Source organism: Eschrichtius robustus, chromosome 2 (genome assembly GCF_028021215.1).
Source record: "Eschrichtius robustus isolate mEscRob2 chromosome 2, mEscRob2.pri, whole genome shotgun sequence".
In the NCBI taxonomy this organism is placed as follows: domain Eukaryota; kingdom Metazoa; phylum Chordata; class Mammalia; order Artiodactyla; family Eschrichtiidae; genus Eschrichtius; species Eschrichtius robustus.
In genome coordinates this window covers 84278632-85432064 of record NC_090825.1, presented here as the reverse complement: position 1 = coordinate 85432064, position 1153433 = coordinate 84278632, and the positions used below count along the sequence as shown (strand labels likewise).

The following is a 1153433-nucleotide window of genomic DNA, read 5'->3' as shown; positions in this document are numbered from 1 at the left end:
ACTTTTTTGTAGATGGACTTATTTAGGTTGAGAAATTTTCCTTCTATTTCTAGTTTGCTGAGAGTTTTGTTTGTTCATTTCCTTAGATGTTCGATTTTGTCACTTGCTCTTTTTCTGTCTATTGAGATCATCATATGGTTTTTATTCTTTTGTGTGTTCTTATGATGGATTTAATTGATATTTTTCTAATGTTTAGCCCACCTTTATTCCTGGGATAAACTCCATATTTTATCTTTTAAATGTTTTGTTTCATATTTGTTTGGCTTAGTATGAGGCAGCTGATGGCTTTAAAGAATTGTTGGGGAGTAATATTTTCCTCCTCTTCAATTTCTGGATAAATTTTAGGATGCAATAGTCCTCCATATATGTTTGGTATAATTCACCAGTGTAGCAATATGGGCTTAAAGTTCTCTTTGCAGGAAAGTTTATAAAAAGCATTTTCCTTAATAAAAATCAACTCTTCAGTGTATCTGTTTCTTCATGAGCAATCTTTGGTAATTCATGTCTTTCAAGGAATTAGTCATTTCCTTATAAATCATCAAATTTAGTGGCAGAACACTGTTTTAATATTACCCTCTTAGTACTTTGATATCATCTTTTCTATTCATGTAATTGACAGTTTCTCTTATCTATTTATTCCTCATCAGTCTTGCTAGAAGTGTATCATTTTATTGATCTTCTTAAAGAACCTGATATTGACTTTACTTATTTTCTCTTTTCCATGTCTATTTTAATGACTTGTGCTATCATTTTTATTTCCTTCCACTTATTTTGGGCTTAATTTGCCCTTCCTTTTCTAGTTTCTAAGGTTGAAGCAAAGGTTGTTAATCTGAGATCTTTCTTCTTTACTAGAATGGATTTTTAACGTGATAAATATCCTCTTAAGTATTGCTTTAGTGGCATCCTGTAAATTTTGATGTGTTTTATTTTCATTCAGTTAAAAAACTTTGTAATATCCTTTATCTTTTTTGAGCCATGGTTTATTTTAAAGTGTGTTGTATAGTTTTTAGATGTTTGGTGATTTTTATATAGCTCTCTGTTATTGATTACTACTTGAATTACACTGAAGTTACAGAAAATCTTTGAGTATTTTGAATCATTTTGAAACTATTGAGTATTTTTATGCCTGTAGTATTTTCTACCTTGGAAAATGTTTTGTGTGCACTTAGAAAGAATGTCTTCTATAGTAGTTTAGTGGTGTATTCTAAGATGTCAATTATATCATTTTGCTTCGTAGTGTTTTTCAGCTCTTTTATCCTTGCTGATGTTCTATCTGTCCTACCAATTGTTGATAGAGGGGTATTGACATCAACAAAATTGTGTATTTATCTATTGTTCTTCGAGTTCTATCAGTTTTTGATTTTGAATCTGTTATGAGGTTCATGAGTTTTAGGGTTTATATATCCTCTTGAAGAATTGACCTTTTTTATCATTATAAAATAAACTTTTGTATCCCTGGAAATAATCTTTGCTCTGAAATCAACTTTACCTAATTTATAATATAACCACTCCAGCTTTCCAGCTTCCTTTGACTATTGTTAGCATCAAATATCTTTTCTCAACATTTTACTTTTAACCTATTTGTTTCTTTGTATTGAAGTATGTTTTTCATGAGAAACATATGATTAGGTCTTGTTTTTTAATCCAAACTGACAATATTTGACTCTTAATTGATATGTTTAGTCCATTTAAATTAATGTGATCATTGATATGGTCAGGTTTAGGTTTATCATCTTGCTCTTTTTGAAAACATATATCCCATCGGTTCTCTTTTATTCCTGCCATCTTTTGTGTTTTTATGATTAAGTTTTGGCTCCTTTGTTGACTTATTAGCTATAATTGTTTTGTTATGTTAGTGCTACTTTAGGATTTACGATATATATTTTTAACTATTTACAATTTGTTTTCAAGTCATATTATCCCGTTTCACCTTTAGTATAGGCATCTTACAGTATTATATTGATAATTCCATTTCTCTCTTCCAACCATTGTAATAATGTTTTCATGTATTTTACTTACTCATATGTTATAAACCCCACAGTAAATTATTACCTTTTTAAAGGAAGTTATTTTAAAAAGCTAATTACATAAAAATAAATCACTTATTTACTCACGTATTTACTATTTCTGGTACTCTTCATTCTTTTGAGTTGATCCATATTTCTATCTGCTGTCATTTTTCTTTCTGCCTGAAAGATTTTGTTCAACAATTCTTGAGGTGTGAGTTTGATGGTAATGAATTTTTCAGCTTTTGTATGTCTGAAAAAGGTTTTATTTTCGTCTTCATTTTTGGAAGATTTCATTGGGCATAGGGTTCATGATTGACATTGTTTTTCTTTTTTTCTGTTGTTTAATGATGTTGCACTGCAGTCTTCTGGCTTACATAGTTTCCAATGTAAGGATTCTGTGGCATCCTTACCTTTGGTTTTTTTGAATATACTATGCTTTTTTTCCTTGGATGCTCTTATAATGTTATGTTTGTCATGTTTTGGGTGATTTGGTTATAATGCACATTGGTGTAGTTTTCATCATGTTGCTTGCACTCTAAGTTTGCTGCATTTCTTTGATCTATAGGTTTATAGTTTCCATCAAAGTGGTAATAATTTTGGCCATTTTTTTTAAAATTATTTATTTATTTATTTATTTATTTATTTATTTATTTATGGCTGTGTTGGGTCTTCGTTTCTGTGCACTCTTCATCGCGGTGCGCGGGCCTCTCACTATCGCGGCCTGTCTTGTTGCGGAGCACAGGCTCCAGACGCGCAGGCTCAGTAGTTGTGGCTCACGGGCCTAGTTGCTCTGCGGCATGTGGGATCTTCCCAGACCAGGGCTCGAACCCATGTCCCCTGCATTGGCAGGCAGATTCTCAACCACTGCACCACCAGGGAAGCCCGGCCATATATTTTTTCAATTTTTTTTTTCTGTGATCCTCTTTCTCTCCTTTAGGTTCTCCAGTTACAAATATATTAGACCCCTAAGTCATTTAATGTTTTCCCATGGCCCACTAATGATTTTTAATTTTACTCCTTTTCTGTCTTCATTTGTAAAATTTGTAGTGCCCTATCTTTAAGTTCAATAAGTTTTTCTTCTAGAATGTCTAATCTACCGTTAATCTCATCTAGTATATTTTTCATGAAAGACATTATAATTTTAATCTTTGGATGTTTAACTTAGACTTTTTAAAACATTTTTCCATGTCTTTATACAAAGTTTTTGAATATATAGAATGAATTTCAATAACTATTTTAATGTCCTTGTCTGTTGAACATCTGGTTAAATTCTGGGTGAGTTTCACTTGGTTGATTTTCCTTCTCAGTAACGGTCAAATTTTTTTTTAATTCTTTGCTTCCCTGGCAATCTTTTATCAGATGTTGTACTTTGTGAATTTACCTTTTTCTTTCCTGGATTTTTTTTCTCTATAGATTTTCATGGGTTTTGTTCTGTTCTGAGGTGTAGTTAAATTTCCTGAAAACTTTTTAATGTTTTTGATTCTTGCTTTGGGAGACAGTACCAGAGTAGTGTTTAACCTAGCATTTTGGCACAAGATCCTTTTGTGTACTTCATTCACTGCGCCATGAATTATGAGGTTTTCTAGTCTTTCTAATGGGAACAGGCCATATTCTCAGTCCTGTTAAGCATTGGACACTCTTACCTTTAATACTCTCAAACAGTTAATTACCTGTCCTTGGGTACTTTTCTCTCATGTATTCAACAATCAGTACTCTGTCAAATAGTTGAGAGAAGTCCTTTATAGTTATCTAGATTTCTCTATCTGCACAGAACTTTATTCTCCTCTACTTTGTTCTGCAAACTCTTTGCTTTCACTAGAATCTCCACTCCATGTTTCATCTTAAGATTCTTCCCAGCTTCATATGAGTTTCCTGTTTCTATATCTGGAAATTTTCTCAGGGCAGTAGGTTGGAGAGATCATAGTACTCACCTCATTTCCTTTTCACCTCTCAATGATCATTCTCCTTTTTTGTCTTAAATTTTTGGCTGTTTCCAATAGGAGGGTGAATCCTGTACCACTTACTCCATTTTGGCTGGAAGCAAAACTACTCAGTGAGTTACTGAGAAACTGATTTGTTTATAAGAGCAATAATTATTAAAAATATTCCTCTTTGGTAAAACATACTGAAATAGCGACACAGTGATATTATTTTATAATGTTTCTAAAAGCCCCCAAAATATTGTGTTGTGGTCCTTAGTTTGGATTTAGTCACAATCCTTTTTATACAACATTGCTAACATTCTGATTTGCTTCTCACAACTTTGTACAGTATTTATGAGAGGTAAAATTTTGGCTCATAAACTTCAACTATTTGGAACTATTTTTCTATGAAACCCACTGTCATTCATATATCAGAAAAGAAACCCAGAACTCTGGCATGATAAAGACGTGTGAAAAGTTTTTATTTTTGGTCCTGACACTTTACAAATCATATGATTTCTCTGAGTTTGTATTCTCATATAAAAAATAAGTATAAGATCTAAAATACTATGACTACTAGAACAGACTCTTGTACAAAAGCACTGTTACAAAAACTTTATGAGTGAGATATACTGAGAAAGAGAGATAACTGGAATAGTACAATATTTAAGGATGAAGGATGATAGGACTCACATTAACACTGAGGGTTCACCTTGAAGCTCAGCTACTTTCAATACACAAAAATCATCTCAGTCTTGAAACACATAGAAATATTCAAAAAATGAGAACAACAATAAAAAGAAAATAAATCTTGAAAAAGTTACAGTTGTATATGTACAACTTTTGTTTTAAATTTAATCATTACCGTAAAGACTGAACGTATTATATAATAATACACTTAAAAATATTTTCATATGTTGTGGGTGTGTCAATATAAGTACAAGGTACTTGTGAACTACCTTAAGTTTCTACCTTAAGTACTATTTTTAATTTTGGTTTTTTGTTAAGTAAAGCAAAGAGGGAAGTACATATTTATTTTATTTAAATAAAATCAAGTTTATATAAGAGATATTTATTCCCTGATACTAAAAATTGATAGGAATTTATTTACATGAAAATATGTGTGTTTTATATATATATAATTTGAAATAATTGATGTGATATATATAATTCAAAACTTAATAGACAATAGAATTAACTTTGCAATCTCAACGAAAAGAATGGCTTTCATTCATCCTTTATTTTTTCTTTTAAAGTGCAATGTTCCTTGGTATCCTCTTTCATTTTTTTTTGACTTTCAAGTTACAGAAGAATTTTCTTTATCAAATTAATAAAAACTGTGACAGCTAATCACAGCTTCCATTGTTAGAGGGGTAGAAAAATTAAGTAAGGATAAATTGATAAAATATATTTCAAAGGACTCTCCATTTTGTTATCTTTTAATGAACTTAGTCATTTAAAATCCTTCCAGAATTCTAGATGTTCTTTCTGAAATATGGTAGGTACTGAAGAAATTTCAGCCTAATTTTGTTCCTTCACTCTGCTTTTTGAGCCTGGAGATCTAAACTTTCTAGAAAGGCATTTTTGGGCTTAGGCAGCTACAGTTGGGACAGCCAATTGGCAAAACTTTGATCTCAGTTGGAAGAATATGAGGGTCTTGGGGCCAAATTCTAATGATCTGTGTTCATGTTCCCTTTCCCTATGGTTAAAAAACTCAGAATTTTTTTAGTCTAAAATTTAATACATTTTGAGAAATATTTAATTTGCATTTATAGGACTTTTCCAAGTTAAGCTCAATATCAAAGTTCTTAGAGTGCATTTTGTTTTGAATTTAAGAGATACCCTTATTATGTAATCATAACATTTTTTAAATTTAATTTTATTTATTCTTTTATACAGCAGGTTCTTATTAGTCATCCATTTTATACAAATCAGTGTACACATGTCAACCCCAATTGCCCAATTCAACACACCACTATCCCCACCCCACCATGGTTTTCCCCCCTTGGTGTCCATACATTTGTTCTCTACATCTGTGTCTCAATTTCTGCCCTGCAAACCAGTTCATCTGTACCATTTTTCTAGGTTCCACACATATGCATTAGTATAAGATATTTGTTTTTCTCTTTCTGACTTACTTCACTCTGTATGACACTCTCTAGATCCATCCACGTCTCCACAAATGACCCAGTTTCATTCCTTTTTATGGCTGAGTAATATTCCATTGTATATATGTACCACATCTTCTTTATCCATTCATCTGTTTAGGTTGCTTCCTTGACCTGGCTATTGTAAATAGTGCTGCAATGAACATTCGGGCGCATGTGTCTTTTTGAATTATGGTTTTCTCTGGGTATATGTCCAGTAGTGGGATTGCTGGGTCGTATGGCAGTTCTATTTTTAGTTTTTTAAGGAACTTCCATACGGTTCTCCATAGTGGCTGTATCAATTTACATTCCCACCAACAGTGCAAGAGGGTTCCCTTTTCTCCACACCCTCTCCAGCATTTATTGTTTGTAGATTTTCTGATGATGCCCATTCTAACTGGTGTGAGGTGATACCTCATTGTAGTTTTGATTTGCATTTCGCTAGTAATTAGTGATGTTGAGCAGCTTTTCATGTACTTCTTGGCCATCTGTATGTCTTCTTTGGAGAAATGTCTATTTAAGTCTTCTGCCCATTTTTGGATTGGGTTGTTTGTTTTCTTAATATTGAGCTGCATGAGCTGTTTATATACTTTGGAGATTAATCCTTTGTCCATTGATTCATTTGCAAATATTTTCTCCCATTCTGAGGGCTGTCTTTTCGTCTTGTTTATGGTTTCCTTTGCTGTGCAAAAGCTTTGAAGTTTCATTAGGTCCCATTTGTTTAGTTTTGTTTTTATTTCCATTACTCTAGGGGGTGGATCAAAAAAGATCTTGCTGTGATTTATGTCAAAGAGTGTTCTTCCTATGTTTTCCTCTAAGAGTTTTATAGTGTCCGGTCTTACATTAAGGTCTCTAATCCATTTTGAGTTTATTTTTGTGTATGGTGTTAGGGAGTGTTCTAATTTCTTTCTTTTACATGTAGCTGTCCAGTTTTCCCAGCAACACTTATTGAAGAGACTGTCTTTTCTCCATTGTATATCCATGTCTCCTTAGTCATAGATTAGTTAACCATAGGTGCATGGTTTTATCTCTGGGCTTTCTATCTTGTTCCACTGATCTATATTTCTGTTTTTGTGCCAGTACCATATTGTCTTGATTACTGTAGCTTTATAGTATAGTCTGAAGTCAGGGAGTCTGATTCCTCCAGCTCTGCTTTTTCCCTCAAGGCTGCTTTGGTTATTTGGGGTCTTTTGTGTCTCCATACAAATTTTAAGATTTTTTGTTCTAGTTCCGTAAAAAATGCCATTGGTAATTTGATAGGGATTGCATTGAATCTGTAGATTGCTTTGGGTAGTATAGTCATTTTCACAATATTGATTCTTCCAATCCAAGAACATGGTATATCTCGCCATCTGTTGGTATCATCTTTAATTTCTTTCATCAGTGTCTTATTGTTTTCTGCATACAGGTCTTTTGTCTCCCTAGGTAGGTTTATTCCTAGGTATTTTATTCTTTTTGTTGCAGTGGTAAATGGGAGTGTTTCCTTAATTTCTCTTTTAGATTTTTCATCATTAGTATATAGGATGCAAAAGATTTCTGTGCATTAATTTTGTATCCTGCAACTTTACCAGATTCATTGATTAGCTCTAGTAGTTTTCTGGTGGCATGTTTAGGATTCTCTATGTATAGTATCATGTCATCTGCAAACAGTGACAGCTTTACTTCTTCTTTTCCAAATTGTATTCCTTTTATTTCTTTTTCTTCTCTGACTGCCGAGGCTAGGACTTCCAAAACTATGTTGAATAATAGTGGTGAGAGTGGGCATCCTTGTCTTGTTCCTGATCTTAGAGGAAATGCTTTCAGTTTTTCACCATTGAGAATGATGTTTGCCATGGGTTTGTCATATATGGCCTTTATTATGTTGAGGTAGGTTCCCTCTATGCCCACTTTCTGGAGAGTTTTTATCATAAATGGGTGTTGAATTTTGTCAAAAGCTTTTCCTGCATCTATTGGCATGATCATATGGTTTTTCTTCTTCAATTTGTTAATATGGTGTATCACATTGATTGATTTGCATATATTGAAGAATCCTTGCATCCCTGGGATAAATCCCACTTGATCGTGGTGTATGATCCTTTTAATGTGTTGTTGGATTCTGTTTGCTAGTATTTTGTTGAGGACTTTTGCATCTATATTCATCAGTGATATTGGTCTGTAATTTTCTTTTTTTGTAGTATCTTTGTCTGGTTTTGGTATCAGGGTGATGGTGGCCTTGTAGAATGAGTTTGGGAGTGTTCCTCACTCTGCTATATTTTGGAGGAGTATGAGAAGGATGGGTGTTATCTCTTCGCTAAATGTTTGATAGAATTCACCCGCAAAGCCATCTATCTGGTCCTGGGCTTTTGTTTGTTGGAAGAATTTTAATCACAGTTTCAATTTCATTATGTATGATTGGTCTGTTCATATTTTCTATTTCTTCCTGGTTCAGTCTTGGAAAGTTATACCTTTCTAAGAATTTGTCCATTTCTTCCAGGTCGTCCATTTTATTAACATAGTGTTGCTTGTAGTAGTCTCTTAGGATGCTTTGTATTTCTGCGGTGTCTGTTGTAACTTCTCCTTTTTTATTTCTAATTTTATTGATTTGAGTCTTCTCTCTCTTTTTCTTGATGAGTCTGGCTAATGATTTATCAATTTTTTTTATCTTCTCAGAGAACTAGCTTTTAGTTTTATTGATCTTTGCTATTGTTTTCTTTGTTTCTATTTCATTTATTTCTGCTCTGATCTTTATGATTTCTTTCCTTCTGCTAACTTTGGGTTTTGTTTGTTCTTCTTTCTCTAATTCCTTTAGGTGTAAGGTTAGACTGTTTATTTGGAATTTTTTTGTTTCTTGAGTAGACTTGTATTGCTATAAACTTCCCTCTTAGAACTGCTTTTGCTGCATCCCATAGGTTTTGGATTGTCGTGTTTTCATTGTCATTTGTCTCTAGGTATTTTTTGATTTCCTCTTTGATTTCTTCAGTGATCTGTTGGTTATTTAGTAACGTGTTGTTTACCCTCCATGTGTTTTTCTTTTTTACGTTTTTTCCCCTATAATTGATTTCTAATCTCATAGCGTTGTGGTCAGAAAAGATACTTGATATGATTTCAATTTTCTTAAATTTACTGAGGCTTGATTTGTGACCCAAAATGTGATCTATCCTGGAGAATGTTCTGTGCGCACTTGAGAAGAAAGTGTAATCTGCTGTTTTTGGATGGAATGTCCTATAAATATCAATTAAATCTATCTGGTCTATTGTGTCATTTAAAGCTTGTGTTTCCTTATTAATTTTCGGTATGAATGACCTGTCCATTGATGTAATTGAGGTGTTCAAGTCCCCCACTATTATTGTGTTACTGTCGATTTCCTCTTTTATAGCTCTTAGCAGTTGCGTTATGTATTGAGGTGCTCCTATGTTGGGTGCATGTATATTTATAATTGTTATATCTTTTTCTTGGATTGATCCCTTGATCATTATGTAGTGTCCTTCCTTGTCTCTTGTAACATTCTTTATTTTAAAGTCTATTTTATCTGATATGGGTATTGCTCCTCCAGCTTTCTTTTGATTTCCGTTTGCATAGAATATCTTTTTCCATCCCCTCACTTTCAACCTGTATGTGTCCCTAGGTCTGAAATGGGTTTCTTGTAGAGAGCATATATATGGGTCTTTTTTTTTTGTATCCATACAGCAAGCCTGTGTCTTTTGGTTGGTGCATTTAATCCATTCATGTTTATGGTAATTATTGATTTGTATGTTCCTATTACCATTTTCTTAATTGTTATGTGTTTGTTTTTGTAGGTCCTTTTCTTCTCTTGTGTCTCTCACTTAGAGAAGTTCCTTTAACATTTGTTGTAGAGCTGGTTTGGTGGTGCTGATTTCTCTTAGCTTTTGCTTCTCTGTAAAGCTTTTGATTTCTCCATCGAATCTGAATGAGATCCTTGCCAGGTAGAGTAATCTTGGTTGTAGGTTCTTCCCTTTCATCACTTTAAGTATATTATGCCACTCCCTTCTGGCTTGTAGAGTTTCTGCTGATAAAGCAGCTGTTAACCTTATGGGAGTTCCCTTGTATGTTATTTGTTGCTTTTCTCTTGTTGCTTTCAATAATTTGTCTTTAATTTTTGCCAATTTGATTACTATGTGTCTCGGTGTGTTTCTCCTTGGATTTATCCTGTATGGGACTCTCTGCATTTCCTGGGCTTTGGTGGCTATTTCCTTTCCCGTGTTAGGGAATTTTTTGACTATAATCTCTTCAAATATTTTCTCTGGTCCTTTCTCTCTCTCTTCTCCTTTTGGGACCCCTATAATGCGAATGTTGTTGTGTTTAATGTTGTCCCAGAGGTCTCTTAGGCTGTCTTCATTTCTTTTCATTCTTTTTTCTTTAGTCTGTTCCGCAGCAGTGAATTCCCCCATTCTGTCTTCCAGGTCACTTATCCTTTCTTCTGCCTCAGTTATTCTGCTATTGATTCCTTCTAGTGTATTTTTCATTTCAGTTATTGTATTGTTCATCTCTGTTTATTTGTTCTTTAATTCTTCTAGGTCTTTGTTAAACATTTCTTCCATCTTTTCAATCTTTGCCTCTATTCTTTCTCCAAAGTCCTGGATCATCTTCACTATCATTATTCTGAATTCTTTTTCTGGAAGGTTGCCTATCTCCACTTCATTTAGTTGTTTTTCTCGGGGTTTATCTTGTTCCTTCATCTGGTACAAAGCCCTCTGCCTTTTCATCTTGTCTATCTTTCTGTGAATGTGTTTTTTTTTCCCACAGGCTGCCAGATTGCAGTTTTTCTTCCTTCTGCTGTCTGTCCTCTCAACATTTGTCTTTATATTTTCCTATGGTACAGGTGAGTTTATATGAATATAAGATTGATTTAAGCTTTACTTGAAGTTCAAGTTTGAGTTTAATTTTAAATAAGGAATTGATAGCAGTGGCAGTGGTTTTAGTTTTTTTAAAACTAAAACTACATTTTCTAATTCTTTGACTTGGTCTTAATAGTGTGTTATGCAACTTACAACTGTGTCATTAAAGCTTTAAAACTTTGTCACTAAAATAAAACATCTTGTTAAAGTTTAGTTCATCCTGGAAAAAGTAAGGTTGGGGCCAAGCTTGCAAAAGACAGTGCACCAGAGTTGATAGAAAATTATTTTTCTCTGTTTTGTAATTGAAGAAAAATAGCCAATATGGCAAGTATTAGTTTGTATCCCTCTCTTAAGTTATTTCAGTATATGTCTTTTGGTTGGAAAATAGTCAACTTTTTGTTTTCTCTGAACATCTCTCTACCGGTTGATAAAACAAGCTATATGTGGAAAAGTTCCAACTACTCTAGACTACTCAAAACATCCATGTGTGACAGCACTGCATTTTGTAGCAGTGTGGTTTGTTTTGTACAAGGAATACTGACATTTTAAGTGAGGAAACATCAAGGAATGGGATGAGAAATACTAGAAACTCTTGAGGTTGGATCTCATCTACAGTTTCAAAACATCATTATTTCAGCCCTATCTATTTGCTCACATCTTTAAAATATACAAAACTACAGAGAGCAAAGGATAAAAGTTGTTAATTCGTGCAGACCCTGATTCTGGGATACTTAGTAAATAGCAATGCTGTAACAAAAAAATAAAATTTCAGTACCTTTTTCCCCAGGGTGCCTAGGGTCTCTGGAGAACGTGAAGGTCACCACTTAGCTGGCATCTGAATTTATTTTCTCCCTTCTATTCTTTAGCACAATTTACTAGTTGTACTTAAATCTAGCAGATTCTATTGTCCTTGAAAGATAAACAAATACTGTAATTTTTTTCACATGCATACAAAAAGGTATATGCAGTATTTATTGGTTAAATAAATATGTGGTATTTGAAATTCATATGGGGTCTTCTAATCTGAGGTTTGTTTAATAATTCAAAGGAAACCAGTGATAAAGAGAGCAATGCATTGGGTGAATTGCTTATTAATTTTGTTAATAGAATTTAGTGAAGGGATTCCATTGTATAATATATAACATGTTTTTTAATGAAAGTAGTTTTATCTGAGTAATTACAGTTTGAGTTATCTATCACAATATGATGGATTATTTATCTTCAGATTGTGTACCAAATTATAAATTCTGTTTCTATGCTCTGAACAGCTAAATTAGAAATATGGTATGGCTCTAGGGAAGTAAAAATTAGAAATTGGTGCAAATAGAGAATAATTGATACAGATCTCAGTCCTCAGTGACCCTGGTAGCTTCATTACCACCATACTGAAAGTGATGAGTCAGAAATGTGTCTATCCCTACCATTTCTATAGCCATTGGTTAACTTGGGATTTTTATGTTAGAAATATTATTTTACATATTTTGGCAGTTAGGTACAATTTTCCTCTTGAACAAGTTTCTTCAAATATTAAATAAGTTTTTCTGTTTTATGGGTAAAGAGAGCCTCTAAAATTTAACATCTAAAATTTTTCCTGCTGAAAATTTCAGTTCTTGAAGGTAATAGTATCTGCCTGCAGTTAGAACATATAGCCATCAATTGCACTGCTGATGATCAGTGTTGCTTATTTTCTTAATTAGTAAAGTAATGGATTCAGATATGTGATAGGTGATTTAGTTATGAAAATAATCAAGAAATGAAGTGGTTAATATGCATCATACATATATTGGAGATGAGTCAAATCTGTTCTGATAATTGTTCCACCCATTTTGCAATTACTTTGGTACTTGTTTTTCTAGATAAAAACTGTCCTAGTACTTTCATATGCAAAGGATCCCAGCTGACCCAAGGGAGCTTTTGCTGCCTTGATCCAGGTGGCCACAAGCTATGCTGTAGGTCAGAGCTTCTCAATATGTGTTGAATGACCAGTTCATGTTTTATATTTTTAATATCCAATTCATTGGGAACTGAAAAGAGATTTTTAGTGTAATTTAAGGAAACACAGAATATTCACTTCAGTTTTTGCTCAAAAATAACTTGGTGATATTACACGTTTCATGCCTATCTTCAATCTTTCAGCAGTCACTAAACTTTATAGTTAAATTCTCTTTCAATGAAATAATTTTGATATTGTATTATTTTTACCTTTTTTTTTTTTTTTACATATGGCAAACTTACCTTAAAGCATCAGTGTTGTAAAATGTTCCTAGCACATAATTTTCTCCACTTGTGACTTTGACAGCCCACTAACTGGACTATAACTTGTTCAATAAGACAAGCTCACTGATCCCATTTTAGGTCGTTGAATCAATATCAAATTGCTATAAAAGTTTCTAAATACTTACTTTCAATTTCTGTACTTAAGTCGTCATGGACCAAAAACAAACAATTCACGATCACTAGCAACAATCCTGAATGACACTTTGTATAGCATCATTCTAGGTAGCAACAGCTCGTAAAAGATTTGTATAAACTTCAGGGGAACCACAAGTTTTAAAGTAGTATCACTCTTCTGTGATCAATACAGATAGGTTCTTATGATCTTAGAATGCCTCAACAAAATTAATTGATGTATATCCCTTTTTATGTGGATATTTAAAATAATTAATTTGCTTGTTAATTTATCTAATCTAGGTTGAATTCACACCAGTGCTGCTCTCACAAGATGCTACTCTAAGTATGTCTGAGTTTAGTAACTCCATTTGCTAAGGTAAAAATAAATAATAATAGGGTTGTACTATTATTTGTCTCTCAGTCTTTATCATCCCTCTTCAGCAAGGAGGGAGGACAGGCATTAAGAAAGAAATCAATTAAAATTATTAAGTTTATATTAATTAATAATACATCAAAATAATGGGCATCAGAAGAACAAACTCTGACTTTACCATGTTTGAGTTCCTTTTTATATGAAGACAACAAGTAGGATAGTTGAGAAGATGAAATAAGGATTCATGGATGCTTGTTTTGTTAATGCTGGTTGCAAGAATCTCAGGAGGTTGACAGACATGTGAAGCACACGAGATACTGTCAGTTACGCAAGATAAGCACACATCTTTTACTTAAAATGCCCGTCCTAATGAAATCTTGTTCCTTAATCTCTAAAAAAAAAAATAAATCTTCACCCCAGAAGCTTTTCAAGGTGAAGTACTTTTTTGCCCCAGTTACTTCCCTGGATGTGGCTCTGTTCAATTACATCCCATTAGCGAGAGGTGGAGGCTGGTGATTTACTATGAGTTAGCCTCCAAAACTGCCCCTGCCACACTTTGTTTTCAGGTTGCAAATATGTAAAATATTTAAAATTCTTAATTATGTGTCTGAATGCACATTATCAAACTATTATATTTTATTTTCACTAAAAAAACACATATACTCATGATAGAAAGTGTAAGTATATATTATATATGTAAACACATATCTTTATATCTGTATATAGATATATATAGATATACACATGGACACAGTTGTAGATATAGATAAAAGTAAATATAGATGGATAGATAAAATACTGATAAATATGAATGTAGCTATTTAACCTGATAAATTTCTCCACCCTAGTAAAATAAACTATCATTTTGATTAATAATGTATATCACAACCAGTTGGGAAGTACGTCATGTATGATAAGTGAGAAGACACAAAGAATTAAATTTTGAAATCAGACTCACTCAAGTAAATGATTTTATCATGCATCAAGGATATAAGTAATTACAAATCATTAGTGAAGCAGGGAGAAAACAAGGACCACCAACCATAGCTCTGCATGTCCTTCTTAGCTACATCCAAATGTACTATGGCCAAAATTTGTGTGTTAGTTCTCTAACATATGAATCTACCTTACTTAAGATGAAAGAGCTATTTTGATCATGCAACATCTGTATTTTATAAGCATATAGTCACATAGCTTTTAGGACATTTTCCAGAGAACCATGCTCTATATATCTGCACATTCCAGGTTACCATAAGCACCAGGTTACCATAAGCACCAGGTTACCATAAGCATTAGTAGAGAATAATAGTGAAATTTACACATGGGTACTTAATTTGAAAGAAGTTTTAAAGTAAATTTTTATTAAAATATTTGTAATTTTAATGAGTATATACTACATAGAATATTGAGAAATATCAAAAGATTATGGCATTACATATATACTATTCTTTATACTTGATTTAAATTCTATAGAGAGCTGATGAACTAATATTTCTTAAAATCATTTCCTGTAAAACTATTTTCCTTATTATCTGATTAGAAATTCATCTGTTTCACAGTCACCTGGGGTCAAGTAATAGATGCATATATCTAAGTTCCAGATATATCAAATTAAATGTCTCTTGTTGGACTTAGAAAACCTGCATTTTAGCAAGCTTCAAATGTACTTTTATTTTTTGCAGTACAAAGCGTGAGCATCATAGACTCTAATAATGGGCATAATATCATGATATTATAAGCTAATAATAGTCCAGTCCTGAGAATTGAATGAGGTAATTCATGTAAGTTGCTTATCATAGCACCTGGCCATTAGACGGTACTCAAAAAAATATGTTCCTGTATAGTGTTCTTAAAAGTATTAAAATTATCCTGAAAAAATTTTAAGATAAAAATAAGCAATTTAACTGAAGAGTCAGGCGTAAAGAGTATGTTTTATCCAAGTAAAATTAATAGAATAATCATATAATTCTTTAATTGTGGAGATGGGCAAGCTTAAACTGCAAACCCATTTTTAAAAAATGCTTCAAAATGTAGAGCTGAAAGATTAAGCATAACAGAAGGCATTAGTAGGAAACATTTTTTTAAGTAAGAATAAATATAATCCTTGTTCAAGCATTTGATTAGCCTAAAACTTGTTACTAGAACATTTTAAGAACTAGGAAACAGAACTGGAAAAGGTACACAAAAGAAACAAAAATGATGAAGATAACGGTTTCAAATGACAAAAGTCTCACAAGATTAAGACCATACAGCCAGGAAAGATGAAAACTAAGTGAGCATATAGTTTAAGATGTACTGTTTAGGCAAAAGAGCCTCATTACCAAGAAATAACCAAAATAGTGAAAAAGAGCATTATTTGTTGAAGTGAAAACACAACTTTAGAACAAACAAAATAAGCCCAGCAGGGATAAATATATAAAATACATATTTTCTACATTAAAATGTCAAAATATAAAATCACTTGAATGGAATTTTGTTAAATTAGTGGATTGTAGAATGTGGGGAGGAATTTAAAGATATTTACTATATGTCTTAAATTCTGAATAGGTCGGTATAACATAGGATGAAGGGAGGGAGGGAGGGATGGATAGATGGATGGACGGATGAATAGATAAGTAAATAAAGTGACTTTAAATGGCACACTGTTACCCTAAAAGGGAAATATCAGTGAACTGGCAATAGCATAAACTTGAAACAATCTATATTGTCATGTTACCTTAAAAATATGTGTTTGAATCAAAACTCTAAGCCCTATTTTCTTTAACTTAATAAGCTATAGTTTTATAATCAAATAAGAATTTTCCAGTCAATTATTGATATTTTTCCATATGGTTAGTGACCAAGAGGGTCTGGTCTTAGCATTCCCTTCAACTGGTCTAAATGTTAGGCAGGTTTCTTCTTGACTCCAGGCCCCTGACCTTTCTTTTCTTTGAGCGTTTACTTTAGGGAATTTGCAATTGTAAATTCTTTCTCTGCCCTTTTGACATGTAAATCTCCAGTCTCTTGCCAGTTTTAAAACTCAAGAATGTCTTTCTCAAAGACCTGGGATCCAACTCTTTGAAATATAATCATCAGGAAAGATAGAGCCTCTCTTTCCTCGTCTCTGTGGGAGGGTAAGACCCTAATTCAGTAGAAGTCTATTAGAAAATACAGATCTCTTGATCACAGTGACAAACCTCCCCACAATGTCCTCTAGTCCTCTCCACTAAAGCACTTAAAAACTCTCCTATCTCTTATTTCACTGGAGTTGAGTTCAGTCTCTCTCTCCTATGGATTAGATAAATAAACTGACATTGGATATTAGCATAACAATTAGATATGTTATTATTTGATTGTTTGACATCAGGTAGACCAAGTACAAGTTAAACTATCTAGTTAATCCTAAAGTAATAAAAAAAGGTTCTCTAAAAAATAAAAAAAAGAAATATGGCCCGTGTCATTTATATATTGCCTATGTTTACAAGAGTTTGTATTAAACTGTGTAATGTTGTCAATGAGTGCAAAATTATCTTGTTTATTTTAAATGCTCACCACTTGAAACACATAGTTAAGAGTATGTTACCTTTATCTGTCAGTAGGAATAATCTAACATTCGGGCTCAATTACTATTTTTATCCTCCGACAGAAAGATATATAATCTTGAGTTCTGTGTAATTAGTATCAGAGGACCCCCAAATTATTTCAGGTGTAGGAAAGAAAAAAAATTGCAGCTTTGTACCTGATTTTTTTACTTTTGGAAAACTTTGAAATGTTCTAAAATCTGTAGTGTAGCACATATCATTCTCTGATACCTGGAGCTATTAGATAAAATGATTAAACTCCCATCAATCACTCCCTGTGGCAGCAATAACAATGTTAGTGGAACAGAGCGTTGTTACAAGATCAGTGCCTCCTGCTTTGAGAGTAAGCATCTCAGCTTTACCTCATTTATTTTTCATAACTTCCTTGCCTTTGACTCAGCACTTAGGAAGTAGTAGGAGACTGTTTTCTGACGATGTTCAATGTCATTTAAGTATTATATTTAGAGGTAATAAAAGTGCATAATAATTGAGAGTCATATTTAAGATGCTAAAGTACTAAAGTATGTAAAGAGCTTAACCAATTAGAAACAGTTTGGGACATTATGAAATGGATTTTGATTAATCACTGTTATTTATGCATTTGAAGATTACTCTTAAATCCATAGAAGGCCTCTTAATCATAAAATATGTCCAGATTTAGTTTACTTCCTGGTGTCAGCTCCTGGGGAATATCCAACAATCTCCATGTCATCTCATATTTTAACATAGAGCCATGGCACTCTGGGCAATATATAAGAAAGTAAAGACACAAAGATCATGTAAGACTTTTTAAAGGTGAATCTGCTGGCAAATATTATTGAATACTCTGTATTAGTCAGGACTACTCAGAAAACAAATTTCCCAAGTACATCTACCAGAAAACAATTGAACCCAGGGATCTGGATACTTATCTAATCTTTGGAAGGGATAGATAAGTACAAATTAGTACATTGCTATTAGGTCTTTGGATTTTAGACTTCGCCACTACCACTGCCAAAGAGCCGGAGAAGGTCAGGTTTGCACATGCCACACTCATGTAACTGGTGACCAGCAATAGATGCGCAGGCCAGTTCTGGCTATCACTCACTTCTCTCAGAGCATTTCTGTCTTCCTTTAGCATCTGAAAATGCTATCAGCCATCCCATTGTCTGATTTTCACACAAGTGCATCTAACTGGCAAATCTTAATTTACATGCAGTATCTTAGCTACAAATTAAGGTAGAATTTTTTTTTAAACCCTATTGTCTTTGAATAGAAGGAGAGTAGAATGAAGCTGGGGAAGGCAATCCAAGTACTTTGCACACAAACCTACTAAGGCATGCAGAAAGCTTTCCTGTCTGTTGTAAGAATGCAGAGGTGGAGAAAGTGAACATTTCATTCCAGTGTTTTCTTACCTCAGGACAACTTTTCACGATCCCAGCTTCCTGATTGGGATTGTTTGCTCTACTTCCATTAAAAGAAAATCTTCCACAGAATCAGAAGCTCTGAGAATTAGGGCAATAGTATCAAAACTAATAACCTCATGAAATATTGATGGAAAACACAGGATTCAAAATTAAAAGGCTTAGGTTTCATCTGGACTTTGCATTAACTTGTTGTTTGAGTTAGGCAGGTAACTCAGTCTCTTTAGACCAAAATTTCCCTTAATTGAACTCATATTACTGTCACCTACTAGGTTCTACTAAGACCTGGAAGAGTGTGGAGAGGTTAAAACCCTGTATGATTCTCCACTCTTAAAGACATTACTATCCAGGGGGCAACACAGAATATGTAATCAATGATTATATCAATGGAAATATAAGCTGGTAAGGGTGACAAATGCAGGCTGAGATTTTGGGAAGGCTTTAAAATGGGGGTTGCCTTTTGTAAATGGTCACAAAGACATTTGAGAGAGAACTCACTGTATAGGCAGGTAAGAAAGCCAGTAAAATACAACAGCATGAAAAGTTCCTTCTCTTTTTGAACAGTTTCCTCCTATGCCCTAAGCACCAAATATGGGAAAAATTTACTCATTATTTAATTCTCATGATAAGACTATTTCTACAATGAGGCTTTCCTTGATGTCCAAAACTAGTTTATATTTCCATGTTAAAAGTTTTGGAACATCGTGTTCTTCCTTTCCTTTTTTCAAACTCTCATATTTATGTATGTTTTAGTGTCTGATTTATTTATTAGATCTTAAGCTCTTTGAAGGCGTGGATGTGGTTTAATCTTCCTGGATCCCCAGCCCCCAAACAGCATGGCATGCTTCATACTCTGCACTTAAGAAATACTTAATTAAATATATGAAGAGGTAAATGAGTTTTTTCTGGATGGCAAGAGAATAGAGAACAGACCGGTAAGGTGGTAGCAGGAAATATAAAAAAAATTGGTGGATTGCAGAAATGTTATAAAGCATCTTGTGAAATTAGTTAAGGGTTTTAGACTTTATTTAATAGGCAAAGGAGGACTTGTAAGACTGTTAGGCAGTAGGAAGTGATTCTATATGATATATATTATAACTAGGTAGCTGGTGAGAAATATACTGATTTATTAACTTCTTTCTGTGTTCAAATTGCGGGAAATGACCTTTGTGGATTGTTGGCAGTTTCAGCATCTGGAGGAAGAGAATAAATTACTTCTGGAAGGGAATTCCTGGGTTTTGGGGAAAAAATTATCGTGGTGGGCCTTTTTTTTAGACTAATTTAAAGCAAGTGCCTGCCTATTATTCTTGGAGAAAACTGAGATGTCACTATAAATCTGAATTCAGAAGCTGAAGATTGAGAGATATGAATGTGCTTTGTTGAGAAACATATATTAAATTTGTCTCAAGCAGTCTGTGCCCTTGAAGAATTAGAGATGCATTTTTCATAACTATGCATTAGGTCAGATATTGCTTAAAATGTAACTGATGTAACTGAATCTATTTAAGATGTAAAAATCTAGACTTTGGGAATTGCACTGTTGATTACTCTGATTATTTTGTTCTGGTCTCTTGAAGTCAGCCACCTTTTGGGTGTGGGATATTTCCTCTGGAGAGCACAAGTGTCCTCACTTGAGGCCCTTCTGCTGTAGAATCTGAACACTTTATGTGAGAAAAAGAGGATGCTTTTGCTTTTGAGGTCTGAATAATTTGAAGCTTGGTCTCTGAAAGTAAAGATATAGACATTTTTGTTGGCTTCCTGTTATATAGTAATCTAACTCGATTTAGGAAGAAGCCCTGAGGTTCACTTATTAGGACTTGTTAACACAAGGGGTCCCTGAACACAGTGTTAGCTGCAGTTCATCATTGACTACAGTCTTGGTCTCTGCTGAGCCTTCGGGAAATTATGGAAGTGGCTTGGGTCCACACTTGGACTAGAAACAAGGTTCAGTGACTTGATGAGATGGGCTGAGGTTGTCAGAAGTAATAGTGATATAAGTTTGTGTCTGCAAATAATGGAAACATATCAGAGCAACTACCAGAAATTAATTATGAAAGGAGAGGAACCTCAAAGAACAAATGCATATTCTGCCAATAAAGGCACATAGGCACAGAACGTTTATGACTTCATCATGCTTATCTCTAACCACTTCTCACCTGTTGCTTTGTCTTTAATCCCTACTAATAAATGTGTATAGCCATGCATCTAATAATCCATCGGTATAGTTGTACTTTTATTTGAGATTCAGGAATGGTGGGTGTTTTTTTTTTTAATTTTTTTAAATTTATTTATTTATTTATGGCTGTGTTGGGTCTTCGTTTCTGTGCAAGGGCTTTCTCTAGTTGCAGCAAGCGGGGGCCACTCTTCATCGCGGTGGGCGGGCCCCTCATTATCGCGGCCTCTCTTGTTGTGGAGCACAGGCTCCAGACACGCAGGCTTAGTAGTTGTGGCTCATGGGCCCAGTTGCTCCGCGGCATGTGGGATCCTCCCAGACCAGGGCTCGAACCCGTGTCCCCTGCACTGGCAGGCAGACTCTCAACCACTGCGCCACCAGGGAAGCCCCAATGGTGGGTGTTCTAATCAAGCTACTTGGCAATGATGGAATTCAATCCCCCACTCGATACATAAACACTGGAGATAGAGACATGAACAGGGGGATAATTGTATAATCTTCAACAAGCCTTCTTTACAATGAAATGCAGAAAATAAAGAAGAAAACACAACATAACTTCAAGTGGTAGTAAAGTCTATGAAAGAGAATGAAACAGGATGAGGGCCATAAAATGGAGAGAGGTCTTCAATACAGAAAATTCAGGAACACACTTCTTCTTCTGAGGAGCCATAAGAAGAAGTTTGGGTTGTATTTTAAATGTGAAGGCAGTGTTTCAAATGGATTTGAAACAGGAGAATGAAGTAACATTTATCAAAAGTTCATTCAGGCTGTTGTGTGATAAATACATTGTAGAACCCAGGTGGAAATTCAGAGTCAGTTTGGACACTGCTGCAGTAGATTAGGTAAGAATTGTTGTTGACTCCTGCAGGATGTTAGCCATAATGGTAGTAAAGGATGGTAGAATTTGAGAATTATTTTGAAATTAGGATCTGTATTCACGCAAATATACATTCTGAGCCAAAGTGGTTGAATTCATATATTATTTACCTTTCCTTTTTAAACCACAAGCAATTGGATAGCAATCAATTAATTCATGCATCTTTATTAAACTCATATAATTCAGGAGGCATTCTTTTTAGCTTTTAATATTTTTTCCTCTTTATAACTTCTTTGCAAGCTATTCTTCTTTATTTATTAAATGCCTATGTTACTTATGGTTTTGTTTTCACCCCACATCCTCTTCTAACTGGAAGTAATCTTCTTGAAAAGCCTTATATAGATCAATAAATTCAATAACCACCAAGTGCCTAAAGCTTCTAAAATCTACGTGTTCTGCCCAGGTTTCTTTTCTGCATTCTGTATGCCTATATCCAAATACCTATTAGTATTTTGCATTTTGTGCTGGCAATTCTCTATTTGTCACTACAAATCCAGTCCCCATTCTTTTCCATCATATCTGTGACCTGGGAAGCTGTACTCTGTGGAGTACTGGGCTCCCTTGCCTCCTGACTTTCTGATGGATTTGGCCAATGAGAGGCATTGTGACAGATTGAAAAAGACAAGAGAGAGAGATCAGGGTATCATTTCTGCAAACTTGTCAGGGTATTTATTACTCCCTGCTGTGAAGAGGTTTGCCAGTAGCTGAATTCATTAATTTCATGGCTCTTGTGAGGCAGCGTCACTTCTGGGACTGTATCTCCAACTGAATACCAGTAAAGTCTTCTTTCCTTTGGCTTTTAGGTCCATGAGATGATAACAACTTCCTGTGCTTCCTAATCCCTGGGTGATTTACTTTCACTCCTAGTCCCATTAATCTTGCCCATTTCTTTCTTAAAGATCCCTTAATTAAATATTTTAATTACTCCTTAGAGAAAGTGTCAATAAACTTTCTTTAAAGGGTCAGATAGTAAATATTTCAGACTTTGCAAGCCAAGAGTCAAAATTGAGTATATTATATTTTTATATCAAAACTATACTGTATTTTTGACTGTTCAAAATATAATGATTGAATATATTTTTATAATAATTGTCTAGTAATGAGAAGAGTGGGATTAGTTTTTTGGGAGCCGGGGATAACATATTGCTTAATTGGATTTTATGGTGAGTGTTCCCTATCATCAAATTAAATAGAAATGTTCATCTATAAAAACTACTCTTAGCTCATGGTCTATAAAAAATAGGCAGCAGGCCTGATTTGGCATCTGGGCCATAGTTTGCTAACCCCTTCCTTAGAGTGTGCCATAGTTTACTGCTTGGGACCTGAATAATAAACATCAGCATGCCCGACAGATACCTCAAACCTGTACATCCTTTCATAGCCCTTCTCTTGATAACCAATAACAACATTTACATCATTCCAGTCAAAATGTTTTCTTCATATGTTCTCCTTTCTCCAGTATATTCTATCTAAAATACAAATTTGTGTCCTTACTCTATTCCTTTAATTTCCTCTCAGCTGCTCACAGTGTTCAGAAAGAAAAGCTTCTCCAGCTTATGCCTTCATTGCTCTTCAACATGCACCCTGTGCTCTAGTTACATGGATCATTTGCAATTCCTTGATGTGACCACCTTCCTTCTTTTACCAAACTCCTGAATCATCTGTTGGCCCTTTCATTCTTCCTTTCCTGGCTAATACTTCATGAAGTTTTTTGAAGTTACTTCTTCCATAGGCTGAATTTGATAACATCAAAAAAGGCTCTTTATACATGTGTATACCTCCATCATAGGATAATAGGACTGTATTGCAAATAGTGACCCATGTGTAATATCCTCCTGTTATAAGTTCCCCAACAACTAGGACAACTCCAGACACATAGTGGGGCCATAATACATGTTTATAGAATTAATAAGTGAATGAATAAAATCAATGATTTGTTAGGCTAGATCTCAACAATCCACAAAGGCAGTGCTGGAATTTTAAAAAAGTATAAAATGTTTGTACTCTATCTCAGAATTCAATCTACCATGTTAATATAGATTGACTGATTTCCTACAAACCCAGAAAAAATTACTGCACACACAAAGAAAAATGATGCAGTAAGGGTAAGAGACTACCTAAAAGATCATATTTTCAGCAGTTTAAAAGAGAAGAAGGGTCAGTCAGACATGTAAGTTTGGAATTATCCCTTCTGTGAAAGCTACTTTGATCCTAAATAACTTTTGCTGATCATTCAACATAACAGTGGTTCAGAGCCTATCCTTAGGAGTTAGAAGTGTCCTGGTCCCATCCCATCTGATCCTTATCTGCTCTGTGACCTTGAGCAAATTTCTCAGTGTTCCACTCTCCTCTCTTCTTTCAACTATGGAATGAGAATAAAAATAGATCTTGCTTAACAGGATAAGACCCTTAGCACTTTAACTGGTACAACTTAATCCCCAAATATATTCTTTTTAAATTATTGTATCAGTATTCCTGGCATTAATATCACCAAGCACCTACTGAATAAGAGGAACTAAGCTCTGGAAATATAGAAATAACACTCACTTCAGTGTGTTAGAAAAGAAATCTAAATAAATAAATAAGAGCAAATCAGGTTGAAAGCTATAAAATAAGCAGATAAAAGGGGGCACAACAAAAAAAAATGTCAATGTGAAATAGGATTTTGAAAAGGATCTTGAAAGAAGAATATGAGTTCAGATGGAAACAATATTTCAGGCAATAGCATGATATGTAAAAAGGCCATACATTTATAAAAGCCTGGTAAAGAAAAGTAAAAGTTAAGAAATAAAAAGTGGTCAAAGGTTAGAGTACAAAAGTAAAATTCTACTTGGACATCTAGTGGGGTTTACTTTATCTGGGTTGCCTCCTCTTAATGTGAGACTGGCTTAGGCCCCCAAGCACTACCTTATGTTTATCTTTACTGTCAAACATTTCATACCATATTGAAATTACCAATGAACTCAAGAACAGGAACTGGGTTCTTTTCAGTTCTGTATCCTCAAAACCCAGCACATAATAGGTGATCAATAAACACTTAAACTGGTGCCAGGCAACTCAAAAGGAGAGTTGCTGTAAAAGACCTAGTAAGAAATAACATTCAGGTAGGGAGAAAGGTCTTCATATGTAACCCTTTTTTTTTTTTTTTTTTTATAAGTCAATAGGGTTTTTTTGTTTTTGTTTTTTTAATTTTATTTTTTTCTTTATTTATTTATGACCGTGTTGGGTCTTCGTTTCTGTGCGAGGGCTTTCTCTAGTTGCGGCAAGTGGGGGCCACTCTTCATCATGGTGCGTGGTCCTCTCACTATCGCGGCCTCTCTTGTTGCCGAGCACAGGCTCCAGACGCGCAGGCTCAGCAACTGTGGCTCACGGACCTAGTCGCTCCGTGGCATGTGGGATCTTCCCAGACCAGGGCTCGAACCCGTGTCCCCTGCATTGACAGGCAGATTCTCAACTACTGCGCCACCAGGGAAGCCCTGTAATTCATTTTTGAAGCAGATTCCAACAGCATTATTATATTGTATGAGTTGGAATAAAAGGAAGAATTAATGATTACTTTAATGCAGGGGTTAAAATAAATGACTACAAGAGCCTTGGAGGTAATGTGCCTTAGAGTAAGATACTGAATTTTTTTGGTTTCTGTCAATCTGAAAATGACTATGGGTGAATATATGCCAAGTAGTTAGTCTGGAGGTGGGAAAGTGTTCAAATTTGGATGCTATTTACTTAATAGGATAAATCATATTAGAATTCATGATATTTCCCAGAAAGTGTATAATGAGAATTTAAAAAATGCTGGATCCTCTGAGAATACAGATATTTAAAGAATGGGTTGCAGAAGGAATGTGGGGAAAGGGCTAAAGTTGTTGAAAATCTTTTTTATTCCAGTGATACTGAAATAATTAAGCTATATCATCAGATAACAGTCTACATATTATTGTAAAGATGATGAAATTCAGAGTTAGAAAAGGTTAAATAACTTACCCCAAAGGGATGGCTCATCCCTGAGTCAAAAGATAGACTCTGTGAACCTGAAACTATGTTTTTCACTCTACCGTGCTGCCCATGGGTTTCTCCTGCTATAAAATGAAGAAGTTGTATCAGACACTTTCTAGGGGCACTACGTAACATTTTATAATTTCAGGTAAAGAACCTCTTATTTGTGTATTTATTACTGTGTCAAATAATGTTCTAAAAGGTTTGTATATATTAATCCTTATTTAATTCTCACAACAAGCCTATAAGATAATTGATACTGTAAGATAATTTTTTCCACTTAAATTCTGCCAGAACTGAGGCATGAAGATATTTGGTGACTTGACCAAGGCCACATAGGCAGGAGCAAGCAGTGCAGCTGTAGAGCCTGTGCTCTTAACTGATAAGCTTTATTGCTGCTCTGCTTTGGCAACCATTACTGCAGAATTGTTCAAATTCTTCATCTTACAAATTCATGAATACAGTAGGAGGTAAATCTTGGAAGAGAAAATTTCTAGGCCTTTGAAAAAATAGAAAGAAAATAAGAGCTGGAAAGTGTGAGATGTGACTTAAAAGCCCTATAGATGTCCCTAGACTTGTCGTCATCAAAAGGGAGGCTGTCAGTATACTGCCATGTTCTCAGATTATAGTTATTATATATATATTATATATATATATATATAATATATATATATAGGCAATTCAAAAGCTTTATTTTTTGGTATTTTGTGTGTTTATGTTCTTCACAAGTATTTTGAAATAGTTTAAATATTTCAATTGAATAATAATTCAGAAAAATTTTGTGTATGGAATCATTAAAGAAGTTCTGACTGTTCTTAGTAACAGGTACTTTAATGAAGCTAAAAGGGTAAATGAGCAAAGTGGCCTTGAAAGTTGATAACCATGTGTGCATTATATGAAGTACATTGTGTAATGGATAAAAAGATTTTTACTTTGAGCAATTACTATCAGTGTGAGAATTCTATATATGAGCAAATATTTCAATCAAATTTTTCATAACCATAATTATCTAAATACAGTTCTTCGTGACAAATATATAGTTTACCACATTTAGTAATTTATCACAGTGTAGCAAAATTTGAAGATTATTTACAGCTTTTACAAGTTAATTATGAAGTATTTGATATGTAAATTATAGAAACAATACAACAGGAAATGATGACTCTATCCTTTGAATCAAAAATACACAATATCAAAAAGGATCCTATAAATTTTTTCTACCTGAAATATAAATAACTTATACCTTCATCAGATTTCTGAGGAAGACTTGTATTTTTATATTGGAAAAAAATGAACTCTACCTCACTGAAACCTGAGTATATAGGCATATAAGTTGAGAATATCAAGTACTGTGAAGTAAGGTGCACATCTAGGAAACAGGTACTTATGAGTCACTTTTTCTGTTATCATGAGATTAGATGCATGAGATGGAAGAAGACTATCCAAACTGCCATTTGGAACTATGCTGACATATTTTTTCTTAGAAGCAACACCAAATATGGAAGAACAACATAAAGAACAGTATTTATAACATTTGTTAAAATATCTTCAATAGAATATCTACTTTTAGATAATGTCTTATATGTGGGATATAAATAAATATGGCAAAGGTATATCCCCTACGCTCTAAGATTTTCTTATAAGGGAGAGAGACTTGGAAGAGTAGAAGGATTTATGCATGAGTGAAAGGAATCTTTCCTACTGAAAGGAATGATTGAAAAGCTTAATTTGGGGGATGGGGGGAGCGTATTAGTTTTCGATTACTAAATAACAATTTACCGCAAATTTAGCAGCTTAAACAATACCCAATATCCATTTATTTATATCACAGTTCTGTAAGTCTAAAGTCTGGGTGGGGTTGGCTAGTTTCTTTGCTTAGGGTCTCTAAAGACCAGAGTCAATATGTTGGCCTAGATGGGTTCTTATTTGGAGCTCCTTGGGAGAAATTCTCTTCCAGACTTATCCATGTTGTTGGCAGAATTTTTCTTTGCAGTTGTAGGACTGAGAATTCTGTTTCCTTGCTGGCTGTTAGCCAGGGACCTCTCAGCAAATGGAGCCTGCCCACCTTCCTTAGCATGTGGCCCTTTCGTCTTTATGTCTAGAAACTGTGGCTGAGATGCTTCTCTTGCCTCAAATCCTTCTGATTTCCTCTTCTTTGTACTAACTGGAGAAAATTCAGTGCTTTGAAAGGGGCTTGTGTGATTAGATCAGTCTCACTTAGATAACATCCCTATGTTAAGGTCAACTACATTATAAAAACATGTTATTAAGGGAGTGATATCTCATTTATTCACATGTATCTGAGATTAGGGTGTGGAATCCTAAGAGAACCTTTTTTTTTCTAAAGAACTCTGCCAACCACAGGACCTGTTGGAAGAGTCCTCAAATGATGTAATGTATTAGCTGACCAAAGAAGGAAGACAGGCCTTCAAGAGATCATTGTATGGGAAAGTATTTTGGGTTAAGGAAAAAGCTCAGAAATGCCTAGATCTGAGAATGTACAAAGTGTATTTAGAAAATAAGTCTTGCAATGTGACATAGAACATACATATTGTAACAAGAAACAGGATTAAGGGATAAAAGGTTATAAGGGATCAGGTTTTTGAGTGCTTCTGTGAGCTTCCAAAACTTTGTTCACTATTTGGTATGAAATAAGATAAAATATGTCAATATTTGCAGATACTCATTTTTATCTGGAGTAATTGAATGAATGAATATTTTTCCTTCCATGAACTGCTTAGTATTTATCTTTTTTCTTGAATTAAACCCTAAGTTTAGATATTAGCACATGAGGGCAAAATGTCACGTACACCTATTAAAAAACAAGAAGCAAGAGTCTCTTAAATATTTTGCTTGGAACTTCTAGATTAACAGACTTAATGATAACATTAGCCCATACCATTCACTAATAGTGGAAAAAGATATGATACTTCAAAAATAATTTCCTTTATTTCAAATTCCTTTCCTACATCACAGATGTTGCCTTTTCTCAAAAGATATTTTAAACTGGACAATTCAATTTCTTCAGGGATTGATTTATAGAAAACTGATCTTTCTGCTTCTGCTCTATGAAACAAACTGAAAACAAAAAGAGAAATGAGGAGCTTTTTGATGAAAAAGTAATGAATATATAGTGCTACTATGATATATATGAAGATGTGCTACCAGAAGAGAGGGGAACACCTGACCAGGCTGAACCAAAAGTCCTGAAATAGGAATGGCAGGAAGAACAGGCGACAGGAGACACATGAAGAACGCACACAAAAACTTTGGTTAAAGAAGAGATGAAAGTTATCTTCAAAATTTTCCCCAAGAATTTAGAGGAATTGTTGGAAAAATCAGTAAAAAATTACAAAAAATATTATTAAATGAGCTATTGGTGGTGCTCAAAAAGAATGGGAAATGATAAAAACGAAAGCCATATGGAAATAACAGAAAAGAAAAAGACGCATCATAAAAAGGCCACCATAAACCCAGAGCAGACTTCAGAAAACCAGGCAAAATAAATTAAGCAAGAACAAAGAATTAAAATAACTGGAGAAAACAGAAGAAATGTTACAGGAGAGAAATAGTAGATATTTGCATAATTTGCATTTCCAAAAATAAAACAGTATTAAGAAACTAAAATATAATTCAAGAAAATTTATTGAAAGAAAATGAGTGATCCCATCTATTGAATCAGATATAATTCTAGAAATATGAATGCAATTAATCAAAGTGATGGCCTTGTGGATTTGCCTCATTTTAAAGGTAAAGAATATATTCTGCAATTAAGTAAAATACAAAATTAATAACAAAGGAAAAACAGACTAGTTATAAAACTTTTCCTCGTTGAGATATAAATATAAACATATGACTAATTTTCATTAGTAACTGGTAAAGTGAAGTGAGGAACTGTAGAGCAAGAGACAGAGAATATTACATGTATATGCTACAGTTAATTATTAACTAGTTAATCAAAACCAAACACAAATAAGAGACAACTATTGAAATGAAAGTTTAAGGCTTCAGGAGTGGTAGATGATAGATAGACAGAGAGAAAAATGTACATTATTAGAGTCAGTAAAAATTGTCGGCATTTATTGAATATTTAAATGTCATAGTCAATTTTCAGTGCTTACATGTGTGTGACTGTGTGTGTGTACATAATATCATTTAATTTTTACATCTCTCTTAAGAGGTAGTTATTATCACCTTTTGAATATGATGAGAATGAGACAAATATACTTAGGAAACCTACCCAATACTCCACAGCTTGTAAGTGGTGGCTCTAGAGATGAGGTACCAGGCAGCCAAGCTCCATGAACTGGTGCTCTGAACCATTGCAAACTGGTGGTCTTAACAAGTGTAAACTGGTTCTTAATGGGTGCAAACTTCATCTGAGGAAAGATAGTTAAAATTACAATTTTAACAGCTGTTTATTGGCCACAGTCAAATCTCTGAAACATAACAGATAGTCTTAAAAGAACTTTATACATGGGAATACCTTAATGTATGACAATCCAATAATAACTAAGGAATAAATGAATGATCTTCAACTTCTAACCACTGCCAAACCCACATTCACAAATCTCAGAGGCTCACAGATTAGATCATAACAACTTGTTAATATTTAAATAGTCTTATGACCAGAGAGAGTTTTCAAAGTATTCAAATGAAAAGGCAAACAATTTTACAAAGAAATGATCAAGAGAATAAATTCTTCAAAATTTAAAAACAGTTTTGCCAAACACCATAAAAAGATACAGTATCAATTTAAAAAAAGAAGTCTAAGTGAAAATTGAATATCCATAATCTGTGAAGAGCTTTTAAAATTAAAAAAAACAAGTTGCAATAATTGTAATTTTAGTGATTTTTCTTAGGAAATAATCAGAATTGAAGGCAGTTTTAAAAATATATGATTGTTTATTTTTGAAACTACACATTCACAAATATGGTCAAATAAATGATGACGTGTGTCAGTTGGCATATCTTGCTGTCCTAAAAACCATCATTCAAGTAATTTTCCATGAAAGTGTAAAATTCATTGTTTCCTGGTTAAAATGAAAAATGTATGATATATAACTGTATATATGAGTCCAGTCTTTAAAGTAATATTTATGTAGTCGATTCATGCCAGATATATGCACATATTTATATATTGCCTGCGGCTTCATGATTTTGCCACTTTGACAGTGAAGGATCTTAAATACTAGGGCCCAGAGACTTTGTAAGGGCCATTTCATTTTACACATGACTGGGCTCTTCCTGCTCTAATTCTGAGAAATATTGTTGAGGATTTTTCCTTCCAGAATATACTTGTTTTTGTTGTTATTTGATGCCTTACTGAACAACCAACAGGAGGTAACACTGAGTTTACTTCTTTTTGGGGGATCATAGCTGATTACATAATATGTGAGGCCCAGTACAAAATAAAAATGTGGGTTCCATTATTCAAAAATCAGGAAAGCTGTGTCAGTAAAGGTACTAATAAATACACAGAGAGAGAGAGAGTGTGTGCGTGTGTGTGTGTGTGTGTGTGTGTGTGTGTGTGAGAGAGAGTGAGTTCAGACACATAAGTTAAATGATGCTTTTTATATTTTATCTGTAATTTCTAGGTGTTTGTAGGAGGATATTTTCCCACAGAATACTTCCAACTACCATACTATTCTTGACAAAAAAAAACTCAGTCGATCTAAGAAAGATATGGAAAATTTTATTTGAGCCAAATTGAGGATTATAACCTGGGAACAGCTTCTCAGAAAGCTCTGAGAACTGTTCCGCCCATTAGAGGTCAAAGCACAGTTACCTAAGTCTTTGAGACAGAGGGTTGTACATTAAATGACATATCATTAACAGTTTACACAGTCCAGAGCTACATGTACAGAGTGAGTAGTGGGTCATGGGTCATGGTGGCCCCTTACAAGATTAAGAAGAAAGGTTGTCTCTTAAGGAGTTGTCTTGTCGAGGCTAGGAGAATGTTGCTCTTTATAGTTGAGCAGGAATTTCTGCCCATGGGGAGGTTTGGTCGATGCATAATACAGATACACAATGCACAGTAGAGGAGAGAGGGAAAAAATGTTAATGTTCAAATTTTCCTTGACTTGCCTTAGAATACAAATTTTTATTTCATCACTATTCTAATATTTTTTTAAAAGCTATTTGATTTTGTTGATCCTTTCTCCTACTTACTTTATGTTTACTTTATTTATGGCGTAGTTTCTTGAGTGGAATCCTTAGATCTTTTATCTTCAGGCATTTTATGTATTGTTTTAAAAAATGAATTCCTACCTTGTATGAGGAGACATGAGCCCTTTGTTTCCTATGGCCTGCATTGTCCTGTGACTGCCCTGAGTGTGTTAACTCAGCAGACTGAGCTGTTCAGGAGGAACCACCAGCTTTCTGATCTCCAGCAGAAACAGGTAGTAGTACACTACTTCTTCTACATACCCGACTTGATTGCCTGGTGTTCTTCTGGTTGTTAAAGTACCCTCCCACCCAGCCAGTTTCTGATGCAATCATTACAAGTTCTCACGGTTACATAGTAAGTTAGGCACAGTTGTCCACCTCCTAACTTCACTGAAATTATGTAAAATGTTACTTGGGTGGGTTCCCTCTCTTGAGCACTTATGTTTGCTTCTGAGTTTTGTCTCCACCATCTGGAATAATAGAGTAAAAACTTTGCTATAATTGTCACTTCAGTTTTATCCCTAAATTTTGATATGTGATACTTCTATTGTTTTGTCATCCCTATATTTCATCCCTATATTTCATAATGATTTTCTCTATAACACATTGTTTGTTTAGATTTATGTCTTCACTTGTAAATATCTAAAATATCTCCCTTTCTATTTTCATTTTTACTTTCTAATTTCATTTTATTTTGTTTAATCCATTCATATTTATTTTTATTTTTGTTATGTTTTGAAAAATTTCTAATATGTGTTTTCTGTGTATCATTTTTTAATCTTTGCTTCTCCCACTTTCTGCTTTCATGACTTCCTGATTTATTTGTATTTGTTCATTTGTGTATGTATTTTTATTGATTCTTTAATTGTGCTTTAGAGTTTTGACAGGCTTATGGTAGAATGAGAGTAATAATCGATCATTAAATCATACATCATTGAAAAGAATATGAAATAATTAGGCATATAATGGTTTTTACATACAGTAAATGTAGAATATGCAAAATATAACTAAATTTGGAAGAAAATATTCGACAGAACACTAAACTAATTAACATAAAAATTGGGTGAAAATGTCTTCTTTAGAGATAGATTCTAGTCCTTTGTGGTTTACTCTATTTTAACTTGTGGTCTTCTAGCTTCAACCATTTTTGATAAAAAAAATTACCATGGTAATTATTTGAAATAAGATCAAGTCATGTAATAAACATATTGTGAATTAAATAGAGGTTAATCAGTTGTAAACATTCATAGCACAATATATTGAAGGAGGAAAAAGAGCAGAATTATAATTAAATTTGAGTGAGACTGTTTCATTTTTATTTTAACAATCATTTCAGTTAGGTTCCCACTAAAGTGGTTGTTTTGATAATTCATTTTTAAAAATCTCATTTTAAATAATTTTTAAAATCTTATTTGACCATAAAGAAATTACCAGGGATGCATTTACTTTATTGCATTACTGCAGAGATTGCATTATTTGAGGGGCTTAACATAGCTTTTGAAAGAAAATATAAAAATTGACACTTCTCTAAATGTTCAGTTATAATGTTACAAATATAGTAGGGCTGAAATTTAATAATTTTTAAAGAAAATGATCACACCAAAACTTAACATGCAGGTACAAGTGACAATAAGGAAGAAAAATCCTATTTTTAAATCATATTAGACAGACAATACAGTCTGACATAATTTGCAGTTGAATAAAATTAATGTATTCACTAACCAGTTCTTAGCAGCAGCACATTAAATGTAGTATAAAGCATGTAAAATTTAGCAAATCCAAAAAGTAAATATTCTATAGAGCTTTCTTTGATAAAATGGAAATTCAATGAATATTTTATTATCTATTTTCTACAAAGCATATTTAGTACTTCTCTGTGGGAAATATAACAATGGATAAGGTATAATTTCTGTCCATCAGTAATTTAAAGTTAGATGTGGCAGAAAACTTAATTATAAAATATCACAATTTTAAATTAATATTATATATGTTACAGAGCATATGCTGTATAATATTTGTGTTATATGCTTTATATATATAATATATAATATTTGTTTTAAATTTGTGATAATTTTATAGTTAAGTTTTTCTGTCTCCGATTTTAAATTACTAGGGTTAGTGCCTGGAGGTGCATATGTGGGGAGCTTCAGATGTGGTGCTAATATTGTTTGGTTAATTTCTTGATCAGCTTAATGGGTAGATGGATGTATTCAGTTAGTAAAAATTCATTAAGCTGTGCATTCCTGATTTGTGCACTTTTATGAGTGTATATTTTATTTCAAAAATACTTTAAAAAATACATTTATATTACTGAAAGAGATTCAAAAGTTTGAATGTTCCACTAAAACTTGTTTGGAACAGTCCCAAATACCAGCTGGACAGGTAGAGGAAAAGCTTTATTTCTGTGGGTTTGTTGCCTAGTATAGCAATTTATGATATTCCTGGCCAAAGACTGGGGTCATCAGAGAAACTTGTATATTGTAGTCTATTAAGAGTAAAGTGAAACATTTAATTTTTCATCTTGAAACCAAAAGTTCTCACATAGTATTTTTGATTTTTAAGTGTTTAGATGGGTGACATAATTAAAAAGATGTATTGTTTCTTCATGGTTTTAATTGCATGCTCTTTAATTGTGTCCACATTATGTGCCCAACTTTACCCTCTTTTAAAATTATGTTGTGGACCATCCAGAAATAAAATTCAGACATAATCTAAACATAGACATTTTCTTCATTGGGTAGAGTGATTGTTTGCTACTAACATAAATCTAAGTGAGAAAAGCTTGACTCATCCATTATAAAGGAAAATCGCAGCGCAATATCTTTCATTATCTTTTTCCAGATCTTTCTCTTTACTTATATTTTGCTGTTTCTTAATCTATCCTTTGAGGTTAGAGGAATTCCAGTAATGACAGAAGTCAGTTCTCTTCTATCAGTGTTTTCTCTCAGGGTCTTTGAACCATGAAACACTCCCTTGTCACATGTGAATCAGCAAATATCAGATGAATTAAATGATAAATAGGTCATGTAGAAATTCTAAAAAGTGATGTGTTAGTATAAACTCATCCACCAGGGATGGAATTGGGCGTATTAGGGTGGTTAGGATTTTGGTAGACAGAGAAAAATAGAAGATGCTTTCAAGGGAGCTGTCAACTTTAGCAGAGGCTGAAAATTTCAAAAACGATATCACCAGTATTCCTAGTTTCACAAAATCTGGGGACCATTGTCATCATCTCCCATATCTGAGATTTTTGAACAACTACATTAATTTCCTCTTTTATAATTTTGAAACAGGCAGAGACAACATGGAAAGTGAGGCCCATAGGCTGTGGGAAACTACTTCAGCTACCTTTAATCGGGATTTAAGTTGGCTGTAAAATCACATTTTGAAATTAAAAAAAAAAAATTTGTTACCAGCGATGTAGAAATGCTGTGATTTGTCATGAACATTTGTCCAGTGCAATGAAGAGGCGTATTTTCAGGAAAGGCAGAGAATTCCAGTAGTTTCCATCAGAAATGGTGCAACTCTATCTACAAGTATTGGTTGGCCAAAAAGTTCATTCGGGTTTTTCCATTAAGATCTTAACGTTTTGGCCAACCCAATATTTATTATAGTGAAAAACTGTACATTTTAAAAGATGCATTATTTATGTTCATATACCCCACACTACCCACTTATACCACACATATTCATTAAATGAATAAACTGACTGAATCTTGTAATATCTTATAAATTCCCAGGTAATGTTAATAGTCCTTAACTCAGCATTTAGGATTTGGGGTTTTTTTCTGTTTTTGTTTTTTTTTTTCTTTTTTTAAAATTTTATTTATTTTTGGCTGCGTTGGGTCTTCGTTGCTGCCTCGGGCTTTCTCTAGTTGCAGAGAGCGGGGGCTACTTTTCGTTGTGGTGCGCGGGCTTCTCATTTCAGTGGCATCTCTTGTTGCGGAGCACGGGCTCTAGGCGTGCGGACTTCAGTAGTTGCCGCAGGCTCAGTAGTCATGGCGAATAGGCTTAGTTGCTCTGAGGCATGTGGGATCTTCCCGGACCAGGGCTCGAACCCATGTCCCCTGCATTGGCAGGCGGATTCTTCAACCACTGCACCACCAGGGAAGTCCGAGGATTTGTTTTAACTTGATGGTAATGGATGAATTGTAGTGCAAAAGCAAGAAATGTATCTTGAAATAGAGCAGACTTGGTTTCAAAGAGCTGCTAATAGCTATTTTTCTAATTTTTAGAGTAAAATTGTGTAGATATTTAGGTTAGAAGCTTTACATTTAACAACAAATGAGTTTGTTGCTTTGGCACTCACTGCATAAGCTATTGCATAAGGAATTTCATAAAGGGGGTGTCTTAATTATTAAAAAAAAAAAGTATGTATAAATATAATCGTAAGACTTTTTCCATTAGTTTGTTTGAAGAGCTAATCTGCCTGAAGAAGCAATTAAAATGCTTTCATTTTAAGTGTATATTAAATAAATCAAATATGTTGTAAACATTCATTATAGATTTATTTTGATATTTGTTCTGCATAAATTACAGATATATGCATAATTTTATCTTTAAACATCTAATAACATTTGATAATCAGGGCACACAACCATGCACTATAAGTGTTGATGTTTAGCTAATAAAATGACTGTTTCATTGCCTGATTTATAAATAAACCAAAGAGATCCATTAGCAAAGCTATTCTTTAACTTCTTTTGCCTGCAAATATCTTTTTTTAGCTTCATTACATTTACAATTTATATTACTGATTTGTTGATAATTCCCATCAGTATCACAATTTTTCCATCCATCAGTATGATCGTATTTTTATATATTTGGATTGCATGAGGGGCTAATTTATTTTACTTTTCTTAATTTTGGCCATCTTTATTCAAACCGCTAAAGAGATATTCTCTAGGTGTTCCAACTCAAAGCCAGGGGTTACTTGGGCACTCAGTCTTAGTATGTGATCTAATTTCAAAATGGAGGGTATGTGCAGTATATCTTATTGGCACTTTTCTGGCCAATAAGATAGGTAGGAAAGTCTGCTGAGGTGGTGCAGTGTAAAGATGATACCTCACACTGGGAAAGACTTTAAACCCTGCCTCTTCTCTATTACTACATGTGCTAGAATAAGGATGTGGTATTTGGACCCAAAGTGGCTATATTATAACCATCGGGGGGAAAAGGTGATAAAAAAATTGTAGATGTAATTGCAATGACATAATATTAATGAGTTATTAAAACAAACTGGAACTGCCTAACTCCAGCTTTTCTTATAGAAAATACATAATCATTTCATTGCTTAAGCCAGTGCTAGTGAGATGATTCTGTTATTTGCAGCTGGATGCATCCTAATTGCTGTATACTTTTTGGTAATCTATACATAACTACCCACATCAGTTTTTATTTTCTCCTTTAATAATTAACTTTTGGGAAGATTTTTATAAAATTTTACATAGATAAGAAGTTATTGTTTGACAGGAAAGCACCAATAAGTGTACCATTGAGTTTTCTGAATAGCTTGATAATTCTTTCTGCCCCCATTAAGCAGAAGAAATCCTGTTTTCCTCCTGATAACCAGGCTAAGTAACACTTAGCATAGTGACATAGTGAGCATAGTAACTCCTTTCTTTGACTCCTGGGCTACTGGTATGAGGAGCACAAGATGGGAGGTGACATTAGCTTTAAGTTTAGCGAAACCCCCTACCATGGCTTCTGATAGAAGCATTGTTCCTCTCTGGGAACTAGGAACTCTAGTGCATCAGAGATAAAAATTGTGGGGAAGGGAAGCTTACATTTCTCAGGTGAATCACAAGGGAGAATGATGAGCAGGGAATCTTCTCCATCCGCTCCTTTGTTGAAGACACAGCATTACACTCATCAGGGATATAACACCAATTCATTAGTTTAAAATATATACCATGTCTAGAAGGATAGCACTCCAATCCCACAGTGCTTCCAGTGGAACCATCCACAGGGTCATCCTCTCAAAGAACAAGCTGTTGTACTTTCCAACTCCTACCACCAAGAAAGAGGCACATGTCTTGGTAGGTCAGCTTGAGTTTTGGAGATGGTGTCCACCACAAAGGGAAATATTACTTCAGCTTATTCATTGGGTAATTTGGAAGGCTATCAGACTTGAGCAACATCCAGATCAAAAGATGGCATTAAAAACGTATATGCTCTGATGTAACGTAGCATGCTACTTAGGCCGTATGATTGAAACAACTGTGGTTTTAGAGGACTCAATGGTAGAAAATATTCTGTGTGGAGTTTCTGCCAAGTTCTTTACACTAATAATATTTACATTATCTCTGACAGTTAAGTGCAGTCAACAGGTCTCTGCTATTCCAGAACTCTGTCTTTGCCACTGACACCATCAAGTCAAGTTCCACCACAGATATCCCTATAATTAGCTCTGGCCTACAGAGGAACACCACTGTTGAGCTTCTTAGTGATATTAATGCTCCCTTCACTAGTGCATTTCTTCTTGTTTTGGTGAAACACACACAATGAGTTGGGTTTTCTAGTCTTACATAATAAATCTGTCCTAGTGTACCTGTATCTCAGAGTATGTTCCTCAATACTTTGTCAAGGCAGTGGCAGAATCTCCACTTTATTAACTATGGGCCATCATTGTACCCACATGTTCCTACCAGGATTTTAAATACTGAAGAAGGAGAAAGGCCTCCACTGTCACTAAATTCTTGCTTATCCAGCCTTATATTCCATCCCTGTGGTCCTCTACATTCAAAATCATTTTCCCATGAATGTTACTCTAGTACCTTCCAGTATTTATTAGTCGTTATTTCAGTTCCTTTCATGATTAAGCTCTTATTTCCTGTATCAGACACAATACTTCTCCAGTTATTCCATGTTGAAATTTGGCCCTAGTTATTTATCTAGAAACAATTAGGGGTAGTGATTTCAGACCTTGAATAGAGCGAGTATTACCTTGCAAGACATCATGTAAAGTCTTTGCATGGTCATAGTCAAGGGCAGGCCTCTTGACTTACATTGTAAGCTCAGAGGTTCCAGGGAAATCTGGTGGTTCAGAGTTCTCTAGTATTTCAGTGTAGGTATCCTTACCTCAGATCTCAGGGTATCCTTGTCCTTAATTTAGTCTCAGAGGCTTGCCAGTGCTTTATATTCAGCCTTATTTGTAGCATTTTTCTTCTTATAATCTGGGCTTAAGCATGAATTTGAGCACAGACTTGCCTTTTGATGCCAGAGATCAGGGTCCTTTTACAATGTGAAAGAGGCTCTTCTGTAACTTTTGCACCATGTTTGAGTTAGCAGCTGACTGACCTGAGCTTGTTTTCTTCCATCCTTGCTTCAGTGGTACTTAATAACAAATAACCAACTCCACATTCCTTATAATTACCGCTACCTCTGTATCTCTCCATTGTTAGAGATATTGCATAAGTCACAGATCTCCTTCCACGTCTGTTATATCCCAATTCATCACATGTGAGAGTTGCAGTAATTGTGATGATTCAGCTCACCAAGGGTTATCACCACCCACTTAGCACCAGCAATGTAATCCTTGTTGCCATTTGGACAACAAAAATTCAATTTCCAAATTATATCCTGAAAAACTGCCTCAAAAATTCATGGTTGTTAATACCTGTCTTAGTTTGGATTTTGCTAGAAGCAGACACTTGGACAAGTAGGATTTAATGAAAGCAATTTTAATGGGATATCATTCTAAAAAAGTGTTATGGGAAGGAGGAAGGAAAACAGGAAAGGAAAGGCAGGTGATAAAGTGTATCTTATTATCCAACTGTCATCATGGGCAACGTGAATTTAACCCAGTGAAGAACTCAGAGTTAGTAAAAAACATGAGCTTCAGGATAAACTCAGTGGAGGGGCAAGAAAGCTAGGATAAAATCCTATCAAGCATGGATCAAAGTCTGCTCTTCAGGGCTTATATTTTTATCGCACATCCAGTTTACCATGTGCACAGGCAGGGAGGTCTCCAGAAGCTGATAAAAAGCTTTCAGGAAAAGAGAGATGCTGGTAGTGAAAGTGTGGCTAATGCACTGAAATGGTAAGATACAACAGGAGTGGGGAGGGCACCATAAGTAACTGTTACAGTTATATCCTATCTGAATCTTTTCAGGTATTCCTCTATTTCTTTTTCATTTTATTTGTTTTCTCATTCTATACTCCATATTACCTCCTGAACTTTTATGGGGTCTATTCTCTCTCATGCTCTTAGAATTTAATTTTTATTTCTGAATAACTTTCCCTTCAATCTCTTTCCTAAAATAGTACAATTCATGTTTCACATCCTCTGTTTACTACACACCACTTCTTGTTGTTTGCCTGAGTTCCTGTATTTGCTTTGAGTTGTTTCATTGTAACTGTAATTTCTTCAATAATTTTTCAAATTCATGTCGGATTGTCGTGGCATAATATTCCTGTATTTCAGGATGAATTTTATCTGTTTTTGTTTATTCTATGGAGGAGTTGATGCTTGTTTTTTAATTCTTTTATATATGTATGCTGCAATTTCATTTTGGATTATTAATACTTGAAGAAGGTGTAATTTTGTACCATTTATTAGCAGAACCATCACATATTTCCTGCCACCTAGTTTCAATTAATATATAAGTTGTGTTTTTTCTGTTTGTTTTTGTTTTTTCTATTCAACTTGTTTTTCAATATGCCTTATAGGAATTGAAGTAGTTGGATCCAGATCCAGAACTTGTAATCAATCTAAAAAGCGTTTTAATGAATTTATTTTTCATTTTCATCATTTGTATTTAATGTTCTTAAACATTTTTTCAGACACTCTTTGTCTTGCCTCTTGGTCTAAACAATTTTTTTCCTGACATAATTGTAGATTCACACACAGTTGTAAGAAAAATATAGAGAAACTCCATGTACACTTTACCCAGTTCCCAGCTGTGGTAACATCTTCCATTGGTATTGTACAATATTATAATCCATATGTATCACAAAAGGACATTAATAAAATACATCAATCTTATTCAGACTTAATTAGCTTTACATACTCTGCATGTGTATTTAGTTCTATGCGATTTCATAACATGTAGATTTCTGTCACAACTGCCACAGTTAAGATATAGAACAGTTCAATCAATCAGTCCCCTTGTTCTAATAACTTTGCCATAACCACCTCCCTTCATCCCCCCTCCCTAACCCCTGGAACCAACTAATTTGTTCTCTATCTCTATAATTTGTCATTTCATGATTGTTATATGAATGGAATCATACAGCATTTAACCTTTAGAGTGACTTTTATCACTAAGCATAATTAAATTGAGATCCATCAAAACTGTAGTGGATATTGATAGCTGTTTCTTTTTATTGCTGAATGGCATTCCATGGTACTGATGGTTTAACACAATTTGTTAAACAATTGATTTCATCCTTTATGTTTTGAAATATCACAGCATATTTATTTTGGGTTAATTTCATACTACATTATTTTTAAGTATCAGAGTATAAATTCTACACTTCATTCCATCTTCTAAACTCTCTCTCAAAGGAGATTACCAACTCATGAAGTTTTTAAACTCTAGCCATGAGCTTTTTTTTTTAAGCTAAGAAAACAACCTTCATAGGTATGTGAGCATCTTATAACAACAAAATAATCCTAATTTCTCCTTCCCATACCTTGTATCATTGCTGTCATTTATTTCACTTTTATATAAGCATATAAGTGTGTATGTGTGTGTGTATATATATATGGTATACATAATTGAATACATTTTTGATATTATTATTTTGAACAAACTTATATATTAGAACAATTAAGAATAAAAAATAAAAGTTTTTATTTTACCTTCACTTATTCTTTCTTCAATACTCTTCACTTTTTATGTAGATCTGAGTTTCTAACCTATATTATTTGTCTTTTCTGTAATGAACTTCTTGTAACATTTCTTGCAAGGCAGGTGGCAACAAATTCCCTCTATTTTTATCTGAGAAAGTCTTTATTTCTCCTTCACTTTTGAGAGATAATTTTGCAGGGTAAAAAATTCTAGATTGGCTTTTTTTCTCTCTCTCCACTTTTAATATTTCACCCCACTCTCTCTGGCCTACACAGGTTTTGAGAAGTCAGATGTAATTCTTATCCTTGTTTTCTTTTTATAGGTAAGGTGTTGTTATTGTTGCTACAGTTGTTGTTTTTTCTCTGACTTCTTTCAGGATTTTTTAATCTTAGATTTTCTGTAGTTTGATAATGATATGCCAAGGGATAGATTTATCTTTAGCATTTATCCCAATCGGTGTTCTCTGAGATTCCTGGGTCTGTGGTTTGGTCTCTGACATTAATTTGGTTAAATCCTCATTCGTTGTTGTTTTAGATATTTCTTCTATTCCTTTCTCTCTTCTCCTTCTTTTATTACCATTAATGTGTATGTTATACCTTTTATAGTTGTCCCCCCATCCTTGCATACTCTGTTCTATTTTTGTTGTTGTTTTTCCAGTCTTGTTCTCTTTGCTTTTCAGTATTGGAGGCTTCTATTGATATATTCTAGCTCAGAGATTATTTATTCAGCCATGTCCAGTCTGCTAATAAGCTCATCAAAGGCATTTTTAAGTTATGTTACAGTGTTTTTGATCTCCAGCATTTCATTTTGGTTCTTTTTTATGATTTCCATTTCTCTACTTATACTGCCCATCTGTTTTTACATGCTGTCTACTTTATCCATTAGAGTGCTTAGCATATTGAGCATGGCTGTTTTAAATTCCCAGTCAGATAATTCCAACATTGTTGCCATGTCTGGTTCTTAAGCTTGTCCTGTCTCTTCAAATTGTGTTCGTTACCTTTTGCCTTATAATTTTTTCTTGATAGGTAGGTATGATGCAATAGGTAAAAGCATCTGTTGTAAATAGACCTTTAGTAATGTGGTGGTAAAGTGGTGGAGGGAAGGGAAGTGTTCTGTAGCCCTACAGTTGGGTCTTAGTCTTTGGTAGCCTATGCCCTTGGACTGTGAACTTCACAAGTACTTCTCAGTTTTCCCTCCTTCCCCTTTAATTGGACAAAATGACTGGAGTGGACTAGAATTGAGTATCTCCCTTTTCTCACATGGACGGCTAAGAGCTGGCTGGAGTTGGGTATTTCCCTTCTCCTATATCAGTTAGACGTTTCTAAAACCCCAGCAGGTTAGGCTCTGGTTAGATAGTTTTTCCTGAGTACAGGCCTTATTAAGAAGAAACAGAGCTCTGGAATATTTCGAAATGATTCCTTTTCCTCTCCCCCTGCTGGAAGCATAAAGAGATTTTTCTCCAATGTTTACTGTGAAAACCTAGTCCAGCTCCTGGAGGTAAAACTCACAAAAGTATGAAAAGTGTGGACACCACCACACACACCCCGCCCCCCCCACAATGACTGAATCCCAGTGGAGTTTTTAACTCTCTGACTTTTCACACTGAGCCTCCAGTAATTCACCAGTTACAGTTCAGGTTTTCCTTCCCTGGCACTGATTTCTGTTTATGAGTCTCTGTTCTGGTAAGTCCTGACTCCCTGTGTTCGCCTGTCTCTGCAGTCTTGGGGGCAGCAGTTTGCCCTGTGTCCTCCCCTCTCTTATGAATCCAAGAAAAGTTGTTGACTTTTTAGTTTGTTCAGTTGTTTACTTGTAGTTGGGATGGAGTGGTGACTTCCTAGCCCCTTACATGGGAACCAGACCCAGCTTGTTTTATTAAAGTGTTGGTTACTATGGCATATCCAAGTGCTTTGGGCTTTGGAGGCATACTTGCATGGTAATTTTCGTGTTTGTCATGCACAATCCTCTGGATATCAACTGTTTCATTTCTATTAGCTTCTTATTTTTAAGGTTTTTATACTACTTTAATAAGACAAATGTTTATTGAATGCATGTGTGTTGTGCAGTCTCAGGTTCAGAATTCATTTGGATTATTGTTTGATCATAGCTACACCTAAGCAGAGAGGAAACTCTTTTTCTTTTCTTAAGCCAGTGGGAAGATACTTTTCAGCCCAAAGTTTCATAGAAAGGGAAAATTCTTGTGTCCTCACATTGGTTAAACTAGGTAATGAATCTCCAACTCTCATCCGTGTACAGAGAAAGAAACCATGTTGAAGACTATGTTGAAACTATGTTGCACAAATCCAGAAAATCGACATGTTTTCCCTTAAACTCACTTTCTGTTAAAGAGACACATTTTGTTTGTAAATAGTCATTTTGTATGTATGTATGTATGTAAATATATACATTTTGTATATAAACAGCCATGTACACAGGTAAGCAGTTTGTGCTCTAAGTAAAATGTACAGAACTATACAAAGTTGGAGGTAGGGACATATGAAAAGAAAAACACTGTGTTAGCACTGAACAAATCAGGGTGAGAGATGTGGGTCAGTGCCACTGTGTCCTCTTTATTATTCCTAATATTCACCATTCCTCCCAAACTTACTCGCAGGTAGTGTGAAGTAATCACTAATTATCCTCAAAACATAGGTAGGAAAAAACTGTGCTTTACTAAGCTGAACAATTTATCATTTTCTATATGTGAACATTTTTCTATTTGATTATGCTGCTAGAGAGCACAGCACGAGCAAAAGAGAGACGGCGCATGGTTTTGGAAATTGAGTTTGAGACCAGATTATAAGGAGATCTGATCGTAAGGAGTAAGAGTTTAATTCGTTAGGCAATGGGGCATCATTGATTTTTTTTTTTTTTTTTCTGAACCAGGGATTAATGTGATCTAATTGTACTTCAGGAAGAAGGCTTAGGAAGAACTGTGGAATTGATTAGAGAAAAGTGACTGAAAGCTAAGTAGTTTTGTATATTCTTAAGTATAAAATGTACAGTTCTAATGATGAGAAGCAGTTAAATATAAAAGTAAAATAAAGTTAAATTTAGATTAAATATATTTCAACTAGATGATACATAAATATATATCCAATGACACATGAGCATTTGGTTTAATGCAGTTTTCTGTGATTAATCCTTCCCATCTTTCTTATGATGTCAGTCCACTGGCCTTCCTCTGATGTTTACATCTGTGAAAGATCTTGCAGTGATAATTATTTCATTGAAATATTTTTAATTTGAGGTATTTATAATAATCTGTTATGATAATTATTGTGCCCTTCGAGCATTTCTTTTAAAACTGAAATCCTATTTTCTTTAACTTATGAGAATGTTACAGTTTTGATTGAAAATATTTTCTCTTTTCATCTGAAATTCTCCACAATCATTTCTGAAAACAACCATATAATGGAATGTTTGCTAACTTGAATGAGTTTAGGAACAATTTTTGACTCAGTAAATAAAACATTTAAGTGATCGGAGTATTCATGGATATGAAAAATCTTTCTTCCCTTGTAAGATTTTGTGAACACTCACAAAATGATATGGAGAATCTATAGTTAGTTATCTCCACGTTAAGGAAAAAAATAATTTAGGCTTGATTGAATTCAGAAATTCAGTTACCAAGCAGTTAAATATAGGGACAAATTATTCGTACATAGAACTTGTAAGTCAAAATCAACAAACTCCTATTTTAATCAGAAATCTTTCCTTGGTAGTGTGCTTCTTTCGCCCTGTCAGAAAATATCCTCAGTCTTTCATGGTGTGGTATTTCTCTTATTTCTCTTTTCACACAACATTTGTGTTACCCTCCTGGTTGGATATGTTTTTACTGAAAGTAGGAAGAGCCTCAGTTTCATACTTCTACCAATTCTTTTGCTTAATATTGTATTTGATTATAGCTACTTTGGAGCTACTTCTCTTAGAATAGGAGGAGGTATTTGGATTGTCCCAGTAAGTGACAACAGTCAGATGTAATTTGTTTTCTGTCCTGGCTATCACAGCTCTCAATATTTCTGAATTTTCTTTTATCTGTTAAACAGTGTAGTCTTTTATCATGGATTCTCTGTCTTCAAAGATTGAAACATATTTGGTATTAGCATAAAATTTGGGGGGAAAGACTAACTTGAAATGCATATTGCCAAGAATGTTGGAGTAGAAAAGTTATTCAGTCAACATCTGAGAGTTCATAATGGGCATAAGAGGCTATGAAATCCTGAATAAGGACATAATGAGACCTCAGAAAAAAATAGCTGAATTGCGGGTACCATCATTCTTTCCTGACTTTCCAATGGGTAAATTTGCCAAATGCTTCAGACTGCATCAGATATACTATACTTGTTCATGGGGAAAGGGGGTAAATAAAATGAGTGGTTGGAAAAATGCATAACATGAATACATTTACAGGATAATTAATCAAAGAACACAGTCCATGGGTAAAAAATAGAGCGTGAAAGTTAGAGCACAGTATCAGAGAAGATAAATTACCAGGAAACAGTGAGTTTAGATAATTCATTTTCCACATTTGATTCTTAGGCCTAGGTAAGAATGGTATAGCTGCAAATGTATCTGTTGAGAAGGGGCGTTTGTCACATAAACATATAGTACATGTAGTATATTCTAATGATACAGTTCTATCTTGAAGCATTAAATATAGGCATATGTTCTTGCAGGGTAGGAAGTAGAAAGTGGAGGCAGAAGTTCATGTGGAAAATGTATCTCAACATTTCTTTTATGTGTATTTGAAACACTTTGTTTAGGTTCTGGTGTGTTGTAAGTGCTTACTAATTATTTGTCAATGCAATGGATGAAGGTCTAAGACCTACATTTCCTATTGTGCTCCCTAGTGGTAATTGCTTGAAAGCTGTATTCAGACTACATAAAATATAGTAGGACTAGGGAAATTTTATAATTCTTTCACAATTTAGCCTGGTTCATTGCTCAGCCTGGTTCATGGCCATTTTCTTAATGGTTATTGCAGCTCGAGCTTTACAATGGCCTTTATAGCCCCTATTAATAGCAATATTTTCCCTTATATATTTGTCAAGTATTAACTTCCTATCTGTAACTCTTATTATATTCATTCAGTGTATCTTTCTTTTTTGTAATACATGGTGTTCCCATATATCATGTTAGTTATTCAGTCAACATGATATTAAACATGAAATATATGTTAATAAACTATGATAAAAGTAGCATTGTCATTTTTCTGCAGAACTGATGGGCTAATTATTCAGAATATCACAATAACTTACCCTTATTTGTTCATGGAAATGGGTTACTTTCCAGGAATATTTGATGAAAATTTTCCATTCAGCATTGTCTTTTAATACATAGTAAAATCTCACTTATTTATCAGTTAAGTAGATTATGCACATTCAAGCCTATGTCGTCCATATTTAGGCATTATATTTTATTATATTTCTTAAATTTGATGCCAGAGCTTACTCATTTCTATCTCAAATGCTTTTTTGTCACAGGAACACCATTCACTAGCGTTATACTTTATAAACATCACAATTTGTAAGACACACACACACAGAGAATATATATGTGTGTGTGTATATATATATATATATATATATATATATGATTGCTTAATACATTCATGAAGCTTTGTAGCAGGTGAATAATTACTTACATAAACTGACCTTAGTGGCTACCATAAAACAGTCTAGTTATTGCATTCTTAAAGTGACTGTAATTAATGTAATCTCCAAAGCCGTAAAATATTATTTCAGGTTGCAGATTATCTGTAACATTTGTTGCACAAGATGGTAGTTTAATGTGCAGTCAGTGTTATAATTCACTGTTAATCTTTCAATACTGAACATTTAAAGTGCCAGTTCTTAATAAATTACTGCTGTAGTATCATAGGTTTGAACTCAACTTCAGGTAAAAACGAGCAGTTAAATGTGCAGCAAAACTGAAACATTAGGAAAAATGCTAACCTTAAAAATGAATGTTAATATCTGTAATATTTCATAAGCAAGAAATCTGAACACTGGATAAGAATTTAGAGTATTTGATAGCTTGGCTTTACTGCTTATTGCAAAAGCTTTGCCATCCTATGAAATAACAAAAAGCTATATATGAACTGGCAGAAAATAGTCAAAGAAAACATGATCTATGAAATGTATGTTAGAAAATTATTTATTTTAGAAATATTATTCTTATTCGACAGGTACAAAAATTGTCAATTTCAGTTGTATATATTGAATAGTTTGGGCCTTTAACCTAGTGGTGACAAAAATGTGCAGGTGTGGAGTGGGTCAATAACTAAATAAAAAATCTATATAGTGTTATTTTTGTATCAAAAGTTGTCTTAGCCACCAGTGCACCTTGTTCTTGAGACACTGCTAAGTATGCTTAAAGGATTTGAAACTCCAAAAACTTTTATTAAACTGTAGACTACAGTAAATGTGTTATTAAAAAGTAAAGAACAGGTTTCTTTCAATAAAACTGCCCTTGGAACTGAAAGACCCTTTAGAAACAAACTATAGTTGATCCTCTGAGACTATTTTCTTTTTATTACTTACTCTTAGTTTTTCCTTAGTTTCTTACACTATTTTAAACAGTATATTCTTAAAGTACTTAATTATGACATAAAAACTTTTGATCTTCCCTTAAATTTGGACCCTCTTTGATCAAATAAGCACAAAGATCATTCTGCTATTATGTATTCCTACTATTAAAATCTATAAATAAATTAGAATATTTATCAATAAAATATGTTTATAATATGTATAAAATTCCACTGAAGTATATAAGTAAAAACAGTTCTTGTAAAGGAAGATAAAGGAATGAAGTAGAAATACTAGTGTGTGGGCCTCTTCTAAACCCTTCCTTACCCTTCCAAGTTCTCTGTATTCATAAATCAGGGGTATTGACACCTGACTGAAGTGAGGAAGAATAAACATCGTGTTCAGAAGACAAGCTATAAGACAGCAATGAAATGATTTCTAGACTAAAAATGGAAATATTCTTTACATTCAAAAAAATTATCATTTTTCCAAACTATCAATTCTGTCAGGTTTTTAAAATAGATGTAGAAACAATAAGAGTTAAAATTTGGAGAGTTGTTGGTATAATTTAGACTTTGGAGGAAGAAAGAGGAGGATTTATAGTGAAGAAGGCATTTTCTTGACTTAAATTTACTGTGAATATAGTTTGACCACATTGACCGAAGTATATTTAATGGTATTTAACTCATTTAACTGGTAACGGTATGAAGCTTTCTAAATACAACACACATTTCTCTCTGAATAACGTAAGTTATATGTTAAATCAGACACTGTAAACTATTCCTGAGCAATAACTTAAAGAATTACAAATTATTTTCTAGGGATAGTCTGGGAATTGATACAAAAGCCTGAATTCTATACTCTCTCTCTCCCTCTCTCTCTCTCTCTCTCTCTCTCTCTCTCTCTCTCCCACACACACACACAGACACACACACACTAATATATTTCTTTATATACTACTGTATTTATATAATAGAAATGTCTGTAATTACCTTTACTGTAGATATATATGCCTTTATGTCTTATATATGCTGTCATGGATTAGATTATTTTATAATCTAATTTACTTATTCTGCTTCCAGAGTTTCTTATATTTTGAGGGTCATTTCATACAGAAATGTGTTTGCACCTTAAAATTTCCCTCTGTATTTATTTGGTTTTGATAGATTTCACTAAAAGGATGCCTATTATGACATTCTCGCATAATAACACTGATGAACCATGAAATATGAATGTAAAAACTATGAAGGTATAAAAGGTGCCTTTAATCTCAGATATTAGAATGAATAAAATTGTCTTGTAAAATTTTCATGAAGTCATATAGGATTAAGTATAAAATTTTAAAGCCTTCAGAAGGTAAGCTTGATGCTCTTTATATTCACAACCCTAAGTCAATTTTTTATGAATTAGATTTTTAAACTCAAGCATATTTAATTTTTACCTCTGAAAGATCTTAAAATAATCTATTCAGTTTTACCAGATCTCTAGATATACATAAATCAATTGAATAAAATATGTTTAATAGTTAAATAAAAGCTCTGCCACTTTATCTTAAAATGAAATTCTTGTCATAGATTAGGTGACCATAGGTGCATGGTGCTGGGAAAACTAGATAGCTACGTGTAAAAGAATGAAATTAGAACACTCCCTATCACCATGCACACAAATAAACTCAAAATGGATTAAAGACCTAAATGTAAGGCCAGACACTATAAAACTCTTAGAGGAAAACATAGGCAGAACACTCTTTGACATAAATTGCAGCAGTATCTTTTTTGATCTACCTCCTAGAGTAATGAAAATGAAAAAAAAAATAAACAAATGGGACCTAATTAAACTTAAAAGATTTTGCACAGCAAAAGAAACCATAAACAAGACAAAAAGACAACCCTCAGAATGGGAGACAATATTTGCAAATGAAGCAACTGACAAGGGATTAATCTCCAAAATATACAAACAGCTCACGCAGCTTAATATCAAAAAAACAAGCAACCTTATCAAAAATTGGGCAGAAGATCTAAATAGACATTTCTCCAAAGAAGACATACAGATGGCTAAAAAGCAAGTGAAAAGATGCTCAACATCACTAATTATCAGAGAAACGCAAATCAAAACTACAGTGAGGTATCACCTCACACCAGTCAGAATGGCCATCATCAAAAAAAATATATCTACAAACAATGCTGGAGAGGGTGTGGAAAAAAGGGAACCCTTCTACACTGTTGGTGGAAATGTAAACCGGTACAGCCACTGTGGAGAGAACAGTATGGAGATTCCTTAAAAAACTAAAAATAGAGCTACCTTATGATCCAGCAATCCCACTCCTGGGCATATACCCAGTGAAAACTGTAATTCAAAAAGACAAATGCACCCCAATGTTCATTGCAGCACTATTTATGATAGCCAGACATGGAAGCAACCTAAATGTCTACCAACAGAGGCATGGATAAAGAAGATGTGGTACATATATGCAATGGAATATTACTCAGCCATAAAAAAGAAAAAATTAATGCCATTTGCAGCAATGTGAATGGACATAGAGATTGTCATACTGAGTGAAGTAAGTCAGACAGAGAAAGACAAATATTATATGATATCGCTTACATATGGTATCTAAAAAAAAGGGTACAAATGAACCTATCTACAAAACAGAAATAGAGTTACAGATGTAAAAAACAAACTTATGGTTACCGGGGGTAAGGGGGGGAGGGATAAATTTGAAGAGTGGGATTGACATATACACACTACTATATATAAAATAGATAACAAATAAGGACCTACTGTATAGCACAGTGAACTCTACTCAATACTCTGTAATGGCCTATATGGGAAAAGAATCTAAAAGAGAGTGGATATATGTAGATGTATAACTGATTCACTTTGCTGTACACTGAAACTAACACAACATTGTAAATCAACTATACTCCAATAAAAATTAATAAAATAAAATAAAATTCTTATGTATTTCCAGGATACCATCAAAAGTGTTGCTCAGGAATTCTAAAGAGGCATTTGGGGGAAAAAAAAATGAAAACATTCAACTTGAGTCCATTTAATTAAGAGTTCATTTTCTTGACTTCCTACTCCTCTTACCAATATTACTTCAGATTTTCTGTCTATTGTAAGCAGATTACAAAGCATGAGGTAAAATAAAGAATATAAGGAGATCTTAAATCCTATTCCAGTTCTGCCACTGTTAGCTGTGAAATCTTACATATATCAGATAAGCTCTCTTGGATGCATTTTCCCCATCATTAAATGAAAGTGTTGGACTAGTTGAATACTGTATTTTATATATATCAGCTGTAGGGATGAATAAAATTTGAAAACCTGGAAGGCTCAGTGTGTTTCTGCACATAAATGCACATTTTTACATTTTGAATAATCATGTGTCTGAGTGGCACTCAACCAAATATTAATTTTCAACATTATTATATTAATTTATTTCTACTTCATGTATTATGTTAATATGTCAGGCTTTGTATTATATAAAAATATCAATATAATATAAAATAACATTATGCAGATAAAATTTCTGCTCTGTGTATGACATATATTTGCTAGTAAAGGATGAATGATTTAATACTTTATTGGAGTACAAGTATAAAATTAAAAAGGCATGAGGTTAGATATCCCCCTTTATCCTTAATAGGTGAATATTTCTGCTAAAGAATACTTTTTAGGAAATAAAACTTAGGTAAATTCCGTAAAAGCAAAGTTTGTGATTTCATTGTTATTTAAAATATCTGTGTAGAATATTTCTACCAAAAATTTTAAAAACGTATAAATTTGAAAAAATATTATCAGTGCACATAAACAGTACAGGTTAACGCCATTACCATATTAGTGCATTTTACTCATTCATGTGACTAATGATCTAAAACAGTAGGAAATTTAGGGAAGAATACAGAAGTCACAAAAAGAAATACAGATAAGCAATAAACGTGTAGAAATATCTTTATTTTCTTTAGATTAAAAAAACTTAAAGTTAGGGATATATTTTTGTCTTGCAAGCTTATAAACATTAAGAGACTGGTGACGACTACTGTTTGTGGGTATGTGAGGAAATAGACGCTAGAGGGAGATTTGTCCATGGTTGTCAAAAAGTCTTTAAGTGAATATCTTGGGATGTAGCAATTCCACTTTTAGGTTTTTCTCTTACAGAAAAACTACGTGAGTGAAAAATAATGAATCAAAAAGATTTCATAGCATCAGTGCAGCATTTTTTTCTCGAGCTGTCACAAGATCTTAACCACACCACTGGCATCCTTCATATTGTCCTACCTGCTGACCATCGTGGTTCCTAACAAAGTTTGACCAAAGGCTAGATATATCTCAATAGATCTTAAAATTATAATCAAATCTAATTACAAAGTTAATCTGACTAATATTTAATGATATGCATGGCTATTATGATGCTGTATAAGTAAAACTGGCCAAGTATTCATTTAAATCACTACAACTAGTATTATGCTTAGAAATTAAATCAAATCTCAGCTCAATTCAAGAAATATTAAGTTTATGCTGTATGAAAATAACTATTCTATGGTTACTATATCATGGGAAATGACTTTCATCTATTTTATGGGACTTGTTCTGTCCTTTACTGCACGCATATTTATGTTTATCTTAGCCATTCCAGGAAAACTACAATTTACTGCTGGCTAGGATTGTTTATGTGTGCCAAAATATAAATTTTTATGATATATTTTAAAATATACAGTTATGAATATGAATGTTATTGATAATATTAAAATTATTTTATTCTGACATCTCTCTTTCTCCCTCCCCCCCAATTCACTCAAATTGATTCCAGTATATAAGAGATATTATATTTCCTCACTGAATTAATATTAAAAATCTATGAAGTTGGTAATGCTTTTCTAAAAACTTCTGTCATATTCCTTCAAAATATTAATATTATAGAAATAATCTCACATGTATGTTCTCAGAATGACATATTTTAAAATATTTTATTTTATTGAAGTACAGTTGATTTACAATGCTGTGTTAATTTCTACTGTAGAGCAAAGTGATTCAGTTATACATATATATGCATTGTTATTCTTTTCCATTATGGTTTATCACAGGATATTGAATGTAGTTCTTTGTGCTATATAGTAGGACCTTGTTGTTTGTCTATTGTATATATATATATTTTACATATAAATATATATATATATTTTACATCTGCTGATCCCAAACTCGCAGTCCTTCCCTCCCCCCTTGGCAACCAAAAGTCTGATGTCTATGTCTGTGAGTCCGTTTCTATTTCATAGATAAGTTCATTTGTGTCATGCAGAATATGACATTTTTTGATATTTAATACTTCTGTTTCAAAAATAGATAAAATCAACTGAATAAATTTAATACATATTTAAATACTCTCTAAATAAAATAGATTTATAGAGACTTGTGTTTCATTCTGTATCAATGAGTTCAACCAAAGGAACAGGAGTTTTACCAACATTATATTTATATACATTTAAACACTAATAGATAAATATTGCTTTCTAAAACAACATATGTATTATCTTTCTTGTAACTCATTTCAAAGGTAAACATTTTGAAGAGCCTTAAACATAGACATAATGTTTACAGTATCACCATTAAAGGGAATTTGGCAAGATATTGTCAACAGAATAAATACTAATTAGTCAAAAATAAATTGAAAAGGATGAACAGTGAGGTATTTTTAAGGTTTTAATGTAAATGTTTAAATGTTGTTTTCCTTGTTTTTTTGCAAAACTGATTGCTAAGAGAAAGAATTGACTAATAAAAGCAATTTGAATCTATAAAATATGTAACTGATGTAAAAGTAAGTACTATTTTGGACTTATAACCTGGAAAACATGGGAAATATGGGTTAAGAGGATTTTCATATGGCAAATCATTAATAATGATAATATTTTATAATTTCAATAAGTAGAACTAAAATCTCATCAGTATAAAATAACATACATCATGTGCACTTATTTTAAATAAGGAGTTTTAAAACAAGCAAGTAAAAGTGGAAATTTGTGACTGCAGTTAATAAATACATGATATTTAAATTTTCTGGGATGTAAATGATTCAAGGAAAATTTCCTTTGGGTTTTCATTGAATGAGAATTCTTTATGTTATTACTGAGCAGCAACACAATTAGAGCATTTCTAAGACGTTCTTAAGATGATCTTGATAAATCTCTATATCTTAGGACTAAGGAATTTCATTGTGAATTGAAACAGAATCTGTGAATCTGGAGCAAAATATTAGGTAGGACAGTACAGAAGTGCTTCACACACATACTAACTATGCCCATCTTCTTATTGGCAGTTATCCTGCTGTTTCCAGGACTTTCCACTTATTACATAGAATCACCAAGAATTCTTAATTTTCATATGATTTTGCTCAAAAATAACTTATTCACCCCTAATTCCAGTATAGTTTAATTATAACTATAATTATCAATACTGGTCCGTGGTTTGAAGCATTATTGTAGGTTACATTTTGGAGGTGCTGGGGTTTATTTTAACATTAGAGTTTTGTCATTTCAATTCACTCTAATGGAGCTAAAAATGGAACACAGTTGCTACATATCATGGTTCTAACTTGACTGTGAATGACAATTTCAGTTTTTCACTGGATGGTGGGCATTAATCAATTACCATTATGACAAAATTTGTTGAGGGAATAAAAATATATGTTGTTTGGATATACAACAGTTGGAATATAACTATAATTATGTCTTAGGAATAATTTATTAACTGCTATCATACCAATAAAACTTAGAGTAACTCAATGACTTAATAAAAAATATGAGTGTTCATTACGTGTTTTTTTTCTTAAATAAAACATGATTCAACACCAAATGTCAAAACAGATTTGATTACAATCACACACGATTTTTATCTTACACTTGGAAAAGGAGATGCAATGTTGTTTCCCTCTGTTTCCATTTTGACAAATGCTATTGTTACAAAGAAAAAATATAAAAATTATCATAAGTTGCCAATGATTATTTTTGAAGTAAACTGTTTCTTTTTTCATTTTATTGAAGTATAGTTGATTTACAATATTAGTTTTGGGTGTACAACGTAGTGATTCAATATTTTTAGAGATTATACTCCATTTAAAGTTGTTACAAAATCAGGCCTATATTTCCCTAAGCTGTACAATATATCCTTGTTGCTTGCTTATTTTATACATAGCAGTTTGCTCTGTAAATCCTCTACCCCCTCCTACGCATCCCTCCTTCCTTCTCCCCATTTGAAGCCACTAGTTTCTTCTCTCTCTGAGTCTGTTTCTGTTTTTCTATATATATTCATTTTATTTGTTAGATTCCACATATAAGTGATAAGATGTAATATTTGTCTTTCTCTATCTTATTTCACTAAGCATAATACCCTCTAGGTCCATCCACATTGTTACAAATGGCAGAATTTCATCTTTTCTTTTTGCTTTCTCTTTCTTTTTTATTTTTTTAATTGAAGTATAGTTAACTTACACTATTGTGTTAGTTTCAGGTGTACAACAAAGTGATTCATTTATATATATGGAAATATATATTTCCATATTATTTTCCATTTTAGGTTATCACAAAATATTGAATATAGTTCCCTGTGCTATACAGTAAATCCTTGTTGCTTATCTATTTTATGTATAGTAGTTTGTATCTGTTAATTCCATACTTCTAATTTATCCCCCCCCTTTAGTAACCATAGGTTGTTTTCTATGTCTGTCAGTCTGTTTCTATGTTGTATATTGATTCATTTGTATTCTTTTTTACATTCCACATATAAGTGATATCATATAATGTTGGAGTTTGGCAATATTCTACAATTAGGAGTAAGCATCAGGGAACTTTGTGGGATCCGAATATGTTTTAAGTCTTTGCTTCACTTGTGATAAAATGAGGGTATACATGTGAAAAATAGTTGAGCTGTACACTTAAAATTTGTGCAGTTACTTCTCTATTCTATAATTCAGTAAATAAATTAAGCACCATATTATGCTACTACTTACCCTCAAGATGTTGAAAATTACTAAGACAAACTGTATCAAGTGTTGGTAAGAAACTGTAACTACCAGAACTCATAAACAGATTGAGTGCGAAATTAAGTACTACCACTTTGAAAAACTGAATATAAATATATCCTAGGACCCAAAAGTTCTTATCGTTTATAATCCTAAGAATAAATGTTCACAAAATGCATCTATAAACATGTTGTTGAAGTACTGCTTGTTAAAACCAAACACTGGGAGGGTAAAAGAAAGAAATGTCTATCAAGAGTAGGCGGGATAGTAAATCGTTATGTTAAAATAATAGAATACTGTACTGCAATAGATGTGTGAAACCTAAAACAATATGGTTGAGGGTCACAAAGATAAAGCTGAGTGACAGAAGTCTGACTTAGAAAAACATATACTGTGTGAATGCATTTATGTAAAGTAGAAAACGGGCAAAAGTTAATCTACTGTGTTAGAAGGCAGGAGAGTAAGTACCCTTGAGAAAGAGGGAAACGGGCATGACACTGATGGGGCATAAAGACTAGCAACATGCTGCTTCCTGAACTGATTGGAGGCTTGATCTTAGTAATTTATTTAATTTCATTTAATTGTACATTTAGGTTTTTATGTTCTCTGTATGTTGATTATAAAATCGAAATTTTTAAAAAGCAGCCAACTCTGGAATATCCCTGTTATATCTATAACATGACCACTACACAGAGATTAAAAAGGATTTTCGAGATTTGAAAACACACACACACAAACACACACACACACACACACCATACCTTTTTATTTTGGAGTGCTCTTAGATTTATAGAAAATTTGCCAAGATAGTAATGAGAGTCCCAGTTCCTCTAATCCAACTTCCTCTAATCTTAAAAAACCATGATGCACAAAAAAATCTACAAACAATAAATGCTCGAGAGGGTGTGGAGAAAAGGGAACCCTCTTGCACTGTTGGTGGGAATGTAAATTGTTACAGCCACTATGACGAACAGTATAGAGGTTCCTTAAAAAACTAAAAATAGAACTACCATACGACCCAGCAATCTCACTACTGGGCATATACCCTGAGAATACTATAATTCAAAAAGAGTCATGTACCACAGTGTTCACTGCAGGTCTATTTACAATAGCCAGGACATGGAAGCAACCTAAGTGTCCATCGACAGATGAATGGATAAAGAAGATGTGGCACGTATAGACAATGGAATATTACTCAGCCATAAAAAGAAACAAAATTGATTTATTTGTAGTGAGGTGGATGGAGGTAGAGACTCTCATACAAAGTAAAGTAAGTCAGAAAGAGAAAAACAAATACTGTATCCTAACACATATATATGGAATATAAAAAAGAAAATAAAATGGTTCTGAAGAACCTAGGGGCAGGACAGGAATGAAGACACAGATGTAGAGAATGGACTTGAGGACACGAGGAGGGGGAAGGGTAAGCTGGGACGAAGTGAGAGAGTACACTACCAAATGTAAAATAGATAGTGGGAAGCAGCTGCATTGCACAGGGAAATCAGCTCTGTGCTTTGTGACCACCTAGAGGGGTGGGATAGGGAGGGTGGGATACAAGAGGGAGGGGATATGAGGATATATGTATACATATAGCTGATTCACTTTGTTATACAGCAGAAACTAACACACCATTGTGAAGCAATTATACTCCAATAAAGATGTTAAAAAATACCCAACATGATGCATTTGTCAAAACTAATAAATTGTAAGGACACAACACTACTAAATAAACTAAACTACAAACTTTATTCAGATAACACCAGGTGCAGCTAAAGTCTTTTTCCTCATTGAGGAACCCAACAAGATACCATATCACATTCAGTTTTCAGGTCTCCTTAATGAGTCGCCTCTGATGTGGGACAGCATCTCAGTCTTTTTCTCAACCTTATTTAACAGTTTTGAAGAGTACTAATCAGGCATTTTGTCAGATGTCCCTCAATTTGAGTTATTCAGATGTTTGTTGATGATTAGACTGAGACTGTATTTTTTGAAGGGAAGAATATCATGAAGTGCCCTTTTTGTTACATGATATAAGGGAGGGTGCATGATATCATCATGATTTTTTTTGATAATGTTAAGCTTGATCAGTTGGTTAAAGTATTACATGCCTGGTTTCTCCACTACACTGTTACGATTTTTTTCTCTTTGCATTTTCTATACTTTGGTAATGAGTCAATGACTCTTGCCCACTCCCAAAGGGGTGCTGGGGAATGAAGCTATAGCTCCTGAAGTGAGGAGTATCTACATTTATTATTTGGAATTCTTCAGCAATGAGGACTTGTACTTTCTCCTCCATTTATTCAAGTATTTATATCAGTATAGAAAAATATATAGTTAATTTATTATTAGAATTATAATCTAATAAATTTATTATTTAAAAAATTTTCTAATTTTAGAACTTTAAATATTATTGTGGTTTGATTTGCATTTCCCTGATGATTGGGAGCATATTTTCATTTACTTGTTGGCCATTTGTCTTCTATGGAGAAATGTCTGGTCAGGTTTATTGCCTGCTTTTTAATGGATTATTTGTCTTTTTGTTGAGTTATATGGATTCTTTTTTATTTTGTGTATTTTAAAACCTTATCACAATTATTTTCTTAGTTTTTTTTCAGATCGTTCATTGCTACATGTATGTAAACACAACTGATTTTTATTTGGTAATGTTGAACCCTTCAACTTTGCTGAATTCATTACCTTTAGTATTTTTTTCTTGTGAATGCTTTGAAATTTTTGTTTTATATATAGAATCATGCCATATGGGAATAGAGATATTTTTACTTCATTTCCAGTGAGAATGATTTTCTCTTTTTTTTCTTGACTAATTGCCGTGTATAGAACTTCTGATACAATTTTGAATGGAAGTGGTGAAAGCAGAAAAAAAATTTAAAAGTGTAGTTTTCTTACAGAAAATTTGCAAGATAGTACACAGAATCTCCATATGCTATACACCCAGTTTCCTTTATTATTAATAACTTATACTTGCTTGGTATATTTGTTACTATTAAAGAATCAATGTTGATAAATTATTAATTAAACACATACTTTTTTCAGGTTTTCTTACCTTTTACATAATGTTATTTTTTCTGTTCCAGTATACCATGCAGTATACGTTGTTAAATTTTATAGTAATGTCTCTTTCGGCACTTGTTGGCTATGACGATTTTTCAGCCTTTCTTTGTTTTTGACGGACCTCAGTTTTAAGCAGTACTGGTCAAGTATTTTATAGACTACCCCTCAATTAGGATTTGTCTGATGTTTATCTTACAATTGGGCACAGATTATGATGGGTTTTTGGAGGAAGACCACAAAGAGAAAGTGTCATATCAAGAGTATCATCACAACTTATCAGTGTTGACGTTAACCTTGAGGTAGGGCTGAGGTAGGAATCCTAAGTTACTCTTTCTGTTCTCCTTTAATACTGTACTCTTTGGATGTACTCACACTAGAAAGAGTGATGAGCTATACTCCACCTGCTGGAGGAAAGAGCATCTAAGTAAATTATCTGGAACTTTTCCATATGAGCCATTTGTATATGTTCTCCTTTATTTATTCAGGCATTTATATATATATATATATCAGTATAGACTAATATTTATTATATATGCATATAAGTTTATGTATATATTGTGTATATATGTAACTATTGGGTTGGCCAAAATGTTCATTTGGATTTTTCTGTAAGATTTTATGGAAAAACCTGAATGAACTTTTTTTTTTTTTCTGAATGAACTTTTTGACCAACCCAATATATATGTAATAATACTTGATATATTTTTGCTCAAATTATTCTAGCTTTAACCATTGGAAGTGATTTCAATTGGCTCCTATGTTACTTTGGCACATCCCTATTATTAGGCATGTGCATGTGTGAGAGAGAAAGAGCACTTCCCTTCTGACCTGTAAGATGCTCTAGGTTCATCTTGTATATTGCCTGCCCTGGCACTAGAATCAGCCATTTATTCCAGGACCCCTGGTTTCTCTTATTACAAAATGGTATTAGAACTAAGATCAAGGTAATAAGTGTGCTTATAGCTACTGACATGTTGTTGCTTCTAGGCCCTCTCAGCTGACACAGCAAAGAAGTACATGTATGTATGTATACTAATCCGTGTAATATACATACATACTATATATATATACACATATATATATTCACTTGTTTATCTGTTAACTTCCCACTCCAACAGTGAGAAACCTGGCTACCACCATTTACTGCCCATTTATTTAATTGTATAATTCCAGTATACATACCTAGCACAATCAGAATTATTAACAGGTACCAGCATAAGAAAGAACTTTACTGAGTAGAGTGCAATCAATGTGTTCTGTGGGACTTATGTTTACAGTTGACCCTTGAACAACTTGGGGTTAGGGACCCTGATCCCACACACAGTGGGAAATCTGTGTATAATTTACAGTCAGCCCTCCATATGTGTGGTTCTGCATCCGTGGATCTTGTAGTACTGGACTACATGTTTATTGAAAAAAATCCCCACATAAGTGGACCTGCACAATCCAAACCCATGGTGTTCAAGGTCACTTGTAGTTTCTTTTGTCTCTAGCCTTTCATATTCCACTCATTTCCAAAGTTTCTTAGGTCAGCACCATTTTTCAGACCCCCTTCATTGATGTCGTTTCATACATTTATAATCTGTTTTATAACATCTTCATTTCATACCAGGATCCCCCAACCACCTAAATTATTTTTTTCTAATTTGTATACACTGTGGTTCACTCCTTGTGCAGTAAAGTTCTGTGAGTTTTTGCGAATGCATTGTCATGTATCTACCATTACAGTATCATAAAGAATTGTTTCATTGTTCTAATAGTCCCCCGTGCTTCACCCATTCAGCACTTTACCCTCCTCCATCCTTTTGGCTATCACTGATATCTTTACTACCTATCCATTTTTGTTTTTCCAAAATGTCATATAATTAGAATCATACAGTATGTAACCATTAAAATATATGTTTCTCTTACTTATCAATATGCATTTGTAATCTACCTATGTCTTTCCATGGCTTGAGAGAGGATTTCTTTTTATTGCTAAAAACTACTCCATTTTATGGATGTACTACAGTTTGTTTATCCTTTCACCTAATATTAAAGGACATTTTGATTGCTTCCAGTTTTTGTCAGTTATGAATAAAACTGGTATAAGCATTTATTGTGGGTTTTGGCATGGACCTCAGTTTTCAAACCAGGAATATGTGTGTTGTGTAAAAATCGAGAATATGATTGCTTAAATGTATGTTACAAAGTGGTTGTAATATTATGCATTCCCAACAGCAATGAATGGGGGTTCTTATTGCTCCACATCTTTGCCAGCAGTTGGTATTATCAGTATTTTGAATTAAACTATCCTAATAGGTGTGTAGTGTTATCTCTCTGTAGTTTAATTTGTAATTATCTCTTGGTGAACAATTTGAGCATCTTTTCATATGCTTATTTTCTATCTCTATATCTTCTTTGGTGAAATATCAGCTCAAATATCAGCTTCTATATTTTACCCATTTTTAATTGAGTTGCTTTCTTATTGCTGAGTTTAAAGAGTTTTTGTACATTTTGTAGAAAAATCCTTTATCACGTCACATCCGTGTCTTACAGATATTTTCTCCCAGTCTTGACTTGTCTTTTCATTTTCTTACTACTGACTTTTGAAGAACAGAACCTTTTAATTTTGATGAATCCAGTAAATCATTCTTTTCTTTCATGGATCATATTTTTGTTTCCTATCTAAACTCATCAAACCCAAGGTCACATAGATTTTCACCTGTGTTTTCTCCTAGAAGTTTTTATGGTCTGTAGTTTACATTTATAGATATGATCTGGTTTGAATCTGTTTTCATGAAAGGCATAAGACATGTATCTAAATTCATGGGTTGGTTTTTAAATTTAAAAAAAAAATTTTTTTTTTTCCAATCTGGACTTCCAGTTGTTCCAGCGAAATTTGTTGAATGTTCAGCTAGCCTTACATACCTGAAATAAATCCCATCTTGTCATGGTGTATTATTTTTATTATATATTGTTGGATTTGATTAACTACTGTTTAATAGGGGATTTTTTATATCTATGTTCATGAGAGATATTGTGTAGTTTTTCTGTTTTGTAATGTTTTTGTCTGATTTTGGTATTAGGAAAATTTTGGCCTTACAGCATGATTTAAGTGTTCCCTTTGCTTAAATTTCTGAGGAGAGATTGTGAAGATTTGTTAACATTTTTCTTTTAAATGTTTAGTAGAATTCACTGTTAAACCATCTGAGCCTACCTCTTTCTGTTTTGGAAGGTAGTTAATTATTTGTTCAATTGATTCAAGTAAATAGACAAAGGCCGATTCAAATTATCCATTCATCATTGTGTTGATTTTGGTTTTCTTCATCTTTAAGGAATTGGTCCATTTCATCTAAGTTATCAAATTTTGGAGCATGGAGTTGTTCATAGGTTTTCTTTATTACTCTTTTAATGTCTATGGGAACAGTAGTGATAATTTCATATCTAATATTGGTAATTTGTGTCATCTCATTTTTCTTAGCATGGTTAGAAATTATTAACTTCATTTTTCTTTTCAAACAATTATTTTTTGGTTTTGTTGATTTTTCTGTTATTTTCCTATTTTCAGTTTCACTGATTTCTGATCTAATTTTTAATTTGTTTTCTTCCACTTCCTTTAGTTTTATATTGCTCTTCTTTTTCTGCTTTCGTAAGATAGAGTTTTAAGTTATTGATGTAAGATATTTCTTTTTTTAATATATATATTTAGTGTTATAAATTTCCCTGAGCACTATATTAGCTGCACCCTACAAATTTTGATAAGTTATATTCTTATTTTCATTTAGTTTAAAATAATTTTACTTTACATTTGAGATTTCATCTTCAACCTACTGTTATTTAGGAGTATGTTATTTAATATTCAGATATTTGGGAATTTTCCAGCTATCTTTCTGTTACTGACTTCTAGTTTCCTTAATACATTTGGGCTGCTATAACAAAATACTAGAGTCTGGGTAGTTTATAAACAACAGAAATTTACTTCTCACAAATCTGGAAGATGGGAAGTCCAAGAGCATGGTACTAGCAGTTTTAGTGTGGTGGCTGGTGACGGCTTACTTCCTAGTTCATAGACGGTGCCTGCATGTTGTGTCTTTACATGGTGGAAGGGGCTAGGGATTGCTGTGGGATCTCTTTTATAAGAACACTAATCCCATTCTTGAAGACTCCACCCTCAATCACCTAAGGTCTTCCCAAAGGCCCCACCTCCTAATATTGTCACTTTGGACATTAAGATTTCAACATAAGTATTTTGGTGGAAAACAGACATTTAGACCATTGCACTAGTTTAATTCTCATGTCTGAGAACATTTTTTAAATGACTTAGTATTTTCAGAAACTTAAAAAAATATATTTTTTGGCCCAGAATGTGGTTCATGCTGGTGAATATTGAACGAGCCCTTGAGAAGAATATGTATTCACAGGTTGTTGTAGTATTGTATAAGTATCACTTACATTAAATTGATGGTTAATGCTATTTGGGTTAACAGTACCCTTTCAGATTTTCTGCCTGCTTTATCTAACAGTAATGGAGAGGTATTGAAGTCTCCTACAATAGTAGTGGATTTCTCTTTCTCCTTTCAGTTCTATCAGTTTTTGACTCTCATTATTTAATGCTCCCCTTTATTCCTGATAAGTTTCCTTGTTTTGTTGTCTTCTTTGTGTAAAATTCATATATAGCTATGCTAGCTTGCTTTTGATTAGAGTTAGCATAATATATATTTTATATTTCTTTTAGCTTTTTTGATTCTTTAATAGGGGTTTCTTGTAGACAGCATATAGTTGAGCCTAGTTAGCAAAACTTCGACAAAAAAGACTTCAGAACAAGGAAAATTATCAGGAATTAAAAGGAATATTACATAATAAGATTTAGAAGTGGATAGAACAGAAAAGAGAAATAGAGAAATCTATTATTATTGTTGGAGCCATGTAACCCCTCTTTCAGGCTTCCTTGTTTGTTTTTACTTTTGACATAAGTCTTCCTCCTGAAAGAGAGGCAGCATCTTACAGTTTAATTCAACTGTAATCCACTATTATCCTGAAACTCTTTTCATTTGTTTTTTAGTCATTAGGTAAAGGAAGTATTCTATAATCTTATGTTTAAACCCCAAGAGTTTTAGTGGGCCTCTGTCTGGCTGTGTCCACCACAAGTGCTATTTCAGTGGCAGAGCTATTTTTTCCTGTTAGATAAGGTAGGAAGCTAAGGCCTGCTGGTGTGGAAGGAATGTCCTTCTCCAGCTGGCGTAAGTTTCTAGTAAAGTCTTTTACCATGGAGAGTAGGACTTTGGTATGGAGAACATTCTAGGTATATTTCACAATGATTATTATTCCCTTACCTCTGCCAGAGTTGTGAGAGGATCTTTCTTGGAACTTCACCGTAGAACCTAGTTGGTTTCCTAGAGTTAAACCCATTAAAAATGTGGACCCTACTCCCCAGACTTTAACATCCATAGTTTATCACTCTTGACCTCATCCATAATTGGCCTCCAGCAGTTCATAAAAGTTACCATTCAAGTGTTACTACCAGTTCATGGCTCCTGTACCTTCTTGCTGTGTAAGCTGATCTCAGCTATGACTCTGTATTATGCTGTCTCTCTAGATTTGGGGGTGAGTGTTTGTCTTGCAACCTCAGTTCTCTGACAGTTACAAGAAAAATAATTTATTTTTGGTCTGTTCAGCTTTTTCTCCTTGCAAGTTGAGAATGACAGCTTCTAAGCTCTTTATATGTTGGTGCCAAAACCGGAAATTATGAATATCATTATTTATTTTGTTGATTAAAATGGTCTAATTTTGGACATTGAGAAATCTCTCAGAGCAACCTCCATTTTCTTTAGGTGTTGTTGTTGCTATTATTATTATTATTATTTAACATTTACTTTCTGGCAAGACAAGAGGCCCTAGTCTCATCTTGTTTTTTCCCTGCCCCTTCATAGAAACAGCCATTTCTCCAAGGAATCCTCTGTTTCCTTTTATAGGAGAATGACATTTAGAAACCAAAAATGGTCACTGGGTTTGCTTGTTTCTGTTGCAGTTCTAGAAATTTTCAACTATGCCTCCATGCAATTTTCACTACCCCAAATTTATTTTTCCTGCAAACATTATCTATGCTTTTTGAGTACAGGAAAAGTACAAAAAACAAGAACAAGGTACTTAAAATATATTCTCTTACTACCTGTGAAAACTTAAATCAGAGCATCTAGGCATATGACAAAGGAATATCTATTGTTCACATACTCTATAAGGTGTCCTAAGGCCTCTAAAGTTCAAAAAAAAAATTGTCCTAGAAAAAAAAATGATCTCCACACTAATTTAGAGAAGGAGGATATTATATATTTTAATTTTTATTACAGGAATGATATGTGTGAAGTAGAAATATAACCCCAGGAATATTAGGAAATCTAAGGAAATAATCACTGTTTTTAGCATAGCAATTTTAGGAGAGTAATAAAGTCAACAAACTTGAATTCATGTAGGAGATGCTGTACTGTACTTCTGTATATCATTGCAATCACCCTTTCAAGATGGAAGCACTTTTTTCCTACTTGCTATAGATGTTGGTGGCTGAGTCTGTGTGCCTCTCTGGTAATTGCCCTGGTTGAAAAGAGCTACCGATACCAAGGTTACCCTCACCTACTTTCAGGAGTAATCCATATCCAATGATTGGTCAGTATGGGGCTATGGAAAGCCACTGCCCTTGCCTCAGCTGGGACAACTTTAAGGAGCAATGCCAGCTCTAGAGCCACTTTTAGGATAGCCTCGCCTGCTGTTGAAAATGTTCTGTAGTTCAAAGTCTTCCTCTGCCCAGTCCTGCTTTTCTCACGCCTGACTAGTGGTACTTTTTAGAGTACGTCCCTATAAAGCTCCTGCACCCAAATCTCAGAACCTCAGAGTCTCTTTTCAAAGAACCCAACCTCTGACAAGGTTATGTCCTCATAATGCACTATGTGATGAAACAATGGAAGAATAATAAAATAGTTTAAAAGTTTTATTGTGCAATTAGGATTTGGCTGACATATATATTTACTTTTTGCATTTAGTACTTCCAATAACCCCTTGAAGCTAATTTTTGAAATAGACATCCATCCTAATTATGCCATCATTCAAATTGTATATATTTTGAACTTTGATTCTAGTCAGGCTGTTGATTAAAGTACTTTTAAATAAATAAATAAAAGATACTATCAATATTTAAAAGGTACTTGCAAATAATCAATGCATCTGAAATTAATTTTCCTGGCTTAAAAACAAAAACACTGAAGTTTACAAAAAGCCTACAAAAAGTCTTATGTCCTAGAGATTGCCATAAGTACTTTTATTCCATTTGCCATAGGTTAAAGGGGAAGATAATTCTTTTGTTAATTGGTTTTTCTTTTATATATTCTCATAATAGCAAATACAGATAATAAGGAAAGAGAGGAAGAAAGCTAAAATAGTTAAGTCACTGAAATATTACCACATTTAATGTTTTTGTATATCTCTTTTGTCTTTTGCTTTAGTTTTGATTGAGCTATGATTATATTACCTATATAAATTAACACACCTCTATACCTAATAATCCAGTACTTTTATATATCATCAACTTATCAAAAACATTGATTACAAAAGTAAAAATTATTCTGAAATATTTTAATGAATATATAATATTCTATTGAATATTCATAGTTTATTTCCCTAATGTTATTTTATGTTGTTTTGAATATTCCCTATTATGGAAGTAGTATAATATTTATTTATTGCATGATGCTTTCATAGTATTTAATAAAATTTTGGTATTGTGTCTCTGAAATAGAACTATAAGTGAAATGGTATACAGACATTTTTTCATCTTGAAATATATTACAAAAGTTTTATCAAATATATTTTAAATCATTTAAAGTGCTACCTAAAATAGAAGATACCTATTTTATCATGTCCTTGCCAGCATTATATATTCAATATAGTCTAATTTTAATAATGAAAATTGAAGTTGAGGGACAGTCCACTGAATTTAAATGTTAATCATTGTATAATCTGTATGTGTTCTGAAATAGTTACACAGCTTAAATTATACAAAATAAATTAGAGAGGGTGAAATAGGCAGCTTGAAAAATGTTAGGATGTAGGTTTGTCTAGGTAGTGGTAAAGAAAATGGAAATATATACAAAATTTTAGGTATATTTTTGAGAAGGAATTAACAATTTTATGTGAGAAAATTAGAGTGGAATCGTGAGGAAACTGTAGACTTCAAACTTACTTTTAGAAAATGAGCCAGAATCTGAAGGTACATTTTGAGCCTGTGTCCTCAAATTTCATTTTAGGCACATATGCACATACTCCAAGTCTGAAAGAAGTGTGAATGTGGTGTGAATGCTTGAAAGTACATGAGTGTCTATATGTGGGATTTGCATGTGTGTATATGTGACTGACTGTGTATGTGGGGTAGGTGCATATGTGCATCTCTGTGTGGGAGTATGTGTATGTATAAGAAGATGTTGACGGAGCTGGGGTGTACATTTATATGAATATGTGTGAGTGTGGGTGCGTGTATTATACATGCATGTGAGTATGTGTGCGTGAGGAATGCACATGTGTCAATTTGGGTGAGGGAATACAAGTGTATAAGTGAGTGCATGTGTGAGGGGGTGGTATGCATACATTTATATGAGTATCTTTTGGTAGTGTCTGTGAGTGTGTATTTACAGAGATATTCATATGCTTGTATGTGAGTGTACGTTTATGTGGGGAAGTGCGTGTGTGTATGGGAATGTGTATGTGAGATGTGCACATCTGTGTATGTAGGTGAATTCACATATCTGTTTGAGAGTGTGCTATGTGTGTCTTCTGAAGGAATATTTACTCCCATTTTGGGCATGTCAAGCACTGGAGACTGAGATGAGATAATCAAATATCAAGGGAAAAATTAGGATTTGGTACTATCACAGATGCAAAGAGAGGAAAATATTTAATGAAATAGAATCATCAGTAGAATCATCTGAGATACAGAACGAGGGGAAGTAAAAGAATAATTATTGGATTGAGCAATGTGGAATCATTGGTGACCTGAGCCAGATCAGTTTGAATCAGGGTATAACCCAGACTGGAAGATATCAAACAATAGTTAGGAATTCAAGAAGAGGCAATGGTATATACAGATTATTTTTTCAAGATGTGTGGTTATGAAGGGGAGCAGAGATACGAGGCTCTAGTTGGATGGTGTTATAGGCAAACAGGGGTTGGGGAGTTTTGTTTTGATTTTTGGTGTTATAGGCAAATAGGAGGGGTTGGGGGGGCTTGTTTTGATTTTAGGATATAAAATAGTACATGTTTTTATATTTATAGGAACAATCCATCAAAGATGGAGAAAGAAGGACATCCAAAGGATAAAATGAGGAGGATGGGATCCAGTGGACAATTAGAGATTTTGGCTTTGAGAGGAGTAGGGACATTTCTTCTTTTGAAATGGGAGGGATAAAAGGAAGATGTGCTTACTGAACAGGTAGATTTTAATAAGTAGTGAAGGGAAGGGAAGAGTCCTCCAGTCTGATGGTTTCTATTTTATCAATAAATTATCAATAATAGGTAATATTATAACTTGTGTGAGAATAGCTTTTGCCAAAATAATTATGAAATAAAAGACAAATATGATTGAGTTGCAGGGAAGTTTTGAGTGTCAGTTTGACCCTAATGGTCTTGAACATGTTTTGGACACTAATATGAATGTATGATTCTCAGAAGCAATGCTCACCCAGTCAGAGATGAGCATGGAAAATGTAATATATTGAGCTCATCATGATTTTGGATTTATTAGGTAATTACAACTGAAGGAAACAAAGACTAAGGTTTTGAGCCGGTTGCAAAGCTGATTTATAATAGTAATTCACTGAATATAAGATAGAAAATGAGAACATGATGAGAAAAAGATAGAAAAAATATTTTGAGGTCACTGGATTGAGTTGTATAACTGCATTTTATACATTTTACATTTCGTACCTCCTTCAGTGAAGCCTGTGGTGATTCAAAAACAAGTGGGAGAAAAGATAGGATGTTTCATTTGTTATTTGTTACCACAATGAATATCTTAATTCCTACTACTTGCCAATTATTATTCTAGGTACTAGAGAAACACAGTGTAAAAAAAAAGAATAAAGAAAATATCCTTCACCCCCTGGAACTTAAATCCTAGTGCCAGTGGCAGATAGTGAACAAACTCATGTATAATATGTTAGCGAGCAGTAAATGCTATAAATAAAATAAAACAAACAGCTAAAGATTGAAGTGTATATTCTTAAAATTGGTTTGTTTAGACCAAGCTTATCTGAAAAGGTGACATTTAAAAAGTGATTTGAGGGACTTCCCTGGTGGAGCAGTGTCAGGGGATATGGGTTCGAGCCCTGGTCCAGAAGATCCCACATGCGTACGTGTCGCGGAACAGTTAAGCCCGTGCGCCACAGCTACTTGAGCCCACGTGCCACAACTACTCAAGCCCGCGCACCTAGAGCCCATGCTCCGCAACAAGAGAAGCCACCACAGTGAGAAGCACGTGCACCACAACGAAGAGTAGCCCTTGCTCGCCACAACTAGAGAGAGCCCACGCACAGCAGCAAAGACCCAACGCAGCCAATAAATAAATAAATACATAAATTTATAAAAAAATTTAAAAAATAAAACATGTCTCTAAAAAAAAAAGTGATTCAAGGAAGTAAAAAACAATAAGCTGCAAGAATACTTGAGAAAGTATATTTAGGCAGAGGGAATAGCAAATTAAATGTCCTGAGTTTGTGGCACACTTGACAGGTTTGAAAAAGAGCAAGCAATTGTGGCTGGAGAATATGGCATCTAATTTTTAGAGATAACCAAGGAACTATGATGGAAACTTTAAATTTCATCATCAGAGTAGTGGAAACTTATTGAAGTGCCCTGAACAGAGGAATGGCATAATCTGATTGACATAATAAAACCACTACTGTGTTTTTGGTGGCCAATAGGAAGAGAAGGATGGAAGGCTATGGAAACATTCCAGTTGAGACATATGTGGAATAATGTTAGTGATGATGGAGAATGGTTGTAACCAGTTGATGTTCCTTATAAATGTAACCATACATTCACCATGTGACCCAGCCATTGCAATCCTAGGTATTTATTCAACAAAAGTGAAAACGTGCATTACCCTGAAAAGAAAAGCTGAAAGTATTGCTTGCTGCAGCAAGTAAGACCCATAATTGTCTGGTACAGGTTTACTGTGCAAAGCATAGATCTCTTCTAACATAAGGTTTTAAGAGCCTTTGAGTTTAGCAATTGATACACTTTCAATGCAGGAGTATTTCTGAAAGGGATTGGTTAAATCTTAAAGGTAGAAAGAAGTGCTTCCATTGTTGCAGAGCTGACAGTGGATTTTTTTTTTTTTTTTTTTTTTTGAGAGAGTGGGTACTTTTAATTCTCACTTAGGATTTTGTCATAAAAATTTTGATGCAGAGGTAATGGCTTAAGTTCTGTGATAGTCCTCCCAGGTGTGGTAACAACATGAGGAATTGGGAAGATAAGTATGGACTATCCCTTTGAGTTTATAATATGGGAAGAAACAAAAATTTAAAACAAGTGTGAAAAGGAGAGTGGGAAAAAAAGAGATAATGGAAAAAACTAATTCCTCTAAGAGCTGGGACAACATATCTTAGACAACAATAAGTATACATAAAGGAATACAACCTGGGAGAGAGTGTACACTTATTTTTTCCCTAAGGAAAAAAAAAATGGGTATGTGAAAAAAATAAGTATCGTTGAGAGGGAGGGAATGTGGTGCATTACACATTTTCTCAGCAAGTTAAATTTCTGAAACTGAAGAGTGTTGGGAGTTGTGTTGGGTTTTAATGTAGAGCTGTGAGAAAATTAAAGATGATAAGCCTAATTTAGAAACTTTAGGATTTGGAGGGCATCTGTCTGTAGCTGATCAAATTCTGTTTTAAAATATAATTTTTAAAATATAATATATGCTACTTTCTTCTAAATTATTATTTCATGGCCCTCTGGGGTATTTAACCTTGTAAATCTTATTCATTTTCAAAATTTGCCATTGAACTACTTCTCCTAAAGGCTCTATTTTAATGTATTTATGATCGTATTTATATTTTACATGTTGCTAATTGGTCTTGTATTACCTTGAGCAGGAACGTCATTTATCTTTGTTGCTGGACTTTAATGCAATCTTAGGTAGCCTGTAAAGACTCTGTGAAGACACTGCAGGGGAAAAAAAAAGAGATTTTAGGAAGGAACACATTAAACCTTTGTATCTCATTTCATTTCAAAAACAAAGTAAAAAATGGGTAGCAGTCCTAGGTGGGTGTCTAATTATTTTTGCTTCAAGAGTATGAACTGTTACAAGTACTTTTGTCTTTAAAATGAAAGAGAATATATAATAAAAGAGCTAGTGACTCAGTATCATCTTAGTGCTTTCAGATTTTCAAAAACTTATTTTAAAATAGTTAATAAATTGTCAATCACCCATTTTTTTCTGACAGGAAAGAAGAAATCATTCACTTGATTTCGTACTGACTCGATCATGGAAGATTAAGCTATCAGAGAAAGGGAAGGAAACAAGTTTAGGAAAAAGGAAGTAAAGATGTATATGCATACATTCTCTGGTGCTTATTTTTTTTTAAAAAAGTCCTGTGTGTGAAATATCAATATCCATAACATGGAAGATAATATCCATATGTAAAATATTACAGAAACTTTCTACATGGTTTAGAGACATACATGCTTTTGAATGATATTAATTTGCTATTCTTTAGTTGCTTCACTAAAAGTTATATGCATCCTAGATTCTTAAGAATAGACAATCATGACAGTTTGAAGCAAAAATCTAATCTAGAACATTTTTTTCTCTAACTCCCTTACATATGAAAAAATTATGGAGAATAATGGGGAATTAAAAAGTAAATATGGACTTTTGAGAAATATGTGATTTTGTAGTCACTTTTCTTCTTGAGTATCTCAGGTTATTGCTGAAGTTTAGGGCCACTGAAGCCTAGCTTAATCCAGATTTTATGAGGCACTAGAGTGCTCTAAATTCAGACAAATAAACCAAACAGCAAACATACATGCAGAAACAAGCAAAACAGTGTCAGCAGTATGAGCCTTCATTCATTTAATGGATGTTTATTGGACATCTATATGTCGAGCATTGGACTGTATCTAGATTTATATGACATGGTATGGTATTTTAAATGAGCAAATTTTCAAATTAATGAATGAACCAAATACTTTGTGTTAAATCTTACAATTTCATATAGACTATAAATTTTTAAAACTATAATAGAATATTGTTTATAAAATCCTTTCCAAAATATTATGTGAGAATACCTTTAAAAAGGAGAAAGGGAAGATCCTGACTTGGGAGTGAGAGTATTGCAAGGGGACCCTAGAGGAAAATGTTAAATCACAACTAGCTTTGCAGCCTTTACCCCTTAGGATTTTGATTGAAAGGCTTCATAAGTATCCTTCTTTGCCAAATAATAATAAAGGGTTATGGGTGAAAAAATTTCCAGCTTCACCTTTTTTTGAACCAGATAGGATTTTCATACATGGTTGTTTGTAATATGGAGTAGATTTGGGGGATGGCAAGATAAAGGAGAAACCTAATTTCCTTTTCCTTTATATAGTACATAGTACAGTATATTCTTGATACAGTATATTTTACATCATGATTATGTGAATTTTCTTATAAAAATTATTTTTAAAAGTTTGAAACATTCAGAATGTGAGTACAGGTATTTAATGATAAATGATAAAGTAATGCAAATATTTTGGAATTACTTCTATTTTATGAAAGGAAAACTAAGTTCTGAAAGATAAAACTAGCATATGAATTTACTAATTTTAAGAAAACCTACTAACAATGAGAAAGCTTAGGACAACTAAAACATATTCACATTTGGTCTTCTGTCTTCTGTTGTAAGAAATCCCACATGCTTTGTACTGTGTTATTAGGTTTCTGTAGTATCCAGAATTCAATTCCTGAATCTTGCTTGACTAAGCTTGCCACTATTCTTTATGAACCTGGCATCACTCTCGAGAAACACTGATGTTCCAGATTTCATTATTCTTTGAGATGGAAGAAAGACTTGTATTATTTGTAAATGGGCTTTCTCTCCTCATAGATAGATAGATAGATGTTATAGATATAGATATAATCTTTATAATACATATAGTCTTTACTTTAAATATATATTTCATATATATATGTATATAAAATCTTTGTCCAGCTTCCTGGTCTGTATATTTCTCTGATTACAAAATGTAAATATCTTTTTTTTTTTTTTTAAAGGGGTGTTAGTTTAGCTGCAGAGTTCGTTAGAAACTTAAGTTCTCATTTTTTTTTTTTTTTTAATAAATTTATTTATTTATTTTTGGCTGTGTTGGGTCTTCGTTTCTGTGCGAGGGCTTTCTCCAGTTGCGGCGAGCGGGGGCCACTCTTCATCGCGGTGCGCGGGCCTCTCACTGTCACGGCCTCTCCGGTTGCGGAGCACAGGCTCCAGACGCGCAGGCTCAGTAGTTGTGGCTCAGGGGCTTGGTTGCTCCGCGGCATGTGGGATCTTCCCAGACCAGGGCTCGAACCCATGTCCCCTGCATTGGCAGGCAGATTCTCAACCACTGCGCCACCAGGGAAGCCCCAAAATGTAAATATCTTTAATTTGACAAGTAGTGTATCTAATTGTTAAAAAAAAAACATTAGCAACTGGATCTCTTTGATTTATATATAAACTGAAAAAATGTAGAAAATTCCCCAGTTTTTGTCAGCAGTCTTTATTTTCTTTATATATCAAAAATGACCATATTTTGTCTCTATTGTTTTATAAGTCACATATTTATAAGTCCTTGGTATATTCATTTCATATCCCAAGATCTATTCTTTTATTGGTTTTCCACAGTTTATAGAATCTCATTTAAAAATTGTAGTTTATCTAGCTCTACCTTGTATTGTTAATTAAATTTAGATTCTGTGTGTTTTACTTCCATAACTCAATTTTAACTAATTGAAGTTTCTCATATTGAGTCTAAAATTAAAGTTAAAATGTCTAGAAGAATTGTCTCTGTGTAAGAGACAACTAATATTTTGAGAGATTAGATAAATGGAGAGAGTACTATACTTACCAATTAAAATATTTTGCCTCAAATTTTATTCTACCAAAAAAAAAAAAAAAAAAATCCTTAGCAGGCATAATAAGTACAACTTCTGTTTTTGATTAAAGAAATCTGGCTTTGAATCCTAGATCTATAAAACAATAATACCTCAACAAAGTGGTTTAAAAAATAAATACATATACATAGACAAATATTATACATCCAAGAAAAAATAATAAGACATCCTTTAATTTTAAAGTGATTTTCTGATTATTGATTGACTACTTGGAATATAAATTATGTTTAGAAGGGGCCTGAAAAGATAGTTGAGTTCCTAGATGTAATTATCCTTAAGATATTTTTATATTGTCATTATAAACCATTAGAATTATTTGTTTGATTAAATACTAAAAACTCTTCTCCCCAACTGCCTGGTCATTACATACCGCATCATTATAATAGAGAAGAGTAATACTGTAATACAGCATGTAACATGATTCTATGATGGCTTAAGAACACTTTTTTCCCCTGAATCTCTTGTCACATTTAATGGAGTATATGATAAAAGAAAGGTATAATCTAATCCCAAATTTCTGGGACAAAATTTTGGGTCTGATACTGTTTGGAAATCAGCTAAAATTGAATCTCTACTTGAATGTTTCTATTATGCATTTAGGACAGGAAAGGCAACTTACATATTTGGTTGGTATAGACTATTTCTTTTTTATCCGAGAGATTTGATTTGTTTAAAAGTGGAGATTTTCATCTGTAGATTACAGCAGAATATTCTTTTACCAATTAAACTTCTTTTCAGTTTTATAAGAGGTAGATTTTTGTTTTAGGAAATACATCATAGTTTCCAACTCTTGATAAGAAGATTTTTTTCATTGTTTCATTTATTAACCTACATGAGCATCTGTTTTAATGAAACGTATTTTTTTATTAAGTTGAATAAAATTTTGAAAAAATATGTAATGTGCGAATGGAAAAATTTATTTCAGGAGAATAGTCTGCTTAAAAATATTTTAATAGTTTCTGCCTCTTCTAAAACAATTTTATTTTAAAAAATATTTTCCTTTTGAAGTAACAATTTGTTTAAATATATTAAACTGATTGAATAATATTAACTATTTCTTGAAATTTTTCATGGGTATTCTATAATATTTTTTTTAAATGCTGAAGTTGTGGTTTTTTGAGAAGATATATTATTTTAATTCACTTGTTTAATCCTTTTTTGGGGGAGGGGAGAGGAGCAGGGAGGGTAGGCAGGTAGTATTTAACGAGCACATTTTACCAAAACTAAAGGTTAATGGCACAGAAGCTGATGTCCAAAGCACAGTTTACTTTCTCATTTTCACTCTGCTCTTGTGTGATTTAGAAAAAAGCGCTTGAGTTTCACAGGAGAAAAAGAGGTAGTTAATGAAGAAAGACAGGCTTCATTCTGTGAAATGAGCAAAGTTTGGTACTCTTTCTGCTTATTTCAGTTCCTAGCAAGTTACAAGAAGATAGCTACTCCTGTTTTTTGATGAGGAACTTCAGCTTCCCACCGTGACCCAAGTTGGAAAAATCTCTCTTTATATTACTCATTGAAAATTTTTGCATTTCTTTATGATGAAAATACTCAAGTTTTACTCTCTTAGCAGTTTTCATTTATGCAGTACAATATTATCAACTATAGTTTTACCAAACTCTCCCTATTTCCACCATCCCCCAGCCCCTGGCAACAACCATTCTACTCTCTGTTTCTATGGTTTCATTTTTTTTTTTAATTCCACGTAGAAGTGATTTCATGCAGTATTTATCATTCCTTGGCTGGCTTTCCTCACTTAGCATAATGCCCTCCAGTTTCATCCATGTTGTTGCAAAAGACAGGACTTTCTTCTTTTTTAAAACTGGTAATACTCCATAGTGTGTGTGTGTGTGTGTGTGTGTGTGTGTCTACGTATCACATTTTCATTATCCATTCATCTCTTGGCAGACACTTAGATGGTTTACATAACTTGGGTATTGTGAACAGTGCTGCAATGAATATGGGAGTAGTACAGATGTCTCTTAGGGATACTGTGTTCATTTCCTTTAGATATATACCCAGAATTAGGATTGCTGAATCGTATGGAAGTTCTGTTTTTTAATTTCTTGAGGAACTTCTATTACCGTTTTCCATCATGGCTGTACAAGTTTAGATTCCCACTAACAGTATACAAGGGTTCCTTTTACTTCACATCCTTACAAGCATTTGTTACCTCGTCTGTTTTATAATAGCCATCCGAGCAGATATGAGGTGATGCTTCACTGTGGCTTTGATTTGCATTTCCCTGATGATTAGTGATGTTGAGCACCTTTTCATGTACTTGTTGACCATTTGTATACCTTCTTTGGAAAAATGTCTATTTAGGTCCTATACCCATTTTCAATTGGGTTATTTATTTCTACTATATTGAATCATATACGTTCCTTCTACATTTGGGGTTTTCTGCTTCTAGTTTTATTGAGAATCTAATTGACAAACAGCACTGCATAAGTTTAAGGTGTACAGCATAATAATTTGACTTACATACACCATGACATGATAACCACCATAAGTTTAGTGAACATCCATCATCTAACATAGATTCAAAAGGAAAAAAAATTTTCATTGCAATGAGAATTCTTAGGATTTGCCTTCTTAACAACTTTCATGTATAACCTATAGCAGTGTAAATTATATTTCTTATGTTGTACATTATGTCCCTAGTGCTTATTCATCTTAAAATTGGAACTTTGTACATTTTGACTCCCTTCATCCAATTCCCCATTTCCTGTGGTAAGCAGAAATCTGATCTCTTTTTGTGATTTTGTTTGTTTTTGAAGTATAATGAACCTAAGGTACTATGTTGGTTCCTGGTGTACAACATAGTGATTTGATATTTCTATACATTACAAAATGATCACTACTACAAGTCTAGTTACCATCTGTCGCCAAAGATATTACGTTATTATTAACTATATTCTCCACACTGTGCATTTCATCCACCTAACTCATTTATTTTGTAACTCAAAGTTTGTACCTCTTAATCAACCTCACCTATTTCTGTCATCCCCCTTCCCACTTCCCCTCTGGCAAGCACCTCTTTGTTCTGTATATCTGTGACTCTGTTTCTGTTTTGTTATGTTTGTTCATTTCTTTTGTTTTTGATATTCCACATATAAGTAAAATCATATGATATTTATCTTTCTCTCTCTGGCTTATTTGACTTAGCATAATACCCCCTCTAGGTCCATCCTTCTCGCAAATGTCAAGATTTCATTCGTTTTATGGTTAAGTAATATTTCACCATATATGTGTGTGTGTGTGTGTCTGTGTATACACACACACACACACACACCCCCCACATCTTCTTTATTCTTTCGTCTATCTGTGGACATTTAAATTGCTTCCATTATCTTCACTATTGTAAATAATCTTGCAATTTACAAAGTTGCTGTTCTAGGTGCTGGGGCTGTACAGTGAAAAACACAGAATCTCAGAATGAATCTCCACAGAATGGAGCTTATTTTCTGGGAAGAGAGAGACAGCTGCACCTTCCAGGGACCAGTTTCTGTGCTCTGTACTACTACATTCTGATTCTCTTCTTCTGATAATATTGCCTGAAGTGTGGGAGGTCTTTGTGGAAATTCTGGATTAAATCCATAAGAAATTTACATGCTATCCCCACACTTACTCACTTGTAAACGGGCATATTAAGGTATATGTTTGTGTATGTGTATGTGCCACACACTCTTCTTAGCTAAGTAACCTGGTTCAAGTTACAACTCTGGGCCTCAATTTCTCATGTGAAAAATGGGGATTATCCTAGTACCAATCTTACCTTGTAGGGACTAAATGCATGTACATAATTTAGCATAGTGTCTGGCACAAACTAAGAGCTTAACAAATGATGGATAATATTTATTATTATTATTCTTACTAATATGTATATATTTATGCACATGTGCCTAATATTCCTCAATAGAATAAAATAAATAATTGTGGACCTCAAAAGTAAATAAATAAATAAAAGGGATGCATACATCTTTTCAAACTAGTGTTTTTGTTTTCTTCAGATATATATCCAGGATGGAATTGATGGATTGTACAGTAGTTTTATTTTTAATTTTCTAAGGAAATGCTATACTGTTCTTCATAGTGGCTGCACAAATTTATATTCCCACCAACAGTGTAAGAGGGTTCCCTTTTCCTCACATCTGTGCTAACACTTGTTATTTCTTATCTTTTTGATAATAGCCATTCTGACTGGTATGAGATAATACCTCATTTTGGTTTTGATTTGCATTTCCCTGATGATTAGTGATGTTGAGCATTTTTTCATGTGTCTGTTGGCCACCTGTATATCTTCTTTGGAAAAATGTCTGTTCAGATCCCCTGCCCATGTTTTAATCAGGTTGTTTGTTGTTTTTGATGTTGAGTTGTATGAGTTCATTGTATATTTTAGATATTAACCTTTTGCCAGGTATATCATTTGCAAATATCTTTCTAAGTAGGCAGCATTTTCATTTTGTTGATAGTTTCCTTCACTGTGTGAAAGTGTTTTAGTTTGATGTAATTTCATTCATTTATTTTTGAAGTTGTTTGTCTTGCCTGAGGAGACATATCCAGAAAAATATTTCTGAGATCAGTGTCAAAGAGCATAGTGCCTATGTTTTCTTCTAGGAGTCTTGTGGTTTCAGGTCTTTCATTTAAGTTTGTAATCCATTTTGAGTTTATTTTTATGTGTGGTTTGAGAAAGTAGTCCTATTTAATTATTTTGCATGTAGCTGTCCAGTTTCCCCAACACCATTTGTTGAAGATACTATAATTTCCCCATTGTATGTTGTGACCTCTTTGTCATCGATCAATTGACCATGTACATGTAGGTTCATTTCTGGGCTCTGTATTCTGTTCCATTGATCTGTGTGTTTGTTTTTGTGCCAGTACCATACTATTTTGGCTACTGTAGCTTTGTAGTATAGTTTGGAATGAGGGTGCATGAAAACTCCAGATTTGGTCTTTTTTCTCAAGTTTATTTTGGCAGTTTGGGGTCTTTTGTGTTTCCATACAAATTTTAGAATTATTTGTTCTAGTCCTGTGGAAAACGCCATTTGTATTTTAATGGGGATTGCATTGAATCTGTAGACTGTCTTGGATAGTATGGTCATTTTAACAGTATTGATTCTTCCAATCCATGAGCATGGTATAGCTTTTCATTTGTTTGTGTTGTCTTCAATTTCTTTCATCAGTGTCTTAAAGTTTTCTGAGTGAAGGTCTTTTACCTACTTACTTAGATTTATTCCTAGACATTTTATTCTTTTTGATGTGATTGTAAGTGGGATTGTTTTCTTAATTTCTCTTTTAAATAGTATGGTGCGAGTGTATAGAAATGTAACAGATTTCTGTATATTAATTTTGTATCCTGCAATTTTTCAAATTCATTGGTGAGTTCTAATAATATTTTGGTGGCCTCTTTAGGATTTTCTACATATGGTATAATGTCATATGCAAACAGTGGCAGTTTTACTTCTTTCTTTCCAATGTGGATTCCTTGTTTTTCTTATCTGACTTCTGTGGCTAGGACTCCTAGTACTATGTTAAATAAAAGTGGTGAAAGTGGGCATCTTTGTTTTGTTTTGATTTTAGAGGAAATGTTTTCAGCTTTTCACCCGTAAATGTGATGTTAGCTGTGGGCTTGTCATATATGGCCTTCATAATGTTGGTTATGTTCCCTTTGTATGCACTTTATGGAAAATTTTTATCATAAATTGTTCTTGAATTTTCTCAAAAGCTTTTTATGCAACTATTCAGAGTATCATGTGATTTTAATTTTTCAATTTGTTAATGTGGTTTGTCACATTGAGTGGTTTTTGGATACTGAAAAATACTTGAATCTTTGGGATAAATCCCATTTTATCATGGTGTATGATCCTTTCAATGTACTATTGGATTTGGTTTGCTAATATTTTGTTGAGGATAATTGTATCTCTGTTCATCAGTGATTTGTTCCATAATTTTCTTCTTTTGTGGTGACTTTTCCTGGTTTAGGATCTGGGTGATACTGGATTCATAGAATGAATTTGGAATTGTTGCTTTCTCTGCTGTTTTCTGGAATAACTTGAGAATGATGTGTTAACTCTTCTTTAAATATTTTGTAGAATTCATCTGTGAAGACAACTGGTCCTGGACTTTTGTTTGTTGGGAGTTTTTCTTAATTACTTATGTAATTTTACTACAGGTAATTGGTCTGTTCATATTTTCTATTTTTTCCTGATTCATTGTGGGAGACTGTACATTTCTAGGAATTTGTCCACTTCTTCTAAGTTGTTCATTTTATTGACATATGATTGATCATAATAGTCTCTTATGATCCTTTGTATTTCTGTGATATCACTTGTAAGTTCTTTTTCATTTCTGATTTTATTTATTTGGGCCCTCTCTCTTTTTCTTGATGAGTCTGGCTAAAGCTTTATCAGTTTTGCTGGTCTTTTTAAAGAGTCAGATCTTAGTTTCATTGATATTTTCTATTGTTTTCTTAGCCTTTATTTCAATTATTTCTGTTCTGATATTTATTTCTTTATTTCTACTAACTTTGGGTTCTTTTCGTTTTTCTTTCTCTCATTCTTTTAGGTATAGGTTTAGCTGTTTACTTGAGATTTTTCTTGTTTCCTGAAGTAGGCTTGTATTGCTATTAACTTCCCTCTAAGAACTGCATTTGCAGTGTCCCATAGATTTTGGATTGTTGTGTTATTATTATTTTTTATTTCCTTTTTGATTTCTTCAGGTAACCACTAGTTGTTTAGTATTGTAATGTTTAGACTTTACCTGTTTGTGTGTTTTGCTGTTTATTTCTTGTGGTCAATTTCTAATCTTAGAGTGTTATGGTCAGAAAAGATGCTTGGTATGACTTCAGTCTTCATAAAGTTTATTGAGACTTGTTTTGTGGCCTTACATATGATTTCCCCTGGAGAATGTTCAATGTGCACATGAAAAGAATGTGTTTGCTGCTTTGGAATGAAGTGTTATATATGTGTAAAAGTCCATCTTATCTAATATGTCATTTAAGGTCAGTGCTTCCTTATTGATTTTCTGTCTGGATGCTCTGTCCATTGACGTAAATGGGGTGTTAAAGCTTCCTATTACTGTCTTACTGTCAATTTTTCTCTTTATGTTTGTTAATATTTGTTTTATGTATTTAGGTACTCCTATGTTGGATGCACTTACAGTTATTAGATCTCCTTGTTAGATCAATCCCTTTATCATTATGTAATGACCTTTGGCTCTTGTTACATTCTTTGTTTTAAAGTTTATTTTTTCTGAAAAAAGTATTGCTACTCTGGCTTTAGTTTTATTTACATGGAATACCTTTTACCATCCCCTCACCTTCAGTCTATATGTGTCTTTAGACCTGAAGTGAGTGTCTTGTTGGCAGCATATGTATGGGTCTTGTGTTTTTGTTTTGTTTTAGCCATTCTATCTCTTGACTGGAGATTTTAGTCCATTTACATTTAACATTATTATTGATGGGTATGTACTTATTTCCATTTTGTAAATTGATTTCTGGTTGTTTTTGCTGATTTCTGTTTCTTTCTTCTTTAGTTCTCTTCCCTTGTGATTTGATGACAATTTTTAGGGTTATGCTTGGATATGCTTGGATTCCTTTTTTTTTTTTTGTATGTGTATCTGTTATAGATTTTTGGTTTGTGGTTAGCATGAGGTTTATATATAGTAAGCGTATATATGCAATTATTTTAAGTTGATGATTTCTTAAGTTGGAACACATTTAACAACCCTGCATTTTTAATTCCCCTGTTCCATGTTTAATGTTTTTGGCATCATATTTTATATATTTTTGTATTGTGTATCCCTTTACTACTTACTGTGTATATAGATGATTTTACTTCTTTTGTCTTTTAACCTTCCTACCAGCTTTATAATTGGTTGATCTACTACCTTTACTGTATATTTGCCTTTACCAATGATATTTTTCCTTTTGTAATGATCATATTTCTTTTTTTCTTCTTACACATATCCCTTTAACATTTATTATAAAGCCAGTTTAGGGGTGCTAAACTCTTAGTTTTGCTCGTATGTAAAACTCTTTATCTCTCTTTTAAATATGAATGATAGCCTTGCCAGGTTTGATTATTCTTGGCTGTAGTTTTTTCTTTTTTTTTTCATCATGTTAAATACATCATGACACTGCCTTCTGGTCTGCAGAGTTTCTGCTGAAAAGTCAGCTCATAGTCTTATAGGTATTCCCATGTATATGACTAGTTGCTTTTCCCTTGCTGGTTTTAATAGTCTCTCTTTATATTTAATTTTTGCCATTTTAATTACAGTGTGTCTTGGTGTGGACCTCTTTGGGTTGATCTTGTTTGGGACTCTGTTCTTCCTGATGTCTGTTTCCTTTCCCAGGTTAGGGACGTTTTCAGCATTTATGTTTTCAAATATGTTCTCTGCCCCCTTTCTCTCTCTTCTCCTTCTGGGACCCCTATAATGTGAATGTTAGTACTTGATGTTGTCCTAGAGTTCTCTTAAACTGTCCTCATTTTTGAGTTATTTTTCTTTTTTCTGTTTAGCTCAAATGATTTCCACAACTCTCTCTCCCAGTTTGCTGATTTGTTCCTCTGTGTCATCAAATATACTGCTGATTACTCGAGAATATTTTTTATTTCAGTTATTGTATTCTTCAGCTCTGTTTGTTCCTTCTTTATATTTTCTAACTCTTTGTTAAACTCTCACTGTATTCATCCATTCTTCTGAGTTCATTGAGCATCTTTTTGATCATTACCTTGAACTCTTTATTGGGTAAATTGCTTATCTCACTTCTCTTAGCTGTTCTTCTGGGGTTTTATCTTTTTTCTTCATTTCAAAAACATTCTTTGTTGCCTCATTTTTGCCCAATTCTATTGTTATTTCTGTGTATCATGTAGGTCAGTTAAATTTCTTGATCTTGGATAAGTGGTCTTATGTAGGAGATATCATGTGGGATCAGCAACACACTCCCTTCTGTTCACTAGAGCTAGATGCTCTAGAGGTGCCCTTTTTACAAGCTGTGTGAGCCCTTGTTGTGGTGAATACAACTACTGTAGAAGTGCTGGGAAGTGTGGCTGGTACCTGGCCCAGTTGATTGCTAGCTCCTGTCTCATGTAGAGGCTGCTAGCTGCAAGTGGGTGGGGCCATGTCCATGACTAATAATGTAGAAGGAGGACTCCAAAATGGTGCTTGACAGCACCAGTGTCCTCATAGTAGAATGAGCTCCCACAAACAGCTGCCACCAGCATCTATATCCCCAGAGTGATTCCACCTGCCTCCTGCCTCTCCAAGAGGCTCTCAAGATCAGCAAGTGTGTCTGACCCAGGCTCCTTTCAAATTATTGCTTCTGCCCTGGGTCTTAGAGTGTGTGAGATTTTGTGTGCACCTTTAAGAACAGAGCCTCCATCTCCTACAGCCCTATGGTTCTACTGAATGCAAGCACCACTGATTTTCAAAGCCAGACATTCTGAAGGCTTATCAGATATCTAATTTACAAATATGTTCCCTCATTCCATAAGTTGCCTTTTATGTTGTTAATGATTTTCTTCACTGTGTAGAAGCATTTTATTTTGATACAATCCCACTTGTTTATCTTCGCTGTGTTGACTTTTCTTTGGTGTGAAATACTAAAATCATTGCAAAGGAGAATGTCACAGAACTTACCCTCATGTTTTCTTTGAGGGGTTTTATTTATGGCTTCTTGTTTTACATTCAAACCTTTAATCCATGTTGAGTTGATTTTCATATGTGGGATAAGATAGGAGACTGGTTTCATTCTCTGCACGTGGTTATCTAGTTTTTCCAGCACCACTTAATAAAGAGACTATCATTTTCCTATTATATATTTTGGCTCCTTTATCTAAAATTAATTAAACATATTTGCATGGGTTTATTTCTGGGCTCTTTATTCGGTTCCATTGTTCTATATGTCTGTTTTTTGTCAATACCAAGCTCTTTTGATTACTATTGCTTTGTAATACAGTTTGAAATCAGGCAATGTGATGCCTCCAGCTTTGTTCTTCATTCTCAGGATTGCTTTTGGTATTCAGGGTTCTTTGTATTTCACATTAATTTTAAAATTAGTATTTTTTTTTCTGTGAAAAATGACTTTGGAATTTTGATAGACATTGTATTTAATCTGTAGGTCACTTTGGGTAGTATGGACTTCTTAACAATATTAATTCTTTCAATCCCTGAACACAAGACACCTTTCCATTTATATGTATCTTCTTCAATGTCTTTCATCAGTGTTTTGTAGTTTTCAATATATAGATCTTTAACCTCCTTGGTTAAATTTATTTCTAAGGATTTTATTTCTTGAAGCTATTAATGGGATTGTTTTCACAATTTCGTTTTTTGGATAGTTTATTTTTAGTGAATAGAAACACCTGATTTTTGTAAGTTGATTTTGTATCCTGCACCTTTACTGAATTCATTTATTAGTTCTAACAGGTTTTTGGTGGAATCTAGTTTTCTATGTAAAAGACCATGTCATATGCAAACAGAGAGTTTTGCTTTTTCCTTTCCAATTTGAGTGCCTTTTGTTTCTTTCTTACCTGTATGCTTGACTAAGACTTCCAGTACTATGTTGATTAAAAGTTGTAAGAGTGGGCATCCTTGTCTTGTTCCTGATTATTAAAAAAAAATAGCATTCATCTTTTCACTGTTGTGTATGATGTTAACTGTAGGATTATCATATATGTCCTTTATTATGTTGAGTTATATTCCCTCTGTACTCACTTTAAGAGTTTTTGTAATAAAAGCCTGTTGAAGTTTTGTCAAAAGTTTTTTTCTGCATTTAGTCAGGTGATATTATTTTCCTTCATTTTGTTAAAGTGTGTGTCACTAGTATTGATTTGTGGATGGTGAACCATCTTTACATCCCTGAAATAAACCCCACTTGATCATGGTGTATGATCCTTTTAATTTATTATTTGGTTTGCTAATATCTTGTTGTGGATTTTTACATCAATGTCCATCTGGAATATTGGCCTGTAATTTGTGTCTTGTATTATCCTCATCTGGTTTTGGTATCAGTTTAATGCTGGCCTCATAAAATGAGTTTGGAAGTGTTCCCACCTATTCTGTTTTTTTTTTTTTGAAGAGTGTGAGAAGGATTGGTATCAGTTCTTTAAATATTCAGTAACGCTCACTAGTGAGGCCATCTGGTCATGGACTTTTCTTTGTTGGGAGGTTTTTGATTACTGATTCAGTCTGTTTACTCATTATTGGTCTGTTCAAATTTTCTATTTCTTCATCATTCAGTCCCAATAGGTTGTACATTTCTAGGAATTACCCAGTTCTTCTAGGCTGTCCAATCTTGAGGCAAGTAATTGTTCATAGTGGTCTCTTAGGAACTTTTGTATTTCTGTGGTTATATTTATAAGTCTCCTCTCTGATTTACAGTTTTACTTACTTGAGTCTTCTCTATTTTTTCCTGGTAAATCTAGCTGAAGATTTGCCTTTTGTAATTACCTTAAAAAAAAAAAAAAACCCAACTCTCAGTTTTGTTAATCTTTTCTATTGATTTTCTTGTATCCGTTTCATTTCTTGTTTTGCTCTGATCTTTATTATTTCCTCCTTCTTACTTTGGGCTTAGAATGTTCTTCTCTTTCTAGTTCTTAAACAACAAGTTAGGTTGTTTATTTGAGATGTTTCTTTTTTTCTTTCCTCTTAGAACTACTTTTGCTACATCACATAATTTTTGGTATGTTGTGTTTCCATTTTCATTTGTCTAAAGATATTTTTAGATTTCTCCTCTTTTTTTTCTTCAGCCCATTAGTTGTTCAGGAACATGTTGTTTAATATCCACATTCTGTAAATGTTCTGGTTACCGTTTTGTATTTCATTTCTAGTTTCATACTATGAACATGTGGCCAGAAAAGATGCTTGATATGATTTCAATGTTCTTAAATTTGCTGACTTGTTTTGTGGCCTAACATATCATCCTGCTCCATATATGCTTAAGAAATTTTGTTTTCTGCTGCTATTGGATGGAATATTCTGTATATGTTTTTTAGATTTATTTGGTCCAAAGTATAGTGACAATTTAGACCAGTATAAACAATTAAGTCCAGTATTTCCTTATTGATTTTTTTGTCTGAGTGATCTATCCATTGTTGAAATTGTGGTATTGAAGTCCCCTACTATTACTATTTTGCTGTTTATTTCTTTCTTCAGAACTCTTAAAGATACTTTTATATATTTATGTGTCTGGATGTTGTGTGCAGAAGTATTTACAACTGTTATATCCTCTTCATGAATTTACCCCTTTATCATTAACTAATTACTTTCTCTGTCTCTTAATACACTCTTGGTTTTTTTTTTTTTTTTTTTTTTTCTGATATAAGTATAGCCTACCCATGATTTCTTTTAATTTCCACTTGCATGGAATATATTTTTCTATTCCTTCACTTTTTTTTTTTTTTTTTTTTGCAGAACACAACCTTTTTTATTGAAGTATAGTTGACTTACGATATTGTGTTGGTTTTAGGTGGACAACACAGTGATTCAGTGTTTTTGAAAGTTGTATTCCATTATAGGTTATTACAAGATAATGGGAACAATTCCCTGTGCTATATAGTAAATTCTTGCTGCTTATCTATTTTATATATAGAGTTTGTATCTGTTAATCCCATACTCCTAATTTGTCCTTCCCCTGTTCCTTCTCTCCTTTGGTAACCACAAGTGTGTTTTCTAGGTCTCTTAGTCTCTTTCTGTTTCATATATACATTCATTTGTATTATTTTTTAGATTCCACATGTAAGTAATATTATACAGTATTTGTCTTCCTCTGCCTGACTTATTTCACTAAGCGTAATATTCTCTAGGTCCATCCATGTTGCTGCAAATGGCAGTATTCCACTCTTCTCTGTGGCTGAGTAATATTCCATTGTATACATATACCTCATCTTGTTTTTTTCCAGATCAAATCCTCTTTATTATAATTATTATAATTTTTTCTTTCTCTATCATAATTCTTGATTACACTTACAACATTTTCATTGCTCGGCTCAGAAGGATCTGTGTGTTTTTCTTGTTTAACATCAGTAACTAAACAGCAAGACTTTGGACAAACATTTAAGACAAATTCCTGTCATAAAACCCAAGAAATATCAATCTCCCTTTTCAAATTTCAACTAAATATTATTCTGAAAGTGGTCCTACATAACACTGTTTTTTTTTAACTTATTATTTTATATTGAACTATAGTTGATAAACAATGTTGCATTAGTTTAGGGTGTACAGCCAAGTAATTCAGTTATACATGTATCTATTCTTTTCCAAATTCTTTCATCTAGATTGTTACATAATACTGAGCAGAGTTCCTTATGCTATACAGTAGATCCTTGTTTGGTTATCCATTTTAAATACAGCAGTGTGTACATGTGAATCCCAAACTCCCTAACTATCCCTCCCCCCAAACTTCCCCCTTGGTAGCCATAAATTAGTTCTCGAAGTGTGTAAGTCTGTTTTATAAATAAATTCATTTGTATTTTTTTTTAGAATCCGCATATAAGCAATATCATACAGTATTTCTCTTTCTCTGTCGGACTTACTTCACTCAGTATGACAATCTCTAGGTCCATCCATGTTGCTGCAAATGGCATTATTTTGTTCTTTTTTATGGCTAGTAGTCCATTGTATATATGTACCACATCTTCTTTATCCATTCTTCTGTCAGTGGACATTTAGGTTGCTTCCATGTCTTGGCTATTTTAAACAGCTCTGCAATGAACATTGGGGTGCAAGTATCCTTTCAAATCATGTTTTTCTTTGGGTATATGCCCAGGAGTGGGATTGCAGCATCATATGATAGCTCTCTTTTTAGTATCTAAAGGAATCTCCATACTGTTTTCCATAGTGGCTGCACCAACTTACATTCCCACCAACAGTGCAAGAGGGTTCCCCTTTCTCCACACCCTCTCCAGCATTTATTGTTTGTGGACAATTTGATGATAGCCATTCTGACTGGTGTGAGGTGATATCTCAGTGTAGTTTTGATTTGCATTTCTCTGATAATTAGCAATGTTGAACATCTTTTCATGAACTTCTTGGCCATCTGTATGTCTTCTTTGAAGAAATGTCTATTTAAGCCTTCTGCCCGTTTTTGTATTGGGTTGTTTGTTTTGATGATATTAAGCCACATGAGTTGTTTGTAAATTTTGGAGGCTAATCCCTTGTCAGCCAAATCATTTGCAAATATTTTGTCCTGTTCTGTTCATTGTCTTTTTGTTTTGTTTATGATTTCCTTTACTGTGCAAAAGCTTTTGAGTTTAATTAAGTCCCATTTGTTTATTTTTGTTTTTATTTCCATTATTCTGGGAGACGGATTGAAAAAGATATTGCTATGATTTATGTCCGAGTGTGTTCTGCCTATATTTTCCTCTAAGAGGTTTATAGTGTCTGGTCTCACCTTTAGGTCCTTAATCCATTTTGAGTTTATTTTTGTGTGTAGTGTTAAAGAACGTTCTAATTTCATTTTTTTACACGTAGCTGTCAAGTTTTCCCAGCACCGTTTATTGAAGATGCTGTCTTTTCTCCATTGTATAGTCTTGCCTTCTTTGCCATAGATTAGTTGATCATAGATGCATGGGTTTATTTCTGGTTTTTCTGCCCTGTTCCATTGATCTATATTTCTATTTTTGTGCCACTAGCATACTGTTTTGATGACTATAGCTTTGTAATATAGTCTGCAGACAGGGTGTCTGATCCTTCTAGCTCCGTTTTTCTTTCTGAAGATTGCTTTGGCTCTTCAGGGTCTCTTGTGTCTCCATACAAATTTTAAGATATTTTTTTCTAGTTCTGTGAGAAGTGCCATTGGTAATTTGATAGGGATTGTATTGAATCTGTAGATTGCCTCGGGTAGTATAGTCATTTTGACAATATTGATTCTTCCAATCCAAGAAGATGGTATATCTTTCCATCTGTTTGTGTCATCTTTGATTTCTTTCATCAGCATTTTATAGTTTTTGGAGTACAGTTCTTCTGTCTCCTAAGGTAGGTTATTCGTATATATTTTATTCTTTTTGATGTGATGGTAAATGGAATTGTTTCTTTAATTTCTCTTTCTGATCTTTTGTTGTTAGTGTATAGAAATGCAACAGATTTCTGTGTATTAATTTTGTAACCTACAATTTTACCAAATACATTGATGAGCTCTAGTAGTCTTCTGGTAGTGTCTTTAGGATTCTCTATGTATAGTATCATGTCATCTGCATACAGTGACAATTTTACTTCTTTTCCAATTTGGATTCCTTTTATTTCTTTTTCTTCTCTGATTGCCATGGTTAGGACTTCAACAACTATGTTGAATAAAAGTGGAGAGAGTGGACATCCTTGTCTTGTTCCTGATCTTAGAGGAAATGCTTTTAGTTTTCATCATTGAGTTTGATGTTAGCTGTAGGTTTGTCATATATGACCTTTATTATGTTGAGGTATGTTCCCTCTATGCCCACTTTCTGGAAAATTTTTGTCATAAATGGGTGTTGAATTTTGTCAAAAGCTTTTTTTTTCTTCTGTTGAGATGACCGTATGGTTTTTATTCTTCAATTTTTTGATGTGGTGTATCACACTGATTGACATGTGGATATTGAAAAATTCTTGCATCCCTGGGATAAATTCCACTCGATCATGGTGTATGATACTTTTAATGTATTGTTGGATTTGGATTGCTAGTATTTTGTGAAGATTTTTGAATGTATGTTCATCAGTGATATTGGCCTGTAATTTTCTTTTTTTGTGGTATCTTTGTCTGGTTTTGGTATCAGAGTGATGGTGGCCTCATAGAATGAGTTTGGGAGTTTTCCTTCCTCTGAAATTTATTGGAACAGTTTCAGAAGGATAGGTGTTAGCTCTTCTCTAAATGTTTGATAGAATTCGCCTGTGAAGCCATTTGGTCCTTACATTTGTTTGTTGGGAATTTTTAAATCACAGTTTCAATTGCATTACTTATGATTCATCTGTTCATATTTTCTATTTCTTCCAGGTTCAGTTGTGCGAAATTTTACATTTCTAAGAATTTGTCCATTTCTTCCAGGTTGTCCATTTTATTGGCTTACAGCTGCTTGTAGAAGTCTCTTATGATCCTTTGTATTTCCGTGGTGTCAGTTGTAACTTCTCCTTTTTCATTTCTAATTTTATTGATTTGAGTCCTCTCCCTTTTCTTCTTGATGAGTCTGGCTAAAGGTTTATCAATTTTGTTTATCTTGTCAAAGAACCAGCCTTTAGTTTCATTAATGTTTGCTATTGTTTTCTTCCTCTCTATTTCATTTATTTCTGCTGTGATCTTTATAAATTGTTTCCTTCTACTAACTTTGGGTTGTGTTTGTTTTTCTTTCTGTAGTTGCTTTAGGTGTAAGGTTAGGTTTTTTATTGGAGATTTTCTTGTCTCCTGAGGTAAGAATTTATTGCTATAAACTTCCCTCTTAGAATTGCTTTTGCTACATCCCATAGGTTTTTGGTCATTGTGCTTTTGTTTCCATTTGTCTCTAGGTGTTTTTTGATTTCCTCTTTGATTTCTCCCATGATCCATTGCTTGTTTAGTAGCATACCATATAGCCTCCATGTGTGTGTGTTTTTTGCCGTTTTTTTCTTGTAGTTCATTCTAATCTATGGTGTAGTGGTCGGAAAAGATGCTTGATATGATTTCAGTTTTCTCAAATTTACCGAGGCTTGCTTTGTGGCCCAGTATGTGGTCAATCCTGGAGAATATTCCATGTGCACGTGAGAAGAATGTGTATTCTGCTGCTTTTGGATGGAATGTTCTCTATGTATCAATTAAGTCCATCTGGTGTAATGTGTCATTTAAGGCCTGTATTTCCTTATTGATTTTCTGTCTGGATGATCTGTCCATTGATGAAAGTGGCGTGTTAAAGTTCCCCACTATTATTGTGTTATTGTTGATTTCTCCCTTTATGGCTGTTAGTATTTGCCTTATGTATTGAGGTGCTCCTATGTTGGGTGCATATATATTTACAATTGTTATATCTTCTTTTTGGATTGATCCCTTCATGATTATGTAGTGTCCTTCTTTGTCTCTTATAACAGTCTTTATTTTAAAGTCTATTTTGTCTGATATGTGTGTTGCTACTTTAGCTTTCTTTTTATTTCCATTTGCATGGAATACCTTCTTCCATACCCTCACTTTCAGTCTGTATGTGTCCCTAGGTCTGAAGTGGGTCTCTTGTAGACAGCATATATATGGGTCTTGTTTTTGTGTCTATTCAGCCAGTCTATGTCTTTTGGCTGGAGCATTTAATCACTTTACATTTAAGGTAATTATCAATATGTATGTTCTTATTGTCATTTTTTAATTGTTTTGGGTTTGTTTTTATAGGTCTTTTTTCTTCCCTTCCTCTCTTGTTCTCTTCTCTTGTGGTTTGATGACCATCTTTAGTGTTGTATTTGGTTTGCTTTTTCTTTTTGTGTGTGTGTATCTATTGTAGTTCTTCGGTTTGCTGTTCCCATGAGGTTTTGATATAGCAGTCTGTATATGTCCAGTGTTGTTTTAAGTTGCTGGTCTCTTTCCTGACTAGAGAAGTTCCTTTAGCATTTGTTGCAAAGCTGGTCTGGTGGTGCTGAATTGTCTTAGCTTTTGTTTGTTTGTGAAGCTTTTGATTTTTCTGTCAAAACTGAATGAAAGCCTTGCTGGGTTGAATATTCTTGGTTGTAGTTTCTTCCCTTTCATCACTTTAAATATATTGTGCCACTCCCTTCTGGCCTGAAGAGATTCAGCTGAGAAATCAGCTGATAACCTTTTAGGAGTTCCCTTCTATGTTGTCATTTTTCCCTTGTTGCTTTTAATTATTGTTGTGTTTAATTTTTTTCAGTTTGATTATTATGTGTCTCAGCATATTCCTCCTTGGGTTTATCCTGTATGGGACTTCTGTGCTTCCTAGATTTGGGTGACTGTTTCTTTCCCATGTTAGGGAAGTTTTCAACAATTATCTCTTCAAATATTTTCTCAGGTCCTTTCTCTCTCTCTTCTCCTTCTGAGACCCCTATAATGTGATTGTTGGTGCATTTAATGTTGTCCTGAGGTCTCTTAGACTGTCCTCATTTCTTTTCATTATTTTTTCTTTATTCTGTTCCATGGCAGTAATGTCCACCATTCTGTCTTCCAGGTCACTTATCTGTTCTTCTGCTTCAGTTATTCTACTATTGATTCCTTCTAGTGTATTTTTTCATTTCAGTTGTTGTATTGTTCATCTGTGTTTGTTTGTTCTTTAGTTCTTCTAAATCTTTCATAAACATTTCTTGCACCTTCACAATCCTTGCCTCCATTCTTTTTCCAAGATCCTGGATCATCTTTACTATCATTATTCTGAATTCTTTTTCTGGAAGGTTGCCTATCTCTACTTCACTTAGTTGTTTTTCTTGCATTTTATCTTGTTCCTTCATCTGGGATATATTCCTTTGCTGTTTCATTTTGTCTAACTTTCTGTGACTGTGGTTTCCATTCTGCAGGCTGCAGGATTGTAGTTCTTCTTGCTTCTGCTGTCTGCCCTCTGGTGGATGAAGCTATCTATGAGGCTTTTGCAAGCTTCTTGATAGGAGGGACTGGTGGTGGGTGGAGCTGGGTCTTGTCCATCTTGTGGGCAGGGCCTTGTTCAGTAAAACTTTAATCTGCTTGTCCATTGATGGGTGGGGTTGTGTTCCCACCCTGGTAGTAGTTTGACCTGAGGTGACCCAGCACAGGAGCCTACAGGCTGTTTGGTGGGGTTAATGATGGCCTCCAGGAGGGCTTATGCCAGTGAGTACTTCCCAGTACTGCTGCTACCAGTGTCTTTGTCCCCACAGTGAACCACAGCCAACCCCTGCCTCTGTAGGAGACCCTCCAGTAGTAGCAGGTAGGTCTGGCCCAGTCTCTTAGTGGGGTCACTGCATTTTTCCCCCGGGTCCTGGTGCACATGAGACTTTGTATGCACCCTCCAAGAGTAGAGTTTCTGTTTCCCCCTGTCCTGTGGAAATCCTGAGATCAAAGCCCTCTGGCCTTCAAGGACAGATTCTCTGGGACTCTTCCTCCCATTGCCAGACACCCAGGCTGGGAAGCCTGATGGGTGGGACTTAGAACTTTCACTCCTGTAGGATAACTTCTGTGGTATAATTTTTTCCCAGTTTGTGTGTCACCCACCTGGCTGGTATGGAATTTGATTTTGTTGTGATTGTGCCATCTTGTTGTGGCTTCTTCTTTGTATTTGGATGTAGGATATCTTTTTTTTGGTAGGTCTCAGCATTTTTTGGTCAATGGCTGTTCAGCAGATAGTTGTGATTTTGGTGTTTTCGTAGGAAGGGGGTGAGCTCATGTCCTTCTACTCCTCCATTCCTTCACTTTCAATTTCTGTGTCTTTAAGCTAAGGTGAATCTCTTATAGGCAGAATATAGTTGATAATCCATTCAGCCACTCTATGTCTTTTGAGTGGAGAATTTAGTTTATTTATATTTAAAGTAATTATTGATAGGTATAGATTTACTATTACCATTTGTTAATTTTTCCCTGGATGTTTTCTACTTCTATTCTTCCTCCCTTGCTCTATTCCTTTGTGATTTGACGATTTTTGAAGTGTTATGCTTTAATTCCTTTATTTTTATCTTCTAGTTATCTAATATAGATTTTTGCTTTGTGGTTACTATGAAACTTAAAATAGTCTATTTTAAGTTGATAACAGTTTAACTTTGAATACTACAAAAGTGCTACAGTTTTACACCTTCCTCCCATATTTTGTTTTTGTTATCACATTTACATCTTTTTATATTGTATAATCATTAACAAATTATTGAAGTTATAGTTATTTTTTATACTTTTGTCTTTAAACCTTTTACTAGAGTTATAAGTGATATAGCCACCATCAATGCAATTTTTGAATTTCTGAATCTAACTATATCTTTACCAGTGAGTTTTCTACTTTCATATATTTTCATGTTAAGAATTAGTGTCCTTTAATTTCTGCTTGAAGAACTCCCGTTAACATTACTTGCAAGGCTGGTCTATTGGTGATGAACTCTTTCAGCTTTTGTCTGTCTGGAAAACTCTTTATCTCTCCTTCAAGTCTTAAAGGTTACCTTTGTTGGGTAGAGTATTCTTGGTTGGTCACTTTTTGTTTCAACACTTTGGATTTATCATTCCACTCCCTTCTGTCCTGCCAAGTTTTTGCTGAAAAATCCTCCTTCCCTTGTATGTAACAAATTGTTTTTCTCTTGCTGCTTCTAAGATTCTGTGTCTTTAATTTTTTTAATTTATTTTTATTTATTTATTTTTTTTAACATCTTTATTGGAGTATAGTTGCTTTACAATGGTGTGTTAGTTTTTGCTTTATAACAAAGTGAATAGAGAGGTTGTGTCTTTAACTTTTGACAATTTTAATTATGTCTTCATGTGGGCCTTATTGGATTCATCTTAGGTGGGCCTTTATGTACTTCCTGTATTGGATGTCTGTTTTTTGTTTTTGTTTTTTTCTCCAGGTTAGGGAAGTTTTCAGCCATTAGTTCTTTGAATAATTTTCTGTCCCATTATCTCTCTCCTCCTCCTCCTAGGAACCCTATAGTGTGCATATTGGTCTTGTTTGTGGTATGCCATATGCCCTATATGCTGTCTTCACTCTTTTTCATTCTTTTTTCTTTCCCTCTTCTGACTGGATGACCTCTACTGCCCTGTTTGGAGTTAAATGATCTTTCCTTCCTCTTGATCTAGTCTGTTGTTGAATCCACTATTGGATTTTTCAGTTCAGTTATATTCTTCAGCTCTGTGATTTCTTTGGTTTCTTTTATATTTTCTATCTCTGTTGAAATTTTCACTTTGTTCATTCATTTTTTTGTCTGACCATGGTGAGCATCTTTATGACCATTAATTTGAACTCTCTTCATGTAAATCACTTAATCTCCAATTCATTAAGGTTAGTTCCTATAGATTTATTTTGTGCCTTATGTTCCCCAGTTCCTTCATTTTCCTTGACTCTCTGTGTTGGTTTCTGTGCATTAGATAAGGCAGCCACCATTCCCAGTCTTAACAGACTGGTATCTTATAGGATATGAAACTTGTTAGTTAACCCAGTTCAAACTCCTAGTTGTTTCTCAAACCTTTTTGATTTGCCAAGCCTCTGTCCTTCTTAGTGGCTCCCAGTAGTTGAAGTGTGCCAAGATCTGTCAGTATCCTAAAGGGGAGGGTTGCAATCAGCACCTAGATGCAGACTGATTAGAACTTGAATCATTAAGTTTGGAAACTGTATAATTAAGCCCTTTCTAAGGAGAAACTGGGATATGGGAGTTTTGCCTGCTACTTCCGTGCTAGTTCCTGGTGTATAGCTATGCGGGGTACTGCATACCTGTTAACAACTGCTTCTTTGTTTGATAATGCCCTGTGAGACTTGTGAATGTAAGCCTCATTGCCTTTCAGAGCTAGGTGATTTTGAATTTTGAGCTTTTATTGGCAACTGTAAAGGTTGGAGTGCTAGATGTGTAGACAAGCTTCTTCCAGGGAAACACTGGTAGCTTGGTTTTATTGTTCATGTGAGCCAGAGAGAGAAGGCAGAGGAAGTGCCCAACAGCTCTCTAGGACTCTAGGGAGAATTGCAGTCAGCCTGTGGAAGCCGGACTCTCAGGCAGCAACTTATAAAGCATGCAGTCAAACCCTTTCCAGGAAAAAATGGGGGATGGGCATTTTTGTCTTTTCCCTCTGACCTGAGCTCAAGTGAGAGAGCCATGGTGAGTACTCATGTATCCATTAAGAGCTGCTTCTGTGGGACTCGGGATATAAGCCCTGTTGACTTTTAGAGCCTGGTGTTTTGGGATCCCACTTCTCTGGTGGAAGTCTTAAAAGTTGGGGTACGTGATGTGTGGTCCAAGCCTTTCACTCCTCTGGGATAAACTGGGAGTTAGAGTGTCCCTCCTGATTTAATGGTAATGTGCCAGGGTTAGGGTTTATTGTAAGAGTGTGTCTCAGCCTTTCCCACCCATTTCAATGTGGATATTTTCTCATTTGCCCAGTGTGGGGGAGATACTCAGCTAGTTTCTGGGCTTTCTCTCAGAAGGAATTGCTCTGTTTATACTTGTGTATTTGGTGTGTCCATGGGAAGAGGGAAGGTCAGAAGCCTCCTTTGTATCCATCTGGTCCTTCCATTAGTATTCTTATTTGTTTATTACTTGACGTTGATTAGTTGTCGTGATGGAATGTTTGTAAATAAACCTACTTTCATATATTTAAGTGACTAGCAACTTATGGCACATAGTTTATACAGCCAACTGTGTGCTGGACATTGGAGATAGGGAAATATGAAACAAGGTCCTTGACCTCAAGTAATTATTGGGAGCTATATACATAGATTTGCAATACATTATAATTAATGTTACAGTAGAACAGTGCCTAAGAATGCACAAAGATGATGTTCCTAACTGTGACAAGGGGTAGGAGGCACCACAGAAATCTTTACGGAGAAAATAACATTTGACCTCACTTGGGAAATGCACTCGGTGAACTCTAAGGAATTGTAGACAACATAGTGAGTGCAAAGCATAGAACTGAAAAAAGGATGGAACACATAGAGAACAGAAATATGTCAAGACTCGAGCATTGCATGTGTATTGGAGAGTGATGGGGAATGGACAGAAAAGGTAAGAGTCCTATAATGATGTCTATGTTGTACTGAAGAGTTCCTACTTTAGCACATAGGCAATGTGGGATTATGAAAGTACTTTAACCTTGTGGCAATGCCACCCTTTTCTAGCCCCAGTTCAATAAAAGCAGTAGGCTTTCCTGATTGCCAGGTCAATTCTCAGATGCTGTCAAGAGAGCAAATTCACTTTTCTCCATGTATCCTCTTTTAAGAGTCAGTCCTTGTTGAAATAACAGGAAATAGAGGAGGCAAAGCAAGCTCTAATTGTCTCAATGATTTACACTGAACTAGGACAGGATGAGGGGCAGAAGCAAACCTATAGTGCTGCACACCTTCTCAAACATGCATGCTTCAATGTACATTTTTATAGGAAACCAAAAAATAATAATTGTCTCTTTTGACTCCACCCATGTTTCCTTATAATGCTTCCCACTCATAAAATAATCTTTAAAATCAATTTCAGGCATACTGGTATGTCAGTGAGAATAGTCATTTTAGGGAAGGCAATGTTATCCATGTAAAACAAATAAATAATACCAGTTGCTACTTGTGTTTATGATTTACACAGAAAGGGAAAGGATGAAGATAGGTAGAAGCAGGCATTAGCTTGGGAACAATATACAGAAGGGTCAAGAAAAAAAAATTGATGAAGGGACTTGTATGGAAGAGAAAGACACCAAATTTCTCAGACATAGGTAAAAACTAGATAAAGAATATTAATAAAATTTGGTGTTTAAATGTTAATATTTTCTGAATAAGTGGTAATTTATTTCTTATTTGGAAAATTTAGAAAGTATTTTATAGCATCATAAAAATCACTTATCTTACCATCTATAGAAAACCTTGTGAATACTTGATAAATTTCTCCTTAAATCTTTTTTCTAATTCCCTATTTTAAAACTTGTTTTCTATATTTGAGAAGATTTTTTTAAATTGTAAACCATGTACATTTATGAGAGCAGGTCTCTCTTTTTTTCAGTTCTTGCTTATCAATGGGAATGTCTAAAGCCATGGAAGTGACCTTGGCCAAACACTGAGAATGAAGCTTCTGGAATGTTCACATAGTCACTGATGAGGGTGTTTTTCTGTATATCTGAAGCAGTGAACCAGGATGTACAAGGCTCTCAGCATTGTTGAAAGTATACATAAAGATTCATAACAGGCAACTGGTGCCTGGTTTGGTGTCCACACATAGCCATGCGACCAGCTTTCTTTTAAAAACTCTGCACTCTAAGAACCAAGTGGGCTTCCCCAGTGGAATGATTTGCAACTGAAGGGAAAAGTGAATCCATGTAAACCATGCAAAGAAGAAGCTTGTGCCTAGCCTCTCAAACATTCACCTAATGTGTATATTTATTATGAACTGAATTGTGCATCCCCACAGTTCATATGTTGAAGTCCTAACCCTCAATACCCCAGAATGTGACTGTATTTGGAGACAGAGCCTTTAAAGATGTCATTAACATTAAATTAGGTTATAAGAATGGACCCTAATCCAATAAGACCAATGTAAGAACATAAGAAGTAGAATAGACACCAGGGATATGTGCACACAGAGAAAAAGCCACATGAAGACATCCAGAGAATACAGCCATTGGCAAGGCAAGGAGAGAGATTTCAGGAAAAACAAATTTTGCCTGCACTTTGATCTTGGACTTCCTACTTCCAGAACTGTGAGAAAATACATTTCTATTGTTTAAGTCACCTAGTCTATGATGTTTTGTTTTGGCAGCCATAGAAACATAATACAATATTATTCTTTTTTTTAATATTTATAATTTCTTTTTTTTTGTTTTTACAATATTATTCTTGCTATTGCTTCATTGTATCCTTTGTAATGAACTTTACATGACTATAACTTGTTGTTGAGCTGCCTGAGTCCTTAAAGTGAGTCACTTAAACTAGTGGGAGTGATGGGATCCTGAGTAGTATATTTTCCACTTTTTTTGTAATAAGCCTTTTGGTACATTATGTATATGTTTTCATTATATTAGAACATACGGCTGTGCCAAAATACATTTAACTCTTTTCCTGTTTGTGAAATTTAAATTTTTATCCAGTCTTTTACCATGGTAAATGACACTCTGAATAGATTTAGAAATGTCTTAATTCACATTTCTGATTATTTTCTTAAGGTACGGTTCTAGATTTTTATACTATGGATCAAAGAATACACATATATTAAGGATCTTGGAACACATAGAGTTTCTTGTCTATTGTTAATCAACAGGTGTATCAGTAATAAACGATCATGTTACCCTCTGTACATTGGCTACTAGCAAGGTTAGACCCTTATTTTTTTTTTTTAATTAATTTATTTATTTTTGGCTGTATTGGGTCTTTGTTTCTGTGTGAGGGCTTTCTCTAGTTGCGGCGAGCAGGGGCTACTCTTCATCGCGGTGCGCGGGCCTCTCACTGTCGTGGCCTCTCTTGTTGCGGAGCACAGGCTCCAGACGCGCAGGCTCAGTAGTTGTGGCTCACTGGCCTAGTTGCTCTGCGGCATGTGGGATCTTCCCAGACCAGGGCTCGAACCCGTGTCCCCTGCATTGGCAGGCAGACTCTCAACCACTGCGCCACCAGGGAAGCCCTAGACCCTTATTTTTGGAACAGTACCAGCAAGTATGTAGTAGTACCTTTTTTTTTTTTTTTTTTACTAACCAAATATCTGTTCTTTGATCCATCACATTTTTCTATCATTTTCCTTTTGTCTCATTTAAAAATATTTAAGTTTGCTGTATTGTAGACAACTTTTTATGCTAAAATGTATATTTTATTGAAAAACTATTTTGAATGCATAAATATATTACCGTTTTGCTAAATTCTGTTCCATAAATATTACATAAATTTGCATTGCCAGATGTTGCATTTACAAGGATTTTTTTCTCAATGCCTTTTCCCTAAACTCCTTCCTTATTTTTCATTGTGATTATTTGCCTCTTTGCTGTTCCTTGATTTTAAATTCCACTTGACATATCTGAAGTCTTTCAAAACTCCTCTGCATCCAAACATCACATGACATTGTAGGTGTACTCTTTTCTCCAATCTTTTACTTTCTAGGAACTTTCAATTTTATATTTCTCTATCTAGTCTCATTCTATTCTTCATAAATACTAATATCAATTTTACTCAGTAGGTAGGTAAGTAGATATACAGATAGATATTGAGACTTGGACAAAAGAAAGAAAGAGACTCAGTATAATATGTGATGGACATAGCCTTTAATTAAATATTTAACTCCCTTTTTAGATTCTGTGTTTACATAGGGAAACACCCCTTATATATCAAAAATATTCCTAATTTTTCACAGAAAGTGCACATGGAAAAGCATGTCACTTTTTAAAAATCAACATCCTTATATTATGATTAAAAGTCATTAAAGAGAAAAAAATTAGTGCAAACAAGGGAACATTTGTTATTTTAGTTGTCACAGTTTTATAACTAAACACATTAAACTGTTTCTTTCCCACTTTTAATTTATAATTGTTTATGAATATAGATTTAGTGAACATTTGTTCTATGTAAAAATGTACCATTCATTTTTCCTGTAACATTTTAAAATACAAACTCCCATCTTCAGTGTACTGTTAAGATCATTTGACCTGGATACTACAAACATCTAAATCAAAGCCTCAGTCTTTTTAGACACAATAATAAATATGATGAAATCAGAAAAGAAACATTGTAAAACAAAAGTTAAATTAATATTGTTAGGTCACAGAAATGTGTCTTCAAATCTTTTTGTGGGTATATGAAAGAAGGAAAGCCAAGTTTTTTTTAACAATTGCGTCAAAACAACCAAATTAAAAATGTCAGAAATGAATGCTTGGCTTCCATTAAATTAGTTCTCTTTTTTATCTATATAGCAAATAGAAAATAGAAACTTAGTTCTTATTAGATATTTAAACCATTAACATTTATGGCAAAATTTATAAAAAGTTATTTTAAAAATCTATTTCATTTTTAGGATTTAGTATTTATTTATAACTACTAATATTGAATTACTAAAGTGAAGCCAGTAATAAAAATCTACCTAAAATAAAAGAGAGGTATTGATTATTTCCAGAACTTAGAGGTTTGATATATTTGAGTCAACTTATTAAGTGTCATTATTTTTTTTTTTTTCATCCTTTCTGGCCATATATCAAACTGTGGTATTTTCTACATTTTGCCATGATATCTCTTTAACAGACTGGGGATAATTTAGGGGTATTGTAGAAGGATAATTGAAGACAGTATATTTTATTTTCTGTATATATGAAGAGCAAATGCTTTAGTAAATGGGCAGACTCTTATACTTTCAATTAAAACATACTTAGATTACTTAAATACTAAATAAAATAGATATAAAATAACTTCTAAATTTAAAGTAGGCTCTGGGTTGTAGTAGTAAAAGTTTACTTTTATTAATTATTCCCCCTATGAATTTATTCTACAACTATTTATTGTCCGTGATATTTGAGCAGTACTTTAGATCCTAAATATAAAAAGGTGAATTAAAGATACAGTCTTCAACTTAGAGAAATATCATTGCTGGTGAAAGTTGAATTGTTGCCTTCTTCATGTATAGTGTCTGTCAACTTCTACTCATGAGCCCTCTTTTTGTCTTTCTCTCTCATTTTTACCTGCACAAATATCCTGGTTGGCAAAATTTCATAAAAGAGCATGACACTAATTTTTAAAGAGAAATGTAGGCAATGTTTGCAATGAAAAGTATAATTAAATGACTTTGAAGCCATTTATATTGATTAAACTACACTGGTCCATTATTAATCAACTAGTTGCTGTTTATTGGAACATTAGATCTCCTAGGGATAAAAATCTCTGCAATATTACTGAGTTGAAATATAAAGAGTTGAAATTTTGGCATTTTGCCTACAATCTACAAACTATCAGTGGTTGTGACCATGATTATTTTCCACATTTAAGAAAAGTTAATGCAGAACAATTTTTTACATTTTTTCTCAGGGAAATATTTGGCAGCTGATGAGAAGAATGTATAAATGAGAAATCAGATATAAAGCTGAATGCTTCAGAAGATCAGGTCATTATAGACAAAATAAAATTAAAAGAAGAAAGATGTAGTTACTTCCTTTGAGAAAATAGTCACCTTCTGTTGTTATTGTGTTGCTGCTTCTAAACATGTATATTAATTACACCAACTCTTTGAGTGATATTCCCTAGTGATTATCTACTTTTCAACACTGGCAAAAATTGGTAATGTGTGTACACATATTATCTGTATACTCTTCATATGAAGGTATCAAAGATGTCTTGATATGTACTTGAACTCATTGTACTTATATGAGTTAGATTCTTTTCTACCATAAATTACAAATAGAGTCTTCCTAGTACCCAACGATTTTTTTCTGTTGGTTCTACCACCACATTTGTACAAAAATCTGTGTTACAGTTCTCCAGAGAAACAGAACTAATGAGTTTTGTGTATGTATGTATGTATGTATGCATGTGTGTGTGTGTGTGTGTGTGTGTGTGTGTGTGTATGTATATAGTGGGCTTATATATTTGTGGGGGTTGGCAAGTCTAAAAATTTCAGGGCCAACTAGAGCTCCAGGGGAGACTTGATGTTGTAGCTCAGCCCTAGAGGCAGAATTCCTTCTTTTTCAGAAGAGGTCAGCCTTTGTTCTATTAAAGTCATCAACTGATTGGATGAGGCCTACCCCCATTATAGAGGATAATCTGCTTTACTCAAAGTGCTTTGATTTAAATGTTAATCTCATCTAAAAAATATCTTCAGAGTGACATTTAGACTGGTTTTTGACCTAATATCAGGGTATGGTGGCCTGGTCAAGTTGACAAACACACTCACAGTGGCTGAGCAATCTGCTAACTTCTGGTTTTCAAATGCAAAGGGAGAAATGAAAACCATTTTGGTGAAGTAATTATATTCATTCAGTAAACTTTCTTTGTTAGGAGAGAGAATGAGTCATAGGTTTCTTTAGTTAGAATATTCATGGAGAAAATATTTGCAACAATGAAAGAAACACAAAAATACACAATTTATTTTTTCTTCATGGATTTATTACTAACAATTCAGCACTTATTCATAACCCAGAAAGATGTTAGCCAAAATTCACATTTTTAGAATGTACTTCCCAGGCTACAGTCTTAACTTACATGGTTTTGCTTATCTATTAACACTAAAATATCCATTGGGCCTAGAATGGTGTGACAAACAGTAAATACTTTTAATGTGTTTTAAGAACAAAAGTAGGAATTAATCAAAGTATAAGTAAATGAATGCAGCACTATTCAAGCCTACATTCTTGTTTTGAGTCCCCACAGTGTTATATAATTATGGAAATTAGGAATCTGCTGTCTATCACTTTCTCTCTTATATTTTCAAGTTTTATATTAATTGCTGTACCATTTCTGTATACTTAGAGTATATCTTATTTGATTAATTTTCTCCAAATTCTTGTTCCTTTTATTCCATTTTCCCAGATAAGAAAAATGAACTTTTCCTGATACTTTTCAAGTAAGACCTACTACCTCAATTGATTCTAAAATGCACTTTATATAAACGGAAACAAATGGAGTAGTTAAGCAAAAACATGGGCCCCTTCTTTAAGTATACGGTAGATATTTTAAGAGCTTTCAAATACTCAGTTACTGTGTTAACTGTGAATTGTGGCCAGAGAAAAAAGAAATGCGAACAAACATCTAGTCTGAGGAAAGCTATTTCTATTCATTAAGAAATCCTCTGAAATGTTTTTCCCTGAGACCAGGGTACTCCTGACAGTACGGCTAACAAATTGTATATTCCTTGCCATTTATTTTCATGAACTTAATTGACCATTTTAGGAAAGAAATGGCCCTTTATGATAACAACAAGATAAAAGCCGGTAATTGACTGAAATGCTTGAGTACAGCTAGCTAAAACCACTTTCAACTAATGGAGACCTGAATGAAAGGCCTGAAAGTTTCAGCCAATTGCAGAGAAGGTCACAAGATTTTTGAATCTTACAAAAAAAGTTTTGATGATGCATCAACTTGAAAAAGGTATGAAAGAAAAGAGAAAAGATCACATCGAAAATTCTTTTGTAGAGCAACTGATTATCATGCACCATGCATGATGTATTATGGAAAATTGATATTATTTTAAAAGCTTTTTTTCAGTATTATTATGCTGTCAGCACAAGGTTATTTCATGTAAATAAGACCAAGAGGATTTATTAATATTTTCAGAACATGGTAAAAAAAAAAAATTCCATTAAACACAGGATTGATAATCTAAATTAAACAATTATGGATTTTTTAAATAGTCTTATAAATTATTCAAGATTTTATATTTATTGGCCCAAAAGTAATAGATAATTCTAAATTTACCTTAAGTCATTTTATCTATATAAACTAATTTTAAAATACCCAAATTGCCGTGCATGTCATTACTTTACATGACTTAATTTACTTATATTAATATATTTATATCTAAACATATTATGGCTTATATAGTCTCTCACTAAGCATAATATATTTTTAATGGTTTATAGCTATTGATGGTTTTATTTTCTGTCTATTCATTTAACAAAGACCTTATCTTTCTACTGTTTTAATAAATTGAGAGAGTACCCAAGTCAGAGTCCTGCTAAAAATCACTCAAAGGTACACATTAATTCATACTTCTGCTAATTGTTTTCAATGGACACTCTTAATGCATCATAAGAAATTGTAATATTTGATTTGTTTTGCTCATCTTTGTTTCTTATTTTTAAAAAATTTTAAGTGAGGATATGTTGCTTTATTAACAACAAAAAAGGATTTTTAAAAATGTATATGATTGTGAAGAAAATTATAGAAAAATGTGTAGCAATAGAAAATAAAATTTTAAATGCCTGTTGATTTAATGCATCCTTAAAATTGTAGATAAAAAACCGTTTTTTGTAACTAATTGGATGTTCCTTCTCTAGACCCTGAGGATATAATTCATATACCAAAAAGGTAGAAAGCACTGAATACTTTATCATCATCTATGAACTTATTTTCCATTCTACTTTGGCAAATTAGACTAAAGAATCTACATCCAATAAAAACATATGCTCCCCTTTACTCTTTTTAAAAACAGATCACTACGAAGACACAGACTTCCTATTTTCTTGAAATTTGCCATTTTCCTGTTAATTGTAAAACCCAGTGGATTTTTTAACCCCACTTTAAGACAATTTTACAGCACTTTATACTACTGATCATACAACTTTTGTAGATTATCCTCTTTTGGCCGTTGGGAATAATCCTATTGTTACACAGTTTCAATGACCTTTTCTTTATTGTGTTTTCACAGTAGGTATAGACAGTGCTTTCACTTCTTCCTTGATAGTGATTAATGCATAAGTGCCCTTATGTCCAGATAATCTGTTTGGTTTTTGTTTTTTGTTTTTTGCTTTTTGTCTTTTCTATTGGAGAGCTTATTGACTCTGTGTTTCAACTATTACCTTAAAGTAAATGGTTCTCCTTTTATACCACAAGCCTCCCGAGTTCTATTTCAGTTGCCTACTAAAAAACCCCACAAATGCGTATTTTCATTTTCACAAGTAATCTACAAAAATAACCTCATATTTTCCCTTCCAAAACAACTCAGTGATTCTATTAATCATCCGTGAAATCTGATTTATCTTCAATTCTTGAGTCCCAATATTTTTTGGTCATTTAAAATAAATTTCATCAGTAGGATGCCACATCTCTCCTTTCAAGTATTAGTCTTTTTGACAAGTGTTAGTTCCACCTTACACCCTCTTCTCTTTCTCCCATGTTTTCTCCAGTGAGGAGACTGAGCTTGAGAAAGATAAAACTCATTTAAAATTACTGTATATGTAGTTTCTAATACATTATATACATTATCTATGATAAATGTGAAATTTGATAGGGCAAGTATTAAGATGTCTTAAATACATGGCTGTAAATATTATAAAGTTAATAAAGCCATGGAAATAGTAAGGTTATGAGATGATAAGAACATGAACTAGGTGGATAACAATACGAGGAAGAAGAAATGAATTTAAAGAACATTAAGAAGACTGAATTAGTAGAGTTATTTAACTGAGTTTAATCAAGTGCCTCAAAGGAAGTTGTTTCTGAAATTTTCTTATTTTAATTTTGACTAGAATGACCTGATCTTTTGAAACATTCAACTTTGTATTCTCATTTACACACTGCCAAAATAATGTTAAAGTTCGATGAGATATATAAAATCCCTGTGGCAAATTCCACAGGAAGTTAATTCTCATTGACTATTCACTAGAAGAATTATATAGAGAGCTTGTCCAATTATGTGACTCACAGGGTGAGGGAAGAGGAAAAGTTTTCCTCTAAAGAAAAACTTATACTAAGGAAACTTAGCAATCCTGTGCTTTGTAAATGAATGGTTAATGCATTCTTCTTTAACTCCTTTGTAAACTTCTCAAAGGAAGCTTTATTAGAGAGCATTGTTTTCCTCAGCAATACCTGTCTCACAGATATACCAATCCTTCTATAATGATCTGTTACACTCTTCCACAATGAATGCTACTACTCAAGGCTATGACTTTACTTACTTTTGCAGTTATTTGTGTAAATTGATACTTTCTTACATTACTTCAAGTTCCTAGATAGTATAGCTTATTTTAGTACTGTCTGATTTAAGTATATGCGCATGTTCACAGGTTTCAGCTGGAAGAATTTTAATACAATCATGTCCATAATTAATTTAAAATCTTTCTCATTGACTGTTTCCAGCAAGTGAATCCTAAAATCAAGAAATTTTTGAAAGTTACTAAGTTTATATTGACCATTCTGATAATCTTATGATGATTATATTAGTTTTCTAGGCTGCTATAACAAAATACCACAGACTGGGTAGCTTAAAAAACAGAAATGTATTTATTCACTGTTCTGGTGGCTAGAAGTCCAAGATCAAGGTGTTGGCAGATTTGGTTTCTTCTGAGGCCTCCCTCCTTGGCTTGCAGATGGCTGCCTCCTTGTAGAGTCCTCACATGGTCTTTTCTCTGTCCATTCATATCCCTGGTGTCTCTTTGTGTGTGTCAAAATTTCCTCTTAGAAGGACACCAGTCAGATTGAATTAGAGCCTATCTTAGTAGCCTTATTTATTAACTTGATCACTTCTTTAAAGGACCTTTCTCCAAAACAGTTACATTTTGAGGTACTGGGGGTTAGAGTTTCAACTGTGAATTTGGGGGGATGTATTTAGCCCATAGTACTCTGTAGTCTTGACACCAAAATTCATGTCCTCCTCACATGCAAGTTACATTTACCCCCATCCCCAAAACCCAGAAGTCTTAACCCATTCCAGTATCAGCTCTAAATCCTAAATCTCAACTAAATCAAAGTGTAGTTGAGATTTGAGGTATGATTCACTCTGAGGCAAAATTCCTCTGAATTGTGAACGGTGAAACCAGACAAGTTATCTGCTTCCAAAATAAGTGGTAGTGCAGGCTTAAAACAGACATCCCCTTTCCAAAAGGGATAAATTGGAAAGAAGAAAAGGGTCACAGGAACCAAACAAATCCAAAACCTAGTAGGTTGAGTTCCATACGATTTTAATGATGAAGAATCATCAGCCACCAGAATGGTGTCCGACTTCTAGGCCCAGCGGAGCAGCAGCCTGGCCCACTGAAACAAAGGAGCATGGCCCTGCCCCCTGGAACTCAGGAGGAGATAGCCTTGCCTTGGACCTGTGCCCTCTGGTCCGGTGGTGGCAGTGGCAGGCTTGAGGATATCAAATCACTTTCAGGGTCATTCTTCCATTTTCTTGAGTAGCTCTATAGTCCCATCCAGTAGAATCTCAAAAGCCCAACAGCCTTCCTTCATTTTGCCCTATCTTTGTCTCCTTTAGTCCAAGCTGGCAGTGTTTCTTCTGGTTCTGATAGAACCCCATCTTTATTCTTATTTCTGCTAAGATGGCTAATTAAACCCATAATCTCTTTATCAAATGATTGTGCAGACACACCCTCTGTATTCTCTCCAGCACACACTTTCTCATTTTTTACAATATGGATAGGCTGAGAATTTCTCATATCTTTCAGTTCTGGTTCCCTTTATCTTAACAGTTTCTTCTTTAATTTATAATTCTCCTCCTACATTTTACTATAAGCAGTAAGGAGAAACCAGGATGAACCTTCAACACATTCTAAATTCTTTTCATTGCTAAAATTTCACATTGCTAAATATCCAATTTCATCTCTTACAAATTCTACCTTCCACAAAACACTAGAATATGATTCAGTTCTTTGCCACTTTATAACAAGGCTCACCTTTCATCCAGTGTGAAATAACGTATTCCTCATTTCCGTCTGAGACCTCACCAGAAGCACCATTAATATCCCTATTTCTACTAACAATCTTTTCAAGACAATCTAGGCTTTTTCTAATATGCACCACAAAACTATTCCAGCCTCCTACCTATTACCCAGTTCCACATATTTTGGTATTTATTACAGCAGCACCCTGCTTCCTGATCTGTATTCGTACTGATCTGTCTAGATCTGTATCAGTCTAACCAAAATCTGTATCAGAGTTTTTCAGAGAAACAGAACCATCAAGAGTGTGTGTGTGTGTGTGTGTGTGTGTGTGTGTGTGTGTGGAGAGAGAGAGAGAGAGATTTATTTTAAGGAATTGGCTCATAAGATTGTGTAGATTTAAGAAATCCAAAATCTGTAGGGTAGACTGGCAAGTTGGAGACCCAAGGAAGATTTGCAGTTTGAGTCTACAGTCTGCTGACAGAATTCCTTCTTTCTCAGGGGAGGTCAGTCTTTGTTCTATTAAAGCCTTCAATTAATTGGATGAAGGCCACCTGCAACATGAACGGTACTCTGCTTTGCCAGTTTAAATGTTAATTTCATCCCCCAAAACACCCTTACAGAAACATCCATCTGTAATGATGTTGGACCAGATATTTGGGCACCATGACCCAGCCATGCTGACATGTAAAATTAACTACCCCAGTTATGCTGCTTTTTCGTTTGTAATACCCATTTGGTGATACCTAGAAGTTAATTGACATTTGGTTTCAGAAATGTATTGAATTAATGTCTTTGAACTTCCTTAATTATTACAAGCCTATACATAGAACTGTTTAGAATTGGCTTCCAATATATGTGCAGAGACATAGTTATAAACCATATATTGTGAAATCCAACTGAACTTGTCCCAACTTGATTAGTTAATAGTTTCTGCTATCATTTCATTTTTCTCCAGCTTATGCTATATCAAACCCTGCATGGAGAAATCATTAAGTACTTTTATCACTTGCTATTTTTATGATTAGTCTGGAATTTTACTTAACTAATTTGGCTGCAGTCCATCTAAATAATAAAATGAACTAGCTGCAACAGTTCTGACCAATTCTGAGTTCTTCTCTTTTTATTAAATATTACATTTATATATTTTGCATCTATAGACAGATCATCTATAGTTTTTTTTTTTTTTAATTTCATCAATTATCTACTACATTTAAGTACCTTAAAGCACATGCAAACAATAAGAGAGTTCTCATTTATATCCAGGTAATACTATGCACCATTTATTGATTAGTATACGAACAAGCAATTACAGTATTTTATTGTGTAAGACACCAATAAAAAGCTGATTCAAGTACAGTAGGCCTAATAAAGAGCTCTAAAACTATTTAAGGACTGTATAGATAATGCTATTTCACATAATTTAGATTCACATATAATTCTTGCTTACAAGAAAATAAGACAACAGAACAATATCTTGATGATCTGATTCCTAAAGTGTTATATCAACAAGATCTGAATATGTGTGTACTGCATATAAACAGCATGTCTGTACTTTATACTGTTTCATAATTTTATATGGTCAAGCGATGATGATGTACCTCTAGATAAAACCTGTCAGAATATGTGAGCATATGTAATCAAATCATTCTAGGTGAAAGTGATGCCAATCTCATCTAAACCTTTTCTTTGTTTTTCCCCCTTAAAAGACCTCGGTTTTGCTTGACTGAGGAAATCATATATAAATGGAGGACTATTTCAAGATTTCAGCTGTAATGTTTGCAAACAGACAGCAGTGTCTGACATGATGCAGAATTCTTCATGATGTACCCACATCTATGTAAAGTTCAACTAATCTGTTGAATTATCTTTTATTGTCTCTGGAACATACTGTCTTTTGTCGCCTGAGATCTTTCATGAACAGATACTAACAAAGTATCTCACGCTAAAAGCTTGAGAAATTATATTTGGCATATATTCTCTGATTTTCTGTATTGATAATAGCCTCACATTAGAGATAATGAACTTCAAAACATGCTATAGGTATTTCTATGTAAGTTTCAATAGAGGAGACACATCATTTATCTTCCTATTAGACAAACTAAATATTCCCGTAAAGTATTAGAGGAAACAAGTCCTTAGGGGAGAAGATTTGAAGTAAAATTTACACTCATTGAAAAAGCCCTTGTTTCAATTATTGTGGATTATTTTCAAGGCAGTATTGTGGGGGAATTGCTAACACAGAGTAAATTTAGTGGGTTTAAGAGGAAAAGGAAATAATGGAGGATCTAGAGACCAAAGATTCAAAGGGGAGGATTGCTGTAGTATGTTATTTTTGTTTTTGCAAAATGATACAGAAATGTATGGCCCTATCTATGCTTGACTTTTGTACTGTCTAGAGATAGAAATATTTTAGCCTCAAATTTTGGGTCATATAAGCATGGTAGACATTTTGACACGGGGAAAATTGAACCTGTTGTTATCTGTGAAAGTAATGCACAGTTATGATCTTCCTGAGATGCCTATTATGTAATAATCAGGAAATTTACCTTGTTGTAATGTAAGGAATCCAAAAGTGTCTTGAGGACAGGAATTTGCGTGTGTGTGTGTGTGTGTGTGTGTGTATGTTAATTGCTCACATTTATTATGCAGCTGACCATGTGCAAATTAATCACTATATATCTGCTTATGGATTAACATTTGAATGGATAATCCTAAATCAATGGAGTTTCTGTTTTAAATAGCAATACACAAAGGAAAATCACAAGTAATATAAAAAGAAATCCAAGGATGATATTTAACATTTGAAAGGATTTCACTAAATAGTGCATTCAATAGTATATTACTAAAGGAAATTAATTAGCGTATTTATTTAGGTATAGCTTTCTGTCCAATTTACAATAATTATATCATCATTCTAATGAGATGATGATTTTGAATTTTTTCTGCAAAAGTAGAAATCTATGCTTCATTCCTGAAGTAGTAAAACAAAATTCTAGTCAAAATGGTGCTGTCAGCACTGGTCTTAAATTCTGCTTTTACCTCAACACCATAGATAAAATATATGAGGTGCATATTTTATAATAATTAAAGGCATAGCCACAATGAAAAATAAAATAAATATATAATGAGCAGAAACACAGGGAGGCAATCTGGGACTGAAACAAAGGAACTTTTGGGTTCCAAGATGATATGTAGTCATGGGCCTCAGGGAGTTTGATTCCTGCCAGCTAATGGAGACTAAGTTGACATAGATGGTAGGTGATCATAGTATATATCAGTTGATAAATCTAGGAGCTAGAGGATACCTGGAGAAATATAAGGTGTACTAACAGAGGTGTACCCATTTATAAAGTTAAATACTCAAGGCGGTAGAAATCAACAGAGAAGCCTTGCAGTATGAGTAGCTGAGTTACCCGTAGGTATGTGACTGGATTTCTAACATACTAAATTTTATGTTAGAGTAGAAACTCCCATTAGCAAAAACAAAAACCAAAAAATGTTTTAAAATTAAAATAAATAAAAATAAAAAACAAAAGAAAAACTGATTTTGCACTTTTACTTTGGTCCCAGTAGTGTAACCATAGAAATTTGATGGAAAAGAGAGAAAAATAACAAAAACAACAATAATAAAACCTCCCACCACAGATGAGCATGCAATGGCACCGACTGCCCTTTGCTCCAGATAACTTTTTCTAGGATGTCTATAATTAATATCCTTGGAAGATATAAACAGTATGTCCTTCTGGAGCAGAGGGCAAGCATGCAAAGAGTCTGGTTCCCTAAGCTTATGGTTCCTTTTCTGCAGTGCTAATCACTGCAAATACAAGCATCCATCTGGGCCCATCCATACATTGCCCCTGTATTATCTGGTTGCAAGGAGAACTGATACAAACAGGCTGATGCCTATGAAGTTTGCTATGTCTTTGACTCAGGAGTCTTACGTATTTTATCAGTATCCATGAAATTGTGGCATGCTAATTTGTAAGATTACAAATATAGATCCAAAGAATAATACGGTGGTGAGTTCCCTGGCTTTTATTTTTTGCCTTATATATCTCACACAGGGGGCTAGAAAACCTGACAACCTGGAACTCTCAATGAGTATAGACAGAAAATTGCCTCAACAAAAATGTATTTTCTCTAATCAAAGACCAAGAAAGTGGTAGCCTATCAAGAAAAAATATTTAGACAATAACCCCTCTATTCCAGCCAAACACCACAGAAAACACTGTGCTCCCATTCCCACCCATGCTGAGTGGGAAGCCACAGACCTTCATGCAAGGTACAGTGAGACACCCTAACTTTCTGCCAGGGTGGTAGCCGAGAGCACTGGGGGCTTTGATATCTGCTGAGCAGTAACAGGATCCCCCTTCCCTTTACTGACTAGTATAGACCACATGAGGAACCCCAGACTCCCACCTAACCCAGAAATAATGAGGGACCCCATTCCTTCCACACTGGGGATGGTGTCAGAGGAGGTATAGTGGAGAGTAAAAACTTTTACTACCATCACCCATTGGTAACGAGTCCACAGCCCCATCTTCAATAGTGCCAGCGGAGGCCACCTGCAGAGCTGAAAGTCCCATCCTTGCCCAGCAGTAACAGGAGTCTCCACTCTATAGATTAATGGAGGCTGAGTGGAGACCTGGATTTCTACCCCCACTTGTCAGTGACAAGGCAGAGCACTCTACTTCCCATGCTAGAGCAGTGTCAGGAAAAGCCAACTAAAACAGAAGGCTTAAATAAGCTAGAGTATTATAACATAATACTCAAAATGTCAACCTTTCAGTTTAAAAAAATCTTTCACCAAACCAAGAACCAGGGGGATCTCAAATTGAATGTAAAAAAATACTAAACAGATGCCAACACTGAGGGGACAGAGATGTTAGAATTATCTGACAAATATTTGAAAGCAGTCATCATAAAAATATTTGAACAAGAAATTATAAACAAGCATTAAAAAATAAAAAGATAGCGATTCTGAGCAAAGAAATAAAAATGTCAGAAATAAAGAAATATAAGGAGAGCCAAATACACATTTTATAAAATAAAAATATGAAAACCAGAAAAAAATTATTGGGTGGTCTCAACAGCAGAATGAAGAGGACAGAGAAAAGAATCAGTGAACTTGAAAATGGAATAATGGAAATTACTCAACAGAACAACAGAGAGAAAATAGACAACAACAAAAACACAAGACATGTTTCTACAGGGATGTGTGGGAATATTAACAAAAGATTAACATTTGTGTCATTGGATAAGAAGAAAAAAAAAGACAGGACTGAAAAAACTACTCAAATAAGTAGTGGGTGAAAATTTACATTTGCAAAATATATAAACCTACAGATTCAAGAACGTGAGCAAATCCAATCAGGAAAACTGAAATAAGTACACATCAAGGCATATATCACCAACTTCTGAAAAAGAAAGAAAAAATTCTAGACAGTAGTGAGAGGGAAAAGGTATCTTAGCTACAGATAAAAATACAAATAATAGCAGATTTTTCATATGAAATCATGGAGGCCAGAGGAAGGATAATACCTTTTTTTAAGTGGTGAAAGAAAAGAAATGTCAACCTATATTCAGCAACAATGTCCTCAGGAATTAAGGAGAAATCAAGACATTCTCAGATGAAAGAAAACAGAGAATTTACTGCTGGCAGACCTGCTTTAAAGAACGGCCAAGGAGAGTTTATTAAACAGAAAGAAAATGGTAACAATGTAAACTTGGAACATCATGAAGGAAAAATTATGTAGTAAGCAAAAATATGGGTAAATACAATTGACTTTCTTTCTCCTCTTGATTCTTCTAAATTATATTTGACAGTTGAAGTAAAAATTATAAAACTGTCTGATGAGGTTCTCAATATACAGCAGAAATACTTGGGACAATTACAAGTTGTGGGGGATAAAATGGGGGTAAGGTTTGTACACTTCACTCACACTGGTAAAATGATAATACTAGTAGACTGTGATAAGTTATATATAATATAATACCTAGAGCAATGACTCTAAAAGCTACATAAACATACGCATTTTAAAAATCCCTATGGATAAATCAAAATAGAGTTTCAAAAAATTGTTTAACCCATAGGAAGGCAGGAAAAATAAAGAAATAAAATACAGAAAGAACAAACAGAAAATGAAAACCAGACTTAAGCTCAAATAGATCAATGTTACATTAAGTATAAATGGTCACAATACAACAATTAAAAGACAGATAATGGCAGAGGAGATCCCAAAAACATGTCTCAAAAATATGCTGTCCATAGGAAAATCACTTCAAGTATAATGATATAGATAGGATGAAAAAATATATCATGCAAATATTAAATCAATCAGAAGAGGCTCTATTCATATCAGGTGAGGTAGACTTCAGAACTAAGACTTAGGGACATTATATAATAAAAAATATTTAAAGAAGAATGATTCTAATTCTACATAATCTCTTCCAGAAAATTCAAGAGGGGGAAGAGGTTCATTTTTTTTTTTTTTTGTTAGTATTACTCTGTACCAAAACCAGACAAAAATAGAACAAAAAGAGAAAATCACAGATTTATCTCTCTTGAATATAGATAAATATCTCACATGCAAAGATCTTTAATGGGAAATAACAATTAATAATTATATATCATAATCGAGTAGAGTTTGTTTCAGTGATGCAAGTCTGGTTAAATATTCAAGAATCAGTTAATATAACCCACCATATTAACAGGATAAAGAAGCAAACTCATATGATCATATCAGCCGATGCAGTAAAAGCAATGCAGAAAAAACAAAATTTGCCACCCACACATGTAAAAACCTTCAGAAAAATAGGAAAGGGGGGAGGCATTCTCAATGTGATAAGTAGCAACTACAGAACACCTACAGTTAAACTTAAACTTAGTGATAAAAGACTGAATGCTTTCCCACTAAGGTCAGTCCTAAGACAAGGGTGGCTGCCATTATCACTCTTATTTAGTGTAGTGCATTAAGGCAAGAATCAGAAACAAAAGGCATGCAGATTGAAAAGAAATAAATAATACTGTCCTTATTTGCAGATGGTATATTTGTCTAAACAGAAAATCACACAGAATCTATAAAAACAAACTCCTATAATTAACAAGTGAATTCAGCAAAGTTATTGGTTTCAGGATAAACCTAGAACAATTAATTTCATTCAATATGCTACCAGTGAATATGTGGGCACTGAAATATCATGTATAATCCTAAAAAGTAAAATAACTAGATGTATAGCTATCAAAACTGGTACAGGACATGTATGCTGAAAACTACACATGATGACAAAAGAAATCAAAGTATATATAAATAAATGGAGAGATATATATACCATGCTCATAGATTAGAAAACTCAACATAGTAAAGATGTCAACTTACCCATTGTTATATATGTTTAACAGAATTCCTATAAATATTTCAGCAAGACATTTTGGAGCTATAGACAAAGTTATTCTAAAATTTGTATGAAACGTCAAAGAAACTAAAGTATTTAAATCAATTTTGAAAAAGAAGTATAAAGTTAGAGGAATCAATCTACCCAGTTTTAAAGGATTATTGTATAGCTAAAGTAATCAAAAATGTGTAGTATTGGTGGAGTTATAGAAACACAGATCAATAGTACAGAATAGAAAACCCAGAAATAGACACGCACCAATATTCCCAATTGATTTTTTTGACACAGGATAAAAGGCAATTTAATGGAGGAAATAGCCTTTTCAATAAATGTGGGAACAGTTGGACATCCATAGGCAAAAAAATGACCCTCAACCTGTCTCACACATTATAAAACACTTAAAATAGCCATGTACTTAAATGTTGCATAGTTTTACATTTTGAAAAAATTAACAAAACCTTGGGATCTAGGACCAGGCAAAGAATACTTAAAATTGACCACTAAAGCAAAATCCATAAAAGGAAAAATTGGACTTCATCGAAATTAAGAACTTTTATTCTGTTAAAGAACCTGATAAATGATTGAAAATTTTATCTACAGACTTGGAGAAACCATATGCAAACCACATATCCAACAAAGGACTAGATCTAGAATATGTAAAGAACTCTCAAACACAACATTTTTTTTTAAAAAAACATAGAAAATGGGCAAAAGACACGAATAAACATTTTATAGCAGGGGATTTACAGATGGCAAATAAGCACATGAAAGATTTTCAACATCCTTAGCCATTAGTGAATACAGATTAAAGCCACAGTAAGATACACACCTATCATAATAGCTAACTAAAAAGTAGTGATAACACCAAGTGCTGATGAAGGAACTGGATCACTCATACATGGGTGTTAAGGATGCAAAATGGTATAGCCAACTAGAAGTCAGTTTGGAGGTTTCTTAAAACACTAAATATGTTTAACTGCTATACAACCCAGAAATTGCACTCAGAGAATTGAAAAGATATGTTCACATAAGCATCTATACATGCAAGTTTATAGCTGCTTTATTCATAATAGTTAAAAACAGGAAATAATCCAGATATCTTTCAATTGATGAATAATCAAGTGACCTGTGGTACATCTATACAATGGAATATTACTCAGTAGTGGAAAGGAACAAACTGTTGAAATATGCAGTAAGCTGAGTACATTTTCAGAAAATTATACTGAATGAAATCCCAATAGTTTATATCCTGTATGATTCCATTTATATAACATTTTAAAAATGACAACATTGTGGAAATAGGGAGCAGATACGTGGTTGCCCAGGGTTAATGAAGCTTGGAACCTGGAATGAAGTATTTGTGATTGTAAAAATGCAACCTAATTGATCCTTGGCGTGATGGCAATCTTCTGTGTCTTCACTCTATCAAGATTCATATCCTGGTTATTATATTGTACTATAGTTTTGCAAGATGCTACCATTGGAGGAAAATGGGTAAATACACATATGATCTCTCTGTATTATTTCTTCCTTTTTTAAAATTTTAATTTTATTGGAGTGTAGTTGATTTCCAATGTTGTGTTCATTTCAGGTGTACAGCAAAGTGATTCGGTTATACATATACATATATTCATTCTTTTTTAGATTATTTTCTCATATAGGTTATCACAGAATATTGAGTAGAGTTCCCTGTGCTATACAGCATGTCCTTGTTGCTTATCTATCTTATATACAGTGGTGTGTGTATGTTCACCCCAAGCTCCTGATTTATCCCTGCCCCGACCACATTTCCCCTTCTGTAACCATAAGTTGGTTTTCAATATCTGTGAGTCCGTTACACTTTTGCAAGTAAGTTCATTTGTATTATTTTTTAAATTAGATTCCACATATGAGTGATATCATATGATATTTGTCTTTGTCTGACTTACTTCACTTAGTGTGATAATCTCTAGGTCCATCCATGTTGCTGCAAATGGCATTATCGCATTCTTTTTTATGGCTGAGTAATATTCCATTGTAGATATGTACCACATCTCTGTATTATTTCTTAAAATTACATGTGAATCTACAATTATCTCAAAATTAAAAAAAATAATTTTTAAAAACTAAATGAAATTTTGTTCAACTGAAGAAGTTTTGGGTGTCAGATTGATAATTCAAAGATTTCAGGATAATTTCATTGAATGATCACACCCTCTTAAATTTCACATTGAGCAGAATTATTATAACATTCGATTATTTATGAACGTTTATTATCTATGGAGCTGCCTCACAAGATTCTGGATTAGATTTAACCTACTAGGGAAAAATATACAATCATCTTTTGCATTGTACTATCTTTGCTTTACATGGGGAATTATGCAAAGACTTTTAATTATTGAGAAGGGTAATTAATTAACTTCAGGAAAAAAAAAATTGTTTCATGGCTGTTCATTGATTGTGGTACTGCTTTTAGTCACGCATGTAGGAAGGGGCATAATCATCAGCTTTATCCCTCATAACAAACATTTCAAACCAAAGTTTCAATATGTGATTTATAGTATGTTCCTGCAGTACTAGTGTCCCACCATGGTTAAAAAACATCTTTATGAAACTATTTCAACATACCTGACTTAATTTCAGCATTGAACAAAATTTTTGTCATTGTTTAGACTTCACTTAAGCTGTATTTGATTATTATAATATATAATTTGAAATATTGGAAATTCAACAAATTTAGTACTCAAACAACAATGTTCAAGTTTACCTTCCCAAGCACCAAAAAATAAAATGAGGAAAATAATACATTTCCTAATTATCTAACAAAGTGATTGTGAGAAATCAGTTGGAAAACAAGTGAGAGGACAATTTATAAAAGTATAACAAGCTAAAAAATAGCCTCTTTCCTATAATTCTTGTAAATATCAATTTGTTGCAATCTAAGTAGAGTACGAAATGTGATTCTTCCTCAGCTAAATGTAATGGTAACATTGTCCAGGCTTTTGTCAGGACTACTTTGCTTTCTTACTTTGTTTTGCTTCCCTCAGTAATCATCACACCTTAGGATTCAGGTGCCCACTATAAGGTGATGACCATTAAGCCTGTATCACTGCCTAAGACTTTTTCACTAATGTTTTGAAAATATACACAGTTTCCTGCATATATGTGCATTTGATAGACTCAGTCATCTCCAAAATTGTGCACTTATCTTTCTTTTTAAATTCTATTCCTTTTCTGGCTGTATATCTCATTTAATGACATCATCCACCACTTTGTTTAGCTAGATACTTGGGAATCATCTTTGAGTTTTCTCTCTTCCTTAATTCCTACAATCTATCAATAACTGTCACTAAATTCCATTAATCTCCCTTAAATATATTACCTTTAGCCATTGACTTTTCTCTGTCCCTGCCATTTTGGTTCAGATGCTCATTCTTTATCATCTGGACTCTTGTAATAGTCTGCTGCATTTCCTCTGTGAGCTCAATCACAAACCCCTACTTAAAATGCATAAAAAGTTCTACCCTGACCAAAGTTTAACGTTCAACATTAGAGAGAATGCAGGGTCCTTTCTAACCTTTATTACTCTATCCTCAACACAAGTTTTCATCTCAGTTGAATCAACACTTATTTTGTACTTCTGTGGTTTCAGAGTCACTTCTACAGTCGCTCTCTCTCACACCCATATCAGTGATAAGACTTCACTACCTTGTGCCCTTGATTAACTCTGTTTATCTTTCAGAATTCATCAGAAGCATTACTTCCTAAGGTATACCTTTCCTAATACTTCCACAATAAATTAGGTGTCTCCTTCTTTTATGCTCCATTCACATTCTCACTTATCACAAATACTTGCACACTATTTAAAATGCTCACTTGGTTGCCTCACACTTCAATCAGACTGTGGCAAGGATTGTGTTTTATTCACAACTTTATTTCAAATCCCTTGCAGATTGTTTGCCACAACTAGGAGTTCAATAATTGTTGAATGAATAAATGAATGAAGGCACAGATAAATTAATTTGATTGTAAAAATCCCTAAAGTGTCTGCTTATATAGCCTTCTTGATTTTGAAGCACATAAAAAGATATTTTGCAAATATCTGAACCAAAGCCCACTTCATACTTTTCTTTTTCTTAGCAAAAGGAGTTTAGTTCACAAAGTGTATATGTGAAATCAGTTTTGAGCAGTATCTCTTTCCAGTGAACAGTGCAGTATATCATGTGAAGGCATTTCCAATCATCTCGCTCTCCCCTTAACCCTCGCTGCCACCCTTAACCTGAGGAGCTATGAACTTAGAAAGTCTGGCTTTTTCTCCTTAAAGAGGATTGACGTGTAAGAATCAAATATTTTCTCAAGGTTGGCGGTGAACACTTTATTCATCAGGCAATTTAACAGATTCTTTTTTCAACTTACTTCCAAGTGCCTATCTGCAACAAATGTTCTTAGAAATGATGTTCAAAGTAAACTTCAATAGTTCACTTTTGATTCATTTTCAGTCCTCCTTCTAGGTAAGGATTTATTGACTTGGTGTGTTAGTTCCGGTGCTCTGCAATGCAGACCCCAAAATGGGATAGGGCAATATACATCTGTGAAGAATAAAGGGGCAGGGGATCAGGAGTAGCCAAAGAGAGCCCATTGACTGTAAGCAGGTCTGACACCTGTGAGAGAAGAGGGTAGGGAGAGGTGGATTACACAGGTGGAATCAGACTCCTGTGCAGCTCTATGAAAATTTCAACTAGTCTGATGGGAAGTCCTTAAGCCAAAGGTTCCTATTAGAGTACGAATATCCCCACCATGTACAGACATTGGCAAGTGGAAATACGGCCTCAGTGCAAACATGGTTGTGGACTCTCACAGGTGGCAGCTGAGGCTGTCAGTTGAATATGCTCTGTAGCAGGGTAACTGAGAACCCTATTTTCCTGGTGTCACACTTAGGTCTGAGCAGGGTATACAGAATTATGCCTTTATGGATAATTTTGACTATTATTATATTTTTTATCCTCCAGAAAAATAAAGCTACTTCTAATCTGAGATTTCTAATATGAGATTTAAGTCATATCGGGTTATCAAGCATAGTGTGGGAGAGCACCACACTTGGAAGAACAGAGCCAGCATTTTCCTGCAGGTTTCACTACCACTTTAAACAAAATATGATCTATAAGTATTTGTCTGAAATATCCCTGTGTATATTTTAGAGGATTTGGAATAATCTGTCATAATATCTCAAAAGTCATTTGCTCTTATATTATCATTTCATTTCTTCAATTAAAACAAAACTAATGGGGGCTTTCCTTCCCTGGTGGTGCAGTGGTTGAGAATCCGCCTGCCAATGCAGGGGACACGGGTTCGAGCCCTGGTCTGGGAAGATCCCACATGCCGCAGAGCAACTAGGCCCGTGAGCCACAACTACTGAGCCTGCGCGTCTGGAGCCTGTGCTCCGCAACAAAAGAGGCCACGATAGTGAGAGGTCCATGCACCGCGATGAAGAGTGGCCCCCGCTCGCCACAACTAGAGAAAGCCCTCGCACAGAAATGAAGACCCAACACAGCCAAAAATAAAAATTAATTAATTAATTAATTTTTTAAAAAACCCACAAAACTAACAATTGTTCATTTAAATGACCCCAAATCCCTAATTTATTAAGGTCTTTCAAAGATAATAGACCTTGTCAATATTTTGACATAACTAAATCCCATGAAATACTTATTATATGAATTAAAGTAATGTACACTGCTGGGAATCACTGTAGTAGTAAATAGAGCTTAGATTTTAGAGTCAGAATTGAATTGGACCCCTGGCGCTTCTTTTAAGTAATTGAATATCTCTGAATTTGTTTCATTGTCTATTAAACAGGAAAAAAATTAAGAGAAACTTTGTAAGGTTTTGAGGATCATCTGAGATAAATTTTGTAAAGAATTTATTGTAGTGTTGAGCATATAATAGGTACTGAAAAAAGTGTACGCTTGGGAGTCCAAGTATGGTCATCAGTCTTACTAAGGAAATTTATTAAGTTACAAGTTAATATTTGTAGAAGCTAATACATCTAAAAATAGTCACTATTTTAATTTAATAAGCATTTCTAATCTATTTTCTTAATTGCCTAATGGGGATATTAATAGTACATAATTTACAGATTGCTGTAAGGATTACATATGAAAGTGAATATCAACTGAATTACCCATGCATGTATGTATGTATCTACTAAATGCCTATCAAGTTTATAGTATGAAACAAGTATTCAAAAATATTAGCTATGGTCATCCTTATTGTTCTCATTTTAATAATTCTCATCTTTCTTTTCTGTCATCATCAAAAATTTCATCAAGTTCCATGAGGGACAACTTTGTATTTTGTAGCAAAACCTCTACGAGGTAGAAAAGGTTCATTAATATTTGTTTTATGGATGACACTGGCCCTGAGAAAAAATATAACTATTAGGAGTTATGAGGATGTGCAATCATTTAAAAAGGTGTATTAGGAAGTAAAACAGAAGGCAACTGCTTTCCAGTTCTTTTGATTTTTTCCCCTTTTCATTATGTGTTTTTTTTTTGATGTAGTGTTAGTTTCAGGTGTACAGCACAGTGATTCAGTTATACATACATACATATCTTCTTTTTCAGATTCTTTTCTCTTATAGGTTATCACAAACTATTGGGTATACTTCTCTTTGCTATACAACAGGTCCTTGTTGGTTATCTATTTTATATACAGTAGTGTGTAAATGTTAATCCCAACTTCCTAATTTATCATTCCACTCCCTTTCCCCTTTGGTAACAATGTTTGTTTTCTATGTCTGTGAGGCTCTTTCTGTTTTGTAAAAAAGTTCATTTGTATCTTTTTTTTTATATTTCACACATAAGTGATATCATATATTTGTGTTTCACTGTCTGACTTACTTCACTTACTATGATAATCTCTAGGTCCATCCATGTTGCTGCAAATGGCATTATTTCATTCCTTTTTATGGCTAAGTAATATTCCATTACACACACACACACACACACACACACACACACACACCCCACATCTTCTTTATCCATTCATCTGTCGTGGACATTTAGGTTGCTTCCATGTCTTGGCTACTGTAAATAGTGCTGCAATGAACATGGAGGTGCACATATTATTTTCTAATTATAGTTTTCTCTGGATATATGCCCAGGAGTGGAATTGCAGGATCATATGGTAACTCTATTTTTAGGTTTTTAAGGAACCTCCATACTGTTCCCCATAGTGGCAATACCAATTTACATTCCAACCAACAGTGTAGGAGGGTTCTTTTTTCTCCACACCCTCTCCAGCATTTATTATCTTTAGACTATTTTTTTTTTTTTTTTGTCTGTGCCGTGCAGCATATGGGGATCTTAGTTCCCTGACCAGGGATCGAATCTGTGCCCCCTGCAGTGGAAGTGCGGAGTCCTAACCACTGGACCGCCAGAGAAGTCCCTATCTGTAGACTTTTTGATGATGGCCATTCTGACTAGTGTGAGGTGATACCTCATTGTAGTTTTGATTTGCATTTCTCTAATAATTAGTGATATTGAGCATTTTTTCATGTGCCTGTTGGCAATCTGTATGTCTTCTTTGGAGAAATGTCTATTTAGATCTTCTGCCCATTTTTTGATTGGGTTGTTTGTTTGTTTGTTTGTTTGATATTGACCTGTATGAGCTGTTTATATATTTTGGAAACTAATCCCTTGCCGGTTGCATTGCTTGCAAATATTTTCCCCATTCTGTAGGTTGCCTTTTCGTTTTTTTTATGGTTTCCTTTCCTGTGCAAAAGCTTTTAAGTTTAATTTGGTCCCATTTGTTTATTTTTGGTTTTATTTCCATTTCTTTTTTTTTTAATTTAATTTTATTTATTTTTTTATACAGCAGGTTCTTATTAGTTATCCATTTTATACATATTAGTGTATATATGTCAATCCAGTTTCTTTGGAGGCAGATCCAAAAAGATATTGCTGTGACTTATGTCAGTGTTCTGCCTATGATTTACTCTAGGAGTTTTGTAGTATCCAGTCTTACATTTAGGTCTTTAATCCATTTTGAGTTTGTGTTTGTGTCTGGTGTTACAAAATGTTCTAATTTCATTCTTTTACATGTAGCTGACCAGTTTTCCCAGCACCACTTATTGAAGAGACTGTCTTTTCTCCAATGTATATTCTTGCCTCCATTGTCATAGATTAATTGACCATAGGTGTGTTGGTTTATTTCTGGGCTTTCTCTCCTGTTCCATCGATCTATGTCTGTTTTTTGTGCCAGTACAATACTGTTTTGATGACTGTAGCTTTGTAGTATAGTCTGAAGTCAGGGAGCCTGATTCCTCCAGCTCTGTTTTTCTTTCTCAAGATTGTTTGTCTATTCAGGGTCTTTTGTGTTTCCATACAAATTTGAAATTTTTTGTTGTAGTACTGTGAAAAATGCCATTGGTAGTTTGATAGGGATTACATTGAATCTGTAGATTGCCTTGGGTAGTATGGTCATTTTAACAATATTAATTCTTCCAATCCAAGAACATGGTATATCTTTCCATCTGTTTGTTTCATCTTCAATTTCTTTTATAAGTGTCAGAGTTTTCAGAGTACAGGTCTTTTGCCTTCTTAGGTAGGTTTATTCCTAGGTATTTTATTCTTTTTGATGTAATGGTAAATGGGATTGTTTCCTGAATTTCTCTTTCTGATCTTTTGTTGTCAGTGTATAGAAATGCAACACATTTCTGTGTATTAACTTGTATCCTGCAATGTTACTGAATTCACTGTTGAGCTCTAGTAGTTTTCTGATAGCATCTTTAGGATTTTCTATGTATAGTATCATGTCATCTGTAAATAGTGACAGTTTTACTTCTTTTCCAGTATGGATCCCTTTTCATTATGTGTAATGAAAAAGCTAATTAAAATAATATAACACAAGGTGAAAACAAAAAATACCAAATGGAATTTGAAGACAGACCTAAGTGAAGTCTTGATATGTTGCACTCATTGCTAGTTTAGTGTACTGTCAGTTTTTCTTTACTTCACAAGGAGTAATAGCATAAGAAAAAATGTATTCAATTTAAGCTGCATTGAGAGAATGAAGTAATGAATTATTAATTTGAGGTAGCTTGAGAGAAATTCAAGTATTTAAAGTAAAGAAGTTTAAATGAACAGAATGTAAAAACTCCTAATGTGCTTTATTTATTTTTTTAATTCATTCATTCATTCATTCATTTTTGGCTGTGTTTGGTCTTTGTTGCTGTGCGCAGGCTTTCTCTAGTTGTGGCGAGCGGGGGCTACTCTTTGATGCAGTGCATGGGCTTCTCATTGTGGTGGCTTCTCTTGTTGCGGAGCACAGGCTCTAGGCGCGCAGGCTCAGTAGTTGTGGCACACGGGCTTAGTTGCTCCGTGGCATGTGGGATCTTCCCAGACCAGGGATCGATCCCATGTCCCCTGCATTGGCAGGTGGATTCTTAACCATTGGGCCACCAGGGAAGTCCCCCCGAATGAGCTTTAAAAGGCACAGCCCCCTATGTACATTTGATATAATTACTGCTAATTTTAATATATTATAGAACTAGTTATCACTTGTAGTACTGTTCATAAGTAAGAGGGCATGTGACCTAAAGTTGTATTCAAATTTTCTCTTTCTTGACATCTTGATCTCTTATTTGTGATGGTAATAGTATGACAAGACAGAGGAAAATGTTCATGTCCTGGAATGCCCTGAGTAAAAACATTTCAGTGCAAAGGAAAAGTCCATAAAATCTACTGTACACATCACTTTTGTCTGTTGAAAGATATTTTGCTCTTATCTGATTGTAGTGAAAGAGAAACAACAAACAGGCAATTTTTTATGAGTTTAGGATTACGGAATTTAGTATAAGGGATGGGCATAGTGTGTGTGTGGATTCAACATTTTATTTGCTGTTATAATTTAAGTGAAACTATTTTCTCAAGATCAGTTGTTGTTAACAATGATACTTATGTCTTTTCATGTGATTGTAATAAACTAATCCAATTCTCCAAGCCAAGTACAATGGTCATTTAGCAGTGAATATGCAGTTTTATCTTATTTCATTGTAAAACCTATATAAATTGGTTTTGATACTGTACTCTTATGTTACTTTCAAGGACTTTGTTTCCTCTATTAAAGAAAGACTTGTGTTTTTCTGTTTCCAAGAAATAGACTACTAGAGTTCTCTGTTTTCTTTCTGCTTTCTCTCCTAGGTTGTGGATATAGGCATTGTTTTGCTTTGGTATCCATTGTTCCATCAGTTACACTGTTGATGTCCAGACTCATTGTCATTAAAACCCTTACAAGTAAATACATTTGATTTATATTAAATAAAGCTTGTACTCCCTTCTTACTACAAAGTTCATAATCAAAATTGTAAAATACTTTATTATAATATATATATATATATATACATAGTAAATTCTAATTCAATTTTCTGATAACTTATTGATAATATATTTAAACTACAGTGTAGTGTCATTGAGCAACTAGTTAAGATAAACATATAGAAGAAAAACTTTGCCCATTTCAAAATTCAACTTTACTACTCTCATCTAGATCTATTAACTCAGCTTGTGGAACTAAGGCCTGGTAGTGTGAGGTTTTTTCCTTTTTTTTTTAATTCAGCTTTTAAAAATGGAAGTATGGTTGATTTACAATATTATGTTAGTTTTAGGTGTACAACATGGTGATGCAGTATTTTTAGAGATTGTACCCCATTTAAAGTTATTACAAAACAATTGCTATATTTCCCTATGCTGTACAATATGTCCTTGTTGCTTATTTATTTTATACATAGTAGTTTGTATATCTTAATCTCCTACCCTTATCTCACCCCTTCCCACTTCCCTCTCCCCACTGGTAGCCACTAGTCCATTCTCTATATTGGCTAGTCTGTTACTGTTCAGTGATATACATTTGTGTGTTTTTTTTTTTTTTTTTAGATTCTACTTATAGGTGATAACATAGAGTACTTGTCTTTCTCTGTCAGACTTATTTCACTAAGCATAATGCTCTCTAGGTCCATCCAGTTATTGCAAATGGCAGAATTTCATTCTTTTTTTATGGCTGAGGAATATTCCATTGTATATATATTCCATATCTTTTTTGTCCATTAATCTGTTGATGAGCATTTAGATGGCTTCCCTATCTTAGCTATTATAAATAATGCTGCTGTGAACATTAGGGTATGCATATCTTCATATCTTTTAGAATTACTGTTTTTGCTTTCTTCCGCTATATAGCCAGAAGCCTAATTTCTGGATCATATGGTAGTTCTATTTTTTAGTTTTTTGAGGAACCTAATTTACAATCCCACCAACAGTGTACTAGTATTCCCTTTTTTCCACATCCTACACAATATTTGTTATTTATAGACTTTTTCATGATAATATTTTGAAAGGTATGAGGTGATATCTCATTGTGGTTTTGATTTGTATTTCTTTGATGATAAGGAATGTTGAGCATTTGTTCATGTGCCTGTTGGCCATCTGCATAACTACTTGTGAAAAATGACTATTCAGGTCTTCTGCCCATTTTTTTTATTGGGTCCTTTTTTGATATTGAATTGAATGAGCTGATTATACATTTTGGATATTAAGTCTTATCAGTCATATCTTTGCAAATATTTTCTCCCAGTCCGTAGGTCATTTTTGACTACATCCCATAGTCATTTTTGTTGATGGTTCCCTTTGCATGCAAAAGCTTTTAAGTTTAATTAAGCACCATTTGTTTATTTTTTGCTTTTATTTATTTTGCCTTAGGAGGCAGACTAAAACAATATTGCTACAATTTATGTCAAAGAGTGTCCTGCCTATGTTCACTTCTAGGAGCTTCATAGTTTCTGGTCTTACATTTAGGTTTTTAATCCATTTTGAATTTATTTTTCATATATTTGTGAGGAAATATTCTAATCTCATTCTTCTACATGGACCTGTCCAGTTTTCCAAGCACCACTTACCGAAGAGAATGTCTTTTCTCCATTGTATATTCTTGCCTCTTTTGTCATAGATTAATTCACCATAGTGTGTGGGTTTATTTCTGGGTTCTCTATTCTGTTGAATTTATCTGTATGTTTGTTTTGGTGCCAGTACCATGCTGTTTTGATTGCTGTAGCTTTGTATTATAGTCTTAAGTCAGGGAGCTTGATACCTCAAGCTTTGTTCTTTTTTCGCAAGATTGCCTTGACCATTAGGGGTCTTTTGTGGTTCTGTATAAATTTTAGGATTACTGGTTCTAATTCTGTGCAAAAAATGTCATGGGTATTATGATAAGGGTTACAGTGAATCTGTAGATCACTTTCGGTAGTATGGACATTTTGACAATATTAACTCTTCCAATCCCAGATCATGGGGTATTTTTCCATTTCTTTGTAATATTTTCAACTTCCTTCATCTGTGTTTTATAGTTTTCAGATTATACGTCTTTCACCTCCTTGGTTAAGTTTACTCCTTGGTATTTTATTTTTCTTGATGCGATTGTAAATGAGATGGTTTCCTTAATTTCTCTTACTGATAGTTCATTAATAATGTATAAAAAAGCAACAGATATCTGTACATTAAACTCATTAATTAAAATCTGCAACTTTACTGAATTCATTTATTAGTTCTAATAGTTCTGGAGACTGTAGGGTTTCTTACATATAGCATAATGTCATCTGCAAATAAGGACAATTTTACTTCTTCCCTTCCAATTTGAATGCCTTTTATTTCTTTTCCTTGTCTGATTGCTGTGGCTAGGTCTTCCAATACTATCTTAAATAGAAGTGGTGAGAGTGGGCATCCTTGTCTTGTTTCTGATTTTAGAGGAAAAGCCTCTCAGTTTATCACCATTGCATATAATATTAGCTGTGGATTTGTCACAAATGTTCATTATATTGAGATATGTTCCCTCTATACCCACTTTGATGAGAGTTTTTATCATGAATGGATGTTGAATTTTGTCAGATCCTTTTTCTGCATCTGTTGAGATGATCATGTGATTTTTGGTATCAGTCGTTATTTTTCATACTTCATTTTTATTTTTTATTTGGGTCCTCTCTCTTTTCTTCTTGATGAGCCTGGCTAAAGGTTTACTAATTTTGTTCATCTTTTCATAGAAGCAGCTTTTAGTTTCATTGATCTTTTCTGTTGTTTTTTTGTTTGTTTGTTTGTTTATTCGTTTGTTTTTTGGTCTGTGTATTATTTACTCTCTGATCTTTATTATTTCCTTTCTTCTGCTGACTTTGGGCTTTGTTTTTCTTTTTCTAATTCCTTTAGTTGAAAGGTTGGGTCATTTATTTGAGATTTTTGTTTCTTGAGGTATGCTTGTATCACATAAACTTCCCTCTTAGAACTGCTTTTTCTGCATCCCATAGATATTGGAAAGTTCGTATTTCCATTTTCATTTGTCTTGAGGTATTTTCTGACTTCCTCTTTGATTTCTTCATTGACCCAGTGATTTTTTAGTAGCATGTTTTTTAGTCTCCATGCATTTGTGCTTTTCCCATTTTTCTTCCCATAATAGATTTCTAGTTTCGTATCATTGTGGTCTGAAAAGTGTTTCACATAATTTCTATCTTCTTAAATTTGATGAGATTTGTTTTGTGACCTAGCATGTGATCTTTCCTGGAGAATGTGCTATGTGAACTTGAAAAGAATGTGCATTCTGTTGTTTTGTGATAGAATGTCCTGTAGATATCTATTAAGTCCAACAGGTGTGTTGTGTCATTTAAGACCACTGTTGCTTTATTGATTTTCTGTCTGTATGTTCTGTCCATTGATGTAAGTGGGGTGTTAAAGCTACCTACTATTATTGTACAGTTGTCAGTTTCTCCCTTTGTATCTGTTAGTATTTGCTTTATATATTTAGGTGGTCCTTTATTAGATGCATATATGTTAACAAGTTTAATATCCTCTTCTATACTGATCCCTTTATCACTATATAATTCCCTTCTTTGTCTTTTGTTATAGACTTTGTTTTACAGTCTGTATGTCTGATATGAGTTCTGCTACACCTGCCTTCTTGTTTCCATTTGCATGAAATATCTTTTTCCATCCCCTCACTTTCAGTCTGTGTGTGTCTTTAGCTTATAAGTGAGTCTCTTGTAGGCAGAATATTGAAGGGTCTTGTTTTCTTATGCAATCAGTCACCTATGTCTTTTGATTGAAACATTTGGTCTATCAACATTTAAAGTAATTATTGATAGGTTGTACAATTGCCATTTTATATCCTGTTTTCCAATTGGTTTTTTCTTTTAGTTCTTCCCTGTTCATTTTTTTTTTTTTTTTTTTTAGTTTCTTTCCTTGTACTTCGATAATTTTCTTTAGTGGTATACTTTTGTTTCTTTCTCTCTTGTATTTGTGTGTCTATTATAGGTTTTTGATTTGTGGTTACCATGGGGATCATATATTTTGACCTATAACTGTATCTATTTATTTTAAATAGGTTGTCCTTTAAGTTCAAACATGTTCTGAAATAACTACAGTTTTACTCCCTTCCCCCACACTTTCTGTTTTTGATGTCATATTTTACATCTTCATCTATATCCCTTTACTGATTATTATAGTTGTAATTGATTTTACAATTTTTTTTGTATTTAATCTTTATATTAGCTTATTTAAGTTGTTGATCTCCAGCCTTTACTACAGACTTGTCTTTAATAATGGGATTTTCTTCTTTTCTATGGATACTTAGTTCTTGTTATAGCCTTTTATTTTCTACTTCAAGAAGACTCTAACATTTTTTTAGATTCTGGTTAGTACTGATGAACTGTTTTAGTTTTTCCTTGTCTGAGAAGTTCTTTATCTCTCCTTTAATTCTAAATAATGATCTTGCTGGGTAGAATAACCTAGGTTGCAGGTTTTTCCCTTTCAGCACTTTAAATATATCATGCCACTCCCTTATGATCTGCCAAGTGTTTGTAAGAAAATCAGCTGATAGCCTTATGGGGGTTCCCTTTTATATGACTGTTTTTCTTTTCCTGCCTTTAGAATTCTCTCTTTAACTTTTGCCATTTTTGTTATGGTATGTCTTGATGTGGATCTGTTTGGCTCATCTTGTTTGGGGCCCTGAACTTGGATATCTGTTTCCTTCTTCAGGATTGAGAATTTTCCAGCTGTAATTTCATTAAATACATTTTTGACCCCTTCTCTCTCTCGTCTCCTTCTGGAACCGCTGCAATGCGAATATTGATACGTTTGATGTTGTACCAGACATCCTTTAAATTATTATCATTTTTTAAATTTGTTTTTCTTTTTGTTATTCTGATTGGGTGATTTGCATTATTCTATCTTCCAGATCATTTATGCATCCTTCTGTATTACCTGGTCCACTGTTCATTTCTTCTATTGTGTTTTATTTTATTTTTTTCAGTTATTGTATTCCTCAGTTCTGACTGGTCTTTTTCATATTTTCTAGTTTCTTATTAAATTTTTCACTGTGTTCCTCTATTCTTTCCCATAATTCAGTTAGCATTCTTACTAATAATGCTTTGAATTATTTATCTATGAAGTTACTTATTCCTATTTCACTATGTGTTTTTAAAGGGTTTTCTCTTGCTCTTCAATTGAGACAAATTCTTCTGTCTTCTCATTTTTGCTTATCTTTTTATATCTCTATGAAACTAGGTGAAACAGTTACCTGTGGCAGTCTTGAAGAGGCATCCTTATGTGGGAGTATTCCTATACAGTATCTGTGTGCCCAGTGGCTTTAGCGGGAGAGCTGGATTTGACATGAACACAAGACATGTCTTCCCTCAGTGTTTGCTGGCAGCTATCACCTTGGTAGGAGGTGGGGCTGGAGATGCAGGGGCTAGGTCGGGAGCCAGGTGTGAGGTGGGGCTTCACCTCTGCCCAATGGCCATCATCACCCTGTCAGGAGCAGTGTCAAGTCCCAAACTGCTGGAGCAGAAGCCTTGAGAGTCCAGTCTGAACTGACTCAGTTCTCTTTAAATGTGTGCTCTTCCTTATCCCAGTACCAGGACCCTCAGCCCCAGAGGGGAGCAGTGCTGGAGCAAGAGTGGGTGGTGTGGGTATTCACTGAGGGTCAGCACATAGGGTGTGGCAATCTGGCCACTGTCAGAGAGCCGGTCTGCTTCTGATATACTGTGCAATCACCAGTAATGTCTTCCCCTTCCAGAATCAAAATTATTTAAAATATTTGGTTTACTGCATTCTCATATTTTTGCATTTATTATTAAAACTATTAAATAGAGCCCAATTTGCATCAACTTGCTTCATATTTTTTTAAGGCTCCATGTTGCTTTTTTACAATTTTTGACTTTATCTTTAACAATAGAGATTATGGTGCTTTTGGCTTTATTCTGTCCAGTATCTGGAAGAGCACAGAGCTCTTTTTAATCATGTTAGTGCAATGTTTCTCAAATGACTGGCTCTTCCTTAAAAATCATATTTAGATATGAGACTTTTAAGCTTCAGTTGTTTTGAGAGTTGTCATATTTTCCTCTGATTATAACAGCAGTCAGATCCCATTTCCTTCTTTCTTCTATTAGGTGAACAGAAAAAAAATATATGTATATATATTTTGCCTAGTTCTGCACCTCTCCCTCCCACTGCTAGTTTCTTGCAAAAAAAAAATATTTATTTGGCACTTAATCTAGCCGAGCACTGCATTTGGCACTGGGGATGTATAGTTCAAAAAAGACACAATTGCCATATTTAAGGTGCTTTACCTAAGCAGAGAGAGGTTAAGATTGATATGCTCCTCTTATTACTTTAAGGGCTAGACATTTCTGTGAATATATCAGAAATGAATGTGTGAAAATTTATTTCCACTACCAGCTTCTTGCACAATTTCCCCACTTGTCTTATATTATAACTTCGCTTCCATCTAATCATAAACAAATTTCGAGAGAGGGAGATAAACTGTACTTTCTGTAAATTCTTCTAGCATCCTTGGATGAAATCTTTTGTGGATTAAATATTGCTTCATACTTTATGAATATTCAATTAAAATAGTTACTTTCAGTTTGACTATGGAAGAGCTTTGAATTCATTGGAATATGTGGGTTTGAAAAATGTGAGGGTTATTATTAGTGAAATTTTTACAAGGACATTCTTATTTAATTCCAGATTTTGAATTAAAAGCACTTTCAGAATCACCATTAAGAAAAGTTATGTTGCATTTATTGAGCATAGGTTGTTTTAGATATATCAGCTCATTTTTTCCCTACATCAACCATGGAGTGAGAAGACATTTTACTGTAAAGTGTTGCTTTTCCAAGTTTACTGTGCAGAGGAATCACCTGGGGATCTGTTTAAAATGCGGATTCTGGATCAATAGGGGTCTGAGGTCTAGACAGCTTTTCTGCATAGCTAACAGGCTTCCCAGTTATGCTGATTTTGTTTCTCCAGGGACCATACTTTGAAGAGCAAAGCTGTAAATAAACCCATTAAACACAGAGTCTGGAAATGTAAACTTTAGCCTCACCTCTCATTGTTCAGTTGATGACCTAAAGCAAATTACTTTACCTCTGGGCTAAGTCTTTTCATTAATAAAGAAAAGATATTTGAGTTTTATTATTTTTCATAATCAAGAAGCTACTGATCACTGAGGTAGAGATATTTCTCAAATTCACATGAGTAGTGACTACTCTTGTTTTCTGACTTTAGGTGTTCTAATGGCAAGTTGAAGCTTTCACTTTATCATACAAGCAACGGAACCTGAACCCATTTATATAGAGAATCATAGCTGAAAATAAGAGAAATCTTTCAGAGCTAGTTTACAAGATACGTTGAGAAATTTTAGTAAATTGGATGATTATTACTTTAATGGATTTTATATTTTTCATGCTATACCAATAGTTTTCTATTTTATTCATTTCCACTATTCATTACTTTTATACCATAGCCCTTTTTTTCTACTTTTAAACAACCCTTGACCAAGTGATAGCAGCACCTTTAAGCAAAGCTATTCTTCACAGCAGTCTTACATAAATGCCAGCTGTGATTTCATTTATACTGAATCACTGTAATTCCTGAAACAATTTATGAAGTCGTTTATGCAACCCTGATTTCAACTTATATTCTCATGAAATCAAGGTATGTGGAGACCATACTCATCTGTATTTTTCTATGGTTCATTTTTGTAACTAAGGTTTGGCTTGTAGATGTAAATTTATTGGCATGCCTTCATTGACTAGTAGAAGCATCCTTCTAAAGCAAGTGTGGAGAAAAATCTAAATATGCTTACATGCAGGTGTATTGTGTACCTCACTGGCAGTGTTGTAGTTACTGCCTCTTCCAGTCTACACGATAGTGTTTGGGCATGGATAAACAGGTGCACATGGGCATAGGACCAAGTCTACCCCCAAACACAAGTGACCAGTGTGTTTCTGCATATTTAGGCCAACTGGTAGTTTTTTATTGACTGCAGATGGTTACTGACTATGCAATAAAAAGCTTCCAGTTGACTGATTACATTCTTAAATAACCCTAAAGTTTCTTTTGCTCATGGCTGGGAGCTCCAATTGGTACTCAAATGTAAAAGGATAAATTTGAGCCCACATGAAGGCCTTACAACCCAGATGTGCCCTTGAAGCCAATAGAGATTTCAAGCCTCATTTACAGCCTCAGGCTCGTCTTGATATTTTAAGAACCCAAAGAAATGAGCCAGTTTCAACTCTACTCATCTTTCCCTGAGGTCTTCCCAGGTTTATAAATATGTGCTTCCTGGGGCCCAGCTGAAAGCACTGAAGGAGACCCAGAGTCAAAATATATATGTAAATTATTTCATGTTTGGAACATTTCTTATAATAGTCCTGGCTGCGAAGGTGCTTCAAAAAATGCAGCAAATGTGTTTTTAGGTGTCAACAATGTTTACTAAGCAAATGGATGTGGGGGGCCACACAGATATACACACATGCACACCTGCACACAAGTAATGTATGTTTTACCCTCCATTGTTCTATACTCATGATGAGAGTCCATATGAATAAATATAGAGTGAGGAAGAATGTGATTGGAACTATAAGAATGATATGGAAAAATGCTATTAAAAAATCTGAAAAAGAGTGGGCAATACTCTTCTTGCTGTGGGGATAGAGAGGGGAGTACAGGAAAAAGGTCCTGGCCTTTCCTCAGGTATAATTTTTGATAGCAAACTTGGAACACTGTGGAACAGGTTAGTAATGTAAAATGACCACTATATCTGGGAATACATGATTTGGTTTCCAGGTCAAATTTGCCAGTATATGATCAGATAAGATGTTGGCTGATTCATTCCCCTACCCACGTTGGGCAGCTATATCTTCATGTGTAAAATGAAGAGCTTGGATTTCATGATCTCTGAACTTCCTAGTATCCCCTAAAATTCTGTAACAATTTTAAAAGCACTTGAGAGGAATTGTAAGCATTGTTACTCCCCTTCTTCTCAAACCTCCACTTTCTGTGCACAATCCCTAGTTTACGTTTGTAGCATTTTATCATTAATTGACAGATACGTATTATTTATTTTATGTACTCCCCAGCCGCTAGAATGTAAGTTGCATAAGAACAGGACTTTGATTACTGTTACATCCTCAATGTCTGGCATGTAGTACACATTCAATAAATATTTCTTTAATGAATGATTGAATGAATCAGTAAACATCTTCCAATGCAATGATTTTTTTAAAAAATAAAATAAAATAATATATATGTAAAAGCTAACAGCCTCATTCTGTTTTATCCTGAAACACTTTTTCAAAAGTAAAAAACCTGTTATTATATATTGATAATTTGAATTGTATCTAGTTAAAAGGAATACATACTTTAGAGTCCAAAAAGTCAAATAATAATTCAGTGTGCAGCAGACAATACATATGGCCTTTTCAATGCTGCAACTCCTATCTTCTTGATATGTTGACAGAATGAGGTTGATAGGGAGCAAAATGATCATTCATATTAAAATAAGTCCGGGAATTCCCTGGTGGTCTAGTGGTTAGGATTTGGCACTTTCACTGACAGGGCCTGGGTTCAATCCCTGGCTGGGGAACTGAGATCCTGCAAGATGCATGGTGAGTCCAAAATAAAAAAATAAAATAAAATAAAATAATCCTTGTTTTCAAGTAACACGCTGGAGTAGATTTTTTTTTTTCTCAGCTTGCTAGAGATAGACTATATGGTTAAAGCAATAAATGTCTTTGTAATGATAAAATCATAATGTTATAAGATAAAATGTTTAGTAGTGGGATAGTGAAAAAAAGCCTAAAAGTGCTATAAAACATTAAACAATTTTTTAATTGAAGAAAAAAGTGTTGTAGTCTACTGATATTTTACAGAATGAATTCTAGATTAAGGAATAGTGGTCAGGAATGTTTAAAGACCTAGAAATATCAATACCTGTAAATGGATTAAGTGACAAAGAACATAAAAACAAAGATCTGATATCAAAAGAGTAATGTTAGAACATTAACTATAAAGTACTACATGTAAAATAATAAAGTACACTGAATATAAAGCAAGTTTTAAAATAGAAATTAAAATATACTCTCTGATAGGCTTTTAGAAATTATTATATTTTTATTTATATCTTCTAGAAAGAGTAAAAAAATAATATATCAAAAAACCTTTAAAAATTAATTTAAAACTTTTTAGCTAAAGTCCTTTTGACATATAAATTTTTTTCACCGAATTTGAATTAGTGTTTTATAGTGGGCTTAAGTTGTTATTACATGTATTGAGATTAGCTAATGAAATTAGCTAGTGAAATTCTTGACATCTTGCTTAATCAGATACTAATTAATATCATATGCTAAATTCCTAACCACAGCAAGCATATAAATATAATGACAGATATCATTGTCTTCAAAATACAGCTTTCTAAGATATAAAATCTTTCAGATAATATAATACATAACAAAAGGGGAAATTAAGACCCATTAGACATATGGTATGCCTGAGTCAGAACAGAATTATGTTAAATATCCAGAAGCAGAGCCATAAAAAGAAATACATTTGTTTAAAGAAAATCAATATCTTAGTGACTGATGGAATGTACAGGTAAACTTGATTTTCTAGCAGTTACTTCTAACAAAATATGGGACAGAATATGTAATATATGAAATCGTTTTAATTTACTTTCTGTCTAATACACCAATTATCATCATGTACCTTAGGCACTGAATTTCTAAATGTTCTATATATATACATATATTAATTGCATTTATGTTAACTCGGTGTGGCAGTTTCTAACATAGCCCCCTCTGCTCTCCACTTCCTGTTACTAACAGTCTTGGGGTGTGGGATTTCTGACTTGCTTCTAGCTAATACAATACTGCAAAGCTGATAGGATGTCACTCCATCATTACTTTACATAAGCAAGTCACCTTAGTGGGGAGACCCACATGGCAAGGAACTAAAGGCTGCCTCCAGCCAACAGCCAGCAAGGAACTAAAGCCCTCACTCTAACAGCCAATGAAGAATTGAATTCTGAAAACCACATAAACTTGGAAATAGATCCTCCCCTAGCTGTTAGCCCTGAATCCTTAGTTGCATTCTTGTCAGAGAGTCTGAAGCAGAAGACCCAGCTGAGCTGTGTCCGGACAGAAGCAGAACCACAGAAACTGTGAAATAACAAATATGTGTTGTCTTAAGCTGCTGAATTTGTGGTAATTTGTTATGCAGCATTAGAAAACTAACACATAGACTGTTAATGATGATTTACTTAAAATGAAGTATCAATGATGACTTTATTTCACAAATGTTAGAATAAGATAGCACTAGAAATGCTAAAGATTTCATAATATTGCTATTTTCTTTCATTTTACTTAATTTAGGTTTATTGACATATAACTTACATACAAAAAAATCTACCTTTTTTTAGATGTACAGATTGATGAGTTTTGACTAGTATGGACAGTTGAGTAACCACAAAATATTTGAGATAAAAATAAGTTGGGGATGATGGAAATATTTTATAATACCTGGCTATTTTCATTGTTAGTACAGTTCTTTATCCTAAGTGAAATCAGAACCTCTGCTTTATTTCTATCTCTGTATTCAATAATTAGGAAAATATATAAAAAACAAATAAGTAGTGCAATGTAGTAAAAATTTAGTTTAATAAGGGGCATTGTAAACTTTCCTAAATTTGACAAATTCACTTAAAATTAGCCTGAAGTCTTGGGTCTTTGGAGACAATACATTTCAAGATACCACCTAGAAAACAAAACACCACCCAAAGTAGGGCAGTGTTAAAAAGTGAAGTTGAACTAAAACCATTTATGTAGACAAGCTATATCCCTTCCCATAACCCACAGAAACACACACATAGACACAGACACAAAACTATGCACATTTCTATAAAATAATAAAGTTGATATTCATTTGTAGAATCTGTCATTAATACATGAGCCATAAAGACTCTTGCACTGAGGAGGCAAAATGCTTTTGCTATACTGAAACAGATGTATCTGCTGTGTAGTGATTAAAAAAAAAAAAAAAAAAAAGATTTGTTAGAAATCCGTTGTGATTACTATCTGGACTTCCTGAACACATTTGTTTGCTCCCTTACAAGGATATGTTTTGTTTGTTTTTTGTTGTTGTTTGAGTTTTTCCCTCCAGGTAAAAAAGAAATGCCAGATTATATATGTATTGGATGTATGAATTTTTCCCTTCAGATGTTTGAGCATGATTTTGTTGAATTATATCTGTAAGCAGAATTGTGGTTTTGTAATAAAGAATTTGCTGCTCCTAGGGCAAATTTGGGCTCTGAACTTTTATTATGCAATATTGGGGGATCTGTATAATAGTATACTTGGTCAGTCAAGCAAGTGTGTTTGTAAGTTCCATGACCAGTTACCAATATATGAAATTTAATGTGTCACTCTAATAAAAGAATTTACAATAAATTGAGAAAAGTATTTTTTAAAATAGGGGCAAATATTTGAATAATTATGGAGAGAACCAATATAGAAATGGCTCGTAACTATTATGCTATACAGTTGACTGAATTGAGCAAAAAGATGCAAAGGGATGCATCTTTTTGTTCAATTCAGTCAACTGCATTGCTCTCAAACTACAGGAATCTCATACTAAATGCAACTCAATCTTTTTTGCCTTGAAAGAACGTGAGCTTGAATTACCTGCTTTGTGATTGCATTCTATGATTTCTGAGAGTACAAGTGATGCCAAAATCACTGAGTAGACTTCTGTAAATTTCAACTTTATCAGAAGGAAGCAGAGTAGATTACACTGGAAAATATACAGAAGCAAGAATAAGGGAAGCGGTGGTATTGTAAAATTTAGAGAAGAATTTCATAGATATAGTGCTGTTTTGGCTTCAGTTTATTCTTGCAGTATGCATGTCATCAGCTTCTACAACTAGTTTATCTTAGGTATAGAAATCTGAAAGAATTATAAAGCATCCATTTATGTGAAAAACCTTAAAAAAAAAAAAAAAGCATGGCTCTTATCTACCCATCAATGTTTATTGAGCTTTATCATTGAAAATGAGGATGTACTTAGCATGTGTTGTCTGGGAAGTAGTGAATTAGAACAGAGAAAAATGACTATAAAATGACTATTTTACCATTGAAGTAAAATATTCTATTTCTTTTCTTTAAAATTTTTTTTCTTTCCTTTGAAGAAAGGGAATCATGACAGTGAACAAAAAAATTATCAATACTTTTTAAGCACATTAAAAAGCTGCTTAAAACAATTTGTAATAGCAAATGTTTTATAACCATAGTTTCCTTTTATTTTCCTGAATAAGAAACATCAACGGTAATAATAGTGATAGCTAAGTAATGACAAAAATAACTAACATTTATTGTCCTAGATGTTGTGTGAAGTAACTTTTAATCCTTATTAGGTGCATTTTTATTTCCATTTTGTGGATGAGGAATCTGAAGTACAGAGAGGTTATATAACTGGCCAATGATTCTACGGGCAGTAATCACAGTAATTGTGACCAGAGGGATTCAAGAGCAAGCAGACTAGCTCCAGAGCCAATACCCTTAATCTTGATAACATTTGAATGATTATACAAATAATTACTCCAAAATAACTCAACGGGGCTACTAGTTTATTTTACAAAGTATTTTTTATATAGAAAAACATACTGCCTAGTAAGCTTCTTACAACTTAGGCTTCAATCTTCATGAGTCAACTAAATTGATTAAAATGTCAGTGTTACACTTGATTAAATATCTACACTCCTCTAAATTTAACCTCTAACTTTATCAAAGAACATTCACATTTTCTTAATAAGGCATATCACTTTTTAATAATTGTTTCTATCTTGAGGCTATAAAATTATTATGGCTTTTATGGCTTTATTAAAACCTGTGATTAGGAAAGCCAAAGTATTTTGAAACATCCCATTTGTATTATTAGCAAAACTCACTAAAACATAAGATGGCATTTATGTCTGGTTAAACAAATTGACGATGAAACTATAGAATACTGACCAGTCCTCTTCTCGAGTCCTTACAATGCTGTGTTGAGGGTCTGAGTGCCAAAATGTTAAACCAGGCAACTGACAATTTAAAATTATATGCTGATTCCCTTTGTGAATATTTGCAGCTTCAACTGCCAATTTTAATTTACTCCACTGAGCAATTCTCCCATTAAAAACTCAATAATTGTTAGACCACTGCAATAAAACCTTCAAACATTTCGCCTCCAAACACAATATTTGTTTCAAATAAACTTTTGGTACAGAAGCCATATTAATTTATGTGCTATAAAATGTTAGGCAAGTAATTAGAATCCTTTTTTAACTCCCTGTGAACTTCCAATAGCATAAACAAAGAGGAAAAACAACAATTAATTAAACAGATGTAAGATGAGGCTGCTATATATTGAATTTATATAAAACATGCATATGTATGTATTTAATTTGCCAAAGAAAAGGCATTTTGTTGACCCAGACTTCATTAACTTGTGTGCGTACGTATGTAGACATGTATATATACATATATACTTTCATACACATACAAGTTTATGTAGTCTGGGTCAACAAAATGCCTTTTCTTTGGTAAATTTACCAAAATATAGGATATGACAAAAAATAACCAAAAGATGTATATTCTGGCTACAATAATACTGCCATGTCATGTAATTTTCATTTCCTTGCAAGAAGGTTACAGCAATGTATCACAGTCCAAAAAGAAAGAATAGTAACTCAGTCCATTTCCCTCACTCCCATTTTCAGCCAACTCTTTCGTGGAAAGAGGTGAATGTTCTTATATATAACTAGGATTCAACTTTTCTAATTTTTTTATTGGCTTTCCTGCAGGTTTTAGAATACATTCTTGGTGAATAAGATACTAACTTGTATATTTACAAGAGCAGTGTTAATTACATATTGAATTGAAACTTAGTGATACATGATTGAGATAAAAAAAAAAAAAAAAGTCATCTTCCTCTAGGCTTGTTTCAGTTTCCAAATCATGTCTTCCATCACTGGTTGATTTTTCAAATTTTCTAGTATACCAGTTTTTTTTAAATGTCCTCTATATTTCCATCTTTTTTCCTACAGGATTATATTGAATTACTTCTATTTGTTAGTTTTGTGCTTTTCTTTTTTTTTTTTTTTTTTTTTTTTTTCCATTTTTCTTTTTTATATCAGTGATGGAAATATTTGAAGAAAAATTTCTCTGAATCACCCTTTTGGTTTGAGTATATTAGAAAATGATTGAAAATATCAGTAACAAAGAAGTCAAATAACTTATACACTTAATAATTTTCCATTTAAGTGTATTGTTAGTCACTTCTGCAGGCTTTCCCATTGTCCCTTTCATTCTCCTTTGGGAATTTTCTTAACCCTGATTCTTTTTCCTATTGAGTGGGAGGAAAATCACAGACTATAGATTCACTACAAATAGAGATTTTTGATTTGAGAGTTTTCTTCCTTATACTCATGCATGGTGCTTTCCTTATATCCATAATAACACATTTGCCCAGTCTCAACCTGCCCACCATTTATTGTCTGTGATAATATTCTAAAAGGACCTTAAAAATTCTTTGAGATGATTTGAGAGTATTGGCTTATTATTATGAAGTTTTACATATCAACTTGAGTATTATATTATACTCTTCCCTCATCTTTGCTATCATTGGCAAATAGATCCTAGAGCTTTTCTCAAGTTTTCTGACCTATTCGATCAAAATTTATATTAATACTGCAATCACCTCCATAGGGCAGGAGTTCAGAACGTCAGGTATAAGCTCCTCTTTGTGATATACATTTTTACCATTTCCTAGTAATATTTGCTAAAGGAATTTTTTTTCTGCCTGTCATTAATTCAACTGCATCTACCACCATTAAAATCCTACCACCAAGGAATTCACATAAAAGGAAACTATTATGTATCAATATAGACAAGTTTCTTTTTCCTTGACAGATTAAGTGAGGCCTTCATGTGTGTGAAAAGAGTAAACACCATTTAATTAAATGAAGCAGTTATAAAGCATAGGGACATATGAAGTGAAGTGAAGGAAAATAAAAGTAATCTATTAATGTCTCCAAAACCAGTGGTGTAAGGTAAATTTTAGACTTGAAAATATTTGTATGCCTCATACATGTTATGCTGTGCTCCATGCATATTATTACACATGTGAATTATTTAAAAGATTTATAATGTATCTCATGAATTTTGCAGGCCAAATTTCAGTTAAATTCAATGTGATATCAGCAGAAATGATCAGCTATATGTAACAAATAATTTTTGAAGTCTGTGGAGAAGGCAAAATATATGAATACATATACAGAGAGAGATTTACATTTTTAATCAACTGAAATTAGAATAGTTCTAGTGCATACCTATACTTTTATTATTGTCTCCAAATTACTAAAGCACCAACTGATCTTGCTTTTTTGCTATTGACTTCATTTTTCATTACACATCAGCTGATGCTCTAGTCTGCCGTCAAATGGAACAGATTACTTCTGATACACAGATAAGGTATAGAGTGGTGCTTCAGCTTGAGATAATCCACAAACAAAACATCTGTCTTCTTTAACTGTTAGGCTCAACACTCCATAAATTAACTTACTTACAGTTCTACGGCAGCAGTCACTTCCTAAACGTAGTCTACAAACTCCTCCATATCTTCACAATCCTTCACAAACTCTGCATTTGTTCCCAACCAAAGCCAGCATAACCTTTTCAAAACAAAGATAATGTCCATCTCATGCTTCAGTACCTTCCAATTGTTCCTACGTAAGATTCATGATATCTGTCTGTCTTCTTTTTCTTTATTGATATTCCGGTTAGATCTTCTCACGTAAATGATTACTTCATCACCTAAAGATAAAGTCTGCCTTACTACACTTTAGTTGGTATCAACCTCGGTGAATTCAAAGCTCCATGTAGACAAATATAGCTATATCCTAGACAGTTGAGTTCTTTGATCTTCAGATTCTTCAGTTTCCAAGGCCTTATCTGAATATTAGCATCACTGACAACTGTTCTAGTCTGATATATTAAACTCGAACATCTTATTATCTAAGTAAAATATGCATGTAAGTCTCATTCTTTGTTTCCATTGTACCCTACTTACTAACCTCATTAAATGTCATTCATTTTTGAGGCCCTTAAATTTCTCCTAATATGTCAATCAACACCATGTTTAAAAAAAATAGTTTGTGACTGTTTATTAAGAGGCAAGTTCAAGTCACTTATATGTTGTTATTTCTGATATATTTGGACATTTTCTATGTCATTTTGTGTTTTCTTTGTATACCATTTTAGTTCTTTTTTTCCCCCCCCAATCTTGCTTTCCTGTGGATGCATCAGGTTTTCTTCATTATTCTTCTTTTTAAAAACACTGTATTTTGAATTTTATTTGTTCCTTATAAATTACTAACATGCATACTATGACAAATTGAAAGTTAATCAACACACTTATCTTCTGAACAATACAGGAACCATAAAATGATTTATCTGAGACCTTCTCATTTGGTGTTTAGTATTATTTTTTGTATAGTATGTTGTTTCTGACCTGACTAATTTTTAAATTCTCTGAAATTTTTCATCAAATGAGTAATATAGTAGCTAATATATTTACTAATTCCTTAATTTACCATTTATTTTCCTTGTATATGACTTCTTCCTTTTGTTTTCTGTGAAATTCATTATAGTATTTTTTTCTTTATGAAATTCTGAATGTAATCTAAAAGCTCTTTATGTTCTTCTTATTTTTGCATGATAATCTAGGGGGACATAGAAGTCTAGTGACAGCTCGATATTCCCTCAGCTATTTGAACTTGTTAATCACTTGTCTTCAGTCATCTATTCTTATTAATGAGAAGTATTGTCAGTCTAATGAGATAGTGAAGTGCTTTTGATTGTCTCTAAATTTAATGTTCTGCATTCTCTCTATGATGTATATAGGTAAGGATTAGATTTTTATAATGTTTGAAGATTGGCATACAGTCAGTGTATGGATTCAGTATTCTCTCTGAACCTAGAAAACACTCGATATTATCTTACAATATTGCTTACACTTCCTTTCCGCCCCCCCCCCCCGGATTTTCTCAGTATATCCTTAGCATTTTTAACATCTCTTCCGTATTTTCCACCTTTCAAGATTACTGTACTATATTGCATGGGTTATTACTGCAAATCTTTTATATAATTCTATATATTTTAAAAGCTATTTAAAAATTTAATTACCATATTTTTAATTTTAGAAGTTATACTGAGTTATTTTTCAAATATTTTTATACTATCTATGAATGAATAAATAGCGTTTATCATTCTATGCCTTTAAATGTTTTCGGTCATTTTTTATAGTACTTTTATAATCTCCTTTAGTTTCCTGTTATTTATTTTCTGGTACTGCTAAATCTCCTGTTTATAGCAATTGACTCTCCCTCATGGTAGTTTATTTCCTTATGAGGTGGCTTGTTAAAATTTTGACTCATCTTTGAGGAGCGGTACTTTTTGTACCCACCCCTGTAGAGAGTTCCGTATGACTTGGTTCTAAAAACATTTCCTTCAAAATCATTTTGCCACTCTGGCTTATATTATTCTAAGATAGCAACTGAATGTGGACGTGTTGCAGGTCATTATCTTATTTTGGTGTTGGTTTCTACTCCCAAGTTGCAATGCAATTCTAGATCTCACATCCATGTGTGACAGAGACTCTGATTTCCTATTTCTCATGACTAAGTCTCCTCCCATGACTTCAAGTGTGGATCAAATGGTCTCAGTTTTCTAGTCTTTGAGCAAAGCAGGCCTTGTTCTAGCTGCCTGCTTCTACAAAGCCTAATGCTATATCTTCTCTTCCAGGTAGCATTTAAAACCCTACTCTGCAGGTTTCTAATCATATCTCCATAGACCACAAAAGTTTAACACATACATATGATTCTGTTTTTTTGTTTCACTTGGTTTCCAGCATCAATGGTTTCTTTTACCTCTTTAAAATGTGATTTTATTTGTTTTTATGTTTTACGTCATGTTGACTGGTATTTTTCTTATACTAAAATTGGCTACTAGAAATTACAACTGGAAACAAATATGCAATCATTATTTTGTGTTATAAAAAAGGAATGAAGCAGTTATTTAGACTGGCATCTTTCCCGGAATGGATGTCTACTAATGCACTCTACTGACTGATCTATCCCAGGGGGCTTATTATTTGAACTTGGAAAAAAGAATATTGTTGAAAAAAAGAATTTAGATATGGGGATGCCACGGAACAGCCAGCATTACACTTGCTTAGGATGTTAAGGATAAAGGAAATGTCTGACGGGTCAAGTGGACCCTGTGAAGAGAGTCCATTTTGAAATCACTTAAGATTCACCACTTGGGAGGCTGGCTGCTGAGCAAAGATGCTGTGGTGTAGGTAGCTGTGGAACTGGAGAGACCACGCTGGATTACATTCCTTACCTTGGGAAATTGTGCAGAGGGTCCTTTCCCTGCAGGGTTCCCTCAAGTATTCACACATTTCATCCATTTGATAAACAACTTTCTGTTCCCTGTCTCACAGAGAACACACATACTCTGTCTTAAGCAAAGGAGAAACAGAAGCAAACAAAGGTCTACAATGGTGGATAAATACATAAGCATGAGGTACTTGCCTCTCAGATCTACTCCTCCTCCCCACATGAACTCGCCAGAGGAGTGGAAGCCAGAAAAAGAAAAGGAGGAGGGGGAAGTGGAAGAGTTGGAGGGGGAGAGGAAGAGTTGGAGGGGGAAGAGGAAGAGTTGGAGGGGGAGTCATTTCAGGAAAAGAATACAGTCTACATTTTCTCCCCTAGTCCCTCCTGCTAAAGTCTACCCAGTGCTGATGGGAGGGAGCAAAGCTAATATTAAGTGAACATGGAGTAGATTCTTTAATTTGACTAGGCTTTTACATACTTGAACATGAACACAACGTAATGGAAACTGTACAGAATGTAGTTAAGGGAAGGAAAAAGGAGATTCAAGGAAGCGTGATAGAAGGCAATGATTGGAGAAAAAATTAAAATCAATTCATTTTGATGAATTGTGCCATAAAGTAGTTACGTATTTTTTTTTTTTTTTTTTAAGAGAGTGAGGCTTGTCTTTGTCAGCTCAGCTCTCCTTATTGATGGCATGTCATTTATTTTATAAATGAAATCGTCTTCAGTGTGGTGAGAAAAGCATTTTGCAGATTTTTCTAGTCAAAATGTTGATTTATGTTAAGGATTACATTCTTGAAACTCATTGGAAGTTAAAAATACTGAACTTTTAAAGGAAAGCAAATGTATGATTAAGCATTTATTACCAGGAGTCAGTGAGTGTTCTTAAGCTATAAGAACTGCCCTCAGACACATGGGGTGCTCTGCCAGCTTGACCAGTAAGCTCACATTTTCACACTGAGATGGCTCCTCATCCACCCTATTCTTTTCTTCCAGTAGACCTTAGCATTGGGCCATTTGTCTTTCTAACTGCCTCATGCCAATGTTCTGCCTGATTTCTATCCACAAATCTCTATTTTTTTCTTTTCAGCTTTCTCCAGATACGAGCACATGAATTTATTTTTTTAAAAATGTTTATTGTGGAATGTAATAGTAGGACCTATGTAGAGAGACAGAAATTAACAAAAGTGACAATAAGAAAATTATAGACACTGCTAAACATATGAGAAATGTAGCTTATTAAAATGAAAATAATGTTGTATTAGATTAAGAACATGTGATTTGTATCCTCATTTCCTATTACTAATGTGCTGTGGAAGAACCTAAATTTAAATCTTAGCTCCATATTTTCTAGTTAGAAGTAGCATTAGACAAATCACCATACTTTTGAATCATACATTGATTTGTAGTGCAGAGTAAAATATATCCTTGTGTGGTGGGGGAGGGGAGGGAGAAGAGTGGGGAGGGATTAGGGAGGGGAGTATGCAGTGTGTATTTAGATATATAGGTAGGTATTTAGATGGTGCTTTTAGTGTAGGGCATGTGATAGGCAGATGTACAATAAAGGATAGTTTGTTTTCTACCAACACTTCTTGAGTGTCGACGCCTCCCTTTGAGTCAAGAAGCAAGAAATTCAGAAAAGCAACACAAAAAATAGGGCAGGTTTTTGGCAACAAGGTGAGCTCTTTTGGAGCCACATATCCTCTAGTAGACAAAATAAACAGGCAAGCAAGAAAACTAATTTTCTTGGAATAATAGGTTATGAAAATTTTCCCTCTTCATGGAAGAGATAGACCAGCACTGGAACTACAATCCCAAGTGATAAACATTCAAGCCAGATATGAAAATATGTTTTCTCAATATACTACTCTAGATTTTTCCATAATGGGACCAGAAGGATTATCACTTGTATATTAAAGGTCCTCATGATCTTTCTCAACACATTCAACCAATGTTTATTAAGTACTTACTGTGTACAATGATTTAAATTGTTCCTGAACTGTCTAGACATCATGTCCTGAGCATTCACTATTTACTATTGTATCTGTTTCTTCCCTTGAGTTTTTTTTTTTTTTTTTTTTAAATACGGGCTGGTTTTCTTTTTTATTTTTTTAACGTGATGATCCATTTATTTATTTATGGCTGTGTTGGGTCTTCGTTTCTGTGCGAGGGCTTTCTCCAGTTACAGCAAGTGGGGGCCACTCTTCATTGCGGTGCGCGGGCCTCTCACTATCGCGGCCTCTCTTGTTGCGGAGCACAAGCTCCAGACGCTCAGGCTCAGTAACTGCGGCTCACGGGCCTCGTTGCTCCGTGGCACGTGGGATCTTCCCAGACCAGGGCTCGAACCCGTGTCCCCTGCATCGGCAGGGAGACTCTCAACCACTGCGCCACCAGGGAAGCCCCCCTTGAGTATTTTTATCTGAATGTATTTTTCAACCTGATTTTACATGTCTTCCTTAGTTATATAACCTTGAGCTTTATCATCATAAGTCACGGCAGGGCCTCGTCTCAATAGTCACAATATTATCATGGGCTATAGATTTATTTATGCTGGATATGACAACTTCAAATGTCTCTGCTCAACCTCACTGATATTTTTCCTATTGCTTTTTTTAAGTTTCACAAATTGTTAACCTTCATGCACATTTTTTCTTACCAATTTGAATAACATGTATAAAATTTTTGCAGAGTAAAAATGACTAACTTGCAGGGTAGAATGGAGTCTAATCCAAAATCAAATTAAGCTTTTATAACCTCCTAACCAATAGTTCCTCCCTTTCTCCCAGATGCTATTTTGTCATCTGTTACTCGGTAGTTCTCACTGACCCAAGGAAGCTCTTCCAAGACTTTCACTTCAGATGAACTATTTAGCAAAAAGAGCCTGAAAATTTTTTTCACATGGAGAATTATTTCCTCACGATACTGAATCATTCGAGGGCAGAGACTCTCAAGGATAGACATGGATATTAAGGGAACAGATAGATAGATGATTTAAAGGATGACAGAATCTTCTAATCTGCATAGAAATTAACAAGGCCATGGTAACTAAGGAATATTTGCTTTTATCAAATACTGGAGGATTTAGATTACATACCTAGGACTTTGTACACCTAGATCACTTCCATTTTGATTATAGCACTCTACCCCCTAAATCATTCCAATTAATTCACACCCAGGGCCTGACATTTTCATCATCTATGGGTTTAGATCTTTAGAAAATTATTGTTGAAATGTAACCATGTTAATTAGGAGGGAATTTAAATTATTGATAATATCTTAGACACTAGCATATTATTAAGATTATTTAAATTACAGGTCAAACTGCAGTAATGTGTTCTTAAAATTGGAAATTAAAGTTTAAAAGTTGTGATATTGACACACACTGGTGAGATAAATAACTTGATTTGGGAAGGTATGGAAATGATGAGAATGGGATTTACCCAGGTTGTACTTTGGAATGGTACCTCATTGAGGGGCAAGTCCTATATTCCTGGAGGTGGAGGGGAGTAAGGGAAATGGTGTCGGGTCTTAAGGAGATGTGCCAAAACAAGGAAAGAGAGGCAGGAATCAAAAATTAATATAATTTAATTTATGTATTTTTTTCTAGGTCCTGTACCTGGTCCGGGCCTCTTTCTTTATTGTTACTATTTTAAACTAGCTCAGGATCCACTGGATTTGATCAGATCTTCTTCCTTTCTTGGTCTATCTTGTATTTACTCTTGTCTCCATTATCTGCGGTCATGAAGCTTAGAGCTTTGATTTCTGAAAGCTCTCCATGTCCCTTGGTCTCTCTTTGTCTCTACTTCCTCTTCTATGTCTCTGTCTCTCTGTCTTGTATCTCTCTCCCTGTATCTCTCTCTCTCTCTCTTTCTCCACACACACACACACACACACACGCACACGCACACAGAGTACAAAGTACAGGTGAATCTAATGCCGTAGGGTTACTAAGAATGGGCACTTTTGATATCTCAAGCCTGAAAAGAGTTAGGAGACAGCAATGGTTATTTGTGCCTAAAGAGAGGGAGCTGAGTCAGGACCGCCCTTTAGATAAAAGTGGACAGTTTGTAGTAACCTTTCACAGAAGTAGTCAAGGGAATGATTACTTGGATCTTACTTTCCTATCTAACTCTCATTTCCTGCCTGCGTTCCCCATTGACTAGTCCCCATCCCCCAGAAATGATAGAGCAACAGACCCCAGTGATATAGCTCATAGAGTCACAAAGCAGTTAGAGGATCTTAGAAGGAGATCTAGAGGAGCAAATGGAAGGTATTGGGTACAATGTAAATTTACTTGAATGAATGAGTATCGTCAGCAGCTTTTTCACAGTATTCAGACAATTTATTGACCACATTCAAAATAAAATTATGATAGGCTTACCTTTTATTATAATTATTCAGCATATTTGTTCATCATATTTGTTCACAAATATGCATTACTGGGCAAGAATATCCTGAGTATATATTCAGTGATAAACTGATAAACCTCACACGGTGGAGGAAAATAATACCACGCAAAAAAAATAGCCTTTTCATTGCTTCAAAGACACTTCTGGGAATTCTTCAGAAGAAATTATACAAAGTTATCTAGCTAATCCAAGAGATCAGATGATCAAAAGAGCAGAACACCTAAATTATCTCCTTGTTCAAACTATGTTAAATATTTTAATAGCATGTTAAATGAAAAAAAAAAATTAGAGAATGTGAAATAAATATTTAATTTTACACAAAAGATAACTTTATATCTTCATCCTTATTCTGTTTCCCATCAGGTGCTGCGCTCTAAGTAAATTAGCCATAAGTCAAAGATTAAAAGTAAAACAACCAAATAAACAACTTGATTTAAACTTCATTTTTTTTCTAGTATTATATGTGATAAGTTTCCAAGATTCATGTTCACTTAAAGTTTAGACTATATATTTCTCTAGTGTCAAGAGAAGCAAATTCATAGATTTTAATTATTATACTATGACTATGTAAGTTATTAACATTTGAAGATGAGTGAAAGTATACAATGCGAACACTATATACAATTTTTGAAACACTTCTTTCAACCTAAAATTATTCTAAAATAAAAAGCTAAAAATCAACAACTACCAGAACCAACTGCCTTAATACTGAATTACCTTTGTTTATATGTAAGTTAAAAGCACTATTTGCAAAAGTACAAATCTTCTGTCTAAAATACCTTCATTTTGGGAAAAAGTAAATAGAAAAGTAGCAGTTATAAATTCATTAAAAAAAAAGTCCTCTTGCAAGAGTATTTACTCTAAAAGCCTAGAAAAATGAGAACAAAAAAAAAAAAACTGAACTAACCACTTACAAATTTCAAAAATATTGCTGCATATTTGATATGAAGTTCTAGGGTTTAATTTTGCTAGTCTTTTGAAAAGAGAAATGTTCATGTCAGATTTTGAGATGGAATTTTTCTTGCATGAGATAAAACAATGGAATTATATTGAAAACCCTGTTTTAGGAAACAATTTTAATAATAACTGACCATGAAATATAATAAAGCAAAAACATCAATCTGGTTGTCCTTGACTTAAATGACTCCCATCAAAGAGTCATTTTTTTGACAGCAGAGTGAAAATATAAATTGTGTATTTATACCCACTATATTTTTTTAGAGTAAAAAATCCTTCATTTCATCCCTCTCCTTAACTCAGAACAATGAATCACTTAGAGAGTTATAGTGAAAAGAGCATGCTAATTCCAGTTCTTCTACTATTAACATTTTTAACCTGAAGCAGGTAGTTTAACAATTAAAAGACTGTGTCATTCTTTTAAAATTAAAGTAATAAGGTTAAAATTCATTATAGAATTATTGAGTAACTTAAAGGAAAAATATATGAAAGCTAGTTATAAAATAAAATATCAATACTAGTGTTAAAATTACTGCTTATACTTCTATAATGATTTGGAAGAATAACAGCAATAATATTTATGCCAACTAACATGATGCAGATGGAAAAACTTTATTGTTCCTTGAACTTGTGCCCTTCTGACAAGTTTCAGGATTAGCTTGGAGATGTGTAACCAATACATTTGTGAAATATTCACCTCAAAAGTCCAGGTAAAATTGACCTCAAAGTTTAGCTCCATGATCTGGCAAAGTCCAAAGCACTCTCCTCAGTATTTGCAAATTCCCAAGGGCATGTTTTCAAACTACTGTCTGCTCATGGTATCTGTGTTCTCACAGGCTAACTATCTTTTGCCTACATCCGCCTGGAAGCAAAATTTCCTTCTGCTGTTCTTTGGCATGCGACACACATACACACACTCCAATCACATCAAGTATTCTGATATAGAATAAAATGAATCTTTATAGATTACACTCATGATTCATACTGCACACAGCTGGTAACTTCCTCTCTTTTTCTACTCCCTCATATTCTTATTTTTGCCTAGATTCCTTTCTCTCAAGGGCCAACATATTTTTAGTTATGGTCAGACTCTTTGAAAACTCAGGGTTTTCATATTCAATATTACATATATATAAACATTTATATATATATATTACATTTATGTATAATAATTATATAAAGCAGTATATGTATATATACACACTTATGTATGCATATATATTTATGTATGCATACATATATACACACACACATGCAGTTTTTCTCCTTAGATGAATTATGGTTCCAGTGGTTGAGGTAAAATATCTTCTTGATATTATCATCCAAGTTTTGGTGGTGGGTTGGCCAACTGATGATTATTTAGCTCCATTGGAGAAGCCCAGATACCATCTTAAATTTAATTCAGGTATGAATTCTTTCAAAAGTACTTTATAAATTATCACTGGCTATAGTAGAATATCTTTTCTAATCTCATTTTGGGTATCAATTTTCTAAGTATCATAAAATGGTGAAGAGCTAGAAATATCAACAAAAAATTCTTTTTTATGAGTGGTGGAGGGTGATCTTTAGTTTTACTTGACTTTAAAATGCCATTGGGGCTTCTCTGGTGGCTCAGTGGTTGAGAATCTGCCTGCTAATGCAGGGGACATGGGTTCGAGCCCTGGTCGGGGAAGATCCCACATGCCGCGGAGCAACTAGGCCCATGAGCCACAACTACTGAGCCTGCGCGTCTGGAGCCTGTGCTCCGCAACAAGAGAGGCCGCGATAGTGAGAGGCCCGCGCACCGTGATGAAGAGTGGCCCCCGCTTGCCACAACTAGAGAAAGCCCTCGCACAGAAACGGAGACCCAACACAGCAAAAACATAAAAAATAAAATTAATTAATTAATTAAAATGAATAATAAAAAAATAAATAAATAAAATGCCATTTTTGTCATTCAAGTTTCAGATGTCTCCAACCCATTATAGTATTTTATATCCATATATTTTTGTCTGTGTGTTCAGCATTGTACCTTGTGGCTTTCAAGTCGAATTCAGTTAGGAAAGCAAAAGCCATGTAGGTATTCCAAAGAGGAAGCATTTTTTTAAATATCAAGAATAGAGTCTTCCTAAAGATGCCACCAGAAACCTACTAGAGCTAATCAATGAATTTGGTAAAGTTGCAGGATACAAAATTAATGCACAGAAATCTCTTGCATTCCTATACACTAATGATGAAAAATCTGAAAGAGAAATTAAGGAAACACTCCCATTTACCATCGAGACAAAAAAAAAAAAAAAATACCTAGGAATAAACCTACCTAGGGAGACAAAAGACCTGCATGCAGAAAACTATAAGACACTGATGAAAGAAATTAAAGATGATACCAACAGATGGAGAGATATACCATGTTCTTGGATTGGAAGAATCAATATTGTGAAAATGACTATACTACCCAAAGCAATCTACAGATTAAGTGCAATCCCTATCAAATTACCAATGGCATTTTTTACAGAACTAGAACAAAAAGTCTTAAAATTTGTATGGAGACACAAAAGACCCCGAATAGCCAAAGCAGTCTTGAGGGAAAAAAATGGAGTTGGAGGAATCAGACTCCCTGACTTCAGACTATACTATAAAGCTACAGTAATCAAGACAATATGGTACAGGCACAAAAACAGAAATATAGATCAATGGAACAAGATAGAAAGCCCAGAGATAAACCCACGCACTGATGGTCAACTAATCTATGACAAAGGAGGCAAGGATATACAATGGAGAAAAGACAGTCTCTTCAATAAGTGGTGCTGGGAAAACTGGACAGCTACATGTAAAAGAATGACATTAGAACACTCCTTAACACCATACACAAAAATAAACTCAAAATGGATTAGAGACCTTAATGTAAGACCAGACACTATAAAACTCTTAGAGGAAAACATAGGAAGAACACTCTTTGACATAAATCACAGCAAGATCTTTTTTGATCCACCTCCTAGAGTAATGGAAATAAAAACAAAACTAAACAAATGGGACCTAATGAAACTTAAAAGCTTTTGCACAGCAAAGGAAACCATAAACAAGACGAAAAGACAACTCTCAGAATGGGAGAAAATATTTGCAAATGAATCAACGGACAGAGGATTAATCTCCAAAATATATAAACAGCTCATTCAGCTCAATATCAAAGAAACAAACACCCCAATCCAAAAATGGGCAGAAGACCTAAATAGACATTTCTCCAAAGAAGACATACAGATGGCCGAGAAGCACATGAAAAGCTGCTCAACATCACTAATTATTAGAGAAATGCAAATCAAAACTACAGTGAGGAATCACCTCACACCAGTTAGAATGGGCATCATCAGAAAATCTACAAACAAATGCTGGAGAGGGTGTGGAGAAAAGGGAACCCTCTTGCACTGTTGGTGGGAATGTAAATTGATACAGCCACTATGGAGAACAGTATGGAGGTTCCTTAAAAAACTAAAAATAGAATTACCATATGATCCAGCAATCCCACTACTGGGCGTATACCCAGAGAAAACCATAATTCAAAAAGACACATGCACCCCAATGTTCATTGCAGCACTATTTACAGTAGCCAGGTCATGGAAGCAACCTAAATGCCCATCGACAGACGAATGGATAAAGAAGTTGTGGTATATATATACAATGGAATATTACTCAGCCATAAAAAGGAACGAAATTGGGTCATTTGTTGAGACATGGATGGATATAGAGACTGTCATACAGAGTGAAGTAAGTCAGAAAGAAAAACAAATATCGTATATTAACGCATATATGCAGAACCTAGAAAAATGGTACAGATGAACTGGTTTGCAGGGCAGAAATTGAGACACAGTTGTAGAGAACAAACGTATGGACACCAAGCAGGGAAAGCGGCAGAGGGGGTGGGGGTGGTGGTGTGATGAATTGGGCGATTGGGATTGACATGTATACACTGATGTGTATAAAATTGATGACTAATAAGAACCTGCTGTATAAAAAAAAAAAAAAAAAAGAATAGAGTCTTAAAACATATGGACATGGTTAGGAAAGTAAGTGTCAGGGAATCCACCGTTGAGTGTTCAAGAAATCAGGAAAGCAATATGTAGGTTCGTCAAGAAATTAAAAATAGAACTACCATATGATCCAACAATCTCACTTCTGGATATATATCCAAAAGAAACTAAACTATTATCTTGAAGAGATATCTTAACTCCCATATTCATTGCAGCATTATTCATAGTAGCCAAGTTATGGAATCTGTCTGTCAATGGATACACACACACACACACACACACACACACACACACACAATGGAATATAATTCTGCCTTGAAAAGGAAGGAAACCATGTTATTTACGATAACAAATGAAGCTGGAGGACATTGTGTTAGGTGGAATAAGTCAGACAGAATGACAAATACTGTATGGTATCATTTATATTTGGAATCTGAAAAAAAACCCGTCAAACTCATAGAAACAAAGTAGAATGGTGCTTGCCACAGAGTTGTGGGTGATGGAAAGAAGGAGAGGTTGGTAAAAGTGTTCAAGCAGCAGTTATAAGATGGGTAAGGTCTGAGGATCTAATGTATACCATTTGAGACTATGGTTGATAACACTGTATTGTATGACTGAAATTTGTTGCAAGAGAGTAGAACTTAAATGTCTCAACAAAAAGGAAAGAAGAACAAGTGAGGTGGTGAATGTTATTTAACTGGATGGGGAAAATCCTTTCACAATATATACATATATCAAATCATCACATAGAACACTTTAAATATATTACATTTTTTCAATTATACCTCAATAAAGCTGAATAAAAAAGAAATTTTGCAAAGTTAATAAGTGGTGGAGCTGGGTTTCAAACCTAGGTAGCCTGGATCCAGAATCTACACTTTAAACCACTAATCCTTACTGACAGAAACTGTTCTCTCAAATTACATCTTAATGGCTTTACAACTTATTATGCTTATAAAGTAAGGCCGTTAATTAAATTCCAGGCTGCCGCAGAAACATATAGCTTAGGGACATCCCTTCTTCTGTGGGTTCCAAACCAATGAAAGGATTGTTTGAGCTCCAACAGTTTGTAAGTATTGTGTCATGTGGAACTTATCTGAGTCAGCTCCCCAAATGCTTACATAAGCTGCTATAAGGGAGCAATTTAACAAACTTCATGAACACTGCAGAGACATTAAGCTCTTCTTGAGATTAAAAAAAATAGAATTCTTCAAATCCTTAATGACTACAAGGCATGTTTGACCCATGCTGACACAGGGTCCTCCCAAAAGTGATGTAAATATACCCTTTTCTTAATGCATGAATCTATTTAATATATATTTTGAACACTTAAAGCTACACAACACATATTAGACAAAAGCAATCAATATTTGAATCATCTAACAGATAAAGTGCAACAAAGGCAAAGGAGCCACACAGGTGTTTCAAGAAGAGAAAAACAGTAGGGAAGCTCACTGCACATTGAAACTAATGATATTTCAACAGCTGATTTTTAATTGTATATAATTCATTGATTGCTAGTTGGCATGGAGTTTCAAATGATCAGATTCTGGGGAAAATAATTATGTTATGAAAAGGTTTTGCTATTATAAACTAAATTTCATAATTGTGTTATTTTTTCTTGCCTCTGTTTTATTTTGGTAATGTTGCCAATTAACATAAGGAGTTATTTTCTTCTATTAGTAAAATCGATGCTTTGGTAGAGACATGCCAAATGTATATTTTAGAATGTTATAGCAGGTAGAGAAATAACCCTGTGATTCTTTGTTTCATTTTTTTTAATCTTTTATTATTATTCATACATTTGGCAAGTTTAAAGTACTGCCTTTTTATAGTTTCCCTTGTTTAAATTTCCAGTCATTAATGGAAATACTAAAACAAAATATGACGATTAAAAATAGTCCTTAAATAATTCCCGAGAGAGCTCCTAAGACTGACTTTATCTATTCCTTGCAGGCACAACCTTAACATGTCATAAGATGTGAACTCTATTTAGCTGACACTTTGGTGGTGTAAGTGTTTTTCACAAGTAATCAGCCCCTGAATAATCAAAGGTGTGTACCATCCATCAGCTTTAATGAAGCATTAAAATACTTTAATGGAACTTAGGGTAATTAGAAAGTCTCTTATGCAGTTCATCTACTGTCAAGAACATTTTCAGGATCTATAATAGTGGAGTGAGTTTTCCAACAAGGAATGGGCCCTTACTTTACTTCTGCAATCTCATTTGTAAAACTAGAATTGTTTTATGTGTTTCAAGGGGATGTTGGGTATAATTTATGATTAAACTTTTATAAAGTATTAACAGTTCCTTTGCTGAAATTATAAGTCTGTTCTCCTTAGGGACCGATCATAACAGAGAAAAGGAAAAATAATACAGTTTTTCAAAGATTCAAAATTATATTCGAAGGAATATAGTGACTCAGAGAAGATATTTTACCCTAGAGATTGATATTTATCTAATAATGCCCTAAAGACTATTGGGATAAGGTAAAATTTACTGTGAATTAACAGGTTATGTATAATAATTTAACAAAATTAAATTGTATAGTTGACATTCAACATTATTTTTGTAACTACATGAAAATCAACCACTTCTTCAACAATGAATATTAAGTCAGCTGAAAAGCAGGAGAATTATTACATGACTTATTGTTGATCCAGTTGTATTGACAGTATCTCAGCAATTGCTTTTCTACTGAATATCTAATATTTATTTCTCACTTATAGAACCTCTATTATATTTTGGGTGACAACATACGTACATAAAAAAACTAAATTTCCCAGCCTGGTTTGTCCCCAGTGAGATGATACAAGTTTGTGAAAATTATTCTGCTAGGACTATGCCCTTTTGCCCTTCTATCCTCTCCCATCTGAGGTTTGGAATTGGTAGTCTGGTAGTTAAGTTGAGTTGACCTCTGTGCTCCAAGATGGTGGAGCAGAGGGAGGGAAGGAGTCTAGGTCTCTGAATAAGCATGGAGCTTCTTACAAACCCAGGACTTCTCACCTCAAGTTATTTTATGTGAGAGAGAAATAAATATCTGTCTTGTTTAAGCAATTTTATAATTCTACTGAATACAAATTATGAAATAATATGACTTAAGAAAGTTAAATATGTGGTAAACAACAATTTTAACAAAGGAAAGACATAATATTTAAATGGTAAAATAAGTAAATTAATAATTTAAAATAATAATACATTTAAAAATAAAAATGACAAAATAACAAAAAATAACATAATCTTAAACGCAACATGACACACTGAAAAATAATTTAAGTGTGTGTTCTGGATAACAAAATCCTGGGTTTTAAACCCAGTTCCACCACTTATTAGCTGTTCAAACTTGGGCAGTTTATTTTACCCTGTACTTCAATTTCTTAACTTGTAAAATGAGGATAAACACTGCCAATTCAATTACATACATATAAAATCCTTAGAAAACCGTATGGTCCTTAGTAAGCATCCAATGATAAGTTTCATTTATAGAATGAAGTTAAATTGCAAAATTATGTTATATTTTTATTTTAATGTCTCATTTTAACTGAAAATTATTTTCTTAATCTTATTTGTTTCAGTATTTTATGTTGGGCTGTTGTAATTTTTTACATTGTTTTTATTCTTGGTTTAAAAATAGTAGCCAAGAAATGTCTTAAGATAGAAGTGTGTTCCAAAACAAAGAATAGATCATTTCTCTATTATAGTTGATCACTAATAATATTTTAAAATATTATCATTGAAAATATTAGTTTAAATCTTTTTTGGTCTTGTGCATTTGAATTCTTAGGTAGGCATACAGAGGTAGTGTATGACAGGGATTCTTAGGGAATGGTAGGAGAAGATCTGCACGAGCTTGTAAAGGAAACTCACCAAAGAATTTTGAGGAAGTAGGTGATAATTAAAGGTGAATGTGATCCATTTTAACATGTTGCAGTGAAAGTGGCAAGACCTACAGCAGTATGGGAATATACATTCTGGAGCACTTGCCTGTAGTTGTGGAGAATGGCACACTCAAGGGACATGTAAGCCATTAGAAATTTAAGTCTGGGATTCATTGTAGAAGACATTTGGGATTTAATGCCACTGGCATTGATGAAAGAGAATAGAAAAATGAAAGAGCTTTTAGTCTCCCTAGTGGAGCCCCAAGCCATTCGAAATATAATGATCAGTCTTATGGAATGCTGCCTAAAACAATCAATCATGTGAGAAAGTGTATATTATAAAGGAAGCTCAGAAAAGAGAAAAGTTTAAGAACAATGGAATGGCCACCTGGGCCAAACTGTCTCTCTCCTTCCTCCCTCCCTCTCTCCCCCTCCTCCACTCTTCCTCTCCCCAACCCCCCACCCCCTTCTCTGACGAAACTGGTAGGAGTGAAGGTTCCAGTGAATTTGGCAATGTGAGGTCTTTGTGACCTTGGCAAGAGCAATTTCATCAGAGTTTGAGAGGAAGCTAGGTAGATTGTTGGAGTGGTTTGAAGAGCAAATGGGAAGTGAAGTGTTGCATCCACAAAGTGCAGACAATACTTTTGAACAGCTTTGCTGTGGAGAGGGTGGCAGAGGACACTGGGCAACAATGCAGTGTAAACATATTAGGGGTAACAGAACATATCATTATGCTGATCTGAATGAAAGGAGAGAAAAGCTTCAATGAACAACAGAGGATAAGATAGATGAGGAATAGTGGAGTAATATACTTACTCATCCTGTACTTTGATGGGTAGAGAAAATAGTTTCTTTGTCTCTAACCTGATTTCTTAAGGTCCTGTTGTTCTGTGTAGCTGATGCACTAAGTTTTTCCAATTAAAATTGTTTTCCATTCTTTTTAGGTTTAAACAATGTCTTTTCAGTTTAACACTTCTGTCAGTTTCATAGTGAACTTTCTGTCAAAGTTGGTTAGGCTTATATATCACATTTTGTATTATTTTTTTTTTTTTTCCACTTAAGTGGTACCTGAATATGAGGAAGAGGAACAGGCTTACCGTGTTTTCAAGAAGAGGTGAGAGAGGGAACCAGGTTTCCCCATACCCATTTGCATTTTAGTTAACTCTGTTGCTGGTGTCCATTCAGACGTGACTGGTCTCATCACTAGACCAGTTGGCCTGAACAATTTATCTGGCCTCAGTGTCCCCGTCTGTGGCATTTGCTTTTTCCGATTAGCATGCATGTTCACCAGCAAGCTTGATATGCTGGTGTCCATTCACTGCAGCACACAGGATATTCATAGTATCCCGAATAAGACATCACATTGGGAGTCAAGAATACTGACTTAATCACCATCTTTCTACCTCTTTCCCACCACTGGTGCTTTCTTATTTCTTACGCATAACATGGGACATTAAGCCAAGCCTATATTTCAATTTCTCCTAAGCTCATATCTTTCTCAAGTTAAGTCCAAGAAAGAAAGCCATTAACCTAAAGTGCTCAATTTCTCCATTTATGTCCAAATATATCTAAAGTACTTTTCTCACCTATCAGTGTTAGGTCCTGTTATCAGACTTCCTAATTTCCTCTCTCTTACCTTTTTTCTTCTCAGTGTTTCAGGAATAGGAGGAACCATATTAAGGATTTTAGTATGCCTTATGTCATATATACCTGCCTTAAGTCTGTATGCCTCATGACCTAGATCATAGAAGGTTTCCTCGCTATTTCCACTCCAGGGACTAGAAGAGCTAAATATTTATTTCCTTAGCCACCCTGGCTGTTAGGAGTAAACATGTGACTGAACACTAACCAAAGGCCTGGATGTGGAAACCTGCTGGAGCCACTTACTTATAAAAGACAAAAGGGGTTGATGCTGTCACCTTCCTTCCCACAGCCTTTTTCATGCTTGGAATTTAGGAGGAAAAAAACCCAGTGATGACCATGGGGAAAAGAGAGTGAATCATGGATACATAAGTTCTACAAAATGTTTGAATCTATTTATGTGAAGAACCCAGGCCAACCCTTTCCTATCCACAAACTATTTAGTATCTGAGGGAAAAAAACCCTTCAAATTTGTACTATTTGGAGTATTTTCAGGCTTATACCCAAAAGCATTTCTGACTGATGTGCTCTGCTTTCTGTCTGTGTAAAATGCTCTTTCCTCCTTCTCTCGTGTCCTTAAGGTCCCTAGTTTAATATCCCTCCTCAGAGCAGAAGATATAAAGCAGGTCCCAAGATTATGCTTATTATAAAACCCTATATTTTATGATAAAGATTATTATAAATTTTTAGTCAAAATGTTATCTACCTAGGGCTATCCTATGTAAGAGAATTACTGTAACATAGATTTTCAATAACTGGAATATACCCTGAAATTTTGGAGACTTCAAAATGCAAATTTCTATCATTTAAAGACTTTTCTTTTTCAAAAAGAAAAAAAATTGTTTTGGATATTATTCTTTTGTTGTTATTGTCGTTGCTTCTCACCAGGTATTAGAAGTTATAGTAGTGGGCAAGGGGATGGTGACCAAAGCTGAGAAGGAACAGATACAGGTGCCAGAATGCTGGTTAGGCACATTTGGTGGCTCAGGGATGTGCTGCCCTTCATGAGACTTGCAGATCAAGAACAGAAAACTTGCTTCTCAGTAGCATTTCATAATAAAATATGCAGTGAATTTTGGTGATAATTCACACATAAATGCAAATGATGAATAGGTTAATGACTTAGATCTACTTTATTTGTGTACGAATTTTTTACTTAAGTAATTTTGTTTCATCCAAATAGTATTAAGATAGCCATTTTTGTCAACAAATATATCAACCTTAAAGCAATAGTTACCTACCATTGATAGCCATTCATCAAGTTGGATGTTTGGAAGAGTGATCCTGGCAGGCAATCTTCACTGTGATCTGTGACAGGGATGAGAGGATGGTGGGCTTAGGGACACTTTTAATCTTGGGTAATTTCATTCGATCTGTGTACTACATTGTCGTGTTCAGTGTCAATTATTTTTTTTCAGTGTCAATTTTAATGAGTGAATGTCTCTGTCTCTAGCATGCTCATACCACTTCATGAAGTGCTGCCAAACTGGCTACCTGGCTTTATCACAGTAACTCAGGGAGTTTTATAAACAATATATTTTTTTTACACTATTCCCAGATAGACTGACTCAACAGGTCTTCAGTGTGGTGATAGAATATATATGTGCTCTCTCTCTCCCCCTACTTCTCTTTCCTCTTCTCCCACCCTCCCAAGGATGAGAGTTCTGATTCTCAGCTCAGGTGATATATACATGGGACTCATTGTTCAGGAAATGCACCTCTCAGGTTACTCTGAAGTGCAACTGCAACATGAGGTGTCTGTAAGTAACTTATCTATGTTGCCTTTTAAAGACTATAGCCCAACTCTGACCCCCACATTAAATCAAAGCTATTCAATGTACAAGAAGGAGCTGCTCTCACTGACGACCACTTTTGAGGCTACAAGGTACTCAGCACTTTGAAGCTTGGGCTCTCTGATCCATAGGTATGCAATTTTTTTCCACCTATTATTTTTCAACCATGTTGCTCAGTTCTGGAAAGAAAGTAAAAGCAAGAAGAGAAATTCCCTAATTGTATTATGTTTGTATCTTGGGTTGATAGAAAGATTTGGGTTGTCAACAACCCAGAATTTTTGAGAAGGTGATAAATAAGCTGATCTCTGGAAAGTCATGTAACATAGTGGAAAAAGAGGGCATTTTTCCCCTGTTCTGGAGTATCCACTGCAGAGAAAGCAGTTCATAAAATCTTGCCTCTTTAAGGCCTCCTGGGTCACATTCTCTTATGATATTGGCTTCAAACCATGTTTTACTTTTGTAAGGTCCTTGTAAAGTGTGTGAGGCATTCTTTTACTTCATGACTGCCCACCCTCTACTGCTTTTCTACCTTAATCATATTGGAAATTCATTCTAGTGATTAGCTGCTTGTTTTTTGTTTTGTTTTGTTTATTTGACAAATAAATCATTACCACCCTTTACTTTGGTAACAAAGGGATGCTTTTCTCAGAGGAGAAACGATTACATGCAGTTTGCGTGAGATTGATCCCCCTCCACAAGCCAGGGATGTGGGAAGGAGACCTGGGCCCAGCTAAATAGAATACTCTAGATAATTGTTTCATCTAGGTGACTGGTTCAGTGTTGGGCCCATGATCCAACACATGTCCATCATGGCTTGCAATGAAAGTTTTGTTTCTCGAGTTCTAAGGACAGGCTGTTTCTAGCCAGTTCAAAGCTGGGGGTCTGGAGGCTGATAGAAGTATATTTCCTGCTACAGGGAATCTCACTGTCTAATCAACAAAGAGGAATCCCCTGGATTCCTAGTTACATGAGTTAATAATTCCCTTTTAAATGTTTACACAAGCTGCTTTGAAATGTTTCTATCATCTGCCAAAAAAGCAATCTTAACACACTCATTTTTTCAAAGCCAAATCACATAAAATGAACCAATTGACATTTTTTAAATAAATGCATGTATTTCCCATATTCAGAAGTTCATACACTATACCATTTGACATGTCCTGAATTTTATTATATAAAAATATTTTTTTCATTTTATTTCACATCCCACCTTTTCCCAATTTAATAAGGATATAGAGAAGAGAGTGCCAAAAATTAACGTCATAATCATACTGGTTTTGTGTAACAGTTTACCTAATGAGTAAGGCAAGTCTTAGCTTTTAACATTTGACTCAAAGTTTGTATAAATAAAATATGAATAATTTTCTATTAAAATTATGATTTGCATTTGTTTATATTTAAGCTTCTATGAAATGTCTCTCTATATTCCAAGAAAATATTCAGTTGTTTATTCTTATTTTGCCTGTTCACTGTGTACTCTATCATCTAAATAATTCGTTAAAATGTTGAATCAGGCTTTCGCAATACTTATTCATCTTTGTTTCTTGTCTCTAAGCTAGTTTCCTCTCTATGACAAGCCAGTAACCTTCCATTTTACAGTTCCTGTAAATTTTTTTGTACCTTTAGGTATGAAAACCTGTTCAAGGCATTTCAAAAGTTTAGAGAGATTGTATTCTCTATTTTCCTCATTATCCAAGAATATTTATCCTGCAAAGAACGCCAATAGATTTGTCAGGCACAATTTTCTCTTGACAGGAGCTGTGCTATTATTATTATCGTCTGAGGTATCTGAAATTCTTGCTAAGGTTTCTACAATTATTAATAGTTTTACCTCCCCTTCCCCCACCTTTTATTCCTCTGGAAAACATTCATATTTAACATAAAAGGAGCCGTCTTCCATTTTGAAGCTTGATTTTTGTTAGATGGTAGTATAATTAATACGAGGCACTCACACATTCTTTCTACTAACGTATTGGTTATCCCCTACGTATGGACTGAATGTTTGTACTCCCCCCTCACATTAATGTGTTGAAGCTCTACCCTGCCAGTGCAACTGTTTTAGAAGATAGGGCCTTCATGGAAGTAATTAAGGTTAAATGTAGTCATAAGGGTAGGACCCTAACCCCAGAGAATTAGTGTATTTATAAGAAGAATAGGAGAGACCAGAACCCAGCCACTCTGTGTGTGCACACACCGAGGAAAGGCCATGTGAGCACCAGTGAGAAGGCAGTGGTCTACTACAGAGTCCTCACCAGAAACCAACTATGCTGACAACCTAATCTTGGACTTTCAGACTCCAGGACCATGAGAGAGTAAGTTTCTGTTGTTTAAGTCATGCATTCTATGATATTTTGTTGTGGCAGCCTGAGCAGACTAAGATACCATATTTATGAAACAAACATAGCATTCAGGAGCGAGCAATGTCTTTTCCAGCTCTAGGGTTTATTCTGCAGACCACTTTTTCTAGTGAACTTTTTGTTGTTGTTTTTATTGTTGATGTTTTCTGGTGTATCTCATTTTTTTCTGTTCCTCTGATCTCATACATACTTACTCATTGGGGAAATAAAGCTAGAAATAGAGGTGAAAGTGTAGCATTTTTTTATAAAATAAAATTGTATCCTCAACCTTGTTAGAGTGTATGGTTAATTTTGATTGATTCAGGAAGTATTTATTGAGTATCTGTTAAGTGCTGGGATCCTGCCAAGCAACTTGGGATAAATAAGTGACTAAAACTAAGACTCTTATCATTGCCGAACTTTCATTTCAGTGGGAGTGGGAGTGTGTAACCACACAGGACACACGATAAAAAATATATGTGAAGCAAATCGTATTTCAGAGAGTGATATATGGTATGGGAAAAAAATGAGGACATAAAATCTTGGGTGCACATTGGCAGTATTATCAAGGAAAGAAGGTAATAGAAGTTGAGGTCAAAGAGATATTAGCGGCAAAGGCTTTACAAGGCAAGATTTCTTAACCGTGGCATGGAATAAAACACAGAGAGTGTTCATGAATTTTGATGGGAAACGTTTTTTTTTCAGTCTCACTGTGGTGGGCTGAAGAGGGGAATCCCCCAAGATATCCACATCCTAATCCTCATAACCTACGTGGATATATTATCTTACAACATAACAGGTACTTTGCAAATGTTATTAAGGATCTTGACATGGGGATTATCCTTAATTATCTGGTGAGCTCAATGTAATCACAGGGGTCTATATAAGAGGGAGCCAGAAGGATCAGAGTTAGAGAAAGAAAATTAAAGGACAGGAGCAGAAATAGGAGTGATATGCTCTGAAGATGAAGGAAGGGGCCACTAGCCAAGGAATGTAGGTGGTCTCTAGAAGCTGAAAAGGCAAGGAAACATTCTCCTCTAGGGCCTCCAGAAGAAGCAAAGCCCTGCCAACACCTTGATTTTAGCACAGTGAAAATGATTTCAGACTTCTCACTTCCAGAATTGTAAAATAATAAATGTGTGTTGTGTTAAGCTACTTAATTTGTGGTAATTTGTTAGAGCAACAATAGGAAACTACTATACATTTCTAACTGAAATGTATTATCTCTTAATATAGGAGTATTAATAGTACATGTGACTTTATCACAAAAATAAACTGCAGATATTTTTAGGTCATATTACAGTTCTTGAAAGTATCTAAAACTATTGTTTATGGCCATGATTGCTTCAAAACTCCAGTAGTTATCAGGTCCAGCACTAGGGCAAATCAGTGCTAAACCTTACGTAATACATTACTCAAAAAACATATGTATTACTGTACCATAAATTTCTTAACGTATTGAATATTTTGAGAGCAACACTTCCATATAGTTGAGTTCCTTTGGAAGCTTAAAATATTTTGCATTTGGAAACACTAATTTGAAGAAGGGTCCATAGGCTTAACCAGACTTCAGAAGGTACCCTTGGCACAAAAAGTTTACATACAATCCCTACTATAGGGCTTCATAGGCTACTGTAAAGACTTGGACTTTTACCTGGAGGGAAGGGGGACCTATGACAGAAGAGTAACATGGTTTCACATAACTTTTTAAAAGGATCACTTTGGCTACCATGTTGAGGAAGTACCACTGGAGGCAAGTATCTAGGCAAGAGATAATGGTGTTCAGACCAGTATGGTAATGGTGTAGGTGGTAAGGAAAGGTCAGATTCTGATTATATTTTGAAATTTGAGCCAATGGGATTTCCTGATGGCATGTATGTATAGTCAGCAAAAATAGATTTCTATATTGTTGTTGTCTGTGTGTATGTTTGTTTATCTGTTTGATGATTTTACTTATTTATTTTTTGGTGGTGATCCAGTAGAGATCCTCATGATGTAGGAAAGTGAGGAAAGAATTGCTAGAGGAAGTTCTTGAGTATATAATAGGGATGAGCTATGATATATAACAAGAAGACTGGTTTTCCATAGTAGCATGGATAATCCTCTCTATGTCTAGAAATTAAACTAGAGTAACTTATTTTGCAGCTCCAGTTCTCTAACTTCCAATTCTCAGTTTTTGAACTTCCAATTTTCCAAACGAATTTATAAACTTCCAAAGATACAAGGCAGAGATAAATGTATTACTCAGTAATAAGAGTAGAAAATAATGGAGACCAGGAAAGTCATGGAGAATGTTGTTATAAAAATATTTTTCAGTTGTGCAAATAAAAGCTCAAAATTCCTTTTTAATAAAAGCAAACAAACCCAGTTTCAGCACCTCGTTTATGCAAAACATTGTGCTATATGCTGCGAATAAGATGGGGTCTTTGCTTCCAAGAACCTGTATTAGTTGAGAGAAAATGATATATACTTGTGTGATATTAAATACTAATAAAACATCTGTAAAACCAGTGATAGAAGTAAATGAGGGATTGACATAAGAAAGGTTACGATAAATTTCAGTCATAAGTGCTGTAGGAGCTCTGAGGAACAAGTCACTTTATACAACAAAAATGAATAAATTGTTAGGTCTTCTGCTAATGTCTCCCAATCAAGATACTTAGAGAGAAAGGTGGAAAAAAGCCCTGCAGATAATCCCTGGACATATAAACTTATGAAGTTACTAAATACCTGTTTACACACACACACACACACACACACACACACGCACACAAAATTAGAAACTGTTTTCCTATGTGCCAATTGTCATTATATACAACATCATTAGTTACCAATATAGACATGAACTTCAGAAGGAGCCAATGAATTTTCTTCTTTTCTACAACACGTGAATGTGGCAGTTCTGACTTCCAAATTGTTGTAGTTGCTGCTCAGTTTTGGTCAATGTTATGTCACTTTTGATGTTAAAAAAAAGAATAGTGTTAGCATTTTAAAGATTTTTAACTTTGTGGATGACTATTTTACTATTATTGAAAAAAATTTACCCTGTATAAAAAAGATGCAAACTTGTATTAATTTTCTAAGGATGCTATAACAAATTGCCACAAACTTGATAGCTTAGAACGGCAGAAATTTATTTTCTGATATTTCTGGAGACCAGAAGTTCAAACTTAAGGTGTTGACATGGTCAGGGAGAATCTACTCCACAAGTCTCTCCTAGCTTCTGGTGACTGCTGGCAATTCTTAGCATTCCTTGGCTTGTAGTCACATAACTACACTTTCTGCTTCTGTCTTCATATCACCTCCCCTCCTCTGTGTGTACAAGAGTTCAAACTTTGCCACAGCCTTTCCAACAATTGTTGTCCCTTTTTTTTTTTTTTTAATAACACTCATCCTAACTGGCATGCGGTGGTATATGACTGTGGTCTTGATTTGCATTTCCCTGATGATTAGTGATGTTGATCATCTTTTCACATACCTGTTGGCCATTGTAGGTCTACTTTGAGAAACGTTTATTCAAGTCCTTAGCCCATTTTAAAATCAGGTTATCATTATTATTATCATTATTTTGCTATTGAGTTGTAGGAGTTCCTTATATATTTTGTAAATGACCCTCTTATCAAATATATGAGTTACAAATATTTTCTTCCATTCTGTAGATTACCTTTTCACTTTTTTCTTTGTTTCCTTTGCAGTGTAGAAGCTTTTTAGTTTTGTATAGCCCCACTTGTTTATTTTTGCTTTTGTTGCCTGTGCTTTGGGTTTAATATCTATGAAATCATTGCCAAGACTAAGGTCATGGAGTTTTCCCCTACTATTTTCTTCTAGGAGTTGTACAGTTTCAGGTTTTATGATCTATAAGTTTAAGCCTTATGGTGTTCAATACATTTGAGTTGATTTTTGTGTATGGTGAAAGATAAGGTTCCAATTTCATTCTTTTGCATGTGGATCTCCAAATTTCCCAGCACTATTTGTTAAAGATTCCATCCTTTCCCCATTGTGTATTCTTGGTACTTTATCCAAGATTAGTTGACCATATATGTGTGGATTTATTGTGTTCCATTGGTACATATAGCTAGTTTTATGCCAATACCATACTGTTTTAATTACTATAGCTTTGTAATGTATTTTATAATCAAGAAGTATGCACCTCAAGCTTAGTTCTTCTTTTTCAAGATACTTTTAGTTATTCAAGGTCTTTTCTGGTTCCATATGCATTTTAGAATTTTTTTTTTCTATTTCCATAAAAAATGCAGTTGGGATTTTGATAGAGATTACATTGAATCTGTAGACCAGTTTTGGGTAGTATGGACATTTTAACAATATTAAGTCTTCCAGCCAATGAACACAAAATATCTTTCCATTTGTTTATGTTTTCTTTAATGTTTTTCATCATTGTTTTATAGTTTTCAGTGTACAAGTCCTTCACTTCCTTAGTTTATTCCTAAGTATTTTATTCTTTTTGATACTATCATAAATGGGATTGTTGTTCCAATTTCCTTTTCAGACAGTTTGTTATTAGTACATATATTATTGTATTATTATACATATGTTTATATATTATATAGTATATATTATAAATAATAGTGTGTATATATATTATATATACTGAATATATATTATATACCATATATAATATATGGTACATACATATTATACCTACTGTATATATACACACATATATACAGTGTGTGTGTGTGTGTGTGTGTATATTAGTGTGTGTGTGTATTAGTCTAGCCCCCCAGAGACTAGTATATGCTGGGCCCCATTAGCTCTATGAGACAGGTGAAATAGAATCCAGTACCTCAGGTAGTACTCAGACAAATAGGAGCATTAGATGTGCAGTCCAACACCTTTTTTGTTCAGAGGGAAGCTGGGAGCTGAGGGTTTCCTCCCAATCATGTGGCACTGTGCCAGGGTGTGGATTTTGGTGAGCAAGTGTCTTCATTTTGCCTACTCTTTTCATTGTTGCTGGTTTCACATTCTCCTGGAGTATAGAAGCCTCTTGGTTAGTTTCTGCATATCTCGCAAAGGGAACTGATATGTGTGTTGCTTTTGAATTGGTGTGTCGGGGATGTTGGGGGGAGGGGAGAGTCCAGGGCTTCCTATTCCAGCATATTGGTAAAGTCATTCCTCTGCAGTTTTAAATAATATGGTCAGGGCAGATCCCACCAAGGTGACCTTTGAGTAAACACCTGAAAGAGGTATTCAAATATACAAATAAAATAGCATTCTGTTCAAAATATGATGTCAGGTATTACATATTAAATGTATGTGAGAAAACATGCGGTTTGCTCCCAAAACACCATTTTTATCTAAATTCAATTGTTATAAATATGTTAGTTTCCTACAATTGGTAAATACAGTTAGGGAATGTATATTTCAATGATATTATGATTTCATTTAAGTACAACAGCTATTTATTTGCTGTTCAGGCAATGATCACTTAATATATAGAACCATTCTTTAGACTGTACATGCCATGAGCTACTCAGGGATTTAAGTGCACTCTTGAAAACTGTAAACTGTGATTCAGTGAATGACTCTGGTGCCCAGCTAAAACCACTTTAATTTCAGTGATGGACTTTCTTGAACTTTCTTTCCCCAAGTACCTTTGCAAGAATGGAAAGGTTATAAAGTTAAAATCAGTCAGTGCTGGAATGGACTATTTAACTCTTCTATATTCCTTCAAATAATGTTTTTCAAACACCTGGGCAGCATTTCATGCTCAAAATCACAGTGATTCAATAAGGACAAAAGCAAATATTAATTCATTAAAAAAAAAAAAGAGATGTTGCATTTTAGATGTGATGCAAACATTGCCCAACACGTTTATTTTCTGTGTAGTATGGTTTGATTTCCATCAATATCTAAAAAACATTTTTATGTGGATCTTTTTTAGATAAAGATACAACAATTTCCTCTAAGGAGAGGGGAAGGAAATTAGAAAGTGAAAGCAGACAAAAAACCTTCAGTTACAGTGTTCTGCTCCATATAGAGAGCAATGTCTTTAATTACCAATCAGTGTTTTTGAATTAAATCTTATCAAGTGAAACTAAATCTAAACTACATCTCATCGGAAATTAGTACACGCTTAATGAGAAGTGCAATTTAATAATTACAATTTAACCAATCGTGGAAGTTAATTGCAAAAATGCTATCTAATTGAGATCCTAAGAACTTAAAATAGTATATAGTGTAATACTAAGGGTCTTATGTGCTGATACTCATGGTAAAATTTTTAATAGATTAGGTCCAATGGTGAGATGAAATGTAATAGTTGTATACAACCTTATATAATACTTGTATATAGTAGCCTTTTGCTGACCAAAAAAATCCATACATCTTTCCTTTTCTCTGTTTTTGTACATTAATTGTTAATCTTGTACATTACCAAGATTTGAATGGATTTTATTGAAATGTCATTAAGTTCTTAATGATATAGTGAAAAATTAGTTCCTTTGCAAGTTAACCTTCCATTAATCTGTTACTTGAGATACCATTCGTGTCATTTTATTGGCAAATAAACTTATCCCTGCTTCCAGAAGTGAAAATAGGTTCTACAGTACCTAACTAGAAAGAACATAAAAATCGAAATATATGTCGTATAAACTTTACCAAGTTGTTCAGCATCCAGCAGAATATCAGCTTAGAGCAATTACCCATTAAATACTTGCTGATCATTTGATTCTACATGTTCAGAGAGCCTCAGAGATATGGTAAAGAAATATAAACTACTGTATCTTGAACCAAATGAATGAAAGCTGATATATAATTCTCTGATACTGTTATGATTGCATCCTTCACAGTAGCTTTCCATGGTATTAAAATAATTATTCTATGCAGATATAGACATGAAATATAGATACCTAAATACTTGTATCACATTATTCTAGTGTTAAAACATTCAATTGTTGTAAGTATTTACAAAGTCAGGAAAAAGACAAATATAGATCTGACAAGTTTTAGTTTCTAGATCCTTGAGAATGCTACAGCTAGATTTCAAGAACTCAATTCTAATATCTCCCTCCTGCTTTCCCTTTGCTTTATTTTCTCCAATATGTCTTCAACTTAAAAAGCATAATGGTCCATGTCATATCTGAAGATATAAATAGTATCTAGAGGCAGGTATACCTTGCTAGGCATTTGAGAGCAAGAAAATACAGCATCTCTCCTTTTTTGGTGCTCAGAAACTTCATGACATAACGCATCACCTCGGTTATTTGGCAAGTCAGAAAACAAAGTACAATACAACATGGATACCAAAAGGTTATTATTTTAGCCATTTTAACTAGAACTATTTTAATATAAATGTTTCAACCATATTAAATTCACTGAATATAATTTAACTAAGATTTACTCACATGACTCAACATAGTCTCTGTGAACATTGGTTGTGTTTAACATGATGACATTCCTTAATTATGAAGACGTGCTTTTGTTTTGAAACATTCATTGTAAATTTCTGCTCCATAGTCCTGAAGCTTTCAAGGAAGCACTGTACAATGAACCTCTTAGGAAGTGCTGAAATAAACAGTGACTTTTAATCAAATTATCACAAAATCTGTATGCCACTGTTTTTACAGTGCCTGTCTGATTAGCTGGGATCTTGTTAAATGCTGTTAAATGATTCTGGTTTAGGAAATTTGAGCTATGGACTGGGATTCTCCATTTCAAACTTTTAGTTGATGTTACGCCACTGGTACAAGGACCACAATTTATGCAGCGAGATTTTACCAAAACAAGGTACACCCATTACAACGATTCAAACATGTGATCCTTGCAGAATTAGGTGTAATATTTCTACTACTGAAAAGAAAGGAGCCTTCCCATGGACTAAGCCTCAAATAAGGTAATAAAATTATCATTTGTTGTGAATATGATTCATTATTTCTGCTCCAAATAAAGTCATAAGAATAGGCTTCTACCCCTTTGAAGTGGCCTTCTGGTTGTGGCCTTCTGTCTGTCACAAGCTGTCACTCCTAAAATGAATGTTCTAGATCTGTTCAGGTTTTTCTACAAAATGATCTCACCAGCTATGGTCTCAATATAAGTACTACTTACAGGTTAGTTAATATAATTACCCTGAAAATACATAGGGAGTATAAAACACTTTGGCTCTTGGTGTTATAAACTTCTGCTTTGATTAATTGGGACCTGTACTCTCCCCTGATGTTAACAAGGTCCCCAAAAATACCTGTTCAATAAATACCCAGAATGTCATGTTCTGACATCCCCCCACTCGAAGCAGTATTTCTTTTTTACTGTCTCTTCTAATTTTTCAGCTGCCAAGTCTTACAACTGTCAATTTGCCTGCTTCTTACAAAATTACCCCCTTCTAATTTGTTGTTGTTGTTGTTGTGGCTTAAGAAACCAAATGAACAGTCTCATTAGAGTCATGTCTAAAATAAGAAAAAATAGACTGTGAATAAGGAGGAACTTTAGGGTGTTTTATGAATAATATGTAAGGGCTTTTAGTGATTTCATTTCCTACTTTCTAGTTCATGAGAGACTTTATTTCTTATCTCTGGGTTTTCGTCTAAATTCCAGATATTTAATGATAGATAAGTGATATCTAGAAAAATTGTCTTACTGGTTTTAAAGCAATAATAATTAGCATAACTTGGCAAGAAATCCAAGTTAATTAAAATAACAGAAGTGTATTTTATTCCTGGATCTAATGATTGATAGTTTAGAGAGGAAAGAAACCTCACAGTTTCCGTTCTTTACTCAGCATACCAACTTTTACAAGCAGTTCCATCTTACATTGTCGAAAAACTAAAAAAGAGTTTTAAAGTCTTCAGATAAAAAGCAGTTGGGGATTCCAGAGCTCATCTGTATTTTAATTTTTCTTTTGGATCAAATAGCCTTTCACTGAATTGTGGTTAGTCTATTCACAGAGAGCTGTATCTATAGTCATGTCAATATAAATGAAGCCAAAACATAATGAAAAATAAATTTCCATCAATTTGTTTTATTGTTTGGCTAAGATCCAAAAACCCTATTTCCATTGTTGTTACAGCATTCTTATTCCAGGCAAATTAAATCAACCTCATCTCATGTTCATGTTAACAATTCACCCGCAGTGTATAAATTCAAAGTGTAATTTGGCTCAATGCAAGGATAATGGTGTGCATATAATCTAAAAAAAAATATTCTTGTAGACTGAGGATGTGTGCACGCCTCTCCAGCACTAGCCAGATCTCTCCCCCTATAGCACTGATGAAAAGAACTCCCAGTGGCTTGGCAGACCCAGCACTTGTGGGAAAGATTTAAACAGTCTTGGCAGGCTGATCATCCAAGGCCTTAGCACACTTACCATAATCCAGATGTTACCACAGTTAATTCTGGGCTCTAAATGTCCTGACATTACTTGTTAAGTTTTTCCAATCTACTTAGCCCTTTGTTCTCTGTTTTTTTGTTTGTTTGTTTTACTGTTTTGATTCTTTCCTTCCTTTCTACCTGCCTGCTCTCCAGCTATGTCATATATTATGCAAGGCACTGGTGATATTGTGATATTTGTGCCTTTTACATGTCCTCAAAAAATACAAAATCTTAAAGCCAAGATCATTTGAGAAATACGATCAGAGATATATTACTAGACTCCTGTGTAGTTTTTCTCAGCATATTATATTTTTAAGATTCTATTGTCTTAAATTTTATTTTCATTAACCTTCCCTTCTCTCTCTCTCTCTCTCTCTCTCTCTCTCTCTCTCTCTCTCTGTGTCACTTGTGATGGGCTGCAACCCTATTTTGCCTTCCTTTCTTTATCATGCAGATTATAATACCACCTGTCTCATAGAGTTGTCATGAGGATTAAATGGGAAAAACATATAAGGTGCTTTGATCATCACCTGGCATGTAATAAGAGCTCAATACATTTAGCTAAATAATTATCATTACTAACATCATTATAATTAGCACACCTAAATTTTCTCTGCAATTAAAGAACATTGGCCATTAAAGGGAGCACACATGAGACATCACTGAGCCTGGTGTTATGCTTATAAGACACTGCATTAAATAAACACTAAGAGGTTTATTCCCCTTTTAACTCCCTTTTGAGTATTTGGATTATGTTGAGGAAATAGATAATTTGAGTCAAGTTGTCTTTGACATTCCTCTAACAGGAGCTAATCTTCCTTTTCTCCAAAGAAAGATCAAACAACAGAATGAGTCTTGCCTGTGCAAGACTATCCAGCTCTATTTTAATTACAATTTTATGATTACCTTCTATTAATAAAATGTAATACTGGCTTTCATTGATGGTAGAATATTATAGTTTCCATTTATGGTAGAATATTACAGGCATATATGTAATTCAAATGAGTTAATTAAACTATTAAGTAAATAAGATAACAAGACATTTGTGGATGTCTCAATAATTATAAGGACAGCACATGAGTAACTCAAGTTTGGGAAACACCAATATAGTCCAACATCTTTATTTTACACAGGGGAAATCTGAGTCCTTGAAAGCAGATGTGGCTTACCCAAGATTAGGATCCGGGCCTACTTACTTTAAAAACTTACTGATGTGCATCAATATCATACCAGGTTTTATTATAGAGAATAATGTTCCATGGGTTCTCATTTTAACCCTATTAGACAATTTAGATTTTTATAGAGCAGGAACTTTTATCATTATATAGGTCTCATGTGCCTACTTTCCAGAAAGGACCCAATAATATTTTACCTGATCTCAAAAGGAAGAAGAGAAAAATGGCTAACAAGATAAAAATTTTTAAAGAGATGAATTTAAGAATTCTGAAACCTAGATTACTTTTAACCTGAGGTATGATATAGAAATGTAATGTTCATTAACATACTGGACTATAAAACTGATTGTCACTGATGGAGCTATTATATTTGAAATTTGTTCTATGTAGCACATACAATATACTTCAAAATATTAAAGGAAAGGGGTTTTCTGGAAATTATTTAGAGAAATGGTATGTATCTCAAACTTCACTAGCTAAAATATCATGAATATATTATCAAAACTGAAACCTGAAATTTTTGCTCACATTAAAAAAAAATCAAATTCAATATTAAATTGCCTGCTAAATTATAGCCTAGAAGCTGAGGGTCAATCTGATAACTGATGATTTGGTGTTAAGAAGGCAAAGAATTTCTTTAGAAAGAAAGAACTAAATCTTCTCAACCTTAGTAATTTTGAAGCACAGTTTTACAACTGTTCAAAATAAAATTGAAGGAAAATAAGAAAGTGTTGAAAAACTGATTTTCTGAAATTGTGAATAAATTTTAAAATTCTCCACAATTTTTCAATATTAAGATAGAGGATTAATTAATCAGCATTGATGTAAGAATATCTGCATGTTGTGAAACTTTGAAATATGTCTGTGTGAGGGCCTCATGTATGAATTGGTTTATAATAATACCATTATTTCTTGACTGCTTACTTGGAAGTCACTGGGCTTAACTGTTTGAAGTATCTCATGTAATTATTGCAATATTGCAATTATTGCAGAATGAATATTGTAATACTCATAGTATTTCTCATACAGGAGAAAACCAAGGTATAGACTGGTTAAAACTTAATCAGAATTTGAACCCAGGTTTGACTCCAAAGCCATGAATCTCAACTGCACTCATTTTTTGCTGACTTACATTTATATTCATGCTTTACATCTTATCTTTATCCTAAAAATAAATTTCTTAAATCTTTTGGCTTTAACTCAAGACTAAAACCACTTTGACATGTTTTAAAATAATATTTTATTCCTTGTAATTGGAAAAGTAGCTGTAAAATGCATTTGTCCTTTTATGATTGATTATCTTAGATTTAAAGGTAGTTATTCATACTATGTTGCCTTTTTTTTCTTTTTCTTTTTTTTAATCCTTGACTTGTTAAAATGAGTTTCTATTTTAAGCAGTTTTAGGGAGGAGACAGTCCTGTGCTCAGCACATTCAGGGGAGAAAGATCAAGATGGTGGGAGGGTACTGAAGCAGCTTTTACACTGAATGGTTAGTGAAACTGAGTTTGTTTGCCTGGAATAAAACAAAAATGGGGAGATGATAAAAAAGCAAACGAGCATGACTACTGTCTTTAAAAACACTGCACTTCATAACACTCACAAAGAATCTTCATATAAATGAACTCAATCTTCAAAACAACTACAGGAGTTATAAAAGGATAGGTATTGTCATTCCAGTATTATAATTGAAGCAACTAAGGTCAAAAGAGTGCTGGTCCTTTCGCAATATGACACAATTAGCAAAGTGGCAAATTCTACATTTGAACTGAGATTTTCTGACTCCAGATTCTACACGTATGTGTGTGCCTCCGTGTGTGTGTGTGTGTGTGTGTTTATAATACCACAGATGCCCCTATTAAAAAATGTGGGATTGTGGGTAAAGAGGGTCTTTCTAATAATGATGACTGTTTCCTAAAGATAAAATGTATTTTCCCAGAAATAAAAGGTTTTTGTAATTCTAGTTGTTTAATTATAAGTTTGATAAGCCCTTGGAAGAGCTATCTTAAAAAAAGAATAAAATAACAAATGACTATAATACTAGGTAACTAGAACCTCCTGCTCAATTGTGGAATTCAATAATTGTATGAGATTTCATCATATTTCCTGTTTTTGATTATGAAATATTTAAAATATATGCAAAATGATAGAAAATAGTACAACAAATAACTACTTACCCAACAACCAAGTTGATAACTTACCATTTTATTCAGATCATTTTTTAAAATTAATTTATTTATTTTTGGCTACGTGGGTCTTCATTGCTGAGCGTGAGCCTTCTCTAGTTGCGGCGAGCGGGGGCTACTCTTCGTCGCGGTGCGGAGGCTTCTCATTGCGGTGACTTCTCTTGTTGCGGAGCATGGAGCTCTAGGCGTGCGGGCTTCAGTACTTGCGGCACGTGGGCTTGGTAGTTGTGGCGCACCGACTTAGTTGCTCCACGGCATGTGGGATCTTCCCGGACCAGGGCTCGAACCCGTGTCCCCTGCATTGGCAGGAAGATTCTTAACCACTGAGCCACCAGGGAAGCCCTACTCAGATCATTTTTAAAGAGATAAAGCGGTACAGATACTATTGAAGAGCCTCACTTAAAATTTCCCTTGATCCCATTCCCTTTCATCTCTCCTTCCCTCCCCAGAGCATTAGCATATTCTATGGATCCATTTCATTTCATATATATGTATATATGAATGTGCCTGTGTGTGTATATATATATATACACACATATGTATATATGTGTGTGTGTGTGTGTCTGTCTATATATATATATAGACAGACACACACACACACACACACACACAAACAAAATTATCAACATGGGTTGTCAAAAAACTGTGATGAGTCTGAAATATCACTCTACTTGCATGCTAACAAGTTAGCCTGCCACATTTCATGGATGCTAGTAGAAGATAAACCATCCTGGATCAAAGAAAAAGGACTTTATTATTTGAAGCAATAATAGTAGATAGAATAATAGCATTTTTATGCAGTGTTTTCCCAAATCCTGGTTCTCAAGTGTAATTGAGAGAAGGCCCCTGCACTTACAGGGGATACTATTACAGGAGAGGAAACTTGAGCTTAGAGATTCCAAAGATTCTATAATGGACAATATATATATAATGCACATGTCTGCCCTTTGTTCCAGAGTGAGACTTTGCCTATATCTCTGAAGGATGTTCCCTATAAAAGGAATCCTTGAAAAGACAGTCCAGTATAGTTTGGGATGATTTATATAACAGCATTGTTTTTGCTCTATTTTGTGTCATATTGTGCATGGGAAGAAAATATTTTAAGATCTGAGACATAGACTTGGCCATCACTTTTGAATTATCCTTTTCATGTAAGAAATTTTTAAATTCTATTTGATTCAAATTATTATATGTACCTTAGTTCCTGAATCTTGTAATGTCATATGCATACATAGGAGGTATATTTCTGCAAGAGTTCTTTAATGTTACAGCAAGTATAGTGACTTAAATATGTAGTAGTTAACTCTTTTGATAGGATTTTAAATTTGCTAAGAAACAGGATGGATTATTATCTCTAAAAGAAAGTGCTGTCATAACTCCAATAAACTGAAATTTTATTATTATACCATTCTCCTAAGTATATTCAAATAGTTATTTAGTATGCCGAAGAGTGCAATTATGATTACTCATTTTTATCCTAAATTGGCATTGGACTGTGCAATATGAGCCAAAAAGGAAAAAGAGAATATTTGTAAACAATATTTAAAGTGTTACTGAAGAAATGAAATAAATTGTGATATGCATATTTTCTTCCATATTGCTTGGGAAGTTTGTTCCCCTTAAGAGATTAATGGTTTTACAAATAAGAAAACACAATCGTTTTGGGAACTTAGCTTGATATAATCAAAGTTGGACAAGTGTCACACTTCCTTCTGGTCTGGGAATACCCAAGATGCTGAAATTGGAATTCCTGAACAAAACCACCTCTGGAGGAAGCCCCGTCTGTTCTTTTCATCTTATTTAGGAAAGTTAAGAAAAACAGCATCTTCCAGGAAGATAGTATTCAAGTATAACTCCAAACAGCCAGAAGAGAAATAACCAGACATCTGCATGTTACTAGATGATCAGAGAACATTCTCAGATAAACTCAAAATTTTATCTGACCTTAATTCAAGGAATTACTCAGAAAGAATATGTTCCTTCCTGTAAGGTTTTAATACTAATAAGAACACATTGTACAAATCCACACACACCATAAGGATTTCCTGTGGATATTTAAATTTTTCAGTAATATATACGGTTCAAGAAGGGTGTTTAGTAAAAGTAATTGGTCATAAAAATCATTAGAAAGTCTTCATCTATAGAATTAGTATTTTGGCTCTTTGAATATAGTAATGCACAATTATATTTGTTCAATTCAAGTTGTAATAATTGTTTAAAGTAATTAAATATCTGCTAGGAGTGGCATGGTCCTAAGCACCCTACTTGTGTTGTCTCCTTTGTTTTTATTAACAGTCTCATAAATATGTACACTACTTTGTCTTATTTACAAAAAATTTCAATTGTGGACACTTGTATCCATCTTCTCTAACATCTTCATCATCTAAGATATAATCGTGTTCTGCTTAGACTAGCTTATTAGGCTATTTTCTAGACCAAATGACATTCCTGGACTAATATTCTCAAATAAAATGTAAAGAAATGGACTAGGTTATTTCTAAGGTTCTTCCTTTTTTTAATTCTCTGCTGGGGAGGAACAATTTTTGAGCAGAAAGTAGAGCGGAAAAGCCAGGGGTTTGGCTCTGCCATTTATCTCTGTGATGTTGATCAAACTGCCTCTTGTCTCTCAGCCTCAGTGTCCTAATTTGCAAATAATGAATATGAATATTGTGGGGAAGGTTCAATGTGATTATGCATATACAGTATTTAGCCTACTTTCTGGCATGTGTAGTAAAGCCCAATAAATTGGTAGCTATTTTAATTAGTGTCATTATTAGATAATTGATAATTATATGTGAAACACAGTAGGCAGGGGCTAGGTTTGCCAGGATATTTGGACATAATTCTTTGGGAAATGTGCAGGTTTTAACAGATTTAAGAAAGGGAGTGACATGTTCACATTTGCATTTTACAAACATCACTGGGATAATATTAGGGAGGCCAAATGAAAAAGCTACATTGGAAATTTTTTCCCTCATTAACTCTTTTGAAAAGTATCCCAGATTCTATACTTTGGCTTATGTTGATCTCATCTTTGATTACAGATTGACCAGTTATAACCAATCATCATATCCCATCCTCCTGGACTGTATTACTTTATAAGTAGGCACATGGCCCAATTCAGAGCAGCCAAATAAAGGAAACTATATTCTGGGCCTTGTCCTATTTAATGTGTGTGTGTGTTTCTTTTTCTTACTGGAATGTACTGTAGAAGCTTATAGCTTCAGAAACTCCTGACAGCCATCTTGTGGCAAACAAAAAAAAAAGGAAAAAATAGTGCTAAGAATGGAATCAATACCACCCAAAATGATGAAGGCCTGGACCAATGCAGTAGCAGTAGATATGGCTTAATGTTTTGTCATAAAGATTAGAGAACACAGTGATATGGACTTAATGGTATTTGGTTCATTTGAAGAAGATGGTTTGAAAGGAAAGAGTAGATAACTATCCCTACTTTTCTAGCTTGCACAGCTATATGGATGACAGTAACATTTGCTGAGGTAGGGAATACTGAAGGAGCATTGGATAAGGAATAGTTAGATATAGGTAGGTAGGTAGGTAGATTCATTTTAGAATACTCTATCCATCAAGTTTCAATTCAGGAAATAGAAAACAAAAACAACTCCCAGTCACTCATATAAAAAGGAACTTAATTCAGAGTTAGATGCTTACCAAGTCATGGAAAGGGCTACAGATGCCTACAGTCAAGGTATATCATATTCGGTTGATTACAAGGCCATTATCCTGTAATAGATCTGTAGATCAGGAAGCTACAATCTCTACTTCCAATCTTCACATCCATGCACACTGTCACCATGTGCTAGTGGTATCCAGTGCTACAAACACTCACTTCTGTCTCACCTGGATTGCCAGAAAGTGTGGCAGAAGAAAGGTAGTCTTCATCTCATCTATATCTACCAAATATCAAATCAGGACCTCTCACTGGCAGAATCAAAATCAATTCTAGAAACTTATTTGCAAAAATTTTATAGTCTGTGTTATAGGCAGAAACATAGACTTAAGATAGATACTTATGTGCCAAGAGATCATCTCCAGTTAAAGCACTCATGGGTCTTTAGATACAAATGATTAGTAAACAACTAGATAAACAGGTCTGAAACCTGTGTATACAGGTCTCAGAATGCAAACAATTTGTAAGATGGATGAGAAGAGATGAACCATTGTTCTGAATTGTTAAAAACCTAACCAACCTCTTCATACTAAGGATTTTAGGCTAAATTTCAAAGAAAAATCCATCTCCCTGGATACAAAGCCATGTGTTTGCTTCCCACAAGGGGACTAAGTTGTCACGATGGGAGTTGGAAGTTTTAATCCAAGGTCCGTGTTGTGAGGTCCCATAGGGTCTTCAGACAGTCATCAAATTGTAACAGTCATGTCTGTGCATGCACATGTGCTTTTTCTTCTGGGGAGATAATAGCTTTAACCAGAATATTTAACACAGCAAAAGGTAAGAACCATTGTTTGGAATTTCTGCCAACCCAACACAAGAGATACCGCTAATAAACTAACCTCAGATTGGGCCGGAAGAGGGCTCTTCAAGTCACTGACTATAAATAGAAAGCTCACTCTATGCAGATCAACTGTAAAGCACACTTACTTTGTCCATGAGGAAAGCAACAGTGAGGTCAGAACTTTTGCCTTAACACAATTTCTCTCAACTGGAAATTGCATCAGCCTCACAAGATCGGATCTGAGAAGGGCCTCACACTAATGGAGCTTATTCTAGGAATCAAGAATGACAAGGGGGATATTATGAGTCATTGAAATCTTCAAGCCTTTATGCTACTTCCATAAAAGTTAATCCCGTTTGACTGTTTCTTAATTCAAATGCCAACTTTGTCAGTGAGAATAGAGTCTTGATTACCTCATGTTTCCCACCAAGCAATAGGAGTTTGAGACCCTCAGAAAGGTAACCTAACACTGAGTACTTGTGTTCTCTCTGGGCCAAGAGCTAGGAGTTAATATAGCACAACCTACCTGATAAAGTTTCTTTATCTTGGCATCAAAAATTGGGGATTAATTATGACTGTAACTATAATCAGTGTGTATATACTCACACCTAGGTCCATAAAAAATGAAAGAAAATGAACATTTTAGGGTCCAAAATATTTGGTAACAAAAATATACAGATTCCAAGATATGTAAAGCTGTATAAATATGGTGTGATTGAGTTTACTTTTTAAAACGAGTTGAATAAGACTGAGAAGGACAGAGAGAATGGAATGAGCTAAGGCAGAGAGGTGAGAAAGAGCTTGCAAAAAGAAAGAGACAAAGTTCAGTAAAAGGACACGGTTTATAGTTTACAATAATAATTATACCTTATTAGCAGGAATGCTTCCCAACAGAGACATGTGAAAACACATTTACTGTTCTTTATGAAGTCAGTTGCCCTGTCTCTTCTCCAAAATGCTATTGAGAAGCAGTCATCCTGAAATATAATTAATGTAAAATATGATATAGTGTGGGAAATTATGGCATGTTATAAAAGAATATTGAAATTTTAAAAAAGGAGAAGTAATGATAAATGCTAAAAGGTGATGAAGGTCACAAAATGGAGCACTCTGTGAAACATTTCTCCAGAATTAGAATAAGTGGAAAAACAAATGCACTGTCATGGTGTCTTTAATGCATGTTAGAGGGGAATACTTTTCATATTGATAAATACAAATCTTCCTCTTGTCCTGGTGAGCATGTAGAGAAGGGTGACTGAGAAAGCTACCATGCTTTCTTGCAATACATTGTAGGATCATTCAACTCTAATAACAGATTCACCAAGTGAAAAAAAAAAAAAGTTTTGATTTTTAAAGTGATTTTCAAGTTGCTTTTCCATCTGGGAAGATAATATGGCGAGCAACTAATATATGTATTCTGGCCTGCTTAACAATAATCTTTTTGTGTGAATCAATTAGTGTTCTGTCATAAATGAAATTACATGTATGCATGGGTTGCAAAACCCAGGTTTCCCAGAGTTTCATGAGCTCAGTAGAAGCTGATTATAAAAGGTGAGGGTCTTGCATACGTGGTAAACATATTAAGGTGCAGGAATTGTTTAATTTCATTGTATACACTAGAGTTACTAACTTACTATAAACACTTAATTTTCAAGAAAATGAATCTGTCTCATTGGGACTTTAATGAAATAAATATAATCTTTCCTTTTTTACTGTAAATAGCATAGATAAGACGATAACGCTTAAAATTAGTGGGAAAATGTTGTCGTATTTAAACAGTAAAGAAAAATAATCAGTCTCTGCAAAGTTACTGTATATTGATCTGCTTTAAATCACTCTTTATCTTAAATAGTGTAGTTTATATACTTCATCTAACAAAAATACAAACCTGATGTAAATATCTACAGGTTAATTGAACAATTGTAGAAATTCTTTAAGCTTGTTTGAATTTGAATTTGTCATGTGTGATGCATTATTTTTGCTTACTTTAAGGCACTGGGTATACTTGGCAGGAATCAGAATGACTGATGACTCACAGTATAAAGATTTTCCTAACACAGAGTGGTTGTACAGGAACACGACTGAGAAGTAAACAGTTGAGGTGGAAATAAGTAAGCCTTCAGCTGAAAATGTGCATTATGCAATACCAATTCCATGAGCTGACTATAAACAGACACCAATATCAGGTTTCTTGTGCTTTCTGGCTTAGGGTTCATTTTCTGCAAAGAAATGAAATTCATTCTGAATTGTCCCCTGAAATTAATCTTCTGCTATGTGTTAAATCATATGTATGAACTACGCACAGGAAGCTGATGCAATAGTTTGTACCTTGAAGTCAGAAAATTTACCAATGTGCATGCTTTTTATAGTCGGTTAAACAGAGAGCAAGCCTTTGGCTCCACATAAGATATACATTAATAGACTACCCTGAACATTATGCATTCTTTACCTCCCTTTTATTCTCTGTTCACAGTCATCATTTTATTCATCTAACTGTTCCCGTCCCCAATATTTGTGCTACAGGTTGGGTCTCCAGGAAAGCCATCTTCGCAATCATTTGTGTGGTGCTCTAATCCTCTTGTTTAGGGAGCTCACAAAACTGGATCAATAGTCCATTTCTTTCTGACATGGGCATACAGCCCTACTGCCACTTTGCTCTGTATGGGGGGAAATGCTATAAGTTGTTATCATTTTTCCTTTTCAAGGTAACAACTCCAAGTTTAGTAGAGATTCTTTGTATTTCTATTTTTATGGTCTTAGTTCTAGTTTTCTTTTGGGGCTCAGGAGTGTTGAGGAAAGTGACGCTGTAGTTGTCATCCTAGCTGCTGGTCTCGAGATTTATTTTACTTCAATTTCCACAGTGTACCGTCCTCCAGTTCCGATCCACATTCTGCACAGATTTTCACTCTGTCAGTGTCTCATCTCTCATCTTTCCATTAAATATATCTGTAACTCTCTCTACACTCCTGCTGTACATCCCTTGTCACTGCCTATGTGCAGGAGCAAATGAAATCAGTGTTTTATCACCAGAGGAGTTTGTTTGGGGTAAGGGTTTATGATCTGGAGAATCTACTAGAGAGGAATAATTTATTCTTCAAAATTTCCCCCTTCCCATTAAGAATAACTATTGGATAAATTCCTGATTTCACAAAGTTTTATTTCTATTTTTCATCAAAAGACTGTCAAATGGGAAGAATTACAATATTGTGAGACAGAAAGAGATATTGGCTTATAGATCATGTCAGATTAACATTCCTGGAGAGTAGCAGCTGAGTCTACTCACTACTTTTCATAGCCAAAGGTAGAAAAGATTTGTAACATCTTCTCCAGACACAGGCTAGATACAGGTCAAATGAAGATACCTCACTTTATTTTAGGAAAGAAGAGTATAGTAAACAGAAAATCAATAATTTTACATTTTAAAGCTCTAGTCAACAATGATCTATAATTTTTAAAGCAGTCATTATCTAAAAATAGCTTATTCCTTTCTAAAATGATTATGTGCTGCCCAAAATGGGTAGATTCTAAATGCTTTACATGTATTCATCTATGTAGCCGCTTTATAAGTATCGACAGGTAGGCTGATATTTGCTCGGCTTTCCTTACCTCACAAGGTGAGAGATCACAAATAAAACTTTAAGAAGTCACTAAACGATCTCTAGACCTACTGAAACATGACTACCAAACATGTGAAAAAGAAACAACCAAGTAGAAAACTCATAAACAATCTGTTTTACTTTTTTAAACTCCTTCATTCTTTAAATTCTCCCCAAGGCTGACCTACTGCTTTTACAAGCTCATGTGTTTTCTCTAGCTTCAAAGGTTAGCAAAGGCAGTGACAATGAAAAAAAATATGTATATGTTTCTATAGCATACTATATATATAGTATATATTTTTTATGTCATGTATTTAATTAACTATTTTAATTATATTCTCTTTGTTATAGACTATTCATCTCCACAATAACCAAACCTATGAAGTAGATATTATTATCCCCATTTCATAAATAAGGAAATTTAAGCTTATACCATTTAAAAATCTTGTGCAAAAACACCCTTTGAGTTAGGGGCCAGGTCAGAATTTCAATCCATGATTGCCTGACTCCAAAGCACTTATTCTTTTCATCATACAATCGTGTCTCTTATTCCACTTGGGAGGTTTCATTATTTGAGATCTGGTTAAGAGCATTTACTAATGGTTTACAAGGCATATTTGAAACATCAGAAAAAGTATAGTCTTATTTTAAAATAATGGTTATGTTTTACATTTTTAAAAGTAAGACATGAGGATTGTAGAATTTAAAAATAATAATAATAAAACCAACTAGGAGCACTTTACCTGGACTTGGTGATTGAGAACCAACACAGTGTATCTATTGCAGTTATTTCTTGATCACTTTTCACTGATTCTGCAGGATTTCTTCTTCAAATCCCATGTTCAAGTGAAATCTGCTATGCAGAGTCTGTGTCAAAATGTTGGTGGTTTAGCTGTTCACTCTACTGAATTGGGTCTGAATTATCTCCTACTCTCGTTGCCTGTCTCTCTGTGAGCAAGCAGCAAGATTATTCCCACAGAATAAAACTGGTTTGTAATTTTTATTTACCTGGAAATGATTTCTGAGAGGCCAGGAACTCTTGAGTGCACTGATCTCAGTACTCACCCTGCCTCTGATATCCAAACATATTAGATCCCTTACCATCCATTGCCTTCTGTCTCAGGTCTTCTTGCAATAGGGAGTTCGAATCTTTTGATTGCATATGGCATGAAAGATGCTGAGGTGGAGGTAAATTAAATAATATTGTGTAGTCAGAATTTTTTTCTCTTTGTGTATTTGGTCTCAAGTATGGGCAGATAGGAGACTGAGAAGTTTTTTAATACATTGTTAGGGTCCCTACTCTCTGATAACCTGTGTCAACATTTTTCCTATCTTCTTCCTGAATGGCTGTGTAGCTCTCAGTAAATGTTAGCTAACTGTTACACTAATGATACATGGTAATGTGAGATAATTTATCAGACTTAGCATAATCAGAAATAATTATTTGCAGAAGTTGACAAAGTACTGATATTGTGTTCATCATGTCTATGATTCCATCTTTCCTGATGGAAGATAAGAAAGCCTTAGAAGGCATAACTAACTTTTACCACAACTGGGAGAACTTCCAAGGTATTTCTTTATTTCTATACATCTTTTCTCAATATATTATTGCTCCTTCACCAAAAGGAAGAATCTATATTTTTAGTTAAATTTGTTTATATATAAAATGCGGTATCTACTGAGTTGCTAAATATTTAAATGTATCAATTATGTGCCTCAGGGCTTTTGTAAGGATTGTAATTTATAAATGTAATTAATAAAGAAGTTACTAAGACTCCACTGAATTTACAAAGCATACTATAGGGCATTTGTAAACCCATTTGGAGTAGAATATAAATAATTTAAACAGCTACACTTGTCAGAGTAAATGAGCAAAGTCTATTTGATGTAATGGTCTTGTTTACTCACTAATTTGACGGAGCTACTAGTTTCCCATAGATTTTCCATCAAGGAAAATGAAGGCATATCTATATATATTAGGCATATGTAAAACATATATTATAGGTTTTATTTACACCACGTAATGGAAGGATGTCTCAGTAAACTGCATCTCTTCTGCAGATAAGTCACATAGCATTGAGCTAATTCATGGTCAGGGGAGGTGGCAAGCAGGGGTTATTCCAGTTTGATAATATAGATTTTTTTCAGAGTCTAGTCTAAAGCATTATGTTTAATTTTTTCACCTAATTCATTTTTATCTTCTTTGAAATATTTATAACCCAAATTGTGAAAAAAAGTAAATTTGTTAAATCAATAAAATGATTACTTTTCTGCAAATAGTTACAAACTTAGCATATGGTAATCTGTTATCATCGTCTTTCAGGGTAAAATCTGATATTTCTGGGAAACATGATGGTAAAGCCTTCCTGTGCAGATTACCTCTAGGGTAAAAGCCTTTAATTGACTGCTAACTAGCTTACTAGGATGAGAATGCTAAGGTGCCTTCTTAACACTGCCCATTTTCTTACTCCCCATGTGTAGAAAAGCTGCTTTCAGTCTCACTAGAAAAGCAAGAAAAGAAATTATGGACTCATATGTTGTACAGCAGGGTGAACTGCATGTATTCAACTTCTTCCAGCCATAGAAAGGTTTCAAAGCTGCCTTCTCTTTCCAATCAGATATTTTGCTGCTTGACATCGCTGATTTTTACAACCCCCTCTAAATTACTTCATTTACTAAGGTAGGAGGATATAAAACACCTTGGAAATCTGCTTCCAATTTTCATCAGGTTGAGATTCCTTTATACATACACAGACACACTGGCACACACACACTGGTACACACTCAGGCAAGCATACTCATGATTTTAAAATATAGTCATGATTATTTAAATTGAAAAATCAATCAATAGAAAAACTAAAAAAAAAAATCTTCTGGGAGAAGAAGGAAGGGAGGAAAGAGAATTGCTATATATGTGTAACATCCTCAGCTTCACACAGGGGAAATTCATTTGACAGCCTCTGTAAGTTTATACCTTACAACAGTGTCTGGGGCACAATAAGTGCCACCAGGTGAAAACCAGGGAATACTAAAGAGTTATCTTTTGGTCTTGGATCTGAGGTTCACACTGAATAGGAATAGACTCTGCTTTCATCATCTCTGCAGTCTCTGTAATTTTCATTTTTGAATAATTTGCAAAATTTGGATCGAAGATTATTATATCCATATTAAAATATAATTATCAAGGAATATATTTATAAACACGTTGATAGATTATGTCACCCCATCTATTGATCCACAAATATGAGTAATTTTTATAAATAACCAAAGAAAATTTAAAATAATCATCTCAGATTTAGATGTAACTACACACAGGTGTATGTAATATTTCTGATGAATTTAATTATTATATTTATTGTTGCTCCATGATTTGAGTAAAATTTTTGGTTCTCTGGCTTAAATAAAAAGTAACACCAAGAAATAATCATGTTCTCTTGCTTTTGGTAATAATAGGCATTGGTGTGAGAATTTAAGATAATAAGCTAAATTATATGAAAGATATACATTATTGAAAGGAAACAAAGTGATATGAGGTTGAAGAACTGTTTCTATCCAACATTTTATATTATCTCAAAACTATATAATTTTTATATATGAGATTAATTTTATTTCAGAGTACACACTACAAATACTGGGTACCAATACCACATATAATTGAAAAGTACATGTCTTTGTGTCCATAAATTAAGGAATTATCAAACAGAAATTATCTATCGTTTAATGGCCTTAAATCATGTGTACGCCATCAAAAAATAATTGAAAATTTACACATTGTTTTATATTGCATAGACCAAAATTAAACCCTAATTGTATTACACAGTTTAATTTTGTAATGTTAATTTGAAAAGTTTTCTTTATGTTTAATTTTGTAAACAGATTTTTAAAAATTATTTGATGAGGGGGCACAATATGATTCTGTCTTACCTTCTCCTTTTAACTGTTCCTCTTTCACTTATTTCTTTTCCCTAATCCTTGTTCCTCTTTTTACAAGTTTCTCTTTCATTCCTAGAAGTGGAAAATAAAATATATATGCATACACATACATACACATATATACAAATATACATATATACATGTACATATACATATAGAGAGAAAGTTAATAGTGTTGTCATGCAAGTAAATAAAGGTTCAGGAATTAATTGAAAACATTTGATAACAGTATTAATCTTTTAATTCTAAAGAAACCTAATCTATGACACATGTACATAGAGTTATGCATATAAAAGTAGAAAATAAATTGTGGAAAAAAAAAAAAAAAAAGAAAATAAATTGTGATGTGGTAGAAATGGTCAGTGTATTTTTTTTTTTTTGGCAAGTCTTTTTCATATTCAAACTTGGATGAAACTAAATTAACCATGAAGATTGTTTGTTATATTTGCTAGTGGCAAATGGCACTGAGTAGCTCAGCAACATCAGAATTCTGACATATTCATCCATGAAATTTTTATAAACTAGGTTTTGATTAATATATATTTATATCTATGATTATAAATATAATATTAAATTAATCACTGCATCTGCCCCAAATTTTACTATATAGTAAAAATTACCCTAATGATATTAATTGAGGAAAATAAATATCAGAAAAAAAAAATCAAGGGAAAAGTTCCTTAACATTTACCATATATGTACATATATATGGGTATACATGTTTATATGTATATGTACAGGCATATGTGTATGAATATTAATTTTTCAACATAAAATAAAAAATTTAATACTATTGGTTTGGGTTCACCTGGTCCATGACTTGCCATTTTATGGAATACATGCAATCACAAAAACTCGCATGCAGAATTTAAAATATTTATTATGAGACCAGGCCTTTTTTATGTGAATGAATTATGAGAAATTATACATTAAGCTTAGAATGAATAGAACTATTAGAAAACTAATAAGGGTAGTTTAACTGAAATACTCTTTGTTCCTTATACATTTACCAATTGAAAATTATATATTTGGTTTAAAATTCATTTTCAATATATAAAGCTGTTTTAGATGATAATCTGAATGTATTTAGCTGCTTATTTGGAGAAGCCTAATAATTAAGTCATTAGGGTATTTAATGAATATTTTTTGTACTCCACCTTCAGAGATTGCCTTTCTGACCTTCTTATGTTTGAATAGGGCCATGTGACTAGTTCTGGACCAAGAGTTGTAGGTAATCGTTGTAAGTGTTACTCATAGGCCTACAGTTTAATTTGCCGGTGTAAGACACTCCAGAAGGCTCTATTTTTTCTCTGACATGATTATGGATAATATTTGAAATGTAAGCTGCCCCATCAGTTTGGTTTCCTGAACAAATATAGTTATCAGAGACTTCACCAATGACTCATGATGGACATATAGGCTGAGTAAGAAATAAATACTATCATTCTAAGGTAGTGAAATTTGGGGCTTGGTTACTGGTGCAGCATAATCTAGCCTATCCTGATTGAACCGCTTTATAAATTACTTTCTATTATAGATTTTGACAACATTGAGAATGAACATAGTGAGGCGAATGAGGCAGTGGATGGTATTATACTTAAAGAGGAAAAGTTGGATTTTAGAAAGATGATTAAACATAAAATTAGAAGAAAATTTCCTACATTTTTCCTCTCACATTATTGCACTTACTCTGGAGGACCTCCAGGTTTACTAAGAAATGCAACCGTGGCTTTCCTTTACAGGTCAGGTTTGGCAGTAGGAAAAGTGGTCATAGAGATGGGCTCATTAGTATCCACATGCATGATCTGATCCTGGAGTAATTGAGAGTCCAGCCAAAAGCCAGTAGGCTTCAATTTACCATAATGACCTGCAAAATTGAAGGGACAGCCAATGGGGCTTGATCTACAGGGACTTGTAAAGATGGTTAATAAACTATGATACCACTAGGGATAAGATACACAGGTAGCCAACAAGGGTGTCTATTAACATATATAGCTGGAAATTATAAGAGTGGAAAACCAGGAGATTGATGGCAATTACCATAATAAAAAGTCACAATTTCTTGCTCAGTTCCCAGATCCAAAGAGATAGCCATGTCCCAAAGAGGAAGGACTCTGTAATACTGTGGCAAGGGTCTACCGTAATAATTCACACAGTTGGGTTTTTGATGTTGTTGTTGTTTGTTTGTTTTTTAATGAACTTATGCCCATTTACTCAAGTGACTGAATATTGTAGAAGGAGAAGGGTGGATACTCAGACATTACAAGGACTATTGGCCCCAGGATCTGAGTTGACGTTAATCCCTGGAGATCCAAAGCAACATCTTGGTACCCCAGTTAGAGTGGCTTGCAAGGGTCAGGTGTTCAGTCAAGGCATCATATTCTACCTAAACTGAATATACTAACAATGGGTAATGAACAGTCAAAATAACAAATATATAGCTTTCCAAAACCTCCCCCCAGATGTACTGATCCTTATGTATTATACATCTTGGCTCCTAGCACCACTATTTGCCAGTTGCCCAAACCAGGACCTCTGAGTGTCATCCTTAACTCCCCACTAACTCTTACTCTCAATCAGTCATTCACATCTTTTGATTCTACTGGTTTTATGTGCCTTGAACTGATCAAACCTGTATCATTTCCTGTTCAGCCTCCTTCCAATCTCAGGTTTCCAAAATATATTCCAAAGACATGATGGATAAATTTATCTAAAATAAATTTAGACACCTCTCTTCCCTGCCAAAAATCTTTCAGTGGTTCCAATAGCACTTAGGACAAATTCCAAACTCCTTACTTTTGCATATAAGGACATTCATAGACTGGCCCCCACCTAACTTTCAAACTTCATCTCTCAACACCCTGACTCTCTCCTAAAAACTCCAGCTGCCATCTTTAAACCCATGCTCCCACCATGTTAAAATGCTTAAGTTTCTCATCTTCCTCTGGGAAGCTTTCCATAATCCTGACAGCTAGATTAACAGCAGTCATATGTACCCTCATATCATTCAAGGCTTATTCTATCTGAGCAGTCATTATGCTTAAACATTAGTATATTTATTTTTCTCTCCCATTAAACTATTTTATTTATCTAGTACCTAGTATTTTCCCAGATACACATATGTTAGATATCCCGCAGATGGTTTTTAAATGAAACAGTATTTCAAAACATTCTAAAATCCTTGAAAGAAAGACAAAGTTAACTTTCAGAGATTTATTACCTCACATTACTTCAAATGGAGGATATATCACATGCAAATAAATCAGGATTCGTAATTTAAGTGTAATTTAACTGTAAACATGGAATTAATAGAAATAATGATCTCATTTAAAGCAGTAAGTGATTTTTCTTCCATCTTTATTCCAGACTGTAGAAATAAATGTTTAAAACATAACATCTGAATGAAGTCAAGAGTGGTAGAGTCCTTGACCAAAAAAAAATGTACTGTTCGTATGTGTTTTATGTTGGGTTATCAGGCTTACACATAGTCTTCATGTTAAATATCAGCACTGTATTTTAGTTTGCATTATCTTTGCCAACCCATATAGAATCCACAACATTTGAGAACTGAGAGGGGCAACTCTGTCCCACAAAATGCTCGGCTATTTAATTAACATGAAACTGGTCATTCTAGACTCAGAACTATGCATCCAGTGAACACTCCTGTCTTAGACATTTAGGAAACCCCCCCCCCTGAGTATAATATCTTTATTCTCTCTCCTATGCACTTCATGTATACCAATTTTTTTTTTTTTGGCTGCATTAGGTCTTCGTTGCTGCACGCGGACTTTTCTTTAGTTGCATCGAGCGGGGGATACTCTTCATTGCGGTGCGCGGGCTTCTCATTGCGGTGGCTTCTCTTGTTGCGGAGCACGGGCTCTAGGCACGCGGGCTTCAGTAGTTGTGGCTCGTGGGCTCTAGAGCGCAGGCTCAGTAGTTGTGGCACACGGGCTTAGTTGCTCCAGGGCATGTGGTATCTTCCCCGACCAGGGCTCGAACCCCTGTCCCCTGCATTGGCAGGCGGATTCTTAACCACTGCGCCACCAGGGAAGCCCTCGTGTACCAAATTTTTTAACTCTCCTACCAAGGATATACACTTCCTCTGAGGATGCTGGGTTGTTCTTCGTGCAATTCCATCCAGTTTCACAGCTGGATGAGGCTACGTGGTGCGACATTCCAATTCATGAGTGTGGAGGAGGGAGGGGAGAAAGAGACCTTGGTGATTTTGGGGGGAAAAGAATCTTTTAAAAAAATTATATCTTTCTTCATGCCATTCCTCTTAGAATCTCTTCTAAGTGTTACTTTAAAGAATGGAATGTATGCTGGGTGGACAGCAAGTCATGTCCACCACACTTAGCAGGCATAACTAGAAATTAGGGAGTCAGAATTTGATACTATTTCATCTTTTTTACTCAGTAGCTGTGAGGTTTAATGTGAGTTACTTGGGTTTCTTAAGCTTCAGTTTCCTCATATGTAAAATTAGTATCAATATAATGCTACCTACGCCATCATTTTTTTAATTAGAAATATATATATTATAATCTATATAATGCACTTAATTTAGTGTCTGACACAGAGCAAAAGGCAAAGAATGTAACATCTGTTATGATTAATAAGCTTTCCTCTCTTCTAGACCCTGAAAAACTGGGCTCTAGCCAACAGTGTTTGTACTTCAGGACATCCCTCTACTAAACTACCTGCTAGCTGTCATCCATTTGTGGGTAACTTTGTAATAACAAAAGTCACAGTATGTTCTGGGTTCTGCCACTGCTATCTGTTGTAATCTAGGATACATCATTGGTGTCTGTGTTGCTAGTGCCATTGATGCTGCTCTTAAAAGAGAGATTTAGATAAATGTATTACTTGGTATCACACCTGGAGGATGATTCCCTCTTTAAATTGTGTCTGTGCTGGTGAGGGCAGGGAGTTAATTTGAATGTAGAATTGGACATAAGGACCAAAAAGAGTCTCAGAAAAATAAAATACTTGAAAAGTCATGGAGAAGAGACTTGGAACAAATATCTCCTTATGCAGAGGTATTATTTGCAACACATAGAAGGAATAGTTTTTAAAATGCATGATATCACTACGGGTGATATAACAAAGTGTACTGGAAATTGTTTAGTCAACTTGATCAGTATATGCAGCAAAAGTATCAGATTGAGAACCCAAAGTAATTTTACTCTAATTTTTTATTCCAAATAATATAATCAATTAGATCATATTAATCCTATATTTTCAGTGATCTACTTCATTTTCATTGTTTATACATGTAGTAACATTTAATACTTTTAGGTTATTTGGGAAGGAAATGGTAGAACCACTATGATTTCATTGTTTTCTCCACAAAATAATAAATCATTTTTTAATCTTTCTTTCCTAAATTGCCTGTTCAAATTTAGTTTATGCTGGGTTTGTGTAAAGAATGATTGTCCTAACCCTCGAGGGGCACAGGAAGCCTGGGAAGGACCTGGGTAGATGCCTGTCCAGATATTTCACTAAATTCTCCTGACACTTAAAGAGATCCAGGGCAATACTCTAAGGAGGAAAGAGTGTCCATTAGGGTTTGCCACTTGGTCACTCATTGGTCCTGCCTTAAGGTTTATTTTAGGACTGTTCCAGTTAGAGAGGAAAAGGAAGAGGAGAACACAGAACTGTAATACTGTTGTACTCTGAAATCCTTTAAAGTTCAGAAAGATGCCTTCTAAAGATTAATGGCATTTGCATTTGTCAGTGGTTAATTTGGAGAAACAGATCAAAGTTGGCTGCTGTTATTTCCAATATGACGTAAACCTTTACTAAAGCCCAAAAGGTTTGGGAAGAAGCATTAAGTGCACATCAATAACAAAACTCCTATTAGATGCTCATAGGACACCCAGAGTCTTATATGTAATGCAATTTTTTAGTTTTCCCATCCAGTCCATAAGAAAATCACCTTGGATATGTATCATTAATTTTTCTCTCTCTGAGATCTTTTAAGCTCTTGTGTTCTCCAGAAAACCCTCTGTCTTTTTCTACCCCTCCTTCTTCTCCCAGGGCCTAAAGTATAGACAACATCACATCTTTAAGTCTCTATGACTTGTTGGATGAGACTTGAGGAATTCAGAATCTTCAGATTAAAACATCTATAAGCAAATATTTGTATTTTAATATCAGTAAATTTTCAGAGCATAACTTTGATTAATTATTTTAACAGAATATCTGTCTCTTTACCTGTCTTATGAAAGAGGTCTTTTCAATATATAGTAAATGAACAGAAAGGACAAAAACAAAAAGGATGGCAGGAAAAAAATCTTGTATTGCCTACATATATATTCTCTTCTCTTTGTGACCCTCAAAGTTAATTATTTCTCCCTAAATGCATTTGCAAAACCAATTTATTTGAGAAACCATGATAAAAGACCTTACAAATGATATGTTCTGGTGAGTGACTCTAAACTTTCTACCCCTTACTCACAGTATTGATAATTTTGATGGATAAAAATGTTCTAGATAGAGGTCAAATTTAGGTGGCTCAAGCCTATAAAAAGAAGCCTAATTTCATTTTTGAGTAGATGAAATGGCCTGAGTGGCCTTAAAAGTCATTGCAGTTTTATATGAGGCTTGGCAATTTCCCAGTCCTCTGATAGGGACTCATGCATAGGCATAGAGTACAAAAGCCCCGTGCAGGTTGAGATGATCTCAGTATTTATGTTTTGGCACCAACAGTCCATGAAAAATAAATGACTTATCTTAGCAGGTCCTTCATATTTTTAAGAAGTCATTTCCCTTTAGCTCTATTTCAGGTTAAGAGCTATTCAGTTCTTTAGTGTACTTAGATGCTTACATTCAAGTTAATTTCTATATCATTAATTCACTATGTCTGCCTCTTTTGTTTTAAATTACTATATATGTGGATATAAATGTTTATTTCATTAGGAGGTTAAAAAAATTTTCCCTAGAAATTATTCTCTGAGTAGGGCCACTCATTTCCTCTTCTTGATTAGAGTTGGTTACACATGATAGCTTTTACAAAATTCTCAAGTCTATCACAAGTCTGGAGTTACCAAAACCAAATATTTTTCTTATTTTTTTTGCTTTTCTATTTTGATTTCATATAGTCAAATCCAAATTGTAAAGCTATGCCTGTCCACATGCACTGTCTATTCTGCTCTTCTTCTGTTGTTTTTCTTCCCCTCAGACACATTATACTTTTCAAACTAAATTGATTTCATTAACTTCCATCCTTCCACAAACATAAATTGCTACTCTCTCCCAAATCATACAGAGCCACATAAAACCTACAAATATGAGATAGTTGGTTGACTATTTTGAGGCTTTCCCAGTCATTCACACTACTGAAATATCCATTCAATCTGCAAATGATATTTAGTGAGGAACTACTAAAATTGAAATACTTCTAAGAATTTAGAGGAGCAAAAAGAAAACACACAGGTACACACACAAATATAAATGGCCATTTCATTCTCCTCAAGAAACTTGCAAATAAGTAGGATGGATAAGATAAACATAAGAGATATAAAGAATAATGTGTGCAGTTTGGGGGGGGTTTTGTTTTTTTAAGGGATCATAGAAAATCTACTAGAACCCTGCTGTACTCAGTGTTGTCTTCAAACCAAGAGTGTGGGTGTCCCTTGGTAACTGGTTAGAAATGAAGAATCTCAAGGTCTACCTCAAACCTAGTTAATCAATATTTGCATTTTAACAATATCCATGGTTAAACGCTATGCATATTAAGTTTAAGAAGCTCTGTGCTGGAGCTATCAGGTTCTAAGAGGAGATCAAAAGCTTATGCATGGAAATGAAAGTGTTGGAGCTGGATCTTAAACATAGCAATAAAGAGGGCAGGAGCATAATATCAAAGTCATGTCAGTTGTACAGAGAAAGGCACTGTCCAGTCTATAGCTTACTTGATTTGGATGGGTTATGCATAGGCCGTATGGAATGACACCAGAATGATAAGCTTGTCCTTAATATTTGATCAAGTCAGAAAATGACATATGACTGCAGAAAGCTGTGGGTAGTATTATTTCTTTTTCCCCCCAGGAAGTTGGATGCCAGAGAAGGAGTGATACTATCCCTAAATTTAGTAATGAGGTAGAGACTTAATAATTGGAAAGTCTGCAGTTATAAACAGAGACTGTCTTAGCCCATTCTGGCTATCACAAATACCATAGACTGGGTAGCTTATAAACAGCAGAAATTTACTTCCCACATTTCTGGAGGCTTGGAAGTCCAAGGTCAGGGCTCTGACATGGTCACGTTCTGGTGAGAGTCCTCTTCCTGGTTCATAGCCAGTGGCTTGTTGCTTTCTTCCACCATGTAAGGGACCACTGTGGGGTCTGTTTTATAAAAACACTGATCCCATTCATGAGGGCTCCACCCTCATGACCTAATCACCTCCTGAAGGTCTCACCTCCCAATACCATAATCTTAGGGGGATGACTTCAACATAATAATTTTGGGGAGACACAAATGTTCAGGCTGTAGCAGATACACTCAGAAATATTAGCCAGATCCATTCTCTACTTGTGATCCTATTAGTTCTTAGATTGGTAGGTGTGAAAATCGTGAATTTTATATTTGAGAAATGGTGGCCCCTGAGTTTCTTTTCATCTGCCATTAAGATATAAGAATTTTCTTCTTCCTCTGTAGTATTATATACTAAGAATCTGGATTTTTGTCAGAAGCTTTCTTTTTGGCTACTGTACCAGAGAAAATGGTGCTGTGGGAAATGAAAAGTCTTCAATTAATGTAAAAAAAGGATGTCTTAGCTACTAAACTGTGTGAGTTGATGGAGAGAGTTATGAGAATATGCTCATATCATTAATTTTATATAAAAATTTGGATTTCTAATAAGCCACACATATAATGCTTTCCATATTCATGTGCCAGTATAATCCTCATATATATATGCATATATATATTGAGTTGGCCAAAAAGTTCATTTGGGTTTTCCGTAAGATGTTATGGAAATACCTGAGTGAATTTTTTGGCCAACCCAATATATGTATATATATTTTAAAGGAACAAAGAAAAGACCAGTTTTTGAACTGAAAAGTTTTTATTTTCAAAGTTGAAAAAACTTTACATATATCTTCAACTAATAAGTACTGATCCAGGTCCTACCTGAGGAAAATGTTATGTCACTGATACAAAGCAGTCACCAAAAGACATGCACATTTCCTTTTTGGTTTTTTTGCACAAACTTTTTTTATTATATAAGTTTCAGATGTATGTATTGTTTAGTCTAACAATTAGTCTAACAATTTGGATAAATAATAATGAATATGTCACTGTGTCTAGCAAGATGTATTTTGCTCATCTGTTTGATCTGGATTTTGATCTAAATACACATCTAGGAGGGAAATTAACAATCATATTTCATGGATCAAGATCCTCCCTAAGAAACTATACAAAACAAGGATGCTACTAGAAAAGCTGCTATCTCCCTCACTCAATTCTAAATTCAATCCAAAACATTTGCTAAGCACATAAATGATCTGAGTATTGGTCTAAGTAATTAAGGTGTCAAAATTAATAATACAGTGGCTCAAGAAACTATGAAAGGAAACAAGTATATTCAATAATTATTATACAAATCTGGCTACTACAAATACTTTAACAGTGAAATTATGAGTTTACTTAGAGAAAACAGAAAATTCTTCACAGAGGTGCTATTTAATGAGTATTTTGAAGGTTTGGTAGGATATGAAAAGTCAGAAAAGTGTTGTTGAACCTAAGTTCATGGTGCCTGATGCACAGTGAGGCCAAACAAACCAAACGATGGCATTTGGAGCAGAGAAAGGTTTATTGAAAGGGCCAAGCAAAGAGAACAGGCAGCTCATGCTCAAAAGACCCAAACTCCCTGCTGGTTTTCAGGGAAGAGTTTTTAAAGGCAAAATTTGGGGTAAGGGTTGCAGGGTGTGTGACTTTCTTCTGATTGGTTGGTGGTGTGGTAAGAGAGCGGTATTTCAGGAATCTTGTGCAAGCCATCCTTCACCTGGGTGGGAACCTTAGTTCCTGTAGAAGAACTCAGATACATAGTTTGTATATCCTTTAAGGAGGACCTAAGACTCTGCTTTATTGCTGCACTCTTGTTTCTTGACTGCTTTTCTTTTGCTTCTGCACTCCCTCACTTCCCTAATTAGTAACTGTTTGCATCTGCCCTTTGGAACTCAGGAAAGGTCTAGGAGGCTGAAGCCTTTTTCCTACAATCTAGAAATAGGGCACATGGAAAGGCTTTTGTATCAAAGAGTACCCCACAGGTTTCAAAAGAGGGGAAAAGACTTTTCAATTCTGTTCAATAAGTTGACCATAGCCCAAGACCTATAAGCAGTCATGGCATATTCAGGAAATAGCAAAATTCTGATGCTGCTGATGAAAATGTTGTGTTAAGAGGAGTGTTGGGAAAAAGAAGGGGAGAAAAAAAGGTGCTGAAAATGGGTGAATGGGTTTAGGGAGTGTGACACTGTGATTTATAATAAGAAATATATATTTGGTCTTTGTCTCTGTACCTGACATAAAGCTCCTAAAAGCCTTGACATGTCCTAAGTGATAACAGCAATAAAGGTGAAAGGATAGTCCTTTTTTATTCATAACAAGATCCTTTCAACCACACCTGAGTTTATGTTAATGAAGTGACTTTGGAAAGCCCCAGGGATGGGAGCTTATTGCCAGGGGAAGTAACTGTGTAATTAGAGAGTTGGAATTTCCAGCCCTATCTCCTAATTCCAAGCGGGGAAGAGGGGCTAGAGGTTGAATAAATCACCAATGACAGTGATTTAATCAATCATGCTTATGTAATGAAGCCTCCATGAAAATCACTAACGAAAGGGGTTCAAAGAATTCCAGGTTGCTGAACACAGGGAAGTGCTGGGAGAGCGGCGTACCTGGAGAGAGTTTGGAAGCTCTGCACCCCTTGCCACATATTCTGCCTCATGCTTCTCTTCTATCTGGCTATTCCTGGGTTGTATCCTTTTTTAATAAACTGCTAATCTAGTAAGTAAACCATTTTCCTGAGTTCTGTGAGCTGCCCTAGGAAATTATTGAACCTAATGAGGGATTTGTAGAAACTTCTAATTTATAGCCAGTTAGTCAGAAGCACAGGTGACAACCCAGACTTGCAATTCATGTCTGAAGTGGGGAACAGTCTTAACTAACTCCAGCAGTTAGTGTCCGAATTGAGTTACATTATAGGACACCTAGTTGAGGTATTCCAAAAGTTGGAGAATTGCTTGGTGTGGAAAACCCCACCTATCTGGTTTTGTTACCCCAAAACTGGGTTCACCTCTTGGTGGGTGTCGAGCCAACAGACACAACCAAGCCACAGATCAGGAGAAGGAAGGATTTATTACTTGCAGCAAGTAAGGAGAACACCAGGACTCTCTCCCAAAGCAGTGTCTCCCCATCAACAAAATTGGGGAAGTTTTAAGCTAATGATAAATGCTTATTCATGAGGGGGCTTGAGCAGGGGAGAATTCAGCATAGAATCAGGGGTTGACAGAGTCCAAGCTTTGGTTGATTGAAGTCAGGAGGGTCAACATCATAATTCCATCCTCCACCTGGATGGGGGCCTTAGTTCCTGCAGAACTCAAAGACATATTATTATGTATATCCCTTGAGGAACCAGGACACTGCCTCAAGACTGCACTATTGTTTCCTGACTGCTCCTCCCTTGTTTCTGCATTCCCTCCCTTAAGATCAGTAATTACTGAGGCCTGTTCAAGGACAAACATTGTGGCCAAGCTTAGATCACAAAATGGCTTAGGCCAAAATGGCTTATTTTATGCCAAAAAAAAGAGAAGCCCAGTCTAGTTCTTTTCCTCTGGGGACCCCGTACTCTGCCTACAGTTTCAGAAGTAAAGTGTCAGAAGTATTGAGTGTGGTAGTTATAGGAAGCAGAGTAGGAAATACAGTTTTTCCTTTCAGGGAGAAAAGTCCTGCAAATAAGCAACTATGTCAAATGCTATTGTGATAGCTGAGACAAGATATCTTAAAGAACTACTTTATTTAAAGGGGTTCAGTAGAGAATGGAGAAGAGAAATAGAGACAGTGAGTTTAAACATTTTTTTTTCCCCAAAGAGTACAGCTGTAAAGGGAAAGAGGAAAACAGAGTGATAGTGTTACCCCAAAACTGGGGCTGCCTTTTGGTGAGTGTTGAGCCAAAAGACACTACCAAGCCAAAGATCAGGAGAAGGAAGGATTTATTACTTGCAGCAAGCAAGCAAGTGGATCATAATAGGAAGAACTGCTGGAAGTGGAAATTCTCTTAATTGCTTCAGTGTTCTCTCTGAATTAGAATAAAATAGTGTCAACTTATAATGAGGATGGGGAAGGAGATTGTAGCTTTTAGAGATGACCAGAAAATATGAAATCCTATTTCACAGAAAAGACAATGGACTAAGCATCAAAATCCTCTTTTGGTGATTAATTACTAATTTAAAATGAGACTAGTAACATGATTGTGCATTATTTTGGGGAAAAGTTTAGCTGACTGAAACAAGAATGGGGTAAGTCATTAGATATAACTAGGTTGTGTGGCAGAAACAAATAGTGCAAAAGGATAGAGAAGCAAGGGAGTGAAGAGTATATGCAGTAGAATGTTCAAAATGATTGACAACAGAAGAACGTTAGCTAAAAGGGAGTAAAGCTTCATGGGGAGGGGGATGAGAGGTGAATAAAAAGTGTTTGCATTACTGGATTTAAACTTCCATTGAATTAAAGATTTGCTGTCAGTGGAGTAATAGAGTGTGATTTGGGAAAGTTTTGATTTGATAATGGACTGACTGAGGTAGGATTGAGGGCAAGGTCTTTGGATGAAATTAGATCATGTGACAGAAAGGATATTGCAAGTATCATTTACATGGATATCAAGAATAATAACTGGAGTATTGGAGAGGGAGATCTCCTCTGTTGGAGAGGGAGATAGGGACTCAGGAAATAAAATATTCACGAAAGGAGGAGGAGAGATTGGGTGAGTTGTAGATGATTACAGGGGGTAGTCAGACAAAGTAGAATGCTTATGACTGAAATTGCAGCTAAAAAAAGACTACAAAGGAAATACTCACAGAAGAGTCTACAGATTAAGAAGGCTTCTGTTAGGAATCTTAAATTTAACCTAGCACAATGAAAGTTAAGGAAATGGAGAGCTGTGGCAGATAGGGTCAGAAGGAAGAGTATGTATAGGATCATATGAGGACTATAGTCCAGCAAGTAAAGTATGGCCTGTGATCCTGACTTGCTTGCGGTACAGGGCAAGGAAGAATGACAGAGTAAATCCTGAGGTCCCAAGGCTGCAGATGTTGAGGGATGGCACTGTTGGAGAAGTCTTGTTAAAATGGAGGATGAGTTCTGGAGCCCCCACCTAATATTGCAGATTGAAATTTAGATTCCAATAGAATTCCAATATTCTTACTTCTAAAATCAGTTCAAAAGAACACAGTGGTTTTAGAATCAAAAGCACTATTTTAAGTTTAAGAAAATATAGAAAAAATATCTCTACAACCTGCAAGTAGGCAAAGATTATTTAAACAGGCACAAATTATAAATGAAAAACTGAACACATGAGTCTACCTTACTCTTCAAAATTCAGTATTTTAGCAGGAAAAATGACAGTTTGCTGACTGGGAGAAGACATTTTCAATACTTATAACCAGTGAAGGTTTCACATCTATAGTATTTAAAGAATTCCTACAAACGTATAAGGAAATTATAAATGATCCTGTAGAAAACATAAAATAGGCAATATTATTAAGAAAGTATCTGAGAAAAAAAATGCTCAACCTCTTTGGAAAATAAAAATAAAACCACAAGGAATGAGAGACCATCTTACATCCCACATCCTCAGTTTGAGTAAATATATGTTTCACAAAACTAAATGTTGTGAAGATCTGAACCAAGCATAAATCTTATTATGGTAAAAATAAAACTGGTACAGTCACTTTCAAAATACACCTGCAATATCTAGTAAAGTTAAAAGTCCCAGTTCCCATGACTCTGAAATTCTAGTCTAGATATGTCATTTTGAGAAACTTTGACTTATCCACAGAAAGAGAAGTAGAGAATGCTCATGGCAGCATTGTTTATGAGAGCAAGAGTTCTTGGAATCCCTCCAAATTGGTTCACTTCCAGAGGGTCCTTGAATATCAGTATTCCAAAATCTCTTCTAAAAAAAGTTTGCTTATTTCTCCTGGTATAAAGAAGAAAAACACCTTTCTCAGTTTAATCTTAATCAGGCCATCCAACAATCTCAGCCTACTTTATCTGAAGCTACTCAATATGTCAACATTCACGTCCTCAACTGTTAATCCCACATCGATTCCAACCTCAAAGTCGCTCCCATTTCCCTGTGTTCCCTCTCCTTATCACATTGCTCCTCCAAACATGTTCCTGTCTCCTCCGTCACCATGTCCTAACCCTCTTTGTATTTACACACCCCTCCCCAAACCTGTTCTTATTTTTCCCACTCCTGAATTTCCTAAAATTACTTAAGACTTTGGTTTTGCTCCCCTAGTGTTCAGATTCAGGGGGAGGGAAGTTAAATGACTCAGTCACCTTCTCCTCTAGTTATGTTTAAGCCTTGGTCTGTATCTGACTTACATGCCCTGACCCACAAAAAACAACAACAATAAAAAAACAAACAAAAAAGGGAAGGATTTCCTATAAGATTGGGAGTTGAGACAACATCTTCATCAAAATGTTTCGTACAAATTCTAAAATACAAACCCATAGGACAATCATCTCCTGAATGGCACACAGTGAGACATATTTTATTTATGGCAAATGTGCCTATTAGTATCTGCCTGCTAACTGGATTGGATACTGTTATCTAGCTATTCTAATTATCCCTTATCAAATCTTTAACTAGACTATCTTCTTTTCTCACTTTACTGTATGAACTCTGATTTAAATTTTTCAGACACTAGGTGAAGCAAAAGGTCTGTAACAAGGTGTTACAGCTACAAGCTTAGGTGTAAAATTCTAGCACTAAAAGGAGTCCATGAACGTCCTTTCTCACAGGGTACCCAAAAAGACTTAGAACAAGAAGCTAAGAAATTTGAATAAAGCTAAAATGTTTGACTCTCATAGTAGATCATTTATGGGTAATCTTTGTGCCTGTTGCTGCTGACATATGGACCGCAAAGGAAGTTCACTGGAACTACTGCAATTTACATGCTCTGCTCTAGGAAATAACCAGGACTCTGGACTATTTTACCAAACCAACAAACATCATTACCAGAGAACTACAGGTACTCCAGTGAAGGGTCCTCTACAATCATATAACATTGGACATGATTCTGGTCTCCCAAGGATACACTTGTGCAGTGGTCACAGTGACTGCTGTGTATATGATCCCTGAAAACTCTGTTGTCTGTGCCACCACTGAAAATATGTAGACCATAAAACAGGAAATTTGTTGAAACAGAACTACTCTCCTCATTCTACTATCTAAGGACACTTTGAGTCCAGTGTTCTGAATCCCCTGAATTTATCTCCTTCAAACCTCCAATCTTGTTTTTACTCTCATAATCAGATTTTAACTCATTAATTTTCTTATGTATTCTTTTGTATGTGAGTGTGTGTGTTGCATGATGTGCTTTGACTGCCCCCCGCCCCCACCAGCTTTATTGAGGTAAAATTGGCAAAGAAAACTAAGATATTCAAAATGTACAATGTGATGGCCTGGCAACCACTTTTCTACCCTCTGTTTGTTTCTATGAATTTGACTTTTTTTTTTTTTAGATTCCACAAATAAGTGGTACCATGTGGTATTTGTCTTCTTCCATTTGACTTATTTCACTTTGCATAATGGCTTTCAAGTTCATTCTTTACCATGTTGTCACAAATAATAGGATTTACTTTTTTTTTTTTTTAAGGCTGAATAATGTTCCATACTGTGTGTGTGTGTGTGTGTGTGTGTGTGTGTGTGTGTGTGTGATGATTTTTTATCCTTCCATCTATTGACGGAAACCTGGATTGGTTCCATACTGTGGCTATTGTGAATAACGGGAGTACAGATATCTCTTCAAGATAATGATTTCATGTCTTTTGGTTATATACTTAGAAGTAGAATTGCTGGATCATCTTAGAGTTGAATTTTTAAGTTTTGAGGAACCACCATAGTATATTCCATAGTGCTACATTCCCACCAACAGTGTACAAATATTCCTTTTTCTCCATATTCTCACCAGCATTTGCTATCTCTTGTCATTTTGATAATAGACATCCTAACAGATGTGAGGTGATAGCTCACTGTGGTTTTGATTTGCATTTCCCTGATGATTAGTGATGTTGAATACCCTTTCAAGTACCAGTTTATCATTTGTATGTTTTCTTTGGAAAAAATGTCTATTTAGGTCTTTTGCTCATTTTTTTATTAGGGTTGTTTTTTTAGCTCTTGAGTTACATGAGTTCCTCAAATATTTTGGATATCATCCCATTGTCTAGTATGTGGTTTGCAAATATTATCTTTTATTCCATAGGGTACTTTTCCATTTTGTTGATGGTTTCTTTTACTCTGCAGGAGATTTTTAGTCTGAGGTAGTCCTCCTTGTTTATTTTTGCTTTTGTTGCCTTTGCTTTGGCAAAGGCAAAATATCATTGCCAAGACCAAAGTCAAGGAGATTACCTCCTGTTTTCTTCCAGGAATTTTATGGTTTCAGGTCTTATATTTAAGTCTAATACATTTCAAGTTAATTTTTGTGATTGGTTTAAGATAGTGGTCCAATTTCATGCATTTGCATATGGGTTTCCAGTTATTCCAGTACTATTTATTGAAGAGATTGCCAATTCCTCATTGCATATTCTTGGCTCCTTTGTTGAAATTAATTGACCATGTATGTGTGAGTTTATTTCTGGACTCTTTCTGTGAAAAATACCACTGGGATTTTGAAAGGGATTGCATTAAATTTGTAGATTGCTTTGGGTAATATAGACATTTTAACAATATTAATTCTTCCAGTAAATGAACATGGAATACCTTTCTATTTATTTGAGTCCTCCTCAGTTTCTTTCATTAATGATTCATAGTTTTCAGCATACAGATGTCTCACCTTCTTGGTTAAATTTACACCTAAGAACTTTATTCTTTTTGATATTATTGTAAATGGGTTTGTTTTCCTAATTTATAATTTATTTTTTGCATAGTTTGTTGTTAATGTATAAGAACCCCACTGATATTTTTTTTTAACATCTTTATTGAAGTATAATTGCTTTACAATGGTGTGTTAGTTTCTGCTTTATAACAAAGTGTATCAGTTATACATATACATATGTTCCCATATCTCTTCCCTCTTACATCTCCCTCCCTCCCACCCTCCCCATCCCACCCCTCTAGGTGGTCACAAAGCACCGAGCTGATCTCCCTGTGCTATGCCGTTGCTTCCCACTAGCTATCTATTTTACATTTGGTAGTGTATATATGTCTATGCCACTCTCTTACCCTGTGACATCCTACCCCTCCCCCTCCCCATATCCTCAAGTCCAGTCTCTAGTAGGTCTGTGTCTTTATTCCCGTCTTGCCACTAGGTTCTTCATGACCTTTATTTTCCCTTAGATTCCATATATATGTGTTAGCATACTGTATTTGTTTTTCTCTTTCTGACTTACTTCACTCTGTATGACAGACTCTAACTCCATCCACCTCACTACAAATACCTCCATTTCATTTCTTTTTATGGCTGAGTAATATTCCATTGTATATATGTGCCACATCTTCTTTATCCATTCATCCGATGATGGACACTTAGGTTGCTTCCATGTCCTGGCTATTGTAAATAGAGCTGCAATGAACATTTTGGTACAAGGCTCTTTTTGAATTATGGTTTTCCCAGGGTATATGCCCAGTAGTGGGATTGCTGGGTCGTATGGTAGTTCTATTTGTAGTTTTTTAAGGAATCTCCATACTGTTCTCCATAGTGGCTGTATCAGTGTACATTCCCACCAACAGTGCAAGAGGGTTCCCTTTTCTCCACACCCTCTCCAGCATTTATTGTTTCTAGATTTTTTGATGATGGCCATTCTGACCAGTGTGAGATGATATCTCATTGTAGTTTTGATTTGCATTTCTCTAATGATTAATGATGTTGAGCATTCTTTCATGTGTCTGTTGGCAAGCTGTATATCTTCTTTGGAGAAATGTCTATTTAGGTCTTCTGCCCATTTTTGGATTGGGTTGTTTGTTTTTTTGTTATTGAGCTGCATGAGCTGCTTGTAAATCTTGGAGATTAATCCTTTGTCAGTTGCTTCATTTGCAAATATTTTCTCCCATTCTGAGGGTTGTCTTTTGGTCTTGTTTATGGTTTCCTTTTCTGTGCAAAAGCTTTTAAGTGTCCTTAGGTCCCATTTGTTTATTTGTGTTTTTATTTCCATTTCTCTAGGAGCTGGGTCAAAAAGGATCTTGCTGTGATTTATGTCATAGAGTGTTCTGCCTATGTTTTCCTCTAAGAGTTTGATAGTGTCTGGCCTTACACTTAGGTCTTTAATCCATTTTGAGTTTATTTTTGTGTATGGTGTCAGGGAGTGTTCTAATTTCATACTTTTACATGTACCTGTCCAATTTTCCCAGTACCACTTATTGAAGAGGCTGTCTTTTCTCCACTGTATATGCTTGCCTCCTTTATCAAAGATAAGGTGACCATATGTGCGTGGGTTTATCTCTGGGCTTTCTACCCTGTTCCATTGATCTATATTTCTGTTTTTGTGCCAGTACCAAACTGGCTTGATTACTGAAGCTTTGTAATATAGTCTGAAGTCAGGGAGCCTGATTCCTCCAGCTCCATTTTTCGTTCTCAAGATTGCTTTGGCTATTTGGGGTCTTTTGTGTTTCCATACAAATTGTGAAATTTTTTTTCTAGTTCTGTGAAAAATGCCAGTGGTAGTTTGATAGGGATTGCCTTGAATCTGTAGATTGCTTTGGGTAGTAGAGTCATTTTCACAATGTTGATTCTTCCAATCCAAGAACATGGTATATCTCTCCATCTATTTGTATCATCTTTAATTTCTTTCATCAGTGTCTTATAATTTTCTGCATACAGGTCTTTTGTCTCCTTAGGTAGGTTTATTCCTAGATATTTTATTCTTTTTGTTGCAATGGTAAACGGGAGTGTTTTCTTAATTTCACTTTCAGATTTTTCGTCATTAGTGTATAGAAATGCAAGAGATTTCTGCGCATTAATTTTGTATCCTGCTACTTTAAAAAATTCATTGACTAGCTCTAGGAGTTTTCTGGTAGCATCTTTAGGATTCTTTATGTATAGTATCATGTCATCTGCAAACAGTGACAGCTTTACTTCTTCTTTTCCGATTTGGATTCCTTTTATTTCTTTTTCTTCTCTGATTGCTGTGGCTAACACTTCCAAAACTGTGTTGAATAATAGTGGTGAGAGTGGGCAACCTTGTCTTGTTCCTGATCTTAGTGGAAATGCTTTCAGTTTTTCACCATTGAGGACAATGTTGGCTGTGGGTTTGTCATATATGGCCTTTATTATGTTGAGGAAAGTTCCCTCTATGCCTACTTTCTGCAGGGCTTTGATCATAAATGGGTGTTGAATTTTGTCGAAAGCTTTCTCTGCATCTATTGAGATGATCATATGGTTTTTCTCCTTCAATTTGTTAGTATGGTGTATCACGTTGATTGATTTGCGTATATTGAAGAATCCTTGCATTCCTGGGATAAACCCCACTTGATCATGGTGTATGATCCTTTTAATGTGCTGTTGGATTCTGTTTGCTAGTATTTTGTTGAGGATTTTTGCATCTATGTTCATCAGTGATATTGGCCTGTAGTTTTCTTTCTTTGTGACATCTTTGTCTGGTTTTGGTATCAGGGTGATGGTGGCCTCATAGAATGAGTTGGGGAGTGTTCCTCCCTCTGCAATATTTTGGAAGAGTTTGAGAAGGATAGGTGTTAGCTCTTCTCTAAATGTTTGATAGAATTCACCTGTGAAGCCATCTGGTCCTGGGCTTTTGTTTGTTGGAAGATTTTTAATCACAGTTTCAATTTCAGTGCTTGTGATTGGTCTGTTCATATTTTCTATTTCTTCCTGGTTCAGTCTCGGCAGGTTGTGCATTTCTAAGAATCTGTCCATTTCTTCCAGGTTGTCCATTTTATTGGCATAGAGTTGCTTGTAGTAATCTCTCATGATCGTTTGTATTTCTGCAGTGTCAGTGGTTACTTCTCCTTTTTCATTTCTAATTCTATTGATTTGAGTCTTCTCCCTTTTTCTCTTGATGAGTCTGGCTAATGGTTTATCAATTTTGTTTATCTTCTCAAAGAACCAGCTTTTAGTTTTATTGATCTTCGCTATTGTCTCCTTCATTTCTTTTTCATTTATTTCTGATCTGATCTTTATGATTTCTTTCCTTCTGCTAGCTTTGGGGTTTTTTTGTTCTTCTTTCTCTAATTGCTTTAGGTGCAAGGTTAGGTTGTTTATTTGAGATGTTTCCTGTTTCTTGAGGTAGTCTTGTATTGCTATAAACTTCCTTCTTAGCACTGCTTTTGCTGCATCCCATAGGTTTTGGGTCGTCGTGTCTCCATTGTCATTTGTTTCTAGGTATTTTTTGATTTCCCCTTTGATTTCTTCAGTGATCACTTCGTTATTAAGTAGTGTATTGTGTAGCCTCCATGTGTTTGTATTTTTTACAGATCTTTTCCTGTAATTGATATCTAGTCTCATAGCGTTGTGGTCGGAAAAGATACTTGATACGATTTCAATTTTCTTAAATTTACCAAGGCTTGATTTGTGACCCAAGATATGATCTATCCTGGAGAATGTTCCATGAGCACTTGAGAAAAATGTGTATTCTGTTGTTTTTGGGTGGAATGTCCTATAAATATCAATTAAGTCCATCTTGTTTAATGTATCATTCAAAGCTTGTGTTTCCTTATTTATTTTCATTTTGGATGATCTGTCCATTGGTGAAAGTGGGGTGTTAAAGTCCCCTACTATGATTGTGTTGCTGTCGATTTCCCCTTTTATGGCTTAGTATTTGCCTTATGTATTGAGGTGCTCCTATGTTGGGTGCATAAATATTTACAGTTGTTATACCTTCCTCTTAGATCGATCCCTTGATCATTATGTAGTGTCCTTCTTTGTCTCTTGTAATAGTCTTTATTTTAAAGTCTATTTTGTCTGATATGAGAATTGCTACTCCAGCTTTCTTTTGATTTCCATTTGCCTGGAATATCTTTTTCCATCCCCTCACTTTCAGTCTGTATGTGTCTCTAGGTCTGAAGTGGGTCTCTTGTAGACAGCATATATATGGGTCTTGTTTTTGTATCCATGCAGCCAGTCTGTGTCTTTTGGTGGGAGCATGTAATCCATTTACATTTAAGGTAATTATCGATATGTATGTTCCTATTCCCATTTTCTTAAATGTTTTGGGTTTGTTATTGTAGGTGTTTTCCTTCTCTTGTGTTTCTTGCCTAGAGAAGTTCCTTTAGCATTTGTTGTAAAGCTGGTTTGGTGGTGCTGAACTCTCTCAGCTTTTGCTTGTCTGTAAAGATTTTAATTTCTCCATCGAATCTGAATGAGATCCTTGCTGGGTAGAGTAATCTTGGTTGTAGGTTTTTCTCCTTCATCACTTTAAGTATATCCTGCCACTCCCTTCTGGCTTGCAGAGTTTCTGCTGAAAGATCAGCTGTTAACCTTATGGGGATTCTTTTGTGTGTTATTTGTTGTTTTTCCCTTGCTGCTTTTAATATGTTTTCTTTATATTTAATTTTTGATAGTTCGATTAATATGTGTCTTGGCGTGTTTCTCCTTGGATTTATACTGTATGGGACTCTTTGTGCTTCCAGGACTTGATTAACTATTTCCTTTCCCATATTAGGGAAGTTTTCAACTATAATCTCTTCAAATATTTTCTCAGTCCCTTTCTTTTTCTCTTCTTCTTCTGGAACCCCTATAATTCGAATGTTGGTGTGTTTAATGTTGTCCCAGAGGTCTCTGAGACTGTCCTCAGTTCTTTTCATTCTTTTTTCTTTATCCTGCTCTGCAGTAGTTATTTCCACCATTTTATCTTCCAGGTCACTTATCCGTTCTTCTGCCTCAGTTATTCTGCTATTGATCCCATCTAGAGTATTTTTAATTTCATTTATTGTGTTTTTCATCATTGCTTGGTTCCTCTTTAGTTCTTCTACATCCTTGTTAAAAGTTTCTTGCATTTTGTCTATTCTATTTCCAAGATTTTGGATCATCCTTACTATCATTATTCTGAATTCTTTTTCAGGTAGACTACCTATTTCCTCTTCATTTGTTAGGTCTGGTGTGTTTTGACCCTGCTCCTTCATCTGCTGTGTGTTTTTCTGTCGTCTCATTTTGTTTATCTTACTGTGTTTGGGGTCTCCTTTTCACAGGCTGCAGGTTTGTAGTTCCCATTGTTTTTGGTATCTGTCCCCAGTGGTTAAGGTTGGTTCAGTGGGTTGTGTAGGCTTCCTGGTGGAGGGAACTAGTGCCTGAGTTATGGTGGATGAGGCTGGATCTTGTCTTTCTGGTGGGCACGTCCACGTCTGGTGGTGTATTTTGGGGTGTCTGTGGCCTTATTATGATTTTAGGCAGCTTCTCTGCTAATGGATGGGGCTGTGTTCCTTTCTTGCTAGTTGTTTGGCATAGGGTGTCCAGCACCGTAGCTTGTTGGTCGTTGAGTGAAGCTGGGTCTTGATGTTGAGATGGAGATCTCTGAGAGATTTTTGCCGTTTGGTATTACGTGGAGCTGGGAGGTCTCTTGTGGACCAGTGTCCTGAAGTTGGCTCTCCCACCTCAGAGGCACAGCCTGGATGCCTGGCTGGAGCACCAAGATCCTTTCATCCACATGGCTCAGAGTAAAAGCAAGAAAAAATAGAAAGAAAGAAAGAAAGAAAGAAAGAAAGAAAGAAAGAAAGAAAGAAAGAAAGAAAGAAAGAAAGAAAGAAAGAAAGAAAGAAAGAGGATAAAATAAAATGAAATAAAATAAAGCTATTATAAAGCAAAGCTATACAGACAAAATCTCACCCAGAAGCATACACATATACACTCACAAAAAAAAGGAAAAGGGGAAAAATTAATATATCCTGCTCCCAAAGTCCACCTCCTGAATTTGGGATGATTCGTTGTCTATTCAGGTATTCAACAGATGCAGGCACATCAAGTTGTTTGTGGAGTTTTAATCCGCTGCTTCTGAGGCTGCTGGGAGAGATTTCCCTTTCTCTTCTTTGTTCTCACAGCTCCCGGGTTTCAGCTTTGGATTTGGACCCGCCTCTGCATGTAGGTCGCCTGAGGGCGTCGGTTCCCCGCCCAGACAGAACGGGGTTAAAGGAGCAGCTGCTTCGAGGGCTCTGGCTCACTTGGGCGGGGGGGAAGGGAAGGATACGGATGCGGGGCGAGCCTGCGGTGGCAGAGGCCAGTGTGACGTTGCACCAGCCCAAGGCGCGCCATGTGTTCTCCTGGGGAAGTTGTCCCCGGATCATGGGAGCCTGGCCATGGCGGGCTGCACCGGTTCCCGGGAGGGGCGGTGTGGAGCGTGACCTGTGCTCGCACGCAGGCTTTTTGGTGGCGGCAGCAGCAGCCTTAGCATCTCATGGCCGTCTCTGTGGTCGCGCTGATAACCGCGGCTCGCGCGTGTCTCTGGAGCTCGTTTAGGCGGCGCTCTGAATCCCCTCTCCTTGCACACCAGGAAACAAAGAGGCAAGAAAAAGTCTCTTTCCTCTTCGGCAGCTGCAGACTTTTTCCCGGACTCCCTCCCGGCTAGCTGTGGTGCACTAACCCCTTCAGGCTGTGTTTATACATCCAACCCCAGTCCTCTCCCTTCGATCCGACCAAAGCCCGAGCCTCGGCTCCCAGCCCCCGCCCGCCCCGGCGGGTGAGCAGACAAGCCTCTCGGGCTGGTGAGTGCTGGTCGGCACCGATCCTCTGTGCGGGAATCTCTCTGCTTTGCCCTCCGCACCCCTGTTGCTGTGCACTCCTCCGTGGCTCCAAAGCTTCCCCACTCCGCCACCCGCAGTCTCCGCTCGCGAAGGGGCTTCCCAGTGTGTGGAAACCTTTCCTCCTTCACAGCTCCCTCCCACTGGTGCAGGTCCCATCCCTATTCTTTTGTCTCTGTTATTTCTTTTTTCTTTTGCCCTACCCAAGTACGTGGGGAGTTTCTTGCCTTTTGGGAGGTCTGACGTCTTCTGCCAGCGTTCAGTGGGTGTTCTGTAGGAGCAGTTCCACGTGTAGATGTATTTCTAATGTATCTGTGGGAAGGAAGGTGATCTCTGCGTCTTACTCTTCCGCCATCTTGCCCTATTCCCCCACTGATATTTTTATATTGATTTTATATACTGCAACGTTACTGAAATTGTTGATTAGTCCTAACAGTTTTTTGGTGGAGATGTAAGGGTTTTCTATATATAATAGTATGTTACCTGCAAACAGAGACAATTTATTCTTCCTTTCTGATTCAGTTACCTTTTATTTATTTTTCTTTCCTAATTGCTCTGGCTAGGAATTCCAGCACTATGTTGAATAAAAGTGATGAAGGTGGACATCCTTGTCTTGTTCCTGATCTTAGAGGAAAAGCTTTCAGCATTTCACCATTGACTGTGATGTTAGTTGTGGGTTTGTCACAGATGGTGTTTATTCTGTTGAGGTACATTCCCTCTATGCCCAGTTTGTGTAGAGTTCTTACCACAAAAGGTGTTGAATTTTGTGAAATGCTTACTCTGCAACAATTGAAATGACCATTAGTTTTTATTATTTATTTTCTTAATGTGGTCTGTCACATTTATAATGTGTGATGTTGAATCATAATGCATCCCAGAAATAAATCCTATTTGATCAAGGTGCATGATCCTTTAATGTACTGTTTAATTCAGTTCATTAATATTTTGTTGAGAATCTTTACATCTATATTTATTAGGGATATTAACCTGAAATTTTCTTTTCTTGTTGTGTCCTTATCTGGCTTTGGTATCAGGGTAATGCTGGCCTCATAAAATGAGTTTAGAAGTATTCTTCCCTCTTCTATTTTCTGGAAGGGTCTGAGAAGGATTGGTATTAATCTTCTTTAAATGTTTGGTAGAATTTACCAGTAAAACCCTCTAGTCCTGGACTTTTCTTTATTGGGAAGTTTTGATTACTGAATCAGTCTTCTTACCCGTAATTATTCTGTTCAGATTTTCTATTTCTTCATGAGTTAGACTTGGTGGGTTTTCTGTTTCTAGGAATTTATCCATTTCTTCTATGTTGTCCACTTCGTTGATGTATAAATTTTATAGTACTCTTTTACAATCCTTTGTATTTGTATGGTGTCAGTTGTAATGTTTCCTCTCTCATTTATGATTTTATCTATTTAAGTCTTCATTTCTTTTTTCTTAGTAAGTCTAGGTAACATTATGTCAATTTTGCTTATCTTTTCAAAAAAACAACTCTTAGTTTCATTGATCTGTTCTCTTTTTTTAAGTTTCTATTTCTGCACTAATCTTTCTTATTTACTTCCTTCTGCTAACCTTAGACTTAATTTGCTCTTCTTTTTCTAGTGTCTTGAGGAGTAGGATAGCTGGTAGGATAGCTTGTTCTAATTACTTCTTTGGTGCTTGCTTTGGCAGCACATATACTAAAAATTGGAATGATACAGAGAAGATCAGCATGGCCCCTGCACAAGGATGACACTCAAATTTGTGAAGCATTCCATATTTTTTACTTATACAGTGTTATATGTCAATTATATCTCAATAAAACTGGAATAAGAAAAAAAATAAGAAAAAGAATTGCTTCTTTGTTTGCTACAGTCCTATAGGATTGGGACTGACAAATGGAAGCCCCTTTGGCTATCAGAGCCAGACATTTGGAAACCTTTCCCTTGGCAGCAGCTGTAAAACCTGCAGTGCTGAGATGTTTGTAAAAGCTCCTTCCAGGAATTTTCTTGAGCATGTTGGAGGGAGAAGGCAGGAGTGGTCTCTATCAGCAGCCCTGGTCTCTGGGTAGACTCACAGTCAGCCCCTAGAGCCTGCCATTTTGATGTGGATATTTTCCTTTTTGTCAAATGTGTAGGAATCACTCAGCTATTTTCTGGATGTTTTTCAAAGAGAATTGCTCCATGTGTAGCTGTTCATTCAGTGTGTTCATGGCAGGAGGGGATCTCAGGAGCCTCCTATAGTGCCATCTTGCTTTGACTCTTCCTTTAGTACATTCTTAGGCATAGCTCTTGTCAAATCTCTTAGATGTTCCATGATTTCTTAGTCCTAAACCATGCTCAACAGATGATACAACTAGTCCTTCAAGGCCAGCAAGAAAGTGAAGACCAACCCATCCTTGGAAACTATAAACCTCAAAAATGACTCTTATTCCATCTCTAATAATATTTAAAGACAGACACCATCCATCTGAAATAACAAAGAGGCTGACCAGTTGTGCAAAATTGCCTGTTACTCACTCATGTGGCCCAGCCAAAATTTAATTAGGCTTTGACCCTTCCCACAATCCTATGAACTTTAAAGACTCCCATTTTCAAGGAATTACTAAGAGGCAGTACATACCCCCTTAAAAGCTCACTCTGATAATTAGCTGGCCACAGTAAGAAACAATGCCTGTTAAATCACCCCAGCCATGCTGTCTGCTCATCCCTACCTGCTTGAGTGATTTCCCCTCAAAGTTCTTGCTGACCTTGCTTACACCTTCCTATACAAGAAAAGCTTTTTTTTTTTCTGTTTGATTTTGAGATGCTTGCAGATCTCAAGGTCTAAGTGTTCTTCCTGTTACAATAGTCTTCTCAAATAGTTTTTCTTTAGCCAAGTTCAGATTTGATTTTATTTAACAATATATTTAAAATATTATACAAAATAAAACAAAAAATCTGTTATAATTATACCGTCTGTTTCATACCCACTGATTATAAATCCTGCATATATACATTTTTTTTTTAAGTTTTGGACCTTTATTTTTAAGGTTAAACTTTTTTTTTAACTTATTTATTTTATTTATTTATTTTTGGCTGTGTTGGGTCTTCATTGCTGCGTGCAGGCTTTCTCTAGTTGCGGTGAGCGGGGGCTACTCTTCATTGCAGTGCTGGGGCTTCTCATGTGGTGGCTTCTCTTGTTGTGGAGCATGGGCTCTAGGCACGCAGGCTCAGTAGTTGTGGCTCGCAGGCTCTAGAAAGCAGGCTTGGTAGTTGTGGCACATGGGCTTAGTTGCTCCAAGGCATGTGGGATCTTCCTGGACCAGGGCTTGAACCTGTGTGCCCTGCATTGGCAGGCGGATTCTTAACCACTGCACCACCAGGGAAGCCCTATACATTTTTATTTCATGTAAAATTCCACGGGAATGATAACCACCTTATTAAGTTAGTAGACTGTGTTCATAGGAACTATGTAGAGAGCCTCAGCAGTTTGGTAGCACTTCAGTTCTTAAGCTGGATTGGGGGTACATAAGTGTTAATTTAATATTCTTTATATTGTATTGTATCTAAAATTCTTCAATTTCTTTTTAAGACAGATCATAAAGAAGGGAACCATGTAACAATAATAGAAGTGATAACAAGAGAAGAAGCAGGGCTGATTTTGGCATTTAATAGTTTTACATATTTGTTTTATTAGCAAGAGTTAAAAATAAAATGAAAACTAAGATGGTGATTTTCAAACTATTTTCAATCAAAAGCTTGGATACTGAGTTATCTCTTGGCGGTGTTTACAAGTATAGGATTTGGAGTCAAATAGTCTAGGATTAAATTTGCTGTTGACATCTTCTATTTCTGTCACCTTCAGAAACTGATACAACCCTTTGAGCCTCTGATCCCTCATCTGTGAGATGTGACATAAGCACTACCTCTTTGGGCTATTATGTGGTAAAATAGAGATAACTAGGTGCTTAAAATGTTAAAGGTTATTCTCTAAATAAAAGATTATGACAAAAAATTCATAATAATCTGTCTTCCACATGATTTCTACAGCTGGACTCAGGACCACAACAGAGCCCGAGATTGCAGATTTGAAGAAATTCAGTCTCCTGAATTTGAGGGGAAAGCAGGATTTAAGAGATCTTCTTTGAAGGTAAGAGACTTACATTTTAGTTCCAGCCCTGACACTAATAAGGTATGTTACCTTGGCCTCTAAAAAACATATTGTTGAGCATATATTAGTAATATGCCACAGCAAAGTGATGAATGCTGAGGATAGGCTGTTATACGTGATAAATTTCTTCCCTTTTGGAGCTTACATTTCCTCATCTATAAAAGTTAAGAGTGGCTTAAGTTAAATAATATGTTTGTTTTATTAAAGCTCCAAAAATTTCTAAACAACAAGTGCCTTGCCAGAAGTGATCTTAGTTTTTTGGTTAACACTCAGCTACCATAAATGAAGAACAGTCAACTATATGCACCTAAGGCATAAATCTGCACCTGGACCTAAGGCAAGGATTTTTGATAATGTATCTTGATTATCTAAAAGGAGGAAAATAAACAACTGGGGCAAAAGTTGGGTTGGGGATATGGAGGAGACTGAAGAACACTATATATTAGCATCTCAATACTATCCACATTAACCCTAAAATATTTTTGAAATGGGTCTACTTCTTACCATTTTTGCTTCTGCAATCCTTGTCCCAACTTCTATTCTGTCTTGCCTGTACTACTATGAAGGCTTATTGATTTCATTGATTAACCTCTAAGCTACCATTTTGCCTTGTCAATGAAAAATTAATCACTCAATCTAAGAAATAAATGAAAGTTTTTATTCAAACCAATATAACCTTGGAAGAGCATCTCAGAAAGCTCCGAGAGCTGTTTCACCCATTAGAAGTCAAGGCACAGTTGTATAAGTTTTTTTGAGACAGGACTGTATATCAAGTGATATATTATTGATAGTTTACATAACCCAGATCTAAGCCATCATTGTAATGGGTCATGTGACCCCTTACAAGATCAAGAATGAATGGTATCTTTTAAGGAGTTGTTGATGCTAGGAGAATGTTGCTCTTTATGGTCCAGCAGGTAGGGAAGGTTTGGTCGATGCATAATGCAGATACACAATACAGTGTGGGGAGAGAGGAGGTCAAAGGTCATAGGAGAATTTTTATGTTGAAATTTTTCTTGTCTTGCCATAAAATATGAATTTTATTTCACAGCCTCAACCCCCTACAGTACATTTTATTTATTTATTTTTATTTTTTTATAAATTTATTTATTTTATTTTTGGCTGCATTGGGTCTTTGTTGCTGCCCGTGGGCTTTCTGTAGTTGCAGCAAGCGGGGGCTACTCTTCGTTGCAGTGTGCAAAGAACGGCCAGAATAGTATTTTTAAAATAATCATATCCTGTGGTTTCCTACTTAAAATCTGGAAATGGTTTGCCAGTGCAATTATAATAAGAAACAAACCCCCATTCTGGCCTGCTCAGACTTTTATGATGTGGCCTTGGCCTGTGCATCTCACTTCGGGACCCTTTCTCCCTTCCCTCGTTTCCCTGATACCTCACCAGCACAATGTTTCTCTTTCTATTCCTAGACGCCACGGATTTCATTTCTTTTTTTGGATCTAGGAACAGTGTAGTTTTAAAAAAATTTATTTTAAGCTCTTTTAGCGAATTATTAGTTGGTTGTCTCCTTTTAATGGCTTAGATAGCAGCTTAAACATTGCTCCCCTTATGCTGCAATGTAAAGTAGCTTCTTGGTCAAGAATTCAAAACCCTATAATAGTACACTTTAGGCAGATGTTTAGTCAGGTTCTCCAGAGAAACAGAACCAATAGGATAGATGTAGATGCAGATGTAAATGTAGAAATAGAGGTAGAGCTAGAGCTAGAGGTTAGAGATAGAGATAGAGATAGAGATTGTATTTATTACAGGAATTGGCTCAGACTGTTATGGAGGGCAAGAAGTCCCATGATCTGCCATGATCTCCAGTGCAAGCTGGAGAACCAGGAAAACCAGTGATGTAGGAAATTCAGTCTGTGTAGGAAGGCCTGAGAGCCAGGGGCCACTGGTATAAGTCCCAGAGTCCAAAGTTCAAAGAACCCGGAGCTCCAATGTTTGAGGGAAGGAGAAGATGGATGTCCAGGCTCAGGAAGAGAAAGATAATTTGCCCTTATTCCATTTTTTTGTTCTATTTGGGCCCTCAGTGATTGCATGGTGCCCACCCACATTGGTGAGTGCACATCTACTTTATTCATTCAACTAATTCAAATGTTAATCTCTTTCGAAAACACCAGCTATCTGGGCATTCCTTAGCCCAGTCAGGTTAACACATAAAACTAATCATCACTGTTTATTTTATTTATCTATCATTTGTTCCCACTACATACACATATAATACATAATGAAAATGTAAATTCTTTATTTTATTTTATTTTTATTTTATTGGAGTATAGTTGAATTACAATGTTGTGTTAGTTTCAGGTGTACAGCAAAGTGATTCAGTTATACATATGCATACATTCATTCTTTTCCAGATTCTTTTCTCATATTGGTTATTAAAAAATATTGGGTAGAGTTCCATATCCTATACAGTAGGTCCTTGTTGGTTACCTATCTTACATATATTTGTATGTGTATGTTCATCCCAAGCTCCTGATTTAAACCTCCCCCACCATGATTCCCCTTTGGTAAGCATAAGTTTGTTTTCAATATCTGTAAGTCTATTTCTGTTTTGTAAATAAGTTTATTTGTATCATTCTTTAAAAATTAGATTCCATGTATGAGTGATATCATATATTTGCCTTTCTCTGTCTGACTTACTTCACTTAGTATGATAATCTCCAAGTCCATCCATGTTGCTGCAAATGGCATTATTTCATTCTTTTTTTATGGCTGAGTAATATTCCATTGTGTATATGTACCACATCTTCTTTATCCATTCCTCAGTCAGTGGACATTTAAGTTGCTTCCATGCCTTGGCTATTGTAACTAGTGTTGTAATGAACATTGGGGTGCATGTGTCTTTTCAGATTATGTTCTTCTCTAGATATATGCCTAAGAGTGGGATTGCAGGATCATATGGTAGTTCTACTATTAGTTTCTTAAGGAACCTCCATGCTGTTCTCCATAGTGGTTGTACCAATTTATATTCCCACCAACAGTGTAGGAGAGTTCCCTTTTCTCCACACCCTCTCCAGCATTTATTGTTTGTAGACTTTTTGATGATGGCCATTCTGACCAGTGTGAAGTGATACCTCACTGTAGTTTTGATTTGCGTTTCTCTGATAATTAGTGATGTTGAGCATCTTTTCATGTGCTTTTTGGCCATCAGTATGTCTTCTTTGGAGAAATGTCTATTTAGACCTTCTGCCCATTGTTTGATTGGGTTGTTTGTTTTTTTGACATAGAGCTGCATGAGCTGTTTGTATATTTTGGAGATTAATCCCTTGTCAGTCACCTTGTTTGCAAATATTTTCTCCCATTCTGTGGATTGTCTTTTCATTTCATTTATGGTTTCCTCTGTTGTGCAGAAGCTTTTAAGTCTAATTAGGTCCCGTTTGTTTTTATTTTCATTACTGTAGGAGGTGGATCAAAAAAGGTATAGCTGTGATTTATGTCAGAGTGTTCTGCCTATGTTTTCCTCTCAGAGTTTTATAGTATCCAGTCTTACATTTAGGTCTTCGATTGGTTTTGAGTTTATTTTTGTGTATGGTGTTAGGGAATGTTCTAGTTTCATTCTTTTACATGTAGCTGTCAAGTTTTCCCAGCACCACTCATTGAAGAGACTGTCTTTTCTCCAATGTATATTCTTGCCTCCTTTGTCATAGATTAATTGACCATAGGTGTCTGGGTTTATTTCTGGTCTTTCTATCCTGATCCATTGATCTATATGTCTGTTTTTGTGCCAGTTCCATACTGTTTTGATGACTATAGTTTTGTAGTATAGTCTGAAGTCAGGGAGTCTGATTCCTCCAGCTCAATTTTTCTTTCTCAGAATTGCTTTGGCCATTTGGGGTCTTTGTGTTTCCATATAAACTTAAAAGTTTTTTGTTCTAGTTCTGTGAAAAATGCCATTGGTTATTTGATAGGGATTGCATCAGATCTGTAGATTGCCTTGGGTAGTATAGTCATTTTGACTACATTGATTCTTCTAATCCAAAACGTGGTATATTTTTCCATCTGTTTGTGTCATCTTCGATTTCTTTCATCAGTGTCTTACAGTTTTCAGAGTACAGGTCTTTTGTCTCCTTAGGTAGGTTTATTCCTATGTATTTTATTCTTTTTGATGTAGTGGTAAATGGAATTCTTTCATTAATTTCTCTTTCTGATCTTTCATTGTTAGCATATAGGAATGCAAGAGATTTCTGTGTATTAATTCGTATCCTGCAACTTTACCGAATTCATTGATGAGCCCTTTTGGCAGCATCCTTAGTATTTTCTATGTATAGTATCATGTCATCTGCAAACAGTACAGTTTTACTTCTTCTTTTCCAATTTGGATTCCTCTTATTTCTTCTTCTTCTCTGATTGCTGAAAATGTAAATTCTATGACATCAGTGTCTCGTTAGATTTATTTACTGATGTATCCCAAATGTTAGTACCACCTCTCATAAATAGCAAGTTCTCAATAAATATTTACAGTTAAAATGTATAGAAGGGTGAGTGAAGGTAAAGGGATGGAATGTAAAATCTCCATATTACATATATATCCACATTACATATATAGTGTCACATTTTCAGGAGACTGAAATATATGTATTTATATATAATACAATATTGTATAACCCAGTATCATTGGAATTGTATCCATTTTTTTTAACTTGAAATACACTTTTTAATGTCCTTGGGCAAAAATAAAGAGTCCATGCCTAAAATTAAGATGCTTTTAATCTGTAATATTAATAGATGAGCTCTAATACATATTAAAACCACAGATGATGTTATTCTTCACCAAATCACATACAGATTTTAAAGATCACTGTTAAAAAGTGATAAGGAAAACATCTAATTTGAATTTCTAAAAAGTTCAAATGAACTGCTCCAAAAATAATACAGGAGAGAGAATATTAGTTTAAAGGATTTCCCTCTTTTTAATTTAATACTGTTAATCAATTTTTAAAAATACATATTTTCAAAAATAATAAAAACATCTTTGTATAATTTTCCAGCATATTCAAGTGTCTATTTATGAATTCAGGACCCTAGGTGTGCATGAAATAATTTTTGACAAAATAGTTTTTTAAAAAAGAGAAAATCCTCAATCACCCATTATGCAAGTGAACTTTTACTATACGAAAAATGCATATACAAACACACATAAAGTGAATTTGTAAAATTTTATTTTTTATAATGTAAAATTTAATACATCCTTATTTATATGAAAACTTTTTTCTAGATTTTTTAGATATTTGAGTTAATTTATTATAAAATATTGTTTCCTCATGAATGAAAATTAGAAAAGACAATAAATATAAATAGTATCTCTCCACATTTATGCTTCTAAATCTTAAATATTTAACTATGTTTCACAATATTTGAGGAAAAAAATGAACTATAAAGCTGAAAATCAAATTGCAGTATAAATTAAGAAGTTTTTATAAAATAAAGCCATATTGTTATTGAAAAAGTTTACCTTCTTCCCAACCCAAAGCAAACTGAACTAAATTTAGCAGTATAATATGATGTTGTTTTTAGTTTACTTATGTTTTATGGTAAACATTTCCAATAAACCATATGGTTATACAATATTTGTTTCCTAGGCAGTGCCTATTGTGCAAAACTGGTTTATCCTTTTCATTGAATTTATTCATCATTCTAATCAAATAGTATATCAGTTCAATACACAGATAAATCAATCCAAAACTGCTTTAGAGAAGTATCAGGAAGGGAGTGAAGATCACTGTGTTGTACTTTGAGAACAGAATATGTCAAATACTTGTAGAAATGTGAATGGTAGATATCTGACTGAGTTAACTGATGATTTCAATGTAAATTAGTGAAGTACATGTTCATCAAAACTTAGTACTGAGCTTCTGTTTTGTATGGTCAAAATGGAAATTTTGAATTTAAAATGGTCAAAGAATTTTTACCTAAAAAAAAAAGATTTATTGTGTGTATAATATGTGGTCCATTTTATTCCAGGAGTTCTATTAAAGAAATAAACATGTTTTCATGATTTAGAGTGTAGAATTCTAGGACAAAAATAAAATGTATCTATTCTAACTACTATATTTTTTTCAAAACAATATGTGCCCAATATCTATCATAAAACGAATCTGTTTACAGTACATATTGGTTCTCTGGTATTTGGAATGTTAATAAAAATTTAAGGCAGAAATTTTCCCAAGGCAGAACCATGCTATTTGTTTCTAGAAAAAAAAAAAAAAAAAAAAGTCTTTTCTTTAGAGTTTTTATTTTATTTAGCTATATTATTTCCCTCATCTCTCCATTTTTTTTTTTCTTCTATAGTTTTTCTTAGAAACGGAAACAGCTGAATACAGACTCTAATAGTGTTTTCAGTACAATTAAAATTAAAACTACAGTGATCCGAGGAGTTTTACAGAGCAGGACCATAGATGTTTGGGAATTGGCTCATCATTCATTTCTTCTATTGGCCAGTTCCTCAGTGCTTTAAATTGACATCCTCCAGTGGTTCAGGGCCCCTGATACTGCACAGCACAGCACTGAATGAGCATAAATTGAAAACCTCACTCGACTTCACAGTTTAATAGATATAAAAGTATTATAATTGTAGCCACAGAGTTGGTTTATTACCTTGCTCAATTGTTTTGTCTACCAGAAGGCAACTGTTTTGATGAATGACAATGAGGCAGGTTATGGTACATAAAAATTAGGTATTCATGCTCACACTTAGGTTCATTGTTAAAGACCGAATAGCCAAGCGAACTATGAATGCATAGACTATAAGTTGGACAAGAAAATCAACTAATAAATGGAATAGATCAGGTGTTAGAGGAGTCATTTCAACTCTTTCCAGTCAATTCGCATGTCATTAATATTCTGTTATTTTCATGCACTACATGCCTATTATATCTTAGGAAGGATCTTACTTTTTCCAAATTCATGATATTATCAATACTTAAACTTGGAGATGAAAAATTGGGACAGATGGTCATTCAATCAGTATGCAAAATAAGAAAATTTCAATGTAATAACAGCAAGAGTACCTGCCAATAACTCATATTCTAGCTTTCCCTAAGTTGACTGGATACAAAGAATAATAAAATGTTAATTGCACTATAATACCAATTATACTAATTAAAACAAAATGGCAATATTAACAACAAATAACAAAAACAACAAGGAAATATACCCTGAATCTAATATTAAGCGTGCTGATAAATGTGATTTTCAAATGGTTGTAAAATGTGAAGGTATTTTGAGTGATGATGTGTGAAATGGAGGCTTGGAGGTGATGCTATCCTTATTCCCTTTTACAAACCTGAATGATTTCATATCTTCTGGGCTGAGCTAATGCCACAATTCAGGCCAAGTGAATTTCACGATTGCCAAGTCAGTAAACAGTGTTTCCAAGGGCAACATGTTGCTCCTTATATCCAAAGGGCATAAATATGGATTAACGTATGTCCCACCAAATAACATGAGATAGTCCTCTTGAGTAGAATGTTGAAAACATTTTCCAAATGTGTAAATTACTCTTTTCATGAATATTATTTTATAAATATTTATATATATTTTTTATTCCTCCTGAGGTAACACCAACATAAAAGCAGTATTAAGCACAGTAAAAGTGTAACGGGCCAAAAGAGTTAAAAATAACATTTAGCGATTTCTGTCAACAATAGATATCCAACTAATGAACAGGATTAGTTAAAGATAGGTACCTAGAAAATACCTCAAAACACGTTAATGATAACACATTATTATGAAGTTGGTGGGAAGTATATTTATGATTTCATCTCATTTTTAACTCTACCAAAGCATTAAGAACTTTAAAGTAGTATAGTTTATAAATGAATTAAATAAGAAAATATAAATTAAAGAGAAGGAGAAGTAAATTATCTGAATAGACTATAAGACTGACTTTGGTTTTATTCTCATGTTAGTAGGAAGAGATGAATATTTGCCAACTGGACAGTAAGTTAAGTGAATCCCCAGGCCATCTAAAGACCTTGTGAATTAAGAACCGTTGAAATGTCTATAGCAATGACCATAAAATAATAACATATTTACTGTTCTATCTCAATAAAATAGTATATGGTCTAATGTTTGTGGATAATCCTATATCTATTCTTTATAGTGTCTTGATTTGAGTGGATCTTCAAAAATATTTTTAAATAGTTATTAAAACAACATTGTTTTATCATAGACTCATTGCCTTACTTCAAAATTAATACAGGATGCTTTTGTTATTGCCCATTATCTTCACAAAGAAATACTGCAAGAGGCAAATATTTAAGTTTTAGATAAACAAATTATAGCATATGAAATAGACATTTATTCCCTTCTTTCCTCTTTTTAGTAGTATCTTAATTTTCATTCAGTTATCCAAACTTATTCTGAATGCTCTATGTGTTCAGTGTAAGCTGATTTCATCAAGGTATCAAGAATGGGCTGGATTTGTTTTTTAATTCTTTTAAACATCTTTATTGGAGTATAATTGCTTTACAATGGTGTGTTAGTTTCTGCTGTATAACATAAATGCTGGAGAGGGTGTGGAGAAAAGGGAACCCTCTTGCACTGTTGGAGGGAATATAAATTGATACAGCCACAATGGAGAACTGTATGGAGGTTCCTTAAAAAACTAAAAATGGATTTATTTTTAAAGTAATCATTCCACCTTATTACTTTACGCAGGAACACAAGCCAAGCCAGTGAATGCATGGTATACTTCTGGCCACAATTAGATATCAAAGACAGTGATAGCAATTATACATCACAATTAAACCTCATTTAAAAAGAAGTTTGGTGATTCTGGCAGGGAAAAAAAATGTTTCCTTGCTTTTCAAATAAAGCTACTTGAAAAGATAGCCTAAGGACTCCCCTAGTAGCCCAGTGGTTAAGACGTCGCCTTCCAGTGCAGGGGTGTCGATTCGATCCCTGGTCAGGGAGCTAAGATCCCACATGCCTCGTGGCCAAAAAAACACATCATAAAACAGATGCAATATTGTAACAAATTCAATAAAGACTTTAAAAATGATCCACATCCAAAAAAAAAAAGAAAGAAAGAAAGAAAAAGAAAAGATAGCCTAAGTTAGAAGCCCCCACCCCACTCCAGAAAATGAAGCATTAAAAATAATTGCAGAGGATAGGGAGAACCCACTTACTAAACATACCTGGAGCCAGCTCTTTTTCTAGAGTTTAAGTAATAGGAGCCTAAGGAAGTACTTGTTTCTTAAGTCATCTGGTGCTTGAAACCAATAGCATTCTAAGTGATTTTATGTGTTTATGAATTGATCATTTTTATACTTTTGATAAGTGATTAACAATGCTTAATCTACTTTCTTACAATTGTTCCCCACTCATAGTAGAGTTAATTTGTATAAAATAACCTGCTTATTGGTTAAAAGATTTGACAGAATGTTGTAGTTGGAACTCTTTGCTATAATGTTAGAAGTATATAGACATTAACTCTAACAGGGGTCACTTGATGTATATGTGGAAATAGGGCTACAAAAATAAATTTGTGGATTAAAAGTTAATTCCTGATTTGTTAAATGTTAAAACTTTAAGGAAAAGGTACTGACGGGGAAAGGGATATCACACCACATATATTTTTTTAGAACAGAAATCCACAAATTGCCATAAGACTAATCTTTGCCAACCTTCATATTCCCATCAGAACACTCTTCGGGAATATTGTAAGACCACCGAATCACTCAGGACAATTATACTACAATAACACAATTCCAAAACATCAGAGACTTACAACAACAAAATTTCATATTTTGCTAATGCTATGTGTCCATCATGGATGGCTGTGGCTCTGCTCAGTATCATCTTGATACTGACAACAGGCTGACTTATCAGCCTGTCACAAAAATTATAGTGTTTTAGCAGAAGTAAAAGAAATCTGGACAGGCAAGGGTGACACTTAAAATATTCTGTTAAGGAGTGGCAGTTCACTTTTGCCCACATTTCATTTCCCAAAGAAATTCATATGACCACTCCTGAGGTAAGCAGGATGGGAATATCAAATTCCATCAGTATCAAATCTTCCTGCAAGAAATGGCAGCGAGGAAGACATAAGTCACATGCCCAGGCCTAAAATCAGAGGACCACAGATGTGTGATCCTCCTACAAGAAGAATTGAATATATGTGTGTGTGTGTGTGTGTATATATATATATATATATATATATATATATATATATATATATATATATATAATTAATCACGCAGTCTACCACAACCACAGCCATCCTTTTTCTTATCCTGCTTGTAACCCTTAGCCTTGCCACTTCTATCAGCCTTAGGGATATTAGAATGAATCTCATTGCCCGTTTCCTCCATTTGAGCCACAATATGCAGTCTAGATACCCTCAGTCACCCACCATCCTGTGGACCCTGACTTCCACGTAGCTCTGTGAATTCGGTGTGTTCCCTTTTCTGACATGATTTATCAACTTGAGAAACCCTTCCTCTGATTCCTTTCGAACTCATATTCTTTCCAAACACATTTCCTTATATTTAGAAACAAGTCTCTAAATGTCTCTTTCTATTTCTTGTTCTACTTAGAACCTGGCTCTCTCTTGAGCACGCTGCTTCCTCTGCTGCCCTTCCAACTAGTTAATATTTTTTCTCCCATATCATCTTACCATTGGAGTTTCAGGTAGGGTACCTTTCCTCCTTGTTCTATATTTGTACATCCAGACCATTTTACTCACTTTGGTGTAAACACCTTCCTACCCCCAGTGTTGAAGTGTATAACACTGGCTACTATGTTTCAGTCATTTCCTACCCCCAGGTACTCTACCGATAGCTTGAAGATTTTAGTCCTTTCTGTACTGTCAGTGTCTCCAAAATTACTCCAGTTGTATTTTGTTTAATTTTTATATTCAGTGGCATATTTCCCATACTCTATTCTCTCAGTTACTCAAACACTAGTTTAGATGCTGTTGTGAAGGGATTTTGCAGATGTAATTAAGGTCTCAAATCAGTTGAAATTAGATGAAGTCATTATCCTAGGTGGACCTGACTTAATTAGGTGAGCCCTTAAAAGGGCCTGGGCTTTTCCTGATAAAAGAGATTTGAAATGTGAGAGGGATTTGATATGAGTGATATTCTCCATTGCTGGCTTTGAAGATGAAGGGAGTCACATGGAAGGGATGCAGTCAGCCTCTATGAGCTAAGAGCAGCCCCTAGATGACAGCAAAAATGAATATGGGGACCTCAGTCCTACAACCACACAGGAATAAATTTTGCCAACATCCTGCATGAGTTTGTACGTGGATTCTTGCCTGGAGCTTGGCCAGCACCTTGATACCTGTCCTGTGATACCCTGAGCAGAGAACCAAGTCATGCCGTATTTGAACTTCTGACCTACAGAATTGTGAACTAGTAAGTGGGTGTTGCATGCCACCAAGTTTGCCGTCATTTGTTATGTAACCGTGGTATACAAAAACAATAATAATTCAGTGCCTTCACATATCACTGAGTCAAACCCAGTCTTTCCTAAGAGCCTGCAATTTCCTCCATGACCTGTCCCCTCATTCCTAAAGGTCTCATACATAGAAGACTCACTACTTTCATCCCTTCTCACGTGCTCTCCAGCCCACACTGACTTCTTGCCACTCCTTGAAGTTCCATGAACATGCAAGTATGTTTCAAACCCAGACTTTTTCATTTGTCCTTCTCGCTTCCTAGAGTGTTCTTTATGAAGGAGCTGCGTGGTTTTCTCCTTCACAAGCAGTAGATCTTTTCTCAAATGTAACTTCTCAATGAGAACTTTACTACACTTTCGTGTGAAATTACAACTCCTTTCCCACCTGCAACACTCTGCATCTCACTTCACTGCCCTACTTTTTTTATATAATAGTTATAAACTACAGTTGACCCTTGAGCAACAGAGGTTTGAACTGTGCAGGTTCATTTATATGTGGGGTTTCTTTTCTTTTCCGTAAATACCTATTACAGCACTGCATGCTCTGAGTTTGGTTGAATCTATTGATAAGGAACTGAGGGTATGGAAGCCCGACTGCAAAGTTATACACGGATTTCTGACTGCCTGGAGGGCCGGCATCCCTAACTCCTATGTTGTTCAAGGGTCAACTGTATACTGTATTATGGTGAGAACTCGTTTACCTAGTTTATTTTTAATCTTTAGGCAGTATAAAAATACTTTCCTGCTTCATCAGTGAAGGGACTTTTTTTTCTATGTTAAGTGATGTGTCACTAATTCCTGTAAGAATATCTAGCGTATAGAAAGCATTCAATGCATATTTGCATTAAAAATGGAAAAAAATATATCTTACCTTTTTGTATTCTGAATCTTGGTAATCTTAGGGATAGTAGAAGGTTAAAGAGAGATTGTGGCTATGATAACTGGATTTGGAATCTACCTTTTAGAATTTCACTGCCAAATTTTAGACCCACTCAATGTTTGGGGTATAGTGAATCTTCAATAAGAAAGTTTATAAACAAGTTATCATAATTACTGCTAATAAATACCAGAATAAAGATGCACAAATAAGTTTCAGAATTATGTAGATAAATTCTCTTTCTATGAATACCATCATAGTTAGTTGTTCCATATCCTTAAAATATTTTAACTCTAATCAATGAGCAACATAGGTTGAACAATTCCAGAGCACTGACATTCAAATACAGTATGAAACTTGAAATTCATTACAACCAAAGTTGATCTGTGGCACAAATTCTATCTCTTTCGCATTTACTTTACTGCATAGCTACTTAGCTTTATGGTAGATTAAAAAAAAAAAAAAATCTAAGGAACCATTGCATGCATAGATCAGTTTTTCATCTGTTTCCCACTTCTGCCAACCTCATACACTCATATTTATATGTAGTTGTTTCGTATGTATATATATACACACACACACATACGTGTTTTCCTTAAACACACACACATACGTGTTTTCCTTAAAGATAATTTAAGACTTCTTCCTTTTTTAATAATATTTTTGAGCTAACCATATTTCCCCCTTACACGTAAACTGCCCTCTTGAATATGAACTATTGCATAATCCTGCTTGCGTCAGGCTTTCCTAAAACTTACCATTTTAACCAACCTTTAAGAAAGATGCCAACTCCTGAAATTATATATATATATATATATATATATATGTATATACAATATATATATATACAATTTAGACATGTAACAAGAATAAACAGGAACTTATTTACCTTCAATTCATGTAATAAATATGGAGTAATGTGATTTTATTACTATGATTATTGAAACACTATTCATAGCTATTCAAAATATCTTTAAAAATTACCTTTGCTTAATTTGTGTTTACGCTCACATGTTTGTCTGATACGTAAAACTGGCTAAATTGACATATATTGCTCTTTTCAATTGTCCATGCTTTTAAAATCTCCTTGGATATGGCAAATCAACGTTAATCTGTATCCGATTCTCTTTGTATATCTCTGATTCCTTTTTTTCATGCCCTATCTCAAAAGTGTTCTTCTTCAACTTGTAATACGTGCCATAGGAAAACACCTGGAATTGAAGATACGTATTCTGATCTTATATGTGGAGCAACCAAATTTCTGCTAGTCCCAACAATTTTCAACTTGCTGGCAGAATGAATAACTGATATTCACTTCGTCATGCCAGAAGGTGCCATACAAACCTGTTGTAGTTAGCTGCAAACACATACATAGAAGGCATGCTGAGACTCAGGTGGCTACAGTGTAATAGAGAAAAAAAAAGGAAGATTCATTCACACATAGCAAAACAATGACTTGAAAACTAAGATATCTCTGTTCTAGTTCTGGTTTTCCTTCATTCTCTCTATTAACTTTAGAACCATGCTTTAACGTCTCAATGAAATCAGGAGATTAGACTGTTGGAGGTTTTAAATTGGCAACTTATGTTTTTGTTTTGTTTAGTATAAAATTAAGTATTGTTTTTACAATAGTCTGGATTTATTGCTTTTTTTGAAAAACATCAGCAGGTGGTGACACATGACATATCCTGGCATGCATGACAACAGTGTTTGCTCTCAGAGGGCCACTCTCTCCAGTTGCCACCATTCTCGTTCTGAGTGAAGTACAGGGCCCACTTCACTCATTTTTGTTACTTGCTTGTCTCTGTTCATATTTGTGTTGGCAACACATAGACTAAATGATCTCTTTAGTCCCTTCCTGATGGGATAGTTATGATTTTTTGATGGCATTTTGTGTGTGTGTGTGTGATAATCATGCAGTGACCTCCCTCCTACATCAGCAGATCACAGCTGGTATATATCACTCCCCAGGCTGAAACTTCTGTAGTCACTACTCTGGGCACCCCCTTAAGCAGAAGGAAATGTGTTCAGAGGATTTGGATATTTTATTGGGACTAGGCAAAAGGTAGTTTGATTCTGGTAATGAATGTGTTCTGACATGAGGTCCTCAGTTAATGGATACAGGTGCCAGAGGGGCCAAAGGGTAAAGGGGAGCACAATATTCATCCCAAACAATATCTTAGTGTAGAAAATAAGATGAGGGAACATTCGAGCAAGCGCAGGAGGCATTCTACTGTGATGGAGGCTTCAGCTCTTCAGCTGAGTTCCTCAAGCCAGCCTAGCATCTGGCAGGAATGTTAAGTCATAGGGTTAAACTGTTATGTGTTGCTTGATTGAAAATTTAATGTAATGGTAGTTTTTAAAATGCTAATAAAAACTGTAATTTAGCCTCTGAGATTTATGCAAAATTACTGGCACTTTCCTTTTAGTTTGTGAAGAGGTAGGGGTTGAGGTTATCTAATTCAATATTTGATATGTGTTCAGGGTTATGTTGATGAGGAAATACCAAAGATGATAAAAAATAGGAAATAAAATAGTGCATCATCATTTTAAAATATTCTTTATCCCTTCAGTTAATGCACATATTCAAACTGAGAGTCAGAAAAGATGGTAGTCCCATTTCACAGGAAGAAACCATGGCATAAAGTGTTATTTTAGTTACAAATATAAACTTTTTTACAAATCCCTAAAGTGATATCACTAATGGCATCTACCATCATTTTCCATATAGCTATCAGACTATTTAAACACTTAATTCAGACTATATCACCTCCCTGAATAAAATCTTATTCTCAATGTGTTCAGAATAAAATCTGAAGCCCCTTATCATGAATTAAAATACCTTTTGGTATTTTTCAGTGGGGAAAGGTATAATGGTTTCTGTTGCCATTTTGAGTGGAAAGTTTCTACACTGTGAGGGGCATTCCCTTGCACTGAAGAATGGTTACCATCACAAGTCCCTGGGCATTAAATGCCAGCAGACCTCCACCCCCATACATTTCTAAATGTCACCAAAGTAGATGATACTGCACACCACTCATTATAAACTACTGAGAGGAGGGGGAGGACTAACCCCTGTCAATATCTCTGATTGCTTCTCTGCCTTGCTTTCTGACTTCAGCTTTTTTTTTTTTTTTTTTTTTTTCATTCCTTAAACACACCAAGTGTTTCATGGGATGAGAGTTTGCATTGCTTTTGACGTGGCCGGCTCATTTTCATCCTTCAGGTCTAAGCTAAAATTCCATTGTTTTCATAGTAGTCTTCACTGATCTTCTTTTCTAAGCTTACCCAACTCATCCTCGACCCTTACGGTAAAATCACTTTATTTTTTCCACTGTCTTTTACACAATCAAAAACACATGTCTATTTGTTTACATGCTCCCTGCATTAGTATGAAAGCTGCATGTGAGCAAGGACCTTTTTATTTCCATAACATATCACCTGGAATGCAGTAAGCTCTCTTTCTCTCCTCCTCCTTTTTTCTCTTTCTCTTTCTCTTTCTTTCCACACACACACACACACACACACACACACACAAATGCACACCTCTTTATTTTTAATTTTTTAAAATTTATATTTGAAACAAAAGCAATGTCATCAGTGCAGAAAAATTTCCTGAATACCCTACCCCCATTTTAAAGAAATGGTGTATATTTATAGTTTACTTTATAAAGAAACAGATGCTTAAAATTAAAATTCAGGTGAGATGAATAATATAATGTACTAGAGCAGTGACTCGGGTATTAGCTGTGAGGATACCTGGCTCCTTTTTGTGTAAATAAGATTCATTCAAGTTTCATAAGACTTGTGAGGCCATATTATTATATAAAATACAGTTGTCATGTGAGTTTTTGGAATAATAGTGACTACAAATACAGAGCCAGAGTCCAGTACAGTTACTTCAGTGCTAGGCCTCCACGTGACAGGAATACAAATTCTTTTATACCAACATGTCCAACTTGCTCCACTGTGGTGACTTTTCCTCCTACCATCCCATGGGAATTTAGAAATTTCCATAAGTAACTTCTCACCCATGTGACAGTTTTACGTATTAAGGATGAGCCATATGTCGGTGCTTTAAAAATATAACTATTTAGGTAATTGTGGGTTATTTCCTGGGGATCTTTTGAAGGTATATAAATTCGCTTAACCAATTCACAGTTTTCTCTAGTGCTGGCAGTTTATTTCCCTGCCCTCCTGATTCGCTTTGAGGTAGGTTGAAAATCCTTAAGATACTTAAGAGCTCTTGGTTCGTAAGTTATTTCTACTTTTCTAATAGAGCTTAGAGAATAGAAGAAAATAATTCCCCCAAAACTTTATAGCCACTAATATAAATTTTAGATTTTTTGTTTTTTGACTTAAACAACAAAGATTTATTTTCTCACAGTTCTGGAGGCTGGGAACGTCAAGGTGCTGGCAGATTCAGCATCTGGAGAGAGCTCATTTCCTGGTTCATAGACAGATGTGTTTTCTTGGTTAAACAACTAAGAGTGAGATTTCTGGGAATTTTAGAATTTTAACAGCAAAATTTAACTTAGTTATTAAGAATCATGTTCTTAAAATGGTTGTGTTTTCATGTAGTGGCACCAACCCACAATTCTCTATTTTAACACACGTTGCTCTTGGATAACATTTTTAAAAATTTTGATAGGGCTGTGCAGTTCATGAAACATTTCCAAATATATTGCCTCATTTAATTCTCACAACTCAAAGTACAGGTATTATTAAATGCATTTTCCCCATAGTTCTCATTAGGGCAGGATCAGAATCAGACCAGAAGCTACCTCTTTGACCTCAAGTTCCTCTTGCTTCAACTCACCAGAACTGATGATTCCTTAAATAAAATTACATCTAAATGTTTAATCCAAGGTTAATATTGTCAAAATCTTTTAGCTTTCCTAACAGATGAAATAAAAATGGGTAATAAGTAAGGGTGACCATTTGTCACATTTTGCCTGGGATGTTCCTGTTTATGCCTATCTGTCCTGTTGTCCCGAGACCTGATTGGTATATTATCTGCCCCACCCTCTTTCACTTGCAAATGTATTCTAGCTTGGACCATATACTCTATGACACCTACTATTATATAGTGAAATACCTGCTGAGAGAAAAAGAGGTCATTTATGAAAAGAAAATGATATAAGGTGGAATACAAGAAAGCCATAGAAGAAATGGAGACTATTTACAGATTCTACCTAAGAAAGTTCAAGTTAAACCATACTCGGAAAGCCTTAGTTTACACAACTGGTGTACATCTGGCAGATAATCCATTCAGGTAGTGATCAGAGCAGCACTGTAGGTCAGTGTTTACTCAAGGCTCTATTGCTTTCAAGCAATGTGTTAGAAAGCTTACTCCCTTCAACTCCTATCCTCTTCTCTCAGCCCTTTGTTCAAAACAAACCTGCTTGTCAGAAAATTGAAGTCAGAACCATCAGGGTCAGGCAAAGGGGATTTTGCCACTGCTCAGAACTTGAGTAAGAATTCCAAAGACTGGGCTGGACTCCAGAAATCTGTTGTGGGATGATCACAGAATGGGCTGTCAGATCATCTTTGTTCTCTGCTCCTAAAGCAGAATTGATGGCAGTGCTTTGCAGTTGCTTTTCAAGGATAAAAAGAAGATATGGGATAGGAAAAGAGGTAGAGACCATATGGAGATTTCCTTCCATTGTACAAGGAGCCTAGGGGTGCCCATTCTTTCTTCAGAGCATTCACACAGCTGGTAAGAGTTAAGTGACAGTTTTCCAACCATCATACCCGACCCCTACCTTGGTTCACTGAAGTGAACCAAAGGGGGCATATCCCACACTGGCATATTGTTCTTTGCCAGAAGATGTAAGTGAGCAAATTAAAATGGACAACTTTCAAAAACTTCAGAGGCTAAGGAAGTGATGTAAAATAGTCCACTGATATCGAAGACCTGAGGATGGCAAGAACCACGTTGTGGTTGAAAGAAACACTTATAAACCAATGTCACAGCAGCTCAAGGCTTAACAGCTTCTATCAAAATAGTCTGTGTATATAAAAGCAAAGCTCAGGGTAAATCCTAGATAACAATAGAATGCAGGTGAAATTGTCACTCCTTTTTACTGTGTTTTCTTTCCAGGATCTATTCTTTTCTTTTCTTACCCTTATATAGTCTGTTCCTTTTTCCTGGGATGAATTTAGAGCCCTTAACTCATATCTCCCTCTGTTTACACCACATCTAATCACCATCAGAACCATTTCCCAAATGCAGTACCCTCTGAAACAAATAAATTCATTAGCAATAAGATGGAACAATCAAGAAAAATGTGCACACTACATTCCTGATTGGGTGCTTTGTGTTTCATGCCAATTCTATTAGTTTTTCTCAAAACAATGTTTAAGTATCATTATTCCCAATTTATAGATGAACTACCCATTCTCAGAGAGGTTTAATAATTTACAAAGGTCATGTGAGAATTGACTTAGCACCACCATTTAAGTTTATCTTGCCCACTGTCTTCATCAAAATAACTTTTTCATATCTCTAGCCTTTTTAATTTAGATAACTGGTGAAAAACAAATCTAAAATTCTAATGTGTTTTAAATCAGGAGTATGTGTTTAACCTAATTTGTTCTATATATTGTAATAGTTAACTCTTAAAGAAAAAAATGACCTCAAGGAAAATAAAATTCAATAAAGTTCATTCATAATATCAAAATAATAGGAGACATTTTTGGGGTAGGAAGATTTGAGGTTTCTAAAACTTTCTCGATTTTTTAGTTTCCTTCTCTATCTAAACACATTATAGGTGAGTGAAGTGTTTGAGGTTTTTAAAAGATGTTGATACATCATGGAATTTATTGTCCAAAAAAATTAAAAGGGGGAAAGTTCAGCCTGATCTTGACTTTAAAGATTGAAAATATTCAAGTTAAATTCATGACTATAAAATAATAAACTCTCTCTAAAATAGACAAAAACTATTAATTCTTCACAAATAAACAAATGGGACCTAATGAAACTTAAAAGCTTTTGCACAGCAAAGGAAACCATAAACAAGACCAAAAGACAACCCTCAGAATGGGAGAAAATATTTGCAAATGAAGCAACTGACAAAGGATTAATCTCCAAGATTTACAAGCAGCTCATGCAGCTCAATAACAAAAAAACGAACAACCCAATCCAAAAATGGGCAGAAGACCTAAATAGACATTTCTCCAAAGAAGATATACAGATTGCCAACAGACACATGAAAGAATGCTCAACATCATTAATCATTAGAGAAATGCAAATCAAAACTACAATGAGATATCATCTCACACCAGTCAGAATGGCCATCATCAAAAAATCTAGAAACAATAAATGCTGGAGAGGGTGTGGAGGGAAGGGAACACTCTTGCACTGTTGATGGGAATGTAAATTGATACAGCCACTATGGAGAACAGTATGGAGGTTCCTTAAAAAACTACAAATAGAACTACCATACGACCCAGCAATCCCACTACTGGGCATATACCCTGAGAAAACCATAGTTCAAAAAGAGTCATGTACCAAAATGTTCATTGCAGCTCTATTTACAATAGCCAGGACATGGAAGCAACCTAAATGTCCATCGACAGATGAATGGATAAAGAAGATGTGGCACATATATACAATGGAATATTACTCAGCCATAAAAAGAAATGAAATGGAGGTATTTGTAATGAGGTGGATGGAGTTAGAGTCTGTCATACAGAGTGAAGTAAGTCAGAAAGAGAAAAACAAATACAGTATGCTAACACATACATACGGAATCTAAGGGGAAAAAAAGGCCATGAAGAACCTAGTGGCAAGACGGGAATAAAGACACAGACCTACTAGAGAATGGACTTGAGGATATGGGGAGGGGGTGGGGTGAGATGTGACAGGGTAAGAGAGTGTCATGGACATATATACACTACCAAATGTAAAATAGATAACTAGTGGGAAGCAGCCGCATAGCACAGGGAGATCAGCTCGGTGCTTTGTGACCACCTAGAGGGGTGGGATGGGGAGGGTGGGAGGGAGGGAGATGCAAGAGGGAAGAGAAATGGGAACATATTGTATATGTATAACTGATTCACTTTGTTATAAAGCAGAAGCTAACACACCATTGTAAGGCAATTATACTTCAATAAAGATGTTTAAAAAAAAAACAACAAAAACGATTAATTCTTTAGTGTGCAACAGTGAACTAGCATACCACAATGTAATTTTATTTTGCACCTATTATTTTAAAATGCAAAACTTCAAAGAGTCTTTACCATGAAATGCTTCACACCGTGTCTGAGCTCTGAGAAAAGACTACTCCCACTGGGGAAGACATTTTTGCTCTGCTTCTTTCTTTAATGCTGTCACGCATGATCAGAGATAATAAAAAAGTATTTACCACATTATATGCTCTCCATTATGGTAGAACTTTTCTATTTGAAAAGTATTGAGCACCTGTGACTTTAACCACAGTCCAGAAACTGTACTTTTCAAAACCATCTTTGTTACCTGGTTGGAAAGGGTATACTCCTTGTTGTCTGCTTTTTATGTAATACTTGCACACAGTCTTTGAATTTTACTTTGAGAATTGATTTTTTTTTTTATACCAAACCGTTTATATCTCTGAGATAACACTGAGAGAGGGAGAGGAAAAAAATATATATATATATATTTTTTTTACCAAAGCAAAGCTAATAAATGTGAAATCCTCTCTCCACACTCAAGATATCAAGGTAAGGAGGATACATTTGAAAAATTGCTCTAATACATCAGAAAATATAAAAATCAATAAGCTATAAAAGCTAAAAAGCTTCTTCAATTTTGTCCCTTATTGCTCAGTGTAGGTGGACAGGTCCTGGAGAACAATCCAAGGTTGCAAAAAAGCCATTATATATCTAGTTGTGTATTTCAGACAATATGTGAAGCTCTGCCAAGAAGGGACAAGTATGTATCTGCCAAAGAATAGGGAGGTCTGAATGGCCTCTAAGTTCCTGTTTGTTTGATTGAGAGCTAGAAAGTGTGCTTGAGGAATCAGGCAGTGGAAACTGTGTTTTTCTGTCACTTTTGTGTGAAAATAAAACAGGCCCAGAGAGCATTTCCCTCTTCCTTTTCTTCCTCTGTTATTTTTCAGGCGTAGGAGGGTGCTTAATGTCAGGGACATTACTATCAGACTGGGAAGGCAATGAAATGCAGCACCCCATGCTAAATAAAGCCTCAATCCTATAGGGCAAGAATAATCTTCTTGCCAGAAAAATTTTAAACTGTATAATACTTTTCCTAGAACATGTATAGGGCATGCACGTGTGACCAGCCCCAGTCAACGAGGAATATGGCTAAACAAAGTTGTTTTAGGCCGCTGGTCTCTAAATGTTTTTCATCATGCATCACTATTACAACAGTATTTCTGAATAAATGTCATCAACATCTATTTTTAAATAAATGCATAATATGTACTAATAAATGATGCATGTTGTACATCATATTTAACAAATGTAAATGTAAAGGATTAGATAAAACATGAATACACACAAAAGTTCTTCTGTCACCACAAATCATCTTGAATAAGGCCTTGGATGTTAGAAACACACCTCAGAGGTCGCCGTTCTAGTTTGCTATAAGGCTGCAGCCGTTTTACACTAATGTGCAGCAAAGTCCTTCTCCTCCTTGTCTTTATTTTTTCCTTAAATGGAACTTAAGTACAGTATATAATTACACTGTAAGATCCTTACATTCAAGAAGAATCATTCTACACTATTTTTACAAGATCTTAACAAAATCTTAAGTTTTTAAATATAATTCCAGCATTTTGGTAGAATATGGTCAACTAACTGTCAGCATCCATTCCCATCTCTGGTGTGCTTTCCTGTACTACTGGGGTTGGAAATCTATATTCCCTATAGTCCTTTTCAGCTAGGGTTCTGAATACAAATTAGGTTTCAACAATTAGATGTGCTCCACAAGAATCACAGCAAAGAGATAAGACAGATGCTATCTCACTGATGATTTGGGTTATCTCCTAGCAAGTATGACTGTGAACATGTGAGATTTTTTCTGCAACTGCCTTCTAGCATCCAGCCACAAGCTTCATGGGTGTCAAGAGACAGTGGCCATGGTTGTAGGGGTTACTTCCTAGAGAAGAGCTATAGTGGTATTTTCTTGAACTAAATTACTCTAGTGGTAGTTTCTTGCTTTCCTGTCTTTCTGACAGTGACAGAATCAGTAACTCTCCTAGTGGCTCAGTTCTGGGGCTTCTGAGAATCTTTGTCTCCTGGGGCCTAACATAAAGTTCACTCTTGTGGTCCTTCTAATGTGTCTGTATACTCTTAATTAACTCTATTAAATCACTTTCTGCTTAAAATGTTTGGTGTAATTTCAGTTTCTTGAACTCAAACCTGGAAAAAATAAGCATAAAATATGCACATGACACGTTGAGAAACACAAAGTAGCCCTGAGATGAGTTTTCTAGGTAGACCATCAGCTTCTTTGTCAACAAAAGCCTCAATTCAGGAGTGATTTAAATTAGTACTTTAGTACTAATTTTACCAATTAGTAAAATTACTGATTACTATTTGTCGTGTAACTTTAAGGTTGATTATGAATATTTGAAATTTGATGCTGAATGCCTAAATCCCAAGAGACTACTATAATTGTTTAGATTTAAATTTGAAATCTCTCACCATCTCAATAAAGGAAACACAATGTAATCATATAAGCACTAAGACAAACATACTCATATTAAATTTTAGTTGCTATTTTATCATGTTAAATTATATACCAAAACATAATAATATTTAATACTGGAAAAGTCACTTGGTCTGAAAAAATAGGAGAATGTCAGGTAAGGAAATGCTGTGCTAAGTTGATCTCTCACCAAGGTTTACTGATTTCCATTCATTTTCAATTTCTAGCCAAGTACTCTAATCTTCACTGTGAAAAATAATCATGTACATCTTTGTAGCCTAAATTCACAAGTATAGATTACAGAATCATATAGAATCAAATGTTAAGTATTTCTATACATCTGGATAACTCAATCTTTAAGGAATTTGTGTAAAATCTGTGATTTAAAAAGAAATGTAGAGTCCATTGAATGGTAGAAGTTGTACAGTTAAATTTATCTTTTGAATTTAGATAACTGAGCAGCCAAATGTATCTTTTCCTCTTTTTAGCATGAAAATAAAATGTTTCCATTTTTGTTAAATTTACATATGTGTGTTTATGCCACAGTTGAAGAAAGATGTTTAGTTAGATGCTTAAGTAAACAATAACTCTATAGTTACTTTATGTAACATATATAGTAAATAATGTTAGAGAAATCCGCTGAGTTCATAAAATATTTTGCACAGCAATGAGAGAATCAAATATTCATTTTGAAGTTATGTATGATATTTCTGCTGCCTCCAATTACTAGAAAGATAGAAAGGAGAAAAACATAAACCTGGAGGAAAATAAGTGTGCAGTAATCTCTCATGGTTAAAAAACTGAGATCAATTTATCATTACCAAACCAATAACATTAGCTTTGCTTAATGAACACAAAGGCTTAAAAGAACAAGGAGTGTAAACTTTTTCAATAAATGGAAGACTTAGAAGTACATTCATTATAGAATCTGATGTATTTATATGTATATGCATAATTATAAACATAAATACATGTGATTTCTCTTAGTTTTTATATGTACTAAAGTGTCTTCGTAGGTTGTTACCGTTGTTATAATTCAAATATTACATATTATCTGGGACTTGCCTAGCCATTCTTCTGCATTACTGTAGAGGCTAATATTAATATAATTATTAAAGACACAAAACACATTCATGGGCACACATACTCACACACAAAGTCCTATCATCAAAATACTTGAAAAGTTGGGCCAAGCTTCACTAAAGTCAGGATAGAGAGTACATCACACTGATCATAAGAAGACTTCATAAAAGAATCCTCTTTAGATATTTTACTCTTTTGTTAAAAGTTTCACACCTTTCAGAATCTCCTACATCTATTTTTTCTAACACCTTTTCTCCAACTCCTGATTTACTGCTGTTTTTGCTCACTTTTCTTAACTTTCCTTAGGCCTTGTTTAATCTATCCCCATGTGCACAGTTTAGCCTCTTGACTTCTCCAGTTCTTCTTCCACTACTTCCCTTAACACAGCCTCAAAAATCCAAGTCATCTCACTACTTAGAAGGCAAAAATAGAGAGGTGATTGTAAATACCAATGGCTTCCAATGTTTTCCTTGTCACACATAGTGGCTGCTCAATAATCTCATAGAATTAATTGGTTTTGTTAAAGACAATTCACGTAGATTAATGCTATTTAATTCATTGGAGAACAGACAAAATGAGCAGTTAAAGTGAGTATGTAATGTTTACAGCCATTTAATAGTTTCAATTTTGAAATAGGTATTTCCTCTAAGCATGAATTAGCATTATGTATGACCACTGTATGCATATCTGCTAACAGTGGGTCTGATATGGGACAATATAAGCTATGAGGAAAAACAGTCAAAAGCTTGGATAAGTACAGAATTAATCTTGTGTTATACTTTTAAATTCATCAAATGAAAAAAATAGTGGAAGAGGTGGTGCTAGTATGAATGAGTAAAGTTATTTTAAACAATTGATTAGGTACATGTAATCAGTAGCATAAAATGTAAACTTTGAGGTAAAATAGAGCAAAAATATTAATTAGGCATCATTTCGTTAAGGTTGCAGAATCTTGTTGTAACATCTATTTTCCTGTTCTTCCATCAAGGTTATCAATGATACCATTTACTACACTTTGCCTTTGTAAAAATGAATGAATGACAGAGAGATGGTGAAATCGACAGTAAAATTGTTTCCAGGACCAGAATCCTCAATACAATAGCCACCAGTGCACTAAATTTTTTTAATTAATTAATTAATTAATTAATTATTTTTGGGTGTTGGGTCCTCGTTGCTGTGCGAGGGCTTTCTCCAGTTTCGGTGAGCGGGGGCCACTCTTCATCGCAGTGCGCGGGCCTCTCACTGTCGCGGCCTCTCTTGTTGCGGAGCATAGGCTCTAGACGCGCAGGCTCAGTAGTTGTGGCTCACGGGCCTAGTTGCTCCGCGGCATGTGGGATCCTCCCAGACCAGGGCTCGAACCCGTGTCCCCTGCATTGGCAGGCAGATTCTCAACCACTGCGCCACCAGGGAAGCCCTGCACTAAATTTTAAGCTCAAAAATAAGTTCTTATGCCATAATAGAAATATTTAATTAAATATTAATTACCAAAATATGCTAACAAACTTTTAAAAAGACACTATTTTGACCAAGACTTAGAGAAGTTAAAATAGATGGGTAGTTCTAAAGACACCTGCACCCAGTTCTATATGTGCTTTTAAAGTTGAGGTTCTCCTTAAACTCCAACTAGCAACTCATCCTCCTTTTATTATTTTGAAGAAATTGATATTTAATGGCTTAGCATAAAACAATGATGAATACCTCTAAACTCTCACACTCAGTTTTCTGATCCTGCTTTTTATGCAGGCCCCTCAAGGAAGATGCTGGTTCTTTTCTTAGTCAGCACAGGATCATGGAAGAGGCAATGTGGTTTTAGATCCAGTTCTACAGTGTAATAAATGACTTTAAGTAAATTACTTCTCTGAACATAAATTTCCTTATTTAAAACATGATGATAATAATGTCTTTCTTAAAGAGACTTGGGGGGATTAAAAGAGATATATGAAAAATGTGCCCAAAATATCTAACATAGAATCGATGGGTCTATATTTAATATTCTCTTCCTCTTCCTTCCATAATAAAGACAATAAAATAAATTTTAAAAATAGCTACCAGTATACATTGCTAACATATATCTGCAATTTGTTCAAGTCATCCTTTTCCAATTAAGAGGAAGTTCCTATAAAATTCAGAGTTTCTATGCCCTGTGATTTTAACATAAAAAGTGGCTAGGGTAGGAGCCACCTACTTGTGCTACCACCTTTTATTGAACCCTGATAACCCATGTCCCTCTGCAAGATATCTACTGCATATTCTCTCATGGGCTAAGTTCTCCTCTTTCTTCAAAACTAGAGCCGAAAGAAGGTATTGTAGTGCTGTTTCTCCATAAAATACAACATAAAGACTTGACTGATTATAGTTGTTATTCAGACATGGTTATTTCTGGTGCTAGGCCTCAGCCTTATTTCAAACATTCATATTCAGTTTGTCAGGGTCTGTTATTGCTGCTTCCTCTGTCCATCTTTCAGATTTAATGCCTTATCTCCATTTCAGACTACCAGTTTAATTAACCTCACTTCTATTAACTATCTAATGATTTTATTCATTTATTCAACATATGTTTACTGAATAGTTGTGACATTCCAGAGACTGCATTGGGTTCCAGGGATTTAGGAATGAGTAAGAAAATAAGTCTAAAGGCTTAATGAACATCCCTGAAGGGACGATTGAGTCAGGAAACATAGGCCACCACTGTGTGAGGGAGGTCAAAGCCTGCATCAGTTCTGAGAGCAATGGTTTGGAAGTTTGGTAAAGAACCACAGAGATTTCCCAGATTGTTAGAAGAGCCTCTTAATGGAAAGGAGGCACAAATATATTTTTAAAAACAGATTGGCAGATACTGTAGATGGCTCAAATAGAACTGAAAACAATGATACTGGAGTTGTATCAGTCTACCATTCCAAGTATTTTTGCAGTTTTTCCAAAAGTCATTGCTTTCTTAGTGCAGGAAAATAGATAACAAATTGCAGTATCTAACCAATGCTGTGGGTTGGATGATAGATAGAGTGGAAGGATACAAGGACTGTAATTTTGAGACTATTAATCAGATAGTAGGCCAACTCATCATCAGTCTGAGTAGGAAATTAGACTAAAATGACCACGTTTTCTTGTAGAAAATTGTGGATAAAAGCAGAGCATATCTTGATGGATTATAAACTAAATAAAGGAATGATATTTGTTAACAATGAAGGTTTTGGTCACAAAGTGTGGTACTAGAGTTTAAATGTTAAAAGTAATAAATTACACCTAGGTGATAATAAAGTTTAGAATGTGGCTATGTGTTGGGATTCATGATTTGTGGTGGCACTTTCTGATCTTCTTCACTAATAACTGCATCATAACTTGATTACATCTCTACTTTTCCATGAACATTCCACTCCTAAATGTTAGATCCTGACCATATAAATATGATATTATTTTACATATGCTGATTTTACATATGCTGGCTCTTTCTGGTTAGTGTAATTACCTATGCCTTCCTCTTCAATTATGTATTTAATCAACCAACACTTAGTATCAGTGTGATAGTCACTGGCAGAAGAAAGATGAATACATAAAATCAACCTTCAATGAGTTCATGACCTAGTGTGGAATGGAATTAGTTACTAGGCTCTCTGAGTCTCAATTACCTTATTTGTAAAATCAACATTATAGGACTGTTGTAAGGAGCTGTATAAATGAGCTGTTGTAAATGAGCTGATCAATAAAAAGCACTTGGCATAATGCTTGGTATATTGTACACATGTAATAGTAGTTAAAGTTAACATTCCTGGCATGAGACTGGCAGGGGCCAATGTGCAGAAGCAGCTGAGTAGATGGTGTGTTCAGAGCACGGCAAAAAGCCTGATGTTGCTACAACATAAGACAAACTTATTATATAAACTCATTTTAATATCTGTGTAACAAAAGTTACTGGTAAAATAAATATGCTTTGATGAATTTTACTAAGCATTCCAAAGCTAAACCAAAATTAATTTCAGATTTTGAGTTCATTAGTCATGGTTCCTTTCCAATAATTTAGGTAAATAAGAGCTGATCATGTGTATACACCTGGGGTGTGTATATGTGTGTGTATGTGTGAAAAAAAGAGAAAAAAATTATAAAACAAATAAATCACAGGGAAGAAAGAATAGCTACTTGAAGATAATTTCTTTTCCTTTTTTGGTATACACATAAACTTATGTTGGAGAATCTGTCCACTTGCTGCTCTAGAAGTCAATTTCCCCAAACAAGGCCCCCTAATAGAGTCCATCACTGTCATCCCTCTGATCAGGATGATGAGGAATCCTTATTCCTTAGAGGAAAAGATCCAACTTTTGAAATGGACTTTTCAAACTCTTCTTAGTCTAGATGAAATTTACCTACCACCATGCCCCAACAAGACAGTCATTTCCTGTGAGACTCACATACCCTGTTAAATCCTGATTTTTAAGATTTACTTCTGTGCTGCACTTTCTGGAATGCTTGCCACTGTACTTTTTAATCCATCAAGTCCTTCTTTCTTTTTTCTTAATTTATTTTTTTAATTGAAGTATAGTTGATTTACAGTGTTGTGTTATTTTCAAGTGTACAGCAAATTGATTCAGTTATATATATATATGTGTGTATATATATATACATATATATATAATCTGAAAAAGAATATATATGTATAAAGTACATACACATTCTTTTTCAGATTCTTTCCCCCTTTCATTTTTTCTTAAAAATTCAATTTAACTCTTGAATTTTATATAAGCCCTTTCTTAAACACCCAAGGTGTCTATATTATCACTAAAAAAAAAAAAGATTATCCTTTCAATAATCATACTGTCCACAACACTCTACCATTTAATATTTTTGTAAACATCTTATATCCCCAGTCAAGACCATTAATTCCTCTAAGTCAAATATTCCATTTTATATAATTTACACTTTCAACACTTCTGGTATCTGCTAGATACTCAATAACTATTTAGTAAATTTAAAGGTCATTTTTAGGCAAAACTGTTATGAGTGTAAGTATAGAATTTTGTTTTATTTATGAGGAGCAAATAACTGAGAAACACAATCTTAACTCCGTCCTTTCTCTGAATCTTCAAACGGTTTATGCAGGATGTGGGAATACATCATGGCACAATTTACAAAAACAGATCACAGTTTACAGCTATGCAGAGCCTCATTCCTGTAACTGGCTCTTGGAGAATATGAACACTGTCAGTAAATGGCAAAGAAAACTAGATTAAAAGAGTTATATAATTTAAATGACTATGTTACATCCTGGCTATTATTTTTGAAAGGGTTAGGCCTTTCATTGAATATTACCATTGAACTTTGTATTGCTTTTCCTTATTTGTGGAAATGAGGTAAGTATAAAAGCAATATGTATATTTACTCTAAAATTGTCTCTTGACATGAGAACTCAATACTTCATGGCAATTCAAGCTATTAGTTCACCAGTACTAAAAGCCAAATTTCTTCTATTAATATATGTGATAGGTGCATAAAGCGTAATTCATTTGTTAGAAAGCTGAAGCAAATTTCATCCTTTCCTATTGGTATATTGCAAATACTACAAGCATAAAATCAGATAGCTTTTGTCTGACCTCAGATATTTTTCATGCCATATACCCAGAAATGTTAATTTTCAAAGAAGATTTGAAATTGTATTATTTGTTGTTACTTTATACCTCTATTTAAAAAATAATTTAATTGATTAAGTATAATTTGTAATGAGTTCTATACACACACATTCACAGTTCATTCTGAATTATCTGCATTAATGGAAAAGAGCCATATCTGAATATCTAAAAATAATTTCTATTTGGCTTCGGAATATGCTCTAAGTTTAACAGAGAAGATTTCTTTTACTAATTATGGTATACTAACACTAATATTAAAATAAGTTTATATTCCCTAGATGCACATTCACGGAACATATTGTATGTCAGAATACATGACTCACATTGTGAAAACAGAAATAAAATCAGTTTAGTGGCAATACAGATTTTTTTCCCTCACATTTAGATATACATGTCCGTAAAAAATAATGTATGCTAGGACATTTAACAAATGCACAAAACTTGATTTCTTGTCTAATTAAATAATAATGATAGTTAAATTTTTTTGTTGTTTTTAGAATTAACTATATATAAGTAACTTAAGCTTTTGTTGATAGACTACCTATTATAGTGAAACCAGAAAATAGAGACACTGATGTAAGTGACCAACTAATATTGGAAAAAATATTTTGAGATTCTAAGAAAAAATAAACATATGCTAATTTTATGGGTTTTATACATTTTTTTTCAGAGAGATTCAGATGTTTTTCCCTATTCTTTTTTTTTAAGATTTATTCATTATTTATTTTATTTTATTTTTGGCTGCGTTGGGTCTTAGTTTCAGCACACAGGACCTTTGTTGAGGCACGCAGGACCTTTCGTTGCAGCACGCGGGCTTCTCTCTAGTTGTGGCGTGTGGGTTTTCTCTTCTCTAGTTGTGGCACGCAGGCTCCAGGGTGCACGGGCTCTGTTGTTGTGGCACGCGGGCTCTAGTTGAGGAGCGTGAGCTCAGTAGTGTGGCACGTGGGCTTAGCTGCCCCGTGGCATGTGGGATCTTATTTCCCTGGCCAGGGATTGAACCCCCGTCCCCTGCATTGTAAGGTGTATTCTTTACCACTGGACCGCCAGGGAAGTCCCTCCTTATTCTTCATGTAAAGAAAGAGTGAAATTTCTTACTTTTTTTGAGGGCGAAAAATTTGGTATGATATGCTTCAGGTAAAGTTAGAAATTCTGCAAGATAGATTATTCTCTTAAAAAAATATGCTTTTCTTTTCCAGTATCTGTAGCTGAAAGCCCTAATCCAGTAGTGGTCCTGGCAAAAGTGCCTTATAATATTTATAATTATTTAATGAGGCAGGGGCAGAATACCTGGGTTTGCTGTAGTAATCCTTTTCTTTCTCAGATTGTTATTTGAGACAGCAATGATTTTTCTTAGTTGAGCAAAATCTATACATAAAATATTAATAGGATTGGCATTTTTTTCAATAGGCAATCATTTTTAAAGATGTTTCCACATATACTCTTTTTCCAATATCAAATATAACATCCATACACTGTTTCACATGTTTCTTTGAGACCATGTGGGGGTTAATAATATCCAAAGAAAACTACCGCCATGTGAAAGTGATTACATAGTTAATTCAGATATAAGCATTAATTAAACTTCTGTTTAAAAGATCATGCCTTCCTACAAATTAAATTTATAAGTTCAGTCAAATATTCAATTACCTTTTAAAATATGTCGCAGAATTAAGTAATGTAGCTGGATGTTTTCACTTCTTAAACAACTACGTTTATATCATGTAGCTATATCTCTGAGTTCTCGCTCAGAATGATGGAAACAAGCCAGACTTGAGTTGAATTGTTCTGATGTAAATGATGCTCAGGGTGACCTGAAGGTGCACTGTAGAGCTGAGCAGCCAAATGCCTACTCGTATCCAATTTTTCATATACCTGCTTGCAATTTCAGAGTCTCAATAGCATATTTAAAATAGAAATTTAGAACTGAAATGCCTTTCCAAAAAAAGAAACCTTGCCATTAGCAACTCTTTACAATCTTTCCTGTTTCTCATTTCCACGTGAAAATCTCATGAGTAAAATAGAGTAAACAATTTATTTCACTTATGTCTGTCATGAAAAGGAAGTGTAATATATGATGACAAAGCTCATAGTGTTATCTTCAACACAAAAGAAGTTACATTGATTAGAAAAGTTAATTATAGAGAGCCAAGATGCTAACAGCTAATTACTCATAAAGGGAAATTAAATCTAATTTTCTAACTGACAGATGCTATCTGGCAATACTTTTATTAAACAAAACAAATTCCAATTTACTATCGTGGGAACTCTAAAATTTTATGGGGCACAATCAGATGTATATAAATTAGGTTAAAATCCAGTAAGTACAGAGGGTTGCAGCAAGTGAGTACATTTTTTTCAGTGAATATTTTTTGTTGTTTTTATTATCACTGTTAACTATTAGTAGCTAAACTAAATCATAATTGCAGAAATCCTTGGGATCAGCTTCTCTTTGTTGCTTTGCCATTTGTTTGCCTAGATTATAATGTAGAACTAAAGTGAGAAACTTGCCTAAGAGATTGAAGCCTCATGCACAATTAAAGTTACTTCATAATGGTGATCATTATCTGTCTGGTATTTGATCTTAACTATTGACCCAGAACTCACTCATTCATCTCATAATGAAGCAAGGCCTAAAATTATACAGTTCTAATTAGGAAAATGTTACTGCAGTTCTGGTCAAGGATGGAACAAAGGAAGAACTAACAATAATAACAAAAGCATGAAGGAAAAAAATATTATTTTGAGTATTCCTCAACTGTTTTAAATACTTGGATATAAAGGTTTTGAATGAAATAGATCCACTCAGAGTACATCTCCATTGAAGGCATGACCTCCAGGCAAGAGACCTTATTAGTCAAGACGGCAGGAAGATTACATTGAGTCTAAAAGACATTCTTTGTAGTATATAAATACAGGCATATTAAAAAAAAAAAAGTTGTCCCATCACTGAAATATTGGTGTTAAACACGTTTTTTCTGAGGATAATTCCTTTTCCTTTTGTTTAGAGCAAGTATGTTCATTAACAGCTAAATGGGCCCAAAGACTAGTCTTTGTCTTGTTCCAATTATCCAGTTGTAAATGACCTTTTAAAAGTACCCAACTCATTTTTGTCATAAGGCGATGAACTACAGGTAGGAGTACCTGCCAACTTAGAAACATTTCACAGTGATCTTCATACGTAGCCAGGTGAACAAAACTAAAACTCTGCTTTTAAAATAAATCCTAAAGTTAGTCTTAAATTATTGCAATTTGCTCCAAAATTTTAGCAAACAAAACACACAGTGTATTCTTGTCTCTCACTTTACACAGACTCTGACACTTGAGTTCAACTGGCATTATGTATAATAAAAGTTTGGATGAGAACAAAACAAAGAAAAAAAAAAAAAGAAATGAAATTAAGAGATAAATTATTCCAGATTTGTAAGCATGAGTATTTATCAAACGAAAGTCACTGCATCCAAATAAGAACACACATCTGAGCTCCAGCACCATCACAGCATGTATGGAAGGTATTGGTTTTCTCTGGGAAATAAATTTTAAAATAACCATGAATTAACTTTAAATCTTCTAGTGAACAAACAAAGAAACTGTATATTAAACAGTGTGATGATCATGCATAATCTGGTTTGTAAGAAAATTCTGTGGAAATGTTTTAAGTGTTGTCATAATTTTGTAGCATCATTGGGAGATTTTGTTAAATCAATAATATTTTGGCTTTGCAACACATAGTAACAGTATTTTTTATCTAATTTCTCTCTTTTAACATCAATAATATAGTAGGAAAATATAAGAGAGTGCACATCAATTGGTAAAGAAAAAATCATGAAAATCAAAGATTTAGAGACAACTCTTAGATAACTTGTCAAATTTTATTTTATGTATTTATTATTATGCATACCATACTTTCCTATGCAAACAAAGCAAAGTTGAGGTACCATATGATTCAGCAATCCCACTCCTGGGCATATATCCAGAAAAGACAAAAACTCTAATTGGAAGAGATATATGCACCACAATGTTCATAGCAGCACTATCTACAATAGCCAAGAAATGGAAACAACCTAAATGTCCATTGACAGATGAATGGATAAAGAAGATGTGGTGTATATATATGTATGTGTGTATACATATACACACACACACACACACACACACACACACACACATACAATTTACAAAACAGAAATAGACCACAGACTTAGAAAACAAACTTATGGTTACCAAAGGGGAAAGTGAGGGGAGGGATAAATTAGGAATTTGAGATTAACAGATACATACTACTGTATATAAAATAGATAAACAACAGGGAGCTACTATATAGGTATAAAGCACAGGGAACTGTATTCAATATTTTGTAATATCCTATAATGGAAAAGAATCTGAAAAAGAGTGTATATATATATATATATATAAAACATAGAGTATATATATATATATATATATATATATATATATATATATATAAACATAAACAATTAATTTAAAAAAACAATTAATAACTGGGACCTCTGATACTTTCTCCAAAAGATTATCCAACAAAGCTTTCACCTCAGAGCATTGCTGTGAGATATCCATAACATATTGCCTTGCATAGAATCCATCAATAATATTTTTAAGTTAAATTTAACTCTAAGTTTATTTTATTATTAGTAGAAATACTTTAGTTTCCCAATTATTATTTTTGTTGATAATTTTATACAGGTGAATGTTTCTCTTACTAAATAAATAACCCTATCTCTCCCCAGATTCACTTTTCTGATTCTCTTGAACTTTACATAAACTATATAAAGGCAACAAATTATTTTTCAAAAAAGATGAAACTTCTTGCTCTATAGAAATCTATGGAACTCAAATTACTAGATGTAAACCTGGCTAAAATTTCACCAAGAGAATTGTTATTACAATTTACTAGAAGAAGGCAAATGGAAATGAGACGCAAAATCCAAGTATTTCACAGTACTTCCAGGACAATGACCTTGGATTTATACTTAACTCAAAGCCCAAATATCTAGTAAATGCTCTTCAGTACTGTTATCATGGGTTCAACAAATAGCAGTACCTCATTCTTTCTCATCTTCTATGATCTGAGCTCCTTCAAGCTCCCTCCCACTTCCTAATTTTCTAAAAGTAGAAAAGTCTTCACAATTCACTGCTTTTCTCCTCTACCATACACAGCTTTGAGAAGGTAATATTCATGTTTACATTTTTAGAACAGAGTCATTTTAGAGTGGAAGTATTTTTAAATCAGTTAAATACAAGTATTTTTAAACCAATTAGAAGAATAAGGAGAAGTAAATCTGTATTTCTAGTGTCTATTATAATTACGTAATTTCTTTTACTGGAGATCTTTGTTTTTTCTCGTGTATTTGAATTAATATCTGGTGTCACTTCCTTTATGCTTGAATAATTTGTTTAGTATTTCTTGTGAGGCAGGTTTCATGCCTGTAGAATATCTCAGTCTTGTTTATATAGGAATGTTTAGTTTGCTTGTTTGAAAGATAGCTTTGCTGAATATAGGATTCTTGGTAAATCATTTTATTTCTTTCAGCATTTTGACTATGTCATCCCACGGATTTCTGGCTTCCTTTGTTTCAGATAAAAAGTTATTTGTTAATTTTTTCAGGGTTCCCTTGTATGTGTTGAGTCATTTTTCTCTTGCTGCCTTCAAATTTTTCTCTTATCTTTGGCTTTCAACATTTTGAGTATGATGTATTTGTGTTTAGATCTCTTTGTGTTTATCCTTCTTGAGTTTTATTGAACTTCTCAGATGTGTAAATTAATGTTTTTCATCAAATTTGGGGCATTTTCAACCATATATCTTCAAGTATTTTTTTCCTACTCCTTTCTCTCCTCCCTCTTTCTGATATTTCCATTACATGCATGTTGATATGTTTAGTGGTATTTCACATTTCTCTGAAACTGTTCATTTTGACTTTTTCTTGCTTAGAATACACTATCTCTACTGATCTACTTTTAAATCAAATCTGTTCTGCAACTCAAATATACTGCTGAACTCCTTTAATGAACTTTTAATTTTGGTCATTGTAGTTTTCACCTCCTGAATTGCCTTAAAAAACAAAACAAGCGAAAAAAGGTCTGTCCCTTTATATGTAGTCCCTTTTTATGAGCCATTATTATTATACCTTCCTTTAATTTTTAAAAAATGGTTTATTTTAGTTCTTTGAAGTATTTTTCTGCCAGGTCCAACATCTGGGCAAAAACGAATACCTCAAAGATAGTTTCTATTGCCTTTAAAATTTTTCTTGTGTACAGGTCACCTTTTTTGGTTTAGTTGCATATCTCCTGTTTTTTTGTTGAAAATTTGACATTTTAGATAATCTATTGTAGCATTTTTGGATACTGAAACACCCCCCCCCCCCTTTTCTTGGGACTTGTCTTTGTTTTTGTTTACTGGTCTCTATTTAATGACTTGGTTAAACAAATTCTTTGCAGTCTTTTTCCCCCACATTATGCAACCTCTAATGGCCCTGCTCAGAATTTATTTCCTTATTTTTATCCTAACCTGGCTTCCCAGTGTCCATATTTCAACATCTGTGCCTAAGCCACCTTAGGCAGTTATGTGTTCACCCTTAACTGTTGGATGTATGTGTAGCTTGTAGAATGTTTCCACAGTTCATGGAGTTTACATTTTTTTCTCCCAGGTTTAGCCAGAGACAAGTAGCTCAGTGATTGTCTCTTCAGGCACTCCTACGAGTATGCCCAAGAAAGAGTAACTCTTAGGCATGTAAACAGTCTTTCAGACCACCAGTCATTAGTGTGATTTTATTTTTTAAGTCTGGATTCCTAGCATTTGTCCTGGGTCAGAGTAACTTAGTGTTCACATAGTATTTGGTGAGAGGCTAGTGAGTGCCTAAGCCCACTGAGCCCCTTGTGTTTTGTTGTTGGATCTGTGAGTGGCTTGGGGAAATACTTTCCTGTCTTCTTATTGTGGGAACTCTGATTGCTCCTGAAGGGGTGCAGTATAGATTATAAACACAATTTTCCAGACCCACCAGGGAATAGTATGATACCAGAAAGGCTCTTTTTGGCTGCCTGTTTTCCTGGCTCTCTCTAGCTAGTCTGCCGTTTTGCTTGTTTCTACATTAACAATAACACTACCAGTCCCTCTTAATTGCTCACCAATTTTTTTTTTTTTTTTAAACACCATTAGGCATGGACTTCTTTCAGGCTCTATTCCAAATAGTCAGTTTTCTCAGACAGAGTTATAGATCTTTCTATCCATTATGTCCTGCCTCTCCCCCTGAGCAGAACTTCTACTCTACTCCATTGAATCTGTTAGTAGGGTAGGGTAGCAGCCCACTTTTCCTTGAGTGACACCACTGCTCTAAGAATGGGCACTGAGGTGGTGGGCTCAGGGGAAGCAACATAGGATAGTCTCTGGTCTTCTTGGCTTGCCCCTCCTGGCATGGATCCTCCATTCTACCAGCAAGCTGTTTTGGGTGTGATCAGGGCCCCAGTGTTCTTGGATCCCTTATCCTAGGAATAGGAGCTAGGTGGGGGAAGAGGGCCCCAGTGTTTTCAGTTGTGCCTGCCCATAATAGCACTTCTACAACATAGGACTGGGGAAGACAAAAGACACTGGTGGCCTACCCCTCCTAGGATACAAGATGTAGCCCTAGACTAGGAGCTGGCAGGAGAGGGATTCCTGTCTTCATGGTCAGATCTGCTCGGAGAAGAGCACCAAGAATAGAATGTCTGTCATTTAGTTGGGGAGGGAATGTTGTGGGAGAAGGTCATGACTCAAATGATGTAGACTGTTGCCATTCTTAATGAAATTTAGTCAGTTTTCTTGAATAAATGTCCATTTGCTGTATGTCCTTAGGAAAATTTCCAGAGTTTTTTTTTTTTTAAATAATTTTCACCAGATAAATGATTGTTTTGCTGGAAAGAGTATGCATCAATTTCCTCACACCACTATTCTAGAATATTTACAACATCCATTTGAGGTCATACTGTTGTAATTCCAAGTTTCAGGTGAAAAACTTAGGCTTGGAGAGAATACATAATTTGCTCATTGTTGAATTTCCTTAACTTAGCACAATTCTCTGGCCTATAGTATTGGATTTAACACATACTTCAGAAAAAAGTGGATGAATGAAAAAATATATCTGAGCATTCTCCTGGCATTATAGAAGCTTTAAGTAATTAGAATCTAATATTCTTAAGTGTTTTATAGAAAAATTAGATCAAATACATGTAAATGTCATGAGTTGAGTCACACTACCATAATTATAAGCCTGAGATTAGTGAACAATTTGGGTCTTGTTGGTCCTATCTTTTAGAATACAGAGTCTTTCACTCAAGAAGTTGAAAGTGAATCATCATGAGGTTTATTGAAATTATTACTACAACGTCCTTGTAAGAACCCTTCTTTGTGTAACAAAACTAGGAGAGACACATATTGAGAGATAATTGCATTGACTGTTAAAACTTTATGTGATACACATCCTTCATGCATGAGTACATTGAGTGACCTGGGATTTAGGTGGAATTCAGTGCCTGGGGCAGATGTGCTTCTCAGAGCTGAGCACCTCTCTTGACTCTGAACTTTGCCAGATGACCTCTGCTTTGGGAATAAGGTAAAGTGCTGACAGGGGCTCTGTATGCAAAAAACCACTGCCATTGATCAATGATTGGGTGCTTTCTCCAAGATACATGTTATCAGTCATGTTGCTTCTATGGGATCATTCAGGAAGACATTCATGTTGTGGGGAAATCAAAATTGTATAGAAATTCAGTTACATTAACTTAAATGAGTTGTTATAGCAGGCCTCATGTACTTAAAATTTAAGAAGAATGACTTTATAATGTACTTAAAAGGAAAATTTCCTAGTGGAAATCCTAGGAGGTGGATTTTTTTTGGCTTTTAACAATTTGGACATGCAGACTTTCTGATTGAAATTTGCAATATATTTCCTCTCCTTCTTTCCTTTCCTTATGTAACTATAGCTTAAACAAGTTACAATGTTTTGAAGAACAAAAGTAATAAAATTGGAAATATTGAGTTGGTTCATTTGGACAATCTTAAAAAGCTATAAGCCAAAGTACTGTTTTGTTGTGGTTGTCAGTTTTAATTGATGCAGTGATTTAATCCCTCATCATGGGCTATGCTAGGAAGAGTATTGGACATCTGGGTTTGCTTTCTACCTCTGCCACTTATAAGATCTATGATGCTGAACACCTACTTTACAATCTCTGGTTAGCAGGTTTTTCATTAAAACTTCCTTAATAATGTCTACTCCATGAGATTTTTGTAAACATTGACTAAGATGACTATGTAAAAATATTCCTTTGTTCACAGTAGGGCTAAATGAATACAGCATACACACACATATACACATATACAAATATTTTCTGTCTTACTTTTCATGTAATGGAGTAGAGGTTTGATTAAGTGAACATACTAAGTTTGTTGATTCTTAAATGAAACTATATATAGCTGTAAATAAAACTATATAAAATATACAATTTACATATATAATTTATCAATATGTTTTATATATGTATGTGTGTAGATACATAAAATGTCATATATACAAGCATGTGTGTCAATTGTTCAAGAAAAAACATTAGAGGAAGGACTGTTCAGTGGTCTGGGGCCACTGAATATCCATATACAAAAAAAAAACCTCTTTGATCTATACTTCACATCATACACAAAAATAAACTCAAAATGATTTATAATACTAAAAGTAAAACCTTAACTGTAAAACTTCTAGAAGAAAACCTTTGTAATCTAGTAGTAGGCATCAATTTCTTACATATGACATCAGAAGCACAATCCATAAAAGAAGTTTACAAATTGGTTTTCATCTAAATAAAGTGTATATTGTCTCCCCACCCACACACACAAAAGCCAAAACAACAACAACAACAACAAAACACTAAGACAATGGAAAGACAAATAAAGACTGGGATAAAATATTTGCAAATTGTACATATGATAAGGAACTTGTATCAAGAATACATAAAGAACTCTCAAAAGTCTACTCAAAACTTAAGAAAACAAAAAACCCAATTAAAATTGGCCAAATATTTCAACACTTTAACAAAGAATATATATATATGGATGGAAAATATGCAGATGGAAAGATGCTACACATCCTTAGTCATTTGGAAAGTGTGAATTAAAATGCGATGAAATAGGGGCTTCCCTGGTGGTGTAGTGGTTAAGAATCCGCCTACCAATGCAGGGGACACGGGTTCGAGCCCTGGTCCGGGAAGATCCTACATGCCGTGGAGCAACTAAGTCCCTGTGCCACAACTACTGAGCCCGTGCTCTAGAGCCCGCGAGCCACAACTACTGAGCCCGTGTACCACAACTACTGAAGCCCGCGTGCCTGGAGCCTGTGCTTTGCAACAAGAGAAGTCACCACAGTGAGCAGCCCATGCACTGCAACGAAGAGTAGCCCCCGCTCGCCGCAACTAGAGAAAGCCTGTGTGCAGCAACAAAGACCCAGTGCAGCCAAAAGTAAATTACTTACTTAATTAATTAATTTTTTAAAATGCAATGAAATAATAATATACATCTACCAAGTATTGGAAAGGCTCTGAAGAAAAGTTTTTTACAGTAGTGGGAGGAACGCACAGTAGTAGACCACTTTGGACAAATGGCAATATCTTTAAAAAAAGTGAACTCTACACCTACTATGTGATTTAGTCACTCCTGTCCTAGCTAAATAGCTAAATACCCAAGAGAAATGAAAGCCCATAGAAATATTCGTATAAATACTTTTACACAAATGTTCATGAAGGTTTTAATTTGTTATAGCCCAAAATGGAAAGAAGCTAAATGTCCTCAACCTGTAAATAGACAAATAGTAGCAGATTCATACAATGCAGTACTGCTTATCAAGAAAAAACTAATGAATAATTTATACCTGTTATAACATGGAAGAAGATCAAAGTAACATTGAGCGAAAGAAGTAAGACAAAGAGTATATACTGTATGTTTCCATTTATATAGATTCTAGGTCATATAAACTAATGTATAATGACAGGAAGCAGATCAGTGGTTACCGGAGAATAGTCTGAGTGGGAGGAAATGATTACAAAGGAGCACAAAGAAACTTTAGATATGTTCATTATCTTGATAGTGTTGATGGTTTCACAAAGATTATATATAATCTGAAATTGTACACTTAAAATATGTGTAGTTCATTTATGTCAATTATACCTCAGTAAAGCTTTAAAAGGTTAATAATGTTGAATCTTACCCTGTGTATCTCTCTTATTGTTTCTCTATGATATAGTGGTTGAAAGTATAAGTTACAAAATCAGAATTTTGAAAGATGAAAAATCACATTGGTAGCTTCACAAGTTGAATATGAATCTCTAAAATACAAGTGAAAATCTAGTACATAACTATTAGACATTCAAGAATAAAACCTTGGTGTAGCCTATTAGTTATTCCCTAGCTGCTGGCTACATTGCAGTAGATAATATTTTGGCTTAACCAAATGTTGCTTCACTCAGAGGGGACTTCTACTCTACAAGCATTTGAATTATCTTGTTTCTTAAAAGCCTTTAAACCTCTCAAAACACATAAATTATGCAACCCTATGAGTGGTTATATTTAGGCAGCATTTCGGTTTTTTACATATATTGTATTCAGCAATGAAGAGTTCAAATATAGATTTAAATTAAATTGTAAATATTAGTTGGTTACATTTCATTGCTTGTGTTAACAATTTGGGGTTCATAATATTAATATAAATGTAATATAATATATAACAATACATTATAATCAATATATTATTATAATATAATACATTATAATCAATATACTATAATCAATATAATATATATATTTAAAAAACAAAAGTTCACATGTTTCATAATATCATTGCAGAATGCAATTATTTTCCCTTATCCAGTAACGTGTAATGTTATGTAATTTACCTTTATGATAAATATTGTGTTTTTAACCCCACCACAGAAAAGTAAATCTGTATGTGGCTTTTATGAGTTTCTTGGAATGTGTAGAAATGTATTTTTCTCCCCTCCTTTTTAGTACTTCCTTTACAAAGTGATATACTGATTTCATTGTGGGACTTGAAAGGTACCTCCACTACCCTCTCTCTAAGAAAATGATGAGTGATGGAATTAGAAGTTAATTGGAGAGGCTATGCAGAAATCAGAAAGTGGTCTTTGTATGTCTGAGATCTGGGTTGCATAGAGGTAGCTTAAATCTACAACTGAGAAAGTTAATGAGCTCAGCCATGGCAGGTCGTAAGTTTAGAAGTAACAGAGAAGTGTGTGGAGCTGGACTCATGATATAAGAAAAATCTGAAGCCAGAAGAATGCCAGTTGCACAGTCTGACAGTGACCCTGGAGGAGGCAAATCCAATGAATTGGAAAAAGGATGACTTTGAGGAGACTCCTCAAATGGAGCTTGCCAGAAAGGATCTATCTCAGTAGTGCATTTGACGAACAGCCAGCAAGTCAGGTGGATTATCAGTGCTCCTGTGTTAATCCTTCAGTTACTGTATGAAATAGTTCATCCGTATTTTTTAGAAGCTGCCTTCCAATTAAGATATGATTTAGAAAAACAATGCCCTGTATACTCTTAAGTCCAAATTACTCTGAGAAACCAATAGTAAAAAAAAAAAAAAAAAAAAAAAAAAGCAAGGAATACTGGCTACAACAAGTTACTTTCACCAGGAGAAAGAGCTTAAGTACCAACACTATGGGGATGGTCTAAAACAAATTAATGTAGCCTCAGCTGTAAAAAGAGCAGAGGAAGCCCTCTATTAAATATAAGTTAAATTCCAAGAATAATACATTTCACAAGAAAGAGAAAGCAATGAAAGCATCTCAAGCTAAAAAAGATCTTTTTGTTTGTTTGAAGAAAAAGTAAAACAAATCACATTCATTTATTTTAACAAGACACAAAGAATTATTAACCTTGGTATTTTGTTTTAGAGACTACTCTTATTGTAATGATAGACATTTAACAAGTAAACTTACCTGAGTTTGTGTTAGACTTTATGAATTCACAAAATAATAAGAGCTAACTGTTCTCAACAAACTTATCATAGAGGTTTGGAGGGGTGAAAGAAAGATCACTAGCAAATAAAATAAATAGCAATAGGTATCAAAGAGATACATGCATACTGTTATATCACTTTAATTTTTTAGAATGTTAATTTAAAAATCATAGAAATATGTGCTGCTTATGATGGATAATAGAAACTTTACAAATTTCAATTGTTTTACAAGCTTTCTATGTAATTTCCTTCTGATTCTCTGATCCTACCAACTATACTCATCAAAAGTCCTTATGTGAAACACTGGGACAGGTCTAATCACTAATCAAGGTCAGTGTAAGGAATACTAGGTACATAACTTTATGACAAACCTTAACATAAACATGATTTTTTTTAATTTATTAATTTCTCAAAACATTTACCTAGTGCCTACTGTGAGTTTAAGAACATTATTGGAAATAGAGATAAAACAGTGAAAAGATATAAATCTTTGCCATGGAAAGCTGTTACTTTAGTGAAGAAGACATAATAAACAAATTTATAAACAAGTAAACTTATACTATTATATGACACAGTAACAAATTAGGTGAAGCAAAGTTAAGCTTCTTATACTCAAAATTAAGAGTAAGAGGTAAAGATTGAGGGAGGAAGGGGTATTTTGGATAGGTGACCAAAGAAGACCTCTCCAAAGAGTCTTCATTAAACAGAGACCAGAAAGGATTGAAGGATTGAGGAGCATATTGGGTGGAAGCGTACCACTAATAATGCTCTCTAATTTGAGAGCATGCTTGAAACATTTGAAGAAAAAAAGGCCAGAAAAGCTAAAACAGTGAGAATAAAAGGAAACGAGTTTTCTAGGAAATCAAAAAATGTGGAGTTCTAGGCCATGGAAAAGACCCTGAGTGATATTTTAAAAGAAATTAGATAACTATTGTACACAGGTATGACATGATGTAATTCATTATTATTACTTCTTAAGTACTGTAGCTCTGGTGTAGAGACTACCATGCAGAGGCAGAAGCAAGAATGGAAGCAGAGAAAGCAGTTAGTAGGCAATTGCAGCAGTCCAGATGAAAGATGATTGAGGTAAAAGTAAAGAAACATGATTAGATCTGAAAGTAATCAATAGAATTTGTAAATGATGGAGATGTGGTATATGAAGGAAGGCGGGGGAGGGGGGGATTAAAAGATAATTCCAAGGTTCTTGACCAATAAAATAAAATAAATGTTGGAGATATTTACTAAGATGGAGACCAATAGGAACATGGGTTCTACGTGTTTGGTAATGTCTGAAACTCCTATATTGTATACAGGAAATAAGCAATTAAATCGGTATTAGATAATGTGAGCTAGGTTTCTCACAGTTGGGGTGGGAAGCTAATATAATCCATGTGTTAATGGATTACAGTTGGAGACATATTTATGTCTTAATACAGACATAAATGGTTATATAAAATATTTATAGATATTTAGCTTAATACAGACATAGATGTTTATGTAGAAATATTTATAGATAATGTGTATATACACTGGTTAGGATATGGCATGTATATTTTCTTGCTCTGGCAGCTGCTATAACAAAATAATAGACTGAGTAGATTATACACAGCAGATGTTTATTTCTCACAGTTCTGGAGGCTGGGAAGCCAGGACTGGGGAGCTTGTAGATTCAGTGTTTGGTTCGTGTCTGCTTCCTAGATGGCAGTCTTTTCGCTGTAACCTCACATGGTGGAAGGAAGGGACAAGGGAGTTTTGTCAAGCCACTTTTATAAGAACACTACTTCCATTCATGAGGGTTCCACTCTCATGTTCTAAGCACCTCTCAATGGCATCAAATCCCAGTACCATTACATTGGACATTAGGTTTCAACATATGAATTTTGGGGGGACACAGACATTCAGTCCATAGTAGGCAATAACAACTGAGTTGAGAGAACAAAACCAAGTTTGTTTTTGGACACTCCACATGCAGTGGTCACTCGGTATCTGTGGGGGATTTGTTCTAGGACCCCTGCAGATACCAAAATCTGAGGCTGCTCAAGTCCCTTATATAAAGTGACATAGTATTTATGTATAGCCTATTCAAATCCTCCCATATACTTTAAATCAACTTTAGATTACTTATAATACCTAATACAATGTAAATGCTATGTAAACATTTGTCAACATGCAGCAACTTCAAGTTTTGCTTTTTGGAACTTTCTGGGTATTTTTTTTTAATATTTTCAAATCTGCGGTTGGTTGAATCCTCAGATGCCAAACCTGGGAATACAGGGGGCATACAGTTCTGTGTGTGGGAATGGTTTCTATTCACCACTGTTTTTCAGAGCTTCCCCCAAGGGAGGCTATAATGTGCAAGAAGACAATTTGCAACTGTTGCGAATGTATTTCTCCAGTCCATTGTGAACAAGGACTAAGTTCTTTTCTCTCCTATGCGTTAGTTTTAAGGAATGGGACCCTTCTCCCCATAAACCCAAACATAAGATAAGGGGGAGGCACTGATGTAACTGACCTAAGTAACATGAAAATCTTAATCAACTTTTGATGTATTTTATTTTGCTTGAGTCCAGATATTAATACAGATGTATTACTTTCATATTATAGTTGATGAAATTATACTCACCTGATCTTATGCCTAACTATTTCCAATAACAACTACGTCATAATGGGAAATTCAAGTCACATAGTCACTTGGTGTTCCATAGTGAGGAGCTAACTCTCTACTAAAGCCCTAGGGCCAGTAGCATGCCAGGAGTACCACTCCCTCCTGCCCCAAGTGGAAAATGGTTTCCGCTACAAAGACATTACTGCTCCACAATAGTAAGGGCCTTGTCTGAATATTGCAACATCCTTATCAACCAGATAGAGCTCCAGCACCATTGATGTGCTGGGTTCAACAGGCCAAACAGTCAAGCAGAATGCTCTGTATCATGAACCTTTTAGAGCCTTTTCCAGCTCTGAGGTATGAGTTGTATGCCCAAGTGTTGTGCATACTACATATACCTCTTGCTTTGTGATGTGAGATGCAAGGCGGTATGAGATTTGCTTTGTGGTATGAGATTGGTCTTTACCTTAGAGAAGTTGTCCTTGGGGTTTATTTTTGACATATGTCCTCTGATAGACATGTGGCATTTTAAGGCAGTTAGAGTACTTGCCGCTTCGCTGCATTCACTTTATTCTCCCAGTTTGATGGTTGAAGCTCTTAGATATTCTTCAAACCCGTTTTTTGGTAATATACCATAAAGTATGATGTTAGCTGTAATTTTTTTGTTAATGATCTTTATCAAGAAAGGAAACTGTTCCCATTTTACTATCAGTTTTTATCCCAATGCTTGTTAGATTTTAACTAATGCATTTTTTTGGCATCTGTTTAAATAATCATGCTTTTATCCTGTGTTCTTTAAATATAGTAGGCTAGGATAGAATTTCTAATTTTTACCTACTCTTGATTCCTAAAATAAATCAAATTCAATCCTTGTTGATTATGCTAAACTTGATGTATTCAATTTGCTAAAAATTTTTTTTTAGTCTATGTTCATTAGAAAGATTGGCCGTATTATTTTTTTCTGAATATTATTCTGGCTTCATGAATTGAATGGGAAAGTCTTTTTTATACCATTGTAATTTATGAAGAAATATTAATAACATTGGTGATCTTTCTTCTTTAATGTTGAGAACAATGCACTAATGGAGCCAACTGAGACAGATTTCTTAATGAGAAATTTTAAAAATAATTATGCAAATTATTTCTTGATTAGATACATGATTAATCTGATTTTATTATCTATTATTTTGGATTTAATTTTGGTAAGTCTATTTTTCTAAGAATCCATCTATTTCACCTCAATTTTTAAATTATTGTCATAAAGTGATTCCGAGATCTTGAGTCTTTTTAATTTCTGAAAGATTTATAGTGGTGTCTTTTGTTTATAATTTCTAATGTTGTTGAGATTTACCTTCTGTCTCCCTATTTTGCATCATTCTTCTATTATGTAGTTGCTTTCTATTCTAATTTATATAATTTCTTTTGCTTTAAATTTTTTCCTTTTGCTCTTAATACACATTTTCTTTTCTGACTTGTCGAAAAGGATGCATAAATCATTGATTTGACCTTTTTTTAAATTTTTCCAATATGAACTGCAATTTTTATTTTATTTTCCAGATTTATTGATGTGTAACTGACAAATAGAAATTGTATATATTTAAAGTGTACAATCTGATGTTTTCATATATGTATACAGTGCAAGGATTACCACAATCAAGCTAATGAACATATCTATCACCTTACATAGTTACCATCTTGTGTGTGTGGTGAGAACACAATATTTATTCTCCTAGTATAAAAATATCACCTCAAAATGGATTAAAGACCTACATATAAGACCTGAAACTAAAATTCCTAGAATAAAACATAGGGATAAAGCTTTTTGACATTGGAATAAGCAATTACTTTTTGGGTATGACTTCAAAAGTAAAGGCACTAGAGAAAAAATAGACAAATGGTATATATCAGACTAAAAAGCTCCCACACAGCAAAGGAAACAAAGGAGACAATCAACAGTATGAAAGGTAACTTATAAAATAGGAGAAAATATTTGCAAATCATATATCACATAAGGGGTTAATATCCAAAATATATAAGGAATTCAAACAGCTCAACAACAAAAGAATAAATACTTGATTAAAAAATGGACAAAGAGATAGACATTTTTCCAGAGAAGACATGCAAATGGCCAGAGTCCATGAAAAGATGCTCAACATCACAAATTTCAAGGAAATGCAACTCAAAATCACAATGAGGTATCACCTCACATCTGTTAGAATGGCTACTATCAAAAAGACAGAAGATAGCAAGTGTTGGTGAGGATGTGGAGAAAAGGGAACCCCTGTACTTTATTGGTGGAAATGTCAACTTGTACACTCACTGTGGAAAACAGTATGGAGGTTCCTCAAAAAATTAAAAATAGAACTACCATATGATCCAGAAATTCCACTTCTGGGTATATATCCAAAGGAAGTGAAATTAGTATTTCTAAAGGAGATCTATGCTTCCATGTTCACAGCAGCATTATTCACAGTAGCCAAGATATAAAAACAACCCAAGTGTCTGTTGATAGATGAATGATAAAGTAAGTGTGATACATATTTTTAAGGCAATATTATTCAGCCCTAAAAAAGAAAGAGATCCTGTCATTTGTGACAACATGGATGAAACTGGAGGACACTATGCTAAGTGAAATAAGCCAGGCACAAAAAACAAATACTGCACCATCTCACTTATATGGGGAATCTGAAAAAGTCAAACTCATAAATGCAGACAGAAGACTGATGGATGCCAGAGCCTGAGAGGTGGGAAAAATGGGGGAGATATTGGTCAAAAGTTACAAAATTTCAGTTATGCAGGGACTAAGGTCTTCTTCTCTCCCACCATCCCCTTGCCTGAGCCTTTTCTTCGTGCTGATACTTTCTCTATTTAGAACAATTTCCTCCTTATTTTCTTATTACTGACTCTTCATATTATTGAGATCCCAGCATATATCACCTGAATGGCTTTCCCTATCATTTTTATTTAAAATATCTCTTTCCTCCACTTGCCAACCTGTCACTTTCATCCCTTTACCTGACTCTACATTATTTTCTTCATAGCTTATGCCACTATTGGAAAATTATTAAATGTATGTGTTTTGACTGTGTGTGTGGATATGTGTGTATGTGTCTATGTGTGGATATGTGTGTGTCTGTGTTTTAACTTCTTACTACGTTTCTCCCCTACTACAATGTAAGATGCATAATGGCAAGAATTTTGCCTGTCTTTTTTACTTCTTTATTGCCAGAGCCAAGAAAAGAGCCTGGACATATAAAGACAGTAAAAGCTGTGGCACTATATACAAATGAGATATACAGAGTTTAATTATTATCATTGAAATAGCTACGAGTCATATGCCACCAACAGGGATAATAATAAAGTAATTCAGAATCAATTAGTAGATAGATTCATTAAATCAAAGAAAGTGTTGAGTCAATTTGTCTAGGATGGGTTGAGTTTACAAACATGAATGAGATCTAACAATCAAGTAATAGTTAACTTTAATTTATGGATGTGGGTTAAGAGACCAAAACCTTTGTTACATAAAATCTCCATTTTGGTGACTATGAGGAGCCTCAAGCAATCTCTACCCAAATTCACCTTTCCATCCCAGATCTCTGGTTGATATGCAACTCAGCCGGGGGAAAGTATAACAACAATTTTGAGATGTTATCATCAAGTGTTGGGATTGTGTAATTATTTGCTAATGACTAAGGAAAGTTTAGAATTAAATAGAAAGATGAAATAAATGCATAAATCCTTGGCATTCATATTTAAATGTTATCATTACATTGTGTATATTTATTATTTTTGGACTCAATTGTTCAATTCGTCAGGGAAAATTTTTATTCCAATTTAAAATATGTAAATAAGTAATTGCCTTAGTCTTTAAGTTGTAAGTAAAAGATAATTTTACTTTAAATTCACAAAAACAATTACAGTTCACTATATTTCAGCTTGATTCACTGGAATCTATGAATTTGGGCATATACCAGAGAAACCCATAATTCAAAAAGACACATGCACCCCAGTGTTCATTGCAGCACTATTTACAATAGCCAGGTCATGGAAGCAACCTAAATGCCCATCCACAGACGAATGGATAAAGAAGATGTGGTACATATATACAATGGAATATTACTCAGCCATAAAAAGGAATGAAATTGGGTCGTTTGTAGAGACATGGATGGACCTAGAGACTGTCATACAGAGTGAAGTAAGTCAGAAAGAGAAAAATATCATATATTAATGCATATATGTGGAATCTAGAAAAATGGTACAGATGAATCTGTTTGCAAGGCAGAAATAGAGACACAGATGTAGAGAACAAATGTATGAACACCAAGGGGGGATAGTGGGGGGGGGGTGTTGGGATGAATTGGGAGATTGGGATTGACAAATATACATTAATAGGTATAAAATAGATAACTTATAAGAACCTGCTGTATAAAAATAAATTAATTAATTAAATTTATAAAAAGAATCTATGAATTACTTAAGTGCTTGAGAGAGTTCATTTGGTTATTCAGACAATTTAAGGACTTAAAAAGAATATACATTATTAAAACTATAAATGCTGATAGCATGTATATATGTAAGTCACAATAGTATAAAAGCCTTTTTAACAGTGATAAATTGTGCTAAATTGCTAGAGATATTAATAAGATTTGTTGATTGAATTTAAATGTTCAATCTGGTTTTCATATATTGAATCAACAACTTGAACATCAATTTTAAAAATTAGGTTGCTACAAATGAGTTTCTCTGTTTACGAAAACCATCATCAAAATACACCATAGAACTTACCTTGAAAGTGTATATTTATTTCTCAAGAAATATTTGTTGAATGAATTGAGAATGAATAGTTGGTGTTTTAGTTCTTTTAGGATAGTTCCTTTATTTAAGCTGCAGAATCATCCACGATATGTGTTAAATACAGATTTTTCAGAGGTTCCCTCATCTGGAGCTACTGATCTTGGTTGAGTCCAGAAATCTGTTTTCCACAATGCCTCTTTTGATTCTCACAGTAGGCAAATTTGTGATACACTGTCCTAAGGCATGCTCCTAATTTGCTTCCTAGACAGTTTAGGTCTAAAGTCTTTTGACTAATTCCCATGTCCTATGCCACCAAACTTCATGACACAAACCATTCCTCTGCATAGATATGTATAATGCTATTTGATACTCTGCCTTGCTAGCTGGGATTTTCTACATCTACAGAGGTGTGTCAGCTCTCTATGTTCCAAGTCACCCTAAGTTAAATTCACTCACATATTTGTCCTTATTTTCACTTGGTTTTTCATAAATTAAAAGCAGAATTCAGTCATTTTTACACTAAAAATAAGAATAACTTTTGTTATTCATGTCATCGCCTGCTTGAGGACAGAAAGATCAAGAAAGCAGTGTCTTGTAGGATCACTGTAGCTGCAAATTTGCAGCACCGTAATTGCCCAGCATGTGCTAACAAACTGTTCAGCTCATCCAGGCACACTCAGTCAGCAAGTAAGGAAGCAAAGAGGAGGAAGATAATCAATGGTAATCATTTCTGTATTTTTTTTCCCCTTCCCTTCAAATGCCATTGTCATCTCACTTATGGAAGAAAAACAAAAAGCAATTTAGAAAGTTATCAAAATGAAAAGGAGAAAAGTACTATTTAGAGACAAGAAATATTCATGTGAGTTGAAGGGAAGGTTTGCTTTCTTCAAAATTGAATGAGTACACTTTTGCAACAAGAAAGGATAACAGCATGTTGTTATAATGACAGTGGTCATTGCAACGGAAATCCAAAAGTATTGTACAATGAATTGAATTATGCTGTATGTATCAGCAGGAGATAAGCAGACAAATTGGATTAGAGATTATAATGATAGTCTGGTCCACAGTATTTTAGATTTTGAACATAACCAGTTAAAAATGAATACTCCAGTATTCTAAATATGTAATTAACTGGTAATAATTTCTATACTAATATGGCTGATCATAATACACATTAACTATCTAGTATACTTTTCTAGTGTACAGTTTTGTAGGTGTCATTGTTTATAGCAAGGCTAAAATGAACTCAAAGTCACTTCATTTCATATTCATTTGCATATATAGGTATATTTTCAGGCATGAGCTTAATTTGAATAAAAACATGTATTCAAAGTAATTTAAAATTGACATCCTAATCAAAATACCTCAAACATATATTCAAACTGCAAAATTTAATTTTGTAATATCCTTATGTCTCTTAGGAATAATAAGGTGAATTCAAATGGATGCCCTTAGATACTTGGATTTTTTGAAATTTTGGGGTTAAATAGAATTGTCTTAGTTAAAACATTTGAGAAAAAGGTGATGATTTTCTTCAGAGTTTTTTTTTTTTTTTCAGGTGTTTTTGCTCATAATTCATGGTGAACATCAGATCTTATAATATTTACATTTGGGGAGGTTATCAAATCTTAGTTTATGCATATTAACATTTACTTTATCATGATAAACTTAGAATCACTCTGCTGTCATCATATTTCTTGTTTCTAATTTCTACTTTAATGGCAGGAGTCATGGAGGTAGGCAGCAGTACAACCAAAGAAAATCTGACCCAACTTTCGGGCATAACCTTGGTGTTTAGCTCTCACTTGCTTTCGTTTATTTAGTTTACCAAGTTATTTGACTCCTCAGATAAGCATCATACTAAAGTCTATCGATCTGGATAATGTTCTGTATACAGTTTTCCAGATGCCCTGGTCATATATAGTTACCTCCGGGCCTAATGGGTAACTAGTTCTCTAAAGTGATAAGTACTTTTCAGCAAACATTTTCATGATTGATCACAACTCAGGACTGATCACAATTCAGCATGTTTACCTCTTAGATAATATGACCCACTAAGAGTCCTCAGCAAGTTATGAGCCAGTCAGACAGGAGTTTCTTTTACACTGTTAAAATGATCACATGTGGTCTCTTCTCTCTCCCTGTAGGCGAAACTCTGCAGATAAGAGTCTGCAATTTTCTTCCTTAAAGCTATAAGAGTGCCTATGTGTTGGACTTTTCTGTAATTTTGTCCAAAACACCTGTATCATTTCCTTATATGCCCCTGCTCCTATTGAAGTGTGCATACAAGTATTCCACCCTTATAATTATCTATTTCTGTCCCTAACATCTTGTACTTATGAGCCCTGGATTTCTTGGAGACATGAGTTTTATTTTTATTTTTAATAAAAGGTTTATTCTAGATTAGCTTTAGATTTAGATAAAAGTTGTTAAGGCAGTAACATAACGCTCCACATGCCCCATATGCCCCATACCCAGTTTCTCCTATTACTAACATTTTATGTTACTATGGTATATTTCTCACAATTAATAAACAAATATTGAAACATTATTAACAAAAGTTCATAATTTATCCAGATTTCTCTGCTTTTTATCTAATGTCCTTTTTCTGTTCCAGAATCCCATCCAGAGAACATTACATTTACTCCTCATGACTCATTAGGTTCCTCTTAATATAACAGTTTCTTAGACTTCCCTTGTTTTCAGTGACCTTGACAGTTTTGCAGCATACTCTTCAGTTAATTTGTAGAATGTCCTTTAACTGGGATTTGTCTAATATTCTCAAGATTAGACTCTGATTATGGGTTTTTTTAAAGGAAGAACACAATGGTAAAATGGCATTGTTACATCATGGCAAGGGTGCATAATAACAGCATGACTTACTGTTGTTGGTATTAACCTTGCTCATTTGGCTGAGGTAGTGTTTGTCAGGGTTCTCCACTGTAAGTTATTCTTGTTTTGCTTTTTTCCATACTGTGCTCTTTGGAGGGAAGTGACTATGTGCAGCTCACTTAAAGTGTGAGGACTTATGCTCCATCTTCTTGAAGGATATGTGGAAATTAAACAACACACTTGTAAATAACCCATAGGTCAAAAAAGAAATCTCGAGAAGTTAAGAAATATAGTACTTGAACTAAATAAAAATGAAAACACACCTTATATCAAAATTTGAGAGCTGCATCAAAAGCAGTATATAGCATTGAATATATTAAGAAAAGAGGAAAGATCTAAAATCAATAATCAAAGTTTCCACCACAGAGAACTAGAAAAAGAAGCAAACTAAATCCCAAGTAATCAGATGAAAATAAATAAAAAGGATTAGAACAGAAATGAATATAAATAAAAATAATTAGAAATGAAATTGAAATCAGGAACAAAATAGAGAAAATCCATGAAGCTAAAAGCTGTTTAAAAAAAAAAGAAAGATCAATAAAATTGATAAACTTAGCCAGCCTAACTAAGAAAAAGAAAGGTCACAAATTATTAATATAAGAAATGAAAGGGGTCCATCACTACAGATCCTATGGACATATAAAGGAATATTATGAACAACTCTGTGTCCACAAATTTAAGAACCTAGGTGAAATGGACCAATTCCTTGAAAGTCAAAAGCTCCCAAAACTCACATAAGAAGAAAGAGACAATCTGAATAGGCCTATGTCTATTAAAGAAACTGGATAACCTTGGGCATAGTGATGAATTTTTAGATACAACAACAAAGGCACAATCCATGAAAGAAACAGTTGATAAGCTGAACTTCATTAATATGAAAAACTTTTCCTCTGCAGAAGACTCTAACAAAAGAATGAGAAGATAAGCCACAGACTGGGAGAAAATATTTGCAAAAGACACATCTGATAAAGAACTTTTATGAAAATATGCAAAGAACTCTTAAAATTCAACAATAAGAAAATAAACAAAGTGATTACTAAATGGCCAAGAACCTGAAAAGACATTTCACCAAAGAAGATATACAGATGGCAAATAAACATATGAAAAGATGTTCAGCATCGTATGTCATCAGAGAAATGCAAATTAAAACAACAATAAGATGCAGCTATACACTTATCAGAATGGCCAAAATCCAGAACACTGACATCAAATTCTAGCAAGGGTGTGGCAAGGATATGGAGTAACAGGAACTCTCATTCATCGCTGGCGGGAATGAAGAAGGTACAGCCACTTTGGAAGGCAATTTGGCTGTTCTTAATCTTAAATCTAAACATACTCTTGTCATGTGATCCAGCAATCATGCTTCTTGGTATTTATCAAAAGAGTTGAAAACTTATGTCAACATAAAACCTGCACATGGATGTATAGAAGATTTATATATAATTGCCCAAACTTGGAAGCAATGAAGATATTCTTCAGTAGGTGAGTAGATAAATAAAGTGTAGTACTTCCAGACAATGGAATATTATTCAGTGCTAAAAATAAATGAACTATCAAGCCATGAAAAGACAGGGAGTTCCCTAAATGCATGTTGCTCAGTGAAAGAAACCAATCTGAAAAGACTACGTACTATGTGATTCCAACCATATGACATTCCAGAAAAGGCAAAATTATGGAGATAGTAAAATATCAATAGGGTGGGGATGAATAGGGTGTAGTGCAGAGGATTTTTCAGGCATTGAAAATACCATGTATGATACTGTAATGGTGGATTCATGTCATTATAGATTTGTCCAAACCCATAGAATGTACACCACCAAGAGTGAACCCTAATGTAAACTTTGGATGATTATGATGTATCAGTTAGGTTTATCAATTATAACAAATGTACCATTCTGGCAGGGGATGTTGATAATGAAAGAGGCTATCCATGGGTGTGGGCAGGGGTATGTGGGAAATTCAGGATCTTCCTCTCAATTTTGCTGTGAACCTGATAGTGCTTTAAAAAAACGTCTTAAAATATCTATTTGGTTCTTTTAAAGTCTTTGCTGAGACTTTTTATCTTCCAATTTGTTTCAAATGTCCTTGTAATTGCTTGTTGCAGCATTTTATGATGGTGATTTAAAATGCTCATCAGATAATTCTAATATCTGTAGCATTCAATGTTGGCATCTGTTGATTTTTTTTCTTTTTTTTTCATTCAACTTCAGATTTTCCTGATTTTTGCAGCAGGGGAAAGGAATAGACACCAATTATTTGCTACCAAGTAGAATTAAGTCCAGCTTTCCCATTCAGCCTCTGTTGACACCTAGTGGGGAAGATTCTCCTGGTTACTCAGGTGAAGGATGGGAATCAAGGCTACCCAATACGACCTCCATTTGTACTACATTGGCTGGGAGGGCAACTCCTTCTTGGCCTCCATGGTCATAGCCTCCATGGTCATATGGTAAGGCAGAGTACTGACTCCACCAGATCTCTTCTGAAACTTTTTCCACATAGAGGGGAAGGAAGCTATTTTACCTCCACGTAGAGGTAGAAATTCAGACTCCCTTTGAGGTCACTGACAGGGGCCAGTGGGTTATGGCTCAGTACTGCTGGGCAGTGATGAAAGCCCCTGTTCCACACTGTGCCTTGTTAGATACTACATCAGCAGCGGTCGGTGTGGGATCAGGTCTCCTCATTACAACCTTATGCCCTTGGAAGTCTGGGCAGCTGTCAATGGTGGAGGTCGGACAGCACTTTTTCTGTAGAGTAGAGTGGTCATTGTCTAAATGATTTCTATATTGCTAGCTGTCCCTTTTGGGGTTTGTTGGTTTGAGAGAGTAGTTTTTGAGTTCTTTGAGTTTTTAAGTGGTTCTATGATTATAAAGACTTTTCTTCACTTACCAGACTCTATTTCATATTTTAATATATAAAAAAAGAATCACAATCTAAAACATGGGACATTTTAAGGAGAAAATGTGCTTTAATCAACTGCAAGAAGGTGCATAGTAGACCAGAATAACATATTTATAGTAGCTACATTACTAGCTAAATTCGGGGTCACTTATGAATTACTGGAGAGTAAGGTGATATAATAAGAAAAATTGGAAATTTCATAACCCTATGTTTGAACTCTAGAAAACATGAGACAAAAAAATCAGATTCTAGTGATAATGATTCTCCAAATGAATGCTTAAATGGTAAAAATATTACTTTTCTCTTTTTGTTCAAAAGAAAAAGAAAAGAATCAGGTAAGACAAAGAGCTGAAATTTTGAAAGGAAATAGTTGAATAGTGACAAGTAAACACGTGAATTTTATATGTACATATATTGAGGATATATATAAATATATATGTATATACACACATATATACATACACACACATATACACATACACGCATGCACACACGAGATTTTAGAATCTCAGAACCTTGTATCTTATTGAAAATATGTTTGTAATGCTGTTTTTGATAAAAAACAATAGCAATGGTTTCGCCTCTGGAAAAAAATACCTTCTTTAGTAAACCTGAACTTAAAACAATTTCAATGAGTATGAAATCTCCATATATTTACAATTTGATGATATTGGGTATATTAACCAAAATCCAACTCCAGTGTTCAGCATTGAAACCACACACACAAGCACACATACACATGTACAGAATGTGTATACAACACTTTTTTTTGCTGCTTAAATACAAAAAGAAAAACACATTTGATTTGCACCCAGTCTATGGTATTCTATTATAGCAGCCTGAACATACTCAGACAGCTATGTATACTGGGGAAGCAAGAAACTTTAGTAATATTAATCATCACTGGAATAGTTCAAGAAGAAAGTTTGGTAATATTCATGTTCATTAAACCTGAATGTTGTGAGATATAACATGGATCTTGGTGTCCTGCAATGATGATTAGGATATACTTGTTAATCTATTAGTTACTAATATTCAGTAATTTTTATAAACAATCAAATACTTATGGATCACCTAGTGTGATCTTTTTTGATTTTCAACCCACTTTAGAGGACTTCAACTTTTGCATAAGGAGAAATTTGAGAGATTGGATATTTAAGACATGAGATTACTTCAGTTGGAAATGAGGAATATCAAATAACATATTATTAATCAAACATAACTACAGTGAATTCCCATATAGGAAATATTAATATCACCTTATAGCAATTATAGGAAAAGAGCTTAAGGAAATTGGAAAACTCCAGCTAAGAAGTAACTTGCAGTTTCTTAAAGACAGTTTTGTCAAAAAAGGTTGGAGTTTACTCTCCGCGTGTCAAGATGCTCCTTAGGTCAATATGCAGTGTCCTAAGATCCTCTCAGATGGTTTCAACCTGAATGGAAAGAAACACAATAATTACCTGCATTTAATGTAATATAATGAAGTGGAAACCTCAAGTCCTATACATGATGATGTTGCAGAAGGAGAACCTTAGGCACATCATGGTTTAGAAATTTGCTAGAGTTCATCTTAAGTTAAATATAAAAGTAAACCTCTAAGTTTCAAGGGTAAAGGATTGATTTGTTATAGTTGACATTAATTATGTGTCAAAACATCTTAAATTTTAGAATTTAAGAATGCTGCATTTTTATTAAATTTGAATGTAAAACAATTCCAATAATAAGAAATCTCAAAACTATGTATTCAATATTGCTGATGAAAATTCATAACCTGACTTTTATTATATATTCAGCACTTAAATTTTGACAAGTTCCTTCAGGTTCTAAATGGATTTATAAAGCTTTATGTCAAAATTTTAATTGTAAAATTCATATAAACCCAACTGATTGTTTAAAGATGCTTTCCTCTCATAAAATTTGTAATTTTGTCCTGATAAGAAAGGTGATAATCATGATGAGAAGGATGATAAAACGATACGGATTTTTTAAATTAAATTTTAATTTTCTATTAGAGTATAGTTGATTTACAATGTTGTGTTAGTTTCAGGGGTACAGCAAAGTGATTGTTATACATGTGCATATATCCCTTCTTTTTCAGATTCTTTTCCCATATAGGTTATTACAGGTTATTGAGTTCCCTGTGCTATACAATAGGTCCTTATTGATTATCTATTTTATATATAGTACTGTGTATATGTTAATCCCAAACTCCTAATTTATCCCTCCCCCCACCTTTCCCCTTTGGTAACCATAAGTTTTCAAAGTCTGTGAGTCTGTTTCTGCTTTGTAAATAACTTCATTTGTATCATTTTTTTAAGATTCTTCATATAAGCAGTGTCATATTATATTTGTCTTCTCTGTCTGACTTTACTTCACTTGGTATGGTAATCTCTCGGTCCATCCATGTTACTGCAAATGGCATTAATTCAATATTTTTTATGGTAATATTCCATTGTATATATGTACCACATCTTCTTTATCCATTCCTCTGTCGATGGACATTTTAGGTTATTTCCGTGTCTTGGCTATTGTAAATAGTGCTGCAATGAACATTGGGGTGCACGTATCTTTTCAAATTATGGTTTCATCCAGATATATGCCCAGGAGTGGGATTGCTGGATCATATGGTAGTTCTATAGTTCTATTTTTAGTCTTTTAAGAAACCTCCATACTGTTCTCCATAATAGGTATACCAATTTACATTCCCACCAATAGCACAGGAGGGTTCCCTTTTCTCCACACCCTCTCCGGTATTTATTGTTTGTAGACTTTTTGATGATGGCCATTCTGATTGGTGTGAGGTGATACCTCATTGTACTTTTAATTTGTATTTCTCTAATAGTTAGTGATGTTAAGAATCTTTTCATGTGCATTTTGGCCTTCTGTACTTCTTTGGAGAAATGTCTATTTAGATCTTCTGCTCAGTTTTGTTTGGGTTGTTTCCTTTTTCAATATTGGGTGGCATGAGCTGTTTGTATATTTTGGAGATTAATCCCTTGTCAGTTGCTTCGTTTGCAAATATTTTCTCCCATTCTGTGGGTTGTCTTTCGTTTTGTTTATGGTTTCCATTGCTGTGCAAAAGCGTTTAAGTTTAATTAGGTCCCACTTGTTTATTTTTGTTTTTTTCATTACTCTAAGAGGTGGATCCAAAAAAGATACTGCTGCGATTTTTGTCAGTGTGTTCTGCCTATGTTTTCCTCTCAGAGTTTTATAATATCTGGTCTTACATTTAGGACTTTAATCTATTTTTAGTTTATTTTTGTGTATGGCATTAGAGAATATTCTAGTTTCATTCTTTTACATGTAGCTGTCAAGTTTTCCCAGCACCACTTATTGAAGAGACTGTCTTTTCTCCATTGTATAGTCTTGCCTCCTTTGTCATAGATTAATTGACCATAGGTATGTTGGTTTATTTCTGGGCTTTCTCTCCTGTTCCATTGATCTATATGTCTGTTTTTGTGCCAGTATCATACTGTTTTGATGACTGTAGCTTTGTTCTATAGGCTGAAGTCAGGGAGCATGATTCCTCCAGCCTCATTTTTCTTTCTCAGGATTGCTTTGGCTATTCATAGTCTTTTGTTTCCATACATATTTTAAGATTTTTTGTTCTAGTTCTATGAAAAATGCCATTGGTAACTTGATAGGGATTGCATTGAATCTGTAGATTGCCTTGGGTAGTATAGTCATTTTGACAACGTCAATTCTTCCAATCCAAGAACATGGTATATTTTTCCATCTGTTTGTAACCTCTTCAATTTCTTTCATCAGTGTCTTATACTTTTCAGAGTACAGGTCCTTTGTCTCCTTAGGTAGGTTTATTCCTAGGTATTTTATTCTTTTTGATGTGATGATAAATAGAATTGTTTCCTTAATTTCTCTTTCTGATCTTTCATTGTTAGTGAATAGAAATGCAAGAGATTTCTATGTATTACTTTTGTATCCTGCAACCTTACTGAATTCATTGATGAGCTCTAGTAGTTTTCTGGTAGCATCTTTAGGATTTTCTATGTATAGTATCATGTCATCTGCAAAGAGTGACAGTTTTACTTCTTTTCAAATTTGGATTTCTATTATTTCTTTTTCTTCTCTGATTGCCATGCTTAGGACTTCCAAACTATGTTGGATAAAAGTGGCGAGAGTGGACATCCTTGTTTTGTTCCTGATCTTAGAGGAAATGCTTTCAGCTTTTCACCATTGAGTATGATGTTAGCTGTAGGTTTATCATATATGGCCTTTATTATGTTGACGTATGTTCCCTCTATGCCCAATTTCTGGAGAGTTTTTATCAAAATGATAATTTTTAATATTTAATGACAATGCTAAAACAGGCACTGTACTAAATGCTTTGTGGATAATCTCAATTACAGTTTACAGATTCATCTGGGTGGTTGCTCAGAATCACACCTAGTAATGGATAGGAGCAATACTCAAACTCTAGACTATCCCTGAAGTGGGTGTACTTAATCCCTATTACCCTATCTTGAATCAGAATCTGATTATTTTTTTAAATCATTGTGGTTATGGATAGAATAAACAAAATATGTTCCCCCAAATCATAGACTAATTGTACCATGTGATGTTTTTAACATCTAGAAGAGGTAAAATTACTATAAACATAAGAAAAGAATCATTTAGCTTACTGTTGAAAAAAATAATACTTTGGCTAATAATTTGACAAAAGTGGTTGGGGGAAATTTACAAATACCTTAACCATAATATATTTAATAAAATTAGTTAGGATCTCTATAGATTTTGCTATACCTGTGGAGAACGTCAATTACTATCTTATTTTTATCATCCCTTCAAGCCACTCACAGAAATTAGATTCTAAAAAATTGAAAGACTGTGCCTAATACTTACAACATGATCATTTTTATTCTTAAAACTAGTATTTAGCCCATAGTCGGTTTTTAATTCTTAATTTTTATCACTTGTGTAATAACGCTAGGGAATTATGCAGGCTTTACATCTTGCCATATACATTAATACTGTCAGGTTCAGCCTCCCCATTCATGCATATCACCTGCAGCTTTGCTCAGTTGACTTTCAACTGTGGCTCCAGGAACACATGTATAAGATTTATCTTAGATTGAGCATGTTTACTAATAGGAAGTGAAATGATGAAGCTTTCTCTACAAGGGAAAATAAAGCAAGTTGTATTTTTTTAGTTGTCCTCATATATAATCTCGAATCCTGTACCTGTAGCTGACTTCAAGATCAATTTAAATTCTAAATGTCAAAGGAAGAACAAAAAAGAGAATATATTTTATATTTTGAAAAATAAGTTCTGGAAAGGAACTTTGCATCAGCTTTCAAATTTTTATTTAAGAATTATTTGAGTAGCACTGTACCTAATCATTGCCAAGACACCATCATGGACAGAGTTGTCTGTAGACCATCAAGCTGGTGAGGGTTACCAGGTTCTGGGTAGGACAGGCTCTTGCAGGTACAGTGCACACACATGCACATGGAGTTCAGGTAGGTCACCAGCTGCTCCATCAACTACAACGTGAAAGGCCCTGTATGGAGGGCAATGTGATCATACTGTTGGAATCAGAGCAAGAGGCTCAGAGACTACGTTGATCCTGCAGAGCCCTGAATGTCTGGGTCAAGCACTTAGCCCATGTTTAGGATCTGTAACAGTTACAAAGTATCTAGAATTAATGTTAAAAGATAAAAATAAAAAACAAAGAAGTATTTGAATAAAATAAATACCTGCATTTTGAAATAAACCATTTCCCAGAATGGATAACATATTTTTAAGGATAATTTTATGTTCATTAACGTCCTAATGGGCAGTCAATAGATTGACAAAGAGAAAGATGCTAAATATAACTTATTCAACTAGTCCCAAAATGAAAAATAATATTGACAAATAATACTTATAACTGTATAAATTTTAGTTCTTTGCAAAGTCATTCACCTCACATAGAAAAATGCACACATGCATGTACACACACACACACACACACACACACACCCCTAGACTGCTATACTTGCAATAGTACCTGAACTAATGCTGAGAACAAATACTTTCTACATACTATGCTTTTGCTGATTCTGATAGCAGACAAGGAAAACAAACATTTCATCTAAAAATCCATCTGGCTCTAAGTCAGTAGTGTACCTTCCAGTTTCTCCCCTTACCTCTAATACCTTACCACATCCAAAGAGTGAAAGATGGGGGGTTATCAGTACTCTAACCTATTACTCTTAAGTGGGTAATGTCACACTCTTAAAATCAGAAAAATTGGACATTATAAATGTGGGCTTCCAGCTTCTTCTCTGAAGCTTTGTTTTATCCTGTATAGTTAACTCTATATGATATTGAACATAAAGTTAGCTGCTAAATTTACTGAATATGTAATGATATTAAATAGACATCACGGTCCAATTTCTATTCAGACTTCAGGATAAATTTAGCTTATTCCATCATAAAGGCGTCAAACGTCCATTTTCATAAATAGAATACATGGATGGCACCAATTAAAGCAAAATGATAATTAGAGTTAAAGAAATGGAAACTATAGTATCACAAAGAGTCACAGCCAATAACTGAGCATTTTAGATGGAATCAAAGTCAATACAAAAACGAATTGATCAAGTCTGCATAATTAAAGATTTTTCTTTGCACAAATGAATAAACAATGACTAAGCTTTAGAAATGATAGTCCTGAAGCAAGAAGCAGATATCTCTGCACAATTTCTCATTGTAGAGTATGGAATTCACTAAAAAGAGACTAAAAGAACCATGATTGTTCATGACTGTATTTAGATAGTTGGATTCAGTGAATTATTTTTAATCATTACCTAGGCATCTATATTTGGAGAAATCAAGATAATAGTCTTGATTAAGGATATATTTCTCAAATAGATTCTTTGGTAAGCAGAATTCTAGATGTTACCCAAGGTTCACACACACTGGGGTACATATCTTCTACAATCTCTCTCCTCGATTGTGGGAAGGGCCTTTGAATATGATGAGATAAATTCTAGTGATTATGTTATATGACAAAAAACTTTTTCAGATGTAATTAAAGCCACTAATCAGTTGTCTTTGACTTAACTAAATGGGAGATTACCCTGTGAGGGCTTGACCTAATCAAGTGCACTCTGTAAAAGAAAGACTGCGACCTACATGTAAGTCAGATATGTTCTCTGGCTGGCCTTGACAATATAAGCTGCCGAGTGACAGTGTTTATGCAGAGGCCAAAGGGCAAGGACCTGATGGGCACCTTTAGAGCTAAGAGTAGTCTCCAACTAGCAGCTAGTAAGAAAATGGCACCTCAGTCATACAGCCACAAGGAAATGAATTCTGCTAACAACCCCTTGGGTTTGGAAGAGGGCCCTGAGCATCAAAAAAGAATGCTGCATGACAACCACTTTCATTTTAATTTTTTGAGACCCTGAGCAAAGGACCCAATGAAGCTATGCCCAGATTCCTATCCCACAGAAACTGTGAGGCAATACATGTATATTGCCTTATACTGTTTAGTTTTGGGTAATTTTTGTAGTCATAAAGAACTAATACAGACTCTAACCCTAAGAGTAATCTCCAGCTCCTACCTATAGAAACAGCCTAAGCATTCCCTATTATTTTTATGAAAATAAGCAAATTTTTAGTTTTTTATAATAGTCATATTAATCAATTTCTTCTCTATTATTTTATGATAATGATATTTCTTAATCATGTCTCTTAACTTCTCATTTTTCAAAAATATACATTTTTTTTTCAAGAATATAATTCATCACAAATCCCCTACATATTCCTACCTGAGGGAAAAATATTCTCTATTCATTCAGACACAGGTATAATTTGAATAAATCCCTACTTTTTACTTTCAAACAGGCCCACTCTATTGATATTTCACTCATTAAGACATATCTAGTTGTGAAAACTTAACACCCAGAGTTGAAAAAGTAAATGTTTTATAGTGCATGTAGCAGCCAAATTTACAAAGTACATTAATGCAATACACAAAGAGTTGTAGAAACATGCAAGTCATGTACAAGCATAACTACTTGAGGAAGGAAATCATTGCTGAGATGAGTTTTAGTTTGCTGTGTTTGTAAATGAGACACAATAAAAGTAATATTTTTTAGGAAAAGCAAAACATATTGTTATCTCTGATATTCATCACATTTGCTTATAAAGGTTATTTGTCCAACATTTATGAATGTGCTAACCGGGGAGTTATTGATACTACTTGTAAAACACTCTTAAATATACTCTCAGGGATACCTAGATTTTTAACTCCTCACAAAGGGCTTAAGTCTCTTCGCTAGACTGTAGTTATTGTTTTCCCTTCTCAGAAATAATTAACTCTTGATTCAAAATGTTTATCCATAAGGATAGATAATTAGAATAAGTATATAACATTGATTTTATCTTTTTCTTTTTTTTACATTTTTCACATTGTGGGAAATCATAACACTTCAGACTAAATAATAATTCTTCATATGCTTGCACTCTGTATGACTAGAAAGTGGTTTGATTTCCTGCCCCTGACTCCCTGCTGATAAATCTTCCCAAACAACTTTTACAATTTATTAAGCTTCCACAATGGGTAAGCCCATTGTTCACATTTATCTTGTATTTCTTACAGTAACTCTAAAAGTTAGGTTTCAACCCCAAATCTAAAGGCTAAAGTTTAGCAACTTACCCTGAGGTCATAGCCATTGAAGCAGAGAAGAGATGCTAACCATCTATTTGACTCTGAAGCCGTTTTTCTTTCCCAATTCAATGCCACTCCATCTTGTCTATGTCTATTTTATCAGTAGCAGCTAAATAAATTGATTCCCCCTCTTTGATTTCCTCAGAGTTCATCCTAAGGCTCATGGCCCCTAATCACCCAATTCCAAAGCCCCAGTTAATGAGAAGAAAAAACAAGATGGAGAAAAATAAAGAACCGTGTTCTCCCTTTTATAGGCTTTCATTGTGAAGCTGGTAAAAAAGACTGACTAGGGAGGCATGCTTAGAGTTTTTATTCCTCTATGGGACTGGGCAATCTTATTTCTGAATCACTGAGACTAAAAGTGATTTGGGGACTGTTTATGATATATAATGTCAAGTAAAATTATGATCCTGTTAGAATTTTCATCTGGATCAGGGAAGTTTACACTCAATCAACAAAGCTTAAGAGGACAGTGGAAGATGATAAATTGGTCTTGCTCCAAACTAAAGTTTGAACATCTTCTTACCTATGTCTGTTTGCTTTCCATGCTGCTCTATAATCTTGCTCAAATAGATTTAGCCTCTATAATTAACTATTTTGGTGACAGAAAAATCAGTGCAAACTGGCTTAAGCAATCAGGGAATATATTGACTCAATAAGCACAAAGGAAAGTGATGGCATTGGTTCCTGGTTTATTTCTACCTTCTTCAGTGTGTTCACTTAATTCTGTGGCTGCGCATAACAGCAAGGTGTGTGTATACAACAGATATCCCCTTGTTAAAGTCCCGTGGAAGGAGATATTGTCTTGAGGTGGTTTGAAAAAGCCTTGAGAGTCACCTTTATCAGATTAGCTTAGCTTGTGTTCACCCCTAAATGCATTATGTGGCCAGGAAATCTTGTTCGGGGATGGACCTGGTTTACATATTCCGGGTTGCTAGAGGTAGAACCTCAGTTTCAGGCCACATAGACTGAGAATGGGGGAAGGATGGAAGACCAAATGAAAAGCAGGGGCCATCTCAGGAAGACAAAGGAATAGATGGTGGGAAAGCAAATAACTGTCCACTGAGAACAGTTTTTATGGAAGTTCTGTTCTAGCAGGATTTCTTTATTTCTGAACTTTCCAATAATTATACCAGATTTTAAGAACCAGATTCTTTCTGCTGTGTAACTCCAGTCTTCATACTTCTTTTCATATTAGCTTTTTACATCTTTCACTGTTATTTACCAACTGCAGGTGTTCAGCCCTGGGTTATAATAAGCCTTGTTCAGAGACTTTTCCAGAAGCTTGATGACAGTCTTTCTCCCTTGCCCCATTGTCAAAGGTGGATTCAAGCATTGCTTATAAATGTTTCAAGAAGTTAGATGAAATGTCTAAATCAGCCAAATGAACAGTTAAATATGATTTGCAGTCCGTGTAGATTTTGCTTGATGCTACGTTACTGAGATTTTCTCAGAAAGACTCCAGAACTACAATTTTTCTAGAATTTCTTTGTGAAAACACCGAGTTTAAAAAGCTGAACTGCAGTGATGAAGCCATATAATGACCTTCAATTCCATAGCCATTTGCTTCCACTTGTTCATTTAAATCTGTGGTAGAAATCTGTTTAGCTTAATTGCCCTGCTATGAAATACAGAGATTTATGAAAAGATGTTAACAGCCTGTCCCCATGCCATCATTGAAAAGGCTCACTGGGTATTCAATAATAGGAAAGAAAAAAAGCATAAGTATAAAGAGGCAAAAATTATTTAGATCAACATGGCAAAGGTTTCTAGGGTACAAAGGAAAATTAAATGAAACAGTGGGTTTCTTTTCAATTGAGTCCTTTAAGGAAACAGGCAAGATGTAATGTTCTTTATTTGTCAGACAAGTGACAAGGTTAATCAGTGCTAATTGCCCAAGATTGGCCTCTCAGTTACGTCAGTTAATTAAAGTACACTCTCATATATACTGACCGAACCCTTCTGTGTGGTGGGTAGGCAGAGAAAAGAAAGGCATATATAGTAAGACCCTCTTCTAGTTGGAAAAAGAAATCAATACTGATTTAGTTGTAGCAGAATTGAGCCATTTTGTCTGCAGTCTTTTTATCTGCAAGGCCCCCTGGCCAACAGTGTGGGAAAACATTCATGGAACGAATGCATTTAGCAAGAGTAATCATCATCATCGTGAAGTGCTTATCAGAAATGAAGACAAAATGCAATTAGGCTAGATTTACAGTTGGACCAATAATTACCACTCAGATGTTTCAGCTGAATGGAAAATACATGATTCCAAACCATGACATTTGTGTTCGATTGCTTTCTCCTCCTTTCTCTTGTGATCTCTAACCCTCCTCCATTTTCTTTTCTTTTTTTTTTTTTATTTATAAAATATGTCAGTCATGATGTAGCACAGCTGAATAATTGTCATAGAGTCAAATGCTTGCAGATGGTTAATGGAAACAGAAAATTAAATGAACAGCAGTAAAGAAACTCATACAAAATTAAAGAACTCTATTGCAAATTTAAAGGGTCATTTGGTTTCATCAAAAATCAAATAATATGAATATGTTATCCTCTGCATGTAAGAGACTATGTTAAATTGTTTTGAGAGCTGAAAACTGAGCAATCAATGGTGTGCTAATGAAATTTGTGAAAAAATCATGCACTATTGAAATATGCTGTAAATTGTCATTTATTCCCTACAGAAGAAGGTCTACTTTGGGGGATCAATTTTTTTGAGCTATTGTTTACTTAAATTATTGAACTGATGATGGGACTTGAAACAAGTTAAGACTGTTACTAGCAAGAAATGAGAGTAGGATTAAACTTAAGTAGACGTCTCTGAGTTGCAAGGAAAAAAAAAAAAAACAAAACCCACCAAACTAGTTGCTCTTTCAAAAGTGTCTTGTCTGAGATTTTTTCCTCATATGACAGAAACCCAACAATTCATAACAAACACATTCATGATATGTCCAAAGAACAGAATCAATGGCCTCATTGCCCTGCCAGGACTTAAAACGGTTTAGGCCAACTAAGCTGTCATCTGCCTGGCATTTTTCAAATATATAACTGATAAAACTTTTGTGAAAAGAAAAGCTGTCTTTCTGGTGAAGCATTAGATATAATGTTGTATGGTGTCGTTCAGAAGTGGATTTCAGTTACAGATTCTTTAAGAATAGATTTCAAGATTACAAAGCATTACATTCTTTATTCACTCCTTTTTATTTTTCATTATCCTCTCCATTCTCTGGAAAACCTAGACGTCAATATGAAATGTCTTTTGTCCATGATAGAAATGATTTTTGTGTTTGATGGTTGCTCATATCAAAGGGAAAGAAAAATAAAGACATATAATTGAGTCTTCATTGAAAATAACTCAGGCATTTGTGACATTGCCTTGAATGGCTATCTAATAGCTGAATATTTTTAATGACTAACAAAGTCTTAGAGGATGTTTGAAAGTGAGTCAGTTTTTCACACAAAAAAACAGGTCTTCAAAATAAATATTCCTAAAAGAACAGCTTTAAAAAGGTTAAAATAAAATATGTTAAAAAAAATAAATCCCTTTAAGATGCTTCATAGTCTTTTCAAATGCAAAACAAAATGTATCTTACCTTGCACTAATGAGAAAGAAATATTATAAATATATATATTTTTTCTTTTCAATTACACTTCATGCTTTAAACCATTAAAACTGTCTTTGATAGTTTTTTTTTCTGCTCTCACACTTCTGAGTTGTCAGTAGCTTGTATAAAATTGATTCTATCAATATAAAATTGATACATAGATGAAAATATTGATTCAACTTTTCATTTAAGTACAAAATACCTTACTTTAAATCATACCTGACAAAGGTAACATTTAATTGCTTCTTATTTCATGTTAAAGTAAGGTGAGAACAAAAATAGCTCAACAATTTGAATAGTTTATATGAATAAATTATAATGAAATGTCCAATTTTATTGAGTTGAAGCATTTTTCTGTACATTTTCAAATGTTACTCCAATTTAAAAGACTTTATGCCTTTTTTCTAACTAAAGCTCTTTAATACGCCTTTTTTACATAAGAGTGATATTGTTGTCATTTTAAATCCAGCCATCTAAATACCAAATGTAGAAGCATTATCTAGACAGTATACAACAACAGAACTCTTTGAAGATTCATCACTAAAAAATAATTATCTGTAGAAGAAATCTGTAGCAGGGACATTGCTATTAATCCCACTTAATATCATCACTCTTCAGTTTTTCTTAAAAATTTACCTTTTTTTCTTTTCAAATAAAATGTAAGAGATTTTCATGCCAGAAGAAAACTTTTTATTTTGTTGTATTAAATCGCAATTTCTACAAATATCCCAACTCTATTAAAGGCCTGTATTAAATACTTCTGTTCAGTACAAAGTACATTTCATACACATACAGTACAGTGCATGGGTGTGCCTGAAACATTATACATCTTGATAAATAACTTCCATTTTTGATAAATATATTCCCTTAAATTAATACATATCACAGCTGCAAACTTGAGGGGAAAATACAAAACATTTATACTACTATTTAGAGTGCTCTTCTGGGTTCAGGATGGCACTAGAAGTTAGGGAAGATGTTTTTCAACAGTTTGAGATTCCGTGGATGAGACAAGTCTAACAACCATGAAATAAGTACAAAAATAATTATAAGTGCATTGTAATTTTAAAGAGCTGTCAAGGTCAAAAAAAGTTGCAGAAAGACGACAGTGGGAGGCATGTTACACTGCTCAGGTCCACCTTCAGAATTAGGACACTCATTATCCCAGTTGGCGGGAGTGTTTTCCACTGACAGCTCACAGCTGAGTCCCTCCCTTAGAATTACCCTTCAGCACCTAAGGGAGCTGCCTCACAAACTTGTCTGCCTTCATCTCAGGCTGCATCTGGTGATTAATGTGGGTAAGAAGTGTCAGCACCCTTGTCTCACTTCCAGGCATTGTTCAAAGGCCACCACAGTTTCAGTGTTCCCCATGAGATCAGATAAAGCCATTGTTATTACTTCCTTAATTTGCCCAATACTACCATTCCTCATTTAGTCATTGTGGGTCACTTGAGAGTAAGCCTTAATAAACTTCTTGCACAGAGATCTTAGTCTCAGAGTCTTATAGCCAGTAACCCAATCTAAGTGTGAGACCTTAATTCGAACTTGAGTGATTGGCAGCATTTGGATGATAGAGAAATGAAGGGAAACCATCTTAGCCTGGTGTGGCAGGGAATACACAAACCAAGGTGAAAAAGTGGAAGTGGCTTGTTATGTTTGTAGGATGGTGAAGAGACTCTGGTCTGATCATCTGAGGGATTTTCAGGGAATTATTTGAAATGAGAATGTACAAGACAGATGGCAGTAGAATGTGACAAGTATTAAAAGACATGTAAAAGATTTGGATTTTATTGAGTAGATGTTTGCAAGTCAATCTAAGACTTGAATAAAAATGTAATGTTTAAGAAAGCTTGATATGACAAGGATATGCAGTGTGGAATAGAATCAGGAATAACACCACAAATTCATGTCTTAGAGAATGAAGGCCTGTGTAGGTGACAACAGAAAAGGATTTCTTCTCTCTCTTTCTCTTTCTGGTTTCTCTTTCTCTCTCTCTTTCTGCGTTGAGAAAAAAAGGGAAAAAAAACCTCACATATACATTTTTTTAAAGATTGTATTAAATCTTTGATCCAGGACATCATCACATCATCTCTTGCTGAGTTAGGTTATATCCACAAGTGTATTTTCGCAAAAAATACATCAGTCATCTTGGCATATTTTTTTAAAATTTATATACAATTTTTAAAGGTTACTTCCCACTTAAAATTATAACAAAATATTGGCTGTATTCCCTGTGTTGTACAATACACCCTTGAGCCTATCTTATACACAATACTTTGCATATTTACTCTTTGCATATTTAGAATGCCCTTCTGCTGACTTTTTTTTTTAAATTGAGGTATAGCTAAAGTACAATATTGTGTAAGTTCCAATTGTACAACATAGTGATTTTTAAAGGTTATTTTCCATTTATAGTTATTATAAAATATTGGCTATATTCTCTATGTTGTACTATATAACCTAGTAGCTTATTTATTTTATCCTTAGTAGTTTGTACCTCTTAATAACCTACCACTATCTTTCCCCCTTCACTCTCCCCACTGTTAACAACTAGTTTGTTCTCTATATCTTTGAGTATGTTTCTTTTTTGTTATATTCACTAGATTGTTTTATTTTTTTAGATTCCACATATAAGTGATATCATACAGTATTTGTCTTTCTCTGTCTGACTTATTTCACTTAGCATAATATGCTCCAAGTCCATCCATGTTGTTGTAAATGGCAAAATATCATTCTTTTTATGGCTAGGTAGTGTTCCATTGTACATATAAACCACATCTTCTTTATCCAATCATCTGTTGATGGACACTTAGGTTGCTTCCGTATCTTGGCAATTGTAAATAATGCTGCTAATAAAATTGAGGCTCACATATTTTTTCAAATTCGTGTTTTCTTTCTTTTTATTTTTTTGGATAAATACCCAGGAGTGGAATTGCTGGGTCACATGATAGTTCTATTTTTATTTTCTTGAGACACCTCCACTATTTTCCATAGTGGTGGCACCAGTTTACCTTCCCACTAACCGTGTACCGGGGTTCCATTTTCTCCATATCTTCACCTACTTTTGTTATTTCTGGACTGTTTGATGATAGCCATTCTGACAGGTATGAGGTGATACCTCATTATGGTTTTAACTTACAGTTCTCTGATGATTAACAATGTTGAGCATCTTGTCATGTGCCTGTTGGCCATCAGTATGTCTTCTTTGGAAAAATGTCTATTGACTTCTTCTGCCCATTTTTTTAATTGTGTTTTTTGGGGTTTTTTGATGTTGATTTGTATGAGCTGTTCGTATATTCTGGATATTAACCCTTTATTGGTCATATCATGAGCAAATATTTTCTCCCATTCAGTAGGTTTTCTTTTTTGTGGATGGTTTCCTTTGCTGTGCAAAGGCATTTAAATTTAATTAGGTCCCATTTGGTTTTTTTTGTTTGTTTTATTGTTTTTTTTTTTAATGATATTCTTGTCTGCTTACATTCTTTTTATGTATGTACGTATGGCTGTGTTGGGTCTTCGTTTCTGCGCGAGGGCTTTCTCCAGTTGTGGCAAGCGGGGGCCACTCTTCATCGTGGTGTGGGGGCCACTCTTCATCGCGGTGCATGGGCCTCTCACTATCGCGGCCTCTCGTTGCCGAGCACAGGCTCTAGACGTGCAGGCTCAGTAATTGTGGCTCACGGGCTGAGTTGCTCCACGGCACGTGGGATCTTCCCAGACCAGGGCTCGAACCCGTGTCCCCTGCATTGGCAGGCAGGTTCTCAGCCACTGCGCCACCAGGGAAGCCCCCATTTGTTTATTTTGCTTTGATTTCCTTTGCTTTAGGAGATAGCTCCAAAAAAAAATATTGCTACAATTGATGTCCAAGCATGTTCTCCCTATGATTTTTTCTAGGAGATTTAGGGTTTCCTGTCTTAAATTTAGGTTTTTAATTCATTTTGAGATTATTTTTGTATATGGTGTTAGAGAATGTTCTAATTTCATTCTTTTACATGTAGCTGTCCAGTTTTCCTAGCACCATTTATTGTTGAGACTGTCTTTTCTCCATTGTATATTCTTGGCCTCCTTTGTCATAAATTAATTGGCTGTAAGTGGGTGGGCTCTCTATTCTGTTCCACCGATCTATGTGTCTATTTTTGTGCCAGTACCATATTGTTTTGATTACTATAGCTTTGTACAGCCTGAAGTCAGGAAGCATGATTCCTCTAGTTTTCTTGCTTGATATTATTTCAATTTTCTTAAATTTACCAAGGCTTATTTTGTGGCCTAGCATGTGATATCTTGGAGAATGTTCCATGTGCACTTGAAAAGAATGTGAATTCTACTCCTTTGAATGAAATGTTTTATATATATATATATATATATATATATATATATATAGTCATTTGGTATAATGTGTCATTTAACGTTAGTGTTTTATTGATTTTCTGTCTGGATGATCTGTCCATTGATGTAGATGCGGTGTTAAACTCCCCTACTATTATTGTGTCACTGTCGTTTTCTCCCTTTATGTCTGTTAACATTTGCTTTACATATTTAGGTACTCCTATCTTGGGTGAATATATACTTACAATTGTTATATCTTCTTGGATTGATCCCTGGATCATTATGTAATGTCCTTCTTTCCTCTTGTAGCAGACTTTATTTTAAAGTCTATTTTGTCTGATATAAGTATTGATACCCTGGCTTTCTTTTCATTTTCATTTGCATGGAATACCTTTTTCCATTCTCTGACTTTCTGTCTGTGTGTGTATTTAGATCTGAAGTGAGTCTCTTATAAGTAGCATATATAAGGGTGTTCTTTTTGTATCCATTTAGCCACACTATGTCTTTTGATAGGAGCATTTAGACCATTTACATTTGAAGTAATTATTGCGATGTATGTTCCTGTTACTATTTTGTTAATTGTTTTGGGGCTGTTTTGCAGATCTTTTTTATGCCTTTCTACTTCTTTTGTTCTCTTCTCTTGTGATTTGACGATTATCTTTAATGTTATATTTAGATTCCTTTTTCTTTTGTGTGAGTGTATCTATTATAGATTTTTGGTTTGTGGCTACCTCTCTCTCTCTCTCTCTCTGTGTGTGTGTGTGTGTGTGTGTGTGTGTGTGTGTGTGTATATATATATATATATATATATATATAAATGTTTTATGTTGCTGATCTCTTAATTTCAAATGCATTTTAAAAACCCTGCATTTGTATTCTCCTCCCCTTATGATTACTGTTTTTGATATCATGTTTTATATCTAACTATTTTCTGTACCCCTTAACTGCTTATTGTGGATACAGATGATTTTATTACTTTTGTCTCTTAACATTCCCACTAGCTTTGTGCATAGATGATTTTCTACCTTTATACGTTTGCCTTTCGAGATTTTTTTCCTTTCATTATTTTCATGTTTCTCATTGTGTCCTTTTCATTTCTGTATTTCCTGGACTTGGATGACTGTTTTCTCTCCCAGGTTAGGGAAGATTGCAGCTATTATGCCTTCAGTTATATTCTCAGCCCCTTTCTCTCTATCTCTGCTCCTTTGGGATCCCTATAATGAAAAAATTAGTGTGGTTAATGTTGTTCCAGAGGCATCTTAAACTGTCCTCATCTCTTTTCAATATTTTTTCTTTTTTCTGCTCAACAACAGTGAACTCTGTTCCATTACTCTGTTCTAGTTCACTGATATGTTCCTCTGTGTTATTTAGTCTATTGATTCTTATAGTGCATTTGTTTTATTTCTGTTATTGTATTCTTCATCTCTGTTTGATTGTTCTTTATATTTTCTATCTCTTTGTTAAAAACTTCTAACTTCTCATTCTCTGCATCTTCTCCCAAGTTATTTAATATCTTTACAATCACTACCCTGAACTCTTTCAAAGTTAGATTACCTGTCTCTATTTCACTTAGTTCTTCTTCTTGGGTTTTATCTTGTCCCTTCCTCTGTCCTCACATTTTGTCTAACTTGCTGGGTTTATTTGTTTTTTTTGTGTGTGTTTTGCTTTTTGTTTTTTATTGAACTGTAGTTGATTTATAAGTTTGTTTTAATTTCTGCTGTACACCAAAGTGATTCAGTTATAAATCTGTCATCTATCTATCTCTCTATATCTATCTATCCTTTTTCAGATTATTTTCCACTACAGGTTATTACAAGATATTGAATATAGCTCCCTGTGCTATACAGTGGATCCTTGTTGTTTACCTATTTTATATATAGTACTCTGTATCTGTTAATGCCAAATTACAAATTTGTCCCCCCCACCCCACCTTTACACTCTGGTAATCATAAGTTATTCCTATGTCTGTGAGGCTATTTCTGTTTTATAAATAAGTTCATTTGTAACATTTTTTAAAGATTCCACAGATAAGTGATATCATATGATATTTCTTTGTCTGACTTGCTTCACATAGTATGATAATCTTTAGGTCCAGTCATGTTGCTGCAAATAGCAATATTTCATTCTTTTTTTATGGCTGAATAATATTCCAACATATATATCATGTCTTCTTTGTCCATTCATCTGTTGATGGACATTTAGGTTGTTTCCACGTCTTGGCTATTGTGAATAGTACTGCTATGAACATAGGGGCACATGTACTTTTTGAATTATAGTTTTGTCCAGATATATTCCCAGGAGTCAGTATACTGGAGCATATGTCAACTCTATTTTTTTTTAAGGAACCTCCACAATGTTTTCCATAGTGGCTGCACCAATTTACATTCTTACCAAAAGTGTAGGAGGGTTCCTTTTTCTTCACACCCTCTCCAGCATTTGTTATCTGTAGATTTTTAATTATGGCCATTCTGAGCAGTATAAGGTAATACCTCATGGTAGTTTTGGTTTGCATTTCTCTAATAATTAGGGATATTGAGCATCTTTCCTTGTGCCTCTTAGCCATCTGTATGTCTTCTTTGGAGAAATGTCTATTTAGGTCTTCTGCCCATTTTTTTATTGGGTTGTTTGTTTTTTGTTGTTGAGTTGTATGAGCTGTTTGTATATTTTGAAAATTAAGCCCTTGTTACATCATTTGCAAGTATTTTCTCCCAGTCTGTAGTTTATCTTTTTGTTTTGTTTATGGTTTCCTTTGCTATACTAAAGCTTGTAAGTTTGATTAGGTCCCATTTTTTAATTTTTTCTTTTATTTCTATTGCCTTGAGAGACTGACCTAGGAGAACATTGATACGATTTCTGTCAGAGAAGTTTTTGCCTATGTTTTCTTCTAGGCATCTTATGGTGTCTTGTCTTATATTTAAATCTTTATGCCATTTTTAGTTTATTTTTGTGTATGCTGTGAGAGTGTGTTCTAACTTTATGATTTACATGTGGCTGTCCAACATTCTCAACACCACTGCTGAAGAGATTATCTTTTTTCCATTGTATATTCTTGCCACCTTTGTCAAAGATTAATTGACCATAGTTGTGTGGATTTATTTCTGGGCTCTCTATTCTGTTCCATTGATTCATATGGGTTTGGTGTGTGTGTGCGCGCCAATACCACGCTTTTTTAATTACTGTAGCTTTGTAGTATTTTCTGAAGTCTGGAAGGGTTATGCCTCCTGTTTTGTTCTTTTTCCTTAAGATTGCTTTGGCAATTCTGGGTCTTTTATGGTTCCATATAAATTTTAGGATTATTTGTTCTAGTTCTGAGAAAAAAGGTCATGGGTAATTTGATAGGGATTGCATTACATCTGTACATTGCTTTGGGTAGTATGGCCATTTTAACAATATTAATTCTTCCAATCCAAGAGCCTGGGATATCTTTTCATTTCTTTGAATCATCTTTAATTTCCTTTATTAATATTTTATAGTTCTCAGCATATAAGTCTTTCACCTCCTGGTCAGGTTTATTTCTAAATATCTTTTTGGATGCATTTCTAACAGAGATTGTTTTTTACATTCCCTTTCTGATATTTCATTGTTAGTGTAAAAAAAATGCAACCAATTTCTGTATGTTAATCTTGTATCCTGCTACATTGCTAAATACATTTTCTATATATAGTATCATGTCATCTGCATTTAATAACAATTTTAGCTCCTCGTTCCAATTTGGATAACCCTTATTTCTTTTTATTGTCTGATTGCTGTGTCTAGGACTCCAGTACTATGTTGAAAAGAAGTGGTGAGATTGCGCATCCTTGTCTTATTCCAGATTTTAGTGGGAAGGCTTTCAGCTTTTCACTGTTGCGTATTATATTGGTTGTGGTTATGATCTATTTTATGTGTTGTTGGATTCGGTTTGCTAATATTTTGTTCAGAATTTTTGCATCTATATGCATCAAAGATATTGGCCTCTAATTTTCTTTTTTGGTAGTGTCTTTGTCTGGTTCTGGTATCAGGGTTATGGTGGCTTCATAGAATGTCTTTGGGAATATTCCCTCCTCTTCAATCTTTTAGAAGAGTTTGAGAAGGATCAGTGTTAGTTTTCTATTGTTTTTTAAAAATATCTTTTTCATTTATTTCCTCTCCATTCTTGATTATGTCCTTCCATCTGCTGACTTTAGGTTTTGTTTGTTCTTCTTTTTCTAAGTCTTTTAGGTGGTAGGTTAGGTTGTTTGAGATTTATCTCATTTTTAAGGAAGGCCTGTATCACTATGAACATCCCTATAAGAACTGCTTTTTTGTTTAGTCTCCGTGTAATCATATTTTTCTCATTTATTTTCCAGTGGTTGATTTCTAGTTTCATGATGTTATGGTCAGAGAAGATGCCTGAAATAATTTCTATACTCTAAAATTTGTTGAGGTTTGTTTTGTGCCTTAGTATGTGGTCAATCCTAGAGAATGTTCCATGTGCACTAAAAAGGAATGTTTATTCTGTTTTCTTTGGGTATAATGTCCTGAAAATATCAGTTAAGTCTAACTGTTCTACTGTATCATTTATGATCTATGTTGCCTTATTGATTTTCTGTCTAGAAGATCTACTCACTGATGTGAGTAGGGTGTTAAAGTCTCCTACTATTACTGTATTCCCATCAGTTTCTCCCTTTATGTCTGTTAGTATTTGTTTTATGTATTTGGGTGCTCTTATATTGGGTGCACATATGTTGAGGAGTGTAATATCCTCTTCTTGTATTGATCTTTTTATCATGATATAGTGTCCTTAATGATCTTTCTTTATGGCCTTTGTTTTAAAATCTATTTTGTTGGATACGAGTATTGCAATTCCTGCTTTCCTGTCATTTCCGTTTGCATGAAAAATCTTTTTCCATCCCCTCACTTTCAACCTGTGTGTCTTTTACCCTAATGTGGACCTCTTGTAGTCATCATGTTGTAGGCTCTTGTTTTTTTTTTTTTTTAATCCAGTCTGCCACTCTATGTCTTTTCATTGGAGCATTTAGTCCATTGACATTTAAGGTAATTATTGATAAATATGTATTTATTGCCATCTTAAACCTAGTTTTCCCATTGGTTTTGTATTTCTTCTTTGTTACTTTCTTTTTGTTTTTCCTTTTGTGGTTTGATGGTTTCCTTTTATATTATGCTTGTGTTCTCTTCTTTTTGGTTTTTGTGAATCTGTTGTATGTATTTGATTACTGGTTACCCTGTTTTTCAAGTATGTTAACCCCTTCCTGTATCTACTTGCTTTAGACAGATAGTCACAGAGGCTCCAACACATTCTTTAAAAAAATCTACATTTTCTTACTCTTCTCCCCCACATTTTATGATTTTGATGTCCTCTTTTACATCTTCATGTTCATCCTTTTTCTGTTCCTTGTGTTTATCATCACTTCCACAAAATTTTTTTTGATTTTTTAATCTGTATACTGACTTATTTAAATGATTTACTTTCCAATTGTGATTTTCTCTTTCCTATAGATTCTTGCTTCTTTTCTATTTAGAGAAGACCTTTCAATATTTATTTTAGGATAGGTTTAGAATTGCTGTTTTCTTTTAGTTTTTGCTTGTCTGAGAAATTCTTTATCTCTATATTCTAAATAATAATCTTATTGTGTAGAGTATCCTAGGTTGCAGCTTTTTTCTCTTTCAGGACTTTGAATATATCTTGTCACTCCCTTCTGGCCTGCAAAGTTTCTGCAGAGAAGTCATCTGATATCCTTATGGGATGTCCATTGTAATTAACTCTTTGTCTTGCTGCCTTTAGATTCTTCTTTTTATCTTTAACTTTTGCCATTTTAATTACAATATGTCTTGGTGTAGGTCTGTTTGGGTTCACCTTGTTTGGGACCCTCTGTGCTTCCTGTACTTAGATATCTGTTTCCTTCTTTAGGTTTCAGAAGGTTTCTGCCATAATTTCTTCAAATACATTTTCAATCCTCTTTTCTCTTTCTGTTGCTTCTGGAATCCCTGTTATACATAGATTGGCACACTTTATATTATCTCATAGGTCTCTTACATTGCTTTTTCATGTGTGTGGTTTTCTGTCTGGTGTTTTGATTGGGTGATTTCCATTATTATATCTTCCAGATCACTTATTCATTATTCTGCATTATTCAATCTGCTATTCATTGATTTTAGCTCAGCTTTTGTCTCAGCAAATGAGTTTCTGAACTTTTCTTGGCTCTTCTTTGTAATTTCTAGTTCCTTTTTACAGTAATCTGTATTTCTATTGATAGCCTTTCTTATTTCCTTCAGTATTTTCATTATCTCCTTTTTGCCCTCAGTATCTATTAGACTGTAGATTTCTGTTTCATTTTTTGTTCTTTCAGAGGAATTCTCTTGATCTTTTAATTGAGAGTGGTTCCTCGGCTTCTTCATTTTACTAATATTTCTCTCACTGTATGAGTTCAGGAGAAACAATTATCTACTGTGGTCTTGGAGGGCTATTTTTATGTGGGCACATCCCTATGTATCCAGTGTGGGTTTAATATTTTTGGTGTGAAGGCTGTTTTTTTTATGGATGCTTGCTGCCTCTTTCCTTAGTGTGTGCTGGCCATTGTCCCCTTAATAAGGGGTGTGACTGGTGTTGTGATGACCAGAGCCTGCACTTGATGGTTAGCAGGGCCTCCCCTTTGTTCTGTGGTTGTCACAGCTGCATGAGCTGTTTGTAAATTTTGCAGATTAATCCCTCATTGGTCACATCATTTGCAAATATTTTCTCCCATTCTGTGGGTTGTCTTTTAGTTTTGTTTATGGTTTCCTCTGCTGTGCAAAAGATTTTGAGTTTAATTAGGCTCCATTTGTTTATTTCTGTTTTTATTCCCATTAGGAGACAGATCAATAAAGATATTGCTGAGATTTATGTCAAAGAGTGTTCTGCCTATGATTTCCTCTAGGAGTTTTATAGTATCTTGTCTTACTTTTAGGTCCTTAATTCATTTTGACTTTACTTTTGTGTATGGTGTTAAAGAATGTTCTGATTTCACTTTTTTTACATATAGCTGACCAGTTTTCCCAGCACCATTTATTGAAGAGACTGTCTTCTCTCCATTGTATATTCTTGACTCCTTTCTCATAGATTAGGTGACCATAGGTTTATGGGTTTATTTCTGGGATTCCTACAGATTGCATTGAATCTGTAGATTGCCTTGTGTAGTATAGTCATTTTGACAACATTGATTCTTCCAGTCTAAGTACATGGTAAATCTTTCCATCTATTTGTGTCATCTTCAGTTTCTTTCATCATGTCTTATACTTTTCAGAGTACAGGTCTTTTGCTTCCTTAGGTAGGTTTATTCCTAGGTATTTAATTCTTTTTGCTGCAATAGTAAATGGAATCATTTTCTTAATTTCTCTTTCTGATCTTTTGTTAGTGTATAGAAATGCAACATATTTCTGTGTATTTATTTTGTATCCTGACACTTTACCTAATTCATTGATGAGCTCTAATAGTTTTCTGGTAGCATCTTTAGGATTTTCTATGTATAGTAACATGTCATCTGCAAAGAGTGATGCTTACTTCTTTTCCAATTTTGATTCCTTTTATTTCCTTTTCTTCTCTGACTGCTGTGGCTAGGACCTCCAAAACTATGTTGAATAAAATTGGTAGAGTGGACATCCTTGTTATGTTCCTGATCTTAGGGGAAATGCTTTCAGTTTTTCACCATTGAGAATGATGTTAGCTGTGTGTTTGTCATATATGGCCTTTATTATGTTGAGGTAGGTTCCCTCTCTACCCACTTTCTGCAGAGTTTTTTATCATAAGTGGGTGCTGAATGTTGTCAATAGCTTTTTCAGCAACTATTGAGATGATCATATGGTTTTTATTCTTCAGTTTGTTGATGTGGTGTATCACACTGATTGATTTGCAGATATTGAAGTATCCTTGCATCCCTGGGATAAATCCCACTTGATCATGGTGTATGATCCTTTTAATGTATTTTTGGATTCGGATTGCTAGTATTTTGTTGAGGATTTTTGCGTCTATGTTCATCAGTGATATTGGCCTGTAATTTTCTTTTTTTGTGGTATCTTTGTCTGGTTTTGGTATCATGGTAATGGTGGCCTCGTAGAATGAGCTTGGGAATGATCCTTCCTCTGCAAATTTTTGGAATGTTTTCCAAAGGATAGGTGTTAACTCTTCTCTAAATGTTTGATAGAATTCACCTGTGAAGCAAGCTGGTCATGAACTTTTCTTTTTTGGGAGTTTTTTAATCACAGTTTCCATTTCAGTACTTGTGATTGGTCGGTTGATATATTCTATTTCTTCAAGGTTCAGTCTTGGAAGTTTGTACCTTTCTAAGAATTTGTCCATTTCTTCTAGGTTGTCCATTTCATTGGCATATAGTTGCTTGTAGTAGTCTCTTATGATCCTTTGTATTTCTGTGATGTCAGTTGTAATTAATTTCTCCTTTTTCATTTCTAATTTTATTGATTTGAGTCCTTTCCTCCTTTTTCTTGATGAATGTGGCTAAAGTTTATAAATTTTGTTTGTCTTTTCAGAGAACCGGATTTTAGATTCATTGATCTTTTCTACTGTTTTCTTCATCTCTACTTCATTTATTTCTGCTCTGATCTTTATGATTTCTTTCCTTCTACTAACTTTGGGTTTTGTTTGTTCTTCTTTCTCTAGTTGCTTTAGGTGTGAGGTTAGGTTGTTTATTTGAGATTTTTCTTGTTTCCTGATGTAAGATTGATTGTATTGCTATAAATTTCCCTCTTAGAACTGCTTTTGCTGTGTCCCATAGGTTTTGGAGTGTCATGCTTTCATTTTCATTTGTCTCTAGGTATTTTTTGATTTCCTATTTGATTTCTTCAGTGATCCATTGTTTGTTCAGTAGAATACTGTTTAGCCTCCAAGTGCTTGTGTTTTTTACACTTTTTTCTTGTAGTTGATTTCTAATCTCATAGCATTGTGCTTGGAAAGGATGCTTGATATGATTTAAATTTTCTTAAATTTACTGAGGCTTGCTGTGTGATCAGTCTTGGGGAATGTTCCATGTGCACTTGAGAAGAATGTGTACTGCTGCTTTTGGATGGAATGCTCTGTAAATAACAATTAAGTCCATCTGCTGTAATGTGTCATTTAAGGCCTTTGGTTCCTTATTGATTTTCTGTCTGGATGGTCTATCCATTGATGAAAGTGGGGTGTTAAAGTCTCCCACTATTATTGTGTTAGTGTTGATTTCTCCTTTTATGGCTGTTAGCATTTGCCTTATGTATTGAGGTGCTCCTATATTGGGTGCATATATATTTACAATTGTTACATATTCTTCTTAGATTGATCCCTTGATCATTATGTAGTGTCCTTCTTTGTTTCTTTTAACAGTCTTTATTTTAAAGTCTATTTTACCTGATATCTGATATGAGTATTGCTACTCCAGCTTTCTTTTGATTTCCATTTGCATGGAATACCTTGTTCCATCCCCTTGCTTTCAGTCTGTATGTGTCATATGTGTCCTTAGATCTGAAGTGGGTTTCCTTTAGACAGCATATATATGGGTTTTGTTTTTGTATTGATTCAGCCAGTCTATGTCTTTTGTCTTCCTTTTTCTTTTTTGTGTGTGTATCTATTGTAGATTTTCGGTTACCATGAGATTTTGATATAGCAGTTCATATATAAACAAGATTGTTTTAAGTTGCTGGTCTTTTAACATTCAATATCCTGAATTTGTGCTCTCCTCTTCTCACAATTGCTGGTTTTGATATCATATTTGTGTGCAGATGATTTTCTACCTTTACTGTATGTTTGCCTTTACCAGTGAGCTTTTCTATTTGTAATTTTCTTGTTTCTAGTGTGGCCTTTTCTTTTCTGCCTAGAGAAGTTCCTTTTGCATTTGTTGCAATGCTGGTCTGGTGGTGCTGAATTCTCTTAGATTTTGCTTGTCTGTAAAGCTTTTGATTTCTCTGTCAAATCTGAATAAGAGCCTTACTCGTTAGAGTATTCTTGGTTGTAGTTTTTTCCTTTTCATCACTTTAAATATATCCTGCCACTTCCTTCTGGCCTGCAGAATTTCTGCTGAAAAATCATCTGATAACCTTATGGGAGTTCCCTTGTATGTTATTTGTTGCTTTTTCCTTGTTGCTTTTAATATTTTTTCTTTGTTTTTAATTTTTGTCAACTTGATTACTATGTCTGTCAGAGTGTTCCTCCTTGGGCTTACCCTGCCTGGGACTCTGTGAGCTTCCTGGACTTGGATGCCTGTTTCCTTTCCCATTTTAGGGAAGTTTTCAGCTATTATCTCTTCAAACATTTGCTCAGCCCCTTTCTCTTTCTCTTCTCCTTCTGGGACACCTATAATGTGAATGTTGGTGCATTTCATGTTGTCTCAGAGGACTCTTACACTGTCCTCATTTCTTTCCATTATTTTTTCTTTATTATTTTCTGCAGAGGTGATTTCCACCATTCTGTCTTCCAGGTCACTTACTTATGCGTTCCTCTGCCTCAGTTATTCTGCTATTGATTCCTTCCGGTGTGTTTTTCATTTCAATTATTTTTTATTTTTTTTAAATTTTTTTAAACATCTTTATTGAAGTATAATTGCCTTACAATGGAGTGTTAGCTTCTGCTTTATAACAAAGTGAATCAGTTATACATATACAATATGTTCCCATTTCTCTTCCCTCTTGCATCTCCCTCCCTCCCACCCTCCCCATCCCACCCCTCTAGGTGGTCACAAAGCACCAAGCTGATCTCCCTGTGCTATGCGGCTGCTTCCCACTAGCTATCTATTTTACATTTGGTAGTGTATATATGTCCATGACACTCTCTTACCCTGTCACATCTCACCCCACCCCCTCCCCATATCCTCAAGTCCATTCTCTCTGTGTCTTTATTCCCGTCTTGCCACTAGGTTCTTCATGGCCTTTTTTTTTTTTTTTTTTTTCCTTAGATTCCGTATATATGTGTTAGCATACTGTATTTGTTTTTCTCTTTCTGACTTACTTCACTCTGTATGACAGACTCTAACTCCATCCACCTCATTACAAATACCTCCATTTCATTTCTTTTTATGGCTGAGTAATATTCCATTGTATATATGTGCCACATCTTCTTTATCCATTCATCTGTCGATGGACATTTAGGTTGCTTCCATGTCCTGGCTATTGTAAATAGAGCTGCAATGAACATTTTGGTACATGACTCTTTTTGAACTATGGTTTTCTCAGGGTATATGCCCAGTAGTGGGATTGCTGGGTCGTATGGTAGTTCTATTTGTAGTTTTTTAAGGAACCTCCATACTGTTCTCCATAGTGGCTGTATCAATTTACATTCCCACCAACAGTGCAAGAGTGTTCCCTTTGCTCCACACCCTCTCCAGCATTTATTGTTTCTAGATTTTTTGATGATGGCCATTCTGACCGGTGTGAGATGATATCTCATTGTAGTTTTGATTTGCATTTCTCTAATGATTAATGATGTTGAGCATTCTTTCATGTGTCTGTAGGCCATCTGTATATCTTCTTTGGAGAAATGTCTATTTAGGTCTTCTGCCCATTTTTGGATTGGGTTGTTGGTTTTTTTGTTATTGAGCTGCATGAGCTGCTTGTAAATCTTGGAGATTAATCCTTTGTCAGTTGCTTCATTTGCAAATATTTTCTCCCATTCTGAGGGTTGTCTTTTGGTCTTGTTTATGGTTTCCTTTGCTGTGCAAAAGCTTTTAAGTTACATTAGGTCCCATTTGTTTATTTGTGTCCTTATTTCCATTTCTCTGGGCGCTGGGTCAAAAAGAATCTTGCTGTGATGTATGTCATAGAGTGTTCTGCCTATGTTTTCCTCTAAGAGTTTGATAGTGTCTGCGCTTACACTTAGGTCTTTAATCCATTTTGACTTTATTTTTGTGCATGGTGTCAGGGAGTGTTCTAATTTCATACTTTTACATGTACCTGTCCAATTTTCCCAGCACCACTTATTGAAGAGGCTGTCCTTTCTCCACTGTATATGCTTGCCTCCTTTATCAAAGATAAGGTGACCATATGTGTGTGGGTTTATCTCTGGGCTTTCTATCCTGTTCCATTGATCTATATTTCTGTTTTTGTGCCAGTACCAAACTGGCTTGATTACTGAAGCTTTGTAATATAGTCTGAAGTCAGGGAGCCTGATTCCCCCAGCTCCATTTTTCGTTCTCAAGATTGCTTTGGCTATTCGGGGTCTTTTGTGTTTCCATACAAATTGTGAAATTTTTTGTTCTAGTTCTGTGAAAAATGCCAGTGGTAGTTTGATAGGGATTGCATTGAATCTGTAGATTGCTTTGGGTAGTAGAGTCATTTTCACAATGTTGATTCTTCCAATCCAGGAACATGGTATATCTCTCCATCTATTTGTATCATCTTTAATTTCTTTCATCAGTGTCTTATAATTTTCTGCATACAGGTCTTTTGTCTCCTTAGGTAGGTTTATTCCTAGATATTTTATTCTTTTTGTTGCAATGGTAAACGGGAGTGTTTTCTTAATTTCACTTTCAGATTTTTCATCATTAGTGTATAGAAATGCAAGAGATTTCTGTGCATTAATTTTGTATCCTGCTACTTTACCAAATTCATTGATTAGCTCTAGGAGTTTTCTGGTAGCATCTTTAGGATTCTCTATGTATAGTATCATGTCATCTGCAAATAGTGACAGCTTTACTTCTTCTTTTCCGATTTGGATGCCTTTTATTTCTCTGTCTTCTCTGATTGCTGTGGCTAACACTTCCAAAACTGTGTTGAATAATAGTGGTGAGAGTGTCTTGTTCCTGATCTTAGTGGAAATGCTTTCAGTTTTTCACCATTGAGGACAATGTTGGCTGTGGGTTTGTCATATATGGCCTTTATTATGTTGAGGAAAGTTCCCTCTATGCCTACTTTCTGCAGGGCTTTGATCATAAATGGGTGTTGAATTTTGTCGAAAGCTTTCTCTGCATCTATTGAGATGATCATATGGTTTTTCTCCTTCAATTTGTTCATATGGTGTATCACATTGATTGATTTGTGTATGTTGAAGAATCCTTGCATTCCTGGGATAAACCCCACTTGATCATGGTGTATGATCCTTTTAATGTGCTGTTGGATTCTGTTTGCTAGTATTTTGTTGAGGATTTTTGCATCTATGTTCATCAGTGATATTGGCCTGTAGTTTTCTTTCTTTGTGACATCTTTGTCTGGTTTTGGTATCAGGGTGATGGTGGCCTCGTAGAATGAGTTTGGGAGTGTTCCTCCCTCTGCAATATTTTGGAAGAGTTTGAGAAGGATCGGTGTTAGCTCTTCTCTAAATGTTTGATAGAATTCGCCTGTGAAGCCATCTGGTCCTGGGCTTTTGTTTGTTGGAAGGTTTTTAATCACAGTTTCAATTTCAGTGCTTGTGATTGGTCTGTTCATATTTTCTATTTCTTCCTGGTTCAGTCTTGGCAGTTTGTGCATTTCTAAGAATCTGTCCATTTCTTCCAGGTTGTCCATTTTATTGGCATAGAGTTGCTTGTAGTAATCTCTCATGATCGTTTGTATTTCTGCAGTGTCAGTGGTTACTTCTCCTTTTTCATTTCTAATTCTATTGATCTGAGTCTTCTCCCTTTTTCTCTTGATGAGTCTGGCTAATGGATTATCAATTTTGTTTATCTTCTCAAAGAACCAGCTTTTAGTTTCATTGATTTTTGCTATTGTTTCCTTCATTTCTTTTTCATTTATTTCTGACCTAATCTTTATGATTTGTTTCCTTCTGCTAGCTTTGGGGGTTTTTTGTTCTTCTTCCTCTAATTGCTTTAGGTGCAAGGTTAGGTTGTTTATTCGAGATGTTTCCTGTTTCTTGAGGTAGGCTTGTATTGCTATAAACTTCCCTCTTAGCACTGCTTTTGCTGCGTCCCATAGGTTTTGGGTCGTCGTATCTCCATTGTCATTTGTTTCTAGGTATTTTTTGATTTCTTCAGTGATCACTTCGTTATTAAGTAGTGTATTGTGTAGCCTCCCTGTGTTTGTATTTTTTACAGATCTTTTCCTGTAATTGATATCTAGTCTCATAGCGTTGTGGTCGGAAAAGATACTTGATACGATTTCAATTTTCTTAAATTAACCAAGGCTTGATTTGTGACCCAAGATATGATCTATCCTGGAGAATGTTCCATGAGCACTTGAGAAAAATGTGTATTCTGTTGTTTTTGGGTGGAATGTCCTATAAATATCAATTAAGTCCATCTTGTTTAATATATCATTTAAAGCTTGTGTTTCCTTATTTATTTTCATTTTGGATGATCTGTCCATTGGTGAAAGTGGGGCGTTAAAGTCCCCTACTATGATTGTGTTGCTGTTGCTTTCCCCTTTTATGGCTGTTAGTATTTGCCTTATGTATTGAGGTGCTCCTATGTTGGGTGCATAAATATTTACAATTGTTATAGCTTCCTCTTGGATCGATCCCTTGATCATTATATAGTGTCCTTCTTTGTCTCTTGTAATAGTCTTTATTTTAAAGTCTATTTTGTCTGATATGAGAATTGCTACTCCAGCTTTCTTTTGATTTCCATTTGCATGGAATATCTTTTTCCATCCCCTCACTTTCAGTCTGTATGTGTCTCTAGGTCTGAAGTGGGTCTCTTGGAGACAGCATATATATGGGTCTTGTTTTTGTATCCATTCAGCCAGCCTGTGTCTTTTGGTGGGAGCATTTAATCCATTTACATTTAAGGTAATTATCGATATGTATGTTCCTATTCCCATTTTCTTAAATGTTTTGGGTTTGTTATTGTAGGTGTTTTCCTTCTCTTGTGTTTCTTGCCTAGAGAAGTTCCTTTAGCATTTGTTGTAAAGCTGGTTTGGTGGTGCTGAACTCTCTCAGCTTTTGCTTGTCTGTAAAGGTTTTAATTTCTCCATCAAATCTGAATGAGATCCTTGCTGGGTAGAGTAATCTTGGTTGTAGGTTTTTCTCCTTCATCAATTTAAGTATATTCTGACACTCCCTTCTGGCTTGCAGAGTTTCTGCTGAAAGATCAGCTGTTAACCTTATGGGGATTCCCTTGTGTGTTATTTGGTTTTTTTCCCTTGCTGCTTTTAATATATTTTCCTTATATTTAATTTTTGACAGTTTGATTAATATGTGTCTTGGCGTGTTTCTCCTTGGGTTTATCCTGTATGGGACTCTCTGTGCTTCCAGGACTTGGTTAACTATTTCCTTTCCCATATTAGGGAAGTTTTCAACTATAATCTCTACAAATATTTTCTCAGTCCCTTTCTTTTTCTCTTCTTCTTCTGGGACCCCTATAATTCGAATGTTGGTGCGTTTAATGTTGTCCCAGAGGTCTCTGAGACTGTCCTCAGTTCTTTTCATTCTTTTTTCTTTATTCTGCTCTGCAGTAGTTATTTCCACCATTTTATCTTCCAGGTCACTTATCCTTTCTTCTGCCTCAGTTATTCTGCTATTGATCCCATCTAGAGTATTTTTAATTTCATTAACTGTGTTTTTCATCGTTGCTTGGTTCCTCTTTAGTTCTTCTACGTCCTTGTTAAATGTTTCTTGCATTTTGTCTATTCTATTTCCCAGATTTTGGATCATCCTTACTATCATTATTCTGAATTCTTTTTCAGGTAGACTACCTATTTCCTCTTCATTTGTTAGGTCTGGTGTGTTTTGACCCTGCTCCTTCATCTGCTGTGTGTTTTTCTGTCGTCTCATTTTGCTTATCTTACTGTGTTTGGGGTCTCCTTTTCACAGGCTGCAGGTTCGTAGTTCCCGGTGTTTTTGGTATCTGTCCCCAGTGGCTAAGGTTGGTTCAGTGGGTTGTGTAGGCTTCCTGGTGGAGGGAACTAGTGCCTGTGTTCTGGTGGATGAGGCTGGATCTTGTCTTTCTGGTGGGCACGTCCACGTCTGGTGGTGTATTTTGGGGTGTCTGTGGCCTTATTATGATTTTAGGCAGCCTCTCTGCTAATGGACGGGGCTGTGTTCCTGTCCTGCTAGTTGTTTGGCGTAGGGTGTCCAGCACTGTACCTTGCTGTTCGTTGAGTGAAGCTGGGTCTTGATGTTGAGATGGAGATCTCTGAGAGATTTTTGCCGTTTGGTATTACGTGGAGCTGGGAGGTCTCTTGTGGACCAGTGTCCTGAAGTTGGCTCTCCCACCTCAGAGGTACGGCCCTGATGCCTGGCTGGAGCACCAAGAGCCTTTCGTCCACACGGCTCAGAGTAAAAGGGAGAAAAAATAGAAAGAAAGAAAGAAAGAGGCTATAATATAGTGAAGTAAAATAAAGCTATTATAAAGCAAAGCTATACAGACAAAATCTCACCCAGAAGCATACACATATACACTCACAAAAAAAAGGAAAAGGGGAAAAATTAATATATCCTGCTCCCAAAGTCCACCTCCTGAATTTGGGATGATTCGTTGTCTATTCAGGTATTCAACAGATGCAGGCACATCAAGTTGTTTGCGGAGTTTTAATCCGTTGCTTCTGATGCTACTGGGAGAGATTTCCCCTTCCCTTCTCTGTTCGCACAGCTCCCAGTATTCAGCTTTGGATTTGGACCCGCCTCTGCGTGTAGGTCACCTGAGGGCGTCTGTTCCCCGCCCAGACAGGACGGGGTTAAAGGAGCAGCTGCTTCGGGGGCTCTGGCTCACCCAGGCCGCGGGGAGAGAGGGGTACAGAGGAGCCGGGGCGAGCCTGCGGCGTCAGAGGCCGGCGTGATGCTGCAGCAGCCTGAGGCGTGCAGTGCGTTCTCCAGGGGAAGTTGTCCCTGGATCACGGGACCCTGGCAGTGGCGGGCTGCACAGGCTCCCGGGAGGGGCGGTGTGGAGAGTGACCTGTGCTCGCACACAGGATTTTTGGAGGTGGCAGCAGCAGCCCCAGCGTCTCACGCCCGTCTCTGGGGTCCGCGCTGATAGCCGCGGCTCGCGCCAGTCTCTGGAGTTCGTTTAGGTGGCGCTCTGAATCCCCTCTCCTTGCGCGCCGCGAAACAAAGAAGCAAGAAAAAGTCTCTTGCCTCTTCGGCAGCTGCAGACTTTTTCCCGGTCTCCCTCCCAGCCAGCTGTGGTGGTCTAACCCCTTCAGGCTGTGTTCACGCCGACAACCCCAGTCCTCTCCCTGCGATCTGACCGAAGCCCGAGCCTCAGTTCCCAGCCCCGCCCGCCCCGGCGGGTGAGCAGAGAAGCCTCTCCGGCTGGTGAGTGCTGCTCGGCGCCGAGCCTCCGTGCGGGAACCTCTCCGCTTAGCCCTCCGCACCCCTGTTGCTGCGCTCTCCTCCGTGGCTCCGAAGCTTCCCCCCTCTGCCACCCGCAGTCTCTGCCCACGAAGGGGCTTCCTAGTGTGTGGACACCTTTCCTCCTTCACGGCTCCCTCCCACTGGTGCAGGTCCCGTCCCTATTCTTTTGTCTCTGTTATTTCTTTTTTCTTTTGCCCTACCCAAGTACGGGGGGAGTTTCTTTCCTTTTGGGAGGTCTGACGTTTTCTGCCAGCGTTCAGTGGGTGTTCTGTAGGAGCAGTTCCACGTGTAGATGTATTTATTTCTACTGTATCTGTGGGAAGGAAGGTGATCTCCGCGTCTTACTCTTCCGCCATCTTCTCCCTAACCACCTCAATTATTGTGTTGTTCATATCTGTTTGTTTGTTCTTTAGTTCTTCTAGGTCTTAAACATGTCTTGTATCTTCTCTATCCGTGTCTCCATTCTCTACTTCACTTAGTTATTCTTCTGGGGTTTTATCTTGTTTCTTCATCAGGGACATATGCCATCTCAATTTGTATAATTTTCTGTGATTGTGGTTTCCGTTCTGCAGGTTGCAGGGTTGTAGTTCTTCTAGCTTCTGCTGTCTGCCCCCTGGTGGATGAGGCTGTCTAAGAGGCTTGTTCAGGCTTCCTGGTGGGAGGGACTAGAACCCACCACTGGTGGGTGGAGCTGGGTCTTGTCCCTCTGGTGGGCAGGGCTGTGTGTGTGGGGTGTGTTTATTATCAGGCAGCTGTTTCTATAGGAAGACTTTAAGCATCCTGTCTGCTGATTGGTGAGGCCCTGTTACCACCCTGTTGACACTTTGGCCTGAGGCTTCCCAGCCCTGGAGCCTACAGGCTACTGGGTGGAGCCAGGTTTTATTGAGAAAATGGCAGCCTCCCTCCAAGAGGGCCCATGCCAGTGTCCCTGTCCCCACAGCCGGTGTCATCCCCCACCTCCACAGGGGACCCTCCAGTACTAGCAGGTAAGTCCAGCCCAGTCTCTTAGGAGGTCACTGCTTTTCATCCCTGGGTCCTGGTGCGTGTGAGAACCTGTGTGCACCCTCCAAGAGTGAAGTTTCTGTCTCCCCCAGACCTGTGGAATTCCTGCAGTGAAACCTCACTGGCCTTCAAAGCCAGACTCTCTGTGGGCTTCTCCTCCAGTTGCCACACTCCCAGGCTAGGGAGCCGACATGAGGCTCAGAACTTCACTCTTGCAGGAGAACTTCTGTGGTATAATTATTTTACAGTTTGTGGATCATCCACCCAGCATGTATGGGATTTGATTTTATTGTGATTGCGCCCCTCCTACCATCTCATTGTAGCTTCTTTGTCTTTGGATGTAGGGTATCTTTTTTGGTAGGTTCTGGCATTTCTTTTATTGGTGACTGTTCAGCAGTTAGTTAGTTAGTTGTGATTTTGGTGTTTCTGTAAGAAGGAGTGAGCACATGTCCTTCTACACCACCATTTGTCCTCAGTCCCACTGTGCCATCTTGTACAGTCCCAGCCTCAAATATATTTATTTTCTAAGGAAGCACTGTGAAGATGTGAATAGGTCCTTTATGACTTTGCTGTTATGAATTGTATTGCTAGATCTGTCACCAAAGAGATAAATTGCTTGGTATATTTTTTCTTTGATTACATATTTTCTATTTCTCTGCTGTGGATATTGTAATGAATGAAAAAGAGAACAGACAAAGGAAGAAGGCCAGAGAAAGGGGGAGGAAAATCAGAAGACCTGGATAATGGTACATAAACTAAATTATTGGCTTCTGGCATAACTGAGAGTTAATTGTTTTTCTTTTATATCAACCTGAAATTTGTGTTCAAATCATCTCCCCAGGATCCAAGTTGAATGAAAAAATGCTCAACTGTAATAGTATCTTATTTGAGGTATGGTGAAGAAGAAGTAATTCAGTTACAGAAGATTCACTAAGTGCTCACCACAAATCATCTTGTCCCCCAGGAATACTTTCAATATTGCTCTTTCCCACTAAAAGCAGTTTGAGGGAATCCTTGAATATGACAAAAATCTTTCACCCGTCAGTGAGTTAGTTAGCAATTATATCAATATATTATCATTAATATCCAAATAAAAACCCTAGGAATAAATTCCTGACAGACAGTCTTATTACCCTCAAGTATTACTCTAGTATTTCTATTATTTATTTTAACTTCTTCAAAATTAGGAAGATGTCTAATTCAGACGACTAGAGCTATGGGCTCTAAATTTTTGTCTTCCTAAGAAAGGAATCCTTCACATTCATTGGTTTAAAGAGTTTGGTGTAATATCATTTGAATTTAAATGGTTCATCTTCATTTTTAGTTTACCTTCTTAAATAATCCAATATAGACCCAACACCTAAATTCCTCCAAGTTAAAAGGAGGGTGGAATAGAATACCTACTTTAAACTTCTACAAAATATTAAAGTTTCATCAACTTAACTTAGGAGACTCAGATTCACATTTAGACCTATACTATTTTTCAAAAATTCTGTCTTGCATGATTATGGAAAGCTTGAGTCCTGATGAAATCCCTTATAAAAAATTTTTAACAAACATGGCCTATTCAAAAAATTAAGAAGGACATGATTTTTTTCACAAGTCATTGATTCTTATGAGCATTATCAAAGAGCAGTGATGTTTCACCATATCTATCTAGCATAATATAGGCATTTAATAATGAACAATAATGTACTTTGTTGCTCTTTCTGCCTACTTTTCTAAGAGTGTTTTGACTTGATTTTGTGATACAGCAGAGGGAACTGGGTCTATAATTTTCTCCTCCATTTCTATTTTCTTGTTAGAATTGTACATATGGTTTTGAACAAAATGACAATAGGACGTCTTACATAATATGAAAATTATTCAGAGAATTCTCAAAGCCATGGTGACACTGGTGCTATAACTCTATTCTGGCAACTACATTGTTAGTAGAAATTCAAGTTTGATTACTGGAACTCAAGTTGAAGAGTCAGTGCTTGAAAATGCCTGGAATCCTCAAAAACCTCTTTTTATAATAGCCCCTCCCCTACTGTAACTGAGTAGAACCCTACGGGGCCTTCCTGGGACAGACACCCCTCCCCCTGCTGCACCCTCCATGTGCCTCTTACTTATTTTTAGAAAGACTGTAGTCTCTGAGACCTCCTCTGAGTCACAAAATGCTAACTCACTCAAGAGTTAATAATTTGAAGAGTATGAACATGTAGTAACAAAAAAATAGCAGTTGGGCTAGAAGAACTGGTAGCAATAACAGTAGGTCATCCACATAGCAGAATCTGAAGGATATAGGTAACAGTGTCTGACACACATTCCTGAGTTGTTTCAGATACGAAAGAAAGACCCCACCAGATAGAAGAAGCTAACTGCATGATGATCATGAAGATAGCTCCCAAAGCTCCAAAACCATCTGGAGCCTGAGGATTGATAATGTTTACCTCCATGACATCACTCTGTTACTGCACCATCAACAGGTCAGAGAATTGGGCAGGAGCTGATCAAATACCCAGCAACTCTCCCCCTTGCTTTGCCTTTAAAAACCCTTCCCTGAAATCAATCAGGGCGTTAGGGTCTTTTGAGCACTAGCCTCCCATACTCCTTGCTTGCCCTTACAATAAATGTTGTACTTTCCTTCCCCACAACCTGCTGACAGAAAATTGGCTTTACTGGGCACAGGCAAGCAGACCCAAGTTTGGTTTGGTTTGGTAACATGCTGACTGAGCCAAATAGCATTTTCTAAAAAGTTTCCCGAGCAGGTCTTTTTGTCCCAATCCCTCTGTTTTTATATGAAGTAAAAGCTATTCATTTTTACTGCAGTTATTGAGCCCCTGCTTTGTTCAAGGCTCATGGTAGGCCCCAGTAAGAATGACTGATTGATAGACATGGATTGAAAACCTTACTGATTTCAAATTTTAATGAGAAAGATGATATGTGCTGGTAGAGGAAAAATACAGGCTTTTTGTATGGGAAAATATAGTAAATTAAATTAATAGCAGACAATCTAGAGATAGTGTCTCTTAGGTGATGATAAAACAAATTAGTCCACATAAATTAATTCAATTACATCCATATTTGATACTCTTTACTTGAGCTGTCTTTATAACACATTTTATTGTGCTTTTAAAAGTTACAAACATTAAGCTAATCATGGAAAGGCTACCTAAGACACCTCTTCTGCCTATCTCAGATGCCAAATACAAAAAGATCCCTATTCTTAAGGCAAATTGGTAAAATGGGGCATTGATATCCACAGACTTCCATTCATTAATAATTAAATTATAAGGACAAGATTAAGCTAAATAATAATGGTGATATTAATAATGAAGTGTCAGTTATATCCTAAATGCACTCAGTAATAGTGCTGGTTGGGGGTCATTTCAGTATGGTGGAGTAGGAAGATGTGGAGCTCACCTTCCCCGACAAACACATCAAAAATACATCTACATGCGGAACAGTTCTCACAGACAACCCAGTGGAAACTGGCAGAAGAACTCACTCCTCTACAACAAAAACTGCAAGAAAGATTTCCATGTAATGAGGTAGGATGGCAAAAAGACATACAATTGAGACCTCCACCCAGGGAGGGATCTGAAAGGAAAAGAAGGTACACGCTAGCAGACCCTCTCCCTGGGCAGCAAGCAGGTCAAGCCACAGACTGGGCATCCCAGTCCTGGGGTCCTGTGTGGAGGACACAAGCCTCCTTGGCTGCTGGGAGAACCACTGGGACAGATAAGAGGGTGGAGGAGCCTAGACAGACACTCACTCCACTTGTAAAGAGTGCACGGGTGCTGGCTTGCCAACAAACATGGCAGAGAGAGTTCTGCCCTGGTGGCTGCCACCTTGCTATGCGCCCAATCCAAGTGAGGCAAGCACCCTGGCCCTTCCCATTCCACATCACAACTTGGTGCAGGATCTGGGCCAGCCATGTCCTGGGAAAAAAACTTCCCCTAGCTATGCAGAGACAGACAACCTAGGGGCCTGGGGTGTGATCCTGGTGGAGTAGCGGCAGCCATTGCCAGTGCTTTCTAAAGCTGTGCCTCAGAAACCAGCACAACCAGCAGGCCATGGCTGGTCCTGCTCTCAGCTCCACCTACCCCACACCACAGTCTGGCACTGGATCTGGGCGGCAGCCAGGTCCTGGCGGAAGAGTGGATCTAGGGACACAGAGAAGGCTCAGAGGCCTGGGGTGTGGGTGGGGTAGCAGCAGCCCAGATCTCTGAAGTCTGCACAGTTGCTTCAGTTCCCAGAGCCACAAGGGCCTGATCCCCAGCCTAGCAAATGTTCCAGCCTGACCACTCCATGACACAGCCTTGCACTAGATCTGGAATGAACACAACAGTGGAAGGGACATAACCTTGGGCTGTGCCTCAGTGGAGCTGTGGCTTCCTGCATAGGCAGCTCATCAGACCTCTGCGAGCACACAAGCCTCACTTACTTCAGTAGTAGTCCCGTTCTTTGGGGCAAAACACACACTCAAAGGGAAAAGAGACTGCTTGGGCCTGACCCTCTGGGTTATTCCTCCAGCAATTTGAAAGCAGACCTTACCCCTGACAGACAGGGCAGCACAGCTACAGAGCAGAAAAGGAGTCCTGCCTCACACCCTATGCAGGCTTTAGATCCTCCATCAACCACATTCCCTACCTAGGTGATAGTGGCCAGTACACATTGAGGAAAGCTGTGGCTGGTGTCCACATCAAAACCTGCCCTTGCACAAAGATATTGGACACATAGTGTGCATAGGAATACTTCCACCCAAAAATTCCTCTTCAAAACCACAATAGATAACTATTTCTCCTAAATTCATAAAGTTAAGTAAAATGAAAAAGCAGAGGAAGTACTCCAAATAAAAGGGCAAGAGAAATCCCTTGAAAGAACAAATAATGAATCAGAGATCATTAGTCTACCACACACAGAATTTTAAAAGGTGGTAGTAAAAAATGCTAACTGAATTAAGAAATATTATCAATATAAACACAGATCATTTTAACAAGGAACTAGAAAATAAATAAAACATGGCCCAAACAAAGAAAGATAATTGAATTTCTGACATAAAAAGCAATCTAGAAACAATTAATAGCTGACTAAATGACACAGAAGAATGAATGAGTGATCTGGAATATAGAATAATAGAAATAACCCAATCAGGGCAACAGACAGAAAAACAAATTTAAAAAAATGAAAGCAACATATGAGCTCTATGAGATAATATAAAATGCCAAGTTATGCATAATAGGGATTCCAGATGCAAAAGAGAGAAAAGGGGATGGAGAATGTATCTGAAGAAATTATGGCTAAAAACTTCCCAAACCCAAAGAAGGAAACAGATATCCAGGGCCAGGAAGCACAGAGGGTCCCCAACAGGATAAACCCAAATAGATCCACACCAAGTCATATTATAATAAAAATGGCAAAAAGTAAAGATAAAGAGAGAATTCTAAAGGCAGTAAGAAGGGAGGTAGAGAAGATGGCGGAAGAGTAAAGACGCGGAGATCACCCGCCTTCCCACAGATACATTAGAAATACATCTACACGTGGAACTGCTCCCACAGAACACCCACTGAACGCTGGCAGAAAATGTCAGACCTCCCAAAAGGCAAGAAACTCCCCACGTACTTGGGTAGGGCAAAAGAAAAAAGAAATAACAGAGACAAAAGAATAGGGACGGGACCTGCACCAGTGGGAGGGAGCCGTGAAGGAGGAAAGGTGTCCACACACTAGGAAGCCCCTTCGTGGGCGGAGACTGCGGGTGGCGGAGGGGGGAAGCTTCGGAGCCACGGAGGAGAGCGCAGCCACGGGGGGGCGGAGGGCAAAGCGGAGAGACTCCCGCACAGAGGATCGGCGCCGAGCAGCACTCACCAGCCCGAGAGGCTTGTCTGCTCACCCGCCGGGACGGGTGGGGCTGGGAGCTGAGGCTCAGGCTTCGGTGTCAGGGAGAGGACTGGGGCTGGCGGTGTGAACACAGCCTGAAAGGGTTAGCGCACCACAGCTGGCCGGGAGGGAGTCCGGGAAGTCTGCAGCTGCCGGAGAGGCAAGAGACTTTTTCTTGCCTCTTTGTTTCGTGGCGCGCAAGGAGAGGGGATTCAGAGCGCCGCCTAAACGAGCTCCAGAGAGAGGCACGAGCCGCGGCTATCAGCGCGGACCCCAGAGACGGGCATGAGACTCTAAAGCTGCTGCAGCTGCCACCAAAAAGCCTGTGTGCGAGCACAGGTCACTCTCCACACCGCCCCTCCCGGGAGCCTGTGCAGCCCGCCACCACCAGGGTCCCGTGATCCAGGGACAACTTCGCCGGGAGAACGCACGGCGTGCCTCAGGCTGCTGCAACGTCACGACGCCTCTGCCTTCCCAGACTCGCCCCGCCTCCTCCGTACCTCTCCCTCCCCTCCGGCCTGAGTGAGCCAGAGCCCCCGAAGCAGCTGCTCCTTTAACCCCGTCCTGTCTGGGTGGGGAACAGACGCCCGCAGGTGACCTACACACAGAGGCGGGTCCAAATCCAAAGCTGAACCCCTGGAGCTGTGCGAACAAAGAGAAAGGGAAATCTCTCCCAGCAGCCTCAGAAGCAGCGGATTAAAACTCCACAAACAACTTGATGTGCCTGCATCTGTTGAATAGCTGAATAGACAACGAATCATCCCAAATTCAGGACGTCGACTTTGGGAGCAGGATATATTAATTTTTCCCCTTTTCCTTTTTTTGTGAGTGTATATGTATATGCCTCTGGGTGAGATTTTGTCTGTATAGCTTTGCTTTATAATAGCTTTATTTTACTTCACTATATTATAGCCTCTTTCTTTCTTTCTTTCTATTTTTTCTCCCTTTTACTCTGAGCCGTGTGGACGAAAGGCTCTTGGTGCTCCAGCCAGGCATCAGGGCCGTACCTCTGAGGTGGGAGAGCCAACTTCAGGACACTGGTCCACAAGAGACCTCCCAGCTCCACGTAATACCAAACGGCAAAAATCTCTCAGAGATCTCCATCTCAACATCAAGACCCAGCTTCACTCAACGAACAGCAAGGTACAGTGCTGGACACCCTATGCCAAACAACTAGCAGGACAGGAACACAGCCCCGTCCATTAGCAGAGAGGCTGCCTAAAATCATAATAAGGCCACAGACACCCCAAAATACACCACCAGACGTGGACGTGCCCACCAGAAAGACAAGATCCAGCCTCATCCACCAGAACACAGGCACTAGTTCCCTCCACCAGGAAGCCTGCACAACCCACTGAACCAACCTTAGCCACTGGGGACAGATACCAAAAACACCGGGAACTACGAACCTGCAGCCTGTGAAAAGGAGACCCCAAACACAGTAAGATAAGCAAAATGAGACGACAGAAAAACACACAGCAGATGAAGGAGCAGGGTCAAAACACACCAGACCTAACAAATGAAGAGGAAATAGGTAGTCTACCTGAAAAAGAATTCAGAATAATGATAGTAAGGATGATCCAAAATCTGGGAAATAGAATAGACAAAATGCAAGAAACATTTAACAAGGACGTAGAAGAACTAAAGAGGAACCAAGCAACGATGAAAAACACAGTTAATGAAATTAAAAATACTCTAGATGGGATCAATAGCAGAATAACTGAGGCAGAAGAAAGGATAAGTGACCTGGAAGATAAAATGGTGGAAATAACTACTGCAGAGCAGAATAAAGAAAAAAGAATGAAAAGAACTGAGGACAGTCTCAGAGACCTCTGGGACAACATTAAACGCACCAACATTCGAATTATAGGGGTCCCAGAAGAAGAAGAGAAAAAGAAAGGGACTGAGAAAATATTTGTAGAGATTATAGTTGAAAACTTCCCTAATATGGGAAAGGAAATAGTTAACCAAGTCCTGGAAGCACAGAGAGTCCCATACAGGATAAACCCAAGGAGAAACACGCCAAGACACATATTAATCAAACTGTCAAAAATTAAATACAAAGAAAACATATTAAAAGCAGCAAGGGAAAAACAACAAATAACACACAAGGGAATCCCCATAAGGTTAACATCTGATCTTTCAGCAGAAACTCTGCAAGCCAGAAGGGAGTGGCAGGATATACTTAAAGTGATGAAGGAGAAAAACCTACAACCAACATTACTCTACCCAGCAAGGATCTCATTCAGATTTGATGGAGAAATTAAAACCTTTACAGACAAGCAAAAGCTGAGAGAGTTCAGCACCACCAAAGCAGCTTTACAACAAATGCTAAAGGAACTGCTATAGGCAAGAAACACAAGAGAAGGAAAGCACCTACAATAATAAACCCAAAATATTTAAGAAAATGGGAATAGGAACATACATTTCGATAATTACCTTAAATGTAAATGGATTATATGCTCCCACCAAAAGACACAGGCTGGCTGAATGGATACAAAAACAAGACCCATATATATGCTGTCTCCAAGAGACCCACTTCAGACCTAGAGACACATACAGACTGAAAGTGAGGGGATGGAAAAAGATATTCCAGGCAAATGGAAATCAAAAGGAAGCTGGAGTAGCAATTCTCATATCAGACAAAATAGACTTTAAAATAAAGACTATTACAAGAGACAAAGAAGGACACTATATAATGATCAAGGGATCGATCCAAGAGGAAGGTATAACAATTGTAAATATTTATGCACCCAACATAGGAGCACCTCAATACATAAGGCAAATACTAACAGCCATAAAAGGGGAAATCGACAGCAACACAATCAGAGTAGGGGACTTTAACACCCCACTTCACCAATGGACAGATCATCCAAAATGAAAATAAATAAGGAAACACAAGCTTTAAATGACACATTAAACAAGATGGACTTAATTGATATTTATAGGACATTCCACCCAAAAACAACAGAATACACATTTTTCTCAAGTGCTCATGGAACATTCTCCAGGATAGGTCATATCTTGGGTCACAAATCAAGCCTTGGTAAATTTAAGAAAATTGAAATCGTATCAAGTATCTTTTCTGACCGACCACAACGCTATGAGACTAGATATCAATTACAGGAAAAGATCTGTAAATAACACAAACACATGGAGGCTACACAATACACTACGTAATAACGAAGTGATCACTGAAGAAATCAAAGGGGAAATCAAAAAATACCTAGAAACAGATGACAATGGAGACACGACGACCCAAAACCTATGGGACGCAGCAAAGGCAGTGCTAAGAGGGAAGTTTACAGCAATACAAGCCTACCTCAAGAAACAGGAAACATCTCGAATAAACAACCTAACCTTGCACCTAAAGCAATTAGAGAAAGAAGAACAAAAAAACCCCAAAGCTAGCAGAAGGAAAGAAATCATAAAGATCAGGTCAGAAATAAATGAAAAAGAAATGAAGGAAACAATAGCAAAAATCAATGAAACTAAAAGCTGGTCCTTTGAGAAGATAAACAAAATTGATAAACCATTAGCCAGACTCATCAAGAAAAAGGGAGAAGACTCAAATCAATAGAATTAGAAATGAAAAAGGAGAAGTAACCACTGACACTGCAGAAATACAAAAGATCATGAGAGATTACTACAAGCAACTCTATGCCAATAAAATGGACAACCTGGAAGAAATGGACAGATTCTTAGAAATGCACAACCTGCCGAGACTGAACCAGGAAGAAATAGGAAATATGAACAGACCAATCACAAGCACTGAAATTGAAACTGTGATTAAAAACCTTCCAACAAACAAAAGCCCAGGACCAGACGGCTTCACAGGCGAATTCTATCAAACATTTAGAGAAGAGCTAACACCGATCCTTCTCAAACTCTTCCAAAATATTGCAGGGGGAGGAACACTCCCAAACTCATTCTACGAGGCCACCATCACCCTGATACCAAAACCAGACAAAGATGTCACAAAGAAAGAAAACTACAGGCCAGTATCACTGATGAACATAGATGCAAAAATCCTCAACAAAATACTAGCAAACAGAATCCAACAGCACATTAAAAGGATCATACACCGTGATCAAGTGGGGTTTATCCCAGGAATGCAAGGATTCTTCAATATACGCAAATCAATCAACGTGATACACCATATTAACAAATTGAAGGAGAAAAACCATATGATCATCTCAATAGATGCAGAGAAAGCTTTCGACAAAATTCAACACCCATTTATGATAAAAGCCCTGCAGAAAGTAGGCATACTTGGACAGATACATGTAAAAGCATGAAATTAGAACACTCCCTGACACCATACACAAAAATAAACTCAAAATGGATTAAAGACCTAAGTGTAAGGCCAGACACTATCAAACTCTTAGAGGAAAACATAGGCAGAACACTCTATGACATACATCACAGCAAGATTCTTTTTGACCCAGCTCCCAGAGAAATGGAAATAAGGACACAAATAAACAAATGGGACCTAATGAAACTTAAAAGCTTTTGCACAGCAAAGGAAACCATAAACAAGACCAAAAGACAACCCTCAGAATGGGAGAAAATATTTGCAAATGAAGCAACTGACAAAGGATTAATCCCTAAGATTTACAAGCAGCTCATGCAGCTCAATAACAAAAAAAACGAACAACCCAATCCAAAAATGGGCAGAAGACCTAAATAGACATTTCTCCAAAGAAGATATACAGATTGCCAACAGACACATGAAAGAATGCTCAACATCATTAATCAATCATTAGAGAAATGCAAATCAAAACTACAATGAGATATCATCTCACACTGGTCAGAATGGCCATCATCAAAAAATCTAGAAACAATAAATGCTGGAGAGGGTGTGGAGGAAAGGGAACACTCTTGCACTGTTGGTGGGAATGTAAATTGATACAGCCACTATGGAGAACAGTATGGAGGTTCCTTAAAAACCTACAAATAGAACTACCATACGACCCAGCAATCCCACTACTGGGCATATACCCTGAGAAAACCATAGTTCAAAAAGAGTCATGTACCAAAATGTTCATTGCAGCTCTATTTACAATAGCCAGGACATGGAAGCAACCTAAATGTCCATCGACAGATGAATGGATAAAGAAGATGTGGCACATATATACAATGGAATATTACTCAGCCATAAAAAGAAATGAAATGGAGGTATTTGTAATTAGGTGGATGGAGTTAGAGTCTGTCATACAGAGTGAAGTAAGTCAGAAAGAGAAAAACAAATACAGTATGCTAACACATATATATGGAATCTAAGGGGAAAAAAAAAAAAAAAAAAAAAGGCCATGAAGAACCTAGTGGCAAGATGGGAATAAAGACACAGACCTACTAGAGAATGGACTTGAGGATATGGGGAGGGGGTGGGGTGAGATGTGACAGGGTGAGAGAGTGTCATGGACATATACACTACCAAATGTAAAATAGATAGCTAGTGGGAAGCAGCCGCATAGCACAGGGAGATCAGCTCGGTGCTTTGTGACCACCTAGAGGGGTGGGATGGGGAGGGTGGGAGGGAGGGAGATGCAAGAGGGAAGAGATATGGGAACATATGTATATGTATAACTGACTCACTTTGTTATAAAGCAGAAACTGGCACACCATTGTAAGGCAATTATACTTCAATAAAGATGTTTAAAAAAAAATGAAAAAAATGAAAAAAATTTTAAAAAGGAAAACACACACAAAAAATAAATAAATAAATAAAATAAGATAAAGGCTGTAAGAGAAAAACAAAGAGTCATATACAAGGGAATCCTCATAAGACTATTAACTGATTTCTCTGCAGAAACTTTGCAGGCCAGATGGGAATGGCACAATATATTCAAGCCTGAAAGGGAAAAACCTGAGACCTCAGATACTCTACCCAGCAAGATTATCATATATAGTAGAAGAAGAGAGAAAGAATTTCTCCAACAAGCAAAAACTGAAAGTATTCAGCAATACTAAACCTACCCTAAAAGAAATTATGAAGGGTCTTCTCTAAGTGGAAAAAAAGCAAGAATCTACAGAAAAGGGAAAATCCCAGTAGGAAATGAGAATATATAGTAAGGATTGAAGATTGCTTAAATAAGCCGGTACATAGATTTTTAAAAAATTGTAATATCAACTATAACTGCAATAAACAGTAAAAGGATAAGCATGAAGATGTAAAATAGGACATAAAAAACACAAAATGTAGAGGAGGGGAGTAAAAATTATAGATCATTTAGAATGTGTTTGAACTTCAATGATTATCAATTTAAAGCAAGTAGATATAATTATGGGTCAAAATACATGAACCCCATGGTAACTAAAAATCAAAAAGCCACAAAAGATCCACAAAAATCAAAGGAAAGGAACTCAAGTATACTACAAAAGAAAATCATCAAACCATAAAAGAAAAAACAAAAAGAAGGGAAATGAACAAAGACCTACATAAACAACTGGAAAGCAGGGAATAAAATGACAATAAGTACATACCTATCAATGTCAATGGACTGAATGCTACAATCAAAAGACATAGGGTGGCTTACTGGATTAAAAAAATAAGACTCTTCAACATGCTGCCTACAAGAGACTCACTTCAGGGTGAAAGACACACACTGAAAGTGAGGGGATGGAAAAAGATATTTCATGCAAATAGAAACTATAAGAAAGTGGAGGTAGTACTACTCATATCAGACAAAATAGACTTTAAAACAAAGTCTGTAAAGAAAGGTAAAGAAGGGTGCTATATAATGATAATGATAAAATCAATACCAAAAGAGGATATTACAACTGCTAACATATATTCACCAATACAGAAGTACCTAAAAATATAAAGCAATACTAAGAAGCATAAAGGGAGAAACTGACAATAATCCAATAATAGTTAGTAGGAGATTTTAACACCCCACGTACATCAATGGACACATCATTCAGACAGAAAATCAACAAGCTGACAAAGGTCTTAAATAACACAATAGACCAGTTGGCCTTAATAGATATCTATAGGACACTACAACCAAAAATAGCAGAATATACATTTTTTTCAAGTGCACACGGAACATGCTGCAGGATAAACCAAATACCAGGTAAAAAAATAAGCCTCAATAAATTTAAGAGGATAGAAATTATATCAAGCATCTTCTCCAACCATATGATACAATATTAGAAATCAACTACAGAAAGAAAACCAGGAAAAGAACAAACACATGGTATCTCATAAGAAGATATTATGAAGTTATATGCCAACAAATTGGACAACCCGGAAGAAATAGACAAAATTCTAGAAACGTATAGCCTGCCAAGACTGAGTCAAGAAGAAAGAGACAATTTGAATAGACTGATCACTAGAAGTGAAATAGAACCTGTAATTAAAATAAAACTCTCTACAACTAAAAGTCCAGGACCGGAGGGCTTTACAGGGGAATTTGACCAATGATATAAAGAATAAGAGGACTTTAGATGCAAAAATTCTCAATAAAATATTAGCAAACTGAACCCAACAATATATAAAAAGTATCATACAACATGATTAAGTTGGACTCATTCCAGGGTGGCAAGGATAGTTTAGCATGTGCAAATCATCAATGTGACACACCACATTAACAAAAGAAAAGACAAAAACCACATGATCATCTTGATAGATGCAAGAAGAACATTTGACAAAATTCAACATCCTTTCGTGATAAAAACTCTCATCAAAGTGGGTATAGAGGAAACATATCTCACCATAATAAAGGCCATTTATGACAAACCCACAACAAACATAAGACTCAAATATGAGAAGCTGGAAGCCTTTCTGCTAAATTCAGGAAAAAGACAAGAATTCCCACTCTCTCTGCTTCTATTTAACATAGTATTGGAATTCCTAGCCACAGCAATCAGACAATAAAAAGAAATAAAAGTATCCAAATTGGAAGGGAAGAGGTAAAACTGTCATTATTGGCAGATGACGTGATACTCTATATAGAGTACCCTAAAGACTCCACCCAAAAACTATTAGAACTAATAAATGAATTCAGCAAAGTTCCAGGATACAAGGTTAATATACAGAAATCCATTGCATTTCTATACACTAATAATGGAATACCAGAAAGTAAAAAAAAAACAAAAACAAAAAAAAAACCCATTTAAAATCACATTAAAAAATACCTAGGAATAAACTTAACCAAGGAGGTGAAAGACCTATATGCTGAAAACTATAAAATATTGATAAAGGTAATTGAAGATGACTCAAAGAAATGGAAAGATATCCTGTGTTCTCCTAGAAGAGAACACAGGCAAAACATTCTGACATAAATTGTAGCAACATTTTCTCAGATCAGTCTCCCAGGGCGAAAGAAATAAAAGCAAAAATAAACAAATGAGACCTAATTAAACTTAAAAGCTTTTGCACATCAAAGGAAACCATCAGCAAAATGAAAAGAAAACCTAACAAATGGGAGAAAATATTTGCAAACAATGTGACAAGAAGTTACTATCCAAAACATACAAAGAGCTTATATAAATCAATATTTTATAAAAACAATCCAATCCAAAAAACGGGCAGAAGACATGAATAGATATTTTTCCAATAAATGCATACAGATGACTAACAGGCATATGAAAAGATGCTCCACGTCGTAAATCATTAGAGAAATGAAAATCAAAACCACATTGCAGTGGTTTCACCTCACACCTCTCAGAATGACTATCATCAAAATGTCTATAAATAGCAAATGTTGGAACAGATGTGGAGGAAAGGGAACACTCATACACTCTGGGTGGGAATGTAAATTGGTACATGGAAAACAGTATGGAGTTTCCTTAAAAAACTACAAAGAGAAGTACCATATGATCCAGCAATTCCACTCCTGGGTATACATCCAGCAAACAAAACACTAATTCACAAACACAAAACAAAAACACTAATTCGAAAAGATACTTGTATCCCAATGTTCATAGCAGCAATATTTACAATACTTAAGATATGGAAACAACCTAAGTGCCCATCAACAGATGACTGAATTAAGACAATGTGTATATTCTACAATTAAATATTATTCAGCTATAAAAAGATGAAGTATTGCCATTTGCAGCAATGTGGATGGACCTAGAGAATATTATGCTAAGTGAAATAAGTCAAAGACAAATACTATATATTGCTTATATGTGGAATCTAAAAAATAATACAAATGATTCTCTATACAAAATGGAAACAGACTCGTAGACATAGAAAACAAACTTATGGTTGCCAAAGGGGAAAGGGAGTGGGGGAGGGATAAATTAGGAGTATGGGATTAACAGATACAAACCACTATACATAAAATACATAAGCAACAAGGATTTACTGTACAACATAGGGAACTACATTCAATATCTTGTAATGACCTATAATTGAAAATAATGTGAAATATATATATATAAAACGGAATCACTTTGCTGTACACCTGAAACTATCACAATAATGTAAATCAACTGTACTTCAATAAAAAATAAAGTGCTAGTTATATCCTCAACTATTGAAAATGTACTGTGTATCAGATATGGCACTAAAAGCTGACTTACTCTCAGTCTTCGTAGTTTTAGTATTCTAGCGTAGCACAAAGCTATTGACAAATAATAGTTAATCTGGAAGTGAGAGCATCTCTGATGAAGAAGTAGCAGATACCTGAAGAAATACTGAGTCGAACTAAAAACATTTCTTGCAGAAGAAACAGTGTGCACAAAACTGTCTAGCTGGGAGGAAACAGGTGAGGCTGTATAATGGGGAAAATTGCTAGGAATGCCCTTATGTCCTAAAAACTGCAATTTGCCCAAAGTATCTTAGATCCAGCCTTTATTTATTTCTATTTGGCATGATTCCTTTATTTTTTTCTGATAATTTTTGTTAAGTTAGTAAGGATTCTCAAACGGCATTGCTCTGACTAACGGTTTCTCACAGATTACACTGAAATTTATTTGTAAAAAAATCTTTTGTATCTCAATTTTAAGGGATTTCTGGATCTTGAGATTCTGAGACTATAACTTATTCCAATGTTATTGTAATATGAAAGAAGGTACTGATAATCTTATAGATAATGAACTCTGACCTTCAAAATATATATTATGTCAATGTCCAATAAAAAGGCATAATTTCTTACAGTATTTCTATATTTATTTAAATAATGTATATCTTTTCAGAATGCTTTTCCACAAAATTAGTTTTTCTGTAGTTGTATGCTCAGATTTTATATTGCAAGAAACTTTATTAGACTATAAAACTTTCAACTAGAACAGCATTGAAAAAAATCTTAAAAGAATGCAAATGGAGAAAAACCATCTTTTGTGACAGCTAAAACATAGGTTTTTCACAAGAACACCTTTGTTATTGATTCTTGAAAGCAAAGATCATTTCCACAATGGGGAGATCCTATCAGCTATAGCACTTAACATCTTCCTTTTCTTCTCGTTGTCAGAGTCTATCAGAATAGTTTAATATGAGGAGCAAAGATCTCAAGGAGAAAAAAAATGAAAGAAAACTGAAATTGCTGGAACTAGTTAAACATGTTTTTTTTTTTTTTTAATGATGATGTTCAATACTGCTTCAAGCTTTTTTTTCTCATTTATTCTCAAATTACTACATAAGAATGCATTTGACATTTTCACACCATCCTTCCCTCAAAGATATATTTTAAGTTGTTAAAGAAAAAGGCAAGTGAATATGAGCATTCTAAGAACAGAGGCCTTTAAAAAAATCACTGACACTGTTATAAAACTGTAGTATAATATTGTGCAGAGGGAATCAGGAATCAAGCTGATTTGGAGGAAATATTTTTAGAGGAGGGAATGAGAACAAGATAGAAATGAAATATTGAGATGGAGGAGGGATAACTCTGGATAGAAAAAAATATTTTATAAAGGAGGTAAAGAAATGGTGATACCAAAGAAATAAAAATTTCTTCCTATATCAAAACTAGAGAATATACTGCATATTGTCTTTGGGTTGTAAGAACTGACTAAAGGTATTTGAAAGTTGACAGCTGTGGAGGGCTGTAGAACTCAGGAAGGCCAGGAGAAGAAGTGACGGTGCTGTGAGCATTGATAAGCTTTCCACTTGGTGAAAAAAATGGGGCCCCTATCTCTAGGTAACAAAAGATGGCAACAACAGGAGGTTGGGGACATTGCACCATGTTAAGAGGGAAAGTAGGATTACCTAGAATGTCATTATCAAATTCAAAGTAAACATATAATTGTGTTAACTGAATTATGACTATTTGTGATACACATATACGACAGATGGTAACTACCTGGGTTAGATTAGAAGTTTACAATTTATGAGAAACACTGGCATCCTCACAGTGTGAAAGTCTCATTTATGTTTTGTCCCTCCTGCCAGCTATAGAAAGAGTAACAGGAAATAGCACGATTCGCAGTAAAATAGAACAAGGTGAAAATCTTACTTCTACATCCTACCTGTGCAAATCATAAAACCTCTCAATTTCCTCATCTCTAATATGGAAACATGTATCCTCATACAAACTAGTTCATAGGTCAAGAATGGGAAAGAGCTAGGAAGAATATCACTCATATTAAATGTTAACTATATCTGTCCTTCCTTTTCTATTCCTTTCCATTTCCATGGCCTCATTTAGATTCTCATCTCTTCACCTTTAGATTACAGCAAGTTATATCCTCCATGCTTCCTGGTTATCTCTCTGAACAATTATGTATCTGTGTCCATCACTAGTATGTGTGAAATGAATCTCATTTTATTCTCAGCCCACTAAGCTATGACTTCCCCAATGAATTAAACTACTTGGTATAGCTAACGTGGCCTTCTTTAAACTTGTTTCCTACATTCCCACTCATTTTTATTTCCAATTGTTAACTCACATGAATCCTAGCCAGCTCTCTCTGTTATTCACATTATCTTTACCATCTCCCCTATAATTTCACACTTTCAAAAATTTTGAGGTTCAATTCAAGGTCTAGCTCTTCCTTGAAACTATATATTTGTGTATTTAGCCCAAAATTATTTCCTACAACTTTGATCTCTTATTACATTTATTCCCAGAACACCGTAAAACAAGTCTTTCCACATTTAAAAGACTTGGGGGAGTTTGTTCCCACAAATAGATGATAAGTTCCCAGAAGCATGGATGTTTTATACTATTTTTGTATCCATTGTAGAGACTAGCAGAATTCTGAGTGCATGATCATTAATTCAATAAATCCTTACAGATAGGTTATATCTGAAGGTTACAGGTAGCTTTCTAAATATTAAAACTGGACTGCCCTTGAAAGGCTGTTCAGTGGAAGGTACTGATTAAAATAGTCTGTTCATTTACAAGAGGAGGTTTCCAGCTGATAGATTTTATTGCCTGTTATTTAGACAATCCAAACACTGTAACAGGGAGTATCTTGTAAACAAAATTTGCCTTGACTATTGGCCATAACCAGGTTGAACTGCTACTTTCAATCTCCCCTAAAGGCTTAGAGGGAAATGAGATGTGAAGTGTTTAGCAGGGAGATGGACCAAAAATCAAGTTAGAGCGGAAAATAACTTGAGTAAAAAACAGAGAAACGCAGAAATCGTGCATGTTATAGGAATGATCTGCCCTACATTTCTTCACATTTTTCATTCATTCATGTTTTTGTACTGTACATATTACATCCTCACTCTTCCCATACTCACAAGTCTAACTTGCTGTAAATCTTGTCTTCAAAGAGGTTTATACATTTTAGTCTTCCATTGATTTATCTATTTCTAGCTCCTATCGTTTGGCTAACTGAAAGCTGCCCACCTCCTTCCTTTGTCCCACCATTCAATTTGATCATGACTTTTAATCATAATTTATGGGGTTGAGATTAAACCAAAAAATAAAAACCTCACGGATGGCAAGAGTGAAAAGGATTCACAAAGTAGAAACATTTCCAAAAGTGAGCCAGAGAGTCACTGGTGACCTAAAACCTAAGACATAAGCTATACTTTTTTTTTCTTTTCCAGGTTATAAGAAATAGCAACAAAAGATGGGCTGATGGAGGCATGACTGGACAGCTCGAAGATGTTACTCCGTAAATTGAAAAGAAAGGACTTTGCCATTTATGTCTTGTAGATCACCTAGAATTTTATAATAATAGAATTACAGAGTTAGAGTGAACTTTAGAAATAATCTTGTTGAAACTTTTGGATAATTATATTCGCTCCTTGATCTTTATGATGATTGAGATAAAAATATGAAAGTCACTTGGAATTACAAATATAAGAAGTTTTATACATGAATTCTTAAAAATGAAATACTCTGGCTCCTCAAAATGTTAAGCATAGAATTAACATAGCACCCGTCAATTCCAGTCCTAGGTATATAACCAAAAGAACTGAAAACAGGTATTCAAGTAAATATTTGTACACATATATTCATGGCCCAAAGGTGGAAACAACTTAAATGTCCATTAACAGATGAATGGATAAACAAAATGAGGTGTATACAATGGAATATTATTCAGTCATCAAAAAGGAACGAAGTACTGATTCAGGTAACAATGTGGATAAAGCTGAACCTTGACAATATTATGCTAAGTGAAAGAAGCCAGACATAAAGCTTACATATTCTGTGATTCCATTTATATGAAATATCCAGAGGAGGTAAATCCATAGAGGAGGAAAGCAGATTAGTAGTTGCAAGAGGTTGGTGGTTGAGAAACATGGTACCCTGCTTGCAGGGACTCCTCTGTGGATAATAAAGTGTTTTAGAACAGATAGATAGAGATGATGGAACAACATTGTGAATGTACTAAATGCCACAGAATTGCATACTTTAAAAGGGTAAACTTTATGTTATATGAATTTTATCTCAATTAAAAAGAAAAGAAAAAAATCCCAGAGGTTGAAATGTTTCTACATACAGCTCGTGTTGCAACTGACAGCATAATCCAGTTTAAATCCTCTAATTTTTGGTTGTACCCTCACCACTTTCTCTTCACGATCCATATTAATTTCACTAATATCATATTTAGCAATTCAGAGATCTATCCGACATAAATATCTGCTTTTGTTTTAAAGTATGTCCATGTTAATTGGTTGATTTTAAAAAAGAAACAGTGCACATGACTTTAAAATAAAGATTATAACTCTCCTGTGGTTTACATTTGAATGTCATTTATGTTGCATTTGCACAGCCTTTGTGCAAAAAGCTGCATGCTTCAGTTTGTATTCAGCAATATCCACCACTTCAAATTGTTGGCAGGGAGTAGCTATTTAGCATTAGTCATTTTGTACAGTTTATAATGTAATGATTATAATCCAACCCAAAGTACAGAATACTATATTGCCAAGAATGGGATTGGACTAACATTTCTCTTTAATGGATAAGTACATTCTATTTTAAAATCCAGGGAAAAAAATTTGTTTTAAGTAAGCAGCAGTCTGGACTTCCCTGGCAGTCCAGTGGTTAAGACTCCAAGCTTCCACTGCAGGGGACGCAGTTTCCACCCATGCCGGGGAACCAAGATCCCACACATGCTGCACGGCATGGCCAAAAAAAAAAAAAAAGGCAGCAGTCATGGAGGGTCAGAGTTGGCAAAATCTGTTATAGACGAGCTCAGGCATTACTTTTTGACTGTTCAAGCAACTAGTGAATCACCTATGACAAGTCTAATTAAAATAATCTCATCTCTGTAACTGGGATACTAAGCAGATGATGGTAGAAAAAAGATGTGCTGAACTAGCCATAAATAACTGAGATAGATAGGAGAATGTACAAGGGGAAGTGCAAGCTAGTCCCAGCAGTTCGTGTGAGCACGTATAGTCTCCCAGTATGGTGGCATATGCCTTTAGCATTGTACCTTTGCAAGCACACATTCTGAGATATATGACATTATCCTTGGAAGCTGAGACTTTTAGATGCTATAAAGATAATCCATAAAATGTAGCTAAGGTTTATGACATAATAATCTATTGAGGAATGACATAAAAATGAAAGCATATAAATAAAATAGACAATTGGAAGGCAACATAAGGGTTCATAGTCCCTACGAGCCGTGAATTGATAGTAGTAATTTGATTATATAATTTCTCATCATAAAGCCAATATTCATTTTCATTGTGAAATCTGTTTCTCTTCCTCTGCAGAGGCTTCCAACAGAATGGAATTTGACTGTGATGGGGTTTAAAATGTTAAAGGGGAAAATGAGCCTTTACAAGTCTGTCTAAACCATACAATAGTCAGGAAACTGCACAACACAAACACATGACGTTGTGTTCACAAAGCATACATTCCCAGAGCAGGTTCCTTGACCTACACTATTACCCATGACACTCAACCAAACAGCACTTCAAGGGCTCACTTAGGAGAAATGGGTGAAATAGACCTAGGAATTCTGGGGTGAAAATAAACAATGCAGGCAACCTAACTATTTTCTCTGTTCTATTTTCTCAACATGCATCACAAATAGTAGTGAAGTTTGAATATTAAACAAGAGATGTCATCTGCTCAAGAGTCTCCTGGCAGTCTGATCTAAATGTAGTGCTGGCTTTGGTGTAATATAAAATCAGCAATGAGAAGTCATCGAATATCAGAAGGATAATATTCAATGTTTTCCCTCCGCTTTAAAAATGCTTCCTGGATGAACACACAGTCTAGAAGGGGCAGCAGCAATCTAAAGTGAAGAGAGACCAAACTTTAAGTGAACTATAGGAAAGGGCACCACCTCTTCTACATGATGGTTACCAATACCATCACTGGGACCACCTCCGAGTTTTCTCACCTTCATTTCCCTTGAACGTTTATTATTATTTCCAGTATCACACTACATCAATGTTTGCATCCCATAATTAAAACAGCTTGAATCTATAAGAACTTGAGTTACCAAAGAAATGAAAAAGAAAATAAAATGCAACGATGAACAGTGGCATGAAATTAGCCCATAATCTGCTTGCCCCAAATGGCAATGTTCTAAAGTGATGTGAGGTTCTTTAACATCTGCAGATTTATGAATATACTTCTTTTTTAAAAAAATCATACAATATTTCTGTTCTTTTCTATTGTGATATTTACCTTCTCTGTTGACGCTAGACTTTTAAAAGTACTTCCTGTACTTGGGTTGTTACTATTTAAGAACTATCTGATAGTTGGCATACATGTTTATTTGATTACCCGCAAGCTCATTAGTGAGTACTTTTGGTTAAGGTAAGTTTGATTCCTGTTCTAATTAAAAATAAGTAGAGAACATCTGAGGTTTGATTTGGGGAACTGAGCTAATGCCTGGGTATAATGAGTGGAAGAATGGGATCTTACTAAAAATATTTAAGAATTACTGCAGCAGATTGGAAATAAAAGTTGCTTAAAAATTTGAAGTACCATTTGATACTTTATGAAAACACAGCCATTTAGGAAACAAATAATGACTCTAGAATAAAACAATGATTCCAGAATGATTATTAAAAAAACTGAATTCATTTCAAAATTATTTCTAAATAACTCTTAGATTTTCAACTAGAATTTTTTTTTGAGCTTTTTTTCTCTCTTGCTTTTTACAGTCCTCTTGGGTTTTGATGCTGCTTTTAGAGAAAATGTTCTTAATTTTAACTCAGCTGGGTATGCTCTCCCAATATATATTTCACAGACTGTGGAATTATTACCTTTCTTAAGACAATATAGTTTAAAGAAAGCTTTAAGTCCCTATTTTCCCTTCTAATAAATGCAGCTCTGTGAAAACTGGTTAATATAAAGAGATTCTTAAGTGGGGTGGACGGAGGAACAATGCAATTATTGGAAATGATAAGTTTCTAAAAGTGAAAATAGAAAATGGACCAACAATGAAATGTAATTTTGCTTTGTGAAGGCTTAAAGAATAATTGCCTTGGGGGCTTCCCTGGGGCTTCCCTGGTGGCGCAGTGGTTGAGAATCTGCCTGCCAATGCAGGGGACACGGGTTCGAGCCCTGGTCTGGGAAGATCCCACATGCCGCGGAGCAGCTGGGCCCGTGAGCCACAATTACTGCGCCTGCGCGTCTGGAGCCTGTGCTCCGCAACGAGAGGCCGCCATAGTGAGAGGCCCGCGCACCGCGATGAAGAGTGGCCCCCGCTCGCCACAACCAGAGAAAGCCCTCGCACAGAAACGAAGACCCAACACAGCCATAAATAAATAAATAAATAAATAAATAAAAATTAAAAAAAACAAACAAAAAAAACCCCTGCTTTCTGATGGCCCTACCATCCTGGAGCAGTGCTATTTATTAAAAAAAAAAAAAAAAAAAAGAATGATTGCCTTTATGAGGAATGATAAAATTAAATTTTAGAGGCAAGGAATGTAGATGTCTATAAAGGAAGACTTATCCTTTCTGTTAAGACTAAAAATGATAGTTATACTTAAATCTCTTTTGGCACTAGAAAAATCTTGTGAAATTGAGTTTCATATTCCATTGACATGTCAAGATATTTTATTCACCCGAGAAACAGTTTCCTCTAAAAATATGACTTGTTCTGCACCATCACAGGGCTTAATTTAAGCATAGCTCTTCTACTTTCAAGGAGCATCATGCTTGTAATCAGCTCCATCAGGGTTACAAGGCAAGTGGAGAATTGAGGCCATCAATTTTAAGGCCATAGAGTTGAAAAGTCTAGTTTTTAGAAACTGACTTAAAACATCTTGTATGGGTTATATTTATTGGCTTGGTGCCACAGCATAATGAAATCTATGAAAAAATTATTTTGTCTGAATTTATGATTAAATCAGTAAGCTTAACTTGTCATTCATTTACAGAAAGATATCATAAGAGAGTGCAGTATTAGAAAAGCAGAGGTCATTTAAAAATGCATCTAAAGGTCACTAGTTCGAAACCCTTTCTTTCACATAATAAGGGTGAGTACAGTCTGTTTTAAACAGTGATAGAGGAAAAATGAATATATAAATAAATATTAAAAAATACAGACAAGGAAAAAACAAGCCTCTAATGAAAGATAACATTTTGCTTTAAAAAAACTGAGCTAGTTTCTCTTTATGGAAATCTCACATGCAATTAAAGGAAATTAAAGATCCAAATCACCAATATTGAACCACAGCAACTTTCAAAAGGGGTAGCACAAATGCACTTCAGGAAATATTTTAATTAATAAGTGATTCACTTGGGTGACTTTGTCTCAAATACGTAGGTGGAAAATTAAGCTGATTATACTCTGACAATTATAGTAGCCAGGAAAATGTTACTGCATTCTTCAGTTTATGCTAATAAAGAATATCCAGAAGGTAATATGAATAATCAGCAAGATGGTAGTAAAGGAGAAACTGCTAATGGACTTTCTGTTGTAGGAAAAATTACACAGGGTTAATACCTTTTTAATTGAAATGTGAAGCCATCTATTTTCGGATCAGCAATCCCAATGATTGCCAGGTTGGTCTATAGATCTTTCTTACTTGGAGAAGTATCCTTCTCATCACTTACTAGCCCTGCATGCAGTGGAAAAGGATGTCCATCTTGAGAAAGAAGTAACATTCTTTCTTCAAAGATACTGATTTTCTTTATTCAAAACTATTTGTTAAGCATTTACTTTACCAACAAATGTTCTAGCCACTGGCAGCAAGCATGACTTGACACATTTCTCTCCCTATGGGGGAATGTTGCTTATGCAGTTTGTCCTCTGCTAGATGTATGAGTATTTTTATTTCTCTGCTAGAATTGTTGGAGTGAGCAACATGGGAAGACCACTCCAGCTCGTTTACACTCTGGACCTTGACTATTAATTTAGTCTTTCTGAACCTGCTTGCTTTCATGCTAGTATTTCTTCTCAAGACCAAAGGGATACTAATCAACAACGTTGAAACAAAAAAATCAAGACTCAATTAAAATTCTTTTACCCTTAACTCTGGTGAAGGTCATCCTGGCATTTCTTGAGACATCAACCCATTAATTAGTCAGTACAATCCACTCATGTTTTTAAATATGGGATAACATGTTTAGCAACAAGAAGCCTAAGAAGCTTGTTAGCAATCTTCTCCCCATCACCTTCAAGGTATCATTAGTAGATAGTACCATCCTTTCAAACCAGCCATTTGCCTAAAAGTGATAAGGTATAATTATGACAATTCTGATAGGGTTTGTGCTCTCAAATTCTTTAAACACTACTGGAGTAAATGTAAATCCTTTATCAAACCCAATACTTGTTAGCCACTCATGCGTTGCAAATACCTGCAAAAGAACTGTTCTTTTAGAGTCTGAAGTGTGAACTGGAGTTAAAAGCACTTCCCATTATTTTGAGGTGAAATCTATTGTAATCAAGATGTACTCTCCTTGGATTAGTCCAACTCTATCAGGATAGAATCTTGACCAAGATTTTTTGGTCACTTTTCATGGAAAACTAGGAGATTTTGGTGATTATACACATGCTAAAAAAATAGGTAATTTTATATAAAGAATTTGAGTATGAACTAAATCCTCTATTTCTTCCTCATGCTATATGCCAATTTAAAAACCTGTTTCACATCTTTACTCTGGGACTCAGTCTAATAAAACAGTTTCCATCCAGAATATTGCCAATCATTATGTCACAGGACAGAAATATTTCAAAGCAAGATCTGGCATTTAAAAATATTCTTCTTCAACCTTGCACACACCAAACCAAGTCTAATGGCCATGACCTGCTTCAGCAGGGTGGGGATATAGAATCGTCCCACAGACAGGAGTACCACAGAAAAGGCAACATGAATATTTAATGCACAACATTTACATTTATCTTGATGGTAAACCGTTGAAAATTAAATATCATCATGTCATGTGATATTTTATAGCCAGTCTTATATTGGGTTGGCCAAAAAGTTCGTTCAGGTTTTGCATGTTACAGAAAAACCTGAACGAACTTTTTGGCCAACCTCAATATTTTACCTTTCAGTGGTGAAAAGAGAAATTTATATTAATATTAAAGTGATAATGGACTAGAAGACAAAAAATATGCTTAGCGTCATGTATCATCTTGGCAAATCCCTGAATATTGCTAAAAAATACATTATGAAATACTGTAGTAATAGTTATGCTTGTAAAGGTGGGAAAAGAACTCTGTATAAATGTATTAGCAACAGGAAGCTTTGAAAATCTTGTTTTGACATTGAAAAAACTAAGTTATATATCACTGTGCCTTATCTTCAGTGAGGTAAATCCAGGAGCAATGATATGACATCTAAACTGGTGACACTGGATGATACTTTTCCACATTTTTTCTTTCCCCCAAAATCTCATATAGCCTGTGTGGATCTATCTAAAGCCATTTGATCATCTATTTATTACATGAACATGATTCTCTGTAGTTTGCATCATACTTGAAAGCCCTAGAATTCAGAAAAAAAAAAAAAATGAAGAAATAACAAGGAATTCTAAACTGAAGTATTTTCTATGGAAAGAACTTTAGTAAGTGATGGTAATGATCCATTACTAGCCTAATGTGCTTTCAGTGAGGAAAAAAAATCACATTCTCTGAGTAAGTACAGTGCTTTTGTGCACCTCTCCTTCCAGGTGGATATAGTCATGTGCCACGGCACAAGGCTTGGACACCACAGCGTGGACTAGATTTCAGTTTCCCTAACTCTCTTCGGCTAGACAACAATGAGCAATTCAAAAGCTATTCGAGTGTCGGTGGTTTGATGATTGAGCACCTATTGTAGTTTAGATAAAATAAGGTCTTGATGAATTTGGCAAGACCCAGTTGCACAAAGAGTTTGCTCCAGAACAAGTTTGGGGTATAGGTATTGCTCAAGTGCTTATTTCACATTTTATTTCCACTCTCTGTGATGATCTGGCCTCTAGCTAAGTCTCTGGCCTATTCTCCTCCACTGTTCACCCCCATCAAAAGTTACATTCCAATGATACTTGCTGTATTTGTACTTTCTGAGTCATAAATTTGCTTCAGATGTCCATGCCTTGCAAATATTGGCCCTTCACTTTAACAGTTTCCCATCCCACCTTTCCACCTGACATAGCTTCTAAAAACACAGCTTGCAATTTCATGTTTTCTATGGCAGCCAGTATAATTCACCATAGAGATGTCCTGCCATAGGAAGCATTGATGGGTGGCCCTGCTACTTCTACCAAAATATTTAATAAAAGGCCACACTTTTCATGGGCTGCTCCTGGCATGGATACAAAGGCAGATCCATTCCTGCAAAATACAAGACTCACCTGACAGATGACTTTGATTCATGGACTTTCCATTGGTGTGAACAAATCTTTCGTAGAACAGTCTGAGACTGTTCCTACCCAACACTATCTCCTTCTTACTCTCCTTCCCAGGAGTCAGATTGTGTCATGCTTCCTCTTACTCCCTCCCCTTTTTCTCTTATATGTATTTCCCCAATAAATGTCTTGCACAAATAAGCCCATTTTGGTATCTTTTCTCTAAGGATCTGAACTAACACAAATTTTACTGTAAGAGGTCAAAAAAATTAGGTGGCAAGATTAGGATTAGAGACAGGCTCAATCACTAACCCCACAGGTCTTCATCATCCTACATGATACATGAGGCATAGAGAGCATGTAGTACAATGGAGTAGGCTAATTGCTAATGATTTCACCACTTCTGACCTGGAAATACATTCCAGGGGAAGGAAATGCCTTTTTAAGTGCAATGATTCAGGCATTTGAAAAATATGAGGGTAGTGGGCAGCATCAAAAAAGACAGAGGGCTTCTATGTTATATTGGTGCTTTAGGAGCAGGTATATACAGTAACTGGGATGTACTACTGTGGTTGGATTTTGAGAGTACTTGATCAGAAGAATGAAATGCAAGACCAGAAAGGCAAGAATTCATTGACATGGAGAGCCCTAACCAAACTTGGGTTTAAAAGCTTGGCAAGGATCCCAGGCAATGGGCAAACTCTCTTCTAGGACTGCTCTTAGAAACCCAGAGAAAGGGATGGCTAATATTAAGTAGAATGGAAAGATCTGACTTTTCCTGGAAGAAAGTAAAGGAAGGCATAAAGAGGCTGAGGCAAGTAGGTATGTTGGAATGTATCTATTATGTGAGGTAAGAAGACCTACCACTTGGTTATGTTCCATAGGAGGGCCCAGAGATCACACTATTCATCAAGGCCATCAGCATGTGCTGATGATAGGTGCACAGGCTCACTAAGAGGTCTGGTGGTAGTTCTCCTCTGTAGGCAAGGACTGACAGTAGGAAGAGTTGTCTCAGAACTGGGCTTTATATATCTGTGAGATGATGGTGCCCTAAAATAGTAGAGGTACTTGAAAACCAGAAGCCATAGGGCAGAAATTACTGTACTGACTGGCAAGGTCAAATAGACCATGAAGGGAGCTTGAAAACCAGAAGCCATAGGGCAGAAATTACTGTACTGATTGGCAAGGTCAAATAGACCATGAAGGGAGCTTGACTCACAGAGAGTTGTGGAGACGATTAATAGAGCAACAAAACTCTAGGACAAAATAGATGGGTAGATGACATGGTTGCTAGTTGATATCTACAACCCTGTCCCCCAAAAAGCAAGAATGAAGACAGGGGTTTGGAGAGGTCACCTCAATAATCTCAGTTTTCAGACCTGTGCCAATTTTTAGTTTTGGAAGACACTGACTGAAAAAGTGGTTAGCTCCCTCAGGGGAGGTACCATGCAACGTGACAGAACATTATAGGTTGAAGAAAGGGAAATACCCACACATGTGAAGATAATTGGGCACCGAATCTGAGTGTGGGTTGACATTGATAACTGAAGACCCAACGTGTCATCATTGTCCCTGTTTGAAAGTGGAGGCTTAGGCATGGCAGAAAATAAAGGGAGTACTGACTAAAATCTAAGTCACAATGGGCCTACTCTGTCAACGTATTTACCCAATGGTTGTTTCCTCAGTCCCCAAACATAAATTTGGATTTTATTTGGGAATTAGAGTAATAGTCACATATGGTTCTTGGCCTGTGGTATAAGAGCCATGACAGTCGGGAAGGTCAAGTCTCGACTTCTTAAAATGCCATCCTCCCTCCAGGTAAGATAGTAAATAAAAAACAATATCACTTTTCAGTGGAGTGTTGGAGATTATTACTGCTACTAAAGATCTAAAGGTTACAGAGGTGGTCCTTATCACATCTCCATTTAATTCACTTGCCTGCCCCTACAGAAACCTAGATAGACTTGGAGACAGACTATAAAATCCTACAGACTTAACCAAGTAGCAGCTTGAGTTATGGCTGCCTTCCTGGGTGAAGGATCATTGCTAGAACAGTTTAACAAGGTCTCAGATACATGGTATTTAGTCACTGATTTGGAGAATGAGTACCTTTCCATTCAGATAATAAAATAAGAAACAGTTCACATTCTTATATGGAAGTAAAGAATATTCATTTGAAGTTTTGCTTTATGAACACTTTAATGCTTTCTCCCCTCTGTCATAACCTCTGTTATATGGTCTAAACTGAACTGCCTGGCAATCCCATGGATTATCACTCTGATTCATCACATCAGCAACATTATGCTGATTATACAGCATGAGCAAGAAGAGGATACTTCACTGGCAGCCTTGGTAAGATATGTGTTTCATATAATAAATGTTGGAGAGGGAGTAGAGAAAAGGGAACCCTACTACACTGTTAGTGGGTATGTAAATTGGTACAACCACTATGGAGAACAGTATGGAGGTTCATTAAAAAACTAAAAATAGAACTACCATATGATCCAGCAATCCCACTACTGTGCATATACCCTGAGAAAACCATAAGTCAAAAAGAGTCATGTACCACAATGTTCATTGCAGCACTATTTACAATAGCCAGGACAGGGAAGCAACCTAAGTGTCCATCGACAGATGAATGGATAAAGAAGATATGGCACATATATACAATGGAATATTACTCAGCCATAAAAAGAAACGGAATTGAGTTATTCGTAGTGAGGTGGATGGACCTAGAGTCTGTCATACAGAGTGAAGTCAGTCAGAAAGAGAAAAACAAATACAGTATGCTAACACATATATATGGAATCTTAAAAAAAAAGGTTCTGACAAACCTAGGGGCAGGCCAGGAATAAAGACACAGATGTAGAGAATGGACTTGAGGATATGGGGAGGGGGGAGGGTAAGCTGGGACGAAGTGAGAGAGTACACTACCAAATGTAAAATAGATAGCTAGTGGGAAGCAGCTGCATTGCACAGGGAGATCAGCTCAGTGCTTTGTGGCCACCTAGAGGGGTGGGATAGGGAGGGTGGGAGGGAGGTGCAAGAGGGAGGGTATATGGGGATATATGTATACATATAGCTGATTCACCTTCTTATACCGCAGAAATTAACACAATATTGTAAAGCAATTATACTCCAATAAAGATATTAAAAAATAAAACAAACCTAGGATTACCAAAGGGGAAACATGGTGGGGAGGGATAAATTAGGAGTTTGGGATTAACATATACACACTACTATATATAAAATATATAACCAACAAGGACCTACTGTATAGCACAGAGAACTCTACTCAATACTCTGTAATGGCCTATATGGGAAAAGAATCTGAAGAAGAATGGATACATGTATATGTACAACTGAATCATCTTGCTGTATACCTGAAACTAATACAACATTGTACATCAACTATACTCCAATATAAAATAAAAATTAAATTAAAAAAAAAAGACATGTTTCATGTGATGGGCAGGAAACTACAAAGATTCAGGAATAGGCAACTCAGTGACATTATCAGGGTCCAGTAAGAACCATCCCCAAAGTGAAAGGAAAATTGATGTATTTTGTATTTTTTACCACAAAGAAGGAAGCACAGTGCCTGTTAAGCATCTTTGGAATCTATGGAAATATATTCTATGCCTTGGAATGTTGCCATGGCTCATGTATCAGATGATATAGACAGCTAACCGCCAGCTTTTACAAAGGCCCAAAGGAGGGAAGGGACTCTATTGCTGCAGCTGATCTCAAGACCTCAAATCTCACCATTAACCACCACCTTGGGAGGGAGCTACAGTTCACTCCACTAACCTTCTATATTTCCCCCTCAGCAAGTGAGGCCCCTGAGAACCAAGGAGAATGTGCTCCCTAAAGCTGAATTCAGAAGTAGATATTTGTGGAACAAGTAGTAGACTATGGCAGACAAAAATATTCTCTTAAGATCTCTTGCTGCAGAGAACGTGATGGACAGCTAAAGCTGCTTTGCTCTGATTTCATCGCTACATATATGCTGTGTCCATGCTTTTCAATGGTTGCTCCCAGCCAACTACTGAACATAGGGAGGTATCAGGAAGACCAGTTTCTACAAAATGCAGGACTCCTCTGACAGGCTATGTTGGCTCAAGGACTCCACATCATCCTGGCCAAAACTTTCTTAAAGCTTTGCTACAATCTTACATCTTCCTTTGCATCCTTCCTTCCCTCTCTCTATCGCAGTGGTCATATTTTTGTCATGCTCTGACAGGTCATCCCGCCTGCTCCAGCTTCCTCCATTTTCCCCCTCATAAGCATTTTTTTCCAGTAAATCTCTTGCACTTCTATATCTGTTTTGTCATCTGCTTCTCTGAGGACCTGAACTAATATTTATTCCAATAGGCATGAAACTGAAATGTTATTCCAAAATCCATTCTCTAGGTAGTCATAGTCTTCCTGGACTAGTGATTTAATAAATACACTTTAAAATTATATCAAGTAAACTTTTTTCTTTAAGGCATTGACATGGTAAAAGTTGATGGATATTGTCCATTTCCTGAGAAGCCAGTTTCAAAGTTTCTCTCTGATGACAAGCCAGTTTTTTTCCATACTTACACACATGACCCAGATAGTGATTTTCTATCCTTCCATCTCATTATACATATACACATGTGCAATCCATAGTTTTGTATAAGCTTAAATATATCTTAATATTCCCAGATTAGGAGGAGGGAATGAGTTGAGAACAGAAATCTGAGTATGCTTGTATAATTCAAAGTTCCCTAGGATCTACCCACTTCTATGAAAAATGCCACTTTAATGGTGATATCTCTGATTTCAATGAGTTATTGATTTCAGAGTCCTTCTTTCCAGGAGTCACTGTTCTTCCAGCATTACAAATGTGTGCTATATTATGCATAATGCAAACACTGGGTAATAATTGGAGAAGGAGGGAGAATATTTTCTGTGGAAGTCGTTTTGTCTTTGTTATTGTTTGCTTCTCTTCATTAGTAGGCTATGAACAGAACCTGTGTATGAGGTCCCTCCACCAGGCTAAAGCTGGGTTAGGCTCAGACTAACATGATCTATGTGTATTAGTGCAACCGTCATGTCTTATCACATAATAAAGTATATAACATTTTTCCACCTGCCTGAACATAGTTCTTTTCCAGATTAGTTTCTAATATTACTATCATGGGTTGGTTTTTTCAGGTCTTTATATTAGTTTAGAGAGTTTACTCTCAAAGCAGATATCCTCATTTTCTGCTTCTAGATCTCACCTGAACTTTCATTCTAAAAAGGAAAAAAAAAAATAATTAAGTTCATGAACTGTGCTAGGTGGAATTGTCTCTCAAAAATGTCTATACTTTAATCCTTGAACCTCATGACTATGTTGGGTTACATTGCAAAGGAATTTGCAGATGCGAATTAAGGTAATGAATTTTAAAATAGAGAGATTATCCTGGATTATCTGGATGGGCCCATTCTAATCACATGAGCCTTTTAAGGCAGAAAATGTTCTGTACAAGGACCAGAGAGAGGCCTCTAGGAGAAACAGGGACCTACAACTTCAAAGAACTGGATTCTGCCAACAATTCAAGAGGCTCCTGCTGAGAGCCCAACCAGATATCATCTTGATTTTGGTCTTATTAAACCAGGAGGAGAGGAACCAACCAGGCCAACGAGACTATGACCTATAAATTTGTATTGTTTTAAACTACTCAGTTGTTTGTAATAATTTGTTATGGCAACAATAGAAAACTAATACATGAATGATCCATAATCACTTTTTTGCCCACCTCAGGAAAATTTAATCATCTGTTACTCCATGCAACCTGTGTATTGTCTTCACTTATTCTTTTATTAGACTTTATAAGTTTTTTAAAATGCCCATCTTTCTTCTTAACTAGTCTATGAGATCCTCAAGGGTCTCATTTATCTTTAAATTTCTGGTGCCTACTACAGTAGTTGAACTTTTGAAATAAATAAGGCGTACAATATTTAGTACTGGCACAGGTAGTACAATATTTCACCCATGTATAAGTGGTTTAAATACATCATAAGTGATCAAAGTGTAACTGACTTTCCTTATCTACGCATTGCAATATATTCTGCCTTAGCTTTAAGTGAGTTAGTGAAATATTTTTAATTCAAATAATGTTGTTTTTTCCATATAAACTCCAAAGTGCACAGAAAACCTTTAGTAGAAATCTACTTACATATTTCTTAGAAAAATACCTTAGATACTGATTCCTAAAAGGTTTTTATGCCTATTTCTCCTTGGAACGATGAAAAACTGTTTTTCTATAGAATATTCATATTTTATATTCAAACACAGCTTTCAACAATATCAGTTCTGTGGTTATTTAATTGTAAAGAACATTTCACAATGGCTTTCACAGCTGATACCGTGATTGTACTGTATAGAGTTGATATCATCATTAATCACTGCTGAAATCCCCAAACAAATCAGGACTTCCATCTTGCACTCTCAATACTCTTACAAATAACATATTTTCCATCAGCTTTCCTTCAACTTTCTGCATCTGATATGATGCCTGGATTTTGTTAATGTGTATAATATATATAACCTAAGTAATATGACTCCCACATCATTTATTTATATATAATGCATAGCTCCATGCTTGGCAAGATCAAATAATAAATGATAGTCAATATTGTGGTTTCTATAGTTTATTGTTAAGTAATAATGTTTTTAAATTTTCATGTGATTCTTTTATAGAGAATTTATGCTCTGGATATTTGACTCTGAGGAGAAAGCGTATGTAATTATCTGAAAACATGTTTGATATGTGTCTCCCTTATTTATTTTTATGTAAGAAATTACTTCAGAAGATGATGACTTAAAACAACAATCTTCCTAATATAGCTCCCTTATCTGTGGGACAGAGATTTTGGCAGTGCTTGGGTGAGCGATTCTTCGGTCCTGTGTGATGTACAGGAATCACTTGGTGGTATTTAGCTGACAGATAGGCTAGTCCAGTGGGTACAGGATGGCTTAACTCACATGTCCACTGCTTTGGCAGGGATCTGACTGGAATCTGACCTCAGCTAGTACTGTTGACCTGAGTGCCTATTGTAAATTTCTTCAGCATGGTGGTCATAAGTAATCAGATTTCTTAGATTGTGACTGATACCAAGGGCAAATATGTTAGCAAACAAAGGAGAAACTGCATGGCCTTTTGAAAACTAATATTGAAATTATCATGGTGTACTTCAATTGTAAACTATGGGTTGATTCAGTCACAAGCTCACTTTGATTCAAAATGAGGAGTTATTTATGGGAAGAGTATCAAAAAATTGTAATCATAGTTTAAAACTCACATAATTACAGTTTGGGGAACACTCTTCTATCTTGCAATTTACTGTTACTATTACTTATATTAATCTATTACTTAATTACTATTACTAATAAAAACAGTATTTCAAGTAAACCAGACACTGTGTAACATCTGTGGTATGTAGTAAAAAATAAAAACAAAGTGGAACTTTCTTCAATCATTTCAAATGCTTAAATTGCATCTGTCTAAAGGCATAATTGAATGATATCATCATGTATTCATATATGTCATCATATAAACTTTTACATTAAAATTTCTTTCAAAATAAACTACTGAAATATATAGAACAGTTTTGTTACTATAAATAATGTTCTTTTCCCATCTGGACTGAGAGTCAGTTGTATATTATATGAACTAATAACTGATATTACAGGTGAAAGGAAAATTTTTTATAACACTATAAGTCTATTTAGTCTTCATCTTAAGGGGAAAAGTAACAATTAATGCACATGCCACATGATTGGATCCCACAAAAGTAAGGCTCTCTACTTTTTGGAGAAAGATATGATTGACAATATTTTATCATCATATAAATTCCAAAATAGTAGAATGAACAGCATCAGTGATTTCTAAGGCAGTTATTTTATGTACAGTATATTTGGAAGTTCTGAGTGGGACCTCATATTCTATCATTTTCTAAACATTTTAGAATGAAATTGATCTCTGCTTTAGATTATTCAGATTTTAGATTATGTAGATTTTTCAGACAGTACCTATCCTTGTCGACAGAAAACAAATTGTGCTGGGTGGCAATGAAAAAAAGAGGGATGGAATTAACAGTCCTCCAAAAATATAGTCCTTTATTACTACAAAACTAATCCTGGTTAACTCCATTCTGAAACACAGCAGAAAACAACTAAACACACACACACACACAAAACACAGGAGGGTATTAATCCCTATAGCTGTAAAATGAACTAACATTTAATAATTTCAAGTCCACATTTTGAATAGTGTCAAGAAATATAAGCGTCAAGCTTATATTTTTGTTCTCTGAAATTTTCTCTGAGGTAGTAATTTTTCCTTGCTGCACACCACATAAACTAAATACAATATTTGTGGCATATAAGAGAAACAAGTAGCATGCACACACGTTGGCATGCATATCTGTACAAAGATTTTCTATATCTATCTCCAAGGTCTAGAATGAGTATATTCTGCTATGCCTTCTTTTAATCTCCCTATTTCTTCTCTAACAGCAATGCAAACTATTACTTTAAGATACCCTTTACAGCCTTTAATAACCTTTAATATCATATATATTCAATTGAATATCTATTTATGTAAGCAACAAGAATATGCTTTCACCTATTATAAAATAAAAATAATAATAATTATAGTATAATAATGCATCTGGGGCAGGGGTTAATACAGTAAAACTAGGAGGGGATCAAGATGGTGGGGGAGTAGGACATGGAGCCCAGCTTCTCCCACAAATACATCTGTATGTGGAACGATTCTCACAGAACATCTACTGAACACAGGCAGAAGACCTCAGATTTCCAAAAAGGCAAGAAAATCTCCACAAAACTGGGTAGGACAAAAGAAAAAAGAAAAGAAAAAAAAAAGAGAGAAAGAAATCAGGACAGAAACTGTGTCCCTGGGAGGAAGCTGCAAAAAAAGAAAGTTTTCTGCACCCTGGGAAGTCCCGACACTGGAGGGGAGATCAGCCAGGACAGAGGGGGAGCTTCAGGGCCTCAGAGGAGAGTGCAGCAACTGGTTTACAGAGGGCAAAGTAGAGAGAGACCTGTAGAGATGGTCAGTGCTGCTGCCCAACAACCTCTAACCTGAGACGCTTGTCCACTGGTTTGGGACGGGGCTGGGTAGTGAGGCTCTGGCTTCGGAAGTCAGACCGGGGAGAGGACTGGGATTGGCTGCATGGAGACAGCCTCAGGGGTCTGGGGTGTGGTGTGCCACAACTGAGGGTGTATGGGAAGAAGCCTGGGACTGTCAGAGAGGCAGGGCACCATTGCTGGGGGGGTGTGTGAAGAGAGGAGGGGGAGACGGCCATCAGAGCTTCTTGCTCCATGCACTCTCAGGCAGCAGGTCACTGCCTGCGTGAGCTCCAAGTGTGGGCACTAGTGGGCGCAAGCCGCTGCTGCCATCTTGGACTCCAGAGGTGGGTGTGGGCCACTGCCACAGCTGAGAGTCCCACAAGCAGGAGCCAATCACTGCCCCTCTCTTCCCAGCAGCGTGTGCAACCTACTGACGCCACCACCGCTGCTGAGAGTCCCAAGACCAGGTGCCAATTGCTATCCCCACCTCCCCAGGAACATGTGTGGGCCGTGCACCTGAACATCCCCTATCAAGGGGATAACAGTCAGCACATGCTGAGGAAGGAGACAGCAAACATCCAAACTAAAAGCAGCCCTCAGTCCAAAAATTATTAAACCCACACAAGCTACACAGGGACACTCCCACATATAAATAGCCCTCTAAGACTACAGTAGATAATTGATCTCCTAAACTCACAGAATAAGAGAAATATAAGTAAAATGAAGAAGCAGAGGAACCACTCCTGGTTAAAAGACCAAGAGAATTCCCCTGAAGAAACAAACAATGAAACAGACCTCTTCAGTCTAATAGACACTGAGTTCAAAAAGGAGGTCATGAAAATACTGAAGGAATTAAGAAAGGCTATTGACAGAAATGCAGATTACTGTGAAAAGGAACTAGAAACTATAAGGAGCCAAGAAACCTTAGAAAATTCATTTACTGAGACAAAAGCTGAGCTAAAGTCAATGAATAGCAGAATGAATAATGCAGAGGAAAGAATAAGTGATCTGGAAGATAGACTAATGGTAATTACCCAATCAGAACAGCAGACAGAAAGCCAAATGAAAAAAAAAAAAAAAAATGAAAGCAATGTAAGAGACCTATGGGATAATATAAAGCATGCCAATCTATGTATAATAGGGATTCCAGAGGAGAAGAAAGAGAAAAGAGGATTGAAAATGTATTTGAAGAAATTATGGCTGAAACCTTCCCAAACCTAAAGAAGGAAACAGATATTCAGGTACAGAAAGCACAAAGGGTTCCAAACAAGATGAGCCCCAAAAGGCCTACACCAAGACATATTATAATAAAAACGGCAAAATTTAAAGATAAAGAGAGGATTCTAAAGGCAGCAAGAGAAAAACAAAGAGGTGATTACAAGGGAATGCCCCCCCATAGGTCTATCAGCTGATTTCTCTACAGAAACGCTGCAGGCCAGAAGGGAGTGGCAAAATACATTCAAAGTCTTGAAAGGGAAACATCTGCAACGTAAACTACTCTATGCAGCAAGATTATAATTTAGAAAAGTAGGAGAGATAAAGAATTTCTCAGACAACTAAGAATACAGCAATACTAAACCTATCCTAAAAGAAGTATTGAAAGGTCTTCTCTAAATAGAAAAGAAGCAAGAGGATGTAGGAAAAGAGGAAATCACAATTGTAAAGTAAATAACTTAAATAAGTCAGTATACAGATCAAAAAGGAAAAAAAAACCTATTTGTGAAAGCGATGATAAACACAAGGAACAGCAAAAGGATAAACATGAAGATGTAAAAGAGGACATCAAAATCCTAAAATGTAAGGAAGGAGGGTAAGAAAATTTTACCAATAAATTCAAAAAAACAAAAAGAACACAAGCATAAAATAAAAGGGAATCATCAAAGCACAAAAAGAAAAACAAAAAGAAAAAGAAAGGAACAAAGAAGAAATATAGAATCAACTGGAAAACAAGGTTTAAAATGTCAACAAACACATATCTATCAATAATTACCTTAAATGGCAATGGATTAAATGCTACAATCAAAAAACATAGAGTGGCAGACTGGATAAAAAAAAAAAAGAAGAGCCTGCAATATGGTGACTACAAGAGGCCCACTTTAGAGTAAAAGACACACATAGATTGAAAGTGAGGGGATGGAAAAAGATATTTCATGCAAACGGAAATGACAAGAAAGTGGGAGTCACAATACTCATATCTGACAAAATAGACTTTAAAACAAAGGCCATAAGGAAAGATAAAGAAGGACACTATATAACGATAAAAGGATCAATACAAGAAGAGGATATTACACTCTTCAGCATATATACACCTTATATAGGAACACCCAAATATATGAAACAAATACTAACAGACATAAAGGGAGAAATTGATGGGAATACAATAATAGTAGGAGACTTTAACACCCCACTCACATCAATGGACAGATCTTCTAGACAGAAAATCAATAAGGTAACATAGATCTTAAATGATACAGTAGAACAGTTAGACTTAATTGATATTTTCAGGACATTACATCCAAAAAAAACAGAATTACACATTCTTTGCAAGTGCACATGGAACATTCCCTAGGACTGACCACATACTAGGGAACAAAACAAACCACAACAAATTTAAGAGTATAGAAATTATTTCAAGCATCTTCTCTGACCATAATGTCATGAAACTAGAAATCAACCACATGAAAAGAAATGAGAAAAAAACGATTGCATGGAGACTAAACAACATGCTACTAAAAAACCAATGGGTCAAAAAGGAAATTAAAAAATTTGAGACAAATGACAATAAAACCACAACCATACAAAATCCATGGGATGCAGCAAAAGCAGTTCCTACAGGGAAGTTCATAGCAACACAGGCCTTCCTCAAAAAACATGAAAAAAATCAAATAAACAACCTAACCTACCACTTATAAGACTTAGAAAAAGAAGAACAAAAAAAATCTAAAGTCAGCATATGGAAGGAAATAATCAAGAAGAGAGAGAAAATAAATAAAACAGACATTAAAAAAACAATAGAAGAAACAATAAAACCAAGTTTGACAAACCTCTGGCCAGGCTCACCAAGAAGAATCTTTGACAAAGGAGGCAAGAATATGCAATGGGAATAAGACAGTCTCTTCAGCAAGTGGTGCTGGGAAAGTTGGCCAGTTGCATGTAAATCAATGAAGTTAGAACACACCCTCACAACATACACAAAAATAAACTCGAAATGGCTTAAAGACTTAAACTAAGACAAGACACCATAAAACTCATAGAAGAGAACATAGTCAAAACATTCTCTGACATAGTAGTATCAATGTTTTCTTAGGTTAGTCTTTCAAGGCAATAGAAATAAAAACAAAAATAAACAAATGGGACCTAATCAAACTTACAAGCTTTTACACAGCAAAGGAAACCATAAACAAAATAAAAAGACAACCTACAGACTGGAAGAAAATATTTGCAAATGATGGGACCAACAAGGGCTTAATCTCCAAAACATACAAACAGCTTATAAAACTCAACAACAAAAAAAACAAACAAACCTAACCATAAATGGGCAGAAGATCTAAACAGACATTTCTCCAAAGAAGAAATACAGATGGCCAATAGGCACATGAAAAGAGGCTCAACATCGCTAATTATTAGAGAAATGCAAATCAAAACTACAATGAGGTACTACCTCACACCAGTCAGAATGGCCATCATTAAAAAGTCTACAAATAACAAATGCTGTAAAGGCTGTGGAGGAAAGGGAACCCTCCTATACTGTTTGTGGGAATGTAAGTTGGTACAGCCACTGTGGAAAACAGTATGTAGGTTCCTCAGAAAACTAAAAATAGAATTACTGTATGATCCAGCAAGCCCATTCCTGGGCATATATCCAAACAAAACTATAATTCAAAAAGATACATGTACTCCTATATTCATAGTAGTACCATTCACAATAGCCAAGACATGGAAACAACCTAAATGTCCATCAACAGATGAATGGATAAAGTTGTGGTACATATATACAATGGAATACTACTCAGCCATAAAAAAGAACGAAAATAATGTCATTTACAGCAACATGGATGGAGCTAGAGATTATCATACTAAGTGAATTAAGTCAGAAAGAGAAAGACAAGTACCATATGATATCACTTATATGATAAAATATGACACAAATGAACCTATCAATGAAAGAGAAACAGAAACTGGACATAGAGAACAGACTGGTGGTTGCCAAGGGAGAGGGGTTTGGGGGAGCAATGGAGTGGGAGGTTGGGATTAGCAGATGTAAGCTTTTATATACAGAATGGATAAAAAAACAAGGTCCTATTGTATAGCACAGTGAACTATATTAATATCCTATGATAAACCATACTGGAAAAGAATATTTAAAAAGTATGTGTGTATATACATATATAGACCTGGACCCCACAAACCTGTATTCTTTGCAAGCATGTAAGAGTGTTTATAGGATTATCGTATCATTAATGTTTATCATAAATTTGAAAGCAGTTCTCAGAATTGTAAAATGTAAATCAAAACCAAGTCAATCAAACCACCAAGAATGAAACATCTCTGTTGTAAAGAAATAGTTAACAAGCTTCCAATTAAATACTCAAAGATTTCCTTCTAGAAAGGAGAAGGATAAGGGAGTTAAATTTATCAAACTGAACTTATTTTTCTTGTGCATGATTTAGGGGTTTTAAAAATAAGACTTAAATATATGTAATGGTATGGTACAAAATGTTATCAAATTATTGATATATATGACAAATTAAAATTGGAAGTTACCTATCAGATAAAAAAGTAAAATCAGGTCATCTTGAATATATTTATACATTTATTGTATGGATTTTGTTTTTCTTTAGTTTTAAAATCGGCAGATATATTATCACCATATTTAACAGTTTAGGAAATAAAATTTGTAATTATGATTTTGTTCCTTTCAATGATCTCACTATGTTAAGCAGGAATTGTTACCTTGATTTATGTTCAAGTTATATTTTGAAATATTTAAAATCTTTTCAGATATAAGGTAATGGAATATTAACGGAAGACAAAGTTTTTCTATCCATCCTTTACAAACAAATCCAAATTTGAGTCTTAATTCTCCCATAAATAGTGACATTGGACAGTCTATTTAACTTCTTTGACTTTCAGTTTCCATCTCTTTCAAAAGAGGATAGTAATAGGAAACACCTTAAAAGGTTTTTACAAGGATTCAGTAAGTGCACATGATTGTTTATGAAAATACACTTATGCCATGTAATATGAGGCAAAATAACCCAGCTCTGAGAATCAGAAATGTCTGGACCATATCTCTGGAGGGTTCTATTGCAACAACTTACCTAACATTATATTAATCTATCAGAAATTATGAGTGCCCTTGAATTTCTAACACTTTTCTGTAGCTAATCAGAATCAGGAGGAAAACATGAAGCCTCATGGCTGTACTCAGAGAGTGACAAAAAATAACTGAGCTCAGGATAGATACCAGGCTATATGTGGGGAAAAAATGTGGGACAAGTATTCTTAAGCATCTCAAAGCAGGATTCCAGTGAGCAAGTTTCCAGTGAGAGCAGATTAGCAGGTTTCCCATCCCCAGTCATCGATCTCTTCTCCTCCATCATCACCCCCTCCCCTAAATACAACAAATTTAATATAACTAATTTCTCAAGTTGGAGTTTTGTGCCATAATTTGCTTTTAGTATGCCATGATTTCTCACAAATGAAATTGCTGTGATCAGCCAGATACATAGTACTTGTGTTTTTTATGTCCACATGGAGATCTACATGGAGAAAACGTCATCCTATAATAATTTCAGTTTATATAAACCAGAATGTCAATGTGTCAGTCTGAAAAAAAGCTAAGAAGTGCATTATTCTTCTCTGATTCCAATGGGCAGATGTCCTGGAATGGGAGGAAATTAAAATAATGCTGACACGCTCAGTCATCTTGACAATGTTCAATTCCTGCAGCTCTAGTTTTTAGGAGAAACTTTGATAGAAATAGCTAAGGTAACCATGACAGCACCTCCATGGTGCAGGGGAAACACCTAACTCAGTAGAAGCATAGGAAAAATAAGAAGGATTTGTGAATAGGAAGAACTGTGTTAGAACAATTGTCTGAAACTTTGAAATAGGCAGACGATATTACTGAGTATTCTTTCAGTGTGGTTCTGAGCTTGAATCTTTGATTTATTTTATATTGACTGGACTATTTTACAACTGTGTAGGAGCAGAGTTTAATACATAGATTTTTTTGTCCAGAAGAGATGCAACTAATTTCTTTGGGTGGAAAAGCTAACCCCAAGGGTAGGACATTAAGTAGTTTTGTATCTAACCCAACAATTATATACTAGCAGTCCTTTATTAAATTACCCATAAATATCCAGTTCCTCAAAGGTTCTTTGAATTTTTAAAAAATGTGTATCTTGCCAGTTCTCTTATTAAAAGTAATGCAGAGAATGAAACTTAGACCTGTTCATTTTATATTTGCATGAATAAGACCTTTCTGAAAATTCTACTTTAACGATGTCTCTCTTGGCAAAGGACCAAAAAGACCTAGTGGACAAATGTGAGATAACTTACATTATTCATCACATGAGTATTCAAGAAGAAAGAGTTCTTATTTGTTAATCAGCTCCTGGCCACTCCACTATTGTGGAGAGTCCAGGTTATTGTCAAACAAGAAAATTGGAAGAAGCAAGAGGGGCTAAATTAATGCACATTAAAAAAGAGCTGAGCCAGATAGCTGACAGGTGAAATGATGGAGAGCCTCATGAGCTGCATTCTGGTGGGAGAGTTTATATTTCTTTATTGGAATTGTTGAAGATGCTGTAGAGTAGTTGTGATGAGACAAAAATATAAAAATTGACGTTAAGAACCAAAAGAGACTGTTAGGGAATTGTGTTGTGCATAATGAAAATATATCTTTTAAATTTTTGTGAAAAACTAAACACATAAAGACATATCTTTTGCTTTCTATTGTTTCTTTGAATATGTTAAAGCAAGTTCTCAGACAGAATATTTGTGAGCATGTGTCCAAAGTTTTATTTTAAATTTACTGTTAGGGAAATATGCTTCTGAGAAAGCCATTTCAAATACTTATATTTAATAGAGCATTTTATAGGAAAAAAGTAACTAAATTGATAACATAGGTGCAGGAAGGAAAGAACTTGCTAAAGACTTAGGTTAGTGATTAGACTGGTTAAATTACCTTGCCACTTTAAATATTTGGTTTGAGGTTATTAGGCTGGGCACAAAGTGACAGCTGACCAGGTTATAATCTAACCTTTCAGAAATTTCTCTTCATTACATCTATCAATAAACTTGACCTCAAGTTATCTTCTGGAAAATAACTCAAATATATTTTTCTCAAAGATGATTGATAACATGATATTGGCCTTTTCTCAGGTTTGGAAAAAAAATATTTTAATGTGATTACTTGATGGGCTTTATATGTGTAAAATGTAGGTAAAGTGCTTAGTATACTTCCTGACAGTAAAGACTTAAAAAAGAAAAAAAAAAAACTTAGTTCTTCCCTAAGAACCAAACATGAGTACTAAGAATGACACAAAATGAATACAAACAACAAATTTTTGAAATTACATGAAAAAAAATTGCACACCATTGCACACATACACATGTATTGTACAATCTACACATTCATCATTAATTCTAAAGTGAAATGAACAGCTATTGAGTGAGAAATAATTCTTTTAATTCCTCTTTTACTCATTTCAAGGGCACCCTGGGCAGTAGGCAGTATTTATTTCTTGGAGCAATAGTTCGCCTGAGACTTTCCTAAACTGATTCCTTCCCTGTTCCATATGGAATGCCCTCCATTCCTTCTTCAGTTCACTGTTTCTCATTTCCCAAATTCTATACAGTTTTCAACACCGATTTCAAACGCTAGAGCCTCAGTTAAGGGCTCTCTGATCCTCCAGCCTGAAGCATTTCTCCCTCCTCTGATGTTCGTAGGTATGTTTTATATTTTTCTTAAGGCAAGTGTCACTTGCAACCATCTATTAAGTATATTTACATCTTTCTTCCCTATTGAACCTTAACCTTTTATACAGCCGCATTTCATCCTCTAAACAATTGCATTTTAATTTTGCTTGGTTGCCTGAATCAATACTTTACATCCACATGGTGTAATTAAGATTTTGCACAACATGAAAAGCAATCAGACTTCCACTGTGCACAGCTAAGGATGATGGGTGATGTTGGTCATCCGTCTCCACCACAAAAGTGGCAATCATAGCTATGTCTGTTCTTCTTTCTCAATTACAGGATACAGCCCCAGAAAGCTAAAGGTGACTGTAGAAGGATGGTAGCAGTTGGGTGTTACCTGCAGTCCTAAAAATTCTTGATAGGAATTCCTTTAACACAGGTCAAAGGACTGAAAGCTCATTCCCTTTTACAATCACATGCCCCTGAAGCAACTACAGCTTTTCAAGCAAGCACCTTTTTTTTTTCTTGCTGACAGATACCCTCTGCATAGAGTTTCAGACACTCAGGACAGAAGCACTATCTATGCCTCATTACCATTTAAATAGGCTGATCAATGAGAATTAGCATGTAATTTGAATTACAACACCCACCTCCTGCTTCTTAGAGCCTGGGTCCTCCAGCCTCTTTAAATAACTGCTACATTTTCCAGTGAGGATTCCTCCCTCTTTTCAAATCTGAAAACAGGTGTATGCCTGTTCTTTAGTGCAAGAACTTTAATGGAGCGATTGACCCCGGTTCTGCCTACTCTTCACCTGCATTCAGTAAAACCTGTTATCCTGTTAGAACACCAAATAGTAGCCACCTTAGCCAATTCATACAATGAATATTTTGATTCCATGTCACCCTTAGTTTTCAGTCTATAATTTCACACTAATTTAACCAGTAAACAATGTTATCAATATGGGTCAGTGGACACACTACGCTGAACATGGATTCAGGGACTAGGATGGCTACTCACTAGCTGTAAGAAACTTGTACAAAAATAAAGAAAAAATTAAAAAAGAACTGAAAGCCACTAATCCAAGTAAAGACCCTTCATTTGCCTGTCTTGCCTACGTCATAAGGCCTTATGGAAATTAATTATGTGATAGTATAAGTGAAAGAACTTTATACATATTACAATGCCATACAAATGTACAACTGTATTGCTATTCCTCCATTCACACAGATATATTGATATGACCTAATTAACTCTTGTGGCAGGATTATTTTACAAGTTGACACACTTAATCATCATTTATAGAGGCAACCACTTCATATTTTCCTGTTTATATAGTTAAGATAGTGAAGAAACACTTTCTGGGATCGAGTTGTGATTGCCAGTCACTGGTACGTACTCTGGAACTATAAGCAGTTTCCAGCTGAGAGCACACAGATTATTATTTAACGTTAAGGTGATATAAAATTCTCTCCTGTATACTTACCAGTAATTCTGTTAGACCTCAAGTTAGTTTCCAACTCTCGGGATTCGTAATTTTGATTTAACAGGTAAAAGAATGATAGTATTATGCAGTAGTACACAATTCTCTATGGTTTGGGGCTCAAAATATTTCTATATCAACATACCAATGCTGCATTTTGGGTTCCATCACACTATTTTCATTTAAAAGTGAAATTTATTGTTGAATTTTCTCTCTTCCCCAAATATTCCAAGTTTCCTTGATACTTTCTCATTTGTTACGGTATCTTCAGTACTATCCTAGTCCCTGGATCACAGCAGTAAGTATATATGTGTTGGATGAATGAACAATGGTTGACCCAACTGTTAACGTGAATAGGTTTTAATCCCCTGTTGAACTCCATCAGCTACCAAAGCTCCTTAAAATAAACACACTATAGACATAAAACTTGAGGTTGTTTTGAAAATATAGCCTCAGGGAAAGTTCTATAGCCTACTTTCCCATCCAGGTTACTATCTGTAGACACCTCTCATATAGAAACAAGTGAATAAATAAATAAATACATGAAAATAGCATGGCCAGGAGACAAACTACAGAGGATTCTAATGATGTCGCAAAATGGCATAATGCTCTTTAAAGCCGCTTTTAATGATGATGGGACCTTGGAATCCATAGATCTCTTATTTAGAAATGTGTGGGTCCTTAAGTATATATCTAGGGAATTTTTTTAAACTTTTATTTTTAAATAATTATAGAGTCATAGGAAGTATATATAAGGGTATTATATAAAGTCAGTTTTGCCATAAAATACTTTATTTTTATGTTTCTACTCTCATTAAGAAAACAGTGCACTATTCATCTTCTCTAGTAATCTTGTGTTTCCAAGGACTTGAGGTAATGATCTTATGTGATCATTCAAGGAGGTAAGAAAACAGCAAAAACAAAAATAAGAAGGAATTAGGAAAATCCCTCTATATTTTTCCACTAAGACTTGTTCTGTTTTGCTGATATACCCAGTATATTTAGCTAAGTAAGAGTATGAGCCACTTTTCTAACTTTATTATTTTCTATGTGCTCCAAATTGAATTGTTTAGTATTTCTTGTACATGCCCTGAGGTCTCTGCCATGGTTCCATGCTTAGGCTGAAATCACTGTCTAGAATTTTCTTGTTCTTCAGAATTTCCTGTAAATCCTATCTAACCGGTTAAAAGATAAACTGAGGCATGTTAAAAGTTCTGAGTTTATTTGAGCAAAATCAATTTGGAAGGGTACTCTGACAACAGGAGCTAGGGGAAAGACTTTTAAAGAGAAAAAAGTAAGGACATTTTTGATTGACTATAACTTAGAGCTTAGTTGGCTGTTTGTGATTGGCTGTCCTTAAGTTTTGATTTCAGAACCTTGAGGCATTTACAGACTTAGATTTTGGTTTGCTTACATAGGCCACCATAGCATTAGAACCACCTTAATCTAATGGCCTCCTTGTTTAATTAACTTAACAAATCTTAGAAAACAAATTTAAGCATCATAGGGTCATTGTGGCCTTCTCTAATCCCATCAGCTAGATGAACTTTCTTGTCTTCTGAATTCCCCCTTTTGTAAAATTATACTCTTCTTGGGGCTCAGGTCACTTTCTATCTCGTGTAAGACCTATTTATAAGTGTCATTATCTTCCCTTTTGGCCATCATCTCCCTGAGGGCAGGGTACATCACTTAGTCACCTTTATATTTCCCAGCTTCTAGTTGACAATTATTTTTGAAAGAATTAAGGAGAATTTAAATTTATGTCCCAAAATAGCTAACTTTATTTCCCAACCTTTATGCCAAACACTCAAAACTTGAGAGAGGGATAGAGACAAAGAAAGAGAGACTGAGAAGGAGAATCTTTTACTATGCCTTTGACTTTGCTCAATTTAAGTGTTTTATGTTGTGTTGTGCTAGAAATAAAGTTCATGCCAGTAGGTTCGATGTTCTAAATTCTCAGAAATAATTGTTATCCTAAGAAACTAACGTATATAAGGTCAGAATGGTAAAGTTATTCTTGTTAGAAATCACATTTAAATCAAAGTTGTTTATTATGAATGTAGCCTGTATTCTGGAAATGCTGAATATAGTACTTAGCTGGAGTTCTAACCCAATTTATTACTTTACCAGCACTCACTCTGGAAGTAGCGTAATATTTGGTCTGTCAGAACAAAAAATAAAATTTGTTTCTTTTTTTTTTAACACAATCCTAAACACAGTCACTATTTTCATAGTTTTTATTATCCCTATATATTTCTATAGAACACAGGAAATTTTACAGTAAATTATTAACTAATGATATCAAATAAGTTATTAATTAAAAAATTTGTGAAAAATTACTCCTAATGGTGAATGGAAGAAAATTCAGGGAGGACAAACTGATGTACCCAAAGTTTTGTTTTTTTGTCCTTTTGTCTTCTAATATGTAAACCATTTTCTTGCTATTTATAGCTAAAGTTTTTTAAAATAATAATTTTATAAACTATTAATATGATTCAAGCTCCTTATTTTTTTAGTAAAATACACTTTTTGTAATTTTGGGAGGGGGTTAATACCAATAAAGATCTGCTGTTCTACTGTGAGGGTATAATGTTGCATTTCCAAAATTATTCCATTGATTTATCAGTGAGAATTTATGTAAATTTATATGGACTATAGTATGTTTAAGAGAAAGTGCGATTTATTAATTTAAAGCTAATTTTGAATTAAATTTTAATTTTGAAATCACTGGAAGGCATAGGATAATATCAGGATGAGTTAAAAAACAAAGACAATTACATTAATAAAAATAATTCTCTTATCTACAAATTTCACCAAATCAGATGAAAATATGCCTCCACTAACCTATGGATTCTTTTTCTCTATCAGTATCTTGGAGTCTTTAACTATCACTGAGTCAGTGATTTAACAACACACCATACCATGATGTATTCAGCATTCCATGGTTGATAGTACAATGTCTTACCTTAGTTTTTTTAATCTATATTTTAAAAAAATTAACTGTGTTTTTCTCAAGTATTCAAATTCTCTTTTAAAATAAAAAATGCAGCTATTTCTAAATATAACATAGTAACTTAATAATAAATATGTTTCATCTTTATTTTTAATACAACACACAATAATGTTTTGCCATTGAATACCAACATTTCAGTTGAGGCTTCAGTCAAACAGTGTCCCTCAGATCAAAAGAAAGCAGCTCTAATATGTTTGATTCTGAAGAAAAGCCTTATATAATAATGAGTAAAGTGGTAATTTTTTTAAGGCTTTCTTTTTAGAGCAATTTAAGATTAACAGCAAAATTGAGGGGGGGTGGTACAGAGATTTCCTATATACCCCCTCCAACCACATGTGCATAGCCTACTACATTATCAACTTCCCCCACCAGAGTGGTACATTTGTTACAATTAACAAACCTACATTGACACATCATAATCACCCAAAGTCCATAGCTTACATTAAGGTTCACTCTTGGTGTTGCACATTCTATGGGTTTGGACAAATGTATAATGACATAAATTCATCATTATAGTTATCATCCAGAGTATTTTTACTGCACTAAAAATCCTTTGTGTTCCACGTATTAATCCCTTTCACCCCAGTTCTCGATGATCTTTTTATTGTCTCCATGGTTTTGCCTTAACCATGTCATATAGTTGGAATCATATAGTATGTAGACTTTTCAGATTGGCTTCTTTCACTTAGTAATATGCATTTAAGATTCCTTCATGTCTTTTCATGGCCTGATAGGTCACTTCTTCTTAGTGCTGAATGATATCCCATTGCCTAGATGTACCACGGTTTATTTATCCATTCACCTATCAAAGGTCATCTTGGTTGCTTCCAAAATTTGGCAATTATTTATAAAGCTGCTATAAACATCTGTGTTCAGGTTATGGTATAGACATGTTTTCAACTCTTTTGGGAGAATACCAAGGAGTATGGTAAGAGTATGCTCAGTTTTATAAAAAAAACCTCCAAACTTTCCTCCAAAATGGTGCACCATTTCACATTCCCACCAGCATTTGTTGACAGTATTCTGGATTTTGGCCATTCTAATAGTGCACAGTAGTGATATTGTTGTTTAAATCTGCATTTCCCTGTAGACCATCTTCTCATATTCTTATTTTCCATCTGTATATCTTCTTTAGGTGAGGCATCTATTAAGGCCTTTGGCCCATTTTTAATTGTATTGTTTGCTTTCTTATGGTTGAGTTTTAAGAGTTCTTTGTACATTTTGCATACCAGTTCTATATCATATGTATCTTTTGCAAATATCTTCTCCCAGTTTGTGGGTTATCTTGTCATTCTCTTGACAATATCTTTTACATAGCAAAGTTCAACTTAGTATATTTTAAGTTGAAGTTCAACTTAGTATATCTTTCATGGACTGTGCTTTTGGTGGTGTATCTGAAGAGTCATCATCAGACCCAAGGTTTTCTCTTATGTTATCCTCCAGGAGTTTTATAGTTTTGTGTTTTACTTGTATGTCTGTGATCCATTTTGAGTGAATTTTTGTGAAGGGTGTAAGATCTGTGTCTAGATCCTTTTCCTTCTTTTTGGTGGGGGGGAATGGATATGTTCCAACTCTACTTATTGAAAAGATCATCTTTTCTCTATTCGAAATGGAAATATTCAGCAAAGCAGTATCATGAAGAATAATTTCGCCACTCTAAAAATCCCCTGTGTTTTACCTATTCAATTGCCTACCCCTCCTCTTGATCCTTTGGCAACCACTGGTTGTTTTACCATCCTCTTAGTTTTGACTTTCCTAGAATGTCATATAAGTGGAATGATACAGTATGCAGCCTTTTCTGAGTCTTTCACTTAGTAATATGCATTTAAGTTTCCTCCATGTCTTTCATGGCTTAATTACTCATTTTCAAAAATTGCTGAATGATACTTCATTGCACTGATATATCACAGTTTGTCCATTTACCTATTGATGAATATCCTGGTTGCTTCCGGTTCTTAGTGATTATTTATAAAGTTGATATAAACACTTGATATAAACATTATTTATAAAGTTGAAATAAACAGGTTTTTTTCTGGATGTAATAGCCATACAACTTTTTGAAAACAGAATATGGGTGATTGAATTGTATTCCTAATTATTAAATGTGCTTTAGAGAGGGCATATAAATGTAATATTTAAAAATTGTGCTATTTTTTTACACAAATATATAATTCTATACTGCATCTTTCAAAATGATTATATTTATAGAAAATAATAAGAAATTTTATAGATGAGAAATTATTACTATTTCATAATCATTTCAATATAAATTTTACCAACTGTATTTGTTTTAGAAATTTTAAAAATGTCATTTTAATAATACCTGTTCTTTTAAAGATATCTCTTGGGAGTCAGAATTATATATGATTGAATTTATTATGATGGACTCAAGGAAAATGATTAGGTCAGGCTTGCCTTAGGGCTGCCAGCATCAAATACATGAAGTTATTATAAGCAAGGTCTACAAAAAGTCATAAAGTAGCAGACTTGAGAAAAATAAAGGAGCCTGTGAAAGATACTGTACTATTTGTTCACTGGGAAGAGGTTGGGGAATGATCACTGACCTCTAAGTAACAGAGAATGGAACTCATCTTTCACTTCTGAATGAGCTCCTTGCTGTAATTGATGGCATTTCCCGAAATGGCTGTGATCATTAGGGCTCCAGTGACTGAATTAAATGAAAATGAAGGATGCAGATGGCTGTACTAAAGCACGGAAAATGCATTTCTTCCTGGTGACAGGTACAACTGATCATTTTACAAGGAAGTACCTCACTGAAAGTGTTTCAGCTGTGTAATTCTCAGGGAAAATGAAGAGTAATGTAAAAATTGGACAAGATGAAACTAGCTGTTTCATTCCAGATATTGACTACACAAGTCACTTTCAATAAATCAGCTGCCTATTGTATATAAGACAGCAGTTTGTCAATATTATGAAGGTGCTACAAAATGTTCTCTTTGGTTAGGCAATCTTTGAGCATCAAATGATAAAGCAAGTTTTACATAAAATTTTTTTCTATTTGTTTTCCAGTTATCAATGCTTGAACTACTAGGCATGTTTATTTAGAAATAGGCTTGATGATCTGAAACAGTCAAGGGTCAGCAAACTTTTTCTGTAAAGGGCCAGATATTACATATTTTAGACCTTTCTGGCCCATATTGTCACTGTATAGCTACTTAACTCTACCATTGTCGGGGGAAGCATCCATAGACAACGGTAAAAGACTAGGTATAACTATGTTCCAATAAAACTTTATTTACAAAAAAAAAAAGCACAGCTGGATTTGGCCCTCAGGCTATAATTTATGGATCTCTAATCTAGGATATTGGATGATATTGTGAATAAGAACAATGAGGAAGCTTAATAGCTTGCTACAATAAGAGAAATGAAATGCTAAAGTTAAATACTTTAGTCTTCTTTGGGAAATGAGAGTATGAACATTTATCCCATTTAAATAAATACAGAATACTGTTTTAAAAGAAACACACATCAATGACATCCTGCATTTTTCAGCCATTAAGAGAAAAAAAAAATCACTTTATAATAACTATCATGCACATGGAGAGGCTTAGTGGACATTTTTACTGGATATTTTGAGTGCTGTTGCAATCTTTGGTTTTGACTTCTAGCCTTCTACATAATATTGTTAAAGCACTTAATTATTTATTTAAAATCATTTGCAAATATTCACAAATAATTTTTAAGTCTCAAGGGTTCTCCATAACATCAAGTAGGGGGTTTCCAAATCACTGTATCAAAGTGCTTTTAATAATAAATTGTTTGAAATATTTAAGAGATTTTGTAAAAAATTGAAATTACTAAGTCTCATGGAGTCATCACTTCAGTTTATATTTTAAGTGCTGTGGCTATGTTTCAAACTTCAAAGGAAAAAAGAACTCCTTAACTAAAGGGACTCAACAGGACAAGGGCTTTGGGAACATTTAAAATTTTCAGTATATAGAAACACTTGTTTTGTGTCAATTATTTCTAATTATTTCAAATACAACTAAACAGTTAATTGGTTTTGGCCAGAAAGTAAGTTTATTACCCTGTAGCCTAACATTTTATCCAGCATTCCTGGAGCCAATCAGGGCCTTGAAAGTCCATTCAGTCAAAATATTCCCAGTAATTAGTAATTACTTCACTGAAGACATCTATCTTAGACTTACGTTTTTGGAACTACAGAAATAAGGCACTGTATTACCATGATTTCCAATCCAATCTCTGTTCCATTCTTTTCTTCTATGACAAATCTATAAATCACAAGGTACTGCATAGGACCTTGAATCATTTTTTTTAACTTAGAAAAGATTTTATGTATTCATACCCTGAAGAGAAGATTTCTCAGAGTCAGAATTGATCATTTTATTCTTCCTAGATGCTGCTTGTCACTTCCACACTTTCCCCTTTCCCCTTTCAATGTGACTTAGAAGAGCTCCTCTGGATTTATCAAATTCAAGGATGCTCATGAACTGTCTCCTTAGAACTCAGCCTCTTGAAAGTTCTTCAATTCTTCCCCAAGGCTGAAGTGTTAACAGCTGACTTTTGCTTTGATTATATCTTTCCTTATCTTTTAGGAATCCCTTTGTTCCCATTCAGTTGAAATTCAAAAAAAAAAAAAAAAAAAAAAAAATGCTGAGTTCTCCCCTGGCAAGCGACAGAAGGACAGTATAGCACTTTCAAGCTAGAAAACTTTTCTTGGGCCAAAGGGTTAAAACATTTTCTCAAGAAGATTGCTGGGAATGTATTAAATGCTATTTAAAAGTATTTATGAAGTACTCACTTGTCAAAAAAGTAATCATAAATACTGATTTGGGAAACATAAAGAATAAAGGTCTGGTTTTAATCTGTTTTTAATATTAGAAGCTCCCAATAACCACTGGTGTTTACTTTCCAAGAAGGGTATTTAACTACTCATATGGGTTCAAAGTGAATAGATCATAATTTAATCTTTTGAAATCATTATTTAATTTTAACATAAAAATACCCTTTATGTAAATCAGGCAGGAATTTGTGAATGAATGAATCATCTTGTAAAATATTTTTAAGACCACAAAAATGATGTAAGTCTTATGGATTAGCTCAACTATGAAGGGCTTCTTTAGCATATATTCTCTCTACTAATCTCAAATGCACAATGCCCAGAGCCTAGCCATATACATTCTGTCTTTATAGACCACAGAACACTTCTATTAAAGGTCCAAGGACTAGTAGTAAAAAAATATGTGGACAAAACACAATTTTTCTCATTACAAAAACTTTATGTGTTAATTATAGAAAAGACACAAAGTACATCATAAATTTTAGATGCCATTATTGTTATACAGTATAACACATTAATTGTAAAAGATGATAGAACTAAGTCCTGTACGAATCAAAAAAATCATTTAGGGATGTATTTTATCTATACATCTATATCTAGATTAATGAAATTCTATGGGATCATGACTGGAAATAAGTAGGAGAGTTTATGAGTTCAAAGGGTGGTTAATAGAAGAAAATAAAATTCTTCTAAAAGTGTACATATATGTGTGTTTGTGTGAGTGTGTGTGTGTGTGTGTGTGTACAAACATACAGAGTCTTTAGGACAGTGAGAAAAAAAATAAGGGCTTAGAAAAAAATGGAACCAAGAGCGACTTCCATAAGAATTCTAGAAAAGCATTCAAGAAACTATCGTTCACAAGCTAAATTCAGCCTGATACGTGTTTTTGTATACCTAATGTGCTACAAATGGTTTCTACATTTTTAAATGGTCAAAAAAAAAGCAAAAAATATTTTGCAGCCCATGAAAATTATATGAAATTCAAATTTCTGTGTTCACAAATAAAATTTTGAATTTCATTAATAAAAACTATAAAAACTTGTCTTTTTTTTTTTAATATATAAGCCCCTACTTAATATCTTTGATTTTGCCTCTTGACTGTCCAAGCCTAAAATACTTACCATGTGCCCATTACAAAAAAGAGTTTACTCTCTCCTGATTTTGAGCACATCTGCTAGGATATTCTTTATAAGTTTGTTCTCTGACTTCATAGAAAATGGAAGCTATTTATTCTTTCACACCTGTATTGTCTAGGGAAACAATTATAATAAAAGTCAGATAAACTTTTCTTTCAAAATTCTGGGCTTTTAAAAGTATTAATACATAGAGAATATTTTCTTTGAGAGTAAATCTCAAGTTAGAGCTATTCAAAAATATGTTAAAAATAGAAACATAAGCCAAAAAATTTGATCCATTATGAAAATGTTGCAGTAGAAAAATAGGGTAAATTTCTTCACTTCTACATAACATTGTTCTCAGTACCTGGATAATCCCACATCTTGCAACTTCCTGGGAGTCATCTAGACATAAAATTGAAAGAAAAATGGAACTGCACACCTATGGCAGCAGAATTTTAAGATGTCCCCTAAATCCCCCTTCTCCATGTACATGCCCTGTATAATCCCATCTTCTTTAGTGTGGGACAGACCAGTAAATATAACAGGATTTCACACTAGTGAGTATGTTATGTTTGTAGCACAGTGGATTTTAAGAAAGGGAGATTATCTGGGTGACTTAACCACATGAGCATTTGAAATCTGGGTGTCAAGTCAGATGGAGAGGAAGTCAGAGATTCAAAGCAACAAAAGGTAGGCTATGGGAGTTGAGAATGGTCCCCAGTCAACAGCCAATAAGAAAAGCATCACATCAGTCCTATAACCTCAAGGAACTGAATTCTGCCAATAACCTGAATGAGCTACGAAGAGGACCCCAAGCCTTAAATGACAATGCAGCCCTGGCTAACACATTGATTTTAGCCTTGTGAGACCATAAGCAAAGCAACTGTGTTGTGACATACTGATGACACACAGAAACAGTGGAAGAATACATTTGTAAAAAAAATTTATGAACAGAAAGCTCAATTAAATGGAGCTGGGAAACCCAAAAGCCCCATGAAAGCAGGGTTCTCATGCCCTGGGAGGATAGCAGAGCCCTATAGGAAGAAGAAACACTCTTCTTTCCTGGCAGGACTGAGCCAATGAAAAACCATGATTCTTTGTTTATTTAGTTTATTCTTTGTAGCCCTCCAAACTTACATTTCCTCCCTATAAAAGGATTCTCCTTCACTTGCCATGAAGGGACTGGCACGTGGCTCACCATGGTTGCAGACCAAGAACTGCAATTCTCTACTAATCCTGAGTGAACCCACTTTTGCTAAAGAAATATCTGACAGTCTATTTGTTTCAGGTCAACAGGTTTGTATTGTTTCAAGCTGCTTAATTTGGTAAGGTGTTATACAGCAATAGAAAACTAACACACATTCATTTCAAAGGGAAATAGCATCCTTTGTCCTCTTTCTTGAGATTCTTAGGAAACTTAGGCTTTATCATCTCTGGCTCTGTTGTCCTCTTGAAACTGAATGTTAATTTCCCAGTATGTTTATTATCCTTTACTTCTGTTCCTTTCTTACTCTTAGTTAGTTACCGTAGCTATGACACTTTCATTTATGGAATCATTTGAAGTAATTGGAGGGGCAAGGGAAAGCAAGCATGTCACCAAATCAAGGTAAAATGAGTAGTAAATATTCCTCCAATAATTATCTTTTGATCCTACGATTATGAGGGAATTTGGCATGTTTTCTACTTGTATTCTGTTCTCTTATCACTAGACTCTCTCCTTGATTAATTTGCACCATATCCCCCAATTCCTGATCATATATTATGAAGAACAGTTAGTCTAATCTTTGTTCCTTCAAGTTTTTTCCAGAGGCCTCTTTTTCATAATCAAATATGCACTTATCTGTTTGTCTCAAAAGAAGAATGTTCTTCCTTAAAAGGAACCACTTTATTGACTGATATATTCACTATTTGGTAGTTGTGGGAGGAGTCACCATATTTTAAGATTGCAATATGTAAATGCAATATGAATGCAAGGTAGTTAAATGCACAATAGGTTTGTGGGAAAGTAGGATAGTAGGATAAATTAAGAATTACGTATGAGCTTTGCAAATAAACTTTAAAAATTACTATAATCTTCTCTAGTGGTCTTTTCACTATTAAAAGAAAAATATATTCAAAATTTAAACATGGAGTTGGCCTGATTTCCTACCAATTTGGTGTAAATTATCAAGTGGCCAGATATATATTATACCCCAAGAGATTTGTTGTATCAGTGAGTGATGTTCCAAATGTTGGCCTATAAAATTTTAGGGGATAACTTCAGAGAAGCTTATGATATTTTAATTTCACCTCAATTAGAGGCTGCCTTTCTGCATTTCACCTCTGTTTATTCATCTCTTTCTTCTTTTCTATACTTTGTATTCTCTATTTCAGCAAAAAATAGCATATTTCTTCTTCACTTTCTGGGAAATTCCATCCAACTCAACCAACTTACATTTTTTTCCAAGTAAGAAGGGCTTTATATTGCTCTTTATCAGTGCCAAACGATGCGGCTCCTCTTTTATATTTCTACAAAATTGTTTAAAAGATTACAACAAATGGGTATTTTCTTTAAATTTCTTCAGTGCTAGTCATTTCAATAATTTCAATAAATTATAAGCTGTTAGTATACAGATGAAACTAGTTTTGTGTGCAACAATTGGACAGCCATTGCCTTCTCTACTGCTTTTTTCTCTTTGAAGAACCATGTCTTCCAGGTCGAAATATGTTGCCTGTATGTCAAATTATTTAGAGTAAAAAAGATCTCAGAGATGACCTCATTCAATTTATTCACTAGGTAGATATAGACACTAAGGTTTTAACTGAGTTTAACTCACCTGCCAAATAATGTGTATTTTACATTTTCCTTCTGGTGCAAAGTAGCAGACTCAGAAAGAGCTTCAGTTCTAGGTTTTAATTTTTTTGTACTACTTTAACAATTTTTGTAAACATGTTTTTTTGTCCTGTCCTCTTCAGCTTGATAATTACTGCTAAATTCACTTTATAATATCACTCTGCATACCTTCCAGAGTGACAAGTATGTATCTTCATAGTAAAGGCTCAGTTGATCAACTGATCAATTGATAGACCTAAAATGATCTAATAAAAGGTACTTTATGTATCCTCTATTAGTAATAATATACTAAGGTAGATACCACTAACATTTCTGTAAAGCCTTTTTCATTCCCCTCAGACTCATTTAACTACTCTATTTTTTATATTTTTATTGTATCTTGCCTTGCTCTATTTTATATTTATCTTGAGTTGAAAATTATCATTTACTTAAATAAAATACTATATGATTCTAAGTCAATATCATTGCCTAGTATTACCACAACATGTGTGCTTAATTCAAGATATGCTATTTTTTTGAGTGGACAAATAAGAGGCATCTTCCTGAAAGATTGTGTGTACTTGGCAGAGCTCCTGTTTTCTAGTTATGTATGCTACCAGGGTTTATGCCCTCTCTTTCACATTACATAGAGAGCATACTCATATAAATTCCATAGAACTATAAAGCAGTCATTTTTATGACTACCATTAACACTATATTTTTTCTGTTAGTTCTCCATTCTAGTCATTTGATCAAATTAATGTTGAGTAGCTGATACGCAACTTACGAGTTTATAAACCTCCCTACACAGAGGTTTCACTACAGTAGACAAAGTAACATTTATGAAATCACCATGCACATGAATATACTCTTTCTAAAGATTTTGTATGCTTTATACCTAATAATCTATTAGTTTAAGAAGTTATATTTATACACATTTTTTTCTGTATAATTGTTCACTAAGGATATCCTCACAATAATTCCAAATTTTCTCTTTTATATATAATGCAGAATAATCCAAAGGGCTGAAATACTCAATTTAACATCATACTTTAATTACTTAGAAATGCAGCCTTAACTCTTGACAAATTTTCATGTGGACATTTAGATGGAACTCCATACTGTGGCTGAGCTAGCATCTTTTCTGGATGTTAAATTATACATTTTGCTTTGTGTCACCAAGTTGATGTAATAGCTGCACTTGAAAAACAAAGTAACTGGGCATAAAATAATGAAATTGTGTACCCTGAGATTTTTTTTTTCTTTTTTTTTTTTAATCAGTCATCAATTTTATACACATCAGTGTATACATGTCAATCCCAATCGCCCAATTCAGCACACCACCATCCCCACCCCACCACGGTTTTCCCCCCTTGGTGTCCATACGTTTTTGTTCTCTACATCCGTGTCTCAACTTCTGCCCTGCAAACCGGTTCATCTGTACCATTTTTCTAGGTTCCACATACATGTGTTAATGTACGATATTTGTTTTTCTCTTTCTGACTTACTTCACTCTGTATGACGGTCTCTATGTCCATCCACGTCTCAACAAATGACTCAATTTTGTTCCTTTTTATGGCTGAGTAATAGTCCATTGTATATATGTACCACATCTTCTTTATCCATTCGTCTGTCGATGGGCATTTAGGTTGCTTCCGTGACCTGGCTATTGTAAACAGTGCTGCAATGAACATTGGGGTGCATGTGTCTTTTTGAATTATGGTTTTCTCTGGGTATATGCCCAGTAGTGGGATTGGTGGATCACATGGTAATTCTATTTTCAGTTTTTTAAGGAACCTTCATATTGTTCTCCATAGTGGCTGTATCAATTTACATTCCCACCAACAGTGCAAGAGGGTTCCCTTTTCACCACACCCTCTCCAGCATTTGTTGTTTGTAGATTTTCTGATGATGCCCATTCTAACTGGTGTGAAGGGATACCTCATTGTAGTTTTGATTTGCATTTCTCTAATAATTAGTGATGGTGAGCATCTTTTCATGTGCTTCTTGGCCATCTGTATGTCTTCTTTGGAGAAATGTCTATTTCTTTCTAGGTCTTCTGCCCATTTTTGGATTGGGTTCTTTGTTTCTTTAATATTTAGCTGAATGAGCTGTTTATATATTTTGGAGATTAATCCTTTGTCCGTTGATTCGTTTGCAAATATTTTCTCCCATTCTGAGGGTTGTCTTTTCGTCTTGTTTATGGTTTCCTTTGCTGTGCAAAAGCTTTGGAGTTTCATTAGGTCCCATTTGTTTATTTTTGTTTTTATTTCCATTACTCTAGGAGATGGATCAAAAAAAGATCTTGCTGTGATTTATGTCAGAGAGTGTTCTTCCTATGTTTTCCTCTAAGAGTTTTATAGTGTCCGGTCTTACATTTAGGTCTCGAATCCATTTTGAGTTTATTTTTGTGTATGGTGTTAGGGAGAATTTTTAAAAGAAAATGTCCAAATTTTAAACTTGTGTTTTTTGGTAAACACAGTGCTTTTTTTTTTTTTTTTTTTTTACTTGGGTGGCAAATTTTTTTAATCCATTAAACTTTTATATAGACAATGTGATGCCTATCTCCCTAGGAAAAATGGATTAGCTAAATATTCTTTCTAAATGTTTTGTCAGTTCCCCAATGTGTCTAAAATTTCTATCATATGCCATTCAGAAAGATGTAGCAGCACTGACAGAGAGGATAAATGATACAAATAAGAGTGATGGAAATATCATTTTGAAATCTTCTACTCTTTATTCTGTTTGTACTTGAACATTTGTTAGATGTTAAGTATCATGCAGCTTCCACTCCAGTGGATGATTTCAAAACAATATTTCCTTTTCAATACAGAATTTCCTTATTTTCCCAAGTACGAAGTAAAAAGTTTGAACAGAGCTCTGAAAAGGGGAGTAAATGAGAAAAGTCTGCCAAAATGACAACCCGAAAGAGGGAGGAGAAACAAACTTTCAAGGAAGGAACAGATACTAAAGGAATAAAGATATTCTTTGGAGTTCCTCAGTATTTTATTAACAACAGCTGTAAGGATTTTCTCTTTTTGGCCTACATTTATTTTAAATGAGAAAAGAGGGGCAGCATTGTTTGTACATAAACTATTGATGAGGAATCATAAATTAGCATTAAACATATTGATTGTGAGAGTGCTTGTGGATTTTATTGAAGTGCCTCTGCAAATTACATTGAAAACCACTGTTTTCCTCATTACCTCAACTAGACATTTAAAGTGAAGGGGGGCCTCCAGGGACATTGAAAAACAACTATGAAACTATGAAAATTTGCATTTTGGCATGGTAATTATTTAACTGTACTCAAACAATGAAAGTATTTTAATCTTGTTAAGATGAACTGCTGTTTCCATACTATATATATTTTTTTAAATTCTTCTTTAAAAAGTTTATTTTAAAAAGTCAATATTCTAATATGCTACATGAAAGAAGAATCAATTATTGTACAATTCCTATCTCACTCTTCAGAAATTTTTGTTTTAAGTATTGTACCCTCTTTATTCTTTTTTTATTAATTTTTATTGGAGAATGGTTGCTTAAATTTGTAGTTACACTCACTTGCCATATTAGTCCAGAAAATAACAGTGATGACATTTTTAATGAGGTATGTGCAATTTGCATAAAGTGAAAGGCACATATGTTAAGTGTAAAGTTCCACGAGTATTCACAGTTTCATACACTGGAACAATATAACACAAACATCTGTCTAAGTATAAAACATTTTCTTCAGCAATATACCTTATGCCACTTCCCAGTCGATTTATACTCCTGTCCCCAGAGAACCATGGTTCTGGCTTCCTTTACCATTCAACAGCTTTGCTTGTTCTAGAACATCATAAACTGAATAATATACTATGTATTCTTTTCAGTCAGGCTTCTTTCAGTTAGCACTATGTTTTTTCAGATCCATTCATGTTGTGTGTATCAGTAGTTTATTCCTTTTTATTGGTGAGAATTATTCCATTGAATTTTTTACCCATTTTGGTATAGATAAGCATTTGACTTGTTCCCAGTTTTTAACTATTATGAATAAAGCTGCTATGAATCCTCATGTTCAAGTTTTATGTGTGTATATTTTCCGTTCTCTTCTTGCTCATCCCTTCCAATAGCGTGAGCATGGTCTGATAGATGCACTGAATCAATGTGCTGCCCTATGGTACGTCTAGATGGTCCAATCTTTTTGAACTATACTATAACAAAGGGTATGAGAATTAACATAGCTCTGGGCAAAACTACAAATGTACATATTTTGTGATTCCATTTGAATGTGTACTATTTTGATTTATTTTCTCATTGGCTTAGAAAATAATATATTCACCAGAGCAATGAATCTATACCTTGTACCTAAGTGGACATTAGTTTTCTCTAACCAAGATGCTAAATCAGGCACAGCAGCCTTAATTAGGTCTGCATTTTGGGTGAGTTTGAGGTTGTCTCTGGTCATCACTGACTTGTTCCAAATCTTGATAAGAAAGTTTTCAGTCTCCTACCATTCAGTAGTGTTTTATATAGCCCTTACCATATTGAGAAAGTTTTCTTTGATTCCAGCTAATGATTTTTTTTTAATCAATGCGTGCTGAATGCTGTATATCTTTATTTTCCCTGCATTGTTTAAGATATGATTCATGCTGCTTTATCTTATTAATATAGAGAATTAAATTGATAAGATTTGTATGTTAAACCAAACTTTCATTTTGGGGATAAATTCCTCTTAGACATGATTGTCTGTCCTTTTTCTATATTGTTGGATTTAATTTGCTCTTTTGTTGAGGAATATTATTTCTATGTTCTATTTTCTTTCTATTACAGTTATTAAACTTTGTGTCCCGTTTAATCTTTGTCTATCTGTGAATATTTTATCCTATGCTTTCTTCAAGAAATTTTACACTTTAACTTTTATAGTAGTATATATGATCCATTTCAGTTTTAAGTACAGTGTGCAGTCAGAGTAAAGTTCTTTTCCTTTTTTTAGTACAGGCATCCAGTTGTTACTGTATCATTTAAGACTAGCTAATACCCATGAATTATTTTGACATGCATGTTGAAAATCAATTTATTATGTGTGTTCGTGTGTGTTTTTTGACTATGTCTTCTATTTATCTATATTATATCACATTGTCATGATTTTATAACTTTATATTAAGCATTTGAAATCAGGTAATATAAGACTTCCAAATTTATCTCTTTCAAATTTGTTTAAGCTGTTACATGTTCTTTGACTTTTTCCATATAAATTTAAGCTACAGCATGTCAATCTCTCAAACATGCTTCCTAGAATTTTGATTTACTGAATTAACTCTATAGATAAGTTTCAGGAGAACTGATATCTCTATAATACAATTTGCAAAAACCGAATTTCTGGTGTGTATGTGTGTGTGTGTGTGTGTGTGTGTGTGTGTGTGTGTGTTTTGGTAGATTCATTAAATGTCCTATATATATGATCATGCTGTCTACAAATAAATATTTTACCATTCACTTTTCGTAGGGCTTATGTTTCTTGTATTATCATGTTGCAGTACAATATTGAATAGAAGTCTGAGAGCCCGTGAAAGAGACCTTAAGGTTACAAGAATATAGAGTGATGGACTACATCAGTTCCTCCACACTGTTCTGTTTCACTCACTATCTTATTGCAACCAAATGAGACAGAAATGTCCAGCTGAGGTCTTTCTGAATTTTTGATTCAGATAAATTGTAAAAGATAAAAAATGTTGTTTACAGCATTTGAGTTTTGAGATGATTTGTTACACACTAATAGTTAGAGTAGAACAAAAACATTATTCCTAGAAGTGGAATGCTGTCTTAACAAATATCTAAACTTTTTGGTATAGGTTCTGGAGTCAAGAAGCAGGCAAGACTAAGAATGATCTTGAGATACTCAAAATTAACTAATAAAGGGTCTCAAAGAGAGACTGCAAATGACCCTGAAGAAGATTGTCAGTGAGGGCTTAAAGGAACGCAAGGAAAATATTGAAGTTTGTAAACACTGTCAACTGCAATAAATGCAGAAATTTGAAAATGCAATGAAACTTGATGATTTGGCTGAGAATATTTCTAGGCAGGAAATCAAAGGTTCCAAGGTAGCCTCTTCTTACTCCACAGATAAAATTTGAGAGGAAAAAAATGAGCTAAAGAATAAACTTTTAAGTTAAAAAATTCATTATTTCCTGTATTTGAAAATAAAACTGTTTTCAATCTCTATATCTACATCTAGAAAAACAAACAAACAAGAACAACAACAACAAAAAACCCACAAAGCATTCTCACATTAATAAATGCTTTAGGGGAAATCTTTAAATCCAGTTTGTGCCTGTAAGTACTCATAGAGAATCAGTGTCTTATAAACCCTTTTCAAATCGACAAAAATTTTCTAAGCATCTAAGAAATGCCTTATAGACCCCATATGTTAAACAACAGGTACTTTTAAGAATCTAATTGTGGGTTGTCCTACAGCAGACTCTTAGAGAACCCAAAGTAGAGAGGAGCTTATCTGAAGATACTTGTTATGTGTGCCTTTTTAATAGAGTGGATTATATATCAACACTTAAGAAATCCACATAATTTTTAAAAGGATTATACCAACTTAGATTGAAAGTGATGAAGTGAAAAATGAAAAGAGGTCTTTGGATCCTCAAATTACTATAAGAAGGAAGGAAGTTGGGAAAACTACATGAGTGCAAACACTATATTTGTTATGCAGATGTAGATAATAAGTACTCTTAATCAGTTAAATTTTTAGTTCAAATATTTTGTTTTTATTTTTATAAGCATTAGTTGATCCTTTTTATAAAGTCCATTTCTCTAATCATTATGCTCATGTTTTTCTTTATATCCCTGAGTATGTTTATAACAGCTCTTTTAATGTCTTGTGTCCTAGTTCCATCATTTCTGTATCAGTTTCTATGGACTGATTTTTCTTCTGGTTATGAGTTACATTTTTATACCTCTTTGTATATTTAATAATTTTTATTGGGTATTGGACAAGGCAAGTTTTATTTTTGAGGGTTGCTTTTTGCCTTTCGAAGACTTGAAGTTTGTTTTGACCAGCAGTTAATTTATTTGTAGATTAATTTGTGAACCTTCAGAGGTCTCTCTTGAATAACCAGGTGTTTTGTAGCTTCTACGCACTCTGGAAAATCAGAATTTAAACACTTCTTACCCATACATGTAATAATATAGGAATTATTCAGTGCCACTCTTCCCACCCCAAAAGTGGTTTACTTCCCAGCCCCTAGTAGTTTCACTCTATCCAGCTCATGCATTATATTTAACAAAAGATTCAAAGGAAGCTTTAGGAATATTTATGGAACTTTTATGCCCAGCTATCTTCTATCTTGTACCTTGCCACTCAAATTCTAGTTCCCTTTATGTGTGTGAACATAAAAGGCTGCTATAGTCTATTTCTGTTATCCCTTCCTTCATCACAATTTGGAAGTTGCCTCCAGAAGAAAGGTGGACTTATTTTAGGACTCAGGTTATTTTTTTTTTCTCTTAGGAGTCACAGTCCTGTGATGCCTATTTTCCAATGTCTGAAAATATATGAAACATATATTTTGTACCATTTTCTCATTCTTTATTGCAGGAGGTCAAGTTACTCCATCATAGTTGGAAGTGACAGTCTAAAGTCTCTGTGATCCTAATTTTAAATGTATGTCTATAATATTCCTTTCTTTTTTTCCTCCATAACATGTTCTAATTTATTTTTTGTAAGATATTTTCCAATGTGGTAAATCAGTCTGGTCTTCCTTCTAGTCTATCTAGTGTTTTCTTTAAAGGCCACATTTTTCTAGTTTAGTGTTTCTATTTTATTCTTGGCTTTCCAAGAATTGTAAAGTCCCCTTGTTATTTTATAGATTCTATTTATTTTTCTTTATAAGTTTTAATCATAATGTTCTCATCATCTTCACATTTTCAGCTATTTTCTTATTGTTTGTTGTCTGCTATTAGTGGATTCTCATGTGTTTTGTAATTTTTGCCTACGGCTATCAAATCAGTAGTTTTCTTCCATGAAAATCTCAGTTATAACTGTGTCCTAGTTTAAGCAGTTGTCCTTATAGAAGATTTTGAGTTTGTTTTAGTCAGGGTCATGTGGACTGGTTAAAGACCAGTTTTATCTTAGTTTCTCAGTATGGGTTTAATTTTCTATATATTTAATTTGATTTTGGGCCCAATACTTCTATATGCATAATGCTTAGTTTTCTAACATCTTTCAAAGTTATTTTTTTTCAGTCAAGCCTTGAGACTGATAACTTGCTTTTGGCTGTGCCTATTCTGTGTCTATGCCAGTAGGGGCATAGTTTTTATTCCTTTATTTGATGTGACAGCTTTTACCAGGGTCTCTCTTTTGTTCAGGCTCTCAGATTTATGCAAATAAAGAGACAAGTCTGACTGCCTTTTCATTTTCAACATAGGTGCTTAAACACCAAATTGTATGTCCATGTCTAATATATTTAATGAAGTGTTTGTGTGTTAGAATCAAGAAGAAGGTCTTGTCATGTAAGTTTAATCTGACATCTTGAGTAAAAGATATGAATTTGATATCTCTACTCTTCTTTGTCAAATCAACTTACATTTGTGAACTCTGCTGGATAGTCAACCAAATATGACTTTCTTTGCTTATGTAGGTAATTTGATATTTTATATTAGTAATGTATTAAAATATACTCTTGTTTATGATTTTGGAATTGCTCTATTTAAAAACATTTCGATCTTTTATTGTATACTAGAAATTATCCTAGGTCTTGATATATATTAACTTATTTAAATGCCCTCTTATATTTCTGGAAAATTCTATGAATTCTGTTAAGATTTTCAAAAGGCTTAAAAGAGATGACACAAATTATATTATGGACTATAATATTTATGGATGATAGAATTTATGAGTTTTGTTTCAAAATAATATAGTAGAGGTTGGTGAAGTATAGATTTCAGAAGATTGCCATGAACTGGTCATTCTTGAGACTGGATAATGGCTACATAGGGGTTTATTTTACTATTTTCTGTACTTCTTTTTTTTTTTTTTTAAGGCATTGTTTACTTTGTTTATTTATTTATTTTTGGCTGTGTTGGGTCTTCGTTTCTCTGCGAGGGCTTTCTGTAGTTGCAGCAAGCGGGGGCCACTCTTCATCGCGGTGCGCGGGACTCTCACCATCGCGGCCCCTCCCGTTGTGGGGCACAGGCTCCAGACGCGCAGGCTCAGCAATTGTGGCTCACGGGCCCAGCTGCTCCGCAGCATGTGGGATCTTCCCAGACCAGGGCCCGAACCCGTGTCCCCTGCACTGGCAGGCAGACTCTCAACCGCTGCGCCACCAGGGAAGCCCCTATTTTCTGTACTTTTTAAAGGATAACAATTTTCCTTTAAAAGAATGTTTGAAAAATAAATATTATACACTATGATCAAGTGGGATTTATCCAAGGGATGCAAGGATGGTTCAATATCCACAAATCAATCAATGAGATACACCACATTAACCAATTGAAGAATAAAAGCTGTATGATCATCTCAATCAAAGCAGAAAAAGCTTTTGACAAAATTCAACATGCATTTATAATAAAAAATCTCCACAAAGTGGGGATAGAGGGAAATACCTCAACATAAAAGCATATATGAGAAGCTCACACTTAACATCATACTCAACTGTGAAAAGCTGAAAGCATTTCCTCTAAGATCAGGAGCAAGACAAGGATTCCCACTCTCACTATTTTAATTCAACATAGTATTGGGAACCCTAGCCACAGAAATCAGACAAGAAAAAGAAATAAAAGGAATCCAAATTGGAAAGAAGAAATAAAATTGCCTCTGTTTACAGATGACATGATACTATACATAGAAAATCCTAAAGATGCCACCAAAAAACTACCAGAGATCATCAACGAATTCAGCAAAGTTCCAGGATACAAAATTAATATATAGAAATCGTTTGCATTTGTATACACTAAAAACAGTCAGAAAGAGACATTAAGAAAACAATCCCATTTATAATCACATCAAGAAGAATAAAATATGTAGGAATACATCTAACTAAGTAGGTAAAAGACCTGTACTTGGAAAACTGATGAAAGAAATTGAAGACAACGCAAAGAGATGAAAAGATATACCATGTTTATGGATTGGAAGAATTAATATTGTTTTAAAATGACCACATTACCAAAGACAATCTATAGACTCAATGCAATCCCTATCAAAATAACAATGGAATTTTTCACAGAACTAGAACACATAATTTTCAAATTTGTGTGGAAACACAAAAGACCCCAAATAGCAAAAAAAAAAAAAAACCTGAGAAAGATGAACAAATCTGGATGTATCATACGCCCTGATTTTAAATATACTACAGAACTACAGTCATCAAAACAGTATGGTACTGACACAAAAACAGAACATAGATCAGTGGAACAGAACAGAAACCCCAGAAATGAACCCACACTTACATGCACAATTAATCTGTGACAAAGGAGGCAAGATTATTCAATGTGGAAAAGACAGCCTCTTCAATAAATGGTGTTGGGAAAACTGGAGAGCCACATGCAAAATAATCAAACTGGACTACTGTCTCACACCATGCACAAAATAAACTCAAAATTGATTAAAGACTTAAACCTAAGACCCAAAACCATAAAACTCTTAGAAGTAAACATAGGCAGTATGCTCTTTGACATCAGTCTTAGTAATAAATTTTTGGATATGTCTCCTTAGGCAACAGAAACAAAAGCAAGAATAAACAACTGGGACTACATCTAAAAATCTTTTGCACAGCAAAGGAAGCTAGAAACAAAATGAAAAGGTCACCTACTGAATGGGAGAACATATTTGTAAATGATATATCCAATAAGCGGTTAATATCCAAAATATACAAAGAACTCATACAACTCAACATAAAAAAAAAAAAAATTAAAAAATGGCAGAGGATCTGAATAGACATTTTTTCCAAAGAAGATATGCAGATGGCCAATAGGCACATGAAAAGATGCTAAACATCACTAATTATCAGGAAAATGCAAATCAAAACCAAAATGAAATATCATCTCACACCTGTCAGAATGGCTATTATCAAAAAGACAACATATAGCCAGTGTTGACGAGGATGTGAAGAAAAAGAAACTCTCATGCACTGTTGGTAGGAATGTAAATTGGTGCAGCCACTATGGAAAACAGTATGGAGATGCCTCAAAAAATTAAGAATAGAACTACCATATGATCCAGCAATTTCACTCCTGGGTATATACCTAAGAAAACAAAAACCCCAATTTGAAAAGATATATAAACTCCTGTGTTTATTGCAACATTATTTACAATAGCTAAGATACAAAAGCAACCCAAGTATCCATCAATAGATGAATTGATAAAGCTGTGTTATATATATACATACAATGGAATATTACTCAACCATAAAAAGAATGAAATCTTGAGATTAATGACAACATGGGTGGACCTAGAGGGTATTATGCTACGTGAAATAAGTGAGACAGAGAAAGGCAAATATTGTATGATTTCACTTATATGTGAAATCTAAGAAAGAAAACAAGTGAACAAACAAGAGTTACAGGTACAGAGAACAAACAGGTGGCTGCCAGAGGGGCAGCGGCTGGGGGAAAGAAAGAAATAGATGAAAGGGATTGAGAGGTACAAACTTCCAGTTTCAAAATAAATGAGTCACGGGTATGAAATGTACAGTGTGGAGGATACAGTCAACACATCTAATATCACATGTAATATCTTTGTATGGTGACACATAGTAACTAGGCTTTTAGTTGTGATCATTTTGAAATGCATAAAAAATACTAAACATATGTCGTATAACAGGAATTAGCATAGTGTTGTAAGTCAATTATGCTTCAAAGACAAACATATAAACAAACTCATAGAAAAAGAGATCAGATTTGTGGTTACCAGAGGCGTGTGGGTGAGGGGAGGGGAAATTGGGTAAAGGCAGTCAAAAGGTACAAAACTCCAGTTAAAACATAAGTAAGTGCTGGGGTGTAATATACAGCATGATAAATGTAATTAACACTGCTATATGCTATATATGAAAGTTGTCAAGAGAATAAATCCTACGAGTTCTTATCACAAGAAAAAAATTTTTTTCTGTTTTTAATTTTTGTATCTATATGAGATGATGGATGCTCATTAAACATAATGTGATAATCATTTCATGATGTATGTAAGTCAAATCATTATGCTGTGCACTTTAAACCTATACAGTGATATATGTCAATTATATCTCAACACCACTGGAAGAAAATACATAATAAATAAATATATCTTCAAATAATTTTTCAAGTATTTAAGGAATCATTAAATTATGGTATTCTAATAAATTCCTTTATGACAGGTAAAGATATGTACTTTGTATTTCAAAACATAAACTCACTTTTTATTGTTATATTTGTGCTACTTAAAGCAGAAACTTTCAAAATTGCATCTAAATACAAAGAAAACCTATTGAAAAGCTAATAAACCCTAAGAAGGAGCTGCATTAGCATTACACAATGGGGCCTTGTTATCAATTCCATTTATTGTTAAAAACACACTCACAAGTGGAGCAATGTTCTAATTGAAGCTTAATTTGAAGACAAAACAGCAAATTTCTAAGGCCTCTTTATTTTTTTTTTGTTTGCAGTTAGTTTCCCAATGTGAAATTTGAAAGAGTGCACAGAATATTTTATTGTTGGAAACTAATTTCCTTAGGAATATATCCTTTTTGAAAGAACAATCTAGGAAGATAATTGGGGCAAAGAAAAATGTGTGTGGGATACACGTGAACACTTTCTCAAATACTAACCTTCTATAACCTCATTTTGAACTAGGAAGAAAGCATATTTTATTCTTGTTCTCCTAAGATTCACTAACTTGACTTGAGAGTAAGCTAAACTAGAGTTGAAAGAATCCTGCCTTCTCTAAAGCAGGCTGTTGCACCCAGGGGAGTTTTTATGCCCCTTGTGGTTGAAGACACGTTTAATCCACTGTGGAACCAGCTTGAGTTATTGAAGATGACTGTGGACCTTAGCTACTGTTAAGGTCTGTTCAGGTCTGTTCCTCAAAATGTCTAGTGCAATCTAAAGAACATGAAGCCTGGCTTCTTTTCTTTGATAGAGTATATTTCTACTACATAAAATACATCTCTGTGTACTGAGAGGAGGAGTTCCCCTATATGTACGTCTCATTAGTCTCTATACTTTGTCCCCGAAAGTCTTTCTACATAGAAGAGGAGGAAGCAATTACCTTTCTTTTAATAATAACCTTTATCAATTTGCATTTTGGAAACTAATAAACAACAGTACACCTTTGGATATTAAAATACCTCTTATCTCTGACTGGAGATAAGATATGGCCTACTATATTCCTGGAGTGGAGCCACTTAGCCTGAAGGTAATACATACTATTCTTCATTTCTTTCTGATAAGAAGCAATCAATTCTCTTTGATTTATAGTTCTCATAAATAAGGTAATATATTTCATGATTAATTTTAGTTCTAAACCATTTGCATATTGAATAAGAGATTCAGAAATGACTCTGAGAAAATAACTATGTACCTTTATTTACATTTAATAATCAATATGATTTATGCATTCAACACATTTTTTATCATGGCTCTCATTTTAAATGAGTCTCATGAAATATATTGACCATTTTATGCTACCTTTTTATATTTTAAATTTAAAGGCAATATAGAGCTTTGTTTCTGCCTATCCCCTACTTCAAGACCCTTCTTCTTACTTCAGCCACTGTAGGTCAACCAGATGAACAAAGACTTTAATTTTGCTTAAATGCAACCTTTGCAATTCATGATGCCTATAGGAAATTACTGGGACTTATTCACAAACAACCCAAACTTCAGGACATTAATGCCCTTGGAACTATCCTTGGCCAACGAGGAGAGGGAGACAGTGAACAAGATGCTTCCCTCTTTGTCCCAGGGGATGGCAGATCTGAAGGTACTGCCATATCAATGCCAGCCGCCTATTCAGGCTGCTAACACAATAATGCATTATATTGGCTCTTCCTCCTTTCACAGTGCCCTTGTGCCCCAACCCCAAAACATTTCAAAATTTTGCTCCCTGAGATAACATTCCCAAATAAACCTTTGTCTCAGGCATGTGTCCTTTTGAGTCTTTTCCGAAGTTCACTTAGGATAGTGCTTTTGAAATTCATTTATGTCACTGTGTGAATTTTATGTTGAATGTTGTATAGACATACAGTGTTTATCATTAAGCAGTTGAAGGACATTTAGGTTGTTTTCAGGTTTTGGTGGATATAAATAAAATGACTATAAACATTTGTATGCAGGCATTTGTGTAAACATATGTCTTAGTTTCTTTTGCATCTAGTATACACTTTATTAGAATTCTAGCTGCTTTGCCTACTTGCCAGCACTTGTTATTGTCAGGTCTTTCTTCATTTGTTTCTTTTTTTGGCCATTTGATTAGATGTGTTGTAGTATTTCACTCTGGTTTTAAGTTTCGTTTGCCTAATGACTAATGATAGTGAGCATCTTTACATGTTCTTATTTTAAATCCATATCGCTTCTGTAGCAAATCATCTTTTCATTTACTTTACCCATATTTACTGGGTTATTTCTTTCCCATTTAGTAATTTTTTAGATTTCTTTGTATATTCTGCTTATTGGTACTTTATTAAATGTGTTCTGCAAATATGTTCTCTGAGACTATGGTCTGCCTTTTTTTTTTTTTAATGCTGTTGTGCAAAAAGCAGAAGGTTATATGTGCCCTATCTAAAAAATAATTGACTATCTCAATATCATACAGATTTTCTCCTATGCTTTCTTCTAGAAAGAAGTTTTAAATTTTACTTTTATATTTACATTATTATCCTTGCATGTGGATGTGTAATTGTTTCAACACCACTAAATCAATGAAGAAAATATTTCTTTACTGAATTACATTTCCAACTTTTTCAAAACAATTTGCTCATATTCATGTGGGTTTACTTCTGTCATTTTATTCTGTTCCATTATTATGTAACTATTATTTTACCAATACCCTACTATATGATTACTGTAGCTTTACATAAAATCTTGAAATCTGGAAATGTGAGTCCCCTAATTTTGTTTTCATTTTTCAAAATTGTTTTGGTAATTTTTTCATCATCTGCTTTGCCATATAAGTTTAGAATCAGCTTATAGGTTTCCTCAAAGATATAACCAGCTTACAGGATTTTCTTTGGGGTTGTGTTCAATCTATAGATCAATCTGAGAAGAACTTCCATGTTGACAATTTTGAGTCTTCCAATCAATGAATGTGATATATCTTTCCATTTACTTAGGTCTTCTTTGATACTTATCAACAATATAGTATATTTTTTATTATACAAATTGTTCCCATGTTCTTTTTTTAAAAAATATTTATCCCTATTTCATATTTTAGTGGTATGATAAATGGTATTCTTTTTTAAATTTCAACATCTATTGCTTATTGCTACTATAAGACAACTGATTTTAGTGTGCTGACTTTATTTTCTGTAACCAATTAAACTCACTTATTTTAATAGGTTCTTTGGGATTCTCTATGTAGACAATCATGGCCTCTATGAATAAAGTCTTTTCTTCCATTCCAATCTATATTCCTTGTATCTCTTTTCTTCTTCTTATTGCACTGGTATGTATATTATAGGATAGGAGTAGTATGAGTAGAAATTCTTGTTTTGAACCTAACCATACAGGGAAACCATTTAGTCCTTAACAACAAGGTATGATGTTATCTCTAGTTATTAATAGATACTCTTTATTCATGAGGTAAGGTTAGTCATAGTTTGTGAAGCAATTTTGTCATAAATTGATGTTGACTTTTGTAATGTTTTCCAGGTATTTATTGAGTGGATAATTTTTTCTCTTTTAAAATTTTGGTTTGAATGAGTTACTGTATCAGTCAAGGTTCTTCAGAGAGATAGAACCAGTAGAAGATGTAGATATAGATAGAGATACAGGTAAAGATACACATATAGATAGAGAGAAAGATTGATTTATAAATTTATTATTAAGAAATTGGTTCATTGACTCACATATATGGAGCTGAAAAAGTCCCACAGTCTTCTGTCTGCAAACTGGAGACCCAGGAAAGCCAGCCATGTAGTTCACTCTGAGTCTGAAAGCCTGAGGACCAGGGGAGCTAATGTTGCAATCCCCCGACACAAGGCAGAAGCAGACTGATATTCTAGCTCAGCAGTTCAAGTCAGAGAATACATTCTCCCTTCCTCTACCATTTTGTTCTATGCAGTCCCTCAATGGATTAGATGATGCCCAACCACAATGGGGAGGACAATCTGCTTTATTCAGCCTACTGATTCAAATGATAATCTCATCTGGAAACACTGTCATTCCCAGAATAAATCTCACTTGCTCATGATTTATTATCCTGCTTATACATTCTAAATTTGGTTTACTAACATTTCTAAGGATTGCTATACCCATGTTGATGAGGGATATTGATCTGTAATTTTCTTTTCTTATAATATCATCTGTTTTTGGTATCACTGTAATACTTGCCTAAGCACAAGAATTGGGAGGTACAGCCTCTTCCATTTTCTGGAAGTTTTTTTTCTTTTTTTTTAAGAATTGATATTTCTTCCACAATATTTTGTATAATTCATTAATAAAGACATATGAATCATGAGTTTTCCCTCTGGGAAAGTTTTAACTATGAATACAATTTCTTCGTAGACATAAGACTATTTGAGCTCTTCATTTCTTCTTGAGTAAGCTTTGGTCATTTGTGTCTATTAACATATTTTTCGGTCTGTCATCAAACTTATTGGCATAAGCCACTAAGTTTTAGGATGGTTTGTTACACAAGAACAGCTAATTGATACAGTCATTCATTTATTCATTAATTAATAAATGTATCTTTCAATATAGACTTAAAATGCCAATAATATTTTTTAGATTCAGTCACATACTTTGAATATGATGCTATAACTGAACTGTAGGGAATCAGAAGCTAGTATAGAAGAAAATTATGCTATAATATTTAGAGCTTAGTATGATAAGCATTATCTTATTCAGATTTATTAGGCATTTACTATGAAAGTAGAAAGAACTTTCTACTTTTATACTAAGTACTACTTACTATGTCGTGCTATGTAGCACTTCTTATATGCTACTATGTAAGTAAGTAGCACTCTTCAAATCATAAGACATATTTAAATTTTTTTATACTATAAATATATGAAATTCATCGACTTCATCAACAAATCTAATTACTTTCTCTGGTTTATTCAACTCTAGCTACACTAATCTCTTTACCAGTTATATTTCATGCCTTCCATATTCCCACCTTTGGAGTCTTTGTAACCACAGATTCCTCTACTTAAAAAATCTCATTTAGACTAATCCTTAAATGTTACCTCCACAGAAAGGCCTTCCTTAGCCACCTGTTAAAATTACAATTCTCTCTCCTGTTCTGTGCGCTTACCCTGTGTAATTTTCTCACAGCATTATATGACAATATGCCATATACAGTTGACCCTTGAACAATATGGGTTTGAACTACATGGGTCTACTTACATAAAGATTTTTTTAAAATAAATATGTACTATAGTACTACACAATCTGTGGCTGGTTGAATCCAGGGATGTTCAACCGCACATACTGAGGGCCAAACATAATGTTATACCCGATTTTCAACTCAGTGGGGGTTGGTGTCCCTAAAACCTGCATTGTTCAAGGGTCAATTCTATTTGTTTATTTTCTGTCTTGTAACCTCCTTTTAGCATAAAAGCTCAATGAAAGCAGGGACTTTATTTTATTCTCTGCTTTGTTTTGCTTACTGCTTTATCTACAGTGGCTAGATCAGAACTTAGCACATCATAGGCATGCAATAAATATTATGGAACAAAGAAATGAAGGAATGCCCATTGTTTTAGGAGCTATAATTTTTTATAACATGTAGAATACTCATTTATAGTTGAAAAATCTGGCTTTGATTCCGTGAACTCCTACTACTAAATTTGAGCACATTACATAATTTTTCTGTTTTTATTTTATTAACCTCTTAATTTAAATGTTCAACTCTGCCATCATGTACATTAATTTCTTTTGCCTGAAATGTTTAAGTGTTCCAGTCCTCACTAATCACTCTCTTTCATTACTAATAAAATTCTTGTTCATTATGCTACATACTTCTTTATTTACTATACTAAACAGTCATTTGAAATTTATTTAATTTTTTTTATATTTGTCTTTTCTCCAGAGTAGAGTGACCAAATTGAGGGGAATCAGCCCTATTTTTTAATTAGCTAGATTAAGTCAGTGGCTCAAATTCTTTATCCTCAGACCATCATTGATGAAGATATGTCAGACATCTTATTGGGATCTGAAATTTTGTGGTTGTGGATTGAAGGTTCTCCCTTTTATTTACTGGGTAAGAGCACATAGATGCTTGAAAAACTTTCAATTGGCTCTTTACCACAGTTCCATGTAATTTATCTAACATACAAAGGCAAAAAGTCAAGTATTCTGTCTGTAGTCTACCTAAAATTGCCACACTGACTAGATCTTCCAGGCATTCCCCTTGGATTTTCCTTCAACTGTCAAAATTTGACCGACCCAGACCAGCTATCTTCACATATAACCCATTCTTTACCACTTTCCAAGTGTCATGGTCCCTTACATCTCCTTGCGAACCATAAGATTTCCTCATCTTCCTCTTTTGTCTCAGAAATTTTCAAACCTCTAACACTAACAATTATGTTGCTTTCTTTTCTCTAGGGTATAGAGAGGGACAGGAGAACTTCAGGCCTCAAAGATGGATCAGGAAAGGAGATCCACCACAGTGATGTGGATGTAGGAACATCCTTGTCTTCTTTCTTGACACTGGGTAAAACAAACAAATAAAACTTAAAAACTAATATTTTTGTCATTAAGTTACAAATGTCAACATTCACAAAATATTTATAGTCTTATTTGGTGGAAAAGTATTATTTCCCTGTCCTTAAATTTCATTTAAAAGTCTTTTTATTTGCCCCTTTCCAATGTTGACAGGGAAAGTAGATGAAACTTGAAGACAAGAACTATATACTTTATTTGATAACTATAACTTTGTCAGATAATGTGTCCTATGTAGAATAAATTCTTGATATTGTTGAAGAAAATAATTAAAAGAATAAAGTTTATTTCTAAAGCTACCTATTTGTTTTTTATTTAGATAGCTTTAATATTATTCCTTTTTATAATTCTAGTTTCAGTTTTTTCCCCTATTTTATTCAAACTTCATAAAATCCATTCATAGCCTCCCTCCATCTTACTCCCATCTCCGCAGTGAAAAAATAGAACTTTTAAACTTTATATTTCAATATACATTTAGTCTTGTTTGACAGTGTCTTTTAAAAGGCTGTCATTTCTCTTATTTCTGATAGAATTTCTTGTGAATTCACCTGTGTAATGTGTCACACTTTAGAAACCACTTTACACATTCTAATTAGATCTAACACAGCAGCCTTGAGGAAGACAGAATAGTACTATCCTCCTCATCTTACCATTGCTGAATAAGGGAAGTTAAAAAAAAAAAGAAAAAATATATATATATCTTAGTTCACAGACTGGGGTGGGAAAGAGAAGGAAGATCTTCTGCCCTATTTTTCAGTGCTATCTCTGTTATATCAAGAAGCCACTCAGGAATAATACAGCAAGCTTTTCCAGTATTGCATGGTCAGCAATTATGTAAAAGAAGCCACTCACTTAAGACTACACACTCTAGGGTTTTGTATGAAATTTATATTAAATTCTAGAAAAGGCAAAACCATAGTTTGCTTTCTGGCAGATCAATGATTGTTTAGAAGCAAGGGTGGGGGCAGGGATTGACTGCTAAGGAACACAAGGGGGCTTTTGTGGTGATGGGAGTGTTCTAAACCTTGACTGTGGTGGTAGTTAAATGACCGTTGCCCCTGGTCTATCGATCTGCACACTGAAAATGAAGGACACTGTTACTTCTGTATTAGTAACATAAATATATAATTTGTTTTTTAAAATTTATTGCCCACCATGCTTAATCAATTGACGTCTTTTATGTTTTGCCTTTAAATGCCTTGGTAACTGGTTAAGGTTGAGCACGTTGTTAAAAGTGCAAAGTCATATGTTTTTCTCCCATCTGACCTGATACGCTAATCACTAGGGCACTGGTGTGTTATTTAGAACAAGGAATGAGGTCAAATTTCTCCCTGGTGAAGAATAAATAGCAAATGTACTTTAAAAAGTACTTGGCATTTAATGCCTAATCCTTAAGATTACTTAAAGTTAAAAAAAAAAATGGCCAAGACATGGTACTTTATTACAAAACAATTTGACCAACATTTTTTCGTTAACAATTTTTCTGTATAACGAGCCACATGCATTTTAAAATACAAAAGCATGAGCTCATTGGACAGTGGGTTGAAGCAATATAAGTAAAAAAGATTTTAAAAGAAGATAAATGAAGTATACATAAACTTAGGTTCTTTCTCATTGTTACTTCTCATAGTCTTATAAATAGCTTGAAACAATGATTTTTCCCTCACCCATTAATATTTTGTCTATGATACTAGTGCTGGTACTTCGTAAAAATATTATGTAAAAATATAAATATATAAAAGAAAAAAGTAACACAATGAAACTACATGGATCCAATATCCAGTATTAACACAATCAATTTTTCTCTAAGTCTATACCTGATCTCCATCCCACACACCACCCTAGATAGTTTTTCAGTCAAATCCTAGATATCACTTATTGCATCCATAGATCCTTTAGTATGTATGTATTTAAGATACTTTAAAACTCATTATTCCTATGTTTTTATTATTCCTAAGGTAATTAATTATAATTCTTTTAATGTTATAAAATACACAGTATTCACATTTCCTCCAATACCTTATAGTATTTTTAATTTACAATCACTTTGTTTGTATCAGGAAACAAAGTGCATACTGCATTTTATTGGTATAGTTTAAATTGCTTTTAATTTATAAGCTTCCCATCTTTTTTTCTTATAATTTATTCAATAAAGAAAGAAAGGGCATTGATTATATAACAATTTTGCACCTTCCAGATTTTGCTTATTGTATTTTTTGTATCACTTAAGATGGTCTGCGTACTACTTTATTTCCTGTAAAATAAACTTACATTTTAGAAAGCTGATCAAATTTTGTTCTATTTTTTGATAATATTACTTCATAGGAGGGGTTGTGAGCTTCCTACTGTTACACATCAAGAGGTACATTATGTCTAGTTTTCATTCTTATTGTTTTTATTAAGACTGATCTAACCAGCTAGATTTTCCTTTTTTCTTTACTATCAATATGAACTCAGAATGATACTAATACTAATATTTTTACTAAAATTAAAATTACTGAGAAAAATTTAAATGTCCTTGTCTTTTTATTCACCATATTATTTTAATTTTTTTCATTTCTATTTTCATGTCTATTTATTTATTTATTTCTATTGTGGTAGAATATACATAACATTTTAATAATTTTTAAGTGTATAGAAAAATATAGAATATTTCATTAATTTTTCCTATCATCCTTGCACAGGATCCAAGTTAACCTTCTCTATATCATTCCAATTTTAGTATGTGTGCTGCTGAAGTGACACTCTGTATTTCTTCTTATCTTTAGAGTAAAAGATATTAAGGATATATCTGAATATCTGGCTTGGTTTATATCACAAATATATTGCATCCTAAAATTCTATTAATGAATAGATCTGACGTCATTTAAACATTTTTCATTGAAAATAGGTTTCACTGTTTTGTCATTTGTCTATTTGTTGATCATAATGTTTATCAGTCATGTATATTTTTTGGACAAGTTACATAACTAATATTAATTTTATCCTTTATTGATTCTATTTCATTAGTCACATTTAGGACTTTTCCCTTCTTTCAAGTTTATAGGTGCATTCACACATATTTTTTTCTAATACTTGTAGTGTGAAGTTATCTTCTTGTCTTTTCTTCATATAGCTATGACATTATTCCAACACTACTAATTATACATAATATTTTTTGCTCACTGATTTCTGATGCTATGTTTATAATATACGAAGTTTTTCTTTGCAAATATATCTATTTTCAGATCTTCTATTCTGGTCTACTCATATTCCGATATCTTACTCTCTTAATTATAGAGGACTCAAATACATTTCATATGGGGTTGGGGGGTTAGAACACCCTTTTCATGGTTTACTGGTTTCTCTATTCTTTCTTGTCTGTCCTTTCACATAAATGTTATAATTAACTTTTGTAGCTCAAGAAAGTAAAAAGATGGTGTTTTTATTGCAATCATATTCACTTTATAAATCAAAGATTTTTACTGATATTCACATGCCCGATTGGTTTTGTAGGTTCCTTTAGAGCGTTTTTATCAGATTTTGCAATATTACACTCACCTTATAAGAAGAATTTGGAAGTTGTCTCCCCCTTTGTTTATGCTTTAAAATAGTCTAAGTAGTACTGGGATTATCTTTAAGTTGTTTAAAGCAATTCATTTGTGAAAGTATTTTGAGCTTAGGTCAATTTTGTCTTGATTTTGGCTGCTTGTGAAAACTTTCTCTGAGACACGATATTCCCTTTCAAAATGAAGATATAATTCTTAGCTTTTTTCAGAAAAGTTTTAGTAACTTACAGTTTTTAATATTTATTTTTTGTCCTTGCTTTTGTTTTCATATGTATATATGTATATACAGATAGATACATAGGTAGGTAGGTAGGTAGGTAGGTAGATAGATATACACATACATATGAACTACTTTCTCTACTTTTTCTATCACTTCCTTCCTCACCCAGAACTACTGGAGGTGAAAGGCCTAAAAATTATGACATTGTTGAAAAAAATTAAAGAAGACACAAAGAAATGAAAAGATAGTCTATGCTCATCAATTGGAAGAATTAACACTGTTAAAATGCCCATATTACTTAAAGCAATCTACAGATTCAATGCAATCCTTGTAAAAATCACAATGATATTTTTCACAGAAATAGAACAAAAAAAATTCTAAAATTTGCATGGAACCACAAAAGACCCCAAATACCCAAGGCAATTCTGATAAAAAAATAACAAAGCTGGAGGTATCACACTCCCTGATTCAAATTACACTACAAAGCTATAGTAATCAAAACAGCATGGCGTCAGAAGCAAAAGACTGACAGATCAATGGAACAGAGTTTAGAGCCCATAAGTAAACCCACACATATATAAACAACTAATTTAACACAGAGAAGCCAAGAACATACAATGGAGAAAGGAAAGTCTCTTCAATAAATGGTATTGGGAAAACTCAACAGCCACATGGGAAAGAATGAAACTAGACCACTATCTTACACCATACACAAAAATTAACTCAAAATGGATTAAAGACTTGAATGTAAGACATAAAACTTCTAGAAGAAAACATAAGCAGTACATTGTTTGGCATCAGTCTTAGCAATATCTTTTTGGTTCTGTTTCCTCAGGCAAGGGAAATAAAAGGAAAAATAAACAAACGGGACTACATCAAACTAAAAAGTTTCTGCACATCAAAGAAAATTATAAACAAATGAAAAGGCAGAACCAGGAGGGAAGGAGGGTGGTAGTGGGAGGAATAGGTAAAGGGGGTTAACTGTATATTGAGGGATAGAAACTAGATTTTTGGTGATGAGTATGCTGTAGAGTGTATATACAGAAGTTGAATTATAATGTTGTATATATGAACCTTATATAATGTTATAAACCAATGTACCTCAATAAAACAATTAATTAAAAAAATAAAGAAGCATCAAATGGATGTCATGAATGTGATTAAAAGCAGATCAAACATAGGATAGGCTATATATTGAATTCAGAAATACACCATTAGAAAAGATATGCAAATTAAAACAAAGAGATAACAAAGAAGACAAACACAGCAAAACAAAACAAAACATAAAGGATACATGGAAATTGGCCAAAAAAGAGTCCCAGAAGGAGAAGACAGAGAGTTAAGATAGAAACAAAACTTGAACAAATAATGGCTGATAATTTCCCATATTAGTTGAAAGATATTGCCAGCTAATTCAAGTGGGATAAATACAAGGAAAAACATACCTAGATGTAATATAATCAAATTGTTGAAAATCAAAGATGAAGTGATAATATTAAAAGCAGCTGGGAAAAAAGCTATCTGACATTTACTAGGAAAAATATATATAATTGGTAGTTAAGCTGTTAGTAGAAAATGGAAGTTAGGCAAAGATAGAAAGATATCTAAACTAAATCCAGTTAGTATGGGAGCCTGGCAAATATAGTTTGCTGGATAGCTTTCCTCTTGTCCTCTCCCCCATATGGAGTAACTCAAGGAAAGTTCAGGAACCACATGGGAGAACAAAAAGATAAATTATTTGTACTGTGGGAAATAAGAATATCGACAGGTGAAATAGTTGCCTTAGGGACATATCAATGTTAGATTTTGGTGATACATCTCAATGTTAGATTTTGGTGATACATCTCAGTGGAGATTTGAAGTAAGAAGGTGGATATGTGAGTTTAGATTACAGAGGAAATTCTTAGAATTCACACACAATATAATATCTTCTAAGAATAGGATGTAACAAAATATCTCAGATTGAGATAATTACAAGATTGAAATTAAGAATAGTTTTAAAACTTATAAAAATATTTTTTGTCTGATGTTCCTACACTAAATTTTATATTCTAATTTGTGATAGATATTCTAGAATCCAGGAACATGGAGTCCATGATTAAATTATAGCATCAAAAAACTGCATACACTGACACTGTCATATTTCCCAAGATTATTCCTATCCTGTCCATGATTAATTTTACTGAACTGTATAAATTTGAGAAAGCAAATCTAACCTAATTAAGTTGTTATAAAAAAAATCATGTAGATCATGTATAGTTTTATTGATAATATTATTTTCTAGATCACCCACTATTCTATTTCATCAGCCCTCTTAGGATAAATTTCTCTTGTGATCAATGTGCAAATTTCTGTGTTCTCCTTTAGCAATTTGTTGCCTTAAATTTTACAAACTCTGAATCAAGTGACAATGTTTTCTCATTACGTTTAGAAGTAAATATGTTGCCTATCTCTTGCAGGCAGACTGGACTTCTCAACAGGTATTCTGTGCATTAAATTCATACTCAATTTGCATTTCTCTTTTTGCTGCCTCTATTGGGTTGATTTGTGTCCCCCCAAAAGATATATTAAATTAGCCTTAAACTTCAGGACCTCAGAATGTGACCTTATTTGAAAATAGGGTCTTTGAAGATGTAATTAGTTAAGATAAAGTAGAGTGTGCCCTTAATCCAATACGATTGGTGTCCTTATAAAAAGAGGGAAAACATGGTGTAGACACAGACACGTAGGGAGTATGCCATTTATGGTAGAGGCAGAGATTAGAGTGATGCAGCCCCAAGCCGAGGAATGACAAGCATTGGCAGTCATCACCAGAAACTAGGAAGGGGCAAGGAAGGATTTTACTTCAAGGGAGCATGGGCCTGCTGACACCTTGATTTCAGACCTGGTCTCCAGAACTGTGAGATCATAGATTTCTGTTGTTTTAAGTCATCCAGCTTGTAGTACTTTTTATTGTAGCCCTAGGAAAAGAATACGCTGCCTTTATACTCAATTCCTTCACTTATTTTTATTTTGTGTTCATTCATTGTACAATATATATTTTAATCGAATTCCCCTTTTAATGAAATGAGGCACAACTCTTTTGTCTCTCCATTCACCATCCATCCTATACTACAAAAACGTAAGATGTGAGTCATACCTCCAAGTAGCTTCCTATCTTATGGATGTTTTAAGACTTAATGCCCATGAACGTTAATGAAAAACATAAAATAATAGAAACCTAAATTATAAATTACTTGGAGCAAACAACACCACTAAAAGAATTTAGAGCTAGGATTAATATGTGTAGGCCAAAGTAAACAATAAATATTAAAAGTGTCAATAAGTCAGGATTTAAGCTGAAGCTTAAGGAGTGGTTAGGAAGGATTTCAGCTGGTGAAGAAGAGAGGATGTTATTTCAGGAAGGAAGCAACTTGAGCAAGGTTAGGGTGATAGGCAAGTGCATGGTGTAAATAAATGATGATGCCGACTCTAGAGAAAGCTCCACAGTTGGGAGAATGGAAAACAATCTTGTCTAAGTGGGCGATAGAAAACTTGCAGGGACTATGAAGAAGGAAAAACACAAAGAGAGAAGTTTAAATCTATTTAGGAAGGCAACTGGGAGCTCTTGTAGATTTTTTGAACACTAGTAGAATAAAAGGACCTAAGGGATATTAATCCAGAGATAGTGTGCAAGATAAATTCGAGTCATGGAAAGAAAAAAGAGCCACGTAAGAGTCAAGAGAAAAGAGCCTGAGAGTTATTTTAGAAAACTGGTTAAAGAATACAGACCTCTGGTATTCAGTGCCTAAATAAATGCTACTGACTTGGGAAGATCAGTTAAATTTTCTGAGTTTTTCTTGAAATTCTAATTTCTCTATTACTACTTAATTTCTCTCTTTCATTGTGATTGGATTTGAGCCATTGGCATCTATTTCAGGGATCTTTTCATTGATAATAAAAGATGTTTGCCTAACCTTGGAAGACCTTGTATAAACTTTTATTTTTAAAAGCACTTAACATCCATGGTGTATATTTATAATGCTCACTACTAAGGCTCAGTTTTGAAAGAATGCCAAGTTTGAAAGTTTCAGCTCTGTTATCTTAATTTCCAAGCTGTGTTAATTTTGCTGACTGTAGAATATTCCTTTCCACCTCATTATTGTCTCTTTTCTTGAGACTACTCTAGCTAGCATGTGTGTCTGAGATAGGTGAACTTTACTTTCTTGATGCTTTTTCCTTTGCATTTTACCTTCCTCATCCAATCTTTCTCTTTTAGAAAATGTAGCCTCTTTTATACACAGATTTCAAGGGGACTTCTCATGGCATAATTGATTTTGAGGACTCTTTGGCCTGATAATTCTGTTTGGATTGAAATTTATGCAAGTAATTCGAGACATCACTCAAATTGCAATATCATCAGTATTATATGGCTTTTTTTTTTTTTTTTTTTTTTTTTGAGCAGCAACACTGAAAATCCATTAGGTTCATTTTAAGAAAAAAAATGGGTTTTTGTAGACATTTTCATTTTTTGAATATAAAACATTTCTTTTTCATAAAATATATGTTTCTAATGAACAGTCCTTTGGGCTATTTATGCAAGTTTAGTTCAGGGAAAAGAAGCAGGCAGAGTTGAAATTGAAAGACGCTGAATATCCTATGTTCATTTGAGGGTCACTCAAGTATGCAGAAGGAAAAAGACTGATCAGGATTGAGAAAAATGGGATGATTGAAGATTGAAAAAAACATATTCTACAACTAAAAACATTTCGGAGATGGTTTGTTTTAAGATATAAAGTTCTGATAAGTCTTTGAATCAGAGCCAACTGGGCATCTGTTCCTTTTGAAAATCTCCATTTGCTGCTGAAAAATCAGCCTAAATAGTTACATGACAATCTGTATTACATTTTGAAACTTAAATTCTTGGGTTAGTAATTTTGCACTAGGCACGTATTATCCTTGTTAGAAATAGTATAAATACTCTGATGGTACCATTTTTTTTAAAAAGTACATCCTGTAACTAACTTTTAGCTGTATCAGTTGCATAAATATGAACTGTAATTAATATAACAATATAAACAAATATAAATTGTGTATTTGTAAAATTATATATTTTTTACTTACCACCTCTAAGAAACAAAATTTATTTCATTCTCTAGCAGGAGTCTTGCTTTATTATTTTGTCATGAAAAGTGTATGTAAAAAACCCACTCATACGATAAATATCTATTGTTTTTATATTTGCTAACATCATCTATTTTACATTATAAATTGTATGATGTTATAATTTGAAAATATGGCTATTTCCTTTAGAGGATATAAACTCTTGAAGGCAGAAGTTATAAGACCTTTAATAGGCAGTAGGATCTAACACAATTTTACTTAGTGATCTGCACATGGTAAGCGCTTAAAACATTTATTGATAAGTGAATGCATGAATTATTAATGTTGCTTTTTTTATTCTTGTGTTTGTTTCAACAGAGGGACATTCATCTTTAGGTGTTTAATTTCAATGAGTATGTCTTTATCCCTGGACTTTAAAAAGTTAAACCCAATTTAAAATTCTTCTACATTAGAATAAATGGATTATTTCATATAAATATTCTTAAATACGTTTTCCTAGGTTTTCCATTCCAGAGTGCATTCCAAAATTCTTGTGAAGAGCTGTGATTGATTTATAATCACTTTACTCATTCAGTTTTTGATCAGCAGTTTTTGCATTTTTCTTTTAAAGAAAATAAACAATTTCAATAGGCTTGTGATTCCAAATCATTGTGAAAGAGATTTTTGAGGCCTGATATATTCTTATGATAACCTGATGGTATTTTTGTTTGTTTGTTTTTTTTGGGGGGGGGGGGTCATGCTGCGTGGCTTGTGGGATCTTAGTTCCCCAACCAGGGATTGAACCTGGACCCTTGGCAGTGAAAGCATGGACTCTTAGCCACTGGACTGCTAGGGTATTCCCACCTGATGGTATTTTGGATGACTCTATCTTGATTTACAACGTATGAACATTAAGGGCATGTATAAGGTGGAAAAGGACTTTCACTTGATATCTTGTCATAGTGATCACTGAGTACTATTTAGCAAATTCATATACCAGTATTCATGCAAAATACCAATTTAAAATAGTAGTTCTTAATGGGGGGTGGAGGGCACACATCACCATAGCCTGAGGGACTTTTTGAAAATATAATGAACTCCACTAGAAGACATTCTTAAAAAGACCAGGAATGGCACTCAACTTGTATGTAACTGGAAATTTTACCCACGGGATTACTATGCAAAGCCCTGTTATAACTACTGGATTGTAGGCATATGATGCTCATACTAGAAAGACAAATTTTTATTCCAGCTAAGTTGGACACTTACGTAGGTTCATATAATATCATTCCCTTGTCTGTGGTTTGATACTATAGAAGTCAGGCCAATAAGCTAAATAATCAATATATCTTGATGATGCTGATAGTATTATTTTTCCAGGCTGGGTGTGGTTTTATTAACGACAAGCAAGAAAAAGCCAAAATTCGTAAATATTAGGAAGATTTTATAAATATTCATATGTAAAAATATACATATGTATTTTATAAATATACATATGTATTTGTATATACATACAAATTCAGTCTACATATCTTTAAACTGAATTCTAGACAATTAACTAATACTCTGAAAGGCTGCCAAAGCTATAACCACTTCCAAGTAGGTAAGTCCTTACAAAAACAGTAATCATGCTTAGTCAAGACTGTACTAGGCTTTGCACAGCAAATTGCAACTAGCTTTGCACAGACCAACCACTAGGATTTTAGACTTGATTCCAAGGCTGCCATCCTTAGGCTAGACACACAAAATCCAGCATCCCATATAGGGGTTAATGTGAAGTCTCAACAGTAACATATACTACTAGACAGTGACTAGCCAATGTAGATGTCACCAATGACATCTCCCATTTTATAGCTCAAACCTGAGACAGACAGAACAGGGAAAGAGGCAGGAAGAATGGTACAGATATCAAGAGATATAAAAAAACAGGAACTAAAAATAATGAAGGGACAGATTCCAGTATTTGCAATTCCAGTGTGCAAAATGCACAAGCCACTCCTACATTGCTATATACTATCTCCTAATTTAGAACCTCTCTACCTTTTCCACCATGAGACTCCATGCATACACGCATATCACAGGGAAAAAGAAATATAATTCTTTGGCATGTGTTCGATTATAAAACATGATAGTACATAAAATAAGTTGTATGACTCCAGTTAGGAAAAATGATAATTTTTGCCCTGAACCAATGTAAGAATAAATCATCAAAAAACTAACACATATAGATAAATACCCATGAGAAAGATTATGCCTCCTGCTGGATAGGACCTTAATATTCCCCTCAGCTTCACTAAATTTTATACAGGTTTCTTCATGACTTCAGGCTCCTGACCCCCCTTTTCCTAGAATATTTACTTTAGAAATCTTGTAATTGTAAATTCTTTCTTTAACTCTTTGAGATGTAAATCTTTTGAAAGTCCCTTGCCAGGTTTACAACCCAGGAAAGTCTTTTTCAAGTATCAGGAAGTATCCTTTTGAAATGTAATCATCAAGGAAGATAGGGCCCCTGCTTCCAAGTTTCTGTGGGAGAGTAAAAGCCTAACCTTGGGTTGACCTTGTTGCAAGTTCTGAAACTACCTCCTGTCATGAAGATAGGAGGAAATTTACTTTTCCACTGAGTAAGACCAATTAGCAAACACAGGTGACCTATGATTCCTCCCATCCCAGCTCTTAAAAAGTCACCAGTCCTCTTGTTTTTTGTTTTGTTTTTTTTTCACCGAAGTTGAGTTCAGACTATGTTCTAGACTCTTTCCCTTATTGAAATAGTCTTGAATAAAGTCTTCATTGCCTGTTTAACTTTATCAGGTACAATTTTTGCTTTTTATAATGCTGTTTACAGTAGAAACCATAAAATGAAAGATGTCAAAACTATGCTAAAGTCATAGATTATTAGCAGAAAATAGGGAGAAGTAAGATGATATGACCAGGAAAGTTCAAATCATAAGGAAAGTTGATTGGGGAGGGAGAAAGTGGTCTTGAGGCAGGAGATAGATGCACCCCAGGAGGAACAGTTTCTCCCCTGTGGACAGAAACTCTATAATAGCAGGAACTCCATAAAAGCAGGATGATGGAGGAGGCTGGGCCCTGCCCAGACAAGAGATAAAAGACCACATATTCCTCATTCTCGAAGTCAAGGAGACCTCTCCAACTACACATGTGCAGAAAGGTTCCTTGGAGGTCAAAAAGGAAGGGGTCACCACCTCATAGTAAGTGATGTCACCTACCCATAGGCCTCTTCACTAGAATCCATCTTGGCTAAGAGATGCACAGGCACACAGGGGAGGACCCTGAGATATACCAAATACGGACTCAGAACCAGGCAAAGCAAGATGATTGGTCAAAGGAAACCCAGAAGAAATGTCCCATAAAAGTGATTCAAACTGCCATGAGGGCACGACTCTCTCTCTGAGCCCGCCTGTGTGTCTATCCACACATACTCTACCCTTTTTTTTTTTTTCTCCTAATAAACCTTTTACTTGTTTCACTACTTTCCGCCTTTGTGGGAATTCTTTTCTGCAAAGCTGAAGGGCCAGGGTCTTGTCACTGACTACTGCTCTCACTGCTGCTGCCCGACCTTAATCTCTGGCTAGAAACCGAACCCTGCTTCAAGCCGCTGCAGGCCGAGGCCACCAGAGATCAGTCTCTGCTTCTGAGGTGGCAAGTTATCATTTTTCTAGAGCTGCACTAAATAACAATCAAGTTATTCCTGAGCTCCTTAAGGCAATTTTCTATGATTTGTTGTGCTAGATTTCAAAGATTATTTACCTCTACTATCTTTATTCCTCCCTAAGAATGATTAGCATCAAGTCCCAGAATTCTCCTTCCACAATGTGAATGAAAGTTCTCAAGTTTAGGCAAACTGTTCAGCATTTTCAAGGGATGGAGATTATTTAAAAAGACAGTAATTGCCAGACACATAGACACTGTAATGAAATTTAGAGGCTACAGCCACAGCGGTCTCTCTCTCCCTCCTTCTCTCTTTCCCAATTTCTATTATTGGGCAAACACACTTTCTCAGACTTCCTGTTTATTTACCTTATCCTGTTTCCTCTGTGATGGGGAAGTCTTTTGTTCTTATAGTGTTTATAATTTCTGAGCTAGAATGAAAAGAAACTCCTTAGACCTCCTAGACTAGAAAGAAAAAGCATATCTTCATATTGTCCTGACCAAAGAGGACAAATGAAGTTTGGGGACATATTCCCATAAGATAATAATAATGAAGATTTTGATCACTTTTGACTTTCTAAAGCTTTTATTTCCTCACCAATACTAATTTTTCATATCTTCTTACCAAAAAGCAAATATCTCCAACCGCAAAACAAAACACATACACACACACCATGACAACAATTAATAAGTAAAATAAAAATTGTTTTGAGGCACAGATGCTGAAACATTCAATACTGAATGTAGTTACATTGAACCAGGAATCAAAAGAACTGGATGACTATCTTTAGTGTTATGCTTAAATTCTGTACCGGCCAATATCACTAATGAACACAGGTGCAAAAATCCTCAACAAACTATAAGCAAACCAAATTCAACAATACATTAGAGGATATATCCCATGATCAATTGGGACTTATCCCAGTGATGCAAAGATGGTTCAATATCCACAAATCAATCAATGTGGTGTACCACATTTATAAATTAAAGAATAAAAATCATACAATCATCTCAATAGATGCAGAAAAAGCTTTCGTCAAAATTCAACATCCATTTATAATAAAAACTCTCAACAAAGTAGGTACAGAAGGAACATACTTCAACATAATAAAGGCCATATATGATAAGCCCGTGGTTAACATCACACTTGATGGTGAAAAGCTGAAAGCATTTCCTTTAAAATCAGGAACAAGACAAGAATGCCCACTCACCACTTTTATTCAACATAGTATTGGAAGTCCTAGTGACAGCAATAAGAAATAAAAAGAATACAAATTGGAAAGGAAAAAAGTAAGACTGTCACTCTTTGCAGATGAAACAATACTATATATAGAAAATCCTAAAGATGTCAACAAAAAACTATTAGAACTCACCAATGAATTCATTAAAGTTAGAGGATAGAAAATCAATATACAGAAAATGAGTCACAGGTATGAAATACATAGTGTGGGGAATATAGTCAATAATTACGTAATATCTTTAGTGACATAGTAACTAGACATTGTGGTGATTATTATAAACTGTAAAGAAATACTGAATCACTCTGTTGTGTTACAGGAACTAACATAGTGTTATAGGTCAATTACACTTTAAAAACAAATAAACCAACAAACTCATTAAAAAAGAGATCTGTTTTGTGGTTACCAGAGACAGGAGGTAAGGAGGGGGGAATTGAATGAAGACAGTCAAAAGGTACAAATTTCCAGTTAAAATATAAATAAGTACTAGGGGTGTAATGTACAACTTGACACTGCTATATGTTATATATGAGTATATATATATATATGTTATATGCTATATGTTATATATGAAAGTTATTATGAGAGTATATCATGAGTTCTCATCACAAGGAAAAATATTTTTTTCTATTTCCTTTATTTCATACCTATATGAGATGATGGATGTTCACTAAAATTACTGTGATAATCATTTCATGATCTATGTAAGTCAAGTCATTATGCTGTACATCTTAAATTTATACCGTGCTGTATGTCAATTATATCTCAATAAAACTGGAAGAAAAAAATAAAAACATAAAAGAGAAAATAATGAAAAATATACCAAAAACAAGCAACTAAAAATGATCTAAAGACACTTTTATGTAGAATACTTAATAGGGCCTTATATTTCCATATCTCAGCTACGCAGTTAAATCTTAAAGCATCTCCTATCACCCTGTGATTTTAAGGCAAGATCAACAAAATAGAATGCAGAGACATGAGATAAATGAAATTCCAAAATGGATTTAGTAGTTAAATATCAAATCACTTCAAATTGGGGGGGAACCCACTTCAAGAGGGTTGTTTTAATACATGAGGTTCAGCCTTATGACTCATGATAGACATAGAAACAAAAAAGATAGATAGATGTCTACTTCACTCCTTACACAGTATGAAATGCTAGGTGGATAATAATTCAAAAATTAAAAAGGAAACCATAAAAGTACTAGAAGAAAATATTGGAGAATCTAATTTTATATATATTAGGAATAGGGAAACACTTTTTAAACAAGCCCAAACCTTGAAATGATAAAAGAAAAAATAATAAAGCAATTAAAAATATAATAAATGGGAATTTTCTAGATAGAAACAAATCTCATAAAAATATGCAAGAAAGTGACAAACTGGGAAAATATTTCAATCATCTATTTCAAATAAAGACATACTTTCTCAGAAATCAATAAATAAAATACCAAACTTTCAATGGTGAAATGGACAAGAACATGCAGTTCATAGAAAAGTAAAAGGTTATGCATTAAAAACATACAAACTCTTCAAACACAAACGTAATTAAAACAAAACACCACAAGATAGAGTTTCACCAATCAAGGCAACACTCATAAATTTAGTAATATGCAATGCCACTAATTTTATGGAGAAAAAGTCATTCAGAAAGTGTTGATAAAATAAGTATCCACATTTAAAATGCACATACTTTCTTGATTTATTCTACAGATACACTAATGTGTCAGTACAGAAATATAAGAATAGAGGTGATAATTACGGTACTTATAGCAAAAGAGGAAACCAAAAAATATCTATCAATAGGTACTACTTAAATAATCCATGATACCCTAATAGAACTAGGCAAAATATTAGATAGACACTTTGACTACTTTTGAAGAGTAAGGTGAAACAATATTAAGAATATGAATAGGGCTTCCCTGGTGGCGCAGTGGTTGAGAATCTGCCTGCCAACGCAGGGGACACAGGTTCGAGACCTGGTCTGGGAAGATCCCACATGCCGCGGAGCAACTAGGCCCGTGAGCCACAACTACTGAGCCTGCGCGTCTGGAGCCCGTGCTCCGCAACAAGAGAGGCCGCGACAGTGAGAGGCCCGCGCACCGCGATGAAGAGTGGCCCCTGCTTGCCGCAACTAGAGAAAGCCCTCGCACAGAAACGAAGACCCAACACAGCCAAAAATAAATAAATAAATTAATTAATTAAAAAAAATAAAAGAATATGAATAATCTGAAAGACGTGAATATTCAAAAAGAAACAGTGGAAGAGAGTACCTTTTACTTCTACATGTCCTCTTTGTGTAAAAAATATAAGTAAATGCATGCTAGTTTTCATATATAAAGAATATTTGTGAAAAAAAGGATATTTATGGAAGTATATTGAACTATTATCAGCATTTATTTTGGGGAAAATGTTATTAAGAATGTAAATGTTAGAGCTAGAATCCCCAAAACCCTTGCTTTTAATATTCATTTAACCTCTATTCTAGATCCAATTTTAATATTTTTTCTAATGAATTTTTATTTGTTTAATTTGTCTAGGAAACAGGACTACATTATTTATTTTGGGGTTAGTATATTATTATAATACAGTTTGAAATCTTGTATTATAGAAGTATTTTAAAGCAATTGAGTTTCTTGCAGAATTCATATTTTAATGTTTTTTTTTTTTCCTATTAACTGTTAGCAATAGGTGATTGCATACAGTAAAATTTATCACGGTGATTTTCTACATGGACTGGAAATACAACTTAATACAATCAAAAGAGTGTTGAAGAGATATAAATTACTGGGGATGAGGTGGGATCAGAGGATGAGAAGGTCCAGTTATAGACCTTCACCTATGCAAGGCCCTGCTCTAGTACTGAGTATGCAGTAAAGCCCAGATAGCTAAGGTCTTGGCCTTGACTCTAAAATCTAGAATGAGAGCGTAAATAAAGCAAAAAATATAATTTCATATTTTATAACAGTGCTTAGAAATAAGTTTGGGGAAGAGTTGTTTCAGATAGGATACAAAGAAAATAATTCTTTGAGGAGACGACATTTCAACAAAATCTTTAATAAAGTGCTAGTGAGCTAAACAAATTATGAGTAAACACATTCCAGATGGAATTTGAAATGGCATATTTAAGGTGCAGCCATAAAACCATGTGTCTCTTGGGGAGTGAGCTAAGTCAAGAGTTGAAAAAGGTTAAGCCAGAAAACCAAGCAGAGAGCAGATCTTATAAAGCCTTGCCAATCACTGGATGGTATTGAGAACAGGAAGGACAAAATATGGTTCATGTCTTGCAAAGATTACTTCACCTGCTCTACTGTATGGGTTTGTAGGGTGTTGGCAAGAGTGCGGGGGCATGGGAACCAGACTATTGCTGCAGTCTCAGCTAAAGAAGATGGTAGCTAGTTTGGGCTAAGGAAGTAGTAGTGGATTTATTGATAAGTTGTTTAGATTCTGATTTTGGAACTTAGGCCAAAAGGGATTGAAGGTGGATTAGATATGAAGTATAGGCAGAGAGAGGGATCCACCATGATACCCATGTTTTACTGCTGAAAACTGTGTAAGTTGTGGTATCCTTTATTAAGATGGAGAATTCTCTGTGAGAATTAGATTTTGCAAGACCGCTCACAAAATAAGATTCTGTTTTCAAACATATGAAATTTGACATACTTGCTAGTCAAGGTGTTAAAGAGTTAGTTCAATATGAGTTTGGAGCTCATGGGAAGCATAAGGCTGCGTATATGAATTTTGGAGTAATCAGTGTACAGTTACTATTTAAGGTCAGAGGATGAGCTCACCTGCAGAGTGACCATAGATGAAGAGGAAAAGAAGGCCGAGTTTTGATCCTGGAATGTATATTTTATAGAAACGATTGTAACTCTTTATCTTTTGCTGGGTAGTCGAATGAAGAATGTTGACAATGCACTGTATAGACAAGGAGAGTAGCAATGTTAAGTTCAGTGACTGTCTTTGGCATAACATGAGACAGGTATTGGCTAGGAAGAATCTAGGCAATAGAAAGGAATGGGTTTATTCATTTTCTGATTATGAGAAGCTATATACAGTTGGAATTCTAGAAATAAAAATAAAATTCTGGGAAAACAGGCACAACCCCCTAATTCATTCAGAGATTAAGATGACTTTCCCAAGTTGACTCCCGAGCTAAAACTTAAAATATGAAAAGGAGTCCTATTAGTACTAAACAAGGAAAAAATTCTAGGCCCAAGAAACCACATGAGTAAAGACACAGGTGAAGGCATCATTAAAAGTACAGGCACTTCAAGTAGTTTTCTATTTTTAAAAGATAAATGGGAAATTGGTCCAGTGTGAAGGAAGGCTGAAGTGTTAAGAAACTGGCAGTTTATGAGAGAAGTCTACTCAGAAGAGGTGGGAATATAAACGTGTTGTAGAAAAATTTTTGTCTTGTTCTGTTTTGCTTTAAAAAATAAGGTTTGTGATCTCACTGAGGCTTCTTTGTAAAAAGCAGATTTGAAAGGCTGCAATCTAAAGTTACAGAGAACAGTTCAAATTGTTGTAATAAGGCAAAAAATTATAATGGACACATGTAGTGGTTTGCATAGGTCTTAATTGGAGGATTCAGTGAGTCTTGCCCAATATATACAACCTACGTTAACTCAGATTCTAATCAAGTCGAAGATCATTTGTCACCCGGAGATGTATCTGGTAACTAATGCGAATTTAGCACTTTCCCTAACATCCTGATGTAACCTCGGTGCAATTTTTATCATAATGAATTCATTTGGTCTGTTCTTGAACTTCATATAAATGGAGTCAGTCTGTTCTCTTCTGGAACAGGCTTCTTTATTTAACATAATGTCTTTGCAATCCATCCATGTTGCATGTATCAGTTTGTTCCTTTCTATTGCTGAGTAGCAGTTTATATATTATATAATAATATGCTCTATATAATAATATAATGTATATATGTATAATCACAATTTGTTTATTCATTTCCCTGTTGATGGAAAGTGGGATGTTTCTAATTAGGGGCTATTAATATTTAAGATGCTGTGGATTTTCTTGCATAACAATTTTGTGCATTTTTTAATTTCTTTGGGTTAAATACCTAGGAATATAATTGCTATGTCAGAGGGTAAGTGTATAATTATAAGAAACAGCAAAACAAATTTACAAAATAGTGGTACAATTCCACATTCTCACAAGTAAACTATGAAAAATGTAATTGCTTTGTAACCTTGCAACAAGTTTGTTTTGTGAGTCTTCTTAATTTTAGCCATTCTATGAAGTCTGAAATGGTAGTGTGTTGTAATTTGCATTTCTTCCGTAACTAATGATGTGGAATGCATGTTATGTGCTTGTGACCATTCTAATGTCCAATTGTTTGACTGGTTGCTTAAGTCTTTTACCCGCCTTTAATTTGTTGCTGTTGGTGGTTTTTTAATTTGTTTTAGTTTTTGTTCCTTTAATTATTGAGTTATCATTCTTTATATATTCCCACATGTATATATTTCAAATATTTTCTCCTGTTTTATGTCTTTTGTATTCATTTTCTGAACTGGGTCTTCAGAAAATAATTTAATCTTAAATCTATTTTACTTTTCTTGTTCCGCTTTTATGGTTAGTGCTTTCTGGGTCCTATCTAAAAAATCTTTTCTTGGTAAAGGTCATGATGATATTCTCCTAAGTTTTCTTCAAGAAGACGTATAGTTTCTGTTTTTGCATTTATATCTAATCCATCCCAAATTAGTTTCTGTGTATAGTGTGAAGTAGGATTAAAAATATTTGTATATGTATATAGCCATTTTATATTTTCTTGACTAAACTAATAAAAATATATAGTCATCATGAATCTTATACATATGAAAGTATAGCTTTAAATTTTTTCAACATACAAAAAACTGTACATAATTAATACATACAAGTTGATGAGTTTAGAAATAATTATATACTGGCAAAACCATTACCAAAATCTACACCATAAACATATTCATCACCTCCCAAAGTTTCCTCCTGCCCTCTTATTTTTTAACATTACTATTATCATTATTATTATTTTGTGATAAGAACACTTAACATAAGAGCTGCCCTTTTAGCAAATTTTTAAGTATACAATATATTATTAAATGTAGGCACTATGCTGTACAGATCTCAAGGATTTATTCGTTTTGTATAACTGAATTTGTACTCTTCAGCCAATACCGCCCTGTTTTCCCCTCCCACAGTCACTGACAACCACTATTCCACACTCTGCTTCTATGAGTTTGACTATTTTAGTTTCCACATATCAGTGGTATTATGTAGTATTTGTCAATTTGTGTCTGGCTTATTTCACTTAGCCTAATGTCCTCCAGGTTCATCCAGGTTGCTGAAAAGTGTATTTTTCAATAAAGGATATCCTATTGCTGCAGAAACGTTTAATGAAAAATCTTTAGCTTTTCCATTGAAAAAACAAAAATCAATTGACTGCTTTCATGATCCATCCCTCCTCCAAAAAAAGAAAAAAATCAACTGTAAAATTGATTGACTGTAAAAAAAATCCTACTGTAATTCCAGTCTCTTTATTCGGCTCCATTCATATACAGGTGAGTCTTGTTATGTGTGGTAGTCAAGTCCTACAGTCACTGTGACCACTGAATTGGCGAAAACTGAACAATTACTCTTAGGGGAAGTAGGGGTTAGGTTCTTATAAGCCTCTGGTCACAACATTTCATCAATAGATCAATACCTAACTTTATTATACATGCGTTTCTGTTTAGAACACCTTATTTAATATATACTGTTGTTTCATTAACATTGAACCCACGGTCAATAGCACAATAACTCATAACTGAATGAAGCTTATCTAACACACTTATTTTTTTCATAAGGCATATGACAGCCTTCTTGGGGTTAGAAATCTAGACACTTACTTCAGCACTATGCTTAGGGATCATTATAAGCAGCAAAATCAACAACTAAAAGTAAAAAAATGTGAAAAGTGTGACATTAAATGGACTGCAAGGAGGATGCCTATTTACAGACTAAGTTTAAATGAGGCAGAGTGTCGTCTTACCGGATCTCAGCTGAGAAAGTCTACATCAGGTGACAAGTTTTTCACTGCTCTGTGCATGTCCGAGAACGTAAAGCAAGTATTGATTTGGGGGTTACAAATATATATTAGTGAGTGGTTGAATTCACAAACAGAGAATCCTCTCCTAAGCCCAGGGTCTTTCCCAGACCCACTCCTGCGGGAAGGAGAGGCAACGCCCAGCCCTGGACAAAGCCTTAGCACCCCAGCTGGACCAGGATGCTTCACAACCCAAATTACTCTGGGCAACAGTAATATGTTCAATAGAGCTGCAACCAACCAGAAACGGTACCTGCAGGCAACCCAGAGGCACCCCAGGCAGGCAAGCACTTGCCCTTTTCTTTGAATATAATGTATTAAATCACACGTTTATATAAATTAAATTTTAGTAGTAGGTATATTTAAAATTGGTGAACACAATTCCTGAAAATTAAGTAATCAGCTTTTAATTAAACACATTAATGTGTGATTCTTTATCTCTAATTTTTTTTCCAAATTCAATCTTGTAGGAATTAAGATCATGACCTCTTGCTTTTTTTTGCTTTTATCTACCTCATAAAACTTAGTCTATTATTTTATTTGTGTTTTTTCTAAGTGCTTATAAGTGTGACATGCACAAAGCGCAGAGTAGGATTCTGTATTATGAAAAATAATGTAGCTCATTAGGTAAGACATTGGACTCTGATTACAAATATACTATATCACTTTTTTAAAAAAACACGTTTTGTTGTAAAGATCAATCTTAAAATGAGATCAAATTCAATTTTATACTATTTTATTTCCATAATCTCTAAGATTAGAAGGTTATTTTGTTAAAAAGCTTTGTGTATCTAAAACATATTAGAAATCTTAAAATTCAGTATAATGTATTAAAATGGTATCAATTAGGTAGACCCAAAAAGTGATATATTAAGTTCATGTACGTACAAATACTCACGTTTAATGAAAAACAGTAAAACTGAACACTGACAAAAATTGAATTCATGCATTCCAGTATTAAAAATAAAAATAAAAGACTCTGGACTTTGTAGAAATAATGCTGGTTTATATGCTGCTTATTTGCTACCAGTTTGCCTCTTTTTTGCCACTCATTTGCTGTGTGACTTTGTGCAATTTGCTTAAGCTCACTGTGCCTCAGAGTCTTCAACTATAAAAGTAGGAATAAAATATCACGTCATAAAAGTTTTTTTCTTTGATTGCTAGTTTTTTGTTTGTTTACTTGTTTTCATTTTTTAAAATGAGGTTCAAATGAAGTAAAGCACTGAAAACAGTACGTGTCACATTTTTAGTACTATGGAAGTTTTAAGTTTTATTATCTAATATGAATTTTTTCTTTCAGTAGCTTTATAGTCTGTATTCATTATTGATAGGTCAGCTACCTGTGTTCTTTGTCCTATCATATTTTGTTGTGCTTTACATTTTCATGGCACCAAAAATTTTTTTTACTGGTGTGTTTTCCTATGAGTGCATGCATATATACATATTCTTTTGATAATCTGAATGTTCATATTTATTGCCTGTATTTATCTCTACAACCATAGCTTTGTACATCTGACTCCTATATTGCTTTTTCAGCATCTATTAAATCTTTTCTAATAGCAAAAATGAAAATTAACATCTCTCACCTTTTCTCTCCTTCTGCCCCGATGCTATTTAGATGATTATATTATTTTAAAACATATTTTTATTATCAAATATATTTAAAGCTCCATTATTTGATTATTTATCTTTAACACATTATTTATCTCTAAACTTCATCTGTATTAGGAAAGATAATCAGTATACTAATTCATAACTTCTCTTCCCCTGCCTCTTCCAATTTAGTTAAATATGCAAATTTTGCATTGCTATAAGAAATTATACTAACTACTCACATTTTTCAGCCTTAGTTTTTAGATAACATACAATCCATGTTTACCTCAAATTATTTAAAGGTTTTACACTTTTCATTATTTAAATTTTTTAAGAAGGTCTCATGGTAGCAGTTATTGTTGATTTCTAATAAGTTCAAAAATATTTTTTGGCATTACATTAGACCTAAAGATGGTTTGGGCATAAAATACTTGGAGGTATGCTTTCTCTTTTGAATATATTTAAGGAATTGCTCCACTATATTCAATCATTGAATGTAGGTATATAGTAATATAAGCCAGCCTGTTCTTTTCCCTTTTACATAACCTGGCTTTCCTGCTTGTTTAACCAAATATGCGACTTCTTTGAAATTAAGTAATTTTAGGGTGTGTATGCTAGTATTGACTATCTGAGCCAAATTTACTTCGGCCATAGTATGTCCTTTTAATCTGCAAATCCAAATCATCTTTTCTTTCTGAGAATATTTTCTTGAATTATATTTATTAACTTCTGCTTAATTATTTTAATTTCTTCTTCGGGAAAATCAACAATAAGCATCTTGGATCAATCAGTGTATTCAACAGCTGCCATCCTCTCTTTGATATTTTTGAACTCTTTATGCATTACCATTTAATTTTGCTCTCTTTCTTCATTTTTGTCACCTATCATCTAAATCCTTACTTCATTATCAGTAGTTTGATTTTTTTCTGGGTCTTTCAAATATACCTTTACATAATTCTAAAAAGAGTTTTGTTTTTTGCCTTTCCTTTTTTCCTAATCTTTCTGAGTCCTTATGTCTGTTTGATAGTCTTTTTTAAAAATTATATTGCTTCAAATTTTATTTTATATTCATATTAATGTGAGTGATGAGAATTCATCTTTCATGTATTTCTTTTCTGTTTCCTTTCCTGTATTTTTAGGAGATATCCTGTGCTGTTTCCCTTTTGGTTACTCATCTGAATAAGGTGCCCTTTCTCCAATGAGATCCATTTGTATCTGATACATAAAGGCAAGAACATACCTTTATGCCTAAGCAGCAAGTGTGTTTTTTGTTTGTTTGTTTTTGTGTTTAATACTTACCTCTCCCCATCAATAGATACAGGCAGATATAAAGCAGTATTGATCACATGTCTTACATCCTTACTCACACTACTCTTACAGCCACAAGGTTATTTTGATTAATGTATATGTGGCCTGAGTGATTTCCCCATTTAACTTCTCCATGCATATTTTTTCAATATTTTTCAAGTTCAAGTTCCAGGGAATATTGTCAATGTTACAAATCAATATTTTGGTTATCCCTCATCTTGGTGAAATTTTACTTTGTCAGTTTTTTCTGAGAACTGCAACCAAAAGGAAACTCCATTCTTTCCTACTGAAACTACCACTCTTGGGAAAGTTCCATCTATTTGGTTATTTGTTTACTTGTTATTTCTTTGAAAATGGAGGTAGTTTTTGGATCTTATTCTCTTTGTCGTTTTGGGTTGTCCCCAAGACAAACAGGAGAAAGTGCTAACTGTAAGCTTCCAAATTTATATCAGTTGTTAAGCTACTGTTTCTACACCCCCCCATTCATTCATTTACACTCTGTTTTGTGATGTTGTTGTGTTATTGCTGGAACTCTATGACCTAATTTTCTTTGCACTAGCTGACCTGCTAGTAGATTCTTCCAATAGGGACTTCTAGAGGTTGACTCAGAGTCAGAAGTGGAAAGAAGTGACTTACTTCTTACTGTTTCCTTGTATCCAATTGGCTTCACCCTCATCAATAGAACTTCATCCTCAGAAAAAGCAATTGGTTCTAATCTTCTGCTATCTGGGTCAGCTTAGTTGCACCCTCTCCCCAGAGGTCTAAGTCTCTAGGTTTTGTAGTTAGTATTCTTTTCTAAGTTCCAGGGGTGCTGGGAGCAACTGGTCACTGGCCTCCTCTTGGAGACCTGAGTAAGCTCCAATGTGCTCTTCCTCCATGTTTCTAAGCTCTGATAATTCCCACATGTTATTTTCCTAACCCCATGGGTTTTAGCTGCCTCCAGAATTTTCTATTGCTATGTTTCAACAATGTTCCTGTTTGCCTTTTCTGGTCTTATAGCCAATACTTCTTCAACTAATTCTCTAAATTATGTTCCCTGTTAAGATACCTCACATAGTTTGCTGAGAAGAATTTGATTGATACAATCTTTAAAACATGTCTCTCCTTGGTTTACAAAAATAGAATTGACAGTTATGTTTGCCATTAGCTGTCCATAATGGATAACCATGGAGGTAAATACAAAAAGTTCTTGCTTCTAGATTACTTAGAGGTCTTTATCGTCTTTACGGAACAGAGATCAAACTGGTTCTATAAAGGTTCCTATCCCTTGTACAGACTAAAAGACTCCATCTGAATTAAATAGTAGGCCACAAGAGTCTGCCCTGGGAGTGTCACCTATAGTGCTATCTCATGTATCACCCATGTGATACCTCTCTTTGGTCAACACTGGATTAAAAGGACGATACATCCAGTGAAGCTTTCCTTTACTACAATATCAGATCATTTCTTAAAAAAAGAACAGTTTTAACTTTGAATTTCTAAGACTAAAATGATGTTGTCTTCCCCATTTCCCACAATCTGAATTTTGCCAACACTATTTCCTTGTTCTCAGCTCCTTTCTTAGGCTTATACTTTGTTCTTGGACTATCTTCAATTCTACCTTAAAATTTCAGATGAGACTCACAATAACTTCTCACCATAATTAAAAAAAATCTTATTCTGCATTTTATAAGTTTCTATCAGCATGTATAAACAGATTATCAACCAGCATTTATCTAATAAGCCTTAACTTTAAAGACTTTGTTTACTGAGCACCTATGTACCAGGTGCTATTCCCTGTAGTAGAAATAAAACAGTGAACAAAACAAAATAAAATCCACAGTCTCATGAGTTACATAGCAGTAATGGAGTGAAGTGCTTCAAAATTAAGTCAACTACCATGCATGTGATGTTCCACTAAAGTTGAGAATCGCTGAGCTAACTAATCTGAGATTACTTAATTTTTGATGTCTTCATTCAGTGAAGTAGATTCACAATCTATCAGGATAGTTTAGTATGACATATGTCCAAAACTGAATTTATATTGACAAATCCTACTTTTATTGCCTCAAATATAAACTCTTAAAGTTGTTGATCAGTATACTTAATAAGACTAAAATATTTATACAAGTTTTTTTTTTTCAAAACTCAAAGTAAATTACACTGTGATTTCCACATAGGCAGAGCCACTTCTGATGGATCAATCCTGACATCAGATGTGACAAGAAGATACATGTTTAAAGTCTCACTGCAAAATCATGATTTTGGGGGGTAGTAAATAGAAAAAAAAGTTTCCTAACATCACAGAATGTTTTAAATAAACTGTTAAGGAATGGTAAAAAAACCAATAAATTTAGTAGAAAAAACCCTCTAAACCAGATTTTTTAAATCTCCATGGCAAAATGAAACTGAAATGATTTTTTTTAGAATTTTCAATAAGGTATTTTAAAATTATGGTTTTTATATAAGGTTGTTTATTTTAAAGCATCTGTAAATGTTATGGTTTCTAATTAATTAAGACTTTGAATAATATTTAGAGTATACCACCTTCTCATCTCAGCTGCTTGCCATGCATCCTGTCTGAACACACACTGACTTGACAGTTACACACTGACCGCAAGTTCAGATTTATGAGGAGGCAACAATCCAGTTCTGTTTGTTTGCCTTTGGTTCAGCAGTCTGTTCCCGTGGTGATTTCCACATGGCATACATGTAAGAAGGTCACAGTCATCTTGGTCCAGGGATTTGGCATCTAAATTACTTATTAGAAAAAACAAATCCATGGTCTTTAGAGGAATATGAGACATAGCATTGTTGGAAGGTGTTGTCCTAAAATAATCAAACTCTTACTCTGAGTCAAACAAAAGGCTTTAATCATTGTGGTGACTATATACAAAAACCAGAAGCTTGCCTTTAGGTGTCACTGATATGGGTATACATTAAAACTTAGCCGCTCAGAAAGACACTATACTTCAAAAAATATTTTAAAATATGTAAATGACTAAGATTACAGGCAAATGAAATTAATTACATGATTAGAAAAGAAAAAAGCATGTGTATTCGAATATATATATAAAAATCATGTATTTATTTTATACTAAAATGTGAACGTATTCAATATAAAGAACGGGGCAGTTATAGATGACTTGAGATGGGAAGCTCATCCACAGCATCTGAACCATCTGCCAGCCATTCAGTACCTCAGGCTGCCAGTCGTATTTGGGACTTGCCAAGGAGCCAGATGCTCTCATGGCTTTCCATTGTATAGTAATGGCTCTCCAAAGAACAAAATTAGTAAAAATGCAAGAATAATGTTATTTTTGCTATCTATGTATCTTAAATATTTTTGGTTTCTGTGGTTTTTTTATCCTGATATAAATGAAAAAATACTTGAATACAAAATACTTCGTAGAAATTAAACATGTGCATTCCAAAATTGAATCTGTTATACGTCCTTCAACCACTAGGAGTAAATGGGTGAAGGAAAATGACCTAGTATCCCAGTACATTTCGTGTGTCTACATTCTTGAAAGATTCTAAGGCTGGCTGAGAGGAGGCCAAATGTTATCAGAGGTGAAGGGTAACAGCACCATGTATTCAGTACCAATTTCATAAATATTTATTTTTGAATGAGTCAATAAATGGTATTAAGAGAGATGATATACACAATTAGGAGTTGAACTATTCTCTACCACAGAAAGGGACATCAGAATAGAAACTGGGCTCCTGATGTTTTCCAGGATATAAAGATGTTGAAGTTAGCTGTTGGTGTAGGAGCACATGTAAGGAGACGCTTAAGGCCAGGTAGAACATCCTGGCAGGACCTACGTGTTGTGTTAGAGAGGCATTTTATAACCACTGACCAGCCAACTAGTTCCATTTCCTGAAGCATTTCATACAAAATCTGGATGAATGCTATATATTTCGGTTCCTTACTAACTTTAATGTCTGCTTTCTACTATCCTCCAAGCCAGCTTAACCTAGGGAGGTGGAGACATCCCTTCTTTGTCCTACAAACAGTAGTCTCTCTCTGTCTTTGGCTTCGTCCCTGTCTTATACACACACATACACACCCCTCTGTTATCCTAGTCGACTTACTCTTACTTCAGTTTTAGCCCTGTATTAATCAGGTTTCGGGAAGAAGTTAGTGAGAATAGATTTACACATTTACAAAGAGTCACGTATTTTAAGAAGCATCATGAATTTGGGAATTCAACTGATAATACCCTTCAACCAAATCACCACCATCATTGTCATCACCAAGAACAACAACTCACATGAAAGTTTTGGTAAAAAATTAGTCGGACTTTTTAACTTAAAAGACTACAGAGATGTCCCTTATATTTGGGGAAATATAAGAATCATAAGTTTCAGCACAAGAGAAGAAAGGAGGAAGGTGTCCCCAAAGCATAATTTGAATTTCTTGTGAATGTGTCAGATGGGTGATCTGACTATAAGACCAGTATGTATGCATCTCTGTTAATAAATAATAGCCACTTTTCTTGCTTTTTACTAACACGTATATGCTTGTATTTTCATGTTGTTGCAGTCTTTTATTCAAATTGCAATTGAAGTACAAAGAAAAACATTGTTGCTTATATTTGAGCATTTCAGTCCTCTCTCCTACTTATTTATTACTGGACTTCATGCCACGGTATATTCTAAGAGTGATACACCAATACACAGGGAAAAAAGAGTTTTCACTGAACGCTATGAATACTCAGTGTGAAATGTCTGGATGTAGTAAGTGCCCATAAATATGAGAAGCTGTTACTGATTCGTATATAAACGAGAGTTATCATGGCACTTCAGAGGGCATATAATCAATCCATAGTCTAATAATTCTGGTTACCATTCTGGGCATGGAAGTTTCATTAAAAATCTCTGGGCCTCATTTTCTCCCATAAATAAAACAAAGATAACAATAACTCTTATATAAGATTAATCAAAGATTGAACTTTAAGAATATATTTTAAAATATTTTAGAAACAATATGCAGCTTATAAATACAACTTATAACTAAAAAAGACACAGCTTCTCCTTGACTCACTTTGCTTATCTGTAAAGCAGATTTGAAAAACCCCTAACTCTTTGACTTATATCTTATATTCTTTCAAGATAAAATGTTTTTCTTTTTCTCAATTATGAAAAAGTCATATAATTTTTGAAAAATATAAATAATATAGCAACACAAAATAAAAATTATGTTTATATCATCCAGGACTAAACACTGAACCATTCTTTTTTTTTTTTTTTTTTTTAACATCTTTATTGGAGTATAATTGCTTTAAAATGGTGTGTTAGTTTCTGCTTTAAAACAAAGTGAATCAACTATACATATACATATATCCACGTATCTCTTCCCTCTTGTGTCTCCCTCCCTCCCACCCTCCCTATCCCACCCCTCTAGGTGGTCACAAAGCACTGAGCTGATCTCCCTGTGCTATGCAGCTGCTTCCCACTAGCTGTCGATTTTACATTTGGTAGTGTATATATGTCCATGCCACGCTCTCACTTTGTCCCAGCTTACCCTTCCCCCTCCCCGTGTCCTCAAGTCCATTTTCTAGTAGGTCTGCAACTTTATTACCGTCCTGCCCCTAGGTTCTTCATGACCTTTTTTTTTTTCTTAGATTCCATATATATGTGTTAGCATATGGTATTTGTATTTCTCTTTCTGACTTACTTCACTCTGTATGACAGACTCTAGGTCCATCCACCTCATTAAAAATAACTCAATTTCATTTCCTTTATGGCTGAGTAATATTCCATTGTTTATATGTGCCACATCTTCTTTATCCATTCCTCTGGCGATGGACACTTAGGTTGCTTCCATGTCCTGGCTATTGTAAATAGAGCTGCAATGAACATTGTGGTACATGACTCTTTTTGAATTATGGTTTTCTCAGGGCATATGCCCAGTAGTGGGATTGCTGGCTCATATGGTAGTTCTATTTGTAGTTTTTTCAGGAACCTCCATACTGTTCTCCATAGTGGTTGTATCAATTTACATTCCCACCAACAGTGCAAGAGGGTTCCCTTTCCTCCACACCCTCTCCAGCATTTATTGTTTGTAGATTTTTTGATGATGGTCATTCTGACTGGTATGAGGTGATACCTCATTGTAGCCTTGACTTGCATTTCTCTAATGATTAATGTTTTTGAGCATGCTTTCATGTGTTTGTTGGCAATCTGTATATCTTCTTTGGAGAAATGTTTATTTAGGTCTTCTGTGTCCATTTTTGGATTGGGTTGTTTTTTTGATACTGAGCTGCATGAGCTGCTTGTAAATTTTGCAGATTAATCCTTTGTCAGTTGCTTCATTTGCAAATATTTTCTCCCATTCTGAGGGTTGTCTTTTCATTTTGTTTATGGTTTCCTTTGTTGTGCAATAGCTTTTAAGTTTCATTAGGTCCCATTTGTTCATTTTTGTTTTGATTTCAATTTCTCTAGGATATGGGTCAAAAAGGATCTTGCTGTGATTTATGTCATAAAGTGTTCTGCCTCTGTTTTCCTCTAAGAGTTTTATAGTGTCTGACCTTACATTTAGGTCTTTAATCCATTTTGAGTTTATTTTTGTGTATGGTGTTAGGGAGTGTTCTAATTTCATTCTTTTACATGTATCTGTCCAGTTTTCCCAGCACCACTTACTGAAGAGGTTGTCTTTTCTCCATTGTATATTCTAGCCTCCTTTATCAAAAATAAGGTGACCATAGGGGCATGGGTTTATCTCTGGGCTTTCTATCCTGTTCCATTGATCTACATTTCTGTTTTTGTGCCAGCACCATACTGTCTTGATTACTGTAGCTTTGTAGCAATAGTCTGAAGTCAGGGAGCCTGATTCCTCCAGCTCCGTTTTTCTTTCTCAAGTTTGCTTTGGCTATTCGGGGTCTTTTGTAAACACTGAACCATTCTAGTAAGCATATTGCTAGGTTTCTCTCCCTGTGCCTGGTAGATTGAATTACTGTTCCTGAATATTACCTATCTTCCTGCCTGTATAAGTCAAGTTGCCTTGCCATTTGTGCTCTTCCTGTGGGAAAGTATACATCCTTGCTTACTGACACTATGCTGGTCCATGGGACTTGCTTCGGTCCATGGCATGTGAAGGGACATCAAAGTCTCATATAGGGGCTGCTCTTTCAGCCTGGGTCCCTGAGTCCTGAACTAAGGAGAAAATGGAATGGAGCCTGTGAGCTGCAGAAATCTATGATGGCCCCCCAAGACCTCTATCCGCTGACGTTGCTCCCATGGTTGTGTTTTAGTACAAGGCAAAAGGGATTTTGAGGATGTAATTAAGATTTCTAATCAATTGACTTTAAGACAGGGAGGTTAGCCAGGTGGGTCTAACCTAATTACATGAGTGTTTAACAGCAGAGCCTTTTTTTTTTTTCTGACATAGTAAAAGAAGAAATCTGAGATACTGAAAACAAAAGAGAAATTCATTGCAAGGAAGATTGTCTATTGCTGAGATGAAGTAGGCCACAGAGCAAGGACCTGAGAGCAGCCTCTAGGAGGCGAATGGTCCCTGACATTTTGCAAGAAAATGGCTGAGAGCCTGCAAGAAAAAGGGGCTTCAATTCTCTGAGCATAAACAAAAAGTGAATATTAAGAAACCATTTAAATGTGAGGATTATTTTGTTACTTCCAAGCTCTAATTAATACACTATATCTTCAAACATACACATGCATATATTCACACACTGAGGGCTTTAGTGCCATTATATAAATGGCATCATATTAAAATCATTTCTTTGTAACTTAGTCATTTACTCAATAATTCAGTGTGGAGATTTTTCAAACCTATAAAAATGGATTCACGATACTACGTGTAATGGCTGTGTAGTTTTCCATTGTATGGATGCACAATATACAATTTCCTTTAAACAAGCACTGCAGGTTTAAACAAACCTGATTTAAGAAACTTTCAAGTTATACAAATGATTTTTTAAAAACCCTTCAACATCCTTTTGTATAGCTAATATTTTCACACTGTGCCCTCCAGAAGGATTTTACTAATTTATAGCCTTTATCATTTTATTTTAATAATTTATAATCTTTTAAATGTATAATTGCTACTATTTTCCCAATTTTACTACTGCTATATATGTACACACACACACACACACACACACACACATCCTCTCATACAGTTTTAAATGTTATGAATCCAAATGTTTCTTGGTATCTTTTATTTTTGTATTTTGACTCTAGTGTCCATTCTCTTAATTTATTAAGAAAAAATATAAATTTCAAGTTAGAAATGATGACATATAAGCAAACATTCTTTCCTGTACCTTCCACATTTTCTGTTGGTATTTCAAACAGCACTTGGAAAGTCCAAATTTTAAAGCCAGAGCAGCTGTTCAGCAAAATGTTCACACAAGACAGCAGGCTAGTATGCTCTCAATAGGTTTGTGTAACAAATAACTGCAAAGTTGTTTCTGCATAAATGAGAAGTTCATGGCCAACTACAAAGTTTACATGTGTAATTTAGGTCTAACACTGGAAAAGATAGCTTGGAATGTGCATACCTGGTGTATATAAAGAGAATGATGGAAGCAATGAAGAGTTAAGAACAGTTTTCATCTAGATAAGGTATTGGCTTGACTTCAGCATCATTAATTACCATTTTCCTCAGTAAATTCCTTACAATTCTTTTGAGGCAAATATCATCTTCCCTATTCAAATCTTCTGAGCCTGATTACAGTGAATATAACTGTCTTTCTCTTCTGTATAATGGGTGTCTGTGTATCATGATGTTGTTTGTATACCATGGAAATTTTTGAAGTACTTGGGGTCCTTTTCATAATGAAACACAGTGCCTAGCCTGAAGATAACAATGTTAAAGTGACAAAATGGTAAGATAAGTTATTTCTTTTCTATCTGACTGAAGACTTTTAATTTAATTGATAATTTACTCGTGGTAGTAACTATACTTCAAATGCTTTCATCTGAACAAAAGTTGCTTTTGAAAAAATCTAATCTTTAAAGCATTTAGGGCTTCCCTGGTGGCACAGTGGTTAAGAATCCGCCTGCCAATGCAGGGGACACGGGTTCGAGCCCTGGCCCGTGGAGATCCCACATGCCGTGGAGCAACTAAGCCCGTGCTCCACAACTAACTGAGCCTGCACTCTAGAGCCCGCGCGCCACAACTACTGAAGCCCGCGTGCCTAAAGCCCCTGCTCCGCAACAAGAGAAGCCACCACAATGAGAAGCCCGCGCACCGCAATGACGAGTAGCCCCCGCTCGCGGCAACTAGAGAAAGCCTGCGCACAGCAACAAAGACCCAACACAGCCAAAAATTAAATAAATAAATTTATGGGAAAATAAAACCATTTAACACACATGAAAAATTTGTATTCTTGGCCAACTAAGTAGCTTTAGTTTTATTTCCTGTTATACTGGAAGTAAAGTGCCTTTGCCAAGAAAGACTAATAATGTATATAACGCCAGCACTACCTGCGTTGTTTGCTTGACTGCTTTTAGCAGTAGGAGTTTGAAACCCAAAGGCAGTAAGTAAATGGAATAATAAACTTTGTACTTCATGGTATGAGGAAAAATAATTATATGTTAGGACCTAAATTTCAATGGCATATTTTATTTTTATTATTGTGGCTTTGAAAAAAATTCTTACAAGTATGAAAATTTATAGGACCTTCCTGTAGAACCTATTAAAATGTACTAGCTCATGGATATTTTCACTTTAAAACCAAATACACAGAGAACTGAACTTGTAGTGATTCACCCAAAAAGCACTCTAACTGCATCAAACATATTATTCTTTGTGACACAAAGGGAGCTAGAATATAACATATTACCCAACAAACTCTGAGAAAATAAAGGAGACATAATCTACAAGTGGATGATAATTTTATATTTTTTAAAAAAATCAAGGGCCCATCTCCACAAAGTTCTCCTCAAAGCTATGTGTTGAAGTTTCACCAAGAAGTCCTTTAGAATTCCATAACCTTCATGATAAATTACCTCATCTTCTGATTTGTTCTAGTTCGTAAAAGTAAGTATTTTAAAAAGATCTTTATGTGAAAAATTGGAGTCTATCATATTAAGTATTATTTATTTGAAAAATGATTGTTATTTTTCTCATGAGGAAAAGAGATTGAGATCTAACATGGTTAGTAACACCTAGCCTCTTGACTTTGTATTTTTGTCTAATCCCTGGCCTAGTAATTGCTGCTGGGTCCTTGAAGTTACTTTCTTCAAAGAAAATTGGTCCTCTAAATCTCTTCCCCTACCTTGGTGATACTAGATAGATATGACTGCTACTTAATTATATAAATAAGTAAATGATGAGTTCTGCTAATTTTTTTTAAAAGGTTGGGAATAAGGTACTTGTTATGAATACAGATTCAGCGATATCACTATGTTTAGGTCTTAATCTGTTTTGGACTTTGAATACTTTTTCTAGAGATGTAACTCCTAATGAAGAGCATCTGCTCTCCTTCCAAAGCACTGTAAAGATAAAACCATGAGCAACATTTACTTTTAAACAACAATCCCCATGCAAGTAGTATAGAAAAGACATATAGTTTATGCATGACTTTGGAAAAATATAATATTTTATAAATAAAATATAATTAATATTTAGTGAGTGTCTATTATGTATCATGTCACAAGAGAAAAAGTAATGGGCAAACTGTTCACTATTTTATGGAAGCTTACCGCATATTTGGGAAAACAGACTTTACAATGTAATTTCAAACTGCTTAATAAATGATGCCGTAAGTAGTGGTAAGTACAGAGTGATAGGGGAACCAAAAGAAAGAGCACTAAACCCATTATTAATTGTTGTTGGGGGCTGTGCCATTATGAATTGCTGATGGAGGTTGTGGGCAGTGAAATCATCACAGCTGAAGAGATACTTATTTGAATGATGAGCCTATTTTTAAAAAGTTACAGGAGCAGAGAAGGAGCGCAGGGGGCAGGTGGGGTGGGTGTTCGATAGAGAGAAGGGGAGCTCCAGGAAGTAGAAACAGTAAACAAAGGCTTAGAGCTCAAGTTCTAGAGAACATGGCAAACTGTGGAATTGAAAGTCTTCAAAGTGCCTTATTTTCTGTTATCACATCTTAAAACTAAGTTTCTATTATCTAATAACTTCCATTATACTTCATTATTTTATTTTTGTTTTGTCTTGCTTTTTAGTTTTGTATTCTTATATTCCCCATATCATCTGGCTATTCCCTAGCCTACTTCACAGCCAGAAAATGTAGGTATGATATAGGAAAGATAGGCATTATGCAACCATGAGCTCTAACACTTTGATCTTTTAAAATGAGAATAATCTACCAACATGTTAATTTTTTAATGAGAAAATATGCACTGAGTTTCATCCAAGAGACTACTAATCTTTTGGAATATATCCTTTCACAAGTAGCATTGAAAATTAAATCAATAAGAAATTTGCCATGATTTGAATCTTTCCTATAACTTATGGTCAGTTATTTTTGAATCTCTACTCAGAAAAACAAAAGAGGTAATTTGTGATAATTTCCTTTCTCTAATTAAAGGGCATACTCAAAGGCACACCAGAATGTTTTCGTATCTGTTATACATAGCATCTTGCCTATTGGCAACAAAAGAGATGTTCAATAAATGCTGATTGTGTGACTGAATATGGATCCTAGAAATAATTCAGGAGCCAAATATCTCTTTACAAACTCACCCAAGGTACAGATTATAAAATTTTGATTGAAATTGAAATTGTATTGAAAAGTGCTTTGTTTTTCCAGATTTCTTTATATGCACTTACTGTGCTACCACGACTGATACTTTGAGAAGCCACTTTTGTTCCTAAGGATAGAAGACCTTTATTTAATACAGGTGGAACAGTAATTATGATCAATGTAAATTTCCAAGCACAGATTGTGCAAGCTGCTGGTGCTGGCAGTGTACTTTGTGTGTATTGATATCCACATGCCAAATACTGCATCTATTAGCCCAGAGACAGCAGTGGGGTTGGACACAAGCTGAACATCGCATACTGAAAATAAACAGGAACTCAGTGTCTTAACTCAAGATGCAAAATCAGTATGAAAAATTAAATGAATGAGATTGAAAAAAAAAGACTGATAAAGTTTGCAGGAATTTAAATTTCTAAATTTAAACTTCTCTAGAAATTCAAAATCACTACCACTTCACTATATATTTTGCTTCAATTTTTGTTCTCACTTTCTGTAAATTTCACAGTATCTTTGGAGATACTAAATTTTGGAGTAATGTAAGAAAGGATTCCTGTGGGATAACTAAAACAATTAGTATGAAATATTTGATACATAAAACATATGAAAATGTGGGTAATATATATAAAATACACATATATGTTATGTTATAAAGCTTAATAATGAAATGAATGTTGGTAAACCTGTGCATCAACATGTGTGTCAATATTTCAAATACCATTAAAGCTGCCTCATGCTCCCCAGAACCCCACATATATTCTGCAGATTCTTCTGTTATATCTGTTGGAAACTAACTCTCAAAAATATGTGGCTTGGGCTTCCCTGGTGGCGCAGTGGTTGAGAATCTGCCTGCCAATGCAGGGGACACGGGTTCGAGCCCTGGTCTGGGAGGATCCCACATGCCGCGGAGCAACTGGGCCCATGAGCCACAACTACTAAGCCTGCGTGTCTGGAGCCTCTGCTCCGCAACAAGAGAGGCCGCGACAGTGAGAGGCCCATGCACCGCGATGAAGAGTGACCCCCGCTCACCGCAACTAGAGAAAGCCCTCGCACAGAAACGAAAACCCAACACAGCCAAAAATAAATAAATAAATTAATTAATTAATTTTAAAAAAAAATGTGGCTTGATTTCAACTTTCTTTATGGTGTCTACTGATGAATATGCATCTTAAATTTTGTTTATTTATAGTTCATATTTGTTTCATTTTTCAATAAAATAAACTATTTCCTAACATGAAGATTAAAAATATTCTCCTGTATTTCTAGAAAAGGTTAAATATTTCATTTTTTGCATTGAAATATTTAGTCCGTATTAAACTGATTTTTGTGGATGGTTGATGTATGGATTACATTTCAATTGTTTTGTTCCATTGGGCTATCCCATTGTCTCAACATCATTATCGTTAACTTCCTTAAAAAAAAACAGAAACAAAAACAAAAACAAAAAAAACCCTGTTTGGTTTAGCTGTAAATGTATTGATTCAATAGATTAATCTTTATGGTGTTGACTATACCTGTCTTTGAAAGGATCTATTGCTTCATTTATTTAGATCTTTTAATATCTTTCAGTATGTTTCACATTTTATCTTTGAAGTTCTTGCACATCTTTTGATTACTTTGATATCTTACAGTTTTGTTATTTTTGTTAAACATTGTTTTTAAAAGTTTTATAAATATTTAATTGATAAATAGAAGTACAGTTCATTGTTTATACCAATATCTGCAACTTCACTAACTTCTTACACAACTCTAATAATGATAATTTGTCTATAGATATATTTGGGAAGCCTTTATAGAAATATCCATATAATTCATGGATAATAAGAGTTTCTTTTTCCTCTCAAAGTTCTTTTTTCTTGCACCATCTAAGGCTTTTAGTACCTCTTGATATAGAACCTGTTATAATAATCTTCTTTGTCTTGCTGCTGATCTAAAAGAAATACTTTTAGCATTTTGCCAGAGGAAATTATATTTACTGAGTATTTTGATAGAGTTTAGGAAGTTAAGTTTCTTCCCATCTCCAATTTGCTAGGTGATTATATATCAATTAGTCATAAATTTTATCATGTGCTTTTTCTGATTCTATTGAGATGATAACATGGATTTTTCTTTTATAACCTGTTACTGAGATGGATTATATTTATGGATTTTATAATATGAAACCATTCTTTCATTCCTAGGATATATTCCTAATTTTTTTATATGTTGGTGCTAGTATTTTGTTTTAGATTTTTGAATATCTTCAAGGTCCTTGTTTGATTTTGATATAAAGGTTTGATTATGATAACAGGACTTATTAAATAAGTTGCCCCCTCACCCTTTATTCTATTCTGTTTAAGAACTTGCTGGAGGTTGCAATTATAAATTACTTAAACTTTTGCTTGAACTTACCAGTAAAACTATCTGGGCCTGGTGTCTTCTTCATAAGAAACTTTAAATCACAGATTCAATTTATATAGTGATTATAGATAATTTACATTTCCTTTTTATTCTTGATTAAGTTCTATTAAATTATCTATTTCAAGGTATTTGCCCATTTAATTCTAACATTTTATTCTTTATTGGCACTGAGGTTTTCATAATGGTCTCGTCAACTTTTTAACCCACGCTGTATCTTTAGTATGTCCTCTTTTCAATTTCCAATATTATTTTTGTGTGCTATTTCTCTCCCTCTTTTTGTCAGTCTCATCAGAAATGTTTTTCTTTTTTTATTAGTCTTTTCGCCAGATCCAATTTTCAGGCTTTGTTGAAACTCTGTATTGCATTTTTAAGGAGTTAAATTGTGGTGATATTCTCCTGAGGGAATCTGAGGTTTCTCTTCCAGAATCTAGAGAAAGCTACTAACCTGAACCTACTTTAACGCTGCTTAATGTTTATAGATTTGTGGGCAATTTCAGAGTCAGGCTTCTGTCTGTCTAGTGGAGAATATCAATATCAGGCTGAGTTTCTCCATTTCCAGTCTGACATTGCCATTTTTCATGAATGTAACCTTGTTTCTTTGTGCACTAGTTTTCAAGTGTCAGTTTTACCCCACTGGCTTATTTTTATTTTTATTTGTCCTTGGACATTTCTTTTGTTTACAACAGTGTTTTAAAAGTGTATTTGCTGTAAATTATCTAGGATCAAGTTGTATTGTAGTAAGAAATCCCTTCAGGGTATCTTCCTGTCATACTGCTGGAAATGGAATTCCCTTTTGAGATATTTTCAAAGGTTTAGGTATTTCAGATAACCTTTACTTAAATATTTGATCTTAGGGAATGTGTGTCATTTGAAGTCTGCTCTTCAAACCTTTAGGTAAATTAGGAAAGTAATTTAAGATTCAACAATTGAAGCCTTAGCTGTTATTCTTTGAAAATATGAAAATAAATTCCTCTATGCTATGAGAAATCTCTTTCCAATACTAATATCTTACCAACTGTTTCATATCATATTTTAGCTCTCTTGGTATTACTTAAAATGGAAGTGGAAAACGAACATTTATTGAGCCCATGCATTGTGCCAGACATTTTATTGGTTGTTTTTCATTTGCCAGCTCAATAAATCCTCAGACTAATTTTATGACTCAGTGTTATGGCCATTTTTATTTTCAAGAAAAAGAGAGACAAAGAAATTTTCACGGGCTAACAGTAGTTTAAGGATTCAAATTGAGGTCTGTTTGATCTAAAGTTATTCTACAATATAGTAGTACCACCTACCTCTATTTTATAGGTGTGGAAATTGAGGCTTACAAAGTCTAAGAAGAACTTACCCAAATAAAAGTGAAACATGGGTCTCTTTGATTTCAAAGTCCATGCATTTTACAACATTTTGTTCTGTAAATGCATCATTACCACACCATAAAATATAGGATGCCACTTCAAGTCTCACATATTCTTAAACCATCAGGAGTCTAAGAGCAGCATGTTTTTATCATCACCCTTTAAGTCATGTATTAGTACAGATGTCGATATAATGCTATATCTAATTTTATAATTAACATAAAATAAAACATCCATTTAAATTTTTCAATTTCATGAACTTTGACAGAAATAGACATCCATGAATTCACAGCCACAATGACAGTACTGAACATTACTATCACTCCCAAAAGGTTACTCTGGCCCAGTTGCAGTTCATCTCTCCATCTGCCCAAGATTCTGCCGCTACTGATATGTTCTTTGTTACTTTAGAGTAGTATCTATTTTCCAGATTTTTTATATAAATAGAATTGTACAGTATGTGCTCACTGTATCTGACTTCATTCGTCACAGTGATTTTGAGGTTCATTCATGTTGTGTATATCAGTATTTCATTCCTCTTAGATGGCTAGTATCCTGTTACACCGTATTTTGTTTCTCTATTTTCCTTTTGATGAACATTTGGGTTGCTTAGAACTTTGGGGTATTGCAATTAAAACTGCTATAGGGACTTCCCTGGTGGTCCAGTGGTAAAGAATCTGCCTTCCAATGCAGGGGACGCGGGTTCAATCCCTGGTCGGGGAACAAAGATCCCGCATGCTGCGGGGTAGCTAAGCCTGCACGCCACAACTTCTGAGCTCACGCGCCTCAGCTAGAGAGTCCAAACCCCCTGGAGGCTGCATGCCACAACTAGAGAAGAAAAAACCCGCATGCCACAGCTAGAGAGAAGCCCACGTACCGCAACAAAAGATCCTACATGCCGCAGCTAAGACCCGACGCAGCCAAAGAAAAAAAAAAAAACTGCTATAAATATTGATATATAAATATTTGGTGTCATATATACTTTTATTAACCTTGGAAAAATACTTGAGTTGATGGCTAGTCTATGTGGAAGGTATATATCTATCTATATTTATATAGATCTATCTATCTAAATATATATATAGCCCCATCTATCTATCTATCTATCTATCTATCTATCTATCTATCTACCTATCATCTAACTATATAAAGAAATTGCTGGCTTTCCAAAGTGGTAATTATATTTTACATTCTAACCAGTAATTTTTGAGGGTTCTTGTTATTCCAAGAGCTGTCCAATACTTAGCATCTTCATACTTTTAAAAAAATGTAGCCATTTTAGCTTGTGTGCATGTGTTTGCATGTGTGTGTGTGTGTATGTGCACATACATGCACCATCATAAAGAATTATCTCATGTGGTTCAAACTGGCAATTAGTTGATGACTAATGATGTGGAGCAACTATTTATGTGACCATTGGTCATTTATATACCTTCTTTTGGTAAGTGGCATTCAAGGGTTTTGTCCACTTTTCAAAATTGGCTTATTAGTCTTCCTATTGTGTTTTAAGAACCCATTGTATATTCCAGTTATGAGTCCTTTACCTAATATACGAATAGTGAGTTTTTTCTATCTGTAGTTTGACTTTTCATTTTCTTAATGGTGTCTTTTGTTGAGCAAAAGTTTTTCATTTTGATGAAGTCCAAATTATCAATTTTCTTCTTTTATTGTGCATTTACTGTGTGCTATGTAAAAATACATAGGTCAATCCAAAGGTCACACAGGTTGTCTCCTATGTTTTCTTCTGTAAGTTTAACAATTTTAGCCTTTATATTTAAGTCTATGATCCATTCTCTTTTCAGATAAGAGTAGACTGAAATTTTTCTATACAGATATCCAGTGCTTCTAATAAAATTTCATATAAAGACTTCCTTTTCATCAATGATCTTGACATCTCTAAAAAATCAAATATATATGTATTTACATATGTAGTTGTACTTCTGGACAGTCTATTATTTTCAAATGATTTATATGCCTAAGCTTCCACCAATCACATTGTCTTGATTAAGGCTCTTACTAGTACCTCATAAAATCAAGTATCCTGAGTCCCCAGATTTGTTCTTTTTTAAAATTTCTTTGGCTATTATTTGCGTGACTTTCCATACAAATTTTAGAATAGATTGCCAATTTGTTTTTTTAAATCTGGCATCATTTTGACAGTTGTTATATGCAAATCTACAAGTCAATTTAGGTACAGTTGATGTCTTACTGATATTCAATTTTCCAGGCCATGAATATATTTTTTTATTTATTTATATTTTCTTTAATAAGGTACAGCAATGCTTTTTGGTGTTCTATACAATACCATACACATCTTTAAAACATGTATATTTTTGACACTATTGTAAATAGAATTTTTAGAAATTTCATTTTTCAACTTTTGCTACTCTGGATTTTATAGATTAACCATATATTCAATGGCTTTCCTAATTCACTTATTCATGAGGTCGTTTTGTAGATTCCTTTGTATCTTCTACTTAAAATGTGATATATGTAATATTGTTATTTTTCTTTGGTTTATTTCAAAATTGATTTTCTCTTTATTTTTGTTTTTTCAGTACTTTAACTTTGATGTACCTAGGTGTGAATTTCTTTGTATTTATCCTGTTTGGCTTTGCAAAGTTTCTTGAATGTATAAAATACATCTTTCACCAAATTTTATTAGTATTTAGCCTTCATTTTGTCAAATATTTTTTCTACCACAATATTGATATCTATGTTAACATGTGTTAGACTTTTTGTTAATGTCTCACAAGTCCTTAAAGCTCTGCTTATTTTACCTAATCTTTTTTTTTCCCTGCTATTCCTCTGATTGGATAATTTTTATTGATCTGATTCAAATGTATGAATCTTCCATTATCTTCTTACACTCTTAGGTTCTTCCAGATAATTTTTATTTAGGATTTTGTGTTTCTCATTTCTAGAATTTCCATTTTAAAAAATACATTTCCTATATCTCTATCTTTACATTCATTACAAGTATATTTCTTCTTTACTTCATTCGATGTAGGTGTAAAAGCTATCTTAAAGTCCTTTTCTTATAATTACAGCATCTTGGTCTATTCAATTTTGGTCTCTGTTAATTGCATTTTAGCAAGCAATTAATTTAGTTTGATCCAAATTACCAACTTAGTCACAACTCCAGTGGGAATCATCTCAGATCTTAGTTCAGTTCCTTTGACTTAGCCACACTCTGTTTTGGTACACACAGGATTCATGGGTCAGAACAATTTGGGTAAAATTTATACAGAGAATTTGAGATTTCTCTTATCTGCCTCTCTCTTTTCAGTGATGCCCCCCAACGCCCTCATTTTATAGCTGCTATGGTTTGACTCAGTTCTTTTCCAGTATGTTTCTTCAGGCCAGAAAGATGGCATGTCTTCTATTGGAGTTTCAAACACTCTGCACTATGCTTCCATTGCCATCAAGCTAAAGCTGTAAAAATCTTACCCCATGCTATTCTCTTTAAAGTTTTAACTCTCCTCCAAAATTTACCTGCTTTTGTTCTTTCTCTAGAGCTCTTTCGGAGTGTTTGGGGATGGGGGTGGGGGTAACTGTTTGTTAGTTTCTTTAGTATTTTGTGCAATGTTTGTAGTTGCTATAAATATGATGGTAAGTTACTACTTTACCTCACCATACCTAATGCAGAACACCTCTCTTATACTTTTGTTTCTTAAAGCTGAACATATCTCTCACATTTTTCATTCTTTTCTCCTATCTTTCAGTACAGAAGAGGTTGTATTTTAATTCTGCTAATTCACATTTGCTTTCGGAGACATGAAGTACCCATTAAAATTTGTATTCTTTACAGTATAAAAGGATTGCTATGATCTTAATCAGGTAATAATGGCTCCTGTCTAAACATTTTGAAATAATTTGGAATTAGGCATTATTAAGGATAAAGTAAATTAGATCAAGCTTTCCAAATTATACTCCTTTTACATATATATATATATATATATATATATATGCACATAGAAGGTTATTAAATGAAACTTCTAATTGTATAAAAATTTGAGTTAAAGCTTAAAGGAGCTTAAACATGACAAATACACCAATTTGCAAAGAGAGTGATTAAATTCAACATTGCTAAGGTTGAAAAAGCAGCATATAATACCAGAGTTGTAAACCTCAGCCTATCAGCTAATTGCAAGTTATTTGGGAGAGAGAAATCTAAAGACTGCTTAAGTAGTGAATTTTTATTTAAAAATAATTTTCAGAGCACTCTGAGTTTTCTCTTACTTACTTGTAGGGGAGCATAGGAGTAGAGGTACTTCTCACTCAAAGCCAACTGTGGAAAGTATTAAGAAAACTGCTTTTAGGAAAAGTGTGTACTTTCAAGGAGAAGAAGGTATTATTATAACGGGATGCTTGCTGATGGGCAAAATCCATGGGCTTGCCGTTTACTGCTTCAGGGCCATGCATGGAGAGAGATCTCCTCAGTGAATTTGTGCTATCCCATAGAATTTAAAGGACCAAATCAATTTCTGACTCTGTAACCCCAATTTCCAAGAACTACCTAGGCAGAGTTCAAAAATACTATAAATGTATTTCCCAAATAAAATTCCTCTTCCACTTTTTATTCTTTTTTGAGAGGGTCTACTTTTCTATTGTTCCCTTTTGTTAATCATGTGAAATAAATATTCAACTTTCTTGCAATACTTTTGTTTGTTTTAAGTTACTAACAAAGGTATATTAGAATCTCCCACTATAGATTTTCCTTTTTCTCATATGTCATTTATAGAAATATATAGGTATTGATGCTATATTAGATATAAACACATTGAGATTTGTTATATTTTATAATAATACAATTATAAAATACATTTCCTCCATTTTACTCCCTTTTTGCACTCTGTGCTGTACTTGTTGTAAATTTATAAATTCCACAAGATTTTTACTTTATAAAGTCAACATTCATTAAGAATTAGTAACCCACCTACTCTTTCCTTCCTATATCTCCATGTTTTCATCTGAGACCATTTTTCTTCTGCCCATAGAAGTCATTTAGTGTGGATCTGTTGACAAGTATCCTCTTTTATCTTTACTTGTTTGTTCTAAACTCTGTTGTATTTTCATCTCTGAAGGAAATTTTCACTAGATAAAGAATTTTCAACTAGCAGCCATTTCTTTTATTCCATTACATTTCATTCCACTTTTCTCTAGTTTCTATTTAACTGTGTTGAATAGTCAGCTTAGCCTTCTTGTTTCCTGTTTGAAGTTATCATGTCTTTTAACTTTTTCTGGTTCTTTCAAAATTTTTTCGATTTTATTTTAAGAAACTTAACCATCAATGGTAATCATGTTTCTTTTGAATACATTCTGCTTGGAATTGTAGTGTTTCTTAAATCTGTTGTTTGAGTTATGTGCATCAGTTTTGTAAAATTATTCACCTCTATTTCTTGAAGTATCAATTCTGCTTCATTCTCTCCTTCTGGGATACTGATTGAAGAAAAGTTAGATATTTTCACTGAATCTTATGTTTATCTCTGGTAATTCTGAGTAATTTCCACCTTTTTTCTCTCCATGTATCAGTCTGAATATTTTATTCAGTTTTCCAGTTAACTGATCTTTTGTTATCTGTACATGTTTTGCTGTTAAGATGATACATTGATTACTTATACTCAGTTATTATAATTCTGTTTTAGGATTATTTTTATAGTTTTCTGTTGTTTGATAAAATTCTCCATATTATTCTTCAATTTTTTGAATCATTAATCACATCCACATCTAATAACTCCTCTGGATCTCCTGTGGGTCTATTTCTAATATCTCTGTTATCCATTCTGTGAGTCATTATTTTTCTTTTTGCATATTTGGTGGTTTATATTTGAGCTCCTACAGTTTATATGAAAACTTGAAGAGATGATTTTAGTATTATCTTCCTTTAGGAAGAATTTACTTTTGTTCTGGCCAAGCAGAGACAGTTTGCCTTCATGTGATCAGATGTTGAGCTGATTTGAAGCTGGACATCAGTCTTTGAGTAGAGCTGTCTAATTCAATTTCATCCTTACAGAGTACAGCACTTCAGGGATTACATGTGAAATCCTGGGCTTTGGACCAATGTTCCTCCTTCATGCAGGGCCATAAATTTGAAAATTTATATCCTGGCCTGTTAAGAATGTCAGAAACTCTGCTCTAATTAAAGTTCCTGAGCAGCCACTTTCTGCTTGGCTTTAGTCTTTCAACTGCTTCCTTGAACTTGGCAGATGCCAAGAAGTGTGACTTAAAAATGTTAACTCACCTTTCTTCCCTTTTCTTCCCTGTAGTACACTAGGCCCTCAAGTTCACGTTGTATTTTAGCTCCCTCATTTTTTCTGTTTGATTTTTTAAAAGTTTATTCAAATCTAACTTTTTTTGTTGATGGTCTGTGCTATAAACAAAAACAAAAAAAACAAAAAACAAAAAAACAAACAAAAAAATATTGGTCTAGAAATAGCCAGTCCTCCTTTGCTAGATGTGGAATTCCTGTTTTCCTTCTATGATGTTCAGTTCATATTAAACTATTCAAAACCAAAATTCAAATACATGTTAACCTATTTTAATGATATGTTTCTGAATTATTTTCATTAGCAAACCAATGTCATTTTGTGGTTATACATTGACTTATCATTGACTGGTTAATAAATTCTGGAATCAGGAAAAATCAAAGCTAGCTTAAATACTATGAGAATTAGAAATAGAATCTTTTCTCTTTTACCTACTTAATAGATATAATTTTAGTACATGCTCTGCCACTCAATGTGTGTTATTTTGCAAATTACTTTACCTCTCCAGGTCTCAGTATTCTGAGATAAAAGAAATGAGTTCAACCAAATGATCTTTAAAAGACCTTCCATATCTAAAATTCTGTGATTTAATAAGAACAAATTAAACTTGAATCTTTGACGATTAAAGTTTAATTTGAATCTTGAAATCCATGAGATTTTTGTAGTTTCTAAACTTACAAAAAAATAATATTCTTCCTAATCCCTAGTGCTACAATATGTCCCACATGAGCTGGACACGTTTTAATGCAATAATTACTTTTTGAATAATTAATTGCCAAGAAATGTTGAAGAGGACTAATAATATCAGGGGACACATTCTACCACATATAAATACGTATTATAAAGATTAATAATTATAATGGTAGGGTGTTAATATAAGAATATAGAAATTAATAAAACAGAATGGAGAACATACAGATTTATATAAATATGAAAGGCTTAATTAATAGAGTGAGATTTAGCATTGTATATCAGTGGGGGAACATGGGCTAGTCAAAAAATGGCGTTGAGACAGTTAATTATCTATATAGAAAAGGAAAACAATCCCCACTTCACAATGTACACAATTAAGATTGAGTAATGATCCATATGTAAAAAATCACATTTTTCATTACATCAGGGTTGCAAGATAATCTTAAACTTGAAATGAAAATTTCAAGCCATAAGTAAAATAATTTGTAATAAAGGGTGTGGGAGGTGGAGACATTTTCATGATTAAGATTTAAGACTCTAAGATTTAGAACTCTATCACACACATGTCTAATGTCAGAGACATGTCATCATGCCGCATTCTAGCTATATAAATTAGGAATGATTACTTAAAAGTTTAATCATCATCTTTCTCAAGTGTAAAAGTGAATAACAGGATCTATTTTTTGAGAAATACAGTGAGAATTAAATAGGATAATATCAAAATACTTAAGGTTTTGCCAGAAAAAAAGTAGTACATAATTACTGTTAGTAACTGTCCTTGAAAAATCTCACATTTTCTCTGTTGAGACTGACAGTACTTGGAGAAGAAATGAAAACTTGGAAAGACATATTAATTTTGGAAAATTTGTACATTCATATAGTATAGGCCAAGCACTCCTATATACTGAAGATACACAAGGGACAAGGCATGGCAATTGTCCTTCAGTTACTCCAGTCTAGTAATTTTTTTGAAGAACCAGAAAGGGATGACAAGCAGCTCTTGAAAGGATTGACAAGTGGGGTTGAAGGCTCACACTGCCTAGGTTGGAGACCATGAAATATAATGACAGCAATTGACTTGCTGGTTGATTTTATTTATTACAGCTTAGCATCACAAATATATGAACAGAGAGAGTAGAGTTTTTACTGTTCTAAACTTAAAGATCTATAGTATTAATGTAACAAAAGGACCACTTTTTTATAGTTCTTATTAGGTTAGCTAAGAGATCTTGATATCCAAGACCTATAGAAAGAAAACTAAAACCATTCAAGACAATGTAATAAGAAAAGGAAGGATAGAGGAACTAGATATTCAATGACTTATAATGACCTATAATTTGCAATAAGAAAGTAAGAGAGCGAAGAGAATATAAGGTTGAGGCACAAAATTATTTACTGGGGTATAAGGTTGTAGAATTAAGATACTTCCATGTACAGGCACATCTAAGAATTAACCATGGGAAGGATTTACCGAAGAAGAGTGGGCATGACAGTTGAGCAGAAGTTCCTGAAAATCTCTGTATCCCAGATAGCAAGAAAAATGCATTTATTAAACATGGGCATATGGAAATTGTTGATGTTGACTTAAATTTAGTTTCTTTTGTACCACCAATATATGGGAATGCTAGGCCTATATTGTAGACTTTAGTATTATTGCAAGCATATATCTACATGAACTTTCCTCTACAAGCTAGCTTGTTAACGTTCAAGGGATTCTAAACCTGTGAAGATTATCACATAGATAAGTCTAAAGAAACAAAAATAACCCTATGAGCTTCCTTGAACAAATCCCCACATGGAAGTTTCCATTTCCAAGCTAAAGATATCACTTAGAATTCAATTACTTTTATTCCAACTCAGACTGCAAAGCTACATTTCACTTTTTTAAAAGATTTTTAAAAATTTCATTTTGTTTATTTTTTATACAGCAGGTTCTTATTAGTTGTCTATTTTATACATATGTGTGTATACGTCAATCCCAACCTCCCAATTCATCCCACCACCATCACCCCCCACCGCCGTTTTCCCCCTTGGTGTCTATACGTTTGTTCTCTACATCTGTGTCTCTCGTTCTGCCTCGCAAACCAGTTCATCTGTACCATTTTTCTAGATTCCACATATATGCACTAATATACAATATTTGTTTTTCTCTTTCTGACATACTTCACTCTGTATGACACTCTCTAGGTCCATCCAGGTCTCTAGAAATAACCCAATTTCGTTCCTTTTTATGGCTGAGTAATATTCAGTTGTATATATGTACCACATCTTCTTTATCCATTCATTTGTCGATGGGCATTTAGGTTGCTTTCAATGACCTGGCTATTGTAATTAGTGCTGCAGTGAACATTGGGGTGCATGTGTCTTTTTGAATTATGGTTTTCTGTGGGTATATGCCCAGAAGTGGGATTGCTGGGTCATGTGGTAGTTCTATTTTTAGTTTTTTAAGGAACCTCCATACTGTTCTCCACAGTGGCTGTATCAATTTACATTCCCACCAACAGTGCAAGAGGGTTCCCTTTTTTCCACACCCTTTCTAGCATTTGTTGTCTGTAGATTTTCTGATGATGCCCATTCTAACCAGTGCAAGGTGATACCTCATTGTAGTTTTGATTTGCATTTCTCTAATAATTAGTTATGTTGAGTAGCTTTTCATGTGCCTCTTGGCCATCTGTATGTCTTCTTTGGAGAAATGTCTATGCAAGTCTTCTGCCCATTTATTGATTGGGTTGGTTTTTTTTAATATTGTGCTGCATGAGCTGTTTATGTATTTTGGAGATTAATCCTTGTCCGTTGATGCATTTGCAAATATTTTCTCCCATTCTGAGGGTTGTCATTTCATCTTGTTTATAGTTTCCTTTGCTGTGCAAAAGCTTTTAAGTTTCATTAGGTCCCTGTATATTTTTCTTTTCATTTCCATTATTCGAGGAGGTGGGTCAAAAAAGATCTTGCTGTGATTTATGTCAGAGACTCTTCTTCCTATGTTTTCCTCTAAGAGTTTTATAGTGTCCAGTCTTAGATTTAGGTCTTTAGTCCATTTTGAGTTTATTTTTGTGTATGGTGGTAGGGAGTGTTCTAATTTCATTCTTTTACACGTAGCTTTCCAGTTTTCCCAGCACCACTTATTGAAGAGACTGTCTTTTCTCCATTGTATATCCTTGCCTCCTTTGTCATACATTAGTTGACCATAGGTGCGTGGGCTTATCTCTGGGTTTTCTATCCTGTTCCATTGATCTATATTTCTGTTTTTGTGCCACTACCATATTGTCTTGATTACTGTAGCTTTGTAGTATACTCTGAAGTCAGGGAGTCTGATTCCTCCAGCTCTGTTTTCTTCCCTCAAGATTGCTTTGACTATTCAGGGTCTTTTGTGTCTCCATACAAATTTTAAGATTTTTTGTTCTAGCTCTGTAAAAAATGTCATTGGTAATTTGATAGGGATTGCATTGAATCTGTAGATAGCTTTGGGTAGTATCGTCATTTTCACAATACTGATTCTTCCAATCCAAGAACATGGTGTATCTCTCAATTTGTTTGTGTCACCTTTAATTTCTTTCATCAGTGTCTTATAGTTTTCTGCATACAGGTCTTTTGCCTCCTTAGGTAGGTTTATTCCTAGGTATTTCATTCTTTTTGTTGCAATGGTAAATGGGAGGGTTCCCTTAATTTCTCTTTCAGATTTTTCATCATTAGTGTATAGGAATGCAAGAGATTCCTGTGCATTAATTTTGTATCCTGCTACTTTCCCAAATTCATTGATTAGCTCTAGTAGTTTCCTGGTGGCATCTTTAGGATTATCTGTGTATAGTATGATGTCATCTGCAAATAGTGACAATTTTACATCTTCTTTTCCAATTTGTATTACTTTTTTTTTCTTTTTCTTCTCTGATTGCTGTGGCTAGGACTTCCAAAACTATATTGAATAATAGTGGTGAGAGTGGACATCCTTGTCTTGTTCCTGATCTTAGAGGAAATGCTTTCAGTTTTTCACCATTGAGAATGATGTTTGCTGTGGGTTTGTCATATATGGCCTTTATTATGTTGAGGTAGGTTCCCTCTATGTCCATTTTCCAGAGAGTTTTTATCATAAATGAGTGTTGATTTTTGTCAAACGCTTTTTCTGCATCTATTGAGATGATCATATGGTTTTTATTCTTCAATTGGTTAATATGGTGTATCACATTAATTGCTTTGTGTATATTGAAGAATCCTTGCATCCCTGGGATAAATCCCATTTGATCGTGGTGTATGATCCTTTTAATGTGTGGTTGGATTCTGTTTGCTAGAATTTTGTTAATGATTCTTGCATCTATATTCATCAGTGATATTGGTCTGTAATTTTCTCTTTTTTTGTAGTATCTTTGTCTGGTTTGGTATCAGGGTGATGGTGGCCTCATAGAATGAGTTTGGGAGTGTTCCTTCCTCTGCAATTTTTTGGAAGAGTTTAAGAAGGATGGGTGTTAGCTCTTCTCTAAATGTTTGATAGAATTCCCCTGTGAAGCCATCTGGTCCTGGACTTTTGTTTGTTGGAAGATTTTTAATCACAGTTTCAATTTCATTACTTGTGATTGGTCTGTTCATATTTTCCATTTCTTCCTAGTTCGGTCTTGGAAGGTTATACCTTTCTAAGAATTTGTCCATTTCTTCCAGGTTGTCCATTTTATTTGCATAGAGTCACTTGTAGTAGTCTCTTATGAGGCTTTGTATTTCTGCAGTGTCCATTGTAACTTCTCCTTCTTCATTTCTAATTTTATTGCTTTGAGTCCTCTCCCTTCTTTCCTTGATGAGTCTGGCTAAAGGTTTACCAATTTTGTTTATCTTATCAAAGAACAAGCTTTTAGTTTTATTGACCTTTGCTCTTCTTTTCTTTGTTTCTATTTCATTTATTTCTGCTCTGATGTTTATGATTTCTCTCCTTTTACTAACTTCGGGTTTTGTTTGTTCTTCATTCTCTAGTTCCTTTAGGTGTAAGGTTAGATTGGTTTTTTGAGATTTTTCTTGTTTCTTGAGGTAGGATTGTATTGCTATAAACTTCCCTCTTAGAACTCTTTTTGCTGCATCCCATAGGTTTTGGATCATTGTGCTTTCATTGTCATTTGTCTCTAGGTATTTTTTTTTTTCCCCTTTGATTTCTTCAGTGATTTCTTGTTTATTTATTAACATACTGTTTAGCCTCTATGTGTTTGTGTTTTTTACATTTTTTCCATGTAATGGATTTCTGATCTCATAGTGTTGTGGTTGGAGAAGATGCTTGATATGATTTCAATTTTCTTAAATTTACCAAGGCTTGGTTTGTGACCCAAGATGTGATCTATCCTGGAGAATGTTCCATGTGCACTTGAGAAGAAAGTGTAATCTGCTGTTTTCTGATGGAATGTCCTATAACTATCAATTAAATCTATCTAGTCTATTGTGTCATTTAAAGCTTTTGTTTCCATATTAATTTTCTCTCTGGATGATCTGTCTGTGGGTGTAAGTGAGGTGTTAAAGTCCCCCACTTTATTTATTTTATTATTGCATCCCTGAAGATTTCCTCTTTTATAGCTGTTAGCATTTGCCTTATGTATTGAAGTGCTCCTATGTTGGGTGCATATATATTTATAATTGTTATATCTTCTTCTTGGATTGATCCCTTGATCATTACATAGTTTACTTCCTTGTCTCTTGTAACATTCTTTATTTTAAAGTCTATTTTATCTGATATGAGTATTGCTACTCCAGCTTTCTTTTGATTTCCATTTGCATGGAATATCTTCTTCCATCCCCTCACTTTCAGTCTGTATGTGTCCCTAGATCTGAAGTGGGTCTCTTGCAGGTAGCATATATATGGGTCTTGGTTTTGTATCCATTCAGTGAGCCTGTGTCTTTTGGTTGGAGCATTTAATCCATTCACATTTAAGGTAATTATTGATATGTATGTTCCTATTACCATTTTCTTAACTGTTTTGGGTTTGTTTTTGTAAGTCCTTTCCTTCTCTTGTGTTTCCCACGTAGAGAAGTTCCTTTAGCATTTGTTGTAGAGCTGGTTTGGTGGTGCTGAATTCTCTTAGCTTTTGCTTGTCTGTAAAGCTTTTGACTTCTCCATCAAATCTGAGTGACATCTTTGCCGGGTAGAGTAATCTTAGTTGTAGGTTCTTCCTTTTCATGACTTTAAACATATCATGCCACTCCCTTCTGGCTTGGAGAATTTCTGCTGAGAAATCAGCTGTTAACCTTATGGGAGTTCCCTTGTATATTATTTGTCATTTTTCCCTTGTTGTTTTCAATAATTTTTCTTTGTCTTTAATTTTTGTCAGTTTGATAACTATGTATCTCAGCATGTTCCTCCTTGGATTTATTCTGCCTGGGGCTCTCTGTGCCTCCTGGATTTGGGTGGCTATTTCCTTTCCCATGTTAGGGAAGTTTTCGACTATAATCTCTTCAAATATTTTCTCATGTCCTTTCTCTCTCTCTTCTCCTTCTGGGACACCTATAATGCTAATGTTGGTGTGTTTAATGTTGTCCCAGTGGTCTCTCAGGCTGTCTTCATTTCTTTTCATTCTTTTTTCCCTATTCTGTTCCACAGCAGTGATTTCCACCATTCTGTCTTCCAGGTCACTTATCCATTCTTCTGCCTCAGTTATTTTGCTGCTGATTCCTTCTAGTGTATTTCTCATTTCATTTCTTGTATTGTTCAACTCTGTTTGTTTGTTCTTTAATTCTTCTAGGTCTTTGTTAAACATTTCTTGCATCTTCTCTATCTTTGCCTCCATTCTTTTTCCGAGGTCCTGGATCATCTTCACTATCATTATTCTGAATTCTTTTTCTGGAAGGTTGCCTATCTCCATTTCATTTAGTTGTTTTTCTGGGGTTTTACCTTGTTCCTTCATCTGCTACATAGTCCTCTGCCTTTTCATTTTGTCTATCTTTTAGTGAATGTGGTTTTCATTTCACAAGCTTCAGGACTGTAGTTCTTCTTGCTTCTTCTCTGTCTTTTTTTTTTTAATGAGAAACTGAAAATGTCAACTGATGACAGTCTGTATAGCAAAAGGATATAAGGTATAAGTGACTAAAATATTTATTAACCATGCCAAGTGCTTTAGCTTTACTATTTTTTTTAGTGGAGCTCTATTTTAGCCGTAAAAGGACAAAAATTTGAAAATATTTTTATTTTAATCACTTTTTTGTTAAAATTAAAATATGAAAAAGATAATTTGTTTCTGAACTCTGCCTTTGAAATTAAGAATGCTTTTCATGGAAGAATTGTTTTTGTTTCTTTTTACGTTTTCTTGAATCTCTTAAAGATGATTCCTAATGAATTGCCAGATGTATATTTGAGACTAAAATTTATAGACCAGTTATTCATTCCAGTCAAATGCCGTAGACAAGAACAGCAACAAATCAAAGTTAATTTGTAATTGAAACTATTACTAAAAGCAATTTAGTTTTAAAGAAACTTGGCATGTTCAAAAGAGGAATTATTTGGTGCAGCTTTGTTATTTAAAATTATTTTTAACCATTTAATAGAAGAGAAGTTTAAACTTAGGAAGACCAGCAAGGAGTGGGATCTATTTCATTTTATTTTTAAAACTCAGAAATAAAATATCTTTTGAAGATAAGTTAAAATATATTTCAGAGAATCATAACATGTTTAGGTAAAGTTTTAAGGATATTCTTATGTTACAAATGGTAATATAATGCAGTGCAAAACTTACAAATAAAATAAGTAAATTTATGTGGTTGCCATTACACTTTAACTTGCTCCCTCTAAATTACCTAGCATTTTGTCTTTTGCTTTATTTTCTGTGTTTCATGAGTTGGTTCCAAGATATATATGAATAAGAAAGTGAGTAAATTGAGCTCATAATTTTGCTAATAATTTTATGCCTTACATATACACAATCCCACCCATTACTGAATTCATATCCTTTGCAATACAAGAGTTGCATTTGATTCTATGTAATTTCAGTGCATGGTTGGGGAGAGAAAACTTTCTATACTAATGTTAGTCTGGGCAACAGTTTATTTCTGCTTTTTTAGAAATGTAAAATACAGTGGCCTAAGTTAATATCTCTAAAATAAGGGCTCATTTACATGGAACTTGCATATAACCAGTTTCTCCCTCAAGGGAGTCTCACTTTAGTACCTGGTTTTATACAGGCCTCCACTGCTTTTCTTGTATTGACACTCTGCTCTACTTGTCCTGCAGTAGAAGGAAGCAAAAGTAGCCAATATTAAAATTTCAAGTTAATAGTTGAAGATAGAGATATTTTGGAGCAAAAATGCATTGGTAAGAAGAAAAATATTCTTGATTACTGAAAAGCTTGATCATTTTGACTAACACTATCTATACATGTATTCAGTAGGTTCTAAGGGAATTTCTCAAGAGAAGTACGTATCTAACATGTATGAAAGTGTTTCTGTGTTTTCATATAGAACCATTAAGTTTGAGAATAACAGAAGAAATGAAGCTAAAAATTTTATCGAAAGCAATATTGCAGTTTTTATCTGTTAAGTCCTCAGATAGACTGAAGGCCACAATTTTAATGGAAATTTCATGAAGCAGAAAGTGAAAAAGAGTTGAGAAGTACAATGATGATAGATATAAAACAATGACAAGCAAATTGGTTGGTTAATTAAAGAATCTGTGTTTGTAGATAATATTTGGCATGTCAAAGTGAATGTCAGGATTAGAGATTAGAAATCTAAATATCCATCACCATAGGCTGAAATTATAGTCAAGATAAAAAAAGGAAGAAGAGAAAAGAAATGCAAGAGAAAGAGGCAAGAATATGTAAGACTGGATCTCTAAATATCAGATTTACTACACAAAGAGAAAGTAAGTCAGTGGACAAAATTCAAGTGCTGATATTTGTTCCAAAACATGGATTTTGAATATTTAACTAAATTGACAGATGGAACAGGATATAGAAGATTTACTTTTAATTATATAGTGCACTGGTTCTTGATCTTTGTTATATACTTTAATAACCTGGGTAGTTTTAAAAGTCCTGATGCCCAGGTTATATGCCACATCATTGAAATTATATGGTTTTAGGGTGGGAACTAAGCAACAATAATTCCAATTGGTAGTAAAGTTTGGAAAATGCCATATATTCATATTTATGTATGAGCCCGATTTATTTATAAAATAGTTACTAGAAATTTTCATTTATTTTTTCTGCATAGGGAAAACAGTCACAAATTTAATCAAGTTTTTTAAGTTTCTAAAAAAATATATGTTTCAACATGCAAAGGGCAATAATATTATGATTGCTTTCATTTTATGTGAATTTCATTCAGATTCTGTGTTCTAAGAAAATCTCAAGATTATGATTAATTGGTAATATACCATTATGAGGGGAAAATTGAATATAAATACTTCCTTCTTTGAAGATATTTACCTTGAGTACCTATTTGCTTTAAATTTCCTTGAAAGTAAAATGATTTTTTGACAAAACAATCTACATTTTTATTATATGGAATTTGCAATCATAACTGTGCAGAGAATTAGTGTGTTGCAATGATAATGTAAGGTCCTTATAGTATATTTTTCCAATAATACAACAAATGACTATATGCTTGGATCTAAACTCTAAGGTACTTTGGGAATACATTTCCACCCTAATTAAAATAAATAGCCTATAAGTGGTAAATTAGGATTCTGTAAGTTTTACATATACTATAAAAAATTTCTTAGAAAAAAATTGTATTTATCTTTATGGCAGGTACTTTATTTTTTCACTTTTTTTTTGTTTTTGCTTTGATAATAATAGGGTTAAGCCTATTTTAACTAAATAACACTTTTGGCACCTTCTTAGTTTACACTTAATGGATATTTTATGTTTAACAACTGATCCTCAGTATACATTTAGCTATGTTTTTTTTTCTTTCTTCAGATTGATATCAGTTGATATAAACTGATTTCAAATACACAAAAATGATATTGGCTATCTAAACAGGGTGACAACATGGCTGCAGTCCCACTGTCAGTGGTGTTCCTTTTTACTCTCAAAAGTGTCCCAGTTCAGATGATAAGTTGTACTGTCCTTCTGTATCTAAAAAGCTGCCACTTCTGATAAGATTCCTCTAAACATTTAAAGTTACAATGTGATTTTTTTCAACAACAACAACAAAAAAGCACCAGGACATTAATCATCATCTACCAGGATTGGGGAAGAACTCTTCACTTCATGGCTACCATGAGCAGAACCTTGGCTTTATGTTAAACATGACCATCCTAATTATTTCCTCTGTAATTTATAGAAGTTAACTGGCTTTCTTTTAGCCAACCCACCATCTTGTGTCTCTCTTGTAACTTAATCAATGTCTACCTTTCAGTAAAGTTGACTCCCTACGTTTATAATTTAGTTTCTATAAATCTATAAACTTTGAGAATAGCCATGATCTTACTCATCTTTGAGTTACTCTCTACCCCAGTCATGGTTCTTTCTTTCTTTTTTTTTTTCTTAATTTATTTATTTTTGGCTGTACTGGGTCTTTGTTGCTGTGCAGGGGCTTTCTCTAGTTGCGGCGAGAGGGAGCTACTCTTTGTTGTGGCACGCGGGCTTCTCACTGCAGTGGCTTCTCTTGTTGTGGAGCATGGGCGCTAGGTGTGCTGGCTTCAGTAGTTGTGGCACACGGGCTTCAGTAGTTGTGGCTCGGGGGCTCTAGAGCGCAGGCTCAGTAGTTGTGGCACATGGGCTTAGTTGCTCCACGGCATATGGGATCTTCCCATACCAGGGCTCGAACCCATGTTCCCTGCATTAGGGATTCTTAGGCAGATTCTTAACCACTGCACCACCAGAGAAGTCCCAGTACTTCTTTCTTTTAATTCTACCCTATTGGAAGAAAGTAACTTTTTCTTTCTTTTAAAGGAGAGAGGAAGAAAGGAGGGAAGAAAAAATAAAGGCTGCCTTACTACACCAAATTATTAATATGGAATTATAGTGGTAAATGCCTGAATACATAGATTAGGACCAGTGTATTGAGTGTACTGAAATATGGCAGAGGAGTAGTATAAGAAAAGTGTTGCTTTGGGAATAGCATTATGACAATAATAAAAAAGGGACATTAACACAACAAGGAGATTAATTTTTCCAGTTTTCTTCTTTAACACTGCCTCTTTCAACACTGATTCTACTTCTTTTCCTCCTCCTCTTTATCTTCCTTTCCCTCTTCTTCTTCCTTTTTTTTTTTCTGCCCTTCGTTATTCTTAGCCCTTAGTGATGTTGGAATCTTAGGGGCAAATCTAGTTTAGAAATAAATGGGAATCATTATTGCCAAGCAAGAATATATATTGTCCCTCTCTGCTCTAAACTGGAAACTAAAATAGCAGGGACTGGTAGAGATTACATATAATCACTTCCAGAAATAATGAAAGGAATAATTAAATAAAATGACTAGGAATTGGTGTCATGGGAGAAAATGCACACAAGGCCTTTAACATTCACAGTAAATTCAATTACATAGTAAAGCAAGTGACTTGTTAGAGGACTTCATTTTAAATATCTTCTCATATTGCTAAATGGTCATAGTATACCTTTTAAAGTACCTCAGCAAAGAAAAGTCCTGGATATTTGGAAAAAATGCTGAATTCACTAATGAATGGAAAGAATAGTCCTTGTTATGACATTTGTTCTTCTCCCTTAAAATATGTCTCAGAAAGTCTTGGTGGTAGTCAATTATCAATTATTTCCTTCAAGTATATAATACCAGCCACCTAAGGGTAATTTGTAGCCTATTTTGTAGCAAAGGTCTAATTTCTTGCTTCAGGGTGTCTCTGCCTTGATCTATGTATCATTTAATGCCTTCTGAACATCAGATTATTTTCAATAGTCTATACGAAGAGTAAGATAAACTGAAGACTTTTAAAGTTTAGTACTTACATTTGCATAGAACTTTATAACCTCAGAGTCTTAGCAACCAACCTCAGTTTCGGATGCTTTAGTCTCTCACAGATAGCCTTTTTAGAAAACAGTCTGGGAAGAATTACCACAGCAGAGAGTTATGCTCCAGTCTCTCATTTGCATGTTAATACCCAGAATACTCTTGAAGTTTATTCAGGCTGGCTGTTTTATAGCAGAAATGCCATCTGAGCTCTAAGAATAAACTAAAAAGACTCGGGGGGACCAATGAGCCCACTGAGTTCTTTTTTTATAAGTGTAAGCAATTATAAAAAGTTCACCCTTCTCTAAGGAAATACAAAAGAACAGGCCCTCTTTTAATATGCAAATACAAGAACCCAACATCAACACTGTGTTAACTCCTAATCTTTTTTTAAAAATCTTTAATTTTGTGATCCCATTTCTCTGCCAGACTGCATTAGATTCATTGTTCATAAATCAGCCCTGGATTTTCTGAGGCAGAAAGGCCAGGCAGGCAGCCTAATACTGCCTTATTCTCAGTCAGAGAGATCTGTAGACCGTTTCCAGAGGGAGAGAAAAAAATAACAAAATGGAAGAAAGCAAAATCTAATACATAGCTAATTATATGGGAATGATACAAAATTTGGGAAAGATTTGTTGTCTTATTTTCTTAGTTTGTTCAGGTGCCTTTGACATGAGAGGCTCAACTGTACAGCATGAACGATCTATTTTGAGAAAACAGACAAATGGAAAAGTGCATATTGTATTTGGTAAAACATTTGATGCCTTTAAAAGTTACAGCACCTTTCAGCTAACCATCATGTTTTCTATCTGATAATAACTTGTTCCAAGTTGAATCATCATGGTTGGCTGCACCCTATCATACCTTTGGATTAGGAAAGTGGAACTTAGAAGTTTGTGAAGTATTTCTTGATTATATACAAGTTAACTCCTGATTGAAATAGGCTGCAGCAAAACACTCAGTTTATCCCAACATACAGCAAAAGCACTGAACTGTGGTTCAACAAATTGACCTTCAGAGATTATTATGACCTTCAAATTGTCACTAACATCAGTGATGCTTTTTTCTTGTTTTATTTATTCAATGGAATTTGATGGTAAACCTCTGGGAAGCAGGGGAATTACATCAATTTCTTTGATAATCTTCTGTAGAGCATAGGAATAAGTGATATGTGTAGATAATTTAGTTAACTGAAAAAATGTAATATTTCAATTTCAGTGTTAATTCTTATTTGAAAGAATATATGGCTGCCTTCCTAGAATATTAAATTCTATTGAAAGGAACAAGGTCTGCTGCTGGGCATATATAAATATTTAGTCCTTTTTGTTTTATTTTGTTTTTAGTAAACATTCTATTGAATCTATTTGTGGAGCATTTTATAATAACTAAATATTGTAATACTTCAAGTTTTGGCATTTCATACTAAGGTCATGTTGACTTTAAACATGCTGAAATGATTTACAGTCCAAAGCAGGCAGCAGTTTTCTCAATGACACTGATACTAAACTCACATTCTTAAAATTTACAGCTTGAAGGTGAAATGTATCTACAAAGAATGGCAGTTCTGGCCATTATCTCTTGGTTTTTGTTCTAATCTGAGAAGTGAAAAAGACACTTTTGCCACTTCAAGTAGTTAGATATCACAAAGAGCATGTGTCTGAAGTGTTTGTTAGTGTGCATGTAGACGTCAAGGAATCCAGTTGTGGTCAGATAGAAAATACGTGGATATGAATGAGTGCTGCAAAGACCTAATTATGTGGTATTTTTAGAATGAGGTACTCAATTTTTGTGAATTTTTTATCAGTGCAATTTAAAATTTTGGAGGAGAAATTTACATATTGCTTAAAAAAGTGAAATCTTTTGAATATAGGATGAAAGTTTTGGAAAAGAGGTAAGATGACTTAAAGAGTTCACATTTCAAATAAAGAAGACATACAGATGACCAAGAGGCATATGAAAAGATGTCCAACATCACCAATTATTAAGACATACAAATCAAAACTACAATGAGATATCACCTCACACCAGTCAGAATGGCCACCATCAAAAAGTGTACAAACAATAAATGTAGGAGAGGGTGTGGAGAAAAGGAGTCCTCCTACACTGTTGGTGGGAATGTAAATTGGTACAGCCACTATGGAGAACAGTATGGAGGTTCCTTAAGAAATTAAAAATAAAGCTACCATATGATCCAGCAATCTCACTCATGGTCATGTATCTGTAGAAAAACATGGTTTGAGAGGATACGTGCACCCCAATGTTCATTGCAGCACTGTTTACAATAGGCAAGACATGGAAGCAACCTAAATATCCATCAACAGGTGAATGGATAAAGAAGATATGGCACCTGTATACAGTAGAATATTACTCAACCATTAAAAAGAATGAAATAATGCCATTTGCAGCAACATGGATGGACCTGGAGATTTTCATAGTAAGTGAAGTAAATCAGCCAGAGAAAGACAAATATCATATGGTATCACTTATATGGGGAATCTAAAAAAAAATGATACAAACGAGCTTATTTACAAAACAGAAACAGACTCACAGACTTAGAGAACGAACTTATGGTTACCAGGAGGGGAAGGGGGAAGGGGAGGGATACATCAGGAGAATGGGATTGACATGTACACACTGCTATATTTAAAATAGGTAACCAACAAGGACCTGCTGTATAGCACAGGGAACTCTGCTCAATACTCTGTAATAACCTAAATAGGAAAGAATTTGAAAAAGAATAGATACATGTATATGTATAACTGAGTCACTTTGTTATGTACACCTGAAACTAACACAACATTGTTAATCAACTAGACTCCAATCTAAAATATTTTTTTTTTTAAAAAGTATACAGCAGACACCTAAGGCTTCCTTAACTTGCTTCCAGCTGTAAGGGACACAGAAAGGCCAGGTCCTGTGGCTCCCCTACCCCTGCCCCTTCAATCAGCACCACCCTTATGTGTTTAATATATTTGAGGTCCCATGGTCATTTCCTAAGAAATGGTTACATGGTTAAAAAAAAATCCCTTCTAGGACTGTAAGTGAATTAGAGTTATCATTGGTCTCTCCCAATTGATAGAAATGTCTCCATAGCAGGCAGCTTTCATTCCATTATTAGGCAGTTCTAGATGATATAAATTTCATTCTAATACTGACCCCAAATTTTACCTTATTTAATTGCTATTTATTTATTCATGATTTTTCAATTTGTAACAATTCAGAAGAAATATAATCTCTGTTATGTTAGAAATCTTCAAACGTTTAAAAATATTTCAACATCACCAGCATTTGATCAATTTCAAATATTATGTCTTCTATTTCAAAATCATAAGAACCATAGAAAAATATCGTGGTTTTTTTGTTCATTTATGACCACAATTGTTGGCATATTATTTATATGTATTGTTATTGAATGTTTTGGAGACATTATCTAGCATGTGAAGATGTTTATTTTATCATTGACAAGACTCCACGCTGCTATGCTTTGTTGAATCCATCTATATCATCCTATATTCTGCTAACTTTTGCTTCAGGTATTGGTTATGCTTAAGACATCCCATTTACTTATAATCTTTATAATGTATAAGTTGGGTAAAATAAAGCCTTCCAGATGAAATTAAATAATCAGATTTCATTAAATTATAACAGTTTCATACTGAGTTCAGTGTCAATAAGCTATGGGATAAAGATTTTTTAAGCAGTTCTTAAAGAGTACTCTTAAACTATGTGATAGCTGTTTTTCTCTTAATTGAATAGTAAGTGGGGCTTAAAGTGTGCTCATAGGATGACTAGAGTATGTTGACTTAGTATCTTAAGGATTAGATAATAGTCTCCCTTTTTCCCTAATTATATAACTTATAATTCCATGATCTACATGGAACACCACTCATTTATTCAACATACAATACTGGAGAACCTGTATTTTTCAAATGTTAAACACTAGTAATACAAAAGAGTTAGGGATGTACTCGCTACTTTTAAGGAGATAATAGTCTAGTGGGAAGAGAACTAAAATAAATAATTAAAATTCAATGTTTCAAGACAATAGAAGAGGTATATCTAAAAATGAGCAAACTAATCTTTTTGGTGATATTCAGAAAAGCTAAAAAGGAAGTAATAGTTGAACCAACTATTGAAAACAGTAGGACTCAACCATATACTCTTTTTAAGAGGAGAACTTTAAATATATAATTAAAGGCAGTTTAAAAGTATAAGGATGGGAAAATAATGGTATATCATGCAAAAGCTAATCATAAGAAAACCAATGCTGGCTCCATTAAGATAAGACAGAATATTCTTCAAGATAAGAAGTATTGTCAGAGATGAAGAGGGCAGTTTTAATAGCAAAACAGTTAACTGTTTAAGAAGAAAGAATAATCCTATATGTCTATGCTCCAATAACAGAACTTCAAATTACATAAGGAAAATAAATAACTAGAGGGAGAAAGACAAACCCACATTATAGCTAGAGATTGTGACACTCCATTCTCAGTATTCAATAGAATGAATACTTTTCAACCAAAATTAACTTTTTCAACCAAATTAACTTGACATTTGTAGGTCACTACATCCAACAACTGCAGAACATACACTGTTTTCAAGTAGAAGTGAAACATTTTCCAAAATACACCCTTAAACAAGCCTGATAAATTTTCAAATAATTGAAATCATATGAAATATTTTCTTTGACAACAAATAGTTAAATTAAAAATCAATATCAAAAATAAACAGAATATTCATTCTTTAGAAGTGAATCAGCCCACTTCTACATAGCCCATGTATTAAAGTATGAATGGCAAGTAGTCAGAAAATATTTTGAAGTGAATAAAAATGAAAAAAGTAATTTTTTATGGAATGTAGCTAAAGCATTACTTAGAGGAAATTTTAAGCATTAAAATGTCTATATTAGAAAAGAAAAAAATTTAAATTAATGATTTAATCATTCACTTTGAGAGTCCCCAAATACAGACTAAATAAACCCAATGTGGATAGAAAGAATATAATAAATGTAAGAGCAGAAGCTAATAAAATAGATAATTCAAAAGCAATAGAAAAGTTTACTAAACTTAAATTAGTTGTTTGAAATTTTTATAAAATTAATGAAACCTTAGCAAGACCAACAGAAAAAAAAAGAGAAAATACAAACCATCAACATTAGTAAAGAAGATAGAACATCTTACAGATCCTAGGCGCATGAAAAGGACAGTAAGAGAATATTCCAAACAGCTTAATGCATAATACCAATAAATTTGAACACATAGATAAAATGGAAAAATTCCTTGAAAAATAGCTTACCAAAGTTGTTTCAAGAAGCAGATCTGAATAACTCTGTATCTGTAAAAGAAATTAGAGTTGTAATTTAAAGTCTTCCCCAAAATATAACTCTAGGCATATAATTTTACTTGTAGATTCTCTCAAGCATTAAGGATGGAAATACTGTCAGGCTTAAAGAAATATTTCCAGAAAATAAAGGAGTAATAAATACTTTTCAACTCATTTTAAGTGGCCAGAAGGGTACAAAGACCCCAGAAGGATAATTCAAGGTAAGAAAAATTAAAGACCAATACTCTCATAAACATAGGCTAAAAATTATTATGTAAAATTTGCAAGTAAAATACAGCGATATTCAAAGTTCATAATATATCCTGATCAAGTGTGTTTTATCCCAGGAATCTTTATTTAATCATTGAAGGAACATTAAGTGATTATTTACTAAATGCAGGAAAATCAGCTAGAAAAATCAATACACATTCATAAAGAAATTTCTCAGTGAGTAGGAATAGAACTTTCTCAATTTAAGAAAGGGCATCTATAAAAACAGACAAAACAAAAAATAAATAATGACTCACATCATTCTTCATGATGAATTATTGGAAGCATTTCCTTTAAGATCAAGAAATAGGGAAGGATGTCCTCTCTCACCACTTACACTCCATATACTGTTGAATTGCAAAGTTCCAGACAGTCTAAAAATACAAGTAAAAGTAATCAGAGGCACAAATGTTGAAAAAAAAGAAGTAACCTGTATTTATGTGCAGACAATATGAGTGTGTACATAGAAAATTCAAAAATATCTAACACACAAACATTAAAACTAATAGTTAAATTTAACAAGCCTGCAAAATACAAGTCCAATATAAAAAAATAAGTGCAGTTGACCCTTGAATGACATGGGTTTGAACTGAGGAGGTTCACTTACACGTTAATATTTTTAAATAAATATATTGAAAAATTTTTGGAGCTTGACAACAATTTGAAAAAAACTCATAGACAAACTACATCATCTACAAATATCCAAAAAATTAAGAAAAAGTTAGGTATGCCATGATTACATAAAATATATGTAGATACTAGTTTATCCTTATATAGGCATAAGGTGATAGTTAAAATTAATAATGTATAGTTTTCTTTCTGTTTTACAACTTTGCTTTCAAAGAATTACATTACCAAACAGTACCCTCTAGCTTCTCTCCCTCTCCCCACCTTCCCTCCTCACCTCCCTCCTCCCTCCTATCCTCCCTCTCTCTCTCTCTCTCTCTCTTAATTGAAGAAACTGTGTATCAGCCTATCATCACAGGTAAGTGTTTTTTTTTTTATACTGTAAACAATATTTCTAATACTCTATTATGAATATGACTGTAGTACTGTATGCCATAAAAATTTTATACTGATTCATTCATTAGTGTATAGGCTAGGCTACTGTAAAGCAATCACACTGCTGCTTCTTCATTATCAACGCATGAACTGTTATACCTGTAATTAAATATGAATTTCTGTTTCATATTATCTTTTCATTTTTGATATCAAGTGCTAGTAATACGTATAACATCTACAGTGTTTTGTATCATATAAGACAATATGGTTGTAGGCACCGACAAATGATTCACCTTGCAAACAGATGACATAAATTGATGGTATTGATAAATACAATTCAGTATTATAAATGGACTTTATCTTCCTTACAGTTTTCTACTGGCACTCTTTTTTCCTGTAGCAATAAAGTTAATTTAAAACTATTGTTATGACATGCAAAGGACCAAGAGTACCTAAAACTATCTTAGAAAAGAACAAGGTTAGAAGACTTATGTGACTTCCTTGCAAGGTTTTCTGTAAAACAATTAATATGGTTTGGATCAATGTAAGGATAAAAAAGTCAATTATTAGGACAGCAGAGAAAGATCAGAAATAATCATATGGCTGATTCTCTACAAACATGCTAAAACTATTCATTGGGAGTAATAGTCTTTTGAAGAAATGCTGCAAAAATATTTAAATAGCTGTGTGGAAAGAGAAATAAACCTCAACCTATATGTCATATCAAACATAAAAATTTATTCAAGTAGGATTCTAGACCTAAAAACAGGAGGTGATATATAAAGTTTCTAATGGGAATCATGTGAGAATATTTTCATGGTCTTGATACAGCCAACATTTTCTTATTCAAGATACACAAACAGAAAACCAGTAATCATATAAAATGAAAACTTCTGCTCATCAAAAGCAGCATTCAAAAACTGAACTCAGAACATGTAATACATATATCAGACAAACTGTATCTAGAATATATAATAAATTCCCATAACAGAATAATAATTATAATAATAGGGCAAATCTAAAAGATGGGCAAAAGACTCGTTCTGTTACATTACAAGAGAAGATATAGGACTGATTGATAAGATCATGAAAAAAGTACTCAATATTACGAGTGATCAGAAAAATGTAAATTAAAACCAAAATTCGGTACCATTTCACACTCACAAAAGGGCTAATATTATAAAACGTTCAATGTTGACAAAAAGACATATGTTGGCAAGGATGTGGAGCAACTGGAAACCTAATATATTGTAGGAGACAGTGTAAAATAGCAGAATCCCATTTTTAAAAAATCAGCATTTGCCAACTGACAAGTCCATTCCTAGCATTTTTATGAGAAAAATGAAAATTTATGTACACAAAAGGCCTCTACAGTATTTTGTATAACAACATTGTTCATAATAGTCACACAACTAAAAGCAACCCAAATGTCTACCAAGAGCAGAACGGATAAGCAAATTTTGGTATATTGATAGAATGCAATAATCATCAGCTAAAAGAACAGTCTACTTATCCTCTCAACATGAATAAATCTCAAAACATCATGTTGAGTAAAAGAAGCCAGACAACAAAAATATATATTTTATATGAATGAATTATTTGAGAGTCAAGATCAAACTAACTTTATCATGGTAGAAGTCCTGACAGTGGTTGAATTGGGGGTTGAAAAGAGGATTGATTGAAAATGTGAACAAAGGAATTATCTGAGATGATGGAAATGTTTTATATATTGATTAGACAGTGTGTTATAAAGAGGAATACATTTGTCAAAACCCATCAAACAGCATATTTGTTACCATTTAACTGTATTTAACATATTCTTCAATAAATTAGGCAGAAGATCTAAATAGACATTTCTCCAAAGAAAACATACAGATGGCCAAGAAGCACATGAAAAGATGTTCAACATTGCTAATTATTAAGAAATGCACATCAAAACTACAATGAGATATCACCTCACACCAGTCAGAATGGCCACCATCAAAAAGTCTACAAACAATACATGCTGGAGAGGGTGTGGAGAAAAAAGAACCCTCCTACACTGTTGGTGGGAATGTAAATTGGTACAGCCTCTATGGAGAATAGTATGGAGGCTCCTTAAGAAATTAAAAATAAAGTTACCATATGATTCAGCAATCTCACTCCTGGGCATATATCTGGAGAAAAACATGGTTTGAAAGGATACATATACCCCAATGTTCACTGCAGCACTATTTAAAATAGCCAAGACATGGAAGCACCCTAAATGTCCATTGACAGATGAATGGATAAAGATGTGGTACGTATATACAACAGAATATTACTCAGCCATTAAAATGAATGAAATAATGCCATTTACGGCAACATGGGTGGACCTGGAGATTATCATAGTAAGTGAAGTAAGTTAGACAGAGAAAGACAAATATCATATGATATCGCTTATATGGGGAATCTAAAAAAAATGATACAAATGAGCTTATTTACAAAACAGAAACAGACTCACAGACTTAGAGGAAGAACTTATGGTTACCAGGGCTGGGGGAAGGGGGAGGAGGGATATATCAGGAGAATGGTATTGACGTGTACACACTGCTGTATTTAAAACAGATAACCAACAAGGACCTGTATAGCACAGGGAACTCTGCTCAATACTCTGTAAAAACCTAAATGGGAAAGAATTTGAAAAAGAATACATACATGTATATGTATAACTGAGTCACTTTGTTATGTACACCTGAAACTAACACAACATTGTTAATCAACTAGACTCCAATATAAAATAAAAATTAAAAAAGGAATAAAGTAAAAATAAAGAAAAAAATAGTGAAATTACAATTGTAGCAATTCATATTTATACATGACAATATATTTAGATATTGCTATATATATTTATATAGCAATATATAGTAATAACATTGAGTATTAAAAGGAAATTTTTTTAATGTGTAGACTGCTACAACTTTTGTCTTTTTTCCTAAAAAATTGGACATAATGTGTAATTTTGAACATTGTTAAAATTAGAAGAAGAAAATATGTGGTAAAAACTTTAAGAATAATTACTGAGGTTTGAAGGAATTGATATTCTTTCTCACCTACTTCATAATTTGGACCCAATTAAATGATCAATGTATACATCCAGGAAACAAATAAAAACATCTCTTCTGTTACTTATGAAGCTAGATTTGAGAATGTAAATTAGGTTAATGACAACAGTGGACCCTGGAATACTTCACCCTAAATTAAATGACTATGTTTATCTAGTTACTGTCATGGCTAGTCAGCCACATGCCCTCATCCCAAGGGCAGGGCATTTCCCCCTAAAATGACTGAATAGTCAACAGAAGATGAGCATGCAGATGTCTTCAGGAAGGAAGTTTTTCAAAGGAGAGAAGATGGAAGGAAGGAAGTGAGGAGGTGGAGGGTGAGGGAGGAAAGGAAAGACGGAGGAAGAGAGGGAAAAGAAGGGAGGGCGAGAGGCTCAGTGTGGCTCAGCTTAACCAAAAGATTTACAAAAACTATCAAAACTTATAGCCAGTAGAAGTCAAATTAAATGTGCTTCTTTTGCCAGCAAATTGTTTCAAAATAAATTAAATATGAACGTCTATAGGTTGGCTCCACACACTCCGGTTTACCAGAAGCACCACAACTCCCTGTTTTCTGATTCTGGATTTAAATCATATATTTATTTTACCTGTCCAGCACCTATAGGCACTGAATGTGTTACCTTGAGATACTAGATAATTATTATTCAAACAAATAAGTCTGGACCTGTTGATAATAAATGAAACAAGACATATAAGAAATAAAAGAGATACTGATGAGATTCGGATTTAAAAGGTAAGATTTTGGAAGTTTTCTTTCTGTCTGCATAATTAAAATTATCCCTGTTTCACAGGCCCTATACATCTGCTGAACGTTCTTTTTGTCATTCATTTCTCTACACCTATTTTTATTGGCCACTAATAACAGAAAGCCTTTTCCATTCTAGAAGATGGCCTTGCCCCACATCTAAATAACAGGTGACAAGCAGCCAACTAAAACAGATTTTGACAGCTGTATTCTGGATTTTCCACACTGGTTTATAACGGCTAGTAAATGAGCATTGAAATCCATCTTAAAAAGACTATTGAAGGCGATACCTGTTATTCGAGGAAAGTTTCAGAATCTGAGTTATATCTAGAAATGATTCCTGAAAACAGTTATATTTATGTGGTCCTGGCACTTCAGTCCTCTGTAGTTTGTCTCTCTTACCCTATGTCGTGTTAGTGAGATAGACTCTTTTGATGCTTTGAAAGAGTGTCTGATTTATGAGTCTTTTCTCCCTTCAGGCGCCAGTATATTTTATTTAAACAGTGGGCCTGAGCATGGTGCTGATTCCTTTGTAAATTGGAGGAAAGCCTTTGGGTTAAAATAATCTAGTGAATCAGTCCCTATTCAAACTCTATTTTTATGCCCCACAACTTTAACATTAGCTTTGATCTCTATAACCATTTTATGTACTTCTTCACGTTATTTAACTTCCTTTTCATTTAATATGAAAAAGAATCTTCACAATTACTTACCATAGCAACCACTGTAGAAGTAGATTCAAATGCCAAGACTGGCACAGAGTTCACAGTTGATATAATCATGCCAAACAGTTTGCAACATGACCCCGTGTACTTATTTTAAGGCTTTTGTATCTTGATGAGAACAGCGAATGTACTAGGAGTAGGACTGGTTTTTAATCAGCACATACAAATATCACCGTCATCATAATCGACAGCAATAACAACAAAAACTTTCTTGAGTGCTTCTATATAGCCCCCAATGCTATACTTCATGGAATACCTGATTCCATATTAAATGTGGAATATTGATTGCATAATGATGAAAAATGTTACTGATGCATACATCACGCACACACATACACTCACAACTGGATGGTGTATGAAATACACAAAGGAGAAAAATATATATAGTGTACATATATACACAAGACTATTTTCAAAATTATAAACAGTTAGATCATTTTAGAAGGAACATGATTAAAATTTTTTATTACCTAAGCGAATAAGTGACAACATATATTATTCCTATACATATATGAACATGTGTTAATATACTTTACTTTTCAATTTTTTTCCTATTTGCTAGAATCCTTTACTTAATTTATATTGCTTTTGAAATCTTATATTTTTCCATAAAGACTTCATGTAGCTAATTAGAAAAAAGGTGATTATGTCTCCTGGTCCTAACTTGCCTCAAGATGCAACTAATTTTACTCCTTCCCTTTTCCTACCCTTCACTGAAACACACACACACGTATGATAACGTACGTATCTGATTTATCTCTATCTCTGCCTATATGTAGATCAGGTTTTGCCCTAGGCCCTGAAAAAGCAACAATTAGGAAGAGAAATATGGCCTCTATTCTCATGGAACTTGAAATATTTTAAGGGAGAGAAACCCTAGACAATTACATAATTAACAGATTTTTAAATTGTGATAGTTGCAGTTCTCACTATCACCCAACTGGATGTCTATTCATTTGCTCTGGGATAAATTAAACTATTTAATTAATTTGCTCTTACTCCAAAATTTACATTTTTTTCTACTAATATTGACATTTGATAAGTCGAAAAAGTAGTAGTACAATATCATTTGATAAAAGGCATGGGTGGAACTTTTCTATATACTTGTTTGATATCAAATAGTGATGTTAATGATAAATTTCAAAGAGAATGATACCAATGATAACTTTCATAGAAGTATTTCTGGTTTTAAAAGACTGTAGGAACGATGAGGTGTAAGTTTTGGAGTCTGGGTCATAAAGTTAATGGCGACAATTTGCTAAGGAGATTATTTTCTTAATCAAAAATGATACAAAGGAGCTGTTATGTTAAAAAAAAAAACTATATTGCATACACTTAAAAAATTAAGTTAATTAAGGACAAAAACCAATGAACTTGAAGCTCCTAATTTTCTGATAATTGGAAAATTATTATAATGATTTTTTAAATGCAAAAATCAAATGAATAAAAATACCTAAAAGGCAGGGAGAGAGATCAGGATGGTGGAGTAAGAAGATGTGGAACTCACCTCCCCCCATGAACATATCAAAAATACATCTATATGTGGCACATATATACAGTGGAATATTACTCAGCCATAAAAAGAAATGACATTGAGTTATTTGTAGTGAGGTGGATGGATTAAGAGTCTGTCATACAGAGTGAGGTAAGTCAGAAAGAGAAAAAAAAATACCGTATGCTAACACATATATATAGAATCTAAAAAAAAAAAAAAAAAGTTCTGAAGAACCTAGGGGCAGGACAGGAATAAAGACGCAGATGTAAGGAATGGACTTGAGGACACGAGGAGGGGGAAGGGTAAGCTGGGACGAAGTGAGAGAGCAGCATGGACATATATACACTACCAAATGTAAAATAGATAGCTAGTGGGAAGCAGCCGCATAGCACAGGGAGATCAGCTCGGTGCTTTGTGACCACCTAGAGGTGTGGGATGGGGAGGGTGGGAAGGAGACACAAGAGGGAAGAGATATGCGGATGTGTGTATATGTATAGCTGATTCACTTTGTTATAAAGCAGAGACTAACACACCATTGTAAAGCAATTATACTCCAATAAAGATGTTAAAAAAAATACACCTATATGTGGAACAATTCTCATGGAAAACTAATTGGAAACTGGTAGAAGTACTACTGTACAATCAAGGCTATCAGAAAGATACACATGTAATTGGGTAGAATGGGAAGAAAAGCTTTGGGTCAGGACATAGGCCCCTGGGAGGAAAGTCGAAGAAAAGGGAGATCACTCAGGTGGACACTGGCCCTGGGGAGTGAGTGGGTCAAACCATAGACTGGTCATCCTAGTCCTGGGGTCCTAGGCAGAGGAGACAAGCCCCCTTGGTTGCTTGGACAAACACTGGGACAGATAGTAAGGCTGGAGAAGGTTAGATTACACTCATGAGGAGTGTGCAGGTGCTGGCTTGCCCCCCAGGCAGGGTGTAGAGTGGTCTGCCTTAGCGGCTGCTACCTCCCAGAATGCCCCAGTCCGACCAGTCCGAGATGAGCAAACGCCCAGCCCTGCTCGCTCCACATCACAGCTTGGCACTGTAACCAGGGTGGCCAAGGCTTAGGAAAAGATTCCACCTAGGGATGCATAGGCAACATGGGGGCCTGAGGCATAGCCCAGATGGGGCAGGGGTGGCCAATGTGGGCAGTTACTCAAGCAGAGCCACAGAAGCAGTCCAGACTTCTGATGGCAGCAGGGCCACCAGAATTCCTACGACCACCCCACTGCATATCCCAGCCTAAGCCAACACTCCAACGCCACTCACTCCACACCACAGCCTATAACAAGGTCTAGGATGGTCACAACTGGGGAAAATACACGATCACGGGCTGTGTTTGAATGGAACTGCAGACACCTATGCTGCAGACCATTGGACCTCTGGAAGTACACAGGTCCCACTTGCTGCAGGACTCTCCTTCCTTTGGGGAAAAGTCCTGGTACGAGGAGAAGGAAAAACACAACCTTAAAGGGAACAAATCTAGCTCAAGCCCAACCCTCAGGGACTTCTGCTCTAGCAATTTGTGATCAGACCCTTCCCCTGACAGGGTGATGATTGGCACTGCACAGAGAGGAAGTCCTGCCTTACACCTTGCACAGGCTCTAGCTTCTCCATCACCAGCACCACCCCCTACCAAAGTAATAGTTGCCAGCACATTCTGAGGAAAGAAGTGACTGGCATCCACATCAAATCCAGCCCTCCACCAAAGGCACTGAGCATACAAAGTCTACATAGGGATGCTCCCACATAAGAACAACCTTCCAAGACCACAATAGGTAACTGTTTCACCTAAATTCATGAAGACAGAGAAAGTTAAGTAAAAGGAAAAGGAAAAGGAACTACACTCAACTGAAAGAGCAAGAGAAAACCCCTGAAAAAAATAAATAATGAAACAGAAATTTAAAATTCACCAGATAATGAATTCAAAACATTGGTAATAAAAATTCCCTAACTGAATTAAAGAAGAGAATTGATCCAAACACAGTTCATTTAAACAAGGAACTAGAAAATATAAAAAAGACCCAATCAAAAACAGTTAACTCAATATTTGGGATTAAAAAAACACTCTAGAAGCAATGAATAGTAGACTAAATGACACAGAAGAATGCATAAGTGACATCCTGTGCTCTTGGATTAGAAGAATTAATGTTGTTAAAATGTCCATACTACTCAAAGTAAGCTACAGATTTAATGCAATTCCTACCAAAATAACCATGACATTTTTCACAGAGCTAGAATAACTGTATAATTCATATAAAACCACAAAGGACAACAAATTGCCAAAGCAATCTTGAGGAAAAAAAGACAAAGCTGGAGGTATTACCCTCCCAGACTTCAGACTATTCTACAAAGCTACAGTAATCAAAATAGCATAGTGCTGGCACAGAAACTGACAAATAGATCAATGGAACAGAATAGAGAGCTCAGAAACAAATCTGTGCACCTATGGTGAATTAATCTATGACAAAGGAGCCAAGAATATACAGTGGAGAAAAGACAGTCTCTTTAACAAGTGGTGCTGGGAAAACTGGACAGCCACATGTAAAACAATGAGGTTAGAACATTCTGTCACAGCATATAAAAAAATAAACTCAAAGTGGTTTAAAGTCCTAAATGTAAGATGGAAACCTTAGGCTCCTATAAGAGAGCATAGGCAGAATACTCTTTGATGCAAAAAAATATTGTTATGATTTATGTCAGTCTCCTAAGCAAAAGAAATAAAAGTAAAAATAAACAAGCAGGACATAATTAAACTTAAAAGTTATGCACAGCAGAGGAAACCATCAACAAAATGAAAAGACAACCTATGGAATGGGAGAAAATTTTGCAAATGATGTGACCAACAAGGAGTTAATATCCAAAATATACAAACAGCTCATACAACTCAACATAAAAAAAAAAATCAAAAAATGGACAGAAGACCTGAATAGACATTTTTCCAAAGAAAATATACAGATGGCTAACAGGCTAATGAAAAGATGTTCAACATGGCTAATTATTAGAGAAATGAAAATCAAAACAATGAGATATCGCTTCACACGTCAGAATGGCTATCATCAAAATGTCTACAAATAACAAATATTGGAAAGGATGTGGATAAAAGGAAACCCTTGTACACTTTTGGTGGGAATGTAAATTGGTGCAGCCACGATGGAAAACTGTATGGAGTTTGCTTAAAAAACAAACAAAAAAAAACAAACATACGGTCCAGCCATTTTACTACTGGGTATGTATTTGTATATAATGAGAACACTAATTTGAAAAGATACATGCACCCCAATGTTCATAGCAGCACTGTTTACAATAGCCAAGTGCCCATCAACAGATGAATGAATAAAGAATATGTTGTATATATATACAATAGACTATTACTCAGCTGTAAAAACAGAATGACAATCTGCCATTCTCAGCAATGTGGATGGACCTAGAGAACGTTATGCTCAGTGTAATCAAGTCAGACAGAGGAAGACAAATACTGTATGAAATCACTTATATGTGGAATCTAAAAAAAAAAAATACAGATGAATGTATATGCGAAACAGAAACAGACTCACAGTAATAGAAAACAAACTTGTGGTTACCAAAGGGGAGAGGGAAGGAGGGCGGGACAAATTAGGGGTATGGGCTTAACAGATAGAAACTGCTATGTATAAAATAGACAAGCAACAAGCCTATATTGTATAGCACAGGTAATTATAGCCATTATCTTGTAGTAACCTATAATGGAGTATAATCTGCAAAAATACTGAATCACTATGCTGTACACCTGAAACTAATACAATATTGTAAATCAACTATCCTTCAATAAAAAATACATAAAAGGCAATAAATTGTTGAGTAAAAGCAACCATGCTTTTAAAATGTGATGTTAATGAAAGAGAAAAAAGATATATTTAAGTAAGTCCTTGAAAGCTTGATTAGAAGGAGGAAAACTGAAGGCATGGAAGTAATATGTGAAAGATGGACAGAGGCATAGTGTTTGTTCACTTTTTTAGCTTTCCATTTAAAAGTAAGAAGGTGATGATGCTATTTCTGAGAAAACATCCCTTTCCCTTAAAAAAAAAAAAAGTAATAGCTAGATACTGACATTAAAGGCATGTGTGTGGGTGTGTATGGAGAGGAGGTTTCCAACCATAAGGTTGTGGTGTGGTTGAATACCTGTTATTTCCCTTATGCTGATGAGAAAGTCTCTTAAAACAGATACAGTGTCTATTGAAATAATGAAATTATGTCTCACAATGTCCCTAAATATAGGGCAAGAGACTCACACAGCACATTTCCCCCTCATTCTACCAAATTCAAGTAGAGGCTTTGCCTATAGAATAAATAGAGGTGAAAAAATAAAGCATTTTTCCTCAAGTTTAAATGCACGTTTTAGTCAGTTTATATTCAAAGAAAATCTGTCTTTATTTATGCTAGGTTATTCATAGGTTTCTTTTAATGACCTAAACATTTGTGTAATACTAATTTCATGTAAGTCTGCTAAAAAGAATAACACAATACGACTTGTACACAGTACCCTTATTCAGAATATGATTAACTCCACTATGCAAGTTGACAAATTCCAAGAATCACAAGATCCAAGAAAGCATTTTGTGCATTTCCTTATATTGGAAACACACACACAGAGACGCAGATATCATTTATTACCATCTGTTCTTCTGGACCCCAATGCTCTATTGCTTTCTATTATATTCCAATTCTTAAATATGATATTTACATTTTAGGTCAGTCTATATAGACAATAAGAATCAAAGTGGAATTTGAACCTCACACACACACAAAAAAGTGGCTTTGTTTTACAAAATCTTTTGTTTTCATTTTATGACTTCATAAAATTATCTTGACTTATCAAAACAGAGTTGTCAGTCAACTTTGAAGAGGTCATTTAAATTAAAACGGTTCCTTAATTACTTGAAGTTCCTTAAATACTGGAAACACAGAAAAGAAAAGATAATTAGGGCTTACTTGAAGCTGAATGTCTTATTAAGTTCAATGGTACTTTTAGAAAGCATCCCTATAAGGAAGTTCCCCAAGATGCAGACCCTCAAGTTAAAGATCAGCATGGAGAAGTTTTATTAAGAAGTGTTTTTGAGATCACCCTCTGTGGAAGAAAAAGAAAAGAAACAGAATTGGCCAGAGGGAGAAGTAGGGCAGTTATGCAGTCTCAATGAAGGCCTCAGATGACATCAAAAGGAAATTCGACCTTAGTATGGACTACTGGAATTATTCCATGGCAGTCATTAGATGTGAGATAATCTGAGATGGGAATATCACTTTGGGAAAGGAAATTCTTTTCATCCAAGATAGTCGAAGAGAATTTTGACAGATAAGGGCTATTCCCAACTTCAATCCTGAAGATGGACCTGGGTGGCTCATCAGGGTTCAGTATAGTTCTCTCTTTGACCAGCTCACCAGCTCCTTCAGAATTCTAACTAAGCACACTTACAAGTGAAAGGTTAGCAGGAAAAAATATAACTACATTGTCACACAGCTGATCTTAGGGTCAAAAATCACACTATCATTCCCCTAACATCCATTTTATATTCTACTCACATTTTGTCAGTACCTCTGTTAGTTTAAGTGGCATGATCCAGACCCTTACCTCTAAGGGATCTGAGTTCCTGATCACCATGCTCTTCTTAGTCTGTAACTACTGCATGTGCCTATTTACCACCAATATCGAGCAAGGAAGTAGTACCGGGTGCCCACATAGATCATCTGTGTGTTTAACATATTACTTCCTTCCTCCGTGCGTAACAGCCGCCCTTACTGCCATCCCGTTTGATGTTAACAGTAAATTACCCAGTGTCGAGATGGCCAACCTCTTTCCTGCCAATTAATTCCATAACTATAAAAGCCTCAGCTACCCAGGTGGCAATCATAACTTATAGCTCAATGACATTTCCCTGACAGAAACATTCCCCGCTTTGAGAATCAAGATCTCTAATACCAAAGAGCTCAGAGCTACAGGGAAGCAAACATTCTTCCAATGGGTCATTGGAAGTTACATAAGCTGGGCCACCCCTGCTTCTACCACTTAGCTCCCAGTCCTATGTTTTCTTCCTGTTGGAGACAGAATACCACATAAAAGTTGTTGACTTAAAGTGTACACTGGAAGGTGATTTTTCACCTTCTCAGAATACTGTACCTGAGCTGTCGCCTCAGCTGTGCCTTCAACAGACTGTTCAATTGCTCTACATATGGAAGCTCTTGAATATTACAGTATTCGAAATAATTGAATACTGTAATTTTCCCACTCCCGTAACTCTTTTGTTATGAAGAAGGTCTATTGGTCTTATGCAATGCCGTATTTGTGGATCAAATATGCACCTTCAGACAGTTGGTGTTGGCGGATACCGCTTGCAAATTAAAGGCAAATCCATACCTGGAATGAGTACCTACTCCTGTCAAAATGAATCACTTCCCCTTCATGTGGAAGGTGTCCAATATAGTCAACTTGCCAGTAAATGGATAGTTGGTCTTCTTTTTGTACGGTACCATACTAGGAACTCAGCTTTTGTATCTCTTACTGGACAGTGGGACATTTGGCTGTAGCAGTAGCTACGTCTGCCCTGGCAAGTAGGAGCCCATGCTTTTGGACCTATGTATAGCCACTACTCTTGCCTCATAGCAACTGTGTTCATGCACCCAATGTGCCAATGCTGAGGTGGCCTACTGATACTGACTATTGGAACCATTTGTCTACTCCATTATTTAGTGTCTCTTCTGTGGCAGATATTCTCAGATGGGTGTTAACATGTAGTAAAAATATTTTCACTATAAGAACACCTTTTCGTATATCAACCTACATGTCTTTATCCCAGAGTTTATTTTCTCTGATCTTTTCTGTATTTCTCCTTCCAGTCACCTGACCAGGCAATCAAGCTATTTACTACTCATGAGTGTGTGTATACTTTAACTTCAGGTCACTCTCCCCTCCACATGGGTACAACACTGAAAGCTCTACTCAGTTTGAGAATTTCCCACAAACCACTAACTTTCGAGGCCACCTCTTGGTGGGGCTGTATTATGGCCACTGTCCTTTATTGGCTTCAACCTACTAAGCTAATCCATCTGTGAACCAAATTTAGGTGTTGCCTCCCTATCAGCTGGTCGTAAGGGACCAATCTCTTGTATTCATAGACATGGATTTAATAGGCAGGCACTGAGGCAACAGTAGACGATATGGGAGTCTGGGATATCTGTTCATGCAGCTTATTTTTGTCCTCTGGCTCTGCTCAAGCTGGATCCTTATGTAATTTCTAACTTACGGCTGCTTGCTGCTGAGCCTGTCCAACTTTATGACTATGAATATACAAGTCTGTTAGAAATAGGCTCAGAACAGCCAGTCCTGGCAGCACAGTTACTTGGTGTGACTGTGGTAACTAAGTCTATCTTTCAGGGCTTTGTAGCCTGCCAGAGGCTTTTTTTTTTTTTTTTTTTTCCAAATGTTTATAATCATTTACTAAAGATGACCTACTTTTATTTCAGAACTTTAAGGATATGTACTGTGATTCTCTCATTGGGGCTTGCCATAAATTACTCCTCATATATTTTTCCAATGTTGAAAAATTTGAAAGCATACGGTTTGCTGGATCACATGGCAAGCTGCTGAGCCACTTGCACTGTAGTTTGGACCTGTTACAGAGTAATTTCCTCTCTAAGTCTGAAACCTGGAAGTCTTTTGTGTCACCTGGTTTATGGGTTAGAACAGTATTCTCAGGTTGAATCCAAAGAGTTCTAACAGACATTGTACATATTCTTTGTGGAGGGAGGGTTGAAATAAAACAATATATCCTTTATTTTGGAAGGATAGTCAAGCATACCCAGACTCCTGGACCCTACCATAATCAAATGATGTAACAGATACTTAAAACGTCATAAGATTTACCTCTCACTTCCTGAAGTATATATGTTCTACCAAGTACTCAAAAGTATGAGTTACTTTTTGCTCATCCTGTGAAGTTTGTAGTTGTGAATATAATGGCTCAGTGTAACAGTCTGTAGGATACCAAGCTGACACAAGTCTCTTTGGAAGATGTATTTGTAAGGAATGTGAGAGCCCAGTTGCAAGACTGTAAATATATAATATGTTCCATTCCAACTGAATTTGAAATGTTTCTGATCATCCTTTCTGATAAAGATGGAAAACAATACATTTTCCAGATCAGTAGCTGAATATCACGTATCTGAGGTCATGTCAATTCTTTTCTAGCAAAAATACCAAAAGGGGAACAGCTGCAATTGCTGTTATGATTTTGTTGATTTTTCCATAATCCATTTCCATTCTCCAGATCCATTTGGTTTTTGAAAGGGACGGATAGAGGAATTAAATGACAGGATCACTATCCCAGCATCCTTTAGATTTTTAAGGGTAGCACTAATTTCTGTCTTTGCTCCCAGGATTTTATACTGCTTTTTATTTTCTATTTTGGCCCAGAGAGAATTTTCAGAGTTTTCCAACTGACTTTCCCTATAATGAAAGTTCTTAACCACAGCCCCTGAACCTCCCCCTTCAAATACATATAACTACCAAGTAGGTGCAATCCAATTATACATTTGGATAAATGTATAAATAATATATTTATACGTTTTAGGACTAGGAAAGTGCCTATGCTGTACGACCACAAATCTAATGTGAGCTGGACCTGAGCCACTACTCCATTTATTACCTTGCTCCCATATGAGTATTCTTTTTTTTTTTTTTTTTTTTTTGAGTATTCTTTATTAGGGAAACAATATGGTGCTTCAGATCCCCAGCTACCACTATCAACTAGGAACCCATATCAAACAGTCCTAAAAATTGCGGGTTCCTTTTTACCAAGCATACTGTTATCTGCATAAATAGTTACTATGTATACTTCTCATTGTATTTGAGGGTTCTTCAGTCAATTGTTTCCATGTTTGAAAACTGTATTACATTCAGAATCTCAACAAGGGATTATGATCATGTTCTTTTCTTTTTAAAAAATATTATAGGGCTTCCCTGGTGGCACAGTGGTTGAGAATCTGCCTGCCAATGAAGGGGACACGGGTTCGAGCCCTGGTCTGGGAAGATCCCACATGCCGCGGAGCAACTAGGCCCGTGAGCCACAACTACTGAGCCTGCGCGTCTGGAGCCTGTGCTCCGCAGCAAGAGAGGCCGCGACAGTGAGAGGCCCGCGCACCACGATGAAGAGTGGCCCCCGCTTGCCGCAACTAGAGAAAGCCCTCGCACAGAAATGAAGACCCAACACAGCCATAAATAAATAAATAAACAAATTAATTACTTAATTAAAAAAAAAATATTATAGATACACAGGAATCTGCAAAAGTAATACAGGGAGGTCCAATCTACATTTATCCTAGTTTTCTCCAGTGGTTACATCTTACATAAGTATAGTACAATATCAAACTGAGTAGTTTTTTTGGAACAATGTGTTTTCATAGTTCTATTCTTTTTGCCATATGTGTAGATTTGTGTAACTGCAACTACAATCAAGACATAGAATCATTCTATAACCAAAAGATCTCCTTCCTGCTACCCCTTTATAGTTATACCTCCCCTTTTTCTCAATATTCCAACCTTTGAAATCCACTAATCTGTTTTCTACTTTTGTAATTTTACCATTTAAAGAATATTATATAAATGGAATCATACAAAATGTGACCTTTTGAGATTGGCTTTTTTCACTTAGCATAATGTTCTTAAGTCATAGTTAAGTTATTGTGTATATCAATAGGTCACCGTTTTTATTATTGAATTGCATTCCATGGCATGGCCGTTACACGGTACAACACTTACTTACTGAGAGACATTTTGGTGTTTCCTGTTTTTGGTTATTACAAAGAAAGCTGTTATAAACAATTGTGTACAGGTGTTGTATGGACATAATTTTCATTTCTCTGGGATAAACACTAAGAGTAAAATGCAGGATGTTATGGCAAATGTATGATTCTTTGCTTATAAAACCACCAAGCTATTTTTCCCATGGTGGCTGTACCATTTTATATTCCCACCAACTATGTACAAGAGTTGTATAAGAGATCCAGTTTTCCACATCCTTATCAGTATTTAGTATTGTCACGTTTCACTCCCCCTCCCCCTTCTTTCTCTCTCTGCTATTCAATGAGTGTGTAGTGATTCCTCATTGTAATCTTAATTTGCAGCTCCCTAATAGCTAGTGATACTGAAAATCTTTTCATGTGCTTATATGCCATCTGTATGCTCTCTTTGGATTTTCTTTAACTGTTAAATTTTGAGATTTATATATTCTAGATACAAGTGTTTTGTCAGATATATGGTTTGCGAGTACTTTCTCTGGGTCTACAGCTTGTTTTGTCAGCCTCTTAACAGTCTTTTGCAGATCAAAAGTTTTTTATTTTGATGAAACCAAATGTATCATTTTTATTTTTATGGAGTATGTTTTGGTGTCTAGTTTAAGAACTCTCAAAGCTCTAGACCTGGAGATATAAAAGTTATAGTTTTACATTTTACTTTTAGTCAATAGTACATTTCAAGGTTGTTTTAAAGTGTGAAGTTTTGGTGCAGGGTTTTTTTTGTTTTTGTTTTTTATTTTTTGTTGTCCTACAAATACTCAATTATTGAAACAATAATTTTTGAAAAGATTATCTTTTCTCCACTGTATTGTTTGCACCTGTATCATAAATCAGTTGGCTATATTTCTGTGAGGATAATCTAAGTTCTCTTTTTTGTTCCATAGATCTAGATGTCTAGCCCTAGATAAACAGTTGTCAAATCGACTTTTTCAAAACTAAAACTAAAATATAACTAAAGGCTTACAATGACCCCCACTAATATATATTCAAGAAAAGCTACTAAACCTTTGCAAAAACAGTTTGTGGTATTTTGACTCACTATATCCCTGTTCCAACCCTCTCTAAGCTCATGGTAATTTTGAAAACCAGCACTATGCAACCAATTAAGGGGGTTGGAACTCTTCAAAAAGGCCTATCCCAGGACACTGACATTATTTAAACTCTCTCACATCTCCTTACAAAAGCCCCATTTGCAGAATACTGTTATTATTTTTAAAATTTTTATTGGAGTATAGTTGCTTTACAATGTTGTGTAGTTTCTGCTGTACAGCAAAGTGAATCAGTTATATGTATACATATATCCCCTCCTTTTTAGATTTCCTTCCCATTTAGGTCACCACAGAGCATTGAGTAGAGTTCCCTGTGCTACACAGTAGATTCTTGTTAGTTATCTACTTTATACATAGTAGTGTATATATGTCAATCCCAATCTCCCAATTCATCCCACCACCATTCCCCACCTTGGTATACATAAGTTTGTTCTCTACATCTGTGTCTCTATTTCTGCTTTGCAAATAGGTTCATCTGTACCATTTTTCTAGATTCCACATATAAGCGCTATTATATGATATTTGTTTTTCTCTTTCTGACTTACTTCACTCAGTATGACAGACTCTAGGTCCATCCACCTCACTACAAATAACTCAATTTCGTTTCTTTTTATGGCTGAGTAATAGTCCATTGTATATATGTGCCACATCTTCTTTTTTTTTTTTTTAATTAATTTATTTATTTATTTTTGGCTGTGTTGGGTCTTCATTTCTGTGCGAGGGCTTTCTCTAGCTGTGGCAAGCGGGGGCCACTCTTCATTGCGGTGCGCGGGCCTCTCACTATCGTGGCCTCTCTTGTTGCGGAGCACAGGCTCCAGACGCGCAGGCTCAGTAGTTGTGGCTCACAGGCCTAGTTGCTCCGCAGCATGTGGGATCTTCCCAGACCAGGGCTCGAACCCGTATCCCCTGCATTAGCAGGCAGATTCTCAACCACTGAGCCACCAGGGAAGCCCCGCCACATCTTCTTTATCCATTCCCCTGTCGATAGGCATTTAAGTTGCTTCCATGTCCTGGGTATTGTAAACAGTGCTGCAGTGAACATTGGGGTGCATGTATATTTTTGAATTATGGTTTTCTCCAGGTATATGCCCAGGAGTGGGATTGCTGGGTCATATGGTAGTTCTATTTTTAGTTTTTTAAAGAATCTCCATACTGTTCTCCATAGTGGCTGTATCAACTTACATTCCCACCAACAGTGTAGGAGGGTTCCCTTTTCTCCACACCCTCTCCAGCATTTATTGTTTGTGGATTTTTTGATGATGGCCATTCTGACCGGTGGGAGGTAATACCTCATCATAGTTTTGATTTGCATTTCTCTAATGATTAGTGATGTTGATCAACCTTTCATGTGCTTTTTGGCCATCTGTATGTCTTCTTTGGAGAAATATCTACTTAGGTCTTCTGCCCATTTTTTCATTGGGTTTTTTTTTGGTTTTTTTTTCAAACTGATAGAGTTTTTTCTGCAAGAAAAATCCCTATCTCTAGGGTATTTGTAACAAACATTTTGGGATAATTGTTTTTAACATTGCAGCTACCTGAAGCTGCATTACATTTGGGACATACAAGCGCCCTGAAGAAACTTAAAATTAATATCTGGGTAATGAGATGTACATAAGTGGCTTAGAATTGCAGTGGAACATTCAGGGAAATCTTGAAGACTGTGCACAAATACATGATTGTGCACAAGTCCAGGAAAGGCATGGTAGAGCATCATTCTCTCACCACTGACTGACCTTGAGGCAGAGTTGTAATATTCTTAAGCATTGAATGTATCCCCAATAAACATACAGAGCTCCTCAGCAAAGAATTGAAGGACTATCGGTTCAAATCATTTCAAGAAATCTCTGACTAATCAAAATCAATGGCCACATACTACAGTAAATCTACTTTATAGCATTAGTCCAGAACAATACTAAATAAGCAAATAGCTAGAACAAGAAAAACCAATAACAAGAACAACAACAAAATCTGGCCGAAGGGGGATGGAGCATCTGATTTCCAGAGTTGTCACATTATGTCATCAAAAATATCCAGTTTTCAACCAGACATTATAAAATACACAGAGAAAGAGTTAAGTGTGATGCATACACATAAAATCAAACTAGTCAGGGCTTCCCTAGTGGTGCAGTGGTTGAGAATCCGCCTGCCAATGCAGGGGACACGGGTTCGAGCCCTGGTCTGGGAAGATCCCACACGCCGCGGAGCAACTGGGCCCGTGAGCCACAATTACTGAGCCTGCGCGTCTGGAGCCTGTGCTCCGCGACAAGAGAGGCCGCGATAGTGAGAGGCCCGTGCACCGCGATGAAGAGTGGCCCCCGCTCACCGCAACTAGAGGAAGCCCTTGCACAGAAACGAAGACCCAACGCAGCCAAAAATAAATTAATTAATTAAAAAAAAAAAAGACATTAAAAAAAAAAATCAAACTAGTCAATAGAAACTGTCTCATAGGGGGCATAGAGACTTTAAAAAACCAATATAATTATGTTCAAGTAACTCAAGAATAACATACAAGGAACTAAAGTCTAAAAATAATATAAAAGAGAGTATGAATAAAAAGATATAAATTATATTAAAAACAAAATGTAAATTCTGGAGTTGAAAAATACAACAACAAAATGGAAAATTTACTAAAGAGCAAAACTAAACTTTAAGAAGAATCAACAAACTTGAATATAAATCCATTGAGATGACCCAGTTTGAGAATCAGAATAAAAATAAGGTGAAGAAAAAGTTATAGAACCTCAGAGACCTGTGGATACCATTAAATATGCTAAACTAAGTACAACCGTAGCCCCAGAAGGAGAGGAGAAAAACAGGGACTGGGAATATGTTTGAAGAGATAATCACTGAAATGTCCCAAATTTGATGAAATATTACTCTATACATCTAAATTACTCAACAAACTCCAAGCAGGATAAACTAAAAGAGATCCACAGTGACTTCTGGTTTCAGTTCCTCATGTAAGGAGCTTGGAAGTCACCATTCCATCCTAGTAACAAGTAAAAGCCGAACAGACTGAAAAGTCAACTCTTCTTGGATCTATAAGAGAGAAGGGGACACAGGGCAAACCACTGCCCCAAGACTGGAGAGAGGGACTGGAAAATACAGGGAGCCTTGGTTTATTGGAGCTGAGCCTTACCAGCAGAAACAAACATAGGAACCAGAGCCAGAGTCGGAAAATCTGAATTGTTATTGATAACTTGCTGGAGTATCAGTGTGCAGAAATCTGAGATTTAAAAAGTCCTCTGGGAGCCCACAATGTTGTGAGATTTATCTCCAGGAATTTGACTAAATTCCCATGGTAAATATTGAAGAAAACACTCTCCTGCTTCTGGCAGGGGGAGGGGAAACGGAACCATTTTGAAATATGCCAGAGTGCTCTGCTCTTAACAAGGCCTGCCCTCAGGGGAAATAGTTAATCAGAGTCTATCATGTCAGGGTATTATCAGAGCCAAAATGACCTGAGGAAGGGAAATACTTAACTCCAGCAACTCTAGCCAGCCTGTGCTACCTAAGAGGGGAGGAAAAAAGTGAGAAATACTTGAGAAGTTCATTTCAGAGGCATACGCTTATGAACTTTACATGTTCACAAGTCCAGAGGCATAGGCTCACTAAAAAACTGAGACCTAATCATAGGACTATAAGCATACTTCCACTCTCCTCACACCTCACTGCCATCAGTCTACATCAGTTCCTTTTACCCAGTACAGCTGTACCAGACAGAAAGTAATAAAGAGTTCCAAAGCATATCAAAAGCAAAAAAACCCCACATTTTGTGGAGACAGTGCAAGCATTGGAACCAGACACAGCAGTGATGTTGGAATTATCAGACAAGGAACTTAAAAACAGCTATGATGAATATGTTAAGTACTCTAAGAGATAAAACAGAGAACATGAAAGAAGAGATAGACAATGTAAGCAGAAAGATGGAAATCCAAAGAAAGAATCAGAAAGGAATGCTAGATATAAAATATCATAATAGAAATTAAGAATCTCTCTGATGGGCTTATAAGTAGACTGGACATGGCTGAGGAAAGAATTTCTGAGGTAGAAGATAGATCTATCAACAGAATCCTCAAAAACTGAGAAGAAAAAAGAAAAAGCCAGGGGAAAAAAGCAGAACAGAATATCCAAAGACTGTGTGGCAATTACAAAGGTTTAATAAGCAGGTAATGGGAAAACCAGAGGTGAAGAAAATGACAAAGGAACAGAAAAAATATTTGAAACAATAATGACTGAGGACTTTCCTCAAATTAATGTCAGACACAGTACGCTCAGAAATATCAAGAAGGGTAAATGCCAAAACACCTACACTGAGAGATGTCATGTTCAACAGACAGATGTCAAAAATTTTATTATTAAGTGAAAAATGCCAATCTAAAAGTCTACATACTGTGTGATACCAAATATCACATTCTGGAATAGGCAAAGCTATGGAGATAATAAATAGATCAGTGGTTTCCAGGGCTGGTGGTGGGGAGGGATAAACAGGCAAAGCAAAGAGAACTTTTAGGGCAGTGAAAATACCCTTTATGATATTATAATAATGGATATGTCATTAGACATTTGTTCAAACTTGTAGAATGTACAACATCAAGAGTGAACCCTAAGGTAAACTAAGGATTTTCGTGACTATGATATGTCAATATAGATTCATCTTTGGTTAAAAAAAAAAAAAAAAAAAAAAGAGGTACCATTCTGATGAGTGATGCTTATTATGGGGAAGGCTATATATTTGTGGGGGTGGGGGGTATTATGAAATCTCTGTACCTCCCTCTCAATTTTATTATAAACATAAAACTACTCTAAAAAACCCCAAGTCTTAAAAAAGAAAGAGAGGTCCACACTTAACATAAATACAGCATGGACAAACTGCCTAAAACCAATCAAAGAGAACATGTGGAGAACATTAAGAGAAAAATACTCATCACACACAAGGAATCATTAAAAATTAAAAACTCTTTTCTTCAGAAACCATGGAGACCTGAAGGCACAAACCATAATTAGAAGATTGGAACTTGGACTTCCACCCCCTGATTTCTAGGGAGTAGAAAGGGACTGGAGGTTGAACCAATCACCAATATCTGATGATTTAACCCATCGTGTTTATGTAACGAAGCTTCCATAAAAACCCAAAAGGACAGGGTTCAAAGAGCTTCTGGGTTGTGACCATGTGGAGAATTGGGGAGAGTGGCATACCCACCCTTTCCCTACTTTACTCTATGCATCTCTTCCATCTGGTTGTTCCTGAGTTACATCCTTTTATAATAAACCTGTAATCTAGTAAATAAAATGTTTCTCTGAGTTCTGTGAGCTGCTCTAGCAAATTAGTCAAACCCAAGGAGAGAACTGTGGAAACCTCCAATCTATAGTCAGTTGGTCTGAAGCACAGCTGATAACCTAGGCTTGCACTGGCATCTGAAGTGGGGAGGCCGGCAGTCTTGAAGGACTGAACCCTTAACTTGTAGAATCTGATGCTATCTCTTGCGCAGACAGTGTCTGAATTGAGTTGCTTGGTGGTATGGGAAATGCCCTCACCCCATCCCACTTTGAAATTGGTCCCAGAACATTGACTTGGGCTTAGAATCCTCTTAGAAATAACATCGAGCAGAAATTAATAAAACAGGGAATAATAAAGTAATAGAGAAAAACAACAAAAGCAAAAGTTGGTTCTTGGAAATAACTGACAAATTGACAAACCTTTAGCTACATTAACCAAGAAAAAAAAATAGAATACTCAAGTTACTTAAATCAGGAACACAGGGAAGATATTAGTTTCAAACTTTCATTAAAATAAAAGGATTATACATTGACAGTATGAACAATGAATTAGATAACTTTGATGAAATGAATAAATTTCTAGAAACATAACTGTAACTGACTTAAGAAGATATAGACAATCTGAATGTATCTATATCAAGTAGAGATTGAATTAGTAATTGAAAACCTCCCCACAAAGAAGAGTCCAGCCCCAAATAGCTTCACTGTTGAATTCCATTAAACATTTAAATAATAATCAATACCAATTTTCAAAAACTGTTCCCAAAAAACAGAAGATAAGGAAACACTTCTTAAATCATTCTATGAGGCAAGTATTACCCTGATACAAAAAACAAAGAAAGACACCACAAGAAAAGAAAACTACAGATCAATATCCCTCTGAAATATAGATGCAAAACACTTCAAAAATACTAGCAGATCAAGTCTAGCAACACATAGAAAATACACACCATGAGTAAAGGAAATTTATCACAGGCATGCAGGCTTTGTCCTACACCTGTAAATCAATCAGTATAATAGACCATATAAATGAGATAAAGGAGAAAAAAACCATGACTGCCTATAGATTTAGAAAAAGCATTCAGAGAATAACAACATCCATTCATGATAAAAAATAATCAACAAATGCGCAGTGTAAGGGAATGTACTCAAACTGAAAAATGTCTTCTGCTAAACATCACACTTAATTGGAAAGGTTTCAAAACTTTCTCTTTAAGATCCATAAGAAGATAAGGATATTCATTCTTGCCACTTCTCTTCAATATTACAGGAGGTTCTAGCCTGGGCAATTAAGCAAGAAAAAGAAATAGAAGGTATTCAGACTAGAAAGAAAGAAGTAAATTTATCCCTATTTGTAGATGGCATGATTTTGCATATGGAAATTCCTAAGACTCCACTGAAAACTCTTAGAACTTACACACAGATTCACCAAAGCTGCAAGATATGCAATCAATATTAAAAATTTAATTGAAATGCTACATACTATCAATGAAAAATCCAAAAATGAAATGAGAAAACAATCCTATTTACAACAGCATCAACAAAAATAAAATACTTAGGAAGAAATTAACAAAATATGTGCCAGACTTGTTCACTGGTAACTTTGTAACATTTTTGAAAGAAGTTTAAGAGGATCTAAGTAAATATAAAAATAGCCACCTCCATGAACCAGAAGACTTAAAATTGTTAGGCTGGTAATACTCCCCAAATTAATTTACAGATTCAATGCAATCCTTATCCAAAATTCCAGCTTCATGTTTGTGTTTTTGTTTGTTCTGTGGAAATTGACAAATTGATCCTAAATTTCATATTAAATGCCAGGGGCCAGAGTAGCTAAAATAATCCTGAAAACAAAGGACACATTTGGTAGACAAACAGTTTTTAATTTCAAAATTACTACAAAGATATAGTAATCAAGGCAAGGTGGTACTGGCATAAGTATAGGCATCTAGATAAATTACACAGAGTTGAGAGTCCCCAAAGAAACCCTCACATCTTTGGTCAGTTGATATCAACAATGGTTTCAAGACAATTTAATGAGGACATAATAGCTTCTCTAACAAATGGTGCTGGGACAACTGGATAGCCACATGAAAGAATAAATTAAATGGACTCTTTCCTTACACCATACACAAAAATTAACTCAAAATCGCTTATAGGTCCAAATGTAAGAGCTAAATGTCTAAAGTTTTTAGAAGAAAACATATGAGTAAATTTATGACTTTGCATTAGGCAATGGTTTCTTAAATATGATACCAAAAGCATAAAAGACAAAAAGAAAAAAATAGATAAATTGGACTTAATCAAAATTAAAATCTTTTGTGCTTCTAACTATACCATCAAGAAGGTGAAAGCCAGCCCATGGTATCAGAGAAAACATTTGCAAAATCTTATAGCTGATAAGGCACATATATACAAAATATACAGAAATACTTATAATTCAATAATAAAAAGATAAATATTCCTATGAAAAGTAGGTAACACATTTGAAAAGACTTTTATCCAAGGTAGATACAAATATGGCCAATAAGCACATGAAAAAAAATAAGATCAACATTAGGTAAATGCAAATCAAAACCATCAAATACCACTTCATACCCTCTAGAATGACTACAATAGAAAAGACAGACAGTAAAATATGTTAGAAATGGAGAACTTGGAACACTTTTACGTTAATGCTGACAATGTAAATTAGCGCTATGGAAAACAGTTTTGGTGGTTCCTCATAGAAGTACTACATGATCCAGAAACTCCACTCCTAGGTATACGCCCAAGAGAAATGAAAATAGGTATTCAAAAAAACTTGTACACAAGTGTTCAAAGCACCATTATTATTATTTTATTTAACATCTTTATTGGAGTATAATTGCTTTACAATGTTGCATTAGTTTCTGCTGTATAACAAAGTGAATCAGCTATATGTATACATATATCCCCATATCCCCTCCCTCTTGCATCTCCCTCCCACCCTCCCTATCCCGCCCCTCTAGGTGGCCACAAAGCACCAAGCTGATCTCCCTAGGCTATGCAGCTGCTTCCAATTAGCTATCTATTTCACATTTGGTAGTGTATATATGTCCATGCTACTCTCTCACTTTGTCCCAGTTTACCCTTCCCCCACCCCATGTCCTCAACTCCATTCTCTACATCTGCGTCTTTATTACTATCCTGCCCATAGGTCCCATATATAGATCTTCTTAGATTCCATGTACATGTGTTAGCATATGGTATTTGTTTTTCTCTTTCTGACTCACTTCACTCTTTATGACAGACTCTAGGTCCATCCACCTCACTACAAATAACTCAATTTCATTTCTTTTTATGGATGAGTAATATTCTATTGTATATATGTGTCACATCTTCTTTATCCATTCACCTGTTGATGGACACTTAGGTTGCTTCCATGTCCTGGCTATTGTAAATAGTGCTGCAATGAATATTGCGGTACATGTCTCTTTTTGAATTATGGTTTTCTCAGGGTATATGCACAGTAGTGGGATTGTGGGTCATATGGTAGTTCTATTTTTAGTTTTCTAAGAAACCTCCATACTGTTCTCCATAGTGGCTGTAACAATTTACATTCCCACCAACAGTGCAAGAGGGTTCCCTTTTCTCCACACCCTCTCCAGCATTTATTGTTTGTAGAGTTTTTGATGATGGCCATTCTGACTAGCATGAGGTGATACTTCATTGTGGCTTTGATTTGCATTTCTCTAATGATTAGCGATGTTGAGCATCCTTTAATGTGTTTGTTGGCAATCGGTATAACTTCTTTGGAGAAATGTCTATTTAGGTCTTCTGCTCATGTTTGGATTGGGCTGTTTGTTTTTTGATATTGAGCTGCATGAGCTGCTTGTATATTTTGGAGATTAATCCTTTGTCAATTGCTTCATTTGCAAATCGTTTCTCCCATTCTAAGGGTTGTCTTTTTGTCTTGTTTATGGTTTCCTTTACTGTGCCAAAGCTTTTCAGTTTCCTTAGGTCCCATTTGTTTATTTTTGGTTTTATTTCCATTACTCTAGGAGGTGGGTCAGAAAGGATCTTGCTGTGATTTATGTCAAAGAGTGTTCCTCCTATGTTTTCCTCTAAGAGTTTTATAGTGTCTGGCCTTACATTTAGGACCTTAATCCATTTTGAGTTTATTTTTGTGTATGGTGTTAGGAAGTGTTCTAATTTCATTCTTTTACATGTAGCTGTCCAGTTTTCCCAGCACCACTTACTGAAGAGGCTGTCTTTTCTCCATTGTATATTCTTGCCTCCTTCATCAAGGGTAAGGTGACCATATGTGCGTGGGTTTATCTCTGGGCTTTCTATCCTGTTCCATTGATCTATATTTCTGTTTTTGTGACAGTACCATACTGTCTTGATTACTTTATCTTTGTAGTATAGTTTGAAGTCAGGGAGCCTGATTCCTCCAGCTCTGTTTTTCTTTCTCAAGATTGCTTTGGCTATTCGGGGTCTTTTGTGTTTCCATACAGATTGTGAAATTTTTTGTTCTAGTTCTGTGAAAAATGCCAGTGGTAGCTTGATAGGGATTGCATTGAATCTGTAGATTGCTTTGGGTAGTATATTCATTTTCACAATGTTGATTCTTCCAATCCAAAAACATGGTATAGCTCTCCATCTGTTTGTACCATCTTTGATTTCTTTCATCAGTGTCTTGTAGTTTTCTGCATACAGGTCTTTTGTCTCCCTAGGCAGGTTTATTCCAAGGTACTTTATTCTTTTAGTTGCAGTGGTAAATGGGAGTGTTTCCTTAATTTCTCTTTCAGATTTTTCGTTGTTAGTGTATAGGAATGCAAGAGATTTCTGTGCATTAATTTGGTGTCCTGCTACTTTACCAAATTCATCAATTAGCTCTAGTAGTTTTCTTGTAGCTTCTTTAGCATTCTTTATGTAGAGTATCATGTCCTCTGCAAACAGTGACAGTTTTACTTCTTTTCCAATATCGTATTCCTTTTATTTCTTTTTCTTCTCTGACTGCTGTGGCTAAAACTTCTAAAACTATCTTGAGTAATAATGGTGAGCGTGGGCAACCTTGTCTTATTCCTGATCTTAGAGGAAATGGTTTCAGTTTTTCACCATTGAGAACGATGTGGGCTGTGGGTTTGTCACATATGGCCTTTATTATGTTGAGGTAAGTTCCCTCTATGCCTACTTTCTGGAGAGTTTTTATCTTAAATGGGTGTTGAATTTTGTCAAAAGCTTTTTCTGCATCTACTGATATTATCATGTGGTTTTTATCCTTCAGTTTGTTAATATGGTATATCACACTGACTGATTTGCGTATACTGAAGAATCCTTGCATTCCTAGGATAAATCCCACTTGATCATGGTTTATGATCCTTTTCATGTGCTGTTGGATTCTGTTTGCTAATAGTTTGTTGAGGATTTTTGCATCTATGTTCATCAGTGATATTGACCTGTAGTTTTTTTTGTGACATCTTTGTCTGGTTTTTGTATCAGGGTGATGGTGGCCTCGTAGAATGAGCTTGGGAGTGTTCTGCCCTCTGCTATATTTTGGAAGAGTTTGAGAACGATAGGTGTTAGCTCTTCTCTAAATGTTTGATAGAATTTGCCTGTGAAGTCATCTGGTCCTGGGCTTTTCTTTGTTGGAAGATTTTTAATCACAGTTTCCATTTCAGTGTTTGTGATTGGTCTGTTTATATTTTCCATTTCTTCCGGGTTCAGTCTCGGAAGGTTGTGCTTTTCTAAGAATTTGTCCATTTCTTCCAGATTGTCCATTTTATTGGCATACAGTTGCTTGTAGTAATCTCTCAGGATCCTTTGTATTTCTGCAGTATCAGTTGTTACTTCTTTTTCATTACTAATTCTGTTGAGTTGAGTCTTCTCCCTTTTTTTCTTGATGAGTCTGGCTAGTACTTTATCAATTTTGTTTATCTTCTCAAAGAATTACCTTTTAGTTTTATTGATCTTTGCTACTGTTTTCTCCATTTCTTTTTCATTTATTTCTGATCTGATCTTTATGAATTCTTTCTTTCTGCTAACTTTGGGGTTTTTTGTTTGTTTGTTTTTCTTCCTCTAATTGCTTTAGGTGTAAAGTTAGGTTGTTTATTTGAGATTTTTCTTGTTTCTTGAGGTAGGATTGTATTTCTAAAATCTTCCCTCTTAGAACTGCTTTTGCTGCATCCCATAGGTTTTGGGTTGTCATGTTTTCATTGTCATTTGTTTCTAGGTATTTTTTGATTTCCTCTTTGATTTCTTCAGTGATCTCTTCGTTATTTAGTAGTGTATTGTTTAGCCTCCATGTGTTTGTATTTTTTACAGTTTTTTTCCCCTGTAATTGATATCTAGTCTCATAGCGTTGTGGTCAGAAAAGATACTTGATACGATTTCAATTTTCTTAAATTTATCAAGGCTTGATTTGTGACCCAAGATATGATCTATCCTGGAGAATGTTCCATAAGCACTTGAGAAGAAAGTGTTTTCTGTTGTTTTTGCATGGAATATCCTGTAAATATCAATTAAGTCCATCTTGTTTAATGTGTCATTTAAAGCTTGTGTTTCCTTATTTATTTTCATCTTGGAATATCTGTCCATTGGTGAAAGTGGGGTGTTAAAGTCCCCTACTATGTTTGTGTTACTGTCAATTTCCCCTTTTATGGCTGGTAGCATTTGCCTTATGTATTGAGGTGCTCCTATGTTGGGTGCATAAATATTTACAGTTGTTATATCTTTTTCTTGGATTGATCTCTTGATCATTATGTAGTGTCCTTCTTTGTCTCTTGTAATAGTCTTTATTTTAAAGTCTATTTTGCCTGATATGAGAATGCAACTCCAGCTTTCTTTTGATTTCCATTTGCATGGAATATCTTTTTCCATCCCCTCACTTTTAGTCTGTATGTGTTCTTCAGTCTGAACTGGGTGTCTTGTAGACAGCATATATACAGGTCTTGTTTTTGTATCCATTCAGCCAGTCTACGTCTTTTGGTTGGAGCATTTAATCCATTTACATTTAAGGTAATTATCAATACATATGTTCCTATTACCATTTTCTTAATTGTTTTGAGTTTGTTTTTGTAGGTCTTTTCCTTGTCTTGTATTTCCTGCCTAGAGAAGTTCCTTTAGCATTTGTTGTAAAGCTGGTTTGGTGATGCTGAATTCTCTTAACTTTTGCTTGTCTGTAAAGGTTTTAATTTCTCTGTCGAATCTGAATGAGATCCTTGCTGGGTGGAGTAATCTTGGTTGTACGTTTTTCCCTTTCATCACTTTAAATATGTCCTGCCACTCCCTTCTGGCTTGCAGGGTTTCTGCTGAAAGATCAGCTGTTAACCTTATGGGGGTTCCCTTGTATGTTATTTGTTGCTTTTCCCTTGCTGCTTTTAATATTTTCTCTTTGTATTTAATTTCTGATAGTTTGATTAATATGTGTCTTGGCGTGTTTCTCCTTGGATTTATCCTGTATGGGACTCTCTGTGCTTCCTGGACTTGACTATTTCTTTTCCCATGTTAGGGAAGTTTTCAACTATAATCTCTTCAAATATTTTCTCAGACCCTTTTTCTCTTCTTCTTCTGGGACCCTTATAATTCGAATGTTGGTGCGATTAATGTTGTCCCAGTGGTCTCTGAGACTCTCCTCAATTCTTTTCATTCTTTTTTTCTTTATTCTGCTCTGTGGTAGTTATTTCCACTATTTTATCTTCCAGGTCACTTATCCACCCTTCTGCCTCAGTTATTCTGCTATTGATTCCTTCTAGAGAATTTTTAATTTCCTTTATTTTGTTGTTCATCATTGTTTGTTTGCTCTTTAGTTCTTCTAGATCCTTAGTAAACATTTCTTGTATTTTCTCCATTCTATTTCCAAGATTTTAGATCATCTTTACTATCATTCCTCTGAATTCTTTTTAGGTAGACTGCCTATTTCCTCTTCATTTGTTTGGTCTGGTGGGCTTTTACCTTGCTTCTTCATCTGCTGCGTATTTCTCTGTCTTCTCATTTTGCTTAACTTACAGTGTTTGGGGTCTCCTTTTCACAGGCTGCAGGTTCGTAGTTCCCATTGTTTTTGGTGTCTGCCCCCAGTGGGTAAGGTTGGTTTAGTGGTTTGTGTAGGTTTCCTGGTGGAGGGGACTGGTGCCTATGTTCTGGTGGGTGGGACTGGATCTTGTCTTTCTGGTGGCAGGGCCATATCTGGTGGTGTGTTTTGGGGTGTCTGTGAACTTAGTATGATTTTAGGCAGCCTCTCTGCTAATCAGTGGGGTTGTGTTCCTGTCTTGCTAGTTGTTTGGCATGGGACATCTAGCACCGGAGCTTGCTCGCCATTGTATGGAGCTGGGTCTTAGCGTTGAGACAGAGATCTCTGAGAGATCTCTTGCCAATTGATATTTCATGGGGCTGGGAGGTCTCCAGTGGACCAATGTCCTGAACTTGGCTCTCTCACCTCAGAGGCATAGGCCTGACACCCGGCCGGAGGACCAAGGCCCTGTCAGCCACATGGCTCAGAAGAAAAGGGAGAAAAAAATAAATTAAAAAATAAATTTAAAAAAATAAAATTATTAAAATAAAAAAATTTAAAAAATAATAATAATAAAAAAAATAGAAAAGAGCAACCAAAGCAATAAACAAATCCATCAATGATAACAATCACTAAAAACTATACTAACATAAACATAAAAATCAGAAACATGTCAGTTGCAGACAGCAAACCCCCAAGTCTAGAGTTGCTCCCAAAGTCTACTGCCTCAATTTTGGGATGATTCATTGCCTATTCAGGTATTCCGCAGATGCAGGGTACATCAAGTTGCTTGTGGGGATTCAATCCGTTGCTCCTGAGGCTGCACGGAGAAATTTCCCTTTCTCTTCTTTTTTCACAAAGCTCCTGGTGTTCAGCTTTGGTTCTGGCCCTACCTCTGCGTGTAGGTCACCCTCAGTCATCTGTTCCTCACCCAGACAGGAGGGGGTTAAAGCAGCAGTTGATTAGGGGGTTCTTGCTCACTCATGCCAGGGGTAGAGAGGGGTACGGTAGTTATAATTGGAATGCAGTGTGAGCCTGCAGTGGCAGAGGCCAGCGTGATGCTCCAACAGCCTGAGGTGCGCCGTATGTTCTCCCAGGGAAGTTGTCCCTGGATCACAGGGTCCTGGCAGTGGCAGGCTGCACAGGCGCCCGGGCCAGCAGCGTGTGGATAGTGACCTGTGCTTGCACACAGGATTCTTTGTGGCTGCAGCAGCAGCATTAGCATTTCATGCCCATCTCTGGGGTCTGAGCTGATAGCCATGGCTTGTGCCCATTTCTGAAGCTCATTTAGGCAGCGATCTGCCTTCTGTGGGCAGACAGGGAAGGAATGCCCTCTCCTCGTGCCCCCGAAACACTGGTCTCTTGCCTTTTAGGCAGGCCCAGACTTTTTCTCAGACTCCCTCCTGGCTAGCTGTGGCGCACTAGCCCTCTTCAGGCTGTGTTCATGCAGCCAACCCCAGTCCTCTCCCTGGGATCTGACCTCTGAGGCCCGAGCCTCAGCTCCCAGCCCCCACCTGCCCTGGCAGGTAAGCAGACAAGCCTCTCAGGCTGGTGAGTGCTGGTCGGCACCGATCCTCTGTGCAGGAATCTCTCTGCTTTGCCCTCTGCACCCCTGTTGCTGCACTCTCCTCCATAGCTCTGAAGCTTCCCCCCGCCCCCCAACACCCCCGTCTCTGCCAGTGAAGGGGCTTCCTGGTGTGTGGAAACTTTTCCTCCTTCACAGCTCCCTCCCAGAGGTGCAGGTCCCATCTCTATTCTTTTGTCTCTGTTTTTTCTTTTTTCTTTTTCCCTACCCAGGTACATGGGGAGTTTCTTGCCTTTTGGGAAGTCTGAGGTCTTCTGCCAGTGTTCAGTAAGTGTTCTGTAGGAGATGTTCCACATGTAGATGTATTTTTGACGTATTTGTGGGGAGGAAAGTGATCTCCACGTCTTACTCCTCTGCCATCTTGAAGGTCTTCCCAGCATTATTCTTAATAGTCCAACAGAGAAAACAACCCAAATCTCCATCAACCGATAAATAAATTAATAAAATGTGATATATTTATGCAATGTAATATTACTTGGCTATGAAAAGGGAAGCATTAATACATGGTACAACATGTATGAACCTCAAAAATGTTACAAATGAAAGAAACAATAACAAAAGACCACTTGTTCACATTTCCATTTATATGAAATGGCCAAAATAGGTGAATATATAGAGGCAGAAACTATATATGTGTTTTCTTAGGGTGAGGAGGTGGGGTGGGTGGAGAATGACTCCTAATGTGTATAGGATTTTAACATGGCATGATGAAAACTTTCTAAAATTGTATTCTGGTGATGATTTCATAACTCTGTGAACATAGGAAAAACTTTAAATGGATTAATTGTTAGCATGTTAACTATATCTCAATAAACTGTTCACATAAAAAACATAGTAAACCTACTTTTCTTTATGATGACATCCCTGAGTCACCAGAGTTAGCTGGCCTCTCTGTTGTTAGAGCATGTTGTCTATGTTGCTATTCTATCATTTTTTTATATTGAATCTAAATTATTTATTTATATAACTGTCTCCTTCTAAAACTGTAAGATTCCTGTAAGTCAGGGCTTTTCATGTGTTCTCTGTACTTTTATCTTAAGCACCAAACCTGGAACATAAAAGAATAAAGGACTAGCTTCTTCAATATTTCTTGAAAAGGTAATATTGTCCTTGCATTTTTCTCTATGAATTTCTATTCTTACATATTATCTGTAGGACAAAATTATTCGAAGGGCTTAAAGAGTCACATGATACTCATTATTCTAGAATATTGAATCCAATATGTGAATGTGTGTGTGTGTGAAATTGTCATTGCACATGTGGATTGTTTCCAGAAAGTTCCTACATGTAATTATTGAAATCTGAAAAAAAAGTTGAAGAAATGTAAAACTAGGCAGCTTAAGTGAGAAAATTGTACATTATATGATAGAAACATCAATTATATGGACCCAGGAGTGATTTTTATCTAATTTAATAGAAAAGTAATAATTAGGATAAAAGAGAACAGTATGCCATACATAGGTCTCCAATGAAAATTTAATTTCCTGTGGTGACTAGCACATCTCCCTAAGCATGAGCCTTTATGAGTCAAGTTTAAGAAATTTATATTTGTTTTCCAATATATGAATGGTATCATTAGAATAAAGTATAATTTTGAGTGGTTATTCTGCTTTCTATACAGAAGCGTCAATGACCTATAGTCTGTGTTGATATCAATGATCTTCCTGTTTCCTTTAAGTGTTAGAGAATCTCAGTATCTTTTCAGGGCCTGAAGAATCAATCTCCATTTTCTCTTTGCCTGTGATTTACAATGATTGTGTAATACAAAGCCATTTTTATGATTAGATAGTGACCTGAGGTTATATCATAGTGGAATAGATTCTATAGTTAAGCACTTCTTCCAAACGATCCAGAGATAGTTGTATTTCCATAAACAAATTAGTTTCCTCTTATCCTAATTTTTATTTTATCACCACAGAATGCTGGATGATAATATTATTTTGTTTCTAATGTATTAAATTCCCATTCTTTGGAAATTTCCTTAGTTTAATAATTTTGATCTTCATGTCTAAATATTTAAATAAATTTGCCTTTGTTCCCTAAACTGTTTCTCTTGTTTGTACCTGTTTCCTCATACAGTCATTCATTTTGCACCCAAGGTCAGAAAACTTGAACTCCATTTTCATTCTGACCTCTAGTCTCCCCTCCCAAGTACATTTCTATATCTACCCATCATTACCTCTGGAATATTGCCCAGAATTGTCCTATTTCCATCTTGTGTCTGTTCATTTTTTTTTCTACTAAGCACTTTTTTCCTCTGCTATTTCACTTCTCTAGTTTATGATCTTCCTAAATCCACTCCTCTATGTCAGAGACCATAGAGGAACAGGTATCTTTTTTATCATTTTATTTGAAGAAAGTAATTGTTAGCACTTTTATAAAGACACCATGAACAAAGAGTATATTTTGCTCAATAGATTTTGAAAATAAGATAAGAACTTTATTGTAAGAATAAAGAGGAATGAGAAGACATAGAATAAGGAAAACAAAGAAAGTAAGATGAAAAATACAATTTGGTGAGAACAGGATACTTAAATAACAGAAAAAAAAAAAAAAGAGGAATGCATAGCGTAGCATATGAGGGAACAAAGTAAATACATGAAAAGGCAGGGCAGACACTAAATAATTGTACAAGGGGTGGGAAAAAAAGTCCAAAAATCAATAAGAACAGGAAGTGAATAGACATGGGAAAGTTTGGAAAAGGAGATTCTGCTTTTAAAACACATAGTGAAGGCTTTGATTCTTCACTCTGTGAACTCATCAAGAGAATGCCCCTAAAGCCTTTGGGTATAAAATGCCTTTAGTAGATGGAGTGGAACCAAGCAGCTCGATGTCTGGAGAATGGGCTGCCTGCACTCTGTGCTTTGGCCCCCATAGCCACCACACAGCACACTATTCATAAGTGGCCCCAGTGTTCCCTGCCTCTGAGAAATTCAATGTCTAAGCTTTAGTTAAGAATGAAAAGCCATTATAAATTTTTGTCTCCATGCATATGGATAAGCTTTGGTAATAATGTGTGTCAAAAAAACACTACATAGTAGAACCTAATAGAAACTTTCACATGGTATTGTTTCCACCATGCATAATTCATAGGGACGAAATTAGAAGAAAGGAGGCAGACACTGACTTCCTTGAGTTTTTGTTTTAGATTTTTTTCTGACTTTTAATTGATTCATTTGGAGAAAAAAATGTTTCTCTTGTGCTTTACTGATACTGTTTTGCAGTGAGCTTTAAATGTCATCCAGGTTTTCTTTCTCAATCTAAAATCATATTTTATATGTTAATTTTACCCTTCATTGTTTGTTTTATGATTTGTTTTTAATCATCATCTTTTAGAAAATTTCATTCAGGATTCAAGAATCATTATCCTTCAGAGATTCTACAATATAATGAAGCATATTTGTAGCACAATATTTTTCTTAAATCCATGGATATTATCATCATATGTATTTTCAAAGTCTCCTGGAATGTCTTCGTGTAACTGAATTAAATATAGTTTAATTAAATTAAGTAAATTAAATTACTCATTACCAGTAATAACTTTAAGCTTTAGAAAGCATTTGAATTGGAAAAGAATTAGAATACCTGGCTTAACAGCTCTAGTGTAGTGTGAAGTTAATTTGCATTATACATATCTTACCTCTTTTCAATAAATGTGTAGATGGAAGACAGAGAAAGAAGAGACTCTGAAAACCACTCTTAAAATTTATTAATTATAAAAGGCATTTTCCATGGAGAGCAACTGATCTAAAACATTATTACTTATTGAGAAAAAAATATTCAATTCTATAATAACATTAAATAATGAATCATGAAATATCTAAAAACATTATTTTCTTAGAAATCATATACATTTCATTATAACCCAATATAAGCACTAGAACTATTGTTGCTAATCCTAATGAATTTATTCTGAGGGGTTTAATTTAGGTAATTTGTTAAAGGTGGGAAGGAATGAATGAAGGCAATAAAGCCAGAATTAAAATTATCGTCTGATCCATTTCACCTGATATTTTTGCTACTGTGAATTTCTAACACCAACATGATTTTTTATCTTGTTTTCTTGGCAAGTAAATATTTATTTATTTATTTATTTATTTATGGCAGGGCAAATAGACTCTACCAACAACTTCTTAAGAAATGTTACATTTTTTCTAGAATAAAGACATGCAAAAATATGTAAATGATTATCTTGACTTAATTGTATGAATGTAGGTAATGTAGTGTTAGATAATACAATCTTTTTTCTTACCTGATACTGGTAGCATACAAATTCTAAAGACTTAATATATGCTTATCTGTCCTAGTATGCTATCACTTTATCTTAATTGATCAGCTGGCCTAAAACATCCAGTAGATGATATCTATAAGCTGTGAAAGATGAAATATTTAAAAAGATAATGAACTAAAAATACTGCCCCCAGAAAGTCTAATAGACTTTATTTCAGAAAAATGAGGCATTTAAAAGTCTTTGATAGATGCTTGTACCATGGAGAGTACTCAAAAATGAGATTATAAAAAAAAGAGGCAAATTGAAACTTCTTAATAAAAAAAGAGGAAGAAACCAACACACGCACGTATGCGTGCGCACACATACACACACACACACACTGCAACCATAAAGGGACGTGGAAAGAAGGAGAGGGTGTAACAGCTTTTCATGAGAAATGTGTCACAAAATCAGAACATGTGGAAATACTTAATAGAGCCAGCTTTTTTCCCCATAAATTGAGAATCACTCAATAAAGTACTCAGAATTCCTTATTAAAGCACCACTTAGGGTTATTAAACCCATGCTTCTGGCATCAGTAAAGCATGGGAATGCAAAATTGAGAGAAATTCAGCTTTGATACATTATCTATATTGTTCCAAATACAATATGTGTAAGGAAGTAATCTTAATTTCAGCATACATATAAGAAAGTTTTGTATTTTCTAATACAGAGAGGAGAGGAGAAAAATGCAGCATCATTACCTGTTTAGCTCTTAAGGCCTTTAAGGGTCTTATTTTATTTACAATTCCATTCAATGTTGTGGATTAAATATCTATTCTAGAATTGTAGAAAAATCGTTTATATAAATGGTATTAAACGTTAGAAGAGATGCATTAAAATAATTTAATATTATACTACCTCAGCTAATTTAGCTATGTAAATATAATGCGTCTTCAAGTCATTTTATATATGCATAATTAGTCTTAAAACTATAAAGTGTTAATCAATTTTATTTTTAATAATGTTGCACACCATTTATTTTAATTCCATTGCCTTATATATTACCGAAGTAAAATCTCATTTTAATATGGCACGTGGAGCTACTAGAAATTATCCAGACATCTAAAGTTAAAACTACTCTTAAAGAATGAACCTAGCCTATATCAATATGTTAGCGATAAAGTCAGTAATCTGGCTAAAAAAAAAGGGGGGGGGACCATAAGTTCAGTCATTGAACAAATATTATTTAAACACCTACACTTTACTGGCACATTTCCCAGCGTATAACAGGAATGAACACCCAATATCAATTAAGGGAAACTGACTATACTCTTTAGGGTCTTTCGAGTCATAAAGATTCTGTTTGAATCATGATTTTAACTAAAAAAATCTGATGTCTTAGTATGTATATGAAAGTTATTATTTTACAAGATAGAACACATTATCAAAGTAAGAAGATTTGCACATGATTTATAAAAGTCTAGCATTCTAATCAGAAAAAATTGGTTGTGCGTCCATCACTGACCAGGGTAGAAAGTGACCCGACTTGTGAAAATAAGTCTCTAGGCTATATAGGAGATCTATCAGTATAAAGGAGATGGCTACAACCAATGTTCATGGCTTGATGGCATTAATCATAAAGATTGTACAACTTACCTCCAACCCTTGTTATGATTTTCTATTATGAAACAATATTCTGATTTTAATTTCATTTTCCATACAACTTTGGCTAGAGGGAGTGATTGTGAGCCTAAGTATCATGTTATATGACCTACTTTAATGCACTGGCATTCTGATTTTAATGTATTAGTTTCTGAGAGCTTGATTAATATAACTTTTCCCCCAAGTGATTAATCCACCATTACACAAATGTTGACAAATGAGATTTCTAAATCTACAACCAGACAGGCCCTGGTTTTTCAAGGCAATGCTATACTATAGGACTTTAGAAATGCCCAGTTTGATTCCAAACTCATTGTACAAAGTCTCTATGCACTGTAAAAAAATCCACTTTCACATTCACAATAACCAGAAAATAATTTAGAAGCACTAGAATATTAGACAATGTCTAGCTTATTCCTTTTTTTTTTTTATTGATAAAGTAGAGCCCCAAAGAAAAAACAACCTACATAGTGTGTCAGCAGAAAACAGACAAAAGAGGCGGGAATTTGCCTTCTGGCTTAGTCACACCTTCCAAATCTCACCTGAGTGCTTGTAACTGGCAGAACTTAATGCATATCTAAGACTCTAACTACACAAGATCCTGGGAAACATAGTCTATAGCTTTCAGACTCTGCAGAGGAGAAGTATGAGAGAAGAAAGGAAGAATGCAGTTTGAGTTATGCCATATGACACAGTAATTTTTGTTAATGTTCTAGAGAAATATTTTAATATTTTTTCCATGTAAGATGTGTGAGGATGTTTATTATGGAATTATTTGCAATAGCAGCAAGTTAGAACATAGATCTAAGTCCCATCAATAGAAGAAAAGGGAAGCGATATATGGTGGATACATAACATAGACGACTATGCAGTAGCAGGAAGCAACAAACTAGATACGCATACCTCAAGAAAGATAGACATAAAATATTGTTGAGATGAAGAAAGGACTACATGAGATACCTTCCAAAAACAGCACTTATAGAAATCCGAAAAACTATAAACAGTATGTATTTTATGATATGCATGATTTAATAAAATACTTGCATATATATTCAAGTGTATTTATCAAATATCAAATATATTAGTGTAGACACATATAGGAATGATGCTTATTAAAAATGTCAACCTGGAAACCATAGAGAGAAGGGGATTTTGGTACATATCGTTCCTATCTCCTCCTCTGTGACAGAGAAGAGATGTTACTTAAACCATGCAATCCAAAACAGTCCACCCTCTGCCAATTTAGCATCCATGCACACCCCCCCTTTTAATCATATCTAATCTTTTAAGAAAAGGCAGCACTATTCCTAATATGATTCAGCTATTCTTAGTAAAACAAAAGACCTACCTTCTTTTTCCCAAAATGCACCTTTATTGATCTCTGAGTTCTAAATCACAGTCCCTCTTCATATTTTAACATATACAGTTTACCCACTGTTACTTCAACTCGATATTAGGTAGGAGGGTAATAAGGAAGGGAAAAATCATTTGATTATTTACAAATATATACTTGCCAGGTAAGCAAGAAAATATTCATGGCTATTACAATACTAGACTCGGCAATATGTGATTGTGTTTAGGTTTATATTTTCCTCTTTTCACCATCCATCCCATGTTCTCATTGCTCTCAGCATCTGCGTTTATCATTATTATTTACCGAGAGGGGTACCCAGAAGGGTCTGAATCAATAGGTCCTGCCTCTATTGGGTCCCGAAATGTCTACACAAATATTATCCTACTTGTATGTGGACAGGACATTCTCTGGGGTGTCTTTTAGTATTGCACTTTCCTATCAAATTAAAATTAACATAAAACCACAGTCTAGCCATGCTATAACTGACCAAATTCTTTATAGGACTCTATTCTCCAAGTGGACTAGCTAGCTACTATCCCTTGGAAAATTCTGTCATATAAAAAGTTCAGCACCGATCCTTACTACTGGCAGTTTTTGTTCTTGTTGTTTACTTGTTAAACTCCCTAATAGTTGCAGCCAGGATATCCTTGGTGAGAATAAGAACGTACTGGTGTGATCACGTATAACATTAACCTTTGTTACAATGACAGCTTATTCATAAGCCAGTTATTCAAGAACTGGATGGTGGAGGAAGAAACTGACTGATATCCACAGAAGATGTTATTTTTGTCCATCTGATTATTAAAAACTTCCTTGGCAATGGATTTCTTCTGGTGAATGTTTACATGAGACATGGATGTAATTATACTCTATCTTTCAAGAGACCATGTGCATATTTTTAACCCAAATCTCCAACTTTTCAATTATTCTCCTTCAAGTCCCTGACCAATCAGCCAAACTACTATCAACTGCTCACAAATCAGCATAGATCCATATCTCTGAGCACTTATCCTCCAAGCAAAATGAATGACCAGATGCAATGCCTTAATTCCTTTTCCCTGGGAATACATTCCTTCCCTACTAAGAAGTTATACTTCTTCAGCCATCATCTCCTGAATGTTGCCAAAATACCATGTGGAATTATCTGAAAACTACTCCAAGTATTGTCTTTCCACTTATGTCTTTGTCCACTGGAGAAAGGTAATCGCCCACATGGCTATAGGTGGGGGATGGGGAAGAAGTGAGTGAGTGAAATTTGAGCCATATCTCATGCAAACTACTTGTGACTCTAGAATCTGTTCTAAAGTTATCTTAATTACTCTCACATGATATTTATATATGTTTTTGCATGCCCAACTTTATGATTTGCTGGGTCAGACAATGTGAAGAGCATCTTGGGATGCACAATACCATGATGTTTGTTGGTGAAGGATTCCAATTATCTTTTGGGACTGTTATCAAAAAGAAAAGAGTGAAGAGGGCATAAATTTTTCCAAAACTCTAAGAAAGTACATGTTAATTTTCATATTGGAGAATCTAGACGTCTCATACATCATCTCTATCAGTCATAAACATTTCTAGTACGACTGGATTTGCAAGACCACATGACCAAGTGACAGAGGATCGTTTGTGGCAGTGTAGACTTCCATTAATGCCATTTCTTTCTCCTATAAAGTTGCTCAGTAAATGAACTAGAGCACACACTCAAATGTGTGGTACAAGTTGCTTCCAGAATTCAAAACAACTAACCAAGTATCATTTCCCTTTTTTATTTTTAGAGGGTACAAGTTGCAACATATTTGTCTTTAATTGTCATGTAATCTCAACATGATGTGGACCACTAGACTGTTATAGATTTAGCTGAGGTGATAAGCCCTTAAACCTTGGGAGATTATATTGCCTACCCTCTGGCACACATAAATAGTAACAAGGTTTCTAAGGAATTTTATTTATCTTGCTCACCAAGTCCATTCAGCATGAGGTCATCAATACAGTGGATCAGAGTAAGACTGAGTAATGGAAAGGTAATCAATATCTGTAACAACTAGATCATGACAGATGTGGGGCAGTAACATAGCTCTGCTCTAAGATTAATGACAAAACACAAAAAAGACAGCATACTCAAGATTAATAGAAGAATACCAAGTACTATTAGAGGTATTAATTTGCCCCTGTAAAGAAACCACATCTGGAATACAGACGCAATTGGAAGAAGTTTCTGAAAACCTACTTTAATTCTTCAGGATATGTATTTCTTTTGCTCTGGCCAAACAGGTGTTTGACCGAGAATGTGGATGTAATATCTACCCTTGCATCTTTTAGGTCTTTGATTGTGACATTACTCTCTGCAGGTCTTCCAGGATGTGGTATTATTTTTGGTATACTGTTTTGGTAGGAAGAGGGAGTTCCAGGGACTTGAGCTTAGCGTTTTTCATCCCCATAGTCCACACTTCATTTATCATGGAACTAAGGTGGGAATTATGACAGTTGTAGAATTTATTTGCTCATATTGTGCATCTAAGAACTGGATAAAAACCACAGAGTAAGTTACATGACCTATCAGGCACACTATAAAATTGACCAAGACAAAATCTCAATTTGTTATATCACTACCAATAGCCCCTACTTCTACTGGTGGGCCAGAGCAGTGTTTCTGGTTCCAAGGAATTAATTTCGGTTCAGAGTCAGTGCCAAGAAATCCCTGAAAGGTTTTTGATTTTTCCTTTCCCCCAAAGAAATTCATCCTGGCAAATGGGTTCAGATTCCCTTGAGGAAGACTGGGAGTGTTACACTGTGTAACTGTGACACTATTTCAAGGTCACTGCTGAAGTGGTCCTTGTGCCTTTCATGGTAATCTGGGTTAGAACTGGCAAATGAAGTACAGGTCCATGACTGTCTCACTCCAGTGTCAAAGAGGCCATTACTAACTTCAAATCTAATCAGAATAGAAAGCCAATTATAGATTTTCATTTTTGAAGATTGTTTTCCCTTAAATAATTTCTGGTAGCTAGAGATGTATATCAGTCTGTGTTCATTTAAAAGATTTTCTATTAATTAGAAATGCCAAATATTTTAATACATGGGAAAAAGTATTTATTGTCATTGAAAAAGCTGGGGGAGTGAAGGTCAGAAAGGAATCTTAGCTTGTTAGTGAACATCTCAGTGCTAATAAGCTTTGACAAAAATAACAGTCTACAGCAGCAAAGCAGGTGATTCACAAGGGTTCAACCTGAAGAAGCAAGTATCTTGAGTCATCCCGTAAGTATGGCTGCCGCAACCTCTGGAAAATAATGGGTTTTTCTTGGAAGATTTTAAGCTCAAACCATAAAGGGAAGGAAGTTATGGGAAATGTGGCTCCCAACACTTCTGTAATTGAGAGAAGCCCTTAAAAGTTGGTAGTGATGATGCTGGGTTAGTAAGCAACAATTCAGTATAAATATAAAATATTGTCCAGAGGACTTTATAATCTGTTTGAATATATGGGATGATGATTTTCCATGTTTGGATATATTTGTTTTTTCTTAGAACTGATCACCTCATACAATTACCAATGGATTCTGAATTCCTCTAGAATATGCACTTTAAGAGAAGGACCTTTTGTTTTATTTATTGATTTACTTTATAACACAAGTGCCTATTATATAGTTCAGAGATAGATAGATAGATAGATAGATAGATAGATAGATAGATAGATAGAATCATATACATGAAATTATATCTATGTAAAATTCTGATAGTCTGAATATATTTCTTTATATGAAGTTTACATTTATCTTTGTAACACTCTATTCTTTCATTTCTAGATCTAAGCCTTGGCAACATACAAGGTAAGTCCAATCACTTTTCATGATGTCATCCTTTTAAATATTTAAAGACAATCTTCCTGGATCTAGTTCACTGCAGGCTAAATATCTCAGTTCCATGGAAACATATCTCACATGACATGATTCCAAATTACCATTCTAATGATTTTTCCTTTAAATAAGCCAAAGTTTGCCAATATCTCTCTTAAATTCTTATAAATCAGGGTGTCTAGAACTAAAGGGGTTAGTTCCAAATTGTTTCAAGAACTAAAAGGATTAGTTCCAAATTTTTTCAAGCAGAGTATTGTTATTATTCACTACATACATACATACACACACACACACACACACACACACATATGGGCAACCACTTCATACAGCTGTTTAGTACTGAACATACTGTCATGTAAAACCCACATGTGTTTCAGAAATGTTGTGCATAAGCCACACACACCTCTTTCTGTGGATTTGCTTTGACTTTAACATCTCAAATATATAAGAATTAATTAATCCCTATTAAAACATTTACTTCTAAAAATGTGGCAGTGAGTTTTAAGCTAAATTTTCTTCACAATCCATTGCAGCATTCAAATTTCCTTAGCCATCTAGGTTCTTGGTTGCAACAATGAGAGAAGTCAGTTATCAGCATTCATACCCATGGTAACAAATGAAACAATGGCTGACCCTATCTATTTTGAAGAATAATTGTGCACAATATGGTTCTCTCAACAGTAGAGGAAGCTCAGGGAAAATGAACTTAAAATTAACAGGAGAGCAAAGGAGCTTCAGAGCAAAGAAATTAGGCTTTATCAAATGAAGTTATGAAAAGAAAAAGATCTTGTATATGAAATTAAATTTTACAGAAGCTAGAACAAGCAATTATTTTGGCTAAAATAATAGGTTGGGACTGTGAAGCACTTTTTTTGGAGAATCTTGTGAAAAAATCCATAGTCTAAGCAAGACACAGTTTTATGATAAAATATCTACCTTATGTTACAACTATTTATAAATATTTATATACCTTTAAATGAAGTATGGGCAATGTTCTCTTTCAAACAAGATGTCTATTTTTCATTGTTTCAAAAGTTTTTTTTTTAAGCACACCTAAATGTAATTGTTATAATAAAAGTTTTCTTTTAGTCAACAGAAAGGCCAAACTTGAATTTCCATTGAGAATATTGCAATTGACAATGAAGTATTTGGTGAATACACTCATCACATGGCAATACTCAAATGTCTCATATATGGGTCTTTGCTGTACCATGAAGATAAACAGCCAAAAAAGTTATAAGAAAGAGAATGGCCTGAGTGTAAGGCTGGCTAAAAGAAATGTTCAAAGACTATAGGTTAGTGATTTATTGTTTTAATAGCACTTGATGATTTGTCAGACTCTTTTAAAGGGCACTTCTCTTCTTTCTTAGAATATGGCAGGTTGCAACCATAAAATTTCATGCTTCCAAAATGCACAGAATTCCCACTGATACCCTTGATCTAATGGAAGGTTTCCAGAGAAAGAGAGTTTTATATTCTATGGCCTATTTATACCCCAATGTCCATACCTCCACAGAATAACCTATTCATAATATCACTGTTAGTTTTTAGCTAAAATTCTCAAAGCTCATAGGATAACTGAGTTAAATAAGGCCTCCCTAGAAGCAGCAAATATGACGGCAATGACATTTTCAACCCGAGAGGTGAACCAGTTGTATTACAAATAGCATTCTCCTATAATTAACACTCTCATTACATGTTTTACTGCATATTTTTATACTGTATATTTCATAGAATATTTTTCAAATAAGTTATTATATTCCTTTCTATAAAGCACTATTATAAAGTTAAATCTCTATACTTAAATATTTTGGATGTATTGCCCTGTCTTGTTATTTTTGTTTTTCTCATTATGTCCCTAATGCAAGAGAAGTACAATAAATTTTTTAAAAACCTGTGTATCACTAAAAAAGTACTACTAAGGAAAAGTTGAATGATATATTGTAATTCTTTGTAATAATGTATTGTAATTGCAAATTTTATATCTACACATGTATAAACATAAATGAAAAAGATGATATACTACTGTATATCACATTCCATAATTATCTATTAAGATAAAATTAATACATTTTTGGTAAATTGGAAATGACTGTTGTAAAAACTGGTCCCAGGAAAGGAGAGACAAACAGACAAATACAGCGAACTATGGTTTACCTGAGGAGAGACTCAAAAGAGGAACCAGTGCCAGAGTAGAAAAACTTGAACTGTATTGGAAGAGTTGCTGGAGGTTAAGTGTGAACAATGCAGAAAGTTGAAAACTCCAGATGACACAGTCATAAGTGGGCCCCCACAATATTGTGAGATTTACCTCTAGGAGTTCAACCAGGTAGGTTCTCAAAGTAAATATTAGAGAAAAATCCCCTGAGGCTTTAAGCAAGAGGAGAGGAAAATGAACAATTCTGAAATACTCCAAAGCACTTTGTTCTTCTTAACAAGACCCACCCTCAGGGGAAACTGACTAACCAGACCTTAACCTGCTGGGGTAGTATCAGAGCCTAACAGCTGAAAGAAAGGAAATAACCAACTCCAGCTGGCTCTAGCTCTCCTCCTGGGAGAAGGAAAATACCTAACTGCAGCTCATTCTAGCCATCCTGTTCTGCCTAAGAGGGGAGAAAAAAAACTGAGAAACTCTCGTGAAGTTCACAAGTCCAGAGGCACAGACTCACTAAAAAACTTAGACCTAATTGTAGGACTATAGAACACTTCCCCTCTGCCCACACCTCACTTACCACATTATTAAGGCCTATTTACAGCAGTAACTTTTACCCAGTACATCATGTCTGGTATCAAGAAAAACTTACAAGGCATACCAAAAGACAAAAAGCACAATTTGAAGAAACAGAGCAAGCATCAGAAACAGATATGGCAGAGGTGTTAGAATTACCAGACTGGGAATTTAAAACAACTACAAAGAACATGCTAAGGGCTCTAATGGTTACGGTGGAGAGCATGCAAGAACAGAAGGGTAAGGTAAGCAGGGAAATGGAAATCCTAAGAAAGAACCAAAAAGAAAGGCTAGAGATCAAATTCACTGTAATAGAAATTAAGAATGACTTTAATACTCTTTTTAGTAGAATGGACATGGCAGAGGAAAGAATCTCTGAGCTAGAGAATATATTAATAGGATATCCCCAAACTAGAAGGCAAAGAAAATAAAGACTGAAAAAAACAGAACAGAATATCTAAGAACTATGGAATGAAAGATATAACATAACATGTAAAGAGAATACCAGAAGAAGAAGAAAAGAGAAATGGATAGAAGAAATTTTTGAAATAGAAATGGCTGAGAACTTCAGCAAATTAATGTCAGACACCAAACCACAAATACAGTAAGCTCAGAGAATGTCAAGAAGGATAAATGCCAAAACAACTACACCTAGAGAAATTATTTTCAAACCACAGAAAATCAAAGATAAAAAAAAAAAAATCCTGAAAAAAAGCCAGAGGAGAAAAACAGCTTACCAAAGAATAAAGATAAGAATCACATGAGACTTCTCAGAAACCATGTAAGCAAGAAGAGAGTGGAGTAAATATGAAGTGTTGAGGAAAAACAACAAAACACCAACCTAGAATTTTCTACCCTGCAAAATTTTGCTTCAAAAGTGAAGGAAAAATAAAGATATTCTCAGACAAACAAAAATTGAGGGACTCTGCTTCCCATAGACCTGCCTTGCAATAAATATTAAAAGAAGTTCTTTAGAGGGAAGGATATAATATAGGTCATAAACTCAGATCTACATAAAGAAAAGAAAAGATTTGAAAAAGAAAATAATGAAGGTAAAATGAATACTTTCATTTTTAACTATTTCAGGCAAAACCTGATAGAATTGCAAAGAGAAATAGATGAATCTGCTATCATTGTTAGAGACATCAGTATCCCTCTATCAGAAATGAGCAGATCCAGCAGGCAAAAAATCAGTAAGGACTTAGTTGAATTCGACACCATTAATCAACTGGATATAGTGAATACTTATAGACCATTTTATCCAAGAACAGCAGAATACACACTCTTCTCAAGCACACATGGAACGTTTGAAAAGACAGACCACATTCATGAAACATACTCTAACAAATTAAAAAGAATGGTAATACAATATCTGCTCTCAGAACACAATGGGATTAAATAGGAAATCAGTAACAGAAGGATAACTATAAAGTCCCAGAAAACATAGAGATTAAACCAAACACTTCTAAATAACACATGGATGGGTCAAAGTAGAAATCTCAAGAGAAATATAGAAATATTTTTTTTTAGCTCACAGTTGTTTTTTTTTAAATTGAAGTATAATTGCTTTACAGTGTTGTGTTAGTTTCTGCTGTACAACAAAGTGAATAAGCTATATGTATACCTATATCCCCTCCCTCTTGGACCTCCCTCTCATCTCCCCCCCATCCCACCCATCTAGGTCATCACAGAGCACAGAGCTGAGCTTCCTGTGCTATACAGCAGGTTCCCACTAGCTATCTATTTTAAACATGGTAGTGTATATATGTCAGTCCTAATCTCCCAATTCATCCCACCCTCCCCTTCCCCTCCTGTGTCCACAGGCCCATTCTCTAAGTCTGCGTCTTGAAACTAATACATAGAGGGAAATTATTGTATTGAATGTATATTAGAAAATAAAAAAGATCTAAAATCAATCATCTGAGTTTCCACCTTAGGAAACTAATAAAAGAAAATAACTTTTGTCTCTAAATAGATAAATGGAGCTTACTATAGGCATGAATTCCTAACCTTTTAAAGCTCAAAAAAGTGTTATAGATGTGGTATATGCAATGTATATGTTCATAGAGCATGCATGTGCATGTAAATATGTGCATATGTACAACTGATTATAAAATACATAACTGTAATATTTTGATATAATAAATTTCAACAGGCAAGGGTCAAATGATAGAAACAAATTTTAAAAGGTGTTAAATTTAAAAAACATATTTGTGCTCTTCCAAAATATAGCAGAGGGAGGAACACTCCCAAACTCATCCTATGAGGCCACCATCACTCTGATACCAAAACCAGACAAAGATGTCACAAAGAAAGAAAACTACAGGTCAATATCACTGATGAACATAGATGCAAAAATCCTCAACAAAATACTAGCAAACAGAATCCAACAGCACATGAAAAGGATCATAAACCATGATCAAGTGGGGTTTATCCCAGGAATGCAAGGATTCTTCAATATAGGCAAATCAATCAATGTGATACACCATACTAACAAATGGAAGGAGAAAAACCATATGATCATCTCAATAGATGCAGAGAAAGCTTTCGACAAAATTCAACACCCATTTATGATAAAAACCCTCCAGAAAGTAGGCATAGAGGGAACCTGCCTCAACATAATAAAGGCCATATATGAGAAACCCACAGCAAACATCATCCTCACTGGTGAAAAACTGAAACCATTTCCACTAAGATCAGGAACAAGACAAGGTTGCCCACTCTCACCACTATTATTCAACATAGTTTTGGAAGTGTTAGCCACAGCAATCAGAGAAGAAAAAGAAATAAAAGGAATCTAAATCAGAAAAGAAGAAGTAAAGCTGTCACTGTTTGCAGATGACATGATACTATACATAGAGAATCCTAAAGATACTATCAGAAAACAACTAGAGCTAATCAATGAATCTGGTAAAGTAGCAGGATACAAAATTAATGCACAGAAATCTCTTGCATTCCTATACACTAAAAACGAAAAATCTGAAAGAGAAATTAAGGAAACACTCCCATTTACCACTGCAACTAAAAGAATAAAGTACCTTGGAATAAACCTGCCTAGGGAGACAAAAGACCTGTATGCAGAAAACTACAGGACACTGATGAAAGAAATCAAAGATGATACAAACAGATGGAGAGCTATACCATGTTTTTGGATTGGAAGAATCAACATTGTGAAAATGACTATACTACCCAAAGCAATCTACAGATTCAATGCAATCCCTATCAAACTACCACGGGCATTTTTCACAGAACTAGAACAAAAAATTTCACAATTCGTATGGAAACACAAAAGACCCCAAATAGCCAAAGCAATCTTGAGAAAGAAAAACAGAGCTGGAGGAATCAGGCTCCCGGACTTCAGACTATGCTACAAAGCTACAGTAATCAAGACAGTATGGTACTGGCACAAAAACAGAAATACAGATCAATGGAACAGGATAGAAAGCCCAGAGATAAACCCACACACATATGGTCACCTTATCTTTGATAAAGGAGGCAAGAATATACAGTGGAGAAAAGACAGCCTCTTCAATAAGTAGTGCTGGGAAAACTGGACAGGTACATGTAAAAGAATGCAACTAGAACACTCCCTAACACCACACACAAAAATAAACTCAAAATGGATTAAAGACCTAAGTGTAAGGGCAGACACTATCAAACTCTTAGAGGAAAACATAGGCAGAACACTCTATGACATAAATCACAGCAAGATCCTTTTTGACCCACCTCCTGGAGAAATGGAAATACAAACAGAAATAAACAAATGGGACCTAATGAAACTTAAAGCTTTTGCACAGCAAAGGAAACCATAAACAAGATGAAAAGACAACCCTCAGAATGGGAGAAAATATTTGCAAATGAAGCAACTGACAAAGGATTAATCTCCAAAATTTACAAGCAGCTCATGCAGCTCAATATCAAAAAAAAACCCAATCCAAAAATGGGCAGAAGACCTAAACAGACATTTCTCCAATGAAGATATACAGATTGCCAACAAACACATGAAAGAATGCTCAACGTCATTAATCATTAGAGAAATGCAAATCAAAACTACAATGCGATATCATCTCACACCGGTCAGAATGGCCATCATCAAAAAATCTACAAACAATAAATGCTGGAGAGGATGTGGAGAAAAGGGAATCCTCTTGCACTGTTGGTGGGAATGTAAATTGATGCAGCCACTATGGAGAACAGTATGGAGGTTCCTGAAAAAACCTTAAAAAACTAAAAATAGAACTACCATACGACCCAGCAATCCCACTACTGGGCATATACTCTGAGAAAACCATAAGTAAAAAAGAGACATGTACCAAAATGTTCCTTGCAGCTCTATTTACAATAGCCAGGACATGGAAGCAACCTAAGTGTCCATCAACAGATGAATGGATAAAGAAGATGTGGCACATATATACAATGGAATATTACTCAGCCATAAAAAGAAACGAAATTGAGTTATTTGTAGTGAGGTGGATGGAGTTAGAATCTGTCATACAGAGTGAAGTAAGTCAGAAAGAGAAAAACAAATACCGTATACTAACACATATATACGGAATCTAAAAAAAAAAAAAAAAAAGTCACGAAGAACCTAGGGGCAAGAGGGGAATCAAGACACAGACCTACTAGAGAATGGAGTTGAGGATATGGGGAGGGGGAAGGGTAAGTTGGGATAAAGTGAGAGAGTGGCATGGACATATATACACTACCAAACGTAAAATAGCTAGCTAGTGGGAAGCAGCCGCATAGCACAGGGAGATCAGCTGGGTGCTTTGTGACCACCTAGAGGGGTGAGATAGGGAGGGTGGGAGGGAGGGAGACGCAAGAGGGAAGAAATATGGGGACATATGTATATGTATACCTGATTCACTTTGTTATAAAGCAGAAACTAACACACAATTGTAAAGCAATTATACTCCAATAAAGATGTTAAAAAATTTTTTTTTGTTAAAGACTGACGAACTAGTTGCATTCCACAACTAGTGGAATCAAGGTGAAACTGAAATAAACGTAAGAGAAAAGTAAAACTGAATTCCTGCCTTTGTTGAAAAACTTATGAAAATGCAAATTCATTTTTAAGATTAGAAATGTATATTCAAATCTATCTCTGGTATGTCTGTTTTAGTTCCGTTTTATTGTTTGTATTATTAATGCAGTTGAAATAAAATGAAAATTACTTGTTTTGGAAGAATACTAATTTTTAATTCAAAGTCTGCCAATACTTAATTACACTGATTAATGTATTTCTTTTTTTAGCTTAGATTAGTCTCATCTTTGCCATGATTTTTATCCAATTAAAGGAAGCATGTGATAAACTAATTTTTATCAGTAATTAATCTATAATGAGTCAACTAGGTTAGCTGTGCATAAGTTGTAGATAAGGTTTTAATTTATGCACTGCCTATCCTCTGCTGAGTATACACTATAAAACCATAGTTTACATGGGCAAGCACTATTCAGGATGTGTTTTTGATCATATGAGCATAAGTGTTAAAAATATGGAACCTATTTGCTGCTCATTAGAGGAGAGTTATGAGTCTTCTTTACTCCACAAATCAAAGGCAACATAAACCTGTCTTGAGTAGTTCTGCAACCTACTTTACAGTGTTTCTGACATTTACTTTGCTTATAAAACAGAATTTTTGGCTAAACTAATGCTTCACATTTACATAACCTGACTAATTGTATACCACGTGCACCTTATCCTTTCAAGGTTTTCCATATTTCTAAGAAAGTACAGACAGCTAAGAATAGCAATGGTAATCATCCTGTATTAATTTCTTACTGTACAATAGGCTTTATTTACTTGAAATATATGGAAATGCACTGAGGCTCAAGTATGTGAAATAGTAATTTACAAGATTACAAATGAAGTTTCCAAATGATTGTGAATGTATCCTGGGAAATATATTCTATTTAGCCAACATAATATTTGATAAAACAATAATTGTAAGCGTTTAAATTAGGATGTGAGTTTGTATCTTTAAAAAATTGTCAGATCTGCCAGGACTGGGTCCTCATTCTTGCAGAGGACTGCAGAAAGTCTACTTATTTAGATGTTCCCATACAATCTGTTTTCATCATTGTGCCAGCATCCTGGTCCTCACAGATGTTTGTAACTGTTAAACCAGGACAAGAATCTAGATTTCCTGAATACCATATCATCACTTTTGTTATCACAACATGCTGCCTCATGTTATGCAGCCTGGCCATGCTCTTTGGAAAGGTAACAGGAAGCCCACAAGATGAAGAATGCTCAGTCTCCAAAGGAGCTCATGTCATTCAATTACTATTAGAACTATTCCTCTTGTCCTTCCGCTTCTTCATATAGTCCTTCCTTTTTTTGTGCCCTAATAAGGTATTTATATATACTCTTTAACTTGCCATATAACAAATGTTTTTGCTAGTTTATATTGAAAGGTATTGAACATGGAGAATTACCAATTTGCCAGGTTATGTAAGGACCGGAAAGAAGACTCTAGGCTCTGCCTTCACTATTGACTCCAAGAACCATACACCAGAAATTGCTCTTAAGGGAGCTGCTCTATCTAATACAATTAGAAACTGAAGAATCAGGAATTTGGTGATCCAACTATTAGTTTCCAAACCACGTCACCCCTGCGATTCCTGGGGACCAGGAAACTACCTTCCAAACTGTTGAATCCAATTAACACACTACTTCAGCCACAATCCTTACCAGCAAAAAGAATATCCCATGCCATGAGAGAAATTACTAGCACAAGAACTGGCTAAAGAATAGGAATATTCCCCACATCAGAAATTCCCTCCAAATCTCCTGTTACGTGTTTGCTTAATGCGAAGCTGAGCCACAATCCAAATCCAAGCTGCAAAGAAATCTGGGGAATGTATTCTTTAGATTTCTGACGTCCAGCACGCAGTGAGTTTTTTTTTTTTTTTAACATCTTTAATGAAGTATAATTGCCTTACAATGGTGTGTTAGTTTCTGCTTTATAACAAAGTGAATCAGTTATACATATACAATATGTTCCCATTTCTCTTCCCTCTTGCATCTCCCTCCCTCCCACCCTCCCCATCCCACCCCTCTAGGTGGTCACAAAGCACCGAGCTGATCTCCCTGTGCTATGCGGCTGCTTCCCACTAGCTATCTATTTTACATTTGGTAGTGTATATATGTCCATGACACTCTCTTACCCTGTCACATCTCACCCCACCCCCTCCCCATATCCTCAAGTCCATTCTCTAGTAGGTCTGTGTCTTTATTCCCGTCTTGCCACTAGGTTCTTCATGGCCTTTTTTTTTTTTTTTTTCCCTTAGATTCCATATATATGTGTTAGCATACTGTATTTGTTTTTCTCTTTCTGACTTACTTCACTCTGTATGACAGACTCTAATTCCATCCACCTCATTACAAATACCTCCATTTCATTTCATTTTATGGCTGAGTAATATTCCATTGTATATATGTGCCACATCTTCTTTATCCATTCATCTGTCGATGGACTAAGTTGCTTCCATCTCCTGGCTATTGTAAATAGAGCTGCAATGAACATTTTGGTACATGACTCTTTTTGACCTATGGTTTTCTCAGGGTATATGCCCAGTAGTGGGATTGCTGGGTCGTATGGTAGTTCTATTTGTAGTTTTTTCAGGAACCTCCATACTGTTCTCCATAGTGGCTGTATCAATTTACATTCCCACCAACAGTGCAAGAGTGTTCCCTTTCCTCCACACCCTCTCCAGCATTTATTGTTTCTAGATTTTTTGATGATGGCCATTCTGACCGGTGTGAGATGATATCTCATTGTAGTTTTGATTTGCATTTCTCTAATGATTAATGATGTTGAGCATTCTTTCATGTGTCTGTAGGCCATCTGTATATCTTCTTTGGAGAAATGTCTATTTAGGTCTTCTGCCCATTTTTGGATTGGGTTGTTGGTTTTTTTGTTATTGAGCTGCATGAGCTGCTTGTAAATCTTGGAGATTAATCCTTTGTCAGTTGCTTCATTTGCAAATATTTTCTCCCATTCTGATGGTTGTCTTTTGGTCTTGTTTATGGTTTCCTTTGCTGTGCAAAAGCTTTTAAGTTTCATTAGGTCCCATTTGTTTATTTGTGTTCTTATTTCCATTTCTCTGGGAGCTGGGTCAAAAAGAATCTTGCTGTGATGTGTGTCATAGAGTGTTCTGCCTATGTTTTCCTCTAAGAGTTTGATAGTGTCTGCCCTTACACTTAGGTCTTTAATCCATTTTGAGTTTATTTTTGTGCATGGTGTCAGGGAGTGTTCTAATTTCATACTTTTACATGTACCTGTCCAATTTTCCCAGCACCACTTATTGAAGAGGCTGTCTTTTCTCCACTGTATATGCTTGCCTCCTTTATCAAAGATAAGGTGACCATATGTGTGTGGGTTTATCTCTGGGCTTTCTATCCTGTTCCATTGATCTATATTTCTGTTTTTGTGCCAGTACCAAACTGTCTTGATTACTGAAGGTTTGTAATATAGTCTGAAGTCAGGGAGCCTGATTCCCCCAGCTCCATTTTTCGTTCTCAAGATTGCTTTGGCTATTCGGGGTCTTTTGTGTCTCCATACAAATTGTGAAATTTTTTGTTCTAGTTCTGTGAAAAATGCCAGTGGTAGTTTGATAGGGATTGCATTGAATCTGTAGTTTGCTTTGGGTAGTAGAGTCATTTTCACAATGTTGATTCTTCCAATCCAGGAACATGGTATATCTCTCCATCTATTTGTATCATCTTTAATTTCTTTCATCAGTGTCTTATAATTTTCTGCATATAGGTCTTTTGTCTCCTTAGGCAGGTTTATTCCTAGATATTTTATTCTCTTTGTTGCAATGGTAAATGGGAGTGTTTTCTTAATTTCACTTTCAGATTTTTCGTCATTAGTGTATAGAAATGCAAGAGATTTCTGTGCATTTATTTTGTATCCTGCTACTTTACCAAATTCACTGATTAGCTCTAGGAGTTTTCTGGTAGCATCTTTAGGATTCTCTATGTATAGTATCATGTCATCACGCAGTGAGTTTTTACTACTTCAAGTTCCTTCCACTGCAGTGGCCTCTACGACAACTAGGAGCTTATTAGAAATGCAGAACCTCAAGTTCCACCCCAATACTATTGAGTCACAATCTGAACTTTAACAAGATTCCCATTAGATTCTTAAGCATATTGAGATTGAGAAAGAATGTAGTAAGTCATTCTACAAATGGTTTTGAAAGGATAGAGTGACTCAATCAGCCGTATCTACCACACATGCCTACAGACCACTGATGTCACATACATGAAAATTTTGCTGATTATTTTCTTAACACCTTAAGTTATTTCAAGATGATATTCTTTTATCTTTCTAATTATCAGTATCATTTTATGGGTCAGGACTCTATAAATTTCACACTACAGAAGCCCAATATAATAGGGCTCAAGCAAAAAGACACTAAGTGTGCAACCTAGCTGCAAACATAAAAAAACTGGCAAATGACATCATAAGAAACCAGTCCCTTTTTGTATCCTAGTTATACTTTCCTGTGTTTTGCTTTTATTCTCAGATAGTTTACTGGTAATTGATTGAATAGTTGCCAGAAGCTCCAGCTTGAAAATCCCAGGGGAGAAAGATTTCGCTTTCAGAAATTTAAAGTAAAACGTATAGGGCCAATGCTATTTGCATTTGGTGGACTGAATTTAAGTCACATGCCCATCTCTGAAACAATCTCAGAGGCCAGGAGGATGTAATATTCATGCCTGCTCATAGAGTGAGCAGCTAGTGCCAACCACATCTAAAGAGAATTGCTGATCAAGAGGAAAAGGTGGTTCTACAATGGGAAATCTTGGTGCTAGCATCAGAAAATAATTTGCTGAGCAGTTAAAAAAAAACCAATAATAATAATAAATGCCCACTACATTATTTCACAGTAATTAGTTATGACTATTTACTAGTTATTATGTTTTCTCTCCTTTTGACAAAAAAAAAAAATTCATAGATTTAGGTTGGACTATGTGTAGTTATCACTCTGGAGAATTTTGCATAGATGTAGATTCAGGCAGCAATGTGAGTTTTTTTAAAGTTTAGTTTTATATTTCTATATATGTGAGTTTCTTTTATTCCTTAAAAATGACACATGCATGAGCAATTTCAGGGAGTCAAATATTGACTTAACATGGCAAAATAAATCTTTTCAATGCAGTATTGCCCCTACTATGTCGGATAAGAATGTTGAACATATGTCTTTGTAATAAAATAATTCAAAACATTTTTGTACCCTTTGAATCTAAGTCAAAAATATACCAATTTTCACTTTCCCAAGGATTTAATTCAAGCTTAAAAGTTATTTTCTCCTCTGTATCAAATGCTGGTCAGTTCCTTACTTATGGGAAATCATGAAAAACATAAATTGAAGAAAGAATTGTAAATATTGACTCTAAGTCCATAAAAAAGTTCAACACTCCAGAAAATCATTTTTGTCCATATTAAAAAATATCCTCTATTGCATTATCTTCAGTATATAGCCCTTCTAAAGAAGTGTCAGACTATTCTTCAGTGGACTGAGTTCCTTAATGACAGAGTAAATATAGAATTTTCCTAGAATTTAGCCTGCAGTTATACAAGTATATTTATATCCTACTATATTCTGAGTAAACAACATTTAGGTACCCTTAAGGTATTTTCAAGGCTCATTTTGTAAACCTACTATAATACCACTGTGTAAAGAAATCTAAATCTGAAGCTTCAGTAGACTTGTTATTGAAAAACTAATTCACAGATATACCTACAACTTGTTAGCATGATTAAACAAATAAGACTAGTCAACAAAATGTCTAGAGAAGAACAGATGTGAACAATGTTTTGTACTGAACAGTCATTTCAAAAGCCAATTTCTATCTAAAGACATCGCCACAATTTGAGTTAGAGAAACCACCACACAGTGACTTGAGCCCTGACAATTTGAGAGCAGCATTTTTGTGAAGAAAATTTGACGATTCACAATAGTTTGCATCAGCCATAAAGGGATAGTTAAGGGTTTGCAATTCAATTAAATATATCCACAGGGGTGTATTTATGGACATTTCTCTCTCTCAGGAAATCAAGCTTGCTTTTGAGACTAGTGATCATTGTGCTTTGTCATTGATGTTTTAGATTTGTAAATCAAAACTTTGTAATATTTTGATGGCTGCTAATCATAGCTATAGCAGCTACCCTAAGATGGGGTTGCCCTAGAAACACTTTCTGTACCTGAACTTATACTTGAATTGAGATGGTGGAGGAGTAGACCTAGTGTTATTGCTTTGAGATGGCAGAAAGGTTACACTTAGCAACCAGGGGCTCCCTAGAGAAAGACAACTTGAAAGTCATGTCGTTCTATCTCTTAGGGCATGTGTGATATTAGGTGCCCACCATCCTGTCCTTACATGAAGTTGGCAGAAGTGACTAGACATTTTTCTCTGGTACTCTTTCCCACATAAATGTCCTTTGCTTACTCTTTCAAGCCAATGGGATGTGTTTTCTGACATTGAGACATCACTCTCCTCCTTCTATCTCTGCTACCTTCTGGAATCTTTTTCCCAAAGCGCAAAGAAACTCACCTAAGTTGAATTACATCTTCTCAGTGCTGTTATTAATGATTAGAGGCCATGTGTTCCCCAGTTTCAGAACACAAAGCTTCTAAACTGCAAGCTACCTTAATGCTAAACTTGCTTTCATTATCGAGATCTATAAATGTTCAACAATGTGCCAAAACTCCATCAGCTGTCAGCAGAATCATGAACAGCCAAAGATATGACTTTCTATTTCCCACACATATCAGGTACAGAATCTTTTCCATAAAGGCACAGGTAAAATTAATTCACAAATTTATGGAGTGTTTCCATATCTTTGTTGCATAATTCAAGGATTTGATTGTAAGAATGGAATTTCAGACAAGGCTAAAAAACAGCTCCAAGACCTGGAAGGCTATTTGGGATTATATGAAAAGAGGTAATAAGTTGATATAATGGAAAAATATACTTCACATTGTGTCTTAAACATAGCAAATACTCTATGAATGATAATTTCATCATATTATTATTTATACTCATTATTAAGTTGTCATACCTTAAAATTACTCCAAACAATGTTTGGACCTATATTTCATTATGTTTTGTATACATAGTAAATTACCAGTTAAAAATTAGCCTTTATGAGATTATCCACTTAAATTCCTGTAGTCTTGAAAATGTTAGTCACAAATAGTAGAACTAAGATAAAAATATTATTTTCAAAATTAAGCAGATGACACTTTGATTCGAATAATTTTTAAACCCCTGAAAAACACTGATTCTCAAAGTAAATTATCTACTGTAATTACCTAAGTAAGTAAATGGTTTGGGTCCCTACCCCTGCATTATATTATTAAATGTCCACAGTTCTACATAATTTTGTTCTATCATTTAATTACTTTTTGAGTATGTAAGTCCTTAATCATGTGAAACAAAACTACTTCTGGCAATTTTACTACTGTTTTCTCAATAAGCTCTCTGTGATGAGAGAAGGACATTCAGGAGCATAGTCAAAATGACCTAGATTAAGGAAAATCACTGTCACCTATTCCAACTGATAAAGGTCACCTCCTTTGATGCAGAGGCCAGATTCCAAGGAGAACCATTTTCCGTCACTCTGGTAGTAACTGACTTTAAAAAGGTCCTTAATTCCCCTCACCCTTCTTGCAATAACCCCTGAATTACAGCAGTAGTAGTGTTACTGAACCAGAACTAAATTTGGCCATGTGCAGAAAGCCAATCTGCTGACACAGGGTTGTGGTGAAATAAAGTGCAGCTTTTAATTTAAGGCCAAGCAAGGCATATGGGCAGCTAATGCTCAAAAGACCCAACCACCCCAGTGGATTTCAGTGAAGGGCTTTCAAAGGCAAGGTGAGAGAGAGTTGCAGGGTGCATGCTCAGCTTGTGAACAGTTCTCTGATTGGTTGATGGTGAGGTAACAGGATGATGTCATAAGGGTTAACATCATCAGTCCTCAGGCTCTAGCCAGTTTGAGGGCTATGTGCTCATGGTAATCATGCAGTTAGCTTCTTCTGTCTGGTGGGGGCTTTAGTATTTATAAAATAACTCAGGAATGTGTGTCAGACACTGTTATCTATGTCCTTCAGGGAAGAACTACTCTGTGACTCTTCTATAAGGCTGATTTATTGTTTAAATTGTTACTAGTTCTTCTGGCCCAATTGCTATTTTTTTTTGTTACTACATGTTTACATTCTTTCAATTATTGACTCTTGAGACATCCTTTTGTGACTCGGGGGAGGCCTGGGAGACTAAAGCTTTTCTACAAACAAAAGACAGGAGGAGAACATGGTGGCCTGCAAGAGGAGTGGCCACCAAGGATATATTGAAGGGATTATAGCATGGAAGAAATGGCAATAGGTTACTCTGAAACCTTAGCCAAAACTTGAAGGGGTTTGTGCCATAAGGGTCCAGGAGGCTCCTTAGCACAGGGCCTCAGTGTAGAGCAGATTATTCATTTCTTCTATCATCCAACAACTCTTTACTGACCATGCATCACTAGTCAGGTGTGGTTCTACTTGTGAGGATATAACTAATCATACTGCTGTTAAAAATATAGGTTGATCAAATGTTTAATGCACAAGCTGCTAAAATACTACAAATTAACAGTCATGAGCAGCCCACATGCCATCCAAAAACATACTGTATCAATACTGTTCTGGGTTGAATTGCTCATTTGGCCTGACCTGGTCTGTTCTTGTTGAAGGTGATTTGAAAGCTACACCTAGAGGGTCAGAGCTTTCCTCTGACTTAGCTCTCTATTCCCAGAGCCAAACTCAAATCTTGGCACACAAAAGGAGCTCAATAAATGTGACTTTTTGTTCATTCTAGTTGGGCTAGAATGAATTTTTCTAGCCCAACTAAGTTAACCAATTCTCTCTGTGATCTTGAAGAAATCATGTCGCTTCCTAGCCTTGGTTTCTCCATCTAACAGGTGGTTGTAGGTCTGTTTTGCAGTGGGTTTTTTTCTTTTTCTTTTCCTTTTTTGAAGAATAAATAAACTACGTAATGGAAATTAGTACAATTCCTGAAATACAGTAGGCACACAGAAAGAATCAACTATTATCTTTAGAAATAATTTTACAACTACTTTCAAAATTAGTAATAGTTCTTATATCAAAGGATGATTTTACAGATGAAATTAAATTATGAAATTGTTTTTAAACCCTAAACAATGATTGATTATTCTGAGGCAAGTTGAGTCATGAATCACTGTTTAAGAACCCTGGCTTTTAGGCATGTTGTTGGTACTCTAAAAGATTCCACTCAATTGAATTCTTCCCATGGAATCTAAAACATTACAGGTAAGGAGGCCTTTGAATGGGCTCAGTAATTCTGCCAGATGACTAAGGAACCATCTGGTGCCTGCCATCTATGATTGACATGGTAGCAAATACAATCCACCATCATGATGGCCTCAGAGTAGTTTCCAGTTGATATATATTGTCAATTTTAAGTTTTATGGTTAAAAAAATTAACCTCATTCTTTATCAATATGATTTTTCAATTGTAAGAAAAAAAAGAGGATGGGCCAGAGATAGAGTTAGCACCTTTAAAATTTGTAAAGAAAGAGAAATATATTGACTAAATATTATTTAGAAATACTCATAGACTCTTTATGTAAAATTTTGTCAGGATGGAGGGTAAGTCAATTATACAACTTAGTAAAATGTACAAAAATCATAGTAACTACATTTTATACACTACTTAATATATTCCAGGCACACTATAAATCATTTAAACTGTATTATATTGTTTGACCATTTAGACAACATTAGTTACCATATATTACTATCTATATTCTATAGATAAAAAAACAAGAACTTTAAAAATATTTAAATTAAAAATATTCCTCAAGATCAAATACATGGTTAGTAAATGGTAGATATGAAATTAAACAAAAAGGTATCAGTGATGTTCAAATCTCAGATCTTAACTATGACCCTACATCGGTTCAAAAGAATAAATATGCTTAAATATGTTATTAAAAAACTATAAGTAATCATTAATTTTTTTTTTTAAGAATCTGTTCATAAAAATCTTAAGATATGGTAACCTGTGAAATGGCTATATCACCAACATATACACCTTTTAATTTGTGAATTCATTGATTTGTCAGGTTTATCTTTTTTTCAATGTATTTCTGTCATTTATTGTCAAACTTTCTAACAAGATCAAACTCATGAAAACAACATGACAGTTCTGACAGCCATCTGTTTACTTCTCAGTTTGTTTCCTTGTTCTGATTCACTGGTCTGAAGAATTCTGGATTTAAGAAGCAGAGGGGGCAAATGTGAACAGCACACTAAACTCCCGATCTTATTAGAACTCTTTTCATTATACACTCTTAGTGGCATTTTCAGGACATAAATGAACTTATCCCAGAGTCACTGCCTTTTAAGGTTTACAGTGGGGGAGAGTGATTGTTACTGTATGTTGAGTACACCCAAGAGTAGATGAGCAATCAATGAGTTATCTTCAGTGCACAATATTATCTCATTCATTAGGTCAATGAAATAAAATAGTGAAAAACAAAAATAGCTGATGGAGAAGAGAGAGCAATGCAAATTATATAAAAAAAATTATGTACAAGTACCAAAATTAATAACTTTTATAAATTAGAAGTTTCTGAGAAGTAACTTCATCTTTTCTAACATCACTATTTCATATATTCCCAACAGAGTGATACATTTTGATTAAAAGGATAAAAATAATTGAATTTAATGTTAAATATTTTTCACTTAACTCTTAAGGGGAAAAATAACATCAATACTGACTGGTACCATGGAACCTTATATAAAGAACATTAGTGAGATGTCTAGGCATTAGAGCCCATCCACCATCACCTGCATTTTTTTTATAACTAAGTAGGGTCTATTTTGTGAAAGCTGATGCTTAGAAAGAGTAATGACTCAATTCTTTTTACCCTACTATATTTACAGAATTTAAAATTTTTCCAGGTTTAAGGTGGAAAATTTTTTAAGCAGAAAACTGAGGTTCTATGAGATAAGATGACTTGCTTAATTCATTGGGGCAATACATCTCCTTAAAATCAGGTTTTCTACTTCCTATATTAGCATTTCCCAAATGATGATCCATAAAAATGTATCATGCTAAGTGCTCTAAGAAGAAAGTGTTCTATGGAAATATAAATAAGGGCAAGTATTTCAATTCACAACTTGCATCTGAAATTACCAAACACTATATATATTTATTAACTATACAGATGAACTATTTTTAAGAGGTAAGATGTCCCAATAGTATAAATATCAAAATATGTAAAAACATAACAATAAAAATCTCCCTTATACTCTGAACTCCTCCATCTGTTCAGTTACTGACTTTCCTCTCCATGCTCAACCATAGGTGCTACTGTTGTTCGTTTCTTAGGTATTCTCCCAGAATGCCTATACATAAAGCAAATATGAATATTTTTATTATAACTCTTTTAGACAATTGGTGGCACACAATTCAGATGTTGTGCACTTTTCCTCTTGTCACTGAACAATATATCAATATATGATAGAATATTCCATAACAGTACACAGAAAGCTTGCTCATCCTTTTATACAGCTACGTTATATTCTCTATCATGGAAGTACTGGACGTTTGTGTTATTTCCAATCTGTTGTTAATACATACAATGGACCATAAATAACTTCGTATACTTCATCATTTGGTACATGTATGCGTACGTCTAAATTAAATGTCTAGAAATAGAATATCTGGGTTAAATGTTTACGCATTTGTGATTAGAGGTTGTCCTAAAAATGCGTGAGAGTATCTCTTTCTCCACAGTGTCTCCTAAATGGATACAATTTAGGATTTTCTAATCCTGTTATTTTTTTAAAAGGGAAATATATTTGAGCATTGTTTCAATACACTTTTCTCTTATTAGTTTTAACTTTAAGCAACTTGCCATATATTTAAGAATCATTTTTCTTTCTATTTCTGTGAACTTCCTAGTCAGAGGTTATACTTATTTTTCCATTGAGTTATTAATCATTTTGTTATAAATGTGTGGGAGCTCTTTACATATTCAAGAGAATATCATTTTGTATTTAGCAGAATTTGGAAATGCCTTTCCCAGTTTGTCACTGGGTTTTGAATTTAGTTACACATTTTTGTTATGCAAACTTTTTCAATGCAGTCGCACTTATCATTTTTTAATGGATATTGGATTTGGAAACATAATTAGAAAAGGAATCCTTATTAGATTAAACCCTTGATCCATTTGAAATTTGCCTTGGCCTATAATGTGATCCATATATTAACCTTAATTTTTTGTCCAGATGTCTATCCATTTGTAAGAGCACAATATAAGAAATAGTTCATCATTTCCTACTGATCTGAGATGCCATGTTAATTATGTGCTAAACTATCTTGTGTGATTGGGTTTATTCATGGTCTTTATTTTGTTTCTTTGGCCTCTCTGTAAGGTTATGAGACAGTACTACACTTATTTAATTACTAAAAATTCATATAAAACATTGATGAAAGAAACCAAGGAAGACACAAATAAATGGAAAGCTAACTCTGTGCTCATGGATTGGAAGAATTAACATTGTTAAAACGTCCATACCACCCAAAGTGATCCACAGATTAAATGCAATCCTTGTCAAAATTCCAATGCCATTTTTAACAAAAATAGAAAAGGCAGTCTTAAAATCCACACGGAACCACAAAAGATCCCAAATATTCAAACAAAGCTAGAGGCATCACCTGATTTCAAAATATACTACAAAGCTATAGCAATCAAAACAGCATGGTACTGGCATAAAAAGAGACACATAGACTAAAAGGAACAGAATAAAGAGACCAGAAATAAATATGGTCAATTGATCTTTGACAAAGAATACAAAATGGGGAGAGGACAGTGCCTTCAATAAATGGTAATGGGATAACTCATATCTATATGCAAAAGAAAGAAACCGGTCCTTTTCTCACACCCATGGAGATCCCTCAAAAAATTAAAAATAGAACTACCATATGACCCAGTAATCCTACTTCTGGGTATATATCCAAAAGAAGTGAAATCAGTGACTCAAAGAGGTATCAGCACTGCCATGTTCATAGCAGAATTATTCACAATAATCAAGATATGGAATTGACCTAGCTGTCTACTGACAAATGAATGGATAAAAAAAATATGGTATATACATGCAATGGAATATTATTTAGCCATAAAGAAGGAAATCCTGTCATTTGTGACCACATGGATGAACTTGGAGAACATTATGCCGAGTGAAACAAACCAGGCACAGAAAGTCACCTGCTGCATGATCTCACTTACATGTGAAATCTAAAAACCTCAAAACCATTGGAACAGAAATTGGAATGGTGGTTGCTAGGGGTTGGGGGCTAGAGGAAATGAAGAAATGTTGGCCAAAGGGCACAAGGTTTCAGATATTCAGGATGAATCAATTTTGAAGATCTAATGTACAGCATGGTAACTATAGTTAATAATACAACATTGGACACTGGAAAATTGCTTAGAAAGTAGATACTGTGTTCACACTACACACACACACACACACACACACACACAAACTATGTGAGATGATGGATGTATTAATTAGCTTGACTGTGGTAATCACTTTAGTGTACACATATATCAAAACATCAGGCTGTACACTGTAAATTCATACAAATTTTATTTGTCATTTATAGCTCAAGAAAACTGGAAAAAAGTAAAAAAGAAAAAAATTAATTACAATGTTTTATAACATGAAAGGGTGTGTATGTACACATTGTTTTCTTTTCTTTTTCAAAATTTTCCTAACTATTCTCTTTTGGCTGTTTTATCCTATAAATTTTAGAATTAGTTTGGTTAATAAAAAGAAATTTTAAAAATAGCCTGCTGGTATTTGGTATTTTCATTGGTACCACATTAAATTTATGAATAAACTTAAAAAATTATATTTCTTTTAATGTGTCCTATTAATAAATATGTTGTATCTTTCTTTTTGTTCAAGACTTCTTTTGTGCTGGCATTTATTGTTTAAAAGTTTGTTTCCTATAAGTCCTGCACATTTCACATTGTGCACATTCCAGAAATATCTATCATGCTGATATTTCAAACTGGATAATTTCTTCCAGTATAGTATACATGAAAATTGTTAATTTAAATATAGTGATTTTTGTACTTCAATGTCTTACAATATTCTTTTAAACTTGTATTCATTTTTTACTTAGTTATCTTGGGTTTTCCATGTATACAATTGTATCATCTACAAATGTACATAAATTTATTAACTAGTTAATTTTTTTCTTCTAAGTTTTGAAAAATTTTATTGACTAGTACCAAAATAAAATATTTAATAACAGCAATATGAGTGGACATTTGTCATTCATTTTTTCCATTAACAGAAGTGTCTCTAAATGTTTCCCCATCAAGCATCATGGTGGTTTTCAGGCTGAGACTGATATATTTTATAAAGTGAAAGAGTATCTATAGATTCAAGTTTTGTTTACTGTTTTTATCCAAAATGTTAAATTTTCAGTTCCTATACAGATGTAATTTTTCTTATAAATATTAATATTTTAAATTATATTAATATTGAAACATACTTGAATTCCTGGAAAAAATAATTTAATTGTTTATGAGGACTCTTTCTGATAAGCTGTCAGTTTCTCTATATTAACATTACATTAAGAATTTTCATATAACTAACTGTAAATAAAATGGCTACATCATTCGACTTTTTGGTACAATTATAGTGAGGATTTTCTATCAAGTTATACTCATTTGTACAGAATTTAGAAATATTTCTTTCCTGTAATAGTTTGTGTTTTGTGTAGGCTCTCAGTTGATACAATAATGCAATTTACTACAATATTACATCATTTTTGGTTTACTACAGATGTTTACTCTACCTTAATTGGCAATCAAAATGCTTGAGGTTTCCAATAAAACTTCTAATGAAGTTCAAATCTTTTTTGAAAGTATGAAATGTATTTTGAAAGTATGAAATGTATACATATGTGTGTATATATACATACACATACATAATGCCAGTGACAAGAATTTATTCTTCCATTAAATAAGATTACAGCACTCTAGAGAGAGGAGGAGACAAGATGGTGGAGTAGAAGGATGTGAGCTCACCAAACTCTTCTTATAGAAACACCAAAATTACAATTAACTGCTGAACAATAACTTACAAAATTTTGGAACCTACCAGAAAAGATACCCTACCTCCAAAGACAAAGAAAAAGCCACAATGAGATGGTAGAAGGGAGCAATCACGATAAAATCAAACCACATACACGCCAGGTGGGCAACCCACAAACTGGAAAACAATTATACTATAGAAGTTCTCCCATTGGAGTGAAAATTCTGAGCCCCATGTCAGGCTCCCCAGCCTGGGGGTCTGGCAATAGGAGGAGGAGCCGGCAGAGAATCTGGCTTTGAAGACCAGTGGGGTTTGACTGCAGGAGTTCCACAGGCCTGGGGAACATCAAAACTCCACTCTTGGAGGGTGCACACAGGGTCTCAAGCACACCAGGACCCAGGGAAAAAAGTGGTGACCTCATAAGAGACTGGGCCAGACTTACCTGCTAGTATTGGAGGGTCTCCTGTGGAGGCGGGGGGGGGGGGGGAGCTGTGGCTCACTGCAGGGACAAGGACACTGGCAGCAGCAGTTCTGGTGAGTACTCATTGGCATAAACCCTCTTGGAGACCACCATTTTCTCAACAAGACCTGGCCCCACTCAACAGCCTGTAGGCTCCATTTCCAGGACACTTCAGGCCAACCAACCAACAGGGCAGGGATACAGCCCCAGCCATCAGCAGACAGGCTGCTTAAAGTCTTCCTGAATAAACAGATGCCTGACAAACACACCCCCTGACATGGTCCTGACCAGCAGAGGGACAAGACCCAGCTCTACCTACCAGTGGGCACTACCAGTGCCTCCCACCAGGAAGCCTGCACTGGCCTCTTAGATAGTCTCATCCACAAGGGGGCAGACAGCAGAAGCAAGAACTACAACCCTGGAGCCTGCAGAATGTAAACCACAATCACAGAAAATCAGACAAAAGGAGACTGCAAAGGAGTATGTCCCAGATGAAGGAACAAGATAAATCCCCAGAAGAACAACTGAGTGAAGTGGAGACAGGCAATCTGCCTGAAAAAGAATTCAGAGTAATGATAGTAAAGATGATCCAAAATCTTGGAAAAAGAATGGAGGCACAGATCAAGAAGATACAAGAAGTGTTTAACAAAGACCTAGGAGAACTAAGGAGGAAACAGAGAGAAACAATACAATAACTGACATGAAAAATACACTAGAAGGAATCAATAGCAGAATAACTGAGGCAGAAGAATGGATAAATGAACTGGAAGACAGAATGGTGGACACCACTGCCATGGAACAGAATAAAGAAAAAAGAATGAAAAGAAATGAGGACAGTCTAAGAGACCTCTGGGACAACATTAAATGTACCAATATTCACATTGTAGGGGGTCCCAGAAGGAGAAGAGAGAGAGAAAGGATCCAAGAAAATATTTGAAGATATTATAGCTGAAAATATCCCTAATGTGGGAAAGGAAACAGTCACCCAAGTCCAGGAAGCACAGAGAGTTTCAGGCAGGATAAACCCAAGGAGGAACACGCTGAGACACACAGTAATCAAACTGACAAAAATTGAAGACAAAAAAAATATATTAAAAGCAACAAGGGAAAAGCAACAAATAACGTACAAGGGAACTCCCATAAGGTCATCAGCAGATTTTTCAGAAGATATTCTGCAGGCCAGAAGGGAATGACATGATACATTTAAAGTGATGAAAGAGAAGAATGTACAACCAAGAATACTCTACCCAGCAAGGCTCTCACTCAGATTTGACAAAGAAATCAAAAGCTTTACAGACAAGCAAAATCTAAGAGAATTCAGCACCACCAGACCAGCACTGCAACAAATGCAAAAGGAACTTCTCTAGGTGGAAAAGAAAAGGTCACAACTAGAAACAAGAAAATGATGAATTTCTTGGTAAAGACATAAAATAAGGTAGGAAATCATCTGCACACAAATATGATATCAAAACCAGCAATTATGAGAAGAGGAGAGCACAAATGGAGGATACTGGAAATTAAAAGACCAGCAACTTAAAACAATCTTGTTTACATATAAACCACTATATCAAAATCTCATGGTAACCACAAACCAAAAATCTACAAGAGGTGCACACACAAAAAAGAAATAGGAATCCAAACACAACACTCAAGTTAGTCATCAAACCACGTAAGAGAACAGAAGAGGAAGGGAAGAAAAAAATACCTACAAAAACAAATACAGAACACTTAACAAAATGGCAATAAGAATATACATATCGGTATTTACCTTAAACAAAAACAGATTAAATGCTCCAACCAAAAGACATAGCCTGGCTGAATCAATACAAAAACAAAACACATATATATGCTGTCTAAAAGACACCCACTTCAGATCTAAGGACACATACAGACTGAAAGTGAAGGGATGGAACAAGGTATTACATGCAAATGGAAATCAAAAGAAAGCTGGAGTAGCAATACTCATATTAGAAAAAATAGACTTTAAAATAAAGACTGTTACAAGAGACAAAGAAGGACACTACATAACGAACCAGGGATCGATCCAAGAAGAAGATATAACAATTCTAAATGTAAATGCACCCAACATAGGAGTGCCTCAATATATAAGGCAAATACTAACAGCCATAAAGGGAGAAATCAACAGTAACACAATAATAGTGAGGGATTTTAACACCCCACTTTCATCAACTGACGGATCATCCAGACAGAAAATCAGTAAGGAAACACAGGCCTTAAACGACACATTAGACCAAATGGCCTTAATTGATATTTATAGAGTATTCTATCCAAAAGCAGCACAATACACATTCTTCTCAAGTGCACATGGAACATTCCCCAGGATTGATCACATGCTGGGCTACAAAGCAAGCCCTGGTAAATTTAAGAAAATTGAAATCATATCAAGCATCTTTTCCTACCACAACACTTGGAGATTAGAAATCAACTACGAGAGAAAAACTGTAAAACACACAAACTCATGGAGGCTAAACAATATGTTACTAAACAACCAATGGATCACTGAAGAAATCAAAGAGGAAAACAAAAAATACCTAGAGACAAATGAAAACAAAAGCACGATGATCCAAAACCTATGGCAGGCAGCAAAAGCAGTTCTAAGAGGGAAGTTCATAACGATAAAGTCTTACCTCAGGAAACAAGAAAAATTTCAAATGAACAACCTAATCTTACGCCTAAACCAACTAGAGAAAGAAGAACAAACAAAACCCCAAGTTAGTAGAAGGAAAGAAATCATAAATATCAGTGCAGAAATAAATGAAATAGGGACAAAGAAAACAACAGAAAAAAAAATCAATGAAACTAAAAGCTGATTCTTTGAGAAGATAAACAAAAGATAAACCTTTAAGCCAGACTCATCAAGAAAAAGAGGGAGAGGGCTCAAATCAGTAAAATTAGAAATGAAAAAGGAGAAGTTACAACCAACACCACAAGAATACAAAGGATCATGAGAGACTACTACAAGCAACTATATGCCAATAAAATGGACAACCTAGAAGAAATGGAAAAATTCTTAGAAAAGTACAATCTCCCAAGACTTAACCAGGAAGAAATAGAAAATATCAACAGACCAGTCACAAGTACTGAAATTGAAACTGTGATTTAAAAACCCCCAACAAACAGAAGTCCAGGACCAAATGGCTTCACAGAAGAATTCTATCAAATATTTAGAGAAGAGCTAACACCTATCCTTCTCGAACTCTTCCAAAATATAGCAGGGGGAGGAACACTCCCAAACTCATTCTACGAGACCACCATCACCCTGATACCAAAACCAGACAAAGATGTGACAAAAAAAGAAAACTACAGGTCAATATCACTGATGAACATCGATGTAAAAATCCTCAACAATATACTAGCAAAAAGATTCCAACATTAAATGGATCATACACCATGATCAAGTGGGGTTCATCCCAGGGATGCAAGGATTCTTCAATATCCACAAATCAATCAGTATGATACACCACATTAACAAACTGAAGAATAAAAACCATATGATCATCTCAATAGATGCAGAAAAAGCTTATGACAAAATTCAACACCCATTTATGATAAAAACTCTCCAGAAAGTCGGCACAGAGTGAACATACCTCAACATAGTAAAGGCCATATATGACAAACCTACAGCTAACATCATAATCAATGGTGAAAAGCTGAAAGCATTTCCTCTAAGATCAGGAACAAGACAAGGATGTCCACTCTCACCACTTTTATTCAACATAGTGGTGAAGTCCTAGCCATGCAACCAGAGAAGAAAAAGAAATCAAATTGGAAAAAAAGAAGTAAAACTGTCACTGTTTGTAGATGACATGATACTATACATAGAAAATTCTGAAGTGCTACCAGAAAACTACTAGAGCTCATCAATGAATTTGGTAAAGTTGCAGGATGCAAAATAAATACACAGAAATCTGTTGCACTTCTATACACTAACAATGAAAGATTAGAAAGGGAAACTAAAGTAACAATCCCACTTATCATCACATCAAAAAGAATAATATACCTAGGAATAAACCTACCTAAGGAGGCAAAAGACCTGTACTCCAAAAACTCTAAGACACTGAAGAAAGAAACTGAAGATGACACAAAGAGATGGAAAAATATATCATACCATATTCTTGGATTGGAATAATAAATATTGTCAAAATGACTATACTACCCAAGGCAACCTACAGATTCAATACAATCCCTATCAAATTACCAATGGCATGTTTTCACAGAACCAGAACAAAAATATCTTAAAATTTGTATGGAGACACAAAAGACCCCAAATAGCCAAAACAATCTTGAGAAAGAAAAACAGAGCTGGAGGAATCAGGCTCCCTGATTCAGCCTATAGTACAAAGCTACGGTAATAAAAACAGTATGGTACTGGCACAAAAACAGAAATATAGATCAATGGAACAGGATAGAAAACCAGAGATAAACCCATGCACTTATTGTCAACTAATCTGTGACAAAGTGTCAAGAACATACAATGGAGAAAAAGTCTCTTCAACAAGTGGTGCTGGGAAAACTGGACAGCTACATGTAAAAAAATGAAATTAGAACACTCTCTAACACCATAAACACAAATAAACTCAAAATGCATTAAAGACCTAAATGTAAGACTGGATACTTATAGTTTTATAAACTGTTAGAGGAAAACATAGGCAGAACACTCTTTGACATGAATCACAGCAATATTTTTTGGGATCCACCTCCTAGAGTAATGGAAATAAAAACAAAAATAAACAAATGGGATCTAATTAAACTCAAAAGCTTTTTCACAGCAAAGAAAACCATAAACAAAACAAAAAGACAGCCCTCAGAATGGGAGACAATATTTGCAAATGATGCGACCAACAGTGATTAATATCTAAAATTTACAAACAACTCATGCAGCTCAATATCAAAAAAACAAAAAACCCAATCAAAACATGGGCAGAAGACCTAAATTGACATTTCTCCAAAGAAGACATACAGATGGCCAAGAGGCACATGAAAAGATGCTCAACATCACTAATTATCAGAGAAATGCAGATCAAAACTACAATGAGATATCACCCCACACCAGTCAGAATGCCATCATCAAAAAGTCTACAAACAATAAATGTTGAAGAGGGTGTGGAGAAAAGGAAACCCTCTACACTGTTGGTGGCAGTGTAAATTGGTACAGCCACTATGGAGAACAATATGGAGATTCCTTAAAAAACTAAAAATAGAATTACCATATGATCCAGCAACCCTACTCCTGGGCATATATCTGAAGAAAACCATGGTTCAAAAGGATACATGCACTACAATGTTCACTGAAGCACTGTTTACAGTAGCCAAGACATGGAAACAACTTAAATGTCTATCAACAGATGAATGGATAAGAAGATGTGGTACATATATACAATGGAGTATTATTCGGCCATTAAAAAAATGAAATAATGCCATTTGCAGCAACATGGTTGGACCTGGAGATTATCATACTAAGTGAAGTAAGTCAGACAGAGAAAGACAAATATCATATGATATTGTTTATATGTGGAACCTAAAAAAAAAAGGATACAAACAAACTTATTTACAAAACAGAAACAGACTCACAGACTTAGAGAACAAACTTAGGGTTACCGGGGATAAGGAGGGATAGATTGGGAGTTTGGGACTGACATGTACACACTGCTATATTTAAAATAGATAACCAACAAGGACCTACTGTATAGCACAGGGAACTCTGCTCAATACTCTGTAACAGCCTAAATGGGCAAAGAATTTGAAAGAGAACAGATACATGTCTATGTATAACTGAATCATTCTGCTGTACACCTGAAACTAACACAACTTTAGTAATTAACTATGCTCCAATATAAAATAAAAGTTAAAAAAATAATTACAGCACTCTGAATTATCTATTTAGGGCTGCAATGCCATCCAAGATTTATGCTACTTAGGGTTTTTTTTTCCTTACAAAAATAAGACTCTTATGAAAAGAAAAAAAAAGTTGCTCAAGGAAAAAAAAATGTAAAGCTCTTTAAAATAATTGCACTTCATTTACATTTGAAAATTTAGAAGGCAAATGTTATCCCTTTATACTGATAGATGCCACAGAATGTGCTAATCTATACAGGCTTCTCCTTATACAACATGCACACACACACACACACGTGTGTGTGTGTGTGTGTGTGTGTGTGTGTGTGAAACAAAGTTTTTCAAACAAACATAAACTCTTTGTTTTTATATATAACTTTTAAGTTTGCCTTTTGGGTTTTCAAGTTAGTCCTTCTATAAGCAATTGATTCTAATATTTCCTTCAACAGCAATCCCCAAATTGACCAAGTACCAGAAAATGCTATTGAACAGTGAGTTATTGACCTGGCAATAGATTGATTTCTTTGGGCATGGTGTGGTAAATACTAATTTGGGGACTACAAGTGATTTTTTTGTACTCTATACAGACAACTTCCTTTGATACAAGTCTTTATCAGAGGAGGAATGGGAGTAACTGTAGGCTACAAATGTGATGCATATAAATCAGAATATGCTTTGCTTATTTCTACACAAAAGCATGCTTTGGTAATGCGGAATAAAAACCTCTGTTCTGTGTTATTTTATGGAGCTGCTTCTGGCCATGCAAGTGTCCAAAAATGAGAAACACATCTAACCCACTATGTCTCTGGCAAGGAAAACAGAGATCACTGGAGTCAGGAGCAGGTCACTGAGAAGAAATCAATCCATTTTGGGGGGTGGGAGGGATGGGATAAATCTGCCGGTATGTCCATAATGTCCAGGCACTTATATTTTAGCAGGAAACTGATACCAATGAAAATACTATTGTTACAATGCCTGGCAAAATCCTACACTGAAACTTTTGTTGATGGGGGAGGGGAGTAGATGGAGCTCTTTCCTGACCTCTTCCATTTTTTTTAAAATCAGTAATTGTGTTGAATCCCAAAGGGGACAGATCAGGATAAATGGGATTATAGATGAACATTTTGAATATTTCAAAACAAGGAAGCAAGCAATACTCTCATACACGCTGACACAGTGTAACTGACTCTACATCTTTGTAAAGCACTGTCTACATTACCTATAACCATTTCATGGACATATTCTTTGACTCAGAAAATGTACTTATTAGAATATATACTGCAGATGCAATTACACATTCACGAAGAAGTAAGCTTAAGAACATTCGTTCCAGCATTTTTATAATAGCAAAAGATTAGAAAAGCCTAAATGTCATTTAGTAAACCTGAATAAGTTACGGTAATTCATAAAAGAGAATACTATCATGTGGCCATGGCACGGGTTGGGGGGGCCCGCGGGGGGCGGGAGAGACAGCTCTGTATGCACTGAATAGGACAAACTTGAAGATATTTCATTAAATTGAACTAAGGAGGAGAAAAGTGAATTTAATATAGCACCATTTGTGTAAAAACCACAAAATGTGACCGATATAAACATATTCGTATATAGGTATAGTATATTTCTTCAAGGAATCCGAAAGAACTTCTAGCAGTCCTCTGGTCAGAGTAACTGGTCAACTCACTAGCAAGAGAGGGAGAGACAGGAAGGAACTAGGTGAGTGGAACATTTAGAGGGAACTTCTAAGCATCAAGTCCTATTTGCCGGGTGAGAACTGAGATGTTGGTGCTCTGGGTAAATACCCAGAGAAGAGAACCTTTAGTCAGGCCTCTAGTTTTTGTTTACATTGGCCTTAATAGACATACATTTAGTCTGATTTCCTTCTCTTTTCAGCAGGATTATAAAGATCCCCTTAAAGTATATCTGCTCAACTATCTTTTATATTAAGAAGGAAAAGTTGTCCAATCAGTTTTTCTTCACCAGTGTTGCCTATGTTTACTGCAATCTTGCTGGGTGATTGTCTCAATATGACAGAATACACATCTGGTATCTGGTGTGATACTTATTCACTGACAGAAGTTGAGAAAAAAAGAGTTTTATGGTTTCTGCTGACACTGGACCCATCCTGAGGACTCAACATGACAATTAAAGTTCGTGTTCTCTGAAAACAAATACCATATATTAATGCATATATATGGAATCTAGAAAAATGGTACTGATGAACCTATTTGCAGGGCAGGAATAGAGACTCAGACGTACAGAACAGACTTGTGGACACAGGGGTGGGAAGGGGAGGGTAGGACGAATTGAGAGAGTAGCACTGACATATATACACCACCATGTGTAAAATAGATAGTGGGAAGCTACTGCAGAGCACAGGGAGAACAGCTCAGTGCTCTGTGATGACCTAGAGGGGTGAGATGGGGGGGGGGTTGGGAGGGAGGCTCAAGAGGGAGGGGATATATGTATACATGTAGCGGACTCACTTCGTTGTATGGCAGAAACTAACACAACATCATAAAGTAATTATACTCCGATTAAAAAACAAACAAACAAACTTAGTGTTCATTGGCTATTCATTTGTCTCCTCAAAATTGACCAGATTGATATTCAAAGAAAATAAGTTTCTCAAGGGTGATGTACATTAGGATTACTTTATGAATGCAATTATCTAACTTTATTGAATTTGTCACTAGACCCACCACTGGTTCCTTTGATAAGATCCAATACTGGAAAACCCCTCCTTTTCAAAAGCTGTTTCCCTGACACACAAAACTGATTGCACGACTGACCCAAACTCCAAAGTGGTATTTGCTTCAATTTCTAGGTGGATGGACAGTTTGAATACTCAGTATCTCTTTCATCAGCATTCCCTTCATTTTCCCCATAGATATAGCATGTGTTTTCATTAGCCAGTTTTTTGTTGATCTCCCACCCAGTTCTTTGATCTGAAACATCCACAGGCTTTTCAAAATCTAGGGAATGGCTAAATGCAGTGCACGCTGGATTGGATGGACTGAGCCTACCACCGGAACTCAGGGTGAGATGCTTTGATTTAGCATACATGTCCAGACCTACTTGTGTGGGTTGGTTGTGGTTCTAATGACAGCTCAGTTTTCAGAGACTTCACACTGTTATTTTGGTCTGCTTGGTTTATGTGGTACTGCTGGTGTTCCCACTGTCCCATGCTGGTGCTGCCTTAGGAAGGAGAAAGGGTTTCCCCAGTTCTGGCCATCTGATATATCTTGGTGGAGGATGGGAGTCTCTGGCCCACTAAGATGAAGAAAGTTGTCTGGCTGTATGCTTCTTGTGGTAGGATCATCTCTGTCACTTGGAGATGGAGAGTGGTCCCTGGACTATTTGTTGTGTTGTGATGTGATCTCCCTATGAGTACGCCGACCCCACCTTATCCCCTCCCCATCAGCTTCCCTGGTGTCTCTAGACAAGGTAAAGAAATCTCTGGACCGGCACCAGCACGGAAAGAGAGTCCGTATTGCTAGTGGAACTCCAGATCAATCTCCCGTGCTAGTTCTGCCAGGTCCAACCTGGTGTTTAAGGCATGGCTCCCATTCATACAGGAGAGGAAGGGGCCTACCTGGAATGCTTTCTGTTCCTAGTTTGAGTTTGGGAAACACGCAGTCTTGGTCACCTTTGTCTTTTAATAGGAGGATGTAAAATACCTTGGTGCTGTGTTCCTCTAACCCTGGGACCCCAAACCAGTTTGTTTTCTTCCTAACACCTTTTAGGATCTCCTTTTGTTGTCTCTCTCACTATTTCCAAGGGTTTTAGTTGCATTTAGCAGTGAAGACCAGGGGAGAAATGGGTCTCTGTCAAATTGTCCTACAATAGAGGTTTCAGTTTATGTTAAGCCCCACAGTAAGTTTTATAGTTTCTTCCTATAGATGTTCCTGAGATTCCTCCCCTGGAATATAATTGCATGGAGCACTAAAAATAAACTTCCAAAGATATTGGATATTATAGTATTATTGACATTGTCTATAAAAGACCATATTCTAGGAAAGTCTAGAAAATTCAAGGTTATAGCCTGGTGAAGGTAAACGGAGATAAATATGGAACAGCCTCTCTGATTACCATCAAGAGAACAGCTTGGGTTTCTTAACTCCCATAAGTTAAGATATACCTGTTTATCCTAAACCACTGAGTCAGTTTCCTGATAAGATGAAGAGTATTTGCCTGAATATTTATATCACTGTAGTAAAGCTGAGTATAACATATTTAAATTGTTAATCATACTCAGATGATCTTTTAACTCTTATATTTTAATCCTTAAGAATCATAATTTCTTAATATTTAACCCAAATCCTAATCCCTTAATGAAAAGGTAGCTTTCCCATGTAGACATTTCCTCTATCAAGTAGAAAAGTCAATAAATTAGGTAGCCAATTAACTACCAAAAGTGTTCATTTTATTATGAGCTCTACTCAGAGAGCTACATACTCAAAGGAAGTAAAAATAGGCAAAAGGTATGCTTTGTTTCAAAATGTTTATCTTAGAGGCAGCTAAAAATGTTGCACTATTTTGCAAATGAGTCAGGGTTTTTTTTCATAGTCAGCTTTTCATCCTGTCATTTCTACCTACTTCAAGTAGAAGGTGCTAGTATTGTCTTACATAACACACCAGAAAGTTTAAGATAAATGTGATAGAAAGATGCAGAGGAGGCTGACATAGTTTCCAAAAGAAGAAACTATAAAGAGACTGGCTTCCATGTGGAGTTACTGAAATAAAGATACTAGGTGTGATAATAAAAAAATATTGCAAACATGTCAAGAAAATTTTAGTAGTCTTTTCACACCTGAAACTAGATTATTATAAAATTGAATTTAGCAAACAAGAATATTTAAAAGAACTTAAAAGGTAACCCTGTAAAATGGTCTAAATCAAATTTTGAAAATTTCATCCAATCTCTTCATAATTAAATAACTCAATGCCTGCATATTCTATATTTATCTTTAAGTTCCCTATTTCTAGTCAGCTTTAACTTGGCATGTTCCATCATCATGGCTAGTTCAAAGGTTTAGCTCACAAGACCCCAGGAAAGAAGAAGTAAATTCATATTTAATGCTCATCTACTATGTATCAGAGATTGAACTCATTATTTTTCCTCCTCCTCCACTTCCTCCTCCGCCTTTATTATTATTATTCACACGTTACAGATGATAACAATGAATCTCAGAGAAGTTAAATCATTACCCATTGACTTCACAACTAAAAGTAGAGGATTTCTGATGAAAATTTAGTTTTGTCTATTTCAAGATCATGCTTTTTATTATTTTTTATAAAACCATAATACTTTCCATTATATTTGACTCCAAATCACATCATTAACTATTTTCTTGGTCCTCAAAAAAATTTTCTGGCCCTATCAACTGTTAAGTAATAATTAAGTATTTGGGGAATTTCCCTCTTTATAAGCAGTGTGTATTTGTGATAGAGTCTAAGATTAGTATATAGTTGTTTTCCATTTAGTTATTCATTTAACAAACATCTACTATATTCCTTCTAAATCACAGACATCATGTTGGGGGTATAATGGGAAATACATGTTAGTCCCGTCCCAACAGATTTCATTATGTAATATCAAAAATAAATTTATCAACAAATAATATTATCGAAGAAGAGTTCTAATTAAGAGGTAACAAATGTTACTTGAGCACCAAGAAAAAACAATTTTTTTTCTGTGTATGTATATGATATCATGGGGAAGGTAGCATTTGGGTTGAGCTTTGAAAGTTGAATATGCATAAAATATAGGAAAAGGGTGATCCCAGCAGATGAGGAACACAAGCAAAGACACCAAAAGTTAAATTACATGTTCCAGACATGGCAAGTGGAAGCATGAGGGAAAGTGAAAGAGGAGAGAGGGGGGAGATAAGTCATGGACTCAGTATAAAGGGCTTTGTGTGTCCAATAAATTATGGTGACTTTAGAGGAAAGTCTTTGAAGGATTTTAAGCAGAAGAATATTCATAATCATATGCATAGCTCCCTACGTTATACAGTGACTCACATCCTAGGTGTTATAATAATTGTAACATTACATTACAATGTTTTAATGTTACGATGAGTTAGCAAATGTTTTCCTTTACAAAATAAATTAGTGAGGTGTAAGGCTATCCCTTTAAATCCTTCTCACTCACTCATGCTCTCAGATATGCTTTCTTATGTACGAGAAAAGATTAGTGTTAACTAGGTGTTGCACATGATTAGCAGTGTATTTTATCAAATCAACATCTATTATTTGTGATCCAACGCAATGTGTCTCATACGTACACGACAAAAATATTATTGTGGGAAAAAGAAAAATATAAGGACTAGTCCAGTAGGATAGTGAAGATGTGAAACAGTAGGGCATGCCCTACCCTGTCTCCATTCTGGTTAAAAATAGAATCTGATATCACTTATATGTGAAATCTAAAAAAAAAGGTACAAATGAACTTATTTACAAAACAGAAATAGAGTTGCAGATGTAAAAAACAAACTTATGGCTACAGGGGGGAAAGGGCTGGGGGGAGGAATAAATTGGGAGACTGGAATGGACATATACACACTACTATATATAAAATGGATAACAATAAGTACCTATTGGGCTTCCTTGGTGACACAGTGGTTGAGAGTCCGCCTGCCAATGCAGGGGACACAGGTTCGAGCCCTGGTCCGGGAAGATCCCACATGCTACGGAGCAATGGAGCCCATGTGCCACAACTACTGAGCCTGCGCTCTGGAGCCCGCGGGCCACAACTACTGAAGCCCGCGCACGTAGAGCCAGAGCTCCGCAGCAAGAGAAGCCACCGCAATTAGAAGCCCGCACACAGCAGCAAAGACCCAATGCAGCCATAAATAAATAAATAAATAAACAAACAAACAAACAAACAAACAAACAAACGAACCTATTGTATAGCACAGGGAACTCTACTCAATATTCTGCAATGATGTATACGGGAAAAGAATCTGAAAAAGAGTGGATAGATGTATGTGTATAACTGATTCACTTTGCTGTACAGCAGAAACTAACACAACATTGTAAATCAACTGTACTCCAATAAAAAATTTTTAAAAATAGGTTCTTGGACCCATATCAGTCAACTAATGGTGTGAAAAGTGTCACTTGGATCTGTCTGAGATGATGTTAGACAAAATAAGTTCAAAATATTTTACTGAGCCCAGACAAAGTGGAACCCCTTATAAGCCCTCTCCCCAAAATCTACAACTATTTAAAACTACATTTTATATGACTGGAAGATCCTTTTTGTCTCTGAGCATGTATATAGCTGCTCTGTCTGTCATGGCCCTGTTTTACAGAATAAACCATGGTGTTACTTGAAGGGGCTATTTTCTTCTATTTTAAATCCATGTATATTTTACTACCATTTTTACAAGTAAATAACTAGTAATCAGCAGGTAAAACTTTGGAGATAAGCTGTAAGATCCATAGGATGCATTACAGAAATCAATTTTCTGATACAGTAAATAACTGGCTGTTTATGGCACATTGATCTCTGGAAAGTTTCTCAAGAAAAATGTGGAAGTTATTTACATTAGTGCTGACGCTGTGTAAATAAAGGCATTCATTCTGGAGCAATGAGGTGGCATAAATATTTAAAGGATAAGCTCTTTTTTACTTTGATAAATAGGACTGAATCATGGATGATTAGAGTTGAGTGGGGCCATGTTGATCACACGAGCAGTCTTTCAACTCATAGGAGTAAACATTGAGGTAGAAAGTATAATAAAATGGTTGGGAGCATGAACTCTGAACCCAGACTATCAGACTATTTTGATTTTATTCCAAACTGAATATCTGTACAGCAATGAGCAAGTGACTCAACATCAATTTCTTTTCTTTATAGTGGGGATCATTAATACAATTATTAAAGCAATTTTAGGGTTGCCAGATAAAATATAGGATACCAAATTACATTTGAATTCAGATAGACAATACTTTTTTTAGTATAAGTATGTCCCAAATATTGCATGAGACATACATATAATGAAAAAAATTTTTATCTAAAATTAAGGTTTAATTGGACATTCACTATTTTTATTTGCTATATCTGGCAACCTGTGATGATTTTGTGCATCAATGCCTACAAAGTCCTTATGGAAAAGTGTTAGGAATGCAACAATAGTGAATTTAATTAATGCTACATGTATTATTTTTCTAGTTTTCTATCTGTTAAGATGAGGAGTAGGTTATAGTCTAGATTCACTGCTTTCCACAAGGCCACACTGCTATTTTATTACCTCTTTTATCAATATCTTCTACCTACATTGAAATAGAGGATACATTTCCATACACACAGAACCTTTTCCTGACCAGTATTCTGTATGAGTCTAGAAAGAGTAGAGACATTTTCATGTCAAACAGACTTCAACAGAATAATTAGATAAAAGTGATCTACACCAACACACCCACAAAAATCGAAAGTGTTTCAAATCCTGGGAATGACTGTTGGTTTATGTGCTTTTAGAAGGTTATTGCCTGAGATTGTTCATGCCATAGTGATTACTCCCCATTAGTGTGAGTAAACAAAACATGATTACTTGAAATGTCCCCCAGCAGCAATTATATCCTATTCCCTCATTTTAGAGGATTATCCTCAATTACCAGTGCTTCAGTCCTTCCAGCATTATTGCATCTAGTAGATTAACTACACAGAACTAGTATTGTGGTATAATACTAGTACTTCCTGTTTGTCCCTAAAAGGGCAATTTAACAGGCAATCTGAGATAGAAAAAAAAAATGAATTGGGATAACATATCAAAATCCCTAGGACTGGAGATATAAGTATAGATTATTGGAATGAGAAAAATGTGAGTAGAGAGGATGGTAAAAGAGAAATTGTTGGGAGGAGTCGGGGGAGAGAGAGATGTGCGCTCTACTCTCCACGCCCCCTAGTCTCCCGATGGCCATGGGAAAATGGCCTTGTGCAAGTCTCAAGGAAGAAGACCTACGCTTGCCGGGGAAAACACTGCTCTTCTCAGTCTTATCATGGCATGAATTGAAGTTCTGGGAAACCTTGTGTCTGGGAAAGACATGGGATTCCTGGCTTATGTGTTAGTAACATGAACTCACTCACTCATGCTGCACATGTTGTTGGGGGTCAGGGAGAAGCTGTGGTGTTTTATTTCACCTGACTGTCTAAGGTACCCTGGGTGATTTGAATTAGGGAGCAAAGTGCTAACTTTCGTGCACTGGCTGGAATTTAGTAAGTGGTCCGTATATATTAGGTCCTTTTCCTTTTCCTTTAGTTTCCATTATGGAGAGGAAATACATGAAAAATACTGTCCTATTACATTAAATTTTTATAATATTCATCAAATATTCAAAAAACATGTATCATATTCTGACTATTGACTATGTTTTTGTAGATATTATTTCTCATCATTACCACAAAATCCTTCTAATAGATACCGTTTCTCTTATTTCCAAATGAGAAAATCAAGAATCAGCAATATAACTAACCCAGGCCAATATCGTCCACTAAAGAAATGGCAAAGTCAGATTCAAACTCAGGACTTCACTTCAAAGCCCATCCTTTTCCACTCTACAATCCACTACTATTCTTATTTTGGCTAAATGTTTTAAACTTTTAAAAATTGCCTTAAATTGATACGTGACTCGGAGAAAAGGAAGATTTCGATAATCTTATAAAAGGCAAAACCAATACATGTACACTGAGTTTTTTATTCCATAACTCATGGATTTTCAATTGCATGCACATCATACTTCCCATGATATTGGATGCCTTAATACCTGGGTTGGTCTCACAGAAAGCCAATGAAAAGACAAAGTAATGACTAAGTGGCCATAGCAATAATTGATTACATTGAATTAAAGCAACCAAGTTACATGTTAAATACGTAATACATATGTATCATGGATTTCATACTAACAGTCATACTGAGTCCTCATGTACTTCTAAATAAAATCTAGCTAACAATATATAAAATAGGAAGAAAAAAGCAAGTGTTTTTATTGGACTACCTATTTGACAAAGTCCTGGAATTTACATGTAAAAATTAATAGCAATTTTTTGCCCTTTTTACAGGTTTAACAATTTTTTAAAAAATCTTGTAATTTTGTTATAACACAAAATACGTGGATGTTTATTTTAGCAACATTGAAAATATGGTTAACTTAAATTCATCAACTTAAATTTTTGCATTAATCCTATCATTCATACAATGAATGTACAATTTTAATTAGAATTCAAAATACTGAAAAGGCAAAGTCATCAAATAAATCAAATAAATTTAAAGCATAGAACTATATGGGACTATTTCTGAAGAAACTACTCACATGCTCTGAGTTGAATAGTAATACCAAATGGCTAGTTTTACTGATCATTTCTTTTCTCTAAAACTATTTTATTGTCCTCAAATAATGGCATATGTATTATGGTGCAGGTACAGTCTTATCTCACTTAACTCTAAATTGCACAGAATACTGATAATGAAAGATTTGTTATAAGATAGGAGATACTAATGTGATTTGATTAATTTACTTGTCTGAGTGTCTCACATATAAGGAGGAAAAAGCTGACATAATATTTGTTGTTACTTTCATGATGGAAGTTGTTTTTAAAATTAAGACTTTGATTCACTGACTGATAAAGAAATGATCATATACTGGTCTTTGAAATGTTTTATTGTGTGAAACTTTCTGCAGATGCTAATTAAATGGTTAAGCATTGCAAGAGTGCTTGGGCAGTTCCCATTACACCAATACATCTAGTCCTACCAGCACTCACAGCTACCTTATTCCCTCAAATCTGAGAGTATGAAATCTGACTGTCTCTTCCTGGGGAAAGTGTTCCACTGAAAGATGCATCAGTGAAAAAGAAGGCACAACAATCTCCCAAGGGGGTTGTCTTTATTCCTTCAAAACTAGAAGAAGAGAATGCATGAAAGAAATGTTAACAAGCAAGACAAAGATGCTATAAATATAGTCACAAATCAATAATCCCTCACAACAAAAGGAATAAGCGTGGAACATCAAACACACACACACAGAGAATAAAACATTTCTATGAAAAGGTGAAGGACATACCAACCTTATTTTCATGAGATTTCTGTCCACTACACAGAATAAAGCGCATAGACCATTAGATGGCTGCTCCTGTCCAGTTGGGCTGGTGCACATGGTAGGAAAGTTTTCCATTAGGATTTTTCTACACTATTTGACATGTGCTTTCCTGAATCCCATTTCCCAGCAATATTAAGTACTTTTAATTTAATGTAGGGAACTGTAGGAAATGATTCAGGGGCTGGCACAGAATTATTTTGTCCTTCATTTCTTTGTTAGTATTATATTTGGCATACGTCAATGAGGCAAAAAATGCTAAGAGCCTATTTAGCTGTGAATAATTCCATTACTGAGGTATTGAAATTTTCTGACTCCTTTTCTTTCCTTTTCATCTTCTAAACTTTTGATATTTTTTGGAAAAAAAAGTCTTCAAGAATAAATTTACCTGAATAAGCTACAATCTGGGAACAACTTAACCTATAAAATAGTTTTTATGTACTTGGTGCCATCTTATTACTTCTTCCAAGAACTAAAAAATATTAATGCTGTTCCCTTCTATGTAACAATTCAATGATAAAATAACAGTGAATAAATATAAGGGAGAACACATATTTCTATTTTTATTAATACTTTTTAAAGTTTTATTCTGCTTTTAATTGTCAAACAAAACATGATAAGGTAGGAAGGTAAAATAACTTAAGAGGTTTGGGTACATTTATTTTGTGAACTCAGTTTGGCCTGATGGTGCCCTGACCTGTGAAGAAGGAATCCTATCATGGGAGCTCAAGCCCTGATTTAAACATACTTCCATGAGTCTAAGAAATTGTCAGAGATTAGTGGGCATCCATACTTCCTGTTATCACCAGCCTCCACTCACCTTCACCTCCATCAGTACTTAAGAGATCTCTTACCTTTACACTTTTCCTTTCTAGGGTAATTCTGTATCCTGCCACCAGAGAAATAGAAAAGAAGTAGGTGTCAACAGTGCTATTTTGACCGAGACAAGGAAGCACTGAATAGACTCCCTGGCTTTGTCCCTTGTCTCAGGTTGTGAATTTTTGGAAAGATGAATGGATATGACTTCTACTGAGTGCTCCTACATAAAGTTTTACAAATGCTTTTGCCTGTTTTGCCCTCCATACTTTTAATTCTAAAATTGTTGCTATTTTGTTTTGTTTTGTTTGTTCTTATTAGAGGTCACCTGTTATATTTAATGTTTTTCATTGTGTTCTGCACTAATTTCAAAACAGATGTGTTGGAAATTTCTAAGAGTATAAAGAAACTCTGAAAACATGCTGAACTAATAATAAAATATGAGCAAATGATAGTATTTTCCATATCAACAAACCCCTATATTCAGTTGCCACTTGTAGCTATTTGCTGTCCTATAACTTGCCCCAGTAAGCTAATGTCTGAGTTTCGTTTTTCTAGCAGTTGCATTTCAGCGGCAAGCAGCACATTTAGGACTCTGGACACTGATCAAGATTCAGAGATCTCAGGTTTGAAGCCTAATTTGTTCTACACTTAGAAAGATAACTTCAGGCTACAGATGTATCCATCAATAAGTGGGAAAGAAGGTGAAGATAACCACGTACATGTAAGTGCCATTTATGCTCAAGGTACTGTATATATTCTCCCTTCCTTCGCTCCCTCCCTTCTTCTCTCCTTCTTTCCTTCCTTTCCTTTCTTCCTTCCTTCTCTCCTTTTTTCTTTCTCTCTAGATATATGGATATAGATATAACATTAAAAACCCTGTGGAATATGCATTCTTGACCTGTTTTGTAAATTAGATTGTGAGCCACTAAAATCAAGGCCCATGCCCCAATTATTTACAATATGTAATATATATAGCCCAGTACTTAGTACACAGTAAGTGCTCAGTAACACTTGCTTATAAAACTAAAATAAAATATAATAAAGGAATGAATGAGAATTTATCCAAAGGTTATCAATTGACCTAGATTTTGATACTATTAACAACAACTCCTTTATCCTGACAGTCCTAGCCTTATTCAGACATTATTTTCATGTTGGGTCAATCTGGAATCAAGCTTTCATTATAATTTTCTTAATGTTAAAACTTTATAACCTACATGTACACAATTGTATCATATCAATTTGTCCATATCTACTGAAGGAAATAACATTTCAGTAAAGGTTAAGATATATTGAAATAACATTAATGACAAATCACTTCCATGGACTTCTGAATATACAGCTTCTACGAAAGCTAAGCATTCAGATTTCTGAATGACACTTTAGAAGAAGTAAACAAATTTCCTATAATACTGCAATCATGGAAGTACTATTTCTTCTTTTAGCTCCTCTACTTCTTAAATGTATGTATGTATGTATGTGTGTGTGTGTGTATGTGTATATATATATATATATATATATATATATATATATATATATATATATATATATGGTTTGTATTTTGAGAAATAATGTCTTAAAAATCTTTAAGTACCTTTTCAGAAGAATTTCATATAGTAATCATAGACTTAAGGTAATTGATCCTTTTAATTTATTACCTTAACAGAAGTCATCTATTCTGATTTGATTGTCACTTGTTTAGTTGGCTGAGTAAATAAATAATAAAACAAAACAAAGCAAAAACATAGGTTAAATTAGGAAAGTTTTTTTCTAATTATACAATAACTATACATTAAACTAGAAATATAAAAGCACATTTATTAACTATTTTTTAGTAAGGATATATGCATAGATGCTTACTAGAAATCACCTACTGGATGCCAGAATTCCATGCAAAATCGATATTGGTCAATATGTTTTTAGATAGAAGAGGGAGATTACTAACATATGTCAGTAAAGCATAGAGCAGAAAAGAGAGATTGCATTATATTAATGACTAAATACATTTTAACACTAGGAAATTTTGAATTTGTTACCATATAATTTCTGGCATAAAGTGTTTCAACATTAAAACTCTAAAATGCTGTGGCCAAGGAATATGCTTATTGGTACAACATATTAAGTAAGACGACAGCTATGATTTTTGCCTAATGGATGAACCATCTTTGGCTCATACTTCTTCTGAAACGTACTTCCCCCACAATTTCCCTCCTAATTACAGTAAGAGGGGAGTGAGGAGGAAGACAAAATAAAAGCTACCCAGTGCTACGTAACACCCAGAGACAGCACAATTCTGTAGCAGATATTGTGGACTATATTGGACACAGAGGATCTATATAACTTCTAGGAAATTAAAAAGTACAAACAATAGATTTTTTTTTGCTTTACTTGTGTGAAACTTTTACAACTGTGAACCTACTTCTCTGCAAAGCAGAAAGTCACCTCCAGATAAAACATTAGCAGGCCCAAAACAGCATGCAACACAGAAGATGTTAAGTTAAACCTATGCCAGGAGGAGGGAAATTTAGACAGAACAAAACAAAAACAATTTTCTTAAAGTAAAAACAGGTGGAACAATGGAAGGTTCACAGTGGAACCCCATTGGTCTATATTTGTAGTTTCTGATATAAATAAATATATATTATATAAAAATATATATACATATGTGTGTATATATTATATATATGTAAATATACACATATATAATGTGTATATATTTAAGTCTCCTGGCTTGTAAATTATATATAATTCTCATTGTTTTAAATGTGTTTGGTTATTTTCAATTAACCTACTTGTAGCTTTACAAGGCCTTAAGCTAGAGAAGCTCCTAGTGATCAAAAGTGAGGTTTTCAGTTCAGAACCCCAACATCCAGGTGGTGCCCAGAGGGACATTAAAGGTTGTGGGGAGGGACTGGGAAACAAGCATTCCACAAAGCTTATCAAAATATGGATGGGAAACACATGTTCTCCAACAACTTTTGCCTATTTTAAGATACCTCATATAAGTCAAGCTTTACCAATAAATAAACCTCACTTTCTTCATTATTTTTTTTTAAAGGAATTCCTTTATTTTTTTTATTTTTTTTATTTATTTATTTATTTATTTATTTATTTTTGGCTGTGTTGGGTTTTCGTTTCTGTGCAAGGCCCCTCTCCAGTTGTGGCAAGCGGGGGCCACTCCTCATCGCGGTGCGCGGGCCTCTCACCATCGGGGCCTCTCTTGTTGCGGAGCACAGGCTCCAGACGCGCAGGCTCAGTAGCTGTGGCTCACAGGCCCAGCTGCTCCGCGGCATGTGGGATCTTCCCAGACCTGGGCTCGAACCCATGTCCCCTGCATTGGCAGGCAGATTCTCAACCACTGCGCCACCAGGGAAGCCCTCTTCATTATTTTATTTTGACAAACAATGAGAGTCACCCTGCTGATATTAGGGTAGTTATGAAAAAACAACTTCACTTTCGCTCTTGTGACTATTCCACCAATCATAGAGGACTTCTCAAAACACAATTTTACTAATATAGTCCTAAAGACTTAACATTTTTCCTTTTTTAGAATATCTGGTTCCTTTTGTTTGTACCTTATTTATGAGATATATGTCCTATAATGAGATATATGTCCTAGCTTTTCTCCCAAAAGAAAACTGCATGTGTGTGTACAGTGAATTTTTTTATAATAATATTGTGAGTAGGTAATGTTTTCTAACTTGACCTATACCTTTAAATCTTTTATGGTGATTCTTATTTGAAATATTTCCCACAATAATGCTAAACATTAACATGGGCCACAATAATGCAGTTTTGTACAAAAAAACAGAAAGGTAAGTTTTAAAAAGTAGGAGGTGAATGACAAGTGTTTTCAATGGCTTCTGTAGGCCTGATCTACAAAGCTACACTGAATCGAAGCACAATAATATGCCAAAAGGAATTTAGTGGAGTCTTTACATTTGTATTGTGATCTATGAAATATCAATGTTTGTTCATTATCATATGCATGCCTATGACAAGCAAAACTGCCATTTTCAGGTCTCTAATGCTGGCGGAAATGAGCAGATACTCAAAAGGAAATGAAAATGAACAAATATATGGTTTGATCACAGATTCTTTAGTTAAGATTATCCATGTAATTTGTATTAATCATTTGAATTCAGTTTAGAAAGTCAATTTTTATTTTCTCTCCACTGACTTAGATGACCTTAATGTTCCCCTCAGCTTGACTAAATTTTATACTGGTTTCTTCTTCACTCTAGACCCCTGATCTCCCATTTCTTAGACTGTTTACCTTAGAAACACTGTAACTGTAGATTCTTTCCCTGCCCCCTTGAGATGCAAATCCTTTTAACAGTTCCTTGCCAGTATTCTTTGAGTAAGGCCAGTTAACCTTCTCCATCCCAGTTCTTGAAAATTCTCCAGCATTCCCCTCCATACCCCCCAGTGGAGTAGAGCTCAGACTAGTTCTAGCCTGTCTCCCCTCTTGCAATATTCTTGAATAAAATCTTCCTTGTCTGTTTAATTTTACCATCCAGGTCTATGTACTTTGTGTAATGATTCACATAAGTAACTGAAAATATGTGTTCTTATTTACCTGTTAAAGTTTCAGTAAGGTAGCCACCTCACTGTGCTTAGACCAAAGCAGACCTTCAGAAATTATTTGCTGGGAGAAAGATTAAATGCTTCTTGGCATGGCCAATTTTGTAACATGATAACCAAGGTGAATCATGTCAAATGAATTCCTCATGTGTGTTAAATTAATAGTAAAATTTAGGACCAGTTATTCATTGGCCTGGACTTAAGATTTTTAATAGAAGACTGAGTTTGCAATAATTTTGTTTATAATTTAATACAAATTGTAAAGTGTTTAATGAATCTGATTCCAGCACTAAATATTTTATACACTGAATTAAAAATAAAGTGTCTCAGTTCCTCCTTGTTCATTCTTATGATTTCCAGTTACTACAATTCTTATACTTTATTTGGTATAGTATTTGCTCTCATTCATGAACACTTAAGGACTCCCGCCCATTTCTCTTCATAAGCATAAAATGTGAAAACAAATCGTTAGACTACTCCATCCTGAGTAGGTTGAACACAAAGTACTTCTGTACATGCATCCAAAAGTCTTCCAGCTCAGAACAAAATGGTAGATCTGAGCAGCTGCTTTGTAAAAGCCTTCTACTTCAGTGGTCTCTTTGTATTCAACTCTTTACCAAAGAATAAATTCACTTAAAATAGTTCACAACAAATAGAATCAAGAGAAGGGTTTACCCTAGAAAGTCCAAAGCAAGACATGTGATTTCTTTTATTACTATGAAGCAAGACATCCATAATTCTCCTAAAAACAATTTTTGTAAATATGCCTATTTCCTCATGGTAGTACTGTTTTACTTGTATATTTATCTGATTGTAATTTAACTAATGTATATGTTCATGACTATCTCTGGCTCTGAACTTTCTCTGATTGGGCTGGAACAGAGTTTTACCTCATGTTGAGAAATAATTGGCAACAGAAATGAACTTGAACCAAAAATTTAAAAAAAAAAACACTTTTTACGTCAATATATGGTAAATGTTTTTTCATGAGAGATGAGAAGTCACTGAAACACTTTCACTTCCTTTTCTTTAGAGTAGGTGTTTTTGTGAGAATTTGTCATCATTTTTGTTTTAATTACACAGGAATTTTAACCTTTGTGTCTTTAAAATTTGAATGAATCTTCATTTATACTGACAGATACTAGTGTAGTGTGGACAAAATGCCCTTTCAGCCAAGGCATTATTCTCCTTTGAGAATTCTGTTGTTTAGGAAACACACTTTACTAGACACACTGCTTATACAAGGTACAATCTTACGTTCCTTCTGAAAAGCAGAGTTTGAGTAAGATTGGGAGGATGGGTATGCATAATATAGAAAAGTATTTCAAATCTCCAGGCAAAGATTATTACAATGTCAACTGATTTTGCCTCTCCTGACTGGGCTTCCACATGTGGGAAAGATGTCTGTGTGTAAGAAACCAGCTAAAAAGAAAAGTGACTAATAAGGAACATTTGTGGAAATCCAGGGCTGTTGATTCTAAAGCAATGGTGTACTATTATTTTTATCTGTTTTTTTCTTCCCGCCTCTTCAGTTAAAATTTTCTTCAATACCATACTCTGGTATTTAGGAAAATAAACAGGGAGTTCTGTTTACAGTTGGGCTGAGTTGTTTAGAGAGAGTGGTAACATGTTATCTGAGGCTTGTATAACTCAGAATTAAAGGTGCTAAGCTAGACCACGATAGATTTTGAACAGAAAGATACTCCCTGGGGATTTGCAGAACACATGGGGAAAGGACTGAACTTCCACTTTTCCTGCAAGGAGAGATGTTGGACACTAGTAAGTGGCTACTTAGTGGAGTGGCAGCCCTGACTGTAGCCAGAAAGAACATGAGAACATGGACAACTATAAAATTTAAAAATGGTGTGTTAGTGTGTAAACATTTTAATTGAAAGTGCTTCATTTCTGTCCTCACCTTATGTAAAGCAGGTAGTATCATAATCACCTGTTCATTAACCACAATTTACAAAAATTGAAGCACTAAGAGAGAAAAGTAGATAAGGGGGAAAAACCACAAAGAATATGGCTGGAATGGAGCCTATATGAAGGCCAATAACTCTAGGAGTCTAAAAAAATCAAAAGCTAAAAATTCCATCCCTGAAAGGAAGAAACATTCATCATATCTAGACACTGCTACTCACTTGTCCTAGCCCCAAGACTGTTCATTACAATTGACCTTAACTACTGTTCCTCATGAATTTAGATAGCTTTGCAGATCAGCCTGGTATGTTGAATTTCAATCACAAGATTTTTGCTAATCTTTTTGTTTGGATTTTGTTTGTTGGAAAGTCAACCACAACACGGGTGGCAGAGGCCCCAGAGAATATTGATCGGCATAAGGTCTTCCAGAGATTGCCATTTTGGCATCAAGACCTGGCACTACTCAACAGCCTACAGGCTCCAGTGCTGGAACACCTCAGGCAAAACAACCAGCAGGATAGGAACACAGACCTCCCCCCCATCAGCAGACAGGGTGCCTAAAGCCATACTGAGCTCACAGCCACCTATAAACACACCCCTTCACACCCTGCCCACCTGAGGGATAAGACCCAGCTCCACCCACCAGTGGGAAGACACCAGTCCCTCCCACCAGGAAGCCTCCACAAGCCACAAGACCAAACTCGCCCACCAGAGGGCAGACACCATAAGCAAGAGGAGCTATGATCCTCCAGCCAGCAGAAAGGAGTCCACAAACACAAATGGTTAGGCAAAATGAGATGGCAGAGAAATATGTTTCAGAGAAGGAACAAGATAAAAACCCATAAGAACAGCTAAACGAAGAGGAGATAGGTAACCTACCTGTAAAAGAATTTAGAGTAATGATAGTAAAGATGATCCAAGATCTTGGAAAAAGAATGGAGGCACAGACCAAGAGATACAAGAGATGTTTAACAAAGAGATAGAAGATTTAAAGCACAAACAGAGATGAATAATACAATAACTGGATTGAAAAATACACTAGAAGGAATCAGTAGCAGAATAACTGAGGCAGAAGAACAGAGAAGTGACCTGGAAAACTGAATGATGGAAATCACTACCACAGAAAACAACAAAGAGAAAAGAATGAAAAGAAATGAGCACAGTCTCAGAGACCTCTGAGATAACATTAAACACACCAACATTCACAATATAGGGGTCCCAGAAGGAGAAGAGAGAGAGAAAAGGCCCAAGAAAATATTTAAAGTGATTACAGCAGAAAATTCCCTAACATGAGAAAGGAAACACTCATTCAAGCCCAGGAAGTGCAGAGGCCCATACAACAAACCTAAAGTGGAACACGCCGAGACAAATATAAATCAAACTGACAAAAATTAAAAACAAAGAAAAAATATTAAAAGTAACAAGTAACATACAAGGGAAACTCCCATAAGGTTATCAGCTGATTTTTCAGAGGAAAGCCTGCAGGCAAAAAGGGAGTGGCATGATATATTTAATATATTAACCGCATTAACAATCTGAAGAATAAAAAACATATGATCACCTCAATAGATGCAGAAAAAGCTTTTGACAATATTCAACACCAATTTATGATAAAAGCTCTCCAGAAAGTGGAAATAGAGGGAACTTACCTCAACGTAATGAAGGCCACGTATGACAAATTCACAGCTAACATCATTCTCAACAGTGAAAAGCTGAAAGTTTTCCTTCTAAGATCATGAACAAGGCAAGGATATCCATTGTAACCACTTTTATTCAACATAGTTTTTGAAGTCCTAGCCATGCAACCAGACAAGAGAAAGAAATAAAAGTAATCCAAATTGGAAAAAAAAGAAGTAAAACTGTCACTGTTTGCAGATGACATGATACTATACATAGATAATCTGAAAGATGCCACGAGAAAACTACTAGAGCTCATCAGTGAATTTGGTAAAGCTGCAGGATACAAAATTAATACAGAGAAATCTCTTGCATTCCTATACACTAACAACAAAGATCAGAAAGAGAAATTAAGGGAACAGTCCCATTTACCATTGTATCAAAAAGAATAAATTACCTAGGAATAAACCTATCTAAGGAGGCAAAAGACCTCTACTCTGAAAACTCTAAGAAGCTGATGTAAGAAATAGGAGATGACACAAACAGATGGAATGATATACCATATTCTTGGATTGGAAGGATTAATATTGTCAAGATGATTATACTACCCAAGGCAATCTACAGATTCAATGCAATCCCTATCAAATTACCAAAGACATTTTTCACAGAACTAGAACAAAAAATTCTAAAATTCATACGGAAACACAAAAGAACCTGAATAGCCAAAGCAATCCTGAGAAAGAAAAACAGAGCTGGAGGAATCAGACTCCCTGAATTCAGCCTATAGTACAAAGCTACAGTAATCAAAACAGTATGGTACTGGTACAAAAACAGAAATATAGATCAATGGAACAGGATAGAAAGCTCAGAAATAAACTCACTCACATATGGTCAATTAATCTACGACAAAGAAGCAAGAATATACAATGGAGAAAAGTCTCTTCAATAAGCGGTGCTGAAAAAACTGGACAGCTACATGTAAAAGAATGAAATTAGAACACTCTCTAACACCATACACAAAAATAAACTCAAAATCGATGAAAGACCTAAATGTAAGACGGGATAGTATAAAACTCTGAGAGGAAAACATAGGCAGAACACTCTTTGACATGAATCGCAGCAATATTTTTTTTGATCCATCTCCTACAGTAATGAAAATAAAAACAAAAATAAACAAATGGGACTAATTAAATTTAAAGGTTTCTGCACAGCAAAGGAAACCATAAATAAAACAAAAAGACAACACACAAAATGGGAGAAAATATTTGCAAATGAAGCAACCAACAAGGGATTAATCTCCAAAATACACAAACAGCTCATGCAGCTCTATGTCAAAAAAAACACAACCCAATCAAACAATGGGCAGAAGATCTAAATAGACATTTCTAAAGAAGACATACAGGTGGCCACAAAGCATATGAAAAGATGCTCAACGTCACTAATTATCAGAGAAATGCAAATCAAAACTACAGTGAGGTATCACCTCACACCGGTCAGAATGGCCATCATCAAAAAGTCTACCAACAAGAAATACTGGAGAGGGTGTGGAGAAAAAGAAATCCTCCTGCACTGTTGGTGGGAATGTAAATTGGTACAACCACTATGGAGAATAGTATTGAGGTTCCTTAGAAAACTGAAAATAGAACTACCATATGATCCAGCAATCCCATTCCTGGACATATATCCGGAGAAGACCATAATCTAAAAGGATACATGCACCCCTATGTTCATTGCAGCACTATTTACAATAGCCAAGACATGGAAGCAACCTAAATGTCTGTCAACAGAGGAATGAATAAAGGAGATATGGAACATATATACAATGGAATATTAGCCATAAAAAAGCATGAAATAATGTCATTTGCAGCAACATGGATGGACCTAGAAATTATCATACGAAGTGAAGTAAGTCAGACAGAGAAAGACAAATATCACATGATATCACTGATATGTGGAATCTAATTTTTAAAAAAAGAAAACAAACAAATGAACTTATTTACAACAGAAACAGACATACAGATATTGAAAACAAACTTATGTTTACCAAAGGGGAAATGTGGGTGGGGGGAGGTAAATTAGAAGTTTGGGATGAACATATACACACTATTATATACAAGGTAGATAACCAACAGGGACCTACTATATAGCACAGGAACTCTACTCAATATTCTGTGATAACCTATATGAGAAAAGAATCTGAAAAAGAATGTTTATATGTACATATAAAACTGAATCACTTTGCTGTACACCTGAAACTAACACAGCATTGTAAATCAACTATACTCCAATAAATAAATAAACAGAGTATATCTTCAAAAAAAAAAAAAGTCAACCATAGATATGGAAAGTCCTTGAGAGCTCATCAGTACAACCCAGTACTCACTAATTAATCATTCAAAGTTGTTTTGCAGTTAGGCCTTAAGGCAAAGACAGGGAAGCACTCACTGAGTGAGTGCATAAAAATTCTGTCAATGCAAATAAAGATCCCTAAAAGTGTGCTGTGATTTGAACTTAAGTCTTAGATGATTTTTTTCTATTTTGATTATAGTAATGGTAGCAGAATGAAGGACAGCATATATTTAACTCCAGCATATTTATATTTTCATTAGCTCTCTTAATTGGTGTGATATTAATTATGTTATCAACATGAAGATTCAACATATTTTAATATTCCAGATTTAGAATTTTTTAACCAATACTGGTTTTTGCACTAGAAGAATACATATATATTTCATCTAACTTACCAAAACTTGATTCCATGTAAATACATGCTAGAAACACACCATTGCTCTCATGTATGTTGGAATACTGTCCTTTAACTTATCCTAGAAATCATTAAGTAGTCATTATTATACAAATATTTATAGTTACTATCAATAATTTTCTGCATATCCATGCCTCTGACATGCTTTAAATTGTTTTTTAATTTGGCTAAATGTGTTTCCTTTTATATTTTCCAGACTATTTATATACACAGCAAGTTTTAAATACAGGCACCCAACAAAAATATTGCTAAAAGAGGAAAGATAAACCAAGGAATAAGATATTCTTAAATTATTTGGACCCAGAATAATCAAAGGTCTTCTGTGATACTCTAGCCTACCTTTAAAAGATCTGCAGAAAAGAATTCATATCTTCAAAAGATAATCCATTCTAGTATTATAACCCCTCACTCTTGATTATCAACACAAGTAGAATTATTTTTTAAATGATTACTCTTTTATCCATGAAGCATCTCTTTATTTTTTCATTTGACAAATAATTAGTGAGCTTCTTCTATATGTCAGGTGTTATATCCCCAATGACTTTATATTTTAGTGGAAAATATAGAACAACAAAAAAATTAAATAAATAGGAATCTACATAAGATAAAAATAATTGAGTGATACCTGGAGGAAAGGGAAGTGTTAAATGGGTTCATTTGTTTTTCTTGCTTAGGTTGGGATGAGCTAGAAAGATAGAACTAATAGAACTTGGCACCCAATCAGATATTTTGGCAACATTTATCTCATCAACTGCTGCATAATTGAACAGAGTATAAATATGATAACAATTTTCATTATGTAATTCCTGATAGTGATGTCTCAGGGATCACATTCTCCCTCTGTCTCTTTGCACGTATCACTGCAAAATTATTAAGTGACTTAGGGCATTACCATATCACAATGTGATCCATATTATGGTGTCTTTTAAATTGACTTATTGTTAAGTTCAGCAATGGGAAATTTGAATCATCATGCTAGGAAATTCAGATGATTTGAAGACAGAGGTCTTGAATTGGAGTCTGTTATTTTCTTGTACACAATTTGGGACAATTCACTTCACCTCTTACATCTCTCCTTAAAATAGAGAATAGTACAAAATGTCTACTTTAATGACATGATTTATTTGAAAGCACTGTATAAAGTGTAAAGTGATGAAGATTTTATTATTATTACCAAATTTACATAATGACTATGTCTAGGGTACCCTTTCTTTTTTTTTTTTTTTTTTAAACATCTTTATTGAAGTATAATTGCCTTACAATGGTGTGTTAGCTTCTGCTTTATAACAAAGTGAATCAGTTATACATATACAATATGTTCCCAATTCTCTTCCCTCTTGCATCTCCCTCCCTCCCACCCTCCCCATCCCACCCCTCTAGGTGGTCACAAAGCACTGAGCTGATCTCCCTGTGCTATGCGGCTGCTTCCCACTAGTTATCTATTTTACATTTGGTAGTGTATATATGTCCATGACACTCTCTTACCCTGTCACATCTCACCCTTTCTTAACTCAGTATGAAAATAAATATTTTGGTATTATGTAAAATTTCATGGAGAAGCATATGAAGAGAATTTTAAGGAAGGAATCATGCTACAGAATGTGAAGACCTACACAGTTATAGCTTATTCATATTTTTTCTGGGATACTCTTTGGAATGCTTATAAAGGAGATAGAAGAAACTTTACTTCAAATATTTAAGAATGTTGGGAATGTATAAGTGGTGTATTAAAAATAAGATCCTGTATAAAGACTTTAAGATGAAAATGCTATTTTAAGTAATTTAAAATGTCAGGCCATGTAAAGAACAAGAATAGACTGAATATATTAGCATGTTAACACTTTTTGGAGTATGAAAAAAGTGTTTGAAATTTATTAATTGGTGGCACATATCTGAAAATACTGGAAGGACACATAGGCTAAAAGTGTTGATAATATTCAAGTTCAGTATAGTTTGCAACTCTTAAGATAGGTTGCATGTACATGGAAAGCAAGGAATGTCATAACTGAGATCAAAGTGAATTATGTTTATTCTAATTTAATTCTTGACACAGTGTTTGAATATAACAAACTGAGAACAAAAACTGGTATTTGCACAGTATTTTAACGGACAGTTGAATTAAAAGAAGTCATTACCTGCGTGGAAGTTTTGGCTGTAGTTCTTCCAAAAATTAGAAAATGTAAATTGTCTTGAAAGAACCTAGATTACTTTTTTTGTTTTAGACAAAATTGGGCACTTGTCCAGAAAAATAGTTGTTCATAGATACACAGATGTGAGCTTCACACTTTCATTCTTTAGCAACTAATGTTATAAAATAATTTAGGCTTGCTCAGCAGGGTTTATAACAGGATATTATCTCTGAGAGTTGGTGTCATCTTTCAAACAACCTAAAATTAGGTTGATATGGGTAGACCCACAGAGCTCAAGGAGAAGAGCTATGTGTATATATTGTTATCTGAGGGCAGATACGGAAAATCCCAAATGAGCCAGAAATAGGACTAGGGATAAAGTAAGTGGAGAATCCCTGACTACATAATATATTTGATAAAAACTCATGGGACAGACAATGAAAAAACTTTTTGTTTTAAGCCAGGAAACAAGGATCATTGCTTCGTATTGAGCATTGTAAAAATTATTAAACAGAAACCTCAATAAAAATAGAGACAGAGGCCAGAAGGAGGAGTTTTCATGTCCTACAATGTTAGCAGAGCCCAGCAAGAAGAAAAACTTCCTCTTCTTGCCTGGCAAGAGCTCAGCCAATGAGAGACTGGCACAACTCAGTCAGAAAAGTCACTACATTTTGAACTCTCAATTCCTCCAAGGAACTCTCTGTCTACTAGAACCCTCCTAACTTCCCTTTCCCCTCTATAAAGGAGTTTTCTCTATTTTTGCAAGAGACTTGCACATGGCTTGCCATGGGTGCAGACCCCGAATTACAATTCTATGCTGATCTCAAACAGACCCATTTTTGCTGGGGAAATAACCGACAGTTTATTTGTCTTAGGTCAACACCAAAAACTTGTATTGATACCCGTGTCTCCATACTTTGTGTGAAGTGACCCTGATCTCCCCAGTCACTACTGATTGGATCAGGAATTTGCAACTGACAAAAAGTCAGCCATTCAGATGCTGGATTCAGCACCTATGATAAATTTGAAGATTTACTAACTCCGAAGAGTTCATGAATAAAGGGGCATGGACTTTAATATAAGCCATAAAGAAGTTTGGCTTAGGGGCCTGGTGGTCTCTCTCAGTGATCTCATGATCTTGACCTCCACCAAAGACATGAAAGAAAAATAGCAAAGAAAATGAATGCTACCAAGCACCTAAGACTAAATGGGAAAATAAAGAAGTTTAACTTTTAACTTTAAAGCTTTGTGTAATGTTCCACAGTGTTTCCTTTAATATGATAATATCCCACAACATTACAGATCCAAATAGAAAATGAGGAGGTTTATAAAAAGAAAAGAAGAATAACAATTTAAGGTTGATTGTTCCCTATTTAAAAGAGATTCAAGAAAATCATCTTTAAATAAACATTTGACTATTTAACTGTGCATTTCTCTAATCCTTGTTTTGTCTGGAATAAAGCTTACAATTGATAAATCTCTAATTGTTAAATATATTGAGCAAAAATGGTTGGGAAAGTGTTTGGATAATTTGGATTCATTGTTCATTACAATTCTGTGTTTTGAACTAAAAAAAAAAAAATCTAAAATTGTCATATTTGCTTTGCTAACTACACTAGGGGTATTTATACATCATTTCTAAATAATAGTTTTTAAAAAAATCATTACTGAAAAAGAAAGATTACTTCAGTGCACCTTAGAATTCATCAATACATAGTCTCTGAAACCTTGTAGACAAAAATGCACACCAAATCACATCTTACTATCTGGTTTCCAAAGGACCTGAACAAATACAATATTTTGATTCTCCTAGTTTTTAACATTTTCAATCTTTGGAAGTATGTCTTTAAAAATATACTTCCCGGGCTTCCCTGGTTGCGCTGTGGTTAAGAATCCGACTTCCAATGCAGAAGACATGGATTCGAGCCCTGTTCTGGGAAGATCCCACATGCTGCGGAGCAACTAAACCTGTGCGCCACAACTTCTGAGCCTGCGCTCTAGAGCCCGCGAGCCACAACTACTGAAGCCCGTGCACCTAGAGCCCGTGCTCTGCAACAAGAGAAGCCACTGCAATGAGAAGCCCGCGCACCGCAGTGAAGAGTAGTCCCCGCTCACCGCAAGTAAAGAAAGCCCGCGCGCAGCAACAAAGACCCAAAGCAGACAAAAATAAATAAATAAAAATAAAGTTCCCTTTCAAAGAAAAAAATATATACTTCGCTTTCAAATCTACTGCCTGAAATATCCATCACACCCAGTGTCAGACTTTGTCTAAAATTCCCCGTTTACCTTTTGGAAATTTTCTATAATTTTAAATGTAAGACATTTACTCAAAGCCTATTATTTTAAAAATGATACACATATTCTAGGCAATTTATATAATTATAGACAAAAGATAAGTTCTATGTCAATGCTCATAATTGTTCACTTGGCCACTTCTTACTTTGAGATTCTGGCAGTCCCTAAGCTTATATAATAAACAACTATAGTTTTCATCAGTTCTGTGACCAACCAATGCTATAGGTCACCTCAGGTTCAATGTCTCTTCCCCCAATAGTACTGCCCCTTCCTGTTTACTGCTGGTACATACACATGCTTCTCAATCCAATTTCTTCTCCACACTTTCCTAAGATCTTCAGCTTGCCCATAGTGAGCTTTAATGCCATATTTATTTTGGTATCACCTACCATCTACCACTTTCTCACCTCTCACTCATGTAGTTCCTCTGTACCTGTAGATAAAACAGTAACTTATTTACTGACTATTTGATGTTTGGTTAGTTAATTTTAAGATAATATATCACATTATGCTTAAGGACATGAGCTTTATAATAAAAAATATCTGCATTCGGGATCTGTCTCTCACTTATTAGCTGTATGATATGGGGGAAAGTAAACCTGTTTCTTGTGTAAGCCTGTTCCTTCTGAAGTAAAAATGGGACTGAAGTATTAGATATTTCTTAAAATCATGAGGATTTAAGATGATACCTGTAAAGGATTTAATGTGTAAGTGGGACAAAATGAACTCTTATTTATACACAATTGTAGTACCCCTGTTCTGGTTATGCTAAATTATGGTTTACTTCCATGACTGCTAGTTTAATAATTTAATTACTGCTTCAGTCAGGGTATGCCAAATTATGCTGCAGTAATAAATAACTTCAAAAAGCTCAAGGGATTAAAAAACAAGATTTTTTTTATCGGACATGCTTATGTCCATTCCAGGCCAGCAGGGCTCTGCTCTGTGTCATCATGTTCTCATTTTGGGCCTATTACACAGTTGCCTAATACATAGTATCTAGAACATGCAGCTCACCACTACAGAAGGAAGAACAATATATGCTGTAAGTGCACTGGCACTTCAAACTTCCTGCTTAAAAATGGCATGTTTCACTCCTGGAGCAAAGCTCCATATCATTGGCTGGAGCAAGTCACAGAGCCACATGTAAAGGTAGGAGGGAAGTTCAAACCTACCCTTTACCTAGGAAGAGAGAGAAGAGGAAATAGTTCACAGATAGGGCTAATACCTACCACAGTTATTATGGTTCATTTCTCCCAATTACTATATTAAGAAAAAGTTTAAAAACTCATAATTTAAAAGGTATTAGTGGTCACAAGGAGCACTCTTTTCTCAGAAAGGGAAACTCTTTTACTAGCTTTACTTTGAAACAGTCCTGAAAGAAAAGCAGTCATGCTGCACAGTGAGATAGATATGATTCCCAGACCTTCCAGAAGACAGTAAGAAGGACTTGTTAAAGCTCACAGTTTGATTCAAGGATCTTCCTGGTTGTGGTTGTGTACCAGGGTCACCTGTGGAGTTGTGTTTTGTTTCATTTTGTCTTTAAGGTACACATATCTAGGCTTCACAGGATAACCAATGAAAAAATAATATCAAAATGGTTTATCTGGGTTAGCAAGGAGTAAAAGTACTGCCTTATTCTAAGGTAGGAATCAATTCAGTTTATTTGATTGTTAATTAATTTTTATGAGATTCTTGGACATAGGCAAATGAAACATATGAATGAAAAATATAGGAGATGGAATGATCCTAAAGTTACAAGTGCATCTCACACATGTGCACACACACACACACAAATATATGTGTATATACTCCTCACATGTATATAAAATATATATAAAATTAAAATCTAATATAAACATGTCTATACTCCTCTAGATATAACATAATTTATGTACACTAATTATAAAATTTGGAGAAGAAGATGTAGAAATGGGACTAAAATATTATGTATTTCTTAATCATCTTTTTCAAAAAAGGTACACATTTTTCTACATCAGCATTTTGGAGGCTTTTAGCACATACCAATTGAATATGTTTTCATGATTTATATATTTACATGATTTAGGATAAATCTTTCATGATCTAGGAAGGTCGTCCCAGCACTTATAATCTTATTCTGTGTGAACATAACAATATATTTTTTTAATCTTGGCTTTCAAGCATTGTTAGTTTCTTGTAAGACTCAGGGTGCCAGATTATCAGAATCAGGAATGATGAATAATCATCCTTACCAGATTTTTCAAAGACATATTCAGGTAGATGAAGATCGAATGAGTAATGGGCAAAAGAAAGTCTACATTTTGGTAGTAGTCAAAACAAGTAGTAGCCGAACTTGGGTCTTCCAAAACAAAATATTAGATAGGATTTATTGATTACATTGATAGTCAGAGACTGCTGTAAGAACTATGTGTTGTTCCAGTTGGGTAATTGTACAACACACCCAAGAGAAATAGTATATTCTTAAAACTATATGTAAAGTCCTAAGAAGCATACCTGAATCTATAAAGGTCAGATCTAATTATTATAAGTAGTACTAATATATAAACTGTATCAGGAGATTTTGGCTTGAAAATTGAACTATAAAAATAAGAGTGGCAGTACCATGCATTATAAACACACAGAATTAAAGACAATCTGAAACTTTATATGTATCATAATTCTATGTAATTCAAAATAATCATGATCCATAATTAAAAATAATCTTTCAAGATGTGATATTTTATAACGTTAACAAACAAACAAACTCAGTCACAGAGAAATTACCTAACTTTTATACAGTTTTCAGCTGGAAAGTGGCGAGGCCAGGATCTGATCCTAGGTTTGTCTGTCATCAAAGTTGCTTCCTCTTATGCTAACGCAACAAATACATGGAGGCACTAGCCCCATGCTACCTGTGCCCAGTAAATTATCACTTGCATGCCCAAAACATGGCACAGTGACTTGCTTATGGTAAGGTGAATGTTTATTGTGGTGATATATAAAAAGAAAGAGATAATGTCATTGCTTCCCACAACTTCACCCTACCCTCACAAAACTGCCAACTTCTACTCAGGGCAGAATTAACAATGCAGCCCAGTGATTCATTTCTGATAAAAATACTACACAGGTCTTTTTTAAAAACTATGTTCCATGAATACCTACATTCTTGGGCTACCTGGTTTACAGCAGAGAGCAAAACACAGGCAAGGGAAAATAAGTCAGTGACCCTCCAGACTCATTTCAAAAAGAAGACTTCTAATTTTGCCTCTCACATATTAGAGTTCCCTGTTAACTCTTTATTTTTTTTAAGACTATGGTAGGAAAAAGATGAAAAACTACTGAAATTATGTATTCTATCTTCATATAGTCCAATGGGATATATATTGTTATAATAATTTTATAGATTGTGCACTTGAGACTCAGAGAAATGAAATATTTTGCTCCAGATCACACAAATGGGCAGTGACAGAGCTAAGATTAAAAATCTGGCAAAAATCAGACTCCAGAGTCTGTGATCTTAAACATGGAACACTTAGACTATTATTACTTGGCATGATGTAAATACTCCATAAACATTTTATTGTTGTCTTGTTATTTCTCAGCTGTGCCACACAGAAGATGTTTTCTACTTCACTGAAGAGATGAAAGGTAAAAATGATTTCAATTAAAAATTTGTGAAGTGAATAACAGCCCAAGACAGGTCCATCTGCCCTTATTATTGCAAAATGGGGATGAAGAGAACAAGACAGATTCCTATCAAAATTTATGATCAAATAAATTTTGGTATTTAATAAAATGAACATATTCACTATGGAAAACTGGGAACAAAAATTAGAGTAAAAGTAGATATATTAATATTAGGATTTGATAAGTTAACAAAAAAAATCTCACATATATTTACAGCCAAATCATACCAAAATTTTAAGTAACAACTAATTTACATCTTGCAAAGTTCTTTGAGAAAATAAAAAAGGATCATGAGCTACTCAGCTCATTTTATGACATTACCGTACCTTAATCTCAAAATCGAATGAATTAGTCTATATAAGTTGCATTACACTTTGGTGTAAATTTTAAAAAGTCAGTGGTTTATACAACAAAGGTTTATGTCTTGATCATGCTTCATGTCCATTGAGGATTATCTGGAGATTCACTCACAACAACAGTATAAGACAAATGAAGTATCTAACCAATATTTAGAACAAGTGAAAATCATATTGACATAAGGAAACAGATTTATCTTAAAAATATAATGTACATGCAACAAGTAGGGTAATATCACAATAAGGATTATGTAAATTAACAACACATGCACAACAACAGCTATATCCATTATATAAAGGAACAATAAAATAAAAAGCCACATTAACACTTTTAGATTACCTGTGGTTGAGAGGGTAGTCAGAATAGGTAGAAAGAGTAATGAAAATATATTTCCACGCATGTAGTTATTTTGCAACTAGCCTTAGCCAAAAACAAATGAAAATGTTTCCATGTCAACCAATATTCATGTATTATTTCAATTCCTAAATTGTATTCCATTTTATTGAGATCAACAATATATACAGCAACACACAATTGATGTAAATGTATTTCCTTTTCTTTTTTTTAGAAGAAACAATGCTGCAACATATATTCTTTTAGCTACTTAGTTGCATACTTCTTGAATGTTGAATACCTCAGAAGGTAGCTTAATTGCTAAAGTAATACTAAAATGCAAAAAGATAAGCAATAAATTTTATTTATTGACTACAGGCTGAACATTCATTTGAGTCTGAATCCTTGAAATTGTTTTTGACTTTACTGGTCAGCTACGCCAATCCTGTCACAGTACTGGAAAAGGATGTACAATTCTTATCTCCCCATGAAGTGGTAAAGTCTTGAGAAATAAGGGAATATTTTGCCCAAGGGTGCAGGGGTAATTTTAGCATAAAGCTCCTATGTCAAATAGTTTACTCCTCTATCCCTTTACCTGTGATGAAACTACCCCTCTTTTAAACAGATCTGACTTTAGGTTAAACTTAAGTGACTATTGCCCCCCAATCTTATAAGGAAAGCTACCCTAAAACTATTATTTTATCACCAGATACTTCTAACTTTTTTATACTTACTCTTCTCCTTCTATTGTTTCATATTTCCTTATACAGCCTTCATTTTCACCTGTTGCTTGCCCCTACTCCCGCAAATTATCAAGTATTAAACACACAGTTTTGAAAAACCTAAATATTGAATTTTATCTTAATGTTTGCAAATTTCATTTTATTCTCTCTTTTTTTTAGAAGAAATTGGTTTAACAATTCCATTTACTTCTATGATGCAAATATGAGATTGTCTTATTTTGGAATACATCTGGTCAATTAGCTGCTATGATAACTAAGCCAACTTTATTTAATCTTGGATTTCTATGTAGATATATAATTGCTTGTCAGTGTCTTCAGTTGACTCTCAGAAACTATTTTTGAACTTGATATATTTGTTTTCAAGCCCCTAACCGGCTCTTCTCAAGATCTACTGTAATTGGCTATTATTGAGTCTCATTATAGCATACATGTTTCCCTTCAGTACCTAAGCTAATCCAAGTGTGGCCATGATTTGTTTGATTTTTTTTATTACTTACTTCTGTACATCTGCCTTATCTCTAAGGTTTATTTCTTTTATGTCCTCTATTAACCTAAAAGTAAAATGACTCTTTCTCCCACAAACACATATATAATGCATTGATTAGATAAACAAAATTTTAAAACAGCTTCTAGAAACATGATTGTTTTAAATCATGTGAAAATGTTTCTGTTTTTATTATATTTGAAAAACATTTAATTACTCATATTTATCGAATTTGTATTGATGGAATCCATTGGCATTTGGCAACACTGTTATTTGATAGAAGATAAATATATTTATATTTCTTTTTATATCCTCATCTGATTTCAAGTTCTTTCTTAGCTTTACGTTTCATTATCTTCCTAGTTTAAGAAATCCTTAACATCTAAGCTATGCAAAGAGTATCACTTCTACCACACACAAAAAATAGATCCCCAAAGCCTAACTTCTCTATAATACTTTTCTTATGCTTTGGATCCCAATTCCTTCTACCAATGGGACCTTATTCAATTATTTACACTGCATATTTAATCTCTCCTTCTATAGGAGCTCTAGCTTGGATTACTATTAACTTTTAAAGAACAACAACAACAAAAGTGAAACAAAGTGAAACTTTCCCTTGACCTTATTAACTACTTGGACTATTAATCTCTTTGTCTTTTCACCCCAAAGCTCAAAATAATAGCTGAAACTCAGAATCTTGTTTTCATCAAATCTTATTTCACTATAAAAATGTTAATAAGACTCCCCTTTGCAAGACTGCCAATTAGGAGTTAAACGACATTTTGTAACTTCTGGACTTCAAGAAAGACAGTGTTGTATCAACACGTGCTTAAAAGCATAGTTGCTGGAGCCAAACTTCCTGTATTTAAATCTCAGCTCTGCCATTTACTTGCCTCAGCGTCATTATTTGTAAAATAGAGAATACCATTTCGTAAGATTCTTGTGAGGGTTAAAGTGGATTAATATGTAAATAAAGCACTTAGAATAGGGCCTATAACATGCCTGAAAGTATGAAATCATTACCCATACTTATTTTTGAAAACTTCACTTTGGCATCTTCCTCTGTCTGGAAGAAAATTCTCTAGGTTGTTCACATACTTGGCTCCTTCTCATCTTCTAATCTCAGCTCTAATATCACATGATTAGTAAGACCTTCCCAAATCACTCCACATAAAGTATTCTTGCCCCACGCCAATCCATTCTCTATCACATTACACAGTTATAATATTTTATACTTTTATTTTCTCTATTGCTTATTTTTATTATTCATTTTCTATACATATTTGTCATTTATTTTATTGTTTAATGCCAGTCTTAATAGCAATAATCTCAAAAGAAATAGGATCCATGAAAGCAAAGACCATATTTGTCAGGATAATGACTCTATAGCACATAGTAAGTTTTCCAGAATATCTGTTGAACATATAAACAATCACCATCCTTATTATGTGAAATATCAGCTCTATTCAAATTGCTCCCAACTTCCAGAATGGCAGAGTGAGGGGCCCTAACTATTCTCCAGCAAAACTATACTGGTGAAAATTTCAAAAACAAAGGAATTACCATTAAAAGTATCTGGAAGTTACCCTGAGAGCATACAGAAAATGCTCTCAGGATAAAAAATACTGAAAGAAAAATACTAAATCTCTGTAAAACAATGGAGGTCTATGACACTTGAGCCTTGACCATCTCCCTCCCTTGCCCCACCTACCAGCACTCTATGTTAGAAGCTCTTCTCCAGACAGATGTGAACAAAACCTGAGGTTTCTTTCCTCTTAGGTCCTTGTCAAGGAATATCGTTATCTCATCAGGAAGTATAGGAGCCCAGCATTTGTCACATCACCACCCCTTCCAAGTCTTAAGTTGCAAAAGCTAAATTTTACTGGTCAGTATGGCTAAGAGGTCAGAGAGGCTCACTTCCTCCACCCAGCCCCCCACTCATAGGACAAAGAGCTAACCCCAGAAGCAACAGGCCAAATATAGTGGGTACCTGACTACCCTTTCCCCAGCTTGCTTAGGGCAGGGGTTGCACATCAGCAGTGCCAAGCTGAGACCCAGAGAATACCGTTCCCACCCGGCACCCTATCTGTAATAAGAATCTGATTGCCAACCTCTTATATAACTCTGGAGCACTAGCTTTGATATTTAACCAGGATGAGGTAGTCCAAAAATAGAGAGAGCTTTCCAGCTCTCCTGAAGGGAACTGACTATATTTAAAACAGAGTGAACTTTCCTTCAAGCCTAACGGTATGATTGAAAACAGGGGAGATTTTGATGTTAAGTAGTTAAGAGGAAGAGGCTGGTAGCTCATTGAGAAGAAGAAGCTAAACCATATGTCAGCCAGTTTACCAGAGTTCACGAAGGAAAAAAGAGTTTTAAAAGACCACTCCCGGGTTCAAAATAAATCTCAAAGACTGGTTTCATAAACTATTCCTGCAAAGAAACCTAAATTTAATTAGATTACACTGAGGGGTAATTTACTCCCCAGACTATTTTTGAAAACAATAGAGCAATCAGCCACAAATTAGTAGAGATTAAGCTTGGTGTGATACGAAACAAGGCAGACAGTTTAACAGAGAAATCTGCAAAAGAGGCAAAGAGATCCCCTGTTAAAACCACTGTCATTTTGGGGTGACTGTGTATAGACCTAAATCTGAGCCTCTTGTGAAACAACATCAGAGGCTTCATACTGCAGAGGAATAGACAAGACTAAAATAGTCTAGCCAGGACTCTAAAAAAATAAACAATTAAACAAGGATAAACAAATCCTAGAGGGGTAGGAGGGAATCAGTACCCAGAGCTATGACAATACATTACCTAAAAAGTCCTGTTTCACAAAAATTTATAACACATACAAAGAAATAGCAAAGTGTGACCCATATATAGGGAAAAATTGCCAGCAACAGAAACTGCCTGTGAGAGGGCCTAGATGTCAGATTTAACGAAGATTTCAAAGAAGCCATTAAAAAAGATGTGCAAAATAAAGAAATTGTGCATAAAGAAGTAAAGGTAGCTATGATAATGGTTCATCAAATAGAGAATACGAATAAAGAAAGAGAAAATAAAAAAATTAACCAAGTCAAAATTTTGGAACTGAAACGTTCAATGATTAAGATAAAAAAAATTTTTTTCCTAGGGAGGATCAACAGAAGATGTGAATAGTCAGAAGACAGAATCAGTAAAGGTGAAGGCAGAATAACAGAGTATGCAATTTGAAGAACAGCCAGCATAAGAATGAAGGAAATGAATATAGCCTCAGAAAAATGTGGGGCAACATTAAGCACAGGAACACATGCATAACCAGAGTACTGTGAGTGGAGAGCGAGAAGGTAGTATAAATCTGAAACAATTTCTCTCAAGTAAAAATATATATTGTAAGCCTAAGAGCAATCAATAATAAAGTAACTCAAAATATGTAGTGAAAAATCATTAAAGGGGTTAAAATTTTACTCTATAAAATATTCACTTATTAACAAAAACAAAATGGTGGAGAAAGAAACAAAAGAGGCATGAAACATAGAAAACAAAAGGTAAAATGGCAGAAGTAAATTCAACTGTATCAATAAAACATTAAATGGAATCAACAAAATTGATAAATCTTTAGCTGCACTGACAAAACCAAAGAGAGCAGAGATTCAAATTACTAAAATGAAGAATAAAAGAGGGGTATTTCTACTGACTTTACAGAAGTAAAAGGAGTTATAAGGGAATAATATAAATGAATGTAGACTAAAAAATTAGATAACTAAGAGGAAATATACAGACTCCTAGAGAGACACAAACTACTGAAATGGACTCAAGAAGAAATAGACAATCTGAATAGACTTTTGAGAAATGGAGAGACTGAATTTGTAATCAACAAATCCCACAAAGAAAAGCCCAAACCCAAATGGCTTCCCTGGTGTATTTTACCAAACATTTAAAAAGCAACTGACACCAAGTCTTTATAAACTCTTCCAAAAAAAAAAATAGAAGAGGAAAGAACAATTCCCATCTCATTTAGTGAGGCCAGTATTAAACTGATACCCAAACCAAAGACAAATACATAAAGAGAAAAGAAATTACAAAACATATCTATTATAAATACAGAACCAAAAATCCCCGATAAAATACTCGTAAACTAAATCCAGGACCAGAAGAAACCTGATAGAAGGTATATATTAAAACCTACAACTAACATCATACTTAATGATGAAAAATGAATGCATTCACACTAAAATCAGGAACAAGACAAAATATCTGTTCTCACTACTTCTACTCAATATCGTATTAGAGATTATGGCTTAGACAATTAGGTATAAAATGAATTAATATGTACCAGATTGGAAAAGAAGTAAAACTTTACCACATGATCTTGTGGATATAAAATCTTAAGGATTCCGCTAAATAACTAGTAGAACTAGTAAATGAGTTGAGCAAGATTGCATGACATGAGATCAATATACAAAAATCAATTGTTGGGCTTCCCTAGTGGTGCAGTGGTTGAGAATCCGCCTGCCAATGCAGGGGACACGGGTTTGAGCCCTGGTCTGGGAAGATCCCACATGCCACGGAGCAACTGGGCCCGTGAGCCACAATTACTGAGCATGCGCGTCTGGAGCCTGTGCTCCGCAACAGGAGAGGCCGCGATGGTGAGAGGCCCGCGCACCGCGATGAAGAGTGGCCCCCGCTTGCCGCAACTAGAGAAAGCCCTCGCACAGAAACGAAGACCCAACACAGCCAAAAATAAATAAATTAATTAATTAACTTTAAAAAAATCAATTGTTTCTCTAAACTTTCAATGAACAATCTGAAAATGAAATTAAGAAAACAGTTCCCTTTGTAATAGCATGAAAATAAAATACTTAATAATAAATTTAACAAAAGATGGGTAAAAATTATACTATGAAATCTACAAAGCATTTTGAAAGAAATTAAAGATGTAAACATATGGAAAGACATTCCATCTTCATGGACCAAAGACTTAATATTGTTAAGATGGCAATACTCCCAAATTGATCTTAAATTCAGCACAATCTCTATCAAAATCCCAGCTGATCTTTGCAAAAATTAACAAACTTACCCTTCAACACATATGGAAATTCAAGGGCACCAAAATATCAAACAGTCTTGAAAAAGACCAAAGCTGAAGGACTCAAAAGTCCCAATTTCAAGAATTACTACAAAGCTATGGTAATTATGTTAGGTACTGACATAAGAATAGACATAGACTAGATCAGTGGAATGTAAATAACCCTCACGTTTACTGTCAGTTCATTTTTTTTTATAAATTTATTTTATTTATTTTTGGCTGCGTTGGGTCTTCGTTGATGTGCGTGGGCTTTCTCTAGTTGCGGCGAGCGGAGGTTACCTTCATTGCAGTTCGTGGGCTTCTCATTGCAGTGGTTTCTCTTGTTGCAGAGCATGGGCTCTAGGTGCGCAGGCCTCAGTAGTTGTGGCTCATGGGCTCTAGAGAGCAGGCTCAGTAGTTGTGGCGCAGGGGCTTAGTTGCTCTGCGGCATGCGGGATCTTCCTAGACCAGGGCACAAACCCGTGTCCCCTGCATTGACAGGCAGATTCTTAACCACTGCACCACCAGGGAAGCCCTGTCAGTTCATTTTTGACAAGAATATCAAGATAATTGATGCTCCAACAAATGGTGCTAGGACACTGGATATTCATATATAAAATTTTACTCAAAATGATTCAAAGACCTAAATATGAGGCCTAATGATTCGAACTCCTATAAGAGTAAACTCTTCTGTGTAGATCTTCATGATTTTGGATTTGGCAAATGATTCTTAGATGTCACACCAAAAACACAAGCAAAAAAAAAGAAAAAAATGATAAATTACACTTCATCAAAATTCAAAACTTTTGTGCTTCAAAGGACCCTAACAAGAAAGAGAAAAGACAACCCATAGAATGGGAGAAAATATTCGTAAGTCATATGTTTGATAAGGTACTTGTATCTAGAATATATAAAGAATGCTTACAACTCAATAATAAAAAGACAACCCAATTTAAAATGGGCAAAGGATCTCAATAGACATTCCTTCAAAGTAGGTATAAAAAATGCCAATAAGGATATTTAAAATATGCAATATCATTAGGCATAAGGGAAACGGAAATTAAAATCACCATGAGATAGCACTTCAAATCCACTAGGATGGCTATAATTTAAAAGACAGATTATAACAGGATATGCATAAATTGGAATTCTCATACACTGTGGTAGAAATAAAAAATAATGCAGTCACTTTGGGGGGAAAAAGCCAGGTTTGGAAAAGCCTGGTAGTTCCTCCAAATGTTAAAACACAGAACTATCCTATGACCTAGGAATTCTACTGATAGGTATATATCCAAGAAAAATGAAAACATATCCACCCAAAACTTTTACACAAATGTTCATGGCAAATTATTCATGCTAGCCAAAAAAGCAGAAACAACTCAAATGTACATTGACTGATGAATGAAGTATTTGTGGTATATTCATGCAATGATACATTATTTAGGAATAAAAATTAATGAAGTAGTAATACATGCTATGACATGGATGAAAATATTCCATTATGTGAAACTGTCACTGGCAAAGACCATTAACAATTCCCAGGAAATGAAAACTTCAGACCAGAGCTCCTAGCGAGAAATGGCTGCACCAGCACTTCAGCTCGGAGGGCTGTGTGCGCGTGCACAAGCGTTGCACAAGCGCTGTGCAAGACACTGCGATTCAAGATGGCGGTGGCGGGCTGGGTGCAGATATGCTGCGCCTGGCACTGAGATCTGGCGCGTGGGGAGCAGCACAGCTGCACCAGACCCACTAGAACTCCGCCGCTTCTCTGCTGACAGGAACCCTATGAAGCAGCCCCACCCCCACCCCCACGACCTTTCTTCCTGGGAGAGCATGCGTTCTAGAGCGCAAGCTCGCACCTCTCTGTTCTTTGATCAAAGAATAAAACTTTCCTTTGCTTCTGAACCCAACTCGACCTGTCATGTTCTATTGGCTACAGTGACACTCGGCAGGAGGGCACTTGTTGGGGTCCGACTTGACAGGGTTGGTAACTAGATGTCCAGAACAGGCAAATCAATAATGGCAGTAAGTAGATCAGTGGGTACCTAGGAATGGGGTGTTGGGGGAACTGGGGAGCAACTGCTCATATGTGAGGCATTTCTTTTTAAGGTGGTAAGAATGTTCTAAAATTGTTTGTATTCATGGTTCCCAATTCTGCTAATATATTAAGAAATCACTGAATTGTACACTTTAAATCAGTGAATTGTATGTTATGTCAATTATATCTCAACATAGTTGTCATAAAAAAAAAGGCAGCATCTCTGTGCTTCTGAATCAAATAAGCCAGAGATGATTTTATAACATCCTGAAATAAGGGTAACTTGAGAAAAAAATAAAATTGCTTTAGTACCATGTCTAAAGCATCCTATTGATTGCCTTTATTTTTCTCCTCAGCTAAACTTCTTTTAAAAACACAGCTTTTGCTCCACTACGTCTTACCTTTCTAACTTGTCTTTCTTTTACTTCTATCATCAACCCAGGTTGCAAGTATCCACATCAACAGCAATGAATATAAAGCATTGTTTAATTTGTTAAGTACTTATAAAAATGTCTTCCCCTAGAAAATTACTAACAATTATTATTCATAGATGCAAAACAAATATCATAACTTCAGTATGATATAATATGGTATCTAATGAAAACACTTTATCAAATAAAAAGTGTCAGGGAGGCCTAGTCCAAGTCCTCTTTCAAACTAACTCTGTTACGTTGAGCAAGTTATTTCCCATCTCTTGCCATTTCATTTATCTATAAAAATGAAGCTGGACAACATCATTTCTAAGGTTCCCTTCCAGCTCTAACATTGTGTGTGTTTACAAGTTGTAATTCGTTTATAAATTGAATGCAAAGTATTACAATAAACTAACAGTAAAATAAATTGTGGCATATGATTGTATTTATTTTCAGAATGGTTAAACATTTGAACGTTTGGAATTTATTCTATTGATGTAATACAACTCTATTCATTTGCTGCTGAAACAACGTAAAAGATACAAATATACAAGGAATAGGTTAACTAATCACCTGGTGAGATATAATGGGTAGACATTGTAAATTCATTATATTTGCAAAGGCTTCACTTGCCAGGCTGTTAGTAAATATATGAACTATGATAAATCAGCCTAAGGGTAAGCCTTGATCTTGTCTACCATTGTAAATTGCTTATCAACAACTCACACTAATATAGTAATGTCAGTGAAAAATAAATCATAGTCTATGCATTAAATTTTGTTAAGAAACAAAATTAGATGCTTTCTAATGCTGACCTCATACTTGATTTTTAATGACAGACAAGATAAACTGAAGGAGTGTGTAATGAATGGATAAAAATATAATGACTTATGTGCTCATATTTCGGTTCTCAATTAGCTTTATCACTGGACATAAATCCACTCTAACCTCATAATTTCGGACTTCAAAAGTCACCTTTCATGAAATGAGAGTCAAATAAAAGCAAGTGAAAGGTAAGGAAACATACAAGGGATAGTAGGAGCTAGAAAAAATGGAGTAAGAGAAAAGGTAAAAAGTGAGTAGTATGACAAAAAAATGCTGGAGTATTTGTAGAAATGAAGTATGCGCACGTGTGTGTGTGTGTACCCATGTACATAAACATATATTTAATTTACACATTTATATTAAATTAGAATATGGTGGCATTATTAAGTGATTAAAGCAGTCTCTGGTAGGTTGCACAGAAGAGACTAAATTTCTAAAGTTCCTGGGGAAGTTTATTGTAAGATTCACATCCAGAGACAGAAAAGCAAGGGAAACTATCTGAGCACCCGTGCAGTCAGTGTGAATCCAGAGGTTCACAGAGTGGGATGTATTCACAGGCCCATGTATAACCAAAGGAATAGCTGAGAATTGTTTAGAATAAAACCTGAGCTTAAGTGATCCACCATCACTGTGGGCACCTGCTACTCACATTTCTCAAGAGAGATGGTGTGATTGCATCTACTTCCAAAAGAAACAATAACAATGATAACCAATAGTTTTATAGTGCTTATTGTAGTTTACTATATAACATGCACAGGTCTAAGAACTTTACATTAATGTGTTCATTTTAATCATATCACCAGCTGTATGAGGGTAGGTACTGTTGTTATTCTATCATACTGATGTAGAAACTGAGGCATGGACTGACTAAATAAATTGTCCAAGGTATAGACATATAGAGGGAGGCAGAATGTAAATTCAGACATATGGCTCCATAGTCTATGCCATCAACCCCCTGCCTCTTTATGCATCGTCTATATATGTAGTGTATTTATAACTTAACAAAGGTTGGCTATTATTATTTTAAAACTTGAAAAGGAGAAAAATTATGATAGCATTTACAGGTCTCAGCAAGTAGGTTCAAAAAGCTGGAGGGAGAATAGTACCTCACCTCCAGAAGTGGAAGGTAGATACTGGAGTAAGAGAGAACTAGTCTCAGGAATTTTTGTCAGCATCCCATAATGGTTGTAAGTCTCCAGAGACTAGTCAACACCCTGGAGAATGGAGAATGGCTGAGAAGTACACAGAAACGGACCTTCCTGTAAGCAGTCTAAGAAAGTCTCCAAGTCCCAAGTTTATCTACAAAGTAAAGCCAAGCTCCTAGATCCAAGGCGCCTAGTTGGACAAGGCTCTGAGAGGGGAGGGAGCTGAATTCGTAGTGCACTCAGACTCTCGTGCCGTCTAAACCAGATCAACTGCTGCAAGGACTAGTCCAATAACCTGTGCTCTGGAGCATCTGTTCAATATCTCAGCCTAAGGAGGCTTGGGAATAAATCGGGATATTTAGTAGAATACACCCTAACCAGAATTTTATTTATTTATTTACTATTTATTTGTTCATATGATGGGTTTTATCTATCCAACTACAGTATTTCTTTGTTGCAGTAGTTTCATTCTTTCAAAATGTCTTTATGGTATGTGACAGATTGTGTTTTCCACAGATGGTCACAGTGATATATCTCATGTCTTCTACAACATGACCTTGTCACCTTCTTTCCACCTCATAAAGAACTAGACACTATTACCCTACCCCTTGAGTCTGGGAAGGCCCTGCAACTGCTTTGATCAATAGGCTGTGCAAGTTTCTGCTTCCTACCTCTTGGAAGCTAGTTACCCTGTAAGACTTATGGCCTTCCTGAGAACCCCACATTGTGAGAAGACCATGGAAGATGGTATGGAGAGAGAGAAAGGGAGAGAGAATGAAAGAGAACAACAGGCCAGGAACTCAGGTGCCATATATACGTGTTGGGAAATAACGTTAGTATTTTCACAGTTCGGCTCAGTTAGGGTTTTATGAGTAAAGATTCCTGGGGGTTAGGGTGGGGAGGATAGCAAGCCTAAATTTAGAAAGAGACCTTCAGAGAGATTTAGAGATTTATCTTCCCAAGGTCATTTCTTTACACTGCAAATGGTAACGGACTTAGAGACCTTCTCCTCTCTCCAGAGAGAACTCTCTCTCAGTTTCTATCTCTGTCTCTGCAGAGGGGAGGAGGGGTAGCTGTGCCAGCTGTTTATATAAGCTCCAATAATTCATAATTTCAAGGTTCCTCTACTTTGGTACAATTCCTCTGTACACAGATTACATCTAACCTTCACTGCATTACCTGGTGGGGGTGGGATATGGTGAGCTAGTGCTAGGATCATTACGTGAGTAAATAATCAGTCTGTTCCCTGACCTGGAAACCTCATGTTGCCTTAAGGATCCATCAATAAATGGAGATATAAAAACCTCACAATGTAAAGTGATTTTGGCAGTGGATCCTCCAGCCCCATCTGCCCCGGCTCTACTACCTGGATCAGAGAAAAACTGCCCAGCTGAGTCCTTCCCCAATTTTTGACCTACAAAATCATGTACAAAATAAAAGACTGTAAATTTTAAACCACTAAATTTTGGGGTAGTGTTTACACAGGAATAAATAATTGAAAAACAGTGGATGGTTTGTCTAAACGTTATCTTTTTTGTATTGCCTTATTGTCAAAACATTCCTTTTTACCACTTCTTTTAAAATATTCCATATTTTTGTATACTAATGACCAGGTTTACATATAAGATTAATTTAGTATTGCAATAAACCGTTCCATTCCACCTCATCTATTTTAAATAAATACCTTTTTGTAAATAAATGTATGCACGTATGTATGTATTTATTTATGGCTGCATTGGGTCTTTGTTGCTGTGCTCGAACTTTCTCTAGTGGCGGCGAGCAGGGGCTACTCTTCGTTGCAGTGCGCGGGCTTCTCATTGCGGTGGCTTCTTGCTGCGGAGCACGGGCTCTAGGCACGCGGGCTTCAGTAGTTGTGGCATGCGGGCTTAGTAGTTGCGGCTCGCGGGCTCTAGAGCGCAGGCTCAGTAGTTGTGGTGCACGGGCTTAGTTGTTCCGTGGCATGTGGTATCTTCCTGGACCAGGGCTTGAACCTGTGTCCCCTGCACTGGCAGGCGGATTCTTAACCACTGTGCCATCAGGGAAGTCCCCTCCACTTCATCTATTTTATTTTCTGATTATATTCTAATTTTTCTTCCAACAGATATTTTTTGATATTTAAGTAAAGTCACCTTTCTCCTTCTCTTTACATTCCACATCTTCTTTTTATGTATGTATGCATGTGTGAATGTTTATACGTACGAATGTATGAAAGTATTTATTCATTTATTCACATGTTTATTTATGAGTACACTTGTTTATTTATTAATAGAGTAATACCTATATTTTGCCCTTCCCAAGTGAAAGTGATACAACTTGCAAAGAGATCACATGTAGCATTTTGACATATGTTTATGAGTTTAGGATGGGAACAAGGCCATCTTTGAGTAATGGAACTAGATGTATACATATTTACATAAAATATGACTAGACATATGAATCTACTAATAGAAAGCAGAAAATAATAGGAACAACATAAATTTCAGTGGCTATCCTTTCCACATATGGCACCTATATTTTCCTGGTTACCTGACCAATATTCCATTATTACAGTGCTATCCCACTAGAGAAATCAATTGCCTAAGTTTAAAATGAAAATGAAAAACTGTACGCCTCATCAGTGAATTTAGCAATGTTGGATCTTGTCTTATTATTTTTTAGGTGGGGGGGGGTGGGGGAAGGCGAGATGGGAGGGAAGGAAGGGGGGTGAGGAGGTCGGGGGGGGGGGTGGTGAGATGGTCCAGGTTGGGTTTATTAGCCTGTTCTCTAAGGGTAGCTCAAATTTCAAAAGGGGAATAAAGACGAGGGAGGAATTAGTTGAAGGAGTGGAGAGGAAGGCTAGCTTTGTTTAGGGAAAATCCCTCTTTATGGAAACAAGGAACAGAGAAGAGGTATTTCCTGTTAGTAAGACTAATTCTTCAAAATTCTCCCAAGTACCCTTTAAAGTTCTATGGCACTGGACACTAGCAAGAGATCAACCGCATCTGGGCATCAGTGAAGAAAGTCCTGTTTCCTTTTTCTGCAAGTTTGTTCATTTTGACCATCTGGGACCACGTTCCTTTCTGCCTGCAGCTTCACTGTACCTAAAATAGTTGCACAGTTTTCCACTTTCTAGAAGGAGCTGGGGCTTGGAGTGAGCAAGGATTTTGAAGCATGTGTAGGATTTAATTTTTTTTCTTTCTGATTTACTTGGGTGGGTTTTTGCCCAATTCACCATCTCAGCTGTTGTTTAAACCAAAGATATAACTAAGGGCAGTTTATGGATGTTTCTGTTTTCGGAACTTGTGACCCAGGTCCAGGGCTGAAATCATTAATCCTGTTCCAAATTTGGGTTGTACGGCTCTGGAAATATTTTACAATAATTTTTAAACACAAATATCACTTATCCACCTTGTTATGGAGAACAAATATTACAGATTTTTATCAGTGGGCATTGTTTCTAATTAACTTATCACCCCTGAATGGATCTTCTCTTGACACTGCTTGACTTGCCCCAGGGACTTTGAGGCGACCACATGAAAGTCATTTCAAAGTTTCTTCACCTAAAAACTAGTAGGTAGGTTGATGCAGAAATACATTTCTATCATTCATGAGTTTGCTTCCTGAGAATGGGTTGATAGAAAAATAGAATGAACAAGAGCTGTCAACAGAAGTAGACTTCTGAGAAAGTGATAGAAAAGAAATGAGGAGGGAAGGGTCAGGAAGGTCTGCTATTTCATACCTTCATATTTCATATTTCAGCTCGGAGCTGACCTTGGGAAAGATGCATTCTCAAAATAGACAATCCCCTTGACAATCCAACATTTTGCCTTAGTGAGTAAAAACAGTATAAATGTCTGATGATCACCCAGGATTTTGAGGGATAACTTTAAATAAACATATTTTGAATAAGAATGGTAAGAAATTTAAAATGGAAATAGTGTTATAATTTTAGAAAACCTGCTTTCAAATGTCCTTAACCTGGGATTCATGAACCCATGAGCTTCAGGTCATCCATTAATCTCCTGAAATTGTGTGTGAAATCATGTGATCTCTCTTTTTTTTTTTTGAGCATCTTTCATCAGATTCCCAAATAGCCTGAGTCAGAAGTGAAGACTCTCCACAGATTTCTTTAAAATAATTCAAAGTCAGTGAGCATAAACATGGTAAGCTTTGGGGAAGCTTTATAATGGACCATATCCCTTTTACCTCCATTTCCAAGTGCTGAAGATCAGAATCTTTAGATGCAACTCTAAAGCATCGACTTGCTTTAAAGTATTGATTACATAAACAGTTTTTGTACTAAAAGGACGAAATTAGAGTCATCAACCAACTCTAGTTGCTGTTGTCACCTTTGCTTCTCCTAGGAAAGTCAAGGCTATTGACGCATGATACACATTGCTGTACCATTGGAAACAGCCATAGGGAAAAGCCCTAATTCAGTGGGAAGGTCTCCCTGATTAAAGTGTCAATTTAAGATAGAGAGACATGATCTTAGAGAGTATTTACCTCCCTTCCTTGAGATAGGGACATGGCTATTGAATTTTGTTGACAAAATCTGCTGTGAGATAAGCGATTGTTAAAATACAAAATGAAAGGGGTTGCTGAAAATTTTTAAAGAAAAAAATTAGCTTAAAAACTATTTTCCACAAAGTATGAACACTGAACCCTGATTTCAATGATTGGACACACAAGTTTAATGTTCGGATGCTTTTTAAAAGGGCAAATTTATCCAGTAAAAATTAATGAATTATTCCCAGCAAAAGCTGAATAAAGTCCAATTTGAGTTACTGGTCTCTTCACAAAAATAAAAAATTAGTTTTTAATATATAACTACAAGCATGCTTTTGGCAAGTCAAATGGAGGATAACTATATTATGTGCTTGTATTAAATAGATAATACATTTTCAGTAAAGACACTGATCTCAGTAACAGCCCAGTATTAAGTATAGAGAATTACTTGTATATTTTAATAAGGCCATGTCGACAGGTTCAATATTTCTTGTCCAGGCTAAACAGTACAAATGTCACCTGGGCACAGAGAATTTTAGATGTTTATTACTTGATTAGAATAAACACATATTTTGCCTCATCTGTTCTTTTTTATTGTAATCAGAATTTTGCTTGCGGGAACATTTCATTTACCTCATTTTCTTTCATAACTTCAGAACAAAACCAAAGTTGTTTGCATGTAATGTTTTCTTGTAAAGTAATATTATTACTCCATCAGCACTCAGTGGGCAAACGTATTTTTCAACATTCCTCTTTTAATTAACTTGTCTTACAAACAAAGGCTACCAGATGAACACAATTTACCCACAGCATGCATTTTCAGCTAGGAGGCAGATAATTATTGCTCACTGCAGAAATAATGTTCTCCTACTTGCTCATGTAAAACAAACTTTAAATGTCATTTTACAGCGATAAAGATTACATAGCACAGGGCTGTCTTGAGGGAGGACAATTACCCAGAGGAACTTCTCATTAACCTGAAGGGCAGGGGTGAGAGATGATCACCAGCTCTGGCTAACACAAACCTACATTGCCCTACTCTACATGTAACGTCCTCATAACCACAAAAGTGGCAACAGTAAAGACTAAACAGTTATTGTGATACATTTCTATGTGGAATTAGACATTGTGGAAAGTGACTTGGTACCTGAAACCTTGCTCCTTCCATCTGCGGACCAGAGCATAGTGGCCTTACCTGGAATAAAGAGGCTCTGGAAGCAAATTGCTTCCGTTAATCAACTAGTGGCAGTTTGGCAACATTTAAATACATTGTTTCAATTAATCACAGCAATTGCAAAGTGATTCTTAAGCATTAACAGAAAATCGTGCTTTCAAACAGAGTGCCTCAAGTCTGGCAATTCTGCTCAGCTGTGCTATGGCATTTCGGGAAGTCTGCTAGAGCAAGAAGCACTAGAGAAAATCATGCTCACTCAGTTTTAACCTGTAAATTAATTTCCTAAAATGTGAAGTTTTTAAACCTCTTTTGTGAAGCCAGGTCATTAGTTTTCTTAATCTAATCATCTAGTCTTTCCCTAAAGTACAGAAGTTTACTTTTGTTTTCATGAAGTCCTACTCAGATAAGTTGTGCAAGGAAATATCCTGCTTCTTTAATTTCCATATACCATAAATTGTAAGACAGAGAGTAACTTTGGTAATAGTTTTTTGTTTTGTTTTTTGTTGTTTGTTTTTTTTGCAGAATCATGAAGTGAGAAAGAAATACAATCAAACTACACATCTGACCCTTGAACAACACCTGTTTGAACTGCAAAGGTCCACTCATAGGCAGATTCTTTTCAATAAATACATATATGTACTGTAAACATATTTTCTCTTCCTTATGATTTTGTTAACATCTTTACTGTAAGAATATAGTGTATAATACATATAACATACAGGGTATTTGTTAACTGTGTGCAATCAGCAAAGCTTCCTGTCAACAGTCGGTTATTAGTTAAGTTTTGAGGGAGTCAAAAGTTACACTAGAATTTTCAACTGCACAGGGATCAGTGCCCCTAACCCCTGTGTTGTTCAAGGGTGAACTGCATACACACTGATTACTGTTCTACTGAAAGTTTAGTACCAAACAATTGGTGCTTTATGGAAACTTGGGAGAGCCTGGACATTGCCTAGAAGCAGTCCAGTCAGAGGGAAAGTTCAAAAACATGCAAATGTTGCCAAACTATCTGTAAGAGTGTTACAGAGTGATATGAACAGGAGGCATGCAGCTCCTACTGGCCAATGTAAAGGCCTTGTAAAAGGATATAGGTTGGTCTAGTTAACTTACAATGGAAACAAAAAGTACTTTTGGTGCAATGAGAAACCTGGAAAAAGAAAATCATAAAATTGATTAGCATATCCTGGAGAAGGTTAATCTACCTGGCTGAAGAAAGGCAGAGAAAAAAGAAGAGAGATACTTTCTGGTTAATGTGAAATTGGCAGCCACCCTAGAAAGGAAATGAGAAAAAGACCTAAAATTGGCTTTGGGCCTTAGGATCTTTTGAATGGCAGTTCACTTATCAGGGTCAGAGTTTTTTCATTCTTCTGTTCGAAATAGTAACTAATAGGAAAAACATTTAAAAATGAGCTTGTAGAGAATATTCATTTGGTTGTATTCATAAGGGGAAAGGAAAACAGAAATATAGATCAATGGAATGGGATAGAAAGCCCAGAGATAAACCCATGCACCTATGGTCACCTAATCTATGACAAAGGAGGCAAGAATATACAGTGGAGAAAAGACAGCCTCTTCAATAAGTCGTGCTGGAAAACTGGACGGCTACACGTAAAAGAATGAAATTAGAACACTCCCTGACACCATACACAAAAATAAACTCAAAATGGATTAAAGACCTAAATGTAAGGCCAGACACTATAAAACTCTTAGAGGAAAACATAGGCAGAACACTCTTTGACATAAATCACAGCACCATCTTTTTTGACCCACCTCCTAGAGTAATGAAAATTAAAACAAAGATAAACAAATGGGACCTAATTAAACTTAAAAGCTTTTGCACAGCAAAGGAAACCATAAACAAGACCAAAAGACAACCCTCAGAATGGGAGGAAATATTTACAAATGAAGCAACTGACAAAGGATTAATCTCCAAAATATACAAGCAGCTCATGCAGCTCAATATCAAAAAACAAACAACCCAAGAAAAAAATGGGCGGAAGACCTAAATAGACATTTCTCCAAAGAAGCCAACAAGCACATGAAAAGATGACCAACATCACTAATTATTAGAGAATTGCAGATCAAAACTACAGTGAGGTATCACCTCATACCGGTCAGAATGGCCACCATCAAAAAATCTACAAACAATAAATGCTGGAGAGGGTGTGGAGAAAAGAGAACCCTCATACACTGTTGGTGGGAATGTAAATTGATACAGCCACTATGGAAAACAATACGGAGGTTCCTTAAAAAACTAAAAATAGAGCTACCATATGACCCAGCAATCCCACTACTGGGCTTATACTCTGAGAAAACCATAATTCAAAAAAAACACGTGCAACCTAATGTTCATTGCAGCACTATTTACAATAGCCAGGACATGGAAGCAACCTAAATGTCCATTGACAGAGGAATGGATAAAGAAGATGTGGTACATATATACAAAGGAATATACTCAGCCATAAAAAGGAACAAAATTGGGTCATTTGTAGAGATGTGGATGGACCTAGAGAGTGTCATACAGAGTGAAGTAAGTCAGAAAGAGAAAACCAAATATCATATAATAACGCATATATGTGGAATCTAGAAAAATGGTATAGATGACCTTATCTGCAAAGCAGAAATAGAGACACGGACGTAGAGAACAAATGTATGGATACCAAGGGGAAAGGGGTGGAGAGGGAGGAATTGGGAGACTGGGATTGACACATATACATTATTGATACTATGTATAAAATAGACAACTGATGGGAACATACTGTACAGCACAGGGAACCCTACCTAATGCACTGTGGTAACCTAAATGGGAGGGAAGTCCAAAAGGGAGGGGATATCTGTATGTGTATGGCTGATTCATTTTGTTGTGCAGTGGAGGCTGATACAACATTGTAAAGCAACCATACTCCAATAAAAATTAATTTAAAAAACTTTTTAAAAACATAAGGGAAAGGGTTCATTTGAGTAAAGAACACATTGATTATCCATAAAAACATTTTCAAACCATAAATACGTTGATAAACAATAGGACTCTGAGAGTGGCGAGATTTTATCCTAAAGGGTCCTGTGAGCAGAAAGGAATGAGGGCAGAAAGAAGTAAAAAGCTGAAGGGGCAGCTGTAGTTGTTTGCAGTTTCATCAATGGTTCCGGTTTCAGAATATTTTCAAGTATTAAAGGCATTACAAATATACGACCCACCCCCAACTTTTTAACAACAGATCATAAATTTTATAAGGTAGTAATTATGTCTATTTTTTAAGTATAAGACAGACTTTCTCTTTTTAGACTTAGAAAACTGACTTCTGGAGGATGAAGTACAAAAGTAAGAAGCATAGTCTTGAAATGAAGGCAGAGGGACTCCTGTACATAATAGAGGATTGACCCTGGAGCTACAGGTTGGCTTGAAGTTGAAACATAATATAATTTGAGCAGGTTCTTCCCCTGAGACTAAATTTGTTGTCCCAGGCTTCCCAGTGTGATGATGAGTTGATTTTTAAACTAGTTTGTGCTGGTAAGGGGAAAATAATTGACTAGCAGGAGAATCCATCTAGTTCTACTCACATGTATATGGGTTAACTAAGACTACCTATCAGTCTTGCCCCACATGATGAACCTGACTCTTGTTCATGAAAAATGGGGGCAATTCAAGTGAGGGAGACGCTGGCAAAGCAGATGATTTCGTGCTTTTCGGTCTGTGGCTGTGTGTGCATGAGCCCGGCCTCATCAATCACCACACGTGCTGCTCCGTCCTCACTGTCGGGAGGCCAGGGCTCTCAGAGCACCCTGGTATGCTCTGGCCCCTCCCAAGAGAAAGAAGGAGCACTTTACAAAGGCATTCTGGTCCCTTCCAAACATTTGAGTGGTTTCTAAATTCCACCCTAATTTAACTGTTATGGATAAAGAAATAATAATTCCTATTTTCTATAGGGTCATAAAATAAAGGTTTCTTTGGCACAGGACATTTGAAATAAGTCCTCTGAGTTTTTACGTAACTTTGAATAACGTGTGTAGCAAATTAAATGTTTGGTAAAAAGCTCCAATATGTTACTTTATTTTAATTTCTCATTGACCTGTTTCAGCCACCTTTGGAAATAATGTCCATGCAAGTAATTCAATATGAGGCTAAATTCTGTGGAAACATCTTATTTGAATTTGAAATAAGCAACATAGAACTTGATGGAAAAATAATTATAAAAATATTTTTATCTCTGTCTTCATGTCTTCATACATTACATATAAAATACCATTAGAGATTAAAAAATAAGGCATATAATTTGATGTGACACTAGAATGTATCCTGGAGTGAAGAAAATTAAATGTAATCCAAGTACATCTTTGAGTCAGTTTTGCTTAAACACATCTGCACATATCTAATGCAAATCTTTATGCCTCTTTTTTATTTAAACTTTCCAAGATATGTTTGTATGCTATAAGATGGGCTGAATACTTTCAATCTTAAAAGTTAAAATATATTGAAATAATTTCTCATTTAAATAAACTTTTTCTCACACCTAGGGAGGACAAAAAAGAAAATTATTTAACTAAACAGTGGATGACAGATATAAAACATGAAACATGACCAGATAACACCATCCCATGGTCCTCCCCTGTAGCTCACACTCAGGATTGTTTGGGAAACTGTGTGCTTCAGTTGTCTGATGATAAGCTCTGCTGTGTTTCTTAATTTAGGGGGAAAAAATGACTGAAAGCCAGCAAGGAAAGAGAGGCTTGTTTGCTTACTTGTTTGTTTTGTTTTCAGCAGTGCTTTCCCTCCCACCCCCACCCCAACAAAAAAAATCTCCTTAGTTAACAGAGCAATTTGAAAGAAACTGAGACACCAAAAATAAATTTCATTAATAGTACCTAATTAAGGTATCCCCATTATAAACAATGTTTTAGCTGATTATGCTAATAAAATGTATCATCTTGCTTCTTTACTTCCCTCTTTTCCTTCCTTTCTTCCTCCATGTCTTTCTTTCCTACTCCACCTCTTTCTATCTCGATCTCATCTTTCTTTTGTCTTTGTTTCCTGAAATAGTGCCAGCAGTTTTAAGAACAAATCTTAATCTACTGGCATAAAGTTAGCATACTCAAAAAGGACAGTAGCACAGTGTAAACTCAGGTTTAAATTAAATAGGAAAGCAGATTAGCTTGCCTATTAAGTAACAGTGGGAGGCAAGAAGAGATATTTTTTTTCTTTCATGCTCATTTAAAGACAATTTTCAAATTTCATGAGTATTGAGATATATAAGTTCATGGATCTGTCCAGTTCATTATTATGCTTTTACAGTCATTAGGAATCAATATTTTAAATATATATATTGTGATTTAAGTTAGTATTTTATTGTTTTTGAAACTTGGAACAATAACATAATAATAATAAAGAAAATATTAAGGAGTCATCAAACATGGTATATTGTGAACATTCTATTAATTAAAAGTACATATTACAGCATTAAGGTACAGATTGTCTTAATTCTGGCTACTATCACAAAATTACCACAAACTTGGTGGCTTGAACAACAAACATTTATTTCTCATAGTTCTGGAGGTTGGGAAGTCAAAGATGAGGGTCCCATGGCCTGATTCTGGAGACGATATTTTTACTGGTTTTTTCACGTGATGGAAAGAGAGAGATGTGTCTCATCCTCTTTTTCTAGTCGTAAATCCCACCATGAGGGCCCCACTTTGATGACCTAATCTAACACTAATTACCTCACAAAGACCCCACTTGCAAATACCATCACATTGGCAATTAGGGTTTCAGTGTGTGAATTTTAGGGGAATACAAATATTCAGTCCATACACAAATATTGACTACAAAGTTGTAGTGAATAATTATTGTTTTTCTTCTGTTGTACCCATTTCCCATTCTTCTAGCAACAGTCTCTGTTTTCTTTTGTGCATTCCTCCTTACCCAATCCAAGGCCATACATTCTAGGTGAGGTTTTCCCAGCAGCTACAGGGGTGGCCATATGATATAGACCCAGATCAGTCAACATATCCTGTATTCTTGGCCACAGCTCTAGAATCTGTGATGGGCATGTGCCTAATGGATGTGCAAGCACATATTCCTACTGGATTAGACCTGAGAAGAGGCAGGAGCCTCCATGTTACCATGATATGATACCTAAGAGTAGAGCCTGTTCAGAGAAAGTGAAAAACAGAGATGGAGAAAGCAATGGGGCCTGATGGTTTCACTCAGTCCCTGTCTTCTTGCCCAAAGCCAGCCAATTTATTAGATCATATAGCCACCTTTCCATTAATATTACCTAATTAATTCTCTTTTTTTAAAGCCATTTTGAATTTGATTTCCAGTAATTTGCAATTAACAGAATTCTAATTGGTAAATTTGGTTATTTACACAATCCAGATTATCAGCTTTGAGTTGACTCATTCTGCTTCACACCAGTCAAGGATAGTGAGATATTAAAAATAGCACTTTGGACTTTACAATGTTCTTTTCTTTGAAACATTGAAAAAAATTCTTTTGAGAATGGTTCATTGTCAATATTTCAGTACTGTGTTTAGTACTTTGATTTTTAAACTTGTAAGGAGTTCAGGGGGGAAATTGATCTCTAAGGCTTGAAAGAGAAAAATCTTTGAGTATTTGATATGTTTTTTTGCCTCTCGAGATGTGGTAACTAGCAACTATTGCTGGGCTTTTCCTCCTGTGAACCCTCTATATGAATGGACTTTCAGTGTATATGATGAACTACATAAGCTTTCCATAGGCAGGAATGAATTATACACTGTCCAATATTCTTTTATACAAAGCATTCCCTGGGCCTTTTAAAAATTATCAAAATGTTTTTCTTAGACATTCTTTCTCATCAAGGTCAACATAGGAAATTAAATTGTCAATTATATTTTTATTTATTCAAATATAGTGTCAAAATCAATGGATTTATTTCATTAATTTTACTAGTGTTTTTTAATTAAATTTAACTATATGGCTGATATATTTCACATTATCCAGACAAAGCCATAATTCCATTATTTGATTTTCTTCTTTGATTTTTGAAAATGTCAAAATCAAATCTCTGTTTGGACTTTCTGTTTTTATCTCTCCTTAAGAAAAAGTGAGCTAGAACTTACAATGAATTACAAATGAAATTCAAATGGAGGAACCTATAAATTATTTTTTTTTAAAGTCTCCACTCTACAACAATATTCTAGTTTAACTGGAATTTCTTTTACTATTTAATTGATAATTATAGAGCTGATTATCATGAATTGTAGAAATATATTGCTTTGCCTAGGTTTATTCAGCTGGCAAAGAAATTCATCTTTATCAATCCCTCTAAAAAACTTATTATTTAAGAACTTTAGGGACTTCACTGGTGACACAGTGGGTAAGAATCCGCCTGCCAATGCAGGGGACACGGGTTCAAGCCCTGGTCCGAAAAGATCCCACATGCCGTGGACCAACTAAGCCCGTGCGCCACAACTACTGAAGCCTGCGCGCCTAGAGCTCGTGCTCTGCAGCAAGAGAAGCCACCGCAAGGAGAAGCCTGCGCACCGCAACTAAGAGTAGCCCCCGTTCGCCGCAACTAGAGAAAGCCCATGAGCAGCAATGAAGACCCAACACAGCCAAAAATAAATTAATTAATTAATTTAGAAGAACTTAATCAACTAATCACTAGCCTTCAGAATCACCTCTTGTTTATACATTTAGCAAACTGTAGTTTCAGTAGATTTATTTTCATGGGCTTCTGATGCTTTTTGCTTCTTTTGTAAAGTCTGAAATAACTATTTGTCTTCCCCTGGAATTATTCTGCTTACCTAAAGCAGATTAAATTTAAATATTTTAAAATTTGTTTTCCATGTGGAGACATCTAAAATCGGCAAAAGGCAGATTTTTAAATGCACAATTAAAATACCAATTAATATAAGGTGGGTATTAAAAGATAAATGTGAAGATAACTAGGACATAGTTTCTTATATTCCCCAAATCATCAGTACCAGAGGACAGGTTTCACATCTGGTTTCTCATGGAGTGAGGGTGGGGTTTATAACCAGGTTGTCAGCTTCCTGACCCTGATATTTCAATCAGAGTTAGTTATTGGCCATTCTCTACTGGGCTTCTGCCTGAGATTTTGACTAAAGGGCTCTGTGGAGAAGTAAATAAATAGAGAGATAAAATAAAAGTTCTTAACTTATTCTGTTCGAGAACTAAGGCCAGCGTTCCTAATTCAAAAATAATGGATTCTAAGCCTTTCTGGTTTCTCCTCAGCTTGCAACACAAAGCTCCGCATATTATAGGTGTTTAATAAAGACCGATAAATCCTAAAGAAGATAACAAGACATAAAAACAGGATGTTTAACAGAAAAATCATGACCCCACAGCTCAAGAGTCAGCTCTTCTATCAAGCCTCTTCCTTCTCACCTCTATGAGAATTAGACAATGATTCTTTCTTTCTGCCCATCTTAACTTTGAAATACTTCTAGTAGATGTGTATGCTGCTATATTGCACACATTATAAGAGCTCTTTCTTCCCCCTCGACTGTAAACATTTGGAGGGCAGCAACAATCAGTATCTTACTGTCTTGCTATACCATGTACCTAGAGCAGGTGCTTTATAAATGTCAATGGAATAAATGGGCACATGTTACTACTCCATGTCCATTACATGGATGCATTTGTATACTCATGTCCCCTTGCCTGGAATACTCCCCTTTTATAATATTTCTCAGCCAGATAACCTTTCCTGTCCATCCTCCAGATCACAGCTCCAATGTCATTTCCTCAGTGAGAGACTGTTTCTGAAACCCTAGATCTCCCACACATTGTTCTCTTTTACGGTACTATTGCTTTATAGAACTATCACTATTTGTAAAAATATGTCTGTAAGTGGATTTACTTATTTTATGTCTTCTCTCTCATTTATAATGCAAACTCTGTACAGAGCTGGAATATGGGGTGTGTGCGTGTGTGTGTTTATGTGTGTGTGTGTACATTTCCAGGACCTAGCCTAGCATAGAACCCACAGTTGCTCTTAATATATATTTCATATAGGAATAAAATTAATAAAACAAGTGATCGAGAAAGGTAAATGTGGAACTTTTTGATATAAGACATTGTGCTTTAACAGCAACCCCTTCAGTACTCTTTACGAGGGAAAACCATTAAGTACCATTAAACTTATACTTTCCAATCCTGTGGACATTTCCTTAAAAGAGGGAAAGAAAAGCCTTTGTGCACATAGCTAATGCATCCTTTAGACCTTCTTAGAAATGAAAAATCAAGGTCAAAACCAGATGAGACTGTCTGCATGTATTATTAAAGACGGTGTTGAAGGCCTTTCATAACGTTTCTTTACAAGGAACCACCTGCTTTACTCAAGAATGACAATACAATTTAAATAATAAAAATGATGCCTATTCAGTTTACCTTTAGTTACTATGGAGCACAGTGGCTCAAAATCAATGATTTTTATTAAATTCTTCTGTGTTTCCTCTAAGACTGGGTTTGTAACAAAACCTAACATGTTGTAATCCAATTTGTCTCATTCTTGTTTTAGAGCTGTGGAAGGGTACGTCCATGTGGAGCAAACAGGCAAGGGAGGAAGTGTGTCCTGAGGGAGGGAGCCAAGAGCAAAGATCCAAAGGGTCAAAGAACTTTGGGAAAACAGGTAAAATGAAAATGCTAGGCACTTTAGAGATGGCAATTTTAGCAAAGACTAAAGACTATTTATGTTTGTTTGTTTTCCTTTTTCTCTTTAGTAATAGAATTTTCTTCTTTTTTTTTGCTGGGCTCACTAGAGCCTGGAACCAAAGGTTACATTTTCTAGCCTTCCTTGCAACTAGATATTTCTAGCCTTCCTTGCAACTAGTCATTTCTCTAAATTCTGGCCATGAATATCTAAGTGGGAAGGTGTGGGATTTCCTCTAGGAAGAAGGTGTAAAGGTTTCAGGTAGCAAGAGGCCTCTTTTGCCCAGTGTGTTTCATGCTTCTTCATGTCTGCAGACCAGCCCTGGACTGACTGCTTAACTTCTAGACCTCTAAACTTCTTTTATGGGAGAAATAAACTTCTATCTTATTTATGGAGCTAAACCTAAGACTAACCAATACAATGGTGAGAAAAAAAAAAAAAAAAATGGCGGGTCCCTAATGTAAATTTCTTAAGGTTTAGCAAAACTTGGACCCAGTAATTAGATAGAGTTAAAATCTATTGAGTAAAACTAGACATAAATACTCCACTAAGCACTCTTAAGAAATGAATCAGTCACTTGATCTTTTCCTCTATGAACTCAAAGTCTAACGCTCTGAGGAAAATATTTGATATTGATTTACTCTTTCATTCTCTGAAGGCACAGATATCTTTCCTTTTTCCCACCACCACTCAGATGCTCAGTTTAAACCACACTTCATGTCAGTGTTTGAGGAGTTATGATTGGATAAAGTTGATGTGAACTAAATCATTCTATCATATTTTTCCCTCAAAATTCCTAACACATTTAACTATATTAATTGGCTCAAGTCATAATATATAATCTATTTTATATTACTTTCATAAAGTGTCTTTTGAATTACAAACTACTTACAGAAAAGAACTGTATATCATTTGCTTTGAGGTTATCACATATTTGATTGTTTTTAGGTGTTTAAAATATTTTAAAAATGAATTATCAATAATAAAGGTTGTGTGATGCAGAAGAAATGATTTTTTTTTTAGTAATCAGAATATGTGCAGATAGGTCTCAACAATGTCTCTTATTTTGTTGTTTTTTTCATTATTTTGGACATATACCTTAACTTTGCGCTACGCGTTTTCTCATTTCTAGATGGGTTATAACATCCCCTGTAAACCCCAAGAGTTTCTTAGTAAAACAAATGAGAGAGCATGTAGAAAGTTCAGACTAGAGATCTAGAATCACATAGTCCTAAGTTTGTACCCTGACTCAGTCACTTAGTGCTACTGGTTGAATGATTTGGGAAATTAAGTATCTGAGCTTCAATTTCTTCTTCTATAAAATGGCAACAATAGCACATGGCTAATAGAGTTGTTGTGATGTCTCTTCCATCTCTTAGCTTAGCTTTCTTACCTCTCTGTGGACTCCATTTTCAACAGTCTTCTGCAATATAGCAGCAATGTCAAGCAAACGTGATAACAACTACACTACAGAAACTGTAATGATGACCACTACCACTCCAGACTGTCAGCTAACCTTTTAGGAAAAAGATAATTGCACTTTTCTGACTGTTTGAAGAAAATTCGATACCATAGATGTCATCAGGCTGGTTTAATTATGCATCTATCCCAGATCCCAACCCTCTTTTTAGGGGAGAGAGTGTTATGATTTGCTATGCAAGGTATAGAAATTGAGATATGATCGGCATCAACCCCAATCAAACAATGGGAACTAATATTGGGGCAACTCAATTTCCCAAAGGTATGTCAAGTTCTGACGGGCTGCAGGATAGAAAGTCTACTACAGTATTTACTATGAGTACTTCAAAAAATTCATCATTTATTTTCAAAGTTAAAGTTGCCAAAGTGAACTTATGTCCTTTATTGCCTTGCTTTAGCCTTTAACGTCTTTGAAATTTCTTTCCTGACAGACGTCAAGCAACTTTCCTCTTGACTGGTTTTCTACATGCCTTCTCTCTCATCTATCTAGTCCCCATTTTCTCCTTTCACTGTAAGTCCAAAGTGTCAAACATGTATTTAAACATATATATGAAAACATTTATTTTAAGTGCTTAATAATATGACCAGGATTCTGATTGTACTGTACCAGAAAATTCAGTCTAATATTAAGAGTTAATTTATCACATTGTTTAACAGCTAAATGCATATTTAATTTATGCTGGTTTGGCTACATTAAGATCATTACTGTAACTTTAGCTTTTTTAACAGTAGCTACTCATGAAAACGAAGACTACTAGATAATGCCTTCAAACCCTGTCTTTCATCTACTCTTCATTTTTCTAAGAACTACAACTCTTATCTCTTTCTCATTACTCAATTATAAGAATAACAAACTGTGTGATATGAAGGTGATTCAATGCCTATGAAAAAACATCTGCATTTTTTGAAAGAGCTTCAAGCTTACTTCTCTAAATGTGGTGTTTACATATCATCCCATTAAATGTTTAGATAATGGGCCCCTTTCTTTGTATTTTCAATTTCTAATTTTCTGGTCAAATAGATGATTTACTGGCTTCTCCCTACTTGATTTTATGAAGTATTCAACTCTGATAACCATCATTTTACTTCTTCCAGTGGTTTGTATAACATTAATTTCCTCAGTGCTTTTCTTACCTTTTCTTCTATGATATGCAAATGCTACCCTTTCACAAAAAAAGGATAGAAGCAAGTACTTCAATTCACACAATACATATTGTTTTATTAATACATATGTCTAACCAGAGGTCAATATTCCTTTCCTTAATCCCAAGATTATCTATTAACACACTCAGTAAACATTTGAGAGGAACAGGGGGCTGATATGAATTTCCGTATACACCAAGCACATACTGGGAGAAGTGATTACTAAATCAAGTCATACCCATTTTTACAAATAAGAGGTTTGTTCACATTCTATCCTGAGCAGAAATGGCCTTTGGGGAGTCTAGCTGTACTGGCAGCATTGGGCACTGCAACCGGAAAAATCAGAGTTTCTCCTATGCAGTGAGGAAAAAGATATCAAGCCTCCAATCTTGTCAAGTACATCATCATATGTTTGATTTGGGAGAGAATACATGAACACATATTTACAAAACTACTGTGAAGAGCTGAATAAAGTTAGTGCCAAAAAAATCAATATACATTAGGTCAAATAAGAAATGGGTCAAATATAAGTTGAATATACCAAGGAAGCCTCCGAGAATATATGGGATTGTGATTGAAATGTTGTTAAATGGGTAGAATTTTGAAAAATGGAACTGGGAAGGGGAGGTAAGTAATGGAAGTGAATGGAATGAAAAAAAGATTTACATAATTCTAGAAAACAATAACAGAGTTGATAAGAACACAGAAGGAGAATTCAGAAACTTAGAATTGTTTTCATCTCTTACCTCCATTACAATGACCAATGCTATATATTGTATTATTGTTCAAAATATTTTCTGTCCCTGCCTGGGTGTGACTTATACTTTCCAATCCTGTGGACATCATGCTTGACCATGTGACTTATGGTACAACTCCATCTTGTTGGGTTCAGAGTGGGTCATATGAATTCCTTTGGTCAATGACTTGGGAACATAAGTGAATGAATAACTTCCAAGTTAAAGCTTAAGAGCTAGTTTGTGTTTGCCATGTTTCTCTTATAACTCTTCTAAAAGACCAGCAGGATCTCAGATATAGGCTGCTTTGTCATCCAGATGACACAGAGCAGAGCTGTAGCTGACCAACAGTGGACATAAAATATGAAAATTAAGCTTTTGTGGTTGTAAGCTACAGATTTTGGGGAGTTGTATGCTAGTCTAAGCTGATTGTTAGAAATTTATCAAGGGATTCTTCAAGAAAGAAGTGGTTTGTGAGTGAGATCTTAAGTCATAGATAAGATTTCTACAAAAATAAATTATTAGATAATGTCAATAACATGAGAAAACAGAAATAGCAAAAGCATGCAATAATTTTTACAGTGTAAAAAGTAACAGAGTTTCATAAAAACTTAGATTTTTTTGTCTCAAAATTCTTAAATTATTTTCATCTATTTATGAATAATTTTTGAGCTAAAAAGTCCTATTTAAAACACAGTGATAAATACGAATAATATTCCTCCTATCCAAACTTTTGATAACCTTTCTTTACTAAAAAAGTAAAGAAACCATTCATTATCAATAATTATTCACAAGTTAATTGGTATAAAATTTGAGGTATATTATTCAAAGAGTTTGCAAGTGGCTTAGCCAAAGACCAGCCATACACTTGAGAGCAGCAAAGTTTTTAACCAGATGAATAGAACAGAAGATAATTATTTCAGAATGGTTGAGAAGGAAATTAGTCATGGTGTGAATCAGTAAAAAGGATTACTCCAAGTGTTAAAAGAAAATATTATCATGATCTCAGTACTGTGAAGCTTGTGGGTATTTCCAAAAAGTGTTTTATTTTCTTTTAATTATAAAAATAATACATTTCATGGTAAAAATTTAAAGAGGATAATAAGGTGTAGACTAAAAAGCAAAATTTCCCCCAAATGCACCATCCCTCTACCACTACACACACAAGCCTTTCACTGCCCACCCCCCACTCCCCAGTGTAAACACTGTTGTGCTCTGGTCTGGTCCTGAGTCAGGATGAGGCAGCCATAGGGAGAAATTAGCTTTGGAGGCAAAGCTGGCCTTCAGCCTTGAATATGGTAGTGTGACTGAGAGGAGCCCCAGAAATCAGGGTTATCTGGGACTGAGACCATGTTCCACATAAGTTCCTTTAAAAACTCAAGTTATCAAGCAGAGAGAGACATTTCTGAGTGGCTGTCAACATACTTTTTTTGATACAGGATTTAAGATAGAATATATCATGTGGATCCTTATATGAGATCATTAGGTAACAAAACTAAAAATGTTTTCAATTATAGTTTCACTAAACATTCATTAAAAGTAGTATATACACATTATATTATCCAGAAAAAATTCCATTTTCAAGAATAGAATTATCTAAGATTAAAGTCAGGATGGACAATAAACCAAAAGTATCAGGGAAAGTAATTGAAGGCTTAAATTTAAAATGTCTATGAAACCCTTCCTTCTGGAACTCCCCAACCAAAGGCAGCCTCTCTGTCTTGAATTTTGTGAGTGTTCTCCATACAGTTTTAACGATATTCATCATGTCTACACAAGATTCTGTATTCTCTAATAAAGTGTTAGCATTTGGATTTCAGATACCATGCCTCATTTGTGTCTTCCTCAGTATAATTAGCACTGAGTTTTACCCATAGAAAATGCTCAATTAATCAACGGACAAAGGATTAATCTCCAAAATATATAAACAGCTCATGCAGCTCAATATTAAAGAAACAAACAACCCAATCCAAAAATGGGCAGAAGACCTAAATAGACATTTCTCCAAAGAAGACATACAGATGGCCAAGAAGCACATGAAAAGCTGCTCAACATCACTAGTTATTAGAGAAATGCAAATCAAAACTACAATTCTACAGTTAGAATGGGCATCATCAGAAAATCTACAAACAACAAATGCTGGAGAGGGTGTGGAGAAAAGGGAACCCTCTTGCACTGTTGGTGGGAATGTAAATTGATACAGCCACTATGGAGAACAGTATGGAGGTTCCTTAAAAAACTAAAAATAGAATTACCATATGATCCAGAAATCCCACTACTGGGCATATACCCAGAGAAAACCATAATTCAAAAAGACACATGCACCCCAATGTTCATTGCAGCACTATTTACAATAGCCAGGTCACGGAAGCAACCTAAATGCCCATCGACAGACGAATGGATAAAGAAGATGTGGTACATATATACAATGGTATATTATTCAGCCATAAAAAGGAACGAAATTGAGTCATTTGTTGAGACGTGGATGGATCTAGAGACTGTCATACTTACAGAAGTAAGTCAGAAAGAGAAAAACAAATATCGTATATTAATGCATGTGTGTGGAACCTAGAAAAATAGTACAGATGAACCGATTTGCAGGGCAGAAGTTGAGACACAGATGTAGAGAACAAACATATGGACACCAAGGAGGGAAAACCACTGTGGGGTGGGGATGGTGGTGTGCTGAATTGGGTGATTGGGATTGACATGTATACACTGATGTGTATAAAATTGATGACTGATTAGAACCTGCAGTACAAAAAAACAAACAAACAAAAAAACAACTAATAGTAAACTTTCTTTGGGTTATTTGTATGGAAATATGTTAATATAAATGTTTCAGACATTACATGAAATTTCTAAAAATCTTATATGCTCTGATATGATGTTATAAGTCATAATTCTAGTTATTACTTTAAAATGTATCTCTCAGAAATAACTAAATTTCCTTGTCAATTGCATTATTATGAACTTTCATCAAATCTTTAACCGTGGTCATTTTTAAGTCTTTTGTCATTTACAGACAGTACTGGGTGTACTCTGATGCTTTTGCAAATATGTTCCTATAAAAGGGTTTCATCTTCAAGGAATTCACGGAAAAGACTGTGACAAGTACAGGTTTCTGGTAACTGACTATACTGCTGAACTGAATGAATAAGCATTTTCAGAACTCTAATGGAAAACTGATGAATTCATAAAAGTGCTAACAAAAGATCAAGATGGAAAAAAAAATTAATTACATGGGACTGAGTGAACTGATGAGGATGATTATAATTTTTGTGACTTTCTGTTTGAATAAAAAAAAAAAAAATCCCACAAGGACTCAGAGGCAAAAAATATACAAATTAATTTTCACTGCAAAGTAAAGGAGCTGTTACAGTGGAGGATTACTGGACTGAATGTCAATATTATGACATAGTATGAGTGTGTTTCGTGTTTGGTAATTGCAATCACTGTTGCTTTTGTTGTGGTCATCCATTTACAATGCTTGGTGTCAGTCTATTTATCTCTTGTAAAAATAAAATACAGTGTGTGTGTGTGTGTGTGTGTGTGTGGAAAAAAAAAAGAAAATGCTCAATTAATGTTTTTATTAATAAACATAGGTGCTACAACTAGAGAGATACATTTGATTCAAATTGAAAAAGCAATGAAAAGACCAGAAATATAAATGGGGTCGGGGCAGGATTTGAACGTATGAAGGATCAATGAAGACTCTGAATAGGAAAATAATACTATTGGCATTATTACAGGAGTATTTAAGAAAGGAGAAATACTGGAGAGAGAAACCATACGGCAGCTAGTACAATAATCTAGACTGGTGGCAGTGATGATGGAAAGGAAGAAAATGATATAGAAATTGAGAGAAAAGGCATATAGGACTATTGAGCCTATAAATCACAGGGATTGTTTTCTTCATACCAAGAGCTTAATACAGTTCTGGGACATAATAGTTTATGAATAAATATTTGCTAACTTAATGTACAGATGATGTAGTTGATGGAAAGCGTAGATAGGAAAAAATAGAAGTGTTATCAGGCTTCCTACCTGGTTACTTAGGAAATAACCCTCCATTAATAAAAATAAAGAAGTGAGAAAAATCAGTCTTAAAATAAGGGGTTAAAGAATCACAAGAATACCTGTGAGGTACCCTTGAAACAATCCATTGGCAATGGTTAACCTCAGGTGAAATGTGGGACCAGAGTTAAAGCACATATCGGAAGTATAGGTCTGGGACCTTACTCTCAAATCAGGATTCACAAACTACTTGTGTGATCAGGAGAAAGTCATTCAAATTCTCTGGACCTTACTTTCTTCTCCCATAAGGTGAAAGCATTATATTTAGAGGATTTATAAAAGTTCAACCCTACAAAGATAGTAACGAGAAGTGAGGCTTGGTAATTTTTAGGGATTAGTGGAAGGGCATAAACATTTCACTTGGATTATGGATTTTAGGTCATTATCACCTATTACCTTTGAAATACTGAGTGACTAACCCACAGAGAACCATTTTTCAATGGATTTAGTCTTTAGACCTTTAGAAGATTTAACAGAATAAGAGTAACCAGGGCTCTATACTAAGAGAGAAATCATTCTTTGAAGTGGTCCCAATGTTCCAGTATTTCAGGATTTGGTGGAAAGTCTACCAACTTAGAATTAATCATTCTAGATTGAAAAGTTGTAATAATTCTATTCTACTGTAAGACAGACAATTCTATTCTACTGTAAGATAGACAACAACTGACAATTTTTGATCATCTTCTCTAACTTTGCTTCATTTTCCAGGATGCCTTTTCTTAGCTGTGCAAATCTGGAATGCACCTGAATGCAAAATACACATTCTTTTAGGAGAAGTCTGTGTTGTCTAAATTTTCTCTAATACCTATCTGATGAGGCCAGTATTCACTGGACATTATCAACCATGAGGCCTGATTCTTTCCTGGCTTGTAACTGTTACTGTCATGGCATTAAGTCAGAAGAACAGTGTAGATTTTTGCTTGGCACTTTATTTTTGCATATATTAAATTTTATCTGCTATTTTCCTACTACTCAGTAATGTAAAAACTAAAAATCTGTAATTTCTTATACCAGTTTCCCCACCCCCCCAGGTGCTTTATTTTTTGTTTTTTACTATCTATAAAATATTACTGGCAGCTACAAACTTAATATCTCATCATCTACCATCAGATAAGCAATCAGAGGACCACAGTGTTTATTTTTAAAAGGTTTTTTCAAAACACTTATTATATACTATGTCATTAAACAATATAGTTGCATTCTATATACATACAGGGATGTATTAACTCCAGGAGGGAAAAAATACTTCCACTAAACCAGAGAACACAAGTTCAATATACCCAATAACAAGGCATAAATGAAAAGCAAAAATGGAATAAGCCATTTTCAGAATAGCTTAGCTTCATCTAACATCCTCTCAGAACAATTTCCTGAATACCTCTAATCCCATAAATATTCCGAATAAAGTAAAAGGATAAAATGTCTTCAAGACAAATGAAAGATATTAGACTCTAAGCCAAACTATTTTTTCAAGAAAACCTCTGGCAGCAGTTTTGAGTCAATTTGGTGACTTCCCAAGCATGAAAAATATGAAGGAGAGAGCCACATATTACGATGGCAGAAATACCACAATCATCTACACCAGCTTGTATGTGCCCTTTGTGCAATGTAACTTTGCAGCTCCTCTCATCAAGAGGTAGAGTCCACTTCTTCACTCCTAGAATCCAGACTGGCTTGTGGAATGTTTTGAACAACAAGAATGAAGCAGAAGTGATACTGATCTAGCTCTGAGCCAAGATTTCATCATGTTCTTTCTCTTGAAATCTGGATGAACTATCCTGTGAACAAGCCTGGACTTCCCTGTTGGATCAGGTACAAGCCATCCCAGCTGAGAACAACTTGAACAGCCAGCCCTCACCTGATCTGGCAGATAACTGCAGACACCTAGGGAAGCCCAATCACAGCCATAAAAATTGTTAAGCTGACCCTAGAGCAAACTGTCAACTTGCAGTACTGCGAGCTAAATATATGGTTATTGCTTTAGGCCATCAAAATTTGGGGTGGTTGTCACATAGTAGAAGTTAACTGATAGAGTCATAATGCGACTATCTGGAGTTACATTATAACCCCATTTCAACTTTCATAGAATCTGTCTAAACATGGGTAAAACTATTGTCCTTGAATAACAGCTATGTTGATAAATCCTAATTTTTAAAAAGTATAACAGAATTCAGAGCTTTCAATAATTTCTGAATTATTGAACTTGGATATTTTCTTAGGTAAAGTAATAAAAAACTTGTTAAAAGACCCCTATAATTGTCGGCTGTATAAACATTGTCTCTGCAGTAAAGTATTACATTCTCTCTTTTTCTTCTGGCTGTGGAGATAGTCACAGTTTGAAGCCATGTCAGTCAGCAGATTTCTTACCTTTCCCCTTTTACTTCTTTTCTCTGTGCAGTATATTTTGGAGAATTCATGAGTTGTTACATTGTTTCCCTAGTGTTTCAGTTTATAATCTTTATTTACATGAATCAGTTCTTAAGCAGATCCAAATCTTTTGCTGGAACACAGTTATTTCTGGAAAGATCATTACATTCAATTACTCTGCATTTATATATGACATTTGAAAGACCTGAGGATGACTTTTCAATAGACTTCCACGCAGCAGTTAAACACCATAATGTAGTAAATAGCATGGAATAGTCCAGGGGACAGAAAATAAGTCAAAATGTTTAAGTATCCCACATACTTCTCAGATTCTGATCCAGTTGGTCTGACTGGTCATTATCAGTTTGGTAAAACTTCCCAAACAACTCATTAAAATTTTAAAAGCTATCCAAATTATAAACTTCAAACAGCAGAATGAAAATGTCATTTATGCATAATTCAAAAGAACTTTGCGGAAAACAATCTTTGGATCTCACTTGCTCTCTAATCCACCTCTTGAATTTCGACATAAGAATGCAATGCCAATGCAATTCAAATCAATTCACTCATGGTTGATGTCAAAATTTCCTACAAAAGGATAGTATGGCAGAAACAAAACCCTGTGAATTTAACCAAGGGGAAAACTGTAAAAGGTGAGAATTGTTTTCTGTAAGCAATGTGCACAATTTTTACATTATCTGGTGGTTGCTGACATTATAGGTATAATCAAATTCTTACTAAACTTAAGAATTGTCTTAACGGGTTTAAAATAAATTATCTGTTCAAAACTGATGCTGTTCACTATTAAAATCTAGTATGATTTTTAAATTATAATTGACTTCTAAGATTAGTAAAAGTTTTGAGCTGTCATTGACCCCAAAATAACTGGAAAAAGAAAATCATCTTAGGTCAGCATTAATCTCTCGCTACTTCTCTCATTGATATATTGAGCATTAGTTGCTATACAAGTTCAAGCAACATTGATCACAGGATTGAGATGAATACTTTATTCATGTGTAGCCAATGTATTGTCACATAATAAACTTAACATAGGAATAAAATATATCCTTGTGATATCATCAAAATGACTTTTTGCTTGGCAAAACAGAGTTACCATTAAGACAGATTACGAATATAAACAAGGTGTAGTTGAATTCTTTGGAATTATGGACTATATTCCATATGAATCCAAAATGGATTTGTTATGATTAATGTTACCTCAACGAATACAAAATGAATGAATAATTACCCTCCACTTATTTTAAAGTATTACCTTCAGTATATAATTCACTTGAGTTACTTTCAATTCACAGCAATGTGAAGAGCTTAGTTTAAACAAAGGACAGGAAATTCAGAGTCAAAGCTGCAAGTATTTTGGAGTGTTGGTCTCATAGCACATATGGTAAAAACTATCTGTAGTATGAATTCACATATGGTAGGTCTTTGAATGGGTTTCATTTCCCCGAGGAAAGGGAGGTTTCCTGTGAGATAAAAGGAAGAAGCTCCTATATTATACTTATTTGAAAAATGGTTATGTGTGAAATTTAAATGCATAATGTGTACCATATACTTCTAAAGATTCTTGTTAACCAATGGCATGCAAGCATGAACAGAAGTTAACAATATTTTATAACCTCAGCTGTCAGTTCATCAAAATGTGCTGTAAAAAGCAGAAAAGTATGGATGACTCAGCATAGCCTGTCACCACCACGTGAAAAACAACCAGGACTCATAGAGAAAAGCAAGTACATGTTATTTAATTTTCATTATTTCAATGGACTTGGGATATTTTCTAGCCTACAAATTTATTGGGGGATACAAGCTTGTGAAGTTTTGAGGAAGACTCAAAAATATTGTTATAGTTTAGATATTTAATTATTTTAAAATATATATAATATTTAAAAATATATAATATCAAATGTTATGCATTACTTTCAGTATTTTCAGTTATTTTAATATTTATTATTTTGAGTTTACATATGAACATTTTGGAAAAATGTGTAAAGTTATAAAATATGGGCTTAGCACAATGTAATATATACACAAAATATTTTAGAAGAAAGATATTATGTTACTGGATAATAAACATAGTAATTTGTAAAAGACCATTATGCAATCAGAACAATATTTATATCTGTCAAAAACATTACTAGAGTTTGAGGAAATCTAGTTTAAATACCAATAAAGAAGTGAACCACAGATCAAAATATACAAATGTCAGGGAGTTAGTATAATTTTCCATGATACATCACAATCATACAATTAAATGGGAAAAAAAAACTGACTTTTGAGATAAGAAACATCAATTTATTAACTATTCATAATGTGTATCTAGCTCCGTAAATTAGCATAAGCTTAAAGACTTACCGGGGAAAAAAATGGACTAGGTCTAAAAGGAATTGAGCTCTAGGCAATTAAAAATGTTATTGACAATAAAACACAAAGTTCAGAACATGGGTAATTAATTTGTTAAGGTTATTAGTGATATTTCTAATTAGATACAACAAAATATTTGTCAAAGGCTATATATAAATTAAAAGACCAGTAAAATGTTGATGAATTTTATATTCTATTTTCAGGTTCAACCAAATTAGATAATAACAGAGAATTGGCAGTCTCTAAGTAACTACAGATTGTAGTTTGTGGTCACAAATATATTGTGAGAGTCTGAGAATTAATAAACTATTGTCAGTAAAATTAATTTGATGGCAAAATGAAATTCTCAGATAACACCTAATGAATCATTAAATCTTACATCTGAAAAGATCTTAGCTATAGTCTCAGCCCAATTTCTTCAATATGTAGATGCAGAGAGTGTGGCCCGGAGAAGCTGAGAAACATATTCAAAGCCATAAACTAGTATGTGGCAGAGCTGGATCCAGAGCTGTTTTCCGCTGTACCAAGAGTCATTTTCTATTAAACTTTACCATTATGTTACTTCAGTTTTCCCAATCACATGAATGGTGGGTAAATTAATCCCTTATATCATTCATTCAACAAACATTTACTGCCCAGTATATTCCAGACACTGTGCAAGGTATAAGATAGAATGATGAGCAAAACAAATACAGCAACTGCCCATGTGCACCTGCATTTTTTAATGAATGTTACTTCATCTTAATGCCCAGACTAGCTTACACTAGTCTGAAAGAAAAGAAAGAAAATAGATAGAGAAGAATTGACATACAAATAGGCTACCACATTACTCTAGGAATATGGGTGAGAGTAAGGATGTGTGTATGTGTCTGTGTGACTGTGAGCCTGTGTGTGTAAAGAGAAGGATAAGTCAACACTACTGAAGTTACCAGGTTCTTCTAGAAGGTAATGTATTGTGTATGATCACTATAACAAGGGCTCTTTGGCAGAGGTATATTCAGCTTAGGTTGGGTGCCAATCTTGGCTGTGTCATTGCCAAGTTCTGCCAGACACAGCATTCCTTGCTCTTAGGAACAAAACCTAGGCAAGATTTTAGTTTTCCCTTCAGAATCAACAAGTCCCCCAGTGCTATCCATGCAATGGACTACCTGACAAAATTCCCCATTTTTCTCATTTCCAACAAAACAAAACCAAAACAAAAAATAACCTCACTTTTTCAACAGAAAATACTAAAACAAAGGCTTCAGAAATCCATTAGAATAGAATATTTGCTTTAAAATGGTTTTTGTAAAAATTTGGGTTATTTGGTATAATTTCTGGTATTGTTTTTTGCTATTTATTTTGATGAAATAAAACAAATGTTCACTCTCCACTTGAGTTGGTATATATATTTCTGCAGAAAATATTTGTTATATTTTCCTTTGTACTAACTGTGACCCACTATAAGTATCTTTAGACCAAAAGGGAGTAAATTTGAGTTTTAATCCACTTTCTTGCGGTCAGAATAGTAAGGTGCATTACCTTACGGGTAACTATAAGTTCTTCCTTTCAGAATCAGTATTCCTTGCTATAGCCAAATTTGTTAGGAGATTGTTATCAATGGTTATAATGACCAAAATTAACTGACCAACTTTCCTGTGACAGGTTCACTTGGAAAGGGTAAGTGTTGAAAACTGAAAATAATTTGACCCAAACAAAATATTTTGTATGTGGTTAATGAAAACCAGCCTCATACGGTTTACACAATATAGTTATCACACAAGTCAAGAAATTATATCATATTTACACTTCGTAAAAAAATGAAAGAAAACATCCTTACTAGTTTACATTTTTACATTGCTTCTCATGCTGGAGACATTTATTTGAATGTGCTATCACGGAATGGCATAAATCCACTCAGTGCATTTATTTGACTGATTGCTCATCACACATTCAAATAAACATGTAAGACATGATCTCAGAATCAGATAAACACACTGCATTTATTTAGTGTCTTCACATTCATATTGGGTTGAACATTCAAATGTATTTAAATCAGTCTCAGAAGTGACTCACTGATGCATTGTTGAAAGGTGAACATGATGTTTGCTAATACTTGTCTGTTAGTCTTGCAACCTGCGAATTTACCCAAGGCTGTTATAAACGGAAAGGACCAAATCTACATTAGAAATATATTTGGGAAGAATGTGCCATAAGATATCTCAGTGGGACTATGTTTGAAATACGGTGTACTGTGGAGCAACAGATCAGTTATTTCCAAAGAACCTAAAATCAATTTTTCAAAAAAAAAAATCTCTCGGAGAATGCAAACTAAGTATTATAAGAGTCACGTCTTGTAAATGCACATACTTCCTCAAGACATACCTAACAAGCTTAGGTAACAGTATATTGATGCTCTCGCCGACCTCACTTAACTCATGAGCCTCCTGACTAAATGAACACCTCCCACAGCAACCCCCCGACACAGACAAAAAGAGTATGAATGAGTGAGCCACAAAATAAAACAACTAAAAGCAGAAGTGTCATGACAGGTTTGATTTGTTACCTTAGCTTTTAATATCTTTGGAAATTTTCAAACAGGTTTCAATAACCAGAGATAATTACGATAGATATTGAGTTGCATATAGATTTTGGATAATAAAAATTTTACTTGGTATCCTAATATATTGAGGAGGATATATATCTATATATATATATATAGATATATATATATATATATACACACACATACACACATATATACACACACATACATGTATATATATATGCTACATACTCTTATTCTAAATAATTTCTATTAAAATGCAATAATCAGGATTAACTTCCATTTTCTATGTAGATTTTTTCTTGACTCTAATTAATGTGGTTTGTGCATGGTAATTTTGTAAGGACTGTCCAATTGAAGGGTATGGCCAAATGGGTCTCTAAATGTCATAGCTTCCAGTGGGGAGTGCTCTGCCTTCTTAGAAGATGGTATCAAACCATAGTGCGACAAATGTAATTCTCACAACCTCTCCTCTTACTCCTCAGGGAAAGATAAACTTTTCCCTTTAGGTTCTACAGATGTCAAGCATCGGCATTTAACCACTTGAAGGATAAGGGAGGGATCTGAAATCCTATCCACTTGAAGGATAAGGGAAGGATCTGAAATTTCACTAGCCAAGGTTGGCAAGAAGCCCCATATGGATAAATTTTTTTCATGACACCATGTTCCTCTCCAAAGTTATACAAGTATATTAGGGATTTCAAGTGTTTCTTAGGCGATCACCCAGTTTTGTTCTTGGGAATTAATCTTCTGGTACTTTGGCTTTCTCTGAAGCATTCTCATGGCCCAGTCTCTGCTCAGGCTAGTAACTTTATGATAATGGATGACACCAGAGGAAGCTGTAACCCCTGTCCCCAGGTCAGGAACAGCAGATTCCTGCTTAGTTGGTTAGCTCATTGGTTGTTGGCACTCTTGTCCTCACACTCCAGCTGAGGAAACACTTTTTCCCAGTTCCCACTATTTGGATCATATATATCTAGTACCATTGGGGAAAAAAATAGTCCTCCTTCATCGAAGATGATAAACTGTAATCCCTCTCTATGAACGTGAACCAAAATAGCTGTTAACTTTCAACACGTTCTTTTTCCTCTGGGGCCTGTGGATCCTGGGGAGAAAAAATATGGCTGAGACTCCCTTTAAGTGGAGTTGCCAGATTTAGCAAATAATAATACACATGTCAAATAATTCAAATAATACACATTTGAATTTCAGATAAGCAAAGATTGATTTTTTAGTATAAGTATATCCCATGCAATATTTTGTAAATACTTTTACTAAAAAATGATTTGTTACTGATCTGAAATTCAAATTCAAATATAACTGGGTACTCTGTAGTTTATCTGGAAATTCTTCCCTCCGTGAAAAAGGAGAAGAAAATTACTTTTCTAATTACTTGTTGACAAGTCTGCAGGAGAGAGGGAACCCACGCGAGCAAGCACAATTAAGGTTTCAACTACTCATCTTGTCACAATGATGATGGCATCGATTGTGTAGTTTGTCTCACTTTCTTTAGTTTTGATGATTGCAAATACAATTTTACTCCAGGTTACCAATGTGCTAAGTAGAATATTTACTCCCAAGTTGATTATCTTCCTTAAATTCAAAATGGCAGCAAATGAAAATAACAAAGCACTGTGTATATCATTGTGGTGAAGTCAAACAAAAAAGAGCAAGTCATGAGCTTGGAGCATGTGGAAGACATTATAAGCCCCCTTAAAAGTATTTTCCTTTAGCCATGATCAAAATTAGTGGAGAAACTCAGGTTGTGATAATACCTGAGGAGAAGTCTTAAAAGAGTTTTGTTGACATAGTGGCATAAATACCTTGGTACTTCAAGATACCTCTCTATCTTTCACTCCTATTCAGCAATGATCCAGAAGAAACAGTCAAGAATATTTATATTACTGTAATTACAGTTGAATCATAAACACAGTACTAAGCTGATAAAGCAAGGTCTTACTTAAGTTAAATAGTTTTGTTATAAAATGCAGGCTTTCTCTGAATGATTACAGAGAAGAGTATAGCAGCTCTAGAAGATGTTTCACTTTTAATTGAAGTTTTAAAATTTAATCTCTCAGAAATATGGCCACTGATTGCAAATTCTAAGTAGGAAGCATATAATTTTCATTTGAGATACAGCGTATGTATCTTAAAGAAGAGAATCTTCACATTTATGGCACAAATGATCTCAATAGATTTCTGTTATTTAATCACTGTTATATTTGTGTGTTCATATTAGCCATAAAATTTTATGATTTCTAGGTTTCACTAACTTGGACAAACTGCTCAAAATAAAGGGTGGGTATTAAAATTCAGATTCAAGCATAGAAAGACCTTTATATTTTTACACAACATTATTTGCCCATGAATTGACATTGACAGCCCTTAAAGTATATATTTATCTTTTTTTGGAAACTCATACTTGTTTATCGTAGAGTTAATAGCATAGATAGTTGACATTCAGAGCAGGCACTGTCTGTTCTCTTTCCACCCAACATTTATTCCCAAACTCCTTCCTCTTTGCCAATGGATAGTTGCCAATGATAGAGGTTGTAAAGCTAATAACTAAATTTCTAAAACTCCCTTGCAGCTAGGGATAGGGCTGTGACATATCTGACAAAAGTAAATAGATACATTTACATGAACAACAGCAACAACAATAACAACGTGTGTGTGTGTGTGTGTGTGTGTGTGTGTGTGTATGCAAGTCAGCCAGGAGATTCTGAGAAATCTGACAGAAAGCAAGGGTATGCTGATGCTGCTTACCTCCCTTTTTTTGCTCTGAATGTGAATATCATTCCTGGAAATGCAAACTGGCGTCCGTTCACTGACCACGCGGAGGCACTGGATCTTTCTAAGCCACTGAGTCACGTTTTTGAGACCTGAGGGCAAAAGCATTCCTAGGTGATACATACATTATTTACTCATTTTCATATTTATAAAGTATGATAATATATAATCTGTACTATATATTTTACAGCATTCTTGATCTTACTCTTCTCAGGTTAACTACCGCTGAGATCGAAACTGATGGTATTATGGTTTTAGACTTATATGGTTTAGACTTATATTTAAGTCTTTAATCGATTTTGAGTTTATTTTTGTATATGGTGTGAGAAAGTACTCCTCGATGAAAACATAGGCAGTATGCTCTTTTTACATCCGTCTTAGAAATATTTTTTTGGATATGTCTCCTCAGGAAAGGGAAACAACAGCAAAAATAAACAAATGGGACTACATTGAACTAAAAAGCTTGTGCACAGCAAAGGAAACTATTGAAACAAAAAGCTGCCTACTGAATGGGAGAAGACATTTGCAAATGATATATCTGGTAAGGGGTTGATATCTAAAATACATAAAGAATGCATACAACTCAACATCGAAAAAACAATCCAATTAAAAATTGGGCAGAAGACCTGAACAGACATTTTTCCAAAGAAGATACACAGATGGCTAACAGACACATAAAAAGATGCTCAAGTCACTAATCATTAGGGACATGCAAACCAAAACCAGAATGAGATATCACCTCACACTTGTCAGAAGGACTACTATCAGAAAACCAACAAATAACAAGTGTTGACAAGGATGTAGAGAAAATGGAACCCTTGTGCACTGTTGGAGCAAATGAAAATTGGTGCAGCTACTATGGAAAACAGTACGGAGGTTACTCAAAAATTAAAAATAGAACTACTGTCCGATCCAGTAATGCCACTTCTGGGTATTTTTCCCAAGGGAAAAAGAATGCTAATTTGAAAAGATGGGAGGGGGTGGAGGGGGTGAGTGAAATAGGTGAGGGAGATTAAGAGGTACAGACTTCCACTTACAAAATAAATGAGTCACAGCGATGAAGTATATGTATAGTGTGGGGAATATAGTCAATAATAATGTAATATCTCTATATGGTGACAGAGGTGGTCAAAAGGTACAAACTTCCAGTTATAAGATAAATTAATACTGGGGATATAATATACAACATGATTAATACAATGAACACTGTTCTGTGTTGTATATGAAAGTTGTCAAGAGAGTAAATCCCAAGAGTTCTCATCACAAGGAAAAAATAATTTTTCTTTTTCTTTTATTTTGTATCTATATGAGATGATAGATGTTCACTCAATTTATTGTGGTAATCATTTCATGTGGTATATAAGTCATCTCATTATGCTGTACACCTTAAGCTTATAAAGTGCTCTATTATATTATATTGAGATTAATTATAGCTCAGTGAAACTGGAAGGAAAAAAACTGATGGTATTCCGATATATCAAACTACATTTTTTATCTTATACTCTTAATTGCATCTCATTTGTTCCTCAGTGCCCCTGAGACCAACAGTTTCCTCCACTTCCTCTCAGAAGTCCTACCCCTCATGCCTCACTTCCTACCTAGTCAGGCCCTTTCTCCTTTGCTTCCTTTTCTTCCTTCCTTTATGCAATCATAATTCCCCAGTTTTAAATTAATTATATAATCCGCCTTTCTTCATTTACAAGAAAAACTTTAAAACCACAAACTATGCATATTAAGTGTTGCATATATTTTAGTTTTTAATCTCTAAAATTTGATTAATTAATAGTTGCTCTGTAGTGGGAATACTGAGCCAGAGTCAAAACTGTAATATGTCTGTGTGCTGAGATTCTAATTGCTGAGGGCTGGGGGGAGCCAATACTGGAGGAATGTTGCCTGGACACTTGACAGCAGTGGCTGCTCCTGAACCTGGGACTCCTCATCCCAAGAAATCTGCACTTAAATTCTCAGACCACACACCTGAATGGGAAGAAACATTGTAAAGGATGTGGGATGGGCTCTGCAGGTGCACTGGGGAGCAAAAATCAGGTTGAAGTTTGATTACAGAAAAATACATATGGCTCATATTTCAAACACTTCTACTGAAATTCATGATTTTAGCTCATTCTCAGAACTGATGTTAGGTTTTTAGATAGAGGAGGCTCAAATCAAGCTGAACACGTCAGAGTTTTATGTGCAGAGAGAAGCAACAGAAGAGTAGAGCATGCCTATTTGTGGTGGACTGAAAACAACTATTCAGATGTTTTATTTCATGGTAACTCTTAAAAGAGGGTAGACTGAGCAGGGGGCATAAAACTGATGGATATGGGAGCAGGTAAGGATATGGAAGCACATGGAGGAATTTTGGGAGAGTCATGAGCAGCAGCTCTTTAGAGAGCGTCCCTGAGTCATTTCAAGTGTTGACTAAGTGTTATTAGTTTCAAACACGTAAAAAAAAAAAAAAAACCCTGGACAAGAGAAAAAGTGTCTGGAGTTTGGGATTCCAAAGACTATGGTACTAGTGGTAGAGCAATAGATGTCTTTCTGTAATTGTTACTATGATCCATCTACTGGGTCTGGGAAAGAGAAACGCAATATATCATATTTATTGTGCCTCAATAAACAAGGTAATCATTCTTTACACATTAATTCGTGCAATCCTTACAATAATCTTATGATACAGGAATTATCTTTATTCCCATTTTACTGATATGGAAACCAAAACTCAAAATGACTTAGAACTTCGACCTCGCACAGGCAAATTAGTTTTCTCTGTTTGTTACTCACATCTATCTGATATATCCAAGATTTCTATTAAATCAATTTCGGGAGCTTGGGTGATATGACTCACCCACATCTTTTTTCAGATTTTGTGCTTTGATTCTTCATTTTTTTCCTGCAATATACCTCCATATTATTGTCTGAGAAGCAGGCATAAAATGATATGTTACTTTTGTCTTTCATCTCAAAACAATATAAATTAATTATAACCATGAAATATCTAAGCAGCTGAAACATTCATTTCAGTCTGGCCATACTTATATATTCTTATTTGCTGCCATAACTGAGCTGTGGATATAAAAGAATGTTTTCTATAGAACCCAAATCTTTTAATGTGTTACTACTAAGTCCTTTAAAGTGTTTATCATTTCCTTCATTTTCACTCACATTTTTCTCTAACATGCTTTTTACAATCACTAAAACTGATCATCAAAATTTACTATTCAAACTTCAAATATCTTGCACATTCCTTTAGATTCCTTTTACCTTGCAGAAAAACAGACTACCACCTAGACCTGTCCAGAATATATAAAGTGAAAGGAAATGGAATGTAAGTACAGTTGTGTTAGTTACCAGGCAAAGCTGCTTATGCAATGGTATTTCAAAAATGAGAACCAAATTGTTCACAACTCAGTTTCCTTCAAATATAACTTTCTAAAAACCACAGGGTACTTTGATGTTAAAAGCTGTTTTTTTTGTTTCCAGCATAGGCATAAATAAATATAAGAATGATTAATGATACTTTTTTTAGTTATTATATGTGAAGATTCCAAAGCAAGGAAGCACTGAATTTCTGATAAGCACTGAATTACAATATCTCCTCTATTTTCTTTAACGTGGAAAACTGAATAAAAGTTACATATAATCCAAACATTCTAAACATTTGAACTAAAACTAAAGTAACATTGTTGTTTTAGATCAGTGTGTTTGAAGTGAAATGAATCTAGTTAATCATGTTTGGGCTGTTTTTCTATAACTACACATTTCTACCATTTTATCTTATATTTCTGCCTCTTCATCACCTCATTCCTACTTTGTATCAGAAATGACCAGAATAACTTCTCTGTGTGACCAGAGCCTAAATGATATTAGAGCAGATGTCTCATGTCAAGGAATATTTTCTTGTGTGTGTGTGTGTTCATTTTTATTTTATTCTTGCTGTATATTACAAGACTAAAAAAATGGGTCAAGGTAGATTTGGTCAAAGTGAAAATTAGTAATTAAAATATAAATTACCTATTTCTTGAACTGTCAAATCTAAATCTTTTAATGATGAGGATAAGATTGCTTTTTAAAAGGAAGCTGGACCCCAACATATAATGTAAAGTATCTAAGAAATGTAAATTTCTAAGAACTATGGAAAGAAACTAAAGAAAACTTCCTATCAATACTAACATTTACGAGTGGCCAGAAGGGTTTGGAGTTTATTGCAATTTGACACCATTTCATTTGTTTTCTTTTATTTTTATGCTAAGCAACTTTCATTAATTTTGAAGTTAACAAACTAAAGACAATGTTATAGGATCATGTACGTTCTGATAATTTTTTTTCCTACATTTGTGCCATAGAAAGATTTCTCCCTCTTACTGTCTCACCTAAGACGAAGACCTTTAATAAGCCTGTGCATTTACTGCAAACACACTTCTCACTACCTCATTTGTAATAGTTCAGAGATTTCAACACTGCTGAACACTCTGCTGCTTAAATTGGAGAGCTGAGCCACCTGGCTGAACGATAAATTGGGGGGGATTTTGGAATACATAATTTGGGATTTCCACGCCTCTGTAATTCACACACACACACACACACACACACACACACACACACACACACAACGATTCTTTAAAATCCTTGATGAAAAGCTGACTTTTAAAATTATCCAGGGAAAGGCTTCAGGCAGTAAAACTCAGATTCAGAAACTAAAGAGTGGATTCCATTTATAATATTTATGTATGCTAGAGTAAGGAGTTCTCTACAGTATTGTGAACACAATAGTTTAAAGTACATAAGGTTATCGAGCTTCCCTGGTGGCACAGTGGTTAAGAATCTGCCTGCCAATGCAGGGGATGTGGGCTCAAGCCCTGGCCCAGGAAGATCCCACATGTCACGGAGCAACTAAGCCCACGTGCCACAACTACTGAGGCTACGCTCTAGAGCCCGCGAGCCACAACTACTGAAGCCCACGCGCCTACAGCCCGTGCTCCACAACAAGAGAAGCCACCACAATGAGCAGCCCGCGCACGGCAACTAGAGAAAGTCTGCACACAGCAACGAAGACCCAACGCAGCCAAAAATAAATAAATAAAGTAAATAAAGTTACTAAAAAATAAATAAATAAAGTACATAAGGTTATTTATAAAATATCTTAAGGTAAGATCAAATGTAACTTGGCTTCTATAATGGCTCTGCTTAGCTTGTGGAAATAAATGTGTTCTGCTTTAATTTACAGGAATGTGCAATGCACATCTGCTTTTAATTTCAAGGATGTGTGGTGCATGTTCTGCCAGAGTACGAAACTGTCTTGAAAATATCTGTATAAATGAAATCGAGAACACAGCTTAGTAACTCTTAAAACACTCCAAATTGCATGATACCTTGACCTTAGCATCAGTAACTTCCATGGTGCTTTCTCTTTGTATGTATTGACTTACTTGATCCTCACACAACCCTATAAGGTAGCAACTCTTGCTATTATTTTACAGATGAGGAAACAGAGACCCTGAGAAGTTAAACTTACTCAAGCTCACAGAGCTAGTAAGCAGCACAGCTGGGATTTGAACCTCAGTAAATCTGGCTCTTAAGTCTTTCCTATTAACCACTAAGCCATAGCTCACATTAAAACCATGATTTCTAGCAATCGTGTCTTCTTCAAAAGATCCAGGGATAGATGTTTCTAGAACCTGCAGTATTCCCAACAATACTAATGAATGACCCTGAACTCAAGATGTGCCAACTTTGCGGTGTACAAATAATCAGGAAAGCTACTTTATCATGCCATTTCTCTTGAAGCTGTTTCTCAGAATTGTTTCTTGAAAGGATGAAATCATACTATTGCTACTATTATCAACAACACAATGGAAGCTTCCTGGAGAAAATGTTAGATTCTGCTGTAAGGGGGTGGTGTATAACTTTCTTAGGAAGGATATGATATGTTTGACGTAAGCAGTATTATTATTCCAATTCACAATATAAGAAAACTGAGATAAGTGGAGTAGGATATTTTGTCTAAGAGTCAGTGAAGGCCAGTATATAATGTTGAGATTTTCAACTAATAATCCTTGCCCTGGAAATTTAACAGAAGGTTTGATAGACCCAGAAAATTTATCATAATTTAATAAAACTCTAATAATAAGCTAAACATAGAATAACCTTTGGGAAATTTTCAGGAAGTGGCATACAGGCTCAATACATCAGATTTCTAAGAAGTTGGTAAGAACCAGGAAGTGAAACTTCCTTCTAACTTTGTTCTATCAGAGTTCCTAGTATTCAACCCCACAGATTGCAATGTGTGAGTCACCTGTCCTCAAAATAAGGCAAGGGGTTTAATTCTTTCTGCTCTACTGGATTCTACTACGTTTTTTTGAAAAAGCATTTGCTTAAATAAATTTAAGTCATGTTCAAAAATGGCAGTCTTCTGAGGTGCTGAGGATGAACTTCATAGTATGAAGTAGCTACTGATAGTGATTCCTCAAAATGGCTTGAGTGCTCCAAATTCCATCTCACAGCCATCTCTGGCCACCATAGTCCTTGCCAGTTATTTGTAGAATACAGATTGCCAGGTAGTATCATTTCTGATAGTGATTTTGCATTTACCTTAGTTGAATTTGAGAAATTTGTAGGTAGTAACCTTATCAAGGTTGCCATGAATACACGTGGTCACTCTCAAGCAAACTAAAAAAGAAATGGTGCAGAGTAATAAGTGTGCCCTAAAGCAGATTTTTATGAAAGACTGGCCAAAGAGCTTTGCCAGGATTCTCATGTGTCTTAAATTCTTGGAGTCAGTGCTGTGAAAACTACTAATGGATTGCTGTCTCAATATTTGCTCTAGTCATCTCCATTTGGGTTTTTAAGGATTCCTACAGGACAAATGAGAAAGCAGACTTCTCAGTGCAAAAGAAGTAAAGTGCCATTGCCACAGTAATTAGCCCTGCAGCAATCTTCCTAAAGTTACAGGACAGGAGTAGAATCAATAGAAGTGTATGCTAGCACTGGCAGCCACTATCTCCTCCTCCTCCTCTTCTTCTTCCCCCTTTGGCTTCTTCGTCTCGCTGTCGTCATCATCATCATCATTATTGTCTTTGTTTTATTATACCTCCTAAGGAAATGAGAACTAAACACAAAAGGAGCAATAATCTTCTCTGGTCCCTGTATCTGCTAAAGAGGAATCACTTGCTATTTCTCCACTCATTGGTGTAATACAAAGAGAACTCTGGAAACACATCTTTCCACACTTCTCCAAACAAGAGTCGGGGCCCTCAATAGCCTGCCAGTGGGTACACTCTTTACACAATGATGAAAGGGCTCAAACACTCTAACAGATACCAGCCTTCGTAAAGGAATGACTTTCATAGCATTTAGAAACCTTTACAGCAATTTGATATTTCTGTGACATCCAAGTACAGGAACATTTTTCTAGTAATTCATTTTTGTTATATCTTACAAGAGTATTGGTTTCTGAGATGAGGGGAAAAAAGCGTTCCTTCACTAGAGATGATTTGAGAAGCGTTGATCTAGAGCCTCAAAGCCAACTACTGACCTATAAGTTTGGGTCCTTCACAGCTACTAAGTCCAGCACATCCTGGGAGAGGGTGAGATACTCAGGAAGGGGGCTGCTTTTAATATTGTCTCAGTTGGCAGGGGAGACTCTTAGGTTAAAATTATTTATCTTGTTTAGCTTGTCTGGCTGTGTAGTTGTCATGGGAAAGTATGTTGCAGGACAGAATAAATTTTCTATCTGAAAGCAGATGTTTAAATTTTTTTAGCTTAGTATTATAATTTTAGGTGAACCAGCATAATGGGGGCAGGTAATAGATAAGAGGGGATGGGTAATATTATCATATAAAAGCAGAGGCAATGCATGTTTTGCAGTCAGTTCTTTAAAAGTTTCAACTGTTCTCAAATACTCTTACTAAAAACACTTCTTTCAGAATTGGTGAAGGGGTATTGCCAGAATATAGGCATTCTGATGTCAGACTTGCATAGCTTTCTGCTCAAAGCTTATTGCAAGATTTATGGAGAAAATGGGTATCGTACAATTACTAATTAACATGGCAGTGACTCTCAGAGAACAGAAATAAATGTTATTTCAAAGTTTAGTTTAGAAAGGAATTATCATAATATTCAATATTTGCCATTGGAACCATAATATATCATACAGCTTCAATTCGGTTTTAGTAGAATTCAGTGTAAATGAAGAAACAACAGCAACAATAACAAAAAATATATATATATGACGCTAACTACAGAATTTGACTTTTGACACATATTACAGTCAGTCTAAAAACAAGTGTTGTTATGTGAGCCAAAAACTGTTTCAATACTTTTTGTTCTTTTCTTTTTCCACGTTAAAGATAAATTTTTCTTAGAAGTCATTTTCCTAAAGAAAAGAATTAAAATCGATAGGTGTTTAATTTCTCACGGGAAATGCGTTTAAAACTACAGGGTCAGCTCAGAGGATTAGGCCAGTCAAATATAAAAGAATATAAACTCAAAAAATCAAAGTTAAAAAAGCCCTATCAATAGAATTGTTCATTAGGTTTCTGAGTCTAAATGAGGAAGTGGAACAGGATCCTTACAAGTGAGACGAGAAGTAAATTCTTAAAAGCAAAACTCCTATGCTTAAGAAAGAGTTGATTTTAAAGGAACACTCAGTTCTCTAATTCTTGACAAGTGTGGCTCATTTTCACTTGCTTTAGATGGATGCCTTATAGGTTACAAATGATTTTACTCCTCAGAGAATTTTCAAAATACATGTGGACCCCATTATACTATGATCCTCCTCCCCATTCCATTACAATAAAAGAAGAAAAAGAATAACTAAAACCTTAACAGAGATACACAGAAAGATATGATTAATTTTGAACTGTTTTTGTTAAAGCCTATCAAAACTAGCTGGTCAGCCTCAAAGGGCAGGTTCCATTGTTTGATGTTTTTTCCTCAGCAAGGCATCTTTGCACACATGCCATTAACATTCAAGGACAGACATATTAATAAGCAATCCTAAATCTCAATTTGCAAATCTCAGTCTGAGTTAGATTTCCAGAGGACACAGTACAATGTACAAGACCTGTTTACTGCTGGGTTACTGAATCTTTTGAAAGGAATATGAATCTATCTATGTATCTTGTATTTATCTATCTATATCTCCATATGCCCACAGATATTAATATGAATATCTGCATATATATAAAATCAATTTTCAAAGAAAATTTAAACATTCATATTGTTTGAATGTGAATCTAACTTAGAACATCATTATGATATTTTAAAAGCTCAGTTTGAAAATTATTCCAAATTAATAAGTAAATCGGATTTTCTGATCTTGCTTTGAACTTTATTTCCATTAAGTTTTACACCTTTATAATCTCTTCTTTTCAATTCTACTTGTTTTTCCAGGACTTTAGGAGCTTATTCCATCAAAATAAATAGCTTGCAGAATTGAATAAAACTGGATAAAAACTTGAGCCAGGGCAGAAGACACTACGGCACAGAAAGATGATTCAATGCAATTTTCATGGAGAGGAATAATTTACCACCTTTGAAAATTAGTTTGTGATGCATTACTTAAAATCTAATCTAAATAAAAATCTTAGCTTATTTTTAATAAAAGACTTTAAATCACTGTACGTATACAAATCCTCCTTAGTTCAAGGGCTTGGTGGCACACTCCTAAGAGCTTCCAGTTCTTTATGTGGTTGCACTTAAACTTCCTTTTGTCAAAGAGCCTGGTAGTACACACACTCCTTTGGTTATCCTTCAGGTCCACTTTAGAAGCAGCGGAAGGACACTACTGTTGAAGGGGAGTATTTAGTTGGAAAATGACAGTACTCTGTACGTTAAAAGCGGTTTGACATAGGCTATGTAGGAATAAATGTTAAGATCTTGCTTTCCAGCAATTCAGGAAAGGTCCAGAGCAGGGTGAAGGAGTAGACAAGTCACCGGAGAATCTAACTTCATGATGGGGTGGGGTGTGCTGGTGCTGGATTAGAGGGTTCGTAGACTAAGAGCAGAGTAGACACCAGTGAGGGAGAAGATAGAATTATTCAGGTTTAAATTCATAGCATAATTCATCCAGTAAATGCAAGAGAAATGGTTAAAAGTGAATATCTACAGTGTTGATAGTCCTTCAAGCTTTCTAAATTATTTAAACACTTGGGATCATTCTAGATGGAAAACAACTTTAAAGTTTTTGTCAAACCCTCTGTGATTTCTTTTAGCGTGTAGACAGAGTCAGTTTTCTATATGCTCATGTTAAAAATCTATCTTGTCTAAAATAGAAAAATTGAACGAGAGGGGTAAAAAGAAATCAGTCTGATCAATGCTGAACAAAATACAACAACAACAAAATTCCTATCAGATCATTTTTCTCTAAGAAAGGAGTTATTTATTTGCATTACCTTTTAAACTGGAATAGCCATCATGATTTTTGGCCAAATGTGTTGGGTTTTTTTTTTTTTTTTAATTCTCTTTTCACTGCTTGTCAAAAGTGGCTGTAATCTCATGCAGATGAGGTATTGATCTGTTGCTGATGTTCACTGAGCAGCCAAAGGGGAATCACATTACCAGCTACAAACTCCATCAATCATAGTCTCCTTAATAACCGCACTTAAACGATCTCTCTTGGCATTAACTTACATTGCATCCATGGCCAGCATCCAGGCTTCAAAAAGAAAAAAGGTTCATTTCGAAGGGTAGGTTTGAGGCCACTATAGATGATTTGAATAAAAGATCTCAGGCTTTGCTCAGGACAATAGGGCTTATTAAATTAATTAACTTAATTTAATCCAATTAATTTATATTAAGTCTATGGAAATAGAGCAAAAGATTCTTGTATTTGTTTATAAATACAGGACTATGTCCTTAACACACAAATTAAATACATGTAAGTGAAGTTTAGGAGTGTGCATGGGACATGAAGGCATGCATTTGGATTAAATTCTGTTTATTAAATGTATCTCCTTTTATCTCCCTTCCCCCCTCCCCCTACATGAATGTATTTGAGAAGTTACTACAAAGCAAAACAGAGGTGAAACAAAGGAGGCAGAAAAAGGTAAGGGAGAAATAAAGTAATAATAATTGCTAAAAACCTCTATCATTATTATGATGTGAGAACTAATGAACTGCTGTTTCAAGTCACATGCCTCTGTCACAGCATCAACTGAGGTGTTCTACTTTACTACCGGCAGCCACGCAGAACATGAAGTCAGATGGAGGCTGTATGGAAAGCATGAAAACGGGCACCTCCCTCTCACTACATGCTTTCTCTCTCTCATTGTCTAAAAATGCCACCAATTTGGAAGCAACCCAGGAGAAACAACTGTTCTTCCGGTCCCATCCCATCCATATACCCAACCTAGCTTTTTCACTGCATTTGTTTCCTCCCACAATACTTAAATTGGCTCAAGTCCCTATTCTAAAACTTCAGTGAGCATAACTTCTTTGGATAGATGATTAAAATACAGAGTCTTAGGATCCCCTCCACTCTGATCCAAGTACGTGTTAGTGAGGCAATGCCAAGGATGGAGCATTTGTAACAAGTTCCAGGAAGTGGGGATGGGGACCTTTAAAAACTTGTATGAGCAGCTTGGATCAGGAATGGGAAGACTGCATTTTAGATGTTGGTGTGGCTTGATTTACATTCAGAAGCTGTTAAATCTTCATTGCTTCAGCAGCAAGGAGGAAGAGGATGTTATTTGATTTTCTCCATGGAAAATCTTATGTGATAATAATTGCAACTCAGTAAAAGCAAAGACTAGAACCAATAAAAACTATAAATCAATTAATAAAATTGAACAAATTGCTACTGATTCCAAGGTAAACTATAACCCCTTTGTGTGTGTGTGTGTGTGTGTGTGTGTGTGTGTGTGTGGTGGTATATGTAAACATCTAGCCAAGTGAAATGATGAACAAAGCAGAATTTTGCTTATCAAACTACTCCTCTTCCAAAGCACACACAACAAAATATTTATATATTTTTAACAAGCACAACAGATAATCAAATATGAATTAAAACTGGGTGTCCCAAATTGTATTCCACAGAACGGTAATCCATGAAAAAACCCAATGATTAAAATTCCTGTGTTCAAACTAGTAGGAAATGTTGCATTCCATACCCCCATGCACATTGGTATATTGGAGATGAATATATATTTATATAATATAGACTTCCTAATCTTTTTTTAAGCCTATATTAAATATAACAAGAGAGTATTAATCTGGGAGAACAATTAAGACATGTTTTTCTAACTTATTCTGATGAGTCCTCATTTTGAAATTTTAGTTTTAAAATTGTTTCTTTAAAACCAGACACGTTTCTGTGTGACATTGAAAGTTACAAATTAATAGAGCATGTACTGATGAAATTACATAAATAGATGTATCATATATAAAATACCATATGAAAGAAAAAAGAATATTTCTAAGATTGTTATCACATTAATATACAAACAAAAAGCTAATATTAAGTGTTCAAATTATTACATAAACTAAACAATAAAGAAGGCTTAAGGAGATGTGTTCTCCCTCTTATATTTGCTGGCTACACAATTCATTATAGAAAATCAGAAGAGAAAAATATAGCAAGGCATTTATAAATATTAACCATATCTAGGCTCTTTATGCAACAATCTCATTATTGCTCTAATGTACTCTAGCATATTTGGTCACGCATATTCTTCATGTAGATGATAATGTGCAATTTAATGCACCTTCCTCCTACTCAGTTACACGTCTTTCCTTGTATGTGGTGCATATGTTTGCATACATGTGTGTGTACATGTGTGTTTGTGTGTGTTTACTCTCCTCCTATATCTAACAGTGAAAGGCAGCATCTTGTGTAAAATCCAAATCCGTGCAGATTGCATTCTACTTGCCAACACTGTTTCCCACATCAAAAACACCTCCTGCTTCTCTACTCTCTACTTGAATCCTACTAATCCTTCAAAGATGTTATCAATTCTATTCTATTCTGTGAAGATTTCCTCAAGGATTCTACATTGATGTGTGACCTCCATCCAATGTTGCTAGCCACATTAGTACTTGACTATATTGAAAGTGTTATATTTGTTTAAATGTGGACCTACAGTATGATTATTCATTTTTAAGACATAATATTAAATATTTTCCTTAATGTATTTAATATTTACTTTGTTTCATAAACTATATTTGCTATGTAGCCATCTTTCACCACTTATAATTCAGCACTATATATTGAAAGGATGCAAATGAAAGTGAAATATGTGGAGTGTAATAAACTCACAAATAGTTTATTTGGTATAGCCTGGTGTTCAAGAACATACATTCTGAAATCAGACTTTCAGATACCCAATCTACATTTTTGCAGCTGCATCTTCTCAGGCCAGTTATTTAACTTCTCTGTGCTTTAATTTTCTCATCTCAAAAACCAGATGTTAATTGTGTGGAGAAGAAGATATGAATTAATACAGGTAAAAACTTAAAAAAACAACTAGTATATATTATGGGCTTAATAAACGTTAGTTCTCGTTGCAAGTTAGATATCTGAGGAAATAGATTCTGTAGAAGTTGGGCGGTGATGCAGTTTCAACCATGGCCTCAACTAACTCCACAGGGGGCTCTGAAGCTGGGATGGCCTTCAGGGTTGTCCCGCATGGCAGCAAGAGGGCTGTGCCTCTATACTCCTGCATTGACTAGTTATTAGACACAGGGTGTCCTGGGAAAGGGTCATGACCTTAGATTAGGCCAGGATAAGGTGTTAAAGGCTGGTCATCCAACAGAATTCTCAGGAGCTGGATAAATAAGTCCTTCAGCCCTCAAGAGGAATCTGGTGGGGGGGTGAGGGGTGGAAGGTGCATCACAAGTGTTCACTTCACCGCCTGTTGTTATTGCCGTTGCTGTTTAAATAAAAATAAATCATGTTTTGACAAGTTTTCTAAGTGTAAATTCTATTAGAGGCAACTATGAACAGTAAGAACACAGTTTTCCTTCCCCATTTTTATACCCCTTCCATTTAGTACTGATTTGCCGTCTGTTCCTTGTACAAATGTTATGGGTGTATAAGAAATCAGAATATACTCTGAAGTATAGTTTGGGGTATAGTTTCAGCATATTTACTCAGCAGGGAGCTTTTGTTTTAGGTATCATTTAGAATCACTTTCTAATAATCATAAAAATTACAGTTTTAGGAACTATTTCTGAGAAATTTGTATTTTTTTCATATGAAAAGATGGCCATAACTTCTATGCGACCAAGGACTGTCACTTCAAACAAGGTGATTTTTTTGTAAAGTCCAGGTATATTCAGTAGGCTTAATAATAAAAATTTACTAATTAATTATAAGAATGGCATAATTGAAACTGCTCTATTTAAAAATACTATGCAATTATATAATTGTTTTACTTTTTAAAAATCTGAAACACCTTATAAAATATTTTAAAGGGTAGGTAACAAAAAGTTGCATCAAGCTTTTATTGGTTATATTCAATATCGTATGACATATCTCATAATACTTAGTATTCCAGTTGATAGGTGCTGTTCATATCAGGAATGTATATATATATATATATACACACACACACACACACACACTCACACACACAAGTTCTCTGTGATATTTAGAAATGCAAGTTTTCCTTGTTTTTGCTTTTTTAAATTATTTCTGATCCTAGTTGCTGCCTTAAACAATCTTATTCACACATACATATATACACATCTATAGAGACATGCATGCAAACATTTGCACACCAACCTAGGAAAAGAGAGTAGTTATTTAAATAAAAAAGGTAGAGTCAAAATTCACTTTAATTTTGTTCAATATTTCAAAATCTCTTCATAGTTACAATTAAGTAAATGAGTGGGTCAGGCTAGTTCTTTTCCTTTTGTATGTACAGACACAACTTTATATACATGACAAATGCAACTGAAGCCATTTTCTGAAAAATCTAGTTCCCTCCACCTCCCCCACAAAAGTAGTTAGGTTTAGATAATTGAGTGTCTCTCGTATAGAAATGTTGCCTTAAATGTTCTTAGAAAATGGTATTTAGAGAAACAAAGATCTTAGGAAAAAACCTCAGCTCTGTCACTCCTCAGCTGGTGACTTTAAGAAAGCTGTTTCTATTCAGGCATTTGTTTCTTCATCTGTAAAATAGGGACAACTTCCAGATTACCAATCTCACTATGTCTATAAGAGGTTGTATGATGTCTGTAAAAGATATGGCACGTTGTCTACTGTAGAAATTGTAAATGGCAAAGGATTGGTGGCTTCCATTTTGTGAATGTTGTTACAAAACTTAAGACTTTACCCCAAGGAGCTTTGTGTACTCCCTCTGTTAGAAATGACATTGACACTCAATTTTGTGTGTAACCATGTTTCATTCTTAGAATTAGTCCACAGGAACAGGGGATGGAAGGATAAAAGTTTTGCGTCATAGGAATCGGGCTCTTATTTTATGTTTCTCTTTCTCATTTAAATATTATACAGGGCTGAAATACTGAAGTGTAGCCAATAAAGTCCATTGGGTTATAAACACAAATGTATATAAGTATCTGATGCACAATCATAGGCATTATCATCAAATGTGTAATTATAAAAGTAAATTAAGACAAATCCATTGTCATATTTTGAAACAGATGAATGCCATGTAATTGTGTTGCTTAAATACAAGTGCACTTTGTGTAGGAAGAGCATTCTATAGAATAACAGACAATTTAATCCAGCTTTCTACCTAGGTGAACTCCGTGTTTCATCTCTCATGAAACCATCAAATCAAAAAACCTCTTATTCTATAAACTCAAAACCATTTTGAACTCTATAAGATTGAATAACCCGTTATGCTTTTCCCTTTTAATCTGCATACCTACACAGTAGTCCCCGTCTTATTCAATGCATTGAGTTGGTATAATGAAGTTGTCCAGTCATCATTATTTACATTTTATATTTCAAACATCTTCATGTCATGTAACAGAAGTAGTCACGTATTGTTTGAATTTACTTTCCCCCCTTTCTTTGCTGATGAACATTTTAAGTAACATGTTCTACACCCGTTGTGCAGCAGGAAGCTTAATAGAGATGCTGTTTCCATAACAACAAATAGGATTTGAGCAAAAACACAATGCTCAGTGGTTACTGTTCCTCGCAGCAGGTAAAAGCAGTTATTCAAAATTACAAGCAGCGTGACATTGAAAAAAATAAATTAAAGCAAGGGGCGCTAAGAGTTCTGTTCCATATTTAGGAAATGTTTAACTCATAAATGCTTGAGGGGGCAGCTGTAAGATCCCATTCTATGCAGCATTTCCCCTCATATCATGACCTAAAATGAAGAGTAAGTATGGACAATCATTTTTCAGATATGAAGAGTTTTGTGAGTCAAGGAGGCACCAGTAATGACAAGGTAGAATACTTTCTAAATAGGCTAACTGCCTATATTAGATAATTATTTATGTACAACTTCTAATTCTTATAGTTAGAAATATTTACCCTTTTCTAAAATTATCCTTTATTTAACTTTATTTTAATTTATTTAAAATAAAATATGTATCTATTAAACTGAAAATTTCCTGAAAATTTTCCAAGATGTTGTAGAAAAAGGTAAGAAACATAATCTGATCTGAAAGACTACAGTGTCTTCATAGGTTATTTTAAAAACTTTTCCCCTCCCCATGATTCCATATCTTGATTACTGTGGTTGTTCATTTTTTAAAATGCACACACTTTGGGTGTTTATAGATCCATTTTCCTAGATAGAAAAATAGAATCAGTCTTTTAAATTTAAAGGAGTATTAGAATAAAATAAAAATATAATTAAAATGTACAGAATAGTAAAAGTGATTAGAACAGATTTTTTTTCCTACAATATCAAATTCACAAAATGTGTGGGAAAATTCTATGTGTAGCAAATTAAAACATAATCTCATTAAGAAATATTTGTTTATCATTACTGAGAAGTGGGGATTCAGTCCTATGACTAATTTCAAGAAATCAAATTTATTGCTCCTCAATATGTGCATTTCCATTTACAGACATCTCTGATTGGCAGTTCTTTCTTACTCAGACAAAGTGGCTAATAAACGAAAATCTTCCTCCTTATATTATCTAATCACTAAAGATGGATCTTTTTAAGTCCATGCTTTGTCTCCTGTTCTGTTTAGTTATGGGAACTTAAGGTAGCAACTATCTATATGCCAATGGCTACATGTAATTTATGAAGTGATCCACACATTGTTCAATCCGATATCACCTCTTTCCTCATAATTTTTACAATATTATTTTTGAGCCTTGATAATGGAGCACAGTTTGAGTTATACTACACTTTGAAGGATGGTGTTTGCTCTCTCTCTTCTTTACTAAACTGATTCCTTTTAAAGTGTGAATTGGGATCTTCTCATTTTTCTATCCCTAGAGTACGCATCACACCTTGCTTATAGAAAGATTCAACAACTTAATAGCTTTGGATGCACTGAGTAGAAAATTATGAGGAGTAATGATCAGAAATCAAGGTGAACAGAGAATTGGTTCAGTTCTAATCCCACCACTGTGGTAGGCAGAATTCTAAGACGGTCCCTGTGATTTCTATCCCGTTATCCACACCTCTGTACAATCCCTTTTCTTTGAATGCAGACAGAATCTGTGACTTACTTCTAACCAACAGAATATGGCAAAGGTGAAGGGATTTTGCAGATGTAATTAAATTCTCTAATATGTTGACTTTGAGCTAATCAAAAGGGAGATTATCCTGGATCAGCCTAATCAGGTGAGTCCTTTAAAAAAGGATCCAGACCTTCTTTGAAGGGAGAGACTCAAAGCAGCAGAGATGTTTTCCTTCTAGCCTTAAAGAAGCAAATAGCTATGATGTGAACTACTTATGGAGAAAGTCACATAGGAGAGCACAATGGACAGCCTATAGGAGCTAAAGAGCCTCAGTCCTAGAGCCACAAGGAACTAAATTCTGCCCAAAACTATGCGAGTGCAAATGAGGGCTCCATACTTCTGAAAGGATGGTATCTTTATTGCAACCTTGGGAGACCCTGAGCAGAGAACCCAGCTAAACCCAAACCCAGACTCCTGAGCCAAACAGTGAGATAAAAAAGTGGGTGCTATTTTAACTGCTGAGTTTGTGATAAATTTGTTATGCAGCAAGAGAAAACTAATATAACCATCAAGGAAGCTCTGATTATGCTGTGGAGCTACCCTAGCTACACAGTCAGAATTCTATGCCATCAAGTAGATAGTGGCACATTAGCCTGGGTCCAGCATAGCTCCCTCTCTGATTCTGCTCTCGTGTATTTGGTAGTTGCAAAGGTACATGTTATAAAATTGGATTGAAATGATTAATAGCTGTAAAGCACTTAGAAAAAATAAGCTATTATAAAATTTAAGAAGGGGGCTGCATTTTCACATTACCATCAACCCCTACAATCCATTATGAACTACACTTTCAGTGAAAATAAATATATTCCTTTCTCCCCTCCCATTTTTCCACTTCCTATCATACATTTATCCAGAATGTATTTGTTAAATAGATGCAACATGTGTAAAAATGTACTGGGCTTGTGGGTAGTCAAAATGTGTTTAAATAAGAGTTAGGAAACTATACTTCTAGAGTATTTAATTTAATTAAATATCATACAATATTATAAGTGGGTGTAATTATTCAAAGAATGGCACCCAAACTGAAAATTACCCTGTAATCAAGAAGACCCAGACCAAATGAATCATCGTAACAGGTATGAAATCTAACACTTCATTCTAGTCAATTACATTTTAGGGGGGAAAATGAGAACTTAATTTCCATATCTCTAATCAGAAGGCAAGTTTTATGTAGCCTGTAGCTATGTGACCCTGAGAAATAATGCTATCAACAATAATTTTTGATAAGCTAGTGCTTTTGTAGCAATCAGCTTAGTGGAATTTGAAAATAGGTTTAAATGAAAGTTAAATAGAAATCAAAGGGAAAAATTCAGTCACTGTCCATTTGAATACAAAGTGCTAAAACCTGTTTGTTAAAGAATGTATTTGAAGAGTCTACTTTTACCCCTTTTTCAAATGTGGACAACGTTATTCACACCACTTTATTCATAGATGCGCTATTCACAGAATGTTGTGAGAAAGTTAGGGGCACATTGCCAACGCTCAAGTAAGTCTGTAGAATCAAAACAAAGATGGAAATTCTCAAATTTCCTTAGAAATTTCCATAGAGGCTAATCTGTGATAAAAATTTTGACTGATCAATTCTACCATTTACTCACTATGATGAGACACACATTTCTCAAAAGCAAGGAACAATGTGTTATCCAATTGGTATCATCACAGATAAATTTTCTGTGCCTTGTTTAAGAATCAAACTGCTGTATATTCAAGCAATGTAACAGTGTGCATACCCTTGAAAACAAGCTCAGTATGGAGGTTTCATAATTGCACCTGAGCAGATAATTAGGCAATTAGAGCTATTAAAAGTTGACAAAGCACCAAGCCTGGATGAATTATACCCCTGATTTCTAGGAGGAGAAGCAAGGGAAAATAAGAAGATCCCCAGGGAATCTGTTCGATAGCCCGGTGAGGAAAAGAGTTGAGCCCGGAGGGCAAAGATGGGAGTTTCCACTCCTCTACTCTCATCCTCAGGATTTAAGAAAGGATGAGGAGAGGATTGGCTGGAGATATGAAAATTTCACATCATTTGCACAGACTATATTGAACACATTAATAAAGTGAAATTAACTTCGCAAATATGTAATTGGATAAAAACATGAGATGAAAATAAAACAATAGGACTAATGATTTAATTTCTAAAAAGCAGCTGATGCCTTGGCTCACATCAGACATGCATCTGAAGCAAGCTAAGAAGCATAGCAAGGAAAACAGGTTATGAAGAAGATTTCGTTTTAAGTGTGTGGAAATAAAACAGATTAAATTGAATTTTGCAAGAGAATAATACAAACTAGGAAAGGTGCAAAACTAGTAGCCCTTGGCTCCCTGATCTACTTGTTAAATTCACAATGATTGTATATGACTTAAAATTATTGCAGTCTCCCAAATTGACAAATGTAATTGCTGAGACTGATGAAAGAGAATATTGGGATGCTGCTTTGGATTCTGTTGGAAAGTACTTAGGAGTTGACAGATGGTGCATACATTTGGAGGTTGAGAAGGGTAAGAAGGTAATGAGACTGGGGACCAAAGAACAATTACAGTCTTAAGCTTCAAATGCAGCATAATTGTGGCTGTAGAGTAGGCAAAACCATTGAGTTTAATGTATTCATAATGTCTGTCAGAAGTGTGAGAGACAAAACCTGGAGGTGTAGATAGAGTCTGAAAGCATAAGGCAAATGACTGCAGAACCTCTTCTTATTCAGTCACTAGACGGTTCAGGCAACAAATATTTATTGATGCAAAATGAATAAAAGTGTGTCATTGATGACTTTGTAGACATGACATTCACAAACAGTGCATATTGAACAAAAGGAAGTGGAAATCACTGACTATTGAACTCTATTTGAACATGATTACAGAAGATAATGAAATTGAAATAATTATACTAAAGGTTTGGGTGCTGGAATGAAGAATAAATTTAACCTGAATATAGATGGAAGAAGTCAATTCTGAAGGGCTGTAAAGGAGGTATAAATAAGATTTACTGATTAATTGATATTGAGGAAATATCAAAGGGTATGGTAATCTCTAAGAACAATATTTGGGGGCAATATTGACAGCGAGGACATTCTAAGTAGAGGAGGGTGACATAATCCGATTTTGATTCATTACATTTCATTTGTTGGTAAGTCATTTATGTGAAGAAAATCATTCATCTCCAAGCTCCTTGAAATGGAGAACACATCTAATCTTTGCATCACCACAAGTACTTATCCAAAGGCATGAGATACACCAGGTATTACAATTAAAAAAATACAATGAAACAAATTATACGGAAGAAATTTTTTACCTTAAGGGAAAATCTCCTTCAATTTTATTTTGCCAGAGCAAAACTACTCCAACAATTTAATAAACAGGCTTTTCCATTGCTTTTTCCTCTAGGATCATGTTTATATCCTTCTTTTTAATTTATCTTATTTAGTTACATCAAGTCACAATATTTCTGTATATTGACACATAAAAATTTTCACCTTATTTTTACTGACTGGTTTCTATTGATTTGAATGCATTTCTCTATTGCTGGATATTTAGTTTTATTTTTCTAATTTTGGCTGTAATAAACAGTAAGACAATAAACATGATGTATAATCTTACATAAACATCTTTTTTAAAGAATTTTTTTAAGATAAATTCTTAAAAATATCTCCCAACCTGTCACCCTTTTCTGACCTATATTATTTCTCAACCTAGCAGCCAGCCAGAGTAATCCCATAAAAAAGGCCAGATTGCATCCGTCCTCTGAACAAAACTCTCCACTCATTCTTCATTTCACCCAGAGTAAAAGCCAAAATATTTACAGTGACACAGAAGGTCCAGCATAATCTTGGGTGAAGCATACACCCTCCTCAGAATTGTTGCCTGGAACACTTTCCCCTGTGATATTTACATGATATACATCTTTATTTCTTTCATGTCTTTTCTCAGATGCCTGCTTATTTGAGAGGCCTTACCTGATCAGCAATATTCTCCTTACTCAGTTCTGTTTATTTTCATGCATTGCCTCCTAGGCATATTTTTATGATTTTTTTCTTGTCTGTCCTTCATAAGAATATGAGCTCTTCAAGGGCAGGAAATGTATCTGTTTTGTTTACTGTCATATCCCTGCACATGAAGCATAACCTAGCAGCACATGAATGAAAGAATGAACAAATGCAAGGAATATAAGTTGGCATCAGCTCATCAAGAATATTGGATATCTCGTTAAGAGTTTGTACAGATAGTTACCTGCACACATCGAAGAGGTTTAAAGGTTTAGATTTTTTTAATAGATAATAATATGTCCATTCACTTATTTATTAAACAAGTATTTACTGAGTGCCAATATGTGCTAGGCCATGTGTTTGGCACAAGACACACCAAACTAAGAAGCACTGGCCCAGTTCTTCCTGGGACTTGAAAACTTTCATTTTCATGAAGGAGAATTCAACTGTGGTTTCAGAAAGGTCACTGGTGGGGAGAGGATATCCTGGGGATTTGAAGGACTGGATGTGGGGCACCAGTGCAGAGCATTTTGTAATGGGAGTCTGGTTTAGGGCAACAGCAACAAGTAAAAAGGAAAAGAAGAATACGAAGAGCCTTTCTTCTACTTAACACCAGTTACTAACCAAAGGCACTTACTGTGAGTAAATGAGCTCATTATCTTGAACATGCCGTAGTGAAGAGTGTAGGGAAAAATACTGGCTCAGGCCCCTGACAGTTTAATTCAAGACTAGTTAGTAAAACTGTCAGGAGCTTGTAGGTTTCCTAAACTCTGGCTGGAAGTAGATTAAAACAACAGACTCATCCTCTACTGGGTTTGTGTGTCATCAACTAAGGAAAAGGGTGGGTCGCTTCTGAGCAGCTCTGGGCAGATGGTGGAGGTGAGGATGGCCACTGCCAGGATGACCTGCCTGATGCCTGTGTTGACCCAGTTGAGGAACAGGATAACCCAAGTTTGAATTATCCATCCCCAAAGTCAACCTCTCCGGCTTGGATGGATTTCTTAATCTCCCTGAACGCTGATGTTTCCGTAATACGTCCCTTACAGTCCCCACACACAGCCCTCTATATTCCCATTCTTCTGACTTTAAAAAAGTGAGATTCTTGCCTAAATATTCTTATTCTTTTGCCCACTCACTTATTCCTCCTCCTTATGGAGTACCTGAATGGGGGTTCAACTTCATTTCTGAATTACATGTGTTTAATACATAAGACAATATGTGGTAGAAGCAGTCACTCACTTCCCTCTCTCCACACTGGACACCTGTGATGCTTGTACCAGTGCTGGGTGTGTCTGTGCTAATATTCAAATTAATCCTCAGGTGAGCTGTTTTAAAGCCCAGACCTGGGGGGTAGGAAGAACTAGTAGAATAGTTGGTTCTAATACTAAATCTATTCCTCAGTATGAACTTTATCAGTAAAGGTGAGGTGAATTTAAAAAAATTATCTGCTTAATCCCTACTAACTCCTATGATTCACAAAGGGAAAAGAACTCATGACAAAAAAAATCAAGAACTTATTTGTTGATGGTTTCAAACTTTAAAACCAGCCATCCTAATAAACAGCATTCCCTAGTCCTCCTGAACTGAGGTAGGAGTCAGGTTGTAAAGACTGGCGTCTTAGGAAAGAGCATCTCTCATGTGCCTCATATATGCCTCTTATCCATACAAGCTCACATTCCTTCTATTGCCTCATAGACAGCTCCCTATTCTCCCTGTTTCACTCTTTAATACATCCTCTACGCAACATGGAGGCCAGTGTTTTAACCAAGACTGTGCTGGGGTAGGGATTAAGTGTCTATAAGAAGATAATGGCTGAGCTTGTAAGGAGGCCAATGAGTTCACCCAGGTTTTATAAATGTGTCTTTGGCCCAAATTATCAAAGTTCCAAGGGGAATAGAAATCTCAATGATACTGAAGTTGCATAATTGTTTTTGAGATGACTGACTGAGTAAAAGAGATGAGACTCCCCTTTTGGCCTCAGTGGGGAATACAAGAGAAGAAGGAAGGGAAAAATATTAATGGGGCACTCATCTATGTAAGGCATTATATTTAGCATTTTATATACTTTAGATAATGTTATCTACACTACATATACCATGGGATTTTATTCCATTAATTTACTTAATCCTTGACTCATTCCAAGTGAGATTTTGAACTGTCTTTTTTCTAATGTACTCTGTAAGACAGGAAAAAAAAAAAAATTAAGGTAAAAGTGAAAATAAAATAAATGATTTAAATAGAGTCATATTTTGGATAAGACTAGTGCTAAATAATGCATAAATAAGAATTCAGACTATTGTATAGTTGGGCTGGAAATCTGGCAATGAGCAGTTAAGCCAAACCAAAGTGTGGGCAAGTTTAGTTACATTACCTGGTTTCCATTAAAAGAGAAAAGTTAAAAAGAAACACCACAGCTTTTCCTGGCACTGAGAACAGAAAAAAATTTCCCCATGGATCCTATTAAGATGAGAAGGAATTTTTTCTTTATTCCCAGAATATAGTGAAAGAAACTGCAAGTCATATATTGTAATGAATTTCTGAAGGTAACAAAAGTTTGAATTAAGCTTTTATCCAACTTTGATCCTAAAAGATATAGTTTCTCACTCTGTCATGTATTTGGTCAAATGCAGAGATCAGGCAGGAAGTAACACGAAATAAGTAAGTGTACTTCACAACCAAGTGCACTCTTCAAGTTGTTGCCTCAACCAACAGCATCAATATATGGTTCCACACTGCCCACATTCCTGTTGAATACTAGTGCCATTCATCTAATATACCTTTAAAAATGTACATATGATCAGAATGACATGGTTGTAATATGGTTAAAGCATGTTCTCTTTTCTGTAATCATTAGTTTTGCGACTACTGAGACTGTTCACCAGGTTCGTTCCCCTAAACTGTGGTTCTCTTACAATTTAGTAAGCACCCCAGGGAAGGGAAGAAGAAAGAAGAGTATGATCTCACAGTAATAATACCCTACCTTTGCCTCCAGTTTTTTCTCTGACCGTAAAAATAAACTCAGTTCCAATTATTATTGCTTTGTAAAGGAGAAAGGTTCAGAAGAAGTGATGCACTATAAAAGAGTTCTATGCAGTCAAAATGAAATGGTGAACAAAATAGTGACAAGAAGATGAGAAAGTCCAATTGCTGCAGAAGAAGAAAACGCTTGACTTTCTGGATAGGCAGAATAGGAAACCCACAAATAAATTAAAAACCCTCACCTTTATAATGGTGAGAACTTTATCCTTTTATTAAACAAACATAAGCAGTGTATCTTACCTGCTTTCCCAGTAATGGTTCTGGTATTCTGATTTTCAGGGCTTTAAGTGTTAGGTAGTGGTTTTGTGATGTAAAATTACTGTATTTCCACTTTCTTTTGTTATCTGACACTGAATTATAAAATTTCTATTAATAATTATTAACTACGCGTTTAAAATATATCAAGAATAAGGGAGGAAATATCCATTTTCTTTATTTCCTTATGGTTTATAAAATGAGGTCTAGATGACCTTTATTTTTAGTAATACCAAATATAAATAATTCATGTTATCTACATTTTACCATGACGATTTATTTTTTTAATTTTCTTGGTATATAAGCATTACCCCAGAAGATAGTTTATGTGACCAGCAATTAATGCACAATACAACTGAAGTTTAAATGATCTTCAAAGAGTAATTGATGAACTTGCATCAAGCACTTCAAAAAATATTAAAAGCTTCACTTTTTTCTTCAGGTACTCTAAATAATTGCTAAATGGACATATTTAACGGTCTTGTCTATTCCTTAACATGTCTGTCATGTGCTCTGCATTGGCTGCCTCAGTTACTCACTCCTCAAGCCCACAGCAGCAGGGTTTCAGCCCTCAGCACTGTGGCACAACAGCTGTCTGCCAAGTCACACATCGTTTCTGAATCACTGATTCCAACAGTCTTATCCTCCTTGAATGTATTTATTCATAAATTTTTAAATACCAAATATTGCAATGTATTTAAAATATGCCAGGCACTCTGTAATGCCCCGACTCTCTTAGATCACATCCTGAGGTTCAGTAACTTTCTTGATGTCTTTACTGGCCTTTCCCAGGGTTAACTGTCATTCACTGAGACCAAATGTGTTCTTATCATGTATAGATCATAATATAATCCCCCAACAGTTTTTCTGCTGGATTTACATAATGTTTCAGGTAGGAGGAGTTTGGGGGCACTGTGCACTGGCTCATTTTATTGAAGCCAGCATAGACACTTGAGTGAAAATTTTTTCTAGAGCAGCACTGCCCAAAAGACCTTTCTGCAGTGATGTACATGTTCCATATCAGCTCTGTGCGAGAGGGTAGCCACTAGCTACATGTAGTCATTGAGCACTTGAAATGGAGCTAGTATTATTAAGGAACTGCATTTTTTTCTTATTTATCATGTTTCAGGAATTGCATTTTTAATTTAATTAATTCTAATGTAAATAGCCACATGTGGCTAGTGGTTACATTACTGAACAGTGCATTTGTAGAGCATGCCTTTCCTATATAATCTCTTCTGGACACATATTGAACTTTCACATCTTCAGCACAAAACATACAAAACAAACATTTCTCAATCTCCACCGTCATCTGTATAATCCCCACTTCCTCACCTCCCATTTACTTCTTTTTTTTTTTCTCTCTTTTTTTTTTAACATCTTTATTGGAGTATAATTGCTTTACAATGGTGTATCAGTTTCTGCTTTATAACAAAGTGAATCAGTTATACATATACATATGTCCCCATTTACTTCTTTGATCTGGCTTCTGCTCCTGCCAATTCACAGAAATCACGAGATATATTGCCAAATTCATGATATATGACTCTGGGCTATTTCTCTTACCTTCTTTAGCTTCTGAGTCACCCTCATCCTGGCTTTCCCTTACTTCTCTGACCCACTGATTCATTCCTTCATGAATAATGTCTTTACTATGAGTGTCTGTTATGTGCTAGGATTTTGGGTGATGAGAAAAAGGACACTATCCCGGTTCACATATAGCTTATAGTCTGTGTTGTTCATTTTAAAAATCAGTGATGTTCAAACTAATTGGACCACAATGCAGAAATTTGTTTTACTTTGTAACCAAGTATACATGTATTAGTGTAAATATATTTATAACGAAAGTTTCAGGAAGAAATCTTTACTCAAATTATATGCAAAGCATATTAATATTTTCTATACTATTTTTTAGTGCTGGTCGAGACCTATTCTGCTGATTTCATGGCAGGCTCAGTTTGAAAACCCCGCCCTAAATCCCAGCTCTCCCCAAACTCTGATGCTAGCCTTTGACGATCTCATGTAGAGCCAAGTACATGGTTCCAGCCCCTATTCACAAATACTGCTCCTTCCCTGGAATTCTGTCTCCACCCAGACTCCCCACAGATCACATTATGAGAATCAGCAGACTTTCAGAACAATGGCCTGTCTCAGGGTTGCCTCTTGCTCACTGGCTACAAATCTGATTTCATATCCTTTTTCCCAATCCTGCTCCTTCTCCTGTATTTACTTTATTGGTGAATGGTTCTACCATCTACGCACTTAACCTAAGGAGAAACCTAGAAGATATTCTAAGTGCATTCCCTCTCATCACTCTGCATCACGTCAAATATCTTGGAGAGATTCCTCCTCTCCTTTCATTGTCATTGCTGCAGCTTAGACCCTCCTCACCTCTATCATAGATAATGTACCTCAAGTTCTGTCCCTTGACAATGGAAATTTCTGTATCCATACTCTCCTATATGGTAGCCACTAACCATGTGTAGGAGCTCTTGAGAACTTGAAATGTGGCTAGTGCAACTGAGGAACTAAAAATTTAAGTTGAAATAGCCATATATGGCGAGTGACTAATGTACTGAACAGCACAGGTCTATATGATGTCCCCAACACAAGTATACCCCCTGTTAGTCTCTGGCACAACCAACCAACCAACCAACCCCTGAAAAACTTTTTACTCTAATTCTTTGCTGATAAATGCTACATTTGTGGCAAAAATGTAATTTTTTCAAGAATATTTAAGTTTTAAATATCTACAAAAATTGTCAGAAATCGAACAAGGTTTTAGGCATTTGTATATTGTCTGCAATATCCTTTTTAATATTAAACTGTGTTAAAATGTAAATGTCTTACTATATATTCTGATGTATTTGTATTCAAAATTAAGCAGATTTTGAAATTGATGATTTTGAAAATAACAGGAATATACGATTTAGTCAATTTTATTTCCTGCTTTATGTATATATACATTCAGAGGACTAAGTGATAACATTAAAGACAATTGTTTCTTTGTACTTGACTATTTTCCTTGACTATTTTCTACATTCTATTATTTTGTATACTCTATAATCAGGGAAAGGGTGTATGTATATTTCATACATATGTATTTCTCCATGTATCCATGATAAAGGTCTTGGAAGTTTGAAAATGCCCAGTAAACAGCAGCTACATCTCTGCCCAAGAGAAAAAGGCATTAAGAAATCAAAATATCACCTTTATTACTGATAAAGGTTAATTTAGAGCGCATGCCATAACCTGAGACCTAAATGAATCTGCTTAGATTCTATAGGAGCAACCCACAAAAGGAAAATTTTAGTCTGCCATGCAGACAAACCTACCAAATTCACTACTTCACAGCTGATAAGTCTGGAAAGGAAAAATAGACTAAATCTCCCAACTAATATCCCAGTCATGGAATGCAGACCAAAGGTTATTGCTCACAAGGTAACTCACTCCCTCTCCTTTGAGAGGACCAGGTTATTGGAAACGTTAGAAAAAAATCTCCATTATGTAACATGTGGATATATTCCCACCCTAACATACTCTAGCTTTTTCATCTATCTCATTGAGATTAACGATTAAGCCTATTTGCTCTCCAAATGCTACACGTTGTCTATTTGTGGCCAAATGCACACAATTCTAATTACGCTAATCTCGCAATTTTGCTAACCCAGCAGTTACCAACAACCCTGAACGACCACAGCCCCTGGCCTCCCCGAGGCAGCTGCCTCTAAACAGCATCGAATATCCACATCATGAGAGGGGAAGAGAAAAGGAGACTAATCCACACATGCCGTATGTCTCTTTTATGTTTAGCTATCAGATAATTGATTTCAACTCCATGGGAAAGCATAAAAGAAATCAGTCTGCCTGGAAATCTGAGGAATTATTTCCTTCAGCAATTTATAATACAGACTTATTTTTTAAATGAAATATTTTGCATGTATCAATCAACTAGAGCAGCGGTCCCCAACCTTTTTGGCACCAGGGACTGGTTTCGTGGAAGACAATTTTTCCACTGATGCGGGAGGGGCGGGATGCTTCGGGCGGTAACGTGAGCGATGGGAAGCGGCAGATGAAGCTTCGCTCGCTCGCTTGCCTGCCGCTCACCTCCTGCTGTGCGGCCCGGTTAGTAACAGGCTGCAGACCGGTACTGGTCCTGAGACCAGGGATTGGGGACCCCGGGACTAGAGAAAGAATGAGATAAAGCAGAAGAAACAATGAGAACTGAGCATCAGAAGACCTGGTTTGGTCTAGGTCCAGCACCAACATATTGGGCATTTTGTTAGTGATTTTGGCTCTCAGAGCCATAGTTTCTTCGCAAAACAAAAGGTTTGAATTTCAGAGAACTTCTGAGTACCTTTATAATCTTTGCAATACATCTATGCTTACATTCTCAAACATAGGATGAACTTCTCAGTAATAAGAATATTGCACAGCTCTTGCAACCTCAGCTACCAGAATTATTTCCTTTACACGTTAGAAACTCAACGTTTATTCTTTCTTCTTGATATTAAACAAGAATAAATTTGGCAAAATCTAAAGAAACAAAAATAACTAGGCAAACTCTCATCAACCCTTCATTTCTTGATTCTGTGATATGCTACTGAAAATAGAAGAGTGGTGTGATTTGCACATAGAAAGGGAAATAAGACATTCATCTGTCTCATCCTGGCTTTATCACATATTTGGCTTGACCTTTCATGACCTCTCTATGCACTTTTCTAATGATAGGAATGTGGACTGAAGTACACTTTGCCTAAATGAGTTTAATTTGCATTAAAAGAAAAAGATACGCAGCAACATCTTTCTTCTGAACAACTACAATAATCCGCTTACCGAAACCCTACTGCCAAATTGACATTCTTAATAATAGCAAATATTTATAATACTTAGTGCTTACCCCATCTCAGACATTGTTCCGAATTTTAAAAAATACGTTATCTCACCCTTCTTCTCAAAATGCTTTAGTAGCTTTCGATAACCTTAAGGTTTAGTCTGCCTTCATACTAAATATGAGTTATACATATGTATGTATAATAAGAAATAAGTTTGGATATAGATACATGACTCTATTCCACTTCCACATGGGTTACCCTTGCCCTCCTCCCCTTGCTTACCTGCAACCTCCCACTCCAACAGAGGGAAACGTGGCTCTCAGTACCTCCATCTATTTACTTAATTATACAATTATAATATTTCTAGGTGGTAGTTTCAGACTTTGTAGACAATATGCCTACAGGAAATAACTCTATCAACTACAGTCCAGTATTTATGTGCAGTTACTTTTACCTTTAGTCCTATAGAGTCCACTCATTTCCCAAGTTACTTAGGTTAGTGCCTTGTCCCCAGTGCCCTTTAATGAGGCTGTTTACTACCTTTAAAATACAGTTAGACTGGTCACATTCTGTCTTCTATGCTGGATCCTCTGACTTCCTACATGATTTATTTTTAATTTGCATACAATAATAGTCACTCTTTCTGTTGTAAAGAAAACAAATAGATTTGGACAAATTCAACATTACATTATCATACAGAGCAGTTTCATCAGCCTGTAAAATTCTGCACTTGACCTATACAACCCCCTACTCTGAATTCCTAGAAACCACTGATTCAGTTATCATCTTTATACCTCTGTCTTTTCTAGAATGTCATATAAATTACCTCACACAGTGAGACATTTTAGACTTTTTTTTTTAAACTAACCAATATACACTTAAGATTCATCAATGTATTTCCATGATTTAATAACTCATTTCTTGCTAATGCTGAATAGTATTCGGTGTTATGGTTGTGACAGAATTGTTTATCCGTTTACCTATTGAAGTACATCTTGGTTATTTCCAGTTTATGAAGATTATGAATAAAGGTGCTATAAACATCTGTGTGCAGGTTTATGTTTAGACATAAATTTTCAAATCAATACCTAGGAGTACGATTGTGGAATGAAATAGTTAAGGCTATGTTTAGTTTTGTAAGAAACTACCAAACTTCCTTCCAAAATGGCTGTTCCATTTTGTATTCTCATCAACAATAAATGAAAGTTCCTGTTGCTCTGCATCATCACGAAAAGTTAGTAACGTCAGCTTTATAGATTTAGTGAGGTTTTATCTTTTCGGGTAAGGTGTCAGTTCAGATCTTTTGCCCAGTTTTTAATTGTGTTATGTTCTTAGTTTAATAATTTTTTATACATATTGGATAAAAGTATTTTTTCAGATATGTTTTAAAGTATTTTTCTCCTAGTACATGGCTTGTCTTTTATACTCTTAGTAGTATCTTTTGTAGACCAGAACTTTTCAAATTTTAATAAAGTCTAGTTTATCAATTTTTTCTTTCATAAAAAGTTTTGCTTTTGATATTGTATCAAAAATTTATTACAAAATCCAAGGTCACATAGATTTTTCTCCTGTGTTTTCTTCAAAAGTTTTATAGTTTTCCATTTTCCATTTAAGTTTATGACCCATTTTAAGTTAATATTTTTGCATATGTCCATCCAGTTGTTCCAGCTCCATTTCTTGAAATGCTTTATAGATTATCTGCATACTACTGATTTCAAATTGAATTATGGCTAGTTTGTAAGTACAAATTATTTATTATTAAAATATAACTCAGGAAATATTGTAACTTGTTAAAAGGAAATTTGAGCTTCTATATATCTTGTAGGATTATGTCACAATTTAAAAATGTCCAAATATTCTCCCTCAAAAACAGGTGGCAATTACCTTTTCTACATAAATATGTTTCTTGTGTAATTCAAGGTATATTTGGTCATTTATTCTTCAATGTACATTATTGCACAGATTAATCTTAGCATCTAAGCCTTCATGAAGGCATTTAATCATTATACATTATCATTTATACCTTTATTACTGTAAAACTTTATCAGCATTCTTCATTCATCCAAATAATTTTCTTAAAATTATAACGCAAATCTCATTCCTGATCTTCATGAATCTATGCTCCCTGTCATTCCCAAATTAGCACTGAATTCCAGTAGTTGAGTAGAATTGTGATCAATTGAAGCCATTTATTTTTAATGTGCAATTAATTGTTTGTGGAGCTAATATTAATTGGACTCACTGGTTTCTCATTTAAAACAATTAAATCAGGGAAATAAAGCAGCTTGCAAATGACCACATTGAACTGCAGTGTAAAGAGCACTACCATTTCTTAATTGACTGAATATTAGTAAAATTACTTGAGAAAATAAAATTAGTTAAGCGGTCCCAGATGTTGTTCCTGGACACTCCTCTGGTTTTCATAGAATATCAAGATTTTAAAATATTTGAAAATAAGAAACAAATGAGAATAAGAAATGAAAACTTTTCATTCATGAGATCCTTAAGACATAATTGGGAGTGACTAGAATCAGTTTTAATACTTGATAGAGAGTGCCTGTGAATATTTATTTCCAGGATTTTATGAATATTTCTGATGCACCTTTTGGAGCACTCAAAGGTCAGAGTGTTGTTGAATAACACCCTCTTTGACCAAAGCCTCTAGTAAGAAATATCACATGGAAATGATTTCCTACAATTTACAAAGAGAAAAATACATCTTTCTTCACCAAAGAATAATATGGAGCTGAGTGAAAATTATGTTACTGGGTTGACTGATGAAAGTAAACATGTTAAGTCCTAAGGGAAGGTGATAGTGAGTTAAATCAATAAAGTACATAACCTTTCCTAAAAGCAAAATGAAATAAGTTTTTTGTTTGATTTTTATATAAGTATGAGCCACTTTCCATATACAGTGTTTAGCATTATCAATTTATAAATTTATATAAAATATATTCATGAGGCAATGTTGTTTTTCGCACAAAAAGTTTTCCCCATGATAGGATTAGAGACGCTAGTATACATTCATTAATTTGCTTTTTTCTAAAAATACGGACTGCCTTTTATTTGCCATGCTCTGTCCTCTGCCTTGAGTGTATAATAGTGGGCAAAATAAGCAAAAAATAGTATTTGCTTTTCCCTCCAGCTTTACTGAGGTATAACTGACATATAACATTGTATAAGCTTAAGGTATACAACATAATGGTTTGATTATGCATATACTATGAAATGATTACCACAATAAAGTTATTTAACACATCTACCACCTCACATCATTACAATTTTTTTGTGATGAGAACTTTTAAAATCTACTTTCTTAGCTACTTGCAAATATATAATACAGTATTGTTAACTTAGTATTTGCTTTTATGGTGCCCATAGTTTTGAGTAACAAATCTGGTGAGACAGAAAAAGAAGAAAACATTGGTCAGTTGTTGGGTAAGCACCTTCTCATTAATTGCAACTTTGTCTTAAAGAATTATCTTGAACACTCTGAAAACAGATTCACAAATACCACTATAGCTAGTCATTCAAATCTTAGTAAAGCTTATGAGAAAGGAATTTGCAGAAAATTGCTAGAGAAATATATGGATGGACAAGGCACATTATCAGGTGCTGAGCTTTCAGGGAAGGGAAGGTAGTTACAGAGTGAGGAGTGCTAAGGGGTAGATAACTCCCAGTATAATTCAATTATTCCTCAACTGTTTTGCTCAGAGATGTCCCTGCATATCTATGACATAAATATTCAAACCTAACTGTTTTTCATAACAAAATGATAACTGTGAATTGCATATTACATTTAACTATGGAAATAATAAGTTAATTTCCTTTTGCCTCTTACTGTTGGGAAAGATTTAATTTGGGTTATTAATTTAGTGAGGTATCCAAAAGTGCTGAGATATAAGTTCTTAAAATATTAATAACATAACTTTGACCATTTGACTTAGTTGAAGCTAAATGTCCCTGAGCCCTGATGGGGATTCTGGTTAGATTCTCATAGTGAATACTTAGAAAAGGCAGACAAAAAAGGAACAAATTGGAAGTCATAGGGAGGATTAGTAATACATGTGTGGGGAGGAGATCAGGGTTCAGAGGGGTTGAAATGGTGAGGGCAGAGGAAGTGTAGTGGTCCTAAGGAACATTTTCTACACTCTGGAGGATACAGAAACAGTATAGGTCACGGAAGGAAGGAAGTAGAGACCCTCATGGAATGCAAACTTCTTCTATAAAGTTGAGATGTGCTTGGAACAATTGTTCTTTTAACCGTGTGCCTGGCTGATAACAAAGTGAGACCATCAGTCTTTATACTTATGAGTGTGTGAAATTAAGAGCAGTGTGAAAGACAGGTGAGCAATATGAGGTTGCAATGCTGAGATATACTGAGCTTCAGGAAAGGGTTGTGTGGTCTTTTCCTGAGTAGACTCCTGTGTGGTTTCCACATCTCCCTATTGTAAAAGTTCAGTGAATGAACAATAAAACTCAATGAGCAGAGTATACAAGAAAAGGAAAAGTAGAATATATATTTAAGTTCTGGAAGATGCAAAGTAGATGACACCATGGACTTAGACTCACAAAATAACAGGATGTTCTAATATTCTCAATATTCACATAACTAATGGTAGAAATATGAGTGTCTGGAGTGACCTAACTTGGGGTACAGAGTAGGTTATAGGAAATCATTGGTTGTGCAACCAAGAATCCAGTCAGGTTTGAGACCTGGAGGTCCCCATCTCCCTGTGGTGTGTGTTTGTTCTTGATCTCTGATGAGCTGTGAGGACAGGACTTTAGGAGTTGCAGTTTCCGTGAGCCTGGGAGGTCCAGAGCTTGTTGTAACTATAGTGTTATGGAATTTGAGGTTCAAAACTGATCTTCAAATGACTTCCTACCCCTAGCTTCTACTCTGCTTCTCTCTCACTATAACACTGACATAAATAATACATGCCACACAATTTCAAATTGGGACAACCAAGCAAATTAGCATTTACTTCCACATACATAATGGGAAAAATACCTCTGGTGTTATCTATAGCAAATGAAAATGCTTTCATTCATTGCCTATATAGTGCCAACGCATGTAACTTAGACCAAGAATTTTTCCAATTTCATTTGGTCACTGACTTAGTTGATACTAAATTGGGAAGCCAAACAAACCACAAGATTGTCAACACAATACCATTTTGATGTACTGCTGGTCTGTAAGATGGATACTGATGCATCACATGTGTAAAGACTGCATTGGTCATGTTGAATGAGTTCTTAATTTTATTTTTCATTTCCCTTAAGGTAACTATTAATTATATTTATTTATTTCCACTAAAAATGGAATTACAACATTTTGAACTAGTAAAATTGTCTTGAATATCTGGACATATCTTTGAAAACTGCAAAATATTTTTACTTTTGTCATTCCTTTCAAATAATTCTCTATTATTATTATCATACTTTACTTTGGATGGCCCTGATTCTCTGAATAAAACCTCTGTGAAGCAAATGATTCAATTAGCCTTCTTAAATTATTATTTTTAGGTTTACTTTTAAAATAGTTGGACTACATTCTTTACCTAGTTATTGACTTATGAACTGATTTAATGTCTATGAGTGCCAAGCAAAATTTTGTTTTCAAGCTGAATATAACCAAAGTGCACACGTCTTTTGCGTTTTATGAAATTTGAACATTTTCCATTTTCCCTTTTAATTAAAATCTTATTTCACTTCTCTTATTTTCCCTATTTTTCTCTGAGTAGTTGAAACAAGTGTAAACCAGAAATTTCAAAAGAACAGGAACACTTGGCTGTATTTCTGGCTGATCAAGAAGCAGAAAATGCAGGAAATCTAACGAGAAAGCTTATTATTATGATTTGCACAGCTCAGCTTTTGCATAATCAAGCATGTCAATGCACTCACACATTTGCAAGTGTCGCCTAGCACCACACATCTGAATCTTTTTAATGCTTCTCCATTACCATTGCTTTTGCTGCCCCACTCAGGAAGCGGTCATCCATGACCCCAATTTTCAAAATGGGCCAGCTAAAAACAAAGACTGGATGTGTTTCCTAATCCTATCAAACCTTTTTTTTTTTTTTTTTTTAAGCAGAATGAAAACAGGTGGTGTTCTCAATTTTTAAAGGAGCCAAATTATGAACTGTAAGCTGAATATGGCTGTGATTATCCAGGTACAATTGCTCACATGAAAGTCGGTAGAACTGTAGAAGGAGCTATGCAATATTCAGGTGATCTTTGTTAGCAGCTGTGGTGCTTTTGATCTCTTAATATCATGCAGTACTTCAGTTGATGTTATAGGAACATATGTTGCTATTTGTCAATATAATAGTGCAATACATATGTATGAAGGTGGGTGTCATGCCAAGGAAACTGCATCTACATCCTCCCAAAAGAACTGATATGAGTAGTAAATACCCCTCACTCCCTTTCTCACCTTTCCCTCATCCCTACACTTAGGACTCACATTAAAACATAGTGAAATGGTGAGGCATCATAAGACTGTTCACTATCATAGTCTGGTGATACTTTAAAATTCTGGTCCAATAAATAAAAATAACTTTATGGCAATCCATTTTATAGCTATTTGTTATTATTATTATAGTTATTTTACTGTATTTGTGATTATTAAATGATTAGATATTGATTCTGAACAAGAGAGAGATGAATTTCAAAATCAGATTTTTCATGTTATTATGTATAACGGTGAAATAAAGTTTGAGCGTCAGTGATTAGTGTTTCCTAAAATACTTCATGAATAAGAAAGAAAACCATAGATGATGGTAAACTTCAGTGGATTTGTAGGTGATTGAAGAATCCCTTAAAAAGGTTGCTGTGTCATGGATTCCTGACAACCTGTAAAGGCTACAGGTGGTGAGGTGACATGGGAGCAGGGATCATAATTAATATTCAGAAGAGGACATTGAGGCCTTTTTCATCAAATGTATAGATGGCATAAAAGCCTTGAGAGCTAACCAGTATTTGAAACAACAAAGTCAGAATACAAAATGCTGTCAACAAAATGAGAAGATAACTAACATATAATGAGATGGAATTTTAAAACATTAAATGGAAAGGACTGTCCTCATTCTGAAAAAAAATATTTTGCAAAAATAACATAGCATGTGGAAGATGAGGCATAGCAAAAACATGTGCTAGGGATTTTAACTGGAGGAAAGATTAATATGAAACAACTGCAGGATAAATAAAAGCCCTCAGAACATTTTGAATACATCAACCTTGGAACAGACCTTCATGTGTTCCAAGAGAGACTTTAATGTGTCTTCCCACAAGCTTATACTACCAGGTCTAATTTTGAAATTGGATTAGTATATTAGAATTTTAAATCCTTTCAGTATCGTGATAGAAAAATCAAAGCTTGCTGACCGTCTACCTCTTAAGATATGATCAAGACCTGTGCTCAGTATCTTAGGTACGATCTACTCTAGGTAGATAAGAAAAATCATCTTATACATTCTGGACACTAAATTCATGCATACAATTATATTTAAATATTGATTTAGACTCAATTATGGGCCAGTAGCCATACAAAGCACAAATATTAGTTTCTTTCTGAAGGAAATATCTAAAAATATTAGGAACTCTATCTTCATAAATATATTTTTCACTGAATTATTTATTTTAGGAAAAGTAAAAATAATATTAGAGGACAAAAACTGAAGAATAGATAGGTAAATAATATTCTATATATATATATGGCAGGATACTGTCAAAGAATAATATTTCTAAGGACTTTATAATAACATGAATTTGCTCATGTCAACATGTTAGAAAACAGTAAATGAAGATATATATGTGAACACAGCCATGTGCAGGGTTATAAAAAAAAATCATACCAAAATGGATTAAAGTATATCTAAGTGAACACATTTAATACTAATTAGAAATATGTCTGTTGAAAAATATGGGCAAATCACATGAGAGAACAATTCACAATCATAGTAAGTTACCTGGTAAACAAAATGTAAAAATATCTTAACTTGTTCAAAGGAATCAAATAAACCTAACTGAAAACACTAATGCCATTTTATTTACCTTAATAAGTTAAAAAAAAAAGTATATAATAACATGATGAGATCAAAATTGCAACAACCAAGAAAAGATACGTATTCACAACTCTAACAATGTACTGTTAAAATATTTATCAAAAACTATAAATTCACATATTTTGACCCTATTCCTCCTAAATTTTAATCCTGACTATGAAAAGCTTTCTTATGCAAAAACACAAGCAGACTAGAAACTCTAACTGTGTAAATGATCTTTGAAATGTTACATGAAACTTCTGAGGGCAGTCAGTGCACCTAATAATAAAGGAATGCTTAATTATGGTTGTTCTCACAATGGAATATCATGCTGTTATAAAATAATTTATGAAGTTTGAAAAACAGCATATAGTATGATATACTGTCAAGTGAAAGTCAGGTTACAAATTGTAAACACATTAATATTTAAAGCTACATAAAATGTATAGGCATATGTAAAAAGATTAAAGGGAACTCTAAAACTGACAATAATTTTGTTAGCATGGTTGAAAGATGGGATGATTTCCGTGTTGAATTATATAAAAATGTATTTTAAAAATAAAATCATACTTAGAGCCAAGAAGAAAGTCTGGGACATATGTGTGTGAGATATATACATATATATACATACCTGACACTAAAGCAAATCATAGATGGCTTACTATAGAAATAAGTAAAGAGGAACTTCCCTGGAGGTCCAGTGGTTAAGACTCTGCCTTCCAATGCAGGGGGTTCAGGTTCAATCCCTGGTCGGGGAGCTAAGATCCCACATGCCTCAGGGCCAAAAAACCAAAACATAAAACAGAAGCAATAATATAACAAATTCAATAAAGACTTTAAAAAGGGTCCACATCAAAAAATCTTTAAAAAAAATAAAGTTGGGGAAATAAATGAAGAAGATTTTTGTAAAATATTGATATTTAAGGAATAGGCAAAAGATGAGGACTCACATTAACCTGATTAAAATGACAAAGCGGGCTGAAAAAGACTAAGTTGGCTGCATCTCCAACAAAGTGAAAAAGGTTTAGTTCTTCACGAGGGCTGGTGATGTACTTGCTAAGGTAGTTTCCTCTCCTACCTAATTATCCTTGAGTACAAACAACAAACCTTCACTACTATGAAGTAACCAGAGTATTCCACCTGCAGGAACCTGTACTAAACGATGTGCTTATTTGCAAGTTAGCAGTAGCAAACCTAAGTTAAAGCTGTCAGTTTGGGATTGGCTTAAAGGAGGCTGTGTCCAGGATAAAACTCTCTTTACAAAAGCTGTTTGCTCTGATCCCATCTCTAGAAACTGGCAAAGCTACTCCAGCAGGTGGGGAAAGAGGCTGGGTGACACAATATGACTGAAAGTAGTGAGCACTCCTACTCAACCCAGGCAAAAGCAGAGGTGGAGTGTCTCTCCTTCTCTTCCTGAGTCTGACTGTGTATGTCCACATGGTGGTCTCCTTGCTTCCCCCAAACACCCATCATCTTCTCCTCCAGGTAATGCTCTACTGCCAATCCCTATCCCTAATCCCAAGAATCTCACTTCTTAGCCAAAACTAACGAAATGACAAGGAAGCCTGGCTCCTCTTGTTGGCACAAGTCAGAGAGTATAGCAGAGGTGTGTAATTGAAGGCTGTAAATGGGGGATGCGTTTTTACTTGACCATTGACTCTAATACTGTGTTTTTCCAGAAAATCTCAAGTAAAGTACTTCACCATACTGGCCCAAATTCTAGGTCAAACATGGAGTCTTGAATGTTACTACAATGCCTATTCACTTATTCAATAATTTTTTACTGAACACCTAGAACCTGGCAGAGGAAAGATTGAGATGAATATGATTTCCTCAAGGTGTTTAACATTTAACAGATGAAATTTAAAAAGCATGTGAATAATGTGACTATACTTACAATATTTTGGTATGGGTTAATAATGTTACACATATAAAATTATACCACCAGTAAGATGGAATCTTAGCTATGAATGAGCAAGGGGTTACGGTAGACAGATGCCAGAGAATAAGGGAAGTGTCTTTAGTACAGAGTCTAGAAATACTGGCAGAAATTCCCCTGGAGAATTACTAAATCATTCCAGACAGAAGAAAAAGCATGGATGAAATAGAGACACATGAAAGGATCAACCATTTTAGAGAAAGTTCCAGTGCTTCCTTGTGACTAGAGAAAAGGGTATATGGCAAAGAGTGCTGGGAATGAAACCTTTAATAGAGCTAATAGGGAATCTGCTTTGGAGTAGATGTGGAATTAGAGTTTCTTGAGGCCATGAAAATAATCCAAGTGAAAGATGTTAAGATACAAAAAGGGGTGTGGGAATGAGAGGAGGATTGAATATAAAAGCTCATAGAATACGAGAGATATTTTAGAACTGGAATTCATAGAACTTTAAGGTGGGAGCTCCCTAAAGCAAAATTGTTCCTTTAGCTGAGATGGTTCAAGAATATCTTTCTTAAAATTTAGGCATCTAGCTGTAGCTAACATATTATTTTATGTTGGTTTCCCACAAACGCAGACCTTGTTATGAGTACAAGTAGTTTACTAGCCAGATCTCAAGAAGCACTAGTAGAGCAGGAATGTGAGACAAAGAAGGAAAAGAAGTCAATACAGGTGCATATGTAAACAGGTTACCACTGTGAGTTACTGAAGCTCAATCCCACTGGGAAATGTTTCCAGGTTATTCCGCCCAAAGTGTGATTCCCATTCATCAACTCCATCCATCACCTGGTTGTATATTACTCATGGGGGCATTAAATTGTTTGCACTCTGCCTTGACCCTTGCCCACAGACTGAGAATATTTTTATAGCCAAAGAATATGCCTCCAGACAGAGTCACAGGTGTTTGCAGTAAGAAGCTGTCAGAGCTGTGAGCGCCAAGGAGATTTGGGTGCGAACTCAAAGCATCTGCTAAACATATTAAAACACTATTTCTCAACTGAGAGAATTCTGCAGAATTCTGTAAGAATTTCTACAATAAATTTTAATGTTTAAAAATTTTTTTTTATTATCTACTTAAACATAGCTTCAGCATATTCTGAATCTGGCTAATACCTTTAAACTTTGCTTCCTGATAGTTTCAGTAACTAAGTGATAAATCATACAAAGAAGTATAAATTTTTAAAAAATAAATAAGAAAAAAGTCATGACATATTGTATGAATGGAGGTTTCAGAAAAATTTTAGTAGAGAAAAGTTGGAGATTTTATTCAGATGGCCCAAGCTAATAAACACATACTGTTATGTGTTGAATTGTGCCCAACACCCAACCAATTCATTTGTTGAGTTCTATCTCCCAGTACCTCAGAATCTGACCTTATTTGGAAATAGTCAATGAAGATGGAGTTAATTAAGATGAAGTCATTAGGATGGGTCCTAATTCAATATAACTAATATTTTTATAAAAAGGGGAAATTTGGACAAAGAGACACATGTACACTATGTGAAGATGAAGGCAGAGAGCTAAAACCCAAGGAATGGCAGAGATTGCCAGCAAACCAGCAGAAGATATTTCTTCTGGAGGTCTTCTGGAGGATGGAGGCACGAAACAGATTTTTTTTCAAAACTCTCAGAAGGAACGAACCCTATCAACACATTTATCTTGGACTCTGGCCTCCAGAACTATGAGGTAATAAATTTCTATTGTTTAAACCACCCAGTTTTTGACTGTTTTGGAGGCACTAGCAAAATAACACACATACCAAAGTAAAATAAAACCTGTGTCTGAGTAGGCAATAACAAATATCACGATCATAGTGAGACTAGAACACTCAATCATTGTTCATCCCATTAAGTTAATGTTAATTTTTATTTTTATTGGTTTTGTAGTTTTATTTATTATTTTTTATTTTTATTATTATGGTATATAACAGCTATAAGCATAAGGAATTTATGTTATAATTTCAATAAAGTTAACATTTTAATAAAAATAACTTGATAGTTACTACCTGAGAATATTTTTAATGGGTTCCATTAAAAAAAATCTTGAGAAATCCTGCTGTAAACTATTGGCATTTTTTTCTTATTAGTAAGGTATGACTGATGTGATGGTTAATTTTATGTGTCAACTTGACTGGACTAAGGGATATCCGGATAGCTGGTAAAACATTACTTCTGGGTGTGCCTGTGAGGATGTCTCCAGAAGAGATTAGTATTTTAATCAGTAGATTGAGTAAAGAAAATTGCCCTCACCAATGTGGGTAGGCATCATCCAATTCCTTGAGGGCCTAAATAGAATGAAAAGGTGAAGGAAGAATAAATTAGCTCTCCCTGAGCTGAGACACGACATCCACCTTCTCCTGCCCTAGGACATCAATGCTTCTGGTTATAGATGGGGACTTACACCATTGGCCCTTGATTCTCTTCCAGTTTCTCATCTTTACTTTTTTTTTGGGGGGGGGGGGTATCTTTTCTTTTTTTTTTTGGTCTCCAAAAACCTTTATCCATTAATATAAAAATACGTGGAACTTGTAAACTTTCAGGCTAACATCTTTCATTTTGGACATCTGAGATGAATTGAGATCACTATTCTAAGACCTAAGTTCCATGACAAGTCCAGCTTCACAAAAGTACCTATAATTTTATGTGTTAACTTGGCTGGGCCATAGTTTCCCAGATATTTGGTCAAACATTTATTCCTGATGTTTCTGTGAATGGTTTTTGGATGAGATTAACATTTAAATTGGTGGACTTTGAGTAAACCAGATTACTCTCCATAGTGTGTGTGTGTGTGGGAGTGTGGGGGATGGGAGGCTCATCCAATCATTTGAAGGCCCTTAATAAACAAAGACTGACCTACTTGGAAAAAGAAGAAATTCTGCCAGCAAATGGCCCTCAGACTTGAACTGCAAACTTGCTTTCTCCCTCCATCTCCAGACCTCCAACTACCTTGCAGATTTTGGACTTGCGAGGTTCCGTAATTACATGAGACAATTCTTTAAAATCAGTAAATCAATCTCTCTCTCTCCCTCCCACCGCCCCTGCTTCTATATATACATCCTATTGGTTCTGTTTCTCTGGAGAATCCTCACTATTTCTGAGGAAATACCTGTCCTTAAATAAATTACCTGGACTAGTATGGGTGCAAATGGTATCATTAGTCTACCTTGAGTCAGGTAGCCATCTTTGAGCCAATCAATGGTGGGAGAAGACTGGAATATGCAAAGTATGGCAAGTTCCTATATGAGCATTTGATCATACAGTTAGAGCAAGAAAGAAAAACATTATTTTACTGAAGAACAAAGTTTGGAGAGCTGTATGAAGAACATCTCACACATATAAATATGTTTGCTGAATCAGCCACCAAAAATAGCACAGTTTAAGATAAAAGACATGTAAAACTAAGGTCCGGGTGTGGTATTTTTTTTCAAATAAAAAATATAAAAGAGTTTAATTAATTCCATCTGGCAAAAAGTACCATGTGACTAAACTTAATTAAACCGGTGAATTTCAAAGTACACAACTGACTGGCCTCACACATCTGCTATTTTTCTAAAAATGACATTTGTAGAGTATCTTAAAAGTGCTTTGGACCTAATTTGTTTTCACTATTGAATTCAATCTATATTTTACATGTTATATTACAGATTACATAATATATTATGTAAAGTACACAATTCATCTGATTTCTTAATTAAACTGAATTTAATCTAAACAAAATATGTATGGAAATCTTAAAGTCAAATAAATATTGACACATGCTGAAGTATTTCATGCCATAACATTTTATGGCCACATAATTAAGATTTATAATGTGTAGTAAATATTTACAGCTTGAAAATAGAATCAAAAGAATGTCCAGATATGAGAGAGACTCATGTATTTCCCCCATGATTCCATTACAAGCACTTTGGCACAGATTTTAGTCACACAGTGGTTGGGTATATGAGTTTGTGGTCAATTCTGGACAAAGGATATATTAAATTGGAAGGCTGAGGACTGCTAATTTCTATTTTATAGTCTTTCTTAATAATAGCAATCAACAGGAGAGTGGAAGTCTTTCATTTCTGACTCTTTCAGGCAATAAGAGGCTCCCCCTTCTTTCATTCAGACCCTAATATAAGGTACTACTACTCTGACAGAAATTTACCAGTAGATCCATTTTATGAAGAATACAATAATTGTCCAGTAAGTGAATTCATGTCCATAGAGAATTGAGAGGGAGCTAGCTGGCCTTGAAAGCCAGACAACATACATCTGTTGCTAACTCTGCCACCCATTAATTGTCACTCAGGAAACATGTGAATTCTCTGGACATTATTTTCCTCAACTGGATATTGTGGGGAATAGAAGGAAGCCTCCATCCTTCAATTAAATGAAATAAATTTTGATTCTACTACACATAACTGTTTTAAGGAAAATATCAACAAATAGGGCAGTAGAACAAATACATTTTGATTCTACGACACGTAACTGTTTTAAGGAAAATATCAACAAATAGGGCAGTAGATGTGTCAGTTGTTCACAGAACAACCATTTTCACTTTTTCAAGCACATCTCATGTCTTTTTGCTCTGTCAACAAGACTTTCTTTGGGAACTGAAACTGAGTCTCAATACATCCATTTCAAAAATCTGCAGATACTTTGGAATTTCTGTGCATAATGAGATATTTTTCAGAAAAAAAAAGCTGTGTGTGTAATATCAAACTTGCAGATTGAATATTTTAATGTTATATTTTTGGTCACTGAATCAAAATCTTTCTCAACTGAATACTTAATCACTATAACATATCCCTGGAACTTATTTCAAATCTATGGCTTTAAGTTACTTTCAAAATAGCATGAGTATTTTTAAAACTAGCAGTGAATACTCCCCATTCCATAAAATGCAACCCTAAACTAACATTCAGGTTTGCACTGTGTTCTCATACTTCCTATTTTTCCATATCATTTGTCTTGTTTCCATTCTTTCTGATTTAGCATCCAGTTTACTTAACCAATTATTATCATTTCAGCTGCTGAGTGCTACAGGATATATTGCCTTAATATTGTTGTTGCATCCCAGCCGTTATTCCTGGTGCCTACAACAAACGATCCTTCAAGTAACACTGCAGAACAAGAGTAGTAGGTACAAATGCACTGCTTCCAGGAACATTCAGTCTCCATATTGATTGAGACCCCAGGGACATTGGATAATTGTTATGACAACAGAACATGAGTAGTTTCATTTGTTTGTTGGTTGATCTGTTTTAAATGTATATGTTCATTGGTTCTTTAATTCATTTGCCTTTATGTTATTGGCTTTTATTGTTTATTTTATTTTGTTGGGGAGTAATTATGAGGGGAGGCAGGTCTCATTTTTAACAAAATAATTTTTTAAGCAGCCATTGTGGAATGTAGGTACTCTCACAAAAATTATGTTTTTGCAAATTGTTTTATACAGGATCAAATGTTATTTTGCTGTTTTATAGACAACATTGCAATATAACTATCACATGCTTGCTTACGCCAACTCTGCTTGTTCTCTCTGATTTTTCTACTACTTTCTCCTTTTTTTAAAAAAAAAATTTCCTTTATCTGCCTGGCTACTCTTCTATTTTGTTGTTGTTATTGCTGTTACTTATTTGATTGGTTTGTTTTGTTTAGCTATCCGATTATTATTTGTCGATTAAATCATAATAGATACCACATTCAGAGCCTAGTAAGAATTCCTGTCTCAGACAATTTGGGATAATAGAGAAGGCTTCCATGAGACTCAGAATGCAGGAGAGAGCTTTTAAACATGCTTAGTTTTGAAAAAACAATAATATACGGTCAGGTATAGTGCATTTGGTATCCCGAAAACGTACAGTGAAATGCAGTTTGGGATATAAGAAATTTATTTTAATCAACATCTGTGGAAAAATAAGGTGGGATCAAAAGTAAGAAGAATAATTCAACTATGATATAGGTCCAACAAAACCTCACCCAAAACAATGGAAAGGTCTGAGAGGAATATTGCCTTTCAGAGTGTCCTGTATCTGGTTGAAATGCGCAGATATTTATACTCCACCTCACTCATCAACCAGATCCATACCACCCCAAGGAGAGCATAACCCTATACAAGGCAGCTCTCTGAAACTTAGGCCAACTCTGAGCTAGAGGCTTTCTTTTTCTTTTTCTTTTTTGGCCGTGCTGTGCGGCACGCAGTATCTTAGTTCCCCGACCAGGGATGATAGAACCTGTGCCCCCTGTGTTGGGAGCACAGTGTTAACCACTGGACCACCAGGAAAGTCCATCTAGAGGCTTTCTGATGACAGTACTCCCACAGATGGAAATAAATACTCCTTACACAGGGACCAGGGTGGAACCTCACTGTGTCCACAACATCAGAGAGGACTAATTTGGAATATCATAGACAGATGTTACCATGATATATATATTCTCTGGCTCAGACCCAGGATATTTTTCAAAGTTTCACGAAGGAGGAAGCTATGAAACAAAATGAACATTAACTTTGAGAACCTAGAATAAATTGTAATGTTTCCAAGGTCAGAATATCCCAGTAGACTCAAGTATTTCTAGAAAAAAAAAAACAACAACTGAACTTTCATTTTACTAGAAACAGCACATTAACAATAGTACATTAACTACCTTGGTAGGAAAAATACTTATCCATTCAATAAGAATTTACGCATGCATATTTTATTTTGGAGGTGATTCTGATGATGGAGGGGGTGGAAAAAGCACAGTAAGTTTCAATCGCAGATATAATTATTGAAATTTCAGAAGCTCTCACATAAAAGCTTATCTTTTATCCATATTAGGATGGAGGGTCATGCCAAGCTTTTTGAACTCATTTAGGAACCCACATTTGTTCTTCTGTATTTTTCAAGTCCACTACGTTAAGCCAATAGCTAGGGAAGGAAAGGATGGTAAGCAGGAAGTTTCTAAAGAACAGGTCTAATAAAAAGAAATGAAACAGAGTTATTTGTAGTGAGGTGGATGGACCTAGAGTCTGTCATACAGAGTGAAGTAAGTCAAAGAGAAAAACAAATACTGTATGCTAACACATATATATGGAATCTAAAAAAAAAGAAAAAATTGGTTTTGAAGAACCTAGGGGCAGGACAGGAATAAAGACGCAGACAAAGAGAATGGACTTGAGGACATGGGGAGGGGGAAGGGTAAGCTGGGACGAAGTGAGAGAGTGGCATGGACATATATACACTACCAAATGTAAAATAGATAGCTAGTGGGAAGCAGCCACATAGCACAGGGAGATCAGCTCGGTGCTTTGTGACCACCTAGAGGGGTGGGATAGGGAGGGTGGGAGGGAGATGAAAGAGGGAAGAAATATGGGGATATATGTACATGTATAGCTGATTCACTTTGTTATAAAGCAGAAACTAACACACCATTGTAAAGCATTATACTCCAATAAAGATGGGAAAGGAAAGAAAGGAAGGAAAGAAAGGAAGGAAGGAAGGAAGGAAGGAAGGATGGAAGGATGGAAGGAAGGAAGGAAGGAAGGAAGGAAGGAAGGAAGGAAGGAAGGAAGGGAGGGAGGGGGACCAGGTCTAGAAGCAGTGCTTATCATTTTACCCACATTCATGGACCATAACTCAGCCACAGATTACACTGAACTGCAATGGAGACTGTAAAATGAAGCGTGGCAGGGCTCCAAGAAAGATAGGACAAGTTGGACATTGGTGAACATTCATAACCTCTGCAGCAACTCCTGAGATGAGTGAGAACATAGGGAAGAACTAAAAAGAGAAATACTCTTGGTAAGGTAATTATACTGACTTAGAGTTCAAAGCAAGTAGAAGTGTGATTGTCAGTCATGCCACCTGAGAAAGTCTGTAGACAGAAGAACTACCAAATAAGAAAAATAGGTTGCCCTTTTGCTCTTTTAAGCAATTAGCCTAGGAATAAGTTGAAAGTTATATAAAAGAAAATCTCAACAATTCAACATTCAAAAGTTTTTTTCATTTGAAGTACATAATGTACAAAGATTTATTGTTAAGACCTTGGAATATTTCTGCTTTTGAGTTATAAACTTCTTGTACTTATAGACAATTAGTGTGTATATGATACAATCTGCCATGCAGCTTCAACAATTATTGAAGTGTAGGATGATGGATTACAATAATTAATTTATTTGAAGACAAAATGATTACTTCCAAAATATTGTTAAGTGTCAAGAAAAGTATTAAAATGTGTTGATAGGTTGTTGTAGTTCAGTGGCATTTATATTTCTAATGAGGTAAAGAGGAGGAGGAAGGAAAGCATCCAAATTACCTATACAATTTTAGTATGTAATCACTTGAGAAAATGTGAGCTTAAGATATAGCATTATGTTGTACACCTGAAACTAACATAATATTGTGTGTCAAATATACTTCAATTAAAAAAAGGAATATAACAGAGGAATAAAATGGCAGGTCTATAGAAACCAACCTCCCCAAATTACATGAAATATATGAAATGACCTCACAGCTATGAAAACTCTATGAAGAATCATACCATTAAAATTATTGAAAGGATGCTAAAACTGAAAGTATAGCTATGACTAAGAGAAAAAAAATCCCAGCGTATGGTTCTATGTGCTCCCACCATACACCCACTGCACAACAATGTTTTGTGGTGAACAGAGTCACACAAGGAAAAATATGCATGGAAAACACAGTAGATGCAAGTCAAAGGGACTGAGGAAAACATCAAGAAACATTAAATCTGTCATAAATCTGAAAATACAAATAAGTAACTGAACTGACAAGAGAATGGACTAAGAGAAGGAGTTTCAAATTAAGGATAATTTCATGGGCCAGACACCATATAAAGGTCCAGGCAGGATATTTAAAGGTACAGGTTTCGTTCAAATGGGCAAGCCTGATTTAAATGGACCCACTTCTAAAGACATAGCTTCTGATGGAGACAAAAGTCAAAAAAGAAGAAATAAGCACAATTTGGCAATTGGGTGGAAAAGAGGAAAAGAAAAAAAAGTAGAAATTTTAGAATCCTGAAAGACAAAAGAGAACTGCAAAAAATCATGGGACTCACAATTACTTTGTTACCAGCAAAATATAGAAACAAACAGCCTTGTTATATATCTGGACTTTGATAGAGTAGCAGAAAAGGATGCCATTAAACTAGAAATGTGGATAATACCCCAATTTCATAAACGTAAATAAAGTGGTCTATAGACCACTCTTGCAGTAAATCAGGAAACAAAATTTTACAAAAATCAACAGGGGAAAATTTCCCCCTGAAAAATAATAACAAAGCAGAAATAAACAGTAATTCTGTACTCTAAATAGAATTAAACATACTCAAACAAGCATTTGAGGATACGTAAAATCTTCCTTGAGTCATAATTTCAAAAACTATTAACAGTAATGTACAAGACAACTGGGAGAAATTAAAAGAGTTGATTGAACTTTGAAAAACAATGGAAGAAGACAAAAGCACTGCATAAGTAAAGGAAAAAATTATAAGGTGCTCAAGGAGGAATAGAGATGGATTAAAATTTACTAAGGATCTTTGAAGAAAGGCAAGAAAACAACAAAAAAAAATACATGGTATATAGAAAGAATAAACATGGCAAGAGTGAAGGCAGTGGAAATGGAAGACAGAAAAAGAAAGGAACAGTATTTGTATTATTAGTCTCTGAAGTAGAAAAAAATGGAAGAGAATATCCAAGAAAATATTCCAGAAATAGAAAAAATCCTGGATCTACACAATGAAAGAACTTACTGGATACCTGGGAAAATTAACCCAGAATGATCAATGACAAAATACATCTAAAAAAAAAAAAAAGATTTCAAAGATAAAAACTAAATCCTCAAGACCACCGCATGAAAAGTTCAAATGACTCACAAACTCAAAAACATTTCTCACGTTGACCTTTCAAAATCAATCTAAAAGTCAAGCAACAATCAATCATCACTTTAAAAAATTATAAAGAAAGAAAGTACAGAACATGGATTTTATGTCCAGCAAAGCTATCTTTCATGTATCAAGGCCATAGAGAGAAAAAACAAACAAACTTCTCAACATAGCTTAAGTTAAGAAATTTTGCACCCATCAGGTCTCCTTAAGGAATGTACTAAAGGATGAGCTTCATCCAACCAAATAATGACTAGGAAAACTACGGCAAATGGACATATGGTAAATGTCTCTCTAACCCTGGTGCAGAAAAAGGCTTTCTAAATTTGACTCAAAATCTAGAGGCAATAAAAGAATATAATGCTAAATTTGGTTACTTAAAAATATTATATGGCAAAACCCACCATAAACAAAATCAAAAGACAACTGTTAAGACCAGGAGAGGGCTTCCCCGGTGGCGCAGTGGTTGAGAATCCGCCTGCCAGTGCAGGGGATGCGGGTTCGATCCCTGGTCCGGGAAGATCCCACATGCCACGGAGCAGCTAGGCTCGTGTGCCACAACTACTGAGCCTGTGCTCTAGAGCCCGTGAGCCACAACTGCTGAGCCTGTGTGCCGCAACTACTGAAGCCCGTGCGCCTAGAGCCCATGCTCCACAATGAGAGAAGCCACTGCAATGAGCAGCCCACGCACTGCAACGAAGAGTAGCCCCCACTTGCCACAACTAGAGAGAAAGCCCATGTGCAGCAACGAAGACCCAACACAGCCAAGGATAAGTAAATAAATACATAAATAAATACATAAATAAAAATAAATTAATTTAAAAAAAAAAGACCAGGAGAAAACATTCACAACACATGACATCTATAAAAGAATTATACCCCTAGAATAAATATTTCTATTAAAAATTGAGAGGCCAAGTACCCAAAACCTAATGCAAAACATGAAAATGCATAAGCAGACAATTCAAAAATAAAAGATAAAAGTGGTCCTTAAATATATAATAAAATGTTTATACTCACTCATAATTAGAAATATGAAATTAAAACAATAACAAGATAGCACTTCTTACCTATCAGACTGGCAATATCTATATCTCTATATCTATCTATCTATCTACTATCTATCTATCTATCTGTCTGTCTTTCTATCTATCTATCTATCTATCTATCTATCTATCTATTTACCTGCTACCCACACATTTCAGTGGTAGTCTGTTGGGAAACAGGTACTCTCATACATTGCTGACAGTAATACAAATTACACTTCTATGCAGAGATACTTGATAATACTTAATAACACTGCTTATACGCACATACTTATTTTTATGCAATTACCAGTAGGAGACTATCCTGAAGATGCAGCTTCAGTTATTTGGAAATATATATTTATAAGGTTATTCAATACAGCATTGTTTGTAATTGTAAAATATTGTAAACAACCTAAGTATCCATATGTAAGAGAGTGGTTGAAAAAACTATGGTACAGCTGTACAATGGAGCACTATGCAGCTGGAAAAAAGAATTGAGGGTGATATCTACTAACCAACAGTGGAATGATTTCTAGAACATACTGTTAAGTAACAAACAAAAAGCCCATAAGAGTACCCATGTTATGTTACCCTTCAAATGAAGAAGATGGGATATAAGAACACACACATATGTGCTCACTGGTTACCTGCAGGGAACATGTGGCCAAGTAGTGGTAAGAAGGGAAAAATGGAAAAGAAGCAGCAGAAACGAAGAGGGAGTGACACTTCTCTGAGTATAACTATTTTATAACTCTGACTCTTAGAAACATAGTAATGTTTTACATATCTTTCACTCACCCCAAAATAAACAATTAAAGCCAAGCAGGATGTGCAAGAAAGCCAAAGTGGAATTCATACACTAACAAATGAACGGTTTTACATATAACAGCATAACTGCACTGAAGAAAACGTGAGGCAAACCCAAATTGTAGGAAATTCTACAAAACAGTAGATCAGTACTCTTCAAAGGTGTCAAGATTTTTAAAGACAGGAGAAGATTAAGGAAATATTACACATTGGAGGAATCCAAGGAGAAATAACAACTAAACGAAATGTGGATACCTGGATAGGATCCTGGAACAAACAAAGGACCTTGGACCTTAAGGTCCAAGGAGAAGTAACAACTAAATAAAATGTGGATACCTGGGTAGGATCCTGGAACAAACAAAGGACCTTAGGGGCGAAAACTGATGAAATGTGAACAAGGTCTGCAAGTACTAAACCAATGCTAATTTTCTAGTTTCAATAATTAAACTATGGTTATATAAAGGGTAATATTAGAGGAAATGAGGTGAAGGGTATACAGGAATCTTAGTACTATTTTTGCAACTTTTCTGTAAGTCTAAACTTAGTTTAAAATAAATTGCTAAAACAAAAAAAGGGATTGTGGAAATCAAATTTCATTTTCACAGCAATATAGTTAGAATAAAGCATAATTTGGAATGGCTCTAATTAAGTAGATTTGTCAAATTTATAAACAAATGTTTAGTAATTTTTATACCATAAAAAGGAGAGTATCATTAATAAAGGGCCAGGTGGACAGAGCTGGTAAATGATCAGTAATGCAAAAAGACCTCCTATTAATTGTTCAATTATTTGTGCCCCACCAAGTCAAAAAAGATAATAAAATAAAATTAAATGGATAGTATGATTCCTTTGAATAATTATCTACCATATATCTTGATACATGGCTTTCCAGTGATAAAATCTTTTTAATAACTGATATAATATTTGTTTAAAAATCAGTCCTGATTTACACAGTAGGAATGAAGTACAGAAATATAATCAGAGAAAGCTTTGAATGGTTTCATCATGTTTGTGAGTAACAAGAAAACATCTAAGAATTCTAATTTTAACAGTGTAAAGGCACAGGTTCAATCAAAATAAGATAACTTGATAAGGGAACTACGTTATGTAAATCATTTAAGTGTCCTAAACACAAGATTATTTTGACTCTTTTACTTCAAAAACTTCATTTTCCCTTTCTTGAACACAGATTCCCAGGAGTGTTTCAGTGTGAATTTAGGATTAGTTAAATTATTCAGTATTGCAGTAGACTGAATGTTTGTGTCCCCCCCCATATTTTATATTATGAAACCCTAATCCTAATATGATAGTATTTGGTCGTGGGGTCTTTTGGAGGTAATTAGGTCATGAGATGGAGCCCACATGAATGGGATCAGTGCCCCTATAGAGAGGCCAGAGAGCTAGCTAGCCTTCTTTCCTTCTCGTGAGGACACAGCAAGAAGACAGCCAAATGTAACCAAGGAAGCAGGCCTTACAATGAACCTCACCATGCTGGCACTCTGATCTCCACCCTACAGAATATGAGAAATAAGTGTTTATTATTTAAGCTATCCTGTTGATGGTAATTTTTTATAGCAGCCCAAACTGACTAAGACAAGTTTTTGTTTTATGTGGAGCATTTCAAAAAATGATATTTCTCCTTTCATGCACGCCTATAAGCTAATAATGAACTCTGGGTGTGTGTAGCAATAGAAAACAAGGCCACATGATACTAATTTAGAAGCATAATCATTAGAGTGAAAAGGGAGTTCTATACTCCATACATATTTATCTTGAGGATAAGACCAGGGTCAGAATTGTTAGAAGACACACTTACTTTACTAAAATACCTACATATATTACTTAGCCTCACCATATTAGCATTGATTCTAACTTGACAATTTTAGTCAGTCTGTGGTTTGATGATAATAGTACATTTCATCTGAGTGCTGCCTTTCATTTTGCTTTTATGGTTTGGAAGGCTCCACTTCCGAAAATCAAATCTCTCTCTCTGCGTGAAGTTTTCAATTATCCCGGCTGAAATATTCCCCCCAGATGTGTCAGTGAGGTGGCTGCTCCTCTTAGAGCCCTTTTCTTTATTCTATTGTATATACCATCTCCTTTTCTGCACCAAAAGCCTTTGCTTCTTCTTAACTTCCTTCAGCAAGTGCTCTTCACTCCTGCAAAGAGTGCTCTACAGAGTCAAAGGCAGAGGGAAAGGTTGCTGGGTACTCTAAGAACATCATTACCATCCCTCCCTCCTTTTAGAAACTGATATTATCTTGGGGAAAAAAAATCAAAGATGCAGATTTTACAGCATCCCATTCACACAACCTGAAACTTACACATGCAATCCAGCACTAGGCAATTAATATGTGATTTCCATTAGTATGTAAAAGACTAAGTTTTTATCAGTGATTTCACCATGTATTTTGGGTGCTTTATTTTTCTTATCCTTCAAGTCATCTGAGGTGAAATATGGAATAACTATTGAAATACTAAAATTTCAAACACTTATAATTAAAGGTAACGGGTTTCTATTGTTTTTTATAATGTCGGACCATAGATAATCCTGATGCATTTGCAAACCACATTTCTATGGAGTAAAAAGACTTAAAAATGCAGATAGGACCTTACATTTCCTTGGTGCAGTAAACCACCTGAAGATTTGTAGCAAGTCAGATTTAACTCTGATCCCCTAATTAGAATAAGATGTTAAATATCCAGTAGTTTAAATAGAACACTTCTGAAAGGCATCACTGTTGGTTGTAAAGATGACAGTCATTTGTCCTTCCACACAAAACTAAAGGTCAAATATAAGATAAAAAGAATTAAATAAAACAGACCAAAGGACCCATGAACTGAAATATATTTCCCTGAACTGAAATATATTTCCATGAACTGAAATACATTTACTGGATTAAGGATTGAGCTTCTTTGCTTTAAGTAATCTATTTCATATTTGTTAATCCTCCAGCTTAATTCTCAATAAGTAAATTTGTCGGGCAATTACATAAAGTTGGTTTAATTTTCTGCTTACCAAAAGAATTTATCATTATGCTTCTTCCACATCTAAATTTCTAGAACTAATTCTTTTCTCATCTTATTTCTTGATAACATATTAAAATGTTTTATTATTGCCTATAAATAACTATTTCCAAATATACAACAAATATATACCTCTATGGTTCTAAATGAAATAATAATTTATTTTCATTTTAATTTTATTTAGTTTGATAGACGAGAAAAATTTAAGAGTATAAAGGCTAACAATCAATATTTTTCATTTTTAAAAAGTAGTTCTGGAATTTAAAACTCAAAACATTCATTACTCTAATTTGAAACACTCAACTAGTCCTACCCTCAACATTTACTCTGCCCATAAGTCAGCATAATGACTTACAAGATTTCACATGAAGAATTTGTGTAAAATGGCACAGAGCTGACTATAGAGGTCTCCAGATTTCTTCTCTTTCCTTTGTTTCTCCTCTGCTCTTCCTGACATGTCATGATTGATGTGTTTTTTATTCTCATTTACAAAATGAAGGCTTTGCTTGGCTGGACAGGTATTTTTTTTCAGGTGATTGAATCAGAATTCATTTTTGATACAATCATTGTCCCTTAACACATAAAAATGTAAGCATTTTTGAGTATAAGAAATACATTGTTAAAGTTAATATATTTTGGTTGAAGCAAAACTCTAGTATTTCAAAAGCACTAAAGAGGAATACCATAAATTTCTATATATCTACTTTAGGGTCATTTTAGCAAATGTTTCTGTGAAATACAAATGCTTTGGTAATTCTTGATAATTGCTAGTTAGAAGCAAAGACTAAAATCAAAATTACACTTCTGCTTTTAAATAAAAGGAAAAAAACAGGTAATTTTCTTGACAAAATTTTCCAATAAATTGCTGCTAACTTAAAGGGAAGGGAGATGTTGTCATAATTCCTATTTAAGAAAAACTGATACTCTTTAAATTGATAGTAAATATAATATTAGGGAATAGAGAAAAGTAAAATGGAAAGTGCCTTGCCAAAAAGACTTTAAAAAGTTAGGATCCTGTGTTTCTAAAACCATTTCTACGACATTGTCCTAAAAAATAAACAAAACAGAAAACTTTAAAATGATCTGAGAATGCAACAGAAGGAATAAATCAAATAAAACTCAGTAGATGAATATAAAGGAATATTATTCAGACAATAAAATCATGTCTTGGAAAATTACCTAATAACGTAGAAAATACTGATAACATAAAGTAATATGAAAAAATTTGCCAGAAATATCTGTAGTATGATCTCAGTGATTTTAAAAGGAGTATGTGGAGAAAAATATTAACAATATACATCACAGAACATAATGTTAATATTTTTCTCTCATTCATAGAATCATGAGCAATTTTTAAAAATACTTTCTTATTTTTACTTACCTAACTTTTAAAATAATCTACTTTGGAGTGATATTATTTTGGAATCAGAAAAATATAAACAAGTAAAATTAAGTTATTACTTTGGAAATTTCTATATTCTCTACAGAAAACAGTTCCATGTATCAGTCACACAGGCCAGTAGAGGCAAAAGCACCTAGAGCTGGTTGTTGTTGTTGTTGTTATCATTTTACAAAACAAGTAAATATATTTATTTCAACTACATAACAAACAAATTTTAAAACAGACTCCTAATCTGGTCCTATATTTCGGACAGCTGCACAGTATAACCTGTGTCTTCGGAGTAGAAGAAAGGAAAAAAAGTGGTCTCTTACCTTTCTCTCACTTGAGCAATGGCTCTCACTGAGAAAAATTTAAGTCCTCATTTCTTTGCCACTAAAGTGAACATAACTTTTTCCTGAACCTAGTTTTTCTCCTCTTCCTCACACTCTCACAGTTTTCTGCAAGGAGGATTGTTTTATTGAAAGACATTTGGCCCAAGTTTCTGTATCTCTCTCTATTTGATCTGTATTTTTAAAGAATGGCTTACTTTTTATAAAATTAACACTTAACAAAGTGAAGACAACAGGGTTCTCCCTGTAACCTCCTTTCCAGACACAAAGCCGTATTGAACTCCACCATGAGAAGACCTGGGGATATATCCTGTGGTTTGGCACAGTGCATGACATATAACTAATATTCAATAAACAAGTTTTGAATGAAATAATATTTAAATAAATTTTTTGGACAAGCCACTACTTGGGGGTATGGTTTCCTGATTTATAAAATGAGAATGCTATGGTCTAAATGTTTGTGCCCCTCCCAATTCATATGCTGAAATCTTAACCTCCCAAAGGTAATGGTATTAATGAGTAGGGCCTTTGGGAGGTGATTAGGTCATGAGGGTGGAGCCCTCACGAATGGAATTAGTGTTCTTATAAAAGAAATTCCACAGCAGCCCGAATGGACTAAGAGAAAATAGGAGATCATTTTTAAGTGCCCTTTCCAATCCTAAAACTTCTATAATTCTAACAGGAGCATATGTTATAGTGCCCTGAAAACACTGTGGAACAAAACCAGAGAGAATAAATTTTTCTAATACAGTAAATTTATTTAAAAGTTTAAAATTTGCATGGGATCAATGCCAAATTATTTGTGATACATCAATAGTTTTATAAATAGAACGGTTGATAGCTTATGTATAGAAAACAAACCCCTTTTCTTGACAATAAATTGACTTTTTTAACTGCCAATATTCTGAGAGTTCATTCTGTGTGTTGGAAGGTAATTCTGCATAAGGTTTCTTTCATTTTTGAATATTGTGTGAAGAGATCAGCTTTCCAGTCATTTTATATCCCATTCTGCTGATAAGCAGAAGTGACTCTCAAAAGAATCCATGTGGGAGAATCTGACTTGGGAAGGTATGAAGAGAGTCTACAAAATCCCAGCTATAATCTAATGGAATGCTCTTTGTCATCATTAATAATTCAGTATAGTATATAGGAGAGAGTGGCCAAGATGGTGGAGTAGAAACCCTGAGCTCACTTCCTCTCACTAGCACAGCAAAATTGCAGCTATTTATAGGACAACCATCAATAACAAAAAGATCAGAACCTACCAGAAAAGATCTTCTACCACTAAAGACATAAAGAAGGAACCACAATGACACGGGTAGGAGGAGTGGATTTGTGATATAACCAACTTACCGTATCCCTAGTGGGCAACCCACAAACTGGAGAATAATTATATTGCAGAGGTTCTCCCACAAGAGCAAGTTTCAAGCCCATCAGGCTCCCCAGCCCTGCACTGGGAAGATGAACACCCAGAGAATTTGGTTTTGAAGGCCAGTGCGGCTTAATTTTAGGAGTCCCAAAGAACTGGGGGAAACAGAAACTTCACTCTTAAAGGGTGAACACAAAATCTCACATGCACCAGGACCTAGGGCCAGAGCAGTAATTTGATAGGAGCCTAGGCTAGACCTAGCTGCTCATCATGGAGTCTCCTGGAAAGGCAAGGGGTGGCTGTGGCTCACCCTGGGGACATAGACACTGGTGGAAGCCATTCTTGGGAGCTCCTTCTACCGGGCGTATGCTGGTGCTGGCAAGGCACCATTGTGGTATGCTCCCCCTAGCTCATTAGTGCCAAGACCCACCTGCACCCAAAAGCCTGCAGGAGCCAGTGCTGGGATGCCTCTGGCCAAGCAACTAACTGGGTGGGGATGTGTCATCAACAGGCTGCCCAAAGATTTCCTAAGCCCACAGCCGCTTCTAGACAGTCCACCCACCGAGGGGCAGACACTAGATGCATGAAAATCATAATTCAACAACCTGCAGAACCAGCCTGCCCAGAGCAGGCCAGACCCTAACCTATGACCAGCTGGGCCCCAGCCCTGACAACTAACATGCCAACAAAAGTTTCAGGACACCCCGGAACCAGTACCCAACTGTGTCAGGAACCAGCCCCCCCACGAGCAATCTAACACTAGTGCTGGGATCCCTGGGCCCTGCAGCCAGACTCCAGAACCTGGGTCTGTAAGCTAATAGGCTGGGATTAACCCCAGGACATGGCTTCACCTGCCAGTGGGTGGGCAATAACCCCAGAGTTTTCTAGACCTTGAATCTGCTCACCAGTGAGCCATCACTAGCCCCAGGGCCCCCTGGGGTTCTACAGTTAGCCATCTTGTGACCAAGCCCCCTTAACCAGCAGCCAGCAGCCTCTACAAAAGGCAGAACCTGGCAACCAACTGGACTAGGGGCCAATCAAGCCTATCAGACCACCCACATAGTCAGCCCACCACAAGGACCCGCATAGCACTCACAGCACATATAGGGGGTAATTCCTAGAGCATATGGCTTGTTGATGAGAAAGAAGTGGGCTGTTGATTTGCGTAGGATGTCTCCCACAGAAGACCACTTCTCCAAGTTGGGAAATGCAACTAACCTACCAGATACATAAAAATTCAAACAGCAACTTAGGCAAAATGAGGCAGCAGAGGAATAGGTTTCAGACAAAAGAATAAGATAAAACACCAGAAGAAGAACTAAGGGAAGTAGAGATAGGCAATCTACATGAGAAAGAGTTCATGGTAGTGATCCTAAAGATGATTAAATAATTTGGAAGAAAAATGGATGCACAGAGCAAGAAGTTAGACTTTTTTAACAAAGAGATAGAAAATAGAAAGAACAACCAAACAGAGATGAAGAATACAATAACAGAAATGAAAAATACACTGGGCGGAATCAACACTAGATTAAATGATACAGAGTAATGGATCATAGCCAGAAGACAGAGTAATGGAGATCACTGATGCTGAAAGAAAAAAGAAAAAAAAAAGAAAAGAAGCGAAGACAGTTTAAGGTCAATATGCTAATATTCACATTATAGGGGTCCCAGAAGGAGAGGAGAGAGAGAAAGAGACTGAGAATATATTTAGAGACATAAAAGCTGAAAATTTCCCTAAGCTGGGAAAGGAAACTGTCACCTAAATCCAGGAAGCACAGAAAGTCTCACACAGGATTAACCCAAAGGAGAACATACCAAGACATGTAATTAAGTGACAAAAGTTAAAGATAAAGAGAAAATATTAAAAGCAGCAAGGGAAAAGCAACAAATAACATACAAGGTAACTCACACAAGGCTAAAAGCTTATTTTTCAGCAGAAACTCTGCAGGACAGAAGGGAGTGGTATGATATATGTAAAGTGACAAAAGGGAAAAACCTACAAATAAGAATACTCTATCCAGCAAGGCTCTCATTCAAAATTGATGGAGAGATCAGAAGCTTTACAGACAATCAAAAGCTAAAAGAGTTTAGCACCACCAAACCAGCTTTACAACAAATGTTAAAGGAAATTCTCTAGGCAAAAGAGAAAAGGCCACAACTAGAAGCAAGAAAATTAAGGAATGAAAAAGATCACCAGTAAAGACAAACATATAGTAAAGGAAGGAAATCATCCAAACACAAAGCTAGTAGGGAGGTTAAAAGACAAAAGTAGTAAAGTCATCTGTATCCACAGTAAGCAGTTGAGAAATACACAAAACAATTAGACGTAAAATATGATACTCAAAACAGTAATAATGAGGGGAGGAAAGTACAAATGCAGGGTATTTGATATGCATTTGAAATTAAGAGATTAGCAACTTAAAACAATCACGTGTATATGTAGACTGCTATACAAAAAAACCTCTTGGTAACCGCAAATCAAAAGAGTATGAGATATACACATGAAAAATAAAAAGGAATCCAAACATAACACTAAAGAGTCATCAAATCACAAGAGAAGAGAACAAAAGAAGAAAGGGGGAAAGAAAGATCTACAAAGACAAATCCAAAACAATTAACAAAATGGCAATAAGAACATACATATCAATAATTATCTTAAATATAAACAGAATAAATGTTCCAACCAAAAGACACAGACTGCCTGAATGGATACAAAAATAAGACCCAAATATATGCTGCCTACAAGAGACTCACTTCAGATCTAGAGATGCATGCAGAATGAAAGTGAGGGGATGGAAAATGGTATTCCACACAAATGGAAATCAAAAGAAAGTCAGAGCAGCAATACTTATATCAGACAAAATAGACTTTAAAACAAAGACTATTATAAGAGACAAAGAAGGACACTACATAATGAAAATGGGATCAATCCAAGAAGAATATATAACAATTGTAAATATATATGCAGTCAACATAGAAGTATCTCAATATATAAGGCAAATATTAACAGACATAAAAGGAGAAATCAACAATAACACAATAATAGTAGGGGACTTACATCAGTGGATAGCTCATCCAGACAGAAAAGCAATAAGGAAACACAGGCCTTAAATAACACATTACGCCAAATGGACTTAATTAATACACATAGAGCATTCCATCAGAAAGGAGCAGGATATACATTCTTTTCAAGTGCACATGGAATATTCTCTAGGATAGATGACATGCTGGACCACAAAGCATGCTTAAGTAAATTTAAGAAAACTGAAATCATATCAAACATCTTTTCCACCACAACACTGTGAAGCTAGAAATCAACTATAAAAAAAAAATGCAAAATCACAAAAACACAGAAGCTAAACAATATACTACTAAACAACCAATGGATCACTGAATAAATCAAAGAGGAAATCAAAAAATACCTAGAGACAAATAAAAATGAAAACACAACAATCCAAAACTTATGTGATCAGGGGAGGAGGGGTAGGGAAAGGAAGGAATGGGAGTTTGGGATTAGCAGAGGCAAACTATTATATATAGGATGGATAAACAACAAGGTCCTACTGTATAGCACAGGGAACTATATTCAATATCCTGTGACAAAACATAATGGAAAAGTATATGAAAAAGAATATATTTATATGTATAACTGAGTCACTTTGCTGTACAGAAGAAATTAACACAACATTGTAAATCAACTATACTTCAATTAAAAATATTAAAATAAAACCTATGTGATGGAGGAATCATGCTCCCTAACTTCAGACTCTATTACAAAACTACAGTAATCAAAACAGTATGGTACTGGCACAAAAACAGACACATAGATCAATGGAACATGATAGACAGCACAGAAATAAACCCACACAGTTAGGGTCAATTAATCTGCAACAAAAAGGGCAAGAATACTCTAAAAACAGAGTTATTATAAGATGCAACAATCCCACTCCTGGGCATATATCCAGAGAAAACTCTAACTCAAAAATACATAAACCCAATGTTCATAGCAGCACTATTTACAATGGCCAAGACATGGAACCAACCTAAACGTCTACTGACAGATGAATGGATAAAGATGTGGTGTATATATATACAATGGAATGTTAGCCATAAAAAAGAATGAAAAGCCATTTGCAGCAACATGGATGGACTTAGAGCTTATCATACTAAGTGAAGTAAGTCAGACAGAAAAAGACAAATATCATATAATATCACTTATACGTGCAATCTAAAAAATGATACAAATGAACTTTTTTATAAAACAGAAATAGACTCACAGACAGAGACAACAAACTTATGATTACCAAAGGGGAAAGTGGGGGAAGTGACAAATTTGGAATTTGGAATTTGGGATTAACAGACACAGACTACTTTATATAAAATAGATAACTAATAAGGACCTACTGTATAGCATAGGGAACTATTGGGTGGGCCAAAAATTTCGTTCAGTTTTTTCTGTAAGATGGCTCTAGTAGCACTTAGTTGTCTTTAACTTCATTCGAAACAATTTTGTTAGATTGTATGTGACAGCTGTCATATCAGAGTGCATTTAAAAAAAGACTTATCAAAACTGGTGAATTTTTGTGTAGCCATTTTAATATTGAAGATGGAAGGAAAAAAAGCAACATTTTCAGCATATTATGCTTTTACCATTGAGTGTGGTGCTAGCTTTGGTAAAAATGCAACTGAAACACACAAAAAGGTTTGTGCAGTGTATGGAGAAAGGTGCTGTAACTGATCAAATGTGCCAAAAGTTTTTTGCAAAGTTTTGTGCTGGAGATTTCTCGCTGGACGATGCTCCACAGTCAGGTAGACCAGTTGAAGTTGATAGTGATAAAATTGAAACAATAACTGAGAACAATCAATGTTATACCACGCAGGAGATAGCCGACATACTCAAAATATCCAAATCAAGCGCTGAAAATCATTTGCACCAGCCTGGTTATGTTCATTGCTTTGATGTTTGGGGTCCTCATAATTTAAGCAAAAAAAAACCTTCTTAACCATATTTCTGCATGCGATTCTCTACTGACACATAATGAAAATGTTCTGGTTTTAAAACAAATTGTGACGGACAATGAAAAGTGGATACTGTACAACAATGTGGAATGGAAGAGATCATGGGGCAAGCGGAATGAACGACCACCAATCATACCAAAAGCCAGTCTTCACCCAAAGAAGGTGATGTTGTGTATATGGCGGGACTGGAAGGGAGTCCTCTATCATGAGCTCCTTCCAGAAAACCAAACGATTAATTCCAAAAAGTACTGCTCCCAATTAGACCAACTGAAAGCGGCACTCAACGAAAAGTGTCCAGAATTAGTCAACTGAAAATGCATAATCTTCCATCAGGATAATGCAAGACCACATATTTCTTTGATCACCAGGCAAAAACTGTTATAGCTTGGCTGGGAAGTTCTGATTCATCTGCCGAATTCACCAGACATTGCACCTTTGGATTTCCACTTAGTTTGGTCTTTACAAAATTCTCTTAATGAAAAAAAGTTCAATTCCCTGGAAGACTGTAAAAGGCACCTAGAACAGTTCTTTGCTCAGAAAGATAAAAAGTTTGGGGAAGACGGAATTATGAAGTTGTCTTAAAAATGGCAGAAGGTAGTGGAACAAAAGGGTAAATACGTTGTTCAATAAAGTTCTTGGTGAAAATGAAAAATGTGTCTTTTATTTTTATTTTAAAAACTGAAGGCACTTTTTGGGCCACCCAATATATTCAATATCTTATAATAACCTATAATGGAAAAGAATCTGAAAAAGAATATATATATATCACTTTGCTGTACACCTGAAACATTGTAAATCAATTATACTTCAATTAAAAAAAACCTATGGAAGGCAACAAAAACAGTTCTAAGAGGGAAGTTTATAGCAATCCAATCTTACCTCAGGAAACAAGAAAAATCTCAAAAAAACAACCTAACCTTACAACTAAAGCAACTAGAGAAAGAACAAAGAAACTGCAAAGTTAGTAGAAGAAAACATAAAGACCAGAGCAGAAATAAATAAAATAAAGACTAAAAAACAATAGAAAAGATCAATGAAACTAAAAGCTGGTTCTTTGAAAAGATAAACAAAATTGATAAACCTTTAGCCAGACTGATCAAGAAAAAATAAGGGAGAAGCCCCAATCAATGAAATCAGAAGTGAAAAAGGAGAAGTTACAACCGACACCACAGAAATACAAAGGATCATAAGAGACTACTATGAGCAACGAGTTACCAATAAAATGGACAGCCTAGAAGAAATGGATAAATTCTCAGAAAGGTACAATCTCCCAAGACTGAACTTGGAAGAAATAGAAAATATGAACATATCAATTACCAGTACTGAAACTGAATCAGTAATTTAAAAAATCCCAACAAACAAAAGTCCAGAACCAGACGGTTTCACAGGTGAATTCTACCAAACATTTAAAGGAGAGTTAACACCTTTGTTCTGAAACTATTCCAAAAATTTGTAGAGGAAAGAACACTTCCTAACTCATTCTATGAGGCCACCATCTCCCTGATACTCAAACCAGACAAAGATACCACAAAAAAAAAGAAAATTCCAGGCCAATATCACTAAGGAACATAGATACAAAAATCCTCAACAAAATACTAGCAAACCTATTCCAACAATACATTAAAAGGATCATACAACATGATCAAGTGGGATTTATCCCAGGTATGCAAGGACTTTTCAATATCCACAAACCAATCAATGTGATATAGCACATTAACAAATTGAAGAATAAAAACCATATGATTATCACAATAGATGCACAAAAAGCTTTTTGATAAAATTCAACATCTATTTATGATAAAAAAAAATCTCCAGAAAGTGGGCATAGAGGGAACATTCCTCAACATAATAAAGGCCATATATGACAAACCCAAAGCTAGCACCACACTCAATGGTAAACAGCTGAAAGCATTCCCTCTAAGATGAGGAAGACAAGGATGCCCACTCTTGCCACTTTTATTCAACATAGTTTTGGAAGTCCTAGCCACAGCGATTAGAGAAGTGAAAGAAATAAAAGGAATCCAAATGGAAAAACAAGTAAAACTGTCACTGTTTGCAGATGACATGATACTATACATAGAAAATCCTAAAGACACCACCAGAAAACTACTAGAACTCATCAATGAATTCAGTGAAGTTGCAGGATACAAAATTAATATACAGAAACCTGCTGAATTTCTATAAACCAGCAACAAATTATCAGAAAGAGAAATTAAGGAAACAATCCCATTTACCATTTCATCAGAAAGAATAAGATACCTAGGAATAAATCTACCTAAGGAAGCAAAAAACCTGTATTCCAAAAATGATAAGACACCAATGAATGAAATTGAAGATGATACAAACAGACGAAGAGATATACCATGTTCTTGGATTGGAAGAATCTATATTGTTAAAATGACCATACTACCCAAGGAAATCTACAGATTCAATGCAATCCCTATCAAAATACCAATGGCATTTTTCACAGAACTAGAACAAATAATTTTAAAATGTGTATGTAAGCACATAAAAGACCCTGAATAGCCAAAACAATCTTGAGAAAGAAGAACAGAGCTGAAGGAATCATGCTCCCTGACTTCAGACTATACTAGAAAGCTACCACCTCACCATGTCAGAATGGCTATCATCAAAAAGAACACAAATAACAAATGTTGGTGAGAATGTGGAGAAAAGGGAACCCTCTTACACTGTTGGTAGTCATGTAAACTGGTGCAGCCACTGTGGAGGTTTCTCAAAAAACTAAAAATAAAACTGTAATATGACTCAGTAATTCAACTCCTGGGTATATATCCAAAAAAAAAAAAAAACCCCACTAATTCAAAAAGATACATGCACTGCAATGTTCATAGCAGCATTATTTATAATTGCCATGGTATGGAAACAACCTAAGTGCCCATCAACAGGTGAAAGGATAAAGAAGATGTGGTATATACATGCAACGGAATACTACTCAGCCATAAAAATGAATGGCATTTTGATATTTACGACAACATGGATAGAATTGGAGCATATTATGCTAAGTGAAATAAGTCAAACAGAGAAAGACAAATACTGCGTGATAGCAAGTATATGTGGGATCTAAAAAATACAACAAACTAGTGAATATAACAAAAGAGAAACAGACTCTCAGATATATGGAACAAATTAGTGGTTACCAGTGGGAAGAGGGAAGGGTGGAGAGGCAATATAGGGGATTAAGAGGTACAAACTATTATGTATAAAAAAAAGCTACAAGGATATATTGTACAACACAGGGAATACAGCCAATATTTTACAATTACTGTAAACGGAGTACAATCTTTTAAACTTGTGAATCACTCTATTGTACACCTGTAAATTATATAATATTGTACATCAACTCTACTTCAATATTTTTCTTTAATTCCAGGGAAAAAAAGTCAGTACATAGATGTGAGATTTTATCTGAAGCTAATAACTGACTTTTCTGCTATTTCCTTTTCATCTATAACCCTTCTCTATTTGAACACATGAAACTTATGACAACCTTTGCTTTGTAGTAGGAATATTATAGAAGACAGAGAGCTACAAAGAGTCAATATTTGGCTTTGAATTTTGAAACTAATACTAGAAAAAAAAATGAGTTTGATAGAAGGAAAGGTAGAAATGTGTATACATTGTAAAAAGACACAGTGGACATCCCAGATAGTTTAAGGGATTCAAAAGCATAGAGAGATTGTGCCCCATTTCCCATATAAAGCCTAAATGATGAATTCAACCTTATAGGACCTTCTTGAGTCCAGTATAGAAATGGTTGATAAGCCTGACTTAGCATCCCAGAGATTTCACTCATTCTAACACGGTATTGAGAAAAGCTGAATGTCTTGAGGAGTAGAATGCCTTTGCCTTTCTCTGGACTACATTAAAAGTTGCAAAGTGCCTTACAGACAACCATATCAAGGTTTTCATAGCCATTAAGGAATACAGAAAGGGGCTCAGAAGTAGTAGACTTCTGAAGTAGACTTCAATATGCCCTGAAGTTAACAAGAAACCACATCAAATTTCCCTGAATAATTTGACAATGGAGGGGAACACTGAAGGACATACAACCCAGAGAGTGCTAGTTTTGATATATGATGACAATAACTATGTGTGCCCCCATAACCCAAATGTCATTATATCATTCCAAATGATCTTCAGCATATCTATCCAGAAATGCAGTTAGAATTGACTTAACTGAGATTTAATTTTGTCATGAAATATTGAAACCTCCAAAATAAATATTAGTTTATTTAGTGCAAAAGAAAAGATTCATGTGTCTTCTATACCTGAGATTGTAGCCTGAAATTTTTTACACATTGCATGTGTTTTAAAAGTATTTTTATATCTGTGGCAAAATCATAGCTAAATATAAAACCCATTATTTTAATATAATATTCCTTAGACACAAACTCATTTAACAATTACCTTCACTAAAAGTGTGTCTTTGAAATCAGTTTGCAGATACATCATGTTTTCCTTTTAATTACAGTGCAAGAAAACTGAATCATATTATAGTTACAGAGGGTAACATCCATTAACTCTAGTCCCTTATTAGTGATGAAGGTGGAAATGTTTCATATCAAAATCACCTGGGAAGATTTTAAAATGTCATCCATTCTGGTTGTCAGATAGCAAGTCTAGTGTGAAAAAGAACTCTACTCCTATTCCAACATACACATCAACTTGGGAACCAGTGCTCTTTTCTCCTGATAAAATACAGGAAGAGATATTAAATTGCAAGTCATCTCATATATTCTCAGAATAAGTAAGAAACAGATTATCAAGCATAAATTATCACCAGGATAGATACTATCTTTTGTACATAAGTTCCGAAAGCATCTCTCATCTCTTTCCTTCTAAAGAACTATCTTTGATCTTCCTTTCATCCTGATTTAGTTTATCTAAATATGTCTTAAGAAAGAATACGAGCACATGTTGTGCTTTATGAAGGACCTCCATCAGCTTACTGCAGAAAGTTACATTTTTAAATTTGCAATCATTCAAAAGCCCACAGCAAACATCTGTGTGTGTGTGTGTGTGTGTGTGATTTTCTTTAAAAAAATCAAACAACAACAACCAAAAAACCTGTCTTCAAGTTTCACAAAACATCATCTAACCTTAGCTTTTTCTATAAGGAAAAAGTCATTCATGAAGATTAGTCCTTTATTCTTAAAGGCTCTGATGGAGGGATTTATCGTTGCTTGGATACACATCAAATTTGTTCAACTGCATTCTTTGTTTGAACCAGCAAGAAGATGTTTGTGTGTTTGATTTTGTATTATTTTGTTGGGTTGCATTCTTGAGACTATGCCAATCCTTTATCATTTAATACAAAAATTACATATTTCATGTCCATATCAGTTATCAGCTTATATTGAATGAAAAGAGGGCATCTGCTAGAATTCATAAAAGAAGGATAATTTTGATTCTAATTAGATTGCTGTTTTTTCTGTTGTTCCACGGTCAGAATGGTGGAGGATAATTAATAAATCTTTGTTTCCTCGGAGGAATAAATATAAGACTCATTAACTGGAAATTGTCTTTTCTTGAATTAATCCAATATTTTACATCAATTTAAGATTGCTAGACTGCTCCAGTTATGAAATTTTCACACTTTAATTCATTATTATCTTTAAAGCATTCCTTTGTAAATTTTATTTCATGGGATTTTGAATGAAGGAAACTCAGGTAAATACGATAATGTGATCCTAGACTAAGTAGGTCTCACATAGGAAAGAATTGCCAGTGCAGAATTTAGTGAATATGTGACTCCTCACCAAAACATGCACATTGCCACTGACTGACTCATTAATTTCAGTTGCTAAGTCTGAAGGTCAAGTCTTCCAAAGTACTCCATATCACTGCCCCCATTTTATGCAATTATTATGCTTTGCACTTAGGGATTTGAGTTTGCTTAAAAATCCAGAAAATGAAAAAAATATAAAAATCAACTATAATCCAACTCTGAACAGCTCTTTCCCCAGTCATTGCTGTTTGACTCATCTAGGATGGAAAAGAATGGAGGAGGATAAAAGACTGTGAGAGAATGAAGTGAACAATGATGGCGAAGAATGATCAGAAACAGAAGAGTAAAACTTAATCTACCATAAATTTTAAGAGAGAAAATTACCTCCATATTTATTATTAAACATGTGTTTGTTGTCAATTAAAGAAACATACCCTAATATAAGTTTTGTGAGTTTTTATAGAAAATATGAGTGACAAGTACAAGGAAATAATAAAGAGGCTCATAAGAGACCCTCTTTCCTTTCCTGGAATGGCATTACATCTAATTTATGTGACCAACAGTCCCTAACTCATTGTCTTCCATCCCCCTACCTGCCCCTACCAGAGAATGGTAGAATGGACATTGTGGTAAATAGTCCTGCAGGGACCCTATTTCAGGAATTCCTATAGGCAAGTAAGTGGTAAATCAAAAGGCTTTCATGGGGGAAACAGTCAAGGAAAAGGCTTAGAGATGGAGCAAGAAGGGGATTAAGAAAGAAAGACTGTCTACGTCTGGGTTTACATATGTCAAGCCAGCTTCTTGGACTCATGGGTAAATAGAGTCAGTAAAATCTCTAATTAGCTCTAGCCCATTTTAGGTAGGCTTTTATCCTTGCTAACAAGTCTTTTCTAAAGGAAAGTGAAAACCATGGCCTTAGTCAAGTCAAATGTTTTTGGGCAGTTGATATGTTTGAGAAATATAGTTTTATGCCAAAATATTTTAAAATTGCACTAAGATTAAACAAGTTAGAACATGTAAAGTGCTTAGAATAGTGCCTGGCACAGAATAAACAGTCAATTAAGACTTGAGGTGATTGTACTACTATACACAAGTCCACTTGGAGTCACTCCTTTGCCTAAGGGAAAAAATGTCCAATGTATTATAATACAATACTTGCCAGTTATGATTAAAAGCAAGTTCATTTCCTCATACTGTCATCAATTGTGGTTTCCTTGTTCCCTTAAATCAATCTACATATAAGCTAAACTATTCAAGAAACTAGAATTTGGAGCAAAAGGACCACCTTAAAAATAAGTGAGATTTATTGTACATAATCTTATAGAAAGGTATATAAACTACTTTAAGATGATAGGCTGATGAATCACTTTAGTATCAATTGTCTTTATAATATGACTATGCTATTGTTTCTGAAGAGTACTGTTGAACTGGAAGTTCAGTGTGTGTGTGTGTGTGTGTGTGTGTGTTGATCTCTGGATTAACAGCAAACAAACCTCTGCAGTGGATATAGATATTTTATAATTACCTTATTAGTTAATGTGCAAAAAATGTGGAAAACATATCCCCCAAACTACAGATCAGTGAATTCCATGTTTTGCATCCCATGGTAGGATTTCAAACAGAAATGTTGAAAGAATTTTTAATGTATGTTCAGAAAAAATAATTAGCATATTGTTACCAAGAATAAAAATTAGCATGTAAATGTATTTGTATTTTTTTAATAGCCTGATACTTTAGGGCACTCTTTTAACTAATTTAACTAAAGTTCAGCAAAGCATTGAATATTTCATGTTATTGTTTTGTCAGGTATCACCTTAATATTTTTACTGGACTTTTTCAACAGACTTTAATCTAAATTTGTTACCTCCAGGGCTTTGCACATCATCTGGCTGACATATTAAACCTCTGTTAAAAATAAATAAAACAAAAATTTTATAAATCAATAATTAAATAAATCAAAAATTTAATAAATCATCAGTCATGATAATACCAATCTAGAAGCAATGAATAGCAGACTAAAGAATACAAGAGAATGAGTAAGTGATCTGGAAGACAGAATAATGAAAATCACCCAGTCAGAACAGTGGACAGAAAGACAAATGAAAAAAAGTGAAAGCAACATACAAGATCTATGGGATAATATAAAGCATGTCAATCTACATATAATAGTGGTTCCAGAAGGAGAAGAGAGAGAGAAGGGGGTTGAAAATATATTTCAAGAAATTATGGCTGAAAACTTCCCAGAGCTAAAGAAGGAAACAGATATCCAGATACAAGAAGCACAGAGGATCACAAACAATATGAGTCCAAACAGACCCACACCAAGACATATCATTATTAAAATGGCAAAAATTAAACATAAAGAGAGGACTCCAAAGGCAGCAAGAGAAAAATAAAACAGTCAGTTACACGGGAATCCACATAAGGTTATCAGCTGATTTCTCTGCAGAAAATTTACATACCATAAGGGAATGCCATGATATACTCAAAGTTCTGAAAGGGAAAAACTTGCAACATAAGATATTTTACCCAGCAAGATTATCACTTAGAACAGAAGAAGAGATAAAGAATTTCTCAAACAAAAACTGAAATAATACAGCAATATTAAACCTATCCTAAAAGAAATATTGAAATGTCTTCTCTAAATAGAAAGTAAGCAAGAACCTATAGGAAAAAGAAAATCACAATGGGAAATACAAATATACAAAAGGATGAAGATCACTTAAATAAGCCAGTATATAGACAAAAAAAAAAAAAAAATCAAAAATTTTTTGTAAAAGTGAATGTAACTACAATTAACAGCAAAAGGATAAACATGATGATGTAAAATAAGACATCAAAATCACAAAATGTGGGGGAGGGGACTATAGCGATGTAGACCTTTTTTAATGTGTTTGAACTTATATGACTATCAGTTTAAAGCAAGTAGATATAGTTATGAGTCAACAATCTTGATATCCAGAGTAACCACAAATCAAACACATAGACTTACAAAAACCCAAAAGAAAGGAAATCAAGTATAATACAAAAGAAAACCATCAAACCACAAAAGGAAAAACAAAAAGAAATGAACAAAGAAGAACTACAAAATCAACTGGAAAACAAGGTTTAAAATAGCAGCAAGTACATACTTACCAATAATTACTTTAAACGTCAATGGACTAAGTGCTCTGATCAAAAAACATAGACAGGTAGATTGGAGTTAAAAAAAAAAAAAAAAAGCAAACAAGAACATACAATATACTGCCTATAAGAGACCCACTTCAGGGCAAAAGACACACACAGACTGAAAGTGAGCAGATGGAAAAAGATATTTCATGCAAACGGAAACTACAAGAAAGCGGGGTTGTAATACTCATATCAGACAAAATAGACTTTAAAACAAAGGTCATAAAGAAAGACAAAGAAGGACATTACATATAATAAAGAAATCAATACAAGAAAGGATATTAAGCTCATTAACATATGAGCACCCAATATAGGAACACCTAAATATATAAAACAGATACTAACAGACATAAGGAGGAATATGACAGGAATACAATAATGGTAGGAGACTTTATCTAATGGACAGATCTTTCAGACAGAAAATCAATAGGCAACAGAGGTCATAAAGAACACAGGAGAGCAGTTGGACTTAATTGATATCTACAGGACATTATATCTGAAAACAAAAACAACAACACAGAATACACATTCTTCTCAAACACACAAGTAACATTCTCTAGGATAAACCACATACTAGGTCTCAAAAAACCTTCAACAAATTTAAGAGAATAGAAATTGTTTCAAGCATCTTTTCTGACCACAACAGTATGAAACTAGAAATCAACCAAGGGGGGAATAAACAGGAAAAGAATGAATACACAGAGACTAAACAACATGCCACTAAAAAACCAATGGGTCAGTACTGAAATCAAAGAACCAATCAGAAAATATCTCAAGACAAAAGACAGTAAAAACACAACTTAACAAAAAATCTATGGGCTGCAACAAGAGCATTTCTAAGAGGGAAGTTTATAGTGATATAGGCCTTCCTCAAGAAACAAAGAATATCTCACATAAACAACCTAATGTACCACCTAAAAGAATTAGAAAAAGAAGAAAAAACCAAAAGTCAGCAGAAGAAAGGAAATAATAAAGATCACAGGTGAAATAAATAAAATATTTAAAAAGCAATAGAAAAGATCAATAAAACTAAGAGATGTTTTTTTGAAAAGATAAACAAAATTGACAAACCTCTAGCCAGGCTCAACAAGAAGAAATGAGAGAGGCCACAAATAAACGAAATAAGAAGTACAAGATGAAAAATAACAATTGATACCACAAAAATACTAAAATTCATAAGAGAATACTATGAACAGTTATATGCCAACAAACTGGACAACCTAGAAGAAAGGGACAAGTTTCCAGAAACATGCAGCCTGCCAAAACTGAGTAAAGAAGAAACAGATAATTTGAACAGACCTATTTCTAGAAGTGAAATAGAATCTGTAATAAAACAAAACAAAACAAAAAAACTCCCTTCAAACAAAAGTTGAGGACTGGACAGGTTCACTGGGGAATTCTACCAAACATACAAAGAAGAAATTCTACCTATCCTTCCAAAACTATTCCAAAAAACTGAAGAGGAGGGAACACTCCCAAATTCATTCTATGAAGCCACCATCATCTTAATACCAAAACCTGACAAAGATACTATAAAAAAAGAAAATAACAGGCCAATACCTTTGATTAATATACATGCAAAAATCCTCAATAAAATATTAGCAAACCAAATCCAACAATACATAAAAAGGATCATACACCATGATCGAGTTGGATTAATTCCAGGGTCCCACGGATGGTTCAACGTATGCAAATCAATCTGTGTGATGCACCACATTAACAAAAGGAAAGACAGAAACCACACGATCATCTCAATATATGCAGAAAAAGCATTTGACAAAATTCAACATCCATTCATGATAAAAAAAAAACTCTCACCAAAGCTGGTATAGAGGGAACATACTTCAACATGATAAAGGCCATTTATGAGAAACCCAGAGACAACATAATACTCAGTGGTGCAAAGCTGAAAGCCTTCCAGCTAAATTCAGAAACAGGACAAAGATACCCACCTACACTAATTCCATTCAACATAGTATTGGAAGTCCTAGCCATAGCAATCAGACAAGGAAAAGAAATAAATGGTATTCAAATTGAAAGGGAAGAGGTAAAACTCTCACTATTTGCAGATGGCATGATATTCTATATAGAGAACCCTAAAGTCTCCACGCAAAAACTCTTAGAACTGATGAATGAATATAGCAAGGAAGCAGGATACAAGATTAATATCCAGAAATCTGTTGCATTTCTTTACACTAACAATGAAATATCAGAAAGAGAAATATTTAAAAAATCCCAATTAAAACTGAGTCAAAATGAATAAAATACCTAGGAATCAACCTAACCAAGGAAGTAAAAGACCTATACACTGAAAACTATGAAACACTGATGAAGGAAACTGAAGATGACTCAAAGAAATGGAAAGATACCCCATGCTCTTAGATTGGAAGAATTAATATTGTTAAAATGGTCATACTACCCAAAGCAATCTACAGATTTAATTAGATCCCTATTAAAATACCCATGACATTTTTCACAGAACTAGAATAAATAATCCCCAAGTTTATATGGAACCACAAAAGACCCAGAATTGCCAAAGAAAGGAAAAAGGAAAAAGAACAAAGCCGGAGGCATAACCCTTCCAGACTTAAAACTATACTATAAGGCTACAGTAATCAAAACAGCATGGTATTGGCACAAAAACAGACATATAGATTAATGGAACAGAATAGAGAGCCCAGAAATAAGCCCATACACCTACAGCCAATTAATCTATGACAAAGGAGGCCACAATAGACAAAGGAGAAAAGACAATCTCTTCAACAAGTGGTGTTGGGAAAGTTGGAGAGCTACATGTAAATCAATGAAATTAGAACAGTCCCTCACACTATACACAAAAATAAACTCAAAATGGTTTAAAGACCTAAATATAAGACAGGACACCATAAAACTCCTAGAAGAGAACATAGGCAAAACATTCTTTGAAATAAATCATAGCAATATTTCTTAGATCAGTTTCCCAAGGCAAAAAAAATAAAAGCAAAAATAAACAGATGTGACCTAATCAAACTTAAAAGCTTTTGCACAGCAAAGGAAACCATCAACAAAACAAAAAGAAAACCTATGAAACTCGAGAAAATATTTGCAAACAATGTGACCAACAAGGGGTTAATATCCAAAATATACAAATAGCTCATACGACTCAGTATCAAAAAAAAATAATCAACATATGGGCAGAGACCTAAATAGACATTTCTTCAAAGACCTACAGATGGCCAACAGAAACATGAAAAGATGCTCAATATCACTAATTATTAGAGAAATGCAAATAAAACTACAATGAGCTGTCACCTCATATAGGTCAGAATGGCTATCATCAAAAAGTCTACAAACAATAAATGCTGGAGAGAATGTGGAGAAAAAAGTATCCTCCTACACTGTTGTGGAATGTAAATTGTTGCAGCTGCTATGGAAAACCTTATGGAGGTTCCTTAGAAAACTAAAAACAGAACTACTATATGATCCATCAATCCCACTCCTGGGCATATATCCAGAAAAGTTGAAAACTGTAATTCAAAAAGATACTTGCATCCCAAGTTCATAGCAGCATTATTTACAATTGCCAAGGCATGGAAATAACCCAAGTACCCATCAATAGACGATTGGCTTAAGAAGACATGGTATATATACAAAATGGAATATAACTCAGCCATAAAAAGAATGAATATTGCCATTTTCAACAACATGAATGAACCTAGAGCATATCATACTAAGTGAAGTAAGTCAGAGAAAGATAATTACATGATATCTCTTATCTGTGGCCTCTAACAAAATAATACAAATGAAACTATACATAAAACCAAAGCAGACTCACAAAGAAAACAAACTTATGGTTACCAAAGGGGAAAGTGAAGGGGGGAGAGATAAATTAGGAGTATGGGATTAACAGATACAAACTACTATACACAAAATAGACAAGCAACAAGGAGTTACTATATAGCACAGGGAACTATATTCAATATTTTTTAATAACCTATAATGGAAAATAATCTGAAAAAATATATATATGGGTATGAGTAAATCACTTTGCTGTACACCTGAAACTAACACAAAATTGTAAATAAACTGTACTTCAATTATAAATAAATACTTATATCTAATCATTTCTAAATTTGTCATATCAAAACATTTAGTCAGATATTATATATGTGTGTGTGTGTGTATATATATATATATATATATATATATACACACAATACATTTATAAAATATAGGCAACATATTAAGAGTTAGCTTTTCTTAAATACATGTTAAATAATTCTTAATCTGGTGAGAAAGAACTCCACAAAAATTATCTGTGGATGAGAGGAAGCACAAACTTTATCACACTTCTTAAGTCTGTTCTAGGTTGAACATGCAAGCATACACATGTACATCTTATTTTATCAATGAACACTGTTAAAAGCCCATATATAAAACAAACTGAGCAAATCTGAGATAAAAAGATGCAATTACATAAAGTAAAAAATGTCTAGAATTTAGGAGCACTCACAAATATTACTGACTCCATGCTTGTAGGAGTACACTGTGAATGAGTAAAGTCAAGTACTATCAGACTAGCACACAGGAGTCATTAAACTATAACCATGTTAATCTAATTTTTCCCAAGATGTGCTAAACAATCACATCCTCAGGAACAGTGTATAGAGAAGAATGTAGGGTATTTTTTCTTTTTTTAAAATTCTAAATGAATGGTCTATAGTCTGTGCTCTACTCTCAGTAGCAGCAATAATGATGGTAACAGCAGGGTCCACTGATAATAATGTTTTGAAGATAGACCCCAAGGCGTTTCTACTTCAATATACATTCTTAGAAGAAGGATTTCTGAACCACCGGTCTAACAGAAGTGTGAATTCCTTGCATAGATATCTTGGTGAGGTAAAATTTAGCACTGAGCCTAGCACATAGCAGATATTCAATACATATTTTTTGCATGAACAAATGAAAAATAAATAAATGACAACTTTGTTATCTAGTTCAACAATTTTAATTTTACAGATGAGAGTGATGAAAAAAGGCTGTCATATATTCAAAATTACAAAGTTATTTAATAGCAGAACCAAACCTAAAATTCAATGTTTGGAGTTTTTCTACCAAATTGTGTTGTCTGAATAAATTCCACAAGAGTGAAATAGTGGTACAATGAAGGGGATATAGAGCAGAATTTGTAGCCAACAAGTCTGTGTGCATATTCTTTTCTCCTACTCACAAACTTTGGCAACTTGGGCAAGTTCATTAAATTCTCTATGCCTTCCTTAGTTTATTATGATAGTCAGTAACTTTTTAGTGTAGTTAGTGAGAATTAAATGAGTTAATACATGTGAAGAGTCTTACTAGAGTCCCTGGTGCCCAGTAAAGGGTCAATTAATATTATTATCGTAGGTAATCAAAACTATGCCTCTCTCAAGTCACATATGATATGCTGGGATGATCAATAATAAATGCTGTTATTTATTAACTTCTTTCTATGTACTAGGAATCCACAGATATCATTTATAATGTCACATGTCTGTGCAAGGCAGTTTTAATTAGAAGCAATATCAGGAGGCAGAATGTTGTAGTGGTGGAGAGTGAGGGATCTGGATTTACACTAAGTAGGTGAGAATTCTGCTCCACCAATTGCTAGCTCTGCAATTGGGCAGGTTTTATTTCATTTATTTTATTTAACAAACATTTACAAAGTCCTACTATGTACCAGGCACTTTTCTAAATACTCTGCAGTTACTGAGTCATTTAGTCTTTATAAAAGAGGAAGAGATTTTATTACACCCATTTTGCAGAGAAACAAACTGAGATATTAACAAAAAGCATCATGGTGTAGTGATTGAGTACATACCCTCCTGAGAGTGACTACTTGGGTATAAATCCTGCCTCCTCCACTTCCTAGTGATGTGACTCAGGTGATTTAAGATAGCTAACTCTGCAACAATTATCTTCTCTGTACAATATGATAATAATAGCACCTGCCTCAAAGAGTTGCTGTAATATTTAAATTGGATAACCTGCCAAGAAATTAGAACAATGCCTTGCCGTGCTCAAAATATGCTAAAGATTAACACTGTCAATGTTATCGTTGTTGTTAATATTACTACTACAGGTGGGAAACTCAAGGCTCTGAGAGAGTTAGTCACTAAACCAAAGTAAAGGGGACAAGTAAGGGAGCAAGCTGGAAATCAAGCTCAGTTTATCTATCCCCAGAGTCTGGGCTTTTCTGCTCTTAATTTGCTTCTTTACGGAGGACCTTTGGCCTGCCTCCTTGGATGACAAGCTCATAGCCAGTAGGCTGCATCTTGTTAGATATCATAGAAGTAGAGTGACTGCAGGAGTCTGAGAAGCAAAGTAGATGAGTTTCAAGTGTTGATCAGGGCTTTGCAACAGATATCTCCATTATGTAACTCCAGAGAAACAGACTCCTGTCACAAGCCCCAATCCAATGTTACCTGAGTCACATTTTTTGTATCCATGCCCAATTGGATTCCCATTTGCTGAACAATTCTATAACATGGATAATCAAGACAAAGTACTTAGAGTCATAAAGTGAGTAAAGTGACAGTTTTGGAAACAATACAGATATCCTTAGTCTCAGCCTAGCTGAGTTCCTATATGTCACGTTGTTTTATCACTATTTTAAAATCTATTCAAAATGTTCACACAGTTTTATGCTAATCACTTCCAGGTTCCATTTGCCCGTTTGCTTATTCCTTATTCTCCTGGGTTTTTTGTTTGTTTGTTTGTTTACAATGGCTTATGTCTTCAAGCTGACAAAAGATGATAGTGTGATACATTTTTTTCACTTGCACATAGCTAAATCTGTGACTTTTTTAAAATAAGACTTTCTGTAAACATCTTCTGTTCACAGAGAAATATCGTCCTTCTGGGAATTGTGGAAATAGAAAAACAAATAAGAAATGCACCAAACAGAATTAACCCTAATCGGATTCCTTTTCAAAGTTTCAGCAACTTCAGACTTGATTTCAAAAACTTCATACTTGATTTCAGAACAGAGTATTAATTATGTGATGAAGAGAGTAAAATTCAAGGTATCTCTTTAGAGAAGTTTCCCAAGGCCATCACTTTGTCAGCTGAATAAACTTCTAATGTCATCATCCAGGGAAATTATAGTTTCGGCACAAGAACTGTGCCCCCTGGAATCACAGTTATTAAGTCTGCCCTTCTCCTGTAGGACCTGCCCACTTCACCATGTCTTTCTCTCCAGCAATCATGCAATGTTATTAAACTACAAGTGAATCTCAAATTACAAATACAAATTATCCAGCTACAAGCATTTTCTCTCACAGTATTCACTTCAGGTTGGCACATATCCACACATAATGGAAAGAGTTTTGGAAGAAAATCAAAAGACCGTGGCTTAAGTCCCAGTGCTAGCACTTTCCAGTTTTGTGACCTTGGGCAAGTTATTTGGCCTCACTGGTTTATGGTTTCCACATTTTAAAAACAAGGGATGATAATTCCTATTATTGCTGGTGTGAGGATTAAATATATCTGTTTTTAAGCACTTTGGAAATGGTCTGTTTCCATACAAAAGGGGGATATAGTTTCAGCTGCTTTCCTTCCTCCTTTAGTTTCAAACGCTGTGAAAAGTACAGTTAAATTGTAGGATATATAGTGAATGAATACATTAAGGGATGATTTGCAGTGAGTTTTGTTGTTGTAATTAAACTACACATTTAATCATCAACTATCAGTACCTACTGTTTATTAGTATAATAACACTGGACGTGCAGAAGACAGGAGGTCCCAGAAATAAGTAAATTAACAATGCTATCTCAGTGCATTTACTATGTGCCATTGCAGAGGGATGCACAGGATTGTACACGATATGGCTTGAAACACTAAGTGATTTGGGATGAGAAAACAAGAAGAGAAGGGAGTGAGAAATGCTGGGACTGGCGAAGTAGGTCCAGGATTACTTTATAAAACTCTTTATTTTTTAATCAATTTTAAATGCTAACTTTTAGGATGCAAAAATAGTTGAAGCATCACTCTTATGTATTCTTCAATGATCATGATGCAGTTAGGAGAAACTTCAATATGTTTTATTTAATGCATCAGTCAAAAATCAGCAAGCTAGTGTGACATAAGCTAGTTTGTTGGAAAACATCTTTAACATACTGACATCTTCAAAATTTGGAATTCCTTGTTTGACATGGTGAACACCATTTTGGGTACATACACTGCTTTCTTATTCATCCAAACTAAAATAAATGTTTTATTGTTTTGCTGGCCTGATTAAAAATAGATTTATATATCCAACTTCTGGTAAAGCAGAGGCACTGATGCCGTCCCTATAACTACTTCTCGCCAACTCCAGGAAATCTGCAAGATCACATGTACATTTAATTTACACAAAATTTGCAAATGTTTTGTGTGTGTGGCACTTTATTTTTTTCTTTCTATTTTTTGATTAGTTTACCATGCAATCACTTGATACTATTTTACTATTTATTTTAATCACTATTTTTCATTGCTTCTACCTCACTTCTCCAAAACCATGAGGCTATTTCCATACACCACACAATCCCAAGTCTTCATCAATGAGCACCTCTACCCTCCATGTGACTGTTTCCAAAATTCCAGGTTCTAAGGCCAGTGATGGTTAAATCTCCCAGACTAGGCAGAATCAGGAGAGAACCCCCAAACTCTTTACTATGGCGCTTTGTATCTGAGGCACCTATGAATTGCAGGTTGGTTAGGTGAGATCCTTTTCACTCCATTTTGTCCCATGAAACCACATTTTCATATGACCTGAAATTCTGTTCTATCTGCAGGGTGACCTGAGTGTGCTAATTATGGATGTCATGTAGCCTAGGATCCTGTATTCCACCCTGAGGCCTGAACCAGGTCTGCAGCAAATTAGCATCTTTCAATTAGAACAATTCTGCACAGGTACATAGCTGCCCTGCTTGCACATGCCTGGAGAGATATGAACTCTCCTTTGTCTCATTTTTTACCTTGCTCTAGGGCAGAGGTCAGCAAACTTCTCCCGTACGTGACCAGATAGTAAATATTTTAGGTTTTGTAAGCCAATTGTCTCTGTCGTAAGTACTGAACTCTGTTGCTGTCACAGGAAAATCACACATGGACAATACTTAAATGAAAAGTTCAGCAACTTGTCCAAGACCTTATGAGTAGCAAGTGACTAAGACAGGTTTAGAACCTACGGCTAATATTAAATAATAGAATTGCTTCCAAAATTATTTCCCTCAACACGTATGCATTGAGGGCCTACCAGTGCTAAGAACTTTCTGGACACAGGTAAACCACATGAAAATGCTTACCCTCATACAGTATATGACTTAATAAGTTCAACTCCTTTATGTAGTTAAAGTAATATGCAGAAGCTTGTAATTAAGAGTCCTTTTTTGAACCTTCCTCCAAATCCTCATTGGCTGCCTCTTTCACCAACTTCCGTTTTAGGCCTATTCGTCACCTCCGCAACTCTCAATGTTATGTCTACACATCTCTTCTATACATATTAACTCTGATTGATCAGAATTAATACGTATGTGCCTCTCCTTTCTGAAGATGAAGATATTATTCCACTTTCCATTTCTTGTTTGCCTTTTGCCTTCTTCCACATTCCAAGGTTTTTTCAGTGAACTTTTCACAAAAGTAAAAATAAAATCTTGATGAGGTTTTCACATTTACATTTTCCTCTGTAATGGTAATTGCATATTCTGTGTTTTTAAATTAGCTGATTTTAAATGTTGAAAACTAAATAAACAAAATATATCATTTCAACTATGTAAGTATCGTTTGCTGCAGGCTCAGGTACTAGTCTATCATTTATTTTCTCTACAGGAGTAAAATAATATTGAAGAGGGTTCTCATTTCTATGTAGTGTGAGTTGTCATTTAACTTAAGTCTTTTAACTTAGCAGCCATATACGGCCTGTGGCATTGTAATGATCTTCTGAATATTCAACTTGAACAGTCTTAGTATTTAAATATAAAATGTTAACATTTATGCATATTGACAAAAGAAAAGAAGAAACATTTTTTAGTCTTTTTTAAGAAAGTCTTTGCTTACTGCCCTAGCAGTGATAAGGAGTGAGAAATAAAAGTACTATCTTGGGACATACAAAACCTCTTCTATTTTGAAACTACTATCTCTCATCCTTTGCACAATATGTTTTCTTTGTGTGAATAGATTAGGAATAAAAAAGAAAAACACCCAGCAATATCATTCACTTTTCTTTACAACTTAGAAATAGATTTTCATTTTCAAAAGCAAAGAATGTAACACAGTAATTATGGCATGGCTTAGTCCAACAAAATTCTATCATTATTTCAGTATGTTCTTTAATGAAAATTATAAAAATAAGGTCTATTTTCTAAATGATTGCTTATAGAAATGACCTTAACTGAGGTTTTTGGTTGTTTTGTTTGATATTGTTTTTGAGAAGTCTTTAATTCTTATTCTGTTAGGGAGAAGCCATATTCACTTTCACATTTGATGAAGAAGTGTACCTCTGAAGCCAGGGTGATTACCTTCCCAGCCTTTTCTGTCTTGTCTAGAATAACAGGGTAGCCTTCTATTTTAAAGAATAAATGACAGTTACACATTTCCATTTATTTGAAAACATCATATTTACTTCATGATTTTTAAAAATTGTTTTCTATATGAGAAATTACTGATAAACTGCTTTATGATATACCTACTGTATCTTCTTCAAGCATTATCTTGGTTGACATTTGAAATGGATCTATGAAAAAGAATTTTCTTAACAACATTAGTTATATACTTATACACTATTTCAATGAAAGATGTATTTTTAAAAATGAGCAAGAGTTCAATATCTAAATGCTATCTGATAATTTTTCTAGTTTACTTAAGATACATTGTTTTTCATATACATTTATATGTTGACTCATCAAATGATATTCTACAAAAATTAAGTTTCCAATATTTGGGGAAATGTTACTTTTACCTAAACATATTTTGATCACTAAAATGCTGCTTTCAATCATACTTTGTATCTAAAAATCATGATAATATAGTGAATTAACCACATTTAATCCACTGGTCTTTGAAGAAGTCTTTTTTTATATATTCACAAATATTATTACTATTATATTATCTTGAGACAATGGCAAAATGAGAAAATATTTTTTGAAAGGAGCTTGAAGATAAGTCAGTGCCAAAGAGATTTTTCAGAAACAGAACATGGCAGCCTTTTTCTTGGCTTTCTGTTTACCATTATTGGTAATCTCTAAGCCCAAAAAGAGGACACAGAGAATAAAGGAATGAAGAGAAGGACCCACTGCTGTATTTCTGTTCCTTGTCTAATATATTTCCTCAAAACAGTTCTGAGCTGGACCTGCTAAACATTTTGCTAACAGCCGTAAAAGGAATCATTATTTTAAGATGCCTGGTGCTGCATGATTAAAGGATTTTGTTGACTTTTTAGCACATCATGATCAGATTTCAATAGAAGGGGCATGTGCCTAGAAGATCTCACTGTAAAGTCTTGTAAAGAGGTAAATAATCTAGAGACATTTGCCTTTTTAAAATGCACTGCGAAACTAAGCCTCAGGAGACACATCAGATGCAATCAACAAAAGCAGCGAACTTTTCACTTATCTGTTTATATTGAAGCTGTGCGATTATTTAGCATCTTTTTAACAAAAACTTTCATGCATTGTTCCCCAAAGAAAGGTATTAAAATGCCAATACCTTAGTATGCACACATAATACTCCCCAGAAAATATTAAGAAAATCAATAAAGAAATCAATATCAGTCTGGAGTCTGCAAGAGTTGCAAAATACATTGATGGCTTCCCTTTTATGTGTTTTGAAAAACTGATTTCAATTGCTTGATTACTGATTCTTAGAATTTCAGTTAGAACTTTTTCTTTCTTCCTTCCTTCCTTCCTTCCTCCCTCCCTCTCTCTCTCTCTCTTTCTTTTTCTTTCTTTCTTAAGACTCAGCAGGGACATGATAGTGTGAATTAAAATCCAGACAGTGTTTTTCATAAAAATAAATCAGTGTTCTTTCTTAAGATAGAAAAAGAATATTTTCAATGCATTATTAGTAAGTAAAACATCAAAAGAGGAACACATCACAATGAAATGGTATAAGATTCTATATAGAATAAAACAAATGAAAATTAAATATTCACTAAGGCTCTCAGCATTTTCAGTAAAAAAAAAATTTAAATTTCTAGTCTCATTTGTAACACTTTTGTGCCAATCTATGAACTTTTGTAAATGCTTAATTTGGCAAGTCATAAACTTTCTTTTGTACCCATTTATGCTTCCTCTCATTGTTCCATTTCATGCTCTCCTTTACAACACTACTTATTGAAAGTTTTCCAGTTTCTCTCCTCCATTCTTTCTGAAACCCACTCCAATCAGCCTTTCTTCCCTACCATTCCACGAAACTGCTCTTGACAAGGTCCTTAACGACCTTAGTTTGCAATAACCAACGACAAATTTTTAGTCCTCATAACTTCTCAGCATTGTCATGTACCTGAGTTGGTCAATTTCTTCTCTGATAGACTTCTCTCATGTTTCCTTGTTTCCCATCATGCTCTTAACTGACCTGCCATCTTCATTACCCCCCTGTGTGTTATCAACACATCAGTAAAAGTGGTCCTTTTAAAACAGTTCATGTCGGATCATATGGTAGTTCTATTTTTAGTTTTTTAAGGACCCTCAATACTGTTCTCCATAGTGGCTGTACCAGTTCACATTCCCACCAACAGTGTAGGAGGGTTCACTTTTCTCCATGCCCTCTCCAGCATTTATTGTTTGTAGATTTTTTGATGATGGCCATTCTGACCGATGTAAAGTGATACCTCATTGTAGTTTTGATTTGCGTTTCTCTAATAATTAGTGATGTTGACCATCTTTTCATGTGTTTTTTAACCATCTGTATGTCTTCTTTGGAGAAATGTTTATTTAGATCTTCTGCCTGTTTTTTGATTGGGTTGTTTGTTTTTTTGGTATAGAGCTGCATGAGCTGTTTGTATATTTTGGAGATTAATGTCTTGTAGGTTGCTTCATTTGCAAATATTTTCTTGCATTCTGAGGGTTGTTTTTTCATTTTGTTTATGGTTTCCTTTGCTGTGCAAAAGCTTTTAAGTTTAATTAGGTCCCATTTGTTTATTTTTGTTTTTATTTTCATTACTCAGAGGAGGATCAAAAAAGATCTTGCTGTGATTTATGTCAGAGAGTGTTCTGCCTATGTTTTATATACACACTACTATATATAAAATAGATAACTAATAAGGACCTAATCTATAGCACAGGGAACTCTACTCTATACCCTGTAATGGCCTATATGGGAAAAGAACCTACAAAAGAGTGGATATATGTATATATATATAACTGATTCACTTTGCCGTATACCTGAAACTAACACAAAATTGTAAATCAACTATACCCTAAAAAAAATTTTAAAAAAAAACAGCTCATGTTACTTCTCTGCTCAAAAGCCCAGAGTAACTATGCATATCACTCAAAGAAAAAGCTACATCTTTCAACAACCTACAAGGCCTTTTATGATTTGTCTCCATTAACTATAAGACACCCCTATTTCTCTTTTACTTAGTTGACTACACCATCCTTTTTTTTTTCCTGTTTCTCAAAAACTCCCAAAATTTTCTCACCTTAAGTCCTTTGCTTCAGATTCTCCTTCTGTCTCTCCCTCAGATATCCTTTTTAGTCAACTCCTCCATCTCTTTCAAGTCTTTGCTTAAACTTCTCCTTTGCTAAGATATCTATGACAGCAATCCTTTTCATACTGGAACTGCCCACCTTCCTTCCCATTACTCACAGGAACTCCTAATTCCTTCAATCTCTCTCTCTCTTGTTTTTTTTTTTTTTTTTCTCATAGCACTTCCTAAAGTAGTATATAATTTACTTAGTTTTTATATTTTTTGTTGGTTTGCTTTCTTGTCTCTCTCCACTAAAATGTAAACTCCATAAAGAAAAGGAATATTTTCAGTTCTATTCACTGATAATATACATAATATAATATAAATCTGTCTCACTGGTAGCATTCAATAGATAACTGTTGAAGAAATAAGTAAATGAAGATTTAAGCGTGTACTTCTAAAATTTCAGGTTGGTTAAAAGAAAGAATAATAATAAAAGCAATAATAAGCTAAGGAAAACAATGTATTTTCCTTTCCCATTATTTTTTCTTTGCTCTCTTTTAGAGTTCATATAATATACACATATATCATATATCATCAGTTTCCTTAAACATAACCCTCACCAGGTTGTGAAATCCTTGAGGCCAAGTGCTATTCAGAGTCATCTTTATTACAATGCCTAACAGCACAATATCTGGTACACAATAAGAACTTAAAAATTAAGGACACCAAAAGCACGAGTCATAATACAAAATAAATTGGACTACATAAAAATTTAAAACTTTCATGCTGCATATCAAGAAAGTGAAAATATGACCCATAGAGTGGAAGAAAATATTTGCAAATTATATATCTGATAAGGGACTTGTATCTAGAATATATAAAGAATTCTTATAATTCAGTAGTATAAAGATAAATAACTCAATTAAAACATAGGCAAAGGATTTAAAAGGCCATTTCCTCCAAATATATGGGCAAACAGCCAATAAGCACATGAAAAGATGTTCAACACCACTGGCTATTAGGATGGTTATAATAAAACAGACAGGTAATAAAGTGTTAGTCTTATATGTGGAATCTAGAATATGACACAAATGAACTTATCTATGAAACAGACTCACAGAGCAGACTTGTGCTTGCCAAGGTGGGTGGGGGGTGTTGGGAGAGGGATAGATTGGGAGTTTGGGATTAGCAGATACAAACTGTTATATAGAGAATAGAGGAACAACAAGGTCCTACTCTATAGCATAGGGAACTATACTCAATATCCTGTGATAAACCATAACCAGAAAGAATATGAAAACGAATGTATATACTAGATGTATAACTGAATCACTTTGCTGTACAGAAGAAATTAACACAGCATTGTAAATCAACTATACTTGAATCAATTTAAAAAAATAAAAAATAAAAACTGTCAGTAAGGATGTGGAGAAACTGGAATGAGAAATGGTACAGTCACTTTGCAGTCCATCAATTTGACAGTCCCTCAAGATGTTAAACATAATTACCATATGACCTAGAAATTCCACTCTTACATATATACTTAATAAAATTGAAAACAGATGCCCACACAAAAACTGGTACACTGATGTTAACAGCAACATTATTCATAATGGTCAAAAAGTGAAAATTACCTGAGGATAAACAAATTATGGTATATTATTTGGCAACAAAAAGGAATAAAGTTCTGATACAGAGGACAACACGGATGAACCTTGAAAACATTAGGCTAAGTAAAAATAGCCAGCCCAAGAATATTATGTGTTATTTGATTCCATTTATATGACATACCCAGAATAAACGAATCCACAGAGAAAAAACGAATGTACGGGTAGGGAGTGGTTGGAACGGAGAATGACTGCTATTGGTTAGGGGGTTTCTTTTTGAGATGATAAAAACGTTCTAAAAAGATTTCACCAATGGTTGTACAACTCTTGTGAGTATACTAAAAACATTGAGTTGTATACTTTAAAAGGGTTAATTCTGTAGTTAATTAATCTAGATAAAAATATTAAAGATAAATATAAAAAAAATTAATGGATGGCAAGGTTATAACATAATCTTGCAAAGTCAACACAGTTTAAAGCAAAGCTAAAAGTTGACAAATTATTTGTAAATTTGGACAGGGTAGAGTCAACCTGTAGTCTTTGGACACTAATCTTAATATTTATATCCTTTTCCATATAGTATTGCTGTAGTTATTTCGGTAGGAGAGGGATGAATAAATGAAAAGTCTGTGTGATTTTCCTTATGTTTTTAGGTCATATGATTTCATCTGTTTAGCAATGCTTATTCTATTACCATAACAGATTTTGGACAGTTATTATAAATGTATATTTTGTTTATTCAGTTTGTGATTATCCATGCTGATGAAGGGGAACAAGGATAAGGGAGAGGCAGAATCATTCATGTTAGCCTTTACAGATGATGTACCTTCTATTCTAAGAATTTCCAGTACTATAAACAAGCTGTTAAAACTTCAGAAACCTTTCTGTTCATATTCTCCTGCCTGCCCTTTAGCTTAACGCACCCTCATCCACTATTTCCCATCTAGACAGAATTAAGGAGGAGGATTAACAAATATGAAATAGATTATTTAAAGTAAAGAAGCTCAATTTATAATCCAGAAAATTTATTTCAATTCATGACTCTTTTATCCACTTTATTTTATCTTTATCTTATCACTGGCCTTGGAAGAATAAATAATTAGACAGTTCCAGACCCAATACCAATGTCTCTCTGTCAAGAAGTTATCCAGGGACCACTGTGTAAACTAGACTGTTCAGCTTGTCAAAAGGAAAAAGAATTACTTTCAAAGTAGAGTCAATCCTCCTTTAGTTGAGACCAGAAATCCTAAAGTAAAGATAAAGAAAATGATGATTTCTTAATTACTTAGATTTAGCCAATAATAATATTTCTTTTTCCTTTCTTCAGTGGATAGATGCTCAGTTTATTCACTCCTGTACACCCTGTGGTGCTTCACAGTAATGTTAGAATCTGCCCTTTCTCTCACCCCAGTCCAAAACCCATCCTATATCCTCTCCAGACAAATCTCCCACCCTCACTCATCCTTTCTTTGAACTCCAGTGGAAGGCAAATGCTGCAGCCAGCAGCCTGCCTTCATGGAGAAAGGAGAAGTTTTGACTGACCCAGCAGTTCTTAAGGTAGACTGACAAATTCCATCCATGATTTCCACTTCAGGGTCCTCTCCCGCTCTCTTATCTGCCCCCTCCAAGCCTGAGTTTGATCCAGGGTTTTGTCAGGTACACTAGTTTCCATCTCTGCTGTACCTGTTTCCCTTGAGTTTTTTTTAATGAGTTTTCTCTACTTTAGTTTATTGATATCCCATCTACCTTGGGTTGATGAAATAAAAATTCATACTTTAAGGCAAGACAAGAAAAAATTTAAACATAACATTTTTCTCTGTCCATTTTGGCTTCCTCCCTCCCCTCTCGTGTGCATTGTGCATCTGCATTATGTGTTAACCAGACCTCCCCAATGGCAGAAATACATGTTCAATCATAAAGATCAAATTTTTATCTTCTTCAGGTGTCAGCTATGTAACTACTTAGAAGATAACATTCCTTTCTCAATCTTGTAAGGGGTTATGACGACCCACCACTCACATTGCACATGCAGACATCTTTGGTGAACTTTATGTACAGTGCCAATATATCATTTCCCTTAAAGATAGCCATTGGTGCACAACAGACTGGTCAGATGACCTGCTGAGATACTTGGCCACATCTAACAGAAGTTCTTAACTTAAATACTTATTTATGACCTTATTAATGTTATTAGCTATATTACTTGTATTCTGCCTACTTTACAAGATTCTTGTTTCTTGCATTACCAAATGTGTGACTGAGCCTCAGATAAAATTAATGATGATGAGGCAACCTGAAATGATTAATTAAATATATAGTTCTATAAGAACTATGACTGTAATAGTGTAACTCTAGATATGGGAAGAAGAAAAGAGTGAGCCATGTCCTGGACCATAACAGGCTAGTAAGACAAATGGTCCAGAGGCTTTTGGCTACTGTTGCTGGGGCCTGGTCCACGAATATCACATCGAGTGGCCTATCAATGAAATCCTCACCTGCCTTGAGGAGGAGCATTCCTAGTACTGTGGGACCAACTGGTCAAGAAATGTCTCCCAAACCTTGGTCGAACTTAACACCTAAAGAGAAGGGATTATAAAATAAAGAAAGTTGCCCACCATCCAATTTTACAAGGATCAAGTTATTAGCCAGTGTAGTCACTGACCTACAGTACCTACCTACAGGAATTCAGGGAGAAGGTCAGGATAGGGCACTTTGTGCTCTGGGAAAGTCAACAGAACTGGCCCTCATATAGTTTAAGATTTTGGGGAGATTTTGTGAACCCAGTTTCTTGCATCTTCCCATACTTATAAAAGCACTAAAATGATTAATGAAGATACCTGCTCCTCACAAATAGCAGTAAACTTCCGCCAAGATGAGTGCTTGATTGCATGTACCCTCTCACCAAAATCACATACACACTGGCCTCACCCTTTACCTCTTTGGAACAGTTCTCACAGTTCTCTGAGAGACTGTCTCTTGGGTTATAATCCTCAGGTTGACTCCAATAAAATTTTCCATTTCTTTTTTTTTATATGGAATATTGATTAATTTTTTCATTGACAGGGTCTTTTAGAAATCCATGAAAATATTCCTTTGTTTTACTGTTTTATCAGCCTTATGATGGCCTCCTTCTCCTCTCCTCATTTTTCTTCTCCTGTTCATTATAGTGGATTTTTACTGGTAAATGAGATTTTAAATTTTTATTTGTTTATTTATTTGTTTGTTTACTGAGCTAAAGGGCAAGGATGAGGGGAAAGCAAATAGCTGTGCTCTTTCCACCATTTTGAACTAGAATCCCTTGGGAATATTGTATGTATTCCTCTGATTTCATATATACTTCCTCAAAATTGATGCAAGTACCTAAGGAACTGCAAAAGAGAGATTTTGTGTCATTGCCATCTGCCGATTTTACTTTCTGCCCTATAGGATGGCTGTATTACATCCTATAGGCTTCCCCTCTCAACCTCTCTCTCCATTAAACCTGAGCACTTGGTTCTATCTCTGTGCTTTCTTGTGTGTTGCAGTGTTGAGAAGAGTAATTATCCTACTGCTTTATTTTTGCAGGTATGTAAGCCCCTGAATATGAACATCCTGAAAATAAATTTCTGTTAAGAACAATAATATAATCCAGGATAAATTTTATATAATATAATCCCCATTCCTGACTGGTGGCAAGAGTTCAGAGCTTTACTGTTTCACCACATCATGCTCAGTGTACTGTCTCAGTGTACTGTCTCAAATGTTGAGACCCTATTTTTTAAGTGCACACCATTTTTCATGTAAGCCATATATGCTGTATCCTGTTTTATTAGCAACCACCATTATTCTTCCTTAGGCCCTACTGTTTTCTTAACAAACAACACAACAAACAAATCTTTATATACAATAGTCAGTGAGACTTCCACACAGAATTTCAGACACTGGGACTGATTGTATGTCCATATGGTTTTCATTGACTCAAAAAGGATACTAGGATACTGTATTCATATTCTGTCCATTTTTTTCTCCTTTTCTGAATCTATGTGTCTGTATATGTTCACATATTAAAAAATAAGTAAAAAAGGAGTACAGTAGAACATTTCCCTCATATCCATGCAACAGACAATGATACATTTCCTCATCAATGGTCATATGTACACAATAAGAAAAAGGATAAAGGACAAATTCTCTCTTATCTCCTTCTTTTCTCCCTGTTTTCTGATTTCCTATCTAGTGGCTGGCTCTGTCAGTAATAAATAAACCAAACAAAATTGTGGAGGATTCATAATTATAAATGTTAAGTGAGCCGAGGTATGAGATATCAAAAAACTTAATCTATTTCATTCTTTTTTAACTCATAGGCTTGCATGCTTATTCTTGCAAAATATTATCTATGCTCACTTTGTCTGAACAAAAGCCTACAGGAAGGACCTCCCTGGTGGCACAGTGGTTAAGAATCTGCCTGCCGATGCAGGGGACACGGGTTTGAGCCCTGGTTCAGGAAGATCCAACATGCTGCAGAGCAACTAAGCCCGTGCGCCACAGCTACTGAGCCTGCACTCTAGAGCCCACGAGCCACAACTACTGAGCCCGTGTGCCAAAACTACTGATGCCCACACACTTAGAGCCTGTGCTCCACAACAAGAGAAGCCACTGCAATGAGAAGCCCACACACTGCAAGAAAAAGTAGCCCCTGCTCGCCGCAACTAGAGAAAGCTCGTGTGCAGCAACGAAGACCCAACATAGCCAAAAAATAATAAATAGATAAATAAGTAAATTTATATTTTAAAAAACTTTAAAAAAAAAGCCTATAGGAAGAGATGGAGGTGGTTAGTTTAAACAAGAAATGATTTTATTAATGCCCACAGGAATGGTGAAATAAACATAATAAAGTCTATGTGACCTCAAAAGTCTTCTACATAGTGAATGGAGGAGCAAGAGGTGATCATCAAAATATTTTATTTGCCATGCTTAAAAAAAGGATTTGGCAATTTACCAAATTTTTATATGACTAGAACCATTTGCATTATGAGAAGATACAGAAGAGTACATAGATTTTATGCTAGCTACTCTTCCTCTAAGCACCTGAAGGCATAAAGATTTTGTGTTATTTGTTATTCTATTTTAAAAAATGACATCTTTCTAGTTGAAGCTAACCAAGTTTTTATAAAAATGTTAGACAGTTATAGTGCACTGGAAGTGTGATCTTTTAAAATTATTATGCATGGTGAATTTCTTAGAGAATATTTAATTGAGAAACCATGCTCTTGAAAGCCAGAAAATAAAGTAAACTTGAATGACGGTATGAATTTTATTTTGAAACATTATCAGCTAAGTATCAGATAAGTACTGAATAAAATGATCAAGCATGAATTTTCCTAAATATCTGTGTTGCCTCTTCTTTATAAGTACACTATTTAAGCAAAATTGAAATTAAAATGCATTTGCTATTTATAAACATTTTTGTGTTATGTTATAACACACTCTGCTACAGCGTATAGGCGAAGAGAGCAAAAAAGTAAATACGAACATTATTAAATATTATCAGCACAATATTGGAAATGTGCTTTCATTGCTTTGATAATCTATAAACAAATTATAATTTTTAACAATAAATATTGTAAAGTATAAAATTTAAATGTTTTAAAATGTAAAGTATTGCTTCTGTCTTAGAAACAACATGATTGCACAGGAAAGACAATTCATTTTTTATTTTTATTTAATATATTTTTATTACAGAGCTAATATAATCTCATTGTAGGTGAGATATGCAATTCAGAAAAAAATATTACTACCTATTACCCAAATATCTATAGATATAATTTGGTAGATTATTACATTAGCATCCAATAATGTATCAGACCTCTTAGTATCTGTTTACTTACATGGGTTTGGCCCTGTGATTTGATTTGGCCCATAGGCATCAGCAAAAATGATAGAAGCTGAGGCTTGATAAGCACTTCTGAATCGGTGATGGTTTGCTTGAAACACTGCCACACTTGTGTACAAAACCTGGGCTATTCTTCAAAAGAGACCATGTGGAGGAGAACTAAGGTACCCTGACCTATAGCCCCAGCTAACCTCTGGTTATGTGGCTCTGGCCTTGGATCACTCAGCCCTAGGAGAGTGATTAGATGGCTGAACCTGTGCAAAGTGACCCCAGATTAAATCAGGAAATAAACTGTCCAATTGAGCTCAGCCCAGACTGTAGAACAGCAAGCAAATAAATGGTTGTTGTTCTAAGTATAAGTAGCTGAAACATAAATTAGAGTCTAAATCTCGGATGCAACCCTTCAAAAACATTAAACACAGGGCACTGAATCTGTGATGGGCATTGGGTGGAGGGTGGACATATTGTGAACAAACTGTTAGAGAAAGTTAAAAAGACAGTGAGAAAACTCACAATGGAGGCTAGAAGGATGATTAAGCAGTTTTTGTAGTGGTAAAGTAATAGGAGAACACGTAAAGAGTTGATTGGCATCATTTAGCTGCATAGGAGAAGAAAAATAGAGGTACATACAGGAAAAGAGAAAGAAAGGGGAAAACGTACTATTTAGTTTTCAAGTAGAATTTAGAGGAAATATAGAGCGTCTAAGAATTTTGGGGTCAAAACATAAAACTCATGGCCAACAGGCACATGAAAAGATGTTCCACATCACTAATCATCAGGGAAATGCAAATCAAAACCACAATGAGTTATCACCTCACACCTATCAGAATGGTTATCATCAAAAAGAACACAAATAACAAATGTTGGCGAGGGTGTGGAGAAAGGGAACCCTTGTACACTGTCGGTGAGAATGTAAATTGGGGCAGACACTGGAAAACAAGTTTCTCAAAAAACTAAAACTAGAACTATCATATGATCCAGCAATTCAACTCCTGGGTATATACCTGATAAAAACAAAAACACCAATTCAAAAAGATACATGCACCCCAATGTTCATAGCAGCATTATTTACAACTGCTGAGATAAGGAAGCAAACTATGTGTCCACCAACAGATTAATGTATAAAGAAGATGTGGTATACATATATATATATATAAACACACACACAATGGAATACTACTCAGCCAATGAAATTTTGCCATTTGTAACAACATGAAGGGCATTATGCTAAGTGAAATAAGTCAGACAGAGAAAGACAAATTCGACATGATATCACTTATATTTAGAATCTAAAAAATACAACAAACTAATGAATATGACAAAAAGATGCAGACTCACAGATATAGAGAACAAAATAGTGGTTACCTGTGGGGAGAGGGGCAACAGGGGGGAGGAAAATAAGAGATACAAACTATTAGGTATAAAATAAGCTATAAGGCTATATTGTACAACAAGGGGAATAAGCCAATATTTTATAATAACTATAAATGGAGTATAACCTTTAAGAACTATGAATCTGGCTTCCCTGGTGGCGCAGTGGTTAAGAATCCACCTGCCAATGCAGAGGACACGGGTTTGAGCCCTGGTCTGGGAAGATCCCATATGCTGCAGAGCAGCTAAGCCCATGTGCCACAACTACTGAGTCTGTGCCCTGGAGCCCATGAGCCACAACTACTGAAGCCTGTGTACCAAGAGCCCGTGCTCCACAACAAAAGAAGCCACTGCAAGGAGAAGCCTGCACAGCAAAAGGAAGAATAGACCCCACTCGCCACAACTAGAGAAAGCCCGCGCACAACAACCAAGACCCAACACAGCCAAAAATAAATTTAAAAAAAAAGTACTATGAATCACTATATTGTACACTGTAACTTATATAATATTGTACAGCAACTATACTTCACCAAAAAGAATTTAAAAATCTCATTCTCAAACCCATTCCATCTGACAAAAACAAAAGACTCTCAAAGAAATGACTTCACAGTATGGATCATTCAAGAACACTGCTGTAAGATGCTTTGTTAAAACCTTAGAAATTCAAAGTTAATGTCTGAATACAAGAGCTTTAAACAAGAAAAGAAAACAACTTCTAGGAATTCTGTAGATATTGTTCCACAGAGTCTAACATGCCCAAAGAGAATTATGGTTATGATTTTTGGAGCATGGAATAAGCCATGATTAGACTCATAAAAAACTAAGAATTTTTTAAGATAACTGTATGCTCTTGGACAAATGGATCGCAAACAAGTCAAAATGAAAAGAAGCTTCTAGACCTTCAACTTTTTATAGAAATTAGACTAAAAAATCTATCTGCTTAAATATACCCATTTCTTAAAGAAAAGGAAATACATCTCAGAGGGCAGAGCCAAGCACTGGGTATCTGTGCCCTTCTAAGATCCACTCCCATATTGATTCTGAGTTTGTTCATATGAGCTCAATTATAATTTATTAGGTATGCTCTTAATACAAGTCCAACCTACTAATATATGCCAGTCAACAATATAAAGTAGGTAATTTAGTTTTATGATCCTGTAATACCTGGCATTTTTATTTGCTCCCTTTTGAGCATACTGACACATAAATGAAAATGCAGCTGGTTTTGTATATATGCTTTTGTTCTGAGAAGCCCTAATGTACCCATTTGTTTTATTCTGTAATCCTCGTGGTTGTGAATCTTGGTCAGTTTTCAGTCATTTCCAAGCCTAGTTCTCCTATTTTGAACACATGATTACAAAACCCCAAGTCCTAAAATCTTGGCTGCCTTTCCCATATTCAATCTATGAATGCTCCCTTTTAATACAGCAATACTGTAGATAAATTTTCCAATGCAATTCCATAGATTTACCTTAGCTAGAGATGTTATGACCTTGGTTATTGCCCCCCAAAAGATATCAGATTACTACAAAAAATTATTTTATGATGTAGTATATGAAGGAGGTTTTGAGGCCAACAAGGTAGTTAAAAGTGAAATCGTGTGGGTTTATCACTTTGTGTGCTTTCAACATACTCTGCATCACACTTCCTGTTTATAAAATTGGTAATAATATTATTATTCACAGATTTTCTTGTAAGGTTAAATAATATAACACATGTAAAACTTGAAATATTTCACACACAGAGCACTACATATACGTTACCAGTATTATAAAGATTGGGTAGGATTTGAAGAGGCAGGCATTGAACGTTAATTCTAGGCAAGGGTAAGCACATAAAGCATAAAGGTGGGAAAGTCTACAGCATATGGAGAGACCAATTTGCATGAAGTAGAATTTATAGGATTAGTGATAATATTGCAAGCTAGATTAGAATTATTAATTTTATATGGGATTTGAAAGGTGCTGAATGTCAATTTAACAATCTGAACCTTCCTTTTCTAGAAAGTATCCTTTTAACTAGTCTAAAGATGTGAAGAATTTAGTCTAGGGAAGCCAGTACAAGGAACACAAGTTGTATCTTGTAATATGAAACGGACCACCAAGTAGAAGAGATTTGCTCTGTTTTGTTCAAGACAGCAAACCTAGAGCTACCAGTTTAGTTTACATGTGGGCATGTTTACCCTCAGAGTAATAAATTATTTAACGCAAATAGATGTCTGTCAGGAGAAAGGGCTGCTGCATATAATAATGAAATGTAGCTCACTGGAATTATAATGGCAAAGACTGGAAGACAAACCACAGATGCTACAGAAGGTATTAATATAGAAGAGGGATTAGGAATTTATGTGTGTACATGAGACCAGTTCATTTTTCAGGAAAGGAGAGTACATGATTTCATCACACTCTGAAAAGAATCCATCGCTCAGAAAAGTTAAGACCGTTAGAAATATAATATTGTACTTAGATGCCTCAATGTGATTTCTAAGGTCTCAATAGCTAGTAAGTGTTCACATAGAAACACCGAGATGTTGCAGCCTTGGCAAACAACTGATTTTGTCATGGCATAACTGATTTTCCTTAATTCCTCACTCCAGTGGTCTCTCTTTTTATTTTGATACCATTTGCTGTACTTACTCCAGCTACTTCTTATATTTTAATTCCCATCCTGGGCAATTGAGCTATCCTTTAACATTTTTATTTTGTGAGGTTTAGCATTTATCTCTTGACTTTTTAACTTCACAATGGCCTTTAGACTGGAAGGACCAAAAGTCTTTCTGAATCTTTCTCTCAACCCCCCACACCTGAACAGTTTTTTCTCCTAATCTTTTTAATGCTTTCAGTGACAGGTTTTACTTTGGTTGCCACTCTTTTGTGAAGGTTATTTTTTCAGGTTTAGCAATTGTTAAGTCATAAACCTTATCTGTAAGTCAAAGTCTGTTTTGGGGAAAAAAAAGAAGATTCTGAATCAAAGAAAGATTAAGGAAGTAAACTGTGACTCATTTGCAAGCTATCTTAACTTTGTAGGAAGGGACTTTTTTTATTTTGTTCAGTTAAAGGTATTAAAAAAAAAACCAACAAGCTATAAATCCAAATCACAGTGTAACACACTGAATCAGGCATATTCGTGTACCTGATGTACCCATGGCGGTACATTTCTCCAAAGGTACTGCATTAGGATTCTCCTAGGATGTTAGCGTGTCTATGATAATGTAGGTGACTCCTAAAATAATCAAGTTTCAGAGTCAATGGGTATGGCTTCATAATATATAATAAATGTGCAATCTTCTGTAACTCCTTTAGTGAACTGAAAGCATTCATATCCCCATGTCCTTATATTACTCTTGACCTTTAAAATTACCAATCCTTAGCTTATTCCTGTCAATTCAAGACAAGTAAGACACAAGCCTGTCTTCTATGAGTTGGAGTGACAAACACTTTATCAAGGTTTAATTATATTTTTTCTCTTTACAACAAGTGAGTCAATATCCCTTTCATAAAACAATGCTGAAATAATTCATCCATAGAGGCTCAAGGGGGGAAAGAAGTGGGTTACCTAAGCCATTCACTGACACTGTGGAATCAAAGAAAAATGGCTCAAAGATAGAGCTGAGAAGTTGATTTTACATGGAGTAGATAGTGTTTCATTTGCAACACAACATGTGATATAAAGATTCATGGCATTATGTTTTTATCTTGAAATACTGACACTGCTGGCAGCTCAACCCGCTATTCCATTAGAACATCTCTTAGGAATTCTGGAATTTATCTGTTGCCCACATAGAAACAGATAAAGCAAAGGAAAATATATTAAGGCTTATTTTTATCACAAAACAGGGCTGTACCTCCAGAATCAAAGCTTTTAAACCTCTATCATGAGCCTTCTGCAGGAAAGCTCATGTACAGTAGGAGCAAGGTGAGGGACAATGGCAAAGAAACGTATATAACAGTATCTTTTTTATGTTGACACCTACATTCTATTCGGTTTAATATTTCTCTTCAGAGTCACAGAACAGCAAAGAGTCTTACTTTGTCCCCCATTCTGAATCCATAGTTACAACAATGCTCTGCCTAAAAAGTGGTAACAATGTAGGGAGTGAAAATGCCTAAAGCTGAAGTCCCTGAGTTGCTTGGGGGAAGAGAGCCTAAGAGGGTATAAAAAGACAAAAATGCACCTTGAGAGGAGATTTATCCAACATGTGGAGTGAGGATTATATGTGACCAGTGGCATCTTGGGGAAGAGCCTCACTGAGATATTGTGAATAAAAAGAAAATTTATCTAATTAGCCACTAAGGTCTAAAGCAATACCGTCAAATAGAAATTTATGAGATGATAGAAATTTTCTATATTTGCACTATCCATAACAACAGCCACACCCAAGTGCAGCAACTGAGCACTTGAAATACGACTATTTGGACTAAGGAACTAAATTTCAAATTTTATTTAATTTTAATTAATTTAAATTTAAATAGTCCTATTTGGCTACTGTCTATATTATTGCACAGAATAGATCTAGAATATAGCTAGCCAAACATAGCTATAAAACCTTAGTGTGTGAAATGAAAGGGAGAATAGTTCTAGCAGTGAAGGTAATTTAAAGAGTTTGATGAACACACTTTCCACTGCATCTCTTTCCAAGTCATTTTTATTGAATATTTTGTGCCTTTAACCATCATCTGAAAGATTTGCATGTAGAGAGATGCTTTTTAACATTTATTTTAATGAAGTCATGATTGATAAAGGGAGATTGCTGATTAAACTGACCTGCTTTCTAAGATCTCCAAGTAATTACACCCCTCATCTCAATCCCATGGTAGTGGTCATAGAAAGGTTAGTGACTCTTATAGACCAGTGCCTGAACTATCAATGCTTTAAGTTGAACATTTTATTGATATGTCAAAACAGTACACTGAGCATGAAACAGAAAGAAAAATAATGCAAGAAGGCAAAAAAGACTGGGATTCCAATTCAAACTAGTGATATGAACTGAAGAGATGCAAATAGATACTATATTTCTTTCCACTGTTAAAATGCTGTGTTAAAATGTTAAACTGAAGAGATGCAAATAGATACTATATTTCTTTCCACTGTTAAAATGCTGTGGAATCCCAAAAGGGAAGATAACTTTATTAGTAAAAACAGTCAGATTTTAATAAGAACCATGTTTCTGGTTTCTATAACTTTTAGATGTGCCTGAGTATGACTATTTCAAAATTAAATATTTAAGTTCTTTCCTTACTTTCATTTTTTTCATTCCTTCCTCAACCCAAACCTGATATTTAACAGGTGTGCCATTTTTGTGCTAAGTTGAGAGTGACCTATGCCTACCAAAAAGGTTCTGCACCCTTGATTATGCAAAAGAGTGTGGTTTCCACTGGTTCGGTTAAAAAATATTCCATCTTAAGAAACAATAGGGAATGAAATGATAATATAAACCTGGATTTGTAAATACACTAAACTTCTTGAAAATAGTTATTTGTTAAGTGTTCTTCCATAGTTATTTGGGTAATATCAGAAAGTCTACATTTTAAAAAGTAAATAGGATGCAAACAAACTGAATGATCTAGATGAAATGGAAAATTCCTAGAAATATGCAACTTAGCATGGCTGAATCATGATGAAATAGATCATCTGAACAGATCAATGGCTAACAAGGAAGTTAATTTGATAATCAAAAACTCAACAAAGAAAAGCTCAGGGCTAAAATGCTTTACTGGTGAATTGTAACAAACATTTAAAGAGGCCAGTCCTCTTCAAGTTCTTCCCAAAAAAATTAATGAAGAGGGAACACTTTCAAATGCATTCTATGAGGCCAGTACAGCAAAGCCAGAAAAAGACACTACATGAAAACTACAAACCAATATCTCTTATAATTAATGATGTAAAAATCCTCAATAAAATGCTAGAAAACTAAATACAACAGCACATCAAATGGATTATACACACATGAGAAAGGAGGATTATTCCTGGAATGCAAGGATGGTTCAACATACACAAATCAATAAATGGGATATACCACATTAACATAATGAAGGATAAAAACCACATGATCATCTTAATAGACGCAAATAAACACATTTGACAAAATTCAACATCTATTCATGATAAAAACTTCCAACAAATTAGGAATAGAAGGAATGTACCTCAACATAATAAAGACCATATATGACAAACCCACAGCCAACATCATACTCAAAGGTGAAAAGTTGAAAGCTTTTCCTTTAAGATAAGGAAGAAGACAAGAATGCCCACTCTCACCACTTTTATTCAACATATTTTTGGAGGTCCTAGCCAGATCAATTAGGCAAGAAAAGGAAATGAAAGCTATCCAAATCAGAAAAGAGAAAGTTAAACTGTCTCTTTTTGTAGATGTCATAACCTTATATGTAGAAAACCCTAAACATTCCATAAAACATCACTAGAACTAATAAATGAATTTAGTAACTCGCAGGATATAAAATCAATATACAAAAATCACGTGTATTTCTATGCACTAACAGTGAATTATCTAACAAAGAAATTAAGAAAACAATACCATATACAATAGCATCAACAAAAATAAAATATTTAGAAATAAATTTAATGAAGGAGGTAAAAGATTTGTACACCAAAAACTGTTAGATATGATGAAAGAAACTGAAGAAGACACAAATACATGGAAAGATAGTCATGTTCATGGATTGGAAGAGTTAGTATTTTTAAAATGCCCATACTACCCAAAGCAATCTACAGATTGAATGTAACACTTATCAAATTCCAATGGTGTTTTCAACTAAATAGAAATATTGATTCTAAAATTTGTATGGAATCACAAAAGACCCAGAATAGCCAAAGCAAACTTGAGAAATAATAACAAAGCTGGAGTCATCACACTTCAATAGTTCAAACTATATTACAGAAAAACAGTAATCAAAATAGTATGGTACTGGCATAAAAACAGAAACATAGATCAATGGAACAGACCATACAGCCCAGAAGTAAAACCATGCATATATGGTCAATTAATCTTTTACAAGAACACCGACAACACACCAGGAAAAGGACAGTCTCTTTAATAAATGATGTTGCTGGGCACGATGGCGGAAGAGTAAGACGCGGAGATCACCTTCCTTCCCACAGATACAGTAGAAATACATCTACACGTGGAACTGCTCCTACAGAACACCCACTGAACGCTGGAGGAAGACATCAGACCTCCCAAAAAGCAAGAAAATCCCCACGTACTTGGGAGGGTAAAAGAAAAAAGAAATAACAGAGACAAAAGAATAGGGACGGGACCTGCACCAGTGGGAGGGAGCTGTGAAGGAGGAAAGGTTTCCACACACTAGGAAGCCCCTTCGCGGGCAGAGACTATGGGTGGCAGAGGGGGGAAGCTTCAGAGCCACGGAGGAGAGCGCAGCAGCAGGAGTGCGGAGGGCAAAGTGAAGAGATTCCCACACAGAGGATCGGTGCCAACCAGCACTCACCAGCCCGAGAGGCTTGTCTGCTGAGCCGCTGGGGGGGGCAGGGGCTGGGAGCTGAGGCTCGGGCTTCGGTGCTAGCTGGGAGGGAGTCTGGGAAAAACTCTGCAGCTGCCGAAGAGGCAAGAGACTTTTTCTTGCCTCTTTGTTTCGTGGCGCGCAAGGAGAGGGGATTCAGAGCGCCGCCTAAACGAGCTCCAGAGACGGGCGTGAGCCGCGGCTATCAGCGCGGACCCCAGAGACAGGCGCGAGCCGCGGTTATCAGCGCGGACCCCAGAGACGGGCAAGAGACGCTAAAGCTGCTGCTGTCACCACCAAGAAGCCTGTGTGGGAGCACAGGTCACTCTCCACACCGCCCCTCCCGGGAGCCCGTGCAGCCCACCACTGCCAGGCTCCCGTGATCTGGGGACAACTTCCCCGGGAGAACGCACGGCGCGCCTCAGGCTGCTGCAACGTCACGGCGGCCTCTGCCGCTGCAGGCTCGCCGCACATCCGTACCCCTCCCTCCCCCGGTCCTGAGTGAGCCAGAGCCCCCGAAGCAGCTGCTCCTTTAACCCCGTTCTGTCTGGGCAGGGAACAGAAGCCCTCAGGCGACCTACACGCAGAGGCGGGTCCAAATCCAAAGCTGAACCCCGGGAGCTGTACGAACAAAGAAGAGAAAGGGAAATCTCTCCCAGCAGCCTCAGAAGCAGCGGATTAAAACTCCACAAATAACTTGATGTACCTGCATCTGTTGAATACCTGAATAGACAACGAATCATCCCAAGTTCAGGAGGTGGACTTTGGGAGCAGGATATATTAATTTTTCCCCTTTTCCTTTTTTTGTGAGTGTATATGTGTATGCTTCTGGGTGAGATTTTGTCTGTATAGCTTTGCTTTCACCATTAGTCCTAGGGTTAGGTCCGTCCGTGTTTTTTGTTTTCTTTTTTTTACTTAAAAAATTTTTTTCCTCATAAATATTTTCTTAATAATTTTCCTTATTTTCTATTTTTAGAAATTAAAAAAATTTTTAATAAGTTTTTTCATATTTTTTATTTTAAAAAATTAAAATTTTTTTAATAAATTTTTTCTTATAAAAAATTAATAAATCTATTTTTAAAAATTTAAAAAAAATTTTTTCTTAATAAATTTTTTCTTGATAATTTTTTTCTTATTTTTTATTATAATAGCTTTATTTTATTTTATTTTATCCTCTTTCTTTCTTTCTTTCTTTCTTTCTATTTTTTTCTCCCTTTTATTCTGAGCCATGTGGATGAAAGGCTCTTGGTGCTCCAGCCAGGCATCAGGGCTGTGCCTCTGAGGTGGGAGAGCCAACTTCAGGACACTGGTCCACAAGAGACCTCCCAGCTCCACGTAATACCAAACGGCGAAAATCTCTCAGAAATCTCCATCTCAACATCAAGACCCAGCTTCACTAAACGACCAGCAAGCTACAGTGCTGGACACCCTATGCCAAACAAACAACTAGCAAGACAGGAACACAGCCCCATCCATTAGCAGAGAGGCTGCCTAAAATCATAATAAGGCCACAGACACCCCAAAACACACCACCAGACGTGGACGTGCCCACCAGAAAGACAAGATCCAACCTCATCCACCAGAACACAGGCACTAGTCCCCTCCACCAGGAAGCCTACACAACCCACTGAACCAACCTTAGCCACTGGGGACACATACCAAAAACAACGGGAACTACGAACTTGCAGCCTGTGAAAAGGAGACCCCAAACACAGTAAGATAAGCAAAATGAGACGACAGAAAACCACGCAGCAGGTGAAGGAGCAGGGTCAAAACACACCAGACCTAACAAATGAAGAGGAAATAGGCAGTCTACCTGAAAAAGAATTCAGCATAATGATAGTAAAGATGATCCAAAATCTTGGAAATAGACAAAATGCAAGAAACATTTAACAAGGACATAGAAGAAATAAAGAGGAACCAAGCAACGATGAAAAACACAATAAATGAAATTAAAAATACTCTAGACAGGATCAATAGCAGAATAACTGAGGCAGAAGAACGGATAAGTGACCTGGAAGATAAAATGGTGGAAATAACTACTGCAGAGCAGAATAAAGAAAAAAGAATGAAAAGAACTGAGGACAGTCTCAGAGACCACTGGGACAACATTAAACACACCAACATTCGAATTATAGGGGTCCCAGAAGAAGAGAAAAAGAGAGGGACTGAGAAAATATTTGAAGAGATTATAGTTGAAAACTTCCTTAATATGGGAAAGGAAATAGTTAATCAAGTCCTGGAAGCACAGAGAGTCCCATACAGGATAAACCCAAGGAGAAACATGCCAAGACACATATTAATCAAACTATCAAAAATTAAATATAAAGAAAACATATTAAAAGCAGCAAGGGAAAAACAACAAATAACACACAAGGGAATCCCCATAAGGTTAACAGCTGATCTTTCAGCAGAAACTCTGCAAGCCAGAAGGGAGTGGCAGGATATACTTAAATTGATGAAGGAGAAAAACCTACAACCAAGGTTACTCTACCCAGCAAGGATCTCATTCAGATTTGATGGAGAAATTAAAACCTTTACAGACAAGCAAAAGCTGAGAGAGTTCAGCACCACCAAACCAGCTTTACAACAAATGCTAAAGGAACTTCTCTAGGCAAGAAACACAAGAGAAGGAAAACACCTACAATAACAAACCCAAAACATATAAGAAAATGGGAATAGGAACATACATATCGATAATTACCTTGAATGTAAATGGATTAAATGCTCCCACCAAAAGACACAGGCTGGCTGAATGGATACAAAAACAAGACCCATATATATGCTGTCTACAAGAGACCCACTTCAGACCTAGAGACACATACAGACTGAAAGTGAGGGGATGGAAAAAGATATTCCATGCAAATGGAAATCAAAAGAAAGCTGGAGTAGCAATTCTCATATCAGACAAAATAGACTTTAAAATAAAGACTATTACAAGAGACAAAGAAGGACACTATATAATGATCAAGGGATCGATCCAAGAGGAAGCTATAACAATTGTAAATATTTATGCACCCAACATAGGAGCACCTCAATACATAAGGCAAATACTAACAGCCATAAAAGGGGAAATCGACAGCAACACAATCATAGTAGGGGACTTTAACACCCCACTTTCACCAATGGACAGATCATCCAAAATGAAAATAAATAAGGAAACACAAGCTTTAAATGATACATTAAACAAGATGGACTTAATTGATATTTATAGGACATTCCACCCAGAACAACAGAATACACATTTTTCTCAAGTGCTCATGGAACATTCTCCAGGATAGATCATATCTTGGGTCACAAATCAATTCTTGCTAAATTTAAGAAAATTGAAATCGTATCAAGTATCTTTTCCGACCACAACGCTATGAGACTAGATATCAATTACAGGAAAAGATCTGTAAAAAATACAAACACATGGAGGCTACACAATACACTACTTAATAACGAAGTGATCACTGAAGAAATCAAAGGGGAAATCAAAAAATACCTAGAAACAAATGACAATGGAGACATGACGACCCAAAACCTATGGGATGCAGCAAAAGCAGTGGTAAGAGGGAAGTTTATAGCAATACAAGCCTACATCAAAAAACAGGAAACATCTCGAATAAACAACCTAACCTTGCACCTAAAGCAATTAGAGAAAGAAGAACAAAAAAACCCCAAAGCCAGCAGAAGGAAAGAAATTATAAAGATCAGGTCAGAAATAAATGAAAAAGAAATGAAGGAAACAATAGCAAATATCAATGAAACTAAAAGCTGGTTCTTCGAGAAGATAAACAAAATTGATAAACCATTAGCTAGACTCATCAAGAGAAAAAGGGAGAAGACTCAGATCAATAGAATTAGAAATGAAAAAGGAGAAGTAACCACTGACACTGCAGAAATACAAAAGATCATGAGAGATTACTACAAGCAACTCTATGCCAATAAAATGGACAACCTGGAAGAAATGGACAGATTCTTAGAAATGCACAAACTGCCGAGACTGAACCAGGAAGAAATAGAAAATATGAACAGACCAATCACAAGCACTGAAATTGAAACTGTGATTAAAAACCTTCCAACAAACAAAAGCCCAGGACCAGACGGCTTCACAGGCGAATTCTATCAAACATTTAGGGAAGAGCTAACACCTATCCTTCCCAAACTCTTCCAAAATATTGCAGAGGGAGGAACACTCCCAAACTCATTCTACGAGGCCACCATCACCCTGATACCAAAACCAGACAAAGATGTCACAAAGAAAGAAAACTACAGGCCAATATCACTGATGAACATAGATGCAAAAATCCTCAACAAAATACTAGCAAACAGAATCCAACAGCACATTAAAAGGATTATACACCATGATCAAGTGGGGTTTATTCCAGGAATGCAAGGATTCTTCAATATATGCAAATCAATCAACGTGATTCATCATATTAACAAATTGAAGGAGAAAAACCACATGATCATCTCAATAGATGCAGAGAAAGCTTTCGACAAAATTCAACACCCATTTATGATCAAAGCCCTGCAGAAAGTAGGCATAGAGGGAACTTTCCTCAACATAATAAAGGCCATATATGACAAACCCACAGCCAACTTTGTCCTCAATGGTGAAAAACTGAAACCATTTCCACTAAGATCAGGATCAAGACAATGTTGCCCACTCTCACCACTATTATTCAACATAGTTTTGGAAGTGTTAGCCACAGCAATCAGAGAAGACAAAGAAATAAAAGGAATCCAAATCGGAAAAGAAGAAGTAAAGCTGTCACTGTTTGCAGATGACATGATACTATACATAGAGAATCCTAAAGATGCTACCGGAAAACTCCTAGAGCTAATCAATGAATTTGGTAAAGTAGCAGGATACAAAATTAATGCACAGAAATCTCTTGCATTCCTATACACTAATGATGAAAAATCTGAAAGTGAAATTAAGAAAACACACCCGTTTACCATTGCAACAAAAAGAATAAAATATCTAGGAATAAACCTACCTAAGGAGACAAAAGACCTGTATGCAGAAAATTATAGGACACTGATGAAAGAAATTAAAGATGATACAAACAGATGGAGAGATATACCATGTTCTTGGATTGGAAGAATCAACATTGTGAAAATGACACTACTACCCAAAGCAATCTACAGATTCAATGCAATCCCTATCAAACTACCACTGGCATTTTTCACAGAACTAGAACAAAAAATTTCACAATTTGTATGGAGATACAAAAGACCCCGAATAGCCAAAGCAATCTTGAGAACGAAAAATGGAGCTGGGGGAATCAGGCTCCCTGTCTTCAGACTATATTACAAAGCTACAGTAATCAAGACAGTTTGGTACTGGCACAAAAACAGAAATATAGATCAATGGAACAGGATAGAAAGCCCAGAGATAAACCCACACACCTATGGTCACCTTATCTTCGATAAAGGAGGCAAGCATATACAGTGGAGAAAAGACAGCCTCTTCAATAAGTGGTGCTAGGAAAATTGGACAGGTACATGTAAAAGTATGAAATTAGAACACTCCCTGACACCATACACAAAAATAAACTCAAAATGGATTAAAGACCTAAGTGTAAGGCCAGACACTATCAAACTCTTAGAGGAAAACATAGGCAGAACACTCTATGACATACATCACAGCAAGATCCTTTTTGACCCAGCCCCTAGAGAAATGGAAATAAGAACACAAATAAACAAATGGGACCTAATGAAACTTAAAAGCTTTTGCACAGCAAAGGAAACCATAAACAAGACCAAAAGACAACCATCAGAATGGGAGAAAATATTCGCAAATGAAGCAACTGACAAAGGATTAATCTCCAAGATTTACAAGCAGCTCATGCAGCTCAATAACAAAAAAACCAACAACCCAATCCAAAAATGGGCAGAAGACCTAAATAGACATTTCTCCAAAGAAGATATACAGATGGCCAACAGACACATGAAAGAATGCTCAACATCATTAATCATTAGAGAAATGCAAATCAAAACTACAATGAGGTATCATCTCACACCGGTCAGAATGGCCATCATCAAAAAATCTAGAAACAATAAATGCTGGAGAGGGTGTGGAGAAAAGGGAACCCTCTGGCACTGTTGGTGGGAATGTACACTGATACAGCCACTATGGAGAACAGTATGGAGGTTCCTTAAAAAACTACAAATAGAACTACCATACGACCCAGCAATCCCACTACTGGGCATATACCCTGAGAAAACCATAATTCAAAAAGAGTCATGTGCCACAGTGTTCCTTGCAGCTCTATTTACAATAGCCAGGACATGGAAGCAACCTAAGTGTCCATCATCGGATGAATGGATAAAGAAGATGTGGCACATATATACAATGGAATATTACTCAGCCATAAAAAGAAATGAAATGGAGGTATTTGTAATGAGGTGGATGGAGTTAGAGTCTGTCATACAGAGTGAAGTAAGTCAGAAAGAGAAAAACTAATACAGTATGCTAACACATATATATGGAATCTAAGAAAAAAAAAAAAAGTTCATGAAGAACCTAGTGGCAAGACGGGAATAAAGACACAGACCTACTAGAGAATGGACTTGAGGATATGGGGAGGGGGAGGGGTGAGATGTGACAAGGTGAGAGAGTGTCATGGACATATATACACTACCAAATGTAAAATAGATAGCTAGTGGGAAGCAGCCGCATAGCACAGGGAGATCAGCTCGGTGACCTAGAGGGGTGGGTTAGGGAGGGTGGGAGGGAGGGAGATGCAAGAGGGAAGAGATATGGGAACATATGTATATGTATAACTGATTCACTTTGTTATAAAGCAGAAACTAACACACCATTGTAAAGCAATTATACTTCAATAAAGATGTTTAAAAAAAAATGATGTTGCGAAAATGAGATATTCAAATGCAAAAGAATGAAATTGGACCCCTAACTTACAGTACTCAAAAAATTAACTTGAAATGGATTAAAGACTTAATGTAAAACCTAAAACCTTGAAGACAATAATCTATAAAACTATATTTAAAAAAAAATCTATAAAACTCCTAGAAAAAAACAGAGGAAAAAAATGCCTCGACATTTGTCTTGGCAATGATTTTTTGGGTACAACACCAAATCACAAGCAAAAACAAACAAGCAGAACTACATCAAACTAAAAACTTCTGTACAGCAAAAGAAACAATTAACAAAATGAAAAGGCAGCCTATAGAACTGGAGATAATATTTGCAAACCATATGCCTGATATGGGATTAATATCCAACATATATAAGGAACCCATACAACCCAGTAGCAAAAGAACAACTAACCCAATGAAAAGTTAGGCAAAGGTCCTAAATAGACATTTCTTCAATGAAGGCACACAAATGGGCAACACATATATGAAAAGGTATTCAACATCACTAATTATTAGGGAAATGCAAATGAATACCACAATGAGATGTTACCTCACACATGTTAGGACAGCTATTATCAAAAAGGTAAGAGATAATAAGTGTTGGCAAGAGTGTAGAGAAAAGGGAAAAGTGTACACTGTTGGTGGAAATATAAATTGGAACAGCCATTAAAGAAATGTAAATTGGCACAGCCATTAAGGAAAACAGTACAGAATTGCCTCAAAAAATTAAAAATTGAACTACCAGCTGATCCAGCAATTCCACTTCTGAGTACATATTCAAAAGAATTAAAATCACTATCTGAAAACAATATTTGTACTCCCATGTCCATTGCAACATTATACACATTTGCAAAGATATGGAAATAACCAAAGTATCCATATATGGATGAACGGTTAAAGAACATGTGTTAGACATCTAGATGTAGATCTAGATACCTACATATATAGGTATATATATCTATAGCTATAATTATATATATCTATATATCTATATGTGTGTATATATATGTAATATATTATTATTCAGCCTTTAAAAGGAAGAAGATTCTGCCATTTGGGACAACATGGATAAACTTGGAGGGAGTTATGCTAAATGAATTATACCAGACACAGAAAGACAAATACTATATGATCTCGCTTATATGGGAAATCTAAAAATGTCAAACTCATACAACCAGAGAGTAGAATGTTGGTTGCCAGGAGCTAGGGTGCTGGAGAAATAGAGAGATGTTGTTCAAAGTGAACAAAGTTTCAGTTATAAGATGAATATATTCTTGGGATCTAATGTACAGCATGGTGATTATAGTTAATAACACTATATTGTATACTCGCAATTTGCTATGAGTGTATACAGACCTTGTGTTCTCTGCAGCAAAAAAAAAAAAAAAAAAAAAGGAAAAAAGATAACCATGTGAAGTAATGGTTGTATTAATTAAATTGATTATGGTAAGGATTTCACAATGTAATTAAATCATCACATTTGTACATCGTTTAAAAAATTACATCTTATTACTTAAATATATACATATGCTTTTTAATTTGCCAATCTTACCTCAATAAAGCTGAAAAAAATTATAATAATGGTATATTTTATATGTGTTTTATTTTATCACAATAAACAAGCAAACAAAGAAAATGGAAGCAGTAATTCAGTCATGTCTATAGTATGTATCTTGATATATAATATGATGAAAATGGCACTTCACGTCTGTGATCTTCTTCCCTGAAACACAACCTCAGTATAATCATGATAAAATACCAGAAAAATCCCAACTGAGGGACATTCTATAAAATACCTAACCACCACTCCTCAAAATTCTCAAGATCATCAATGATACGAAAATATGAGAAATTATCACAGAGAAAAAGAGACTAAGGAGACATAAAGTTTTTAATATAATTTGGTACCCTAGATGGGATTTTCCAATAAAGAAAAAAAGGACAGTGGGTAAAAGCTAAGGAAATCTTAAGTATGAACTTCAATATTAATGTATTAATATTGGTTCATTAATTGTGACAAATATGCCATACCAATAATGTAAGATGTAAAAATAGAGAAAACTGGATATGGGGTGTATGGGAATTCTCAACACTGTATTTGCAACTTTTCTGTAAATCTGAACCTATTCTGAATTAAACTATTTATTTTTTCTAAAAAGTCTCAAACTGTATAATTTTAATATGTGCAATTTACTGTAAGTCATTTATACCATAATAAAGCTGATGAAAAAAGTATCCAAAAAAAGAAGTCAAAACAAACAACTGACTTAAATTAAAGAAAGTAGAAGGGAAGAAGCATTAAAAAATATATAAACACACATGAAAGAAATTGGACAGAAAGTTAAAATAGAATCAAAAAAACTAAATGCTGGTTATTTGAAAAGACTAATAAAGTAAACAGGCCTCAGGAATCACAGATGAAGGGGGAAATAAAGAAGGAACAAAGAAATATAAAATAGGGAAAATCTTTATGATAGTAGTTTGAAAGCTTAGACAAAATAGTAGTCTACAAAAACTATTGTTCATTTAAAAAAAGAATTGTAAGTATGAGAATACTCAACATTAAATATGTTGAATTAGTACTTAAAATCTGTCTACTGAATTATAAATTGGCTCAACCACTTTGGAAAATTATTTGGCAGATTCTATGATTCAGCAATTCCTCCCCTATATACACCCAACAGAAAAATATATGCACCCAGAAGGCATGTGCAAAATTATTTATAGAAACAGTATTTATATTAGAAAATGAAATAATCCATGTGTCTATCAACAGTAGAATAAATTGTGACATATTCATATAAAATATTCTTACTGAACTATGAAAATAAACTACTGTTAAACACAACAAGGATGAATATTACAAACCTAATGTCAAAAATATCAGATACTAAACAGTTAATTCCTATCAAGTTAAAAAAACAAAAAAAACCCAGCCACAACTAATCTATGTTGTTTTAGATCAGAACAGTGGCTATCCTTGAAGAACAGGGAATGTAAGATCTAAGAATGGGTTGCAAGGAAGTTCTACATACTGGTAGTGTTCTGTTTCTTTAGTGGTGACAAGTTGGATTTGTTTACTTGGTGAAAATTCAAGCAACCATATAGTACTTGTCGAAGTATCTGAGTACATACTCAAGAAACCTGGCATTCCAGTCTTTCAAATGAGGGAAGATTTCCCAGCCTTGATACCAAATCCATGCAATGACATCATAAAGGACATTTACTGGCCAGTATCGTTTTGCACATAAAAAAATTAGTAAATAAACCAGCAATATGAATTTATATATACAATATATATGTAATACATAATGTATTTAATATTTATATAAATAACATATTATATGAATATGTCATGTATATATATTTTAAAGATAGTGCTTAACTCAGCAGGGGAGGGGGAGAGAGAAAATGCATTTGAAAGTGAGTTAACAAATGGTTTTGTTTACTACGATGTGTGGCAGACATGCTAAAAATAGCATTTTAGACAATATCAAAGATAGGGACTTGATGAAATGAAAACTATCTAAAGATATTAACCAGAATACAACACAGAGCAGGGACAAGATTAAAAATAAAGAACTCAGGAGACATGGAGGATAAAATGAGAAGGTCTAATATTCATCTTTCCAAAGATAATATACAGAATAAGAGAGATGCATTATTTAAAGAATCTATTTGCATAATGTGTTTCACAGCAATCTCTTGTGAGTTAGTTTAGCTCAATAACAAAACTGGTTTTCTACATCTTTACAACTGAAGGGAAGATCCAGGGATACATTGATCCAATGGTTGGGCTAATGTTGAGAGACAAGCCGTGCCTGTGGGACCTGAGACACCCTGAGGTGACACCAATGCCTCCATACATCTTCAGACTAAAGCAATCATGTTGTTTTTATGTGCACTTGGGAAGAATATGCTGGGAAATCATGCAAATATTTGAATAAGATGAAGGAAGCTAATACTACTATAATAGATTTTTTTAATTAAATAAACCATTTTTACCAGATAGCTTATATGGTCCTTATAAATGCTCTCATCTTAGATAATAATGGTATGTTAATAAGTAAAATATTAATATATATTGTTAAGCAGCGTGTCTAGTATTTCTATTTCTAATTTAATTTGTTCTAACAGTTTCTTTAAAGTATATTAAGAAAATTTACTTTAGTGCTTAATTCACATTTTTCCTCATACTGAACTTGACACTTTCAGAGCAAGAAAGAAACAACATTCTACGTGGGATCAAATTTTATGGTATATTTAACCAGAGAAAACAAAATAAATTTTGTTAGATTCCAAAAGTTATAGTACATAAAACAAAGTATATTTTTGTTTTGTTCTGTAAAGCTATTACCTACATTAGGATAGGAAAAAAAATCTAATGGAATTGCAGTAGGATGAAGAAAATTAGTAAAAGGGCTTTTAGTTGTCAAGTGTTAGAACTGAAGTTACAGTACTGATTTAATGAACTAGGAATTGTCTTAACCAATTGGAAAGAGTGAAACCAACCTCATACAAAGTAAAATTAGTCCCACCTGAGAATCTTCAGTGTTTCAGTTAAGAAGAGAAGCAGAAATAGATGCACACCGTTATTCTCAGGGAGAAGACACACACACACACACACACACAAATAAAAAATTATCCCTATTTGATGCTTAACAACCAGTGACCTGTAATAACATCAAATACACACTACTACTCTGTCATTCATTGAAGTCATCAACAGCAGGCTCTTTAGTTAGTCCAAAATATTATCTTGTTTCTTGGATCAAAGCCTTTCAAAAACTATGCTCCCTGATCATGGAATTTATTTGTAATTCTATCCATGGTACATTTTTTGGAAATTCAGAAAACTATGTTTTTGTATATATATTATATTTGTTAAACACACATCTATATGTGTGTGTATGTGTGTGTATGTGTGTGGCGGGGGAGAAAGGGAGGATACTACCAATGTAGAAGACTTAAGTGATTTACAGCTAAAAAGCACATATTAGAAATACATCATATTATTTGTTAATTTCACATTTTACTTTGTCAACGGTAACATCCACTGGTAGAAACAAGACAAATTGAAAATGAGCATTTTCAATTATTTTGAGTCTTGTTTTCTCTCAGAATTTAATAAGTTTTCAAGAGCAAACTATGTACACTATCACACTTTTTTTTTTCTTGTTGAGTTCTCATTTTTGATTGCCCAAAGGTGAGACAAAGGAAGAACTGCACTTCAGTTGAAAACACAGATACCAGAAAAAAGCATACATTTCCTTCTTAAGAGTCCTTATTCTCTTAGTTCTTAGGAATGCTTTCATTTATTTTGAGCTTTTCAAGCCCAATAACCTTTTGATTTCATTAAATATCATGCTGATTTCCATTTTAGATGAATGAATTTGAAATTACTAACTTGTCAGAATAAGCTGGCAGGGTAAACAACTTCGGTTACATATATTTAAACTGCTTTTTAATTAAAGCAACATAATTGTGATACTCATTAGAAAGTGAAGTGAAACAACAAAACCTTGAGCTTTCTCAATTAAGCTAAAAGCTTAATAGGGATTTGTTATTAAATGTTCTTCATATTTTGACATTTCAGGTAAATACACACATATACTTAATTACATAAATTATTTTTTATTCATTCAGCAAAAACAACAAATAAATAAACAAGAAAAAAATCTCAGAAACTAACAAGTTCTATGAAGAAAAATGAAAGAAGTGTAACATAGAGGGAAGTGGGATTACCTTTCAGATTGGGTAGTAGGAGAAGGTCTCTCTGAGGAACTGACAATGAGCCAAAACTCTGTGGAGTGAGGTGTAAGTCATGTGGATTTCTGGAGGAAGAACATTATAGTAGAGAGAATAGAATGTACAAAGCTCTGACACCAGGGAGCTCACAGTATGTTTGAGGGTAAGACTGGAAGTCAGGGTACCTGATGCACACTAAAAAAAAGGTGAAGATTGTAATAAAAATGTTCAGAGAGGTAGTCAGGGATTAGGTTTAGTTGGATTTTATAGACACTAGTAAAGAATTTAGATTCTATTTTAAGTGTGATGACAAGTGCTGGATAAATCCTAGAGTATGATTTCAGACAGGTTTGGAGAAAACCAAGTCCAGTTCCTCAGAGTGGTTAAGGAAAGATAGACTAAGCTGTTAGATGAAAAGTCTGAAGATCAGAAATGACCATGTCATTTATACCTAAAGATTATATACTGTCCTCTAGCAAATACATTTCTATTTCTAAGAATGAAGTGATAACTCTGGCCCAGGTGAATGAATAGAGATAAGTATCCTAAAAGATTACATGCTGGGCTGCTCCAGCTTCACGTAGCTATAAGCCTTATTGAAGACTGTTAAACATCAAGGAGGTGTGTTATGACTCTAAGTCATTCACTGACATTTTAAATTTCAACTTGGCAGATTTCTATGACCTTAAAGCTTACGGTCAGATCTCTTGTACTATGATTCTCATCTTTCTACTGTGACTCCTGACTCTGCTGACTTCTCCGTGAATCATTTAGATATACAAATCTTGTTTAATTTGGCTAAATTATGTCTGTGTCTGATCTAGTCATCAACATGTACTATTCACACCTGTTGATACAGTCAACCAGCAAAAAGCCATTGGAGGATATTAAGCTGGAAAGAAACATGATCTGACTCATGTTTTAAAAGACTATACAATAAATATAATGAAAGAGTAAGAATAGAAGCATAGACATAAGTATAGGCTTTATTGCAAAATAAAGGCAAGACATAATGGAGCCTGGATAAAAGTGACAATGGAGGGAGTGTGGATGAATAGTCATCAGATTCATGACATCTTCTGAAGGCAGAATCAAAGTATTTTCTAATGATAAATATGGAGTATGCGTATAATACAGAGGTAAAAGATAACTCTAAGGTTTCTGGCTTGAACAACTGGATGAATGATTATAATATTTAATGAAATGTGTTACACCATAGGAGGCATGGGTTTAGGTAATCAAAAGTTTAATTTTGGGTATTTTATGTTTGAGGTTCCTAGTAAGATCTATGTAGAAATACCAATAAGTCAGTTGGATATGAAAGTCTTTATTTCAGGGGAAAAGCTGAAACTGTAATCACAAATTTGTGTGTCATCATTTTATATATGGTAATTAAATCATGTGATATAGTTGTGACAATAGAAGGATAAAAGATTCTTCGACAGGGCTTCCCTGGTGGCGCAGTGGTTGAGAATCTGCCTGCTAATTCAGGGGACATGGGTTCGAGCCCTGGTCTGGGAGGATCCCACATGCCACAGAGCAACTAGGCCCGTGAGCCACAACTACTGAGCCTGCGCATCTGGAGCCTGTGCTTTGCAACAAGAGAGGCCGCGATAGTGAAAGGCCCGCGCATCGCGATGAAGAGTGGCCCCCGCTTGCCACAACTAGAGAAAGCCCTCGCACAGAAACGAAGACCCAACACAGCCAAAAATAAATAAATAAATAAATAAGAACCACTATGTCCATCAAAAAAAAAAAAAAAAAATCTTCAACAGAAAGTTGGGGTAGTCCCCAACTTTTAGAGATGGGAAAAGAATTATCCAGTAAAAATAACTGAGAAAGAATGGCCAGTGAGGTAGAAAAACACATACACACAAATGTGAGTCACAGTAGCTGAGTGAACAAAGTGTTTCAAGAGAGAGTGATTATATGCTTCTGCAGACTCAGAACGTCAGACAAGATAAAACAGAGATAAGATAGTGAAAATTTGCCACTGAATACCTCAAGGTGGAGGTCAGTGGTGGCACTGACAAGAGTAGTTTTAATAGAGTCAAATTGGGCAGTCTTCAAGAGAGTAAGGCTATGGATAAAATCAGTCCAATGTATTCCATTTTTTTGGTAACCTGAAACCAAATGCAATTCTGAGTACTGCTGAAAGCAATCAGTTGGGGTGGAAGATGTGAAGAGTTGTTAGCAAAGAGAAAAGACACGGAAAATACACTGTAGGGAAATGTACTATGTGTCTTTGAGGACTCAAGCTTTTGTGGTCATATTCAGAGTGAGATCAGTCAGATTAGCTTGTGTGTTAGCAACTTCAAACGTAAGGAGATCAACAGTGAATTACTGGCTTCAGTGGGTAGAGGTCATGGTAGAAACAAATAATTTGGAGAGTTGGAGTTTTTGAAGAGTTCATATTTTAATATGAAAATATGAGCAAGACACAGGGATGGTTTTATTTAAGATTTTGGACGTGGTCCAGACATTGGTAATGATAATGTTTAGAAAGAATGATGATGGAAATGGGTGATTGAGGTGAAGTGTAGGACAAAATTATTGGAGGTGAGCAAAGTACAAAACTAAAATTATAATGTGTTGCATAGGTTGTCTATATAGGTATTGATGGACAACATTAAGAATAATAATATAATATAATATAATAATATAAGTACTGGTGGAAAAAAGGTAATAAGCAAGTTGATAAAACATCAATGATATTTTTCGTAGGTGTTTACAACCATTAGGAAAAACATTCATATATCCCCCCTGATACATTTGTTATTCATTTGCTTGTTTGATATGAGGAGGGGTGAAAATCTATCCTAACTCCAGGACCACTGCTGCTTGGTGTGTGAGTGAAAGACGACTTGAGAGTCCTAGTGTGGAAGCAGTATACTTAGTTAGCAGTATACTAACTTATCAGTTAGAATGAGAAGTGGAAGAAACATTGAGACGCAAGGAGGATATAGGGAATTTTCTTTGTTCAGTGGTTACTGAAAGAGTTTAAATTGTGAGAGAATGAATCATTTCAGTGGATGTACAGAGCCCTGTGTCTTCAAGAATTTAGATGATTAAGGAAGAAGTAAGTGTCTTGAACTGTACAGAGAGTATTAGGATTAGTTTTTATGGTTTCTTTCTGGGATGTGATAATCAGCTCTAGCTATGGTCTTCTATGGAGTGATATTTCAGAAAGTTTGTGGTTCTGGAGCAAGAAGGTTGGCGATCAGAAGAAGTGGTGGTTTCACCATACACATGGTGGATTCTCAGACTCCCCCACCTTCAATCATGATGTGAGTAACGTTAAAGTTGGGGGGAGGTAGTTCCATCAGGAGCATGGGTACTCTGTGGGACCCTTGTAACCCCAAACTGAACTCTACCTCCCAGCAAAATGCCTCTCCTCATATTTTGCTAGTCATCATTTTCCTCCATTTTTTAAGGGAAAAAGAAAAAGCTTTGCCTCATACTGTAAGGTAGAATTATGATAAGGGGAGGATGAGTCAGCTTTTTGGTGAATTGCCTAAAAAAAAATGATTGTATTTGTTTTCCCCCGTGAAAGGAAGAATACAATGGGAAGGAGAACACAATGTCCTAGAAGCCAATATTGAAGTGGTAAAAAAATGATAAATATTAATAAGAATTTTAGTAGAATGAAATTTCAAAATGCTAGTTGGATCTAATAACAATAAAAAAAATATTTATACTATTTCTTTAAGATTTCAGAGAATGATAATCCTGTGTAATACTCCGTGAAAAATCGTTTCTATGGCCAATTCACTTTGGAATACCTTACCTAATATATACATATCTTGGATTCAGACAGTTTAAGTTATTGTAGTAATAGTATCTGAGAATTCTTGTTGTAAAGAAACTCATCTGCCTTTGTTTAACCAAGAGCTTCCCAATGTAGTTGATCCGTAAAACTGTGTTTCTGTGTGTGCCTGTGTGTAAATACTTATTGAAATTCTGCAGAAGTATATTGTCCCACCAGATATTATCTCCTATTTACCTAGGAGGCTGTCGTTTCTTTACCTAAAGCCAAAATTCAAACATATGTTAGGTGTTGCACTTAGTTTTTGACCCACCCAGGCACAATGTCTGTGCATAGAGCTTTTCAACTAAAACATTTGTGAAGTCAACTAAGAACAGTGAAGTTCAAAATGTAAGTTCAGTTAAACCTGAATTTTCCATTTTAGAGGACACTGCTAATTGACTTCTGACAATTTAAATATCTGACTATATTATGGAATATAGTATATAAATACCCGTGTGAACATAATACTTTCAAAACAAAGAGCATTAACATTATTTTTGACCTGAAGATAAATGCATAATGCCTCTTGATAATATGTGTCGAATCATGTGTTATTCTGGTTTCCAAACTTCCAGTTTTTTAAATGCAAGATTATTGATATCATCAGCATATATTTTGCTGTCTTCTCTATCCTTGGGCATTGAGAAATAAAGTCACTGGTTTTTGAATGGTCTAATAATCACAACACATATCTATTAATGTAGATAAATAGTTTTTACTTTGCTTTTGAAAATTGCTTTTCTTTTGAGACCAAAATAAGATCTCAAATAAAGCAAAAGCAAGACAGTTTTATACACCAGTGATATCCATCACTTGGGAATGCAAATCCCTTTGCACTTCCTTCACACAAAAATAATTAGATTTTTTTTTAGATCATCCATTGGAAAATTCTCATAATGATATCCTCCATTCAGGGATGGAAATGATAGGATGATATCCACTTATTATAATAATGACTTTCAACAAGATAACATTCACAAAACTTAATGGCGCCAGCAAACATTAAATGTATAATTTTAGCAAGCAACTATATGGCATGAGAAGAACAAGTATATACAAATTACCCAATATAACTATTCCATGTACAATGCAGTAGACAAAGCAAGGATTAGGCCTTCACTAACTATAAAATATGCACAATAGCACAATATAGTGAAATCAAATAAAATGATTAAAAAATTACAATGATAAGTTTTATAATTGTGTAGACATTTCAAGTGGCCTATTATGGAGAGAGATATGTACACATACACAAACAATACACATACTTTTTACTACTAAATCTTTAAGTAAATGACAAAAATTATTATTTTATAAGGCTTTAAAATGGGTGTGGTGTATCTTTCATGGTTAGTACACTCATATTCAATTAGATGGCCTTTGACTTTAACATATTATAAATTTATGAAGCTTAAATGATTATTTCAATTTGTCACTTTTTAAAATGTAAGTGAACCTCCATTCTCTATACCTGGTTACTCAGGGGAAACATAACTTGCATCAAACTTAAGCTAAATGTATAATTACCAACTAGAATTGAGCATTTAGTAATGTTTCAAATCTTTTCATATTTACTATTTTGTGATAGCCTTCAAGTTAAATAACGATAAGAGCAAAACTGCACCACATTTTATACAATAAAATCCATCAGCCATGGTCCTACTCACTATGCAATCCAAGTGTATCTCACTACATGAACTATTCATAGTTTTGGCATCATGTTATCTATCAATTTGAAATAGGTTAAAGATGAGAAAATAGAGATATTCTGTGCTCCGACTTCTACTTAGTTTTGGTATTTCTTGAGGACATGCTTGTTGAGAGCTAAATTTATATTGCAATCAATAACTTTCATGTCCTTTTATCCTTTCTCCATATCATTCAAAAGTTTATATTCAGTATTAAACAAAACACAGTAAAAATATTAGTCTGAATTAATGTTGGAAAATATGTTATCTAAAAAATTTGATGTTAAGTTCACTTTGACAACTTTCAAAACAGGAAATATGAGTTTTTACTGAGAAAACAACAGAAAATATTGCTGTTTCTAATCTGGCATGAGTCAAAATACAGCATTCCTGATCTGATATGAAGAGCTGTAAAATAGAAGTACCATTGCTTGCTAATAATATCTATTATACATTAATATATAAAATATATTTGCAAAAGCATGCATTATAAAATTGATCAATATTCCCAGCTATCTATATTAATATCCATATACAATATAAAATAGAATTTGATACAGTTTAGGCCCTTTTCTCCTAAACTGTTTGTCCAAATACTCCACTAGTCTGAAGTGAAGATATGTATTTTTTAAAGTGTTAAGTCTTCTTACAACGTAATAATATCAATTTTTACTCACATTACAATTTTTCCCTCAGGTACTCAAAATCCACAAATCCTACTGTGTTGTCAACACCTGGAGGGAGGAGAGAATGTTGTCTGGACACAAACTCTATGGTAAAGATTTATGTCTAAAAATACAAAGAGACGTACTGATACAAAATACCCAGGTTTGCTGATAAAGCTCTGCTCCCTGCCATTACTCTTCAATGGTGTAATTGATTTGAGGAACTTGATTATCGCCTCCAGTGCTGAGTAAATAATGATCAAGCACAGCTGCTTTTATTTTCTTGACTTAAAGTCAAATGATCACCTGTTTCAGTTAAAAGCGCTCATCCCAGTACCCTCTACTCCTTCCTATGAAGTATCCCAGTTTAGTCATTTTTAAACACATTTCAAGTGTTTTAAAAGTCGTAATCATTAAGATTTATTTGAAAAGTACTTAAGAATACTATCCCAGTGGCATTTTCATCTTTTAACCATTTCTCAGACCATGGTAATTTAGCAAATAAATGCAAAATCACATGCCAGAATTGACTTTAAGGAGCCATAGGTTTCATCTGCTCATTCCACATTGAACTACTTCAAACAGACAGGTCACTTAACAATTAGTTTAACAATAAATGGGGGTCACAATAGGGAACAAATACAAAAATTAGTTACATAAGGAAAAGGAATAAAAATCACAATTTCTGAGCAAAATAGGGCATTATCAAAGGGCTCAAAGTTTCATCATCAAAACACAGTGACAGTTTTATATTTCAGGTTCAAGTGTGACATACAATTTATATTTCCTTTCCAGATATTTAAAGTAAGAACATTCAGTTCCAGCTACAGGGTTTGAAAAGAAGTCTGCATATTTACACTTTAATGTTTATGAGTCAATAAAAATGAAAGCGGTTTTCATCAATATTACTTTTACTTTATTTGGTTGAATTACTTCAACGGCATGTTACAATTTTACGACTCAAGTGACTGCGAGAGAAAAAATTTGATGCAGACTGTGGCACATTAACCTTCTCTCATTTTCAAGTGCAACTTAGCTTTTGTACAAAATATTCTGCCTGTTTTATTTTGCTTTTGTTTTTGCATTTTTATAAAAAGAAAACATGAATATATTTTAGAAGGAAGATTGTATCTAACGGTACAAAAATTTCCATGTGTGTTCATTTTAGTTGAAATGTATGCTCAATTAATTTATATGGCCATAGTAGAGGACTGCATATTCTGATTAATTTAGTTCTCCATTTTTAAAAGATTGAGATTGAATAGAATGTCTTTTCCTTTGTGTGTCCTGAATTTGTTCTACCTCCCTACAATAGAAGAATCTCATTTTGTCCTTTATTTCAACCTAGAGGGTAGTAAGTCATTCTCTTAGGTGTAATAACCAAGGCACTAACTGTGATTCAGTTAGCAAGATGGTAAAAATGATAGCAATATCCCAGAGTCTTTTTCCCTAGAGACTCTCAAAGACACTACCAGTACTTGTTCTCCCACATTATAAGTTTCATGAACTGTACCTGAAGGTTTAAATGTAGCCCTAAGTTGAAAAGATTTTTTTTTAAATGGCACCATGTTATTATAGCATACATTTATTTCCTACGTGCCTTTGGAGTTGTCTCTGCTTATGACAACAAAAAGTTTTTACAACTGTCAGCAAGTGCCAGCACAACTGAGAAAGTTGTGCAAGTGCGAATGTCTTGTATTTCATGTATCAACAATATTATTACCCATATTCCTTTGCTGTGGATAGTTATGGAGTAAATACATATTTAGTGGAGTCAAATGGTACCTGGAAAAATCATCAGGGGCATGAAAGGAGGAAGAGAACTGAATGCTGTCAGGCTGTTTTATTTTATAAGAGAAACCTAGCATGTCATTTTTGCTCAAAGTAATATGTCTCTTTAGTGTCTAAAAGGTTTTTGGATTCTTTTTGACTGGATATATTTGTGTACCAGGCAACAGTGAACAGCATTTCTTTAAGATTTCCCTTCTCATTCATTTCCTCCATGGGATGAGGTGAAGGGTCACAACAATAATTGAAAGAAGAAAGTAAGAGTTTTTGAAACGGCTCATCTTTAATTAAAAATCATTTTTAGAATGATTGAATGAATATATGATAAAAGATGAATAGTAAAGCAGAGGTTAGGACAAGGTATTAGGAGTGTGTAACACATTTCTCATACCAGAAAACTTTTCTGACTTTGGAAATAATGATCAAAGATATGTTTGGGGGTATTAAAGTTGCAAGGGGAGCATATCAAATTGAACTGTAATTAGATCATTTTCATTATTAATCTATTTTGACTGTCATTAGAGACTTTTTAAAAATTAGGACAGCAGTGGAAGCATTTTTAAATAATAGTTCTCCTTTAACGAAGTAGTGAACTGAATACCAACACGTAATTTCATATACCATGATTACATGTGTGGACGCTAGGAATTAAGAGAATGAATAATGAGAACTAGTGAAACCTTATTCTCTCCGAGATAGTCCTGAACATCACAGCCTAAATATCTGATTCTTATTAAGCAAGGAAAACCGTGTGTGTCCATTGTTGACAAGGTCAGTACCTCTGTTTTCAATAGTAATGGAATTGCGGTGCAAGACAGCATTCTATATGACTACCCAGCTCTCCTTCACAGGACGGGGAGCACAATGATGGATTCATCAATGTTTTTATTACTTCAGATCATCTCAGATATTCATGAGCAATTTTCCCCCCCATGAACTTTATCCTCCATCATGTTCACAAAATGCCATGTCAAGCTTTTTCAACAAATTGACTCTAAAATCTTTTCTAGATTTTTAGCACAAATAAGAGATGTATATATAATAAAGGCAGTAAATTTAAATATATATTTTTTTCAAAAAACCTGTGTTGATATACAATAAGAAAAATATTGTAGTAAATTATCATACTGTAAAAGTTTTCCTTGTCACAAATTCTTAATTTTAAGCTACAATGATTGTTATTATTATGGAGCATGAGATATGCAAAACATAAACTGTTACTCAGAAGTCCTCTGTGGTGCAATTCAGTCACAGGTTACACACAGAAGAAACTACTGTCTGAGGATGTCAGGTAACTTCCCAATGTCACATTACAACTTCAAAACTTGTTGATTATACTGATCAAAGTATTACCATAGAAATTGCAGTCTTGGATCAAGAGAGGAAACCTATGAAATTAAAGATATAGGAAAGGTAGAGTACATTGTTCCAAGTTATGTTTTCTGAAAAAATAGTCCCAAATAAATAGCACAGTTTTCTCAGGACTGTAGAAAACTGATTGAGGTCTATGGTTTGGGGCTGCTAACTGACAGCATGCCTGTAGGCACAAACTTGCTTTCATCTGCCTTGACTAACCATATTTATGCTTATATTTAAACAGGAATTTTAACCCAACTGATACTAACAGCTCCAAATGAGTAATTATGAACTACAGTTGAAGTCCTCCTTAGTTCTCAGGTGATTGGCCTTGAATACTAGAAGTACTTGAGCCCTTTGTACCCATCAGTCTGTTATTACTCGAATCACCTTTTTCACAGGACTAAAGCCCATATGTAATCTTTAATAAGTATTCACTGATTATAACCTATGGAGCATTCATGTATAAAGCACTTTACCAGACATTTTTTAAAAGGGTTGCTGAATTTATGTATAACTTCACACATTCCCATTTGTAAGAGACTGTCCTTAGGGATTTCATTCTGCGAAGATTAGACAGCAAAACTCCTAACTAAATAACCTCTTGTTTTGTGAGTTAAAAAAAAAAATGAAATTCAGCCTCACAGGTGACTCAGGTAGCCATTGGTTTTGATTATTCAAATTCAAGTACTAAATAGTTATTTTCTAAAAATTAGTAGGCCTGTTTTAAAAATGCTTTATAACATGTTAATATCCTAGCAATGGTCAGAATCTTTCTTTTTTCCCCCTTAGTGTACTTCAAAAAACATTTTTTTTAACATCTTTATTGGAGTATAATTGCTTTATAATGGTGTGTTAGTTTCTGCTGTATAACAAAGTGAATCAGCTATGCATATACATATATCCCCATATCCCCTCCCTCTTGCGTCTTTCCCCCAGTCTTTCCAAGACATTTTAGCATAATTTAATTTAACTTAAATTAAAAGGTTGCATACATATTTTAAACCTCATAAAAAAGATTTTGGTGGGGACTGACCATATAGTGATTAAATTATTTGAAAACTCAACATTTTGTTCTCCAATTATGCACTATAGGCTGTAGATAGGAAAGTAGGCTGAAGCCTGGTAGATGGAGCTTGGCTCTTCTGCTCTTTCTTTCAAGAGAAGAGTTCTGCCAATAATTGTTTAATATAGTGAGTTTACATTAAAATTTCACCTAGATGAACATTTGTGCCACTAAAATTCTTTCAGAAAATCTTGTTTTAAAACATGAATCTGTACATATATATTCAATAGTTTCTTTTAATTCTGAATAATTTGGAAAAATATTTTATGTTCACAATTTGTAGATGGAAGTGACTAGTTTTAACACGGTTATTTTAATGGATAATATACAAAAAAAGGCATGACAGTCACAATGGACAATTTTTTTCTAATGTAATCTTATTGTTAAATTGTTTTATTTACTCCTACTTGGTTAGACCATTGTCAGATGTCTCTTTATAAATTTACTGTATAACAAATATTTTCTAAAAAGGTGCCATATGGAAGACAGGCAGCTAAACACTGTAAAATACCTTAAGTATTTCATATATCTTACCTCGATGAAACTTGCAGTTTTATGTGATCACAGCTATATTCATGTAAATACAAATAATAATACAACGGTATATTACACAAGAATCAAATGAGAGGTATAGGGACCGTGTGTTCTATGTGTAGATATCTGCATCACACCTTGTTAAAGATGCAGATGTCCAAACCCATTCTAGACCTATTGAAACAGTAATTTTCAGTATCTAGTGCAAAATGAAAACACGAGTGCCCTTGTTTAAAAAGAAGGGAAAAAGTGCCATTAAATAGAAAAATATAAAGCCTTTTTCTTTGTGCTGTAGACCTTCTCTCTCACCTTGTCATGATGTTTGTTGTTTGCTATTTAATGTTGTTTTAAGTAAATAAAAATTAAAAATTTAAATTATTAGCATGAATTTTATGTTCATTTTTATACTGTATAATGCCAGTTTAAAATGCATTTCATGTGTATATGGAATTACTAAACTTACATAATTCATTATTTTAGTGAATATAGTACACATTTACATATTTCATTCTTACTAGAAAAATTAAACACTCCACAAAAACTAACTTAGTTGTTATTTCATTTCCTGATAAGCACACATTCTCCCAGCACTTTCTACCTTAGGCTTAGTTATGAGTAAGAAAGGACTTGAAAGGAAATAAACTATGGGTTGTCCTATCTTTCCTTTTCCTCCCATGTCATCATTTTCAGCCTAAGTGGCTGGACATACAGGGAAGTAACAAAGGTAGAAAAGATATGATGGGGTTTCTTGATTGTTCATGTTTCTTAGACTTCCACTGCCTTCTTTATGTTCAAAGCAAGTTCTGATATGAAGGAAATTTGAACAAACCCCTCCCAGGGTTCCCTGTTCCTCTGTTTATTTGTAGATGTAACATGTCAACCTTGTATTCACTTTGAGTCTGGCTGAACTCCCAAGCATCATGGAACCACCAGAATTCTGTGTCATGGAGCAAGAAGTAGATTCACCTTAATGGAAAACGTTTAAACCAAGACTAAATCAATGTTCCTTCCATCTTCATTTGGAAGAAGTTTGGACTGGATATCTCTAAAGGCCTTTGCATCCCTTTCAACATATTTAGGAAAATACTTTATTGGCCAGTCTTCCTCTTTGGTTCTCTGCATCTTTTCTATTCTATCTCAAAATATAAAGAAGATTCTTATCCTTTCCTCTTCTCTGGAATAGATATGTTTGTGTCATATCACCGAAAGTAAAGCACATTATTCCTTTACTTCTGGTCTCTCTTTAGTTGAAATGTGTTAGTACTCCAGTAGGAAGAATTTATTAAGTTACTTTTACAAGAGTAACATAGAAGTCCTCATAAAAGTATAATTTACCAAAAGGCATTACTTATATGACTCATGCTGAGTCATTTAGCATTCAAGTTATTCTATACCTTAAAGAACTATGTAATTAAAGATCTTGATTTATTTTTTCTCTCAGTAGTCCTCAGGGTGATTTTTCAGTCTAAACATATTTAAAAAAATAAATTGCTTATAAATCCAATTGTGGTAGATATTCTCCATTGAGAGTCCATAGTCACTATTCCTACAGTGATCTACCAAGACGGTACTTTATTTTCACCAAAGACTTGGATAAAAACCACTACCATTTTTTGCTTGACATGAAAACTAGATTGGTAATATCACATGTTTAGGAAAAAAAAACAATTTTGACATATTTAAATTTCCTGTAATTTAAGCCTCTGTGTAGTGAGTTCTTAATGTTAAAACCTGTTATCTCCTCAACTCAGTTATCATATCAGAAGATTCCCTAGGAACTGAGCAAGGTGTGATAAGATAGGATGGTATTAAGGAAACAAGGGAAAAGGTATCACTAATACAAGTGCCATGTGGAGTCCCCTTGTTGTAGACAGAGATACTACTTTCTTGTCCATTTCTGTACCTTTATCCACACCACAGACAAATAACCTACTCACCACAGGCTTCAATTTCCTAACTCTATAAAGTAAAGGGGTTGGACTATTTGACCTTTAAGGTGCCCTTTAGCCCTAAAATCTTACAGTTCTGTAGCTTTCAATTGATGGACTATACAGAGAGAGGAATACTTTAGGAATAAGCCTCACAGCCTACAGGCCAATGATGACACAGAATGCTCATGTTTTTAAGGAGGTGATAGAAGGTATTTGATCCCAATGGTTTGGAGTCCCCCGACTGTGATAAAGGAGAAGAGCTGAGAAGCCTTACAACATTAGTGTTCTTTGTCTCTTTGTGGATGACCCTTTCACATTAATATCAACATCAGAAACTCTGAATTCAAGAAAAGAAAGGGAGAGTCACACATTCTTTCAGTAACGCTTTGTCAGCGACCATTTGAGATCCATAGGAAGCCAAATCAGACATCACTTAAAATAGTTTTTGGGTCAAGATTACAAAAAAAGGGAAGACAGGAAAGAACAGTGGAATCAGCAGGAGTGTGTCCCCTAAAGTCCCTTAAACTAAGTTGGAACACAACCCAGAGCAAGTTAGTTAGAGCACTTCTCAGTGGGATTTTACCCACAGAAAGGCATTAACCACAAATTGTCCTCTGAAAGTATTTCCCCTCGACACCAAAAATCACTGGGAAAAAGGATATTATTTGTTAAGGAAACTTTCAATAAAGCATGCATGCCAAATCTTACTGTTTACAAAATTCATAGTCAGTCCTGAAAATAGGCATCTTAAATTGTGGAATATGAGGGTGACCTTGTCTTTCAGTCTCAGGTCAAGATCATATATATGGGAATTGTAAAGCTACTATATAACTGTTGACTATTATTTGCAGGTTTCAACAATGTGTAGAAGGAAAAAAATGAAGTAATAATAAACAGTATTTTTCTGTTCCCAGTTAGGGATCCCTATTTTCTAGTTTTACATAGAGTTAATTTTTAGAGTCACAAAGTGACTGTGGCTATCAAAAACAAACTACAGAGCTATTTACATGCAGAGAGCATTTCAGTTCACACAATGAAGAGAAAAATGAAATTTCAGCACAACATAAGTCTTTGACACATCTCCAGTAACTATTCAAGTATAATTCACACATTCAGTAGACCACAATATTTACTATTTTCCTTCAGAGGTTTTCTTATTCACTTTCCTTCTGTCCATTTCAAATATTTAGGCTGTTTATTTTCAAAATGTCTATCCAAACTAAGAGACATACTATGAAAACAAAATAAGGTATGTCCAATATTTTCTCTACAATTTAACATTTTTAAGATTTAATTACTCCAAAAGCTAGTATAAAGTCCTATCATTTAAGGAATATTAAAATAAATATCAACTGATAAAACTGACATATTGCTATTTCCTATAGTTTTCCTGTGCAAATTATAACACAGAACTTGGGAAACAAAAAAGAATATGAAAATTTGATTCATTTTACTTTACTGTTTCAATTGTATGTTTTTAATCGAATACCTGTAAAATATAAGTTTATACTGTAGGACTTTGAACCAGGAGTTGAATTAATTTCTCCTGCTGCTAAATTTTATATAGAATTGGAAAGCTACTTGCAGTCTCAAACTATAAATAAGATTTGATTATTTAGCAAGACTTTACAATGTATTAAAAATTATCAAAAGAAGAAAAAAGAACATTATATGCCTAACTTTAACCAATATTAGTTTGGATGAATTTTATTGTAGTTTTCTTTCATTGAACATATCATAAAAATAAAGATCACTGAATGTTTGTTTGTCGTACTTCAAAAGCCATAAGAGATAGCTTCTAAATTTAATGTATCACAGAATAATGTTACCCAAGTGACTGACCATGCAAGCAGTATATTTTCAAGCTGACAGTTTTATATGGCTAGAATCTATACTTATTTTTTTACTTTCTCACATGCAAAAACTCATTCTAAATTCAGTGCTTTGATCTATCTTATCACCCTCCCAGAGTTTAGTTCAGTATAAATCCCCTCTGATGTCACTTAGTCATTGTTTTCTGTTTATCTTACTAGTATATAGCCTCTATTTTACTGGTTGACTTTCTTTTGGTTTTATTAGATCTCATCGTTTTCAAAATAATTTGCTTGTAAATAATATATTCACTAATATAAATTATCTTATCATAGTGGCTTTTATTCAACTTACATATGATTATTTTTTATAGTTCCATGACATAAATACACCTTAAACAGAGGCAAGTGTATTTCAGAAATGGAAGAAACTTGTGGTATTAATATAGTGATTCAAATGCATAGGTATGTGTTGATTCATTTGTTTGAGTGTGATAGACATCTTGTGGACTATGTTCAAACAATTGCAAACAAGCATGTTAAAATTGGTAAGAGACATAAAATTAATTAAAAATGTCCTCAGTGTAAATAATGTCTAAACAATTCATGTTAAAAAAGGGTAAGTTAACAGACAGAATTTGAAAACTTAGTTGGCGTAATTTTAGTACCCCAATCTGGAGTATATTATCTAGACACAGTGGGAAAAAAACCACAACTGTAGTCTATTTAGCTAACATTTTTTGAACAAACACTGTAATCAAGCCAAATGTTCATTATACTTTTATGTATACAACAGCCTTGATATTTTTATCAATAAAGTGCCTTCTGAGCAATTTTTTAGCTCACTGCATACATTTTGGTATGTTGTGTTTTTATTTCAATTAATTTCAAATTATAAATATGAACAAAAAGCCTCCCAAAATATGAAACAGAAGCTAATAATTGAAGGGAGAAATGGAAAATTGAACAATTATTGTTAGAGAGTTAAGCATGCCTACTTTCAATGATGGAAAGAAAAAATAGAAGATCAGCAAAGAAACAGAAGACTTGAAAACACTATAAATCAACTAGAAATAAGAAATATGTATAGAAGATGTGGTATATATATACAATGGAATATTATTTGGTCATAAAAAGAATGAAATAATGTCATTTGAAGCAACATGCATGAACCTAGAGATTATCATACTAAGTGCAGTAAGCCAGACAGAAAAGGACAAATATATTATATCACTTATATGTGGAATCTAAAAAAAAAAAAGATACAAATGAACTTATATACAAAACAGAAATAGACCCACAGACATAGAAAACAAACTTATGGTTACCAACGGGGAGAGGTGGAAGGGATAAATTAGGAGTTTGGGATTAACATATATACACTACTATATATAAAATAGATAACCAACAAGGACCTACCATATAGCACTGGGAACTATACTCAATATTTTGTAATAACCTACAAAGGAAAAGAATCTGAAAAAAGAAGATATATATGTATATATAACTAAATCACTTTGCTGTACACCTGAAGCTTACACAACATTGTAAATCTATACGTCAATAAAAATAAAATAAAATAAAAAGAAATATGTATAGAACACTTCACCCAACAGCAGCAGAATACACTTTCTTCTCAGGTACACATAGAACTTTCTACAGAAAAGACCATATGCTAGGCCATAAAACAAGCTTCAATAAATTTAAAAAATTGAAATCATACAAAATATGTCTCCAAATGCAATGTAATTAAATTATAATTCAATAGCAGAAAGAAATTTAGGACATTTATAAATAGACAGAAATTAACCAACACAAACTCCTAAATAATTAATAAATGAATGAAAAAATTACATGGGAAATTAGAAAATACTTGGAAGTTAATTAGAGAGAATTTGGAGATAAATGAAAATAAAAGCAATAATATCAAAACATACTCAATTCAACTAAAGAAACTAGACCTTAAGAAATTAGAAATAGAAGAGAAAACTAAAAGCAAAGGAAGGCAGTAATACAGAGCAGTGAAAATAAATGAAATAGAAAATAAAATACAATAAAGAATATCAATGAAACAAAAAAATGGTGCACTGAAAAATGTCAACAAAATTAACAAACCCTTAACTAGACTGATCATGAAAAAAAGAAAGAAGACTCACATTGCTAAAATCATGAAAGGAACAGGGGGAATTACTACAGAACTTACAGGGGGAAAAAAGATGACAAGAAAATTTTAGCTAACAAAATAAATAAACTAAATAAATTTCTAAAAAAGCAAAAATCTACCAAAACTGACTCTAAAGGAAGTACAATATCTGAATGGACCATAACAAGTAAAAAGTTTGGGTTAGTAATAAATAACTCTCCCAAAAGAAAAGCTCAGATCTACATGGCATCACTGGTGAATCATACTAAACCTTTAAAGAAGAATAAATACCAATTCTTCACAAAATCTTCAAAAAATATTGAAGAGGAAGGAACACTTTCCAACTCATTCTATGAAGTCAAAACTGATACCAAAAGTAGGCTAAGACAAGAAAACTGCAAGATGTACAAGAAAAGAAAACTATAAATGTACAAGAAAACTATAAATCAATATGCTCTGCAAATACAGATGCAAAAATCCTCAACAAAACACTAGCAAATCAATTCTAGCAACATGTAAATAGGATTATACAGCATGACCAAGTGGGATTTATCTGAAAAATGAAAGGTTGGTTAAATGTAAGAAAATCAATCAATGTAACAGACCATATTAATAGAATAAAGGATTAGAAACCCCATGATCACCTCCATTGGTGCAGAAAAAGCATTTGGCAAAATCCAACATTCTTTCAATATAAAAACACCCAAACAAGAAATAGAAGGGAACTTCTACAACCCAATTCAGGGTATCTATAAAAAAAAAAATCTCACAGTTATTAAAATAATATAGTTCCATTGAAACTGAAGACTTTCCTTCTAAAATCTGAAAGAAGACAAGAATGTCCACGCTCACCACTTCTACACAATACTTCTACACACTTTTAGCCAGGGCAATTTGTCAAGGAAAAGGAATAAAAGTCATCAAAAATGGAAAGTAAGATGTGAAATCATCACTATTTACAGAGGACATGATCTTATATATAGAAAATGCTAAGAACTTCACTAAAAATATTGAATAATCAAGTTCATGTAAGTTGCAGGATATAGAATCAAAATTTAAAACTCAATTGCATTTCTACACAGTAACGAAAAGTACAAAAATGAGATTGAGGAAACAATCCCATTTCCAATAGCATTAATAAGAAACTTAACAAAAGAAATGCAAAATTTGTGCACTGATTAGTACAAAATACTGTTGAGACAAATAAAGATCTAACCAAATGGAAAAGCATCCCTTGTTCATGGATAGGAAGGCTCAATATTGTTAAAATGGCACTACTCCCCCAAATGATCTACAGATTCAACACAATTTCTGTAAATATGCCCACTGCCTTTTTTTGCAGAAAATGTCAAATTGATTTTAAAGTTCATATGCAAATACAAGAGACACATAATAGTTAACACACTCCTGAAAAAGAAGAACAAAGTTAAAGAACTATAGTAATTTAGACTGTGGTACTAGTATGAGGACAGACATAGATCGATGGAATAGAATTCAGCATCCAGAAATAAATTCATACATTTATGACCAATTGATTTTCAAGACGGGTGCCAAATTGATTCAATTGGGGAAGAATTGTCTTTTCAATGAATGGTGCTGTGATAGCTGGATATCCACAGGAAAAAAAAAAAAAATAAGAAGCTGGATCCCTGCCTCAGACCATGCATAAAAATTAACTCAAAATGTATCATAGACCTAAATGTAGGAGCTAAAACTCTAAAACTTTTAAGAAGTAAACATATGAGTAAATCATGGTGACCTTGGCTTAGGAAATATTTTCTTAGATATGACACCCAAATCACAAAAAACAAAGGAAAATAGATAAATTGGACTAAATTCAAGTTTAAAACATTTGTACTCAAAACAAGAAAGTTAAAAGATAACCTACAGAATGCTAGTATTTCAAATCATACATTTGAAAGGATCTGTCTTCAGAATATATAAACACTTACAACCCCAAAGTAAAGACAACTAACTGAATTAATGACTGGCAAAGAAGCTGAATAGATAAATTTCTCCAGAAGATGGCCAATAAAGCACAAGAAAAGATGTTCAAGATCATTAGTCATTAGGGAAGCGTAAATCAAAACCACAATGAGATACCAGTTCAATTCTAGAAGGATGGTTATCATCAAAAAAGACAGAAAATAACAAGAAGATATAGAGAAATTACAATCCTCATTCACTGCAGGTAGAATGTAAAATGGTGAAGCCATTCTGGAAAACAGTTTTTGGCAGTGCCTCAAAATGTTAAGCATAGAGTTACTGTGTAACCCAGCAATTTCACTCCTAGGTATAGCCAACAGAAATGAAAGTATATGTCCATATATAAACTCGTACATGAGTGATCAAAGCAGCATTATTCATAATAGCCAAAGAGTAGAAACAATTCAGATGTCATCAGCTGTTGAATGGGATAAAACAAATGTGATATATTCATGCAACAGAATATTATCCAGCAAAAAAGAAGAATGAAGTACTCACAAAATCTTAAAATATGGGTGAAGGTTGACAACATTATATTAGGTTTAAGAATCCACTCACAAAGACAATAAAATGTATGATATTTCTGTGAATCATGCAGAATAAGAAAACTTATAGCAATAGCAAAAAGATTAGTGGTTGCCTAGACTTTGTTGTGGGGTGGTGGAGAGCAATGGGGAGTGACTGCTAATGTGTGCCAGAATTATTCTGAGGGTGATGAAAATGTTCGATAATTATAGTAACTGTTGCACAACTCCGTAAATATTCTGAAAACCACTGAATTATACACTTTAAATGTGTGAATTTTAATGTGTAAAATTACATCTCAATGAAAGTGTTAAAATATATAAATAAAACCACATTTTAGTATAATTTATTAGTAAATTGTTTAATATCAATCATTCTAGTATAAAATTATGTACTAGTTGATTAAAGATGGCTTAATTGTAATTAATATACAAAATAAATATTGCAGAAATATTGTAGGTTTTGGACACCAATCTAATTGTCTAGGAGTGTCATCTTAATCTAGTTTCTGGAAAAGGTTGTTTTTTATTTGTTTGATACCAGGCTTCCACAAATTCCCTGAACAATAATGAGCACATTATATCCTATTTCAAATACCTTACAGAAGGCCTTCCATTTACTTTTACTCACTGATAGCAACCTCCTCAATCCTCCTCCAAAAATAAGATTTCATATTTTAAAGTAAGCTAAAAATTTAAGATTACAAACACAGTTTATCTCACTTCCACTGTATTTTTAACAATGTGAATACCATATACTTCTACAAGCAACAGGGGCTCAAAAACATCATGATGTGGACCACAAACCTCTAGAACATATCATGTGGCTATTTCTTTTATTAATATCTTTTGACAGGGAAACTGCCTGTCTTCTCAGTTGTTTAAATTATAGAGGCAGGTACTGTTCTAACTCTTTAAAGATTATCTTTACCTACTTTCTTTTTCTTCAATGCTTTGCTTTCATCGTCTTTTTTCACAAAACTTTAAAGTTTCTGCTGACTCCTCTGCCACTCAGATAGTGTTCATTTTGGGACTTTAATACCCCTTGCTCCATCTAAAAATCTTTCACTCTCTTCTACCTTTTCTAGGATTTATGGTCTTAGAGTTATAATTTCAAATCTACAGAGCAGGTAAATGTTGATTTTGAGATAGATATGTATATATATATATATATATTTTTTTTTTTTTTTTTTTTTTAAGTTCAGCAAGCTTTGCCTATTACCAAATCTTCTTTCTTTTTAGAAAGTATAACCAGGAACAGGCATCACATAACTAAAGCTGAAAACTCCTGGGCACCATGTGATATATAATTCTTAAAGATGACCACCATTCTTGTATGCCATTCCTGTGTGACATCTGCATAGATCTTGTCTATTTCCTCCTTCACATTCTGGGTTGGCCTTGGATTTTATCTTTATCTATAGAATGTAGTAAAACCAACATTGAATTAGTTTCATGCCTTGCCCTAAAAAGGCCTGGCAGCTTCACTTTTCAATTTCTTGGAGCCCTAAGGTACCATGTAAAAAGTTCTGGCTACTCTGGTATAGAAACCAAGCAGATAAAAAGAGTTGCCTGGACAGCCCATAGCTTTTCCAGGCATAGCCACTGAGGCACATTTCCTGTGACCTTAGGCATATTGGGTATTTCAGCTCAAATCAAACTCCCAGACAAATGCACTTCATGAGTGACCTCAGCCAATCATGTGGAACAAAAATGATCTTTGCCCAAATTTCAGAATTACAGGCTAATAAATGGTTGTTATTCTTCCACTAAGTTTTGGGGTGATTTGTATAATAGCAGCAGATAAGTAAAACAAGCATAAAAAAGAACCCACAAAAGAACAAAATGAGGAAGAATGTTTACCATGGGAAAGAGCCATCATAATTAAAATTTTACGAACTTAAGAGAAGAACCTTCACATTGAACTGTCTTAAAAGATTACATGCATATGAAAAGATATTCTTTAGAAAATCACTGAAGCTGAACTGTAATGGACAAATGATATGTTGATGCTTTCCTCTAAAAGTTTGACTCATTATAGTAAATATAAAAAATAAAAGTTAGGAAAACCAGTATCGATACGGTGGGTATTATTTATTGATAATAATATGTTACAATGACCTTTTTTAATCTAACAAGAATAACAATGAGAAATTTTTAGGTTTTACATTTGATGACTGCTAGGAGGTACAGGAATGATAGATGAGGCAAGTGAGAACCTCTCCTTTATTATCTTCCTAGAAATGACAAGATGATAGCATTAGATTCTTTTTACCACCAGGCACTTTTCTTCATCATCATAATTTTCAACAACAAAAACTAACAATTTTGATGGCAGTGTTAGTTATCTGTTGTTAATAATTGTTCCAATACTTAGTGCATAAATCAACAAACATTTCTTATTTTACAGTTTCTGTAGGTCACGAATCTCAGCATGGCTCAGCTGGGTGCCTCTGCTTCAAGGTCTCTTGTAAATCTGTGGTCAAGTTATTATTAGCCAGGGCCGGTTCTCATATGAGGGTTCAACGGGGGGAAGATATGCTCCCAAACTCATTCACGTAGTTGTTGGCAGGATTCAATCCCTGTGGGCTGTTGGATTGAGGGCCTCAACTTGTGGCTGTTTTTTGTGCTCTTTGCAGGTCAGCTCACCTTCTTTCAGAGCTAGTGAGTAAGAGTGCAAGACTGGACATACCAAATGGAGGCCACAGTCTCCTTGTAACCTAACTTAGGCAGTAACATTCCATCATGTTTGCCATTTCAATCTGTTAGAAGAAAGTCAATAATCCTAGACCCCACTCAAGGGGAGAAAATTATAAAAGAGCATAAATACCAGGAGGTGATAACCATTAAGTCCAGACTTGTGGTTGCCTAACACAATGGTTCTCAAAAAATGAATGATGTCTCCTAATCACATATCACCAAATTGCACGAAATGTTTAGTTCAATTCAGAAGACAAGTCACTGCATAAAATTTAATTTATATTTTAATAAGAATAGAAAAAAAATAAGAACAAGAGAAGTGTTGGAGGACAGTAGTAAAGAATCAAAACCACTATGTGAAGTGCACAGATAAACAATTCAGGATGAACAGCCAAGCAAGGCATGGCAATATTGCTAAACTTCGTATATGTCACAGAGTAGGCAAAAGGTAATATCCACATGGGTAGAGTAAATTTAGTAGTGTAAAAAGAAGAAATGGGGCTCAACAGTTGGAAACTACCTCTTAGGTACAAGATAGGCAGTTAGGTTACATGCTAAGAATCTTCATGGGTTATGGGGATGCAAAGTAGGAACCCAACCACAGGAATAGCAGTAAGACCGAACAGATGCTGATATTGTTATTTGGCTGATTAGCTATAACCCAAAGCTCATTTCATTTCTACATATATAAAACCAGGGTTGTCTGGGCTGGAACTGATTCACTAGGGTTTTTAACACCAATGTCAGTTCCAAATTAGAAGGATAGAGAAAAACCACTGAGGTTGTTCTTAAAATACTTGGTAGGCTCACTCTCCCAGCTCAATTTAGTTCCCACAGTACTATTGTTAGTGCTCGGACAGGGGACAGGTTCATATCAGATTTAGAACAATTACATTGGACATGTGTGAAAAGCACAAGAGATTTTCTGTCCTATGCACATCTGAATTACAGGGAAAGCTGCTTAAAATCACAGCGAGTCTATTTGCACATTGCTATCCAGTTGTCAGATGGCATCTCACTTTATAAATGTAAAAATCATAGCAGATTTTATTTTCATCAGGATGTTAGACTTACTTACTGAAATACAGCACATCAGCAAGCATCTCTGAATTTTCATTATCATATTTGTACAGTACAGGGCTCAAATGTATGTAGCATGGGAGAGGAATCAGCAGACTTTCCATCTGAGGAAAGTCTCCAAAAGTGACACCTTTTAAACAAAAATTTCTAAAGTGTAATATTTGACATGAGTACTTAGCTAAGGGACAGATGAAAAATATTTTCAAGAAAGCAGTGTGAACCATCAGGAAAGCAGAAAATATAATCAAAACGTATTTTTTAAGAGCTTTCTCTCTTACCAACTGACTGCCTAGGCTCTATTTACCACCCTACTTCCATTTTGCTTTTGCCCCACATCTGCACGCATTGATGTTAGAGCATTGTCTCTGGTCAACCAACTGTTAAGGGTATATCCCCAGAATCCATGAAATTTATAGTCTAGTTAAGAATATAACCATTTGGACAGATATAGTCATTAGAGAGTATAAAATATTCACATGGTTGATCAATGATATGAGAGAGGTATAAATTACTCTGTGAGTGCTAATGAAGGAGATATTAATTCTGAATAATAGGACAGAGGAAGAATATATAGAGAGGACAACACTTGAATTGGACTTGGGAAAATTAATAGAGTTTTTTCTAAGCAGACTTATTGTGGGGGGCGGGTTTTAGTCAGTGAGAGTAATTTGAGAAAAGATACAGAGTTGGGAAGTGCAGGACCTGTAATGATCAGTCTGATACAACTAGAATAAAGGTTTAGGTGCATATGGGGAAGGATGGAGATATTTGAAGATAAGCCTAGAAAAACAGACTGGGTAGGTTATGGAGGACCTGGACTGCCATGTTAAGAAATGATAGGAAATAGGATGCCAGTGAAGATATTTTACTTAAGTATTAATATGTCTGGAGCTGTGCTTTAGAAATAATACATAGAAACTCTATGCAGCGTACATACATAGCAACACTATTCAGTATTTAGGTGGTCTGCAGAAATGCTGCAATGTATTCATGTATGCCTCTCTTCATAAAATTACATGTAAATATGGCTACAATATTAAGATTACATGTTTATTTCATGAGTGTTATACACACACATACATATTTCTTACATTTAGAGATGAGAATAAAATTTTCGTCAAAATTATTTTTAATTTTACCATAATATAACGTACCACTTTATACTGTATTTCTGTTCAAAAGTGAGCATTTCAATTTTGTTTCATTCTCATACATAAGGGAACTTAAACCAACCTCAGCCATATTAGAACCATTCTCATGACCCATGGCCATTCTCAGACATATTCTCAACCATTACTGGTTTAGAAATGGGCATTGGCCAAAAGTCATTAGAAATGGCTAGCTGTTTAGTGGTGTGTGGGAAACAGGGTGATGGCCACAGTCCAATTCCTACTTAACAGGTGTTTACCTCATAAAAACCACCATCATAATCAGTACTTATTGGCACCCTTATCACCTGTGTGAAGAGAGAAGCCAAGATTTGATTGCTTTCCCTTCTCTGTTTGTCAGGACTGTGTGGGAAGCTTCCCTTCAACCTTTCATAATGGCTCTATGTTTTCCTTCCAACAATAATAATTTCTAAAATGAATTTAGTGTCTAAGAAGCCATCTCTAGGGACAGTCATTGACTTCTTAAACAGATAGTAAATTCATTTAGAAAATAATATCGTTGGAAGGAAAACCTGAAGCCATTATAAAAGGTTGTTTATAATGAGAACATTTCAAGAGGTACCATTTCAAATCAGCAGTTTAAAGACAGACATATGTTCCCACCACAGAGACCTGTCCTACTGCTTGAACACCAGAAGAAAATTCATTACTTAACATCATTAAAGGATCATACTCAAACTTAATCATGATTTACAGGGTGAAATCCACAGCTTTACTCAGTGTTGCTTGATTATGATATTGGATGCTGCTCAATGGAAGGAGAATTTGTTTTTCCATGCTTGCTAACATGTCATCTTCCATATTTTATGCGTTAAGCATGGAATCTAATTACAGAGAAATAAGAAATATTCAAATCAATTCATTTGCTGCAGAATTATTTTAAACCTTCACTGATTGGATACATGAATGTCAAAATTCATCTTTTGCACAAAGTTATATTTATAGATAAAAATATTTTATGAACATTCTATTGTGTAGTATTTATACTTGATTTCTCTTACTTTGAAAAAATGTTTACTGTGGTGATGACAGGAAACAATTAGCTCTGTTTAAATGACTTAGTGTGACGTTTCAATAGCAGTTGTTTTAGAGTATCTTTTGAGGAGTGAAGGGGCAATGGACTTGAACGCATTCCAGTCATTACTATATTACATTTTTATTGGCCTTTCCATTTATAAGACAGAAAGAGCAAAATTACCAAAGAATGCATTCAAAATGCATTTATATTTATTTTTATTTATTACATAGAAAATAAAGATCAAAGAAAAAATCACAAACATCTATGTTTACAAAGGGTCTTATTTCAGATAGAAAGATAATAAAAAAAGAAAAAAACATGAGAACTTCCAGGATAAAATTGAAACTATAAATCATTCATATTTTCCACAATAACCTCTTAATTTATACAACTAACCTTTGCTTTTTGAAAATTTTCAAAAAAGGAGATATTTAAAATATTCGATGAAACAAAGAAAAGGTAAAACATTTTGAATGTGAAATGTAAAATGTATACATGCTTATTGATTGAATTTTTTTAAGTACAGAAACACATAAGTCTTTCCATAGCCCTTTCATTCATTTACACTGTTTTGTATTCTCTCTTCATCCCTGCCTACAAACATAATTTTTAAGGAAGTGAGACTGAGCATTTCCACACAAATTATGTAAAAATAGAAACTAAAATAAAGCTTCTATATATTGGATTACAATTCTGACATTATTGCTGTTCCATAAGGAGAAAATAACACACATTTATATAATTTGGGAAATAAGAAACTTCAAAAATACCTCATTTGCAAGTGAGAAAAATTATCCAAGATTATAAAACTACCTAAAAAGAAGAGTCAAATGAATATCGACGTTTACAGTCTCCATTGCATATTAAAAGTGAAGGCCTTTCACGTGATATTATTAGAGTATGCTCTTCTTTTGAATATGATGATAACCCCAATTAAGAAATTCTTCCTCAGATTTTCAACTGCTCCTTTAGTCTGTGACTGTTATTTTTCCACCCTTTCTAAAGAACAAGATATCAATTATCTAAATCACAGGCAACTTATCTGGAAGTTTAGATATGTAGGAAAGATTGAATTGTTTCAAGAATATGCTCTAATTTTGATGTACATTTTTTTAAAATCTTCTATTTAAACCTTTCTTAAGCAAACTATAACTTACCTAAGGACCCTAGGACTAGGCCATGACCTACCTATCTTTGAGAAAACCTTACATTGAGCATCAGTTCTGACTTTTAGTAGAAACCCAATAAATTTATATTAATATTTTTTATTGAATTGAAGAAATAAAAAGATACAGAAATTCTTCCAAAAGCTATAGGTTGTACTCCACAGGGAAGCAGACAAACATATCTCACTTGACTTTAAAATTATTCCTAGGAGCAAGAATAGAAGCCCATTTATCAATTTTACTCTAAGCTGAAGATGCTAGTTAAAAAAAACTTTTCTTAGCTCTAAAAATTAAGAGAATGAAACTTTCACATAAATTCATATTTTGTGATTGGTACAGACTATCTTTTGATTTATGGTTTTCCTTATCTTTTTTTTTAAAGAGGGGATCCACTGGAAATGTTATTTCTGTCTAATTTTTAACAATTTAGGAAGCATATTCTGAAGACTTAGTAAGTTCCTACACTTAATAGCTAATGCCCAAAATACTTAATAAGATGATATCTTTATCTGATTGTCACAATACCAAATACAGTTCAGTGTAACACTAAAAAATGACAGTCCTTGACTTCATGTGCCAAAAAATATCACTTCAGCTTAAAAAAAAAGCCCTTTGATATGAGTATTGACAGGCGAAGGTTCACAATGCACAAAGAGACCAAGTGAAAACCTGTAATTAGTAGAAATTACAAATCTGAAGTATTACGTTAATACCACAAAGATAGTAAGGCCACAGATAAAAAAGAAATCTTCATTTTGTGATTCAGAGTATTTATTCTCTTTACACTCTTTTAATTTTGCACAATTACCATCCACCTTTTCATCTGAATGCCATTTTATGCATTGCTGATCTCTGAAACTTTTCAAAAGTGGAAAATATTTCAAGGCAGTTTAAAGGCAGCTCACTAAGGTGGTATGTTATGAAATACTTCAATTTCACTTATTCAGCTTTGTTTCACTCTCCACCCAAGCACACCTCAAACGCTGCACTATTCATTGCTGTCACTACAGTATATCCTATGACTCCTCAAACATTATCACCACCTGTCAAACCTGGCATGAAATAGCTTGCAAGGTTTTTATGTTGATTTTAAGGAATTAGCAGCATCAAGCATGTTATTTATTCTGGGTTTATCTTCAGTGATATACGCTGTTACCAGCAGCACTGGATTGCATCCTGAATAATCTTTTCAGGATTGGCTGCTGAAGTATTATATCTTCGTCCGGATTAAGGTTGTCTATATTCTGCACCAAAATTTACTTTTTAGAAAGACTTCATGCTGCTAAGTTCAGTCAATAAGAAATTTAGCTTCTCACAATTAAAATTTACAAGGCCATCTCCCCAAGGTAATGTAGAATATTTAGCCTCTTAGTACTTTATACATTTATTTACAAAGTTAAGCTCTCATCCCTATCCTGCTTCCAATAAAAAAAATATATATATATATATAGATTTGTTATAGGTTTGCTTTCATTGCTAATGGGGAGACAACTATGCAGGTATATAAGACAGAGTAGAATTCTGCAAAATAATTTTTGGCAGTGTATATTTGACAGACACAGTTTCAAAATCTTGAATATCAAAAAGTGAGATAAATTTCTGGAGTGAGGGCTGGAATAATACAACTGGAAGAGTGAAGACAGAGCAAAGCAGACATCTGGGAAGCCAGGGAACTTCTGAGTTAATGATGGTCCCTCCCACAGGCTCTGCTCATCATTTTTGTTCCCGGGGAGTCCACTGCTTTTTTCTCCAGACAGCACTGACTCCTCCTCCCAGCACGGGACCACACACTGGGCAAGGGCAGCTATAGTTAGACCATTCATGGATCTAGCGACAGATCTAGGTCTCATTGTTCTTACAGGTAGAATTAGGAGTTGGGATTAGATAAATTATTCATATACATTTTTGGTCAAATTTCCCTTTCAGAATCAGAGGAAAGATTTGGAAACTCCGCAAAAGAAAAAAAAAAGAGGGACTTCCCTGGTGGCACAGTGGTTAAGAATCCGCCTGCCAATGCAGGGGACACGGGTTCAAGCCCTGGTCTGGGAAGATCCCACATGCTGCAGAGCAGCTAAGCCCATGCTCCACAACTACTAAGCCCACGTGCCACAACTACTGAAGCCCACACGCCTAGAGCCCGTGCTCCGCAACAAAGAGAAGCCACCGCAATGAGAGGCCCATGCACCTCAACGAAGAGTAGCCCCCGCTCACTGCAACTAGAGAAAGTCTGCGCACTGCAACAAAGACCCAACGCAGCCAAAAATAAATAAATTTATTAAGAAAAAGAAGAAAAGAAAAAACAGCACACGAACACAGCATTTTAGAGGTTTAAGCCTATCTATAGGATTAAGAATTAATTCTATTAAAGAATCCAGAGAATAGAATAGTTTTAAAATATTATACATGATTTCATAATATACATGAGTAGTGGGCTTTAGAATATCATTAATAATTTCTTTGGGATTTTTCTATAATCACAAACTATCTGCACTGAACATGCATTTAATAGTGCTGCCTCAGAAGCCGGACCACCTATGCAGTGTTAAAATAATTAAATGAGGATCGCATGAGACTGAGATGGCTCTAATGCCTTGGTAGTCTATGTAAGCAAACCACAACTTAAGCCTGATGTACTGGAATCCAAGAAAATGAAACTAAAGAACAACCAATCACAAACAGCCAACTAGATTTTCCCAAATAAGGCAACCACTTAAGGTATAGCTTGTTAAATAACTTCCTTGCTTTGCTTCCATATCTTCTCTGTACAACCCCTCCCCTAGCTCCTGTTGGTGGAGCGCTCCTAATCACTTTTGTTTTGGTGCTGCCTGATTCAAATCGATGTTTGCTCAAATAAACTTGAAAATGTTAATAGGCCTGGGTTTATTTTTTTAACAGTAGCATTCTTTATTCAACCACAAACTTCATGTGTAACATTAGGAAAATTACTTACCTTTTCTTCATTTTCCTCACTGGTAAGTCAGGGGATGACAGCATTTATATTTACCTCATATGGTCATTGTGGGTATTAAATTAGTGGTGTGTGTGAGTTTATATTTGAGTGTAACCTGGGCCTGGAATTTATATACATCATGCTTAGAACAGAACCTGGAACATAAGTGTCCAACTTATCTTAGATGCTGTCTGTGTAATTTTAAAAATCTCTATAAAGATGCATAAAAATAAACAAATTGTAACTTTTATTATTTCATTTAGATGATTTTTTTTTCTTTCTAGAATTTCAGGAGCCATATTAACCATATTATCTCAATTTGCAATGCAACATTCTATGCATTATCTGTACTCATGTTTATGGTTTCTAAATTAATGCAAAAAGAAAGGAAGAATATTTTTATATCTTCATAGGAAAAGAGTGAGTAGCTGCTTCCTGACCAAAAAAAAGAAAAGAAAAAAACCCACTGGGAATAATATAATCAATAATGGTAAATGTCTATGTAGTAACTTCATTTGCACTTAGCATCCTTCACTGTATAATGTGTCCTGGGATCATATTCCTCTTCCCCCCACCCATCTCTTTTCAATAATGTACATCAGGCTTCCCTTCTCATGGGGCTGGCATAAAATTACTTACATTTATATCTATATTCATTGGCTCTTTTCTAAAAAGACTTTTCTTGCTGAGCTACTTTGTCCCTATTTTTAAAGTATGTTTCAAAATAAGCATTTCTAAACTGAATATGCAAAATTAATATCAACAGACTTCTGAAGTATGTCTTCCTCTACCTATACTTTTTAGGGCTGCAAATCAGATATTTTAGATAAGATTTGGTTCAAAACTGTTCTACCAGATTCAATTTACCTTTTAACCTGAAATCCTTCAATACTGCCCTTTCCTTTCCTCATTCCTCCACTGGAGAGTGTGACAGATAACAATGCCATTTCTGTTAAACAAGAGAACATGTACACCCAACACCACTTTCCACCCCCACTCTAACACTTACAATGAAGCTAAGGAAAATATACACATAGTGGGAAAGGGAAAGCCACGTAAATTTTCTGCTTAGTGAAACAAACCCCCCCTTTTTTTTCACAGTACTTTCTTGCTTGTACTATATTCTTCCTTTCCAAAAACAGCTGTTACGTGCACTATGCACTTCACCCCTTTCCTATGACCAAGTATTTTTCAAGTCCTATAATTTTGCCTTCATTTTTTCATCCAAATATGAACATTCCCCTTCCCCTGAAATGCACACAGACACTCTATTTTAGGTGCCGTGGCATGTCAATAGCATCAATCACCATTCGCACCATCGATCATGCAGCTATGAAGCAGTTGGATGACATCTGCCATAACACCCCCTGTTCAAAGATAATGCACTTGAATTCTGATGCAGAAGAATATTGGTCTGCAGACTTGTAATCAATCACAGCATCTTTTCAAGCATGATATCTCAGAGATGTAACAGAGTTAATCACACATTCTTAGAGTATGTTTGGAAATGAATATAAGAGAGTTCCATGCTGTTGATTAATATTGAATAATTAAAATATAATTCATAATTCTCCCAACAGCCAATGCCATATAAGTTATTCCAAACAATATATTGCTCTTTCAGCTTTAGCCCATTTCTCCATAATTATCAGTATTCTAAGGTTTTTAAATTATTATTAAATTTTAGCAAGATTTGTGACATTCTGAAATGCAAAGCATAAAGACAAAGTAATCTCATATTTAGTATTCCTGACTCTAGTACCATTCAATGTATGCAGATTTTATACAGCAATATATTCCTTGCATTGTTGATGTTGGACTCTGGTATACAGAAAAATCAAAATATATCATAGCAAAATTTGAATAAAATATAAAGAAAATTTTGTGAATGGAAACAATTAAAATAAATGAACAGTAAAATATATTTGATAGGATTGTTTAACTTGGTCTCATTTGAGACTAAGTCATTACATCCTAACCTGAAGCCCTTTAAAACCCTTGCTAATTTTTTCATCTTTTAAAATTTCATCATTATAGCATTTGGTAAATGCATTACTGATACTAAAATGTATTTAATACTAAAGATGCTTGCTGCAAGGCTAGGAACAAGTAGAAAAATACCATTTGGGTTCCTGAAAAACCTCGAAGTTTTGAGGGAAGAGGCATTGTTTCTGGGGATAGAACTCTCTCACTTACTTCCCCGATAGCAGAGAAAGCAGAGCCAGGTTTTGCCCCAAGGGAATGTTTCATTACCTCACACTTCTCAGAGGAAAGAGTAGAAAACAGAGAGGCTTGGAAGGAAGAAGAGGGTTAAGTGTTTAGTTGCCAGGAGAGGCAGACCTCCCCTGTCTGGGGTTAGAAGTTTCTAGAGCAGAGTGTGGGGTAAAGGTACAGAGGTAAAACTGGCTAATATTTTTAATGCTTTGAATGTATATATCCATGATATATTATGTGGTTTGTAGGCTACCAACTTGTAACCTCAGTTCAAATCCATAAGAGTTTCCTCAGTCTGAAAAATATGCCCTTTCTACTTTGGTATTTGGGTTTAATTTCATGGATTGAGAAATATTTACTGAATAATGGCTAAACGATTAGCATTAACTTCATATGCTCCATAATTGCCTATCTCCATTCCTTTTCTATTTTTTCCTTCCCTTACAAATCTCCCTATTTCAAGTAATATCCACCTAATAACCTTCTTAAATTGTCCTGATCTTTCAAGGCCTTTTTAAAATGTTACCAGCTCCATGAAGTCTTTCCTGATTTCCTATGAAAAGGAAATCAGGAAAGACTTTTTTTTTCCTTTCTGTGCTCCCATCTTTTTTATTATTTACTTTTCAAACTCTGCCTTTATTTATGATATTCTGCCCCTTTATACCATTCTGTTATTATACGCTCCAAAAAGTAATTTTTAAATTGGACCTACTGCTTGGATAAGATTAAAAAATCTTCCCTAATAAAGTATTTTTGTAGTTTGTGAGGTTGTAATGAGGAATGCATGCAACATACATAGCTTTGAATCCTTCTGTTCCAAATACATGTGTCAATTCTACCTTCAGCATAATACCTTCTGCTTTAATCTTATCTAATCAGAAAATGAAGTGGTCCAATTAATCAAAGATTCTGTGTTTTTTATATATATGATAAATAAAAATACCTGTATGTTTATACTCATGTATGTAAATATACCCATATACACATGTACTCACCAACTTATATGGTCTGATCATTAAATAATCAAATGCATAAAATACACTTATTCATGCTATACTCACTAATTATTCAAAGGAATTTCAGGAACATTTTTCATATGTACTATATATTGTACAAAGTGGTTAACATACTCTAGAACTGACGCCCATTGGTTTGTCTTGCCCAAATGTAGGTCAGACTCATTCTCAAATTCACCCTTTTTCCATCACAGGATGCATCTGTAACTATTTATGACTAAGGACCTCGAGCAACTGACAAGGTCCAGCCACTTATATCGTGATAGTATCTTCTCATCAAAGTGGGAAAATAAAGGCAAAGAATTTTTTGCTTCCTAGTGGGATGTATCAATTTGGAACATATAAAATCCATCTGGCTGGATCAAACTTACAGGATTTAGCACGTAACAAACTGCCCTAAAGACCAGGGAGGATTGTGCTGAAAATCAGCTTGAACCCTGTACCCGTACGAAGCAGAGCACTTATCACATTATATTGCAAATAGTGCTCTATATGTTTATACCTTGCTCTGTATCTTGAGCTGTACTTGAATATTATTCATTTCTGGGCCCCTAGCACCAAGCTCAAATATACTGCTCTCATAGATACTCACTACTGAATGAATTCATAGATGAATTAACGTCTGAATCAATGCAGGGACAGTTTGATGGTCAGCAAAATTTTCCTTCTTGACTCTGTCCTAACAAAACTGAAGTGTTGTAAATTCTGCTCATTTTACAATTAAAAGAAAATAGGCAAACAATATGCATTCTGAAATTTCCACTGGGAAATTTAATCAGGAACATATTAAGATACTGATTTATTTTTATTCATTCAAACTACAAGCATTGATGCTGTGCCTTTCATGTGCCAGGCACAGTATTAAGTCCAAGCGACACTGCAAGGTATAAATCAGAAAGACATAAATATTTAGAGTGGTAGTTCTCAACTGGGAACTTTTTGGCCCCCAGGGGACATTTGAAATGTCTGGAGACATTTTCTGATGTAACTGGGGTAGCGTGCTATTGGACAGAGGCCAGGGGTGCTGCTAAACATCTTACAATACGCAGGGAAGGCCCTCAAAACAAGGAACTATTCCAGGATTAAATAACAGAATGTATACCTTTCATGTCTTGAGGTATTTCTATCATTTACTTTATTGACCTTGATCTTTCTAGGATGAAAAGTAGTTTGTGGTTTCTGTTGTGTTTCATATCCTCAAACGTCAGTGCCTTCCATTAAACTTTGTCAGCTTTTTTGCTCTGAGCCATCCTATCGTTTCAGGAACTTGGTTTATTTATGCTTTCTTCTCTATCCTTTACTTTCGAAATCAATTTTTGGAAAAACAATATAAGTCTCATATCACAGTGTTCATTTAAGATAATAATACACTAATTAATCAATATATCAATTAGCTATAACCGTAGGATAAATGTGTCTAATTTCTTGTGTTTAAGGTACCAATGCACCTGTTGGTATGATTTATCTGGATGCACTGATAAGGAAGAAGAATGACTTTTGAACACTGAAATCACACCACACAGTAGTCTTCCTTGGTATAAACGTACCAAGATAATCCTCTCTGCTTCCAGTTCAGGAGATGACTATTATGTGTCTCCTTTCAGAGAGGTAGTTCCAACTTAAACGGATACACTTAAAGAGAAGCAATCTATTTTTTTAATGTGTTAATAGAAATGTAGGTTATTCCTCTTTGCTCTAGAACTTTCCTTACGCATTTTGATCTCCCACATTGCCTTTCATCCAACTACACACACACACTTAACTTTGGGAAGAGTTTCTTGATCTTCTCTTATGGACAGGTGAAGACCTTTAAGAAGCCGTTTATCCCCTGCCCTTCATTCGGAGAAATGTAATCTAGCTTTGAACAATCTTGAGTAGTATGCATCCCATTACTGTGTAAAATTACATTTTATTATAAACCTGAGTATTTTCATATGTATTTATGATATATTTACTTTCTTTAACCCAAACGTTTTCTTTAAGTAGTATTTTAAATAAATCTTTCCCATTTGCCAGCTGAAGTCATTGTTATTTTGTTTTTAAGTATCTATGACTCTTTAAGAAAGGCTTCCCTTTTCTGTATAAGATTTATTTTTACACTTGATAATAGGATTTTTATTTTTTCAGCCTGTATAACTAGGTGTCATCAGTAATATAAGAAAACCTTTATTTTCCTTTATCCAATTCCTTACTTTAGAATTTACTACTAAATAATTTTACTTTTTTGAAAGTAATTTTTTAAAAAATAAGTTTTAAAATAAACTTTAAAAAAAGCTCTCAGATTAAACTGATTCACTAATAACCCATCTTTTTCTAACCCTCTAATTTCAATTTTTTCTTTCCTTTCTTTCATCCTCCTTTCCCTCTCCTTCCTACGCTTCGTTTCTTGCTTTCTCCAAGTGCTTACTAATGTACGTTATGTGCACAGAGACATATATGTACTTTAGTTTCCCACTGCTGCTATAACAAATTAACACAAACTTAATGACTTAAAACAACACATATTAAATATTCTGCAGTTCTGGAGTTCAGAAGTCCTAATGACAAGTTATTATAGGCAGAGCTGCATTTCTTCTGGAGTCTCTAAGGGAGACATTCCCTTGCATTTTCCTGCTTCCAGAGTCCACCTGCATCTATCTTTGGCTCATGGCTTCTTCCATCTTCAAAGCCAACAAGGTAGCATCTTTAAATCAATCTCTCTCTTGCTCTCTCTCTCACCACCCTTGTCACTTCTACCTGTCTGACTCTATTTTCTTATTTTTCCTCTTATTTGGACCCTTGTGACTACTGTACATTGGATCCAACTGTATAATCCAGGCTAATATTTTCCTCTCAAAATCCTTAATGTAATCCCATCTGTAAAGTCTTTTTTTGCCATGAGGTTAATTAGTCACAGATTCTGGGCACACATCTTTGGGGAACCATAATTCTGTCTACCACAACACACATTTTATAACTCTTTAAAATATAAAAGTTATAGCAAAATTTTGAAAGTCCTAATTATATTTGCAAACATATATGTATATACATACATTGATTCACAAATATTTTATATATATAATATATAAATAAATAACACAGGTTATATATGGTACAATAAGATGACTGATGTACTTATTCTTATGTTTAATACATTTTAAAGCTTTTATTCAAAAATTGTACTTTAGCAAATGAAAAGACGCTCAACATCACTAATTATTAGAGAAATGCAAATCAAAACTACAATGAGGTATCACCTCACACCGGTCAGAATGGCCTTCATCAAAAAGTCTACAAACAATAAATGTTGGAGAGGGTGTGGAGAAAAGGGAACCCTACTAGACTGTTGGTGGGAATGTAAATTGGTACAGCCACTATCGAGAACAGTATGGAGGTTCCTTAGAAAACTAAAAACAGAACTACCATATGATCCAGCAATCCTACTCCTGGGCATATATCTAGAGAAATCCATAATTTGAAAAGATACATGCACCCCAATGTTCACTGCAGCACTATTTACAATAGCCAAGACATGGAAGTAACCTAGATGTCCATCGACAGAGGAATGAATAAAGAAGATGTGATACATATATACAATGGATTATTATTCAGCCATAAAAAAGAATGAAATCATGTCATTTGCAGTAACATGGATGGACCTAGAGATTATCATTCTAAATGAAGTTAGTCTGACAGAGAAAGACAAATATCATATGATACCCCTTATATGTGGAATCTAAAAAAAAAGGATACAAATGACCTTATTTACAAAACAGAAACAGACTCACAGACTTGGAAAAAAAAAAAAACTTATGGTTACCAAAGTGGAAAGATGGGGGGGAGGAATAAATAAGGAGTTTGAGATTAAAAAATACACACTACCATATATAAAATAGATAATCAACAAGGACCTACTGTATAGCACAAGGAACTCTATGCAATATTCTGTAATAACCTATATGGGAAAAGAATCTGAAAAAGGATGGATATATGTATATGTATAGATGAATCACTGTGCTGTGCACCTGAAACTATATTACATGACATTGTAAATCAACTATAATATAAAATAAATTTTTAAAAACTTTTACTTTCAAGTTTCCTTGAAAGCTCATATATTTCCATATATTTTCTGATATCACAAATGTCTTTTTTTTTGTTTTTGCATCCAACCATTTATGTTCTCATACACTATTCTTAATAAAGATAGTGTTTAATAATGCTTTTTGGCTAACGGTTTGGTGATTCAAATTACCTTTTAACAAATTTATTGATATATAAGTAATGTGGTACAGAAGTCTTATTACTACAGCCAAGAAAAATTACATTAATCATTTCACCTATTTATATCAGGCCTATTACTCTAATCTGGCAGATTAAGTTTATGTCAGAACGAAAGCTTTCAATCCGAAAACCTAACAATTTAAACAGCCATGGCAAGGTTTTCTTAAGTGAATGTGGCTGTAGTTAACAGACCAACATTTGTCATGACAATTTATGATCACACACCTAATTCAATTTGCTTTAAACCACTTAACACTGTGTAGTGAAAAGAACACTGGTCTAGAATCAGATTGATATTGGCTTAAACTCTGGCTTGGTTGCCCAGTAGACTATGACTGTTGGCTCATCCCTTCAGTTCTCTGAGTTTTGGTGCCTTCATCTGAAAGAGGAAAATAATAATATGTATCCCTATAATCCTTACAACAGTGGCTGCCTGATGCAAAGGGATTCTAAGTAAATGACAGCAGGTTTTCTCACAATCATCTTTAATAGAATAAAGAAAAGAACAAATCATGGAACAAGTCATTAAGTCATGAGTATAATCAAAGGGAAAATGAAAATAAAAAATCAAGAAATGCTTTACTACGTATGAAAGAAAGTCTTAGCTGAGCAGTCAGATTAGGTACTAGGTAAATTTCTAATAATATACAAGTCTGTCTCTATAGAGACATCAGGTTCAGTTTTTAAATGTACTTAACACTTTGCTTGCCCTATATCAATCCACTTTGGCATTAATTTTTAAAAAATTCAATATTTAGGTTTTAATCTTATGGTTTTTCTCCCCCTTATTTTATCATATCACTTGCTCAGGCTATTCTGATTCTTTTCTTCTTTTTCTAAACATTTTTTTTCATAGTCTTTTTTATGATGTTATGCACTGGATCAGTCAAACAAGATCATTTCAATTTTAATTCCAACATTCAAAACTTGGTGCCCATTTGACCTTTGTTATATATGTATATAAATATATATATATATAAAACACGTTATATAAAACAATACAAATATTATGCATATATGTAAAGTTAACATAAAGTTAAATATATACATAAATTAAAGCATTATGTATTTATTTATAAAATTAACATATAGGGGACTTCCCCAGTGGCGCAGCGGTTAAGAATCCACCTGCCAATGCAGGAAACATGGGTTCGATCCGTGGTCCGGGAAGATCCCACATGCCGCAGAGCAACTAAGCCTGTGCGCCACAGCTACCAAGCCTGCTCTCTAGAGCCTGTGAGCGAGCCACAACTACTGAGCCCACGTGCTGCAACTACTGAAGCCCCTATGCCTAGAGCCCGTGCTCTGCAACAAGAGAAGCCACCACAATGAGAAGCCCGCGCAACGCAACAAAGAGTAGCCCCTGCTCGCCGCAACTAGAGAAAGCCCGTGTGCAGTAACGAAGACCCAACGCAGCCAAAAAAATTAAAATAAAATAAAAAACATATAAAATTGACACAAACATATATACATAAACAGGCACATATCTATAATGCTATTGAAATAATGACTGCTATTAAAATATCTTCCCATATCCTTGCTATCTGCCTTCTTATCTAACTTATCTATTTAATCTAATCTAATCTATTTTTCAAACTGTCAAGATAGTGATCTTTCTAACAAGGCATATTTGATTGTTTCTCTTGGGTTCTAAAATTTCAAATGGAAGTCCATTATGTCTAGGATGATATGATAGGGTGGCTCCTTGGCAGGGCCTACAAGGATCTTTATAATTTGGCCCTCCTGACCTCTCCAGATTAACCCCTGGGCATCATTACTAGTGTCATCACTCAAATCCTGAATGTTTTTTGGTGTTTTTCCCCTCACAGTCGCTTGGCCGATTTCTCTCTCTATTTGGTTGACCTTCTATATTGAATATGCCCTCTAACCACCTGGCATAATTTCCATATATCTATAATTTTATTTCACAATTCTATTCTTCTGGAAAGCTTTTCTTAATTCATTTAATCAGCATTCATCACTTTCCCTTTGTGCCAGCAGGTTTTAATATCTTCTTCTGTAGTACTTTTGGAGTATTTTTTGGGAATGTGCATATACTGATTTAGCCCCATGCAGACTTTACAGTGCTACAGCCTATATGTACCTCTAGTATAGTGCTCCTGAATTGAAAGGTATACAGGAAAGTTTAGTCAATAAGTAAACAGACAAATGAATGAAGTTGGTGCATTGGCTTATACTTTAAAATTCAATGTTTATAACCATCTATAATAATTACACTAATGGTACATAAATACATGCTTATTTTAAACAATGAAACAATATAGAACTACACACAGTGCAAGGTTATGAACTCTCAGCATTTCTCCCTACTGAATTGCCTTCCCTAGAGACACTGATATATAAATAAGTATATAAACCTGCATATTTAGGTTTAGATTTTAATAGGTATATAAATCAAATTATACTCTAGAATATTTGTGTATATTGCTCTTTTAGCTTAATACTATAACTCAATGCTCTCCTTGTGCCATTACAAAGCATTACAAAGCATTCTCATTCTTTTTATCCAGAACACAATGTCCCATATTAGGTAATTAATTTAATTTATTAAGCCATCCTCCATTAATAAACACTTAGATCATTTCTATCTTTTACTACAACAAATAATGTTACCATGAATATCCTTATACATACACACACACACACGTACAAAATTGTGCCCATGTAAAAACATAAACAGAGCTTAGCTTGCTTCAACTATAATTCTTGCACTTAAGTGTATGCACTTTAAATTGGATACATGCTGCCACATGGTTCTCCAAAATTTTCAACAGTAAATATTTGTTACAGTTAAAGAAGTTAAGAAAATTTTAATTAAAAAAGCTCAGATTCAATCAAATTCTCCCTTATTATTTATTTTTCCCCAGAAAATTGGCAAAGGAATTTCATAATTGTATTCCAAGAGGTAAAGTAGCATTTTCCATCTCCCAAATACAGGCAAACCTCATTTTATAGCACTTCGCAGATATCAAGTTTTATTTTAATTGAAAGTTTGTGGCAGCCCTACATTGAGCAAGTCTATTGGCACACTTTTTCTGACAGCATTTGCTCACTTCGTGTCTCTGTGTTATATTTTGGTAATCTTCACAATATTTCAGACTTTTTCATCATTATTATATTTGTTATGATGATCTGTGATCAGTGAACTTCAATGTGACTATTGTAATTGTTTTGGGCATTATGAACAGCAGCCATAGAAGACAGAAACTTAATAAATGTGTGTGTTCTGATTGCTTCGCCCACTGGCCGTTCCCCGTCTCTCCCTCTCCTCAGCCTCCTTATTCCTTGAGACACAACAATATTTAAATTAGGTCAATTAATAACCCTACAATAGCTTCTAAAGGAAGAGCCTCAAGTCTCTAAATCAAAATCTAGAAATGATTAAGCTTAGTAAGGAAGATATGTCAAAAGCCTAGAAAGGCAGAAAGCTAAACCTCTTGTGTCAAGTTGTGAATGCAGAGGAAAAGTTCTTGAAAGAAATGAAAAGTGCTACTCCAGTGAACACATGAATACTAAGAAAGTGAAACAGCCCTATTGCTGATATGGAGAAGTTTTAGTGGTCTGGATAGATCAATCTGGCCACAACACTCCTTTAAGCCAAAGCCTAATCCAGAGTAAGGTCCTAACTCTCTGCAATTCTATGAAGGCTGAGAGAGGTGAGGAAGATGCAGAAGAAAAGTCTGAAGCTAGCAGAGGGTTGGTTCATGAGGTTTAAGGAAAGAAGCCGTCTCCATAACATCAAAGTGCAAGGTGAAGCAGCAAGTGCTGATGTAGAAGTTGCAACAAGTTATCCAGAAGATCTAGCTGAGATAATGAATAAAGGTTGCTACATTAAACAACAGATTTTCAGTGTACAAAAAATAGCCTTCTGTTGGAGGAAGCTACCGTCTAGGACTTTCACAGCTAGGGAAGAGAAGTCAATGCTTGGCTTCAAAGCTTCAAAGGACAGGCTGACTTTCTTGTCAGGGGCAAATGCTCCTGGTGACAAAATTGAATCCAATGCTCATTTACCATTCCAAAAATCCTGGGACCCTTAAGAATTATGCTAAATCTACTCTGCCTGTGCTCTATAAATGGAACAGCCAAGTCTGGATGAGAGCATGTTTATTTACAATATGGTTTACTAAATATTTTAAGCCCAATGTTGATACTTACTTCTCAGAAAAAAGATTCCTTTCAAAATATTACTGCTCATTGACAATGTACCTGGCCCCCCAAGAGCACTGATGGATATGTACAGTGAGATTCATGTTGTGTTCATGTCTGCTAACACTACATCCATTTTGCAGCCCATGGATCAAAGAGTAATTTCAACTTTCAAGTCTTATTCTTTAAGAGATGCATTTCATAAGACCATAGCTGCCATAGATAGTTATTCTGCTAATAGATCTGGGAAAAGTCAACAGAAAACCTTCTAGAAAGTGTTCACCATTCTAGATGCCATTAAGAACATTTATGACTCATGGGATGAGGTCAAAATATCAAAATTAACAGGAGTTTGGAAGAAGTTGATTACAACCCTCATGGAAGATTTTGAGGCATTCAAGACTTCAGTGGAGGAAGTCACTGCAGATGTGGTGGAAATAGCAAGAGAACTAGAATTAGAAGTGGAGCCTGAAGATGTGACTAAATTGCTGCAATCTCACGATAAAACTAGAATGGATGAGAAGTTGCTTCTGATGGATGAGCCAAGAAAGTGGTTCCTTGAGATGGACATGCTGTGAAGATTGTTGAAATAACAAAGGATTGGAATATTACATAAACTTAGTTGATAAAGCAGTGGCAGGGTTTGAGAGGATTGACTCCAATTTTGAAAGAAATTCTACCGTGCATAAAATGCTATCAAACAGCATTACATGCTACAAATTTTTCCTGAAAGGAAGAGTCAATCAATGCAACAAACTTCACTGTCGTCTTATTTTAGGAAACTGCCACAGCCACTCCCACCTTCAGCAACCACCACCCTCATCAGTCAGCAGCCAGCAACATCGAGGCAACACCTTACACCAGCAAAAATGATTACAACTTGTTGAAGGCTCAGATAATGGTTAACATTTTTTAACAATAAAGCATATTTTTAATTAAGGTATTCAGGTTTTTTTTTAGACATAATGCTATTGCACACTTAATAGGCTACAGTAAATGGACTTCCCTGATGGTCCAGTGATTAAGAATCTGCCTTCCAATGCAGGGAACATGGGTTTGATCCCTGGTCAGGGAACTAAGATCCCACATGCCACGGGGCAACTAAGCCCGCACACCATAACTACTGAGCCCGCGCGCCTCAACTGGAGAGAAGCCCGCGTGCCACAATGAAAGATCCTGCATGCTGCAACAAAGATCCCACAACTAAGACCTGACACAGCCAAAAATAAAATTAATTAATTAATTAAATTTAAAAATAGGCTACAGTATAGTGTAAACGTAACTTTTATAGGCACTGGGGAACCAAAATATTCATGTGATTCGATTTGTTGCAATACTCGCTTTAATTTGGTGGTCTGGAACCAAACCCATAATATCTTTGAGGTATGTTTATAAACTAAGTCTGCATAGTTTAACACCAAAATCATCATAGCTTAAATTGTCACGGACTGGTGGCATATTAACGACTGAAAGTTAAAATATATTCATATTTACTGGAGGCGGCTACTGAATGTACTTATAGTATAAAATCAGGTGTTTGAATTTAAAAATATTTTAAACTCGTAGCTTTCTGAAAAAGTTAGACTGAATAATTAACCATTATGCAAAATTGGAGAATGAATGGGTTTGGGGCATCACTATGTATTAAGGTGTTAAATGTTGGAGCACAGAAAATTGTAAATTTGAGGTAATCTTTCATATTCAATAAATATGCTTAATGAATTCATTTTGAGCAGTATAGAAAGAATCATCCGAGTCAAGTAAAACATGCTAGCATTTACGATCAGAGTTAACACAAGTGTCTTATTTTTGAACATTATGTATCAATTTTAAGAAATCTAAATATATTAGGTGGTTTTTTCCAAAGTTTAGGCAATATTAATACATTATACAACTGACAAGAAATGGCTCACTTTGTGTTTGGTCTTAAAAACTAAATCTAATTGGCTTTAAATTAAATTAGTCAAATCCACTGTTTATTTGGCTTAGAAAAACAATTCCACTGAAAAACAGTTGATTGACATTTAAGAGTTATATCTTTAGTTATAATATTCAATTATATAATTGGTGGTCAGGAAACAAACTAATGTGTGCTAATATGAAACATTATTTCTAACCTTGTTTAAATATAAAATTTATATTCATCTGGCAAGAATGTTATTATGCAAAATATCAATAAAATAAGCATACTGGAAATAGACTGAAAATTCACATTCAAATTCAAGGTTCTCATTGTTCTGATTTATTTAGATAATAACCAACCAGCTGCCTAAGTATTGTATGGAGGATGTGTGTTAATAGTGGCATACGTGGGAGATATCTAATTTTAACCTTTGCTGCAACATACTGCATTTGACATTTTAAGAAATATAAAAATTCTTATATTGCAGAAGCAATCTCATTGGTGGTGAACTGCCAGTTCTTTTTCTCTTTTTTTTCTGGCAACCATGAGACCCAGATGCTAAGCACTGGAAGATGTTTCTTCCAATAGCAGCATCTGGTGTGCTGGCAGACTCCATAAGCAATTTTGTTTTACAGCTTTAAAGCAGCTTCTGGGTCTATTACATGGTTAATCTGATGGGCTGTCTGGGCTGCCTTGTCCTCCTGGATGCCATATGCCAAAAGCTAAAGATGCAGTGAACTATCTGCCCATTAGGGCTCCTATAAAGAGCACACCTGAAAAAAACTAGCTGCAAAGAGAGTGCTCTACTTCTGTTTAGCCATTACAGTACCAGTGATGAGTGACCTGGCTAAAATAGTGCTAAAAACTCTCCAAAAATGTTCAATGCCCTCTGAGCACCAGAGAAGACTAGAAAACTGTAAATAATAAAATATGCAGGAAATCAATGTATCATTTGATAATGACATAAGTATTTGCAATTTTCTCCCATGCAAGAGAAGGAACATATAACAAAATGTAGAATTGTGAGAGCAAGAGACACAAATTTGATTGCTGTTATTCTGTGGCAATTAACTCATGAGAGGGTGAATATCCTGAGTGTTAGGGATTGTGTCTAACTCACTTTTATATTTTCAGGGCCTACCAGAGTATTTGAACATGGCAGAAATGGAGTAGGTTATTTCAAGTAAATAAAAGCAGATAACAAGATAATATTATTGCAATTGTGCAATAAATTGTATAATCTTTAAATTCTTTGCATCATTAATTTCTTATCCTTTAGATATTACATTTTATATAGCTTTTTCAGGGAATCCTTTCCTTACTACCCAGAGACTAGACTGAACCACCCTTCTGTATACCCCAATATCTGCTAATGCATGTCATTATATCATATAACACCATTTACATTTATGTACTTGTGTGATCATAGTAAATTGCATCCCAGTCTTTTAATTGAAAACATAGGTTAATTTTGCTTTAATTTAAAACATGTCAATATACACTAGTCTTAATTTTTTCATGAGGGCTGAGGCATATTCTTTAATTGTAGAAGAGTTCAAGGTCTGCAGACTAAAACATATCAATTGATAAATAAACAATGCAAATGATAAGAGAAGAGGAAGTGCGGAACTTTAGTTCATCAAGTAAATGAGTTAAGTGATGTTAACTAAAGAGTTTCTGCTTTACTCCACTAGCTCTCATTCTTGGAATTGCTCCTTCTTTTTCTGGTATCATCTCTCTGGCCCACTCTTCTGTCTCTCTCTTCTACTTTTAAGAGCTCATGTGATTAGACTGGGCCCTCCCAGATAATCCAGGATAAGTTTCCTGTTTTATTAGTTAACTGATCAGCAATCTTAATTCCATCTATAAACTTCCATTTTCCTTGTAAAAAAAAAACCTATTCATAGGTATTGGGATTAGGACATGGACCTCTTCTGTCTCGGACACTGCCCAGTCACCAGAATTTAAGGGTGCAGATGGAATATACTCTTGATAAAGTTTCCCAGTTGAGCTCCAATAGTGATATATGGAAACAAGAGAAGGTTCACTGATTTATATCACATTAATGCTGATACTTTAGAAATGCTTTAGTCATGCACCCTCACTTTATATAAGGGGAAATCAAATCCTTAAGACCTAAATCACAAAACCAAAACTATCTCCTGAAAGAATTAGGGATAATAACTAGTTTTCCAACTCTTATTTTAGTGTTCTTTTTACTAAATCATCCTCCTTAATCATCTTCTGGCTCAGGCCAAAAATACACAGTAGTCTATCTCACAGGTTATATGATTCTTAATGATTCATAAAAATAAAAACAAGATTATGATAAAAATATAAAATTCTTACAAAAATTAAAATAAAATTTAATGGGTGAAGGCTATAGTTTCATTCAAATAAAACAAAAGCACATAAAAATGTACTATACCAGCCATGTCATTAGAGCTTTGTTCAGGTATAGCCAGGAGAAAACACTTGGAAGTTGACAAATTAGTTTTAGGGAAACTCACTGCTCCAGGCTTCATGCTTTAACCTTGTGTTTAGGGAGAATAATTCCCCCCCCCCTCCACCGGCTCCCACCAAATAAATTCATGGTAACCTGCTCTTGCATGTCTTTATACTAGCAGACCACACAATAAAACAAAAAAAGAATTGTGTTGAACTAGTCAAGTAAGTAGAGATATGGTTTGTCAACCCAGAAAATTTAATAACTAAAAATCTTAATGAAAATATATATATTTAAATGTGAAGCATTTGATTGTTGTATTCCTTTCTCTACACCATAAATATTCACTGAATAAATGACCCAAAGTGATTCTATCGTTAATTTGGCTAAGTATATTTGGCTCCAATGTCACTCCAGATCCTGTTTGTCATTCTGGAATTCCAGCTGTGCTAGAACTGCTTGAAATCATAAAAAAGAACTTCCCTGTAAAATTTTTTTTCTTTTCCTATTCAACAACCAATGCCCTGAAAAGCACTAGGTACTGACATTGCTACTGTCATCCAGCTTCTCTATCCACTGGCATTTCCTAGCCTGGCCACTGGAAGCCAAATTGAATATGCTCTTGTTCTCTGAGGCCTTTGTTTTCATATTTCTTCATTTAGGAAAATGCTGTTTAATATTTGAATACTTTTATATTAGAAGGGATACTTTAAAGGAGAGAGAAAATGATTTTGAGTAAACTATCTCTCTCCAATTATAAATTTGAAAATCTTCATTTAGGAATTTTACATTAAACAAAGCATACTTTGAGCAAGCAATATTTTTCTAGCTTTACTGAAGTACATTTGACAAATAGAAATTACATAGTGTTAAGGTGTACAACATGATGTTTTGATATACATATACACTGTAAAATTATTAACACAATCAAGCTAAGTAACATATCCATTATCTCACCAAGTTATTTTTGTGTGTGAGTATGCTGAGAACACTTGAGATCTACTCTCTTAGAAAATTTTAATTATTAATATTAAATATTGTCAACATTCTGTACATTAGGTCTCCAGAGCTTATTCATCTTTTAACTGAAAGTTTGTTTCCTTTTACCATATTCTCCCCATTTCCCCATCCCCTAGCCACTAGTAAATAACATTTCCTTCTGTAAATGAGTTCAACTTTTTTAGACTCCATGTATGTGCGATTATGCAGTATTTGTCTTCCTGTGTCTGGCTTATTTCACTTAGCATAGTGTCCTCCAAGTTTATCCATGTTGTCACAAATGGCAGGATTTCTTTCTTTTTTAAGGCTGAATGATATTCCATTGTGTGTATGTGTGCATAGCATTTTCTTTATTCATTCATCGTCTACAGACCCTTAGGTTATGTCCATATCTTTGCTACTATGAATAATGCTGCAGTGAACATTGGAATGCAGATATCTCTTAGATATACTGATTTTATTTTCTTTGGCCATATATCCAGAAGTGAATTACAGCATCTTATGGTGGTTCTATTTTTTAACGTTTCGAGGGAGCTCCATACTGATTTCCATTGACTGTATCAATTTACATTTCTACCAACAATGGATAAGAGTACCCTTTTATTTACATTCTCACTAACACTTGTTATCTTTTGAGTTTTTATTAATAGCCATCCTAATAGGTGTGAGGTGATATCTCATTGTGGTTCTGATTTGCTTTTCCCTCATGATTAGTGATGTTGAACATTTTTTCATACACCTGTTAGCCATTTGTATGTCTTCTTTAGAGAAATGTCTATTCAGGTCCCTTGCCTACTTTTTAATTGCTTTATTGGTTTTGTTTTTTGTTTTGTTTTGCTATTGAGTTACATGATTTCCTTATATTTTGGATATTAACCTCTTATCAGATATATGGTTTGCAAATGTCTTCTGCCGTTCTGTACTTTGTCTTTTCACGCTGCTGATTGTTTCTTTTACTGTTAGTTTGATGTAGTTCCACTTATTTGTTTTTGCTTTTGTTGCCTTTGCTATATGGTGTCAAATCCAAAATATCACTGTCAAAACCAATGTCAAGGAACTTTTTCCCTGTTTTCCTCTAGGAGTTTTATGCTTTCAGGTCTTATATTTGTCTTTAATCTAACTTGATTGAGTTGTGTGTATGGTCTAAGATAAGGGTTCAATTTTATTTTTTTGTATGTGAATATCCAGTTTTACCAATACCATTTATTGAAGAGACTATTTTTTTCCTATTGTATGTTCTAGGTACTTTTGTGGAAGATTAGTTGACTGTATATGCATCGATTTATTTCTGGGCTCGCTATTCTGTTCCATTGGTTTGAGTAAGCAATATTTAAAAACTAGAGACTGCCTACAGCCAAACAGGAAATATGAAATTTGACAATTTATTGTGTTCTTAAGAAAATAGTAAGTACTGTTAAAGAGATGAAAATTTATTTTGCCTTACCCTATCTCCTAAATTTCCTTCACTGCAACAGTATTTCCATATTTTGTTAGAATCAGAGCCAAATTTTAGATAGCTACAGATGAAGTGGAAGTAAAAAAAAAGTCCCTAAAATTCCAGTATTTATCAAAATTTGGTTTACTCAGGAAGCCTTACTCTTAAGGTAAAAATCAAACAAACACGAAACAGAAAACAAGCAGTACAACCATCTTATTCCTCTCTTTTATATTAAAAGATATGCTATTGTACTAGAATATATACAAAAACCTATGGAGAATTCACCTTTGTTTCCTTAATTAAACGCCAATGGCCGCTCTTAGGCAGTTCAAGAGCAACTTTAAGAAAAGTTGTCACAGAAGTTTCCATTTTAAATTTTTGGAGTTTTAAAATATGAGAATATTCTTTGAAGCCAATTTTTATGGGAAATTACTAAAATACATAGAAAAAGCACGACTTTGTGGATCATGGGTAGAGTTCACAGTCTTGTATTACAACCCTCACGCTGTGCTTTGCCTATGACTAGTAGCTCAAAGGCATCATTTTGAGTGGAATCATATTGTTTAGGAGTAGTAACTCATGCTGCTCTGCTACAAAGCAATCAGTAACACAGAGATCAATGGGACGGGACAGAAGAAAAAGGAAAGAGGCAGTTGAAATGATATTATTTCTGATATTAAAGATATTAAGAGGGAAGATATTGAAAGTAGGCTGGATAGAAATTATACAGACTTTTATAAAATATTTTTAAGTATATACTCATGGCTTAATAACTTTAAAGTAAAATATATATTTTCAAAGCATATATATGGATAGGTAGAGTGAAGCATATAACATGCTTATAAGATATATAAATAAAACCTTAATCTAAATGAAATTAGCTAATATTGATAAACTGACCCTGCAAAGCTAAGCTATAAAACTCCCAAAGACGGTTCTACCATTTTCTTAAAATTTTTCCTCAATAAAATTAAATGTAATCCATATGTCTAGGCTTATTTTATGTTTATATCATGAAGACAGCAGTTGATGAAGTAACTGTATTACTTGACACTTCTCAGGGCTTTTAATGTCTTTAATATAAACCTGAGAAATAATGTCAGGAAACTGCATCTTGATGAAGATAAACAATATACAATTTCCAGAGATTAAGAATTTGCTTAAAATTAAGTAGTTTTTATTAAAGAAGCTCTGTTCACAAAGTTTGAAGAACAGTGTCAAATAGAGTATAAGTGAAGACAAGTCTAGAGAGCAAGAGAGACAATTTCTTTTTTTTTTTTTTTTAATACATCCGTATTGGAGTATAATTGCTTCACAGTGCTGTGTTAGTTTCTGCTGTACAACAAAGTGAATCAGCCATATGCATACATATATTCCCATATCCTCTCCCTCTTGAAGCTCCCTCCCACCCTCCCTATCCCACCCCCCCATCCCACCCCTCTAGGTCGTCGCAAAGCACCGAGCTGATCTCCCCGTGCTATGCTGCTGCTTCCCACTAGCTATTTATTTTACATTTGGCTGTGTATATATATCGATGCTTCTCTCACTTCCCCTAAGCTTTCCCCTCCCCCACAGTGTCCTCAAGTCCATTCTCTATGCCTACGTCTTTATTCCTGCCCTGCCACTAGGTTCATCAGTACCATTTTTTTTTAGATTCCATATATATGCTTTAGCATACAGCATTTGTTTTTCTCTTTCTGACTTACTTCACTCTGTATAACAGACTCTAGGTCCATCCACCTTACTACAAATAGCTCAGTTTCATTTCTTTCCATGCCTGAGTAATATTCCACTGTATATATGCGCCACATCTTCTTTATCCATTCATCTGTTGATGGACATTTAGGTTGCTTCCATGTCCTGGCTATGGTAAATAGAGCTGCAATGAACATTGTGGTACAGGTCTCTTTTTGAATTATGGTTTTCTCTGGGTATATGCCCAGTAGTGGGATTGCTGGGTCATATGGTAGTTCTATTTTTAGTTTTTTAAGGAACCTCCATACTGTTCTCCATAGTGGCTGTATCCATTTATATTCCCACCAACAGTGCAGAAGGGTTCCCTTTTCACCACACCCTCTCCAGCATTTATTGTTTTAGATTTTTTTGATAATGGCCATTCTGACAAGTGTGAGGTGATACCTCATTGTAGTTTTGATTTGCATTTCTCTAATAATTAGTGATGTTGGGCATCTTTTCATGTGCCTCTTGGCCATCTGTACGTCTTCTTTGGTGAAATGTCTATTTACGTCTTCCACCCATTTTTTAATTGGGTTGTCTGTTTTTTTGATATTGAGCTCCATGAGCTGTTTGTATATTTTGGAGATTAATCCTTTGTCCATTGTTTCATTTGCAAATATTTTCTCCCATTCTGAGCGTTGTCTTTTCATCTTGTTTATGGTTTCCTTTGCTGTGCAAAAGCTTTGAAGTTCCATTAGGTTCCATTTGCTTATTTTTGTTTTTATTTTCATTACTCTAGGAGGTGGGTCAAAAAAGATCTTAGTGTGGGGGCTTCCCTGGTGGCGCAGTGGTTGGGAGTCTGCCTGCTAGTGCAGGGGACACGGGTTCGAGCCCTGGTCTGGAAGGATCCCACATGCCGCGGAGCGACTGAGCCCGTGAGCCACAACTACTGAGCTTGCGCGTCTGGAGCCTGTGCCCCGCAGCGGGAGGGGCCACGATAGTGAGAGGCCCGCGCACCGTGATGAAGAGTGGCCCCCACTTGCCACAACTAGAGAAAGCCCTAGCACAGAAACGAAGACCCAACATAGCAATCAATCAATCAATCAATTAATCAATAAAATAAATCTTTAAAAAAAAAAAAATACCATTCTTTGGAGTCAGAATTTCTACATCATTTAAAAAAAAAAAAAAGATCTTAGTGTGGTTTATGTCAAAGGGTGTTTTTTCTATATTTTCCTCTAAGAGTCTTATAGTGTCCGGTCTTACATTTAGGTCTTTAATCCATTTGGAGTTTATTTTTGTGTATGGTGTTAGGGAGTGTTCTAATTTCATTCTTTTATGTGTAGCTGTCCAGTTTTCCCAGCACCACTTATTGAAGAGGCTGTCTTTTCTCCATTGTATGCCCAGAGATAAACCCACACACATATAGTCACCTAATTTACGACAAAGAGAGCCAATTTCAAATCCTGAGTTGACTTTGTGTAAGTTCTTTAACAACGCACTGTGACATATTTTCTTCTTTGTAAAAATAAGAATGTATAGCTAAGCTATCCTAAATTACTTCCTGTTGTAATATTTTCTGTATCTAGCACCCACTTATTAACATCCTTAATGTGAGTTTCATGTACATTAATTCCGCATTGAAAATTAACTTCCAATTCACATTTTATCAGCATGGATGAACATATAGACAAGGGCAATGTTGACCATGAAGATTCAATAGACCAAAGGAGCAAACTCGTCTATATACAGTTTTACCAAATCATGTACTTCATTATTATATTTACATTGAGGCATGCTTCATCAGGCAGCCTTTCCTAATATAAAATCACTTTTTAAAATTTAATTTTTACTTTATGTTGGAATATAGTTGATTTACAATGTTGTGTTAATTTCAGATGTACAGCAAAGTGATTCATACAAATGAATTTATTTACAAAACAGAAACAGACTCACAGAAAAAAAACGTATGGTTACCAAAGGGGAAAAGTGGGGGGAGGGATAAATTAGGAGTTTGAGATTAACATATACACACTACTATATATAAAATAGATAATCAACAAACACCTACTGTAGAGCACAGAGAACTCTACTCAGTATTCTGTAATAACCTATATGGGAAACGAATCTGAAAAAGAATGGCTATATGTATATGTATAACTAAAATCACTTAAAAAAATTACTAAACAATGTAAAATATTGTAATGTTTTATTTGTTTGTTTGTCTTGATAGTTTTGAGGCCCTGGCTAGAATCTGGCCAGTTCCCTTTCTTGAATAGTTAAATGTACACCCAACCTTTTATCTGACTGTCATACTCTCATGCACAAGCCCTACTCACCTTAGGGCCAGGTGAACTAGGTCCAGACCACTAGGGTCAGCCCCTTTGTTCCAGTGACCAAGAGAAATTATTAAAATCAGCCAATCCACAGGGATCCTGGGAAACCTATCTAACTCCATTCCCCTTTGCCATACATAAGCTGCCTCCTACAGCTCCAGCTTGCTCTTACCCTGTCCCAGTGCAACCGCCATGTGGCCTTGCCTGGCAGTGTTCTCTCATTGGGAACTATAAGAGTTTTGCCTTTTATCCATATGATTTATTCATTGTGTTGTGTACTGCCATCAAAAGAATCTTTAAATCTTATAAAACAACGGACGCTGTGAGCAGAGTGGCATGACCATGACCACTGACTCTTAGATAGCTTCATGGGGGACTGCTCTTGCCTTACTAATTGATTCCAAACCACCACATGAACAGCTTGAGATAGAACTCCAGCAAGTTTAGCTAAAGCCTTGTTGCTTGCTGCCATGTCTGTTGGTGGTTGCCACACCTCTCCTATAAAAATTTCTTGGGCATGGGAATATTCAAAATGAATATGTACAGTTGTCCCTTGGTATCTGGAACAGATTGGTCCCAGGACCTCTCTCCAATACCAAAATCTGAGAATGCTCAAGTCCCTTATATAAAATGGCTTAGTACTTTCACATAACCTAAGCACATCTTCTGGTATACTTTAAATCATCTCTAGATTACTTATAATACCTAATACGGTGTAAATGCTATGTAAATAGTTGTGGACACACAATAAATTCAAGTTTTGCTTTTGGAACTTTCTGGATTTTTCTTTTTTCCAACGTGGGGTTGGTTGAATCTGTGGATTAGGAACCCTTGGATAGCGAGGGACACCTGCAGTTAGTCAGCTAAACTTCCTGGGCTAGAAACTAGCCCAGCTGAAGGCCACCTTAGGGCAATAGAAGTGATAGGCCACTTACATCACACATTTTTAGGTTGGGCATTCAGGTGTGTTTCAGGTCACAGCCTGTGTTTGGCAGAGGCCTATTCTTGGGGCCCACAACTTCTTCAGTGTTGGTGTTTCTTTATAATTATTGGGAGGCAGAACTCTGGTTTGTCTGTGTGTTATAGATTGGAGGAGAGTGTTGGGTGGGCTACCCAGCAGTAGAGAAATGGCCTGATCTCCGTGTCACTGCTGCTCAGGTGGGGGTAGTGGACTACCTGTCTTCTTTGCTGCTGCACACATTGCTATTATCATCAGTAAACTTCACATGCCCCAATCCTCAAGGGTATGGTGGGTTGCACCCTTGGAGGCCCGGAGCCCAATGCTTAATCAAAATGGACGCTCTGAGGCAAGGGAAGAATATCTTATTCCTGCACCCTGCCCTACCCCAAGAACATCTGCTGAAATTATCCACTTGCTTAAATAATGTAAGCTTCTAGCCAGTGTGCTTGGGCCTTAGAAAGTGCAACTGTTTATCAACATGCAAAGGGACTGATACTTGGGACAAGAGGGCTAACTAAAGAGGTTGCTTTAGCCTCGGGGAGCTGGACAGGGAAGCCTCGGAAGGAGAGACAGCTGTCTACAAGGCAGGCCACCATGACCCTACCCCTGCTTCCCCTTTTCTGTAACCCCTAAAAGGGCCATACTCTGAGTTACCAGAGACAGAAACCAAAAACCCTAGCTTCAGGTGGTTAGAAGCTCAAAAGAAAAACCAGAAGGAATGGAAAGAAAAAAAACCCAAATACCCTGTCCAGGGATGGGACATTCAAAAATAAACAAAAAAATCTCTCTCAATATCTCTGTGTGTGTGTGTAGATATATGTATATACACACACACATACACAATACATACAATGTCCATAATTTGACTCAATTGAAAATTCAAAATTTATCAAAGAATTTACATAACAAGATAAAAAGCATAGAAGGGCACTGGTTGGCTTTTGTGTCTCTACAACATAGGTTCTAAACTTTAACATCTGGCAAAATGCATGAACTGACAAAACCTTTATGTACTGAATCAATACTAGGGCTCAAATTATTTCTGGGGATCCCACTAATATTAAAATGGTACCATTTATAACCTTAGGAAAATAACTATGTATAAAATAGCATAAAAATAGGTATGTCTTACTTTAATTGTAGCCTTCCTTAAATTTCCCAGTCATAGTACCAATTGCCCTGAAATATCTCATAGTGACCTTATACCAGTGGCCTCCCAGTTCTCAGGACCCTTAGTCAGCCTCAGACTGGGATTTACACCATTGCCTCTCCTGGTTTTCAGGCCTTCAGACTGGGACTGAATTATACCACAAGCTTTGCTGGTTTTCCAGCTTGCGCATGGCATACTATGGGACTTGTCAGCCTCCATAATCAGGTGAGCCAAGTTTCCATAATAAATCTCCTCTTCTATATCCATATATATTCTGTTGGTCTGTTTCTCTGAAAAAAGCCAATAGAGTAAACATAGACATTTTAACACAATAAGTAATAAAATTAAATTAAATCTTTGGCACTTACAAGTTGGCTTACTAAGACTCCCCACAGATCTCCAGTTGAAATAGCCAACGTAAGTAAAAACAGGTTCTTCAAGGATTAAAATATGTTATATAAGACCTAATTGATAAAGGGCTGATTATGTCCTCTGCATTCTCATTTGACAGCCCAATTTTGCCTGTTCTTAAACCTAGAAAGAATAAATGGCACTTCATGGTGATTCCTGCAATCTCAGTAATGTGGTCCCCTTCATTAAGGCTCTACTGAACACTCATGTTATGTTCTAACCCCTAGTACCTCAGAATTTGACTGTATTTGAAGACAGGTTTTTTTTTTTTAAATTTGGCCAAATTTTTATATTTCTGTATTTTTTTAATTGAAGTATAGTTGATTTACAATGTTGTCTTAGTTTTAGGTGTATAGCAAAGTGATTCAGTTATACATACATATATAACTTTTTTTTTTAGATTCTTTTCCCTTATAGTTTATTGCAAAATATTGAGTATAGTTCCCTGTGTTATACAGTAGGTCCTGTTGGTTATCTATTTTACATATAGTAGTGTGTACATGTTAATCCCAAACTCCTAATTTATTCCTCCCCCACCTTTCCCCTTTGGTAACCAAAAGTTTGTTTTCTATGTCTGTGGATCTATTTCTGTTTTGTCTGTAAGTTCATTTGTATCATTTGTTTTTAGACTCCACATGTAAACGATATCATATGATACTTGTCTTTGTCTGGCTTACTTCACTTAGTATGATAATCTCTAGGTCCATCCATGTTACTGCAAATGGCATTATTTCATTCTTTTTTTATGGCTGAGTAATAATCCATTGTATAAATATACCACATCTTCTTTATCCATTCATCTGTCAATGGACATTTAGGTTGCTTCCATGTCTTTGCTATTGTAAATAATGCTGCAATGAACACTGGGGTGCATGTATCTTTTGGAATTATGGTTTTCTCTGGATATATGCTCAGGAGTGGGATTGCAGGATCATATGATAGCTCTATTTTTAGTTTTTTAAGGAACCTCCATACTGTTCTCCGTAGTGGTTGTATCAATTTACATTCCCACCAACAGTGCAAGAGGGTTCCCTTTTCTCCACACCCTCCCCAGTATTTATTGTTTGTAGATTTTTTGATGATGGCCATTCAGACCAGTGTGAGGTGATACCTCATTATAGTTTTGATTTGCATTTCTCTAATAATTAGCGATGTTGAGCATCTTTTCATGTGCCTCTTGGCCATCTGCATGCCTTCTTTGGAGTAATGTCTATTTAGATCTTTTGCCCATTTTTTTTGACTGGGTTGTTTGTTTTTTTGATATTGAGCTGTATGAACTGTTTGTATATTTTGGAGATTAATTCCCTGTAGCTTGCATCGTTTGCAAATATTTTCTCATATTCTGTAGGTTGTCGTTTTGTTTATGATTTACTTTGCTGGGCAAAAGCTTTTAAGTTTAATTAGGTGCCATTTATTTATTTTTGTTTTTATTTCCACTTATCCAGGAGACAGATCCAAAACCGTCACTGTTTGCAAATGACATGATACCATACACGGAAAGTCCTAAAGACCTCTCCGGAAAACTACTACAGCTCATCAGTGAAGTTGCAGAATACAAAATTAATACACAGAAAGCTGTTGCATTTCTATACATTAACAACAAATGATCAGAAAGAGAAATTAAGGAAATAATCCCATTTACCATCGCACCAAAAATAATAAAATACCTAGGAATAAACCTACCTGAGGAGGCAAAAGACCTGTAAAAGCAGTGTGGTACTAACAAAAACAGAAATGTAGATCAATGGAACAGGATAGAAAGCCCAGAAATAAACCCATGCACCTATGATCAATTAATCTACGACAAAGGAGGCAAGAATATACAATGGAGAAAAGTCAGTCTCTTCAATAAGTGGTGCTGGGAAAACTGCACAGCTACATGTAAAAGAATGAAATTAGAACATTCTCTAACACCACACACAAAAATAAACTCAAAATGGATTAAAGACCTAAATGTAACACCAGATACTATAAAACTCCCAGAGGAAAACATAGGCAGAACACACTTTGACATAAATGACAGCAATATCTTTTTGGGAGATAGGATTTTTAAGAGGTAAAATGAGGTCATATTAGGTGGGCCCTAATTAGGTGGGCCCTAATTCAATATGACTGGTATCCTTATAAGAAGAGGAGATTAGGATACAAACATGTACAAAGGAAAGACCATGCGAAGACAGAGAAAGAAAACATCTACAAGTCAAGGAGAAAGGTCTCAGAATGAAAACCAGCCTTGCCAATACCTTGATCTTGGACTTCCAACCTCCAGAACTGTGAGAAAATAAATTGTTATTGTTTAAGACACCCAGTCTGTGGTACTTTGTTATGGCAGCCCTGGCAGACTAATACAACCCAATATTATTTAAATTACTAACTCTACCCAATCGCAACCAGTAAATATTTTGCTATTATAAATTTCGCTAATATGCTCTACTCAATGCCTATTTCAACGTCTTCTCGGTCACAGTTTGCCTTCACCAGCAAAGGGACAGAATACACCTTTACTGTGCTACCCATGGAGGACCTCTGCAGCCTTGCCATGGCACACTATCTTTACAGACAAGATCTTAACTGTATCAATGTTTCTCCAGGAACCTTGATACCATTACATTGGTAACACCTTTCTCCAAGGGATTACACTGAACACACTTACTAAGGATATTATCAGTCTAACATTTTTTAGTCCTTTTGGAGGCAACATATTCCTTATTTACAAATTCTACTTAATCTCAAGCATACTGCTTCTTACAAATCTGCCCACTTAAATGGAGATCCTTCCAACCAAAGGTTGTAAAATCTGTCCAAATTAAAATCAGTGGGCATTCCTGTTAGTGCCCTCAGAGACTCCATTGTAGAGCCTTTGGTAACCTCCCTGTAGACCTCCTAGAATCTCTGGACCACATGTGATGGCATAAACTGTCCATGGGCTTCTGATGTAAAAAAGTGTGCCCTTTTCACCTCTGTAATATTTATTTGTATATAATAAGAGTGAAAAGAAAATTTCTGGCTACATACTTGGTCTCTCCTGGAAAGGAAAACTCTCATAGACCCTGAGCCTGTGACTCTCCTCCCCTAGTTGTGCATCATGCCTTGGGTCATGAAAGCAACACCTCGCAAGCTCGGCTCTAAGCTATTGTGACCTTATTGATATAGGATGGAGTAAAACCTGGGCCCTCTGACATATTCCACATGAAGAAGGGGGTGTGTTCCCCTGTTCTCAGTCCCTTGCCAGATGCCATGATACTGTTGGAGGTTACCCCTCCCCAGAACGCCTTGACTTCCTAGGGAAGTCCCTTGGATTAACTGAGTGAATAACAATGGGAGTTCATAGTATGGAAGTTCTGGCTTCCAGCCCTACGGGATGGGGGCAAAAAATCCATAAAGATATGGGGAGATACTATTAAAGAGCCTCATATATAATGAGTATTTATATACCTAGGGTATATTTGGGAAAGTTTTGTTAAAGTTGGTATGAGTCAGCCAAGGATTTTGAATTAAGAATAATTAAGCCCTGGAGCAACATAGAGATCCATTTAGGGGTCCATTTGTTATTTATTTTTTTTTTTTTTTGTAACTTACATAATTAGAGTTAACCATAGATTGTCCCACGAGCCAGACACCTGCCCTTCTGTCAACAGTTTAACTAAGCTACTCCATGGTGTTGCTGCCTTAGCAGGCATTTTGTTTGGCCATGCAGCCCACAGTGACTTTAAATCGACACTAGCTTCTCGTGAAGCACATACCGTAGATAGTAACCTGCAGATTCACAAACAAATGTAAGTTCCTGATATGACTTTCCCAACAGCCCTTATGATCACAGTCTCCCCTGGCTCCGGGTGCTTTCACCTTAGCACCCCTTAGATAAAACCCTGTGTTGCTTATCAATCCCTGATTTTTTATTTGAATTGACCAATCAGTCTTTAGCCCGGGGACCCCAGAGCACTCCACACACAGACCTTAATAAAGGCATGTGCCCCAGGGATTACCCCTCTCTGTCTGCACTCTGCTTTGATATCCCCATGTGACCCCTTAAGGCACGCAGAGTACTTCCTCCAGGAACTGTGAGTGATAAACTTCTATATTTCAACTCCTCTTGTGATCTGTTGTTAAACCACAGCTCACCATCCTACAACCTGTGCTCTACTTAATATATGTTAATTTGAAAAATTCATAACACCATCTAATACGGGATTCATTTAAGACTAAACTTCCAGTGCCCCAAAACAATCTTCCTCAATATTCAGATTTTAGGGAGTGGATGATTATCCAGGCTCTCCCTCCGATCCTTTCCGGAAAATTAAAATTAATGCTCCCAGGCCATTCCCACAGATAATGCAGACGACCAAGAAGGGACATGAAAAACAAAAACAAAAATAAAACAAACCAAAAAGCCCAACACCACTTAGTAAATGAAAATAAAATTTAGAGATAATAATGGAATTAATATCATACCCCATAATGATAAAACCAGACAACAACCCCTCCGTGGTAATAATACATGCTAGAGAAAAATCAACATCAGGCAACAAATGCCTGTCAAGTGCAAATGCACACCATTCTGTTGACTTTTGGTTCTGTTATTATTGGTCTGAGTACTTTCATTGACGTGTGATCCAGAGGCCCAAGGCCTCCAAATAAGCCACTGTTTCAACCATACACAGTAAATGCAGAGGCTCCCACGTCATTGAGCTTGGCTGATTCAACACTTCCCTGGCTTGACTGTCAGCAATCACACCAACAACTGAGACAAGGGCCTACAGTCACTGGCTCAATTAGAGGGCATGCCTACAGGTTAATGCTAAAGCTTCAACTCCAGCCACTGACATTTTAATTGGTGAACAATCTGAAACTCAATTAACGCATTTGCCCCAACCCAAGATGTCACTGCTAGAGATGATTTCTGCACCAGAGACAGCTTTACCCTGACACAGACCACAGTCCCAGCGATGTCTACAGGTTGCCTTTCCTAAGGCACTGACAAGCTGGATTTGACACAATTTTTGCTTCTCTTCCTTCAATATTACGGATTTTATTACATCTCATGAGCTTGATGTTTATCTTATGAGCTCCTTATCAAGGATCCCTTGATCCTCCTATGTTCCTTGCTCTCTGCCAAAATGTTAAGCTTTACACTGCCACACCTGAAAAGAAATCTGATAGAGGTTAGTACTATCTGTGCCATTCTAAATATTAATGTAGATTATTGCTTTCTCCAGGAGGCACTTGCCTCATGTTGGTCCACTCCTTGACACCCTGGGAAGAGAATTCCCACTCTCCAGCACCTTCTTTTGCTCCCTCCATCCAGTCTTCCAGGATGACCCTACCCTGTGACTCTGGTCATGCCCACCACAACTACCCCTTCCTCCAGGTTACAGACAAATACCACTTTCCCTCACTGAACTATCAGCTCAGACCCTCCAACAGCATGACTACTGAACTTGCCACCTTGACCCAAGGAATGCACAAATATATTATTATAATGAAAAATGTAACTCATACTTTTAATACACTCTGCAACTCCACTAAAGACCCTGAAATTCCAGATCCATTTTCTTGGCTAAGGTTATATAATCGAAAACTTTGTCACCAGCCAGACTATAAGGAATTCTTACACTTCAACTTGTTTTCCTCCATTTTATTCTCACAATAAAATGTTTTCTGTACGACACAGGGAATGTGGCCAATATTCTATAATAACTACAAATGGAGTGAAACCTTTAAAAATTGTGAATCATTATATTGTACACCTGTAATTTATATAAGAGTTTCAATTAAAAAAAGTGTTTTCTATTCTGTTTAGGGCAACTTATGCGATACGTTGCATAAGTGTGTGTGTGTGTGTGTGTGTGTGTGTGTGTGAGACTTGCAGGATCTCAGTTCCCCAACCAGGGACTGAACCCGGGCCACAGCAGTGAAACCACCGAATCCTAACTACTACACCACCAGGGAACTCCCATACGATACCCTTTAAAAGTCTCTTCTACTATGTGGGCCACTCAAATACCCCAAATAAGCTCAAAACTAATGTCAAGACATCAAGAGGTCAATTGTAATACAGGTTTTGTTTTTATGTTATTGTTTTCCAATGCTCTCTTGGCCCAGTTTTGAGGCCCTAGTTTCAGGCTGGTCAGTTCCCCTTATTGAGCAGCTGATTAAGCCTACATCCCAATACTTCCTTTATCTGGCTTTCATACTCCAGGGTGACCACGCACTAGCCCTCACTGCCCGGAGTGAAGTAGCAGACAACTAGGGACAGTCCCCATGCCCAGAGCCTGAGAAATTATTCAAGTTAGCCATTCCACAGGGAGCTACAAAAACTAGCAAATCCTAGCCCCTGGTTGTACATAAGCTGCCCCCAATAGCTCCAGCTTGTTGTTAAACTGTCCCAGAGTGCAACCCACTGTGCGGCCTTGCCTGGCAGTTTTCTCTAAGTTTGGATCTGTAAGAACAATGAGTTCTGTCTTTCATCTATATCAGTGTCATTGTGTTGTGTCCTGCCATCAGGAGAGTCTTTTTTCTCTTATAAAATATGTATGCAACGGACATCCCTGGCAAGAGACCATATATGGAATTAAGTAAGGTTAATATATTCAGGAAACTTACCAAAAGGAAAAATTGCCTATTGTCTAGGTGAAACCAACTGTGCTCTGTTTTAGAGAATTCTAAATAGAAGATATGCTCAAGATCTCTCACCCCAGGCATGGTCTCTTTTTCTACAAACTAAGATGTCTTGAATTTAAGCTTTATATTTGATTTTCAAACAGTGCACACCACCCTTCCAATCTTTCACCCAAAGGCTCTTTCTGATGTAACTGTCTCCAACGAGGAGCTGTGGTAAATTTTGACTCCTGAGTATCTACGACGAGTTGAAGATATTTGTAAAAATTACATGGAAAATGATAAAGTATAAAGGTAATGGTTTGATTTTTATACTTCAAAATTATGCTGGTGGTCTCTTTGGTAATGTAATAATGACAACAGTTTAGAAACGGAACAGAAAATATAGGTGATATGTATAATACATACTATTAACTAGGGTTTTTAAAATTCTTAATTAAAAAATACATTTTGAGAAAGTGATTACAGCTTGACATATAAATATATTGCATATATTCCTTAATTAGCAGCATAATATTAGGCACATCAAGTAACATATCTAAGTTCTAGCATACTTAAATAGAGAGAATTATATTAACTACTTCATGGGTTGTAAGTATTAAATGAATAATGTAAGTGTAAAGCATTTAGTGGAGTTCATAGCAGGTAGTATGGACTTAATAAATTATACATATTTGTAGTAATATTAATAGTTTCATTATTAACTGATATTAAGCGATATCTAGGCACAAACCATTTTTTAAAATAAAATAAAAACAACCTCAGCTGAAATGGGTGCTTGATGAATCTTCAGTGACCAAAATGATATACTTGATAAATATGGACAAAATATGAACCAGAAGGGTTAGGTAAGTCATCCCTCTCACCTCCTCCAAAAGCTGGGAACCTATTTCAAATTACAGCAAAGTTTTTAGAGCCCTAAAATGTGCTCCATGTTGTTAAAAGAATTCCAAACAGCCCAAGCAACAAATAAATCTGTCAAAAATAATCCCTGTGCCCTTGAGGAGTCCCCAAATACTCAGACATGTTCAAGCCATCTCATCTAATATAGTCAGTATTTTAAGTTTACTTAACCTCAAACCCAGCTGTCCCTTTGCTTTGGGTAGAAAATTTTATTTCTGTTTTCAGGCACTTTTCAAGTTTTTATGCTATTCGAAGGACACATTGCCATTGGATTTAACTGAATAATTTTAATTTCCCTTCACATTTTAGCAATTTGTTCCATTTTTTAAACTGTATTTCTAAACCACACGTTTCCTTGTATTTTTATATTATTCACATAGGCTATAATCATTAGGAAATGATTATTTTTGCTATGTATCAAAATCAGACCATCTGAGCAAATGTATTCACAGAAATTGAAGTCCTGCAGAAGCAGTTATTAATATTCCATGAATAAATGCATTCATGAGAAAATTATTTGAAGGCATAGTTCTTAAAAATAGACAAACTGATGCTTATTCATTTTAGTTTCTATGAAGAATTATTCTAATATATACTAGAATAAATGATCTATATAAAAGTGCTAGAATAATATCTACCCAATCATGTAGAGTTGTTTTCTCTGTCAAATCAATAGGCTTTCAAAGCCAATATGTTAGAATATCAAATAAAAGATAATTCTCATATACACTCTCACCTAGTCCCAATTTCAACATATCTTTGTTAAGATAGATATTAGGAGAATTTTAAAGAATATCCATTTTCTAGTATGTAACTGTAATGCAAGATAGAAGAAAACAGAGTACAAATCCTTAAAGCACCCAACAAGCAATCAATTAATATACAATTTTTAAAGTACAAAATTTATTATACAATTTATAATAAGTAACCCTGCTAAATTACCATTTATATCTAAGTTCACTTTTAAAATTGGGTATCAGAATTTAAAATATTGCTACTTTTTACTTTATCTTTCATTCAAGTAAGTGTATGTCAACTTTCTTAATTTTAATGTTCATGATTTTAACTCTACTTGAGGCAAATTATGTTTTCATAAACTTCTTTAATGTGCATGTTATCTTACTAAATCTCATGATTACATATTGTATTAGTCAGGGTTCTTCAGAGAAACAGAACCAAGAGGATGTGTATATACACAGAAAGAGATTTATTTTAAGGAGTTGGCTCATGAGATCATGGTAGCTTGGTGAGTTCAAAATCTGTTGGGGAGGGTGGCAGACTAGAGACTCAGGAAAAAATTTCAGTTTGAGTCCAAAGGCAGCCTGCTGGTGAAGCAGGAAGAGGCAATGTTGCAGATGAAGTACAAGGGCAGTTTGCTGGAAAATTCCCTCTTGCTTGGGAGAGATCAGCCTTTTGTTCTACTCAGACCTTATTCTACTTGGACCTTGGATTGGATGAGGTCCACTCACATTATGGAGGGCAAAAAGTCCACTAATTGAAATGTAAATCTCACCCAAAAACACCCTCACAGAAATATCCAGAATAATGTTTCACTAAATATCTGGTCTCTCATAGATACAGAGAACAAACTGGTGGCCACCAAAGAAGAGGTGGGGTGGGGAAAGGGGGGGGGGGCAGTTGGACGAAATAGGTGAGGGGATTAAGAGATACAAACTTCTAGTTACAAAATAAATAAGTCACGGGGATGTAATGTACAGCATAGGAAATATAGTCAGTAATATTGCAAAAACTTTGTATGGTGACACATAGTTATTAGACTTATCATGTTGATCAATTAATGATGTACATAAATGCTGAATCACTATATTGTATACCTAAAGCTAATACAATATTGTATGTCAACGATACTTCAAAAGAAATAAAATAAATACCTGGTCTTCATGGCATAGCTAATTTGACATAAGAAGACCAACCATCACACAGTTCTACTTTCTTTATGGCAAATATTAATATAATCACTAAATAGAATGCCTAGAAGTAAATACTTGATGTGTTTAGATTTGATATTACACTAAGGTTAACTATAGTTGATTATTGTTGATGTATTGATACTGATGATGCCAGTAATGAAGCATCTTTCACCTCATATTCTATAGATAAAAATGTCTTGACGGAAACTTTCTCTCATTTTATAGACTACATCTAAAATATCACAATAAAACTATTATCGTTATTGAGTCATTTTTACTTCCATTAGAAGGGGGTGGCTAAGACTCCCACCATATTACAGAATATAGAAGAAACTGTTTTCTCGTTGCCTTACAATTCTCTAAAACAGCATAATCCAGCTGAAACCAGAATCTGTGTTGCTCGTTTCATAGCAGGACTGAAAAGAACTGAAATTGAACGTGATGAAATGTGAGGTAATCCTCCCTAAAATGGCATCCCTCAAGCTGTGCAACTTTAAACAATATCAGTATCTCATTTCTATTTTTTTCAGGCTTAATAACTTGAAATACTTTTTTCTTCCACCATTCTTTCACATTGCATAACATTTTGAACTTGTCATTTATGACATGGGTCATTTTCCTTTCTCATTTTCATGTTAAAATGGTCTAAGCTTTCATTCTTTCATTCTTGGATTTTTTTTTTTTTCATTCTTCTCACGAGGCTTTCTATATTTATTTTCTGTCTACTTTATTCCATCGGCATTTCCTGGATTATAATGAGAAATAACATTTCTCACCCTTGATTTTTCTGGACATTTAAAGTTTTATCAAACTTGAATCATCCAGAACACTAGTCTAAGATAAACCTTCAGAAAACAAGTTTCATATGTGTATTTGAAAACATCATGGTGCATATCTTTCTCATAGAATCACAATTAACAGCAGCAGCATCAAATTCTTAGAAATCATCCATTTATACAACAACAAAGCACTTAGTATCTACTATGTGTAGGCTTTGCTCTGGGCATATATATACAGCAGCAAACAAAAGAGGAATAAAATCCATACTTCCCTTGAGTATATATGCCACATACTAAATGCTATAATAGAAAGTAAAGCAGAGAAAATAAGGCAATGCTATTTTTCATGGTTTTTATTAATTTAGTTATCACCTACACAAAGTACATAGATCTTATATGTGTAGCTCAATTAATTTTTGTTTAATATATAACTATATGAGCACCCAGATCGAGACATAAGGGGTGATATTTTAGATTGAGTATCAAGAAAGTTCTCATTGATGAGGTGATATTTGAACAGAAAGATGAAGCAAGTAAAGGAGCCAGCATGTACCTCTCAGAAGAAATAATTACGCTTTTTGATCTGGTGCTTCCAATGGTTTGAGTATGCAATCTCCTACCTGTGGAACTGGTAACATCCTGAAGAAATGTTCTACGTAAGACACAGAGAGGTATGTAGGTGAAATGTATTTAAATTCCCTTTCTTATGCCACAACACTGTATCTTCAAGTCTCTCAGAAATGATATCTCCTTACCCAACAATAGTTCTCCATTCCAGACAAGGCATATGAGAATTAGTCCTCATATTTATTTCCACTACATTTGTTTTCTCGGTGTACAGAATTCTCCTCATGAAAAGTTCCTATTCCTGGTCTACTTCAAAACTCCCTCAACATTCTAGAAGTTAACTATACTTTTCTCAGATCATTCCTTTACCTTTACCATTTATAGTTATTTTGTATTTGACCCCGGACTCTAAAGTAATCTACACACAATTTATCTATGTATGTTTAATCTCATTTTCATAAGTATATGTTTCCATTTGTTTCTTAAAGTTTCTATATCTGCAATGAGATTTCCCATCTGATCATTCACTGTCTACTTTTCCTTATTTCCTTAAGCATATTTATAACAGTTATTTTAAAGTCCTTGTCTGTTTATCCTAACTTCTAGGTAATCTCAGGATTAGTTTTTATTGATTATCTTCTCCCTTATCTAAGGGTAATATTTTTCTATTTTTTTCACATATCAAGTAGATTTTGATTGCATACTAGACATTGTCAATGATATAGAGACTTTAGCTTCTGTTCCCTCTCTCTAAAAAGTGTTGACTTTTGCTCTGGCAAGCATTTAAATCACATAGATTTTCTTTATCCTGTTAGTCTTGATATAACTTTTTTCTAGGAAGAGTATGCTACAGTTTTTACTTAGTTCTACAATATGGCCTTAAGAGCATGTTTTTTTGTTTTTTTAAGATGTGACCTCCACTAAATGCACCATTGTTCAGAAGGTCTCTCAATTCCCGGTGGGCTAAAACTCTAATGTCTTCCGGCAGTTTTATACTTTAGGAATCTTGATTATCCCAGCAGTAGCTATTGTCTTCTCAACCTTGCACAGTCTCACCCTGTGAATCTACATCCCAGAATTCAATATAGGACTCAAGGCTGAGCCCTTCGCAAATTTCTACCTAACCTAACTCCAGATTCCAGCTCATGAATTCCAGCTGTTTTGTATCCCAGAAATCCTCTATTCTTACTATCTTCAGAGAAACTATCACATTCTCTGAGGCTTCACCTTCCTCTGCCAGAGTCAGGAAAGTGCCCCCAGGCACAAACCCAGATGAACTTTGGGCTCATCTCACATATTTCCCTTCCATAGAGGATTAAAGTCCTACGTTGCCTTTTGTGCAATGCTTAAAAGGAGTTGCCACAAATATTTTGCCTACTTATACAGTATTTTGTTACATTTTAGAAGGTCATATCTAGTACCAGTTACTCTATTGTGCCAGAGTGAACTGTCACACTGTTTTCAACTTTTAAAAATTTTTCTCTAATTAAATATCTTACCTACTCCTCACAAAAACTTTCAAAGCTGTTAAGGCAGGTCTCCTTCCCTATTCTTTTTTTTTTTTGCCTGCGTTGGGTTTTTTATTGCCGTGTGTGGGCTTTTCTCTAATTGCAGTGAGCGGGGGCCACTCTTCCTCGCGGTGCACGGGCTTCTCGTTGCGGGGTCTTCTCTTGTTGTGGAGCACGGGCTCTAAGCATGCGGGCTTCAGTAGCTGTGGCACGCGGGCTCAGTACTTGTGGTTCACAGGCTCTAGAGTGCAGACTCAGTAGTTGTGACGCACTGGCTTATTTGCTCCACAGCATGTGGGATCTTCCTGGACCAGGGCTCGAACCCGTGTCCCCTGCATTGGCAGGTGGATTCCAACCACTGCACCACCAGGGAAGTCCTCCTTCCCTAGTCTATCTCCATTTTTCAGATTAAAATATAGAGAGGTTATTGAAGGCTTTTTGTTACAATAGTAAAATATTCTTAAAATTCTTAAAATTTCTTAAAGTTCTCAGATTAGAATCCATGACTTATCATATATTCCTTTGCTATGTCTATTACACTGTTGTGCTTTCTGAATATGCAACACTGTCTTATCTACAAATTCTAATGGTTCCAAATTACATCAAAAATTATTTTAAATAATTGCTTAAGTTTTTACTACTTTTTATCTCTTTTCTGATTTTTCAGAAAATGAAAGCTTCCTTAAGATATCAATTTGTTTAAGACGTGAGATTTCATTTGTTTGAGCTTTCCATTTCTATGTCTCTGACAGAAAAAAAATGGGCTATACAAGTAGATACCCCTATCTCTTTTTATGCAATTCTTTCGGAGAAATAAAAAATTAAAAGCAAAGAAACACTTTTATCATAGAGTTACTATAAAAGTATCATGAAATCATCAAAGACTGTAACCTTTCATAATGTTTATATATGGAACAGTACCGTAACCATGTCTTTTGCTTATTTTTAATTATTTAGTAAGTCACTTTCTGTCCTCAGTCTCTTCACGAATCAGCCCTACTTTCATTTGATCCTGCTAGGTCTTAGAAACTTAGATAGTTATATATTTTTTTAATTTACTAATATAACAGCAATGCCTCCAGTCAAAATTTTCCCCCCACCTTTGCATACTAAGAGGAACTGTTAAATTCCATCACAAGAAAATAAAAAAATGTGTCCTTGGTAAAAATACACTCAATTCAAATGGTCTGCAAATTGGATCCCAAAAAACTGTAGGGGGTAATTGCAATTTCACTACAAGTAAACAAATTCTTGTCTCACACCCTAGTTTCCAGGGATTTACTGTCAGTAGGTTTCACAGCACTGAGCTAGAAATACATAATGAAAGGGAGGAAATAAAGAACTATTTAACTTATACTGTTAAAGAAATAGAACCATATTTTTCTGCACCACTGCTATTTCTCAGCAGGTTACATATGTACAGGCTGATATACATTCCAGATCCCACAGGCTATTGAAACTTAAAGACCTCGGTGTCCTTGGCCTGCTTATGACTTACAAGAGACATAAATATGGTTTGGGGATTAGGCACAGAGGCATTGCACGTTGCAAAATTTTAAATTGTCAATTAAAAGGCATCACTGAATCCTGAGTAGAACTGCCAAGGGCATGTTTGTCTGAAAAAGGATGGATTAACACAGACAGTCCCCACTGATATTTAAGATACATATCTGTGATTCAGGACACTTGAGGATCTGTAGCTAAACAATGCGATCACATTTCAAGTGCTGGAAGCAATTTTTGACTTAGTAAACTGAAAAACCCTCAATCGAACAAGGAAAAACTCTCAAGATATACTTAACTTTGTAAACTATTTGTCAGTAGCTTTTGCATTCACTATACATACATGTGATATTAAGCAGACACAAAGATACAGGTCTCTTGGATATGGCTGTATTGAATATAAAAATTAAAGACTGACTGCCATTTCTGTACTAGGAAGCTTTTGTTGTTTGGCGAAGATAGTTTATTTGCTTTTATGAGAATAGAGATTAATAAACAGAAAAGTATAAACACTTGAGCTGACAAAAATTTTAGAGTTTTATGTTTCTACTTACTATCCATACTAATTGTGCTTTCTTTCACAGAGGTAAAATAAATACAAAACATAACAACAAAACCTCATGGAAATAATAATTCCATGAGCCCTTTAAAAATATTACAAGTTTCCCTTTTTTTAGGAATTTTTTATAACATTCTTTCCATGAGTTGAAAGAACTTGAGAATATTTAAACAATCTTCCTCAGATTTTCACTTTTATTTGTATAATTCAGTGATATCACAATGGCATATATACATACATATATACACACACATACACAAATGCACACATATCACAATGTGATGAGTTAGTTGTTCTCTACAATGAGAAGTATACTAGCATATGATTTATAACTGTTTTCAAGAAAATTATGAAAATGAAATATTTAATGGAAAATGGCATCATTATTTCTAAAGGATTTGTACATAAATCATGTAAAGAATTTAAATTTCTTTATATTCAGAATCTGTTACATTTATGACATTCTAGGAAATAGAAGTTTTTAGGAGAAACTTTACAGGCTAGACATTTCTAGAAAATTAGGCTTAGCCAACTTAATTGATTGTTATTGATTGCAAAACAAATATGATCTTTCAGGATGGCGAAATAAATCTAAAAAACTCATTGAAAGAAGAAAATGGGAATGAGCCATTTTTGATAGAATATTATTAGACTGCATCATTTGTTGCCACCACTGAAACATACATATCCTGGTTTTCACACACTTGTGTAAACCCTTCTCCTCGATTTTGGACTGGTCCTGTGATATGCTTTTACCAACAGTACACAGCAACATAGACACTCTTACAGCTCCAGACCTAAAACTTAAGATACCCTAGCAGTTTCTGCTTTTAAAGTCTTCAAAGGCAGCTACTGTAAGAAGTTCAATTACCCTGAGACCTCCATGTTGTGAGGGAGCCCAAGCAGCTACACAGATGTGCACTAATGAAGGAGAACTGAAGCCCTTTGCTGTCAACACCAACTAAGCCCTCAGCCAGTAACAGGGATCAACAATCAGCCATGAGAATGAGTACATTTTAGACCTTACAATCATGCCAGAGCACCAGCCGAATGAGGGAATAAAGCAGTAGAACTGACTAGTCAACCCAAAGAATTGTCATCAATAATATACTATCATTTTAAGCCCCCAAATTTTGGGTTGAGATAACTTTAACAACTGTCATAGAGGATAAATGCTGCTATGATCACCATATTAGTTAAGATTCTGCTTCAGTTCATTTTAGTTGAACCATTTAAGGTACCACACACAGAGAAACTTTATTTTAATGGCATCTCTACTATTGACAACTGCTGAAATATCAGGGCAAAATGGAGCCTGAGTAGATAACTAGAAACACTCAAAAGGCTATTGAGCCTACCAAACCTGTTTTGATGCCTCAAGCTTTACAAGAGCCAGATAAACCAGGGCCACCTGAGAGAAATAATAGTGGTCCGGGTTCAGCTAACAAAATATTTTGAGGCTTAACATATAAAGGAAAAATATATATACAGTAAAATTTAATTTTAGTGACAGTTGAAATAGTAAACTCAATTTTCTGTCCTCCTCTAAACACTCAAAAATTATTTCGTTATAGAATCCTGTTAGATATTTTCATCATAAAAACGTTTTCTAAGGAGGAATACAAAACCTTGGCTTTAAATATATAATTGTAGTTTTTTATATAATTGGTATTTTTAAGTTCAAAACAGTCATTTCATTCATCCCCTAGCCATACACCCAGATCCTTAGTGCCTTGTGTTTATATAATTCCAATAGCTTCCTACCTACCCTTCTTCCCATTATCACTCATTTTTGCATCTGCTACTAAATGAGACTTCAAGCAGATAATACCCTATCTTGTCATTTTCTTTGCTCAAAGACCTATAACTGCACCAACTTTACCACACATTAAAATCTAAAATCCTCTATAAATGGTTATATATGTTCTTGTGTAATATATGTAATACATTTATGCATGTCTTATAACGTGTGTAATATATGTTTTACAACATATGTTATATATGTTTATTAATCTTTACATGTATATTACATATATGTTTATATATATAGATATATGTCTTTCTTCTAATAAGTCTTTTTATTCCAGGATACCGGGGCTTCTCCCTGTTCTCTGAATATATGTGACTTTTTTCCTTTGATTACTTCTTACTTATTACCTGAAACATTCATCACCAAGGTATCTATTGCTAACTATCAAAAATTTTGTGATGCACAGTGGTCTTCAATTTTCTTTTACTCATGGATCATTTAAAAAATGATGAAAATCAATGCAATCCTAGCACATTTAAAGTGATATTTTAAAAAGTAATCCTCAGCTTAAGTACATGAAAATGGTATAATTTCCAGCATGCTGTAGATATTGCTATTATCAAATAAAATGGTTATGTAAGACTTTAAAGTATATTCACTGTAATCTAAATGCCTAGTGATTTTAAATCTACCCTCACGCTTTAAAAAATATCTTTCTCCTAAATAATTAGAATTTTACATATTTTCATTCTTTGCCTATGAATTCATATTTCTGTCCCACTTGCCCCATAAAATAGTTTTTCCTAATATCATATAACACATATTTTTGACTTGAAAGTTTTTTATTAATGACTGTATTATAATTCTTTGAAACAAAAACATGCATACAAATTGAAGTTTCAAGTTTCCTGAGACCAGGAAGGAAATCTTTTTGAAGATTATTATATAGCTATTATAATTTTATAACTGATGAAAAATAAAAATATATCATACATTTTGAAAAGTTCGTTAAAAAATAAAGCACGAGATTTTAATTTTGCCATGCTGCAGTAACTTGTAGAAGACTTGTCCTCTTTTTTGTCATCACAAAAAAAGAAAATAGATAAATAGACACAGTTTTTAAAAAAACATTGGACATTGGTTATACAGGATTGTGATGCCCAAGAGAAGGGAAACAAAGGAGATTTTTCTTATAACTTTTTTAATGTTAAAAAGCCATTTATATGATGTCTGTAAAAATGGATTTTAAGATAAAAAATGGAAACTTTATATTTAAAAAATGGGAAAAAAATTTGTTCATACTCTTATCATGAGAGATTCAAATTGACCATATTAATATCAAAGTAGAGGTTGAGGAATAGTATCAAGATAGAGAGAGCTTAATTAATAATAAAAGGATTAATTTATCAAAAATATATAAAAATATTAAATGAATATACACTGAATAGTAGAACTTCAAAATGTATGAAGAAAAAATTGAGAGAACTGAGAGACAAATCCACAATTACTGTTGGACAACTCAAAACCTCTCATCAGGAGAACATGTTGACCAATAATCTGTAAGCATACAGAAGACCTAAAGAACAAGAACTACAATTCGATCTACTTGACATCTGAAGACCAACACATTCAACCACAGCAGAATCACATTCTATTCAACAGCATAAGCAACATTTACCAAAGTATACTACATGGCTGGGTCAGATAACACATTTTAAAAATTTGAAATAATAGAACATGTTCCCTTATCAAAATGAATACAAATTAGAAATCAGAAACAAAAACATATCTGGATGATCCACAAATATTTGGAAATTCACCAACATTCTTTAGAATAATAATAATATAAATTTAACTGAGGAAAATTATAAAAGATATTAGAAAACATTTTGCATGAAATAAAAATGAAGTCACAAGATATCATTTTCATGTGATACAGCTAAAATAGTACTTAGAGGATTCTTTACAGCTTTAAATGTCTATGTTTGAAAAGAAGAAAGGTCTAAAATCAGTGACCTAAGCTTTCATCATGAGACTCTAGAATAAGATGATCAAATGAAATCCAAAGTAAGTAGAAATGAGGAAGTAATAAAGCCAAGAGCATAAATCAACCAAATGGAAAGAGCAATAAAGAAAAAAATAAAACTAAAGACTAATTCATAGAAAAAGGAACAATATTTCTAATATTCTACTTGACTGATAAAAACAAAAATAAAAAGGGCATTGTCAAAAATTTAAGAGAAGTAATCACCCCAAATCCTTCAGATATTATAGTGTAAAAAGACTGTATTGTGAACAACTCGGTGATAATAATTTCAACTACTTATATGAAAAGAACAAATTTCTTAGAATACAATTTGTCAAAATTTTCACAAGAAGAAACAGAAAAGCTGAATTGCCTTACATGTCTTAAAAAAATTTAGCCTGCAGTTTAGAATATTCCTGCAAAGGACACTCTGTGTCCAAATAGCTTTTCCACTGAAGTCTATCAACATGAAAGTGGAAATAATGCCAAGTCTATATAAAACCTCCCAAAAACTAGAGTAGAACTACTTTCCAACTCATTTTTATGAGGCCAGCATTAACTTGATCCCCAAACTAGACATAGACATTACAAGAAAAGGTAGTTACAGGTCAATAACTCTCAAGAATATAGATGCAAAAATCCTTAAATATTAGCAAATCTAGTCCTACAATATATAAAAAAGATAAAACATCCTGATTATGCCATATGATTATTTCAGAAAAATATTTCACTAAATTTAACATCCTACTTTGATAAATTCCAAAATTAACAAACTAGCAAGGAAAGGATATACAAATTTCATTGGTCTATCTGCAATAAGCAGGTGAGATATGCTTACCTAGAAAATCAGTTTACTAAGATTTTATTTACTATAGCTAAAGTACAAACATTAGTTTCAAAATTAACTTTATCCTTTTGGTAAATCCCAAATCAAACTTATCTTGGGCCTTTAATATATTATTTATGAATTATACAATATGAATCATTAATAATTATGCTTTTAAATATTACAAAGTATGAATCATTCCTGATTATACTGCAACCATTTGTGGAAAACAACAGTAAATATTGTAACCAAATAAATTATGAACATATATATTTTTAAAACCAAAAGAGAAAATTAGCTTCTTATGATATATTACAAAATATCACAGATAAAAATCTTATATGGGGATATATGTATATGTATAGCTGATTCACTTTGTTATACAGCAGAAACTAACACACCATTATAAAGCAATTATACTCCAATAAAGATGTTAAAAAAAAAATCTTAATGTCTCAGATTTAAAATAAATGTCAGCAATATCAATAAAGTGCCAGGGTAGCACAACATCTCTCTCTAACAGTTGCTCAAGTATTTATTGAATGAGTATTTCCAGTAGAATATGAGCCCCTTGAAGACAAGGATCGTGTCTTTTAGATTTTTTAATCTTTAGCACGGTAACAACATTGTACAGAACTATTTAAAAACTACATCTTAAACTAAAACTACAAAACCCCAATTGCACTTGTTTGCTTCTGGTTTGGTTTCGTTTCGTTTCATTTTATGTTTTTGATATTTCAAATGGAAAATACATTTCATATCAGAAACCTCTCTTAATTTGTCTATTGCTTAATAGACTGTGACTTTTGACTGGCATATCTTTTATTCCTGGAATTTACTTCTATCCAATAGGCACCTGAGCTCTAATACTGATTGAGTAAAATGTTACCTTTCATTCCAATGGATCCCTGAAAAAGCCACTTTGATATTATCATTATTTGTAAACTACAGAGCAACAACTTAAATGTCCATGAAGTTGTACAACAGATGAAATACAACAACAAAAAAAAAAGGGCCCTAGGGAATTTGTAGTCAAGTACCTCTGACATCTCTAGTATTAAACAAAACAAAAGCATGACTTGCCTAGTCTCTTTGATGTTTACTATGAGATGTAATTAATGTTTTCATTCAAATGCTTTTCACATGATTTAGCACAGCCTGATGCACGATTTTAAATCCATCCATACATGACACAATTATTGTAACCTGATTTGCCCAATCCAAGTCAAAATATAACTGTAGCGACACTTAGAGTACGTTTCCTTGTTCCTGAGACATTAGTTTCTCCACTTCCCACATTACTGATTTGATTATAAGCAGGGAGGGAATTTTATATTGTGTAGATAGTTGAAATTTAGACACTGAGAGAAAAATAAGTCTGCAAGGAAGGAACTGAGAGACATGGAATATCTTAGATAGGTTTTGAAAGATAAACTCTACCCTTCATTTCCACCTTTTTTATTCTTTCCTACCCAGGAAACAAAATCCTCCATGCGGCCTGCTTGTGAAATTGAGCCATGCATCATGATGCACTATTCTAGCCAGGCCAGTCATTGCCCAGGCACCAGAGACCAGATTCCCACTGCACTTTCAAACTGCATGTCAAATAAAGAATCGCCCTATCAGGACTCCATCCTGGCTTACCCAAACTGACAAAAATTTTCTAAATTATACTGTTCCAGGGCACCTGCATTGACAGGAGGCAGTCAAGCCTGACAGCCCTTTCTCTCTTGTCTGTTATCTTGAAATCAACTGCACAGCCTGATGCACAGAATAATGGCTGTGGACTATTCTGCAGGACTTGGCCCATCTGGTCACTAAGGAAGACAGCACTGCCGGCTTCCTATCGATCTGGGAGGAACATGTTGCTACACAGAGGTGACCTCCATCTCTCCACTTGGCTCTGCTCTTGAGGAAATCAGTTTCACAAGTGTGCTCATTCAGAAATAAAAACAACTTTGCACGAAGGCATATCCATCTTTGTCTTTAATTAAGAGCTCTGGCCTCTTTGAGATTAAATAGTGAAGTGTAAGCAAAGGAAACGGCATGAATCCTCTGCATCAGGCGCCATATTTTGTGTAAGTCCCTTAGTTAAAGTCTTGAAAGAAACCAGACATTTCAGTAGAGGGAAAAATTAATTTGGCTATTTTATGAAACCCCATATATTTCATCTTTGAAGAATATTCTTATATTACTGATATATTTTTATTAGAAAAGCTGACTAATGTTCCTACAAAGATTAGTTTTCCTCAAGTTGGCTCTCTAAGGTAAATGATCGATTTATACTTGATTGTTTGAAGTTGATTACACAGCCTACCTATTTTACATTTTAAAAGAATTGCAATACTGGTGAATTATAATAAATGGACCCTGAATGTATGAAGACTGCAAAGTGTTCCTGGCTCCTTCATTGGAAAGAAAGACGAAAGCAAGAAGAAAGGAAGACTGATTTATATACTTAAGTTAGTGAAATTTTTGGATGATAATATTTCCATGGTTTTATTTTTATAGTTTGTTTTCTGTTTGTTTTCGTATTTGTAAAAACAATTAGCTGACTTTTATGAGTTTCTTCATTATTCCACTCTGTAAGTTGCCATACAGCACTAAACATATAGGATTTCAAATTCTGCTCGTTGGGATCTCCTGCCCTACTCTAGTCCTCCTCCAGCATATTCACCCAGCTGCCCAAAGTGATCTTCAAAGCACATAAATCAGATTATGCCCCATTCCTTCGCAGAAGCTTCCAGTGCTTCCCATGTCACTCAGAATAATAACCAAACTCTCCCCCTCAACACGGTCTATGCAATTTGTCCTTGCCTGTCTCTCTGAGCTTGTCATCCAATAGTCTCTACTGCTGTTCACCCCACTCTAAAGGAGTACTCGTCTTGCTACAAGCCTGCATTTTTCATCTAACTGTGAAGTTATGTGTTAAAATTCTCTTGGCCACAGATACCTGTTAAAGTACTCAACCTAATCTCATAGATTACAAACCCCATGAGGTGAAGAATTTTCTCTGTCTTGTTTACCACTGTATTTCTAGTGCCTAATAAGCTATATGTTCAATTAATGTGATACTAATCATTTATTTATCTCACAAAAGCTCTATGAGAACCAGGTCTAAAAGCAACTAAAAGTGTTTTGTTCATCACCCTATTCACACTACCCTGGGTATTTCTTGAATATTAAGGCCACAAACATTTGTTGCATAAATTGACCTAAGAAAATAAACCTATTAAATAAGTGCATTGGGAAACTGGGGTAGAATTCAGGATTGTCACAAAAGTTCTGATAATATGGTCACTTTACTTCAGAGACAAATTAGAATATTATTAATACATTTACGGAGCTTAGAGGCATTGTTATTTGATAAAACAATGTAATTTAGAGCACAAGGTTTTAAACTACTTAAGTCATGGCTCAAGTTGTGGCTCTGCTACGTATATCAATTTGTGACCTTGGGCACATTAATTGATTCATTGACTTCCTCTTCCACAAATGGTGATGAGGACTACCTCTTAATAGGTTAAAGTGGCAACACTGGTAAAGCTCTTGTCAGAATGCTAGATATTGTGAGGAGTAAAATAATCATTATACATCATCAGCTTAAGTAGTATATGATATACTTTTAAGTCTGAATGACTGTAGTTGTATGCTTCAGTGATTTAGAAGTGCTTTTAAAGCCTTGCTTGCCCCATCTATTTGCGGCTACAGAACATAGTATCTTCTTCTAAGTAGGGTAGAATACTGAAAAGATGGACCACAGTGAGCAGTGGAAGTAAATTCCTGGTATGCTTACCGCTTACTGGGATTCTTATTCCATCCTGCTCAATGGGATTCTTATTATACACTAGACAGTGCATTAAAACAAGAAAAATCAAAATCCCTCTTTCATATAGAAGTAGTAGTTATTCTTTTTCTGCCTGGCATGAACTTCAGAATGAAGCCCCAAAGTAATAGCTTTAATTAGCTTAAATCAATTTGATAAACTTAAGAAATTGGCCTAGTGTGTGAGGCTAATTCACTTTTGACCCAGAAATTTAATGAGCAGAACTCTTGGCTATAAGGTCAACAGAACACAAGAAACATAGGTTTCAGAAGACTTGCAGGTAGGTTTGATATTACAAAACACACTCAGGCTATCTGTAGAAGCACTTCTACTGGCTGATTCAGAGACCAAATCACACACACAAAAAGTCTACTTTGACAAAGTAAACTATTTAGTTTATCAGGATTAATATACAAATTATCAAATTAGTTTATATCACTTAGATTCAGGTATTTTTTTTCCACATCAGAATGAAAAGCAGATGTTTCATATTCAAATGGCCCAATGCAAGACACTTCAAAATATGGCATCATTTAAAATCATAAATGATTGGGAATGCAAGTGGAAGATCAACCATCACTGTTATTTATGAATTAGAAATAACAAAAGATCTTTGCTATTGGAGACTACAGAATTTCTGAGAGCTTACCTACCAAGAGATTTTTTAAACATTATCATTATGATTACATATGTAAGTAAATTACATATGTCCAGAATTCATTATTTGTTCGTTCGTTTTATCTAATCTCCTCTTCATTCTGGGAAATGGCCCCTCTTCACCAGTGGTTAACAAAGGAATGGCTATTTTATATACTTTGACTCTGCTCCACTTGTCGCAGACAATTGGTTCAGGAATCAGTGGCTGACCTAAGCTGAAGTAAAAGCACCTTCAGGGAATTTTGAAACAAAGTCAGGAACAGAATTAGATATTCCAGGGAACAAACTGGAAACTCATAAAGCCCCAGCATCGTCAGTAGTCATGTTTGGTGCAATACGGACTGGAAAGCCGGAGAAGAAAACATGAAGGATATACACAAGGGGAGACAGAGACAAGAGACAGAGAGTCTGGATGGCTTGGGAATGTCTATTCCCACTCACTAAGAACGTTCTTAGTTCCCACTAAGAACGTTCTTAGTTCTTTTAAACCATCCTGATTTTTAACATTTCCATTGTTCCTTAAACTATGTTAAGTTGGGAGTGGCAGATACTGCTAGTTAACCCCCATTAGCTATTCTTTCTGCCTTTCTCCGTAGTAGAACAGGTATACAGAACTGTCACGAGACAAAAGTATAAATTTCCCAGGTTTCCTTGAAGCTGGATGTGACCATATCATTCCTTCTTCCTGCCTTTTGCTGGATATAATGTGGACATAATGGGTGGTCACCCTGTGGACACACAAGGTGAAAGTCATGAATTGAACTTGATGGTGTAACACATTAAAAGAGGCTTGTTCTCTGATATATCTGGAGCTACTACACCAACTCTGGACCGCTTATGTTTCTATGAAAGATAAATAACTTCTTTCTTCTTAGGCAATTGTTATTTTGCATTTTCCCTATCTCACAATCTTAATCCTAATCAATAGTACGTTGGTTTTCTACCACTTGGAAACAAAAGAGTTGTAACTAATATATCACCTTACTCACTTATAATCACAAATGCTTTTGGTTTCCACTTGTCATATAAATAGATATGATAAAAATGACTAATATTTTTGCCATCTGTTAGTTAATATTTGCCATTTTACTTAAGCCAAAGTTCATTACCTCATTCCAAATTGACCCATCCTAAAACTGATTGTTTTTGACAGTAGTGATGCATTTTGGTCTGTCAGCTATAAACTGAATTTGGATGCATTGAATGGAGAGTCTTTATTCTCTGCACAGTGTTTCTTACTAATATCAATTGAAGCTTCCCATGTTAACACTGGAAACTTGTATCTCAGTATAATGGGAGATAATCCTTGAAAAATTCTTTCACATGATATGAAATGACTCTGTTTTAGCACAAGATTTGCACATCAAATGACAAGTTAAAATAAGAAGTAGAAGATATTATATTTATCTAAGAAAGTATAATGGAAACAATCATTTTGTTTCCCTTTTCCTTTATATCATTTTCACTTTATATGTTCAAATTACTTAAATAACATTTTCTTTAAGAAGAAAACATTTGCTAGAGGCCTATGCGCTAAGTCTAATTTACTATCAGTGTGTCACTTTAATATCTAATTAGGTATGTGTTGTTGTTATTCCCTCAAAATTGATTTGTACCATCTTCTCTGTCTATATAATCATATAGTTGTAAGAAGCTTTTTACACCTTTTCCCAAGAATGAATACTCTAGTCAATCAGAACACTTTCATAAATCAGGAACTTGCAGACAAAAGGTTGTGTTGTTTGTCCAAGACAATACTGATTGGGAATTTTTGTTTCCCTGGAATTGCTATTAGAGCATTCAGGTAAAAGAAAACCAGTACATTCTAAAAAAAGCCACCTTTAACTGGGGGCATATATTCTCACTCAATCCTTACTAAGAGGCAGAAGAACTGGCCCTGTCACAACCTCCTCCTGCTCAAAACTGTTGACTAAAATACTGAAATCAGAGGATGAAGAGAAGGAAGAGAAGAGAAGAGGTCTTCTCCAGCCTTCTGGTAAGTACAATATTTTTTATGAATGAAAATTCCTTTCCTTGTAAATAAGAAAAGTAGAAGGGTGATTTACTGTACTGGAAGCCAAATGAGGAGAGCTGTATGAGAATCATTCCCAGACATTAAATGTTGCCTTAAATAGATATTTGTTCTGCCTTTGGGTCTAGCTGGAGTGGATATTGGTTGTAAAGGGGGGAAAATCCAGAAAAAAACTGAAGAGAGATCACAGAGCATGAGAGAGTGAGAGAAAAGCTCTTAAACTGACATACTTCACCATTTCGTATGAAAAAGATGCTTGAGTTTTCCATTGGTTAACTGGGCACCTCAGAGAATACGTATTGACCACTTCATTGGCATCCTTCCTGAGATGCTGCCTACCAGAAAATGGGAATTTATAAAAAGCAAGATGCTAAAAAGCATACTGTTGGTAGACTTTGGTAAGTAGTGGAACGTGTTTAGAAAGCCAGATCTTCCAAATCAGTGAACTGTATAAGGAGGAGGCTGAGCAAGTTACTCCAAAGAACTTACTCATTCACCCGATGAGAGAGCCAGAACAGAGGGGACTTATGTATGGTGTGGTAGCTGATTTCAAAGATGTGCCTCCTCATCATGCCTTCAGCCTAAATGAAACATTTCTCCTGTTTCTCATGCCCTGTGTAGTTCCTTGCCTCACTCAATCTGGGTGACTCCTCAGCAACCAATAGAATATAGCAGAAGTAACACTGAAAAACTTATAAGTCCTCCTTTGGTTTCTTAGAATTGCTTTTGGGATGTCAAACCCCATATAAGAAGATTAACTATCACAGGTCGGCCATGCTATAAAAAAGACTAAGCTAGACGCACTGGAGAGAACACACAGCAAGACAGAGATTACTTGCCACAGTTGTTCAAGTCATCTCAGTGGAGGCGAGAGACAAATAAATAAAGAAGCCACCTTGAATTTTTGACCCCCTGTAGATGCTACATGGAGAAGAAACAAGATACTCAGCAAAGACCAGAGCCAAGATTCCAGATATGTGGCACTAATTGAATCAGTCATCTGACTGATTTCCAGTCATTTGAGCCATTCTAGTTTAGGCCAGGATACCATAGATTAGATATGAGCCGTCTAGTGTTTTCTACTCAAATTCCTAGTTAAAAGAGCTGTAAGCAAAATAAAATCATTGTTTTAAGATATTAAATTTGAGTTGGGTTTTATTTTTTTTGTATTTTTTTGTTTTGTTTTTTGTATTCACTAGTATATAATGGACAAGATAGTGATAGTTTATGAAAGATAAGATAATGAACAGAGATGGCCCACAGCTATACTGGTTATTATTCTTTTCTTTTACCTTTAAACCCTCAAATACTCATCATTCTGTCTTATTACAAATAGTTTATATTACTTTATTTGCTATTGTGAAATGAAATTCAACTTAACTGCAAAAAGCATGTTTAGAATATTCAATATTTGACATGAAAGAACTTTATTTAGACCTTGAAAATGGGTAGTAAATAATGTTTATATGTTGCCACTACAGTTGCTAGATTTTAAAAACCACTTTACAGGTCATAGTTTGTTTTGTGAATATTATCAACAAAATTTCAAGGCACACTGTTGTTTATACCTAAAATGTATCACTAATAATAATGAATAAATGTTAAACAAAGGTGAAATTACTAACTCAGTACTAATATATCAAGATATACAATTATACGTTGACGAGGAAAAATACACAAAATCAATAATTTATCAATGATATAAATAATATTTTTCTAACATTTAAATTTCCCATTCTATAATATCTTTCTAAATTATTAGGATTTTTATTCACTTTCTTATAAAATTTTTCAGTGTTATTTTGTGTACTACTGATATGTATTTGTAGTGGTATTAGCCTCAATCAATAGTTATGCAGGAAAAACTTTTATTGTATTTCATGCATCTCTCTGACAACTACCAGTGGTACCCTACAGTCACTGTGATAGCTGATTAAAAGTGCTCATACATTTCTATCGATATAATGCTTACTAGAAGGTGTCGGCTGCCCTTTGAGAATTGCTGAGCTATAGCTTATATGGGGAGGGGTATGTGAATCCCAGAGGCAGACTCTATGCACTGAACCACATAAATCTTTTCTTATCAAGACTCTGCAACGGCAAAAAGAGGGAAGAGTAGATACGGCACTACCGTGCAGGTACATAGGTGAGGGAGGAGATGAGATTTAAATCAACTTTGAGTTTAGCATTTTAAATCATACTATTATAACCGAACATGTAAACATATGAAGTCTTTTAAAAATGAAGATTCCACAAAGCACAATTAAAAGCAATGACTGGAAAAATTGTGTGTGTGTGTGTGTGTGTGTGTGTGTAATTCATCACTATATTGAAACTGCTCAAAATTGGTTACATATGTATAAGCTTAATTATTAAAATAATGGTTTGGTGAAAGATTACATGGGAATAGCACTAGATTTATTAGAGTCATTTTATGCTCTTTATCTTGCCTTACAAGAAAGAAACTTTTGTATTTTAATCATTTGCAGAGAAGATGACTACATTTATTGATTATATCAGGAGCTATAGGTACTTTACCTACATTATCTTGCAGCAACTTCAAAGAACTCCATCAAGCAGTCTTTATTATCCCCACACTGTAGGTTGAAAAACTGAGACCCAGAGAGCACTGGTAACATGCTCAAGATGACATAACTAATAAATAACTGATTAAGTCTGGCATTCAAATTATTGTCTATTTGTCTAAAATGTCTGTCAAGTTGCTTCCCATGTTCAGTTCCAAAATTTGAAGATATTCTGGTGGCTCTGAGAGAAGTTACCTACATGACTAAAGAAGACATGACATGTATAGCTGATTCACTTTGTTATACAGCAGAAACTAACACACCATTGTAAAGCAATTATACTCCAATAAAGATGTTAAAAAAATTAAATTAAAAAAAAAAGAAGACATGACAAATTGTTTCCTTTCCTGGTACTCTTCCAATATCTAATTTCAAAAATATAAAGAATACTTCCTGAAATTTTGGTTTGAGGAACAAAGTTTAAATTTATTCCACTGAGAAATACTGACATCCCGTGTTAAGGCATCCTATTGAAACAAAAGCACTTTACATGGAAGTAGTTTTGTTATTAAGAAAAAAGTTAACGAATAGGATAGAGGCAACCATGTTTCCATCAATGTGAAGTGATAATTCAGACACCATATTAATTCACTTTAATTGCCCCACCTGCTCCATACTAAATGGATTCGGAGAAGACTGTACTCTTACCTGAGGTGAAGGAAACAGAGAAAGGCAGATGCCATTTTTACATGCAAAAAGGATTATACAGCATAAATTATTTAATCAGTTTATATATATAATTAAGTGAGAAGTTGTGGCCATGGATATAAAGAGTAAAATGAGACTTGACTTTAATACTTAATATGTTATTAGACGGCTTTCCATTGAAATAGAAGCATTTCCCTAAAGAACTGACCAATAGTTTTAAATGGAACTCTGTAAGGAACTTGCATATGAAGAATAACATTACATGAAGAATAAACATAAAATAATTATCTTCTTGAATAGTAACAATGTTTTCTCATTGGTATTAATGAAGTATTTACAGTAGGAAGAAGAAATCCCTACTACAATACTCAAATATTGTTTTAATTTCAGTTTTCCTACATTAAGAGCAATATTTCTCTAATCTTTTCATGCTACATTTTCAAAAATTTCCCCCTAGCTAGGAACAGTAGACTACACATTTCAGATTAAAGTTTTGAGGATTTAAAGATTAACAGGTATTGAATAACTATAAATATTGACTATTCAAATAATTATCATTTCAAAATTAAGTGGTGACAGTCAGCACACAGCATAGTGAAGAGCAAGGTGTCACAAGAACAATATTTCCAAATAAGCATCCTTCAAGGATTTGATTCATCCATTCCTCCCTTTTTCTACCTCATGATTTTTTTCTTTCCATTCTGTCCCTCATTTACTTTACTGCAACCCCTCTGTCTCCCTTATTGCTAACCTTAGAATTAAGGCATATTTTGAGGTTGGAAACATTATCAATTTAAGTTTAATCATCACTGTTTGTTTTATACTCTATAAGTATAGGAGTGTTTCAGATTTAAAGTGATATTGTTTGATAAACCCTAATGATGGTTTCTTGATGATCATTTGGTAACAGAAAAGTCCTCCCCATATTTATTTAGATTCTTCAAATACTGGAAAAATATAAAACTACACATAAAATGAGACAAAGAAAACAGAACACTTGGAAGTGTAGAACTCACAAGGGAAGAGCTCTGTTGGAACAATTAGTAAACAATCCAATTAAAAATTGGTTCAAGGACCTTAGCAGACACCTCAACAAAGAAGACATACCGATGGCAAATAAGCATATGAAAAGATGTTACACGTCATATGTCATAAGAGAAATGCAAATTAAAACAACGTTGAGATACTCCTACACACCTATTAGAATGGTGATAACTCCAGAACACAGACAAGACCAAATGCTGGCGAGAATGTGGAGCAACAAGAAATCTCATTCATTGCTGGTGGAAATGCAAAACATACAACTACACTGGAGAACAGTTTGGTGGTTTCTTACAAAACTAAACATATTTTTACTATATGATCCAGCAATTGTTCCTCTTGGTATTTACCCAAAGTAGTTGAAAACTTATGGCTACATAAAAACCTGTACACATGTGTCTGTAGTATTAATAGGTTTATTCATAATTGCCAAAACTTGGGGGTAACCAGGATGTACTTCAGTAGGTGAATGGATAAACTGGGGGTCCATCCAAACAATGGAATATTATTCAGTGCTAAAAAGAAATGAGCTGTCAAACCATGAAATGACATGGAGGGAGCTTAAATGCATATTACTAAATAGAAGAAGCCAATCTGAAAAGGCTACATACTGTATGAATCCCACTATACGGCATTCTAGAAAAGCAAAACTACGGAGAGAGTCAAAAGATTAGTGGCTACCAGGGTTTGGGGGAGTAAGGAAAAATATGTGGAGGACAGAGGATTTTCAGAGGGGTGAAAATATGCTTTATGATACCATAATGATGGATACACATCTATTCATTTGTCCAAACCCATAGATTCTGCAACACCAAGTGTGAATCTTAATGTAAACTACGGATTTTGGATGATTATGATGTGTGTAGGGTCATCAATTGTAGCAAAAAGACTACTCTGGGGGGGGGGATGTTGATAATGGGAGAGGCTATGCATATGGGGGTTTACAGAGTATATGGGAAATATTTGTACCTTACTCTTAATTTTGCTGTGAACTTAAAACTTCTCTAAAAACTGAAGTCTTAATTTAAGAAAAGTGTAAACATGTGGAAAATATAAAAGAACACTTGTAAAAATATTAAGAAGAAGAAAGGGGAGGCAGAGAAGGCGGAGATAAGGAAGAGTAGGAGAAGAAGAGGGGGAAGAGTAAGATAGGGGAAGAGGATAAGAGGAGAAGGAGGAGAAAAAGACTAATAAAATGTATAGCTTCAAAGCTAATAGAAGAAAAAAATATATAGTGCAATAAAAAGAAGGAAAGGACAAAGTAAAATGAACAAAGGAATGTTGAGGAAAAAAAGGCAAATAATGCATTTAGTTTATCTAAAAGAAACAAAATTTAAATCCTCCCAAATATAAAGACTAAAGATTGATTTAACCAAACACTGATATACCTCTTATCTGCAGGATACCGAATTCAGCATTGTACCTTCTCCTTTTGCTTGCCTGTAACCTCCAACTACAAGAGGAAAGCACTGCCTCCAACCATCTGCTGTCCATTTACCTAATTACTGAAATCCAATTAAATGCATTTTGGCATCAGAATTGATGCCTACAAGTTTGTCACTCTCAGGCTGTCCTCATTAAGCCTCCAGCAAGTCATCTAAGTTACCGTTTAAGTGTTCCTACCAGTTTACAGCTCATCCAGCTTCTGCTCCAGATAAGCATATCTTAGATCCAACTGTCTGGATTTACTTCTCCCTCTAGAATTCAGGGTGGTAGTTTGACTAGACTTCAATACTCTGATTAAAAATCACTAACTTTCACTTTGTCCAGCCTTTCTTGTTTTAAGGATAGCAGTGATCTCCTCTATTGGAGCTGAAACAGGAAGTCCATTAACTTCTTTTTTTATTGATGAATTAGCTTAGGGTTCCATCATAAAACTTAAATATTTTTCCAATATAAAATTTAAAAAAATTTTTTTGTAAATCAGGTAGATATTTATATGTCCAAGTGTGCTTAAAAAAACACACACACACACACAAACACGAAAGTTACATTGTTTTGGGGATTTAAAAATCATTTTATTTTTTCTTTCCCTTTCCAATTTGAAAAACTTCAAAGAGATTTTGGGAGTTAAGATGCAGATAGATTTTCTCTCTGTCTCTCCCCTCTATCCTCCTCTTTTTCCTACTATAAGATGCCTCTTGAGGCTCATAAAATAATTCATTGTGGCTCTCCTAATCACTCTCTCTTCTCTTCCCTTATGTATTAATGTATTTTTCTACAACTTATAATTGTTTCTTTCTAATTTTTAGTTTAGAGTTCTGCCAGAAATCTATGGGCATTCTTAGACCCGCTGTTGTCATTAAGAAGGGAAATGTTTTGAGTTCTGAGGTATAACTTCAATTTGGGAAATGTTGGGTGAATTACAGGAAAACACAAAACAATAGCAAAAGAAGCTACTGTAGTAAATCCTAAAACACCTAATGTTAGATAGAACTGGGTGAAAACTTAGAGATAGTCCAATCCTCTAGGCTTAAATATGAGCCTAGGAAGAAAAAATGACTCACTGTTCCCATCATTATATTAAAAATACCTTCTTGATTTATTACTTAATATTCATTCGTTTCCTGTGAATTTGCATCTATCTCAAAAATGTTTTTCAGTGAGAAACAATAGGTTTTCTGCATCTAGAATAAAAAACATATAATACCTAACAGCTTTAAAAGTATTCTGCTTACAGGATAGTTTGAAAGAATCTGGTCAGTGTGTTTGCTTGCTTTTGTAGTTCTGCCTGCTGAAATTTAAATATGAAATTGCTGTCAAATAAGATAAGCTAGATTGTAAGTGTAAAATACATGTGAGCTATTTTGTTGTTGTTCTCACTTCAATATTTGTTTCCTTTGCATTTTTTTTTCCTGGGGAAAAAAAAAGAAACTGGTAAAAGCATATGTGTTGGATGTACTTTAACTGAAGTAATGAGACATGTAGGAAGTTTAATAATCAAACATAATTAATGTAACAAAACCTTCTGTTTTTATTTAATGATTTTAAATGGGTATGTTATACCTAAACTGAAATTAAATTACATTTTGATCATTCCATTGTTTATGGTTAGATCAAATCATGACAATTCTGGTTTTTTTATTCCACCTATTCAAGGCAAAAAAAACCATTGTGGGTCTACTTGAATAAGTGAAAATATTTACATATTCTTGTTTCCTTTTTTCCTCTGTTATTCCAGCTAGAGAAGATCATCCACTTAAGAATTGCAATGCATTTATGTATATGATTATACACGTGTTCTCTTGTCCATTAGATTGTATGCAACAATGACAGAACCTCCCTTTATCCTTGTCTCTTGTTTTTTGTTTTTTTTTTTAAGATTTGTTTGATGTGGACCACTTTTAAAGTCTTTACTGAATTTGTTATCATACTGCTTCTGTTTTATGCTTTGGTTTTTTGGCCACGAGGCATGTGGGATATCAGCTCCCTGACCAGGGATCGAACCCACACCCTCTGCATGGAAAGGTGAAGTCTTAATCACTGGACCACTAGGGAAGTCCCTATCCTTTTCTCATGTAAACATGTTCAGAAACCACAAAAATAGAATAATGATAAACACATAAATTACTCAAATGACAACATTGGATGGGTGACTTTTGAGAGAATTGGCAAAATTTCAGAAATTTTTTTTTTTTTCATGAAAGGACAGGGTCTGTGTCTTACTCATCTGTCTTTCATAGAGCCTAGCACAGTGCCATTGAAAACAGGTGTCAAGAAATAATTTCAGAGCACACGGACAAGTGAAGAAACTGAACTGTCCTTCAAACTCAAACTAGATAAAAATGGGCTCATTACGGGCAGAAGACCTAAATAGACATTTCTCCAAAGAAGACATACAGATGGCCAAGAGGCCCATGAAAAGATGCTCAACATCACTAATTATTAGAGAAACGCAAGTCAAAACCACTATGAGGTATCACCTCACACTGGTTAGAATGGCCATTATCAAAATATCTAGAAACAATAAATGCTGGAGAGGGTGTGGAGAAAAGGGGACCTTCTTGCACTGTTGGTGGGAATGTAAATTGATACAACCACCACAGAGAACAGTATGGAGGTTCCTTAAAAACTAAACATAGAATTACCATATGACCCAGCAATCCCACTATTGGGCATATACCCAGAGAAAACCATAATTCAAAAAGACACATGTACGACAATGTTCATTGCAGTACTATTTACAATAGCTAGGTCATGGAAGTAACCTAAATGCCCATCGACAGAAAAATGGATAAGGAAGTTGTGGTACATATATACAATGGAATATTACTCAGTCAGGAAAAGGAACGAAATTGGGTCATTTGTAGAGACGTGGATGGACCTAGAGACTGTCATACAGAGTGAAGTAAGTCATAAAGAGAAAAACAAATATTGTATATTAACACACATATGTGGAATCTAGAAAAATGGTACAGATGAACCAGTTTGCAAGGCAGAAATAGAGACACAGATGTAGAGAACAAACATATGGATGCCAAGTGGGGAAAAGGGGGGGTGGGATCAATTGGGAGATTGGGATTGACATATATACACTAATACGTATAAAATAGATAACTAATGAGAACCTGCCGTATAGCACAGGGAACTCCACTTCACTGTACAGTAGAAACTAACACAACATTGTAAAACAACTATATCCCAATTTAAAAAAAAATGGGCTCATTACTAGCCATTCCCTATGTATTTTCTACTTCTATATTAGTAAATGTTATAAAAATTAGAAGCAACATGGGAAAAGTCAATTATTTCTATCATTTGCTTTTTATTTTCTTCCTGGGAAATTTCAGCAATTAGTATAACATCCAAGAAACAAGTTCACACCTTTGTTAAAAAAAAAAAAAAAAGGATTTGATTACTTAATGATCTTCATGTTTCTTTCCAGCTTTAAAAGTTTATGATTCTTAATTTCAGTGATTACCCATACTGTATGTATTCTTGTCCATGTGTGACTGTATTCTAGTCACCTGATTAAAAAATACTTTATGAAATTAACAATTTTACTTAACAAAATAGGGAAAGGTTAAAGAAATGTAGTCTACTTTTTTACCCTTGAAAAACAAATCAAAGCAGTGAAATAAATGCTTTAAAGAAAAAAAGGGGTATTGCATTTAAATAGCTGTCACAATTTAGGACTTAGAGGTACAAGTGCCACGTGAAGTGGAAATTTGTAAATTGTGGAAATAACTGTGTGTCTCTTGCCATAGGTTTTTTTGAAAAGATTATAAAAAAAAATGTTCCACTATCATGACCTTTCATTACTAAGATCTGGTTGTACTTCCTCTTTAGTCTCAGTGAATGCGACATAAATCACTCTCCTTGGCATTTTGCGTGGTCTGCCATGCAGGCAGCCAACTTTTACAGATGCCCTTCCTGGCTTCAAAAAGCAGAAGCCCGCAGGTAGCAGAAAATGCCAGGTTTTTCTCACGCCTGAGAAGGTTCTGTTTGCCTGTGAGCTGTGATAAATGCCACTGTGCCGAGTCAGCCTGGTGGACAGTTTAACTCCATGACCTTCTGCAGGTAGACAGCCTCCCCCGTAGATTGTCTTTGACACAACCTTTAACATAGAATGTCAACACCAGTCTAGCAAGTGGGATCTGTATTCCTTTTGCTGTGAAACAACGGCTTCTCAGTGCGGAGCTTGGGTGCCTCACATTCTCCAAGATTATTCCCTATACTTTATTCTTTTTTTGTGAGTCATATATGCATAAAAACTTCATCGATGAGTTTTCACTGGGTTGACTTTATTCTGTCACTTTGCATTTCAAGTGCGTCAAGGCCTAGGGCCCAGTTTCTAGAATCAGTTTATGAAAAAAGATAACCAAGTGTTGTCATTGTATTTCCTATCTTCATAGACAATGGAACAGCTCCTGATCCCATTACTATGACTGTTATTCAGTTAGAATAACTTAATCCTACCTATCCCACTCAACTGACATGTGGGAGCAGAGAAGAGAAGTCACCCTGTGGGGAAGTTGATGGGTAAAAGCTAGCCTCTGTAACTAAGAATTTATCTTAGTTTTCCCCTATGAAACAAAACTATCTATTTTTAAAGCACTTTTTTTCTTTTTATTTATTTTGCCTGGCTTTTTGCACTCTGAAATGTTTTGGAACAACATTTTTTTTCTCTTAAAATCAAAGGAGGTTCTATTCATTTCAGAAAGTTTCAGTATGCAAGGTATCAAATTACAAAACATTAATCCCTTTTTATTACTGACTTATATAAGATTGTGAATTTATATATTAAACTCTAATCTGAAAAAGTAAAGTATGTATTTTAGGATGACCACACAAGAAGCCAATACCAAACCACGTGTGCCATATTTTCTTATCTCACTTTCTGCCTTTCTTGCCTTTTAGTTACTATATCCCCAGTCCTCTTTACTATCATCTACAAAACATGCTATTGTCTGTACAACTGGCTCTCTCTTCTATGCTGTTTGGCAGGGGTTGGCAAACTACACTGTGCAGTCCAAATTCAACATGCCACTAATTTTAGTAAAGAAAGTGTTATTGGAATAGAGCCAGGTCCATTCATTTACACATTATCTGATTGCTTTAAATCTACAGATTCTTTTCATCTGTTGAGTAAATGCAACAGACAGTATGACCCACAAAGCCTAAAAATATTTACTGTCCGGTCCTTCCCAGAAAAAGTTTACCTGTCTCTGATAAAAGGTTCTGCTGTCGATCACAAAGTAGCTGGATGTCCTTGGTGAGCTATCTAGTCTTTCTTGCCCTTTAAGAAATGAGAAGGTTGAACTAGCCAGCTACTCCAAGGTGATGGGATTCATTCAAGTTTGCACAATCGGCAAGTCTTATAGTCCAGACTAAATCCAGTTCTCTTGCTTTGTACTTCTGGGTTCTCTCCAGCATACCATGCACTTATTTATATGTTACAATCTGCCTTGTATATTTCATTTAATTAGTTTAATTTAACTCATAGTTATTATCTAGATATTTAAGATGTTTGGGAGAAAGATAGTTAATCTGTATCATGAAGGCTAAATAAGAACTAAATAAGAAATGAGAATGAGAAGAAAACGAACACGAGCAAAGGCTTTCACCAGAAATAACATTTGCAGTGCCTTAGGTTTTAGGATGTCCCACTATTTTAGGAAACATTAAGAAAGAAAAAATACTGTAATTCAATTGTTATATGCCCTTATTATAAAATGTATGCTGATTTCAGAATCTGAAAAAAGTACATATGGAAAAAAAAACACTATTAATGAAATATAACATATGGTACATTCGGAGAAAGCCAATGTGGATACAGAATAAGGACTAAAAGGATCCTTAATATGGGAAGAGATAAGGAGGAGCTCACTCTTTGTAAAATTTGCAGAAGTTTAGGTGATTACAACAGAGGGAACTATAAGAATATAAACAAAAGAATTGTCTTTTGGTAAGAAGACATATTCTTTCTCTATTCTAACAGGAGTGTTGGAAGAGATAATAAGTTTATATGTTGGTATGGGTTGAGGGTCAGAGCATGGAGTGAAAAGAAATTGCTGCCTTATAGTGCCTGTTTTCTCTGATGTATGGTATAATAATATAATGAAAAATTTGAGAAAAGTGGAGATTTAGAATCCTTGTGGCACAGACTAGGGGATCAAAATGACTAAGACATTTTATTAGGATATCTGAAGTATTAGAGCGCCTAGGTAAATTTGGTAATCTGGGAATCTCTTAGTCTAGATCTGCTGTGTTGAGTAGATGGTACATACAAAATGTAACATAACTGCAAATATAAGTAGTCTCAATGATTCTTATGACTAAGGAAGTTAAATGTGACACTTTCTATTGTCTTAAGTGCAGGGGAATAATCTATTACCAAGCAGTCCCAAATTCTAGAGAAAACAATGAAGACCTTGGAAAAAGTGATAAAACTTTTATCTCGGTAGCATGAGTCCACCCAGCACCACTAAAAATACCCAAATGAACTTAATAAAATGAAAGAAAGAAGAAAGGAAGGAAAGGAAAGGAAAAGGAAGGGAAGGAAAGGGAAGGGAAGGGAAGGAAAAGGAAGGGAAGGGAAGGGTATGGAAGGGAAGGGAAGGGTATGGAAGGGAAGGGAAGGGTATGGAAGGGAAGGGAAGGGTATGGAAGGGAAGGGAAGGGTATGGAAGGGAAGGGAAGGGTATGGAAGGGAAGGGTATGGAAGGGAAGGGAAGGGTATGGAAGGGAAGGGTATGGAAGGGAAGGGAAGGGTATGGAAGGGAAGGGAAGGAAGGAAAAAAGGGAAAGCAAGAGAGAAAGAAAGAAAAAAAGAAGATAATGGACTACTCTAAGTAATGAGATCAGAGTCTTGTACACCTCCCTCAGGGAGGAGAGGAAAGGAGAGTCATCGTCTCTTCTTAAACTCAGTCAAGCTGCTTCAAGTTAGCTTTTGGAAGCTTCCCAGGTACTTTGTGCTTATGGTAAACCAGCTCTCTGGAAAATAAATAAATAAATAGGCCCTGATTTGCAGTGTTTGATAATATCAGTGATATAAATACATTCACCATAAATAATTTCAGGAGACCAACAATTTAACAATGGGCTCACAAAATTCCTAAATATATAACAACTTGCTCTAGATGCAGTATGAGCTAATTCCAGCATACTGCTGCATGTGTCCAAAGTAGTTTGAAAAATAAGGGATGACAGTGCCTGGTGGTTTGTATAATACATGAGAATGACTGAGGAAAACCCTAGGAGTTACCTGAGATATCATCCAGAGAGCCTAGAAGATCACACCAAAAGAAATAGCTCAGGTTGCATCCAACTGAGTCCAACTATTTACTAAACATATTTACTAAAGCAAGAGTTACATTTATTTTATATAATCAGATCAAATCTGCCATTCACTTGACCCAACACAATCGCCAGAAAATTAAATCTCAGTCATTGTCATACTTCTCCCCTTCATGTTGGTTGTACTACATAAGAAAGGGTGTAACTAGGGTGGTTTCTGAGATAAGTTGAACAAAGAACAAGAACTGAGACCATCACAAAAGGGATTTGAGTTCTGGATAACAGAAGTGTATTATTTCCTAGAGTTCACATACATCTGGGGCACTGCACAAACCTATCATTTTCTACACTGTTTTTGTTCATGAAACCACAATAGTTCACCATTACTGCCTAGTGGCATCATTGAATAAAATATACCCTGGAGCATAAGGTGGAGAAGGCAGCTTTTATGACTTGATATCATTTATTGGCACTGAAGCTTGCTGATTCTGTTGCCGTATTTGCACTTTCTTGCCCCTAGAGAGCCATTAGGATTAGGATGGGTGAAAAGATTATTCTGGCATATTTGATCTTCACTATTTCTCTTGATTTTTATCCTATTATCAGTGCTGTTATCTAAGGACAGATTTCTTCATTTTTCAGAGAAACAGTAGAAATGAAACCAATAATGGGATTTCTTTTAAGATACTACTTTAAAGATAATTCAATTAAGACATTAATATCACTATGTCTTAGAAGTCGAGAGCCTAGGGTTTGGGGCATTTGGGGTGTCTACCTTGGTTCAGAATAAGCCTTTGAGTTGATATCCTTATTTATTTGGCAAGTCTCTGTATTCTTCAAAATAATAAATTAAACCCAAATGAACTACTCAGTTTCTTCTATGAAATTTGGAATTGCAAGACCATTGGTTAATTTTTCAGTGTTACTACATCTATAATACATGAAATGAGAAGTGGCTGCCCAACTTCTGTGCATCCATGTGGGATGAGTAGTAGAGAAACTTAATCAAATAAGAAAAAAAAAAACCTTATGAAATCTAATAGGAAGAAAAAGGAGAGGAGATTGGTTCAAGGTGGTGGAGTAGAAGGACATGCACTCACTCCCTCTTGTGAGAGCACTGGAATCACAACTAACTGCTGAACAATCATCGACAGGAAGACACTGGAACTCACCAAAAAAGACACCCCACATCCAAAGACAAAGGAGAAGCTGCAATGAGACAGTAGGAGGGGCGCAATCACAATAAAATCAAATGCCATAACCGTTGGGTGGGTGACTCACAAACTGGAGAACAATTATACAACAGAAGTCCACCCACTGGAGTGAAGGTTCTGAGCCCCACATCAGGCTTCCCAACGTGGGGGTCCGAAAACAGAAGGAGGAACTCCTAGAGAATCAGAATTTGAAGGCTAGTGGAATTTGACTGCAGGACTTTGACAGGACTGGGGGAAACAGAGACTCCACTCTTGGAGGGCACACATAAAGCAGTGTGCTCATCAGGACCCAGGGGGAAGGAGCAGTGACCACATAGAAGACTGAACCAGACCTACCTACCAATGCTGGAGGGTCTCCTGCAGAGGCGGGAGGTGGCTGTGACTCACTGCGGGGACAAGGACACTGGGAGCAGAAGTTCTGGGAAGTACTCCTTGGCATGAACCGCCCCCCACCCCCCAGAGTATGCCATTAGCCCCACTGAAGAGCCGCTAGGCTCCAGCCCTGGGTCACCTCAGGTCAAACAACTAACAGGGAGGGAACTCAGCCCCACCCATCAGCAGATAAGTGGATTAAAGTTTTACTGAGCTCTGCCCACCCGAGCAACACCCAGCTCTACCCACCACCAGTCCCTCCCATCAGGAAGCTTGCATAAGCCTCTTAGATACCCTCATCCACCAGAGGGAAGACAGCAGAAGCAAGAAGAACTACAATCCTGCAGCCTGTGGAATGAAAACCACATTCACAGAAAGACAGACAAAATGAAAAGGCAGAGGACTATGTACCAGATGAAGGAACAAGATAAAACCCCAGAAAAACAATTAAATGAAGTGGAGATAGGCAACCTTCCAGAAAAAGAATTCAGAATTATGATAGTGAAGATGATCCAGGACCTCGGAAAAAGAATGGAGGCAAAGACCAAGAAGATGCAAGACATGTTTAACAAAGACCTAGAAGAATTGAAGAAGAAACACCTAGAAGAATTAAAGAACAAACAGAGATGAACAATAAAATAACTGAAATGAAAAATACACTAGAAGGAATCAAGAGCAGAACAACTGAGTGAGAGGAACAGATAAGTGACCTGGAAGACAGAATGGTGGAATTCACTGCTGTGGAACAGAATAAAGAAAAAAGAATGAAAAGAAATGAAAACAGCCTAAGAGACCTCTGGGACAACATTAAACACACCAACATTTGCATTATAGGGGTCCCAGAAGGAGAAGAGGAGAAAAAGGACCCAAGAAAATATGTGAAGAGATTATAGTGGAAAACTTCCCTAACGTGGGAAAGGAAATAGCCACCCAAGTCCAGGAAGTGCAGAGAGTCCCAGGTAGGATAAACCCAAGGAGAAACACGCCAAGATACATAGTAATCAAACTGACAAAAATTAAAGACAAAGAAAAATTATGAAAAGCAACAAGGGAAAAACAACAAATAACATACAAGGAAATTCCCATAAGGTTAACAGCTGATTTCTCAGCAGAAACTCTACAAGCCAGAAAGGAGGGGCATGATATATCTACAGTGATGAACGGGAAGAACCTACAACCAAGACTACCGTACCCGGCAAGGATCTCATTCAGATTCGATGGAGAAATCAAAAGCCTTACAAACAAGCAAAAGCTAAGAGAATTCAGCACCACCAAATCAGGTCTACAACAAATCCTAAAGGAACTTCTCTAAGTGGAAACAAAAGAGAAGAAAAGGACCTACAAAAACAAACCGAAAACAATTAAGAAAATGGTAATAGGAACAATACATATCAATAATTACCTTAAATGTGAACGGATTAAATGTGGACGGATTAAATGCTCCAACCAAAAGACACAGGCTCAATGAATGGAAACAAAAACAAGACCCATATATATGCTGTCTACAAGAGACCCACTTCAGACCTAGGGACACACTCAGACTGAAAGTGAGGGGATGGAAAAAGATATTCCATGCAAATGGAAATCAAAAGAAAGCTGCAGTAGCAATACTCATATCAGATAAAATAGACTTTAAAATAAAGAATGTTACAAGAGACAAGGAAGGACACTACATAATGATCAGGGGATCAATCCAAGAAGAAGATATAACAATTATAAATATATATGCACCCAACATAGGAGCACCTCAATACATAAGACAACTGTTAACAGCTATAAAAGAGAAAATCGACAGTAACACAATAATAGTGGGGGACTTTAACACCTCACTTACACCAATGGACAGATCATCCAGACAGAAAATTAATAAGGGAACAAAAGCTTTAAATGACACAATAGACCAGATACATTCAATTGATACTTATAGGACATTCCATCCGAAAACAGCAGATTACACTCTTCTCAAGTGCACACGGAACATTCTCCAGGATAGATTACATCTTGTGCAACAAACCAAGTCTTGGTAAATTTAAGAAAACTGAAATCATTTCAAGCATCTTTTCTGACCACAATGCTATGAGATTAGAAATCAGTTACAGGGGAAAAAAACGTAAAAAACAAAAACGCATAGAAGCTAAACAATACATTGCTAAATAACCAAGAAATCACTGAAGAAGTCAAAGAGGAAATCAAAAAATACCTAGAGACAAAATGACAACGAAAACACGATGATCCATCACCTATGGGATGCAGCAAAAGCAGTTCTAAGAGGGAATTTTATAGCAATACAATACAAGAAACAAGAAAAATCTCAAATAAACAACCTAACCTTACACCTAAAGGAACTAGAGAAAGAAGAACAAACAAAACCCAAAGTTAGTAGAAGGAAAGAAATCATAAAGATCAGAGCAGAAATAAATGAAATAGAAACAAAGAAAACAATAGCAAAGATCAGTAAAACTAAAAGCCGTTTCTTTGAGACGATAAACAAAATTGATAAACATTTAGCCAGACTCATCAAGAAAAAGAGGGAGAGGACTCAATAAAATTACAAATGGAAAAGGAGAAGTTACAGTGGAAAGGGCAGAAATACAAAGCATCATAAGAGACTACCACAAGCAACTCTATGCCAATAAAATGGACAACCTGCAAGAAATGGACAAATTCTTAGAAAGGTATAACCTTCCAAGACTGAACCAGGAAGAAATTTAGAAAATATGAACAGACCAATCACAGCAATAAAATTGAAACTGTGATTAAAAATCTTCTAACAAACAAAAGTCCAGGACCAGATGGCTTCACAGGGGAATTCTATCAAACATTGAGAGAAGAGCTAACACCCATCCTTCTCAAACTCTTCCAAAAAACTGCAGAGGAAGGAACACTCCCAAACTAATGCTACAAGGCCACCATCACCCTGATACCAAAACCAGACAAAGTTACTACAAAAAAAAAGAAAATTACAGACAATATCACTGATAAATATAGATGCAAAAATCCTCAACACAATACTAGCAACCAGAATCCAACAACACATTAAGAGGATCATACACCATGATCAAGTGGGATTTATCCCAGGGATGCAAGGATTCTTCAATATATGCAAATCAATCAATGTGATACACCATATTAACAAACTGAAGAATAAAAACCATATGATCATCTCAATAGATGCAGAAAAAGCTTTTGACAAAATTCAACACCCATTTCTGATAAAAAAAACTCTCCAGAAAGTGAGCATAGAGAGAACCTACCTCAATATAATAAAGTCCATATATGACAAACCCACAGCAAACATCATTCTCAATCGTGAAAAACTGAAAGCATTTCCTCTAAGAATAGGAACAAGACAAGGATGTCCACTCTCACCACTATTATTCAACATAGTTTGGGAAGTCTTAGCCACGGCAATCAGACAAGAAAAAGAAATACAAGGAACACAAATTGGAAAAGAAGAATTTAAACTGTCACTGTTTGCAGATGACGTGATACTATACATAGAGAATCCTAAAGATGCCACCAGAAAACGGCTAGAGCCAATCAATGAATCTGGTAAAGTTGCAGGATACAAAATTAATGCACAGAAATTTCTTGCATTCCTATACACTAACAACGAAAGATCAGAAAGAGAAATTAAGGAAACAATCCCATTCACCATTGCAACAAAAAGAATAAAATACCTAGGAATAAACTTACCTGAGGTAAAAGACCTGTACTCAGAAAACTATACGACACTGATGAAAGAAATCAAAGATGACACCAACAGATGGCGAGATACACCATGTTCTTGTATTGGAAGAATCAATATTGTGAAAATGACTGTACTACCCAAAGCAATCTACAGATTCAATGCAATCCCTATCAAATTACCAATGGCATTTTTTATAGAACTAGAACAAAAAATCTTAAAATTTGTATGGAGACACAAAAGACCCCGAATAGCCAAAGCAATCTTGAGGGAAAAAAAAACGGAGCTGGAGGAATCAGACTCCCTGACTTCAGACTATACTACAAAGTTGCAGTAATCAAGACAATATGGTACTGGCACAAAAACAGAAATATAGATCAATGGAACAGGATAGAAAGCCCAGAGATAAACCCATGCACCTATGGTCAACTAATCTATGACAAAGGAGGCAAGGATATACAATGGAGAAAAGACAGTCTCTTCAATAAGTGGGGCTGAGAAAACTAGACAGCAACAGGTAAAAGAATGAAATTAGAACACTCCCTAATACCATACACAAAAATAAACTCAAAATGGATTAAAGACCTAAATGTAAGACCAGACACTATAAAAATCTTAGAGGAAAACATAGGAAGAAGACTCTTTGACATAAATCACAGCAAGATCTTTTTTGACCCACCTCTTAGAGTAATGGAAATAAAAACAAAAATAAACAACTGGGACCTCATGAAACTTAAAAGTTTTGCACAGCAAAGGAAACTATCAACAAGGCAAAAAGACAACCCTCGGAATGGGAGAAAATATTTGCAAACGAATCAACGGACAAAGGATTAATCTCCAAGATATATAAACAGCACATGCAGCTCAATATTAAAAAAACAAACAACCCAATCCAAAAATGGGCAGAAGACCTAAATAGACATTTGTCCAAAGAAGACATACAGATGGCCAAGAGGCACATGAAAAGCTGCTCAACATCACTAATTATTAGAGAAATGCAAATCAAAACAACAATGAGGTATCACCTCACACTGGTTAGAATGGGAATCATCAGAAAATCTACAAACAAATGCTGAAGAGCGTGTGGAGAAAAGGGAACCCTCTTGCACTGTTGGTGGGAATGTAAATTGATACAGCCACTATGGAGAACAGTATGGAGGTTCCTTAAAAAACTAAAAATAGAGTTACTATATGACCCAACAATCCCACTACTGGGCATATACCCAGAGAAAACCATAATTCAAAAAGACACATGCACCCCAATGTTCATTGCAGCACTACGTACAATAGCTAGGTCATGCAAGCAACCTAAATGCCCATCGACACACAAATGGATAAAGAAGTTGTGGTACGTATATACAATGGAATATTACTCAGCCATAAAAAGGAATGAAATTGGGTCATTTGTAGAGATGTGGATAGACCTAGAGACTGTCATACAGAGTGAAGTAAGTCAGAAAGAGAAAAACAAATATCGTATATTAACACATATATGTGGAATCTAGAAAAATGGTACAGACGAACCGGTTTGCAAGGCAGAAATAGAGAGACAGATGTAGAGAACAAATGTATGGACACCAAGGGGGGAAAGTGGGGGAGGGGGTGGTGGGATGATTTGGGAGATTGGGATTGACATGTATACACTAATATGTATAAAACAGATAAGTAATAAGAACCTGTATAACATAAATAAATGCTGTATAACATAAATAAATAAATAAAATTCAAAAAAAAAAGGAAAACGGAGAAAGTATGGAGATATAATATTTCAGGTTCTCATTCTCTGTGAAGCTACCTCTCAATTCTGTACTTAGATTTTGACAAATAACTCTTGAGCCATATATAAGTGTGATATCTAATTAAAAGGACATATACCTGAACTATTTTGTACATAATATTCTAAAGCCTCACCACTTTATGATAAAGAGGCAAAATTCCTACACGAATATGGAAACATTCCAGGCCTACCTTAAATCAATATTTATTTCATAATTCATGAACCTGTTTGATTCATTACTTAAATTTCAAAGATATGAACCCAATGCATATTCAGAAATGGTCATAAGGACCGCTCTTACCTAATAAATTATTACTATTTACATTAGAATTATAAAAATAATTATTATAATAATTAAGAGTATAGACATAACTCTACCAGCATGGTGCCCTGAACTTAATGCAATTCTCAGTTAAGTTTTGAGTAATATGGAATATGTAACGTTTAACAAATTTTCCAATATATTGCAATGGATTGGTCCTAAACTCCTTTTCTTGTTTAAGTGTAAACCCAAGGGAACTCTTTCAAGAAAGCATCAGTGGAGAAATGCAACTCTGGATTAAAAAAATGAATTTTACGAAATTTAAGAGTCAGAGGAGGAAAGAGGTCACCTTATTTGGAAAGCAAAGGAGGTAAAATTATTGCCTTCCATGAAACTTTCTTCTCTCCCATTTATAAGAAGCTATGACTCTGAGGGCCAAGTACAGTCGGAGTGGACGTATGGAAAAAGAAACTTGATGGGTAGTCTAGTCTGTATTGAAGTTTAGATCTTACACTACAGTGGCAAAATGAATTTTTCAAAGAATGCATACGAGGATTTTAGAGCAGAAGACTTAACCAGCGTTCTTTCAGCAAACATTTATGGAGGTCATATTCTAGAGTGGGTAGGTAAAAAATGTTAAAAATGATTAATGACATGAATAAATAGAAAATGGCAAGTTGTTTTTTTGGTTTTTCTTAGGGGAGATGGGACTAGGACTGGATTATAGACAACTGTTAGGAAGTATCCTCTCATATGGCGATTTCAAGCTAAGACATAAAGGAGGTGAAAGACTCTCACGTAGAAAGCCAAGAGTTGAATGATAATGAATTAGACAGGGGAGTGAATTGTAAGGGAGAACAGAAAAAGTACATTTAGAATGGAGCTGCTATAATCAATGATTTGGCGGGGGCATAAAACATCTTTGAGAGACTTCAGATGACCACAACTTGGCCCAGCTTTATTTCAGCTACATGCCAATTGCCTCAAAACAAATTTTGGTAGATATATCATAGACTTCTGCACACCTGCTATTATTATCCATAATCACCTGTCTTTTACCTGTTTTGATTTTTTATTTGCTTGTTTGTTGAAGTATAGGGTTTTATACTTATCTCAATTAAACTTCATCTTGAGGGATGAAAAGCATGTAACTTCAGCTGATCAAACTCCTTTGACTCTGGTCCCATCATACAAATTATCAACTAAAATTCTTATTTTTCATATCCTGTGCAAATTCAATAACATGAACTCCATCTTTTTTCTCCCTAAAAAAGTTAATGCAATTTTGAATAGATGAAATTATATACATAGCCAGAAGATATGTTTCCCTCAAAACTCACTTTCAGAGTGAAATGAAACTAATTATCAGATCACTAGTAAACTACTTCAAATTGTTATGAATGTCATTCAACTCACTTTCCCATGTTAATCACAAGAGGATTATGGAAGACTTTTCCAAATGAGTTATTGAGTTCTAAATATGTTTTTGATGAGGAAATCCTGAAAAAAACTATTTGTATTGAATCTATGATGGCTCCCACTGCACAGTTATTCTTTTTCTTTTAAATCTTCCAAAAATAATATATGTCCAAATACTTTCTAGCACTGGGGCCAAGGGAATGGCCTGTATTTTAATAAATCAGTAGTGAATCAGCTTTTTCCTCCCCTGAATTTATCTTCCTCATTTTGCCAAGACTTAGTAAATTTGACTGGGTGATTTATCAGCCTCCTCTATAAGACTGTGCCATAAAAACAAGATGGCATTTACTTAGTATTTATTTGAAGCAGTTAAAAGCTAACTTAAAAACCAGCTTACTTGACTTAGGCATCATTTCCATATTGACTTACTAGTTTTGCCATTTTAGTCTGAAAATCACCTTGAAAGAAAATAGAAGGAAATATAAAATGGATATGACTAAAAAGTAAAAGGTTTAAATTAACAAATATAGAGTAGATCATTATTGATATGAAAGTATAAACTAAGGTCATACAAAATTTCAAAATTATTCTAAAAGGACTGCCTATACTTTATACTATACTATTCTGTACCATACAATAACGCACTGTGGGAACCGAAGTGAGAGAGATGTACTACGTTATGAATAACGGTACGTCTCAGTGCAAGAAGAAATACCTAAGAAAATGTCTGAGAAGAGAGATTCCCTATCTTGCTGGCAAAACAGAATTTACAAAGTTATTATTTTCTTTACATTCTGCAGGATAACAATTATTTAAATGTTAACTTGTATATATTATGTGCTGAGAAAGACTTTATGATTGATATCTAGATATCTAAGATATCTATGATTATTAATGAAGAACAATTCCGCATTAATAACATTCTGGTTAATGATCTCTTATAGAATTCATGATTTCATGCATCTAAAAAAATTCCTTTAAAAGTAAAATTTGTATTTTGAATGTTCTTCAACTGAGCACAAGCATTTTAAAATATCCACCTTAATGTTGGAAAATCACTTGTATATAAAATAAAACTTGTGTTTTCCCCAGAGCTGTCGTTGCTCTGGGCGTCTCGCATAATTGCCATCCTCTTTCTAACCATGCATCCCTGCACTTTCAGTTCAACAGATAACACAGGTTGGTGGAAAAAGTAGAGTGGTGATGAAAAAACTAGACCCTGTAGTGCTACTTGAAACTCCACAGCCATGTGAAGATCAAAGTTCCAAACTGTCTTAGCCTATCTTTGATCTTTAAATAGGCACACTTAGGTTGTGTCCTCATGGGGCTAGAGGATTGACTGCTCTGACTAAATTAGTGATGTTTTGCACCAATTTTTTGTTTTCACTTAGCTGAGTCCCCACCGGACAGACAAGGTTGGCTAAAATCACTTTTTATTTTTTAATGCTCTGATAGACATTGCCAGAAAACATCAAAGTTTCACATTTTGCAACAGTTTTTTAAAAATTGCTTTTGTCGTCACTTTTTCTTAAGGCAGATTTTATTTACAATTATTGTAAACCATCCATCCCAATAAACCAACTTTTTATTTAACTGATGATTTTTACTTCCCTTAATAAAAGAAAATAAATATAACTCCTTTGGAAAATTTCACTTTGTGATAAATAAACATTAAATATTTTTTTAAAAGATTTCTGCTTATCAAAATACTTTTAGGTTTAGACTTTTGCAGGTAAATGAAAAGGGAAACATTAGCCAAGTTACTTTTTCCAAAAAGTTCTTGAATGGAAACATTGCTAGCTTCCTTCTCATCCCATCATAAAAAAGATCAAAGGATTTTTGGAGCTAAGAATAATGCAACTCACATTTAAGATAACTACTGGTCAGAAGTAGCTTGAAATCCATCTCTACAGTCTGGAAAATGCTCTATTGTGCATGTACCCAAGGACAGTGATCTGCTTTCATCATACTGGCAGAAAATCACAGTGAAGAGATTAAAGTATGACTATTAAAAATATAGTTCTGCTTTTAACAGCATATTTTATATTTTTTTATATAGCCATTTACAAATATATAAGCTTTGAGTAAGGTGGTAATATAATTCTCAAAGGAGATAAACACATAAACTCCCATCATTTACAAAGTCCCTTATATCCATCACTAACTTCATATTCCTTCCCTAAAGAGAATTTAATCATTCATCTGACGTCACTTAAAACCTAAACTTATCATATTAAACATCTACTGTATATAATTTAGAAATTACTGATACAAAAAAAGAATAAAACTCTCCCATAAAGTCCTAACTTTACCATCCAGAGATGAATAACATTAACACTATAGTATAGTTTTTGAGAGATCTCTCTCAGCATTTATACATGTAATGTATATTTTTTAAAGAATATTATTGTTTTTAACTTATAATTTTTAAGTAAAATATACCATGAATGAGGTTCCATGTCATCAGATATTATTTTACAATTTTAATTGCAGGATTTTAATGTACTGTGTAAAGCAGCTTTAACTAACCATTTAACTTTGTTTAAACTTTTGAATACAACTTATTGTCTTTGAAATAAATCTACAAGAAGATGCTATAGAAAAATGATAAGTGAAGAATTTATATTTTAATAAATACTGTTGTTTCTAACTTTTTCATAAACATGGTGGTTGATTTAACAAATATTAAAAAAGATCCAATCTTACAAGCACTTAGGAAATTTACTTTTCATTATAAATATATAATCCTCTTTTGATACAATGTGGTAAAGAGCTTAGAGATATAAAACAAGTTTTGTAAATGGAAAACGCATGGTTACTTCAAAAACTACGGAAGAAAAGGGAATAAATTCAGCCTGGTTTTATTTACTGCATCATAGGAACTGAATCTGATATCCTCCCTAAAGTATATATATATGCTTTAAATAGCTTTTCTTGATTATAACACCATCTGATATCCTGAGAAACTCAAACTCTTCCATTCAGTTATTACTCCTTTCATCCAAGAATCTCAGAGTTCAATGAAAGCACTCTCTTGCTTTTTCCCATGGCTTCCCCTAGTCCTTCCGTGCAGGTTAGGATAACTGTCAGCAATTATGACATCATTGACACTTTCTCCAGTTTTAGAAGTCATAGGCTCACCTGGTTTACCTCTTCTGGTTATTCCTGCATTGTCTTCTTCAGCAGTTCATTTTGAATTTAACTGCATGGGCAGACTCTGATTCACTTATCTCTTTATTGTTTCTTTCTCCCTCTCTGTCTCCCTGTTTCTTTTTCTATCTGTTTCTGTCTCTCTTTGTTCTGTCCATTTCTCTCTTCTCTGTTTTATTTGGATCACAGGGGAAAATATCTTCTTTAGTGTTTCTGCCCATCTGTCTTTAAGTTCAACTTATTTTAGACCCATGTAACACTCAAACTAGATGTCCTTTTCAAAACTCAACATCACTTGTTATTTCTAAGTCCACACTTCTTTATTGCGTTTTTATAGAAACACAAAATAGAAACAATGCCTTTATCAAGTTTCCTTTTTTTATAATGAATTTTACTACTTACATTATAACTGTTGCTATAAACTCTAGAGTATAGTGAATGCTTTACATATTCTTAGATTTAATTTGGCCTGCATGTGTGTGACTTTGCTCCTAATTTCAAATGGCTGGAATTCAGAGATTAAATCTCTTTTTTAACTTTTTGCATACAGAAACTAAAGGACAGATAAAAATTACGTTTTAAAAAACAGTAAAATTTTTGTTTCCCTGTCACTGTTATTTCACCCTTCATAACTACAATTATGTAAACTGACCATTAATTTCACCATGATTCTGAATTCTTGCAATATAAGTAATTCTCATAGGAAAACATATTATCATCTAGTTAGGCAAATATCAAATAATATTTTATGTTTTCCACAACAGTGGAAACAAAGGGCTATAGGTTTTTCAATGGCTATCTTTTGATCATATCTCCTCGTTCCTTCCAGGGACCACCAGAGGCTTCTGCAAGGGCATGTAGCCAGGGAGGCTCTCTATCTGTGGGTTAGATATAAGCTAAGATCACTGCAAGATGTACATAGAAAAGCTGAGGCAGATTTGCAAGATAGAGAGGGGAGTCTTCTTCTCCTGGATCATGTCAGATCCAGGCCTTGGCTATTTGATCATAGTGCAACTTACCTGGATCATTCATCGTATAATACAGAGGCTGCTGGAGGGGTCTGGAATGTGGGCTCTGGAGCCAAACTGGGCTGGAAGGACTTACTGATCCCCAGCGGCTTCACAAACTTGTCCACATCATTGCATCTCTCTGTGCTTTAGTTTCCGTTCTGCTTCGCAGAATGGGAATAATAATAGTACTCATGGGCTTCCCTGGTGGCACAGTGGTTGAGAATCTGCCTGCCAATGCAGGGGACACGGGTTCGAGCCCTGGTCTGGGAAGATCCCACATGCCGCGGAGCAACTAGGCCCGTGAGCCACAACTACTGAGCCTGCGCGTCTGGAGCCTGTGCTCCGCAACAGGAGAGGCCGCGATAGTGAGAGGCCCGCGCACCGCGATGAAGAGTGGCCCCCACTTGCCACAACTAGAGAAAGCCCTCGCACAGAAACGAAGACCCAACACAGCCATAAATAAATAAATAAATAAATAAATAAATAAATAAATAAATAAATAAATAAATAAATAAATAAATAAATAAATAAATAAATAAAAGATTTAGCAACAAGGCCTCCTCATTTAAAAAAAAAAAAATAATAGTACTCATTTCTTAAAATTGCTCTAAGATGTAAAACAGTAAATCTGTGAAATATGACCACCAAAAAAAAGTACTCAGTGAATGTCAGTATTATTTGCCAATTCCAAGCAGACAACGTTTCTCTTAGGCATCTGAGTATGTAAACACCAAATACTAGAGTAGAGTGGAGTACCAGAGTGGATTTTTACTCACTTCCTTGCCTTAGCTGCCTCTTTAGTGATCTAAATGTCACCATTTTGCTTTATTTTGTTTTTCAATTGTAAAATTGAAACTCTGTCAAACTTTTATAAGACTAAATAATAGTATTGTTCAACGGTATTTTGCTAACTGCTCACCTTGCTCAATTTGAATCTGTGTTTCCAAATGTCAGTAAATCTTAGGCCTTTTTTCCCCAGTAAGTCCTATTTTACTGTCAATATGGTTATACATGGCAATATGAATTGAATTTTTTATCTTTTCTTGTTATAGTAAGACCTGTATTTAGAGTTATGGTTACCATTTCTCACTGTATATCAGAATCACCTGAAGAGATTATAAAAATATCTCTGCCCTGACCCATTCCCAGAGCAATTAAATCAGAATCTATAGGGGTAGAGTCTGGAAATTGTTATTTGTTTTTATCTCCACAGTTAATCCAAATGTGCTGCCAGAGTTGAGAAGTGCTGATGAAGGGACAATTGAAAAGACTGCTTTTCCTTCCAAGGGGTAATCAAAAAACTTCAGCAACTGTTAATTATGCAAAAGCTTTTGGGTTTACCAAGGTAGGACTTCGGGATACTGAGGACTCAGAACAGTCTGGATGACTTTAAAACAAATCAATCCAAAAGGAAAACTCTTTATTCTCCAGTTATTAGGAATTTTAAAGGTCAATACAATGCTATATGTTTGCTTCACCAGTATGACAACTAAAGCAGAAAGAATAAGACAGTCTTTCAGTGCAATACAACAGCTTCCGGGTTATTCCTCTTTCATGTTTTGCACTGCATCTGGAGCATATATGTTGCAATTGCATTGTGATCGGTGTATGCCTGGTGTACAACTGCACATCGCAAATAATGGAAAAAGGACAAATTGACTTTATAGATAACATAATTACCTACTTTAGGATCAATTAAAGCAGTAAAGATGTTAAATTTACCTGATGCTCCCATTAATTTGGTACATGGTCCCAAACAACTAAATGCCACTGTACAAAAAGATTCAATTTACCATATGTTGCAATTCTAAGGTAATTGCCATTGATCACTAAGTCACATTCTCTTTGTTGGATGATTAACAAGTGAAGTAACACTCTATTATTATCCATTTGCCACCAGTTATGTACAGTATAAGGTGAGAGGCAATGTTGATATATTGCTGAATAAAAACATCTAAGAAACTATTTACTCTGTTAATTGTAACTGCAAAGTGCACTTTAAAATTGATCCATTTATCTATTAATTTGTTTTCTTTGCCAAGAATTCTTTATTCCTATTGTTCCTATTTCTTTAACTTAATAGAAAATAGAATGATATTTCTTCACATTTTAAGAATCCGTTCTCAGGACAGGTTTAAAAGATATCGGACATCTCAGACAAAAATATTTCATGTCACAGCAATAACAGAATGAGACAACTCATCTCCAACTAAATGGTCCTCTACTCTATCAAATATACAGAGACTGCTAATATGCAGCTAAGCCAATTTAATGGACCTGCTGTAATATTTGAAAGATATGATTTCCTCCAGCCCCCATGTATCTATAAAGCAGTTAGTCTAGGGTCAGTTAGTACATTTTACAAAGCTTAAAACTAAAACTCAGGAAGTGCTAATACTGTATGTACCTTCGCCAGAAGACCTTCCTGCCAGGTTGCTGCCATCTGTATGAAGCCGGTTAAGAAGACTATCCATCATTTCTAGCTGAAGAAAGGGTAAATTGCAACAGCCTGGGCACGTGATCAGTGACACATTTTGAGCGAGTTCACTCTCTATGTGCTCAATTGAGAATTCTGCAGTTTTCTGTTATTAGAGGTGAATGAGTCCAAAGAGGACTGCATCAGTCCAGCTGGCTTCACTGAATCACCCTGTGAAAGTAACATCAGCTAGAAAAAAGAACCCCTGACTTAACCTCTGTTCTGTAGCATTAAAAAGAGTCAGAGTTGGATTCTAAAAAGTAAAGAAGGAAAGAAATCTAGGAGACTATTCAGCTAGTATCTAACAGGATGGTGTCACTGAATCCCAGAGTTTGTACCTGCATTTACCAGCACTGAAACTCAGTTTAATCATTTCACCCAAGGATGATTCAATGTCTCAACTCCTTCATTACATGTGAACCCTTAGTTTCAAAATCCTGCACTGTGATAATTCTAGTCTAGGCACCCATAATCTTTGACCTAAATTACTGCAATACTTTTTATCACTGCAACAAGTTCCCCTTGTTCCATGTTCTCCTTTCCACCTATTTTATACCCCATATTATCAGATTCAGAAATCTGAATTTCAAACCCACTCACACCATTTGACTGGTTAAAGATTTATGGCCACCAATTTGCCTTTAGTTAAAATCCAAAGGTATTATTAAGGTTTACAGGGCCCTCGTGTCCAGCTTCTCTTACCCCCTCCCTACTTACCCTGTTTGATCTAGAGATACAAATGTTTTCCTCTTCTCCATTCATACCATGTCCTCCTTCTGTGGTCCCTCGCGCGTGTTCCCCTTTCCTTGTCCTGCTCTCTTTCATATCTGTAATCCCTACTCATCATTATCATCTTCTCAACTGGGAATATATTGAGCTGGTAAGCTACTGTCTCATGATTAATGTGGTTCTCCTTCTCCTTCTGTGCAGTGCTCCATGTGATCCCTGTTGCAAGGTACATTCCCACTCTGATGAAATGCTATGTCCGCATATTTATCTTTATCAATAATTATAAGCTCCTAGAGGATTGTGTTTCTCAGTAGCATATCCCCATGACCCACAACAGCATATAAGTACATAGTAGGTGTTCAACAGATGTTTGTTGAAAACACAAAAGTATGAATGAGCAACATGTATTTGATAAGTCAAAATGTATCAATGGCTCTTAAGTTCTTTTTTTTTTTTTTAATTAATACTATTTTATGAAACTAAAGCTCAAGTTTTGTTCTTTAAAGCATCTGTATATATTCTCAGGCCAGATATTTCTGTAACCAACAAAATGTCTTTGTTCTAATGAACTGTTCAATATAAAATACATTTTACCAAAAGAAGCATCATATTGCATATATTCTGCATTTTAACCTAACATATACTAATTTTTATTTTGAGCTATCGTAGAAAAACAACATAATTAACGGGTATGTAATATACTAACATAGATATTCCAAACATAATTTTACTTTTTGTCTGTTATTAAAAATTTAGGTCATTTATAATTTTGAACTATTTAACATACTGTCTGGATATTTATTTCTTGCTTTATTAAGCAATAATTTTAAGATAATCTAAGCTTTTCTAGAAGATGACATCACCTTTAACTTCAATTACTGTGCAAGATTGTGAAACACATATTATGATTTTAGTCAACAATTGTTTAGCTTTCTAAAATTATTCTTATACTTTTTGGCCAGGAATTTGCTCAAGTCTCTACTGTGATTTTTTTTATAGTTTCTTTGATTCCACACATAGTACATATCATAGCACTTCACATTTCCCTGTATGCCTGCCTACAATTTTTAATTCATTATTTCTAATTCACTGAAAGTTTAGAATCCAGATCACTAGGCTTGTTAGAACTACATAGAAACATAAATGTATTATCTGATTGAAGTACTGGTATGATCCTTAAGCTTTTACTCAATACTTTGTAAATATAGATACAGATACACCCCTACATGTATATTATACAAATACACATTCTCAGGGGCATTTGCATCACTTTTATACATTTCTAAGCATTGCATTTGAGTTAATTAGAAAGGTTTACAATCGCCATTTAAATGTGCATTTATTATAACGCATGTTTAGCGCTATAGGCTACTATAAATAGCTACCCAATAATTTCAAGAGGACTGAATAATTTCCCAGTGGTAAAGTCCTTGTTTTTGAAGTGGTATGGATTACTTCATGATTACTGTTGTCTAGTCCTCAAAACACATTTGAGATTACTTTGAGTATATTCTGAAAGTTATTCAAAAATCAAATTGTGTTAGATCAACTGAGTGGTATTTAAGTCATTTATAAAATCAACATGTCAGTATAGAACCCTATAGTTCTTAGGAAATCAGGTATGAAATTTGGATCTTATTTTTAACATCTTACATCCCTGGGCTTTAGTAATGACTAAAGAAAGAAACCACAGATGAGTTATGCTTGTGAAAACATTCTTAGGTAGTCACAGTTCCAATAGCAACAATCATCTTATACCTGTCCAGCTAAACTGCTGAGACACATAGCAAATACTTCAATGAATGGGTAAATTGGGCACCTTTAATCAATGTCCCCCAAAAGGTGCCATACATCTTACTAAAACACTGGACTTTGTGGACTTTGTTTTCATAAAGATCTGAAATGAGAAACATCACCACATTGTCCTTAACTTCTATTGTCACAAAAATGTTTGCATTTAATTTTGGTCTAGGACACAGCAGATGAATGTTATACTATCAGATGCTTTGTGTGCCTTTGCTGCCCCCTTAAGACAAATAAACATAAATAAAAACCTAGTTAGAACGTAACATTTCCTGAATTAGTTCCTTCAGAAATTTGTTCTTATAGCCCTTAAGTGGACACACACACACGCACACACACACACACATACACACAAACACACACCCTACACAGAACTACCGGAATGGAGAAATTGATTGGTTAAAGATTATTAGATAATCAAACCAACGTTCTGTTTGATTCTTCTCCCTAATCAATGAAAATATTAATTTTGTTTAATGGTCTGAGAAAACCATGCACATTTTAAGTTTTATAATGTCTGAGATTGAGCACCTATGTTTGTCGGTACATTTTCATGATTTTTCTTGAAGTAGGTCATTGAGGAAAACAGCACTTTTCATTTTTTATGCCTTATTTATAAAATTGAACTAGAAACTTTAATTTTTAAGGCTTAGCCGTCTAAATAAAAATACATGGCTCATAGGTGGTTTTATAAGTATTATATGAGGAAAAGAAACATCATATTTAGAATGATGTATGAAGTAATAAATGCTAAGTTAAAAAATACAATAATGTAAACCGCTTATAAATTTTGAAAGGGGACAGATTATAATGTGATATTTGCTATTAGCTTTATTTCTAAGACAACAGACATTAGAATAATTCTGGATACAATTTATCCTTTAAACTAGGTTTTATCTGTAGAATGCATTAATTTTTAATGAGAGCAATATTTTAGTTTTATTGAAAAGAAATCAACAAATTTTAATCAATAAATAAACACTGAGCAAAGCATTATAGTCAAGACTGAGTTACTGTAATGCATCCTTGCCTTTATCAGAAACACGAAGCAATTTTGAAGAAAGGCAATCTGTAAGTACTAGTAAGAGATACTGAAATTTTCCGAACTCTGCGATATATTATTATTATGCTGGTAAAAACCAGAAACCACATTAGTCTCATCTTTTCCTTCAATTTTAAGATTTTAACCCATTGATCTAAGTGGGAGTATTCAATGACCACCAATATTCCTTTTTTAAAAACTTTTCTGGTTGACGTGTATAGATTAAACATTAATAAAACTGAGAAGTACTTGTTAGAAACCTATATTATGTTATGTTGAGGACTAAATAAGATGTTTTATAAATGTATGCTTTATTTTTTATTGCAACTGCAAGATATAAGCATAAAGGCTATTGCAACTTAAGTCTGACAAAACATCTGTCATTTCTGTTCTGTTATCTAAATAATTCTATCACAAATAAATACCCAGGATTCACATTTATTACTGAAGCAGAAATGCCTTTAAAATAATTTCTTTATTATCCCACTGAAAACAAATATAGTGACTTATAAGAAAGGTATGTACGTGTGTGTGTGTGTGTGTGTGTGTGTGTGTGTGCGCGTCTTGAGGAGTTAATATACTGAGCAGGGCTGGAAAAAAGTAGTGTGGAAGTCCTCAGAGTGGAACATGTCATCCTGAAGGAAGAGCATTTCATTCATCAGAGGGATTGGAAGTGAAAGGTGCTAGGAGGCCAGAACAAGCCTGATTCATATTGATGATAGGGGTTGATGGTAGAAGTAAAACCAAAGTGAATTACATTTGTCCTAAGTTTTCTGACTTTCAGGTTCAGTCCCTGTGGTGAAACCACTACCTCCTTACTCCTGCCATTGCCTCTCTCTTGTCATGTGCAGAAGATTAAAACCGCTGTCAGAGCTGGGCATGTCCAATAACCACAGGCAGGCTTTGACTGCCAGCAAAAAGCTCTATCAATTCCCCTTTGCATCTGCATCAACTACCATAGAGCAATCAGATGTATCAGCAAGAAGCCTAGCCTCACTGTGAATAGACTGACCAGCTCAAGCAGGATGATTCCTAGAATGCCTTGCAAGGGTAGGATGTTCAGGGCAGCCAGGAGGCTTTCCAGTTCTGCTCCTAAGCTGATATTCCTCAAAATGATCTGTTAGTTCCTTCAGTGGATATTTTTGCCTTCTACAAACAAAACTCATATGATTTAATTGTCAAATCAATGTGTTACCAAGTAAAAATTTAATATTTTTGACCTACAATTATTCTTACGACTATTAAAATGTTTATTAACGTTTATTGTGGAATGTAAAGAGCACGTAACAGTATTTTCTCATTTATCATTATACCAGTCGTATATACCGTAAAAGCAAGTTATTATCATTGCTCTAATATTACGAAGAAGAAATAGCACATAAGCTTCTTATAATGGCAATGTAAAATACATTGTAAAAGTCTGAACTGACATCCTCCAGGGTACAAACTGCCTCCCTTGGCCTTGAGCATGGTATTGGTCTGATTAAGATGTTATATTGTGGTAACAAATGACCCTAAAAATTGTAGTGGAATTTAATAATACATAATTTTGTTTTCTCCCTCATATTATGTATTTATCATTGGTCAGCTGCATGTTTTTCACTCTGGGACCAAGAGCTTTAGAATAATCTTATCTACATCATTGTCAAACAAAAATGATGGAAGGAATTGATGACTCTTAGATACCCTGTTGAGAAGTGGCAAGTATCCCTTCCATTCAAATTGCACTGGCCTAAGCAAGTCACATGTACAAAACTGATGTCACTGGAGTGGCCAAGCATTATCCTCCCAGGGTAGAGCACTATAAGCTACATGGTCACATAGCCAGACTTGACATCAGCAGGGTGGGAAAATTAAATTCTTTCACAGGAAGAACAAATATTTGAGGAGAATAATACCATCTTCCAAAATCATGAAGATAGCTGGGAAGTAAATCCTGATTCGTACACATCAGGATAACATCCTAGATGTGAAGATAGGCTCAGATTTGGACAGAATCTGGGCAAGAGAACTCTAAGTTCATGTCACAACTGAAAGCTTACCATAGAAATGTTTGACCTAGAGAGTAAGTTGAATTTGGGTGGCCCTTATGTATCTAGGGAGCAGGCTTGATATGGCAAGTTTTGGAATCCCTCTGTTTTATGTATATATATGACTTGTACCCAAAGCCTACTTTTTCCTTTGTTGTCTTTAATGCAGTCCTTCAGAAGTTTCAGGTTATCTCCTATTAAACAAAGCAGTTTTGGGGTACTACTTGGGACAGATGGTTAAAGGGTGAGTTGTGGGTCCCAGGTAGTGTACTTGTTAATGGCAGAGAAAACAAACGAAAAGACCTCAAGGGAAGATAAAATTCATAGTGACAGAGGTAATGCCACTTGTTCTTGCTACTTTATCTGTAGAAATACTCCTCAAGTGTTAAACATCTGAAAATGTAGGTTTTATTTTGTTAGTAGAGGCAGCATGCCTTTGTGTACCCTTAGGGATTAAAATTGACCCTATAAGCATGGGGAGATATGACATAATTTTAGTCCAAGCATATTATGAGATACTTGTGGTTTTAGAATTATGTTTATACATTTAATAAAAATGCATTTATATATTGGCTTTACAATCATTATTAGAAATGATAGGATTCTCATAGCATCTTAACATCTCCTTTCTTTGTGTGTAAAACAATGACTGACAAGCCACAGGATAGTATAATTTAACTGACCCAAGTTAAAACAAATTCAAATAGAAAAGCCCATTTTTTTTAATCTCACCTTTTTTCCAATTAGAAGTAAACTCAGGTTTCCATTACCTCCAGACTCAAGGTTTCTAGAAAATCTGACAATCATTTTTATCAGGGCCAAATATTCTCAAGGGTTAAGGGCTCAGAGAGCTCCCTCTGCACAGTTCTGTTCCACTCTCAGTATCTTTCAGGTTTTAATCCTCTTTTGATACAGTAGATGAACAGAATGGAGCTCGTGAAAATGAAACCTGGGAAGGTCTGCATATAACTGACACTGAGGAGTATAACTGAGCTTAGGTTTTCACACTGTTCTAATTATATGTATTCAGTGTGCTTGCTGCTTGGAAAACTTGGAACTCTGAATCGAGGCTATTTTGCCAGGAAGATGGATACTTCTCAGACATACATGTCATGATAAACAACTGTGTATTAGGTATTTGGAAGGACAACTATGTGACCTTTAAAACAAATATAGATATTTTATATAGTATGCATTGATCAAATTAGACTTTTAATGACAGAATATGCAAATTTTGTCAAATACAATCAATAGCACTTCATAGCACTGAACAATAAGAATGTTAAAACGTTAATTTCATGTTTGTACTTTAACTTTTCTGCTCATCTGAATGTGAGCTTGTGATTTTATTAAGAAATAAATGTCAAGAAATGACAAAAGTGTTACGATTTAAAATTTCATACTGATTTTGGGGTCAGTGTTTCTTAGCATAAAATGCTAATCAGTATTTCACAGGAAAATATTATTGTTAAATTCATTTAGGAAAAATGTGTTAAATGAATATTTTTAAAGTACATCTCAGAGCCTTTAATTTATTAATGCACATTATACTTTCCAAAATGAAGATATTCTATGCAGTGTTTCCCAAATTCCTCAAACCTTTTCCTCCAAAGATCTTTTTCCACAGAACAATCTTTGGTAGACACTATTCTCAGAAAATATTGTGGCAACACACATTTCACATCTGCACCAAGGGGTGGCCCTCCAAAGCCAAGCCTGGCTGCAGCTCAGAGATTGGAATGATGGAGAGTCTTGAAAAACCCTCTGCCCAGAGGAGCCTTGGAGTGTTGGATTGTTTTAAGAATATCGAGAAGGTTTGGACTTCAACCAGAAAGGGATGAATTGGATATTAGACTCTATTCTGAGATAAAGAACGTAGTTTCAAACTCTGTCTTCCTAACCAGCCTGCTCACTTCTCTAGAAGCAGATTTGAGCCTTCAGATCCAACCTAAAATTGGCCTAGCTCTTCGGTGCTTCAGGATGGAAATGACCTGGTAATAGTGTCAATGGACAGCCATCTCTCTCTTCCTTATATTTCTGCTGTACCCACCTGAGGTCTACTCTACTTAGACATTGGGACATATCACATGTAAACTTGTATTAGAAGTATTTCACTGCAATTAAAAGGGCATGTTCTCTAAGTTTACAGTCTTAGAATCTTAGTTCCATCACTTAACAGCTGGTGGTAGATAAATTAATCTCTCTAACCTCAGTTTTCTCATCTGTGAAATATATAGGGTGATTTCCAATAGAAAAGATGAGCTAGACAAAAAAATAATAATAATAACCACAACAGTCCTTTTATAAATCTAGGTTAAAGAACATCTGTAGATATAATGATACAGGCTTCAACACTTAGAAATAATAGGATAGAATAAAGAAAGGTCCTTTCATAAATTTGGCTAAGCAAAGACGTGTATTATTTAGGTGTTAAAAAGGGCAAGATATATTTTAGCAAAATAAAACCCTACTTGATCTGGCTTAAGCCAAAAAAAAAAAACCTTATGGCTAATTAATATCAACTATAACTCACTGATAATTTTGGCTTCAAGTCTGGCTTGATTTAGGTCTCAATTTGCCCATGTCCATCTCTCAGCTCTGCTTTGTCTATTCAGGCAGCATTCTGTGCTTTGTGGGGCTTACCCCAATCGTATCTTACTTCATCTATCCTTAGCTTCAGGTTCTCATACTTGCAACATTAATACAGCAGAAAAATAAATTTTTCTAGGATATATTCCACCCATGTTCTAGGATTCACTCTTTGTTAATGGACCAAATGAGTTCACACTCTTATCATGAAAGAATTACTGACTGCTTTAAGCCTGGGTCTCATGGTCAGTGAGAACTGTATTTAAATTCCTATACAGAGAGAGACAGGAAACCCATGCCCTCTAAAGAGAAGGAAGAATGTAGGTAAGACAGTGAAAACAATTGCTTCATTCTGTTCTGCCTCATGTCACACTTGCTTGCGGTAATATCTAGAAAGAGGATGAAAACAGTTGACCGATAGCCTATGGCTACTATAGATTTTCCCAACTACTTAATTTTTTGCAAAGATATGGATAATTCAAATAGTGCAGTTTGTCCTCAGAACACTCAATTCTTATTTTTGGCATGATTAGATATTTTCCTATATCACTTTCGTTCTGCTTAAAATTTTAATTACCTTGCAGTTCTAAACTCAACTAGCGGTGAGGAGGAAGCACAGAATTATGTGGTATCAAGTAAACTGTATCTTAGTATAGAATTGTTATATAAATATCTCAAATTAATAATTAATATTAATCTTTCAATGGTATGTGGATGACAACTCTAGAGAGCTGAACATGTAGTGATGTTAAGTTTTGTTTTACTATTTCTAATAAATGTGAAACAGAGACAGATAGAAAAAATTAGAAATTCAAGAGATGCTGCACATCTGCATATATATGTGTGTGTGTGTGCGTATTAGTCTGACCAAGGCAACACAGATAAAAGCTATTAGTGTGTAACAATTGTGTGAGAAAAAGTTCTAATATAATAATTTTTATGAGTTATAAATGTTTTTGTTGCTGTTATTAATATTTTGTATACATAAATATCTGATATATATTTAAAATTATAGGATATTTAAATTAAATATCCTATGCTTGTGTGTATTAAAATTTTAAATAAATTGCAGAAAATGTTTGGTCAGAGACATTCCTAACACAGGAATCCAAGAAAATATAAAACAAATGGAATGAATAAAGTTTCCTCATTCATTCATTCATGTGTTCACTCAAAGATTACTGAGCACCCTCTATACCAGCACTGAACATATACAAGAAATTCATCAAGAATGAGACATACGTGGTGCCAACCTTGAAATTTATTTCCTAGTGGGCTGTTACTTTTTGATGAGCACCTGCTGTATGCTAACCATTATGCTAAACCCTGAGACACAGTGGGTACTTTGAAACAATTGACAATAAACAGACAATATTTTTTAGTGTGAATAAATGACAAGAAAAATGTTTGTGTAGGGTCCTTTGGGAAGTAGTAAGAGAAGGACTTGAAGACTGGAATGATGAAATCATTTCCTGACAAAACTGAGTCATAAAAAATGGAAACCCTCGTACGCTGTTGGTAGGAATGTAAATTGGTGCAACCACTGTGGAAAACACTATGGAGGTTTCTCGAAAAACTAAAAATAGAACCACCATATGACCCAGAAATTCCACTCCCAAGTATATATCCAAAAACGGAAACACTAAATTGAAAAGATACATGCACCCCAATGTTCATAGCAGCACTATTTACAATTGCCAAGATATGGAAGCAACCTAAGTATCCATCAACAGATGAATGAATAAAGAAGATGTGGTGTATGTATATGTGTATGTATGTGTATGTATGTCTCTCTCTCTCTCTCTCTCTCTCTCTCTCTCTCTATATATATATATATCCATCCAATGGAATACTATTCAGCCATAAGAAAGAATGAAATTTTGCCATTTGCAACAACATGGATGGATGGACCTGGAGGGTATTACGCTAAGTGAAATAAGTCATACTGAGAAAGACAAATACTGTAAGATATCACTTACATGTGGAATCTAAAAAAATATAACAAACTAGTGAATATAACAAAAAAGAAGCAGACTCACAGATATAGAGAACAAACTAGTGGTTACCAGTGGGCAGAGGGAAGCAGGGAGAGTAAATATAAGAGTAGGAGATTAAGAGGTACAAACTATTGTACCTCTATTACAATCTACAAAATAAGCTACAAGGATATATTGTACAACATGGGAATATAGCCAATATTTTATAACTATAAATGGAGTATAACCTTTAAAAATTTTGAATCACTATATCATATACCTGTAACTTACAATAATATTGTACATCACCTATACTTCAATTAAAAAAAAAAAGAATGAATACAAATTCTCTAGGATAAGAGAAAGGATAAATTGTTCAATGTACTAGGAGTAACACCAAGGAGAAGGAGCCAAATATTAACTCACATTATTAGGCAATCTTCAAATGTTTAATACAAGTGAGTCATGAAATGCATAGAAAAGCATTGAGAGAGGCATAACTGACTCATGTAAGCAGGAATCAACCATGAAAATCCTCCCAGCCACTCAAAGGGTTTTATTTTGAAGCTAAAGTAAGCCATTAAGATTTTTAAACTGAATAGCATCTATATATGTGAAAGACCATGGTGACAATGGCATAGGGATTGAATTAAAAGTGAGAGAGTAAAAAGAGAGATATGGTTATTTATTAGAAAGGTAATCAGTTATTCAAGTGCTACATAATTGGAGCAGGAGCTAAGCCAGTAACTTGGGAATGGAAAGAAAAGGGAAAAAAATCAAGAAATATTCATAAATGAGAGTTGAATTGTAGGTGCTGGGAAATAGGGAATGATTGTTCCTAGTTTTATAATATGACAGAGATAATTTCACCCCCTTGTACGGCAGTTGAAGAGCAAAAAAGTGTCTTGCACAAAGGAGCTAGGCAGGAACTTAGAGAATATGCATTACTTACAAAAGAGAACAAGGTTTACTAGTGACCAATTAGACTTGAAAGTTTTTCTGCTTCTGATTTAATATTATTTTGTTAAAAGTATTCATGGCATATTTTTTACTTTTTAAGCGTGATGATCAAAGGAATGACTTTGATAAGTTAAATTCCACAAAATAGTATGAAACAATTTAATACATTTAATCAAATCTAAGTGACCTTGTCCAAGGTGTCTTTCCTTTCATTGATCTATTTAATTTTTAGTTCTTTGCCTTGAAGTCATGTTTCAGATGTGCACACAGGTAGTTTGCTTTTTCCTCTGTAGCAATGACAACATTAGAACATGAAAGGAGACATTAGACATGAAAGAAGACAGGTAATAGTTTAAAGCCAATTTTATTTTCAAGTCCCCATTTGGTAGTCATTCTCCCTGACTGTTCCTGAATCACAGGAAAATGCCCAGGTATGAGAGACAGCACTGAAAAATCAAGTGAGGAAGGATGAGGATGTGCTAAGTAGCTTACGGAATGCATCCACACTCAGATCTACAGTCAGGGCCATATTAGCAAAATACGAGCTAAGCCTGGTCAGAAGTAAGCACAACAAACTTTCAATTTTTTATTTGCAAGACAAATCATTCTATTTTAGCTTGTTTAAATATGTAGGTTCTCTTTCATGACATTCAGGAAAGATTATAAATTCAATACTGAGTCTGGAAAAAAAGTTACTGGAACAGGAAGCACTGAAGTACAACTTTACTATGCTTATTATTCCATTGACTGTTGGATGAGTGCTTCTATTTCAAAATCAAAGAACTTGAATAGACATCGGAGGAGCACCTGGTTAGTTGGCTAGTTAGGTAGTTGCTGCAGAGTAAGTTTCCATTCGTAGTTCAATCAAAGGAGCAAGCATAAAAATTTAGGGTGTGGGGTGCCATAGCCATCTTGGCCATAACAACACATTTATTCAGAGGGTTGTGTTAGAAGGAAGGGAGCTGAAGGAAAGCATATGAGATAAAAATCAAACTTATATTAGTAGTTGATTATTGGCAATATCTCTTGTTTGTACTGAGGATGTTCACAGCAGACATGCGTGATTTGATCAGCTACCATGGCACTTTGTCAGGTGGTAGAAATTTGATTAAACTGAAGAATTCTGGTAGTGGTCCAAAAGACTTAGGAAGCGATGTTAAATGTTACCTTTGTTCAAAGAACATATAATATTCACATGTCCTATTTATTTTTTGGTTTTTAAGATAGTAAATTCTATAATGACTAATGAGGATTTCCTGTTTCTTCTATTCATGAAACTATGCAAATTATTTACCCCATACTTGAAGTAGAAAGTTCAATATGATTACATCAGTATGAATTCTAGATAATATTAATTTTCAGCTGTGAATATGGTTAGACTACCTACAGCTTCACATCCGGAAAATGCTGCCTCTTGTCTTCTGTAATTAATCTGCTCCATAAGTAGGTGCTCTCAAAGTTCATGATATCAGGATGCTTTCTCAGATTTTATTACCACTTTTAATAGTCTTAGAAGAAAGGTGTTCAATATTTTTATGTTTAACTCAATAAATAGTTAGTTGGTAAATAAGGCTGCATTTCCAGGCAAACAGAATTTGTAATATTTGACATCCAATACAACTTAAATTTAATTACACAGGACCTTGAATCAAGCTGGGTTTGCAGATTGCCCTATTTTATTGTAATAAATACAAGGACCCATTTTTTTTAATTCCAGAAAACTTTTCACGCTATTGGCACTCTGTGTTACAAAGTTTTACTATTTCAAATTTAACTTCAATCAGACCAATAAAATGATGGCAAGACACTTGGAAATATTTTTAATGGCAAAATAATAAATGCTTTTAAATAAAATATATTTGGACAAAACAAGATAATCGTTCACACTTTGGACAATCTTACCTCAGAGTCAGGCTTTCTATAAAATGTGGCTGTTTATAGATAAAATGAAACAAGAAATCAGTCTCTTTGTTTAAAATGCTTAATGATACTACCACGTTTACCATTTAAAGTTATTTATTAAAAGATATCAACTGTTCATTTTCCAGCCAGTAAACTGTAGTATTTCCGTGATTGTAGCTGTTTTGCCTTTTGAAACATTTCTGATTATCCGCACACCCGAACACATAGATACACCAAGAATAATTAGTTAATCAAGAAAAAAAGGGACTTCCCTGGTGGCGCACTGGTTAAGAATCCGGGAAGATCCCACATGCCGCGGAGCAACTAAGCCCGTGCGCCACAACTACTGAGCCCATGCGCCACAACTACTGAAGCCCACGCGCCTAGAGCTCATGCTCCGCAACAAGAGAAGCCACCGCAATGAGAAGCCCATGCACTGCAACAAAGAGTAGCCCCCGCTCGCCGCAACTAGAGAAAGCCCGCGCACAGCAACGAAGACCCAACACAGCCAAAATAAAATAAATAAATAAATAAATTTATTTTTAAAAAAAAAGAAAAAAATGTTCTGAGTAAATAATAGATAATTCCCTTAAGTTTTTTATTCACTATTTCTTCAATCTTTTTATTACCTTAGACAGGTTCCCCTGTTTTGTTTGTTTTAAGGCTCACTGATTTATTATTCCCATCTGAATTAAGATAATTGATATTGATCTCTATGCCTTGTAGATTATCATTGTCTAGGGAGGAAGTTATTCTAAGGGTGGTATATCTGGAATAAATAGCATTCTTGGCAGAAAAAAAAATCAATATCTAAACCTGAGGAAGAAGGTTTTGACTTGTTATTCTTAAAATGGTTAAACTGGGGAGAGCATAAATGGTGTAGTTACGAACCTTGACTAAAGACCTGAAGGTACTCTGGACATGAGAGACACTGGAAAGAGAAAAAATACGTAAGTAAAGAAAAAGTACTTATTCCAGCAGGTAAGTACTTGACATGGAAAAGAGCTAATCTGAAGTGGCCAGAGACTGAGTAGATATTCAGAATCATTTTTAATGAACAAAGTGGCAAAAGGATTTTACACTTTAGGGATATCAATGAGAAAACTTTTTTCAAAATTTATTGCACATCTCTTTGCTTCAAAATATGCCTTTTTTTTTTTTCTTCAGAAAATAATTATTTCTAGATCTTGAATAAAGAATCTGTTCTTCATGGTTTTTTCTCCCTCCACATATAATGATGAAAATGTTCACTCTTAAAAACAAAACATAGTCAAAAAGTAAGTAATACTTCTACCTTTATATTTGGACACAGAAAATAAATAGATACATAAATAAACAAATAAAAGGGTTAGTTATGCAATGCTAGGATATGCCTCCTAACTCTCTGTGAATATAAATATCACGTCATAACCCACAGTAATTGCTGCCAAGATATCATAGAAAACCTACAATTCAGATAATTACAACATTTTGCTATGCAAGGGGTTTTAAAAATGTGCCTCTCAGACTCTCTAAATCGCATCCAGGAGTGTTTCTTACCACTTATGTGTGACACATGTCTGGTGCACTTTGGCAGCTTCCACTGTATTCCAGAAATCTTATGCATTTGAGAAATTATACAAGAAGCTAACTTAGAAAGTCACTGCATTTAGATTAAGAAGAGGTGATAGATTTCACCCAAACCCACACCCACATTTTACAGAACGGGTCATTTAGGCATGGAAGATGTTCTAGGTCAAACAGTGTTACAAAAATGCCAGGAGTGACATTTTAATATTAATAATTAAATTATAACATAGATATATCAGAGAAATATTATCATAATTTTTTTGGTTTTTCTTGTCCTGGCTTTATAGCAAAACAAGAAAAAAATGAAATGATATCGTTGTTTATGTACACATTAAAACCACTGAAATATACACTGACCTAAGAAATTCTGTAGAAAGACTAACATGAGGATCACATGATTTACATTAAAGCTATAGGTTATTGAAAAAAGGAAATAGGAAATCCCAAACTAGTAATAAGAATATCAGGCTTCCTATTATAATACACTATCCCAACAAATCAAACTATATTTTTACTATAAACTACCTTGACTTCCATAAATAAATTCAGTATTTTTCCCAAACATTTTATATACATAGTAATTTTAATATTCTGGATACCATTTTTATTTCTATTATAGCATAATCTCAAAATGATAAAACTTTAAATTGTCACTGTATTTAATAAGTTCACAATTTTAACTAAAATTTTTATTTTGAGCTAATTGCAAATTCACATGAAGTTGTAAACAACTAATAAAGAGGGATACTATGTATCCTTTACCCAGTTCCAATAATGGCAGCGTCTTACAAACTACAGTACATTCTCAGAGCTGGGACTTTTACATTACAGTCAAGACACAGAAATTCCATCACCACCAAGATTTTTTTCTATTGTCCTTTTACTGCCATCCCCACCTCACTCCTCTCTACCGTGTCTCTAATCCCTGGCATCACTAACCTGTTCTTCATTTCCATAATTTTTAAAGTCAGTTTTAACAAAAGGCACAAGGATAAAAATATTTGAAAGAAAAACTAAGCTTCTAAAGTAGCAAATAGTACTTTACATCATTGTTCTCTCAGTATATGGAATCCATATTCTCCTAAACTTTATCTTTAAGTCAGTTTTTAGACTATCTATCAGTATAGATTTATCAATTGATATTCCTTATTTAATAAAACTTCCTTGGGTCTTCCCTGGTGGCACAGTGGTTAAGAATCTGCCTGCCAATGCAGGGGATACGGGTTTGAGCCCTGATCCGGGAAGATCCCACGTGCCGCGGAGCAACTAAGCCCGTGCGCCGCATCTACTGAGCCTGCGCTCTAGAGGCCGCGTGCCACAACTACTGAAGCCCGTGCACCTAGAGCCCGTGCTCTGCAACAAGAGAAGCCACTGCAGTGAGAAGTCCTCGCACCGCAACAAAAGAGTAGCCCCTGCTCGCTGCAACTAGAGAAAGCCAGCGCGCAGCAACAAAGACCCAACGCAGCCAAAAATAATAAATAAAATAAATTTATAGAAAAAGAAAAAAAATTCTATATTGTTTATTTTTTTGGTAAAATTTTAAGAATTTAAGGGAAATATATGAAGTACAAAAGCAATAAATTGGAATTTAGGAACTGGATCATGTGATGTCTCAGTGATATGTCCCTAGAGAAATAAATTATGTTTGGGGCCTACGTTTTTCCATTTAAAAAATTTCAGAGGTTGCAGTGGTCCTTAAACCTCACAAAATACATGATTCTATTTATACTAAAATAATTTTTGGAGAAAGTACTTGAACCTTTTCCTCCACAAAGGCAGCTTTCCCTTTTTTAATATAAAGCAGCAGAGCCACAAAGTATGGCAAAAAATAAATATTAAATGTGGTTTAAATGCAGCAGATTTTGTTCATGCCCACTAGTCACCACCACTGGAATTCAAACATTAGGGTCACAGCCCACATATGATTAATTTTCTTATGCAGGGTTTCTTCGTTTTAATGCCACGGATGGTAAATTTCAGAGCTTAAATATTATGATATGTATTACTCATATTTGTGTCTTGGTATACCTCCTTTCCTGCCCCCCCCCCACTCCTGCAAATATGGATTAATATCTGGGCCTAAGGGGAGAAAGAGGGCTGTGAGCAGAAATATAAAGGAGCTATTCCACTAAAAATTATGTAAGACATTCATTTATTCATTCAAAAATTGTGCCTAATACATACCATGTACTTTTCTACATGCTGGAAATATAGCACTGAAAATAAAGAAAAATTCCTTCCCTCTTGGAGCTAACATTCATAATATCATAAAAAGCAGCCATATTTTGGTAGCCATGTGAGGGAAGAGCAACACTAAGGAAGAAAAGACAAGACTTTTTTTCAACTCTATAGGGACACAAAATGACTTCAATATTTTGGTAGACACAACCAAGCACAAGTCCATTGCTATTGTTGTTGGACACAGTGATTTGTTGCAAATTTTATTACTCTCAGTGAAAATATAGACAATGTCAGGCAATTGTTCTTCATGAGCTTAGCAATAAGCTAACAGAAGAGGTGCCTAACAAAGAGAATTTTAACCACAGGGCATAGCTGAAGTGACTCAGTGCTTCATGAACCCAGCAGTGTCCATTAATCAGAGTGATCAACTATGAGGATAAAGTAGAATTTTTACAAAGTTGGACACTACCAGGTAACTGATGCATCTTGGAAATACACGTAAAAGATTGTTTAGGAGCTTCCCAAACTACCCTGAAGTCATTTTGGTATTGCCAACACTACTGGTAACCACAGCACATCATCTTGGGTCACATCTGACTTTAGCTAAAGCTGCCGTGAATAAATTCTGTGATTGTAGACACCCTTCCCACTCTCAGCTTTCTGCCTTTGGGCCATGGAATTCCTGAAAGCTTGTCCAGCCCGTCCCTAGAAATTTGAAAGTGTTAACACTCCCAATGTACTCTCTAATCGATGAAGGATGTAAGTCAGTGGATAAATGCTCCAGCCTCTCAGCTTTCAGAGGAACCATCCTGAAGTGGTTATTCTACATGGCTCTTGAGAAGTTCCTCATCATAATAGATTCCTAGTTGCTCAGAGGGGTAATCAATCAATAATGTATCCTATTTCCTATTTCTTCCTTGTTCCCTATCTAGTCCTCTTTGTTCCTTCATGTCAACTTTCTGAGATTACCTTGTAATAAATGTTATTGGCTCTGGGCAACCTAAATGAGGGTTAGAATTCCTCATTAGGGGTAAAGAAAGAGTCAATAATATACTAGGCTGCACGTATATGTATGCCCTGGGTCCATCAATGTTCTAGCTTCAAACTGTAACAGATTAGGAATCCAAATAAATGGTAAAGCAGTACTTCTGCTCTTATCCACTTTGACTGAAGAAAAGAGATGTAAATTATGGGTAAATAAGCAATTATAAAGCAAGGCTGGTTATAACATACAGTTAATGAGCTCATGCATAACATTTCTCTGTAAGGTAGTTATCTGATATTAACTGTTCTCTTGATCATGAGATCATATGCTTAACTAACAAAGGTAGCAAATATTGCCTGAATTTGGAACCGATGGTAAATCATTTGGAATTCATTGAGCACATTTTTATTATGCATAGCCTATGTACTAAGAACTAGGAGGAAATAAAAAGTAACATAATTCCTATATTTCACACAGAAGAGATACAAGTTCTATATGTGAAAATATCAATACGACAAGTCAGCAGTAATATATCACATAAAGGTTATATATAACTAGACACTTGGAAGTCAAAAATGGGAAAGTTTAGTTCTAACGTTCAAAGAAGGTATGATGAAGAAGGAATTATTTGTTATGGATATTTGTTGTTGGAGAGAATACTGATATGCAAAATTGCTGCAGGCATGGGAAGTGGTATGAATAAAAGTGCCAAGTTATAACAAATCCTCAGGAACTGGTGACTCAATAAGATTAACTGGAATAATGTAGTTGTTTGGAAATGATTAGAAAAGTGGTTTGGGGAGATACTGTGGAATCCTAAAAAAGTATGGATGCTGCATTACTTTAATCCAAAAGCAATGCAAAACCATTAAATAGATTTTGATTAGATTAATTTATCCTTAGATTTTATCGCCACATAGCTATCCCTAGTATCAAAAGGAAGAATGGTTTGAGATTGGAGGGAACTTTTAGTTATGGGAATTACTGGAGAAACAGTACTAGACATAAGCAGGAAATAATGAAAACCTAGCCTTGGACTGAAAATTAAACATAAAGAGTAGAATTGCTATGTGAGTATAGGAAAATAGATCCATCGTGGAGCCCTGGCAATCTTGCCCATTTCCACATAAGCCAGACATAGGCAAGGCTTAACTACATGCTGATCCAAGTCTTGATATTATGTTCCATGATCATCCTTGGAACATGGTGGGAGCAATGTATAAGTCACCTCCCCATCTTGCAGAGGCTCTCTATCTCATGCAAGGTTGCCCCAAGGATATTTCCCTTTGACTTCCCTTCCCTTTCTGTCCCATCCCTCTTTTGGGTATAAAACTGCTTGAATATATTCTAAAGGTGAGTACTCAATGATAAAAATGACCCATTGCTCATGTCATTTGTCATCTGGTCCAACTTGTTCGGTATCATTCTGTGGCACTAGGGATACAGGGAGCTGAAGCCATGCTTGTCTTGCTTTTCTGTATATGTAATAAACCGTTTAATTCCATTTTTAAAAAAAGGTAGTAAGAGGAGAAAGTCATTTGCAAAGAAATATAAAGTTAATACTTTAAAAGGGAGAATGGAGAAAGTTGATGATGAAAATGACTCAAGATTGAGAACTGTCAAACTCGAGAGTACTGTACAATTTTTGGAGTTATTTGAATGGAATGCAAGAATATCTACTCATGTCTCCCACTTGGAAAATGGAAGTGAACATTCTGTAGTGTATAGAGGTCTAAAAGACTGGTTACTTGGGGAGCGGAATCAAATTACTAAAGATTATCTTGAAGATCAAGAAAATGTAATCAGAGTGACAAAGAGGAAGACTTGGAAATAAGGAAAGTTGAGTATGAAAACTCCAAGATGAGAAAAACTAAATGATGAGCTCCAAGACCATATTGAATATTTTGTTATCATTTTATCCCTCTGCACGTTACAAAGTAGATGATCAATATATAATTGAGACATCATGTGTCACAGATTCTAAGATTCTTTTTTAAAGTATGCACATTCAAATACTTTCCTAATCTTTGTTTACATTTTGTCACCCTATTTCCTCTCTAACACACACAAACAAAACTGTTGCCTTTTTTGTTATAATAAGTTTTGTGTATTTTGATAGATCCATTAAAAACTCAGTATGGAATAAAAATTGTATATAATATTAGCATCTTGAAGTTTTACTCTATTAAAATAAATGTACTTAACAGCAGTTATATGTAATGACTACTATAGGCAGAGACTATTTGTGATCTTTATTTTTCATAATTAGTAATATTTTTAATGAGGCTTAGGGAAAACTTTAAACCTATTATTTCAACATTCGTAGATATTGTATGTTTGTGAGCACTGTCAAGCATGTGCTGAGCAATACTCATTCTTACTACTGTTAGCAAGGGAACATAAACTCTTCAATAAGTAAAGTTACTTTTAGGACTCATTCTTGTTGGTAATTAAAAATCAATGAGTTTCATAACAAATGTTGGCAAGGATGTGGAAAAAGGGAACCCTCATACACTGTTGGTGGGAATGTATTGGTGTATTGGTGCAACCACTGTGGAAAACAGTATGGAGGCATCTCAAAAGGCTAAAAATAGAACTACCATATGATCCTGCAGTCCCACTCCTGGGTATGAAAAAAAAAAAAAAACCCCGAAAACACCAATTCGAAAAGATACGTGGCACCCTAATGTTCATAGCAACATTATTTACAATAGTCAAGATATGGAAGCAACCTAAGTGTCCATCAACAGATGAATGGATAAAGAAGATGTGGCATATTTATATAATGGAATATTACTCAGCCATAAAAAATGAATGAAATAATGCCATTTGTAGAAACATAGATGGATCTAGAGATTATCATACTAAGTGAAGTAAGCCAAAGAGAGAAACACAAATATCACTTGATATTGCTTATATATGAAATCTAAAAAAAAATGATACAAATGAACTTATATACAAAAGAGAAATAGACCCACACACATAGAAAACAAACTTATGGTTACCAAAGGCGAAAGTGGGAGGGAGAGATAAATTAGGAATTTGGAATTAACATATACACACTACTATATATAAAATAGATAACCAACAAGAACCTACTGTATAGCACAGGGAACTATACTCAATATTTTGTAATAACCTATAAAGGAAAATAATCTGGAAAAAATAGGTATATATGTTTAACTGAATCACTTTCCTGTACACCTAGAACTAATACAACACTGTAAATCAACTATACTTCCAATACAAATAAATAAATAAACAAATAAATGGGGAAAAAAAACACAGACTCACAGATACAGAGAACAAACTAGTGGTTACCAGTTGGGAAAGGGAAGGGAGGGGGAAGGCAAGATAGGGGTATGGGATTAAGAAGTACAAACTATTGTAATGTATAAAATAAATAAGCTACAAGGATCTATTGTACAACACAGGGAATATAGCCAACATTTTATAATAACTATAAATGGAGCATAACCTTTAACAACTGTGAATCACTGTGTTGTACACCTGAGACTTATATAATATTGTACATCAACTATACCTCAATAGAAAATTAATGTTTCAGATTTTTATTTTTACTAAAATATCTGATACATGTTCATTATTACCTTTAACTTCTAAACATATTACCATGTGTCTAGGCAGTTGACGCCTTTCCAAAGAAGCTTTACATTTAAGTGCTAAAGTGAAAGCGAAGAAGTCACTAACAAAGCCTGCAATGTGACAAAGCACTCTGGTGTAAGAGATGACTTCTAGGAAAAAAGCCATTCATTCTTTCAGTAAGGCAAAATCTGAAAGTCAGTTTTTCTCACTTGACAGTAGATCAGTATAATCAAAATAAAGTCCTCTTTGGAGGGCTGTGAACATAATAGAAAAGAAAGTCATATATTTACCATGCTGTAATAGAATATTTTATAATAACACTAATTTTGAAGCATTGCCAAGGCTTTTGTAAGAAGTAATGGAAATGCCGTATTAGTATGAATGAGAAACGATGACTGTCTCCAGTAATAAAATGAATGATAGCATTCTTTATTACCATTGCCAGAAAATTTATACTGACAAGTATACCCATGTAATTCATGGCATGACATCGAACACTGTATTGTCTTGTCAAATAAGGCAGCATTTTAATTTAAGATAAATTGTACTTTACATGTATGGTAAAGTACAGACTTCATAGATCATTGATCAAAGTTCTAATCATTAAGATTGATTTTTTTAAAGTTAAAAATGAGTTTTCAAATACTCTGATTATGAAAAAGAAAGTTTTAACTGTAGCCATGTTTTAAAATTATAATCTGGAGAATTTTAAAAGTGAGATTCTTTATGGAAAGAGATTTCTTTCAAAAGAGGTTAGTTTCTAAAGATTAAGGATGCCTCATGCTTTGCTTAGTTTATGGGAGAAAATAATTTTGACATGCTCCACTTAACAAGAATTGTATATGAAAATTATGGTGTTCATGGAGATATTTTAATCACTTTTTTTGGCCTGAATCATGTAATGGATGCTATTAATAGAAGTAATCTATTCAATGGTCTTGCTCTGATTCAATAGGTTTGAATCAGCAAAATGTGAATTAAAATAATAATTGTATGCTGATATAGACTGACTTTCATGTCTTTTTTCTATAAGAACACTGCAATGAGATTTTCCATGATAAACAATATCTTACAACAAGCTACATCTACTTTGAAATAAGTTTCATTTCAATTTTAAAATATATATTGGGTAATAGGTAGTAATCAGGAACAAAAATAGCTTAAAGCTCTAAAAAATCAACTTGAGAATTGTACTAATATCAATAAATTAATAAAAGGGAAAACTCTGATAACAATTTACCTGTTAAGCTACTCAGTTCTTACATTAAAAGATAAAAGCAATAGTTTATTTTTAAATTAAAGCTCTTATTTGACTTTTATAACTTATGTGCACATTTTGATGTCAAAATTTAATGAAAGACAAATATATATTTCTCAAGATACCAAATCATGAGTTCATGAATTGAAAGACTCAGTATTGTTAGGATGTCAAGTCTTGATCTATTGATTCAATTTAATCCCAAAGTCTCATTAAGCTATTTTGTAGCTATGACAAATTAATTTTAAAGTTTAGATGGAAAGGCAAAATACCTAGCACAGCCAACACAATACTGAAAAAGAAGAAAAAATTGGAGTTCTTGATTTGATTTCAAGTGTAACTATAAAGGTACAGTAATCAAGATGGTGTGGTATGTCTAAAGAATAGACACACAGATCAATGGAGCATAATCAAAAGCCCAGAAAAAGATCCACACAAATGTAGTCAACTGATTTTCAACAAAGGTGCAAAGGAGAAATGATAATCTTTACAAGAAGTGGTGGGGGAACAATTGCACATCGACATGCAAAAAAAAAAGAAAGAAAGAAAAAAAAGACCATGGAGATCCTACATCTCTCATAAAAATTAAATCAAAACAGATTATAGACTTGTATGTAAAATGCAAAACAAAAACTTCTAGAACAAAACAAGAGAAAGTCTACATGACCTTGGGTTTGATGATTAGTTTTAGATATAACACCAAAGCACGATCCATGGCAAAAATTATTGACAACTTGGACCTCATTAATTTCATTTTTATACTTTTACTTTGGATATTTATTCAAATATTATCTGTTTTCAATAGGCATAATATAAATTTTACACAGTATGTGTTCTACATTTCCACTAATAGTATATATTTTTCTATATAATTATGTAGTATTTATGGGCTTGAGACTGTTTTAGAAAAGTGTTTACACAATTTAATTACTTTTAAATGAAAATGTAGAAAAATATTTAACAACTGCTAGACCAAAATATGATTAATATGCTATATGTAAATAAATATGACTCAGGAGAACTGTAATCATAAAATTGTGATAATTTTGACATTACTTTCACTAGAAAATTTATAATATATCCTACTCTAGTATACATGATTAGTTCAAAATTAATGACTGCAACTCTCTTGTTACATATGTTATCAAATAATGATTAGAAGTACACTTTTGTAAGACTAAGATGATTGGAAAATGTTTCCTTAGAGAACTAAGGTAACTGTGAAATCACAGATGTAAATACAGAAGTGGTGTTAGATAATATTTTGTGCTACTCAAGGGTTATATCCCAAGAAAAAAATGATGAGACTCTAAACATCTGTTGGATTTTAGGAATGATTCCAAACGTGTCTCGAGTGAGACACTCATGTTGAGATCTAGAGGCAGTGTTACATCATTGTAAAGAGCATGGGTTGATCATAATACTCGGGGTCAAATCCAAGTCTTGCCATGTGCTAGTTGGGTGACATTTTTTCTGTGCCTCAGTTTCCTCATCTTCAAAATAGGAGCTATTTATAGTACCTTTTTCAGTAGGATGTTTTGGACTATAAAAACAGAATGTGTGTTGTGTAGACAATAAATATTAACTACTATAACAATATTATCATCAGTAATATATTTATATGTAATATATAATATACACCCAAAGTGCAAATACCTAAATGTGAACTTAAAATAGCCAAAATTTATTAATTTATGGTCCTCTAAAAATAAAGAGCAGCTCATTTCACACACATACACATCATTAAAAAGCTAAATATCCTCAATATGATGTGATTCCAAATAAAATAGCACTATCCATTGCAATTTAATACTTATTACTATTGATAAAGCTATATACATAAATTGGCAGATAACAGGAAGGAAGCATTCGCCAGAAGATAATTCAATTTTCTAAGATTCTTATGTTAAATTAGTATATTAGAATCTTGGTGACACACACCTATATTATCTACCACTGAAGAAAATATTTTAAACACTTTAAAAAAATATATGCATATCCTAAACTGTGGTCTTCCTGACTTAAAAAAATGTTTTATTAAGACTTCATATTTTTAGGGCAGTTTAAGAGTTTAAGATTCACAGCAAAACTGAAAGGTAGGTATAGAGGTTTTCCATAGATTCCCTCTCCTCACATGCATAGCATCCCCCATTATCAGCATCCCCCACCAGAGGGTACATCTGTTACAACTGATGAACCTACATTGACACATGGTAATCACTCAGTGTTCATAGTTTATGGTTCATTCTTGGTTTTATACATTCTCTGAGTTTGGACAAATGTATAATGACATGTATCCATTATTATGGTATCATAGAGAGTATTTTCACAGCCTTAAATTCCTCTGTACTATGCCTATTTATCTTCTTTGCCCCTGTACAATCTCTGGCAACCCCAGATTTTTTTTTTTTTACTGTCTCTACGGTTTGCCTTTTCCAGAATGTCACATAGTCAGAATCACACTGTATGTAGCCTTTTCAGATTAGTTTCTTTCACTTAGTAATATACATTTAAGGTTCCTCCATGTCTTTTCATGGCTTGACAGCTTATTTCTTTTTAGTGCTTAATATATTCCATGGTCTAGATATACCACAGTCTATCTATTCACATATTGAAGTATATTTTGGTGGCTTCCAGGATTTCATAATTATGAATAAAGCTACTATAAAACATCCACGTGCAAATTTTTGTGTGGACATAGGTTTTAAACTCCCTTAGGTAAATATAAAGGAGAGTGATTGTTGGATTGTATGGAAGAGTACCCTTAGTTTTGTAAGAAACAACAAAACTCTTCCAAAGTGGCTGTACCAGTTTACATTCCCAGTACCAATGGATGAGAGTTTCTGTTGTTCCACATCAAAACCAGTGTTGGGTGTTCTCAGTGCTCTGGATTTGGTGATTCTAATTGTTGTGCAGTGGTATTTCATTGTTGTTCTAATGTGTATTTTCCTGGTGAATATGGTGTGAAGCATCTTTTCATTTGTTTATTTGCCATCTCTGTATCTTTTTTGGTGAGAGTTCTCTCTTAGTCTGCTCAGGCTGCTACTGGAAAAACACTATAGACTGGGTTACATAAACAACAAACATTTATTTTGTACAATTCTGGAGACTGGAAAGCCTAAGAAAAGGTTCTGGACAATCTGGTGTCTGGTGAGGGCCCATGTGCTGGTTCATAGACAGCTGTCTTCTTACTGTGTCCTCACATGGTAGAATGTGGGAGGGAGCTCTCTGGGGACTCATTGACAAGGGCACTAATTCCATTCATAAGGGTTCCACCCTCACAGCCTAATCACCTTCCAAAAGCCTCACCTTCTAATACCACCACATTGGGGGTTAGGTTTCAACATATGAATTTGGGGAGGACACAAACATTCAGTCTATAGTAGTGGCTGTTAAAGTCTTAGACCCATTTTTAATTATGTTGTTTTCTCATTATTGAGCTTTAAGAGTTCTTTGTATATTTTGGATAACAGACCTTTATCAGATAAGTGTTTTGCAAATATTTCTCCCAGTCTGTGGCTTGTCTTTTCATTCTAATGACATTTTCTTTTTCAGAGAAGTTTTTAAAACCTTATATGCCTTTGGTATTTTTTCTAAAAAATTATCACCATATCCAAGGTCATCTAGGTTTTCTCCTATGTTATCCTATAGGAGTTTTTATAGTTTTGTGTTTTCCATTTAGATCTCTGATCCATTCTGAGTTAATTTTTGGGTAGGGTGTAAAGTCTGTGTCTAGATTCATTCTTTTTCTTGCATGTGGATATTCAGTTGTTCCAGCATCATTTGTTGAAGAGACTATCTTTGCTCCACTGCATTGCTTTTACTTCTTTGCCAAAGATCAGTTGACTATATTTATGTGGGTCTAATTCTGGGCTCTCTACTCTGTTCCACTGATCTATTTGCCTACTCTTTCACCAATACCACACTGTCCTAATTACTGTAGCTTTATAGTGTCTAAAACCTGTATAGTAACAGTCTTTCAACTTTGTTCTACTTCAATATTGTGTTGGTTATTCTTGGTCTTTTGCCCACCAATAATTTTAATTGTATCAGTCATAAAAATATTTCCAGACAGAATATGCAATTATATCACTGCAATCATTTTTACATTCTATTATACAAAAAAAATTAATGATACCCAGTTTCAATGGACATGAACTGCACAGTTACATATTTTCTCTCTTTTCCTCTGACTCTCACTCTAGTTCTCACACTCGTGCTTACTCTCTTTCCCTCTCAATCAATTAGGCAGGCCCAAACTGATTTATTAAAACAGGTCAAATGAGGAAGAACATTTTTGGGGGGACCCTTAAATTTAATACCTAACACTTAATGCAACACTAACAGAAATGGTGAAACAAATATGTTTCTCTACAGAGAAAGACTAGCTTTCTAGGTGTGTGTGTGCTCAGATATATACACAGACACAGTTTGAAAGAAAGATAACTCTATACTTTCCTGATCTCAGTCCAATGATTGTGTTATGATATTGAAAAAGTGAAAAAAGGAGATACAGTGGTATCCTAGAGTCTGCTCTCTCTCATGCTCTTTCTCTTTAAAATAGAAAGTAAATTTTCTTCTTTGTCAGAATGCTTACCAGAGTGTGCCTTTATTTAATAACTAAAGATATTAAATGTTATTAAATATTATATATTTATGAATGATGAGACAAAATCACTAGGTAGTCAGATAATCAAATTTTGATAGTGGTGCATCCCACCTTTACATGACCACCATGTTTTCAGAAATGTAACAGTTCTACAAAGTAAAGTCTGCATTTTAAAACACATAAGCCCCATAACAACAAACTGGTTGGAAACATTTAATTATGTAGCTTTTGTTAGATGCTGTGCTCCTTTACACTATGCCAAAGCTGATACGTATACCAAATAACAAATAAATCACATGGCTTAAGCTGCACTTGAGATTTATATTTTGAATAAGGCTACTCACACTGACACATATTTAGATTGGTTAGAGAAAATCTGAAAATTTGACTTGACAAACAGCTATTGTCCCAAGAGATGTGAAGATTAACCCATGCTGCTCATAGTACAGTTATGCACCAGATGCCATAACATTTTCCAAGGCAGAAGAAAACTTCCCCAAATAATATACAGCTACATATATAAAGAGGATAATTGATTAAGAGGGACTTATAGCCCTTCAAATAGTGTGGGGATATTAATTATTCAGGAAAATGTAACCAGATAAATTAAGAAGGAATTAAAGACACATTGTAATGTGTCTTTAATGAGCAACATTTTCCTGCCATAAAATATGGGACCGGTTCCAATAATTGACTAAAATCTCCTTCTGGTAACTAAAATTTCCAGGTATATTTTGACCTACTGTTTAAAGGAGGTAGGGAGGGGAAAAGAAATAATTGTTTGGTTTTTTTTTTCCATAACAGGGAAACATTAAATAATTTATTGAAAGGAAAAATGCAATATCAGGAACTGTATGCCATTATAATTTTATTTTAACTGAATCTATATAGAGTGAAATAGAGAAAGTTCTATAAATTTAAAACCATAGTAATAGTTCCCCAATAGCAAGTGCAGGCATTAAAAATAATTTCTCAGTTAGTTAACCTTAGTTTAAAGTACAACTGCAATGGAAATTCTTCTAATCTATATTGTTAATTTAATTTACAGTCCCACTTTGTATTTGGATGGCCAGTTGTGTTAGAAATAAGATTATTTGCTGTGAAATTTGACTCAGAAGTTACTTTTAAAACCAGTGTTTTAAAATATTATCATGAAAGATTTAAAAACTAATTTAAACAAATTAAAATGTCCTTGCAACTGTTATTACCGTCTCTCAGAGGCCTAATGTGTTCTCCCTTTCCTGTATCTGCTCTCCAGTCTTAGCTTTAAGGAGTATTCTTCAAAGTAACTCAAGCTGATGAGAGCTTCTGCTTTAGAATCTCACACAGAGTGTTTTCTGTGTGTGTGTTTGCTGTTAGTAATTGATGGGTCTAAGATTCTAGATAGGCAACATGCAATGAGATAGTCATTATCTCAATCTCCTAAATGATTAAGAAGAGCATGCCCCATAGGGCATCTGGCCCCTGGAAACTAAGCATAATAATGCACATGAAAATTGCTTACCTAGTAGTCTCAGAGAGGATTGTGAATGTTAATATGGTAATAGCCTTAAGAAGTAGATTATCGTTATGACTTTGTTAGAGATACGGCTAAAGCCTCACACATTGACCAAATTTTTAGGGTTACAAAGCAAAATAGGAATTGGAAAGTGATACTTTGTTTTGCTTGTATTAATGATAGAGTAAAAATTAAATCTGCCTCTGTCATGGCTTTGAATTTTTTATTTTGATGGTGGTGAAATCACAATGCCATAAAGGGTTGCTTACAATATGTTGACCTCTCTAAGACTGTCATAACACTGCAAATAATGAAAGGGGATAAAGTGGGTGTAGTAGAGAAAAAAAAGGGAAACTAATGAGACACTACTGAATATTAGGTCCTGCACCAACACCGTGGAGAGAGCAAGGATTCTAAGCCAGGTGTATTATACTAAAACTACACACTCTACCCCACACTCTCTGTGTGTGAAGATAAGGGATTTGTGTAAAACACTTCCTCATTTTTGAGCTGAGGGAAAGAAGACTTAAAGAGAAATTATCGCAGAAAAGGCTAACATATTAGTAAAAAGTCTAAATGTAAACTGCAGTTTACTTAGAATGAAAGATAATATATTGAGCTTACTTGAAATTATGAATCCTTAATTATGTAAAAGGGAATGTAAATGGTAAGGGTCAAGCGGCAGATTGCCTCACATCATTTTACCAACAGAGGAAAGAAGCAAAATTTTTACTCAGATATGCAAGAGAAATGAAATATATAAGAATAATTCTGATAGAAACATTAATATAACTGAGGCAGAGATGGGATAATAGCATTTTAGGATATATTAACTATCATTTTTTATATTTAATATTATCATACTGAAATAGCATCCATAGAATATCTCTTTATCAACCAATTCTTAGATTTTCCTTTACTACTATTTAAGTTAAACATGGCCTTGTAAAACTGATAGCTTATTTATAAACTAAATATACTCTATTATCGTTTGATATGCTTTCAGAAAATCCATTTTGCCTGAATTGACAAATCCTATACACTGTCCTAACCTAAAGGTCAGATATTAAAGAGTGTTGTTAAGGATATTTAGCACTTAGTTACGTTTTTCTTCTTGACATATCCTGAAAATTTATTGATAAATATCATTGGAAATGGAAGAGTGCTGGATAAAAAATTATTTTTAATAGTGTTTGTCAAAAAATTATTATATATTTTTCTATTTAAACTCTCCACAGAAATTTTCTTTCCTAAATATGAAGGGTAACTTGTACCTTAATATTAAGCTAGATTTGTTTTGGAAAATATATGGTTGGCAGGATTACAGAAGTGAAGTAAACTGTGTTGATAAAAATTTTGACCTAGTTTCACATTTGGGTTATTCCACTTATCATAAGCATAGAAAATTATACAAAAAAAATCTTTGCTACATAAGAATGTTGACAAGTCTCCAAATAACCACTATTTCATCAAATAATTTCAGCATGTAAGTCACTACTGTATATAATCCAGAAAACCTGTGAGCTCCCCTCTAAAATAAGGTTTTCACGAATATGAGATTTCCTAAGGGCACCTGAAAAAATCTGGTGTGGTCCATGGATAACCCAAAATTATCAAGGCAAGTTAAGCCTGAACTTGCATGGGGAAGCTTTTCCTGTGATAACACCAAAGTGTGGATCACAGAAAAGAGATTAATAAACTAAAGCCATGAAAATTATGTTATCACTTTTCATGCTCTGCAAAAAAAAGTACTGAGAGACACATAAATAAGGAAGTCATATTTTGCACACAGTAACTGTATTCATAATCCTGTCCTCACCCATCCCACCCCACAATTCATGAAAACTCAATGGAGTGCAATTCTAGATATGTAGTAGACAAGATTGAATAAATGATTAAAACTGCCATGATAGACCGGATAATTCCCTCCTGGGGGGGGGGAAATGGGAAAACATTTCCATCGGTGGAATAAATACAGAGATGAACTCCTTAAAGAACTAAAATTTTTACATTTGTTTTAAACTCATATATAACTATAAACATTTAGCATGTCTGAATAGCACCTGATTTAACTACTTTTGTTGCTGAGAAGTAATTCATTTTTTTCTTACCTCCAAGAAAATTTTATATTCCATAATATACGTTTTTCACCTGTAAAATTTCATTTCAAAAATAACTTGATGAATAAGAAACAAGGAAAAAATAACGATTTTTAAATGAAAGTGTTAGGTTCATTTTCTTCCAAATTTGAGGCATGACACTAATCCACTTGCTTGTCGTCAATTTGGAATATAAATAAACTTTTGTCCTCTCTCTTGTGAAAGTCTGTCATAGTAATTCAGATGCCATGCAAAAACACTTTAACCCTTTTATCACACAATGATGGTCTTCAATGTACCGTTGTTATAAACATTTATCTCCTGAAATAAATTTTTGCTATCTGGAATAAATGATTTGGTGCTGGGAGGGGTGAAGACTGTTCGAATAAAAACAAAAGTAATCATGAACTATTGATGGCAACCATAATTTAATAAGATCTTAAAGCACAGATCTTAAATCAAAAAGTGTCTCTTTTTGATTATTATAATAACCAGGATTATATTTATGGACTTTTTTGCTTTACAAACAGCTCTCAATGATATACTTATCTTCTTTCTGCTTATAGTTCAGTAGCATTATTCCCACACTCCAATGAAAAAGTCCAACAAACAGTGAAAAGCAAGGAGCTTTAAACCTATTACAATGCTGAAGACAAAGCACTGGCTGGAACAGTATATATTTGGACAGTCATAACTATGATATTAAAGGAGACAGGCCATGCCTGACCTGCTGTTGATATAACCATAGACTGGCAACACATTCCTCAAGAGCTGCACAACCTTCCATCATTCAAGATTCGTGGAGAACAGATGTTTTCCATCAGAGTGATGGTATTTTTACACTGCTTTCATTAAACTGTCATTTCTTAAACTGCTTCAATTTCAGGTCCCTTTTATCGCTTTGTTAGTTTTAATGCATCTCTCTGTACCTTGCATGACAGGCAGGTAGCCCTGACTTTAATTGTGGGTATACGTGCCAAAGATTAGGCCTTACCCACTCACAGTAGCCCTCTCTGGAATTGTACTTAATTGCGAAGTGAAAGCAATATTGGAACAAGCAGCAGCAGAAAGATCGCTAGTTATTCATGGCGTGGAGACTGAGAAGTATTATGCATGTATTAAAATGCTTTGAAGTGAAACATTTATGCAACTCACTTTGAAAGAATCAATAACTCTGATATACTAGTGCAGTTGAAAATATTGTTCATCTAACACAAAATGGATGTAAGACAAAAATAAAATGGATGTTCAAAACCCAACAGCTATCTGACAAACTCAGAAAACGCCCTCAGTACAGCTGAACTAAATGATCCTTTCTAAACGTTCCTCCTTGATGCAAAAGGTTCAAGGTGTAAATTGAATATCATTTTTATACCAGATAGCAATATTTACTTGAATTTCTTCATCTAGATAGTTCTTATTTTATTTATTTTTGTTTTCATGACTTGCGAGGTACAACCATCAGGACCTTAGATCAAAGATAAGCTTAAAAGGGGGAATTTAGTCCTGAACTACAATTATTGGAAAATGGAGGCTGTCACCCATTATGTACAAGAGCCAACCTGTAACACATCAGCTCATCCTAATTTTGTGCTGATTCTCCTCCACACCCTTCTGAGAAAATATTAGGAATAAAAATTTTGAGAAGGCTGTTTTAGAATAAAGTGAAAAATCCCCTGAATTTGTGATCTGGATGTACATATTTTAGAGAATCACAAAAGATCAAAATTAAGAGAAGACAGTGTTTAAAGTTCTGCACTTAGAATTCCTGAAATTAATATAAAGGTAATAAATTACACTCCTGATCACTGTGAAGAGTCATTATCCAGGAATTTTTTCTGCTGACGCTCCACTTTTCCTTGCAAATCACACTTTTGGGTTATTATCACAATAATGAGTGTAGTTGTTAATGTGGTCTCTAATCTTTCAGTAATAAATTTGTATTCCATTAAAAAGAACAGACAGTAAATTAGAGCTCAGTTGGATATTATCACAATATGAATCAGGCTCTTTGATGGAAATTCACTTCTAGCTTATGTTTTGGTTGCGTTGACTGTTTGTTTCTGAAGGCAAACAAAATTTCGTTATGCTTGCGTATTTGCTAAGTAGGCACTAAATAATCAAGAAATTATCTCTATGAAAAAAGAAGATGCATTGCCCTCCATACATACTAATGTACATCTCATAATATGAAATTTAATTAGCCAAACTCAATAATTCACAGAGCTGGTAAAAGAATGATAATGGACAATCACAGCCTAAGTACAGGGACACGACATACAGACATATTTCATTAATGGAATTAATTTAGAATTGTAATTAAATAGATTACTTACTAGCCCACACTATAATTTCATTAATCTAATGATAATGCTTCATCACAGAGCATCTATGAAAGAACTCTCCCAATTGTGGCATACATTGTACAGTTTCACACATTTAAAATAGATCAACAAGTTTAAAAAAATTGACCCTTGTTTTAAGTAGGCTCAGGAAGTTTTTATGCAAGACAATTAATACATCTAGAATATATAGTTTCACACAAAGATAATTATTAAAATTGCTCAAAATTTTATAAAACTATTCTACCAGTAAGTATATGAAGATTTTAAAAATTATTATCCTGTGTACTCTAAACTTAAAACCAATTTATGTGTGTGCATTTGAACACATATAAGACTAGAAAAGCTGATTTCTGATTTCTATATTTGCTTCATTCATTAACAGACATTTACTGAGTGCCTCTTGTGTGTCGAGTCTCACACTAGATTTAATAAAGGGGACTTAATTAGTAATTAGAAGACAGATATAATGCCTGTCCTTATAGATTTTACTATTTAGGATTCTGTAGAAATTTGTGAAGATCACCAAGATTATGTGAAATTTTATGATCATGTAATTATTTTATTTTTCCCTTATATTTAACTTTTTTGCATTTTCACTCATAATTTTATTTTAAATTTTTTATTTTATGCAATTTGCATGTATACTTTATGCTCTGGTAGAGAAATTATACCATCATTTGTGTTATAAATGAACCTACTTAAACAGAATATTGTACCTGTTTAGTATCAAAAAATTTATGCAAAAACTGAGTCATTTTGATACAACATAGATTTAAAGTGTAAGTATATATTCTATGTAATATTTTCTAGTTACAAATTAATTTAATTTGGTATTGGTCATTAAGATATAAGGGCCATTTTCTTCAGACATTATTATTTAGAAGTTTTATATTTGATTTAAATAGAGAAGTGTTATATTTTACATGTAAATAGGATTACATGTATTATCCAGGATTAAATGTATTATCCATTAATAATGTAATTAAATGTAATATCCATAAAAAACTAATAACAGAAAATTTCATTTTTCCTTATTTACTTTTACTATTTAGGGATATCATAACTGACTTTTCAAATCAAAATTTAAAAATGCATAAGGATAATATAAAGAAAAAGAATGGGGACTAAAGTGTCCAACGATTAGTTAATTCTCACCCAGGTGTTCTTTTATTTTCATATCCTTTTTTTTGGACAACTATCCACAATTTCACTTTTAAAGCTGTAATATATAGCCTTAGATAAATGAAAGGCTTTCATCACTGAGTTCCCTTCTACTTCAAGTGAATTATAAGAGAGTATTTTTCTTGAACAGATTATAAGAAATAAATTGATGGATAAATGCTGACTTCCTTCACATCAAAAATACACATGTGCTAATATTTTACCTTTATTATGCAATCTATTTAATATTTTGATATTGAGTTTTGTAAGTTGTATATAAGTAATTTATCAAAGTGAAGTTTAATCCCATTTTTTCAGTTATAACAACACAGAAACTAAACATTAATTTAAATAATTTTCTTAAAAAACTGTCACTGAATGGTTTACTTTAATTTACCTAATCTTCAACTGTCATATACTGTGTATCTGGCATGATGTAGAATTTTTACTTATGTAAAAAAATTTTTGTTAAACTATTTACAAAATGGAACGTAATCATTCTTTCACTTTATACACACAAAACATGTTCTCATCTATTAATTATATTTAACCATACATTTACACCAGTGACATATAAATACAGATTTTAATGTAGATAAAAAAGTAAATCACACATATCTCATAACTTCAAATCTCTTGAAATTATTGTTAGGAAATATAAAAGAATTTCCATCATTTTTTTCACTAAAAATTAAGTATAGGAGAAGAAACATCTCAAGGCTATCTCCAATAATTTTATTCGAAGAGAGAATGTGACCCTTTTAAAAATATAAGACAAGTAGGCTATGTTAAAATTTACTTTCTGTACAGCAGAAAAATTTCTGCTGTACAGCAAAGTGATTCAGCTACATATATATAGAAAAATATATATATATATTCTTTTTTATATTCTTTTCCATTATGGTTTATCACAGGATATTGAATATAGTTCCCTGTGCTATACAATAGGACCTTGTTTATCCATTCTATATACACTAAATCCAAACTCCCAATACATCCCTCCCCACCTCCCTCCCCCAACTCCCTCCCCCTTGGCAACCACATGTCTATTCTCTATGGATAAGGACCCAATTTTTTTTTTTTTTTAACTTTTTTTTTTGGCTGCACCCCGGGGCATGTGGAATCTTAGTTCCCCAATCAGGGATCGAACCCGTGCCCCCTGCAGTGGGCGCACGGAGTCTTAACCACTGGACCCTAGGGAAGTCCCAAGGACCCAATTCTTAAGTGCTAAACTCTGCTCCAACCTGAAGAGCAAGTCGGAGAGGGTTGCTGCCGAGGATGGAATGGGGTGGGAAGGATGCTGTAACTCACAAGCCTTGTGCATGTAACTACCTGCCTGTTTAGATCACGTGCACAGATACTTTAAGAGCAGCACTGTCTAAAAGAAATATAAAGCAAGCCACAGAGGTAATTTTAAAATTTCTAGAAGCTGCATTTAATAAAAAGGTAAACAGAAATAGGTGAAATTAATTTTAATAATGCATCTTATTTAACCCAATAAATCCATCATATTATCAATAAAAATAAATAAAATAAAATGCACCTGGCATATTTTAGGCTTTCAATAAATGTTAGACCTCTTAAATTATTTGATAAAGTTCATCAGTATGACATTGGCATATGAATTCAGCAGATATCATATAAAAAGTAAGACTTTAACAGAGAACTTCCGTAGGCTACAAGTCTTTGTCTCTGTACATCATCTATTTTTGAATTTGTTTGAACAAATACAGCAAACTGAAGAGGACATAATAACAAATATCCATAAATCGAGAATTACCAAACATTGACATTTTGTGATCTGCCCTCATGTTTCCTAAATAAAATAATTACAATTTTAAAAATAACTTTATTCTACTTCCTAGACCTTCCCTCCTTCTTTTCTGAGACATCTACATCATAATTTTGTATTTATAATTCAATATATGGTTTCACATATTCACTACATATATAAGCATCAGATAATGTATAGCATTGCTTTGCCCGTTTTGTTTTACATAAATGCTACTTAATTGTCCATATTTTTCTGTTCATTTATTTTACTGTTGCACAGTAATCATTTTGATAGAAGCTAATATTTACTGAACATTTCCAGGTTTCCTAGTAATCTAGGTGTCAATCACTGTGTTAAATATTTCATATACATTAATTCATTGTACTCTCACAACAACCCTGTAGTGGAGGCTTTGTTTTTATATTATATTTTATAACTCATTTTATATTAAATATTGTATACATTATTTTATAATACTGTTACTTTACAAATGATCTAAAAGGAACACAGAGAAGTCAAGTAACTTGCACAATGCTGCGTAGATAGTACATGGTAGAACTGGCGTTTGAACTCAGGATGTCTGGATCCAGAGTCCACATATTAACCACGCTCCCCTGTGCTCAAAATCAAAGAATAGACCATATGTTTGTATATATTTTCCTATTGATGGACGAATCAGCTATTCCATTTTTTTACCCTTGCAAACAATGTTGCAATAAATGTCCTTGAATATGCCTCCTGGTTTCTATAAAAGAGATTTTTCAGGGCAGAAACTCAGGCGGTTTATTGGGAAGTCTCAGGGTACACCTGTATCCAACAGTAACCCGTCTTGTACTTGCCTTTCTAGATCCACATATGGGGCATTAAGACCAAAAAGCTATAATTGACAATATTTCCTTCTAGTTAAAGACCTCTGGTTTTTGGGTTTTGCTTGATGTGTCTGGTATTCTTTGCTCATCTTGTGTTAATGCATACTTCTACCACAGCAGAAAATCTGTGCCTATTTAAGAGACTTCTAATATCCTAATAAGGAATTGCTAGATAAAATACAGGGTGTTCAGTTAAATTAGAATTTCCGGTAAGCAATAAATATTTACTATATTGCATGGGATATACTGTACTTTATTTTTCATCTGAAATTCAAATTTAACTCAGTGCCCTTATTTTTATTTGCTAAATTTGGCAACCCTACAAATAAGCCACCCACTCACTAGATAGCTAATTAACAAAAGAACCACCCCTACTTAGTGGTAGGCACACTGAGGGGATGTCATTGATCCAGCACCACCTAATCTAGCTCCACAATAAATGGGACCACAGTCTGTCTTTCAGAAATCATTATGTTTTATTCAAGTGGAAGCAGACAGAAGATGTATATATTTTACCCAACTTTTTCTTATAAAAAGATTTATCAGAAACCTTCCCACAGTTGTTGTGCATTAAGTGCTGCAGTGCCTCCCTCAACTCAGAATACCTGCCTCATTTTTTTCTTGTCTAGTGACACATTAAAGTACATTTTTACATCATATTCCTGAGAATATAACTAGAAGGATCATTACCATATGCCAACCTTGTCTCTTCTGCCTCTTCAACCCCATGCCCACATTCACTTCCTCTCTGTTCTATGCTGTAAAAATGCACTCTGGCAGTATAAAAGTGGGTAGCAGAACACAAAGGGTGATGTCAGTAAGCTAAACTGACATTACATTAAATAATGAGGAATTTGTAAGTGGGAGAACCCTATGTGATTCACCCAACACCTCATTTTATAATAAAAAAAAAAAAGAAGAGGAATTTAATTCAAATTGAATCATCCTCCCTAGAAAATGAGACTCTCTGAATAAGCAGGAACAAAGGACAGCCAGTGGGTCTTAGGTATTGCAGCTGCCAAAGATGAAATTTCTGCTCCAGGGCATATTCATTTCACTAGTTAAGTGCTACTTGAACTAATAGCAATTTCTTAGGTGAAAAGAATTTTGATCCTTTTCTTATTTTTCCATTATGGAGCTTTGGCATTTCATCAATTGGCATATCCTACCACATTGTGCTGAAATGTTTCGAGGGTTTTGCTGAGAATATGGAGGGATGCTTTTGTCTATAAAATACACCATCAGTTCAGACTGGGGTTTTTTTTCCGAAAGAAGTAAAGTTGATTACTTGGCATCAGTCCTTCATCACAGATACTACTGACGAAAAAAGGAGTGTGAAAAGAACCAAAGGACATGAAGCCCGTGGGGAAATAACGAAGTATAAGTGCTGCAGAGAGCAGCCAGAAATGGAATAATATTTCTTCTGTGAGGACCTCAGTAATAACAACCCATGAGTGATGAGACTTACTGCAAATAGCAAGAGTGCTGTGGGAGAAGAATAAGAAAAACCTACACTGTGAAAGATACCGTTTCACATGCCGATCTCCTTCCCTTTCTTCACAGATCACTTGAGTTCTCTTTTTCATTACTCCACTTTCCAAACAACAGTAAGTATACACAGAGGGCCAAATGTGTGCCAAGGACTAAAAAGTACAGCTATGAAAAAGACATAATGTCTGATCTTAGAAAGATCCAAATTTGATACAAAAATAAATGATAAGCAACTACAAAGCAAATATAGAAAAACCAATATTGTTGATATGTGGGGGATCCACAAAAAAAGGAGGAAGTAATTGTAACCTTGGAGTTGACTAGGGAAAGACTCACATAGAAAGGGACATTTATGTAGGTTGTAATATAGGAGTAGGGTTTTGTCAGGCTAGAAGTGGGGGAAGGAGGTTTCAACTAAATGGGTCAGCCAAAGCAATAAATAACAAATAATCTGATTGTTGAAAGAATTTGCTGTTTGTAATGCTGAAACTGGAAAAATATGCTGTGGCAAGATTCTGTGTAGCCTTATAGACCTTTTAGAGGAGTATGGATGTTATACGAATATTGGGAATAGAAAGCAAATGAGGGTACATAAAAAGGAATGCAAGTGTGTATTTTTAGTGGCATTATGAAGAACGGGTAAGAGGGAAAAGAAAAGTTAGAGGTAGTTATATCAATTAAGAAATTACTATAATTAGCCAGGTGAAAGACATGATGAAAATTCAAATAAGACAGTGACAACATAGAAAATGGAAGGTAGACTCAACTTGGGAAGTAGAACTGATGGATTTGGTGACAGCTTGGGTGAGACAGGCGATGGAGACTAAGATTTTGCCCTTGTATGAATGAGTATATTCTGATTCCTTTAAAAGAGATTCTGGCAGATGGGGGAGCAGATGAATGTTAACTTTTGAATCTAGAAGTGAAGCTTCCAGAATTACATCTATTCTTTATTCAATACATGTTTACCACAAAGTTAGATCCATATCCTTCATAGAAAGAGGAAAATGAGCTAGAAGTCAATTAATTGGACATATCATAGATATTTTTCTTAAAGTGTTCATAAGTTTAAGTCTAGATAGCCTGAAAATGTTTGAATAGTTTCAGGTCTCATAGTTACTAGACCTATGTAGCTAATTGACAGACTTTAGTGCACTAGCTTATTAGTTCGGAATATAACTCAAAAGAGTGGAACATTTAGGGCACAGAATGGATTCTGTCCTTGAATGACCTGTTAAAGTTTACAAATGACTGAGAACAACATATGCTTATAAAATTTCAAGTCAGTTTCAATTAACCAATTGTTAAGGAAATATGAATTTCATTATGCAAAAAAGAAACCCTAATTCATTTGAATACTTATCCATGCAATTTTATATTCAAATGAGAGTAATAATAATTGAGACTTTGAAATTTGTAATATAAAAAGTGCTTTTACAAACATTATTTATTTTAAAATTATTTAATCTCACATGAACCTGGCAGTACTCTTGTATAATCTCTGTTTTGTAGATAAAGAAATTGAAAATTAAAAATGTTACAGTCTCAGAAGGATGATGGTTTTATCAAAAGTCATACCGCTTTCAGTAATGCACTTAAGACACACCAAATTTTCCTACTCCAATCCATTAAATAAGTCTGTAATAGCAGCCAAAGACAATTCAGAACAACAAATATTTGCTGAATTCCCACGTTGGTTCTTGCCCTTAAAAAAGGGAATCTGATAAGATTTTATAAAAATAATAAGACTATGGAAGACATTCCCAGCAGAAAGAAATAGAATAAAAGAAATAATGATCCTGAAAAGGGAACAGGAAATATGGTTTGGATTTATGATGTACACTTCTATTAATGAGAGACTCTAAATATAGTCTGTGGTCATACTACAGAAAAAAATTTAATATCAGGTTAAGGTGTGACTAAATTAATAAAAGGGGCCAGAGTTCTGTTTTTTGTTAATGTTTATGAAGATAAATACCATTTTCAAACAAAATCTTATATGGAACCCTATAAAATATATTAAATTAGAGACACCTCAGTGGAAGCTGGAATGTGACTACATTAAAATAGATTTTTTATGCTACAAAAATCCCTACAAAGTACAAATGTTCTATTAAAGTAAGAATATAAAGAATATAAAATATTTGCAGCAAATATTTGTAGCAAATAGAGCTACTTATTTAAAATATAAACATATGAAATTATAAAAGAAAAATAGCAACTACCAAAAACATAAATGAATAAAAGCACACAATAGGAAGTTTTACACAAAACATACATTCATGAAAAAACACTCAACATAATTAATGAGATCAAATTAGAACCATATTAGAATAAAGTCTGCCCTATCAGATTAACAACTACTAAAGTTATAATGCACAATAAGGACATGAAGAAATAAGCATTGGCATACACCCCAGGTGAGAAAGTAAGTCTCTGGCTTCACAGGGTACTGGGCAATTAATTTAAAAGGCATCTGGCCTTCGACCTAGTCATTTTTCATTAAATGTTTATCACCATATATACTTTTACTCATGCAAAGATACATGTACAAGTTTAATCATTATATCATTGTTTACTATTGTAAAATCCTGGAAACAGCATACCAGGAATCATTTTTGTTTAATTATGTACCACAAAACCATGAAATGCAAGGCTGTCTTTAGAAAACTAAACTTACAAGTGCTTTGTTTTGGAAAATTCTCATTGACATATATAACTGAAAACAGAAAAAAGTAACCATTGTGTATCATATTCTCATATTTGTGTACTTATAATTGTATAAAAAGTATAAAAAGCTGCTTATTGCAATTGTATTTTTATAATTAGCCATCAGAACACATTGAGTTTTTATCAACTTTATTATGTTGTAAAGAAATAATAACTAGTTTTAAATAAGTAAAAGCAGAGTGAATAAGGACTAAAGAATATCAGCTGTTCTAAATTAAGAAAAAAAACACCAATTGAAATGCAGGTGAACCTACTTTAGAGCAAAAGCAAAGAGAATGTAGATCTTTACCCAGGCCTCATGATACAGATCAGAATCTAAAGATTTCCTCTACTACAAGTTTCCAGAGCTGGAGGAAAGAGGGGTGGAGAGGAGGGAGGCAGTGCAAAGGAGACAAGCAAGAACCACAAGAAGAAAGTTGAGAGTTTTTTGGTTTCGTTGTTTTGTTTTTCGGTCCCACACAGTGTTATTCTAAGAAGTCGCTGAACACGGAAAAAGGCCAGGATTGGCTTATAGGATAGTTCATCATTGTGAATAAATACATAGATTTTAGCATTGGGCCCTTGAAGTCTTCCCAGAAGGTAGAACTGAAATAGTTTCTTTGCCTGTAAATTGATACACATTGTGAAGTACCCTTCAGCCTGCCTAGAATGTTTATTAAGAATTCCGTGTCTTCCAACAATAATTTCCATTCACCAAGGACTTACTAATAACATCATACTTCAGTGAATACCTGTGGCCTCAGGCTGTCTATGTTGGAAAGAAGCTATGAAATTCTTCCTCTCCCTTTAAAATGTTATTGGCCACAAGAAAGCCAGCCAAGAAATTCATTCATTCATTCATTCATTCATTCATAGTCTCTCTCTCTCCCTCCTCACACCGTCCCCCATCTCCCAGTCAGGTTCTTTTTCTGAAGTAGGGGATCCCTATTACCTGCTCCCTGCTGCTGTCCCCGGCTGGTTACACCGGACTCAGTTCCACCCTTGATAGGAGTCATAAAACAATTCTGCGAATCAGGAAACTAATTCAGTTCCCCAGATCTTTTTCTGTTCTGAAGGCCAAGTGGTAAAATGCAAAGAAACAGCAAGGCTTCCTCTTGGTATAGTAAAGGTAAGAAGACCTACTCTTTGTTGCACATACCCACTCATATAAATCAATTGCTGTATGTGAAATCACTTTATAAATATTAAAGCATTGCCAATGTAATGTGGAATTATTTGGTTCAATAATAATAAGATAGGCTGCAATGCACTGAGTGAGCACAGCCTTGTCCTTAGCTTAGCTCTTTACAAACTTTTGCACTATTCTGCCCACATCAGGCCTTGGCTTTATTCCCCCATATATATGACTTTTGTCTTTAACTTTTCCAAACTTCCATCTTTTCTCCAGAAAATGCAATCTGCTCAGAGCAGCTAACTTGGGGAGATTTACGATTAACAAGGGGTGGTTAGCAAGCATCACCAATAGTAGCTGAACTCTCTTGTTTAAGGGCTAATCATTCACATTTATTTTTACAGTTTCTTTACAGTAGATTTGGTGATCTAAAATCTTGCAATGGCTTTATGTTAAGTAAAAATGGTGTTTCTGACAAGTAGTTTCCATTGACATTCTTGTAAGTCAAGGGAGAGGGAAATGTAGATATCTGACTTCAAATATTTGAAGAACCTCAATCTACTACATGTTCCAGAAAGCAGGAGTAGGGTTAATGAGTGAGACCAGCTCATTATACAGGTGCTGAGAATATCAGATAATGGTTTTCATTTAATTGTCAATTTCACCCATTCTGATGTGTTCAAAATTGATTAACACTATCAAAACTTAACCAACACTTGAAATTTCTTGCACAGGTAACATCAAGGCAATTGAATTCCATTTTTTTTTAAGAACAAAAGGATAAATACAAAAACTCCCACTTTTTATAGCACCATAGGGACTTAAGCAAAACAATTTTAAGATTTAATTTCATGAAGCTGTGCTGAAGAGTTCCCATGGATTACTAGCTGAACTAATTCCCAGCATGAGATTGCCAAGCCTGGGGAACTATCAAAGATCCCCAGCTCAAAAAAGGAAGCACATTTATTTTTTAAGACAGGAGGTTTGTCTTACGGATGGTTTTACTCCACATTGTGCTTATTTTGGAACCAGACATGTCAATTTTCATAAAATATTCAAGGAAAATATCATATGAATCCAACTGATTTTGATAAGTCGACACTCCATCTATTACCATGAAAAAAGAAGGATAAATTAGAAAAAAGAAAAAGAAATATAAAGTTCAGCTAGAAAAAGAGAAGTCCCCCCAGATGTCAAAAAAGAAATGAGAAAGCAAAATCAGAGCGCTCAGGTGAAGCTGACTTTTGGGGCCAGTAAAATCTTTGATTGAAAATTGGCATTAAAGTTTGAGTTGAATGCCTATCAGAGAACAAAAATTACGTTTTAGATCTGCATATGTTATGTACAAGCCTTCTTCGTAAAGCCCTTAACACTGAAAAGTTTCCTATCTTATGGAAAATCCAGAGACACAACATTAAAGATTAGTCTCTTTGAACATTTTAGTGGAAAAAAGAGCACTCACAGCAGTGAAAAATTTCAACCTTGTGTTCAGTGTGAGGGTATGGTCCACATTCACTCTATCTGCGTGGTCCACATTTACTCTATCTGCATGGTCCACATTCACTCTAGCTGCGTGGTCCACATTTACTCTACCTGCATGGTCCACATTTACTCTAGCTGCGTGGTCCACATTTACTCTATCTGCATGGTCCACATTTACTCTATCTGCATGGTCCAGGAACTGAACTGTGAGGTGCTAAATTCATATTAAAATGACTCAGTACCATTAACACAGGAAATTGATTGAAAAAGGATACAAACGAAAACCTAGTCAGTAAAAATAAGTTTTCTAAGATTCTTTTCTTTTCTCATAAAGCATCAAGCCCTAGAGCCATGGCCCAAGTATGTGTCCCCAAGTATTTGTACTTAATCCATCTCAAAGTTTCTTGTCTTTGGAAAGGGCTTAAAATCTCCCAGAATTTAAAATAAATAAATTTTAAAGTCTCTTATAGCCTACCTCTTTATTTGTAACTGTCTTCAGGGTACAAATAAGAGAACGCACTCTGAGTACAATTAAGTACAAAGGAAGTAATATTTTGTAAGTATATAAGAAATCTTCATGAAACTGAAGGGCAGAAATATTACTGTCCCTTAGAAAAGAATATATCTATTAATTTAGGTCTACAAGAAATTCAAGAATTACCCTCTTTGTCCATCCGGCTACTTCTCTGTATCTCTGCTCTATTTACCTTTGATTCTGTATACATTTTTTTCCCCTCAAACCAGTTCACATCATAGAAAACCTAGCTATGACAGAGTTTACCAAATTTTATATTACTTCTATCCAAAAAACAAGGCTGGGAGAGTCTAGGTTCTTGGCTATACCGCCCATAACTCACTACAGTCCATAACTCATGCTGATTAAAAGTAAAACTGTGGATAAGATACAAAACTACAAACCAAAATTACTGATAAGGACTCTGAAAAGTAAATAAGACCTGTGGAGGAAAATTAAACGCTGGAGGAGTGAAGCACAGGGGGGCAGAAATTCCTATTTTATTTTATTTTATTTTTATTTTATTTTTTTCCTTCCTGTGGCTTTGCCCTGAGTGGAGTCCTAGTCACGGACTATCGTGAAAAAAGAAGCTAAGGCAGATGAAACATTGATAGAAACCCCATCTGTCTGGACACAGGGGTGATGGGGGCCCTGTGGGCTGTAGAACATACACAGTCACAGAGGGGACTTAACCCAGAAAATCATTCCCCTAATTCTGCACATGAACCTTCAGGCCTTAACCACACATGCCCAGGAAAGACCAAAAACAAGGTAGCAAAAGCTGTGCTCTGAATCCTTGTCTGAACCGCTCCCACAAACCTCAGACTAACACCTGACATATGCATGAGAAAGACTCATACAAATATAGTAAAGACCTAGAGAATGAAACTAAGATGTGAACCAATGCCTACAGAAGATGAGCTACAACTTAGCTTAACGTTGCTGACTGGTTTCAGTTTAAATTCCTGCTCCAAATCAAAGCGCCTAGAGATCCAGAGTAATCAGACTCCTTTTTAAATAATCCATTCACAGTCCCACACTCCTAACTTCTCCTCAGTTCACACCTCCAGCACCTCCTCCCTCAACCTCACAGTCACTTTAAAGCCTTGCTGCATAAATCACAGAGAAAACAGAGAAAACCAGAAGAGAAATCCCACAAGCTTCCAGAACGGAATTGCTTCCATACCTTATTTGTGTCACACGCAAAGCTCATTAACAATTCCCAGGAAATAAAAATAGAATCTGGGTAATAAAATGAAGTCTAACCTTTTTTCTTTTCCTCCGTGCTTGATCTGGTTACACTTGCTCATAGGACGCCACGCGCAGAGGCTTCTCACCCGTGACTTCTGACCACAGCTCCTGGTGCAAAATGGCTGCGCGGAAGCCTCAGCTCCGAGGGGCGGGGCCGCGTGCAGAGGTGCTGCACCTGGGGCTTCAATCTCAGGAGGTGAGCTGAGCAGCTGCGCCAAGATCTCCACCCCTTCCCCGCCCTGCAGACAAGAACCCCATAGAGCAGCCCCACCTGCAGCCTTTCTGGGAGAGCACGTGCTCTAGAGCCTGAGCAGTGCCTCCCTGTCCTTTGATCAAAGAATAAATCTTTCCTTTGCTTCTGTTGGCTCTAAGGACACCAGCAGAAGGACCCTTACTGTGGACAGACTCAGGAGGGCCAGTAACACTTGCATCTAAGGCCATATACTTTCCCCTTCCCCCTGTTACCAGGAATAAACTGTCTGTTCTTCTAAGTAAAGCCATTCCCTCCCTCTGGGCACTAGGCCCCATCCTTCTCAGGAAAATAATCTAGCAATTCTCTCCTCTTGATTCTTTTATCGCACACTTTTTTCCTCTCTCTGTTGGTTCTTTTCCACCCGCATACAACTAAACTTCCATTGCTTCCATCTTAAATAAACCCTTTCTGAACATTACTTTTCTCTTATTTCATTGCCTGTTTTCTATTCTTCCATTTAAAACTAAACTCTTTTTAAAAAGTTTATTAAATCCGCTGTCTAAAATTCTCCCATTCTTTCTGGAAGCTACTTCAATCAGACTTTCTATACCATACCTTATTCACACTGTGGAAACTGTTCTTACCAAGGTCACTGCACATTTTCACATTGGTAATCAAATGGTAAATTATAGCCACTATATGAAGCATTTGACAGAGTTGAACATGTTCTCTTCCTCAAAGCATTTTCTTCATTTGGCATCCAGCATAAAAACACTTATCTGGTTTACTTCTACATTACTAGATACTTATCAATCTCCCTTTTAGATTCTTCTAAGGTTCTCCTCAACTTCTGTCCTGGGATCTCTTCTTTTGTGTGTCTACTCCATTGGTGACCTTATCCAGTCTCATGAATGCAATTTCATTTGAGTACATGCTGAGGACTCCCAAATTTATTATTTCAATCTAAATCTTTCCCTGAATCTTCTCCTTGAATTCATCTCCCTAGTTAGGATATAGAGTTGAATGTCTATTAAGCATCTCAAACTTAAAAAGTCCAAACTGAACTCATGGTCTTCCTCTAAGAAGACATATCTCCATGGTTGTCCTTATCTCCCTAAACTGTCAATCCATTGTTCTAAATATACAGGAGGAAGACCTTGGAGTCTTCCCTGACTTCTCTCTTTCTCTCAAACCCAATATCCAATCTGCTGGCAAAAATTATTTTTTCTACCTCCCTAATAGTGAATCTGCTATCTTCTTTCTACCTCCACAAGTACCAAGTTGGCTCATGTCACTTACATCTCTTATTTCGATAACTTTCTATTTTTTCTCCTGCTCATGCACTTAGATTTTTCATACTAATCTCAAAAAAGCTACCGAAATTAGCCTGGTACAACATAAGTTGGATCATAATACTTCTCTGATCAGGAAACTTTAATGACTTTCTATCTCACTCATGTTAAAAGCCGAAGTCCCCCTGATGGTCCACAAAGCTATGTAAGATTTTTGACCTTACCTCCTTCTGTTCTGCTCCTTTCTGCTTACTCACAATCATGTTGACTTCCTTGATTTTTCTAATATGTGCTAGGCATATTTCTACCTCATGGACTCACCAACTTACACATGACCCACACCCTCTGTGCATTCTTTTCTCTCCACGGTAGAATGTAAGCTTCATAAGGGAAAGGAATTTTGTTTGCTTCATTAACTGTTGTAATCTAGTATTTGGCATATTGCCTGTTTCATAGTTAGCACTAAATAAGTAAATAGCTGAATAGGTGAGTCAACTCTTTCTCTGGTGATTTAATCAGCTATGATTATAGGGATGCATTGCAGTGTATTCAGAAGAGCACTGAACCCAGAATCAACCGACTTCAGTCCATTTGTACTCTCAATTTAAGTTACTTATTCTTTCTTAGCCTCAATGTTCTCCTGTGCACAATGTTTTTTAGTTTGTTTGGTTTTGGTCTGTGAGTGTGTGTGTGTGTGTGTGTGTGTGTGTGCACGTGCAACAATTAATAAAAAATTTATAAAACATCATAAATGTATAAAGTATTATGCACAAGTAAGCTTATCAGTATTTCATCCTGGTACTATGATTCCTGATTGACATTAAACATAAAAATAAGATAATATTGCCATCATTACCTTATATCTAAAAGTCTACCTAAAAGATGTGCTAGATCAATTATTCCATCTACTAAAATATGGGAATTGAGTCTCACAATTATTAAAAAGCAACCCCAATATCACAGAGTACTACTGGAGTGCTTAAAGTACTATTTATCAAATGTTATCCTTGGACAACTTGGATCAGATTTCCATTATTATAATGTATGCTCCTGAGCCCCACTCTAGACTGGTATTTGGAATCTCTGAGATTGAAGACAAAGGACACAGACTTTTGAACAAAAACCTTATGTCACTCATATATAGTCATGTTTAAGGACAACTGGATTACAGAAAAACAAAACAAAAGCAACACTTTAATAGCAGTATGCCAGCACTTAGGGATGCCAATAATATTGAAAGTGTTTGCACATTAGGGAAGTTAGGTATTATATTTTACTTATAAATATTAAGTTTCATATGAAGCCTGGAGCAATAACTGTCTTTCTTTGGTCAGCCTGCTCCCAAAAAAGGTAAGTTTACCTGACTTGGAGTTCCACTTTTTAAAATCTATATACTTCTAATTAGTATTCTGTTCATAAACCAGCGCTCAGGGAATTTAATCAGTCACCAAAATTTATAAATTGAGATGAGACATCTCTATTACACTATTTTAGTGATTCTTACTAGACTTCGTATTATTTCCAGGCACTGCAAAATGGCTTAAAATAATGTAAATATTTCTTGCAGGAGGACTTTGAGGACTAGGCATGAGATATGGTAATTTCCCTTTTTAATAATGTTTACAATTACTCTTTGCAAAAATACACAATTTTAGAATAAGCATTATTATATTATGTGTACTTCCCTCTTGGAAATCAAGTCAAATGTAAAATCTTATTAAATAATGTCCCTGAAGTTCAGGCATAGAAAAGGAAAAATAACAGTTTTTAAGACTGTGTTATGTAATTACCAATAAGTGAATAAACCAGAAGACAATTCTCTCATGTCTAAAAGCAATAGCTGCAGTGTTGGCTTACTAACTTAAACATAAGTTTAGAAAACTGTTCCATGGAGCTGTAAAATTGTGAATTGGAATAGAACGTTTTGTGTTTATTTGATCTCTTACTGGCATACTTTCTATTAAGTATTTAGTTTTCAAGTTCCAATTTCCATGGCTTGTATGCCTCTCAGAGATTCTGAAGGCTCTAACTTAAGGTTCATGAGACTCAGAGATTTCAGGCCTAGATCTCCATAGAATTTTCACAGTAGACACTCAATTATTTTGTATTAACAATTAAAAACATACAAATAAATGAAAGTACACCTCCATGTCAGATGAACAGGTACTGTACAATAGGATCTTTGTACATCAGAAATGACACAAATAGTCTCTAATGTTGATTCTTGTATATTGGTAGATTAACCTACTGTGTAGCAATATTGCAAAATACAGGAGCTGAACAGAATGTTTGATTTTATTCTATCATCTATTCTAAAATTCACAGTTGATGTATTCATACTTACGGTATGTTTGAATCATAATTATTTAAATCTAAAAAAAAAGGCCACCTAAAACAACAAATCAATGAAGAAGTGGATTACTCTAATACAGTGTGAAGAAGGGATTATGATGCGTCACATGATTCTGAAGTATTTTGCTCACAAGAGAACATGCAGGTACAGAGCCAGCGAAAAACATTTGGCAGAACTTCTTGTAATTCCCACGGGAGAATTAAAGTTTAAACTGTTAGGACAAAGTCTGACTCTGTGAGGAGAAAACTGAACCTATTGCAGGTTGACAGGGAATGAAGCATCTGAACCAACAGATATCTTCAGGAGATTGTGATCTTGATCCTGGGTAAAAGGGCTAATCCTGCCCTTTCCACATGAATGAAGAAGAAAATCCTTTCACCAACACAACTCGCAGCTCCAGTCATGATCTAAAAGCTGGTATCAGGCTCATTCCCTCAATATAAAGCAACTTAAAAAAAAAACTACTATTTTTAAAACTGACTAAATATATAAAGGAACTCTTGGTAGACGTTGAGAAACAACCAATTTAGGGCCACAATCTATGAGAGAAGATAAACTTAGAAGTGTGGCCAACATTTCCAAAGCTTATTAGTCGATAGCAGCAGAACTGGAGATGATTCATATATTGGATGTATCAGGCAAAGATTTCTAAATATTGTGGTTAATACATTAAATAAAATGTAATAAAATATGGACAAAATGGATGGAAAGAGAAATAATTTCAAAATATATTTGGAATCAATAAAAATAAGAATCTAAGTTACATTCTATAAATGCAACATACAATACCTAAAGACTTGATGGATGTGTTCAACAGAAGCCTGTAACCAACAGAAGATAGGAGTAGTGATTTAAAAAAGAGATCAGTAGAAAATATCCAAACTGAAGCTTATAGAAAAAAATGGAAAAAGAGAAAGAACAGAAGATACATGTGAAGCAGCTCAAAATATTTGAAATATATGTAATATATATAAAATAATACAAGAAGGGACAAGAGGAGAATATTAAAAAAGTAATATTGATGAAAAAGGACTAAAAATTTTCTAAATCTGTTGAAAGATACAAAACCATAGGTTCAAGCAGTTCAGTGAACGTGAAGCTGGATAACTACAAAAAAATCAAGGATAAGTGCACTATAGTAAAATTGCTAAACACAAATTCAGATAGAAAATATGTAAAAACAGTTGAAGGAATAAAAAGAGAAATTACTTTAAAAAATACCATTGAAGCCGGCTTTTCATCAGAAACTATAGAAGGCAGAATACAACAGAATTACAGGTTTAAGGTGTTGAAAGATATAAATGTCAATAAAATATTATTCAAAAACAAAGGCAAAATAGAGTTTTTATAAATAAAGAAAAAGAAAAGCTGAAATAATTTGTCTCCAGCAGATCTGAGCTACGAGAAATACAGTAGTTATTTATGCTGAAGGTAAAGCATCCAGATGAAACCATAAAACCGCAAGAAAGACCAAAAATTTTCAAAATGATAAATACAATGAATATTTTAAAATTTTTATTGAAGTACAGTTGATGTACAATGTTGTGTTTAATTTCTGCTCTACAGCAAAGTGACTCAGTTATACATATATATATTTTTCATATTCTTTCCCGTTATGGTTTATCACAGGATATGAATATAGTTCCCTGTGCTGTACAATATGACCGTGTTGTTTTTCCATCATATATATACTAGCTTGCATCTGCTAATCCCAAACTCCCAATCCTTCCCTCCCCCACTCCTACTCCCCTTGGTCAACCACAAGTCTTTTCTCGATATTTGTGAGTCTGTTTTTGTTTTGTAGATACGTTAATTTGTGTCGTATTTTAGATTCCACATATGTGATATCATATGGTATTTGTCTTTCGCTTTCTGAGTTACTTTGCTTAGTGTGATCATCTCTAGGTCCATCCATGTTGCTGCAAATGGCATTATTTCATCCTTCTTAATGGCTGAGTAATAGTCCATTGTATACATATGCCGCATCTTCTTTATCCATTCATCTGTCCATGGACATTTAGGTTTTTCCATGTCTTGGCTATTGTAAATAGTGCTGCTATGAACATAGGGGTGCATGTATCTTTTAGAATTATAGTTTTGTCTGGGTATATGTCCAGGAGTAAGATTGCTGGTTCATATGGCAACTCTATTTTTAGTTTTTTGAGGAACCTCCATACTGTTTTCCATAGTGGATGCACCAATTTACAATCCCACCAGCAGTGTAAGAGGGTTCCCTTTTCTCCACACCCTCTCCAGCATTTACTCGTAGACTTTTTAAGGATGGCCATTCTGACTGGTGTGAGGTGGTTCCTCATTGTTGTTCTGATTTGCATTCCTCTAATAATTAGAGATGATGAGCATCTTTTCATAAGCCTCTTGCCCATCTGTATGTCTTCTTTGGAGAAATGTCTATTTAGGTTTCTACCCATTTTTCAATTGGATTGTTTGTTTTTTTGTTATTGAAGATAAATACAATGAATATTGACATTAAAATAATGATAAGAATTTACTGTAAAATTTATAGCATATATAAAAGTAAAACATAAGATAACAATAGAACAAATGACACATGAAGGGTAAATCTATCTGTGGCATCATTTAGAAAGTGGCTCATGCATTGGTTTAATGCAGTTTTAATAAATGAAAAAATGATTATAATCTCTAGAGTAACAATTAATAAAACAATAAAAGTAGGTACAACCAAAAGCTAAAAGTTAATAAAATATTGATTTAAAATTTGATTAAATAAAAGAAAAAAAAAGGATTGACATATTCAGATTGTATAAATTTTATTATATATGTAATATTATATGATGTATAATTATAATATGTATTATATATTGATATGTAATACTATATATATTATATAATCCAACACACACACACACACACACACACCACTCTAAAGGAGGGCACAATTTACTTGAAAGCAAATGGATGAAAAAATATTTACCACGTGTACACTGTGGAAACAAAGGTAGCTGTTGCAAATATCAATATCAGATAAAATAATCCTTAAGGCCAGAAGTTCATGGGATATAAAGAAAATATTTATTTCATAGTGATAAATGGCTTAATTCAACATGAAGACATAAAAATACAATTTTGATGTGCACCAGGACATACAGTTTCAAAACACATAAAGAAAACAGGATTTAGAGAGAAAGAAATCAATAATCCTGACTGTAGATTTTAACAAACACGTTATCTCTCAGTACCAGAGATGATGCGAATAAAAATTATCCGTAAAAAAGATTTGAACAATATAATTCACTAACTTACTCTGATAGACCCTTATAAAACATTTCACCTACATTTGTAGAAGAAAACTTTCTTTTGAAGTACATATAGAACATATACCAAAGTAGATCTTAATTTGAGCCACAAAGAAACTATCAGCAGTTAAAAAAAAAAAATTGTATAATGAAGAACCCACTAGTAGAATAACTACTGTATCTTTCAGCAGGTGTTTGGAAACTAAGGAAACTACTTTTAAGGAACCAAAACAAGAAAGCAATAGATTTTATTAAGAAATACTTTGAGCTAAAAGATAATGAAAATTCAACATATCAAAAATTGTGTAATGTACCTAGAGCAGTGTTCATATGGACTTTTATAGCTTTAAAAGCATGTATTATAAAAGAAGAATGTTTAAAAATAAATTATCTAACCTTCCAACTCAAGCAGTTAGCAAAAGAACAGAAAATTAAAGCTAAAGTATAAAAGAGGAAAGAATAATTTTTAAAAATGAGGAAATATCAAAGAACAAAAATAGACATATAATAGACAAAATCAGTAGAGCCAAATGGTGGATCTTTGAAAAGAATAATAAAATATCGATAAACACCTAACAGAAGAGATCAAGAATATATGCGAATATACAAATTAGCAGCACCAAGAATGAAAATAGGGACACCACAATATTTATTGTAAATACCAAAAATATAATAACAGGCTATTATATACACCATTTTACCAATAACTTAGAATTTTTAATGAAACAGACAAATTTCTTACAAATTCAATTTACCAATACTGATACAAAATGAATATAAAATCTGAATAATCCTACATCTGTAAGTGAAATTTAACTCATATAAAATCCGTGTTAAAAAAAGAAAAGCACTGGGTCAGATGGCTCCACTTGATTCATTCTTTGAACTATTTAAGGAAGAAATAATATCAAATATTCCCCCCAATCTTCCATAGATTAGAAAACCAAGCAACACTTTCTAACTCATTCTATGTAACCAGCATAAGGCTGATACTAAAACCAAACAAGGAAAATACATAAAAAAGAGATGTCTAGCAAAGCCCCTAGCTTCTCCAGTCACCTGCTATTCCAGCTTTACTCACCATCTGACTGCAATTTCAAGGGAGACCTGTAGCCAGGCTAGGCTGCTAGTGCATTCCCAAATTCCTGACCCACAGATACTGTGAGAAATAATAAAATGACTGTTGTTGCTTTAAGCCCTTAAGTTTTGGAGTCAATTTTTAGCTTCAATTTTCTAGTCAATTTTCCAGTAACAATAACTAGAATAGTAGTCCATTTAAAAAAACTCAAAGAAATTTTCCATGTATTTTTATCATATTCAAGCCTTATTTTTGTCTGTAGGACATACTAAATGAAAAAAATCAAGAAAAATAGATATAATATAAATCCATATGTATGCAGGTGTGTGTACATGAGTGAAAACTTTCAATGAAATCTCAAACAATAATTTTGACTCTATATGTGCATACATTGAGGTTGGGCTGCACCCCGCAGGCCTGCACTTGCCCAGCTTCAAGGCTGAAGATAGAGCCCAGAGTAGCAACAGAGCCATCAATGGTTTAATGAATGCAGGAGCTTACACGTTTGAAGCCAGGTCCTGGAGCGACACCCCACCGTGTGCAGCAGAAGGCAGTCAGGACATGGTGGCAGCCTTTGCTCCTGGGGGGAATGGGAGATTACCAGTTATAGGGGAATTGAAGTCAGGTGGGCTCATTAGCTACCAGGGAAACCAGCGGAGGGGTATGCCCTTCACAGCCGGACCCTTTCATAAGAACAATCACTCGCTGGGCCTGAGGCAAATATGTAGGAAGGTCAGTCAGGTGAGTAGTGTGTAGGTGAAGCAGGCACTGGTCCGGCAGGGGATGCACAGAGAGCAAGAGAACGGCCATCTTGAGTGGCCTGACCATACAACTGTTTAATTTAAAAATTTAAATATATTATTTGCATAATTTTAAATAAACTTATTTTTAATAAGAAAATATGTTGGTGCAAACTACAACATGAAGGTTAAATAGGAACATCTATAGCAATAGAGAAGGCTTTACAAGGAAAAGCCAAAATAATATTTCCATCTTAAAGATATGTTTTCTTGATTGATGGGAATAAAATAACGAATGAGATATTTTACAGTTAAACATTATAATTTTTCCTGCTTATAATCAGTATAAATTAACTAGTTCACATTAGGCAATCACAAATAAATTTTTTTCTCTAATTCTTTCATTGATTCTCAGTTCATAAGGACATGAGTTAAACATTAAAATGTAAGTCTATTAGTGAAGCTCTATTTTCTTTAGAAATGATCAACAATCTTCAAACTGAAGAAATATTAAAGTATCAGTAGAAGATAAAAATACAGTATACAGTGGATTTTGAAGTGCATACCCCAAGATCCTTTTCCATGAATATTAAATGTAATAAATTATGTAATTATCAGTTTCACATTTAATACATTAATATCAAAGTGCTTTAGCATTGTTTTAATAACATTTACACTTTATGAATATTCTTAAAACACACTTTATAATGTTTCAATAAAATGTCTCTGTTCAGAAACAAAACAGAGGGATACTGCCTCCACACGGTGACCAAATTCTGGATATAGTCTTCCTCGCCGCTTCTCGCTTTCCTGTAAGGATACAGCAGAGTGGCAGCTTTGGGGTAAGAAGGACTTCTGAGGAAATGAAGAGGTAATCCAACAACGGTTCCTCTGCTATAGAATGTCAATTTTGGGAGGAAAAGGACCTGAACAATCAGAAGGAAACAGTAATAAAGATAACACTGAAAATATGCAGCTTTGGAAACCTTTCAGATATGCATCAAAAATAAACGAGATCAGCTGAATAAACTGCCAACGTTAGTCATGATTTGATATCCTCCTCTTTGTACAGTTCCCAAACTGTACAAATCAAGATAGAAAACAACAAACTGCACTTCAAGTAATTCATGCCCACCTAAATATTTTAATTATTTTATGTCTAACGTGGAATGTCTAAGCCCCCCCCCACACACAACAGATCATAGATTTACACTTTCTAGGCACAAGTTGTCACAAACTTAAACTCACTGCTTTCCCCTCTCCTTCATTCTATTTCATTGGTGGAGCTGACTCTGAAATAGACTGGACCTTCACTGTACCTGGAAGAGAGAGAAAATTATTTACCGACTGAGGAGAAGTCATCATTAAATGGAAAAAAAATTCCTTTTATTATCCCAAAGGTATTTATATTTAAAAGCAAATAAATGAGCAGATTGTATTATTGTTTGCATATTTCCCTTCTATGAACTACATGTTTTATTAATAAATATTTTATTAATTTGTCAATTAATAGACTTTAAACAAAGTTCTAGAAAAAGATTCTGTCATAATGTTCAACACAGTTCTAAAAAGAAAAGTTTTATTGACAATTAGTGGAAATATATTTTAAAATGTTAATCAGTCCAATTACCTTAAATTACCAAAATCAATTTCTATTCTACTAATAAGAAAAAAAGGAGACAAAGAAAACAGAAGCACTTTTTTACACCTTTGGCTTTATAATAGAACCTGAAAACATCTGGAAACTGAAATAAAGCTGATCCCTCTTGATTTTTTTTTAAAGTGTGACTCACCTCCACCCTACCGAGACTTTTCCCTCCCTAACTCCAGTTTTAGTGCTCATGCTTATTTTCTTCTCTCTTATAAGGCATTATCCGAAGTGTCAGAGCTATTAGGACTCAGGACTAGTTTTCAAGACAGGCTTTGCTTTTAAGAAACAGCTGTCAGAAGTGACAGGGTATAATTGTTAAAATGTCTCAAATAAGGCCTAAATAAATGCGTACATATAAAGCAGTATTTTTCTACTATGTCTAAACAAAGCACTTTCTCTCCACTCACGATGCTGGACTCAGTGTGTCACCTGTCTCATTCTTATTAAAATGAAGTAAAGTGCAATGCTGCACATCATCAGTGAAATCCTGGGGAAATTACCTATACTACTTAAGACACAGCAGAATTACTTTATGATTTTAGTATTGCTAAAGAAATACACAGTGATCATTTTACCAGCTGAACATATTGAGTTTTATCTGGGGTAGCGTACAACTATATCTTGTCAATGAGTTTTTATTCATTTTCAGCATTTAGTTCTCGGTTAGGGATTTAATATATAAATAATAAAGTTTATATATCCCAGTTTGAAAACTCTCAGAGGAGTGTAAAACTTAAATATAATTTGAGAAAAGTGGTTGATAAACAGAAAAATTTAGGAACTCCATGGGAACTTCTGCCATTACTGTCAAGTAACCTTGATAGGCACAATGGTGTGGAAAACATAAAGAAATGCCAAAATAACATAAGAATGAGAAAACAGTTTTTTGTCTTAGAGCCCTAGCCTTAGCAGACTAGGTCCCTGAGAAACATCCCTGTTATTCATGCAAACAATTACAGACAGGGAATCATCACCAAAAAGTTAAATATTTAATAAGTTAAGAAATAAGGCAGATGGACAAACCTACCCATAGTTCTAGACTAGAGAAAGAGACTCTTTCTCAGGGGACACAGCTACCACAGTAGAGAGTTAACACCCATGGTTTCCAAGGAGTGTCTAGAGCTGGAGGCAATGCCCCCTTCCATTTGCAATGATGTGAGGGGACGTACCCACCGAGCAGGATCTTCTTGGGGTGGAGCAATGGTTCCTTACATACAGGAAGAAACATATGTAGAAGAAACTGGAGCAACTTCAAGGGTAAGAGGTCCTTGAGAAATTGGATGGAAAGTTCTCACTACCATCTAGTTAACAACCTCATCTTTACCTCGAATCATATCTACACTCGAAGACTGACGAAGTTTGGAGGGATATTCCTTACTAAGGAAACACAGCTACATTACAAGACTAAGTGTCTTTATTTTAAGAAAACTTCTGTCCACTAACTGAATACTGAATACTATTTTATTTTTCCTTTGAATATTACCTTTTCTCCATTCTTCTCATGTACAACTTAATAATTATGCTATAACAAAAATCTTCCATTTTGCCTATTTCAGAAATGGCAATTTTTGTTTCCTAATAAGAGGTATAGACATTCGGTTCTTCTATCAATAAATTCAGATAAAAAGACTTTGGAGTACCTTATCAGTAAAATTAGGAGGAGCTTGCCTTGAAAAATGACCACATTTTGATAATGGCACATATCACACTAATTATAGGAGCATACTTTTTAAAGCTGCCCCATGGTGTACTATTCAGTAAAACTGATTTTTAAGATAACTTACACTCATTTATATTTTTTGGAAAACTTGTATTTCCACGCAGAATAGTGCATTAAATTGGAACATACCTATAGCTAAGTATATAAAAGGTGGGAACAATGGGAAAAGTACAGAGAAGAGGCTCCTCTTTCTGGGAACATATGTTGGTGCTTTTGCCCCCTGCACCTTCCTACAATATTCCACCTACCATATGAATCTGTGCTTATGATGTTTGTTCTTTAAACGCTTTCTATGAACAGCTCTTCCTTTTCGTCTTTCATGATAGGACCTTTTACAACCTTTCCAGGAACAGCTAAATAAATGAAAAGTTTTTCATTTCTTCTTTGGTCTACAAAAATAGCTTTTGTTGATGATGAAAAGTGCAACCTCCCAAATTTCTCATTTTTCCATGAAGCAAAGGTTTACTTTCTGAAGGTTTCACAAGTGCTATGAATCACTATATTTATCTTCCCTCTGGATGTAGAAAAATGGGTGGCAATTTAAGCCCAGGCCTGGCATGTTTCTCAAAATATGGAGCAATGACCATGTCCAGATTTACTTATTTTGACCAAGACTTTAATGATATTTTTATCAAAAAAAGCACTCTTAATTGTAGTTACAGCTACATATTCTTGTCAAAAGACACAGAAGATAGAGCTTAACAAGTCATTCAAATCTAGTCTCCAGATATGAAAAACCTAATAGCTACAACTAAAAATGAGTCTATTTTTAAACATGCTAACTGTACCTCCAATGTATTGAAATGCTATCTTTTATGTTTAAGACAGTTGATGTTCAATACTGTATTCTCAACTAGTGATATAATTATATGTAACAGTGAGGTTTTTCAAATAGATATTTCCTTTTAAAGGTTCAGGAAAATACCACAAAATAGATTTGTGTCCCAATAATTTATCGCAATCTCACTGACATACAATTTTCTGAAAGGTCTTCAGAGATATGAGCCTTAAAGAGGGAAAACAACAATATAAATGTGGCTTTTCATTTTGATATCATAAAAATAAAACTTTTACAAGTATTTAATATTACTGTCATTTATTATTAGCTCCTAGTATATATCTTTAAAATGACGGGCTGTTGTTTAAGCTATTGAAATTGTCGCTTGTTTGTAATAAGCCCTGTACTCACGGGAAAAAGTTTATAGTTGTTATAAAGTATGCATAAATTCATAAATCCATTTATAATGGCTGTTTTATCACAAGTGCTAAACAAGTATTTTAAAAGCCCATTCTATGCACAAATATGTGTGCCTTCATAAGCATAATTAGCACATGAATTCACTACATTGTTTATACTTCAGTTATTAAGGCAAATAAAAAGCTGTTCATGTTCTGCTTGAATAGATTTGCAGCTCTATGCAAGTACTGTCTGACCTTAGTTTCCTTTTAGGAACTGAGAATATTTAAAACTAAAACATTTTGAAAGGCAATTATAAATTCAATTCATTAAGTGACTAAAGTGAAGAAATTATACATTAGGTAAATTATTTAAAAAGTTACTGTAAACCAAAAACCTGGATATTAGACCTCTTATGTTTGCTAGTGGAAATGAGTCACAATAAGGTAAACTGTAGTTTACACACAGACAAATACATGGGTCAGTTGTATATACAAATGTGTTAAGATTCGTAATCACACAACTGTTGCTCTATATCAGGCTAAATATACCATGCTATTCATTTTTTTAAAAAATATTTTAAAATTCAAGTTACTGGATCACAAATAGGTTATTCATGAATTCATGAATTCAATAACAAGTTCCACTTTCTTTAGCATTCTACTTACTAAAACAGTTTTGCCCTCAAGGGTCTACTTAAAGAGTGAACATCCATATTTGTTTTAATTCACCATCTTAGCAAAGGTGTCAGGCTTTAGTATTTTAAGGCACATTAAAGTAGTTACTGATTTTAATATGATATCCCAATGGGATCAGGCATTATAATATCAGGCTTTCAGGCCTTTGTCGAACACACACACACACACACACACACACACACAACACAAATTAATTTTGCATGATTTTCAGTTCTAGTTAGAGCCTTTGTCCTGAGGGCTTGTTAATCTTGTATCCCATTTCTGCCCTGTTACAATTTAAAGATTGTCACGAGAAGGATAAATTTCATGCCATTTTCTGTTCTCATTACAATCTTCAGATTGTTATGAGAATGGATTAATTTTGCTCAATTTTCTGCCCTCGTTACAGACTGTTATGAGAATGGATTAATTTTATGACATTTTCTTCTTTCATTATAATCTTTGTTATGGGAATGAGAATATGTAATGAGAATGAGAGCATATCAAGCATTAAAAGGTCTGTGAGGGCTCATGACAAAGATTGTAACAAGAAGAGAAAACGGCACCCAATCCATTCTTGTGACAATTTTAAGATTGCCAAGTGAACCCAGAGTGACACTGCATTTATCCACTCTGAAGACAAAGATTGTTGAGAAAATGGGAATGAGAGCAAAATTAATCAGATCTCCTGACAATCTTGAGATTGTACTTAAGCTCACAGTATTTTTTTCTGTTATACAGTTCTTACATGAAAACATGTGCAGTGCCATTAAATGTTATTTATTGGAAAATGTCATTTTCATATTTTATTTTTTCTATCTCTTCCTTTTGTCTTTTACTTTCAATTTCTTTCTCTCTCCTTTCTCATTCTCTCTCCTCTTTCTTCTTTTCCTTCTTCCCTCCCTCCTTCCTCTCTTTTTTAAAATCTTCAATGGATACCAAGTCCTGTATTTTTAAAATATTATTAAATTTAAATGGAAATGAGTATCTTCTAAAATGTCAATAAAAAGAAAACAATACCCATATAAACCCACAATAAAATCAGAGGCAGGATCTCCATCAGCCACTGTTTCTGAAATTTCAAATTATTTATTTGAATCAATCGTCTCCACATACCCAGAAAGAAATATTAACTTTGCTTTTGTAGAAGTTACCAGTCAACACAATGAAATCATTCTAGGTCTGCAGATGCATACTATTTAACAGTTTTATTTATTAATAAATACTTCACAGCTTTCTAATATGCTTCTCCTAAACTTGCTGGAAGTATAGCTATTGCTGTATATGAATAACATCAATGTTCCCATTTCATGAGGGATAATCCAGTAGTTTGAATGCACCTTTGTTTCCTCTTCATTCTATTAGAAAGCCACCAGTTAAATCTTCCTTTTTAAAAATGTGTTTACAGAATATCCTTATTTGAAAATACCTGCTATTTGAAAAAAACTGCCAATATCTTGAGTATGTAGATGTATATATGTGTATACAAACACATTTAAGTATGTATAAATGTATATATATTGAGCATGTATATATGTATTGGGTATGTATGTATATGTGTATGTGTATATATGTTTATATAAACACATATGTGTTTGTGTGTTTGTGTGTGTGTATGTGCTGTTGTAACATCTTTTTCAATATTGTATATCAGATAAATGACACGCTGGAAAAAAATTAGTTTGGTATAATCAAATCACTGCCACAGTGATGCCTGTAGTATTATTGAATATTAATAATGGATAAAATAGTCAAGAATATCACATAATTCACTTTGTCACTATTCCAGGATTGTATACTTAATTTTATATATGCATTTTATGTCCTGACTTTTCTATTAAAACCAGGAGGTAAAGTTCTTACAGAATCCTGAGATCATCAATCCTGAGATCATTAAGCTATGTCTCTTATTGCAAACCACTCTGCATTGTTATATATCACAAACATCACTGGAAACTAATGCATACTGAGTGGCTGAAAAAATAAATGTTTAGCATTGATCAAACTTTGATATCATACTCATGAAAGCTTCCTGACCACATGCTAAAATGCCTTCTCTATGTGTTTTTGATAAATGAGTCTCATTTTCTGTATCAGTGCAACATTAATGATGTCCATTATCGAATCACTTCATCCTAATTCTTTTATTTTATTTTCCCTCAGGACACAAAATCCTTAGCCCCTTTCTTCTCTAGCTAGGACTTTCACTGTTTACAAATTTTATGCTTATTTATGTTTGTGTGCATGTGTAACATGGTTGTGAGCAGTGTCCTCTAGAATATTGAGCAGAGACCAGACTCGTGGGGTGATGACAATTGGGAGGGGCTGGGGACGGAGAGCCATTAGCACAAGGCCAACCTGGCTCAAAAGAACCATGAGGAAGGTCAACAGGAGATGGAGGACAAAAGCGCTGTGAAAAAGGCAGCCAAGGGCCCCTTACTGAACTGTAGGTGTGGCCGCTTCCCCCGCCCCCTCCCCCCGCCCCCTGCCCCGCGGAGAGCGGACCCCGCGGATGTATTTTCCGTACAAACCACGTGAACTCGGCCAGCCGACTACGCACATCTAAATATATACAATTAGAGACACAATAAATACTATTTCCCAACCCCCACCCCCGAAAAAAAAGAAAAATATGTCTCCCATCTTTCTGGTTTGAAATTCCCTCCTTAAATCAAAAAATACCTTGTTGACATTAGGTCGCATTTTAGCAGATGTTTCCAGATAACATTCCACTGATTGGCTCTGGTTTTTGCCTCTTCTACATAAACCCCGCTTTTATCTCCTAAATCTGATTTGTAACCAACCAACAAAAAATCAAACATTCTCATCTTCTTTTACTCTTAACATCTGCTCCCTGAAAACCAGCTGTGGCTGCAAAGGATTTGATTTCTGTGATAGAGAACACAGAGGAAACCCTCCGCCCTCCGACAGCGTAGTCGTCCTGACCAGGTGATTCAGATTTAAACAGAGCAATACCAATGCATTTAAAGAGTCTGAGGAATGTTTTTAAAAAGCTCAAATTTCTTGCAGTGGCATCACTGAAACCAGTTAATCATAGAGGTGGTTTGAGGTGAAGTAGTAGTAGCACCTGATGAGTAGGAGAGGTCATGGTAAGTGTGCTGCGAAAGAAGGGTGTACCTGTACCAGCTCCCTTCAAATAATGGTCCTGACACACTAGTTTAACCTCTTTATTTGACTCAGTTTCTTGACCTAAATCATCTGCTGCTACAAAGATTAGGGACCCAGCCTAAAAAGGTCTCAGAGACCCTTGTAAATGCATCCATTCCATTGTTGCTAGAATGATCTATTTAAAAGGCAAAGTTTGACTATATCTTATTGCTGCGTACTGGCCACCTTTCATCCAGAAAACAATGTCAGAACCTCTTAAAAAGGACATTCAAGGCCCTAAGTGACTAGCCTTGTGTATCTCTCCATCTCTCATTCTTTGCATTCTCTGTCTCATGCTTTCAGTTACAGCCTCCGCACTGTGCCATTTCTCACCTCTGTGCATTTGATCATGCTAATAGCCTGTCTTGAACATACTTCCAAGTCAGTGTCCCTGATCCATACACAATCCCTCATCCTCTGTGACATAGCTTGTCATTATTACTTGTCTAGGAAGGGCTAGGGGCCCGGGTCAATTTGGGTGTCCTTCCTTGACGTTGCCACAATATCTAATGAAGCTCTCCATTGCTGTGTGTGTGCATCATTCTTCTTTACCCCAACCCCAACTCTTTATTTCTAACTTCTCTTAATTTAGTTTGTAATCTAAGCACCCAGCATATTGCTGACTCATAGTAGGCACCCAAGAAAACATTTATGAATGAGTGAATAAGGATTACTTCCTACAGTGAAGTGATATTTATAGATATTCTTATAAATTATACTTGAACAGCTAGCCTAGCAGTCACTAATATTTACTGTCCTCCTGTTATGTACCATTGGTTCAATAAAGTGATTCACATGCATTTTCTAATTATATCCTCACAACAACCCTGTGAGTTAAGTATTATTATAATCCCAAAGTGCATCAAAGTAATTGAGGATTAACAAGTTTATGTATATTTCCTAAAATCATAAAACTTGAAGGTGAAGCCAGCTGCTGAAGCCATATCTGTGTGGATCAAGAATACACAAGCTTGATCATTGTATTATCCTTATTTTTAAAGCACATTATCCTTTTTGTTTTTTGAAAGGCAGTTTTCATGTAAGGAAGAATATATATTTCGATGTAATATAAATATTTTCGGAGGGGCTTACTATAAACTTGTACTTTAACATTTTTTTATTATGGAAATAATCAAAAAAGTAGCTTTAAATTTTTGGAGTTTCTGTTTCCAAAATAATGTTGAAATAATATTGAGACACACATCAAGATAATTTGGCAGCTAAAGTAAAAAATAATTTTGAGGGTCTTTTAGGGGAAAGCTGGGGGATTTTAACTAGTACAGATTAGTTACCTTTACTTATACAATTGGTCAGATATTCACTTGGTTCCACAATTCACATTATATGCATATTCATTGTGTATGATTGCCAATTAAATTTCAATAAGTGATGACTAATTTGCAGAGGCACCCTGTATTAGGGGACAATTTTGTATGAATAAAAATATCACGCATTCAGTATTACAGGTGGACTCATTTAACTTCCTTTTCAGATGTGCAAGGCCATTGAGGAGTATCTTAACAGAATTTAGGAGGTTGGTAATTGTGGGAGAGAGAAATCTGCTCCGAAATGGTGGCTGGAGAAGATCTTTGCCAGTTAACTACAAACTTGCTGAGTTTTTAGTCTCATTTGGAGACTACCTAACATCAAAGATGTTTTCCTTTGTTTATAAAAATCAGTTGACTTAAATGAAGTGCTTAGAATTTCTTTGACATGCCTTGAACTATTGATAATAACACACAGGCACACACATACACAGAAAACACATTCTGTTTTGGTGAGGGGTGGCAGGCAGGCATAGTAATAACTACAAAAAAAGCATCTCAACAAGACCCTGGAAAAAAAAGATAAAACTTATTCTGTTTTCTCTTGGTCTGATGTCAGATGTAAAATGAATAGGTCTGTTCTGAGGGCAGAATGAGAAGAAAAAGATCAACGTGACCTCTGGGAAATAAAGGTTATTTGACATTTTTGGGATTATCTGCTAAAGGCATTGACCACGTATTAGAGTAAAGGCTTGACAGGCAGGGTTAGACTTCATTTTCCCTGAAGTTAAATATAAAGCCAGAAGCTAAGCTCACACTTCCCTCAGCTAGAGCAGTTGCTGAAATCAGTAGGCTTGATCGATGATGCATTTTCAAAATCAAAACAAGCATCAGTGTCTCCAATCTAATCACATCTCTAAAGCTGCTGCTTCCTGTGGGAATTTAATTGCTGCGACATTAGACTCCAGACAACAGGCACTTCTCAAGGCTACCCATCAGGGCAGGGACAAAAATCGGTAGGACAGTGTCAAAGCTGTTAGATACAAAACCTGTTAAAGACCCCATGTGTGTAATTTTCCTCCCTCACTTTCAGCAGTAAAACTTAATGGATCCTCTATAACAAGTTTTAAAATGCTCCAGTATTGTACTAACCATGAAAAAGATAAAAAATATTTTTGTCTTGTAAAAACTCAGCCTTATTTTTTCCATGCTCTAAAATGTATTCTGATACACAAATATTATGGCTTTCTGGTTTTTATGGTGATTTGTTTTTAATTATCATTTCTATAGGAAGACCTGGAAAGTGAGGTTAACGTTTTTAATTAAACTTTTCATGATTCGGTATTTCTGCATATTAACCAAAGAGAACAATAAGAAAGAAATTTTCATAAACAACCTCCCACCCCCACAAAACCAGCTGATTTCAGATCTCATGTTCATAAATACCTTTAATACACAACATTCTCTTTTCCACAATTCTCTCAAAGACCCTTCTGCTAAGGGAATCACTTTTTTCCTGTCATCACAGGAGCTAGAAGCCATGTGTTACCTTCTGAGTTATCCTCTTTACACTACCCTCATAGAGAAAATCAACAACAACAACAACAAAAAAACCCCAGGAAAACTAAGGCAAATTTAATGGTAAAAGCAAAGTAAACTTTGAATCTTTAAAATAGTAAAATGAAAGATCCATAGTGAAATGTAATGTGCAAGAGTCTCATGAGGTATAAAGTAATTATATGGGTTCTCGGTATTTCTTGATATTGTGCAAAGTACTTTACTGTACGTGGCAAAGCTAGAAACAGGATTTGTTGCTTTTCTTCCCTATTGGGATAGAAGTCAATAGATTTTACTAATAAACTATCATGGAAACCAGTTGCAGCTTTCACCTCTATCTAAACTGCCCCTCTATAATAAGACTCATATTCTAAACAAGCATATTGTTATATTTAAAGTTTAATAACAGGATAGATCTGTTCATTTATGATTGATATAGTAACACTGTCATGTATTCATGAAGTACTTTGTGTTTTAAAGATTTTTCATATGTATTATCTTATTTGACAGTTCCCCAAATTTGTAAGGTATTGTAATCTCCAGTTTATTGATAAGGAAATAAAGGTAAATGATTTGTTAAAAATCCCTCAGCTAGCAAATGAGGATCTGGAGCTTAAAATCAGCATAGCATTTGCAAGTCCAATACTTTTTCTACCATACACAGTACTTAATTTTTCAACATTTACTTCTGAGTACTTGCTGACCTTTTGTCACCCATTGTCTCAATTATCTATTGTTGCATAATAAACCATCCTGAAACTTGGAGAATTAAAGAAACAACCATCATTAATTATCTCTCATGAATCTGTGGGTGGACAAAGCTGCTCTTTTTATTTAATGTGGTGTCATCTGGGGCACAGTAATGGCTGACATTTCCAAAATGGTCTCATTTACAAGACTGTCAATCTAGACTCACTGCTGGAGGGGAGATCAGCTGAGGCTGTTGGCCTGAGTCCTTTGTTCTCCTCCAAGTGGGCCTCCTAATATGGCTTCTTTGGTATCCTCACACATGGTGACTAGGTCTAAGAAAGAGCGTTCCAAGCAGTGAAGACAGAAGTTACGGATCTATTAAAGCCCAGCTTCAGAAGTTACAGATACTTGTGCTGTGTTCCATTGGTTAAAACTTCACAGGGATGGCTAGGGTCACCAACCATCTCTCCTTGCCTGGGGCCAAGGTGTTTCCTGGAATGCAGGACTTTCACTGCCAAAACCAGAGCATTCCTGGGCCAATCTGGAAGGAAGGTCAACCTAACAGCCCAAATTCAAGGTTGGGGAAAATAAGTTACACCTTCAATAGGGAAAAAAAAAGGTCACATCATAAAAAAGCAGAGATAGTGAATACTGTTGCCTTTGGAAATACAATATTTGAAAATACAATCTACTATAATCATTGAGCTTTGGGGGAATTTCATTCCTATTAGTTACAATTAGGTTAGTAAATAAATCCATAAACCTCATCAGACTGAATTATATATTTATTGCTTTGTTGTATAAATAGCTTTAAATTTAGAGGTTTGCCAGTGAGGGTATATGGTCTCACTCCTTACAAACTTCTGCCAAAAAAACTATAAGCCCCAGAGGGACTTAAGCCCTATTATTGATGGTTAATACAGTTCAATGACTATTAGAGTTATATAGGCTTTGTGGATTAGAGTAAGAATCTAACCTACCTCTATAACCTTTGCTTTTGTCTTTGTATAAATTTATTCTAAATTTTCAAGCACCGGAGTAACTTCTCTTAACACATGTTGCTTTTTATTGGAAAACAACCATAAAAATATAACCTAGTTGTTTAGGAATGATCAAAGAGCTTAATACAGGAGTGCTTTCAGCTTAAATCTTTCTATGACAATATTGTCTTATAGAACTTTCTAGAGTGATGGAAATGTTCTATAGTATAGCCTCTAGCCAAATGTGGCTACTGAGCACTTGGAATTTGGCTAGTGTGACTGAGGAACTGAATTTTTAATTGCATCTAATTTTAATTAACTTAAATTTAAAAAGCCAGATGTTGTTAGGGGTTACCATATTGGGTTGTGCAGTCCTGACATCATGATTCTCTTTAGTCGAAAGTAAAAGAAGAAAATGGCACATACATAATATTGTTAAATTATGTGTCAGGGTGATCTAAAGCTTGAAGACAAATTTTTTTGGACATGATAGGGTAAAGTCAGTGCTTGGACTACTAACTCAACATTTTCTTTTTGACTAGGACGACGAGGAGTGTTTTGAGGACAGGTGAACATATATCTCTCTCTATATATACCTATATATACGCATATGTATATATATATTTCAAAATGGAAAAAAATAGATTGCCTCTTCACTAAGTTTATCTGTAAGTATCATGTATTGGCCTCTCCCTGACTTCTTCATTCTTTTTGGTCTATGCTGTATAAAATTTTGAAGGCTCATGTGGTAAACTGAAACTGATAATAAGGAATAATTTAGCATAGCAAACTTAGATCCCCATGGACACTGCCAGAAAAAATCATTCCCTACTTCCCCCAATAAACTGTGCATTTGTACAATTCTTTCTGTTTGACAGTGCTAAGCATGTTTTTATTCCATATCTCCTTCAGTTCAAAATCTTCACTCTCACAGTAACTAAATTCTTGGAATTGATTTCTCAACAAAATAGTCAATTATCTCCTAGCAAAACAGGTATTTATATTCCTGAACTTTTTGTTTATTTTGAGGAAAATTAAGTACATTTCTACATAATATTCAACCACCAGAAGTGGCTGAATATAAACATTTATCTTACAACTTTCATCTTTTTAAAGGAGATAGAAATCATTTATCTCAGCAAGGGATTTCTCTTGGAGAACAGTGAACAGATTTAGATGAAAATGGTGTCTATTCAAACCGATCCTACCTATTGCCAAAAGCAAGATTGGCTAGAAGGTGAAATAGCTCCCATTTAATTTTATCATAGAATAGGTATTTTTGGTTTCCTAATATATCAATGATAGTTTTAAAATTTCTGGACCACAAAATACCTTTGCCAGTATATTTTTTTGAACAGATAATATGCTGAATTTTTTAATTGTCTAAATAAAAATAAGCCTATGGTTGATCAAACCTAGAAAGCCCTATAATTTTTTTTTTCTTTTCAGCCCCAGATTTAAGAGAAAATACACATATGTGCTCTCAAACTCTTTGGCCTAAATGTCAAATGAGTCCAAGGAGAGATGCTTGATAACTGTCATTTCTCACCTACTTTAATTTTTGAACAGTGTTAGCCCAATATGTTGATGAGTTCACTTCTCAACTTTGCTGTTTAGAAAGTAAAGATAAGCAAGGCTTATTTTGCACCCTGGTTACTTCCAAGAAATTAAGTTATATGCACCAGTACAGTTCTCTGTAGGTGCTTACACAGGATCATACATTTACTCTTATTAAAAAATAAATAAATAAATAAACTCACACAGTAACCTAGAGTAACAGCAATTCTTCCTCCAAATCATTGGTTCAAATACTCCTATATGCTATTTTTGACTCAGGAGGACATTTAATTCATTTCTCCACTTCCTCCTGCCTTCACTTCCTTGGCTCTCTTGTTTAGATTCCATGATCCATCTCTTCAAGCACTATTATACGAACAGCCTAAATTCCCCAGCCTCTTGGACAGCAAAATCCTCAGAAATGACTTCTCAATTAAAACAATTACTTCCCTACAAATCAGATATTCAAATCCCTAGATAAATGCTACCCTTCACATCTTGCAGATATATGTTATCATTTTAAGAAGGAAACTGATATCCCCATAGTACCCCTTATTTCTATTTGTCAACTGGACACCTTTACATGGATTTCACATAGGTATCTCAGATTCTTCAGATTCTTCACGTGTAAGCTTATTTCTCCCTAAATCACCACTTTTATCATAATTCTCTAAGCACCTAGGAATTCTCTTTGATGCCACCATCTCCCACATTCATCACATCTAATCAATAACTAACATCTATCATGTCTCCAATCTAACTAGCTCATAAATATACCTACATTTCTCAAAAACACCTGCTATCTTATTAGTCTGAAGTACCATTTGATCTCAGCTAGATGACCTTTACAGTGTTTTACATCTCTTCCACCAGATTTGGCCTCTCCAAGCTGTCCTCCACTGAGCAGGCAAAGTGATTTTTCTGAAATGCAAATTGATGATGTAATTACATGAATCTTTTGTTTAGATCATTTCAACCTGTTCTAATCATCTTCACCTAGTAATGGTGAACATTTTTCCTCTATAATCTCTCACATTCAATCCTTCATATTTTCTGTTCTCTCTGTAACCTTGCACCAAAAACACTGCCAAACCTCTTTGTCTGCCAAACTCTTTCATTCATCCATCATTTATTCCGTAAGTTTTTTTGACTTCCTACTATATGTCAGGTATGTAGTATACTGGGTGCCAAGACATATTAAGTGAACAAAATAAACATCATCTACTAAATCATAATGGTCATATTCTACTGTATTTTAGGTCTCAGCTGAAAACCTCAAATGTCCTGTAGACTAGGTGAGTTACAGCTATGTTTTCTGATAACACTGTATACTTTTTGCCATCATAATACTTATTACCCTTTATGTGTATAGTTAACTTATTCCATGCCTTTCTTAAGAATTAGAAACCAACTCTGTGAGGGCAGAAACCAGAGCTGTATTGTTTATGACTATATACATGGCATCTGGCACAATTTTCTAGCTTATAGACAGCATGAGGAAATATTTTTTTTAAATAATGAAATGAAAAGACATATGGATGAAGTTGAATAATGCCAAGATACATCTACAAGTGATCTGTTCATAACATTGCACCTGTCATTACTAACAGCCCTAGAAACACTGAAAATACATTAGAAAAACTTTGTCAAAAATAGAAGAACTTAATGGATGGACCTAGAGATTATCATACTAAGTGACATAAGTCAGACAGAGAAAGACAAATATCATATGATATCGCTTATATGTGGAATCTTAAAAAATGATACAAATGAACTTATTTACAAAACAAAAACAGAATCACAGATGTAGAAAACAAACTTATGGTTACCAGGGAGGAAAGAGGGGTGAGGGATAAACTGGGAGATTGGGATTGACATATACACACTACTATATATAAAATAGATAACTAATAAGGACCTACTGTGTAGCATAGGGAACTCTACTCAATAGTCTGTAATGACCTATATGGGAAAAGAATCTAAGAAAGAGTGGATATATGTATAACTGATTCACTTGCTGTACAGCAGAAACCAATACAACATTGTAAATCAACCATACTCCAATAAAAATTAAAAAGAAAAACAGAACTTAATAAAATCTAAAGGAATTTGTGTGTATGTGTGTGTGTAATTGCTTAAAACCAGATTGACAACTTAAAAAACAAGCTTAGATGTTTCACATATTCACAGGATATAAAAATAGTATCTAGGATTTAAAAATAAGTCATTCATATATTTAAATACTGTGAAAATGGACAGAACAATTAAACAATTAATAGAAAAAAAATTACATTTTGGAGCTGAAATACTATGCAAATATAAGATGTTCATGTTTTGGTAAACGCAATTTTCACGGCTAAAATGGCACTAGAACATAGACTTGGTTGAGAGGAAAGAAAAACTGTGTCCTAGAAAACCATTCAAAGAGGTTCTATATATATGTATCTTTCATTTTAAGTAAATTTACATTTTCACACCATGTGTCTCTGATTTTGCTCCATTATGGGAATGAAGTATGAGACTAGACTTACTAGAGTTAGCTTTTTACCATATACTCCCAATAATTTAGATCATACATTCTGGAAATATTTCCAAGGGAGAGACCTGGTGACGCATTCTCTCTTACATCCACCCAGAAACTCACTTAAATCTGAGAGACTATGCTCTTATAGAACAAAGTGGAAAAGCACTTTAGGGAAACAGAGTGGAAAGAAAGAACATAGGAATCCATTCCTGGATAATGATAGAGCATCAAGGCATAGTGCCATTTTTACTGTACTGTACGTAGTGTTATGAGAAAGCATAAAGGTAATTCACCTTAGTCTATAGGTCACGTGAGTCTTTAGGTCTCATGTTAAGCTGAGACCTAAAATATGCTGGAGTATAACCACTATGATTTAATGCATAATATGTATTATTCAATTTAAAACTCAATTATCCAATTTAAAGATTGGTAAAAATAAGTTCAGTATATATTTTTTGATTTAGGGAAATAACATATTATTTTTGCTCTTAAGAAAGTTCTTTTCCTACTCAATATAATTTTACACTGTAAAAGTGATTCTCATATAATCTTATTATTATATTTTTAAAATTTTCCCACTGTCTAGTCACTATGTAGGAGTAATTTAGGGATAGTATTTTGTTGAGGTATTTAGAGTATCATTAATTTCCTAACATGTTACACTATATTACTATATATTCAGTTTCCTCAGCTTGGTATCAGGGGATAACACTTGCCATAGGAAAATAAAAGTTACTATAAAAAGAACAATAGAAATTTGACCAATGAATTTGCTTTTCAAAATGTCTCGATGGATTGAACTCAAGCCTCTCTATAGGGCAATTTATCCCAGAACTAATATTTTAGTTGATTATAAAAATGAAGTTGGTTGGCCAGGTCTTTGAAAGTGTGCTTTAACTTAAACATATTAAACTAGATTGATCTTTTCAACAATTTCTTGAAAGCTTTTAAAACATAAAAATCTTATCATTTAGGTCCTTACCTGTGCTGTTTTTAGAATTCTTGATTATGAATACAGTTCAAACATGGAAATATTGTTATTCATAATAGCTCAATTCACAGATTTAAGGTAAATAAAAATGAAGCAGAGAAATTGTGGATCTATTATGTGAGATGCTAGATCAAATAGACCTTTACAACCCTGAAGACAACTTGTATTGATTGTTTATATCCCTTTTTTCCCCAATCACCTGTGACTATTAATGCAAGGTATATCAAGAACTGCTTTCCTTTCCTACTGATAAAATTTTTATATTGCAGATAAGGAATGCTTCAAGTTACCAAATTCCTATGAAAAGTTTCTTTGTCCAGAAACTATGTTTACAAGCTTTATCATGCTTCTATTAGAGAACAGAGATGCCTGGTCATCAGTGTCCCAAAGGAGGTAGCAAAATAGCAATTAGTGGCCACTATTAACACTAACTCCAATGGTATAAGGATGTTCAGACTGTCTATCCCCATGGGCCCATCATTTCCACCCTAAGTGAAGTAATAAAGGAATTCAGAACAACTCCCCCCATTGGAAGTCTCTATGTTACTCATTTGTCCTAGCAATCCAAGATAAACCAAATATTTGGTAACTACTCATACATTATTCATACATCAGTATTTCCTTAGCACTTACCTTGTACTCTTACTATTTAAGGGACTAAAGATACACCAGTGAATGGAATAGACAAAATTGCCTGCTTTTAAGAGTTTTGAGTAGATCATGGGGACTCTATGGGCCATTATAAGGATTTTGACACTTAATCTGAGAAAAAATGTGAGGCACTATAAGGTCTTGAACAAAAAGGCATGATCTAACATGTTACAGTTCATGGTCTGGATTCCGTGTGGATATTAAACAGTGGAGGAAAAAATGAGAACAGGGAGACTAGTTAAGAGGATATTTTAACAATCCCAGTGAGAGGGAAATAGGAAAATTAGCAGTAAGGAATAATAATCGTATGGGGTATATCTTGAAGACATAGCCAACAGGATTTTCTAAAAGACTACATGAAAGGTGTGTGGAGGGAAAGAGGGAGGGAGGGAGAGAGAAAGAGACAGAGAGAGACAGAGAGAGAGAGGTGATGAAAAGTAGTATGGGTAATATTTAAATGTGGCAGAGCATAGAAATAGAGAGAAAATGAAGGGACAGTCAAAATCCTCTGACTAGTCTTTCTCGGGACTTTAAAATTTTGACTTCATTTTGTTTATGAAACTCAAAGCAAGTCCTAGAGCAGAAACAAGGTTGACTCCACATTTGCTCAGTTTTAAAATAAATCATATCCATAATCACCACAGAGAACATGTTTAAATACTGAAAGAGAACTACAAGCAGCTTTTAGACAGAGTAGTCTGCTGGCAGCAAAATGAAAATGATTGGGTATTTGATGACTAAGGGAGCTCTTTTGTGTTCTGGCTACCAAATTCTGATGTGGGGTGGTGGGGAGGTTTCCCTGTGCCAACAATCAATTCTCAGGACACCAACTGGGTGTCCTAGAGTTTAGCTCAATTCTAACACTATCTACTCAGAAATAGCATCAGATTCCACAAGTTAAGGTTCATTCCTACTATACTGCCCCCACCTCCCATTTCAGACACCAGTCTCAAGCCCAGGTTGTCACCTGGGCTTTTGACTGACTGGCTATAGATTGGAGGTTCCCATGACACCCTCCTTGGGTTCAATTAATTTGTTACAGCAGCTCACAGAACTCAGAAAAACATTTTACTTACTAGATCATCAGTTTATTATAAAAAGATATAGAAGACATGCATCTCAGAAATTCCAAGAAAATTATTCTGACACTGCATTTATGTGGCATGTATACTGAATAATGTTTCCCTACTTGTGTTTAAGTATATCAGTCTCTCCATTTCCAGAATCATAAGAATGCACTATGTTACTTTTTGAAATATAGCTTAGCCCTAAAAATCTATCATTATTTCAGTGTATAATTACCCAATTAATAGTCAGTCTGGTCATTTTAACCATATTTTTAAATAAAATCTGGTTACTACTGTAAAATTGTTTACATTGATGGCTCTCATCATTTAAGTAACTCAAAGTACTTGATACAAGAAGCCAATAAAATCCAAGTATCTTAGCTATGTAGCCTCTAAATAACTTGAGCTAAAATTTGGTTGACTCTGGAGAATGGTGGAACTGAGAGAGGGTTTAGGGAAAGTTTATAATCCTACTTCGTCATGTAATAGATAAGAAAATCAAATCCAAAAGTGGTTTTGGCATGGACCTACGGACACTGAATAGTTAATAAAATCACAATTACTTGAACTCAGATATCTTTCCGTTATGCACTCACTGCTTACTTGGAACAACATTTATAAATGTATATGACTGTCTAACAGAAAAGAAACGTATTACCCTGCACAGTTCCTGAAGATACTATGGAAAATACATGCAGGAGGACCTAGAAAACCATTTCTACTTTTCAGTTTCTCTATTTCTCCCCTCATGCCTCTCACAAACCTCTCATATACCTCTCCTTCCCCCAAGAAATGAAGGTCCTGCTCTGTATCCCTCTTGAATGTGAACAAAGAAAATATTAGTTAGAGTTAATATAATCTCTCTCTTTTGATACTCTGATTTCCTCATTCCTAATCGCTAGGGAGGTACTGTACTAAATACCAATTTGAATTTGAAGTTCTTTTCCTAGCAACTGAGCTTTGATTATGGAGGGACATGTTACCATTACTTCAATTCAATCTTTCCTCCGTTTCAGGTTGATGATAGTAACAGGAAAATCAGACCCTCAAACACACTATGATTAAAGAAGTCCTAATCCCTTTTCAAGTCTGACCACTTGAAAGAAATATTAATGTGACAGATATAAGGCACAATACATTGGCTAATAATCAAACTGCTGATGTGCCAGGCCTATGAGAAATGAATAAATGAATTAAGAACTATGCCAGAACAGACAAGTCATAAATGTCTGGGGTGAAAGATCCATAGCACAAGCCTATATTCTTTTGAGTGCTGATAGCCACAGGCTCCTAGCTAGTGATACAAAGGCAGAGAGAAGTGGAAGAACACTCCCCATTCCATTAAGTCAGAGTGTGTGATATGCAGTCACTTCTTGGGGTTCCCTCCACTGACATCTCACCTACATGAATGGGTGGCCTTATTCTTTTTCATATTATGGCTATTTAGCACCCACCAAGAACCCAGGTATTACTTAGCAAAACGATTTTTACTATCAAGGGAAATCAGAATCTTTTTACTGGTTACACCCCATTGATACCATTTTATAGGGTACTTTCTGGTCTTAAGATTCAATTTACTTCGTATGCAGAGAAATGGTTAGTTGGATTAAAAGAAAAATATGACTGTTATGCAAAACCTACATCATACAGAACCTTGGATAATATGTGACATCAAATAGACTTGAATACAGTGGCTAATAATTCTGTATGCCTGTCATTAGGTCTGTAGCTTAATACTAAAAATAAATATGAAATCTTGTAAAAACAATCCTTTCTTTTTTGGCTCTTGGGTTTAGGAGAAGGGTTTGAATAATTAGTTTTGAAGTTGCATTGGAAGAGCAAACAAAGCCATTTATCCAATATTCAAAAAGTTTCCAGTTTTTGATTTGTTCTAATCATTTTTAAATGACTTTAGAGAATACACCATTATACACAGCAAAATATTTTCTGTAACTCTGAAATATGGTCAAATAATTATTCACATGTATTAGTGTCACTACAAAGCAAATCTAATTATTTTGACCTCTTGGTCATGTGATTGAGTTAAAGAGTTAATAGCTCCATTAGTTAGCTATTTCTGCAATAATGTTGTTTAATAAACAACCCTAAACCTTCAGTGGCTTTATGACAGCAGACGGTTTCTATCCTTGCTCTTGTTTTGTCTGAGGTGCCTCAGCTTCAAGGTACAGATTGGGTTCAGGTCTTCTCTGCATGTCTCTCATTCTGAGACCAGTGACTATCTCTCAAGGTAGGTAGCAGAAGCATAACAGGGGTGGTCAAAACCATAAGCTCTTAAGGAAGGAGCGACTAAAATTTCCTGGATAGTAAAAAATATTTCACAAAAGAATAGTACTGATAATATTTAATCTGAATCTTAAAGAATAAATATAATAATATTCCAGAAAGAGAGAAAAAGTATATTAAAAACTTTGAGTATCCGAACTCTCTCATATTATTTCGATAGTTTTTCCTTGATTTTTCAAATAGACATCCAGTTGAAACTTTGAATCATTCATTAATGTATTAATTTAATCAAGAATGATTTATTGACAATTAATTATGTGCCAGGCAGTGTGCTAATGATATGAATTAAATGGAGAAAAATAAATAGACATGGTCCTTTATTACAGACTAGTGAGGGAGATAATCAAATAATCACATCAAGGAATATCCAATTACAGACTCAGATAAGGGTTCTGAAGGAAATTATCACAGCTCTATGAAAGCATGCAATGGAGAGTTTGGTGTAGTCTGGGGGCAGCAGGCACAACTTCCCCAAGGGAGTGATACTTCAGGCAAGAATATGAGAGTTAACTGGAGAAAAGGGAGAGTTTAAAGCTGATACAAAATGTGTGCAAAATGTGAGAAATGATTGGAAATGGCACAAGGGAGTAAAGAAAAAGGGGGTTTCTGTTTTATGGTATTTTATATGTTTTTTCCAGGTTTTTTCCCTTTCTTCTCAGTGGTATGCACATGGTCTCTCAAATGAATTGGTCAACACAAGATGAAGAGTTTAGATAAATTATATTCTGAAAAAAGCATGTATTGCCTTTATTTTATAGTTTTCATTAACAACTAATTCTGGAGGATAGCAGAATATAGACTCCTGATTTGTTTAGGGTCTTGAAACATGCAAATATTTAAATTTGTGTTTCTCCTTCTCTATAAGCATCATGATGTGCATGCAAATAATATCTGCAAAGGGGAACATTTATTCTTTTGAGCAAACAGGTGACAGCACTTTTATTTTTTTGTTTCCTGTGCATGATGTTCTTTATTATGTTTCATTTACATGTAATTTAATAAATAATAAAGATATAGTCCTAGTCTCCTTAATAAACCTAGACCCAGAATTCTAGAATATAGGAAGTCTTATAACCCTAGATCCTTTCTGCTCTAATGAGTCCTGAGAGTTAGAATTAAAATTGCAAAGCCACCAGAAAAGCAGGATGGCACAGTGGCTTTGATATCAGAAAAACATGAATTAGAATTCCTGCTCTCCTACCTACTATCCTTGAGCTGAGTAAATGTCTTAACTTGTCTGTGTCAATTTCACAACTTTTAAATTGAGTATTGTATTGCCCTGCATAGGAAGTTATTGCAAAGAACACAAACTCTAATGTGTAGAGCATTTAACACAGTGTCTGACATTCAATACATGTTCAATAACAGTGGCTAATATTACAGAAATAATAAAACAGAAATTCAGGTGTGCTGTAGTGTGGAATAGTTAATCCTCAACCTTAACCCTGAGTACTTTGATTTCTCTAGGGATCTGCTGGGTATTGATGACCCACACATTAGATAAAGTTTATGTGATGGTACAAAGATATTTCAAACACAAATATTCTTACAGATTTTCCTAAGCTATTTCTGCAGTCATGGCTTAACAGCAACTGCTTGATTCTGGCAACTACAATTGTCAGCCTGGTAACTGAGGTCCTTGCCTACAGCCTTGTGGGAGTCTTCTGGCCCTCTGGCACTCCACAGTGCTTGCCTAGGCAGGAAAATACTCTTGCCAGTGGAATCCTGGGCTTTCTGTCATGGCAGATGCTCAACTACTACTCCAACAGAGGCCAAGGCTGTGGCTCCCAAAGCACCATAAACTGGGAGAGTCCTTTGCCAAGAACCCCAGTGTCTAGCAAGGGACATCTTTAAAGGGCTATGTGCTGAAGCCTGGCAGGCAGCCAATCCAAAAGGTTTTTGATACCAGATTGTTTTATTATTCCAGAATTAAAGAAGTATCCACATACTCACAGTTTGAAAATCATTTTATCAGTCATGTTCCTTTTCAAAATATACTTTGTCACATGGGTTTAATGATACAAACATCTGAGGCCTAAATATAGTTTGGTTTTTATAAAGGGAGAAAAAGAAAAGAAAAAAAACACTAACCTAGTTCTAAATTCAGCCTTCTTTGAGAAAGAAAGAAGACTAAGAATACAGGCAAACTATAATTCCTATCTACAGAAATAGCAGAGAAATACTGACACATTATTGTAGACTGAATCAGGGTTATATACCAGATATTTGGCTTCATGTTTCTTTTAAAATTGCATTCCTGTCCATTCTTATTAAGTTTGGATTGCTCCCAAGAGTTCCTTTGTGGCTAATTTAACACCTGTGAAGTCATGGTGATATTAAGTATAAATTCATTGTCTACTGCAGGGATAATTTTATTTTACTCCAAAGTTATTGCAATAATTAGTGAAATTTCATAAAAGTTCATATTGGTTTAAATCACATTATTCATTTTTTCCATCAATTAATTAGAGAATAATTTTATGACTTAAAAAAAAGTCTTTGATTTCAAATATTAAAAAGCTAGGTTGGAAACAGAACTGTTCAACCACATAAAAAGCACCTAAAATAATGTCTTGAAAACAATGAGGTCATATTAAAACATTGTGTGAAGTCAAGTTAAAACCTAATGCCTTCTGCCAGTCTTCCTTTTTTACCTTTCAGTTCCTTTTAGCTTATCAAATGTATATTGTGAAATATTGTTGGGATGGGTATTGCAAAAATTAGTCTATTAGTTGGATCAACCTATCAGGACACATGACTAAGTGGCAATATGTTGAATTATATAAACTAGATTTTTTTTTCTTGTAGGTTATTTTACATATGTAATATTTTGGACTCAGAGTAGAAATCAGCAAGATAGAACCTGGTTATAGCGTAAAAGAGTAAAATAAAGTTGGGAAAAGCTAAATGCAATAGCTGTTGAAAATGCAAGTTATTCTAGTTTATGGAATTTTAAGCACATTCAAAGGTTTTAAAAATATGCTCTTATTAGAAGCAAACTAGAGTTAGTAACACATCTCTAATGCATATTTAATATGTTGAAGTCTTTAACTGGGAGTAATATTCATATAAATTAGAAATTGTAGTTTAAAATTAAAATATGTCAAGCATTAATCATTGTGCACTATCACATAAGCATTTTTTTTTAAACATCTTTATTGAAGTATAATTGCCTTACAATGGTGTGTTAGCTTCTGCTTTATAACAAAGTGAATCAGTTATACATATACAATATGTTCCCATTTCTCTTCCCTCTTGCATCTCCCTCCCTCCCACCCTCCCCATCCCACCCCTCTAGGTGGTCACAAAGCACCGAGCTATGCGGCTGCTTCCCACTAGTTATCTATTTTACATTTGGTAGTGTATATATGTCCATGACACTCTCTTACCCTGTCACATCTCACCCCACCCCCTCCCCATATCCTCAAGTCCATTCTCTAGTAGGTCTGTGTCTTTATTCCCGTCTTGCCACTAGGTTCTTCATGGCCTTTTTTTTTTTTTTTTCCTTAGATTCCGTATATATGTGTTAGCATACTGTATTTGTTTTTCTCTTTCTGACTTACTTCACTCTGTATGACAGACTCTAACTCCATCCACCTCATTACAAATACCTCCATTTCATTTCTTTTTATGGCTGAGTAATATTCCATTGTATATATGTGCCACATCTTCTTTATCCATTCATCTGTCGATGGACATTTAGGTTGCTTCCATGTCCTGGCTATTGTAAATAGAGCTGCAATGAACATTTTGGTACATGACTCTTTTTGACCTATGGTTTTCTCAGGGTATATGCCCAGTAGTGGGATTGCTGGGTCGTATGGTAGTTCTATTTGTAGTTTTTTCAGGAACCTCCATACTGTTCTCCATAGTGGCTGTATCAATTTACATTCCCACCAACAGTGCAAGAGTGTTCCCTTTCCTCCACACCCTCTCCAGCATTTATTGTTTCTAGATTTTTTGATGATGGCCATTCTGACCGGTGTGAGATGATATCTCATTGTAGTTTTGATTTGCATTTCTCTAATGATTAATGATGTTGAGCATTCTTTCATGTGTCTGTAGGCCATCTGTATATCTTCTTTGGAGAAATGTCTATTTAGGTCTTCTGCCCATTTTTGGATTGGGTTGTTGGTTTTTTTGTTATTGAGCTGCATGAGCTGCTTGTAAATCTTGGAGATTAATCCTTTGTCAGTTGCTTCATTTGCAAATATTTTCTCCCATTCTGATGGTTGTCTTTCGGTCATGTTTATGGTTTCCTTTGCTGTGCAAAAGCTTTAAAGTTTCATTAGGTCCCATTTGTTTATTTGTGTTCTTATTTCCATTTCTCTGGGAGCTGGGTCAAAGAGAATCTTGCTGTGAGGTATGTCATAGAGTGTTCTGCCTATGTTTTCCTCTAAGAGTTAGATAGTGTCTGCCCTTACACTTAGGTCTTTAATCCATTTTGAGTTTATTTTTGTGCATGGTGTCAGGGAGTGTTCTAATTTCATACTTTTACATGTACCTGTCCAATTTTCCCAGCACCACTTATGGAAGAGGCTGTCTTTTCTCCACTGTATATTCTTGCCTCCTTTATCAAAGATAAGGTGACCATATGTGTGTGGGTTTATCTCTGGGCTTTCTATCCTGTTCCATTGATCTATATTTCTGTTTTTGTGCCAGTACCAAACTGTCTTGATTACTGAAGCTTTGTAATATAGTCTGAAGTCAGGGAGCCTGATTCCCCCAGCTCCATTTTTCGTTCTCAAGATTGCTTTGGCTATTCGGGGTCTTTTGTGTTTCCATACAAATTGTGAAATTTTTTGTTCTAGTTCTGTGAAAAATGCCAGTGGTAGTTTGATAGGGCTTGCATTGAATCTGTAGATTGCTTTGGGTAGTAGAGTCATTTTCACAATGTTGATTCTTCCAATCCAGGAACATGGTATATCTCTCCATCTATTTGTATCATCTTTAATTTCTTTCATCAGTGTCTTATAATTTTCTGCATACAGGTCTTTTGTCTCCTTAGGTAGGTTTATTCCTAGATATTTTATTCTTTTTGTTGCAATGGTAAATGGGAGTGTTTTCTTAATTTCACTTTCAGATTTTTCGTCATTAGTGTATAGAAATGCAAGAGATTTCTGTGCATTAATTTTGTATCCTGCTACTTTACCAAATTCATTGATTAGCTCTAGGAGTTTTCTGGTAGCATCTTTAGGATTCTCTATGTATAGTATCATGTCATCTGCAAATAGTGACAGGTTTACTTCTTCTTTTCCGATTTGGATTCCTTTTATTTCTTTGTCTTCTCTGATTGCTGTGGCTAACACTTCCAAAACTAGGTTGAATAATAGTGGTGAGAGTGGGCAACCTTGTCTTGTTCCTGATCTTAGTGGAAATGGTTTCAGTTTTTCACCATTGAGGACAATGTTGGCTGTGGGTTTGTCATATATGGCCTTTATTATGTTGAGGAAAGTTCCCTCTATGCCTACTTTCTGCAGGGCTTTGATCATAAATGGGTGTTGAATTTTGTCGAAAGCTTTCTCTGCATCTATTGAGATGATCATATGGTTTTTCTCCTTCCATTTGTTAATATGGTGTATCACATTGATTGATTTGCGTATATTGAAGAATCCTTGCATTCCTGGGATAAACCCCACTTGATCATGGTGTATGATCCTTTTAATGTGCTGTTGGATTCTGTTTGCTAGTATTTTGTTGAGGATTTTTGCATCTATGTTCATCAGTGATATTGGCCTGTAGTTTTCTTTCTTTGTGACATCTTTGTCTGGTTTTGGTATCAGGGTGATGGTGGCCTCGTAGAATGAGTTTGGGAGTGTTCCTCCCTCTGCAATATTTTGGAAGAGTTTGAGAAGGATAGGTGTTAGCTCGTCTCTAAATGTTTGATAGAATTCACCTGTGAAGCCATCTGGTCCTGGGCTTTTGTTTGTTGGAAGGTTTTTAATCACAGTTTCAATTTCAGTGCTTGTGATTGGTCTGTTCATATTTTCTATTTCTTCCTGGTTCAGTCTCGGCAGGTTGTGCATTTCTAAGAATCTGTCCATTTCTTCCAGGTTGTCCATTTTATTGGCATAGAGTTGCTTGTAGTAATCTCTCATGATCTTTTGTATTTCTGCAGTGTCAGTGGTTACTTCTCCTTTTTCATTTCTAATTCTATTGATCTGAGTCTTCTCCCTTTTTCTCTTGATGAGTCTGGCTAATGGTTTATCAATTTTGTTTATCTTCTCAAAGAACCAGCTTTTAGTTTCATTGATTTTTGCTATTGTTTCCTTCATTTCTTTTTCATTTATTTCTGACCTGACCTTTATAATTTCTTTCCTTCTGCTGGCTTTGGGGTTTTTTTGTTCTTCTTTCTCTAATTGCTTCAGGTGCAAGGTTAGGTTGTTTATTCGAGATGTTTCCTGTTTCTTGAGGTAGGCTTGTATTGCTATAAACTTCCCTCTTAGCACTGCTTTTGCTGCATCCCATAGGTTTTGGGTCGTCGTATCTCCATTGTCATTTGTTTCTAGGTATTTTTTGATTTCCCCTTTGATTTCTTCAGTAATCACTTCGTTATTAAGTAGTGTATTGTGTAGCCTCCATGTGTTTGTATTTTTTACAGATCTTTTCCTGTAATTGATATCTAGTCTCATAGCGTTGTGGTCGGAAAAGATACTTGATACGATTTCAATTTTCTTAAATTTACCAAGGCCTGATTTGTGACCCAAGATATGATCTATCCTGGAGAATGTTCCATGAGCACTTGAGAAAAATGTGTATTCTGTTGTTTTTGGGTGGAATGTCCTATAAATATCAATTAAGTCCATCTTGTTTAATGTATCATTTAAAGCTTGTGTTTCCTTATTTATTTTCATTTTGGATGATCTGTCCATTGGTGAAAGTGGGGTGTTAAAGTCCCCTACTATGATTGTGTTGCTGTCGATTTCCCCTTTTATGGCTGTTAGTATTTGCCTTATGTATTGAGGTGCTCCTATGTTGGGTGCATAAATATTTACAATTGTTATAGCTTCCTCTTGGATTGATCCCTTGATCATTATATAGTGTCCTTCTTTGTCTCTTGTAATAGTCTTTATTTTAAAGTCTATTTTGTCTGATATGAGAATTGCTACTCCAGCTTTCTTTTGATTTCCATTTGCATGGAATATCTTTTTCCATCCCCTCACTTGCAGTCTGTATGTGTCTCTAGGTCTGAAGTGGGTCTCTTGTAGACAGCATATATATGGGTCTTGTTTTTGTAACCATTCAGCCAGCCTGTGTCTTTTGGTGGGAGCATTTAATCCATTTACATTCAAGGTAATTATCGATATGTATGTTCCTATTCCCATTTTCTTAAATGTTTTGGGTTTGTTATTGTAGGTGTTTTCCTTCTCTTGTGTTTCTTGCCTAGAGAAGTTCCTTTAGCATTTGTTGTAAAGCTGGTTTGGTGGTGCTGAACTCTCTCAGCTTTTGCTTGTCTGTAAAGGTTTTAATTTCTCCATCGAATCTGAATGAGATCCTTGCTGGGTAGAGTAATCTTGGTTGTAGGTTTTTCTCCTTCATCACTTTAAGTATAACCTGCCACTCCCTTCTGGCTTGCAGAGTTTCTGCTGAAAGATCAGATGTTAACCTTATGGGGATTCCCTTGTGTGTTATTTGTTTTTTTTCCCTTGCTGCCTTTAATATGTTTTCCTTATATTTAATTTTTGACAGTTTGATTAATATGTGTCTTGGCGTGTTTCTCCTTGGGTTTATCCTGTATGGGACTCTCTGTGCTTCCAGGACTTGATTAACTATTTCCTTTCCCATATTAGGGAAGTTTTCAACTATAATCTCTTCAAATATTTTCTCAGTCCCTTTCTTTTTCTCTTCTTCTTCTGGGACCCCTATAATTCGAATGTTGGTGCGTTTAATGTTGTCCCAGAGGTCTCTGAGACTGTCCTCAGTTCTTTTCATTCTTTTTTCTTTATCCTGCTCTGTAGTAGTTATTTCCACCATTTTATCTTCCAGGTCACTTATCCTTTCTTCTGCCTCAGTTATTCTGCTATTGATCCCATCTAGAGTATTTTTAATTTCATTTATTGTGTTTTTCTTCATTGCTTTGTTCCTCTTTAGTTCTTCTACGTCCTTGTTAAATGTTTCTTGCATTTTGTCTATTCTATTTCCAAGATTTTGGATCATCCTTACTATCATTATTCTGAATTCTTTTTCAGGTAGACTACCTATTTCCTCTTCATTTGTTAAGTCTGGTGTGTTTTGACCCTGCTCCTTCATCTGCTGTGTGTTTTTCTGTCATCTCATTTTGCTTATCTTACTGTGTTTGGGGTCTCCTTTTCACAGGCTGCAGGTTTGTAGTTCCCGTTGTTTTTGGTATCTGTCCCCAGTGGCTAAGGTTGGTTCAGTGGGTTGTGTAGGTTTCCTGGTGGAGGGATCTAGTGCCTGAGCTCTGGTGGATGAGGCTGGATCTTGTCTTTCTGGTGGGCACGTCCACGTCTGGTGGTGTATTTTGGGGTGTCTGTGGCCTTATTATGATTTTAGGCAGCCTCTCTGCTAATGGATGGGGCTGTGTTCCTGTCTTGCTAGTTGTTTGGCATAGGGTGTCCAGCACTGTAGCTTGCTGGTTGTTGAATGAAGCTGGGTCTTGATGTTGAGATGGAGATCTCTGAGAGATTTTTGCCGTTTGGTATTCCGTGGAGCTGGGAGGTCTCTTGTGGACCAGTGTCCTGAAGTTGGCTCTCCCACCTCAGAGGCACGGCCCTGATGCCTGGCTGGAGCACCAAGAGCCTTTCGTCCACACGGATTTTCGAGGGGAGTGGTTCGGTATGGCCCGGTCGCGGAGCTCCCTGCAGTCGGCCACATCAGACTCAGAGCAGAGCTTACACTTCCGGACATAAGCATTTTTTTTGTAAATTAAGCACACATTTCTCTATGCATCTGGAATTCAAGTAGTATTATATTCTATCAAAGTTTACTTTTAAGAAAAATAAATGAAATCAAATGAATGCTATTTACTATTAATATTTCTTTTGTGCCCACTATGTATGTCAGGCCAAATATAAGTATCATCTAAACTGAAATTATTAGATTATAACAAGAATCTCAAACTCAAATACCTACAAGGACTACAGAGCTAATATAAATGAAGGAAGGAGGACTGACATTAAAAAAAAAAAAATAGGGACTGGTAAGAAGTTGTGAGAGTATGTGTTCATCTGAAAGCATCCAACCTTACAAAAAAAATTATAAACACTGTGTGAGTTAAGACCAACATACTTTGAGGCCGACTTTGGTTAAATAGATAGGAAAGAGCTTCTTTTTAGCATTCAAGAAGGTAAATAATACAGTCATTATTCTTCATTAAGAAAGTAAATACAGTAATTCATGAAAAAGCATTTGTAAGATATGCAGCCAAACTTAGAAATAAAGCAGGGCAAATAGATTCAATCATTCTATGTATTTATTCAAAATACCTTTGAGTTATTTCTGTGGGCTAGACATGGAACAGAAAAGACGGATTTGGTCCTTAACATTTGAAAGGTAATAGTTAATTGACATGGATGCAAAAGCGTGCATGGTATCCTTAAGTAAGGAAATAGTTCCAAATGATTCTCTGCCATTTCCGGGAGGTGGATCCATGGATCTACCATATCCACCAATGATTTCACCTGGGAGGTACCTCAGGCAAGCTTTGGAAATTTGTTAGGGTATTTAGTTATTGCAATGGAAGGATGCTTCTGGTACTTAGTGTATAGAGGCCAGGGAAAGTAAATATTCTTTAATTACACACACTGGAGAATTTTCCACCACAAAATACCGGTGGTGTCCTGTTTGAGAATCACTGTTCCAGGCCTTGTTATCCCTAATAGGAGTACCATATCCAAAATCTTTATTATAATTCTCCCACTTCTAGCCCTCAGCTTCCTCTTTTTTAGATCATTTTAGTGCCCCTATTATATCAAATCTTTGACCACGTCAGTATCTGATGACACCATAATTTTTTCTTTGTCCAGTAAAATGTTCTCATTTCCTCCTTATCTTGATTAATTTTCCTTTCAATGCTTCCTTTACATATACACTTCACTCTCTTACACCTCTCTTCCTCAGTTGCACTCTGCTAGCAAAGACAATTCTGGTTTAACCAGATTTTTCTCTGACTCCCTGCCTACACCATATAGGAGAACATGCAAATACAATGATTATTTTCACTTTATTTTATCCTTCCCAATCTCAAATTGGTCCTCAGCACTAGCTGGCAATACTAGTAGAGTTCCCCTGGAAATGTTGCATCTAACCAAAATATTTTTTAAATGTCTTTTCTTCTGTCATTAAGCTTTCAGTACCCCCTATATACTTGCTCCTCTCAAATGGTAACTTTATTTCCTAATTATCTTAGAAAATAAGGTGATTGAAAGATATCTACCTTATTTTCCTACCAATAAGTGTACATCTACATTCCCCCTTATGTTGAATTTTTCTCTGGTTAAAATTGACCAACAGTCCCCTTTCTTTCCAAGTCGAAACTCTAACTTGTATTCCAGATCTCACTCCAATTAGTCTGTGAACAGAAGATTTTTTTTTCTGCTAAAGTTTACCCTTTTCTAACTACTGACAATATTCTTACTCCAATGGATCATTCCTATTAACATATACACATAATACAAGTGCTGTCCCCAGTTGCTACCTCACTTCTCTGTAGCCCTTTACAGCTAAAGCAATATTAATATGTATTACCTTCTCACTCAGTCTCTTCTCTCTTGAACACATTCCAATTAGGTATTTTTCCTCAGGACTCATAAAACCACTCTGCAAGGTCACCAATATTCAATTTGCCAAGTCCAATGATTCCTGGTCCTTGTTTTAAATTTTCAGCAACTTGTCATATTTTATTTCCCTCCTTCTTTTTTTTATTTTTAAATTTTATTTCCCTCCTTCTTAAAACATGTCTCTTATTTGTCTTTCAGCATACCATGATCTCTTGGCTTTTCTCATATTTTAAATATTTGAGTGACCCAGGACTTAGTGTTTGGTCCTCCTCTCTTGTTTGTCCAAAAACTCTGCCTCGTTAATTTTATGCAGTCCCTTTGCTTTAAATAGTATCTATATGCTGATGACTCTTAAATTAATAACTTCAGATCAGAATTCTCCTCTGAGTTCCAGACACATATATTCAATTTCCTACTCAAGGTCTCCTCTCCTATGACAGTTAGGTATCTCAAACTTAATGTCAAATAACTTGCAATCCCTACTTCAACCCCATCTCCCAAACTTGTTCCTCTTTAACTCTACTCATTTCAATTAATAATCTTACCATTTACTCAATTGCTAGATCCCAAACCCAGGAATTAGCCTGGAGTTCTCTTTTATGTCCATCTTCAATTCATCAGAGAGCTTGGCAACTCTCCTTTAACTTTCACCTCTTCTGTCCTTCATTTAGATCATTTTAAGTATCTCACATACAAATTACTGAAATCTTTGCTCAGAAGTCATCATTTAAAATTTCCATTCATTGTTCTCCCTATCTAATATATTCCCTGCTAGAAGTACTCTCCATTTGAATTGTCTTCTAATATTTAACACTATTTGAAATTATCTTGGTCTTTTTTTTTTTTATTTACTTGTTTATCTTCACCTCCTCTAGCTTAAAGTTCCATGAAAAAAATAGGAAAGGTCTTATCTTCCGTGTCAATGATATATACCAAGTGTCAATAACAGCACCAGCAATAAATGAGTAAAGACCTGTAAACTATCATAATGGATTGGTTTGTAAAATGACTGTTACATGAATCAGAGATCTTAGCTATTATCACACTTTATGAATACTTTCAAGGACATAAGCTATCAAGAGACTCAGTCAAGCAGAGGCCTGGAATATTGATGGTGGCTCCCCAAATTCTCCATCCTTGCATGGAACATGCACTTTCTGGCCCAGTGTAGACAAGGTCACTAAATGAGTTACATAGGTTATTAACCCACATCATGGGGAGAGGTTAGTTTATGAAAAAGCTTCATTTTATACTCGAGCTTATATGACCTTTTCCAGGGAGCATGAGTCCTAAAACCATGGATTCTGAGTGTTTTAATAACTATAAGCAATGTTTAAACAAGGACATCTTTAAGAACATTTCATGGATAAAAACCCTTCTCTTTATAAATATTATTTGACTATTTACCTGGAGGTCCAGTAATCATGCTGACAAGAAGATTAGATTGGGTGGTCTGCCTTCTTTACTTTCCAGTGGCACTGTACCCCAGGGAAGTGTATCACAATCCAGCTGCTTTAACTTCCTCCTGAGAATGCATGGCTAGTTCACAGGGAATGAAGATTTAATTAGAGGGTCAAGAGAGGTAAATACCAGATCATGAAGGGCATTGTATAGCAGGCTAAGGAGCTTAACTTTATCCACTAAAAGGTTTTGAATACATAGATGATTTAATCAGATTAGGATTTTTTAGAAAGATCACTCTTAGAGCCTCGCTGTCTGTTTTTTAGCCTTTGATCTCATCCCTCTGTGTAATGTTACCAAGGTCTCCAGGGCATGTTCAATGGAACTGGGGTCTAAGGGCATTCTGGTCTCAATCCTAATCTCAGGGGAAAGATCATAGAGTAAAATGCTGTAAATTTGGTGTAGGTACTCTATCACATTCACAAAATTTTCTTTTACTTCTAGGTTTCTAGGAGCTTTGTTTTATCATAAATGAGTACTGAATATTATGAAATGAATTTTCTGTATCTTAAAAGATCACATGATTTTTCACCTTAATTTTGTAAATGTGAAGAATTAATTTTTCAAATGGTAAATTAATATTGTGTTTCAGTATTACATCCAACTTCATTTGAGGCACTTTCCTTTTTCTATTTGTTGAATTCAAATGGCTATTATTTTCCAAGACTTTTTTGCATTTGTTTCTTGAAAGAGATCAGCCTGTTAGGTTCTTTCTTATATACTATTTTCAAGATTTAGGATTAAGGTTATGATGGCCTTATAAAATTAATTATTAAATGCTTCCTCTTTTTTTTTTCTAAATTAACATTACTCCTTCATTATATGTGAATCCACTGAAAAAGATGTAGGGATTTAGGCTTACATGCTGGGAAAACTCCACTGAAAAGCTCATCTTTATTTATGTGAATGTTTTCTATTATGTATTCCAAAGCTTTAATAAGTATACGACTATATAAATTTCCTATTCCTGCTTTTGTCTGTTTTGGGAAGTTGTGTCTAAGAGTTTTCTATTTCATCCAAATGTTAGTTGTTATAAATTTTTTCATAATACCTGTTTTTCTTTTTGATATCTGTGAGCTCTGTACTGATATCCCCTTTGTCATTCTTAGAATTTATCAGTTTTATTAATTTTTTTTAAAAAACAGCTTTAGGCATTATAGATTTTCTACATTGTGCATTTGTTTTCTGTTTCATTCACTTTTACACTTATTTTTAATGCTTCCTTCTATTTTGGAGAAAGGTGGTTTATTATCTTTTTAAAAACTTATTAAGAAATAAACTTAGTCCACTGATTTTCAGCATTTGTTTCCAATAAATCCACTTAACAATGTAAATTTTTTTTGAAGTACGGTGTGAGTTCATTTTACTAATTTTGATGTGTTATAATATGTGAATACTAGGTTAAATATATATGTACATATATATTATTCATATTATTGTACACATTTAGTTCTCATAATTTCTACATTGACTCAGGTTATTTGTAAGTGTACTATTTAATGTCTAAATATCTGTGAATTTTCTACATATCTAGACTTTCTTATGTCTCAGTATTCAATGGTTTTTTAATTTTATTATAAGTAGCATACTGTTTTTTAGAGGGCTAACATATTTGTCTTTTTATTGGCATATTTAGTGCAATTATGTTTGTTCTAGTTACTGATTTTACTGCTATCAGTTTACTATTTGCTTTTTGTTTACCCTAGCTGTTCTGTGTTCTGTTTTCTTCTATCTTGGCTTCATTGAGGTTTTTAAAAAATCTTTTTCATCTATTAGGTTTTAGTTATACACAGTTTATTATTCTTTCAGTGGTTAGCAAAGAGATTAAAAACTACATTCTTGATATATTAACATCTTTTCTAAATTAGAACTTTTACCATTTCTAAAACATTGCAAAAACCTTAGACCTTTTTACACCTATTTACCAGTTGTCTTTTTGCAGGAAATAAATGGACTTGATTGTACATATATTTAAATTTCAAAAGATGTTATTACTACTCTTTCATTCTGCAAATATTTTTATTTAATTAATCTTCCTATTTGCCCTTTGCAAGGCTGTTTATTTCATTCTGCATTTTTGTGCTTCTTTCTAGGAATATCTTCCTTCTTCTTGCAGTGTATTCGTCTGCATCTCTTTTAGTACTAGCTGGTTGTGACAAACTCCCTCAGGTTTTGTTCATCAGAAAATGTTTCTCCTTTACCTCAATTCTGAAAGAATTTTCCACTCAACACAGAATTCTATGCTAGTGGTTATCTTCTTTTAGAACTCTGAACTATATCCCACTTCCTTCTACTTTTACTTTGTGGAAAAGTCATCTAGTCATCTTTTTTTTTTCTGTTGCATCTTTAAAGTTAATCTGTGGTTTTTTTCCTTTGGCTGCTTTTATGATTTCCTCTTTACCTTCAGTTTTCAGCCACTTCATTACGATGTACGTAGTTTTTTTTTTTTTTCCTCCCTTCTTTTTTTTTACATTTACCAAGAGTGTTGCACATGTAGGTTGCATGTATGTGTGTGTGTACTTTTGTCCATGCATTCTACATCCTTCCTGTTCTTTTCTCTAGTTTCTTTTTTTCCACCTTGCCCCAGTCTGGATAAGTTTTACTGACATATGTTCCAGTCACTAATCATATCTTTTCGTCTTTCTCTTCTGTTGTAAAACCCATGTATTACTCACTAAATTTCAGGATTTTCCCAGTTCTCCTGTAAAATATTTCATATTGTCATATATGTTCTTGAATATTTTCAACACATTTATTTCAATGCCGTTATTGTATAATGTGTATCTGTGTATTTCCTATGGATCTGTTTCAAATTTTTATTCTACCCTTTTGTTTTTTCAGTCATGTCTTTCTATCTCCTAATGTGTCTGATAATTTTGTTTAAATGTTGGACATTGTGTGTAAAATATTATAGAGGCTCTGGATTATGATACCCTCTTCCAGAAAAGAATTGATCTTATACTGTAAGGAAGTTAGAAGGCAGACCCTGTGATCAATATTATCCAGTTTCTTGCCTAGTGTCAAGCTTTACCAACACTTTCAAGGATACAGGCAATCAAGACGCTCAGTGAAACAGAGGTCTGGGATATTGAGGGTAACTCCCCAGACGTTTTATCCCTGCATCGGCACACACTCTCTATTTAAATCAAATTTTTAAAAATTATTGTCCTTTTTCAGAAAGGCTTCTTTTGACCTCTCAGACCTGGAAAAGGTCTTTTCATGAAAAACATAATTTTTATCACAGCACTTACTACAATTCTAATGTAATAAATATTTTTACAGCCATTTGTCTCTTCTGCCAGACCCCAAGCTTCTTTATGGCATGCAGGATTCATTCTTTCTTTAAAGGAGAATTCTACATCTTCAATTAACTTTATATGTAAAACCCATTTGTAAGTAAGATATTCAACTACATTAGCATTTAGAATATAGATATTCAACTACTGGTCTGGATGTCAGCACCAATTAAGACTTTTCCCTGGACTGGAAATTACTTTGAAGAGAGAGAGGATGGACAGACATTGGCAGTAAAAATGCTCCTGAATAGAAATTTCTCTAGTGAGCAGAAGGCCAAGGATATAAAAGAGAGTATTTAAATGCATGTTGTCTTCACAAAGCTGAAATGTGGGCAGACAGCTTATTGCTGTTTTAATGGCACCTTGCAGAGATGAAATTAACATTTGATTTACACGAGTGTCCTTGGGCAGAGGCAATTGTGACTACTCATATCCACTGATAGGAGCTGAATTAGTTTTAACCTCTCAAAGAAATAATCTAGAATTCATGATGAAAAGCTAAATGAAGATGTCCACTTAATACACAGTGGTACTTCAAGCAGTAAGAAAGAGATAGAAGCATAATAGTATTTTATACCTATTAAATAGCTGTCCTTTAAGGAGTCAAATGAGTTTATAACATTTTCAAAAGTGATAAACTAGTTACAGAACGTGACTTTATTATTCTGAAAGTAATCTATGACTTAGGAATCATGAGACTGTAAGTTAGAAAACTCAAGGGCTGGAAACTCATATGCCTTCAGGGGTCACCAGGTTCTAAATATGAAGCAGTCAATATGACATTTTAGAAAGGGATAAGGACTGTGATTAATTGGAGAGTAAAAATCTTGCATAAAGGAAATCAAATTCATTGTTTTAAATTATTCTGCTGGTCAAATAAGATATGTATATAGATCCAACTGACCCATAGGCTACTCGTTTTACTTTACGTATCAATCATGCAGTCTTTAGACAGGCAGGTGATTTGCCCAAGGTCACACAACAGATTACTAGCAGACTTGAGAATTGTTCTTATTCTAATGATATTATTAAGTTATTGAATATCCTTAGTCAAAATGGTTATAAATTTCTATACTGCATGATCTTATTAAGACCTACTAATATAGAAATTATTATCCTCTGTGTTTATAAATAGAAACATTGATGCTCTAAAATTAAGTGAATTAACTGGAATATCCCAGGATAGAGAATAATATATTTAATTAATTAAGCACCAAGTTCCATGTGGATTATGTCATCAATAGTGAAAAAACTCTCTGACAGAAAGCCAGAGTGGGTTGAATAGTGTTCCTTCAAAACTTATGTCCATTCAGAACCTAAGAATGTGATCTTATTTGGAAATAAGATCATTGCAAAAGTAGTCAGTTAAGATGAAGTCATATTGGATTACAGCAGTCCCTAAATCCAAGGACTAGTGTTCCTCTAAGAAGAGGACTGACACGTGGAGACACAAAGAGAGGAAGGCCATGTGACAATGAAGGCAGAGGTTGGAGTGATACAAGCCAACAAACGTCAAGGACTGTCAGTAACCACCAGAAGCTAGGAGAGCATCATGGAACAGATTTTTACTCAGAGCTTCCAGAAGGCACCAACCCTGATGACATATTCATTTCAGACTTATGGTCTCCAGGACCATGATAGAAAAATTTCTGTTGTTCTAAACCACCAGTTTGTGGTACTTTTTGTTATGGTAGTCCAGAGAAACTAATACACTGTAGAGAGAAACATGCTTTATTTTACTAATAGAAATACTGGATAGAAAACGTTATAGCAATCCCCTTACCCAATTCAGGAATCTCAGGAATACATATCAGAATGTAAAAGCAATATGGATCCAAAGACCACTAATTTACTTTTTCACCATATTAATTTTTTTCTCTATGTTAAAAGGGATATGTTTTACATTGATTTCAAACCATATACATTAGTTTTAAGTTCGAATACTATTTTGGGAGGAATACTGTTTACTAAAATAAAAAAAAAATTTATTTTAAACATCTTAAAAATTCTCACAACCTACAATCATGGTCTCGCTCCACTAGTGTGCAAGCATTGAAAGGTACCAAAAGCAGAACTACATTTTCCTACATTTTCAAACCCTCAGGAGTTGATCTAGTAGAATAAAAGTCTTAACGTGAATGACAGCTAATACAGTCTCCATCAAGTCAAATAACAGGACCTTTGATTTTTGAAACTCAGGAATCCAAGTTCTGGATGAGCTGGCATTCTTCCTATGTGCATTTCACCTGAAAATGGTAATGTCTGCATGTAAGAACCTAAGTGATTCAGGAAAGGACAACATGTATTTAAAAATATGTGTAAAAACATTTTCAGTGAAAGAGAAAAGGAAAATAGCTAAACTCATACGGTGGTGATTGTATATTGAAATTGAATATAAGAAGGGAGGCTTGATGAATGATCTTATTAATTCTTTCAATTAAAAGGGGAAATACAGGAGGAGAGAAGATGGCGGAAGAGTAAGACGCGGAGATCACCTTCCTTCCCACAGATACAGTAGAAATACATCTACACGTGGAACTGCTCCTACAGAACACCCACTGAACGCTGGCAGAAAACGTCCGACCTCCAAAAAGGCAAGAAACTCCCCCCGTACTTGGGTAGGGCAAAAGAGAAAAAAGAAATAACAGAGACAAAAGAATAGGGACGGCACCTGCACCAGTGGGAGGGAGCTGTGAAGGAGGAAAGATTTCCACGCACTAGGAAGCCCCTTCGCGGGCAGAGACTGCGGGTGGCAGAGGGGGGTAGCTTCGGAGCCACGGAGGAGAGCGCAGCCACAGGGGTGCGGAGGGCAAAGCAGAGAGGCTCCCGCACGGAGGAGCGGTGCCGACCAGCACTCACCAGCCCGAGAGGCTTGTCTGCTCCCCCGCCGGGGCGGGCGAGGGCTGGGAGCTGAGGCTCGGGCTTCGGTCGGATCGCAGGGAGAGGACTGGGATTGGCGGCGTGAACACAGCCTGAAGGGGTTAGCGCACCACAGCTGGCCGGGAGGGAGACCGGGAAAAGGTCTGCAGCTGCCGAAGAGGCAAGAGACTTTTTCTTGCCTCTTTGTTTCGCTGCGCGCAAGGAGAGGGGATTCAGAGCACCGCCTAAACGAACTCCAGAGAAGGGCACGAGCCGCGGCTATCAGCGCAGACCCCACAGCAACAGGGGCGCAGAGGGAAAAACGGAGAGACTCCCGCACAGAGGCTCGGCGCCGAGCAGCGCTCACCAGCCCGAGAGGCTTGTCTGCTCACCCGCCGGGGCGGGCGAGGGCTGGGAGCTGAGGCTCGGGCTTCGGTCGGATCGCAGGGAGAGGACTGGGGCTGGCGGCGTGAACACAGCCTGAAGGGGTTAGCGCACCACAGCTGGCTGGGAGGGAGACCGGGAAAAGGTCTGCAGCTGCCGAAGAGGCAAGAGGCTTTTTCTTGCCTCTTTGTTTCGCTGCGCGCAAGGAGAGGGGATTCAGAGTGCCGCCTAAACGAACTCCAGAGAAAGGCGCGAGCCGCGGCGATCAGCGTGGACCCCAGAGACGGGCGTGAGACGCTGGGGCTGCTGCTGCCGCCTCCAAAAAGCCTGTGTGTGAGCACAGGTCACTCTCCACACCGCCCCTCCCGGTAGCCGGTGCAGCCCGCCACTTCCAGGGTCCTGTGATCCAGAAACAACTTACCCGGGAGAACGCACTGCGCGCCTCAGGCTGGTGCAACGTCACGCCGGCCTCTGCTGCCGCAGGCTCGCCCCGCCTCCTCCGTACCCCTCCCTCCCCGCGGCCTGAGTGAGCCAGCGCCCCCGAAGCAGCTGCTCCTTTAACCCCGTTCTGTCTGGGCGGGGAATAGACGCCCTCAGGTGACCTACACGCAGAGGCGGGTCCAAATCCAAAGCTGAACCCCAGGAGCTGTGTGAACAGGGAAGAGAATGGGAAATCTCTCCCAGCAGCCTCAGAAGTAGCGGATTAAAACTCCACAAACAACTTGATGTGCCTGCATCTGTTGAATACCTGAATAGACAACGAATCATCCCAAATTCAGGAGGTGGACTTTGGGAGCAGGATATATTAATTTTTCCCCTGTTCCTTTTTTTTTGTGAGTGTATATATATATGCTTCTGGGTGAGATTTTGTCTGTATAGCTTTGCTTTACAATAGCTTTATTTTGCTTCACTATATTATAGCCTCTTTCTTCCTTTCTTTCTTTCTTTCTTTCTTTCTTTCTTTCTTTCTTTCTTTCTTTCTTTCTTTCTTTCTTTCTTTCTTTCTTTCTTTCTTTCTTTCTATTTTTTCTCCCTTTTACTCTGAGCCGTGTGGACGAAAGGCTCTTGGTGCTCCAGCCAGGCATCAGGGCCGTGCCTCTGAGGTGGGAGAGCCAACTTCAGGACACTGGTCCACAAGAGACCTCCCAGCTCCACGTAATACCAAACGGTAAAAATCTCTCAGAGATCTCCATCTCAACATCAAGACCCAGCATCACTCAATGACCAGCAAGCTACAGTGCTGAACACCCTATGCCAAACAACTAGCAAGACAGGAACACAGCCCCATCCATTAGCACAGAGGCTGCCTAAAATCATAATAAGGCCACAGACACCCCAAAATACACCACCAGACGTGGATGTGCCCACCAGAAAGACAAGATCCAGCCTCATCCACCAGAGCTCAGGCACTAGTTCCCTACACCAGGAAGCCTACACAACCCACTGAACCAACCTTAGCCACTGGGGACAGATACCAAAAACAACGGGAACTACAAACCTGCAGTCTGTGAAAAGGAGACCCCAAACACAGTAAGATAAGCAAAATGAGACGACAGAAAAACACACAGCAGATGAAGGAGCAGGGTCAAAGCACACCAGACTTAACAAATGAAGAGGAAATAGGTAGTCTACCTGAAAAAGAATTCAGAATAATGATAGTAAGGATGATCCAAAATCTTGGAAATAGAATAGACAAAATGCAAGAAACATTTAACAAGGACGTAGAAGAACTAAAGAGGAACCAAGCAATGACGAAAAACACAATAAATGAAATTAAAAATACTCTAGATGGGATCAATAGCAGAATAACTGAGGCAGAAGAAAGGATAAGTGACCTGGAAGATAAAATGGTGGAAATAACTACTACAGAGCAGGATAAAGAAAAAAGAATGAAAAGAACTGAGGACAGTCTCAGAGACCTCTGGGACAACATTAAACGCACCAACATTCGAATTATAGGGGTCCCAGAAGAAGAAGAGAAAAAGAAAGGGACTGAGAAAATATTTGAAGAGATTATAGTTGAAAACTTCCCTAATATGGGAAAGGAAATAGTTAATCAAGTCCTGGAAGCACAGAGAGTCCCATACAGGATAAACCCAAGGAGAAACACGCCAAGACACATATTAATCAAACTGTCAAAAATTAAATATAAGGAAAACATATTAAAGGCAGCAAGGGAAAAAAAACAAATAACACACAAGGGAATCCCCATAAGGTTAACATCTGATCTTTCAGCAGAAACTCTACAAGCCAGAAGGGAGTGGCAGGATATACTTAAAGTGATGAAGGAGAAAAACCTACAACCAAGATTACTCTACCCAGCAAGGATCTCATTCAGATTCGATGGAGAAATTAAAACCTTTACAGACAAGCAAAAGCTGAGAGAGTTCAGCACCACCAAACCAGCTTTACAACAAATGCTAAAGGAACTTCTCTAGGCAAGAAACACAAGAGAAGGAAAACACCTACAATAACAAACCCAAAACATTTAAGAAAATGGGAATAGGAACATACATATCGATAATTACCTTGAATGTAAATGGATTAAATGTTCCCACCAAAAGACACAGGCTGGCTGAATGGTTACAAAAACAAGACCCATATATATGCTGTCTACAAGAGACCCACTTCAGACCTAGAGACACATACAGACTGCAAGTGAGGGGATGGAAAAAGATATTCCATGCAAATGGAAATCAAAAGAAAGCTGGAGTAGCAATTCTCATATCAGACAAAATAGACTTTAAAATAAAGACTATTACAAGAGACAAAGAAGGACACTATATAATGATCAAGGGATCGATCCAAGAGGAAGCTATAACAATTGTAAATATTTATGCACCCAACATAGGAGCACCTCAATACATAAGGCAAATACTAACAGCCATAAAAGGGGAAATCGACAGCAACACAATCATAGTAGGGGACTTTAACACCCCACTTTCACCAATGGACAGATCATCCAAAATGAAAATAAATAAGGAAACACAAGCTTTAAATGATACATTAAACAAGATGGACTTAATTGATATTTATAGGACATTCCACCCAAAAACAACAGAATACACATTTTTCTCAAGTGCTCATGGAACATTCTCCAGGATAGATCATATCTTGGGTCATAAATCAAGCCTTGGTTAATTTAAGAAAATTGAAATCGTATCAAGTATCTTTTCCGACCACAACGCTATGAGACTAGATATCAATTACAGGAAAAGATCTGTAAAAAATACAAACACATGGAGGCTACACAATACACTACTTAATAACGAAGTGACTACTGAAGAAATCAAAGGGGAAATCAAAAAATACCTAGAAACAAATGACAATGGAGACATGACGACCCAAAACCTATGGGATGCAGCAAAAGCAGTGCTAAGAGGGAAGTTTATAGCAATACAAGCCTACCTCAAGAAACAGGAAACATCTCGAATAAACAACCTAACCTTGCACCTGAAGCAATTAGAGAAAGAAGAACAAAAAAACCCCAAAGCCAGCAGAAGGAAAGAAATTATAAAGGTCAGGTCAGAAATAAATGAAAAAGAAATGAAGGAAACAATAGCAAAAATCAATGAAACTAAAAGCTGGTTCTTTGAGAAGATAAACAAAATTGATAAACCATTAGCCAGACTCATCAAGAGAAAAAGGGAGAAGACTCAGATCAATAGAATTAGAAATGAAAAAGGAGAAGTAACCACTGACACTGCAGAAATACAAAAGATCATGAGAGATTACTACAAGCAACTCTATGCCAATAAAATGGACAACCTGGAAGAAATGGACAGATTCTTAGAAATGCACAACCTGCGGAGACTGAACCAGGAAGAAATAGAAAATATGAACAGACCAATCACAAGCACTGAAATTGAAACTGTGATTAAAAACCTTCCAACAAACAAAAGCCCAGGACCAGATGGCTTCACAGGTGAATTCTATCAAACATTTAGAGACGAGCTAACACCTATCCTTCTCAAACTCTTCCAAAATATTGCAGAGGGAGGAACACTCCCAAACTCATTCTACAAGGCCACCATCACCCTGATACCAAAACCAGACAAAGATGTCACAAAGAAAGAAAACTACAGGCCAATATCACTGATGAACATAGATGCAAAAATCCTCAACAAAATACTAGCAAACAGAATCCAACAGCACATTAAAAGGATCATACACCATGAGCAAGTGGGGTTTATCCCAGGAATGCAAGGATTCTTCAATATACGCAAATCAATCAATGTGATACACCATATTAACAAATGGAAGGAGAAAAACCATATGATCATCTCAATAGATGCAGAGAAAGCTTTCGACAAAATTCAACACCCATTTATGATCAAAGCCCTGCAGAAAGTAGGCATAGAGGGAACTTTCCTCAACATAATAAAGGCCATATATGACAAACCCACAGCCAACATTGTCCTCAATGGTGAAAAACTGAAACCATTTCCACTAAGATCAGGAACAAGACAAGGTTGCCCACTCTCACCACTATTATTCAACCTAGTTTTGGAAGTGTTAGCCACAGCAATCAGAGAAGACAAAGAAATAAAAGGAATCCAAATCGGAAAAGAAGAAGTAAACCTGTCAGTATTTGCAGATGACATGATACTATACATAGAGAATCCTAAAGATGCTACCAGAAAACTCCTAGAGCTAATCAATGAATTTGGTAAAGTAGCAGGATACAAAATTAATGCACAGAAATCTCTTGCATTTCTATACACTAATGACGAAAAATCTGAAAGTGAAATTAAGAAAACACTCCCATTTACCATTGCAACAAAAAGAATAAAATATCTAGGAATAAACCTACCTAAGGAGACAAAAGACCTGTATGCAGAAAATTATAAGACACTGATGAAAGAAATTAAAGATGATACAAATAGATGGAGAGATATACCATGTTCCTGGATTGGAAGAATCAACATTGTGAAAATGACTCTACTACCCAAAGCAATCTACAGATTCAATGCAAGCCCTATCAAACTACCACTGGCATTTTTCACAGAACTAGAACAAAAAATTTCACAATTTGTATGGAAACACAAAAGACCCCGAATAGCCAAAGCAATCTTGAGAACGAAAAATGGAGCTGGGGGAATCAGGCTCCCTGACTTCAGACTATATTACAAAGCTTCAGTAATCAAGACAGTTTGGTACTGGCACAAAAACAGAAATATAGATCAATGGAACAGGATAGAAAGCCCAGAGATAAACCCACACACATATGGTCACCTTATCTTTGATAAAGGAGGCAAGAATATACAGTGGAGAAAAGACAGCCTCTTCCATAAGTGGTGCTGGGAAAATTGGACAGGTACATGTAAAAGTATGAAATTAGAACACTCCCTGACACCATGCACAAAAATAAACTCAAAATGGATTAAAGACCTAAGTGTAAGGGCAGACACTATCTAACTCTTAGAGGAAAACATAGGCAGAACACTCTATGACATACCTCACAGCAAGATTCTCTTTGACCCAGCTCCCAGAGAAATGGAAATAAGAACACAAATAAACAAATGGGACCTAATGAAACTTAAAAGCTTTTGCACAGCAAAGGAAACCATAAACATGACCAAAAGACAACCATCAGAATGGGAGAAAATATTTGCAAATGAAGCAACTGACAAAGGATTAATCTCCAAGATTTACAAGCAGCTCATGCAGCTCAATAACAAAAAACCAACAACCCAATCCAAAAATGGGCAGAAGACCTAAACAGACATTTCTCCAAAGAAGATATACAGATGGCCTACAGACACATGAAAGAATGCTCAACATCATTAATCATTAGAGAAATGCAAATCAAAACTACAATGAGATATCATCTCACACCGGTCAGAATGGCCATCATCAAAATATCTAGAAACAATAAATGCTGGAGAGGGTGTGGAGGAAAGGGAACACTCTTGCACTGTTGGTGGGAATGTAAATTGATACAGCCACTATGGAGAACAGTATGGAGGTTCCTGAAAAAACTACAAATAGAACTACCATACGACCCAGCAATCCCACTACTGGGCATATACCCTGAGAAAACCATAGGTCAAAAAGAGTCATGTACCAAAATGTTCATTGCAGCTCTATTTACAATAGCCAGGACATGGAAGCAACCTAAATGTCCATCGACAGATGAATGGATAAAGAAGATGTGGCACATATATACAATGGAATATTACTCAGCCATAAAAAGAAATGAAATGGAGGTATTTGTAATGAGGTGGATGGAGTTAGAGTCTGTCATACAGAGTGAAGTAAGTCAGAAAGAGAAAAACGAATACAGTATGCTAACACATATATACAGAATCTAAGGAAAAAAAAAAAAAAAGGCCATGAAGAACCTAGTGGCAAGACGGGAATAAAGACACAGACCTACTAGAGAATGGACTTGAGGATATGGGGAGGGGGTGGGGTGAGATGTGACAGGGTAAGAGAGTGTCATGGACATATATACACTACCAAATGTAAAATAGATAACTAGTGGGAAGCAGCCGCATAGCACAGGGAGATCAGCTCGGTGCTTTGTGACCACCTAGAGGGGTGGGATGGGGAGGGTGGGAGGGAGGGAGATGCAAGAGGGAAGAGAAATGGGAACATATTGTATATGTATAACTGATTCACTTTGTTATAAAGCAGAAGCTAACACACCATTGTAAGGCAATTATACTTCAATAAAGATGTTTAAAAAAAAAAAAAAAGGGGAAATACTACCATTCAATATGTGATTATAACAATCTTAAAAGATATAAAGTAAATATTAAATTATTAATTATAGTTAGTAGACAAATAGGCCCATTAGGTTTTTAAATCTACAAACAACTATATAGTATTATTGGCAAAACCCACAAATATAGAAAGTATTTTGATTACCACCTATCCTATGAAATCATGCTCACTCATTTATTAATCTTCAGCCTACATATATATTTTTAAAATAAGTTATTTGATTAAAAATAATCTGAATTTGAAAAATTCAGTTCAGTAATGTGGAATTCCTATTTTAGATGCAGATTATCTAGTTTTATGATAAATTTGGATTATAATTTCAGGAATTTCTTGAGAGTGGGCCAGATTTTATATATAAAATAATTGTTATTATTATTAATACCCCAAATATTGAAAGGCTCCACCCCAGGGACAGATTCAAAACACGATTTGTAACTCGCTTAGAACTATAAAGATTATTCATAAGATCCAACTTAATCCACAATGCAGACAAAATACAGAACACATAATGGTATTAAAACTACTATAATACCACTTCCTTGGGAAAAAATCACCGTATGTTTTTAGTTGACAAACTTGTCCCTTGCCCAAAACATTGGGCCATGGTAGGTATTGTCCCTGGAAGACTTCCTTTCCCATTCTCACCTGTGTTAAAGTATCCTCAAGTCTCCTGCTGTGGTCAGGTCTGAGAAAAACTAGAATTAACGGCAGCTATCAGAGTGGGGAATTTGGGGATTTGCTTAGTAATAATTATTATTATAATGATAATAATAACAATGACCTTTATTAAACAGATAACTCCCCACACAGATTCTTTTTCAGTAAGTTATAATCTAATATTATCAAAGTATTAACCATCAGGGACATTTATATTTTAGCTTTGGCCTAACGCTAGTACTTTCTATAAGATAAATTTTAATTTTTACATCGTGCATCATTACTAGGTGACACTTGAATAAACATGTTGGTTTGTCTACTTTCAGACATGTCCAGTAATCCATGTACAAGTTCCCTAAATAAGCATGTGTCCTATGGCTTTACCCAGAGTTTCAACTGGATGCAAAAGTTCAGTTAGTTGACTGGTGGAAATATTGAATACAACAGTCGATCTTAGCTGAGAGGACTATTTCAGAAAAAAAAAATAAGGTGAATGACTAGTTTGTACATTAAAAAAAAAAACACAAATAATCATAAAGGACACCAGCCAAGTCTTGGAGCTTGTAAAATGTGATATTCCAGAAAAAGAATACAGTGGTCCCCCCTTATCTGTGGTTTCACTTTTCACAGTTTCAGTTACCTGAGGTCACTTGGAGTCTAAAAATATTAAAACGAATATTCTAGAAATAAACAATTCATCCGTTTTAAATTAGGTGCCTTAGTAGTGTGATGAAATCAAGATCCTTCCTGCCCCAGATCCCCAGCCATCAACACTGTCTGCTCCTGACATCCAACCATCGACACTGTCCTGGCCCCATGATCCAGGATCACCGGAAGCAGGTGATGCTGTACATCTTGTTAGTACAATCTGCATTTATTTAATTTCACTATTTTAAATTTGAGATTGCCAGGTTTTAAAAAGTGCAACCCACTTCTCTTCTTTGGTCATCTATCACCCTGAACAAACTGCTGTTATGTCAGCTATCTCTCTTCTCTAAATATCTTTTTCAGCCATCTTCCTCCACAGGCATCTAATACATGACTGTGGAATCAAGTCATCATAGCAGAATAAAAGGAAAGGAAGACAAACAAAAAATGTTAGTGAAATCTCTAGTGGGACAATTATTATAGCGGTCATGGGAGAGAGCTGTGACATCAGATGGTCTCAACTGAAACCTGGGTAAACTAATAATTAACTGTGAATATAAGCAACTTTATTATCTAAGATCATTTCCTCCTTCTTTAAGCAGAAAGAATAATACTATCTATGTAGAGATTCATTTGAGAAACAATCAAATGATCCACATAAAGTACTTAGAACTATTCCTACTATATATTGCTAGTTACTATAATACTTGGTGAATAATTTTATAGAAGAGGAGAGTAAAAGGTGATTTCAGTATTTCAAGTCTTAGTGCCATTAACACAGATATGGAAGTGTAAGAAGATAAGTTTAGTTTTTTATGTTCTTAGTGTATGTTAACAGGAGCATGTGAGTAGAATCTCTTGAGATACAACTGGGAATTGAAAAAGCTTAGTTGCAAACACAGAAAATCAGAGCTTAGCTTAGCTGAAAATACAGTAAAATATTAAATACTTGAGGATGGAAGAATGAGCACTATACTAGAAATGAGACAATTGCTCTGGCTGTGTTGGTCACTTTTCATTCTTGAACCACAATTTATTTTCAACTAAAAAATAAAATTTATAGACTGTACAATATCTGAGATCTATCCAAGCTTTAAAATTCTATGGCAATGTAGATCTCTATGGCCACGTATGAACAATATTCTATGTTTTGTAGGAATCTTTAAGCTTTTTAACTCAGAGAATTATTTTACTTGGGCTAATGGCATAAATTAGCTTTAATATAATAATAGCATAGGTGTGGTTCACTGCAATTATATCTATGAAATTACTGCTTGGGGGATCAAATATTCAAAAAATTAACCTCTTTGCCAAGAGGGTTATAGAATTCAGCTCAAATTGTTATTGTTGAACCAAAGTCTATAGAGGCATCATCAAAATTAACTTAAAGACAAGAAAAAAGATGGTTGGAACAAGGTTTGAGAAATAAATTACACTTGAATTTTAGTATTTTAAATGGAGAATTATTGATATATTATATTTTGGAAAATACTTCACTCACATTACTTTACCTTTAATGGGTCCAGAGCCTTATAAGAATGTAGCTGCTTTCAAAGAAACTACTAAGGCAAAGAAACTAACCCAAATTTCACATAATTAAAAGACAAATTTGTGTCTCATCTCACTATGAAGGGGAAAATTTTTTCATATAACTTTTTCTAATTAAAAAGAAAATTATATTACTGATAGTTATGAAAGCTCAAAAATAGAAATGGGGAACAAATCACTTGAGTCTATGACAGTATTTAATACGCTATAATAATAACAATTAGATAATTCAAACAGAATGCAGATTTAAAGACATTTCATTTGATTTTTGATTTTTAAATTCATTTTGTCATTGATTCTCAAAATGATTATTAATTCATTTTAATATCAGAGTTCACATACTTTGTGTAATATTTATACTAAGGTTTGGTACAGAGGTAGAGAATCATTTAAAATAAGTACAAATACTTATAAAATTAAACAATCTGTAGATAATGTTCTCAAATCATTTTAAGCAGATGGTCAGGAATAAGTTTTATTGCATCCTGGTATTGTTACATAGTTGTATAAGGCCTCACATTATTATACATTCATTCACTGACATTTTTGTGAATATAATTTAAAACTCCAGCAAGCAAATTTATATCTAAAGTATAAGCCAGAGTGTACAAAAGGCCAATAGATTTCTAAATGTATTACTGAAAGCCTTTCCTATGTGATTAGGATTATATGATTTACCAAATTGTCTAATTTTTTAATGGTTCTATGCTTTTTTTTTTTTTTTGGCTTGTTTTTGTTTTTCTAGTGCACTGCAAGTACAACTGTTAGGAATAAGGAGTCACAGCATCATTGTCACACACACACACACACACACACACACACACAAAGGTCAAAAACTCTTCCTTTCCATTTATAATACAAAGAATGGTTTTTATTGCTGCCAGTTTAAACCTACCTTTCATATGTTCTTAAACAAAAACAAATTGATAAACACACCAAAAAAGTCAGAGCATAATTTTCCAAAAGAAACAATTCTAATGAAAAAAAAAGGTACTAACACTCTCAAATTTACATACATATACCCTTGTTTTAATATAACATTAATATATTTACTCATTCAATTCATTCTATGAATATTTACTGAGTGCTCAGGCACTGTGCTTGGCATTGGGAATATGCGATGTTGAATTACAGATGAAACCTGTCTTGTGTAAGGTAAGACAGACAAATGAATTAGAGATTATTGACCATTGTGATAAATAATATGATAAAATCAGGCAAACAATTAATTCAAGGAAGGCTTTTAGGAGAATAGCTTTAAATTCCCATAACTTATTTTGCATTTTCAATTTGGTTTAAACATTTTTACTATTTACTATTTAAGGTCATATATAAAAGCTATAAAACTCATTCATTTTTCTTATTGCAATTTCTTTCTCTTTTTTTGAGGAAACTACTCTCAGGGAAATCTTTAAAAGACTGTCATTGGAATACATTCAACATTGCTAAGTCCCCTCATGCTCATGCTGCTATAATTGTCATGCATCTGTAGGCCACCTAGTTCATCTCAGGAAAGTCACAAAAATGTTTTTAATAATAACTTGATCCCTTATCTGAGGATTATAAAGAAAGAGTTGTAGAAGCTATGAAATGTACACAGAAAAATACAAGAATAGCCACATGTACATCAATTATTTGATCTTATCCATTGTCATTCTGGATAGTCAGTGATGTGACAATGTGACCTCAAAAGCTTATTTCATATTCTTACTGAGGCAGAGTAGTAGGCTTGTTTTGTTTTGTTTTTTGCTTTCTATGACAAATGTATTTATTTTATAGTTTTTTTTTAAAAGGTAAAGAAGATGAATTATGTATGGCCTTAATGCTCATTTAACACATTGTCTAAAAAAAAAGGCTGGCTCTTTTTATTACATCAGATAAGAGTATGTCCCCATTATACTTAACTGTACTGATTTAGAATTTATAGTACTTTAGGTAGAATCTGAATTGTAGTTTTGCCCTTTCAGAACTCTTGAAGAAGTAGTAGGCTTGTATTATTTTAGTACATATTAAACAGTTATTTTAAGCACAAAATATATTTTGATTTTTTTTGCTTTCAAAAATTCAGTCAACATAAATTAAGAACTTTGAAATGAAGTCGACTTTATCAAATAATTTCATAATAACTGATATGAGGTAACATGTCCATTTAGAAGTCCTGGCAGAAAGCCTTTACTAACAAAACTTTGCTAATATAGTGATTGAACCATGTGATAGTACTGTTTTTGTAGGCTCAAGATAGTCAAAAATACTAGCTTTTTGCCTAATATATTGGCAAAACTATCTATTATTTGTACTGGATGCTAAAAAACATATATGTGTTTACTGTGTATTACTGTAATAAGGACATATGCTGTTTCGATCTTCCGGTATATTCTTTATGTAATTTAAAAGACTTTAATATGTGAATGTACTATTGACATCTTAAAAAATAACAAGGGATTAAATGTTTGGAGTCGGTGGTCTTTGTTTTGCTTATTAACAGTAACTCCTGCATGTTTATTCATAGGCTATGAAATGTATAAAATCATATATCTCTGGACCAAAAAGTGATCTACCAAAAATTATTTTGACTGTATTGTGAATTACCACAACGCAGCTAAACAGCTATTGCCAACAGTTCAAAGACCTCAAAATCTAAGATTAACCACTTAACTGGTCACTAATCTCCAATAGCAAGGACAGCATTTCACATTTTATGTAAGAAAACTTATTTAGAGGTCAGACTACTGAGTACCTCAGGAGCCTGCAGCTGTGCAAAATTTGTATATTCTTTTCAAAAGGACAACCCTCATGCTAACTGCTAACCTGGAGCAATTGCACCTGATGCACAGGTACTATCCATTCCCCTGGCTAAAGGAAAGAGCACATTATTTCTGTTAATAGTGGTGACTTACAGACCTGTTAACGACACAAAAGAAGAAGGTTATTTAGAGGAGTGGAAGCTACATCAAACGATTCTGCATTCTGGGAAAGAAAGCATTCATAAACCCTTAAGTAATGTTTAGGAGAATCACTAGGGGGAATCATAACAAAGTTACTGAGGAGCAGATCCCAGGTCTAAGGACAAATGCTTTAGTAGCATCCCCTTTGTATAACAAATATACAGTAGCTTGATGGGTGCTCCTCGCCATTGCACATGCATCTGCCATCAAACTACAATGAAACGTACTTGTTCTTCAGACACATGTCAGACTGTGACTGCTTGATGGTATCCAATTTTGATGAAACGAAGAAATAGCATTTACATCGGACACCTCATGTATTATTGTACATTCACTCCTTTATACCAGTCTTCAACACAGGAGATACACCCAAGATGGGATAGGTAGAAAATATTAGAATTTCTACTTTTTCCTATCTGTTTATATTTCTGTGCATGATTTATGATGTAAAAGTAATTAGCAGAGTTATGCATGCATAAAAATTTCTCAAGTTTAACATACTTAAAATTGAGATGAGGGCTCAACTCTAGGTATCACATTCTTACCAAAAGAGCTTGAAATCATCTGCTGTAGTACTCTAAAATCTAACCATGGTTTAAACTAGGTAGTTGGGTACTTGATATCTGCCCATCACATTATTCTGTTAATGGAGTTTGCTTTTGGATAGTATCATTTACTGTTATGAAGGAAACTATATATAAGCATAGCATCCCACTTCCTAGTGTGCTAATTTTGTCTCAATTTTGTTTCAGAGTTTACCCTCCCATGATAGATGGGGAATTGGTAGGGCTGTCCTTCAAGTTTTCTTGCCCTCTCCTGGCTAAAGAGCGAGCATATGACCAGTGTTAACCAGAGTCTCTCTCCCTTGTGACTGTAAATCTTGAACAGAAAAATAACAAACCCCAAAGAGAGCTGCAGCTGATCCATCCAGATAGCAACCTGTTGAAGAGCTTACCCAGTAGTTATTTTCTTCAATGGATTTGCTCTATACACATGATAAACTCATTTTATCAATATCTGATAATAAAATATTTCTATCTGACATAAGACAGAAAATCAGAACTTAAATGGATGCCAATAATTGAGAAATATGTATCACTTCTTTCCACTTGGGCTAGGAGGGTGGTTATTTCTCTAAATGAGAAAAGTGTTGAATTTTCTCAGAGGATGAAAATTTCTCAGAAGTACAGAAATCCATATATTCACCCCATCACTTCTTTGTCAACTGATTAAGAAGACAAATAAAATAATCAATGGGAGTAGGTACAGGGCTCTTTCAAATGACATAAGTATGTATCATTATTTGGTTAGTAACAAAACAAGCTGATGTTTATCACATTATTGCTACTTGCCAAACACAAGTTGAAGTTTTATATGTGTATTAATTCAATTGCTTCTTGTAATAAGCCTGCAAATTAGTTATAATAATATCCTTATTTATCACATAATAAAACTGAGGCAACTAGTTATGATACAGTATTTATAAAATGTCATACAGCTCGGAGAATAGTAGAGCGTCTATATAAACCTAGACACTGTATATCCAGGATCTGTCCTCTTTTTCCTTCACATTGTCTCTCATGTACTATTGAAAGTTAAACCTTTTGGACTTTGCTTATTGGTACAAACAATTCCACTAACTTTGGGTGTGATTTCCTTGTTCTTCATCCATCCCTTTCCGGCAACACATCTCAAGCAAAGCAAGATTTACATATGTGTAAGAAAGGACTAATTCAGTAAGCCTGGGTTGTCCAAAACCTGTTCAAAAGGAAGGTTTGGCCCTTGCCCTGCTCCTGGGAGATAACCTTTAGAGCTTGGAATGTCCTATGTAATAACAGTGTCTTTGTTTATCTGAGGCCTTGGGCCATGCCAGGATATTCTATACTAACAATGTGATTTATCATGGGAGCCATGGGCTACAAGATATCAATTTGAAGTCTGGCGGGGCTGGGAATTAACTAAAGTCAGCCAGGTGGGTGGTCAGTTGTGTCTACTGAACAATGCCCAGTAAAGAACTTGGACACCAAGGTTTTCAGCTGACAGGCTGACAGTATTGGCTTCCCTTGTTGCCAATGCTTTAGGCATGTTGTCACACACTGTTACTGAAGGATTAAGTGCTGACCGCAAAACTCCACACAAAGATGGTGACAGGAAGCCTCACCTTTTCTCTCCTGGACTCTGCCCAATGTGCCTTTCACCTTTGCTGATCTCAATCTGACCCCTGTGCTGAAATAAACCATATCCATGAGTTTAATGGCTTTTCTGAATTTGGTGAGTCCTTCTCCTAAATCACTGAAACTGAAGGTGGTCTTGGGGACTGCCTAATACGACATGACATATTTTTTTTGTTTTTAAAAATGACATTCAAAGATGGAAAGAAAAACAAGTACTTTTAAAGGGGATTACGAGGTACCGATAAAAACTTAAAAATGTAGAATTCTCTGAATCCTCTAGATGAGTAAATTAAACCTTGTTTAAGATAATATTTATCTTTCTTATTCTGGTAGTATAAACTAGACAGTCATGTTGTTCTTTTGGCTGAAAAATGTAGAAAAAAACTGGAAAAAAAGCACGATGAAAACAAAAATCACCCATAATACAGCAAGCACGGAAAAGCACTATTTAAATATGGTATGTGTGCTCCTTTCTTCACCTCTCACTTTATGTACTTTATTTTAGTCTTTAATTAGTACTCATTTTCCACTGGGGATGTCACCTATTCTATCTGGTCATGTGTAATAAAGGAATGTCAAAGAATGTTAGGAGAGGTGCGGTGATGTGTTCTAGGGTGGAGAACCCCAAGGAGACAAAAAAAAATCACTGTTGCTCTTTTTCTCCTGGGACAACTCCACCAGGCAAACACACCAGAGTTTCAAGGTCTTTAAATATTCAAAAAATAGCTCCATTGGAGAAGGCAGCCTGTCGAGGTTGTAATCTACCAACCTTAAGGTTTGGGAGGGGCTGAGATGAAGGAGAGACTGCCCAGGGCAGTAGGTCAGTCAGTTAGGTTTTACTGCAGCAGGTGCCTACCTTGTGCTAATGACCTTGTGAGAAGCAGGTGATCATTATCATCAGGAAAAATCAGACCTTAAAATCACTCCTGCAATCAGATGCTCTGGCCAAACTCCATCTCAGGCTTCAGACACTGTCCCCTTCTGGACACACACACATGCACACACACACGCATACACGAACACACCAGTTCAAGGCAACATTCCGATTTGCAGAGGTTTCTCACAGATTGGTTTGGTTTGGTTTAGTATTTCAAATCAGTGTGTTCTATTTCTATATTTTCTCTAACGATGATTATGAGGAAGGTAGTCAGGATTTAAAACTAACATCGGTTCTCAACATTCTCAGAAACCAGAAATAATATATAATTTGTAAACATTTTAATGTACATATATATTTATGACTAGAACTGTGATAATTTTAGACTTTGCTTTTCCTCCAATTAACAATATGTGAGGGCTTCCCTGGTGGCGCAGTGGTTGAGAATCTGCCTGCTAATGCAGGGGACACGGGTTTGAGCCCTGGTCTGGGAAGATCCCACATGCCGCGGAGCAGCTGGGCCCGTGAGCCACAAATACTGAGCCTGCGCGTCTGGAGCCTGTGCTCCGCAACAAGAGAGGCCACGATAGTGAGAGGCCCGCGCACCGCGATGAAGAGTGGCCCCCACTTGCCGCAACTAGAGAAAGCCCTAGCACAGAAACGAAGACCCAACATAGCAATCAATCAATCAATCAATCAATTAAAAAATCTTTAAAAAAAACTGCATATAAGAATTAAAAAAAGAAAAAAATAATTAAAAAAGAAAAACCAATATGTGAAAATTTCTCTATATCTTTAAATATTCTTTTTTGTTTACTCATTGAAAACAATGTTTATTTATTTATTTTTGTTATCAATTAATTTTTCTCCATCTAGTTTTATTGAGATATAATTGACATACAAAGTTTAAGGTACACAGCATAATTATTTCACTTACGTACATCATGGAGTTATTGCCAAAGTAAGTTTAGTGAACATCCCATCATCTAAAGTAAAAAAAAAAAAAAAAAAAAAAAAAGACGAAAAAATGTTTCCTTGTAATGAGAACTCTTAGGATTTACTGTCGTAACACCTTTCATATATAACATACAACAGTGTTAATTATATTACTGGTGTTGTATATTACATCCCTAGTACTTACTTATATTTAAAAAAAATTTTTTTTAACTTTTATACAGCAGGTTCTTATTAGTCATCAATTTTATGCACATCAGTGTATACATGTATATGTCAATCCCACTTGCCCAATTCATCAAACCACCACTCCCACCCCCCCGCCGCTTTCCCCGCTTGGTGTCCATATGTTTGTTCTCTACATCTGTGTCTCAATTTCTGCCCTGCAAACCAGTTCATCTGTACCATTTTTCTAGGTTCCACATATATGCGTTAATATACGATATTTGTTTTTCTCTTTCTGACTTACTTCATTCTGTATGACAGTCTCTAGATCCATCCACGTCTCAACAAATGACCCAATTTCGTTCCTTTTTATGGCTGAGTAATATTCCATTGTATATATGTACCACATCTTCTTCATCCATTCTTCTGTCAATGGGCATTTAGGTTGCTTCCATGACCTGGCTATTGTAAATAGTGCTGCAGTGAACATTGGGGTGCATGTGTCTTTTTGAATTATGCTTTTCTCTGGGTATATGCCCAGTAGTGGGATTGCTGGATCATATGGTAAATCTATTTTTAGTTTTTTAAGGAACCTCCATACTGTTCTCCATAGTGGCTGTATCAATTTACATTCCCACCAACAGTGCAAGAGGGTTCCCTTTTCTCCGCACCCTCTCCAGCATTTGTTGTTTGTAGATTTTCTGATGATGCCCATTCTAACTGGTGTGAGGTGATACCTCACTGTAGTTTTGATTTGCATTTCTCTAATAATTAGTGATGTTGAGCAGCTTTTCATGTGCTTCTTGGCCATCTGTATGTCTTCTTTGGAGAAATGTCTATTTAGGTCTTCTGCCCATTTTTGGATTGGGGTGTTTGTTTCTTTAATATTGAGCTGCATGAGCTGTTTATATATTTTGGAGATTAATCCTTTGTCCGTTGATTCGTTTGCAAATATTTTCTCCCATTCTGAGGGTTGTCTTTTTGTCTTATTTATGGTTTCCTTTGCTGTGCCAAAGCTTTGAAGTTTCATTAGGTCCCATTTGTTTATTTTTCTTTTTATTTCCATTACTCTAGGAGGAGGATCAAAAAAGATCTTGCTGTGATTTATGTCAAAGAGTGTTCTTCCTATGTTTTCCTCTAAGAGTTTTATAGTGTCCGGTCTTACATTTAAGTCTCTAGTCCATTTTGAGTTTATTTTTGTGTTTGGTGTTAGGGAGTGTTCTAATTTCATTCTTTTACATGTAGCTGTCCAGTTTTCCCAGCACCACTTATTGAGGAGACTGTCTTTTCTCCATTGTATATCCTTGCCTCCTTTGTCATAGATTAGTTGACGATAGGTGTGTGGGTCTATCTCTGGGCTTTCTAACTTGTTCCATTGATCTATGTTTCTGTTTTTCTGCCAGAACCACATTGTCTTGATTACTGTAGCTTTATAGTACAGTCTGAAGTCAGGGAGTCTGATTCCTCCAGCTCCGTTTTTTTCCCTCAAGACTGCTTTGGATATTCGGGGTCTTTTGTGTCTCCATACACATTTTAAGATTTTTTGTTCTAGTTCCGTAAAAAATGCCATTGGTAATTTGATAGGGATTGCATTGAATCTGTAGATTGCTTTGGGTAGTATAGTCATTTTCACGATATTGATTCTTCCAATCCAAGAACATGGTATATCTCTCCATCTGTTGGTATCATCTTTAATTTCTTTCATCAGTGTCTTACAGTTTTATGCATACAGGTCTTTTGTCTCCCTAGGTAAGTTTATTCCTAAGTATTTTATTCTTTTTGTCTCAATGGTAAATGGGAGTGTTTCCTTAATTTCTCTTTCAGATTTTTCATCATGAGTGTATAGGAATGCAAGAGATTTCTGTGCATTAATTTTGTATCCTGCAACTTGACCAAATTCATTGATTAGCTCTAGTAGTTTTCTGGTGGCATCTTTAGGATTCTCTATGTATAGTATCATGTCATCTGCAAACAGTGACGGTTTTACTTTTTCTTTTCTGGTTTGGATTCCTTTTTCTTCTCTGATTGCTGTGGCTAGGACTTCCAAAACTATGCTGAATAATAGTGGTGAGAGTGGACATCGTTGTCTTGTTCCTGAACTTAGAGGAAATGCTTTCAGTTTTTCACCGTTGAGAATGATGTTTGCTGTGGGTTTGTTGTATATGGCCTTTATTATGTTGAGGTAGGTTCCTTCTATGCCCACTTTCTGGAGAGTTTTTATCATAAATGGGTGTTGATTTTTGTCAAAAGCTTTTTCTGCACCTACTGAGATGATCATATGGTTTTTATTCTTCAATTTGTTAATATGGTGTATCACATTGATTGATTTGCATATACTGAAGAATCCTTGCATCCCAGAGATAAATCCCACTTGGTCATGATGTATGATCCTTTTACCGTGTTGTTGGATTCTGTTTGCTAGTATTTTGTTGAGGATTTTTGCATGTATATTCAGCAGTGATATTGGTCTGTAATTTTCTTTTTTTTTTAGTATCTTTGTCTGGTTTTGGTATCAGGGTAATGGTGGCCTCATAGAATGAGTTTGGGAGTGTTCCTTCCTCTGCAAGTTTTTGGAAGAGTTTGAGAAGGATGGGTGTTAGCACTTCTCTCAATGTTTGATAGAATTCCCCTGTGAAGCCATCTGGTCCTGGACTTTTGTTTCTTGGAAGATGTTTAATCACAGTTTCAGTTTCATTGCTTGTGATTGGTCTGTTCATATTTTCTATTTCTTCCTGGTTCAGTCTTGGAAGGTTATACCTTTCTAAGAATTTGTCCATTTCTTCCAGGTTGTCCATTTTATTGGCATAGAGCTGCTTGTAGAAGTCTCTTAGGATGCTTTGTATTTCTGTGGTGTCTGTTGTAACTTCTCCTATTTCATTTCTAATTTTATTGATTTGAGTCCTCTCCCTCTTTTCCTTGATGAGTCTGGTTAGTGGTTTATCAATTTTGTTTATCTTCTCAAAGAACCAGCTTTTAGTTTTATTGATCTTTGCTATTGTTTTCTTTGTTTCTATTTCATTTATTTCTGCTCTGATCGTTATGATTTCTTTCCTTCTGCTAACTTTGGGTTTTGTCTGTTCTTCTTTCTCTAGTTCCTTTAGGTGTAAGGTTAGACTGTTTATTTGAGATTTTTCTTGTTTCTTGAGGTAGGCTTGTATAGCTATAAACTTCCCTCTTAGAGCTGCTTTTGCTGCATCCCATAGGTTTTGGATCATCGTGTTTTCATTGTCATTTGTCTCTAGGTAATTTTGATTTCCTCTTTGATTTCTTCAGTGATATCTTGGTTATTTAGTAACGTATTGTTTAGCCTCCATGTGTTTGTGTTTTTCACGTTTTTTTCCCTGTAATTCATTTCTAATCTCATAGCGTTGTGGTCAGAAAAGATGCTTGATATGATTTCAATTTTCTTAAATTTACTGAGGCTTGATTTGTGACCCAAGATGTGATCCATGCACACTTAAAAAGAAAGTGTAATCTGCTGTTTTTGGATGGAATGTCCTATAAATATCAATTAAATCTATCTGGTCTATTGTGTCATTTAAAGCCTCTGTTTCCTTATTAATTTTCGTTTTGGATTATCTGTCCATTGGTGTAAGTGAGGTGTTAACGTCCCCCACTATTACTGTGTTACTGTCGATTTCCTCTTTTATAGATGTTAGCAGTTGCCTTATGTATTGAGGTGCTCCTTTGTTGGGTGCATATATATTTATAATTGTTATATCTTCTTCTTGGATTGATCCCCTGATCATTATGTAGTGTCCTTCCTTGTCTCTTGTAACATTCTTTATTTTAAAGTCTATTTTATCTGATATGAGTATTGGTACTCCAGCTTTCTTTTGATTTCCATTTGCATGGAATATCTTTTTCCATCCCCTCAGTTTCAGTCTGAATGTGTCCCTAGGTCTGAAGTGGGTCTCTTGCAGGTAGCATATATATGGGTCTTGTTTTTGTATCCATTCAGCAAGCCTGTGTCTTTTGGTTGGAGCATTTAATCCATTTTCTTTTAGGGTAATTATCGATATGTGTGTTCCTATTGCCATTTTCTTAATTGTTTTGGGTTTGTTTTTGTAGGTCCTTTTCTTCTCTGTGTTTCCCACTTAGAGAAGTTCCTTTAGCATTTGTTGTAGAGTTGGCTTGGTGGTGCTGAATTCTCTTAGCTTTTGCTTGTCTGTAAAGCTTTTGATTTCTCCATAGAATATGAATGAGATCCTTGCTGGTTAGGGTAATCTTGGTTGTAGGTTCTTCCCTTTTATCACTTTAAGTATATCATGCCACTCTCTTCTGGCTTGTAGAGTTTCTGCTGAGAAATCAGCTGTTAACCTTATGGGAGTTCCCTTGTAGGTTATTTGTCATTTTTCCCTTGCTGCTTTTAATAATTTATCTTAGTGTTTAACTTTTGCCAATTTGATTACTATGTGTCTCGGCATGTTTCTCCTTGGGTTTATCCTGTATGGGACTCTCCACGCTTCCTGGACTTGGGTGGCTATTTCCTTTCCCATGTTAGGGAAGTTTTAGACTATAATCTCCTCAAATATTTTCTCTGGTCCTTTCTCTCTCTCTTCTCCTTCTGGGACCCTTATAAAGCGAATGTTGTTGCGTTAAATGTTTTCCCCGAGGTCTCTTAGGCTGTCTTCAGTTGTCTCCATTCTTTTTTCTTTATTCCGTTCCACAGCAGTGAATTGCACCATTCTGTCTTCCAGGTCACTTATCCATTCTTCTGCCTCAGTTATTCTGCTATTGATTCCTTCTAGTGTAGTTTTCATTTCAGTTATTGTATTGTTCATCTCTGTTTGTTTGTTCTTTAATTCCTCTAGGTCTTTGTTAAACACTTCTTGCATCTTCTCGATCTACGCCTCCATTCTTTTTCCGAGGTCCTGGATCATCTTCACTATCATTATTCTGAATTCTTTTTCTGGAAGGTTGCCTATCTCCACTTCATTTAGTTGTTTTTCTGGGGTTTTATCTTGTTCCTTCATCTGGTACATAGCCCTCTGCCTTTTCAGCTTGTCTATCTTTCTGTGAATGGGGTTTTTGTTCCACAGGCTGCAGGATTGTAGTTCTTCTTGCTTCTGCTGTCTGCCCTCTGGTGGATCAGGCTATCTAAGAGGCTTATGTAAGTTTCCTGATGGGAGGGACTGGTGGTGGGTAGAGCTGACTGTTGCTCTGGTGGGCGGAGCTCAGTAAAACTTTAATCCGCTTGACTACTAATGGGTGGGGCTGGGTTCCCTCCCTGTTGGTTGTTTGGCCTGAGGCAACCCAACACTGGAGCCTACCTGGGCTCTTTGGTGGGGCTAATGGCGGAGTCTGGGAGGGCTCACGCCAAGGAGTACCTCCCAGAACTTCTGCTGCCAGTGTCCTTGTCCCCACGGTGAGCCACAGCTATTCCCCGCCTCTGCAGGAGACCCTCCAACACTAGCAGGTAGGTCTGGTTCAGTCTCCCCTGGGGTCACTGCTCCTTCCCCTGGGTCCCGATGTGCACACTACTTTGTGTGTGCCCTCCAAGAGTGGAGTCTCTGTTTCCCTCAGTCCTGTTGAAGTCCTGCAATCAAATCCCGCTAGCCTTCAAAGTCTGATTATCTAGGAATTCCTCCTCCCGTTGCCGGAGCCCCAGGTTGGGAAGCCTGACGTGGCGCTGAGAATCCTCACTCCAGCGGGTGGACTTCTGCGGTATAAGTGTTCTCCAGTCTGTGAGTCACCCAACCAGCAGTTATGGGGTTTGATTTTACTGTTATTGCACCCCTCCTACCGTCTCATTGTAGCTTCTCCTTTGTCTTTGGATGTGGGGTATCTTTCTTGGTGAGATCCAGTGTCTTCCTGTCGATGATTGTCCAGCAGCTAGTTGTGCTTCTGGTGTTCTTGCAAGAGGGAGTGAGAGCACATCCTTCTACTCTGCCATCTTGGTTCCAATCCCCTCTTTAAATATTCTTAATCAAAAATTTCTCATTGACTCCACAGTACTATATGGTATGACTAGGATGAACAATTCCCTGTTTTTGGACATTTTTATATTCCCTCTTTTTAATAGTTACAAAAATGCTCCAATGAGCATTTTTATAATTAAGTATTGATGACATTGTTTGCTTAAATATTTGGAGTAAATTCCTATAATTAGAATTATGATTCAGTGAATATGAATAGTTTGTTCTTTCGTCAAATACTTTAAGAAATTCTTAGTAGCTTCAAAATAGCACATTCCACATGTGATTTAACTTCTATAAAAAACACTTTCAGAATAGCATTTTACAAAATCCTTTTGAGTGCATTCATATAACCTAATATAAACAAACTTACACTTAGTAAATTTCTAGAAGTTACATGGTATAAAACCATTTTAAGGTATTTGATATATTTTTTCTACTTACCCACCAGAGATGTTGAATTTGCAATCTCACCAACAAAAATTCAATTCATTCTTAAAGTCTAATTGACATAACTCAGAGAATTTACACACTGAAGTTGATTATGATAATAATAATACTTAGTGTGTATTGAGCACTTACTTTTTGATGTCCTGTCACGTTTGATCCCCACAACAATCCTAAGAGGTAAGTGCTGTATGATTCCCATTTTAGAGATAAGAAAACTGGTTTAGGGGTATTATTTAAGTCTCTCAAATTCCTAGAGCTAGAAAGTGGAATAAATATAATACGATTGCATTTTGACTTTCAGTTTCTTCTGGAGCCTTCTGAACCACTAACAAGACAATATGAGCATATTTAACAACCTAACATTAACATTGTAGAAAAATAACTTCAAGTCTAAAATTATCTTTGAAATTGTGTGTGTGTGTGTATACATCAAATCTTCCTTGGAATTCATTAAACTAATAAGAAAAGGAGATAAAATCTATTTTAGAGGTAATATTTATATAGGAAGTTACTACAAATAAATAAGATTATAATATAATTACAAAATATACCTTCCTATCCAAAAATAAATATAGATTTGATATTTTTTATAACTCCTAATACTATGTGTCTTAGCCTAGCAATTTTTATTAGTCCTGTATTTTAAAAAATTTACACCTTTCATATTTCCCATTTCATTTTTTACAAGAACCTATGTTTTGATGTTAATGTAATGTATTTTCTATCATAAATTATTTTTGTCTTTTGATTGATAAAAGCAGGCTGAGAAATAAAGCAAGGAGACCAAAGGTAAAGTGCTTTCATGTGAAGTATTGCTAGTGGGTTCTAGCATGATGAAGTATATTTATACACAGATATATGCCATTACAAAAACTACAATAAAAAATTGCCCAAAATATCAGATAATAACATTTATTTTATTCTTGTAATGTCACACCATCTTCCTGCTAATACAGAAGAATCTATATATACTTTCTTGAAGTAATATACTTTGAGTTTTACTATGGAAAGAATGGAAAACTAGACAACTAATTCTAGGCTTATTTCTGCTACTTATTACCTGTGTCATACGAGGCAAACAAATTAGCCTCTTTGGTCCTTGTTCCCCCGTACATAAAGCAAAGTGATGGTTACATTACATTATCTAATTCTACATGATCTTTCTAGGTTCAAAATATTATGAATATATTACTCAGCTAGTGATTTGTTTCTTTTAATTTTCACTTGATTTTTCTCACTGAGAGTCATGACAAGCTGTGACAAGCATTAGCCACTTTCACTATAATTTAAACACAAGAATGTGGGGGAATTAACAACCTTTGGAGTTTATGGACTGGAAACCATTACAGAGAATGTTTTGAATCCTCTGCAACCTGCAATTTTACTCAATAGTATATGTCTTCATTGTATCACCTCTTTGTGCCTCCCCAAATGAGCTAATTTAAGACATATTTAAAGATTTAAGCATAATTACCACAGGTTAAAAGGTGGAAGAGAGGTCATATTTTTGTTTTGGAATGTAATCATATAAATATCTATTTTAGAAAATTAGTTTTAGAGGTTACCCAGCATTATAATCCTATTCATCCTGAATATATTAAAATAATCTCTTAGTACATATATACACTACCAAATGTAAAATAGATAGCTAGTGGGAAGCAGCCGCATAGCACAGGGAGATCAGCTCAGTGCTTTGTGACCACCTGGAGGGGTGGGACAGGGTAGGTGGGAGGGAGATGCAAGAGGGAGGAGATATGGGGGTATATGTATATGTATAGCTGATTCACTTTGTTATAAAGCAGAAACTAGCACACCATTGTAAAGCAATTATACTCCAATAAAGATGTTTAAAAAAAAAAAAGTAGATCCCCCCCCAAAAAATAAAAATAATAATAATAATCTTTCTCTTAGTGCCCCTCCATGTTTTGATTTTAGGCCAGATTTTTTTTATTATGATGATAGCTATTTATTAAATGCATATATGAACCAGCCACTGGCCTAAATTCTCTCCATGAAATATTTCATTGCTTTTGTATCAACCCTAAGAGGCATACAATTTTTTCATTCCTATTTCACAGAAAAGATAGCAGAGATTTAGAGATTAGAAAGTCAAAACGACTTGCCCGAAGTCACAAAACTAGTAAAGCATAGGTATCCAAACCCAAGTTAATTGGATCTAAAGCCCATGCTCTGAAACACTACATTTTATTTCTTTTTTAAAGAAGAAAAGAAAACAGGTACCTTAAGAGGCAAAAGCTGACTAATCAGTCTTCTCCAGCTTTTAATCCATGCCATGGTGTCTAGATTCACAGTCATGACCCCCTTAGAAAATAAAAAATCATGTTAAGAACAAAGCAATACTAAGGGTGAGATTTTTCTGAACATAAGCATTAGACTTGAATTACATTCAAGTTATCCTAAATGAAATTCCTGGCAAATGTGTCAGAATTGGGATTCACTGTAACTTCAGAAATGTAATAAAGTATATATAACTATTTACATAATACTTTAATGTTTCATCAGCAAAACTTATGAACATTCACATTAAGTGTGATAAACAAAGATTCTAAATAGCTTGTGTCGGTTCAGGTCTGGATTTATAATAAAGTAAATTATGAAAGAGCTTTCTTTTAGAGGTCTATGCAATTTAAAATTATGGATAAGAAATCATGAACCTATACTTATTTTCTTTCTTTAAATTAAAAAAAAAAAACAAGCAATATGATCTTGAATTACTAACACTTATTCTATTTTCATTTAATTCTTTATTTAGTTTTACTTTATTTTGTATGCAGCAACATGTAGGCTCTCCTCTTGACTACATTCCATGTAAGGAGAAAAAAGAGAAGTAAAAGTCAAAAATTTCACTGAAAAAATTATACCAATAAATGTCTTACTTTATATAATTTGGGGTTTGTCTAAAAATTCTGACCTTATATTATTCTGAGTCTAAGTTGTGTCAATCCTTCCACTAATTTAGAGATTCTTCCCTTATTATGGATTCCCAAAGGCCTTATGCTAATTTAAATTCAGGATTTGTATTTTCTTATAAAGCCTCCTAAAAAAAACCAAAAATGTCTTAAGAAAAGGAAGTATGTTCATTCTTTTATCATGAAAGTCGCCTAAGAATTTTGGGTATTTTGGGATCCCAGTGCAAAATAACTTATCAGGAATTTAAAAGTCTTTAACCTTATGATTGCTTCAGATAATACTAAACTATATATGCAATCACCTTTGTTTTGATGAACTACTTTACAATGTTAGCCAAAAAATCAATTTTTTAAACTTATATTGCTCCATTAGTTTGAGTAGCTTAGAATAACTAAAAAGTGAAATCAAATTTGAAGATGTACATTGTCTTCTCCTGAAATTACCTGAATTGTATCTTATTTCTTTGAACTGTGGCCAGAGAATCAGATCATTTTTTTTTAATTCCTTTCTAAATATGAACAAAAATTTGAAATTAAATTTTGCCATAAAATCATGGGCTACCACTCATTTACTTGTAGGAAAAAGTTAAGGACATATTGCTTAGCTGAAATAAGGGGGGTTTTATGAAAATCCCCAAGTTTCTGGTTAATCATCAAACTCTCCCAACATAAATCATATCCACATGCTGACAAATAATACAAAGACAAATTCTGCTCCAAGAAGGGAACAGAACAAGAGAAAGAGGAAATATACCATTTCAGTGAGCTAAACCACATAATGTTGGTATTTTATGTCAATGGATCATGCCAGCTCCTTATTATGACATGTCATACCTCAACATTACAAGATGGAAGGAGAGAATAATAGTAGCAAAGCCATATCATGCCATTTTGAGCTATTGAATAGTTTAGGATCTCATTTTTGACATCTTATAGCTAAAGACATATCTTTACTCCCCCTCTCCCAAATTTCATTTATTTCAACAGGTTTGTAATCCAAAATAGCCACTAAAATCTCAAAAAGGCACTGACATTTCTAAAAGCATCAAAGCCTCAAGGTGAAACCTAAGAAATCATTTTCTTTAATATACAAGTTAGGTAATTAAACTAGTCTTGTTTAAGACTGGCAAAGGGGTAAAAAATACCTGTCAAAGATCCAACTATTTTATGGAACTAAAAGACATCATATATTGAAGAGATGCCCCATAAATATACTTAAGGTATCTAAGTGCTACCCATAATATACGAAATATTTAAATATGCAAATAAGAAAAAATTACTTAAGTGCATAAAAACAGGTTTTGTGGGTTGTTTATTTGAAAAAGACTCTATGGAAATAGTAACAGCCACCTTAAATATTTACCACAGACAAAAGAAACAACTGTGGTTTCTCTAAAGAATAAATCTGTATTCCGCAAGGATCTGTTTAAGTATTTTTAAATGGCTTACTGTCAGAGCTCAGTTTAACTAATACGAAAGATATATTTATATATCACCTAAATGTCTTTTAAAAACCTGCAGGATGGTTTTCATAATTGGCATGAAATTTCTTGTAAATAAGAAAGCAATGGTATGAAAATTACAGAAAGAGTCATCAAGTTACATGATCATAAATAATGCTGTTTCACTTAAGAAATAAGCTTCCCATAGCATTGATCCTATCTCAGCACAAATAACTCATCACAAAATGCTACACACTTGCCAGGCCTGTTTTCATAGCCTTTGGAAATAGAGTGCTTAATAACTAGACTCATTAATGCTAGTGGTAAATCAGTGAGATTAAATATTTCTATAAATCATTTCATTAATAAAACAGAGGGCCCATTAAAAAACTACTGAACTGTTAAGATGCAATATTTCAGAATCAGCATTTTATAAACATTTCAATTTGCATAGGCTGACAACATGCACAAAAGGTACAGCAAGCTAATGCCACCAGATAGAAAAGTGTGCACTAGCCAAGTAACTCATGAAGAATGGAATTTTCTTTAGAATATTGTAATGTAGAACAGCAACGTATATAAATATAATGGATAAGTGATCACTTAAAATATAATGAATTAAAGATATATATACACATAAAAATCTATCTATCTATCTATCTAAATGTATTCTGTATTCTGTCTCATGTAGCTTCCAATAACCCTCTGAAGGATGGTATGCTATGATATTCACTAGCGCACTCTATCATTTTACTATTAGCCTTAGATGGATCATGAACAATATGAATGATATTTGAACAGTTGAACAGTTGAGACTAAAGGAGTGAATACTTAAACACAAAAAGAATAATGATAGCTTATGATAGCCCTCAGTAAGAATGTTCAACATATAAAAGAGCTGAAAAATGAGAACAGAGACTATGAATTTCAAATAGTGCCACAAAGGCACAACGCGGGAATGACCACAGACTAAATGGTACATAAAAGTAGAAAGTGTTTAGGTTTTCTAATACATGAAAACCTTACTTTTTATTTAGCTTTATTTCCTTTTAAACTGACAGCCAAATTATACACACACACACACACACACACACACACACACTCACACACATATATTTACATCTATATATCTATATCTATATACATGTATTTTTTAAGCCTCCAACTGCACATTATGGTGAACAGGGGAAACTACTCAGTTGTAAGAGTTAATTTTACCCTCAAGCCACAATCTCTGCTTCAGTCCAGAATGCTTCTAATTTGCCAGGAAGTGCATATTAGCTTAGGAGAGGTGGGGAGTCAAAGTGTAAGAAAAACAGCAGAACTCCTGGCAAAGGATTGAGGCAAAAAGGAGCCCAGGATTCAGAGAAGCTGGGTAAATATCTAAATTCAAATCCCTTGTTTACCATAATGTTTTCTGTGTTGGGGAAACAAGTCCATGCAGCTTAGGTTCTGTGTATCAAAGAGAGGAATTCAGGTGACTTTCTGCCAGACTAGTTTGTACTAGCATTTGAGGACTGAGCTTTTTGAAGCTTTCTCATTAGAAAGTGTATGGTGAGCCATATGTTAACCAATGCAGCACCGGTTTGAATTAGATAAAGCAAAACTGAGAAGTAAAAAAAAAAATATTTCAAAACAGTCTTTTTAACAATATATATCTCAGATTAAAGACTGCAACAAATCCTTTGACTCTATTCCTACAAAGTGATAGGGGTCTATTTTTCCTCCTCCCCTTAAATCTGTGCTGGATTCAGACTACTTTGACCAATGAAATGTGGCAGAAGGGGCATAATGCCATATCCTGTTTTATTGACCAATGAAATGTGGCAGAAGGGACATAATGCCATATCCTGTTTTAGGAATTCAAAGGTATTGGCAGATTTCACCTTGGTATCTGGGGGCCTTGAGCCACACTCTAAGAAATACAAATATCCTGAAATCTCAGGCCTTGTTTGATAAGCCTAAACTATAGGAGGAGCCTTACAGGATAATTTATCTTGTAGAAAATGAGAGAAAAAAACAAAGACCATGGGGAAGCCATACTTGCAAGTTGATTCCCTAGGACCAGACACCCCAACTGACGTACAACCATCAGAGATTAAGCACCCAGCTAAATCCTTCCCAAGTTTCTGACCCATAAAGTCCTTAGCAAAATGAAATAGTTGTTTTAATTCATGTGGTTTCAGGGTAGTTTGTTACATGGCAATAGACAGCTAAAATATGATGTTATCATGAGAATTCTCAGATTTCCAAAATCGGAACTTACAGAGAAAACTAATGTGTCAAAGTGTTTTCTTTTCCTCCTGACTGATGTATTCTTTTGTTGTTTTTAGGAAAAATCACTATTTGTAGCAAGGCATCCAAAGTCATCCAAATACTTTGGCTTCCAATAAATAAACCATGCAATATTGACATTTATGCTAGTAAAATATTTCTGGGTGATGAATTTTACCAGCTAGGAAAATAACTTTGTATATACCTGCTCAGCCTTTAAAAAAAATAAGCCTAAAAATTTTTTGTCTGTATCTCAGGAAAGACTTTTAATAAAATATAGTTCTTCTTTAGCTCAGTTTTTTCTCAATCTTTTACAATGAATCACATTTTTTAATGGAATGGGCTATGTTTAATTGTAACACATATTTTCTGAAGGATTATGTTATATTTCAATATAAGTATGTGTTTCTTTAAGGATGTTGTGAGCACAGTTTCATTAATTTGGAATATTTGTGCTCAATGAAATATTTATTTCAAAGGATTGCCCAATGATTAATTCTCAGTTTCCCACCACACTGACTAATTGTGCATATACTGTATTTATAAATGGATTTAAACATTAGGGGAAAGAAATAAACTGTGGAATAGATCAAGAAGTGTTTTTGTGTTAAGGATTTGCTATCTGAAAATATTCTAGAGCTTTTTCAATTATTGAATGAAAAGAAGATAAAATGTTTTAGTTGGGTAGGGGGACATTTGTAACATAGTTAAGTAAAATTCAGATGCCAGACGCCATAGGAAGATAAAATCTGTACATTTAATCTTATTTTCAAATCTGCCTACCTAAATTAATCCATTCGATAACCACTACTGAGGTTTGCCTAAAGTGCTGCAGCATTTTTTCAACTATTCTTCATTATTCAGGTTTAATTTTATAAGTTTATGATATATACAGTCGTAAAGATAACTAGTAAACATTATTTAAATATTTAATGCAAAAATATGGGTGAACAAAGCTACATTTTTATCAAAATTTAATAATCTGGATTATTTCATTAAAAAGTAAACATACTGATCAATGTAAAGGTGTCATTATTTTAATTATATTTTGTTGGTTAAGATACAAAGTTTTGAGGCCAAGCTTCCTGGGTTCAAAGACTAATTCCACTGCTTCTTAGCTATAAGATTTTGAGGAAGTTACTTTCCTCAAGTGTGCAATAATTTTAATATTACTTCTTCATAGAGTTACTGTGGGGATTAAACAAGTACTTTCAAAGCACTTAAAACAGTTCCTGGAAAATAATAAGACTTCTGTAAATATTACATCATCATCATCTTCATCATTACTATTATGATTATGTAAATTATAGCCAGGGTCACCCTTACCCATGGGCAGAGTTGCCACTTGTCTCAGAAGCCTACTTGAAGTAGTCCCACAAACTCCTCTGTCTTAATTTACATTCTTGCCTGAAATTCCTTCAGTAATAGCAATAACAAGATTTTTGAAGGTATATTTTCTGATATCTCAGAATTTTAGCTATAGCCCCCAAAGCTGAAAACAACAGGTTCCAATTATATCCTCACAGTTAAAAGATGAAGGGAAGAAAAACATTGCTGCAGGGTTTGGCAAGAGGTGATTCAGCTCACTGTAATGACATCAACAGACCCACCCTATGGTCTGTATCAGCAGATACTTGGAAAACATGAAAAAATGTTAGGACATTCATAGACAGTGAGTTCTGACTGAGGGTTCTCCCTTCCTCCTTTTGAGATCTATGGAAAATACTGACCTGATGGGAAGAAGCATCTACAGGGGGTAGAGTTAAGCACATCATGGGGGAAAAACTTGAGGGAAGGGGAAATCCATGGGAAGCACTTGTAGAAGTTGGGCCTACCTGGTAGGAAAGGAGGCTGGCATCATTGATCTTGTTTTATAGTTAAACTTTGCTGTTATAACCCGTGTTCGTATCTGAGCAGGTGCAAGTGAATAAAAGAAAAGTAAACGAGTTTTTAGACTGAAAGAACAATCTGTAGTGGGACAGCCTGTCCTCTCCTTTGGCTCAGCAAGGCTGTCTGATTTCCTGTGGGCCTAGTGGATACTGTAGATCAGCGGTTCCCAACCTTTTCAGCACCAGGGACTGGTTTCATGGAAGACAAGTTTTCGATGGACTGGGTGGGGGGAGATGGTTTCGGGATGATTCAAGCACATTACATTTATTGTGCACTTTATTTCTATTATTATTACATTGTAATATATAATGAAATAATTATACAACTCAATATAATGCAGAATCAGTGGGAGCCCTGAGCTTGTTTTCCTGCAACTAGATGGTCCCGTCTGGGGGTGATGGGGGACAGTGACACCCGAGGTGTGTTGCTTATGTCCAGTCTACTCCGTAACCTTGTTTTGGTTGCTGTCACTGCAGAAAACCCTGCTTCACAAAGATAGGATGCTGGAAATGGAAGCAGGCTTTTCAGTGCTTTTGTGGCAATCTCAGGATATTCCACCTTGACTTTAATCCAGAACGTATGGAGATTTGAAGTTGTCTCAAACATACTTTTAAGGCCACCGTCATTTGTGATCTCAAGCAGTTGATCCTCTTCTAGCACGGACAAAGTCAATTCACCTGGCTTATTCACAAATGGGTCACGGATCCATTCCTTCTCAGTTCAGGGGTCTTTTGTGGTTGGGAAGTGATGCTCAAATTCTTTTGAAAGCTGAGACAGGTGATCATGCCCCAGCTAGGAGAAAGAAGGCCCTGGCTCAGTCTCTTTCAAAATCTCTGCTACTGTTTGAAACATGTCAAAAGTCCCAATGTTCACTCGTCACCCCCATAATTCCAGTTTGGCTTTGAATGCAGCCACTTTATCTGCCGACTTGAACACAGTTGTCATTCTCCCCTGAAGTGACAGATTGAGTTCATTGAGCAGGTTGAATATGTCACACAAGTAAGCAAGTTTTGTGACCCATTCTGTGTCACTGAAATGTGCTGCCAGTGGTGACTGTTTTTCTAAAAGAGATCTCTGGAGCAGCTCTCGTAACTCAAAAACTCTGGCCAGTGATCTACCTTTAGAAAGCCATCTCACTTCTGGGTGTAAGAGAAGACGTGTGTGCTCTGCGTCCATCTCCTCACAGAACTGCATAAGCAGACGTGAATTAAGGGCATGTACTTTAATGTGGTTGACAATTTTAATCACATCCTGCAAAACGTTGTTAAGTTCAGGTGACATTTTTCGGCTAGCCAGCATTTCTCTATGGATGACACTGTGTAGACTCACATTCAGGAACGACCTCTTTGACCTGAGTAGTGAAACCAGAAAGCCGTCCAGTCATGGCAGCCGCTCCGTCTGCACACATACCAACACAAAATGACCAATTCTGTTTTCCTGATTTGTAATCATTCAACGACTTGAATAGTTCTGCAGCTGTGGTGTTGGTTGGCAACAAAAGTGCACATAACATATCCCCATGCACATCCTCCTGAAAAATATATCGCACAAAAACAAGCATTGTTGCCTTGTCAACATCCGTGGACTCGTCAACCTGGATTGTGTACCACAGTGACTCATTAATCCTCTCAAACAATTGTGCCTCAATATCCTCTGCTATTTCATCGATTCGTCTAGTTAGGGCGCTAGCTGAAAGAGGAACATGTGCCACCTTTTGAACTGTAGCCTCTCCTAAAAGTTCACGACAAATGTCCTTAGCCGCAGACAGGATCAACTCTTCATCAACAGTAAAGGGCTTCCTAGCTTTAGCAATGCGGTTAGCCACTAAGCATGATGCTCTCAGTGCAGACACATTTGATGAAGTTGTGTCCTTCAATAATTGCTTCTGTTCTTCATCTTTACATTTTTTTCCTTTAAAAAACTCCAAAGGCTTGTCTTTTAATGAGGGTGCTTGGTCTTCATGTGGCGAAGCAGTTTTAAAGGTTTCATGGCTTTGTTGGATAGTTGGTCGCCACATATTATGCAAAGCGGGCTTGGAGAATGTGAATCACCTGTTGCAATGAACCCGTAATTTAAGTAGGACTCTTGGTATTTTCTTCTAAATGCAGCTTTCTGTTTGTTGGCAGTCTTAGAGTCTTCTGCTGTCTCATCATTGGGTCTTTCCCCCTTTTCAAAGAAGCTCTCCACCGATGTTTGTTTTTTACTCATTTTGGCTACAGTTAGCTTGTGGGCTTGCCAAAACTGTGACTGAGACAAGTGCACAGTGCAGGAAAGCGTTGCAGATGGAAGTGGTAAATAAAATAATGGGCAGGCCACACATGGACTAAAATAGCCGGATGCAGCTGTATAACTGAAGTACATCAACTCACTTGCCACTATAAAGCCTGCCACCAGATGCAGCTTAATTGTCACTTGCCACTCACTGATAGGGTTTTGATATGAGTCTGCAAGCAATTGATTTATTATGCTCTCTGTGCAGTCAAACCTCTCTGCTAATGATAATCTGTATCTGCAGCCACTCCCCAGCGCTAGCATCACCACCTCAGCTCCACCTCAGATCATCAGGCATTAGATTCTCCTAAGGAGCATGCAACCTAGATCCCTCACATGCACAGTTCACAGTAAGGTTTGCGCTCATATCAGAATCTAATGCCGCTGCTGATCTGACAGGAGGCGGAGCTCAGGCGGTAATGCGAGCGATGGGGAGCGGCTGTAAATACAGATGAAGCTTTGCTCACTCTCCCGCTGCTCACCTCCTGCAGCGTGGCCCGGTACTGGTCCGGTGGCCCAGGGGTTGGGGACCCCTGCTGTAGATGACCACTAAGGATGGCTTGCCAGTAGCCTGACAACATGGCTACTGAGCTGGCAAGAAGACCCCAGGTGAAGAGGATTTGGGACACCAGCAGAATATGACTGAAGACTTCTAAACTACTCAAAAGTGTGGCACACAATAAAGGTTACTTTTGGATGTCTGAAACTCAAGAAATTTCCTTGATGGAGGGCACAGAAGCAATTAAATAAGGGGTTCATGTTTATTATTTTCTCCTCTATTAAGTTCAGACTGTGAAATAGTTAAACTTTACTTTTTATAAATTGACTGTATATGAAGCACTTTTACAAAGAGTCTCAGAAAATCCTCCAAACAATCTAGAGAATTTATACTCTAATTTGCAGAACAAAAAGGAGGGGCTCTATATTTCTTTGAGTAATGAAGGTAATCTAATGTTACAAATGCATCTTTTCTTTAAGCCACGTTCAGTCACTGATACTTACTAGTTTAGCTAATAGTGTAGGCCATGAGGGACTCAGACTTAAGTCAAATAAGTATTGACAAGAACTGCAAAATTGTCACAGGTACAGAGAACCGTTTCCTGAAGGATGTGAAACCAAGAGAAAAAAGAAGAGCAATGGTCTCCTGAAACATTTATGTAAAGGTGCACTAAATAAGCATGTGATTGTGCAACAAAGATAAAATTAATTTTCCTCCATTTTAATTTGCCTGGTCCCAGGGTAGTCCTTACCTGTTCCAATACATGAGATACCTTATTTTTCAATCTCAACTGTCCCACTGCTAAAATTAAGGATGCTAAAAATAATAGCAGTAATTAATGGAGAATTCAAGGAATCATCTATGTCACAAGTAGACCTCTGGTCCACAGTTCTTATTTAACAGTGTAGGAGTGACTGAATAGTGCTATTTTACTATAATTACAAAAAAATACATGATAAAGAAATTACATGGTATTCTTTGAGTTCTCTTGGAAAGATGGGCAACTAAATACTCCAAGTTTTTAGTTGTTATTTGAGCAACATAAACTAGCTTTGTAACATAATCTAATATTTTGATTCTGTCTACTATCCTTTTGCATATTAATTTTTAAAGGAAAAAAATAGAATGTTACAAATGTAGCAGGGAAAAATGCAACATCAAATAGCAAACTGACATTAGAATTGATTACTATTTGCTACAAAAGGCCAATCTAAAGCAGAAAAAAAATCACAAAAAAACAAAATACTTTTCTTTATCCTATGTTACATCACGTATCATTTATGGGAGAAAGCAATAAAAGAGAAAATTGCCATAAGATATAGTAAAAATTCTTAAGGATTAGAGAAGGACTAGTGGGAAGGCTTTCAAATTCAGGATCTAGAAAAAGTTAAGTAGCAAAACTAATATAAAATCTAGTTGGTGAAATCATAGGGGTGGGACTTGCCAATATGGAGGCAAAAAATTATTCCTTTGAATTTAAATGTATAAATTCATGTGAACAGATGAAAGCAAGTATTTTCCAGTAAGGCTGCTTTCTCAGGGGAATTATATAAAAGGAAGGTTTGGGCTTCTGGCATCCAAATGACAAATGAAATTGAGAAGATGGCAGTTTCAACTTATAAAATATGTCATTAAACATTCAATATAAAACCATCAAAATGCGTGATGTTATTTAAGAGGAAGAGACTAGTCAATTGCAAGTGAGTGCTGCTATCTCATTCCAAATGCCACATCAGCTGCCACCTGGCTTTCATTCCTTCCCAGATCTGGGTAGTTGTGTATGATACAGTTTTTATCTGCAGATCCAGATCTGCTGACCCACATTTTCTATTCTATCCTTGGGCTCACTGTCTTCAGCCTTCCTTTCTAGTGATTCAATATCCATTAAAATTATCTTTCCAATGCCAACAATATATACCTGCCAACACAGAGAATGCAGGTGAACAACTCTGAATGGTTAAATATTCATTAACTGAAATGTTCAGGAAATGGGGTACCATGATTTGTTGAATGGCATTGTTAGAATGCTATGGAAAATACTTAAATAGTACTTATCATGTATCAGACATAACTGCAAGGGCTTTACTTTTATTAACTCATTCGATCCTACCAACTACCCTATGAGTTGAGGACAATTATCTATCTCTTGCAGATGAAGAAACTAAGACACAGAGAGGTTAATGACCTATCCAAGGTCATATCAGGTAGAAGGAAGAGGCAGGATGTAAACACAGGCAATCTGGTTGCAGAGGTTGGGCTCCCAAATACACAAATTCCACTGCCTCTCAGTATCACTAAACATCTTTCTCAAGTATTTGTTTATTTACTGCTATAGTGAGTCAATGGACTGTTTAATTCTATTTAGCTACCTTGATAATCATGTAGTATTTTGGGATCATTATGCTGACAATGAATTCTCATTATATAATTCAATAAATGCTGGGAAGAAAATATAGGATATCGAGCACACACTTATTCATGTTTGCAGTAAACTTTCAGTTACGTCATATAGGATGATAGGACACAAAATAATAAAAACGTAGTCACTGCCCCCAAAATACATATTTTGTGAAGACAGACATGTAAATATATCACTACAATATTGTGATACAAATGCTGATAGAGGATAAACAAAATATGAGCGAACCAAGAATAAAGCAGTGAAATATTAGGGGAATGATGAGGCAAGGTTCCACAGAAAAGGCACATTTGAGCTGACTATAAAATGCTGAATATCTTCAAAAGTTGGCAGAACATACAGGATAATTTAAAATGAAATCCCCATAAGTTAATCAATCAACAGATATCTGTTAAGAGTCTGCTATGGCAAAGATGGCAAAGGATACCAATAAAGAACATAAGTACACTGAAAAGATAGTTTCTTATATTACAAATCATATTGCTTATTCAAGAAAAAATTCTGAAAAGCTAAGTAATACTGTAGGTGTTACACTTGTATCTTTTTCTCCTAAAATGTTGACGGTAATTAAACAAATATATATTAAATAACTACTACGACAGCAAAGCATTACCGGTAAATTGTAGATGAAGGAGACATAAAGCCTGCTCCATAAGTGCTCACAACCTCATGAAGACAGTGGGTACATACACAACTGTGGTAAAAGGCAGACTCTAATAAGTCCCTTAACAGAGCTTTGGCAAGGCACTGTGTGAGATTAGGTAAGGAAGAAATTAACTCTAAATGGAGTTAACGCCATGTGGTTAATTAGGGTAAGATAATTCTAGGCAGAGGGCATAATAATAGCTAAGATTTATCAAGTGTTCACATTCTAAGACCTTATTTAATATCCTTAACAATGTTATAATGTCAGTAGTACTAAAGTCTCTATTTTACTGATGAGGAAACTACAACAAAGAGAGGTTTCAGTAACCGACCCAAACTCCACAGGGCATAGGGGAACACAGAAGTTTCCCTACACTGCCTCACTCCTAACTGCTGGCTTTACTACCTCACTAGTGCAATGAAAACAAGATAAGAAAATGCAGAACTTGTATTCAGCAGGAACAAAATGACTAGACTGTATTTGGTATTAATGATCAGAAAAGAAATCTATAATAGAGTACATTATTATAGTACATTAATAAGCAATGGGTACATAAAATACATTTCCTCAGAAAGTTTGTTACTGTATAATAATGTGGGTCTGTGAACTATTCATTATGTTGGTAGAAACAAAGTATGCCAAATCAGAGCATTCTACAGCATTTGGGAAGATATTGGGAGGTACGTGCATAATGAAGAGGAAGAAGCTGTTGACAGTTGTTATTCTTTTTTTTTTTTTTTTTGAGAGAATTTGCCCTATCCAAATTTTTATTCCTATGATCAGAAGAATGAGGTGAGCTAAGATCTCAGTTGGAATTCAATAGCCTCATCTTCATGTTAATAAGAACTATATGGAAATGAAGTAACTACTAATTAGGAGTAAACTAGAGCTATATTCATTTCAGGTAACTCTACCTGAGTAGGAATTCTCAAGTAGAATTCCTGAAGGATTTAAGTGCAGGACATCAATAAAATCACGTGAGGAATGATTACATAGTGAATAAAAGGATGAACAGATACCGAACTCTGAGACATCTCAGGTAGTGCAAATATGTTTCAGTTCCTGAAGATATGTGAAAAGAATTTCATAAACCACTCTTTGTTATCTGCTCTACCAGGCAACATGGAAAGAAATCTTAAGAAAGAAGTTAAATTTTTATGAATGTTCGGATTACAGAAAGATTGGCAATTTGCTGCCTTCCTATTTGGCCTGATCTTTCATGCCCTCCAGGAAAACTGTCTCCACCTAAAGGAGTTAAGATATATAGACATGGAGGAATCACCTTCTGAGGCAGTGCCAGGTCAGTTAACATCACTGTGCAAACTGTCAAGAGAACATAGTAGAGGCAGTGTAGTGTGGAAAAGTTGTTTCTCACCCCAATACTGATTATCCCTTTCATTTACGATCATCGACTTTTAGCTTGATCCATGTACACTTGGAAAGAGGACTAAATTTCTAAGTTTCCTATCAGTTAGGCATGTTCTTATGTCTGAGACCTAGCTAAAGGAACAGAAGTATAAATGTCCTGTGACAGCATGTTCTCTTTTCTTCTTCTTTCCTCCTTCCCCCATATTCTACTTAGAATATAGATACCAACACTTGAGCTTCATTTTGGATTATGAGAATGAAGGCCACACTTTAGGGATGGCAAAGCACAGAGCTGGGAAGAGCTCAGGTCCCTAAGGACTTTATGCAGCAAAGCTGCTATACATCACCTGATTACTTGCCTCGAGAACTATACATGAAAGATAAATAAAATTTAATCTTCTTTCAGTCACTGTTATTTTGTGCCTCTTTTTCTTAAATAAAACCTAGCCCTAACTGATACAGTTTGTATATTATGGAAATGTTGGAAAAGTTAATCACTGCCATGTCAGAAAGAGTTTTGATTGTTAAACTTTATTTTCATATTTATGTCCTGGTGAATCATTATTACAAAAACAACCAATGAATGTTTTAGGGTTAATGGTGAGGATCAAGTAGCCAGCTAAGAGGTTATTATAATAGACCAGTGATAATATAATACGCATTTAAACTATGGAAATTAGATATAAAGAATGTTATTCTAAAAATCTCTCTACTCCATATCCACCCCTCTTGAGTCTTGATTTCAGTTTATTTACTTCAATAAATTATTTTCTTAGTCTAAATATCTAAAAATATTTTCTTAAAAGTAACATCCATTTTCTTTTTTGAAGCAGTAGAATTTTCTCCAGATTTCTCTCAGACTTTGACCCTCATCCTTTTTTATCCCCTAAATAACCCTAACTTGCCCAGGATGCTGGACTGAAGAAGAATGGCAAAGACAGCTGTGTATTCGTGTACAGAATTAGTAAATCTTGGGCAAGCTTAACGGCTTAATGTTCTATTTAAAATTCAAGGTTGGTTTGTGTAAGAATAGTTCACAAAGTATAAACAACTAGGGGTTGTTTTTTATTACAACAACATGTTCCAATAGAATTGTACTATTGTTAGTTTATGTTATTTTGAGACCTTGTAACAGATACCATTATTTAAGAAATACTTTTCCCTAATTTTTTTCTTTAAGTAAAATTGCGCTATAACAGGAACATTATATTGATTATATTATATTATATTGATTATATTATATTATATTATATATTGATTATATTGATTTCCTAAATAGTTATTAACACATTGTAGATTTTTTTTAAAATTTAGGGGACTATATAAAATATATTCTAAAAATTTTAAGTGGAAAGAAAACTGTTTTCCAGCTCATAAAGCACACATATTCTGTGATATCATATGTTTTAACGAAATGATTTTTTAAATATATTGGAATATTTAATGTTTTATACAATTCTGTGAAAAGGCACATTATTCTTTTTTTATTGGAGTATAGTTATGTACAATATTATATAAGTTACAGGTGACAATATAGTGATTCACAGTTCTTAAAGGTTATACTCCATTTATAGTTATTATAAAATATTGGCTATATTCCTGGGTTGTACAATAAATCCTTGTAGCTTATTTTATACATAATAGTTTGTACCTCTTAATCCCTTACCCTTATATTGCCCCTCCCCCTTCCCTCTCCCCACTGGTAACCACTAGTTTGTTCTCTGTATCTGTGAGTCTGTTTCTTTTTTGTGATATTCACAAGTTTATTGTATTTTTTAGATTCCACATATAAGTGACATCATACAGAATTTGTCTTTCTCTGTCTGACTTATTTCACTTAGCGTAATACCCTCTAAGTCCATCTGTGTTGTTGCAAATGGCAAAATTTTCACTCTTTTTTATGGCTGAGTAGTATTCCATTGTGTATATATACCACATCCTCTTAATCCAATCATCTGTTGATGGGCACTTAGGTTGTTTCCATATCTTAAGTATTGTAAACAATGCCACTGTGAACATTGGGATGCATGTATCTTTTCAAATTAGTGTTTTTGTTTTTTCCGGATATACATTCAGGAGTGAAACTGCTGGGTCGTATGGCAGCTCTATTTTTAGTTTTTTGATTTTTATACTAAAACTGTTTCTTCATAGTTTTAGATGAGGAAATATCTGTCTTACACACCAAACTTAGTATTTAAATAAGGTACTTATTTGTTTTTTCAGCAAATGCTTACTATGTGCAAGGCCCTGTATTAAGAATCATAAAAAAGGATTACTAAGATGTTTCTCCTTCTTTCTAAGGTTTCATAATGTAGAAAGAGATAGATCACATAATGGAAGTAGGCATACTGTGCTGTGTCAAGTCTTAAGAAGGAAGAGAGAGGGATTCTAGGAAAAATTCATAGTTGTTTGCTGGTACCTGAAGCAGAAGTTGTTTTGATAGCAGGAATAGAAAATGAGGCTCAGCATGGCAAGAGTTTTGGCCCAGAGTTTTGAATTGAAAAAGAAAGAAAGAAAACTCGCTGCAGTGTGGAGAATGAACTGAGAGGGGAAGAGCTGAAAAGCAAAGGGTAGAGGCTATTCCAACTATCCATGTGAAAAATTATCATCTCCTGAACAAGGGCAGTAGAAGAGTCTGTACTGAGGATGAGACAGATAGGAAAGAAATGAAGAAGGTGAAATCAAAAGAACTTAAGCTCAGCTGAATGAATACATTGTACACATCAGGAATTGGAGAAGTAAAAAATATTATCAAGATTTCTACCTGTGATAAAAGAATAGATGTCATATCATTAATGAAAATGTAAGGAAAGGAAGCAATTTTGAAGATTAGATGGAGGACGGAAATTAAATGAGACTTTTTTTGGACATGTTGAGTTTGAGGTAGATACAAAACATCCACATGGACCTATCTGGCAGGCTGGTGGATATACATGGAAGTAAAACTGGAGGAAAAAAAATGTCTGTCCTGGGAATATACACATTATGATAGCCTAAAGATACTATGTTTCTCCTTCCTAGCTTTTCATAAACCCAAGCTCACTAGATTTCATTCTATAGCTTTATCTTCTCAGTTACATAAGTTTTTATTCCATGATCTACTTTCTTTAAATATTGATATGACTTAATATTCTATCCTAAGCTGGACTGGTTCTCTTACCCACATACTTTCTCTTCAAAAACTGAACTGCATTTATCGTTTTAAAATTATTATCATAGAGATAACATCAGGTTGAACTTGCCAATATTTACTATTTTTGACCTACAAAAATGGCAAATACATATAGTTGATTCTAGTAATACATATTATAGTATTAAGCCAATTGTAAAATACATAAATTAGGCACTAGAATTATTCATATCCCACTGATTCAAGACTTCAATATTAAATGTATGGTGATATATTTCAGGCTTTTGTCGATTAATACACACACTGACAAAAGTAGGATTATACTATACATACTATAGGAACTTGCTTCTCTTACCTAATATATTGTAGTCCTCTTCTCTTATTTATCCTTACCTTTTAATTTTTGCAAATAACTCCAGTATTTTCTTCCTTCATTATTATAAAAATTTATCAATGAAAGTTATTTTTTACATTTATATTTCATGCATTTGTCCAATTATTTCTCAGCATAAATTCCATTCTATTAATGAACGTTAGGCAAAGCTATCTGCCTTCAGAGTTTCAACATGCTGAAAACTTGCAGATAGGTACATCTATTCTAGGTATACCTAACACATGAACTATGCTCTAAATACTCCTTTATTTTTTTTTTTTTTTTACTTTTTTTTTACTTGGTGTCTCAAAGTTTCTTCAGTATAAGGTGTCCTAAACAGAACTCTCTTTCCTTCCTTACCCGTCTTTTTCCTTCTCAATTTTGTTGAACACCATCCTCTTTCCAAAACAATTTCTAAACAAAAAACAACCAAAAAGAAAAAAGAAAAAAAACACCTAGGAATCATCCTAGAATACTCTTTTTCCTTTAGCCACCCCATCTCCAAATCGTGCCTTTCTTTACCAGTTTCCGTATATAATATATCCTTTGGATTTTCATTAAATGATGCTCCTTATCTACAACCCTGCTGTCTTATAAGTCACTGATCAGATCCTTCCTGCTTTCTCACTCCCTCCACAGACCTATCTTTCTCAATGCTGTCAAAGTGATTTTTGTATACTTAAAACATTTATTGACACCTCATTTGCTATAGGATAAAACCCAACTCTTTCAAATTCTATGTAAGGTCTTACATTCCCTTCCTGGATCCTGCTTATCTTTCCATCCCATTTCTTGCATCATTACTCTTTCCTCTTTACTCTGGCTTATTAGACTATTAGACTTTCCCAAATGCTGGCATTTATTCTCTGTTCAATTTCATTGGAATCCCCATCTCTTCCTGGCCACCTGGCTAACACATGTAATTGCCCCTCAATAATCAGCATAATTTAAAAAAAAAAATCTATGTATCCTAATGAGCTTATTTACAAAAAAGAAACAGACTAACAGACTTAGAGAACTAACTTATGGTTACTGGGGGGAAGGGATAGTTAGGGAGTTTGGGATTGACATGTACACAGTGCTATATTTAAAATGGATAGCCAACAAGGACCTACTGTATAGCACAGGGAACTCTGCTCAATATTACCTAACAACCTAAATGGGAAAAGAATTTGAAAAAGAATAGATACACATATAACAATCACTTTGCTGTACACCTGAAACTCAACACTGTTAATGAACAATATAAAATAAAAAGTTTAAAAAAAACCTAATTATCCTATCCTTTACCTTCCTGGTAGAATTACTTCCCTCTTAGTGCCCAGCAACCCCCATACACTATTTTATATCAAACAGCTATCATGAATATTTAATTGCCTTTACATGTATATACTTAATTTTTCCACTTCTCTAGGATATGGAAGGAACTACATCTAAATTATATCAATATTCCTAACACCTAACTAAGTGTAGGTTCTGAATGAATCTTGGATGAATGAATGGATGGATGGATGAAAAGATGGGTGGAGGAAGAAAAAATAATTCATGAGAAGTTACCTGAGGATGTAATGCAAGTGAAAAATCTATATTTAAGGGTTTGTAGGCAAAAAAGGAAGAGAATTAATTAAGAGGCTTTGTCAGAATAAAAGAAAAAAAGCACACAAGGGTGGTATATCACAGACAAAGGAAGGAGAAATTTTTCAAAGAGAAAATGGTCAGCAATTTAGATTGCTGTACAGAGGCCAACTAGGATGACAAAAAAAGACAGATTTTTTTTAAATGGTCACTAGAGACTAACGTAGTGAATTAGACATTTGTAGTGTATGTATTTCTATTATGAGTCTTAATGAATATTTTAGTCAATTGGTAAGATTAAAAGACTGTCATAGACATTGTCTCATTTGAGGGAAAAAGGTAATGAAATATTTTATTTTATAAATTTATTTTATTTTTATTTATTTCTATTTATTTTTGGCTGCAGCGGGTCTTTGCTGCTGCACACGGACTTTCTCTAGTTGCAGCGAGCGGGGTCTACTCTTTGTCGTAGTGCGCAGGCTTCTCATTGAGGTGGCTTCTCTTGTTGCAGAGCACAGGTTCTAGGCGTGCGGGCTTCAGTAGTCGTGGCACACAGGCTCAGTAGTTGTGGCTCGCAGGCTCTAGAGTGCAGGCTCAGTAGTTGTGGCGCACGGGCCTTGCTGCTCCACGGCATGTGGGATCTTCCCGGACCAGGGCTCGAACCTGTGTCCCCTGCACTAGCAGGCGGATTCTTAACTACTGTGCCACGAGGGAAGCCCGGTAACAAAATACTGATCAATATGTAAATATTTTGTAATTGTTGCTTTAAATATATGTCCACAACATTTTTAGTGTCTATTCTTTAGAAGTAAGGCAATTATTTAATTTCAATAATAGAGAATTCTTCTAAATCACAGTATGTATTCTTCTGTATAAAAATAAAATTTTGGCTTTGGAAATTACTGCATTCTTAGGTATAGTAATTTAGTATTTTAAGAAATGTAGTATTTTAAGAATATATATGATATAGATAGATGTAGATATTTACCTATCCACTGGTCAATTTATCTACCTTTATATTCTGTACCCACTCAATCCTCTATTATTTTATCTACCTGTACTTTGAAAAATATTATCATTTTGTCCACATAATTACACTGCTTTTTCAGTCTTCTGGGGGATTCCCCTAAACCTCAGCACTGTGCATTATTAAATATTCTACTGATTCTCAATACCATTCAATTGAGTATGTGCTCTAGGCAAATTTGGCCTTTATATAACAGAAATTCAGGTAGACATTAATTCTCTGTTGATTCCCAACCCTATGCCAGAAAAGATTACATTATTATACAATAACATATTTAAATGATTTAATGTGAAAGTTTTTCAATTTATTTAAGTATTTTGCTAAGTAGTTTAAAACTAAATTGAAGACATTATATTATTAATGAAATTCTTCTTCAGATAATTTAAAATATATATTATATATAATATATACATATATTTATATATAACCTATATAAATATATATATATATAAAATTTTGAGCACTAAGTGAAAATTCATAGGACACCATCTTCCATAATACTTTACAGAAAATTATCTGAAAAAGCCAGTACATTATGTACTTCAGAGACTGACTTAGACATTTAAAAATTCATGTTTTGCATTTTATTTTATAACTTGTGTGTGTGTGTGCTAAATATGAAATTAGTATCCACACTTTGCACTGGAAAGACTGATTGACAAAGGTCACAAGTATTTTTTTTCCTCTTAGCTCACTGATTTTCAAATATTTAAACTTTCACACTGAACAATTTAAGCACAATAAAATATATCTCCTTTCCTTAAGCAATTTTAGTCATCAACAGAGAGCACTAAAAAAGACATCAAAAGAGAAATCAACACAATTTTTTTCATTATTTTCCTTTTTTGGCTTTTCTGGCAATAGGTAAAACTTTTCACATTGAAATTCCTTAACAGCTTCAAATTGGTGATCACGGTCATGCTGAGGGGATAAAGTAATTTCTTCTACACTACTCTCATTTCTGTTTACCCCTTGACTTAGACATCATTGTCATTCTGATTACAGCATCTCAGAAAATTTACCTTTGCTGCTTCTTAGTTCCCATTTTCCCCCCCTCTCTCATTCATGACATGAATCAATACTGGAAAAAAATGTAAGACTAGTGGTAAGAAAAGGACTGATGTAGGGAGGGAATAAGATCACATTCTCATATATTTTTGCCACCTCCTGGATGTGTGACCTGAGATGTGTGTATATATATATATACATATATATACACATATATACACACATATATATATATATGTGTGTATATATGTGTATATATATATATATATGTGTATATATATGTATATATATGTATATACAGACATACACACACACACACACATATTCACAAACGTACATCTCTTGAGCTTCAGCATCCAGATCTAAAAATTTAGATGTGGGCTTTCCTGGTGGCTTGCGAGTCCGCCTGCCAGTGCAGGGGACACGGGTTCGAGCCCTGGTCGGGGGCGATCCCGCATGCTGCGGAGCAGCTGGGCGGGTGTGCCACGGCTGCTGGGCCTGCGCTCTGGAGCCCGCAAGCCGGGGCCCGGGCGCCTGGGGCCCGTCCTCCAAGGCGGGAGGGGCCGCTGCGGTGAGGGGCCTGTAGCGCCGCGGCGGGGAGTGGCCACAGCTCGCAGCGGCTGGAAGGACCCCGCGCGCAGCGGCGAGGACCCAACGCAGGCAAAAATAAAATAAATAATAAAATAAATTAAAAGAAAGATCTGATTCAGATAAACCTTTAAAAAAAAAATTTAGATGTAAAGCACCTAGCCATGATAGATAGCCAATAAAAGTTCCCTAAATAACTTTTAAAAATTCAATTTATAGTACTTCTTTAATAGGATTTCCAATAATTACAGACTCTTGTTTTTAGATACCAGGCTCAATAATCCTGACGTGGAAACCTTGCTTAAATGTATGAATAATATTTAAACTTTCAAAACTACAATGAAAATAAGTTATCAGGAACCACTTTATTTTTTATTCTCTCAACATCAAACATCCTTACTTATTTCTGCTACCATATTTTGATTTAAAAAAAAGAATGTTGCAAAAATGCAAAGCTCAAAAAAATTCTATTTGTTTACAAATTACTTTGTAAACAAGTTATGTCAATCAAATCGAAAACACTGCTGCGATTTCTTAGATCTCTTGGAAACCATGATTGACTCAGGTCCAAAGGCTTGAGAGGCCACTCGTTTGTAGGGGGATGGCTTTTAGGGTTACTGCCTACATTTCTGTAGCATTTTACTACAGCTTAAAGATCTGGTGGGGTACTTTTCTTTTGATTTTAAATATTTCCAAGAGAGCGCTACTTGATGATTGTAGGTATCTTGGTGAAAAGGAAGGAATCGAAGAAAAGGAGAACAGAGGAAGGAAAGAAGAAAGAAAATTAATTTCCATCGTGTCCCTATTTTACATCTGGTAATAACTATGAGGCAAGTAACCTTTGTCTGTATAGGTAAGATTAAAGCTCCTAAAATCTCAAAATGGCAGTCTGCTATCCCATCAAAATTCACATGGCAGGAGACCAGGAACAATCAGATTTCAAACCTGGGTGATTATGAACTAGGTCTTTTAAGTAAAATAAAGAACAAACTCTTTCTTGTAGGACACTGCAGCTATTTCTACGATAAACTTTAAAACCTGCAATCCCTCCATTTTACCATACCGTATAACCCTCTCACTGACCCTGATTTCTAATCTACAAAAGACAGCAATGACTAAAATCAGCACAGAACAACAGCATTAAAGTTTTAAAACTTTTTTCTTACGTGCACGGATCACCACCTCCACTTTGTCCCAGTGTCTCTATTCTCACTTTTACCCTAATGATTTAAAATGAAAAAGGCCAAGTCCTCACCTTCAGCTTTTTGAGCCGTATGCTAAGAAACACAAGGTTTCCACAAGATTTATTCTTGTGTGAAAATTTTCATTATGTTGTTCTATGGAGGAAATAAGCCTATTAGTTTCTCAAAAAGAAGGTAAGTCATCTCCATTATAATAAAAGCTGCTGCAGCTTTTATTAATTTCTTTTGTAAATATTACCTATTATGATAGTTTATGGGCATGTGGCATCACCTTACCCAATCACACTGCAACAGAGAGAATTCAGGAGTCCTTCAAATACTCTTGTCCTTTTGCTTTGTTATATGGAGAATAAATCTTTATAAACAATAGTTCTTCACAGCAGCTGAGTGAAGAACATCCTCTGCCCACTGTACTCTGGGGAAAGAACAGAAACTTTCTATTGAACCTAATTAAACTATGCACTAATACGCTACTGACATTCAGGAAGGGGCTATATATATACAGCTCCTTTAATTTGTTTGATTTTTTTCATTTCATTATATAAATAGTTTGGGGAAAATTGTTTTATAAATAGCTATTTAAAACTTGTGTGGCAATTTTTTTAGCTTTTAGTTTCTACACATCAGGCTAATTTACAAACCTTAGGAATAAAACTATGCCATAGTTATTTGGTTTTTATTCCCATAATCCTATCTACTAGGAAAAGTAAGCTATTATTCTAGTATTTTTCTCAGTACTTAGATGTCCAGTAGCACTCTGACAAAAGAGGTAAAATAAAAACAAATAGGAACCAGTACTGAGAAGGGGTATATGTTCCCAAGAGTAACATAAGATACCTGTGGGTATGAACATTTTTATTTATGCGGAAAATATTCTTAATGAAACTCATGGACAGAGATATAGAAACAATTTAAAACTGGATTAAAAATGTATTACATTAAATATGACATTTGTCCTATATTTTTGTTTACCATACATAAAATAAATTATAATAAAGTATACAAAGAATACTTGCAGAGTTATGAAAGATATAAAGGTCATAAAATCACTAGTAAACTAATAAAACCATTAATATGCTGATACAGCTCCTTCTATTATTTATTTCAATACCCATATGTTTGTTAACAATGTTGAAAAATTGAGCTTATGTTACGTGTATTAATTATCCCAAATTGTCTTTGAAATTATCCCAAATTATCCTTCAAAAATCACCATTTTAATAACTGCGTAAGAGCCTGTCACATAGATGTGTCATAATTATTTACCCATTCTATTTCTTTCTGGCCATGTATGTTTCACAACTTTCATAATTATAACTCACATAACTAGAAACATATATTTAGGTAAATCTCTGCCTGTGTTTCTCCCTGGTTCAGTTACAGAGTGCTATTTGTGTTTTCACTGTAGAAATTAATAAATTGTTCCTGAGATTTACAAGATTATGAGGTATTATTTCTAGTTTTCAGTGGCACTGAAAATCTCTCTTACATAATTTCATGAATATTTCAATAGGAACATGAGGGAGTACAAATTAGGGGCAGCTAGCCAAGACCTCCACTGGAAATCAGTCTTTGTAATATCAAACAACCTGTACTTACTGACTTTGTTGTGGTACAATATCATCTTTTTCTTGGAGCATAGGCCACAAATTCCTACACAGAGAAAGACATTCTTACATATGACTTCCAAAACACTCTCCTGCAGTTTCTAACAGTTGGCAGTCTTTTGATTACAGTAACTTTGACAAATGTGACACTGACAATATTAATGCATTAATATCATTCATATCAATCACATCTAGCTTGAAGGGTCATTTTCAAAGTTAATCGCTTAAGGCAAAGTCACCAACTATTAATGCTCCTAAACAGTATTAATGCTCCTAAACATTCAGAAAATTGTGGACTTATGCTACATTTAATCATATTTCAAGTTGTTTTGGAAAATATTTAATATGACTGTTCCAAAATACTTCCCAAATGAATATTTTCATATGTACTTTATTACTATTAATTATACATATTCCAATTCTGAATGTTAATTTGATTCTTTTAAAAAATGTATTATTACTATGTCCAAATTTCCAAAAATCACCCTCTTTATATGTAATGTACTACAATTTCTGAATAATTATAAATTTTCAAATAGTAAGTAACTGGTAATTTAAACAATTTGATGTAACATATAACCTTGTAGTGCAATGAAAAGCAGTTATATGAAAGATGCATTTTAAAAGAAGAATACAAGGCACCAAAATAAAGTATTCTGTAGACACCATCTATCATTGCAACTTGCATTCTGTGGAATTAAACTAGTTTTAAGTGTTATTGATGGGATTTTATAAACCAGTTTTTACTAAAACTTTTGCATAAGAATTTAAAAGTTAGAAATGCGAATGACGGTTTAAAAAGGAAAGCATGAAAATGTGGAAACCAAATTAAATCTACTTAGAAAAATGTTGAAATCCAAGTAATTTGGATCCCCAAAATAACCAGTGGTTCATATCCTGTTCCAAATGAGAAGTCCTCCTGTCAGCCAATTGCTGCTGTAACATTCAGTGAGCTCAGGGTCAGACCAGCTCTGTGTATTTTTGCCGCAACTTAAACAGGTTTAGCTTTCAAGCATAGATTGAGAGAAAAATTATATGGGGAAAAAACATATGAACAACTGCAAAGCATTACAACTCTTGTTTTATAGCATAATGGTAAAAACTGCCTGGGGTGAAATCCTGCACTGCTACTTACTCACTCTGGGGTCTTGTGAAAATTACTTAAAACCTCTGGGCCTCAGGTTTTTCATATGTAAAATGGCAATAACAATAATCATTCAGGATTGTTAAGATAATTAAATGGCATAATATACAGGAAGTAAATAGAAGAATTGGTGGCAGAGAGTGAGTGCTGTATCAGTGTTGCATATGATTATTATCACGTGGGTGGCTTTCCATTATGCTCCATCTACAATCTACTGCCATGTACCAATTATACCCAACAAGACAGGAGAAGAAATATGCATACCTGAAGATTATATTATTTATAACAATAATACAATCGATATCAATGGGAGATAAAACAGTTGTGAAAAACTCAAGAGGTTACCTAGCATGGAGGAGAAATTTACCATTTTTTATTCATAATCTCTATTTTACTCCTGATTTACTCCTCTTGTCACTCAATCTTTTGCACCAAGTTCTAGCCAGATAATTGCACATGGTGCTGCTTTCATAAATGTATATGCCGAGGTGCTCTGTTTTTATTTACTAATTACTTTGGTTTTCATTTGCTCTTTTTCTAGTTTCTTAAGGTGGAGGTTTACATTACTGTTTGGGGACCTTCCTTCTCTTCTTATAAAAGCATTTAATAATACTACAAATTTTACTCTCTGCAGTGCTTTGGCTGCCTTCCACAAATTTTGAAATGATTTCTTTTTTTATTCAGTTCAAAATATTTTTTAAAATTTCTTGAGACTTTTTATTAGACCCATGGGATATTTGCAATTATGTTGTTTAATATCCCAATACTTAGGGATTTTCTAAATATAATTCTGTCACTGGTTTCTAGTTTAATTCTGTTGTAATCTGGGAGCATAATTTGAATGATTTCTATTCCTTGAGGTTTGTTTTGTGGCCTGGAAAATATATATATATATATATATATATATCTTTATGTGTATTTTAAAATACCATGTATTTATTGTTCTTGAATAGAGTGTTCTATAAACATCAGTTTGGCTTACTTGGTAGATAACGTTGGCCAATTCTTCTAGGACATTATTGATCTACTGTCTAATTTCTGAGAAAGCAGTATTCAAGTCTCCAACTATCACTTTAGTTTCTTCATTTTTCCTTTCAATTCCATCACATTTTTCTTCATGTATTTTGAAGCTCTGCTGTTAGGACTGGTGTGTCTTCTTGGTAAACTGACCCCTTTTTATCTTCGTGAAATGATCCTTTCTATTACTATATTATATTCTGAAATCTAGCTTGTCTGATATTAATATAGACACTCTAACTATGAATTTTGTAGTTGATCCAGATTCTCATTGTTAATTTTGGAGCATTATATCATTGTGAACTTCTGTTACATCCTATGTGGAAACAGAACCTTTGACACTGTTTTTATTGAAGCAAAGATCTGAAATTCCATTTTCTGGAGAATCCTCCCAGATTTGGACAATTATTTGTCTGTAAAGCTTAGTTTCTTTTGATGCTGTGAAGAGTTATCTTTTGTCCTGTATGTCCACAGGTCTTTTAGTGGATAATGAGGATATGACTTAGGAGCTAGTCCATTTCACACCAGAAGCCTGACAACTAGCTTTAAACTCAATCTCATTAGGACCTGATTTTGATGACATAGCTTCATTTCATGAAGCGTATTGCCATTTTACATAGGGAATAAATGTGAGTCACAAAAAACTGAACATATTAGAGTGACCTTTCACTCTCAGTTGCACATGAGTACAGCCTTAAAAAAATAAAGGTGTCTGGCTTTAGATGCTTATAAATAAAATCATTTAAGAGTCTAATTAAGTCGCAGTATAGCATAAATGAAAGAGCATAGAATAGGAAATGAGAAGACTTATATTTGAGACCTGCTTTCACAACTTACTGATAACCTCAGGGAAGACATTTAGTAGCAAAAAGCCTCAGTTTCTTAGCAATAAAAATGGATACAATAAGACTACCTGACCTAACTACTATGAGACTTATTATGAGGCACAAATCAAATATCTAGAGTGAGAACATTATCAAGTGTTACACAATTATTTGCTTTTATTATTAAGGTGACTTAGTTTTAGATTCTTTGACAAATGCTGTAAAGTATCAATTTCATCCAGTTAGGCACTAGAGTTTTGAAATTGCAATCACATATTGAGGTCCATAATAATATCTTAGTTTTAGTAATGAGAAGTGTTGGCAACCTCTATTTCTGAACGCATGAATTTAGAAACACATTACTTTTTTTTTTTCCTTATGGAGATTGTACCAAGATCTAGTGTTGATAGAGATTTTCCCAATATCTTCATTTTAATATTTTGTAATCCCCTTGTCTCCCTTAGGATGTTATAATTTGACATTGATGAGTAGTACTAAGATCATGAAGTAGCATGGTTAGTTTTCTGGCAGCTTCATGCTGTCAGTGCCATCAGTTAATCTCTTTTCTCACATGTCAGCTTAACACTGCACAGTCATTTGAAAGCTCTATGTAAGAGTCTCCAACCTTCTTTTCTTGTTATAAGGAAGTTCCCTGAGTTTTTTTGTCATTATACATTCTTTAATCTGTTTGAAAGTAACATGACCCGCTGCATGGTTTCCCCTTTATTAATGCAAATGTTCCAGACAGTATCCTTTAACGTCTAGAATTAAACATTTTCTGTCAATTTCAGAAGATGGAGCTCTGTTCAAAAAATGAGAATGCTACAACAATCCTCACTTTAATTGCTGCATCATAATCTCCAGACCTGAAAAGCCCTGGAGACCCTGATACATAAAATGCCTTTCAGCTATGCAGGGGTGGAATTCATTACAAGTGTGTTTTAAGTTGGGAATATATCTTGAACTCACTGAAAAAATATCAATGCCCTTGGGGTACTTGATAACTTGAACTATTATTTAAAGTGTAACAGTGGTGATACACTAAGAGAGAGCAAAAAAGTAAGAAAAAATGTAATTATAACTATGAGGACACACATACATGAACACAGCCCTCTAGAGAAATAAGTATTATTATCAGATATTCTTGCAAAGAGCAGGGAAAAAAATGAAATTTCTCTGGAAGACAAAAATCATTATCAGTAAAATAACACTACTTTAACATGGTTGATTAATTGTAAGGATAAAAGTGAAATTTCTACCTAGTATAGTATTAGTAGTCCACTTCATTATACACTTACATTTTAAATAATTTTTAATAGGAAAATATAAATGCTGTCTCATGATATAATCTTGTAAGTGAAATTCCTTTATATATTGAACCTTAAGAAATTTTTACATAAAAATGTAACCTTTGTTTTGAGGTCTCTATGCATTATATTCATAGCTAAATCAACGGCAAATGAATATCCTGCATCAATCAACAGATTACAGAATAAAGTTCACACATTTCAACAATAACAATAGCACAGCAAGTGGTATGGTTTTCTCATTCCATTGAACCATGTGGAAAATAATTTCTGAGGCCAATGCACAGGCAGTCTTAGATTAGTGGATTTTTTTTTTTCTCTCTCTCTCTTTTTTTTCCCCTTAGTCACATGTTAAATACTTGTCTTCTAAATTAACTGCATGGGTCAGGATTAAAGAAAGAAGAGGGCGCACAATCCAGGTCAGTGAGTATATTAATTGGCCTCTGTGCATTTTTTTTTTTTGATGACTTAATTTAAAACCATTTTCGCTGAGAAATCTTTTGAAAGGGAACATGTGATTTTCAAAGAAAAGTTGTGGGACAAACTGATCAAAGTGCCCATCAGCTGGAATAACATTTAAATGTGGGTGACCTGAAAATCCTCATAATGGAGCTTAATCACATAAAACAGAAAAACAAAATCAACAGCAAGCACGAACATGGTGAGATAGCCCTACGCTGCCAATCAAGCAAACAGGGTTTTAATGGTTCAGAGAAAAGACACCAATCAGCGTGCTGATGTGATATCCAACTTGGTACTAGTGTTGACCTCCTTATCTCCTCCATAGAAGAGGTCTGAGAACAAAGTATGACCACTAAAATAACAGTACATACAGTAACACCAAGATTTCCTTAATGCTTACATTTATGTTGACATACAGGGGCACAAAAAATAAAAATATAACATCGAGTATGATTCATAAGTAGAAAGTCGCATAAGTACACATCACCATTTGAAATGCACAAAAATGGTTATCACATTCATTCATTTTTACATTATAGTATTTCTAAGAGTTATTATATAGTATTCACAATTGCAAGATCTTATTCCAGGTGTTCTGCCTTTTGCTTTGTGTTTCTATACAGGAAGTTTAAAATTAAAGTTATTCTTTATAGAAAATTATTTTGTTTTCTTCTAAATAATGCACCCAAGTGGAAATTCCTATCACAATCATGAAAAAAAAAAAAAATCCATCCACAAAGAGAAGCCCCTAAACTAAGCAAGAGAAGGGATATCCTAGTGTGCTCTCCTTGGTATGTCGCACACATACTTGGAAGGCATTAAATGGCTTCTTTGAGAAAAGTCTATTGGTATTTCTGTGTCTCAATTGCAGAATATTGATGGAAAAAACATAGACACAATACATCTTCCTGACTCAATATACTCTACATAATGGATTATGCAGAAATTGCATGGATGCTGTCCTTACTTCTTTGCGCAATCAGAACATCTCAAGTTTTTTCATAAACCAAATATATATATGATTATACTATTTGATTTTTATATAAACAGTATTACATGGGCAAGTTGGTTTCTGTCTAAAAGTTGGATTTTTTTTTTTTTTAATAAAGAGTATTTTAACATTTTCCATAGACTTGGATCCATAGGAATCAAGTGACTTGCTCAGTCTCCTGAGCAGTTGCAGATGTCCTGCCAGGTCATTGCTATGTTTTAATCAGAAGGACATGTTACCACCCTGACCCACTTGACATAGTCTAGCAGAGAATCAATTCCATCACAGATATGGAGATTCGGTGGGTATAGATTCTGATTAAATTACTGTATAACAGAACCACAACACAGTAAAGTTAGAAAAGAGAAATACTCTTTTTAATAGTGCCATGGTGATTGAGATTTTCAAATTAAATTAGATTTAGGATAACTGAGTTGTTCATATAGGCAAAATAATCCTCTCAGTATTTATTAATAAATCTTAAATCAAAGAAATATTGTAGGGTAGGACTTGTCTTAATAAAGTTGAAGTAACAATTTGGGATCTCCATACATTTGCAAAATGGATTTGGTTTTGAATATAACCCAAGAAAATATGATCAATAGAAGTAATGTTTAAATGCCCACTCATCACAAGGAAATTTTACTCCTATTCTTTAAGGTAAAAAGAATAAAATCAAAGAAAAACGTATTGATTTGAGGCATCCTCTGGGGAAAAAAAGTGGCCTTCTTGTATGTGGTTGAGGGATAGAAAGGTGAAGTTACTAAGCCATGGTGACTTTTTTTAAAGCTGATTTCCTCCTTTATGAAAGAGCCTGTTTCACATTTTATGCTCACAGACTAGAGAAAGCATGCTTGTGGTAAAGCCATAGCAATGTGAAGTAGTTTATGTTCTGTGCTTATGTGGGAATAACAAATCAAAACCAGACATATGTTTGGTTTCAAAAGTACAGTTTTGTTATAAAAGATTTACTTAACATTTGAAATATTGAAGTGCTATTAGCCTGGGGTTTGGATAGTAATAGAGAAAAGTTAACAGGTTATATTTTGCCAAAGTATTGATTTACATTCTGCTGAAAGCCTCTTGCTTGTTTTATATTTTTTCTATATTCATAGAAACAGAAATCTGTGCTCAGTATAAATATCAAGTTATAGTACAAATGATTAATATAGGGTATTGAAAGTCTGAATTTCTAAGAAAAGTTGAATTTACTTCAGTTCTGAGACTAAGATACTTCCAAAATATGTCATACAGGTTCATTCTAGGCATAATTAAAATTAGCAACATCTAGCTTAAAAGTTCACCCATAACCTTTAGACTAAAATCAAAATGGTTTGGATCCACAGAGTTTCAGAACCGATGTCATTAGTGGCAAAGTAAAGCTAAACTCCAGAATAACATTAATTGCTTTAGTTTAAAAATAGCAAGTAAGGCACAATCCATAGAAAGCTTTCTATTATTTCCTCATGATGTTAATACCTGCATTATACATTAGAATTAGTAAACTGCCTCTCTCTTTTGCTTGATATTTTACCTTTGTAAAAAATGATTTCCTAAACAAGTTAAGAATAGCAACATTTTTAAAATTGGTAAGACAAATCTACTACTTCTTTTCTTTTTGGTGTAAATCCTTCATTATATCCCCCATTTTTCATGTATGATAAACATGTAAGAATCACTTCTCCCTATATCAGTCACTGGATTGTGTAAGGTGAAATGTGTTGAATATAATATTTGTTTTATCTTGATTCAGTGAGAAATACCATAATCATGTTTTTCCCCTGTGTGAACAACTTCCTGATGTGCACCAGCTTGGTTTCATATTGTTGAATTGAAAAATCTAATTTGGAAATGGTTCTTGTCGATCTCCCATTTACTGTGTTTTTTTCCAATACACTCATCCATCAGTGCTGACTCCTTGTGGTATAACTATTTCCCTTTATATGGATTTTTACAGGGAAGTCACCAGATCTGTTCTTTAAATGTTTCATCATCTGACTTTGAATACTGATGTGACTCCAAGTCATCTAATTTGCAATGCATCTCTTACTGTCATCAGGCAATACTAATAAATTTAACCTAAAGATAATTGAAACATACTGAATTTTCATTCAACAAATCTTTAAAAGAGCAAGTTATTCTAATAATTTACTGAGAAAGGAAAAATCAATTAGATATGAAAATTTTGTGGGAATCAAAACCATTAAGAATGATTAAAATACTTGAAAATATAAGTTTTTCTTAAAAAAAATAAATAAAGTCTTTCTTGTATATACAGGTATAGTATAGTACAAAGACAATTCTTACAGGCTTTTCTCATGTAAAAACCATACAGACTAAGTTACATTAAATGAGAGAAAAAATATGCTGGGTTTGTTGTGTCAATTCAAAAGAATGCTGCTATTCTGAATACTTTTAAGGAAACCATTGGCTAGCAAAATGGATTGACAGTTTATCGATTCTGAATTGGCTAATCTTAATTCAAATATTTCATCAGAATAAATGCTTTTCACTAATAGAGATTTAAACCTTATCTACTAATTTATATCCTAAAATGTCCTAAAATGATCTATTGTTGGAATATAAAGTAAAGAATCTTTTATAATATTTTAGCATTTTTCATCCTTTACATTTTCTTACCTCTTTATGGCAGGTTTTATAATCTGGGTGAACCACTACTGAACTGAAAAAATAAAACTATTTCTCGTTGATCTAAAGTTTCAACAAAAATTTGAAAATAGTGATATAAGTTAGAGTTTCAAATATTATTTATAAAAATTTTGATATGAAGCTTGATACAGCTGTTGCTCTTAACTTTCTTAAGAATTTCCTGTGAAACTTCATATAAAACATGATTTGTCTGGGTACAGTGTTGTCTTTGAATGCATACTTATAATTTTTAAAAAATAGATGCTATGGCCTGAATGTTTGCATTCATCCCAAAATTCATAGGTTGAAAACCTAATGCCCAAGGTGATAGTGTTAGGAGGTGGGGCCTATGGAAGGTGATTAGGTCTGAGGGTGTGACCCTCATAACTGAGATAAATGCTTTTATAAAAGAGGCACAAGAAAGTCCCTTGCCCCTTCTGCAATGTCAGCACGTATCAGCAGTCTGCAACCTAAAGAGTGCCTTCACCAAAACCCGATTACACTGGAATCTGGATCTTGAATTCCAGCCTCCAGAACAATGAAAAATAAATTTCTATTGTTTATAAGCTACCCAGTCTGTGTTTTTTGTTGTTGTTGTTACAGTAGCCAAAATGTACTAAGAGTATGAACTAGACATACACCATTTCAAAAGGTAAAAATGTAGTTTCACGTAACTGAAGATTAACAAGTTGACATGCAAAATGGATTTTATTTTAACTTCATAAAATATTTAGATATTTTATATTATGCACATCTCAGATGGTTACATAGTTTTTCGAATGGTTTAAACCCAGAATGTATGTCTCAAATTATTTTACTACTTCTCAAATATTTAATAATATATGTGATTTTGAAATTCTTACATTTGTAGAGTGGATCTAATCTAAACTTTTACTTAAAGGTCACCTGTTTGTTGAATATTCTGGTTTTCTGGAGATCAATGGTAGTCCTTTAAGACGGTTAGTTTATGTCAGTCAGATCATCTAGGTTTCTGTGAAAGCATGAATTTACAGTATTCTTTTTCAGATTTCATAGGAGATTGCACATATGGTTGGAAAAGTGGAGCTATTATCCTAAAAATATTACCTTTAGTTAATTTTTCATAGGATACTTTTTATTATCATGAATACTTGAAAAAACCTTGCTGCTTTTTACATATCTACATAGTACTATATTTCTTCGTATCTTTAAATGAGTAAAGTGCCTGTTTGGGGTTTTGTTTGTTAGTTTTACAATAAATATTAGAAAGGCAAAAGTAGCGGTAGCTTATTTTTTAATACAAAATTAATAAGTACACTTGGATATAAGTGCTCAGGATAGTTTATATATTACAGTGATTGATATTGTACATATAATCAAGTTGACCTCTGGCTATAGGGGAAACATCATTCGGATTTTAATACTTATACTTGTTTTTTCTAAGCCATGAATATTAAGCAGTGCCAAGAAATATAAAATACAAAATAGATTATACACCTTATTATTATTTTAATATATTTTAAGAAAAAAAGACAAGGGTAAAAATGCTTGAGAAATTAACAGCAGAGGAGAAAGTTTACACAGCTATAACCCAAGTTTTAATTAAAACCATGATTGATGGCAAATGCCATCTTGCAGTGTGACCTCTAGAAAGATCTACAGTTGTTGAATCAATTGAGAAGATGGTCTCCACTCTTTTCAAAGTAAAACACAAAGTAGATAAATCATATTTAGAATTATCAATCACATGAACATTATATTAATGATTTGGAAATCTGAAGACAGGCAAAAAAGTAGTCCTAAAAAATGAAGTAAAGGAGCTTTGGGGATGCCTTATTCGGGAAGCCATAATTTCCAGATTATTAACCTAATCATTTAAAAAGAACTTTTCACTGCATTAATCCCATTTAAATTTAAGATGGAAACACCGAATAGAGATGAAGCTCTATTAGTTGCACAATGTGAATCAAATGGGACTACAGACAGGACTGGAGAGAAAAAACATGACTGTAAGCAGACTTTCAAAAGACATCATCATCCAATAAATATTTAGCTAGGAGGGTATCTGAATTGGAGAACTTCCTTACCCACCAAGAGTGGTTTTATGCATACTCACATTTGATTAAATCTTTAAAAGAAAGCAAGTGATCAAATGAGACTCACGAAAAGGAAAAAAAAAAGAGAAGATATTCATAATGTTTTGACATTGTTGATGAAGACCACAGGGCAGCTATGGAATTTTTTTTAAAGGGATTTAAACAAAGGACTAGAAAAGCCAGCAAAACCAAGGTCAAACACCCTCTAGAACTCTCTGATCTGAGCCCATTAATACAAAAAAGGAAAAGAACTCTAACGCCAAGAAGAAAAATAAAAGACAACTAATGTTGTTGAAAAATGTGTTTTTAATAAAAGTTAAAAGCACATGAAATTATATAGTTTGAAGAAGAGACATTTTCAGTGTCCATCTTTAAGTAAAGGAAATTCTGTTATTTAGACATCACTATGTGTTCTCAAGAAGCAGAGCAAAAAGCAGCAAGCTTAAATAGCACTGAGTGGGATTTATGCTATAAAAAAGGATGAGATTTCCTGCCCTAGGAGTTGTTAAATCCAGGAATAAGAGACGGAAGGAAGCTGTACTTTCTTTTGAAGGGGTAGAGAATTAAGGTAGCTCCCCATCTGTCAGGGAAGTTTAAGGCAGGGTGAATGGATTAGGTGACCTTTCAAAATTACTTCCATCCCAGGATTTATGATGTCAATATAAACCAGCAGCCCCAGATGGAAACCTGGGCAGGAACCGCTGACTCCTGCACTTGTTTGTGCTTCTCCTTGAACACAGGCATAGTCAGGTAACTTGACAGAGGAACTTACAGTCAACAGTGAAAGCGTGGAGCCAGAGAGCTTGGATTCTAAGACTGTGAGTTTCAGCTTCTTCAGCCACAAAAGGTGGGTAACTATTTTCCTTATTTCACTGGATTTTTAAGAAGATTAACAGAGATGATGTACATAAAGCAGACAGTATGAAGTAGGAACACAATAAAAATCAGTGTTCTCATTAAACTCTATTCTGCCACTACATCAACCATTGTGGTACAAAACGGTACTACTCCAGTGACAGCTCTACCTTTCTTTCTTGTCTATTTCCCCTCACATCTTCTGTTCCTCCCCACTTCTACTCTCAATAGAAAAGCCCTGTGTCTATCCAGAAAAATTTTAACTACTAAATTTCATCAGGCAACAGAGACTGCTGATATATGAAAGGGAGATGAAGTGAACAGCTGTACAAACATTGCAATATTCGAAAATATGCCAAATATCAGTAAACTATGGTTTCCCTTGAATGAAACTTTACCCATCTATTACAATACTGTGTAAAAATTACTTAATGACAGGAGAAACTGCTGTAATGTAAGCAGATGAAATAGAATAAGATATAAAAGTAATATGAGACACATAAATCCACATAATAGACTTTGGAAGATAAAGTACTCCAAAATATCACAGCATATATCTTATATACCTCTTTTTTATGCCAGTGATTTGAGTTTTCTCCTATAGTTTATTTTTCCTAGATTGCAGGTTATATTATTAGAAAAAAAGTAAAATTTTTGGTTTGTTTTGTTTTATAAAACATGGCTTTTATGCTTCCTCTTGTTTTTATAGTTTTTTCAAAAAGTTATCAGCTATTAGTTCTGATTGTTCTTTTAGGAAGGAACTGGCCCTTACATTTTATTTTTGACATGTAATGAGACTTGACTTGCAGTATACATATTTAATAATTTTTAAATGTTTACAAATGTATCTATTTATACATATGCAAGTATCATTTGCAGATGCTACGACAAGATGCTAGTGGTGAAATAACCATAAATCTGACCTTGATCCTCTTTTACCAGGCTTTTACTACAGCTCAGTATGAAAAATAAATCTTCATTTTCTTCTTCATTTTTCTTTTGGATAAAATCTTAGAATTCATTCAGAATTTTGCAAATCAGTGATATTTTATTAAACTAATCAATAAAATACATGAATATAGATATAAAATCATATATGAATATTCTACAAATAATGTTTTTAAAGTGTGTATATATATGTATGTATGTATTTGGCAATTATCCTGAATAAACTCATTCAACTCGTATTTACATGTACATTGCTCCCAAAGAGTCAACATTTATTTATTTATTGCTCAGTATATAATCTCATTAAGAATACTTTCTTCTCTGTGTCCACTGTTTTTTTTTGTTCGTTTGTTTGTTTTTTTAGAGTATGACCCTTCTACCCGTCTTGTTGTTGTTCCTTCTTTATGTCTTTTGATGTAGAATCCTGGTAGGTTTCACCCTTTTTTTTTTTTTTTTTAAACTTTGGTTTTATTTTATTTATTTATTTATTTAGTTATGGCTGTGTTGGGTCTTCGTTTCTGTGCGAGGGTTTTCTCTAGTTGTGGCAAGCGGGGGCCACTCTTCATCGCGGTGCGCAGGCCTCTCACTATCGCGACCTCTCTTGTTGCGGAGCACAGGCTCCAGACGCGCAGGCTCAGCAGTTGTGGCTCACGGGCCTAGTTGCTCCGCGGCATGTGGGATCTTCCCAGACCAGGGCTCGAACCCGTGTCCCCTGCATTGGCAGGCAGATTCTCAACCACTGCACCACCAGGGAAGCCCTGTGTCCACTGTTTTAAAAGTGAGTCACAGAAGTTTCTCTGCTCATTTTCCAATGATATCCAGATACCTCAGAAAAATATTGTAATAATCATATTGATAAAATATGAGCTATGATAAGAAAAAGAAAGCAGCAAGCAATATCAAGGGCCTCTCTTTTTTTTTTTCCACCTTGAATACAATACTACTAAATTTATTCACTGCTTCCTTCGTTCCAGGCACCATGTTGAGGACACAAAGCTAAATATGATATCTGTATTTCCACAGCACGTTGTACTTTTTTTCACCTTATATTATAGATAATTATATTTCTTCCCCAAAACTGTAAGCTACTGGATGGCAAATGCTAAAAGCACATGAATGACTTTTATCATTTATGACTTTTTATCTTTGTATTTCTAGTGCTTGACAATCATTCAGCTTTTCGAGTTACTGAGTCAATGGATGGGCATTGAACTAAAGGAGTTTATCTACAAGAGAACTGTTCTCTATTTTCATAATAGACGTCAAAAGCCTTGGATAAAAAATATTAAATTTCTTATTACGTATAGCAGTATCAGATGTCATTTTCTTTTAGTCACTGGTTCTAACCTTAAAAATTAAGGTAAACATAAATGAGAGGAGCACAGTTACCACTTGCTTAATTTTCATTTACAAGTTAAGTGTATCTTTTTGGTATTAAGCAACTTTGGAACAATCATCACATCATTTAAGTTGTCCCTAAATTACTTTGTCCTTTTTGGGTTTTTGTTTGTTTCTTTGTTTGTAGTAAATAAACTCCAAGGAAATACTATTCAACCATGTACCCACATCTCTATTGGTTGTTAATTTGAAAAACCATGTTCTTTAAGAGAGACAGAGACAATTCATCAAGTAAATCTTATAATGTCTGTCTTCTTGTTAATAAGTCCCCCAGTTAACCATATAATTATTGCTGTTTTCACAAGGAGACCTAGCATAGTGGAGGAAAGAAGACACACGAATACAACTAACTGATAACAGAAGAATTGATGGGGAAAAAAAACCATTGTCAGTCACCTTAAGAAATGTCACCCCCAGGAAAATAAAATTGAGCATGTAGCACGAACTGCATATATCTGCTTACATCCCTTGGGCCAAAAAAAAGTCTTATTTATGTCTCTCACAGCTCTGGCTTACTGATATTGTCTGGACCTCCTGACTGTCAATATTTTCGTTTGGGGGGAATATTTTTTCTCTTTCCAAGCTGAAAGAAAAATATGAGCTTGTTTTCTCCTTCCCTCCAGGATATAAAAGAAGAACAACAGCAGTTAAAAAGACACTCTTTTAAAAAGCAACTGCCATAAAAATAGGAAGCAGACACATGGCATGGGAAGAATTCAAATGTTTGCTTATTTCATGAAAAAGTGAACGCCTCAAAAAGTTGACTGCCTTCACCAAACTACTCTTGTTATATTTATCACAAAAATGAATCCTCTCCAATTAAAAAGGTAAGGGAAACCCCAAGATCTTAATAGATTGTATTAAATAGAACCACCTCATGTATATGTAAGGAACTGAGTCTGATCTTCAGAAAGAGATGGTAGTAATTTTGATGAGGGCTGCCCTAAGGACACCTGTTGACTGGCTAGGTATTATCTCTCTTCTCTCCTCTCCAATCCAAACTAATTAAGGCTGTGGAATCACCAGTATGACATCTTCAGCAACTGTAAATGCATCACCATATTACAGATTCAGATTCCACATACCAATTCACTTCTAGTTCACAAAAAAATGTTATTTTAAAATCTCTATCCATTCTAGATTAACATCTTTTTTGCCTATTGATTGCATCTTTTAACGTTTTGAGATCCTACATAATCAAAGGAATTGAGCCTGTTTACTCTGCTGCCTAAAATCCAACCAACCAACTCATGAAAATATCATTTCTGATCATGTTTTTACTTGATTCCAAATGTCAGAAAGTTGGAAAAAATTCCAAATAAATACATATGAATCTGCTGTGCAAAATAACAGGTGCATCCATGCATTTACTGTTTGAAACTGGCATGCTCTGCTAATCAACCAGAATTCCCTGTGTTACATACTCATATACATATACTTAGACACCACCGGATTCAAAATGTGTTTCTTTCTACTAGTCTCAAAATGTCACAAAGATAGAGAAAAGCTCTGTGATTTGAAACAGAAAAGCTTTTTGAGTGTGCCTCTTCCCTTCATCCACTGTATCATATGGAAGTTTACACATTTCTTACAAGTACCTAAAATGTACAGGTAAAGCCAGTGTGTTTGAGCACAATTCCATCTTATGCACGTGTGTACTACTCTGAATTAAAAACAAATCACATACTTTAAATTTGAAAACGTGCTATACTAGGAAAAATTTTTTTTTAATTCTATGGGTTTTTTTAAATCTCACAGTGTACTGGCTAACAAAAGTTAGCATCTAAATTCTCATGATAGAGAACATGTATGAAGAAGAAAACAAAGAAGGTACAGTGGCATTTTGTTGAATACTTTGGTTTTAATGAAGCAAACACAAATACCCTACATTTAGCTCTCCACATCTATTCAAATATTGATTTAGAAATTTTATGAAAAAGTTCAAATCACAGAGGAACAATTATAACTGAATAAAGTGGGCAAAAGCTGGAGCCCTGTACCTGTCGAAATTATTGTTAGGGTTTAATGGACTGGCAAGATTCATGGTAAAAAACAAACATTTTGGTCAGGAGTTTAATGAGCTCAATGAGATTCTTACTTGCCCAAAAATGCACATAGAACATCTGGCACTGGCAGTTACAATGATAATTCAAGGGTTGTTCTGAATATTATGTAAAAAAGCCAGCAACCTAGTAACATCTACTTAAAAGGATAATTCTAGGAGATATTAGAGGTGTGAAGTGAATATTGTCCCCAATTTAGAGTCCAGATAATATTCATGCTTTCATTTTCTGAAAAAACATATTTCCCCTAAATTCTCCAGTTCAGATGCTCTATTACACACATACACACACACACACACACACACACACACACACGGTAGACAAAGCAATCTGACATTTCTTAGCCTCTGGTAGCTTACATTTAAATAGAATAGTCATTGAAATAATCATTTATTTAAAAAATGCCTTTAAGCATGAAATTATAAAGCAAGAAAATAATGGGGAAAACAGACACCATGAACAAAATTAGTAACTATTTACTGGAAACTAGAAAACTCATTTTTAGCACAACTGTAAAATAAACTTGGAGAAGTATTCTATATTTCCAACTACTTAGTTGGAAAATTGAATAAGATAAGGAAAAGTAATGTTTCCTCTTGTCATCAGCCCTATCATTTTTGCTTCTCTGAATTGGCTGCTGGGTTTTCATCTCATGAACCTACCCACACAGAATCACTAGGATTGGAGGGTTAATAGATGCTTCTCTGTTTCACAAGACCTATTAGAGCAGTCAACACATCTTTAATGTGCTGTAACTTTCAATTAATTTTTTAAAGTCAGCCTTTTCCCATTGTAGTCAGCAGGGTTACTGTGTATCAGCTTGTGAGTATATGCCCAGAAGACCTGTGTTCTCAAGTTTGGGAGTGGGCTATAGAGGCCGTGACTATACTTTCCCTTGTTTTTCAACTTGTATTCCCTTGTATTGTACTTTACAATAATAATATATCATATACAGCACTATTATAAATATGTATCAATATAATGTATTTTTCTATCCAGTGCCTCCATTTTTATAGCTTTAAAGATTTAATAGCAACTCAGTAATACTGATTTTGTATAGTAAATTATTTCTTTAATTTTTAGAAAAAAGTAGAGGAAAAATTACTACTGTATTAGACAACTTTCTTAATAGAATATTTGGTGTATTTTAGTTAATAAGGTTTATTGATGAGCCTTTCTATAAAAGTATGTAATTATAAGAGGCAAAATAATGATGCTGATATCTCATATGTACATGTTTGACTATTCAAGTTGAATAACTTAAAAGACACCTCTTTTAACTGCCAATCTTTGCAAATACAGTGTCAAAATAGTTCCTTCTTGAAAAATAATTATTACAAAAGTATATTTAGAAATCAATCACAATGAATGCATGACACAAAAATATAAAACAATAAACAATATTTACATAATAAAATGTTTTCAAAAAGTTTGTGGTTGTGATCACCTATACAAAAAGTAATATCAAAAGCCAAAATGTGTAATGAGATTCTGAAATACAGCTGATGATTTTATGGTGAACAGTTATTTACCTTATTTACCTGCAAAATAACTAAAATCTTCTCATTAAAACATGTCTTGTGCTAAATGAAAACATGTTTGTGATAAGCCACAGCCAAGGCATTACCTTATGTATATTTATCTATCTATTTTTCCTGTAGCAACACTCAAATTGATTAACAAAATTGGTTTTATACATGTGTGCTCATCACGTATACACTGCATATTTCCAGCAAAAGTTGGGATACTCCTTGTGGAAGTCTTATTATTTTTTGCGGGGATGGGGGTTTCTCATAGCGTTGTTTTTAAAATCTCAGCTAATGTTGTATTTAGTATATAATGTTAAAAATAAAATGATCAAAATTTTATACAAAACTTGGAAGGTTTTATTTTTGTCCTAAATGTGCAAAATGTGAAAGTGGTACATTGTAATGTCAATAATTCTATGTTCTTTGATAGTAAGCATTTGTAAATCCAAGGATTGCACCATTGTTATTTAAACAGATTATTATAACTAATCCCTAAAGCATTTATCAAACCTTACATCTAAATAATATTTATGTGGAAAGAGCAATACTGTCTGCATAGCTTGAATGAATAGGAAAATCGAGGTGTGTTACTACGATAAATGGGAAACTAAATATTCCAGATGGACATATGTACACAACATAAACAAATTCACTTTGTATTTCACAAGTACAGACTAAGCAATTCTTTTACTCAATGCGTGAAAATAATTCTATGTTTAAAAGGAGCCCCCTCTTTGGTCAAAATTACATTTTACATGCAAAGTAGTGATTAAAATAGTTTGAAAGTTCCAGGTTTTCTAGGCTTTGAAGAAATGATGACTAAAGCAAAACAAAACAAAACCTGCTTTAACTTAAACACTGGCTCTGATTCATGATGATCTTATGTTAATACCACCCCTCACATTCAGAAAATAAAACAAAACAATATTTATAACAATTCCATGGATTGTATGTAATTCCATGGTATCCTCAGTAAACCAGAAATCACGAAGAACCCCTGAAAGATCAAGAGTAGATAGAAGTGGATTACAGAAGGAAGGCTCAGTTCCAACATAAGCAAGGGACCATTTCTGAAATATGGCAGAGAATGCAAAGGGGCTCTCTTTTATGTTGATCCAAGGAGCCAAAACCCACCATGTTTAGATCAATCTACAAAAGTATTTTAATATGTATCACTAAAAAAAATCTTGTTCAAATATCCTTGATAGATAGTAGCAAGAGAAAAGGGAGGAGGAAATGGAAGTGAAATTATGCTTTATTAGGGAGGCTCAATACCTTAATTGACACTAGTCATTGACTGAAAAAGTAAATATTGAAAAATAAAATATTGAATATGCGTTAAAATATAATGATGAGATTCAACTTTCTGCAAAGTTGGAGCAGTGGATTAGTAGTTTAGAATAACCATTCCTTAAACACAAATAGAATAACTTTATATCATATATATATCTAAGTGTGTGTGTATACACATACACACATATGTAATGTATATATGTGTGTGTATATATACATATACATATATATACATATATATATATATATATATATATATATATATATATATATGAAGGCAATAGACATAATCAAGGCAGTAAGAATTTGTGAGGCAAAGATCTATGAGAGTAAGGATGCATGCATGTGTACCCAGGGTTTGGTACTCCTTTTCCCCAACAGATATTTGGCTACTCATAGCAGGTAGCTGGCAGGTTAATAAGCTGAAAAAAAATTGTGAACAGAACACACAACATTAAGTAGAGGGGAGAACTGAACAAAGCCTTATTCATTCCATAGGTTTTGGCTGGGAAGCTGAAGTGCTAAATCCTAGGAGTAAAGTTAAACAAGAAATAAACCATTCTTCCCAAAAATAAAACTCCAGCTTCAATTTGCCTCAGTTTTTTATTGGACTAGCATGATCTGAGATTTCAGGTGGCCAATCTCAGCCATGTTCAGAGGAGGATAATTGAGAATCTCAAATAACCTTTAAAATTTCAACTTAAAATTCCAACACACAAGGAAACTAAACTGTGACTGTAAATCATAAAACAAATCAGAACATATAAAGAAACTAAATGGGTATAGATAATGGAGGATTCAGCCTCAAACTTTAAAATAACTATACTACAGGGACTTCCCTGGTGGTCTAGTGGTTAAAACTCTGCGCTTCCATTGTAGGGAGCATGGGTTCAATCCCTGGTCAGGGAACTCAGATCCCAAATGCAGTGAGGCGCGGCCAAAGAACTTAAAAATAAATAAATAAATAAATAAATAAAATAACTACACTACATATATTTAAGAAATTGAAGAATTATATTAAGAATTTCATCAGAGTACTATAAAAATAAAAAACAACAAATGAAAAATGATATACTGTGAACATATTAACAAAAGAAAATTTGGTGCCACTACATAAATATTAGGAAAAGTAAACATTATAGCCAAATGCATTATTAGAGAAAAAAAAGGACAAATTATTGAGAAATACTAAATTAAAAGAAGCATAATTCAAAGGAGAAGAGACAAATACATAACAATGTGGGAGATGTTAGCACGTTATTTTTAGTAATAAGACAACCAGACCAAAAAGATGCATATTCAAGTATGCACAAAATTACCACAATTACCCACATTGTGAGACAAAAAAGATATCTCTCCAAATTCCAAAGGCTTGAATCATAAAATAGCACAGAATAGTTAAGCTATAAATCAGTAGAAAAAACATTACTAGTAAACCATTTCATGCTTGGAAATCAGGAAACCACTGCTTAATTATTCATGGCTCAAAGTATAAATCAAATGAAAATAGAAAATAATTAACCAAATACTAATTGTAATATGATATATCAAAACTTATAAGATGCAGAAACTAATGTATTAAGACAGAAATTGATCCTAAATGTCTTTAATTACACAAAAAGTTTCCATTAAATTATATAATCATCTACCTTTATGAGATAGAAAAATCAGAGGAAATGTAACTCACAGAAATTAGAAGGAAGACCTAATAAATAAATAGAAGCAAAAATTAATAAAACATATTTTTAAAAACTTTTAAAAGAGAGGGTCAACAAAATTTTTTTTTCTTTTTGCTTTTGTGTCTTTGTAAAGATCAGTCAAATTGCTAAAACTTTGGTGTGGCTAATTTATTAAGAAAAGAATTTGCAATACCAACTTCAAAAGGAAAAAGTAGAAGGAAACATCATTACAAAATGTATGGCTACTAAAAAGAATCTAAGATGATATTATTAAATATTTTAAACCAATCCATTTGAAACTATTAGATGAAATTTTTTAAAACAGCAGAAAAGTTCAATTTCCAAATTACACAGGAACGAATAGAAAATATAAATAATGTTTTAAAGAACTATAATTTGTAATTAAAATCTTTCCTACAAAGAAACATCTAGTCCAGATAGGTCCAGTAGTAGACTCCACCAGATGTTAAAGGAAAAGATAAGACAGCTCTGACACAAACTCTTCCAGAGAAAGGAATACATGGAGATACATCTTTGATGGTCTCACAGAATCTCCCCCAATGAGAAATGAATATATATAAATAGATCTACACTGTCCAATAAAGTAGTGTGTAGCTGCAAGTTTAAATTTAAATGAAATTAAAACAACAATTTTTCAGTCACACTAGCCATGTTTCAAATGCTCAATAGCCACATGGAGCTATCAGGTACCATACTGGACATAAAGAATATAGAAATTTCCATCATCACAAAATGTTCTACTGGATAAGGTTGAATTAGAAAAATGAAGTTTTAAATATTTTTCCTATACTTATTATGATCATTCTAGACAAGCAGTCTATTTTTCTCATTTAAAAAAACTAACAAAATTTATAAGCATAACAATTTATAGGAAGAATTTAACTCATACCTTCCTCAGAGAATGCTTTGAGGTAGGAATTATCACTGTTATTACTACTACTATTACTATTATCATAAAAATAAAGATATTGAGGATAAATCCACAGAACCAGTGAAAATTTTGGCTGCCCTAGACAGTAAGCTGCATATTGCCATTCTACTTTGCAGACTTTCATACAGTAAAGCAAAGAGATTCATCTACCAAAATTTGATCGTTTCTTTCCAAAATAAACTTCAACAACTTTGTTCTAATTCTGTTGTTCATCAAGCAATACTCTGATGTGTCCTTTGGGAAAGGACTATTCTGTGGAGATATTCACTGGCCTTAGTCAGGCTGAATACTGCTTTCATCTGCCTTCATTATCCCTCCCCTTACTACAAGCTTAAAATATATAACTTAGTTTGCTAATACAAATTTCTCTACAGCAAGGAATTCCTGTAGAGTCTGATAGTCTTCGGTAAATGGAAAAAAGGAGTTTAGATCATCAGGACAGAAAATCATCGAGGAAACACAGGCCTTAAATGACGCATTAGAACAGGTGAACTAAACCGATATTTATAGAACATTCCATCCAATAGCATGAGTACACATTCTTCCCAGGTGCACATGAACGTTCTCCAGGATTGATCACATGCTGGGCTAAAAAGTGAGCCTAAATTTGAGAAAATTGAAATCATATCAAGCATCTTTTCCAAACACAACGATATGAGATTAGAAATCAAATAAAAGAAAAAAAGCTGTAAAAAACACAAACATGTGGAGGCTAAATAATATGTTACTAAACAACCAATGGATCACTGAAGAAATCAAAGAGGAAATAAAAAAATACTTAGAGAAAAATGACAATGAAAACATGACAATCCAAAACATATGGGACACAGCAAAAGCAGTTTTAAGAGGGAAGTTTATAGCAATACAATCTTACCTCAGGAAACAAGAAAAATCCCAATAAATAACCTAACCTTACATCTAAAGCAACTAGAGAATGAAGAACAAACAAAACCCAAAGTTACTAGAAGGAAAGAAATCATAAAGCTCAGAGCAGAAAAAAATTAAACTGAGACAAAGAAAATGATACAAAAAAATCAATGAAACTCAAAGCTGGTTATTTGAAAAGATAAACAAAATTGATAAAACTCAAGCCAGACTCATCAAGAAAAAAAGGGAGAGGGTTGAAATGAATAAAATTAGAAATGAAAACAGAGAAGTTTTCATTCTAGAACCATCCAAGACTGAACCTGGAAGAAATAGAATACATGAACAGTCCAATCACAAGTAATGAAATTGAAACTGTGATTAAAAAACTTACAACAAACAAAAGTCCAGGTGAATTCTATCAAACATTTAGAGAAGAGTTAATACCTAACCTTTTAAAACTCTTCCAAACAACTGCAGAGGAAGGAACACTCCCACACACATTTTATGAGGCCAGCATCACTCTGATAGCAAAACCAGAAAAAGATATATATATATATATATAAAAAAAGAATATTACAGGCCAGTATCACATACATTTTTGCATCATGATGAACATAGATGCAAAAATCCTCAACAAAATACTAGCAAAACAAATCCAACAGCACATTAAAAGGATCATACACCATGATCAAGTGGAATTTATCCCAGGGATGCAAGGATTCTTCAATATCTACAAATCAATCAATGTGATACACCACATTAACAAATTGAAGAATAAAACCATATGATCACCTCAGTAGATGCATAAAAAGCTTTTGACAAAATTCAACACCTACTTATGATAAAAACTCTCAAGAAAGTGGGCATAGAGGGAACCTACCTTCACATAATAAAGGCCATATAGGACAAACCTACAGCTAACATCATGCTCAGTGGTGAAAAGCTGAAAGCATTTCATCTAAGATCAGGACCAAGACAAGGATGTCCACCCTCACCAATTTTTTTCAACATAGTTTTGGAAGTCCTAGCCATGGCAATCAGAGAAGAAAAAGAAATAAAAGGAATCCAAATTGGAAAAGAAGTTGTTAAACTGCTACTGTTCGCAGATGACATGATACTACATGTAGAAAATCCTAAAGATGCTACCAGAAAACTACTAAAGATCATCAATGAATTTGGTAAAGTTGCAGGATATAAAATGGATACACAGAAATCTCTGGCATCCCTATACACTAACAATGAAAGATCAGAAAAAGAAATTAAGGAAACAACCCCATTTACCATCTCATCCAGAAGCATAAAATGCCTAGAAATAAACCTACCTAAAGAGGTAAAAGATCTGTACTCCAAAAATGGTAAGACACTGATGAAAGAAATAAAAGATGAGACAAAAAGAGGGAATGACATACCATGTTCCTGAATTGGAAGAATCAATATTGTCAAAATGACTATACTAACCAAGGCAATCTACAAATTCAATGCAATCCATATCAAATTACCAATTGCATTTTTCACAGAACTAGAACAAAAAATATTAAAATTTGTATGGAAACACAAAAGAGCCCGAATAGCCAAAGCAATTCTGAGAAAAAAAAAAAAAAAAAGAAATGGAGCTGGAAGAATCAGGCGCCCTGACTTCAGACTACACTACAAAGCTACAGTAATCAAGACAGCATGGTACTGGCACAAAAACAGAAATATAGATCAACGGAACAGGATAGAAATAAACCAACACACCTATGGTCAATTCATCTATGACAAAGGAGACAAGACTATACAACAGAGAAAAGACAGCCTCTAAAATAAATGGTGCTGGGAAAACTGGAGAACTACATGTAAAAAAACATGAAATTAGAACATTCTCAAACACCATACACAAAAATAAACTCAAAATGAATTAAAGACCTAAATATAAGGATGGACATTTAAAAACTCGTAGATGCAAACATGGGCAAAACACTCTTTGACATAAATCGCAGCAATATCTTTTTGGATCCACCTCCTACAGTAATGCAAATAAAAACAAATGGGAGCTAATTAAACTCAAAAGCTTTTGCACAGCAAAGGAAACCATAAACAAAACGAAAAGACAAGCCTCAGAATGGGAGAAAATATTTGCAAACTATGCAACCGACAAGGGATTAATCTCCAAAATTTACAAAGAGCACATGCAGCTCTATACCAAAAATAAAAAAAAAAAAAAAACCAACCAAAAAATGGGCAGAAGATCTAAAGAGACATTTCTCCAAAGAAGACATACAAATGTCCAAAAAAGCACATGAAAAGATGCTCAACATCTCTAATTATAAGAGAAATGCAAATCAAAACTATGAGGTATCACCTCACACCAGTCAGAATGGCCATCATCAAAAAATCTATGAACAGTAAATTCTGGAGAGAGTGTGTTGGAGGGAATATAAATTGGTACAACCACTATGGAGAACAGTTTAGAGGTCCCTTAAAAAACTAAAAATAGAACTAACACATGATTCAGCAATCCCACTCCTGGGCATATACCCAGAGAAAACTGTAAATGGAAAAGATACATATACTCCAATGTTCATTGCAGCACTATTAACAATAGCCAAGATGTGGAAGCAACCTAAATGTCCAGTGACAGAGGAATGGATAAAGAAGATGTGGTACATATATACAATGGAATATTACTCAGCCATAAAAAAAGAATGAAATAATTTCATTTGCAGCAACATGGATGGACCCAGAAATAATCATACTAAGTGAACTAAGTCAGAGAGAGAAAGACAAATATCATACGATATCACTTATATGTGGAATCTAACAAAAATGATACAAATGAACTTGTTTTACAAGACAGAAACAGACTCACAGAACTTTGAAAACAAACTTACGGTTACCAAAGGGGAAAGGTTGGGAGGAGGGATAAATTAGGAGGTTGGGATTAACATATACTCACCACTATATATAAAATAATCAACAAGGCCTACTGTATGGCACTGGGAACTCTACTCAATATTCTGTAATAATCTATATGGGAAAAGAATCTGAAAAAGAATGGATATACGTATAACTGAATCACTTTGCTGTACAGCAGAAACTAATGTAACACTGTAAATCAACTATTCTCTAATAAAATTTTTACAGAATTTAAAACAAGGAAATGATATGCTATTAAAAAAAAAACAAAAAAACATGCAAATCCAAGGACTTCATCATGGATGTTGGCAACTCACTTAAAATGGATTAAGTCCCTAAGGCTATTGTGGAAAGAACTGATGATGTGTTCAAAGTCAGTGTGAACAATTCTGAAGTCAAATATTCATAAGGCATCCAATTAAATATGCCAAGGTATTTTTTTTTTTTAACATCTTTATTGGAGTATAATTGCTTTACAATGTTGTGTTAGTTTCTGCCGCATAACAAAGTGAATCAGCTATATGTATGCATATATCTGGATAACCCCTCCCTTTTGCCTCTCCCTCCCACCCTCCCTATCCCACCCATCTAGGTGGTCACAAAGCACTGAGCTGATCTCCCTGTGCTATGCTGCTGCTTCCCAATAGCTATCTAATTTACATTTGGTAGTGTATATATGTCAATGCTACTCTCTCACTTCATCCCAGCTTACCCTTCCCCCTCCCCATGTCAAGTCCATTCTCTACGTCTGCGTCTTCATTCCTGTCCTGCCCCTAGGTTCATCAGAACCTTTTCTTTTTTTTTTTTAAGATTCCATATATGTTTGTTAGCATATGGTATTTGTTTTTCACTTTCTGACTTACTTCACTCTGTATGACAGACTCTAGGTTAATCCACCTCACTACAAATAACTCAATTTCGTTTCTTTTTATGGCTGAGTAATACTCCATTGTATATATGTGCCACATCTTCTTTATCCATTCATCTGTCAATGGACACTTAGGTTGCTTCCATGTCCTGGCTACTGTAAATAGTGCTGCAATTAACATTGTGGTAAATGTCACTTTTTGAATTATGGCTTTCTCACGGTATAGGGTATATGCCCAGTAGTGGGATTGCTGGGTCATATGATAGTTCTATTTTTATTTTTTTAAGGATCTCCATACTGTTCTCCATAGTGGCTGTATCAATTCACATTCCACCAACAGTGCAAGAGGGTCCCCTTTTCTCCACACCCTCTCCAGCATTTACTGTTTGTAAATTTTTTAATGATGGCCATTCTGACCAGTGTGAGGTGGTACCTCATTGTAGTTTTGATTTGCATTTCTCTAATGATTAGTGATGTTGAGCATCCTTTCATGTGTTTGTTGGCAATCTGTGTATCTTCTTTGGAGAAATGTCTGTTTAGGTCTTCTGCCCATTTTTGGATTGTGTTGTTTGTTTTTTTGATATTGAGCTGCATGAGTTGTTTGTATATTTTAGAGATTAATCCTTTTTCAGTTGCTTCGTTTGCAAATATTTTCTCCCATTCTGAGGGGTGTCTTTTCGTCTTGTTTATGGTTTCCTTTGGTGCATAAAAGCTTTTAAGTTTCATTAGGTCCCACCTGTTTATTTTTGTTTTTATTTCCATTTCTCTAGGAAGTGGGTCAAAAAAGATCGTGCTGTGATTTATGTCATAGAGTGTTCTGCCTATGTTTTCCCCTAAGAGTTTTACAGTGTCTGGCCTTACATTTAGGTCTTTAATCCATTTGAGTTTATTTTTGTGTATGGTGTTAGGGAGTGTTCTAATTTCATTCTTTTACATGTAGCTGCCCAGGTTTCCCAGCACCACTTATTGAAGAGGCTGTCTTTTCTCCACTGTATATTCTTGCCTCCTTTATCAAAGATAAGGTGACCATATGTGCGTGGGTTTATCTCTGGGCTTTCTATCCTGTTCAATTGATATATATTTCTGTTTTTCTGCCAGTACCATACTGTCTTGATTACTGTAGCTTTGTAGTATAGTCTGACGTCAGGGAGTCTGATTCCTCCAGCTCCGTTTTTCTTTCTCAAGATTGCTTTGGCTATTTGGGGTCTTTTGTGTTTCCATACAAATTGTGAAATTTTTGTTCTAGTTCAGTGAAAAATGCCATTGGTAGCTTGATAGGGATTGCATTGAATCTGTAGATTGCTTTGGATAGTATAGTCATTTTCACAATGTTGATTCTTCAAATCCAAGAACATGGTATATCTCTCTATCTGATTGTATGGTCTTTAATTTTTTCATCAGTGTCATCATTTTCTGCATACAGGTCTTTTGTCTCCTTAGGTAGATTTATTCCTGGGTATTTTATTCTTTTTGTTGCAATGGTAAATGGGTGGGTTTCCTTAATTTCTCTTTCAGATTTTTCATCATTAGTGTATAGGAATGCAAGAGATTTCTGTGAATTAATTTTGTATCCTGCTACTTTACCAAATTCATTGCTTAGCTCTACTAGTTTTCTGGTAGCATCTTTAGGATTCTCTATGTATAGTATCATGTCATCTGCAAACAGTGACAGGTTTACTTTTTCTTTTCTGATTTGGATTCCTTTTATTTCTTTTTCTTCTCTGACTTCAGTGGCTAAAACTTCCAAAACTATGTTGAATAAAAGTGGTGAGAGTGGGTAACCTTGTATTGTTCCTGATCTTAGAGAAAATGGTTTCAGTTTTCACCACTAAGAATGATGTTGGCTGTGGGTCTCTCATATATGGCCTTTATTATGTTGAGGTAGATTCCCTCTATGACTACTTTCTGGAGAGTTTTTATCATACGTGTGCGTTGAATTTTGTCAAAAGCTTTTTCTGCATCTATTGAGATGATCATATGGCTTTTATCCTTCAATTTGTTAATATGGTGTATCACATCGATCTATATATATTGAACAATCCTTGCATTGCTGGGATAAACCCCATTTGATCATGGTGTATGATCCTTTTAATGTGCTATTGAATTCTGTTTGCTAGTATTTTCTTGAGGATTTTGCATCTATGTTCATCAGTGATACTGGGCTGTAGTTTTCTTTTATGGGGACTTCTTTGTCTGGTTTTGGTATGTGGGTGATGGTGGACTCATAGAATGCGTTTCGGAGTGTTCCTTCCTCTGCTATATTTTGGAAGAGTTTGAGAAGGATAGGTGTTAGCTCTTCTCTAAATGTTTGATAGAATGCACCTGTGAAGCCATCTGGTCCTGGGCTTTTGTTTGCTGGAAGATTTTTAGTCGCAGTCTCAATTTCAATGCTTGTGACTGGTCTGTTCATATTTTCTATTTCTTCCTGGTTCAGTCTCGGAAGGTATGCTTTTCTAAGAATTTGTCCATTTCTTTCAGGTTGTCCATTTTATTTGTATATAGCTGCTTGTAGTAATCTCATTAACCTTTGTATTTCTGCAGTGTCAGTTGTTACTTTTCTTTTTTCATTTCTAATTCTATTGATTTGAGTTTTCTCCCTTTTTTTCTTGATGAATCTAATGGTTTATCAATTTTGTTTATCTTCTCAAAGAACCAGCTTTTAGTTTTATTGATCTTTGCTATCCTTTCCTTCATTTCTTTTCATTTATTTCTGATCTGATCTTTATGATTTCTTTCCATCTGCTAACTTTGGGTTTTTTTGGTCTTCTTTCTCTAATTGCTTTAGGTGTAAGGTTAGGTTGTTTATTTGAGACTTTTCTTGCTTCTTGAGGTAGGACTGTATTGCTATAAACTTCCCTCTTAGAACTGCTCTGCTGCATGCCATAGGTTTTGGGTCATTTTGTTTTTCATTGTCATTTGTTTCTAGGTATTTTTTTATTTCCTCTTTGATTTATTCAGTGATCTCTTGGTTATTTAGTAGTGTATTGTTTCGCCTCCATGTGTTTGTATTTTTTTACAGGTTTTTCCTGCAGTTGATATCTAGTCTCATAGCGTTGTTGTCAGAAAAGATACTTGATACGATTTCAATTTTCTTAAATTTACCAAGGCTTGATTTTTGACACAAGATATGATCTATCCTGGAGAATGTTCCATGAGCACTTGAGAAGAAAGTGTATTTTGCTGTTTTTGGATGGAATGCTCTATAAATATCAATTAAGTCCATCTTTTTAAATGTGTCATTTAAAGCTTGTGTTTCCTTATTTATTTTCATTTTAGATGATCTGTCCATTGGTGAAAGTGGGGTGTTAAAGTCCCTACTATTATTGTGTTACTGTCGATTTCCTCTTTTATGGTTGTTAGCATTTGCCTTATGTATTGAGGTGCTCCTATGTTGGTTGCATAATTATTTACAATTTTTATATTTTCTACTTGGATTGATCCCTTGATCATTATGTAGTGTCCTTCTTTGTCTCTTGAAATAGTCTTTATTTTAAAGTCTATTTTGTCTGAATTGAGAATTGCTACTCCAGCTTTTTGATTTCCATTTGCATGGAATATCTTTTTCCATCCCCTCACTTTCAGTCTCTATGTGTCCCTAGGTCTGAAGTGGGTCTCTTGTAGACAGCATATACACGGGGCTTGTTTTTGTACCCATTCAGCCAGTCTATGTCTTTTGATTGGAGCATTTAATCCATTTACATTTAAGGTAATTATCGATATGTATGTTCCTATTCCCATTTTCTTAATTGTTTTGGGTTTGTTATTGTAGGTGTTTTCTTTCTCTTCTGTTTCCTGTCCAGAGAAGTTCCTTTAGCATTTGTTGGAAAGCTGGTTTGGTGGTGCTGAATTCTCTTAACTTTTGCTTGTCTGTAAAGGTTTTAATTTTTCTGTCTAATCTGAATGAGATCCTTGCTGGGTAGAGTCACCTTGATTGTAGGTTTTTCCCTTTAACATCACTTTAAATATGTCCTGTCACTCCCTTCTGGCTTGCAGAGTTTCCACTGAAGGATCAGGATCAGCTGTTAACCTTAGGGGGATTCCCTTGTATGTTATTTGTTGCTTTTCCCTTGCAGCTTTTAATATTTTTTCTTTGTATTTAATTTTTGGAAGTTTAATTAATATGTGTCTTGGCATGTTTCTTCTTGGATATATCCTCTATGGGACTCTCTGCACTTCCTGGACTTGACTATTTCCTTTCCCATGTTAGTGAAGTTTTCAACTATAATCTCTTCAAATATTTTCTCAGACCCTTTTTCTTTTCTTCTTCTGGGACCGCTATAATTCGAATGTTGGTGCATATAATGTTGTCCCAGAGGTCTCTGAGACTGTCCTCAATTCTTTTCATTCTTTTTTCTTTATTCTGCTCTGCGGTAGTTACTTCCACTACTTTATCTTCCAGGTCACTTATCTGTTCTGCCTCAGTTATTCTGCTATTGATTCCTTCTCGAGAATTTTTAATTTCATTTATTGTGTTGTTCATCATTGTTTGTTTGCTCTTTAGTTCTTCTAGGTCCTTGTTAAACGTTTCTTGTATTTTCTCAATTCTATTTCCAAGATTTTGGACCAACTTTACTATCATTACTCTGAATTCTTTTTCAGGTAGACTGCCTATTTCCTCTTCATTTGTTTGGTCTGGTGGGTTTTTACTTTACTCCTTCATGTGCTGTGTATTTCTCTTTTTTCTCATTTTGCTTAACTTACTGCATTTGGGGTCTCCTTTTCACTGGCTGCAGGTTCGTAGTTCCCATTGTTTTTGGTGTCTGCCCCCAGTGGGTGAGCTTGGTTCAGTGGCTTCTGTAGGTTTCCTGGTGGAGAGGACTGGTGCCTGTGTTCTGGTGGATGGGGCTGGATCTTGTCTTTCTGGTAGGCAGGGCTGTGTCTGGTGATGCGTTTTGGAGTGTCTGTGAACTTAGTATGATTTTAGGCAGTCTCTCTGCTAATGGGTGGGGCTGTGTTCCTGTCTTAATAGTTGATTGGCATGGGGCATCCAGCACTGGAGCTTGCTGGCTGTTGGGTCGAGCTGGGTCTTAGCTTTGAGATGGAGATTTCTGGGAGAGCTCTCGCTGACTGATATTTCATGGGGCCGGGAGGTCTCTGGTGGTCCAATGTCGCTGAACTCAGCTCTCCCACCTCAGAGGCTGAGGCCTGACACCAGGCCAGAGCACCAAGACCCTGTCAGCCACATGGCTCAGAAGAAAAGGGAGAAAAAAAGAAAGAAAAAATAATAAAAAATAACAAAAAAATTATTAAAATAAAAAAATAATAACAATAGTAAAAAAAGTGAGCAACCAAACCAATAAACAAATCCACCATTGATAACAAGTACTAAAAACTATACTAAGATAAACATAAAAATCAGAAACAAATCAGTCACACACAGCAAACCCCAAGTCTACAGTTGCTCCCAAAGTCATCTGCCTCAATTTTGGGTGATTCGTCGTCTATTCATGTATTCCACAGATGCAGGGTACATCAAGTTGATTGTGGAGATTTAATCCGTTGCTCCTGAGGCTGCTGGGAGAAATTTCCCTTTCTCTTCTTTGTTTGCACAGCTCCTGGGGTTCAGATTTGGTTGGCCCCACCTCTGCGTGTAGGCCGCCCTCAGGCATCTGTTTCCGCCCAGACAGGATGGGGTTAAAGCAGCGGTTGATTACGGGTCTCTGGCTGACTCATGCCGGGGGAGAGAAGGGTACCGTAGTTATAATTGGAATGCGGGGCAAGCCTGCAGAGGCAGAGGCTGGCATCATGTTGCGACAGCCTGAGGTGCACCGTGTGTTCTCCCAGATAACTTGTCCCTGGATCATGGGACCCTGGAAGTGGTGGGCTGCACAGGCTCCCAGGGGGTGTGGATAGTGACCTGTGCTTGCACACAGGATTCTTGGTGGCTGCAGCAGCAGCGTTAGCATTTCATGCCCGTCTCTGGGGTCCAAGCTGATAGCTGTGGCTCACACCTGTCTCTGGAGCTCATTTAGGCAGTGCTCTGAATCCCCTCTCCTCACGCACCCAGAAACAATGGTCTCTTGCCTCTTAGGTAGTTCCAGAATTTTTCCTGGACTCCCTCCCGGCTAGCTGTGGTGTACTAGCCCCCTTCAGGCTGTGTTCACGCAGCCAACCCCAGTCCTCTCCCTGGGATCTGACCTCCTAAGCCCGAGCCTCACCTCCCAGTCCCCACCTGTCCCAGCAATGAGCAGACAAGCCTCACAGGCTAGTGCGTGCTGGTCGGTACTGATCCTCTGTGCAGGAATCTCTCCGCTTTGCCCTCTGCACCCCTGTTGCTGTGCTCTCCTCCGTGGCTCTGAAACTTCCCCCCACCCCCTCACCTCCCCGTCTCCACCAGTGAAGTGGCTCCCTAGTGTGTGGAAACTTTTCCTCCTTCACAGTTCCCTCTCAGAGGTGCAGGTCCCATCCCTATTCTTTTGCCTCTGTTTTTTCTTTTTTCTCTTGCCCTACCCAGGTATGTGGGGAGTTTCTTGCCTTTTGGGAAGTCTGAGTTCTTCTGTCAGCATTCAGTAGGTTTTCTGTAGGAGTTGTTCCACATGTAGATGTATTTTTGATGTATTTGTGGGGAGGAAGGTGATCTCCACGTCTTACTCCTCCGCCATCTTGAAGATCCTCCACCCAAGGTGTTCTTTTTAATGTTTATTTGAGAGGGTTTTTTTTAATGTTCAAATATTAGAAGTACTTTCATTTTCTCCAACTTAGGAGTTCAAACAAACATCTTTGTTATTTTTATTTTTATATTTGTTTATATGAAGCCTATAAATTCATTTTGAATATTCACCTGGAATATATGTATGCACAGAGTGCGCAATATGGTTTCTGTATGTATTCCCTAGCTAGCCCTATGAATACGGTGGTAAAAACTTGTAGCTTCATAGACGCAATGTATGTACATTAACGTGTTAGAAAGAAAATAATCTGTGGGAACTTAGTAAGATACCTCATTCTAGGGAAAAAGTATTGCTTTCAAAAATATTCTTAATCTACCAGAATATTAATATTTAAGATAATGTTTATCATGAAAAAGCAAAATTTGACTAGGATCTTCAGAAAGATAAAAGCTAACTAATCTGTATTTTCCTTCCTTTCAAAGTATTTTAGAAGATTAAACCATTTTAAATATAAGAATATTTTTCGAACAATTTGTTTTTGAATATTTTTCCAGACATTGCTATAGGGAAAAATATCTAATTGCTTTGGACACTTGCTATGAAAATCTCAGCTTAAATATACTAAGAACCAAAATAATTTTAAATTATAATTGGTCATTACAGATGATACATTTTCACTGAATGAGTATGACAAATAGAAATATAAGAATTGGAATAATATGTTTTGATTGCAACTTACACTAAGGAAAGTCTAATAAAGCGTGATCATTTCTGAAAAAAGAATTAATAATGTTTACACATTAACTACTAGGACCAGGATGCTGTTTTCAGATATTAATTTGTCAGTCACAAGAGGAATATTCATGTAATGTCATGAAATGAACAAGAATTCTTTCATATTTATCCCTTGGATCTTTTCCTTTTGAAAGCTAAAATAGTAAAATGCAAAAATTGTTTCAAAATAAGAGAGTACTCAATAACTCTCAGCTACTCAAAGTGTATAAATGTGCGTTGAAAATATTTTCTCTCTTTTCCTTCTTCATGTATTATTTTATTTAACGGGGGATTCACTATCTTAAAAAAAAACTTCTTAAATGGATAAAATATAAACGGTGAACTGCAAATACACAAAATGATTATTAGATGTTAAGACTGTGTGATCTTTCTATCATAGAAAACTCTTTTAAATAGAGATTTAAGTCATCTACAAAATATCAAACAAAAAAATCGAAAGACTTCTTACTGAGGTTAGCATAAAGGCATTTTAGGTATCTAGGGATAGCAGGTTCAAAGAATAGAAGGTATTACTCTTCCACTTCCCTATCAAAACTGTTCTCCACCTCCGAGGGGAAGCAGGTCCATAAGCACTCTGCAGCTACCCTGAGTTAGTCCACGGTGCTTTTGGTTTTTCATTTTTTTCCAACCTAACGGAATTGATGTTTACTTACAAACTGTTTTTTTTTTCCTCCCCTAATATATCTGACTTTCGACTGACAGCAAGTTTATTCAGTATCTGAACTTGAATGGCACTGAACGCTTCAGATATTCTTTTCTCTTGCCAAGTCTCTTCTCGGAAGAAGACAAGACTCTCTGTTGATTCTGAGGGAAGTGCTTTCTATGCACATGTGATTTTTACTCATTGAAATGCATGACAAATGCTGAATAAATAATATCTACAGATACAATGTGTGCATTTGTTCAATGTATACAACACTCAAACTTCTAACATCGTTATGGTTCTTCAGCATGTTTGTGTCCAAATGAAGCATTCTCAGTCAATCTCGGAAAACTGTTTATTTAACCTCAAAAGCTTGACTGCAGCCAATAAAAGCAAGATAATTCACAATAAATAGCGAATCTCCGTTCTGACACTTCTATTCATTCTATGGTATTAAACTTTCCTTTTTCATTTTACTTTTCAAAGTAGAGTTATAGAAAGGTTTGCACATTTAAAATTCCCCATAGACAATAGCTTTAAAATAGTCACAATACAATAAACAGCCAGGAAGTTTAAGCATACTTCCCTAAGTGCAGGTAAGTCAGCAAGTAGAAGATTAACATTTAATGTGACAGATCCATATCCGTTTACTGTGCTTTGGAGCAAAGTTACTTTAAGTTAGGGTTTATTTTTTTCAGCGCAGTTCATGAAGAATATCTCTGAAATTCACATTTTAACAAGAAGTGAAAACAGTAACCTAGGTTAATATGAAACTTTCTGCCAATTTTGTGCATTTCTTAGAGCACACAGCATTGTGAATATTCACAAAGAGCATTTTGTATGCAGCATTCACCAAACTCATGCGAATAAGGAATACCGTTTTAAAGGAGAATCAGTGGAGACTATTATTCATCTGAACATACTTTGGGAAACAGCGGACTAAGAAATGGTGTAAAAGGATTTCACGTTACTTGTTATATTCTTTGCATGCCTCACTTCTGGATTTTACTGCTACTTCTCTAAGTTTCAACTACTTGACTAGCATCATGGGGATGTATGGGGTAAAAATGTTTCTGATATGCCATGTTTATATTCTTATTTTGTGACTTTTAAGTAGCCTCTCATATTTCTGAACGGATGATTACAAAGTATAGTGTGTAAACACTAGTGTTATGGACGGAATTGTTTCCCCCAGATTCCATATGTTGAAACCTTTACCCCCAATGTACCTGTACTTGGAGACAGGGCCATTAAGGAGGTAATTAAGGTTAAATGAGGTCATAAAGGGGGGATCTAATCCAATAGGTCCTTGTACAAAAAGGAAGTTATACCAGAAGTGCACTCTCACAGAGAAAAGGCCATGTGAGGACAAAGCAAGAAGGTGACTGACTGTCTGAAAGCCAAGAAAAGAGGTCTCAAGAGAAACCAACTCTGCCAGCACCTGGATCTTAGAACCTCCAGTATCCAGACTGTGAGAAAATAAATTTCAGTTGTTTAAGCCAAGAAGTCTGTGGTACTTTGTTACGGCAGCCGTAGCTGAGGAATACAACTCCCAAACTGCAGGTAAAGTATATATAAACACTTCCGTTTCTCTGAAGCTGTTTTTAACATTTTCCTATAATTGCTCAATTTCATTTATTCTATGAGCCTAAATGCTAGAGAGTTGTGTCCAAATAATATAGAAATTAAGATGACCTTTCAAATGGGAGAAAGCGAGATAAACATTTTACCCTAGTACACTATTTCCTTTAATTTGCTAGTAATGCCCATCCCCAAATCTCAGAGGTGGTAAAACTGCTTTTTCCTACTTATAAAATAGTTGTTACTTACATAGCTATTAGAGCTTTTAAAACATCTTGAAAAGAAATAAAAATCCTTCACTCAATACCTTTTCCATTTCAGTAACATCTTTAACCTAAATCCATTCTGATAAATTTTACATAATTACTTCATTCAGTTCTTGGTAAAGATAGTGAACAATGGTTCACTAAATTACGTTAAGTTAATCAGCTCTCACCAGATGAAACATTTTTACGAACACAAAGCACTATAACCCCTTCTATACACTTCTGTTGCATTTGTTAATGGCCAAGGCCTTGGAGGGTGGGGAAGAGATTCCAATTCAATTTGAATTATTTCCAAAGTAGATGTAGTAGCTTTCTATTGATAATTAAGTACTGACTATACATAAAGTTTACTTAATAGTATGTCAAATAGTTATTATTTTCTTATGTTTTCAATTTTAGTTATTTAAAGTTAGCATATATTTATTGAATTTCAGATGCACATAGGATATGGGTATGTATAGTGAATAAAAAGTAGTCTCTGCCATTCTGGATTTTAAATATAGTGAGAAAGATAAACAATAATTTAACAGAATATAAACAGATGACTAGCATAAATCAAGGGAGTTAGTTTCAGTGTCAGGATCAGAGATGGGGTAAGGGTGTGCCCTCCCTGATAGTTAAAGAAAAATCAACAAGAAGGAGACAGACACCTGAGGAGACGTGAAAACTGAGGGAACGCTGAGGTTTTATGCTTGAAAACCTTAATGTGGGGGACAGCTGGCTCTGTGTGAAGAATAGAAAGGAGGACGTTAGACCTGAGCAGTGGTGGACAAAGGGAAGAGTGCTTAAGATAAAGTAAGAGTGATGAGAAAGGTCTCAGCATGTGGCTCAAAGACCATAGAAAGAGTCTGGATATTAATGAGAGGACAAACAATGCAAATTTTAGGAGCCACATCATTGTTGAGGGGTGGCAGATGAGGAATCTTTTTCTCTCAGAATGTAATAGTGAGATTGTCAATAAATGAAAGGGTAATAGGGACTTCCCTGGTGGCGTAGTGGTTAAGAATCTGCCTGCCTATGCAGGGGACACGGATTTGAGCCCTGGTCTGGGAAGATCCCACATGCCACGGAGCAACTAAGCCCGTGCGCCATAACTACAGAGCCTACACTCTAGAGCCCACAAGCCACAACTACTGAGCCTGTGCTCTAGAGCTTGCAAGCCACAACTACTGAGCCCATGTGCCACAACTACTGAAGCCCATGCTTCTAGAGGCCGTGCTCCACAAGAGAAACCACCACAATGGGAAGCCCGTGCACCGCAACGAAGAGTAGCCTCCGCTCGCCGCAACTAGAGAAAGCCCACGCACAGCAACGGAGACCCAACGCAGCCAAAAATAAATAAATAAATAAATTTTATAAAAAGGGTAATAAAGAATATCTGTTACTGTTAGATCTTCTAATATTTTTATTAACAATTGATAGATGATAGAATTATTATAATTTAGTTTCAGTTTTCCCACGTCAATTGTCCATGTGATAAAAAGAGGAAGAGGACAGGAGGAGGAAGAAGAGGAGAAAGGAAAATAAATAGAACATTATTTTGTTTCTTAAGTTAACCCCTTACAGAGCATTAAAGCCAGAGATGATACCACACTTTGTATGGATTTCATTCTAGTAAAAACAGCTTCTTGCTCTACAGCTTCTATACTGTAAAGGACCTCTCTAAAATAAATTGCAATTTTCCTAGGAGAGAAAAAGAAGTCCTAATGCATGTGCACTGTAGCTTAACATAAAGCACACCATCTGGTGCTTGCTTTTTATTTGGCAATGATCTATAATGACATATTATAACAGATTTTATCTGTTAATTACTAGGTAGCAAAAGTGATTCTGCTCTCAAATTCAACAGAGCAAAATAAAAGTTACAGTAATGGAAAAAGTGTTCCTTAAGAATTGAAAAATTACTTCAGAATTCATAAGTCTGTTTTGTACAATATTACTATTACTCACTGGTATACAAATTTATAGCAGAGGTTTAGAACATTTCTTACTGCCTGCATTTCCATTTTCTATATCATAGATGTTTTCATGGTGGTGAAGTCCTTACTATGTGTTATGGATAAAACACTAAGATACGTATATAGTGAAAGAACTAAAAGTTGCCTTATTTTTTAAACTGATGTAAATCCAACTACTTAATTAGGGTGCATCTCTATACTTAGAATAGGGACAAAAAACTGTAAATTTATTTGAAAGTGTATTTTTCACATAGCAAAATGTGAAAGAATGTGAAGAATCAAATTATAAATTGATAACAGGTGATATCAAGACAGATGATCCAAATGGTCACTCCTCAGGAACATCTTTAAAGAATTATTTTGATCAGCTCAACCTCCCAGGGCCCTGGAGGTCTGCTGTTGTATTGGAAATAAAATACAGTTGGAAATATATTTTCTTCACATGAAGCTAGATGGCTAGAGGAACATTTATAGGAACATGGGTCAACATTTTCACTCTTTTAAAAGACATCACTGACACTGATGGGTACCCTATCTGCTAGAAGTTGTCACTTGCAGGATCAAGGCAAAGTAATTTTGTCCCCTTAAACCTTTACATTTAAAGGATTGAAAGAGAAATCATAAAGTTATATAGACAAGTGGAAGGAGTTTTCAAAGATTATATGTCCAATCAAGCTTAATTTGACACTGGATCTACCTTCTATTGCAATCGTAGACTGTAGAATACAATTTTTAAATCTTCTAGAGCTGAAAGAGATAAGCACTTTCACTGGATTTTGAATCAAACAGCAAGTTTGGTGTAAGATTTTATTCCTTGTTCTGGGATTACACAGATACACTTTTAACCTAATTTAACCGTAGGCTATCAGATGGTACTTCTTTTTAATTTACTTGATCTATTAGATATTTTCTTCTTAGTCACTGAACTCCCAGTTCTCAGTTTGGCACAAAAATGCTTAGAATGAAACCAGCATTGACTGTCTTCCCTGGGAGCTAGGTGTAGCCATGACACTAAGTTCTATTCAATGCAAAGTAAGCCAGTCACCTCAGTTACAGAATAAAAGATCATTTTACTCATATTCAGAATATGTCTTATAATAATGAACTAATATAACACTTTGAATAATTTTTTTCTACAGTGAAATCAGTTGACTAAAGTCAAGATGAAGAGTAACCATCGGGCTTCCCTGGTGGCATAGTGGTTGAGAATCTGCCTGCCAATGCAGGGGACACGGGTTCGAGCCCTGGTCTGGGAAGATCCCACATGCCGCAGAGCGGCTGGGCCCGTGAACCACAACTACTGAGGCTGTGCGTCTGGAGCCTGTGCTCTGCGACAAGAGAGGCTGCGATAGTGAGAGGCCCACGCACCGTGATGAAGAGTGGTCCCCGCTTGCCGCAACTAGAGAAAGCCCTTGCACAGAAACGAGGACCCAACACAGCCAAAAATAAATTTAAAAAAAAAAAAAAAAAAAGAGTAACCATCATTGCTTTGACATAAACAGTATCATAAATACATTTCTAAAAATCTGTTGATTTCCCTTAATCATAAGCAAGAGCAAACTGTGTCTGGAATTGGTGTACTGGTTCATTTTCATTTCACAATAAGCAATCAATTATCAAATATTTTAATCACCGGAAAATAGATATTTTATCCTGTGGAAAAAAGCTATCTGGCACACATCCCAATATCAATTCTCCACATACTCCTTTTAGAAATACAACTACCCTTTCAGCTAGGTGTGACCACAACACCAGGCTCCAACATGTAAGTAGAAATAATGCATCGACTTTCCTAAAAAGAAACTAACTGCCTTTCCATATCCACCTGCCTCTTCCTGCTGCCTGAAAAATAGTAACAACAGAAGCAGCCATCTTGGAGCCAATATGGAAGCCGCATGTTAAACCTGGCAGAAGCACTTCACCGACCCTTGACCTTCAGCCAGTGGCCTGGCACATAAATCACATTTTTTTCAAGCCATTGCGTTGCTTATACCAATTTCTCTGCATTCTTAAAAAAAGAAAAAGAAAAAAGAAAAAGAAAATAGAAAAAATAATTTGAAAAGCCAAATATCTTATTCCTGTAATTTTATAATTTCAATTTTTTTAGTAACTCTGAATAAATGCATTCAGGTTGACTTTAGAATTAATGTCCAGGACTTCTCCAAACTCCCACAGTCCATTTTTTATACCTGTTCTCCACTGCAAAATTCTTAAGCTAACCAAATAAGTAACCATCTGCTAATCTTTAACAGTAAATAATAAATATCAATCAATACTTGAATTAGAGTAATGTGTTAATCTTTTATAAAGGTGACAGACATCTTGTTGAACTATATTTGATATTTAATGAATATATTTGGATGCAATAAAATTACTGCATATTGAAATATTCTGAATTTTTACTACATTTAACTATATATCACAGATGAAAGCAAACAAAATACAAATCTAATTTGAAAGCCATACCCTCCAAGGCACATAAATGTAAATAAAGCAAGAACAAGTAAAACAATCTGTATAGATACTCTATTCATAGTAGTTATTACTAACAATCAGCATTAATTATTCCTAACACTAATTATTAAAAGCAAGTTAAATACCAACTTTTATTTTCTATTTGATTATATGTGTCTTAGGTGTAAGACACCATATCCAGAAAATAAATAGCAATTTAAATAAGGTGCCGCTGAAGAGAAAGCATTTTAAAAATTTTAATAATATATATCATAGTAACATTTTCATTAGTCACTGACACGATCAGACTCTTCTGATGTTTTCCTTCTTTTTCAATGCTTATTTTCTCCTTGTCATTACTAATGTTGTATATTTGTGCTTTTTTGCATGTTGGACTTTATTAACTTACCACTTAGTTTATCTTTTTAACTTTTTTCAAGTAAATAATATTTGATATACAAACTTATTAAACTTTGTATCTATCATCTATCATTAATTTCTGTTTATATCTGATTTCTTAATATTGCTTTTTTCATTTAATTTTGTTTTTTTAGCTTTTTGAATTGAAAATTTATTTTCAATTTAAAAAAATTTTACTGATAAATGGTCTTAGTATTATGAATGTTCCTGTAATCATGGCTTTAAATGTATTCCACAAATTCTGATATGTGGTATTTTCGTTATTATTATTTTTTAGAAATTTTTTACTTTGGTCTTGTACTTCCCTGTACACTCAAGAGTTGTTTAAAAAGAGGTATGTAATTTCTAGCTGCAAGATCTTTTGATTGTTTTTTATATTTTTCTATTGTGTTTTGATCAGTGTGTTATTTGAAATATTTCTACTCTATGGTGCTAAATAATATTTTCATTATACCTTACCATATGACCATTTTTTTCTAAATATCCCATATGCATTTGAGAAAAAATTGCTTTCTATGTTATCTGCATATGAGGTATATATACACAATGAATTATATTACTACAAACTATATCTGCTCCATTGTTTTGTTTTTCTTCTTTGAACATTCCTGTTAAAGATGTGATTTTGTTTCTTTTCCTGTATTCCATTCTAAGATATTTCTCTCTGACTTTATTTATTTCTTTTACATCATTTGAATTTCCTTGTCTTTTAAATCTTGCTTTTATTCAATAGCCCTTATTTTTAAAAAGAATATTTTTGTTATATAAAAATTATTTACAAATCAATGATGAACATAAAGTTAACTCAACAATCAAATGGACAAAATAGACAATTCATAAAGGAGAAAGGAACTTGAAAAAAAATAAAAGTGTCAATGGTTATGTATTCTTGAAGTAGTAACATCCTATGTAAGACTGCTACTTTACAACCATGTGAAAGAATATTAATTGTTAACAGAAGAGAACTTGTGACTGGTTAAATATGGTTAAAGAATGATATTCAAGGAGTAAAAGCTTTATGGTTAAAATTTTCTGTGGCTTTTACCTCCCTTGATTATGAGTTCTAAAAGACAGTATCTTATGACTTTCTTATGATATGTGTATTTATATTTGGTAATAATTTCACATTTTTGGTAATAATTTCACATTTCAAATAATTTGGTAATAACTTTGTACTTGGTAATAATTTCAAATTTTCAAAAGGTCACAAAAACAAAAATAGTACAAGTAACAACCATCTACCCTTTACCCATATGCACCTGTTAGTATTTCACCCTTTTGCTTTATTGGTTCCTTTCTTTCTGTTTCATTCTTTCCTTCTTCCTTTTTGTTTCCTTCTTTTCCTCCCTCCCTCCCTTCCTTCCTTCCTTCCCTCCTTCCACCTGCCTATATATGTATCTATCCACATTATGTTTTATGCTTTCGTTCAGATTTATTCTTCCTTGGTCAGCTTGTAGTTTCATATTCATTTCTGATCAGATTTTATCAGCTCTTTCATTCCTTTCCTTGGTTCAGTCAATTTTGTTTTATTTCTTCCTTTTTTTTAACATTATGTTTTCAATTTTGAAACTATGATTCAAGATGATTTTTCAAATCTACAAATGTTTGCTTTAAGATAAGTAATTCAATTTTGAGTGTCATGTTACAGTGTTCTTCTACTCACACTGTTTTTTGTCTTTTGGGGTTTTTTTGGCATGGAAAATTTTGTACTGGAATTGTAGAGCATCACATTTGAATTGAATTGTATAACATCACATTTTTCATTTAATTTTGTCACAATTTTCAAAAAGAAGTGTTTGATTCTCTGCATCTTTGTGGGCAGGGTTGGCAATCTGTAGCATTTTATAAGAATCTTTGTTCAAGAGCACCCACTTCTATCTCTATAGCAAAGTATGGTTCTTAAGGGGGTGTGAAGAAATGGAAGATATGTATGTCTTTATTTTTTAATGTCTTTTGCCTTGAAATATCCTGATTGTCATACTCATTTTTTTTTCCTTTTATCATGCTCCTTCCAAAGAATGCCTTTCCTTTTCTGCACTCTTCACAACCCCACATACCCCAGCACTCACCCCGGGTATATCTTTGCATGTAACGTGCCTTTATAAATCTCATTCGTTTAATCTCTATTTTAACATATTAAACGATCATTCATTTTTGATGATTTGGGATTAATTTTATTTTTTAATTGAAGTATAGTTGTTAATAATATCTTAGTATTAGGTGTATAGCATAGTGATTCAATATTTTTATAGATTATATACTCTATTTAAAGTTATTACAAAATAACAGCTATATTTCCCTTTGCTGTACAATATATCCTTGTTGCTCATTTATGTTATAAATAGTTTAGTTTGTATCTCTTAATCCAATACGATTATCTTACCCTTCCCCATTTCCCTCTTCCTGCTGCTAACCACTACTTTGTTCTCTTCATCAGTGGGTCTGTTTCTGTTTCATTATATACATTCATATACATTCATGTCATTTTTCAGATTCCAAATGTAGGTGATAACAGAATATTTGTCCTTCTCTGCCTGACTTACTCCACTAAGCATACCTTTGAGATCCATCCACACTGTTGCAAATGACAGAATTTCATTATCCTTTATGGCTGAGTAATATTCCATTGCATATATGTACCACATCTTCTTTATCCATTCATCTGTCGATGGACACTTGGGTTGTCTCCATACCTTGGCTATTATAAATAATGTTGCTATGAACACTGTTTCTTTTCAAAGTTAGTGTCTTCATTTTTTTTTTGGATACATACCCAAGAGTGGAATTGCTGGATCATATGGTAGTTTTAATTCTATTTTTAGTTTTTTAATGAATCTTCATACTGTTTTCCACAGTGGCTGCACTATGTTTGGGACTACATTAGTGTGGGGTTTATTTAGAATCTCTGCTAGCTTCCTTCTCTCTTCCATGCAGTTTTTTTTCCTGTTTTTCCCTTGCATTTCACAAAGGTTCACACCAATGACTTTATTTGCTTATTTCTTTGCTTGATTTTTTCAACCTGTAGGCAATCCGAAATTTGGATCATCTTTTAGGTATGATGAGGGTGTAGATTTTATGTACTTGTCTTTGTACTTTTTAAAATATTGTGTTTTAATGAGAAGTTAAAATGATTGGGGTGCTGAAATTAATAGCCATCATTGCCTCAGCTACTCCTATCATTTGCTAGATGTTGTAGCTGTGTGGGAAGAAAACTGAAAGCTGGACTTGGAAGCCAGGGAGGGTAGAGATAGATTTAATTTTTCTTCTTTGTTTAATTTTTCTTCTCAAATAGTGTATTCTTTTTGAACTCAAGCTCTTAGAGCTAAGGAGATGAATATTCTCAGATTGACACTGGATTGGCTGTACTTTGGTTCTAGATAGGGGTTTTATAATCCAAAAAAAGAAAGAATAAAATAAAAATAAAATAAAAATATCTTCATTGGTATTGTTAAGAAATCGAGTTTTATAAATACATATATATGTATATGTGTATATATTAAATATATGTCAATATAGCTCTCTAAGTCCCCCCCCCAATAATTAATTGATTTTTTTAGAATATCCTCAAAAGAACAGAAGTAATACTTTTCATAATTCATTTCTTAGATTAAATATCAAAACAGCTTATAGAATGACTGTAAGTACCCTAGTAATGCTTCAAGTCTATAAACAACTTCATTTAGAAGCACATGTCTACTGTCCTTACTCATTGTATAAATCAGGTACCAGGCAAGAAACATATGGTGCGTTGAAACTGGGTATTTGGAGGAGTTTAAAGAGAGTACTATTTATTCATAGGGAGGTATTAAGGAGACCTACAAAGGATAATATGGTAATCCAGGGGATAAAAAGAACAGAAAGTTTTCACAGTATCTAGGCAAATAAGATAGCTTTACGGGGTGAACTACCTGACACAAACTATGGCTGTTTGTTAGTAGAGGGAAACAGCAAAAACAAAAAAAAAAGAAAAACAAAGAAAAAACAAGAAACAAAAATCAACTATCAGGTAGATAGTTGGTAAATCCAGTCCTCCCTATGGCCCACCTCCTGCTGGTTCTTCTGATTAGTCAAACCAAACAAAAAATTGGAGGGCAAATCAGTCCATTGATGTAGTTCATACAATCAACATCCTGGTGATCAGTAGATCTGGGGAACAAAGGGAAGAGATACTGTACATCCACACAAGTTTGTATTATGGAAAAGCTTACTGTGAATATCATAACATCAGAGTAAAAACTCTGGTCAGAAGAAAACACTGCAATAAAGTAAGCATTATGTTTTCCCATGTTGCATCAATGAATATTGCCATCAGATTTATTTTACATCCTCATTCTTTTCTGATTTGTACAACTTCTATCCAATACTCCTTTACATTTACAACTGAAGACAGTGTACTCATTTGCAAGCTAACAGGGCTGCTGATAGGCAATGTATGATTAGAACTGGAAAATGAAACTCTGAAATAACAGTATTCCAAAACCAGTTCAAAATTTCCCATTTTATTTTGAAGAGAGTAACTTCCAAGGCATAAATATATTTTGAATTTTATTTTGCTAGTCACTCAGTGTAAAAAACTCTCATGATCTCTCAACAATGGAATAGTAACTAACTATATTGTAAAAAGAAAAAAATTTTGTCCACTATCTAACTTACTTTTACACTGAAGATGAAGATGAGAACAAGGCATTTTATGGCATATAATACCCATATAAATTCTATGTGATCTGTATCATATGATTTCCAATTACTTAGAGTTATTTTCAATCCATCAGTGATTAAGAGAAGAAGACAGAAAAATGATATTAAGGCTAGGGAAGTTGGTGACAGAAAAAATAGTTGTTATAACATAGATTTGGGATATTGTACTTTCCTAATGCATTATCAGTCCTAACAATTAATGCATTTACTATATACTATAATTATATCTTGTTCTACTACTTTTTAAATTTATTTTAATTTCATCTCTCTAATATTTGCATATGTAAAATTGATTTGGCCAGACAAGTGTGGACAATTTGTGCTTTGCAAAGCATTCCAAGTTGACAGGCAGATGTTTGACATAGCAAAAATAATCTGACCAACTATGATGAGAATGTGCTAAGTCAGGAGTTGATAAATAAGAGATAATGCTTTCCATGAAGGTGGAATACAGAGGATACCTAGCAATGTCTATACAGAGAAGGAAAGACAGATAGCAGGAACATAAAAAAAGAGTACTGTCCCGTCTCCAATCTTTATTGATAAGAAAAAAAAAATTTCCCTCCATTACTGTGTTTTTGTGGATAATAGAGGCTGGTCAGAGAGTAATTCTGGTGTGAGCCTAGTTGCTCCTGTTCTCAGTTGCTGTTCTATATTACATTCCATTCAGTAAAGAATGTGTTCCTCTTCTATATCACTAAATGAATTGTTCATCTGAAGGATAAATACAAAAGTCATGGATTATAATGAAGAAGCGGAAGTACAGGCTATTATTTATCTAGTGAAACCATTTCAACTGCATCATGTCATGAATAATTGTTACATTATATCAAACAATTGATAAAAGAATTATCCAAGGATAAAAATCTCAGATGTTACTCCATTTAAGTAGTACTTCAAATACACAAATGTTAAGAGACTTTTATTAACAGCATCATACATTCTTTGTTGTTTGTGTGTGTGTGTATGTGTGTGTGTGTGTGTGTGTGTGTGAAGTGCACTACTCATAAGGATTTGTGAACACTTCAATTTTCTTTGGAGACCTTAAGATGCAAAAAAAAAAGCAACTTACCATTTTACCTTTTGTATTTCACCGCAGATTTTTATATCCTTATTGGTTATATAGAGATGCATCTTGACATAACAAAAGTTTCTCTAAGATTTTTTCATGTTATTTGGCTACATAACCAAAGAGTAGAGAAGATATTTTTCCTATATAAAGACAATTTAAAAAATATATATTTTTCTCACACATGCACACATACCCACAGAGATAAGGAGACTGAGCTAATTCATTTTCACTAGTACGAGGAAAATAAATTAAACTTAGTTTTTAGTCAAAAGCCAAAATCAACTCTAGTGACATGAAGGATTTCTAAAGCATCCATTGGTCCAATCTTATTTCTATCAAAAAGTGGAAATCTGATCTATGTGTGGCAGACTTGGCTTGATGGTTGTGGAGGGTGTGTGAGGGGGAAATCCACATCCTTTCCTGCTGGCTACCATCAGATTTCTAATTTGCAGTTTATTTTGGTGTCCAGCACCTTAGGGATCCTTCTGAATTTCACATACCAAGTCAAACCTTTGATGGGAGGAAAAGTTGCTCACTTCGACTAAGCTGGATGAATGAAACTTGACAGAAAGAGTAAGTGAGGCTACAGATGCCCAGTGGATAATCTATGCTACTCCTGCATCCCACCACTGGATGCCTGCTGGTGGTCTCATATCAAGATTTGAATTTGGGAAAAGGAGGAGAAAGGGAAGATAGAATGAATTTCGAAAACAAAATTGGTTTGGCTTATGTTTATAGGACATACAGGGATGTTGTATAAATGAAAATTTGATCTTATCAAAAATGTTTGATAATTTCCTGGTTGTAAAAGGCTGGCACAGTACCCTATTAGCAGAGAAGGAAGAGTAAATGCTGTTGAGACACAGGAATTTTTTTGTTGTTGTTAATGGAAGAGAAATGTCAAGTATAAAGAGTAAAAATGCAAGAGGGCCAAAAATGTGTGGCCTCTGGAGTAGTTGTGCTGGGAAGTAAAAGAATACACTACACATTTTGAAAGCGCAGGATGAATGAATTCCCACAGGCCAGCTTTGAGGCCTCAGCCAAGGATGCCAGCCTCTGTCTTTCTTTCTCTCTGTAGGAGGGATTCAGAACTCTTTCTCTGTCAATACCTGTGCAAGGTGTTCCAATTGGCATGAAATGTGAGACGTCTAAACTTCATCAAGTATCTTCAGGCTTTGAGGCAGGGAACAGAGTGAATGGAGGAGAAAAGGACAACCTCCTGACTTCTCACTGGACACCAGCCCCAGAGAGATCACTGGCCACGCTGAGTTTTTTGAGGTACCCTTAAACTTCAACATCAAGTAGTGTTAATTAGGAATATAAAGAAGTAATTACTGGGTTAGGAACTCCACTTGACCTGGGACATGATCAGTTCAGCGATGCTGACAACACTCAGGGGTCTTGGGCAGTAGAATGAACAGCAGAAAGTATCAGCAGAATTTAATAGCACCAGAGAAATCAAGAAGGACCAAAGAAGATTAAATATACAAACAAATTGAAAGGGGACTTTTTCACAACAAGAAACATTGCAATAACTGTTTGGGACAGTCCCCAACTAATGGGTTTAGAATTGACGGGTAAAGAGAGTAAGAAAACAGAGTTTAAAATCTTCTAAAGTGGGCTTCCCTGGTGGCGCAGTGGTTGAGAATCTGCCTGCCAATGCAGGGGACACGGGTTCGAGCCCTGGTCTGGGAAGATCCCACATGCCGCGGAGCAACTGGGCCCGTGAGCCACAATTACTGAGCCTGCGCGTCTGGAGCCTGTGCTCCGCAACAAGAGAGGTCGCGATAGTGGGAGGCCCGCGCACCGCGATGGAGAGTGGCCCCCGCTTGCCGCAACTAGAGAAAGCCCTCGCACAGAAACGAAGATCCAACACAGCCATAAATAGATAAATAAATAAACTACATTCCTTAAAAAAAAAAAAAAATCTTCTAAAGTTTGGCTAGATAAAAAGAGAATGATAAAGATTTATCCTTGAGGAGAAATAATTCAAGGAAAAATTAAATGTATTATGTTGCCTTTTAATTGCACTCTGTTATATTTCACTTTAAAGAATTAGTCATGTTGAGCATTTCTGCATGAAGAAATGAAAAATTAACTGAGAGACACTAAGGTAAAAGAGAGGGGAGAGATACATCTTAGATGTCAATCTTCTAAATCTTGAATTGCTCATTTAAAATACTTCTTTCTTTCTCACTTTGAGCATATATGTGGACTCAAATTGCTATAATGTTCATACATGTTGATGGCGTAATTCACGCAAAAGAAGAAAAAAGAAAGGTGGTGTCAATAATGTAGTGGAATAGGAGGCCCTAGACACTCCCTTCCTCCTGGGAAGACACTGAGGAAATACAACAATACAAGGACCAAGTCCTCTTATCAGAAATCCAGATATCACTTATGAGGCTCCCCACATGAACAAGAAGCCAGTGCACCGCCTCACTGCACTGAGGCAGACAGGAAAACATGGTATATACCATGGAATTTTATTCAGCCATAAAAAGAAGGAAATCCTGTCATATTGCAATATGGTATGATATGGATTACCCTAATGGACATTGCGCTAAGTGAAGTAAGCAGTCACAGAACAAATACTGCATGATTCCACTTATGTGAGGTATGTAATATAGTCAAAATCATCAAAGCTGAAAGTCAAGTGGTGGTTGCTGGGGGATGGGTGGAGGGAAAAATAGTGAGTTGATGTTCAATGATTATAAATGTTCAGACATGAAAGATGAAAAATTTCTAGAAATCTGCTGTACAACATTGTGCTTATAGTTAAAAACACCAAACTGCACACTTATAAATTTGTTAAGTAGGTAGGTTTCATATAACGTGCTTTTTACCACAATATAAAAGAAAAAGGAAAAAAAAAACTATGTAAATATGGGGCACAGGGTGAGATGAGGATTATCTAATCTAGTAAATTCTGAGATTTCTAAGAGTGAGAAGTATTTATTCTGCACCAGAAAATGGAAATCAAGCCTGATATTTCTTAGTCAAGTTCTGAGTCATCAAATTGCCTTTTTACATTTTTCTTATTTCTTGCTCTCTGTGAAACTGCTAAGTTTTGATTTAAATGGTACATCTGGTATTTTACTTTTCCATGGCATTTTTGAAAAGAATGGAAGGATTCTTAGATTTCAAGGCAATGTATCTCAGTCTAAAGGATTAATTACTAATTGTATTCAAAAACACTGGAGATCCAGATGGATTAAAGAATTAAGTGTAAAAAAATGAATAGAACATCTAGATGAATATTTTTATGATCTTGGAGAATGAAATTAATTCTTATACTGGATTAAGCAGTGTCTTGCAAAAATTCATGTCCACCCAGAACCCACGCATGTGACTTTATTTGGAAATAGTGTCTTTGCAAATGTACTCAATTTAAGATGAGGTCATACTGTCTTATGATAGGCCCTAAATCCAGTATGATTGTTGTTCTTACAAGAAGAGGGAAATTTGGATGAAGATATACATATATACAGGGGAGAAGGCCACGTGAGAAGGAGCCAGACTGGAGTGACGCCAAGGAATGCCAAGGATTGCCTGCAGTCAAAAGAAGCTAGAAGAGAAGCATGGAAACAGATTCTCTCTCAGAGCCTCCAGAAGTAACCAATCTGCCAATACCCTGTTTTGGACTTCTACTAGACACCACAATGATGAGTGATACATTTCTGTTATTTTAAGTCACTTGCTTTATGGTGATTTGTTACAGTGGCAACAGACAACTAATATATTTCCTATAAAAAAAGGAAAAGGAAAACTACAAACAAAAAGATTGGTTATTTGACTCAATAAAATATTATAATCATTTGCATATAAAAAGTCAAAAGAACTGAAGGAAGTATTTGAAACATTTAGGACAGATACAGAGTTAACATCCTTATGACATAATGAGTGCCTAAAAATAAATAAGGATAAGCAAACACCCATTAGGAAATTGTGCTAAGAATATGAATAGACAATTCACCAAAGAAGAAGCAAAAATATGTAATACACATACAAAAATGTGACCCGTCTCTCTAAAGATTGAATAAAAGATAAAATGAGAGACTTTTTAGCTGACAGAGCTGCAAATAATAATAGAAAAAATGTGCATGGCATTGTTCTAGATACTTTACATATTACTAACTCATTTAATACAATAACCTACGTGGTAATGTGATTATTGTAAGGCAATATTATTATTTTCATTTTATGAATGGGAAAACTGGGGAACAAAATTTGGCAAGAGTATATTAAAATAACCATTCATATGTATCACATATTGGAAGGTAATTTGGCAAAATGTTTCAAGAATTTTGAAAATAATCACATCTTTTGATGCAAGAATTCCACTTTGAGGAATTTATCTTTTAAAAAATGAAACTAGAAATGAAAAGCAAAGAAAAAAGGAATGAGTAATTTCAAACAGAACTACAAAGAATAGGACAGAAAATTAAACAAAATCAAGTACTAGTGACTGTTTAAGCAACAATAATTTTATGAACATATACTCACCAAAAATGGAAAAATATTAGCTGCTGCTTTAAGATGAATAAAAATTACATCTACATAATGCAACACACACACATACACGTATGCACACACACAGAAGGAAAATATCTAATAAATTAGGCTTTGAATTTATTTTTGGAAATATCTAAATCAAATGTCAAAAAGTGCCAGCCTTCTGGTGTAATACATCCCACAGTAGTTTTTTGTTTGGCAAACTTAAAGCTGGAAATGTTTGAAGATTTAAATATAATTAGACTGGGTATGCACTCTCAAATTATTCATGGGCCCTAACATTTTATTTTGTTTTAGAATATACCCAAATTAAACATTGCACCAGCAGGTCCCTGCAGGCAGTTTAGATACTAATATCTAAGAAAGTATATTATATTTAAAAATAAATTATTAAAAATTAAATAAGGAGTTAAATAATTAGCATAGCAATAGATTCGAAGGATATCTTGTTACTGAGATAAATATATTATTCTATTTATTTCAAAAGAAATATTAAGATATGGTTTTTATTAAGATAAAACTGAAAAGCAAGGGAAGATAAAAGTTTTCAGAAAGTATGAGTTTGCATATTCCTTTTTCTGAAAATGAATTAGACAGTATTAACAGTAGATCATGAAAAGAAACAGAAAATGAATGAATTGTGCTTACTTAAAAACAAACAACTCCACCAACAAATTCTATTATGAGAATATCACCTTCAAAAGTAAAACAAAGATTGAATTCAGCTAGAAATGACATACCTAGCCTTCAAGCAAGTTTTCCATGCCAGTTCTGGTTTAATCCAAGTCACTGCAGTAGCTAAATGTCAAGGGCATGTGACAGCTATTCCAGGATTGATGTGCCATGAGTTGGCTGCCTCACTTCACCAGCTCTTTGCAGACAGGTGTTTAACTCATGAAAACCATATCTAAAATGCCATGCCAATATCACTTAGAGGTAGTATATTCCCTTCTTACCAACCAAATAATAGTATGCATTTAAATTAAGTCAATTATGATTGATTAAGGAGTTTGTACAGCCTTTATAAATGAAGGGAAAAAACTGAACTATGTCCTGGATAAATGAAAAATAAAATAAAAAATGACACTGTAATTCTGTTCAGGGACTTCGGCTTATCTCTCTTTTACAGATTTGTTTTCCCCAGTACTAATTCAGATTATCTAAACATGGGTCCAACTGTGACTGTTGTTAAACATATTGTCTAACTGGATGTTGGATGTTGGAGTTCAAGACTTTGCCAAGAATATATGAAATGTGTCAGTAACCAGTCCTAATGAGGAATAAAATCAGAGAAATATTAGATATTAGTCAAGAAACTGAACTCAAAATGAGATTTTCTCAAGTAGAATTTCTCTGTAATGATGGCAGATTAGTATATGATTCTGCAATGATATCAAGAAGTAAGAGAACTTTACAAGGCCTGTCTAAAAAAGCACTCCCTCCAAATATGGTCCACATGTTTTCTTTGCTTATTTTCTACATTACCAGTAAAGTCACTTATTTATTTGACCTCTTTTTAGGGTTAATATGACTAGACATTTTTTTCTCCTTATCTCTTGAGAGCGTAACTGCATAAAAAAGGAATCTACCTGCAATGTATTGCCATAATGTTACTTGCAGAAGAAACAATTCACACTGAATGCATTCTACTGTAATATTGTGAATATGAACTCGAACTTAAAAATGTAGAGGGAGGATGTGAAATTCAGTGATCCCCTAGCCCAGCTTCTGGTAAGTACCATTATATTCAGGAAAGAATTCAGCACGTAAGTTAGGTTGAAGCTATTCTCTGCAACACTGGCAGTGAAATATAATAGAAAGTTGCAAGCATACTACTTTCAAGCACATGCCAGAGTGTTGAATCCAATATATGTTTGCCCTACAAGAGACACTGTTCCAATGATGCATTTACCTGTTTCAACTCATCACTGCCATGCAGACCTTCAAACCTTCTCCCAGGCTATATACCATTCTTGAAATTATACCTTCCCACCTATTTTTATCCCACCCCCCCTTACATAACCTATAATCACAGATTAATGATCTACTGGATGGATTTCCTAAAACCTACACTGTAACCCTGAATCTGCTGAGGTGCTATAGATTAGGTGAAACCTAGAAAGCTCAAAGGTTCAATTATTATCAGCATGCAAAAAGTTCGAGTCACAACCTCTATTTTATTTTATTTTGTTGATTTAGACACTGTAGATGAAAATCAAAAGTATTTTTCAGAAAGAAAAACATACACACACATACAAACACACTATGAAACTAGAAAAAGAAAACCAATTTTCATCTAAACGTTGTGCACTAAAAGGAGAAATCTCAAATGACTCAGGAAAACAATGAAATTCAGTCTAGTAGTGGCTGTCTTTGTATTCTGCAGTATGTTAGCAAGGTATTCATGTGACTTACATTCCACAGTCTTGGAGACAGTAAGAGCTATAAGATGTTAATTAATGGGTTTATATAAACTTGGATATTTTATTGAATATTTCAAAAAACAAAGGTTTGTATATACAAAACAAAATTAAAATTTTACATTCTAATATAATTATATAATATATTTAGAAGGTACTATGATGCTTAACAAGAGAACTGTGTTTGTCCCCAACACTTATATGCGTTTTCAAATGCAATCTAGACCAAAAATTAGCATCAGAGGTCTATATTTTGGAACATCACGAAGAAATAAAACCAGAAATATATTGTTCTAGAAACTACAGCTGAAGATTTAGCTTCCGATTTGTGCTGAAACTTGTTTTACATTAGTATTGGAGAAACAAATTAAAAAAGAAACAAACAAACACAAAAAGACTTTGGATTATCTTTGGAGACATTTGACTCCAATTTGTCTAAGAAGTCCTCTCCTTCACTGTTTCTTTACTCTCATTCAGAATTATACCTGTTAGAAAAATCCTGTCAGATACAGTAAAATTAAATTCAACCTTTATCCTTTAACTATATAAAGGTACATGTTGCTTATCCCAATTGCTTGTAAATGACTATGTTGGTTTCAAGAAGCAAACTTCAGCATTTCCTTCTTTAGGACAAAAAGCTGAGAATCTTGGACCACATGCATGCTGTTTATTCAATTGCAAATACTTATTAAAAACCTATTGTTTGCCAAATACTGTAAGAGTTCTCAACAAATGAAGATTAAAAGGACACTCCACCGACAAATTATCCAGATGAGTGGAAATAAAAACATAAGGAATAGTCATTATAATGTATTAAAATCCATAACAAAAGTATAGGAGAAATGATATTGCTTGGTCTGGAGGTTTTCTCCAACAGGAATGCAACTGGCATTTTGGGTGGGATGATTCGTCCTGGTACTCTTTAGACATTGTTCCTTAGACACTGTAGAATTTAGGCTCCCAGTAGCATTCTGCAATCATTAATTATGACACTCATCATAATAACTCACAAAGCCCCCACTCATATTTCCAAATGCCTCCTCAGAGAGTGGGACCACCCTCTTTGAGAACCACTCTTACTAGATAGTGTCTACGGCTGCTGTCAAACCTATCAGTATCAGTTCTGTGAAAGGCAAGAACCTAGGAATCCATTTAGGTCTATCTAGATTTTCATGTATTCATATAAGGCTATACTGCTTATGAGCATCTTACTTAAAAGGCAAAAAGTATTGTTAAGATATCTGTAATTCACTGTAAAATATTTCAGCACAGGCAGCATGATATTATGTATATATATAAATGATTTGCACTTAAATCCTAGGTGCAATCATGTGCATTAATCAAGAATTCATACAAAAAATATTTTTAGTTATTCTTCTTATTAGAAAGTCAGTTACCTTTAGTTCCTATCAACACAAGAGGCTTTGCTGAATTACTAGTCGCCTAAAGAAATGGGTTGTCAGTAGTGCAACTAATGGTGGTCAACATAGTGGACTGGCTGAAATATTTTAGAGACACTTCCCATCCTTGCAAAATAGGAATGATCTCTATAGCAAACTGATCTATGCTAATCAGGTCATGCCTCATGCAGACACTGGAGAACTTTGAAAAGGGCCAAGATTTAGCTATTTTACCATAACTTCCCAACTATGCTGTAATGAAATCATGTCTCAAAGCAAATTCTGTCACACATACCAACATTTATTAAACAAATCACTCCTCAGCAAACAGACCCAAACAATTTATATTCTGTCAGGTATATTACTTTTCGGCCTCTATCTTTTTATGTTCTCTGATCAACTCTTTTCATGAAAGATTCTCTAGAGTCAGATATGACAACATTCCAGAGGAAGAATTCTATTTTGTTGTATAGGAAGCATCAGGGAGCCAGAATTCTCCTAACCCAATAGCAGCACAGGCACATTTAGGAATCAAGCTTCAGGTACTAGAATGCTACAGGATGCTTACAACCTGGTCCTATGCGGTGTGGGAGTATCTAATGTACATATCTTGAACACCACTAATTATTCCAATATAGCATGTTAGTTAACAGTTCCACACTCAACATGATTGTTAATAGGCCACTATTTGCAAAAATGAAAATCAATTTCTGACATTCACTCTTTTATTTTAAAAAGCACAAAATGTTGACATAGTTAACAGAGGCTCTGGAAATTCCCTCTTATGAAACATAGTAGCTGATCGCGCATGGAATATGGGTTAGGAAAACTGTACCTGGAGACGAAATGGAAACTAAGTAATATATATATGGATATTACACTTGTCTATGTTGAGTTAATTTAAAGTAAATTATTGAGAGCATAGAAACACTTTAGAATAAATCCCTAATATTCCTGTGCCCACTCACACAGGTGAGCAATTTAGTTGTCTGATATGAACTTAAAAGAATGCTGATTTTAGAATATTTTTATGTATGTCTTCAATGAACCTTTCATACAAATTGTAATTTAACATCTTAAAAAGCAGAAAACTGAAAATTCAACAAAGTTGCTAAAAATTCAGTTTGAATGACTTGTTTGCGTATGTTAGCTAATAAATATTTATATGTGCAGCAGAATGTGGTCTTGGTCTTAATAACTTGAAAGTAAGATTGTAGAGAAATAGCCAGCATTTATCTACCTCTAATTACTGGCACCATCTGTTATCTAACTAAAAGAACCTAGATATGCTAACAAATTCCTTTAATATTAACCTTCCTATATTGTTGATGTATACTTTCTCTGATTTTCACATCAAAAAAAATTTTTCCCACGTTCTTGGTCTCTACCTTCCTATTGCTTCTCCTAATCCTATAAACAAGATCGAATCTTACTATTGAATAAACACTCTCTAAATCCTGTCCCTATTAAACAATTTATATTATTTATTTTATTAACTTCTAAACTTTGAAAGAGAAGTTTCCATCACTTGACCTCCATTTTTTGCCTTCCCTCAACCCTTCCTATGTGTCTTAAATAAACAATTCTACTGAAATTTCTCCCCAAGTTCTCCTAATTATTAGATTTGATGACCTCCTCTGTGTCTCTATCTAGAAATCTCTCTTCACCTTCCCACACTGTTTACCACTCTAGTCTTGAAATGTTTGTCTTTTTCCCAGTCTTACCTTATACAATCTTGCTAATCTCTTCTACAATTCAGGCTAGGGCTTTTCAGTTTATTTATTTTTTAACTTTGGAATGTGAGAACTCAAACCGTCTCTTGCGTATTTATTTATTTATGCATTTTTACTGAGGTAACATTGGTTTACAACATTATATAAGTTTCATGCATATAACATTACAGTTCTACTTCTGTATACATTACTGAGTGCTCACCACCAAAAATTCAGTTTCCGTCTCTCACCTGTTTTTCAATTTTTATTTCCCAATTGCTCTTCCTTTTTTCATCTCCAAAATCTTAGCACTCCCAAGTGCTTTTAATCTCATTATGATTCTCTATACTTTATCTTCTCTTATCTTACCAACAACACATCAACTAAAATGGTTTTAACTCTCAACATTATGATAGCTTTTAAAGTATCTCCTGCTTCTTGAATTCCAGACCTGCACTATCTCCACTACCAAGCCTTTAAAACTCACCAAAAAAAAAAAAAAAAAAAAGAGTGTATTATTTCTTACCTATGTCTGTTTTACATGTCAAGCCTGCTCAGCGGTTGCCAGGAAGCCAATCTCCAATCTACAGGGGAAGTCAAATATCACTGTAAACATAACAAGATGGGTAACTGTGTTTCCAGAATTCTATATGATTGGAAGTAATAACTGCATAAAACATTCGGGGATTGAGGCAAGACTGATATTTCAGATGCATTTTCAGTAGTAACTGATATTTGTTAAGTGCCTCCTGAGGTGGATATGTCCAGCTAACTACAAAATTCATTCTATTCACTAGGATGTGCAAGCTAAGGCAGTACCAGAAGGAATCTTCCCTCTTCACTTCCCAAGGCAACACTCAAGGTCTTCTCTAATTAAAAGGTGAAAAAAATGTATTTAAAGGATATCCATCTGAAAGGCTACCACATTAGAATTTTCAGAGTTTTCAGGTCTTGCTCCGCTCTTTCCTCTGCTACAAACCTTCTCTTTAATTTTCTTTGTTAGAGAATGTCATCACCACCCATCAAATCCACCAATACAGGAAATTGCTTTGCCTTCAGCTCTCATTTTCATCATTCCAATGTAATTGTTCACCAGTTTTGTTAATTGTACTTTAAAAAAATTCTAATTCCTCTGCATTTTAATGGGTAATTTCTTAATGTAGATACTCATCATTGTAATAAGCTTACTTAATTCATTGCTCTTCCTTTATACCCCCTCCCATGTCCACTTGTCATATTTTCAGAAATGTTATCTTATTGAAAAAACATGTGGAATACTTTCACTTAAAATGTGCCAATGATTAAAAATTATCTAAAGAATTAAGTTCAAATTTCTTAGCTGTTCTCTGTAGCTCCTAACTCTTTGTGCGCAAATAACACCCTGATGTCATGTCTCAGCTTAAGAAGTACTTCCTCCACACTCTTATTTTCACCCTTATTAGGAAACAATCTCTCCCTCTTTTAAACTCCTCAGAATTTATTTTTACTTTTCTCATCATGCTTTTCACTTTCAATCTTGTATTTAACTATCTATGTGCATATCCTATGTACGTAAGTCAAAATGGTGAGCACCTTCAAGGACTGTTTTAATTTTCTTAATGTACTTAATAATTTGTTGAATGAATAAATCAATGCTTAATTCTGCATTTGGGATATATGTATAAAGGCTCAGAAACATTACAGTGAGAGCAGATTGATAGGCGTACACGATAAGCAGAAAACTGTAGACACAGAACAGTTGGGAGGCTACTAAAATATTTCTGGCAAAGGGTCATGAACAAGTATATAAAAAAGTATGAATCTCATCTCATCATCCATATTTTACCGTTCAGCTGCTTAAAAAGAAATACCCTTATCATAAATTGTCTCATAAATTTAAAGAACTGAAATCATTAAGCTTGGAAAGTTGACTCTAGTAAATTACACAGGTCTTGGCTGTCATTTTAAGATAGGTTTAAGTTCTGAGGAAATACCAAATTTTCTGATATTATATATCTTAGTAACCAAATGAGGACTGTAGTGGGAAATTATCATCCCTGTCTCAAACTCTGTAACTCTGTGAAGCCTGGCTCATCTTTTTTTCATTGCACAGCAGGTAAGAAAACTGGAAGGCTGGGTTGATGACTGTTATATCACAACCATTAAGAGGAAATAAGGCAAACTGTTCATCAAAGGAATGGCAACAACAAAAAAGAAATTATTGGGTTTCAGAATGTCCAAAACTGATAACCCTAGTAGCACAGTCGTTTTCTAGTAGTCTTCGCTTAAAATTTCACATTATAATAAGTAGAAAGGCCAAGCAGATGGCCATTGGACTGGCAAAAAACCATCCTGTAAGTTTCATGAGTGTGACGTTTCTGAGTTGTATATATTATATATCCACATTTTTCATATGGATAGTGTATGATCAAGCCACCCAAGATGGCTGTTCTCTTGCTCTCTGTACATCCCCTGCTCAACCAGTGCCTCCTTCACCTATCTCTTACTCACCTGACTGATCTTTCTACATACTTGCCCCAGGCCCCAGCTAACGATTGGTCTAACTTTAGCAACCATGATACCTTATCAAAGGGGCGGTAAGGGGCATACCCTTCTGCTGGTTTCCCTAGTAACCGATGAGCCAACCTGACATCAATTCCTTTATAACTGGTAACCTCCCCTGGCTCCCCGCCCCCAAGCAAAGATTGCTACCATGTCCTGCCCGCCTTCTGCAGCACACAGTGGGGTGTTGCTCCAGGACCTTGCTTCAGACAGGTAAGCTCCCTCATCCATTAAACCACTGATGTCTCTGTTGCTGACTCCCAGCTCTTTTCTTCGGTCTGGAGGCCAAGCAAGTACAGGCCTTGCAGGCCTGCATGGTGCAGCCCAACAGACAGTATGTGCATTAAATACTTCTGTTATAATACTGAAGGTAGCTGGCTCTATTGAACTAGATACACCATACTTAAAATGTTATACAAGAGCATAGATGCAAATAAAAGCTATATGAGTATTCAAAACAGTAAACTATAATAATAAATTTGCATGGAAATACTTCCTACCAAATATAATGTATTACTGGTCCAGAGCCAAATTTAAAATTCCTCAAGTAGCCATTTTTAAATTATACTGTATTATATAGTAGCTAGTTCTAAGAGATATATCAATTCCCTATACCCACTCTATATTTCTATTTCACTGGAATCAGGGGAAGTGCAGAACTATGACCAGAAAAGAGTGATTTCTCTCTCCCTAATTCCTTTCACAGAAAGGCTCATACCTTCTGGTTTCATAGACAATGCCAGGCTTCCATTAATGCTAAAACAGTGCTACATCATTATCATATATCCCATTTCAGGATCTTTCTTTTCCCCTTTTCCATGATCTTAATGTTCATGGTGGTTTCAACCACCACCCCCAAGAGATATTCTACTCTGAGCCATTCCCTCACTTTTCCTATCAAAATGTAGCTGCTTATGTTTTCCTTCCTTACATACAGTAGGAATCTCTTAAATATACATAGAAGCTGAATAATGGCTTCTCAAAGGTATCAGGTCCCAATCCCTAGGAAGTGTAAATCTTATACAGAAAAGATGTCATTGCAGATGTGATTAAATGAAAGATCTGGACATAGGGAGATTATTCTAGTTTACCTGAGTGGGCCTTAAAGACCATAGCGAGTGTCCTTATAAAAGAAATAGAGGGAGATTCAATGCCACACACAAATGAAGGCAGAATTTAGAGTGACTCAGCTCAGAGAAAGGAACACCAGTAGCCACCATAAGCTGGAAGAGGCAAGGAATGGATTCTCTTACACAGCCGCCAATGGATGCACCCCTGCCAACATCTTAATTTCAGACTTCTGGCCTCCAGAACTGTAAAATGATAAATTTCTGCTGTTTTACACCACCATGTTGGGATAATTTCTTAACAGCAGCCTCAGGAAACTAGTACAATAATCTAATTAATAAATCCCTGCTAAAATGGTCAGTACATAGCGTGGCTTGATATCTTACCCCTGAAAGAAATGATTCAAAATGACAGAGACTCCTAGAGAAAAAGCTTTAACTTAATGGAATATATTTCATATCATTGGGAGTTTGGCTATGTTACTCACCAGTGTAAGAGTGTTTCTGAGTAGGAAGACCTTTCCAGTTTGAAGCAAGTAGGTATCACTTAAACTTCCTAGAATCAAGTCTGGCAATAGCCAATCTCATAATAGCATCTTAAAGTATCTCTAAGCCTTCAAACAGTTTATCTTTTCTTCCCTATTATTTCTTCTTCCAAACTCAAAACAGCTAGAAAACTAAGTTAATAGGCAACTGCTGGAGAAAAGATCCTAAAGAGTTTAAGGCACAAGATCACTCCAGCTGCATTTAAACATTACCCACCAGCTAAATCCTACTAGATATTAATTCAGAGTAGAGGATGCTTTCTCCAATTAGAAGAGTAATCTATCTTGCAGAATGAAATCAAGTTTATTAGAACTATCTGGATGTCACAAGAGTCAAGGTTTATTAAAAAAAATTAGTTCTAAGGAAGAGAAAGTAAGGAGATAGAAAATATATATTGAGGGTATTTTCTTACAGAAAGCATATTTTTTGAAGAAAGCGTAAGATACTTTCCATGTGCATATTTTTAAATAATAGAGAAACTTTTCTTTAACTCTGCTTTCTCTCCCTGCTATTCATTCTCCTAACTTCTATGCCTTGAATAGTTAGCCTTTAATTCATAATATTGTAGACCTGTGTACTCTCTGAACAACTTTATTTCTTTTACCTATTCACTTTCAGAAAGACAATAAACCAGAGGGGCAACAGTCATTTCACATGTGCTATTACCAGATTAATAACTTAGTAAGAAGAAAATTAGAAACGTTATAAATCATAATTTTGGTTGCTATTTTATTAACACTTTTTGAAGTATATTGTTCACTCAGAAAGGTGGACCAAAATAAGAATATAGACCGTTTATGACCACAAAGCACAGAAATCTGTGTAGCTACCAACTAAGTCAATCAATAAAATTTGATCAGAACCTCAGAAGCTCTCTTCTGCATCTTCCTTATTTCCTTCCTTCTCTGTAAAAGTAATTACTGACTTCTAACACCATAGAGTTGTTTTGTCTATTAAAATAGACACTTTATATAAGTGAGACCAGCACAGCATGTACTACTTTGTCTCTAGCTCTTTTGGTTCAACCTTATGTTGGTTATATTAATTCATATTGTTGTAGCAGATATAGTTGTTCAATTTTGGTGTTACATCCATTCCACTGAATGAATTCACCATAATTTACATATCCATTCTATTGTAGATGGAAATTTGGTTTTGATATATTTTATAGTTTATGTCATGAACTTTCTTGTGCATGTATCTTGACATATTGCCTGAAATTTTGTTGTGTGTATGTATACCTTGATAACTTGGTATGGAATTGGTGGGTCATACATATCATTTTAGTAGATAATATCAACTACTATGCCAAAGTGGTTCTAAAATTTATACTCCCGTACTAAGTCATATCTCATTTGTCTAATTTTACCTATCATGACAAGTGCTGTTCGCTTATATTGTTAATTTTCATTCTGATGAAAAAGTTGAGGAATTTCTCATGTATTTATAAGCCATTTGGGTATCTTTGTTTGTGATGGTCCTGTTCAAATTGCAAGGCAATAGCTCTCTTGGGTTATCTATATTTTCTGATTGTAGGAATTCTTTATATATTCTTTGTATAAACTCTCTTGGTGACATGTTGCAAATAACCAGTCACTGGTTAGGTATTTACTCTTTTAATAGTGTTTTTTGATAAACAGAGTTCTTATATTTAATGTTGCATAATACTAAGTTTTGCCTTTATATTTAGTGTTTTTGTATCATATTTAAGAAAAGTTTTCTTACCCAGAGATCATGAAGACACTCTTTTATATTATTTTCTAGAAGCATTCTGTTTTTTACCTTCGAAACTACACTTTGCTTGTTTTTTATTTTTATTTTCTGTAGACTATAACTGCAATCTGCATGGCACTTATTTGGGGAATGGCATAAGGAAGGCATTGTTTCTTTTTCTTATTTGCTATATGGGTATCCAATTATCATAATGCATTTGATTGAGCCAACTAAGTTTCATCCATTGCTCTGTAATGCTACCTTGTAAAAACTCAAGCATGAATTATATTTTCAACTCTCAATCGTGTTCCAGTCTTATATTTGTCTGTCCTGAGCCAACAGTACCCTGTCTTAATTATTGTAGCTTTATAATACATCATGATACATGGTAGTGTATAAACACTAATTTTATTTTTCTTCTTAAAGAGAGATTTTATATCCTTGGCCCTTTGCATTTCCTTCAATTTAGAGTCAGCTTGCCAGTTTATACAAAGCCTCACACTGCTGACATTCTGATTGGATTAAGTTTAATCTGCAGACCAATTCAAAGAAAACTGACCATGTAACCCATGGATATATCAGATCCTTTCATTTATTCTTCTGTATAGTTTTTGCAAACATTTCATTAGACATATTTCTAAGTATTTTATATTATAAATGCTACTGAAAATTATAAAATTTGGAAAAAGTGTATTTCCTATTACATCTGATTACAGATATAAAACTGGTTTTTGTATAATGACTGTAAAATAGCATAGCTGAATTCACATATTCTAATTTATCTATAGATTCTTTTGAATTTTCATTATATACAATTATAATAATAATAACCGTGAATAAGGAGAGTTGTATTCATTCCTTTTTAATTGTTATATTATTATTTTTATTGTCTTATTATACGATCTAGCTCCTCTAGTGGAATATTTAAGAGAAGCAGTGGCAATGGAAATTCGCTTATTTAGAATATGAGAGAGAGAGCTTTCAAAATTCTACAAACAAGCATAAGGTTTAGCAGCACATTGTTAATTAAGGTTGTTTCTTGATCATTAATTTTTATCAGATTAACTTCTATTTCTACTTTGGTAAATGTCTGTAAAGAGTAAATTTTGATTGTAGAAAATGCTTTATCTGGAACTAGTGATATGATTTAATCAGCTATTCTTTTTTCTGCTACTGTGGTAAAACACATTAATTGATTTTCAAATGTTAAACTAACATTGTATTCCTGAGAAGTAACAAATTGTGACATTACAGTATCTTTTTTATAAATTATTACATTTGATGAGTTAATATTTTGTTTAGGATTTTATAACTGTGTTTCTTAGTGAAATTTCCTTGTGATTTTTCTGAATTGTAATGTCCTCATCAAGCTGGTTTCAAAATTACACTGATCTCATAAAATTAGTTAGAAATTTTCCTACATCTTCTGTTCTGTGGAAGAATTTGTGTAGTATTTTCTTCATTTCTTTCTTCAATGTTTTGTAGAGTATACTTCAGAAGCCATTTTGGTCTCAAATTTTCTTTATTTTAAATCTTTGATAGTTGTAGAATGTTCATATTGTGTCTCTCTTCTTGGGTAAGTTTTGGTAGCTACATTTTTAGAGGAATTTGTCCACTTCATCTAAGTCTTAAAATGGAACATGTTTCTCTCATAAAAAAGATGAAACAGACACTTCTTTTCTCATCCCCAACATATCAATTTTTATAGTTTTGAAAATAAATTTTTGTACATTTTTTACATTTCTGCTAAGTTTGAACTTATGTTTTTATCAATTACTTGGGCTTAGTTTTAAGCTACTGGCCATGATTCTGTCCATCTGGTCTTTTAAAAAATGTAACGGCTTTCCTATTCTTAAATTATTTTCATTAATCTCTGAGAGTTCATTAATAACTTTTCAACACTTTATTTTTGGACAAGAATATGATCATTCTACTTTCTAATTTCTTTTTTTTTTTTGGATTAACTTCATCCTTTATTAGGCTTTTTTTCTGATTTCCTATCTACATTGAAGGTTAAACATCTATAAAAGTTGCTCAATTATCTCCAAGGTTTAATAATTGGAATAGAAAATTTGATGCCATTCTTATTTGTGTTTCTAAACAAAAATGCTGTTTTATTTTTTAAGTTTTGCTATTGTTTTCTGGTTTCATTTTGTTTATCTGCTTGTTTGTCTGTGTGATTTTGGAGATTTGAATAGCTTACACTTTCTCTTACAGTTGATTTTTGCATGGAAATGACAAAACCAATATTTCCTGTTTTTTGTCCTATTGTTTCCCCTTCCTATTATTCTGTCTCCAACACAGATGTATTACTACTTCTTATATTCACCCAGGGATGTAGAAGAAGAATTACTAATGGTGGACTGAGAACATCATAAAAGATAAAGTTCTTAAGCTCTAAGATAATACAAGAAGAAGGGTATACCTGTTCAGTGGTCTTGAACATTACCTGGTCTCTGGCATAGAGACAGGGATAAGAGTTAGATGGATTATCTTTTTACTATTCTTCATCCTGACTGGTTTGACCTTACTCAAGACCTGCAAATACTGTGTAAAACCTGTGTTCCACTGTGAGTGGCAGGAAATAGGGGATTAATAGAGTAAAACATACGCTAGTGGCTCTAGTAGCCATTTTCTAGTAGTATGACCATGTAATGTTACTTAACTTCTCCTATAAATTGGGAAAAAATTATTATAAAATTATAAATTTATTATAAAATTATAATTTATAAGTTATAAAATTATTGTCATTCTTGTTATTATTAGCATCAGCATCAGGACCACTATTTTAAATTTAGGTCCACTGTTGAAGTTAGCGAAGACTTGATCAAAAGGTTGGCTGTCAATCCCAGTTTTTGTTATGAATTATTATGAATTGCTTCCTTTTACTAGTTTGGAGGTTATTTTAGTGCTTAGGCAAGTCATAGTTTCTTAAGACAGAAAGTAGTTAATATAAAGTTTTGTTTCTCCAAATTTTGATTATGTTTTTAATCTCACAATCAGTTATTTAAACAAATTCCCGTGTCTTCTCCCAAAACCATAAAGGTGATGCTTACTCTCTGTCTCTTCCTCTTAGATTGGCTAGAGCCTCATTTTAACTTCAGGAATGATTACATTATTTCCAGAAGTGTCCTGCAATACCATGAAAACATCACTCATAGACTCAACTCTGTAATTTCAAGTGTGGCATAGGATGATTTTTACCTTTCCAATAACCTTCTTCTGGATGAGCAGTGGAAAATTGTCCAAATGATGCTTTCAGCTTCAAGTTTCCCCTCTGGTTTACAAAGCTTTTCACCTATCAGCTGCCAACATTCACATCACCATAGTTACCTAATTTCTGAACTATTGTTGTAATATCCAGTCTGGTCTCCCCACTTCCAATGTCACTTTATGCAAAGCATTTTTGTAGTGATACCCCTGTACTTTTTATAACAATCTAGATTACGACTCCCTATATTCTGCAAAGCAAACAATGCCTATCAGCTACATAAAATGTTGCAGATGCCTCACATGTATAATTACCAGGCTTCATGCTAACCTAAGAAGCATTATTGCAATCCTATAGCAGAGCAAACGGAGACAAAAGTAGGTAGGTTATTCACATAGCTAGTGAGAAAAAAAAATCCAAGATGAAATCAAGTTCTAACTTCAAAGACAGCAGTTCTCTCCATGTTAAAAAGTCATCTCCTAGTTCTGTGAAAAATGCCATTGGTAATTTGATAGGGATTGCACTGAATCTGTAGATTGCCTTAGGGAGTAAAGTCATTTTGACAATACTGATTATTCCAATCCAGGAACATGGTGTATCTCTCCATCTGTTTGTATCATTTTTTATTTCTTTCATCAGCGTCTACAGTTTTTGGAGTACAGGTCTTTTGCCTCCTTAGATAGGTTTATTCCTAGGTATTTTATTCTTTTTGATGCAACGGTTAGTGGGATTGTTTCCTTAATTTCTCTTTCATTGTTAGTGTAGAGAAATGCAACAGATTTCTGTGTATTTGTTTTGTATCCTACAACTTTACTGAATTCACAGATGAGCTCTACTAGTTTTCTGGTAGCATCTTTAGGATTTTCTATGTATAGTATCATGTAATTTGAAAACAGTGACAGTTTTACTTCTTCCTTTCCAATTTGGATTCCCTTTATTTCTTCTTCTTCTGATTGCTGTGGCTAAAACTTCTATAACTATGTTGAACAATAGTGGTGAGAGTGGGCAACCTTGTCTTGTTCCTGATTTTAGAGGAAATGCTTTCAGCTTTTCCTCATGGAGTATGATGTTAGCTGTATGTTGGTCATATATGGCCTTTATTATGTTGAGGAAGGTTCCTTCTATGCCCATTTTCTGGAGAGTTTTTTATCATAAATCATATTGCATTTTGTCAAAAGCTTTTTCTGCATTTATTGAGATGACCATATGGTTTTTATCCTTGAATTTGCTGATGTGGTGTATCACAATGATTGACTTGCAGATACTGAAAAGTCCTTGCATATCTAGGATAAATCTCACTTGATCATTGTGTATGATCCTTTTAATGTATTGTTGGATTCGGTTTGCTAGTATTTTGTTGAGGATTTTTGCATCTATGTTCATCAGTGATATTGGACTGTAATTTTCTTTTTTTGTGGTATCTTCATCTGGTTTTGGTATCAGAGTGATAGTATGGAGACACAAAAGACTCTGAATTGCCAAAGCAATCTTGAGAAAGAAAAACAGAACTGGAGGAATCAGGCTCCCTGACTTCAGACTATACTACAGTAATCAAAACAGTATGGTACTGGAACAAAAACAGAAATATAGCTCAATGGAAGAGGATAGAAATAAACCCATGCACATATGGTCAATTCACCTATGACAAAGGGGGCAAGACTATACAATGGAGAAAAGACAGTCTCTTCAATAAATGTTGCTGGGAAAACTGGACAGCTGCATGTAAAAAACTGAAATTAGAACAGTCTTTAACACCATACGCAAAAATAAACTCAAAATGGATTAAAGACCTAAACATAGGACCAGAAAGTGTAAAACCCTTAGAGGAAAACATAGCCAGAACATTCTTTGACATAAATCATAGCAATATTTTTTTGGATCCACCTCCTAGAGTAATGGAAATAAAAACAAACAAATAGGACCTAATTAAACTCAAAAGCTTTTGCACAGCAAAGGAAACCATAAACAAAACAAAAAGACAACCCACAGAATGGGAGAAAGTATTTGCAAACGATGCGACCGACAAGGGATTAATCTCCAAAACTTACAAACAGCTCATGTGGCTCAATATCAAAAAAACAAACAACCCAATCAAAAAATCGGTGGAAGACCTAAATAGACATTTCTCCAAAGAAGACAGATAGATGGCCAAGAGGCATATGAAAAGATGATAAACATAGCTAATTATAAGAGAAATGCAAAGCAAAACTACAATGAGATATCACCTCACACCAGTCAGAATGGCCATCATCAAAAAGTCTACAAACAGTAAATGCTGGAAAGGGTGTAGAGAAAACAGGACTCTCCTACACTGTTGGTGGGAATGTAAATTAGTACAGCCACTATGAAGAACAGTATGGAGGTTTCTTAAGAAACTAAAAATAGAGCTACCATATGATCCAGCAATCCCCCTCCTGGGCATGTATCCAGAGAAAAACATAGTTTGAAAGGATACATGCAACCCAAATGTTCATTGCAGCGCTGTTTACAATAGCCAAGACATGGAAGCAACCTAAATGTCCATCGACAGATGAACAGGTAAAGAAGATGTGGTACAGATATACAATGGAATATTATTCAGCCATTTAAAAAGAATGAAATAATGCCATTTGCTGCAACATGGATGTACCTGTAGATTATCATACCAAGTGAAGTAAGTCAGAGAAAGACAACTACATGATATCGCATATATGAGGAATCTAAAAAAAATGATACAAATGAACTTATTTAGAAAACAGAAACAGACTCAGAGACTTAGAGAATGAACTTATGATTACTGGGGGGAAGGGTTGGGATGGAAGGTATAGATTGGGAGTCTGGGATTGACATGTACATACTGCTATGTTTAAAACATATACCAACAAGGACCTACTGCATAGGACAGGGAACTTTGCTCGGTACTCTGTAATAATCTAAATGGGAAAAGAATCTGAAAAAGAATAGATAGATGTATATGTATAACTGAACCACTTTGCTATACACCTGAAACTAACACAACATTTTTAATCAACTATACTCCAATATAAAATAAAAATTTTTTAAAAGTCATCTCCCACTAAAGTCTATAATAGTGAAAGCCCTGCAGGAGTTAACTCTAATTTTTTTTTCCAACTTTAGTTTCACTACTTTTTACTTTTTACCTTTAAGTTGAAATGTATCCTAATCTTGAGCATGCTTTGTGATTTCTTCCTCCATTACTGTATAATCATTATTTAATTCAGCTTTTATTGTGCCTCCTCATGATGCCTAACTTTTGGAATCCTTCCCACAAGGGGCATTTCAAATACTGCTTCTTCCTTGAAGGACTGATAAATTTCCTTCTACAAAGTAATGAGCAATTAGTAATTTTTATCATTTCTTAGGACATTGTTTTATAGTAACATATTAGATTCATTTATCTACAATTTTTTTCCCTAAAACAACTTACATATTCCTCTAGAGATATAATTTAATTGTATGTGTGTCTAACTTTGGTAAATCAAGTGACTTATACAGAAGGGGTGTTCAATAGGTTAAGTTTACTTGAAGTATCCAAAGTAAATTATCACATTAGTGTTCACTGGGACTACAATTCAGGACTTCCCATGGCAGAGTTCCTTCCTTTATATGTGACCTGCCTTGAAAAATTATTACTAAATTTTTATATAAGTTCAATGTGAGCAACTTTAAAAACAATTAGTAAAATTGACAAAAGTTATGAAGTAGATACCACATCATAAAATGTACTTTCCAGCTTCATTATTTAACACAAATACTATTTTCCCTTTTATCTATTTTCAGAAGAGAGACAGTGAGCGCTTGATTATTCAAGAACTGATTATACAGTTTGTAAATTATCCAGGTCGTTGACTTCTCCTCCCTTCTGCTGAATGACTTTTACCCATTTTTCCCTTCATTAGCACAGTGAAATTCAGAGGAAGTAAAAAACATGCAATTCAAGCCATTCATTTTTGCTTCTTGCAGTGGAATAAATAATAGAGGATAAATTTCAATTATTTGTCAAAATAATGCTGGGAATTTTTAATGTTCCATCTCTGTCATTAATAGAGTTAACTGACAGTTGGCTCTACATTTGATATTAAAAAATAAATCAGCATTCTTTATTGCCCCTTCAGTGAAATATTGTTCCCTATGATGAGCAGCTATTTGCAAGACTAATCAACATGCATGTGCCAAAAGCTCTATAAATTACTGTGACATTCTTAACTAATAAAAACTATAAATAGGAAAGTTGTGTCCAACCACAGTACCCATCCTCAGTTACAGGGTTTCTTTCACCTTAACAAATGAAGAGGCTATCTTCCCAGGCACATCTCCTAGTAAAATAAATATCACTTAAGGCAACATCTCATTGTATATACAAGTTTGATTAAGTATGCGATGTGAGTTATATCCTAAATATCCCAAAGAGTATGAAATGAGCACTGGTAGAGAATGAGAAAGTTAATCAGGGACAATTCAAAGGGCCCCTTAGGTAATGTTTTACCTTTTAATGTTCAGCCTATACTTTCAATAATACCTAATGTCAATCCACTATTCACAAAATAAAGAACGAAAGAAAGAAAAAAAGAAAGAAGCTAAAGGATCTGATGTCTAGTATACATGGAGACAACTTCAAAGAAGCACTGCAAGTGATACCAAGTCAACTGCATAAAAAAATAAATAAAATAAATTGAATGATAGACACTTGTCCCTACTATCTCTAGGATCTTTTTGATTTTAATAAAAGTAGCTCCCCCAGAAAAAAAATGGCATTTCTAACCAATGTTAATATCAGACATAGTTAGTGATTTTACTGAAATGCAGGTGATTAATCAATATTCAAAGACCTAAGTAAGATGTGGAGAAATGACCCATTTCCCAAAATATAAATACCAAAAAATGCAGAAATAAAGAGCCTATCAGAAAATACGTTTAGAAATAATTTAAACCATCTATAAAAATTATGGTATAAGCTCGATGAAGGAGGGCAAAAAAAAAAAAAAAAAAAAAGGATTTTGAGAAGAAATAAATGTGGGGTAAGATTTAGAACATGCATACACTGGAATACGGCAGCTGCATTTTTCCCTGAATTTCTGCTAACAGTGTCATGTTATTATTGGGCCCTACCCCTCCCTCTGGCAGGGTTGTCTATTGAGGCTTGTCCTTTTTTGCCAAGGAGAAGTCACCTGACCCATTCTGGTAAATCAGAGTACTCAATTTGTGTGACCTAACAGAACCAATCAAAATCCTTTACTTGGAATTGAAAATGCATACATTTTTTTCCTAGGTTTATTGAGATATAATTGACACACAACATCGTAGAAGTTTAAGGTGTACAACGTTGATTTAATATACATAATATACATATATCACAAAATGATTACCACCTTAACTTTAGCTGACTCCTCCCTCACATCACATAGTTACCATTTTTTTTGTGGTGAGAATATTTAAGATCTACTATCTTAGCAACTTTCAAGTATATAATACCACATTATTAGCTATAATCACCATGCTGTACATTAGATCCCCAAAACTTATTCATCTTATAACTGGAAGTTTGTATGACCAACATATCCCCATTTCCCCCACCGCCACCACCACCACTGACCCTGGTAACCAGCATTCTAGTCTCTAAATTTTTAGCTTTATAGATTCCACATATAAGTGATATCACACAGTATTTGTCTTTCTCTGTCTGACTTATTTTACTTAGTGTAATGCCCTCAAGGTCTGTGCATGTTGCCACAAATGGCAAGATTTCCTTCTTTCTCATGGCTGATTAACAGTCCATTGTACCATATCCTTTCACCTGTTGACAGACAGACACTTAGGCTGTCCCCAAAGCTCATATCTTGGCTATTGTGAATACTGCTTCAATGAATATGGGAGTGCTGATATCTCTTTGAGATCCTGTTTTCATTTCCTTTGGGTATATACCCAGAAATGGGGCTGCTGGATCATATGGTAGTTCTATTTTTAACTTTTTTACGAACCGCCATACTGTTTTCCATAGTGGCTGTACCAATTTACACTATGATCAACAAGGAAAAATTGTTCCCTTTTCTCCATATCCTCACCAACATTTTTTTTTTTCTTGTAATAGTCATCCTAACACGTGTGATGTGATATCTCATTGTGGTTTTGATTCATATTTCCCTGATGATTAGTGAGGCTGTACAACTTTTCATGTAACCTGTTGGCCATTTGAATATCTTCTTTGGAAAGATGTCTGTTCAGTACCTCTGCCAAGTTTTTAATTGGACTGTTTGCTTCTTTTTTTTGTATTGAGTTGTATGAGTTATTTATATATTTTGTATATTACCCCCTTTGCAGATATATAATTGGAAACTATTTCTCCCATTCCTTAGGTTGCTTTTTAATTTTGTTGATTGTTTCTTTTGCTGTGCAGAAGCTTTTCAGTTTGATGTACTCCCACGAATTTTTGCTTTTGTTGCTTCTAGTGTCATATGCAAAAAATCATTGCCAAGACCAACATCAAGGAGCTTTTCCCTATATTTTCTTCCAGCACTTTACAGTTTCAGGTCTTATGTTTCAGCCTTTAATACACTTTAAGTTAACTTTTGTGAGGGGTATAAGATAGAGGTCCAGAGTCATTCTTCTGCTTGTGGTTATCTAGTTTTCTCAACACCATTTACTGAAGAGACTATGCTTTCCCCACTGAGTTTTCTTGGCTCTCTTTTCAAGTATTAGTTGACTGTATACGTGAGAATTTATTTCTGGGCTCTCTTTTCTATTCCGTTGGTCTACTTCTGTTTTTATGCCAGTATCAGTACATACCTTGTAGTATAGCTTGAAATGAAGAATTGTGATGTCTCCAGCTTTATTTTTTCTCAGTATTGCTTTCCTATTTGGGGTCTTTTGTGGTTCCATACAAATTTTAGGATTATATTTTTTCAATTTTGTGAAAAATGCCATTGGAATTTTGATAGAGATTGCACTGAATATATAGATGGCTTTGGGTAGTATGAACATTTCAATATTAATTCTTATCTTTCCATTGTTTATGTCATCTTCAATTTTCTTCATCAAAGTCTTAATAGTTTTTAGTGCACAGATCTTTCACCTCTTTGGTTAAATTTATTCCTAATGTGGTTGTGAATGGGATTATTCTGTTTCTTTTTCAGATATTTCATTGTTAGTGTACAGAAACATAACTGACTTTTATATGTTGACTTTGTATCCTGCAGCTTCACTGAATTTGTTTATTAGTTCTTCCAGCTTTTTTTCGTGGAGACTAGGATTTTCTATATATAAGATCATATCACATGCAGACAAAGACAATTTTACTTTCCTTTCCTATTTGGATGACTTTTATTCTCTTTATTGGCTGATTGCTCTGGCTAGGATTTCCAGTACTATATTGAATAAGAATGGTGAGAGTGGACACCCCTATCTTGTTCCCAATCTTAGAGGAAGAGCTTTCAACATTTCACCTTTGAGTATCATGTTAGCTGTAGGCTTGTCATATTGGCCTTTCTTATGTTGAGACATGTTCCTACGATATCCAATTTGTTCAGTGTTTGTATCATGAAAAAATGTATTTTGTCAAATGCTTTTTCTGTATCTATTGAGATTATCATATTTTAAAATATTTCATTCTATTTATATGGTATATCGTATTTATTGATTCACAAATGTTGAACCATTTTGCAGCCATTTATGGGACCAATTCTTCTTGATCATGAGGTAAGCTCTTTGTAATGTGCTACTGAATTTGGTTTGCTAATACTTTGTTGAGAAGTTTTGCATCTAATTTCATCAGGAATATTGGTCTGTAGTTTTCTTTTTGTGTAGTGTTCATATGTAGCTTTGGTATCAGGGTAATGTCGGCCTTGTAAAATTATTTTGCAAGTGTTCCCTCCCTTCAAATTCTTGGGAAGAATGTGAGAAGGACTGGTTAATTCATTTTTACATGTTTGGTAGAATTCACCAGTGAAACCATTTGGTCCTGGGTTTTTATTTGCTGGGAGGTTTTTGATTACTGATTCAATCTCCTTACTTGTTATTGGTCTGTTCAGATTTTCTATTTCTTCATAATTCAGCCTTGGTAGGTTGTATGGTTCTAGGATTTTATCCATTCATTCTAGGTTACAAAATTTACTGGTATATAATTGTTGATAGTATTTTCTTTTTTTAAATTATTAGCACCTTTAATTATTATTTATTTATTTATTTGGCTGTGTTGGGTCTTCGTTTCTGTGCGAGGGCTTCCTCTAGTTGCGGCAAGCAGGGGCCACTCTTCATCGTGGCGCGCGGGCCTCCCACTATCGCGGCCTCTCTTGTTGCGGAGCACAGGCTCCAGACGCGCAGGCTCAGTAGTTGTGGCTCACGGGCCTAGTTGCTCCGTGGCATGTGGGATCTTCCCAGACCAGGGCTCGAACCCGTGTCCCCTGCATTAGCAGGCAGACTCTCAACCACTGCGCCACCAGGGAAGCCCAGTATTTTCTTATGATCCTTTGTATTTCTGTGGTATCACTTATAATGTTTCCTCCCTCATTTCTGATTTTCCTTTATTTGAACTCTCTTGTCTAGCTAAAGGTTTTTCAATTTTGTTTATCTTTTCAAAAAATCTACTCTTAGTTTTGTTGATCTTTTCTATTTTTTTCTATTCTCTATTTCATTTTTTTTCTGAAAATGCACACAAGTTTAACAAAACCTCTTCTTTGGATTTTCAGGCATTAAGGCTCATGGAAACCTGAATTTTTAGTGTCATCCTTGCTAGCAAATGCAAGAGACATACCTAGAAATCAGTAGGCATAATTTTCAATGATATTAATCTAAATATACTTCAAGGGGTACAATTTCTGTGCTTAAACTTAGCAACGATGTGAGCCCATCTATTTCCTCATTGATTAACCTGCTTTCATGTGAATTTTGCAATGGTGCACATGCATGCATGAAGAGGAATAGCAAAGGAAGCTAAAGTTGGTAGAATTGCTTATACACATTAGTGGGTGAAAAATGCACAAGTCATGAGCAGAGAATCTAAGGAGAAAAAACTTGAAGAATGAGTAAGAAGATTTAGAGAAAATTGTGTAGAAGTTGGTAAATAAACTGAGTAAAAGTACAACAGACTCATACTGTTATATACATTTTTAAAAACATAAACACTTTAAAAAAATAAAAACCACCTATAATTTCATTACCTAATGAAACCATTGCTGTCATTCATTTATTTATATCTGTATTTATCCATTCATATAATTAACCAGATTCCTATCTTGGAACATTTTTAGAAGTCTTCTGTTTTGCCCTATTAAAATTAGTATTGTAATAAAGGTACTTTAATTTCCTTGAAGTTGATTACTAAAAGATAAATTGTTAAATCAAGTGTCAAATTCTTTTAATTGACAGTTTGAAAGATGAAAATAATAGTGTTATTATGATTTTGTTTTTCTTTATTTTTTATTTTTTCCTCAATGGTAAACTGTAGTTTACTTATACTAAAAAAATATGTACATGCAGATTTATACATGAATATTCTACTATACACAATATTTCTCATTTTAGAATCAGGTAGACAATTGTAGCTTAGCTCATAATGGTACTTTAGGTTGCATTAACTAACTTTGTATTACCTCCTTGTAAAAAAGTAGTAACTTGACAGTAGATATTTCTGAATTTTTAATGATACTGTGTTTATATAGGGAATTTTTGTTCTACCTTCTGTCCTTCAGAAGAATCTCCCATGCTTATATTTGCAGAGATTATGATGAATAACCACCATTCCTATATTTCTCTCCCAGCTAACCTTCTTTTCTTTCATTCACTGATATATCTGTTCATTCAATCAGTAAATATTTCTTGGATTGCCTTAGAACTTAGCAATCATTGCCTATTAAAATAATTGAAGATTCTGAACAAGTTCTGTTTTTCTCTTACTCCTCTGTCACTGTCTTTATTATAAAGTATAAAGTATACTTGACCTTTAATTCAGGGATTCTTTAATTATTAGAAAGGTTAAATATTGTTATATATTTACTGGATTATTATTATTCCCTTTATCATCAGACCTTTTTTTTTCTTCTAGATTGTATCTTTTTTAACTTGTGTGAAAAATCTCTTAATATATTAGGGTCTCTTGGTCTATTATATTTTATATGTTGCAATATTTTCAGTAAGGATTCCTTTGCCTTTTATTTACAATTAGTTTTTATGAAGAAGAATTTTAATTTTTGACTTGTTATATTAGAGTGCATGAGTAAAACTCAGGGCTACAAAGATAAAAATGAAACAATGAACTTGAACAACTAGAAAGGGGGAAAAAAGGAAGATCCTGTAATGCTTAGAGAAGAGAAAGAGAAAAATGACCTGAAATAATGCCAAGTTAGCTTTGGGCACTGGGTATTGCCACGGGCAGTAGTGAGTAACTGAAGAGAGAGAGAAAAAAAATGAAGCAGTAGATGGGAGTCATGACTATTAGGCAGTAAATATGACTTTTTTTAATGTGGAAAGATAGTAATAAGAGAATATAATTGAATTACTCTAGCAGAAGAAAATTTTCTGTTCCTTTTCCCTCTCCCCCAGCCCTCCTTCCTTCTTTCCCTCCTCTACCTCTTCATTTCCCTGACTTCTCCCATTCCTCTCTTCTCCTCCTCCTCCTCTTGCTTCTCCTTTTCCACCTCTCCTCCCTGTTCTTCCAAAGGGCTCTGCATGGTGTATTGTGTATTGCCTTAGCTCTGAGAATAGATGCCGTATATTATGATCTTATGGATATGTTTCCTTTATGGTCTATCATCTATGTATCTTATATCTGAACTCTTTCCTAACTTATGCAATACATGAAGGGGAGAAATGAAAAAACCTGCGTTTTCTTATGCAGGTAGATCTAGGCCCTTGGCAATTCTTCTCTTAATTCACTGCTCCTATTAAAGACTTGGCTGTTCATACACAAATATTCTCACCTTCATTCTATTCCAATACTCACTCTTATTTTCTAGTTGTCCCTAATGTAAATTTTGGCACAAGCCACTCTAGTAGAAACTTTAACAATTTATATATTTATAGAAGTTCATTTTTCTAATGCCTTTTCTACAAAGAAAAACTCATTTAAAGACAATATATTTAATTTGATTCTGACATGATTTTACATGTTGCTCACAGGAGGTGAAAGCTTTGGTATGGCTCCAAAGTAAATGTACTAAATCCCTCCCTGAAAATTTACATTCCCCTCCTTTTGCATGTTTCATTTTATGTCATTTAGAAATGCTCTATGTATTTCATTAGGGATACTAATTGATTTCAACACATTATTTATAGAAGACACCTTTAGCCTACAAAGTTCCATTGTAGTTACTTATTAAGATGTTACTTAGCACCTTAGCTGGTACAAACTAAAATAGATACCTAATTTACTTTTCCCTAAATCTTTTTTAAGGCTCACTTAATTTTTAATTCCTACAAGAGTGTTTTATTCTTCCAGACAGAGATAACTTCCTAGAATATTATATATAGGACTATTATTTTTCTGTTTTTGTAAATGTTGGATTGATAGCATTTCTATCACTACTATTTAAAAATCTTTCAGCGCATAATTGATTTTACATCAAAAATGTTTTTATGGCAATTGACATAAATGTCTCAAGGGTCAAAAGAACTATATACCTTTCAAAAGTCGGAAGGATTTGGCTCTAATCATAGACATTTAGATGTAACTTGTCTGATTCATGATGTGACTAAAGAACTTATTTAGTTCTGAGTTTTCATGCCAGTAAAAGTGGGAGAGGTGAAGAATAAGAAGATAATCATTAGGAGTAACAGCGTTAATTAATCCTAAGAATCCATACATGAAGTTTTCATACAATTCTGCCACTTAATGGTTGTATGACTTTGACAAATTCATTTTGTGATCTAAGCTTAAGTCTCATTTTTTATAAAATAGTAATAGTGCCTCACATGTCTTAAAGGGATGTGTTGAATGCTAAGTGGATAAAATCCATAGAGAACTTAGCACAATGTCTGGCATATGGTAAATTTACAATAAATGATAACTATCACTATTATTTTTGTTCTATATCCTTTCACCTATAAAATAAATGTGAAAAAAAATACAACCATATCACTGACTACTTTTGTCTGCAGCCCTTTAAAAAGGAATTTATTATTGGATAATTGTTATATAATCCAAGCTGTGAATAAATCTTCAAGAGCTGTTTAATATAACAAATTCTAAGCTGGTAAAACTAGATTATGTTCTAGTATCCCACTTTTCAAGTTCCATGTCACCAACCTAGTAAACAATTATTTTAGTTGATTATTTGCATTTTACAGAAAAGAAGAACACAAATGTTCTTCTTTATGCTGATATGATTTTATTATCCTGACCTAGAGGTAGAGTTAAGCAGCAGACAAAACTTGCTGGCTATAAGAACAATATAGTGATGCTCTGCAACATTTAAAACCAAAAATATCCAGTTATATCCTACAGGGAAGTTCATTCAAACACAGTACTCAAGAGGACATTTTAAAGTTCATTCATTTTGGTGGGGACTTCAGGTTGTACCACTCTTAAAAATCAGATATTTCTCAGCTAAGTATCAAATTTCTCTAAAACCTGTGTTGACTGCTTGTCAATGCTCATCTCTTTCAATCAGCTAGTCTCTTTTGTACTAGACAATGCAACTTATTGGGGTCTCAACTTTCTAAGTTCAAAAGCTATTATGAAGTCACTACTGGAAGAGAATATTACACTTAACATTGGGTGATCTTAAGGTCACCTCTTTATAAAAATAAAAAGATGATTTGTCATGGAGGAAAGATGGAAACTGGATTCCTAAACTTGCACAACAAATATTAAGTGGTCCTTTAGTTCACATACAACCTGCTTAATCAACAACAAATTGACTAATATCAGCACATCGGTGCCATTAACTGAATGTAGTCTCACAATCCTGAGCTGTCTGCTTAAAACATTTGGCTCATAGATACAGCTACAAATACGTGACCTATTCCTTCTTCCTTTTTCACTAAGCTCTTTTCCTCTGTTTATAAGATCCTCAGAGGCAATATAAGATCCTCAAAAGAAAGCAACTGAAAAATACATACCATTAAAATACTACTATTTACAAAGTGGCATTATTAATAATGAGGCAGAGAAAGGGCACAACAGTTTTTTAAGTGTCCCCTATAAGTTGTTTCTCTGTTGGGCATTGCTTTAGACTGAATGTTTGCATTCCTCCAAAATTCATATGTTGAAACCTAATCCCCAATGTGATAGTATTTGGAGGTGGGGCCTTTGGGAGGTGATTAGCTCATGAGGGTAGGACCCTTATGAATGGTATTAGTGCTCTTATTACAAAAGGGACCCTTGAGCTTGGCTTCCTCTCCCACTTCCACCCTGTGAGAACAGAGCGAAAAGATGGCCATCCATGAACCAGGAAGCAAGCCCTCATTAGACAAGTTGCTGAATTTGCCAGCACCTTAATCTTGGACTTCCCAGCTCCAGAATTATGAGAAACAAATTTGTCTTTTCATAAGCTATCCAGTCTGTGGTATTTTATTAGAGAAGTCTGAAAGGACTAAGACAGGCACCTTTTGCATAATCTCTCCCTTAGCACGACAGCATCACTATATTCATGTTTCACTGAAATCACTGAGGCAGAGATTAATAACTAGTTCAGGCTGAAGTTCTAGGAACTCAATTCTTTCTTACCCAATCCTGTGATTTTTCTAAATAATACATAATAAGTTAAGAATCCTTCAAAAAAGCTCTTATGACTGTCAGTGAGATAGATGTAAATGTGTATAAATGTAGAAAATTAATTTTTCTCTAAGATTTTTTTACATATCCATATATAAGAACTTCTACAACTCTGCATGTCTCATAGATTGATTCTATATCTCACAGGTATTACAGAGAGATTCTTTATACGAATATTGTGCGTGCCTTTACTACATTTACATACATATGTTTATGAACATTTCAAACATTTTGATCTGGGGAAATATTGTACATATATATAAAGCTGACTGTATCAAATCCAATTCCTAGCAATTAAGACTGAATTGTTTAGTAACCAATTTCTTTTTTTCATTTTTAAGGACTTTCTGTTTACCAGTACTGTTGCTCTCTCTGTTCTCTATCTTCTCCTGCACGCTCGCCATTCATAGCAATTTCTCCACAGTTTGCTTAGACTCCAAGGAATGAAATATCTCCCTTGGCTATTGTTTACTTTCTCTAGGAGGTGACACTTTATAGACTACAATCCCTAGGCCATTCATCTAACTTGGACTGGTTGTAATAGCAGCTGCTAATCAAACACAATGGAATCAACCTGGAATCAGAATGTGCTCTCCTGTGTATACTGTGCCTCTTTACACCAGCTTCTAAAATAATGGAGAAAATCAAAAGGGCTTATTACTTGATAACTATTTCAAAAGCAATTATTTTCCATTTAATCAAACAATTTTGAAAACAGCTTGAATTATATGCTTGCTGTGAATCTGAAAACTACTGCTTCTCCTCAATACATCTGCGTAGAAATCTCAAGTCTGTAAGTATATAACATCTTACTCAAATAAAAATCTCCTACCATATCCAGATAAAAGATACTTTTTAAAAGTTCCTGCATTTCCTTATATAATAGTTTTGATCAGGAGATAAGAAAAAAAATCATGGCCTATGTGGTGTAAATAGCTGAACAAAGATGGTAAAGGGAGTGCAAAAAGCAAAAATTGTTGCTACATTAAACAAGATTTTTTTTTTTTTTTTTTTGCTTTTTGTACAAGTTTTGTGGTCTATATTTGAGAGACACAATGGTAGAGTTGGGGAACGGGAAAACTGGTCCATGTAGTCACCTTGTGACACTAGGCAACTTTTTAAACATCTCTAAGCAGCATTGAGAAAAAAATGGTTATAAAATAAATGAAAAATCCACTGTGGGATTTAAAAAAAAAAAAAAAAAAAAAAAAAAGTTCCTGCATTTCATTGCTACGGGTCTACAAAAGAGCAAGAGCACTGTGATTACTTCTACAAGGAAGGAGGCTTTTTTCACCATCTAGATACACATGTTGGTAATATGTTTATAGAGCCCTTCCTTATTTTGGGTACAAAAGATCTTTCTACTTCCTACAATAGCCAGGAATAGAATGTGAAGAACAGATCCTTTTAATCTGTTAGAGAAACATATTTTCTGAAAATTAACTACAGTAAGTCCCCTACATATGAACCTTAAAGTTGCGAACTTTCAAAGATGCAAACGCGCATTCGCGTGTCCAATTACATAAGTTAGTTCAAGTGTCTGGTGTACACTGTCATGTGCATGTATCCTCTACAAGTGGTTGTGCTTTTGTGTACTTTACTGTACAGTACAATATAGAGTACGGTAGTACAGTATCTTTATTTCAAGCCCAGGATGTCCGGAAGCAAGCGTAAAAGCATAGGTGATGTAGCTCGTACTGCTAAGAAGCGCCAAGCAATAACAATGGAAACAAAAGTGAAAATAATTGAGAGAGTGGAGTGAGGCGAAAAGGTGTTAGACGCTGCTCGTTCTTATAACATGAATCGTTCAACTATCGGCACGATTCTAACGAATAAGGACAAGATCACGGAACATGTGAAGTCTACTGTGCCAATGATGTCAACAATAATATCGAAGAAGTGCGGAAAAGTGATGGAGGAGATGGAGAAACTTCTCGGTGTGTGGATGCAGGATCAGCATCAGCGTCAAGTCCCGCTTAGCTTAATGCTGATTCAAGAGAAAACTAAAAGCCTTTATGAAGTCTTGAAGAAGAAATACCGTGAAAAATCAGAGGGCGCATCTTTTAATGCCAGCCATGGCTGGTTTCATCGGTTCAAGACTAGAGCCAACATTCACAACGTAAAAGTGGCGAGGTAGCGAGTGCAGATACGGTAGCTGCCCGGGAATTTCCTGAAATGCTTCGAGAAATTCTTGATGAAGGCTCGTATTTACCCAAGCAGGTTTTTAATGTGGATGAGACAGGACTCTACTGGAGGAGGATGCCAGACTGAAGTTACATCAGTAAAGAGAAAAAGTTGATGCAAGGCTATAAAGCAGCAAAGGATAGGCTAACTCTGTTGTTTGGTGGCAATGCTTCCGGCGATATGAAGCTGAAGCCTCTTAGTTTATCATTCAGAGAACCCAAGAGCCCTTAAAAACATAGCCAAGGGCCCTCTTCCTATTGTGTGGAAGAGTAACCTCAAAGCCTGTGTTACACAGGCCATTTTCCAGGACTGGTTTTTCCACCACTTTCTCCCAAAGGTAGAGAAATATCGCTTGGAGAAGGACATCCCATTCAACATTCTTTTGCTGCTTGACAGTGCTCCAGGCCACCCCCCATTCATGGACCACTTTCATCCCAACATCAAAGTAGTGCATCTGTCACCAAATACAACATTGTTCATCCAAACTATGGACCAGGGAGTTATAGCAACTTCTAAGAAATATTATTTACATCACACTTTTCGTCAGGCAGTAAAGGCGAGTGACGAATCAGGAACAACCTTGCCACAATTTTAGGACTATAACATCTGCAAGGCCATAAAAAACATTGACTTTGCTTGGCGTGAGGTTACAGCCGTCACCATGAATGGGGTTTGGAAGAACCTTTGCCCACAATTTGTTCACGATTTTCGTGGATTTGAGAAGGTGGATGAGGAGTCCAAAGAGGTCTCCAGCAACTTAATGACCCTCAGCGAGAAGATGGATCTAGATCTGCAAGAGAACGACTTCATCGAACTCTTTGCTGTGCAACACAAGAAGCTTACTAATGAAGACCTGATGGAATTGGAGGCCCAGAGAAAGGATGAAGAGAGACAAGAGGAAGAAGAATTAACTGAAGAACTGAAGAGATTCGTGATGCAGGAAATGGAAAGGGGATTTTCTTTACTTGTGGAGACACTGTTAGTTTTTGAGGCACAGGACCAGAACATAGAACGGTACATAAAGGTTGCAGCAGCTATTCAGAATGCAATCCAGTGCTACTGTGTCATCTATGATGAGAAAAAAAGAGCTACTACTCAAACATCACTGGATCATTTTTTCAAGAAGGTAGATAGAATTGAATCCAACAAGGAACCGGAACCTGTGCCATCAACGTTAGGTATGAGTGAAATTGCAGCTTTCCCTCCGTCTCCTACTGCTGACGATCCTTCAGCTCTACCATCTTCCACCTCCTCTCCCTCCTCCAGTCAGTAACTCTTCTTGCTTGTTCACTCAATGCCAGCCCCTCTATGCCAGCTGTTGTACTGTACTACTGTACTTTTCAAGATACTTTACTATAAGATTTTAAATGTTTTCTTTTTTTGTGTTTGGTTTTTATGTATTATTTGTGTGAAAAGTATTATAAACCTATAACAGTACAGTACTGTATAGCCAATTGTGTTAGTTGGGTACCTAGGCTAATTCTGTTGGACTTACGAACAAACTGGACTTACGAACGCACTCTCAGAATGGAACTCATTCGTATGTAGGGGACTTACTGTAGTTAGGGACATTGTACTATTCAAGAGACCTTGTGGATAATAAATCCTAACATCACCTTTTCTTTGAAAGTTATTCTGGCTCATGAAGGACAGAACAGTGCATGACAATGTAATTTATCATATAGATATCTGAACTGAAAAATTTTATATAGCTTAGGAAGATAGTGCTTAAAATCTCACAGAGTTTTTCACGATAGATTCCAGTTATACAATTTGTCGTTAGGTATGAGGGAGCAGAGAAGTATTAAAATTAAGAAGCGCCACCAAGATTATTGGTAGAGAAATAGGCAGAATGACTATCTATCAATAATGACTTTTCTGTCTCCCTGTTCCCAACACTCTCATACAGGTCAGGTTAAATCAAGTGATAGTTCCACTAAGGATTGAGGGGATATCATAAAAGGGCTGCAGTGTTGAGGGACTGTCCTTTTTATTTTGCCTTTATTTTGTGTGATAAATGTAGTTAGATATCCCCCAGTTTTATTGTCCTTGTTGTTAATTGTTGTTCTTCCTTCTAATTAACAAATTTGTATCGAGGGCTTACTGTGAGAAAACCACTACATTAAGTGTTCTCTATATAATGGCAAGCTAAACACATAGGGCTCTTACACTTACGGACATCAGAGGATACTAAGTTTAAAAATAATACTCAAATAATTGCAGTTTACAATAAACATAATAAAGAAGAAAAATGAGCCCAGTAATAGAGAAGGGGAAAGAGACATTAATATCAGGGAGTCTAAGATGGCCTCTCAAGGAGGGCACATTTCAGCTAAGTCCTGACAAATAAGAAGGACCCAGCAAAATCTCTACTGAGCCTCTTCACTGGGACCTGTTCCTAAGAGCAGTATGAGCAGTATGAGGCTCTCCAAGCCTGGATCCCCATTTGTTTTACTCAGTTTGGAGCAGCCAGGCTTAACTATTCAACTGACTTACAATTATCTCCAATGGGTTTCTCTTCCCTTGGAGGATTATATCAAAACACCTTCCTCTAAAAGCCTAACTCCCTCTGACTCAGGACTGGGCAGATCTAGTTTCTCAAATAGTGAGAAGATTTAATAAAGACATTCAATATCTAGGTCTCTAAGGTATGTGATGAATTATTGAATGTGCCAGAGAGTCTTGCCATGAGTCTTCCTGTCTTTAGTATTTCAGATTATGCTAATTTACTTGAAACAATACATTCAACCCCACTCCAATCTTCCCTCGCCCTTCTTCCTTCCTTATATTTTATCATATACATAAAGGAATATAAAATTGCTTCCATACTGTTTTTATTTATTCAGGCTTCCTTCTGTCCATGATCATGATCATGAGGATGGTGGCTAATATTTATTGAATGTTGACTATGTCCCAGGCAGAGTTAATACTTAATAAGCATCATCTCAATATTCCTCATATAAATCCTATGAAGTTGATCTTATTATACCAATTTAACAGATGAAGAAGTATATTGGGCATTTATCCAGTGTCAGTGTTACCAGGCAAACAGTGTAAGAATAAGACCTGTCCATCTGATTCCAGAGGCTGCACCCAGAAAGGAGAATTATGACATTTATTCAGGAAGCATTTTCTAATGCTGATTTTGAATGGGATTGGGTAGAATTCATATCCTCCCTAAGGTCTTTTATATTACAGAGAAAAATAATATGGTATTGGGAAACTAATGAAAATGCCACAACAAAGCCCTCTATGAAGGAAAAAAAAATGTGAAACGTAAGCACTTAAAACTTAATTATATATACATACATATACATATACATACATACGTATATATCCTAATAGCCCTTACCAACAAATTTTTTAAAAAAGAAAAACTATCTGACCAATGGGGCTGCCTTCTTGCAACAAATAGAGATGGCTTGGGCTTCTTAGGGAATTGATAGTTGATGAAGCAAAAAGCTCTGAAACCTTTGTCAAATCTGGCACTGAATTCTACTTTGACAACCATAAAACAGAGGAGCTGCAAGTTCTCTCCTGTTGCAACATTTTGCCAATGTCAAAATAGTTCATTCTGCAGGCCTGTCAATCTTCCACAAAGCTCTCCATTCAATTTAAGGGAAGAACAAAGATGGTAATCAACTGTCTTTGATTCAAACAGCATTATAGCTGACACATGAAAAGATTCAGAAGAAAGGAAAGATAAATTGATTTCACAACTTCCATATTCTTAAACAAGAAAGACTTATCACTTAATAGAATGAGCATTTTCTATGGCCTTGACAGCCAGAATTTTTACACAGCCTATTAATATACAAGTTCTCTTGCATGCAATTAAAAATGTGAATGTAACTTCAGTTTTCTAATATTAATTAATAAAGTGGAAAGTATAGCATCATAAAAGACCTCAGCAGGCATGAGAAGTCATCCAGAGAGGTTGTATGGCATCGTGGTTAACGATGTGGATTGTGGACTCAGAACTCCTGGATTTAAATCCCAGCTGGTTGGTCTTAATCTCCTGGCACTTCTAACTGATGGGTATATTTTTAGTATAATACATATTTTTCTCTAATGACACCAAGTTCTTGACACACAGTCTAATTGAAATGGCTCCATTCTATGACAAAATTCTCCCTTTTTTTTCCTCTGACGAATAAAGGGATCAAGTGGGTTCTGAGGGGAAAAAGTACAATTTAGATAGATAAAATATGATACAGAGGATAAGAATTTGGTGCCAATGTGGAGATATAAAAATAAAGAAACAGAAGCTATTATTAGTATAGACACAATTCTATCCTTTCCTCATGCCTTGTCTCCAGATTTATTTTTGATATATAGGTGAATTTTATGGTGAAAAAAAAAGTTGAACTTACTATGTATTAGCCAAATATATTCTTGTCAATGAACAACTCCCAATAATAAACTTGTTTATGTGTTATAAAATCCTTTTTGTGTACAACAAACCATCTGTGATATGACTTTAACAATTTTTTTTAAAAAACCATCATTAAATTACTACTTAAATTTTTATCTTTTCTTATGTGAAGTCCTCAGTGTTGGCTACGGAAAGCTATTTTATCTAACATTACTTGAATAATCCCATTTTAGCTGAACTAATTTAAAATGAGGCCTTCATTTATATCAGCAGAGAAAGAACTGTGCTGAGAATCTAATGTTATTGATCTATGTGAAAATTACACGGTGAGGCTCTCCTTAATTGTATGTCAAAATCTAGTTGGCTACAGAGGATATTTGTTGTCAGCTTCCGCTACAAGATCATGTTTCATTGCCAATATTAAATTCAAGCTAAATACAGAAATACATACCTGTTCCAAAAATAGGCCAATCATATAGAGCAAATATTAAGTTATACTTGAATGAATGCAAATGTAAGTTACTTTGACACAGTGTTCAGTTTTGAGGATCTCAGAGACCATTATAATATATCACATCTGCCACAAAATAACGCAGTTTACTATGTAAACTACCATAATATATGAGGAGTAAATATCCCTTTTTATCACAACAAACATTACTGGCTGCTGTATCTAGAGATTCTGTAGTACTTCCTTAAATAAATCCTAACTCATCCTTAAATTATAAATATAATTTAAATATAAATTTATTTAACACATATTATAATTTATATATGGTTCAATTTAAATATAAATTTAGGAAGGTCTCTATATAACAAGTTGCTTTTCTAATTGTTATTACTCTTAATTTTTCTGTTATTGCCTCCAAGTAGGGCAAGCTTTACATCATTGTGAAAACACCCTGAGGTGTTAGCATGACATCACTAAAATGTAATATGTGTTATCTCTCTTCATATGGCACAGTAGTGAGGCTGTTTGAAGAAATGGTAATCAGATAGAGCTGTATTCCTTAAGCAATATTTTTCTTAAAAAAATCAATTACCGAATAAAGGTTTTGAAAAAAGGCATGTACTATTGTATATGTTTCCAAATGATCTTATTCGAAGAGAGCATCTCCATAATGTCAGGTAGGCAACAGATCATATTTCTAAAATAAGTCAGAGACAATCTTTGCTATGGTTTAATTCCTGATGTATGTATGACTTGAAACTCTAAATACATCTTTCAGGGATTCTTTATTCTGGCTACCTATTATATGTTGATTTTAAGTCATTATTGCAACAACCATAGACATATTTTAGGGTGCTAGAGGACATGGCAGCAGTATGATACAAAAATATCTAGATTCAGACAGGTTCTGACTCAGTTACTTCCCAAGCTTATTTATTATTGTAATTTATCAGGCATTGGGTATGATTCAGATACATTCTTAAAACTTTAAGTATATATTAGAGATCTCTGAAAGCTACCTTTTATTACAATAAATTATCATATAATTTTACTAATATTTTATTTTATGTATAGAACACAAATCCAATTAATGTTGCACCATCATTCATATTTCAATTGAATTGACATTACTTACTTGAGTATTGATCACAACATCCTATCTGGTTTCCTAATGCACACTATAATTGGCATTTCAACCAAAACCCAACTGGAACAAAAGTTAATTCTAATTGTCTTTGATTGATTTGAGTATTTTAAGTGGGCAATAGCTCCATTATTATGTGACTTTTTCTATCTTCAATTGTTTCTAGGATGGCACTTTTCAGTTCATTAATATATACTTTTATCAATATAGAATTTTATTTGAATATTGTAGAATTAGAAGTAGTAAAATATAGTATATGTTAAAATATAATCACATGATGACAAAAATGTGAAAGCATACTTAGTGGCTTTCAAGCCAGCAGCATTTGACCATTAACCTCTTCCAATTTCTCATAAAATAAGCAAGAAAACACAAAAAAGGGATTAAAAACATTAATAACATAAAATTTAATACTGACAGACAAGTCACAATCTTGGAGGAACTGAAAAAAATTTTAAGGCTGAAAAAGTTTAATTGGAGAAAAAACAGCAACAAAACTACTCAGACTTACAGTCCATGAGGCCATGATCTACTCATTTCACAGAACTAAACTAGATTATCTAGAAAAAAAAATGTTGGAAGACATGCCTTCAACCCCCTCACCTGTTCTCTGATTCAGGGAATATATAAATCAGAAATGTGGTCAGCAATTCTTTTCCCTTGGCAACTGAGCTGTATTTCCATTCCAAGCTACCCCAGCACATGTATGTGCACATCCACACACATATACACATATCATTTTCCTCAAAAGACATTAAATTCCAAATAATAACTTGGTGAAAATAAGAGTGGTAGAGTGTTAGTCATTACATTTTACTCTCTGGGGGTGAATTTTTCATAAAAGTTCAAAGTAGTATAGGAAAAAGGTAGAAATTCTAATTTTTCATGTAACTCTATAACTCAGATCAAGGTATGGGATGGGGAACAGGTAAGAACTCATTAAAAAAAAAAAAAAGTCTGTTTAAAACCTAAACCTGCCTTGGAATCGAAAATATCCATTTGCTTTCCAAATATACATTGAGCCATCAACAGTAAGGCCAAAGGCAACCTACTCACTCTTTGCTTTGTCAAATGCTTAGCCTAGTATTATTATCTCCTATTGAATAATGAGTACTGGAGGGGAAAAAACAACATGGAATCAAGAAAATATTGAAGAACAAAATAATATGAAGACTATCAGAGGAACAGTGTATTTCAAAAAATGACCTATTGTGAGATGCAGAAAATACTCAGATTACATTATCCTCTAGGAATTGCAATAAATTATGACCTTCATGTATCAAGGTTTTCAATTTAATAAAGCAAAAAAGGAGGGAAAAGTGTCTACATTAAATAAAAAGAATGAGATAAAGCAAAATAGAGAATACTAAAATAGGGTGAAAATTAAGAGGAAAAAACCCATAAAATCCTTTTTTTTTTTTTTAAGAATTTTTTTTTGATGTGGACCATTTTTTTTAAAGTCTTTATTGAATTTGTTACAATATCGCTTCTGCTCTACATTTTGGTTTTTTGGCCCCGAGGCATGCGGGATCCCAGCTCCCCGACCAGGGATCAAACCCTCACCCCCACCCCCCACCCCCGGCATTGGAAGGGGAAGTCCCAACCACTGGACCACCAGGGAAGTCCCCCCATAAAATCCTTTTGAAAAACTAGTAGAATTGCAAATGAAATATCTAATTCCCAAAACACTAAACAAATTTAAAATCATAAAAGAACATAATCTATGAAGCAAAAGACAGAAAGCAAGGAGATAAAGAGGGGAAATATAAATAAAAGAGAGCAAGCATAATTGAGATAATATTTTAATTTTATGTTTTATTTTCCAGTACTTGTAATTCTTTTATCTTCTTGTCCATTTACCCCTACCTAATCTAAGGAAAGAGCCCAGAGCCAAATAAAAACAAACTGGATTTCTCAGCTTTTGAAAATCAAAATATTCTTTTGAGTGAAATGATAGGAGAAAGGGTTTTATGAAAGTTAATGCCAAACTCTATAAATATTTGGAAGAATAAAAAGAAATATAATAGCCAGTTTTGAAGGGCAGGCTTTCGTGCCTCTGAATGAGAAAGTAGAACCAAAGAGAATCATAGTCTTCATGTGGGGCTTAGAGATGGGTTCCTCTACCCCTTCTACTCTCAGGGCTAGCTTCAAAAGACAAGGGTGAGATATAACTCTCCCTTGGAGAAGTTTGGCAAATCTGGAATTAAATGGAACTTTCACTGTCTGTCCAGAGTACTGGTGAAATATCCTATATCACCAACTTTGGGAACAGTAGAGGAGATGGCTAAATTTGGAGCCAGGAGCAAAGAGAGCTGGTGCCATTCCACCTACTGTCTCCTGGCTCTAAACTTCTGTGGGACAGCAGCATTATGGAAGAGACTGGAAAACAGATGTGTTAGCTGCAGCTGGCTGAATTGGTAAGATACTATATCAGTAATACTGATCACAAAAGAGAATTGGCCAGTTTGTAAGTGGTAGTGGAAGAGAATAACTGAGTCCTGAAAAGCAGGAGTCTACAGTTCTGAAAGAGGTAATTTCTTCTCAACCCTAACTAGTAAAAGATTAAACTGAGAAGTCCTAAGAAAGACAAAAGGCAGAGGAAAAAAAATAAATCCCAGGTTTCCATAAAGATCAAATCAAGTCTATGTTTATCTATCCCATCTGTGGCAGACAGGCTGGCTGTAAGACAGACAAATCATTTCTGCCTCTTGGTACTTATACCCTATTACCTACCTCCATTACCCTGAGTCTGGACAGGGCCTACGATTTGTATCTAAACAATGGCAAAGGTGATGAGGTGTTACTTGAAAGATTAAATTACATCTTGCTTGCAGATGCTCTGTCTCTCGCAGGCTTTAGTGAAGCAAAGTGCCATGTGTGATATGCCCATAAGGCAGGGAACTAAAGGTATCCTCCTCCAGCCAAGAGTCAGCATGGAAATGGGGCCTTCAGTCAAACAGCCCCTGAGAAATTGAATCCTTTCAAAAACCATGAAAACAAGCGTAGAAATGGATTCTTTCCCCAGTCAAGTAGTTGGATGAGACTTCAGTACTGGCTGACAATTTGATTTCAGCCTTTATAAAAGACCCTGAAAAAAGGAACCCAACTGAACCAGATTCCTGGCACACAGAAATTATGAGATAATACATGTGTTGTTTTAATCCACTAAGTTTTAGAGTAATGTGTTATGCAGCTATAGATATCTAATCCAACACCCTCTGTTAAAAATCTGAATGAATAAAGGTGTCTTGGAACATTACTAAGGTTATGCTACCAAGTAAATCATTTCAATTGACAAAATAGCTCAGGGAAAAGAGGCTAAAGACTTTCCAAGAAAAGAAGTATTAACTCGAGGTAACTGCAACTAAGTGGTAAAAGTGAAAAATGGAGGCAAGAAAGCAAGGAAAAAAGTTAGATAAGTCTAAGAATGCTCATTATTACTATTCTTCATTGAACCAACTATAATTAAACGGATATGAAGCATATTATATTTTTAAGAAAGTTATACTTCTAGAGAATGAGCTTAGCCTCAAAAAGTCTGTAATTCTTTAAACACTAAATTGATCCTTGGGTCCCAAGCTTGTACAGGCAGGAATCAAGCTGAGAAAGCTGTTCAGCCCCCAGGGAGGGTCTATTTTCCAATGTGGTCCAAAAAGATAATGAAGGGAAAAATCAAAACAAAACAAAACCCCCCAGAGGTCACAGCTCAGGGACTGGAGATCCCTAGAATGGAGCAAAATTCAGACCCGCTTAAGAAACTTTCCCTTTCCTCAATGTAGGCATTCTTATAACCTCTGCCAGGCAGGATTTCATAATTGTAGGACCAGTGACTGCTGGTGTTTCCCATTCTCTCCCTTCAAAACAAGACTGTTCATTCTGGTTTACCCTGTTCTGCCACCATATTTAGATAGGTGAGGGGCAGAGAAATTGCCTTTTGAGTTCATAAGACTCCATATCAAGTGGCTCTACATTAAACCTGATGTTGAGACTACTGCATATCACGTAAAGATACTAAATTTTGAGGTGAATGAATGGGATATTTTGGCCTCACAAAGATGAGCGTATTTGCCTATGGAAAGGTCAGCTGAATATGTGCTGACTAGAAGATGAACAGAAGTAGTCATTTATGCTTATACCAAATAGCTTTTGCTCTCCCCTTTTCAGGAACTGGGTAGGATTGGACATTTTTACCCCCTGTGAAATTATACACGAGCTTCTTTAGTCAAGGAAATGTAAATAAATGGCATGTATTATTTCCTAGATAAAGCTCTAAGAATCAGTGAACTGTTGACCACATCTCTTCCCCCTTCTGTGATGATCATGGAAGACTGTGTAGGAAGAAAGCCTCTATTAGAATGAAGCCTTTATTAGCCTGGAACTCTTTGTAAATATAGAGAACCAAGCTTTCAGGCAACCTATGTGGGAGTATCATGAGCTAATATGTCCAGTCAGTAAGATTACTGTAATATTTATTAACACAGTATAACCTAGCCTATCCTGAAACATGCAGGCATCCTTCATTTATGGATAATAATTTGAAGAATATGATTCCAATTTCTTAACTCTAATGGGAATAGTTTAGAAGAAAGGTTTGGACTTTGTAATTGAACATATCTCAGCTTTAATTCTGGCTCAGTCATACTCTCTAATTTCTAAAAAACTGCTAAAGCTTTCTGAACGTGCATGATCTGTTACAAAAGTGATATAAAAATATGAAACGAATAAAGTTATTTTAAGGAATAAGTGAGAGAGCTCTGAAAAGGTAGGACCATGAACCATATGTGAACATAGTATGTGCCCCTAACTTTACTTCCGTCCCTCTAATTCCTACTAAACTCACTGCTTGCTCTAAAAATTAAGACTAAATTGAGTTAAGGGACAAAATGACATACGTGTATGTTTGGAAGAAAACTTCTTCAGAGTTTAATATGTGAGCTATATGAAGAGAAGCAGAAAGTTAAATTAGTTTAATTGGATTGAATTTTATTTACCATGCTTGAGCCAATTTTGATAGAATGTGGCAGGACCTGATTGATACTAACTCATTAGGATGCCTTTCATTGATTTATTTACAATAAAAACTTTGAGAGATTATAAATACCAAATTCTATGCACATAAAGCTCATGAACATTTTTATTTCTACTAATTTTTAAATCCTGCAAAATCCACAAATTTAATTTGGATCCTTAAAATAATGAGATCTAAACATTAACTTGAACCCATGAAAATACAAACTTTAATTTATTATATTTAATATCTTGGGTGAAAATTTTCCTATCTATGGCTTTATTAAGAAATCATCTATTTTACTGCTGTGTAGTTTTTTTTTTTTAATTCAGGGTCTAATTTGTTTATCAGATACAGTCCAAACATTACATAACAAACTGGTGAGTTCAATGTCATTTAATCGTCTTACAAAAAAAAAAAAAGAAAAGAAAAAGATGCCCTTTTGGTGCTCTATTTTTGATGCTCTCAAGGTACAAATTAAAGTATTATTAAACTGATAGGACTTGCTGTCATTATGTGTTTTTCTTATCAATTACTGTTTATGACTAAACAATTAACTTATACTACATGGGTATTATTAAAAGACAATTTTGAAAAGGCCAGAAACCATGGAACCATTGTGATGGACTAAAGGGCTTGGCCTTGAGAGTCATCATCAAACTTTTTATTTGGCTACCATTCTTTTGGTAACATTGCACAATTCCTGCCAAGTAGGCAATGAAAACCATTTGTTGTTAATGTAGATTACAAATGATTGTGTTGTAGTATAGACAATAAATTATTTCCTTGATTTGATGGATAACCAATTTTACAAAAAAATCACAAAGAAAAAATATAGCCAAATTTGAAATAATTCTAAAATTCTCCATTCAGTGAATGACTTAGGTGTAACTTGTTCCTGACATTACTTTAATTACATCCTCTCTTCAGCACACAGTGTTGACCATTTTCAGGGCTAAAACAGTATTTTAGTTTTGATCTTATTTTATTAGTTTCATCTTGCTTTTGTTTCCCAATTTCATATTATTTTTCCCTAAAGCTTTCTGCTAAGATGAGGTATAATAAGATTTTATAAAAAAGGGAAAATATCGCCAGTTGGTCAGCTTCAAATACAAAGGATGTTCTTAGAATAAAAAAATTTTTAGCTAAATTTGGAAGCAAAAATGTATATATACTTACCATAGAAAATGGATAGTCCTATCTGTATTTGTGTGTTTTCAAAATTAAGGTGTATTTGTCAAAATATTTTGAATTATTCAATACTTCACACAGATGACTTTCTGCCTTCATATTTAAACCCATTTATTTAAAGAATGAAAATAGATATATTACTGATTTGTTATTTCTAAATATATATTCCTAAACAGCTAAGGGACTGTATGAATGGATATCATATAACTCCCTAGTGGAAAGATGTGCTTCCTGAGTCTTATTATGAGAGTTTTCTTAAACATGTTGAAAGATGTCCTGTAGGAATAAAGATGATTCTAAGCACTAATGGAAAAATAAACCAGGGTAATATAAATTTTAAGGTGCTGAAACTTTCAAGATGTAAAAATTCCCTAATTTCATAGAAATTATGATCCGTGTCTTTCTGCTTATTTCTTAGGAGATATGTTACATATATGATATGTTACATATAATATAGTGATATATATGACATGTCATATTCAGAATATACATCATCTAAAAGATACATATATATACATATGCATGTGCATACACATAGAAAATATTGGTGAGTTCAGAAATTATGAAAATGAATACTTAATAAAGAGATCTCATGCTTACTATTTTTCTGTGTTTTATTCCACTGTACAACAGGAATACTCTTACAAAATCTTTGTGGACTGACATAGCATCAAGCCTATGAAACAAAGTCCAACCCAAAAAGGCATAAGTGTTTCACAGAAATCTTTGAAAATACTTTATTTAAAGAACAGCTCTAACCATGTTTTATCTTTTCCTTTCCTGCATATGGATTATATAGGCATTTATATCAAGGTAAATAATGTGATTTTTAAGATTATGCATGTGAGGTTTTTGGATCAGAGACAGATTTTTTATTATGCTTACAGCAATATCAACATCCAACTAAACACTGCAGTGTTGGTACCCCATGCCCAGAAGCCCAACGCAGCAATGCAATGAGAACCAGATGGAAAAGATGCTCTCTATGAGTTGGAGGTTCACTCGGTAGACAACAGATGGAGAAATATGATTTCCTCCATATAGAGGGCAAAGAGACTATTTTCTCTGCTGCCCTTCTAAGAAAGTCTTCTTGGAGACTGGATGGAAGCATATTTACTATGTTAGGCTGAATAATGGCCTCTCCGAAATATACCCATGACCTAATCTCTGGAACCTGTAAATGTTAACTCATATGCTAAAACGTAATTTTGCAGATGTGATTAAATTAAGAATATTTAGATATTTAGATGGGGGGAATTAACTGGATTATCTGGGTGGGCTCTAAATGCAATCATAAGGGTACTTATAAGAATGAAACAGAAGATTTGACACAGAGAAAAAGTCATGTGAAGGAAGCAAAGGGAAACGGGGTCATAGAAGATGCTACACCACTGGATTTGAAGATGGAGGAAGAGAACATGAGCCAAAGGATGCTCCTTTACAAGCTGGAAAAGACGAGGAAACACATTGTCCTCTAGACCTTCCAAAGGAAGCACAGCCCCAAGAAAATCTTGGTTTTGGCTCAGTGAAACATTTTGGATTTCTGGCTTCAGGAACCATAAGAGAGTAATGCACATTCTCATTTGCAGCAAAACATAGAGCAAGTCAAGCCTAGATGCACACTCAAAAAAACTGGAGGTTGTAGTTAATGGCAATTCAAAGGAGATTCAAGATATAGGTTAAATGGTAGGCCAGAAGTTTCTAAGAGAGAACTGGAGAACAAGTCAGCTAAGAGGAACCCTGCTGGGACAAAAACAAATATCAACAAATATCAAATACTAACCTCAGACACTATTCTTTCAAAAGACCCACGATTTGATTGGAACAGTTTGCAGAGCAGTTTATACGCTAGAGCACTGTTAAAATCCACTGAGCAATAGGCAGCAATTGGTGGTGCTAGCCATATGGGTGTGGTTAGGAAATGAGAGGAAGAGAGCGCTACCAAAATCAGTCAGCCTAGGATGACTATGAGCAAAACCAAAGCTGTGCCTCCCTAAGGCATGAAAACAGGCTTCACTAAAATAATCCAGCCAGTGACTAAACAAATGAAAAAGAAAATAACAATAACAAACAATAGACTCCATGAAGAAATTCTAAAGACAACCCATAGATTGGAAGGATATATCTGCAAGTCATGAATCTGATAAAGAATTTGTACCCAGAATGTAAACAACTCTTATAACTCACTATTAAAAAGTCAACTAATCCAGTTTAAAATGGGCATGAGATTGACATTTCTTCAAAGAAATATAAATGACCAATAAGCACAAGAACAGGTACTCAACACCATTAGTCATTGAGGAAATGCAAATCAAAACTACAATGAGACACAGCTTCACACTCACTAGGATGACTAGAATCAAAAAGTCACAGAATATCAAGTGTTGCTGAGGACACGGAGAAACCTGAACCCTCTTACACTACTGTCGGAATGTAAAATGGTGCAGCCACTTTGGAGAACAGTCTGTCAGTTCCTCAAATGATTAAACATAGAGCTACCATTTGATACAGCAATTCCACTCCTAGGTACATACCCAAGAAAAATGAAAACATATGCCCACACAGAAATTTGTACATGAATATTTATAACAGCATGATTCATATTAGCCAAAAGATAGAAATAACCTAAATGCCTATCAGCTGATGAATGAATAAACAAACTGTGGTATACCCAGACAATGGAATATTATTCACTGAAAGTCAATGAAGTACTGATACATTTTCCAATGTGGATGAAATTTTTAAACATTATGCTAAGGTGAAAAAAGTCAGTCACATAGACTACACAATCTATGATTCCGTTTATTTGACATATCCAGAAGTTGAAAATCTATAGAAACTAAATGCAGATGAGTGGTAATCTAGGGCTGGGGCTAGGGTGGTAAAATGGGGAGTGACTGTTAATTAATTCTTTTTGGAGTGATGAAAACGTTCTAAGTTTGTCTGTGGTGATAGTTGAACATATCTGTGAATGCGCTGAAAACCATTGAATTGTTGACCTTAAAAGGGTGAACTGCATGTTATATGAATTATCAATATACCTATTAAAATATTATAAGAAATTCAAGAAACTGTTTATATATGAACAGGATAAGGATGAATGATGAGGAGGACACACAGGAGGCTTTAGAGTAATTGAGAATGTTATATTTCCAGCATTAGTGGTAGACACATAATTTTTTAAAAAGTATTTGTTTTTACTTTACTCTGTTTCATGTACATATATATTTTTGCATATATCATAGAAAGATAGACGTAGAGATAGATATTTTAAACAGTGACTATCAAGTAATTCAAAATTAATAAAAGAACATATAAACTGGGTATATTAACTTTAATTCCATTCTTACCAATATTTTCATCCTGGTTTCCACTGTACCAGACACTACTTCTAAAGTTGTATGTGCCTGGTTTTGGTTTAAAATTGTAGTTGATAATTCATTAATACAAATTTGACATTGGCTTCTGGTGCAAGCAACATTTCCTCTAACTCAAAATGAAACTATGGTTGATTTTAAATGAAGTTTAGTTATTTAAGTAGTACATATGGCATATTATAAATAAATTGAGCAAAAACGATGTTGTGCCTTAAAATGATTCTCATAATAGTTTTTTTTTTAAAGATTTGTTTCCCTTTTTGTTTTTAATTAATTAATTAATTAATTAATTTTTGGCTGCGTTGGGTCTTCGTTGTTGCACGCGGGCTTTCTCTAGCTGAGGTGAGCAGGGGCTACTCTTCGTTGCAGTGCATGGGCTGCTCACTGCAGTGGCTTCTCTTGTTGCAGAGCACAGGCTCTAGGTGTGCGGGCTTCAGTAGTTGTGGCTCACAGGCTTTAGAGCACAGGCTCTGTAGTTGTGGCACATGGGCTTAGTTGCTTCGCAGCATGTGGGATCTTCCCGGACCAGGAATCGAACCCATGTCCGCTGCACTGGCAGGCAGATTCTTAACCACTGCGCCACCAGGGAAGGCCCTCTCATAATAGTTTATATCAACTATTCAAAGTTCCAAATGCAAATGCTTTTTAAAAGCAATTACTTCCCAAGGTTTACAGGCTTTTCTATAGACATCCTTGGAATCAAATCAATGTACTAAACTGTAAGTTAAACCTTCCTAGTTACATTTATTGGCTTGATGTATGCCAATACAACTATGTAACCTAATAATAGATTATATAATAGCCATTCCCTTTGCCTTAGAAATGGGATAAAGTCAGATGGAAAAAAATTAGTAATAGAGAAAATCACATCAGTGATTCCATAATGTGAATCTATCTGCATATTCCAACATGGTGGTGATTCACTCTGCAGAATGATGTGAGAGCAGGGCACAGGTGCATTTGCACAACTCTTTTAGTCCCATCAAGAGCACCTTTCAGCAAGCAAAACATGTCTGTTGTCACTGTGGTTGGGGGAGTAACTAAGTAGATTTGGGAACTAGCACCCATGGGTAGTATAAAGGAGCATGGTTCACATTGTCTGAAATTGCTCATGCCCTGGTTCATCCAGCTGGTAATGAAGCAGTCAGCATCCCATCTCTGGAGTGGAATAGGCAATTATTCTAGCTTGAAACTCTGCCCTTGCAAATTGAGTGTGGCAACAATTCACAATGGCTGTCGTTATAAAGTCCCTCAAAACAGGGTAGCTATCGGTATTGGTTCACAAGGAAAAATCAGAGATGCCTAAAAAGTTTACCTTAACTCCAAATAGATTATTGTGCATGGATGATATGGATATTTAAACTGCTTTCTGGGAGACCTTTTTGTTCAGTTTTATTTTTCAATCTTACTCAAAATTGCTCCAAATAAATCTAAAATTCTAGTCACGCAGAATATTTCTGTAGATTCTCATTAAGCAACCTCCTATCTTGCAATTCATTTAGAGAATAAAAACATTTCTCATTCTCCTCCTAGTTACATTTTAATGCTGTTATAAGAAATAAAAAGAACAAAGTCCCCTGGAAATCTGATTCTTGGATGTACAGGTAAAATATTTTGTACTTACAGCTTCAAATCTACCTCATGTCTGTATCTTCTGGGGAGCTTTCAAAATAATACCTGTGCCTGGGCCCCAGCCAGTACTAATTAAATCAGAATTTCTAGGGGTGGGATCTACAGGTGCTTGGCTTTAAAAGCACCTCAGATGATTCTAGCATGTTCAAGTTAAGCACCACTAAAAATTTAATAGGCATACAACTCACCTACGAAAGTATTTAAACTGCAGATTCTAACTCAGGTGTTCTGTGATTGGGACTAAAAATCTAGATTTCTATACATAACGTGGATGTTCCTGGTTTATGTCCTGCATTGTTAAGTAGTCAGAATCTAGATCAGAACTTCCCTAGCTTAATCTTAGAATTTCCTACAGAGTTTTTTTTAAAATTCCTATGCCGATGACATACTCTGGACTTATTACATCAGAATTTCAATGGGTGTAATTTAGTCATCAGTAGTTTTTAACGTGCCCCAGTGATTTAAATGTGCAGGAAATGTTGAGAACCCCAGTGATCTAGGTGTTCTCATCATCCACTATTACCTGACCATTTCCCCTGCCTGACTTTTCTCCTTGACTTAATGACACCAAAAATCTTCCATTAAACAAGTCTTGAAAACTTTGATTTCTCCCTCTGCTGCATCCACGTATCAGTTGCTATGTTTTATTCATTCAATAACTGAAATATCTGCCAACACTCATTTCTCCTTTGCAATATTCAGCACATATTTAAGGTCTTCATTACCCTTTGCCTACAATGGCATACAACATTTGTTTCCAATAATTTCTACCTAACTCAAATTATTTAAAAACCTATTGAATATATTTTACCCAATGTTGCCAAATTAGTGTCTTTAAATCAATACTCAAATAGCATTAGTCCTTTGTTTAGAACCTTCATGTTGCCCTTTGTCTATAAAATCTAAACAAAACCCCTCAATATAACATTCAATATTCTCTGTATTCAGTTCTCTACTTAATTTTCACTTAAATTTTCAGTCTACTCTCTCATTATTCATAGATATCTCATGGGGATCTTATTCACGTTTTTTCCTACCTACAGCTTGTTCCTCAAACATAGCCTTACTTTCTTGTGTATGACTCTCTCTGCTGTTTCTCTAACCCGGAATACTGAACCACATCTTTACATCTTAAAAGCTTATTCAACCTTAAAAGCTACCTCTAAATCTCCTCATAATACACCATACAAAGTAAGAAGCCCCCTGCTTGGGCTTTTGTTACATATTGCTTACAGAAAAATTATGTTAAACTTCTACTCAATGTTTGCCTAATCTCTTTCCCAAATTTCTCTAGACCTTAAGATCCTGGAATATAGAAACAGGGTCTTGAGAATATCCCAGAAAACCTTCCCCCCAATAAATGATCAATTAATATTTCCTGAATTGAAATGTATAAATATTTTTCTTTTTAGTATTATGTGCATATTAGTTTAAAACATGACTTCTCCCCATAAGTTTACAGTATGCAGAGTTTAAATATGTAAAACAAATACCACATAAGGAAATATAGTTAATTCTCCAAGTAATCAATGAGATTCATGGTGAGACTGAATATTTTGAAACTGTAGCAACTGCAACTGGTCCAAAGTACTTGACATAAAATAGGTTCAAAAAATAGATTCTCAGAATTCAAAGAGAAGGATTCTTTTGTCAATATAGGCTTTTCAAGAGAAATCTTGGTATTTGTAAGGTCTGTGAGTGAGAAAAAAAAAACAAAGTACAGTACAGAAAAACAAGTACAGTGAGAAAAGATTAAAAAAGGCATGTTAGATGAGAAAGAAAGTATAAATGCTGAGGGGAGGAAATGCAAATAGCAGGTTGGATGGAGAATGAACAGACAGGTTTGGCTAAGATGGTGTATGGTGGTTACTAAATGTTTTGAGATTGATAATGTCTAATGAACAAGTATTTAGAAAAAAATTAATTAATTAGTCTCATGTTGGAGAAAAAGATAACCAACTAAAAATATTTAGAACACCATCTAACCAGCAGGAATGACATGGTTGAAAAACAAGTACAGTTTTACTATTTACCTAGAATAATTCAGGACTTGTCTAAAGTGAAACATAATTTGCTTACTAGTTGTAGGATTTCGTGCATGGCTGTTCTAGGGTGAAATGATACAGAAATCTTCTGGTTTTATAATTAAATAAATGTTTAATTTTAATAATAGATTTAGAATTAGTATATAGTTATTTAAAATCATGGGAATTATGCTATTGCTATTATTTCAAAACAAATATAGTGGTGATATATAGATCTCTTAACTACTACCAAAATACATTATACCAGTTTTATAGTTACAAATTTTATAAAACTTTCCAATTCTTTGAGACGTAATTCGCCATCAGTTTGACATTCCTCAATTCCTGTATTATTATGCTGGAATTTGTAAATGCAAAATTTTTCTAGTATCTCTCTTATCAAGTATTTTCTGATTGTTTACTGTGTATTAGATTCTTTGAATTCTTAAATTTTTCTCTCTCGTGGTACTTTCCTTAATCTACTTATTTTCAAATGTTTCCTTTTTATAGTTTCCTAGTGGGAGGTTACCTCAAAGACTCAGATTCTTTGGCCAGGTGTCTGTTCATATCTTTACCAATTTGTAATGAAACAACCTGCTTTACAGTTGTCCAGAAAAGTTGAAAGTAGTTCGAATAGTTTTGGATTTCCATTGCTTTATCTTTAAATTTCACACAAAAATTTAATACATATATCACAAGATATACTGATTTTTAATATAAAATACTGCTCTAAATTATTTATCCTTAGGTAAAATGTGCATTCCAATTAAATATGCCATATTTAAGCCTGATAAACAGTACCACATACTTTTGTAGGGAAAGCTTCTTCATTTAACTTTGAAAGAAATAACTTCAATCCCATCACACCTAATTATGCGTATGCATCACCCTTTTGTTTTTAAATACGTATGCCATAATTGTCTCTGAAAAAGCTTGCACCATTCAATACACTGCTTTTTAAATAGAATGCAAATACAACAGACATTTCTGCCTTCAGGAAATCTGAAATTAAAGATATAAGACACAAATGATAGACGCAACATTCCAAAAGCATTTTGTACAACGAATAATATGGCATTTAAGGTGGTATGAGACAAAACTTTAAAATGAGGATAATCAGGAAGAACTTCATAAAGAGATAGCATTTCAGCTGAACATTACAAATGAATAAGGTTTTGGCACACAGCTTGGAAACAGCAGAGTCTGGAAAGAAGAAAATATCTGAGCAAAGGAAGAAAACAGAAATGTGCAAGGCCCTTTTTGGGAATAAAATAATAGACTGATCTTAATTGTCAGAGAGAACAAATATAATAGGTGGAGCTAAGAAAGGAAGAGTAGACTACAGTCACATTAAAGAAGATCATGGGTTTTAAAAACTGTTCTTTAAAGAGAAAAACAAATACCGTATGCTAACACATATATATGGAATCTAAAAAAAAGAAAAAAAGAAAAAAAAAATGGTCAGAAGAACATAGGGGCAAGATGGGAATAAAGATGCAGACCTACTAGAGAATGGACTTGAGGATACAGGGAGGGGGAAGGGTAAGCTGGGACAAAGTGAGAGAGTGGCATGGACAAATATACACTACCAAACGTAAAATAGATAGCTAGTGGGAAGCAGCCGCATAGCACAGGGAGATCAGCTCTGTGCTTTGTGACCACCTAGAGGTGTGGGATAGGGAGGGTGGGAGGGAGGGAGATGCAAGAGGGAAGAGATGTGGGGACATATGTATATGTATAACTGATTCACTTTGTTATAAAGCAGAAACTAACACATCATTGTAAAGCAATTATACTCCAATAAAGATGTTAAAAAAACAACAACTGTTCTTTAGAAAGTTATTCTGATGATGAAATGTGGGATGGTAGGAAAGCCACTCAAGAATGTAATAGCTATAACTGATTTATTATGCTTTTGTCAATATAGTATAGCTTAAAAAAATATTGTCCAAAAGAACTGGAAGGATGCATTAAAAAAACTCTTCAGATACATTTTTAACTATAAAATTAGTTTGACTAACACTTCCTTTCTCTAATGTGTCAGGACACACATAAATTCAAAATTAAGAAAGTACAAAGAAAACCAGCATTTCTGCTTCTAGTAATGACTAGGTAATTCAGATGAACCTTTCAACTGTGAACAACTAACAAAGCAAGAAAAAAAAAATTTTTTTTAATTTTAAATATATCGCCTAACTAACAAGGTAGTGAGGAATTATAGAACCCATTTCCAGAACAAGAATATCCAGCAAAATGAGTTCTGGTATTTAAGGATTCTTTTACTGAAAGATGTCTATGGATTCCATATCATGATAAAGGTGACTAAGCAGCTTAATAAGCTGAGCAGAGCTTTTCAAAGACTTATAAAAGAAAAAACATATGTAGTTTAAGTGCCAAGGACTAAGACCTTGGCAAACCTGCCATGACTTGTGCAGGTTATATCTTAGGATGAAGGGCAAAGTGGAAATAGCCCTTGAAAGAACAGTGGTCCAACTTCGAATCATCCCTGATTGCATAACATGATCCATGATATCTGGGTACTCTTGGCCTTATGCAAGAAATGTGTAATCCATTTTGGAAAAAGATAACATGACCTCGTATCTCAAGTCAATTCAATAATTTTTCATGCTGTAAAATATAATTCATGAATTCACATCTGTAATTTGATCAAATATAGTCAGCCATGGGTGGTAACAAGAGCACATGATTCAAAACCATGAAAAAGAAAAGAAGAGAATATAAACAGGTGATGTGGCATTAGATAATGAAGATATCAGACAAAGATTTTACTATTACTATGCCAATAAATGTTTAATTAAAAACAAACATTAACAAATTGGAAAATAAAATAATAGTAAACTGGAAAACACAAAGAGAAACATTTTGAAAAAAAATTTACCAGTGAACCTAAACATGAGACACTATAAAAGGAACAAATATGCTAATTTAAAAATAAAAAATGGAAAAATGGGAACACTGGGAAATAAAAGAATGATTTTGAAAATCCTTGGCTGAAAAGTTTCATTAGATTGAAAATGTGAGTAAAATAGATTTTTTAGAAAAACATAAATTGCCTAAAGTGACTCAAAAAACAATTTATAAGTTTAAAAAAAATGGACTGGTAACCTCCATGATTTTATTGTAGAAATATACCCTTATGTAAACACAAGAAAAGAAAAAGACCTACAAGAACAAACCCAAAACGATTAAGAAAATGGTAATAGGAACATACATATATATAATTACTTTAAATGTAAATGGATTAAATGCTCCAACCAAAGAAAACAGACTAGATGAATGGATACATAAATAAGACCCATGTATATGCTGTCTACAAGAGATCCACTTCAGATCTAGGGACACACATAGACTGAAAATGAGGGGATGGAAAAAGATATTTCATGAAAATGGGAATCAAAAGAAAGCTGGAGTAGCAATACTCATATCAGACAAGTTAGACTTTAAAATAAAGACTATAACAAGAGACAAGGAAGGACACTACATAATGATCAAGAGATAAATCCAAGAAGAAGATATAACAATTGTAAATATCTATGCACCCAACACAGGAGCACCTCAATACATAAGGCAAATGCTAACAGCCATAAAAGGGGAAATCGACAGTAACACAATAATAGTGGGGGATTTTAACACCCCACTTACACCAATGGACAGATCATCCAGACAGAAAATAAATAAGGAAACACAAGCTTTAAATGATACAATAGATCAAATAGACTTAATTGGTATTTATAGGACATTCCACCTGAAAGAAGAAGAATACACTTTCTTCTCCAGTGCTCATGGAACATTCTCCAGGATAGACCGTATCTTGGGTCACAAATCAAGCCTCAGTAAATTTAAGAAATTTGAAATCGTACCAAGCTTCTTTTCTAACCACAGTGCTGTGAGATGAGAAATCAATTACAGGAAAAAACTGTAAAGAAGACGAACATATGGAGGTTAAACAACACACTACTAAATAACCAAGAAATCACTGAAGAAATCAGAGGAAATAAAAAAATACCTAGAAACAAATGACAATGAAAACATGACGACCCAAAACATATGGGATGCAGCAAAAGCAGTTCTAAGAGGGAAGTTTATAGCAATACAATCCAACCTCAAGAAACAAAAATCTCAAATAAACAACCTAAACTTACACCTAAAGCAACAAGAGAAAGAAGAACAAACCAAACCCAAAGTTAGTACAAGGAAAGATATCATAAAGATAAAGGCAGAAATAAATGAAATAGAAACGAAGAAAACAATAGCAAAGATCAATAAAACTAAAAGCTGGTTGTTTGAGAAGATAAACAAAATTGATAAACCTTTAGCCAGACTCATCAAGAAAAAAAGGAAGAGGACTCAAATCAATGAAAGTAGAAATGAAAAAGGAGAGGTTACAACTGACACCACAGAAATACAAAGGACCATAAGAGAGCATGCAAGCAACTATATGCCAATAAAATGGGCAAAGTGGAAGAAATGGACAAATTCTTAGAAAAGTACAACCTTCCAAGACTGAACCAGGAAGAAATAGAAAATATGAACAGACCAATCACAAGTAATGAAATTGAAACTGTGATTAAAAATATTACAACAAACAAAAGTCCAGGACCAGATGGCTTCACAGGTGAATTCTATCACACAAGGATAGAGAACAGTTAACACCTACCCTTCTCAAACTCTTCCAAAAAAATGCAGAGGGTGGAACACTCCCAAACTCATTCTATGAGGCCACCATCACCCTGATACCAAAACCAGACAAAGATATCACAAAAAAAGAAAATTACAGGCCGATATCACTGATTAACATAGATGCAAAAATCCTCAACAAAATACCAGCAAACAGAATCCAACAACACATTAAAAAGATCATACACCATGATCAAGTGGGATTTATACCAGGGATGCAAGGATTCTTAAATATATGCAAATCAATCAATGTGATACACCATATTAACAAACTGAAGAATAAAGACCTACCTCAACATAATAAAGGTCATGTACAACAAACCTACAGCAAACATTATTCTCAATGGTGAAAAAATGAAAACATTTCCCCTAAGATCAGGAACAAGACAAGGATGTCCACTCTCGGCACTGTCATTCAACATAGTTTTGGAAGTCCTAAGCCATGGCAATCAGAGAAGACAAAGAAATAAAAGGAATCCAGATTGGAAAAGTAGAAGTAAAACTGTCACTGTTTGCAAATGACATGATGCTACACATAGAAAATCCTAACCATGCCACCAAAAAACTACTAGATCATATCAATGAATTTAGTAAAGTTGCAGGATACAAAAGTAATACACAGAAATCTCTTGCATTCCTATACACTAATGATGAAAAATCTGAAAGAGAAACTATGGGAACACTCCCATTTACCACTGCAACAAAAAGAATAAAATACCTAGGAATAAACCTACCTAGGGAGACAAAAGACCTGTATGCAGAAAACTAGAAAACACTGATGAAAGAAATTAAAGATGATTCCAACAGATGGAGAGATATACCATGTTCTTGGACTGGAAGAATCAATATTGTGAAAATGACTATACTACCCAAAGCAATCTACAGATTCAATGCAATCCCTATCAAATTACCAATGGCATTTTTTATGGAACTAGAACAAATCATCTTAAAATGTGTATGGAGACACAAAAGACCCTGAATATCCAAAGCGGTCTTCAGGGAAAAAAACGGAGCTGGAGGAATCAGACCCCCTGACTTCAGACTATACTACAAAGCTACAGTAATCAAAATAATATGGTACTGGCACAAAAACAGAAACATAGATCAATGGAACAAGATAGAAAGCCCAGAGATAAACCCACGCACCTATGGTCAACTAATCTATGACAAAGGAGGCAAGGATACACAATGGAGAAAAGACAGTCTCTTCAGTAAGTGGTGCTGGGAAAACTGGACAGCTACATGTAAAAGAATGAAATTAGAACACTCCCTAACACCATACACAAAAATAAACTCAGAATGGATTCGAGACCTAAATGTAAGACCGGACACTATAAAACTCTTAGAGGAAAACATAGGAAGAACACTCTTTGACATAAATCACAGCAAGATCTTTTTTGATCCACCTCCTAGAGTAATGGAAATAAAAACAAAACTAAACAAATGGGACCTAATGAAACTTCAAAGCTATTGCACAGCAAAGGAAACCATAAATAAGACGAAAAGACAACCCTCAGAATGGGAGAAAATACTTGCAAATGAATCAACGGACAAAGGATTAATCTCCAAAATATATAAACAGCTCATTCAGCTCAATATTAAAAAAACAGACAACCCAATCCAAAAATGGGCTCAAGACCTAAATAGATATTTCTCCAAAGACATACAGATGGCCAAGAAGCACATGAAAAGCTGCTCAACATCACTAATTATTAGAGAAATGCAAATCAAAACTACAATGAGGTATCACCTCACACCAGTTAGAATGGGCATCATCAGAAAACCTACAAACAACAGATGCTGGAGAGGGTGCAGAGAAAAGGGAACCCTCTTGCACTATTGGTGGGAATGTAAATTGATACAGCCACTATGGAGAACAGTATGGAGGTTCCTTAAAAAACTAAAAATAGATTTACCATATGATCCAGCAATCCCACTACTGGGCATATACCCAGAGAAAACCATAATTCAAAAAGACACATGCACCCCAATGTTCATTGCAGCACTATTTACAATAGCCAGGTCATGGAAGCAACCTAAATGCCCATCAACAGACGAATGGATAAAGAAGTTGTGGTACATATATACAGTGGAATATTACTGAGCCATAAGAAGGAATGAAATTGAGTCATTTGTTGAGACGTGGATGGATCTAGAGACTGTCATACAGAGTGAAGTAAGTCAGAAAGAGAAAAACAAATATCGTATATTAACGCATGTATGTGGAACCAAGAAAAATGGTACAGATGAGCCGGTTTGCAGGGCAGAAGTTGAGACACAGATGTAGAGAACAGACGTATGGAAACCAAGGGGGGAAAACTGTGGTGGGGTGGGGATGGTGGTGTGCTGAATTGGGCGATTGGGATTGACATGTATACACTGATGTGTATAAAATTGATGACTGATAAGAACCTGCAGTATAAAAAAACAAACAAACAAAACAACTAATACTAAACTTTCATTGGGTTATTTGTATGGAAATATATTAATATAAATGTTTCAGACATTGCATGAAATTTCTAAAAATCTTATTATGTCTGGTATAATATTATAAGTCATAATTCTAGTTATTACTTTAAAATGTATATCTCAGAAATAACTAAATTTCCTTGTCAACTGCATTATTATGAACTTTCATCAAATCTTTAACTGTGGTTATTTTTAAGTCTTTTGTCATTTACAGACAGTTCTGGGTGTACTCTGATGCTTTTGCAAATATGTTCCTATAAAAGGGTTTCATCTTCAAGGAATTCATGGAAAAGACTCTGACAAGTACAGGTTACTGGTAACTGACTGTACTGCTGAACTGAATGAATAAGCATTTTCAGAACTCTAATGGAAAACTGATGAACTCATAAAAGTGCTAACAAAAGATCAAGATGAAAAAAAAAATTAATTACATGGGACTGAGTGAACTGATGAGGATGATTATAATTTATGTGACTTTCTGTTTGAATAAAAAAAAAAAAGTCCCACAAAGACTCAGAGGCAAAAAATATACAAATCAATTTTCACTGCAAAGTAAAGGAGCTGTTACAGTGGAGGATTACTGGACTGAATGTCAATATTATGACATAGTATGAGTGTGTTTCGTGTTTGGTAATTGCAATCATTGTTGCTTTTGTTGTGGTCATCCATTTACAATGCTTGGTGTCAGTCTATTTATCTCTTGTAAAAATAAAATACAGTATGTGTGTGTGGAAAAAAAAAAAAACCAATGGCGTTTAGAAGAAAACATTTTACAATTTGTATGGAAACACAGAAGACCCTGAATAGCCAAAGCAATCTTGAGAAAGAAAAACAGAGGTGGAGGAATCAGGCTGCCTAACTTCAGACTATACTACAAAGCTACAGTAATCAAGACAATATGGTACTGACATGAAAACAGAAATATACATCAATGGAACAGAATAGAAAGCACAGAAATAAACCCACACACCTATGGTCACCTAATTTTTGACAAAGGAGTCAAAAATATACAGTGGAGAAAAGACAGCCTCTTCAATAAGTGGTGCTGGGAAAACTGGACAGCTTCATGTAGAATAATGAAATTAGAACACTCCCTAACACAATACACAAAAATAAACTCAAAATGGATAAAGACCTAAATGTAAGGCCAGACACTATAAAACTCTTAGAGGAAACATTGGAAAAACACTCTTTGACATAAATCACAGCAAGATCTTTTATGACCCACCTCCTACAATAATGAAAAGAAAAAGAAAAATAAACAAATGGGACCTAATTAAACTTAAAAGAGCTTGCACAGCAAAGGAAACCATAAACAAAACGAAAAGACAACCCTCAGAATGCGAGAAAATATTTGCAAACGAAGCAACAGACAAAGGATTAATCTCCTAAATATGCAAGCATCTCAAGCAGCTCAACATCAAAAAAACAAACAACCCAATCAAAAAATGAGCAGAAGACCTAAATAGACATTTCTCCAAAGAAGACATACAGATGGCCAACAAACACATGGAAAGATGCTCAACATACAGATGGCCAACAAAGAAGACATACAGATGGCCAACAAACACATGGAAAGATGCTCAACATCACTAATTATTAGAGAAATGCAAATCAAAACTACAATGAGGTATCAGCTCACACTGGTCTGAATGGCCATCATCAAAAAATCTACAAACAATAAATGCTGGAGAGGGTGTGCAGAAAAGGGAACCCTCTTACACTGTTAGTGGAAATGTAAATTGATAACAGCCACTATGGAAAACAGTATGGATGTTCCTTAATAAACTAAAAATAAAACTACCATATGACCCTGCAATCCCACTCCTGGTCATATACCCAGAGAAAACCATAATTCAAAAAGACACATGCACCCTAATGTTCATTGCAGCACTATTTACAGTAACCAGGTGATGGAAGCAACCTTAATGGCCATCGACAGATGAATGCATAAAGGAGATGTGGTACCTAAATATAATGGAATATTAGTCAGCCATAAAAAGAAATGAAATTGGATCATTTGTAGAGATGTGGATGGACCTAGAGAGTGTCATACAGAATGAAGTAAGTCAGAAAGATAAAAACAAATATCGTATACTAACACATATATGTGGAATCTAGAAAAATGGTATAGATGACCTTAATTACCAAGAAGAAATAGAGACACAGACGTAGAGAACAAATGTATGGATTCCAAGGGGGAAAAGGGTGGGGTGGAAGGAATTGGGAGATTGGGATTGACACATATACACTATTGATACTACGTATAAAATAGACAACTGATGGGAACATACTGCATAGTACAGGGAACTCTACTTAATGCACTGTAGTGTCCTAAATGGAGGGGAGATATGTATATGTATGGCTAATTCATTCTGCTGTGCATCAGAAGCTAACACAACATTGTAAAGCAACTATACTCCAATAAAAATTAATTTTAAAAAAAGGATAACATAAATTGCCTAAAGTGACTCAAAAAACAATTTATAAATTTAAAAAAAATAGACTGGCAACCTCTATGATTTTATCATAGAAATATACCCTTATGGTTTACTCAAAAGATACATGTACAAGGATGAACACTGAAACACAGTATGTAATAGTTAAGGGTCAGAATCAACATAACTATTCATCTATCAGGACTAGGTATGTGACATTATTATATATTCATAAAAAAGTATTCTAGTCAGTGGTTAACTATATTTATACGTGTTGAGATCTCCTAGTTACAGTATTGAATACAAAAATCCAAATGAAAAAGTATTTTTAAGGGAGATATACATCCTCTTTGTAATATATTATTTATACCTTTTATGTACTAAGTATGTATAGATTTTTACTACATAGTCCTACAATAATTATAACCATATATGTTTATTTATGTACAGAAACTTTCTGAAAAGGCACAAAATATTACTAATGGCTACTACCACTAGTCAGTAGAGTGGGACAGGCTGTTTACTAATGTAAAATTTCACTTTTCATTGCATCTCTTTCTGTAATATTTTAACTTATGTTATTTGTTTATTTTTATAATAATAAACAAAAAATAAAAAGTCATATTCTCTGCTTGAGATATCATTTAACATGAGGCAACTGAGATTCAGGAAGAAAATTCATTGTACATTTATGTTATATTTTTTTCAGATAAACAATTTCTGGGAAGACAAAAAGAGACAAAACTGAGAGTTTTATAAATTTTTAAGATAATATTTAATTTAAAATTATGTTATATATTAATACCATTAATAAGAATATTTATCTAGTTCATTATGTATGCTGAGTTTTGTGCTAGATATAAAGAGAAAAGCATTTTAAGGTGTCTGTTCTCAGGGTGATTAGGATATAGGATAATGTTTTTAAAACAATTGTACAAGGTAAACTGTAAGTGCCAAATCAATAGATGAAGACTTACCCTAAATATTATACCAGTTTAACTTTATACTCTATTACTTCAAATCCTTCAAACCTACTTCCCCTATTCACCCACCTACCACATGTGATTTTACTAATCAGTCTATTTTCATTTTATTAATTGCATTAAATATCTAGTTAATTTGCATCAAAATATTTTAAAAAATTGTTTCTCCTCAGCCCCACAAGAGAAATTACCCATAAATCCTCACATGGAGTTCCAGAAATAGGAATTGCTTCTTAGAATCTTTACATACATGGAATTATTCCCAGAATGACTTTTGTTATGACAATGAAGAATTGGGTTAGCCAAACCTGAAAATATTTAACTCAAAGATCAAATTCAAATGTTACCAAATAAGTTTTGGCACTCCAAAATGCAGATAATTTAGGTTGATACCTTTATTTCTAAAAAGTGCAAAACTTTTGCGTGGAAATACTCAACCAAAAAATAGAGTACTATTGCTGTTTGGGCTTAAGGTTTTGTGGAAAAGACAAGAGATGGGAGCTTTCACCACACGTCTAAGAGAGATGCCATAATTGAATTCTGATGCCTGGGATGAAGTAACAAACACTGCAGTACAATGAGGCAGATCTCTCACGATAGCCTTCAGTGTTTTTAGTTTTAAGAGCTAATCAGAAGCAGTGTCAAATATATATTTCTTCATCTTAGTTTTAAAAGTGATAATAGAGTCAGCTTTTTTAGCTCTAGCCAGATGCTGATTTTATAACCTTAACTATATAGGCTAAGTGCTAACAGCTCAGGATCTGAGACTTTCAAAGTTATTTTTAGGACAAATCAGTTAATGAGCAGGTACAAACTTAAACATAAGTGAGCAGCAGGGCAGAGGCAGCCAAATGTCAGGGAAAGTCTCAGATGGTAGGACAAATTGTAATTATTCAATCCAGTTAGTGGACAGTGGTGAATAAAAATGAACCATTACCAACTGCTATCCAGTCAAAGGTTTAATTTTTTATGCATATAAATAGAAAAAGCACAGAAAACACAAATACACAATGCATGTCAAAGTAACTTATTCCTGCCATCTTTCATGCAAACAGAAAACAGTTTCCTTTCTTTTTCTGGAGCTTCTCTCATATTAGCTGTAATACTTGCATTATGACTGTAATGAATATTACATCTGTGTTCTGTACTAGCTTATTTGTAATGACAAGCCTTCGTGTAATCCTTCAACATGTTGTAGAAAGCTCTAAGAAATCAGCACACTCATAATTCACTCCCTCTACTACCATCACACCACCAACCTCAGAGTCTGGCCTCCACCAAGAATTAGTTGTCAGTGTCAGGGAAAAGCTCAAATAAATCAGTTCATCTGCGTGGAGGAAATCACATTGGGTTACCAGCATCTAGAGAATGACTAAATCTGGGAACAGAAAAGGCAATTTCGCCAAAGACATGGCACTGTAGAGCCCTGAAACTCTTAGCAGCTACTCGTTTGGTTTTCAGTGTAGAGTGTAATAACAAGAGGGCCAAAAATCAAGAGACTGGATGAGCTAATTTCATCATTTTTTTCAAGCATGACTTTTTGTACCTTATTGATTATAGATTACTGACCTAGGAAAAGTGATATTGGCCCAAAACTTCTTCCCAAAATATTTTTTCTTAAAGAGCTGTTCTTATCATTAACAAAAAAAGATGTTTATTAAAATTATGTTCCTCAAACACTTCACCTTCATATAACAGAAGCAAACTGGTTATATGCATTTTTGTTTTGGTTTGGTTTTTGGTTACCAAGCAACCACTATCACTGTTCCTAATGGTACTCTATATCTTAGGGAGGAGAAATATTTCTCTCCCATTCTGGGCAATCTGGGGGAATAGTAAACTGCAGTGCTATGCTCTGAGAAGAAAAAACCAAACAGCAAAAAAAACCTGGAGGCTTCTTCCATCAAAACTAGATCATTCTTTCCACTTCTGAGATACAGTAAATGTGAGTAAATAATCAAACTAAGCTTAGCCAGTCAATCCTCTCTCTCAGAATTTGAATCATGAGGGGAGTGACATGGCAGGAAAAATAACTGGAATTTGTTCATGCATCCTACCAATGCAGAAATTGCCTAGCAATCAATGCCCTTGAGACTTAAAAGCTTCCTCCTTTCCCTATTGTGAGCCTATTTCCCCAGCCCTCCCTTAAATGCTGCGAGATACCTTAAGTCCACTCAGTATTTTCATTTTAGTTTAATTTAGAGTCACCTGGTAGTGCCTGCAATCAAAGGCACAGAGTGTGTGGGGGAAAAAAAGAAAAAATGATTTCTTTTATGGCACTTTCAATCAAAAAGACAGGTGAGAGTTCTGCTATACAAATACTGATTCTGGGGGAAATTTTTTCTTATTGTCTTCATATTAATTTTTTCCAGTTTTATTGAGAAATAATTGACATATGCCACTGTATAGGTTTAAGGTGTCGACCATGATGGTTTGATTTACATACATTGTGAAATGATTTCCTTAATAGGTTCAGCTAACATCTGTCATCTCATATAGATACAATAAAAAACAAAAAATTTCTCTTTGTGATAACTCTTAAGATTTACTCTCTTAACAACTTTGCTATACATCAGACAGCAGTGTTAACCATAGTCATTATGTTGTACTTTACATCCTTAGTACTTATTTATCTTGTAACTGTAAGTTTGTATCTTTCGACCACCTTCCTTTAATTCTTCCTTCCCCTTCCCTCTGCTCTGGTAACCACAAGTCTGAGCTCCTTTTCTATGAGTTTAATTTCTGGTTTTGTTTTTGTTTTAGATTCCACATATAAGTGAGATCATACAGTATTTGTCTGTCTCTGTCTGACTTACTTAGCATAAAGCCTTCAAGGTCCATCCATGTTGTCACAAATGGTTAGAATTTCCTCATTTTTTATGGCTGAATAATATTCCACTGTGTGTGTGTATGTGTGTACATGTGTGTGCATGTTTGTGTGTGTAGGTATGTGTATATAGATATAAATATACATACAGATAGGTAGATAGATGTATCTTACAACTTCTTTATCCATTCATCCCTCGATGAATACTCAGGTTCCATGTCTTGGCTATTGTAAATAATGCTGCTATGAATATGTGGTTGCAGATGTTTCTTCAAGATCCTGTTTTCATTTCCTTTGGATATATTCCCAGAAGTGGAATTGCTGGATCACATGGTGGTTCTATTTTTTATTTTTTTGAGGATCTCCCATACTGTTTTCCATGGTGGGTGTACAATTTACAATCCCATCAACAGTGCACAAGGGTTCCCTTTTCTCTGCATCCACACCAGCATATGTTATCCTATCTTTTTGATGATGGCCATTCTAACAGACATGAGGTAATATCTCATTGTGGTTTTAATTGCCATTTCCCTAACAACTGATGATGTTGAGCATCTTTTCATGTACCTGTTGGCCTTTTGCATATCTTCTTTGGAGAAATGTCTATTCAGGTCTCTTGCCCTTTTAATTGTTTTTGTATTTTTGTGTGTTGTTGTTGTTTTGCTACTGAGTTGTATGAGTTCTTCATATATTTTGGATATTAGCCCCTCATCAGCTATATGGTTTGCAATTTTTTTTTCATTCTGTAGGTTGTCTTTTCACTTTGTTGATGGTTTCTTTTGCTGTACAGAAGCTTTTTAGTTTGCTATAGTCCTATTATTTATTTTTTATTTTGGTGCTTGTGCTTTAGGTGTCATATCCAAAAATATTATTACTTAAACCCACGTTAAGAAGCTTTATTCCAATGTTCTCTTCTAGAAGTGTCATGGTTTCAGGTCTTATATTCAAGTCTTTAATCTGTTTTGAGTTAGTTTTTGTGAGTGGTGTAAGAGGGAGTACAGTTTCATTCTTTTACATGTGAATATCCATTATCCCAGCACCATCTATTGAAGAGACTGTCTTTTCTCCACTGAGTATTCTTGGCTTCCTTGTCAAATATTAGTTGACTTTATATGCGTGGGTTTATTTCTGGCTCTTGCTGCTGTTCCACTGGTCTATTTGTCTATTTTTATGCCAGTGCCATACTGTTTTGATGACTATAGCTTTATAGTACAGCCTGAAATCAGGAAGTGTGATGCCTCCTGCTTTGATCTTTTTTCTCAGGATTTCTTTAGCTATTCGGGGTCTTTTGTGGTTCTGTATAAATTTTAGGAGTGTTTTTTCTACTTCTGTAAAACATGTCTTTGGAATCTTGTTAGGAATTGCATTAATTCTATAGATGCCTTTTGGTAGTATGGACATTTTAACAATATGTATTCTTCCAATCCATGAACATGGGCTATCTTTTCATTATTTGTGTCTTCTTTGATTTCTTTCATCCTTGTAGCAGTTTTTGGTTTTTAGGATTTACCATATATAAAATCAAGTTACCTGCAAATAATGTCTATGGTTAACTGACTGATGACAGGTAGGAAAAATTAACCCATTATGCTTATCAATTCAAAGTTTTTATAAACATAAGTGCAGCTGATGATAATGCTGGAGGTGGTCATGGTGATGGCAGCTGATATGTCAAAGGAAACAACTCTTGTAATAAAAATGCAAATTTTTGTCTCCCATTGGCACTTTAAAATTTATCCAGTGGGGCCACTGGATGAAAACTTTAAAAAGATCTATTTTTTCCTTCTAGCAGATAATAAACAAGCCTATGTGACCTAGAGTCATAAAACAATCACAATTGAGACTTTAGGATGATCAATATAATGAATCAATCAAAATTCTGAGCATGATTTACTGCTAAGTCTTCTTTCCTTCCCTGGCTAGAGCCAACTTCCAGCAGGCTACTTATTGTTTGGAACGTTGGTATCATGAACTCTCTTTTCCCCAAGTCTGCTAATAATCTTGTTGTCTCAGTCACTAGTGTTGTTTTCCTTCCAATATAGCTTTCCACTTAAATGCACATGGTAGAATAACGTTTCTTGTAACTGAGTGAAAGTGTATGTATAGTTCTGGCCAATAAGTTGCAAGTGGGAAGTGGCATGAGTTATTTACATGACAGATTATTTAATGGTTGACGCAAAACTCTCCAAGATGTCTCTTTCCTTCGGATACAATGAAAGGCTACATTTAAGACAGTCACGGTTTCTTCTGAGTAGACACTCCTTTCGCACAAATTAACAAGGAAAATGTAATGGGAGAAATAAATAAACTCTTCTAAACCATTGAGATTTTGGAGTTAATTGTTATACAAGGATAACCTAACCACTTCTGACCAGAACTGAAGTGCTGCAATAACAACACACACACACACACACACACACACACACACACACACATCTAACACACTGGTTTAGGGGCTAGGTGACAAGCAATGGAGAAACTGCTACCTACTGTACCCTGGAAAATGGCAATTGAGTTAATGATAACTAGAAAGATATTTACTTAATAAATTTGTAGCTTGAAGGGGAGAGAATGAGAAACAGAACATTATCAGTATGTGTTAGTTGCTGAAGGTTGGATTTGGCAAGTTACTATAAGAAAGATGCTTATCAGGAAAAAAATAGTTGGTTTTCCAAAACAAATGAAAGGAATTAAGAGAGTCCTGAAATTTAAGAACTTTTCATCACTTACTAGTAAAAAATTAAACTAAGAAAGCCTTTAAATAATAAATATTGATTCAAATTTAGCCATGTAGCAAGGATCAAATTGAGAGCATAGTCTACATATGTATTGCTAAAACCTCTGGATAAATTTAATCAGTCTGAGAGCAAATACCCAGTTAAAACCAAGGTGCCCAATTACTATGAACTGGATAACATGGCTCAGGGATATGAAACCAATGATGTGACTTTCCCACAGATGTAGAGAAAGCTCAAAGTACCTGCAATTAATTCTGGAGAGAGAAAGAATCAAGGGTGGGAGAAAGTATAGAAATATAGCAAATCTAAGAGATCTATTTAGAACAGAAGGAAAGATGTGCCTATTGCAACATTGAGATGACTTGAATCAAATAGATTAGATTCTCATCTCCAGAAGTTTCCTAACTTATTTAGGAAAGAACTACTGCCAAAAGAACCTGTTCTAAAAGAAACTGTGAATGTTCAAGACTTAAAATGACCGTGTCCACTGCCCCCCAACACCCTCACCCCCTGCCACCATACATTCAGTAAGAAGCATGCTGAGAAATCTGCTTAATTCCAGTAACACTTTCCAGTGCCCATTTCAGATACTGTCAAAGGTTACTGGAAAAGGAACAGAGAGAAGATCTGAGGGCCACAGCGAACAACAGAAGTACTTGGTGAGGGGCAGTGGGGACAGAATCAGGGCCTAATCCGTTTCCCATCATCAGGATAGGAAACCTTTAAAACATCTGCTTTGAAATTTGCCATCGACCATATCTTTTCCAAATGAGATTATTTATTGTGGTTTTTCTATCCCTGTTTTACTTTTGTATTTTAGCTGCGTGGATAGCAAAGAACTTGGCTTTTTAGTTCATTGGTCCCCAAGACAAGAGGAAATACATCAGACCAAACACAGAGACTATCAGTCATCACCCAGGAATCCTAGACTTGGAGTTAAATGCCAAGAATGGATAAGACTTTGAAGTTGTATCTGTTGAGAAGGAGACAGTATATTTTGACTGTGAAACCGAGAACATGTACATTTTTATTTTTAGCTAGAAAGGCGAATTATGGCAGCTATTAGTGTTGTTGGTCAAATATTTCTCACTCTCAATCTTCAATATAATGTGATAGCATTGCTCTTCCTGGCATATTGTGATCAGGTAAGCCACCCAGTCTAGTTCTGGACAAGCTGTGAGTGAAAGTATTGGCACTTAATTGTTGATGTGAGATCCTCCTGAGTTTCTTTCCTGTATAATCTGCAATGTTTGTGGAAGTGCAGCTCCATCAATCTGGGTCCCTGACTGACTACAATAAACAGTGACTTCCTGCCAACTTGCAAAGCACATGTGACATAAATGAGAACTTAAACTTTTTGTTTTAAGCCAATGAGATTAGGATTTGTTTGTTATTGCAACAAACTTACCTATTCTAACTGATACACATGGTTTCTGACTACTTGGAATGGGGAGAGAGAAAGGGAAGAGGAAAAGGAATATGTGAAGTTTTTACTTGACTATTATCAAACAGGATTCTGTATCATCTGGAAATGGCTAGTATTTAAGGCTGAATTTTTCTCTTGGAAGCATTTTAGTAGATTATTAAGACATTCCCCTGATGGACTCCTCTTACCCTAATGCTATGCTTTGGCTAGCTGCTCTTGCACCCCCATAAGCTTCAAGCTTTCTCTAGGTCCATCCTTCACAGACTCTCCCTTTTAGGGATCCTGCACACTCTGGCAGAGGCTATTTTTTTTCAGCCGTGCCACACGGCATGCAGGATCTTAGTTCCCTGACCAGGGATCGAACCCATGCCCCCTGCAGAGGAAGCGCAGAGTCCCAACCACCGGACTGCCAGGGAATTCCCTGACAGAGACCATTTTTAAACAAGATTCCTTCTAACACACACCTACATTCCTACTTGGTGTTGCACAAGTGACCTTGGAGATGTTGCACCTTTATCCACCACTAGCAGGTTGGTCACTTGCTTCTGGATGCAGCAGTAGCTCTCTCTACACTGTGGCTTCAGGCTGCACCCACATTTAGAAATCTCATGTGTGTGTCAGACAACCCAACCATTGTACTCCTGTATTTCCTGGGGCGCACACCAAGGTTTCAGAGTTGCCTTCTTGAAATGATTGCAAACAGGACTGAAATTAGAAGAATGCACCTCAAACTAACCCTTAAGGAGGAGTGAGTGAGACTCATAGCACCTCAGCACTATAGCCAAAAAGAATCTCTTCACAAATCTCCCTTCTCTTGGCCCTTTTATCTTGTCCTTGTGAATTTTAGAACTGTCCAAGTATTCCCTTATATACTTGGAAAATGTACATTTCAATCTTGTACTTCCTTATGGGATTTTTATCTATTATAATTTGACATCTAAGTTGAAACTTAAAATTTAACACGCTCTCACATAATAATAGCGTATATCATTTATTGATCACTTGAAATGTGTAATAACTGTACCAAATACTTTATCTTTTTTAAAAAAATAAATTTATTTACTAATTTATTTTTGGCTGCGTTGGTGTTCGTTGCTGCGCACGGGCTTTCTCTAGTTGTGGTGCACGGGCTTCTCATTGCAGTGGCTTCTCTTGCTGCAGAGCACAGGCACTAAGGCTCTAGGGCGCCCGGGCTTCAGTAGTTGTGGCACGTGGGCTCAGTAGTTGTGGCGCACGGGCTTAGTTGCTCCATGGCATGTGGGATCTTCCTGGACCAGGATTAGAACCCAGGTCCCCTGCATTGGCAGGCGGGTTCTTAACCACTGCGCCAACAAGGAAGTCCCCCAAATACTTTATCTTTCCATTTACTCTCTCTTTTAAGTCTCACAAGATTTTTTTGAAGCTGGCTTATTATTCCAATATTTAGATTGAGGCTCTGAGAGGTTTAATATTCAATTGTTGAGTGTTTTGTTTTTTTGGTTTTGTTTAAACCACTATGCTACATTAACTGTCATTAAGTGGTATGTGTATTAGTTACTGGAAAGAAATATAGGAAAATAATTTGCCTCATTTCTATACCGTTTCTTATACATTTTGGCATACTTTGGATATGACTTTATAGAGAAAAAAGATAAGCTTCACTTTAAATTCTCTAAAGTGCTATGCTTATTTTATAAAATTTTAAACATGAATGCTCTACAGGTAGTGATCTATCAGTATAGTTCACTTCCCCTTTTTCTTGTAATGCTGCAAAATTGAAGGTATGACATATCCATATTGGGGAATATCTATTTTAAAAGTAAATGTGTCATCTCATTCATAATGTTCTGGCAATAGGTTTTTAAAGTATATTCCAGTATTCTTCATGCTTTCTCAATTATAAGAACAGCTTGAAAGCTTCACATTTCAAGAGGGATTTCTCCTCAGTTTTCTCTCTGACACCACCACCCTTCCCTTGCCTTCTGTTGTTCTTTTCAAGCTTGTTCTGTTCCTTCTCTTGTTACAATCCTTTGCTGTTAGTCAAGAGGCTGACTTCTGGCATCTGTCACCCCAAATCACACTTGAGAGCAGCACAATTAGGGATTTCACAGGATTAAAGTTCTCTCTTGAATATCTAAATATGTGCACTTCAGTATTGTTTATTTTGCAGTTAGTATGACTGCAGGCCAGCTGGCCTCCTCGATGAGCTTCTTCATCAAGCACATGCCAACTGACACTTGAAACTGCTCTGAATTTAATAAATGTGTGGCCTTAAGACTTTAGCTGCCACTTAGCCCTGCAATGAGCAAACACACCCATTTCTTCATACATATGGCTTCAGCTGAACCAGGCTGCGCAGCAAGCACTGCCTTTGAAGCTAAGCAGTAACTGGCAAAGACGAAGAGTAATAAATATCTTCCATGATCCTTCTTCTTAAAGCTGCTCTTTAAAATGAGTTTGGTTGGATCTATTGCCCTTAAATAGGGCTCTTTTGTTTGTTTAGTTTTTTTTAATTGATTTTAAGTGTTTTAAGAAGTGGAGACTTCTCTGTTTTTTTCCTATGTTATACTTATGATCTGTACACTCTAATAACTCACTTTAGACGAACTTAGTGCATTCAAAAAATTTGCCTATATTTACACTGGTGTAAGTAATTTTCATTATAAAAACTTGAGTTCAGTTAAATGACATTTTTTCTGAAAGATCCATGGGTATGCAGCACAAAAATCACAAATCATATTTGCATTTCATTTTTAAATTAGATGTTTCACTTTTTGAAGAGACATTCAAGGTCACAGACCTAGGAAAGGTTTTCAATATGTGATCGTGCTTACATCTGTGCCTTGGAGACCATAGAAAAAGGATCTTATCTCAGACTTCAATTTAAATAACATTCTGAGCACTCCACCCTGTCTTTCCTAAACCAAATACACCTGCCAGCGATGTTGAGGGACAAGTATTTCTCATTTAATTGTAAGTAGATTGCTTTCAAGTTAATAGATGAACTGAAAAAAAATTTAATATAAATCTTAAAATAAACCACAAGGGTAATGTGCAGAGGGAGTATGCAAAACACATACTTGGAATTTATGGTTTTCTGGAGTGAAAGAAAGCAAGTTTTACAGGGTGTGTAGAGAGAAACAATTCAGAACTGGAGGGGGCTGATGCAGGCTAGTGTCAGGGAAAGAAGAGAAACTTAAGAAGCAAAAACATCAAAACTTCCTTCGCATTCTCAGAGAAGGGTGCCTTGCATAAAACACTGTTATGAACATTATGTTATCAAAGCAGGTTAGCCTAACTTAAGAACATGAGCATTTCATAACCCATTGACCTCATTATGTTGTTAAAAGGAAGCCACTTTTGTCCCAAAAAAGAGCTGACTTTTTTCCCTGTATGTTTATCACATTACCTAGAAGATTTTCTGGATTTCACTAAAAATTTCAAATCTCTGTAAACTTTAAGCCACCAAAAAATTTACTTGAAAGCTATAGATGGTGTTTCCTTTGTGTTTTCTAATTCAGATTCTCTTTCTGTAATAAAGAACACACACACTTGGAAAACCTAAATGTTTGCACAGACATACCGTGAAGAGACTTATAAGGATGTGCATTTTAAAGGCAGTGACTCTAAAACATGACAGTGATTTGTATTAGAATTAAAAAGACAAAAAGCCAATGAGAATACTGGGAGGAAGAAGAAATAGCTAGGATTATTAGTCACAAAATCAGTATAATAATCTGGGGTCCAAAATCCTGGGAATGTATGGGGTATTTAAAACATCAACTCCTACAGGCTTTTAGTAATAACATATTTACCTAGGATCTATTGTATCAGATCTACAAAGAGAACAGCAATAAAAACAGCATTATTTTTTCTTTATGGTTATACACGGAGTTGACAGAGCGATTTGGCGGTACTAGCTGTTTACATTGTCTTCTTCCAAAAGAAACGTGGGCTGAAATGCAATGTTTGTCCCTGACCAAATTTTTCAAAATAGTTTTAAACAAAACAGTAAATACCGTCTGCCGTCATTGCTTACATTTAAGGAACACAGTTTAGTATACATTGGAGAGGGTGGAGTGAAAAAAAACATAAACCAAAGACAAAATGGCTCTCAAACTTAAAAGAATATACAAAATTCCATTGAAGTTGAATTGTTTATTATTGAGGAATGTTGCAGGCTTGCCAGAAAGATACCATATATGGGATTTGTGCATATATTCGGAATTTAAGGATCCTGTGTTCATTATAACAAGTCATTAAGCATCAGCTACAACAAAGCAATCTGTCCCATTGAATCTCTTCATACCAGGAAATTTTGATGGTAGAAATATGTCTTTAAAAAAAAAAACTTGCAGTTACTAGAGAAGGTTAAGTTATAAGATAGAAAGACACAAATTATAAAAATATAAAACATTATCCATTTATTCAACATATATGCATTGGAGTCTACTGCCAGGCACTATTTCTAGGTACTGGGAGTTCAGCAGTGAACAAAGTAGGCAAACATCCTTTCCCTGAAGGGCTTCAGGTTATTGGAGGAGGGAGACAATAAGTAGGATAAGTAAGCAAAATATATAGATTTTAAGATAGTGATAAACACTAAGGAGAAGCAGAATAGGAAATGTATTTGGAGAATAAGGGTTTAACGTGTTGGAGTGGTCTGAGGAGACCTTACTGAGTTAAGACTTGAATAAAGAGAGAATGGAAGTCATGCAGATACCTGCAGAAGAAGCATTCCAGAGAGCAGAAGAGCCAATGTTAAGTGAGGAGGCCAGGGTGGCTGGAACAGAGTGAGCAAAGGAGGAGTACTACGAGGTGCGGTAAGAGGCAATAGCCAGCCACAGATATATTGCCTTAGAGGTCTTTGTGAGGACTTTTTTATTAGGTATGAGGGTTTTAAGAAGACGAGTGACACTCTGGCTGCTGTGCTGAGAGTAGGTGGTCGGAGGGGAAAAGAAGATGAAAGGGAGAACTGTATCAGCAGAACTCCTGGAAGAACATGGGAGGAGATCAGAGGGAGGAAAAAGAGTGAGGTCAGGTATGTCTTTGGCTTTATCCTGTGAGTTTGCCTATGGCTGCTTATATTACTCAATGAAAGGTTGCTATCCTTTCAAGTTTGCAAATTTTTCTTGACTCTAAACTTCTGGGTTCTTCCCATTCTCTTCATTTGTATGAGTTTCCTAGAGCTGCCATAACAAAGTACCATAAACGAGTGGTTTAAATAACAGGCAAGTGGCTTAAGTCACAGAATTTGTTATCACACATTTCTGAGGCCAGAGCCTAAAATCATGGTGCTGTGAAGGAAAATCTGTTCCATACTTCTCTCCTCATTTCTGGTACACTCAGGTGTTCCTTGGTTTACAGGTAGTATTGTCCCTGTGTCTTTGCATTGTCTTCCATCTGTACATGTTGACTCTGTGTCCAAATTACCCCTTTTTATCAATATGAGGATGCCAGTCATATTGGAGTACAGCCCACCCTAATAAGCCCATCTTAACTTATTCATCTGCAAAGATCCTATTTCCAAATAAGGTCACATGCATAGGTACCGGTATTAGGACTTCAATATCCTTTGGGGGGACACAATTCAACCCATAACATTATTCTTCCAGGCTCAGGAATGAAAATAACCTACTGTCACTAGCTCCAGTTCTGGTTTTCTTAACACTCATACTTTTGTAAGTTTTCTTTGTAAATAAATTTCTTAATTATCATATTTGAGTATGTCACCTGTTTAATGCTGGGAGCCTAATTATGTAAAAGTCTATACAGTAAGAGAAACAAGAAAACGAATGCTGGCAATAGCAGCAATGGGATGAGGTCACCAATCTGGATATAATTTTAAGAATGAGGCAAAAAGATTTGCTAAAGAATTGAATATGGGGTATGACAGAATGAAAGAAGTCCATGTCTTTTGACCTGAGTAACTGGAAGAATGGTGTTCCCATTTACTTAGATGGAGAAGGCTGTGAGAAAAGCAGGTGGAAGGAAGTATGAGATCAGAAACTCAGTTCTGAATATGTGAAGTTTGAGATTCCCATTAGACAAGTAAAAGGGTCTCTTGGATATATGTGTTTGGAGTTTAGAAAGAGGTCTATCAATGTACACTTGGGAATCGTTAGTATATAGACAGCAAATTTAAAGCCATCAGGATGACTGAAAATCAGGAAAGGATTAAGTGGAGACAGAAAACAGATCCAAAGGTCTAACTCTTGGAACTCTGAAGTTTAAAGAGAAATGAGTAGCAACCAAAAAAGTTGACTAAGAATGAGCAGCCATAAAAACAAAAGGAAAATCAGGCATTTGGGGATCAGAAGGGAAATGGAAAGATTTTTTAGGGAAGAGAGTATTCAACTATATCAAATACTGCTGCTTGTGGGTCAGGTAAGATGAGTTCTGAGATTGATCACTTGATTAAATTAAAATTTTTGAAAATAAGTCAGAGCTAGAGACTGGACAGCACAGGTGCAGTCTTGTGCACAGCTTGGGGCCAAGTTAGACTAGTGGACAATTCTAGAACTAATGTGAGAAGGGTTAAAACAACTGTGTCACATGCCATTTACAGAGATATGTGTTTTTGTAGAGTTCATTTTATACCATTTTAAAACTTAATTATTAACTTTAACTTAGCAGTGGTTTATCCTAGGAATGGAATTGGCAGGAAGGGAGTTTAATTTTATTACTTTACAAAGGTCTATATCATTGAGATGTTTTATAAGGAACATGTGCTATTTCTGTAATCAAAAATGAAAAGAACACATTCAAAAATAAACGTAGCAGTGATCAACTTCCAGTATGACCATATGAGAAGCTCTGCTGACTCGCTCTCCAGTGGCACTGGTGAAAATTATTTTTTGAAAGCATCTAATTAAAGCCTCTGGAAATGGTCCTAAGGACAAACAGAAAATGAAGAAACATCTAATCAAGAAAATCTATGAAAATGTGGAAAGAAAGGCAAGAATCTGGTATTTGAACTAAGACATCTCCCTCCTTCTACTCTCTCAGCACAGTGAGGCAGAGACTCCACTCCAGATGACTGCAGTCAAGAACATAGAGCCTCCACTTTCCCAGCTCCCAGCCCAGGCCTTTTCCCAAGAGAAGCAAGACTTCAACTTTTCTCATCCTACCCCAGATGCCTGCTATTGAGGCTAACTCCTGGGCAACTGGGTTGGAAATAGTATGTTTAAACACATCTTTCTTATGAAAAACAACCAATTTCACTTTAGGACTATGAAAATATACATATTTTTTGGCTCATTTTCCCCAAAGATAGACTGTTGCATTCTGATAATGGAATTCACAAGTATAAAAGGCTCAGCTAGTCAGTTGACTTGAACAAGAACATGTTCTCATGTATGAATAATGTACAGTTAATGTGATTCAGAAGCATATACTTTTTATATGAAAATGTTACTATGACTACTTCAGGAATAGTGTAAATGTGAAATTCATGTTTAATCACACAAAGTACCTTCTCCTCCAGAAAATCAATCTGTATAACAGATTTAAGGCAAAATTCAAACTACATTTCTAAGTCTTTTTTCCCCGTCTCCAAAATATAACCCAGGCTCTCTCTGTAACCCCCCTATCTGTTCCTGATTAGTTTGATCAACATTACAGTATATTAGAAAGGCCTTTCTCTTGGGAATTCTCTTCAACTTTCATTCACATCTTTCCCCACTGCCTATTTCCTCTTATGCACTTTTCAACTTCACTAAAACATGTTTGCTTTTTATTTTCACATTACTCTTTAGAGACTTATAATTCATCATTCAAATTTTCAATACTTTATAGAAATATAGTTCGACAATCAGCTCTAACTACCCTGATTTATGTAATAAATATACTCCTTAGGGTATTTCAATGTGAAATGGAGATATCAGTATGTACAGACTATAAGACTTAATTAAATATTCCATATTACCTAGAAATATATTATGCCATGGCCTATGAGGTAGATAGAAGGTACTAACTCAACAAATACTTACTGAGCATCTACTGTGCTAGGCTATGGGCATATATATTTGAGTAAGATAGGTGTGGTTCCTACTCTCTTAAATCTTAAAATATTGAAAATATTTGTAATCACTTACACTTATTCAAATGGGAGGATCAGAGAGGATAAGTGTGTCATTTATTCAAGGTACTCCATTATGGTGGTAGAACTTACCCAGTTTAACTCACTTCAAAATTAGTTTTCAAATAATTCTTACATGTTACCCTATTTTACTGAATTATCTCCACCTGCATAGATAGGTAAACCAGAACAGTTTGAAATTAAGAACTACTGTTCTTAGGGTATGTTCAAAAAATCAGTTAAGGTTAATTACTCACATGAAGAAAGCAAGGGTTTGGAGTACAAAGAAAAAAAATGTAGTTTGAGTATGTTTCCCCACCAAGAAGCTTTGTGGCACTAAGTTATTTAACCCCTCTCAACTATGTTTCCTCATCTATATAAAATAGGAGGAATAATAAACACTCAATATTAAAAACAAACCAAATGAAGCTTTAAGAAGAGTCAAGAAAGCAAAGAGGCTATGGAAAGCTTAGAGGAGCTACTCCTGGGCAAAAATAATGAGTTTTTTATCTCTTGATCAAAAATTTCTTCCAGCCACCCTCTTACTTTCATTCCACTGTACCTGGGTACAATGGGATTTCACAAATTGAAGGCTTTTATTTAGAGTAAAAGTTCATATTCAGTGATACTCTACTTTAGGCACAGTTGTAAGTGCAGTGACATAGTATATCATTTATTATTCCCAATGAGATAAGGCAGTATGAGGTAGATACCATTATCATTTGATATTTACAGAGGGAGAAATTCAAGCATGGAAGAAAACCTACCCAACATCATGCAACTAGTAAATGACACAACACAGATTCAAGCTAATAGATAACCAGACTAGCGAGATGGCCTTCTCGCACTTAACACTGCACAACTTTAATATAAATCATAACTTGGTGAGAATGAGTGTGTCTAATTGTTTTCTAGATAATAACTAGTAGAATGGGATTTTAGTAAAGGAAAAATGAACACATTTTATGTACAGAGAGTAGGTTAGCTTTGTGTTACTTATAAATTATATGGCTGAGTATACTGAGTATTTGTGAAAAAAGACATTAAGAAGCAGTTAAAAGGGAGGACCTAAAATGAAGGTAGGTATATGTTAAAAATAAACTTTCACTTTCATTTTAAAATTTCCCAAGATTGACCAGGCCCCACAAAAAGGACAGGACACTCTTCTTTTAAATCAAGTCCACCCGCTTTCTGGTCTCAAAACCCAAGCCTTTATCACCATTACTGTAGATTAACCACACATTTACTTTTAGAAATTGTGATCTGGTCTAAGACCAAATGATTATTTATAACATTTTTATGAAAAAAAAAATGTATCCCAAGTTCCAAATAGCCAAGTAACAAATGAGCTTTTGAATGACCACTAGTTTAAGGGCTTCAGAGACTGTATGTGGGATAATTGGGCAAGTGGAACAGAACATAAAGCTAATCAGCTAAAAATACTAGTGACTTTGTGCACTTTGAGTTACTTTTCTTTTGTTATCTTCTTAGCCACAATCCTCAAATGAAGCTTAATCACTGTGTCTCTATCTTCAGTCTCAAAATTTAGCATACCACCTTGGATACACATTATTGAAATTTTCATACGATATGACTCCTTTCTAGACATTCCATGATGAATCACCTGGTGGAAATCTTTTTAAATTTTATTGAAGTATAGTTGACTTACAATGTTGTGTAAATTCCTGCTGTATAGCAGATATATATATGTATAATTATCAGTTATACATATATATATTCTTTTCTATTTTGGTTTATCACAGGATATTGAATATAGCTCCCTGTGCTATACAGTAGGACCTTGTTGTTTATCCATCCTATATATAATAATTTGCATCTGCTAATCCCGACCTCCCAATCCTTCCTTCCCCACCCCCACCCCCATCCCCTGCCTTGGCAACCACAAGTCTGTTCTCTAGGTCTGTGAGTTTGTTTCTGTTTCATAGATACGTTCATCTGTGTTGTATTTTAGATTCCACATATAAGTGATATCATATGGTATTTGTCTGTCTGACTTACTTCACTTAGTATGATAATCTCTAGGTCTGTCAATGTTGCAAATGGCAATATTTCATTCTTTTTAATGGCTGAGGAATATTTCTTTTATATATATATATATATATATATATATATATATATATATATATATATATATATATATCAATGTATACCACATCTTCTTTATCCATTCATCTGTCGATGGACATTTAGGTTGTTTCCATGCCTTGGCTATTGCAAATAGTGCTGCTATGAACACAGGGGTGCATGTATCTTTTTGAATTATAGTTTTCTCGAGGTATATGCCCAGGAGTGGGACTGCTAGATCATATGGCAACTCTATTTTTAGTTTTTGAGGAAACTCCATACTGTTTTCCATAGTGGCTGCAACTGGTGGAAATTTTTAATTGAACTGTTTAAACTTAAGTTTTCTTTGTAGCACAACAAACGTTCATTACATCTGCTACAATATGCATTTTATAAAAGCCACTTTCTCTTTTGAATTATACCAGCTCTATCTCTAAATTTTCCAGCCAGGTATTCCAGGTTTTCTTAAATGTCTTTTCTGTATCACTGATTTGGATTTCCTTCAAACTATCTACTTAAGATAGCAAGTGATAAATTTTAATTGATAAATATAAAGCAATCATTATCTCTTAGAACTCCACCTATATCTTCAAAAGGATGTTTTTACATTTGAACTACGTCCAAGACCACAAGGTAGCAAAGATGTCTGTCATACTTTAAAGTAACATGATAAGTGCACTCCTGTCATATTTCAGAGTATGTACAGCAGTGTACAATCTGGTTTCTAACAATGTCCTAGAGCCCATACTTTCCTAATTGATGCTGATTTTCTAGATTATTTGTATGTGATATCCAATTATAAGTTATTATGAGACTGCTCTCATGTTTCATAGACATTTACTTTGATTCATTTTATCTCATAATGCTGACTGAGCCCTGTTGTAAAGATTGCTAAACCAATTATATTATCAGGAATGATGATAGTTAACAATGATCTGGATCCTGTTTGTGCACGGTCCCTCCTGCTGAAAAAACAGTTTGACTCAAAACATAATTAAAATCTGTTACTGCATCATACAGCGAGAAATAAAGTTACTTTCCAAGTAAATATGTTCTTAAGAGAACTAGATGACATTAGTAAAAATGGCAGCATAAGAACCCCCAAAAATTCTCTTCTACAAATAATTATAAATCTATAAAAAATTGTCAGGATCAACATTTTCAGAACTCTGGAAATTAGCCAAAATTTGCAGTAGTTCTAGGACTGTTTATTCAAGAAAAACAGCTGAATCTTAGCAAGAACAGTGAACTTTGTGGCATTTTTAACTTGCCCTAATCACAACCCCAACTCTCCATCTTGGTGGTAGCATTTACAGAATTAAAGAATGCAGACTTTACAGAATTAGTTCAGAAAAGTCATGGAAAAACCATCAACAATAATAAACCCTGGCAGCAAGGGGTAATTGAAGGTATAATTTCCAGAGCTGCCACATTATATTATTTAAAATGTCCACTTTTCAACTAAAAATTAAGTCTTGAATAGAAACAAAAAAGATATAGCCATTAGGCAGCAAGAAAAAAGCAATTAATAGAAATTTCCCCTGAGGAAGTCTAGACATTGCACTTACTAGGCAAAGAATTTAAAACAACTACTTTAAATACGTTCAAAAAGTAAAATAAGGCATGTCTAAAAAAATACAAGACAGTATGACAACAATGTTCCACCAAGCAGAAGATATCAGTAAAGAGAAAAAAATTAGAAAAAGGAATCATATAGAAATTCTGGGGTTTAAAAGTAAAATAACTATAATAAAATCTTCACTGGGTGGGGAGTTAAAAAGAAGACTTAAGCAGGTAGAAGAAAAAAAATCAGCAAACTTGAAGACAGGTCAATTTAGATTATCCAGACTGATGAAGAGAAAGAAAAATGAACTGACTCTAAAAGATCTATGAGATACTGTCAAGCATGCCAATATATGCATAAGGGGAGTATCAGAGGAGAGGAAGAAAGGAGAAGCAAGAATATTTGAAAAAATAATGTCACCAAAGTTTCTGAAATTTAATGAAAAACATGAAGCTACACATCCAAAAAGCCAACACATTCCTAGTATGAAATCTCAGAGATCCACACCTAGACACATCAGAGACAAACCGTCAAAAGCCAAATGCAAAGAGGGAATCTTGAAAGAAGTAAGAAGAGACTTATCATGTACAAATGGATCCTCAATAAGATTAACAGCTAATTTCTCATCAGAGATGATGGAGACCAGAAGGCAGTGGGAAGACACATTGAAAGTGCTGAAAGAAAAAGAAAAAACTTTCAAACAAGAATTCTGTATCCAGCAGAATAATAATTTAAAACTGAATAGAAAAATTGAAAAATACTAAATATACAAAGATTGAGAAAAATTTTCACTATCAGACTTGCACAACAAGAAATATTAAAGAAAGTCCTTCACACTGAAAAGAAATGACACTAGAGAGTAATTCAAATGAAAATGGACTTCTACCTCCCAGTATATACAAAAATTATTAAAAATGGATCAAATACCTAAATGTAATATCTAAAACTATCAAACGCTTACAAGAAAATTAGTGTAAATATTCATGGCCTTGGGTTACTCAATGGTTTCTTAGATATAATATCTAAAACACATGCAACCAAGTAAAAAGTAAATGAACGTTATCAAAATATAAAACATTTGTGTTCCAAAGACACCATCAAGAAAGTGAAAGGATAATCACAGAAAGGGAGAAAATGTTTATAAATGACGTATATCAGTCGATGTATCTAGGCATGATATATCTCAATGTTATATCTATCTATCTATCTACCTACCTACCTATCTCTAACATCTACCATATATTTAGCAACCAGAATATTTAAAGATCACTTATAAATCAACAATAAAAGAAAAATAACCCAATCAAAATGTGGGCAAAGGATTTGAACAGATGCCCAATACATACTTAAAAAGATAATCAACATTATTGGTCATTAGGTAAATGCAAATCAAAAATGACTAGGCAGGAATACAGATGCAGATGCAGAAAATGGACGTGTGGACACGGGGGTAAAAGTGGGTGGGAAGAATTGGGAGATTAAGAGTGACATATACACACTACCATGTGTAAAACTGATAGCTAGTGTATAGCACAGGGAGCTCAGATCGGTGCTCTGTGATGACCTAGATAGGTGGGATGGGGGGAGGTGGGAGGGAGGTCCAAGAGGGAGGGGATATATGTATACATATAGCTGATTAACTTCGTTTTACAGCAGAAACTAACACAACATTGTAAAGCAACTATACTCCAATAAAAATAAAATCACTAGGCTATAATCAAATAGACAATATCAAGTATTGGCAATGATGTGGACGAATTAGAACCTTCATACATTGCTGGTGGGAATGCAAAATCGTAGAGCTTTTTTGGAAAACAGTTTGTCAGTTCCTCAAGAAGTTAAACATAGAGCTACCATAACACCCAGCCATTCTACTCCTAGGTATATACTCAAGAGAACTGAAACATCATGTTCACACAAAAATGTGTACACAAATGTTAATAGCATTATTATTCAGAGTAGCCCCAAAGTGAAAACAAACTTAATGTCCATCAACTAATGAACAGATAAAACAAAATGTGTAGATGGTTAATTTTATGTGTCAACTTGACCAAGCTAGGGGATGCTTAGATACCTGGTTAAAGAATGTTTCTGGGTGTGTCTGTGTTTCCAAAGAGCTTAGCATTTGAATCGGTGGACTGAATAAAGCAGATGGCCCTCTCCAGTGTGGGTGGGCACCATCCAATCCTGAACAGAAATGATGAAGCAAGGTTGAATTCTCACTCTGCCTGACTAATTCTTATTCTACTTTGCTGGTTGAGCTAGGACATTGATCTTCTGTTGCCCTTGGTGCTCCTGGTTCTTAGGCCTTCAGACTGTAACTGGAATCTATACCATCAGCTTTCTGGCCCTTATGCCTACAAGCTACACCACCAGCTTTACTGAGTGTCCGGCGGGTAGAAAGCAGATCATGGGACTTCTCAGCCTCCATAATCACAAGAAATACCTTACAATAAATCTCTTTTATATATATATTATTTACATATTTATACATATTACACATTATATATATATTTATATACCCATTATAGATAGATACATAGATATATGGATAAGAGATAGATACATAGATAGGTAGGTTAGATATATTGGGATACCTATTGGTTCTGTGGTTCTGGTTCTCTGGAGCACCCTGACTCATACAATGTGGTAAATCCATACAACAGAATATTATTCATCCCCCCCAAAATGAAGTACTGATACATGCTACAACATGTAACAGTAAACCTTGAAAACATTATGCTAAGTGAAACAAACGAGACATAAAAGGCCACATTTTCAGTATGATTAAATTTGATTCAAAGGCTTTATGATTCAAACAATAAAATGTCCAAAATGGGAAAATCCATAGAGACAGAAAGTAGATTAGTGATTGCCAGGGTTTGTGGAGAGTTGCAAATGCAGAGTGACTTACGATGGCTATAGGTTTTCTTTTTGGAGTGGAAATTTATCTGGAATTAAATAGGGATAATTGTGCACAACCTTGTGGACGTATTAAAAAGTGCTGAATTGTACATTTTAAAGGAATACATTTTATGGTATGTGTATTATATAAAAAAAGAGATTATAAATAAGTATTAACAATTTATTTAAAATTAAAAAGAGAGAGAACCTCCTGGATGGATTCATAGTAAACAGTATTATGAACTTAGTTTCATTTGATTCAAGAAGGTCCCTAAAATATCTATGGATTTTAATGAGAAGTAGGAATGCCACAAGCATGCTGTTTTAAATAATGTAGTAGGCCTCAGTGTCTCACAAATTTTTCCTATAAAAACTACCAAAACAGTTCCTGAGAAGCCAGGCTTAAGAAGAGTAAAGATCATTTTATTAAATCATGTCACTTGTACATAGTATGTCTCCTAAGTATAAACAAACCAGCCTCTAAAAATATGTTAACAGTGGTCTTCACCTACATATACAAATTGGTAGGAAATCATGCAAATTTCTGTTTCTGTTTCTAGGCCAGGAAGCAAACGGTTGTTTCTAAGCTGCTAACTTTATATACACATACAGTAAGACTGATAGCATCTAAGCTGATCTAGATATATCAATTATGACATATTAATGTATAGTTTAAGAGGATTTTTTCATCTTCAAATCCAAAGGGGGGAAACACTATTGACATACAGACTTTAATTTCTTCCTGTCCAGAGTGATTTGTGGCCTGTCATTCTTAAGGCATTTTGGAAGAGAGAAGACTGACATTCCGACAGTCTCCTTATCTCTATTTGAGAAGACACAACTGGCTGAGGTTTTCTGAACTTATATGTCATTGAGGCTGCAATTACTGAGAAACGAGTGTTTAAAACTGCAAGTAATTATGAACAATATAGAAATAACCTTCTTTGATCAATTATTCCTTAAAGAAAATGGATTCTCCAAAGTGTATCAGATAATTCTTAGATGTTTCCATAGTTGGAACCCATGTGGAATTGATTCCTCTTTCCTTGGACTTACGTTACATTTTCTGTGTACCTCTGGAAATCAAGTTCTCACTCAGCAAACAAAAAGGGCATCTGTGCTTTATTTTATCTTGTGTAGAAGATATCTTTATATGTATTATATTTCTTACTAAATTGTAATTTCCTTGAGTGTAGGTAACATGCTATTTTTAACTTTTCCTGTGCATAAGATCTGAAGATAGGCACTCAATAACTATTTGTTAAAAGAATAAACGAGCAAATGGAAGTCCATTCATTGGTCATGTTGAAAGACAACCTAAGCCCCTGAGGATCCAAAAGGGCCTCATATTTTTCTGTTTAATATATATAAACCCAGATTTTTTTTAGTCTGTCATACAGAACTTAATACAATATGTATAAATTACTTGTCTTGTGAAAATGTCATTAAAATATTACATTTTCTGAAACATGCATTTTAAGTTTTGTATAAGTGATTTCTACTACAGAATTTGATCCTCTGCCAATTTGCTTGAAGAACTTAAATCCCTGCTCAAAGGTTTATGCAATTACGCAGCAGGGAACCTTTACTAAGTTTAGGGAATCGCTGGGAGTTCCTGTGTCTGAGACAGGCAGGTCCTCTCCTCTTCTACAGTAAAAGAGTTGGAGTGGAGCACACGGTTGACCAGCTAGAGATGACATTTCCCCACCTCCCATCAAAGAGCCTGTTTCTGAAAAGCCTCCTCTGTAAACATGTTGTAAGGAGAATGACTTACAAGTTTTCAATCATCTCCAGTGCAAAACATAGCCCACTTCTGTACTAGTGTTTTTCTTTCCTCTTCTTGTGATTTGAAACAATGATGTGTTCGCAATCAATCTCTGATTATGCAGATGAAGACAGCAACCTTGCAGATTGCCAAACAAGAGAATGGAAAGATCCAGACCCAGAATGAGCACGCAGAGCTCCTACAGCCTGGACATCTGGTTTGCTACTGTTGGAACTGCCATCTGAGGAAAAACGTACTTGTCTCCTCTATAAGCAATTGTACTTTGGGCTATCTTTGCTATAGCAACTTAGCTCTTACAATGATGAATACATTTCCAAAACAGAAATGAAAGAACAAATTTCTTGGGTTTCATTACATGTAGAGTTCAAGCAAGGGGCCTAGCTCTGCCAATTAGACACACTTAAGTAAGACTTTGAATCAGAAGCTTGTGAAGCAAAGGGCAGAAACTGTATAACGTCTTTTCTGATGATAGTAATGCATATATATTAAATACTTGATAAACTGATTAACTGTGTGCATAGACAGCTATTTAGAATTAAATTCCAAAGAAATCAAAAAATGAAACAAAAATACCAAGTCCTATTCTAAAAGCTATCAAAATATAAAGTTACAAAGTGAAAATCTGCTACCATTACATTCAAATGGACAGAGCCAACAGCAGTCATTTTCTGTATTGTTATATTTTGATCTAAAGACTTTTTTGTTCCCTAATGAACCCATTTGATAACCAGAGTAAATGTTACTCTACCCACTCTTCAGCACCTTTAAAATGAGACAGCTCTTATCAAGATATATCTTAGCATTGGTTGAAGCATGAAGAAATTTTGGAATGCAAAACACAGCTATAGTATTCCCCTCTTGAACTGGAGTTCAAGTCCCATACCTGTGAAAATCTGAGATTTCTCCATATGTCTAGATCTTATTATTCTCATATGTGAGTGGCTAGGATCTGTCTACACTGTATAGTTCTGTGATTCTAACTGTGGTTGTGTTGCTTTATAAGTAAAGTAAGAGTAAGAAAGTCAGTTGATTGAGTAATAAGACAAAAATATTTACTAATCACAGAATGAAGGTATTTAAAGAATATTATAATTCTATTTTAAGTTTGAGAAAGTATAAAAAGAGTGCCAGCAACATTTACGTATTTTTTGATGATATTTAGAATGCTGTAAATAATCAGCCAATTGGCAAACCTCACGTATATTTCAGCCAATTGGCAAACCTCACGTATATTTTCAGCATTAAGATAACTGGGGTTTCTGTTTGTTTAATTTTACTTTCTGGGTGCTTATAGTAACTATTTATATTGGTAATCAGATTTATTGTAGATTGGGAAATGAAACAGATTCAGTTTAATGAAAAATAATCAGATTTCGTTTTATTGGGGCATGTACCTGTTTTGTCAAAAAAAAAAAAAAAATAAGTAGAACAAAACCAAAACTTAAAAAATGTCAAAAAGGACATTTAAAATGTTTAAGTAAATTCATGAAAAGCTGAAGTATCTGATACCCCAAATCTGCCCATTGTTACCAGGAGCCAAGTTACAACCCAGGCTTGAGGGACTGTGCTAAGGGAGATGCCTGTGTTCAGGAATTCCTAATTATAAAAGGTTGAATTCCATGTTTCAACTTTGAAAGCCTAATAAACTGATTACCATGTGAAGACATTTTACAAGAGACTTCTAATAGAACTGATATCTTTTAGAAAGCAAGAGAAATGCTTTGTTTTAACAAGCATTTTTCTCATATTGGAGGCAAATCTGCAACTTCCACAGGGACTTCAAATGTAATCTTTGCCACCTAGTATTATTTTTCATCTTTATAGTCTGATATTTGTGTTTCACTTTGTAAATAATAGGGGAAAAGCAGAATACTACACTGAGTTTTTTCGAAGTCTCTTATGCTTATGAGATGTTTTATATAAAATAAATGTATATTTAAAATTTAGAATAGCAGAGGCCCAATTACTATTGGTTAACTGAATATGCTTTTCATTTGATATATACAAACATGAATGACCAATATTCAAGAATACAGAAGAAAATATAAAATTGCTATGAAACATAACTTATTTTTATTATTTTCTGACAAATATATATATGTAAATATATATTCTGAGATAGTCTACAGTCACTGTAAAAATATATTTACTTCATTTTCTTCAAGTGGGTCTTAAATAAAAATATAACCTACCATTACAGTCAGATTCTATGGATGTTACCTGAAATTTTACTCCTCTTAAAGAAAAGCTTCAGTGACAGGAAATAATAAAAACTGCTTAATTGCTTTTGCAGTTATTGCATTTTCTAACAAAAATTGTAAGTTGACTTTTTAAAAGGCAGTATGCAAATACTTAAGGGTTTTTTCTCCCATTTAATACCCACTAGAGAAAAAAATGCTTACATCTGGACTTGTATTTCTTTTGAGGCCATTCTGTGTCTCTACTCAGCTCCTTCCTATCCTCATGATGGACAGGAAACAAATCTAAGAGGGCTGAATAATCTGGGGGAACATTTTAAAATTTATTTTTTGGTTTGTACAGAAGTGTATAGTTTCATTTGTTGCCTCAAAAAAAAAAGAAAAAGGAGAAAAGCAATATTTTCTAGATCTACAGTATGTACACTGCATTAAATACTAAAAGTAACTACATCACCTAACATTTATATTGTATGCTTACCATGTGCCAGGATTGTTCTAACTGGTTTACATGTATTAACTCATTTCAACTTCACAACGACCATATAAGTGAAATATTACTGAAATATTATTTTTCCCTTTTTATATCTGCACAGTTCTCTTTTGTGCTATAAAAGCATTTTTCCTCTAGTTATTTCCAAGACTTTTTCCCCAGTGACCTTGGTTTTTTGCACATGAGGTGTAGAAACTGTGGAAAAATGAGGCATCTAAGTTTTCTGATTATCTCTCTGTCTCTGTCAGTCTCTCTCCTTCTCTCTCTTTCCTGCTAGGTAGAAGAAGCAATGCACTCAGGAATGAGTAAATCCTGAGTATGCCCTAGATCAGCGGTCTGCCATCTTTTTGGCACTGGAGACCGGTTTCATGGAAGACGATTTTTCCATGGACTTGGGGGAAGGGATGGTTTCGGGATGATGATTCAAGCACATTACATTTATTGTGCACTTTATTCCTATTATTATTATATTGTACTATATAATGAAATAATTATACAACTCACCATAATGCTGACAGGAGGCAGAGCTCAGGCCGTAATGCGAGCGATGGGGAGCAGCTGCAAATACAGATGAAGCTTCGCTCGAGCGCCCACCACTCACCTCCTGCTGTGTGGCCCGGTTCCTAACAGGCCACGGACCGGTACCAGTCCGTGGCCCAAAGGTTGGGGACCCCCTGCCCTAGATTACTGGCCTGTTCACGGCAAGGAAGCCTCCCAAGACAGATACTGGGATTCTTCTTAATAAAAGCAATAACATTTAATAAGTGATTATTAAGAAGTAAGAGAGATGAAGCTACATTTATGCAACAAGCTAGTGTAAATACATTGGTCATTTTAGTTACTTATAAGTGAAGAGTCAATTGAATGAGGGGCCAATCCTCCACATGAAAGATGAACGTGATAGGGACAGAGTAAAGGGACAAGGTAGGTAATTAAATAGTTAATCCCACTAGGGAATTGTAAGTAAAGAAAAAAGTATGGGAGACCCCTGTAAGTTAATGATCACTCAAGAAAGCAGGTTGGCTTAACCACAAAACCAAGCAGGCCTGCTTAGCAGCAAAACCATGCCACAGAAGCAGGAGATGTGCCCCAAAACAATAAAACAATGGTGGCATAAGACCCACATCCTGCCTAGTGAGCTCAGTAAGTTAATGACCCTTAGGACATGCTCTCTGCACACATAAAAAACAATAAATTTATGGAAAGGTGATATTTCAAAGTGAAAGATCCTCATTGTACTGAGACCTAAAATAATTTTTCCACAGTGCCATGACAGTCCTAGCTTGACCACTGTGGGGAAAGAAAACTCCCCTGCCCAACCCGGAGGAGGAGCTGATGATGGAAGCATGACGTCTACTCAAGAATGAGGAAGAAAGTGGTCTTCTCCCCCTCCCCACTTTTCCTTTGATTATAAACCGTAGCCCACTAAGTTCTCTGGGCACAGCACCCTCTCACCCGCCCACTTGTAAGCCTCACAAGCGTCCTATTCTAATAAATCACTTCTTATCTACCACTTTGCCTCTCGCTGCATTCTTTCTGAGCTGAGACATAAAGGACTGGTGCTCCTCGGAGCCCCCTCAAAAGGCCACCTAGCAGGTTCAAAAGTAGTTAAAACATAGTATGGTCTTAAAGACACCACTGGAGATCTCATTTATAAAATTAGCTATGAGTAGAATAACAAAGGCTTCAGAAATTCGGTGTTAAAGAGCCATTTCTTTAGACTTAAGCATGGTTAATTAACATATAAATAGCACTTACTGACTGACAATACTACTGTAGTAATCATTTTGGCACTGCTTTCACACTAAGAGAGACCTTCAACTCATCTAACCTTAAGTAATAAATAACATGAAAAGTTTAAGAACCATGGCAGGGCTAGGAGTATGGGATAGAGGAAGTGGTGAAGGAGTGAAGGATTTTCAGCACTCAAAACTCACACAATTTATGTTCTGTGTCTATTTCCTTTAGTTATAAAGCAGGCATAGCTTTCTGAATGTTTAAACTACAAAACTACAATTTTGTTCTAATCTCTGCTTGTTGGTCCTCATGTATTCCAGCTTAGAGTCTGTAGGTAATATTCCAACTTTCTGATACCTTGTCAACTTCCAATCTCGTCTCTATTTTACTTGCAATCTCCAATAAAGTGATCGAGATCATTCCATGTATGTTTACACATATATCCCCACCCTTATTTGAAACTTACTTTCTTCCTTCCTTCCTTCTTTCCTTCCTTTCTGCTCATCTATCCCTATGATCTCAGAGACGTAAACTCCTTCTCCTCTCTAAAACTTACTCCTCTACTAGAGTGCTTTTTTTCTTCTAATTCTCTTCTAATTGTGAGGAATATTATTTCTACATATCTCTTCTCTAGCACCAAAGCAGCAATTCTGTCTCATTTTCTTCCAATTCTTTCTCATTTCCTTGTATTTCAGATAAGAAAAAGCTTTTTTTCTTAATATTATAAAACACCAGTTATGTCAAAACACGTACATAAACAGACACAATTCTCTGCTGTCATTACTTCATTATTATTTGTCCCTTCTTTCCCAGTTAAAATTCTTGGGTAACAGTATCTAATTATTGCCCCTGACTTTTCATTTACCTCTTCAAACTTCCATCAACCACTCCACTGACACTGTTGTAATGTCAACAAAAATCTCCTTGTCACAAAGTTCACTGATTTGTTTCAGTCCTTGCCTTTCTTTTAGCCCTCCAACAGTTATCACCCTCCTTGACCTCTGCACTATAGTTGTAATCGTTTACGACTTCCTTTTCCTGAATATTGTCTTCTTTGTCTGTCAAGATAGTATTCTTGTATTTCTCCTTTCTTTTCGCATTCCTCCTAGATGCTTTCAGTTTCTTTTACCATATTTCCTTTAAATGTGTTCATCTCTTTTAATTTAGATTAAGGACTTCTAGGGTTGTTTGCTTACAATGACTTTATAGAAATGTCCATTTCTTTATTCTAAAGAGTTAACAAGTCAAGATTTAGCCTCTAATATGAATTCTACCTCTTTATTTCTTCCAGTGACTACTTCAGGAGCCTTTGTCTCTTAAAGTCCCTCTAACTTCCTCAGCCCACAAGGTCCTTCTCTAAATCCTTTTGTATCTATATCTGTATCATATAGGGAAACACCTGATTCAACACCATTCTTAACTCTTGCCTGCTCTTTGTTTTGTTGTACTTTGTGCGGTTTTACTGTGAATTTTTATTTTTTTTGTAAGCACCAATTTTTCTATTTAGATATCCTGTAAAAATACCTAAGAAAACTTTTGAATTTTATTTCACTTAAAGCCTCATCAAAATAATGTGGTATTTTTAGTGTGTTGTATGTTAATAACTCATGAAGAGCCTACAGTAATCTAACAATTCCATTTGCTTAAGAAATCAAAAGAGCATAAAAAATTTCAAATTTGAGAAAATTATTAATTTTTCTTTCAAATCCAACTGGCACATTTAAAAAAAAAATCAGGATTCTTATCCGATTTTTCCTTGAGAAGAAAAATAAAAATCTCTTGACCAAAGCTAAATTTCATCCTAAAACAGGAAAGAGAGAAAATAATTTATTTCAATTCTTTGTGTGAAAGTAATAGTTTTTGTGCCATGAGAAGGCTACCATTTTTCCAGTAAGTAAAGATGCCCTATACCATGAAGGCTTGCCATTTAAAGAACAACCAGGAAGCAATTCAATGAAGAGAAATTGTTAAGGATAGGTTTCTTGCTGCATTCCAATCATGTTCTTTTCAAAATCTGGCTTTATGGATTTTAAAGAAATCCTGAGGGGGTACTCTTTTCCTTTTGTCCCACTGAAATATCATCATTAAACTCCTCTAAAAATGGTTTCTGATATGATTCTGCTTTCCAGCTGAGGCAACATCTTCTATAAGTAATAACAAAACAGCTGAGCTGAGTAAAAGCAAACTGGGCAGATAGGAATATCAATCCTGATGGGACCAAAGGGAGCCCTGTGTTAACTTCTGAAGTACATGAACTTTTCTGAACCAGTTGGTTTTGGTTTTGACTGAAATTGGAAATGCTCTTTTACTTCTGAATCCCTGCCAGAGGGGGTTGCTATGGTAGACTTCTCTATTTTTTTTTTCTTTTTCAGAGGAATTCAAGACGGGAGATGTCAATGTGTGTGCTTAAGCGTAAAAGTGATCATTTTTTAACCAGTGGTGGGAAACTAGTTTGCCAGTGGGGAGCTAAGTGTTGAAATCCGGCATTAATCCAGCAGAGTTGGACCAATAGATCACAGATAACTATACAGTATATGACAGTAAGTTCTCTTGCTTAAAATGAAAAAAAAAAAAAGGAAAGTATTGAGAAATGAGACAGGAGATTTTTCAAAAGGTGCACTACACTGCTCTATTGACTTAAGCCAGCCACAAGGAAATTTAAAAACAATTTAGAGAATGGAGTTCAACTACCTCTATGAAGATCACTCTTCATAACATAGGTGGATAGGGAATATCCTAGCATGAAATATTGTCTGGCATGTGTGTTTACCATAAGGCTTCAGCAGATACTAAATTGCATTCTAAAAGTTTGGTGAATTTAAGCTGAACAGGCTGTTTATGTCACCCAGAAGCAACAATAATGATACCCGCCAAAAGTGGAAATGGAAGTAAATAGCCAAGTGTCTGTCTCTTGAGGGAAAGTTAATAAAAACAGAAATCCAGTCCTTCCACCAGGATTATGGTGAGCTGGGTTTCTGTATAAGCGTGGCTAAAAGCTCCAACTGTCATGCTCTTCATGTCAGGTCACAAATGCAAGCTGTTTGTTATTTAAAAATGATCATCAAGAAATCTGAATTTAGGAATCACTTTGAAATAAGAAATCTGAAAGGAATTCTGAAATGAATTTTTCCTCATTTTTTAAAAACATAACAATTACCATGACTGGAAGTGGAATTTAACACCCTACCCATTTCAATTTAGAATAAACTTTCCCACAAAATATATTTAATTAAACAATCTTCAATTAAAATGGGTAAGAAACCAAAAAGTAACACCAAAACTATCCCATATAAAAGATATGTTTCCTATAGGTCTCTTCAAATCAATGGAGTCAGAATTATAATTTTTAAAGTCATATAAAGATGACAGGGACCAAATGTTTTCTCCTTCCTGTCTTCCTTAAGATGAAGTCAGAGTGTACTTATCTATAAACGTTGCTTCTCTTGAGTTTTTATCGTATTTTATTTTGAACCAGGCCCTTCTTTTCAAGTACTGATTCATTCACTCACCATTTGGTGACTATTGTGCATATTGAACCTGGTCCTGAGGCAAAAAGCAGTAACTGGATTATTGGTTGTAGTTTGGTTTTCAGAAACCTCGACCATGCAACTATAGGAAATACAAGTATTGTTTAGAGAAGTTGTGGATGTTTTCCAGTCTCTTACTAAGAGTTTGAGTTGAGAATTTAAAACCCTGAGCTTATAATTTTCTTTTTCCAATTTTCCAGTGCATTTAGAAGTGATCAACCACCTCCATTACATCCCTTATTTACTCTAACATTTCTATGGCAGTTACTACTTGGTTACCTAAAACTTTCCTTCTGTAAGCATTTAATTACTATAGGTGACTACATGTGATCATTTAAATTACCACTCTGCCACGGCATGCCATGAGCTAGCAGTGCCACCCTGGCTCAGGATGCCTTTAAATCTAATGAGGTAAGAGGGCTACTTACAAATTCCCATCTTTGAGGCTCTGTTTCCATGGAACAATTTCTAGTACCAATTTCTGTTTTGATTATCTCTGCAAAAGCTACCCCCAAATATAATATCTTAAAACAACTGTTCGACCACCTCTTACCGTTTGTGGGTTGAGTGGGTTCATCTAAATAATTGTGTTGCTCTCACTTTGGGACTCCCATGTAGTTTCAGTGTGATGGCAGCTTAGATTGGAATCATCTGTGTGTTCAACTGAAATACTAGCATAGCTGGGCCCTCTTCCTGTCTATGCAGTCTCAGGGCTTCTCCTATTGGCATGGACTCTCCATGCAGCCTCTCTAGGAGGGTAATCAGCCTTTTCCCACAGTGGCCTATGAAAGTGAGCCTTCCAAGAGCAAAGAAATGGATGTGGCCCAGCCTTTTAAATGTATGGCCCAGAGCTGGCAGACCATAATTTCTTCCATATTCTATCAGCTAATACAAATGATAGGATTCCCCAGATTCAGAAAGGGAGGGTAATACATGAAAGCATACTGGGAGATATTGTTTATTACGAACAATTTTTGAAGACTAGGTACCAGAGACAGTTTGGAATTTCTGTTTGCAGTAGTCTGGTTAAAGAATTATTATTCTCTGGGTCTATAATATAAAAGCCCATATTTTAATGATAATATTTGAATTGCAGCTGAATTATAGGCTCATTTACTGTGTCAACCTTGATAGTTTTGCCAATTATATATATTTTGTCACTTATTCTAGAAATTGGAATTGATTGAAAATTAGAGGGATAACTGAATATGGTATTTTTGGTCTGAGTAGGTCAGAGATCGAAGCTCTGTGAAGAATGTTTTTATATTGTAGGAAATAAGATAATACTTGGAACAAAGAAGATAAAGTTTGCAAATGTGATAAGTTTATTAGCTACCATAGGGTCTAAAACTTATTTTCAATAATATCTACTGTTGTCATAAGTCTTTGTATACTACTACACAATATCAGAACATACAAATATAAGAAATGCTATGGAAATAGTTTTTTTCTTAATGGACTTGTCTATTTTTGCTTAAACGTTGATAATCAAGAACATGATAGGAAGTTAAAATTCTGTATTCATTTTCTTGTTATGCTCTTATAAATGTCCTGTGTAACTATATTGATTATCTTTAACTGCCTCAATTCTAAAGATCTCAAATTTTGTGATTCCTAACTAAAGAGACTGGATTTAAATTTAGAATTACTGTGACCTTCCATTTCCATGTTTTTGAACAATAGTTCTATTTTTTGACTCACCAGATTTTTTTTCTGAAATATAAAGTACACACCTATGTCCAAAATTCTATCCATTCATATTTCCTTCTAATGTTTCCAACACATTCGTATCATCAGGTAAGTCTTTCATGGAAAGCAAAATTAAATCCAGACATTTTAATTACTTTCTTTCCCCCTTAAAAGAAAAATGTACTAAACCAAGCAGGCAAAGTAAAGTTTTACCAAATAAAAAGTTCTGCCTTTAGCAAAATAACAGTTCTATCTGGTGATCAAATAGTTAGATGCCTGCTTCCCTCCCTCCCTCCATCTCTCTCTCTCTTTCTTTCAAGTTTTCCCCTAAACCTTTTTATTTTTTCTGTTTTACATAATGAAAGGAGAGAAACTGCAAAGCAAATCCACTCTAATTCTTACTGTCATTGAAAATGACCCTTACTTCTCTATGTCTATACTGCGATTAAGGTACACCAGCTATGTTAGGTATCTAAAGTAAAATATTTCCCAAACAAAGTAAATGGTACCCAGAAAAAATTAATTTACTTTACATGCATGAGGCATTAATCCCACAGTTTATTTACTCCAATTATTGGAGTTTCAACTGTTTCAACTGTCTTTCTTATTGGCAAAGAGCTTTTTATAATCCTTTTTATTAGTTTTTCTTTACCACAAAATTCTCCAGTGAAAAGTTGGTTTTCCTTCTCCGTGTAGATTTTCTTCTACTCTATCTCAGCAAATTCCATTTCTAAATTCATCTCATTAATGAACTGCTAATATTTAAGACCATAATAGGGTTTTGGTTTTGGTTAAATTTGGGAGGAGGAGGACAAGTGGCACAATGGGAAAACCATTTTTCCATAAAATAGACATAATTTTATTGTTGGAAAAGGAAATAAAATGGATACTCAAAACGCATACAATGGCCACAAAAACCAAAGACTCATAATTCCTACAGCCAAGACAAGGAGAAAGGATGAGGAAAATAAGTTGAGCAAGTTTTGAAGAGTATAATTTAGAGGACTGATGATATAAAATAGCTACAATCATTTTCAAAACATGCAGAGACAAACACTGCAGCCAGGGATTGTAGTTAGCATTGCATTTTTCCAGAAACCACAGGGAGGTAATACAAGGGTGATAATGAATTCTTGTATTAAAAAAATCTATTCCCTGCTGTTTCTCTACAGGAAGAGGGCAAGAGAAACAAAGGCTGGTTTTGAAAGAAAAAGTAAAATATTTTCAATTCAGTAAAGCAATTATTTTTTTTACTTTTGGTAACCAACTGAAAATTATTTTTCAAAGTGTGCTCACCAAATTTAACTCGTTTAAAAGCATTACTTTTTCTTCCCTAAAGGGTGAACAGACATTCCCAACATAGGAGAAGAAAATAAAGGATTAAGAAAATAAAGTTTTTCTAGAGGACAGAATATTTATAATAAAAGATATTTATCAGCTAAACATAGTTTAGCTGTTTGCAAAAGAACCATTACCTTTCTTTATGTGGAATCCCAAAACAACCAAAATATTTTATTTCATTTAGAACATGTTTTATTGATCAGTGAATTTATTGTTTGATTGATTTGTGCTAACTACATGTTCAGCCTAAATGCTTCTCTAAATTTGAGCCCTTTCAAGTTCCCCGCAGATATACTACAGGCACTTCAACTTTAACATGTCACAAACTGTCCTTATGATAAATCCATGTTTGTTCATCCTTCTATAGAACCATCAAACCTGCTGTAATCCTCTCTATGGATCTGGGTAAATCTGATCAGCTCCTATCTCTAATAGTGCCTGCAACTCATCGTTGTGTCCTAGTAGCTCGTCTCTTGAATATCTCTTAAATCTTCCCGTTTTTTATTCTTTGCACCCCCTTTTTTGCCATATCTTAGATATTATTACATCTTCCATAGACTTTAGAAAATCCGAATCACCTCAAATTTCATTACCTATAAATAAACAAGCTTAATATGTTGCTGTATATTTTAAAAGTAACATGTGCATATTAAAAACTCTACAATATAGAATAATTCTGGAGGCTTGATCAGATTTAGGTTGTGTTTGTTTGCTTGCTTGTTTGACAAGAATGCTTTATAGGTGGTACTTTATATCACCTTGAATTCTGAAAGAAGCTAGATAGCAGATAGTACATGGTTCTTCCCTCGAACCAAATCCCCAGAGTGCCAATATTCTGTACAGTACTATAAATGAAGAGCAAGTCAATATCTCACTACCAAAAAGGTAAATGGCACTTTTAGGGTCTTTAGTACCAAGTGAAAACTTAACTGGATCAATAATGCCCATCCCTTTTCAAATACATTTATGTGGGAATAAAAATGATGTGGTTATCATATTATCACAGTAAAAGCAAGGAATATCTATTGAGTGCTTATAACATGCCAGAGACTGGGCTAAGTGCTTCCAAGATTTATTTCATTTACTTCTTAAGCCAACCTTATAAGATGGGTACAACTGTCATCATCCATTTTATGGATGAGGAACCTGAGCCCTAGAGATGTTAAATTACTTTCTTAAGATGAATCATCTAGTGATATTATACTTAGAACTTAAAGTTTTGTTTTACTGTATACCCCATAGCTTTATCATTGATGGCATTGCCTCCTCCTCATCAAAAACCTGACTTTTGTATAATGCTTATAAGGACAACATAAAACTTGGATTTTAACACCTTTATAAAGTGGGGCACTCTTTTAATATTCACTCACTCACTTGAAAAATGAAGACAAAATTCTGAATTGCCCTCACTGGGTTAACCAGAAAATAACACAACACTTAAAGCTCACTAAAAAAAAAAAAAAGTGATATTATAGTTGTTTCATTCCCAGGATTAATTGTTTCTCTTCTACCATGAGGAATGTATCTGCTCTTTGACGAACTGTTGACAAGTTTGCCACACTGTGGGAGAGCACATATGCTATACTGTGATATTGTAAAATGAAAATGTGAGATGGAATTCTGTTGCCTACGGCTGTTAACGTTTTAAACAGCATTAGGAAATTTTGTCAAATTAAGTCTATACATACTAGAATAAATAACAATTAACAATTTCTTTTGTTTCCATTAAAAAATAAGTATATGACGAAGGAGAGAACAAGTAGGGCACAAAACTGCCATCCTTAAAAAGACTCACGTTAGATTTTCACAGAGCACTTCACTTTGAAGTGGCTTAACAGAATGCAACAGTAAACAAACTTACAATAAATAATTAGGTCAGTAAGATCTTAAGTATCTCTAATTCCTGCTGTAAGAAAAGAATTGAACACTCATTGGACAATTTTTGTTTGCCAGGCAATGGTCCAGAAAATTCAGAAATTCTATTTTATTTAATAGGTACTCTCCTAAAGGACACTTAACATCACTATTCCCATTTTATAGATGAGGAAACTAAAACTCATACTTTATGAGCCTCAGAAAATCTAAGGGCTTTTCAGTGCTATAGCAAAGATTCCAAGTCTGGTTTTATGACTCCAAAATCTGTTTTTCCTATCTTAATACACTGTGTTACAAAGTGTAAAATAAACCAAATAGATAAAAATCAAAAAAATTAAAAGAGGTGTTTGATTCACTATTACTATTGCTGTTTATAAGCACTGAAAGCTTAATTTGAAAAAAAAAAAAAAGCAGATAAATAAACCTGGCTAGAAGTTCTGGGCATCTGAGGAGAAGATGCAACATTCACCACTTTGAATAATTTTCAAGACAACTGAGTGGCTTTAAAGGTAGAGAGTGAGAGGTACAGTCCTTGAAAATCTTCTTGTGGCTTAAAGCTGATATACCTGAAAGAGAACAAGTGGGACACAATCCTGTGGGCAATTACTGTTCAGCTTCTACCTTTACCACACCTGCCATTTGCACCCTCTAACCAACTGTCCCGACCAATGTTCCTTCATGTCAGTAAATCACTCTCGCTCAGATATTGCAACCTAGTGTGCAGGAACTGTGCTGTCAAACCAGAATTCTTCTTTTTTGTTGTTGTTGTTTTTTGAATTTTGTCAGAATTCCTCTCTTCTGATAAAAATCTCTTCCCAGATCCAAAGCAAACGTGACCTTTTCTGATCTCTCCTTTTCTTTCTATTCATTGTCTAAAAGAACCCACTGACATATCTTGAAAGAAAAGCTCAAGGTAGGAGTTTTCACATGAATTCACTCCTTTGGAATTTCCCAAACAACATTCATAAGTCAAACATCAGTTGACCCTTTGACCCACATCCTCATAAATTCTTTATATCTGTGAAATTTCTTTCACTCACTGATGGCAGTTTGTCTTCTGCTGTTTTGTGAAACCTTTCGGTGGGGGGGCACATGGATAGGCAAATGCAACAACTCCCACTGCTTCATTCAAAACTATCAAGAAGTGTCTCGAAGCTGCATCTTGACTTTCAGAATGGATGGACACTGATCTCTATCCAAAGAGAAATATAACTGTAATTCTAGCTTAACCACATTCAATTGTAAGAACAAACCAGTGTCTACAGGGCTAATCATTTGAGATAATATAGAAGATATATATCAGCCCAGACCTTACAAACTTTGTGACCTCTAAAATCATAATAATTAAGATTTTAGCAAATGTTATTCTTCTTTTGATGAAGTTGATCAAGGAACTCTAATTTATATATTTATTACCTTGGCGAGATACATCTTTTTCAAATAATAGCTAGAGTGATAACTGAATTAAATCCAGTGATTAGAATACACTCTCCAGCTTTGGAATTAAATGCTTTGGCTTCCCTTCAATGTTTCTGTTCTCTGACAACACTAACAATGCTTTGGCATTGAAGCTTCTTCGAAGGACCATTCCATTTGCAGGGCTTAACTTCCACTGCTAAAGCCTATACTTTGCCAATCAGATTGTAGAAAGATTAATTATGTTGGTAGAAATCTTTATAATATCAACATTTGATTTGAAATTTTAAAAAAATCTTCATGTAGAATCTAAAATATGGCACAGATGAACCTATCTATAAAACAGAAACAGATTCATAGACATAGAGAACAGACTTGTGGTTGCCAAGGCGGGGGGCAGGGAGAGAGGGATGGACTGAGAGTTTGGGGTTGATAGATGCAAACTATTACATTTAGAATGGATAAACAACAAGGAACTATACTCAATATCCTGTGATAAACCACAATGGAAAAGAATAGAAAAAAAAAAAATCTTTAAAGCATGAATCAGGATGTTTTGAGGACTGACTGGGATTATGAGCTTTTTTAAGAAAAAAAAATATTGGTTTTTGAGAATATGCATAGGTGAAAATATCACTTTAACTATCTAAATTTATTAAAAGTAATTACTTTATTAAAAGTAATAACTAAATGTACCCATTTTTGACCATTCAGAATTTGTGGCATTTCTTAATATGAGAAATATTTACTATCTGGGAGATATTTTGCATTAAAATCTATTAATGACAAAACTGAAGGTATCTAATTGTGTTTGCTCATGTGTATTATTTCTTTTATTCATCATTTCAATCCTAGTAAGGCAGGAAGGAAAGGTATTATAGTCCGTTTTACAAGTGAATGAGTTAAGGTACTACAAATCTAAGTGACTTTTCCAAAGTCATGCAGCTTACAGAAACAGGTTACAGAAATAGGAGGTATTGGGGCCAGACTTGGGCACAGTCTCCTAATTTCAGTTCTTCCACTAAACAACATGCCAGAGACCTGGATTCCTTCTCCCACACCTGTTAAAGGCTTCTGGAAAGGCCAGACCAATTACCTAATTTTCATATCTTCTGCTTCTCAACTGGAAAATTTTTAAGTAATTTTATTTATGGAGTGAGAAAGTTACAGTGAAAAGAGGATCAGAGAAAGAAAAGGAAATGTTTATGTTGAAACTGCTAATGGTTTTATGTTTGGTACAACCTTTTCAGAGCTTTGTTTTGTTTAGTTTGCTTTGATCTTTGTTGTTATTGTTCTTCATTGGAAAGTCTATAAGAGTTGAATATGCAATCATATTTAGATAAATATGTAAGTTCCTCTTGACTATAAGCAAGTCTGCATTAGAAACTCTGTTTTCTTTGCTGTGCACCTCAGAGTCCCACACAGAGACTGCAACAGACTAAGTGCTCATTAAATGTCTGTTGAACTGAACTGAACATTTTCTTCCTCTTCTGAACAAAGAATCAAAATAGTAAAAGCTTTCTCACAAGTCTGACTCAGTCCAGCAATTCTGTCATTATGATGAAGAGGATAAAGTCAGTGAGGTCAATTTATTAACATAAAACTTTATATAAACTCTATATAAATTTGTAAAATTATCATCGTGCACAGGTACTTTGTTCATTGTCTGCTCTTTACCCTGTAAATCCATGGTATGTGTGTAGGTAATTAATTTGTTCATTTTTCATAATGGAATTTTATGGCAAAATATATTATTTCATTCACTTCAGGTATTTTCCCTTAGCTCTGAGACATACATAATTTTCCACATTTTCAAAGCAGGTCAGCACGAATGACAGTTTAAGATATTGTAATAAGTAGTAAACAACTACCCCAAAAGCCACATTTAAAAAATAAGGGTAAATTTGGTGCTGAACATTTACTTCTAAGCGGTCTACATTCTGACAGGGCGAGTTTCTCATATTTTCAAACCCTAAGGGATTCTCTAGGTTTAAAACATAAGCTATAGAGACTATATTCTGGAATCAGCACCACAGAAAAGCATTGCAGTTATCTATGACATTATTAAAACCCCATGGAAATCTTAATTTTTTAGTGTCTGGAGCTTTCAAATTCAGGTTTTTTCTTTTCCTCTCACATTACGATTATTAGTTTTACTAAGGGTAATGAGGTCCTCTGAAACGGGGAAATGAAATTTAACTTGGGAGTATTTTCACTTATTACCTATTAAGAATAGTTACATAATTCTTAAAATATTTGGCTTTGCCTCTCAAACATGAAAAATTGAGAATTGTAGTTAATGACATCTGTTTCACAGGTATCATACTTATGGGAGAAGTAGTTCATGCTTCTGGACATTGTTCTCAGAGTGCCTCTCAATCCTAAATTATAAGCACTATGGACCTTTAGAGGAATAAGAAGGCAATTTATTCTCTTTTACATGCAGCCTAGACTGGCGTTCAAAATCGAGGCTGCCAACCTAGCAACTGTGCGGTGTTTCTTTAATGAGGTTGTCGCTGGACCAGAAACAGCTGAGACATTTAGATTTATTTTATGGCAGTCCTGAGAAACAGTCTACTCCTAATCAGAATAATTTGCCCATAAATGACTTCTGACAGAGCTCCACAAAAAAGCAAATCTAAAAGTCCTAATCTTTTCAAAGCTGTGAATCTCGAGACACATTACCTTTTTCAGTAAGTTTGTAAATAGACACGACTGTTAAGTAGGTTTAAAGACAATACATTATACTAAAACTTCTTCCTAAAATGACAAATAAAACTGTAGTTGGCTTTTAATTTTGATCTCCTAGTATTAGAGATCTTAATTTTAATCAATATCCAGATGTCCAAAAGATGAACATTATTCAATCTCTCCAACTAAATTTAAACTATTTTCTCAGTGCAGAACCCAGGTTACAAAACTGTCCACATGCCATCAAACTGAAAAATAATAGCAAAGTTAATAAAAATAATTTATTTACTCTGAAAACTCCTGGCGGTCTCTTTCTGCTCTTCAAGCATCCCTTTTATCAAATTAAAATTAAAGTATTAACTTGTATATCTCAGGAATTCTAGTTTCACATGATTTTGCATTATAGATCAGAAAAACAGGATGGGCAGAGGGGGTCTTATGATTCCAAAATATACAAGAAAAAGAGAAAACTCTTTCCCAGAAGGTATGAATTTGGTGGAAAGTGATGACCAGTGAATTTTATTCAGTAATTTTTAACAGTAAATGTTAGGATAATAATTCTTTACCAGAGTTCTCTAATTAAGTAACTATGAAATTGTTGTTTATGACAGTCTTGTGCCATTTAATAAATTAACTGGGAGTATTCTTTTAAAAATATTCTTTTCATATATTCTATAAATGGCATTTTTTAAATTTGAAAACAAACAGTTTTAAGTGATCTTTCCTTTGCCTTTTTTTACAGTAAGAGAGGACTAATCAACAATTTTAGCACATGACTGGACAATGCGATTTTCAACAGACATCATGAACAATGCTACTTTTTTTTTTTTTTTAAAGCAAGAGTTTTTCCAAGGCAGCACTTCACAATGAACTGACATTTGGCAGTGAAGAACCTTTCTAAAGTTCAGGAACTGCATTAAAAAGAGAATTATAAAGGGCATCATTAAAATTTAGGTAGAAAACTGTTACTGAGCATTTCAATTACAGAGCTACATGACTGTCAGTAAGAAGTAATAGGCACAAATTAGTACTATCGACTGTTTCTTAACATCTATTCAGTTGGCCTGAGGTGTGACTGTCTTGGATACTGTCATAAATTCTGTAATGTTCAAATATCTTACTTATCTGATTATCACTGCTTTCTCACTGTGACCCTTCTAAAGAACTTCTGTTGGTGCAAAAATTATAGACCCAAAACATTCACCTTATTAGCCTGATGGCAGTTCTATTTAGCATTTTCTCCACCTTTCTCTCTGCTGGAGAAATATATCCTTTATTTAAATTTTACACAGTAGTTAGAGGCCAAGAAAATAAGGAATGCTCATTCCATAAAATGTGATACCTCTAATTAGTCTGCTGAGACTTTTGGAATATGCATAAAGCTGTAGATGTGGTATTAAATCACATTTTTATTACCCAGAAATTAACGTTTACCATGTATATGAAAAGGTGTTAAGGATGTGAAGTGTAAATTTAAAGATATTAAGTTATCTGTTTCTACAAAATAGTTCACATGTAAACTTTTTTTTCTTTAAAAAATCTTGTTTTCCCTACTTTCTTTATCATGATTTTTTATTTAATTTTACTCTTTGCTAGACTGTTCAAAGAAATATATACTCTGCTGGTATCTAAATATATATTCCATTTGAGTACACTCTTTCCAGTTTCTTCAGATAGTTTAAATGAGCTGGAAAAAAATAAACTCAAAGAAACAAAGAGGGTGTCATTGAGGCCAAAATTGTGTTTGCTCACTAACAGAAATATAATTTTATAGATTTAAATAGTATTTGGCTGTCATATTTACTCATAAGAACTGACAAATCTGTAATGGCTGACAGGAATTGATTTATGAGTTTGTGAGAATGGAAGGAAACCAATGAAAATGCCCTTATTAAAATCTGCAATTTTTTACTTGGACCAGGTTGCCGTAATAAACGTGAGAACAGGCTTGATTTCATTCAGAATTAATATAGTTTGAAACTGAAATGAGCCTTACTTCCTGCCTCCAGGAGGTCTGCTGACATTTCTAGGACTGTCTCAGAGTCCACATGAGAAACAGAAAGAATGTGTATATATGTGTATCTATGTATATATTATATCCTCCAAAAGGACAATAATAAGGTCACATTTCGTTCAAAGCAAAGAATATTAATTGTAGAGGTAAAAAACATAAAATTTAGAAAATGTCCATTTGGTAAGATTCTGAATAAGTTTAGAATATCAATAGCTATTAGTTCTATCTTAGCTGATGAACTTGGTTAAGAAGAAATTTTTAATAATCAAATTATCTTAGAGTTCTCTCTCTCACTTCTTCTGCCCTCTAAATCTGCTTCTCTCAGCAATGATTTTGTTCCTACGTCAGAAACTGCCAATACCTCATTCACACTGCAGAGAAAATCAACTCTATTCCACAATAGGGATCACACAGTTTAACAGAATCAACTCTAGCATTACCAACAATATTATAGTAAGGTTCAAACAACTTTAACTTCACAGAGAGAATTCAAACCAAATGAAAATGTGAAGTTTAGCTTGAAATGATAACCCTCTTCAGGTGGGTTTCATGTGGAAAATAAATGTCACCATGTGATTTTGAGAACCACATCTTTGCTAAAGTGAAATTCCCAGGCATACATTCGAGAAAACCTAAATCAATCTGAAATGTGGTACTTAAAGTCGTTAAAATCAGCTGTTGTATATAATATGGCAGTTGAAGTTCTATGCTACTCTCTTGTTTCCCTCCCCAACAGTGTCCACAAGGCTTTTATAAAGGTCATCTGGTTTAAATTCAGTCAAATTTAAACTGATAGTCCATTCCACTGATGGATCTTTCAGCAGAAAAAAATGTAGTCACCAATTCATGTGGTGACAGATTTAATGGCTGAATTCAGGACAACAAGGGGTTATTTTTTGGCTGGCACTAGGTTTATGTATGAGATGGATATGGACTGTATCTCTGTTATATCTAGAAAGGTCAAATTTTTATTGCATGAGAGCCCTTTTATTAGCACTGACTACTACGAATACAATAGAAATATGGTATATCTATTTTAATGCATGCCCCAAAATTCTGAACCACCAAAGATAGCTTAAAATAAAGCATTGACACTGTTTATCTTAATACATAAAGGTATACAACGAAATTAAGATAGAATCTGAGGAAGCATAAAATATTGTCAAAAACTAGATATTCTTAAGTTAAAATAACTCTGGTCTCAAAGTGAATTCCAAGGACAATGACATAAAATGAAAAAGAAAAGGAAAAAAGAACAAAGTCATTTTGGATTAATGATGGTGACCTATAAGTGAATGGAAGATAAAGCAGATTATTCAGACAAAATAATAACCAGAAGCAATGATTACCTTTTCATGTGACATATTAAGGGACTCTCTTGAAGTGAGGTAATTTATGTGACAATTTGGAAGGACATGAAAGAAAGTAAATGATATTTAATTTAGTAGAACATTGGTCAGTTTCTATCAATTATTTGGCTTCATTATTCAAAACAACTATAGTTCAGCAAATAATCTACTTTCAAAAACTACTTTTTTGCCAAGTAGTTTCGAAGAAAACTAATTTGGGACCTTAATTACTTGGGGAAAAAAACCCATTCACAAGCAGTAGCTACATGAGCATTTGATTGAATAACCATTAGAAAGAGAGTGTACCCGAAGGACCAGAAATCTTGGGGGCCATCTTAAAATCCTGCCTAACACAGTCTGTCTTTTGGCCCCCAAAGATTCATTTCCTTCCCAAATGCAAAACACATTCACCCCTTCCCAAACTTCCCAAAAAACTCATCCCATTAAAGCACTGGCTCAAGTCTAAAATTTCATCATCGAAATCTAAATCTCATTATCTAAATGATCTAAATAAGAGCTGATCAAATTCCTAGTAATAATTCATTCTGAGTCACAATTACTTTCCATCTGTGAATGTGTGAAACTAAGTTACATACGCAAGTTACATTCACTCATAAACTATAATGGTGGAATTGGCATAGGATAAAAATTACAGACATTCTATTTCAAAAATGAGGAAAACACAAGGTAAAAAGGAGTCATTTGGCTTCCAAAATTGGGCCAACACAATTTTGAAATCCAGTCATGAAAAATCGATCCAGAGTTTCTTGATTATGATTCAAGGCCTGGGAATAATTCTCCCTAGCTCTCAGCTCCATCGTCTGGGCTCTTTGTTTCACTTTCTGAGTCATCCTTCCAGCTAAGTGGTTTTGTTTTTTTTTTTTTTTTGGAATGTTAATACTTGTTCAGCAACTCCTCTTTAAGAGGAGAAAGAAAAATTTTTCTAAGGATTGATTCCCAGCCTTGACTACACATTAGAATCATATGAGGAGCTTTCAAAAACATGGATACCCAAACTCCAACCCTGACTAAACCAGGATCTCTGGTGTTTGAGCCCAGGCAGAAGTTTTTTTTTAAATTTTTTTTATTGGAGTATAATTGCTTTACAATGGTGTGTTAGTTTCTGCTTTATAACAAAGTGAATCAGTTATACATATACATATGCTCCCACGTCTCTTCCCTCTTGCATCTCCCTCCCTCCCACCCTCGCTATCCCACCCCTCTAGGTGGTCACAAAGCACAGAGCTGATCTCCCTGTGCTATGCGGTTGCTTCCCACTAGCTATCTATTTTACGTTTGGTAGTGTATATATATGTCCATGCCACTCTCTCACTTTGTCACATCTTACCCTTCCCCCTCCCCATATCCTCAAGTCCATTCTCTAGTAGGTCTGGTTTTATTAGCTTGCTTTCAACAGTAGAATTTGGGGTATATGACAGCCTCTTTTCATTTCATTCTCTCTCTGTCTTCTATAATCCAACCAACCTGGAAATATTCTGTTAATATAATTTTCTCAAGAAACATATTGATCTGTATAGTATTGCATCAGGTTTCACTCCAAGCCCTTTTTTTTTTTTTGCTCCTCAGTCATCTCCTGGTGAGATGACTGAGCTTCCTATAGCTACTCTGGTTTGTTTGAGAAGATCTATGAGGCACACCCTTAATCCCTTAAAAGAACCTGCTGTGTGACTAATTTTTTTTATCTTTCTAAGGTTTTAGCAAAAGGTTGTATAGCCACACCCTTGGCCTTTACTCTGTGCAATATTTTGGAAATAGTATCTTAATTTTATAATATTTTGCCATACAGATAAGCTGATAATTTCCCAAATCAAGTCTTTATTTTTGTTTAACCATTTTTCCCTAATTTGTCTTTCCCCTCTCACATTTTACTGTAAGCAGCAAGAAGAAATTAGGCAGAACCTTTGGTATTTTGCTTGGAACTTCCTCAGCTACACATCCAAGTTTACTGCTTAAATGTTGTACTTTCCACATAGCTGTAGAATACTATATTGCTAAGCATACTTCTACTACATAACAAGAATCCCCCTCCCTTCAATTTTCAATAACATATGCATCACTTTCTTCTGAGCCCTCACTGTAAAGTTCAGATTTCTACTGACAATCTGTCCAAGGCTAAATTGTTTAGGCTTTCTCTATCACATTCTTCATTTTCTTCTGAGTCTTCACCATCAGTGTCTTCAATGTCCAAATTTCTCCTAACAGTCTATTCAAGGAAATCTAGGTTTCCTCTACCATACTCCTCAAAATTCTTCAATCCTCTCCCCACTGCCCAGTTCCAAGCGTGTACTCCCCACATTTTTAGGTATTTATTATAGCAGCACATCACTGCTGATGCCAAAATCTGTATTAGTTTTCTATTACCACATAACAAATTACCACAAACTCTGTGGACTAAAGTACTAAGGCAAAACATCTATTACCTCACAGTTTCTGGGGGTCAGGAGTCTGGGTACAGTTTAGCTGGACCCTCTACTCAGGGTCTCACCAGGCCAAAATCATGGTTTCAGCTGAGGCTGTGATTCCCATATGAGGTTCAGATTCCCAGCTGAGGCTCAGGGAGCTCTTCCAAGCTAACTCATTGTGGACAGAATACATTTCTTTGTAACTATATGAATGAGTTTCGCATTTCCTGCTAGTTGTCAACCAGGGGCCACTCCCAGCTACTGGAGACCACCTGCATCCCTTGCCAAATGGCACCCTTCATCATCAAACCAGCAAGGCTGCACTGAATCCTTCTCATGCTTCAAATCTCTGATTTTATCTTTCTCTGCCTCTTGATCCACATTTAACCATCTCATGTGAGTAGGCCAGGTCTATCTGGATAATATCCCTATCTTAAGGTCAACTGATTTGGATCTTAATTACATCTCTTAAATCCTTTTAGAGCAGTGTCCAGATACTACTGGACTAAATAATTGAGAGAACATGTGTAAATACCAGGAGCTGGAATCTTGGGGGTCAACTTAGAATTCTGCCTTCTACAATCCCCATGAGACTCATGAAACTATATCTGAGCAAGATTTTCTTTCTTATACAGTTGACCCTTGAACAACGCAGGGGTTAGGGGCGCCAACCTTCCACACAATTGAAAATTGAAAATCTGCATATAACTTACAGTCAGCCCTCAGTACATGCAGTTCCTCTGTATCCTACCTGTGGTTCTGTATCTACAGATTCAACTAATCTCAGATCATGTAGTAACGTAGTATGTATTTAGAGAAAGAAATATGATTACACACTACTGTATGTAAAATAGAAAAGTCATAAGAACCTACTGTATAGTACAGAGAACTCTATTCAATACTCTGTAATGACCTATATGGGAATAGAATCTGAAAAAGAGTGGATATGTGTATATGTATAACTGACTCACTTTGCCATACAGCAGAAACTAACACAACATTGTAAATCAACTATACTCCAATAAAAAAATTAATCAAAATTTAAAAAAAGAAAAAAATACACATATAGCAGACCCATGCAGTTCAAATCTGTGTTGTTCAAGGGTCAACTTATATTCTTCTCAATGATATCTGAATATATGTAGTTCCAATTCCTGTCTTGGTCACTAGTTAGGTGTGTGACATGGGACAGTTTCATTAACATCTGTGATCATTTCCTCTTCTAGAAAGCAAAACTAACCTCATAGATTATTGTAATATTTAAATGAATATTCTGGCACATAGGGGGATATTCAGTAAACCTTTATTCTTTAATACTTTCCCTTGAAAGGCTGGTTCAAAACTACCTCCCTAAGATATCTTCCTTCGACAGAAAAGAACTCATTCTCTTACATCCTGAATGTATTTTTTATAAATGTATTGCACAGTGATTCTCAAACTGATTCACACATCAAAATTATCTTGAGGGTTTGTCAGAACAGATTTCTAGGCCCCACCCTCCACTTTGTGAATTACAGTTGACCCCTGAACAACATGGGTTTGAACTGTGTGGATCCACTTACATGTGAATATTTTTCAATAAATATATTGGAAAATGTTTTGGAAATTTGTGACAGTTTGAAAAAAACTTGCAAACTGTGTAACCTGGAAATATCGAAAAAAAAATAAGAAAAAGTTAGGTATGTCATGAATGCATAAAATATATGTAGATACTAGTCTATTTTATCATTTACTATCATAAAATATGTACAAATCTACTACAAAGAGTTAGAAGTATCAAAACTTATGCATAATTACAGACTGTACGTGGAGCCATTTGCAGTTGAGAGAAATATAAAGATGCAGCATTAAATCATAACTGAATAAAATTAACTGCAGTACATACTGTATCACTATAACAATTTCATAGCCACCTCCTGTTACTATTGCAGTGAGCTCAAGTGTTACGAGTATCCGCTTAAATGCCATGTGACATGAATCATCTCTGCATGAGCAGTTCTCTCCAATAAACTGTGTATTTCAGTAAAAAGTGATCTTTCATGGTTCTTGTGTATTTCTCATTGTGTTTAGTGCAATACCGTAAACTGAATAACACCATGGGACCCACACGAAGTGCCACTAGTGATGCTGGAAGTACCATCAAGAAGCAAAGGCATGACATTACAGCAAAAAGGTGTACTGCTTGATGTGTACTATAGATTGAGGTTTGCAGCTGTGGTTGTCTGCCATTTCAACATAAATAAATCCAGTATAAAGACCAATGTAAAGAAACGAAAGTAAATTCATGAAGCTGTCACTGCAGCTGAGCCAGCAGGCAGAAAAACCTTACACTTTTTGGAAATATCTTGTACTGAAAATGCAGCTTTTATGTGAGTGCAGGATTGCCATAAGAAATGCATACCTATAGACTCTAATGTGATTTGAAAAAAAGCAAAGTCATTATATTACAACTTAAAGCAAAAGAAGAAGGATCTAAAGCTGGAGAAATCTTATCACCAGCAAAGGATGGTTTGATAACTTTAGAAAGAAATTTGGCTTAAAAAATGTTAAGATAACTGAAGAAGCAGCTTCTGCTGACCAGGAGGCAGCAGACAAGTTCCCAGATTAAGAAAATCACTGAGGAGAAAGGGTATCTCCCTGAACAGGTTTTTAATAGAGAAGAAAATGTCCTATTCTAGATCAGGGAGTCATACGGACCTTTAAGGCTCATTACGCACAATATTCTATGAAGAGGATTGTCAGTGCTATGGAAGAGAACCCTGACAGAGAGAACATCATGAGAGTTTGGAATGATTACACCATTGAAGATGCCATTGTTGTTAAAGAAGAGCCGTGAAAGCCATTAAGCCCAAAATAATAAATTCCTACTGAAGAAAACTGTGTCCAGATGTTGTGCATAACTTCAAAGGTTTAGTACAGAGACAAACAAGGAAATCACAAAAGATATGACAAATAAAGGGTGGGTGGTGAAGGGTTTCAAGATAAGAATCTTGGAGAAATTCAAGAGCTAACAGATACCACATTAGAGGAATTAATAAAAGATGACTTGACAGAGATGAGTGCTTCCAAACCAGTGCCAGACGATAACAAAGAAGAGAAACAGTGCCACAAAACAAACTGACATTAGAATCTGGCAGGGGGTTGGAGTCAAGGCGGCAGACTAGAAGGATGCGGAGTTCGTGTCTCCACACAACTAGGGCACCTACCTAGGGGAGGGGAGGAACCCCTGAGCGACTGGGTGGGACGTGGGGGGAGAAAGGGGGAAGGAGGAGTGGAGGCGGGATGGGACTGGGGCCCCTGAGGGGCGGCTGGGGCATGGCAAGTGTTCCCACACCCGGAGGGGGAAAGGGGGGGGACCGTTGGGAGGGCAGAGGATCAGAAGGTAGCGTGGCCAGCATTTCCCCTGCCCACTTGGGCCCCAGAGAGGCTGCTGAGATCCTGGGCCTGACCCTCTGCCCACCAAGGCCCCCTCCAGCCTCGTGGGTCCTGAGGGAGAAGGAGGGAAGGAAGGGAGAGCAAAAGTAAAGGCCAGACCAATGGGACTGGTGCCCCTGAGGGGCGGCTGGGGGAGGGGATGGGTTCCCACACCCAGTGGGGCCAACCCATGCTTAGGGGATCAACAGGGACAGGGGAGACCCTCAGGATAGCAGAGGAACAGAAGGGAGCAGGGCCAGCGCTTCTCAGGCCCACTTGGGCACTGGGGAGCCTGTTGGGCTCCTGGGCCTAATCCTCCACCCTCAGAGGCTCCCTCCAGCCATGCTGAGCCTAAGCCTCGCCCCCACACCCCCAACCAGGGACTTACCTCCAAACTCCACACTTCGAGGCCCCCTCAGGCCATGCTGCCTTTCCCCACTTGCCCGAAAAGGTCCTAAGTCTAGGCCCCACCCCCAAGGCTTTTTCCAGCTGTGTCCTGAGCCTAAGACCCGCCCGGCACCCTAGACCCCGCCCCCGCCTAAGCTCCGCCCCCCAGCCAAGGCCTTTTCTGGTGTCTTTTTTTTTTTTCTTTTACCTTATGGTTCTGTTTTACCTTCTTGTTGATTCCTTTATATATTTTTTTTTCTAATAAATTTTTTATTTTTCTAATTTTATTTAATTCTTTATACTTTGTTATTTTTCTGCTCCTTTTGGCTTGTTCCCTTTTTTCTGTTGTGGTTCTGTTTTAACTTGTAGTTGTTTCACTTGTATTTCTATTTTTCCTTATATATTTTTGATCTTTCTAATTTTACTTTTATTTTGTATCCTTTGCAACTGTACTGCTCCTTTTTTTTGCTTTTCTTTTGCTGCGCCCCGTGGCTTGCCGGCTCTCGGTTCCCAGGCCAGGGGTTGGGCCTGAGCTCCTGTTGTGGGAGCGCCAAGTCCAAACCACTGGACTAACAGAGAACCTCAGACCCAAGGAAATATTAATTGGAGTGAGGTCTCCCGGAGGACCTCATCTTGGAACCAAGACCCAGCTCTATACAACTGCCTGCAAATTCCAGTGCTGGACGCCAGAGGTCAAACAACCAGTAAGACAGGAACAAAGCCCCACCCATCAAAAAAAATGAGACAAAAAAAATATGTTACAAATAAAGGAGCAAGGTAAAAAAGCTACAAGACCAAATAAATGAGGAGTAAATAGGCAACCTACCTGAAAAAGAATTCAGAGTAATGATAGTAAAGATGATCCCAAATCTTGGAAATACAATGGAGGCACGGATCAAGAAAATACAAGAAATTTTTAGCAGACAACTAGAAGAACTAAAGAACAAACAAACCATGATGAACAACACAAAAATTGAAATGAAAAATACACTAGAAGGAATCAATAGTAGAATAACTGAGGTAGAAGAGCGAATAAGTGAGCTGGAAGATAGAATGGTGGAAATAACTGCCAAGGAGCAGTTTTTCTTTATTAAAACAAAGAAAAAAGAATGGAAAGAATTGAGGACAGTCTCAGAGACATCTAGGACAACATTAAACACACCAACATTTGAATTATAGGGGTCCCAGAAGAAGAAGAGAAAGAGAAAGGATCTGAGAAAATATCTGAAGAGATTATAGTTGAAAACTTCCCTAACATGGGAAAGGAAATAGCCACCCAAGTCCAGGAAGCTCAGAGAGTCCAAGAAGGATAAACCCTAAGAGAAACACACCAAGACACATATTAATCAAACTATCAAAAATGAAATACAAAGAAAAAATATTAAAAGCAGCGAGAGAAAAGCAACAAATAACATACAACAGAAACGCCATAAGGTTATGAGCTGATTTTTCAGCAGAAACCCTGCAGGCCAGAAGGGATATATTTAAAGTGATGAAAGAGAAAAACCTACAAACAAGATCACTCTACTCAGCAAGGATCTCATTCAGCTTCGACAGAGAAATTAAAACCTTTACAGACAAGCAAAAGCTAAGAGAATTCAGCACCACCAAACCAGCTTTACAACAAATGCTAAAGGAACTTCTCTAAGTGGGAAACAGAAGAGAAGACAAAGACCCACAAAAACAAACCCAAAACAATTAAGAAAATGGTAATAGGAACATCCATATCTAAAATCACCTTGAATGTAAATGGATTAAATGCTCCAACCAAAAGACACAGACTGGCTGACTGGATACAAAACCAAACCCATATATATGCTGTCTACAAGAGACCCACTTCAGACCTAGGCACACATACAGACTGAAAGTGAGGGGATGGAAAAAGATATTCCATTCAAATGGAAATCAAAAGAAAGCTGGAGTAGCAATACTCATATCAGACAAAACAGACTTTAAAATAAAGACTGTTACAAGAGATAAGGAAGGACACTACATAATGATCAAGGGATCAACCCAAGAAGAAAACATAACAATTATAAATACTTAGGCACACAACATAGGAGCACCTTAATACATAAAGCAAATGCTAACAGCCATAAAAGGGGAAATCGACAGTAACACAATAATAGTGGGGGACTTTAACACCCCACTTACACCAATGGACAGATCATCCAGACAGAAAATAAATAAGGAAACACAAACTTTAAATGACACAATTGACCAGATAGACTTAATTGACATTTATAGTACATTCTATCTGAAAGCGGAAGAATATGCTTTCTTCTAAAGTGCACACGGAATGTTCTCCAGAATAGATCACATCTTGGGTTAGAAATCAAGCCTGGGAAAATTTAAGAAAATTGAAATCATATCAAGCATCTTTTCCGACTACAACACTGTGAGATTAGAAATCAATTACACTGAAAAAAAAAAACTGTAAAAAACACAAACACGTGGAGGCTAAATGGTGCACTGCTAAATAACCAAGGGATCACCGAAGAAATCAAAGAGGAAATCAGAAAATACCTAGAACAAGTGACAACGTAAACACGACAATCGAAAACTTATGGGATGCAGCAAAAGTAGTTCTAAGAGGGAAGTTTATAGCAATTCAAGCTCACCTCAAGAAACAAGAAAAATCTCAAATAAAAAAATCTAACCTTACACTTAAAGCAACTAGAAAAAGAAGAACAAAGAAAACCCAAAGTTAGCAGAAGGAAAGATATCATAAAGATCAGAGCAGCAATAAATAAAATAGAAAGAAAGAAAACAATAGCAAAGATCAATAAAACTAAAAGCTTGTTCTTTGAGAAGATAAACAAAATTGATCAAACTTTAGCCAGACTCATCAAGAAAAAAAAGGCAGAGGACTCAAATCAATAAAATCAGAAATGAAAAAGGAGAAATTACAACTGACACTGCAGAAATACAAAGGATCATAAGAGACTAGTACAAGCAACTACGTGCCAATAAAATGGACAACCTGGAAGAAATGGACAAATTCTTGGAAAGGTACAACTTTCCAAGACTGAACCAGAAAGAATTAGAACATATAAACAGACCAACCACAAGTAATGAAATTGAAACTGTAATTAAAAATCTTCCAACAAACAAAATTCCAGGACCAGATGGCTTCACAGGCGAATTCTATCAAACATTTAGAGAAGAGTGAACACCTATCCTTCCCAAACTCTTCCAAAAAGTTGCAGAGGAAAGAACACTCCCAAATTCATTCTACGAGGCCACCATCACCCTGACTCCAAAACCGGACAAAGATACTACAAAAAAAGAAAATTACAGACCAATATCACTGATGAACATAGATGTAAACATCCTCAACAAAATACTAGCAAACAGAATCTGACAACACATTAAAAAGATCATACACCATGAGCAAGTGGGATTTATCCCAGGGATTCAAGGATTCTTCAATATATGCAAAACAATCAATGTGACACACCATATTAAAAAATTAAAGAATAAAAAACCATATGATCATCTCAATTGGTGCAGAAAAAGCTTTTGACAAAATTCAATAGCCACGTATGATAAAAACTCTCCAGAAGGTGGGCATAGAGGGAACCTACCTCAACATAATAAAGGCCATATACGACAAACCCACAGCAAACATCACTCTCAATGGTGAAAAACTGAAAGCATTTCCTCGAAGATCAGGAACAAGATGAGGATGTCCATTCTCACCACAATTATTCAACATAGTATTGGAAGTCCTACCTACAGCAATCAGAGAAGAAAAAGAAATAAACAGAATACAAATTAGAAAAGAAGAAGTGAAACTGTCACTGTTTGCAGATGACATGATACTATACATAGAAAATCCTAAAGATGCCACCAGAAAGCTACTAGAACTAATCAATGAATTTGGTAAGGTTGCAGGATACAAAATTAATGCACAGAAATCTCTGGCATTCCTATACACTAACAATGAAAAATTAGAAAGAGAAATTAAGGAAACAATCCCATTTACCATTGCAACAAAAAGAAAAAAATACCTAGGAATAAACCTACCTAAGGAGGCAAAAGACTGGTACTCAGAAAACTATAAAACACTGATGAACGAAATCAAAGATGACACAAACAGATGGAGAAATATACTATGCTCCTGGGTTAAAAGAATCAATATTATGAAAATGACTATACTACCCAAAGCAAGGTATAGGTTCAATGAAACCCCTATCAAATTACCAATGGCATTCTTCACAGAATTAGAACAAAAATTATACAGTTTGTATGGAAACACAGAAGACCCTGAATAGCCAAAGCAATCTTGAGAAAGAAAAATGGAGCTGGAGGAATCAGGCTCCCTGACTTCAGACTATACTACAAAGCTACAGTAATCAAGACAGTATGGTACTGGCACAAAAACAGAAATATAGATCAATGGTATAGGATAGAAAGCCCAGAGATAAACCCACGCACATATGGGTACCTTATTTTTGATAAAGGAGGCAAGAATATACAATGGAGATAAGACAGCCTCTTCAATAAATGGTGCTGGGAAAACTGGACAGCTACATGTAAAAGAATGAAATTAGAACACTCCCTAACACCATACACAAAAATAAACTCAAAATGTTTAAAGACCTAAATGTAAGGCCAGACACTATAAATCTCTTAGAGGAAAACATAGGAAAAACACTCTTTGACATAAATCACAGCAAGATCTTTTATGACCCACCTCCTAAACTAATGAAAATAAAAACAAAAATAAGCGAATGGGACCTAATGAAACTTAAAAGCTTTTGCACAGCAAAGGAAACCATAAACAAGATGAAAAGAAAACCCACAGAATGGGAGAAAATATTTGCAAACAAAGCAACGGACAAAGGATTAATCTCCAAAATATACAAACAGCTCATGTAGCTCAATATCAAAAAAACAAACAACCCAATCCAAAAGTGGGCAGAAGACCTAAATAGACATTTCAGTGAAGAAGAAATACAGATGGCTAAGAGGCACATGAAAAGGTGCTCAACAGCACTAATTATAAGAAAAATGCAAATCAAAACTACAATGAGGTATCACCTCACACTGGTTAGAATGGCCATCATCAAAAAATCTACAAACAATAAATGCTGGAGAGGGTGCAGAGAAAAGGGAACCCTCTTGTACTGTTGGTGGGAATGTAAATTGATACAACCACTGTGGAGAACAGTATGGAGGTTCCTTAAAAAACTAAAAATAGAACTACGATATGACCCAGCAATACCACTAGTAGGTATATACCCTGAGGAAACCATAATTCAAAAAGACACATGTACCCCAATATCCACTGCAGCACTATTTACAATAGCCAGGACATGGAAACAACCTAAATGTCCATCAACAGATGAGTGGATAAAGAAGATGTGGTACATATATATAATGGAATATTAGTCAGCCACAAAAAGAAATGAAATTGGGTCATTTGTAGAGATGTGGATGGACCTAGAGTCTGTCATACAGAGTGAAGTAAGTCAGAAAGAGAAAAACAAACATCATATATTAATGCATATATGTGGAATCCAGAAAAATGGTACAGATGAACATATTTGCAGGGCAGGAATAGAAAGGCAGACATAGAGAACAGACGTGTGAACACAGGGGGGAAGAGGAGGGTGGGATGAACTGGGAGATTAGGTTTGACATAAATACATTACCATTTGTAAAATAGATAGCTAGTGGGAACATGCTGTATAGCACAAGGAGCTCAGCTCGGTGCTCTGTGATGACCGAGATGGGTGGGATGGCCGGGGGGAGACAGGTTAAAGAGGGAGTGGATATATGTATACATATAGCTGATTCACTTCACTATAGAGCAGAAACTAACACAATACTGTAAAGCAATTATACTCCAATAAAAAAAAAAAGAATATACACACTGTGGGAAAAAAAAAAAGAATCTGGCAAAATGGTTCTGATTTTTCAAGACTGCTTTTGACTTCTTTTATGACATGGACCCTACTATGATACAGGCACTGCAACGAAAGCAAACAGTGGAAGAATTGGTACCATACAGAAATATTTTTAGAGATATGAAAAACCAAAAACGTCAGACAGAAATTATGATGTATTTCCATAACGTTACACTGAGTGTGCCTTCCTCACCTACCGCTCCTTCTAACTCCTCAACCTCTTCCACCCCTCCCGCCCCTGAGACAGCAAGACCAATCCCTCCTCTCCCTCCTCCTCCTCAGCCCACTCAACATGAAGATGAGGATGAATACTTTTATGATGATCCATTTCTACTTAACGAATAGTAAATAATCATGCCATACAGTTAACATGCTCGTCTCTCGTGTGTGTGATTGTCTTCATGTGAAAATCTAATAACTACAGCAAGAACTGTAGGAGATGTTTTCGTGTCATCATCATCATCATCATCATCATCATCTAAGCATTCACTGCTCAGAACATCAAGCGCAAGGCTTGAATTGAAGTGGATAGTCTATCCTTACGTGGGCATAAAGTGAGTGATATTTAATATGCAATTAATAATGTATTAGTTTTCTTACTATTTTATAACTTTGCTTTCAAAGAATTACATTGCTGCATAGTATGTCTCTCTCTCATAACTGAAAAAACTGCATATCAGCCTATCATCACAGGTAAGTGGTTTTTTAAAAATGTAACAAAGTTTCAATGCAGTATTATGAATATGACTATAATACTGTACGCCACAAAATTTTATAATGATTAATTCATTAGTCTATAGGCCAGGCTACTGTGAAGCAATGATATTGATTACACTAGGCTACCATAAAGCAATCACATTGCTGCTTCTTTGTTATCAACGCATGATGCCTGTAAGAAAATATGAATTTATTTTTCACATTATCTCTTCATTTTTGATTTCCAGTGTTAGTAATATATATAACATACAGTGTTTTGTATCATAGGAGATGGCATTGATATAGGTACTGACAGATGATTCATCTTGTAAACAGATGATATGAACTTCTGGTACTGATAAAAATAGTACAGTACTATAAATGTTTTTTTCTTTTCTATGACTTTCTTAATAACATTTTCTTTTCTCTAGCTTACTTTATTGTAAGAATACAGTATATAATGTATACACCATACAAAATATGTGCTAATCAACTGTTCATGTTACAGGTAAGGCTTCTGGTCCGACAGTAAGCTATTAGTAGTTGAGTTTTGGGGAAGTCCAAAGCTGTATGTGGATTTTTGACTGAGTGGGGGATTGTTGCCTCTAACCCCCACATTGTTCAAGGATTTGAGGTGCAACCTAACTAAAATGTGCATTTCTAACAAGCTCACAAGTGATGCTGGTGCTGCTGACCCAAGGAATAAAATTTGAGAACCTCTGTACTATAGCACTTAAATTATTTGCCTTTAAATATGCATATCAGTATGCATATATTATTCTCCTTGACCACACTGGATTATAAGTTTCTGGAGGGTAGGGTTGACTCTTATCCATCATTTAAATCTCACTATGTCTAGAAAAGGGATTTACATGTAGTAGATGCCCAAATGGTGCTAATCAGAATTGAATTATCATCACTATATTATTTTATGTGGCTCAATTCAAGGGATACAATTCTGCTTTGGCACAATAGAGTTATTTTACATACATTTTGAAATAAGTATGTTTTTGCCAACTGACTTTTCTTATTTCATGAACTTGGTGACTTTCATACAATCTATTTAGCAAAACATATTACTTATTTTTTTGAGGGACATTTGTATAGCCAAAAACTCTCTCATTAAACTTAGTAGAAAATGTGAAATAATGGGTAAGAGGCAAATAATAATAAACTATACCATGATTATATAAACCAATATCCAAGGAAAATCTTACAAATCCCAGGTATGGCATAAATGCTTTGGCATCTGATATCAAAGGGCAATGGTGTACTTTGACAAAAGCATCCCCATAATGATGTCTCAGGTGCTGTGCTATGCTCTGCAGACAGCCAAGGGGAAGTTAAAATTTTGATTCACAGGCAGGAGTGATTTATTCTATGTTGACTGTATTTGACAGCAGGTGCCTGGTCTGTAATTTAACCATTACATGTATTTTTCCTTGCCTCTGAACAAAGCTTGGTAGCTAAAACCTGGGCATAGCACCTGCTAAAGTAATGACATCAAGAGAATAAAGGTCCCAAATTTTGGATAGCAATAAAATAAAAGGAAGAAATCCACTTAGAATAAAGCCAAAATAGCCAGATAGGTATGATGTTAGTTTTTACAGATCTAAAGAATGAGATATACAGAATATAGTAAAGGTTAAATCGTGACTAATTAAGGAAAAATTTTTAATAAACCATACGGAGAATCCCTTTACCAAAACAAGAATGAGTTTTTAGGATCATGACAAAGTTTTTAACTCTTTACTCAATTTATGCCCTAAATCTTTCTTATATTACTTTTTTAAAATGCATATACATGAAAACGTTCTTTTCAGAAAACTTTTCACAAACCACAGTTTCCTATCTAGAGCTTTAGACTCTTAATAAGATCATTCAAGAATCATTCAGTTTGATCCTTTAAAATTAAACCTAAATAATGATTGAGTGTTAAGTTTTCAGTACACCTGTAGTCAAACTCATGGTTTCTTTTCTAGTTTGTACAATTTCCCATCAGAGGCAAGTCTCTAAGGACTTTCTGTAATTTGAAAGACAGCCTTGAGATTCAAATTTAGATTTTTTCCCGATTCTAAATCCCACCCAAGACCATTCTAATGGTTCCAGCTGTGATAGGATAGTTTTGATTCTAATCACAGACAGCTTGTGCTCATAGTCACAGACAACTGAATCCATTTATGCTGCACATGTAGTGTTGCTGTTCTTTTTGATGTCCTGGATCTATGGAAGCTATAACCCTTTATGGTCCACACTCCTTTCCTCTATGCCTTGACTAGTCAAGACTTTTAACAACTTCAAGTGTTTCCTACTCTTTCACCCTAGAGATACTGAAAACAGATGTGATCTCTATTATTTACATTATATCTTCCTTTCTTTTATACAATCCAATTTCTAATACCTGTCAAGATCCTATGAGTTAACACTACCTTGCTATTAGCCTTCTGAAAGAAAATCCCCAACTTACTCTATTCCATGTCAAACCTTGATGTTGCATTGATTGGATTTTTTACTCTTTATTAAACCAATATGTCGATTCCTGATATTCCCGGAAGTGTAGCTCTAATAGAGGTGCCAAACTCATGTCTCCCTCTGTGAAGGCTTTAAAAAAATTTGAGAGTTGTAAATTGATTTTGGATAAAGTCCAATCTCCCCAAAATATTTTTTTTTAACCACAGAAATAGCTAAAGCTTAAACCTACGATGAGTATGATGGCTTGTGACTTCCTACTATATCATTTCTAGCCACATGATGTATGTTGGGCTTCTCTCTGCCAATCTCTCCACACACACTCCTGCCATTAAACTTATGTACTTTAGAGTTCATAGGGTGCCACCAAATAAATGCTGCCCAGTCGAGTGATGAACAATGCTGGGAATCAAAATGAATAAATGTCCCAAGTTACGAGCATCGTTTCAACATGCATCTCTAAGCAAGACAATTGCCCTTTTGCAAAGAAGACACATGCCTTTTAGAATCACATAAAACCTAATTCCTATTCCAATAGGTAAGAGACATTTTTAACATTCAATCCAAAGTAAACTTGACTTGTTGCTCAATTTTTATTTTTTCCCATGTAATTTTGCATACCAAAAATTAATAAGTGAATTTGAAAAGCTTTTAAAAAGTATGAGTCTCAAAAAACAAGATGTCAAACTGTATCTAACTCACTGTATTTATAATCCTCTGCAAACCTCACTCACACTGCAAAGTGTGGATTTGCCTAAGATTAAATTAATCCCTGTTTACACATATCACATAATTCTATCTCTTTCATCCCAAGGGACAACACAGAGAATTTCTGAGGCATGAGTGAGCATACTAATTTTAGACAAAATGAAGTGTAAGGAACTAAAAAATGTTCTGTTATGATCATAGTAAAATATAGAAAGAACTCACTAATTACCTCCCATTCTCAATCAGACATGCAATTCCATTGAGAAACTTGGTTTCAGATGTACAGTCTGAGGTTATTCAACAAGGACATTTTCACCTCATGAGTTCTCAATTACAAGAAAATATGCCTAAATTTATCAGAATTCATAGCACCCTTTTAAGGAAATAATTTCACTGATGCATGCTAAGTGATAAAATAAGACCCCTTAAAGACTGCACATAAATATAAGAAACTTTTTCTCTAAATTTAAAATAATAATTAAGAAATTATTCAGGGCTTCCCTGGTGGCGCAGTGGTTGAGAGTCTGCCTGCCAATGCAGGGGACACGGGTTCGAGCCCTGGTCTGGGAAGATCCCACATGCCGCAGAGCAGCTAGGCCCGTGAGCCACAATTACTAAGCCTGCGCGTCTGGAGCCCGTGCTCTGCAACAAGAGAGGCCACAATAGTGAGAGGCCCACGCACCGCGATGAAGAGTGGCCCCCGCTTGCCGCAACTAGAGAAAGCCCTAGCACAGAAACGAAGACCCAACATAGCAATCAATCAATCAATCAATAAATCTTTAAAAAAAAAAAAAAAAAAAGAAATTATTCAGGAAATCAGTAAAAGGTGGGTGGGTCCTGTATAAGAGGACTAGAAAGGGAAAGGGAAAGAAGAAAATTAGCAGTCTAGAAAGTATATTATATTCTTAACAAATCACATGATATTATTATGCTATCTTTATTACACAGATTAAAAAGTATACATTTATAAAGGTAGATAAATTTCATACATCAAAAAGCTAGAAAGTAATAGTGCCATGATTTAAAACCAGGTTCCTGTGAACCCAATGCTGGGTTTTCTCTTGTATTTTCCTCATTGTACTAGACACTCTTGGGGAAAAGGCCCATGACTGTAAAGATGTCATATATTCTATTGTTTACTGTATCTAATTGTTAAATAACTATAATACCAGTATAGCTTTTCTTGTCATTAAATTAATTGTGAGTGTGAAATAAATAGCAAACTGAGAAACCATTATGTTGGTATACATTCATATAAATACAGGTGAATCTAGCTGCAGATTTTTTGTTTAAGGAAAATATCACTATATTGTCTCATAGGATAAAAGAAAGAAAAATGGTCCTGAGTTATCCCTTGAAAATACAACAAAGGACACTAATAGGACTGTACTTGTAGCTTTATTGTGAATGCTTGGAAGATTCCTTCTGTGATGATTATTGATGAACTTATCTACCCTTTACATCTCTTCTCCTTAGTGGATATTTAAGGCATACCTGGAAGTTTTGGAAGGTGGGAGATGTTTGGCTCTAGACTCTCTGCCCATCATATCCCGTAAGATTAACGCTCTAATCCTTATGATGTTTTCATGCATTTCTAGGTATTTGTATAAGCTGTGAGCATTCAGGTAAATTGTCTAACCACAGCTGTTATTCAGGCAGAAAGGAAGAGCTGGCATGTGGCTATTTGATAAGATAAAGTATTTGGGAAAGGAGCTGAAGAGCATACCAAAAATACCTTTTCCTCCTTCCAACCCTATATACAAATCAATACTAGGAACAAAGAAAGAGTAAAGACAACTCGGACTTCCTAACGTGGATGATTTCTGCATGTTTAGCAAATGTGGAAATGGAAAGTTGCATATTCAGGGCAAGTCAGGTTAATGCTACTTTATTGATCAGGGGTATTTTGTACAGTTCAGAGTAATCCTGTAAAGAGTCTGAGGGGAATCAAAATTTTATTCAAAACTCTACATAGTAGAAAAATTTGGAATTCAGTAGAGTAAAACTGTACAACTCTAGCTCCAGTCCCAAGGCTGTAACAGTTAAAGCAAGAAATAAAATTATTAACCAAGGAAATTTAACATATAATTTGATTGCCTTTAGGCTTTCATTCTCATATATACCTATTCAATAGCCTCTACCCTCCTTAAATTGAAGAATTACATTGAAGAATTACAGAGAAGACAGCAACCACTTTAAATGCTATAATCATGATTATTTCAGATAGATAGATAAAACAGTTTAGGTCTATAAACCTTTCTCCCCTTTACCATTTTATTTAGCCTTTTCTGAACCATACATATCATTTTCAAAGAAATTTTGAAGAATAATGTCTACATTTGTAAAATTCTCATTTTAGAAATTAAAAAAAATAAGGCTCAGCATTTAGGTGATTTATCCAAGGCCTATGAGTATAAAGGGACTAATTCATGATCCAGGACCTCTGATTTCTGGTGCAATAAATGTCCCACACCACAATACTGCTTTTCAATCCAAGCTCTATTTTGCATTTATTAAAATGTTTAGGGCTTCCCTGGTGGCGCAGTGGTTGAGAGTCCGCCTGCCAATGCAGGGAACACGGGTTCGAGCCCTGGTCTGGGAAGACCCCACATGCCGCCGAGCAACTAGGCCCGTGAGCCACAACTACTGAGCCTGCGCGTCTGGAGCCTGTGCTCCGCAACAAGAGAGGCCGCGATAGTGAGAGGCCCGCGCACCGCGATGAGGAGGGGCCCCCGCTTGCCGCAACTGGAGAAAGCCCTCGCACGGAAACGAAGACCCAACACAGCCAAAAATAAATAAATAAATAATTAAAAAAAAAAAAAAATGTTTATTTAGAATCATACTTAGTAGTCCAGATTTATACACACTACATTCAGTCTACTACTATATATAATGAAATGCAGTGTCTATTGTTTTTTTGGCCACCTGATACATCTTTATTCAATCTTCTATTCCTGATTGTAAACCTATTCCCCAACCCCCTAGTTTCAGGGTACACATATTGAGACAAGTTGAACATGAATTAGCACATTTCTCCTGAACACAGAGATTGGTATGGGAGCAGGGGGCACTAATCAGAATCCAGGACTGATTTGAACAGACTGGGGAAGGGACAGTGTCTTTTCTGAGAAAATTACTATCCTGGGAATGGCTAACAATGGTCATCTTCCCAACTATATGGGGGAAACTGCCTGCAAAATAAAGTCGAGAATAGACACATAGAAACAGGAGATGGAAGGGGAAGAGAGTCCTGGTGAGCTTGAGGTTCTAGCGTTACCTTTGATGCCAAGGTTCCTACAGACTTCCCATAGAACTTGAGCTCTTTCATAGTGTTCTTGACTTTTTGCTAAAGCTAATCAAAATTAAAATAACATTATGACAATGTTTTCCAGGTTTCCTATGTTATTCCTGATGGTAAATGGAATATGATTGACTTTTTTGACTAAAAGAGTACATGAGACTGTCTTTAGAAAACAATCTGAGCACAACATTGCAAATCAACTCTACTTCAATTAAAAAAAGGGGAAAAAAAAGAAAACAATCTTAAAGAAAACTCATTTCATTTCTTGTCTTATTAGAAAATCAAATCCACCTTGTAGGGAAAATTAATTGCTTAAAATAATTTATATATAATTATTTTCACTAAAATTAATGTAATTTTCTGTCCATTTAAAAATTTATGATATCCTTATGAAATTGATTTCAATAATTTTCCTTTCTTTTCATTTTTTTTTCCTTTCTTCAAGTTTTTTTTGGTTTATTTCAAACTTAAAGATTTCAATATACAAAGCCTGTTGCATTAGGCCTTACCTAAACATGTATAGCTGCAAAACTCTGACCAAAATCACTGATCTAAGTCACTGCTGAAACTTGCCTAGAAGCCTCCAGGATATAAGATAGATAGATAGGTAGATAGATAGATAGATAGATAGATAAATAATGGTAGATAGATAGACAGATCTTCATTATGTATATATATTTGTATTAGTCAGGGTTCTCCAGAGAAATAGAACCAATAGAACCTATGATATACATTATTATAACACATATATGTATCATAAGGAATGCAATATTTTAAATATTTAAAATATCCTATATATTCATTACAAGGAGTTGCTCACAGGACAAGTCCCACCATCAGCCATCTGCAAACCAGAGACCCGGGAAAACACATAGTGTAATTCAAGCTCATGTGTAATTCAGTCTGAGTCCAAAGTATTGAGAACCAAGGGAGCCAATGGTGTAAATCTCAATCCAAAAGCCAAAGAAGATCCATGTTCCAGCTCATCCAATCAGGCAGAAAGGAACAAATTCCGCACCCGCCACTCACTGTTCTATTCAGGCCCTCAAAGGACTGAATGATCTCTACCTACGTTGAGGAGGGCAATCTGCTTCACTGATTCAAATGTTAATCTCATCCACCAACACCCTCATAGACACACCCAGAAATAAATAATGTTTAGTCAAATATCTGGGCACCCCATGATTCAGTCAAGTTGACATGTAAAAAACCATCACAATATTATTCACTAAAGGGGAGATATCTATATCTATAGGGATATATAGGATATATCTATATATGTAGAGGATATATAGATATCTACAGTGAATAACATAAGGTCAACAAGAATAAATTTGGATGAAAGTGAAGGTCTACATTCATGTTAAAGATAACTGCAACTAAATTAAGCAGAGCTTAGGGTATACCAGACAAAATAAGCACTTATGTGAAAAAAAGACTTGTGAAGTTCAAGGAGTTTGGCAAGACAGCAACAAGAAGAGAAGAGAATGAATAAATTTTAACTTGGATTATAAGTACATGAATAGAATTAGTAGTATTTTATTGTTCACAACTGACATTCTTCAATTCTATATTAATCAAGGGAGTAGAACACCTGAGGGAATATAAAGGGCTGGTCACTCAAAATTGGGAACAAACCTTATATCAAATTAAGAACAAGTATAATTTATTTTTTAATCTTGTAGAGGTGTGCAATTATTCTTTTAAATGCCAAGAATTTCACACTCATTGTGGAGTACTAAAACTGAATAACTTTGTAGACATCATGAACACTAACTGCAAACATTACACGAAGGAATGTATAGATAGCTTTCACACTATTTCTTTTTATTAATATTTTCATTAACGTCCTATTTAATACTTATGAAATCATAACAGCATACATTACTGGTTTCATTTTTTGCTTTTTGTAATAAATGCAACAATCAAGACAAATATATTATTGCCTAGAAGCCTCCAGGATATAAGATAGATAAATAGATAGATGGATAAATAGTGATTTAGGTGGCTTCACCTAAGTGAAGCCACCTAAGTATTTTTTATTCTACCATCCCTGATGGCTAGATAAATCTACACTCTAAATTGACTCTCCATACCATATCCCTAATGATAATGCTTCCTAATGACGTGCTTAAACTCTACAAATATTCTTCATTGAATTTTTCAGATAAGATAAAGACAAATTTCTTAACTACTTCATTTGCTTTAACCTAGTTCTATTAGATTACTCTTTATGGTGCCATTTAAAAGCACCTTTTTTAATTGATCAAAATTACATTTTTAAAATGAGTTGGAGATAGTCTTAAAAATGTTTATGAACTAGTACCATTAACTGAAACATACTTTCCATAAGTTGGGAAATGGCATTTAATGATATGCCACTAAAATGATAGCTATTAAATTTGTGGTACATTAAAACTGCACAAAATACGTTTCCATTTATGTTTATAAATTGATTCTGCCATGTGTACCTGCAAAGTAATTAAACTTTTAAATTACATACGTGCGTTTATTAATGTCCTCTATCTGAAGGTTGGAAAAAACAAAGGCAGGTCTGTAATGAATGAAAAATGACTAGAAACAAAATTAAGAGTTACTGTTAAAGAAAATTTTGAATAATTGTATTGTTAAAACAATGGACTAGGCCACCCTGAAACATATTTAGCTTTCCATCCCTAAAAGTGCTCACACACAGAGTGGATGCCCTTTGTCAGGAAACTCATGAATGATTTAGGAAGATGTAATAGATAAACTTGAATTTCCCTTTTATTATCTCAACATTAATATTCTCTGACTTTATTAAGCAAAAAAAGTGATTATGGCATAAGAAAGGATGGATGCTGAAACATCAGCAGCTATGAAAAACAGCGAAGTTTTGAGTAATAGTGACTTTGCACCTTAATGAACAAGAAATAAGGGTCATGGGGGCTTTTCTAAGACTTTGTGCTGTTAAGCCCAGAAAGCTTAGCCACCCCCTCCCTTGTCCTTTCACGGCATGTTTCACATTGCATTGTATTTAACTGTTTATGTGTCAGTCTCTCTCACTAGACTATGACATTCTTCAAGTCAGGGCATATATTTACCTTATTTACTTTTGAATACCCAGTGTAGTCACCACTGTTTGAAACAGGTTTCCAATAGTAATTATTAATGCATAAAAAGGTCAAGCCAGTACAAAATGTATACCTCACCCAACCTGTTCTGAAGTCCTAAGTCCTTAATTATTGGGAAGTACTCAGACTGTAGGAAATGAATCAATTGTGCTTGCAAATCAAATTTTAGGTAAACAATATAATAAAAGCTTAAAATTTCAAACAACAAATTTAGGGACTCTCAAGTTTTCCAGATTTTATTCATTTAAAATTTGCTCTTACTCACTCTCATATATTATGTTTATTCCTCTCTTATATAGTAAGTATATTATTCATGTTTCCTACCTTACTTTTTTGATAAACTTATTATTTTATAACAGATTTAGATATATAGAAAAGTTAGAAAGATAGTACAGATAGCTCCCATATACCCTATTCCTAGTTTCTGTTATCTTACATTAGTATGGTACATTTGTGACATTTAGTGAACCATGATTTTTAAATATTATCAAATAAAACCCATACTTTATTCAAATTTCCTTAGTTTTCACCTAATATCTTTTCTGTTCCAGGATCCTATTCAGGGCATCACAACACAGTTAGTCCTCATGTCTCCTTAGGTGGCTCTAGGCTGTTGACACTTTCTCAGACTTTTCCTTGTTTTTGATGACCTTGACAGTTTTGAAGAGTGACTGGTTGGTGATTATATAGAATGTCCCTCAATTTGGATTAGCCTGATGTTTTTTTCTCACAATTAGACTGGGGTTGTAGGTTTTGGAGAGGATGAATACAGAGGTAAAGTGCCATTGTATCACATCATTTCAAGGGTACATTCTATCATCATGAGTTAACACTGTTGATGTCAACCTTGATCACCTGGCTGAAGTAGTGTTTGTCAGGTTTCTCCACTGTGAAGTCATTCTTTTCTCCCTTTCCATACTATACTCTTTGGGAGACAATCACTATGGGCAGCGCATACTTAAGGAGAGGGGACTTACGCTCCACCTCTTTGAAACTATTAGAGACTTTGAAATCTAGCTCCTCCCCCTATCATCTCGATTAGCAGTAGCCTCAGATTAGAAAAATCTGATAAATAATGTAGTAGATCTTTTTTGAGTTTATAAAAGGAATCTCTGGGGAATCTCTTTAAACATCTCCCAAAGGACTACATATTAAAGGGAGTGCTCTCTGTACAGACTCTTGAATAAAACTGAACAGGACTGCTATAGGATAGAGACTACAATGACTGCTATGTAAGTCCAGAGCTCATAAGAGTATTAGGTGAGATCGAATTCATATCTGTCTTCAAATTTCCTATTCTTATTGTATTTATACAATAAATCAATCTGTCTGTATCCCATGAATGCTAGTGTGAATGAATTCTAGTGTGAGTGTTTGCATGTTTGTGGTGTGTCTATATCTATAACTGCTGTTCAAATATGAAGTCTTTCTTTTTCTTCTCTGTATATTTTTCTCCCATTTCTGACTGGCTGACATATAGAAACAAAGTGTGTGTGTGTTTGTGTGCATCTATAAACTTCTAGACTTAATTACTAGCAATTCAAAATACTGATCTACAAATTTGTTTAAGCAATAATATATACGTACGTATATAGAGGGATACATATATGTGTGTATGTATACATACATACATAATATTTAATATTTTTCACAAAATGGATTTTGGTTTTCTTTTACTAATAAAAATATTTTCATTTACTTTGAATCAGTATATTTAATAAAATATAAGGTTCACAATTTCTGATTCACTTTAAATGTTAACTCATTCACTTAAGAAATATTTATCTAGCCCTACCATATGCTGGACACCGTGCTTGATGTTGGGGATAAAATAATGATGAAAAAAGTTTTGGTTTTTGTTCTCTCCAATACACATACATTAGGCCACTTGTAGTTCTACAGGTCTCTTTGCTCAGCTCATTTTTTCTTCCTACTACATTTCATTTTGGATAGTTTCTATTACTATGTCTTCAAGATCACTAATATTTTTTCTTCCACATCTAATACACCATTAAACCAAACCAGTGCTTTTCACTCATGTATTTTTTAACTTGTGTCTCTACATAAAATGTCCAATCTTTCCTGTGTCTTTTTGAACATATGGGATAGTTATAACTGCTTTAGTACTTGTATGCTATTTCTAACACCTGTGTTAGTTTTGATTAATTTGCATTAATTTTTTTCCTCTTCATAATCATATATTCCTGGGGTTTTTTATCATGCTGCAAAATTTTTCATTAGATGATACATGTTGTGAATTTTACCTCATTGGATTTTGGCTAAGATACACACACCCACACACACATGCCCACACACACACACACACACACACCCATCTACCTCTCTGCATATAGCTAGCTAGCTAGCTAGCTAGCTAGCTAGATAGATAGATAGATAGGGATATAATTTCTACAAATATTCTTAGGCTTTGTTCTAAGACACAATTACTGGGAAATTTGTTAAGTGAGAACACAGTAGTGGTCAGTCTAAGGCTAATTACTGTTAAGAGGCAAGACTGTTCTGAGTATTCTTCAATGCCCTATGAATTATGATGTTCACAGTCAGACTTAAAAACAGGCACTCTTCTTGGCCCCATGTAAGCTCTGAATATTATTCCCTCTATTCTTTTCAGGTGGTCCCTTTCCTGACTTAGCATAGTTTTATCACATGCATTTGTTGATGCATCCACTGACTACTCAACCACTGCAAATTCCATAGCTGTCTTTCTCTATTCTTTCTCCTCTTGGGTACTCTGCTCTGAGGACCTTAGCTGTCTTGTTCTTCCTAGAATGTTTGCTCTGTCTCCTCAAATAAAGGAGTCTGCTGAACTCCATGTGAGTTTCCCCTCCTGGCACTGTAGCCTGAAAATTCTTTTAAGGAAGCAAACTGGGCAATCTCAAGTTTACTTCATTAGTTTCCCATCTCTCAAATATCACTGTACATTACTGTCTGATGTCCAAAGGCTTGAGAAACATATTTTCATGTATTTGGTCCAATTGTTTACCTGTTTCAGGAAGGATCTGAAAGCATCATTAACCAGTTTAATAGTTGTAAAACAATGTACCAAACTCAACTATTTATCTATCGCTGCATAACAAATTACCCCCAAAACTCACAGGCTTAAAACAGCACATCTTTATTATTTCATAGTTTCAATCTATAGATTTAATGTAATTTCTATCAAAATACCATGATACTTTTACACAGAACTAGAACAAATAATTCTAAAACTTATATGAAACCACAAAAGACCCCAAATTGCCAAAGCAATCTTGAGAAAACAAAAGCTGGAAGTTTCACGCTCCCTGACTTCAGACTATACTACGAAGCCACAGTAATCACAGTAGCATGGTATTAGCAGAAAAACAGACACTGATCAATGGAACAGAATAGGGAGCCCAGAAATAAACTCATGTACGCATGGTCAATTAATCTACAACAAAGGAGGCAAGAATATATGATGGAGAAAAGACAGTATCTTCAGTAAGTGGCACTGGGAAAATTGGACAGCTACATGTAAACAAATGAGATTAGAGCATTTCCTCATATTATATTAAAAAATAAACTCAAAATGGATTAAAGACTGAAATGTAAAACCTGAAACCATAAAACTCCTAGAAGAGAACATAGGCAGAACACTTTTTGCATAAATTGTAGTGATATTTTTTAGGATCTGTCTCCCAAGGCAAAAGAAACAAAAGTAAATATAAACAATAGGATCTAATTAAACTTAAAAGCTTTTGCACAGCAAAGAAAACCACTGACAAAACAAAAATACAACCTACTGAATGGGAAAAAATATTTGCAAAAGATGTAACTGATAAGGGGTTAACATCCAAAATATATAAACAGCTCATACAACATCCAAAATATATAAACAGCTCATACAACTCAATTTCAAAAAAACAAACAACCCGTTTAAAAAATGAGCAGAAGGCCTGAATAGACATTTTTCCAAAGAAGACATACAGATGGGCAACAGGCACATGAAAAGATGCTCAATATCACTAATCATCAGAGAAATGCAAATCAAAACCACAATGAGGTATCAACTCACACCTGTCAAAATGGTGATCATAAAAAAGTTTACAAATAACAAATGTTGAAGAGGATGTGGAGAAAAGGGAAGCCCAGTGTATTGTTGCGGGAATGTAAATTGGTGCAGTCACTGTGGAAAACAGTATGGAGGTTCCTTAAAAACTAAAAATAGAACTACCATATAATCCAACAATTCCACTCCTGAGTATATATTCAAAAGAAATGAAAACACTTATTTGAAAAGATATATGCACTCCAATGTTTATATCACATTATTTATAATAGCCAAGATATGGAAGCAACCTAAGTGTCTATCAACAGATGAATGGATAAAGAAGATACGTTACATATCTATACAATGGAATATTACTCAGCCATTAAAAAAAAGAAATTCTGCCATTTGCAACAATGTGGATGGACCTAGAGGCTATTATGCTTAGTGAAATAAGTCAGAGAAAGACAAATACTGTTATCACTTATATGTGGAATCTAAAAAATAAAACAAACGAATGTATATAACAAAATAGAAACAGACTTGCAGATATAGAGAACAAAAGAGTGGTTACCAATGGGGAGAGAGAAGGATGGAGGGGCATGATGGAGTGGGGGACTAAGAGGTACAAATAACTATGTATATAATAAATAATCAACTAGTATATATTGTACAGCATGGGGAAATATAGCCATTATTTTGTAATAACTTTAAATGGAGTATAATCTATAAAAATATTGAATCATTATGTTGTACATCTGAAACTAGTAGAATACTGTAAATAAACTATACTTCAATTTAAAAGAAGAAAAGAAAAACAAGAGTCACAGGGAACATTTTGGACTAGAGAAAATATAATGATTCGAGTTATTATGCAAAGATACACATATCTAAAATCATTGAGCTGTACATTTAAGATTAGTGCACTTTTATGTTTACTTATTGTATCTCAATAAAAATTTAAATTACATCAATTAAATTAATAATAAATTAAAATAAAGCTCCCAGGTGAATATTATAGTTGTTCACAAAATTGAGAACCACTACTTTAAATATATGGCTCTCAAGCACAGCTATGTATTGGAATTCTCATGGGGAGGTTTTAAAAGCATTTGAGCTTCATACAAATTAATTAAATCAGAATCTCTGGGTATAGAGCCCAGGCATAGGTATTTTATAAACATTCCCATATGATTCTAAGTGAAACCAGGTTGAAAACCATTTCACTAGATATATTATACCCGCCAGTGTCCAAAATTATTCTTGGTTTGTACACAATAGTACTCATAGGATAAAACTATTTGTTGAAAAAAAAATGGATAAATTAATAAGTCAATAATTAATTGACTTTGGTTACTTTGATTATGCAATCAATAAACAATCTCTTCTTGTATAGTCATTGTTTTGGCAGAAAGCAATATAACCTCTACTTAAATTTCAGAGGTCAGGGTAAGTGTCACAGGCTTGGCAAGATTTAATACTGAATTTGGATTCATTCTAAATAAATTCAGAATGAAACTGAACAGGAGAAACTACATGAAACAAATTGAGGAAAGTATACTACTAGATTTGAATACTGACATATATTAACATATGACTTCAGTTGAATATAAAACTTCTTTATAAAAGTTATCAGTTTTCTACACATTTCTGTCACATTCTCCCAATAAGCAAACATAAAAATAGCAGGTACCATTTATTGAACACCTACATGCCAGACACAGGGATCAGTGTTTTCTAGACATTATCTCATTTAATCTTCACATATACTCCAAAAACCTATAATGTAAAATTAGTATCGAGTTTTTTAGAAATGAGAGAATGGAAGCTTCATAGTGTTTATGACACTTAATCCAGGTAACCACATATAAGGTGTCCAAGATGGGATCATCCAGATCAATCTAACTCTGAAGCCCTGCTTAACTTGGTTAAGCAAGAGCCCTTGGTTCTACTTAAAATCAAATCTCTGCACTCCTGTGATGTTATCATTATGATGCATTTATGTCTTTTAAAAAAGCATCTTTATAAGTGCCTTTATATTCTTCAAGTTTATCCAAGAAATAAATGAACTTGGTGTGACAGGCGTAGCAATTTTACCAACAGCTAATTTGGAAAATCTCTTTACATGTTAAAATATATAATTGCCATTCCTTATGGCTCACTCCTGTTAACACATCAACACCACTTCCTCTTATAACTTCATGCTCTTTATTTTGCAAAATACCATTTCAATTAAAAATAGTGGCTAGTTGCCTGATTCAAACAGCAGTAATTGCTTGTCTTGCAAATTGAATACACATAACAAGAATGATTTGAAAGGGAGAAATATAGCCTCCTTTAATCTTTATTTTATAAGAATAACTTAGCCCCCACCAAAGTGAAATTCAGTGGCTATCATAGTAAAAAATAAATGCCTTTGAAATTCACCAAATTATATGTTGCATTATCTAATAATCAAATCAAATACATAAATTTTTTTTCATTCCATGTCTGTTTTTCCTATTTAATTTAAAAGTTCTAGATGAATATAGAAGTGTTACAGTATGTTATATAATTTTTAAATTATGTACTTTTGTAATAGAGAAAACCAAATCTGACTCCATATTGGACTTGTTTTTACTTTAACCTTTGTATTCAATTGCTTTTGTTACAAGTTAATCACTAAAGGAATGTTGCCTACAGCTTATAGTGTATATAACGGCCCATCTCCACGAACCCTGCCTCCCATGCCTGAGCATTAAGCTCAAATACCTTTATTTAAGCTCACAGGAAACATCCTGACCAGGCCCATCTATGAATGCCCGCAGGAAGGAAGAAATTAACACATCCCCTCCAGAGTCTGGCTGGACCCAGGAAATATTTGCAACAACTTATCACCTTTTTTACTTTATTTCCTCATCTCCCTCTCTTTGCTCTATGGAAGAAAATAGCATCCAAACCCAGGCAAGACGGTTCCTTGGGACACAAGTCCATCATCTTCTGGATTTGCTGGCTTTCTGAATAAAGCTGCTATTCCCTACCCCAACACCTTGTCTCTCAATTGATTGGCCTGTCGTGCGGTGAGCAGCGTGAGTTTGAACTCAGTAACACTTTCAGTACCATTTCCCAGATGAAATCAGTGAGTATATACAATCATAGCCAAACTTATGTAATAGAATAATTGCAATTTGGTAGTGAAGCATAGGAATCAGGGAAAACAGCTAGGTTTTGTTAAGATTGTTAAAAAACAGAAGGTATTCGGGACTTCCCTGGTGGTCCAGTGGGTAAGACTCCATGCTCCCAATGCAGGGGGACTGGGTTTGATCCCTGGTTGGGGAACTAGATCCCAACGCATGCCGCAACTAAGAGTCTATATGCCGCAACTAAGAAGAAGTCCACATGCTGCAACTAAGAAGAAATCTGCACACCACAACTAAGACTGGGAGCAACCTAAATAAGTAAATATTTTTAAAAAAATATTTGAGATTGATGATTGAAGGTCTACTCCCCATATTAGGCTTATCTTTGCATCTCAGCACAAAGCTGAGAACATTAGCATGCCCTGTAATTATGATATTAGTTAATTATAATTAATTAATTATGGACAAATGCATGGAGTTACCAGGGGTCAAATCCTCAGCTATACAAGTTGAGAACATCATCAAGGTATTGTTTGCTGTTTCTTTGTTTTAATTTTGTTCTTTTTTTTTTAGTTTTTCAATTCCTAAATGGTATTAAATTTCTTGGTAAATGGAACACATAAGAAATCTTTAAAAAGACTTATTTAAGCTAAATTGATAATTTGTTAATAGCTACTATACATTTGTATACAACACTTCCTCCTGGTGTGTAGGTTCATCACAAAAACCAAATTACATAAGAGAAGCTGTCCATTAATCACAGAATAATAATAAGAAATTTTGCTATTGCTTGAAAGATAGTTCCATCAGGCTAGTGTTTTCTCCTTTATATCTTCAGAGACATATATACCTAGAATATAATCAGTATTGGTCATTGGAAGCCTTAAGATGTCTTCCCCCAGCAGTGCTGGAAAAACATAACATTCCTGGTACTAAGTGGTTCTTCTTCAGTATCTCTAAGTAGGCAACAGGATTTTTTCTCATCACAATATTCTTTTAACAATTGCCATATTATAATTATCTAGACATCAGTTTTTACAGTATTAGTTAGAATTTCAGTTAAGATTTTGGAAACAAGAGGCATACTTACAAATCTTTTCCCAGGATGAAGTACTACAATCTGTCAGTCAGTCATTAATTCAAGAAATATTCTGTAGTGGACATTTGTGATTTCTTCCACAGTAGCAATTCCTGCTTTTCTAATAGTCCTCAGTTTCCATGCTAGGAGCCATATGGTTCCAGAAAACCTTACTACAGTGGTGAAGCATACGAGCTAGGCTAAGCCAATCAGGTAGCCTATCACCTAAGCATATGACCATGTAACCCTCGCCTGACTAACTAGTGAGAATCTCTTTTGCTATAGAGTGTGTATTATATGGATAAAAGACCTGGAACTCCTGTAGCCATTTTGCTTTCATATAGGAAACTAGTCAGAGGATGGAACCAATACATGAAGGAAGGCAGAGTGAAAAGACAGAGAAAATTGTAGAAAAGTAAAATGAGACCCTGATATTATAAACCTCTGGATCAAACAGCACCTAAACCTGAACCACTTCTGGGATTACAACTGCTTCACAGCTGTACAACTGTGCAGCCCCACAGGGTCCCGTTCTCAAAAGGGAACCCCAGATTTGGTTTAATGCTCTTGTGTTGCCTTCTTGAAATCCTTAATAATTTTATCTGAGGACCTGTGTTTCTAAATGAAGTCCTATGGAACAACGGAGTGAGTCTACGAGCAAAGAAGATACACGTGGCAACAACTAGCGCATGCGGGGCAGTCCAGGATTCTTGGGACTCTGTGAGTAAAACCCAGTCAGGATCTGGATACAGACTGGCAGAAGCAGCAGCCAGGGCAGCAGTGGCTCTGGCCCAGCAGAGAGGAGGGGCTCCTGGTGGGGGCAGTGCATGGGGGCTGGCTTGCCTGTCTCTGCACCCATCCCACTGGCGTGTGCACAAATGTTAACTCTGGGAACTGCCAGAACTGTCGACAGTAAACTACAAGTAAATAAAACAATATTCGTGGGCATTGCAATAAAACATGTTATGGAATTATTAAAATCCGTCAAAGAGTTTAGAAGCTCTGGTTTTGAAAAAGTGCTGCAACCCGCAACATTGCAAAGCAAATATCCACAGGCTTAGGGAAATAGAAATTAAAGATAATCATGTCACAGTACCGTTAAGTGTCAGGAGATAAGCTTCCACACAGTGGTGAAGAGACCAAGGCTTTTTTCCATCTTGTGCTCCACCATTTCTCCAAGTCCTCTTCTGAATGTTCTGCAACTACATAAGAGCATAAGGAAGAAAAGACTATGGACGATTCCATGAGAGATATTAGAGGCCGTATCTGGCAGTGCGGCTCATAACTTCTGCTTGAATTTTGCTGATTAGAACTCAGTCATATGGCCCCAACAAAGGCAAGGTAATGGGAAATGTAGGACAAGAGTGTTGCAAATTAGAAGGGAATTCAGATATTGGTGAGCACCACCACTTTTGACCCATGACGCTTATGCACAATTAAAGTTCTCCCCTTTGGGGGAGAGTATGGACTGCAGAGCATTACCATCCCCACATTCAGATCTGGTGACTGTCTCCTATTGCCATGTGTTTATACCCTATTCTTATTTATCCCACTGTAATCTGACTTCTATCTCTACTATTTTAATGAATACCTTTTATCAAAGTCACAAACGACGTTTTCTGTTATTTTTTTTTTTTTTTAACCATCTCTTCTCCCACCCGCTGCCCCGAATTCTCTGGGCTCCGAGCTCCTCCCAGCCCCTGGCCGGTGTCCATCCAGACAAAAGCCTCCTCCTCTCATTGCGATACTCTCGATGCCCTCGGGGCCTCCCCGCCTCTCATCTGCTAGGAAGCCCCCTCAGCCCAAGACCACCGTCCTCCAAACGCCCTCCTGCAACCGCCCGGATGCTCCTGCCCCGGGCTCCTCAGCTCCCTGCCAGCATTTCCCCACGTCAACGCCTTTGACTCGGTTTTGGCCCCTCGGTTTTGCCCCAAGACCTCCCCGCCAAAGTGCCCCCCCCCCCCACGCAGCCTTCGCCCGTCTCCCCTAAACCCTGGCGTCCGGCACCCAGTCCACTCACCCGGAGAAGCGTCGCGCAGCTGCGGCTGTCCAACCTCTGGCGGGAGCAAGCAGATTGCCGGGCAGAGAACGAGCGCCGCCTGGTGGCCAAAGCAGCCGGGGTCGCGCTGGGGTCACGCGGCCCCGCGCCTGCGAGGCGGAGCAGCTGCGCTATCACAAATGATCTCTTAATTACAATCCTCCAGGTGCAACTTGCAGCGTTTCATTGAATAGTACATTTTAGCTGACTCTCCCAGTTAGATTCAGTTTCACCTTCATGTATGGTATATTCATCTTGTACTCATCACCGTTATGGAACTTAACACATTGTATTTTAAATATTTTGTATATATATGTCTTATGTTGACTCCTAAACCTCAAGGACAATTTCTTTTCAATTGTGTAATTTTGATCCCTATTGCATTGTCTGGAACATATCAGCGCCTCAGTAAATACTGGTTCACAAATAGGTGAACCATTAGCCATGTTTTCTGTAAAGTATATACAGGACATCCAGTTAAGGATGTCTAATAGGTTGTTGGTTACACATAAAAGGAATTAATCTAGGAGATATGTCTTCCCTAGTTGATAGCCACAAATATCCGGAAGTTGAAATTCACGTATGTGTGTTTGGGGTTTACTTAGCTCCTAGGATTTGTGAGTTAATAATTTTCATCATATTAGGAACATTTTTGGTGATAATTTCTACAAATAAATTTTCTATTTTCACTCTCTTTTAGGAACTCCAGTTACATATATAACAGGTCACTTGAAGAGTTGTCCCACAGGTGTATATGTTTTTGTTTTTAGGGGTTCCCCCCCCAGGTTTTTTCTGGGGTTTTTTGGAGAGTTTTTATAGCTTCAAATTTACTAATATTATCTTCTGCCATATCTAATATCATATTCATTCCTTTCAGTGATTTTCTTTCTCAGACATTGTAGTTTTTATTTCTATAAGTTCCGTTTGCATCTTGTTTATATTTTCCATTTATCTACTCAACACGATCAGTCTCTCTTCCACCTCTTACAATACATGGAATAGAGTTAACATAAGTATTTTAATGTCCCTGTTTTTTAATTCTGACATCTGTATCACTTTTGGGTTGGTTCTGATTTAATGGATTTTCTCTTTATAGGTCATATTCTTCTGCTTCTTAGGATGCCTAACAATTTTTTTTTATTATATGCCATACATTGTAAATTTTACCTTGTTGAGTAGTATATATTTTTGTATTACTATAATTATTCTTGAGCTTTGACCTGGGACATAGTTAACTTATTTGTAAGCTGTTAGATCCTTTCAGTCTTCCTCTTGACTTGTTAAGTGGGACCAAAGCAGCATTTACTCTTGGGATGATAATTCCCCACTACTGAGATAAGGCCCTTCCGAGAACTGTACTCAGTGTCACACATATTATGAGGCTGTCAGGTCTAGCTGGGGAACAGATACTCTTCCCAGCCCTCTGTGAGCTCTAGCTACTGTTTCTTCTCATCCTTTAGGGTGAGTCTTTTTTCCTACCTCAAATAATTCCCTCAAAAAATCTGCCAATCACTACTCTGCTGAAGACTAGAGGAGCTCTGCAAATCTCCTCAGTTCTTTATGTACCTGTCCTTTCTTCTCAGCTCTATTTCCTCAACTCAGTGAGTCTGCTGAATTCTTCCTGGTTACCCACTTCACTGAACTATGACCTGGAAAATCCTTGAAGTACTCAACTGGGCCAATCAGTGCTCATTTCAGTTACTTCCTCTCTCTCATGGTTCACTGACTTTAATTGCTTGATGTCCAATGTTTAGAAAAACCACTGTTTCATAGGTTTATCCATATTTTTAGTTGTTTAGGCTGGAGGATAAATTCCATTCCTCTTACTCCATTTTAGTTAGAGTCAGGAGTCCAAAACTTACGAGTTTAGATAATTTCACCTAGAAATTGAAGGAAGAAAAGAAAGATAAAGATGATGTCCTGAATTCTGCCATATGGAAACAGAAAAAATAATGAAAAGCCTGTGAAAGGGACAAAGCAGTAGTGGTCATGGAAGGGAGAAGAAAAATCTTAAAAAGACAAAGGTAAATACCAAATGTTTATGGCGGAATCAAGAAGGCAGGGGTAACCAATGATGCCAATCACCTCGGATAAGTTACACTGGATAAGAGAATAAAGCGTCTTTAGGACATCTTTGGAGTCCCCAGTTACAGTATGTTTAGAAATGAAGTGGAGGTTAGTGTTTGCTTGTAAATGGGATGTGAGCACCTGTGATAGCCAATATAGAATATCCTTTCAAAAACTTTTATTGTGAACTAGAGGTAAAGTAAAATGAAATGGGAAAAATACTTTTTGTTTTCCATATTTCTACAGTGGGGGAAATTAGTAATTGTTTATATGTTAGAGGAAAAGAGACAAGCAGTAAGATACTGCTGAAGATTAAAAAAAAGAAGAGACGATTAATGGAGCACATTTCCCAAAGAGAGACCAGGCAATCCTTCTGTTCATGCACAGAATCAGAATGGAGAGGAGTTAGTAGAGATACACATATCTTTGTCGTTTCAAGAGGAAGGGAAAATAAATATGTGTAAATGTTCAGTTTCCAGCTTTTCTGTGAAGTAGGAAAGTAGTTTGCTGAGTCTACTTAGATAGAATCAAGTACATGACGAAAGTGACAAAAATGTGAGTGTACATCCAGGGAATGGCTGAAAAAGCTGGGTGTGGCTATAAACAATAAACACCAGAGAACAATGAAGGTCCTGCTCAGCTGAAGACTTGTAACTTGTAACTATAAATTTAAACTCAGTCATAGTGTTAGATTTTCTTCCCCTTCATTATGCCACTTATAAGTCATAGAACCAGAGAAGGATGATTTGAATGGAATCAAAGTTGAAATTTTGCAAGTGGCTGTGATAAAAAAGAAAACAGTAAGATTATGCTGACAGCCCAAGGAGTTGAGAGTGTAAAAGGAAAAAAGGGGCACACGGTAGGGCTTAGAAGCTTCAGGCAGAAAAGGCAAGGGACTGGAAATTGTAATGGGTATGGAAGAGCAAATGCAGTGAAAGCAAGCTGGTGAGAAACCCAAAGAAACTGGAAGCTGTGTAAGAGTGGAGCAATGGACTTTCACACCTGAAAGAGCTGTTGTGATGACTAGCTAGTGGTTGATGACAACCCACTAACCTCAGGTGTGGGTTGCTGTTGAAGTGGAATGGAGATGATGCTTTCACCCTGAAAATCAAATGGATATGGGGCTGGATTTATCATGCAAAGAGCCCTTGAGTTTCCCAGTGTAACTTGAGAGACCTGAATTAATGAGGAATACCTTGAGTTAGCTGCCAAATTCTCAAAAGGATATATGGAAAGTGTTGGCTAGGGTGGGTGGGATATGACAAAACAATGTCCTGAGCACGCAAGGAGGAGGTCTTTTGGTTAAGAGTGGAAGATGCATTTCTATCCTCGCTCTCAGTATGAAGTGTGTGGTGGATGAGAGAATAAGCAGATTTCTCTAAAGAGGAAAGTAATAGAAAGAGCACCCTTGAGATCTTTCCACC

The 1153433-nt window shown here is 34.8% G+C and overlaps 1 long non-coding RNA gene and 2 other non-coding genes across 4 annotated transcripts; 1 reads left to right on the top strand and 2 right to left on the bottom strand.

Moving 5' to 3' along the window:
* The first annotated feature begins 214676 nt into the window (after positions 1-214676).
* On the top strand, positions 214677-214784 carry LOC137760406 (U6 spliceosomal RNA). The gene has a single exon (XR_011073350.1). It is a non-coding gene; the product is annotated as a U6 spliceosomal RNA (small nuclear RNA).
* A 59524-nt stretch (positions 214785-274308) lies between these two features.
* On the bottom strand, positions 274309-863574 carry LOC137757353 (uncharacterized). Of its 2 annotated transcripts, XR_011072331.1 has the most exons (6): positions 863470-863574; positions 595593-595708; positions 447718-447834; positions 447164-447202; positions 278353-278635; positions 274309-274434 (listed from the first exon to the last, which is right to left on the bottom strand). It is a non-coding gene; the product is annotated as an uncharacterized lncRNA (long non-coding RNA). The 2 variants fall into 2 exon arrangements; XR_011072335.1 differs by lacking the exon at positions 278353-278635 and having other exon boundaries at positions 274355-274434.
* On the bottom strand, positions 386505-386611 carry LOC137760328 (U6 spliceosomal RNA). Its single transcript, XR_011073286.1, has one exon. It is a non-coding gene; the product is annotated as a U6 spliceosomal RNA (small nuclear RNA).
* Positions 863575-1153433: the final 289859 nt, after the last annotated feature.